The sequence below is a fragment of the Chelonia mydas genome, chromosome 8 (genome assembly GCF_015237465.2).
Source record: "Chelonia mydas isolate rCheMyd1 chromosome 8, rCheMyd1.pri.v2, whole genome shotgun sequence".
NCBI lineage: Eukaryota > Metazoa > Chordata > Testudines > Cheloniidae > Chelonia > Chelonia mydas.
Window position 1 is genome coordinate 3,258,618 of NC_057854.1, and position 1,094,476 is coordinate 4,353,093.

A 1,094,476-nucleotide genomic window follows, 5' to 3' on the forward strand; every position below is an offset into this window, starting at 1 on the left:
AGCTTTCCCAGGGGGTTGCAGTGTTAAGATGTGCTATATTTTCTGGGGAGTTTTCTTTTGCACCCCTCACTGAGATTTGCACTTCCCCCAAGAAGCAATTGTAGGTGAATTCCTGCAGGCAAAAGGCCAAGAGAGGGTTTTCCTCAAGAAGAAGCAAGTCAGATGTCCCATCTTGCTGCCATGGGATGTTTATGGCCTCCCTGTTCTCCTTTGTATCCATGACAGGAGAAGACAAGTGGCAATTGATATGCATGGGCATCAAGTGCTGAGGGAGGGGGAAACTCACTGTTATCTGCTATTGATCCAGAGACAGGCTTAATGCCTGGCAATTTGCAGCTCAGGTATGGAGATTCCACTAGACTAGTGAGGATAACTACAGGGACATTCATTAGAGGCTTCCAGGCATCAGATCAAGTGGATTCCATAAGGACAGAGTGCAGAGGCAGAGTGATACACTGTTCCAAAGGTCATTTTGTTTGCAGATCCCTTATCTGCAAAACACTTACTCCAAAACTTGAAATCAAGTGAAACTCAGATGGTTGGGTTTTGTTAGGGGGAAGAGAGGTTGTTACAAACATGAAAGGCACCCTGGGTGTGTGGAAATGTTGGACACTAGTTTTGAGCAAATGTGGGCAGTTTTGAGCCAAATAATGAAACAACAGTAATGAGATAATATGTTTTGCATTTACGTAGTTCCTTTAATCTGATTTTGTCTGTCAGCCAGACTCATTCCCCAGCTATTCTTTATGCAAAAGTTCTATAGAACTGAAAAAAAGGAATTCTGTCCCTGATGTAGAATTTCATCCAATTGTTTTCAAACCCACGCAAACACTGCAAACAACATAAAGAAAGGATCCCATTCTATTTCAATGGACGCCTATACGTTTTGTTCCTATTCACTTTCAGAGGCCTTTCCCATAAGCAATCTTGTGAAGCTGTCTTTTTAAGGCGGCCCTGCCACAGACAGAGTGTGCTCTTAAGGCAGGAGTATCTTTTTAGGTTCTGTGAATTTGATTCAGTTAAATTGATTTTCCCTCCTTTCCCCCACCCACAGTCCTGTGCTAAAAATTACCTTTGTCTCTGCAGCTGTACTGACTCGAGCTACATTCGTACAGCGTAACCGGTTCCAGGGAGGGTCAGTCCTGTGACAGGAGAGCTTGAAGAGACTTCTAAGTGATGCAGGCTACAATGGGAATGATCCAAAATCTGGCACTCTTTCCTCTCTGATCATTACAGAAGTAGTCCCTCCACCTGGTGTTAAGTGGGCATTGTGCTTCTAGAGGTGCCTGAGATTTAAAACCAAGGTCCTGACCACTTTAGGCCAGTAAAGATAGGATGCACTGATGCAAGTGTGTTTCCTCTGCATTGCAGCTTCTACGGTGCCCTTAGAGGGAACCAAAGCATGAAGGGTGCATCCAAGTGGCACTAACCCCTGGGAGAAGGTGACAGCGAGAACCTGGTGGAGTGCAGAAGCCCCTTTCGACACAGCAAGCTGTGTTAGTGCAGAGAATCTGGACCATAGTTCAAAACTGTGTTGAGTCGGGCTTGTCCGCTCTTCCATCAAAGCTTTGTGTGTGTGACTGCGAACTGGGTTTGCAACTCAATGAAATTATTTTGCAGAAAGTGTCTGTTTTCCCTTGAAATTTTTCACCTTTCTTATTGTTGGAAAAGGAGGAGCCTGAAACATGAAGAATGTTTGGGTTTCGACAAAAAGTCAAAATTTTCAGCGACATTCAACAGCCTGCCATTTTCGTAGGCATAATTTGACATAATTTAGGATTTGCCCATTTCTCCAATGAGCCCCACTTTTATTTTTCCCAATTACAAAAAGCATCCCACATTTGTTGTACACATTGGTGGTTGCTGTGTTAGGGGACATATTGCCAGGTACCAGGTGCTTTATCGTCACAGAAGCATTTTTAATAGAGATGGAAGCTTCTGTTGACCAACACAGGAACAACAACAAAAAATACAAAACATCATCTCCGGCTGCACAGCATTCATGAATTAACACCATATTCAATCACGAGCAGAAATATACTTCACCATAAATAAATTTAAATTCATTGTACAAAAACCCCCAAGTAGCTCTTCGTACAAATATGGTACATTGGACAAGTGTTCTTGCAAACATTTTTTTTTAAACGTTCAAGAACAAAGTTTTGCTCTGGTTCACAAACACATAAACCAACTGAATTGGAATAATATAGGAGAAAAAGGAAAGAGTGTTCACCGCTCCTAACAAGTGGTGTTGGAGAAAAGAATGCCATTGAAGTAGAGTTTGAGTTGGTTTGATTTCCCCTTTCTACTGGGCTGCTCAAAATCAAGTACATCATCATCAAGGAATGGGGCTGTGCACTGCATTTCATAGATTTTTAAGGCATGAAGGGATCATTATGATAATCTAGTTGGACCTCCTGCATAACTCAGGCCACAACATTTTATCCACTAATTGCTGTATCAAACCCAACAACTTCTGTGTGCATATAAGGAACACATACATCCAGTCTTGATTTAAAGACTCTGAGGGCATATCTACACTGGAATGTAAGCCCAGGGTTAGTAGAACTTCAGTGAGCAGACCATGTGTTTATTAGGCCTTGAGAGTCTACATTCATTTGTAAACCCCCCTGCCCCACCACCCCTCCCACCCCCGGGTAGGAATTGTTGAACCTGGGTCTCAATCTGGGGCGCCAGCATCTACACTGCATTATTTGGACCTGAGTCCAACAATCCATGTCCCAGACTTGCTAGTGCCCCCCCACCCCAAAATGTGGCTGCTCTAGCCTTTTGTTTGTGATGCAGAGTGGAGAAACCTGACTGTCCAGAAGACATAGAAAGTTAGCCCATGGGATTGTAGGATACTTTTGGTGGTACCCAGAGCAAGGATCCAAGCCCTGGGTTAGCACAATTTGTGTGTAGACAGTAGGAGGGTTAGGCTTGAATCTAAGTTCGAACCCTGGGCTTACTCTGCAGTGTAGACATATCCCAAGTGCTGGAGGATTTACCACATCCTTTGGTAATCTGTTCCAGTGGTTAGTTACCCTCACTGTTAATAATTTGCATCTTAAAGACTAAAGATTATTAGATTAAAAAGAACAAGCAAAACAGAAAAGGTTGTCCAGTTCATTCAAAGGCCCTATCTTGAAACCTTTACTAAATATGCAGTCAAAGAGGATTTGAGAACAGGAGTTAAGATCTACACAACTGACTTGCATCCTTTTGGTAGAAAAGGGTATTGAAATCAAGTTGCGTGAATAAAGGTTGTATGACTGAGCCCTTGCTGCCATCCCACACTACTTGAGCGACAGCGTAAAACACCCCCATAAACCCTACAGCTGAAATATACTCTGTTTTATCATACGGCTTTGGTTTCCTGCTCATAATTTTTTATTCTTCCCCCCCTCCCTCTCCCCCAGCAGGTCCTGAGAAGGGTGGGGAGGTCATTTTGTTCAAGCAAATTCCCCATGCATGGACAACAGACACATATATTGGTCCATGCATTCCATTTCAGCTCATCCAACTGTGCTTTATAGGCCTCAAGAATTAATCCCCTAAAACAACAGCAAAAGAACATTACATTTCACAAGCTGATGTTCATACGTGGTGAAATACACCACAACTCATTCACAGCCTAAGTGCTGGCAGACAGGCTTTAATCGCATACAGCCAGTTGTGTCTAGCTGCTGGAGCTAGGCCGTGTGCTACACTTCACCCTTATATATTAACCTTGTAGTGTTTTGTGCCACAATCAGGCCCACCGACAGAAATTCCGGGCCCCTAGGGAGGCGAAGCCCAGGGTGGAAGTGATGAATTCGTGACTTCCGGGACTGCCCGCGGGAGCCAATTGCACTGGCCTGTGGGGCCCCTCAAAACGCGGGGCCTGCAGCAGTCGTGCGCACCTAGGAGGCCTGCAGGCTTGGACTGCGACCCCTCTTCCCTGCGGGGTGGGGGGAAGGCCTCGGGCTTCGGTCCCCTCTCCCCCACCTGAGGTGGAGGGGCTTGGGCTCTGTGCCATTCCCGGGGTCATGCAGTGACTTTGTTGTCAGAAGGGGGTCGTGGTGCAATGAAGTTTGAGAACCCCTTTAGCCCAAGAAAAATACCATTTAGGATCTTTTCTGTCATCTCATTTCACACACAAAAAAATAACATACTTGATGTCCCCACTCTGCTAACCCAGATTTTTTACACGTATGTAGGTCCACTGACTTCAGTGTAGTAACATCAGGCTGATGTAACAGAGCAGGGAACCAGGCCTTTCAACCTTAGCAGAGGAGCAGTTATCATATATAAAGCAGAACCTTTCAATGTCTGTGTCCTTGAACATGCTGTTCTTCCTCCAGACGGGATGGAAAAAAATCCCCCCTCTCAGACTCAAGTCTTTTCCTGCCTGATGATTTGAGATGATTTGAGTCAATGATCTGAGATGATTTCCCTCAGCCTTCATGTTAGTTTCAGATTAAAATGGACCAGAGATTTCTTTTTGTAGCTTAAACAGCTGCCTCAGGAACCTCAAGGTGGCCAATATGCCCAGCAGCGCTTGAGGGGGATATTCACTGGTTGCCAGGGAAACAGAGGTAGGTCTCCGGGAGAACAAAGGCATCTCCCATCAGAAATTCACCTCTAGCCAACAATATTGAGATGGCTGCTGGTCTCAGACAGAATGTTCCAGACGGGACACCTCTTCAACTGATCTGCTTTCTGTTCCCTCAGACAGAATAACTGCTCGCTGTCTCTGGCTTCCCAGCATTTGTGAGAGCAGTGCATTGTCCTAAATAAGCTGAACCGAGTGTCTGGGTTATGTTGAGATACAGTGCATCAACATTGCTGTGTTACATAATGGCAAAGATCTGATTTAACCTAAATAAAATCAAGAAATTAAAACTTTCTCAGTGGTGAGATCAGGGTGGATTAGGAGAGGTGCATGTGGCCCGGCCAGTAATTCTTAATTCCGGAGAGAAGGTTCTGGTCTCATCTCTATCTGTGTAAATCTGGAGTGACTTCACTGAAGTCCAAGGGGTTACTCCAGGTTTACCCCTGTGTAGATGAGATCCGGATCTGGCCCCTTAGCTTTTGCCACATCAAACAAGACCCTTCATCTCACTTCAAAGAAGCTGATGTGGGGAAGAAGGGAAGACAATGAGTTTTGAAATGTTCCTTGATGTTTCAACTAGGTTCTTTTAATCTCACAGGATCCTGGACAATGTTAAAGAATCAGAAGGAAACAGAATCCTGTATTTTCTTTGTAGAACCCTCCGAGTACTGTATTCATTTCCTTTCTGATGCTTATTTCATTTCCTCTGCTCTAAAGGATCCTGCTGTTTCTGTGTGATAGGGTTTCCGTTCACCCCGACTGGCACTCTCCATGCCCTGTAGGCATATGTAGTGGAGGAACTCATTTGAAACAAAGAAAACTGTCACTCAAGAATGGACACAAAGTGTAGCTTCCAGCTCATTGTCGAATGTGGATGTTTGATCCTTGGCTAAAAGCCAAAGTACATGTACATTCTGGAGGTAAGCTGGGCTGCCAGGATCACTGATTCCTCCTCCCACCCCAGGAATATAGCGACTGAAATTTTCAGGTAAATGTAGCACACAGCATTCATTAGGAGATTTCACTGTTTACTCCCTGGTAGATATAGCTTCAGGGGGCACCTCTTCTGAATTAGTAGTGGGGATATGGCATGTAGTGGGAAATCACCAGGATGGTATCTTGTCTCCCAGCTCTCTGAAATGCAGAGGACAGCCATTCAGTCACTCACGGCTAGTCTGAAACCCATGCATCACAAAGCCCCCTTACCAAGCAGCGGAGAGAGAGTCTAGAAGGGAAGAAGACGTGGTGAAAAGAGTGGGGAAATCTCCAATCCCAGATGGACAGTGATGCTAGACTCAAACTCTGAATCAACTTGGTTTCCTTTCTCTGGTCAGGCGACTTCTTCCTCTGTGGGCTGCCAAGTGAGAAGCGCTGCTATTCTGCCTCACCAAACAAGGGGCGCCTTCAAACTCTCCTGCCGCAGTCATGCATCACAAGGGGAAGTTCCACATGCCTCACCGCACCCGCAGTGGGAGATGGCTTCTGGCGCTCTGAAACAATCCGCTTGTGCCTGGAACCCGACACCTAGGACTCTAATATGGCTTCAGAGTTTTGGGTTCGACGGGTCGTATCACAGAAAAACAAAACCAAAAAAACCAACCCACCGCATGGAAGAAAAGCACATCCTGCCCCCTCCCACACCCAGTCTTAAAGCTACAGATAAAGCCAACCAGAGGGATGCTACAGCACATACACTCAAACAGGGCCAGAAAGGAAGATGTGTGTGTGTCGGGTGTACCCAATCTCTCTTGTTGCCAGAGCCACATGGTCAAGTTTCCCCTTCCCAGTTCTTGTTCTGATCCAATCTCTCTTCCTCCCTAATCCCAAAGGGGTTTAATATCCATGCTTAGCAAGTGGTAGCCAGGGACTGGTGGATGGGGGGCTGGAAGCAGCGCACGTGCTCAACCGTGGAGCTGTCTGTTTCCACCGACTTCATGTACTTGTTCAGGATGGCGAAAATCTCGTTGTTCAGAATCTGATACTTCCTGATGCGGTCAGCCATCTTCTTCAGGGGCTGGAGGGGGGAAAGAACAGGCAAAGAGAAATGAAGCAATCCCTCTTGCTCAGCTGGAAAGCATCAACAGTACCACTAGCCCACTGCTAAGAAACCTCAGTGGGGCAGTTACAACCCCTGTTACATTTCCCCACAGTGGACAGCGAGTCACCTCCATTCTATAGGCCAATGAGTCATGCCAAAGCGTGACAGGGCCAGTATGCTGTAGTCAGAAGAACCCAAGTCTAACCTCATTCCCCCTCCTCCCCAACTTACTTATTGCTAAAGCCAGTGCAATTACAGTATGGCTAATGAGCATTATTATTAATTATTATTTGTATGCAGCTCCCCATGGCCAAGCTGAAGGTCCCTGCTCTAAGAGCAAAAGGGTTCAGTTCCCATGCCCCATTGAAGTCTTGGCCTCTCTGCTGCAACTCCAGGTAGGAATCCCACAGTGGATGGCTCTAGCCCAATCTGGGCATTGTTTAAAGACACAGGGCAACACTAGACACGCTGGGTCCCCCGCTGGGGATTCAGCGCCTTGGGGTCCATCTGTGAATAACAGCGCGATCCAGTGCAAGAGCAGGGAGAGGGTAGTTTTGCGTTACTGACCCTTCAAAAGGGGGTGGGAGGTGGCTGTCCCCGGCCTTACCACGTTCTTTATGATTTCATCCTTCCCATCCTGCCTCTGCACCTTCAGCAGATGATAACAGAAGTCAAAGAGGTCGAAGCGTCGCTGCTGCCCGAGGAGAACAATGACGGAGCAGCCGGCCCAATTCAAACCATCTCCAAAGCACTGCCTGGAGAGGGCCAGAGAGACGTGAGGGAAGCCGCTTAGAGAAGGGTTGTCCCACATGATCTGAGTCACCTTCCTCACTGAATTCCTGCTGTCTTGACTCTTTCATACAGCTACAGCATAAATGTGTGTGACAGGCAATGAACTAAAAAGCAGCCATGCAGAACCCCAGTGGAGCCAGCCTGTCTTCTCAGAGCTCAACCAGGCAGCATGGCCTAGCGGACAGAACTTAGAAGACCTGGCTTCTATTCCCGGCTTTGACAATGAGCTGCTCGGTGACCTCCAGCAAGTCACTTCCTCTCTCTGTGCCTCAGTTTCTCTTCCCATCTTTTATCTTCCTATTTAGCTTGAAAACTCAATGGGCAAGGTCTGTTTCGCTGTGTTTGTACAGCACCATGAGGCCTTGATCTTAGCTGGGTTCCTTAGGGGCCCCAGTAATAGAAATAAAGGACAACAGGATGCAAGTTGTGAGAAAAAGTTAAAACAAACCTTCCTCCCCTAAAAAACTAAACAGACCAGAAGGCTGCAGCTAGTCCAGGGGTTCTCAAACTTCATTGCACCGTGACCCCCTTCTGATAACAAAAATTACGACACGACTCCAGGATGGGGGGACCGAAGCCTGAGTCTGCCTGATTCCAACTGCCCCAGGTGGGGAGCCAAAGCCTGAGCCCCCGTGCCCTGGGTGTGGAAGGGGTCAAAGCCAAAGCCCCAGGGCTTCAGTCCCAGCCAAGGGGGCCTGTAACCTGAGACCTGCCACCCAGGGCTGAATCCCTTCGGCTTCGGCCTGGGTGGTATGGCTCAGGCTTCAGCTCCGAGTCCCAGCAAGTCTAAGCCAGCCCTGGCGACCCCACTGAAATGGGGTCCCGACCCACTTTGAGGTCCCGACCCACAGTTTGAGAACCGCTGAGCTAGGCTAAAGCAGTACAATATCACTTCATTGACAAGGGGTTGTTTCGTCACCACCCTTATTGTGGCTGTGCAGAAATGAAGGAAAAATATCAATGCACTTGGTGTAAGTGGAAGAGTTGTTGTGAAATCTTCCTTTACACTAGGGATAACCCTGGTATCTTAACCAGTGCTCCCTCTCTCTCTCTGTTGCCTCAGGCTGTGGGAGATGTAGCTGACGGTGGCCTCATTTGCCTGCATTTTCATCTCAGTGCCTGTCCTCACCTCATGCTCTATCCCGGCTTTTACATTTTCTGAGAATGTTACTACTTGTGAATGGTGCCAAATCAGCAGCCCTGGAGACTGGAGTCCTCTGCTCAGCCACAGAACAGGCCTGGCCCAATCTCCCCAGTTCCACTACAGCCCTGAGGGGTAGGCAATGCGGCCTAGTGGCCAGAGCACTGCACTGGGACTCGGGATTCTATTCCTGTCTCTGGCCTGTGGAGGGACTTTGGGCAAATCGGCACCTCTGTGCCCTCATCTATACCGGGGATAATGATCCTAACCTGCTGTGAGATCTACTGACAGTTGCTATACAAGAATGCGGTGTTATTATTCCTGTTCTGTCTCTCAGCCCATTGTATTCCTGGCCTCTCTTTGTGGGGGGTGGCTTTTGTGACTGGGATACCCCTGGCAGCGCCAAAACTATTTCATACGGGCTGCCATTAGACAGTCGTGCCCAGCTGCAGCAGGCTTTGAACTGGTAGTGGAGGTAAAAGACTCTGTATTACATTACTGTTCCCTGAGCCATCCATTCCCCGCGCCCCTGTGTTATAAATGATGCTCTAATCACCACCTTGGTTGTTACCTAGGGTTCCATATTATCACAACACGCTTCTCTGACTAAGAGCCTGGGTATCCCTCAGAATCCTGGGCATGCCCAGCTGGCACACGCTCACCGGCAAACAGCGTGCGTACTCACTCTGCAGTGAACTCGTTCGTCCCCACGGGGATGCAGTACACGAACTGCATGGCACTCCAGAGCCGGTGGAACTCGACACACTCATCCACGTGCATGACCCCGTTGGTAGGGGGAGGCCCACGCCAGATTGCGTCCTGCAGATAGCTGCGAATGCGTGTCAGGATCACCTCGAACATGGAGAGCCCGCAGCACAGCCGCTCCTTGGTCAGCAAGTCACCCTCCCGAGCAATGGCTATTTGCTGAGAAGGAAGATAACCACAGAAACAAAAGCGGATGTGTAATGACCTCCCTTTTGGAATTCTGCACTGATCTCCATCCTGTCTCTCTCAGTTCTTTCACATTTGATATCATATTCCATGCAAGACCCAACCTTACCTCTGACAGATGTTCCCATGGTACGCCCCTCCTGAGAACAGCCATCCCACTTAGGATAGGGCAGAAGAATATAAAGGACACAGTCCTCAAATATTTTTCATAACTCTAAACATTTTTATCCTTTGGAAATAACTGAATACCTTGGAAGTTAGAAGCTGAAGTCTGTTTTCTTCCAGAAGCATTTAGCCTCAATCCTGCCTGCACACTGCTATGTTACTGTGGGACTACTCATGACTGCTGGACTGCATACACAGGATTGTTTCTGTCATACCACTCATGGATAGTAGATCATGAAGCCTGCTCTGTTACGGTAGGGTGATTGGTAACACCTGCGCTGAGCACACTAGTTTGTGATTCTAGTCCCTGAACACACTTGTTTGCTATGATAGGATTGTTCAGAGCAACTGATCCAATATGTGTGTGCAAATACCTAATAGGCACACACCCAGTTAGACATATGCAAACACTGGTATGCAACTGTGCATGCTTAGCTTTGAAAAACTGGTTTATGCAGACTTTGAAAACAGGATGCAAGAACAGAGAGGATGTCAGGTACATTTTGATTCTCCCAGCCTTGCCATGATCTCTTTAAAAAGCAGGAATGATGTAACATTCTTGGCTCGTTTTCTAGGTAGGATTAAAAAAAAAAGCTCTGAAAAATATTTGAAGCCACCAAAAACTTAGTACTTTTTCCCCCCAGTATATTTTAGAAGAAGCTTGAGGTAATCGTAAAAAGAAAAGGAGTACTTGTGGCACCTTAGAGACTAACCAGTTTATTTGAGCATGAGCTTTCGTGAGCTACAGCTCACTTCATAGGCTATGCATCCGATGAAGTGAGCTGTAGCTCACGAAAGCTCATGCTCAAATAAACTGGTTAGTCTCTAAGGTGCCACAAGTACTCCTTTTCTTTTTACGAATACAGACTAACACGGCTGTTACTCTGAAACTTGAGGTAATCAACTTCATGAACTTTTGGGGGTGAAATGTATAGCCGCACCGAGAACTGAATAATACCTACTCTCAGATACACCCGTGTAAATCTGGAATAGTTCCACTAACATCAATGGAGTTACCCAGATGTACACTGTGTAACAGAGCAGAATCTGGCCTCATTTCATCTCCCAGTGACTGTCACTAACCCTAGGGGAAAAAAAAGGTGATTTAGGGCATAAAAGCAACTGTGTCCTTTGCCCTAGCAGAGCAGCTCTGATTATTGTCTGTAGCAGCAGCGAGTTGTGCTAGTTTGAAAAGTATCATTAGTTAACTTTCCTTTGGCTCTTGTAATTGTTCTGTTTCGTGCCATTTCCACCTGCTTTGTTGACTCCCACTGCTTCCTCCCAGGGCCCATGCAGTCCGTTAGGAAAATGGTGCATTGGGTTACAATTACCTTTGCCAAGTGTAACAAGGTAAATGGAAGCATAGCTTTGTTACCATGCGTGCCTGGCCAGGGAGTCAAAATGTGTTGGGTCTGCTGTGGTCACAGAAGATCACCCCTGTTTGAGTGTTTGTCGAGGTGTTTTATTCCCACGGACAGAGCACTTTACTCCCGGTGTTACATGGCACATGCATGCACAGCAGATATGGCACTTTCTAGCCCTACTGCCCGTGCTAGGGGGTTTCCTGTGGCTTTATGCAGGCTTTAAGCAGCTGCTATATTTCTGACTCTCCCAGTAGCTTCTATAACAAATACATTTTTATCTGATCTGGATCAATACTGGGGTTCCAGGGATGCAGGTCGCAGATGGAAGGGGCAGATGTGTGGCCCAGGTAAACAGTGAGAATGTGAATGTTTGCTCAAATTACTTAAAAGACAGTGCATCCAAATTAATGTCGACTTGTGGGGATCTGGTTTTGGAAACATCTGGAGCTCATTCCGCTCAGCTGATTGCCCTAATAAGTAACATTTTAGCCACCTACAGAGACAAATCTAGTGGCAGTGGATCCAGCCATCCACTCTGTCCTTTTTGCTGCCCTAAACCCCAGGTCCCCACTAATCGAAATCCAGGAACTCCTGAAACTCCTCTCCACCAGACGTTTAAAAAGCCCTGGCCGTGCTCTGACGCCCCATTTCATTAGAAGTGGTTTATGCAGGCAGTAGCCTGAAGCCTTTTTGATTGGTAAATATTGAAACTGGAAGTTCTACAATTACTGTCTGCTGCAGTTACAAGGACAGCCCGGTAGCATAAACGCACAAGGCCGTTAATATTTAACGAAGAGCAAATATACAGAGAAAGTCAAGGGAGAGTACAGATTCTGCAAGGCAGCAGCACCAGCTCTAAATCTGTTAAACTTCGGCATGTGGGTTTCACATAACTGCTTCACTTCCCCGGTGCTCAGACCTCAAGCTGGTAGAGGTGGCAGATATGCCCTAGTAGATAGGTGGGTAGACTGATTCCTGCTGTCCTGCAGAGCAGTGTTAAACTCACAACTGCAGCATGCTCGTAGCACAGCAGCTCGGCTACAATTTCAAGGCAAATATATTTAATGGGCCCACACCAACGTGCCCACTAAATCTGCATGCACATGGGCTGGTGGGCACAGAAACCAACATGACTCTAGAGTCTGCTCAGCAAGCTGAGGGACTGTATTATTGATTAACAGGATTATTGTTTGTGGGATCCATATGCCATGCACACCAGTTTCAGTGTGGTCAGATTGTCTGGAATGAACTAGTCCAATAATCTTAATATATGATTTTTGAAGAAACTGTAAAGGGACCAATTCTGCCCTCAGATGCACACACGGGGCTACCAGGGACGAAGCAGGATCCACAAGCATGCAATCAAGGGCAGACTTTGGTCCTATGGCTGATCATCAGAAGGCCTTGATATAAAGCTACTACTGTCATCTGGCTACTACAGCCGTCTGGCTGCCCACCAGGCTGACAGCAGCTGGAGGGCAATACTCATATATCAAAGCCAGACCTAGAGTATGAAGTCCCGTCATCCTGTCCCAGTTGTCAGAAACACGCCTGTGTTGTGTACGAGATACTGAACTCTCGTGAATAGCTTTACGGTGGGAGGGTGAGGGCAGCATACAACTCATGAGCTGCGGCAACTAAGGGTGGGCTTTGCAAGTGGGTGGGCTTTGCAGGAGTGCCGAATCTCTCACTGACTGTGGGGGGCGTGGGAGGGGACAGTTTGGCTCACTCTCCTAAATGTACATTTTCTCATTCTTGTTGGGGAGTTTACTCAATGAGCCATTCTGGCACCTTTGATTCTGCACTGAAGTCACATGCAAATGATGATTTATGTCCTGCTCACTGCCTGTTTGCTTGTCATTGTATAAACACAACCTACATTTAGCCCCCTTTTAATGCACAAACCCTCTACAGCTTGGACCAAAGCCATAGAAAGACTCTCAGTCGGCAGTGGACGAGGCCCTTAACCACAGCATTTATTATGTAAACTGCACAGGACCAAATTTTCATTAATGGCATCCAAACCCGAACAGCTGAAATGTGCACGTAAGTTTCCAGACACCCGTTTTTAGGTGCCTATATCTTCTGTGCACAAAAACATTGATATTTGTGTCCAAAACTGCATTTCCAGGAGCAAACTAGTAGCAGTGGGGCACTATCAACAAATACAGTTGTGTTTATTTACATCTGAGTTTCTGAGTTCTCATAACTTTGGTTCCCAAAAGTATGTACGTGAAGAACTTGGGAGCACACTAGAGTGAGTCAATTTTTAGTGGGAAAAATGAAATACCTTTTGTTTGATCATTATAAATATGGCGAGGAGAAGCAGCAAGTGGACTGTATACAGTAGAATTTGAGGATGATTTTGCAAGGAAGGATAGACACACACACATAAAAGCACAGTGGTGATTTATATCTCAACAATGCCCCTTTACAAAGGGAACTATATGGGAGATGAGAAGTGCCAACAAATCAGAACAGAACCCTCGGCTACACTTTCTGTTTTTTTGCTTCACACTATTCCCAGAGATGCAAAGTTCCACATGACCTTGAATTATAAATATGATCCACTGGAAAATAGGAAAGTTAATTGCCTGGATCCTGTCAAAGATCTGTCACTTTTTATTGCTGGATGTTCATTCCAGCTACAGAAAATTACTGTGTGAGGAAGTTAATCTAATTCAGTGTCTCAAATACATCTTCTTCTATTAACTAAAAGAGAGCAGCATTTTGGTAGTGACACTGGGTGAAATCCTGGCCCCACCGGAAATCACTGGGGGTTCAGCCATTGACTTCAGTGGAGCCAGGATTTCAACCATTATGTTTGTTTATTTTGGTGAGAGATTTAAAAATGGGATCATAACTTCAGCATAAAAGATAGATCTTTCCATTAAGGCCCTGATTCAAGGAAGCATCCCTATGCAGGAAAGCATTTAAACGCATGCTTAACTTCAAGCACACGCTTAAGCCCCACGCACATGTTTAAAGTTAAACAAGCGCTGACATGATTTCCTGAATATGGATGGACTTAAGTGTGTGTGTAAATACTTTCCTGAACTGGGGGCTTAAAGACTTGACGGTAATCTCCCAGGTCAGTAATAACCCCCACACGTCCCCCCACAAAATTCCCTCCTGTGAAAATACCTATGGCAGTAGATGGCAATTTTCAAAGTTGTTAATGTTCAGAGCTGGCTTCTGAGCATTCACCCCACCACCCCATTGCAGAATGGTTAGCACCCTGCCTTCCTGAAAGGAAGCACTAACACACCGTCTTTACACCAGCTCCTAAATCTCCCTGACAGGCCTCATCAGCTGCTAGAGGCAAGGGGTTAAATTTGTCTGATCAGCAGAAAAATGGCAGTCCAGACTAAAAATAACTCAGATGTAAGCGACACTTTCCCCGAGAATAAGTGTGGGTAATTCAATAAAGCACCTGCCCAGAGATAACTCTCTTCTCAGGGCAAGGGAGGAGCTGTGCAGCTTTTTGGAATAAAAATTGGAGCACTTTCCTAAGGCCGAATGGGCAATCGGGGGACTGCTGGGAATTTTCAGTAGCCATTTCCCGGGAGTTGCAAAGGAATCCTTACCTGAGGAGTTCCCAGCCTCTCTATTAAGGGAACCAGGTGAAGTGGGGCATATTTGGCTTCGAGACGCTTCATGCGTACCTCCAAGCGTTCTCCTTCTGTCAAGCGAGCAGCAAACAGTGACATAAGACTAGGCAGTGACAAGCCGGCATTTCTGCAGAGTCGCCCGGAGCTGCCTCCCCACCATCGTCTGCTCTGACTCTGACCATCCCTCAGGGGGTCAGAACACCAGCGGGAAAGGGAATCGCGTGATGTGCTGCGGAAGGGGGTGTGATTACAGTCTCCGCACTAGCAGCTTCATTGCGAGTTTGTAAAAGGGCCCTGTTTTGAAAGCACAAATCTGACTATTATCAATCAGCTGTGGTGCATTTCATGCTGTCATTCTCCAGGCCCGCTTGCACATTGCTAAATGGCTTCTAAAGTGGAAAGAAATGAAATGGCTAACGAGTGCTTCAACCTGGGTAACTAGACTATAAACATCCTGGCTGGCACTTGTCCTCCACCTGACTTTCGACTCATCATTGTCTATGAAAGGGCAGAACGCAGCGTAAGAAACAAATCTGCAACATTAAGGGGGGGATTCTAGGTATGGGAATAAGCACTGATCTCTGCTTCCCTCTTGACTTCTTACCTTTGATGTAGACCCTGGGCAAAATATTTTGGAAGGGAGCAGCATGCAGCAAATCACAAACTTCTTCCTGGGACTGAGGCAGGAGGAAGAAAAATAAAATAAGTTAAAAAATTCCTTAAGGGACTGAGTATATGGCTCAGGGGGTTGGTGAGAGCACATGGACCCATTCACCTCTAGGGCGAGCATTCAAATCCAGCCCAGTAGTAAAGTAAGAGGTCTGAACCCCTGTGAAGTGAAACTGGAAAAAAGTACCTGCCCAAAGCCCTTTAAACCTAAACCAGAAAGGTTTGTATAGCTCCATTAAATAACTTCCTGTCTGTACAAGCCCAGAAGGCTATATAGAGCGCTCACTGACTCCGAGTCTAGAAGCACATGAAGGAAATTATTTCCGTTTTATTCTAACTTGATGACTTCCTATCATTTATTTTCTAAGGATCTCAAGACAGTCTCTTGATAGGAAGAACTTGTTGGCTTAATTGCTGCAAGGTGTGTGTGTACATACATATATGAATCCTAGGGGCTGTTACTGAACCTTACATAGTATGTTCGTTTGGATTTAGTTCATTTGGATAGACATTTACAGCCAATAATATCAGACCAAAGGTGTGGTGCACCCCGGCAGACTAGAGAAGTCATACAAAAAGGGCTAGAAAAGAATAACAAAATGAGATGCCACTTAGAAAAAACACATGCCAGCACACTTGGGGGAAATTAATCCAAAACACAGACATACAAGAGAGAGAAACCTGGAAATAGTAATACTGAAAGAGTGATGGCCGACAACAAATTGTATATGAGTTTGCAATGGGAGATGGCAGCAAGGAAAATGGAGAGGTTACTTACCCAGTAGCTGGAGTTCTCGGAGATGTTTTGTCCCTGTGGGAGTTCCACTTGCACCTGTGCGTCTTTCAGCGGAGATTTTTCTTCAGCAGTGTCCATGGGTCTGCACCTGTGGCCTACACATCCTCAGGATCTGGACCGAGGTTATATAGGGAGGGGTGGATTCGCCACCACACCACTTCCTTCTCAACAAGTTCAAAGGCAAGAACTCCGAGGCAGAGGGGACAGGAAGGTGGGCAGTGGAGCACCCGTAGGGATAAAACCTCTGAAAGAACTCCAGTTACAGTACAAGGTAAGTAACCTCTCCTTCTTTGAGTTATTGTCCTTATGGGCACTCCACATTTGGTATCTACCAAGGAGTACACCTATTATGGAGGAGGGTGCTGAGAAGACAAGTTCAGAACAGTTCGGAGAGTGGCCTTACCAAAGGCTGCGTCTGATCTGGAGACAAGGCCATGAAGTATGTGGTTTTGAAGGATAGGTGGAGAAGGGAACAACGCCCCAAGAGTTCAAAGGCAGGTGGGGGCTTCTCAAGGCATGGAGAATTAATTAACCTCCTAAGGTGGAGTGAGCTGCCTGATGTGAGGGAAGACGTTGGTCGATTCCTTCAGGAATCTTGTGGTGGTAGGAGGAGCACAAACGGAAACCCCTTCAACTGGCTGGCGACAGGCTCCAATGGGTGACTTTAACAGAGCTGAATGAGAAGCCTTGGGTTTTTATATGTAACAGGTAGTCAAGCCCGACAGGGAGGTCAGTCTCGGATGGGCTGTGCACACTAAAGCTGGAAACACTTCCACTTTTACAAGACGGCTTTTGTCATGGTGGGCTTCTGACTGTCCCACAGTTCCGCCTGCAGCTCTAGAGGACAATCCTGCTCCAGGCTCGAGAGCCGTTGAGGAGCCGTGCATGGAGGCGTAACAAGGCGAGATTGGAATGGGTCACAAAGCCTGACGTCGGGGCCAGCAGGTCTGTCACCAGGGGGAGGAGAAGAGGTGACATCAGAGCCAGAGGAACCAGACCTGTCTTGTAGCCATGTGGGGGCTGTAAGGATAACCACTGATTTCTCTTCTTTCAGCTTGTTCAAGACTCTGAGGAGCAAAGGTGTTGGAGGACAGGGATATAACAGCACTCGAAGCCGATGAGTGAGGAAGGCATCTCCCAGGGAATCCTAAGTCCTCTCCTTGAGCAGAAGCCCGTAGTAGCAGGAGTGATTGCACGTCCTGCCTCAAGCACTGCTTGTGAAAAGGATCCCTGAAAAAGGACAAGAAAGGGGAGGAGGAGTTGAAAGGGACGTTGTAGCCTGATGAATTTAGTTCCAGCATCCATCTATCCAATGTGATGAGCTTCCAGGAAGGTGTGAAATGGGAGAGACACTCCCTATAGGGTGGGTAGGGAACAGGATGGTGCAGCATAGGATCCACAGAGTGGGGGAGGTTCGTGGCCCTTGACCAAAGGGTCAAAGCGGCCTAGGTCATCTGCTGGACGGTAGTAGCAGATGGCCCCTTCTTGTGATACCTGGGCCTCTTTTTATGTGGGTCAGTTGGTTTCTGGAAGACAAAAAACTAAACCAGGTGAGACTGTTGGGCCATCAGCAATGTATTTTCTTTTGGTCGCAGAGATGGAAGTATCCTGGGATCACAGGTCACCCAGGAGTCCTTGAGAGCGTGTAGGGACTTGTCAGTTGCATCACTGAAGAGCTGGGACCCTTCAAAGGGGAGGTCTTCTACAGTATTCTGCACTTCTCAGGGGGGAGACTGGAGCACTGCAGCCAGGAAGCTCACAGCATGACTAGGGCAGCAGCCAGAGAGCAAGCTGCTTTGTCAGCTGCACCGAGAGATGCTTGTGGAACTCACACACCTCCTTGGTGTGGTGTTCTGTCCCATCTACTGGCACCAAGACCACTGAGAGTGAGAGAGAGAGATTGAGTCTGCTCTACAGTCTGAGCTAACAATCAGCTGGTTTTTAGCTCATGTGGTAGAGGGTCATGCACTGAGGTCCCAGGTTCGATCCCACCCGCCGACGACCGGACAAACTTGCTAGGACACTTTGGCAATGGTCTGTCCTTCAGAGATGAGGGCTTGAAATTGGTCCTTCTGATCCTGTGGCAGATGTTCAATACATTGTGAAAATTTGGCGTACTCTTGCGGCCGAGCAGATCTAGGCGGTTAGGGTCCCTGTCATTGGGGTGGAACTCGACTGGTCCTCTCTGTTCCTTACGTTGACAGCATTAACCACTGGGAGGGTGAGGGTGTGAAGAGAAAAGTGGTATTTGGAGCCCTTGGCCAGGGTGTAGCATTTTTTGTTAGTCCTCTGACAGGTGGGTGGAACGGTGGCAGGTGTTTGCCAGATATCACAGACTGGTGACAAGAGAGCATCGCTTACAGGCATTGCTCATTTGCCTGGAGATGTGATGTGGATGGAGGATATCCACTCAGAGAGTCTCACTGATCCTTCCTAGAGGACTTCATAGAGTCTCAGCCACGCTCCTCATCAAAGAAGAACAAAGTGATTTTGGGCTGCATACATAGAGGCATTGTTGCACAAAGAGGTTTTGGTCTGTTTCTGTGCAACTCTGGGTAGGACATGCATTTGGGGCTGGGCATACCACAAAGAGTCAGCCAGGACAGAGCTGTGAAAATGATCAGGGGCCTGGAGGGAATGACTCAGTTAGGTCTATTTTATTGTGCAAGTAGATCTTCCTGTTTGGGATGCCTTGGCGGAGGGCCCATAACCCTGACAATACACTGGTAATAGTCTTGTGGCATGGACCGTGGTGGGAACAGAGCTGTGAATGCTCTAGCGTGTTTGTGAGAGTGCAGGGTGTGGCATAGTCAGCACTGGAGGTGGAGGGAAGGGGATGGCATCTTGGGTCTTATATGGACACTGCGGTTTGTGGCACAGAGAGTTCTGGGAGTGGGCACAGAAGCATGGCATGGGCATGGCATGGTGTCTTGCTACCATGTTGGCAGAAGCATCCCCTTGTTCGGATGCAAATTCTGTCCCTGCTACTTCAACCCTGAAACATGTCCCGATGGGGAAATTATTTTCTCCAGCTGCTGTGGCCTCTATTTGTATTTGTATTTGTGGCCTGTATTTCCCCATTTTCTGAGCAAGAATTAGGAATGTCAGTAACACCTGTCTCCTCCCTCCAACCAAGGCTTCCTGCCTTACAGCACGAACTTGAGAATGTTATTGAGAAGGAACAACAACAAAAATTGTGGGGTAGCGGGGGAATGGAAGCTACTTCCCCACCTTAATTGTAGCATTCACTATCAGCCAACAGTCTAATGCACTATAATAGGTCAAGTGCTACCATAAAACAACAATAAGAGCAATTACATCCACGGCATTAGACCTCCACTACAGGGAAGATTATAAAGCCGTTAGGGATGTTATCCAGTCTGATCTAATCTGATTGAATCCTCCCCATACTCTGTAACTCTGATCAGATGGTTCCTTTCATGACGTGGACAGGAAAATAAGATATCCTAAGATGTCCTCTGGAACAGCATCTCACGCAAGGCATGACACCTTGTGCCTTGTCATGGATGAATCTGGAAAATGACTGTCTTTGCCAGTCTGCATTTTAAACATGGGATTAGGTGCTCCTTAATAAATCAATGACTTTGTCACTGGATAAAAAAGGAAGCGCTCCCCACATCCTCCCACAAAAAAGGAAGTTCCTAATTAAAATGTGTGTGAATTTTTGATGCTCATGAGGACATGAGAGTCTCTCCATTGACTTCAGTTGATGCTGGATTAGGCCCTAGTGGCATAAGAGAGAGCCAGGCGTGAGTGGGAGTAAGTACTGTGGTACCATCCTGGGCCCACTCTGCCAGGCCACCTCCATTATGTCCCATAATCCTTTGTTCAGCTTCAGTCCTGGGCCTTTTTTGAGCAGATGACGGTCAATCATGCTTGGCTACCTGGAGCTCTTTGGATGTAGACATATACCGAGTAGGCTGAGCCCATCCAAACAATTTCACTTGGGACTGGATGGAGATTTAGAACCCAGCTTCCCAGAGAGGAAAAGCCAAAGTCTCCACCTCCTGTTCCACCAAGCTTCAAAGCTTTTCAGCACAGAAGGGCCCTATAGCCTCACGTTCTCATGGTGGGTGGAAACTGATGCCTTCCGAGTACAGAACTACGTTAAGTTCTGAATGAAATTCCTTACTGAAGAACTTAAAGATCAGAGAGACGTGATACAGGCTGGTTATGGAAACCCCACCAATATGGACTTTGATGGTAACCTTCCCAAATGGGACCTCGGAAGCTTACTTTTGTTTCCTGGACTGCCCGCATGCTGCTGGTACACTCTCGGTCTCCCTGGCAACACAAGAATGCCTTTCCACACCAATGGAGCGTTATTGCTACGAGACCCCATAATGTGCACTTCTGATAGCCATTTCAAGGTCAATCCCCCCGCACATCCAGCGTGGGGATCTGACAGGGAGGCGGGATCAGAGCCCCAGCAGAGCATGGGAGGAGAAGGGCAGGATACATTTGGCTGCTATCATTATATAGGGGCACGCATGTGTATCTCTAGTTTTCTTAACAAAATGTAACGTAGTGCTCCTGGGAGGTGCTGGGTGGACAGTACAAGAGACTGACTGTGTATCGAGTGTATACTCGCTGTGTATCTAGTGCAAAACAGCACAGACAGCAGCTCATGTGGCCCCCCACAGCTCTGCCCAACAGGCTCGACCCACAAAGGGTGTGTCTCCATTGAGGTTAGCCAGAGTTACCTACACTGGAGTTAACTCCTCTTGCATTAGCCTAGTGGCCACAGTGCAGAATACCACTCACACCGCACCGAGGGGTTGCGTTAGCAGCGGAGGAAGCTGGGCTGGCTCAAGCTGTAGCCTACACACCCAACGGGCTAGCCCACTCCAGTTAAATGCTCTGCTGCACTTGAGCTGAGGGGTTTTGTACGTGGATGGGGCGTGAGTCAGGGAAATGCTCAAGCTGTGACTCGAGTTAGCTTTGCAGTGGAGACAAGCCCCAAGAAATCTCACCAGATCAGCAGTTCTTGTGAGAGTCCCTCTGTTTGCGGCTGCTTCATTATTATTATTTATTTATATTGCAGTGGTGCCTAGGTGGCCAAGCTGGGGATCAGGGCCCTTTGGTGCTCAGCGCTGTACAAACAGAATAAAAAGATAGTCCCTAGAACTGGATCTAGGAAACAGGCACCTCCTGATTCTGGGTCTGAGCTGAAATCTTAAACCACCTCAGGTAGCTCTGGATCTTGGATCTGAAAGTAAATCTTCCAGAATTCAGATCTCAGGTTCCACTTCAGGGCCATTTCTAACTTAAATATCAGTGAGTTCTTTCCTTGCAGGCTGCCCTGGCTGTCAGGGCCACAAAACCAGTCTGTGTAGTGTTGCTCCTACACCTTTAGATGACACACACACACAAAAATAACCCAACCCCAGTGAGATGGTGAGTAGAGGTGAAGCTGTAGACTGTAACCTGCTGAAATTAGAAGTTTTGCCTTACCAGGGCCTGCTCTATGAGGAGGCAGAACAGAATAGCATTGCCCACTTCTCTAAGGCTCTGGAATACATCAGTCTTCAGCTCTGCATACTCAATGATGTCCTTCAGCTGGTGATGGAAAAACTCCAAGATTCCTAAATAGACACATGAAGGGTAAGACGATCAGGAAAGGAAGAGCCGCAGAACCAAGCTAACCAGTGGCTCATGCAAAGAGCCAGTCAATGCCTAATGTTTCCTGACCATTAACTGGTTTCAGAGTAGCAGCCGTTTTAGTCTGTATTCGCAAAAAGAAAAGGAGGACTTGTGGCACCTTAGAGACAATGCTCAAATAAATTTGTTAGTCGCTAAGGTGCCACAAGTACTCCTTTTCTTTTTGACCACTAACTGTGATCCTGGACTACTAATTATAAATAACCCCCCTCTTTATGAAAGGTCTGCAACCAATGAGCCTGATTCTCCTCTCACACCTGAGTAAATAAGGAAGAACTCACTTCATGTCAAAGGAATTGCATAGATGTGAAAATAGTAGATAGGAGAATCAGAACTGTTCTGGATGCCTACCTCGACCAAGCAAATCTTCCTGACCACCCCATTTGCAAAAAGTTAGTGGTACTGAAAATAAACTTTACATTTATTCCCGGAATCAGTACAGCTTTTGGGTCAGCAACAACAAACCTATAATAATGTAGTTTAAAAAACCTTGAAAGCAAAACAAAATACTTTTTTTAAATGTTCCAGATCAGTGATTCATGTATCCATAGAGAAACTTTCAATAACTTGCCAAGTGTAGGGGCATTTGACATAAAGTACATTCTGTCATCGGTCACAAAACATCTGATGCTGGCTCTCATTTCCACAGCTAAAAAAGATGCATTATGGAGCCACAGGAGCTGCTCCATAATTAAAGTTGTAAGACGTTTTTCTTTAAAGGTCAGATTGCAATCCCATTCCCAGCTTTCACAAGCAGGCTTCTTTTCAAATGATGCATGTGCAGATTCTAGCAACACAAACTTTAGGGAGTGTTTGAGGTTGCATCAGACAAGAGATCTAGGAAATATAATGTGTTAAGCCTCATGATGTTTAATTTAATGAGACTACTATATATTTATACATTGCTAAAGTGCTCTGCACTGTAACATCTAGACAGTCTTATAACACATCATTTTAAGGACTTGGAGAATAAGCCAATAATGGTTTAGTTAACACCTTGTGTTTGGATTAATGCAGCATGTACGGGGGGGTGGGGGGAGGCATGCTACATTATGTATCCTAGCACTGACCTGGAGATCCATACTCATGTCTTGGCAAGCGGCATATTTTGGGCATCACCTCTATCAATGTTTTCACATACTGCAGAATGGTGCCCTGTAACTGTCGGAGATAAAAGGAGATAAATTAACTTGAAAGGATGAGTCTCTACTCAGAGCACATTAATTTTAAAGGGGTAACTTTTCTGGACTGGCTGGTGGCTAAGAGCAGAATGCAGTTTTGACAACAAAAACCTCAAACAATGCAAAACTCGCCTGCTTTTTGCTTTCATTATACACATAAAACTCAGCCCACAAGCTGGGGGCTCTTTTATGGTTTCACCCTGAAGCCAACTCATGGTTTTCTGTAGTTTCCATCTGAACGCTCAGCTCTGAGCACTGGGTTTGTTTGAACCTGAATTGCAAGCAGCATTCGGAGGTGAGAATCCAGTCAGATCAAAAATAGCATAAAAAAGTCTCGCTCACAATGGCTACAAAAATCGCTCTTCAGCACAGGAAAAATTCCTTCTGCCTGAATACTGATGACTGGATGCATGCTATTGACATTTGACAGAGAGCATGCTGCAGAAAAATGGAATTATACTTCGGGGGAGGGAGGGGAATTAGCCGCTGGAGCGCCGATGTTGTGAATTAAAATGGATAAGAGCAACCAGATTCGATGAAAATGTGTGCTGCGATTGAGTTATATAACTGCATCCTGTATATATTTTATCCAGGATTCTGCACTGAACACAACTTAGCCAGTCCCGAGACCCTTATCTTTGCTCTGACCACTATCAATTTCAGATGCTAGCTAGAGCTTTGTACACTAAGCAAACACAGCTGACCCCTCCAATTACTACTATGTCTTATGAAAGTTAAGTGAAAGCACTTTGAGATCCTCAGCTTCACACTGCTCCATTAGACAAGATCAAGATGATGTATTAACATTAGAGCCAAAAATGAACTGAAGCATTTGCAATGACTACTCTTTGCTGATCAAAAAATTTCCTTCACAAACGTTTTTCTGGTGGAACATCATGATCAGAAATCATTTTATATGCTGTGAATTAAGGCCCTGGAACTGCACAGATAACATTTCTTCTGAACATCAGATTTATCTTCTGAGAGAAAGCAGAGAAGACAAGAAGAAAGTCGTGTCTCTTTCCGCCAGTGTTAAGAGTATCAGGTAGTGATGGGCAAACTGGTATTGACAGGAACTCATCCAAACCGTCACACAAAATAGGAATCTTTTTAGAAATTCAAAAAAAAAATGGTATGGCTCGTCTCTTTTTAATTTTCTTTAATCTCTTCCCTTCCTTTAGTTATCTAGGACCAGAAGTCCCAAAATGTCACAAATCAGATTGCTCCTGTGCTTCTCGATCTATCTAGGTATTTATGTGGGCCTCATCTGTGCAGTATCTGAGCACAATCATTGATGGATTTTACCCTCAGAACATCCCTGTGAGGTAGGGAAATACTATCCCCGTTTACAGATGGGGAACTGAGAGACAGGGTAGGTTAAATGACTTGCTCAAGGTCACACAAGGAGTCTGTGGTTGAACTGGTGTTCGAACCCAGGTCTCGAGTCCCAGTCCAATGCCCTTCCTCCTCGACCTGCTGATAATGTGCAAGAAGAGGCTCTTTTCATGAGGCTTCTAGCCCCATTGCTCGGCAAAAGAGGCTCAGCGGAACCTGGATATGCTTCAAGTAAATACTGTAACCAACACCCACAACTCTCTTTGAAGTGAATGGGATTCCCTAGCACCTCTGAAAACCAGGCTATGCGTACAGGTGTCTAGCTATGGATGGATGGATGTATTTACACACCTTAATAGAAACATTTTGGCCAAAAGTATCCAAAGCCTAGGCTGATTATCTGACCCAAGCCTCCCACAGCAGCGAGGTTTGCCCATCACTTGTTCCAGGCCCATAATTACCAGGCTTTTGACGATCTTCAGCAGCTCCTCCATCACCACTGCGATCCCTTGATAGCCTAGGAGCCGGCAGATTGTCTTGAAATGAGGAGGCCCCACGAAGTTACGGTAGGAGCTGTAGATGTGACTGTAGGCAATGTTCAGTGGCTGAAAAACGAGAAGCACAAAGACAATTATGGGGACAGGCGCATTTGCAAGGGTGATACCGAATACTCTTTTCCAGGCGGTGTTTTATGTCCCACCTGTTCCGATACCTTTTTACAGAAGACATAGGGAACGAATACTGTCTATAGCACACTTCTTTTTTGGGGAAGGGGGCACCACGAATTTTTATTTTATTCCTCGGTTTAGAAGAGCGTTTGAAATTGACACCTCTTTGTTGGATGACCTCCTCAATGATACCAGTGCACTTCTGGCTGAAGAGATTGTTGGGCGCACAAGAGCAACAGCCTTGACTTTTGTCTACATACCATATAAACAAGAACTGTTGCCTACCGAGGAATCCTTGGCAACAGACGAGTAGGTATTATTGCATACTATCTCCCCATCCCTTTGTCTCATTGTGTCCTTCAGTCGAAAGTTTGCTTGTCTCTTCTCTGTGGTAGCAAAAGGTCTGCATCTGAATCCTGACCGGAACGTCTGAGCACTGCTATCACTATAACTGTTAGATATGCCTGATGAGGAACGGGGGGGAGGGGGGAGAGGAAAGGACACAGGAAAGAAGGAGGGGGGGCCATGTGCTATCAGCCCTGCAGAGCTTGTCTTGCCTTCCCTTCCCTTTATTTACTACTCCTATAGCCTTTTTCCAGTGCCGAGGTTCTTGTTCTCTGCTTCTCTACTTCAGGCTACCCCTGCTGCAACCATGGACAGGGCTCCTAAGTGAATCTGTCTCCAGCCAATCTCTGACAATTATTATTAATGACGGTAGCACCTAGGAACTCCGGTCAAGGCTCAGGCCCCCACAGGTGATGTGCAGACAGGTAAGAAAGAGGGCAGTTCCTGCCCCAGTCTAGGTGTTGGACAGGATGTGACAAATGGACAAAACAGACAAATGGGGTGAAGGAAGATGGGAGGAGGAGGTTGCAGAATGAACAGCATTTAGCAAATGAACAGAAGTCTTCGCTTGGCATGTGCCTCACTAAACACCTGTAACATAGGAGAGTAGGAACTACAGCAGCTGGTAAGCAAAGAGTGTGGGAAAGGACACGAATCAGTTCCTCTCTGCGTCTTGTAGGCGTCAGTGTAGGACTCTGTAGTTTTCTTGGCATTTATCCATGTCGGGTTGTGTGCTAGTGTCTGAATTTGGCCCTGGGGGTGGGTCGATGTCTCAAAATGGAACTGTGGGGTTTAGTTTGGCTCCTGGCCCGAAATGAATTTCCATTTGATCTTGGAATAGCCTTGGAAACAGGGAGCATGCTGAAGCACTTTGTGTCTCTGGAATATTGGCTGGATCCAAGCAGTGCCGAGAGAAGCCGAAGGGAGAGGAAGGGAAAAGCACTTCAGTGTGCAATTTGAAAAGGACGCCTGGTCAGTATAACCGAGACAGCCGAATGCTGTGCCTGCCAGGGGCTTGCTCTGAAAAGGACGCGTTTGCATCAGGGTTTGGCACCATAAGAAAAGGGCCGTGTTCTCAATTCCTCTGCCCCCCCCGCCCACGACAATAACTGCTGCATCAATAAGCAGCGTCAAATATATTCTTCAAATGACATCTGGCACAAAGCGCCTCTCCCAGTGAAATGCCAATAAGCTCCCTGCCTTGTCTTTGGTTAACCAAAGAGGTGAGAAAGCAGAAGGGAGGACATTTTTCTGCAGACATGACAAAGGGTCAGGTATATACTGTACTCTAATGGGATTCCCTGCCATTCCAGTAACGGAGCACAGCTTAACCCCCTTTGGCTATGCTACAAGAGGGCAAGGAGTGATGCCCTGCCTGCCAACAGGAGAGGGAGGGTGTGCACAAGTGGCAGAACAGGACAAATCAAGAACACTCTCAAAAGTCACTGCTTCCACCATCTGCCACACACGTGCTGGTGCTAGCCGTGAGATAAATACAGTTATCCTGCAGCGCTGGCGGTCTTACCTGCCCTCGGCCCACTGAGCCATCTCTCACAGACAATTCTACCATTCCAAACCTCAGAGCAGCTACAAAAACGTGGCATTTTTTTAAAAAACCCACCAGCCGTAAAACCGCTTTCCCCTTTCTAGAGGTAGAATTTCTACTCCCTGACACAATACTCATTTGCTCACTTGTCAATTATTTTAATCAACAAATTAACTATCCATATCATTTTGTTTAACCAACAGATTCCTTTCACTGTTCCAAAACCCACTTGCCCATTGGAACTATTAGGAACTAGTTGAAAAGGGATATGTCATTTGGAAGCCAGGAATTCCCCTTTTCCTATGGGATAAGGTCCAGGTAGATTGCAGGATGTCATACCCAGAGAACTAGGTATGGGAAAGTGACTGAAGGTAACTTATAGAAGTGTCTAAATTGCATTCATTAAACATTTTTCTCTTTCACCCAGGCCTGTAGAGTAGGGCTCACGGTCATTACGAGATCGGTCCGCAGCCTACTGAAGTGAGTGGAAAGACTGCCACTGGCGGCCATGGCAGAAAGAGTACCGGTAACCATTTTCATAAACTCTTTAAAGGAGCAGAAGCAGGATGCGTGACTGTTGCAGCACCACATTTGATCTGCCAGGCAGGAGGGAGGCAACCATCCCAAATTCCTGCCAATAACCCTGTACCGCCAGGTTGCAGCCAGTTACAGTAGGATCCTGTTGCTGTCGCTTTTGCAACCTATCATTACAGCCACTGGGATCCCTGTGAAACATACTGCTGTGCAGACCAGGTAAGTGAACATGGAAAGGGGGAGCCCCACCGAACTTCCATGCGTTCCCTATAGATTTATCTGCGCACAGAGGCGTTGTGTGCCCTGCATTTTCCATGTCTTTCTCGCACTAGCTACCAGCGTGGGGATGTGGGGTCCAAGAGGTGCTGGGAGTCTGAGGGTCCTGTAGAGCAATGGAGGACCTGAGCTGTCCACCCTGACAGCTGACTGAGGAAACTGCGGTGTCACATGAGCTTGTCATCGATGGTGGATTTTCCAAAGCGCTCAGTGCTGGCCGAACTCTGCGTCCAGTAACGTCAGTGGGAGCTGACTTCAAAGGGAACGGAGCTGGGACAACGCTGAGCGTTTTAAAAATCCCACTCCATGTCTTGTGACGGGACTTTGCCTTGTTGGAGTCTTGCTCTTGTTGCACAGCTCCCTACTGGGGGTCCGTCTACCCTACAATTAAACACCTGCGGTTGGCCCGTGTCAGCCGACTTGGGCTCTCAGACCGTGGGCCGCAGGGGCTATGAAACGGCAGTGTAGTCATTTGAGCTCAGACTCTGGGTTTAACTGCAGTGCAGGCAGACCCTCAGCGGGATACCAAAGTCGTTCCTCAAAAAGAAAAGGAGGACTTGTGGCACCTTAGAGACTAACAAATTTATTTGAGCATAAGCTTTCGTGAGCTACAGCTCACTTCATCGGATGCATGTTTTCTCCCATGAAGACGCTCGTTCACACTTCCTGCCATCAGGAAGCTGAAGATGGCTCTTCGGAAACATGATGATTCCCGTGATGGGGAGGCATTGCAATCGAAGAGCAATTCCACTGATTGCCCCCTCCCTGGGATGGAGACCTGTTCTCGTCATGTGCAGCATTAGCATTCCAATAGCCTCCCACCTCTCCAGCTTTCATCCCACTTCCAGATTGCTTCTGGCTGGCTCGTGACCAGTGACTAATGGAGCTGGAAAGAAGCTTTTAAAGTTTACTTTTCCTTAAAGGGTATGTGGGGGGGGCACTAGTACTGAAGCTGCAGCCGCAATCCCCATTTAATTGGACACTTCAAGTTAATCTATTTTATAACGTGTGTTGCCTGCCAACAAAACAGGATGATTCATTCCTTCCTGTCTGAAAGATGATGTAAGTTTCACCAAGCTTTATGCAAAGCTATGCGGTGCTGTAATAAAAGGCGTGCATCTACTAATAATACCAGGTCTTTGAGCAATTAAAACATAACTCCCTTTAAGGGTGAAATGCACAGCTTGGATTAAAGAATGTAGGAGGTAAGTGTATTTTAAGACAGGATAGCTGAACATGCAAGCTGGCTTCACAGTACCATCCACTCCCCCACGTGGGCCCTCTGCCTGCAGCCCCTTTGAGCTCTGTGTGCCAGGTGAGTGGCAGCCTGCTCCCTCCTCGAGGTGATGCAGCTCGTGATCAAACACGCATCCTAAAGCTCTGCTGTTCCAAGCTGACGGCATCGGTGCAAGCCTTTGGTTTGGGGGCCAGCCAACAGCACAGAGCAGGGCACGAAGCCAGGCTGCTAGCATGGTACAGGTGTTTGGGCCAGGAGGCTGGGAGTGCAGATAGATTGGGACGTGCAGAGATGGGTCTTGTTCCCACAGTCTCAGGATCCAGAAGGAAATAGCAGTCGGTCTCCCTTTGCCATGCGCCTGGGAGAGCGTGGTGGGAAAATCCCCATCCCATGCCGAGGTGATCAGCTGCTGCTGGGATCCCTGAGCACCGGAGTTAGCAGCAGGAGTAGTAGGTCATTTCCAAGTCTGCAGGCCCACTGCTTGTTGTCACGAATCCCTGTCTGAGCTTGACAGCTCGCCTTAGAGTGAAAGAATTCGATCAGGCCTTAAGCCGCAGAAAGAAAAAATAATGCCACTGTCAAGGTTCCCTCCCCACTCTGAACTCCAGGGTACAGATGTGGGGACCTGCATGAAAAACCCCCTAAGTTTATTTTTACCAGCTTAGGTTAAAACTTCCCCAAGATACTATTTTACCTTTTGCTCCTGGACTTTATTGCTGCCACCACCAAGTGTCTAACAAATATATAACAGGGAAAGAGCCCGCTTGGAAACGTCTTTCCCCCCAGAATCCTCCCAAACCCTACACCCCGTTTCCTGGGGAAGGCTTGATAAAAATCCTCACCAATTTGCATAGGTGAACACAGACCCAAACCCTTGGATCGTAAGAACAATGAAAAAGCAATCAGGTTCTTAAAAGAAGAATTTTAATTGAAGAAAAAGTAAAAGAACCACCTCTGTAAAATCAGGATGGTAAATAACTTACTGGGTAATCAGATTCAAAACATAGAGAATCCCTCTAGGCAAAACCTTAAGTTATAAAAAGACTCAAAAACAGGAATATACATTCCATTCAGCACAACTTATTTTATCAGCCATTTAAACAAAACAGAATCTAACGCATATCTAGCTAGATTGCTTATTAACCCTTTACAGGAGTTCTGACCTGCATTCCTGCTCTGGTCCCAGCAAAAGCAACACACAGACAGAGAGAACCTTTGTTTCTCCCCCCCCTCCAGCTTTGAAAGTATCTTGTCTCCTCATTGGTCATTTTGGTCAGGTGCCAGTGAGGTTATCCTAGTTTCTTAAACCTTTACAGGTGAAAAGGTTTTTCCTCTGGCCAGGAGGGATTTAAAGGTGTTTACCCTTCCCTTTATATTTATGACAGCCACACACCTGAACCCTCTTGAAAATGAACTTCTAACGAAAAGCCTTGCTAGGCAGCCAAGTTCACCTCCTGCAATAGGAGAGCCCAGTCCCTCCCTGTAGGGGATGCATCGTATTGAACTGATACTACCTTGTTTCTCAGCCAAAGGGCCAAAAACTCTCCTCCAGAAAACATAAATGCCCAGTCCTATGTGGTATCCACAGCGCATACACAGCACAGAAAATATGTCCTTTGTGAAGGGATGTGTCCAGATGGTTTTATCTTAATGTGACGATCCTATAGGCTGCTGCTGTTATTTATCAGGACTGGGGTTCTCAGTAGAGGAGGATAGCGGGGAACATGCCTGGTGCTTTTCCTAGCAGTGGCCGTGATGCACTCTGGATAGCACAGGAACGTTCCTTTAATCCAAGGTGATCACTCAACCCACTGAGCAGAAATTGTGATCAATGTGTCACCCTTGGCACTCCCACTATGGCAAACATGCTGCCAATGCCCCACTTCTCACTGAAAAAAACATTTGCCTGCTCCCTGCTGCCCAATCTGGGCTTTGGAGTGACAGGCCAGGTACCACCTCCTGAAACGCACCCAGCAAGCCCTGGAGGATAAACAGCCCCAGCTACTAGCACCACCTACTGGTCCCACCAATCCAGAAGCCCTTGTGCAGCTGCTGAATACACGCCCAGAAAAAGTTGCGACTTACACCATTTGGGTACAATCACTATTGATATACTACATAGCATCACAGGCAGATATGGCCCTTTGAGGGCATCTGCAAGACAGGTTAATTAACTCAGGTGAGTGGGTCAGGTAATGCAAAACCGCTAATGATTTCCACTGAACCGATCGTGATCCTGATTCAGGCGGTGCTGAGAGGAGGACAGGTGCACATGAATGTACATAAACGGTGCACGATCGGAAGCATTTACAAAGTTAAGCAGCAGTTAACAAGCAGAGAAGTGAGCTGTCGGTAATTTTACATGCTGTGTGGGAGCCTTGGGAATCCAATGCTACAGCCTCAATTCAGCTGAATTTTATAGCTGGCTGAGCAGTGGAGAATGGCTTGATTTCTACTGAACACGTGGAGCCAGACTGTTAAAAGTATGTAGGTGCCTAAATGGGAGTCAGGTGCCTAAATCCCTTTTACAATCTGTCTCTTATTCTGTTTCCCACTTCTGGAAAAAAAAGGAAACTCCTTCCTCCTTCCCTGGGTGCCCAGGTCTAAGAACTGACTGTATCACTCATGGGATATGGTTGCCTCTGAGTTCCTCCCCACTTTCTATCATAGAGTGGCTCTCCACAGTACTTGTCTTTGATGTGTGTTGGAACACAGTAACCCGACTGAACTGTAATGCAACCCACCAATCCATGGAATTCTAACTGATGCACTTGGACCATGGACTTCCTCGAGGGTAGGTTCACTCTGACAAGGGACTTGCTACAGCAGCATGATGAGGTTATACATATATTTATCACAAATTATCAAGGTCTCCTTTGAGAAGCCACATCCCTGCTTGGATATAAAACAACAAAAGAATTCTGACTCAGAGACACCCCCACACATTCGCACCCAGAGTTCTTATTTAACTAAAACAAAGGAGATTACCAAACTAATGAAGAGCTTTGGTAGGGTTAGAAACTCTCCTGCTCTAGGGCATGAGCTGACCTCTGACCTCAGAAGACATTTCAGGAGGGGAAAGGGGAGGCAGCAGGTTATCACATCACTGCTTACTACAGAGTTTCTTGCACCTGCCCCAGAAACAGTTGGTACTGGCCACTGGAAGAGATGCTATCCTGGATTAGATGGGCCCTTGTTCAATCAATCTGGCTATTCCTATGCTCCTATATAAGATGATGAAACTATTCCATTTCCATTGTCTCCTGTTTCTAGAACAAAGGCTATTGATGAACAACCAAAGTATAATTCTGACATGACAGCAGGCAGGGAAGCCTGTTGAACTCAGCCTTGCAGGAGCCCTGATGAGTGAGTCCCTTTGTGTTGCATCATCCCTCCGTACCCTGTGTTCCTCTTGCCAGCTTTCCCCCCTGCAGGCAGGACTCTGCTTGGCTGGCAGCATGAAGCCAAGGGAGCACCTTTTGCCCTCTGCCCCTGAAGGGAGGGCTGTGCTAGGTTAAGGGCCTGAAGCCAGGTGAGAGCTTGTTCACTTTCATCTCGTCAGTGAGTATTTCCATCCCTGCTCTGGCAACGGCTGTTTGATGGACACAGAAGGGAGGCAGCCTGACCTTGGAAGATAAAGCTAAAATGTCAAGCAGTGGGATGACTAAGTGGAGAGCAGGGGCTGCAGATGCTTCCTGATGTAAAATACTTCTTTGCTCTCCACTTTGCCTGGTGTATTCACTCGCTGCTGACATCTGAAGGAGCGCTCACAGACTGCAGACTCATTTCCAGTGACTGAGAACTCCTCAGTGGTTTGAGCTTTGGCCTGCTAAACCCAGGGTTGTGAGTTCAATCCTTGAGGGGGCCATTTAGGGATATGGGGAAAAACTGGGGATTGGTCCTGCTTTGAACAGGGGGTTGGACTAGATGACCTCCTGAGGTCCCTTCCAACCCTGATATTCTATGATTCTATGAAAGTTCTAATCCAGAGCAAGCTCCCTTTACTGCTCTGCTTCAGGTTTCAGAGTAACAGCCGTGTTAGTCTGTATTTACAAAAAGAAAAGGAGGACTTGTGGCACCTTAGAGACTAACCAATTTATTTGAGCATAAGCTTTTGTGAGCTACAGCTCACTTCATCGGATGCAACTCTGCATTGGATGCTCTGCTTCAGACAGCAGTGAGACACTGCCTGGAAGTGCTGGGTCTATTATGGCAAGTTTTTCGTTTCCCCCTTTATCTCTAGGCTTGGCAGAATTTGATTTTTATTTTGTTATCACTTTGACAGATAACATCCATGTTTATTTTTACGCACCTTTTAATTTTGATCTATTGAAATTTTCACAGCCAGGGGAAATTATGCAGGAGGTCAGACACTGTGGGATGTGTGCCGGGCAATAATGATTTAGTGATGGTAGACATCGAGATTACAAAAGTTAAAGCTTTATAACCACACAAGTTGTCAACACCACATGGAAAAATATACAAAGTAAATATCCTTAAATCAAACTTTAAGAGGTTCTCAAGCAGCATGTTTCTTATTTTGTCTATCTGTACATTTCAGTTATTATCGATGGAAATATTCTTTTGTCCACTTGCATGTGTGTGTGGTGAAATCAATGTTTACATACATTTACTAATAAAAATCAAATGCTTCCAAGCCTATTTATCACCAGTGACTCCGACAGCTTACACTGTGCACATCCTACATTTGCCTTCTCGTCTTTCCCTCTAACCAGATGGGACAGAATCATTTCTAGGCCCCTGTGGCTATGATTTTTGAAAGGAGCCTGCCTAGATCCCATTGAAATTCAATAGAAGTTGGATGCCTTTGAAAATCGCAGCCAGGGCTGCTTCCAGGCAAAGCGGAGTACCTGGAGAAAAGATCAGCTGATGCCCCTGTAGCCTGGGCGAAGGACAGAGTGTCAGCTAGATTTTCCTGACAGTTTAAAAGTCACCGAGATCTTAAGATTAAAGACAAGCCACTAAGATATTAGATGGGATGGGATCTGAGTTACCCAGGAAAGAATTTTCTGTAGTATCTGGCTGGTGAGTCTTGCCCATATGCTCAGGGTTTAGCTGATCACCATATTTGGGGTCAGGAAGGAATTTTCCTCCAGGGCAGATTGGAAGAGGCCCTGGAGGTTTTTCGTCTTCCTCTGTAGCATGGGGCATGGGTCACTTGCTGGAGGATTCTCTGCTCCTTGAAGTCTTTAAACCATGATTTGAGGACTTCAATTGCTCAGACATAGGTGAGAAGTTTTTCGCAGGAGTGGGCGGGTGAAATTTTGTGGCCTGCGTTGTGCAGGAGGTCAGACTAGATGATCATAATGGTCGCTTCTGACCTTAGTATCTATGAATCTATGAATCTAAGTGACAGAGTTTTAATAGGCGACACTTTGCTTTAATGGAAATGGTATTTTATATTTACATACTACAGCATCTCTGACCCTGAAGAATCTCCAAATCCTTCCCAGAGCCTCCCAGAAAGGCTGGCACCTCAGGGTGAGCGGGTGTCAGTACCTTACCTTGCTATAGTGCTGGGAGAAAGCACTGCAGCAGTCCCCATCCTCTTACTAAAAAGCATATTGGCAACCTCAGCATCTCATCTGAAAGGGCACTGCATGGAGCCCAATGTGTCATTCTTGGGATTTGAACCTGTGGTCCCAGGGAGGGTCGTTTAGACTGCCAAGCCATCATCCTCTTGAGCAATAAGAACAAATGGGACTCAAGCGTCAGAGTCAAGACAGCGCTTTGGAAGCAGAAAAAGCAAACGCCTGTATGTGCAGGCATATTTCCTCAGCCTGAATTAAAACCCTTTTCTTTTAGAACCTTGTGCAAATGCTGCTGGAATACTGTGTCCAGTTCCGGTGTCCACAATTCAAGAAGGGTGTTAATAAATCAGAGAGGGTTAAGAGAGGATTAAAAGATTAGAATCTGCTTTATACCATGTAGGTCAAGTCACCCCTTAACCTTCTCTTTGTTAAGCGAACTCAACGGAGCTCCTTGAGTCTATCACGATAAGTACCTCCGTAGAATCAGAATCACAGAAATGTGGGACTGCAAGGGACCTTGACAGGTCAGATCTGTTCCATGGGAAACAAATATTTAATAATGGGCTCTTCTATCTAGCAGTGAAAAGTCTAATGCAATGCTCACAATGGTCCCTTCTGGCCTTGGAATCGCTGAACCTATGAAAGCCATTTAGAGAACTGATAATGGCGCTGAGACAAAAGGAGGCTGGGGGCTGGCTGCCTGCAGTCGCTTTCCTGATAATTAGCCCCCATTTTAAAAAAAAAAGCCAGAAAACAAAACTACCATGTCTGGTTCTTTCAGCTTCATGGACAAATACTTCTCCCAGACAAAAGCTTTTAGGGACAGCACTCACCAATTCATTGAAAGATGCTTGACTACAGTTTCCTATTGGTTGCTATGGCGAGTGATGATGCAATCAAAGAAGGGTATAATACAAGACTATGGAGAGGTGACGGATTTAATCAGCCCGCAACCAAGGGAGTTATCCAGGGATTCTGGCTGTGGAGAGGAAGGCAAGGCATCGCAAGCTCAGATTCATGCCTCATGACTGAACATTTATTGGCCACTGCTTAAGATAAATGCCGAGAAAGGTAAATAGCTTTTCAATGATTAGGTAGCTACTCAGTTATGTGTGCATGTATTTAGCTGTTCACGAGAGGAAAGTAGGATACAGAGCAATTGTTAAGATGAGATGTTTCTTGAATTAAAGAATAACATAGGAAAAGAGAAAGAAAGCAAATTAAAAGAGAGAAAATCCAGATGGATAGCGTTAATCTAGTTAGCAAAGAAGTAAATATTGCCTACAGCAGGGAGAGAAGAGCTGAACGTTTCTGCTTTACAGAAATGAATTTGTATAGAGGAATTGATCCTGCAGTGAAGTTAGGAAAGGGACTAGGTGATCCACTAGAGGGGCCCTACAAAATAATCCCTGACTGAAGCTAAATGGTAGATTTCAATAAAATTCACCTGCTGAATAAGCATGGTGGTAAAAGTCTATTTCCTGACTATATTTTATTAATTTGACTACTGTTGTTATTGAATTTATTTGTATTTCAGTAGCAAGCAAGCTCCCCAATCAGGATCCCTGACTGGCACAACACATGGCATATCGGAAGACCTGATGCTTTCTAAAGCAACAAGTTAGCGACTGAAAATGCAGTGAGTGCTTAGGCAAATACGACAGTCACCGGGCCCTTTTCCAGTGAGTGCTACGGAACTTTGATTTACAGTCCAAATGTTTATTGGAAGCTCAAGCAAGAGAAAGACTTGTGTTGAATCAGTAACTAGTTTAAGTTAACCAAATTTGCAGTCTTCTTTAAATTCCTTGGGGAGCAAAAGCTTCTAGCTAGAAACCCAGCAACGAGGTGCAGAGGTTTAATGTCTGATCTGAGCATCAGGGACAAACCCACGTCCCATTTGTTATTTCGGATGGGTAACTTTCTAGTCATGAGGTGGGATGGTCTAATGGTTCGGGTATTACCCTGGGTCTTGGGAGACTCAGGTTCAATTCCTCGCTTTGCTATGTACTTCGTGTATGACCTTGAGCAAGTCACTTAGCCTCTCTCTGTCTCAGTTTCCCCATCTGTAGAATGGGGACAATAGCACTGTCTTACTTCACAGGGCTGTTGGGAAGGCAAATATATTGAAGACTGTGAGGTGATAGGTATTATATAATTATCTAAGACAGAGGTGAGAGTGCTATTGGCAGAACTGTATTGATACGTGCAAATGTTGAATTTATCAGTTCTATTCTAGTAAACCAGGACTGCTGGAAATAACCATTGCCACTGAACTGTGGAGTCCCACCGATAATACTGGGACTGGTAGAAAGCTATCGAATTTTTGACGTTTCTATGAAAAGTTTACAAATAGAATACAAAATGTCAGTAAAAAGTCTTCCTGAAAAGCTGTGAACATTTTTCACAAACGTGTCTCTGCATTTCTTACCCAGCTTTAGCTATTATGAATTCCCTTTACTTCTGAAGACCATATGGGCCTGATCTAAAGCGCCTCGGAGTCAGTGGAAAGAGCCCAGCAGATTTCGGTAGGCTTTGGCTCAGGCCCAGTACATTAAGCATTGCCTTGCTTCTCCTTTCAGAGCCGCTATGAACATTGAAGTCCGCAACATCTCTGACACAAGAGCCACTGTCTCCTGGTCCACAAACAACCCCTGCCCGGAGAACTATTACCACGTCATCTACCGTCCCAACTGGAACAGCGTCTTTGCGGGCCACTTGCGCCAGAACTTCCATCGCGAGGAGAGGGTCCCCCACTCCCTTAGCTCCCTGGTCCTCCACAGACTTACTCCCTCAACCGTCTACATTCTGTGCATCACATGTAAAAACTCCTACCCCTCCAGCAACCATTGTACAACGTTCCACACTCTCGACCAGCACCCGCTGGCCTTGCGCGGCTTGAAGCAGGAATCTGCCACCTCCATGTGGATGGTGAGCAGCCTATTGCTCCTCTGCTTTACAGCCTTCTTGGTCTATGGCTGTTTGCAGTTCTGGTTCTCAAGGTGCCACAAAGTGTCAAGGTTGGGGCAGTATAGTGCCAACCCAGAGAGGGAAGCGGATGAACAGACAAGCTCGCCTGAGGGGACTCTGAGCACTGGACTGAAGGAGGAGCTGCTGGAAGTCCCCATGACGGCTATCCTAATGAGGAGTTCCAGTATCATGACAGAGAGCCCATATAGGTCCCCCCACTGCTTCTTTCCAATCCAAAGCAGTGATGACAAGAGGGCCATCTTACCTCAGCATGGGTTCAAATGAAAGGGAAATAAAAGGAGCTCCCAGCATGGGGAACGCCCGGCAATTTGTTTTTCATTTCAGTGGGGCTGCTCTCATGCTGCAAATGTTGACCTGACATGTATCGGTGTTCTTACTACGTTGCCCTGGGATGGAACTTGGGGTGGAAAACAGCAGGCACTCCCTGCAGAAACGGCCAGGTTTACATGGACTCAGAGGTGGAACTAAACTGTAGGCCTGATCCTGCTTGCTTTGAGGTCAAAGGCAAAACTTCCCTAGACTTTAGTGGGAGACAGCACAAGTCCTGGGACTGTTACAGTTACGCCCTGCAGTGCAGCTGCCTGTACTGTACTTGTCACTGGGGACCAAATCCCGAGAGGGTCTGAGTACCTGCAACTCTCATGGCCTTCACTGGCTCTGCAGTCACCTCACAGGGTTTGGCCCTGCTTAGGGGACTTCAGCCTTCAGGGCACCTTTCACCTACGGAATTGCTTCAGTGGAAAACCAATCAGCCATTTTGGGTGGAGTTATGGGTAGCTCGGGGCTCTAGGAATGGAATATTGAGTCATCTACTTCTAGGTCACTAGATAAGCCTGCAGTGCCCCTGCACGTGCTGTATCTGTGCTGTGCAGTCATCTCATAGGGCCTTCAGCCACCTTTCCCTGGTAATAAAACTCACCCTTAAAGCCACTACCATTACCTCCCAGGCCTCCCCAGTTCTATGTAAACAAGTCTGCCATATACATCTGATGGATAGATTGCCTGACACTGATGCCCAGCAATATATATACACACACCATCATTCCACTAATTCACCTTTCAGACTACAGGGATCCCAGTGCTCCTGTGGTACCTATAACCGGGTGGGAGGGGAGCCCCTCGCTGAGTCTCACCAATCCATTCTAATCTCTGTATCTCTAGACAGGGGCTGTTCGGTGGCTCTGTCCCAGTGTTAGTCATCAACACAGGGCTGTGGCCTTTCGGCTCACTCTGACACCGGTGCTTTAAGGAGGAAAGAAGAACTGACAAAGCGGCAACACACTGGTTGCCTCGCCCAGCTTTTCGGTCTCAGCAAAGCCAAGCCGACTTGTGTGTTTCTGGCATTCTGCTAATGAACCTTTCCTGGCATTTCCCACCTGGTGACTGATTTCTGTGTACAATCTGCTTTCCTCATTGTTCAGCCTCCCTAAATAAAGTCCTTCTTCCTGGCTGATGTGGCTCGTTACTGACCTTTGATCCATAGAGGTAATAGGGCTGGACGTTGGCTGGCTTGTCTCTCTGTGGTTCCTGGGTGAATGGGATCGCTGTCCGTACAAACCTGCAGTGAGTGTGAGGAAGAAACGATAGTGCCTGTTAATTGCATTTCAGTCCAACCACACTGTTTGTTACATGCAAACCCTGAATTGTTCTTTCAAAGCTAAGCAGAGCAGAGAGGTTAAAGCTTGTCTCTACAATGCCATGGTGCATCACATGGGAAATGAAAACACTCCTGCCTTGGTGCAGACTGGAAACCTGCTGTTGTCAGCGTGGACCGTGGGCGTTTTGTGTGGTGGGTGCGCGGGCTGTGAGTTACGTCCAGTTTTGAAACAGGGCCTCCAGAGGCCCTCTTTTGTTTTTTCTTACCGGTTGGTGGAGCCATTGTAGCAGTAGTTGGGTAGAAAGTCGAAGTTTAGCTCCCAGAAGACATGCAGGGTGATACGCCCATAAGGCGCAGAGACGTTGTGATTGGCCTCTCGGAACATGGCATCAAAGCTGTCCAAAGTCATGTGCTTACACAGCAGCCGGTGTGTCAGACGATTTATCTCCAAGAGCCACTCCAGCTCCTGCACCAGGCAAAGCAACAGTGGCAGGGTTTTATGTGTTATCAAGATCATAATAAAAGTCTTATTCGATCAGCAAGAAGATGATTATACATATACACACACTATAAATACAGTGTACTTATATACATACATATTATGATTATACATATAGACACACACACACACACGTGGTCTTCCAAGTGAGGATGTATCAAATATTAAAGACATTGGTTGAACTCAAAAGGCTAAGGGCATTTGTACTTGCACTCTAGGGGTCCCAGTCGACCATTTCCCTTCCTACAGGTGGAAAATGCAGTTGTTCCCCACAGAGCACATTCTTGCTAGAATAACACCTTTCACAGCAGAATCCCTGGCATGTGGAAACTGGTAATTTTACACTACTCGACTCTGATGGTCCTGCAATGTATCAGTGGCTGTGAACCATATGCACACAGGCACATTAAGCCAGAGTTTAGCCACATGGATGTAGCGGGAGGGAATTAAACTCAGGACTTTCTTCTCCCAAATCACAGGACTCTACCATCTGTACTCTGTGAAGATCCCCCTCTATGAAACTCCCAAATATAGTCCCTTTGTGGATGATGGGAGCCCTAGAAATACCTATAGATAGGACAGAAAGAAGAGAAGAGAATTCACAAATGGGTAGAAAACTACTGTATATGTGATTTCAATGCAGTAATGGACAATGGTGTATATACATACTACATCAGTATATCATACTCTCTGATTCTACAGCCCTTTCAAACAATCACTGAGCTTACCACAATGGAGGTCAGGTCTTCACTCTCAAAGCGGCTAATTGCCTGGTCTAATGATTTGTACATCGCAGCTGAAATACGCTGAGTTATGAGCCTGTTCAGGTCAATTGATCTACCCAGCAGCTGTGGACAAGAGGAAAAGATACTAGTGGGAAAAGGGAAAGATGGATCCAAACTAGAGCCCCAGAGCCAAACCAGCTGGAAGGTGGAGAAAGTTCTGATCTGGATCCAAACTTCGCTGGTTGGGTCTATCTCTATCTAAAAGGGGGTTCGGAACCTGGAAGGTAAATAACCAATCTTTCTTGATGCCTTGTCATAATAATGATAAATGCTTTTGACTCAGTTTTCCGGTTACTTCTTAAATATAGGAAATCTGTTGTCATTAATCTTGACTGTACCCAACAATAGAACATGACCGAGACACTGACATTTTCAGTTGACAGTAGGACCTGGCTAAATCCCCTAGAGACCATGAGACCTTTAGGAAATGTCTGAGGCTGCTGCGTCTGTTGTACCTGGACGTGTCTCTGTTTGAGTAACGTCTCGTAGCGATTGGATGGCGGGTAAGGGATAATCACACCATAATTCTTACATTCAGCCCGGAAACGTTTATCCAGTAAGACACTGGAAAAGGAAAATATTATCAGTGCATTTGCCCCATCATCCCTTCTCCTTCCTCTTAATCTTTTCCAAGGGCAAGTACATCCCCTTCTGAGTCCTGCCTTCTCTGAGTCATCCCCTTTATGAGCTGGGAGGGTTCTCCCAACCCCTCCTCCCTCTCTTTAACCATATTTTTATACCCCTCTGTCATGGGGGTGTATAACCCCACACTGGTAGATAAAGGGTTAATAGGTGCCCGAGCGTTCAGGCAGCCACTTGGCTGTAACTAGAGGGCACGCTAGGTGCAGTTTATTATCAGTCTCAGCTGGGGAGGAGCTAGATGTTCATCAAAGAAGAAGCTCAAGCCAGTGAGGAGAGAGACCCAGGGAGAGGAGGCTCAGCAGAAGGGGGCTAGAGTTCCCTCTCTCTGGGGAAGGCACCCACAGGGGTTGAGCTAGCCCCGTAGTGGGCCCTGAAACAGGGTCTAGACTCCAGCTGGGTAGCCTCTTGGGTCAGTCTTCCAGAAGAGGAACAGGGAGATGGAGAGAACCCAGAGGGTCTAAAAGCATAAGCCCCGGGCAGGCAGCAGTGGCTTGGCTTGGAGTCTGCCTGGGGACGCTAGGGAATGCCTGGGAACCCGCGACTCTGAAAGAAGAGTGGGATTAAAGAGCAGCCCGGGAGGGGTGGAGGATGTAGTGGACACTGGATACCCCAGAAGGAGTGAGACTGAACGTGACCTGGCTGGAGCACCGAGGCATTAGAAGAGACAGACCACCACAGGGGCCGAATGGCTGTTGGAAGGTGGCGTCTGAGGGGCAGGTCCTGAAAGGCACGTCCCAGCCATGAGGTGGCACGCTGGCCAGTGAGTCACTCTTTGACACCCCCACCTCGTCAAACTCGCAGCTGCCATTGTTATCTGCCACCCTGCTGTCCATCGTTCTCGGACACACCACCAACGGCTTGTGTAAATGGAGAGTGCATGCGCGGCAAGGCAGGGCATACATCTAGAGAGCACTGGTGTGCCATGGACTAACAGTCTGCGTGGGCCCTGCTACCGCACACTAAAAGTTCCCATGTGTGCACGGACCTACTCCCATTCACGCTAACTCGCTGTCTAGACAAGCCCAATGAGTGAACTGCTAGTTCTGACACGTGTAAGTGTTGGCAGTTACTGGGTAGCTGACACTGGGACTCTTCCACGGATGGGCTGCCTTCTTGATGGGCTGCTTCAGGCAATGACTTCGTTGGTGGGAGACCACCAGTCTTCCATCAGGGTGAATGTAATTTGGGGATATCTGTAGGCAAATCCTGGACATTTTCTTGCTGGCTGCGCTTGCACAGGGGCTGAAGCTCTCCTTTAGGGGTTCTCCTTGTTCCTCCCCGCACTGTACCCTGTGTTAAGCCAAGGTTCTGCATTATGGCCACCGTGCAAGGATACGACTGGCTCATCAATGCCATGTATGCCTTTAAATGGTTAGAAGGATCATGGCTCTTTGGGGCAGGGATTGTCTCTTTTACTGTGTGCCTAGAGGACCTAGAACAACACATCCTTGAACGCTCCCTGGAGCCTCTAGAGGATACCTCAGAGCAAACAGTAATAACAATCAGCAGCAACGGGATTCTCATACCTGCCAGCCATTGCTTTATAATAGGCAAAGATCTGATCTGCCAACTTGTACACAAACTGGTCAAAACACAAGTTCACCTGACAGAGAAAGAAATATACATCACAAGGGTGTAAACAACATAGAAGAAATAGGCTCTTAGAACAAGTGTGAGTGTGTGTGTGTGTGTGTGTGTGTGTGTGAGAGAGAGAGAGAGAGAACCACTGTTTTAATAAAACGCCATCCGTAACAAAGCACTTTACCCTACATTTTCTGTCACCTAGCAGAGGGGTTTCCACTCTCTCATGATAAAGGAATGCAGACCATTGAGCATTTATGTTTCTCGCCTTTTATGAATCCTACCATAAAGTCTTCCTCTCCCATCCCCTGTCCCCTTTATCTCTCAGTTTGAGCTGAGTGGAAAACAATGTTGACTTGAACTGAAACAAAATTTTTTGGTTTTTCTTGTTGAAATGAAATGAGCTGAAGGAACCGTTTTGAATGGCATTGCGAAACAAGACATCAATTAAAAATGAAACGTCAAAAGAGCCTCTTTTGAAAACATCGAAATGAAAGGCTTTGACATTTACGGAAAAAAAAAACGCCCTGACACAATTCGAATTCCAATTTGCAAATAGTTTTGATGCGAAGAAAAATGCATTTTTTGGCAAATTTACTATTTGCTGAAAACAACTGCCCTCCATGTCCTTTCTTGCCTCTTTCCCCGCTGACATCTCATGACTCTTCGGCCATTAGTTACACTTTACACATCCCAGACGTGAATATTTTGCTTTCACTGGATCCACATGGAGCTGATTGCCGACTGGGCCATTGGTCAGCAGGAATACAAAGGCTCCTTTGGAAATTTGTGGCCTTCTCTTGAATATTTCTTAGTATTTTATTTTATTTTTTTAGGGGATACCTCTAATTAATTCACTGAAAAATTGGTCTGTTCAGTCAAATAGGACACGTTTGTGAAGCAAGAGGGAGTTCTTCATTCATAGCACAGTCAGACAAATAAAGAAGAACAGAACTTACTTCAGCTTCAATTTCATCGTATAGGAACTGCTTTTTAAACTTGGTCAAGGCATAATATGCGCTGTCATTATATAGGTCCAAGGGATACAGCACGTACCTGAGGGGAAGAAAACAGTTCATGTTAGAGTCATAGAGTTTATGGTCAGAATGGATCATCTAATCTCAACTCCTATAAACCACAGGGCACCACCCACACACTCAACCCAACACTCGCAATGAGACCAAAGTATTGCAGCCCACAGGAGACTAGACTACGATGTGCCACAGGCAGAGAACAGGAGGGACCAAGGTGCACTGGTGCCCAAGGCGCCCGCAGTGGCAAGGGAAGGACGAATCGAGATATACCCAGATAATCCTGGCAAGTGACCCACAGGCTGCAGAGGAAAACGTAAAACCCCCAAGGTCATTGCGAATTGGACCTGGGGGAAAAATCCTTCCAGACCCCACATATGGTGATGATTGTAACAGTTACCCCTGCACCGAGAACCAGAACAAGGCATATGGCCCCTCTGCAACCACTCCAGCCCAGCCACGTCTGTTGGAATGGAGAATTCTCCAACCTCGTGCCTTTCAGCTCCACCTACTCCAGCTCCTGAAACTCCCCCCACAGTCCCTAGATCACAGTTGCTGGAAGTAGCTAGAGGACAGCTGGCTTTCTGCTAGCTGAGGGTCCCCTGCACCACCATCCATGCCAGGGAATTCACTGTCTGCCCTTTAAGAAACTTCTGTGCTTCTCTAGCTTTGCAAAGGGACCTTAGTGTCTGCTGCACCTGCCCCTAGAGTGGAAAACAATTTCTTTCACAAGGAAGCAGTTATAATGCATAACAAATGGCATAAGAGTTAGTATTATTTATTATTGTATTACCGCAGTGCCTGGGAGCCCCAGCCAGGGACCAGGGCCCCACTGTGCTCGGCGTTTACAAACAGAACAAAAGACCCGGTCGTGCACAACTGTATCACAAAGTCACATGTACACTCGAATACTTATTATGTTCCTCTGATAAAACTTCTGTCCCCTAGGATAGGCTCCTTAGTGCCCTGAGGTCCAGCTAATGAACCCACCCACAGCCACCCTTAGGCTCTTACTCCATCATGGAGGGTTCCTTGGTTTCCAGGATGTGGTCTGTGAGAATCCAGGGCATGGACATCTCGATGGGGAACTGGATCCGACGGCCCATGGTCAGCTCCAGAAAGAATTCTCGGAACCAGAGCTGGGACAGATCGCAGCACTGCTGCAGGGCTTCTGGAAATAGACAGGATGTTTCTCCCACACAGGGAGAACACAGAGTTTACTGTCTGCAAGAGAACTAGGGGAAACCTACAGCAAAGGGCAGGCCCTGTAGGCCAGGCATAACATTTATTTTAAATGCAGTTCAGCTATTCTATTCCATCACAGTTCTCAAACCACACCCATCACCATGGTACCTGAGCACCTTACGGGTAGGAGGAAGAAAAGATTATGATCCTCACTTTATAACTGGGGCACCGAGGCTCAGGGATATCAAGTGACTTGGCCAAGGTCACACAGGGAGTTTGTGGCAGAGCCAGGAAAAGAGCCCAGAGCCTTACCCACAAGACCACCCCTCATTTGCTAGTGCTGCAGCATTCATCTTCACTTAAGAGGTGGCCAAGATCTGGTAACACGCCTGAAATCGGACCCAAGTGAAAACCCTTGACTCAAAGTAAAATTTGCTGGCGAGGCCACTCTTGAGCAAGACGATCCGTCGGACCAGGCTGCCTACGCCCGTCCCATCTGTGCAGCGCAGCCGGACAGGACCGGGTGCAAGTCCGCCTCTGCTATAACCTCACCGCTGATGTTGAGAAGGTGGGTGAAGAAGAAGGACTGCTTGTGAAACTCCTCAATGGCCAGGACTATTGGCCCATCCAAGCTGCTCCTTAGAGTCTTCTTCGAGCCGCTCTTGTCTGCGATGAGCGACTCCAGCATAGTCCGCACCATGTAAAGCTTTAAAACAACCAGCAGCATCCTGACTGATACAGCAGCACATGGTGCTCTATAGGCAACCAGCCCCTCCAACCCCCGGGAGTTTCCACCCAGTGGCTGGATCCTGTAGGCTGCTTCCATTATTAATCTGAGACCCACAAAGAAGATGGCCCTAGCATGGATTGTAGGACAAGTGATGCACCAAAGGCAACAATGGGAGCTACCTGCATAAGACATATGCAAAGACTTTGGAAAAGAGAAGACTATAGGGGCCAACAACTAACCCCCAGAATGGGCCACCGCTGGATGACTTTATGGCCCCAGGACTCCCTGGAGAAGTGGAGACAGTTTACGTACCTGTGTGCTTGATGGACCCACTGCTCGTCGAGGAACCTTAATATCGAATCCACCTTTGGGGTCCTTCTCGCCTCTCAGGCAGGGGTCATTAGGGGGCTCCCGACCTCCCTCCCAGTCACAGATTGTCTTCCGAATTGCCTGAAGGACACTGGGATGGTGAAAGCAAAACTTTAAAACTTGCCTTTAATGTGAGGAGAAAATGCCCAACGTCATGCTCATAAGAGGAGGGAAAACACATTATGCACGGACACCTGGTGGGATGGGTACTCGCAGCGGCTAGGTTTGGGAGGGTGGCTCACCAGGGTTGGACTGTACCCATCGGATGGTTACAGGTGCGTTGGTCACATGAGGATAAGCAGCTCACCGTGGTTCGTTACGGGTGTGTTGCTCACGAGTGCTGGGCAAGGTGCACCGGTAGGCTCTGGATGTGGCGTATGGCTGGCTATAGCTATGGGAGGGCTGCCCACACAGAGGGTCGCCCATGGGGGTTGGGCTGCAGACAGGACCACACTAAATAGAGATATGCTTTAAGTTACATTTTGGGCCCCACCTGATCAGGACATTCTTCTTTTTCCTGACTGCTTGTCTCAATGGTTCTCGGAGGGTCACCTGGGCAAAGTCTTGCAGGGCTGCATAGATAGTGTTTCTGATGGCCTGGTTAAAGACACTCTCCATCCGGCCCATCAGCACTTGCAGACCCTTGATCATGGCAATTACCTGGGTAAAAGGAACAAAACTAGATAAGTTTCCTTGCATTCGCAGAGGTAACTCTGGTGGGAAAGGAAGGAGTATTATTTCCATTTTGCAGCTGAGACCCTGAGAGATGAAGCCTGGGATTGTGAAGGGAGTTAAGTGCCCAACTCCTACTGAATGTCAGTGGAGATTGGGTGTGTCACTCCCCTAGACGGCTTTGAAAATCCCAGATTAAGTGAGTTGCCCAAGGTCACACAGGAAATCTATAGCAGAGCAGGGAATTGAACCCAGGTCTCCATCTTACTGCCTTAGCCATGAGACCATCCTTCCTTGTGAGGGCTGACCATCCCTTTGGACAAAACGAGCCACTCTTAGCACCTACCTCCACAAAGGCAAATTTCTCCTCGCTGGTGTAGTTGTACCGGGTGGCTCTCTCGTACTCCTCAGCGGTGCCTGGGCAATCTTTGTTACAGAACTTATCGGTGGGATGTACCAGCTTCCAAGAATACTGGAAGGAGAAAACAAAACCAACGCAAATAGTAAGGAGCACAGCTGAGCAGACTGAAATGGCGCATCACGCAAAGAGGGCTTTCCATCCTTTTAGACAAACACTCCCTCGCCTCCACTCCTGTTGTTTATAGATAACAATTCCTTTGGGAAGCTTGAAAACAAGCTGTTTCCAGATCTGACTCCACGGTGGCGTGCAAGCACTTTGCTTTGTTTATTGTAGGGTTGCTAATGACTTCTGGGCCATTGGCATTAAGTTCTTGTACTTTTTTAACATCAAGCTGACCCTTAATGTTTATTTGTAGAATTCTCAATAAAACAACTGTCAGCATCACCCCCGTTTTAGAAATGGTGACAAAAAAGCCAAATTTTGAAATCACCTGGTGGGGATGTGACCCTTGTTGGTACTCACCACTTCCATGACATGGGCGCTCCACTTGGAGAGCAGCTGCAGTCCCCGTAAAGCCAAGTCAAAGAGCTCCCTGTATTCCTCATCTGACTTCTGGCTGTCCAGCCCCGAGCCGGTGACCACCTGGAGACCCCCACACAGTGGCAAAATTAGAGTCATAAACCCAAGGCCATGCTCTTCAGCCACGACTGCAAGCTACGGAATGAGAGGTCTAGCTCCCCTGATTCCCAGATGAAATGCCAAAAATGCAACGGGCAATGTATCCCCCACAGGAAAAGCAAACTATTGTTACAATCCTAGCTCAACATGACGCTTAGTAAGCGCATAAGCAGCGTATTTCCTACAGACTTGGGACTCAGTGGTGTCTCTCCTATAACGTAAGAGAAAATACAACTCCTTCCTTATCATCCCAGTGTCTCAGAGATTTCCCTGAGATGCCCCAAATATAAGCCAGCAATTTGTGAATCCTTTAAATAACAACAGAAAAACACCCATACACAAGGTCTAGGCACCCTACCAATTAGATCATAATTACCAATGATGACCCAGCAGCAAATAATAATCACAGGCAAATATGAAAGGACTCAGTCAGCCAATACATCCAAAGAGCAAGACAGGTCCTTTAGTCTCTCCCACGAATCTTCCTCCAAAGCCCTGGCAGGTAGTTTATTTATTTCAGTTTAAATAATAAAAAGACACCGGTGCAAAGCTCCAGGTGCTCCGACACACAATGAATTATATATGTTTTGTTGCAACATTATTCGTATGAACTATATTGTCAATAATGGAGTATTGTAACGAAGAGATAAGTGGCTTTTGCAGCCCGCCTAGAAGCTCATCCAGTTTACACGACTTGCGTCGACTGATGACTTCAGCGGTAGTTTGCGCCACTCGCGTCTCTCCCACCCCCCATGGAACATGGAGGTGACGTGCTGCGCCATTCACTGGACTCCTCCTCCTTCACCCCGGGGGACGCCCACCATCTCAGGTGGCGGCCGCTGCCCGAACGTACCTCACTGTTGCTGTAGCGGGCGAGCTCAGAGATGAAGCGAATGTGGTCGTCTCGGATCTGGACCATCTGCTCACAGATGTTGTACTGGGGACTGATGCTACTCTGAGTGCACATCCACCTGGGCAGAAAAGCGGCCTCTTTAACGGAGAGGGCACCCGGCGGAACGCGACCGCCCGCTCAGCTGCCGCCTTCCCTGGGCGCTCTGAAAGCCTGTCACCTTCAGAGCATCGGGACTCAGCGTGCAGCAGCCCTCTCCCCTGGCCCACCCTGAGCCCGCTGGACAAAGCGTGTGCGTGATGCACGGTCCTCCTCCGTCCCGAGGCTGGCTCACATGGTGTTACGCCGGGTTCTCATCTACCTCTTCCGCCAGGAGAACCCTCCTGCAATTCCGCCCTGGTAATGCAGCTGGGCGTGCTGTACTTACCTTCCAGCCACGGAGAGCAGTAAACAGCCAGCCATCTCTAGGCTGCTATCTGTGCTGCTGTAAGGGGCGTGCTCAGGGAACGAATAGGAGCAACACAGGCTGTGCATCGCCCAATCCCTACCTCCCAACCCGGAGGATAACCATCTCCGGACAATATCATCCTCTGTGCGCCCAGCCTTGAAGTTCTGGTTTCCGTTTTCTACCACAATAGTGGGGTACCACTGCAGTGGACAGCAAGGAACGCTGCTTCCTTCCTGCTCTTCTTTTGGTCCTGGATTATATATTCCTACCCCAGCAAAAAACCGGTATATAATTTAATATGCAGAGAACAATCGATTGGCCAGGATTCTCTTTCGTATTCTTTAAAGGAACTTAAAGTGAGGATCCTGGCTCCTTTACATGCCAGTATACAAGAGTATTAGTGGAAATAAGAACTAGGTCCATTCAATGAATTTAGCCCCCGTATTCCAGGTCATGAACTATCCAGACTTGGAACTTGGCCTTATCGCAAAAATGTTTTCTGCACACAAATGTCAGCCCATGGGATTCTCATGAACTATCGTCATGGCGACTGCTTCGAGTATTCGGAATTGGCTCTTCATGCCACGTGACAGGCCACGGTAAGACACAAGGTGTTGTTTCTGCTCCGTGGCTAGATGCTGCCTGACACTCTTGTGCACAGGAGAGGGACTTGAATAAGCTGCTTGTGGTGGGAGCATTCCCACGAGACTATGTCCACACAAGCTCCTGGCGCAGGTACTTGTGGTGGCTGAAGTTCTGGTAAGTGCTTGATGGTGCTATCCCAGAATCCCATTACTCGGCTCTTACCCGTTTCAGTGTCCTGTGCTTCCCACAAGAGAATCGGCAGGTTAACAGAGATGGCCAGTGCTGCACCAGCCCAGCCTGCCACATATACTGTAGTCCATAGGGAAGAAATAAAATGCCGTGCAAGAAAAATACAATTAATTCCATCTGGAGTGAGGGAGGTGGGAGGAAGGGACAGAAAGGGGGAAAATGATGAAAATGCAAGTCTAAAAGCGTGCAGGGAATAAATGCCCCCCCCATACACACACACTTGGAGCAGTTTCGTAGCCAAAGTCCCATGCAACTTCAGTTAGGAAGTGTGTGAAGAAGGAACCTGTGTATTAGCAAGGCAGGGCGAGGAGAGATATGTGGTGCCCATGTAGTGTGGTGATGGGCACATTAGAAACGTGATTAGTCAGACAGGTAGTCAGCTAATTAGACTCTAGGATGGCAAAATGAGGAGAGCTGGTAGAAATTTTTCATTGAAACATTTTTTAAAATCAACAAATGGCTTTACGATCAAAACAAACATTTTCACTTTGGTCAAAAATTTCCATTTTTTACTGATATATTTTGTTAAAAAATTCTGAGTTTTGATTTTCGGAAACTGAAAACTTGGACCGACCAACCAAAAATTTTTTCCCAAAATGTTTTCAAAACCTGCTTTTTTGTAAAAAACAAAAAACCCCAAAAGTTCTAGTGGGAATTTTTGAAACCCCACCCACAATGTTTCAAAATTCCTTGTGCAAAAATAATTAACATTGTGCAAACAGCTCAAAGAGTGAGGGAAGGTCAGATACATTCTTGGTTGGGAAGGTGCATGAGGACACCTCCAGCCAGCACCCGTGTGGGAAGAGTGGAAGCCTATCCTAGGTGTGCCTGGCATCCATTGTGAAACTGGAATATAAATGAAAGCCTGGTGATTAAACACTGTGTAATTTCCTAGCCCCATGAAAGGAGACTGGTCTCTTTATGAGACCGTTGAAGAGCCTTGGTAGCTAGAGTGGATGGATCAGTGAACAAATGACTTTTGAGGCTCCACTTCACTTTGAGGAGAGAAGCGAACTGAGTTTGAAGACTTTACTTCATTTTATGCGGACTTGAGTCCACTTCACAAAAATCAGCAGTAACAGTTTAACACAGTGGACAATGTTGGTTTAGGAATGATCAAGGACTGAACCAATCAATGCCTAAGAGGCTCCTTGGGACAGTGGAGACACAAAAGCAGCACAGCACATTTTTGTATTGCTTTTCTGTTATTTGGTCCCACAGAAGAATGCTCACGGAAAGCCAGATGGATACCTGGGACAATAGCCAAGCTTATCTCAGTCAAGCACTGCTTATGTGCCATGTGCAAAGTTGCAAATGCACCTTAATCCCAACCTATCACAGGGATATCCACATCCATCTCTGACGTTCTTTGGAGCAGTAACTGACCACTGCGCCAAACCGTGCAGACAGGTGTGTTTGTGTGTGTATGTGATGTGATCTAAACTGACAGCTTCACACTCATTTCACATGAGAGCTAAACTGGATTTGAATCCAGATCCTAGACGATTCCACAAACCGACAGCACCACCAAGCCCCAGGGAAAGAAACTGTTTGAGGAAAATGGAATCACCACTATTAAGAAACTCACGTCAAATGGATCTGACTGGTAGGTGCATGTTTCATTCCCTGTGTCCCATATGAAAACCTCCTGCCTGGGGAAGGGCTGTGGAGTGGTCTCACTGTAACTGCTTCCACTGGAAAAGGTGCCCTCCTTATTGCACAGATAGAATCCAGTGCTGTGTTCATGCTCTGGAGGATTTTGTACCCCGGATCAAAAATGTGGATTAAAATCTGCCCAGAGCAGGCACACATCACTAACATTCACACAGCCTGTGCACCTGAGTGCCCACACACCCATGAACACTCAGACCGGCACTCACAGCTACGCCCCCCTCCCGTGCAAGTACACAAGCATGGGCACAGAGCCATATGACACTCCTGGGTGCGTTCTCACTCATGTGCCTAAACTCACAGCCACCCACGCACACTCACATGGATGCACACTCACAATCCCCAATGACTGTGAGCACACACCCAGTGCACCCTACATATAGGCACACTTATATGTCCACATTCTCACTTTCCTGCACACACACACAAACACACACACTCGTGCCTGCAGGAACGACCTGTCTTTCACACACACACGTATACGCCTGCACAGACAACTGACCTCACATTCAGGCATGCTCGCTCCTGTGCATTCCTGCCCAAGCACCCTTGGGCACACTTGGGCCCCTGGAGCCAGCCACGCACAGACCTCACACACTAGAGAAGGAGTGTCACAACTCCCTCCCCTTTCCGGACACATGGAAGCCAAGAGACATTACGGCAGGCACTCACTTGGATTTGTTCTCCTCATAGTGAGCACTGGTCTTAATGTATCTGGCCAGTTCTATCTGCATATCGCCGAATAAGGGAACCACCTGCAGCTGCTGGAAAAGAAAACATAAGAGGGTTGAAATATGGTAGAGGTTTTCCTTTGGCTGGAGAGCAACACAAAAGGACACGAGAAGGCATCTTCTGCCCCTGAGGTGCTGGATTGGGCCTGCCAGTTGAAGGGGAGGTGCACACCTGGACGTACAGGCATCCCAGATGATGAAAATGACTGAAAACTTATGCCAGGCTTTTTACATAGGGAGGATCATCCTGCCATAGACCTCCCGGCCCCTGGCTTTGGTGATACCCTGTTTATTGCTCAGTAATGTACAGGGCCACATCTCCAGCCCCCGGGAGTCCCTAGGCAATGGGCCATGCACAAGCACCAGCAGCTGCTGGAGAGAGAAGAGTGTATGTATAGAAAAGATAAATACATAATAACCCTGAACCACTCACCCCGTCCCTCCCCGCCCCCTCAAAGAGAAATAAAGCAGTACGCTAGCATTCAGGGCTCCTGCTGACTCCAAAAACAGACAAGGATCCAGCCATTGCATGGGCCCTGGGCACCGGTGGCAGCTTGGTCTCGCCTCTTCTCTGTCTGTGGCACACAACACTTTAGTCTCCTGAGGACCTAAATGCTTTAGTCTAACCCAAGTTCCTGGGCTTAACGCATCTCCTACACTAACATCACCATGGGTTGACAGGAAGTGATGAGAGTGACAAGGCAGCAAACAGCAGCCCTATGTAAGAGGGCAAAATCCTTTCGTGGTAGAGCAATATTCATCCATTAAGTACAAGGTTGGTTTTCATTTTCACTCGAATGAGGCAGAAATTGTTAATAGTGCAGGGATTCACTCCCCCCCCCCTATTTTAGCAGGAAAATTAAGTCAACAGGACTTGATGGAAGGGAAGTTATTGGCAAAAGGACTCAGTGGACGGAAAGCTAACGGTAAGTATTACCATAGCTAATAGGAAGTGAATAGGATACAATACATTTCATAAGAAAAACATGCTTTATTCTCCTATTCATTGCCGCAGCCACAACTATTCAATGCCAGATCTTACCATGTCTGCTAGTGCTGATGTGACCCAAATCTAAAGGGCCAATTTATGGCTGGCTCTGGGCATATGAGCGATGGAAGGGTGAAGACGCTCTCCTATGAATGCATCCGATGAAGTGAGCTGTAGCTCACAAAAGCTTATGCTCAAATAAATTTGTTAGTCTCTAAGGTGCCACAAGTCCTCCTTTTCTTTCTCCTATGGAGGGAACAGCTGCAACCCAAGCCAGGGGTTGCAGGCACTCTGCTAAGGGCTAGGTACTGGACTACCCACAGAGGGGAAAGAGAGGCAGAATAAGTGTAGGGACTTAGCCCTTTGCTTTTTCTGCAGCAGCCAACGGAGCTGGGCTGGTATGGGTGGACATCCTGGCATACACGCAGAGTCCCAGGAGGAAACCAAGAGGAACCAGGAGGAACTTGTCCAGGTGTTCCCATTCCTGCACAGACCCTTTGCAACCCACTCCCTGAGCACAGCATGGCATACAGCCACAGGCCAGCCCAGAACGAAAGGAGTGAAATTGTTCCAGCAAAGCTTAGCATTAATTCTCTACAGAACCTTCTGAGCATTTTGAGGTGCAGGTTCAAGCCAACACACGCTTCCAATTCACATTTCTACCCTACAGGGGCTCTGATTTCCAGATGAAATGAGGTGCATAAAGCAAGGCAAAGGGTTGTTTGGCTCCTTTGGTCAATGGTGGGCTAAAGAGAAAAGAAAAGCCAATCATTAACCTCAGAGACCATAATGAATCGGACTAGAATTTCAATAGGGCTGGAAAACCCTGTATTTCTCCAGCGAGTAGAAACGACTATCAGAAATATGCCACCTGCTCACCCAGATCCATGGCAATCCAACCGTCTCCGTCGCCTCAAGAAGGACCTGGATCAGGCTGAGGATCCTTAGACCTTTATCTGAACTTTAAATATGTTTGTTGTTTGCTTTAAAAATCACACCCAAGCAGGCTGGATCATTAATTGACAGCAATCTCAAACCTGACCTGCACAGGCCACTGACCTTGAAGAACTTGTCTATTTTGCTAAGATTGATTCTCTTCTTGGTGTCCAGTTTGTAAATGTTGCTGACATTCCCATCCATCAGATAGAGACCAAAGCCCATCACCTGGAAGGACACGGAGACAACAGGAGAGGCTAGAGTAATTGTGATGAAACGATAAATAGACAGCATAGGTCAGAAGGGAATTCCTTTTATATAGGGCATGAGAAGGCATTGTCTCAGGGTCCTGTATCTCAGCTCCAGCCATGTGAAATTAGCGATGGGTAGGGTGGGGAAAATCAAATATTTGTGGATACATAGCACGTTGGCCTTGATCTTTTGCTTTATTCGTTTTTTTCAAGAACAAAAGGTGGTTTCTGCCACCATAAAATGTTAAAATGGAAACGGAAAAATTTCATCCCAGAGCAAATTTGAAAAAATTCATAATTTTTCCCCTGGTGAAATTTCAACCTGTCTGTAATGAAAAGCCATGTTCACTTGTGGAAAGTTCAACATTCTGCTCCAGATTAAACTCACAAATGCTGAGGACAATCTCATAAAAATGGCCATACTGGGTCAGACCAAAGGTCCATCTAGCCCAATATCCTGTCTTCTGACAGTGGCCAGTGCCAAATGCTTCAGAGGGAATGAACTGAACAGGGCAATTTAGAGTGATCCATCTCCTGTCATCCAGTCCTAGCTTGTGGCAGTTGGAGGTTTAGGGACACGCAGAGCATGTGTTGTGTCCCTCACTATCTTGGCTAATAGCCATTGATGGACCAATCCTCCATGACCTTATCTAGTTCTTTTTTGAATCCATTTATACTTTTGACCTTCCCAACATTCCATGGCAATGAGTTCCACAGGTCGACCGTGCATTGTGTGAAGAAGTACTTACTTTCTTTTGTTTCTTTTAAATTGAATGCCTACCAATTTCATAGAGTGCCCCCCAGTTCTTTTGGTATGTGAAGGGGTAAACAACACTTCCCTATTAATTTTCTCCATGCCATTCATGATTTTATAGACTTCTCTAACATATCCCCCTTAGTCATCTCCTTTCTAAGATGAATAGCACCAGTCTTTTAAATCTTCCCCCATATGGAAGCTGTTCCATACCCCTTCTCTGTACCTTTTCCAATTCTAATTTACACTTTTTGAGATGGGGAGACCAGAACTGCACAAATTATTCAAGGTGTGGGTATATCATGGATTTATATAGTGGTATTATGATATTTTCTGTCTATGATATTATCTATCCCTTTGCTAATGGTTCCTAACATTCTGTTCGCTTTTTTGACGGCCGCTGCACATTGAGTGGATGTTTTCAGAGACCTATCCACAATGACTCCAAGATCTTGTTCTTGAGTGGTAACAGCTAAATTTAGACGCCATCATTCTGTATGCATAGTTGGGATGACGTTTTCCAATGTGCATTACTCTGTACTTATATAAACACAAGGGGCAGGCCAGGGAGTGTTCAGCAGGTAACAATGTGAATCATTAGCTAGCTGCCATGACCACCCTGCATTCTCTGTTGGTGAACTCTGACTATTGACCTCAGCTCTGACTAGGACCATGACTCCTGCTTGAACCAAGGAACACTCACATGGATCCTGACACCCGGTATTGACCCTCAGCCTGATCCGATACCAGTCTTTGGCTTGACCTTGGCCTGACTATTGACCGTGATACTGACTCTGAGGCCCGGCGGTTGTTCCTGCCTATCAAGCTCCTGCCACTAGTCCTGCCTACCTTCGCCCGAGATCCTGACACGTTCACTTTATGGCCTCTTTGGGGTCACGGCACAAATGCTGGAAGGAGCCCAAAGAATCCAAAGATCGGTTCCATCACTGCTAGCCAGGGGCCTGAGCAGCAACATGCAGGGGCTGCTAGGTCGGGGCGGGATTCAGATCCCGGGATTGGTTTGCCACATGAGGCTGCTTTTGGCCCATGCAAGCAAAGAGCGGCTCCTAAACACCTGAGTGTGACAACAGAAGCACCACCTGACTGCTGTGCACAGAGCTTTCCCCTTCACCAGTGAGAGGCTCCACCTGCTGGCTGAATGCACGGTACAGCCACCCTATCCTCTGGGCACGCTGGGTTGGGTGGCCGACCTGGTAAAGGGTCCAGAAGGAGAAAGCTGGTGGCGAGGAGCGACAGGGAACAGAGGAAAGAGAGAAAGGAAGAAGGGAAAAAAAGGTCTGTGGAAGGAAAGCAGAAAGGACAGGAAGAATAAAGAGGAGAGGAGAGAGAACAGACTGAGAAAAGCCAGCCCAGTGATCCCCTGAAAGCGCCGTACAGGGACGAGTCATTGCTCTGGCAGCTGGGAATGCCATGGAAGCAGCACACTCAGCCGCCGGGCAGGGGCAATGCTTCAGAACATGCCTGCGTGACCCATGCGTAGAGCTGTGCCCGGCTCTGCTCAGCTGGACGGAACGTCATGGGGCCTGGAGGGGGAGAAGTAAAGGTAGGAAGTGGGGCAAGCAGTGGAGATTATGGATTCCCAATGGAAGGAAGGAGGAAAAGATTAAGGGAGGGAAGATGGAGAGTGGGCAGGACAGGGAGCAAGGTGGCTTTGCCGGAGCTTTGATATTCCTTGGAGAGGCTGCATCCTTGTCATTCTAGCCCTTGTCTCCAGAAGAATCTGGCTCTGTGTCCGTGGAGAGACTCCCCTCCCCACAAATCTGATACCACAAGGGAGGAAGGGAACAAAGGAAGGAAAAAGGGAGAGAAAAAACAGAGGTGGGAGCATGAAGGGATTTCACCGCTAAGAAATGGAACAAAAGCCAAAGAATGCGAGAGCGCGCACAAGCGGGATTTACCTTTAAGAGCATGTGCTTCTCGCTGGGCGTCAGGTACATCTTGTTTTCATAGTAGTCCACACAGATGTTGACAATATCCGCCAGCAGCTCCTCATAGCCAGGGATAACTTCCAGCTGCTGATGCAGACACTGAAACACCAACACGCCCCACATTAATCCCACAGTGGAAGGGCCAGGGAGAGGAAGGTGGAGGAAACGTTTGGAGGCTCGAGGAGCAAGATTTTCACCCTGCAGTTTGCAGACTGACCGGGACATCTGTGTTTCATTAAACCGTTCGTGGTTCTTAGTCATCCTGACCCTGTGTCGAAGGACACAGTTTCAGAACCAGGAGCAAGAGGAGAATGTCACCTGCTAGCCTCACCTGAGGCTGTATAGGAAATGTTAGCTCCACTATGGCACCAGGCATGAGAGACAAACCCCTTTTCTCCAGCTCTCAGGCCTTCAGGAACAACACTCCCTCCTTAGATTGAGTCTTCCAGTGTGGTCACCAGAGAACCAGGGGTAACAGCCAAACATAACACTGTGACGTGACAGGCAGAAGAGAAATGATCTGGCTCAAGAGGAGACTTTCCACTCTGCTAATGTCTTCTCTTGTCTTTGTGTCATGTTCTGCCTCAACAGCACAAACCACGGGATCAGGAAGGAGCGTTTTGAAGCCCTTTTCTGATCTGCAATCCCCGAGATGGAGTGGAAGTGTGGAGTGTGGACCTTCCTGGCTCCATCTGTATTTTACATTGTGCATGTCTCATCTGGCGAAAACTCAAGGCATGGATGCACCCAGTAGGTGAAAACAGGAACCTCAGTATGAGAGATTGAAGGGTAAATCTTCTACCAAAGAGACAACCTCATCCCACTCATCTTGTGTCTTTTTGATCCCCACACCTTCTGTTTATCACCGGTAGCTGATACCCTGAGAACTCTAAAGTCATCCCAGATGTTCTGTTAGCTGGATGTGAGGCCTGATCCAAAGCCCACAGAAGTCAATGGAAAGACTCCAATTGGCTTCACTGGGCTTTAGATCGAGGGCATAACGAACAACGTAGCCATCTCAAGAGCCAAACCTGCAGCGCTCTTAGCTCTGCCAATGCAATCATGTCTCCCCTTCCTGCACTAACTGGCAACTTTGCTGAGCAAGTGGTGGGAGAAAGAGTGAAGGAAAGCGACCTGCCTGCGTGATCCGATTGTGGTTTGCCAGGAACATGGAGAGGTTCTGGGATTCCTGAATAGACTGAGGGTCAGCCATCTTCCTCAAAAACTGGGCAGCTCTGAAAGGAGAAGATCCTGTGTTGTACAGGGCTCTTTGCATCATTTTAACTCTTGGGGGGGTCAAAATGTTGATGCCATGTTAACACAGCAGTCAGATCATTTTACCCCAACACGTAGGTTGGGTAAAAAAAACCAAGTTTTATACAATTTAATAATAATAGAAACATTTTCATGATTTTCTTTTAATTTTAAATGAAAACAGCCTTTTTTATCAGAATAATACTTAGCCCTTACAGTGTCCCTCTTATCTATAAAACACTTCACAGTTCTGAGTACGGTCCATTCTCCCTGGTTTACAGACAAGGAGATTGTGACACAGAGAGGTTAAGTGGATATTTACCCATTTACACTGTAATCCAAGTCAAGAGGGGAGCCAGAACTAGACCTCAGACCTCCTGACTCACAGCTTAGTGTTTTGTCTTCTCTACACCAACTCCACCAGGAGATGCAGTTATCACTCTGTGATCTTTGCAGTGCAGACACTGTAACGCTTTGCTAGTGCCTGAGAACCAGCATGTGAAGGTGACCATGAACAGCCCAGATTAGTTTTACTGTCCAAGGGGAGCAAAGTGCTATTAATGAGCAGACAACATAAATGGTGAAAATAATAATAATAGCTAGCTCTTTAGAGCTTTTTATCCATTGCTCTCAAAGTGCTTTACAAAGGAAGTCAGTAACATTATCCCCATTTTACAGATAGGGAAACTGAGGTTAGCTTTTTAAAATGTTATACCTTTAATATCCCTACGTGTCATTAGTAACACAAGCAAAGAATGCTTTGTTTAAATCCAAGCTTTTTAACCTGCCATGGCTGCCTTGCAGGTCTGTTGTCTCCTGCAGCCTGGTCTCCTCTATTTTGCTTGGCTGATGACTGGTTTGGGTTGAATATATTCTGTAGTTTTAAGGGGAAAATCCCCCAAAGAGCAAAACCCTTTATGGAAACTTATGCCACTAAAACTCTAATGACATTCACGCAACTCCGAGGCTTATGCTTTGCATTTTTGTTTCGTTTAGTAGCCATCCGGCACTGCACAGCATTAAGCAGAAAGTGTTAACCACCTGCAAAATAATCTCATTAGCTCTCTCTAGTTAAGCTAGTTATCTGACGCCCATTACAGTAGTATCTGAGCACCTCACAATCTTTAATCTATCCTCATAACATCCCTGCGAGCTACTGTCCCCGTTTCACAGATGGGGAACTGATGCACAGAGAGACTAAGTGACTTGCCCAGGGTCATACAGGAAGTCTGATGAAGGAGGAACTCAAACCCCATGCTCTGGCTAGCATCCTAACCACTGGGTCATCTTTCCTCCTCCTGCCCTGAGTCAGGAGCAAATGAGACACAGCCCTGGCCATCCTACGCCTCCTCCCCGCACGCTACAGAAATGTGCAAGTCAGGTGATTCCCCTCCCACCTTTTGTAGGCAGAGTGGTCATTTTTGACGCTGCACTTCATGTTCTTCAGCTCATCCAGCACGGCAAACATGTTAATGAACTTCCCCAGCGTCAGGAGATAGGCCTCGGAGACAAAATCCTTCCTTCTCTCAGCATGGCACAAGCGCTTCACCTCGTTGCAGAACCGCTCGATAGCCTTGCGCTGGAAGACAATGGAAGGGGAACGTACTTAGTGGGTGTCCTGTTCGTACTTAGTAGAACTATGTAATCCAGTGGCTCAGTGTGCACCAGTGTGCGACATGTCCCCATCTAACGACCGGCCCACCAAATGGAAAACAGCCCGTTACTGCCACTAGCTAATAGCATTCCTCCGCCGGCTCAGGTGGAATAGGCCTGCACGTTTAGTGCTGGGATGGGATGTCCACCCCACCCAAGGCCTGACCAGGTTAACAGGGGCCAATTAACCTTATGGGCTGCACTTGGAGGAGAATCAGGAACGGATAAAGTCTAAATGATGATGAAGCGCAGCTGGGCAGGGGCAGGCTGAGCGTGTATAAAGCCAGGAAGATGAGAGCAGGAGGGGGCTGCAGGGAGGAGCTTTGCAGTCATTCCCTAGAGAGAAAGGAAGTTGGCTAAGCACGAGGAGGAGATCTAGGGGGAAAGCGAACCCTGGGCTCCTACCCTGCACTACAGAGGCTAGCAAGAAGCCGGGGGAGGAGTAGCCACTGGGAGTGGAGAAAGCTCGGGCTGGTAAACCCAGAGATGGGCCGGGAGCTAGAGAAGTGAGGTAGGAAGGAGCCCAAGGAAACAGCAACTGGGTCTGAGACTGAGTAGACCGTTGTTACTGGGCACAGGGTCCCTGGATTTGAACTCAGAACAGTGGATGGGCCCGAGTTCCCCTGGACCTGGACTTGAACTGGAAGACTGCCTCCCATGGCATATGGACAAGTTGTCCAGTGGGACTTTGACACCCCTGAAGGACTAAACAGTGACCTGCCCGGAGGGCTGAGTCACAAAGAGGGAGCACCCCAAGTTCCAGAGAGAGAGAAAGAGGCCACGGGGCGAGCAACTGACAGAAAGGGGTGCCAGATGAGGCAAGAGCTAATCCCCAGACCCTGTCACCAGGATGTGCCCCAGCAGGGCATGTACCCTGTTACAGTGCTGAAGGTTCCATGTTCAAACCCCACTGATGACAGATGAAGAGGCTTTGTTACAAATATCCCAGCTCATTTGAAAGTACTCTCACTGCTGGCCAGAGGAATGTGGGTTCAAACCCCGTATGAGGCCTTGGGCTGACAATGTCACATAGTGTGGTGAGTTTGTAAGGTAAAATAAGGTGTTAAGCCAAGAGCCCTTCTGCACAGCTCTTCAGGTGGACGTTAAAGATCTCATGGCACTGAAAAAGAGCAAGGGAGAAACCTGGCTCCAGCCAGCATTAGAAGTGGGTGTAGGTGACCAAGGTTCTGTGTGAACTCCTGGAGCACAGCCCAGGGATCACTCTACCTGCTCTGCCAGAATCTAGCACGTGATTTTGTTAAGTGCTTTGGGATGTCTCAAGTCTGAGCGCTGCTAAATTTAAGTCTCTGTGCCCTTATTTACGTTGGACAGTTCCAGTGGCAAGTGTAAAGGAAAGGTTTCCAGCCTCAGAAGACTTTCATTATCTGGGGTCACGTCCTCTTACAAATGGGTGGCCTGAACTGTGCCTGGCTTTGCAATCAGACAGAAGGGGAAATCTCTCCAAAAACACTGTCACCTCAAAGCAAATTGAATCTGGGGAGCTGTGAAAGTGGCTGACAAAAAGTATTAATCTGAGCAAAAATAAAAGGGGCAGGTGGTCTGGCAACCTCATGCTTGTTATCTTCTATCACATGTAATACTGAACTCAAATATTTCCCCCTGCTGCAGAAATGCCAACAAAAACATGGTGGTGTAAGTGCCTTTTTGTCTTCCTCAACACCCACCGTTCAGGCTCTGGAGCGTGACTGTTCTCTCCTAACCCTTCATTTCCTTTCACAGAGCACTAAAAGCATTAGTTGTTGTCTCTAAGTATTAGTGGGGTGGCGGCCTTATAGAAATACATTGCAGATCAAATATCTACAGCAGGGCTGAAGCCACCTGGACCTTCATAAGCTTCTGGGCCCAGCTTTGCCCAAAGGTCTATGACCCGGGCCTGAATTTTGAGTTTATAATTAAATCTGAGGCTAGGCAAGAGTTGTGTGCCTTAGAGATTTTGCTGTGAGGTATCCCACATGCCTACTGGCAGCTGCAAAGCTAAAGGGTGTCTCAGCTCTACCAAGAGAAGTTGGGAAGGTGTCCTCCAGGCTGGACTGGCAGGGAAATGAGATCAGAGAGCCACAAATACTGAACTGGGAATAAAGCTCCTGCCTCCCTCCTTCACCACTTACCTGGAAATACATGAACTTCATCAGCTTGGTGACCTCCGGCTCCAGAACTTCCACGGTCTTCTCATAAATTTCCACCCGGTTCGGCTGTTCATTACATTTCACCTGAGCAACAGCAACAAATGGTCATCATTAGCATTCCTAACAACATCTCTGGTTTGCACCGGCTCCCATCCTCTGATGATTTCAAGGTCAAAATGACAAGGTGAAGCCTGGCCTGGGTTAAGGAGGATAGTCGAGTTGAAAACCAAGTTTGTTGTTAAGGAAGCAATTCTCAGACCTGGGATTCCTTTCAGATATTATAAACGAGGATGGTGGCCTACAGCATTGCTCTGGGAAGCAAAGTCTTCTGATATATTTTTTGCCTGGCCATCAAACAGGACAAGTCCTGGCTTGATGTCATCACATGAAGATGAAAGGTCATCGCGCTGTAAAGTTGCACTGATGCCTCACATTGCAAAGTCACAAAACTCAAAGTGCATTCGAGGTTTTAATGTTCTTGCAGCTCTGGAACAGACCTGTTACAGTCAATAGCAAGTCATGGCTTTTTTGGATGAGTTGTGACTGTACTACAAAATGTTGTGGGGGCTTTATTATTAATTATTATTATTATTATTATTAATTTTATTTTCAAATTAAAAATATCTTGATAGGTCACCTACATCCAGGTCATGGAAACCTGGATACGGGGAGAGGCTTATCCGAATTTCACCTGCTTTAATTCCAAACTCTGTCTCTTTAATGGACAGCCTGGTAAGAGTTATAAATGTTTATCCAAATCCGACATTGCCAAATTTCATGCTTCTCTGAATTCATTTGAAATTCAGCTCTGAGGCCTCTCTCAACTCTACCTCCACCCTCCTTTATGTGGGCACAATGGTGTAAGGGAAGATCCTCGACCCCTATTCCAATGAGTTTGCACCACTGGGAAGCTGCCTTAACAGCGTCCCTGTATAAGCAAATCCCCAAATGGCCAGTTCCATGCCACCCACGCACAGCCTCCCTAGCCTAAGGGGCACACCGAGGGCATGGCCAGAGTGCACTCTGCTCCAGCAGTTCTCACAGAGGTAACAGCCCCTGGTGAGCCGATACAAACTGGCACAATCTAGAGCAGCAGTGCAGCTGCTCTATCTTGTGTTTGGAGCTGAATCTGCTATAAAACATCTGGCCATAAAAGCACCTTTGCCCTTATGAATTCATGTAAGAGATGCATTGAGACAGAGCAGAGTCAGTGCAGCAAGCGACTCAGATAGGCAGAGTAACAGCACCAGGAGGGTAAAGATTTTAATCCACCAAAAAAACAAATCTTCGGTAGCATTCAATCCCCTCTCCCCATGCCCTGGCAATCTCTCTCTCTCTCTCTTTCTCTCGCCATCCATTCAAACTCTGCCTGCAGCATGTTTCAGTGATCGAAAGAGGCAATTTTAGCACAGGAACAGAAAATCATTGGGAATAAGCAAATACTCAGTCAGGAGCACAAAGCCCCAGGAGGCTGCGACTCATGAAACCACCAACAAAGGACAGCCCCAGGGGAATTGCATTTTGACCTTTGCTGGGGTGCCACAAAGGCGTAACCATCAGCCTTGTCAGCCATGTGGACATATGACTTTGGCTGTATTGCACTACTGAGAAACCCCGGTGTCACTGTGGATAACAAAAGCATGTTGTATCTGCCCTGCTAAGAGCATCTACCACAGTGACGTAACACAGACTCACACTACAGCCTACAGGCCTTGAGCCTAATCCTGCAAGCAATCACTCAAGAGGACCACAGATGAGCAAACTTGTGTGTGAGTGTTTTCAGGATTGGGCCCTTCAAAATTTAGGGTTTTGTTGTAGCTAGAGGGGCTAGAAAAATGTCCAACTTTGGCTGGACAAGGTGTCAAAAATTATGGCTGGATCAACACTTAAATGTATCAGCAGCCAAAAAAATGTGTGTTCATCCAGCCTCTGGCAAGGCTGAACTCTGAACCAGGAGGCCTTCTTTGTCTACGTGCACAATATCTGTATCACACAGAGCTACACATACAGCTGTGACGTGTGTGCGTTACGTGGGGTTTTTTTTTTTTCAAACTTCACGTGATGTTTAAATCTCAGTGGAAGCCCCCAAACAAGCCAAGTTTGAAATCATCCCAATGTAACCTGTGGAATAGAATCGGGGAAAAGTGTCTTCCAAATTCTGCTCCGCTGATTTCACTCTAAAGCCCAGATCCTAAAGGTATTTAGGCACCTAATTCCCATTGAAATCAATGGGAGTTAGGCACCTTTGAGGATCTGGGCCTAACTTCTCAAAAGCAAATAAACTTTGAGCTGAAACAACTTCCAGCTCCAAAGGAATGTGAGAAAGTGAGGAGCACCCGAAGAAGAGGGGTTAGAATGGAAGCTACAACACAGCTTTAATTACAGCAGGTGCTACCCGCACTCCTCATAACAGACAGAGATGGGTCCTGCCCTGGGCACAGCACAAGTCCTCAAAGCACGTACCCCAGAGCTCTGCAGCTGCTAAAGCAGCTGTCTAGTGCTGTTGGTACTGCAGCCCACGCCCCTCTCCTCTCCAGCAGTGGGATGCTTGGGCTGGCCGGGTCAGCGTAGTCTCATACCAGCTTCTTACCACACCCCAGTAAGGGTCTTCTCTCCTTCTGGTTGATTTCCCCAGCACAGATCAAAGCATTTGTAAGTGACAGCCAGCTGGCTATTCTAGCATGTCCCTTCTGGGAAGGAATCCAATGCTACTTCTTACCTGGGGTATGGCCCGAGAGCAGCTCCTCCAAGTGTAAAGCATCACTGCGTATTCATGTCCTTCTTCCAGCATTTCATTCTGCAACATACAGAAACGTATGGCTGTGGAACGCCCACTAGAAAGAACTATGGATCAGCACCACAGGGACCGAGGGTATGTCTACCCTGCAATCGGAGGGGCGACTGCAGCGTGGGCAGGCATATCCAGATAAGCGTCAATTAAGCTAAAAACAGCCATGAAGACATGGTGGCGCAGACCCTGGTAGGGGCTAGGAATGCAAGGGTCCTGGGTGGGCTTGGAGACTCACCATGCTCGAATGCACTGTAGCCTGTTCGATGTACCTGGCAATGCCGGTCACAAAGGCATTTCTGTCTTCAAAGTTTGTGTCGAAATTAGCCTGAAGACACAACAAATGGTCAAGGGTTAAAGCACTGTTGGATATTTGTTATGGTCCAGCTGCTCCAGATGGCCAAAGGGGCTTAAATAATTCATTAAGAAGGAAGATCCCAAAAAAACATGTAATGACTCCCCCGGTCAGGTCATCTGCATGGACTGATCCCAGCACCCTTGGGTCTAAAAGAACAAGTCTCTCGCTCATGGTCAGGTCCGTTCAGTCAGAGGCAGAGGCAGGCTCATTAATCTTCATGCTCCAGCCTCTGGAGCGGGACAGAGAGCCACACTTTGTTAGCAGGGGTTACCAAGAATAAACGGTGATAAAGGGCAGGATAATATCCACGTTTCCAAGTCAGGCAGCCCCGAAGGTGAGAATGTGTATGAGGCACCAGATCTGAAAACTAACAGCCACGTCCTAGTGGTTGTTCTTGTATGTAGATGCGCTGAGAGAAAAAGAAATGAAGGGCACTGACTTCTGGCTTTAAGGCTCTTGCCGCTGCTCAGACTAACTGACACAGGGCTCCAGCCTGCTCCCACCAACGTGAATGGCCATAGATTGGGGCCAAAGGGAGAAAAACAATCTAGAGCTGTCAGAGGGCAGCCTGCCCCTTTAAGAGACAAGAGGCTTGGGGCCAGTCTGCCCTATTCAGTCAGCCCCACCCCACTACACCTATGCTGGGCGTGGGACTTAAAAAAAACCCAGGAGACCCCAGCAGTGTAGGGCTGTCTGCGGAGGAGAGCAGGGAGCGTGAGGGTGGAGGAAAGCCCAGCAGCTGAGCGCTGACTGGGGGCGGAGGGTGGACATGCTGCTCTGGCAGGACCTGGCTGAGGGCAGTGACCTGCTAAGAGCCCTTGGTAGGAGGGTAGACCTGACCTGGATGATGGAGGCTAGTCAGTCAGACAGGCCTTTGCCACTGGGAGGATGCCTGTAACAAGAAAGCTTCCACTCAGGGACTGTGCTACCCCAGAAGTGGGCTGGAGGCGATGGTGGGCGCAGGCTGAAGATCATTGTGGGGAAACTGAGGTGGAAGTGCTGCGATGCCAGGTCTTGCTGCGAGGAGATGCTCTGGGACGGTGAGGTGCGTAACAAGTTCCTAGTAATATGAAGTGGCAGCTACTGCAGCCACGAACACCTGCTGGGAGAGCTCCTTACTTACAGGCTGACCCTACTGACAGCGTGAATAATTTGCTCCACCGAGGACCTCAAAGCACGTCACAAATAATAAATAGCTGAGCTTCCCCATGCCACTGTAGGGTAGGTTTTATAGAACCATCTTAGAGAGAGGAAAACAAGGCACAGAAAAGTACAGGGACCCTATAGAGAGTCAGGGGAAGATCAAGAACCCAGGAGTCCTGACTCTCAGTCCCCTGATTCCAGGCAGACTTGGATGTGAACTAATCTAAGATACAAATGTATGATGCTGCTCCCCTCCAACACCGTCAACAAAACTGGCTTTGGCGAAATTGTATTCACTTCAGTAATTCATTCCTCCCAGTGCCTGGATTAAGAGTAGAGAAATAGGACCATGAGGCCGCTCTCCTCCTAGTGTTACAAGGGGATCTGTAGTGTAACTGTCGGGCGATTAGATATCTACACAGCACATGCATTTCTGGGATAATGTAGCTGGGGAGAGCCAGCCTGAGGACAGGACTGGCGGGGTGGAGGGCAGTGGTGAAGGCTAGCAGCCAACCCCCGGGTTAATCATGATAGGGAAACAGGCTTGACCAGTTTATCCAGACTCAGGTTAGCCCAGGTATTTTAGATTCTACCCTATTCATGCCCGGGTGGGCTCCCTGCAATGGGGCTGTCCTGGACGACTGCGCTCTGCCCTCCAGCATGCTCACAGGAAGCTGGCCAGGAAGGAGTAAAAATACTTGACAAGTAGACAAATTAGAAAGGATGGCAGGGCTGCCTCGGGAGGGCTGGAATTTGACCCACAAGTGCCCGTGGAGCTGATAACTTGTACTAGATGCTAATGCTACAGCACGAGTGCCCTATCTGACCGAGTGAAACGAATTTTGCAATCCTACATGCATGACAAATCAATCACTGCCCACATAGTTACACATTAACATGGGGAGCAAGCCAATCGAGAAGGCAGGAGTGGGGGGGGAGGAGAGTAAATATCCACATACTATATATTACCTGGTGTATATATTATAAGATATATGCACTACATAGAAAGAGGAACCAACAGGACCTGTACACAGCAAAGCAAATCTTGTGACCTTTTACTGTTGCAATAACTCTCCTCTGTCCTGCATTTTCTCCCATACTTTGCTCATTTCTCCCATACATTTGCTCTGTCCTGTATTTTCTCCCATCCCTTACTCATACTGGTCTGCAAACAACCATGAACACCTATTAGGAGTTACCATTCTAAACCTCGCCTCACCGAGCCAAAATCTGGGAGCTGATACGTACCTGGTACATGATGGAAGAGGGAGGTGGCTCGATGCATGGCTGCTGGTCTGGCAGTGGTAGCTCCTCCAGCAGGTCCACATTGGACAACGCATCTTCCAGCGTGACGTGAGTGGTCATGGCTCTGGATTTTCAGACGATGTTAGGGAACATTAGCTAAAAATTCATAGAAAGGGAGTGAAGGGAAATGACCCAGCAGAACAAACCCATTCCTTGTCTGGCTTGCATTTCAAGCACCATCTCAGGTGCCCTGTCCAAACAGCAAGCTAATAGGTATCAAAATGTTTCCAGTATTTAAATGAAAAGATATTGCCAGAGACGATAGCTTAGAACTTATCTCCATGAGAGATTTTTGCATCGGGGCAAAATCCTGAGTCTAAATGCACTGCACTGGTGTGAACTGGGCCTTGCTCTTGTTTACTCTGGTATGAAACTGGTGTAAGCCCCATTTTACATCAGTGCAACGTATCTACTCTGAAAGTGTGCACCAGCTTTGTGACAATGGTGCAAAAATCCCTAATGTAGACAAGCCCTTAGGGCGCTACGCCTCAGGTTTTAAAATACCATCAGACCTTGGAACCACGGGGTCAAATCCCCACAAACCCGATTCATCCCTTTGAATGTTCAAAGTGGATAAAAAGGGTTTCTATCACCCTTCTATCTTTGAAAAAATGCAGTGCAAAATAGGAAAGCTTCATTATCTGCCAAGTGGTGCATGGGGCTCTAACTCCTCTTAAAGCCCATGGGAGCCCCATGGCTAGATTGTCTCTGAAGGTTTCCCTGAATCCTGTGCACCTGTATCTCTTTTCTGGTTAGTGCCCTCCAAGTACAACAAGCATAAGCAGATCTGAGAGCCTGGACTGACAACCCAGAGCCTGATCTGAAGCTATCTAGTGGCTAATTACTGCAATTTAGCTATTGTACTGCCACACACTGAGGCCCTGATCCAAAGCCCACTGAAGTCAGCAGAAGACTTTCCATTTAATTCAATGGGCTTTTGGATGAGACGGCATGTTTCATCTTTTTTTGTTGATTGCACCAAAAACTGATGTAGGCAGATGATGAGGCTGTGAGAGCTGGCTTTCCTACAAATATTTAAGCCTTTGCTGTGTTTTTATTGCTTATCTTTTGGGATCCACAAGGCCCCATTGTGTTTCTGCCCACAGAGCTGTAGAATATGGGAAGCTTAAAGGTGGCTTAAATTTGGGGTGTATTGCGAACTGTAAAAATTACAAACTGTCACTTTAAATCCTGAGAGGATTCCTGGTCCTACTTGCAGGCTACAAATTGTGTAGGAAGCATGCAATCTTTGTCCACAGCAGTCAGTCTGCAAAGAGCCAGCCTTAAAGGAAGGTGGGGTGAGTTGTGCCACTCTACTTGAGGGAGCAACCTTCTTTCTCTCTCTCTCTGTTTTTAGTTCTTGTGTGTTTAAGGTTCTGGATTTTAAGAAACGAAGTCATGTTACGTGGCAGCTGCCCAGAAAAGATCAAAACATAAAACACTCTAATTTCTCATTGCAAACCATCAACATAACTAGAGTCACCTTTGCACAGCCCCCTCTCTTCCTGTGCTCAGCACAGCGAGGAACTCATTGAGAATCAGGGCCTATATTTTTATTTATTCAACTAGCTTCCAGGTTCTACAATGTCTGAGCCTGTCAAACAAAACCCATCTACCTGAGCTGGCACTGGTCAACCTCAAACTTGCAAGACATCGGGGGGGTTCCAAATAGTCTGCATGAAATGTTTAATTCTCCTCTCAGTACATACACAGAGCTCTCACTGACAGTCATGGGGTTAACACACATGCTAAGGGAAGAGATGCATACATCAAATTTAAACTACCATATTTTCTGCCTCTCTTTTAAGATTCAGTGCACGTAGTAGGAATGAAGGAGAAGACAATCCCATGCTTACTGAAATCCTTTGCCATTTTAATTCTTCTGTGCAAAACAGTTTGATACAGCAACACACCGGAAAGCACAAATTGTAAATGAGTCAGGTGGAAGCATGTACTCCAAAAAGCAAAGAGGTAATTTTAGAACAGCTCTGTAAAATGAGAACCGCCAAACTGAGGGACACACACACTGAATAGAGCTTGAAATGTTGAAGTTTCAAATGAACCTCAAAGGAAGCCAAAGTGAAAATCAAGTTTATGAGCTTGGGTGGAATGCAGCAAAGAAATAAGTTGCAACCTTTTAAAAATGCTTTCTCCCTCTTATGATTCTATGATTCTTGGAGAGCCTTGGTGAGGTAGTATCTTCTCCCTTTTGGTGTTTTCTGGTTCACTGAAGACCCCTCAGAATGTGAAAACGCAAATATCAGAAGACTCATTGCAACCCCTGCATCAGCCATCCATACACTACGAAGGTGATTGTACAAAGGGAAGCAATACTTTTTAAAAGTCTCATTGGGAGCTGAATTTTGTGCCGAATACCCCCCCACAGCTTGGCTAGTGGGGAATCCAGAGATGAAATCTCAATTTTCAATCTTTCCTCTACAGTTCCCCTTTCAGAACTGAGGTTTCCCTTCAGATTGCAGCACTAAGAGTGAAGTATGAGGACTTACATCTCAGATCTGGGAAGGACAAAAGAAAATGTGTGTCCAGGACATGACACTAGCACCTCACACGCAGAAGAATACAGCTGAGGGGTCTGTGTGGTGTGTGTACAGTATTCAGACATCATGGTGTCACTGAAATAATGGTCCTGATGCTCCACTGCCCTGTACCTTGTGTCTTCATTTCTGCCTGTGCAAACACAATGCAGAAAACAGGTAGAGCGCTACCATTCTATCTGGTAGCATTTTGCATCCCACTTTGCACCGGCATGAATCACGACACAAAGTGCAAGGCAGTGGAGAATCAGGCCCGATGCTTTCAAACTGAAGCCATGTAGAGCAAGCCATCTGCTGAGAACAAAACTACCCCATCCTACTGACTCGATGTACTTTCTCTTTCATCTTCCATCCCCTTCTGCTAAAATTACTGTTGCAAAGCACTGCAACAGTTGAAACCCTATTCCCACCCTGATACGCTGCAGTCAGAAACAGCTTCCTCTTTGCCCCAGACGGTGCTAACGGGCACTGCACCTGCTGATCGAGGAGGGGTAGGCCATATTTGCAGGATGGGGGACTCTCTGCTGGGAAGCAGGGACTCTGAAAAAGATTTGGGGATGGTGGTGGAACATGAGCTCCCAGTGTGACTCTGTGGCCAAAAGAACTAATGTGATCCTGGGATGCTTAAACAGGGGAATCTCAGGTAGCAGTAGAGAGGTTATTTTACCTCTATATTTGGCTGCTGGAATCCTGTGTCCAGTTCTGGTGTCCACAGTTCAAGAGGGATGTTGATAAATCAGAGAGGGTTCAGAGAAGAGCCACGAGAATGATGAAAGGATTAGAAAACCTGCCTTATACTGACAGACTCAAGGAGCTCAATCTATTTAGTTTAACAAAAGGGGAATGTTAAGGAATGACTTGATTACTTAGGGAACAAATATTTAATAATTGACTCTTACATCTAGCAGAGAAAGGAATAACATGATCCAATGGCTGGAAGCTGGAGCTGGACAAATTCAGACTGGAAATAAGGCATACATTTTTAGTAGCGAGAGTAATTAACCATTGGAACAATTTACCAAGGATCAAGGCGGATTCTCCATCACTGACCATTTTAAAATCAAGAGTGGATATTTTTCTGAAAGATCTGCTCTAGCAACTATTGTGGGGCAGTTCTGTGACTTGTGCTATACAGGAGGTCAGACTAGATTATCGCAATGGTCCCTTCTGGCCTTGGAATCTAGGAAGCTTGAATCTTTCTCAGTGGTACTGCTTTTCTCCAGCCTGCTCCCACCAGACTCTTTCCAAACCTCATTCTCCATTGCCTTCAGCATCTCCTTTTCAAGGTTCCCAAACCGAGCTCTGTACCCACCTCTGCTTCTTACGTCCATAAGTAGCTGCAGGACTGGGGACGTGGGCAGGACAAAGAAAGAAGCAGACCATTTAATACCATTGTATATAGCCATGTATCCCAGCTTTATTGTAGTCTTGTTATTTCTCAAGCTATAAGGCAAATTCTAACTACTCGGTGTTAGGATGAGACCTTTGGGGGACAAATTACCCCACATCTGCCAACTGTGGGGTTCTCACCCCTTCTTCTGAACCATTTGCTGCTGACCACGGTCGGGGATGGAATACTGGACTAGATGGACCGGGGATGGACTGGACTGATGCAGTCTGGCAATTTATAGAGTCATAGATTTTAAATCCAGAAAAGACCATTCATGCCTCCTGCATAACACAGGTGATTGAATTTCACCCAGTAATTCCTGCATCAAGGCAAATAAGTCCTGGCCGAGCTTTTGCATGTTCTTCAGAAAGACTTCCAATTCTGACTTAAAAACTTCAAGCAAAGTCCATTGGTAAATGGTTCCAATCGTTAATTACCCAATTCCTATATTCCTTTAAATTAATTCTTCAGTGTTAACACACTGTGAAACTTCTCAGATCTGTTCAAGTTTCTATGGGACTTTTATTTGTATTTAATCAAACATCTTTATTAATGTTTTTGAGGGCAAGCCCATGTTAGCGAAAGCATGAACTGTGAAATGGCTTGATTAAGTCAGAAAATACAAAGAGGTGTCATTGTATGTGCCACTTGCTGGGAGTTTACCAACAACTGAAAATGTTGCTGTGATGACCTGGTTACTTAAGACAAACTGAGCAGCTGGAAAGGTGAAATTATTATCTGTATTGCAGTAGCATCTGCAGCCCCCAGTAAAGGTTCAGGGCCTCATTGTGCCTGGCACTGTACACACACGTAATGCAAAGCCAGTCTCTGCCCCAAAGACCTTACAGGCTACGTATAGGAAAAGAGGCAGCAGGAAGAAACAACGAACGGATGAGGAGAGCGCATGGCAATAGTGAGACCGTTAGGATTAGTGTAACAAGCTGTGGTCACAGCCCATCAGCGGTCTAGCTGTTGTCAAGTGTTTGGTAGGCGTCATGACAATAGATGGATTTAAAGGAGGACGATGTAGTGGCCTTCTGGATTTAATTAAGAAGGATTTAATTAAGCTCTTGCGTGTCACCAGAGACTCAGCGTCCAAGTGCTAATTGAAATGTTCCCTACACACAATAAAGCACAACAAAGAGGTTTCCTCAGAAAGAAAAGTAAAATCGGACAGTCCCTTTCCTGATTGCCATTGCAGCTGTACACACATGGGCACAAGAACAAAAGAATATGCAGCCATGTCTGTTTGTAAGGCAGCAGCAGGGCCTGGTGGAGGGGATGCTGCGCTGGGTGGCGGGAGATCTGGATTCTAACCCCACCTCTGCCACCGACCTACTGGGTGACCTTGGCACAGCACGTCCCTGCCCTGTGCCGCTCTTTCTCCTCCCACTCTTTGTCTGTCTGGCCTGTTTAGATTATAAATTCTGTGGGGCAGGGACCATCTCTCACTATGTGCCTGTAGGATACGTAGCATGATGCAGCCCTGATCTTGGATGGGAGGCGGAGAGTGCCTCTGGGTGCTACTGGAACACACATAATAATAGCAATAATGAGAAGCTGAATAATCTTCAGGATGAATACTCAAGGGACCCATCCTTGCATCCAGGGGAGAAATTCTTGCTTGATGAGATTTAGGGGTTAGGATCGATGCTTTGCTTCTGCTGAATTGTCTTTGTTTTATTACTGTAGATTCATACATAGCCCTGAAAAGCCAGGAACACCTCCTTTTTAACCATTTTACTTGGGGGAGGGGTTTTTCTTTCTTCCCCTTCATGGTACTGTACTCTGGGGAACTTGCCCATGGCTGTTCTGAAGATGAAACAAAGGGCTGTAATCCATGCAATATTTTCTTCTAATCTGTGGAATTTTGCATGCAAATGCCCAAGCCATACGGAGAGACTATACATTTGAGAGAAAATTAGGCAGTGACCCTGATGCAAAGCAAAATTTCCCTCCTTGTCTTTTCAATGCAAGGTTTTTGAACAGTAATGCTGAGGCTGGAATGGTGAATTCATCTGGTGCTCATCTTTGGCCAGTTAAGGCCATTGTATTCTAACGACCAAACCAAACTAAGGAGAGTGTGTCTTTTCCCAAGAATATGGCAGTGGGGTCAGTGATCAAAAAGCCAACGTCGAGCAGTAACCAGCAGCAGCCACCTGTGCCTCCTGGGCAGGATCTCTGACATTCAGCATTCAAAAGAGATGATTGAGCAGTGTAAAAACGGTTTGAGCTCTATTTGTGGTTCACTGAGGTGTTTCCTGTGTTGTCATGCCTGAGAGATCATCCTTGCAACAGAAATGCAGTCAGCTGAAAGCACAACAGCACACACACCCGGGGTAGATTACTTCACACGTGAACATGGGGCTTTTGCGCCTCATTAATATATGCACGCAAGGTGGATCTTTATCTTTCAGACGGGAAATATATCCTGCCATATCTGTCGCAGATTCAAGCATCAGGGAGCAAGAAACAATCACTTACAACTATCCTTTTTGGTATTTCTCATGTGATGATTCTCTTCCCCGCACCCGCAGGCAGACCAGAGAGGCAACTTTACCAAATGGCATCACACCTACAAACCTCACAGCTGATTCAATAACTTTTGAGTGGCAGCTAAACATTAGCATTACAGGATCCAACCCAAGCTATTAAGAGTTATTTTCATTTAATTGCACCTTTCATCCCAAAGGATCCTCAAAGCAATTTATATCTCCATCACCCATTTCTCAAATTCTCCAACAAGCGGCTCCATGATTTTTCCTATGCTGCCCCTTATGCTTGGGAGGAACGCCTCACAAAATTCCACTAAATCACCACATTGTCCTCCTTAAAACCCTCCTCTGCCATGATACCTACCAAAAAAAACCCCTCTGAACAATGGATAAGCAGCTGGTGTGCTGTGATTGCTGCTTCTCATGCTGATCAATATCAGCTCATTATAACTTTGTGCTCTCCATGTCTAACTGCTTTATAAACCTGGTGTCTCTCATCTTCTACTATTGCAAGCTCTTTGGGGCAGGGACTGTCTCTTTGTTATAACACTGTTGAATGCCTAACACAAAGGAACCAGGGCCTGTAGACTCTATAGAAATAATAAATCTATTCACATAAACACAGCACAACTAAGATGCAGCCAGCAAGTGATATCCAGCACTTTTCACAACAATGGCCAAGGACAACAGGGCCCAGCTTTTCAAAGGATGCCATACTTTAGGAATTTCAAGGCCCATGCAGAGCAGACAGGATCTCAGGCATGAAGCTCTCATCAAAAAGACCCTACAGAATTAACTGCATGGAACTGGATAGATCTTCCTCCGAAGGATAAAGGGATGAGTTAATCCACACAGCATTTCAACTTGGGATTCAAGTGTGGGTCCTCTATTTTATGCCTAAAGCTTAAAACAGGCTCAAAGTATTTGCCATGACATGTCTTTGGACCACAGAGTCTCTTTTAGCTACATCCCTAGCTATGATCTACAGACAAGTCTTGATTCTTCAGAGTAGTATAACTTTTGGGGGAATGAAGAAGCACCCTCACTCAAACGTGGGGCAGGATTCCAAATAACTGGTGCACTATATCCACAAGCAGCCTGCCAGCCAGCAACAGTGAACCAGCTATTTGCTTACCCAGAAGTGTCAGTAGAGGAGAGAAAGGGAGGAAGTGAGTTGTGTTGTTAGTTCCAGTCAGCTTGCCCTGATCCAGCAGATGAGACTCATGCTGGTGCCAAAACAACTGTAAGGGTAGGGGATAGGGAAAGAAACAGCAAGTGCTCGAGGGTGGCACCTTTAGTCCTGCTGCCTGTAATACCATAGAGACCAGGCTGCAGTGTCATGGGGAAACAGGCAGAGAGAGGAGTGGCAAAGTGGGCCATGTATGAGAAAGAGCACAGCTCTGGGGAAGAAAGATGAATTTGTGGTTAGGGCACTTGTCCGATACTTAAAAGACCTGGGTTTGATTTCCAGCAATGCTGAAGGCTGCCTGGGTAAGGTGCTAAATTTCTCTGTACCTCCATTTGCTAGCTGTAAAACGAAAATAATGCTTCCCTCCTCTACAAGGACTTTAGGAGAATACCTCGTCAACGTTTGTGAAGTGCTCAGATACTCTGGTGCTGGTACGGAGATACTCATTTGACCAAAAAATTCATGCAGGAGGCACAAAAGTAAGACAGTCGAGTGCTATTTTGGGAAGACGAGATGTTGCTAAAATGGGTGAGCACATTAGAGTAGGCTATGTCAACACTACAGCCTATGTTGTCATAATTTATGATGCTCGGGGTGTGAATACTTCCCCCCCCCCCCCGGGGAACATAAGTTACACTGACTTAAGCACTCATGGGCACAGCACTATGTCAGTGGGCGAGCTTTTCCCACCGACATAGCTTCTGCCTTTGGCAATGGTGGTTTTATTATGCCGACAGGAGAGCTCTCTCCCATCGGCATTGAGTGTCTTCACCAGACGCCCTGCAGTGGCGCAGTGCATCGGTACAGCTGTTGCGCTGTAGGTGTAGACATGGCCTTAGTCTAAGAATAATCTTGATTGCTAATAGATGGCAAGAAATAGTTGGAGTACTTCCTGTGAAATTAAATGTCACACACAGTCAAAGAAACATCATCGATTGTTAGTCAATCGTTTAAAAAGTAACTTCCTCTTTTTCTTGAAGATATGCAAGTTGATAAATTATTAATTATTTATTATTATTATTATTATTGTATTGTTCCGCCTTGGGTTCCTCAGTGGTCATGTTTGTTGCACGGACCCTGGTCTGAGAATGGAAGGCATCACCTGATAACATAGACTTTGCTAACAAAAATCAACTGTGCACACCAAGGCTAAATTCCTTTCTCTGAGAAATTACTCTGGATTTACACTTGTATAGCAGACAGCAGAATCTAGCCCCAGAAATCTGTCAAGATGACTAACATCTGGCAATCCTGATAATCTATAACATGAGCATGGTTTTTTTTTTCCTTTTTTTTTTCCTGTAGAGCAGGAAGGCTTAGGTGGTTTAGTGATCTGACACAATTAAAGTGAGATACTTGTGATCCAAAAAACACAGCTACAAACCACCATGCTGAAAGCAACGGATGACTAGGAGGGCCAAGCTATGCAATATCCTCTTCCTTGCCACAGTATAAATGTTCATCTCTAGATGCCACCTCCCGCCCCCAAACCCCAGCAAATACACAGAAGCAAGCACAAAGGTTTCAGTTTGCCTCTCACTGCTCGTTCCTGCAAAATCCATTCACTTCTTTTCACTCAGGACTTGACTAGCACCAGAGCGGGAGTTAACTTGTTTCCCCTTATTTCAAACCCACTCAAACGTCATGGCTTTGAAAGTTCGACTCATCTTGCACATCGTGTTTTGAAAACGCCTTATGGCTGAAAAGTGGCCGTGAGTTTAAATGATAGGAGGAGAAGAAAAGGTCTGCAAACTCTGGCTGGTCTAGTGATGAACCAAAAATACATTCTGCAAAACCACATATTCCACAAAGTTCACGTCCATAATTTCCACCCTCAATTCAAACTGCAGCCTCTTCTGTCTGCTCTCTTTCAGTGGAACCAGGGGGACACTATGACTAGGGGAATACCTTTTATGATGTTCCATGTATTGTTTGGGTGTTCACCTCTGCTACTCCCTTGCTCCTGTTATTTTCTCTTCTGACTACTGTGCATCTCATCCGATTTCCCCTGGAGCATTCCCGCTATTCATATACACCCAAATCACTGTGTCTGTGCAGCATCTCTCTGCTAAAATTCTCTAATTCAAAGCTGCCATTATTATTAAACCATGAGCAACTGGGGCTGGGGGGGGGGGGGCAGCTGTGGTTTTTGGTTGCAGTCAGGAGGCGTTTGCTCCCTTGGCTCCCCCAGATTGCAGCACTTCCTTCCAACCACTAATTCTAGTTTATCACATTTTCCGTCCGGAGTGAAAAGGAAAAAAAAAATAGGCTTTTTTGACTGCCTAGCGTGTGCCCTAGAATAAACAAGGAGGCAGTGAATATTGCAGGTACCCGAAGCATTCTGGGATAGATCATCTTGTAATCGCGTCCGCACGGCTAACCCGGGCCCTGTCTCTCTCTCTGCCCCAGGGGGACGGCAGCACCTGCCTCTGGTGCTTTGCAGGGGGGAGCCCAAATCCCCCCCCCCTCCCCCCCAGACGGTGGCACTAAAAATAAAACCAACCCAGGCCAGCAAGGCCAGGGGCGGGGGCCGCGGGCATCCCAAGCACAGCCCAGGGCAGGGAGGTCTCGGTGGAGGGGGCGGCAGCCCAGCCTCTGCCAGGAGCCCCGCCAGCGGGCAGCCTGCTCCGGGCTGGCGCGGCCGGGGAGAGCGGGGCGCCTCGCGGCTCCTGCCCGGGGCTCGCCCCGCTCCGAAGCCGGCTCCCGCGGGGCGCTGCCCGGTGCCCGCGCACCCCGGGCAGGGCGCAGAGACGCGGGTTCCCGCGCGGGGCCCGGCCCCGGGGCCCTCCGCCCGCATCCCCCCGCGGTCGCCCCGCTCCGCCCGCTTACCGGCCGCGGGGAGGGATGCTCGGGAGCCGCCGCCTCTCGCTGCCGCCTGTCTCGGTGTCACACACACAAAGCGCAGGAAGCGGCTGCTGCAGCCCGTGCACTTCCTGAGCTCCTCGCTGCGCGCCCCGCCGCGGGGACCGGCCCCCGCCCGGCCGCCCGCCCGCCGCACCGGGGATGCAGCCTCCGGCCCCCGCCCGCTGCACGGGGGATGCAGCCTCCGGCCCCCGCCCGCTGCACGGGGGATGCTCCGGCCCCCGCCCGCCCGCCCGCCGCACCGGCGATGCAGCCTCCGGCCCCCGCGCGCCCGCCCACTGCACTGGGGATGCTCCGGCCCCCGCCCGCCCGGTGCACCGGGGATGCAGCCTCCGGCCCCCGCCCGCTGCACGGGGGATGCTCCGGCCCCCGCCCGCCCGCTGCACCGGGGATGCTCCGGCCCCCGCCCGCCCGCCGCACCGGGGATGCAGCCTCCGGCCCCCGCCCGCTGCACTGGGGATGCTCCGGCCCCCGCCCGCCCGCTGCACGGGGGATGCTCCGGCCCCTGCCCGCCGCACCGGGGATGCAGCCTCCGGCCCCCGCCCGCCGCACGGGGGATGCTCCGGCCCCCGCCCGCCCGCTGCACCGGGGATGCTCCGCCTGCCCGCCCGCCCGCTGCACGGGGGATGCAGCCTCCGGCCCCCGCCCGCTGCACGGGGGATGCTCCGGCCCCCGCCCGCCCGGCAGCTGCACCGGGGATGCAGCCTCCGGCCCCCACCGCGCTCGGGGGTTGACAGGCTGGTCCACCCCGCACAAAGCGCACCCCTGCACAGACAGCACCCCCCACCTCCTCCAGCGCCCCCCTCTACCCTTCCCCCGAGCGCCCCCCTCTACTCTCCCCCCCAGCGCGCCCCCTCTACCCTCCCCCCAGCGCGCACCCCTGCACAGACAGCACCCCCCACCTCCCCCAGCCTGCCCCCCTGTAGCCTCCCCACAGCACCTACCCACACCCTCCCCCAGCACCCACACACCCCAGCACACACCCACACCCTCCCCCCGTACACACCCACCCACACACCACAGCACACACCCACACCCTCCCACTCACACCCACCCACCCACCACAGCACACACCCACACCCCCCACCCACACCTTCCCCCCAGCACCGACCCCCACCCTCCCCCCAGCATCCCCACAGACCCTCCCACCAGCACCCACACACCCCAGTACATACCCACACCCTCCCACCCACACCTTCCCCCCAGCACCCACACTGCACCCACACACACCCTCCCACCCGCACACACACACCCCCAGCACACCGTTTTCATTTATAAATGCAAGGTCCTGTCCTCCCCTCAGGAGGAGCAAGAACAAAGCAACTCCTTCCTCTGTGGTAAAATGGAATAGGAAGAGGGGCGAGGGGACAAGCAGGTTATTGGGGGCGAGACTGTCCCCACCCTATCCGTGAGCAGGTCAGATCAGATTCCTTGCCACCTGGTCACCTTTCACAGGACCCCCTTGTCATAGCACCCTGGGGCCCTGCTGCCTGACAGTTCACTTACATACTCCAGGAGGCCCCAGTCAGACTGCAGGGAGGTTACTAGTGGAGTTCCTCAGGGATCAGTCTTGGGAGAAATCTTATTTAACATTTTTATTACTGACCTTGCCACAAAAACTGGGAGTGTGCTAATAAAATTTGTGGGTGACACAAAGTTGGGAGGTATTGCCAATATGGAGGAGGACCGAAATATCATACAGGAAGATCTGGAGGACCCTGTAAAATGGAGTAATAGAAATAGGATAAAATTTAATAGTGCAAAGTGAAAGGTCATTTATTTAAGGACTAACGAATTTTTGCTATAAGCTGGGGACGTATCAGTTGGAAGTGACAGAGGAGGAGAACTATCTGGATGTATTGGTTGATTTCAAGATGACTATGAGACGGCAATGTAATGCGGCTGTGAAAAAGGCTAACCCAGTGCTAGGATGGATCAGGCGAGATATTTCCAGTAAAAACAAGGAAGTGTTAGTACCATTATGCAAGTTACTGGGAAAACCTCATCTGGAATACTGTGTGCAGTTCTGCTCTTCTGTGTTTAAGAAAGATGAATTTAAACTGGAACAGGTGCAGAGAAGGGCTACTAGGATGATCCAAGGAATGGAAAACCTACCTTATGAGAGCAGACTCAAATAGCTCTGCTTGTTTAGCCTAACCAAAAGAAGGCTGAGAGGAGATATAATTGCTCTCTATAAATACAGAGAGATACCAGGGAGGGAAAGGAGATATTTAAGTTAAGTGCCAATGTGGACATGAACAAATGGATATAAACTAGCCATCAACAAGTCTAGGCTTGAAATTAGGCAAAGGTTTCTAACCACCAGAAGAGTGAAGTTCGGCAACAGCCTTCTAAGGGGAGCAGTGGAGGCAAAAACCTAACTGGCTTCAAGACTGAGCTTGATAAGTTTATGGAGGGGATGGTATCAGGAGACCGCCTACAGTGGCATGTAGCCCATCTGCGACTGCTATCAGCAAATATCCCCAATGGCCAGTGATGGGACACTAGAGAGGGAGGGCTCTGAGTTACTATAAAGAATTCTTTCCCAGGGGTCTGGCTGGTGGGTGTTTCTCACATGCTCAGGGCCTAACTGATCGCCATATCTGGGGTTGGGAAGGAATTTTCCCCCACGTCAGATTGGCAGAGACCCTGGGTGTTTTTCGCCTTCCTCTGCAGCATGGAGCATGGGTCACCTGCAGGTTTAAACTAGCGTAAATGGTGGATTCTCTGTAACCTGAAGCCTTTAAATGAAGATTTGAAGACTTCAGTAACTCAGCCAGAGGTTAGGGGTGTAGTACAGGAGTGGGTGGGTGAGGTTCTGTGGCCTGCAGTGTGCAGGAGGTCAGACTAGATGATCATTATGGTCCTTCTGGCCTTAGAGTCTATGAATCTGCACTGCGCACTAAACTTGGGCCTGTGGGCTTGTGGACTCAGTGTTGGAAGCCTGCTCGTGAGCACCCACACTGTCGTGTAAACCTGCGTTTACAGTTGCTGCCCCCAGTTTCTCAGCTGTGCTAACACATCCACACTGCACTGTGTAGAACTTCTGACTCAGGTCGGAAACTTGACTTGTGTCCACTCTGCAAAATGACAGAGTTTGGACCCAAGTTGCTCCGGGACTCAGCCTCTGACCCCCCCGACTAACAGGGTCCTAGCATCCAGGTCCTGAGTGCTTGCTAACCTGCGTCAAGCTGATTTGTGTGTGTACGGAACAAGGGCTTGGGCTCAAACCCAAGTCAGAGTCTGGGCTTAGTGAGCAGTGTAGACATACCCGTAGTGTTATTGTGATGTGAAGAACTATAGCAACAATTAATAATAACTGGGGACACAGTAGCTGAAATATTTGAGAAAGAATGTACTGTTTTTTTTAACAAGGCACCAGTTAAAAAGGAAAGGGTCTTTTAGTTGTATTTATTTGTATTGCAGTAGAGCCTTGGAGCTCCTGTATGGACCAGGACCCCATGGTGCTGTTTACGAGACACAGAACAGAAAGACTGATTTGTTTCAGAGGATAAGCACCGGGGATGCCCTGGTTATATGTGCTTCCTATCCCAACTTTTGGCACTTTTCTATTTATATGTGCCCCATTATTATCCTGTTAATGGCAGCGCTGATAGGAAAATCTCACTGAAAAATGGAAAAAACGGTCAGTGAAAATTCCTGTGGATTTTCCCCCATGTATTGACCCACTCTAACCATAATCACAGTGCTACTTTATTTCTTATTTGTATTTCCACAGTGCCTTGTATCCTGAGTCATGAATCAGGATCCCACTGAGCTAGCTGCTGCACAGAAACAGAACAAAAAGACAGTCCCCATCCCAAGGGGTTTATAATCTAAGTATAAGACAAAAGACAGCAGATGGATACAGACAGAGAAAGGGGGAGTGCAAGGAAACAATAAGACAATATTGAGCAGCACGATAGCCTTCTCTGCACACCAGCAATTTAGCCATTGTAACATGCTGGTAATTTTATGGCCACGTTTTTATTTACTGCTTTTAACATCTTAAATCACTGAGGAATAGACTGTTTTCCTTCTGGGGATCTCTTTGCACAATGGGAAGAATCCAAGTGATGAGCAGGCCACATACATGTGTGTATGTACCGTCGGGTGTGTTGAGAGACAGCAACAGTGAGAGAAAGAGAGAAAGGTCATGACACTGTGGTGAGATGAAGAGACTATGAGTATGTCTACACAGCAAAAGCTGTGCACGGTCTAGCCTACCCAAACTAGCTTGAATCCAGATGGTGTGTGGATAATAATTGCGGTGAAGTCAGCACAGTGTGGGCTTCAGAACGAGCTAGCAAGCAGAGTACATACCCAGGGTCTGTTCCAGGTTTATACTACCTGTGCTGAGAAAGTTCAGGGTAGATTTGATCACAGACAGTGGTGCTGGAACATTTTTAATAGTGGGGGTGCTGAAAGCCAGCCCTCTTACCCCTGTCTGCGCCCCGCCCCACAGAGCTGGGGCCAGGAGCAGGGCCATATCTCTGAGAGGGGGGACCTGGACAGGGGTATGGGGGCCAAAGCCAGGGCTAAAGATGGGGGCGGGAATGGGGCCAGGAGCGGAGAGCAGTTGGGACCCCGGGTGTGGGGCTGGAAGCGGAGCCCTGAGTAAAACCTGGGAGTGCTGCAGCATCCCCCACACCTCTAGTTCCCATGCCTATGATCACAGATCCCATAGGCAGAACAGAAATGTAATAATAGAGGGCTCTTCAGTATAACAAGGTCCAGTGACTAAAAGTTGAAGCTAGACAACTTAGTGCAAGAAATAAGGTGCAAGTTTTTAACAGTGTGGGTATTTATCTACTGGAACAATTTTCCCAGGGTGGTTGTGGATCCTCCCTCGCTGGAAATGTTTAAATGAAATGTGGATGTTGTTCTAAAAGATCTGCTCTAGTTCCCTCACAGCCAGTGGACTTGAAACAACAATAAATTAGGGAAGTTTTTTGGCCTGTGTTACACAGGAGGCCAGACTAGATGATCACAGTGGTCTCCTCTGGTCTTAAAATCTATGAATCTCTGATCCTCAGAGTATTACAAAAGGGAAAGCTCAATAAAGCATCCTTTAAAAAATACCTGTGTTGGGTAAGGAGCTGATCTGAGGCTGATTCTTCACCTGAAAGCTGATCACACCGTTGGAACACTGGCTACGGAAAAGCTAATCCAGAGGTGATAAAAATCTTTCAGAGACAATGCCATGAAGTCAAGCATCCATGATGTTTGGGAATCCACTTGTGAACTTGGAGCTTGCAGTGCTGGTTGGCATGTATTTCTAGCAGCTGTCACTGAGAGAGCCTCGTGGGAAGATAAACAGAGAGGGCAGAAATGGAAGAGACTGTATTTCATCTCATACAGAGTCAGTGCCACAGACACACAACATTGCTCCACCTCATGCAGTGCCACGGAGAATCCCGCAGATGTGGGCTGACTCTCAGAGGTCGTGTGATTGTCTCCCCAGAGCTAATAAGCAGCTAAAACAGGGAGGCTTAAAGCTGGGTGAGCAAAAGGAGCGCTTATGCTACTAAGGGGACCAGATGAAGCCAGCTCACCGGTTTCCCAGTGCTCCTAGAGCTGTTTTAGTGAAACAGGCAAACAAAGGCAATTGTTTCAGAGTAACAGCCGTGTTAGTCTGTATTTGCAAAAAGAAAAGGAGGACTTGTGGAACCTTAGAGACTAACCAATTTATTTGAGCATGAGCTTTCGTGAGCTGAGCTGTAGCTCACGAAAGCTCATGCTCAAATAAATTGGTTAGTCTCTAAGGTGCCACAAGTCCTCCTTTTCTAAAGGCAATTGTGTCTCTCACTGGTGATGAAAAGCAGGCAGAAGTGGGTGTGCACACTGAATATCCATCTGCCTTCAGGCTCCTCAGGCAGATGTTGCAGAGACACAGTGGAAATGTTATAAATGTTATAAACGTGCTGGAAATAACCGCTCCACAAAAGGGTTCTTGTATCTCATGGGCGTGGCTGCAAGTGCAGTCCAGTTACAGGCCCACCAGTATTCTCACCTCTTCTTTGCTGGGGGTTTCTATCACTGGACCATATAAAGTTGCACCAGACTAAAACTGGTCAGACAAGGAGCCAGCATAGGAAAGAATTGTGTAAATAATATGCACTTACTGGCATCTGGCAGTTTCCCTCTGAGGATCTCAAAGCACTGTATAAATATGAGTAAGCAAACACCCTCTTTGAGGCATGTAAATAGTATTACCCCCATTTTAAAGATAAGGAAGCTAAGGCACAGTACGGCTGAGGCTAAAATATTTAGCACTGGATGTCTAAAGATAGGCACCGAAATCCATAGGCAGGCCCTTAACTAGGTAGCCTGATTTCCAGCAGTGTTGAGCACTCCCTACCCCTATCAAAGTCCGGGGTACCCAGCGCACCTGTGATGGGATGTCCACCCCACACTGGCAGCAAAAGGGTTAATGGGAACCTGAAGGCTCTGTTAGCTCACTGGGTTACGCCTGGAGGGAGTGGAGAATCAGCTGGTTATCAGATCCGGCTGGGTCACAAAGAGCTGTGCCCAGCGGGAGAGACCCAGCAGAGAAGCAGGACACCTGGCGGACAGTAGGTTTTCAGAGCCTCTCCTAGGAAGGGAACTCTGATAGAAGGCCGGGAAAGGGGTGGTGTGAGCGCCTGTTTGAACCTCGATAAAAGGGCAGGAACTGACCTTTAGGGAGAAAACCCTGGGAGCTGTTGCTCACTACAGGAGCTGAAAGGTGTCTAGAGAACCTGGAAAGGGGCTTTGGAAAAAGGCAGGAAGAAGTCTGGAGGCTGAGTGTCACTATCGGACCCCAGGCTAGAGTGGGGGTCTGGATTCCTCTACCAGCTACAGAGGAAGGTGGAGTGAAACCTGATTCAAGGGGTTAATACTATTGAAAACCCTGGAACAAGGGGTGTAAGGACCACTGGGCCTAGAGTTAGAGGCAGGAGACTTGGGGTAGGGTCATTGGGCTTTTGACCGTGGGACTGAATGTGACCTTCCCGGCGGGCCAAGTCACAAGAAGAAGCAGACCACCACAGGGCCAAGAGCGGCTGCCAGCAGGGGACACCAGAGCAGGATAGCCTGCTCCATCAGGCCTAGCCACAAGGGGGCGAGTCACTCTTCTACAGCTCCCATCTGAGCACAGAATTTGTTATATGACCTCTTTATTAACTGTAAAAAATATATACTCTGTACACAAAGAATTCCTATGCAAGAAGATCTGAACATTACATTTAACAGTATTATTTAGTGCAATAGATTGTAACTAATAAATATTTCCTTTACCTCATCCAAGAATAAATATTGTCTTAAACGCATTACCCAGAGGGGCAATATTACAGTTACAAATACATTAGCACCCTGCTCAGGACTTGCGGGGGCCCACACTGTGATGGTCCCTTCCATGCGGGACTAATGTGCAAGGAGTTTACCTTTGAACACCCTGCCACAATTACAGTCCTCGTGCTTGGGGAAGAACCCCTTCGGTGCCCCACTGTGGGTAAAGGGTTGGGGAGGGGAGGAGACAGTTCATGGCCAAGTACCCCCCACGCCAGTCACAAATGATGCAGTCCCATGTGCCCTGGGCTGCTCACAATTCCCCCGTGAGCTCCCCAGGGTGCAGTTCCACATGGCGTCCTATTCAGGGCCGTGACTATAGGCCAGATTTGGTACCACAGGAACATGGCAGCGGGTGAACGGAAACTAGCGGGGAGGACCAAAGAGAAATCAGATGGAACTCAAGACAGCGCAGAATTCTATTTGTGGCTGTTCATGTCCCAAGTTTTGGTTCAGACTATCAAACAGACAGGGGCAGTAGTGGAGTTTGGATCTGGAGCCAAACACCCCCACCTTTTGGTGGCGTTCGGATCCAAGGTGCTGGGTCAGACCCGTCTCTGGTTTGTATATGAGGATGGCCTGCCTGGGAAAACGTTTCATGATGAAGTTTCACGTGTGTATAGCTAAGAAATTAATGCAGAACAAAATCAAACGCAGGAGATGAATAAGCTAGGAGCAGTGCCTAGAATACATCTGTACAGGACCTAGTGGCTAATAAAGAACTGAACAGAGTAACATTAAAAATAGATATATATACACATTATATCCTGCTCCTTCAAGACCCTTCCTGTTATTCCTAATGCTTAGCAAAAAGTCCATGATTGTATTTAGCAATCCTGGGGATTAACAAAAGCTTCTTCTAATACTCCTACACCGTGACTAACACAATATGAAATACCTGGTCCATCCAATTCAAGTAGGAGCTTGGGTTATAAAATACAGGCCAACATTTTCCACACTACTAGGCAAATGATTGTGTCGGTGGCTGTATATGCTGTATGGGACAGAGTCTGGTCTCAGTTACACCTGTTTAAATCCACTGATTTTAAAAGTGTCCAGAAGGCTCAATAATTCTGTTCACAGAAGAGGTAAAGAGGTCTTTGTTTTGGGTGGATCCGTGTGCTTTTCTGAGTGGGGAGGAGGGCAAGTCTCTCATTTTATTATCACAAGTGCACTGAGCACCTGCACTTCTCTGCAGCGTTTCATCTCTCTGCGTGTGCCTCCCTGCCTCCTCCACAGAACCTTGTCACCCAGCTGAGAACATGTATGACTGGTGACTGTTGCATTCCCACCCAGCGCTTTCTCTCTTGCTGTCCACCTCTTGTCAGAAAACACACCCGTTTCTGTGTAGCTCTAGAAAGGAGCCTTTCACCTTGGATGACGAGACCCTGAGCTCCCTCCCCTCGCCTGCCCCAGACGTGAGCCGCCTAGTACGTTGCCAAGTTGTCCCTTGTGTTCAAGCTGAAAGAGATCTTTGGAGGCCATTTTTTTCTTCTTATGTAGAAGTCTTGATGAGAGTTTTGACACACACATTCTTCAGCTTTGTTTTTCCCCACAAACATCCCCATCTGCACCAGAAAGTCTGCGTGTGTAGTTTTATTTGTATTTTCCCCCCACTAACAATATAACCTATTTAAGAGACCTTGCAGTTTCTTTCACAGTTTTCTCAGGTATTATGTTCCTATTACTTGGACACTCCCTTCTACTTTACGCTCTCCAGTATCCTACATCCCTTACTTCAGAGCTGCAGACTGAATCATGCTAAGAGATGACAACACTGTCTTAACCCTTTAACGTACAGGATGCAATGGCTAAGCCCAGCCAGAACAACTGTCAGATCTGTGTGTCCTGGTCCCAGTTAATCCATCCATCCCTTTCCGCTCCAGACCGACTGTAACCCAGGCAAGTTTAGAAGCATCTGAATGGTTCTTAGAGAGACAAGGTGGGTAAGGTAATATCTTACATAGAGCTCTCCTTGTCAGTGATGGAAACACTTTTCTCAGGGCAGGTGAAAGTTTCCTTTCATTTGGGTGCTTCCAGGGTTAAAATCACAATGCCAGATACCTGAGCTCTGAGGCGACACACTGATCCTTATTATCCTCATGAGAAATTGGCCTGTTGGGTTGGCTGGCTCTGGGATCTTCGCTAAATCACTGGGCTGGTTTGTGAGAGTCTTAAACCAAATGGCTGTCTCCATCTTCTCAACATGGAGCTCTTTAAAAGGATTGGCCTGGCTGGAAGTTCAGGCCTCTGCCCCAACCTAGCTAGTACCATTATCTCTGGTAGGAGGGATTTTGTTAATGCTTTGGGTAGGAAAAACCCTGTAGTCTGCCCACTCCAGCTTCTTGGTCGGCTTCACTCAGTGAGCCCGTGTCCTGATTAAAGATCAAATTCAGAGATCTCACTCAGCTGATAGAGCAGGGTAGAGAAAGGGGGTCGGTCTTCTTTCCTCTGAGGGAGAAAGAAAAAGAACAGCATTAAACTCCAACTTGAAAAGGGTTATGGGGGTAAGAGAGAGAACCTTGTAATGAGCCAGAGGCTGAATGGTAACAAAGGTAGAATCAATTCTTAAAGGGGAAAAATAAAAGTGAAAATGTGACTGAAATCACCATAGGAAATGATGTGACCTTGTGTGTACAGGGCTCCTCTCCCTCTGATTTACATCTCCTTTCTGCCAGCAGAGAAGTTGGCCCAATAACAGCCGACTTGCTTACAAATCACTGGCTTTGACTTCTGCCCTCTAAAGTGGGACTCAGCCCCCACAGGGTGTGTTCTTAACTGGAGTTAGCTAGAATGAGTTAAAATCCTAGTGAAGACAAGGCAGCTTGCAGTTGTCACATGAGTTAGTAGGTCAAGGTAAAGACCATGGTGGAGCCTAGGGTTTACCGTGACCTGTTAACTTGTGTGACAACTACACACTGCTTAGTCCCTATGATTTTGCCTCATGTTAGCTAACTTGAGTTAAGAACACACCATTTTTCCTAGTGAAGACAAGGGGGAAGGGATCATAATATCTTGCCTGTGTATGCTACAGTACTAACCGCACTCCAGCAGCTGCTCATGAGCTCGTAGATGGCCTTGGAGGCCAGCTTGGGTTTATATAGCCGGAGTCCTGCGTTGATTTCTTCCACCACCTCTGCGTTGGTCCGGCTTTCGTACGGGATTTTGCCTTCGCTGAAGACCTCCCACATCAACACTCCTGAAACAAACAAATATGGAAATGATAGTAAAGGAGCAACAGTGACCTGTCTAAAACATCCCTTCCCAATAGCTGGTTTGAAGGGTCCTCGGCACTCCAATCAACCCCCCAAAGCCCACCATTTTTATCGGCTTTAAACCCCCATCCCTGAAGAGCCCAGGCTGTGGCCACCATTCTTCCAGCTGAGGAGCACTGGATCGGACTCCCCTCCAGATCACACCCACATCTCTCTCCCTCATCAGCCTGAAGAGTCACTGAGACACAAGCCATTCCTCATTCCCCCGCCCGCCGCACCAGGAACCAAGCATGCTCTGTCTACAGGAGTTGAGTGAAGAAGAGCTAGGTTGAACTGGTCTACTTTGAGAGATTACTGTACCTGTCCCCTTCCATATGCTAGCAGATTATGGTGACAGGAAGGGGAGGACTATCTAGTGTTTAAGGCATCTTAAAGAAATGGAAGTTAGGATTATAAAGTACTATGAGATCTATTGATAGAGCTAGGTATTATTACTGCGATTCTGCCCCCAGCTCAATCTTTGACTTATCACAGGACTTTAGGCAAGTCTCTTAGGGCCAGATCTGTAATGTTATTTAGATGCCTGACTCCCACTGAGCTCTGTAGGGTTGAGGCACCTAAATACATTTAACAATCTGGCCCTCAGTCTCTCTCTATCTCAATGTCTGCATCTGTAGCCATGTGCTGGAAGGTGAGACTCCAGGACTGCCTTCCCCACTTGGTCAGATGGAGCCTGGGCTTCTTCACTTTCAAGAAACACTACAGAGTTCACTTGATCTCCCCGGCCTTGGAGATGAAGGTGGGTTAGCCAAAGGTGCACATAGGGTTTACAGGGGAAGGGGAGGTATATATTCCTCCTGAGAGGTGGAAGGGTAATGGAGAGCTCACTCTTCATTGTGAGTTTAGTTTGTATGATGTTTTTGCTTTTGATGAATTGCATCAAGGAGAGGCACATCTACAGCGGTCATGACTGCAGTACCAGATGTCTCACAAGCATGATTCAGTTTGTATTTTGACAAACGAGCAGGAGCAAAACTATGAAATAAAATTTGAACGGGTCAAATTAGCCACCCGAGCCTCAGCTATGGGAACTGCGCACCAGAAGAGATGGCAAGTTGTCATTAACTGTGATGAATGCATGTGAAATTGCAATGGAATTTCTCAGGGATTATGGTGCATATTTTACCTCCTCATGAATACCAAAGGAATTCACTAGGACTGCTGTTCAGAATATCAGAGGGAGTCAGCAGAAAGGATGGCAGGGAAATGTACTGCCTCGTCTTGCTTGGAGAAAGAAACAAAGATAAACAAAGGCAGAGGAGGAGTGGGGTGGAAGAGAGACAAGCATAGGAAAATGACGACAAAATATGTTGCAGTCATGTAGGGAGACTTTATAAATACAATGAACAAAAGTTATTTTGATTCTTGTCAGGGTTTTTTCGGATGGTAACCTGATATGCCTTTTTGGCAGTACACGTGCACCTTGTCTTGGGCTGCCAAGGAAGTTATAAAGGGAGGGATTGATATAGCCAGACAGAAGGATACATCTGGAATAAATACATAGCCTACAGCTTCATTTTTGCTCAACAAGGTCCAGTTCCCAGCACTGCTGATTCTTAAACAGGGAGAAGGGTGTCAGTATTTCAACCAGAGCAGACCACGCTTTAGCAGAGGGGATGGTGGGCCTGCCCTAAGAGACTGGGTTTATTGCAGAATAACCTAAATATCTGAACTCCCCCAATGTGCAGGTTCCTAGAGTTGGGAAGCCAGTTCTCATGTCCAGTTCTTTTAGCCTGGTCACAGCAGGATGGTTTCAGTCCCAGCAGAGCAGATTAATGGTCTGTGGGTAATAGAGCAGAAAGACTCCCAGGGGCATGATGCCATGACATGACAGAGGAATCCTCTTATGCAAACCCTGCTGCAGGGGAGATAATAAGTCAGACGGACATTCAACAATGGCGTCTGCAAATTTCACAGAGGAGAGCCGTGCAATGCAAACAAGCCCCACAAATGTGTCGTTCTATCTTTAGATAAAACTAAATCAACTTTCCCCAACTTGGCTCTACAAAATACTGCAAATAATGTCAAACTATGCAAAAGTTGGTGGGAGCTGTATGGCCCTTAAAGTTTTAGATGGAAAATCCTCTCCTAACTTATTGTCCATACTAATTTCTGAATGGTTGAGTAGAAGAACATAAACCAAACCTGTCCCTCAGAGCACATTTCTTCCTGTGTCACAGCTCCACAATAGCCAGGATGCTGTGGGATGTCACGGTCAGTTCTATAATCAATTGTTATTCGTTAGGATGTATTTAATGAGGGATGACAGAATGCTCAGCGCTGTAGTGAACACGGAAGACATAGCCCCATCCCAGAAACCTCCGGCTTGGATTTTCAAAGCCGCCTAAGAGACTGAGGCATGCAACTCCCATTGACAGTCTAATAACTGTCCAACGGGGGTTCATAAGCAAAATTATTTCAAAATACGGGCAGGACAAACTAAGGGAGAAGATTCTTGAGCACACAATAGTTTAAGGCCCACTCCTGCAACATTTAGTACTGGGCACAGTGCTTAGTATTGTGAGTAGCCTCACCGACTTCAAGCCACGCACAGCACACTGCATTGAGTCATTTTGCAGAGCCATGATTTGCATGCTGGCTGGGAATCTGCCAAACACTTTAGTGGCCAAGAGTGACATGCCATGGAATAGCCTTTGTTAGGACTGAGGTCATTGCCGTTAGTACTTTGAAAAACTGTCCAGTGGCTTTCTTAGGGGTGAGGGTGCAGAAGGGAGAGTCAGGAACAAATGCAAGTCACAGAGCGATACAGCCGAGGGCCCAGGAAACCTGAGAGCACGTGAAGTGAGAAAAGAGCGTGAAGGGACAAGTAACATTTTAGAAGTACATAAAGCAAATGGCGCGAGCAGCGTAAATCTCAGGTGGTGGTGAGTTCTGAACAAAACAACATTGTCCGAGGCTGATATAGCATAGGCTCCGCTCCTGTTCCCTGTCAGTGCACCTCCCTTCTGATCCTGGACACTCCATCTGTAGCAAGCCCAGGCCTCCTGAACCAGAGACGCTACCTGGAGCTGCAGTACTGCAAAGGCCTTGGTGCAGCAGGTTGGATTTGCAGTACCCCACAAAGCCTAACTAGTTTATTGTTCTTTCTCCTTTGTCCTGAGAACAAAGGATTTAGTGCCCCTGCTGGCAGTCTTTATTCAGACAAAAGACCCATGCAATCCAGTGATTGTTCTGCTGGAATAAGGTCTTCCCTTCAGGATCAAGCTCCTGGTGATTATCTGATTTGCAACTTACTGAATTCCCCTGTTCTGATAGAAGGTTCTTACCGAATGACCAGACATCAGACTTGGTGCTGTAGTTGGAGTAGGAGAAAACCTCTGGGGCAGACCATTTGACTGGGAATTTGGTGCCTGTCGAGCTAGTGTACTGATCATCAAGGACATACCTGGAGCAGACAAAGAGCAGAGCATGTTCAGTGTCATGCACTGTTGTTAAAGCTCAGGGGTCACATTGCGTAGGCCGCCCACACGCCACATTACCTCGACATTCCAAAATCCGACACTTTGACGACTTGGGATTCTCCTACCAAACAATTCCGAGCTGCCTGCAAGAAAGGGAAAAATACAAGAAGATGTTTAGTACTTAAGGTTTATCTGCTGTGCTTCATTCCCTTGTCCTCTTATAGACAGACGATATTTAAAGAACTGCTTAATTGCCCCTGAGCAATGTGGAGAGTAAAAGTGACATCACGTAGTGAGATGGGGTCAGACAATTTAAATGCTATAATTTCCAGTTCAGTTTATCCTCAGTGCTTCCCTGTTAAGAAAGTCCTACATGGGGAAGTCTGACCTGTAGTTTGCTCAGCTCTTGTATTTCTCCATCCATTAAAAATTCAGGCAACTACCCACTGACCCACACGCTGTCTAAGCTGGGGTTAGCCAAACAATCGATAACTACTCCCCCGTCCCTGGGAATCAGGAGCAATCTGAGTATTCCAGTCCCTTTTCTACAACAACAAATACATTTCTCAAAAATAGCTTTTAAAACGCGACTGATGTGGCCTGATGTAACAGGAAACAGCCGCTGCCACATTTGTGTCAAGCAATGGAATCATACATAGCAGAAATCCCTGGTTGGCCACGGGACCACTGGTTAATGAAAAGGACTATTCCAGAGAAGGGGGGGTTAGTAACAGCGCACCCTGGAAGATGATAGAGCTTTGACTTCTTCACTGATCTGAGAAATGAACACTTTGTTCATCTCAGAGTCGCCAGCACCAGCAAACCGCGGGAGCTGGAGTCTGCAGTGAGGGGAAGAGACAGCACAGGAGAGGGCGGGACTTTGCACCCTGCCTCCTCCCCCAAATGCAGCTCTAGGCCTCCAGCGGAGGAGAGTAGACAGGGCCCCAGAGGAAGCTTCTTCCACTAAAGTGCTTCCCTCATTCCCTGCTATTTCATAGCCTCCTCTGGGCTCAGCACGCCCTCAGGCTCAGCCAAAAGCCACTGGGCCGATGCAAGGAACAAGTGGGGGGGAAATGCCTTGTCTAGGCTAATCCAGGCTGCTCTGCGATGAGGGGAGACCGCAGATCCTCCTCCAACAGATGCACTGTGAGGCTGAGGCAGCTGAAATGAGGCAAGGGGGAAATCCCAAGAAATTAACCAATCCTGGCTGGCTCGGAGAACAAGACAGTTTACGGGGGACATACCAGGTCTCTGTGAATGACAGAATCCTGCTCCAGATAAGCCATCCCTTCGCACACGTCTTGGCACATCCCCAAGAGGGTTTCCTTGGAGAAGCTGCCCCGCTGGTTTCTGAGGTAATCCGACAAACAGCCATGCTCCATGAACTCAAACACCAGACATATGGGGGCCTGTTCCATGCACACGCCATACAGCTGGACTAACTTGGGATGAGACAGCTTCCTGCCAGGAACAAAAGGAACGTGGGGGAGAGGAGAGTGAGGTGGGCTCATAGGATCAGCAATCACTCACAGAAATTGTCATAAATATACGTCCCAAACACTGTACAGTAACAAACCTTGTTAGTGCCACTACAACCCTTCCTATGCTAAGCATAAGCAGCTCTTGCTGTGAGATGGACAAGTGTGAAAATAAAAGAGGGAATTTAGGGGCGGATTCTAACATCACACTAGTTCAGCACTGATGTATCAACATTGACTTCAACAGAGTTATTCTGGATTTACACCGATGTAAGTGAGATCAGAATCAGGCTATTGAAGAGTCAATGTATGTGACGGAAGTCTAGCGGTGCAAATCAAGGTGTCCCAGCCTCCACACTCAATATTCCTGCCCTTCCTTTTACATATGCACTTTACAATTACCTAATACATTTGTCTTTTCAATATGGTCGCTCTCACATTCAGCATGAGTACAAAGGTCTACGGTCAGAAAAGTATTGCACAAGACTTGCTGACAAATTCTGTGCACCCAAAACACCCCCAGGAAGAACTGGTCAAAAAAGGTGGTGTTTTTTCCATGAACACGTTCAAATAAAATGGATTTTGTTCCGGCTTTTGTCAAAAAAGCACAAAACAAAAATTTGAATTGCCAAAAATTGAAAAAAAAATTTTTTTCAACAAAAGCCAAAAAAATCTAAATGAAATTTCTTCTTGTGGCAGTTTTTGTCAAAAAGCCATTTCTGGTCCCAAACCCCACATCCCTGTTATGAAGAAACGGAGATCTAGCTTCATGTTTTGGGTATTGGTAGAAGTACAGACACATTCTCTCACACTAAAAATTCATCTGGGCAGTAACTGCTACAGCACACGCTTTTATACACATCTTGCTAATAAACAAACCAGCATCTAAGCACAGTTTAGATTGCATGATATTATTTTAATGTTTCAATAGGGTGCTCTGAACCATGGATGGGTTCATTTTTTCTGTCCTACTGAGCACGCCCAGAATATACCGGCTGAGAATATAGAGCGGCCCACTTACATCATGACTTGGGCCTCCTCAATAAAGTCCTCTTCTGACATTGCTCCTTCGCGAATGGTCTTTATAGCAACTTTAGTCTGCTCAAGCCAGTAGCCAAGATGGACCAGCCCAAACTGACCGCTGCCAATCTCCTGCACAAATGTTAGCTCCCAAGGATTTATGACCCATTTTCCTGTTAACAGTAAGGGAACAAAAGGAGTAAAGATCTACCAGTAATGTATGAGGAAGGATGGACTTGCAGGTAAGGCACTGAACTAGGATTCAGGTGATCTGCTTCTACCTGTGTAATGTTGGGCAAATCACTTAACCTCCCTGTACTCCAGTTTGCCATCTGAAAACTTGGGATAATAATTATTCCTTTTTCCCACCCTGTGTCTGTCTTGTCTATTTAGACTGTAAATTCTTCAGGGCAGGGACTATCTCTGCATATGAATATATGCAGCACCTAGCAAAACTGGGCCTTGATGTCAGTTGGAGCCTCTAGGAATTACAATGATTACGATAACGATAATATTACTGTAGGAAACAATGTACAACAACAATGGGCCTATCACACGGCCCTCAACTCTCATAGATGGCAGCATCACAGGTTACTTGGGAAGATGAATGGTCTTGCTTCAGCATTTACTTCTGTATTTAATATTGACTTAAACAGGATTGGAAGCTATTCAGTTTCTCCCAGGAGGCTCCTTTAATCGACAGTGTGCCTACTAATTCCCTGGGGTCTTTCAAAGTCTGGTCATCTCTCCTGGAAATGTCTGAGTGTAAAGACTTGGAAACTGCCAGTTACTGCTGGGATGTCTCCATAAGGAGATTCAGGCTCACAGAGCCTACCTACGCTCCGGGGGATGAACATGCTATCTCAAGGCAAGATAAGTATAGGCAGGGGAATAACTCCTTACCATAGCTCAGTCCTGCAGTGATAGGGGCCTTTTCTCTCCAGGAACAAACAGCGTACCGCAAACGAGTGACGAGACCTGGATCACGGAGGAAAATATGGGCCCTAGTTATTGCAGCTGACTAACATGGTGCAAAAAGTGCAAAGGTGACATACCGCCATAGCAACATCTAATCACTGGAAACTGGTAAAGAAATGAATGAAAGTCAATGCATACCAGCCCATGCAAAAGCTACCTTTGGAAGGTCAGAGGTAGGTGTTTTAGTATTTTGTACTGGATTAAAAGGTACTGGGGACACTTGTCATTGTGTCCTCAGTCAGGGTTGCTGAATCAGAGAATGTGTATGCGATGCTTTGCTAGAGCAGAATGCAGAAGAGTTTGCACAGTCTCCTTCGCTAAAGTCACTGGAAAAGTTTGGGGCAGGTGTTAGGGAAATATTCTTAACTGCAAGAGCAACTATGAAACTGGCAACCACAAAAGGTGCTCCAGGTGCTCCACTTTAGCTAGTCAAGAAGGGATTTGGAACAATGATGGTCAGAAATGAGGTACTGTACATATAATGAGTAGACAGATTGAATGACCCAAATGGTGACCCAACCTGGTCTTTTATTTCTAACCCCAGTGTTTTCTAGAAATAACTTTTTATTCTTAGAGAAGCACGAATTGAGAAGTCCTGCTCTGAGGGCATTAGCGGTTGTCAATGCATTGCAGGGACTGCTAAATCCCACTTGGTGGCAGCCGAATCTCTGTTCGGGTCAAGGGTGGTGACTTCCTGTCTGCTCGAAGGAAGCAGTTTCCGATCTACATCAGCCAGAACCTTCATTTTTGCCCAGTCACTAAACAGGAGCTACGGAAATTAGAAGTCTCCATTATCTGATGATTGATTTCTGCTGCAATATCATGTGAGGCCTGATATTGAGAGGCCATCTCTCATGCACAAGGCATCTCTGTGAGCTTTATACTGTCGAAGGGTGGACATAGGCAGTACAGGGGCTGTGTACTGTTTGCCAGTGCAGCCACTATGAAATCTACAGTAGATCATACGCTGCCTTAGACATCTGAACCTGCTGCAGTTGAGAGGTAATGTTAGAAACTAGGCTAAGATTAACCCTTTACCGTCATCAGAAAGTGCCATGGGATCTTTAACCTCCAGCTAACCAGCGGCCAGAAGTGAGACAGAAAGGGACTCAACTGAGCATTTCATCTTAAGAGCAGAAGTCCTGAGAGTCTTCACTCTTCCCAACCAAAGTTACCCAACTACCTGGGAGAACAGCACTCACCGGCTGCGTTGTGCTGGTGGTAATTGATGAGTTCGGGGATGGAGTCGAACACGTGCTTTTCTGCCAAGTAATACCGCTTGGGGTTCTCATCAGTCTCTTTGATGTGATAATGCTTGATAACTGGGGTGTTGTCGTTGCTGAAAAACAAGACATATTCTGTAAGAATAACAGGCAGCAACAAAACCCCAGGAGCAGGGGAGATGAAGGGAAGAGGCAAGAGCAGCCTTACACTGCCAAGATTTTCCTAATTGTTCTGTCCCTGAATTCCTGTAACATTTGGCAGCACCCAGGGGGGAAAAGGTCCATGGAATACAAAGTGACAACAGTGCTTTGCATCTACACAGCATGACATAAGCAATGTGTTGCTTAAACCACCTTTCTCTTCTTCCTGGAGTCAAGATTACAAATATCCATAGCAGAATCCAACAATTTGGAAAAGTATGTCTGTGACTCAAGATTCCCAGGGGTGTGCTTTAATGTATTAGAATGGTAAATGGTGTGTTCTGTTACTCCCTAGGATGGAGACCTGCTCTTTGATGGCAGGAAGAAGAGACTCACCTTTAAAGGCGAAACGCAAAGCTAAGATGAAACCTGAAGCTCACAAACAGGGTGTGGAGAAACTCTGCCTTTGGGTCTAACTAAGATGTCCCCCTGCACACAAAGGGAAGAACCTCCAGCTGCTGAATTAGTGGGTTAATTTTTAAGCCTCCCAATGGAGCAGACAGCCATTATACTGGAAGAGGAACAAGAGGGGTGAGCTACAAAAATCAACAAAACCACCTGCTTGCTCATTGACCCTCTCACTTCCCCAGTGGCCTCACCTGTACAGAGAGATCTTCCTTGTGGTATTGGGGACACAACGTTGCCAACCTCAAAGCTGGAATTTTAGCTGGAATTTTAGGGTCCATACGGGGCAGTTACAGTGCAGCACCGCCATGTCCACACAGCCACAGGGGAACCTCAGCATGGAGCTTCACCCCTTGGGGACAGGACAGTCTGAAGCATGGGGCTGGCCCAAATGGGAAGCTCTGCCTCCGAGAGTCTGAGAGAGGAGAGCCCGACAGAGTGAGTGGCAGGGGGCTGGCTCCAGCATGGAGCCCTGCCTCTGGGAGCCTAGCAGCTGCTGCTGGTGTGCTCTGCATGCACACCCCTCTAATGCGCTGGTGCTTCACTGCCACACCACCACTGTCACCTGGACAAGGCTACAAGCTCTAGTAAAATCACCCAAATTTCAGCACAGGGAACAATTTGCAGCCCAAAAAATTGCCTGTCGCCGATTCCAGGTATTTTGTCAAAAACTAGCCCAGCTGGTGAAAAATCACTTTTTTTGGCAACACTGCTTTAAGGGCTGAGCTTCCCAGACAAAGAGCTCTTTTTCTTATGCACAGCCAGTTGCACCTGGACAGAGACTAAGGTGCAAGCACCTTAAGCACTGAGTGATCGCTGAACCACCACCTGGTTCCAGTAGCAAAGAGGAACTAAGAAGATACCCTGCGTGGAAGAATGCAGCAGCTAAAAGCCCCACCAGAGCTGAAACTCTCTGGAAATGTGGAAACCAACTCAAGAAGGCTGAAGGAGCACGGCACTCTACAGAACACTACAGCCATGAGCTCTCAGAGAATGGGCTGTGAGCATAATTATCTCTACTGCTGCTTTTCGAAACTAGGCTTTCTTCTTCATTACCAAAACCTTTTCTGATAGTGGCATGTTGTGTGTATTCTGTATAATCCCCTTGTAGGCCGTGATCCTGTAAACACTTAGGGGACTAGCTTCGCACATGTGTACTACCCCTGGGATCAAGGAGACTATCCATATGCGTAAAGTGATGTGCGTACGTGTTTGCAAGAGCACAGCCATACTTGTGTTTTCACCAATGTATTTTGCTATGTGTAGGGCAGTTTGCCACACCTCTATGCCCGGCAGGTGTTCATCCCTGTTTTTCAGAAGCGTTACGGTTCTCCCTGAGTTCTTGCTTTGGGAGCAGACATGACTCTGGATGTTAAGACTCCCACATAAGTTGCTGGCTGAAGCCACTTAATCAATGCAGAAACCTGCTGAGCTGAGCTGTACCTTAAGGCCTTGGTGAAAACGGAGACCGTGTACATGCCAGGCTGCCTCGAATCTCTCACCATGAAGGCACCTTCCTTACCCTGAGCCAAGAGCAGAAGGAAGAAGGGAGGTTAGAAGCCCTGTGTGAGTAGAAACAGGTTGGAGGTATGTCACTTTACTACATGTCTATGCAGCACCAAGCACCGTGGGGCTCTGCCCTTGACTGGGACTCCAGGTGCTACTGTGATATAACTGATTAATAACAATAATAACCCCTTTGATCAATGAGGCCCTGAGACTTGGAGCATGTATCTGGCATGAGTTGCTCTGAACACTTCTCGCCCCTCCCTCTCACCATTCATGATGGGAAATGCTGGCCAAAAGTCGCCCACATGCAGAGCCACACGTTCTGGAGGAGCTCAAGCAGGTAACAGTCATGGAGATAAATATGCCCCAGATACAACCCACAGTGCAGTCACGCTGGTGTGAGAGACAGAAGAAATCAGCTCCCTGAGCAGCGCGTGGACACCTCCCGTAGGAGTTTATAGGAAATTTTCAAAACACAAACCCAGCTCACACAGGTTTTTATTTCCACCGAAATGCCATTTTTTCAGAGCAACAAAACCTTGCTCTTTTGCTCTGCTGTTACTAGAACTGGTCAGAAAATGGGGTTTAATGGAGAAAATTCTGACAAACTATTTTTTCCTCTTTTCATTGAAATTTACTTGGGTGAAATATCAGAAACTGAAATTTTCTGGTGTTCAGCCAAAACATTTCCATTTTGGGGCATTCAGAGTTTTGATCAAACAGCAAAAATTTCTGTGGAAAGCAGAAACTTTTCACAAAACGTTTTTGTTTAGTTGAAACCCCAGTTTTCCTTTCACTAACAGTTATGAAGGAAAATGTTTGACCAGTCCTCATTATTATGGAGCATCTGTTTGAGAAGGGAAGATGCTCACACAAAATCTGTGCAGAAGTAAGGAAGGTTTTTTGTTATTTTGATACATGTTTGGCCTTTTCCTTACACGACACTCTGGGTGAGAGCAGGCACAGAAATACCGGAGGAACTTAGGATTCAACTGTCTTATAGCTCGGGCAGCCCACAGGATCTTTTCCACCTTTGTCAATAATTAAATATTAGAGAGACAAGGTGGGTGAGGTAATATCTTTTATGGAACCAACTTCTGTTGGTGAGAGGGACAAGCTTTCGAGCCACACAGAGCTCTTCTTCAGGTTGAACACTGTGTGGCTCGAAAGCGTGTCATTCTCAACAACAGAAGTTGGTCCAATAAAAGATGTGTCCTCACCCACCCTGACTCTCTATTATCCTGGGACTGATACAGCTACAACTACACTGCATGCACTGATTAAACGTTGTTATTCATTTGACACCGTACTGTTTCCCTGGGAAATGCAGAGGGACATTCTCTTTGTGATGCCAGTGGCGCTATTCTGGATATGTCCGTGGCCATTTTCTAGGAGGAGATATCACTTGAACTCTTTCTGCATGGGCTATGTGGAGTCATTGTGATGTAGCAAAGCCACCTCCCTCCCCACCAACCATGGAAAACTTGGAATAACAAAAACCATATTTAGAATACAGAAAAGTGGGCAACTGTGCTCACGAGAATGAGCAGCCTGAGCTGTTTATTGACACTAGATTTAGGTTGCCAGCTGACTTTGGCAGGCACTTGCATGGAGCCCCATTGGGGATCTGCATAGGTGAAGGGGTTCACTCATGAGGACCCCTTTCTCAGGAGTAGGGCTGTAGAGCGGGCAGGAGCTATGTAAATTTCCCCTGCAGAGCTTTGCCCTGGCACCTCACTCCTGACCTGCAGATCACTCCTTGCAATTCCAGTCCAGGGCGCTGTGTCAAGCAGAGACTGCCAGGCAAGCTCAATTATGGGTATATGGAGAGACCAACGTTTTGTAGGGACTAACTCCAGACCAACAAACTCATCAACATTGGCAACCAGGAATCCAGGCCTCTGGAGGCAAAGCAGAATTCCTTAACCCGCTGGGAGTCACCTAACTTCCTTCCTCATATGCAATATCTTTAAGCAAATTGGAGTCGAAACAAACGTACTGCTTTCCAAATTCATTCAAAAAGTAACACCACTTTACCTCATCTTTGAGGAGTGCTTCTGCTTTGTTTCTGCTGATATTCTTATTATACCATCTGAAAGCAACAGAACGACTCAGTCAGGAATTCCCGGCTGTTTGGACCAATCATCATATATTGCCTTGTTTAGCTTGCAAAAGCAAAGCCAGTTTTAAAAAGTCAGTGACCAACTTGCAGCACAACAATGAAGAAAATATACCCCAGGACTGCCCATATTTGCTACGAATTAATATTCATGTCTTCAGATTGCCAGTTAACTCAAGGGACGTAATACATTTTGTAAAGGCTAATATCAAGTCTGTAAAGTAGGGCCAGTCATGGAAAAGTATTTTTGATGGAAAAATATCTTTGAATTCTATGAAAACTTTCAAGAAAACGTTTACATCATTCATATTTTCCTGATGGTTTTCAATGAATCGGTTTGAACAATTAGTTTCCTTTTGATTTGAACCGAAACAAAAACGTGTGTTTTGTGGGATTTTTCCCCTTCCCCTCCGCCCACTCCCTTTTTTAGTTTCAAATCATTTCATTGACAACAATCTAAAATGTAGAGAAAACCTTCCCCCAAAACAAAAATATTTGGTTTTGTGCAAAATTTGTCCATGGAAGAACATTCCCATTTTTAACCAGCCCTAGTTCTATTAGTAAAAGGAAAGAGTTACTGACTTGAACTAACATCTTCACTGCACCAGAAGTATACAATGAGACTGTCCAAGAATAACGTCAAGTTTAAGGTGAGAACGCTGCAGTTCCCTATTCATTTATGTGATGTTACAAGACAGGCTCACAGGACCTGATTCCACTGTCTTCTAACTAGTATGATCACATACATCTGTTCCGTGGGGCTGTCAAACGTTACCCAAAGAAGTGTCATAATGACTACGCAACGTGCAAGACAGTGGGACTTCAGGCTCACTGAGTCAGCGGCAGCTGTAATATTAATATTACCTAGTTCTTACTCAGTACTTCTCATCACTAGATCTCAAAGCACCTTGCAAAGGAGGTTAGTGTCGATGCCACTAGAGCTGTCAAGACCCATGAAACAAGTTCCGGCTACTTACTCGTATATTTGCAGGTTGTCTGGTGATTTTTCCACCAGGTAACTGCTTGGTACATGTCCTTCGTGCCTGTTAAAAGGAGATTAGGTTGTCAGTATATCAGAAAGCCAGGAGCTTCTTTGTACGTGTACTCTCAGCTCTGAAAACTTTAGTATGTAGGAAACCTCACTCCCTGCTCTGTATTTGCTTGTTGTTTTGAATGGATGCCAGTCAAAAATTAATCTAGACAAAAAATAATTTGTAAGGAGCTGATGTAGCATATTCCCTCCACCCCAGCTGAAAAGGAGGATTTGTGAATGAAAGGGGTGTACCTATGGCACAGTTAGGACTGCTTGAGAAATCTTCCAACAAAACAGTGGTTTGTTGGAAAACGCCGTTTGTTGGAATAGAAACTGTTTACAGGAAAGGGTTGGCTTTACCAAATTTCCCATTTTAAAAACAATTTGAAAGAAGTTTCAAAACATTCCATTTCAACGTTGTACCAAAGAGAAAAAGGTCTGGTTTGGGGTTGGAATGACTTTTCATTGCAAAATGTAACTTAACTGACAGTAAAAAAAATGAAATGTTTTGACATCATCAAAACCAAACTATTCAACTGGCCCAATCTGATTTTTTTTTTTTTTCGGGTTCATGAAAATTGTTGAGATTTTGACTTTTCATCCTGATTTGGGATGGGAAAAAGTTTCAAAACCTCACAAATTCTCATGAGACAGGAAACCTGTTTCCCATCCAGCTGTAGGCACAGTGCTTTCCCCGTGCTCCACCCAGGGCAATGCAGTTACACATTGCTCTGTGCTCAGGGCTGTGTGCTAGTTCTTACTCACACATAGACCCTTCATTTAGGTGGAATTACTCATTTTCGGCAAGGGTTACGGGACCAGGCTGCTTGGGAGCTGCAGTGTTAATATGAGTAATTCAGCTAGTTAAAACCTGTTCTGTGCTGTTTCTGTTCTGCTCAATCTGGAGAATACTATCCTGAAAACACTGGAGCTAAGTGGCTTCTGCTTCCTGTTTGGGCTTTATTCTCGGCAGGCTTTGCAAAATTCTGGTTTCCAAAGCTGTAAGGCTGTGTTGCCAGCTGGGGGTTGATATGAAAACGAACGTGTTTTAATTAGAAGACCAGATTCCATACACATAAGCAGTCCTAAAGCTACCTTTTCCATTAGTTGTTCCACTAAAGTCAATGGGACCCCTCCTCAAGGAAGGTGCTACTCAAGGTGAGTAAGGGTACCAGAATCTGGCCCTCAACGATTTTTTATTGAGTGTGTTTTGTAATGGACACACACAGCAGATTTACAGATGACTTAGGCGCTGCTAGGACAAAGGTACCTACCCATTCTTATCCTGAACCATCCACCAATGATCCTCAGAGTTGTCAATAATGTAGTACTCCTCCCCGCGCTGTAAGGTCAACTCCTGGGGATTCTGAGCCTTGTAGTCATATACGGCCATTACTAAAGCATCCTTGGGGTCTAGCAACAGCCTCTGCAAAAAAGAAAAACAATAACCAGGCTCAGAATTTATATCCACAAAAATACAGGGCAAGTAGCCACTAACTGCTAAGTAGGTGAAATGTACCCTCTATACTGGATCCCATATCCTCGATGCTGGGAAATTTACATGGAAAATGATTGGGTCTCTAGGGCCCTGGTGGGGGATGCTGGGATCACTGAGAAATTCCCAGCCCTTTTGAACAACAGCAAGCCCAGCTGCCTGGTGAAGGAGCAACATGAGGACTGGTTATCAGTGCTGCTGGGCTTGCCCACCTTTGACTTGGAATAAGCTTGAAGTGTTTCAGTGTGGTGGCGTTTAGCACAGCAGAGGTCCTGCTTCTCTCGCAACACAGTAAAATATTGCAAAGCTGCTGCCCATTTGTCAAACGAAACTGCATCTTAATGAGCAAACTTAGCTCCTTACATGGCGCTGCTCATACACAGTTTGAGAAAGACAAAGGTGAAAATCCAAGAGGAGCGTGGAATCCAGGAAGAATCACGGGCGTGCTAATCTCTTTGCAGAGAATAGTGCACTGAAAAGCAATGAGCCCTAAATGGGGCATTTTCCCCAGGGCAAGTTAATCAGACAAGGCACTGCTGAGGCTTCTCCTGCCTCGCTGCACTCACCCAGTTATCTTCAGGAGTGGGAGGAAGAGGCTTCTTGGAGGCTGAAATGAAATGAAGTAAATTAATTTGGGACCAATCTAGACAAAACCAGAGAAGAATATCAGGGAGCCATGTAAGTGACGTTGAAATGGCTGTGAGGTATAGAGAAGAATATAATTTAAGAATAACAAGGCTTGGCTCCTTATTGCTGTTGGAATAAGAAGCAAAAAAAAGACGCTCACACTTGCATAGCATCTTTCAACCAGAAGAACTAGACCTGAAGGTGTTGTATGAGGGTTGCCCAGGCACCAGTGGAAAGCAGCTGTTGGTAGAATGCAACGTTTGTTTCCCCCTAGCAGCACTATACAGCCAATTCAGAAGAGGAAGTGGAGAATAACTTTCTCAGCTGAAACCACAGGGCAAATGGAGGTAGAACAAAATAGAAATATAATTTTGCCATGACACAGGAGCAAACTCCCTTCTCTTGAGAGAATTGTCCTGGGTCATTTACTGATCACAAGTGGTCAGCACGTTGGTTTTACGCCTCATTCAAAGGATAGCACCTAACACCCCGGTGAGGTAACTGGGTCAGTTTTAATTCAGAGGAAAGAATACCATTTTAAAAGGATGATAGGAAGACGAGGATAAGGTACATCCCGGGAAGGTGGCACCATTTCTCTTCCCTGGAACTGTAGCACAATGTTCTTCAGTGCTTTTTACAAGGTGGGATGAATCTTACTGTTGCTTGGCACAGACAAATCGAAGACTGAGAATATCCGTAATGAATCCCGTACCGTTCTTGGTGGGGTCATATTCTATACATCCGGCTGCCAGCTTCTCTGTCTGGGCACAGCATCTCCATCTCCCATCTATCCAAAAATTTGGATGATACTTCGGCACCAAATTGTTGTTGTTCCTGGTTTCTGAAAAGTCAGGAAATGTTTTGTTTTAAAAAGGATTTATACTACAAACTGAGGTCTGTGGCACTGACACGAGCTCTGATAAAGATCAGTGGAAGTGAGTGAAAATCATCTGAATTTCAAGGAAAATTGTTTTCCCTCAGTCAAAGAGCATGAAGGCTGATGACAGCCCTCTTTTTGTGAGTATCTTCAGCCAGATGTGTTTAAATGTTCTACTTTCTCATGTAAGGAGTGTATTCTCCCATCAGTGGACACAAAAAACCCTGATTAACATTAATGGAAATTATGCAATTGCACAGGGAAGACTAGAACCTTGGCAAAGTGTTTCTCTTTAAATTTTCAACAACAAAGGCAAAAAAAAAAAGCACTCATAAAAAAAATAGAAAACCTGACATAGCATTTAGCCAAGACGCTTATAAGAGACCACAACTGTACCGCATGTATAGGATACAGTCAGTTACTACTGTCGGCTCAGTTACAGTGTTAGCTGCATGGCTCAAAATTGGCATTTAACATTTAGCATTCACATGCTTAAATACCCATCTGACTGTCCTCATGAGGGATTAAAGCTCCCATGTTTGAAATTAGTGCTCTCTGGGTAAAAAACCCTTTTACTATTAAAAAAAGATCTGCAGGCCTGCATCACCCGAGCCTGTTAAATTGCTCCGTGAAGACGAAGTTATGAAATGTTTAACTAAAGGAAGTGCTAAAGCGGAGCACTAACCAGAGCAGCCTTTAGCAAAGTAAATGGTTGCAGAGTAAATGCAGCAACAATGAACTTCATAGCAAGGCTAAAAGTCTCCCCGATAAATGGAACACTCCCCTCATATTACAACGGCCAGTGTTATAAACCAGGAAAAGGTAAAGGGGAGGACTTGTGCAATCCGTGTTACTAAACGAGACCTCCCTTATCTCAAGCACTATGGTCCTTTCTGTTTGCAGTGCTCACTGCACTTTCACTGCATAATCAACACAATGATCCCAACAAATATAATGCAAGAGGAGAGGGAAATAAAAGCCATCACAAATAAACCTCCCAATAACGACTTCTTTAGGAAGATTGTTATCCAAACAAAGAGTCTTAACTGTGGTTGAAAGATTTTCTACACACCAAAAACTCTCTTTATATATAGCAAAAAAAAATTAATCAAGTAAAATACCCTCTCTCCCCCAGCATCAGAAGAATCAAGGTTAGGACAATGTATTAACTAACTAATGTTGCCAGTGAAATCCAACCAAAACCTCCCCATGGACCAACTTTTCCAAGGGCTGCTGAAACTGTGCCCCTAAAATTTGCCAGCGTGCTGTATAACCACCTGCACGAGTGCCATTCTGCATGTGCAAATATAAGGCATTTGACTCCCTCTGAGCTGTAATTTTTTTCTAGTCTATGGCTACTGAGAAAGCGGGGTTGGAATAGGTGACTTCGGAGATTCAATTCGATTGCGCACAGGACTAAGGTTACCTTCTTTCAGAGTAAACACCCATCTTTGCCGGCTCTCTCGATCGGGTGCAAACACATACAGCAGGTAGTTGTCATGAAGAATCTGGAGAGGGGACCAGAGAAGCAAGCCAGTGATTAGAAACAGCTCCTGCTGTCTTTCATATCTAGGGGAACTCAAAGCACCTTACAGACCACAGACCAATGAGTTACATACCAATAGTGCAGTGACTATGTAGGCAAATGTGACAGCCAACGTGTTCTCAGAAATGGCTCATAACCCCAAGAGAATCTAGCACCTTGGTTTGGTTATTTAAAATTGATAGGGAATATTGTCCAGGAAAGAATTCAGCTCAGACATTCTTTGGGGTCAAGTTCTCTGCTGTGGAGGAAACACTAGTGAAATTAGTGTAGCTCCAGCCACTTCCACCAGCAGACAATTTGGCCCTACATTTTCTATTTTCAACTTCTACTATTACTAACATTTGTATGGAAGCAGCATCCTTGTTTCTTAGCAGTGTGTCTGTTCATGCAGTTTGTCTTCACCTGAAATCCTAGAGCCAAATTCTGCTCTCACTTGTACCAGTGTATATTCTGAGCAACTCCATTGATTTCAATGGGTCTACTCGGGACTTACTCCAGTGTGATTAGGCAGAATTTGGCTCTAGGATTTTAGATGGGAAATAAGCTGCAGAAGCAAGTGAACTACTAGGAAACAAAGATGCTGTTTTCATAAAGCTGTCCCTACTTCTGAACAAATGTGGGAAGAGAAATGCAGAGCATTCGTGACATTTAAGCAAATTAGCTAACATTTTCCAAAGCAGCCAAAGGATTTAGGCTGATAGTCTCTAAATAGAGACTTCTGTGAGACATCAGCTGGTCCTTAAACAGTATCCCCAGTCGTATGGGAGGAATGGTGAGAGTTTATGACTGTTATTTTAAAGAATCAATCCCTCCGCTGATCCCTTTGTCCTGATGCTTTTTAGCACATACAAGTGCTGTGCAGCCTTGGAAACCCTGAATTATTCCCTTTATATTGATAAATTATAACTTTCAAAGAAAAAACAGAAAAAAAGGCATATCTCCTGCTCCCTCTGAATTACTCTTCCATTGATGGTGCTGATCTGTCTTGTACAGTTGCTTGTATAAGTTGCTTTTTCAAACCTGCAGCAAACTTCTGAAGCGTGCAAAAAAACCCCTATCTTTCTGTACGATACAGTCTGTATTGCACTGTGCGGGCTCATGTACCAAGCCACACGAAGACACAGACCCATTGGTGGCTGGGTGGCAGATCTACAGCAGGATACAGCTGCCTTTTTTTTTAATGTGCTCTTACAGAACTATACAGAACTGTCTCCGGGGCAAAATTCAGACCTGCAATTAGCAGGTGCAACTTCCATGTGTCATTCACATCACCTGTGAAGTTTGTCAGATATCTCAAAAGGAGTTCACCTGTTTTCTCTGCAGAGCGAACCCAGCTTTCTACTCCAGCTTTATTTTATTTGTTAAGCAATATGGCAACATATAAGAATTCAGATGAAAGAAACATATTGAAGGGATTGTTTCTTTTTAAATATTGGTGTTTCCAGGAAACAAGGGTTTAATCCTTGGCCATGCTCCAGTGACACAAAGAAACTGGAAGCTGGTGGATATCCCCAGCCAAACCTCTCCTCGGCCTGTGGCAGCTCCCAGCTGGCACAGAGCTGGTTAGCTGTTGTTAAGCGCGCCAGGTAAAGGGCCGCACACCAGCAGCCATTTGGAGTGCACAGCACCAACTTCTCTTGGTCCCAGAAAATATCTGAACAAGATTATATCTTTCTGAGGACCTGGCACTTTATCTGATAACTGTCTAAGTAAAAATAGCTCATATGTAGAGCACTCCTGTAACAGCCATCCCTCAAAAGTTCTCAGCCCAGCGGGCCTCGCTGGTGGAAAGGGGCTTAGCATTCCAGTGGGGCCTTGATTTGTGGGTGTTTGACATACACTCATCTCCCGATGATTTCAGTCGGAGCTGCAGGGACTCAGCCCCTGTGAAGATAAAGCCCCCAGTTTCTAAGCTTGGGCTCCTATAAAATGAAGCCACTATTAGAAACGTGAGCTGTGTAACTTCTTGACGGTCGCAAAGGGAGTCTGTGGCACAGCTGGGATCTCCCGACCCCAGTCCTGTGCTGGAAGTTAATTGCTCCCCCTTATTGTACCCCTATGAGCTGGTGTACTCCACAGCTCAAAATAGGGGAATTTCACCCATCGTGAACAGAGCCCTCTATACAATTATTAGTCAATAAGGCATATGATAAATGTGCAGTCTTAGTGTTTAGATTAATGTGCTAGAAATTGATCTATAATCTACATTAGGAATACAATATTGTCAACCCCAAATGTTCAAAATAATGAGTCAGGCCCCAGAATCATGAGTTTTTATGTAATAAGAAATGTTGGGTTCTTTTTCTTTTCTTTCTGTAGGATGTGCTGGGGGGGTGGTGGTGATCACATTTTCAAGCTTTTCTCTGCAACTGTGAGGCCTAGAAATGTACTTAATAAATGAATTAGATGAGATTTTCCTGTATTCACTTGCCTCCAGAAGCTGTGGCCTTAAGAAAAGGCCACATATCGTGAGATTTGTGATAAAATTGCGAGAGTTAGCAACTCAGGTAACAGAGCCAAATGGGAATTCTAAATGTAATGGCCACCTAACGCTATGGAATTTCTCATTTGATGGCAAGGTAAATATATCACGTTTGCATTTATTCTTTGTAGACTAGAGAATATGTTTTCTCCATTCTCTTCCCTAGCACTGTCTCCTCTTGGTCCTTCTACAATCTTACCACCGTTACTGAAAAGCCTTCTCCGTTAGTGCTCCTCCCATCTGGAAGAGCCTTCCTGCATGTCTCCTATTCATCAAGGGCCTGATCTAAAACCCACTGAAAGGGGGGGTAATTCACTATTAGTGAGGGTGATTAACCACTGAAACAAACCACCAGGAGACATGGATTCCCCCTTCCACGCCCCCAACACTTGTAGTCTTCAAATCAAGATTGGATGCTTTTCTGGAAGATGCTTTAGTCGAACACAAGTGATTAGGCTCAATACAGGAATAACTGGATTAAATCCTGTGGCCTGTGTTATATAGGAGGTCAGATTAGATGATCTGATGGTCCCTTCTTACCATAAAATCTATGAATTTGTGTAGTCCAGTGGTTTTCAACATTTTTTTATTTGTGGACCCCTAAAAATTTTCAGATGGAGGTGCAGACCCCTTTGGAACTCTTAGAGAAACTCTATGGACCCCCATGAGTCTGCAGACCACAGGTTGAAAACCGTTGTTCTATAGTAACGAAAACCTTTCACAGACCCTTTAGACATGCTGTGCGGCACTCCAGGAGTCTGCGGACCACAGGTTGAAAATCGCTGGTGTGGTCAATGGAAGACTCAGTCTCCAATTCTCCATTTCTTTTCGCATCTTAGCTGAAAGCATATTTATTCCCCCTTACGTTCTCCCTTTGCTATTCTATATCACTGCCATGGTGTTAGTTTACCTCTACATACATTTTGAGATCGTTTCTGTGAAAGACTCTGCAAAAGAAAGCAATTGTATTGGTATAGGCAGACTTACCTGGAAAGGATATTTATAGTTACAGGGAATTGTGATGTCACTTTTCACAATTTCAACACATTTGATCCTGGACAGTTCAATGGAGCCCTTCAAAGTTCTTTTTTTCTGAGAGAAAGAAAAGTATTTGGTTCAGGATTCCGATTTCGCTAATTAAAATTAATTGAGTAATTAGGCAAAGGCTGAGTGTGAAGTCCAATGGGGGGTGGTCATTTACTTGAAAGGAGTAGGATCAGAACCTTTTGTTTGAAAAGTGCATAGAAAAAGCAAAGGGCTGAACACAGCAGGTAGTTCATTACAGAGCCGGTCAAATTTTTTTTGCTGAAACATTTTTTCTAGAAAAAAATGGCTTTTTGACCAAACTAAAATATGTTAAAGAAAATTTTAATTGTGCTGGAAATTTTCTAATTTTACACTGAAAAATCAAAACTGGAAACATTTTCAGTAAAAATTTTGGATTTCAGTTCAGCTCTGGGAAGAAACTTTAGGGGTTTGGTTTTCAAAAACTGAACATATTTACCAAAAATGGAACATTTTACTGAAATTGGTTTTCAAAAACAAACATTTTTCCATTTCGGTTTTCAGTTTTTGTCAAAAACAAACACAATTTTTTTACAAGAAATCTTGTTTTTCAAAATTTCCTTACAAAACTACTTTTTCTGACCAGCTCTAGCGTACTATTGTTCCCCAGAAAACACTAGATAGATAAATAGGCTTGGAATGGGGAAGACAAAGGGATCCCCAAGAAAATGTTTGCTCGAACCCCTAAAAGCAAAATAGCTGCATTTCAACAGCTCTGTTCATTTCTTTTCCCCAGTCACCACTCAGCATTCATGATCAGGTTGTCTGCAGCTTCACAAGTGAGAGTGATTAGAAAAACATCAGTGTTCAGTAGACAGGACCTAATCAGATGCCTGTTATCGAGTGCATTCTTCTGAAGGATTCACTGCAAAAACACTTGCTCTTCGGAAGCAAAACTCGTTTCCTGTTTTGATTCTTCTTCAGCCGGGATTAAACGTGTAGCTGTCTTCCAGCACAGATCTGTGACGACAAAAGCCTGCAGTGCTTCAAGAACACCATGGTGCAGAGGACTTTTGCTTTTCTAAAGCAACCTGTAGCTTTGATCAACGTGCTGACAAATGGGCTTTGGAGACTATTTTGTGTCTTTTGTTACATTGCTACCTTTCAGCTGCCTACCTGTGTATAATTTCAGGGAAGCAGATAATGCAGCTGATCACAAAGGGTGAGGTTCATCGGGGGCACAAGGCCCCACTCTGGCCCCACTGCTCAGGAGTAAATTTCAGCCATGTATTCACAGTCATGAAGAATGAGAAGAGAAGCCTGGTACCACTCTCCCTGGCTTTGCTGAGACGTTTGTCACGGCCAGAGGAGCTAATATAGACGCTGCTTACAATGTAACTCAGCCTATGGTGACACTAGCAGGCTTTTGCTGGTCTAGCTCTGTGGGTCAGGAGTGTGAAAAGCTGTGACCCCTGACCGACAGAGCTGTGCCTGCAAAAGCCTCCAGCCTAGGCGCAGTTATACTGACAAAACTGCCCTTTTGCCGATAGTTTGTTTCGCTCATGGGGGTGGGGGCGCTGGGCTGAGCTATACCAGCAAAAGGGCAGAGAGTTGCTGTTTTGATATATTCCCAAAGGGAGCACTTTGCCAACATTACTAAACCAGCCAAGCCTTCCAGTGTAGAGACAGCCTCACGCAGGACACAGATAACTCTAAACTTCACATGGGCTCACTTCACCCCACTTCTCTCACCTGCCGCCTCCTTCCTTTCATTCTCCCCTATTTATTCCTCTGCCTCCGTCTCCCCTCCACAGCAGCAGCTCTCTCTTTCATTCGTGCTTCCCCTGGAACCATACCCCCCTTCCAGGAGCCACGACATTGCTTATAGCTTGTAAAAACCTTCCATTTTGTTTTAGCCCACAGCTGACACTAAATCCTCCCTCACCTTATTACGTTGACATCTCAGGCCATAACCACAAGTCTTTGGAGCCAGTGTTTTCTGGTCATGTTCTCTGCCTTTTATTTCTAAAAGGAACAGCAAATTGATTTTTGATACCTTTCCTAGCTGAGGGGAATAGGGAGAGTTGAAATCTTTGTGTCGAGCTGTGTCACTGTCCTACAGTCCTCATCACCTGTCATCTGCATTTCAATTACATAACTGTTTCAACAACTAGGTGTCCAGAGAATCCTCAAACAGACCGGGATTTGACTGGCAAAGACAATGACAGCCCTCCAGCAGCATAAACCGCTGGAACGACTGCTCACAAACCATGCATGATTGGTCAACGGGGCTGGAAGCTAAACCCAGCCCCGACTTTGTGATGCCCGATTGCACACTAATCTCACAAAAGCAACGGTACCTTTTTGCAAAGAAAAATAAAAAGCCTCTTTAAAGTGGTCTCCGAAAACCTCAGCGTTTCCTTCCAAAAAAGGGCCAGCCAGCTGAAGTAAAACATGTCCATAGCTTTCTGTTTACTATTCTCAGCCTGCCTATGTTATAATTAAATACATGGCAAGCATCTTTCTTGGTCGTCAGTTCCTTTTACTTATTTTAGCTGGTTTGTCCTAAATACTTCAGTGTCTATTGCATGCTCTCCATCATGTGTACTCAATACTTATCCAGGGACAATAGTACACTGCTGCCACATACCTAGGCGTTGCAAATGAACACGTACAGCTTCACTGATTTTATTTAATTATTGGCTGAAGGGTGTTCGTGAAAGTCAGGGACTAACAGCACTGAACAGGATCAAGCACAGCACAAAGCTTCCATGCACCACGCTCCTAATCTGCATTATTCCAGCTACTCTCAGATCCCCCATCTCCACTGATTTCACAGGATTCTGTGGTTGTTGCCAGGGCAAGTCGGAGTTTGTTGAGTTCTAGCTCGCTCTTTGGGGTTTCAAGCTATGGCCCCAATCCAGCAAAGCACTTAAGCATGTGCTTAACTTTAAACCTGTGTTTGTCTGTCATAGGGTGACTGGCCCCTTTAAGAGAGAGCTGGGTCCAATGCAACTGTGACCGGTCACCTGTCTCCCAATGGGGCTTAAGAGAGGATATCTAGGCCATAGAGAGGGCTAGGAAGGGCCAGTGAAAGCTAAGAAGGAAAGAAGAGGCATACAGGAGCAGCTGGTGAGAGCTATGGGGAGTGAGCTCCAGGAGACAGCGCACTCCCGATGATGAGAGATGGTACAGAGAGTTTAAAGTTGTTGGTGCGGACTGGCCAGTTGAGGAACCCTGCTGAGCTCCAGGAGGGCTCATGAGGAGGCCCCTGGGCAAAGGGGAGGAACTGGCTTGGTCAGGGGAAGCTGAGCCTGGAAAAAAGAGGGCTGATGCCGGAGACAAGATCCCAGGAGCAGGGGTAGGACTCACAGGCAAGGGCGCCTGGAGAGTGGAATACTGTGGCGAGCTCTCTTTAGGAGCCCTGACGTGGCGGCTGTGATAGCAAGTCATTGGTAACTGGCGGGTGGATGGCCTGGAGAGTGGAGCCCTAGAACAACGGCAAAGAAACTGTGAACAGAGTGGAAACAGGCTCTCGGGTGGGGAGCCTGGAAATGATCTCCCTGGAGGGGGCAGAGATAACTGCCATGACTGTCCCTGTTGTGCTTTGGGGTTTTGAGACAAGTTTTATCCTGAGAGTTCTGCGGCTTACTGAATGTGTACGTGAATTAACTCTGCCCAGAGGTGGCTCTTTGAGTTGGACACTGAGAGACTGTATTCCTTTCTAAGGGGGAATGAAGGGGAAACTGAGGCAGCTGTCCAGTTTGCTAGTGGGGGGTGCTTTGAGGTGGAGGCCCCCCGCTGCAAAGTCCCACTGGAGTCAAGAACATGAAGCAGGTGCTTAAAGTTCAGTGCTTTGCTGAACCGAGGCCTGTGTCACTTCAGCGACACAGGAGTCCAGAAAGAGTGGTGAGAAAGTTTTGTAATGAAACCCAAAGCCAAGCGTCTCTCAGCTCCGTTTGGGGTTTTGTAGAGAGTGCAACATTTGCTTATGTGAAGGAAAGTGTCACTGAGTCTGTCAGTAGATCTCAAAGGGGTGAACCCTCCCTGCTGGGCTTAGCCTGAATGGGCAAAATAGGGTCTTGCAGCACTGGTGGGGGCCAGAATATTCCCCTTGGCCCTGTTCCTGTCCTGCTACCAGCCCACCCCTGTTCCTGTCCTGCTTCCAGCACCCCCTACTTTGGGACTGAGAGGGATGAATGCAAGGCGTGAAGCTCCCTTGCTCAGGCTCCTCAGAGCCTGCTCCCTCATGCACCAGTTATGCTGTATCTGGGGCCCTGTGGTACTGGGCTGGAGGGGCAGGATTCACCTCCACAGCAGAAGAGGTTGGCTTGGTTTGGTGGTTCCACTTCCATCAGAAAATCAGCCCTCCCACAGGGATACTTTGCCGCTAGTCACTTTCTGAGAGGAAGGGCCAGCGGGCTTTTAGCTCTGCATGTCTGTCAGCTAAAGAGGCTGGCCAGCTAATCAGCTCCCTCTGCCCACCTGACCGGATCCCTCTGCCCACCTCTTTGAGGATCAACCCTCACACAATCTCAAGTAAGTGGTGATAGAACCAGAAAACCTTCTTGGTGCTGTTGGATGACGGGCCCTTTAAGTTCTCACGGAGGCTAAGTAAACCCATACTGAAGTGTTGTTAGGAATCCTTGACCTTTAGGGTATGTCTACACTGCAATAAAAAATACCCGGCACCCAGTCTCAGAAAGTCCGGGTCAGCTGACTCAGGCTCTTGGGGTTCAGGTTACAGGGCTAACAACAAGAGTGTAGATCAGGGCACGCATGCCTAAGGCAGCACGTGAGCTGATTTTCAGTGGCATTCACACTGCCCGGGTCCTGGCCACCGGTTCGGGGGCTCCGCTGCTGGCCTGGGGTACCAGCCACCGGCCCCCTGCCAGCTGGGGTTCTGTCCGCTGGCCCCACTCAGCCCACTGCCGGCCTGGGATCCTGGCCACCAGCCCGGGGCTCTGCAGCCGCCCCCAGCTATGGCCCACTCACCCCAGCCTGGGGCAGTGAGGGGTGCAGACAGGGGCGAGAGGGGGCACAGCTCAGCACCCCCACCTTAAAAATTGTTCCAGCGCCACTGTACTGGGATATTTTTAAGTCCGGATTTGTTGCTTACATCACTATCACGCCACGTGGAACAGCGCACTGCTTTGGACATTGAGATTAGAAGGTATGTGCAAGAACTGAAATCAGAATTTTCTGACAGATTTCAAGATTTCCAGCAATTTGGCCAATGCCTTCTTTTCTAATTAAAAGTTCAGCGAAAAGCGACTTGGATTTGTCTGTATTTCAGTGGATGGGTGTTGAAGATTTTGAAATGCAGTTCATTCAGTTAAAAAAGCTCAGAATTGTGGGCATCAAAGTTTGGAGATCTGCGGAGTGCACGTGAAGCTACCGAGAGAGATCATGGGGCCTCTATTCTGACCTGCTGGACATCCCTGCCAATGAAATTTAACAGTTTGAAGAAAATTGCACTTGTAATGCTTTCAGCATTTGGATCCAGTACCTGTGAGAACAGGTATTTTCACACATGAAATCTGTTCTCTGTCCCTCTCGGAGCTGGTTAACAACTGATCACTCAGAAGCCTGTGTGCAGCTTAAAGTATCCAAATACATGCCAGACATTGGAAAACTCAGCAAGGAAAAGCAAAGGCAAGGATCACACTAAACTGATAAGATCTGCATTTTAATTTAATTTTAAATGAAGCTTCTTAAACATTTTAAAAACCTTATTTACTTTACATACAACAATAGTTTAGTTATATATTATAGACTTATAGAAAGAGACCTTCTAAAAACATTAAAATGTATTACTGGCACGCGAAAATTAGAGTGAATAAATGAAGACTCGGCACACCACTTCTGAAAGGTTGCCGACCCCTGCTGTAGACGTTTAGGCTAGGGCTGGAGCCTGGGCTATGGGACCCACCCACCTCGTGGTGTCTCAGATCCTGGGCTCCAGCCCAAGACCAAGTGTTGACACTGAAATTTTATAGCCCTGCAGCTTGAGTCCCAAGAACCCAAGTCAGCTGACCCACGCTAGCTGCGGCCGTGCTGAGGGTCTTTCATTGCAGTGTAGACATATCCTTAGAGTCTGGCCAAAGATCAAGCTAAGCAGCAGCAGCAACCCTGAGGAAGGGATTCCCATACCTGCTGCCGAAGATGGAAGTGGCTGGGTTGCCTTTTCTCTAGAAGATGCCTGTGGTCTGGGAGAAGAAGGCCTCCTGGACAGCCTCCCCAAAAGAGGAAATGGGGTGGAGTAGTCCAGTGAGATACCCTGTGAAGACCCAGGTTAAGGTAAAGGGCCACAGAAATTGGAGATTGGGTGGGGACAGTGATAGAGGGGGAAAGACCCGAAGATGACAAGGGGAGGTGGGGCAGAGTCTGCATGGACACGTTGCAAGTTGTGAAGACAAATAACGTTCAGGTGGGAGCTCAGAGCCCGCGGGGATGCAGAGGGGGCGCTTGAGGCTGTTCCATGAAGCTCACTGGTTCAAATGGTTCTATCAGAACCGTTGCCTTGAGTTTTTTCTTCCGACAAGCAGAAGCTGAGGGTGGAGGGTTTGAAAACCATATGAACTGGACACCCCCGTAAGATTCACCTAGGCGAACGGAAACCAGTGGGTTCACCCAGCCCCGCACAATTCATCTGCATAGCTTGCAATGCTGAGGACCTAGCAGTCCTCACTGGTTCCCAGAGAGGTGCCCAGTCAGAGCAACCCAGCCCACCAGCATCCCTGGTCCCAGAACCGTGCAGAAGGTGCACTAGGACCCTGACAGGCCCTCCCTTCCGCACAGCCATGTGGCCTTTGGGAAAGAAACTGCAGGCAGGAGCCAGCCAGAGACGGATGCTGCAGGAGCAGTTTAAGCAGGGACCACCAGACGCTGATAATATTTCCTGAAGCTCTGACTGGACTTTCTCTGCCGTGGGCTGGTTGGCAGTTTGCTCCAGACCCCTCCTGCCCAGTCTCCCTCTGTCCCCTTGCCCTGCTTCCTTCCCTCACCTTTTCTGTTAGCTAACCCCCCGCAACTAAACCCCAGCCCCCCACAATAAAAACCAGGGCACTAACATGCCGTTTGCCGCCATTACACTGATCGCTCGGCTTGTATGTTACATTCCTTCCCCCTGTCCTTGGCTGTGTCTGTTTAGACTGTACGTTCTTTGGGGGAAGGACTGCCTGCTGTTCTGTTTGTACAGCGTCTAACACAGTGGGGTCCCAATCTTGGCTGGGCACTTAAGGCACTACTGTGAGCACACGATTAATTGATTAAGCGGAATGTTAATTTACTGCTGCCTGTAGATAAAGATACAGAAATTACTTCTCAACACTGACTTCCAAATCGTTTCCCTTGCATAAAGCTTTTAACTCCCCTTTCCCGCAACTGTCACTGTCTATATTTAGGTTTCAGAGTGGTAGCCGTGTTAGTCGGTATCAGCAAAAACAACAAGGAGTCCTTGTGGCACCTTAGAGACTATCAAATGTATTTGGGCATAAGCTTTCGTGGGCTAAAACCCACTTGATCAGATGCATGGAGTGGAAAATACAGTAGGGAGGTATGAATACACAGCATATGAAAAGATGGGAGTTGCCTTACTAAGTGTGGGGGTCAGTGCTAACAAGCCAATCCAATTAAGGTGGAAGTGGGCTATTCTCAACATTTGACAAGAAGGGGTAGAAATCACTTTTGTAGTGCTAATGAGGCAAATGTAATCAAGGTGGCCCATTTCAAACAGTTGACAAGAAGGTGTGAGTATCAGCAGGGGGAAATTAGTTTTTGTAGTGACCCATCCACTCCCAGTCTTTATTCAGGCCTAATTTGATGGTCTCCAGTTTTCAAATTAATTCCAGTATAGAAAAATAGACTCCTTCCTTATCCCAGTCAACTGCTCTGGCTGTTCTCAGCACGCAGCAGCAGCAGAAGCTAAAGTCTCCCACATTGTGGGTTCCTAGTGGTGAGATCAAAACAATTTGTTCTGTCTGTGAGGCGGCATGAGCTACTGTGAGACAAGAAAAAGAAATAAACATGTGACACCTGTATGCAGCTAGCAGAGACTGTGCATGAAATACATTTTAGAGCAGCAATTAACGTATAGTAGAATATTAACAATGGCAGCAGGCCGCAACACTCAGAATCCCCTGCAGACGTGTTTAGATTCCCTCACACCTCTAAAGTGTGTTGTAATTGGAGGTGCCGTTGTCTTTTTATTTACATCTAGCTCTCTTACTAATGGTCATGTTAATTACACGTCTGCCTCAAAGGGAGAGCAGAGCTCGCTGTGTAGTCCCCTGTTGATCCAATTTATTACTAATACTTAACCTCTCCACATTACATGTAATATACAGCTTTACATGTTGCCCTTTCTGTGTTAGCTGGGCTGTACAAATATTAAGCAGGGAATCAGTTCTCTGACTGGTTGGAATGAACTTATATCTAGAGTGCTGGTTGAACGTCACTGAACTAACTAAGGAGTGCTATATGCTCCGGTCCATGGGAGCATTGCCATGGACTGCAATACAGCCAGGACTTCACCCATAATGTGTTAGTGGGAAAGTGCAATTCTACTCCAAGGGAATTTTTAAAAATGGAATTGTGGGCTTCCATGTTCATTGCTTCTCAGTGGTATCCATGTCCAATGTGGTCAGTTTTCAGGCAAAAGAGTGCATTTTCTAACTGTCGATGCTGTAAGCTCAACCTAACAGTCAAGCTGGGCTCTTTCCTTCAAATGCATCGTCCCTTGAAAGCAAGGCTCTGCAGGCCAAAGTATAGCTGTATAATTCTAGTTACACCTGCGTGACCCCATTGCGTAAACGAATGGAACTTGGTAAACAACTCTGTCCTTGATACACAAGAAGGAACAGAAGTCACCTCTTTCTCTCCTAGCTCAGTTGGCTCTACAGGGCTAACAGGAGCAAAAAGCAGAAAACAATTATTTTTGACAGCAAAGTAAGCAGATGTGACTCTAAATGCACACAGGGAGCGGTAAGAAGGTGACGTTTTTACATAGTCACTTCTCCGGGCACAACCACACTTTAAATTATTCTTGATCCATGTGCATCAAGGTTACCCAGTCACAACAGTACAACGGTATGTGTTGTTCCTGGGAGCATGCTTGGAAAACAGTAAGCAAAGGCTGAAATTAAAAATCAATGTGTCTACAGATGTATTTGTACCAGTTTTGAAAACGCTTGATAAGTGATTTGAAATAGAGCTGCCTTTCTCCCTGAACTCACAGAGGGAAGACAGGAACCCAAACTCACCTCTGGAAACGATACAGAAATATATATTGTATACATCCCTTGTTCTTATTGCTCTGTCTATAACAGTATATGCATAGGCTTAATCCCAAAAGAAATAGTTAGTAACGTTCTATGACCATGGTAAATATTTATAAGATATAGTGTAGATATTACAATGATGTAGAGACAGATAATGTATGTGCAAAGCTTTCAAGATATTAGCCACTAATGAAGTGCTAAGCATTATTCCTAAGTAGGTAGGTCAATAGATAGAACATGCTAATGGGTCTATGTGTTCTTTAAAACCAGATTAATGTTGAACAAGAGCAGAGGTCTTTCCGCTCATTTTAAATAACTTTACTGAGACCTGATCTAAATTATTACATTGTTATTTTAGGATGAAATGCTTAAGCCTTCAAAAAGAGTGTCGGACCTGATGCAGTAGAGCGCTTAAACATGTGCTTATCATTATGCACATGAGCAGTCCCACTGACGTCTATGAAACCACACACATGCTGTCAAAGATAAGCGTATGCGTTCGTGCTTTGATGGACTGGGGCTCAATGCATCTTCTCCTTTCAGTGAGGATTTTGAACACGAAAAGCAAATCAAAAGTGTCTAATGCTCACCTGAGGACTTTTTAAAGTTGTCTGAAGAAAAAACTATAGTACTTACTTAATGCTTCAGAAATCCCCTCCCAAAACTAAAAGATGGTGCCAAAGGGGAAAGTAACGAGGGATAAACAGGATGGGAGATAGACAGAAGGGAATGATGAGTGATCTCGTAGGTTAAAGAAGATTTAGAAATGAGTGACACCGAAGACCTGAACTGGTGAACTGCAAAATAGAGCACAAAACTGGATTATAAATGAAAGGGTATGGAGTGGGGACCCCAGAGAGCCAGAGGGGAACAAAAGAAGGAATTGCAGCACTCTGAGTCAGAATTCCTTCATGGGGATTGTCCTGGGGCATTGCAATGCAGGTCACTCCATACACAGGCCACAGAGGAACAATTGAATTTAGCCTTCAGGATATTAGTTAAGGGAGCATCCCATGCAGGCATGTCATTTTAGCCAAGGACAGAAGCAAACAAATGAGCACAAATGAGCACCCCTCATGAGCAAACTCAGGCACAATATTTCAATGTTCTTTTCAGTTACCCGTAGTTCTTTCTGCAAGTCCAGTGACAAAATAAAATCCACAAATAATGCCATTACAGAGGGGCCCAAGCCACCACGCTCAGACCTGGATTTCTCAGTGCTAAGGGGTGGTCAGATCTGGGGCTTCGGTTCCAGTTCCTCTCCTATTAAAATCAGCCTCAGGAGACCAGTGCGGTAGTGGCAGCAAAAGGCAGTTGGGACCTGAGTTCTAAGAGACACTCTGGTCATGTAAAGGAGCAGCTCTGGCTAGCCGGCTGCCTTGGGAACAACGGCAAAGTCTGCACTGCTGGAAGGAAAGAGTCACCAAGTCCTTTGAGGATGGAGTGAGGAAAATGGGGAAAAGGCCCCAGTTCAGCAAGGAACTTAACCATGCAGCTAACTTCATGCATGTGAAGAGTCCCTCTGATGCCAGTCCAGGCCATGAAAGGGATCCAGAGGGAAGGAATAACAACAGAAAAAAAGCACAATGTTGCCCTAAGCATGCCTGGCGAACAGCATGTTTGTTAATGACTGGAATGTTTTTGTCCTGTGGGCGTCACACGCTTTGGGCCTGATCCAATTGCCATTATACTCAATGGAGAGACTTCAGTGGGAGCTGGCCTGAGCAAATTCTGCTTAAAAATTGATGGTACAATATGGCCTCTGGTTTTCACACTGCTGCGTAGATCGACCTTCTCCGTCAGTAACCATGTCAGAAACGTAACACTACAGCGGAGAAGGACACTGTAAATAATAATTAAAAACCGCCGTGACTTCAATGACAACAATCCTGTTCATACATGTTATCACTGAGAGTTTTTGATGAAATTTATATCCTCGAATATTCCATGTATGTGGTTACTTTCCATCTAGTAGCACTGCTACATGCAGGGATTTCATGATATTATTATTAGGGAATTAAGCAGCGCTGAAAGCTGGACTGATGTCGCTGACAAATATTTGCCCAGGATTAAATATTTTGCCTCGCATTGCAAACAACGTTTTTTTATGAGGCATGTAGGGATTGTTTTATCAGATCTGATCAATGATCTGTCTAGTTTAGTATCCTATTTCTCACAGTGGCCAGTACCAAATGCTTCAGAGGAAGGTGGAAGACATATCACTGATGTTACTGAGATTTTACATGAGACTCTGAGTTATTGTGCTAATGCTTTGATTCGCAAGATACACTTAGCTCCTTAATACTCATATATGGTTGTTTATCTGACACATGAAAAGATGGTAACATGGACAGTGTGTGCCAGTGCTGAGACATAGATATCTGTCCTAGGACATATTCCAAATAGCAGAACTTTCAATAAGTTTGTTCTTGGGCGTTCGACAGTTCTACTTACGTTGGAATCAATAATCTTAGCTGCTAGTTTGTCCTCTGCTTTCCTGCTTGAGCAACGGCATCCTTCATTTTTGCTTTCCCGTTCTGTTTTGTATTCTGATGTGTGTGGGACTTGGAGGTATTCTGTACACGGAGTGCTTCAAACCGTGCACTGCATGGCTAACCATCCCTTGGCACCAGATCTCCTCCGTTTGTGTAAGCGGCAGGGCTGGGGACACGGGCCTGGGCAATTGGGGCAGAAAAGGGGAGGGTTGCCTCTGCTGCTCCATCTCCAGTCCCCACAGAGTATTGGAAGCCCCTCGGCAGGTGCTCTGGGCTCTGCAGCTGTGGAGCAGGGTGGCAGGGGACTAGCTGCCCTTTGCTCAGTTGTCCCTCCAGGAATCTGCAGAGAATTGCTTTAGTGCACCCCACCGTGAAACGCCTCCCCGGGAGTGGAGGGAACAGGGGCAGCTCTCCATTAGGAAAGACACACACATGCTGCTTCCTGAGCTCCGTGAAGTCACTGAATCAGGGTAGCCTCCTCTATCGGAATTGAAGTGTTTCATCTGAATGCAGATTAGAAAACGCTCACGGGAATAATAATAAATAACAATCATAGCAAGATTGAGTTACAGCAGCAGCTTCAGGCCCCAACTGGATCAGAGCCCTATTGTGCTATGTGCCGTATGATATATGTTTCACTGAGCTCACCTCTATAAACAAGACCTTTGTGCAATTTTCCTTCCAATGTTAAATGTCATCTCTCAGGGGACAACGAAGACTTTAATCAAAACAAATTCCTTCCAAAAATCTTCCACTGTTGCGAAGTTACTTGCTGAAATTTTCACTGAGGATGAATGTGGTCGGCTTGCCGGCAGGCATCCCCATTACAGAAAAGGTGGGTTTACTTAGTTTAAATCCTGTGCGCCAGACCCTCGGCCGGCACAAACCAGCCCAGCTCCACTGAAGTTATATAAATCAGGAGGAAGTCAACAGAGCTACGCTGATTTACACCAGATCGGAGCCTGCAACTCTAAGCACTTAGCAAACAATGGACTGATTCACCACTGCGTTACTCCAGCTTTGCAATGGTCTCAATCGGATTTGGAATTACACAGGCCTAAAACAGGACTAATGTAGCAGTGAATCAGGCCCATAACCTTCCTTGAAAAGGTATGTTGGCTTTTTGACGCTGAAATAATCTATCCAATGCAAAGGCAGGCTTTATACCATAGCAACAGCCTCTTTCCCTTTTTTTGTGCTTTTGTTTCTAATATAAGGGTGTTTTGTCCATAGTTACTTCATAAAATAACCATTCATCTTCACGTTTTTGCATGGGCCAGATCATGCCCTCTTCTTAAAAACTGATGACCTGGTATGGATTCATGTTACCATCTAATGCCTGATAAAACATTGTTCAGCTCCTCTTACTGATGTCTACATTACCTCTGATCACGTCCATGGCAAATACAAACTGTTATGAAAATACAAGTTTCTGTAAATACATGGAGATTTGTTGACTGGGAATAGGTGGTAGAATAGGAGATTGTGGAATCTCCTGTCATTGCAGGTTTTTAAGAACAGGTTAGACAAACATCTGTCAAGAATGGTCTAGTTATTATGTAGTCCTGCCTTGAGTGCAGGGCAGTGGACTAGATGGCATCTTGAGGTCCTTTTCAATCCTATGATTCTAGGATGAAATTCAGTAAGAACAAATGCAAAGTACTCCACTTAGGAAGGAACAATCAGTTTCACACATACAAAATGGGAAATGCCTGCCTAGGAAGGAGTACTGCAGAAAGGGATTTGGGGGTCATAGTGAGTCAACAGTGTAACGCTGTTGCAAAAAAACCGAACATCATTCTGGGATGTATTAGCAGGAGTATTGTAAGCAAAGCGCAAGAAGTAATTCTTCTGCTTGACTTCGTGCTTATAAGGCCTCAGCTGGAGTATTTGTCGAGTCCTGGGCACCACATTTCAGAAAAGAGATGGAGAAATTGGAGAAAGTTCAGAGAAGAGCAACAAAAATGATGAAAGGTCTAGAAAACATGAGCTATGAGGGAAGATGGAAAAAAATAGGTTTGTTTAGTCTGGAAAAGAGAAGACTGAGAGGGAATGTGATGATAACAGTTTTCAAGTACATAAAAGGTTGTTATAAGGAGGGAGAAAAATTGATCTTCTTAACCTCAGGGGATAGGACAAGAAGCAATGGGCTTAAATTGCAGCAAGGGCAGTTTTAGGTTGGTCATTAGGAAAAACTTCCTATCTGTCGGGGTAATTAAGCCCTGGAATAAATGGCCCAGGGAGGTTGTGGAATCTCCATCATTGGAGGTTTTTAAGAACAGGTTAGACAAACACCCGTCAGGGATGGTCTAGATAAGTGCAGGGGACTGGACGAGATGATCTCCCAAGGTCCTTTCCAGTCCTACGATTCTACCAGCAAGGTATCAGCAAATGAGGCAGAGATCCAGACTCTTCCATGAGTGCTTGCCACATGGATATTGTTTGCCAGGACATCCCTGGGAGGCAGTGCTAGTGTCCCCATTTGTACATCTGGGAAACTGAGGCACAGAGCGACTCATCCGAGGTCACACAGGGAGTCTGTGGCAGAGCAGGGACTTAAGTCCATGTCTACTAGGTCCCAGGCTTTTGCCCTAACTACTGCACCATCCTTCTGCTCTATCTGCCTCTAGACTGGGGGCAATTGGTATAGTGGGGGTGCGAAAGCCGTTAAACCAAACTGTAAACCCTGTGTATAATGGTAATCACTTCAAGCCAGGGGGTGCAGCAGTACTCCCAGCACAAATAGGTCCAGCACCGATGCTCTAGACAGGTGCCTAATCTGCTTAGGTGCTTTCGAAAATCCCACTGTAGTCCGTGTCTACAAGCCCCTAAATACCTTTGAAAATTTGACCTTAAGGGAACATGTCTCAAGGGATTCACTTGTTTGCTTCCCCCTCAATAATGCAAACCTAGGGCCCAGCCATGCAAACATTTGCTCACATGAGTAACTTTAACCATGGATGTAGTCTCATCAGACTTGTTAGGAATAAAGTTACTTACATGAGTTTTCACGATTGGTCCCTAACACGAGTAACCTAACTCACGGAAGTTGTTACAATGCACGCAATAGGACTGCTCCCATCTGTACAGCTACTGACATGCATAAGTAGCTGTAGGATCGGTCCTTAGCAACAAAAAATTTTGCCTTTAGAAGTGATTTGCGTACTATAATAAGAGAGCTTGTGGTGGACTTCATGCATCTATTATCAGGGCTCTGCTTTATGCTAAGACAGCTGTGCATTGTGCACTGTATAATGAATTTCAGAAAACACAGCTTCTTATTGTTGCTAGTTATTTTGGGGTTCATTCTCTGACGGATATATGTAAATAGCTTCCATTAGCATGGATGGCAATTGCGCAATCAGAGCAAGGGGAGAATAGACCTTTCTGTCTCTGGAATGTTGTCTGATAATAGAAAAAGCCATTACAATTATTTTAAAAATTTGCCTTTATGGTGACTGTAACATTGGATACTGCTGACAGACTTCTCCCTGAATATTTCCTCGATGTAGTTACTTTCATCCCTTTAACTGTCACAGGTTTGCTCAATGGCCTTTTATACTTGTGCGCATTGTAATACACAAAAAGGGCTTGATACTGCTCGGGGCTGGCTGCTGTGGTCTCAGCTCAGCAAAACATTTAAGGGCATGCTTAACATTAAGTGTATGCAGTCCCATTGAAATCTGTGGGACTACTTATGCACTTAAAGTTAAACATGTGCTTAAGTGCTTTGCTTGAGGTTAAGCATGTGCTTATTCCTGGCAGGATTGGGGCCAGGGTGCACAGTACCTTGCAGTGTTGAGCCCAAAGAGAGGAATAAACACAGTCAATCTTTGTACCACGCTTGTAGATACGTTCTAGAAAAATCTCTGTTCATATTCATTGCCAAAGGATTACGATGAACATCTGAAGAGACCCTCACATTGAGGCATGTATTCATTGATTTCAGAAGTTTGGTAAACCATTATATCAGGCAGGTATTTTAATTCTAAATTGGCCCACCGCCTGTGAAAAGAATTGGTGGTGCCAGTCCAGTCCTTGGAAGACTGAGCAGAGAAGCGAAGACTGAAAGGGTGTGTAGCACTGGCTTCAGCCCTAGAGTTAGTCTCCCCAGAAAGGAGACCATGGGGCAATGCTGAAGCCTCTACAGGATTACCTGCTCTGTTGTAGACACGCAGAGGATTTCAATCTTCGGAGTTATTAGTCCTTACCTGCACTAATTTCTTCTCCATTTTGCACCAGGGGGGTTTATTAACAGAATGGACCTGATATGATGGTTTACATTGGCACGAAACCAATGTAACACAGTGGAGTATCAGGCCCTATATTTATCGATATGTACATACACATATATATGAATAGCCATGTGCATATTGTATATACATGCCTCCAGCAGAGAAACCTAGTGATAGACAGTGGGCCAGCTCCTCAGCTGGTCTAACTCAGCATAGCTCCACTGACTTCAGAGGATAGTCTTATTGACTTAAATGGAACTATGTCAAGTTACACCCACTAAAGCTCAGGTTCAGTATATTTAAACTTGAGGTAGGTAAGCACCTCAGGTCTTCATGCCAAATATGCTGTAATTATTTTGGTATACTCAGATTTTTGTAAACGGACGTATTTTTGAAAATTTTGCTTCAAAATGTTTATTGTAAGGGACCCTATATGTGGTCCCATTTTTGCCTCATCAGAGTTTTGGATGCTAGGGGGTAAAATTTTCAAAAGTACTTAAGTGACTATGCTTTTGTCCTACTGAAAGTCAATGGGTCTGATTTTCAAAGGCATTTAGGTGTCTAAAGATGCAGATAGATGCCTAATGGAATTTTCAAAAGTGTCAAACCAGGTTAGGTGCCTATTAATGGAAGTTAGGCACCTAACTAACTTAGGCATGTAGGGGGATTTTGAAAAACACCTATCTGCATCTTTAGGCAACTAAATGCTTTTGAAAAATCAGACCCAGAGAGACTGGTGCTCCTAAATCACTTAGGCACATGTGAAAATTGTATCTGGTCTCACCATGCTCAGTAGTTGTAATAACATCCTAACTCTTCAAATGACAACATTTGGACCACAGCACAGATAGTCTCAGTCAAACTGAAATATATATCTTAGACAGCAATAATGGTTTTTATAATTTAAATATTGTATTTTTAAAAACACATGCCTAATATGTTGCCTTAACATATTCTTACAAATTCAAAAGAAATATGGCCGTGCAAACTGGAGAGAAACGACACTCATAGGCAGCAATAAATGTTAACCCTTAATGTAAAGAAACATATTGGGATCCATGTTTGATAACCCTGGCAAACAAACTGCATAAGGTTACAAATAGCAGATGAAGGAGCCCATCGTATACCCCGGTAGGTACTAAAGAAGAAGGGGTGGGATTTTTGCTTTGATAAAAGCACTCATAAAGGTTACTAATGCACATTAGCTTCTAATTCTTTTCATAGGTATATTTAACAAATCAGGTCTAGACAGACATAGGAAAGCGTGCTGAGTTTGAGCGTATCTGATCCCTTCTTAAAACCTACTCCCGAAAACAACAGACCCTATTAGAACCTGACAATGGGAGTTTTGGTTAACAAGCATTGGAATGGTCTCCTCGTAGAGAATCAACCTTTTGCTGTAAACGAATAGCGAGTGGAAAAAATGTTTTTGTCTTATTTTCCAAGTGAAATTGAAATGTATAGCAGGAATCACTTTCATCCGACTTTATAACTTTGATCAGAATATGCTATCCACCAACAGCAGTATCCATCTGGATTGCCCAGTATAGCATATGTTAGACATTGTGTACGATGGCAGTTAGGTCAGATTGCTGTAAATTTCTTTGATAAAACCAGGTTTGATCCTCCATTCCTTCTACACACCAAACCCCCACTGACCCATGTGGAAGCTTTGGGGAGGCAAGGCATGCAGTGCTGGGCCCTCAGCTAATAGCTAGTTTGAGTAGACATTGCTGTAACGGGACCAGAAGTACTGGGTTAATAGGATTTAACAACATATACAGTTTCCCCCTTCCTTTCAATACTCTTACTCAGAAGCAGTCTAAAATGCAAGAGAAAATGGCTCACGTACCCCATGGCGATGCTCAAAGTAAGCCAGCTTGGATTTGGTTAAAACAAAGAAGCGCACTTTAAAGTTGGAGGGAGAGGTCCTTCTCTTCTGCTGGGATTTTTTGATCAGCTGCTCTTCCAGGAGAACACAATTATTCATTGTTCGGCAGGGCACGGTTCTCTTCCAGGACCCAGTTCACCGGTCCCAGACCCGCACACCCAGCACAAGTCCAGGAAAGAGTAACAAGAAGGAGGGTAGTTGATTTTTTTTCACACACGCACGAAAAAAAAGAGTTTGAAAGGCAGCGTAGGTGCTTGGGGTCTTATCTTTCCATCTGTCATCTAGGCAGTGCTGTAAAGCTTCCTTTCTGTCAAAGCCACAACCACATCCTCTCCAAAGTCATCAAGTGAGCAGCACATGCTGAAAGATACTCTAAGGTGAATGTTGTGGAAAAAATAAATATTTGATGGGCACGCTTGACAAATGTGATGTTTAAGGATCGGGAATTAATAAAAAGATGGGGCGTGATTAGATACCTAGTCTACTCGGCCCCCACTTAGTAAAGACAGTGATACCTGCTTAGAGCATAATGAGACATAATGAAACAGCATCTTCTCTGTGCCCTTGGGAGGATTTCACACATTCATGCTCCTGATCTGGATGGATGGCACTGTCTGTGTTACCTACAGCCACAGCCGTCCACTCCATAGGACCGACTGGAGCAACCGCTCCGGTCCCCGCGCTCTGGGGACGCCCGGCGCTTCGGGATGCAGGGCCCAGGGTGGCCTGGGCTGTTAACGGGGGGGGGGGGGGGGCGGGCTAGAGCTCGCGGCAGCAGCAAGAGACCCAGCCCCGCCCCACCGGCTCCCGGTGTTGCTCAGGGGAGAGGCAGCAGCCTGAAAGAGGCGGGTGGGGGCGTGGCGGGGGTGGGAAGAGGCAGGGCAGGGGTTTGGGGGAAGGGGTGGAGTGGGGGCGGGGTCTGGGGGCAGGGGCAGGGTTTTTCCAGGCGCCTGCCTACAGCATGTCTGTTACCTCATGCACTGTACTTGTTGCCACACCTTAGAAGCATTTCAAAGACATTCTGTAGGTAACTACAAAGCCTCTGGCATGTGAGCAGAAGGGACTTGCAGATCCCAGCAATTATACCATGCGGTATAAATGAAGTTCCACTCATTCTATAGTTTGGGCTGCTGTAAAAATGAAGTTTGTTTGTACCTTTCAAATAGTGTCATGGATGATTATTAATAATAATAACATCGAGAGCTTCTGTAGTGCTTTTTATCAGTAGATCGCAAAGCGCTTTGGGGGAAACTGAGGCACGGGGCGTTGAAATGACTTCACCACTTACCGATTGCTGAATGTTCCAGAGGCAGCCTGGTGGAAGGCAGTTAATCTCCTGCTGAATGTTCCAAGAAAGTTTAGGCAGAATATACATGCTGCATACTCTAGGTGCAATCAAGGCCCATGTAATCTGCAGCAAGGTAGACCTGAATACTGAACCAAGAGCTGCTCGTTTCTGCAGCATTCCACTGTGGCTGGACTGGAAAATCTGTAGCAGTTTCAGGTGAATTAAAAAACAAAAGGGGAGGGTTTTATTACATTAATAGGAAAGTGACTAATACAATCAGTACAGCATTCATTGTTTTATTGGATATTAATTGCAATTAATTTTACTCTGCCCCTGAAGTTTACTTTGACTCTGAATTAGGACTGTGGGATAAGCACTTTGCTGGGTGTTTGTGATCATTATTCCACCGTAGATCATTTTAGCAATGCTGACTTTTTAAATGGCACCCCTAGATTCCAGAGCTAACGCCAAATTGAACTAAATGGGGACAGTTCATAGCTCTCTTTGACCTATTCTTTTAGGCTGCCTGCAAACTCCAGAGGTAATGCTATTTAATTTATTCACAGAATCATCACTGATGTAAAGGGGAATTCCATGTCAGGAGATGAAAACAGAAATCAAGGGCCAAATTTTCAGCTTGATCTGCAAAGTAGTGCATCTCACATACATGCACACATGCTTTATAGGTTCAAATACCTGCATGAGTGTTACAGAGTTGTAACACTTGTGCAAAGACAAGGGTTCAAACTATGTACTTATTTTGGTGTTTGTGCCTGCAGAGTTTATGCACATATATGGGTGCACATAATTTATCATACACACATGTGAAGTGTACAGTCTGAACTGTATCCCCAAGGATTCCTGGTCATGCAGGCAGGAGGGAAAAATGTAGACATTAGGGTACTATAATAAGCTGTATAGAAGTCTGTTGCTAGGGAATAAAAAAAAATGACAATTAAAAGAATTAGAATTGGAGGATATGACCACTTGTTAACCGTTACTGACTTTGAGCCTGGTTCTGATCTCTTGTGAGTTTTAGCTCCAATAACCTCACTGGAATGTCTCCTGATTTACACTGGTGTAAATGAGATCAGAATCAGGCCTCATATCTTCATATGACATAAGATGGCTAGCTATGATTACTTACTTATTAGTGTTGTTTCTAATTTGTTTATGGTCATGCCCAGTATGTGCTAGATGCTGTCCGAAAAGGCAAGTAGGAACAACCTATACCAGGAAGAGCTCCATAATATAACAGCAGAGAGAGATTAGCCAGAAGCAGAAATCATGTATCCTTTTAAAAATTACTATATGGGACAGCTAGATTCACTGTTGACAGCATGGCCAAAATGGGTCTTCAAGAGGGACTTAAATGTGGACAGGGTAGAGGCCTGGCAGATAAGGTCATGCATAAGGGACGCCACGAGATGAGGCAAAGAAGTGAGAAGCTGAAAACCAGGCAGCTGAGGCTAGTAACACTGGTGGAGCAGAGAGGATGTGTGTGTGGGGAGGGGGGGGGAAGAGAAGCTTGACAAGGGTACTAGACAGGGAGGGCACAATTATTTTGAGCTTAGAAGGTGGTGATATGAAGCGTGATTTTCATGCGATAAGAGATGGGTAGTCAGCAGAGAGATTCGAAGAAAGAAGCGATTTGATCAGATTGACAGGCAGGGAGTTTAGCAGCTGCAATTTGCACGGTGTAAATAGGGTGCGATGCCTGTGTTTGGGAGGCCAAAGAGGGAGATGTTGCAATAGTCAAGGTGGGGCCTGAACTAGTGATTTGGCTAGGGGGATGGAAGGAAAAGGATGGAATCTGGAGATGCTGAGGAGGAAGACGTGCTACATTTCAATAAGGCCTGAATGTGAGGAGCAAGGGAGAAAAAGGAGTCAAAAATAACCCCAATAATGTGGGCCTGACTGACGAAAAATGGTAGTTTTATCAGGAGTAGCAGAGAAGGATCAAAATGGAGAGGGTTTGGGAGGAAAGATGAGTCATTCAGCTTTGTCCACGTTAGGTTTAAGCAGATAATGAGACACCGGTGAGACAGGCCAAAACACTGGATGCGTTGGAAAGAGGGAGACAAGGTGTGGTGGGCAGCTTGATTCATGAGTATTCCCAATAGAGATGGTAGTTGATTTCAGTGGGAGCTGATGGCTGTTTGTCACCTTTGTCACTTGTTTAGGGGCTTTAATATGGAATTTGGAGCCTAAATTTAGGTACCCATTTTTGACCATCTTCGCCCACATATAGGTATTTAACCCTATTCTTACCTGTGGAGTAACAACACCTTTCATTTAAAATTGAATATAAATAAATCTAATTTGTTGGTTGCGCTTTATTTTATTTTTTTCACTCATTTAGTCCACGCAGTGAAATTAGGCTGATCACTTTCAAAATTTCAGTTTCTGGTTTCCATGCTCTAGTTGTCTAGGCTTCCTAAACTGCTGGGAAAGAAACTACAGGGATCATAAATATCTCTCTTAAATATTCATCTTTGTAAATTTGTTTTTTAACTAAACCTAAACTTTGGCCATACTTTATATGGTCCTGGGTAAAATTTACACAAACACCTAAGTGACTGAGAGCCAAGGTCTCGTGTTGAAAAATGGCTAAGGCACTTAAGAGCCCAAGCCTCACTGAAAGTCAATGGGACTTAGACGCCGAAGGGCCAGATTCTTCAAGGTATCTAGGTGTCTAACATTCATTTCAGTGGGAATTAGGTGGCTAATACCTCTGAAGATCTGGGTGTAAGTAATTTATAGAATCACTGAAAGGAGAGGCTGGAGAGGTCCTCAAGTTCATCCCCCTGTGTCAAGGCAGGACCAAGCAAACCTAGACTATCCCTGGCAGGTGGTTGTCCAATCTGTTCTTAAAAACCACCAATGCCTGGAATTCCACAACCTCCCTTGGAAGCCTGTACCAGGGCTTAACTACCTTTAGAGTTTGAAAGTTTTTCCTAATATCTCATCTAAATCTCCAGTGCTTTTGAATATTTTACCCTGTGTGTCTTTAACACTGTTGTACATTTTCATATAAACTTGAATGCAAATTAAAATATCTTTGAAAAAGGAGAGGCTAACGCTCACAGGGAAGGGATTGGGCTGTGTATGCACAGGACATTCATTTCTGGTTGGCAAACCCTGGTCTCAGATCAGTTTATTTTACTACTTACAGCCCCAATCACATTGATTCTTTTTTCACTTTCATCCTTGCCTTTCTCCCTTTTGTAGACTGCCCCATTGCTGCGTTGAAAAGTGGCACTTTGCAGACTGGATTTTTGTCAGGGGATTTTCCCAGGGTCGGCAGTTCACATGCTATTACTGTAGGCTCAGTGGAAAACTCCCCACCCGCACATCCTGCTCAGGTACCAGTGCCGGTGTCCTGAAGGCGGCAGAGAAATTTAAAAGTTAAATATAGCTAGTTTGGAGGTTTTAAAAAAACAGAGAACAAGGCAGCAAATATCTCTATGATCTCGATAAAATACATGCAGACTTTCACCGTATATAATCTTGGATCCAAATTCTGCTGTCCTTACATACATGGACTAGTACCTTCCTCTAGGACTGGTGACTAGTGAGACTACTCATGGAGTGAGGTGCAACTAAGCTGGAGGAAGGGTATCAGAAGAATCTTGTCCTTAGAAGGCAATGTGTTATCTCTCTATTACTGTGTAATTTACAGTCATCTTAGTAACTTTTGTGTGTCACTGGGATTGATTCCCTGAAATGAATGAAAGACCCACAATTTTAATGTCATTGGACAATTTACGGAAAGCTAGTGTTGACAGCGGTTTAAAACATCTGTAGTGTTTCAGTACAGACAGTTCTTTGGTATCCACTTGTCGTTTGGTATCCACTTAACTTCAGTGCCTTATCTTCTTGCTTCTCCATCACAGTCAAGTATTTTCATGCCATTTTTCTTAAAGGGCATGGCAAAAGCTCTGTTCAAGACACTCTGTTTCTTCCTTCTTCTGCAATTTATGGTCGCCTCAGACAATGTGCCTACTGCTGTACACTCATGGAAAGAGGAAGAGAGGGAAAGAGACCAAAGGACTACTTAAAAAAGTAAAAACAGGAAGCAATTAGGCTGGTCCAAATGAACTGGTTACACCCCCTCTTCTCTCTAGGGCTCACAAATCCCAATTCAATGCACTTGCCCAACTCTTCTCACTGTTAGTGGAAGTTGATCTCATGGGTCTAAAGGCAGGATTTGACCCTGAATATTTTAGGAATCTTGGAAAAATTGGATGCACGGATCAAGGCGTCGGCTAGGTACAGTCAATTATCCATGATTTGTAAGCCTGGAGCAGATCACCCCAGGGCTCACTGACCTTGGCAGTATTACAGAGGACAGATTTTCACATGGATTAACTGCACTTAAACAGTACAGATTCTTCAGTGCCGTAGGAACAAACAGGACCTTCCTCAATAGCTTGCAAGATCACCTGTTCTGTTTATGATGATTTCCTCTTCAACAAAAATACCGGAAGGAAAACGCAGCTTTTTGAGGTCCTATCTAAACTGGGGATGTGCCTCAATCCAAGTCACCAGTATAGCTGCACCAGTACAAACCCTTAATGTAGACAGGCAAAGCCACTATTTGCACTGGAGGAGCAACCCAGGTAAATTGAACTGCTGCAAACCACATCTTATGGTAGTTTACCCTGACTACAGTCGGGGTTTACACCTGTGCAGCTATGACTGGTTGCTGGCTATCAATGGCTGAATTTAAAGCAAACCCATAGTGCAGACAAATCCGAGTTCTTTTTAAAGTATCTAAAAGTAAAGAGGTAAAGCAGATTAGCATTCCACCTTAATGTAATTCTGTTAAGACTTCAGTGCCACGGAAAAAATGCCACTGCTTAAGGTTTATCTTTATCATTCTTTTCCAAATTTTTTTTATTAGAAAGTTAGAGTGGGTAATTTACCCTCCATTCATTATCATGTAAACATCCTGCATTGACCTCCTGCTTGCTGCTAAAGAAGGGCTGCTGGGTCCAGAAGCAGCCTTAAAACCATCAGCATGGGGAAACTAAGCTGAAGAATTCTACCAATAATTGCCTGGGAATACAAGCAGTGTCAGCGCATGGCCAAATGGGGGGGAAAACAAACCACCTTTGTGGCACAATAATGTTAAAAGTGTATGTTGTGAGTTGGAAGTGCTTATGGGCCTTATGGAACAACTTATGACACAAACCCAGATCCTCAAAAAAGTATGTAGGCACCTAAACACCTTCTGAGAATCTAGGCTTTAGTGATCACCAAAACATCCTGAGCCCATCACTTTAAGCTGCAACTAGATGCTACTTTGGGCAAACTCATCCAAGAGACTTGGCTTAGGCTTTGTATTTTTGTTGTTCTTCAGACAGCTTGAGTAGAAGCTTATTACTATTCTTTAGTATTTAGATTGTGGTAGCCCTCAAAATGTGAGAAGTATGTTCCAAAACGGAGGATGGCACAGTTATTGCCATAGCTGGGAAAAAATGGAATGCACACGTGTTTGTACTGTGACTAGCACAATGGGGACCTGACCCCTGAATTGGGGTTCCTATGGACTACTGCAATGGTTATAATAAGGGCACAGTATATACAAGATTAATAAAAATAGACAGCCTGATCCTGCTCAAGTGCAAGACAGTGAAATACACAAAACTGTACAGGCAACCAGTGATGTAGAGGAACTGAACAAGTGTAACCAAAGAGGTAAATTAAGGACCTGGCTTCAAGGGACCTCTTGCAAGCAACACACACAATGCATATTTCTGAGGGGAACTCAGAGAATCTGGAAAACAAGGGGGCTAGAATGTAGGGGAGAGTGAGGTTTCTTCATCTGGCCTCAAATGTTATGTTTACCCTTGGGCTGTTGATTAATTGCAGTTAACTCACGTGATTAACTCAAACAAATTAACTGCAATTAAAAAAATGAATCGCGATTAATCGCACTGTTAAACTATAGAATACCAATTAAAATTTATTAAATATTTTTGGATGTTCTTCTACATTTTCAAATATATTGATTTCTATTACACACAGAATATAAAGTATACGGTGCTCACTTCATATTATTTTTATTACAAATATTTGCACTGAAAAAATGATAAACAAAATAAACAGTATTTTTCAATTCACCTCATACAAGTGCTGTAGTGCAATTTCTAGCATGAAAGTGTAACTTACAAATGTAGATTTTTTTTGTTACATAACTGCACTCAAAAACAAAACAATGTAAAACTTCAAAGCCTACAAGTCCATTCAGTCCTACTTCTTGTTCAGCCAATCGCTAAGACAAACAAGTTTGTTTACATTTACGGGACATACTGAAGCCTGCTTCTTATTTACAATGTCACCTGAAAGTGAGAACAGGCATTCGCAATGCACTTTTGTAGTCGGCGTTGCAAAGTATTTATGTGCCAGATATGCTAAACATTTGTATGCCCTTTCATGCTTCAGTCACCATTCTGGAGGACATGCTTCCATGCTGATGATGTTAGTTAAAAAAAGTGCGTTAATTAAATTTGTGACAGAATTCCTTGGGGGAGAACTGTATGTCCCCTGCTCTGTTTTACCTGCATTCTGCCATATATTTCATGTTATATTTCATGTTATAGCAGTTGTTTGATTTACGAACACTGTCACTGCAGATTTGACAAAATGCAAAGAAGGTACCAATGTGAGATTTCTAAAAATAGCTACAGCACATGACCCACGGTTTAAGAATCCGAAGTGTCGTCCAAAATCTGAGAGGGGCGAGGTGTGGAGCATGCTTTCAGAAGTCTTAAAAGAGCAACACTCCGATGCGGAAACTACAGAACCCGAACCACAAAAAAAAGTAATCAAACTTCTGCTGGTGGCAGGGTCAGCTCTAGGTTTTTTGCCGCCCTAAGCTCCGAGAGCGCAACTGCCCAAGCAAAAGAAAAGAAAAAGAAAAAAGGAGGACCGGAATGCCGCCCAAGCACGTGCTTGCTTTGTTGGTGCCTAGAGCCGGTCCTGGCTGGTGGCATCTGACTCAGATGATGAAAATGAACATGCATCGGTCTGCACTGCTTTGGACTGTTATTGAGCAGAAACCGTCATCAGCATGGACGCACGTCCTCTGGAATGATGGTTGAAGCATGAAGGGACATATGAATCTTTAGGGCATCTGGCATGTAAATATCTTGCGACGCCGGCTACAACAGTGCCATGCAAACTCCCGTTCTCACTTTCAGGTGACATTGTAAACAAGAAGCGGGCACCATTATCTCCTGCAAATGTAACCAGACTTGTTTGTCTGAACAATTGGCTGAAGTAGGACTGAGTGGACTTGTAGGCTCTAAAGTTTTACAATGTTTTATTTTTGAATGCAGTTATTTTTTGTATATAATTCTACATTTGTAAGTTCAACTTTCATGTTAAAAAGATTGCACTACAGTACTTGTATGAGGTGAACTGAAAAATACTATTTATTTTGTTTTTTATAGTGCAAATATTTGTATTCAAAAATAAATAGAAAGTGAGCACTGTGCACTTTGTATTCTGTGTTGTAATTGAAATCAATATATTTGAAAATGTAGAAAAACATCCAAAAATATTTAATAAATGGTATTCTATTATTGTTTAACAGTGTGATTAATCACAATTAATTTTTTTAATTGCTTGACAGCCCTAGTGTACCCCATTGCTTTTAGCTGATGTTAGTTTCTCCTTTAGAACCATCATGGAAAGATCCTTTGGCCATTCAGTATATGCTGAGTGGATTCCCCTTCCTAGCTTACGAAAATCACCCACCTTGCTTCCAGGAATGAGACTGAAACACTTTTTAACTCATTACTTGACAGCTTTATCTCATCTATCTTGACCAATACGTACAAACTGGGGGAGTGACTCAAGAAGACCACGGTGAGCACTCAAAAGGAGAAAAGGGCTTGATTTTCCACTGCCTTCTACATTTTGCAGGTTGCTTCCTCTTTGTAAATGACCACACAGAATACAAGGCAGTGATAATTAAGCCCAGTTTTTGTTATAGGAATGTAAAACCACTAAATCCAAAAAGGTTGCCTGATACAGTTAGCATTTCCTGACAGGTTTCAGAGTAGCAGCCGTGTTAGTCTGTATTCGCAAAAAGAAAAGGAGTACTTGTGGCACCTTAGAGACTAACAAATTTATTTGAGCATAAGCTTGCATCCGAGGAAGTGAGCTGTAGCTCATGAAAGCTTATGCTCAAATAAATTTGTTAGTCTCTAAGGTGCCACAAGCCCTCCTTTTCCATTTCCTGACAGATGTTTTCCCATTCATCATGCCAAAGGAGTATTTTTAATTCCATTTTCCATCTTTCTTTCAGTTTGTGACTTACAAACTGTCTTCTTAGTTCTGTATGCGCTGATGGGATGCGTTCTTCTATGGAGGAGTACAGATAAGATTACCAGCAGGAGAGTGGGATGGGGGGAGAGAAAACCTTTTGTAGTGATAAACACCCATTTTTTCGTGGTCTGTGTGTATAAAAACACCTTCTGTATTTTCCACAGTATGCATCCAATGAAGTGAGCTGTAGCTCACGAAAGCTTATGCTCAAATAAATTGGATAGTCTCTAAGGTGCCACAAGTACTCCTTTTCTTTTTGCAAATACAGACTAACACGGCTGTTACTCTGAAACCTATGGAGGAGTATGTTACAGTAGACCAACTTTTTTCTTCCTGAAATTATTATTTATTTGTATTAAAGTAGCATTGAGCATTCTACACTGGAAAAAAAGACCCGCAGGATGGCTGTGGCTGGCCTGGATCAGCTGACTCAGGCTCAGGGGCTTGGGCTGTGGGGCTAAAAAAAGCTGTACAGATGTTTATGCTTGGGCTGGAGTCTGGGCTCTGGGACCCTCCCCACTTGCGGGGTTCCAGAGCTCAGGCTCTAGACCAAGCCTAAATGTCTAAACAGCAATTTTTAGCCCCATGAGCCTTAGTCACCTAACCCTGGCCAGCTGTGGGTGTTTATTTGCAGTGTAGAGACCCCCCCCCACACACATATACAACGATCATGGCACCCTTGTGATAGGCCACCTGGGACACCATCATTACATGAACATAGCAAACAGCTGTTCCTGCCACAAAAGTTTACAATCCAACTCTGGTTGAAGAAGGGAAGTATTATTATGCCCATTTTACAGATGGAGAACTGAGACACAAAAGCCATTGGGAATCTCTTCATTGACCCCATTGGTCCTTGAATTGAATCCAGAGAGATTAAATTATTTGCCCAAGGTCAGGCAGTGAATCTGTGGGAGAGTTGGACATTGAACCCAGATGTCCTGTGTCTAGCCCAGTGCCACAACTCCAGGATCATCCTCAAATGAACTGAAGTCCCAAGCTTTTGGTATACAAATGTAGGATAGTGGGAAACGTCAGAAACTTTTAAATACTGTTGTTATTTCTTTCAATTTTTAAAAACATTTTGATTGTTAGGCAAGTTAAAGGATATATTGTATACTGGAGTTCACTTATTCCTTGTGTCTTCTAGTTGTATCAAAATTAACACATCTGAAAACTATTTTTAATGTCTCATAGACTTCTTCAGATAAAAATTACTCCTACACATCAACACACTGTGACTATTTGCCCCAAGCCATGGTAAATAGTTAACAACATTCATACACGCAACCAAGGGAAGGTGGGGGTGGGGAAATGCTTACAAAACCATTACCAAACCACCATTATCCTGTCATGTGCTTTTTCTGCATTGCCTTGCCCACCTTGGCTGCTCATCAAGCTATCTGTGTGCAAAGAATAGGAACTTTCTACACCCACCCTCCTTTGCCTGAATAATCCATTCAGTAATTATACAATCCAGTGTTTGTGACATCAGTATTGCCATGGAAGTGTTTCTGATGTCAGAAACACTGAATTAATTCACACTTCTTGACTTACCAGATCCAGAATGTAAGGTCCTTTGTCCAGTTTTGTCAGTAGAGGTATTGGCACCAGAAGAAGAAAATGTGAAAATTACCATAGAAAGACTGTGCTGAAGTAAACTGCCCACCAGCAGCCCTTGATTCCGAAGTAACCAATCACTACCAAATGGCAAAGAAACCCACTTTGAGAGAAAATAATGTGCAAATTGGTGCTTGGTATCATACCAAAAAAGGAAACCCTGTTGTCTACATTTGATAGTGCGACGCCGACAGACCCCGGTCGTCAGCGGGCGGGATCGAATGGGCGACATCTGGAGTTTAGTGCAGGAGCCTCTACCGCATGAGCTAAAAGCCAACTGACTTTTAGCTAAGGCTGTAGAGCAGACTCGTTTAACTCTCTCTCTAAGTGTCTCCCTGCCACTAGATGGGACAGAACACCCCACCCAGGCGGTGTGTGGGTTACAATAGCATCTATTGTTATTTATTATTATTATTATTATATTGTATTTATTTGTATTATTGCAGTTCCTAGAATCCCTAGTCATGGATCAGGGCCCCATTGTGCTAGGTGTGGTACAAACACAGAACAAAAAGAGTTTATAATCTACTAAATCAAGCAGCATGAAAAGGTATCGCTGGCAGCTCAAGTCTCTGGTTTGACAATAAATGTCTTGAAACAAACATTGATGGGACAGGAACTACAGAAAATTATTCCCACTGCAATAGTATATTGAGCCATCGGTGACATTGTTTGAAATGTTTAAGTGTGTCCGTGCTTCTTTAAAAAGCACGATGATTCAACTTTGTGACGCCAGACCTCCCTGGCAACTTTCCTAAAGTTCAAGGGCTATACCCCCTTACTGGGGAGCTACATTGGTTATTTTATTGTGCTTGTTGTACTAACTGAGCACCTGAAGTCAGGGAGGGCATCAATATAAGATTTAAAAATGTTCCCACCATACAAATGGAAAAAGGTCAAAGTTTATGGTGCTGCCACAGAGTCACAGTCACCACTGACCGGTGCTCAAGTATAAATGTTTGATCTGGCCTATATAAGCATTAAACATAATGAAAGTTCATGTGTAAAACAAATTTTCTGCAGATTTCCATTCAAATCAATTTGTCTAGCCATTGAGACTGATGTCACAAATACTGCATTATTTCTTGGCAATAACAATATAATTGAAATAATTAACTGTCGCAGGGTGGCTGGCCCTTTAAGGGAAGATGGGTCTCAGGCCCACCTGTGACACAACCAACTCTCCTCCCTAGGTGGGGAAAAGTAAAGTCATGTGACAGGTGGCTCATGTGACCAAGTCATGCTTCTGGGGTAGATAAGGGAGATGCATGGGAGGAGGGGATTAATCAAAAGTCTAAAGCCTGACTTACACTAGGAAATTAGGTCAGTATAACTCCATCGCTCAGGGGTGTGAAAAATCCACACACCGAGTGACGCAGTTAAGCCAACTAAACCCCAAGTGTAGTCAGCGCTAGATTGACAGGAAAATTCTCCCATTGACCCAGTTGCTGCCTCTTGGGGAGGTGGATTACCTGTGCCAAGGGGAGAACTGCTCTTGTCGGCATAGGTATTCTCTTCACTGAAGCATTACAGCTTCGTAAGTGTAGACAAGCCCTGAGTCAGAGGAATGGGAATGGGGTCTGCAGAAGCCCCTGAGATGGCAGGGGAGACTCTAGCAGGGAAGTCTGTTTGCTTGTTGGTGGGACCTGGTCTCCAAGCCACGGAAAAAAAGCTGGCAGACTGCACCTCACCACAGATACCTCAGAGGAAGGATTATTGTTAGGAGGGTTTTGTTTCTTGTTAGGAAGCCTTTGGGTATGTCTACCGTGCAATAAAAAATACATGTCACCGAACCTCAGAGCCCAGGGTCAGTTGACTCAGGCAGCAGTGTAGGTGTTCAGGCTCAGGCTGGAGCTTGGGCTCTGAGACCCATCCCCTCACGGTTTCAGAGCTTGGGCTCCAGCTTGAGCCTGAACAGCTACACTGCAATTTTCAGCTCCTCAGCCTCATCCCTGAGAACCTGACTTAGCTGACCCAGGCCAGCCACTGCCATGCCACAGGTCTTTTACTGGAGTGTATACCTACTCTTTGTTACCTAGTGGGGCGGGGTGGAACTGGTGGAGGGTAATTTAAAGGGGTGAGGGAGAAGCACAGCACAAGCCCTGTAAGGAAGGGTATGAAATCCCCTTAGCAAAGGGGGAAGGGTCTGAGCCTGGAAGGCCACTAGAAATGGTAAAGACCAAATAAATTATACCCTAGAAAGGGAATCTTGTTCTAAATACTTTGGATAGTGGAAATTTAGTGGGACATGCAGGAGGGAATTGAGGGGGGTGCTGTTGGATAACCCCATGCTATGAAGGGGTGCACTGGAGATGGCGGTGCTGCTACATTAACAAAAGAAATTATCTTCTTACTGGTTTCAGAGTAACAGCCGTGTTAGTCTGTATTCGCAAAAAGAAAAGGAGGACTTGTGGCACCTTAGAGACTAACCAATTTATTTGAGCATGAGCTTTCGTGAGCTACAGCTCACTTCATCGGATGCATCCGATGAAGTGAGCTGTAGCTCACGAAAGCTCATGCTCAAATAAATTGGTTAGTCTCTAAGGTGCCACAAGTCCTCCTTTTCTTTTTATCTTCTTACTGAATTTTTTTCAATATGACTAATCCTGAAAAGGGACTGTCACTAAACAATGCCACAAATGTTTTAGAGGCAGATGAAGTCATATATTTTCTTCTTCTTCTTCAACTTCTCTTTCACCAGCAAAAGTTGGTCCAATAAAAGCTATTACCTCCCCCACCTTATCTCTCTAATATCCTCAGCTCAACACGGCTACAAAACTGCACGACACAAACATATAAAACTGAAAGTCACAAACATAGGTCAAACATCCAATGCAGTGAGCTGTACCTCACGAAAGCTTATGCTCAAATAAATTTGTTAGTTTCTAGGGTGCCACAAGTCCTCCTTTTCTTTTTGCGGATACAGACTAACACGGCTGCTACTCTGAAACCTGTCATTTTGCATCCGATGAAGTGAGGTGTAGCTCACGAAAGCTTATGCTCAAATAAATTTATTAGTCTCTAAGGTGCCACAAGTTCTCCTTTTCTTTTTGCAAACATAGGTCGGTTCACTCCTGTCATTCCAGGAACATTGCTGCCCTCTGCTGCCACAAAGGGAACATAGCATGAATATCAGGGCACCAAAATTCATTTCATAGGGTATGTCTACACCACAATAAAACAGCCAACCCATGGCTGGCCCACATCAGCTGATTCAGGCTCCTGGGGCTTGGGCTGCGGGGCTATAAAATTGCACAGAAGATGTTCAGGCTTGGGCTGGAGCCTGGGCTCTGGAACACCATGAGGGGGAAGGGTCCCAATGCCTTGGCCCAAATGTCTATATTACAATTTTATCGCCCTGCAGCCTGAGCCCTGTGAGCCCAACACGAGACAGCCAGGGGTGTTTCATTGCCGTGTAGACATACCCATAGCGGTCCCGCAGAACAGATTCTACCACAATGGAATGGAACCTGTGACAGTTTAGGGGTGGCTTGATTACAGTCTGTAAGTATCTGCATGGGGAACAAATATTTAATAATGGGCTCTTCCATCTGGCAGAGAAAGGTCTAACACAACCCAATGGCTGGGAGTTGAAGCTAGCCAAATTCAGACTGGAAATAAGGTGTCAATTTTTAACGGCGAGAGTAGGGTTGCCAAGCCTCCAGGATTGTCCTGGAGCATCCAGGAACTAAAGATTAACCTTGAATTAAAGATGATGTCATGTGATCAATCTCCAGGTTTAATCCAACCGAAATTAGCAACCCTAGGTGAGAATAATTAACCACTGGAACAATTTCCTGGGGGGGTCGAGGTGGGTTCTCCATCACCGATCACTTTAAAATCAAAACTGGATGTTTTCCCACAGGATCTGCCTGAGGAATTCTTTGGGGGCAGTTCTCACACCGGGTCAGACCGGATGATCTGGTCCCTGCTGGCCCTGGCCTCGGGGACTCGGGGCAAGCAGCAGGCCGGAGCGGGGAGCGTCGGCAGCTGCTCCTCCAGCGCACTCTGGAGCAGAGAGGAAAGCAAGCAGAGGGTCCTGCTCTGGCCTGAGGTGGGAGCCCCGGGCCCCGCACCCCCGGGGGGTTCGGCTCCGCCGGCCCCTCCCGGGCCACAGGCATTCACCCCCCACCGGCCAGGAGTAGGAAGCAGCCAGTGCTCCTGAGGTGCAAGTGCAACTAAGGGGGGGATGTGGGGGTGCAATGGGGGGCAGGGTTGGAGGGAGGGAGAGCCACCCCCACCCCCTTGTGACCCTGCCCTTTGCCCTGGGGAGATGGCCCCAGGAAGGGACACTGGGCCATGCACCCCGTGCGCATGCGCGCCAAGCACAGCTGCGTCCCTCCCTCCGCCCGCCCGTTGGCATCCACTCCCAGCATGCTCCGCGCTGCGTCGGCGGAGCCAGCCGACGGCAAAGGGGCGGGGCAGGTCTGTGACTGGCGTCGGGAAGAGCCAGTCAAACGGCGAGGTCCGCGCCCCACGGCCGTCCCCGCGAGCCAATGGGAGAAAGGAGGGCGCGGCGGTCGCCGGAAGTGGGGGTCGGCGGGAGGCTGCGCTCGCCTCTGCTGCCGGGCCGGTCAGGGGAGTCGCCGCCGCCAGGTGAGCGCTGGGTCCGAGGGGCCTGCACGTGGAGCGCCCCCCCCGCCGGGCACCACAGAGCCCAGCCGCCCCCCCCCCCCACCACAGAGCCCAGCTCCTTGCCCCTCCCCCCCAGCTCCCTCCGGGCACCTAGAGCCTGCCCCCCCCCACCACAGAGCCCAGCTCCTTGCCCCTCCCCCCCAGCTCCCTCCGGGCACCTAGAGCCCCCCCCCCCCCACCACAGAGCCCAGCTCCTTGCCCCTCCCCCCCAGCTCCCTCCGGGCACCTAGAGCCCCCCCCCCCCTGCACCACAGAGCCCAGCTCCTTGCCCCTCCCCCCCAGCTCCCTCCGGGCACCTAGAGCCCCCCCCCCCCGCACCACAGAGCCCAGCTCCTTGCCCCTCCCCCCAGCTCCCTCCGGGCACCTAGAGCCCCCCCCCCCCCCCCGCACCACAGAGCCCAGCTCCTTGCCCCTCCTCCCCAGCTCCCTCCGGGCACCTAGAGCCCCCCCTCTCACCACAGAGCCCAGCTCCTTGCCCCTCCCCCCAGCTCCCTCCGGGCACCTAGAGCCTGCCCCCCCCACCACAGAGTGCAGCTCCTTGCCCCTCCCCCCCAGCTCCCTCCGGGCACCTAGAGCCTGCCCCCCCCCACCACAGAGGCCAGCTCCTTGCCCCTCCGCCCCAGGCTACCTCCTGGGCACCTAGAGCCCCCCCCCCACCACAGAGCCCAGCTCCTTGCCCCTCCCCCCAGCTCCCTCCGGGCACCTAGAGCCCCCCCCCACACCACAGAGCCCAGCCGCCCCCCCCCCCCCCCGCACCACAGAGCCCAGCTCCTTGCCCCTCCCCCCCAGCTCCCTCCGGGCACCTAGAGCCTGCCCCCCCCAACCACAGAGCCCAGCTCTCCCTCCCCCCCAGCTCCCTCCGGGCACCTAGAGCCTGCCCCCCCACCACAGAGCCCAGCCGCCCCCCCCACCTCACCACAGAGCCCAGCTCCTTGCCCCTCCCCCCCGCTCCCTCCGGGCACCTAGAGCCTGCCCCCCCCACCACAGAGTGCAGCTCCTTGCCCCTCCCCCCCAGCTCCCTCCGGGCACCTAGAGCCTGCCCCCCCCCCACCACAGAGTGCAGCTCCTTGCCCCTCCGCCCCGGCTACCTCTGGGCACCCTCGAGCCTGCCCCCTTTCCCCAGCTCCCTCCGGGCACTACAGAGCCTGCCTCTTCCCCCCAGCACCACTCTGCCCAGCCAACCCCCGCCCCAGGCAGGTGGCTGGCAGTGGCGTCTGGGGCTCGCCTAATATGTACAAGGCCTGTCGCCGGAGGCACTGGGCCGCTCGCAGCCCCTAGTGGTTCCTCCTCACTGAGAGGGGCGCAGTGACTTGCCTCAGGTGATGCAGGAAGTGAGCGGAGAGGTGGGTGATTACACCCAGGTTTCCTTGGTGCCAGGCAAATGCTCTAACCCCTTCCCCCGGGCTGGGGCTTTGCTCACTGCTGACAAGGGCTTGGGGATGGGTGTGGCCTGTCACTGCCCAGGGCAGACCATATCAGGGTGGTGTGTTGACAACTCAGTGCCCCAGCCTCACTCGCAAGGATGAGAGTTGGGGATCCTCCATCATTTTGGATCCATTTAAAGGGAAGGATTTAAAGTTTGTCTTTTTGAAGGGGAGTTACGCTGTGTCTGATTTTAAATTGATCTTTGGAGTGACTCATCCAAAGCTGGGAGCTGTGTGGTCAGGGGGCTGGTTATGGACATGATGGAGCCTTTTATCTTTGTGACCAGTCCGATGTGGCTTAAGGTGGCAGGGATGGAAAGTGTCTACATCCGATGGCTGCTTACTGGCCTGTGTGAAATTTAGGAAGGTTTCTGCCTCATTTGTAGCGGACAAGCGTCTGACTCTCAAAAAACACCAAACATAGCACCCTCATCTACAGACCGAGCAGAGATCCCAAGCACTGAATGAGTGTCAAGGCTGAACCCTGCTTGTGCCTCTAGAAGCCCTTCGAGACCAGGGTACATTAAGTAGTGGGAGAAAAGCTTGCTCTGTTGCTATACCTGTTTTGTGGATAAACTAAGAACTTCAGCTTGTAATTTTGATAGACCAGTCCCTACCATGCTTGGTAAATACTAAATTTGGATTTGAAGAACAACACTGGTTTTAAAAATATATCTTGTAGCATTTATAGTAGTCCATTTTCCTATAGTTGCCAGCATAAGAAGTGATTAAAGAAATCACTGTAATATTGAAAGCCAAGGTCTAACTGGAGATCTTGATGGGACAGGTGGTATCTTTCTAGCAGTGACCTTACATCACATTTGCTGAAAGGGGTAGCTGCACTATATTTAGATATGCTGTAAAACTAATTTATAACTAGCCTAATCCTACATTTTTATGGGTTATTCCACAGGTACTTTCATGCGCCACAATGGGTGAACCTCAGCAAGTGAGTGCTCTCCCTCCACCTCCAATGCAGTATATAAAGGAATATACAGATGAAAATATTCGGAAAGGTCTAGCCCCTAAGCCTCCACCACCTGTGAAAGACAGCTACATGATGTTTGGTAACCAATTCCAGTGTGATGATCTCATTATTCGACCTTTGGAAAGCCAAGGCATTGAACGATTGCATCCCATGCAGTTTGACCACAAGAAGGAACTAAGGAAACTCAATATGTCTATCCTGATAAACTTTTTGGACCTCTTGGATATCTTGATAAGGAGCCCAGGCAGCATAAAACGGGAGGAGAAACTGGAAGACTTAAAACTGCTTTTTGTCCATGTCCATCATCTTATAAATGAATATCGACCCCACCAAGCCAGGGAGACACTAAGGGTCATGATGGAGGTGCAGAAACGTCAGCGTTTGGAGACTGCTGAGAGGTTTCAGAAGCATTTAGAGCGAGTTGTAGAAATGATCCAGAACTGCCTGGCCTCCTTACCTGATGATTTGCCTCATTCAGAGGGAGGGATGAGGTTAAAAACTGAGCCCATGGATACTGATGACCGCAACAATTGTATTGGACAGAATGAACAGCAGAGAGAGCGCGCTGGCTGCAAGAAAGATCAGGTTTTAGACAAAGATGCTGCTATGTGTAGCATTATTGATGAAATGACATGAAAAGACACTTTTGTAATTGTATAAAGTTTTGGGGGGCAAGAAGTGGACTTGATGCTAGAGGTCATATGGCGTGGGGTTTTTTGTTGGATTTTTTTTTTTCCTTCTGCTTTTGGTATCTATGTAAATAAACAATCACGGAATTTAGTGTATATAAAATAACCCAGAAGTCTTATTTTTGTAATCCTAGGTAAGGATTTTGCAGGTGACCAAACAGAAGCATTGCTTAATATTTTGTAGATGCAATTTGTGTGGCGTGCTGTTCAGAACAGAAAAGAATAAGTCTTATAATATTTTGTTGAAATAAGTGCATCATGTCAGTTGAACTAAGCTTTATTCCATGGCTTTATTATATTTTCATCAATCGTTTGCTGGTTTTATAGATGCACTTATTTTGTGAATTTCCATAAAATGTGGGATTGAGAAAAGATCAGCCTCTGTAGGAAATCGGGAGTTGACAATTTCAAATAAGTTAAGGGTACCTTGTAAAAATGTTATGGTAAGTAACTATAAAAGTATATTCTGGTATAAAAGATGGGTTTATTATTATTGCTGACAATGTTGGTAGGTCAAAATTTCATTCTCTCCTTTTTAGTTTTGTAAATTCAATGTAATTGTCTAAAAGAATGCTCACTTTCATTAGTGGCTTAAAAATTCAGTGTTGGTAGCCTAACATTCATAAGTAACTCTACAATAAACTCTGTGCATGAGACAGTCTCGGTAACAAAATAGATTTAAATTTTCCAAGGACTAATAAGCAGTAATTCTTTTAAAACAGGAGATACCTAGATACTCACTCCTTTAAACGTAACAGGGAATATTCTTTAAATGCTAACTCTGAATTAAATGTACACGTTCACTGAAAATAGCTGACGTGAGAGCACGCGCCACTTCCCTCTTAGCCAGGATCAAGTCACAGAATCAAGCCCTGTGTAAAGACAGGAGGATTTAACCAATAATTTTTAGTATTTATTATTTTCATCTTGTGAACACTAACAAATTAATCCCAGCAAAAAATCCATTTTGTACAAAGACTTTACAGTCTGTTTTGAATAAAACTTAATCTAATTCATTTCAGTGACTGAGAGGTGAGTCAGGCCCTGGTACAGTACAATTGTTAAACAAAAACAAGGTTAAAAAAAAAACCTTTTTGTGCAACTATTTTTCAGAATGTTGCAGCCTCCCGTAATCCCTCTTACATGCTAGATTCCATGTGTGCACCAGTGTATATCCATGACCCTTTCCTCCCCCCCTTGTTCCTTTTAGAAACATCATAGACTTTCAGGGCGTAACGTTAGTACAATATCCATGCCCTTTACAATGAAACCTCATTGAGTACTATTTCCCAACTGAAACTAGAGCAGCATACATGTTACTTCTACCCACTTATCCTCTAACATGCAGGCAGGAAAAACAGGAAGGTTCTAAAATAAAAACTTACATTTGCAAACAGATGAAAAGACTTATACTTCGAAACCCCTTGAGACTTGTCTCTGATTAAATTCTTTGTTTTTAAAAATCTCACCCACTGTATCTTGGGCTTAATGACTGATTCAGGTCATTTCAATGGCGTTGTACATAATTTTTTTTGTGTAAAAACTTCCTAGGTTGATAGACTGTTGTAAAATGAAGACCTTCAACCATGATCCTCCTCCCGCTGGAATCAATGAGAAATTTTGACACTAAGTTCAGTAGGAGTGGGATCACACACTTTAATCACAAAAGTATATTGCTAGCAGTGATGAAGTGCCCCAATTTGCTGTAGTGAGTTGAGGCCTATGCCCATCTCTACTGCCAGTAGAGTCACCAGTCAGGGCAATCTTTATCTTGTGGACAGTTGCTGAAATTTAAACAATGCTTTTAATAAGTTTGTAGCAGATAGTGTTGAAATAAAGGTCACTCAACTGAAGAATCTATTAACCTGTGCTTTCTGTATAAAATGAATGTCTGGGTAAGCTCTTTATTTGGTTCTTAACCCTGATTAGAGAGGTCTGGAAGTGTTCGGTCATAGCTAACAAGAATGACTAGATCCTGAACTTTGACATTTAAGGGTCAAAACCAAATGGCGTATGTCTAATCATACTTGCTCATTTATTAAAGTGCCCAGTATCTCTTTTGGGTTTCAGAGGCCGTCTGTGCTTATTGGTTTCAAGGGAGCTGTAAATAACAATTTTGCACTACTCTAACTCCTTAGATACGGAAATGTTAAGATGGGTGGTTCAGAAATATGTTTTGTTAATTTAAATCCACTGTCGAGGTTTAATTTAATTCTAAGATCTAGTACACAGTCATGTAACATGATTACTGACATATTTTTGAGATAAAGTGATAAGTAATTTTTAAGATCATACAATAAAACTTCTCATCTAGTAACAGAAATTTTATATGGCCACTACTGACCCTTTGAGGCAAGATTAGAAAAAAGCAGCGTCTCCCATCATTCCACCAGAAGAATGAAAAAAGTAAACCTTGGGCCAGCTTTACAAAGGTATTCAGCTGCATAAAGATCCAGACAGGCAGCTAGTAGGAATTTCAAAAGCACCTCCTAAGCAGGATACATGTTTAAGTCCTATTGAAAAATCTTTCAAAATCTGGCTCCCTAGCCACACTTGGCTGTACAAAATGAAACAATGAGCAATAACTGAAAACTACTGTTATTATCGGAGGTCAAGATGACTTTCAGTTTTATACTGTATAATTTAACCTTTTTAATGATGTGCCTTCTAAAGTGCTAATGGAAACCTTTCCAATTACTCTGCCTGAGTCCTAACATTTTTGAAAATATAACACCACTCCTAGGATCACATAATGCACTATCAGATCTTTATATGGGCATCAAACAGTATCGATGGTTAGGGCCAACAGATTTATGGGACATTTTGCATTGATTACTGCCCCCTGCCCATTCTTGATAAAAAATACCTATTAAAGTCTTGGGCTCAAACACATTTAGAAATGCATTCTGAAAATACCGCACTCCCTGTACCCTGTTGAAGGGAAAGGTGCACTAACAATGGTCCTGTGAAGTTGTCCAGTAGGCCAGTCACCTTACCTATTTCTTGAGTGTTTGTTTAATAACACACTGCACCTCCCTGCAGCGGTTTAGCAGGTGGGATTTTCCAATGTTTTTTGGTGACCTATAGACTTACCTGGATGATTAATAATCTGCTGCAAAAATACTGTGACCAATCTGTGTTCCACCACATGGAAGTAGCCAAAATTACATTTGATCAAAAAATTAATAATTTGAGGTATGTTTTGGGGGTAATTTAAATTATAAAAACTAGGGAATCGATTAATAAAAACTGATTTTTCTCCTAAGAACTCTCTAGCCCTCTGTCTCCTTTTCCTCTTCCATTCTGCAGTACACATTAGGATAATCACTTTTCTGATATCTATGCAATGCGGCTAAGCAAAAGGGGAAAATGGGCAGAGAACCATCAAAAATATTCTACCATCCACCATTGTTTTGGAGCCAGTGCTTGTTTCCTTCATATTATTTGATGTAATGTAGTATTGTTTTCTTGTGAATTCAGTTTCCTTTTTATTTGTCAGAATGGGCAATTAAAAATAGTCATTTGTTGGGATGACAGAGTTGGAAAAAGGAGTTTCTCCTGTTGGACAAAATTTTCATGTCCTCACTTAATTTAACAACCTGTTGCCTTTTTTTAATTTTGCAAAATTGCCCATTGTTGTGATTGGGTGTAAGGTTTGTCTATTTTAGGAAGAGAGGTCATGGTTAGGTCAGGATTACCCAACCTATGTTAGCCTCCTACCTAACCTTGATCTCCTTTTCCAGTTTAGACACACCCTAATTTATACTCAAGATGGCTGGAAAAAAATTGCGTTGGAATTCTGCCTCTGTAGCATCAGTTTTCAGAGTAACAGCCGTGTTAGTCTGTATTCGCAAAAAGAAAAGGAGTACTTGTGGCACCTTAGAGACTAACCAATTTATTTGAGCATAAGCTTTCGTGAGCTACAGCATCCGATGAAGTGAGCTGTACTCCTTTTCTTGTAGCATCAGTAGGTGCTTGAGTGAGGAGTTCAAGCAATTGAAACATCATTTCATTTCATAGGATGTTTATAGTACCAATTATGCCAAAAGCAGTTTCCTTTGAAATATAAGGAGTTAGAATGAATATCCAAAGCTCCCCGTAGGCTGATGGTGTCCAGTGATGGGGTGGCTTTGGATCGTCTGACTACCAATGACTTACGTTAAATCTTCTGTATGAAGAATGGTAATGAGTTTGGAGTGTCCTGTAGCAGTTATAGACAAAGACTCTTTCTGGCCCAGATATGTAGCTGCTTTCTAGAGCTCTGTGCTCTGGATGTACCTGTGAATGTGCTAGAATTACAGGAAAACCCAAGTGTTTGTTACTGCGGGATTAGGTGGCTGCAGAAAGTTTCTTTTACTCAGAATATGTGAATTAAAGGAAGACGTTCAAAAACAAAGTACCAGTGCACCTTGCCCCAAGCGGTTAGCCAATATTCAGGGCCTTACTGGGATTAGTCGTTAGGAGGAGAAAATGATAGTCGGGTATTTCTATGGTGAATCCCTGTTTATGAAAAATGTACAAAGTCCTGTTAACCTGAACACAGTATGAATAAACAGGAGACAATGTCCTTGTTCAGAAATCCAACCCGCCTCTTGCTATTCCTGTTCCCAAAAGAAGTTCTCTTGGCTTCCTGCTAGAGCCCCACTACGTTACTACAATGCTGATTTGGGTTTCTCCCTGCTTTGTTGTACCTTTCATGTGCAGACACACACAGGTGCAATCAACTCAATGTCCTGCCCCCTGAATTTTGCTGTCAGTCTCAGGGAAACCTCTTAGCTAGCATGGCACAGCTTATACTCCAGGCTTTCCATGCTGCTCTATGCATTGGGTGTTGACTTCTATTTTAGCTGTCACTAAACTAAATAGCATTCAACTGCTTCTCAAGTTAGGCTGAATGAAAGGTGGCTAGCAGTCCCCCCATCTGCAAGGAGGTCTGTGGCATAGATCAGAGACGCTTGCTGGCAGCAACCACCAGCCTCCAGCATAATAATACAAAATAACGGAATAATAATCTAAACTGCATTGATATGAGTTGGGCAGCTGTGTAATCTACGAGGAGGTGGAGTGCTAGAATGGTAGTCATTCTAAAAGGAATTGCTGCCCAAGGGCTTTTTTTTCCGATGAAGATGATGGGGCTACAGGGTCAGTGGGGGATTTCACAGCATCTAGAATGAGTTCTGTAGTTTGTTGTTTCGTAGTGCATGAGAACACCCTAAATCAAGGGGGGGGAAAGAGCTCACTTAAAGGGTTACTGAATTTCCAAAGAGTTTGTGCTACTAACCTGGCCACGTGCAAACACCATTTCAGGCGCAATGGTGCGGCAGCTCCTAACCACTTGTAAAGGAAAGTGCCACAGAAGGCCCAGGATAAAGTTCAACCCTGTGTACGGAGGCAGCAGGAGGTTTAAATCCTGCTCAACGAAAGGAGAAAACGAATAAGCAGGACTTGCGCTCTGAATTTGTGCTGGGCCTCTGAATTTCAGCAGGATTAGCTTGAGGAATAAGTCCAGAAATTGTGTGCACCAAGGAATTTTCAAACCACCCCATGTAAGTGGGATTTCAGCCCTAGAGGTCTGTGCCACCATTTGCACCTGGTATTGCCTCCACCAAGAGACCAGCCCATAGCAACTGTCCTATTTTGGCTCATCAGACCAGTCGTGTTACCCATCACAGAGACAAACACCCAGTAACATTTGTGTCCCCACAGCGGTAACATGCTCCCACCTCACTCTGTGTCCAGCCTCTGGCCCAGCAAGGGCAGAAAAATGGATGAGGGTCATGGATTGAGTAGAACCCTGCCAGATCCACACAACAAGAACTACAGGGCATGAGTTAACAGTTCCAGGTACCGCAGGGACAAGTCTTGCAAAGATACAGGTGAGGCTCATACTGTGAGTAATCAGTTACAAGGGGGTCTGGAGAACCGCATACAGACAAAAGCCATATAATAGCTATGGTGGTGGTTGTCATTGCTGTCTTGGGATGTCCTACAGAAAAGTGCCTGTGAGGACCATCAATGGACCCTTCGGGGTTGTAACACGCTGTGCCTCTTCCATGAGCATGGAGAAGTTTGAGAGCCACTGTCAGGAGGATTAGTCAGGATAGCTTCCCCCAGAGACAAGCAACACCAACATCAGTGCAGACTGTGTGCCTTTGCATGCTTCCCAAACTGTCCTGGGTCCTGACAACTGAAGTCCGGTTAGGTCAGGGAGCCGCACACACAGCTGCTGAGAGAATCAACCATATGTAAGCTGGACAGATCAAAGAACTGTTCTCTCTCTCCCTGCGTTGTCCTGGCTAGGGTCAGGAGGGTGAGGCTGTGCGGCAGCTGGGCACATGGGTGCTTCCTCTGCTTGGACAGAACCACATCTTGGGCAAAAGCACCATGGCTTTGGTATGTGTCCTGCTGTCATCTTCACCCTGATTTGGCGTTTGGGGGGGAACACACACATCAATAGACCCACCTGAAATGGAACTATGTGGCAAGCTTATTGGGATGGTGGTGTGACTGAGATGTAAGGCAAGCCCCATTACACTGAATTGTATCCTATCCCCATTTCAATTACTGTTGTATCTTTGTCTGCCGGTTCTGCCTTACTAGGCTCTCCATTGAGAGGAGTGGTGGGTCAGAATGTCGTTTTACCCTGTAAATACCATGTTGATAACAAAAATAACATCACAACAATGTACTTACCCAATCATAAGGGAAGCGACAGTTGCCTTCTGCAGTTGCTACTTTCGGTTGAAAGTTCCCCATCAAGGTACTGTATATGCTTTAGTAACTCTTGGGTGAATTTGTCCTCTGAGGCTTTGAGGACCTTGATTAAAATCTTCTGTGCTCAAGCAGGTTTTAACTAAGGTTTCTGAAATACTGCTGAACAGTTTGCTTTTGAAGCTAACCCATTTCAGGTGCAGCCATTGCTAATGTGGACAAGGAGAAAGGAGCAAAGGGCTAACTACAGGAAAAGGCAACCCTCATTAGGGCTATGAGAGAGTATTCAGTATGGCAAGTGTAACTGACATCATTTGGAAAGTGAAAATCATAAGTTTTTTCGGAAATGAACATTTTTTCTTCAAGCCCTTGGAAAGTTTAAAGAAGACTGTTCTCTGCCTCTTTTTCAGTGATCACCATGGCTCCTTGCTTCATCCTGAAGAGGATCCTAATGGTCCTATTTACAGGTAACTAAGGTGAATAAGAGAATAACAGATAGTGGATGGGGCTGTGATAGGTAACTACTGCATAATAGAAAAGGAGGACTTGTGGCACCTTAGAGACTAACAAATTTATTTGAGCATAAGCTTTCGTGAGCTACAGCTCACTTCATCGGATGCATAATAGTTACTGAGTTTTCCTGGAGAGTAACTAAATATGGACTAAACTGGACGTCTCCTAAAGAAGGCTGGTCATGTGTCACAGTGTTGTAGTTTGCCACAGCCGCTGCAATCTTCTGCAATGTAAATAAGAAGCCAGAGCGGCTCAATAGCCTTCTGTGGAGCTCCTCTAGCTTTCGTTTTGTTTTATAAATAATAAATTTCTGGGCATTGTGGTTGCAGAAATAACCATCCAAATGTGAACCGTGAGCAGCAGGGTCTGAAAGGCCTACTGACAAACAGCAAATGCACAGAACTTTTTCCTTTCCATACTGTTTCGCCTGGGTTCCGAGATCTATGCAGCCATGTCATTTAGAAATGTATTGAAAGACCTACTTTCATTTTTGTAAAAGTTTCATCGGTAGTCTGTCTGCATTATGCTTTTCCTGGATGCTGACACATCCATCTTGCCCAGCTAAATCAAGGTTAAAGGTGTAAGACTTTGTGTTCACTGGGAAAAGGTCAGGATTAGCTTAACTAACTGCTACCTAATATTGATCTTCTTTCCCATACAAACGCTCATTTATATTGGACCTGTTTGGAAAAATTGCATTGGGAAGTATTTACACCCACTGCAGAGCATTCTACCCCATTAGGAGTTACTTGAGTGAGGAATTTAGGGTATCAATAGCCTTCTATTTTATTTGAGAGGAAGCTTCCTTTGAAATGTGAGGTGCTAGAATGAGTATTCAAAGCTCCCCTTTTGTGTGCCCGGTTAAGGGCTGGCTTTGATTGACATTTGGATTATCTGACCAGGAATGACTTTGATTAACACCCTTAGCACAAAAGATTTAATGCACTGGAGGTGCAGTAAATACACAATATCCTGTAACTGTTACAGAGAGAAACAGTCTAGCTGGCACAGAAATACTGCTGCTTTCTACAGCTCTTGTGTGCTGGTTTTGTCTGTGAGTACACTAGACTTGCAGGGAAACTGAAGGGATTTTTACGACTGAATTAGGTGATTAGACAAAACTTCTCATACACAAATATGTGAATTAAATATAGAAGTGAATGTTGAAGTTGTGTAATCTGGTGGGAGTGCAGAATGATATTTACGGTAATTCAAACAGGAAATGCAGCCTGATGCCATGCATTATTCAAAGAGGAAGATGGTTATAAGGAGCATTGGGGGTTTCCACAGCATTTTTACAGTGAGTTCTGTATTTTATCCAATGTTCTGTTGTCTCATGGTGGGTACGCTCATGCACGTGCTCAGTCAAGAAAGCAAGAGAGAGCTAGCTCACTAAAAGCTCTGTTACATTTTCAAAGGGTTTATGCCACTTAACTGGCCACTTGCAAACACAATGTCCAGTCTAACATGCAAGTTTACCTGCCCAGCACTTTTCAAGGAAGGTGGAACTGGAACTGAACATCCAGGGTGAACCTGTTCCCTGTACGTAGGACATAAGAATGGCCAGGCTGGGTCAGATCAATGGTCCATCTAGCCCAGTATCCTGTCTTCTGGCAGTGGCCAGTGCCAGGTGCTTCAGAAGGAATGAACGGAACACGTAATCATCAAGTGATCCATCCCCTGTATCCCAATTCCAGCTTCTGGCAGAGGCTAGGGACACCCAGAGCATGGAGTTGCATCCCTGACCATCTTGGATAACAGCCATTCATGGACCCTATCCTCCATGAATGGATCTCATTCTTTTTTTAACCCAATTATAGTCTTGGCCTTCACAACTTCCCCTGGCAATGAGTTCCACAGGTTGACTGCGCGTTGTGTGAAGAAATACTTCCTTTTAAACCTGCTGCCTATTAATTTCTTTGGGTGAAGGAGTAAATAACACTTCCTTAGTCACTTTCTCCACACCAGTCATGGTTTTATAGGCCTCTCTCATATCCCCTCTTAGCTGTCTTTTTTCCAAACTGAACAACCCCAGTCTTTTTAATCTCTCCTCATCCGGAAGCTGTTCTGTATCCCTAATCATTGTTGTTGCCCTTCTCTGTGCCTTTTTCAATTGTAATATACCTTTTTGAGATGGTGTGACCAGAACTGCACACAGTGTTCAAGGTGTGGGAGTATCCTGGATTCATTTTAGCATTATGATATTTTCTCTCTGATCTTTTTCTTTCCTAATAGTTCCTAATGTTAGCTTTTTGATTGTTGCTACACACTGAACAGATGTTTTCAGAGAACTATCCACAATGACTCTAAGATCTCTTTCTTAAGTGGTAACAACTCATTTAGATCCTATCATTTTATATATATAGTTGGTATTATGTTTTCCAATGTGCGTTACTTTGTATTTATTAACATTTAATTTCATCTGCCATTTTGTTGTCCAGTCACCCAGTTCTGTGAGATCCCTTTGTTACTCTTTGCAGGATGCTTTGAACTTAACTATCTTGAGCAATTTTGTATCGTCTGCAAATGTTGCCACCTCACTGTTCACCCCCTTTTCCAGATCATTTATGAATATGTCAAATGACATTGGTCCCAGCACAGATCCCTGTGGGATACCACTAGTTACCTCTCTTCATTCTGAAAACTGACCATTTATCCTACCCTTTGTTTCCTATCTTTTAACCAGTTACTGATCCATGAGAGGACCTGCCCTCTTATCCCATGACAGTTTACTTTGCTTAAGAGACTTTGGTGAAAGACCTAGTCAAAGGCTTTCTGAAAGTCCAATTACACTGTATGCACTGGATCCCCCTTGTCCACATAGAATCATAGGACTGGAAGGGACCTCGAGAGGTCATCTAGTCCAGTCCCCTGCACTCATGGCAGGACTAAGTACTATCTAGACCACCGCTGGCAGGTGTTTGTCTAAACTGCTCTTTAAAAACTCCAGTGATGGAGATTCCACAACCTCCTTGGGCAATTTATTCCAGTGCTTAAGCACCCTGACAGGAATTTTTTCCTAATGTCCAACCTAAACCTCCCTTGCTGCAATTTAAGTCCATTGCTTCTTGTCCCATCCTCAGAAGTTGAGAACAATTTTTCCTCTCCTGCTTGTAACACTCTTTCATGTACTTGAAAACTGTTATCACATCCCTTCTATCTTCTCATCTCCAGACTAAACAAACCCAATTTTTTCAGTCTTCCCTCACAGGTCATGTTTTCTAGACCTTTCATCATTTTTGTTGCTCTTCTTTGGACTTTACCCAACTTGTCCACATCTTTCCTGAAATGTGGCACCCAGAACTGGACACAATACTCCAGCTGAGGCCTAAGCAATGCAGAGTAGAGTGGAAGAATTACTTCTCATGTGTTTTGTTTTGTTTTTTGACCCCTTCAAAGAATTCTAATACATTTGTGAGTCATGACTTCCCTTTACCAAAGTCATGTTGACTCTACCACAACAAATAATCTTCATCTATATGTCTGATAATTCTGTTCTGTATTATAGTCAAATAATTTGCCTGGTGCTAAAGTTAAGCTTACCAGCCTATAATGGCCAGAATTGCCTCTGGAGCTTTTGTGTAAAAATAGGTGTTACGCTATCTTGTCTCCAGTCATCTGGCAGAGAAGCTGATTTAAATCATAGGTTACAGACCACAGTTAATAGTTCTGCAATTTCATATTTGAGTTCCTTCAGAACTCTTGGGTGAATCCCATCTGATCCTGGTGACTTATTACTGTTTAATTTACCAGTTTGTTCCAAAACCACCTCTATTTATCTATCAACCTGGGACAGTTCCTCAGATTTGTCACCTAAACAGAATGGCTCAGGTGTGGGAATCTGTGTCACATCCTCTTTAGTGAACACCAATAAAAAGAGGTTTCAGAATAGCAGCCGTGTTAGTCTGTATCCGCAAAAAGAAAAGGAGAACATGTGGCACCTTAGAGACTAACCAATTTATTTGAGCATAAGCCTTCATGAGCTACAGCTCACTTCTCCGCTTCCTTCCATGCTTCTTAGGTCCAGCACAAGTTGGCTCTTAAATGATCGATGGGATTCAAAGTGAGCAGGATGTAAGTGGTGCATATACTTTGTGCTGGATCTCTGCACAGGGGGTGAATTTCACATGCCCCGAGGGTTATCTTGAGAATCTAGCCCAGAATATGTGCCCATTAGGGAATTTTCAAACCACAGCATCTTCATGCAAATGGAATCACTCAGGAGAAGTCTGTCACCATTTTCTCCTAGTATTGCCTCCACCAGGCAATGCCAGCTGCCCTATGCTGGCTCATTAGACCAGCCAGGTTACGTTCTGCAGCCAGACACAGACAGGCAGTAATTTGGTTTGTGACCCTGCAGCCAGGGCCGGCTCTAGGTTTTTTGCCGCCCCAAGCAAAATGTCGCTGAAGCCAAAAAAAAAAAAGATAAAAAAAAAGGCTGGAGTGCCGCCTCAAGCACGTGCTTGGTTTGCTGGTGCCTAGAGCCGGCCCTGCCTGCAGCAGTGACATGCTCCCACCTCACACTGTGTCCAGACTCTGGCTCAGAAAGGTCAGGGAAGGGGAGGGGAGGATCATGGACTGAATAAAACCCAGACAGATCCACTCGGCAAGAACTACAAGGTATGAGTTTGCAGTTCCAGGTACTGCAGGAACAAGTCTTCCAAAGGTACTGGTGAGGCCCATGTTACTACACTGAACCCTTGTGAGTGAGGAAAGACAAGGGGGTCTGGAGAACTGCATATGCACAAAAGCCATATCATAGCTGTGGTGGTTATAGTCACCACTGTCAGGGGATCTGTAACCATTGTCTGCGGGAACCATCCAGGGACACCTCAGGTGTTGTAAGCCACTGTGCCTCATCTCTTCCATTAGCATGGAGCAGTTTGAGAGCCACTGTCAGGTGGATTAGCCAGGAGAGCTTCCCCCACAAACAAGTGACACCAGCCTCAACACAGACCTGTGTGCCTTTGTGTGGTACCCAAACTGTCCTGGGTCCTGACCATGGGACTCCCGTTAGGTCAGGCAGCCGCACACATAGCTGCTGCGAGAATCACCCATCTGTAGGCTGGGAAGATCAAAGAACTTCTCCCTGCATCTTCCTGGTTAGGGTCAGGAGGGCGAGGCTGTGCAACTGCAGCATGCATGAGTGCTTCCTGTGCTTGGACAGAACCACATCATGGGCAAAACCACCATGGGCAAAACCACCATGGCCGCGCTGTGTGTCCTGCTGTCATCCTCCCCTGTAGAGAGGAGATGGGGGGAGGAGGGGAAACACAGACCTCAGTGGATCCACCTGCAATGGAGGTATGTGGCGAGCTTACAGGGACAGTTTTGTGTTGTGACTGAGATGCCAGGCAGGTCCCATTAGCCTGTGCATTGTATCCTAGCCCCGTCTCAATTACTGTTGTATCTTTGTCTGCAGGTCTCACAGTATCAGGCTCTCCAGTGAGAGGAGTGGTGGGTCAGAACGTCACTTTGCCCTGTAAATACCGAGTTAATCGCCAAAGTGACATCACAACAATGTGCTGGGGCCAGGGCAGCTGTCCTTCTTTTCAGTGTTCTCAGCCAATTCTCTGGACAGATGGACGGAGGGTAACCGAGCGTCAGTCCAGCAGATACCAGTTAGAAGGGAATCTCGCTCAGGGGGATGTGTCCCTGACCATAGTGAATGTGGCAGAAGCAGACGGAGGGGTGTACTGCTGCCGTGTGGAGATCCCTGGTTGGTTCAATGATCAGCGGAAGAATCTGGAAGTTGCAATTGAGACAGGTGAGCAGAGCTTTTCTTTTGTATGAGTGTCCTTGAAGGGTAAAACACGTGCCCTCTGGCTGACTTTCATAGCCTGTGACAGAAACAATGTATTAATGTCCTGCAGTGTTAACCATTATGACTTTGAAGCTGTACCGTTACCAATGCGGAAAGGAACCAGCCTCTGCCATCAGTGTAGCCCAGCAGAGCCAGTGCACGGGAACGGAGACTTCGGGCCTTTGAGCCGTGGCACATGACTCATCAGCATTCTCAGCTGTTCCACATGTAGCATCCAAGAGAGTGGGCCACGGAGTCGGTGTCTTTCCTGGCTTTTGCACAGTAATCCTCCCATTGAGGAGGGGCATTTTTAGTAACCAGCCAGGTGCCCAAACCACTGTCAACTGCCACTCCTGAAATATCGATTATTTTGCTTATTGCCAAAAGTAGCTACGTAGCAGGCCTTTGCAAGAACTTAACTAAGGCAAGCCGGGCGGGGGTTAGCAGCAATCCCATGGAGTAAACCTGACTCTGTCTCCTCTCTGATTTGCTGGGGTTAATGTCTGTGGAAAATCTGGAAGTCTATCTATATTTGATTTTTGGTGTGAGTGTGTTGGGGCCCATGAGACTGCAGACTCTGCAAAAACACATCTGTATACCTAATGGATTAAAAAGTGCTTCCTTCATGGTTTTTCTATGATTGACATGTTGTTGAGGTAATTGTAGCAAAGCAGAGTCAGGTTGAGCTCCACCCTGACATCTGGTGGTGAGGTGTGGCAAGTTGTGGAAAAGAACTTCAGGGGCTGATCTCATTTGCATAGGCAAACCCACCCCGCCTAGAATGAGGCCATAGCTGCCCAAATGGTCACTTTGGCTACTGTGGGATCCCCAGTGTCTCTGTTATTGGGGTAGGAAGAATAAATTGTTATTACCCTGATTATGGGAATCAAGGACAGTGGAACTGCACTTGGCCTTTTGTTATGATGGAGGGACTCGCCATCAACTAAGTAGCACTCGCTAGGCAAGGGACATGGGTTTCAAAACTCTGTGAATTGAGAGAGGCTGGGAACAGGTGTTAACACTTGGTGGCATGGGCCCCCTGGGGAGGGTCTTACATGCTAATTGCACTTCCTCCTCTCTCCACTGTGGAATATCAGAGCTAATTTTGATTCCATTAGGAGTCTAGTTACAGGCTGCTGAGCTGAATTCACTTTGGGCTAATGGTGCACCAGCAGTGAGGCTCCCCTACTACAAGCTGAAATCACAAAAGAGTTAAACTTACTAAGAGCTGAAATCACTGAGTGTTGTGTTAAGTAGTGGGGGAGCCTGAAGATATATGGTGGAGCAGTTTGCGGGATGGCGAGCAGAGTGGAGCGGCTGGTGGAGCAGAACAGTTTGTTGGAGGCCTAGAGCAGCCCATGGGGCGGCTGGCAGAGCGGAGCCCAATAGAGAGGTGGGGCCATCAGCTTTGGACCACGTAAGGTGCCCCTTAACCTCCCCCCCCCCCAATCTCCACCCAGGTTGGGAGGTAAAACTCTGCAGATAAACTTTTGGACTCTGGGGCTGCCCTGACCAGGGACAGAGACTTTTGGGTCGTTGGACTTTTGGGACTTTGGGTGATTTTGGGTTGTTGGACTCAAGAACTAAAGGGAAAGGACATGCCCCAATTTGCTTGGGGTGGGTTTGCCTATGCAAATGAGATCAGCCCCCTGAAGTTCTTTTCCACAACTTGCCACACCTCACCACCAGATGTCAGGGTGGAGCTCATCCTGACTCTGCTTACACTAACATAAAAGGGGTAGACAGATCTGAGGAATTTGGATTTGACCTTCTGGACATCTCTTGGAATCCCCAGTGACAGGCGGATAGCTGCCCAATTGCCGTTTGACCACTTGAAACCCTTCCAGACTGTGGGTAACTATTGTTTGGGGGTGATCTATAGTCTGTTGTGTTTGTATGTGCTTGAGACTAAATAAGGCAGAGACTTTGGGTAGAGGCATTCTGGTGAGAGTTCTGGAGAATAGTAAAGTGAAGGCTTTAAGTAAAAGCACTTGATCTTGATTAGTTTGTGCCAACCATGTAGCAGATGGAGGTGCTGCATCTCCCTTGGTTTATTTCCTGATACCGCCTCTCAGAGAGGAAAGTTACCAAGAGCTTCGGGTTTAGGGAATCCCAGATCTTGGAATCCCAGGGATCAAAGATAATATAAATCCTCATCCTGGTCCTGGGAAACCTGCTTGACTTGCCTGCTGGCACCTAGAAACCTAGCTTAGTTTCTGCTCCATGCCACTGAACCTCTGAATCGCCTCCTATCGGGCAGCATTTCCTTTCAAACTCACTGTGCCAAATTCAGACCTAGCATAAATAGTTGCAGCCCCACTGAACTCAGATGGGCGTCGCTCACTTTCACCAGGTATGAACTGAGCCCCGTCTTGGCTGAGCACATGGGCCTGGTGCTGGTTCTTCACAGGGGTGAAGTCCAGTCCATGGTGACTGCTTACTCCTGAAAATAGTCCCACTGGTGCCATGGCTCATCAATATGAGCCATATTTGCGCAACCTGGCCTTAAGTAATGACACCTTTTCATGCTGGCAGCTTAATCTCGGCAGGGGATCCCTTAAAATTCTCTTTGACAAATTGCAGATATAAAAGGCACAACCCCAGGTATGGAAATCAGTAAAATCAAAAAGTAAAACCCTACCCCACCCAGGTTCTTTATCCCCAAAAGGCAGAAATCCAGAGACTCCAGGAAGCCCAGTAGGGACTTTGCTATCACTACTGATTTTCTGTGGAAGGTGCTCAGCTGCTATGGCAGGATAAAAATCTAATATGGATGGGTGGATAGATATTGTAGTTGTGATTTTCATTCTCTTCCTTTGCATTGTATTTTCCTGGAAATACAGATGTTATAATTTTTCTTTTACTTGCAAATATCCCAGGTGGGTAACAGGACACCTTTTTTGCTGCTTTTTTACATTTCTAGTCTTAATGAAACATTTTATTTCAGTTTGTGGGCATATCTTATAGACTGTTGTAGTATGTGTGGTTTTTGTTTTGCTTTTAAAACCAGCTAGGATCTCCACCACAGCTCCTCATGCTTCTACATCTGAACATAACCTCAGGTAATGTTTATCCAAGTATTCAAACTCTCTGGTGTGTGAGAGCCTCTTTGTAATGGAAAGGGAACAAAATTACATATGGGACAAATAGAAAAGGAGTACCTGTGGCACCTTAGAGACTAACCAATTTATTTGAGCATAAGCTTTCGTGAGCTACAGCTCACTTCATCGGATGCATTCAGTGGAAAATACAGAAGATGTTTTTATACACACAGACCATGAAAAAATGGGTGTTTATCACTTCAGAAGGTTTTCTCTCCCCTCACCCTACTCTCCTGCTGGTAATAGCTTATCTAAAGTGATCACTCTCCTTACAATGTGTATGATAATCAAGGTGGGCCATTTCCAGCACAAATCCAGGGTTTAACAAGAACGTCTGAGGAACGGGGGGGGGGGGGGGGGGGGGGGGGGGGGGGGGGGAGGGAATAAACAAGGGGAAATAGGTTACTTTTTATAATGAATCAACCATTCCCAGTCTCTATTCAAGCCTAAGTTAATTGTATCCAATTTGCAAATTAATTCCAATTCAGCAGTCTCTTGTTGGAGTCTGTTTTCGAAGTTTTTTTGTTGAAGGAGAGTCACTTTGAGATCAGAAATCGAGTGACCAGAGAGATTGAAGTGTTCTCCGACTGGTTTATGAATGTTGTAATTCTTGACATCTGATTTGTGTCCATTTATTCTTTTACGTAGAGACTGTCCAGTTTGCCCAATGTACATGGCAGAGGGGCATTGCTGGCACATGATGGCATATATCACATTGGTAGATGTGCAGGTGAACAAGCCTCTGATAGTGTGGCTGATGTTATTAGGCCCTGTGATGGTGTTCCCTGAATAGATATGTGGGCACAGTTGGCAACGGGCTTTGTTGCAAGGATAGGTTCCTGAGTTAGTGGTTCTGTTGTGTGGTATGTGGTTGCTGGTGAGTATTCGCTTCAGGTTGGGGGGCTGTCTGTAGTCAAGGACTGGCCTGTCTCCCAAGATTTGTGAGAGTGTTGGGTCGTCCTTCAGGATAGGTTGTAGATCCTTGATAATGCGTTGGAGGGGTTTTAGTTGGGGGCTGAAGGTGATGGCTAGTGGCATTCTGTTATTTTCTTTGTTAGGCCCGTCCTGTAGTAGGTGACTTCTGGGAACTCTTCTGGCTCTATCAATCTGTTTCTTCACTTCTGCAGGTGGGTATTGTAGTTGTAAGAATGCTTGATAGAGATCTTGTAAGTGTTTGTCTCTGTCTGAGGGGTTGGAGCAAATGCGGTTGTATCGCAGAGCTTGGCTGTAGACAATGGATCGTGTGGTGTGGTCAGGGTGAAAGCTGGAGGCATGTAGGTAGGAATAGCGGTCAGTAGGTTTCCGGTATAGGGTGGTGTTTATGTGACCATCGTTTATTAGCACTGTAGTGTCCAGGAAGTGGATCTCTTGTGTGGACTGAACCAGGCTGAGGTTGATGGTGGGATGGAAATTGTTGAAATCATGGTGGAATTCCTCCAGGGCTTCTTTTCCATGGGTCCAGATGATGAAGATGTCATCAATATAGCGCAAGTAGAGTAGGGGCGTTAGGGGACGAGAGCTGAGGAAGCGTTGTTCTAAGTCAGCCATAAAAATGTTGGCATCCAGTGGGGCCATGCGGGTACCCATAGCAGTGCCGCTGATCTGAAGGTATACGTTGTCCCTAAATGTAAAATAGTTATGGGTAAGGACAAAGTCACAAAGTTCAGCCACCAGGTTAGCCGTGACATTATCGGGGATACTGTTCCTGAAGGCTTGTAGTCCATCCTTGTGTGGAATGTTGGTGTAGAGGGCTTCTACATCCATAGTGGCCAGGATGGTGTTATCAGGAAGATCACCGATGGATTGTAGTTTCCTCAGGAAGTCAGTGGTGTCTCGAAGGTAGCTGGGAGTGCTGGTAGCGTAGGGCCTGAGGAGGGAGTCTACATAGCCAGGTTTTGCGGGGGTGAGAAAACCTGGATTTGTGCTGGAAATGGCCCACCTTGATTATCATACACATTGTAAGGAGAGTGATCAATTTAGATAAGCTATTACCAGCAGGAGAGTGGGGTGGGGGGAGAGAAAACCTTCTGTAGTGATAAACAGCCATTTTTTCATGGTCTGTGTGTATAAAAACATCTTCTGTATTTTCCACAGTATGCATCCGACGAAGTGAGCTGTAGCTCACGAAAGCTTATGCTCAAATAAATTGGTTAGTCTCTAAGGTGCCACAAGTCCTCCTTTTCTTTTTGCGAATACAGACTAACATGGCTGTTACTCTGAAACCTGTCATATGGAACAAATGCAGTACCTAACCTTTACCAAACATGCCTTTTACAAAATCTTCTCCCTGTTATCTAGAAACCTGCCTCATCCAACCACTACCTGACTTGCTTGCCTGCACATAGAAACCTAGACTAGTCTCTGATCTGTGTCACTGAATCTCTGCATCTTGCGGTCTACAGCAGAATTTCCTTTTAAACCTTCTGGGTCAAATTCGTGCCTAGCATAAACATTGAAAATACATACACATGAGTAACTTCACTCACAAATTGGTGTTCAAGTCAAGGCAATTTATTTTAAACAGTATAGAAAATTATCTCCTCTGACCTGAGAATAAGCTCCTGGTAACAGAGAGGGGAGGTCTGTAGGGTTCTCCCAGCCCTCTCTGCAAACAATTTCCAGCATTCAAAAAAAAAACAACATGTTTATGTTTTAATAAAATCTAATTCTTAATATTTAGCTTTGGAGACTTATGATGCTTTGTCAGTTTTATCTTAATACCAGAAATGCCATTTACAGTTTGTAATTGCTCTCAATTTCATCAGCTCAGTAACTTTAAAGTGTAACAACACAGCTTACACCTTTCCCTTTCAGAAGAGGAAGTGAAAATTGGCACAGTTGCAAGAGAGGAGGCACCTGATTCTGGAATCCCCTTAATTTATACAGGAGGAGGGTCCATTTTCATTAGTTGTAGATCTTTGGCCAGCACATTTAGAACCTTGAGATTAGTGGGTTAGTTTTATTTCTTGTGGGGTTATTCAATTTCAAATAGCAGAACCATTGTATTAAAGATACTGCATTTTGTAGCCCCATATATTAAATGTTGTGAGGTGCCTTGAGCCAGGGATAGGCACTGGATCAAGATGCTGCAGCTGTGACTTTTGCAGGTTTTTTCATACTGAGTCCTGCCTAAATGTTACGTAAATGTGCTCTGGGCTGTATGACGTCCTGCTTGCATAAATTCTGCAGCTGCACTTGCCCTGGACAGAACTGCACTACTTACTCTTTTAAGGGTCTGAGCCAAAGCACATTGTAGGCATTGGGCAGACTCCCTTTGACTTAGATGGATGTTGGATAAGGCTTAAATCATTTAAATTGCGTTGTCCATCTCTTTGTTTATCATCAGCAGATGTTCATTTGCCTTAGATGCTCCGGGAAGTAGAGGATGACTCGCTGCGAATCAGGGAAGAACTGTCATCTGTATTAAGTGATGTTTATTTTCTATTTGTGTAGTTGCTGCAACTCTCACCCAGGTATCCTCTTCTGTCACACCAAGATGGCTATCTATTTCTAGTTCAGAAGCCCCTCAGGCTGTAAGTATCTCTGTTGTCAATTAAATGGTGCATATATCTTCCCTACAGGTCACTATCTGTAGCGCTCCAGTTTGATTGGAACAGAGAAATGTTCATAAGTAGTCTTTTAGTTAGGGTGACCAGACAGCAAGTGTGAAAAATCGGGACAGCAGATGGGGTGGGGGCTTAATAGGCACCTATATAAGAGAAAGACCCAAATATCAGGACTGTCCCAATAAAATCGGGACATCTGGTCACCGTACTTTTATTGGGTCAACTTCTGTTGGGGAAAGAGACAGGCTTTCGAGCTACACAGAGCTGTTCTTCAAGTCACTGGACCTTGAAAGCTTGTCTCTTGGTCCAGTGAATGATATGACCTCACCCACCTTGTCTCTCTAATATCCTGGCATCAACACAGGTACAACACGCTGCAAACCACATATTTAGTCTGTCCCTTTGCTGTCTCGGAAATAGTCCTGATGGTTTAACTGTCAAAAGACAAACAACTCTGATAACAAATCTAAGGGACTAATCCTGCAGTTCTTATTCCATCCTTACGAAGGCAAAAATCTCAGATTTCAAGGCTAAACTTAAAATAAATATTTAACTCTGACTCCTGGTTCATGTAACCTAATATGGCAACTCAATGGAAGTAGAGCGTTATCTCCAGTTGGGTGCATCACCTCAAGTGTGTGTCTACCATATTTTTCCAAGATGCCCAAATGGCTTTTGAATCATGCATATAATTAATACCCACTAATACCCTCATGTCTGTGTTTCAGTTTGCTGTGTCTACATCAGTCCATCTACTGGAGCCTGAATCCAGGGGGACAGGGATGTATATTAGAATTGGTGTCGTTCTGTCACTTCTAGTCCTCCTAATTTTGTCCCTGTTAATCTTCACATGTAAGTAAATCAGAGAAAGAACAACTCAAGAGCATTAATAGTTTTATTTCTCTAACTCAATCAACAGCAACTTGTAGGGGGATGCACCGAATCAACTCTTCCCCAAGCTGCCCTGGAAATGGCCCTTCCCCGGTCATTGCTGTCCACTTTTCACATTGTGCTGCCATGGCCCTGCCCAATCATAAGGGGAGCGGCAGCTGCTTTCTGCAGCTACAGACACTACCTTCTCTGGGAAACTCCCCATTAGGGTGTCCAATGGAGTCACTCTTGGGTGAATTTGTCCCTTTATGCTCTGAGGACCTGGGTTTAAATCTCCCTTATTGAATTTCTCTCACTTGGCTCCTTTTCTTGTCCCTGCTGCTTTTTTAAAACTTCTGTTCTCATAACCATGTGCTTCCCTCCCCCCCCCCCCCGCCCCACTTATTTTGGATAATCCTAAGGGTATTTGCACAATACACAGAAGCTGGAGAATTTGGCCAGGTAAGTGCTATTCATTTTGTCTCTTCTGTAGCTATAAGAAGAAGCCAGTATTGCTATATCTTTGTTAGGTTGTTCAGAACAGACAGTCCCACACTCACGCTGGCTTCTCACATGTGCATTCTTTTAATTTGAGTGGCTTTTTCATATCAGGATAGATAAACTTTCTTGCATTGTTATTTGCAATTTCATTCAATGAGGCATGATCATTGCTATTTGTTTTTAATACGGCTGGCAAGCAATTACAAAAATTAATTGCGATTAATCGCGTGAATAAAAAAATTAATTGCACGACTAATCACGTTATTAAACAATCATGGAATGCCATTTATTTAAATATTTTTGGATGTTTTCTACATTTTCAAATAGATTGATTTCAGTTACAACACAGAATGCAAAGTGTATAGTGCTCACTTTATATTTATTTTCTATTACAAATATTTGCAGTGTAAAAAACAAAAGAAATAGTATTTTTCAATTCACCTCATACAAGTACTGTAGTGCAGTCTCTTTATCATGGAAGTTGAACTTACAAATGTAGAATTATGTAAGAAAAATAACTGCATTGAATAATAAAACAATGTAAAACTTTAGAGCCTACAAGTCCACTCAGTCCTACTTCAGCCAGTCGCTCAGACAACCAAATTTGGTTACAATTTGCAGGAGACAATGCTGCCCGCTTCTTGTTTACAATGTCACTGGAAAGTGAGAACAGGTGTTCACATGGCACTGTTATAACCGGCGTTGCAAGATATTTACATGCCAGCCATGTGCTAAAGATTCATATGTCCCTTCATGCTTCATCCACCATTCCAGAGGACATGGGTCCATGCTGATGTTGGGTTCTGCTCGATAACGATCCAAAGCAGAGTGGACCAATGCATGTTCATTTTCATCTTCTGAGTCAGATGCCATCAGCAGAAGGTTGATGTTCTTTTTTGGTGGTTCGGGCTCTATAGTTTTCACATCAGAGTGTTTCTCTTTTAAGACTTCTGAAACCATGGTCCACGCCTCGTCCCCCTCAGATTTTGGAAGGCACTTCAGATTCTTAAACCTTGGGTCTAGTGCTGTAGCTACTTTTAGAAATTTCACATTGGTATCTTCTTTGCATTTTGTCAAAACTGCCATGAAAGTGTTCTTAAAATGAACATGTGCCGGGTCATCATCTGAGACTGCTATAACATGAAATATATGGTAGAATGCGGTAAAACGGAGCGGAAGACATGCAGTTCTCCCACAAGAAGTTCAGTTACAAATTTAATTAACGCATTATTTTTTAACAAGCATCATCAACATGGAAGCATGTCCTCTGGAATGGTCGCTGAAGCATGAAGAGTCCTATGAATGTTTAGCATATCTGGCATGTAAATACCTTGCAATGCCAGCTACAAAAGTGCCATGCGAACGCCTGTTCTCACTTTCAGATGACATTGTAAATAAAAAGCAGGCAGCAGCATCTCCTGTAAATGTAAACAAACTTGTTTGTCTGAGCGATTGGCTGAACAAGAAGTAGGACTGAGTGGACTTGTAGGCTCTAAAGTTTTACATTGTTTTGTTTTTGAGAGAAATTATGTAACAAAAAAAAATCTGCATTTCTAAGTTGCACTTTCAGGATAAAGAGATTGCACTACAGCACTTGTATGAGGTGAATTGAAAAATACAATTTCCTTTGTTTATCATTTTTACAGTGCAAATATTTGTAATAAAAATAATATAAAATGAGCACCGTACACTTTGTATTCTGTGTTGTAATAGAAATCAATATATTTGAAAATATAGAAAAACACAAAAATATTTAATAAATGTCAATTGGTAGTCTATTGTTTAACAGTGCAATAATTTTTTCAACCGCGATTAATTTTTTCGAGTTAATTGCGTGAATTAACTGCAATTAATTGACAATGAGGCATGATCATTGCTATTTGTTGTTAACCAGTAAACAAAATATGAGCATAACTGTTTTTGCTTGCATTGTACTAAGAAGCAGACCTTTGGGCTTGGAATTCTTTCTAAATACTCAAGTATTGATTATAAGTATTGTTTAATAAGTTCTGCTCTGATTCCCATTTTCTTAGTGAGCTGGTTGATTTCACTACCCAGCCTGTTGTGTTACTGTCAAGACCTTGTTATTTAAAGGTCTGGGCTTATTACTCTTGCTCCAACCCAATCTCATTTTGTGGCACAAAACATGGAGGGATCTGAAGCACACTGGAAGCTGGGATCAGTGCAGAGGAAAATGAGTATAGGATGGATAGATACTGCGTGTGACTGTTGTGGGAATGCGTCTGTCAGTTTACGCTCCTCCTTTTGTTTTGTGAGTATCGTTTGTGGTTATAACCCTGAATGCAGGTTTACAACCGTCATTTTGTGAATCATCCTACAGTGTGTCGTGGGCGGAGAGCCGGTTTGGACTGGGGTGTGCATAGCCTGAGGTGGTGATCAGCGAGGAGGTGGTGTTTCTCACCTTACGCAGAACTCACACGGGATGGGTCACCTGGATGGCTGCAAAGAATTATTGACTTGCTTATGACTCTTATCAGCCTCAGCCCCTCCGAACCATGGCTGGGACATGAGATGTCACACTGGGGTTCAAGACCAAGTTCATGTATATAAACGAGGGGGCTTCTGTGTAGAGGGAGCCACCCATCAACAGCAGCAAGAGGGACAAGGGAGTCTCCACCTCACCTGACCAGGCACACCTCAGACCCAAACGGAAGGAAGAGATCATCATCAACGGGGTGGGGCCGTTGCATTCAGGTGTTTATTTTTTCTGTAGCTCTGTAAATCTCTTTGTGCAGTCTAAAGTGTGCGTGTGAAATTCCTTTGCAAATTGTTCCTTGATTTAACTGTCACATGGTCTCTGAAGGGTTAAACCATAAATTGGAGTGCCACAAGGGTAGAATTTGGCGGGTAGAGTGCATAAATTACCAGGGACAGTTGGGGGCTTCAGCAGAGGTCATGGGGCCTACAACAGCTGCATCCAACATCCCAAGATGGGGGTGCCTGACAGGCCAAACCAGAGACTGTCTTGACACTGCTCAGACCCAGTGGCATGGAAGCATGCAGGATCCAAAGGTTGAGGCCAACACAGGAGGCTGAAAACTGTCCATAGAAAAGGTGTGAGTGCAGAGAGCCGCCCTGGCTGAAAAACCATAGTATTAGCCACTAAAGACAAAGAGAGCCCATTTTATGCTGCTCCCTGAACTGTATGTTCCACTGACCATTGTTAGTCATTGTTTATACATAGTCTTAGTTCTATCAAGCAGCAAAATTAAGAGGGATGCTCCCTGTGTTGGGCAAATTGACTGCCAAATATTACAAATATCACCTCCAGTCAAGCTACAAGCTTCTATGGGTTCTAGGCTAAACCTTCACCAGTCTAGCCCAGGCTCCAGTCTCTGAGTGTAAGAAAGCAAACCATCTTTCTCAGAATTCGTTCATTCAGTCATGGAGCACAAGAATACACTTATTATCAGATGCAAACTGTTCCTTCTTTTCTTTGAATGAGAGCAAGTGCCACAGTAACTGAGCACCTGAGAAGAGGAAACCACAAAGCTCATGCCTCCCCACAGAGAACCATGGGGATCCCTGTAGAAATCAAGACAATCTGCACAGAAGCTCTGTATCTCCATAGCGACTCTGGGTTTCTAGCAATCCTCCAGATGTGGCAACATGGTTCTTTTCGTATATACAGAATCAAGCTGTGTGCAAGGACCTCAGGATTTAATGCAATAATACCTAGTATTTACAAAGTGCTTTTTCATCATGCGAACTTTAACTAATTAGTCCCAACGCCAACAAAAAACAAATACACTTGTGCAAAAATATTTATATGCTCTCTTGATGAAGGGCCTGATCTAATTCCTCTCAAAGTAAATGGGAGTTGGATCAGACCCTGTCAGACAGTGCCAATTGTTGACCAAAACATACATACCCTTTCCGCAGCTATTTCCCAGAATGTCCCAGGGTCCCTTTATCCCTCTCACCCACTAGACCAGGGGCAGGCAAACTTTTTGGCCTGAGGGCCACATCGGGTTTCTGAAATTCCATTCAACCCCCTTGTTCCCTCCTGACTGACCCCCCCAGACCCCCTGCCCCATCCACCCTCCCTGTCCCCTGACCACCGCCCCATCCAACCCCTCCTCTCCTTCCTGACTGCCCCCCTGGGACCCGTGCCCCCATTCAACCCCCGTTCCGACCCCTATCCACGCCCCTGACCACCCCTGAACTCCCCTGCCCTCTATCCAACCCCTCCTGCCCCCATTACCATGCTGCCTGGAGCTCCGGCGGTGCGACTGCTCCAGGACAGACAGCCGTGCCGCGCAGCACAGAGCACCGCGTCAGGCCGGGCTCTGCAGCCCCACCGCCCAGAGTATTGCGCCGCGCGGCGGCGTGGCTGCGGGGGATGGGGGACAGCCTCCCAGGCCAGGAGCTCGGGGGCCGGGCAGGACGGTCCCGCGGGTCATAGTTTGCCCACCTCTGCGCTAGACTCTGCCTGCGCACCTGTATGTGTCCCTGTGATTTTTCTCACATCTCTGAGGCACCATAGATTTTTCAGGGGTTAACTTCAGTGCAATATCCCTCTAGCCCTTCTCAACGAAACAGCCCAGGGTGCTGTTACCCAGCTGAGACTAGAGAAGCATCCAGCATCAGTGGTTCTGCTCCTGTGCTCCACCCACCTCATAACAATTTATCCTCCGTTACCGTGCACCCAGGAGACGCAGGAAGGTTCAAAAATCCAACCATTTACATTTGCAAGCAGATGAAAAGACTTGTCAGACTTCCAGACTCCTTGAGCCCTGTCTCTGATTAAATACTTAATTCTTGTGGAAATCTAACAATGTTTAATTTTCAAAAATGTCACCCACTGTGTCTTGGGCTCACTGAAGGACTTGGATCATGTCATTGACATTGTAGATCATTTCAAATGTGAAAGTGAACTCTAGTGGATGCAGAAAACTTCCGGGTTGACAGACTGCTGTAGAATTAAGTCCTTCGAGGCCTGTGCCCAACTTTGCTGCCACTGCCGGTAGAGTGGTCAGTCACCATAGTGATCTTTATGTGGTGGAGAGCTGCTGAAGTGAAACAAAGATTTTAATTGGTGTGTTGCCAATTTCTGGTAGCAAACAGAATTAAATGAAGGTCACTTAACTGGGGACTCTGTTAACCTGTGCTTTTGGTATAAAATGAATGTCTAAGTAAGCCCTTTGTTTGGTTTTTAACCAGAGGTGAAAGTAAGCCAGTACGGTACAGTACGGTGTACCAGTAAGACAGTGGCCGTCGGTACACAGGCGACCGTACTGGCAGGGCCACTGATCGGGGCGGGGGAAGGGGCAGCTGTCCCAGGGCCCAGCGATTTAAAAGGGCCTGGGGCTCCCAGCAGTGGCCAGAGCTCTGGGCCTTTTAAATCGGGCAGCGCTGAAGGGCTGGCTGGGGCAGTCTGGCCGCAGCCCCGCCCCTTCTGCACGAGGCCACGCCCCTTCCGGGGCCCCAGAGTGGCGTGCCCCCCCCCACACCTTGCGCAGGACCGCAGCCTCCCTGCGTACTGGTAAGTCTTTTAAGTTATTCACCCCTGTTTTTAACCCTCATTACAGAGATCTGGAACGGTTTGTGGTCACAGCTAACAAGAATAACTAGAGCCTGATCTTTGACATTTACGCTTCAAAACCAAGTGGCGCATGTCTAATCATACTGGCTCATTTATCTCACTGCCTGATATCAGTTATGGGATTCACAGCCCCTCTCTGCATAGTGGGTTCAAGTGAGTTGTAAATAGCAGAATTTTGCACAACTCTCACACCTCAACTTTGGAAATGTTGAGGTGGATGGTTCGGAAGTATGGTTTTGTTAATTTAAATCCATGGTAGAGGTTTAATTTAATTATAAGCAATTTGTTGCAGAGTCACGTAACCGATTACTGGAAAACTTGCAGGGGCTAATAGGTGCTAGATGTCGGTATTTTTAATTAAGATCATGCAATAAAGCTTCTCTACTGATCATCTGGTAACAACAACTCTGTATACCCTTACTGACCCTGTGAGGAGAGAGATTAGAAAAAAGCAGCATTTCCCTCCAAGATCCCACCCAAAGAATGAGAAAAGTAAATCTGTTAAAGACTTAGGCTCAAAGACATTTTTAAAGATGTTTTCTGGGAATCCTGCACTCCCTGTATCCTGCTGAAGGGGAAAGTAGCCAAGCCGTGGTCCTGAGAAGTCGCCCAAGAGGCCAGCCATCTTTCCCATCACTCAAATATTTTTAGTGACAACATGCTGCAACTCCCTGTAGGCTACAGCACGGGAACAGTGTGAGTCTGCCAATATTTTTTGGTGGTGGGTCTCACAGTCTTATCTGGGTGGTTAATAATCTGGATGGTCAAAGTATTTTTGCAACATCTGCCAGCCAGATGGAAATAGTCAGAAATACATTATTCCAAAATATGAACAACTGTTAGGGTAGTACGAATTGTAAATGCTTGGGAATCCATTAATACCAATGTTTCTCCTAGGAACTCCCTCCTCTGTCTCTCTTCTTCATCTGTCTCTCTGCAGTACATACTCACGTGAACTCTTTTGCTATGTGGCTAAACAAAGGGGCACGATGGGGGGCAGGGAGAAACATCAAAAATATTCTACACTTCACCACAGTTTGGGCGTAAGAAACGGGTGCAGCTGAACAGAGTTTAACTGCAAGTGGCAATAAGAACAATCTGAGCTCAATGCTATTTCAGAAACTGTGGTCAAGCAGATTGTAACCAGGGCTTCTGAGCGGTTTGCTCTTGCAGTTAAACCATGTGCACCCATTGTCAGCAACAGCTAATTGCTAGTGTGGACATGGAGAAAGCGAGCAAAAGGCTGCTAACCACAGGAAAAGTCAACCCTGATTAGGCCTATGAGTAATATTCAGTCTGTTAAGTGTGACATCATTTGTGACATTAGGGAAGTGAAAATATAAGATTGTGTCAGAAAAGAACATTACTTTTTTTCCTCAAGCCCTTGCGAAGTTCAAAGAAGATCGTTCTCTGCCTCCTTGTCAGTTATCACCATGGTTCCTTATTTCATCTCGGAGTGGATCCTAATGGTCCTGTTTACAGGTAAGTAAGGTGAATAAGAGAATAACAGATAGTGGATGGGGCTTTGATGGGCAGTTAGTGCATAATAGTTCCTGAATTTTCCTGGAGAGTAACTAAATATGGACTAAACTGGATGTCTCCTAAAGAAGGCTGGTCATGTGTCACAGTGTTGTAATTTGCCACAGACTCTGCAATCTTCTGCAATGTAAAAAATAAGCCAGAGTTGCTCAATAGCCTTCTGTGGAGCTCCTCTAGTTTTTGTTTTCTTTTATAAAAAGGAAATTTCTGGGCATTATGGTTGCAAAAATAATCATCCAAATGTGAACCATGAGCAGCGGGGTCTGAAATACCTACTGGCAAACTACATTTGCATAAAACTTATTTGTCTTTCTATACTCTTTAGAGATGAGCATAGATCTGTAAACCCATGTCATCTAGAAATATATATAAAACAAGACCTAATTTACCGTTTGTGAACGTTTCGTCTGTATTCTGTCTGTATTATGGACTTTCCCTCTGTGAATGAATTGAGTGTTTTTAGTGCACTTTTAAAATGAACCGTTAATATATTAGAGAAAAAATGTGTGCTGTGACTTTGGGTGGGGAGCAGTTGTGAAGATAATGGGCCACCTAATGCCATCAGGCCAGGGAGATCTGCTTTAAATACAAAAATTAAAAATGGCAGGATATGGTCCATATGCTGTAAAGTGAGATTACAGGTTCTGTCTCCTTCTGTTTTTATTTCAAAATATTTCTTTTTGCTAAATAAGAGGTGGGATTCAAAAATGTTTCTTTATGAACTGCTAATACCGTATGTTGTCAGAGCTGAGTTTCTCTCAGGTTACTGTGGCAAAGCTGCAGTAGGAAGCAGTTTTATTACTGAAGAGGTCCCTCTTTTTTAGGAAAAGAGGTTGATTAGCTAACCTTATCCACCTTGCCCACCTAAATCAAGGTTAAAGGTGTTCAACGGTGTTTTCATTGGGAAAAGGTCAGGATTAGCATAACTAACCCCTACCGAATATTGATCCCCTTTCCCATACAAACCCTCATTTATATTGGACCAATTTGGAAAAATTGCATTGGGAAGTATTAACACCCACTGCAGAGCATTCTACCCCGGTAATGTTAGGAGTTACTTGATTGAGGAATTAAACCTATTGATACCCTATTATTCAATTGGATAGGAAGTTTATAATACCTGTTCTATCAAAAGCAGAGCTTCCTTTGCTCTTCCATGAGAGATGAAACTCAAAGTGAACAGGATGTAGGTGATGCATATTCTTTGTGCTGGATCTCTGCATGGGGGTGAATTTCACATCCCTAAGGGCTATCTTGAGAGTCTAGCCCAGAATACGTGCCCACTAGGGAATTTTGAAACCACAGCATCTTCATGCAAGGGGAATTCAGCCATTGAAGTCTGTCTCACCATTTTCTCCTAGTATTGCCTCCACCAGGAGACCAGCCCATTCCAGCTGCCCTGTGCTAGCTTGTTAGACCACTTATCCACCCCCACCCGCAGCCAGAGACCGACAGAGACAGTAATCTGGCTTCTGACCCTGCAGCAGTAACATGCTCCCACCTCACCTGTGTCTGGGCTCTGGCTCAGAAAGGACAGGGAAAGGAAGGAGAGGATCATGGACTGAGTAAAACCCAACCAGATCCTCCCATTAAGAACAACAGGGTCTGCGTTATCAGTTCCAGGTACTGCAGAAACAAGTCTTGCACAAGTCCTGGTGAAGCTCATACTATCCTGAACCCCTGTGAGTGAGGAGTCAAGAGGGGGTCTGGAGAACTGCACACCCACAAAAGCCGTATTATAGCGGAGGTGGTTATAGTCACCACTGTCAGGGGATCTGTAACAGTTGCCGGTGGGAACCATCCAGGGACACCACAGGGGTCGTGAGTCACTGTCAGGAGGATTAGCCGGCATAGCTTCCCTCACAAACAAGAGACACCAACATGAAGACAGACCTGTGTGCCTTTCCACGGCTCCCAAACTGTCCTGTGTCCTGACAACTGAACTCCCGTTAGGTCAGGGAGCTGCACGCACAGCTACTGAGAGAATTGCCCATAGCCAGGTGGGGCAGATCCAAGAACTGTTCTCCCTGCATGGTCCTGGCCGTGGTGAGGAGGGTGAGGTGGGGCAGCAGCTGGGCACATCAGTGCTTCCGGGGCTTTGACAGAACCACATTGTGGGCAAAAGCGTCATGGTGTGTGTCCTGCTGTCATCCTCGCCTGTTGGGGGGAGGAGGGGAAACACAGACCTCAGTGGATCCACCTGCAATGGAGGTATGTGGCGAGCTTACAGGGACAGTTTTGTGTTGTGACTGAGATGCCAGGCAGGTCCCATTAGCCTGTGCATTGTATCCTAGCCCCGTCTCAATTACTGTTGTATCTTTGTCTGCAGGTCTCACAGTATCAGGCTCTCCTGTGAGAGGAGTGGTGGGTCAGAACGTCACTTTGCCCTGTAAATACCGAGTTAATCGCCCAAGTGACATCACGACAATGTGCTGGGGCCGGGGCAGCTGTCCTTCTTTTCAGTGTTCTCAGCCAATTCTCTGGACAGATGGATGGAGGGTAACCAAGCGTCAGTCCAGCAGATACCAGTTAGAAGGGAATCTCACTCGGGGGGATGTGTCCCTGACCATAGTGAATGTGGCAGAAGCAGACGGAGGGGTGTACTGCTGCCGTGTGGAGATCCCTGGTTGGTTCAATGATCAGCAGAAGAATCTGGAAGTTGCGATTGAGACAGGTGAGCAGAGCTTTTCTTTTGTATGAATGTCCTTGAAGGGTAAAACTCCTGCCATCTGACTGACTTTCACAGCCTGTGACAGAAACAATGTATTAATGTCCTGCAGTGTTAATCATTATGACTTTGAAGCTGTACCGTTACCACTGCGGAAAGGAAGCAGCCTCTGCCATCAGTGTAGCCCAGCAGAGCCAGTGCACGGGAATGGACATTTTGTTCCCTTGTGCCATGGCACACCGCTCTTACTAGCAATCTTCGCAATATTGCATGTAGCATCCAGGAGAGTGGACAGCATAGTATGCTTCTCTCATTAGTTAGGCACAATAATCCCCTCTTGTGGGTAGATGTGTTCACGTTCCTCCTTCTTGGGCAGATCCAGCGCCCATTACAATGAATGGAAGGTTCCCATCCACCTTACTGGGCTCTGGGTCACACCCTAATTCATGAAAATAAAAAGGATACTATTGTGCCCGCCGTGACAGACATCACAAAGTTCTGCAGGGCTCCCGAGCCCTTGGCGACATGTTCTCCTCGGAAAGCCTGGTCCCCTCTCTGGTTTCTGGGATTCCAGTGTTATAAATCCTCACCCTGGTGCCAGGAAACCTGCCTGGTGCAGACCCTAACTGACTTTTGTTCCTGCCCCTAGAAACCTAGACTTATCTGTTCGCCCTACCACAGAACCTCTATATCTTCCCCTACCAAGCCATGTTTCCTCTCAAACTTGTGGGGCCAAATGCAGACCTGGCATCAGCAGGTGCAGCTCCGTTGAACTCAGTGTTATACTCTTGCACCAGGTATGAATTTAGCCCTCTCTCGGCTGAGGAGGAGTTAAGCGGTGCCAGGGCCTGGCTCTCCACATATAGGTGAATTCCAGCCCTCGGTGAGCACTCATGAAAGTACTTCTGTTGGAGCCAGTGCTCATCAACGTATGTCAAGTTTGTACAACCCGGCCTTAAGTAATGACTGATTTTTATACACGGAAGTTTAATCTCAACACGGGCTCCCCTACAGCTCTGCTGTCTGGCAAATAACACATTTTAAAATGTACAACTCCAATTGTGGCAACTAGCAAAATCAAACCTCAAACTTTACCCCAAGCCAGCTTTTTTACCCAGAAAAGGCAGAAGTCCAGACACTCCAGGAAGTCTGCTAGGACCTTCGTTAGTGATTTGACATGGAAGGTGCTCAGAAGCTATGGTGACAGGTGGCAGGATAAAAACCCCAAGACAGATACATCGATAGTGTAACTGTGATTTTCATTCTCTCTCCTTTTGCTGCACTGTATTGTCCTGCAAATAAAAGTTACAAAGTCATTTTCTTCTTGCAATAAACCAGATGGATAAAGGGATATGGTTTTATTGCTGGTGATATGTTGTTGTTAAAACATTTTATTTCTTTCAGTTTGTTGGACACATCTTGCTGACTGTTGTAATATGTGTGGTTTTTGTTTTGTTTTTAACACCAGTTAGGACCTCCACTGCAGGCCCTCACACTTACACATCTGAACATACCTCAGGTAATGGTTATCCAAGTATTCCGCCTCTCGGGTGTGTGTGAGTCCCTTTGTAATGGGATCCCAGAAGGGGAACTAAATAACAAACAGTAGTTGAAAATATTCCCTTTGACTTGTATATTATAAAATCTGATCCCCTGTGATCTAACAATAAGCCCCAAGCAAAGATGGGAAGGTCTGAAGGGGTCTTTTAAACAACTTGCAGCCCACTAAAACTGTTTTATGTTTTAATATTTATTTTTTATATTTTGCTTTTTGAGCCTTCTGAGCTCAGCTTGAACTTGAAACCAGAAATGCCAGCTTCATTCATCTAGATTTTGTGAGCTCAGCAACTCGAACATGTTTCCACATAGTTCTGTTGCCCTCTCAGAAGAGGAAGTGAAAACTTTCTCGGCATGTGATGTGTCTCTAGCTGCAGAGAAACTTGTATACTTACGTGTATAATGGACACATCCGTGAAGGAGCCTCAAAAAGAGACAGACAGTTGTGTTACTTTGATGTCAGGAAATGCCACCCTTTCCCGAGCATAGACAACAGCTGAAGCAGACCATCTCATTTAGAATCAGTCCCCTTAATATAAACAGGAGGGGACTCCATTTTCACTAATTGTAGATCCTCAGATAGCACATTTTCAGTCTTGGGATTGGTGGGTTGGTTTTATTGCTTGTGGGGTTATTCAGTAATCAAATGACACATTCGCTGAACCATTGTAGTAAAGATGTTGCATTTTCTAGCCCTGTGTTTTAAATGTTATACGGTGCTGCCTTAAGCCGGGAAATAGGCACCGAGCCGAGATGCTGTAGTTGTAAGTTTTGCAAGTTTGTCTCACTGTGGCCAGCCTCAATGCTACATAAAAGTGTTCTCAGCTTTGTGAAGTCTTGTATGCAACACCACTTGCCCTTTACAGTGCCATCAAAAGCCCATCGGTTCTCAGGAGAAATCAGTTCACTTTAGATAGTCAGAGAAGTTGGCGTTGTCTAGCTATGAAGACGGAAAGAATTATTAGCTGTGCTAAGTGAGATGTTGGTTTATCTTATCGTTGCTCAGCTGCTGCGAATGCCAGTGACACACCTTCCACCGTCGCCCCCCAATGGCCATTGGTTTTCAGTTCAGAAGCCCCTCAGGATGCTTCAATTGTAAGTGGTCAGGTCGGAATGGTGATTATATTGTCTCTGCAGATCACTTTCCATGCTCTCTTTTGGTTGGAAAAGAGAAATACTTCCATTGAGTCTGTCCATCTGGTGCCCGGGAAATAGCACTGATGCCTTTGTTACCAAAATGCAAACAAACTCCAGTGACATGTAGAAAGGGCTAATCCTGGAGTCCTTACTCGCTCCTTACTGAGCTGAAAGGGAGTTTTGTCTAATTAAAGACTGAAGTCAATAGGAATTGAAGGCATGCGTCACTTCTCAGGATCAAGGCTTGAATAAGGACTGCAGTGTTTGGCCTTAAACGCAGGCTTTTGGAATGAAGAGCTGCTTCTTTAAACTATAAATAAAATTAGAATATACACCTATTCTACATAAATGAATGGGGTTTGGACACCTCGCTCCCTCTAGGCACTTTTGAAAATCCCAACCGTAATCAGAGTCCAGCTGTATGGAATCTCGTAGTGTCTCCGTGGAAATCACACACTGTCTCAAGTTGGGTGCATTCTCTCTAGTGTGTGTTTACCGTTTACCTTGCAGCCAAATGATTTTTCAAGTCGTCTATATGATTTCTATTCCTGCCCCTCATACCCTCGTGTTCTGTGTTTCAGCAGACTACGTCCACGTCAATCCATCAGCTAATGGAGCCAGAATCTATGGGGGCAGGGATGCATGTTGGAATCAGCATTTTTGTGGTACTTCTAGTCATCCTGGTTTTGGCCCTAATTCTATCCAAAAGTAAGTGATTTGAGATAGATGATAATCCAAGGACATTGATAGTTTTATTTCTCTGCTTCCCTAGGACCTTGGCCAATGGTGGCTACTCAGAGGATGCCCTATATCGGGGTGGCCAGACTGCAGCTCCGGAGCCGCATGTGCTTTATTACAGTTAAAGTGCGGCTCATGGAGCCCCCCCGCCGATTCTCCGTCTACCAGACTGGAGCGGGAGCTTGGGGCTTCTGCCCTGTGGTGGGGTGGAGGGGCTGGGGGCTTCTGCCCAACAGGGATGGGGGTCTCAGGACTTCAGCCCTACCGGAGGCACCTGCTGGGGCTTCAGCCCCAAACCACGGCAAGTGCCTCCCCTGAGGCAGAATTTCCTAGCCCACAATGCCACTGCAGGGCAGGAGCACTGGCAGGCGTGCCCCACAGAGCTGAAGCCCCGAGCCCCAGCAGTCATGCCCAGTTCTCGAACTTCTGAAGATTATCGTATCAGAGGGGCAGTAAGTTTGGCCACCCCTGACCTATATCAACCCATCTCCATGCTGCACTGGCCATGCCCCCACCCCACTCAGTGTGGGTGCTGTACTCTCCTGGCCTTTCCTGATCACAAGGGAAGCTGCAGCTGCTTTGTGCAACGCCAGCCACGATGTTCCCTTTTGCAGACTTTCTCCCATGGCGGCGCTCAGTCAGGGTATACACGTGGGTAGCCCCTGCGGGAGTTTGGCCTCATGTAAATAGTGGGTGTTTCACATATTTAAAGGACCCACTTTAAAGCTCCCTTATTTCAGTTTTTGCACTTGACCTTTTCTCATTGAACCTGCTGCTTTCTTTTTTTTTAATGATTTTCAAACTCATTTCTCCCTCCCCCGGCTTTCCTATTTTGGACGATCCTCAGGGTATTTCCACAACAGACAGAAGCTGAAGACTTTGGCAAGGTAAATGCTATTCGCTATGCTGTTTCTGCTGTAGCCATAATCAAAAACTAGGTCCCAAAATGTCTGCACCTTTGGTAGGACAGAAAGAAATGTGCCAAACAGACACTCCAGGACACACGCTGACATTTCCAGAGCTGCATGCTTTTACTTTGATTGGCTTTGTCATATCAGGACAGATAATCTGACACAACAATGCAAAAAGAGAAATTCATTATCATTGCTATTCCTCATTGCTTAGTAAACAAAAAGAAGCACAACGGTTGATCTGGCTTGTGGTCTGTATTTCTTGATATTACATTAAGCAACAGGAGATCTTCAGGCCTGCGGTGCCTTATAAATACATGATGATTCATTATTACTGGCGTCTAATAGTAAATGCTACTATGGTTCATATTTTCCCAGTAAACCATCTGCTTTGGATATCGGGTGTCTTGTGTTTCTGGTTTGTTGTTTATGTTTTAATGGTCTGGGTCTGTTACTCTCTCTGCAGCTCAGTCTCATTCTCCAACCCAGAACACGGAGGCTTCCAGAGCACGCTGGAAGCTGGGGTCCATGCAGAAGAGAATATTTATACGATGGACTAAAGAATGGTTGGATCCGTTCCCTGATCAACACTGTGGCTTTAGCCAGTTATTACAAAACTAGCCCAGTTTATACAACACTCCAAACTATATGTTCTACTGACCACTTTTAACCCTTGTTTGATACAACTGAGAATTTCGAAGAGGGGTGTTCCTGGTGGAGGGCACATGGACTGACAAACTATTATTTGCATCACTCCAGTAAAGCAAGAAGTGTCTACAAATTCGGGGCTAAGACTTTGCCAGTCTATTGCAGACACGAGGCTCCACAGTTTAGTGCCATTCTCAGCATCCATTCTCCAAATGGGAGCGATACGTGTATTACATTTGTTACCTGATGCAAATTGCCACTTCTGAGATTGAATGAGAGCAAGACCACAATGCCTAAGCAGCTGAGAAGACAGAAGCTACAGTCGACTTTCATATTTACCCGTGTCTCCAACACTGTTGTCTCTACCTTGATGCTGGATTTCCTGGGGCAGGATGGCACAGCCAGGAACTATGCCATGCCATCTGCAGGGGGGAGCAGGCTGTGGCAGTTGTGATGATGTAGCTGTAAAGAGGAATTTGTTTGTGAATGTTTCAAACAACAAAAGTTTAACTGCATTTTTGCTAAGGCAAAATATATTCATTCTTCGTTACCAGTGAGAGTTCAATCCTGCTGGATCCTAAGTGCTTTCAGGAAGATGCTGAAACTTCTCAACTTCTAAGAAGTCAAGTACTCAGTGGAGAGTACTCAGCACTTCCCAGAAGGCGCTCAGCACCCTGGCAGGTCAGGCTCTTAATACATAGAATACATACATTTTGTTGTCTCAGTTAATTATGACTAAGCACGTTTTACTCTGGAAACAATACATCCGGTTCTTCCTCTGTGCTTTTTAAAAAACTGATATGATTCATACCATGAACCACATTAGTGACAGGATCTCCCATTTCCAGAACTCTAGGAAACTAGAAAAAACACTAGCTACCCTGAAGAATGAATAATAAATTCCTCTCACGGCTATTACCAAGGGGAAACCGAGTCACGTTGGAAGGGTATGTCAGAGATCTTGGTAACGCAACAAATGTTGGGACAAAGTCTGCTCTTCACTTACATCAGTATAAATCCAAAATAACTCCACTAACCATACTGAAATTTGAATGGGATTTAAGCTGTGTAAGGGGACAGCAGGCTGAGACAAATTCTGCTTTTCACATACACGGCTGTAACTGGCACCCCAGTTAATGGAACTGGTATTGGACACGTGACCCCCATGCTTTTTGGTCGAGGGACACTGCAAAACAAAGATTGAGGCTGTCCCACAATGAATTGGATTGGGATGAGCCAGCATATTTCATTTTGTACGGTCATGCAATAGAACACAACCTAACTGATACAAATTCAGGCAGTTCTGGTGGGAAGAACAGTTTTGCTTAGCTGTTTTTTAAAACCCACTTTTTAGCCAGCTATATCTAGGAAACGAGAGCAGATTTCCTGAGAATGCAAAGACCTAGTATGTGCAAGAGAGAGCCAAATATCTCCTGATATCAGTCAAGATAAACTTATTAGAGTTAGTCCAGCTGGTGATGCAGAAAAGCCAATGTGGGGGCTACTTTTAAAGGAATGATTAGGAAAATTAAAGTAAGCAAACTTTCCATCCTCAGTCATTGCTTTCAATGGAGTTACACTAGGCATGACCTTCATTCACTCTTGTTGTCCGCCAAGCCGTAGAGAGACAATAATGCTGTGTTGATTTTAATCACATCCTGTATGTGAGATTCGCTGGCTCAGAGAAAGTGTTTAGAATAAATAGGAAATCAGGTCTGGAGTCTCTCTCCCTAAACTCTGGGTTAAGAGAGCAGCGGTATCTGTCAATGAGAAACAAAACACAGGACGAGATTGACATTTAGAGAAACTTCACCTTCCTAGTCGTTATTATTGTAATAGCCTAATTATTTTGCTATATCACTGGGATTGTCAGAAAACCAGTATGTATTTTACTGAGACATTAAAATGAGCTTCTGGTCTCACACCTCCATTACTTCTGTATTACACTGGTGTGAGTGAGGTCAGAATCTGTCTTCGAAAGTCAAACAGTGAGATCCTATCCGTAGTCTGACAGCAGGACTTCCAATAGCACTTACTGTTGACTTCAATAGGAGCAGTGAGGCCAACAATGAAGGATTTTTAAAATCCCATGCTGAATGTCCATTGCAGCACTGACTGTTCTTTGGATCAGCTGTGTGTTGCACCAGACCGAGTCCTAACCAGTCACTCTTCCAATAGTTTAACAATTGAGTCTGCTCATCTCTTACTAGAAATCACCCTGACTACCTGAAAATCTTTGTGTTTGTTTGTTTGTTTTAAATCAAAATTACAAAATTTTCTATGAGAAGCACCTTCGGGGATCTTTGTACAAAATTATATATAGGTTATATGATGATAAAAGTTATGGTTACAGCATCCTTCCTGTTTGTCTACTCCACATCTTTATCTGTAAAATGGATCTCTGTTAATGTTGTGAAACAGTCTGAGATTGTATTGCATGCTTATAAAAATGTGCACAGAGTTCACGGCTCCTTCTGCTTTTGCATGCCAACTGCAGGAAGTCTCTGAACCCCCCAATACCTGAAGTTACCTGGTAACAAGACAAAGTGGTTCCAACATTCAACTTTGGTCAGTAAACAATTAATGCTGCAAAAACTTAAATCGCTCCCCATCAAACATTGATGGGTGGCTCTGTGATACAGCTGGAATGCACAGCTAACAAACGACTGGCATTCTGCAGAAGAGGAATGCCCAGAAAATTTAAAGCAATATGCGCTGGCTTTTTAGAGGTCTATGATTAATGTAGATCCTGAAGATAGAGATGTCACTTACCCTCTCCTTCTTTTATCCCACCTCTCTTTGCTTACTTTGTGTATTATGATGAAACTGGTATTTGGATATATTTGTATTTGGAATAATAAAACATTATAAATATACATAAAGGAAGGCCCTGATTCCAACCTCCCTGCAGTCATTGCAAGTCTTTCTGCTGATTTCGGTGGACTCTGGATCAGGCCCTTAGGGTACGTCTCCACAGCAAAAACACCCCAAACCCTACAGTCTGAGTCTCAGAGCCCCAGTCAGCTGACTCAGGATTGCGGGACTAAAAATAGCAGTCTATGTTTGGGTGAGGGGGATGGGTCTCCGAGCGGAGGCTTGGGGGCTCTCTTTCCAGCAGGTTTTTCGTGGTGGGGATGTACCCTTAGTGATCAGCAACAGAGATGTCCAGATCTCAGCAGGAAGCTGTCTTCCTCTTAACTTCATGCATGCTCTAAAAAACTGACATGTTCGTGAGCGTGATGACAGTGAGCAAGAAGTATTGGGAACTGATTCTCAGGGAAGCTGGCATTTCCTTGTCCATCTGTGAGAAGCCCCCACTTGGCAGCAGTGTAGGGTTAGCTCTTCAGAGCGCTCTTATCAGGTTGTCAGTTTCCAGTCTGCACAGCTCCTGTCCCTCATTGGATAGTTTCTCATGGCTGGTACAAAACACTGTGCTGAACTGAGTCCCGTATTTGTTTTGCCCGATCCCTCTAGGTACAGTTATTGATCAGTAACTGAATGCAGTTTGCTATAAGGCAGACAGTAACATAGTGCAGTCTGCCCAGCCCTACAAATTCCTATTTACTCTGTACTGCAGTGCATTAAAGATCTGAGACTCCAGCTGGTAGCCAAAGCAGGATCCTTTGAATACTCGGAGAAGGATCCAACGGTTTTGACTGGACTTTCTCTGCCCTGAGCTGACTGGATGTTTGCTCCAGCCCACCTCTCCTCCTTCACAGTCCCATCACCTCTGTTTTACTGCACTCCTACCCTTCTTTTCCTTTTCTCCCTTGCCCTGACCCCTTCATCCCCCTTTTCTTTCCATTTAGCTCACTCCCCACCCCCCGACTAAAACCACCTGCCAAAACAGCCCTGGGACTCATATTGTTCGCTCTTCTTCAGTGTCCTACCCCTTCCCCCACCTTGTATCTGGCTTGTCTATTTAGACTGTAAGCTCTTTGGGACAGGGACTGTCTACTACTCACTCTGCATTTGTACAGCGCCTAGCACAATGGGCCCCGTTCTTAGCTTGCTCTTAGTCCCTACATGTTAAATAATAATAATTAGATACAGGATGACAGTGCAGTGCCTCTCAATTTCCAAGTGCGCGGTTAATGCTCTTTTAGCGTCAAGGTGCAGTAACAAGTCATGAAAAGTGAAGGTTGGGTCATGGCAGGCTCCATGGCAGTAGCCTGTGGTGGAAGAACCCACAGAGACTTGACTGGGGCATGCTGTGATCCCTGGTTATAGTTAGCAATAACTTGTTTCTGGTGGTCAGCGTGTGTGAAAGGGTACAGCAGAGGCTAATGTTCCTGGAGCAGAGGAAGGGGAGGTCGGTGAGACAGCCTGGAGCAAATCCAAGAGATCTAAAGAAAACCCCCAGAAGACCATTTTTGCACTGGAGAGTGAAATGGGTGGCACATATGAGAAGGTGGAAAGTGGCATTTGCACACACGCGTCCAATCTGTAGGATGCAACTTAGGGAAGTGTCCAGGATTCCCATGTAATAAAGGTGCATGTGATGAACTGGGGAATCTCTCTAAAACGAATTCTGGTTGATGTTATGGAGTTGTATCACAGAATGCCTCGATGTGGAGTCAGGGCTGTACTGAGTTCCTCCCAGACCAGGTGTCATGGTGGATCATTAGCCCGTTCATGGTCACCTATTCTGTTGGAAGCACCTTGGCACAATGGGTTGGCTGAAGCTTAGGGAAATAGTTTTACTAAGTTTCCCTACAGAGAGCTGGAGAAGTAGAGAGAGGAAAATCCCCAGCAGTGGAACAAAAAAACCCAGGCCTGTTGATGCAGGCCTTTAAAAGCCACAGACTCAGTACCCTGCAGCCCTCTGCTTGGCCAAAGTGCCCTATTTAACCCTGGAGAGTGACCCACAAAGTTGTCTGGGCAAGCACACAGACTTTAGACCTGGTGCGACTCCAGACATAGCCTAATCTCTGATCCCAGCATGACTCTGACCCAGACTCCAGCCGGGTACTACTGCTGGTCTCTGACCACAGCCTCACTTTAACCCCGACTCTTGCTAGAGTGACCAGATGTCCTGATTTTATAGGGACAGTCCCGATTTTTGGGTCTTTTTCATGTATAGGCTCCTATTATCCCTCGCCCTCTGTCCTTATTTTTCACATTTGCTGTCTGGTCACCCTAACTCTTGCTCATTGAATGTGGCTCTAGCGATTCCTCTGACCCCTGCGCACCGACCACCATCCCTGATGTATGGACCTCAGCCCAGCCATTCTGACCGCCTGTGCTCTGGTCCTTTACACCTCAGTTTTTACGCACGTGGTACCCAGAAACCCTCCCTTGGAGCAGGGCTAAAGGAGAAGTTTCTCTGAATCTCTTATATCATGCTGGGTGCTGTGTCGTAAACCAAGAAAACGATAGACAACATTTAACAGTCGGGTGTTGGGGGAGAGCAAAAACTAAACCATACTATTATACGGTAGTGGGTTTAGAAGCTTCATTTGCCACTAGGACTGCATTGTGCTGGGCACTGCAAAAGGATACTGTGAGAGATAGTCCATTCCCCAAAGTTCCATACCATTCTTGCAAAACAGACAAGTCAGAAAAGAATGGGAGGGGAAACTGAGGCACAGAGAGGGGAAGTGACTTGGCCAAAGTCACATACAGCCGATCAATGGCAGAGCCAGGAATAGAACTTGGTTTTCTTGCCACCCACTGCACTAGACTATGGTGACTCCATCGTCAAATTTCCTGACTCTGGCAACAGCTTGTACAAAGCTCGGGGCTATTTAGTTACATGTTTACATCCAGACTTTGGAGCTCTCAATCCAAACCAGCAAAAATAAAGTTCTCTTGGACAGTTCCAACTACCTCGTTTATTATGGCGTAGTGCCTGGGGCCCAACCAGCAAGTGTGCTAGGCACTGTACAGACACAGAGTAACAGGCTGGGCCAGTCTGTAATTACCAGCTACAAAGCAGCTCACTTGAAATGAGGTGTGAATGAGCAGATCAGGAACTGACAAACTGATGCAATGTTATTTTTTCAGCGGCCTTTTTTGATCTCAAACCACATACTTTGCGAGACACAATTCTCATTTCAGCTGGGCAAAGAGCTCTTACCTTAGAAACAAAAGAGAACAATTTTCAAAGCATCCCGCAGTACAAGGAAAGCTAAATGAAAGAATGACGAAGCCAGTTATTTCCCGAGGGATTTGACTACAAATTAGTGAAATAATGTTACCCCCTTTGACCCAAGCAGTTAAACAGTATTCAGGTTCTTGTGGATTCTTTCTCTCAGGGGGAGAAATTGATGATGGAGTCAGGTATTCTTTGATGCAATCTGGTTTGTTTGCAAAGAATGCACATAAAGGTCCTGTTTCCCTGAACACAGCATGTGTAGTTAGTCATTGGCTCCGTGTGTGTCCTCTCTGGTTCTGGCCAGGTAACCCGTACAGCACGCTCTGATCAAATTGCCCAACAAGACCCCAAGACATGGTTTAGTAGCAAAGCCACCCGGCCAGGTTTATGGTTGACAAACCACGGCCTAGTTCTCCGGATCAATGTCTACAGTTACACTGGCACATGTATGTCCGTTGCAATGGACACAGCCCAGTGAATGGTGGGACTTTCCATTCCCACCTCGGCTGGCCAAAGACACCTGTAGCGGGGTCGTTGTGGAAAACCCGGGAAGTGGGCGGGCGCAAGCCCACCCACTGCTAACGGCCCCTCCCCCAGCCTAGCGGGAGGGACCACTGGAGCCAGGGACCAACTGATTACGGGGGACAACTAATGAAAAACAGGGATCGGAGTGAGGGTCAGAGGTTCAAAATGAGGAGACCGGATGGGGACACCGAGCAGAGAACCCCGGACAGTGCCCACTGCTCCTCAAAGCTGTCGAGGGAGCCAGCGGACGCTGCCCAGTGGAACTCTGCCCAGATGCGTGAAACTAGAGAGGAACGGAAATAGGCCCCGCAGTCGCAGAGCACTCCCTCTTCCAACATCCTCCTCCTGGTATTATAGACAGAAACTTTGGCCAGAGCCAGGAGGATGTTGACGAGGAGGTCTCGCGACTTCGTGGGGCCACGGATAGGGTGTGCAAAGAGGAACAAGTGTGGGGAAAAGTGCAGCCAGAACCTCAACAAGAGGTTCTGGAGGAGCCGGAATAGGGGCTGCAACCTGGTGCGTGCGCCAGGTTCTCCCTCACGCCGCAAAAAGGGCAGGCCTCTGGTATAGGGGTGAACCGCGTCAGGTGCACACCCGTGCTCACAGCTCCATGAAGGAGCCGCCAACTAATGTCCCCGGCGGGCTGTGGGACCAAGGTGGAATAAAGGCTGGCCCACCAGGGCTCCTCACCCTCTTTAGGTGGAAGATAGTCCCATCATTTGGTGTCAGGTCGGAACATGAGGGTAAGGAAATGCAATGTATGGAGCACGAGCGTGTACAGATGGTTTCTGGGCGCGGTTTGAAACCGGACCGGCTGCAGGGTATGCAGCTGGCTCAGAGTGTGGGAGCGGGGAGGCCGGGGGAGGGGGGGACGACTCACGGAACAGGGGCCCAAGAAAAAGGCCAGCGCCAGGGGTGAGGGGTGGGCGGGGAACACCCTCTCGCAGGGCTCGCCGCAGGAAAGCGAGAGAATCGGGTGACAAGGCGGCCTTCACCTCCCGGAGTACGCGCCTACGGGTCGGAAGGGTGGAAAGCCCCATGCGTTGTCCGAGCGCGCGGGGCTCCACCCAATGCCCCCTGTCATAATCCAGGAGGTCTCCGACTCTGGTGGTTTCCGCCAGGACCAACCTCCAACACACCGAGGGAGGCTCCATCACCTGCACACGGAAGTCGAGGTTGTGTAGCAGGGACTCCGCGAGGAGGTCCGCTCCCTCGGTGGCCACAAGTGACCTGGTCACCGAAAAGAGCTTCCAGGTCTGGAGGAGGTCCTGGTAGAAGACCGGCAGCTTGGAGAGGTCTCGCGGAAGGCCTCTCGGATGGAGGAAAAAGAGCCGCCGGTCATATCAGAGCCCTCGGAGGTGGCGGAGGAAGGTGTGCACCAACGTGCTCCACGCCGGACTACCTGCACCGTAAAGGAGCCTCTGCAGGGCCTGGAGGCGGAAGACATGGACCTGGCTGCGCAAGCAAACCAGGCCCTGTCCTCCCTCCTCCAGGGGAGGACTCAGAACCCCTGCAGAGACCCAGTGCAGCCTGTAGCGGGGTGGTCACCTGCTCCTGCCTTAAAAGGCTTAAAACAGCCCAGGGAGAGGGCTGTGGCAGGGAAGGAAAAGCGGGGCTGACTGGGAGAAGCAGCCTCAGCTGGGGGCAGGGCCAGCTCCAGGCACCAACTTTCCAAGCAGGTGCTTGGGGCGGCATTCAGAATGGGGTGGCGACTGCTTGGGGCAGCAAAATTGGTAGAGCCGCCCCTGGCTGGGTGCCACGCCCCCATCAGGCCACGGGTGGCTTAGGCAGGGCCCAGCTGGCCCTTATAAGAGGGCAGTGGGCCAGGAGCAGACAGCCTCCTCTAGCTGTGGAGGGAGATGGGCCTGGCTGATGGGAGTGTACCATAGTACCTGAGGTGGAGCAGGGCTGGGGGAAGGCCAGGAAGCTCCTGTCTGGAAACCCCCCCGGCTGCAGGCCTAGTGTAAGGCCAAAAAGGGTACTGGGGTTGCAGGGGGCAGCCCATGGGTAGGCAGGGGCAGCAGGTCCAAACCCGGCTTCCCTGTGATGACTGGCTTATACAGACTGCAGTCAGTCCTAGTGAAAGGGGGCTAGATGGTGACGGGCAGTAGCCCATAGGCTGAGGCAAGGTGGGGATAGAGGGTGTGGGGTTCACTGGGGGGAGGGGAGACCCAGATCTGTGGGGGTACTGCCATGGGGCAGCACCCCGACCTGAAAGGGGCACTGGGGTCCAGGAGGGACTCGGGGCCGGTGACGGTGAGACACCGGCAGAGGGTGCTCCAGGGCTGGTAAAAAGAGCTAATTCCCAGCCAGCCAGCAGGAGGTGCCGCAGGGGTGAGTCCCGCCCCTTACACACCCCCTCTGAGGCTCCATTTTATACACTGATACAAACAAGTTACGTATTGACCCTCTGACATGGTTAGTTGCCACCCTTTACCTAGTACATGTTGGTTTGATCAAAACATCTCTCTCCCTCACCCTGTCATCCTGTCAGTGTGTCTTTGTATCCTCTTCCGGGAGTGTGTTGGTATCATGCTTAGTATCAGGGTGTTCTGGTACCACCCTTCTGGAATGTGCTTGTATGGGTGTCCTGCGCTTAGCGCTTCTCAGGAATGTGTGTTATTTTGCAATACCAGCCCTGTTCTTGCCAGTTTCTGTGAGCTTGCAAGCAGGCAGAGCCTGGCTTCTGCTCACAGCCTGACTGTTGCTAACTTTGCTTTATAGTAGCAGGGCTTGACCACTACTTTGCTTTATATTAGAGTGGCTTGAACTCTACCTTAGGCCTCATACCAGGCCTCTTATTACGAGGCCTTGATGTCTCATGCTCTCTCTTTCCACTACAGCATGAATCAAACAGCAGGAGGCCGCTTGCTCACAGTTCCAAGTCTCTTTTCAGCCAGCACTCTACCCAGAAGCTCTCTTTGCCTACATCTACATTACGAGCTGGGTGTGTGATTCCCCTGGCTGTGTAGACATACTCATGCCGGCTCTCCCTGGGTAGCCGCGGTAGAATGGGTCGTGGCAGCAGAGGCGTGGTGGGGCTGTGCTGAATACAGACCCACTGGTTTCAGGCAGGTTTGTACTTGCGGCCGCTAATTGTGCTACCATGGCTACACTGTCAGTGAGGGCTAGCAGGACTGTGTGTACCCAAGCAAGGCATCACATGCCTCCCTCGTAGTGTAAAAATAGCCTTAGCTGTTTTCTCAGGGTCATTCTACAAGTGCTTCTCTGGCTGTGTCTGGGGCTTCCTTGCTGCCTTCTCTGTCTGTTTCCATCACATATCTGCTGCTCTGTCTCATACAACTCCCTCAAACAACGCCCAGTCCCCTGCATTTGCATTCAGCCCTCCACCCACATAGCTAAGATTCCTGACAGGTCTTTCATGTAGCCAGTATTTTGGGTGGTGGGTCCTACTGTGGCAGCTCTGTATTCCAGAAAGGAGCTTAATTGCTTTTTTTACATTTATCCTGAATGAAGAGCAGCTGCTATGCCCCCTAGCCACAACAGGGTTTCACCCAAACCGTGGCAGAGCAATAATTTCCACCACACCAGGGTTGACAGAAATATGCCTGCTGTGCTTTTAACCATCTGTGGCTGAGATTTGCAAAAGAGCTTAAGGGGTTTAGGCACCCACATACCATTGAAAGTTGGGGGGCTATGGAACTTTGGAGGCTTTGAAAATCCTAGCCTGTAGTATTAAACAGGAAGGCCACGCCATACATCCTCTTCTGAGACCAGTTCTGGGGTTAAGTGAATCTCTGAGAACAAGCCCCAAAACCAGAGCTCTGTCACCTGGTCAAAAAAAGAGCAAAAAATGTTTGTTTTCATATGTGACTTGGCAAGAGTTTTGAGGAGGGATTTGAATCAGGTGAGGAAGTGCCTTGCTGAACACGTTTTGAAAGGCCCTCCAGGCATGGAGGATGCCATGGAAGAAAGCATGGAGGCAGAAGGAGCGAATGTGGGGGTCATCAAGCAGAAGGCAGCATTGGCGCAATGTAGGGGACCGGGAAACTCCTAAAGAGACAAGGTCAGTGGCATAGACTGGGTTGAGGAGTCGTGAATGCAAGGACAGGGAGCTTTGTTCTTCATACCCTGTACAAAGGGGAGCTAGTGGAAGGACTTGAAGAGGAGGGTTACTTCCTACTGGAGAAGAGGAGGTTGCAGTATGTAAAGTCTTAAAAAAGGAGAAATTACACTACAGCCAGGCTCACTCAGCATTTCTGAAAAGTATATGGTCTGGTCCTCTGTCAGTTCTGGTACATTCCTGGAGTTTCTAATCAGCCTAAATGGCCCATTCCCTGTTGCTTCGCTGGATCATGCTACAGCTGTATATAGGTGAGTGTTTGCTTGCTTTACCACTGTATTTCTTCAGAAGACAAAGTGAGATTCATTTGATTTTTGGAATGTTACAGAGCAAATGGTATTCTTTGTTTCTATTTGTATATACACCCCTACCCATGTATAAGGTTGTAAACATGTATGTGACTCGCAGTCATTGTTTCTGTATGTGTATATACAGTATATTCCTGTAAGCATATGAGATTGTAAATATATGTCACCTTTCAGAAGATTGTAAAAATTATTTGAATTAGTGCCAATGCAGAAGAATGTATTAGTTAATTAGTTTAGTAATTATTCAGGCGTACTATCTGGTTCCCCTTTATATGCAAAAGTTGTGTGTAGGGTCTGTTGGTTATTAAGACAGATTTACAAAAAAAAAATTACTTCTGTGTTGTTGTTATAGTTATGCAAAACCAACGTTTCCTGTCTGCCCTGAGCTGAGCTGCCAGCCCCAGGTTGGAGCCATTATTTGTAAATATTAATGGAGAAATGTTTTTATAAAATGAGACAAAGCACGGGATTTTGTAAAGCTCTCTGCCTTGGCTGCACTCTGTTCCAATTAACATCAACGGCAAAACTCCCAATGGAAGGAAGGTGGGAGCAGAGTTATAGCAACACGGAGCACTTTCAGAAATCCCACCCAAAACATTTAATTATCTTCCATGTAAAATCTGGTGCAGAAGTACTGCAAGAGATGCATGTTACAAGGAGAATTAGAAAAACCTGAGAGACTGGGTAGGATACTGGCCACAATTTCCAAACCTGGGTGCCTAGAGTTAAGCTCCTAAATCCATATTTAGGCATCTAGGGGAATTTTCAGAAGAGCCAATGGCCTTAGGAGCACAAGTCTAACTTTCAGTGGGCCTTGTGCTCCTAAATCACTTAAGTACTTCTGAAATTCTGTCCTAGGTGCCTAAATATGGACTGAGTAGCCTAACCTTAGTCACCCAGGTGTGGAAATATTGTCCATGGCGTATAGAGCTGTTAAAATGCCAAACAGGAGGAAGTAGCCATTCTAATACTTACAGTAACTGCAATATTCGTAAACCACTATCTGACAACCAGGGAAAGATTAGGAAATTGGTAGAAAACAGTGAGAGACAAAAATTGATTTTGTCCCTTCACCAATTCCCATTGAGATTCAGCAAGCAAGATAACATAGCACTAGGGTATATGATGCTTTCATAGAATCATAGAATATCAGGGTTGGAAGGGACCTCAGGAGGTCATCTAGTCCAACCCCCTGCTCAAAGCAGGACCAATCCCCAATCAAATCATCCCAGCCAGGGCTTTGTCAAGCCTGACCTTAAAAACTTCCAAGGAAGGAGATTCTACCACCTCCCTAGGCTCTGTGGAGCCAGAACCACACTGGGATTTGCTGCAGCCACAGGGAATCCAAAATATTTCTAACCTATTACCATGTCCTTTATTGACCTAATGAGGAGGCCCCTGAGGACCCTTTACCCACCACTCCTTCAACCTGAAAGAAAGTCAGTTTTTAGGCCTTCATTTGTGGTTGCTTCAATAATATCTTCATATGGAAACATACTTAGGGGTCAAAATGACCGTTAGTCACGTCTCACCCATCTTAACTTAACTCAGCATTGTTAAATCTTGGAACTGCCAGGTCTCAACACAACAGAGCGAGAAGTCAAACACTATATTTATCCTTTTATCAACTCAGCCCCTGGAGAACCTGTTACTCATGCTATTATCTAACTTGCTCTCAGCGAATATGAACAATGGAGCTGGTAGGGGGAAAAAAATCAATGTTTTTTCAACAAAAAAGGCAAAGATTTTTTTGCAAAAATGGTCCCTTTTTCAACCAGTTCTAATGTACAACCCACACTAGAAGCATATGCATCTTTGCGTCCCCTTTAGTAGCTAGTCTACATAATAGGAAAAGAGTCTATTACAGTTACCCTTTAGTGGAGTTACTCCCTTATATCAAGTAGCAGAGATGTATGCTTTTAGCACTGGAGGCCACAGGTTCAAACACTGCTGACGACCCAAAAGAGACATTGATAAATATGGTGTGAGTAGCCAATTATGAGCTCAGTTGTGTTTTGACCTTTATATGACTTTAATTGCCCTTCTATGTTTAATCAACAATTGCACTGAGTAGCACTTACTGGGTAGACACACTGACCTCAGTGGGACTGCCCATATGAGCAGTTGCGACTTAATGTGAGTATTGGGCCAAGAATCAGGCCCCAATGGAGGTATTAAAGTGTTTAGATATAGCTAGGGCCCTACCAAATTCATGGTCCATTTTGGTCAATTTCACAGTCATAGAATTTTAAAAATAATAAATGTAATGATTTCATCTGTTTAAGTCTGAAATTTGACAGTGTTGTAATTGTAGGGGTCCTGACCCAAAAAGGAGTTCCGGGGGGGGGGGGGTCACAAGGTTTTTGTATCGGGGGGGTTGCGGTACAGGGGGGGTTGCCTACAGCCACCGCTTTCTGGCCACCCAGCTCTGAAGTCAGCGCAGAAGTAAGGGTGGCAATACTTGTGACCTCCTACAATAACCTTGTGACCCCTCCCCCCACCCCCGCAACTCCTTTTTGGGTCAGGGCCCCCAATTTGAGAAACACTGGTCTCCCCCGTGAAATCTGTATAGCATAGGGTAAAAGCACACAAAAGACCAGCTTTCATGGAGGGTGACCAGATTTCACCGTCTGTGATGCATTTTTCTTGGCCATGAATTTGGTCGGGCCCTAGATATAGCCAATAGTGTGATTTTGTTTAACTGAACTAAAGGTACAGCTACACTGCCGCTGGGAGGTACTTCCCAGCTCAAGTAGTCTGCTCAAAATAGCTGTGAAGCTGGAGGTAGCATGGGCGGTTGCTCGGGCTACCCTGCTGAATGCATGCTCGGGGGTTCAGGCGGGTTAGCACACAGGCTATTCTGAACTGCTACCCATGCTACCCCCTGCTGCATGGCTCTTTTTAGCTCCGACAGAGTTACATGTGTCTGTTTCCTCAAACTGGGAAGCACCATCCCAGCTGCCGTTTAGATGAGGCCTAAGATTAAGAGATGCTGTTACGAGCCGTTGGAAAGCCCTTAGCTAATTTAAAAGGTGGTTATTGGATTCATATGCTTCCATCTTTGCTAGTCCTCTCAGGAATGTTAGCAACACAGGAAGAAAAGAAGGAAGGGAAACTCCAGGGACCACATTTTTCTAGTGCCAGTGCTCTTTGGAAACAGTGTCTTAGACATTCTGGTGCCTCATTCCATTTTTTTGTAAACTCCAATTTCCGCTGCTCTCCAAGGTAGAGAATGCAAATGAGAGACATTTTCTCGTTGAAAGCATTTGCCGAATGGCGCTCCCTTTGCGTCATGCAGGGTTGGGTAACATGAAGGTGGACAGAAGATGTTCACATTCCCAAAGCCGTAGGGTTCCTACTTCCTAGCAGCTTGGAAATGAACAGGCTGCACTCCATCTTGTCTTATTTTATGCACCTCTGAGCTGGGCTACCCTAATATGTATTAATGTTTTCAGCTAACTAGCCCCTTCTCCTGGCTAACCAGCCTTGGCAGCCCAAGGTGGTGAGCCAGGAGAAGGGGCTAGTTAGCTGAAAACATTAATACGTATTAGGGTAGCCCAGCTCAGAGGTACATAAAATAAGACCAGATGGAGTGCAGCCTGTTCAAGTGAGTTACTTTGCTGTGAAACCATGGCAAAGAGGGCTGAATTCCCCATTGCAATGCATTGCATTGCATTTTGCTGCAGTACTGCAGCAAGGCAAATAAATTTAGGCTGCCCTAATAATAAACTAGATCATCATCTTGCAAGGTCTTATGTCTCATAAGGACACTCCTTCGGGTTCCCACGGACATCATTTTGAAGGGCCGAAGCCCTTGCATGTCACTGCCTTCTGTGCTGCTTTGTCTGTATGTCTGAATCAACCATTTGAATTTAGAAACCCAAATTGCCATCTGGGTAAGTGATAACGGAACCAAAATGTCATCCCAATAACGAGTTCTGTGGCAAAATGGTACAGACCAAATGTCACCCAGGGAATTGTGCATGGAAAAAACGATGGGCCTATTTGGAAGAATCTCTAGATTACCTGGGAGTCATGCCAAGAGGAAAGGAAGTTCACTCAGCTGGCTAAGAGGACCTGCTGAGCAGAACCAGGGCTATGGCTGCTGGTAACAGCACCAGCTGCCTCTCTTCCTCTTTGGGGTAAGTGAGCTGGAGAGGGCCTAGACCAATAGGGTCATCCTGCCACTAGGGCTGCTGCAATAGCTAGGCACTGGAGCTGAGGTGCAATGTGTTATGGGACCAACTATCAGGAAACCAAGTCATGGGTGGTCTGGCCTAGTGGCTGGAGCAGGGGTCAGCCCCAGAGTCTGAAAATCCAAGTCCAGGGTCAAGACAGAGTCAGAACCAGAAATCAGAGCTGAGGGTGAGAACTGAAGCCAGTTCAAATGCCAGAGCCAGGAATTGAAACTGGGGTCAGAACGGGATTACGTGGAGCCAGGAAAGGCAGGAACAGGGCTGGTTCTGAGGCTGGGACAGGACTGGAACAAGGCCATGTGCAGGGCAGGTCTGGGCTGGAGCAAGGAAAACACAAGGAGACATGCTCCTCCTCATGGCCCTTGTTCAGCATGATGCTAGAAATGACCAGGGACAGAATACAAGGAAGGTAGAAAAAATAATTAAAACTTCAGGGGACATGGGGCAGGTCATACAGCCTAGAATAGACAGGAGGGGGCAAATCCTCTGCTGGCTAATGTCCCTTCGAGTCAATGGAGTTAGGCCAGCAGGGAATTTGCCCCAATATGCGAACTCTTCTTTTCTTATTACAGTGCCCTTAGCTAAAAGAACCATCCCTGGCTGAACCATCCCTGTTAACTCTGATTTCAGAATCACACCCACAGCCATTCAGCGGGGGTGCTGTGTGGCAGGGAGACAAACCCGGGGCTAAATGAGATGGGTTTGTCTATAAATGCAAAGTAAAGCTGAACACGCTGATAGCCCGAGCCTGCTCTTGCAATGTAGCTCCAGTGGACTTACTCCAGCTTTACAGCGGTCTACTTGAGGAGCATCAGGTTCAGTATGCTTTGTATTCAGGTATTCAGGAAAGCTGCTGGCCCATTTGATAACTGGAGTCGGGGGGTGGAGCCAGCTCTGCAGAATGAAGACCTACCTTTATTTATTCTCAGAACAGGCACGGCATGAGCAATGGCAGGGCAAGCTTCCAGCACTGGCCTGCCAATGTACCTCAACCCTGTGTATCCATGGAGTAAAAGGTCTTGACTTTGCTTTTCCCTGCTCTTTCTCCCCAGGCATTTAGAGCCAATTGTAACATCTTTCTTTTTTTTTTGGTGGGACAGGGATGGGGATGGACTGAGACTGCCAAATTCATTTCACACCAGGTCACCAAATAGATGGCAACCACTTTCAGACCAATTTGGGCTGGGATTGAAATGGTGACCACAAGGTGAAAGACTTTCCTGCGTAACTTGGGTCCCATTTTCTCAGCTTTCCTGTGGAATCTGCGGTGCTCAAGTGCAAGTGATATCGTCTCCATTTCAATAGACACGCCAATTGTTCAACCCATGGGTTTTAAAAGATTGTTGCTCTGTACTCCCTCCTCAGGCATCTCCTTTGCCAGGATGCCTGGAAAAAAATAATGATGATAATAATAATTAATAATAGTACTCTTCACAGCTCAGGAGAGATGGGAGCATTCCCTATCTTTGTCTCCCTCCCTTCCCTCAGGGTAAGTGAGTATTGACCTCCCACCTTGTAACTCCTTCTCCTCCCACACTGGAGCCATTGGCTCAGTGTTCCTCACCTTTTGGTTGAGTAGGGAGCATTCTGGTGGTCATAAGTCTGCTCATCCCACTGCACAGCACAGCTGCAGGATAATGAGAGCAAAGACTAATATACAACAAGATGCAGGCCTCTAGTCAAGACTGGGAAGGCTGCCATCTTCTTTGCTAATAGCACTTGCTTATGTCCTTTCCCGGAGTATCTTAGAGGGTTTCTCCGGCAGGGCTCAGACTGGGATGACCCAAGGGGTCACTATTCCACTATTAAAACAAACTAACTAATGGAGGGTGCATGGGGGAAAGGCAAAAGGAGATCCCCTTCTTACTTAAATATTTACCTGACTGTCCTGTTCTCGGGATACGGTACTGCGTGAGATTGAGGAGAAGGGCTGTGTATCCATGGAGTAAAAGGTCTTGACTTTGCTTTTCCCTGCTCTTTCTCCCCAGCACATGGTGTGTCTCTCACAGTAGTGAGAGCAAAGGTGGGGCAGTCCGTCAAACTACCCTGCACCTACAGCGTTAGACAAATGAGTGACATCAGTGTCATGTGCTGGGGCCGGGGAATCTGTCCGTCATCTAAATGCAGCAGTGAAATTGTTCGCACGGATGGGTGGAAGGTGATATCTACAGCGAGTGGCAGATACCAACTAAAAGGTCCTATCTCCAGAGGGGATGTCTCTCTGACTATAAGCAATGTGGACCACAAAGACAGAGGGGCATACTGCTGCCGCATAGAGATCCCTGGATGGTTCAATGATATCAAACAAAACCTGAATTTGCAGGTTTACAGAGGTGAGCAAAACTCTCTTCTCTCTCTGTAGAGAGAAATCCATTCTTCTGCCATTGAGGCTTAGACTATGCACCTTAGAGAAAAGAACAGGAGTACTTGTGGCACTTTAGAGACTAACAAATTTATTTAAAATAAATTTGTTAATTTTAATAAATTTGTTAGTCTCTGCGGTGTCACAAGTATTCCTGTTCTCTTTGCGGATACAGACTAACACGCCTGCTACTCTGAAACCTAAAATATATTACTTCACCCTCCTTGTCTCTCTTTATAGAGAAACAGCGGTGTGCTTGGTGAACATTCAAGGCCAGTGATCTGTGCTGTGCTCTAAACTATGAGCAGACACGTGTAGACATACAGTAGTGAACAATCCTATTTCATCATGCAAGAGCTGGGTGGGAAACGGTTTCCCATCCCATAAATAGTCTCAAGAACAAAAATATTTTTTGTCTTAAATCAGGACAAAAAGTCAAAATCTTGAAAATATTCACAAACTGAAAAATTCACAAACCAAAGAACAGTTCTTTTTTTTTCATTTCAAGTCAATCGAAACATTTTGTTACGCTAATTTTGAAATGTTTCTTTTTGACTTTGACCTTTTAAAATCTTTTTCAGTCTAATTAGTCTAAATTTCAAAATGAAGAGTCATTCTGAACTGGAAGATTGGAATTTTTCATTTTGAAAAAAAATCAAAATGTTTCCGTTTGACTCTTTTGAAATGTTTTTTTTTTCTCAACACTTTTTGTTAGTTTGAGTTAGGAAATTCATCAAACCCAATCCTGTTTTGGGAACCGTCTTGATTTTCATAAATCAGCATTTTTCAACAAAGAACTATTAAAAAATTCACAGCTGCCTCTAGTCATGGGGAGGGACTAGTGAAGTCCTTTTCAACCTCAGTCTGAAGTGCACTTTCATATTACAGCGCCCTAGGGAGATTCAGTACAAACAGGTGCAATTCCACTGAAGTCAGCGGAGTCACACCTGCTCACATCACATTAAATTTGATCTCAGTTGGTCAGTTAATTTTTTTGTTTTGTTTCCACAGCCTGAGGAAGACACAGCACAACTCGGGATGATGGCTGGTCAAACATTATCTCGCAACTTTTTTTTTTTTTTTGGACAGAAAATTGAGCGTTTTGTTTTTAACTTAACAAAAATGTTCATAGAACGTGTCTGCTTTCCTTGAAAAAAATTGATTTTTCATCCCAAAAATGAAAATTCCAAATTGAGAAATGTTTGGCTTTAGGGATTTTGGCTGTAAATTTTCAGTTTTTGGATTGTCCATTTTTGGACAAAAAATCAATATTGGCCACGCAAAAAAAAGTTTTCCAACCAGCTCTAATTTGAGACTCATTTCTGACCTAATTAACTGGCCTTTTAAATTACCTATTCATCAGCCTCTTCTCAGAGTTTTGGCAAATAGATTGTTTAAATTCAGTTATGCTTTGGCTTTGTTTTACGTAAGTTCTATTGAAGATGTTCTGATCTGGCTTCTCTTTATTTCGTTTCAGCACCCGCTACTCCCGCAACAACCACCACAACTGCCCTCCCAACACCCACTGCTCTGCCCCTGACAACCACTATTGCACTCCCCACACCCACTACTCCCGCAACGACAACCACAGCTGCCCTCCCAACAACCTTTCCTGTCCTGACAACCATTTTTCAGACAGCTTCTGTGTGGACTGAAGATGATGGTTTCATTTTTTTCACAACAGAACTTGTTCTCCCTATTGCAGGTATGGAAAGCAGACAGCTCTGAGCACCTCTCTCACTGTGCCGTGGCAAGGTTGGCACAAAAAGGGCAGAAAAACCTACCTTAATATGGAGCACTCCTGTTACCCCAGCACATGCTGATGAATTATCTGTTCTTTTACCTATTAAGTGAGGGATGCTTTCAGTCTACTTTGCCACCAATTTTAGGCTGAAAGTTTTTATGTAACTTTGTTTCATTTTGATGCTATTGAGCCATGTCCTTTCACTAATACTGGTATAAATTTACAATAACTCCATCGGCGTCAGTTCTCTGCTGGAAGGCATTTTAAGAATTAATGTTGTAGGTTTCACTGTGTCCAGAAGTAGTGCTGACTCCTCTGTGTCATATACACTTATCCCTGTTGCATTCATACATCTCTCTCTGTGCTGTCTCCACTTCCCTGCTCGACAAGACACAGTCCAGTTCCACTTCCCTTCCCTTCTGCTCTTTCTCGTTTTCCTCAAGCACCTTTGTGATGTGAACACCTATGCCACTTAGAGACTCTCCGGAGACTAGATCGTCTTGTTTAGAAGGCCTCAGGCTGGTAGTGAGTGGTAGGACAACAGGGTGAAGAAACAAAGATCCACTCAAGTCTTTATACTAACTTGGGCCCCAATTCAGGAAAATACCCCTGTTGAGGAAGGTTGCTTGAATACCTGCTGTGCTTGATGAAGTCAACAGGACTCATGAACATATTTAAAATGAAGCACATACTTCAGGGCTTTCCTGCGTCAGGGCCTTAGTATTAATTAGTTGGCAGCACTGATAAACTACTTGCCCTTTCATTCATTTTCTTAACGCTGATGTTGGTCTTGTTTATCGCCAATCTGTGTCAGTGACTTCATTTCCCCAGACTGATGTCTGCACACAGTGCTGCTTGCAACTGTTTCCAGTTTTTATCTTGGTTGGTACTCATTGTGACATGAACATTTTGGGACAGATTTTCACAAATGGCCTCTAATACTGCACCCATAATTTCATGCCCACAGTTAAAGGCGGGCACAATTAATTATGCCCACACCTGAGTGCATTTAGATGCCTACCCACCAGAATTGCCAGTGAAGTAAGTTGTCATAGTTAGGCACCTGAATTGCTAACATAAATAGTGTCTACACGTTTTCACCCACATTTAACTAGCAGCTCAAAATTGTAACAGCAATTTGGAACACCATTTTTAAGAAAAGGCTGGTCTTCTTAAGTGTCTTATTTTATTTTGTCTCCATGACTACAGAATCACCAACTCCAGTTCTGATCTCCGAGGGGACTGAAAATGTCAATCCTGCTTTCACTACAGAAGGTGGTATTCTCAGTCCAGGTATGTGTGATGATAATACAGGTGCAGAAGACATTTGATCACTGGGTTCAGAACTCTGACAAGTCACCATAACCAGAAGTGTTGGCTGTTCTTGAATGTGAATCAAAGATTCATTATAGTTATTTAATCATCTGGAAACAATCTGTATCACGAGTCCCTGTGGATGCTGACTCAGATCAAAATGCTACAGCTGATCAGGAAATCACAGTGTGAGGAGTGAATCCACATCATGGGCGAGAAAGCGTTAAAGGCCAGTTAGGCACATTCACTCCACTGGAGCGGTAATTAGATCATTACGTGTCAGCTAGAGAGCATGGGACTAAAGGACGATCAGCTGATGAACTCAACAAACACCTGGGCCTTATAAATAGGCTGAAGGAGTTCAGTATGGAGGGAGAACCTGGAGGCTGGCTGGTTCCTGTGAAGGGACAAAAGGCCAGAGACTGGAGGCCTCAGGAAAACTTGGGCTGGGTGGGACAGTGCTTGATACCTGAGCCAGGAAAGGCAGGGAAACCCCATGGGAAGGTTTCAGAGTAGCAGCCGTGTTAGTCTGTAGCCGCAAAAAGAAAAGGAGGACTTGTGGCACCTTAGAGACTAACAAATTTATTTGAGCATAAGCTTTCGTGAGCTACAGCTCACTTCATCGGATGCATTCAGTGGAAAATATAGTGGGGAGATTTATATACATAGACAACATGAAACAATGGGTATTACCATACACGCTGTAATGACAGTGATCAGGTAAGGTGAGCTATTACCAGCAGGAAAGCGCGGGGGGGAAAAAACCTTTTGTAGGGATATCAAGGTGGGCCATTTCCAGCAGTTGACAAGAACATCTGAGGAACAGCCGGGGGGAGGGGGGGATAGTTTTACTTTGTGTAATGACCCATCCACTTCCAATCTTTATTCAAGCTTAAGTTAATTGTATCCAGTTTGCAAATTAATTCAGCAGTCTCTCGTTGGAGTCTGTTTTTGAAGTTTTTTTGTTGAAGAATTGCCACTTTTAGGTCTGTAATCGAGTGACCAAAGAGATTGAAGTGTTCTCCGACTGGTTTTTGAATATTATAATTCTTGATGTCTGATTTGTGTCCATTTATTCTTTTACGTAGAGACTCTCCAGTTTGACCAATGTACATGGCAGAGGGGCATTGCCAGCACATGATGGCATATATCACATTGGTAGATGTGCAGGTGAACGAGCCTCTGATAGTGTGGCTGATGTGATTAGGCCCTATGATGGTGTCCCCTGAATAGATATGTGGACACAGTTGGCAACGGGCTTTGTTGCAAGGATAGGTTCCTGGGTTAGTGGTTCTGTTGTGTGTGGTGTGTGGTTGCTGGTGAGTATTTGCTTCAGGTTGGGGGACAGAATATTATATCAGAAGTACAAGGAAACTTGTGTTCCACAATGGGGGATTTAATATACATAAAAACACAGCTTCATTTTTTATACAACAAATTTAATTATATTTAGCACAGTAATTAAATTCTAAATAACAAACTTTCCTTCACATCCATCTAAATCTTCCTTATAAATCGAAATACTGATGACCTCTTGTTCACCAGATTGATTGGCTTGAGTCTGGAATGGTAGTCAGTTAATGAATGGGAAGGGTTAGGTTGATTCTCTGGGACTTTGGACTACACTTGCACATTTTGTTACTCTGGAAGTGGTTTGAACTGGCCGCTTCTCAGCCAGTGGGCTGAGTGACACACAAAGACAGGTGTCCTGCAGGGGGTGGTGGAGATGCAAACCTCTGCAACACCGCATCCTGACACAAGGGGGACTCTTGAGGTGATGATGCACCATTACACCCAGTTTCTAGTATCCCAGTGGAAACTGGAGGACAGTAGGTCACTACCGTAGGGTCTCTAATGCATGTCGATCTCCATCTGGCTGTAACATTTCCCCACTTCACTAACTGGAACAGGCCTTGTTTGTTCCTGAGTCCTGTCCTTGTCCAAGGTACTGCTTTCTGAGATTTGATCTGACATCAATTCAAATGTGGCAGCCGCCCTCTTGGCCAGCACACCAGGGACTGAACCAGGGACCTCCAGAACTAAAGGCATGGCCTGCTACAGCCTGAGTTAAAGAGCCAAGCCTCTGTAAGTGGGAGCTGCCACTGCTCGGCCCAAAGGGCAACCTGTACCACACACTCACCCGTGGGTTAGGCAGGCTCGTGGAGCATCTTACCCAAAGCCCATTGAAGTCAAAAGGAAAACACCCATTGACACTGGAACTAGCACAGAACATTCAGCGGCACACAGTATGTAGGTAACACCAGTCCCCTCCCATCTAAATTTATTTAACTCCTTGTGACTATGGAAAGCAGCAGGGAATTACAACAGCCCTCTAATAATGTCATCTCCAGTCCTCCTTCAAGGTAGAAATAATTGGGATGCAAAATAGTTCCTTTGTCTCATAATTGAACAAATAAGGCCATGTTAAGTTTGACCACGCTGGATGCTTCTTTCATCCTGGCCAATCGTGCTTCAACGGGAGCTCTCACTGCTACGTTTATTTGCATACGAGCTCATTACTTTCTCATGAGGCATCATCAACTCTTTCCTCTACTGCATATAATATAAAGGCTGCAATTTCAGTTCTACAACACCATAGTTTTGCAGTTAAACTGATTTGAAACAAACGATGAAAGAAATTCAAACTGGATTTTTTTTCTTCACAGAACAGTTAAAATTCACAAGCTGTCACAAAGGCCAAATTAGAAGAGTGACACTTGGAAAAGTGACCTGTGTGTTGTCTCTCCCCCCCGCCCCCGCAATGTCAATAGCCCACTTGGGGAAATGTCAGCAAGTAGGGGCTTAAAAAAGAGGAAATCCAAACTTCAAGAGTGACAATGCACCAGGAAGTCTTTGCTCTGACCGTGGGAAAGCCATTGCTGTGGTCTTCAGCTAGCGCCATGCTGTCTCTCCAAGGGCCCCAAGAACAACAGATTTGAGAAATTCTCTTGGTTCAGTTACTTCTTGTAGGCACATTTGCTTTCCTGTTTTTTCAGACACAGCTGATGTGTGAAGAGAACATGGGCTTTCTAAAAACGCTGTCTCACCTTTTGAAGGAAACATTTGTTCCAGCCTTGTAGCTCCCTCCTTGGTTAAGACACAAGTGAACGGGAGTGTGCTGGCCCTTGTGGATATTCATTCAAGCCTCATAACCCATTAGCCCCCATTGGCAGGCTTTGTTCGGGAAAGGCTAAAAACTCGAGCAGCAAGAGGTGTTGCAAATCAGGACTGAGTAGAGCTGTGTGGGAGAAGCTTGCCCACAAAGTCGGCCCACACGGTTCTTAGCATTAAACTGAGCTTTTAGCCCCTCGTTCTTTCAGCATCTGAAGTGGAGGCAAAGCACCAGAGGTGTGTACTGCTTAGCCTTTCGTGGTAGGACCCTCAAGGTTCAGAGGTAGCAGGGCGAGGGGATGAGGTGTTTGAATTGCACTCGGATCTGAATTTTGAGGCCAGACTGAAATCCAGGCCTGGCTCCATATTCAGCTCTCCGTTTCGCACTTTGGGCCCAGGCCTACTTATCATGCCATCCACTTTCCTTCCTTGTGCTCCATCAGCTGGGCATCGCTCTGCAGGGACGTTACTGGAGTAAAAACATCATATTTAAGCTGACCGATGAAGCATTTATTAGGTTACTTTGAGGAGCCACTGAATGACATCTTCTCACATGCTGTAGCCTAAAGTGATTTGATCCAGTGCAAAGAACATATGAAAATGCTTACTCTGTAAGTGGTAACCCATGTTCTAAATGGTCTGCAAAGCGCTCTGATGGAGTAGAAAAACATAGTAAACCATTGCAGCTTAAACTCCCTGATCAGATCATTCAGCATATGTCTACACTGCAATAAAACCCTGTGGTGCCAAGTTTCAGAGCCCGGGGCAGTCTACATGGCTATTTTTAGCCCCTCAGCCTGAGTCCTGTGAGCCCAAGTCAGTTGACCTCAGCTCTGAGACTCAGTGCTGTGGATCTCTTCATGCAGTGTAGACGTACCCTCTGTGTGTTTCCTTATGCATTCCATGGCTGAGAAAGGCAGCAACAGGACTGATGAAATCACGTGTTGCAGTCCTTCTTCTTCTGAGCTTCTGCATTCCAAAGCAGTGTTTACTCGAGGAACTGCTTTTAGCTTGTCTTCTGATGCTTTGTTTCAGTGACGGGAGTTGCCACTGTCCAAACGTCTACGGTGAGGTCTGATGATAGTCACACATCCACAGACAGTCCATTTCCTACAGGTAGAGAGAATGTCATCATTTGCAAATATACCATGTTTACATGCTAGTAGTGCCTTCCAGGGAATGAGCCAAATTATCCTGTAAGGTGGCTAGATTTGATCTGGGTGTGGTCTGCTCTAGGGGGAATCAGTGGCTGGAAAAAATACATTGTGAAAACGTGACCTGACAGGATTTGGACCTCTTTGTTACAGTGGCTCTGACTTCAGTATGCTACACATGCATACTGATCAAATGTAGCATGGCTTATTTCAGCAAAATAACAGGACAGGCCTACTGTATTGTGAAAACTCTGAAATCTGGGGTGAACCCCAGGAGTCCTGAGACTCTGTTAGAAGTTTCTGTTTATTTTAATTCCAGGGACAGTTCCCCCAGTTACGGTCCAGACAGCCCCTGAGGCAAGTGAAGTGAATGCTATTTCTTACGCTACATTTCCCTTGACATCTGCGGGAGACTCGCCGAAAGAGGGACTCGGTGAAGGTCTGGAGAGTATAATTAATTTTTATATTTGCTGTAGCCTCGTCGGTGTGTGTGGGTTTGCAGAGGACAGTGGAGTTGTCAGTGAAGATTAATTAAGTGGGGTGGACAGGCAGTTTTGAAAGAAAGCTGAGAAGTTCCCTTTTTTATATTATCCTGCACAAACAATAGAGAACAGGGACATAAGGAGAGGATCCTGCTCCCAGGCGTACATGCGGGTAACTCCACTGAAAGCTGTCTGACTGAGAGCAGAATATGACCCATGGAATTCAAATCTTTCTACTGCCCTTAATAAAGCAGTGTACTTTTCCTCCTCATAAGGGCAGGCTGTGGTTGGGGCAGGAAATCCAATATATATGCATGCCCCGTACCATCTGCTGGTTAAATAGTTCATCTCGGCACTCCACAGCCTAATCTGTGGAGCTCAGCACGGTTCTGCAGGTGGCTGCCGAGCAATTCAGAGGCATATTTATTGTGTCTGTCATTGTTGCAGTTTTAAATTCACAAGCCATTCATTTTGGGCAAAGGCCTGATGGCACTGAAGTCAGTGGCAACACCCCCCCCACACACACACACACACCTCCCCGCCGCTGACTCCAGGGAAACATCGTTTGTCCCTGAGTGTGTTGCTACATCCCGTAGAAAGGAGAAGTGGGATAGATGAGGTGGTCACACATTTTTGTTGCTTCTGTAGGCTGTGCACTGCCCACACACCAGGGGCCCCTTGCATCCTCCCCTATGCCCACCTCCACAAGTTACCTGCGTGCCACACTCCCATTCCTCTCTATTTCAGGGACTCTCTGCACCCCCTGCCACTCATGCCAAGGGCTATATGTACTCTCCATTTCCCCCTCCCATGCCAGGGGCTCTGTGTGCCCCCACTCTCCTCTTTGCTCAGCCGGTACAGTATTTCATACCATGAGGCTGTTCCTAAATGCAAAACTCAACTCCTACTTAACTACGGAGCCTTAATTAGTACCTGCCCAATATTTAGAGGCTCGACCTGAGAGCTAATTTGGATCTCTCTCTTTTAGTGACCACCCATTGTGCCTGCTCTTTGAATTGTCTTGTTGGTGTTATGATACTGGAATATCTGAATTTAGTTCTGGGTTTTGGTGGCACTTGTTTAAAAAAAAATCCATTTTGTTTCAGTGACAACATTTTTTCCACCTGCTAGTCACCCTTATCAAGGATTGAATAAAAGTGCATCTATTTCTTATATACCCCCCAAAAAGATTGTTCTGCGGGTAGGGAGAACGTTATTGAAATTAAATACAATGATCCAAGCCGTTCTCATGACTACTACTGGCATTTGTCACATAGCAGGACGGCTGGAATTGAGACCTGCATGGGGTAATATGTCTCCTGATGGTTCTCATTTACTTTAGCAGGTCCTTGGATAATTGGTCCTTTGCTGAAGGCAAAACTCTAACATGTTTTGTTTGAGAAGCCTCTTTAGTATAGCTAAGGAGGAATTTATGCCAGAAATCAGATGATTATTGCTTTTTGATCGGGATGGGAATCAAGCACAGATGGACCTGACCCAGCCCAGGAGGAAATGCAGTGAATGTGCTATTGTGTTGAGTACTTTATTTTACAAAAGGGCTGCCTTGCTGATGTTCTAGCTGGAACTCTAAATGGAACAGTGTGGTATCAAGACCAACGACAGAGCCTGAACCAGCAAACAACACACCACTGTTTAAATGAGTCACACTCTCACACACCCATGCAAAGGAATTATGACTGGCTTCTCCCAAGAACAGAGTGAAGTGGATGTAAGTGACAAAATACTGAAGAGCAGCTGAATGATAACGAATAAAAAAAGAGGCCAATTTTTGCTGCTGACTTTAATTCCATTTATCATGCCATTGCATTAGGTCCTTTGTGAACAAATGTGTTCAACATAATACATTGATTAAAAGCACACTGCACTTTAAGCATGGTATAAGTTAAGGCTAGTACATTGCTAGTGAAATCTTGGCGTGAAAGTGAGGATTGGAACTGACCTCTCTCTAAACAAAAATTTCAAATTCTGTGGGCTAAATGCTCAAACCTAGGCAGCTGACCTACATGCACAAGTACAGTATCCCTAACTGAGCACTAACATTCCCACATAAGCAGACGAACTCTACATTTGCATGTGTAATTTATGAGGCCAGTCTGGCAAACTGCTCCCTACTATTTTAATGACCAACATCGCACATCACTTTGTTCATTGTTGCATATTCCTGCAAAAGTAGCACCTGGAAGAATGTGCTTCTGGAATTAATGAACTCCAAGGTGGTGGAACGCAGTAGCCTGAAGTTGGATCAAAAGAATGCTAGACCCAGGCCCCAACTGATAAAACCTTCTGTGTTAAGAGGTGCCGAGGTTGGAAGCTGTGGAGTTGTAAGTCAAGTCAGAATTGGGCTCCTTTTTATCAGCTACTTTCCACTGCTCCACTCACATGTCTTCTTAAAAATTTTATTTTTGTTTCTTTCAAGATAAATAAAAAGAGAAACAGCTCCGGGGGAGCAAAGAGGACAGAATATTATATCAGAAGTACAAGGAAACCTGTGTTCCACAATGGGGGATTTAATATACATAAAAACACAGCTTCATTTTTTATACAACAAATTTAATTATATTTAGCACAGTAATTAAATTCTAAATAACAAACTTTCCCTCACATCCATCTAAATCTTCATTATAAATCGAAATACTGATGACATCTTGTTCACGAGATTGATTGGCTTGAGTCTGGAATGGTAGTCAGTTAATTTACCATTTAGTGAAGTCAAACGCCCAGACACTTACCACAGAGGTGGTCTTAGGAAGTCTGTTTCTATGTACGGGTGAATGTGCATGTGACTCATTCAGACACCAGAATGTTTTTGCCAGTATAGGTTATGTGGTTAGTTTTTATATCACACATTTGCCTTCAGAGCATGATCTGTAATGTCACTGCAGCAGTCTGTTTGAATGTTAACGTGCCCAAACCAGTAACGCATTGAGTTCAGTGGGCTGCTCTTTAATCACAAGGGGCCCAATCCTGTGAGGCATTTAAGTATCTCCTGTGGGAGCTTACAAGTCTAAGACGTCAGCATCTTGCAGAACTCGGTCCATTATAAACTAAGGTCAGTCCATTGCTAGCAGTATATCACCATGGCATGATTTAAAGTTCACTGTGAACATGGTTTAAATAAGAAATGAGCAAACAAAGCTTTTCAGAGCATTACCCTTTGTGATGCATCAGAAATTCATTGTGTTGGGACCACAGCTTCCTTATTTTACAAGTTAAAGAAAATACATAAGAACAACCATATTGGGTCAGACGAATGGTTCTTCTAACCCAGTATCCTGTTTTCTGACAGTGGCCAATGCCAGACGCTTCCAGGGGAATAAATAGAAAAGGGCAATTATCAAGTGATCTATCCCCAGTTGTCCAGTCCCAGCTCCTGGCAGTCGGAGGTTTAGGGACACCCAGAGCATGAGGTTGTGCCCCTGACCATGTTGGCTAATAGCCATTGGTGGAACTTATCTAATTTTTTTCCACCCAATTATAGGTTTGGTCCTCACAACGTCCCCTGGCAATGAGTTTCACAGGTTGATTGTGTATTGTGTAAAGAAGTACTTCCTTTTTGTTTGTTTTCAACCTGTTGCCCATTAACTTCATTGGGTGACCCCTGGTTCTTGTGTTATGCGCAGGGGTAAATAACACTTCCTTATTCACTTTCTCCACACCAGTCATGATTTTATAGACCTCTTTCGTATTCCCCCTCATTTATCTCTTTTCTAAGCTGAACAGTCCCAGTCTTTAATCTCTCCTCATATGAAAGCTATTCCATGCCCTTAATAATTTTTATTGTCCTTTTCTGTACCTTTTCCATTTCTAGTATATCTTTTTTGAGATGGGGTGACCAGAACTGCACACCATATTCAAGGTGTGGGGGTACCATGGATATATATAGATCAGTGGTTCCCAAACTTGTTCTGCCGCTTGTTCGGGGAAAGCCCCTGGCGGGCCGGGCCAGTTTGTTTACCTGCCACGTCCGCAGATTCGGCCGATCGCGGCTCCCAGTGGCCACGGTTCACTGCTCCAGGCCAATGGGAGCCGCTGGAAGGAGCGGCCAGTACGTTCCTCGGCCCGCGCTGCTTCCAGCAGCTCCCATTGGCCTGGAGCAGCGAACCGTGGCCCCTGAGAGCCGCGATCGGCCGAACCTGCAGACGCGGCAGGTAAACAAACCAGCCCGGCCCGCCAGGGGCTTTCCCTGCACAAGCAGGGGAACAAGTTTGGGAACCACTGCCTTAGCTACAAATGAGATTCATCCTACAATTTAAAGCTTCTTTTTTATTTGGGGCCAGATTCTGACAATTTTACTCACACTGAATAGGACCTTTCTTCACAAATTTGACTTCACATAGTTTGGTTCTGTTTGACAAGGGTATCAGACTTTGGGCCATACTCATTTTATTCTCTGCTTTTTCTGTTGTCAGAGGCTTCAAAAGATTCAAAACTTCAGTCAGAGGAAAGTGTAGATAATCCAAACCAGGTAAAAACTATTCTAAGTCTGAGAAGCAGAGCTTGGCAAAAATTTTCATGCAAACAGTTTTTCCATCAAAAAAAATGCAAATTTGGGTTGACTGAAACCATTTGTGAATTTAGGTCACATTCGATGAAGCATTTGAGCTGGAAAAAAAAAGTTTAAAATCTTTTTTTTGGAAATGTCAAAACCATTTTGCCTTTAGTTTCAGAAAGACATATCGTGTTGGAATGTAAAAAAACGGAAAGTTTTAAAAACTCTGGAAAACAAAACAAAATCTTCCAATATTTATTTTGAGTTGAACAAAATTATTTTTGTTATTTTTCAGCTCAACCACAAAACTAAAAAAACTATTAGCCCAGCCCTGCTCAGAAATGTCTGATTAGCTAACAGCCTGCCTGACCTGTCAGTCATTTATATAGCGTTTTATGCTAAGGGTACACTGTCTGCAAAGTAGCATGGTAGGTGGTTTTAAAATTTTTACAGGGGAACGTAGGAATTTCCAGACTGGCTCAGACCTATGGTCCATCTCGTCCAGTTTGCTGTCTTTGACAGTGGCCAGCACTGAATGGTTCCAAGAAAGGTGCAAGAAACATTGGCTGATGTGTTGTGCCATTTTTCATGTCACCTACTTTTTGTCCTCTACTGTTCCATACAGCAGCCTTTCTGCTAGTTTGTCCTCACAGATCAGTTGTGTGTGGATGACCTGTACCAGCTGAAATGAAAGGAGGGAGAGGGCTAGAGTGTCTTAGTTGGATGTGTCATGCTGAGTCTGACCAACTGCAACATACGGATTTTTATAAGATCAGATGACAATGGCTGTGTGCGAGGCAAGGAAAAGTTTCTCCGCCTCCCTGGTCTCACACCCCAGAACTGATCCAGATGTGCTGGGCACGGTGATTCTGTGCAGCCTCCCCTCAGTTCCAGAATTAAGTTTTTCTCACTGTATAAAATATTCATGAACTTTGCAGATAAAATTTCTCAGATTCAAACCATGCTGTCTGCTGCTGTGGAAACAGGGCAGTGTTTGAAAGGGACAAACACTAAGTCACCCATCTTTGAGGTTCAGCCAGCGGTGTTCACTGATGGCTTTGTGCTGCAACCTGTGAATCAGACTTTTTTGCTTCTTGGCTAGTGAAGTCTAAAAATCTATAGTTGGTTGAGGGAATATCTTTTATGGGACCAACTTCTGTTGGTGAGAGAGACAAGCTTTCGAGCTACACAGAGCTCTTCTTCAGATCTGTACCTTCCCCAGTCTTGAAGAAGAGCGCTGTGTAGCTCAAAAACTTGTGTCTCTCACCAACAGAAGTTGGTTCCATAAAAGATATTACCTCACCCACCTTGTCTCGCTAATATCCTGGTACACACATGGCTACAACAACACTGCATATTGTTGGTTGGGAGAGACAACCATTTCATAATGGGGGCCAGGATCTGGCTCAGATAAAACTGGGGCCTAGATCCAACCACCCCTGGTTTGGGTTTTGCTTAACCAAAACCCACCCAAGGAGATTTTGCAAAAGTAACCTGTGGTTTTGCCAAATCTCCAACTTATGCAAAACAAAAATAAGTTTGGAATTATCACAATACACAATCCAACTATCTTTCAAAACATATCACAAAGTTGCATGTAGAATTCCTGATTTTTCTTCGTATTCATGAGGAAGGCTCAGAAAATCCATCCTGAAATTTACTCTGCAAACTCCTGCTGATTGCAGATACAGTATTTCAGAGTACTCATCGGTCAGACCAACCAGATCTTAATTAAAATTAGCAGAGAAAAAGCATAGTTTAAAAGTCATTTCTGCTTTCTTCCCCCCATTAGCACCTAAAGAATGAAATTCCAACCATAATCATCTCTGTGGTAGTGACAGTCATTCTTCTCTTCATATTGGTGCTGGTAATGTTATTGACATGTAAGTACTGGATGGTAGGTGTCCATCTTAATGCTCTGCATTGGCTGCTTGTCCGATGTGGATCCCTTTTGCATCTTTCTGTCCTCAAAATATTGAATTGCTGACACAAAGGCAGATGTGAACTATGCATTAAATCTTGCTGTTCATTGCCTGAGTGCTTTTGATTCTTGCTGACCGCATATATGTGAAAACAGTTCATTCTTATTTAGTGAAGACTGGGCCAAAAGTGGGGCCTGGTCATAACCAACCCACTATGGAGAAGGAATTTGATTCTAACCTCATGCTAGTTTTACACGGATGTAACACCCCAAGGTATTTTGGAGCTGCATAGCAAAAGGCCGATGTTGAGCTGCAAATCCAGACACGGGGAAACTGATGCTTAAAAGCTTTTGCTTAATACATAAGTAACAGCACTGTTTTACAGGCAAGGGAAAAGAAAGGTTTGGGGTACAATGTCTTGCTTGGTGGGTATCAGTTACATTTTGTCAAATGAGGAACAAACTATAGAATTTGTTCTTGGAAGCAGTTTAATATATAGATATGTACAATGCGCAAATTCTGCTCTCAGTTACAGTAGTGTAAATCTGGAGTGACTCAGCTGAAGCAGAGTTTGGTGGCTATACTGAGCCTTAGAGATGAACACATTTATTTGGGCATAAGCTTTCATGGGCTAAAACCCACTCCACGAAAGCTATGCCCAAATAAATTTGTTAGTCTCTAAGGTGCCACAAGTACTCCTCGTTGTTTTTGCTGATACAGACTAACATGGCTACCACTCTGAAACCTATACAGAGCCTGTTTCTCCCAGTGGTGTTAATGGAGTAACACCTGCGTATGGAAAAGCAATGTGAGAAGAGAATCAGGCTCACAGTACCTATTGCTTATCAAAAGGATGATCTCTCATGCAAATGCATAGGGGAATTAACCTTATCACGGTGTTACCTTGATTCCAGGAGTGAGGAGAATACTGATGAACTGGCAGCTAGTAAGACCAGCACTGGTAAAGTTTTTCTTTACAAGTGCAGTGAACCTATTTCACTCCAGAACATTACTGGTTACACATAGCCAAGTGAGTTCACTTGTTCACTTGTTTAAAATGTTTTAAAACATTTCAGTGTTCTTTATTCCCCTGAGGATCGTGTCACCCTGTTCGTTTGGTGGAGGTTTGTTTTCCTCACAGGCAGGACTGGAAGAGTTTAGGAGGAATTCACTGCTGGCTGTGATGTGGAGGAAGCAACCTCTAAGGAGCCAAAGCCCGTTCATTACACATGCATGTAACTGGCTTGATTCTGATCTCACTGACAGAATCATAGAATCATAGAATCATAGAATATCAGGGTTGGAAGGGACCTCAGGAGGTCATCTAGTCCAACCCCCTGCTCAAAGCAGGACCAATCCCCAAACAAATCATCCCAGCCAGGGCTTTGTCAAGCCTGACCTTAAAAACTTCCAAGGAAGGAGACTCTACCACCTCCCTAGGTAACGCATTCCAGTGTTTCACCACCCTCCTAGTGAAAAAGTTTTTCCTAATATCCAACCTAAACCTCCCCCACTGCAACTTGAGACCATTACTCCTTGTCCTGTCCTCTTCTACCACTGAGAATAGTCTAGAACCATCCTCTCTGGAACCACCTCTCAGGTAGTTGAAAGCAGCTATCAAATCCCCCCTCATTCTTCTCTTCTGAAGACTAAACAATCCCAGTTCCCTCAGCCTCTCCTCATAAGTCATGTGTTCCAGACCCCTAATCATTTTTGTTGCCCTTCACTGGACTCTCTCCAATTTATCCACATCCTTCTTGTAGTGTGGGGCCCAAAACTGGACACAGTACTCCCGATGAGGCCTCACCAATGTCGAATAGAGGGGAACGATCACGTCCCTCGGTCTGCTCGCTATGCCCCTACTTATACATCCCAAAATGCCATTGGCCTTCTTGGCAACAAGGGCACACTGCTGACTCATATCCAGCTTCTCGTCCACTGTAACCCCCAGGTCCTTTTCCGCAGACAAGTTTAGCACTTGTGAAAATACACTGAGTTTACTGGAGTTACTCCTGACACAGGCCGGTATAACTGTGAGTAATGTCTACACAGCAAAAAACCCAGCAGCACCGAGTCTCAGAGCTTGAGGTAAACTGACTTGGACACGAGGCTTGTGCTGTGGGACTAAAAATAGCAGTGTAGATGTTCTGGATCCAGGCTCCAAGACCCTCACCCTCTCCGGGTTTCAGAGTGTGGGTCTAGCCCAAGCCTGAATGTCTACACTGCTATTTTTAGCCCTGCAGTGCAAGCCTGGCGACCCTGAATCAGTTGACGCAGCTCTGAGACTCGCCGCCGTGGGTCTTTATTTGCTGTGTAGACGCACCAGGGCACTGGTCCCTGCTCAGCTGCTACGACAACATTGTCTCTGTGTACGAGTGCATTAGAATTTCATTAGAATTATGGGTTTGTTTTTCCTTGTCAGATTCTAATTAGCACCGCTTTGTTTCTAGATAAACGCTTGGGGAAGCATCAACTGCATACCATAAAAAGGTAATCTGTTTTGTCATTTCCTACGAAAGGGTCCAAGCTTGATCCTACTGAAGGCAATATGGGATTTGCCATTGATTGCAATGGGAGCAGGACAGATTGCACATGCTGCGTTAGGACACTGACCTCCAGACCACTTTACTCCAGACAATCAAGCATTGCTGCTTAGAAATTGCACATAATGGAGTAACAAATAGACAACCAGAACACTGAAGAACTGCTAATGGTGGTGCTTGATGTCATGTAGTGACTTCAGTTCAGTGAACTAAATAACCCACTTCAGGATTTGATCAAACACCTGGAGGAAATGGCACATAAGGACCCAATGCACCTGCCACATGGGTGTAAATTAGGAATAATCCCTTTGGTGTTACACTGGGGTAAACTGGAGAGAGAAGAATCTGGTGTGTACAACTGGCCTGGTTCTCCTCTGACTTACACAACTTTTACACTAATATAACTTCATCTACTTCAATGGGGTGAGTTATGATTTACACCAGAGCAAGTGAAGGCAGAATCTGGCCCATTATCGTGCCCAACCAGGAAAACAGTTTATTCTGCTGACTCACGACAACATAAGAGTTTCATGTACAGTCCACAGTGAAGAGGTGTTCATGCCAAACAGGCAAAAGAGGATACTATGCATGATGAAGGTCTCAATAGAGGAGTGAGGCAATTCTAATTCTTTCTTCATAAGAGGGGTTTTGTTGAAATGTTTTGTTGCTTAGTCAAAATAGAGGATGGTCTGTAAACAATTTGACCAGTGGCTCATCAAGTGCAGATGTTTACCAGTAGTCAGTAGCTGAATTTTCAGTGGAAAATGGCCCCCGGCCATCCGCCTTGTCTTGCACATAACCAATTCTACTGTGCTGTACAAGGGAGAAGGGGAAATTCTTTTCCGATCCCCTATGGAGATCAGTTGACACCTACAAGCATGAGACTTGAAGCCCTCTCTTAACCTGCACGTTAATGTAAATGGTCCAGCTGGTGAAAATTGGCATTACTCCATTAACGACAATGTAGAGATGCCAATTTACATTAGCTGAAGATCTGGCCCCAAACTTCAGTAGGAATTTGCCCAGGGAAAGATTAAGTTAAGATTTCAGGATTTGGCCCACCATGATGGGCCCATGTATCTGTTTGCTACCCCATTAATAATCTGCACTTCTTGTTACAGCTCAGATTTATCTGCAGAGCCTGAAAAAATTCTCAATGGAGTAGAAGAAGAGTATACCCTTTTGACTCTGCAGCAGATACCCGACAGCCATTCAATATCACAGGGAACATGTCACGATCCTGTGGAATCCAGCATCTAAAAGAGGCTCTTTCATGCTAGGCTGGAAAATAAGGATTAATTCCTTGCTAACCCTGGAAATAATGGATACAAACCAAAACCCAGATCCAAATATCTGAACTGTGGGGAGTTTAAAACCTAGAAGCAGATTTTACTCTAAGGTTTTTAGGCACCTAACTTCCAGGGGATCCCCTGAGGATCTGGGCCTTTTCCTCTTGAGCCATCTTTAAAACTGCTGGATAAAGTAGCCTCTATTAGAAGATATTTTACCCATTGCTTGAATCTCAAAATTCTTAGTCTCTTAAGCCCCAACCCTGGAACTGCTTGCTTATGAGTAACTTCAAAGCGCCAGAATAATCTTGCTGAAGTCAACTGGACTACACATATGCTTAGGATCTGGGCCTTATTTACGAGTAACAGCAGGGGTGCTGGAACAATTTGTATAGTGAACCAAACTGTAAACGCTGTATGTGATGGAAACCACTTGAAGCCAGGGGGTGCTGTATTACTGCTGGAATAGATTTTAACCTTTCCCTATATTCCCCTGACCTGACTGCTTGAATCCATGCTGTGGAGTGAGCAATAATAAAGAGAAGAACTAACTTGGATGATGAATAGTTTTGCAATGTCAAAACCCCAAAATGTTAACTCTTATTCCTTTTGCATAATCAAAGAAAAATGAAGAAATAAGGCTGATGATGATCTAAATCAGATGTGACCACACTGTGGATCAGGGGCTACTTGTGTTCCTTGGGCTGGACATCATGGCCTCAAATGTGCCTGGGTTAATAACAATTTGTATTTGATTACACATTGAAACTCTGTTCCCTGGGCCGCACCGTGAGACTTTAAAACTGAAGTGTGTGAAGCAGTTACATGAGAGGTCTCCAAACTGTGGGGTGCACCCCCTGTGCGGGGCAGTGAGGAGCGTTTTTGGGGGGGGGGATGCAGAGGGCCTGGACCAGCCCCCACAGGAGGTCAGGAGGGAGGGCTGCCCGGCTCCACTCTGCTTCTCTCCCAGTTCTGTGCCAACCCCACCTCCAGCTGCTGCCCTGGCTCCCAGCACCACACCCAGCCCCAGCCTCAGCCCCTGATGACTGTGTCCTGGCTGCGGCTCCACACCTGCTGCTGGTCCCACCCCCAGCCTCGGCCCCTGGCTATGGATCTAGATCTGTCCCTACTCCCAGTCCCAACCCCAGCTGTGGCCCCAGCCTTGGCCTCCTTACCTCATCCACATTCCTCCCCCAAGCCTCAGCCCCGCTCCTGGCCCCGGTTCTGGGGGGAGGGGCACAGACAGGAGTAATGGGGGCATGACCATGGAAAGTTTGGGAACCACTGAGTTACACCCACTGGGGTTCCACATTCCCCACACCCACTGAGGGACCCAAGCAGGGGCCTGAGGGTGGTTTTCATTCCCCATTGAACAGCCCAAGTGGTGTAAAGGAAGCAGAGCAGAACATCTCCTCCGAAGCACTGATGGGAGCCCCTGGGGCCTTTAGAAATGACACGGTCAGCCCTGATTCTGGGAAGGTCAGGCCATAAATAGTCACTAAGTAAAGCCCTGTTTACGGGTTCATTTTAATGAGTGTGTAGTTCACAGAGGCAATGGAAGGGTTAATCTGGGCCGGAGAGGCCAGTTATGCAACCTGGCTGCACCTGGAGGATGGGCCTTGTTTAACTAGGGATTGAACCCCTGTCTCTCCATAAAGAAAGCAGTACAGGGCAGTGAAAGAAGGTAGGGAGGAGACAAATACCTGGGAGTTTCCTCTTCTGGCCCAAAGGCAGAGAGAGAAACCAGAGCTGGGGGAAGCTTGGGGCCAAGGGAAGCCAGAGGCAGTGAGGGGAAAGCCTCAGGGGCATTTGGACTGGAGTTTGGGGGCTGCAGGAAGAGAGGGAAGAGCTCTTCAGTGACTCTCTGGGCACTAGATAAGTGGAGTTACCCAGAAGACACAGGATTAGAGCTGCTTCTGTGGCTGATCCTTATTGAAGGAGTAGGAACTGGCTCTCTGGGGAGATATCCTAGGAGGTGTTGCTTGTTACATAGAGCCCAGGAAGGGGCTGGGGGAAAAGCCTTGTGAAAGACTAATGGTAGGAAGGTGCCTAGGGAGGCAGGGATAAGGTGTCTGACAGAGTAGACCATGCTGTTTGTCTTAGAGTCCCTGGACTAGAACCCAGCATAGAGAGTGGGCCTGGGTTTCCCCACCAGCCACTGGGAAGGCAGTATGAAGCCCCTGATGTAAGGGAATAAGGACAACTCAAAGCCTGGAGAGAAGGGTGTAAAGACCACTGGGCCCAGAGTCAGAGGCCACAGACCTGACACAAGATTATTTGTGAATGCTCTGTTACCCTGGAAACAGTGGGATTAAAACCTGACCTGGCTAGAGGGCTGAGCGGCAAGAAGAGAGACCACCAGAGTGACTGTTGGCCATGGGAATGAGAGCAGAAAGGGCTGCTACACAGTGCCCTGCTATGAAGGGGCGCACCCATGGTGAGTCAACCCTTCTACAGGATGAAACAAATAGTAAAACTTTGTTTGCAAGTCCCCCGTGCATAATCACCCTGTTGCCTTCTGTAGGTGTTCCAAGGGACAGGCATGCCGACTGGGCCCTTTCAATGCCACCCAAGCTCAGATCTGTTCTCTGAAGTTCCTCACTACTAAAGGATTGAGGGTAGGGGGCTTTCCAGACATAGTCTCCTGTGTATGAAAAGCCAGGGTGTGACTGTTCGCCGTTAGATGCCTAACACAAGTACTAGACCCCTACAGTGGTATAGAATGAAACAAACACTTATCTTATTGCATTGGCATCAGCTCACTAGCTTATTACATTATAGGAATAGGACAACATTGCAACTTATCATGACGTGGTCGGTATTGGGATAAGGTTAAATCCTCCTTTGTGTATATCCCTGAAAATGCTGACTCTCGCTAGACTATAATGGAAGCAGTGCACTGTTAAACCTCTCTTCCAGTCAACTCCTTGCAAGTGTAGCCCCTGTATATCTCCAGGGCCATCTGGCTGACACATTGCTGTAGAATGAAGTGTCCTTTTTCTACAATAATGATCAGGGAGAGCACCTCTGTTCACATGGTGCTTTTGCCTGTCTGTCTTTCAACTAGAGTTATATTTGGCTGAAGACTGTACATGTTCTCATAATTAACTTGGTTGGGTGGCTGATCAATTGGGATCCATTTGATACTCTCAGCTTGGAAGTGAAAGGTCTGCAGTAGATAGGAAGGTTCTGCCTTTGATTATGATTGATGTAAGTAGCATCATTCTGTGGAAATTCAGGTGCAGGACAATAGATTAGGCAATGAAACATTTGGACCTCAGAGGAAAGGATCATGAATTGAGGCTGGTACAGTGAGAAGTGAAATGTTTTGTTTTGTTTTTTTTTGGGGGGGGGGGAGGTGTTGTCTTGTGTTTTTGCTTCAGGTGGCAGCTGTTTTAATGGAAAGTGACTTTCTGGAAATGGCATTTGAGGGGAAGAAATGGCGTATTTGAATGGACAGGGCCTGATTTCCCCTGCCCCCCCCCCCATTGTTTATGCCAGTTTCATTGTTCTGCTGTTCCGCCTTCAGGGGCAGGACAGCAGGGTAGAACTGTAGTAACAATGTGGGGAATGAGTCTCAAAGGTATTTAGATGCCTGACTCCTGGACCAGAAGCCTCCATTCTGAGTCAGTCCTCATAGAAACCATTTTTGTGCCCTGGACTAGAATCACTGCAGTACTGCAGCTGAGCTGTTCGTGGAGAGTTTGCACAGCACCTGTCATGATATACCTGGCTCCAGGAAGTGCTAGTGAGTATGAAGCACTCTCATAGGCTTAAAGAATAAGGAGGGGCTCCTGGTTTTGAAGCAATTCCTTAAACAACAAAAATCTAGGAGCCTCTGATGATGTCAGTCAATTTTTCATTTCAACCAGGGTCTACCAATTAAGGGTTTGATCAGGTCCTCAGCTGGTGTAAATCAGAATCTCTCATTTCAGTGGAGTTCTATCTTCTGTGGAGTGAGACCAGTGTACACCAGCTGAGGATCTGGCACATTCTCCGTGATGACTGTTGTATTTATAACATTTTTGGGCACAACACTAGAATTGAGGGACTTAACAGCCAACGAATTCAGTTTGATCTAATCCACCCAGGTGGAAGCAAATCCCAAAAGTGCAACTGAGAAGCTATAAATAACTTGGGTTTCTAACAATTCTCCCTCCCACCCCCTAATTATTTACTCAGATTTGAATGTACAAAGGAAATGACAAGACAGAAAAGAACATGGCTGGAATTTTAATGAAGCCAGGAGGGACATATTTAAATGGAAATGTGTTGAACCAATTCATGAGGAGCTGATACCAGCTGTCTGTGCATTTAATGAAAAGTTAAAGGGAGTCTTTTGAGAAATGACTACGGAAGCAGTGCCTTTCTCGAAAGAAAACAGAAACCTGAGGAATTCAACCCCGGAGGAGAATGCCGGGGGGGGGGGGGGGAATCAGATCAAAGCAGCAGCTTTCAGAAAAGAAAGATTGTTAGAAAATGAGCCATAAGCATCTGGAAACTTTTTTTTTTTTTTTTTTTTTAGAAAGCCTAGGAGAAGAATCAAGATCGAGGGAAGGAGGATTAGGCATGAAGGTAATACAAAGCATTGCTGGCAGAATTAAATTAAGGTGATGCTTTAAAATCCTATATGATGCAGTAGGAAACAACTATTTACACTGTCCAATATTTGAGATTGTCATTAAGGCATTAACTTGGAAAAGGCAGATGTCCGAGGAGGCCAGAAACACTGTAAACTGATTGGGGGTGGGGTGGAGGGGTGTTAATCTAATGCCTTTTCATTGAATAAGGGTCTTCCTGTGATATTTTGCTGGAGAGATGCCACTAGTCTGTAGTGTCGCTCCCTTTCAATCTCCTGCTCCTTCTAAGGTGTGTCTCTGCCTTTCCACACCCAACCCTCGAGGGTCTCTGCCCACTTGCCACTTCTGCTGGTGCCTGGCAAAAATGGGGCTCCCTGCTTCTTCCATGGGCATGCATGTGCCACCTTGCTTCTATAACTGTTCCATGGACTGTCACAGGAACTGGGGGCCAAAGACATGCAGATGAGCTGTCAGATTCAAAGGAGCAGCCAGGTGCATTTTCCTACTTTGACAGCAGTGGGAAAACTCTTGCAGTGAAGGAGACTTGGCAGCTTTCTCTCCTCAAACGCTGGGTCTCTGATGATCAGTGCTTCTCCCCAACTCCCACCCTTGACTAGGCAGACTGTGAGGAGGGGCAGCCAGGCAATCCTCGACAGCAGAGCTGTTCAGGAACTGGAATTTCTTTTCCATGGGAACTCAGACACTTACAACGCCTTGTTCCAACCTGGAACACACAGCCCGTGTGGTGGTGGTCTGTATATAATTTTAATAGAATAATTGAACAAAATGGAACATAACCCTGTCGAGATAAAAAATTTTAGGCTTCTTTTCATCAAAAGCAACACATTCCTGCAAGAGGCTTCACTTTAGAGTAAACTGCATTTTTCAAAGAAAACTGGTCTATCAAAAATATTTGACCACCTCTCCTCTGCAGCAGCAGCTCCTGCAGGGGTGGCAATGATGCTTAGGCATTCCATGCCCCTTCTTCCTCCTTCAGCTTCCCAAAAGTCAACCAACACACACACTTCCTGCTTTAACAACGATCAGTCCTGTTGTGATGACACCCACTGCGGTTTGGTCTTCTGAGCAGGTCACCTTCCATCTCTGCACCTCCCCAGGCATCAGTATGCACAACCCTCATTGTGTTTTCTGCCTACTCCCAGGTGAGCCTAGTGGAAGGGAAAATGGAAGCTTGGGAGCTTTAAGAGACTCCTTCATCTTGGCTTGTCAGCAAGCCAAGTGATTTGCTGCAACATTGGCATGTGTCTACCACGGAGCCTGCAAGACTTTCCGCATCACCACCTTTCTAAATTAGAAAAATATCCTCCAGCTTTAATGTTCCCCAACCAATCTGCATGGCTGAATTTATTGCAATAATGATGGCATTACATTGGGAAGCTGCAGTTGGACCTAAGCGGGTTTTGATTTGTTTAGATTCAATGTCAGGACTAAATGGTATTTATGTCTGGGAAGTCTAACTGGAGGATGGCTCTGATCACATGAAGTGATGTGGTTAATTAATCAAGGATTTACCATAGTAATCTTACATGGACTCAGTACTTGTGGGTGACTGGCTGTATCAAAATGACCAATTTTTAAGTTGGCTAAAGGAAGTCTGAAGTGAGAAGATGATGTCTGAACTATACCAGTTAGCATGGAGGTATAGAAAAGTAATTAAAAACAGAGGTATATTTAGGGATAGGATGGGATAACCGGAAAACAGGAAAGAACCACTGCCTGGCTTTTCTGTATTTTTAAGATAGGACTAAGAATCCCCCAAAAAGAAGCTAGAGGAACAAATTAAAAGATTTTAAGATTACTGAGAGACCTCTCTTAATAGACATATGGTCCCTTTCCATCTTAGTGGTGTATTTCATTACTTCTCTGTGCTTGCTTCCCCACCTTAATGTTCTCTCCTAGATACTTAAATAAATCTTTGGGTTTCAAAGCATGGCCGATCATTGCAGGTTAAGAAATAACAAAAGAATGTTGCTGAAGGTAAGGGCATAGGGAATTAGGAGTAAAAATAAACACCATCCCAGGAGGTGGGGAAGGAACAAATGAATGCAGGCGAGAAAGTGGAATATTTCAACCCTAGTTGAAATGAGTAGAGTAGTTGGAGGATATTTTCACAACAGTGACAGCAGGTGGCACAAATGAGCCATAAAAGCTTTGCTGAGGAGCAGCCAGGATGACTAGGGTGTCTGAGGCTTCTACTGTGCTTTAGGAATTCACTGTGACAGAGCACAAGAAATGCAGACTTGCCCAAGTTAGATTGTGACACTGCTTAGGCTCGACGAGGTGCCTTCAGTGGGTTGTAGAAAGCCCAGCCTGATCCAAAGCCTATTGAATTAATTGGGAATCTTTCAACTGACTTTCGCTCAGGTGCCTGCTCCTTTGACTGTCTGAGTTCTACTAATTAAATATGTTCCTGCACCTGCACCTCTCAGTGATGCAGTTACTTCCTGGGGCTCTTGGCTATGTCCTTCATATTAGCGATGCATTGCATTATTTTATTATTCATTTTATTTCTCCTGATTTCTAACCTCCTTGAAGAGCAGCACCAACCATGGCTCTGGCTGCCCTGGACCAATTAAAAAAAAAGTGTGATTAATGATTCAGCATCTCGCTGTGACAGGGTGTCTACACCCCACACAAGAGGTGAAAAGATTAATGTGGGCCTGACAGGCCAGTTAACACACTTAGAGGGTGGGTCTTGCCCAAGTCAAAGATGAATCCCAACTGGGGGAGGACCTGGGTGGCTCCCATAAAGGGAGGAAACCCAGAATAGAAGGTGCTGCAGGGAAAGAGGGAACAACGCTGCAGTCTCTCTAAGTACTGCAGAGCGCAGAGAGATACAGAGAAGCTACCCAGTGGAGTACGCTCCAGTGGCGAGCCCTGACAACAGGCTGGACCTCCAGAGAAGAAACCCGGGAGGGTGCTCAACTGAAGAGGAGCTTCAGGAGGGAGTTTCCTCTCCCATCAGGGCCTGCAGCAGGGTGTATAGGAGGGGTGAAGTAGAATCCATAGAGAAGGCCTTGGTTGTAGACAGCAGTGGAGGATCCAGAGGGAAGACTGCAGGGAGGTAACTCTTGAGTCTGCATTCTGCAGAAAAACTGGTAAGAGAGGACCCAGGAGGGATTAAAATCTTAAATGTGAGGAAGGGGCAGAAATTGCTTTTGTTGTGGTTTGTTTTGCTTTTGAGTTTGGTCGAAAGGCTGCAGGAAAAGCCCTGGGGGCACTGCTCTGACGGATTGGGATGGAAGAGAGTCTTGATGGGGTGAAACAGCCTATCAATGATTAGTGTTGTGTGGGACCCTGTTGGTATGGGACACAGATACCCCAGAAGGGAGAGATTGTTAAAATGATCAGGCTAGAGGGCTGTGTGTTGGGGAAGAGGCCAGAGCTGCTCTTGGCAAGGGGCAATGAGGAAAGAGCTGCTATGCCAGGCGTAATCCCTGGGGGCGCACCAGCGGAGAGTCCGTTCCACACTTCTGCAATCATTCCTCAGCTAGGAATAATCCAGTAGTGGGTGGGGAAAAAACAGCTAGATTCCCAAACGCTAGCCAGCCTCAGGATCTCCCCACCCTGTAAAACCCAGGGAGAAGGAGTGGCCTTAGCCGCATACCCTGAATATTTGGGCCACTTCACATCTAGGGGAAGAGTGAGTTACAGAGATGAGAGGCCTTTAAAGGAGATCTGAGCAAAAAAACATTTTTTTTTTTTTCTGGTTTGGTGCCTGAACCAAAAAATTGTGTTCTGCCCAAAACGTCCGTCTTTTTGTTTAGTTTCCACATGTATGTTTTTAAATAAACAAAATGGAATCTAGCTACATTTCTAAACAACGTGACTTTGAAACTACAGTAAAATCACTTTGTTTAGAAAATGTCTAAACAAAACATTTTGACTTTCCTGTGCAGTGTTGTAGCCATGCTGGTCCCAGGATATTAGAGACACAAGGTGGGGGAGGTAATTTCTGATATATCTAAATGAAAACGTTGGTCCAATAAAAGAGAGTACCTCACCCATCTTTGGCTTTTTTGACTTATTTCCCCTTTTTAGAAGTCAAAACTACTTACCCAGTTTGACCCAAATTCACGATAGATTTGATCAACCTGAAAACGCTTTGGCAAATAAAATCTTGGTCGAAGAGGTTTCACCCAGCGCTGCCCCCCAGGGAGTGCCTTGGCGGGAGTGTTCTCTCCTCTTCAAAGAGCTCTCCAGATGAAGGGTCCTTGCTGCTTATACCTACATCAGCAGCACGCGGAGAGATGAAGTCTCTCAGGAAGATTAATCCCAGGAAGAGTGGCTCAAAAATTTGCCATTGCTTTTACAACGTAATGGGGTATTGTCAATGAAACTTTTCACCAAAAAATCTCGCTTTGTATTTTAAATCTCTCCAAAATTCCTGGAACTTCTGAGCAAAGGGTGAAAATCCGTATGGGGTGTGTGGTTTTTTGTTTTATGTTTTTTTTTAATCTTGAAATGGTGGTAACATGCCCAACTTCTGTGTCTCGTTTATTTTCCATTAGCGTTGTTTTGTTTTCTTTCTCTCCAGTTGGAAAACGGTCAAGGGGGGGGGGGAGAGTAGCCTTTGGGTTTCCTTCTTCTTTCTTAGTATGTTTAATTTTACCACAGTAAAACCATTATTTCCCAAAGGAAATTCCCATTGTCAGGCCAACTGTAGTCTAGGGCCAGTTAGGTCATGATCAGTAACAACCCCTTCTTTCTGCACCCCTTCCAACTCCTCCTCTTCCCCCCCCCCCCATCTTAAAGTCAGCCTGGAAAGCAAGAGGCAGCCAGAAGAGATCATGGAGCACAGGTAGAAGGTACTCATAGCAAGGCATACGGCTTAACAAGCAGGCTGCTGGATTTTGAATTCTGAGCATCCTCTGCACCACTCTGGATCAGGCCCTTGTGGCCGATACAGAACCGTATCTTCCAGCCTCTTGAAGCACACTGCGCAGTAAGGGCACTATACAGCAGAACCAGTTAAAAATCAGGTATAGTCAGTTCTATGAAATTAAAACTCAGGGGACCTGATTCTCCTCTTAGAATCACAGAATATTAGGGTTGCAAGAGACCTCAGGAGGCATCTAGTCCAATCCCCTGCTCAAAGCAGGACCGACCCCAACTAAATCATCCCAGCCAAGGCTTTGCACGTACTAGTGCAAACCAGAAGTAATTCCATTGAAATCAATGGAGTTACACCAGTGTAGAATTGGAAGGAAAGGAGAATCCAGCTCAATATCTCTTTCACAGAGTAACTTTCAAGGTATGCTTTTAAATTAGCCTAGTGTTTCTCTTGGCGCACACCCCCCCACCACCAATTGCTGCAAACACAGGAGCACAGCTCCCTGAAGGTAACCCCTTTTCATACCTCAATATACATCAAATCAGGATTAATGGCTTCAAAATTACTCCCAAGAACTCTGGAGCTGGTATCAATCTTAGCCAAGCTGTACAGTAGATAATACCCATCACACACGCATATGCATATTTAATGCAAGGCAGAGAATTTCTATGGAGGAATCTATAGCTTTTAATCCAGTGATGAATCATTTATGGGATTTTGGATTATTCACTTTGCACTGAATTAAGCTGTCTTTCTTAGACAAAACAAGCCCCCCCTGACATGATCTGCGTCATAGACCTGGCTGAGTAATGATGTCTCTTGCCAGGATGAATTATTTATTGGACTGTTGGATCACTCTCCTGGTAGTGAATTAAGCTGTTTAATTTTAAATTTGTTCAGAGTCATTCCTAAATACATAAAAAGGATTTTGTGTACATGAAATCATCATTTTTATTTTTAATCTGCCATTGAATTATTCATGGAGTTCAGGCTGCCCTTGCCTTGCGTCAAGTCAAGTTTTCGTTTAATGAAACAAAACCATGTGCCTGACCTCATTGCATGGCAGACCTGGCAATCCACCTTGCTTAGCTCTTGAGTGCTAAAGGAGCACTTGTGAATTGCCTAAGCCTTGTGTGAATGTGTGTGGTGGTTCTTTTGGGGGTTTTTTTTTTTAACCTACTTCTAAAACTGTTAGAATCTGAAGGGTACAGGCTGCTGGGCCAGATTGTCAATTTACATGAATTGACAGAGTTCCACTATTGTACCAGTTTACACCAGTTGAGGACTTGGCCACTGGATCCACTTCTTAAATGTACACAACTCTCACTGGCAGATTCTCAACCATTTGCCCTTTTGACATTGAGCTCATCGGTCCAGAGATGAAAGCTAAATTCACTTCCAGAAAATGGGGACACACTCTCTCTCAGCTGAGCTGGGAGTGGAATTCAAGCAGCATCCACTCAGTGTTTATGTCCTTGGTCCATTATCGAGCTAATGTAGAAGCTGAGGAGGGAATTAGGGAAATGCACAAATTCCAACCTTCTGAATACCGAAGAGATTCGTGGTGATCCATGTTCTGAGAATACATAAGCACAATTCATTTGTAATGTGGGGAGCAGTTAAAGGTGAACAACTGTGTGTTAGATCGTAGAATTGCACCCAGCTGGGCTGAATTCTAACCCAAGGGCTTGGCAGAGGGTTTTAGGACCCCATCCTACGAACCCAAAAGGTCAAAGGTGGCTTGCATATGAATCAGAGCTAATAGTACGAGGCCCTTCATTTAGCAACTGATTTGAAAATAGATGTAAATAAAATATCATTGCTGGAACTGGTGGAGCTGCCATACCTCCTGGCTTGAAGTGGTTTCTATCCTATATCGGGCTTACAGTTTAGTTCAATGGCTTTCAGCACCCCCACGATACAAATTGTTCCAGCACTCCTAATTGCTGGGGTTCTTGTTCCCATTGATAAAACCATTGTTAGAAACACAATGTGTTCCAGTTACCTCTTCAGATCTGATCCCGCTAACACTGAAATTGTTGGTAATTCTGCAGTTCCCTTTGGTGGTAGGATTCCATGTTTTATGCTGTTGGACTAGATGTCCTCCATCAGTTATGGCGTCCTAGCTTTAAAAATAGGGTTGCCAACCATCTAGGGTTGTCCTAGAGTCTCCAGGAATTACAGATAATTTTTAATTAAAGATTAATGTCATTTGATGAAACCTCCAGGAATACATCCATCCAAACCTGGCAACCCTAGTTAAAAATAAAACCTCTTTAATAATGTGTAAGGCTGCACTGTACATCATAAGGAAACAGGTAAACAAGCACATTGCTCTATCTTTGGTAAAGGGTTAGTCTGCCAACCAGGGACCAGAGGCCCAGCTGATGTAAATCAGCATCACTCTTGGCCTCATGTTAAGGCCATTTCACACTTTAGTCTAAGTTACTACTAAGAATACTTGGGAATTCTTCAGCATCTTTCATCTGAGTCTCTCAAAGTGCTTCGCAATTATCCATTAAAGTTTCTCAAGAGTGTTCAGAGACTCTAACGAATTATTGTAAAGCACTTTTGGTATTTTACAGATAGAGAAGCTAGGGTTCGGAGATGACTTTGGGCAACCTGTTTGTCACTGAATAAATACATGGTAAAACTGGCAGGAGAACCCAGGAATCCAGCCCTGACCACTACTTCATGTCTCATCTCCTTTCTCCAGGTCAGCTAGTATCTCATTTAAAGCCCAAAGTGGGAGAGGACTCCAAGAAGTCTGCTCTCCAGTGTTTGAGATCTTTTGTTTATTGAGCAGGGTACTGCTACATTTCTCCATCTCTCTGGCAGTGCAGAATGTGAAGGCCAGAGATGTGTTTATCGGGGAGAGGGGTGCAAATTGGGGCTGACTGTGTGAAGCCTGGCCCTTGTTATATGAGTGATGTATAGGGAGATCTGTGTATCTCTAAATAGTTAGTACTCAAACAGAGGCAGCATTGTTCCTGGGTTTTGTAGGACCAATAAAACATCTTGTTGTGTGCACTGCAAATTGTTTCTTGTGTGAAAATCTTTAAAGCAGCTCTTAACAGCATGTATTTATCAGAGGCTCTTCTTGCTCTTATATATGTTTTCCTCCTTTACTAATTGTGAGTGATCATGTGTTGTCCCAGTCTCACTGTTTCTAGGTGCCAAGGGAATATACTTTGGCGGGATAGAATGTTTTCATTTCTTTTTTTCCAGATAACTTGTAGTTCCAGCTGCCCCTCTCTCCAGGGGTGGAAAAGAACACTCACCACTCGTGGTCTTGTGCAGGGCTCAGGGCTGTTACATGTTGGGAGAGACTGGGACATTATTTCAGTTCAATTCTGTCACAAAAATGGATATGGAAGCTTAATGTAGTCAGGAATTTGTTTGAGCAAGAGCACCACCAACAAACCAGTTCCCACTGCCCATCTTAGACCGTGCTGGGCCATTAGTTCTACAGTAACTGAGAGAAGAGCGACTCACAACAGCGCCTATTGCAGCAACTTCTGATCCTTTAGTGTTTGTCCCTTCCGTCACTTTGGAGACTAGACAGGCCTGTGTTACAAGGTAATAGGGCTTTCTTTCCTCTGTGGGTGACCTAGTATGGGATCTTTATATCCTTTTGGGGTAGCTTGCTATTGTCTGTCTTCTAAAATGAGTGATGTCTGCTTCTTCTGTGGGATCCTGCACTTTCCATGAGTGGCAACTGCTCTCCTCCCTGGTCCTAATCTTTCCTTTATTGCATTAGGATAAGCATTCATCAGCCAGAATTCAAAGGAAGTAAGAACTCTCCAGCAGCAGTGGTCTCAATGGAACTGGTTTATAAGGTTTGTTGAGCAGTTCTCACAAGAGAGATGCCCAAGGAGGGACGTAGTGATGAATGTAGACCCTGGGGAGGAGTAGACCACTTTCAGAGTCTGTGTAGGACTTTCATATATCCGAGCGGTGTAAAATCTGTGAATTTATTGAGTCAGTAAAACCACGTGGCCCATTAGCTGGAGAAGGCAAACAGAAAACTTGATCTTGCTTTACCTTCTACCAAGCGAGGCTTGCAAGTGGACAAGGAGTAGCGAGTAAGACCTTGCGAAGGTGGTGGTTGTGACGGTGACTCCAGACTCATGTAGGGCAAAAATCCTAGGCTCACCTTTGGATGTCTCCTGTGGATGTGTCTGTGTAATATTAAAGGAAGAAAGTACTACTTTGCGTCTCCCAGGTGCTAATGATGACCATATTAGTATTTCATATTGGCTCTCAGGCCCACACCTTCAAAGGTATTTCGGTTCCTAATTCCCATTGACTTCATAGGCATTAGATGCCCAGATACCATCTGAGATTCTTGGACTCAGCTGAGGAAGCACCTTTATGGAAAAAATATCTATCACTTGCTTTATGATAAATCCTGTAGGAAGCAAATGTGAACACAATGCAGGGAGATTCCACCACCCCACCCCCCGCCCCCAAAACCCACTCACCATAGCTGCTCCAAGCCCTTAATTAACTCCTTTCCTCTGCACTTTGCCAAGCTCGACTGGCTGAATATTATTCCATAGGGGCAGCATTCACCAATTAACTTCCCCACTCCAGTTTTTCACCATCTCCCCCAGTATCGTTGAGTTTTCATGCAATAATGGTACCGTGTGGCACTTTCCAGTGCAATGTCTCTAGTTTCACAAATCTTGATGAGGAGAGGAACGTTCCAAGACCAAAATGAGAGTCCTGATTTATTGCATAGAAACAACTCCCTGTATCTTCTTAGCAGCAGCATGAGAAAGCCTGGGGATTTAGATTAAGCTTTATAATTCACATTGAAATTCATTGTATCTCATACCTCTTGTAAGGACCACATTTTGAATTATACACAGAACCCTATTAAACAGGTACTCATTAAACTACAACACCTTATCGATTCTTCCTGGGTTTTGTTGACAGTGCACATCAAACACAAGCTGTTAAGAGCTGTTCATTTTCCTGGTAGTGTATGATCGTAATGCATTACATGACAAAATAATGTGTTTACATGACAGATTTAATGCCTGATCCGCTGCAGGAAATGCCTTTGAGCGCCAGAAGAGAAGAGGAAAAAGTCACATACTTCCGAGTGTCTATTAATTCTTAACTAATAATAAATTACAGCGATAGCATACCGATAGAAAAGGATGTGAGAGCCACATGAACAGTGGAGGAATTCACGAGGATTGCAATGAATACTAAATGCAGACCTAATAACTACAGCTAACATGAAGAGCTCTCCAGGTTGGGGGGAACTGCCAAACAGCCCCCGATGGCTACTGCTGTTCACCCAATGGGGTTGGTTCTTCCTTGTCAGACTGAAAGTCTCCGTGGGACCTGGTGAAATGCATGTTGGGATAAACCTACCGAAAATAGTGCTGGCAAGAAATTCTGGCTGCTCCATTTACGGCAGCCAACAGACATGCTGAAAAGAAAGGTAATGTTCATAAGAGAATGTCTGTGGTGGTTTCTTAGGGACCGTCAGTGGGCCTGGTTCTCCGCTATCCCATCTTTGCACATGAGGCATTGACAGGGCAAAGCCACTTTTGAGCTCTCTGTATTCTGGGTCTGTGCCTAGACCCAAGTTAGAACAGCGCTGAGGTTGCTCTAATTTATGCTCTGCTTCCATGGGCCCTGGGATGCAGAGAAGAGATGTAATGTAGTACATGCTGGGCACACGTGGATGAGTCCTTGGCTTGCCCATGAGCTTGGGACTGGGAGCACGGCCAGTGGAGAACCCTTGAGCCAACTCTGCACTAGCTGGGGGTAGGGGGGGAGGCCCCCTCCTCTGGGATTTAGAGACCCATTTCTACCCACTTTAAAGCCCCTGTGGGCTGCCAGAGTGGTGTAGAGTGGGCCTTACTGTCACTTACTTAAACACACAGGTATTTAAAATAAACTTGTGTTGTCCCTAAATCAAGGGGTACCTCCCTAGCTGGTGTGAAATAGCATCGCCCCATTGTGGTAAGTGGAGGGATGCTGACTCTCACCAAGTGAGACTATAGCCCCATAGCCTTTGGAAGTAGGTTCACTTCAATCATTCCCAATGGATCAAAGTCGCTGAACCTCAACACATGAATTTTGAAAAATACTATTATTCGTGTGATAGTTTTAATGCTTAATATTTCTGTAGCTGGCCACAGTTGCCTTATTCAACATCTGCCCTTTCCCATGGGAGGTGTGGCCTAGTTCACCCCCTCTGGTTGATGGAAAGGCCTGCCCCGTTGTGCTTCACAGCCCAGAAGAGCTCCATCCTGCTATCGTAGACCAATTCCAGGGACACGCACTTGGAATTGGCTGAGCAATATTCAGTCACCTTAAAAATCTCCAGTCCGAGGCCAGCTGTATCTAGTCCTCTTTAAAAAGACACCCACACGCACTGTTTTATTGCAGGTCTGAGCGAAGAAGGAATTGGTATGTGTGAAAACAATGCCGTAATAATGACATACAACCAAAGGGAAGATAATAAACCTGTTAGCTCTCCATATTTACTGAGGGAGTTGGTTTGGGGAACAGTGGATCAGACTAGTTTTAAACTGCTGGTGGCTTCCTCCTTTTCAGTTTTTTTTATGGCTTTCTCCATCGCTTTACTCACCTGCCACCAGAGGCTTTTATTTGCTGATAAGGGCTGTTAACCGGTTGGAAAGTCAGAACAGTAAAGTTTGATATAAAATGCCACAAACTGTGTTGGCAGGTTAAAGCTGATCCTGTCAGGAGTGAATGAAGCACCCGGGAGAATGTTTGGGGTTTCTTAGGGGAAAGCACGCTCTCTGTGAAAGCCAAGCAGAGGAGTGAAATCCCAATAAAGCAGTGAAATAAGCTCTCTGCTGCACCCTCCCATGGCCTGAGCTGTAGATGATGGGCAGAGAGGAGTTTACCCTGCTTGTTCTGTTCCTCCTTTTGCAGCTCAATCTCTAATGACTGGTTTAAAGAGGAGTGCTTGGCGGATGGAGCTGTGTAATGGAAAGGGTTAGTCTCCAGACTGTGTTCACCTTTAAATGCAGGGGAGGTGGCCTGTCTGGGGAAGGGGCATTTATTTCTGAGGCAGTTGCCATTTAGCATTTCAGTTCAGTTGCAGAGTGTTAGACAGTGGCTTGTTCCCTCTCAAGGTGATGTCCTAGTCGTTTTCCTCCTTCTGGAAGGGAAGTAGTTGAGACTACAAAACACAAGCCTTTAAAACTGCAAACTCCTCGCTTCCTCATAACGGCCTTCAGACTTGCATGTTTCGCTGATTCCAGGCCAACAGAGAGACTGTAATTGCCATATGGTGTTTTTGGGGGACGGGGGAACGAGGAAAATATTAATGGGGGAGATTTTTCAAAGGTATAATTGGAAGCGAAGCACCCAACTCCCATGGACTTTCAATTATACTTAAGCACCTAACTCCCTTTGAAAAACCCAGCCTTTACTGATGTATAACAAGAAAAGGAGTCCTTGTGGCACCATAGAGACTAACAAATTTATTTGAGCATAAGCTTTCGTGAGCTACAGCTCACTTCATCGGATGCATTCAGTGGAAAATACAGCTGTAGCTCACGAAAGCTTATGCTCAAATAAATTGGTTAGTCTCTAAGGTGCCACAAGTACTCCTTTTCTTTTTGCGAATACAGACTAACACGGCTGCTACTCTGAAACCTGATGTATAACGGTACTTTTCATATACAGCTTTGCAGAGTGATCCATCTTGGGCAACCTGCTCCCTATTCCACTACCTCCCCTCACTAATCTTTGCCTTCAACTCTTCAGTAGAACCAAGCCATTACATAAATAGTTTTCCTGAGCACTTAAAAAAAAAAATGAAAAAGCAAGGATCAGGATGTAAGACTCAATCCACTCTGTTTCTGTTTGGTTATTTTCAGATGATATTGTCATCCCAATAGGTAGCTTCATCTGGCAAATTTTGGAGGCTGCACCTGCTGCTGGTTTATTTGGTTAACTTTATTCTCTTGCTGTAATCCACTAACCTATCTGGATAAGTGATTCTGCAGATATTGCTGATTGCTGTTTAATTTTTACTTCCGTCACACGGGTACACATCTTGCTTACAACAGAACAGAGGGAAGGGTGGTAGGTCCACCCTGGCCACCAAGTTAATTTAGCCTGAAGGAAGCCACATTCACCCTCTTGCTGCCTGACAAAAAGCCCACAGGGATGGGACTGCCATCCCCTTCAACCAAATGGGCTGGGACCACTATTGCTGATTGCACCAACTGATTTGCTTATTTTCCCCAATATGGAAACTATTACTTCAAAGCTCCCTGCAGTCAGTTAGCTGGAAGGGAACAGTTAAAGGGTCCAGATCCTCAAACATATTTAGGTGCCTAACTCCCATTGTAATCAATGCTGCCTTTTGGGTGCTCTGGGGGCCGCATGTAGATTCAAACCATGGGATTTAGGATTGTTATATTGTGTTTGTTGGATTCCGGTTACCTGTTAATAAATGGAGCAGCTTGTAAAATACAAAGGTTGGTGGAGTAGTGGAATAGAAGTGACTTTTAGAGGACACACTAGGGCTTCTCTACCAAACGCTACTCAAAATAATTTTTCTCCTGTTTTCTGTGAAATTAGAGGCAGCTCTTTAAATGTATTACTAATTTGTAATCTTTCCCAAATATGCACTAGCATCCTTAAATGCTCTTTTCCCCCGTATTTGCTCTTCACACTAGAAAGTCAACACTACAATAGATTCCTGTATAACTCCATAACTTTAAGACCAGAAGGGACCATTTTGATCTAATCTGACCTCCTGCATAACACAGACCAGAGAACCTCATACAGTAATTTCTTCAGCACTCTTTTCAGTAGTGTTATGTTGATAGTAATATCTTTTGGGGGTCACTGTAAAAGTGGGGTTCTGACCACCTGTGGTTATTAAGGATCCTCTGGCACTTTTCATCTGAGGAAAGGAAAGGTATTAATTCCAGTTCTCCTCACCACGTTCTACCTTCAGAAGCTACTTTCTGCTGCTTTAATTCTCTGTGCAGTTACAACAGAATTAATGGTTGTACAATGTTGCTCAGTGCTGTTAAACAGCTGCAGCCTTTCTCCTCAAAGGTGTCTGCATTTTGGTGACGGATTTAGTGATCTCATTATCTAGTTCATATCTATTTAGGTTTATAAGTGCTTTCACATCCTGTGATAGACAGATATAAAATATGTATATAATTATACATAATATATTCAGTAAGTAGCAACATTCCTCCAGTGGTTATTGGATAAATATTTATGAAACTTACTCAGTACGTCTGTTGTTTTCTCTTACAAACTGTAACATCCAAGTGTTGTATAATTAGCTATTAATTCTCATGAATCGTAGCCTCTGTGATAGTAAAGTATGGTGTGAATCCACCCATTCTTCAGAGACTTCGTGCATAAAGAGACAGTTATTACTGTGGTGGCTTTCTTTTCACCACCACAAGGAAAGTTTGTGATCACATTGGGTATTAAATTTTCAAAAGGAGATCCATCAGAGTGATTAAAATTAGGGCTGTCGATTAATCACAGTTAACTCACGTGATTAACTCAAATTAATTGCAGTTTTAATCACACTATTAAATTTCAAAAAAAGAAAAGGACTTGTGGCACCTTAGAGACTAACCAATTTATTTGAGCATAAGCTTTCGTGAGCATCCGATGAAGTGAGCTGTAGCTCACGAAAACTTATGCTCAAATAAATTGGTTAGTCTCTAAGGTGCCACAAGTCCTCCTTTTCTTTTTGCAGATACAGACTAACGTGGCTGCTACTCTGAAACCTGTTATTACATTTCAATTGTTCTATTTAATAAATATTGGATATTTTTTACATTTTCATATCTTGTATTCTGTGATTTCGATTACAACAAAGTATATATTCTTATTACAAATATTTGCACTGTAAAAATGATAAACAAAAATAGTATTTGTTCACCTCATACAAGTGCTGCAGTGCAAGCTCTTTGTCCTGAAAGTGCAACTTACAAATGTAGAATTTTTTTGTTACATAACTGCACTCAAAACCAAAACAATGTAAAACTTCAGAGCCTACAAATCCACCCAGTCCTACTTCTTGTTCAGCCAATGGCTAAGACAACCAAGCTTGTTTGCATTTCCAGGAAATAATGCTGCCCGCTTCTTATATACAGTGTCAACAGAAAGTGAGAACAGGCATTTGCATGGCACTTTTGTAGCCGGCATTGCAAGGTATTTACGTGCCAGATATGCTAAACATTCGTGTGTCCCTTCATGCTTCGGCCACCATTCTAGAGGACATGCTTTCATGCTGATGATGCTCATTAAAAAAATGTGTTAATTAAATTTGTGGCTGAACTCCTTGTGGGGAAATTGTATGTCCCCTGCTCTGTTTTACCCGCATTCTGCCAAATATTTCATGTTTTAGCAGTCTCGGATGATGACCCAGCACATGTTGTTCATTTTAAGAACACTTTCACTGCAGATTTGACAAAACGCATAAAAGGAACCAATGTGAGATAGCTATGGTATTCGACCCAAGGTTTAAGAATCTGAAGTGCCTTCCAAAATCTGAGAGGGATGAGGTGTGAACCATGCTTTCAGAAGTCTTAAAAGAACAACATTCCGATGTGGAAACTACAGAACCCAAATCACCAAAAAAGAAAATCAACCTTCTGCTGGTAGCATCTGACTCAGATAATGAGCATGCATGGGTCCACACTGCTTTGGATTGTTATCGAGCAGAACCCATCATCAGCATGGACACATGTTCCCTGGAATGGTGGTTGAAGCATGAAGGGACATATGAATCTTTAGCGCATCTGGCACATAAACATCTTGCGATGGCGGCTACATCAGTTGTCACTTTTTGGTGACATTGTAAACAAGAAGCATGCAGCATTATGTCCTGCAAATGTAAACAAAGTTGTTTGTCTTAGCAATTGTCTGAACAAGAAGTAGGACTGAGTGGACTTGCAGGCTCTAAAATTTTACATTGTTTTATTTTTAATGCAATTTTTGTACATAATTCTACATTTGTAAGTTCAACTTTCATGATAGAGATTGCGCTACAGTACTTCTTATTTTTCAATTCACTTAATACATTTCTTTTGTTTTTTACAGTGCAAATACTTGTAATAAAAATAAATATATAAAGTGAGAATTATACACTTTCTATTCTGAAATCAGTATATTTGAAAATGTAGAAAACATCCAAAAATATTTAAATAAATGGTATTCTATTCTTTAACGATGCGATTAATTTTTTAAATCGCTTGATAGCTCTAATTAAATATTTGTAACTTGCTCTTCTACTTCACTCTAGGGAATATTGACGTGGAACTAGACTTGAAATATTGTATTGAGCTGATAAGATCTGCTCTTTCAATAAGTCTGTATCCTGGAAATAGAATGTAAATCTCTTAATGAATGAAATAGCCTGAAAATTCATAAACCAAGAAGCAGGCTGTGCTAGTGAATCTATACCAGGAATGACCGGGCTAGCTCTGGTGAGCTGATTAAAGATTTATACTTCTTATGGAGCACAGTTGCTTTTTTTGTGGGGGAGGGGTGGAGAGACGAGACTACTCCTGTGTATGAAACATGCCTTTGTCCTCACCAGTGCAAATTATAAATTCCCATTATTATATTGTTTCATTTAAATTTTATACCGCAATGTTGGGTCACCTGTGCATTTCTGATAACACAATGCATTACTCACTTGTCTCATATCACCTTTAGGTATTCCCTTGTGTCCATTAGCAGTCTACCCTCCATCTGCTGATGTAGGGGTGATAGCCCTACTTTCCCTTAATGGCGCTTGCATCCCACTCATCCATTAAGCAGTCACATTCTGTCCAAACCTGAACTAGGCTTTTCTGTGCGTTCCCTCTGTCTTGTTCTCATCAAATGCAAATGCCATTGTCTCCTCTGGATTCCCCGTCACAAGAAATACATTTACAGGGTAAAAAGTGCCATCCCGGGTGGCTGGATCTGGGAAAGTTGAGGACAAATGCTCTTTGCTCCTCTTCTATTATGCTACCTTTCCTGACCCTCAGCCAAACTTCAGTGATATCTAAGGAATTTTCAAGAAGCAGGACTGTTAGAGAGCTTATTCCTTCACTCTCCCACTCCCCTGGTTCTTCTGGCATGAACAGAGAGCAACAATACCCAAAGTCCAAAGGTGCAAACAATTTGATGTTTATTGGGGTGAACTTCCAGCAAGCTTAAATCCAAGTTCCTTTTTCCTTATTTTTGAATCCCAACTTACTTCCTATTTGCCCCTAATTTATATAGTAATATTCTTAGCTATACCTTAACCAATCATTCTACTGAAATTTACCTAACCAATCCTAACATATTGTAACATGATTAGCTAACCAGTTATGTCCCACCACCTTAATTAGTTTACATCCAGCAAAATTAATTATACAGCAGACAGAAACAATCACAGAACCAGACAGAGACCATGCAAATAAACAATAGCAAAGTGGGAACTATAATGACAAAACAATACAGAAGTGAGGATTTCACAACTACATCTATAAAGACATAAGAGTTTCCCAGCTGTGTCTATTGATAAGTGAGTTCTTACCAGACAGAAAACTATCAACCTAAATTTCCTTTTACATCTTCTAGGCTCTTCCCTTTCTCTGGAGGTGATAGATCGGATCCCCTTCCTAACAGCCCCAGAGTGACTAGTTTGGAATGTGAGGAGGTGACCGTTCGCTTCCCAGCTTACGGCTGCTTCTGCTGCTTAGCCAAAGGCATTGGCCTAAGAACAGGGCCTCAGACTGTCACAGTGAGAGAAGGCCCTTACACAGATTCTTTCTTGTATACCTCTATTACTAGCTAAATGACAAACATATACCTACATTCTTAAAGTATAGGCCTTTACAGGCAGGCCTGAATATCTATAGCCTAACAGGGACCACACTGAGTCACTTCCAGGTGAACAGTACTTGGACTACACTCCATTTGGTTGTAAGCACTTTAGGGCAGAGCTTATCTCTTACTTGGTAAAGTGCCTTGCACAATGGGGCCTTTATCTTGGTTGGGGTCTTTAGGCATTATTTTAACGCCAATAAATGATAGTACACTCCTCCTTTTCTAGCCTTAATTGGGGATGACTTCCTATTGATGATGAAACCTTCCAGGCATGTGGTCTGCACTGGTATGGAAGCAAAGCCAAATAGTGAAATTGTTGAACTCACACATGACTGTGTATAGTCTAAGGGGGACAAAGCCGCTGCCCAGACAGCTGTGTCTTGGGTACTTGGAGACACAATGCTCAAGAATCTCTATCCCGGCACAAAAAGGAAAGACCTCACTTTACAGCTAGCAGAAGCCGTCATAGCCAACAGTTTGGTTTATGTCATGCCCTAGTTCCAGATGGGTTGGATCAGGATAGCACAGTATGATGACTGGTATTACTGGTACAGACAGGTTTCAGAGTAACAGCCGGGTTAGTCTGTATTCGCAAAAAGAAAAGGAGGACTTGTGGCACCTTAGAGACTAACCAATTTATTTGAGCATAAGCTTTTGTGAGCTACAGCTCACTTCATCGGATGCATCCACAAGGTGCCACAAGTACTCCTTTTCTTTTTGGTACAGACAAGAATTGAGACTCTAACAAATGAGGCAGTCAGAGATCTCTTGGTTTTCAACAGGCTGCCTCTTATAGGGCCTTAGTCTTTCTCAATAGACTAGCTCAATCAGATGAGGGATAAACCCAGGGAGATGAGGATTGTGTGTTTACCCATTGCTTCCCCTCACTAGCTGAGATGGAGCCCCAATATGTTACAATGCTTAACTCTGGGGTGTCTTTCATATCTGAATACTTGTCACGCCTTAGAGACTGACAAATTTATTTGAGCATAAGCTTTTGTGGGCTACAGCCTACTCCATCAGATGCATAGAATGGAACATATAGTAAGACGATATATACACACACACACATACAGAGAACTATTTAGTCTATTCTTTTGCCTAGACTAAATGGACACAAATCTGACATCAGGAATCATAACATTCAAAAACCAGTAGGAGAACACTTCCACCACTCTGGTCACTCAGACTCCAACGAGAAACTGCTGAACTGGAATTAATTTGCAAACTAGATACCATTAACTTGGGCTTGAATAGAGACTGGGAGGGCTGGGTCATTACACAAATTGAATCTATTTCCCCATGTTAAGTATCCTCACACCTTCTTGTCAACTGCCTGAAATGGGCCATCTTGATTATCACTACAAAAGATTTTTTTCTTCCTCCTGCTGATACTAGCTCATCTTAATTAGCCTCTTCGAGTTGGTATGGCAACTTCCACCTTTTCATGTTCTCTGTATGTGTGTGTATGTATGTATGTATGTATAATCTTCTTACTATATGTTCCATTCTATGCATCTGATGAAGTAGGCTGTAGCCCACAAAAGCTTATGCTCAAATAAATTTGATAGTCTCTCTAAGGTGCCACAAGTACTCCTGTTCTTTTTGCGGATACAGACTAACACGCCTGCTACTCTGAAAGCTTTCATATCTGAGCGTGTCAAAATCGTCCCTAGCCAATGCTTACTTCAGGTCCATGAAAATGGTGTTGCATTAGCATGTGGATTATTTTTGCATGGTTTCCCAAAAGACAACAGCTGGAATACATGCTCTTTTGAAGTCAAGTAGCACTGACATGGGGACCCATTTTGCCAGCCCGCCTCCCTGGTCTCAGGTGCATCTCCTTTCAGGATGCCTTTCTTCCTATTTCATCTTCCTGGACTAGACATAGCAAGGAAACTGCAGAAATACTGTCCTACACTGGCATTTCTCATGCTACTTTCAGACATCTACCAAGCATGCTCGCTAAACCAAAAACTTCCTTGGTTGGATTCGCTGGGCAACAGTAGCCACATCTCTTGTCTGGCTCTCCTTAAACCATAGATGGGGCCAAATGGCCCATTCTTCCTCACCCCACTGCTCCTCTTCCTTTCTCTGGATGCCTAATAATAAAAGCAAAGGAGCTGTTACACAGCACCTTCTGCACTGTGGCAAAACTCAGCCTTCACTACTGCAGGATCGGGTTTAGTTTGTGGGAATATTTGTATCAAAACCCAAGATCCTAATAATGCAACCACTCCAGCAGCTTCCTGAATTCTGCCACGGGACACACAAGAGTGAAATAGTGGAAGGACATCTTGGTTTGGTTCAGCAAAGAGTCTTCTGGCAGCTGTAAATAAGTCTTTCCCCTAGACACCTTGGTGGGTTTTGTAATGAGTGAGCACAGAAGCCACGCAGATAATCCTCTTTAGCCTTTTTAGGAGCACCAAGAATGCTCCAGTTATTAATTCTTCTTTTATTTTCCAGCTCATCAAGCATACTGGTCAGGCTTTTATCCTTATTCGGGCTGGAAATGAGGTCACAATGTCCTGAAACAGTATCCTCTGACATTGCCATTCTGCCACCTCCACTCTAAGTGTAAAGACCACACCATTTCAGAAGGCATGCTCATTTCCTGTTGGGTGTTTTGTGCACCAGTTCTAGGGTCCTGGAAGTTAACATACCAATTTCTTGCACTTCAGTTTTCACCTGCGGTATCTGTTCTTACTCTGGACTTCCAATAATTTCCCCTGTGATGCTTTCACTGTGCTTCCCTACCTTGCCTTGTAATTAGTAATTATTGCTTTTATAACTGCTTAAAAATAAAGCTTTCCAGCTACTAATTTTCCCATGTGACATTTTCTATGCAAATATGTTCAGGTAGAACCACAATACACCTCCCAGTTCACCATTACCAGCAGCATGTCAGAATCTGAAATTGGACTAAATGGATCCAGAAATACTCCAGCACGTCTGAACTTAAGTGCAAGGAATTCATAGGCTTCCTGAATTTCCGATGATGGTTGCCCATAGCAAATTTTAAATGTCATTTCTAGATGGTGTGAAAACCATACTACTTGGAATAAAGCAGCTCTATTGGATACACAAATTGTCAGTATGATACAGTTAATGATATCACTCCGTTCAGAGATTTTAAAACCAGAAGGGACCATTCTGATGGTCTAATCTGACCTACTGTGTAACACAGGGCATAGAATTTCAACCAGTGATTCTTGCATCAAACTCATAACTTCTGGCTCCGCTCGAGCATCTCTCTTGATTTAAAGACTTCAGGTGATGAAGAGAAACTCCTTTCCTAAGGAAGTTGTTTCAATGGTTAATTGTCCTCTTTATTAAAAAAAAATCACACCTTATCTCTAGTCTGAATTTGTTTAGCTTCATCTTCTAGCCAGTGGGTTGTCTTTATGCTTCTCTCCTCTCTCTCTCTTCCGCCCTGCTAAATTTTAAAGAGCTCTCAGCTAATAGAAATCTTCTCCCCTTGTGGATACTTGAGCCACCTCTTAACCTTCTCTTGGCTAAACTAAACAGATTTTGCTTCTTTAGTCTCTCTCACTGTAAGATAGGTTTTCTGGAAGAAGGATGTTGGTTATGCCCAGTTGCACTTCATGAGTATCTGTAATTGAGGGAGCAGTAAGAAGCAAGTGTTTACATTGTTGGCCCATTTTCTGATAACAGAAAATAGATTTGCTGGAGAAAGGGAGGGGATCAGCAAGGGAACCAGAACCAAGCCTTCATCTTCTCAGGATGGGTACATTAAGTAAGTTTCCTTCTCACCTGTCTTCATGATTCAAATTAACAGGCAACTAATGGAAAAATTAATCAACACTGTTTCATCCATCTCCATCACAGAAAGGCAGGTGAACATTAAACTACCTTAAACATTAAATTTTTATGATCAAATTGAGATTCCATAGAAATACAGGTAATTAAAGTTTTAGAAGAGCATATCACTTCAATTTATATGGGAAGCTTGACTGACCATGGACTCTGAAGAGCTGGGGAGTAGAAGAAAAGAACCTTAACTTTCCCACAACTTGGCAGCCCTAATCTGTGCAAATGGGTTTCCTTTTATAGACAGCTCCACAACTGCAGTTAATCATTCATGAAATGATTATTGTGCTGGAAAATGGGACCAAAGTGACTGATAAAAGACTTTTTGAGATGTAGCGCTAAATAGTCCTGGGGATGGGAACAGAGAGCCATTGTGAATAACCTACCAGGAAGGACTTTCCTGGAAATGGCAGCAGATAAGTAGATTTGCACCCAAAATGAAATCAGAAAATCTTTTAACCCACTCCCAGGTCTCTTTCACTTCCCCACTCTCACAGGTCCCAGCAAGTTTGGCTGTGTATATTGCACTAGGACCGAAGAGCCACAATCAGGACCTCAAAAACAACAAGGAGTCCTTGTAGCACCTTGGGGACTAACAAATAAATTGTTATTTGTCTGTATCAGCAAGAACAAACACGGCTACCACTCTGAAACCAATCAGGACCTCGTTGTACCAGGCACTGTACACACAGGTGTAACAAAAAGATGGTCCTTGCCCCCAAGAGCTTAAAACCTAAGTACATCTGCTTGTCTGAAATGGCAGATATTTGGAGCTCATTTGTGCGAACTCTTATGCATGTGAGCGAGCTCTTATTCAACAGGGCTTTCTGTGAATGAGTAAAGGTAGCACAACCTCGCACTTACATTTCAGAAGATTTGGGAGACTGGGTTTTGCTGGTGCGGCTGAGAGGATCCCATGATTTTAAGCAGCCTCTAAGCTTGTGTATACACATTTTCCAGAAGATTAGAATTTACACCTGCAAGTCTTTCTGCTATGGAACATTTATACAATAAATATCAATGTTTCCGTCCCTTACGGAACTGATGTTTTTCTCTCCTTGTGGAGGGCTGCTGTAGGGTAACTAACTATTTAGATCTCTGTGGATATGTCTACACTGAAGTGTAAGCCCAGGGTTCAAAGTCAGGCTCAAGCCTAACCCCTGCTTCTGTCTACACACACATTGCACTAACCCAGGATCCAGCAGGGATGGAGGATCTGAGCCTGAGTCAAGCTGGGACTCGGGGGTCAATCCTTTTGCTTTGCAATGTAGACACAGCACGACTGGACTCGTGCTCTGGGAGGCTGTTGAAAGTATCCCACAATCCTATGGACTAACTTTCTTTGTCCTCTGGACAGTCAAGTTTTCCCACACTACATTATGAACAAAGGGCTAGAGCAGCCACATTTTGGGAGGCTGCTAGGAAGCCTGGGATATGGGTGGTTTGGACTTGGGCCCGCAGTGTAAGCACTGAAGCTCCAGGTTAGGATCCAGGATTCAACAGTTCCTAACCTGGGGTTATAAACGAATGTAGATGCTCAAGCCCTAGGTAAGCAGACCCTGGGTCTGCTAACTCAAGTTTTACTAACCCTGGGCTTACACGGCAGTGTAGACATACCCTGTGTGTGTATGAGAGAGAGAGAGAGCAAGAAGAAATAATTGTTAGTAAGAATCTCCCCCTGAATACTGAGGGTATGTTAATAAGAGGTGGGTTTTTGTGGAACAGTTTAACTGTTCAGTCTGAGGCATGCAAAGCAAACAAACAGTCTATTCTGAGTTTACATTATTCAATAAGCATTACAATGAGTGTTATGGAGATACATTTAGCTTTTGACTACAGTTGTATGGTGCAATATAACTTGGTTTTCTGTAGTGTTTTTCATATATGAAGGGACCAGATCGCATGCTTCAGGGCTTAAACTATCTCTAACTAGTGGAGGCTAGGAAGAAAACCTGCCCCTAGGGAAATTATCCCCAAACTGCCTACAGCATGGTTTCCTGTACCTTCTTCTGAAACATCTGGTACTGGCTTCTGTCAGAGAGAGGTTGCTGGATTACCGTCTGATCAAGAATGGCAATTTTGGGTTCTCAGTTACACAAGCCCATGTACAGTCATTGAGCAACAATCAGTTTGCAAGCACACCTGACTCAACAGGTATCTATCAAATTAGGTGCTAACACACAAATCACATGCCCATCTGTAGGTGCACATGCAAAGTGTGCATACAGTTATACACACAAATGCAAGAAAACTTTCTCTAGACTTTTTGTGCTATAGTCACTTGACCACTAGAAAAATAGAATGAGACCAGCAACACATTTCACACTCTTAGCACATAAACGCTATCATGTGTTGTTGTTTTTTTTTTGTTGTTTTTGTTACTCTAAAGTGGTTTGATGGGATGTGTAAACTCTACACTGGCTGAGAAGGAGGTAAGTACAGTTTGAGAGCACTTTTAGCCCCACCTCGTTCCAATAGGAGGGGGTGTCAGGCTCAGGGAGGAATTAAAAGGAAGGAGTTCAGTTCAGAGGAGACCTAGGAAAGAGGTGGTCTGGAGTTCCCCCTCTGTGGAGCAGGCCTGACAGAACCCGGTGGAGGGGGAACCATCGGAAAAGTACAGCAGTGGACTTAGCTCCTGTAGTGGGTATTCCTGTTGGCTGGCGTTTGGCACAAGGGCGGAGCACTGAGGAGAACTTAAGATGGACTCAGAGTTCTAGCCTGGAATGGATGGAAGTTGCTTAATTTGTATTTTTGTCTGGTGGTTGGATTTTGCTGAGGGACTCTGAGCAGAATCCATGCGTGCTGCTGTCCTGGAAGAAGAGCGAGACTGGGGGGGGGGGGTGAGGGGGAGGGCAAAAGACACAGTGGTATTTGCCATTATTTTGTTGGATGTTGATGTTGATACCCCGAAAGGGGTCGAACTATTGTGTGACCTGGCCAGAGGGCCACCTCACCACAGTACCAGACAGCTGAAGTCCCGAGGAGGAGAGCAAGGTAGGGTTGCTACAATGCCATGTCACACCACAAGGGGGCACTCCAAGGAGGTGTCAGAGGTGTGAAGAAGGAATGTGTGTTCTATGTGAAATGTCACTACTAGGCTACACATAACCACAAAACAAAATATCTAGTAGCAGCATTAACAAACCCTGTGTTATGAATACATGTAGACCATATTTACACAGTATACATTCTTATTTTTCTCAGGAATGAGATGCGTGAGATGGCTAGAAAACCATCTAGAAAAGATGATAGAAAAGATCATAGAAAGTAGAAAGATAGAGACGTTCCTTGAAAACATAGTATTCATTTGGCCATGAGGTGCCACTATTTTCCAGTGTTTCAAACAGCAGAGGCAGTCGTGCTTCATTTTGTTCATTGCCACTCCCTCATTTTTCTGGGGTGCAACAGTGTTCTCATCACAGCAGAGTCATTTTGTGGATAGAGGTGATAATGCCAATAAAATGAACTCCGTCTTTTCTCAGTATCTTTGAGGAGAAAAACACTTACAGAACTTGTGGTAAAATATTTTTCTAACCAGACACACACTGCATAGTTTGCCTTGAGTAAACCATGGATAAATGTTTCCTTGCACTTTTATGTACAGTGGGACTTCACAAGAAATTTACCACTGACGAGCCTTCCACTTAATTCTGTCATGGGTTAATTTGCTCAAAACCTCATGAACCAAATAATTTGTATTAAAAATAATACAACTGCCAATTTATTCCGATCAGTTTTGATCTCTTTAGGCAGGTATTCTACGATAATTCAGTCACTGGTTCGAGAAGGTTATGATTTAATTTGAAAGGAAGGCTAAATTTCTGAACTCAAAGAGCACAAAGAAATTGCATGAGTAACTAAAGATTGTCACCACTCCTTCCTCCCCCCCCCGAAAAAAACCCTTTTAATTCAGTAAAAAAAACCTTTTTAATTCATGCATCCGATGAAGTGAGCTGTAGCTCACGAAAGCTTATGCTCAAATAAATTTGTTAGTCTCTAAGGTGCCACAAGTCCTCCTTCTTTTTTTGTGAATACAGACTAACACAGCTGTTACTCTGAAACCTTTTATTTCAAACTCCTTGTTCTGCCATTGATCTGTTCTGTGACCTTGGGCAAGTTACTTCACTTCTCTGTGGCTCTGTTTCCTCTCCCCCTTTTCATCTGCTTTGCCTGTTTAATCTGTAAGCTCTTTGCAGCAGGGACTCTCTTGCTATGTGTGTGTATGGGACCTAGCACATGGGGTTTCCAGTTTGGTGCTACCACCATGGGCCATGCAAGCTGTGATGTGCACCCTTAGGTCTACCCAAGAGATGCATTCAAAAAAGACTTGATCACAGGACTGAGGTGCTGTACCAGCAGTGAGGTACACATACATAGCTGATTGTCTCCAGGAAACTCTTCCAGGTTAACAGTTGGAATAAAAAAAAATCTGAGTACCATGGAATCAAAAAAACCCCTGAGAGACAGAAAGAAGCAGTTTGTTTGACACGTAATACAGGTGTCCCTTCTTCAGGGGGTTGGCTCCTCCTGGCTAGCAGCCCAGGTTAGAGGATCTTGGGATTTTTCGGGCGCCAGCCCAGCCAGAAGCAGTGGGAGAAGGAAGGAGCCTGCCAGCCAGGCTGTTGGTGAGCTGAGCGCTCCAACCAGGGGCTGGTTGTCCACACAGCACTGGGAGAGCACTGAGCCCTACCGGTGGGGAGATGGATGAGCAGTGGGGCTGGTGGGGGAGAGGGGGCGAAGCAGGGAAAGGACAGTGAGAAGGGGAGCACGTAAAGGGCCGATGGGTGGGCAGCAGAGGTGACATGTAACTGGCTGCTGCCTGGCGCCTGCCCGCACTCACCAGTCACCACAGCTCACAGCGCGCAGCCAGGGCTGGCCAGAAACGGGATTGGGAGCAGGACCTTGCTGGCCAAGAGCTGGCATGTAGTGGGGACTGCGCTGAGGGGGCAGCAGGGGGAGCGGCCAGCCCTGTGCACTGCATCTTCGCCCTGCCACCAGCCTTGCACCCTCACCCCCATCGTTGGCCACTGGATCCCCCCACTCACCGCTGGTGGGCAGGTGGCTGGCGAGCAGGGATCTGGTCAGCAGCAGCAGGACCCACCAGTATTGATGGGGAGAAGACAGAGAAAATATGGGACAATTTGCTTCTTTTTAAGAAAAAGTTGGGATACCTACAGGGGGGCTTAAAAACGAGACGTCTAGTCACCTTAACAATAAAATGGTCACACTGTGACATTCCATAGCCATTGTTGGGTGAAGACTTTATTAGGCAAAATAGGACCACCTATGATGATCTCTTCATCATCTTTTCTGATGGCCTTTGCTACATACGTCCCCTCTTATGATTTAGCCAAACTGTCTCCATGTGAGCTGTTTCCAAGTTGTCATTTGGCTTTGACTAGCTATTTACCCACATTTTTTATTCTGTTTTCTCACATAAGCCATTGCTGAGCAGACATCTGCTCATGCTTTTGTGTCCTTGTTCTGGTTTTTGCTCAGTGTTATTGGGAAGGGTCTGGGTTTCTGCTCTGAAATGTATGGACAAAACCCTCTCAATTTAGAAGTGAGCTGTAGCTCACGAAAGCTCATGCTCAAATAAATTGGTTAGTCTCTAAGGTGCCACAAGTACTCCTTTTTTAAAAAAAGAAGGGAATAGTTTGTACCTTCTGGAAGCTGAGTCTTTATTCCACTTACACTCCAACCAGTTTTCAACCTTATCTCTTACAACTATGATACATGCTTGGCTGTTCCACCACAAAGCTGCTGTAGCTTCTCAGATTACATCCACATCATAATCACACACCTGAGAATTATGATTTACATCCAAGTGGCAGTGGCATTAATTCTTCGGCAGCATTTACAAGATTTGTAGCAAATTCACTTCTCTGTTCCAGGGAATTAACTAGATTAGCCCTAATTAAAGAATGTATTTTAGGTTTTAAGAAACACATTCGCAGGGGGAAGTGGCTCCTAGCTTTGTCAGTGTTTATTAAGGTTTTGTTAGTTGCTGGAGTCAGCAAATGGAAAATCTCATCTTTCTGCATCGTACCTTGCTGGGAAGAAAATTGTAAACATAAGTAGTGCGAGAGCCTTGAGGGAAAGACTTTATACGTTCCTTTTTAATATCTATGTCTAAAGGACACTACGCCCTGGGGTGACCCTCTCCCCTGCTGACTGAGTACATTTGCTGAAGGTCACTTATTTATTCCTGTATTTGTTTTCTTTGAAGCCCACCTATCTTCTTGAATCATGCACAAGCACTTTTGGGCCCAGGAACCCGCTTCAATTAGTTCAGAAAGCAGCCAGAGTTCAATGCTTTAATCAATTTCAAACTGCTGAAGTGTGGCACTCGGAGCCTGGTGCAGAGAGTCAGGGGTCCAGCCCGTGTGATAATGTTATTGTTCTTGCAGCAATTTACACTCAGTAAGAAGCGAACAAGGGATAAACTAACCACAGACTCCAGTGGGAAGCTGTCGGACCCCATCCTGATGTTTCTCTCTTCTTAATACCTTCAAGATAATTAAACCTGACAGAGCTGAGGCATATAAATCTAATTTCTGCTGGGAGGGCTTTTCTGTTCCTCTCAACTTTTTCAGAACTGAGGCTGGATTCTGCCATTTCTTACTCTAGTGTAACTTACACTGTGTGTAGTCCCTGCTTGTGGAGTAAGGTGCTATTCAATGTGTGTAGGAGTGGCAGAGCTGGATTCCGAATACATAAATTCAGACTGATGTATTGTGGGGCTCACACCAATCTCTCTCGTATATATCTGTCTTATCCTCTGATTTCTTTCCGGTAGTGAGCCATGTGCTTGGCATTCATAAACATGCTTATTCGTTGAGGAAAAACTGAATCTTCCTGCCCCTTACTTTTGCTTTATGTCAATATTATTGGTTATGTGAGAAGGGAGATTAGGTTTACACATGGTTCCTAGTGTGTCCTTAACTCTGCAGTGAGGTTCAAGAAAAGACCATATAAAAATATCTATGAATTTATGAATCACAACAGTTCTAGCCTCTCTGCTGTTCTAGAGTCAAGCCCCTTCTATCAAAGACAAGTCAGTGAAACCAGAGCTCCACATTCTTGTGTTAAGACTCCCACACATCCATCTATGAACTTCTAAAGCTTTGAAATTCTACTCCACAAAGATACTATTACTTTTATATGGATTTTCCACACAATCAGGACATTCATGTTCATTTTTTGGCAGGAATCTAGGTGGGTTTTTTCCATCCTTCTCTGCAAGTTTCACGTTAAAGTGAAGTACTGCAGCTGTTTTGCAAAGGAGAATCCCTTTTTTTAGCAGTCACCTTTGTTTTGTGGATTGCTTTTGGGTGTCTGTAAGAAAGTGGATATACCTGAAAGACTGGGGGAGAAGTGTGCATGAATAATGACCTGAAGGGTCATCTCAGGACCCATCTACACAACGAGCAAGATTTTCAGTTGGTGTAAATTCCAAGATAGGCCCATCAAAGTCAATAGATCTACGATAACTTATATTAGCTGAGGCTCAAGCTCTAAACCTTCAACTGAATTTGTAACAAGTTACTGGTGTGGTTGATTCTAAATGTGCTTTGTGGACACACACATCATATATGGTGGTCTTTGCTACCGCTCTGGCTGTTAACAGGGCTTTGTCCCTGCAAATAGCATAGGTGGCTAGAGCTGTGGGGATTTCAGAATTTTGGAACGAAACCAAATAATTTTTTAAATTTCATGTTAAATGAGAACTTTAAAAAATGTTTTAGATCAATTGCAACATTTCATTTCAATTTTTGACTTTTTACAAGTTTTTATTTTTTAGAATGTAAAATAAAATTTTGAAACCAAGTTGTTTCAAACCCAAAAAACCTGAATGTTCCATTCCGAAACTATTGATCTCTAAATGCTTTGTGTTGTCAATTTTGTTTAAAAAGGAGAGAGGAAAAAAAAGTCAAAATAGACACATTCCAGTGGGGAAGTTTCAATACCAATGAAACATTTTCCAATGGAAAAACATTCCATCTCAAACTTTTCCTCTAGCTCTAATGGTTTCTTTCATTAGATCAGCACGCTGTTTCTGTGCACCGGATGGTATCCTCCTAACCAAGCCTGTGAGGTTTGGACCATTTTCCTTGTTCCCAGCTCTGTCCACTGTGGCCTCCCAAAGGGCATTGTCCCACATGCTTCTAGTGTTGCTATATGCACATCCTCCATACGGTCTGTGCTTTGCTGAGGCACAATAGAGTAGCTGTCCAAATTTCCCAAAGACTCGCTGATTCAGAAATGGCTCTGTTGCAAAGGACCCAGTTATAACAACTGTGCTGTTGTATCTATAGTGTAAACAGTGCCTACATGAACATAAATGTTAGTAGAGGCCTGGTCGAGATCAGGATTCAAGTTCAGATGTTAGGACCAGGAAGGGAATTCCAGGAGTCCTTTACTTGTGGAATATGCATAGAGTGGTGTGGACTGGTTCTGTGACACTACCCAGATCTAGCTGAAGAGTACCCACAGAAGCATTGCTCCAAAATATGAAGATAGTTGGAGCACATGGTACAGTAGAACCTCAGAGTTACAAACCCCTCGGGAATGGAGGTTGTTCGTAACTCTGAACAAAACATTATGGTGGCTCTTTCAAAAGTTTACAACTGAACATTGACTTAATTCAGCTTTGACACTTTGCTATGCAGAAGAAAAATGCTACTTTTAATCATCTTAATTTAAATGAAACAAGCACAGAAAGAGTTTCCTTACCTTGTCAAATCTTTTTAAAGCTTTCCCTTTATTTTGTAGCAGTTTACGTTTAACACTGTACTGTACTGTACTTGCTTTTCTTGGTCTCTGATGCTGCCTGATTGTGCTCTTCTGGATCCAAATGAGGGGTGTGGTTGACCGGTTAGCTCATAACTGTGAAGTTCTTCTGCAGTTTAGAAATGCTCTGCAGCATTGAGAAACTGGAACAAAGGTAGCTGGATAGTATTTGTATGTTTATGTAGCACATGGCCATCTTAGGCCTCATCCAAAGCCCACTGAAGTCAATGGGAGTCTTTCCACCGACTGCAATGGGCTTTGTAACAGGCCCATTATGTATTGTGCGCTTATCCATTGCTTTAGATTTATTAAGGCTGTTATTGTACATTAAATGCCAGTTGATTGTTAAAACATAGCTCAGGATTAACTATGTAATTTATATATCTATTATATAGCTGTTAAATTGCAACGAATAATGGCTGCATTAGTAAATTGGTATTTAACAAACAGCAGTAAATGCCTTTATGAAATCTAAATTTAACCCTTGTTTGTTCTTCTGAGTTTACGCTACAGAGACTGTGCTGCGCGTTTGAGGCAAGAGAAGATATGGCTGTAGTGGCAGGATCAGAGTTGGGTGTTTTGAGCTTAATCTCTCTCCAGATGGACAGGGAAGTGAGCTCCATGGAAGCAGCATGCTGAGACCTTGTGGGAGGAGGACTGGAGCATCTCATGCTGCTGTCTAGCTGGACCCCGGCCAAAACCAGATTCGTTTCCCACCCCAGGCTGAAGTCAATTAAATCTGGTGAACCTTCAGGGCAGGCTGCAAACCCCTTCCCTTTCTCTGGCGATTGGGGAGGGGAGAAGGTGAGGGCAGAGGAGGTTTAACCAGTCATGCCTTTTTTATTGCTGAGCTGTGGTGAGTCAGGGAGTGATCGGGGGGGGGCTATTGACCCGTATAACTGTACGACTGAAACAGGATCTCCAGGGTAGCTGGCCGGAGGTGTGGCTGGGGGCTCTTATTGGCTGCGATATCTCAAAATAAATAACCACCAAATCAGCGCTGGCAGGATTGAGGTGGAACTTGTGTCCTGCCTGTTTTGGGGAGGGAGGAGGAGTGAATACAAGGCCAGGGAGCGTTATATAGAAACAAGGAAGCAAGAGCTTGGATCCAGTAAGGTTCTTTGTGCCCTTAACTCCTTGAGCTCGCAGGCAAGAGGGAGCCCAGCATTTGGCACGCTCAGGCCCTAAAAGGAGCTCGAGTGAACCCTGGAAGCTGGCATGTCATCACTGCCATTTTATTGCTTGTCCGTATTTAGCTCACACAAAGCCATTGACTATCCTAGTGGGTGCTGCAGAAAATGAACCAACATATTTTAAAGGGCAGGATTTTTCCTATGAGCTGGGTGGACAGTAGATGTGATGCTTACATGCAGCCAGGTTGTGGGCAGAAGAACAGCATGTGTATCGGCTTAGTTGCAATAGCTGATGACCCAGTGAGACAGGGTAGCTGGCCCCTGAGGGGATCAGACACCCAGCTTACCTATGACAGGCTCCGCTGAGGAGGATGAACCAGCCTGTTAATAGCCTAAGTAGCTGGGCAGCAGTTAAGTATGTAAGGAGCACCTGGGCCTAATACAGGCTTATGAGGGCTCAGTCAGGGAGCCCTAGAGCAGAAGAAACTCTGGAGGGGAGAGACTCCACAGGGGAGCTGGTTAGGAGGCCACTCCCTGTGGTGTCTCGTGAAGAGCAGGGGCTCACAGAGAAGGGTCCAGAGAGAGAATCCTCCCAGGCAAGGGACCAGAGCAGCCCAGGAGAACAAACTGGATCAAACCTCCCGGGGACTACTAGGGACTGGCTCAGCAGAGAACGACGCGCAGTCACGGGAAGAGTGGCATCTGGCTAACTGCCCAGCAGTGGTTTGAGTTCAAGGCAGGGAATTCAGCCTGGGGTTGCCCCAAGGCCGTGCTTTGTAATGTCCTTTTCTGTTAAATAAATGAGACCCGCTGAAGAGGACACACTTAAGTCCAAGAAGACCTTTATAGGATTAGTTTATAACCTGAGTGAAGGAAAACAGAAGCAGGGGCTTATCTGCAGGGAAACTTCTATTATGCAAGCTGTGCCTGAATGCATGCCAGGTTTAAACACCCACAAAAGTTACAACATGCAGATCTAAAGTCAAATGATGAATGAAGGGGATAATGTGCATTATTGTTTTTGGTCTGGAGAGGGCACTGCAGTTCCTTTTCTCTGAACCACACCAAGACTCATGTCACGAGTGATTTGTCGTGGTCCAAAGGGCAGCAGAAAAGTCTGACCAAATTTAACTAAACAGAAGGGCACAAAAGGGATTTTAAACAAGCTGAGTGGCTTATTTGCCCTGCCCACCCTTTCTCAATTATGGAGCGCAAATAACTGGCAAGTAATGGATGTGGGGTAGATGTGGAGGGGAACTAAAGTCTCGGAGGTCGAGATTGTGAGCCTCGTCTGGAAAAGAACACGAATCCCGGATTATTTGTACAAATATGCAGTGCATGCGTTTGACTTGTGACTTCAGAACAGGCCTAGCATCTGTGACGCCGCTCACTGGCACATAGTTCCGTATTTGGGGCCAGATCTTGGGGGGGTACCTGTGTTGTACAGACCCACAAGACAGAGGTGTTTGCAAAGGTGGTTTGAAGCTCCCCTTTACAGTCCACTGATCCTGCTCTCTGCAAGGTCGTGCACTCCCCCCAAATGCATTTGAGAAGCCTGGGGTTTGCGCCAACTCATGCTGGGCAAGACTGATGAAAAGGCAGCTGATGATGAGCAGGCAGAAGGTCATCCCAGCGCTGCTGCCTTTTCTCCTGCTATGCCCCTGCTCCTCTGCTATGCTGGCAGCTGGAAGGTGCCTGCTACAAGATCACGTGTACACTGGATGAGCTCTTTGAGGGGGCTAAGGTCAGATTGCCCCAGTCTAACTTTAGGCACCCAAGTTGAACGACATTCGCACACATTTTAAAAAATGTAACTGTATCTAGTTGAAGTTTTTTCCTTTATTTAAGCAAAGGTCATTGAAAAACCCAAATTCAAGGGAATGAATGCTATCTTTGGATGCCTAAGCAAGGAAATATCAAGTAGGGGCAGAGAGGTCATATTACATCTATATACAGCCTTAGCAAGAGCATTACTGGAATACTGTGTCCAGTCTGGTGTCCACACTTCACAAAGGATGTTGACCAATTGGAAAGGCTGCAGAAAAGACCTACCCCAATGATTAGGCTGAAAGACATTCCTTATAGTGAGACGCTAAAGAAGTCAAATCTGTCCAGTTAATTATCAAGAGAAGGTTGAGGTGATTTGATCATAGTCTACCAACACGGGGTAAAGATGACTCTCTAATCTAGCTAAAAAGAGATCTAATGGTTAGAAGATGGAACAACTTACCTAGCAGTATGGTGGATTTTCCGTCACTTGGCTATCTTTCTAGAGGATAGGATAAAGCTCAAACGGAAGTTATGAGTTTGATGCAGAAATTACTGGGTGGAGCTCTGTAGTCTGCTATGCAAGACGTCAGACTAGTTGCTCCTCGTAGTCTTTTCTCTGAACATGAATGTGTGATCACATGCAATAGATCAGTCCAGAATGTATCCCAGTTAAATTTGTACCATTATGCAGCCTTTACAGGAACAACCACATCCAGTTTGGCCAAATTCTCCCCTTTGTGTGTTATATGCTGCAGTAGGAGAGGAGAGATCACCGTTCCTGGCCTGCTATTGCACTTCTGAATAACCCACTCTGGGAGTTGGTGCAGATCTGAGACCGTGAGTGGCCTATTGCAGAAGGCAGGATCTTCCAGGATTCTTTAACCTTCTCATAGTCATGCCCTGGCTCTCTGGCTTTCTTAGTGCAGCCTTATGCCCAGTTTGCCCCACACCTTGAGGCCACTGCCTAACCCAGCTTGAGCCGTCTCTTTCTGGCATGCCTGTACAGCGCCTTGCACAAGGGGGCCCTGATTGCAGCCCGTAGGCACTACTGCAATATAAACAATGAAAGATGTATAGTGAAGGATCTAGAGTAGCCTATATATCCAGCATCTGGCTTCCTGTTTTTTATTTGGAGAATATCACTGGGGGCAAATAAGACTCTCCTCAGTAGTATCTGTATAGCTAGCTGATATAACAGGTGGATCTCAATAAGATGGACATGCCTCTTACTCAGGGTACAGAGCACTGTATTCCTGTAGTACATGTGCGAGGCCAATTTTCCATTAACAATCCCCCGGGAATTTATTATGATTGCATACAGTGCGGTCAAAGTATATGGACTGAGCTGATGGAAATTTAGTTTAGATTGAAGTGCAAGTGATGTAAAGCAGATGGATGGTTCTTACCATCACAAGACGGTAAGTCTTCCCTTTTTTGTTAATTTTTTGACTATAAAAGAGCTGGATATGAAACAACTATTAATGTACATAAAACGCTTATTCATCATACCCATAAATGAATTGGAAGTATATTAATGCTCAGTGAGCCTCTCCCCATAGAACAAACAGCTGGGCAGGACATCACATCACATTAAAGTCGGGTGCATCACTTACCATAAGACCTAGGAACAACACCACGGTAACTCAATTATCCAGTCGCAAAGGATACAAGACGCTCCCATTGGCTTTGATGGGAGCTATCCATATCATTGGGCTGCAGGTATGAATAATAAAAATAATTAGTGCCTGTATCGTACATAGCATTTTTCATGAGTACCTCTCAAAGCGCTTTACAAAAGATCAGATATTATCCACATTTCATGAGGGAGAAACTAAGGCACAGAGAGAAGTGACTTGCCGAAGGTCACACAGCAGGTCAGTGGCAAAGCTAAGAATAGAACCCAGGTTTCCTGAGTGCTAATCTAGTTCTCTGTCCTCTAGACCACACCGCCTTGGGTGGTGGAAATCTGCCCTACATTATATAGAAGAAGAAAAGTAAGTGGTAAAGCTGCCATGATCAACAGTATCCATGGAAACAGTAAGTAGCCAGCATCACTGTAGGTAAAAAATAAATGCTTTTTAAACACAGGGCATTGGACTACTTCATCCTGAATGACTTAATGTCACCCCATGTGCTCCATCCACGGACTTCTCCATGACCGCTGTCAGATTTGCTCAAAAAATATACAGGGACAAAATCTTTGCCCTTTCCTGTTGCTCTACAAAGGGACTGTAAAAACGTTTTAACCAGCTCCCCAGGTATTCCTCTAGTGTCGGGGGGGGGGGGGGGGGGAAGAATCACTGGCAGTGAGGAGCTGGTGTAATGGCTCTACACAATGCTCCCCTTGGACCCGGACATCAGGTGCAAGTGCTGAAAAAAGGCAGTGTGGCCAGGATGCTAGAGTGCGCTGACAATTCCCCACTGCTGGAATGACCTGTTGGGGCAGCCTCAGGGCTGCTCTAAGTTGCACCAACCAGCTTCAGTGTAGCCCCAGAGGCACAGGAATGTAAAGGTGGTATGAAGGCATCTGTGCATCCTCTCCAGTCCTGTGCTGGAGCATCCCTCCCCTCCCCACCCCCCCAGCCCAGAGAATCCAGCTCCTTGCAGCTCAGCCATGCAGTTCCTTTGCTCCGACTTGGCAGTCCCATCTCTGACAGAACATCCCAGCAGTGTGAGGCAGCGGGGGTGGCTGCATTTCCCAAGTGGAGAAGCGGAGCTCTTTTCTTTTCTCTTTTTTTTTTTAAGCCAATGCAGCCCTGAAAAACCCATTTCTCTTTATGTTTATGTATAAACAAAACACCAAAAAAAGCCCCTTTGTGACTCTGATGACATCAAGTATTGCTGACTTCGTTATATTAGAAATCTCACTGCAGGGCTAGGTTGGTCTGAATTGTACCTTCCCTTCAGAAAGGAATGACCCGAGAGCATTTCCCTTGCATATGAGGAAAGCTGCCTTTGCTAGCATGATGTTTTCAGCATACTCTTTAGGTAATATCTTCATGGAGGTCAATACACACTGCATAGTAAACTCCAATCAGCCAAAAACCTGTTTTCTAGGGCTCTTTTCCCTGGATTTTAGAATTGTTTGTGACAGCTTCAAGCTGCTGCTGGGGAAAGTAAAGAATTGCAACAACAGGGGTCGTCGGAGTTTTTGTGAACAGGGATTGGGATGCGATTAAAAGAGACGTACCTGAGCCATGGATTTTGGAGCTGCTTGGATTTCCTGGTCTGGTTTGGCCCATGATGCCTGAGTCGTCCTGCCTGGAGGTGGGTGAGGATATGAATCTGAAGTTCAGAATGTGGAGGGTTTGGTGGTAGTGGTCCATCTCAATGGTGGTGTCCTGTCTGTGCACACAGTTTGCTGGCAGACGCACAATATGTGAGGGCTGTTTAGAAGGCTCCTTTAGAAATGATGGTCCTGTCCTCAGGCAGGCCCCTCTTCTTTCTCTAGGGAGTTCCCAGCTTCCTACTCCATCATTTCAGCATCCAAATGGCTCTTCACCTGGGCTAGTAAGTGGGGCCCAGATCAACCAGAAGGATAGTTCCCCCAGAGAAGGACCCCTTCTGAACACCCAGGAGAGGCTTTTCTTCACAGTCCTCCATGGAATAGACTATCCATTCTAGCTACTCTTGTCTTCCTCCCTCCTTGGGGTCCTCAATTAGCTTCCGAGGTGAGGCAGCTATGAACTTGCCCCCGGACACTGCCCTGTCTGGGTATCCTCTCAGCAAGGGCCCCATGCACTGTCTGAATCTCCACCAGACCAGCCTGTCCTTCCTCTTTCATACTCCTCACAACGTGCCTTCTCCAGTGACCACTCAGATCCCCCTGTGCACCTCCTCCACCAGAACACCCTATCCCTGAGTTTCCCCTGACTTTTGGGGCTCCTCACAGACTTCCACAATCCTGGCAGTGTGAGCTCTGTGGCCTCCCTGGCTAGGAGCATTTCTCAGTTTATTGTGCACCTCTGACCAAGGAAGCCCTGTTCTAGGGCACCTCAATGCAGCGGCAGTTGGAGAACTTGCTGGATCCTGCAAATATCTTCATCCGGAGCAGGGCAGCCCGGAGGGAGCCTGGGAACCCTATTGGGGAAATGTCAGGGAAAGAGGCGTGGGGTGGGTGAGGCAATGAGATGGAGGAGAGGCAGAGAATGGAGGGAAGGATAGACGAACACTCTCCATGTTCAGAAAAGCCACTGAACTGAATCTCTGCACCTCCTGGAACTTGCCCGCAGTGCCGTTTAATTGCTAGTTTTGTCAGTTGTGCAGCAACCCAGAGTAAATCTCTGTGTGCTCCGGCTGCACTCGGCTCTTGAGACTAATGCTCATCCAGGCTTCCTAAGGACTCTTGTCTGCCGGTGTTATTTATTTGGAATTGGTTTAGCGGCATAATACAATGAAACCTCATTAAGGATGGGACCAACACTCCCATAAAGGATAAATTCTGATGAGTGGGTCTTTGTTCTTCTCCCTGAGCAACCATAAGGGGGTCTTGAATGAATTTCATTTAAGCAGCAACAAATACTGCGTAAGCAGCTATATGTTCTCCTTCTCTGAATGGCCATTTATCCGGACTTTGCTTTACTTCCCTATGTTTTACAGCAGAAAATTAACAAATGTTTTGCAGATACCATCTATCCAAGGTCTGCTGCAGTTGCAATTCACTCAGACTAGATGGCTATTTTCTTCCGTGCCTGTCTGACCCCAGTGAATTTTATCAGTGCCTGCGCGTTTTTACAGTCACTGATTGTCATAATATTATAACAATGCCAACATACTCCTCTCTGATTGTCGTGTCTCGGTATGACCCCTCCGGTTTAGAAGCAAAGGACATGTCATACTTGGGGGGAAAATGTACATGTATTGGACACTTATAGCTCTTATGTCGTCTTTCCTTGAGCACGTCCGCCAACTAGCACTATGTAAAAACGGTTTACCCACTCACAAATGTTGAGGGTACCAGACAGCTTGGCAGGATTGACAATGGGCTACAGAGCCTCTCAGCTGCTGGCTCAAGTGGAGCCTGAGTTGGTAACGAGTAAATGCTTCCACCCTCTTGTAGCTGCTCAACAAAATGGTTTGCTGGTCTCACTCTGCTTTGTAAGGAACAGGTGTTCCCATCAAATACCATATTAGGGTGAAAGATCCTGGCCTTCTTGAAGTCAATGGCAAAACTCCCACTGACTTTAATCGGCCCCAAATCTACCCTTTGCCATCACCACAGGCCCATTCGGCAAGGTGCTATATTTTGGACCCAATATTTTGGACCCAATACTGTGTTCCAGAAACTCTCCCATCGAAGCCAGTGGGTGGCTGTGTCATGCAAAGAATGAAATACGGGTCTTTTCTTGTGTTCCTGGCAGGCTATGCAACCCACATTCGGAGGGGGTAGGTCTCTGTTGCCCCTTAGTGGCTAGTCCACCTAAGCTGTTTGAGTCGTCTACTAGTGCTCCCAGCTGGTGGGCCTGGTCAGTTAGCCCAGTGGTTCTCAACCTTTTCGGGCTCAAGAGCTATTTGTAAATGTTTGTGGCCTGGCACGACCCAGGAAACTGTCTGAGGTGGAGGCCCTGGGGTGGTTTTAGTCAGATCCTGTCCCTGGGGGAAGGAGTCCTGCCCGGCACTCGCCCCACAGTATTGGCTCCTGCAGCTCTTGTGCTGTGGGGCTGGCTGTACTTGGCTCTCTGCTCCAGGCATTGCAACCTGCTCGGGTTTGGCCCCGCCTCACTGACTGGACCAAATTTGTGTGACTTGGCTCATGGAGTTACAGTGCCACTTGCTCAAATGTGGCCTCCCGGGCTCCCGTTGTCATGACAGCTGACCACACCTGAGTGGCACTGGGACCCCAGAGGTTGCAGTGGCTGGAGCAGGGAGGCGAGCCCAGCCAGCCGTATGGGACAGAAGCTGCCCTGCAACCCTTTGAAATATTCTAGTGATTCAATTTTGAGTCCTAGAAAACCCTGATTTTGCCCAAGTCGCACAAGCTCATGCCTTTAGCTCAGTAGGTTCCATGTTTCAAATCCCAGCACTGATCTGAAAGGGGTTTATATTCAGACAGTTGTATTTTGTAACGTTTAGCAGCTTTTCAATAAGCAACATACAAAATGGTGATACAGTGAGCCTCACTGTATATTTCTAGAAGTTATTATGGACCTCATCTGTGCTGAGGCATTTGGGCCATGGATCTTCCCCCTGCTTTTTACTTTAAAAATCTCCATGAAGGAGAAGGCAGGCCCAGAACACTGGAATGTAATTCTGGTAATACTTTCCACAATGCTGTACATTTACTCTTCTGTCTTATTCAACTATTCTGTCTATTCAACATTGGTGAGGCCTCATCTGGAGTATTGTGTCCAGTTTTGGGCCCCACACTACAAGAAGGATGTGGAAAAATTGGAAAGCGTCCAGCGGAGGGCAACAAAAATGATTAGGGGACTGGAACACATGACTTATGAGGAGAGGCTGAGGGAACTGGGGATGTTTAGTCTGCAGAAGAGAAGAATGAGGGGGGATTTGATAGCTGCTTTCAACTACCTGAAAGGGGGTTCCAAAGAGGATGGCTCTAGACTGTTCTCAGTGGTAGCAGATGACAGAACAAGGAGTAATGGTCTCAAGTTGCAGTGGGAGAGATTTAGGTTGGATATTAGGAAAAACATTTTCACTACAAGGGTGGTGAAACATTGGAATGTGTTACCTAGGGAGGTGGTGGAATCTCCTTCCCTAGAAGTTTTTAAGGTCAGGCTTGACAAAGCCCTGGCTGGGATGATTTATTCGGGGATCGGTCCTGTTTTGAGCAAGGGGTTGGACTAGATGATCTCCTGAGGTCCCTTCCAACCCTGATATTCTATGATTCTATGATTTCCAAGCAGTGTACACTCGTAACAATGGCATTCAAAGGAGGGCCACAGCAGAGAGGCAGCTCTGCACACTAAAAGGCCTCTTTCAATGAACACTGACAAAAATAATGATGATGGGGAATTTCAACTGCATTAGTGAAGATGCAAGTGGATCTAGCACCATGAGGTAGCAAGTATGATTCAGATTAGCTGCCAGAAGGTTGGATTTCATTTAAAATATCTGGTTTGGGTAAACATAACTCTGCGTATGGATTATCCAGCTCAGAAGACAGGAGAACGACAAGAGCTGCTATGCTGAATGTGAGCTCCAAATGTGACGCTGTGGCCAAAACAGCTGCCTTCTCTGATCCTGGGGTGCATAAACAGGGTGGGGTCTCAAGTAGGATTAGAAGTTATTTTGCCTCTGTAGTTGGCCCTGGTGCAGCCGCTGCTGGAATCCAGTATCCAGTTCTGGTTCCCACAATTCAGGAAGCATGTTGATAAATTGGGGAGAGTTCAGAGAAGAGCCATGAGAATGATTAAAGGATTAGAGAGAAACTGCAGGAGCTCAATCTATTTAGTTTAACAAAGAAAAGATTAAGGTTACAGTGCCACTTACAGTGACTTGGTTACAGTCTGAAAGTATCAAAATGGAGAACCAATACTTAATAATGGGATCTTCAATCTAGCAAAGAAAGGTATAACGTGTTCCAATGGATGGAAGTTGAAGCTAGACAAATAAGGTGTATGTTTTTAACACAGAGTAATTAGCCACTGGAATAATTTGCCAAGGGCCGTGGTGGATTCTCCATCACTGATAACATTTTAAAATCACAATTGGATGTTTTTTTCTTGAAAATCTGCTGTAGGAATTATTATGGGGAAGTTCTCTGGCCTGTGCTGTACAGGTCAGACTGGATGATCACAATGGTCCATTCTGGCCTGGGAATCTATGGTAAAGCACAGTTGAGCCATTGCTGATGCACATTAACCTCACTGAAGTCATGTAATTGTACTCCCTCCAATCAGGGAAAAGTACTATGGGCCAAGACCTGGCCCTTTCTGCTCTAACCAAGGAGCTCCCTGCCCCAGTGAAAATGGGTGTGTGTGTGCTGCCAAAAGGTGAGAGGGGAGGATCTCAGAATCTGGCACAGGGTTTTGCGTTCCTCGTGTGCCAAGGAGGTTTGCGCTTTGCTGGGCTCCCTCGGGCCTGAAGTGGGAGTAAACCAGGGGAGGAACCTATCCAGATCAACTACTAGGTGGACCCAGTGGCAAGTCTTCCTGTAGATTATGGAGGCTTGCACCCCCACAGGACTATAGCTGTGCCGAAGCCACAGCAGCTGTTGAGTTGCTCCATTGCCCTATTACATGTTATTTGACTGTCCCTCAAATGACCATTAATATTGTAGAGTAACCACCCAAGGGAGAAGGCCCAGAGTCGCTGAATTTCATCAGTAGGGTTGGCTGGATGGTTGTGGCTGTCGAGCGAGATCTCCATGCTCATGGCAAAGCACAAACATGGATTAGTAAGAATCCGTTTCAACCTGGGAACTAGAACAGAATGATCTTATGCCAAGACCCATGAGCAAAATCACACGAGATGCATTAAAAACCTGATAACTATAATAGCTTAGAATCCTAGAAACTCCAAGCAAGAAAACCCTATTGGGCCATCTAGCATGTTAATCCTAATTATTTCATTATCTATAGTAGCAGTATGCATTTGTTGGTGGTGCCAGGCAGGGCCGCCCATGGGTGGGGCAGAAGTGGCAGTTTGTCCCAGATCCCCTATTCCAGAGGGCTCCCAAACCTCGTGGTGTTGCAACACGGCACATGGTGGGGTGGTCACAGTGCCACTCAGGTTTGGCCTGGCCACCTCTTTCTCTCTCCATCTATGGAGGAGTGAACAGGCCAAACCTGAGTAGCACTGCGACCCCGGGCACCAGGTTGCAGCATCTGGAGCCGTGGTCAGCCTCGTGGGACAGGAGCTGCCACTGAGGGATAAGAGTCAGATGGGCTTGCTCTTCAGCTCCCCCGTCCCATGACCTCCCCTCAGTGTTTTTGCACTCTTGCTTTCCAAGGTTGGGGATACTCAGTTTAAGTCATTGCCCCAGGCCCCCCAAAACCCCTGTGTGGCCCTGGTGCTACGAGTCATTCAGGAGAGCAGAACTCCACTGTGCTAGGCACTGTACAGTCCCTGCCCCGGAGAGCTTGCAGTCTGAACAAGTCACAAGAGGTGGAGGTGTTAGTCCGAGACAGTTGGAACTAGGTTTTACTTTACAAAAGATGGGCTATCTTCAGTGTTTTACCCCCTCCGCATCTATTATCGGTAACTGTGTAGTTAAGACAAAGACAGACTGAGGTTGCAAACAGCAAAATGGTGTTTACTGAGATACCTTAGTTGCAGGGAGTCCTAGTTTGTTGTTGTGTAACACAAAGAATAACTGCTTGGTTGTTAACACAGATAATGGAAATGGGGATGAACCCCAGAGTCCAAACCCTTACCCAGTGGGGTTCTACAGAAATAACAGAGCAGGACTATACCATGTCTTGCAGACACTGGACAGGAGAACAGGAACACAGATGGGAACCAGGACCTCAGGGACAGGTGTCAGGACCGGGAACACAACAGGAATCAGACCTCAGGAACTTCGGTGACAGGTAAGTAGATCTTCAATATGGTGTCTTCTGTCTTCTATTCTTGATCTCATCATCCTCCATGCTGAATGCGAACACTATCTCACGTGATGATGGAACAGGTGAGTGGAGGTTAATTAAGGGAACCCTGATAGATGTTACTGGTTCACCTCAAATCCTATTCCGTCAGGGCTCTAGCTAATAGCAGGACTGGTATACACTGTGGGAGGGCTTCTATGCCTCACTGGGATGACCTGCTTCCACAGCATCCAGAGACACAGAGCTCCCCTCGGAGGGTGACACTCCTTATATGCGTTCTCTGTTGGTAGGCAGATTCTACTGCCACAAGACACCACCTTTCCTGCTTTTTCCTTGCTTTTGGCACCAAACTTGAAAAAGAGCGCCAAAGAGCTGAAGGAGAAGGAGTGCCAAGATGGAGGACAGGTTGTCTTTTTACCAATCCAAAATGGCGACTATGTACACTTGCTAAATTGAAACTGTCCTACTCAATAGAGGAGGCTAACAAATGGGACGGGGAGTGGGGGAGAAGGTAACAAAAATAAGATTGTGTGCTCTGTTTAACCAACTGTGATCACAACTCGCTCCCTGTCTAGCCATTGTGGCAATTTTCTGTAAGCATCACACCAGAGGTGTGTTTTGAGGAGGCACATGGAGGAAAAGGTGGCAACTTTACAGATTTATTGAGATCATCCAGCACCCAGTCCATGAACCTTCCCCCTAATTTAGAGACATGCTGAGCAGAACACTCTGGTTGCGTGCTTTCAGCCATTATTCCCAAATTACCCTTGGCGTGAGGGAGAAATTGGATTTTCCCCAAGGATTCTGCATTCAGAAAGAGCGGCCGTGGAGTCTCCGATACAAACAGAAGTAGTAAAGCAGCAGCAAAAGCATGTTTTTAACAATAAATTGAGTACATTTATTCAACAATTGCTATCTTATTAATTCTAAACAAAATGCTTGTTTCAAACACTTCATTTCAAGTGTTATCACGACCCTTTCTGGATAACTTGAGTGTGTTATTTTTTCCCCACTGTGAACTTGTAAGTGAACAGCTGGGCTGTGTCTGGAGATTTAGAACACGGGCATTTGCCTAATTATTAAAAAAAGAGAGAGAGAGAGAGAGAGAGAGAGCGTTGTGGGGTTTTTTCCAGTAGAGTAACACTTTAAGGAGCTTCGCAATTAGAATTGCTAATGTTCACATATCGGAACAGCCAGGATACCATGGCATAGCCATTTGCCTTGGCACAACACGCTGAAGAATTATTAGGAATAAAAACAAATTCACTTTATTAAATTAGAACTGATGCCAGAGTCACTGGGAGTGTTAATAACCATGTAATTATGCAAAATATTTGGATTTTTATCAACATAAAACACTGCAAATATGCCAAGCGTGAAAGCTCAAGGAAAACAGCCATAACCCAGCCAAGGTACATGGGTTAGCAGCATGTTACCTCCCTTGTTTCCCTCCTGACATTGATGTTCAATCACATTCACTGATCAACAAAAGTTAGTGTTTAGGGATGCTTTATGTCGCATGCTGTGCCCGTAGAAGAGAATGCAAAATTCAGGAATTAGATCCCTTAGTTCCCTGGTTCTCAACCAGGGGTACGTATACCCCTGGGGGTAAGTAGAGCTTTTCCAGGGGATACATCAACTCATCTAGATATTTTGCTTAGTTTTAAACAGTCTGCATTAAAAAAAGCACTAGCAAAGTCCATACAAACTAACATTTCATTTCATTTCATACAATGACTTGTTTATACTGCTTTGTATACTATCCGCTGAACTGTAAGTACAATATTTATATTCCAGCTGATTTATTTTATAATTACATGGTAGAAATGAGAACATCAGCAATTTTCAGTACTAGTGTGGCTGTGACACTTTGGGATTTTTATGTCTGATTTTGTAAGCAAGTCGTTTTTAAGTGAGGTGAAACTCGGGGGGTGCACAAGACAAATCGGACTCCTGAAAGGGGCGCGGCAGTCTGGAAAGGTGAAGAGCCACTGCGCCAGTTGCTAAGGAGTATGGCTGAGCTGCTAGAGGATAAGCCTTGCTGTAGTCAGCACTACTATCAACTGACTGAGGCTCAGGGCTGCTGTCAATCAGCCAGCCACAATCAGTGCCCACTGTCCCTCCTGGAGGAATAAGGCTGGGAAGCCCTGGCTAAGTGGACAGAGAAAATCAGATGTGATCCAGACGTCAATGAAACGCTGTGGTGCTAAACACATTTTTCCCTTTGTCTGATAGTGTCCTACTTTAGAGCTCTCACTGGGGACACTCAATGTTCTTCAGGCTGAACTGTTGTCTGATTTTTGTCATCTCCCAGGTAATGATCAAACCTGAGTAGAGGTGAAGCATGTACAACATTAAGGCCAGGAGTGGACAGTGATTAACCTTCACCACGCTCCGGCTTGACCCTTTTTGTTTCTGTGGTACTACCTTATAGGATGAGATGGGAAAAAGGCTAATAAAGGGTAAGAAGATTGGGACATTTCAGCCCAGCCACATTGGACAAGGCTGAGCCCAGTGACTGGGAAGGAACGGTTCATAATAGAAGTGTCTCTATTTCTCTTTCCTGTTTTGTTTTGTTTGTATCAGTGGTGACATGAAAAGCTTTGCAAGTAATTTACATTCCTGCTTGCTTTGTGTATTCTCTACGTGACTTTAGGAGCAAACGTAAGGACGGGAATGTTCTGGAACCATCTCAGGAAGCAATCTACCTTGAGACACCCCTCTGAGTCTTTCAAGAGTGGGGGGAATGGTAATTTACCACTAGCTTATACCAGCCGCAAATTATTATGACTCTCAACCTTGTGCTGCATCAGCTACTCTGGCCAGTGAGTGGGGAGCCAAGTCACCCTCCAATTACCGCCCTTCCCGCTGTCCACCAGCTCAAAGGAGGAAGTAAACAGACAAGTAGCCCTGTCTATCCCTGTGCACCTGCTTCTATGGTCTGGGTAGTCTGTAAGGGAGGATTCTCGCTCCCTCTCACTCCATTGCATGGAGACACAGTCTGAGTCTCAATCTACCCTGAAACAGTAAGAGGAAAAATGGTGACAAAACACCAGGCTTATGTAAAATCGACAGACCCTGGAAACTGGGACATTCCAGGTTCTTGGGGGAGATGTGTTGAGTCCATTTGTTATATACCCAGGGTAGCAAACCCCTATTGCTAGTGTCATGGACTTGGACCCTCCGTTCCCTATTTTAGCCCAACTGCCAAGGTCTTGTGGTTCTTAGAAGCACATGGCCAGGCATGGACTCTAATACTGACCTCTTCATTCTTTTGCTGATTTCATCCAAGGTGTCCTCCCCTTTGGATGCTGTTGCTTTGCTCACCTGTTAGGGGAAGGTGGCCAAGCTGACTTGAACCAACCAGCTATTCTTTCTGTGGCACAGAAGGAAGAGACGTCTTATGCCAGGCCTGTGGGCCAAGGTTTCCGAAAGCGTGACTAGTGAACCTGACTGCAAAACCTGGACACCGATGCTTTTTTAATAACCTGGCTGGCTTGTCCATTCATTCTGATTCTCATTTCTGTTGCACTGGTTTACGCTGATCTAATTCCATTGACTTAAATGGAGTCTCTCCTGATTCTGAATTTCCCTTTCTGTTTTAAGGATTCTCAGTGGAAATCCGATGTTTAGTCTCATTTTATCATGTACATTATTCTTCTGAGGAATTATGGGGATCCTACACGTCGTGGTCATTTTTACAAGGCTTCCTCTGGCACATATTTGTCTTCTATATGGAAAAGTTATTTGGGAAGCAACTCCTTTTAAAGGGACAAACTATCTGCCCTCAATAAACTTAGCATTTCTCCTGACTGATGTGCATATCAAATGGCCACAGCCTGAAAAGTACAAACCCACCCGTGGTCCCAGGAAATATGCAATTTCCTCAACAGGCTTGAGAGGTTGACGACCTTTCATCAAAACTAACAGGGTTCTGGAAGTCCAAAACACTCTTCCCTCACCCCTCCCCCGATACTTTATATGCAATACAATGTGGGCAACAGAGTTTAATGAGACATCTCACAGGTCTATAGAAAATCTGTTATTCTTCCATATGATCAGTATTATGAGTAACTTTGACAGACTGTTTCGCTTTCCTTTTCTCTGTGAATGGCACCCAGAGGAAACTACGACCTTTATGTGCAATCTAACTTTTAAATATCCTAGGGTCTTGTATGTTATGGGATTGTATATCCCCTCCTCCTCCTCTTACTGTTCTCAGCAAAGGGTTAGGATTTCCCCATAAAAGAAGAGTGGGGTGATATTGACTGATGAGTAAAATAGCACCATCATGGCATCTCACTGATCTGTTCCTTGCACATCAAATCCTGGTCTGATTGAAATCAACGGGCGCTTTACGACTGACTTCAGTGGAACAAGATTCAGCCCTGCTGCATTCCAAATAGTGTTGCTTCGTCCGTTGAAAAACATTTGTATTATTGTTTGGTCCCAAAGAGGCAGGCTGGTTGCTGACGTGTAAAAGCTGTATTCTAGCCTGTCTCCTACTTCACACCAACCAATTACCAGCTAATCCTGGTAACTGCTGCTGGTGATGCTGCACAAAGCTGAAAGACTACAGCTTAATTTCCAGCTATTGCATTAAGCTGCGCGGGCTGTGCTGAGGGGAGCAAGACAGGGTTTCTGTGAAATTGTAAACCAGGCGAACTCAGCAAGGAAGGAGGTAGATGGAGAATAAATACAGAGCACTGAGACATCATTTTGACAGTCACTCAGATTGTTTGTAAATGTCTGTCTCAAACCAAACATTCCCACTTCGTAGCACTTCAGTCAAACTATTGCAGCTCCAAAGCCCTGCGTGAAGTGTTAGCCATGTGACTGCCATAAAAACTAATAAGCCAAGTTCCAGCCAGGTGATGCCTAACTCTTTGAATATGTAAAAGTGAGGTAGCATCCGCCTTCACTACTGCAGGTGGAAAATGATTGTGGCCGCCTGCTTTGTCATCTTCAGCTCACGGCCGTTCCTCTGTTGGTTGGTTTCCCCCCTGGATCTGTGAAGTGTTTGGATATGTTCATTGAGACCGAACGCAATTACAGCTGTATCTAAAGAATACCAGTGCTGATGTCTGCCCCTCTGATTTAGATGAAGGCTGAGATTTTCAGAACTGCTTGAGGGCTCTGAGTGTCCAATTTCCCAAGGCATCTTTGAAAATCTGACCCTAAACGGCTTTTGGATTTTAAATGAGGGACAATTTACAATCGATGCTGACGGTCTGGGCCTCACCCGAGAAGCCTTTGTTTTTGTGAGTAGACCTGGCAAAATACCATTAATCAGATTCACTGGTCAATTGATTTTGCCGTTTTTCATGGAACTATTGAATTGAAGAATGACTCAAGTCTTTCCCGTGCTGGACGTGAGTGTGACTCACCCTCACAGTGTTGTTGGAGCTATTCATGTGAGTAGGGATTTACACAATATGGGCCCTTTGTTAGTTCACTTTATTGAACCAATATTAAAATACATGGACCTTAATCTCTTTTCAGGAAATCCAAGGCCTTTGTGCCTTTTGGAGAGGCAGCTTCTTCACTATAATCTTGCTTGTAACTCAGCATCCTGTTGATTTTTCCTCTGCCACTGGTGGATAAGGGTCACCCCTCGGAGCATAGTAAGAAGTTATTTGGATTTACACTGTGCTCCTCAGAGCCACGTGCAGCTGGGGAGCTCCGATCAGCAGAGGATCAGGCAGTGTCTGTGTTCAAGGATCCGAATCTCTCATTTTTAAAAGTGGTTCTGGAGCAGGATTTGAACAGAGCAAGAGTGTGATAATCTTCAGTCTCCTAATGGTCCCAGCTGATGTTGCAAGGCTTCTGCCCATGTTTGGATTGTGAAGGCTTCTTTTGTCTGCGAAGGCAGTGATGATGTCACATTTATATACAGTTTCAAAAACCCCTGACAAGAAGTGATTTCTTCTTGACCCCTAAATGATCAAGATCTGCACCCACTTTTAAATCAAGTAAACAACTTTGAATCGTCAGACATGGGGCACCTGTGGTTGTATTTAGTCTTTCACCAAAGGCCACAAGTAGAGTTTAGTAGATGTTGATCTGTGTTTAGTGGTCAGCAAAGCATCGTTGCATGGAATTTCCTTTCTGCTCTCTTCACAGGAGGCTGGTATGGGATCTAACAGGATGTCTGTGGTTTGAGGTAGGGTGGTAGTTACCAGATTAGGGAGGGAGGGGACGCTCCAGTTCCAGCTTTGGTAGCAACTGCCGTGCACTGTTAACTCAGTTGCGTGTGAAAGCTGGGTTCACTTGGGAATCATGTGGTGACCAATGAACAGCATTATTAGCTAGCATTGAATCTTAGGACAATTTCACATGGCTAGGGCTAGTGGGTGTTTCTGCTTTATGGAAATACCAAAGTGGAATGCTGCCTCACTGAGCTATAACTCCTCCTGAAGCTCCCAGGAAACATGGATCATGATGACCGCATGTATAATTGAAAAGAAAACAGGATGAAAGCAATTAAAATGCTCTCTAAACCGTTAGCACTAAAATATCCTTCTTAATAGCTGCTCTGTGAATGTAACACATACAGGGGACTCTGAGTCTCCTGCTGCGTTTTAAAGTTTTAAAAAATTGCGAGAATGTTCTCACTTTTTTCTAAGTTTTCTTCTTGTTCTCAATAGCCCTATAAAGGAGACTTAAGTGAAACTTGCTAGCCCTCTGCAAAGGGGTGAATAAACTCCATTTGGTCTTAACTAGCATTTCAATTCAGAACTTTTTTTGTGCAACAATTTTCCTGGAGACCAACAAGGAAGAAAGACAGTCCAAATAGGAGGAACCTTAATTGATTAAAGAACAAAAGGATTTAGACCAGAAAAAGGAGTAATAAGAACATAAGAACGGCCAGACCAAAGGTCCATCGAGCCCAGTATCCTGTCTTCCAACAATGGCCAATGCCAGGTGCCCCAGAGGGAAGGAACAGAACAGGGAATCATCAAGTGATCCATTCATTCCCTGTCGCCCATTCCCAGCTTCTGGCAAACAGAGGCTAGGGACACCATCCCTACACATCCTGGCTAATAGCCATTGATGGATCTGTCCTCCATGAATGTATCTAGTTCTTTTTTGAACCCTGTTATCGTCTTGGCCTTCACAACATTCGCTGACAGCATCCACAGGTTGACTCTGCATTGTGTGGAAAAAATACTTCCTTTTGTTTGTTTTTAAACCTGCTGCCTATTAATTTCATTTGATGACCCTAAGTTCTTGTGTTAGGAGGAGGAGTAAATAACACTTCCTTATTTACTTTCTCCACACCAGTCATGATTTTACAGACCTCTATCATATCCCTTCTTAGTTGTCTTTTTTTTCCAAGCTGAAAAGTCCAAATCTTATTAATCTCTCCTCATATGGCAGCCATTCCATACCATGAATCATTTTTGTTGCCCTTTTCTGAATCTTTTCCAATTCCAATATATCTTTTTTGAGATGGGGCAACCACATCTGCACGCACTATTCAAAATGTGGGCTTATCATGGATTTATATAGAGGCAATATGATATTTTCTGTCTTATTATCTAGTCCTTTCTTAATGATTCCCAACATTGTTTGCTTTTTTGACTGCTGCTGCACATTGAGTGGATGTTTTCAGAGAACTATCCACAATGTCGCCAAGATCTTTCTTGAGTGGTAACAGCTAATTCAGACCCCATCATCTTTTTATTTATATATTGGGTTTACGTTTTCCAATGTGCATTACTTTGCATGTATCAACCTTGAATTTCATCTGCCATTGTGTTGCTCAGTCACCCAGTTTTGAGAGATCCTTTTGTACCTTTTTGCAGTCTGCCTGGGACTTAACTATCTTGCGCAGTTTTGTATCATCTGCAAATTTTGCCACCTCACTCTTTACCCCTTTTTCCAGATCATTTATGAATATGTTGAATAGGAATGGTTCCAGAACAGATCCCTGGGGGAGACCACTATTTACCTCTCTCCATTCTGAAAACTGACCATTTGTTCCTACCCACCTTTGTTTCCTATCTTTTAACCAGTTACCAATCCAGGAGAGGACCTTCCTTCTTACCCCATGACTGCTTACTTTGCTTAAGAACTTTTGGTGAGGAACCTTGTCAAAGGCTTTCTGAAAATCTAAGTACACTGTATCCACTGGATCCCCCTTGTCCACATGTTTGCTGACCCCCTCAAATAATTCTGGTAGATAGGTGAGGCATGATTTCCCTTTACAAAAACCATGTTGACTGTTCCCCAACAAATTGGTCATCTATGTGTCTGACAATTTTGTTCTTTACTATAGTTTCAACCAGTTTGCCCAGTACTGAAGTCAGGCTTACTGGCCCTTAATTGCCGGAAATCCCTTTTTAAAAATTGGGACCTCTGGATCCCTTTTTAAAAATTGGCATCACATTAGCTATCCTCCAGTCATTTCATACAGAGGCTGATTTAAATGATAGGTTACAGATTACAGTTAGTAGTCCTGCAATTTCACATTTGAATTCCTTCAGAACTCTTGGGGGAATACCATCTGGTCCTGGTGACTTATTGCTGTTTAGTTTTATCAATTTGTTCCAAAACTTCCTGTAATGACACCTCAGTCTGGGACAGTTCCTCAGATTTGTTGCCTGAAAAGAGTGGCTCAGGTTTGGGAATCTTCCTCACATCCTCAACTGTGAAGACAGATGCAGATAATTCATTTAGTTTCTCTGCAATGGCCTTATCATCCTTGAGTGCTCCTTTAGCATCTCGATTGTCCAGTGGCCCCAAGGGTTGTTTAGCAGGCTTCCTGCTTCTGATGTATTTAGAATTTTTTTTTGCTATTACATTTTGAGTCTTGAGTCTAGCTGTCCTTCACATTCTTTTTTGTCCTTCCTAATTATATTTTTACACTTCATTTGCCAGTGTTTGTGCTCCTTTCTATTTTCCTCACGAGGATTTAACTTCCACTTTTTAAAGGAGGCCTTTTTGCCTCTCACTGCGTCTCTTACTTTGTTGTTTTGCCACGGTGGCTCTTTTCTGTTTCTCTTACTATGTTTTTTAATTTGGGGTATCCATTTAAGTGGAGCCTCTATTATGATGTCTTTAACAAGTTTCCATGCAGCTTGCAGGGATTTTACTTTTGGTGCTGTACCTTTTTAATTTCTGTTTCATTAACCTCATTTTTGTGTCGTTCCCCTTTCTGAAACTAAATGCTCCAGTGTTGGGCCACTGTGGTAGTTTCCCCACCACAGGGATGTTAAATTTAATTATATTATGGTCACTATTACCAAGCGGTCCAGCTATATTCACCTCTTGGACCCAGTCCTGTGCTCCACTTAGGACTAAATCAAGTCCTCTCCTCTTGTGGGTTCCAGGACTAGCTGCTCCAAGAAGCAGTCATTTAAGGTGTCAAGAAACTTGATCTCTGCAATCTGTCCTAAGGTGCTATGTACCCAGTCAGTATGGGGATAGTTGAAATCCCCCAATATTATTGAGTTTTTAATTTTAATAGCCTCTCTAATCTCCCTGAGCATTTCACAGTCACTATCACCATCCTGGTGAGGTGGTCGGTAATATATCCCTACCACTATTTTCTTATTATTAGAGCATGGAATTTCTATCCATAGAGATTCTATGGTACAGTTTGGTTCATTCAAGTAAAAGTACTGATTATTGTTTGGAAGAAGGTTCTTGGGAATAGCCTCATAAACCTAACCAATAATTATAATGACTCTAATGGAATAGGAGGGACCAAATGGAAAAAGAATTGAACTCTTGAGTGCTGCATTCTTAATCAGGAATGTTTGATTTTTGTTGATTGTCAAAATAATTCCCACACTTAGAAAGTCCCTTTATCTCCAAAGTTGCCTCAATCTTTCTGATCCTCTGCACTGTGACTGGCTCATCAGCCATCTTGTCAGCCGTGACGAAATCTGGTTGCAGCTTGTTTATACTGCATGCACCAAGTGGGGAAAAAAATCTGTTTGCAGGTCACGACAACCTGGCAACTTGTTAACTCACAATGGCCTCTATGCTTGCAGAACATGCCACGAGAAGTTTGAGCTGAGGGATACTCCGTTTTAAATGGCCACACATAGGAGAATTACAGCCTGTGCCCCTACCTCACTTTGAGTCAGCACAGTAGATGCACGGAAATGCAATTTTGTGATGGATAATGCGTATAAGCAGTGCTTGATTTTTACTGAGTATCATCAATGGCTTAAGTGCCAATGTACAATGCAGATGAGAGGCTGCCAAGTCGTGATGTCAATATTCTAGTTGGGAGAATAAAAGAAGAGGATAGAGTGACAACTGCGGACAGCAAATTCCTGAAAATAATCCCTCACAATGTGACTTTATACATTGTTAGACAAGAGAGAGTAACAACTAATTGGAGCATTATTTTCTAGCACAGTGGCTTGCAGTCTGCTCTCGGTTACATGTCTGCAACCCTACCAAACTAACTGGAATTGTACCTCGATGGCAGAAGGAGCTCAGATACCATGGTGATGAGTCACAATATAGGAACTTGGATAGATACAAAGAGGACAGGGATTGGCTCACATAAGTGCAATTTAAACCTTCTGGGGAGATTATCACCTGTGGCTCTATTCCAGATCAGTCACTCAAACAAATAATCTTTATCTAGATGTTTTATTATTTGAAGAATTTCAGTTTTGCTGAAAAATCCTATTTTCTCTGAAGTCAATGGGAGTTTTGCAAGTCTCAGTTGTGGTCTCATTTATTCTATCTCACTTATTACAAAAAACCTAGAATGTATACAGTCCATAATTTGAAAACACCATGGCTGCTATATCAACCTGAAGAATATTTTTTTACTGTAATGCCTTTAAGATGTGCAGGGCAGGAAATGAATTTGAAAATTCAATTAATGGCACCTGGTTGCCAGGATTTGAAGCACGGATAAAAATGCTGTCGGTAAAGCTAACTAGCAGGTGTATACCTGCCTCACTGCTGTGAATGTTTGCTGAAGATCTGTTCCCCAGAGACTGTCGCTATAAAAAACATATTCATTCTTCTCCTTCAAAATTACCTGTTACATTTTTCTCCAGCTAACAGCTGAAACTAAAATAGGATTAACAAAACTCTGCTTGTGTTGTGGTGTTTCCCCCCCCGCTTTGTGTATAACAGAGAGCCATTTGGAAGCCGCTATCTGGGAGTTTAAAATGACTGATTAAATTCACTGTTCTCCAATGGGTCACAGTTGCTACAGATTTTTTTCTGTTAATTCAAATTAACTGCACACACAATCTCCAGCAGGTGAGTTGCTGTGCCTCAGATATAGTCTGGCATTCTCAAACCAACACTGAACTGATTTATGTGTCATAAAAAGCATCCCCTAGAGCATCTGCCACAATCTAGGGGAATAGAGTACCGATAACCTGATCCAACTCCCATTTAAACCAATGGGAATTGGATTGGGCCTTCCTTAAGAAAAAGAAAAGGAATAATTGAGCTTCTTAATGTTTCCTAAAAAAGGAGGATGCTTCTGGTGCATCTCCCAAGAAATTCATCGGGGTCCAGAGAGAAAGGTATTTTCTTAATGCATCCCATAAGTTGGATGTTCAGCAGCTGCAGTTGTACCTGCAGTCATGGTAGTTTGTACAACAGCATCAGCTGCACACCCAAGTTCCGTCCACGGCTTTTTACATATGCAATTGCACAGTGCGTATTTTAATATCTGGACCATTGTTAATAACGGATGGAGTCCCACGGGGATGGATGGTGGTATACAGACATCTAAAAGACACAATCCTGAGGATCCTACAGTCCCTTGTCTTGCTGATTAAATATCCTATACCTTAGATACTGGCACATACTTACCCATCTGCAAGGATTTGCAGATTTAACTCACGCAGATTAATTTAAAAGCAGTGCCTAAAAAACGGATGCCTGAAAGCATGCATTTGTTTACACTTGTCTGTAGTCTCAGTTGCAGTATTAACATATCATTTGCATTGAAGCAGGAAAGTGCGTTGAATTATAATGATCTTAAGCCACACCTTTAATCTGGAAACCTCCAGAGGACACAGCACTGAGATGCTCTGATTTCATTTAGCCACACATTCCATCAAAGCTCGTTTCAGTGCAAAGATACAGTGATGTTTAGCAACAAAAAAAAATATTCCTGCATGCCGCCAGTCTCATTTTCAGTAGAATTGTAGACTTATAAAAGGGTTATTAACCCCACAATCCATTATTAAAGGATAAGGTCATTGCTTGACAGACTGTCTCTGACATCTAAAACAGGGTATTCTGATAGCACTCCCATAGTTAGAGAAACTGACATTTTAATGTGGTTAGATCATTCCTCCCATGCACACCTGGTTCCTCTACAGGCTATTAATCACCTATGTCCTCAAGTTGCAGTTACCAGATTGAACAAGGGAGGCTAAGGTTCCAGCCAGAAATTGTATTCAGGATCTCAATTCAAAGGGGGCAGTAAATGTTAGGCAGTGCCTTTATCCTTGGAAGGGACTTCAGGATTGAGTCAATATATAGATTTTCAGTGAGAACTTATGACATTTTCCTTTTGAAAGAAGCCAGAACTAATTATCTCTGCCCTATCAGACTCTGTTACTTCCTCTTTCTTTTTTTTTGACTCTCTTTGGAAATTTGAAATGATCAAGATCTGTTGTGGAAATAAAGAGATTATACTGCGCAGGGATGTGGTGAGTAGCAGGGCTGTATCAGGCATCAGCATGAGTCTTGTGAAAGTACAGTTCCTGAAGTGGTGGTGTTGCTTTACTAAACCTTACAGGGTTGTTCACATTCTTTTTAGCTAGTCCCTTCCCCCTAAGAAAGGATTGTATCTAGAGGCTTGTCCATAGGGGGACATCCAGGAAAGATAATCCAAATGAACTAAAGGTGTGAATTTGAAGTGGACTAGGTAAACTGCATTAAATCCCTGCCTGGACACCGTTGTTCAGAATTAAAGTGGCATTCACTTCACTTTGGAAGTAGATTAAACTAAACTGAATTGCAGAGGACTGGACTAGATGACCTCTCGGGGTCCCTTCCAGTCTTATGATTCTATGGCAAAGCCATTTTAATTCTGAGTGCGGGTGTTCACACAGAGGTTTAACTAATCCACTTCAAATTCACACTTTTAGTTACTTCTGGATTAACTTCCCTTGGTGTTCCTGGGTAGATGAGCCATAAACTAGAGCTGGGGGAGAAAAATTGGCCAAAACCAATCTTTCCTACAAAATGTTTTCAGTTTGAGAAAAGTTTTAACTTAAATCTTTTGAAGAGTTTCTAAATGGTCTAAATGTTTCACTTTGACACTTTTCAACAGAAGTTCTTCCAGTTTGAAACTTCACATTTCAAAATTTAATCTGTAATAATTAAAAAGAACAACATTTCAAAATGAAATATTGCAACTGATCCAAACAAAACCATTTTTTGGGGGGGGCGCTTTTTGGCTCATGAAACTGAGATTTTTGTCTTCGTGTCCTGATTTGGGATGGGAACATTTTTTGCACGATCAAACTTTCACAGATTGGAAAACCTGTTTCCACCCAGTTCTAATCTAGACCCCGTTAGAAGTTTAGGCTCTGATTTAGGGAGCACAGTGGACAAGCAGCTCAACTGGAGCTCTCTGTGTGATGCTCTAGCCAAAAAGGCTAATATAATCCTGGGATGTATAAACAAGGGAGGTGATTTTTGCCTCTGTGCACAGCTTTGAGACGGATACTGGAATACTGTGTACAGTTCCGGTGTCTGCATTTTATAAAGATGTTGCAACATTGGAGAAGGATGCAGAAAAGGAGCCACAAAAACGGTTGGAGGACTGGAGAAAAAGCCTTACAGTGAGACGCTTAAAGAGGTGAATCTGTTTAGATGATCAAAAAACAGATTCAACGGTGACTTGCCTGTGGTGTATACGGTACCTCTTGGGGGGAGAAAATTATGTAAGCGTTAAAAGACTCTACTCTAGTGGAGGAAGGCATAACAAGAACGAATATTTGTATTAAAAGGAGCACGTGTTTAACAGTGAAGGTGATTACTAATTAGCACAAACTGCTCAGGCGGGCAGTAAATTTTCCATCTCTTGATGTCTTCAAGCCAGGACTTGTTAGTCTCTAAGGTGCCACAAATCCTCCTTTTCTTTTTGCAGATACAGACTAACGCGGCTGCTACTCTGAAACCTTTCTGGAAGGTATGCATTGACCAAAACAGAGGTTATTGGGCTCAGTACAGAGGCAACTGGGGGAAATTGAATGGCCTGCGATATACAAGACATCAGACTAGATGATCTAATGGTCCCTTCTGGCCTTAAGCTCTATGAATCTGTGGTCCAGCAACACACTTATGTACCTGCTCATCTGTAAGTATGTGGCTAGCCCCATTGGCGGGGACTACTCATTTGCTTACAGCTAAGTATTTGCCTCACTGCTTTGCTGGATCAGGGCCTTACTAAGATCCGTGTCTGCGTACTGCTGAATGAAGAGAACTATTTGAAGAGTTTATGTAACAACACAATATTTTCAAGTCTACAATTTGGAGGCGTCTAAAAGCTTTTTTACTGAGTGTGGAATATCTGAGCCTCTCATACAGGCACAGACAAGAAAATGAGAGAGTCATTAGCAAGGACATAATAATTTTCTGTAGAGTATAAACTGATAATTAATGGAAACTGAGTGCACTGTCAAGGAAACTAAATAAGCATATAATTAACCATTCCTTGAGTTTAGCAGGGGCTTTGCATATCTACGCAGGGAGGTGTAGCCTGGCTGACTGCGGGAGTCATTTCACTGTTGCAATGCTGAAGCTGTGTTCTATACAGACCAAAAAGAAAGCAGTAGTGAGTTGTCACCAGAATGAAATCCATGCCGCTCCTTTGCCTCTACCATGCAATGGGCCGCTGCAACTGTACGCCCTGATGTCGGCTGCATCCACCATGGAGGTATAGCTGGGGAAGCCATGCTGACCTGTCTCGCCTGCTGCCAGTTGGAAGAGAGGGGAAGAGTGGTGAACAACGTGGAGCCTGGTATCCCATCACGTTTCTTTCCCAGCTGAATGTCTGAAATGAAGACTGTTCCCAGATACCTGTTCAAATGCCCCAGGGCATCGGGTGGTTTGCTAAGCAAACACATGGAGGTGACGGAGGATTGAAAACAGCATGACTCGGGCTGTTCAGCATGTCTGGTATCCTATTAATAAGCTTATAGCTCACCTCACTTCAATTGTGGCCTCAAAACTAAGGATCGGTCAACCAGCTTAGAGAAAACCGGAACTATTCCGAGCTACCCCCAAACCTCATGCCAAATTGACCCTCCTTATTTTTCTTTTACAGACATTTGGGGGAACTCCTTAATACCTATTTTGGGGCTAAATGCAGTTAAATTGTCGCTGTCTTCAATGGGTTGGAATGGGTGCTACCGAGGGCAGAGATTGGCATTTATTTGCTTCAAATAAATAATTTTGATTGCATCTTTTAATTCATTATTATTAGGGATTAATATTCTTTCTCAGGGCTCCTTGCAAGTTGATACGTTGAGTGCTGGCAGGGAGGGGGCAATCTGGCTCAAAGGAAAGGGGAATCAATGCTGGAGTGAAATGACCAAGCAGTGGAAGTGAATTGTGTAGTAGCAAGAGAGCCTAGCTAAAGCCGTGGGCAAGCTTTGCTGATATAAAGCAAAGCTAGCAAAAGTCCGGCTGTGAGCAAACATCAGGCTCTGCCTGCATGCAAGTTCACAGCATCTGGCAAGAACGGGGCCGATATTGCAGACACACACATTCCTAAGACGTGGTAGGCACAGAGCACTCACGCAAACACATCCCTGAAGAGTGGTACCAGAACATGCTGATATCAAGGATGGTACAAAAACATTCCCCAAGGAGAAAAGATAAGGTCAGGATGACAGTGTAAAGAATAGAGATATTTTGATCGAACCAACATGTACAAGAAAATGGGTAATAACTAGCCATGTCGGGGGCAGTGACTAACTATATCAGAGGAGCAGTACGTAACTTGTTTGTTTCAGGATATAAAGTGGTATCTCTGAGCGCGCGTCTTGGTCCAACCGAGGGGGGAATGCCATTTGCTGAACTGCATCCATTGTCACAGGCATACATGAATTAGTATTCTCATAGAGTCTGCCAGGGGCTATTACCGTGCTCTGTCGGCAATAAACCTGGTCTGGTGCCTTCATACCTTAGCAGATCTTGTGGTCATTCGGTGGTTTGTGTGAGGTCTGCTGTGCTGGCTGTCTGTGAAGAGCTGGGGCAGCACACAGGGAGAACACACACACTCAGCCAAACATCTAACCACAAATGGCAATAGTAAACCTCCGTGCTACCAGGGCGCCATTTAGCTTTATTCTACAGCTATTGCATTCTGTTGAATTTATTGTTTCTGATTCTCAAAGCTGCCTCTTCTGGATGTTTTGCAGAATTATTCCTGATCAGCCCGCATTTCTGCTCCACAAACTGTGTGCTGGTCCAGACTGTGAGGGCTAGCAGCAAACATAGTTGGAGGGAGTTTGACTTTACATAGCGATTTGCACGCCCTGCAAGTTTATTGGAATGGGCTTTTATACCCTCAATTCTGCCAAGTACTTAGGAGAAGCCCACTGTGAATAGGTCCATTGCCTGCACTGCATGGGTTCCTCGGAGCCTTTAAGGGCTTAAAGTTAGGCATGTGCTTAAGTACACTGGCAGGCACCTTATTTAACCTTGAGCGGTTAACCGGAGGGACATGAGCACGCTCTCTGGAACAGGAACTGTAAGGACAGTGTCATCGGCAGCAAGTTTGTGGAATCCATGCTGTGCTTGGCTGCTCAGAGATTTGTTACACAATTTTTATGGTTTCCCAGCAGTGAGGCTTCCTAAATGAGCAAATGACACGCTTGGCCAGAAGGTCTCCAAACCTCTGCGCAAAGTGTGTGTGTGGGGATGGGCGGGGGGAACCTGCTGTTCAGCTCTGCTTCCTGCAGGCTTGGCTGCACTGATGTGATTTGCCACTAGCCGCTCTTAGCGCCCGCAGCACTGCGGATTCTTAATACAGCTGGTTAGTCATCTGCGTGGGCTTTGGGCAGCTGCAAAGCTAATGTCGGTGTGTGGAAAAAGTCACTGTACAGAAAAGAGCCAGCAGCTTCTCCCCAGGATGTGGTGCTATTTACCTAATATACAAGTGCCAAATCCTATTATCCGAGGAGTGTTGGCCCTCTGTCAGACTCCAGTTTCTCTCCTCTGCAGCGGGGTAGCAGATGGCTGAGGCCTTCAGGTCAGTTTCCTGGTGCAGGAGAAATCAGTGATGTGGAGTCTAGGTAAATTACAAACATAACTTGCTTTATTTACACCTGTGCACCAGTCCTGAAATGAGATGGTCGACCTGCCTGCAGGGCAATTCCTTTTCCCAGGAATCTCAGCCCGACATCAATGCATGCTTTGCTGGGAACAACTCTGCCTCCAGAATTAATCCACTCGGAGGCCAAGGCAGAGAACAAACTCTCCTGCTCTTCCCGAGGTCAATACTCTCCACAAATACTTTGTAAACCCCTAAACTAACAAACACATCGCGTCTCCCTAAAAGTCAAAACTTGCATGCTGAGACTAAGAACTTGAAAGACCGTGTTTAACGGCGCCACCTGGTGACACCATATTATTTAGCTCTTCTGTAGCACCTTCCTTCTGGGGAACTCACAGGTTTAAGACCAGAAGGGACCATCATGATCATCTCCTGCACAGGGTGGGCCACAGAACCTCACCCACCCACTCCGGTGATAGGCCCATAACCTCTGGCTGAATTAAGGAAGTCCTCATATCTTGATGTAAAGACTTCTCAAAGCACTTTCAAATAGCTAAGAATACCTGTAGGAGATAGATAAGGATTACTAGCTCCATTTTAAAGATAACTAAGGCATAGAGATGTTAAGTGACTTGCCTAAAGTCCTGTACAAAGTTTTTGCCAGAGCCACGGCTGCTATACACAGGTTTCTTGATTCACTGCCCTATGCCTTAACCACAAGACCATGCTTCCTATCAGGACTTAAAACTGTTCCTGTAAAACTGAGACTCGCTGGCTGTCCATAATTCCCTGGACTCTTGGTCACTTCCAGAGGGGACAATATTTGCCCTTGATCATCTATCCGCTGCAGGTTTGACTGCTGGCCTGGCTGCTACCCAGTCAGCCCACGCTACATTCATCCAGGTTGAAACAGAGCCCCTCTGTGAAAGCTGCTCTAGCCTTGCTCTTTTCCCCCTCATCAACCCTTTCACTGTGAGGGAAATCCCGGTGGAGGAGGTGTCAAGATGTCAGATGTGTTTGACCTCAAGCCCCCCCTTCCTGCTGAGACCGTACCAGCTTCCTCTCTGAGAGACTGGGACACGATCCATCCTATTTTCCAAAAGGACTGTAATCCTAGCACTGTTTGTTCAAGCATGGCCACGCGGCAATTAGAGCCAATCACTTGAAGCAGCCACATGAAGTTATTGGCAGCGCTGCCGCTGAGGCGAGCCAAGTGCCAGCCCCTCCTCCTCGATTTGCAAGCCCTGTTCCAACTAAATCATCGAAGTGCCAATGCGTGGCTTTGAACCGCTGATTTTTGATGGGAGAAGGCGCTTGCCCCAGGCTAGCTCTGGCTTTTTTTTGATCTTCCTAGGCTATTCAAGGAGCCAATTTTTTCCCCAGAGTCCAGTACGCTTATGTGTATTTCAATTGATACGTCTTTTAATGGACCTCACACCGGTGGGTGGCGTGAGGAGGGGAGCCTTTAAATTCTCATTCCAGCCAGAACAATGCCAGACCTATTATTGAGAGAGCATGCGGGCTCAGGCGCCACTTAACGAGGGATTTTAATTCCTCTGGAGGCTCTGGGTGCAACAAAAATATATGCTCCCAAATCTGCCTATTGCTGGTAACTAGAAAACCTGCGTGAGGAAGGCACAGCGGTGTCCGTCTCTCGGTAAGATCCACCCCAATCCATCCGCTAGGCTCGTTGCTGGCTCTCAAACCTGTGCTTAGCTGGAAGTATGGGAGTGTGATGGTCGGCATTCCGGTTTCAATGCCATGAACTGCTCGCCGGCTCAGACACTGGCTAGGAAACTTGCTGACTCAGGGCCGTAGCAGCGTCAATCTTGCCTCCTTTTTTCTTTTTCTTGCTTCCCCCTGCTTTTCATTTCTCCACGGACTGAAGAGGGTTAATGGTTAAACAGAAGATTCTGGACTGTAATCCTGGCTGATGCAATTGGCCCACTGTGCATCATGAGGGTGACCAGATGTCCTGATATTCGGGGCTTTGTCTTATATACACAACTATAACCCCACCCAACCCCCTGAAAAAAGTGCCCTCATCTGTCCCACTTGATATCCGGTCACCCTCTGGTCAGTCTGGGGCATCCATTTCACAGACCTGGTGTGCTGTTGTCAGCCATCCTGGCAGAAGGGAGGGATTGTAGCAGGAACTTCCTCTGTTAACAGGTTTTGCAGCTGAACTGTGGTTTCCCAGAGGAATAAGCTGCAGAACAATCTCCCCTTGACAGCGAGGCCTGGCTCTTGTGGTTAGGTGGTACAAATGACAGCGTGCTCGATCAGCTAAACCACAAACGTGCAGCCCCTGTTACCTGCCATCCCCATTAGCACAGGACGTCACCCCTTGAGCTAACGGAAGATCCTTCGAGGTGGCTGTGATACGAGGCGAGGGTAAACTGAGTTCTCATTTGGGGAATATGGAGTTTCATTTAGGTAAGTTTACCCACTTCCAGCCAACAGAGGGCACAGAAATCGTAACATCTGCGTCCCTCCAGTGGGGTGTATGACACCAAGTGATTGGTACAGCATGCAGCTTTTCGGCTGGAAACCCTCTAGGCTGTTCCTGTCAATGGGGTGGCCCCTCCAATCACACATATTTTCCTGCATTCTTATATAGTGGCAGCCTCTGTCCTACTGAGGTCAATGGCCATTTTCCCGGTGTCTTGCGTGGCAGCGGATCAGAGCCAGGATCGTTACTGGCTATAGTGAATTCAAGTTGGATGTTGCCAACCCAACCAAGAACTCCAGGCTTTGGCAGACAAATTCCAAGTGGCGTTGCAATTTCTCAGCCCATCACTCACCTGTCTGCTTCACAGCTCCAATTGTATTTCAAATCCGCTGCCTGAGAGCAGGTACAATATGCTTCTGATCCGCTCAATAAATCTGTTTTTCTGTAATTCTGAGGTGTCACGGTACATTACATGCCACTGTGTAACCCATGGTAAGACCTCTCACATGACACTGGGAGAGAGGTGCAAAGACGGTAGGATAAAAATGAACCAAAACTGGGGGGAGGCATGGGGGGGAGCAGCACTGAGAGTGACCTTCTGAAATCCAGTCTGCCAAATGGGGAGATTTACATCCCCTTTCTGATTCAGATACACAGGAGTTATTCCGTATCTTCAACTGTCTAGCGCATGCAGTCACTGAGATGTAAGGGCCAAATTACCAGCTGGTATCAATTGGTGTAACTCCATTGAAGTCCATAGTCAGGATCTTCAATGGAGCCATGGTCATTTACACCAGCTGAGGCTCTGACCCTAACTATTTCTAAAGAAGTTCTTCCTTAGAAAGAAGCTGATCCTATTCCAAGCTGTGGTGCCTACCGCAAGATGGCTCACGTACGTTTGAGGCTAAACATTTTACAGGCATGTGCTTTGTGTAGCCCATGCAGCTTCTCATAGTGCGTTGGCATTTAATCGTGGGCTGGGTGTGACTTGGCATGACTCTATTGACATCAATGGAGTATTGTCAGTTTACACTTGGTAAAAATTTTGCCCACTCCATTTTTGGTACAGACTGATTGAATGTTCAGTGCTATAGTCTGACCGTAATGCCAATGTGAGTTTGGATTCATTCTGTATGCACGAAAATTAGTTTCTGAATTCTGTGCTTAGCTTTACAGGAGGGGTGGGTTTGTTTTTTTAAGTGAAAACTGACAGGTATTAAGTGTTTCCTTCTTTAAGCAAAATCCCCCTGGGAGATTGCAAATGATCTCCTCTCGCCAGGAAAGCTTTCCATTAAGCAGGACTTAAGGGCAACAGGCAGCTTCAAGCTTCAAGACTAAACCTCTGCAATTGCTCAGCCGCCATGCAGGGGGGTAAGTCTGCGTCGCTGCAAAGCAGAACTAACATCAGACCCCGCTCCCCAGAACTGGCTGAGCTGCAGGGAGGGTGTCTCACTGGGCAGGTTACCAGCTCTGTGAGAAACGTTGCCAAAATAAAAAATACCCTGACACGGCATGCAGGGGAAGCTAGGATCCCCAGGCTTTAGTGTCTACTTTTGGGGTTCACATTCAACCTGGTGATCAGACATAGTTTCCAACCAATGGGCATTTGGCTTATGTGCATCCGGTAGCTGGCTGTGGGCCATTTCCTAGTGTGTGGGTCTGGACTGACCTTTCACCCCTACATGGGGTCCCCTCTAGGTCAGGAGTGAGGGGCAATATGTGAAGATGCTGGTACTCTCCTCTCCTTGCGCCGTACCCTTCCCTGTGGGTAAAGAGAGGTCTTTGTTTTCCCTTGTCGATTGGTCACCTTTCGCCAGTGCCGCTTTCCCTGTAGAAAGCGAAGGAGCAATATCATTGAATGCAAATTGCACTGCTGAATTATCCGCATAATTACATTCAGATCAGATAGAATTGTTTTCTAGAGTCCGTTTAACTTCACAGCTGCCTGTCAGCAAAAGCAAATGTCTGCAATACATATGGCTGATATGCCATTTTAGAGTTTGGGCAGATCGAACAGGGGGGTGGAGGAAATTTGACCTATGGAAATGTTATATGAAGAGGCTCCTAGCAAGTTGCCTTTTTATTCTGCTTGGATACAGTTTCAGCAAGACACTGTTGAAATCAAAAGCACCACAGTGTATGTATAATTTTCAGCTCACTGTCTGTTGCCCAAATGATGGTCCAGTCTGGGTGACTCACTCTTCAGCTAATTAGTTTTTATGCACTGAAAAAAAAAAGTCACTTTAAGATGAGGTTAGGGTCACTTTATACAGCTCTGCAACGTTAGCTGCATTTAACAGATCATAAATGTTGTTTAATTGCAAATAAATCATTATAACCTATTGAATGCCTTTTTTATCTCAAATAGCCTGCCTGTCGTCCTATAATCCTACCAATGCTTATCTGAAAGCCCTCCTTGCAGTCCCTAATCGAAGCAGGGCGGTAAATACTTTTATGCGTGTGGCAGCACAGTGAGGGACTCAGAGCGTATTCCTCTAGTTAACCATGCTCACAACAAGACTTTCCCCTCTGCCCCCAGCTGGGCTGTTTCCCCAGGGATTCAGATTCTCCGAAACACGGAGTGGAAAGCGTGTGAGTGGCAGAAGGCTACTGCCCTCTGCACAAGCAGCTCATCTTAGAGAGCGCCACACAGAGCGGGCTTTGTCAGTTGCACCGAGCTAGCATCCCTGCATGCAAACACCTAGAGGAAAAGGCTGTTTCTGATCTTTCAGGAGTGCACCTTTATGTTTAGCCCACTCTTGCTTTTCAACCCAGATGGTCCTTATTTTTGTTCTGGTCCTAGGCCTGAACTGCAAAGACACTGAGACAGACCCAAACCCAACCTCCAGATCCAAACAAGCTTGAACGCTGGGAGAATTTGGATCCCAGCTTTGCAGCTCAGGCTCTGGTTGACATTGGGTCTTTTACAGTAAGTTGGCTTCTCGCTCCTATAAACATTGGAGGGGAAATTCAGAGGTGGGCCCAGGCCCAGCTCATATGGACCTCAGTGAGAGCAGCATATACTGAAACTGCGGCTGAACTGGGGTTAAACTCTCTCTAGCTCTGCTCATGTGTGTCTTCCCCCAGTGGCTGTGGGCTCAGCCAGACATTCACTTACCCTGCTAGGCCCCACCCCTTGCGTCATACAAGGGAGGGGCTAGGGCAGCTTGATTGACGTATGGGGGAGGGGGTTCATTCTGCACTTTTGCTTCTGGATTTCATATTGGACTTTCCCTTGGAAGCCAATTTATAGAGAGCTCACAATCTAAATAAGGGAAGTAGTGCCCTCAGGTGGGGGGAGCAGGGGGAATGGAAGTCTGGAAAACATTTTTCTTTTAAAGCTATTAAAAAGTCCTTAATACTTGTACTTCTCCACACCCAAGGACTCGAGGGCTAGTAAAGGAGTGTTTCTCCAATGAAAGGGATACTAGGGAATGAAGGATTTGTAGCGAAATCATTCCAGCTTTGCAAGGTCATGGATGTGGCCAATGTCAATGGCCATACCTCACGGCTTTAGCAATAGGAAATGGTGCCAAACCAAATTAAGACACTTGTTAGATGTCATAGAGGCCTTTATCTGTACACGGAAATAGTCAGCCAGTAAGAAGGGCCGTTAATCATTGCTGAAAGCAGGTGGCCATGTCCCAAATACATGCTGCCTTTCTCGCTCCTGAGACTAATGTGCCCCACCAGCTCTCACCCTGTCTTAATTTTATTTTACATTCTCCCATGATACGAGATGCACATGCATATAAATCTGCAGTGTCCTTGGCCTGCACCTGCCAAAAAACATAAAGCTCTCTTGATAGGGACGCTTTGCCTAACGCAGGAATCTTACTGGCTGAACTGCACGACTCAGATGGAGGGTGCTGTGGGGTTTGGAGGTTGCCAGATAAAGCAGGGGGAGCAAAAAGCAACATTTTTCTAAATTGGTTATCCTCACTCTCTCATTCGCTGCCTGCTATATCCTTCAGCAGCTCTGATCCACTAAGAAGCATGTTAAATAAGAGTGTGAATTTCCTGTGGGAGATTTCATATAGGGAGCTATCTGGCATCTCATATAGGGGGAATCTGATCTAGAAGCACTGAAGTCAAAGGGAATTTTTCCACTGCCTTTACTGGGAGTAGGCATAGAGTGGTAGTCAGGAATAGCACGGTTAAAAATGTTCATTTCCTTACTGCTTTTGGACACTTTTCGGTGTCAATGAAAAGGATCACTTTGTTTTAACAACTGAAGTTCAACAGCAAATGAGCTCAACAGGAGTTGGTTTAAAAAAAAAATGGAAAAACAATTGTGCATAAAATTTTAGAACTTTGAAACTGTTTCTATTCTCGCAGGGTTTGGCATGGTCCCACTTTTGGTTTTTTGTGACCTTTTCAAAAAGAATGGTATGCAAATGTTTTTAATTGGCCCCCTTTTCATCTTTCCCCATAGTTATTTTTTAAAAAAACTCAATTTTTCATAATTTATCTAGGAGGAAAAAAAGGAGAAAACTCAGAAATTATTTAAACATAATATATAAAACATTAAATGTGAAAAGTGACCATTTTCTGTGGAAAAAATTTGATTTTGGGCAAAGTCAGGGTTTTTTTTTTGAGCAAACAGCCCCCTTTGCATTGAAGAAATGTTGATGTGCCATAGGCTCTACTAAATAGTAATTATCATAAGATATTGGATCATGTTGAGGTTTCAGGTTGAGGTGGCCTGTAGCTTCCCATCCCATCAGAGAGAGAGATGGGCAGGGGACTCTCTGCAAAGATCCCCTTTCATATCCCCTCCACCCAACCCCTTGTGGTGGGGCAGGGTTTCCCTTCCTCTGGAAAAGGCCTCACCCCCAGAACTGGTCACTTACTTTCCCAGCACTCGTGGAGAGACGTGGGGAGGGAGGTCTGTGGAAAAAAATCACATAGCCCCAGGCTGGAATTTGAAGGAGTTAAAATAGACTTTTCCTTTTACTGGGCGGACAGTTCAAGGGGAAATAATAGGGGGAAAAACAACTGAGCAAAAGAGAGAGCCACTATCCAGGCAAGAGTGTTCGACAGGCCAACCACGGGATTTTGTGTGGCAAAATATGTTTATTTGTTGGGGCTGGGGACAAAAATCTGTAAATACATTGATCTAAAATTTTGGCTGGACTACTTCCTGACTTCTTGGAAGGGGAAGATTGTGGATAAAGGTTTCAGCTTTGGCCTAACTCTGCTCCTATGCAAATCAATACTAAAACTCCCACTTACTTCCATGGCAGCAGAGTTAGGCCACCGCTGAGCCTACCCTCAACTGACGAAGTTGCTGACAACTTTTCCTTAGTTCTTGAGCCACTGCAGGGCCTGATTGTGTGGCTTTTTTCACCCAGTCTCCTGTTTACACCAGTGGAGGTTGGCCTGATTAAGAGCTGCAGGACTGGGACTTGAATTTCTTTTGCTGGCAAGTGCTTTACTGTTTTATGAATCCTATTGTGTCTGGTGGACAATCAGATAGTGATATTCCCTGGTGTCATGCTGCCCTCTTTTGTCTAGTATCCAGAATATACTGCAGGAGTTACTCAAAATATGTTTGGTTTATTATTTAAAAAAAAAGTGGTTTATATTCCATGAGGCATTTTACTGTCACTGAAGCGGTGATAGACTCTTTCAGCTAGTATGGCACTGTAACAACTGCATCGAACAATGCTACAGTTAGGGGTGAAATTCACCCCTTTGCTGAGGGCTGCAAAACTTCCTGTTTGCCCCGGATTAATTTGCTATGTTGATTTTTCAATGGGAGCAGGAGCAGGTCCACTGACTTCAGTGCAAGTTGTGGGCACTCTGCACCTAGCAGGACTGGGCCTGAGGCACTCAGCCTATCAGATCTTCCTCGCATATGTCATTCCTATGAAGTCACTGGGAGCACAGTCTTGAGTCAAAATGAACCTAGAAATTACTCCTTTGCCAACTTGCTGAAAATTCTAAGCTGAGGGCAAGACTTGTAGCTGCAGCTGCTGAAGTGGAAAAATCAACTCAACCACTGTTAACTAAAGACAGAGCATGAACGGGAGTAGGGAATGCCACTGACAGAAGCCTGCAGAAGCCAATACAATGTGGTTAATAAACTGCAATAGCTTGTGAATTTTGGACATCCGGAGGCTGGGTTGAATTCTAGCTATTGGTTTGGATCACGAACACCAATCAATCCTTTCGTTTAATTGTGAAATTTACTGAAAACAAATTCACATTTAAAATGCAATCCCAAGCAGGACGACTTCTCTCACAAGTGTTTGCCTGGAATGGAGTCACCCATGAACAACTGATTAATTAGCCATTCAACATGACAGGCTGGATCGTTAAAACTGTTGGATGAGTCCATCATTTCTCTATGACCAGGCTCAGAAGTGACTGGGGAAAGCTCAGGCAATTTCTCACAACATGTAAGATCCCTAGAGTAGGAGAAGTTATTTCTCATAGCCCCAAAAAAGGGGATGTTCAGGGGAGGGGGAGGGAAAGCACATTCAAAAGGAATATTTTTTTCAAATAATGCATAGTTGGCATGTGGAATAGGTTGCCACATGATACAATTAGCAAGACTCAAAAAAGGATTGAACATTTGTATTGATAACCAGAACATCCAGACTTTTATAATAGTAATGACTTAAAGACACCAAGAGTTTTAGAAGGAAGATAAACTCTCCTGCTTCAGGTCATAAGCCAAGCCTAGATAAAGGGGGTCAGGAGGAAACTTTCTCTGGAGGCAGGTTTTCCCATAACTACCTATTGCAATTTTTAACTTCCTCTGATGCATTTGGTGTTGGCCACTATCAGAGACAGGATATTGGAGGTGATGGACCACTGGTCTCATCCTGTTTGGCAAACCCTAGGTACCTATAAAAGTTTAAGCTCACTAGTAACATGCCCCCACCCACTCTCCCCCAGCAAAAAAAAGAACATTTCTTCCCTTCTTAACAATCATTATTTTATTAATATATTTTACAAGTTCGCAGTTGAAATCATTTAAATACAAATCTTTTTTATACAGAAAGTGTAATAAAGTTAAAATAGTTCCTTGTGTAATTCATAGCATTATTGCAATGCTTACAAAATTTTGCATAGACTGTGCAAGGATTGATGTTATTTGATAAAAAAAAAGCTTTATATTTTCTCACACAACCACACACATACATGAATTAAAAAAAAAGTGCCAAACAAATATGAATTTCTTAATGATAACCGTGATAACAGTTTACACTCATTTTGTCATGTTTACACTATCAAGGTCATTGGGACAGAGGTCAGAGAAAGCATTTTACTACCACAGATGGAAACCTGCTATAGCATATCAATATGCTCTCTGATGACGTAGATGAATGGGGTTTTGACGGTATAAATATCATTGCTTAAACTGGCAGAGGCTATGTCCTGCAGTCAGTTCTCCCTATGAAAAGCATTTTACTGGGTTAACATAAACAATTTTATGGGCTGTCAAACACTAGAATTTGGACGAGGCAAGTTATTAAAATAAAGGGTGGGCAAGGTCAGAAAAAACGACTACAAATAAAAATACGCATCTGAACTAGAACATTGGATCCAAGCCTCCTGCAGAGGTGACTAGACTTCTACAGACTTCTACTTCTATAGACCTCAAACTTCTACAGACTCCAGATATGGATCCATATCTGGATCTGATCGCTGGAGACCGGTGGCTGCTCTTTTTATGCCTTCTGAGTCATAGATTCATTCCGTTGTTAGTAAATGAATTAATCCTCCTTTATAGCGTTGAGTAGCGTAGGATCTCTTGAGTAGCCCCAGAGACGTGAATGGAATCGATAGTTCACTGGACAACGCCCAAAATCAGTGCAACTGCTCATGTGAGTAAGAGCTCTTCACAGTAAATGCTGCAGAACTGGCCCTAAATCCAGTTCTTACTATAGTCAGCACTGCGGAGCCAAAATAGAGCCGAAGATCAAGCTGTATCCTTCCCTGCCTCATACATTATTTACCCAATTGCCAGCTAAACTCTGATTGCTGGTGGTAAGGTGGAAAGCAGAATGAACTTGTCTTGATTTTCAGGTATGGGGTTGAGGCAGCAGTTGCGAGGACAGCTTGCCATTGTTCCTTAATTGGCCCAACCTGCTAGTGGGGACTCACTGATGGAGAAGGAATAGAGGCTGCCATTCAGCCACTTTGGTTTAATCTGATTTTCTTTTTTCATTTCCACACGTCGATTAGCAGGCTGTAGTTTAGAGCAGGTGGCAAAAATCTCCTTTTCAACATCCTCAAAGGTGACCGGCTTTCTGGGCCAGATCCTCAGCTGGTGTAAATCAGCACAGCTCTGAAGTAATGGTGGAAGGTGGCATTAGCGCCAGCTGAGAATCTGACCCTCTGCAAGGGGCAGGACTTCGTAAACCGCTACCAAGCTACAATCTAGTCACCCGATATCACCCTCGCTCTTATTTCCACCTCAGGCTGCTCGTCCAGCTAGCTCATGATGAGTCAAGTAAAAAATCCCCAAACTTCACAGGGTTCATGTTCTGAGGTGAGTATATGAAACATTTCATCTTTCCTTATTCCTGAGCTTTCTGCACTTTTCTGTGTGTCCAAACAGACATTTAATTAGAGCAGAAAGCAGAGTTAGTTTTAAGAATGGGCCCTGTTGGGCCTTCTGGCATTAATACAGATGCTTGAGGGGTGCAAGATGGCTAGCAAGACTAGGGTATAGTATTTCTTGTTGCTATTTATACCACTTAGGCTGTGTATACATAGAATCTGTAATATAGAATTACAGGGTTAGAAGGGACCGCAAGGGTCATCTAGTCTAATCCCCATTACCAACATCATTAATACTGCCCCAAAGTCAAATTATTATAATAATAGTGTCCATATCTGGGTCCTCTTCAGTTCTAGATAAGGATGATTAGCAGGCGTGTCCACTCTCTTTCAAAATAAGATGCTAATTTCCCTACTCTGTAGGCACTATTGTATAAGAAATCTAGTTAAAACGTTTAGGAGAGAAAAATATCGGTAGCTAACAAGGTGTGGGTGGCACCAGAAGGGCAACATTTGATTTTTCAGTTCCTGTAATCCAATCATACATAAAAATGGGACCACCCATAAATAATTGGTTTCCTTACTCTCCAGTTCAAGCCTACTTCAAGGGTTCCATTATGAGAGATCTTTTAAAGGAACACAGAAATCACATTGCTTTAGAAAGTGATAAGCAGGCTTCAAAATGCTTGCTTTCTTATCAGTGGTTAAGCCTTTTGAGGTGCGGGGAGGGAAATGCAAGAGCACAAAGGAATTTTAAATTCTTGTTACAAGCAAAGATGCACGTGAGACATGATTTGCGGTGGGCTTATTACTATGATGGCTAATGTATTGGAAAGTTTCACCATTTCTGTTCCAGGAGAACCTGATGAAAGGTCCCAAAGTGCCTTTTTAAAAATCTCTCTGATAAAGGACCTGTTTTCTAAGGCAGCATGTCTCTATCCTAAGTATTTGGGAGCAGGGCACAATGCAAATTTAATATATTTTTTTGCACAAATCTCTCCTTCCGATGCCCTTTCGAAAAGGGATGAGATGCTTCAGAGGAAATCCCAGACTCCTCTGAATAGGTAGCATGATGCTATCAACGTACTAGAAGGCTTGTGACAGAAAATCGTAGGTATTGGATGACTCTGAGTGGCAACAATAAGATGTGACATTTCCTGAAAGTGACAATGATGCTGACTTTCACACAGGAATTACACCTGTAGCAAAATTAATTTTTTCAGAGGCTCGTACTTCTAGTTTAAAGTGAGGTGCTTGGGAAATCTCAGTAGAATTATGATTGAGGATTTCCCCCCCTTCTCTGTGGATATATAGTGCTGGAACTTTAAATATCCACTTTTCCTGCAAAAAAACCCCCAAAGCAAAAACGTGGCTTTTTTTCTTTTTGGAAAAGACTCAATAGAATGCAATTTGCATATTAGGAAATTATTAGCTTTAGAAAGCTTCAGGGCTGTATATATATCACCACATGCTTTTCAAATATGACAATGTTTGTTTAAATACCAGATAGTCCTTCTATTTTTCTAACCCAATCCCAAACCATTGTGTTTAATGTGGATGGAAATTTGTTCTCCTCGTTAAACAAACTCCCCAATGTTCTGACAAGAATGGGTCAGACAAACAGCCTTTAAATGGGATAAGTGGCACTGTCCAAACACAGATTGAATATAATCACAATCAGATCCATCCCAAATTTGTTGTTAATTTAAAGGTAATAGTGTAAACAGACAAAAGAGAATCACTTTATCAATATCACTAAGGAGATATCTATTAACATGCTTTCCCCCTGCTCACTTCATCGCTGTCTTGATAGACCAATCTATGGTACCAGTGCCAAGCCAATTTCTAACCCTCCCCATGTCTCAACCATAAGCTCTGTTAGGTCAGCTGTGAAAACAATGAGTCCTACCTAGATGGGTTTCTACAGAAGCATAGAGTGCAGAGAAGAAGGAAGGACTGAGTTTGAATCACACATCAATAGCGCTTTCTGCCTGCTTAAATATTCAGTGGTAATTGTTTAGAGATGGGCAGGGGGGGAAGTAGGGAGGGAAATTAAGACTTAAAAATGTTCTGTTTTGCAAAATTTAAAATATTTTGAAATTTCCAGATTTGAAAATTTCCAACCCACTGGTTGAAAATGCTTCACAAATCTATTACCAGCTTTTTTCCCCATTTGTTTTTTGAATAATAAAATTTCAAACTTAAAAAAAAGCCAACAAAATTACCAAAAAGTAGTCCAACAGTAATTCTGCTTAACTGTATGGGTGTTAAAGATTGAGCAGTCACGGCGTAGTTACTCTTCTACACTGCAGGTGCAATTAGGTGTTCGTAGGTCCAACTTTCCGATGGCCTTTCGGCAGCAAGCCAAACACTTGCGACGGCCATCACTGAAGCACAAGCTTAGGGCTATAGGGCTCTCCTTGATCTGCACAGGTAAGTCTCACTGGCACTGTCGGAGTTCCACACACATCAAGGCAAGAACGCACATGAGCAGCTAACAACATTTAGCTTATTTATCCCTCCCCAAACAGAAATGTTACGATAGTAACAACCTGCTTCGATACTGCATTTTTTCTTCTTTCAGTTTTTAGACCACTCTTTGCCTTTTGTACACAGCACAGAATCTTACACTTACTTTCTTTCCCCTATTAACTGAATTTTAGTTTTCCTTGTTGTTCTCGTCTAGTGCCCAGAAGCTATGCAATGAACTCTGGGTTTCCTGCCCAGTTCCAATAAGCACTATTAAGTTAATAAGTGGGTGTGGGGCTGCCCTTCTAACAGTCTTTGGTCTGTCACTCACTCCCCTTTATAATAGGAAACTTAAAGCCATAACAACAAATATTAAAAAAAAAACCCCACCCCCAACCCCCCAATTCAAACAAAAGCCAATTCCACTTAAGAGCCCTGCACATTCAAGGAGTGCAACAATTACAGACCTGTTCATTCAGCTCTAGCATGGCTACGGGGCTCGAACAAACCGGACATCTTCCCAAGTGCCCCAGGAAGCTCCCTCTTTAACAATGGAGCAGTCTCAAAGACTGAGTGGAGGGTTAGCAGGGTTTAGATCTCATTTGGCTATGCCACATGTTGCAGGTGGTCATTTAAGTTCATAATTTTTATTTTTTGTATCATGTTTGTATTGGGAAAAAAATCTGATTGAAAACACGTGATTGAAGGAAACAAATGTAGACCACACTTGCGCTACTTTAACCTTTCTAAAAAGGGGAGTTCTAATATACAGCTTAGTAGTCCCTGGCTTTCCCTTTGCATGAGTTTCTTTACTGCTAAAGTCTCATTTGAACGCTCAGTGTAGTAATTATGCTGACTGCTGGATAATACATACGGCTGTTACTCTGAAACCTTTAAAAAAATGAAATTTGGAGAGTGGATGCAGATATATAATCAGTTTTAGGAACTCTGTTTTTGCTAATGTCAAAGTCTTTTTGCTTTTAAAGACCGCCCTGACGTACGTGTTATGGCAGGGAGTTCATACAGTAAATATGGGTAAGGTATTGTGTAAAGACAAGCACTAATAGTCATTTTCTCTACAAGCTTAGTAACGGTGGCATTTAAAGCAAATGTAGCATGTTACTGAAGCTCTAGTAAAGACAAGAGTTACAATATATAAAAGCATTTATCTTTAGCTTTCGTATTCATGGTTGCCTAAGGTATATTGACAATAACGCAGTCCCTTCATTAGCAAGTATTTTGAATGCACATAGCTTCAGTGCAGAATTATGTACAATTCTGAGTCCGGCCTCGATCCTGCAACAACTGACATCGATGGAAGTGTTCCCACTGACTTCAGTGGCCTAAATCTGAACCCAGAAAGACCCTGGGCTGGATCCTGCAGGCACTGAAGTCAATGGTATATATCCCAGAGACTTCAATAGAAGCTAGCTCCCTATCCCTCCCAGCCTGTCCTAAGTCGCGAGAGATAAAAGGAACCCTTATTTGAGATAAATACCAGCCCCTCATGGGCAAATGATGACAACTGAACCAAATTGTGGGTCCGATTCATAAAGAAATATATCAGTTTGTTGGCTGGCAATTTTCTTTTAACTTCTGTGGACAGTTTGTATGTATGAAATTGAAACTAAGCAAGTCTTGAGTAGAGACCTATTAGGACATGAGAGGGCTATGGGCAGAAACAATCTTATACAGTGAAAATAATTATTCAAAGAAATATGCAAACTAAACCTATCACATGGCACATACTGTTGTATGGTCAACAACTGCGGCACTGACTAGATCTCCATTTACTAAAGTACCACCGGCCACAGTGTACTGTTGTCTCCTAACAACAACCAGTGGGCACCCTCAGAGTTTTGTGTTGTGTAACATTCCTTCCCTTTTTAAGGAAAGACTTTCACTGTTCTCAAGCAAACAATAATCCCACAGGGGAGTGGGAAGGGGATCCTTTTCTAGGAGATGAATAGAGGGAAGAAATGAAATAGATGGTTTTGTGTGACCTGTCTTCCCATCAGACTGAAATGGTAAAATTTAAGTCACTGCACAAGGGTTCTTTTAATCATGTGACTCCCATTAATACAGGAGCTGCTTGGCAACATACCTATGCTAAAAATGACCCCCTCCCATGTACTGTACCTTGCACGAAGGTGCTTTATATCACAGACATACTATCCTCATTGGGCAGGGATGCTTTAGTTCAGTATGTCACATTTAAGGGTGTTAACCCTACTTCAATCTTTGCCAAGCAAAGTGATTGCTCCTCAGAAGCTGCAGGAACTTACACACACTGTTTAGTGAAGACCTTGTCTCTAACTGGGTGAAACTGGCTACTGTGCAGGGGGACAACATAAGGTCTAGGATACCACGTAAGTGCTAATGTGAGGATTTAAGTGGAAGTTAAGAGGTGCGTAAGTCTGCACACGGGTGAATTTCACCTGTTAGAGCAACGTGATTTTTTTCTTTAACAGCATGTAATTTAACATTTTAAAAGCTAGAAATGCACTCTTTTCTTCGTATGCATAAAAAGCTGGGCTCTCCTAATCTATGCAAAACTAAGGTACTCTTTTTACCTGACAAAGGGGACCTGCACTAACAACAAGCTGTCATGGTGACAGGGACAGGTACTTAGGTCATCAGTTCAAATCCAGCTCAGACTGGTAAACGACAAAATGGCCTCAAGGCTCTCTCATAGCCTTTGGGAAATGAGCATGATGATCTCAGTTCAGTTTCCCATAGATAAGCATCTACCTCACTAGAACTATCACTGCACAGGGCAGTAAACCGTTAAGCAGGGAGGGCAAAGACTGAATGGAGGTAAAGACTGAGCTACCCTCCAACACCAGCGGTGGAACCTGCTAGGCCAGGTTGAGGAATATTGGCAGTACAGTACAGGAAACTACACACTACCCCAGCCCTTCCCGTGCCAGTTCTGGTGCTCTGCCTAGCACCTTTCACTAGCACTGGAATCAATCATTGGGGGAGAAAAGTGAAATAAAACCAGACCTTTGCACAATACACTCTTTCTGCAGCTCAAACTTCGTTAGAACCTTGTGTATCCTGGACAATTTTTTTTTATGAATCGGCCCTTGCATATGATATGAATTACTGTCCAATACAAAACAAAATGAGAAAAAAATACTACAGTAAATGTATTCCACTTGGAGCTATGAGTGGGACTTCAGCTATGGTCTGGAGGTAACATACATTGTCTTTTGTTATATTTAATATGGTAAAAAGGCTATACTCACTCCAGCGGCCCTCACAGCCTTTATGGATTTCACTTAAATCTGCTTCATGTTGCACCATCGGCTCCCATGACATCTGTTGACAGCCGCCACCCTCCCTTCCAACTGTCCCCCCACAAAATAAAGTCGTTTTAATAACAAGATAAATATGATGTGCTTCTCCTTGCTGAGTGCATTGACTTAAGGCATAGGCACAATTTCCCCTCTTTGAACAGAGATGGTATAGTCCTATGTCCCAATACAATTGTTATCCTGGGTGACCCTTTGCATTCATTAACAAATAGTTTGAACTTGATAATTAACCTAACCGTATCACTAAGAAAATTGTAGAACTAATCATTTTTAACCTCTGTCAAGTGTAACATTTTATGGGTGTCCTCAAGTGTGCTTTGTTAGCGAGCAAAACAACCAGAAGGACCAAAGGGGGATAGGTTTTTTTTCTAACAGTCTGATCCAAATTCCATGCAAGTCAATGGGAGTCTTTCTATTGACTTCAACCAGCTTTGGATTATGCCCTATACGCACATTTAAAAAATCCAGAAACCTGGCACTCTCGAGCCCTCCGCCCCCGCCCCCCCATACAAGTGACTCATGTAGAAATTGGCCAAACTGTCTCTAAACATTTTGTTTTTGTGATATCTAATCTTGAAAATTGTTTGGCGGAGATCAATGTACTTTCAGTATCACCAGAGGTATGGACAGGTTTGAGTATTTGTATAGGGGTAACGTTTTCAAAAGCGATGACCTAGCAACCCAGGTCTCATTGAAAGTTAACAGGATTTAGGGACTTTTGAAAAATTTACCCTGTATGTTTTTCAAAGGCTTCTTAAATGCCTGGGGGAGCCACTGATGGAGTTGAAATCCAGTAACTATGAGATCTTCACACTGCTCATGGTATTCCCATTTTTGGATAATGGAAACAGTGTGACAAGATCAGATCTTACATTTTTCCTTCCCTATAAATGCCTCATGGAGGGGAAAAAACCCCACTCATGAAAAACAGATTCAAATACTGAGTTATTTGGGTTCAAGTTCAGGATGACCCAGAGCCCAAAGCCTTACTTTTCTGTGACCTAATTTGGTCATCATCTTTATAAAACATTTTTTAAAAGTCCTGTTTCCTAATCAGCATCTCTGATATTTGCAATCTCCATAAAAAGTGAGTGACCTCAGACTGCCCTCCCTGTTTTATTTAAAAAAAAAAATCCCTGCAGAGAATTTGGATAATGCTTCTCTTTTGTGTGAGTTTCACTGTCTCTCAGATAGGTTCCGGCCAAATCTTACACGTTCTCAGCTTTGCAAGGGGTGGGTGTGTGTGAGAGAGAGAGAGAGGGAGGGAGGTGGTTTATTTTAAAAGCAGAATTACCCCAGACTCCTAGAGTGTAGGATTGAACGCTCTAGGGTGAACCAGAACACCTGATGGCTATGCAGACCTGGTATTTTTGTAACTGCAACAATTTTTATCTTTTTTTTAAATTAAAGAATTTTTTTGTTAACAGGGGATGTGATATTCACACAGTTAGTTTTCCTGTTGATGCAAAGTAACGTAATAAAATGTCAGCTACACAAACAGGGATCACTATTGTAAACCCCAGGAAAACAGAATTAGCCTTAATTTCATTTTTCTCCCAGAGACAGGGACCCCCCACATAAATGTCAAATTCCCTGATCATTTATACCTCTATCTGCCAAGGAGGACTAAAAGGGGCTCCCTTCAGAGCCCTTCACTGGATGAGTGTGTCACAGCTGAATGATGCATGCCATTCTCTACTTTCTCTGGGCCTGATCCAGTACCACTTAAGTCAATGGGAGTTTTGCCATTTACTCCAGTGAGAACAGGATTGGGGCCTATATTCCCTGCTTCCAAAGGCTAAGTGGTGGGAGACCAGCACTGGGAATCAAACCCAGTTTTCCTGGAGGGCAGTGTAGAGTCTCCCAATTAGGTTGCTCTACTTTAGATTAAAAATAGAGTGTCATTCAGTGACCGGCGTCTTGGAGTTCTCGAGGCCATTTGCTCTGCCTTGCTGGCCATTCTGTTGCCACTGATTTCAATGGTGCAAAAATTATCAGAGTTGTTCTCCTTTTGCATGATGCTAGGAGTACGTCAGTCCATGTACTTAATCAGACATTGTTTCCACTGCTATGAGGAGACGGTGAGTTATAAGGGAGGACCATTAGACTATATTAATACAGAAGGGTTCAGGGAGTAGTGAGTCCAATTTAACAGAATGTAATAGGGTCACCCTGGGATTCATTGTACTGAAACATCGTTTTACACAGAGGATATATATTTTTTTATATATATATATATATATTCACACGCGCGCACACACACACAAAAAAGTCTTTGATAGGCTTTCTGGGTTCTAGCAAAAATAGTTGGGAGCAGCTATCTGTGAGACCAGAACAGGGCCTTTGTGCTGCCTGCTGGGAACCGTCTCTCAAGAACAGATGCTTGTGTTTATCTGGCAGGTGGAGCTAGCTCCTGCCTGAGACAGGAATAACCTCCCGTTGGAACACACACACAGCTCGTAGATTTTTTGCCTGGATCCGGTAGAGGAGTGGGATGCTAGAGGCAATCTAGGCAGTTTGATATTTTCAGCATTCAGCGTAATCTGAAGTGGAGTGTGGGGAGAGAGACAGAGAGAGAATTAGTGATGAGTTGAAATCTTTAATTGCTAAATTAATAACTGTCATTGCAAAACGGAGATGCTAGCAATAGAATTTTTCATGCAAATGGGTCCAGGGGGGAAGCAGGGGCCGCTGTACTTACACATTTTTTTAAATAAATCTAGCTACCTTTAAAATGAAACATCATTTCAAAACGAGAAGTTGAAATGTTTCGTTTAGAAAATGTTGAAACAAAATGTTTCAGCTTTGTCAAAAAATATTTTCTCTTTTTTGGGATCAAAACTAGTCGCTGAGTTCAACCTGAATTTGCAGTTTCAGTTTACCCAGAAGTGCATTTTGGGAGGGGGGGGGAAATAAACTACTAATCTGAAAAATTTCACCCAATGCTAGGTTTTTCCCATTTTTCCCTCTTTTTGCCTTCTGGTAGTTGACTGATGTAGCTGTCTAACTTTTCCTGACACTATTCCCTCAGAAATCAAAACAGCCGGTTACAAAAGCTTTTGCAGACCTATACAGGTGAATTAAGCTCTTCTCACTGCAAAATTCATGATCTAAGATTGAATTATGTTAGCCAAGTAAATCTCATTTTAAACTGACAACCAAACAGAGAATTTAGGAGCATAGTGCAATTTTACAGCTGCATAAATCTCCTTGTACAACAGATGCTATTATCCAAGCACTTTAAAAATAATGAATCAGCTGAGCATTCTCCATGGAGGGACTCTAGTTTGCACACATTGTGTTCAGCCACTGCTATCCTATCTGGGCCAGCTTCACCATTGTTTTTAAACCACTGTGTGAAAGGGGGCTGCTAAATGGATGAGGCAGTTATAAATCTGCAGGTGAAGGTTGGTTCTGGTTTAATTTAGGGTTTGTTTTCCATTTCCTACCTCTCCATCTTTTGATTCCAGCCTCAGCTCCGTCCTGCATGTGGCTTCCATGTTGCCGGCCTCTGCGTTAATTTCAATTCCCTTTGGAGCCTCCATCACCAAAGAGCGTGTGGGTGACTCCAGTCTGTAATGCAGTCAAGATGGGATTATCTCACCAGCTGCACTTTGATGTTAAATCTGAGCATTTCTTCTCACCCCGCTCGATTCCCCAGTGCCTTGCACCTTAGGTGCTCATTGAGAGCCTGATCCAAAACCCACTGAGGTTAGTGGCAAGACTCCATGTACAAAGTGGGTATAAAACTTTACCATTCTAATCTGGTAGCATTTCATACCTACTTTGCCCAGATGTAGATGAAGGAACAAGGGTGCAAGGGTGCAAGGCACCGGAAACTCAGCTTCGCAGGCTGATCAGTTTGCTCGCTATTCTCACAAGTTCAAACATCTGTTAAATAATCAATACCACAACCTGCAAAACGTTATAATTCTGATACACAGCACTTTGCATCCTCAAATCACCATATCAACATGAACAAGCCAGTCCTCCTGACATCTCTGAGAGGCAGGGAAGTGTTATGCTTATTTAAGTAATGGGAATACTGCAGTAGAAAGGTCTAAATGACGTGCCCGAGGCTGTGAACAAGGATTCGAACTCAGGAGGGCCTTGGAATGAAAACCCCTGGGGAAAGTTCAGCTGTTCAGAGCTAGGAAGAGATTAAGGGCTGCTTGTCCCTCCTCGTCAAAACCCCACAGGTATGGGTGGGCCTAGCGTCTTAACGGCTCAATTGATGAAAGCTCCTGCAGGTTCAGAAGCATTCTAATCTCAAAGGGGAGTCAGCTGCCTTGCACAGTGGGTACAGGGCGTACACTTCAGTCTTGCATGGTGGGGGGGGCCCTCTCCTGCTCCTCGCCAGTTTTCACCTGGCTGCATGGCTCACTAAGGCTCTGTCTCCATTGATCCAAAGATGTATTTTTTACAGATTAACAAACCCTAGCGTTCACTGTCAGAGAGCTATGCGAGGTCGGCCCTATCCCTGCCCACCCTAAGCCTGTGGCTGACCTTGCCTGGTTTCTCCCAGTAAAACTAAAGCGCTTTGTCTGAACCGTGTTTACACTGTGAAAGCCACCACGTGTTAGTTACCTACAGTAAAAAGACCCCTCTTTTGTCAGTGAAGCCACAGGCTAAGTAGTCTTATGCTGTTACTTTCACCTGCCTTCCCAAGAGGGAGTGAAGGCACAGACATTAACGCTGCTGCAGTGGTCGGGAGAACACAACACAAAATGGCTGTCCCCTGGCTCTGCTTCACCCCAAAGCCTGGTGGAGCCCCCCGACAAGCACTGCTGTTAACAAGGAGATGCTGCCATGGGAAGGTCTGCAGAAAACCAGCTGCTCCTTCTTCCTAACTGTCTGGTCTGCTTTTCCTCATGTTCTTTCTACTCTCGTGCTCCCTGCTATGATGCCCTAAGGCAGTTACTATGGGTCTGTCTATGCTGCAATTAAACACCCGCAGCTGGCCCAGGCCAGCTGACTCAGGCTTGCAGTGCTGGGGCTCTGGGGCTGTTTAATTGCACCGTAGATGTTCAGACTCAGGCTGGTGCCCGGGCTCTGGGACCCTGGGATGAGGGAGAGTCCCAGAGCCCAGACTCCAGCCTGAGCCTGAATGTCTACGGTGCAATTAAACAGCCCTGCGAGCCCGCATCAGCTGACGTGGGTCAGCCGGAGGTATTTCATTGCAGTGTAGACAGACCCTATGGCCTCTTAATTAGTAGAGACTGCGACCATCTTATTCCAGCTACTCCGTGAACTGAGACACATCCATTTAACTTTTTTTTTTAAAATCATACTTAAGCCAAAGATATGAGACCCTTAAATCTATGTAAATGAATGTGAGTGATGTAATTACAAACTGTGGCTCTTTCAGTGAAACTAAGACTGTGCTTAACGAATACACATTTGTATTTATAATCTGGGTCCAATTCTCCTCTTGCACCCATTTGATATTATTGGGACTATCCTGATATGAAGGGCTTTGTTTTATATATGCAGCTATGCTCCCGCCCCCCCAAAAAAAGCATTCCAATTTTTCACACTTGCTCTCTGGTCACCCTGCCCTCAGAGGACTTTATGCTGGTGGAAGTGAGAAAAGAATCACCCTACTAATTTTTGGCACTCAGGATTGCAGGAGGTCTATTGTATGATTTATTTTCGATCTCCTGAATGAATCCCTCAGACACCTGTCTTTAAACCAACAGCTGAAAATCTATGCAAAGCCAAGCAGTGCAGTTGGGGATTTATGCACAAGAGGGGGTCTGAGTAATGTTTACAGAATACTTTCATTTAAGCAATCGTTTAAGACACACACTGCTTTCCTCTGAGTTAAAACCTTATTCCGTCTCCCAGAACAGAACCAATTTGGAGGCTAATAATGATAGGAAATGATTTAGCGATGAGCAGATCATTCAGAATCAACATTTGTTTTCCATGGCGGCTCTGTGAAGCTTTCCGTAGGACTCACAGCCTGGCAGGTTGGAATAAGCCTTCACTTACAGCGGTAGAAGGGTGACTGAGTGAGACACTAGATCAGGGGTCCGCAACCTTTCAGAAGGGGTGTGCTGAGTCTTCATTTATTCACTCTAATGTAAGGTTTCGCGTGCCAGTCATACATTTGAACGTTTTTAGAAAGTCTCTTTCTATAAGTCTATAATATATAACTAAACTATTGTTGTATGTAAAGTAAATAGGGTTTTTAAAATGTTTTAGAAGCTTCATTTAAAATTAAATTAAAATGCAGAGCCCCCCGGACCGGTGGCCAGGAGCCGGGCAGTGGGAGTGCCACTGAAAATCAGCTCGTGTGCCGCGTCTGGCACGCGGGCCATGGGTTGCCTGCCCCTGCACTAGATCTCTTCATTGTTTGCTCTTACATTTTCCATCCTAGTGACTGGCAGTTACGTCCTTTTTTTTTTTTTTTTTTGCTTTTGCTTTTGTGCTGAGGGCTCTCGAGGGCCTGATTCTGATCCTACTTACATCGGTGAGAGTGACTGCACTGAAGTTAATGCCCTTATCCTGATGTAAAAGCAAGATCAGAAGCAGGCCCTGAGAGATGACTGCTTTCCCCAGATACCACTTCACTGGAGCTGCTTTTGCCCTAAACCAGGGGTTCTCAAACTGGGGGGTGGCAAGGTGGTTACAAGGGGGTCACGAACTGTCAGCTCTGTGGGGCTGACATCCCTCAGCCCCCATTAAATTAAATCCCCCATTTTTAATTTATAAGTGGGGGGTCACAGTCAGAGGTTTGCTGTGTAAAAGCAGTCGCCGTTACAAAAACTTTGAAAAACACCGCCCTAAAGCATATGGGCTTCTGGAGCAACCCCCTTCCTGTTCTGCGAGCCCTCTCCTCAATGGCTTTCAATGGGAGGTAGGTGCCTATGGAGCCTTTGAAAATCCCACAAAGCACCTTCTGCATCTTTAGGTGCCTAAATACTTTAAACATTCTGGCCCTTAGTCTCAGTTCCTCATCTGGGATAACAGCGCTTCCCGGCTGCTCAGGGATGTTGTGAGGATAAACATAGCAGGAAGTGAGATGTGCTCAGATACTGCAGTAAGGGGGCCCAGGTAAGTGCCATGGATAGAAGGTGGGCGTGGGGATACACCAATCTTTCTGCAAACAGCCGTTACCCGAATCAGAAGTACTGTCGAGGTCTTGTTATGCAGAAACTGAACATACTCTGCCTGCACAGAAATGCACGTCAGCATGGACATCGGTGAACTTCATCCTTCTCTGTCTCCCTCATGCTTAATGGGCAGTGCTAACTGTGCTACTGAAACCCCTTCATTCAAATTTATCTCTAGGATGTCTCCGCATTAAAAATGAACAAATGGTGGCCGTTGTGTATCTCCCGGCAAAGACTTCTTACCTTGGCGCTGGAAACTCTGTGCAACCATGAATCAATGAGAGAGCAAAACTTGAAACGCTATCCCTGGGCTTGCTTTAAAACTCCAGTAGTAACCGATGGGAGGTCGGCATATCCGTTTATTCTGTAGTTCCAATGAAATTCATTCTCCTGGAGCGGTCATTGCTTACCCAGATTTCTACTTTTCATTGCCTTCATCATAAGCAGCCCCATTAATCACGTCAGCTGCTTGGATCTTATTTTCTTCCCATATCCCCCTCATCCCCTGCCGAATGAAGTGCTGCTTTTCTTACTGTTATGAGCCACCTTCTGAATTTGACAGGTTTCAGAGTAGCAGCCGTGTTAGTCTGTATCCACAAAAAGAAAAGGAGGATTTGTGGCACCTTAGAGACTAACAAATTTATTTGAGCATAAGCTTTCATGAGCTACAACCCACTTCATCGGATTCATCATCCAATGAAGTGAGCTGTAGCTCACGAAAGCTTATGCTCAAATAAATTGGTTAGTCTCTAAGGTGCCACAAGTCCTCCTTTTCTTCTGAATTTGGTGAGCAAGGAGGATTTGTTGCTGATGCTAAGGCTGCGTCTGCAGCAGCTGGGGGCTGCCCTGCCACAGACCAGCAGTGGTTTTGATGCAATGGACGCTGTTCCCGAAAAGAATGCTTGATGTAACTCCTGCATGGGGAAAATGTACTGGCATGCGGGCAGGTGTTGGATAAATGCAGTACTTGTGATTCGCTGACAGTGCAAGGGAAAGGTGCTGCCGACCACCCTGAGCCACAGACTCCCCATTAGTGCTGAGATGAGGGAGCTTCTGGGGAGAGCCCAGGAGAGCTCGGCTCCTGCAAAAACAGGGCTGTCACTGTGGACAGGGGATCCAGGGCGTGTTGGGAGGACCTAGCATGAGACTTGAATGAATTTTAGGGAATACATGTGGTTAAGGGGCAACCCCCGACCCATTCTTTGAGCCCTCTCCCCAAAAGAAATGAACCAGCAGACACTCCATGGGTGGGAATGAAGTTTCTTGTTCCCCACATGAGACTTCCCTGCACAGGGAACAATCCCAGCTCTCTATATGGAAGAGGGATTAATTTACTTTTAATAGGTCATTGGCATATGATACAGTGCTGTAGCAACATGAGTTAATTTAATTTAATTGAGAAACCTGCAGATTGAGACTAGCCCATGCATTACTGAAGCTGCGGGCCATTATTTCCAATGGTTCTAATGACTTTTTTACAGTATCCTTCAGATCAGCTACAAGACTTCATGTTGGGAATAAAATTAGTCACTGTTAATATTGGACTTGCTTATGTCTCATACAATTGGTAAATTATACTAGCAAATAAATGAAGAGCCACATCAGTTTGCCAGCAATGAACCAGTATTTTAGGATGAGAGTTTCTGTTTTGATTCCTTTGTTTCACTAAAATCAACAGGATCACCCATTCATAATGAGTTGTACCTGTGATACCATTACTTATGAGCTGTCTTCCAAAGGACCTATTTTTTCCCCTAAAAGAAAACACAGTAAGATTTTTTCCATTGATTAGAATAGAAGTTAGTTTGTTTTTGTCGAATTGCCAAGAAACCTCTGGTTAATTTCATCTTGTAGAAGGCCACATCTATGTATTTTGTTAATTGCATTGTTTTAGCTCTGCTGGATAATGGCACAGAACAGGTAAAAGCATCCCTGCTAAGGAATGGGTGTTAAGAGGTCCTTCTTGGGGACAAACTATGACTGACTGTGAGGAAGACTTCACAGACTCTTCCTTATGGAGTTTCCCCACCTAATTCTTCCAGCAAAAGTGAGGCTAGGTGCAGGGTTTTACACCCCACACTTCTCGCCAGTATGGGAAAAGTAGCTGGTTCAATCCAAACCCTCACCACTTCTCAGGAGCTCAGGGCCTGTGCCACTTCATTGGCTTCCCCCTCTGGCTGTCCAGCAGTGCATTTGCATTGGTGATTCGTAAAAATGAAACAAACTAAAAATGTAACACATATTTGGGATGGGGAGAGAGAAGGGAGGAGAGAGAAAAGATCCCAAGCTTAAATGGGGACAGAGACGGGGAAGAGTAAGTGACACTGGGACTGGAGAGGGTGGTTTTAAAGCCGACAGAGGGTCTGTATAAGGGAAGAAATGCTAGCAGTTTCTTATCCCTAATCATGATATTGTGACTTCCAGTTCATATGAGGTACAGTACTCAACCCAACACAGACACAGTAAGTACCGTACAGGCTCAGAGCAGAAATCATGGCGAATAATAAAAATATTTATCAACGTTACTTTGTGCATGGCGTTGATATAAATCTTGTTTTCAATTACATTCTAATGAAATGCATCAATTACTGTATGAAGAGCGATGTATGATTGTAATCTCATTCGGTAGAGATAAATCTTATATATGCAAGGTTTCTTGAACTACATTAATTGCTGATGTAAACAAAGATAGATTATTATCTTCGCATTCAACAATATTATTGCAACATATTCTTCTGTTTGGCAGCATTAATCACCATTCAATTTCCAACAGTTAGGCTGCAAATCCATTATGCAAGTGACAACTCAGATGCAGCTGCATTCTGAAGCAGAAAGAAAAGGAGGACTTGTGGCACCTTAGAGACTAACCAATTTATTTGAGCATAAGCTTTCGTGAGCCACAGCTCACTTCATCGGATGCATTCAGTGGAAAATACAGTGGGGTGATTTATATACACAGAGAACATGAAGCAATGGGTGTTACCATACACACTGTAACGAGAGTGATCAGGTAAGGTGAGCTATTACCAGCGGGGGGTGGGACACCTTTTGTAGTGATAATCAAGGTGGGCCATTTCCAGCAGTTGACAAGAACATATGAGGTTTTTTGCCCCCCCCCTTTTCTTTTTGCGGATACAGACTAGTGCGGCTGCTCCTCTGAAACCTGTTATTCTGAAGCAGGTTATTCTGTACTGTTGACTGAAGGTATATTTAATTCTTAGGGTAATCTGTAGAGGAGACTGCAAATGAAAATTCTTTCAGCTGTAATCTGCAAATCCTTGGCTAATTTCTAGGACAAACCCAGTGAATGTTGCTAGTTTACCTCTCAATATATGCTAAAGGCTACACGTCTAATTATATTTGCTTGGAAGTATTAATATTGTGGTGCCTAATTAAGCCAGGAAGAAGTCTAACTCAAACTGGGAAGGCTGCAAAAACTCTGCTACTTCTGTCCTGGGACAGTGCAGAACCTAAAGGATTTTGTACCAAACTGAGCCAACAGAAAGAGACCAGGAATTGATAAAGTAATATGAATCTGCTCATGTGCTGAAAGTCACACGTGTCCGTAGGTGCTTTGCTGGACTGGGTGCACTACTTGGGTGGTAAAAGCAATGAAACCTCATGTCTCAGACTGCACCTGAGGTATGGACCAATGACCTGCTAATACGTGGCCTATCGCTCCGTTCAATATTTTCACTGTAGTCTCTTCACCCCACCTCTATCCAGCGCTCTTTCCTACCCCAGATTCCTCTAATTTTAGCCTTCCTTCTGTTCCCAGCTGCTCAACTCTCCACAGAGTGCGTGTGGAGCAGGGTGTCAGTCCGTCCGTAGGTGCTGCCGCATCCGTCATAAAGGTCAACCACTTTCCCCTGCTTCTGTGCCCCTAAGTCACTCTCACTCCATTGTCTTCAGTCTCACTTTAAACCCTTCCTTTTCTCTTTCCCTCCCCATTGCCTTTCTCCACAGAGATGTCACACGCCGCAGATACATTTTGCTTTTGCTTTGCGTTTCACCCCAAGAAAGCATGATACATTTGCAGCTGTTTTTGCTAACTTTAGCTTAATGTTGATGGAGTCAATTTAGTTTGTTTTTTCCTACCTTGAATTTCAGGCCCTGTTTCTAGTGTACTTTCCCCAAGCATAGCTCATGTTAACATAATACTCTCCTGACCATACCAGGGAAACAACTTAAACTACTGCAGAGAGTAAATATATAAGAGAAGTGGTAATTGCCTGGCAGTTAACAGTTATAAACTATTATAACACAGGTTATAAATCACGATTAGCATAATGCTTAGTTGAAATTGATCTAAGGCCTGGCAGGTTCTGAACTAATGAGAGACTGGATTCATATCCTGATAGCAAGAACACGCCCCATATGTACTAATGAGCTGGAGGGGCCCTTTGTTGGCTGTGCTAGGCAGGAGAATCTCTGCTTTCATTTTCAAAAGAAGAAACCTTTTATTAAACGTATTTTGGCGACCTATGAGGACCTGCCCTATTCTGAGTGATACCTCATCCGCCCCTCACCATAGGGATGAAGTTCTTTATATATAGTTCATGTGATGTCCCCAAACCTAAATACACGTCATGATTTTTATCCTTTAGACGCAGTTTACACATTCGTAATGTTGCAATAACTTACTCAGAGACACCATAAAGTGCTACAAGCTGCAGAGTTTCCAGGAACAGAAGTGTACAGAATTTCCTTCAACAGCCCTTCTTGTGACAGACGAGCATGCTGTGTTAGGGGAATTGCTGAAAAAGATGTCATCATGCAAAGTTGTCCAAAATGTTTTAGGGTTTTTTGAAATTTTAAATGACCTTTCCGGTGGTTTACATGAAGGCATCTACCATACCTAAAAAGAGACTAATCAAGATCAGACAGAAGATACCAAATGTAGCTAGGGAGGATATGCTTTGAAAAACGACTCAGCTCTAGTTTTATTGTAAACTGGAGGACTGGCACCAGGGTAGAGATTGTCCAAGAAGGAAAGTATGAAATTAATGTTTAACCAAGAGGAGATAGGGATGTGAAAATTAAAATCATCCGGATAATTAAAAATGTTGATTGTAAATCAAGGAAGAAAGGAAATTACCATAGAAACTGGGAGATAAGTCTAAAGTGACGTGTGATACATACTGATGTGGCTTGAAAAGATGGTCTGTTCAAATGGATGGGAAGGGATTTCATAGCCACAGAATGACTGACTAATTTTTTTTAAATGTAAGGATGATGGCAGTTCCACTCCCTCTTTGCCCAGTGGAATGTCTGCACATTGGTCTTGTTCAGAATCCCTCATGGACCTGAGCAGAGAGTTGCTTAAAAGATAAGGTTCAGCACCACAGGATGGAACTAATCTAACAGCCACATGTTGCACTGCAGTTTCATCAGAAACACTGGGGAGCCTTTAACAGGACCCAGCTGGAGCAGTGAGAGGAGGCTGACTCCTGCGGCCCAAAACCTCAGCTGGTGTAACTGTTGACTTTAACTGAGCTATCCTACTTTACACCAGCTAAGGACCTGGCCCTAAGTCTTCATTGGCTGACAAAACAGCAGTTTTGAGAACAGAGGAAGATGATGAAAAATACCATAGCAATTCCACACGGGACGGAGAGGGAGAGCTTGGAGAGAAAAACGTGCCAGGTTATAGATTGCAGAAGGTACTGTGTGACAGAACATTAACACACAGTAAGAGGAATCCCTGCTCTGGAGAGCCTACGAGCTGGGAATGGAAGTGTGGACTGCTGGCATGTGTAGATTTGACAGATGCTAACTGACATTGACACATAGCAAGTACAATAATAGCTGCCAACTAAACAACAGCCGTGTCATTGATACCGCTGTACAGAAGTTAAGAGCCTGTAAGTGTTTTGATTATAATTCCTTATCGTCAAATGTCTCTAACTTGGCCTAAACTTGTAGCCCAGGCCAAAATTTGTCATGGAAGGACTCAGCCTCCTGGTTATTTTGTGTCTGTGCTAATCAAAAGACTTGATGCTGTGACCTGCTCTGCCCCCTCAACTCCCACTGACTTCAGTTACTGTGTGTTCTTAAAGAAGAAAAACAATGGCGTCTGTATTTTCCCGTACGCTCTCAGAATCACACACTATACCTGCTGTCTTAGCTTACCGATGACTTATTTTGGTTAAGGGTCAGTGAATATTTCCTGTTCAGCTTATCTACTGTACCTTGTTACATTCACTTAATACAAACTTTAAATCCCCCCCCGCCCCCGGTTCTAGTATGTGAGTGCATTGATTTCACACATTAAGAAAATCAATTTATGAAATGCTACGTTACCACACCAAACCCCAAATGCAATCTTAGAAACAAAGGTCGGGCTAATCGAAGTTGCTAATCAAACTTGGAAAGCTTTTCACTGAAAAGCGTAAATGGGAAGAGACCATGTCAGCCTGAATTTGGGAAGAAGGTCTGTGGCTGGGTATCATTTTCGTGGGATGTTGTTAAGCTAGGAAGGAAATAAAGGAGAGTACAACACATTCTAGTTCTTAAATGCCCCTCCCCAGCACCCCGACACCTCAGTCCCAAAAAGCTGTATCATGGTACAGCAGTAAGTGAGTACATCACAATGGGTACTGCAGACCCAATGGGGAGGCAACACATTTCATCCCAGCTATGAGAAATTATAATGGGAGTGAGGAAGATAGCACTAAATAGTAGCCTCCAAGTGGGCTTGTCCTTCTAGAACCTGGGTGAAATTCACCCTGTGCAAAAGTACCCCACAAAGATTACGTGCTACTTAAGTTCCACTTAAGCCCTATTTTGAGGCCGGCTTTGTGTGAGCATTTTATGTAGGGGTGAATTGCACTCGCTATCCGTTGTTACAGGTGAATTGGGGTGACAGAGCCATCCATGGCAGGATGGTCCTGGGTATATCATGCAGAATACCCTGGTTTCAGCTTGGAAGCACCTCTACATGATAGCCAAGGATTGGCCTACTCCGCTAACGCGGGCCAACCTACTAGTGCTTTACTACTTTTTAGTCCCTTTCCATGGTGGAATACATGATGCATCTTCCGTGTTTGTCTTATAGTTCCTTGTTTAAGTGTGCCAAGTAATCTTGCTGAATAGACTAGAATTTTGCTGTTTATAGAGTTATTTATACTCAAGGTCCCAAAGTAGAGCTGGTGGGTGACATTTTTCCAGAAAAAACTTTTTTTTGCCAAAAACGTTCAGATTTGGGTCAACTGAAACAATCAGCAAATTCAGGTTGATTTGAGGACATGGTTTTGGCGGGGGGGGGGGGTGGGGGCGGAATCAGTAAAAAATCAAAATGAAATGTTTCGACTTTTCATTTTGGAATTTCCATCAATTTTGTTTATAAAACATTTAAAAAAACCTCTGAGAATCAAAATAAAACCTTTTTGACATTTCGTTTTGCCAGAAAAACTGAAAGATTTTTTGTTTCAGATCACACACAAGGATTTTTTCCCCAATTTTACGGTTTGGTCTCCATACAGAAAATCAGTTATTCGCAAAGCTCTACCCCAAATAATCCAGTACTTTCAAAGTACTGAATTAAATGCTAGATGTGTAGTGCTTTGCAAAAGCAGCAGCCATTATCCACAACAGTCTGCATGCAGACTTCAACATCAGAACTGTTGCATGAGGAGAGGGAATGTTGACCCAAATAACCAGGTTCTCTTTTTGAAAACAATTATGGAGTTTTAGCTGCCATTTGGACAGACACAATGGAGGAGGTATAGGGTGTAGCTATAGCTGGTTTGGGCCCAGGATATTAGAGAGCTGAGATGGGTGAGATATCTTTTTTTTACCTCACCCACCTTGCCTCACAGAGAAGGGTCATTTAGGTTAAAATCTCATGTGGATGATACAGAACAGTGATTTTTTTTCATCCTTTTTTTCATTTGGGGACCCTGAAAAAATTTCAAATGGAAGTGTGGACCCCTTTGGAAATCTTAGTCTCCAGACCCCAGGTTGAAAACCACTGTTCTATGGTAATGACAAGCTTTTGAGAACCCCTTAGATATAGTCTGCAGACCCCCAGGGGTCTGTGGGCCACAGGTTGAAAACCACTGATATAGAATTTCAAAGTACGATATGGTATTATTTCTGGGACCGCGTTGTACTTTTCATGTTCTTCTGTTTTTGTTACTTTTAAAGAGATGGCAATTAATAAGAAATTACTAACGAGAAGCAAAGAGATACCCAAACCAGAAAGAAGAAAATACTCTTCTGAAAGCTTAGAAATTTTAGGATGCAAAACCATTACGGAAAAGGGGTGTGTGCGCCGTGCATGCACCGCATATTTGGTGGTGATCTCCATCCTGTACATTGGAAAACTTGATCTGAAGAGCTTATTTAGCATGACAAAACGCCTACAGCCTGATGGCTATTTCTGCAAATGCACTTACAGACCTTACAATATGGGGATGGATACTCCTGTGGTATATACATTGATTGCATTGTTCGTTTGTAACGATTGCACTAAATTAAATCTGTATGAACAATCTTACTCATTTTGACCTTAGATTTTTGTCCCCCCTCTTAATTAACTTCAGTAATAAGCCAAGCACCATCTAATACCACGAGTGGCCAGATATTTTGTTCGAGGCCTGTTGTTTATTTCATGCAACTTTACGAAAATGAAGGTTGAATTGTTATTTGCTAAATGTCAATTTTTACACTTCACTGGACCTTTTCTGAAGCTTGTCAAGAATGAATCTGTAGGAGTAAAGTCACTTTTTTACCTCTGATCTGAAGTGTATAGAGGCTCTAACAGCTTTTCAATTACTTTTCATTGTTATGCAGAAGAAAATGCCATTTGCTACCCATACTGCACTTAGGCTTGCCACAATTCTACTTCTGTTTTTTCATTATTTTGACAGATAATATAGATGTTTATTTTTAAGCATTTTTTTCCAATTTTTGTCTATTTAAATTTTCACAGCTTCAGGAAATTGTCGGAGGAGGGCAGACAATTACTTAATGACAGCAGATGTTGAGATTCAAAAAGTTCAAGTTTTATAACTCTTAAAACACTAATTGTCACATCACATCAAAATAAACAAATTAAATAGCTTTAAATCAAATTCTAATAAGTTCTCAAGCAGCATTTTTCTTACTTTGCCTATATGTACGTTTTGATTATTTATAGATGGAAATATTTTCTGTCGGTTTGTGTGTGTACAGTGAAATAATTGTTTACCAAAATTTACTGATAAAAATCTAATCCTTAGAAGCCTCACTATACTGCACAAAGGGTCTGTAACTGCATCAGTTCTGTAACTTAAAGGACACATTTTTTCATGGAAAAAAATGCCATTTGCTATCCATACTATACTTGACAAAGGGGTTACCCGGGTGTAATTGTGGTTAGAATTTAGCCCAAAATTCATTTAATAAAACAAAAACATGTTAAAAAGATCTCAATGTTCTAATATACTTTTTAAAAATCTATTTTAAAGGCCAAATGAATTAGACCATTAAGTTGCCTAGCAGTGTCATAGTTGGGTGTCTTCCAATTACACACGCAGGTTCTATGAATGCACATTCAGAGACCCTGATAAAAGTAAAACAATTCAATGTTGAAAACAGTAGCTCAGAGCTAGGGAAATCGAACTTGTTTTTGCTGATCATCAACCTAGTTAAATATCATGGAGTTGTCAATCCTTCTCAGATTTTAACTTTATTCTGTTTCACTCAGGAGTTACTGTGGAAATAAGGAAAGATACAGAGAAAAATCGGATGGTAAAATAAGGTAGATAATGCAGCAGAGAAGAAAACAGAGGGATTTTGAGGATCAAAGGAGCCAACAGAGGGATACGAAAAAACATGTATATAACGCACCCCGACAGGACTAGCCTAACTTTTTAGGGCTTTTGATTGCCTTGTTCTTAACAGCAGCTTCTCTTTAGCTAGAAACAGTCGTTCTGTTTTTTATTTTTACATGCAATCACTCTTGAATAAACTTTGTGTTTTTTTTAAAGTATAAGAAAATCTATTCTCCAGCTCCAATCACTTCCGATAACATAAAAAGCACTCTGTAATCTTCACCGGTTTCTCTAGTTGTTCCCCTAGCCCTCCCTATTCAAACAAAGCCATTTTTTGGTTTCTAAAAAACTCCATTCAGTGATTTCTCAGTGGGTAGTGAAATGATGCAATTAAAGCAGCTAATGGCGGGGGGGGGGGGAGAGAAACACTGAGGTGACCATGAGTGGCAGATAGCATAGGCAGGGGAAGGCTGTGCCTCCCCAAACAGCCTGGCATGGCCTCCCCCCCCAACCCCCGGCTGCCTGCTTTCTGCACTTCTGTGGCCCAGAGGCTGGGGCAGGCAGGGTGGGGCCAGTGCACACAAGGCCTGGGGCTGGGGCTCAGGCCATGTCCTGCCACCTGCCCGTTCACCCGGTGCTGGGAACGCTAGGACTGCGCCACCCGCTCAGCACTCCAGGGCTGGGCGTGCTCCGGCCACACCACCCAGGGCTGGGGCTGTGCAGGGGAGCTGGCGGCTGGGAGGAAGAGGGGATGGGCTCTGGCAGGGGAGGAGGGCTTGAAGGAGAGGGTAGGGTCTCAGGCAGCGGGGGAGGGGATAGGGGCTAGCATCCCCCAATGGCTCGTTCACCCGCCGCTCATGGAGGTGACGTAAAATGGATTAAAAAAATGGAACTGGTGTCACTAAGTTCCAACAACTCTCAGTGAGAGAAGCACAACTGCCAGCATGGGGATTTAGCTGGGTTTTCATTTTATTTGTATTTTAAAAAACAACCATTCAATCACATAAGAAGGATGGTCATGTAGTTAAGGGACTGGCAATCTGAGTTTAATTCCCAGCCTCGCCACAGACTCCCTGTGTGACTGCTGGCACACTGATTAGTCTCTCTCTCTCTGTAAAATGGGTTGATAATAATAAGGCTTCCTTTCTCCTACGCTTTGTCTTCTTGTCTTGACTGTTGTGGTGTGTATCTTTTATATATTTATCCACATCACAGAGCAACTGAATGATTTGGCACAGGTCTCTGTTTGCTGGAGGACTGGGAAGATTGGTCAGGGACACGGTAGATTACTTTTGTGAAGCTTCCAGCCCGGCTGCCTGCCTCAAGCCCCGTCAGTGACTCATTTTCATGAGTAGGGAGACGTGACCAAAAAGAAAAATAATTAACCAGTTCAAAGCCTGCTAGGGGCCAGCTGGACGCAGAGGAGGGGGTGCTGTTTTAGTCATAGCCCACTATACTTCCTACCATGCTCATGACCTTCCCCCACAGTGGGTAATATTCAACACCTATATCCTTCAACGACATGGATGCATACTGGGGCAGGAGAATTCAATCCGTAACAACCATTAGTCACAGTCAGTTTGTGATTTACACCCTGTGTTAAGGGAAGCAGGAAATGCCGCAGCGCTCGGACGCCCACGAGGCATTCTCACCCACTCAGCCAGAATTCTACATGGGGCTCTGGAGTGGCACACAGTGGGAGCGGGAGCTCTTCCACCTTTTCTAGCCCAATGCCCTCAGCCTTTTTCTCCTGGAGCTCTTTGGAGTGGCTGCTGCTCACAGCCACAAAAGCCTGGCAAGGACTGCCGTTGTGGTGTGCCCCTGTTCTGCCCTCTCCCCACAACCCTTTCAGGGCCAGCCAAAATTGGACCCTAAATACCTGAATAGAGAACACACAACGGACCCACTATGGACCCGATATCATCAAGACAAAATGGCAAAGCGCCTCCCAATCAGGGACAGTGCCGCTCCACAATGCCACCATTGCCGGGCTGTACTGATGTGGTGCTTTGGAGCCCTGAGTCAGTAACCCACAATGGAACTGAACTGTAGGGAGGCTGCAGGAGGTGTGGGGGAATACCCTCGCATGCAGATGCAAGCCGTACTGACTTCAGGGGGAGAGCAGGACTATGAGCGGCCTCACAGCACATTGTAACTGGGATTGGAATCTAATCTTTAGAGTCAAACTTAATCCTTCTTTGGCTGGCGCCCCCCACCCCCCACCCCAAAAACCAGTGGAGAAATACTGCAAGAGAAAACTTAATGAGGGTTATGTTTAGAACCGGCCAAAAAATACACATTTCCATCCCATGAAAAACATTGAGATTTTGGGGAGGGGAAAATTGTCCCGAATCAGGAAGAACAGAAAAAATTAAATTTTTTTCATAAAGCAAAATTCCAAAATATTTTATTTTGGGTCAACTGAAATATTTACACCATCTCAGTATCTGGAAGGTGGCCTACACATGGGAAAAAACAGAGAGGTTGGCATAGGCTATGGAGGAACCCAGGATAAAAGAATTGGTGTAAGAGCTAGATAAGTCTTTTTGCAGGTGGTTTCTCTAGGAACACTGCAGTGCTAGAAGCCAATTAATTCCAATTCTGCCTTTGTTCTCTGAATCACTCTAAAATGGGTAATGAACTTCCCCAACATGGATGCATCACAAATTTTCCCAGTGTTTTCTTTCACTTTTGGGATTAAGCGTCCATGTTTCCCAAATGCCTAAATAAAACTTTTCAAGTGCTGCCCACGTCACATTATGCATCCAGATTTGGCTGCTGTTTATAAAGTTAAAAAAATACATCTTATGTCAGGGAAGTGTTGGAATCTCTAATCCCAAAGCTGCTGTTTGAAGAGTGATGGCTTCTTTCCAGTCTGCCTGTTCGTTATTTTTTTGGGAGGGGGTTTCAGTCCTGACTTTGACATTGAGCCATGCAGACAGGCTTTAGCAGACGGGAGAAAGTGAAGTTCTAACAGCCACTTCACTATATGGTCTGAGTATTGAATTATGGACCATGAAGGCAACAGTTAAGAGCCTTGATTTCCTGTAAGCCGTGTACCATAGTCTCGAAGTACATTTTTCTCTACTTAGCAGCCTGTCTTGACTGAGCAGCGTAGAGGCACTCACACGGATTTCTTAGTGTAAGGGCTTGAAAAGTCAGTGGTTCAGGACCCTTGTCGGTAGAATGCTAACTTCACTGATTGCTTTGCTTGCTAAATGCAGGCACCTAGACTTGGTGTTTTTCGTGATTACAATGTAACAGTAAGTCTAAAAATATTTCATCTGTGCTAACCGTTCTTTTCCATGACTAGTCATAGAAGGACCCTTGTGTTATTGCATTACATGGATGAGATTGTCTTAGACAATCACAAACCTTACTAAAAAACCTAAAATTTAAGCTGCAGTCAGAATGTAATGCCTGCATGAAGCCAGCCGAACAGGTTTACCTTGGACTAAGGGCCAGCTTTTCAAAGGTATTTAAGCATCTAAAGATACAGATAGATGCCTAATGGATTTTCAAAAGCACGTAAGTGGTTAGGAGCCTAACTCTCACTGAGTCCAATGGGTGTCTAATTTGCTAGGTGCCTAAATATCTTTGAAAATCTGGCCCTAACTGGTAATGTAATAGGTAACAGGGTCTTCTCACACCATCAACTGTTTACGGCTATCCATACCAGTTCTCATCCACTACCAAATGAACATTTTGGATAGTTTTCAGAGTAGCCGCCGTGTTAGTCTGTATTCGCAAAAAGAAAAGGAGGACTTGTGGCACCTTAGAGACTAAAAAATTTATTTGAGCATAAGCTTTTGTGAGCTACAGCTCACTTCATCGGATGCATTCACAAAAGCTTATGCTCAAATAAATTTGTTAGTCTCTAAGGTGCCACAAGTATTCCCTTTCATTTTGGATAGTCTCTCTCTGGGAGAAATCCACCACTGTACAAAGGGCCAGTACAAAGCCTCAGAGCAGGGATTAAGTGGCTCCCAGGAGGTGCCTATTCCTTGTGCTTTGTAAAGGGTTAAATTTCACCGTTTATGCAATGTCCCAACCTATCCATACATACAGGGATGTATTCTGGATGATTCTACTTTATCTAAGGGCAGTAGTTTGCATGGCTTCCCCTTTTAATTAAAGGGAAAGCAACACTGAACTGTACAATGCCACTGCAAGATGACTGAACAGTTTGGCAGGCAGCTTTGCAAACAGGCTGATCCTGTTGGGATCCTGGAAGTGGCCAGGAGGAAGCCTAAGGGGAGGATCCACAAAGTCCAGGATATCAATTAATTACGGGGGACAACTAAAGATATAACAGGGACAGGCATGAGGTCACAGGGCTAAATGAAGGGAACCTGACGGGGACACCGACCAGAGAACCCCGGACAGTGCCCACTGCTCCTCGAAGGTGTCAAGGGAGTCAGCAGACGACCTCCAGATGAACTCTGCCCGGATGCATGAGCAGACGGAGGATCGGAAATAGGCCCCTCAATTGCAGGAAACCCTGTCAGCCAACCTCCTCTCTCCGGTCCTGGGCAGCTGCAATTCACTGAGATCTCTCAGAATCTGATTCTTACCAACATAACCAGAAGACAGCATTTCAGCAACCGCTGGATAGAAGTCTGGAGTAATAGCAGAGGCTCTTGTAAGATGCGTTGTGACAACCTGGGATTCTCTGCTCCTGCAAACTGTGAGGGCTTCAAAAATTCAACTTTTTTTGTTGTGAAAATTTGGCTGCCGTTCTCAGTCAATGCAATGTCCACATGCCATATTTTATTATGGCAGTCAGGGAACTTGGGATCAGAGCCAGCCTGGAGAAAGCCTCTGGATGAGCTAACCCGTACGCAACAGGAGTGTGTCCTGCTAGTTAAGACTAGGCTCTGGAAGGCACACGATGATCTTATTTTACATGTAACCAAACGTTTCCAATATGTCTGCTTACCTGCAATTACTGTTCTTTGTTAAATAAGCGTATATTTTTCACTACCACCTCTAAGGGCTGTGAGGTGAGGGGAGCTGCGACACCTGAGATGAAACCTGTAAGCCGACGTGCACTGTTCCTGTGGGAGCAGCAGATCTATGAATTCTGTGAGCGCCCAGTGGACTAGAGGTTAGACACTCCAGGGGAACGCTCGGAGCCTGGAGCACACTTACTGCTTGCATGCAGAGGGACAGCTGAGCCTGTGTAGGCTGAGAGAGGAGAGCTTGTTTGGCCTGTGGGTTGTGGACCCCCTGGCAGGTACAGACAAGGCCGCCTCATGCTACGGGCAGGTGGTAGCGAGGTGCCTCACGATCTTGGGTACCGATGGGAGATGTCACACCTCTCACCCAGAGACAAAGTCGCTGCTTCTTCCCAGGCCAACTGGCTGTCTTGTCCAGTTCCCAGCCACAATACAGTGGTTGCAATGTAAAAGTTAGTATTTGTCAATGGCTACCCATAGCAAGCCGTTTTTCATTATGCTCAGTGTAGGAAATAACTGTGGTCATCTTGGCCCATGTCTTTGGCCAGGTCAACGCAGATCTGTTGTACCAGTCTAACTGTTGCAGTTCAGGGTGTGATCTCTCCCCACTGCCCAAAATAATTATACCAGTACTACCCATAGGGCATTCCTGTAGGTGAATAGCTACACTGGCCCAAAGCATCTTTACCTTGATATAACTGCACTCACAACAGGAGAGTTGCACTGCTTGAACTGTACTGATGTAGTGCAAGCCAAAGCCTATTTTAGTGGTGCCCACCTTGCCTGTGTCCCCAGATCCTACCCACCTACAATGTCATAAATACACCCCAAAAGACTTTGCTGTTCCCACTCTGACTGACAGGAGCAAAGCAGGCAAGCAGCAAATAACAATTCAGGTCAGAAGCTCTAAGGACATTAATGGCACTGCAGGCCAGGTGGCAGGGAGAATAAACATATCTGAGCACTCAGAAAAAGAGATTTACATTTGCTTTCCGCTACGAGGGGCAAGGTATAGGCGAGGGAATCAAGTCTGGACATGGCAAATAATGCCATGCACTTTGCCATGGGCTGGTATTTTACCAGTCCCAACCTTGACTTCTCCACTGAGAATGCCAACAATGGCACCAGTTATAAAACTGTTTCTGTGATAAAACACCCGTCTGCTGGAAATTGGACCACCTTCGTTCTACATTGAAAATGTACATGTCTTCCTCATGCTAGATGACAGAGAGTACACAATCTGTACCCCATTTATTTTTATGTCTAATTCATTTCTCTCACCATCCAGTGTGACAGATTTGGAACTGCTCTGTAATAATTTATAAATATGGTATACTGTCCTGGTTGATGAAATGCTTTCTGTATGACTACACTGGCTTAACACAACAGGAGACTGGGTGGGCAGGAAGGGAAAGAATGGTTCAAGATAAGCCATCTCTATGCAAACATTTGAGGGTAGTGATGGGACAATGCCAGGACTATTAACTTTACAGATTTTGCATCCTCTCCAGCCAATGTACAAGACTGGTTTGAACCAGGGCAGGAAGAGACCTCTGAACACAGGATATCAAAAGAATTGGCAGGTTTAAAACACTTTCTGAAGGAGGGTGGGAGTTGCGGGGGGAGAACCAGAGTGAGGCACATGACACCTTGTTGGAGGAGTCTGAAGAATTTAGGCCTGCCTAGGTTACCATCAGGGGTGGTAAGATGGACATGCATGTAGACTGTTGTTTTAAAATCCTTTTTCTCTAAGGGCTTTGCACTTACTGTTAAAATTAAACATGACTTTGGCTTTAAGATGGCTGTCTGATCATTGTACACCTCCGGTCACAGACTCCTGAAGGGAAGAACAACAAGTGGCTGGACTTAGTGGGACCTGCTGGTTGATATACAGTGTATGTAGCCCAGGGCCAGGCCTGAGAGTGGGAATCACAGGGTTCCACCCTGAGAAAGGGAAAGATACAAGGCCTGACATGGACATGCGCAGAGAGACCCCAAAGGGGGGAATGGAGGTGCAGCTAGCCCTGTGACTGCGATGGCCCATTTGTGTTGTTCGTGTCATGTACTGTGTCGTGGTTATGGGAATAAGGGTCAGTGGCTCTAAAATAACTAATCCCAGTCCAAAAAAAAGAGATGGCGGTTCAGTTAAATTTCCATGCTGATGGGCTGAGTGCGTATTAGAGCAGCTCAGAATATTTATCTCTGAGAAATAGGAATGGCTCAACAGTGCTACTAGCAAAGCTGGCGGCATGTCTCTGAGTGACTTTTCCCTTGTAGCAGACATGTCTCTGATTTCCCGTGTAGCAGAGGGCTGTCTGTAGACGTGACGCTAATTTGCATTCTGTGGCTTCACTGACTATATGGCCATCAATACCCGTAGACCATGGAATGTAACTTTTCCATTGTCCAATCTATCAATTCCTATAGATCACTCAAAGCTACTATCACTTTGCTATATACTATGTTGTCACCGTCTCCCTGGAGGTATTAAAGTCTGAAATTGAAAAGACGGTATGTCACAGGGGTTGCTCTAATTTCCTCTTCCAGAATGAAATGGTGACCATTCAGATGATCAGTAATGCTGGAACAGTCACCAGCTTTAAATGCATTGAGTATTTCACTTGACTGCCATGCTGCTCAAAGTCTCGAATTCACAGACATTAAACTCATCAGACATTTGGACTTCATTAACTTTGTCAGACATGCCAGAGAAAAATGCCTGCTTGACGGGACACCCACCACCTGCACCAGCACTCTCCGCCCCAGCACCGCAACCCTAATCCTGACCTGGTGCAGAAGGGAGGCCCCAGAGGGAGGGAGAGCGAGCCCACCCTACACTCATCCTGCAGCAGCAGCTCCTGTCCTGTGGGGCTGGGCCCAGCTCCCCGCTCTGGGCACTGGAATATGGGGTTGCAGCACCACTCAGGTTTGGCCTGGCTGCCCCTCGTCATGACGGAAGGGCAGCTGGGTCAGACTTGAGATGGGAGCCCTTGTGAAAATGCACCCACTGCACGTTGGTTAACCCGGGCCTGATTTCTGTGACTACAATTGCACTCATAGACCATGGCTAAAACCATCGTAGATCCTAATGCACTAGCAGCTCACCTCCTTTGTCTTTCTTGATCAAAACCATCTCCATCCCTTCACTCAGAAAAACTTCATCATTTCTCTCCGTACTGAGTGACGGTCGCAAGGGCTGGACTTGCTTAAAACACCCTGAAGCAAAGGTACTTGAGTGAACATTATTCCTTATGGTAACAAATATGCCATAGTTTTGAAAGCTTCTAGACTGCCTGAAGACTAAAACCAAGTCCCTTCCAGAGCCTCTTCTAGACACCCTTGGCTCACTTCAGTGTTGGTAAGTATAAAATGCCTGAGCTGGCTGCGATTTTGAAAAGTGACAAGTGATTCTGAGGGCCCACCTTGAGACCCCAGATATTTAGAGAGTGCTGAGCCACCCAGCCTCTTAAAGAGGCCTGATTTTGAGATGTCTTGAATTAGACACCCAAAAACCACTAGCCAAACGAAAGTCCTCACTAATAATAAATAATACTAGCTCTAGAGGTGACTAATTTACTGATGTGACTCTAGGTTACGCTGCTTTTTGCCTGCTCTGCTTTGCTTGTAATCTGTCTTCATACTTTATCACAGTGCGCTTCTTTAAATCCATTATTCCAGTTTATGTCAGTTATCAAGGTATTTTTGCATTTTCTGATGGCAATGAAACATAGCTCGAGTGGATGATTGTTATAGCAGGTGGCTCTGATGGATAGTCTGCATGCTCGGAGCTGCTGAGGACATTTATCTCTGAAAAACAGAACACACAGCAGCAGTGGTTTGGATACATTAATAAATCTCTGTCCCAGTTGTTAATTCATGACAGCTACTTGCAATCAAGGGAGGAAAGGGTCAGTTTTAAGGACTGGCCCTGCACACCCCTCATAATCAAACTTTCTCGAGTGGCATAAACTCCAGCTATAGAATTTTCCCTCCTGCAAGACTTGATGATATATTGTAGTTGCTTGCCACAACTAGTCAAAGGGATTGTTCAAAGGATTACAAACACCCCTCCTGCCCACATACACACAGTGCCTATCTTAAGGGGTTGTATATTTTTAAAGTTAATTTTATGCTCATGAAAGGTTCTAATCTGACAGCGCTGAAAGCTTAAAAACATCACCTTATCTATCAAACAGGTGCATGGGCAGAAGAACATGCACACTTGTGAGCGTCAGCTCTGCTTAAGAAGGGCGATCTCTGGGTTCACTCTCCATCTCTTTTTAGCTCTTGGCCTAGTTGCTGAGCCTGCCAGGCAGGGGCAGGAATCCGTAGTAATTGCAATGGTGATTTTCTGTGCAGTGTGGATACCTGCCCACTATGAACTGGACTGAAACCGTCCAGCCATTTCACCAAGACCACTGAGCAGCTGTCGGTGGTAATTACTTTTGGTCACTACCCACTTGGTTTAGATTCAAAGTGGGGAGCTGGAGATGAAAGGTTCTATATCCCATTACCAGCCCCCTGAGCCATCCACTCCATATATGGCACACGCATCTAACAGCGTGGGTGGGAGGACTGGTTATGGCTCAGGGAATTGCTAATGTGATACAAAAGCTTTTCATTTCTAGGTCACGAATTTTGAGTCCAGATCAGGTGGGTAGTGAGCGAAAGTCATTACAGCTGACAGCTGTTCTGTGGCCTCTGTGAAATTAGTTGACGTTTCAGTCCAGTTCTTAGGGCCTCCATTTTGCTATTTATTATCCTAAGTAAAAGATATGACAAAAAAAGATTTTTTATAAAAAATTGAGTTTCCTTTGAAAATGTCAAACACAGAGTTACATTGGCTGTATGCTTGTATACATGCCTGCAAATCAGTAAATGCTGAAATCTGTAATCGAGTCTACAAGGTTTCTTAGAGAAAGGCCAAACGCTCACAAAATGATATTGTGTTTACTTGACTCTTCGCGCATAGCTGGAGATCAGCCATCCATCCAAGGGAAAGGTTCCTTGACGAGATGAATGAGCGGGAGAATGACATTCTCCGGTATCACATATATGCTGTAACATATGGCATGAGTCATTGGGGAAGTTATAATGTGCACTGTGGTAGGTCTTCACTCCTACGTGCAAAATCCCCTTCGCATTGACACCACGGGTCCTCTCATATCACATCAGTTCACAGGGTGTATGATGTACTATTATTGCACACATGTATCTATTAGAGCGGGGTGGGCAAACTTTTTGGCCCGAGGGCCACATCTGGTTTGCGAAACGGTATGGAGGGCTGGGTAGGGAAGGCTGTGCCCCCCAAACAGCCTGGCCCCCTCCCACTTCCCTCCCCCTGACTGCCCCCCTCAGAACTCCTGACCCGTCCAACCCCCCCTGCTCCTTATCCCCTGACTGCCCCCTCCCAGGACCCCCATCCCTAACTGCCCCCCCCCCAGGATCCCACCCCCTATCCAACCCCCCCTGCTCCCTGTCCCCCCCCAACCCCCCAGGACCCCACCCCCATCCAACCTCTCCTGCTCCCCCACCCTGAACCTCCGCCCCATCCAACCGCCCCCTGTCCCGACTGCCCCCGGGATCTCCTGCCCTTTATCCAACCCCTCCCTCTCCCCGCCCCCTTACCATGCCACTCAGAGCCGCAGGACAGGCTTATTGGAAAGCCTGGGAGGTGGGCGGGCGCAAGGTGTGCTGCCCACGTAGCTGTGGGGGAGGGGGGACAGCGGGGGAGGGGCCGGGGCTAGCCTCCCAGCCAGGAGCTCAGGGGCCGAGCAGGACGGTCCCGCGGGCCATAAGTTTGCCCACCTCTGTATTACAGGCTAATGCATAAAATATGGGAGTGTCTTGGAAATATATTTCAGGTGGTGGCAAGCAGAGTGACTGAATGTGTGTGAAAAGAAAAGGAGGACTTGTGGCACCTTAGAGACTAACAAATTGATTTGAGCATAAGCTTTCGTGAGCTACGAAGTGGAAAATACAGTGGGGCGATTTATATACACAGAGAACATGAAACAATGGGTGTTACCATACACACTGTAATGAGAGTGATCAGGTAAGGTGAGCTATTACCAGCAGGAGAGCGGGGCGGGGGTGTACTTTTGTCGTGATAATCAAGGTGGGCCATTTCCAGCAGTTGACAAGAACGTCTGAGGAACAGTGGGGGTGTGTGTGAGAGGTTTGTGATGAACTCCAAAGTGTCTTCATTTCAAAGGTGGCATCCCTTCTAATAGGCGTCCTTTATTTCTTGATTTATTCTTTCTAGTTATAACTGACCATTTGACTCTTGTAGATTTAGATTCTTTTTGGATGTCACTTGAATAGGCGTCCTATGGTCTGGCAGAAGGTGCTAATGAAGTCATAGTTTGATTCAATTCCCTTATTCCAATCCATCCATCCAGGTTCTTATGCTGATGCTCATCACTGTAGTATCTGAGAACAAGTAAAGTCAACATATCTCTGGGCGTTTTACAGAAGTTGGCAGGTGCGCTGTAGTGTGAAAGACCTGGTACGAGGAGTAGAAAGCCAACAGAGTATCCACTTAGCTGCCATTAGCAGCTCCTTCTTTGGTATTTTCACAAAGAACACTACTTGCAATGGATTAGGCATAAACAGTCTCTCTTTCTGTTTTGTGAGGAAGCGAGGAGATGGAGACATATGAGGCTCAGTGTTAACGCTGTTGCCCAGAATCCATCTGGTTCCTGTGACCATGGAGGCTGAGTATTTGTAGAAGTGTGCATTGCATGAAAACGGGGCATAAGAAAGTAAGTGCCAATTAATTTATACTCCTGAAGGGATTCTGAGCCAAAAAATTAAAAATTCCGCACATAATATTTTAAAATTCTGCAAGTTTTATTTGTCAATAACTAAAATGCAGAGGCTCCAGCATGTGGCAGGGGGGGAGCACAGGTTACTGGCCCCACAAAGGTGGGAGATCACCCTGCAACCCCCCCACTCCTAGGACACTGACTCAGTGGTGAGGCTGCACCCGACCCTGACACAGCACAAAGCCTGGGCCTGCCCCAGAAACATCCTGAGGCCCTGCCCCTCTGCGTCAGGTGCACCAGGTGTGGGGCAGGCAGGCTCAACCAGGCAGAATCCAAGTGTGGAGGGGCTCAGTGTGGGGGGGATCAAGGTGTGGGGTGAGAGGATTCTGTGTGGGACAATCTGGGTGCAGGCAGTTCAGTGGGGGTAGGGGGTCTATGTGGGGGGGGATCTGGATGCACAGAGGTTTGTTGGGGGTGTTCCAGGTGCAGGGGTAATGGGACTCTGCAGGGGCTTCCAGGTGAAGATGGTTGGGGCTCAGTGGAAGTGTCTGGGTGTGGGGGTCTCAGTGGGGGAGTCTGGGTGCTGGGGAAGTGGGGCTTGGTGGGGTAGGGGTCTGGGTGCAGTGGGAGTCAGCGGTGTGGAGGCTCGGGGGAGTGCAGGGGGTGGGGCTCGTCAGGGTGGAGGGAGCTCAGTGGGGGGTGGTCTGGGTGCAAGGGGGCTCCAGAGGCAGGGGTTGAGGTTCGGTGGGGTGGGGTTCGGGTATGGAGGGCTGGGGGGTTCTGGATGTACCGGGTGAGGGTTGGCAGGGGTGTCTGGGTATGGGAGGTCCAGGATACATGGTGCGTGGGGGGATGGTGGAGCAGCTCCCCGCACAGTGATCCCTCCCTGCAGCTGAGGAGCAATGGGGGCAGGAAACAGGGGAGGATGCTGAGCTTCCTGCAACTGGGTGGGTTTCTGAGGGTGGGTCTGGCACAGCCCCAGCCACTCCTTGCAGGGGAAGAGGAAGTCCCATTCTCTCCTGCCTCCAGCCCAAACGGGACTGGCAGCTGATCCCGGCTTAGGGTAGGAGCCACTGGCTGGGGTGTCTCCAGCCCCGTAGCGATTTACCTCTCTGCTGGCTGCCTGAAACGATGTACCTGCACTGCTAGGGAGTGGTGTGTGACCGCTCTTGCAGCTTCCTTTTGCTTCCCTGTCAGAAAGTCATTTTTCTGTGGGGAAACAAAGAAATCTGTGGGGGACATGAATTCTGTGCACATGGAGTGGCACAGAATTCCCTCAGGAGTAAATTTATTACCTGCTGTATAAAAACACTTCTGATGCTTCGGGTTTTGTTATGAATAGATACAGAGTGCATGAACTAGCCTAGAACATCACTTCTGGGACTAACTTCTTCCATGGTGTTCCCAGCACAGTTCTTAGTGCCTTATAAGAGTGAGAGTTGGATAACTTGGTACAGGGTGGAGAGTTTAGCAGATAGAAACACACAGCAATTATGAGGGAACTCAAATTTTTAGCCCCAAAGGGGCAGTCAGAAATGTCATTTTTAATTCATTAGAAGGTATAAACCACACAGGACCTTGGTGCTTGTTCATGCAATTAGATTTTACCCAGGGAAATCTACAGTTGGCTTCTGGATCAGGACCTTAGGGTTTCAGAACTTTGTCAGACGTTCCCAGAGCTGGCATTAGGCATAAGCAGACTAAGCAGTTGCTTAGGGCCTCAATCAGCTCAAGGGGCTCCCCATTTGCTTTTTATTGTGTTATATGTGGGGGTCCCACCAAATTATTCCTGCTTAGGGCTCCCCAAGGGCTAGCATCACCTCTGGGTGTTCCTTCTAGCACACATCTAAGGATTCCTCATGTAAAATCTTCAGGTTCTTGAAAAAACTGCCGTCTTTTTGAGTTATCTACATTAAACAGATTCTGGTAAGAGATCCTGTGTTCAGAAAGAGACTTTTACAGCAATTTTAATATATTACAAACTATTCCACACACACACACACACACCCTCTCTCTAATGTCTTGTGGGTCGTAACACAAAGAATTTCACTTCAGAAGCCTTATGACGCAGTAATAATCTTTAACCTCTGACATCTTTTGAGAAGATACTCCATTTCATCTATCAAAATGAACAGTTCTAATAACATACCATTAACATCCATTTATATTTATTACTCCTTCATTAAAGCTAGGACACCAAATCCTTAATAATAATAAAAAAAATGACATTTTATGTTACTTCTTTCTCTGTCTCTTAAAATGTTCACGCTTAAGGAACCACGTAGGACATGCCACATTTTTATCCTTGCTAAGCAAAGTCCACAGCGCCAGGCATAAAAATGTCACCTCTTAGTTTTTGGCCTTATTGTATCAAATGTAAGCAGCTGTTCATTAAGTTCCCTGGCAGAGAACGTTTCATCTTAGCTGCATATCCCTTCATTAACTGAGCCCCTTCGCCATACGGCTGGGGACATGCTTTCCCTGCTTTACGACCGAATTCAGTACTCGGCTTGACGACTGAAGACTTTTTTGTTTACTTTCTTATCTTACTCCTTACTTTTGTGACCTGTCAGACTGAGCCTTCTCCACCACTTCCATTAATTATAAGTGAACTTTTTTGGTGGAGGAGAGGAGACTATTCACAAGTTAAAGTCGACTCTGTGTGACGGTAACGGAGGCAGACTCTGAGCCTGAGGTTGGAAACTTTTACTAGACTCCAGCTCCCATCGGATATGAATGAGGGGCAGCAGAGAGCTGCTCCCACCCAGCAGGGGCATGAACTGTGTCTCAGGGTATGTCCACACTGCCAACGGCGCTGTGATTGCAGCACCCGCAGACATACCCGAGCTCGGCTTGATCTAACTAGCTCCAATAATGCCGGCAGTGAAGCTGTGGCTCCAGGGGCAGCACGGCAGGCTGTACAACCCCACCCAGAACGCTGCTAGCCCCGGCTACCACGGATTCCTTGCTAGCGTTGTTTGAGCTAGCGAGATCAAAGCTAGTTGGGTTAGAGGTGCTGCTGTCACACCTCTGACTGCAGTGCAGCCGTACCCTCAAAGTCACAATTCTTCCCCTGCTCCCCACCTGCACTGCGGGAGGAATGGCTTACCTTACCTGTTTCCATGGAGCAGTTTACCCCCAACCCAGCACCCGAGGGATGGGCAAGTGTGGTAGGCAGGGGCACAGTCAGGGCTCCTCTATTTCCAGACAGTGCAGAGTACCGGGTGAGCAGCCTCTGCATGCCCCATTGTGGCTAGAGCCATAATCTGAGCCGGTCCTCTGCATGGTCAAGTAAGAGCGGTAATGACCAAGCCCCACGTGACTGCACAATGCCCAGCACACTAGGGCACCAGTCGGATATGGCAGTATAAATACATGCATGCAAAACTCCACATTCAAAGAACATAGTTAAGGTTGCAAAGTCAAACACAGAAAAATTAGGAAATGCCAGACTTATGCATTCATTCAGCCCCTAATGCGTACGTATTTTGATACTGTCTTTAATTACATGATCACATAGCTCCTTTGCCACAGGACCCCTGCCTCTCTAGGGTGGATGGTGCCCAGTAGATGAGCAATTATTCAGTATGAATAAGACTGGGACTTTTCAGCTTGGAAAAGAGATGACAGAATCGTGACTGGTGTGAAGGAAGTATTATTTATGCCTGCTTATAACACAAGAACTGGGGGGGGGGGGGCGCGGGGTTTCACCAAATGAAATTAATAGGCAGCAGGTTTAAAACAAACTAAAGAAAGTATTTCTTCACACTCTGCACAGTCAATCTGTGGAACTCCTTGCCAGAGGATGTTGTGAAGGCGAAGACTATAACAGGGTTAAAAAAAGAACTAGATAAATTCATGGACGATAGGTCCATCAATGGCTATTAGCCAAGAGGGGCAGTGATGCAAAACCATGCTCTGAAGTGTCCCTAGCCTCTGTTTGCCAGAAGCTGGGAATGGGGGACAGGGGATGGATCACTTGACGATGACCTGTTCTGTTAATACCCTCTGCAGCCCCTGGCATTGGCCACTGTCGAAAGACAGGTCACTGGGCTAGATGGATCATTGGTCTATGGTTCTTAATTTTGTTTTTGCCTCATTAGATGGTTGTTGGCCCTATCCACTGTACACTATTCAAACACTGCTCCAAAGACAGAATAATTAATTTCCTCATGGGCTTTTCTATGGAGCTCATCACTGTAGTATCTGAGTGCTTCACAGACATTTATTAATCCTCTCTACACCCCTGCAGGTGAGGGGTGGTATTATTTCTGTGTTTACAGCAAGGAAACTGAGGCACAGATGAGTGCACAGAGAAGATGATGGTCTCCCTGCTCTCAGTTCTGGTGCAGCGGCTCAGAGTTGCGATTGTGGGGAAAGTCCGTCTCAATCTCAGGCTGAAACATGTGCAGTGAAGCTGGACTCTTTGCGGATTTTAATTACAAAGCTCTACCTACTCTCTGCTGAGCAGAAGTGAACTGTGATTGTTTTCAATGGCTTATAACTTGGCCGAATTTGTGCCGATTTTCACGTGGCTGTCAAAAGGCCACCCCTCTGCCAAAGGTCAAGTCCATTCTCCAAAGCACAGGTGAGAGCTTCTCAAAGGAATGGTCACCAGAATGTTTTAATATGGGCAAAGCATTGTATTTTACTCTAATCGTGGTGTTAGAAAATGCTGAATCAGTTTGGTTGAAATTTTCAAAATCAGCCTGATTTTTGGAATGGAATATTACAATCCAGATGGCGATAGAAAATTATGAGCAATTAAAAATGGGGGCTTATTAAGGGATATGCTGGGCACCCATAATCATAATAACCACATGGTGGGAAGTAAAAATTAGTGGTGACAAGTACAAGGTGAAGCATTTTGGAAAGAATACTGTCAGTCGCGCATTCACTTTAATAGGTTCTGAATTAGTTGTAACTCATGAAAAAAGATCTGTGTCACTGCAGATGGTTCAATGGCCAGTCATCAGAAAGGCACTTACAGCTTTCCAACATGCTGAGGCTAGTTTTGAGGCCTAGCTTCATAAAATATCCGAAGCGTGGCACAGGCAGAACCCACATAATTCATGTTTATGGTAAAACAGGAGTTCCAATGATCTGCTATGGTGTATTTCCCATTTTTTTGCTTGGACTACAGTCTGTTATTTACCTCGACAAAAACTATAATTTCTGTTTTATGTAGTTTTTTTCCCCGTCTCCTTTCAACTGAGCGTGGCTGGCTGAAAAAATAATGACACATTACATTTCAGCGCTCACTGCCATTTGGCTTCTACGGTGGGAGTGCGGGAAGGGGTGAACACTACGGTACAGCTGACTTCTGGGCTTGATCCTGCTGGGTGCTGATGGAGGGGCAAAGCAGAGGCACTTAGCGTTCGCTCAGAGGCTTCAGCATTGCACCGAGAAATGCTCAGGGCTCAGCTATGTGGCTAAAAGATGGACACTTACCATGTGTAATGGGCATGGGAGGGAAGTGGGAATGACAGGGTGAATACAGGGCATGGACAGGGCACAGCTGCTTAAATGCAATGCTAGGCATCAAGCTGATGCCCACGGCAGCCCTTTTCATTATCTCAGCAAGCCCCTGTTTGGGTGTGGAAGAGCTGCCCTTATAAAGAAGTGAGACGGACGTGGGCGCCATCTCCAGAAATGATACTAATGGCTCCCAGGTAGCAGTATCCTCAGCCAGCTGCTAGGTGCTTCATGGCCTACACTGGACACAGCGTCCTGGACATGCCACTGACTGCTCCTCTCATTGGATGGTTTGCTGCTCAGCCCCCGGGTCGATGGCTCAGCACTGCTCTCCCACCCGTACCCCGCAGGACAGAGCCCGCTCTCTGGAGGCCAAGCCTTGTTCCCTTTAATATTTTTTCAAATTGTCCCTGGGTGTGGCTAACTCTGCACTCCCACTGGACCTTAGAAACTTCATGGTAATTGAAGAAGCCTGCCCAGACAAACCAACTCGATGGCCCAGATTCACAGAGCCTGCCATGCAGAGGTGTAAATTACACCGTCCTGCACTAGCCTGCACCCTGGGCACTCAGTTACTACAACTCGGGGTGCTATATATGAACCTGAATATAGTGCAGAATAGCCAGGGCACTTCCTCCCTCTGAGTTTCTGCCTAGGGCAGGCGGCTTTGGTTTAGGGCCAGGGCGCCACAAAAGTCCAGTCAGTAGAGCCTGGTGTGTGGGGTGTGAGCCCACGCGCTGAACTGGCAACATCCCTGGATGCACAGCAGTGCCTATCCCGCCCCACCAGCCCAGCCACTGGATCATTTAGGGAAAAAACTTCCAGTCTAGATTTAAGAATTGCCAGTGAGGGAGAATCTACCACGATCCCTCTGCCACAGGGCTCACGCTAGCAGAAGCTGGCACAGACCCAGGAGTGAACCCGGACCCACCTTTTGTATTTGATGGTCTATGCCATTGTCTGACTCGCTTTGAGTCACACATTCAGTAAACAAATAAATAATGCGTCATATGGGAGAATTTTAGCAAGTAAACGAGCTGTCAGTTCCCACAGACCTGACACCTTTTCACTCATACTCTGAATTACTCTACGCAAGCGAGGGAGACCCCTTTCGCCTTCTGAAGCTGCAGTCCACCCCTGTGAAATTTGCCCCTGTCCACAGTGAATCTAGCTGCATTTCAGACTTTCTTGGAGCCACTCATCTGCTTTCTGCCGATTACTGGGTTATAATTGAATTTCTGCTTTCATATCTTCCGCGTGGCCCTGAAGCCACACGACGCTATATGAAATACGTGGCTATAATAGTCACTTGGCGTCTTCCATCCAAGGAGACACTGTCCTTGTGCAGCTAAAATGAAATGCATTGCCAACGAGGCAGTGTATATGTACTTAGATATGTATTTATAACGGCCACTTTGGCTAATGGGAGAAGCAGCTGCTGCCACTTTACATTTGAAACTAATGAAGCTCAGCGTTTAACTATTGCTTACACTTCTCTGACCAGGGAGAACTTGGTCGCTCTTCTCCAGTAGTTGTCACTAAACCAGCCCCTCTGGATATGACTAGCAGGGGCTTGTCAGTTTCATAACTGGAATGTTAGCAGAGTCTGGAAATCAGACTGTTGACTCGTAAGCGATGGGGTCATACTACTCGAGCCGCTCTCGAGAGGAGTAGGCACCTCCCATACACGGTGCTGTGTCGCAGCGGCAGGCAAGGAAAGGGCCATTGGTTCCCCTTCCCTTTCTTCCTGGCCCATGCGGCTGAGCCACCTTGGGGCGGGTAGTGATGTAATTTGTTGCAGCAAATGCAAATAGGCCAGCAGCAAAATGCTACATGCGTCCCGAGAGCAGGGGAGGAATTGTGACTTAGAGGCGCAATGCCTCCCAGGGTCACTGCAACCCCTGCACCTTGCTCAGGTCTGTACCGAAAGGCACAATCCAGCCCTTAAACAAACCTTCCTAAATGCCAGGATTCCCAAGCACCTTCACATTGGAAACAGTGAAACCTCAGAGCTGAACCTTTTTAAGGCTGAAATTTTGCTTTGCTACCCTGTGATGTGAAAACAACCCCCCACTTCGGGACGGGCCAATGCTACCACATTTGGCTTTGGGTCTGAAGGTCCCAAGGAGGAAGGGTTTCTGGTTTAGTTCCAGCTCTCGAGAGTGAAAGGATCCATCTTCCCTACCCATATCTGCTTATAATCCGTGCCCAGGGGTTTGTGCTGATGTGTGGAAAGAACCCACTCCACATACATTTTGAAATGACAGCTTCCTGGCTAATGTGCTTCGCTCGAGCGGATTGAACCACCAGGGTGCTAAGGCAGTCATTTCTGACACTGATCTCATGTGGTGCAGGGCGGAAAAATAAACAAAGCACTGTCCCAGAGCCTGATGGACATAGCTCTGAGCCAGATTCACAAATGGGTGCTCATTAGTTGTGCTGTCTCTGTGCTGCTAGGTCAGGGGTGGGCAAACTTTTTGGCCCGAGGGCCACATCTGGGTTGCAAAATGGTATGGAGGGCCGGGTAGGGAAGGCTGTGCCCCCCAAACAGCCTGGCGCCTGCCCCCTGACTGCCCCCCTCAGAACCCCCAACCCATCCAACCCCCCTGCTCCTTGTCCCCTGACCACCCCTTCCAACTGCCCCCTCAGGACCCCAGCCCCTATCCAACTCCCCCTGCTCCCTGTTCCCTCCCTCCTGGGACCCCCCACCCCCTATCTGACCCCCCACAAACCTCCGCCCCATCCAACTGCCCCCCACCTGTCCCCCGGGCCCTCCTGCCCCTTATCCAACCCCCACCCCCACCCCCTTACCATGCAACTCAGAGCAGCAGGACAGGCTTATTGGAAAGCCTGCGAGGTGGGTGGGCACAAGCCGCACAGGCAGGGAAGGGGGGACAGCAGGGGAGGGGCCGGGGGCTAGCCTCCCCAGCTGGGAGCTCAGGGGAGGTGCAGGACGGTCCCATGGGCTGGATATGGCCTGCGGGCCGTAGTTTGCCCACCTCTGTGCTAGGTAGACCCACCAAAAGTGATTTGAAAAATACTGAATGGGATTGCTCTTATATGACCATACAGATGCTAGAAACTTAACATGATGAAAAAGGCCAGGGCTTCCACAGTATCCTGGGGGTTAAATCTGCACAGCAATATATCTGTGAAGAACAGTTCAGGGGCAGCAACCTGTTCTTAAAAGACAAAATCAATTCAAACCATGTGAAAAATATGTAGTTATCCCTGCTTGATCTGGGAGGAAAACAACAATAATTCATGCTGTGTACAATTTAACTGAGGATAAAGACTTTGAAGACATATTTATGATCCTTTGGCATGAATATACAAAATATGTCAGTTGAAAATAAAATAAAATCCCATTATAGTTTAACGTATACATTTTTCTTCTAGATATCACATGAAATGGCTATTGTTTCCTGGCTGCAGTCTACAATTCCAATAAAATCTCTATAAAATAGTTCTCTTTGACCTAATAAGAATGGACTGGGTACAATGCAAAGAAACATGCTCAATTATTAAGTATTTTTGCTTTGATAGAATCTAAAACTAATTATGAATGGAAAAAAATTAAGAGATGACATTGTGAGCAATGCTGACTTGATCAGTGACACATCTTTGAGTTGCCTTTTGCAGTTTTGTGCCAGGTTAATTAGAAGTCAGTTTTAAAGAGTTGCTTTTAAGGACGATGGCTCATGGCTGCTGCCCTTAGCCAGGCGAATGTGGAAGTGATTGCACTGAAAGGTGTGTTGACGTTAATGGGAATTTTGCCTGATTCAAGATTGCAAAACTGGGCCCTACATTTGCAAACCTTTCCAAACATGGTTTTTTAAACCCCAGGAGCTATGTCAGGTGAGCCCAAGACATTTATTGTACCTGTTTTCCTCCACATTCTGAAACCAGCCATTACAGGTTCCTTCCAGATGAGAGTAAGACACATAGCATTGAACACCGCTGATGGTTGGGAGAAATGTGCGTCCGATTCATTCCCCATAGAAGTTAGAGAAGTCCCAGAGCTGCCCTATCCCTCCCCTCCAATTCAAGATCCCTGGACAGCCAGGCAGTCTGGCCAGGCCCATCTTTATCCCACCCCCTACATGGGGGTGTGATCAGGAGCAGCTGTTGGAGAGCCATTTATGCCACTGAACAATTCCTTCATGCAAGCAGAATCCCCCGTGCAGAAGGAAGTGAGCAGGTCTGAGCCTCTGACCCACGGAGTTTCCTCTCAAATATATTAGCGTGAGTGTATATGACACGCTCCTCCAGGGACCAAAGATTCAGTTAATAAAAACAGGACTGCCATTCTCGCCAATTCTCATCAACTAAATAGTGTGTTTTTCTATACAAAATGCTTGGTGCTTTCCATTCCTCCGGTTTAATTTCTAGCTGAAAGGTGCACTCAAAGTAAAATTTCCTCTTCCCTACAGGTGTCCTGACATGTCTCTCAGAATATTTCAGCCCTAAACAGAATACAAAGAAATCAAAGGATGTACTGCGATTCCCATAATGGAACTGAGAGGCCTGTGTGCTATTTTCCATCCCACCCTTCACTTACTGTTTTATCCGATGAATAGTAATACTCTTTGTGCAGACAGCTATAATTTAAACATAAATGCCGCGGTGCTAATGATAGTGATTGGGAATCTCACAGTTTATTAAAAATGTCACATCTCATACCTGTACAAGAACTGATTTACCGTACATTACCTCTGGGCTAACCTACATAAATACTTCACGATAAATGCTCCATTACAAAAGGGGAACGAGGCGCACATCACAGAACTTGTACTGGAACAAATAGGCTGGCTTGCCTGCCCTCCACTCTAGGCAGTTGTCTAACGATTGCTTTGTCACAACTGGGACGTGGGCTCTCTGGCCTATCAGACAGGACCAGGAGTCAGGCCTAGTGGTCAGAACAGGAGTTGGAGACGGGAGTCAAGCCAGAAATCAGAGCTGGAGTCAGAAACCAGGAGTGAGGTCAGAGTCAAAGTCAGGAAGCAGGAGTCGAGCCAGGTGTCAAGCCAGGAATCAGAGCTGGAATCCAAAGCTGGGAACGAGAGAGGGTCTTGTAGTAACAGGCAAGGTACTGCCAAACTTCCTGGAACTCCCTCCATGTTAAAATAGTGCATTAGGACAAATCAGAGATCACAGGGCTTTTGTGAGGCTTAGTCCCCTAGGGTTTTAGTGTATGGATCACAGTTCAGTCATGGCTAATGATTAGTAGTGTGGAAGAATTGGTCACCCAGTGCCCTGTTCACCTGGGTTCTAGTCCTCTGGATCCCCTTACATGATCTTAGGATGTTTATGGTTGTGATTAGTCAATAACCTACAGATCCCATTATAGCTTGATGGCCCTAAGGCACCACAGATCAGATATTGCCCCTGGAGTGTGAGTCATAAACTATTATGCTGCCACGCTTTAATGGTCAACAAAATGTAAACAAAAAGAAATGCTTTCTATAAACATTTGCATTCCAGAAGCTGGAGGGCATTTTTATCATTTTCCATAGAACCTTCCAAAAAAGACCACCTCAGGGAGTAGCCTAACAAACAGACATATCCAGAATGTTGGAATGGGTGTCACCACATCCTTTTAATCAGTGCATCATCAATATTCTGGATTATATGAATAACTAATTAGTTCCTCGATTTACTTCCGCAGTTATTATTGCAAAATCTATCTGAGGAATGTCATCTGCACTTGAGGGAAGGACGAGCATTGTAATTAAGTATTAAACCATTTCACCAGTATGAGTCTGCCATGAAGTGTGAAATGGCTGTAATTCACATTTTCAAGGTTTGCATTTATTAGCATCTATTTTCTACTCAAGGTTAGTGGTGTGCAGCCCCAATAGTTAAAAAAAAAAATCAAGCCTACTTCTAAAGGGAAGGGGTGTGTGCACACACCCCTCCCCATCTGTACAGATGTGGGGACTGAGAGAAGGAAGAACTGCATTAGATTCTATTGATGCATATGAATACGTTTTTCTTATATCCCAAAGGATCCACTGCTCAATCTTGTGAATCTAAACAAATGCTCAATCTGAGAGAGAAAGAGCAGGAATGAAGATTAATATCTCCACAGAAACAGGCTTTTTTAGCTTATTGGAAACGTGTCTTCCCTACAGAATGACTGCAGAGACAGAGTAATAAAGTATTTTTTTATGTTGCAGCATCTCTGGGGCAACGTCATAGGTTAAGTATAACTTTACTGTGATTATGCTGCATGACTGTGCATGTGAGGACAGTGGCTGGTGCATTTCATGACCAATTACCAAAGCAGAGACCGATTTCCTTTGCACACTGCATCATATCTGCCATGTCATTTGGCACCAGTTTGATACGGAAAACCCCGAGTCAGACAAAATTGCCTGCCTCTTTTATTTTCTTATTGTCACTCCACACTATATTCAATAGGAAGATCCAAAGCTACAGTGAAGCAGCCCTGTTCTCCCCCCACCCCTGCCCCACACACTATTGTGCTGCTGAGGAAACAAGTGGATCTAAAGACAGCTGTTGATGCCAGTCTGACAGGAGCTTCTTAAATGCAAACTCCCACTACACTCACATGGTTGCAGTTGTTCGCTGTCCTTTATTCAATATGCTTAACTAGGTTCAACTTAGCACCAGGACTTCATCATCCGCTTATAATATCCTGAGGTTTAGCCTTTCTCCTTGACAGAGACGTGTTACTATTAATTTAAATCAACACGGGGATGGTGATGACCGACAGCAACTCTGCACACCATACACAGCACATTCAGTGGGCGAATACTCCTTATGGAAACACTTTCTCCCAGTTTGCCGTGTGGAATTTTATGGCTCAAAGCTTCTCAAATCTCCAGATGAAACATCATCATGTATCTCCATAAGCCATCTACTTATACATCATACATAGTGGATTGATTAGAGAATCAAACTGGCTTTACCATGTTTCGTCTCTGATCTAGGAAGGATTACCCTTAAAAAAAGACAGTTACCTTTTCCGTAACTGGTGTTCTTCAAGATGTGTTGCTCATGTCTATTCCACAATAGGTGTGGGTGCTTGCCACAGGAAGTTTTTCCCCTAGCAGTACCCGTGGGGGGGGGAGCGCCCCCCACGACCCCTAGAGTGGTGCCTGCCTGGCGTGGTATAAGGGGAGCTGCGCGCTCCCCCTACCCTCAGTTCCTTCTTGCCAGACAACTCTGATAGAGGGAAAGGAGGGCGGGGTGTGGAATAGACATGAGCAACACATCTCGAAGAACACCAGTTACAGAAAAGGTAACTGTCTTTTTTGTCTTCGAGTGATTGCTCATGTGTATTCCACAATAGGTGATTCCAAGCTATATCTGTTGGAGGTGGGTAGGAGTTCACAAGTTCCCAGGACGGAGGACAGCCCTGCCGAACCCGGCATCATCCCTGGTTTGGGGAACAATCGCATAGTGCAAGGTGAACGTTTGACCTGAAGACTACGTGGCGGCCATACAAATGTCCTGGATGGGGACATGGGCCATGAAGGCAGCCGACGATGCCTGCGCCCGAGTCGAGTGTGCCCTCACAAGGGGTGACGGGGGGACACCCGCCAACTCATAACAGGAAGTGATCCAATTGGAAAGCCGCTGAGTGGAAATTGGCTGGCCGCTCGCGGGGTCAGCTGAGCCGACGAACAGTTGGCGAGGACTGTCTGAACCGCTTGGTCCGCTCGAGGTAGAAAGCAGAACCCGCCGCACATCGAGCATGTGGAGACGGTGCTCCTCACTGGACGTGTGAGGCTTGGGGCAGAGGACCAGTAGAAAAATGTCCTGACCCATGTGGCAGGCGGAGACCACTTTAGGGAGGAATGCGGGGTGTGGCCAGAGCTGGACCTTGTCCTTAAGAAAGACTATGTACGGCGGCTCGAAGGTCAGGGCCCTGAGCTCCTAGACTCGCCTGGCTGACGTGATTGCAACCAGGAAGGCCACCTTCCACGAGAGGTGAGACCAAGAGCATGTGGCCAGTGGTTCAAACGGGGGCCCTGTGAGACGAGCCAGCACCAGGTTTAGGTCCCACTGCGGGACCGGGGGTCTAGAATATGGAAAAAGACAGTCAAACCCTTAAGGAACCAGCCAGTCATAGCATGGGAAAATACCGTGTGCCCTTGCACTGGCGGATGGAAGGCCAATACGGCTGCCAAGAGCACGTTGACTGATGAGGGCGCCAGGCCCTGGGCCCTCCGGTAGAGGAGGTAATCAAGGATAAGCTGGATCGGGGCGGCCACAGGGGAGACACCCTGGTCTGCCACCCACCTAGAAAACTGGGACCACTTAGCCAAATAAGCGTGGCGAGTGGAGGGCAGTCTACTTTCAAGGAGAATGTGCTGAACCTGTTCTGAGCATGTCCCTTCCTCTCCACCTAGCCACTGAGCAGCTAGCTAGGTTGGGATGGAGGAGGCGGCCCTGGTCCTGAGAGAGCAGCTCCGGGGGGCATGGCAACGGCCACGGTGGAGCTACCAACAGGCCTGTGAGGGTCCCGTACCAACGCTGCCTGGGCCACGCCGGGGCAATCAGGAGGACCTGGGCCTTGTCCATCTCTATCTTCTCCAGGACCCTGCTGATTAGAGGGAACAGGGGAAAGGCATAGAGAAGCCAGCCTGACCAGGACAGGATAAAGGCATCAGAGATAGCGCCCCTCCCTAGCCCCTCGCGGAGCAGAAACAGGGGCATCGCCGGTTCTGCCGAGTCATGAATAGGTCCACCTGGGGAGTTCCCCACCTTTGGAAGAGCCGGTGGGCCACTTCCGGGTGGAGGGACCACTTGTGTTGCGAGGAAAAGTCCCTGCTCAAGCGATCCACCCTCTCATTCCGGGCGCCTAGTAGGTGGAAGGCCTTCAGGTGGATGTCGTGGGCTATACAGAAGTCCCACAGCCTGAGGGATTCGTGGCAGAGGATCGGGCCCTGCCTTGCCTGTTGATATAGAACATCGAGGCCGCGTTGGCCGTGAGGCCCCTGACTACCTTGCCCTCCAGGTGCAAGCGGAAGGCCATGTACACCAGCCGCACTGCCCTGAGCTCCTTGACGTTTATATGTCGGGTCAGGTCTTGAGCCGACCACAGGCCTTGGGTCTGAAAGTTCCCCACATGGGCCCCCCCCAACCCAGGTCCGATGCATCGGACACCAGCTCCAATGACGGGGCTCTGTCCCTAAATGGGACCCCTTGGAGCATGTTGTTTGGGGCGGACCACCAGCGTAGGGAGGTGATCACAGAGTCTGGCATGGTGAGGACCTTGTCCATCCTGTCCGTGGCCTGGGAGAACTTCGAGGCCAACAAGAGCTGGAGGGGCCTCATCCTGAGTCTGGCGTGACGGACCACGTATGTGCACGCAGACATGTGACCCAAGAGCTGCAGGGAAGTACGCGTCCTGTAGATCGAGGGCAGCGTACCAGTCCCCGGGATCCAGTGAGGGGATGATGGAGGCCAGGGAGACCATGCGGAACTTGAGTTTCACCATGTACTAGTTCAGATCTTGCAGGTCCAGGATGGGCCTGAGCCCCGCTTTGGCCTTCGGGATAAGGAAATAACGGGAGTAATACACCTTGCCCATGAACTCCTCGGGCACCGCCTGTATCACTCCTAGTCCTAGGAGCCGCCCCACCTCCTGCTCGAGCAAAGCTTCGTGCGAGGGGTCCCCCAAGAGGGACAGGGGGTGGTTGGGTGGGGAGGAAGTAAACTGGAGGGTGTAACCCCGGGAGATGGTGTTGAGGACCCATCGGTCCGAGGTTAGCTGTGACAATTCCGGGAGGAAAGCACACAACTGGTTAAAGAAGGGGAGCTTTATTTGGGAGTGGATCCCTGATGAGGACTGGTGGGATTCCCCCAAGCGTCCCATCAAAAGCTCCTTTTTCCTGCCTGCTTGCCCTTGGAGGACCCAGGCTGGGGGGCAGGCCAAAACTGCCTCTGAGGGCGTCTCTTATAGTCCCGCTGCTTCTTATGGGAGGCCTCATACTTCGGGAGGGCAGCCTGGGCGCGAGTCTACTGCGGCTTGAACTTAGGTTTTGCCAGAGCCGGGACATAGAGGCCCAGAGTCTGGAGGGTCGTGAGGGAGTCTTTCATGCCATGCAGACTTGTATCTGATTCTGCTGCAAACAGAGCTTTCCCATCAAACGGTAGATCCTGCATGGATGACTGTGCCTCGCTGGACAGCCCAGAGAGCAGGAGCCATGATGTCCGTCTCATGGACACCGCGAAGGCCATGGATCATGCGGCCGTGTCCGCAGCATCCGAGGCTGCCTGCAGGGACGCCCTAGTGGCCACTGCCCCTTCCTCCACTAGCGCCTTGAACTCCTTCCTATCGCGCTCCTGGAGGGAGTCCTCAAACTTGGGCAGGGAGCCCCACAGATTGAATTCGTACCGGCCCAGAAGAGCCTGATGGTTTGCCACTTGTAACTGGAAGCTCGAAGACAAATAAATTTTCCTTCCGAAAGAGTCCAGTATCCGAGAATCTTTGTTCTTTGGGGTCGGGGCTGGCTGACCCTGCCGTTCCCTGTGGTTCACCAACTCGACCACCAGGGAGTTGGGCGCCGGGTTGGTATACAAGTACTCATGCCCCTTAATGGGTACCAAGTACTTGCGTTCTGCCTTCTTAGAAATGGGGGCCAACAAGGCCGGTGTTTGCCACAGGACATTTGAAATCTTAGCCACCGCTTCATGGAGAGGCAAGGCCACCCTACCCAGTGCTGACGGGGACAGCACGCTAAACAGGGAGTCTGAGGGCTCCTCCATCTCCTCTGCCTGGAGGTGGAGGCTTGCTGCCACCCTCTTTAAGAGTTCTTGGTGGGCCCTGAAGTCCTCCTGCGGGGCGGAGGGGGGCGGGGCCGCAATCGCCTCCTCCGGGCGGGCTGAGGAGGCTGGTGCGGTGCTCTGGGTACCGGCTGGCACCGGAGGGTCCACCACCTGGTCGGACTCCGGGCACGGTGCTGAGGACGTATGTCCCACCGACTCCTTTCTCGGGGGTCTGGAGAGGGAGGCCAACAGTGCTTCCCACTGGGGGCTGCGCTGGAGGCCACGGTGCCCACTGGTACCATTGGGCCGGCCATGATGCTCGGTGACACTGCACCTACTGTGGAACCGGTGGGGCCGGCTGTTTGGGTTTGCTGGCCTGGCCCATCGAAGGACGGCTACGAATGGAGGCCAGGCTGGCATAAGATCTGATGCTGTTTCTGGACCGGGAGGAGCAGTGGTGCTGGGATCTACGTCGGCCACAGGACCACAATCTTGACGTGGAGGACCAGTACCGATGGTAACAGCTGCTCCGCTAACGGCCTTGACGGGCGGACACGCGAAAGTGAGACACTAGCGATCGACGCCCAGGGCTGCGATGTCTTGGCGGAGACTTGAAGAGGGAGTCCAAGCGGGAATGGCGTCAACGACCGTGCCGTGACTGACTGCGGTGGTCTCTCCGAGACGAGGACCGTTGGCAACGTCTGCCGTGGTCCGGTCGATATTCGCTCCTTGAGGACGAGCGATGCTGAAAGTCCCGGCCGGCTGGAACCCAGCCAGACAGTCTGGTCAGCGTCGAGGGTGATCCACATGGACTCTGCCCCAAACGGTCGCTGGGCAGTGAATGGCATTGGGAACTTTCCCTCGACCGAGACCGGTACCGGGCCGGTGGCGACTGCGGAGATCCCAGTGGTGGCTTGCCTCTGGAGCATGGGGCCGACATCAGCAGCGCTCCGGGCACCAGCATGGACATAACGTCCCGGGCCGCCTGGAGGGCTTCAGGCGTGGATGGCATCCAGACATCTGGAGAGGGCTGTTCCGAAGGGGCCAGGCTACTCCGCTCAACGTGAATCGGAGGTCTGGGCCCTGGTGGGGATCGAGGACTGCCTGACATGGGCCTACCCTCTGTCTCAGACTTCCCTCGGTGCCACTGCGAAAAGGGTCTTCCTGGCCCTCTTGATGTGCCCGGTGGACGGGGAGCGGTGCCGACTGGTTGATGGCACCGGAGGGTTGCCGCATACCGATGCCGCGGTGCCGGTTACCGGTTCGGAGCGGCTTGCCGGCGTTGGGGGTCAGCGCCGACTCCATCAGGATGGCCCGGTGCCTAATGTCCCTTTCTCTTTTGGTCCGAGGCTTAAACAACTTACAAATCTTGCACCTTTTGCTGATATGTGTTTCTCCCAAACAGCGCTAACAGTCTGTGGGCCGGTCACTTCTTGGCACAGAACGCCTACCAGAGCCGCACGGCTTAAACCCCGGGGAGCGGGGCATGCCCCGGCCTGGGCTCACTGACTAACTAAACAGCTAACTAACTACAGGTACTAACACTGAACAAACGGTTCTGGGGACAAGCTACGGCAAAGGTGGAGCAAAGCAGTTCTGATGCACCTTCACCGGTGGCAAGAAGGAACTGAGGGTGGGGGGAGTGCGCAGCTCCCCTTATTCCGTGCCAGGCAGACGCCACTCCCCTCTACAGGTACTGCTAGGGGAAAAACTTCTGGCTCCGATGCATGTGGCGAGCACACACACTTATTGTGGAATACACATGAGCAATCACTCGAAGAAGAATTCAGGGCTCCACAGCTGAAGGGGTGAGCAGTGAAGTAAAATTACAGTGGCAAAAAGCAACAAATCTTTTAAACTTGTGCCCTAATAAACACAATTCTTGACCGATGAATTGCCAGGTCACTAACCTCTAACCTAAGTTGGTCTCATATAAATTACACTGGTAAGAAATCATGTCATGTCTCCTAGGGTTCAGTGGTAAACAAAACAAAATAAGAGAGCGAAGTAGAAAAGTACTGAACATGAGGGAAGTCCTCTGCAATGAGTCAAAATCTTTGACGATTGATTAAATATCTTTAACTTTAAGATTATAGGGTCCTTAATTTGGTGTGGCTAAAACACAGCCCAGGGGCATCCTGACCATGTCTGCTTTCCCCTTGCTACTTAGCTTCCAGAAGGGAATATGGTGTAAGAGCCACCAAGTTGAGCTATGATACTGGAAGATCACCCTTCCACTGGACTGATAAGGGGTTCCTAGATTTTAAGGGCAGAAGGGACCATTGGATCATCTCACCTGACTTCCGGTATAACACATGCTTTAGCATTTCACCCACTTACCCTTGCTTTGAGCCCAGTAACTTGTGTTTAACCAAAGCATATCTTCCAGAAAATTCAATGCTGGCTTACTCGAGTGAGGTAGCACAAAAGGGCCGCATCATATAGTAAGTGGCATAAAAAGGTGAGTCAAAGGACAGCTGGCAAGAAACACTTCGGCATTATTTCCGGACCCCAGTCATGTGACCTGAGTCAGCATTACAAAGCGATAATACCCTCGTTATGTGACGGAAGCCAGTATCCCAGATAGATACTGCGAGTATGCTTTGCATTTTGAACCCATGTCTTTGTGCAGAGGCCTATCAGCTGAGCAAAATCATCTGCACAGTCCCAATGAGATTTTATTCTTAGAGGTGCCGGGGCTATCCTACTAGCAATCCATCTAGAATGATGCACTCAAGCTCTTGTAAGGTCGAGTCACTTTATTTTTCTCGTTAGAGCTTATCACATTTTATCTCAGAAACATACTTGAGACACATTTGCTCCAAACGCCTCTTCCTGCAGTGCCTGCTTTCGCTATTTATAGATGCTCTTGAAAGTTCTTACAGGAGGATCTGACCTTTTATGTGTAGACTTTATTCATATCAGTGCGAACGAGGCCAGTGCTCTGATTTAAACACGGTGGGGCCAGTTTCTTAGATAAGCTCCATTGACTTCAGTGGTGCATCACTGGTTTACACCTTGGGAGAATTTGACCCAGTTACGTTTTTCCACTGCTAAAAATAGAGAAGAAAACTCATTCATGGACTAAATCCTGCTGTGGCCAGTCCTAAGAGGGAGAGTGGGGATGTAGGTGACTGCCAGCCAGGACAGGATTCCCTACGGCTATCTGCTGAAGGGAACAATGCTTTCCCATGCAATGGGAGTAGGTTAAGAGAGACACGAATACCTCAGCAACTAGATCACTTTCCTATTCGAAAGCCTGACTGAAGATATGCAGTGGACCTGATACAGAGCCTGTTGACATCTCTGGGCTTTAGACCGTATCCCACAGCACACTGACAGTTGGCTTTGGAGAGCTACCAGGAGTGAGTTCAAGGCAAGGCGCTTCCACTGAGTAACCTCACTGCATGCTGGTCCTGGAAAGCGCAGTCCAGCTGCATGCGCATCTCAGCTAATCTAAGCTATCATGAGGTGACTATTAAGAGAGATGTGGTCTCCTCGATAATTGGGCCTAAGAATAGGTTAGCATCCCTTTATATAGTTTGAGAGTCCTGTAGTGGTGCGCCCTGTGTTCTAGGGTCTAGAAGCTTCCAGACACCAGAGTGTGTGTGTAGCACGGCCTGACATGATTTTGTCTATTTAGAAAACATGAGTATCTGGAACCCAGCTGTGCCCACATGGTTTCCTTCTGTTGTGCAAGGGGCAAAAGGCAGAACAGCTTTGAAGATTATAACCAACAATACCAAAGAAAATGGCTAGCCAGTGCAGAGGTTTGAGAAAAGGTACAAGGTGCTCACAAAAGCCTGCCTCACCCTCGCTGGAGCTGGCACAGAAATATACAGTGATCCTCTGATGGTACAGTCTTAGACGTAAGAGTAATGGCACATCTTTCCTCACATCAACTAATATAATGTAATGTCCTAGATGGTTTTTAAACTCAGTGGTCTAAAAGGTAAAATCAATGCCTTTGATGGATCTGGAGGTGATACCTTTCTCATGCTAGCCTTATATTAGGCTAATGTGTTGAAAGGCTGGAGGAGTCCCAGTTCTTAACAATGACTTACTGTATAGAACTGAGAAAACAGCTCACGTTACATGCAGTTTAGACAGCCTTGTTGCCCCTGCGATAACAACTTGTCCCTTGAGCCTGGAGAGTGCACTGGAATGGGTAAGAAACTTATGAACTATACACTAAACTATGGTATTGATATACATGACCAGATAACAGGGAGAAATCCAAAGAAATTCATCATTTGATTGGTCTTGCACTTTACAAACCAGGGGCTTGATTCTCCTCTGCCTTTAGACCAGTTTGGCACCAGTGGATCTTCAATGACTTCAGGAGCGTTAATGGCTGATTTATGGCAGTGTAAGTGACAGGGGAATAGGGCTCCAACATAGGCTATGATGACAGAAGTAAAATTCTCTCATAGGTCCAAATTCTGCTGTCAGTTAAATTGCTGCAATTCCACTACCATCATCAGGGTTGCCTAGTGTAACTGAGAACGGAATCTGGCCCTTCGTGTTAAAAGGGGCCAGATTCATAGCTGGTGTCAATCACCATTGACATGAGCTGAAGATCTAGCATCATGTGTTTACTGCACACTTCTAAACTATGGCTTGGTATTACACCCTAATGAAGTGCTTCCATTTCCCATCAATTATTTCACCATTCAGCACCATTTCTTATTCACATTTCCTCTCGTTTTTGACCTGTTAATCTTTATGAATGTAATGGATTCTAGACTGAGATATTATTTGTGTTCCCATTTATTGAAAATACCTATGCTGCCTAGTGAAACACAGATGAAAAGAGCCCTTAATTCATTGAGAATAATTATTTTACAAAATGAATATTGCCACATTAGCTGAAGAATGTATTTAAATTGCTCTCTGGCACAATAGGTCTCACTTGGACTATTTAGATAGCTTAGTACTTTACACGGTACAGGAGAATTGTACTAATAAAATCATACTGTAAGCACATTTCATCTGCCATTTGGTATTTTTAGGGGTTCATAATTAACTTTGATTAAAATTACCTCTTCAGACACCAAGGGATTAATTTTCCCTTAACTGTGTTTGCATATTAAAGAAAGAACAGTCACCTAGGTTTGGTTGGCTTGTGCTGGATGTTTTTATGCTATAGCAGTTGTGGATGAAATTCAGCCCTGGGCATGGGACCACCAGAAGGCTTATGCAACTGTTAAGTCCCATTTAAGTCCTCGTACTGGCCACTACATTGAGAGGATTTCAAGCTGTATGATTTTTTTTCTTACTTTGCTCTTAGCACTGAAGTACCTTAAACTCACATGTCTTTGCCTAGCAGAAAGTTTTCATGTTATGCAACATAAAAATGTGTGTGGAATCAACATGGCTAATTAAACTATGGTATTTTGGTGTGGTTTTGTTCTAAGACAAGACCCACTTTGCTCTTAGTATCATCAATGGCTGATAATTAAATTCAACCCAGTATATGAGGAACTCATACTGCAATGCAAGGATGTGGTAAACAGCACTTTTGAGGGGTGAGGCATAGACAGAGGTTGTAGGTTGCTACAAGACATGTATTTTGGAGGTGATCAGCTGTGAAGGGTCCCAAAACAAATTTGGTTTCTACTGGGGAGGGGGTACATGTATGCTAAGAAATGGCAATAGCAGTGCTTAATTCATGACATCAGGACTGCAAGACAAACAGTGCCCTATCGAGTCTCTTCCCATTCGGGTTTATCCATTTTCTGTTGTCTCTTTCCCCCCTCATTCCTTCCAAAAGTCTTCCTCATTCCTACGCTCCTCAGGCTTGGTCTACACTACCAATTTATGTCAGTATAAATACGTCACACGGGGTGTGGCTTGTAACATAGTTCTACAGACTTCACCCCTGGCACAGACAGCGCTGTAGACAGGCGTCTCCTGACGACATAGCCGCCACTTCTCAGAGAGCTGAAATACCGAAGCCAAGGGGACAAGCTCTCCCGTCAGCATAGACAGCGTCTTCACTAAGCGGGACAGTGGCGCAGCTCCACCAGTGCACTTGCACTGCTACACCACTGTAAGTGTAGACAAGCCCTATGAGTAAATGAATGGCATGTTCCTCCACTGAGACTTCTGAACTTACGATTTCCAGGCAACTTCGAATGGCCACTTCAGGGTATATACATCTTCAGGCAACGAGACAAAAACTAAAGGAAAGTGAGGTGATAGTTGCAGCTCTCAAGAAGAGGATCATTAATGGAGCAAATGTCAATCATTTGGGAATGGTTTAAAGAAAACAACTCCGCAGAGAAAGGTGTTTCCTGTAACCACCTGTGACGGGGTGTACCAACCCCGCACTGGGCCAAAGGGGGCGGACCAACCACTGTGGGCTCAGGAGGCCATGCCCCATTTCCCCTGCTGTGCATGCTCCAGCTGGAAGAGCCGGATAAAAGGAGACATCCCAGTTCAGTCGGGGCTGGCTGCGGAGGAGGAAGGAAGCTCCTCCCGAGGGGCCGGTGACACTCCAAGCGCCAGAGCCTGCGGATCTGGACTACGCGGTGGGCAACTCGCCGACTGCGCAGACTGACAGGGACGCCAAGCCACCGCCAGCTGAGGAGATGCCTGGGATGCAATTTGTGGTAGGAAGTGACCCTGGGGATGTATTGGAAGCAGACGCCTAAACCCTCAGGGGGGAAGTCCCCAGCTTCATAGGGCCCTGGCTCAGAACCCAATGGAGCAGGAGGGGCCGGGTTCCCCTACCACACCCCACGGACTGCTAGGCATGGCTGCTGTTTGTTCTCAGTCCCAGCCCAGGGGCTCAGGGCCCACAGACTGTTTGTTTGTTCTGCCCTGTCCAGGGGCTACAGACTGATTGTTGTTCTGACCCCCGCATTTGGCCAGAACCTGAGTTGCTACTGCCAGCCCCAGGCAGGAGGAGTGGGGGCCATAGACTATTTGTTTGCCCAACCCTGCCCAGGGGCTACAATGTGACCATTGTTCCATCCTACCCAGAAAGCCAGAACTCCAACTGTCATTGTCAGCCCCAGCCCAGAGATTCAGGGGCTACTGACTGTTTGTTTGCTTGGCCCCACCAGAGGTCTGGAGCCCACCGTACTGCAATTACCTGATCGAACAGGGAATCCCAACAACTGGGTGACGGGGTGCACCAACTACGTGCTGGGCCAATGGGGGCGGCCCGGCTCGACAAACAGGACTCCCCGTCATATCACCCAGTAAGTGATCCCATCAATATGTATCAAGAACATCAACCTGTATCACAAAAAAGCTTACGTGGATCATTACAAGTGCTTGAATTGTCCAAATTAATTTCTGAATACCTCACTATTATGTGTTAGGACGGACTGGCTGATACTTTTTAGTACACTTGGTCAGAAAAATTTAAATATTCAAACTTCTGATATACTTTTTTTGCAAACATAACTGAGGGTAAAGAAGGTTGAAGTTTGAAAACTTTAAGGTTTGAGATAAAAATATTTTAAAGGTTTTCTACCGTCTTCAACCAGCTCTACCTGTTAGTCATTATTGATGAGTGCTTAAGATACCATTTAGCAGAATATGTAGCATTAACAACAATCATCACTGCATTACACAAAGCATTCATGATCTTTGGCATTCTCAACAAAATCAAAACTGATAACGGACCCATCCGGATTTTTGTTGGCTCATGGAGCATAAGCCTTTTTGCAGCATGGGAGAGATTCATCGCAACCCGTGCAAATAGATAAAAAATAGCAATGTCTCTCAGATGTATCTATGAAACCAATTCTTGTGACCTTATGGATCTCCCTCACATGAAATGACAAATGCCACACCCATGTGGCTGATGTTTCAGAGGAAGGCTATGAAACAATTTCTCTCCATCTAAGCTATCCCAGGCCAAAGACTTCGGAAGATGAGACTAAAAGAAGATGACCAAGCAGAAGCTAATGTTGATCAACAAAGAACAGTTATATTGTCTGATCTCTGGAAAGGTGACCATGCACTTGTAAAGCAGCCAGTGACTAATAAGTGAAAAAGCCTGTATGAACCAAGACTTTTCAGCAGGAAGAAGAAGGCAGAAAATCTGCTGAAAATGATGCTTATGTAATCATCTGGAACATATCATTCTGAGAGACAGACAGACAGACACTAATAAAGGTAGCTTGGGGGATGAGTAGGGAAAAAGAAGGAAAGAGGGAGTGAGGGAGACAGACATTATGGGGTGTTGTCTATTTTAAGGAGAGAAATCACTTTGTATTTAAAGAAGAGGAGGAAGAAATACAGATGGTCTGACTCCCCAGAGCAGGTGGTCTCCTCTCTTTTTGGTAATGACAGTAGCTGTCACCTTATTTTGAAGTCTCCTACAGGAAAAGTAGTGAAATCGATATAAAATCAGAAATAGCAAAATGATGTACTAGTGAGTTTTAGTCATTTGGTCTGTGAGGAGTGAACAAAGCACACGGCACCTGGATACAAGAAGATAGGCCAACAACGGAGTCATGGATTCCAAGGCCTGTAGAGTCTGCGGGATACTAGGACCATGCCTCATTGACAATAAACCTGGTTGGGTGCCTTAGCTAAAAACTGAGTCAGTGGATTTATTGGGCAGTTCAGTTGGAGTCTGCTGTCTCTGCTATCTGCGCAGAGCGGGGATAGCACACTTAAAGAACACATACATGCAGCCAAACATCTGTCAACAGCAGGTTTTCTAAACCTTTCATCATTCTCGTGGCTCTTCTCTGAGCCCTCTCCAATTGTGGACACCAGTCTAGCTAATTGAAAACTGGGTTGTTGTTTTTCTTGAAACTTAAAGGGAAAAAAAAGTCTGCTCTTTTATCACTGTATAATGTGACAGGGTTTTCACAGTCATTTTGCAGTAACAATTAGCATCCCTTATCCAGTGATCTAGCCAGCTACCTAGCATAGGTGTTTATAACATGCTGATCTCCCAGATGTGCAGAGCAAATCAGGATTAACAACTCATCCAGTCCCACTTCACAGTAGCCAAGGATCTTTGGATTACTCTAAAGGGGCAGGTTATGTAATTTTGAGGAGGTACAGCATTGCTACCAACAATAGGAAGACACCAGAAAGTGCCCCCCTCCCCAAGGCTAAGGTTACTTTCTCTTGGAACCATATTTTGCCCCCAGAAGAAAACATTTCACATAAGAAGCTTAAGCTGCCCTATGCTTCAAGAGACTCATGTACCTGTGGAGACTGAATCACCTTTGCTGGCTAGGGACGCGTACATGCTGCTGTCCTGAGCCTGTCCGGAACATTGTGCACAACTGGTGCCATAGTGTCTCCTCCCTTGGAGGTTACGACCGTGTAGAACAGCTTTAATTTCTGAAAACGGATATGATTTTCAAAAGCCCCTAAGTGATTTAGAAGCCTAAGTCCCAGTTACAGAGAGCCTAATGCAAGTTAGGCTCTTAAGTACTTAGGCCACTTTTGAAAATGGGACATAGGTGCTTTTGAAAAATATACCCAAGGTCATGATCCTTCCGATGACGGCTGCGGCAGGGATGTGCTGTACCAGTGCATCTTCCGTCCAGCTGCTCCTTTTCCTGCTAATGCCACCCACATCTCGTCTATGCAGGCTGCCTGCAGAGCTCACTAGAAGGGAGGCAGCATCTGCTTTGTGTTCCCACATCATCACTCCCTTTCTGCCCCTGGAGACCCTGCACCTGCACTTGCTGAAGTTGCCGCACTCTGGGTTGACCCAAAGCTTTTAAGAAAAATAGTAATATATTGAGAGGGAGGAAGCGGGTTTTACATCAGAGCAGGTGGCAACATGGTGAACGTTCATAATGAACTGAACCAAAACCCTGTTGTATTTTTTGATCTAACAAGCGGGCTGCTGGTGTGTTAAATGGAAGAACTAGAGACATTCCTGAGAGACAGTAAAAGGTAATAAGATACTAAAGGGAAGGAAACTAAGATGTTCTTTAGCATCCATGGTGATCTAGCTGGGCCTAACTACTACTTCCAACATCAGGACGGAGAGAGTTAACAATAGACACCAATCCCACGTTGGTGCAATGCCACCAAATGAAACCAGGCTGCAGCTGTTCTAACACTGCTTCCTCAGTAACCTTTCCTGAGAAAGGAAGGTTGGAGACCAAAGATAAGTGACAAGGTTGTCTCTATCTCTAGAGACCTTCTTCCTGAGCAGGGGTTCATTATCAGTTGGCTGACTTTGTATCCTCTTGGTGGAGGCATTAACAACACCTAGTCAATAACAGACCTAGAGGTTTTCTCCAGATATGACAAAGGGCGGGGATCTAGCTGACAAGTGGTGGGACAAAGCTCTCCCAGTGCACCTAAAACCTCAGTGACTGAAACAGAATGAAAGCCAAATTGCGAAGTGGTGTGTTTGTTGCCTTCTGCATTCTCAGTGTTGGCCAAGTACCCCTTTCCAGCTGCATCCCCATATTCACCAAAAATAACCAGATACTGTTGGAAGAGTTAGTTTGTTCCACCAAGAACCAGTCCCCACACCCAAATCTCTCCCTTCCAGAGGCTTCTCATCCAGACTGAACCTGCACACCAAACCTTGAAGTTTGCCTATTGTTAGAGTATGTAGGAAGGCTGGTCCAGTGGATAGGACACTAGCCTAGAACTTAGGAGACCTTGGTTCAAGTCCCTTCTCTGCCACTGACTACCTGTGTGACCTGGGGCAAGTCACTTGGCCTCTTGGTGCCTTCGTTCCTGATCTGTGAAGTGGGGATACTTGCCTTGCTTTTCAGGGGTGTTGTGAGGATAAATACATTAAAGACTGTGAGGTGCTTTGAGATGTAGTGAAGAAAAGTGCTACACAGAGCTAGGAATTATCATGATGAAATAAATAAAGTCCTGCATTCGAGTGAGGGCAAAGCTGATTCTCTAGAGCTGTGCTATTTATTCCCCTTAAGTGTTGCTTTCTGTGGGTGGTATTTCTGTGAATGTCAGTGGTAGTGGCCTGTGCGTACAGCTAGTCGCAGTTTCCGGGTCAGAGAAGGGGTTCACATCTCTGTAAGGGAGCAAATTCTACAAGTGCATCATCCTTTTGCCTGCAGTCACTCTCTCTGATTGAATGTGGTCTCCAGTACCTTCAGTTGCTATAGCCAAGGAAATATTTCTATTTTCCTTTTTAAAGACTGGCTAAGCGGAGGGTGTTGGAGAGGAGAAAGGAAGCTCTCGTGACCCATATTTTCTTTTGACTCAGTCATAGAGATTTGCTTTAAAGTGTTATTGCTTTTCTTCTGTTCCATGGCGTTTGCTCCGTGATGGTAGCGCCTGTAACCTCGGCTCAGTGCATTCCAAAGGGAATTTCTCAACTGCTTGTGCAGGGATAGAAATGCCGCCACTCAGTATGCAGAATTCCAACACGGCGCCACTGAGTTATATTTAAACCATATTCCAAAGTTTACCTTAGTTCCTTGAAGGGGTCTGCCCTGACACTGGGAGTTTCTATAGATTTAGGGAACACTGTGCCTTCTGCTCCTGAAATAACAAAACAGAACACAAGATGTAGATGTTACAAACTGTAAGCAGGGGAGTGATTCTCAAATCACACTTGGCACAATTTACAGGTTATCTGAGCCCTACATGCCCCGACTCCATCCTCACAAGTAGTCAGGTTCAGAATGGTGAGCTGAATTTCCAAAGCTGGCTGTCTCGTTTGCACCCAGAACCTGGGTGCGCTCTGCACAATGCAATTCCTTCTGTTCTGAGGATGAAAAAGATTCAGACAGCCAGTTTGGAAAATTTGACCCCCTGTTATGCATAAATGTCTCTAGTACAGATGCACACTTCATTAGCTAATACAGATGCATATCATGAAATGATTTATGTTTTCTTGCTGCGATGGACTTAAAAGGAGAGAACAAAATCCCGGGTTAGTAGAGACACCTCAAAAGGTTCGCAGTGACTTGCATGCTGAATAGGGAGGTGGTGCTGTCCAGTGAATAAACTACAGGACAAGAAGGCAAGAGACCTGGGGTCTAATTCTAGCTCTGCCACTGATTTTGTTGTGTGACCTTGCACAAGTCATTTGCTCTCTCTCTCTTTCACATTTCCCATCTGTACACTGGGGATGATAATGGTTTACTTACCTTTTTCAGATCTCCAGATGGCAAGTACGAACTATGAGTCACAGATTTATAAATATTAAGACCAGAAGGGACCCTTATGATAAATTAATATGACCTCCTGTATAATACAGACCATATAATTTCATCTAGTAATCTCTACATCAAGTCAATATTTTGTGGTTGAACTATAGTGCATCTTTTAGGAAGACAGAGTCTTGATTTAAGTACTTAATGATGGAGATATACCTCCACTGTTAAAAATTTGCACTCTATTTCAAGTCTGCATTTATCGAGCTTCAATTTCCATCTTGTGTCTTGGTTTGCTAGATTAAAGAGCCCTCCATCAGAAATATTCTCCCTTTGTAGGTACTTATAGACTGGGATCAAGTCACCTCTTAATCTTCTCTTTGATAAGCTAAATAGATTGAGCTTCCTAAATCTTTCACTGAGGTCTGTTTACCAGACCTCAAATCATTCATGCTCTTTTCTGATCCCTCTCCAGTTTACAACATCCTTCTGAAGTGAAAACACCAGAACTAGACACAGATTTCAGTAATGGTGCCACCGATGCTTTATGGAGGTAATACCATCTCCCTTCTCCTACTCAATATTCCCCTGCTTATACATCCAAGAATCACATTGTCCCCTTTACCCATAGCATCGCATTGGGAGCTTATGTGCAGCTGGTTATCAATCATGATCTCCAAGGCCCTGATTTTTAAAGGTATTTAGGCATTGTGGGATTTTAAAAAGGGATGTACACACTTACGAGCCAAAATCCGTAAGTGCCTAAATCCCTTAGGAAAATGAGATTTAGGCTCTTAAATCAGTTAGGTGTTGAAAGGCCAAGCGCTGCAATGCCTAAATACCTTTAAAAATCTGGGCCTAAGACCTTTTCAGAGTCACTGCTTTCCAACCTACAATCCCCTATCCTGTAAGTGTGACCTACATTCTTTGTTTCTAGATCTATGACCTTGTATTTGATTGTATTAACACACATGTTGAAACGAATTCAGCTTAGCAAGAAATCCAGATAACTTTGCATAACTATCCTGTATACCTTATCACTATTCATCACCAGTTTTAATGGCATCTTGCAAACTTTACCAGCAATGATTTCATATTTTCTTCCAGATGAATGATAAAAGATATCGAATAGCACAGGGCCATGAACAGATCCCTAGGGGCCATGACTAGAAACCAACCCCTTTCCATTACATTGTGAGATCCATCAGTTAGCTGGTTTTTAATTGATTCAATATATGCTACATACTTACTGACTATTCCTATGTGCACTTCATAAACTATCAGTAGGAAATTCTTTGAACAACAATATGTATGTATTTTTTGAGATGAAAAAGAAAAGTAAGGTTACTTACCTCATAGTAACTGGAACTCTTCAAAATATGTGGGCCCTATGGGTATTCACTGTGGGTGTGCGTGTGCTCTGAATGCCTGGGACTGGAAATTCTTCAATAGCAGTATCCATTGGTCCACGCCTGCACCTCCTTGTGCTGTGAACCGAAGGCATAAGGAACTCTGACAGTTTGGGAAGGAGGGGCTCCTGTCGTCTTATAGCAGAGGAGGATGCGGTTGGAAATCCATTTTGAGACAGTACAGGAAGCTCTAGTGTGGACTGCTTACCAGGAAGACCTGAGGGCAGACAAGGCCAGGCTTGAAGCCTGGGATCTTGGGCAGGAGTATTCTGAATACTGGAGCAATAAAAGGCAGGTGGGAGCATTCTCTGCTAACTAGATATAAATCTACTAATTATCTAAAAGAGGAGTATGATAATAAAAACTATTTGCAATATTCACAAGTTAAAGATAGAGCAAGCTCGAAGGCTACAGAGTGGGAGTGTTCTGCCCCAGTGGTAGAGAGGACCTGAAGAGGCGGTCGGTCAAAGCACCAGGAGGCAAGAGGGCACAGGTGTGGACCAACGTACACAGCTGCTGAAGAAGTACATGTGCACCCGCAGTGAATACTATAGAGACCAGCACTAAAAGAAAAACCTCAGGGTTACCACCCCCTGCTTTCTCCCCAGAAAAAACAGCAACATGATACGCCTCGCATTGAAACCTGCTTATAGTGGAAAAATTCCACTGGCTTCAATAGAGTTACATTTGGTTTACACCAGTGTATCCCACTCACTATGTTAAGGAAAAGTGAGAATTAAAACAAGTTTTCTAATATTAACACTATAAAACCAAACTCATGCTTTTTAAAACACTGTAAACTCAGAGATGATAAAGAGTAGTCTAAAGTTTGAAGCACTGAGAATTAAAATTGATCTCGTGGCCCAATGTAAGATATTTAGCTCTTGACTTAACTATAATCCTTTATTGCTACAAGTTGTCAAAAGTATCTGTAACTTGAGAACTCTGAAGGTTACTGTTACCTGATTTGTCCTCTCCAAACTGTTTCCAAATAATGTAAGTTTCAGTTTATCCCACACAATGGTACTAGTTAGTAACTTTGCAATGAAATGTGGCAAAAACAGAAGCCTGCACATAACTGAATAATAAAATGAGGATTTTTGGGGTGGGGCGAGTGAGTGGGCATATTTGGGGGCTTGACAGTGGTGCATATAAAATATTCCTGGTCATTTTCCACTTGTATTATTGGGTTTATGCTCACACTGTGACTGTTGTTTACAGTTAAAAGAAAAGGAGGACTTGTGGCACCTTAGAGACTAACAAATTTATTTGAGCATAGGCTTTCGTGAGCTAAATAAATGTGTTATTGTATATGTGTTATACAATATGTGTTATTGTATATGTGTTATGTCCCTCCTTCCTTAGAGGTTTTTAAGGTCAGGCTTGACAAAGCCCTCGCTGGGATGATTTAACTGGGACTTGGTCCTGCTTTGAGCAGGGGGTTGGACTAGATGACCTTCTGGGGTCCCTTCCAACCCTGATATTCTATGATTCTATGATTCTATGAAGTCCTCCTTTTCTTTTTGCGGATACAGACTAACACGGCTACTACTCTGAAATCTGTTGTTTACAATTATAATTCTCATTAGTTTTTTTTTAAAAAAATAATAAGTAAACTACACTAGTCAAAGTAATGGAGACATGTAAATGGCCAGTGATGATTTGGGCCTGGTGGCTAAATTGTGGACTTTTATAATGGCCTGGAGTTTACCAGGAATTCGTTATTTAATTTGGGATGAGGAAGCAATTTTTGAAACACAACCAATGAAGTTTCTAATCCATGGAGATTTTGGAAAGGTTCAAACTAAGAACATCTATTATACTGGAGCCAGACTTCCTTTCAGAAAATCAGCCATCTCCTTGTCTTCCTTCTCTGATATTCATTGCTGTGATACCTTAAGCCCTACTTTTCCTCAGTAGTGATACAGACACATATGCAGTGGGAACTGGAATGAGCGAATCAACCCACGTCACACAGGTCACTGGCCAGGTCTCACACAGTTGCAAATTGGGGTTAATTCCTGACCCAAGAGAGTTGGAAATAGAGGATTTACAGTAAAGGTGGAAAATCCTGTATCTCATAACCAGTCCTATGAGATATGCACTCTCCCTAGAACTCTGGCAGTTCCTGCTACTCTAGACTGGGCCATAGACAGGCTATGCTGGAAAGTCAATAACCTGAGAATAGAGATGGCCCAGAACAATTGGGCAAAATGTGGGTAGTATTCAGAAGTTTATGCCCAGCCACAACCAGTGCGTTTCCCTTTGCTTCTGTTCCTTATTCATAACCTCAGTTATGAATATTTGACCGGCATTTGGTTACAAATTGAAAAGAAAAAACAAAACACTTATTGCACTTCTATTCCATACATTTTGTGTCTTCCTATTGTGAGAGTATCATTTCCCATTACTCACTCCTGCAACGTATACTCATAACACTACAACTTTAGATACATTTAACCAGACTGGGATTCCGGTAGAACTCTGGCCTGTTAGCTACTTTGGAATTCTGTTGCTAGAATTCAATAACATCAGCTTTGCAAACCTCTCAGTTCTTGTTTTCATTTTGCTTAAGTTGAGGAAAGCAGATCTTTGGCAAATGTGGTAAATGTACAATCTGAAAATTTTCACATGCATCCATCACCTCTCTCCCCAGTTAGAGGTATCTCAGTCTTCCTCCACTTTTATTGAACATAAAGCAAAAGCAAAGTTAAGTGAAATTTACTACTAAATTATTTTTGTCTCCTGGTTGATGTTATTAAAACAGTTCATATCCACTGTGAAAGATTTATAATATCAAATGCTGTTTCATTTTAAAGTATTGGAAGTATTTTTTCACCTTATAAGACTATCTAACATGGCACAGCCTCATTTGTCTACAAACAGCCAGATACAGTTAAGCAGACAAATATCATATAATTTGTATCCATACGTACTGTATGTCCCTAGATAATAAATTATTGTATTCTTATTATTTCATAAAGACTTCTATTAAAACCCATGCCTACCAATTCTCTCTTTCGACACTGTAATTTACCAGCGATAAATGTTCATAAACAGTTTGAGTGAAAAATCTATATACCCATTTCAGCTTTATTTTAAATTCCATGTAATATCCCTCAAAAATGATTTCATCAATGTGTTTCCATTAGCTGGTTCTCTGTCCAATAACTTAATTCCACACAATCAATCAGGTGCTTATACAGCATGTGACAGGATCTATCTGAAGTGTTTTGAATGACCGTGAAGATCCACCCGAGAGTTGTTTTTTCTCTGAACTGGCATAAGTTGGTGGGGTAAAACCTGGCAAAATATTTTGCATGTGTTGAGCTACTGCATTAGCAAGAAGCAAGACTTTTATGTTAAGGGAATGATTGCTGTTCAACTTCACGTATTTTTTCTTTCGTTTGAGACTGTATTCTGTGGGTTCACTGACTTATTCCCACTCTGTATCAAGGGCCGACCTCCTGATACCAGCTCTGTTGGCTTGTTACATCCGCTGCTGCACTGGGTTTCTCTATACCTTCACTCCGCCACAGGTAGGCACAAAAAGATGGGGTGAGAATAATCTCAACCGCGCGCTTTCAAGAGGCAGCTGCTCGAGTTTAAATCCCTTCAGCTCCATTTGAGAATTAAGTGCCACTGCCAGTCTCCATCCTTTCTGAACAGCTTCATCTGTTGCCGGTGGAGTCAAAGAGCGGGCCCTTTCTCCCACCGCTGGAGGGGGGCTGTGGACCCAGACGTTGCTCTCACACTTCAGAAGTGGAAGCAGCACGTGACCCAACAGGCTGAGGCTCTGGCAGATGGCCTGCCCCATGACATGACTCCTGCCTCTTGCGCACAACGGGGCTGCTTCTTCGTTGCTCAGCATCATGCTGTGTGACATCTCATATTGTATCCCTGTCGACTGTAAAAGAAGGCTTTATCCCTGATCCTTCCTTTCAGAGTTGGCCGTTGGCACATTTATCAGGTGAGTGTCAATGCTCATGCATTTCCTTCCTCTATACAAAAACAGTGAAGCCAGATTTCCACCTTTAATTAATTTGCATGTGCAGAGATGGACAACTGAAGATGTTGCATTGGTAGGCAACGGGTGGATTATTCTGCTGACAGTGCTTCCTGGCAATCAGCTCACCAGCAGACAGGCTAAGATTTTCAAAACTGAATGACTAAAGTCGGACCTCTACATCCACACTTAGGGCTTGTACACACTAGCACTTACATTGGTGTAACTTATGTTGCTCCATGGTTTGAAAAAGGCAGCCCCCTGAGTGACGTAAGTTACACCGACCTAAGTGCCAGTGTGGACAGCACTATGTCAGTGGGAGAGCTTTTGCTCCTGACATAGCTACTGCCTCTCGAAAAGGTGGATTCATCATGCCGACAGGAGAGCTCTCTCCCATCAGCATAGAGCGTCTGCAGTAGCCATGCAGCAGCTGCACCACTTTGGCAATTCTAGTGTCGACTAGCCCTTAGACATCTTGAAAAGTAGCCTAGCTTTGAAAAGCCAGTGGGAGGAGCTGGGTGCTCAGCACTTTTGAAAATTAGGCCAATTATTTGCAGTGAGGCTGAAACTTTAGGCCAGTTTTGAAAATCTTGGCCATGAGAACTCAAAGTTGTGACTACATTCAATTGGTAGGGGCAAACTGCACATGTATAAAGAGAAACAAGGTCACAGCCCAGATAAAAAGAACCAGGGTACATTTCCAAGTTATTTTCCATACTTTTCTTTTTCGCGGTCAACGTTTCTTTCTTGTTCCATTTGCTCTTCTATTAATAACCCTACATCCATGGAACATTTTTAGTATTGTAAATCACTGCTTTACAATAAAATAGGAGTCAAATTGTTCTATGAAGAGATTCTTAATTACTTTAAGCTTGTATGAACTTCTCTTTAAAAAACTCCCTGTAGTTTCATGTAATCTGAAATTAATTTTTTTCAGATAGTCAGAGGAAAATGTACACTGTTGTGATTTCCAAAAAGCTTCTGTGGTCACTATTATCGATCAGGGTGCATTCAGCAACTCACTCATTCAAATACCATGTAACTAGGTTCTCCTCTGTGGGTCCCAGCAGGTCAATATGCTAGACTCTTTAGAAAGTTAACGGCAGTGCCAACAGATCCGAGGGAAGTAAATCCAATACAATATAGTCAGTAATGATCTGTGCCTGCTTCTTTTAATTCAGAGCTATTTTAAAAGCCTTATTCATCCTTAATCTATGTTCTTAAATGGGTGAACACAGTAATAGTGATTGCTCCCCGTGTAATCCCATCAAATCTGAAATCAATAGAAGTTCCATTCCGTGCCTCACCAATATAAAATGGCTAGATTCAGCGAGGGTAGTGGAAAAAAGTAATAAATCTTCCTTCCTTCCTTTCTTTCTTTCGCAGACTAGCCATTGTTTTGCCATAACCAATATTGCTTCAACTCTGCTTTGTTCCCTTTGCTTTCTCACCATCTTTAATTATTGGTACTTGTCAAGGTTCCTTCCCCACTCTGAACTCTAGGGTACAGATGTGGGGACCTGCATGAAAGACCTCCTAAGCTTATTCTTACCAGCTTAGGTTAAAAACTTCCTCAAGGTACAAACTTTGCCTTGTCCTTGAACCCTATGATGCCACCACCAAGCGTGTTAAACTAAACAACAGGGAAAGAGCCCACTTGGAGACATCTTCCCCCCCAAAATATCCCCCCAACCCCTACACCCCCTTTCCTGGGGAAGGCTTGATAAAAATCCTCACCAATTTGCATAGGTGAACACATACCCAAACCCTTGGATCTTAAGAACAATGAAAAAGCAATCAGGATCTTAAAAGAAGAATTTTAATTAAAGAAAAAGTAAAAGAATCACCTCTGTAAAATCAGGATAGTAAATACCTTACAGGGTAATCAGATTCAAAACATAGAGACTCCCTCTAGGCAAAACCTTAAGTTACAGAAAAGACACAAAAACAGGAATATACATTCCATTCAGCACAGCTTATTTACCAGCCATTTAAACAAAAGGAAATCTAACGCATTTCTAGCTAGATTACTTATTAACTTAACAGAAGTTCTGAAGAGCATTCCTGACCTGTTCCCAGCAAAAGCATCACACAGACAGACAGACGCTTTGTTCCCCCCCCCTCCAGCTTTGAAAGTATCTTGTCTCCTCATTGGTTATTTTGGTCAGGTGCCAGCGAGGTTATCTTAGCTTCTTAACCCTTTACAGGTGAAGGGGTTTTGCCTCTGGCCAGGAGGGATTTTATAGTTCTGTATACAGAAAGGTGGTTACCCTTCCCTTTATATTTATGACCGTACTGTTGACAACTGTGTTTATTTTTAATAAAAACATAAAATGAAATATTTTGAAAGTCCACAAAATCATTAAAGAAGCCAAAATCCAGGATGATTACCTTGGTACCAAACAATTATTGTCTGTACTAATTCCCTTTAAATAAAAAAAAAAATGCCATAAATCTCATGGGCCTGATAACACAGACTTTTTCTGCAAATCAGACAAACCAATTTTCTTATATCTGGCACCAATAAAACAGATAGTGCAAATAAAAACAATGTAATTTACATATCAGTAAGTTATACCAGACTGCCCTTTCTATGGGAAAGTCTCTTGGGCCCAGGGATTTTGTTTTAACATACTGGCTTAAGGCAGCTGTTTCCTTGCTGTGTTCAGCTCCAGCCTTAGGGTTGAAGGACAAAGATGCCCATCGAGGGTCAAAAACATTGAATATATTTCTTACTACTTCTGTTCAAACTACTAAGTCCTAAGTCCTTAGCCCTGGCCAGATTGCGCCTCCCTGGGAAAACCCATGGGAAGGAGAGAAAGGGGAGATCGCTGTGAGCGATTCCAGACATTGTATTGAAAGGCAGGATTTGCTTACTCACCCCTTTCCCAATCACAAAGCCAATGATGCTCTGAGCTCCCCAGGGACGTCAGGATATCAGCAGCAGGAGGCCCGGGGGTCTGTGCTCTCAGCAGTCCCACTCAGTGCACCCCCTCAGGACTTCTGCAGCCAAAAGCAGCCCCTAGGGCACACCTCTAAAGGAGGATCCTCACTGCAGAAAAGGGGACCAATGATATGAAAGCTGGCCTGACTACATTACCTTTGCACTGTGAGCTCCACTAGGTACAGGGGAGAGTATGTACCTTCTTCCTGCGGCCCACCCCATCCCTTGAAGAGTCCCTGTAGCATCAAGGAATGCTGTTGCAAAAGTGGCTGAGGGTCCTCTTCATGCATGGATCTCACAGCATGACTGGGCCCTCGGTTTGTATTCAGTGCTTACCCAGGCAAAATTCCTGAGTGTCACTCAGAGTTTGTCTGAGCAAACATCAAGGCTTCAGGATTTGGTCCTTAATCTGTCTCTACAGGCGCACAGGATTTGAAAGTGAGGAAGAAACCTCATTTCCTCTCAGCTCAACTGCAATTCATAGTCAAACGGTGCAAATGGATCACCCGTTCTCATGCCTTTAGTTATTGGTGGACAGCGTATAGATTTCTCATCGCATCCCTTTTTCCTTTGTTAAATGTGATTTTTTTTGCACCCTAGTGATGCAAAGAAAACACATTAGAGGTTTGATAAGACTGCAGTCACACAGCTTTGCCTGACGAATAAAGGACATGAATACTATTTCCAGCCTTAGTGCTGCCAAGGCTAAAATCTGTTAGCACTTGTCATAATGTTTCATCAGTAACTTAATTTTTCTCTTTGTCCATTCTTCATCGCACTGATGGCAGAACGTGGCTCTCACTCCCAGGTTATATTATTAGTACTACTAACGTCCTCAAGAGCTCAGTCAGAACTGGACAGAAACTGAGAATGAGTGTTGCAGGCTCACAGCGGCCTCCTAAAGAAGTGGTCTTCCACCATCTACAGCACAGTGCCTTATTTTAATCAGACACAATCATCTTTTAGATGGTTCACAAAGCACAACTGTCACCACTGGCAAGACATTTTAACCCTCTCCAGTGACGTCCTCCCTCTTTCGGAAGAGCTAGCTACTGGAACTGTGGCCGGGATGTTTCACCTCAGGAATACACACCGCACAATCCTCTCTATTTCAGCACTGGGATTCAAGATTGCTATTTGTCCACACACACAGCATTTCAGTGGACATAATGGTGAGAGCACACGGTCCATTTCATTTTGACTCGTACCAGACTTGAAAGCTTTGCCTCCGAAGGTGGGAAACTAGTGCTACTGCTCACACTGCCATGCAGGATTGCAGCCAAAAGCCAGTCTGAAAGCACAATTACCACCGCAAAGGTTAAGCAGAGGTCTTGACCTGAACATTTCAGACAGAAACAAACGTCCCTCAGAGAAGTGTATATGATAAAAAATTACTGTAAGATAAAAAATGTACTGCATAAGATTCCCCATCTTTTTCCATCTCCACCTGAAAGGTCCTGAGTTTATCATTTACCTTTGCAATAAAAGTAACTGACAAGTAAATAACGTTGTGGCTAGTATTCATAAAAACTCAGCTGTACTAATATACTCATTCTGCTGGACAAATCTCAACTAGCCCAGTATGTAAAGGGTATGCCAAGAATTTACTAAAAGTGCAACACTAAAAGAATCAGGAGGCTTATTTGTTCTCTATCAGGCTTGGACCTCCTTTGTAGCACCTCCTTTGTTCCTCCCAGACTACGGCAACACAAGACCTTCTGAAAATGTTTGAGGACGCAAAGCCGTTGAGACAGCTGGGATGGTTTACACAGAGATATTAGTTCATCACATTCATGTTAAACCGTATCCTCCTCCTGACCAACCTGGAAAGCGCTGGGGGCAATACAAATTCCCTTTTCATCCTCTCTTGTGTAGTGGCAGTCTAATACTTGTGAACACAAGATTGCAAATTCAAAACAGATTAAACCAAAACCAAGCCTTTGGTTTAAAGTGATCATTCTGTGAGGCCATTATGTAGAGAGTTCTTTAGCCACAGGCATATCAGGTTATGTTGCTTTCCATTTGTAGTGCTTTATTAACTAAAATCTTTACGGTGTTAATACATTTCTCCTGTAAATAACGAAGTAGAAATGTGCCTTTGGAACAAATGACTACAGACCTATTAATAAATTAGCAATTACATTTCAGCACCTGAGACTCCACCTGAGTTACTAGACACATTAGTGAAATCAAATCAGCAGGAAAAACTGCTCGTAAGAACAATGATCCCAAAACAGAGAATGGTCCAGAAAGCAAGTGTGGTTAGCAACACCCCCAAATTCTGTACATTGATGCTCCATTTCATGGTCCACATGGAATTTACCATGGGTCCCCCACTTAGGGCCACAGAAGGACGTGAGCACAGTAGAACCAGAGCAGTTTTGCAACACAGACATGGCTACAGGAGAGGAGACAATGAAAGGGGTCAGCTCAGCTCCAGTGGGGCTCTGACATTCTGGTGTGTAGGGATGTAATGTGGGCAGAATGAGACTTGGGTCAAACTCCCCTGCAGAAGAGCTACTGCAGTCATGAGCCTGGGAGATTGAGGGGGCAGGATTCCGTCCCACCACAACCTCAGGAAAGCACAGCCGCTTTAGCTGGCCTGTGCCATGGGGAGAGGGTTTAACCCAGTGTTTAGTCGTAGCAATAGTAACCATTTATATTATGGTAGTCAAGTTTGGGACTCCTTTCACTTGGGGACAATCTCTGCCCTGGAATTCGTATGTTTTATACAATAGGGGCCTTATGCAAAGCCCACTGAAATCAAAGGAAACTCTTAGATGCCTTATTAGTGATCTTTGTCATACCACGAGAACCACCAAATATGGCACTTGTGTACAGTGACTACGTCCCACTGCACCTCAACCTGACTCCCACATGTCTATATTGGCGTTTCCTCTACAATTGAAAACCAGAGACCAAACCAGCCAGTACAATGCGTAAGCACTCTCCATATTGTCTTGTTTTAAGATCATCACAATTCATCTGGATTTCCACCAATATTCAGTAAAAGAAAAACATCAATTCACTTCCCACCATAAATATTAATTACCAGAATTTGTTGGCAAGCTTTCCTGAAAACAAACTCTGAAATTTAACGTCCAAAAAGATGTCAAGGCCTTTGGGAGAACTGATTCCAGCATGCCATCTGATGTTGTTTTAAAAGGCTAAATTAAGAATCTGACCACAGTTTAATTTCTGTAAAAACTCTCACTAATTTAAATTGCTTTAGATTTAATTAAAAATGCTTTTGTATAGAGATAATAATGTAACTCTGGTAATTAGTATCAAGTGGCATCTAGAGGGCATATTTAAAAACTAATCTGGAGAATAAATAGAGCTAATTAACAGTTAGAATAATGCTTTATGATTATCCTTTGTTTATAAATGTTATAATGTTCAATGTGTTGTAAAACGAAATTGGTAATTAATGTATATCAAAGTTACTTTTCAATGTTCTTTTACTGAAGCATCTCTTAGATACAACATTTTTTAGATGATCATAATTTGTTTTATTTCGGGGTGGGGGAAGGGGTATGTGAGAGAGGGGAACTGTTTACAGCACAACATGTGAATTTAGTTAGGGCCAGTTTGTTTCTTCTTCCACTGTTCAGAGTGTGAGAGTTTATGAGCCCTTGGGAGATACCCAAATCAGCACTAGATTGTGTCTTTTTGGTGCGTGCCAAGCTATACAGTGTGGGGGAGGATATAGGGAACCCTAAGCTGTCCTCCTCAGTGAATGTCTGCCATGTGAGACTCAATGAGGAGTGAAGTTCTACTCAGTGGGAGTAATGGTGGCAGATTCTGCCTCTGAGGGGCCGACTGTGAATCAAAGCCATAGCCCGCTGTACAGAGGATGATCCAGTGGTTAGGTCACCAGCCTAGTAACCATGTTAAATTCTCCACTCTGCCACAGACTCCCTGTGTGACCTTTGGCAAATCACTTCATCTCGCTGTGCCTCAGTTCCCCATTTGTAAAATGGGGTAATAGCCCTGCAAAACCTCACAGGGGTGTGTGAGGATAAATGCATTAAAGATTGTGAGGTGTTCAAATATTATGGTAATGAGGGCCATACAAATACCTAAGGCAAAGAGATATGTCCAGGCAACAATGTGGATTCCTACGTAGCTGCCACGACTGTCCTGCTTCTCTGTCTTTGAACTCCTGGAATTGACCTCAGCTCTGACTTAGATCCTGACTTCCATCAATCCCCGGAGCCCCAGCACTGATCCTGATCCCTGGTATTGACTCCTGGCCCAATTCTTGTTCCCACCTCCAGTTCTCTCCTTCGGCTTGACTCCCGACTCAGACTCTGGCTTTGTCCCTCAGCTTCACTCCGACACCAGCTCTGACCCCTGGCTTCGGCTCCTGCCACTACTCCTGCCTATCTTCATCCAGGATCCTGACCCTCAGGTCCAGACAAGAATATTGGAAGGAATACAAAGATACAGAATAACATCTCCTGGCATGGTAAGCAGCGACGACAACCACTTTTTGAGACACAGTTAGATTACAGAAACGAGGGCGAAAAAAATCAAAGCCCAACACAAATGCTGAAAACGTTGCAGCTCAAGGTTACTGAAATACTGTACAGTATAACCTCTATTCTCCTGTCACCATATCTTTTCTTCTTTCATGTCTCTACCTAAGCCTGATAAAACCTTGAGAGAGATTCTGCTGCAAACATAAATAAAAATGCACGATAGCATTAGCAAGCTCCCCACTCCTTATGTTCCAGTGACTACAATGAGGCATAAACTCAAACTGATATATCTAAAACTACTGCTGGTTCCTCCAGAGCAATTCAAGTAAATAATAGACAAATATTTTTTGAGCTATGTCATCTGAAAAGGAGTATTTGCAACCTGTGGAATACTTTTTATCAGCTAATTATCACTTGGTTTGACCAAGAAAAATGGTCTAATATATCCTTCTACTCTGAGATCTCCAGGAGAATACTTAGACTGATCATCTCCTGAATTCATAAGAATTGAGTTGATCAAATATCTCTGAAAAATGCAGTGGAGGATAGGAGACTTGTGTTAAGAGCCTAATTTTGTGGTATATATTCTACTGCTCTAAAACTGCACATTTGCTTCAACGGTCAAGTTTTAAATTTTCTAATAAAAAAGAGACACCATGAAGTCTGGAAAGCACCAAATTACAAAATCCATATAAACATATATATATATATATAAAATACACACATATTCCATACAGAAAGTGATAGATATAGATAGGTATATTACATAGTGTGACAAAGTTCCTCCTCTACCTTGGTGGGTCTTGTGCTTATTGGCGGATTTGCTAGCCTTGGAGCTTCACGGCAGCCCTCAGCTTGGCCGTTTTTTTGAACCCACAGTCCAGGTCGACTCCTCCTGTGTCTGACCAGGAGTTGGGAGGATTTGGGGGGAACCTGGGCCCGCCCTCTACTCCGGGTTCCAGCCCAAGGCCCTGTGGAATGCAGCTGTCTAGAGTGCCTCCTGGAACAGCTGTGCGACAGCTACAACTCCCTGGGCTATTTCCCCATGGCCTCCTCCCAACACCTTCTTTATTCTCACCATAGGACCTTCCTCCTGGTGTCTGATAATGCTTGTACTCCTCAGTCCTCCAACAGTCCGTGTTCTCACTCTCAGCTCCTAGTGCCTCTTGCTCCCAGATCCTCACACACGCACCACAAACTGAAGTGAGCTCCTTTTTAAACCCAGATGCCCTGATTAGCCTGCCTTAATTGATTCTAACAGCTTCTTGATTGGCTGCAGGTGTTCTAATCTGCCTGTCTCTCTTAATTGTCTCCAGAAGGTTTCTGATTGTTCTGGAACCTTCCCTGTTACCTTACCCAGGGAAAAGGGACCTACTTAACCTGGGGCTAATATATCTGCCTTCTATTACTCTCCTGTAGCCATCTGGCCTGACCCTGTCACAATAGATATGTAGGTTGTTTTATTTTTTAAATGAACACTTACATGCTCTTTTTTCTCAATTAAAAACATCCTCCACCCGATACTCCTTTGCAAGCCTACTATAACCAAACAGCAAGCACTGTACTGGAGGGCAACAGATTTAGGCTCACAGACTCTATTGGCAGAAGGGACCATCATTACTCCTTGACAGAAAAAGGAGTAATGGTCTCAAGTTGCAGTGGGGGAGGTTTAGGTTGGATATTAGGAAAAACTTTTTCACTAGGAGGGTGGTGAAGCACAGGAAAGGGTTACCTAGGGAGGTGGTGGAATCTCCTTCCTTAGAGGTTTTTAAGGTCAGGCTTGACAAAGCCCTGGCTGGAATGATTTAGTTGGGGATTGGTCCTGCTTTGAGCAGGGGGTTGGACTAGATGACCTCCTGAGGTCCCTTCCAACCCTGATATTCTATGATTCTGATTCTATGATCATGATCATCTAGTCTGAGCTCCTGCACATCGCAGGCCACAGAACCTGCCTAACCTCTGGCTGAGTTAGTGAAGTCTGCAAATCATGATTGAAAGACTGCAAGTTACAGAGAATCCACCATTTACACTAGTTTAAACCTGCAAGTGACCCATGCCTCATGCTGCAGAGGAAGGTGAAAAGGCTTCACGCTTCTAAAGGGGTTACGATATATAACTATGGGAAAAAATGTTTAAAAATTATTAAAAACACCTAAACAGTTTCTTTCCCACCTAACTGAAATAAACACAAACGCTGCTCAGGCATTCGACCACTCATACTCACAAGATAATGCCAGCATAAACTTCGACAGAAGGACCTGGTGCAGGAAACTCTGGGGAGTTAAGCTGATCCAGGCTGCAGTAGCATAAAAAGACAAACCCCTGGTTTATAGGGGAGGGGTTTTTCAGAGCAAGCACAGCCCTCAAAGTAAATTAAGCCAGTCAAAGAGGAGCAGCAGCAGAGGGATGCACCAATTCTGTGGCTTTCAACAGAGAATCCTGCCAGTAGGACTCCTGCAGAGTCTGGTGGGAGTTCACGTTACCCCGGCCTACCTTGAATTACTGAAGAAGTCCAGTGGATGACAACAGTGGAGAGTCTGGCTGCCTGCCAAGGGGGGTGGGGGAGTGAATCCCTCACTGGGTCTAGCGGATTAAGCCATGCCAGCAAAAAAGCCATATTGGGCTCCAAGACACAGCAAACTCTCATATGGATATTAAGGAAAAATTAGGTAATATAAGCTAAAAGCTCATAGACTATCAAGGAAATTAGTATGAAGACTAAAAATACAATGTGGGAAGCAGTTCTTCTAAAAATCGTATTGCTTTAGAATGAATGTAGGATTGGTGAAAGGACCAGATCAACAGGATTGGAGTCCTCTGTTTATTCCCAGGACAGTGACTGTGGCCGTGAAAGCTCCCCTACACTGCTCCATCATCATCCGTCATCTTGGACCCAAAGGATTGAGCAGGTAGCTCAGCCTCCAAAATCATCCAGTGTTTGGCCTGGACTGCCAAAACTAGTTATTTACTTCTCCAGTGAACCTGGATTGCAGCCACCAGTAACTTATTAGGAAGGCTAGCCAACAGCCATCACATGACAGCAACCGTCACAATCAGCTTGAGGCACATTCAAAGCAAACATGTAGGTGCAAGGCAGTGAGTCCCATTACCAGTCCCATGAGCAGTCCAGTCTCCCAAGGCTTGACCAACCCCCACGGATGTCAACAAGAGTTTTGGTGTTGACTTCAAACCAAGCTCGACCAAGCTCTTAGAAAACTTTCTGAGAAGTTTAGACAGTTTTAGAACAGTTGATTTGTCTAAGAGCTCTTACCTAAAACTCTCAGTCTCTCTGCTCCCACGACCACTTCGTTGTCATCTGCAGAAAACAGCAATTTTCCAGAGAGGGATTTCACCTCGAATTTTTGGCTGTGTGCTTCCACTGCTTGGGGACCTAGAACGGGAGAAAAGATTTAGCCCATGTTTTCTGAAGAAAATCATATGGTATTTTGATGAATGCAATAAATCTGAGTGTTGAGATTATCCCAGTAATTCTGCATGTATGATCGACAATTTGATCAACCACTCAGAGAGATTTCTCCTCTTGAGAGTGTGACTTCTCCTTAGGAAAGGGTAATAACATGATGTTTAAACTGCCCTGTAAAAATGACCATGATTTCTTCCTATGCCTTAATGAACATTTGTTGACATTACAAAACCACCAAGCAACTTGTCACAACTGGGAGTTTCTGCTAAAGAAAGACCCAGGCATGAAATAGCAGAGTGTGTTATCGGCCCTGATTTAAGTGCATTGGCACAGCTGTACAAGGTACGAAGATTTTTGCAAGGCATGAGTGTATGAAAAGGAGGAAAGGAAGCAAGTCCAACATCTGCCCTTTCTTTGCTTGGCTCTCACTTCCACATAAATCCAATTTACCCTGAATAAACTGATGCTGGTATCTGACATGCTCCAATCCAAAAGGAATATAAAAATCAGGAACAAGTGCTTCATTTTGAACTGTAGACTAATGGCCTGTTCTACTGAAATCAATAGGAGCAGATGAGGTACAATACGAAGAGTCTGACCCTGAGAAGGGATGAGCATTTTCAAATGAGCCTTCTTCAGGATGAGGCCCTAAGTGACTGGCTTTCAAGTGTGTACAAGACAAAATAAAGGGCAGTCACCTTTAATATTTCAGAAAGTTTTATATGAGTAACACTTCCCCAGTATTTAGCTCTTATCTTAATACTACTGCTGTCTCTTGATGTGCTCTGCAATCTAATGCTGGGAAGCCTCTTTTTGTTCCAAAGCCTGACAAACATTACCTGCCCTTGTGGCCATTCCATGCCGGTCTGTGGCTCAGCAGTGCAAAGAGCTGACCCTTCTGCTACCTGACCAGGACTCAACTTGTAAAAATCACCACTTAACGTTCCTCTCCTACCTATCCCACGCCACGCACAACAAAACCTGATTGATTTGCCATGGCTCATGGCAGATGATCAGACCCAAATGTTTCTCTCACTGTCTCCCTGACTAGTCTCACTTCTCAGAAGAGAAATGACTCTTGAAGGGCCAAGGTTTTTAAATGTGGGCTCTAACACTGTGTGCTCACAATTGCTTGCCCATGCAGTTGTGTGCACTAGCATTTATGCATGCCAATGCTGCCTGAGTGCACAAACAATTAATTGTGTGCACAGTGGTGGGTACAGAAAGTAGAAACTGTTTAATTCTGTGGAAACACTAAAGGATCCTGCAAATCATTCTGAGAAAATCTCACAATTTTTGGCAGCTTTTAGGTTCAAATTTCTCTCTCTACCTACCCACGACTGCAATGCACTCAATGCAGGACTACAGCTTAAGACCACTCGGAACGGACTCTGGCGCGGAATGCAGCACCCTGCTTACTAATCAGAGTGTCACACTGAGATCTCACATCATCAGCTTTCCATGAGCTGTGTTGGCAGCCTGTGAGTTCTCTGTGCGGAGTTCCAGGTGTCGGTTTTAACCGGTAAAGCCCTATGTGGAAACTGGTTCCCTGAGAAGACAGCCTCGCTCTGCATGCCGTTCCACCTCAGCTGAGATCAGCAGAGTTGCTTAAACTGGAAACCCCTCAATTTAAAGAGATGGGAGCAGCTGGCAGGGTGTTCTCTATGAAGGGCTCTCAATTGTGGAATTCTCTTTCCCACTCCTCATTAAAGAATTTGTATTTGAGATATGCTGTGTTATCCCACCCTTCTTCTGAGGCATGTAAGGGGGATGTGGGCTGACAGACACACACAGTGCTACTATATTCGATTACGATTACTGCTGTCATCAGGAGTTGGTTTCTAAACTATGGAGCAGGAGATTTTTAGAGTAGTTATATTTAGGTTCAGTTATATTATATGGTATCATATAATTTACCATTACTTTTAAGTGTATGCAAAGATACCCAGAGCATGTAATGGGTGTTGATTGCAGCCTTTATACATCAAATTAAAAGTATTTGGTTATTTATGTTGCACCGATCCCAATGGTGAAGAAGCATCTGACATTCCAAGCCAAACAGGCCGGCAGCAGTAAGTTTATGATCTTTTCCAAAGGTCAACCTCCCATGCCTTCATTAGAGCTTGCATCTCTACTAGCCACTTTGCTGTGTTGGGTCTCATTTCGGTGTTGGCATGGTGTGTGCTTTGTGTATGTGTGTGTGTGTGACAGAGCTGCTGTAACTTCTATTAACAGCCATCTAGACACTTCCAAGCTCTACCAAAACAGAATCACTTGAGTGACACAAAGTTTCCATGGGAAATAAATGGCAAATGACCAACAAAGTAAACAAGTTCCTTTTGAATGGCAAAATCTGGGAGCTCAGGATTGAATTTATTTCCCTCCTCAAGGCAATTTTCACATGCACCTTAAGTCACTGGTTACTGAAGCTGGTTAATTATTTAGCACTGTGGCTGGAGGTGAGATGGAGCCAGCCAGACAATCCAAACTCATGTAGAAACAACATGTTTATGGATTACTGGCTCCACCACACAGCAATACTTCTCCCTGGTCATAGCCTGCTCTGTTTGTATATTAAGCATTTTACATGCCGCTCTCTCGACACAAATCACACATGCTCTCAAAGACATACCCGTGCGGTGGATTTCTGAAACATTGGTTTCCCCATCAAACATGAAGTGCTAATGCTCCTGAGAATAACGGTTCTTTAGCAGCAGAAGGAGCGTTGGGTTTGGAAAACACTCAATTGCAGAGCATCTGTGCAAAGCTGGTGCTAACCAACAGAGTTCAAGAGATCTTAGGCAAGTTAAAAGTATCTTGGGACAATCCTGTGCCTGTTACAAATGACATGTCAGACTGAATATTTTCTTCCTGACCCTGAAGTCATACAACTAACCTTTTGTCTCTGGATTGACTTTCAAATGACAATGATTTTCAGCTTCTTTATTAGAAATGTGCAGCCAGCTTCTTCTCCAGCACAGCTCTAACGTTCTTATCTTTTGTTTCTACAAAATGGAGCTAACTTTTAAGTTGTACTTCACTAGAAGCCTTAGCTACCCTCCTCTGTACTGTTTAATGATTGTAAATTATCCCACAGCACAGGGTCCTTTACATCTTCTTAATTCTTTCCTCTGGTGTTTTCTCTTCCTTACCTGTTACAAGACGAGTAAGGACTTTAGTCTTCTCATTGAGAATGTTCACTGTAACATTTCTGGCAGATTGGAAGTACAATGGATTGCCCTATAATAAGAGCACAAGAGAAAGCAAATAAGAAGGGAGCTTAAAGAAGAACACTCTTGAGAAAGCTGTAGGATGTGTGTGCTCGGCCATGGGGCTTCTAGTTTCTCCTGATCTTTGAAAAATGGTCACAAAGTTAGAAGTCTGTTTGAGGTGCAGGGAAGATGCTTGTGTGTGTTAGTTTGTGTTCGACTGAACCCTGCATCAGAACATGCACCAATACAGTGACTGCGCAGTGGATGTTACATAACCCCACCAGTGTCCGGGGACAGTGTTTCACACCCACAGTGCATTCACTTTGCACAGGCCTAAATGATCAATCCCACTTCCCTCTTTACCCTGGATAGTGCACTAAAGTCTAATCATACTGTAGGAACTGTCATCTTTATTACTGGTGTAATCTGACCAACCTGTTATTTAAAAACATTTGTGCGAGGTGAGTCTGATTTGAACTTCCCAACATTTTAGGGTGTTTGGACCTGGGGTTCGGGTTGGTCCTCTCCTTAGTTACTGCAGCATATTTGGTAATCAAACCTATAACATCTGCATAAAACTCCAGATTGAATGAGCAGGTGTTATTTTGTGAGTGTGGGTGTTTTGTGAGTGTGTGGGTGTGTGGGAATATGTGCGTTGTGTGAGCATGTGGGGGGGAAATATGAATGAGAGAGATTCTTGATAACATTTTAAAACAGCTTTTGTTCTCAATCCACTTATGAGGCGCACCATACATACCATTACGTAGCATTTACATACAGCCCACGGCACTGAGCACTCTCAGCCAGATTCAATGCATTGATTTCAACGGAGTTACGCAGCTGGATTTGATCCTATTGCTTTAGCTCACAGGCTTTTGGCCGTTCTTAAATATTCCATTTTCAATTCATCAACGGGGAAAAATAAATAAATAAGAGCAGCTATTGCAATGTGGGAACTCTGTGGCTCCCTGGCATGGGCCTCTTCAGGTACCGTACCCACAGAAGGAAGCCAAAGGAAACCGGCAGTGGAAATCAGCTGGCTCCTTCTGTCTAAAAGCACATGCAGGGCACACACTAGTCAGCGCTCTCCAACAGCTTCTCTCTAACAGGATCCACAGATCACACAGTATGGATTTCTCAGTGGTTGCTGGTACCAAAGGCACCAATAGGGTGACCATATCTAAACTTAATGCATGTGGTGGAAATGATCTCTCCAGATGAGCAATCAGTATTCAGCTGCATGGTGTCTAACCTAGGCAACTGTGCAGGGCTACTATTTCCAGAAGAATTTAAGGGGGAAATTCATCAACTGCCTAAACCACACTAACAGTTAAAATTTGCATAAGAGCAATGACAACAACAACAGTTCTGTGATTCTTTTTATCTAACGTACTTCCTTAGATGCCCAAATCTTTTCCCACTGAAGACTGTTTCAAAGGCTTCCTTGACTTCAGTGGGAGCAGAACAGGGACCCTGCCTATCACCATATATTTCCTTGACCCACAGCCTTGCAGTCTGTAGTGTAACTGACATTTAGATAGCACCTTTCATCCATAGGGCTCCCAAAGCATGCTACAATGCACATACAGGATGCAATTTTCAACAGCGCTCTAGCTCTGCTCCCACTGAAGCCAGTGGGAGTTTTAGCACTGACTTCTACAAGAAGAGAGTAAAATCAATTTCAAACAGCTCATGGAAATCCCACCCACAGTGATCACTTAATGAACCACTGAAATGCAGTCACATCTGGGGTGGCAGGCTGCAGCCTCCTGCATTATTGGCATACAGCACCCTGCACAGCAATGGGAGATGAGGGCACTAATTTGAATGAGGACTCTCGGGCCAGCCCCTTTCCTTAAGAATATTGCCATGGGACTTCTAATGTCTATGTGGAGCAGACAGCAAACCTGTTATTAAGGTCAGATCTGAAAACAGCCACTTGGCATGGAACTCAAGGGGACAGATCCCCAGCTGGTGTCAGTCAGTGTTGCTCCCCTGACTTCCCCAAAGCTACACCGATATACGCCAGCTGAGTTCTGGCCCAATGTGCCTAGCTCAGGAGGAAGAAGGGCTCTCTTTGGCCCTGATCAGATTAAAAAACTATGGCCCTGGGGCAGAGATGCGGGTAGAACCCAGAACTCCTTACTATCTATCCAGCATCTATGCACTCGGCCACACTGCTTCCCCTTTTATTTGGTGCAGTGGGAAACTGGGAAGCTCATGAAAGGATTCAGGAGGTGACGTGAACAGAGTTGTGTATGACTGTTCCTGGGAGAGAGAGAGGTGCTAATGTACAAAAGACGTGCCACTCCTCTCTGTGCAGGGTTATTTTGTGGATCAGAACTACTAAATGTTTGGTCCAGGAGCTTAAGAGATGTCACAGAGTAACTTTCAGACGGGCGGAAACTTGGAGTAAAAAAAGCACATAGTTATATGAAAAGTAATTTTTTTGGCAAGACACGATCTGTATTTCTTTCACTCTTATTGCATGTATCTGTGCTTTATAACAACTTTCTTCTTCGCCACCCTGGCTAGCACTGAAGTGGCAATGCCACAGATATTTCCATAAGCATTAAGGAAGTCACTTTGGCCATCTTTGCATCGCTTTCCCTCCATTCTGCAAAGAGCACCTGCTGCAGGCAATGCTTGTGTGGAGAACAGGTCTTCGTCTGGGTGCAGGGATCTGTCTGTGGAGCTCTGTGCAGGACTGGGCTGTTAATGCGCACTTTTTGTGAACGCTGGAGTGGTCCAGTTTTCCTGACAACAATGTGTGCAGAAAGCCAATGTCAAGGTCCCAGATATGCACAGAACCCCAAAGTTAACTACACAGACACAGGTACTGGGGCGCTACTTGTACCTCTGTGCTCAACCAGTGAGCAAACAGAAAAGAATACCATGTGATTTATCTGACTGATCCTAATGAAGACACCCAGGTTAAATTCTGAAAATTCCCAATCCAGCTATGGAATAAAAAAATGAGAAGTATTAATGAAATAAACTTGAATAATGCATAAACTGGAAGAAATTCTGATTTGCTCATGGATATTCCACAAGCATTAAAAGAGGTTACCTTTGTTGAATGAATTGTGAATTATTCTCTTTGTTCTAACCCAGAGTCTCATTTCACTCGACCAAGTAGTGGTCATAATTCTATATAAATGATGTAGCAATAGCCACAGAAGTAAATGTGATGTCACAAATTCAGTATGGTAGCCCTTATTAAAACTCAATGGGCCAGATCCTGAAGTTCTTCCTCAGGCATAACTCCCAGTTAAGCTGTTTTCCCAGAGTAAGGGACTTCTGGGTTAGCCCATAACTTTGTAAATGAGCAAACATGGTAAGAAGAAGTACAGAAAATAAACGAAGTATAATAAGAATCTGGAGACTTGAGCTGATTCCAGTCTTCACTGTCTGACCTTGGACAAGGCATTTAAGTTCACTGTGTCTCATTTTACTCGTCTGTCAGGTGAAGACAAATCATTCTCATCTACCTTTGAGATGTGCTTGCAGATCCTTAGATGAAACGTGCAAAGTATATAAGTACCAAGCATTATATTTTATTTCTAAAACAGCAGGTCTGAAACATGAACCCAATACAAAAGAGCATCTGAACGAAAACCAGGAAACGTCTGAAAGTTTAAACAACAGAGCAGCTCCATCTAAACTCCCCCAGAAAGGAAAAGAGTAAAAGGGCCAATTCCTTTTTATTATTTTTTTCCATTTTATCCTGAATTAATGTTCCACTACCAAGGGCTTAGAAAGAAATATTGATTCTTTGTCCTGTATTTTTAATGAAACAGAAATAAACTTAGCTCCACTTTATTATTTCCTCGTTTATACATTAGCATCCTCAGTGACCTCAGCAGGGACCTGACCCAAACAGCTTTTGAAATCAGGTTTATTACTATTACAAATTTAAATTTCACACTGACTGAAGGTTGGATTTTTTAAAAAGACAGATGTCTAGAATCCATACGAAATTATAGCCATGGATGACATCGTAACCATTATAACCGCATTATAAACAAGGCAGGTCACATTTTTGACCTATCCCACTTGACTGTTGTTACTGGAGGGATGCAAACAGACTAAGTATTTTGAAAAGGTTAGCATGCCTTTCAGTCTCCATTAAGGTAGGAAAATAGTCCAAAGAACTACATGACAGGTTTGGTTTCAAACTCCATTATTGATTTACATAATAAGATACTGTAGAGAACACAACTAGATAAGCTAAGAGGTTATGCCCACCCTCACCAGAGTACATTACAGAACACAAATGCTGATCCTACTGCAGCTGTGTAGTTCACAGATTCAGATCTCTCTTCATGTGGCTTTCAGAAAACTAAATTTGCTTGATGGAAGAAGCATGCTTTTATTAGTCTGTAGGGAAGGAATATTTCAAGCACTTAGTGTAATGCCCCCTCACATTTCCATAACTCTCTTTCCATTTGGAAATGAATAAAAGGCTAGAAAAATATTCCCTGCTACTGGAAATTGTGCACACTTTGCATCCTGCGTCTTTTACTTACACACACAATAACTCAATCATCTCTCATACAAGGCCCTTTAAAAACTTCTTGACCCCTTTTAGAAATTCAGGTATGATCCCCCAGTTCTTTCATTAACCAAACTAAATCAAATGTTAGTGACTCACTTTTTTCCCTTCTTTAAAACAAGTAATTAATCAGGAAATGGGATTAGGGAAACATTCTTACATTTTTATTACTATTTCTTGTTAACATGGTCCAACATTAATTCCTCCAATGCACTAGCGCACCGGGAAATATAGATCGATACAGTATCATCACCTCAATAAAAATAATTATACGTAGTTTGGGCTTCAGAGCTTCAGTCCACACTAGAATAATACTCTCATACATGGTTCTGTAACCTATTAAACCTAAATTTAGAGTATAGGGGGCCAGGTCTGACTATAGTCATAACAATGTAAGTAGGAGACACACCAAATCTCTAGAATATAATATGAAACAGCTCTGGAAATGTGTATTTCATGTCATAGCCCAGTTCTGATCTTTCCAGGTGAATACTGATAAAGAGATGAGGGCCTGATCCAATGAAAACCGAAGTAAATGGAAAGGTTCTCATCGACTTCAATGGGCTCTACATCTCTTTAGTGTGTGATGAAAAAAACAGTGGGAAAAAAGGCCTCTCTGTATCTCCAAGATGCTTCATCTAGTTTTTTCGGAGGACTCAAATTAAAGATAAAATACACCTGGTGTTGCCATTCCCGTAGCGTTATAATCTACACGATTTCAGTCTATGACTTTCCACTTTAGCTGCCTGCATAATGTCTGAGAGATTATGAAATCTCCAGCACTTCCCCCATTTGTTCTTCCTACACACAATCAAACATGTAATGAAAGTTATCACCCAGGCCCCAAAACAACACTATGCCTTGACGTTCAGTCCATTTGCCAATATTAGTTCTATCTGTATGCCAAGACATGGGCACTCTAACTTTTGTCTCCTTCCATCTACTGTCAGCTCACTTGGGTTATTGGGAAGATGTTGCCAAAAGCTGAAAATCTTTCGTATCTTAATTATCCCGTAGCACTCACTGGATTGAACAATAGCCTTTGATTTAACTTTCTTTGCCCATTAAATCAGCATTCATCTCCCCAGCAGCACTATTTTACATTTTTGTTTCTTTTATGTGATTAATTTGATCAGACTTCTGGAGAATTGGAGGCACCGGCTTGCACAAACCTCTCTGGGAACAGGATGCCATTGCTTCCCTTCTGCATGTTTTCATGTCTGCTCCTGACGGACTTCAAGTATTCTCCTTGTAAACCGTTTAATGAAGGTTCCATGACAGGATGCTTCAATTCCATTTCAGGGGGCAAGTCTAGGAAGAGATTTTCAAAGCAGGCTACCCACCTACCATTGTAATGGAAACTAGGTTCCTAATTCCTTAGACCCTTTGAAACCCCCAGCTCTAATCCTTTTCTCTAGCAAACATAAAAACTCCGTCTCTGACTCCTGCTCTGCATTACCATCACCCCCAATGGCATAGCACTAAAGCAAATGTTCATGGACCTGTACTAGTAGATGCCACAGATACTCAATTTATTAAAATATGGGGACATACGCTACAGGATATAGTATTTGAAAGGTGCAGCAAATATGTCAATACAATACAGTTTGTTTCCTAACTAATCAGTGAGCTATCCAATAGAATATATGAGATTTTGCAAAAGGTATCGACAGATTGTTCAGAAGGCTCAATACATGGGAAAGTGAATCATAACACTCTGCCAGGTGCCTTTCGCTGACTCACTTCAGAACAGATGCTAAAAGCTCCTCGATCAAAGATAACACCACCTTGACTGACACCCTTGATGCACAGCCCATGCAATCCAAACCTATGCTCTCTTTAAGGGAATTAGATATTTTACAGAGATTTCCTTAGATTAGTTTTGGGAGATTATAAAAATAAGTAGGAAATCTCATTATATTTTAAGAGGTAATTTAAAAGTAATACATCAACATCAATATTTTTAAAGTCAGTAAGGTCAAAAAGGAGTAGTTTAAATTGGATCCAGTGGAGCCCACGAAATCTGAACATGAAGTGCTGGAACAAGTCAACACGAAGGGGGGAGATAGCTGTGTTACCTCCAGTCTTGTAGAACTCATGAGAAAAGTCCAACACAAAGACATGAACCATAGTGGCAGCTGGCAGCCTGTGAGCAGTGCCTGTGTCACTACCATACCTCTTGATGAAGCAGAGAAAGGAAATGACCTGCTATGTAAAATTATATTAGGATTACTGGACGGGTAAAGCTCATTTCAATAGCCCTCCCAGCTGCCTGGGGCAATCCACTGCCCCACCTGCAAGGAGAGAGCTCCAGAAGTCAGGAAGACTGGTCCTGCTCTAGATCCAAAGTGGGGGGATCCATTCACAAACAGACCACCTAGACCATCACCAGAGTGGACGTGTTCTGCACCTGACCCAACCACCCCACTGCCCGCGATCACAGGGTGACCTACCTGTCCCCATTGCTACTGCTGTGAGGAACAGCTGACAGACAGCTAAGCAGCAGTTCTGCAGAAAAGGACCTGGGGATTACAGTGAACAAGAAGCTGGATATGAGTCAACAGTGTGCCCTTGTTGCCAAGAAGGCCAATGGCATATTGGGCTGTATTAGTAGGAGCATTGCCAGCAGATCGAGGGAAGTGATTATTCCCCTCTACTTGGCTCTGGTGAGGCCACACCTGGAGTGTTGCATCCAGTTTTGGTCCCCCCACTACAGAAGGGATGTGGACAAATTGGAGAGAGTCCAGCAGAGGGCAATGAAAATGATTAGGGGGCTGGGGCACATGACTTACGAAGAGAAGCTGAGGGAACTGGGCTTATTTAGTCTTCAGAAGAGAAGAGTGAGGGGGGATTTCATAGCAGCCTTCAACTACCTGAAGGGGGGTTCCAAAGAGGATGGAGCTCGGCTGTTCTCAGTGGTGGCAGATGACAAAACAAGGAGAAATGGTCTCAAGTTGCAGTGCGGGAGGTCGAGTTTGGATATCAGGAAACACTATTTCACTAGGAGGGTGGTGAAGTACTGGAATGGGTTACCAAGGGAGGTGGTGGAATCTCCATCCTTAGAGATTTTTAAGGCCTGGATTGACAAAGCCCTGGCTGGGATGATTTAGTTCGGGACTGGTCCTGCTTTGAGCAGGGGGTTGGACTAGATGACCTCCTGAGGTCCCTTCCAACCCTAATCTTCTATGATTCTATTCTGTGACAGGGGAGCAGGGAGCATGATGGATAAAGAGGCACCTAGCTAAGGTTGGGGGGAGAGGAAGGACTGATGGTTTTGGATGAGTGGAGAGTGTGGAATTGATGGATTTTTTGGTGGTAGTCATGGCAGGGCAGAATGTACCACTGCTGGGTGAGCGCGCGAGAGAGAATGATAATACCACCTCACTCTTATATACAGCTTTTCATCCAGACATCTCACAGCACTTTACAGGAGAAGAGCGTTTTCCTCAGGAACTATTGCACACATCACTGACTGAGGCAGAAATTTTTTGAAGGAGCCAGATGTTGAAATTTTGGCAGCACATCACAGCTCATAATGTTCCTATGGTCGGACCAATGACATGTGTGAGCACCCCTAAGTCAGTTCTGGGTGGAAGAAACACAGGGTAAGTAATATATGCCACACTCACATGTACGGTTTCTGCTGCTGTCTCTCTATCTACCAACTTCTTGCCTTGCCTGGGCATGCAAAAGAACAATGCCCTAGATGGCCACTGTTCCAATTCCATGCAAAATGTGATGAGTATATATGCCATTCTGAGTGAGAGGTGACTGTTCACACTTCTGCCTACTCTCAAGTGGCAAATAACCACTGTCTCTAAATGGTGAGGAAAAGCAGTATTTTTAGAAACACTTTCACCTGCAACAAGGAGGGGAACCTTTTCCAGTGAAATCTCACAAAAAACGTCACTTCTGTTCACTGCTCTGACTGTAACCAAGTCCACCAGTGGGTGCAGTATGGCACACAGCGTACATTAGCAGAAGGTTGCACGCTACTTCTTTTTGGATTCCCCATCCCCCCTCAGCCATTCTGACCTGCACTGGAAGGCGGCTTTGGAACCCGATTGTGATCAATTTCTCACCTCACTCCTGCCGTGACTCCATACAGCAAGGGTGGGAGTTTGCCCATAATATCCTTGGTGAACAAATTAATCATGTAGCTCAATCTGCAGACATTACACTGAAAATACATCCCTTAATGTTACTTGAACGCATATTTAGTTGTTTAATCACTGAGCCTCATCTGTTCTTGACTTTGTCCTTCAAACAGTTGAACATGATGTTCATGTAACTAAATATGTTTTCTTAGCAAAATTTCCAACTTGACAATGTAAGCTTTTCAAAGAAGAATGAACATGATCTGTGAACTGAATTGATAATGCCGGCAGATTAAAACAAATGCTATACAATGTCTCAGTACATGCCATATTTATGACTGAAGACCGTTGCTTTTAGGAAGGAAGCAACAGGTTTAGCATAAAGGTAATAAAATGTATTCTCTATCCTTTTCCAACCGTAAACAAATCTTTCTCAGAAGTGAAATACAGCCATATCATGTAGCTGGGATCAGTGTAGAGTTGGTATAAATTTTTACCTGCAATTGCCATTGTTATGTCTAAGTAATTACGGGCCCTTTCTATGTGAAGTCTCTATTAGGAGCTGACTCAACATGCAGCATGATACCTTCCTCCTTTTCTTTTCTTTTTTCCCCCCCAACATCCGGTATTTCAATGTTTTAAAAAAACACAATTCCCTCCTCCCCAGACAAGAAAACCGTATACACGAAAGATACAGTAATTGCTATGGGAAGATACGTTTTAAAGTAGAGTTATGGTCAGAAAAATTAACGTCGTATTAGGAAATAGAACAAATTCCTTTGTGTATAGCTCCTTACTTTATTTTAGTGACAAAAACAAAATTATATACTCCTGTTACTCCTATAGCCAGTTTTCTAGTCTATGGCAGCACTTTACCTCTCAATCCATGACTACTTAGTTTCCTTGAGAGCTTCTTGCTGGTCAAAGGCTTCGTGAAAGACCAAATACACGATGTCAACCAGTCTTTCTTTATTCATACCTTGCTGACTTGCTTAAGGAATGCTATAGATTAGAGAAGCACAATTTTCCCTTACATAAACAAGACTGGTTTGTCCCTATCAGTCTTTGGGGCTTCCCATATGTTTGAGCAGCAACTAGAACCATGGTACCTCAACCTTGATTGGAACCTTCGGACACTACTACAATACAAATCACCATTATCCTAGCATATTCATGTAGGTGTTGACCCTTAGTTTCAAATGCAGAGCCAGATTTTGCCTTTAGTTATATTTGTGAAACCCCAAAGAGACTACACTGGGAGCATTTGGCTTGTATGGTCTTTATTATTGTTGCTGATCCTAGATCCAGGAAGAACGCAACTTGACTGTCATATCCTAAGGAGAGTTTGCAGGGTTGGCAGATAGAAAATAAAAACAATATTTTACTTATAAACTGAACAAATTTGTTCTGAAAGTTATTGAAAGGCCCTAAACATGCAACCACCAGATGCCATTTTTACAGTCACTTTTCAAAGCAGAATGGCAATTTAATTTTCCTGGAGTACAGTAGTGTTAATCCTGAAAGCATTTAATTGCAATCTTGTGGTTTAGGACAAATCTTCCTCAGCTCCTTCCTTATTGCTTTGTCTAATAGCTGTATGTTTCCAGCTGTGGGATACCTGAATTATAATTCAATATTCTGGGGGAAAATCGTCACGGCCTTGTGCATGTTGCTAATGGAAGGGGGGACTAGGTCACGGTGTATATAGTTTTTGCATTGTTGAGATGACGATGATGATTTGTACCAATATCCTTATCGCTGTGGTAACCAGACTCTCTTTATCAGGGTTAAAAGAGAGCCCAACACCTTCTCCACAATGGGGATGATGCATTCTGCGTACCTCACCCCACAGCAATGGAACCGACTGCCCTGAAAGGACTGGAGATGACAAATATTTTATGATGATGATTTAAATGTCAGTAAAAAGAATGGGATGATTTTTCTCTGGAAAAATATTACAACCATCTAACACTTTGGTTGCCTTTAACTCACTTCTCTGTTACTGTCTCACTCCTACACGGTATTGTGATCAGACACTGACAGATAACACAGAAACAAGAAGTATTTTTGAAGGCTGGGATTTCAATAGCGTCTAGGAGTTAGGTACCTAACTCTCTTAGGCTCCTTTGAAAAATCTCAGGGTAAATGTCTTTTTATGAATGCATTGCAGATTTTAAGGTGGAGCTTTTCAGAGAAGCTTCAACATAACATTTTCATAGAACAAAAAACTCACGGATCTGGCAAGTATGTTTACCATAGCCTGCAGAAAAATACAGGATCCACCTCTGAGACAGTACAAAAGTGCCAACCACACACAGGGTAAAAAGAGTTCTGTGAAACAAACCCATACTCTTCTGCACTGAACGTACAACTAGGAAGGAAAGGGAAAAGCAAGCATATCCAGAGACCACAGATTTAGCCAGTACTTTGTAAACTGGGGGTGGGGAGGGGGGTGGAATTGTAGTTGTGTATTATATATGGACTGAAGAAGGCATATCTAAGTATACTAATGAGGACATTTCACTTCTATCACCCACAGCAAGACCTATATAGAGGAAAGGGGCAGGGGGTGTCATTACCATCCTGTCTTGAGCTAAGTGGATGTGACAGGCTGTTAGCTCCAGAGGAGAGAATTAATGGAAGCGGTGAGCTCTTTGGGCTGAGAGAACAAGAGCGTGCTACTAACACATAGGGCCAGTTACCAGTTTTTGACCCTTGTGACTAATCTCATAACCTGTGCCAGCATGGCTGTTGGCAGCCCATGACTATGGGGGAGTTAGTTTAATGCATTTCATTGATTTTATGGGTGTCTTCTCCTGAGCTGTTAAATCAACAGCAACTGATTTAATTGCAACTTTTGGGCCAGGCCGTGCCCAATCTTTGAGCAGCTGTGCAAGGAAGCGCAGGGAGGCAAAGAGCCTCCCCAACCCCAAATCCTTCAAGCAGGGGACAGTCACAATTGCTGCCCTTGTGCAAGAATAGCACTGGGATGAGTGCTAGCCATCCCAAAATGGGCCCTTGGCCCAGGCCCCACTCTGCACTGGCCAGCAGGTCTGGGCGACTGGGGAGGAGAGGGCATAACACAGCAAGCATGCTCGCCTTGTGCCCCAGGGAGAATGATGTGTATGATGGCTATGAAGCATAATCAAGGCCATCATTGGCACATGTCTGGCATTGTGCGGGTACTATGTTGTCTGGATGTCCAGGTAGATGGGATAATCTCATCCCTCTAGACAGGAAGAAAGAGCAACCTGGGTTAACTGGTCCAGAGACCTTGAATGTAATAAAAAGGTAGGGAAAGACTGCGGTATCTGCATATAGAAATACCACAGACAGAGAGAGGCTGGAGGTCTACACTGGCACATCTACACCTCAGCTCATACTTGCAGTTTTACCCAAATTTTTGATCAGTTGTACTAATGACTGGGGAAATGAATGCAATACTTCCTGCGCAAAAATGACAGGTTCCTTTTCGCCAGAATGACACACGTACAAGGAAATGAAATTTCTATTCTCAGAAATATTTGTACTAAATCCTTCACCTGTAAGTGCTAATAGAGAGAGAGAGATGATTCCAGGAATTAGTTAAAACTGAGTTAGGTAATGACATTTGACATGTATTATAGCTTCCTAGCTACTACAGACACTGGAATTTTATATCTACTAAAAATCAGCTCTTTCTTTTATTACATTTCTTGAGGGTTTTTTTTTAATAATGACAGAAATAAAGGAAAAAAGAAAAGGAGTACTTGTGGCACCTTAGAGACTAACCAATTTATCTGAGCATAAGCTTTCGTGAGCATAAGCTTTATTTGAGCATAAGCTTATAGCTATTACCAGCAGGAGAGTAGAGTGGGGGGAGAGAAAACCTTTTGTAGTGATAAACACCCATTTTTTCATGGTTTGTGTGTATAAAAACATCTTCTGTATTTTCCACAGTATGCATCCGATGAAGTGAGCTGTAGCTCATGAAAGCTTATGCTCAAATAAATTGGTTAGTCTCTAAGGTGCCACAAGAACGCCTTTTCTTTTTGCGAATACAGACCAACACGGCTGTTACTCTGAAACCAGAAATAAAGGATACATTAAAGCAATTATAATCAATGACTGTTTTTTTTTAAACTCAAAGAAGGCAGGTCTGTGATGTGAGATCTAAATGGCTGGGCCACGCTTTTGGCTGGCAACCAGAGGGGCTTTGTATCCTTAGAAAAGATTTATTTCTGCAGTCCAGGGGCTTCCCTGTTTACAATGGTAGCTATAATATTACTTCATCTTGAACACACTGCTTAGAGAAAGAGTCTGCTTTTTCTTCAAGATGCCTGATCAGCTGCTTTGTCGCTGAGATTTGCTGAAAATTAATTATATTGTGTCTGCTGACGTTAAAAACAAAACTAAAAAAAAAAGCCCTGTTTCATCTGACTCAATTTCTTTGCCAAATTCTTTACTTAATTGGTCTGTAATTTGAAGAAAACCACAGCTGACAAGTCGAAATGGATAGAAATATAAATAAAAATAGAAGGTAACTGCTCATGTTCTCGTTCTGGTTCAGTAACCATGGTGTTGGGGAATCTGCATTTTTAACCTTTGAAGACTGCTACACAGTTCAGGAAATTTCCTTTATTGGTAAAAGCTAAACTGCAGCACTGGTGTGTTTCCTGGACTGGAATGCAAAGCTGTTGGCACTGACGCATGCTTGGAGCCAGGGTTCGAGAAGCAAGCCGCTCACAGACAAATACATACTCTGGAGACAGCAGCACCTCTGAAACTGAGCCAGACTGCGATGTGATTTGTAGAATGACCAAGTCATTCCGAACATGCTTCAAACACGTACGTCGTTCAGCACTCCCCCGTGGACACGGTTCAAATATACCCTGATGACTAACTAAACCCATGACTGCATCATTGAGGATTTTTTCTTTTTGACACAAATTGAATGAAACAAACCCAAGGTGATTCCCAAACAGAATGGTAGTCCTTCCACATTCTCCAGAGAGTGGTCACACTTTTAGGCAACCACCACTGTGTAGCAGAAACCAACCAAGAATTCCCTGAACACGCTGATTAAATTGAATTCTCTTTCAGCAATAACAAACTGCAATGGTACTCTAGGACATGGTTTTATCCCACTACGTATATGGGGCTTACACTATGAGGACCAGGGATTTGTACTACTCAGATATAACCTATCCATTGCCTGGGGCAATGCTAGCTACATTCTGAATCTAATGGCCACAGATCTCCCAATGAAACAAAGGCACTATCAATGTGCATCAGAGAGTGAGAGAGAGAGCTAAGCTTCCCAAATATTCTAAATCAGCTATTTATATAGCTTCTACAGTGCTCAGAACTTTTACTCAAGGTGTGTGCGCAGACCGGGTGTTCATCTGTTTTCGTTTTATGGTCTTTCAGGCACAGTTATTTCCCTTGTTAAACATCTCTAAAGCTATTTAATAAAACATATCCAACTCTCTCTCTCTCTAAAATATATTTAAAGACACGATTAAGTCTACACGGAACTAGTAATGCTTCACTATTATGATGATTAGTATTAGTTATTGTTTGCATTATGATAGCATCTCGAGGCCCCGGAGAGCGATCAGTATCCCACTGCATTAGGCACTGTTCACACGCATAACAAGACTATCCCCTCCCAATCCCTCTCGGATGCCACTGAAATGTGACTACTACTGCTCCGAATAAGAACAGAAAACATTTCCATATGGTTAGATCGGGCAAGGGAATTCGTGGGTGTCTGATTCATCTGCATCAGTATGCTGCTATGCACACAATACTTATGGACACACAGACATATGTGGCTTAGCTGGTAACAGAAATCAAATCAATCGCTGATCACAGCATGCAACTCGCCTAATTATGACTAACACCTCACATTTTTCAACTCTGAGAAGTTTTCTGTGAACAAGCAGATGGTGTTGTTATGGGATTGTATCATCCTCAACAGTTGCAGTTGTACAGCATTTATGAAGCATGCTGAAGACGGTCAGCATGTAACCTGCTTCCTAGGAGACAGATCCAAATTAAATGCGCGTTGCCAAAGGAAAAGCCGTATTGTTTATATTTTGAACTTGTATGATCCAACCTGCATGCTTACATCAAATATATGCATTAGCTGTGCAGGGAGGGTATCTGTATACTTTTAACGTCTCTCGGATGGAACTACTGTGCGCACAATCAAACCCAAAAAAGACTAAGATGCAGACCCAGCTTGCCGTCTTGTTCCAATCCCCAAATGGTTTAAATCCACAAGGAGAATCAATAGGAAGAAGCCCTGCAAAGAAAGCAGTTATATCGCACAAGCAACTGTGTTAAGCCTGGAGAGCAGGGAGACACAGAGGTAAGTATGGCCATCTTCACTTTTGTGATTATCTACTGCCATGCTCACCTCTATCTATTGCTTACAAATGTTAAGGCTCTATTGCTTCTGAACGTCCACTGACATTAAACCCGATTATAATTCCCATCATAATGCCAACACTCCTTCACATCACTCCACAGTCTTAGATTCAGCAGACAACGAGCAAAGGACGGGCATCTAACTGGAAAACAGGTTTGAAGGGCTCAAAGTACTTTCCCTCTCCATTACGTCCCTGCCCGGAGCTCTCCCAATGACCTAAAACTCTGGTCTTCACTCAACTTCTAGCTTTTATTAGTGGCTCTGAGCATCTGTAACAGTGATATGCTGGTCTAACAGACTTGGAGCTACGCTGTAATAATCTATAAATACTGTATGTTGACTGGGTTATTGGGATGTTTACTGTATTCATGTTTCGGGTTAACTCAATAGCAGGCTATGTGGGAAAGCAGGCAGGAAGGAAGAGAATGGATCAAGACAAGTCACCTCTTGGCAAACATTTAAGAATTAAGGAACAATACCAAAACTACCAGCTTTGATGATTTTGCCTCCTCTCCAGATAACCTGCAAAAGTGTTTTTGACGAGGAGAGGAAAAGGCCTACAAACACAGGAGAACAAAATAATTCTGGGAGGGTTAAAAGGAACCTTCTCTCAAGAGCCTTTATATAAGGTAAACATGCATATAGACGACTGCTTTAAAACCATTTTTCCCTACGTGCTTGGTGACTATGGTTACAACAAACACTACTTTGGGTTACGAAGGCCATTTTGTCACTCTGTTTACCCCGGTCACAGTTCTGGAAAGGAAGAAAAGCAGGTGTCCGAACTAAATCAGACCTGCAGGATAATAATGATTGATACATGGGGAACGGTAGCCCTGGGCCCCATCTAAGAGTGGAAGACTTGCAAAATTCCACCCCTAGCACTTGTGGGGATGCACTCAGGGAGATCAGAAAGGGGACAGAGATACAGTCCTGTAGTTGACAGCTGGCTGCACCACTCTAACCAGTGGATTAATCCAGGGTAGAGTGGCGAAATCATACTGGGCATTCTGACCCAGAAATCCCAAAGTTACCTGCAGAAATATTCTGAGAGCAAATAGTATGATGCATGTGCAGAGAAACAAGCAGGTAAGCAGTATGGGGGAACTCTGGGGAGATTAGAAGCTGCATATAGCTACTGCCATTCAACATACATTCAGTCTTCTTAGATATCTGAGCTGCTGTGGGGAAGGAAAGGAAACGGAAGCAGGATGTTCCTGGGATGCATGGCTGAGGAGTGAACACAAATCATTCACCAACAGGCCAACAAGGCATTGGGGTTGGGGTGCTGTTTTGGGGTGAGGGGGGTGCATCTGGCTTAGAAGAAGAGCGGCAGCTGTTCCTGGCCATGCACAGCAGAGGAGGAAAGTGCTGGCTGGCAAGGCTGAGAGTGAGTTCATGGGCAGGTGATTTGGGAGTAGGGGGCTGCAGAGCTGACTAAGGAGATCAGGGCCTGGGAAGGGAAAAATGGAGGTTGGGGAAGCACATGAAAGTAGAGGGTCCAGGATTACGCTTTGGGTTGGGGTTACATCCATTTTTAAACAGAACACCAGATGTTTTTATTCCTGGGTTCTATCAAAACCCTGGAGGAACATGACTGATCAGGGAAGAAATCACAGATCACTGGTTCCAACCAAGAGAGAGGACGGTGGGATTTGGGTGGTTTTTTTTTTTTTTTTGGGGGGGGGGTGCATATCCCCACCAGCCTCTTCTGCTTCATCCTCCTTATATGTCTACAGTATGCTGCATAACTATGGGCAAATCTGCAAAGAGAAAAGAGCCTGGTGGTTTCTCAAGTGAGAAAAGACGTCAAGACCAGTAAGTTATAAAAACAGACAAGCTCTTAAGGAAACATGTAGCGATGGTCAGTTTACAGTCAGCAAGTGGGAGCATGTGGGCAAAAGAGAGTTAAGCATCTTAGATCTGCAGCATGGCACAAGATCAGTACCCTACTGAATAAGAAGAGTAGATGCAATATCCCGGCTTTAAATGAAAGTAAACATGAAATGAAACAACATTGACAATATAAGTGCCCTTGCACCATATGGTGTCTCACTGGAGTTTACTTCAGTGTAGCAGCAAAGGATGCTCTGCAAAGACGAGAAGCGAAATGGACCGAACTAATGGGAACCCGTTTAACAATAATCTTTGTAAACCAGGAAGAAATGATTATGAAAACTTCTGATGAGCTGAGGATTGAATTTTGACCTATGAGAAGGTACAGCTGGAAAACAGTACGATAGATTCTCTGTCCAAACCTGACTTGCAGAGTAATCATCAGCCTAAAATACCTGAAGGTTAGATTCCTGCTGGCTCCGACACAAAGCTACGACTGATAGCCTGACAGACCGATCAAAGGAGCTGTATTCTGAATATATCTACCCCAGGAGCACAATGTTTGTCTCAGGACACCAAGATCTCAAAATAAATCCACACAAGCTCTGCGCTCGGGTCTTCAGAAGAGTTAGCAAACAATCTCAATAGCCACCAAGATTAGATTCTACGGCATGTCTGTGCTATCTGCACACCCGTACCACATTGCAGCAACTCCTGGAGATCCTATAAGAGACAACTCAGAGGGCTGATGAAACGCCATGTTGCTATAAGCTAGCAAAGTTTTATGAAGTCTCAGATCATTTCATCTTACAAACTGCCAAGGATGAAATCAACACAGGTTTTAATTCAGAACCTACCAACAACAAAACAGCTCGAACAAGCCACTATATTAAACTAAAGTAATAAGAACTTCACTGGTCTTGCCTATATTTGCAGTATGATGACAGGCCCCTCTCAAATTGCCTACTAAAGAAAATTTGCCTGGAGCCCAGTGACTGTCTTAGTTCTATAGTGCCAGGTGGTGATCCCAGCTTAGCCCTTTTGGAGTCAGCAGGGATGTCTTGGTCTTTAAAGCAACTCTTTTTTGTAAGTGTATTATTTAGCCACCTACACGTGGTTTCACTTAAGTTTACAAGAGAGCAACGATTTTACTATAAAGAGAAGCTACCATTATTTGCAGTTCTGGGCCCTGAACAATTATACACTCGTCATGCTTCTAAAACACCACAAAAAACCCCAAACATGAAATATTAACTTTCACAAAAACAATAAACAGTCAACAGCCCCCTGAGTAGACATAATCAAAGGGAAGGGAAACAGAAAAAGAACTGGGAGTCCCAATGGGGGAGTTATGCCAGTTCCATCAGACAAATGCCTCTATCTTATTCTCCAATCAATTTGATTGTCAGTAATTTTATTTATTTCTCTCCTTTAAGGTACTGAAGTTTTACAAGGCTCCTCTTTACCAAAACCACATCTCAATCTTCAGGTGTACCACCTCAGGCTGTGATCTTGTCAGATCTCATCAACTAGAAAGGGCTCAGCCTGCTTAGTATTTGGGTAGGAGACTTTGAAGGAAAAGCCAAGTGCTGCAAAGAAAGATGTGGGCGATTCAGAGAGTGACACTTTTCCCTCTGAATCAGTTGTTAACCAGTTCTCCTTTTAGATACCAGGGGGCTCTGTTCTGTTGGTGCTCTTGTCTTTCAGTCGAGGTACAGAACTGAGATCCTAACTGCTTGTGCTTATTAAATATACGATAACACACCCACTGTCATTTAAAACAGGGATATCCCGTGGGGTGCTCTATTCTCACCCAGGGAGAAAAAGAACTGCAGGCACAATATCAAAGCTGCAGATGCCTTTGAAAGGAAAGGAAAGGAAAGGAAAGGAAGAAAGAAGGAAAGAAAGGAAAGGAAGAAAGAAGGAAAGAAAGGAAGAAAGAAAGAAAGAAAGAAAGAAAGAAAGAAAGAAAGAAAGAAAGAAAGCTTTCTGGGATCCTTTGAAATGGAAGGTCATTTTCACTCTCACAGCTTTACTCTACAGACCTGAAGACTCTTGCAAATGAGTTTATCTGTCATGTTAAAAGCCAATTTTGAAAAGTCAGTGTTTGAAATAAATGCGTTCAATCAAATCTGTTGATGGGACAGCATAACAAAGAACATTCTGAGGAAGGTTTCAGAGTAACAGCCGTGTTAGTCTGTATTCGCAAAAAGAAAAGGAGTACTTGTGGCACCTTAGAGACTAACCAATTTATTTGAGCATAAGCTTTCATGAGCTACAGCTCACTTCATCGGATGCATACTGTATGTATACGTATGCATATGTATACAGTATGCATCCGATGAAGTGAGCTGTAGCTCACGAAAGCTTATGCTCAAATAAATTGGTTAGTCTCTAAGGTGCCACAAGTACTCCTTTTCTTCATTCTGAGGAAGGTTTCCACAGAGTGACTTTAAGGTTTGCAATAGTATTTAGGCAACATTTAATGATACAACAGGGAAAGACTGCTTTTGATGGCTAGCATTGGTGTCTCTTGAGAGAGGCCTTCTTTTGAAATTTGTGGGAAGAATTTCTTCAGTTGGATTTTCTTTCATTATTATTCAGCTCCTCTCTTTATTACTCTATTTGTGTTGCCTTCTTTTCTGCATCTGTTTCCCCACCCAAATGAACAGGGTTAAAATCTCCCTGATATACTCCTCTCCCTAAGTGCCAGCAGCCTTTTGTAATTCAGAACCAGGCTTGTTTGCCCTCTGATCTGTTCTGTTACTTTTCTTCTCCTACCCTTTTTGGGTTCTCTGTACACAACCTCAGAGATTTAGCTCTTAATGCCCTTGGCCTGTTGGCTTGAGTCCCTTTCTTCCTTTTTATTGTTGAATTGTTTCCACATAGTCCGGTTATGGAGTTGTCATAATTTGTGGGTCTCTTGTCGTATTATCTCTTTCGATAATTAAATTATGGTGGTTTATTTTATACAGCAAAGTTCCAGACATACAAAGAAACCCAATGTTTGGGAAGGGGGCTGGTAAGGGAAGCCTGTGCCTAGAGAAGGGGTTCTACTACTGTGGCAAGCTCCCTGGCTTCACCAAACCCCTCTAGGGCAGCCTGGCTGGCTCCTCTGGATTCTTGCCCCCAAGAATCAGGGGGGGACAGATAGCTCAGTGGTTTGAGCATTGGCCTGCTAAACCCAGGGTTGTGAGTTCAATCCTTGAGGGGGCCATTTAGGGATCTGGGGCAAAAATTGGGGATTGGTCCTGCTTTGACCAGGGGGTTGGACTAGATGACCTCCTGAGGTCCCTTCCAACCCTGAGATTCTATGATTCTATGAAAGAAATGCAAATGAATTCAGCCCAAGGCTGCCTTCCTCTATGCGCTATGGTCCCCCAAACGATCTATGGTACCTATATCACTGTAGTATCTGAGTGCCTCACAAGTGCTCTTTATATTTATCATCACAACACCCTGTGAGGTAGGGAAGTGCTGTTATTTCCATTTCACAGATGGGGAACTGATATCCTGAGGGATTAAGTCACTGGCCCCCAGGTCACATGAGATGTCTGTGGCCGAGCGGGGAATTGATCCCAGGGCTCCGCCAAGCACTCTAACCACTGCACCATCCTTTCCCTCTTCTGATGCTTCTGTTCTGTGGAGGAGAAGCTCTGGGGACAAGGGTAGAGGTAGTCTGCCCATGCTGTTCTACCTAAGGGAGCCCGGGGGAGGGATCTGGTGGCAGACGAAACTCAGGATACTTGGGAAGCCGTGGATTCAAATAGTGGCGCCTCCGTCTTTTTCATTCAAGGCAAAGAGCGTCCCTGCCCTGATGGAAGAATGTGAGTTGAAACACGTAGACTTTTCTCTCCCCTGTGTAGGTTATGCCCCTGTGGAGGAGAAATGGGGCCCTATCTCACCGCGAAGTGTAGGTATGTGTAATCAGTCATGGAAAACCAACTAGCTTTTTAACCATAAGGGTTACAAGCAAAATCAAATATAACCAGATATAGGATTGTAACTAGTCAAACAAAACGAATTAACAGGCTATATTTTGCCTCAGAAGTTAGCATAGGAAAATCAAGAATGAAACAAACAAACAAAATGGTTCAATGAAAATTGTCATTTTCCAAAAGAGCCATTTTTTGACTTAAACACTTTTTAGTATGTTATTTTTAATCAGTTTTACACTAATGCTACTTCCCATGTGAGGCAGTGTGGTCCAGCAGATGGAGCACTGATCTGCCATGTGACCATGGGCAAACCACCTCACCTATCTCTGCCTCTGTTTCCCCTTCCATCTTTGTCAGTCTTATCTGCCTAGACCGTAAGCTCTTTGGGGCAGGTATCTCTCTTACTGGTTGTTCATACAGAGCTCCACACTATGGGGCCTCAATCTCGGTTGTGGCTTCTGGGTGCAGCTGTAACGTAAGTAATAATAATATTGCCTGATCCAGCAAAGCATTTATACCTGTGCCTAACTATGCATGTGAGGGATAGCTCAGTGGTTTGCGCATTGGCCTGCTAAACCCAGGGTTGTGAGTTCAATCCTTGAGGGGGCCATTTAGGGATCTGGGCCAAAATTGGGGATTGGTCCTGCTTTGACCGGGGGTTGGACTAGATGACCTTCTGAGGTCCCTTCCAACCCTGAGATTCTATGACTTCAGTGAAGCTACTCATATCCTTAAAGTATGCATGTGCTTAAGTGTGTAACTGCAGAGAGGCTTAAATCACTGATTCACTTGCAGACCAGAGTATATGCCCCTCTCCTGTTGGATCTGGACCCACAGTCTTGTCTTTTGACCACAGTATCAGATAACATACAAACAGCATGCAGATACTGCGGCATATTGCATTACAGCACTGTTCCTTTAAAAACAGCACAGAACAATGTTCCTTCCTGAGATGTGTTTCCAGATATAAGGGCAGAAGGGGCCAGGTAGATTCAGTAAGATTTCTAGAGACTCAGATTCAGACCATTTGCTGACACTGAAAATAACTCTATTCCATCCAGGACTGGGAAGCACAAAGGAACACATAAGGGGCTTTTTCTTTCAAGTACAGCTAGTCAAATGTTTCCAAGTAGCTCAAAAGGCTTTGTTCAAAAGAGTGAGAGTTCAGGATGGTTCTTATTTTATCCTAATTGCGTCCCTCATTTCTGAGCTCTGATTTCCATCCCTCAGGGACTAGCAAGACCTGTGTAATTTTTATGGCTGGCAAAGCAGTTGATAATGAGTGCCAGAAAAAGTCTGATTCTCTTTTCCTGTTACAAAGTAAAGTACTGAACTATCTGTGAGTCTGGCCACATCTAGCTGAGCCTGGTAATGTCAGTGCAGTTCGATGAATCCGATAACTCCTGTTTTGTAAAGTGTGCAGCTCTGCTATCGAGATAGTTCTGAGAAAAAGAACTGCTGGGGGAACAGTCTTTGTCCTCCGAAAGGAGAGCATGAGCTTTTGCTATGATGGCTTTCAAAAATATCATAGCCTAAGGAAAATCCATAGAAAATATGATTATATTTCTATATAATCTCTGTCCCTATTTCTATTTGTCCAAATTTCCATGTGTCTACGTGTCTAACTTCTATCTCTTCACAATCCACTAAGCTCCATCACTCTTTAATGTTAAGTAATACAGTGGATATTTTAATATTCAAGTATATCCAAAGCAACCTGCGTCCTGTTTGTCAATGTAGATGTCTAGACTTAATAAATCCTTAAACTCAGGGTTTCTGCCCTTGAGAGAAAGAAATGCAGCCTATTGCCGCAGCACGGGCTGTGCTCTGAGCAGCTCGGAGTCTGACTCAACTCTTTGTAAGGGTTGCTTCTCTGCAAATCTATGGTTTGGTGAGATGGACCCAAGCTACAAAATATGGATCTGGTCCTGGACTCAGAATTCCAGACTTCGTCCCAAAGTATAAGATCCAAGGGTTTGGTCCCATTCTGTGTCTACCCAACAGCCTATCCAATCTCTCTCTTAACAGTCACTCCACCCAATGCTACTAACTAAGAAAGAGGTAGCCCAAAATACTCATCTGTCTTATCTACAGAGAAATCAGATGGTCTAAGAGAAATAAACAGCTTTTGATAGGAGACGGAAGAGAGAAAATAGACAGAGCGAGGAACGATGTATTGACTCTACAAATTTACTAAGGACAAGGAATGAAAAGATAGCAGAGAAAAGTGAGAGGCATGGCACCACCCCTGTTAATTTACAAAGGGGTTAACACATGAATGGCAGACACTAGACATGAATATCTAGCATTAAAATAAATACAAGGCATTAAATATCAGGCATTAAAATAAAGTCCAATCCAAGTCCAAACCAATCACTGAAATAGGATTCATTCTGTTCAGCAACTTTCTCATTTGACCTAAAAATAAATATTTTTTTGTCCTTTTTTTGTAAGCATAAATTAAATCAAATATGTATCTACTTTTCAGGATCCCTATTGTGTATCAGGACATACAACTCAAATGGCAACATGAGACTACCTGGTTTTCAACTTAGTTCCAGAGGAAACATAATACCATCACACACTTCCACACAGCTAATATCCTCTCCCTGGTAGAGGCTCAGTAGCAGACCTGCTGAGAAGTTTATTGGGTCGAGGTTGAGATGCAATGCAAAAATCCATGAAGCAGTTAGCACCTAGTCCAAACTTAGCCTCTGGCCCTTAGGCTGTGGTGCAAGTCCTCAATTTTATAACCACAAAGTTCAGCCCAAAGGGGAAATAAAATAAAAAAACAAGGTTGTTATATTTCACTATACTGGAAGGAAATGAATCAGCCAAATTGTGGGAGTTGTTTAAGAAGTTTTCCTTCAGTCTCCTCCTCCCTGATGTTTGACTTTTGCGGATGTTAATTAATTCTCTTCAGTGGAAAGAGACGGCACTGACTAAAAGCGTTTATTCGACTCATGAATTCAGATACTTCTGCAGTGGTCATAGCAGGTGTTTCCTTGCTGTACAACACACTATCATTAGCACAACAGAAGTACAAACACATTGTTCCGAGCGTTTGTTTAGAGGTGTGCCCACTATGAAAATACAGACAAATGCCAAGGTAGATAGCCCAACCTGGCACACTTGATTGACCTTAACAGGTGCTGATTATGCTGCTCATATTGCATGAAATTAAAAAGCTTACAAATGTTCTGAGCCATTACCCTTCCATTTAAGGGAGCTTATGACATGTTAGCAACCTTTAATGAAATTCTTTTCAAAATGCTTCAGTGAGACTTTACTTCAAAATGTAACCCGTGGAATTATTTCAGAAAAGGATTTTATGGAAGAGCTTCTTCTCTCTGTCTTTTCTGGGGACTTGCACAGCGTTAGAAAGATGGACAAAGCCATGTAAGAAGCCTATTTTCCCCTTAGCACATGCATGTAACTGCCAGGGATCGCTCAGTCATTGCAGCAGCTGAATAGATGAAGAAAGGGGAATCTGCAAAACAAAGTTTAAGTCCAATGCCCTGTTCAGTATTCCTTCAGCCAACATCTAAAATTCTCTTGAAAAATCAAATTTTGGAATGTTTTGACCAGCTCTGGTATCCATTTAGGACACAGTTTTCACTGTTGCTGTGAAAGTCATCTTGATTGTCCAGCTCTTCAGCAGGTAGGGTATCCCTGTGCCGCTAATTGGGTTCTGGCCCTAGCAAACAGACTGAAGTTCCATTTTGCAGACTTCACTACATGAGAATGGAAATCGGGCAGGGGGGGTGGAGGGGAGGAATCATATACAGCTGACTGCTGACCTGTCTTCTGCACAGCTGAACCTGCTCCACACATCATGGCAATGAGGAGTCAGCATGAACTGCTGGTGCTTGTGCCGAGCCGACACTTCTTGCAGTTCACATTGCTACTGCATTAAATGCTTCTGTCTGTCATGTTGGTGCTTCTGGTTGCTTGATCTCTACCGCGCTGATAGCTAGTGGGGAAGCAGGACTCTGAAGTGACTGAACAGAAAGAGACAGTTGGAGTGTTGCCTTGAAGCAAATACACACACACGACAATGCTGTGTATGTCTGATAGCCTCAGCCAGGGGGGTGGCTGTGAGAAGGGCTCACTTTGTTAGAGTTGGTAATTCGCCCTTTTGTCAAGGTTTCTAAATAATATTCTGGCAACTTCTGTTACCTGACTTTTACTGAGGCGGGCAGCAGTCGGCGGACTGTGTCATTACAGGGGATAATGTACTTCAGACTCCGTTCCACGGCTTTGCCGTTCATCGTGAGGATCCTGACTACCTGAGAGAATGCATTTCTCCTCATAAGCCAAAATGGCCGCTGATGGCCCCTAGATCTAAAGATCAAGCACCTGACATGAAAGCACTGTCAACGGAGGGCCCTCAGCACTTATGACTGACCTGTCAGAGCACAATGCAAGTTCCATTTGTTCTCTTAAGAGTTTGCTTCCCATGTCCACACTGGAGGAATTGATCACTTAAGTGTTGGCTGGGTGGTGGGGGAGTTCAGGGATGGGAAGTGGTGGGGGAATTGATGATTTAAGGGGGTGAAATGAAACCCCCCCCTTTTTTTTTTTTGCCTTGCATTGACTTCACTGGACTGTTCTTGTGTTTAAATGCTTTGCTGGATCAGGGCCTTAATCATTAGGAAGATAGATCAATACCTTTTTCTTGTCCTGTAAACACTGAGAAAGGAAGTGTTAGTCTGTATCTGCAAAAAGAAAAGGAGGACTTGTGGCACCTTAGAGACTAACCAATTTATTTGAGTATAAGCCTTCGTGAGCTACAGCTCACTTCATGCTTCCGATGAGGTGAGCTGTAGCTCACGAAAGCGTATGCTCAAATAAATTGGTTAGTCTCTAAGGTGCCACAAGTCCTCCTTTTTTTTCTGAGAAAGGAAGATGATACATTTTCTGTAAACATTTTCCTTTTGTGTGAGCTATCTGAGCCTTAATTGAAAGGCTAAATTCTAACTCCACAGTTTGACTGCAGAAAGTTGCAATTATCTTGCCATCTGCACTTGCCTCTCATTGTGGGTGGACACTGCTTTTTAATCCAAATTAGTATTTTAGTGCTTATAAATATGTGTTTTTGGCTCTGAGGCAGGTATGTCTCATTGTGGGTGCATGTCACTGTTTAGTTCCACATGTATATTTTATTGTTTATGAATGTGCAATTTTAACTTTGGGGCAGGTCTGACTGCAGAGCAAATAATACTAGTCAATACCTGGATTATGAAGTTTAAACCACCTCCCCATTCCAAACATGTACACTGAGAGACAAGTCATGTGCAAAATAATTATTTGTCAGCCTTAAAAGCTTCCTTTACAGCTTGTATCATTGAAATGTTGGCCTAGGGAAGAGTTTTACTAATGAAAACGGAATCATTAATGGAAATGGAAAATGCATGAAATCACATTGTATGCAGCTGCTATTTAAGATATTGCATTGACAACAACTGATTGAACTCTAGCAAAAAGAGAAAACCTTTGTCGGTTCCAATCCTAAAACTGGATCTGCCACTGTGGACACCCACACCATGCAGATTCCTATTGCAGGATCAGGCCCAGGTGTTAATAATGGGTCTCATCCTGGTCCCACTGAAGTCAGTGGGAGTTTTGACAGTGTTATGTTGCATAGCCCTGACCCTGCAAGCTACTCTGCATGGGCAGACTGCCACTGAAGTCAACATGACTATGCACAGGTAGAGAAAACCTCCCACACTAAGCAGCTTGCAGTATTAGGGCCCAAAACATCCTCTGAAAATAAAAATCAAGATGGCAGCGCTGTATTTTGCACTAACCCCTTTGCTTTCAAAATCTGCAATTAATTTTTTCGAAATAGTTTAAAACTGTTTTAAAGATTGGGATTGGTTTTTTTTAAAAAGGAAAGAACTGTGTGTTCCAGTGCAGTGATGAAAATGATAAAATATAATCTGTAAAATACTATAATACAGGTCAAATTCTGCCATCATTTACACCAGAGCAACATCACTGTGTCTTAGAGTTGCATGGGTGTAACTAAGGGGAGACAAATGGACACACTTTTTTCTGGGTGAGGGCTCAATCCTGTGATCCGACCTCTTGCCAGGTCCGATCCACCTGCACAGAGTCGCAGCGAAGCCACTGGGGCTGCGGGAGGGTATGAGCGTCTGCCTATATGGATATGATTGCAGGGTCAGGGTCAATACTTTTATAATGCATAAGTCCTGATCCTGCAAACACATACTGTGCTCATACAAGTACTCCTGTTGTATTCAACGGTATTACTCATGTAAGGAAAGTTATGCACGTGCATAAATATTTGCAGGACTGGCATCTAATTTTCCACATATTAACTAGAAATGATTACTGTAAAAGACAAAATCATCACTTGTTTTAAATAACATAAACCGAATTGCCTTTACCTCTTGAATGAGCATTTGTGAATCCTAAATCTGGGACATGGGAAGATCTTTTCCTGTTTCCTAATGCTGAGATTATCATCTCTCTAGTTGTCACATGGTTACTCAGCCAAGTCTATACTTTTATTGTGTAACCTTAGCACTATTTTATTTCTGTTATTATCAGGGCAGAAAATAAAGCACATTACATACCAAACTCCCTTATATATTGCCTGTAGACATGGAAGTAGCAAACCTCAAAACAAAACAAATAATTTGCATTAAAGAAGACTAAAGCTTAGCTTCAAGGAACCTGCCTGTTAACAGCTCTTCTCAAAAGAGGTATGACATTTTCACTTTTTAAAATTCTAGTCAAATCAAAACAACAGCAGATTGAGACCACAAAAAAACCGTTCTCACTGCTTTCCAGCACATAAAATTAACACTTGTGATCTTATGTGCAACTTTCACTAGAAGTGTATTTGTCTTATTTTGAAAAGTAAGCAGATGGTTCACACAATTGTCCACAATAAATTACAACTGTTAGAAAGACAGTTACCTTTTGAAAGCAGCAATGAATCTGGGCTGCATATGGGCTTATAAATGACCCTTCCAATTTTTAATAATCTCCATAATTTATGTGCAAGTAAAGAAATGAAAAGATACCTAATGCACCTTCTTGGCAAAGTACAAATCACTTTTATTTACTGAGGCAATACTTCATGGTCCAGTTAACTTCTTAATTAAAGGCAGCAAGATACTCACGTTCCATGCAAGTGGCATGGAAAATAATGTTTAGTGTATAATATGTTCAGCTGGGAGTTGAAGATGCTCTGCTCACTTCTGGAGAAATCTGGTGCATCTATCATTTCCCTTTAAAACAAGGCTAACGGATGCACCCATCACTGCAGCAAAATTAGTACTAGTTTTTCAAAGCTACGACTAGAACAACCTCAGCGTTCACGAAACTGCCCGTGATGCTCTGATGCCCAGTAATATACTGCCAGTATTTCATAAAGGCGATCCCACAAATATGTCTCCCTTCAGTCATGATAAATCACGTTCATCAGCGCTATGCGTAGACTATGGACTATGCTCGGGTGCAATTTCAGTGGCAGGACCTAAATTGTGGCACACCTTTCCAGAGGCCATCAGATTGAACTCAACCACACAGCACAAAGGATGAGGGGCATCAGGTAGCCAGTTACAGCTCACTTATTCTGAAACCACCACAGCTGCTTCAGTGTAAATTAGAGCAGCCAAAGGGTTCCTGTACACCTTGTGGGGTTTTCCTTCTTCCTAATCCCTGGTTTTCCCCCAAGAGGAGCAATCTGGCTCCATAATGAAAATTAAATGTATCTTTTAAATGGAGAACTTCTGCTACCTTTAGGCCTGAGGCTCTGCTTTCCAAGGAAAACGTAGATGCTTTTAATCATGATCTATGATGGAATTAAAGACGCATCTGAGAAGGAAAGGAGTGGCAGATGAACTGAGGCTACCAGATGGACTACAAGCCGTCAAGAACACTATCCCTGATAATGTCACGGCTAACCTGGTGGCTGAACTTTGTGACTTTGTCCTTACCCATAACTATTTTACATTTGGGGACAATGTATACCTTCAAATCAGCGGCACTGCTATGGGTACCCTCATGGCCCCACAATATGCCAACATTTTTATGGCTGACTTAGAACAACGCTTCCTCAGCTCTCGTCCCCTAACGCCCCTACTCTACTTGCGCTATATTAATGACATCTTCATCATCTGGACCCATGGAAAAGAAGCTCTTGAGGAATTCCACCATGATTTCAACAATTTCCATCCCACCATCAACCTCAGCCTGGTCCAGTCCACACAAGAGAGCCACTTCCTGGACACTACAGTGCTAATAAACGATGGTCACATAACCACCACCCTATACCGGAAACCTTCTGACCTCTATTCCTACCTACATGCCTCCAGCTTTCACCCTGACCACACCACACGATCCATCGTCTACAGCCAAGCTCTGCGATACAACCGCATTTGCTCCAACCCCTCAGACAGAGACAAACACCTACAAGATCTCTATCAAGCATTCTTACAACTACAATACCCACCTGCAGAAGTGAAGAAACAGATTGATAGAGCCAGAAGAGTTCCCAGAAGTCACCTACTACAGGACAGGCCTAATAAAGAAAATAACAGAACGCCACTAGCCGTCACCTTCAGCCCCCAACTAAAACCCGTCCAACGCATTATTAAGGATCTACAACCTATCCTGAAGGATGACCCAACACTCTCACAAATCTTGGGAGACGGGCCAGTCTTGCCTACAGACAGCCCCCCAACCTGAAGCAAATACTCACCAGAAACCACATACCACACAACAGAACCACTAACCCAGGAACCTATCCTTGCAACAAAGCCCGCTGCCAACTGTGCCCACATATCTATTCAGGGGACACCATCACAGGGCCTAATCTCATCAGCCACACTATCAGAGGCTCGTTCACCTGCACATCCACCAATGTGATATATGCATCATGTGCCAGCAATGCCCCTCTGCCATGTACATTGGTCAAACTGGACAGTCTCTATGTAAAAGAATAAATGGACACAAATCAGATGTCAAGAATTATAACATTCATATACCAGTCGGAGAACACTTCAATCTCTCTGGTCACGCGATTACAGACATGAAAGTTGCAATATTACAACAGAAAAACTTCAAATCCAGACTCCAGCGAAAGACTGCTGAATTGGAATTCATTTGCAAATTGGATACAATTAACTTAGGCTTGAATAGAGACTGGGAGTGGCTAAGTCATTATGCAAGGTAACCTATTTCCCCTTGTTTTTTCCTACCCCCCCAACCCCCAAGAGGTTCTTGTTAAACCCTGGATTTGTGCTGGAAATGGCCCACCTTGAGTATCATACACATTGTAAGGAGAGTGATCACTTTACATAAGCTATTACCAGCAGGAGAGTGGGGTGGGGGGAGAGAAAACCTTTTGTAGTGATAAACACCCATTTTTTCGTGATTTGTGTGTCTAAAAACAAACATCTTCTGTATTTTCCACAGTATGCATCCAATGAAGTGAGCTGTAGCTCACGAAAGCTTATGCTCAAATAAATTGGTTAGTCTCTACGGTATCACAAGTCCTCCTTTTCTTTTTGAGGCTACCACCAGTTATCGAGATGCATTCCTAAGAAATTTCCACAGGGATTACCCCGTTCTATCCACAGAGAGAGAGAGATTCGTAAAGATAGAGACCACTCTATGATTCACCCATGTGGTCAAATGGAGAACTGGCACACCTTCACTGAGATCATGGGAGCACAACTACCCTCACCACGAGTCTGATCCCACGACCTCTACTACACACAGATAACACTGGGTTGATTTTGTAGCTATGCTACTAGATGAAATTACACTGAAATATCATTATCTTTTGCTGTACTTCATCTACGATAAATAACCATCGTTTGCAAGTCAGATGAGCAATAAATAAAACCATTAGCTAAGCTAGCAGACTGCACTCTTCGGTTGTTTACTAAAACACATGAAAATATTATACATTAACATAGTCCTGGCATGTTTTATTATTCACCAGTATTTAAAGTTCTTGTCTCTTACACTGTGCCTTTTTAAAACCACATTTTGCAGTAGCGAAAATCCTAAGTAACTCAATGGTAATGGAGTTATTATTGATTTTCAGAGCTGCAACTGAGAACTGAGTTTAGCACTTAGTTTTTACTATATTCCTCAAGCTCAATAATTAGTAATGGATTTCATTCTGCAAGAACGCTCTGGTTAGATCAGAAACAAGCTACTGCCAGTATATGCAAGATTACAGTTCTGGTAATTTAGAAGTTCTTGCATATATTCCAAAAGGATCCCCTTATGCAGCAGCGTCTCACTTGGATATGGTGAATCAAATTCAGACCTGGCATCAGAAAGCACAATTTCACTGACACCAGAGTTGCACCTGCTGACCACTAGGTCTGAATGTGGTCTGACAGTTGGAAAGAGCTGGATAAATTTTGCGCTGGCTACACCCCCACACAACTCCAATGGGAAGTCAGTGGATCTGTTCATGTGGTAAAGTTCCATACAGATTGTGAGGCTGATCCACCGCTCACTGACGTCAGTGGAAAGACGCTCATTGACGTCACTGGGTTTTTGATCAGGCCCTTTGGATTCACAGCTAAAGTCTTCTCAGAACAACAGCGATATACTGGAAGGAGGGAAAAGTCCTCTACGGAAGTAACATTCACACAGGATTTCTATTACCTCCTGTTTGGCCTTCATAAAACCACCAATCATAGCATGCAGTTCGGTGTCATAGCCTCAACTAGCATGAGAAGATATCTTTTGTCCCTCTACCATACTGATATGTAGATTAAGATGATGAGGACTAAAGAATAAACTTCCCAGAAGCCATAAATGCAACTTGCTTTTTGTTCTCTTAAAAAATCAAATATTGTTTCCAAAATCTAACAAAATAAATGTATTTATATGATGCATTTCATGTACTCCACGCTAAGTGAATGAAATTACATGTATAGGGTTCTAAGGCCCTCCTTTAAATTCCACATGGAAACATTTATAGATATCAATATTTTTTCATTCGCTTCTCTTCCTAAACTAGAATGATTGCACAAATCAAACAACAGCCATTTTAAAGGGGTTACAACCTTCAGTAATTAAATCGAATATTGTACTGGATGTTGCACTGATTACTCCAAAAAGTTCCAGTTGCTACAAGACCACTGAAATGTAGAGCTAAAGTGATGTTAATATTTAATTAGCTATCTGCCACTGTCATCAAGTGAGAAGTTGCTATCCAATTCAAATTAACATTTCTGAACAGGAAACAGGATGTATGATGCCTTCCATGAAGTATCAATAGGAAACAGAAGCAGCATATAACCTATTCAGTCTTTCAAAGCTGCTTATGCTAAACAAAGTTGCATGAGGATGGTCAGTAAGAGCTGACAGTAAATTAAATTTTACCATAAAGATGCAATTTTAATCACACTTGGGTTCCTCGTGATTTAGACTTTTAGTAATTTTCCCACGTTTGCTGTTAGTTTTAGCTGCATGTAATTACAAAAATTGCGAGTCCTCAGCACCTTGTAGAATTGAGCCCATTGTAAGAAAGAGTTTAAGGTGATTAAATGTGGCTGAGTCAGACCCACATGTACTGATCACACATCTGTGGTCTCAGGCAGTATTGATGATAACTAGTAAACTGCAGAGTGGATTTCACAACTATCTGCCATCTCTCTACCCATGAAAAGTGAGGAACTCTGCAAGGAGGACTTCTTATTAATATGTGTCCTACATCAAAAGGAAGAGAAAAGCCTGTCTGAAATCTTAGATGTCCTGGAAGCATTTTATCTGCTCTTCAAACAACACTGCCTTCTCCTCATGCAAAAATGCATGTAACTACACAACAGACACTCTACTGGCTCATTCCCCAAATTAGCCTTGCACAGTATAGCCAAGCTAATTTATAGCTGTGAATTGGCTGGGTGCCATGGTTACTGACATATTTTCTAGTGTTTAGAGTACAGAAATGTGATCATTCTTTCTCTTTTCTGGATAACTTACTGGTCTGGACCGGATTTCTTTGGCGTAGAGAGGTTTCAAGAATTCTGAATCTCCTTCTAGCTTCAGACCTTCCTCTGTGATTCTCAGGTTCCCCATTCCATCCTGAAATACACACACACGCACACACAAAAAAACCCTATTAGCTATGATTTTTAAATACCCGAGTGAGGCTGTCAAAAACTGAAGCGAAGTTATTGTTGTAGTTTTTTCCTGTGCAGAAGAACATGTAAAACACTGGGAGGCATTGCATAATGCAATTACTTGTATTATCCTTTTAGCTCCATTTCTGTGAGAAAATTCTATTCCATGCAATCTGCAATGCCCCCTGGTAAACCATTTACACAGACGAAAGATGCCCTTTTAGGCTAGTCATCTCTGCTCAGAGACAGAGAGATGATAAGGTGACATTCTATGTTAACATGAAACTGCTCACTGTAATATGTCCGTATGTTGATATTACCTTTCCACTCATGATGAGTCCACATACAGAACAAAAAGACATTAATTCTCCAGTTATCAGACTAGTAAAAATGAGGTTTAACTTTATAAAAAACGATTTCAAATCGCAGTAGTTGTAGTTATGTGCTTATGTTAACTCTGTCACAGCATTGTAATTAAGTGCACTGTGTAACTTGACCTCTCTCTTATTTTATATATGGTTCAGCAAAGGCAATGCAATTCTTTGGTTCTTCCCTGAAACTATAAACAATAGTGAGAAAGAAAGCTATTTAAAAAGTTATGGAAAGTACTTTATCAGTGTCAAATTTTGTATGAGTTTTTCTCATACCTTTTATATTGTAGACAGGAACACAGATGCATCAAAAGAAAGCAGAACAGGCTTACATTAACAATATTTCACCTTTGCCTTTTGGAAGTCATGTCATTTGTTCAGAGAGGTGTTTTAGTTTAGTTTAAGATGTAATTACCTGAAAAAAGTATGTGTGGGTGCGGGAGTTCGAATTGCAAAGATAAGTGTATCAGCTAAGAAAATATACAAATGCTGAATGTCATTTTCAATATTCAGAACAATACTCAGGTTAGCAAGTAGCTGCTTTGGTTGCTGAGATAAAGCGTATGGATGAGATTTGCAAAGTTGCCTGAGAGATTTGAATGATTAATTCCTTTTTAAAAGCAATGGAAATTGCTGTCCAAATCTCCTAAGTGGCTTTGAAAATCTTAACTTAGGAGACCTAGAAAGTTTGCAATATCTGACCATTGGTTAGTGCCCAGGTATTTAAGCCAATTGGGAACTGGCAGTTTCCTGGGGTAGATAAAAGGTGGGGATGCTAGGGAATTCCGGGGTTGCTCTACTGCTAGAAAGAAGAGCTTCTGGCTGCTGGGAAGTGTTGCCAGGTGAAGACGCTTGCCTGTTCTCCATTGATCCCACCGCTATCTGGTGCCGGTTCTGCCTCCTCCCTCAGATGAGGCACAGCAGAGGGATGGTGGCATCCTTTCGGTTCTTCCACCGGGCTGGGACCAGCAGCGTGACATACAGCCCAGAGTGGCACTGAGTTGGGAGAGGCAGTTTTTTGCAGGTGGATCTCACCTCTGTTTTTGCAAACCCAGCCCTGGGCATTGCAAGGGATAACAAGGTAAATCAAATTCCTTCCATAGGGAAAAAATGCAAATAATTTGAACCTCTATTTCAATGTATTCAGATTTGTTATTTGATCTGTCAGAGGCTCCTGCCTTTTCCACTACCCATCTCAAAATCCCACTGATCAGGCATTAAACTACTGAAGTAATGCACATTCCACCCTCTCCCCATTCAGATTTGATCTTCATAGCTATCAGTCCTCATCTTCTCTCCAGCATAGCATTGTAATGCGCTCCCAGGCTCTAGGCCTACTCACATGATAGCTGCACACCGTCCCCAAAGCTCCTTGTGCTTAGATGTGAAAAATCTTTTTGACAAATGGTATGAATTATTGGCTACAGGCCTCCAGCAGATGACTGCAAATAGTCTATTTCCTTTAGAAATTGTTTAGTTGTGTGTTTCCAAAATGTAATGAAATGTCTGACAAACTATAATAGCAAACAAAATATATGTCAAAATTCTGTATGAGTTTTTCTTATGGCTTTTATACAATGAGACAGGTATACAGATACATCAGAACATAGCAGAAATGGCCCAAGTTAAAAACATTTCATCTTAGCTTGGGAGATAAAGTCAGATCTTTTATTAAAATAGGGTTTTTAGGCTCATTTAAGCTGTAATTACTTGAAAAAAAAGATGTGTGAGAGGAGGTTGTCAATATAAATGTATAATCAAATACCACATTTAAATGCAAAATGCCATTTTGAACATTCAGAACAATTCTCAAGTTTGCAAAGTGCAAGGCAAGTAGGTTTACTTTCCTGAAGCAAAGTTCTGAAGGCTACGTAGTCCCTTAAGACTGTTCCCCAGATCCTCAGCTGGTATAAACTGTTCTAGCTCCATTGAAGTCAACAGGCTATGACAAGTTACACTAGCAGAGGATCTGTCTCCAGATGTTTAATTTAAGATCTGGTGTCTAACCAGTTCCTAAGTGATTGTGTGCGTGTGTGTGTGTGTGATGTTTAATTTAAGATCTTGTGTCGTCTGTGTGTCAGTCAGTGGGGAGACTCCAATGGAAGGGAAGGTTTCTTTCTGTATCCAGAGGAGTGCTCACATTGGGAATGAGTTTCCCAATTGATCTCACCTCCATCTCATGTTGTTGTTTTTCCCTACGCAAGACAGTAACAGCAAAGGGATGGTGGCATTCCCTGGGCCTTCAGGCTAGGAGCAGAATGGAACAGAGCCTACAGTAGCTCTGTGCAGGGATGCCATCTACTGCTTGGTGTAAGAGGAGGGCTGGGAGAGAACAGCCAGGGACAAGAACGAGGAGGGTGGTGGCATTTGTGCTCTGGGGAGAGAGGCGATGACAGACATTGAAGCTGAGGGGCATGAGGGTTACAGGTGAGGCTGGCCTCAGGAATTTGGGGATCACGAAGGGTGAAAAAACTATACTGGTCTTTAAATATATAAATTGCCTGGGTCCCCCTGGAGTCCCCCATGGCATCTTTGGGTCTCTTGGGATGGGGTGCTTCTCTCTGCAACTCCTCCAGGACTGAGCGACTAGAGAAGACAGACAATCCAAGCAGGCAAAATTTACTTTGAGCTGAATAGTGTCCTTCAATTAAGCTGCATAAAATAGAACACTGCTGTACATTTCCCCCTTCTCCCACAACTCCCAAACATCTTCCTCTCCAGCTATGGATTGTGTATTCATCTGACAGCCCAAGAAAGGGGATTGCTACTAAAGAAGAAGGGATCATGCAAAACCCAAACTGATTTGTATGAATTATTAGTGCAAGGTGCAGAAGGAGATATGATTTTAGAGGGATAATATCAAACATATAGTACAATCATGCAAATGTCCCAGCAATGCTGTCTGGAACAGCATAAACCAAGCCTGCCATTTGCCAGGTGTTCCTGTATTTCACTGAGGTGGCAATGAGAGGGTTTCACTTAGCTGCTGGATTTTGCAGTGGAATGGAGAAAGAGACTCTCTACCAGGATAAGATTTCTTCAGAACAAAGCCGGGTCAGGGCAGTGAAAATGAATGCTAGCATATCATTCTGAAATGGAAACTGTACACAATCTTTGAAAAGAGCCATATGCTGAGAACTGTATTGATTGTTTGAAGGGAGGGGAATGAGAGATGGGTAATAAAGTGAAAGTTGCTACATTCCTTGTCCCAGGTGAAAAATGCTGGCTTATGAATTCTGAGTTGCTGTTGATGCAGAAGGGAGTACATTTATCTTAAGCAGAAGTATAAAGGAAAATGAGTGAAATATGATTAGGTTTGCACTGAAGAATTCAGATAAAATTTCGATAGTGGCATGCTCTGCTATTCTGAGTGAGTAGGAATTACTACGGCTGTCTGCAGAATCTGCTGTGTTCAAAACTGGGAGAATTTGTGGTTTCTCCCCTGAAAATCCCCAACAAGGGAAGGGGGGTAGTTCTGAGACCTAGGCTGCAGGAAGGTGTACGGTCGGGTCTCACCAGCCACTTCTTGCTCTGCCTGTGGCAGATTCAGCCAGTCCTCTTTATGGTTTCCCTGTGCTGGGCTGCTGCCCATTGATGTAAGCAAGGGCCCTCTTCATTTTCCTGCTGTCCTTTGAGACATTTGCAGCCTGGTTGTCAGACTCCCCACAGGTGGGGAACCGGCCCCTCAGTTGGGGTAAGGCGGCCAAAACGAAACCTTTCGGACCCGGCGGATGAGGCAGCTGCAGAGCACGAAGCACAAACTTCTCCTTCTGCAACCTCTGGCAGGGACACAGAGCAAGAGGAACACAGCCCTGGCTTCCTGCTTGGACCTTTCTCCGCCAGCCTCAGAACCTGTCATCTGAGCAGTCGGGAGAGGGTGGGGGGGAGCTACAGACAGACGATGACCCACTCTGAGAATCTACGGACCTAGCCTTGAGAGAGAACTGCCCTTTGTAATGCTAAAAAAGCTCTACAAAAACGTGCCTGAAATAGATATTTCAGTGAGGTTACATGCTCTCCGGGGTTTCACAGTGCAGCCTCTTGTTTTCATTTGCAAAATCTGCAGGTCATGCAAGCTGGTATCTTCCATGAGCTTTCTAATCGTGGTCAGCCATCTCCAGCGAGACACAATCCCGAACTCCACTGTCTAGTGCCTGGTTTCAGAGTAGCAGCCGTGTTAGTCTGTAACCGCAAAAAGAAAAGGAGGACTTGTAGCACCTTAGAGACTAACAAATTTATTTGAGCATAAGCTTTCGTGAGCTACAGCTCACTTCATCAGATGCTCCGATGAAGTGGGCTCTAGCTCACGAAAGCTTATGCTCAAATAAATTTGTTAGTCTCTAAGGTGCCACAAGTCCTTCTTTTCTTTTTGTCTAGTGCCTGACATGGTTATTCTTCAGGCATTGACAGTGACACTCACACTCATGAGATGCGTTTTCTTTTCTTCTGTCTCTGTCCTCTTGTCTCCGTTTCTCTCTCGCTGCTATGTTTCTCTCTCTTGGCCCTTTTCACCCGAATTCCCACCATGCGGCACTCATCACCATGCTTTGATACTTTCACCGCAGCCCCGATTCAGTATTCTTCCGCTCTGCATCTCCCACTCTCCTTGCTCCCAGCACCCACCAACTAAAAACCCCTGCACATCAGACACCATGGGTATGTCTAAACTGCAGTGTAAACCCTGGGTTAGTAGCACTCAAGTGAGCAGACCCTGGGTTTGCTGACTTACAGCTAGAGCGTCTACACTCATGTGTTACTCCAGGTTAGGACTTGGGCTGAGTCCCAACCTGGGGCTCCAGTCTCTACACTGCTTTCTGCGGGCCCCAGACTTCTTCACACTGTCCCAAAATGTGGCTGCTCTAGGCCTTTGTTTGTGGTGCAGTGTGGGAAAACCTGACTGTCCACCAAACCTGACTGTTAAGAAAGTTGGCCCATGGGATTGTGGGATACTTTTGGGATTTTTGCCAGAGCAGGAGTCCAGTGGGGCTGAATCTACACTGCTAAGCAAAAGGGCTTGAGCCCTGGGTCCTGGTTTGACTCAGGCTCGGACCATCCATCCGCAGTAGGGTCCTGGGACACTGGGTCCAAGTCCTGGGTTACTGATTTGTGTGTAGGCAGAAGGTGGGTTAGGCTTGAGGCTGAATTTGAACCCTGGGCTTACACTGCAGTGTAGACATACCCCCTGTGTTCTAGGATCTGATCCAAATCCATAGTCGACAATGGAAAGACACCTGTTAAAGTCATGGCCTTTGGACCCAGCCGTTAATGTTTAACACTAAAGGCGTTACCATCCTTAACCATCTGATTCTAACAGTATCATTCCTGATTAAGGCTGGCTCTTTCTCATGGTGAAGTCATGAGTTACGGCTAAAAATGCAAATGTCATCATTTCAGTTTCAAATAAAAAAGGAAAGTCCTGGCAGGCAATAACTAAATTAAAATAAAGTCAAGTTTATGTTCCATTAGAAAAGAATTAAACAACTGTGACAATCATATAAAGATACCAAAATACATATAAAATATAGTTAAATGTTTTTTTGTGAAAGACTGGCTAGCGTGACTTGTTTTTAATAAGCATGTTAATCATGGCTTAAAATCCATACTCCACTACACTGAACATATATTGAACCAAACCTATAAAAATTCATGGACCCTTGCTCAGTAGCAAGCTGGCCAGGATGAAAAAGACCTTGACTTCTCTATTGAAAGTTATGTCTGTAACAAATATATATCCTTATTTGCCCAGCCTGCCTTCCTGTCCCTTGGGGGATACAAATAATGCAACACTGAGTGACAGTGAATCACTGCTGATGATACGACGGGTGACCACCCATCCCTAACTGGGCAGGACAGTCCTGAAACATACATTTCAAGTCCCAGTCCCAGTCTGAATGACTCCAGGAAAGCATTTGTTCTGGATTCCCTGAGGCGCCGCTCCGCACCTGCCCAAGGCTCAGGGGCGGCACCAGCCTCTTCCTGGTGGGTGGGTCGGGGATGACCATGTGTCCTGTTTTTGCATTTTGAAAAGGTGGTCACCCTAGATGGGTGCTAGATTGGCTGGCAGTGATGATCATGTATATGTTTTCTTTTGAGATTTTCAGATGTAACCCTGGAGTGCCTGATCTGTAAACTTATTGCAGTTGTGTCTTATGTCAAGTTTTGTAATGAGCCAGGAGTGCAAGGTCCTGATCAACTAAATTACTGAAGCACAGATATAGTATAACTGACCTCAAAGGGAATACTCGTATGCTTAAAGCTAAACACTTGTAGAAATGCTTTGCTGGATCAGAGCTTCCAGGCCCATTAAAGTCAATAAATGTATTAGCTACACCTATCTGACTTCAAATCAAGAAAGCATCTTGATATAGGGTAGCACTTAAGCAGGTGCTTAACTGACACTGAAGTCAATGGGACTTAAGTATGTGCTTAAAGTTAAGCACATATTTAAGAGCTGTCCTGTAGATGGTTTCTTTGCTGAACTGAGGTCTACGATAGGAGAAACAAATTTATAAGCAATAAATACAGACATAAATGTATACAGCTATCTGGAAAGCAGCAGGAAAAAGAAACTGCGTGGGCAGTTTCAGTTATAGTTTTGGGGTTTTTTTTTGTTCTCATAATATTTCCTAATTTTTAGTATGAATGACGCTGTGCTGCTGGCACTGGTACAAGAGTTGCCTAGAGCAATGGCTTTGTATTAAAATCTCACTTCACCATGCTGACCCTTGGCAAAAACGAGGTCTGAGATCTTTTCAACACCACCCGCTTTAAATTGTTCAGTTCTTCAGTAGGGTACAGTGAAAACTTTCACATCAATGTTGTCATCTAAACCACCTTTCTTTTTCTACGCTGCCTTCTAATGGGCAGGCATAAAACCCTATTTGCTGCTGCTGACTGCTCCGTAGTAAAGTGGGACGGTGATGGTAAAATCCTGCATTACAAAAATGTCAATTCAATGTTGCTGAATGAGAAAGGGCTTTTATTAGCTTGCAAGGAGCTCAGTTTAACAACCAATTACAAAACGATGGTGTTAGTGTAGGGGAAAGGCTCTATATTGCTGCTATCTGAAAGCTAAGTTCCTTGTGGGCCTTGTATGGAAAGCGAGGGCTGAATTTCTAGTTAAAGTCTCAAGTGTTCTGGTTTTTTTAAGGCTATGCATTTTTTTATACTTTGTTTTTAATTTTATCTTTTGTAGCTGAGGGATTTAGTCAATGGAACTTCCTATCCACCGGACACTCATCAAAGACAGGTATTTTTCTGCAGTAGACATCTGGAAGTTGCTTTAGCCACTCTCACCCCGACAGCTATTTTCACAATAAGGGGGATATTTTCCAACAGGACTTGGGTGCCCAACAAATGTCAACTTCCAAGGGGAGCTGGATGCCTTTGTAAAATCTTGCCTTAAGAAAATAAATAAAGACAACGTTTTTCTTCTATAGTATCTTCCCTTTGTGGATCTCAAAGCACTTATGAATGAACTAATCCTCAGAACCCCCCTATTTCTCTTATTGCTACTACTGTTCCTATTCTACAGATGAGGTACAGGGAAGGCAGGTGACTTCCCCTGTGGGTAGAGCCAGAAACAGAACCCAGGTCTTCTGACTAAGCCATAGGACGATCTGTCCTGCCACGAGTGCAGGGAACTGGACTAGATGACCTCTCGAGGTCCCTTCCACGTCTAGGAGTCTAGCATTCCTCCCATGGCTTTATATTGACTTTAAATCTTAGAATTGTACGGATTATTTCCCCGAACGGTTTTTCCAAATATAAAATCAAAGCAGCAATTACAACACTGCACTGGAGAGAGCACAGGATTGGGACTCAGGGGACCCAGGTTCTATTCCCAGCCTGCCACTGGAATGCTGGGTAATTTCGGCATATCTTTGTACCTCAGTTTCCCCATCTGTAGACTGGGGATAATGATACATACTGCTTTTGTAAAGTGCTTCGGAATCTATTAATGAAAAGTGCTACAGAGGCAGTAGGTATTATTATTACATGAAGCTCTTCATGCAAGCATCCAAAAGAATTTTGCAAATTAATTAATTAATTAATTAAGCAAGCCTCCTCTGTGCTTCCACTGCTGTCCCGGGGTTTCCACACATGCATGTCTGCCTTGTCCATGCCCCTCCTCAGCCAGCCTCATCCACTTTTCAGACAGTGTTGACCTCCTACAAGCCCTTCCTGAAAAGGGGGCGGGCTGCCTTTCACCATGGTCTGCTCCTCTTGGTCAGCTTTCAAGAGCAAAACTGTCTACGAGGTTTTCCTCTGCATGGGAAAGCGGCTTTAGTTTTTCACGGGAATGAGCTGAAGTTAAGTTGGGTAATGTCTTGTGGGACAGAATTATCTTTGGAGAGCTGTGTTCATGTCAGACTGCTGTAACATCTGATTATCATTGCTTGTATTATCGATCGCTGTTGTTTTGCATTGCTTGCGGATATGTACAGTTATTATACAGCTCAATAAAACCAAAGTTTACAAATAAGTTAATGCAGAACAGGTTTTTCATTGGAGGATTCCTGTGCTCCCCCTGTATCTAAGATTTTAGATTTAAAGCCTCCAAAATCAGCTGCTCTACATGGTATCTAATCCTCTTCTTGCTCTAACTGCCTGCCCCCATTACCCTCACGTAATTGCAGAATCAAACGCAGTGCAAGTATCTGGCTACCTATCTGCAGTGGGATTTCAGCCTTGGGATCAAGAGGGCTTAAGCAGCACCCAGTGTCCCAGTTCCTGTTAAATTATAGATGTTTAAATTGAGGGGCCTAAAACACAGGCATTTCCAAAATAAGCAGAAGTCTCTGTGATTGCTTCTTCCTCTTTGATTGATCTAGGTGGCACCTTATTTTCAGAGCTAGCCAGTTCTGGACTTGTCTTTGGTGACCAGGTGCAGTTTAGAGAGGAGCTAAGCCAGCACAAATATCATAGTCAGACTGGTCTTGTGGATCCGCGTACATATGATCTTTTCCTTTTGAGTACAGCTGAGTTCTGGCCACTCAGCTTTGTTTTGGCCTGCATACCTACATCCAATGCCCAGACTAGAGTAGCTTTTCAAGTGCTAATTAAAGAAAACAAGACTCAACGACAAAGTCAAATAAAAAACAACTGACTCCTTTAAATGCTAGAGCGGTGTCATATCCAGCTGCTTTAACTAATACAAAATGCACATATACAGTGTTCATCACAGATGAACTGCAGGATGCTTTGCAATAAATTACCATATACTGAAATTTTTGAAGACAACTGAAGCAATGGCAACCAATTATTTCTTTAATTTGGTTTCAAATGTGGAGACAGATTGGACCCTGTGATTAGGAACAGTTCCACTATCTACTTTGCTTTACTGTGATTCAACTTAATCTAACCTAACCTATGGTATTTCTAAGGCTGTTATATCTCTCTGCCCATCAGAGGAATAGGATGAAATTTAATAGTGAGAAGTGTAAGGTCATGCATTTAGGGATTAATAACAAGAATTTTAGTTATAAGCTAGGGACGCATCAATTAGAAGTAACGGAGGAGGAAAAGGACCTTGGAGTATTGGTTGATCATAGGATGACTATGAGCTGCCAATGTGATATGGCTGTGAAAAAAGCTAATGTGGTCTTGGGATGCATCAGGAGAGGTATTTCCAGTAGGGATAAGGAGGTTTTAGTACCATTATACAAGGCACTGGTGAGACCTCACCTGGAATACTGTGTGCAGTTCTGGTCTCCCATGTTTAAGAAGGATGAATTCAAACTGGAACAGGTACAGAGAAGGGCTACTAGGATGATCCGAGGAATGGAAAACTTGTCTTATGAAAGGAGACTCAGGGAGCTTGGCTTGTTTAGCCTAACTAAAAGAAGGTTGAGGGGAGATATGATTGCTCTCTATAAATATATCAGAGGGATAAATATCAGAGAGGGAGAGGAATTATTTAAACTCAGTACCAATGTGGACACAAGAACAAATGGATATAAACTGGCCACTAGGAAATTTAGATTAGAAATTAGACTGAAGGTTTCCTAACCATCAGAGGAGTCAAGTTTTGGAATAGCCTTCCGAGGGAAGTAGTGGGGGTAAAAGATCTGTCTTGCTTTAAGATTAAACTCGATAAGTTTATGGAGGAGATGGTATGATGGGATAACATGGTTTTGGTAATTAAATATTCATGGTAAATAGGCCCAATGGCCTGTGATGGGTTATTAGATGGGGTAAGATCCAAGTTACCTGGGAAAGAATTTTCTGTAGTATCTGGCTGATGAATCTTGCCCACATGCTCAGGGTTTAGCTGATCGCCATATTTGGGGTCGGGAAGGAATTTTCCTCCAGGGCAGATTGGAAGAGGCCCTGGAGGTTTTTCGCCTTCCTCTGTAGCATGGGGCACGGGTCACTTGCTGGAGGATTCTCTGCACCTTGAAGTCTTTAAACTACGATTTGAGGACTTCAATAGCACAGATATAGGTGTGAGGTTTTTTTGTAGGAGTGGTGGGTGAAATTCTGTGGCCTGCGTTGTGCAGGAGGTCAGACTAGATGATCATAATGGTCCCTTCTGACCTAAATATCTATGAATCTATGAATCAGAGACAAGTCAAACAGCCCATCATTTCCAACCTCCATAAGCAGATAGGGACATATGGTTTGGACCCAAATCTTCAAAAGTGTACATATTCAAGAAAGGTGAATAACCACACATCAGAATTGTGAGTTTATAATTATGAGCATGTGCAAATCCTCAACTTGCAGACACGTGCACTGGGAATTGCAAATGCACGTCAAGCGAGCGCAGTATAGTAGCTAAAGACTCTGGCAGGTGCCATCTGAACTGACAATATCATATAAAGCTCCTTTGAAGTAGTATGATCTTAAAACAAAGGTGGTGCAGTTGAATAGCTCGGTGCATGTTAGAATAAGGGGTGGTGCATGTTTTATCAGTTATATTTTGGGTTAATCAGAAGCTCCCACAAACAACGAATAATAGTCGTTGAGCCTTGAAAAGTCAGGGCATGCACTGTGGTTTTAAATGCCAGGACAGACTGAACACTGTGAAGAAAGAGAGATATCCCTTCTGTTCACTGTCCTTGGGTTTCCGATTCAGATGTATCACAGATAAAAAGGTAGAACTTCTAATTAATGGTGATTAATGTGGTGTAGGATAGGGTGACACCCTGTGGGCGAAAGCAGGGAAAGGCAGGAAAGTTTCCAAAATACTCAACCTGACTGTGAGGAGAGACATATTCCATGTTTGGGGGAAGAGGGAGATTCGGACATGACACGTCCAGAATGCTAGCACCAAATCAACGGAGTAAAACAATACCATACATCAATGGTTATTAGCCAGGATGGGCAAGGATGGTGTCCCTAGCCTCTGTTTGCCAGAAGATGGGAATGGGTGACAGGGGATGGATCACTTGATGATTCCCTGTTCTGTTCATTCCCTCTGGGGCACCTGGCATTGGCCACTGTCAGAAGACAGGACACTGGGCTAGATGGACCTTTGGTCTGACCCAGTATGGCCGTTTTTATGAACCATAACTGCAACACTAACATGCAAATGGCAGAAACTGACTCACAGAAGGCTTTTCTCCATAAGCTGTTGACAGCAGCTGAGGCAATCAGACACAGGAAGGCTCAGAACTGAATTAATGAGCGAGCACCAGCTGTATTAGTTATCCACTTACCCACCCAAAAATGACCCATACAGGGTACTGTTGAAGCTGTATATGCAATGAAGTTATTAGGATGATGCAATGGACTTGAGGTGGCTGCTAGTTAACCAAAGAGTATTGTGTGAAAGGGAAACTGCTAATACTGAAAGGTAGAGAAAAACTGATGATTTTTTAAAAAAGTATATTACTCTTATTTAAATCAGGTTTTTAAAACTTAAATACATTTTTCTTTGTAAAAGTAAACCTGTTTAAAATTAAATTTGAAACTATAACAGCTTGTGTTAAGACCCCTAAACATACTACAATCTATTAAAATGATTTAAATAAATAAAGAATGCAGCATCAATGAGCCCTCCACAAATCTCAATGATTTAAAGGGTGAGGCTTTTAAAATTATATACAGAATCAGGAGGAAAACATCTTTAACTTATCAGATCAATGCTTATCAGATCAAGCTTTATGAATATGTCACAATGTCATGTACTGCAGTTAACAAGTACCAATATTATTTTCTACCTTTTCCATATGTAAGCATTTTCAGTTTCTGTTGTGCAGAAATGCTTTTGCCTTAATTACTTTTGGTTTCAGTTTAGCTGATGCAAACCCAGCCCCTTGCTTTTTTGTGTGGGTTTTTCAGGTTTTTGGACCAATCATGCTTGTTTTGGTCTAGTTTTATGGCAACCCATTGACTACTTCTCATTCAAAGCAGAAAACTGACTGGAAGTTAAAAAGGCAAGAAAAAGTGTTTTCCTCTTCCAATCTATGAATAAAAACAAGATGGGAGAGGATGAGACCTACTAATTCTAGGTATTTGTGAGCCTATATCTCATTTTCAAAAGTGGTTTAGACACTTAGGAGCCTAAATCCCACTAGCTGTCAATGGGATTTTGGCTCCTAAGTGCCTAAGTTTTGATACATTTACTTTCCTTTTTCTTATATATCCAGCACATTTAAGGTAATTTTATTTAACTACTAAAAATCCATTTTAAAATGCTCTTTTGAACATTTAATTGAATTCCAATTTCTGTTCAAATGCAGCTTGACACTAACCCTGAGTAAAATAATATTGAGGAAACAGGAAATGGTTAGTCACCATTTTCTAACATAGTACAAAATTTGATAATTAAGAATATATAATTACTTAAACAAATATGAATAGATGTGGTCTATCCTTAGCAAAAAGATGTATCAAATTTAGTGTAAAGGCTATATTTGGTTGCAAATTAACATGTTTTAATAGTTACCAACCATTGGAAATTAACCTTTTTTTAGGAAAATAACTAAAAAGAACAAATGGAAAACAAGATTAAAATCAATTATTTAACATTGGTGATTTAAACCACTTTGATTTAAATCAATCCACCCTGTGATTCTGTATGTGCAATTAAAATTACATTTACAAAAAGCTCAGAAACATTTTACAGTGGCGAACTCCTGCTGTTTGTAAGACCCTGGCCCCATTTGCTGTAGAAGTTCAGAAGTGTGTAGAAAATAAGGCAGCAGACTGTAAGACGAGAAAGGCTGGTCTTGTGGTTTAAGGTAGTGGATTGCAATACAAAACAACTGGGTTCTGCAGCTCCTGGCTTTTCACTTAAACCAAAGCTCATCAGTCCCTCAATGATTTGGGTTTACTCAGGCTGCTCTAAACCAAACTCTGATCCCCACCTAGACCGGGCCCAAATCTCCTTCCTCCAAACATCGAGGTGAACTCCCAACGGATCTTGATCAAACCCATGTTTCCTTGGTGGCTATCCCCAGTGTGCTGTTTTAGGAGCTGATTGTGTTCTCATTGAATTCAACAAAGAATACCACTGATTTGAATGGTCAGTTTAGGGTCTTATCCAATTCCCATTAAAGTCAATGGGAATATTTGGGAGTTAGAATGGAAGGAATTTGAAAAAATTCCTTAAGCAAAGAGAAGAAAAATACCAAATGTACTTTCAAGTTACTTTTTCAATTAACTTACCATTGACAAAAGCAATTAAAAAGTTCCCAAATTAACACCAGAATCATTTTGAAATAAATCACTCTCCCAGTGCTTGAAGAACAATCCGTTCAGAAATACACTACGTCATACTAGAGCTATTCCCGGCATAATGTGTGTCTTTTAAAAACGGATCCCTAGTGAGATCACAGCGCTGTGATGTACTGTATAGCAAAACCATAACTTCTATCAAATATGCCACCCAATTTGAGTGCAAGTTTTTACAGTAAAAAGGATTAGTTGACATACTGGAAAACTGATTACGAATTCCAACATTGTTACTACAACAGAAAACTTATGCAGAATTTCTCTCTAGGGTAATAACTTCCTTTCCACTAATACTGTAGCAAATAGTTCAAAATTTGTCATTCATGCATCCCAATTCCCTGCTATGGAACATTTTGCCACCAAAGCATTATAAAATGATCCATTTTCTCTTAAGCGTTTTTCTGCTTTTTTTCTCCAACAGCTGATATTGAGGTTTCATACTCTTAACTTCAACATTAATTCCAAACACGTCCCTTGAATTCTCCAACTTTTTAGTCTGATTGATTACCGTGCTCATGCTAATTAGAAGAGAGAAATTCCCACCCGACAGAAATTCGCTCTCTCTGAGGGGAAAAGATTCTATTACTAGCAGGAACGTGCACTGTGCTCACTGTGCAGCAGTTTAATAACAAAACGACGAGCACACAAATTTGCCCCTAATGCACTAGGCGCCTCAAAGACAAATTTGATACATTATGTTCTTAGAATCGGGAATTACAATCACTGCCAATCATGGAGTGAAGGAAAGAGTAAACACAATTTTTTAAAAATATGAATATATTGGGCCAAACTCATTCCGGGCGTGACTCCTCAGGAGTCAAGAGTTTAACGCCAGTGATAAATTTAGCCCATATTGTTTTAAATCATGACCCTCTTTCTTTCTTTCTGTGGATGCATCTGTGGTTTGATCCAACTGCCTTTGAAACCAATGGGAGCCTTTCCATCAGTTAGATCGGACCGTTAGCATTTCTCATGCCGTAGGGCTCTGTACACGAACTGAAGATAGGCACAGCGCTAGCAGATGTGGTGTAAAACTCCCCTGGCTCCCACTCCCCAACACAAGTAGCTTTGCGAAAACAAGGCAGTCCTGACCTTGTACTTGCCTGCTGTTCTAGGCCCTAGACCTCTTGTGAGTAAAAATGAACCAACTGTGACATATGATACACGGTAGTTTTCTAACGTGTGCTAGGGCAGTGCCCCCTTCGCATCACCAATCTGGATAGGAGATGTCCCCCAGGAAGCTGTGACCTTTTCTAGGGCATGCTGCTACAAGCTCAAGGAATATGAAATGAAAGGAATACAGAACAATCCTCATATAGTGGACTTTTTCTCTTCTCTCTCATTTTTTTTTTTTTTTACAGAACAACCTCACTGTAAGCAGAGGGTTGGAACTGTAGTTTGCCCACTGTGACACACTGAGACCACCTGGAACTTTAATTCTACTGAAACATCACCATAAATGGATTTTTACTGTAGCCACAAAACATGGGCTGTCAATAGTGCGTGTGTGTTTGTAATAAGAAGCCAAATAACAGGGTTTTTTGAGGGAAAATCTGCCTACCTACCTGAGCAACTAATGGTCAGTTAGTTCCACAGTATGGTTAGTCACACAGTCCGTGTGTAACGTCTAGTGTCAGTGATCAATGTAGTGGTTCTACTACCATCATCACTGGACACCAGCTAGCCTCATTTAAGTAAAAAGGAGGGTGCATAAGTCCTCCCTGATGGTACATAGCCTCTCCTCGGGAAAGCCCCTTGCAGTACGTCCTGAGTGGTACCAACCACTAACTGTGTCCTTGTGCATCCAAGCAAATTCTGCAAGGGATCTCGGCGCAGCATGGGGCCCCAGAAGTGTGTGAACAGGCCAGCTGGTGCGTGGCAATGCCCTGACACTCACTAATCCATGCCCCCCAGCTACTGAGTTGACAGTGAAGACCTCAATGGTTTCTACGGCAGACAAGAGCATTACGCTCTACAATGGTGTAGCAAGTGGATGCAGGCACAGACGACACCCTAACCCCTGCCAGTTGTCTTGTGAATGCAGATCACTGGAGCACAGATGAACAGGCGAGACAGCATGGACGGAGCAACATAAGCCATCACACTAAAACAATTCATAGATTCAAAGATACTAAGGTCAGAAGGGACCATTATGATCATCTAGTCCGACCTCCTGCACAACGCAGGCCACAGAATCTCACCCACCCACTCATGAGTGTGTTCTGATGATGGAAGAAAGTCTCACAGTGATGGGCAAGTGGCGAAGCAAAAGGCGTGGTGACTCTGGCAGTCACAGTTGGAGATCTGCATATAACAGGCTCACAACACCAGTTAGCTTTGTGAAATGTGAAGACTTTATGTAGCAACCCTACCACCAGCTGACCTGAGAGAGGCACAGCACTTGTTGCAAGAGAACTGGACAAGTATAAGATTGACACTCCTGCACTCAGTGAAACTAGACTCCCTGATGAAGGGCAACTCACAGAGATTCCTGCAGGGTCCATGTTCTTCTGGTGAGGTCATCCCTCCTCAGAGCCAAAACAACTGGGAGTTGGTTTTGCCATTGGTAACTCCATTGCTTCCAAGCCTGAAAGTCTACCCAAAGACATAAGTGATGGTTCTATGGTTGCCACTGAAACATAACCAGTATGTTAACAATCATCAGTGCTTATGCTCCCACCATGACAAATGCCGAGGATGAGAAAGAAAAGTTCTATTGTGACTTAGACAAACTCTTCGTGTCTACATCGGCGTCAGATATACTGATTATCATGGAGGACTTTAATGTAGGGGTTGGAAATAATGTGGTAATCTGGCAGCCTGCCATCAGACAGCATGGGACCGGGAAAGAGAATAGCAATGGAACTCTCCTACTTAAGGGGTGGTAGTAATTAGCAATCATAAATACCTTTTTCTGCCCACCAGACAAAAAGGATGCACCCGAGATCCAAACAATGGTATCTTATCGACGACATCATCAACCAGCGGCAAGATCTACAGGATATACAGATCTCTGTAAGCTTTGTCTGACCCTACTGGCTTGGCTACTGGTGCTAACGTAAACAGTGAGTGGGCGACTCTTTGTGACACTGTATATCAAACTGCTCTCACCTCCTTGGGTACAGCAAAATGACATAATCAAGACTGGTTTGACAAGAATGAGGCAGGAATTCAATAGCTACTCAATAAAAACATGAGATGCATCATCAAATTCTTGTCTCCCATATTCCTGTAGGCATAGTTATAACATACAGGAATTTGTGTCATGACATCCAATCGAAGCTTAGACATATTCAGGATCAATGGTGGAATGCCAAGGCAGATGAAATCCAGGGCTACACCGACTGTCATGAGACCAAGGACTTCTATGCTGCTTTGAAAGATGTATACTGTCCTGCACATACCACTACAGTGCCTTTGAAAAGTGAGGACGGCCTAACACTGACCACTGGCAGAGGAAAAGTCCTTCAGAGGTGGCGCCCACATTCGACAACACCATCCAACATCACAGATGAGAGACTAATACGAGTAGCTGATCAGCCAACATGTAATGACAACATGGATGTAGCCCCAACCCTTGATGAAGTCAGCACCACAATCAGTGCCATGAACTGCAGAGCTCCTGGATCTGATGGCATTCCTACAGAAATATTCAAGTATGGAGGTGAGATCCAACTAAGGTGACTGCACGGACTATTTCTCAATATATGGAGTACTGAAGATGGAATGCAAGACTTCAAAGACACCACCATTGTCACCATATACAAGAGGAAAGGCAAAAAATCCAATCGTGGTAACTATCATGGTATCTTGTTACTCTCCATCTCCAGAAAGGTTCTGACCAGAGTACTCTCTGATTGTCTGCTACACAACATTGCTAACCACCTGCTACCGGAATCACAATGTGGTTTTAGACCAACACGAGGAATGCCAGTCCTGATATTCGTAGCCTGTCAGATGTAGAAGATATGTAGAGAACAGCAACAGAATCTCTACACTGTCTGTACTGACCTGGCTAAAGCATTTGACACTGTCAGCAAACCTAGGCTTGGACTATTATTGGGTAAGCCTGGACAACATTCTGAGGCTATTTCATGATGGAATGCTCAAACGAGCCTGCATAGATGGTGTTCTGTCTGACCCATTTCCTAACACTAATAGTAGTAAGCAGGACTGCGTAACTGGTCCACTCTTGTTCAATATCTTCTATGCAGCAAGTCTCGATGATGCTACAAGAGACATGAATGCAGGTATCTGGATATGTTTCCAATCCTGTGGAAAATTATTTAATTTGAATAGGCTGTGATCGTCAAGATCCTGAGTTCAATGGCTCTCAGCACCCCCACTATAAAAATTGTTCCACCACAATCATTTCAGTGATTGATTAATTTATTTTATTAATTTAATAGGCCCCACCCTATTCAATAAGCCTTACTGGGTAGAATTAACAGTTTATTTGTGAGTGATCGGTAGGAAGGAACTTGCCTTAAAAAATCAGATTCCCTGTGTTGAGAAGCAACCTTAGTTCCTTGATTAATAAGCTGCCTTCTTGGTTAAGGAACCACCACAGAATTTTTATAACTGTTTGTGTCAAGAAAAATATACAGTTTTGCTCTTTCACTATCAGAGTATACCGAAAAATAATTTAAACTGTCCCCCACAGTTATCTGTAGTGTGTATAGGACATTGTTAGCAGGAAGGCTCTGGGGAGAGCATAGAAATGAGGGAGTTGTAAGAGACTGTCCCAAAGAGTCAATTGATTTCTATTTCTTTATTTACAAAAGCCAACAAAGAATTACTGAAACAGGAAAAGTATATTATATATATTTGGGGTCCACTGTCACTATTTGTGGTAGGTGGAGTAACAGACCAGATCCTTAGCTGGTGTAAATTGGTGTATCTCCACTGATTTGATTTCAATGGAGCGAAAGGACCTGGCCCCCAGTTCAGTAAGGAACCAAACTAAGGAGTCTAGTTAGTGGGAGTTAAATGAAATGAGATGAGACCCTTGAGTATTGACACATTAGATGCGGAAACTTCAGTGACTTGGTACAAAGAGGCTAAGTGATTTCCCCAAAAAGTCATGCAGGAAATCTGTGGCAGAACAGGAACTTGAAACCAAGTCTCTCACGCGCGAAGCTAGTGCCATAATCACTGCATCGTCCTTCCTCTCTTATAGTGCTACAGCTGGGAAACTCTGGAATTCCCGCTTGTGAGGAATAAAGGAAGAAATCAATAACTTTCAAACATGTGATCGAGTGGATAGATGAATTTACACTTTTAATTATTTGTAAACAGAATCTTAATATAAAAGTGTGACTGTCCAGTCTAATTATACAACTTCAAATACAAAGAAAGAAGCTTAAGGAAATCCTGGGGTTCCTTAATAACATTCTGTGATCCAAAGTATTGAATGGAGCGGTATATAAACTAAAAAGATAGCAGAAAAGAATGCTCCCTAAAGTACAGCAAATCGTTACAAACTTCGAGCAGTGTCTGAACTACAGAAGAGCTGAAATTCTCACTGAGATGAGTTATTAAAGCCATGGCACTTCAGATGTTCTTGAGGTTGAATGGTCACTGCTGTTTCTAGTGATCTCAGGAAGGTAAAGAAGGTTGCGATGGTAATTGGCCATAATGTCCCTTGGCAAATTCAGCTTCTTCAGAACTTGAGTATTCAGAGCAGATCTGAAACGTAGTGTGAGATTGGCAGTAGCTAACGAATGATTAGCTGTGCACGTTAAAACTGGGCTGAAGAACTGGAAATAACCTTTCATGAACAATGGAAGTCAGAAATCAGGACTAAAACCAGTAGTCTGAAGGCTCAGGATAATCTTGTTTAACTCCACAGCATATAGCACATTAAAGTGAAGGAAGTCTCAGCTGCTGGATTTATGTAGGCTAATATACACAGGAGGTGAAATCCAGTCAAACTGGGCAAAATATGCATGTGAGCATCCTCTGCCTTCTCAGCAAGACTTACGTTGTAGACAAAGCTCCACGGATGCTTTAAGAAGTCTGACATGACCCAATGGAGGGATCAAAGAGCATTAATAGCCTGAAACAGGGAGGCAAATTGATTTCTAAGTTTCAAAATCAAATGCAAGGAGATGGTGAGACTGGCCAACCTTGTCTGGGAAAGTTTGGGCCCATCAGGAAGAACAGCCCATGATGCGTGTTTTTCTTTCTCATTTCTGACTTTCTTCTGAACTGAAACTCCTTAAAATTCCCATTTGGCAGAAGAAAGTCTTGCTGTACTTTGACAGGAATGTTAATCCATTCATGTGAAACCACTCCAAGGACTGTCAGAAATAGGTCTCTGAATGGAAGTGATCCTTCACTGCAGTTCTGAGAATGATTTGCAGTGGAACCTTAGCCACCAGACTGGTGTTTATTATTGCATGGCTAGGACTTTTCCTTCCAAAGGAGGAATTACAGAAGAACAATGACAACATAATTGCTAATTAGGGTGCATGGGTAGGGACCACAAATGCCAGCGAAGGAAGCTTTACTCCTTAAAAGGACATGCAAACCCCTTACTTACACCTCTGAACAGAACTGTGTGTGAGAATAACCATTCTCCTGGACAAAAGCATTTCCAAGTTTAGCTCTTGTGATAAATGAAGGGGGATGGGGGAGGTAGCTCCCTTTTATGGGCACCTAGAAGAGCTTGAGGGTACCCCAGAGGGAGGAATTCCCAAATGCTCCTTCCTGAGTCCAAGGGGGCTTTTTTGCATTTGGGTGGTGGCAGCATTTAAGGTCAGAGAAAAGCTGTAACCTTGGGAGTTCAAAACAAGCCTGGAATGGCCAGTATTAATTTTTAGAATCCTTGCAGGCCCCCACCTTCTGCACTCGAAGTACCAGAGTGGGGATTCAGCCTTGACAGCCCTAAGTATACTTATTTTCTCCTCAACGTGAATGCACTTGCGTTAGGCTCCAGTGACTGCATATTCTCTTCTGAAGTCATTTTGGCCCTTTGACTGTTTCTTCCCCTGCAGTTCTTTTATCACCAAGGTTTTATTATGGGTTTATTATTATTATTATTATCCTAAGAACCTGTACATTTAAAAAAATCGTAAAAAGAACAAACGCTGCCAAACTTCAATATGTGTTTGGAGCTTCTGGTACATCAATGAAGTTTACAGGAAATCTTGCTACAGTTCCTCTTTCACAGATAATGAGCTGAACCTAAGTTTGTGACACCATTAAAAGTAATTGCTATCCCTGCATAGCAGCTACTTTTAAATGATTGATATTTCTGCTGAATCAAAAGCATATTTTCCCAAAGTATTAAAAATACCCGACCAGCCATGTTGTTTGTTTGCTGAAAAGGAAGAAATTTGCAAACGGCTAAAAAAAAATCTTGTTTAATTATTTTAATTGTTGATCAGCCTGAAGTGCAATGTTATACAATAAGTTATTTAAAGTCTTTGCTGCTCATCTCTGGCAATACATCTGGAGAAGCCTATTTTCCTGCATTATTAACTACTTGTAAAGTTTGCTATTGATTTTCAAAACTGGTTATTCTGAACTTTAAGCTTTCCAAGTTCTGGCTCCTCGCAATGTTTGGGGCATTTCAAATGTCCTTGTTATTCAACCTCCAAGGACCATTTTATCTGTCCTGAGAATCAATCAAGGAGGAGTTTTGGCACTAAACTGCCTTGTGTATTCTGAATCAGCCTTTTGGAAGAATTCAACAGAAGACATTTGACAGGCTCTTCTCCAGCTTATAAATCTAGACTTCAGCTGACAGTTTAGTTATAGCATACATTACAGACTTTCCCCATCTAGCACGCTGAGACCTGGTAGCAGGGAAACTCATGCAAGTTCCAGCTGAAGTACTGGATTTTCTGAAATATTTCAAGGCTGTTTTCCACATCAGTTCACTTATGTAATATTAAGTTCTTCTTCACTCATTTGCTTATACTGTCTCTCGGGTCCCTTAGGTGACACACGCTTGTCACCTAAAGCTTGTTCCACACCTAAACATAGGCCAACCTAGCTACATTGCTCAGGGCTGTGAAAAAATTTGCAATCTGTGCACCATAGTTAATGCCCACTCTAGACGCAACTAGGTCAACAGAAGAATTCTTCTGTGAACCTCGCTACTGTCTCTCGAGAGGGTGGATTTACTACGGTGATGGAATAACACTGTCTGTGGACGTAGTAAGTACCTACACTACAGCGGCGTAGGCGTAGCTGTCGTTGTGCGGCTGTAGGTGCTTGTTGTCTAGACATGGCCTTAGTTAATATTGGTAGTGTCTGTGAACACTCTAGCCATACAAGCCAACAGCAACTTAGCTGTCCCAGAGCTGATCTACCCTATAGTTTCTAGTTATGCTGTAACTCAAGCTAACTGCTTGTCCACTAACGTGAATTAACTAACATGACTGAATACTCTAGTGGACACTCTACAAAGGTGTGTTCCTGGTTGTGGTTCACCTTATGCTAAGCCATTAACAAATGTTTGCAGAGCATCCTCACAAGAATTTAGTCATGTTCATGAACACTAGTTAATTAATACTCAATTAGCTTGATTTATAGCACAACCAAGGCCCAGCACTGCTCATGCCACTCCCCTTGAGGAGAGGATGACAGAACAACACATGACAGATGTTAGTCACATTGTTTAATGCACTATTGGAAGGCATGCAGTTACTAGCATAGTATAAGAACCTAAACAGAATAGAACAGACCAAAAACTCTAGTGTAGACAGACCCCTAGAGAGTTAGTTTACTTCCACCAAAGAGAACAGGAGTACTTGTGGCACTGTAGAGACTAACAAATTTATCAGAGCATAAGCTTTCGTGGGCTACAGCCCACTTCATCAGATGCATAGAATGGAACATATAGTAAGAAGATATATATTTATATATATATATACATACAGAGAACATGAAAAAATGGAGGAAGAAGCTAATCTCTTATAAATGCTCAAATAAGATTTGTTAGTCTCTAAGGTGCCACAAGCACTCCTGTTATTTTTGCGGACACAGACTAACACGGCTGCTACTCTGAAACCTTTACTTCAATTAGTTAATTAAACCATGCAGCCTATTGCTGGTAACTGTGATTTCCAGATATAAAATAAGAATTTCACCTATGATTAAGTTTCTTTATATAAGGGATTTTTTAAACATTCTGCTTTGATAGGCAATTTGAATTGTAATAGCTCCTCCTCTGCAGCGCACCTTTGCAGTTTTTGTTCACCCCAAGACTTTTCCTGCCAGACTGTTTTCATACAACTCATTTTGTGAAATTTGTGTTCCTCAGATTAAGAGAGCCTGAAGCCAACATTACTGTAGATGCTCTGTAAATTTAATTCCTCTTTTCTCCTCCTTTCAAAAGGGTAATATTTTCTGTTTTCTAATGTTTATCCACAGCCATCCTTATCTAAGCAGCAAAAAAAACCAAACAAACAAAAAAACCCCCAAAAACAAAACAACCCCTTTCCCATTTCATATCTGCTTTGATTTTAAGATTCCCACTTGACTAAAAAAGTAGCATGGCCAAAACCTTCTTTGCAAAGTACAGCAATTTTGTTAAACAATAGCTAGGAACAATTGTCAAAGACTTGAGACTATCATCATAGCAAGGAGAGAAAGTATTTTAACAGGAAAGCACGCTGAAGAACTGGTAATTCATTGCCTCCCTCTGGAACGTTCAAATCTTATTTAAACCCTTCTGATCTGAGAATAAAAGGGGTCAATAAGTTAACAGTAGAGAAAAAGGCACACAGAGCTGCCGCAGTAACTCTTTAGAATATGACTGCTCAAAGAAAAAAAAAAGGAACAAAAATTGATTGCTTTCAATTTACTACAGTTCACAAAAATAACAGCAATAAAAATTAACATGGGGAAGTCCTTCTCTACAAATTAAGACAAAGCAGTAACAACAACTTTATATAAAGCTGGTACAAAGACTATTTAACTAATTATTTCTATTTCATGCATAACATGAATATGTTCCTGTGAAACACATGGAACCCTCCTTGGTTACTGATGTTAGATGGAAAAAGAAAAGGAGGACTTGTGGCACCTTAGAGATGAACAAATTTATTTGAGCAAAAGCTTTTGTGAGCTACAGCTCACTTCATCGGATGCATGCAGTAGAGAAAATCTCCCCACTGTATTTTCTACTGCATGCATCCGATGAAGTGAGCTGTAGCTCACGAAAGCTTATGCTCAAATAAATTTGTTTGTCTCTAAGGTGCCACAAGTCCTCCTTTTCTTTTTGCGGATACAGACTAACACGGCTGCTACTCTGAAATTTGATGTTAGATGGGTAACTTAAAAATAATTAAGACCTAAGAACTTTCAATGTGATTGTATCAAACTAACACTCTTTAAAGCTCCTATCCACATAGACGGGGGGATGGGTGTGGAATCCTTTAATGCAAATACAGATGCTGTTTCCCCAAATAACAATTCAGAAGGGCTTTGTTCTGTCCCTCTGCACGGGGTGAATTTTACCCTACTGTGAACGCAGTAAAGACACTGAAAACAGCCATTCACTAATATTTGTATTCCATCCACTCTAAAACAGCTGAGCTCTGTTGCAAACTTGTTAATGAATCTCCTCTAAAAAAGCAAAGTGTCTTTTGCGTCTGTCTGGAAGCCCATCCAACTTCTGCCAGAGCAGCCTTCAAAGGTCCCAGATATAGTACTTGTCCATCAAAAAGGAAAACCATCCTATTTTAGGACTGTTCTGTGTTGTAAAAAAATAAAATAAAAGGCAATGTCGGGCAATCTGAGATATGAATGTACATGCGTGTAATGATTGTTGCCTGGCAGGCAGCAGGAATGTAAGAAATAAGAAGGGACTCAAATGAAGGGGTGGAATCCTCAGCATGGAGAGTATCAAAAATGGACTGTCTAGCTCAGCCAGCTATATATAAAACAAAAAAATATATGTCAACGAAGGGCCAAACTAGCTTCTGTAAATCAGGGTAGCTCCCCTGTCGTCCCTTTCAATGGTGCTAACTTGAACCAGTTGGTGACAGGCCAGAACGCACCCAAGCACAGCACCGCTTGGCCCTGCCTCGTCCCCCACTCACATTGCTGGACGCTACAGTGAGGAACAATAGAGATAGCTACTCTGGCTGTTCACCACCTGCGGGTTCCATGCTGCAGGGGAATTCTTAGGTACCCCATTACGGCAATTCCGAAATCCCTTTGAGCTGCCAGTGTAATGTAAAGGGGCCATACTGGAGCAAGGGATCTAGCCCTTCAGGTTTATGTGGTTGGCCCACGCGTACCATTTTGCATCTAAGCATTCAATCATCTCAGCCCAGCGCTCTGTTTACACTGAAATAATTTTTTCCCCTCCTCCTCCTCTTCAGGCAAGCAAATGGTCAGGGATGGTCTAGATAATACTTAGTTCTGCCATTAGTGCAGGGGACTGGATAGATGACCTTTCCAGATCCCTTCCACCCCTATGATTCTATGACATTCCTAGAGAGTCCACATCATAGCTAAGATTGCCTGTAATATTGTTTTTTGTGGATCCAGACTAACACGGCTGCTACTCTGAAACCTGTAATATTGTTAGCACTATTCAAGTAACCAAAAAGGCAATAGCAATTTACGATGAGGTTTATACAGGCTTCCTGCCAGGATCAAGTCACAGCCAATCTTTACAGCAGGGGAGAGTTTTAAAGGCACAAATAGCTTTAAGGCATTTAACACCCAATGAGTTTGAATGGAGCATCGGATGAAGTGAGCTGTAGCTCATGAAAGCTTATGCTCAAATAAATTTGTTAGTCTCTAAAGTGCCACAAGTCCTCCTTTTCTTTTAATGGAGAGTTAGATACTTACCTAACGTTTGTGTTTTTGAAAATCTCCATCCATCCATATCTATTATTCCCAGAAGAAGAAAAATCCTTTCCCTCACTGTACAAAAGCCACACAGGACAAGTATTTTTCCTTAGTACGATAGTTGTTTGCTATCTTCAGTGGGAGGTTTGCCCAAATAATGCAGAATCAGATCCTGAACGTAAAAACACATAGGTAAGACTTCCATGTCCCTTTAATTCTCCTTTCCTCAAAACAGCAAATTCTCTGCCTCTCAGACAGTATGTCAAGATTTTCAAAGGTGACTAAGGATTTGGGGTATGCCAGTTTCTGGGTGCCCATTTTGAGACTCTTTAACAGGGTCTCATTTTCAGAAAAAGCTGAGCACCCACACACAGAAAATTACATCCCTTTAATGTATCCAGGTTGTGCGTGCAAAAATTAAGGCACCCCAAACCGCTGATCCGTTTTTAAACTCTAAATCTTTCAGGATATTGAGCAAGAATCCCCATGAAATGTTGCTTTAGACCCTTCTCTATATCTGTTCTGCCCATGTGTTCCAATTATATTGAATTTCTTGGCTACTTATTATACAGCTGCACGGTAATTTATTCAAAAACATTTTTTTTAACAAGATCATACATTTCCAAGCAAAGTCACGCACACCATCCATTCATTTACCCCAAATTAGAAGACTCCATCGCTCTCCCCCAAATTTAACATTCAGCATTTTAATTGTTTCTTCCTTCATTGTTAGATCAATATCAATCACCTCCTCCCGTTATCAGAACTTGCATCTTCCTGAAAATTATGTTAAATTTACATGTTAATGAAAACTATTTACAGTTTAACCACAGAAATGAGGCCTGTATTTCAAACCATAAAAACTGTTAGTTGTAATAAGAAACCTTAATTTCTTCCTCAATCTCCCTTCCACCATCTGCCACCCTAAAAGATCCAACCAAGAAATCACAGACTTAAAAACAAACAAACAAACAATAAAAAGGATAACTGTCAACTTCCTTTCACAACTCACAGCTAACGTTAAAAGAATTAAAATGAGTCCATGAACCATTACAATGACAATTATGTTATAAAGGCAACTAATCCACATATGATAACACATGCCATTATTCCTTCTCTCCAACCATCTTCCAAATAAAGAATCAGAAACGTATGGAACACTTCTTGTTGGGCTGAACCAATGATACCTAGTGGAGCATGCTCTCTTCCTAATCTTAAAATCCATGGAAGTTAGGCACCTAAATATCATTGAGGACCTGGGCCTGAGTGCTACAAGTGGTCATTAAGACCAATATTACTGGGTGACTTTTTAGAGCGGAGTATATTTTTTCTCCTAGGTAGAGATCTGCACAATTTGCTACTTGTATTATTTTAATTTTGCTTTCTTCTGAAGCATCTGGTTCTAGCCACTGCCAAGAACTAAATATCTGCTTTATGTATCCGTAAGGTAGCTAAGTATCGTCTGGATGGACCAATATGGCGATTCCTATATTCCTAGTAACAGTAAATCAAGGAAGAAAAACGTTTTCTGGAAAACGTCTTAGGAAAGCAAACCCCTGGCTCAGAACACCAAACAATTTCCAGAAAGAAGAGACACATAGCTACTCAATGAATGCAAACCTGCACAATCAGAAAAAATATTAGCATTCCTATTTTGCTGTTGGTACTTCTTCACAACATGCAGAAACATGCACAAAGACCCATCATGATTCTCCATTTGGAAATGGCCTTAACACACAGGTGAGAAAGTATTTATGTTTTTTGAAAGTGGCTGAAGAAGGATTTTCTTGCTCAGGATGAGGTTTCCTATTAAAAGTGAGGTCAGTATCTGTGAATATTGCCAGAATGTCAGCCCTTAAGTCTGCAAAACCAATCTCTCCCAAACCAATACAACTTGTGTGAAAAAGGGGTAAAAGATTAGAAAAGGGTCCAATTAATTATGTAATTAATTATTATTATTTATTAATTGTACTGCAATAGCACTTAGGAGCCTATGATTTCCATGAAATTCTTGGAAAACCATCTTACACGTTTTTTCATCAGACTTAGAAGAGATATTCATCTGTTGCACTGAATTTTTTGCTCTGTTACTGGTCGCAAATCTGTTTTTTCTTTTTCAAAATCCACTGCAGAAGAACCATCTTTACATTTCTATTATAACAACAACACTAACAAAACTGTTCCAGTTGTGAGTCACACATCAGACACTGCATGAAATCACACAAGCACAACCACATTATACCAGTGCTAAATACAGTTCCATGAAGTCAGAAGCTAATGAACCCAGCTGAAAAATATCTGGAATGCAGACTGAACATCTAATTTACTCCTTGCTTCCCACTAAGTATTTAAAAAGAGAACAGAAAACCTGTACCAATATGATCAGGTGGCTCAAATTCATCCCTGGGAAAGCCTCAGACTTACACTAGGGATATATTTGCACTAAATTTGGTGGTGGTGGTGGTGGTGGTGGGGGGGGGTTAGGAAATAAGGCACACAAATGTGGTTACTTTTAAAATCTGGACAATTTAATCAGAAGCTATATTTTACCTCTTGACTGAGTTAATTTTCTACTTCAGCTCTCTTACGCACCTTCTCTAATGAATACGTGTTCCTTTGATTAAATTAACATTTTTGACTACCTAATTAGCCTGATAAACTTATGTAGAACTGATCTAGAAGCGACTTCATCACTGTTTATTGGTGCATGTTTGCTACCCATCACTGTCAAGTCAATCGGCTAATGATTAGAAGAACATTAAATCTGGCCAATTTGGCTTTCCATGGCAGTCTTCATGCTCTGACTGAGAAGCCAATCCAAGCACTGAATCGACCCTTTAGGACAGTGACAGATGGTTTAATCATGTGGTTTCATTCATTAGCACTCATCAGTCTGGTTGGCCAGGTTTGTGGCACAGAGTATGATTTGAAACAAAAACTAATTAAACGTAACCTTCCTAATTACCTTTTTACATTCATCCTTTGACTGGTACAGTTCACGGGTAATGACAAATTGAAAATATAAATAAAGAACAGTTTATCCGAACTGATGAGTTAATAAGTACAGTCACAAGAAGCTGCATCACTGCTTGTTTAGGAACAAAAGCACGAGTTGCTTAATATGCACTTAATGTACATTGGCTAACGAAATCACACCAGAGCTAATGAATATGTACAACTGGGTAGACAGCTGCCATTTATAAAAAAGTTACGAGAACCACCCTCCTCATTCATTTTGCAGAGACAATTGGAAAGGCCCTTTAAGACAACTGAATAGACTAAGCTATTTACTGTGAATATTATTTACATTGTTTGCATGGTGCCACCAGTGTGCTAGCTGCACTGCCCTGAGCAGTTGACGATCTAGATGCCCCTTTAAACCTCTGTAAATCTCCTGGGATTGCACAAAATATGCAGTGATACAGACTCCCCTCGATTTAACAAAAATGCTATTTGTGTTAGAGAGAGTTTCATGTGCACATGGGGATAAAGAAAGCCCATGTTGTGCTGATAAGCTTGCTAGTATATGAAACAAATTTGGTACAACAGGCATGAACACATTGTCTCCATGAGGTTGTTGAGTGATTATGTCCATTGCAGCACTCTGGCTGTTTTTGGTTTTGTGGTTTGGTTTGCTCTTCGAAAGCCAGATATCTTAACCTCTTGAATCATTAAATATTATTTTGCAATGAAGAGGAATGGGCTGAGTTGGCTGGCAGGTCTTGCCCACATGTTCAGGGTCTGTCTGATCACCATATTTTGGGTCGGGAAGGAATTTTCTCTCAGGTCAGATTGGCAGAGACTCAGGTTTTTCGCCTTCCTCTGCAGCATGGGGCACGGCTCACTTGCAGGTTTAAACTAGTGTAAATGGTGGATTCTCTGTAACTTGCAGTCTTTAAATCATGATTCAAGGACTTCAAACACAGCCAGAGGTTAGGGGTCAATGTCTGGAATAGGTGAGTGAGGTTCTGTGGCCTGCAATGTGCAGGAGGGCAGACTAGATGATCATTATGGTCCCTTCTGGCCTTAAAGTCTATGAATTTTCAGGATGCCTTTGTGAAAAAGCGATCTCACAGAAAGACAATGATTCTCTTGCAGAATAAGAGGTCAGGTGCCTTAGAAAAACATGGAGAATTTATTAAGTTGGCTTCATTTTCAGGAGATGGATGAGCACTGGCCAATTAGAGTTCTGTATCCCTTGGCTCAGAGAATAAAATCTCTGTGCAGAGAAGCAGCGTGGTCTAGCATAGGGTGCAGGACTAGGACTCAGAAGAGTTGGGTTCTGTTCCTGGCTCTGCCAATGACCAGCTGTATGACTCTGGGCACGTCACTTCACCTCTCTGTTTCCCTCTCACTCTTGTTTGCTTCTTTAGACTCTTTGAAGCTAGGATTATCTCAGATGTGTTTGTACAACATCTAGCACCGTGGGACCTGATCTTGGTGGTGGCCTCCAGATGCCAGGTAATACAAATAATAAAAAATTCCAAGGAAACGATGATACTTTTGTCACGTTGTCTGGAGTGGCTCACGACTGCCAATGCCTGCCTCAGGGCAGAGTGTCAAAAACAGGGCAGAGACCCCAAACTGCGGGGCTGTTCCATAATTATATTTCAACAAGCCAGTAACAAATGGGAACTCCTGGATCACTGTAACAGTCTTATCATGGAGTCACAGACAGTTCGCTTAGATTCTCCAGTCTATCTTGCCGCCCAGACAAACTGGACTTCGTGATAAATGGTCACTGACACCAAAAATCACATCACATTCAGGCTGCTTCCAATCCCAAGAGACCAATCACTTATCCCAGATCAACTGGTACCTTAGATTTTACACCAACGACCACATCTATAGCCAATCCTGTAATAAACTCTCTAAAGGTTTATTAACTAGGAAAAAGAAATAAGAGAGTTATTTACAGGTTAAAGCAAGCAAACAAATACACACAAATGAGAAACCACCTAAATCCTTAGAGTGACAGATTTGTAGTGATCTGTCAATTCAAAGTATCTTTCAGGGTGTGCCAAGGAGGCAGCCCCTGGGGATCTCTGGCTTCAGATTAGAGTTTCTGGCCCTTTCAGAGTTCAAATAGCCAAAAAGATGGAAAATTTTCCTGTGACTTTGGGTATGTCTATATTGGCAGAGTTACAGCGCTGCTCAGAGAGCGCTGAAGGGAAACCGCGGTTGTGTGTTCACACTGTCCGCTGCCTGTACAATAGCGTGTTCACACTTACGGCACTTGCAGAGGTATTCAGAGCGGTGCACTTTGGGCAGCTAGCCCACAGAGCACCTCTTCCTCTTCTGCCGCTAAGAGTTGTGGGAAGGCAGAGGGGGTTGCGGGGCATCCTGGGTCCTGTCCCTTTGTATTGTGATGTTCCTTGACGGCCCATCTGATTTAGTCAGTCTTTCTGGATTGACCCGGGGTGGGAAGGGGGGGAAGAGGAACAACTCCCATGCCTGGGTTCACAAGTTCAGAGCAAACGTTCTCAAAGTTATAAAGCAAAACGTATGTATTTTCTTACAGCATGGAATACTGACATTACAAGTGAGATTAAATGCATGCAGCAACTGACAAGCATTTCACAGAGTTTAAACACTAAATACATTCCTACAAGACGAATACCTATTTTGAGCAAAACTAACATACAGGTGAACTGGTCTGGTCTCCAGCTATGAATGTGTTAGCTCTTAGCTTATGCCTGCAGCATGGGCAAGAGCGAGTATATGGCCAGATTTCATAATAATTTGTTTTCTTTGTTTAGTTTAACTTTTCAGAAAAATGCCCCCATGAAAGGAAGAACTTTTCCTTAGCGGTATAACTATTGATCCCCCCAAAACTATTGCAGTGGAACCAGATGCTTCATAATATGTGGTTTGGTTTTCAAAAGTACGTAAGTGAACTAGATGTTCAACCTCTGTTGTCTTTCAGTGGGAGCTGAGCACCTAACTCCCCTGAGTTCTTTTGAAAGTCCCTCCCATGATGGAGATATTCAGCACCCAACGTAATGGAAGTACACAGAGTGTTGATAATACCCACAGACATCGGCTCCAGCATGGTGCTCTCTGTTGGGGGACTCCTGTGCTGGTGCGCATGAGCTCGTGGGGGTCTTTCCATATGATGCCAAACCCATCAAATTACACAGCATTGTGTCTACACTACCCCTAATTTGACCCGGGAAGGTCAACTCTAGCGCTACTTCTCTTGCCGAGGTAGAGTATGGGTGTTGATTTTACAAGCCCTTTAGGTTGGTGGAAAGGGCTCGGTAGTGTAGACATGCACATTATATATTCAACCTAATGCGGCAAATGTTGATCTAATGCCATAGTGTGGACCAGGCCTAGGTCAACCTAAGTTTTAGGTATAGACCAGGCCTATGTTTGATTCAGTCTCTTGTACCTTGTGCTGGAAGTATTGCAGCAGCAAGTAGATTTAGTCTGAGGAAAAGCCTGTGAGACTAACAGTGAAGACTGAACCAGTGGAGTAAAGCCACTTTAGGTACCAGTGTTGCAGTGTGTCCATACTGTAAGGATGTTTTAGTTGCAGTTTTGGCCCATGTCCATACTTACACTGTACTACTGCCCTCTGAGTACCCGTGACACAGCAAAACCAGCACAGCTTCCTGAAGCTGTGGCTTCTGGGACATCTTGAAAGCCTTCTTTGACCTTTTCTCCCATAATTGCCCTGATCTCCAACTCCCAGAATTCTCTCAGTACTGGTGCCATTTCCTAGCCGTCTTCTTAAAGTAGAGGATGGAGTGAATTCACTGTTCTTGCCCTTTAGGGAGAGGGTTTCTGTTGGAACTTTTGGAAAGCTGTCACAAAGCTATTTAAAAAAAAATAATCTCAAATTTCTAGAATTTACTATGAAACTACTTTGAAAGTTTCTAGTTTCCAGTGCTTTCAAAAGGGAAATCTGACTCTCTCTCCTAATTTGGGTTATATTGGGTCTCTGCTGGGAAGTATTTTTACAATGCAAAGAGAGCTTCAGTTGTTGAATGGAGATCCTGAAATAGTGACAGCAGGAGGTTGGACTAGATGACCTCCTGAGGTCCCTTCCAACCCTGATATTCTGTGATTCTGTGATGCCCATTTCAAAAGCTTTTGCTTTTGCATCTTCCCACCAGAAAAATTAGAATGCAATGTCCCCTAATGAGCTCAATGGTGTAGTCTTAAATCTCCACTCCCCCTCTTGTCTTTGGAAGAATTTGCACTGGTATTCAAGCCCTCTGTATCATAAGCAAGCAAACTTTCATCACCTGTGCTTATTAATGAACTCTTACAATCTTCTAGATAAATGTGGGTATCTCCATTTTATCCCATTCATTTGTTCACATCTTTTCACAGCATTGTCTCCAAAGTGTCCCAGTGAGACCATTTGGAGTTTGTTTTCATTTTCAGGCTCTGCTGAACTAAGCATTTGATTGAGAGAAAATAAGGAAAGGAGCTGGGAAACTTAAGCGTAACAGATGCTTATTCATCGACATCTGATTGAACTGAACTGAACCCCCCTGTCTAAATCCTAAATGCCATAAACATCAGCCAGCTATAACAGAATAATAATCACTTATAAACAATGTTACACCAATAGTTCCTGCCTCAAAATATTCCAAATGACTCTTCTCATTTCACTGTTCCTACAGTCTCCAATAATTCTGTCCATACTGTATTTCACTATTTGGTGTCACGAATTTATAGCCAACAGCTAATTGTTTTGTCAGTTGCATATGGGCAATATCTGTAAAATGATACCTGTGAACAATGATATCTGTACAATATCCCAGTGAACAACGTAGGGTCTGATCTAATACCCATTAAAGTCAACGGCAGTATTTCCATTGCATTTAATGGGAGATCTCCTACCGGGCTTTGGAGCTGTACTCCGGCTCCGCTCCAGGCAAAAATCTGCAGCTCCACTGCTCCGGAGCTGCTCCGCGGGCTCCGCTCCAAAGCCCTGATCTCCTAGTCTGTTGCTGGCCAGGCCTGTTGTAGGCCAAGCCGTTGTAAAAAGCCTGTATACAGCTGGAGACTGGTGGTGGGAACTTGATCACAAATAAAGAGCCCGGGTGTTGCACCAGCCTGAAGTGTCCCTGAGTCTCTGAGAAAAGGAGGAGAAGGGCCGAACCGGAGGGCATGGTGCGTGCCCTGTTACAGAGAGATTTGGCTAAGATTTATATCTGAACTTCATGGCTCAGGCCCATCTGTAATGAAAGCCTTTACCCCCTCCATGGATCAACTGTGCATACACAAAAATGTGGGCACCTGAAAAGCCCCTGATTTTTCATGACAATTGCAACATCTCAGCTAAGAAATAAGAATCAGGCTAGGTTGATTAGAACAGTAGTATCCCCTGCTCTTTATAGTTATCATTGGGTAATTGATGAGATACTCATGCAATATACTTACACTTGTACCCAAGTTGGGTGGGTCTCTGCACTTCCTGGTTGCACTTTAGGTAATAAATCCAACACAGATGTGATTCCTTGTGCCTTTCATACTATACTGTGAAATCTCCTGGCCTCATGGACCGGACATGGAGAACTGCTCACTTTTTAAAATGAAGCTACAGACTTAATCAATGTTTCCCAGGACCCTTTAGGGATGCTAACCCCATTATGCTCTATAGCTGTATCTATTTTCTTTAAGTTTTCAAACTTATAATAGGTCTCCCCTAAACAGACTCTCAGGCATTTGTCAGCCAGACACCTACCTACTCTTTCTTAAAATCTTGATTGCAAGCCCTATGGGACATAAATTTTAATTATATTATTTATTGGTCTAAAGTGGTCAGAGGTACTCGCACTAAGTGTGCTGTGCAAAACTGGAATCTTTCCACTGATGTGAATGGGAGCTGGATTGGACCCCAAATGCATATCTGAGCGAAAAGCAGATGTGATGGCTTTTTAAACATGCAGCAGATTGGGTCTGGCTTGTAAAGATGGGCTGCACAGACTATATGAATGGTGGTGATTGTCCAATGTAGTGTTCTAAAATTTCGCTACAATAGACTGCCTGCATTTGCATGGTAATGAAGCATTCTCCCAAAGTTGAAGACGTCAGCCAATGGTCTCAGTGAGATTTTATATAAGCCTCTTAAGACAATATACTGGCTTTGCACCCGTTAGATCAAAGTATTCATTGGAAGCTGGGAAAATCTTTTATTTAATATTCACTGGTCTCTACACCTAACATTAAAACAGGAAAAGAGGAAAATTTAGCATCAATCAATTTAAGGAAGAAATGATTCGCGAGGTAATATCTTTTATTGGACCAACTTCTGTGGGTGAAAGAGACAACCTGTTTTTCTTTCACCAACAGAAGTTGGTCCAGCAAGAGACATTACCTCAACCACCTTGTTTCTCTCATATCTTGGGAACAACCTGGATACAGCTACACAGCAAATAAGGAAGGAAATCAGTTTCATACGATGAAAGGTAACCCAACAAAGTTATCAGTGTGACAGGAAGAAATGAACCACGCTCCTGTATCTTGAGTCATGAATTAGGTCATCCCACCATGGTGAATTGAGTGGGTTAGGCCATGGGAGAAAACAGAGCCAATGCGTGAGAGAGCAGAAAGAGGGAAGAGGAGGGACATCAACAGATAAGAGAGGAAGAGGAGTGGATGAGGAGCCATTAAAGGAGATACTGAAGGAGTAGTCAGCAAAGGAGGTGGAGAAACAAGACAGCACAGTCAGAGAAGCCAAGAGAAGAGAGAAATATAAAATTCACTAAGGGACATCTGACAAGCAGGGATGCAGTTTATAATGATCAAATATCTTGCAAACACCGGGTAAGATTTTGCCCTGTGCTACATCCCCTCTACACTGCTCTGGCAGCCCAGTGGGGACTTAAAGCTATCCTAAAGGTAGGATCCATTGGGTGATGTAAAGTGAGCATAGCCAGTCTACACCCTACCTGCTAGGCAGTGGTGTGCTGGAGACCAGAGGGCCATTCCATACAATTAGAGCAGCCCCAAGGATCACGCAGGAACAGGGGAAAGATGGCCAAAATCTAAGTATCCCCACCAGAGATGTACCACACAGAGCATCAAGATTATCTGACAGCAAATACTGTTTGGTACTCTTAAAAAAGCATAGTAACTTGACAGGGTGGCTCTTGGAACACAGAGAAGAAGCCTGAGATCTTACATTTCAAGTTGGAGACAGGAAACTTGTTGTCACACACTCACTGTGACCTCGACATCTGTAGTGACTGAACAGTCCTATTTGTACGGTGGGATTTGACAGATTGGGTTCTCTCAGGTTTTGAATGCATTCAAGGCAAAATGCTGACAGATTTCCTAACTTCTGCACGTGGACGTCTTCTCCTCAGTCACACGCTTTCAAATGCCAAACCTGCCACTGACATTCATCACAAGAAGATGCATCCACAGAATAAAAGCTACCTAAATCCTACATAGATAGCCCGACTAAACATCCCTGGCGCAAGGCAGTTTGCTTAGGTCACCTTTCAGGCAAGCCTATTAGAGGCAGGCAAAGCTAACATATCCAATGACGGGACAAAAGAAGAAACTGTATCATCTTCCTTGTAAAATTTACATAAGGACTAGAAGGGAAGATGGGTTACCTGAAAAGCATATGGTATGTAGCTGAAATGTTACACATAAAACTATTGTAAGTTCAGCAAGAACACAAGGCTGTAACATTCTTTTTCCATTTGGGCTGTCAGTAGAAATATTCCTTAAATCCCACTTCAGCACCTGCTTCACTTTAAGTTTGTCCCATTGATTTTGGTGGGACTACGCACATGCTTAAATTTAGCACATGCTTAAATTGGATCACGACTTAAGTGCTTGGCTAGATGGGGGCCCAAGAGTCAAACTCTGAGAGATTGCAAGCAACTGTAACTCCTATTGACCTTTCAGTATCCGGCCACAAATTCCCTGAAATACTTTTCTCCCAGCCTTAGATACAGCTCCTTATACACGATAAATGATAGGGCACAGGATTAACAATGCCAAACCATATGCGGTCTGTGGAGGCAATTGTTTCATTGTATCCTAACACCTATCAGAAAGATAATGCTTAAGAAGAAATGAATTATTATTTTGGCTGTTCCACCACACTGCTATTAATTTTCCCCTGCACGATAGTAACAGTGTATGACTTCTGAAGACAGTATCAAAAGTAATATCCCATTGCCACGGGGCAAAAACTTTCATTCTATATCGGTGTAATGTACGTTACTTTATGACAAAGAGTTAGTGAAAAATCAGCTTCTGGAGGAGAATATCCTTAAAATTAATATTCCAAACTTTGTCTTAATATGGTGTCAATGAGGTTTTACCTTCAGAATTTATGAAATAAGGAGTGAGGCCTTTGAGGTGCAATAAAACCTTGGGGGGGGGGGTCAAAACAGCAATTATAGTTCAGGTTTAGTTATCTTTAAATTAGATTCTGCTTTCCCTGAGTCTACTCTTTTGTCACCTACTCATGGGCTGCTTAGGGTGAATGCCACTTTGAAAATAAAAACTAGAGTGTGACAGGTAGGGATACCAACTGCACCAATGGTGTCTTCACCGTGTAAAACCAAATACTTCAGTTCCCAGTTTACACAGAAAGAAAATGTGTATCTTGTGTCATCTAAGATGCTTGGCTAATGTGTTAGGACATTACTATTAATTTGTAGTAGTAGTATTTGCATTGTGGTAGTGCTCAGAAATCCCAGGAATGGCGCAGGAGCCCATGGTGCCAGGTGCTGTACAAATACCGAACAAAAAGACAGCCCCTGTCCCAACAAGCTTACTATCATTATCACTTGGTAATCAATAGCAAGTCAGTTTTGGCTGCCCATATTCAGAGCATGGTGATTTAAACCAGTGGTTCTAAACCAGGGTCTGGGGGCTCCTGGGGGGCCACAAGCAGGTTTAACGGGATCCACCAAGCAGGGCTGGCGATAGACTTGCTGAGGTCCAGGGCAGAAAGCCATAGCCCCACCGCATGGTGCTGAAGCCTGGGGCTGAAGCTGAAGCCTGAGCAACTTAGCTTTGTAGGGCCCCCTTGGCGTGGTGCCCTGGGCAATTGCCCTGCTTGTTCCCCACTAACGCTGACCCAGTTGTTGCATAGGTGGGCTGTGGAGTTTTTATAGCATGTTGGTGGGAAGGGGGCTCAAAGAAAAAGGGTTGAGAACCCCTGGTTTAAACTACTGGAGAGGAGAAGTAACGGTTTGGCTTAGTGGATGTGTTTACTTTGCCAAGCCCAGAATGTTTGGAACTTTACCTATGGTCATGAATGGCATCTGACTCATATTTAGGTGTTGAAAGAAACAAACACCTTTCTACCCCTAATGGCCTGTCAAACCCTACTAATATTGGAGGGATACCTAAGTATCATCCATGCCTAAATCGCTGATGGTGATTGTCTGACTTACATTGTGTTCACTCAAGCTCACATCTCCTTGTCTACTTTCACAATTTCTTAAATATACTTCACCTCTATAAACAAAGCACCCCACAGCAATAATTAGTCTCATTTTGCATCCATGCAGCACACCCACAAGTATCGGGAGTTGCAGTATCAACCAGTTCTATCTCTCAATAAGTAAGATATGAGAGCCAGATTTTTGAAATTATTTAGGCACCAAAACTTGCAGATAGGTGCCAAGTAGGATTTTCAAAAGTGCCCAGTTCTTAACTCTCATTAATTCCACTATTAACATTAATAGACTCATAAACATTGAGGGTGCAAGCAAAACTCAGTATTTACATACATAAACAAAAGCAAATTAAATGGCTGTATTCCCATGCATAAACACCTCTGCGTACATGTGTACGTGCTTGTATTTGCAAAAGCAGTGGCTTGCTGCTGAAAATTTGGCAAGTGCATTAAATTTGGCCCTAAATATTTTCATTTAGACTACTGTTTTTGACATGTTAAATCTTGTATTGCATGTCATGAGAGAAAACTTTTTCAACACTGTACACAATATGAGATAAAATCTTTAGCCTATAATCTTTGCTTTTAGGCAATTGTTGGGAGCAGGTTTCCTCTCTCCATTTCTGTGCTTAGATTGCCAGATATAGGAGGGCCCTTTCCCTCCAAGAAAACAATTCTCTTTTCTTCAGTAGTTCTCATTAAGCAATTCAGAGTATTCAAACTGACACAGGAATCCTTTACCTTCCTTAGTTTATAAAATGCTGGATAATATTTACAAGTTCGCAGCTCTCACTAAACTGTTTATCCTCTGGCAAACTTTACTGTCCTCTTGATGTCACTTTCACATTCCTAAATTTTCAGGAATAAATATTGTTACTTTCTTTGTCATTAGCACATTGGATTCATTCGCCTGGAGTGTATTGACTACTCACAGTTTTCAGGGCCTCATCCTACAAAGCGCTGAGCATCTTCAACTTGACATTGAAGTCAAGACGGTTTGAAAGGCTCAGCCCCTTACAAAAGAGACACTCAGCACTTATCAGGATCTGATCCTCAGACTATAGAGCTGCTCTTCATGAAAAACAAACAGCATTAGAACTTCTGTTTCTTTTAGAGAGTCCATTCCCAAGCACCCTCCCGTAGGACTTCTTCCTGTTACAGCTACCAGGAAAAGTTACTACCATTGGTGCAACTCCAAGCCCCAATTCAGCAAAACACTTAAGCCCAGGTTTAAATTTAAGCACATGAGTAAATCCATTCTTACTAAGCAAAGGGCGGGAGTACATGTTTAAATTGAATGCAATTGAGCTACTCTTGTAAGTGCTCATCAACATGACTGTGGGGCTCATAATTAGGCTCTGTATATTTGTGGACTCTTGTAAATAAACCCTTTCCGCTTTCACAGTGGAATGAGCAATTAACATGCTAGTCGGACATACGATATGCATGAGGAGAGCATTCTGACCCAAACCCAAAACTGCCTATTTTAACAATTATTTAGAAGAAAGCACACTGAAAGAATGAAAATAAATGTACCAATACATAAATAAAAATGAAAGCACACAAAAGGTTGCCAGGGTTTCTTGTTTGTTTATGTTTTTTCTTTTGTTCACTCCTTGAGCATTTCAGGATAAATTAAGAGATCAGGAGTAATTAACTGACACATGTTCTTGTCTGTATTTTAACATCGTAAGCTCATTGATTCTGGCAGACCTTTTTCCTCAAGGCTGCCAAAATCTGAATCAATTTACAAAAGAAACAGTCATCAGTCATTAATTGATTTCTGATTCCATTTTCCCCACTGAATCAAATTAATATCCTTTAGGTGTTCTCATATAATACAACAACTTCCTATCAGATACTCTTCATAGTTTCCTCCATCTCTTCCACCATCCCATACAAAAACATTTAAAGGAAAAATTGGCATTCCATAGTTCACATGTGGTTGAACCAGCCAGACACAACACGAACCTAAATGAAGCCAGCTAATTTTGCAGACGGACTTTTTTAGGGGATTACGGGTTTGTGTTTCAAGGACAGATACACACAATGGCATCTGCTGAATTTCCCCATGCTATAACCACAGGAGCACATGCAAATCAAATGGGAGTGACTACATATTCAGTTGTGCATTGTGTGGGTGACATTCATCCATGCACAGAGGCCAGCCCAAGACTTATACATCACCACTTTCTAGGACTTAAGTGGGACTTAAGTAGTACAGAAGCCATGCACTAGCCCTCTGCACAGAAGGAACTTCTTTCTCAGCATATGAATGTTGACTAAATTACCATGATATGGGTGTATTTTCTAATAAAGTTGTGGCCTATACTTATTTTTCCCAAACAAGTACTGCATCTGTCCTCCCTCAAGAATGCTCTTTGTAATTATGATAAGTATATCTTAACTATTATGAAGCAGATCCTCCGCTGGAGTAAATCAGGGCAGTTTAACTGATTTACATTGGTTGAGGATTGGTTATTAAATTCCAGATTCTTCACTCACTCTCTTTAGAAAGAAAACAAATAAAGGTATAAATACATTTCAGAGGTATCAGGCAAGCTGGTATGAATTCAGCAATCACTCTTAACCTTTACAATTAAGATTTGAGCCCAGACTGAGGGCTTGTGAGACACTAGTTTAGTAGTGCAGCTGTGTTGCTGGTGGGGAATAATCCACCAACAGAAAATGCAACTGTCACAACACAATAGTTGTCATAATTTCAAATGGTGAAAAATTTATTCCTGCACTGTATAAGAATGGAGACCTAAATTCATCCCAAGGAGAACCGGGTGAAGTACAGGCAGTCCTTGGACTTACGATGTTTGACGTAAGTTGCTTCTAGATTGAAACCCTGATTCTACTTACGACTATAGGTTTCGAGTTTACGACGCTCATCCCGCAATGAAGTAGATTGCGTTTCCGAGTTACAACGTTCGGACTTACGACGGAATTGTAAGGAACCAATTGTGTCATAAGTCTGAGGACTACCTGTACTGACTGCAAGCGATTTAATTGGCAAACGTAGCCATTGTTTCTCGTCCACATGTCATGAACCATCACACTTCATTTTTTCGTAATGTAATTGTCATTTGCAATTGTTTGACAAATACTTTACGCAAGCATGCTTCAGCCAATGGGTTGATCATGAACTAAACACTTCACCAGAATTCAAACAAGCTCTTGTGACTATGGCTCTGCAGTATTTCCCCAGAATGTTAATACAGTCCTAAGAATGGTTACAGTTATTGCTGTAGCTGTAGTTGCAAATGAAGTTTGTAAAACTTGAGAGTAATTAAGCAGAAAACATCAGCTTGGTGCCCCTGTACTGGAAACTGTGCAAAACCCAAATACCAAAATCCCTCAACTACAATTTTCTTGAGATATTTTGCCTTTTTAAAAAAGATCCTAATGATGTTGTATTTCCTTCGTGCTGCTCAGCAAGCCATTTATGCAAATGATATTTCTGATTTTATAAGGGGATGTCATGCATCAACATCTAAATCTTCATCTAAAACAGAGTTAGCAAAGAATATTTTAGCTTAAGCTGGGCTGTTCTTATACTTTGGCTCTGCTCACAGGTGCAATACATCATGACTGCAGGCCCTTTGGCATTAAAGCAACCTCCCATGTATAACTTGAATTAAAACGGGATGACATTTATATTGCAATTAAAAATATCTTTAGTATTTCCTCAGGCACCACCCTCCCCAATTATTTTAGCTCAGGGTGCATGAATCTTCTTCCATGGTGCAGCACAATAAAGACAACAGTTGTTTCTGTATCTAACATTTAAATTCTGAGTGTAGAAACTGAATCTGAATGTCACCACACATTGATTATACTTGTGCTTTAACACAGCACGCTCTTTTAAACAGAACCTTTAGAAGTCTTCACACATAAAAATACATCTTTTTTACACTTTGGCTATATTACATTTCACAGTGAAATGTGTGAAGCCATTTGCTATGGGAAATAAACAAGAGGAGAACAGGGAATCATAAAGCTTGCAAAAAATAGCAGTCGTAACATTTCGGCTAGAAACAGAGATGAAACTGGAGTATGAAAGAAAAAGTAAGACAAAAACAGGGGATGATGGAGAGACAAAAGGTTTTGCACCCTACAAATAAGCATTGTATTGGACTCTGGAACTGCACTTTATCCGTTGGGTCAAGGAACGCCATTATCCGCAGGTATTTTAACTTTGGACTCTCTCATCTCCAGGAAACTACGTTAGAAGTCTAATTTTAGAGCTGCCCAGGAAATTATTTTGACCTACAAATCATTTTGATGAAAATGATACTTTTTGTTATTGTTGTTGCTTTTGTTTATTTTTATTACCTGTTTTGTTTTTGTCAAAAAAAAAATGCCCCCTCCCCGCAAAACCCTGCAAACGTTTGTTTCGTTTTCAGCATCTGAAAACTGATTTAAAAAAAGAAAAAAAAAAGAAAATGAACATTTTTTGGTTTTCATCAAAATGCCATTTTTTCCTATTTTGATGAGAGGCAAACCATTTAAAGTGAAAATCATTTCTTCTGGTGAAAACTTCCACTTAAAAATCTGTTGAAAAATATGTTTAAAATATGGAAAAATTTCAATCAAATCTACCTGATTTATTAATAAAAACCAGGCATCTTTTTAAAAAATCCACAAACTTGTCTCAAAATAGTTTTTAGATAGACTGTGATTCCAGAAGCAACTGTACATAAATTACCCCCTAACATAACCATTGCCAAAAATACTGCAACTCCAAAATAAACGGAGAAAAGTAAACGTGGTAAGTATGGCCCAGATCATGGCCCTGTCAGAGAAAAACCTATTGGAAAGCCAAAGTCTGGCACAAATACTCAGTGGTTCAGAAAGTACAGAGCTTCTGCTCCATCATGCAGTTGTAATAGGGACCGGCCTTTGACACTGGTCACAGGGTCACAGAGGCACCCAGGCGATGCCCAGAGGCCACGAGGATTCCTGCAGATCATGCGTGAATTTTGGAGATCTGGGTATCTGTATGGTATCTGCAGTACTGCCAGGACCTCACAATCTTCACACCTGGCTCAACCACCTCTTCTCAGGGAAATCTGAGGTTTTGGAGCAGCTATTCAAATAAGCTCCAGAATCAATTTAGGAAAATCCCTGTGGCCTTTCAGGGGAAAGTGACTGTGCCCTGGCTCTATCTCCTCCTACCCCTCAGCAACACTTCTATAGAATCTGCAGAAGCCCAACCACATAGAGTTTGCAAAACGGCCTTCTTCCAAGGTCCGAACAAATGCTGCTATCTATCTATCCTATCTCATACTATTCTCATCTCCATAATATCTGATGGCCTCAATTCCCTTTCTTTCAACAAATATTTGCCAAAGGAACCTATTTTCCTCTTCTTTCTTCCCTTCTATGGGAAATATTAGTGGGGGTGACCTGGCACTACATCATTGCCTTAACTGGAAGAGGCGGTCTGGCATAAGGAGAATGCTGATCTATTAATTCTCACCAAACTTTCCACTTGGCTACTGGCTAAAGCAGTATGTGGATAAAAGGGAACCTGTTTGGTAGAGCAGTAAATGCCATATTCTGATTAAACTCCAGCTACTGTACAAGACAGCAAATGAATACTTCTGTTACAGGAATGCTCTGTGTCTGTATATGTGTAAATATTTAATTAATAGGTAAGATGCCAGTAGCTGGCACTGAAGAATATACAGTATAGTAGTTCCTGAGTTTTGTAGGACCAACACCATACCTTGTGAGCTGCAAACAGCTGCCTTTGTGCAACTCTTTGCATGGAGCTCTTAACACTTGCCTGAGTTACAATATCATTCTGTAGTGATCTGAAACCAGACCAGCTTTTTAGTTGCATGCAGCTACCATTCTCATACTGTACTGAACTCCACCACTCCAAGTAAAATTTATTTCCTAATGGAAGCTGTACAGTAAGAACTTGGTTAGTAACCTGCAGGCTTCATTTGGGCTAGGTGGCACTCATGAAAGTCTATCTTCTGCAGAACAATCTCTAAAATATGTCTAGTAGCTGATTTCTCCAACTGTATCTATCTTTGTTCCTCCTGTAAAATAATCAATTACACTAAAAAGAATTATTTACACAGAATACTAAAGGAGTTTTAGTAAAAGAAATATGCTTATCAACTGGATTCAGATCTAATAGGCTTTTCTCCCTAATAGTATAGTGCTCTCTGATAGTCTATCAAACCTCTTATGTAAATTACCTTGCTCTTGACATCATAACTCAGATAAAACAAATATATTTTGTTTACAGGCTTTTTAATATCTTTTAAAGCTGTGGCATTACATCCAAAACTGAATTTATGGACTGATCTTACTTTACTTCTTTTCCACAGCAAATCAAAACCAGACTGAATATGTTTTGTGTTGTGTATATATTCATGTCTTTGCCCTGGAAAAATTAAAACAGAATTTTTTGACCCAAGGGGGGAAAATGAAAATTCTTTTAAGTCCTTGTGATGGGGGGATATTATTAGGGTAGGGCATGGATCAGAAAATCTGGGCATTCTGGGCTAGACCTATGAGATGGGAGGCAAGGGTTAATGGGCAGGGAGTAGACCAGGGGTAGGCAAACTTTTTGGCCCGAGGGCCACATCTGGGTTCCAAAACTATATGGAGGGCCGGGTAGGGAAGGCTGTGCCTCCCCAAACAGCCTGGCCCCTGCCTCCTATCTGCCCCCTCCCACTTTCCTAATCCCTGACTGCTCCCTCAGAATCCCCCACCCATCCAACCTCCCCTGCTCCTTGTCCCCTAACCGCCCCCCTGGGACCCCACCCCCTCCCTGTCCACCCCACCCCTATCCACACCACCGGATACTCCCACGCCTATCGAACCCACCCCAATTCCCTGTCCCCCTATTTACCTCCTTTTTCCAGGAAAGCATCAGAAGTTGTGAGTCCCTTCTCCATATTCGCTTAATTACACAGAAATCTTTTTTCCTCCGACAGAAGTAGGAGTGCCAGGTTTATCCTATTTAGTATGACGTCAGTGTCATGACAGGGGACCATCTCTAATTAATAGTGAGTAAGTGATAGTTACACTACAGCTTTGTTAAACAGAAAACAACAATACATACCCAAAAAAAGTCCTAAACATTTAAAACAAAATCCAAATGATGTAAGAGAATTTCTGCTCAAAGAAAACAAAGAGTTTATGATTCAATTTAAAGGTTGGTAACTACTTTTTTGCTTGAGAAATAGGGTTGGTGTAGGCAAAAATGAAGCCTTAGCTTGATGATGATTCACTGTGGATGTCAGTTCTCTACATCTTGGGACTAGAGTATCCTTTTATCTGTCTTATTCCTCAGGACAGATTAAACGGCCAGTGGAGGGTAGAGCTATAATTTACTTGCAGATAGGTAACATTTTGTTCACTGTACAGCACTCATCACCTTATCTCGAGCCTCCCAGAATTGTCTGAAAGTTATAGGCAGCAAACCAAGTAAATTATTTCCCTACAGCTCTTACAGTATCATCCAAATCCAGCGGATTCTACTCATGCGAAGTAAGTCAATGGGCTTCAGTGCCAAGAGCCAGCATATTTTAGTCAACAGGCCTATTTGTGTGACAGAGGCCCTAAGTATGTCACAGTTCTAAGGACACCTGCCTCAGCTCATTCTTCACTGGACCTGTACATGTATTTTGCCATCCTAAACAAATATTTTACTGTTGTTTACTACTGATTTACTTGAGACTCTTATGCAGCATAACACAATTCTCACCGTACTCTATGGCTTTGGTAAAAATATGTTGCTTTGAAACTGAAGCAAAGGGTAAACTGCAGCAAACGTTGGGCTAGACTTTAGTCACAGCTGCGCACAGGCGGTGACATGGACCTGTACAACCCCAGGAGGATCCATCAGAGACGATCTCTGCGAAAGACAGTCCCTCAAGGTACTGCTCTTTGCACACGAGTATGAGCAGTCTGCTCCACTGTTAGCATATCCACTCCAGGAGAGGGAAGGAGTTTAGATTTTTGGCAATATGTGCTGAGGGTGGCAGGATAGTTTTAAGCCATATTCCTTGAATACTATTTCAACAGTTTAAGTTAGATCTTTATGAGCTCAGTGCCAAGATGAGGAAAAGGTTTCTGTATGAGTCAGACTGTGTTTCTCCTTTTCCTAACAACACTGAGGATTTCTATTTTATCAGTAAAAAGAAAAGGAGGACTTGTGGCACCTTAGAGACTAACAAATTTATTTGAGCATGAGCTTTCGTGAGCTACAGATCACTTCATCGGATGCATTCAGTGGAAAACATTCAGCTTTTCCACTGAATGCATCCGATGAAGTGAGCTGTAGCTCACGAAAGCTTATGCTCAAATAAATTTTAGTCTCTAAGGTGCCACAAGTCCTCCTTTTCTTTTTGCGAATACAGACTAACATAGCTGCTACTCTGAAACCTATTTTATCAGTGTCACAGGACCCAGTCAAGTGTTCCCTCTTGGACACGCATCAGACCGCTGCAAGGGGATCGGGTTTTCTGGATCCTGTGTGTTTTAAGCCTCCGGGGTCTGCACAGAGACCAGTCACTGCCCCGGCATGGGGTCCCTAGGTACACTCTTGGAATGCAGATCCTCTATTGAAAACAGCCTCCTGAGCGTTTACACCACACAGACCATTGCCCAGTCCCTATTGTCAGCGCTGACCCCTTCAGACTCCCCCTGTTGCTTAACCACACCCTCTCCCAGAACTCCAGAAGTATGGGCGTTCTGGCTACACATTCACTGTCTTAGGGCCACGTGGTAAGGTGCTGCACGTACAGACTTTGCACGAGACCCTAAACCACCAGCTGCTCTTTCTTTAATAGCACGAGAAATACACGGATCCATACAGAAATAATCAGCCCTACATACATTTCCCTGTCTCAGTTTCTTCTTTGGGGATTCTGCTCTACACCACTTCCAATCTTCCTACTTTCTGGGAAGGTTTTGCATTGCTGCTTTTGTATTTCAAGACATCTTGCCTTGGTTTGGAGGCATTTGCAAATGAGGACAGTATTGAATTTGGTAGCATTTTGTTAGGTTGATACATTTTGAAGAAAGCAAATTGAGGATTAACAGAATAAATTTCTCTCAAATAATCCTCTGGGTGAGCTAGTCTGCCATGTTGGTGTAGCTTCTTTGTTAGAGATTGCTGAAATACAATTCTGTACAAACAGCTGAGTAGCAGGGGACAAAAAAGAGAACTGACAACAACTAATGTGGTGCTTGGATCTTGACTTTGGTTGGTTTGAAGAAGAGTTTTTAGATTTCTGGATTAGAAGCAGTCACGTTACACATTAACTTGATAAAAACTACAGTGTTTTATGGAGGTAACAGAAAAGAAATGCTGAGGTCACAGACCACTCAAATGAGATTGTGAACAGATGTTTTCAATGTCAGTTTGCATTTTGAACTGAAATTAAAGGGTACAACTCAAGAGTCTCTATGGCTTTAAAATTTCTGCCAACAACTTGAGAATGCTAACCAAGGACCTGGATGATTTTGCAAACTTGTCTTTTGGGGGAGTTAAGCTTTAAATAATTGAACTAAACAGAAAAGGGAGAAGAACAAAATATCCAGTAACAACATTCATGAACCTACAAACATGAACTTAAAACCCTAGCAGCAACGAAGTCTGACACCAGGCAAAAGTCTGGCAAAGCAGATAGGCTTTAATAGTCTCTTCCAGGAGGAAGCTCTACATCTAAATTTAATTTGATCAGATTTAGACTGATTTGCTAACGAAGGGCCAAGTGCCCAGCTGGTGTAAATCAGCGTGGCTCCGCTGACTTCTGTGGAGTTCTCCATTCCAATTTTCATCAGCTGAGAATTTTGCGCTAATGCTTCTATTATTATTAGCCACTATTACGGTAACAACTAGAGGCCCCAACTGAGATCTGCGCCCTGTTGTACTGGATGCTGTATAAACCTGTAATGACAAGCAGTCCCTGCTCCAAACACTAATGAAAGCAAACAAAGGTTTAGAGGGGAGACAGAGGCACAGAAAGATGAAGTGATTTGCCCAAGGTCACACAGCAGGTCAGTAGCACAGCCCTCCTAAGCACTAGACCAACATCCTATCAGCTGGACCACGATATCTCTCCACTAGTCAAAAAACAACTGTGGGCCAATTTCATCCCATTGAATAGAGTGGAGATGAGCCAGGGATGACTTTGGTGCTCTAGCTTACCAAGGAGAGGCAGCTTCCCTGACTTCTTGAATTAGGAAACAACCCCCCTCCCCAGTTTTTGGCATAACTTTTTTTTTTCTTGTTCATTGGATTTCTGCGGGTCCAGGTTTTGAGCCCTTATTGCTGGGTTCTTCAGCAGCCCAGAGACTGTTTTTTGTTCTTTCCTGCTTGGTGCTGCTCAATCTTCATTCTTCCATATCTGGCACATCTATGTGCTGCTTTTTGAACTGTCCAGGTATGGAAAACCATTAACCAGGAAAAAACATTAAGAATAAAATTATCTCACTCCGGATGCATGAGTAACTGTAACACAGCAAAGACACACCTTGCTAAATTTTGTAACAGTATTTTAACCATCAACCTTTTCAGAAAACAAACCCTAAAGACAGACTGTCCCTGGTTCTATTGGGGTTGCATAGCAAAAAGAAAACACATAGCACCTTTTGTCCTGACTCTCCAACACGCTAATGCACTTGGATAGAGAAGCGATCGGAGACCTCTTCCTCATGGTACCTGGATTCCCTGATGACCCAGCTTGTTGCTCAGATTCATTCCTCTCATTTATTCAGCTACATTATACACTGGAATGGGCCCAAGTCTCAAAGTATACACAGCCACCAGAGCTGAATGTGAACTTTCCAAAAGCTTGATGGTGTTCAGTTTACCAAAACCAAATGAGTTCTCTTAGAGAGGTAGGGATGAATTGCAATGTTTGGCTCTAGACCTGAACTTCCCCAGTGTTTGAGAGATGGGGAGGATGAATCTGGTGCAGACCTGTCTCTTGTGTATATCCTATGGGTCAGGTGGACTTCTACTCAAATAGGCATCAATCCAGCAAAGTAGTTAAGCTTATGCATAGCCCCACTGAAGCAAATGGGAATACTCACTTGGCCAAAGAAAAGCACGTATTTCAGTGATTTGCTGGATCCAGGCCCTAAAACGCATCTTGTTGATCTTTCCTGGCTCTAAAAATTTCAATTCAATTCTGTTTCTAAGGCACATGGCTTGGTTTTAAGAACAAAACGTTGAGTATTTAATTGTTCGGTGACAGTAACACAACAGAGTTACATCTTGCTAAGTTTTGTAACAGTGTCTTTTAGAGTACTATTGAGCAGAGCTGCCATTCCTCATTTTTGGCAAGACGTGTTATGCTGTTTGTTTAAACAAAAGATCAAAGGAATTTGTTAAGATAGACCACCTCAAAATTCTAAATATTTTTTAAAAAACAGCTCTGCGATAGAAGCCAATAACATTTATTTTTCATTAATGAATATTATGCCACATCTTATTCGGTTCCTGCCAATAAGCGGGCCGACCCAGGGTCCTGAACCCTCTGTTGGATTTGTGTTGATCAGTCCATACAGAGTGCTCAGTCATTCTCCTAGAGAGCAAGCAACCCATTAATATTTCACAGCTGGACTCAGGTTGACTGGCAGTAATTACTCTATAGATTACTTTTTCATTTGTGGTGCAGCTGGTCATCCATTACTTTCTCCACAGCTTTGAAGGTCCAATAATTCCAATTTTTGTTATCAACAGGAGACAGGTAAGCTGGCTCTGTAAAAATCTGCACTGACATGGGCACTGAGTTTTGGTAACTAGAAGCCACTTTCGTTACAAAACCATCTCTGGAGTTAAGATGCTTGGATAGAACGGCAAACTCCCTTATCACCTAATCTAGAACAGAGTATTTGTACGAATGTGAAATGCTGTCTCATCCCAAAAATGAGAAACAACCAGTGTGGTTTCTGTACATGTTGATCTACAATCCAGGCTATACATACTCTGCGGAATGTTATTTTAAGAAGTCGAGAGCAATAAAAGGAAGTTAACACTGCATTTATAGACTCTGCAGCTGCTTTTAACTCAGCGCCTTGGTCAGCATTGTAGATGCTGCCACAGGACATGGGGTGTCTGAGGAACTAGCGTGCTGAGTGGAGGAACTGTACTGCGGTAAGTTTAGCTGTGTGAGGGCCAACAGTTGTATTACAGACTGGATTTCAGTCGAATCAGGAGTATATCAGGCATGCATTGTCTTACCCGTGTTATTTAATGCTCTAATAGACTATCTGAAGACAACGCTGACTGAAGCCAAAGTAGTAGCTGTGAAATTTAAAGATTCATTTTTACAGGATCTCAAGAATGAGGCTGACATTGCATTTTAAAGTTGAAACACTGTATATATTATTGTCCTCGGCTTAAGTACTTTGGTCAACAAGCTCTTTCTTCCTTCCAACTTGGTCTATGCACTAACATGGACATAGGTGGACTACCTGGCAGTTTTGGTAGGTGCCTCTCCATTCACCAGAATGGAGACTGGCGTGTTCATGAAAATAAGGCAACAAGATGACAGCGAACATGCAGAGGTGATGATTCATCTGCTGAGTCTGAATGTGAAAAGAAATGATGACGATGCTCTGCGACATGTTTTATGCAACGTTTGCATCATTTAAATGCAAAGACAATGCTACACGAAGCTCTCGTTTTGGCATGCTCTCTGCAAATAATGCCATGCTTCCCTTGGGGGAACTGGAAACTCGCAGAGGAAAGGAACATGTCAAGAAGTGATGGGACAAAAACAACAACTACAAGACAAACAAGTCCAATGAATCAAGTTGCACACATTGGGCCCTGAGTCTCAGTTACACTGGGAACTGACGCTGAGAATTACACCAGTCTGCCAGTGGAATGGGGCCATGAATCAGGCCTGTTCTGTGTCGGAAAACCTAGTTATGTGCATTCTGGCTGAAGATAGGCAATTTTACCTTGCCTGAGTGGCATTCAGGCAGAACAGTTTAGGAGTCCCTGACCCGCATGGTTATCACAGGGGTCAAAGTTCCACATGGACAAACTAGTCTCCAACAATTTCTCAGGCTTTCATGTCTTCCAGCTCCAATTCTTCAGCAAGTGGGTGTTTCAAACAATGCAAAGAAACCTCTGCTTATCTATTCACATGGGTTCTGCTGTATCTCTTTTGCAGTATTGCTGGATGGTGCTTCAGGCCAGGATTTAGCTCTGAATCTTTTCTAAAAAATAAATAAATAAAATCTGAAAGTCTGTTTCAGAGACCACTTCCACCAAGCTGATAACTCTGGTGCGCACTGCTCTGCTTCAGCAGCAGCTCCATTTATTTTATCCTTTCGATAGGAGTCAGATTGCTTATTTTCATCTCCGTGGGAGGGCACCTTCTGGATCATCTCATGCCATTGTCTCAGCGCACACATGGGCAACAGCTTTTCGTGCATTAGAAGTGACAAGATTTGCAACGTTAACAGGGCGAAGCTGTGCAGCTGTTTTACCACCCTTTCCCTATTAATCTAATCAAGTGCTTTTTGCCCAAGCACTACCCACAGGTGAAGGCTGCTCTTTGTGATTGAGCAGTAACAAGTTGCAAAATATGCATTGCTCATTATGGCTCCTGCTGTTCTTTTATATACTGTAGTTACTAAAAAGGAGCCCATGCTCTTATTAGAAATACAGATTCAATGAAGCTTCAGACAAATGATGTCCACAGGCCGATGGACAGAAGCAAATTTTAGACAGTCTTCTCCATGGAATAGAGTCTAGTTGTTGTCACAATCCTGCCTTGCTGAAGAGCCTAAGTACAGGAGGATGTATATGTTGGTATAAAGGCCTGCCCTTCAGTGTATCTTAACACAAACTAGGGGGAGATTTTTAAAGGCACAAGGCAGTTAGACATCCAGGCAATGGTTGCCGGACACCTAACTTACCCTTTGTGTCTGAAAAATTCTCTTGAGCATAACTAAACATAATTTTAATTTCTCAGAATTTCCGACGATGGGTGGCGAAGAAAGAAACAGATTTATTTTCAGTAACAACTGTAGCAGGCAGGACCATGCCAATCCATGGCAACTGATCTTTGGTTTTTTTGCCCTGTTAATTCAAAATTGTCTTGTTATTTTCAGATGAGGTCACATAGCTCTCTCCTTTCACATAGTTCGAAAGGCTCGGCCTTTATAGGCACACTTCTAGAGCCAAACCTTATTAAATCTAAAACATTAAGTTTCAGAGTAACAGCCGTGTTAGTCTGTATCCGCAAAAAGAAAAGGAGGACTTGTGGCACCTTAGAGACTAACCAATTTATTTGAGCGTAAACTTTCGTGAGCTACAGCTCACTTCATCGGATGCATCCGATGAAGTGAGCTGTAGCTCACGAAAGCTTATGCTCAAATAAATTGGTTAGTCTCTAAGGTGCCACAAGTCCTCCTTTTCTTTTTGTGAAAACATTAAGTGGCCACGTTCCAAATTCAGCTTGCTACAAGAAAGCTAGGAATACTTTAGCGTGTGTAGATAATGAAAAGCGATCCGGTTTCTGCTATTTAACTCCTTTTCTGCTATCAGTTCAGGAAACAAAATTAAAATCAACTATTGATCAAAAAGGATAGCTTCAACAGAAGTTCCTTCTTATGGAAAAGAGGAATATATAAATCATAGGTGGGAATAATTTCTAAGGCATGTTGAGACAAAACGGTAAACACGAAGGTATAATAAACCACTAAATACTATGGATACATGGACACAGGTCACAAAACAAAACGTACAGGTATGTTATAGCCCAAATTCTCTACTGGGGTTTAGAACTGCTCTTTCAAGGACAAGGGGGTTGTCAGGGAATCTGTTAAAACTCCCGGATTCTCATAGTGTACATGTGCTGTTCTTGGCACAGAACAGCCTAGGAGCTATTATGATGTATTCTACTTGGGAAGGGTCTCTAAAGCCAAAACTCCTGGTGTGAATACTATTTCATGGGTGCAGGTACCGCAAGAGCATTAATCTGGAACCAGACTCCTCCTCCTGGAGTATCCCCCGACAAGGTTCTAGTAGATCCAGATTATCTGCTTAAATCCTGAGGCTGCTGCTCAGAAAACGGTAGCCTGGTGAAGAAGCCTGAGTTCCCGTGTGGGACACATTACAAGCACAGCACAAGAAGCTGCTGATGGTGAAGAAGTTATGTAGCCACCTTCTTGACCCTGAGAAAGACTGAACTTAAATCAGTGTGATTGTTTGGGAGAGGTAAAAGGCTACACAAACTGCTGACTTATTGCAGCTCACTGAGGTTGAAGCTCCTAGCACTGAAATCCACGTTCTGCTTTCCACTGATTTCAATGGACTTTGGATCAGGCCCATAATTCATCCAAGATCAGGCCCTGCTGTACCTGAAAAGTCAGGGAAATCAAATATTTAACACATTGACAGTGAACACACCCAGTCTAAAAGGACTATGCAATTAAAGGCCTGCTGACTAATCAGATACCAAAGGGGAAGCGACACAGTAGGGAATACGAGCATTCTGAAGAAGCCAGACATCCGCAATATGCGAATCCAGGAATGCACATTAATGTCATTCCAAACAAACCTGGGACAATGTATGTGTAAAATACCCACTGAGAACTTCTGTTGCCAGGACATCAGCCTGTACTGTCAGAAAAGGAGAGAAAGTTGGCTTGTTTTTTGAAATAAAGGTTTGACAGAAAGGGTGGGAGAGGGAGCACTTATGTCAGAAGTCTGGTGGTCCCAGCTACAGAGAACCTGCAAATAAAGTATGACATGCAGCTCTCTGGCATACTTAGGAAAAGGAATGTTCATTTCCTGCAGCCTTCTGTGCAAGTTTTCCTGCCTCTGGATGTATGCATCAGACAAGCATTTCAGTTCCCTTATTTCATTATGGGACTGACCCTAACATTTCCCACTCTAGCCAAACTCTTCAATGCCTGGAGGAAGGAATCCTGGGTAGGGCTGAAGGAGTGGTTTCTCTCTTTGCACTGCTTGTTAGCCCATCATTAGCTGAAGAGAGATGTGTGCTTGGTCACAGATATTGGGTTTTATGGGCATAACAATGATCTTGCCTGAACAAAGGAGAGTGTTTGTAATTGCTCAGCTGCCATCGTGACGAACGCGATATGATTAGAACAGATTGCTACATAAACATTCATCCACATCAAGTGTAGGATTTCCAGAGAAGTCTACTCTCTTTAACACTCTTTTGCCCCTTTGACAATCCCAACCTAACCTTGCAGGGTGTGGATTTGGGATACACTAAAATAGCGGCTTCATGACTTTATAGTAGTTGGTTACTTTCTGATCAGACAGGGAAAAAGAGAACAAAGCAAAACTCCATAACTTTGCATCAAGTTCTGATACCATGCAACTGTGCCACTGTCAGAGACTGAAATTTCCTGAATTGCATTTCATAAAATGCAAGAATGCATCACAGTAGAAGACTTAAATATTAACATCCGAATCCAAGCTGAGATTGTTAATTGTGCATTATACAATTGTACCAATTTATTATGTGTCATTACTGTCTATCTTCCTCCAGAGAATTTGTAAACACTGAAATTTGAGAAATATTCTATTCTTTATCAAAATGATACGAGGTAAGCAGTATCAAAAGAACCTACTAACACACGGATTGATCCAAAGCCAGTTGGAGTCAATGGGTGTTTTCCATTAATTTCAGTGGGCTTTGGATCAGGCCCATATTTTGTAATTAAAAGGGAGAAAAAATTCAATGAAGAATCTGGGTCACATTTCAAATTGGCCTCTGATCTACCTCTAAATTTGAGCTATGTACCAAAATTAGTTGTCCAAAATTTGGGTTTGCATGTGCAAAGCATGTAGTTGGGTAAATAAATACTCATCTGCAATGCTGCATGTGCATGGAAAAGTGCATTTCAAAAAATGCATGTAATTTAAGACATACAAACTGAGAGGCTGACTTTGAAAACGTGGGTCCCCTGTGTTATATTATTAGTGGCTAGTTACTATGGCAAACTCTACTGCATGAATCCTCTGCAATATGGAATTTGTGGATGGGGAAAAAGACAAAAAAACATCGGTTTCCAACAAACTCCTCTGAACTGGAGGCAAAGTTATTCTGGGTCGTTATGATACTGTACATAGATCCTTAGACTTTTAAGACCAGAAGGGACCATTGTGATCATTTAGTCTGACTTCCTGCATAACACAGGCCATAGGACGTCCCTGAATTAATGCCTGCTTCAAGTCCAATAGCTACAGAGATGGGTAAGTACCACTCCCTCTCTGTTTTTAAAGCAATGAGGAAACTGAGGTAGAGAGAGATGACAAGTTCACACACAAGTCAGTGGTATAGCAGAGAACAGGCCTCAGATCTACTGACTCTCAGCTCCAAGCTGCACTCACTACACCACAGCTGACCTTCTAACCACAGGCCGCTTTACTGCCAAAATAAAATTCGATTATCTCAGCTTCCAATTACATCTGCTTAGGGGTTAATTCTACTTTTATATTTGCACAGTTATGGCTCCATTAACACCATCATTTTTTTAGCTGTATATCCTAATACTACTGTAAAATGGCTTTAACTTAACTGCATTTGGCTTATCCAACACCCATTGGGCTCCATTCCTGCAAACACTTATGCAAGTGTTTAAAATCAAGCACACGCAGACATCTTTGCAGGACTGGGGCCTTCCACTGTAACATGCCATCTCTTTGGTGAAGAAGTCCCCATGTCACCTTATGTATACTAAACAGGTCTATTTTTCCAAACTGAATAACAAATTATTTGTGTAACTTTTCTGTAAATCATGCCGCTTCATAAACTATATCATCAGGCTAATTCTCTCCTCTCTCAGCTCCATCACTTTAGTGCTTCTCCTTGCTGTTAAATTTTGCCAGGTGTACTGTTGGCACATCTCCATAAAATTTAGTCTTCTGCAGAGACAGTGTACTGGTTTTACCAGCTCAACAGCACAAGGTCACTCAACAGTCAGTATTCCTCAGCTCAGGCACTCATTTTTAAGTCTGGCTAACCTTTCAGAAAAATGCCCTTTAAGTGCATATCACTTTAGACATAAAATACTTTATCATTAATGATTTAAAGCAGAAAGGAATTTAACGGATTTAGACATCCCGTAATAGGCCTTTTGACTAGGGCCATCAAGAACATTTTGGTTCAATTCAGACAGTTTTTCATCCTGAGTGGAATTCACCTGAAAAGTAGGCAGTTGCTTCTGCTCTTTTCTCCATTTAAAAAAAAAATATCCAATCAAACTTTCAGATTTCCTAAATAGCTTGAGGTTATGAATGCCAGATAGTTTCCAGTTAGACATTTACTGCTGCCTTAACTAGCTAAAACCCATCAGAAACCTCCTAAGGATAAGGACAGGGCAGAGAGCAAAAGCAATAATTTTATATTCCAATCCCTGGTAGGTAAAGCCTGCTGAAATCAGGTTAAATTAGCGTAGGCTTCTTCCCTTTCCATTTTTAACTCTACAATTAATTAGCATAACTGGGGCCAGATCCACAGCTGTTGCACAGCTCCGCTGACTTCCCGAGCTAAGAATATGAACCCGAATCTCTGGAGTGGCATCTCCAAGTAATCTTAGATCGTTACAGCATGTGAAGAGAGTCTTATTTATGTACATGATAAAAAGATATACATGAAGCTATATAATGAGTCCTTCTGGCACCCATGAATGCTTTTGCTGGTCTGGTACCAACTTATGCTGAAACTACTGTTAAACATACTGTTTGAGTTAAACAAAAACCAGTTGTTAACTTCCATTCTATAAAGACACCCACAATGGTCTTGATCCTGAAATCACTCATACACCTTTTAAACTTTAAGCTAAAGCTGGTCAAAAAACAGAATTTCCATCCTGAGGGAAATTTCAAAATTTGTTTTTGTCCTGAATTGGTACCAAAAAAATAAAAATAAATAAAAAATCAAATTGTCTCAATATTTAGTGGAACCCAAATTCTGAAATATTTTTATTCAGAAACAGCTAAATTATCTTATTGAAATAGTTTATTTCAATAATGAGAAAGTCAAAATGGAATTTTCCCTCTCAATTTCAAATTATTTCAAAATTTTTCTGTCCAAAATTTTATCAAAATCAACAAGCTCTTGTGAATGTTTCGATTTTGACTAAACAACATTTTCTGATGGAAACCTGTTCTGTCAACATTTTTTTGACCAGCTCTACTTTAATCCTTTGAGTGAGTCCCATTGAGCAAGGTAAGTATGTGCATAAGTGTCTGCAGGATTGGGGCCAGTGTTTGCCAAATGAAAAACACTGCTGTGGGAAAATCCCATAGAAATGAATAGAGAATTATATTCTTTCTAATGGGCTTCTTGTACAATCATGGAAAATTATACCCCTGCCATAGAACTGGATAGGATGTTTAAAAAAAAAGCCTATGTAAGGCAAATATTTATTTAAATTCTATAGATTTTTTAGTGTTACTTCTACAGAGCCTTATTGGTTTTATTCCTATTTATAAGACTTTTCCACGGCAAAACAGGGATGAAGACATATGGCAAAACAGGAAGGGAATAACATTTCTTAATTATACATTCCCAGAGTTCTAATGGGATGCTACAAACACTGAAGAGTATATTGAAAAAAACAAAGAACCTTATAAACATACTTGACACAATGTCTTTTTTTTAATACAGCATATGGGTCAACACTGCACTTTGATTCCAAATGACTACAGTCCAATTAGGCTGATGAATGCCAATGGGGGAAAAAATGTATTTAAGTAGCAAAAAGTTAATTTATTTGATTATAACAAGACAATGTTTCAGCACCTCACTTGCTGTGTCTGTTTGTAATGAGGGGAAACGCAATAAAGAAGGGATCTTATTAAATATAAACATTGGAAAAACTGTTATCTTACACTCACAAACACAGATGAATTATGAAGACAAAGGAATACAAGAGTGTGCTGATTCTAGATACAATCATAAGTCCCTTAAACCTTTACTTTGCTGAGTCATTGCAAAGAGATGGAGAATGGATTGCTTATCATTCTTGATCAGATCCAGAATAAAAAAGGGAGGTGCAAGAAAACCCTGATTCAACAATTAGAATACAGGGATGAAGACTACTTACTAGAGGGCCATTTGTGAGCCGTCTCAGATGTCCATGGGGTCTATCCAGGTAGCATCATGGTACTGAAATCTGGTGTAAAACAAAGGCTGCCCTACTGACTGTTTACATTTCAGTGGATTATTTTAGAAATTGGCACAAGAGGCTGGCAGCTTCAGTAAGTTGATTAGTGTGTATTACCGAGACATTTCACACAGCTTCTAAGGAGTCAGAATGAGTCACACCAGGAGATCTGCTTTCTACTCTATATATAGTCACACAAGAAGTGAAATCGAACTGGCAGGTTTTAGTGGGATTCTCCACGGTGAAACAGATTTTCCACATGCCTCATTACAGACTCTTGTTAAAACAATAGGAAGATCTAAAGATTAAGCCAGAGCACCCTGCAGGTTTTGCCACAGTATAAATTTCTATATATCTTGCCAACAATTTAAATGCAAAGGCTTTGGATGAATTGTAACGATCTAACCATGATGCATTTCATCATCTATACAAATTTGATTTCAATAAGGTTTTTAGCCAGATTATCCTGTATACATTCAGCAATTATAATTGTAAGACCAAGCAATGAATTAGCTTTTAACTTCACGTCTCTTATTAAAAGGGGATTCATTTTAAAAAAAGGAGAGGAAATGATATAGGTAAAAAAAGAAAAAGATTACAACGATGATTTACTTCCATTTACCAGAATTCATATGTTATTTCTCCACCGACGGCACATTCCCGTGACGTATGTTCCCCAAAACAGTGCGCTGAGAACCCTCGCCGATAAGCTTTTTGTGCCTAGAGCTGTGGTTGATTTCAACAGGTGTCCTGTGCACAGAGGACTTCATGATGAACCCTGTATGTGATATATGCTGCATAGATTTCCACACATCTGTATTTGTTTTAGACTGGCGAAGTTAATAGGTGCTTAATGTGTCGCCACATTATTTATTGCTGACCCAAAGCAGCAATAACTTCTGTTCCTTATGGTAAAACAGCAGAGATTTTTCTTTTCAATGGCATACATGCTGTATACCGTTCAAGGCATAAAACCCTTTCCTCTGGAATCTGCCTCAGCTTCTGGAAGCTGTTCATTATCTCTCTGGATCATCTTGATTCTCATCTCGCTTAAACTGATGTAAATCAGGAGCAACTCCATTGATTTACATCGCCTGAGAGGAGAACTGAGTCATGCATCAGAGGAATGGTTATTAAACAACCATTTATCAAACTATACAGGCAAAAGGAGAAATAAGAGACCTGTGTGCGTCACATACTGACCTTATGCACACTGCATGCATTTTTCCAAAAACTGAACCTCTCCATCTCACCATGGGAGTAGTTTGGGGCTAGCTGGGCGAGGCATTGCCCCCCAAACTGCAAGACTCGGGCAGGCGCGGAACTTTTCCCCACACACACACAGCCCCATTGGCCTGACTGGAGCTAACCCCTACCCCCGCCAAATATAGAAGTCAAACTATGCCTATGCTTCTCACTCCTCCTTTGCTCCAGGGGCAAGTAACTTACTGCGGCCCTTTTTAGTGGGTACAGATACATTCCGCCTGGATGCGCAGTCAGCTTTGTTGCATGGTGCTCTAGTGGGAGGGGAAGAAATCCCAGGTTCTAATCCCACCCCACCTACCTGCTTGGGGGAACACAGTACTGTACTGGGTGCACAGATCCTTTTCTCTGCCCATTGCTTCAGCAGCAATATCCGAAGAGTTAATGCAGCAGCATAGGTGGTAGTGGGATTCTTACTCTTTATTACCCCCTCACCCTTTTGGTGCAATGTTAGGCAGGACCACAATCCAGCCCTAACTGTTTCAGACTTAAACAACGAGGAGTCCGGTGGCACCTTAAAGACTAACAGATTTATTTGGGCATGAGCTTTCGTGGGTAAAAAGCCCACTTCTTCAGATGCATGGAGTGAAAATTACAGAAGCAGGCATAAATATACTAGTACATGATATACTAGTATATTTATGCCTGTAACTGTAATTTTCACTCCATGCATCTGAAGAAGTGGGTTTTTTACTCACAGAAGCTCATGCCCAAATAAATCTGTTAGTCTTTAAGGTGCCACCGGACTCCTCGTTGTTTTTGTGGATACAGACTACCACTCTGTTGTGTAAGACTGACATTCTGCTCTTGTTTAAATAAAGGAAATAGCAAACCAGCATGTCTTTTCCTTAGAGTTTCCTACTGGAATAGAGAACTTAACAATAAATGCAACCCTTCTGTAAATAAGAGACGAATGATCTATCACTGCCTTCAATTTCAGTTGACCTCTAACATCTATATTTTCCTCGGTCAATGCAGGATACTGAGCGACCTTTAGGTCACTTACTAACTAAGACAAATATCTGTGGTCAATGCTTGTTGACAACTGCCTTCAGAAGACGAAATTTGCCAATCCCATGACACTGTTTTGCTTTCCTGACTGCCTCATTCACTGTGTTAGGGAAACAAACCACCTGTACGAAACACAGACATTTCATTCCCATCCTTTCTGTTTCCCAGCCACTAGCTGCTCAGGCTAAGTTTTCACTTTTTTTTGCAAGAAGTTGAGTTATTCTGCACAACTTGCTGTGTCACTTTCCCATTTGGTGAAAACTGGACATAAAATAAACCCTTAATTCAGCAAATATATAAAGCACAAATTCCCTCTTTAGCCCCGGAAGAAATTCAGAATGTAAAAGGCGTTTATTCTTTTAGGCTTCCCAAAACAAATTGCTTTAATATTCTGTTTTGAAAGACAATTTGTTGCCAGACACCAAACCTTCCTGCTAAATCATCTGAACTAGGATTAGCAAAACGGACCTCACACACATCAGAAAAAAAAAAAAAAAACTATTTCATGGAACTATGCAGGACTAAAGGTATTTTTAAAAGGCCTCTTAAGAAAAGCAGCCTTTTTACCATGAAGCGTGCCTGCTTCTTAAGCAAGAACACTGAAAGGTCACATTCCTTTTCAACTTCTAACCCATAACAGCAGGATCAAGAGATCCCTAGGATTTTTTATGTATGCAACTGGCAAGCAATGAAACTCCATGTCTGAGTCAACTGCAGCACACTAAGCTGATTCTGAAAGGAGAAGTCATTCCTGCTAAATATTTAATGTATTTCATTATACATTTAACAAAATTGTATCCCTCAGGCTAATAATAAGACAGGCACAGGAAGCATGTTCCTGTTGAATTATATTATATTGTATGTTAATGAACCCTGCAAGAATACAGTCATGCAGAAGGCTTTTTAATATTCATATATATTTCACAGAGAATAAACAATGGGAAAAGGCCATTGATACTGCTTTAATTTATGGATTTTATTCATTTTTATTTGTATAGTACCTGTGTTTAGCTGCATAGTACAGGAAGGGATTCTAATATGTTCAAAGGCCTTGTTTTCAACTGCTGTACCTCCCATGGAAGCAGCCAATGGCCATATGAAAGCATTAGTAGATGTAATTAGGTGAAAGTTGTAATTCCAAGTGAGACACCCCTGGGACTAAGATAGTGGTTTTGTATGTGTTGTACTGTGATGACGTCTTTACCATATATAGTGACTTTCAATGTGAAATCAAACCCTCTCAAAGCAAGAGGCATAACTCCTTTGATAATGCCAAATGGATGGTAGATAACCTCAGAGACAAATGAAACTGAAGTTTAAAATCTATGCGCTCCCCGCTATTACATGCCGCGGATGGGAACTATACACAGTAACTTAGCATATGGTACGCTTGGCTACATGGCACACTCACTGTGGAAGGAACGCTGTGAGATGCAGCAGCACAGGACATTAGGAAGTATCAAAAAAGGGGGCACAGTAATGAGTAGGGTGTCAGGGGGTTGGTCACCCACATCCATGTGAGCCTTGCTGACACCGACTCCCAAATTCAGGACATGATAAGGAAAGGGAACTGCCAGCTGTTAGCATTAACTAGGAACATTATTCTGTGCTTATCTACCAGAAGCATGTCTTGGATGGGTGTCCTAATCACATGGCCACGGGTGGAGACTTCATGGTAGCACGGCGAGATAGCGTACAAAAGCACGAAGAGTGTCCATATTAGATGTGTGCGCTGTAGGGTTTCCATGGCTCTAGCTATCTAGCCCAATGTAGGGACGTATATGGCTCACATCACCAAAGTATCTGAGCGTCTGTCCCAAACTTTGTGCATCCTATGAGGGTTTTCTTTTCCGGAAGCTTCTCCACAGCCTTTTGCAGCAAATGGATTGGGATGAAAGTTGGTTACAGGATCAAGTTCTGATGAAAGAAGAAAGAAATTTATGGCCATGTTCTCCAGGGCCATGGAAGGAAGCAACAGGCCCAGCCTGGCACACTCCTCCACTGCAGCAGCTTCTTTACATCCACTCTGTTGGGTTAAGGGTCCATTGGATTTGAAGCTGAGATTGACAAGGGTGGGGAACAGATGCTCTGTGCAGCAGGCTTCCTTCAGCACCCAGTGCATCCTGGAATCACAAAGGAAGCTCATGCTGCGCCTGGCGTCTCCACGTGCAGGCCTGGGGGTGTTGTAAGAATTGGGCCTACATCTCTACCTCGCTTATTTATCAAAAGTGTCATAATAACCTATAGCAATAAATATTGATGGGAAGAGGTGCAAAGGGGAGTCAGAAAGACTGAATTAGTCCAAACAAAGAGGACTACAGATGTAATTCAAAGACTTGTTTAGATCATGTCTGGTAAACAAGAGAAGTGCAGGACTGAAAACTTGGCATGTAGGAGGTTAGGCTTAATTGCTGGACAAAATAATGAGGGTGTGACAAACACGACAATATCCTGGATCAACCACATTGAATTAAATTAAGTCAAGTCTTACTGAATTAAGTTTAAGTACTTTAGGAGTTCATTGTATTAAAACATTTATACATTATTGTGGGATTGTTTGGAATTTCTCTAGGAGGAGGAAGACACGATTAATGCTATCTCTGGGCAGCGTTATAAACGTCAGAGATCTGTTTGGGACAATCCATGTGAAGTGGATTTCCAAGGAGGTCTTTCGAAGCTACACCCTGGGGAGAAAAACCCATTGTCTACCGATTACCTGCTCCTGGAAACTCCAGCTCAAGGACCCTGAACTGTATAAAGGATGACCTACACTCTTCATGTGTGTTCTTGTTCTGGGCCAAAGCATGCTGTGAGCCTGAAACCACAGGAAAACCTCTGTGTGAGGTTTTGACAGACTGCTCATCTGCCAGAGACCACGCTACAGTTGCAGTAATGTCTGGTAAGCTTATTAGCATGCATGTAGGTTCTTTTATTCTTTTCAATATGTAGTCTCTATAATGCTTTTATCTTAAGCATAAAAGGTTCTTGCTTAGAAAGAGTTCTGTGGTAACTTATAATTATGGCAGCTACACTGTGTACTGTCTCCGAAGAGAAGGCAAAAAAAGCCTGCTTAGGCATCCTGTCTTTTGCTGGGAATATCACAGTATAGTCAGGGAACTGTGCTGCCTGGAAATAGATCTGCTCTAGGAATTATTCTGGGGAGGTTCTCTGACCGGTGCTATACAAGAGGTGAGACTAGATGTTCACAATGGTTCCTTCTGGAATCTAAATACCCCAGTCAGAAGGGAGAGACACACGTGTCTGCCCCCAAGAGAGGTAAGAGCAGGGAAACCCTTGCTGGACCACAGAGGGGGAACACAGGTACAGCTGCCCTGAACTGTGACAGGGGACAGGCTATTCTGCCCATCACTCCCTTCTAGGGTCCTCAAAGAAAGACTTTGGGGGGAAATATGGTCTGACGAATGCCAATGCTGGCTGACTAAAAGACAAGGGAAGGAGAGCGCTTCACTAAACTCTTTTCTTTTCCTCAAAAGAACAGCTATTACCATCTTCAATACCAACTAAGAGACAGTCAAACAAGGTTTGTTTCTTTTCTTCTAAAGGTTCTCTCCAGCTAAAGGGAACAAGGGATGCTGTTAAAAGGAAAGCCCAACTTAATACTTTACTTTTCAAAAGCTTTAAGTGTTTTTCATTATTTTCTGTATCTTTAATAAAAGGTTAAAAGGATTTTTAATTATGTGTTTGCAATGGGACTAAGCAGGCTGAGGTCTCTGGATACCAAACCCCAAGCCTTGTTTAAAATTGTTTCATGTTGCAGAGTTCCAGAGTCATGTTAACAACGTTGACTCTTTGGACCCTTATAGTCTATCAAAATTAATACAGTATTCCTCAGATGGTGTAAATTAGCATCAGTGGAGTTAGATCGATTTTCCCAGCAAAGGATTTCATCCATTTTGTTGCTTTTACAGAATTAAGCTCCGGCTGTTTCTGCAATTACTCCTAGGAGAGAAAATCAGCTGGCAAAGAGTCAGCAACAACTGCACAAAACTGTGTACATTTATAAAGGAAATGAAGCCCTTAACAGAGCTGTGGAAACAGATACATTTGCAACACTTTGCAACAGGAGGTCCCTGAATGGGCTACTGTGTAAATGGAATAACCATTCGGGCAATTAAAGAAGATTAAATATGCACATTTCAGAAACACACCACTGACCTGGCTTTTGACGAATTAAACTATAAATGATCTGGTTAAAGCTATACTAAAGAATCTTTTATCAAAATCCCCTGGTCATTTCGAATAAAAGAGTTTTCAGGGATCCATCTGAAGGAGTAAACAGGTTTTTGGGGAACTGCAAAGACTTCATTTAGAAGGAATTACTGGTGACGTAGACTAGAGGCTTACACTTTGAGGTTAAGCTGCCCTTCATTTTCTCAGGAGCAGCCTTTAATTAAACGCAAATAATCACAAATTTCATATAGGAGATTGCTGTAATTTCACAAGTAGTTACTATCTCATTTAAAAAGGAAAAGAAGAGTGCAGCACTGTTGGGTGGATGAGAACATGGTGGGAATCCAAAAGGAAAAGGCTCAAATCCCTGCTAGGGTGGGCCTACTTGAATCTGTTTTATAAATCTGCCTGTGCTCACCGCATTTTGCTGTTAACCAACCGGGTTGTCCCTTCATACCACTGCAATGGAGTGTGATCTCGCAGCTCTGTTGCTAGTCTGCAACAGTAAGACACATAAATTGGTGCTTTGAGACAGATGGCCCGGTTCTTCACTGCCTGGCTCCTTGCATCTCATGTAGTAATTTAGACATACAGAATGGTAGCATTTTCCACCCCCTTTGGCCAGCTGTATATGACAATATAGCATGCAAAGAATAGGGTACAAATTTCTAAGACCTGAATCTTCTCTCTTTTATGCAAGTGTAATTAAATGAAGTTATTCCCCATTTACACCATTCTGAGATCAGAATCTGGTCCCAGTTCTTCTCGCTCATCTTTCTTTGAGATCTCCAAAGCCCAGACAATGTTAAGTGGACTTCCTTAAATTCCATGCCATTCACTTAATACTGAGTTCACTGTACCCAGACAGAATGGGGGAGCAGAGCTGGAAGGGAAACAAGTTTTTCTGTCCCACAAGAATTTGAGATTTCAGAAAAATTTCCCATTCCGCATCAGGACAGAAAGTCAAAATCTCAAAAACTCTTGTAAAAAATAAAAACCAGGTCAACTGAAATGCTTCATTTTGATCATTTCTAAATGTTTTGTTTTCAACATTTAAAAAAAGTTTACTGTCGATTAATTTAAATTTCAAAACAAAAAATTTTTTCATCCCAAATGGAGGCTTATTACACCCAAACCCACTTCACACTCAACTCTTCCAGTTGACAGGCACTGCAGTCCTGTTGCAAATGGACAGTTTTTGCTTTTTCAGTAGAGTTCTTTACAAGACGGCTCTGTACTTCCAGGCATAAATCATGGACACTCAGAGGGGGATGCTAATTGACCCAACCGGCATATTAGCCTTTAGGAAAACCACACAGAAAAGGTACTCTAGAACAACTAAATTCTGCGTATAGCAATGCCTGTTAGGTGATTCATCATAAAGATGAACAGGATATTGGGGGGCAACAGAAAGCACCAGATAGACCAGAAGTATCAAAACAACAGAGATTATCAAAACTAACTATCCAGATGATCAATTCTGTTCAGCTGTTCTTCTATACATTTCTGAATTAAGTCATTTCTTATATCAGAAGGCAAGAATATGAGGAAAATCAGATTATACATTATTCACAGAACAAGCCCATTGCCAGCATTTTACCAATGCTATGCACCGTTGTAAGAATACCTTTTACGTGTTCTCTTAGATACAGATCTATGTCTACTTTGGACATTCTAGTCTGAAGATTGCCTTTTGTTGGCACTTGGAAGAATGCTAATGTGAAGTCACTTATTTCTTAAGATGAGAGAGAAGTCCAGAACAAGACCCCAGAAGTTTGGCAAAGGGGGATTTGGAACTGAAAGTTCATGACTCATCCCTCTCTATAAAAATGGGCTGAACCAAGACTCCTCAAACTTTGGAGGAAATGAAATTTTGCATTCTTGGCCCATTTGTAGCAATGGTATTGATTCAAAGTGGCAAACTGTGGTCTTTCAGAACTGGCATAATGATTCCACACATTTTTCGTTTGCCCCCTCTTACATTCCCTTTCTCTCTTCCCCTACTCTTTTAATTACTTAGCTTACTGTCACACCTAGCAGCCCTAGTGACGGACCAGGACCCCATTGTGCTGGGCGCTGTACACACATAGAAAGCAAGATGGTTCCTTCCCTCCTTTCTTGTCCTTTGGCTTTGTAGTCTAGTGCTACTGTAGCATGTATCTGCTCCCCTTCTGATCAGGCTCCACTCAGCTCTTCGTCCCACTAAAGCGCAGCAGGGATTGGAGCGCCAAAGGATCTTCCTTACGTAGACAGGAGTACTCATCAGCCGGCACTCTCCGCCTGTAACTTGAGGGCACAGCACAGAGGAGGGCACCAAATAGAGGGAGCAGTACAAGGCCTGCATGTCAACGCTCCCACAGCACAAGAATTAATGTAAGGGAAGAATGAACAGGGCCCAAGAAATGGTCAATGTGCAGGATCCTTGCACTGTTCTGAAGGGGTGAAACGTAGGGCCAATCTTCAGGCCAGTTTAACCCTTGGCCTGTGTGACAGAGTGCGGGAGGGCTAGAACGTGAGCCAGCACTCTGGTCACTAGTAGTACTAACTAGCTTTCCCTGGCCTGGAGAGAGGTGTACCAGATTACTGGGCCAGACTGGGGCCAGTGAGTCAACGAGCCAATCAGCCCATTAACAGGGAAATGGTGTAAAAGGGCACAGGAAGGCATGCTCAGCGGCGGCGGGGAGAAGGAGAGAAACAGAAGGCTAGCAGACCCTCACAAAGGGAGTTCTCCGAGTAGGAACCTGAGGTGGTGCTAGCCCATTGGGGCTCTAAACAGGAATATTTTGTCCCCTCCAACACATAATAAAAAGCAAATAGGGGGCCCCTTGAGCTGCTTGGGGCTGCTGGCTCCGGTAGGGACACCTGAAGCCCCCCTCAACCCCACATCTTTTGGAGAAGGGGTTAGAAAGTTGAGCTACAACGTAAAGGTGTGAGGATACTGATATGTATTGGTGGAGGGATTAAAACACTATATCAACGAGATGGTGGTGTTTACAAACAAGGAGGTCTCAGATCAGTCTGCGTTCCTGAAGGAGGTTGGGGGTGACGTGGCATACCGCCCCATCAGTGCCCCTCTTTTGCAACTTTCACCAAAGGATGACAGTCGTGATGTGGACACATCTCACTAGGAACCGTTCCTAGCTTATCAGTCCCCTTCATCTACTGCAGGACGTATGATAGTTATCAGAGAACAACAACTTTTAGTCACTGCTGACCCGGATGGAAATGAACTGGCGAGACAGAGTCCCAATGCTCCATATCACATTACAAATCTCCTGCTCCTCACCTCCCCTCCCACTCTATTTTTATCTCTGTTCTTGGAGAGACTAAACAAAGCAGTAATGTATTTTTAATGTGGTGATGTATTTCCTTGCTGTGTAGATGTTCAGGAACCTGGCTGTTCTAACTCAATAGCTGGGCCTAGATACCAGATCTGCCAGAAGACGTTAAGTCTGTACGCATGCACTGAACTGCAAGCACATGTTGAAAGCACCACGTGTTGCAGGCTTGTGATACAGCGCAATCTCTCATATGAAAATGTACTGAGTGGGGGCAGCATATCTGCCCTTGTAATCTGCTTTAAAGCACAGAAAAAAGTTCCACATATTTGATTACTGGATCTCCTTTGTATTAGCTACCGTGCCCTTTACATCTCATCACTGGCATAATCTGCTCTATCATTAAACTGACCGTTTTCATTCAATAGGTTGATCAATGCAGCTCCCATCACAAAATCTCCCTTTCTGTACACCACCCTCCCCTAGAGTGATGGCAGAGGAGTTTGGACTGCGTGGGAATTCCAGTGAATGAGAAATTTTTCTTTCAGTTTGAAACTTTTTTAAATTTAATTTGGGGAGTTAATTTTGGGATTAATAAATCTCAACTCTCTGAAGTCTGTGGACCTGAGTCTCTCTGGCCTTACACTTTGCCTTATTTATATCAGTGCTATCAAATCAAACAGGTAAGATTGTAATTGAGTGGCTGGAAGGAGCATAGTGCTTGTGAGTTGTGCTGATAATGTATAAACACAGATCTGGCTGGAGAGGTCCCTAATCTTTTCCTCTGAGGCCTGGTCTACACACAAAACTGCACCACTTTAACTAAAAGGAGTGATATTAAACCAATTTAGTTATGCGGGAGCAAGTCTGTGTGTGGACAATCCTTAATGGTTTTAGGAGTGTCTTAAATCACTCTAGTTTAAGCCTGTAATCGATTTAAACTGAAATGATTTAAGAAGCTCTTGTACTGATTTAAGACCATCCACTCACAAAGTAGTACCTACGTAATTAAATTGGCAGTCTACCTGTATAAAGTCCAGAGAAGCTCCAGACAGAATGAGAAAGAGGCATCGACAGACAGCATAGAGGAATATGGACTGAAGGAGACTTGGCTTTTGATGTAGTCGTTAGTGAGGGTAAAATAAAGAAATCCTGTTAAATTAACAAACACAAAAAACAATCAATCAATCAAAAACCCCAACCCTTGTATGTTTAAAGATAAAACCGAATTCAGCCTAGTAGTAAGGTTCAAGGAGCTATTCAAATCAATGAGGTACTCTTCAGAAGATGGCAATTTAGCCCACAAAAGCAATAAAAAGAGCATAAACTATGGCAGATGAAGTGTAAGAAGGAAATTAGGAGCTCGAACAGGAGATTTGAAGAGCAAATAGCCAAAGGCATGAAAACAAACAAGAAGTAATTATCTAAGTATATTGGAAGTAAGAAGGCGGCAAAAGAATCACTGGACCATCAGGGATAAAGGGAACAATTGAGGAGGATAAGGACTCTGCTGACAAACTACATGATTTCTTTGCAGTAATCTTCACAAGAGAGGAAGTTGGGGAGATGCGAATCCCAGAAGACGGGCTTTTTTTTCTTTTTTGGTAATAAAGATGAGGCAATGTCAGAGATTGAGGTCCCAAAAGAAACAGGTGAATTGAAGAGCGGCGGGTCACCGTGACTGGATGGTATATGCCACGGGGATGGCAGAAACTCTGTAATGAAAAGGTTGAGCTACTAACAAAAATGTGCATTAAAATCACCTACTACATCAGATACCAAATGACTAGAGGCTAACAAGTATTGTATTTACCCTTAAAAAGACTCTAGAGGTGAGCCTCTTTTTCATACAGGGTACAACAAGGAGATTTGATCTCTGATAACAGAAAAAAACCTTTTTGGGCATAAGCTTTCGTGAGCTACAGCTCACTTCGTCGGAAAGCTTATGCTCAAATAAATTTGTTAGTCTCTAAGGTGCCACAAGTCCTCCTTTTCTTTTTGCAGATACAGACTAACACGGTTGCTACTCTGAAACCAGGAAAAAAAACATTTCTCATTCTACCAGGGAGTAAATGAAAACTTGGTGTGCAGAATTCCAAGGAAAAATCCATGGGGTGAAATCCTGAAAAAACTCTCATTGACTTCAATGAGACTTTATTGTTGTATAGAACTAGAGTAGGGTTTCATGGGACTCTATTGTTGTATAGAACTAGAGTAGGGGTTCTCAGACGTCACTGCACCGCAACACCTTTCTGACAACCCCCTTTTACTACATCACCCCGGGAGGAGGGTGGAGACTGAGCCCCACTGCCCTGGGTGGGGGGAGAGGGGGCCACAGCCCGGGCACTGCCACCACAGGGCCGGGGTGGAGCTCGGGCTTCAGCTTCAGTCCTGGGTCCCTGTCTAATGCTGGCCTTGGCGACCCCCTTAAAATGGGGTCCCGACCCACAGTTTGAGAACCACTGCACTAGAGAATCATACATTGCATTGTAGTCATGGTTGGAGCCTTATAAGATTTGGGCCTTTACATCTAGAGAAGCAGTTCTGTAGAACCTGGAGAGAGGTGAACTTGAAACAAGGTGAAATATACGAAGTGCCTGAGTCAAGTAGAAAAGCTCAAAAAATGTATTACTCATCTTATAAAAAGAACAAAATGAATTAAGAGGGGGAAAATGTACAATTTTTGTGAGAGAGGGAGAAACGTGGCCCCTGAGGCAATAAAGCTGATGCAACTTTAAATCTAATTCCAAACCTAACCACTTTTAGCTGATTGATTACAGTAGCTCTAAAATATAGAGGGAGAACTTTAAGCCGCAAGGCTGAGTATTTTTGCTTCTAATGCTGGCAGAGCAAAATATCTTCTTACCTCTTGGGAGACCCCAGAGAAACCAGTGACAAGGGAGCCCAGACTGTATGATCACATTTTATTCAGAAGAATTTTTTAACAAAAAAAAAATAATTAAAACAAACCCTATTACTTTAAACCATTAAGAAGAGAAGCCCACCTATTAGCTGAGATGAGTTTTCCTGACTCTAATCCATCTTCACTGCTGTGTTATTACTCTACTGTTTTCATGTAATTAAAATGTGGCAGGTACTTTACACACCAGGGGGACTAATTGTATTAAAATAACTCTTTATAACCAACTTTACAAAGCTCATCTTTTTAATGGTCTTTTAATAAAGAAATCAAGATAGTACTACTACTTAGCCTTTATATCGCATACAGCAGCAACATTTAGCCTCTTTAAGTTAAAAGAAAAGGAGGACTTGTGGCACCTTAGAGACTAACAAATTTATTTGAGCATAAGCTTTTGTGAGCTACAGCTTATGCTCAAATAAATTTGTTAGTCTCTAAGGTGCCACAAGTACTCCTTTTCTTTTTGCGAATTCAGACTAACACGGCTGCTACTCTGAAACCTCTTTAAGTTGTTAACAATTCACTTGCAATATTTAAATATACATTTTCAGCTTTATATGAGACTTAATTTATTTAAACAAAAAACATAACAGATGTGTTGGTTTGTTCCTCTGCAATGTTTAATGTTAAGAGATACCAGAAGCTGGTATTAAAAACCCCAAATCCTACAAATCCTTGAGGGGCACAGGAAGGAGAATGGGGGGTTTCTGTGAGCTATGATTAGGGTAAATCTCTGACTGACAGGGGTTAGCAAGAATCTTTTGTATGGGCAGATTACTTCAATTTCCTACAGCAGGATTCTTTTAAGGTCAGGCTTGACAAGGCCCTGGCTGGGATGATTTAGTTGGGGATCGGTCCTGCTTTGAGCAGGGGGTTGGACTAGATGACCTCCTGAGGTCCCTTCCAACCCTGATAGTCTATGATTCTAGTCGCTGTTGGAGATAGGTTATGGAACTAGATGGACCACTAGTCTGATGCAGTCTGGCAATTCCTTTGTTCCATTTCCCAGAAGGTGAACACAGGATGTAACACGGCAGGTATGGATTTGCAGAAATCAGGTCAGCCTGGACTTGCAGAAATCTCCACGCAACACTTGCAACTCCCTCTCTGCTCTTTGCATGCAACAACGTCACACCCTCCTGTGCCAGGGGGAAATGGAGCCAGGGTGTGGATGGAGCGTTAACGTGGCCAGGGAACCTAAAATCTCCCTATATTTTGGGTTCTCCTACCCATGTGGATGAGAGATGCTGGCACACATCCGTTTGGAAGGAAACACTGGCTTTACCCTGTGGTGCTGATTTTAGGGACCAGTGGAAGTTGGAAGTTACAAAATAGTTTCCTTGTAAATGATTTTATAGGGTCTGTGCTTTGCAGGAATTGTCATCTTGCAAGATGACTTTGGAACAAATATATGTATTATGATAGTGTCTGGTGGCCTCAATCAGGGATCAGGGCCACTAGACACTCTACACAAATATGACAAGACAGCCCCTAACCAAAGAGCTTACAATCTACAAATATGATGAAATAACTGACTGAGGCTATAACAAATAGGAACACAGGGGGAGCATAAGCAAGCAGTGAGCCAATCCTGATTAGCTTTATGAGCAGAAGTGCAGTTTGACATTTGGCATTTAATGCAGCTTATTGGCCATTACTCTCTTATCAACTCTATTTAGCTGTCTTGCTGTTATCCAAGAGTCTCCACAGATGGGCCCCATGGGCAATGTTTTAAACTGTTACATTATTTGTAATAAAAGGCATCTGATTCTAGCCTTGTGGAAGGTGGCCAATGGTTTGTCATTCCTCATTCTATGAGCGTACCTGGCCTCATGTTATTTGAAATTAGGAACCTGTTTTCTTGTGTGCTTAAATAAGTACATCTTTTATTGTTATATTTGAAAATTTATACAACAAAACACTATTTAAAGATGGTCTAAACTCATTACAGTAATTGTCAAAACACAGGTCCTTAGCATCTAACTACCAAGCATATATGTACATAGGTATGTGTGTACTCATTAAAGGCAGTTAACAGCAAGGTCCATTGTTAAACAACTACCTTATTAGACATTATGAAAAGCGGAACTCAAATAGGAACTTGGGCTACACTCCTGCAATTGGAGCTCCAAGAATGAATCTTTGCAGAGCCCACTGACATCACGCAGCTCTGCACAGGCATAAGAATACGTGCCCATTGGACACCATGGGTCTGATTATCCTCTGCTTTGCATCTGGTGCAGCCATTCATTGCTGTGCAAACCAGGTGTCAAATCTTACGCACAGGCGTGAATGACGTCCCCAGATGCAAGGCCATGGAAAACAGGCCCCGCGTGAACATGGAATTGCTGTTCAAATCAGTCTGCAAAAAGAGAAGTGCAGATATTTCGTTTCTGTTTTAAACCTTCGAACATTTAACCTTACAAAATACCAAATTACATGAGTTAAGCACTCTTTATTCAATAGCACTAGTGTTCAAATGTCCCACAGCTAAGACTTGGATTTTATAAAGGGCTGCATTGGGAAGCATGCCTCTGCAAGCCATGAATGGGGGGAAAGGAGTAGATGGGATTAAAGAAGTGCAAAAGGTATTTCACTTGATTTGGTGCAAATGGAGTAGATTGTTATCTCCATAAGAACAGCTCTGCTTTGGGAAGGGGTCCCCCCCCTCCCTTCCCCACTCTCCATTATCAGCATTCATTACACCCCTGAGGTTTCTCCAGCAGAAGGTTTGCTGTGCAATGAACAGACCTGCCGGATATAATGTGCACTCATTGTATTGCAAGAACTTCCCTGTGGAGCTCAGGTCACTGGAGCTCTATGGGGAGAGCTGCGGGGTGAGAAGGGGACGCCAGGTGAAGTGTGGCCTCCATGAGGAGGGCTCTTAGGGGAATATCCCGCTCCTTCTGGGTCCTTGGCCTGAAATTCTTTCAGATTTTGCACTTTTCTTTTGTGTGTGACTCCCCCAAACACTTTAGGCAAATGCTATGAGGCTCACTAACTGACATAGGCTTACCACAAGTGTAGCATGGTTTGAAGCCCGGGGACCGGGCCATGGCCCACCCTGGGGCAAAGTCCCTGCTGGGACTCTAACAAACTAGTAACTTCTCACACCTACCAAAAAGAAAAGGAGTACTTGTGGCACCTTAGAGACTAACCAATTTATTTGAGCATAAGCTTTCGTGAGCTACAGCTCACTTCATCGGATGCAACAAATTTATTTGAGCATAAGCTTTCGTGAGCTACAGCTCACTTCATCGATGCATCCGATGAAGTGAGCTGTAGCTCACGAAAGCTTATGCTCAAATAAATTGGTTAGTCTCTAAGGTGCCACAAGTACTCCTTTTCTTTTTGCGAATACAGACTAACACGGCTGTTACTCTGAAACCTGTCACACTTAACACTTAATTACTATCTATCAACTATATACAAGAGAATCACCAGTAGGCAACAGAACCACTATCACACTTGCAAAGCAAGAGGAAGGCACTCCGACCAAACATCACGGGCGGTAAGAAGGAATTGAGAGGGTGTAGGGCCGGCGGCACCTCATACACGCTGGTGCATGAGCACGGGACTCCAGGGGGCGCCAGAGCCAGCCCTACGGATACCGCTAAGGCAAAAAATTCAGACAACGGCATACCTGGGCATGCACAAACCTAGAATGGAATCAACTGAGCAAGCTCTCGAAGAACAACTTTCTCCTACTTCTGGAAGGGCTGGCAGCCTGCCGAAGGGATGTCCCTCCTCCCTGCAGGTAGCTCAGACCTGTCAGGCTCTGTGGCTAACGTCCTGCCTAAATTGTTTTGCCTCCCTAGAATGACCCTCACCTCCTCGTACCAGAGCAGGGGAAAATTAAGGCTTTTGCCTATCTGCAGCCACTAGCTGGAGAATTTTACTCCATTCATTATTTAAAAATTAAAATTGACCCTAAATATATTTAATGCAGAGGTCCTTAAAGGGGTTTTCCGAAAAGGAGGACTTCCCATTGGGGCAACTCAGATGCAGCTCCGCCCTCCGACACACACAGCTTGTAATGCTCTGCAACGCAGTGGTGCAGAGCCCTAGGAAGTGCAGTGGCTGCAGGAGCCTGGACCCACCACGTCTGTTTGTTCCTTGTCTGTTTTCAATGCTGTCTCCTTGGCTTCACCTGACTCTCTCTGTTCCAGGATCAGGATACAACACCAGGCAGAGCCAGAACTTCCCTCAGCAACCCATCCACGTGAATCTGCCAGGTCCCTACCAAACCAGCAGGGACAGCCATGCCAGCTGCTTTAATGCCTCATTGCCATCAGGTTCAGCTATCCTCTCCCACAGGTGCTTCTCACCAGCTCCAGTCTGGAGCAAGAGCAGTTCACCGTGGAAGTCAGAGAGCTGGTCTGCCCCGGCTTGGGGACACCAACACCTATCAAAAGAGCTTGCAGGCAGAAGGATTAAGTTCTCCCTCAGGGAAACTCTGAGAATTCCTTTGCAGTGTTAAAAGCTTCTGCCACAGCAATGTCTTTCTCAGGGGCCAGCCTTGCTCAGATCAATATCCTCATTCACTGCCTACCAGCCAAAGGCCAAAAAACCTCCTCCCCACTCAGCAGTGATTCTTCCTTTGCTGCAGATGACAAATCTCCTCCTTCAACACAGAGTTTTGTCTTTACAAGAGAAACACATCGTCCTTTTGGGGATTGCAGACATGCCATTATCATTCTGCATTCAGCGGTGAGAACTGGAACAGGTACACCAGAGGAGAAAGATCCAGGCAGGACTTCAAACCTCCATCTCTAAAACACATGTCCTGACTTGTAGTAACCTTCATGGAACTTGGAGGGAAGATCATGGGTTGCAGAAGGGAAATGTCTGGAAAAGACACCAGGCATTCTGTGCATCATGCATATGACGAGGAGGGGGTGGGGATAAACTGCAGTTTGAGCAGTTCCATACATAATTGATTTAACAGTGAGCCAGTTTAATTTAATAAGAATGGAATCCTCTCATGTTATTACCCAGCACTTGGCATATGAAACATGACTCACTGGCCCCACCCATTCATAGACTAGGAGAAAAAGAGCGTGGGCGGGGAGAGGAAAGGACTCCAAAAATGTGTGTGTTTCTGGACCAGACCCATCTCGGACAGTTGGGTAACAGAACTGATTCTACACGGATACCTAATAGTAGTGAACTCTTTCCTCAGGGACTGATTCATTCACTCCGGGTCACACACACCTATCTGGGGCTGCAGTGCTTGGGAGCAAAAGTAAAAATTGAAATACTGTGCCCACTGAAACACAGCATTCCCCTGGGTTTTGTGGCTTTGTGTCTGTGACACAGTTTGGATATTGGTGTACACGTGCATTTCATTTCACGGTGTGATTCAAACTTATCTCCTTATACCTGAGCATAGGTTTTACAAACCCCTACCAAACAGTTCCCCTTTCAGGCTTCAGGATTTATAGCCTGTATTATCATCAACACAGACTGTTCACTGCCTAATAAACTTACACGTTATGAAAATGAATGAATGAAATACCTATTGGAATCTATTGTACCCTGGGACTGGTACAAAACCAGTGTCACAGAGTGGCTGGCCTTTTAAGAGGAGTTGGGCCTAGCCCTACCTGTGACCAATTCACTGATGCTGTAAGGCCAGGGATCAGGTGATAGCTTGAAGATCACCTCTTCTTCATACAAGCCAGCAAGTAGCTCAGTTGAGCTGGAGAGCTGTAGGCAGGCTCCTGCAAGAGTCCCTGGGTCAGGAGGAAGAACCCAGTTTCCATATCAAGCAGATGCCCAGCAGAGTACAATCAAGAAGGAAGTAGAGGCTCGCCTAGACTCACAGACAGAGGGCCTGTGGAACATAATCCTGCAGGGCATAGATAGGCCCCTGCAGAAGACCCTGGCCAGGGAAAAAGGATACGATTGATATGTTGAACTGATGTTATTTTGCAGAAATAAAGCTGAGTCTCTGAAGACAACGGGACTGAAATCCAGTGGCTGGCGAGTGTTCTTTGGTGCATAGGCTGGTGAGTTAGAACACTGGCTTACAACCAGGTATTAATAGCTGGGATAAGAGCAGTTTTCCAACACTGCAGCAAAATTCATGTCCCAGCAGCTATTTTCTAAAATGTATTACTATAAGAAGACACAAGTTTTGCTTAATAATGGCACTAATCCCATCAAAGTAAATAACTGGTTTGGTATAGCTTTAATCACTCCTAAGTTTGGTTCACCCCTTAGTTAACTGTGGGTAATAGCTAATTTCTTCTAGATTATTGCTTTAAAATGTTTTGCTCCCAAAGCACACATGCAGTACGTAGGCATTGCCATTTACTGTACATCCTGAAAGTGCAACAGTTAGAGAATATGAGCGCGACAAATTATAATGGCATAGTAGTTAGTCTGTTGGATACAATAAATTTACTCAGCCTCTCACTGACTGTCAAAGAGATAACGTAGCTTAGGGCTGATCAGAGCTTGGACAGAATCAAGTGAAGAAAGGGGAAAAAGAAAGATGAGATTCTTCAAAAGTGCTACTCACATCAGGACCCACAGATCTAAGAAACTGACCAGGTGGAATCTGATCTTGCCAGCTCTCCCATGAGATAGCTCTGTGGTTACATTTTCAAAGTTAGCTCCTCCTAAAGACCTTGATGCTCCTAATCAATTTCCACCTGATCAGCTTGACAAAGTTCTCCCTTCCTCAAGAAGTAATCCTATCGTTATTACTCTGCTCAGCTCAGTTATCAACTGGAGTACGGTAAGTGGCTTTATAACAGAAGTTCCTGATATGTGGATTTAGTGTGTCATGGTGCGATGTTTCACTGTATGCTGACTTTTAGTCTATTTCCATGTGTACTATAGGTGAAACTCACTCCCACGCAGAGGGCCCACTAAAAGTCTATGCACAAGTTAACTCCTCACAAAAGAGCGTAAATAGAACTGGCTCCAGAGGGTGAAATGGATCCCTGTGTAGTAGATCTCCCATTAAGTTTGACAGGAGTTTATCCATTGAACTTTGTGGGAGTTGGATTGGGCCCTATATCTGGGTCCCAGTCACCAGGTCACTCCTGCTTAACGTATTAACAGGAGAACCAGATGGAAACTCCTGCATCCAGAGGAACAGACGACACTCTACTAATTTCATCTAAATAAGATATGCAATATGGCCAGCTCTTATTTTCTCAGAAGTTACACAATTTTTTGGTGTTTTTCATAAAGCCTCAGTTTCTGGAGACGTAATTACGTTCGAATCACATCTTTCATTTAAAAAAAAAAAAAAAAAGCTTCTAGCCCTTAGGAAGAAAAGCTGAAAAACGTGAAGCAAAAAGGCTCAGAAACAGAGACAAATAACAAGTAAAAACCATCCCAAATCTATCATGTTTTCAAATATGATTTTTCAGCCAATTTCATTATTTTGGGGGACCTAACACATGCTTTTTGAATGCCTAGGCTTGATAAAACTGCATACAGCCTTGAGAATCCCTCTCCAGGAGATGAAGTAGATTACTGAGGACCTTCACACTTGGCCCATAATGTGTTCCTTGGGAACCCAAACACCATTAAGCTGTATCTTATCTATGATGCCTGAAAGAAATTCTACTGGCGTCCCCAAATATTCACTCCCCGTTTTGGCAACCCCTACTTACAATTGTGAAGTTCATAACCTTGAGAATCCAGATGGTCATGGCAAGGTTCACCAGGATTAAAATCATTAGGAGTAGCACAAAGAAATAGAGGCATCTCTTCCTCCAGCCGTAAATCCCCACTTTGTATACCTGTGGGCCTTCCGAGCTCTGCATGGCGCTCCTGTGTGCATACTGTTCCTGGGGCATCTGAAACAAGCACAGAAAAATAAGTATGACCGTTATGCTGCAGGACGAATCATATGGTGAGAAATGTCTTGTGAGAATGACTTGTCTTGGGACATGGATCTATGCTGATCAGAGCATTTTTAAATTCAGAAATTACCAGCTGGACAGTGCGTCTCCCTGTGGCTTGTTTCTGTGTTGTTCCTTTCACAGCTCATTTTATATACATCATAATACAGTTTTTATAGAAGCGCACACTGTGTGATGCACACTCCCATCGAGACCACTCTCCAGTGACTCTCTTAGCAGCTCCGTTTTTTGCAAGGCAGGCACTCCGGGCCCTCTCAAAATCCGGAGAGTAACATTTTTGCATGCGCTTGGTAAAAAAAGTCGAGTTCAGCAGTTTGGTTTGAAGATGCAATATTACTTCTCCGAGGCTTTCATTAAAAAAAAATCATCTCAAACAGAATTATTCTTGGTGGCCAAGAAAAAGGAGAAGGGGGAGGCGTTTGGCTTCTTGAGTTCTCCCTGCTCCCCACCCCTTGCACCAGGGAAACTTAAAATGTGAAGTTCTCCAGCTACACATCCCCAATCAAATTACTGCTGAAAGATTTACATCGAACGGAGGTTTCTGCTATTGCTGGCTCTGCCACTTACACTTGCTTTGCCGAACAGGGATGCACTGGCTGTTTGTGGCAGCGCACTGGGAAAGCCATGCAAGGGTCTTGGAGATAAACGAGAGGAAAGGAAGTGGGTGTAGTTACTAAAGTGTCTCAGAACATCAGCTTTGTGGTGTTCCTGCAAAACACACAGATTTTTTGATTCCACCACCAGGAGCTTGGTTGCGCAACCCTTAGTTTCTTACCCGTGCAAAACTCTCCCGTGGACTTCCATGGGACTTCTAGCATGAGTAAAGGCTCCCATTTGTAAGGGGTGCACAATTATGGTCACAGGATTAGAATGTAGCATATATGCCACCGTCCTGAGCAGGGAGCCATGCAAGTCTGCACCCCTTCAGCAGGAGCACCAAAGAGTTTATGCTTGCCTGAGGCATGATCTCTTTGGTGCTTTCCTGGGCACAGAGGGGGTGGGCAATGTTGCATTAGCCATTGCCAGCTCCAACACGCTGGCTTCCTGTGCCCCTTTGCACCTTCTTTCTGGCATCTTGCTCCCAAGAGAAGAAGGAGCAACCTCTGCTCTTCCAAATCACGGAGGTTGCACAGGGACTGCTGCTGTAGGAGGTGCTAGCAAGAGCCCTTCAGGTGTAAGAGAACACACGTGAGTGTGTGCACGCACGCTCCTTGTACACCCCTTCTCCCCTGTGCACACATTATAACGGTTGTCACACTCTGGCCCTTAACGTCCTAACCATGGTGGGAGCACTGCCTGCTGAACTAAACTACTGCTGGACAAAAGTTTCCTGACTTGTTTTGCAACCATTTCATAGGATTTCCCCAGGGAACTGCTTCTTATGTTTGCAGGCCTGCAGGCACACGCTGAAGACCACAGAATCATGGAAATGTCAGAATGGAAGGGACCTCAACAGGTCCACTCCCCTGCACTGAGGCAGGACTAAGGATTATCTAAACCATCCCTGGATAACTGAAAATTCCTAACACCAAGTCGTTGGCTGAATGTTTTGCAATTAGCCTGCTAGAGACAGACTAAAAGGATACCGGGAGCTCTCTGGAGCTACAGACTCAAGGTCACTGCCTCCTTGCTCGCTACTTCTTCCATCAGTCTTTGTTTTACATGAATTACAAAAGGTGCAACAGAGGATGAAGTGACGTAAGTCCTCCTCCATACAAGATGGTGAGAACAAAAACCTAATGGAAATGAGAAGTCATTTGGTAGCAGCATCTTTATTACCACTATTAGGGTATTTGCTGGCTTTTCGGAGGCGCTTTGGCTGAGAGCTTTTGTATTCCCAGGGCCAGACTGTGTTATTAAGGCATAGTCCTGGGGAGGTACCGGTGCAGAGCCCACCATGAGTCCCTGTGGGGCAAATTCCTCCTTCGTGTAACTCCATTTGCTTCAGGACTGAAGTTTATGGTGCATCTTTGGCAACGGAACAGCTCATTGCTGTAAAGCTGGAGCTATCTGGCCATTTTGTGCTCTCCTCCACAGCACAGGACACAGGTGATGGCAATGCTAGGAGGGAGTCCGAAAGGGTCTAGTTTAGGAATCGCTGCCACTCTCTGGCCTTTGTGCCAACTTCTGGTATCGTGTGCGTGCTGGGATGGGAAACAGGACGGCTAAATAGTAGCTTTTCATTCACAGAGTGAGGGATCAGCAGGCTTTCCCTCCTCCTTCATTACACCTCACACCTAGGCTCTGAGTCACTATACTCATCCAGTTTGTACCCCTCCAACTCATACCAATGACAGGTTCAGCCCCTGGCTCTGGTAAGGTGGCTTAGCGTCTGTACTGCCAACTCAAGCATTCAAAATTCATGAGTCGGGCCCCCAAAAAGGTGAGATTGTTTTAAAAATCACAAGATTTTGAAAATAATAAATATTGGCCCGGGGGGGGGGGGGGTTATTTGCCTTCTAGCTTTTAAGCTGATCACATTTTCAAACTTTTCTCCACAACCTGGAGGGCTAGACATTTGCTTAAAAAAAACACCAATGAGAGCTGATTCTCAAGTAATAACATGGCTCCAGGAGGTGGGGCTTTATGTAAAACACCAACTATCACAAAACTCAACCAGGCAACACAGTATAATCTCCTCTGCCTACCTTTGAGCCCTGCTCAGCGGCAAGATTTAGTTTACTATCTTTCAGACACGAGGGACTGTATTTCCTTGCAAAACTAAGCCTAGAATCATGTGACGAGCAGAAATGTCAGTCAGTAAAAATAGCCATTCCCAGACAGTGATATCTAAGAGCAATCCAGAAGCTGGAATCTATGTCTCTAGAAGGTAGATAAACCCAGAGACAAAGGGTCTGTGATTTCCCTTGCAAAAATACACTTATATATAGTGTGAGGAGCCCCCTCCTGCACCCCAAACCCCTCATCCCCAGCCCCATATCAGAGCCCTCCCCCCCATACCCTGAACCCCTCATTTCTGGCCCCACCCTGGAACCTGCACCCCTAGCCCAGAGCCCGTACCTCCTCTGACACCCCAACCCCCTGCCTCAGCCCAGAGCCCCCCCATACTCCGAACCCGTCGGCTTCACCCCAGAGCCCGGAGCCCCCTCCTGCACCCCAAACCCCTCATCCCTGGCCCCACTTCAGAGGCCGCACCCCCAGCCGGAGCCCTCACCCCCTCCCGCACTCCCACTCCCTGAGCCAGCCTGGTGAAAATGAGCAACTGAGGAAGGGTGAGGAGAGCGAGCGACAGAGGGGGATGGAGTGAGTGGGGGGCGGGGCCTTGGAGAAGGGATGGGGCATGGGCGGGGCCTCGGCAGAGGGACAGGGCAGGGGTGTTCGGTTTTCTGAGAATAGAAAGTTGGGAACCGTAAACAGGATATCCTGGAAAGCACACCCTAAATGCAACCTCTCTCTCCCTTGGAAACACTGAACTGTCTCTCTAACCTATCGAATCATGCTGCAGGCTCAGCCAGTCAATGAACCAAATACAAGTACCATATGACTTCAACACTTGACTTCAATCCAGCTCCAAACTCTCTGTACATTGCAAAAAAGTTCCCTCCTTTTTTTTTTGCTTTGATTCAGAGAGTGGGGAAAATGTCACGTCCAGCTTAGGTAAACGTGCAGACACCAAAAGATTTCTATGGGAACAGCACATAGCAACAGGAACAGGCTGATTTTGAGTGTTTCTGTGGTTCACATCAAACCTTTTGTGCAGCTCTCTTCTAAACAGTGATGTATCATGTACAGTACTGCAGCATGCATGTGGCCGCTGAAGTACTAACAAACCCTACATTTATAACAAGAGCATAACACAGGATTCATAGAGAAGGAATGTACTGCACTGACAACAAAATAAAATGTTCAGATTGTCCTTTATCTAGAGGAAAAGAAATACTGGTGGACTTACAGTGCTGAGGGATATTAACAAATGAGTAGAATGAAAAGCTTTGCAAGGGAACTGCAAAAGCAGCAAGAGGCATCTGCTATCAATATTCTAACTCTATGTGGGAGAGAGAAATATGCTATAGTTTACATCTTGGCAATTTCTCCCAACTTAAACATGAAGCCGCAAGCTAAGCACCACAAGAGACAGTATTATCTGGAAAGAGTGTTTTGTTTTGCAAGGATTCTTCTTTTATAAATACAGAATACTGATTTGTAAAGGAAAATTCGGAGGAGGGTTTATTTGTTGAGCTTTTAGGGTTTTTTTTTATTTTTGTTTCGAGAAAGGATAGGCATGCCTAGTGTTTGACTGTACGTTAGTGTGTGAGAAATTAATATTCTAACAGAAGTGGCAAAAATAGAGAAGTAACATACCCACTGAATATGTCAGCATTAAAGTGCCCCACCTTTCCACACGTTGGGTTTCAAGACACTGGCGTGGAGTATCAGACAATCATTGCCACACTTACAACCCTGCTTAAAATACAGAACTGCAGTGGTTGCTCTTTACAACTTTTCGGTTTTGCCTCAGACAGCCTGACCCCCAATATCAGCTGTATACCCTAGAGACTCCTTATACCTGATTATATACCTCAAATAGGGCCTGATCTAAAGTCCATTGAAGCCATGGGAGCTTTTCCCCTGACTTAATGGGCTGAAGATCAGGCCCAGAATGAGACAGCTTTATTTACGCTACAAGCTAGGGGTCTGATCCTGCAGCCCATGTATGCATACTCGCATCAGCTCTCATCTCTATTTATACTTGTGCTGGCTCGCTGAGAGCTAGCGAGAGGATGCACACAAGAGCAGGGGATAGACATACTTTTAAAGGCCCCTGGGAGAGTTCCACACAGATTGCTCCCTGCAAGTTTTTGCAGCAAGGCCTTGGTATCTGCAGAGGCCTTTGTAACAGTTGTTACGGGCTGAGGATTGCCGAAGGCAGACTCGGCCGAAAGGGATCGCAAATAAAAAAAATAAATAGAAACCACTTTCTATAAATCACACCATGTCTCATTAGTTACAGTCTCACATGCGCCTTCTTGCTTTTATCAAGCCCAGCTTGAGTGGAAATAGCAGATTGCTGATTTCCTGTTTCATGCAGCTGGAGCTAGTCTTGCTCTGGCTGCAGTATCTGCATTATCAATTTATTGAACAGGAGTTGTTTTATCTTTACAGGGAAGGATTTTAAAAAAAAATCTAATAAGCACACATTTCCGTTGGAAACCCCAGTGTCATCAAATTTCCTGCAGATTTACAGGCGGGGAAAGCTGTGTTGGCTAAATCGGGGCTCAGAATGGAGTGAGTCCCAGGAGGAGGAATCAGTGCCATTCCTGTGCCAGGGGGGTTTTCTTTTATCAGAGCCTAAATGATTAATGTTTTGCACCAAAATGATTTCAAACTGAAAGGAAATACACTGAGGGCAGGGGAGTTCTGCCTCCATGGGGAGGCCTGCATCTTTTGTCACTGCAATCTCACCAGCCTTCTTGGAAACGACCTGCTCCGATACTGACCCACTCATCTGTTCAGAGCTGTAAAGAGCTGCTTGCTGAAGTGAAGAACTGAGGCAGAAGCAGCTTCTCCTCTAATTTACTATACTAACATCATTCTACAACACGGGCCGAACTAGACTGCTCTGGGTTTAAGCCCAAAATGGGCGTCAGTTAAACACTGCCAAATAAGTGTTACGTTATTTTGTGTCCATATATGGGACGGATCCAGAAGGGACTATACAATCTCCACAGAGCTGACTGCAAAGATTGCTTAAGTTATCCTCATGCAGGAGGGATGGCAGATGAACTAGAGCAGTGGCTCTCAACCTTTCCAGACAACTGTCTGTTCTCGGTGTTCTTAAATATCACTGTCTGTGATAAAAGGTGCCGACCGTCTTAGACCCCACACTCATTTGCAAGAAGGGCTCCTGATCTGGAACTCCCTGGGATTTGAGAGAGGCAGCATTTGTCCCTGCAATTTCCCTGTGACGATCGAAGTGGGCAAAACAGCCATTTGAGCTTACACGTTGTTTGTTCGCACAAAACAAATGCATATGAATCAGAGGCTGGAGCTACAAAACTGGCTCAATACTTTTGCAGGGTATTTATGTATTTGACTGAGTTTGCATGAGTTAGTGGACTGATCAAGGATCTTTTAAATTCTAATCCCCAGTAGTTCTACTGATTTACAGAATGGGCTTGGGCATAGGGACAAGGGAACTGCTATCCCAAAGACCATTATCAGAGGAAGGTGGAAAAATCCCCATAATAGATAATTATTGCATAAATGGCCAGAGAGGAAGTTCCTTTCTAACTCCAGACAACTAATGGCGGGTTTATATCCTGAAGCATGAGGATTTATACCTCTTTTATAGCTGAACCTGTTTTATGTAACTATGGATGTTCTAATTATCTACACAAATGTATAATAACTTTATTTCACTTCTCGATTCCTTTTCCCGTTTACACGGGGTCAGAGCTGCCCACGATTCTTTGCCATTCTTTCCTGCCCATGGCCCTGGTTTATAGGTCTTGGAGTTCCTGTACTTTTCTCTTCAAACTTCTCTTGGTAGAGTCTTTCCATCATATCCTCAGTCTTCTATGAAGACTGATGAAGTGGGCTGTAGCCCACGTATGCGCAAATAAATTTGTTAGTCTCTAAGGTGCCACAAGTACTCCTGTTCTTTTTTCAGTCTTTTATGTCCTTTCTTTTGATCCTTTTCCTCCCATGCTTTCTTTGCTGGCCATTCTTCTCCCATTTTTATCAAATGTCCAACTCACCTTAAACATGTGCTCTCCAGTCTATTACTGGGAGTCCCAAGTTCATCTTCCCTCTAATTTCTCCCATGCATACTCTGTTTAACCTCCACCTGCCTGCCAATCACCTCAATATATTATTTGCTACTACCTGTATCTTCTTTTCTTCCATGTCTCTATGATCCACCATTTCCAAACCATACAGCAGGCAGGGACAAACACCCGCAGCTCCCATATAAACATCTAATCCTTTTTTTAAAATCTTGCTTTTATATCTTGTGGCAGTGAGTTCCACAGGTCAGTTATGCATTGTATGAAAACAGGACCTCTACTCCCTCCCCTTTACACCACTGCTGCATTCAAACACAGTGACTCATCCAGGCTTACGGTCGGAGGAAGTTTATTGTCTGACCTAACAAAGTCTTAAGCAACTTGCACAGGGAGCAAACTATGGCATCAAACCACATTCTTTACCTGTGTGAAAGCATGTGGTTACATTCCTATACACAACTACTTTGTTCTTGTTTTCTCCAGGTGATACCTGTCATAATGCAAACTGTACACAAGTGCAGGTTTAGTTAATTTCCTACAGCTGCAAGTGCTGTACCATGATCAGTGGAAATGGAGTCAGAGGGGCCGTGTTTGCTGGAGTGACTGTTATCGAGGGACACCAGCAGAATAGGAAATGTGGGGAGTGACTCTGGAAGCAACTCAGCCACAGCGAAGGAGCCATGCACAGGGTTTAATAAAGTTCCATTTGTTCAACCTAACCTGCATTCAGCTTCATTCTTTGTGAATGAAACAGGTGCCCCAAGAAAAGCAGTGAGCCCAGGATGAGTCACAACAGAGCAGTTTCAAAGCTGTTCTCTTTTTCCCCACAAACCTTTCATGGATTTTCGCACAGACAAAAAAATACAGTTCCAAACACTCTGGATCAAATGCCTCTCAGGTGTAATTCCAGCAAAGCTGCTCAAAGAAGTTAAACGGATGAATATGGTACATTCGCCACAACAGAACTATGCACTGGCAAAAGATATTCCATCAGAGCACTTGGACCTCCAACATTATTATGAGTGCAATAAAGACCTCTTTTGTACTTTACATTAAGACACCCGGCCATAATGTAGCTGTTTTTACTTGTCCCCAGAGGTTCTATTCGGCGGCATTAAAGCCAAATTCTGTCCTCAATATATGCATGTAACACTGTCTAGGCTTTTATATAGTGCTCATCACCATGGTGAGCAAAGCAATGTGAATTTCCTATGCACAGCTGAGAACAGAATTTGGCTCAGACAATGCAGTTTTGAGCTACCAAGAAACCATACTTTCTCTATCAATGGTATCCCTCTAGCCATGCAGCACTCTCCCTTTCACCTGCTCCCCTCCCCTCAGCTCATTAACCCATTAGTATCATTAGCCAGAACCGTTTACAAAACCCCTTTCCAATTAACATGCATTGTTTATACCTGGGACAAACCATAGTACAAGCCTCCTCCACGAAGAATCTAGAAAGCAGCAATAAATTCCAGCCTCCAGCTTGCCTACCACAACTTGAACAATGAGAAGCAGATACAAGAGTGAAATATATCCCCAGATATTTTACTCCTATGTCTGTTTTCTACAACACTGTCTAGTTCATTCTCTGCTCATTGCACATCTGCTTGTATTCATAACTGTGAGGTGCATGGAGTGGTTTGGGGAAACAACTGATTCTTAGGGAACCTTTTATTTCTTTTTCAGTAACCCTTATTGGTGAGTTTCACTGTGATCAAAGGACATTATGCTCTTTAAAATACCCATCCTGATTCTGGCAAGTGTAAGGATATCTCTGTCTCCACAGTCAGAAAACTTAATCACTGATCTACTTTGTGCACTAACCTCTCTCTTCCTCCACAATCCTCTGAAATAAAATTTTGTCACAACTTTTTTTTTTTTTTTTTTGGTCAAAATATACCAATTTGTCAAAACCGAAACTTTTCATGGGAGGAGGTCGGTTTTGATGAATTTGTCAACTCAGAAAAAAAAAACATTTTAAAACATTTGAAATTGTCAAAACAAAACATTTTGAAATTTTCAGAATGAAGAATACTAACTGTCTGTTCAAAATTACTTTTTGGTTCAAAAACTAAGCTTATTAGAATTTTTAAAAAGTTTTTAAAAATTAAAATGGTCAAAATCAAAACAACCAGTTTCAAAATTATGAAAAGAAACTTTTTGAATGACCCAAACCAGGGTTGTTTTTTTTTTTGGGGGGGGGGGGGGGGAGGGAGGGGACAGTGGGGGAGTGAAGTTCCGTTTTCAGAAATTCCAAGATTTCAACTCTGTCCCAATTCGGAACAGGAATATTTGTTGATAGCTCAAAAATTTTCAAATCCCCCAAGCTCTATTTTGAAAACTCTTGATGTAAATGGACTCACTTAACACAGATTCATCTCTTGATAGTCTCTGGAATCCAGCTCCTCCTCCCTTCCAGCCATCTTATTTTAAAATCTTTAGTGCAAATGTAATTTCCATAGTAACTACAGGTGACCCCATCCTTCAAAGATGTGTTCACCTTGCTCAGTAAACTGCACAAGCCTTTGTTTTAAACCAATGTCTCTCTGCTGATGGACCAAATGAAAATCTGAACAAGGTCACATGAATCTTTTCTCTCCAGCTGCTACTCCAGAATCCACGTTGGACACAGCTGTTGCTAATGCAGCTACAGGTTGCTGCATTTCCTTCTATCTTGGGATGTCACCTTCTCCAGCAAATGCAATAGTTTATCCTCAGATGCTGCAGGAGTTTCAGTTTAAAAGAATATGTTTCAAGCCCTCCTGGTTGCAAAGGAAATCTTGAACACGTGACCTGGACATAACCTATGCACCGACATCTGCCTGAGTCTGCAGACAGCCTCCAGCAAAGAAAGAAGCAGCAGCTAGTACAGCCAGTGAGGAAGCTGCCATACCTCCCCCATAAATCCCCCCTCCCCCAAGTTCTGAAGCTAGGGAGTACATGGGTGTGTTGGTTGCCTCTCTGCGCTCGGTTAGACTGGCTCTTTCATGGTGTGATGCACCCCCAAAGCTGCCCAAAATTTGGCCAGTAGCTAATTCATTCAAAGCACAAATCCACTATCTACTTTACACCACTGCGTCTACCCATGGGTTCCTGACTATACAGCCTTGTTCTGGTTCAGCCTACAAAGCAGTTCTTCATTGGCGACACAGAGCGAGGCTCCGGCCAATCCCACACTGGGCTCGATCAGCTTTGGTGATCAACCTCATTTCGTCATTCAGAATGCCGTGGGTCACCGAAGGGAGAGGCCACTTGGCTACCGTATGTTGGGTCCTGCTGGCCAACAGGAAAAGCAGGCTCTGAGTCTATTTTCCTGAACTGCAGTTGACTCAGCCCCACGTTTGCCCCGTCCCTTTTGGTAACACAGTGCAATCTTACCCTCTCTTTTTAACCCTACTATATAGCATGGCTCAAAAGCTTCCTCAGCACATCAGACGTCAGCTTGGAGAGTGTCTGAGGCGAGGCAGGCTGAAGCTAGAAAAGAGCATGCCCTTCTGACATTTTCATCAGCCCTGGCAAACATGCCGTACCCTAACTTCCAGACACAAACACTGCATAGAAGGAGATGCTATCACGGCAGAGGAAAGCCTCCGGCTTTAATGCTGCAACGGAGGGGATGAGGGAGTAAAGCACAAATCTGGCAGTCTGCTAAACAGGGATATTATTTGTCATTAATGTGTCTTAGTTATTCTTGGAAAGAAGCTTAATCCTAAGAAAATGTACAGCTAGAACAGAAACACAAGTTAAATTAAAGTCTTTAGTTCTAATCTCCTCGACTGGGTTTTGTGTTCTCTAGTGTGCTTTATTTGGCTGGTGCTCTACCAAATACAGAAGCAAATATTGGAAAAGAGAAAAACATTGCTGAAAAATCATAAAGTGATGATTGGCATAGGATTACCTCCTGTTCTAACAATCTAGCTATATTATTTGGTGAATCCATAGCAGGAACACTTAGCAATAGCCAATCCCTACACCCCCCAAGCCCATCAAAAATGCTACTTTACATATGCATTTATTACCACTGCAGACAATGTGCTATGTATAATATCCACTGACTACATTTGGACTACAGTACTTTTTGTCTTGTCTTTTTGTTACACAGACACATGCTGATGCCCTTAAAATGCTCTCTTTGGCTGCACTCAGACTTGCCTTAGGAAAACAAAAGTTGGGAAACATTTGGTCAGTGTGTCTGCAAATCTCTGCACAAGCAGTGGCAAGAGTTGAATTGTCTGCAGGATTAGCATGAAAGAAAAGTTAGAAAGAAACTGACACCCCACCCAAAACTAGTGGGATTCTTTAGCAAACGTGCCACAATCACATATTCCCAAATTCTTCCTCTCTAAACCATTTGCTGAAAGGAAACAGCTTCTCCTGCACCAGAACAAAAGAACAGCAAATCAAACCAATTGTACAGAGAACGAACAATGTCCCTCTTACCTCTCAGTCGCCAGATGCAAAATATACAATCGTGGCGTGTGGTGGGGGTACACAAGAAGATGCACTGTTGCTTTCAGAACAGCACGAGGCCTATCCTGTGTTCAGAAGCTGCCCCTGTCAGATTTTCCAACAGCAGAATTGCAGCCAAGTCCCTGCCCATGCCTGAAGAATTTCCTGAACAGCATTCCCGTTCTTTTTCTAACTGCTTTGAAACTACACTCGGCCTGTACTTCAATAAGGCTTTGTCAGGCCAAGTTACAGCTACTGGTCTGGCTCCAGATATCAATTGAAAACACATGTGTTTTGCATTCAAGAACCCTTCCCCCCTGACACACCCCTGCACTGAGCCTGGGGCGGGGGGTAATGCATGTCTTTTGTTTGCAACTATAACGCAAGCCTTTTTGGCAACAAATTTGAACGTTAGAGTCATTTTCTGCACCAACTTTTCTTGAGACTGGTAGGTTTGGCAGCTAATATCTCTACTGTTTCTTAACGTTTTGCCGGTATCAATGGTCTTGGGCTGACCTAGGTTAGCAGGCAGCTTTCCCAGCACTAATAAAAGCAAAGGAAGATAGTGATTCAAATTTCAATTCTCCAGCACATTCCCCTTACCTTTGCCTCTGCCTCTCGTGAAATTTCAATTGCAAGAAAAGAAAGGATATTTTTATCCTCTCTAGATTCAGCTCAGCACATCAGAGCTGTGCCCTAATCTTGACATACACTCCTGTAGCTGCTTATACCAAAAATAATACAATTATTTTTCAAGCACTTTCATTCCTCTCTGCTCTCGAGCTGTGCTAAACCCTGAAAAATATTTAAAGCACTTTGGATCTCTTCTTCCAGGAAATTAACCTAACTGTGATCTTGGCTTAAACAAAAAGACATAATGTTGTACCTTTAATCAAAATGGGTCCCAGTTCTTAGTATCTGTAATAATTTCCAGATGACACCATAGGTCAACATAATGAACAAGGTTTTCTGTTGCTTTAGATGCCCTGTAATTGACACGTGCCTGTGAAGGAGGCTGGAGTAGATGTGGAAACATACATGGATGTCCCCCTCTTTCACCACTGTTAAGTCCCACCAAAGATGAAAAACAGCAGCAGAGTTGTCAAGGTAACAATACAGAAAAGAGACAGTTTAAAGAGAGAGAGTAATATTTTTTCCCTTCACATTCTCTTTCTAAACCATGTAGACCAGTTTCATCAGTTTATTCTTTTCTTTGAGTTACTGAGGCGCATAGTCCAGTGGGAGTGTTTATATGAGACATAAACACAGTCAAGAGTCAAAAGTATACAAACCTCGTAAGTGAGAGGCTTGTATACGGTCTGATCCAACGCCCATTGCAGTCAATGGTAAGTCCACTGACTTTAGTGGGCTTCGCATCAGGTCCACAGTTTTTAAACTAAGGGCTGAGGGAAAGCACACAGATGCAGAGGAGTACGTGGTTTGGACAGAGGCATTCCTTGGGGGGAGAGGGGGGATCTATTAATGGAGATTCTCTAGGTCCTAGTAAAGAGGAGAGGATAGAAGATGATAAAATACAAGTAGGATCTGATGAGAAACAATCAAATGACAAAAGTCCCATTCAATTACTTCATGTAATCGCAGACAGCTAAAAAGTGACAAGTTTTTGAAGTGCTTATTTACAAATGCTAGAAGTCTAAATAATAAGATGGGTGAACTAGAGTGCCTCGTATTAAATGAGGATATTGATATAACAGTAAGTAAGGAAGTGTTATTTACTCCTTCTCATAACACAAGAACTAGGGGTCACCAAATGAAATTAATAGGTAGCAGGTTTAAAACAAACAAAAGGAAGTATTTTTTCCACACAACGCCTTGCCAGAGGATGGAACGCCTTGCCAGAGGATGTTGTAAAAGCCAAGACTCTAACAGGATTCAAAAAAGAACTAGATAAGTTCATGGAGGATGGGCCCATCAATGGCTAGTAGCCAGGATAGGCAGGGATGGTGTCCCTAGCCTCTGTTTGCCAGAAGCTGGGAATGGGCAATGGGATGGATCACTTGATGATTACCTGGTCTGTTCATTCCCTCTGAAGTATCTGGCATTGGCCACTGTTGGAAGAAAGGACACTGGGCGAGGCTGACCTTTGGTCTGACCCAGTATGGCCGTTTTTATGTTCTTATAGAGACAGGCGTCGCACTCCCTCCTGATCAGGGTATCTCCAGGCTGCACAGTTCCTTGACTATACTGTGATTTTCCCAGCAAAACAGGTTGCCTAAGCAGGCTTCTCGTTCCTTCTCTTCAGAGACTAACAGCAGAATGATAGCCAGTGGTTATAAGTTACCACAGAGCACTTCCTATGCCAGTATATTTATTCGTAGGGTATAAACATTACAGAAAAAACATATTAAAAACAATAAAATAACCTACACGCATGCTACGAGGCTTACTGGAAATTGCCCCCAAAGTGTCTCCAGCATGGGCTCTGGCAGGCAAGCCCCTCAAGCACCCAAAGAGGTGTCTTTTGTGGTCACAAGTTCGTAACAGTCTCACTTGAGAACCAGCACACATATGAAAAGTTTAGTCCACCCTTTATATAGTCCCGGGGTCTTTGATCTGAAGTTTCCAGGAGTACATAATTAGCAGACAATGAGTCTCTCCGCAAGGCATAGTTTCCAAAGGCCTTCCAAGTACCTCCTCAGAAACTCACTTCCCAAATATTGTCCCCGTTTTTGTAACTTCCTAACATTTACATTAGTCAAATCCCGAGAAAAATTACAGATAATCCTGCATTAACACAGAAGCAATTGCATTTTTAATACAATGGACACCAAAGATGTTAAACCCAATTCAGTAAGGTTTAACTTAATTCCATAAAGCTTATCTTAATTTTGTAAGGTTGGTCCTGAGCATTGTCAGTCTGACATACCATAATTCCTAATTATAGCATATTTTCTGTGTGAATGGCACGATGGCAACTACACACATGGAGGGCTGACAGCACTAATATTGCCTCTTTTTTTTTCTTTTTTGGCAATGGTGTAATTAGTAGGCCAAGTGTATAAATATTGACATTAAAGCTGTGAGGCATCACACAAACCGCTCTGGTACTTAAGGGCACCTGAATGTGAACTGCATTCCCGGCTAACTATTTTGCCATCAAGAAACACATAAAAAGATCCTTGGAGCTCAGCCATTTTGCCGGAGTTGTTTTCATCCCTTCTCATTTGTACACATTATGTTTAAATGCTTTCAAGCCTCAGTACTGCGGCTTAAAGGCACTTAGGTTTATAATTATTGAGCCGTCCTTTGTACTGCTTCCAATGCTACCTAAGCTCTATGAACTGTGCAAGTATAAACTTGAGATTATATTGACATAATTATCTACATACCTACCAGTATGTCTCAATGCTGACAGGGCTTGGAGGACTCAAAGAACATTGGAGATCTTTGCAATCAATAATATCAAAGCTCCAGTTTCCTAGAAATCAGAGTTCAAAATGCGTCAGGATTTCCATTTTCTATGGCAAAGCTTCTCCGCCAGGCAATTCACAGAAGCTCTGGCTGCTGCACTCAAGTTATCCATGTAAGGTCCACAATACTGTGAGCTACTGACAGGGGGCGAGCTTATGCCACCCTTATTCATACTGGGTAGCACCTTGCTCCACAAGGCGTCTTTGGCTTCAATGGGACCATTTGTATATTAAGATGTTCCTCAGCGTAAGGCCAAAATCAGGCACAAAACTGGCTGTAAGCAGAACACAACAGGTTCATAATACTCGTAAAAGAGGAAAGGAAACAGGAAACTTTTCCTTAAAGTTTGTTGCATTTAAGCTTGACCTGTAGTCGGGCTCGCAGTGTTATCCAGTGGTAGCTGAAACCACGTTCTTCAATACGTGCCATTGATATAGACATACACAATTAATTCAGCTTAATGGCTAATACCTAGTTGCATTCCAGCACCACCACCACCCTGCCCCCTACACCCACAGCTCTTGTGCTATGACAATTTCAAGGAGTGAGATTTCCAATGTCTCACTGAGACATTCCAAAACTTTCATATAAAAACCACAAGGAAACAGAAAGAAAGCATCTGCCAGGTGAGCTACAGTGTGTATGCAACCGAGGTAGAGGAAGAAATCCGCAAAGCGTTTTTAAATTCTGAATTAGATAATTCAGCAATCTCTAGTTTTTTCCCATCCTCTGACTACTCATAAGTATTAACCCATTAACTATTTCAAAATATGAGAATAAGGAGAAAGGGTAATTTCTCACACATTTTATCTCAATTTTAATGTGTTCATAATCAGTGCAGGCTTGGGCCTTAGTTACAGATGTGTGACAATTATTCATACTTGAAAAATGAATTCATGCAGGACAAAAGTCTAGGATTGACGGGAGCCCTGTCTCTTTAAATTCAGAGGTAATGTAGATAGTGAGCTCTCTGATAAGTTAACTCCTTTGGCCAGGGATAGTAAACAAAAGAAAGGAGGTTACACTGGCACTGTGAAGCGACTTCTCCCAGCAGTGCTCAGGGGGGTGCGGACCTTTCTGGCCCTGTGATAGCCAGCAAAGCATTCAAGTATGTGCTTCACTTTAAGCACATGGGCAGCCCCACTGAATCTGGATATGCACCTGACATAAGATCCCTGTAACAGAATGCTAAACTGTATTATACTATTCAGCCTCTGGGTGGTGCTGTGTGTAACACACCTTAGTGTTAAAGCACCTTGGGGTACGTCTACACTGAGATAAAACACCCCGGCACTGAGTCTCAGAGCCCTGGTCAGCTGGGTTGGGCAATGGGGCTAACACCTGCAGGGTAGACGTTTGGGCTCGGGGTGGAGCCCGGGCTCTGAGACCCTCCCTGCCTTGCAGTGTCTCTCTCAAGGAAGGAAGCTCTGTTACCAGTCCATATCTGGTAACGAAGCCTGACCTGCGAGTAGCAGCCCTGCAACCTGCCGTGTACAAGGCATATGTGACAATCCCAGCCTTACCTATCCCCCGGCTTCAAAGCGTTCTGGATCTGATTTTGGCAATTTGTCCCCATCTGTAGTTAACACACAGCAGCAGGCTGACAGCTAAAGCGAGACAAGGTAAAAACGGGCCCACAGAATGAAGCATCTTAAAAGCAGTGCTGACAGTAACGCTGAGTTAGTCCAGTAGTCTGAGTGGCTTCTATAATGCGCTAAAATAACAGGCACTCCAGCAGAGCTATTCCGAGAGAAACAAAAACTGAAATCTTAAAAGAGGCCTTAAAAGGGGCAGATTCTGCCCTCGGTTACACCTCGGTAAATCCAGAGTAACTCCAATTAGCTCAACTTTCTTACTGGAGCCAATGGATTTCCCCCAGATTTAGACAGAAGCTGGCCCGGTATGCGGAGCGGTGAGGCTCTGAATGGCATGGTTTGCCCTAAGGACTGGGGACAACAATGTGAAAGTGGATCCGAAAGGTACAAATCCTCCCATCTCAGATCCGTGATGAAGCACCACCATCGTCTCACATTGGGCCAGCCCTGCTGACACAAAACAAGCACCACATTCCCAGGTGTTAGGCAGACAGAGATTTTGGACATTGGCACTCAGCCTTTGGAGAATTATCAGGTCATTGCCATTACTGCACTCCTGCTCCCACTGTCAGACAGGCATCCGAGGTGGATTAGAAGCCAAGAGAGGAGGCAGTGGGTATGGCGAGGTATGTCTACATTGCAATGAAAAGCCACGGCTGGCCTATATCAGCTGACTTGGGCTTGCGGAGCTATAAAATTGCAGTGTAAAGGTTTGGGCTTGGGCTGAAGCCTGGGTTATGGGACCCCACATGGGGGAGGGTCCCAGAGCCCAGGCTCCCGCCTGAGCCCGAAAGTCTATACCGCAATGTTACAGCCCCGCTGCCTGCACCAGTTGACACGGGCCATTCGCGAGTGTTTTATCGCAATGTAGACATACCCACCGAGTCTTCATTGCCGGCACTGAAAAGGGCTGGAGGCAGGGGAGATTTCTGACTCGGCTTCCCAGGTGTGACCTGCCAAAAACGTGGACAATGTTCAGTGTTACACATGCTGACCCAAACTACTTGTGTTAGGCAATTCTCCAGGCCCAGGACTTGTGAATTCCCTGAATTCATTTATAGATCATAGGTTCACTAATCAGAAAACCTCTGCATCATGTCTCACCAAGGCTATTTCCCCAGTATTTCCCCTGACTGCCCCTTCAGCCAAACACCGATTGTCATGCAATACACTCTGCCCCCACCAACCCACACCTGCTAATTAGTCTGATGATTTCCATCATTTGCAGGTTCTTCGTGGAAATAATTTAAGGCGTACAGACCAGCAGAGCTTGTTATTAGGTAATATGGAAAGTGTTCCTTTTCATTTCTCCGGCAACACTAATGTAATTACCCTGAATCATTCTCAGACTATGTAGGCTGTAATTTTCAAGGCAACATTACCATTAGAGAGTCCTGTTCCGTGAGATGGCATGGGGCTTTCTTACATTCTAGATGATATTCACCAATAGCATGAAATGTCTTCATTTACATTTTTAAACAGAGGGCATGTCTTCATACACAGACACAGAACCTTACCCACTCTTCCCCCTACTCTTAGCAGGGCTGTCATGAGAAATGCAAAAAAGAGACCTTCATGATTAATACTATATAGATGTAAGAGCAAATATTCTGTTGGCAAGGCCAATAATTATTCTTCTATTAAAGTCTTAATGTTCTCTGTATTTGTTACCCTTATGTGAGCACCCCTGGCCTTGTTCATTCACAAATCAGGTTAAATGCATGCAGCTGCTCTACAAGCTTCATTCTGATATACTGTCCTGATGAAGAAAAATCTCCACCTTGGCCTGGAATAATCAACTTTCAGGGGTGAAAGGTTCGGTTTCCCTGCTGGCTCCATCATGCTCCTCTTTCTGAGTACAGACATGTCGTGCTACCTAAATTTAATGCAGGTACAGTCGCTGGTCAAACTAGTTTCAGAGTAGCAGCCGTGTTAGTCTGTATCTGCACAAAGAAACTAGCAGTCTGTGTATAGCACAGTCATTTCCCTTCCACTCCTCATTATTTTTATTCTGTTGGGAAAGAAAGCTGGGCTTGTTTCTGTTACTCGCTGTACTTTTATTATATCATGGGATATGAGACCATCTGATGCAAGAGAATTTGGTTCTACAGAGCACTCTTCGTAAGCAGCATCTCTGTATTTTTACAAAGCAATTAATGAGATATTGGTAGAACAGTAACTAGACAGACAATCTGTTACCCACAAACCACCTCGGATGCTGCCATCTAGTTTAATGAGCTGGGCTACCTCATCCTGGATGCCAGGACTTGCAGATAATACCATGGAATCTTTCACTGCCTTCTTGACAGCTCCTTGAGATGAGCAGAACTGACCATGGTGCAGTGTGTCGAGTGGAAAGGGGAGCACTCTGCTAAATGAGCATCGGCATCCCCCAAACCCTCTTCCCGCTGCAGTGTCAGCCACGGGCCATGAGGTCAGTACCCCGCCAGGTGTGGGGTTTGTAATCCAGACCCTGCGGCAAGGAGATGACAGTGCAACTAATTGAGTTACATGCACCCTTTGGCCAAATGTTGCAGATTCTTCCTCTCTGCAGCCACCCTGCAACTCATCAGTAAGAGGAGATTAGACACCTGCAATGGTACATAGCACATCTCATGGCTCTATATGCGTATAGAGGAAGGGGGGGGGGGGATACTGTTGTGCCTGTCAAGATAATATATCAAGTCTCAGTAAAAAGAGACTGAGAGAAAAAGCTTAAAAGGGTGGTTGACATGATCATTGAACTAGACCAATGTTCCCTGGGAACCAGTGGAGAACAAGAGGCAATGATCTGAGAAACCTTTTGATGACTGGCTGAGAGGAAATCTTGCCTGGTCTCAATGACTCCAGAGCTCTCAATAGGGGTAAGGGATATATTTTCAGGGTGTTTACCTTGAAGTTCATGGAGACACCACTGGGCAAAAATTCCAGAATCTCACCGATCCTTACAGATCTGCATCAGATCTGTTGATCCCTGAATCTGTGTTTGAAATCCAACCAAATGGAGGAGTGTTTTCCACTGGCACAATGTCTGATAGCATGGAAACCACTTGACTGGAGAATCCTTTTCTCTTCCACTGTAACTGTTGCTTCTCAAATTCCAGGCAGATAAATTTTGCCTTCTAGGTTCTGAATGACCTACTGGCGCCTGAGTTAATGGATCTTTTCTGTGTGGCAGAACCTAAGCAGTTCTGTCAATTGGGACAAGTCTAGAAAGTCCAGCAACAATGGCTTCCTTGTCCAGAATAGGACAATGAGAAAATTTGTGCCGGGTCCCATCTGATCTTTTGCAAAGTTCTGGCTGAGACAGAGTCAGAAAGGCAGTCTTTTGGGTCTGCTAGGAATAGAAAGTCCAGAGGGCTTCTGAAAAGAGACCCTTGAGACGGGCAAAGAAGATGCGTGTCTTGTGAATGATCTGGGGGTTCAAAGAGAGTCTATCTTCAGTTATGCAAATCTTTCTGTTAAGAGGGGGGGATGCTATTGGATTGAGGCTCCAGTCTACTGCCGCTGAGTTTCCCTTGATGTGGAGGGCGTGCAGCGATGGAAGCTCTCTCCCCCTACCAACCTGGGGAGGGGATTGAGCTTTCCTGGAGTGGAGGATCAACCAGGACCCTCCCTGCCTCTGGAGATCTACCACAGCAACCAGACGCTTTGCCCCAATTCAAAGACAGTATCTTTCTTTGTTTAAAAGTTATAAATAAAGCTGCCACAGCTCTTCCAGCCCACCGCACCAGACCGCTGCAGACCTTAGTTCCAGTGTGACACATGTTACCCAGGGTTATACAGATATAGTGTTATGGCAATGAGCTCCGGACCCTTCCCAGGCAGAGGTGGAGGGAAAAAACTGTCTAGCTCATCAGCTGGAGGGGCTTAGGGCCAGGTTTTTAAAAAGGTATTCTGGCACCTGACTCCCATTGAAATCAATGGGAGTTAGGCACCTAAATACCTTTAAAAATTTGACCCTTAGTCTTCACTCCAGTGATGGACAGGTCTGGTACTGCCTCCAAATTTCTGTGTTAACTAAAGACCCATGGTAAGGATCAATGGATCTGCATATGAAGAAGAATATATGGTTTCAAAACAATAGTTAAAGGGGGATGTGTGTATTCCCTTCTCTTCCTCTAAAGATTTAAGATTCAATTCACTATTCAGTCCTTGTAATTTTCTTTTTCTTCTAAACTTCTTTCTCGTAGGAGAGCCTATAATTATAATCATGGATTGTCTAAGAGCACAGTGGTTCACACTCCAGCAACCTTCTCCCATACGAGACTGCTGAAATCTTTATTATGGTTGTCAAGGTTCCTCCCCCATTCTGAACTCTAGGGTACACATGTGGGGACCTGCATGAAAGACTCCCTAAGCTTATTCTTACCAGTTTAGGTTAAAAACTTCCTCAAGGTACAAACTTTGCCTTGTCCTTGAACCCTATGATGCCACCACCAAGCGTGTTAAACAAAGAACAGGGAAAGAGCCCACTTGGAGACGTCTTCCCCCCCAAAATATCCCCCCAAGCCCTACACCCCCTTTCCTGGGGAAGGTTTGATAAAAATCCTCACCAATTTGCATAGGTGAACACAGACCTAAACCCTTGGATCTTAAGAACAATGAAAAAGCAATCAGGATCTTAAATGAAGAATTTTAATTAAAGAAAAAGTAAAAGAATCACCTCTGTAAAATCAGGATGGTAAATACCTTACAGGGTAATCAGATTCAAAACAAAGAGACTCCCTCTAGGCAAAACCTTAAGTTACAAAAAGACACAAAAACAGGAATATACTTTCCATTCAGCACAGCTTATTTACCAGCCATTTAAACAAAAGGAAATCTAATGCATTTCTAGCTAGATTACTTACTAACAAGTTCTAATACTCCATTCCTGTTCTGTTCCCGGTAAAAGCATCACACAGACAGACAGACAGACCCTTTGTTCCCCCCCTGCCCTCCAGCTTTGAAAGTATCTTGTCTCCTCATTGGTCATTTTGGTCAGGTGCCAGCAAGGTTATCTTAGCTTCTTAACCCTTTACAGGTGAAGGGGTTTTGTCTCTGGCCAGGAGGGATTTTATAGTTCTGTACACAGAAAGGTGGTTACCCTTCCCTTTATATTTATGACAATGGTCCTGGAAGCACAGATGCACTTTAATTCCTTAACAAACTACTGTGGATAAATGAAAAGTTCATCTTTACGGCTGGGCTTTATTCCTGCTGTAACCAAATGCACAATACAGGTGGAAACCTCTCCAGGTTTGGCTGCTTTGGAATTTTCATCACTGCCAAAAAAAGTATCCTGATGTGAACAGCAGTGATGCATGTCATGCCCCGCCCTTAATGCTAAAAATAATCCCCATACACTCCAAATACTCTCCAATGGGAGCAATATATTAGGAAAAGGCAAGCAGGGCTGAGGGATAGTTGAAGCACTGGCTCTTCCACCCAAGCACTCTTGTTGGGGAGAGTAGCAGGCGCAAAGGCAAGTAAGCTGTTCCTTTTCAAGAGCTAACAGTAATTTACCTTCAGTATAACAGGGAGCAATGTCTCCTAGGACTTCCCTTGGGCTGGTACCACTTACATACCACCCCTTGGTATGTAAAATCTAAAATCACAATCTAGCCCTAAGAGATATTGCATTTTTAACCTGGTAGTTAAAAGTCCTTCACGGCATCCTCTAATCATTCGGCAATGCCTGTCCACCTCATGCCACATCGCTTAAATGGTACGGTGGCATGGGAGTAAACTTCCCCCACACTTAGAAATAAGGAAGTAAGATGCAGTTATATTCCAAAGTGTTAAATTAAATCCCTTTCCCACTAAACCTCTTGCCAAATACAAAGTTAATCTAATGAATGGCTTAACGGTTTTGCATCATTCTGCCTTACAGAAGATATGCACAAATGAAATCAATGCGGGACATTTATTCACTATTGCTTATGAAACATTTTTTAAAGGATGCTGAAATTTAAGTAACAGGTAACCTACTGAGCAGTCACGATGCCCTGTAACATCTGCAGCAGCAGCCTACTGCCCGAGAAGGCCAGAGGTTGAGAGTTTCTCAATAGAGTAGTAAATGAGTATCTGAACTACTGGCCTGAAATAGCACTGGCCTGTTCTCACCTCAGCCTCACTGAACAGTCTCACTTAACTATCACTCTGGCTATTCATCATCACAGAAATAAAAAAACAAAACAGCACGACCTTGACTGCAGAACTCCCCATCCGCACAACCACAGAGAGGTTAAATCCATTCACTGTAACAAAACAGCACAGGGTTACACTGCCCTCACAGAAATCACGCAGGCTTTTAGGGCTTCCAAAGAAAAGAAGTGGCGTGTGCAGGGAAAACCACACTGAGTATTTTCTGGAACACTGCCAGAATTTTGCTGGTTTTTTATCTGACACAAACTATCTCCCCGTCTCGTGCCCCCCCGTTCACGTACCTGGATTTATTATTCTACTGCAGAAACTCCACTGCAAATCTTTCAAAGGTTAACAGGCCTGTCCTGAAAGGATAAGAACCAACCTTGCTACAGTCAGAATATTAATGCCCTATATTACCCCAAGTGTGCTATTTTTATAATAGTTAGCAGCCTGCAATCACCAGCATCTCAGTAACTGTGTAAGATATGACAGGGGCCACAGAAAGGAACAATAACACAGTTGTAGAGCAGCCAAATGGACATTAATGACGGAAGGAGGAGTGCTAGGCAGAGATGGGCTCCACCTAACAAAGAGAGGGAAGAGCATCTTCGCAAGCAGGCTGGCTAACCTAGTGAGGAGGGCTTTAAACTAGGTTCACCGGGAGAAGGAGATCAAAGCCCTGAGGTAAGTGGGGACGTGGGATACCGGGAGGAAGCATGAGCAGGAGCGCGCGAGAGGGGAGGGCTCCTGCCTCATACTGAGAAAGAGGGACGATCAGCGAGTTATCTCAAGTGCCTATACACAAATGCAAGAAGCCTGGGAAACAAGCAGGGAGAACTGGAAGCTCTGGCACAGTCAAGGAATTATGATGTGACTGGAATAACAGAGACTTGATGGGATAACTCACATGACTGGAGTACTGTCATGGATGGATATAAACTGTTCAGGAAGGACAGGCAGGGCATAAAAAATGGGAGAGTTGCATTGTATGTAAGAGAGCAGTATGACTGCTCAGACCTCCGGTATGAAACTGCAGAAAAACCTGACAGTCTTTGGATTAAGTTTAGAAGTGTGAGCAACAAGGGTGATGTCGTGGTGGGAGTCTGCTATAGACCACCGGACCAGGGGGATGAGGTGGACGAGGCTTTCTTCTGGCAACTAATGGAAGTGACTAGATCGCAGGCCCTGGTTCTCATGGAAGACTTCAATCACCCTGCTATCTGCTGGGAGAGCAATACAGCGGTGCACAGACAATCCAGGAAGTTCTTGGAAAGTGTTGGAGACAATTTCCTGGTGGAAGTGCTGGAGGAACCAACTAGGGGCAGAGCTCTTCTTGACCTGCTGCTCACAAACCGGGAAGAATTAGTAGGGGAAGCAAAAGTGGATGGGAACCTGGGAGGCAGTGACCATGTGATGGTCGAGTTCAGGATCCTGACACAAGGAAGAAAGGAGAGCAGCAGAATACAGACCCTGGACTTCAGAAAAGCAGACTTTGACTCCCTCAGGGAACTGATGGGCAGGATCCCCTGGGAGAATAACATGAGGGGAAAAGGAGTCCAGGAGAGCTGGCTGTATTTTAAAGAATCCTTATTGAGGTTACAGGGACAAACCATCCCGATGTGTAGAAAGAATAGTAAATATGGCAGGCAACCAGCTTGGCTTAAGAGCGAAATCCTTGCTGATCTTAAACACAAAAAAGAAGCTCACAAGAAGTGGAAGATTGGACAAATGACCAGGGAAGAGTATAAAAATATTGCTCGGGCATGCAGGAGTGAAATCAGGAAGGCCAAATCACACCTGGAGTTGCAGCTAGCAAGAGATGTTAAGAGCAACAAGAAGGGTTTCTTCAGGTGTGTTAGCAACAAGAAGAAAGTCAAGGAAAGTGTGGGCCCCTTACTGAATGAGGGAGGCAACCCAGTGACACAGGATGTGGAAAAAGCTAATGTACTCAATGCTTTTTTTGCCTCTGTCTTCACGAACAAGGTCAGCTCCCAGACTGCTGCGCTGGGCAGCACAGCATGGGGAGCAGGTGACCAGCCCTCTGTGGAGAAAGAAGTGGTTCGGGACTATTTATAAAAGCTGGACGAACACAAGTCCATGGGGTCGGATGCGCTGCATCCGAGAGTGCTAAAGGAGTTGACGGATGTGATTTCAGAGCCACTGGCCATTATCTCTGAAAACTCATGGCAATCGGGGGAGGTCCCGGACGACTGGAAAAAGGCCAATGTAGTGCCCATCTTTAAAAAAAGGGAAGGAGGAGGATCTGGGGAACTACAGGCCAGTGAGCCTCACCTCAGTCCCTGGAAAAATCAGGGAGCAGGTCCTCAAGGAATCAGTTCTGAAGCACTTAGAGGAGAGGAAAGTGTCCAGGAATAGTCAGCATGGAGTCACCAAGGGCAAGTCATGCCTGACTAATCTAATTGCCTTCTACAATGAGAAAACTGGCTCTGTGGATGAGGGGAAAACAGTGGACGTGTTATTCCTTGACTTTAGCAAAGCTTTTGACACAGTCTCCCACAGTATTCTTGACAGCAAGTTAAAGTATGGGCTGGATGAATGGACTATAAGGTGGATAGAAAGCTGGCTAGATTGTCAGGCTCAACGGGTAGTGATCAATGGCTCCATGTGGAGTGCCCCAAGGGTCAGTCCTCGGGCCGGTTTTGTTCAATATCTTCATTAATGATCTGGAGGATGGAGTGGATTGCACCCTCAGCAAGTTTGCAGATGACACTAAGTTAGGAGGATAGGTAGATACGCTGGAGGGTAGGGATAGGATACAGAGGGCCCTCGACAAATTAGAGGATTGGGCCAAAAGAAATCTGATGAGGTTCAACAAGGACAAGTGCAGAGTCCTGCACTTAGGATGGAAGAATCCCATGCACCACTACAGACTAGGGACCAAATGGGTAGGCAGCAGTTCTGCAAAAAAGGACCTAGGGGTTACAGTGGACGAGAAGCTGGATTATGAGTCAACAGTGTGCCCTTGTTGCCAAGAAGGCCAATGGCATTTTGGGATGAATAAGTAGGGGCATTGCCAGCAGATCGAGGGACGTGATCGTTCCCCTCTATTCGACATTGGTGAGGCCTCATCTGGAGTACTGTGTCCAGTTTTGGGCCCCACACTACAAGAAGGATGTGGAAAAATTGGAAAACATCCAGCGGAGGGCAACAAAAATGATTAGGGGACCGGAACACATGACTGATGAGGAGAGGCTGAGGGAACTGGAATTGTTTAGTCTGCGGAAGAGAAGAATGAGGGGGGATTTGATAGCTGCTTTCAATTACCTGAAAGGGAGTTCCAAAGAGTATGGATCTAGACTGTTCTCAGTGGTAGCAGATGACAGAACAAGGAGTAATGGTCTCAAGTTGCAGTGGGGGAGGTTTAGAGTGGGTATTAGGAAAAACTTTTTCACTAGGAGGGTGGTGAAGCACTGGAATGCGTTACCTAGGGAGGTGGTGGAATCTCCTTCCTTTGACGTTTTTAAGGTCAGGCTTGACAAAGCCCTGGCTGGGATGATTTAGTTGGGGATTGGTCCTGCTTTGAGCAGGGGGTTGGACTAGATGACCCCCTGAGGTCCCTTCCAACCCTGATATTCTATGATTCTATGAAGACCCCAGGAAAGATGGAAGGGGAAAAGACGGGGGAAATAACATGGCAGGGGAGTGGGATGCAGAAAAACTTGGACAAGGCCACCTCCATCTGTTAGCTTTATAAACCAACTGGATTTTGTGCTGCTATACTTCAGCACTGCATAGTCTCACACATACTGCCTGAGAGCGTTTCAGATGGATGGCAGTCCCCATGTGAAATTAACCACAATGTTTGCTGGGTGGGTCAGAGGGGGTCCTGCTCAGATCTCCTGACAAGAAATGGTACTTTTACATTCAAAATTATAGTGGCTGAAGACTCCAAAACCAAATCAGTGGAAACAAACACACACACAAGATGTGCCTTTGTGCACTCAGGATTTATTTAATATGTCATGACGTGTCCCAGAACAGCAGGAGAAACCTACATGCTTCAAATCAATGATTACTTTGAATAGGCAATTAACAAGAAACTTGTGCTGTGTTTCTTTATTCATAGCATCAGAGCACATTGCAAAACGAATACTTCACCCTCGTGGGTCTGTCCTCTATGGATTCCTAAGCACTTTGCAAAGTGGTACCATCATTGGGCCTGATTCTGATCTCACACCAATTCCACAGTGGTGAAACTCACCCTAAAGCTCTCTGACGTTTAACATGTTTGGCATGTGTACACTCCTGATATGCAATTAACCTCCTATCGCTGTCAAATTTACCACCTAGCTATCAAGTACTTTTAAATGTGGGGGGGCGGGAAATCTTCCATAAACAGATACATTCCTCTTCAGGGATATTTAGAATCATGTGTCCTTGCTAACAAAACAACTTTGTAATAATTTTGATTTGAAGTCTGTTCATTCTTACAATTATTATTAAATAATAGTAGAGGCTAGAGGCTGCAACCAAGATCAAAGCTGCAGCATGCTAGGAGCTGTATAAACACAGAGTAAGCCATCACTGCACAGGTAACTCGGGTCTGAGAATCTAGGTTAGCCTAGCCCAGGTGTGAGTGAACACCAGAGCCTTCCCCATGTTACTCTATCCTCACTGTTTCTGCACTCTGTGTGGGGTGGGGAGGAGACGGGGGGCATATCCCATAGTTCTTTGTGCTGAGATGCTCCAGGATTCTTCCCCGGTGTACATTGTGTACATTGTGAGAGAATCTGTTTGTCCTTCTGGGCGGGCCGGGTATTGGGGAAAGACATGGGAGGATTATCAGTACTCAAGTGATTTTAGCTGCATTCTCACTGGAAAATGGGCAGGTTGCAGTCTGAGTGAAAGCAGTGCTGGGGCTCTAACCAATTCTCCAGCCAGGTCAGCTAGCCCAGGCTTAAAGCACCTCTAACCCCATGTCAGAGGACTGTGTGTGTGGATGGCTTTAAAACTCCCTGTAAGAGCCCAGGTTATCTGTGCAGTGAAGACATGGCCGAAGTGAAAGAGAATCCCTGTCCCTATTTACAGTCTAAATAGACAAGACCAAGAAAGGGTGGGAGGGGCAAGAGATGTGAAGTGACTTGCCCAAAGTCACAACGGCAGAATCAGGATTAAAACCCAGGTCTCTAGACTCCCAGTCCAGTGCTCTGTCCACCAGGCCATGCTGCTGCCAAAATTACTCATAAATCCACAGTCTATTTGTTTAGGGTATTTTGCTAAACTAAATCACAAAGCCAAATCCTCAGCTGGTGTGAATCTGCATAGCTCCATTGATTTCAGTGGGGCTACAGCCATTTACCCCAGCTGAGAACCTGACACTTGAACTTCATTAGTACATTGACGTCTATTGGTTCTATTTCAGATCCTAAAGATAAAAGCTAAATATCATCTGCCTCAGTGATCCATTTTTAATAACCATCCTGTTTGAATTTTTAACACTTGAAAAAATAACTGCATAAATCCTCCCATCTTCCTACATGCAAATTTGCATGATTAGCTGCAAAAAAACCCATCCACACCTGTACCTTTTAACTGCAAATAGTGTTTATGATCAAACAAAAAATATCATTAAGTAAATTTAACTAATTTCAAAATAAACTAATTAGAAGGCAAGGATAGTCTCTTTATGGAACATAAAAAGGGTCTACTGTTTCCAAAATACTATCAAGCTGTATATTTATGTCCAGGCTTTGCATGCCCACATATTTACCTGAAGCTTTATCACGTCAGCCAACATATCCACAGTATTTTTGACATAAGACTGTAATTTCATAATAATTAAATGGTAAAAGATGCTCGATGATTGTTGCTGAGTTCTTATCCTTGACAAGAGGAGGAAGATTAAGTCAATAGGACTGCTTGTGTGCGTGTAAAATTACACATAAGCTTAAATCTGTGCAGGATCAGTGCCAAAATGTGTAGAAAAATGTAGCAGCCATGATACCTTCAGTAACAGTCCATACGCAGCATTGGACACTGGAACCTGTGTTCTTCAGAGAGGGAATTTCAGTTAGGACACTATATTGAACTCCTGTTTTTTTTTTTCAAAAAGTGCAATCAGATCTTTAACTTCTTTCTGAACAGCTACAAAACAGATAGGGGATGCCTGTTTAATCCTTAGCTGCGGTGTAACAAGGAACACAACCCCCACAGTCACTCTGTGGAGCTTCTAAGATAGTAGAGATGTTCAGATACTATAATGCTGAAGGCCAGATAAGTACTTAGATGGATGATGATAATAATCCATAGCTCTTCTATAGGGCATCAGAAGATCTCAAAGGACTCCTAATCTTTAATGTATTTATCGTCTCAACACCTCTCCGAGGTAGGGCGGGGCTATTATCCACCTTTTCACAGGTGGGGAACTGAGGCACGGAGAGGATAAGTGCCTTGCCCAAGGTCACACAGGAGATCTGTGCAGAGGAGGGAACTGAACCTGTATCTCCCACATCCTAGGCTGGTGTCCTAGTCACTGGACCATACTTCCAATGGTGAGGTATCAGACAGACAGAGAAGCAGGTAAAGCTATAGTCAAAGGATGCCTGGATCGATGGATATTTGAAACCAAAGACGACACACCAGAGGTGACTCTGAACCACTTCTACAGCACAGAGAATACTGCCACTGCAAAGTAACACTATTAAGCTGACATTTTTAAGACGAGTTTCCTCACCATTCCAGCATGACGTTTGGGATATCCACATCAGAATTTAGGCACGCACACCTATTTTATGTGCCTGTGCGCTGATTTGAGCCTGCAGATGCAAAGTTTACCTGCGCTCCTAGGGTTACACATTTGAAAATTAGGCACACTGGACAAAATTCCATTTCGTAACTGGAGTCACTTCAAGGGTGAATTTAGCCCACTGTGTCTAATGTCTCGTCAAAGTCATAAATAACCAGTGGCAGATAAGGGCTCAGTTGCACTATGATAGAAAGGGTATGCCGGTATCATTACAGCAGTATAGCTGCTCTGGCAAATTCTCCTAGTGGAGACACGGCTTATACTGTCAAAAGAGTTCTTTTGGGGGTATAGTTTATATCGGTTCCCCAAACAAAACAAGCTACACGGAAACTGTTTTTTCTGGTATGACTGTGTCTACACGAAGACTTTTGATGACATAGCAATGTCGGATGGGGTGTATGATTTTTTCACACTCCCAACTGACATAGTTATCCCAGCAAAGCTTTAAGTGTAGAGCAGCCTTCATCTGCAATTAGAGATGGACCCAAGTTGTGAAGTTCAGATCTGGATTCAGAGTCAAACATTCCCTAAGTTTTTGGATGTAGCTGGATCCATGGGTCTGGTTCAGCCCATGAAAAAGATGGAGCTAATCAGGCAATTCAGCTCCAGCTCAGCATGTTGGAGGTGTTTGGCTATGAAATTTGGGTTGAGGTCTCGAGTTACCTGCATTGCAGCTGCTGAGACCATCTCTGATTAATTTTACCTGTGAGGAAGAGTTAATGCTTTTTTATCAATTCCATTGCATTTTTCCTGCAAGCCAATGAGATTTCATCCAGGTGAATAGTTAAGTTGTAAAACAGGTTATCAGTTTTTTAAGTACTTGTTAGCAAACTCCCCAAAGTAATCACGCACACCAAATATCTTAGCAAAGAATCTAGATAGGAATGCACTGGCAAAATACTTTTCTTCCTCCTGAGCTGATGCTTCAGAAGGACAGACATGAAATAAACATAGCTAGCACTCCGTCTGCCTCTTCAACGCAAAGATTCAAATGATGAAGCTCTTCTGAATGGTCACTAGTAAAGAAACTGCAGCAGTGCAAGAAGTTGCTATTGATTCAAAGTGAGAGAAATCACACTGGGTTTGAGTTAGCTGGAAAAGTGCTGTAGAAGAATTTCCATGATGTCAAAAATCCTTTGCTAGCACTGATCTTGGCATTACTTCCTCCTGACTTGTTAAGAAAAATGAGCTCTGATCACATTCCTCTGATGCCTTTTGTTGCTTCTTAGATGAATATTCTGCAAGTGCATGTAAAATGTTTGACAGCAGCCATTTATTTTCTGTCTGTACCGAAGAAGGACTGCAGGTAGTAAGGATTTGGCAGTGGGAGCTGGAAGCAAAGCCTCCCTTACAGCAACGAGTTTTCATTCCCTCCCCACCACCTTTTGCCACCAACAAGGTACAAGAGGGTGCACATTAAGATGCTACTGGTTCTCTTACCCACATCCTCTGCTGCTACCCCACCCTCTCACTGGTCCAGACTCTCAGCTTCACCCCGTTTGCACTGGACACGGCTGTGGAAGGGTTCCCGAAGCCAAATGATCTAGACGACACGAGCAGGCTGTGGCCCGAAGGCATAATACAACAATCGCTGGAGTGAAGTGCGTTACATTCACACACCCCTTCTCCAGGCCACACCCCCGAAACATCCTTTAGACCAGGGCAGCCAAACTTACTGGCCCTCTGAGCCACATAGGACACTCTTCAGAAGTTTGAGAGCCAGGGCACACCTGCCGGGAGCTGTGGGTTAGGGCTTCATCCCTGCTCCTGCTGAAGCCCCGAGCCCTGGCAGGTGTGCCCCGCAGGGCTGAAGCCCCAAGAACCCCCTCCCCGCTGGGCAGAAGCCCCTACCGCACCACCCCACTGCAAGGCAGAGGTCCTGAGTCATCCTCCCCCCGGCTCCCTGCCTAGTCTGGTAGGTGGAGAATGTGGGGAGGGGTCTTAGGGGGCTCCGTGAGCCGCACTTTAATGGTAAAAGAGCCACATGTGGCTCGCAAGCCACAGTTTGGCCACCCCTGCTTTAGACCTGCCCCAACATCCAGGGACTTCTTCACGCCAGCGTCACCCCTGAGAAGCCAGGATCTGTTACACTCATTTTGCACACCCATTGGAGAGCAAATCATGCGAGTTACACTACTTTACCACTTATACCCATTCTCTGTCTTCCACCAACTGTGAAATTTAAACCATCGTTACCACACACAGCCACTGAATTTGCCACAGTGAATTCCATAAGAGCTGCACTCAATATCAACTCTGTATTTTGCCCAGCGTCCCAAGCAACACTGTAATGTGGATTCTTATTATTTGTTTTTCAATATCATCTAGAGCAGGGGTTTCGGCATGCCAGGACGTGGTGGCTGCCGCTTCCCGCAGCTCCCATTGGCTGGTAACGGTGAACCGCGGCCACTGGGAGCTGCGGGGGGCTGTGCCTGCGGTCGGTCAACATAAACAAAATGTCTGGTGGCTCGCCAGCGGAATACCCTGATGGGCCGCATGCTGACGATGGCCAACCCCTGATCTTGAGGACCCAGCTAAGATTGGGCTCCCATTGTTTCTGGGTGCTGTAAAACACAGAGTAAGAGACAATCCCCTGCCAGACGAGACAGACACAGGATAGGTCTACACTTATGGAGGGTACAGACACCACACACGCAGCTAGCCTGGGTATAAACAGCGCTGAACCCCTACGATATATACCCCCCTATGCAGCTCTCTACACAACAAAGCAGTGCCTTCAATATCTGCAGAAGTATTTTTAGCAGTGTAGTGTCCCGCTGCCTTCCTGCTGCCAGAGCCTTTCCCCACTGTTGGAGCCTTTCACTGTCATGGGGAGCTACACACCACAGCGAGCGTAGACACAGCCCGCCTTTCTCTGTAGTGTGTAGCTGCATACACCCTACATGCCACTGCAAGCATAGACCAGGTCAAAGAGTAGGAGAAAGGAAATATTACTAACCCCATTTCACAGATTGGGGACTGGAGGCACAAACAGATTGGGGCTGGATTTGTTAAAGGTATTTAGGTGCATAAAGATGCACATAGATGTCTAGCAGCATTTTAAAAAGCACTTAGGTGCCTAACTCCCACTGACTTCCATGGAAATTAGGTGCTGAGGAACTTCTAAAAATTCCATGTGGGGCCGGCCTGTCTTCACTTTTAGACACCTAAATACCTTCAAAAATCTGGCCTCCAAGTGATTTGCCCACAGTTACCCAGAGAGTCTGTGTCAGAGCTGGGAACTGAGCCCAGATCTCCAGAGACCCAGTTCAGCGCTGTAACCACAAGAACACTCTTCCTGTGTAAAGTCTGTGAAGCTTCAATATGGTGCTACCGGTCCTTAGTATTTCACTTAAGGCAGAACTTGCAGCACTTGTGCACTGGGTAGGGAGTCAGAGTTCGTACATTTTTCCCCCCTCAGTGCACTCTGGAATAGTGGAGGCAGTTATACAAGGCAGCAGCCACCACTAACTTTGATTTCAAGGGGAGAGAGGGTAAGAATCTGACCAGAGAGAACTTGGCATGGGGTGTGGGTGTGTCCTATGACGTTTTCAATGGGTTACCTATAAACTGAAGTAAAAAAGGTTGCTTTGAAGCCCCACACAGACATTAGAGCAAATTCATCTACATTGTAACTTCACTCAAGTGTGTGAGGGTACTGCAGGGATGAATGCATCCTTTTCCAATACTGTGTATATTTTGCTGGAGGTTTTATTTTAGTATTTGACAACTTCATTTCTATTCTCAAAGTTGCTGCTCTTTGGGAGAGGGGAGTTTGTATCTGCCTTCCAACCTTCCTTATATCCACAGATTTTTAAAGCCAGAAAGGACCACTGTGAACATCCACCTTGACCTCCTGCACAATACGGAGCAAGGAACCTCACCCCATGCTCCATTCTTTTCAGGTGTACAACCAACTTAGTAGGTGTATGACTGGATTTTCCACCATCTGTTCAAGTGGTGTATTCGTGTTTAGTTAGCTTGTTTCTTTCATGCCCAATTATTGTTTTAAGGAGGTCACTATCACTGGTCAAAGGTATGAAGGGAGGAAACACAGATGCCCAAAACTCAGTCAGACCTGCAGGGTGATAACTGTCCACTATACATGGGGTACTGCAGCAGGTCCTGACCTAACAGTGGAGAATGGCAGAACTCTACCCTGGGATAGATAAAGGCACGAGGCCTGACACCTGAAGGGGGTGGGATCACTCAGAGACCAGAAAAGCGATGGAGGTAAAGCTAGCCCTATAACCATGAACACCACATTTGAAAATCTAGCTCCAATCGTGGAATGATGAGCACTTTCAACTATCCAGCCCTATAACTTCTTAATCATTCCCAGTATTATAAAGCAGCTCTGAATATAATCTTCTTTCAATTGCATCATTCTCACAGCATAGCTCAATTGACGTCATCATATTTGACATGGTATCTTTATTTCACATCTTTGAACTTTAATTACTTAAATGTAATAACTTACAGGGGGTGTGTATACATATATTTATAATATTAAATTTAATCAACAGATTTTTCATTTTAGAGCTCATTTTCTGAAGAAGTTCACGCTCGGATAATTAAAAGTGTAGGAATAGCTAAAATCAGTATTAATTAAAACAAAAGTAGAAATTAATTCTATGTCTAACCATTGTTTTTGCCTGAAAAAACTGACTTTGCAGACAGCATATCAAAAGCAAGTAGGTCATGCAGAGATGCAAGGATACGAAAGGTACAGACCATAGTAAAGGTGCTTTTAAACTGAATAAACATTAGTATCAGAGCTCTTTTCCCTAACTCACTCGGATTCCATTTGATATCACAAAATTGCCAATCAAGCACCAAGAAGAAGGATGATGAAAGTGAAGCCAGGAGAACATAAAACACATAATGCTACTATTATGCTTATGATTGCATGTGGGATTAGAATCACATGATTAACAAACCGAACTTTTTCTGTTTTTCGCTACACAACAAAAGGAGCTTAGTGGTGTAACTGACAGACGTTATTCTTCAGTTTCTCCAAAAAGCCTGAAATACAGGGATGTCTGAGCTGGGATTAAGTACTGTGCAATGAGATGCCAGTTGGCTACAATAGGCATGGAAGCAGAGGTTGTAATACACCTTAATTGCCTTAACTAAACAGAATCATGCTAAAAATTGCATTAAATCCCCAGCATTAAAATAACAGCATAAACACTTGAAAGAATCTCACATTTTTCACTGTTTGCCTCACATCTCACTGTTTGTGGGAAAATCATGGCTTCATATCACAAGAGTATGTGGGACTGGGACATGTTGAAAACATACAGAGGTCTCTACTTTCCAATTATTTGTATCTTTGCTTTGAAAATTCGAGGCTGGCAAAGTTGTTGGTACAGCAAATGAGACTAAGAAATCTACAACTGTGTCTGCCACATACTTCAGTCTAAATTTGTTGGAAAAGAAGAACTTATTTCAAAACAGTAACACCTCAGGAATCATTGTTTTTTTAATATATTTTTATTATTATTATTATTATTTAATATTTATGGTGTGGCAGCACCAAGACGCCTAACCCAGATTGGACCCCATTGTGTTAGGTGCTGTTCAAACATATCAGGCCCCATTTAGAGAGGGTTCAGAGAAGAGCAGTGAGAATGATTAAAGGATTGGAGAACCTGCCTTATAGTGATAGACTAAAGGAGCTCAATCTATTTAGCTTAATAAAAAGAAGGGTAAGGGGCGACTTGGTTACAGTCTATAAGTACCTACATGGGGAATACATATTTAATAATGGGCTTTTCAGTCTAGCAGAGAGAGGAATAACATGGTGCAATGGCTGGAATTTGAAGCTAGGCAAATTCAGACTGAAAATTAGGCATACATTTTTAACAGTGAAAGTAATTAACCATTGGAACAATTTACCAAGGGTTGTGGTGGATTCTCCATCACTGGCAATTTTAAAATCGCTAAAAGATCTGTTCTAGGAATTATTTAAGGATTTTCTATGGTCTGTGCTGTGTAGAGCCAGACTAGATGATCACAATGGTGCCTACTAGCCTTAAAAATCCCTAAATCTATACTAAGGAAAACTAGTGGCACTGAAAAACACCCATTAATTAAATGAAGGAAAGGATTGACAAATCTCTATTGGGAGTCTCAAGAACGTTTCTCTCTGCTGAAGCATCATCAGCCACTTCCCAAGAAAGCATCTAAAATATCAGCCATCTCAGTGGAAACTTCAATCTGTGGGGAAATGAGGCCAGCTAACCCCCTAAGACTCTAGAAAAGATTCCAATGAAGTTAGGAGCAGGGAGAAATTTGAACAGGGGAATGCATTTTGTAACAAATCACAGCGCGCAACGGTTAAGCACTCAGTAACTGAAACATTGAGAAACTCATGCTGTAACGTTTGCAAACACTAATAATGGATAATTGCAACTGTGGCCGTGACTCATCTTATAATTCAGTCTGGACAATTCTTCCACAGGAAACAAAACTGGGCCTCTGTCAAAATAACAATGCCAGCCCCTTTTTCAAACACCTCAAAAGTTCACAGGTTTGACCACAGGTCCTGTCAAATTCAAACAACTGCTCTGCTGTCGGTCACTCAGACCGGGATCCTCCAACACACAGGACTTCCATAGGCCACCAAACTGAAGAAGGAAGTCCGTGTAATTTTCCCTGCAGCAAGCAACTCAGAGGAAACAGAAATGCTACGTTATATTTTAAATTCAGGGCAGTTTTCCCTTGACGACTTAAGGTGAATGACAAAGAATACGACCAGAGCTCGCCCATCCTTCAGGACTTGCCTTTTTTGTGAAAATAACAGCACAATATTATTATTTTTCTCTGCTGCCGCCAATAGCTCAGGCTGGGAAACAGACTCTTTGTTGGCTCAAGCCCACTTCCTATGGCCATTCACAGTCTTAACAGCTGGGTTTTATACTAACACAAGGTGAAATTCGCTTCTTGATTACACTGGTACACTGAAGTCAACTGGGATCCACCAGTGTAACCAAGATGAATTTTCCCCAGAGCTTCTGATCTTTGTTTAATATTATTCATGTTTTCAAAACACAAACGCAAAAAAGTACATGGGGGCAATACACAGGGTGGTATTTTTAAACACGCAAAAAGTGAGATAATACAAAGGCTCCCATGACAACCTTAATTACTAATACCATTTGCATTACAGCAGAGCTTTGACAATCGAACCAAGCATGAGAGCTGGGGAAGGGGATAGAAAAGAGGAAAGAAAATACAGAGAAAGACAGAGAAACAGGAGGAACCACTGGGAGACAAAGTAAGGGTGATGGGGAGAGAGAAGACAAAAGCACCGGAGGAGGAGATTCAACATGACAACAGAGAAGAGAGAAAGGAGGAGGGTAAACGAAATTGGAGCAGGGGAAATTAAAATAAGGAGCTGGGGTTCCAGGAACAAGGATTAATTTGTTTCCCTTAACTAGATTTATAACAGTATATAGCACATAATCAATATATTTAATAACAAACCAGCAGAAGGTAGGGGAATGACCCTTACATTCCTAGAATTTTAGTAAGAGAGTTGGCATAAAATACATTTAGCCCCTAGCTTTAGTTTGAGAGGAATGCTGTTATGTGTGACGAAGTAAGATTGTAATGCATGTCTGAATACACTTTGTATTAAGGCTCCATTTATGAAACACTTATAAAGGGTTAATAGATGTTACAAGCATATTAAAGACATGAATAGTATGCATGATAATAGGCTATGAGCACATCTACTGAAGGTGATTATAAGCAATGTATTGACCTGTTGGACTCCATAATGATCAATTAACCATGTATTAAAACATCTGTTAGTCAGTTGTAAACCCTATATAAATTATTTATAAATGTATCCTAAGTAAAACTGTGATGGTTACTGTGTTTTCTTACACATTTGTGTAAGCTCAACTGGTCACTAAAAGAAAATGTTTTACTACAACTTGCAAAGCACAACAAAGAAATCAACTGAGGCAGTGCAGGGGAACGAAGAAAAGGTAAAACATTCTCTTTATTATGCTGCAGAATCTGTTTCAAAGCCTGAAGTGCCATATATTCTAGTTTATTCTAACCACAGCAATCTCTTGTAACCTTCTACTTTCTGCACATAGAAACCAGAATTAGTACACTATCGATGAATACACCTGTTTGACACTACTACTCTCACGAGAAGGAAAGAGGTTTTCCAGCTGAAAGGGTTTCACTCATGTTTTTTTCTCTTTCAGAGACACAGGAAAATGTATTTGTGGATAACTCATAGGAGCGCTCAAACCCTTGGGCAACCTACACAGGCTTCAACAGACCTTCTCCATAGATCTCCATAGACTTCCAGCTATCATGTAATGTTCTTCAGAGTTTGCCTGACTTCATGTGTTATGAACTACTCCTAAAGCTTCCATTCCCTAAAACTCAGCCCTCCAGCTGCGGCTGCAGTTATTGCACAGAATAAAATGGCTGAGCAACTATATATAAAAGCTTAAAAGAAAGTAGAGGTTCTGTCTGAATTATTCTAATTCCAGAAGAAGAAAAAACATCTACTGGCCAGAGATTATTTAGTGGCTGAATTTTCACAGCAGTGCAAGAGGAAATTAAAGAGATACTGTCAGGTTAAAATCACATCCACAAATGAATTGCCTTACCTATGTTAAATACATTAGGTTATAAAAGCTGAAAGGATTTTAAAAGTAAAATTTATATTTCTCTATCTGCTCTATGCTCTTTGTTTTTTTGTGGGGGGGGGGGGGGGGTTTCCATTCATCTGACCGCTTGGGAAACAAATGTAGATCAAACAGATTCCCATACCCATTTTTCATAGTCTGTTTCTAGTCAATTTCACTTTCAGATTAGCCAAGCACTTTCAAAAGGGTAGGGGAACATTTTTATGTGTGCGGGGGAGTTCCCATTAGAATTTTTCTTTCTTTACTGGAAATATATCCAGTGAGCCTAGATTTCCAAAAGCTTGTTATTGCAAAGCCTAAATTTGGGGCCAAATGTAACCTAACAGCATTACTTTAAGGTAGACAAGCTGGGTGTGGTAATATCTTTTGTTGGACCAAATTCTGCTGGTCAGAGAAACAAGCTTTCGAGCTACACAGAGCTCTTCCTAAGGTCTGGGAAAGGTACTCAGCCTGTCGCAGCTAAATACAAGCTCGAACAGATAGTTTAGCTTAGCATAAATTGTTAGCAAATATTCTAAGGGGCCATTCAAGGTGAAGTGGCCCATTACTTTAAGGTAGAAAACTGGCAGTAAGTTATAAGTGAACAATAAAAAACATCATCAAATATTTTGTTAATATAGGCCAAGAGATTCAGAAGTGATTCTGTGCCCAAAGATACACCTTAAAGGAGCCTGAGCAACAGTCCTTTGAAAATCAAGACCCTTTAAGGTGTCTCAAGTTGGGAAGAGAAAATCACTTGTCATTTTTGAAAATCTTGGCCACGGTCGCAGGGGTGCTCACCTCAGGCATTCAAAAAATCCTGAGTCAAGTTGCAAGAAAATCACGAGATTGGTTGTTTTAAAGCCAAAAACTAGAGTTATTTTTGTTTGTCTTCTGACTTTTGAATGTTTGGACTACACTCGGGTTGCACGCACAAGCCACAAGTGTGTGTCGTGGGAGGGAGGGGAACTGCTTGCACTTTATCCCTCTCCCCAGGCACTCTCAGAAACACCCGTCACAATCTACTGTAAAACCTCCATAAGAGGCTTTTCCTCTGCAGCGACTGTAATGCACCATTTAACTGACTGTGTAAATACTGTCAAACTAGATACATGGCATCACATTTAAGGCTGACTTCTCTTAAAAAAAAAAAAAAAATCCGAGCTTCTAGGCAAGGGAAAAGAGAATGCGGAAGAGCAGATGGCTGGACGGTAATTGGTACGTGGCTGGTGGGCTTCATGCTGCTTGCTGGGTGAAAGCTGCTCATTAAAGAAAGGTGACTGTGTAATAATAGGAGATAACTGAACAACATCAGCGCACATTTGATCCCGGGCTTGTCTCACGTGCCCACCTGTGTGAGCAACATGGGCGGTGATGGCAAGTGTCGCTCACGCACTGCTGAAGCCTGAAGGGTCTAAGTTGGTAACAGACTCAATGGCGGATATATTTCCTTTTCAATAAAGCATTATTACGTAATAACATGTGTGGATACCCAGGGCCCAGGCCTCTTACGTATCCATTAAGGACAAGATGTCAACACAGTCTGCTGGGCCAGGGGTTCTTAACCCATTTCTTTCTGAGTGTGCCCAACATCCAAGAAAAACTCCAGGGCCCACGCAGGCCACAAAACTGGTTTTCGGCATATAAAAGCCAGGGCTGGCATTAGGAAGCAGCGAGCAGGGCCATTGCTTGGGGCCCCACGCCACAGGGGCCCCCACAAAGTTACATTGCTCAGGCTTTGGCTTCAGCCCCAGGTAGTGGGGCTCAGGGCCCCAGGCTTCAGTCCCACGTCGTAGGGCTTCGGCTTTCTGCCCTTGGCCACAGCGAGTCTAATGCTGGCTCTGCTTGGTGACCCCCCCCGAAACCTCCTTGCGGCCCCCTATGCTGCCCCAGACCCCTGACTGAGAACCACTGTGCTGGGCAATACAGGAAGGACATTCCCTTATCAGCCAACTCAACCCACCAGACAGAATTTTTATTTTTTACTTATCTGGCCCCACCGCTGTGGTATCTGAGCATCTCACAATATTTTAATGTATTGATCTTCTCCAACACACTTGTGAGGTGGGGAAATACTAGTACCCCCATTTTACAGATGGAGAACTGAGGCATAGAGAAACTAAGGGAATTGTGGCAAAACAGGAATTAAGCCTAGGTCTCCCACAGTCCAGACTAGAGCTCTGACCACTGGGCCACCATTCTATTCCAGGCTTCCTAGACAAAACAAATGCTGGGCTAAAAGGTGTGCCTCATTCAGTGCTCTTAAGACCACCCAACTGTAGCTCTTGCAGCCATCAGCGGGAGCAAATTCCATCATTATGGTGTGGATCTAGAGATGGTCCACAGATGCATCTCAGCTGATCTCAGCAGTCACGGTGGTGCATAGGAGAGAGCCCAGTCTTGGTACACAGCCAAGCTCCAAACATCTTTTGCTTTAGTATATAGACTAAAATTCACTCTTGGAATTGCCCCCAAAAGCAAATGTGAAACCATTGAAATCCACAAGTTTCAGGGATAGACTGCTTAGGTCAGCTTGCTCCACTAATCAGTTTAGGCGGCTCTACTCTGCACCAGCTGAATTCTCGGTGTCTTAATTTTTGAGACGTCTACCACTGCTGTCTATCCCAAGCACTCAAAGACCATGAGTCAAGACCCTCCCCCACAAAATCATGAGATTGAAGTAAAAATCATGAGATATTAAAAAAATAAATAAATGTGGGATTCTTTTTATTTGCCTCCACGTTTCTTGGCTTTTGGGATGCACTCACTTTGCATTTTTGAAGCTTTTCTCCGTAACCATGAGGGCGAGAGAATTTTTTTTTTAAAGGAAGGCTGAGATTTCCATGCAATCTTTTGATACCAGCCACTGAGGTTTCAAGAAAAACAACAAAAAATGTGAGAGCTGCAATCAAATCATGAAAGTTGGCAACACTTTACACACTGAACACTTCTAAATATTCCAGCCCAAATGCACCTGAAATATTATTTGCTCTTGCTGGTAGAGGATGGCGAGCAAGATGCCAATTTTCAAGTTGCCGGTGAAAATGTTGGAAAATCATGAAATTCTCAAGCTCAGGAGTGTAATTATAACTAAGCAGCAGAATCCCCAATGGGCAGCTGCCACTTTAAAATGCCCCCCACCCGAAAAAAAAAAGTTAAAATGTTTTTTGTTCACTTTATTTTCACTTAAAACTCTGACAACACAGAAATGTGCTACTCCCCATGCGCCTTGTTAGTACAGCAAACACTGCGGCAGAACTCCCCACTGAAACCAACAGCGAACTTTGCTTCAAAAATTCACAGTGCAATATGGCCCCATCTTAACACGTTTTTAACAACATCATTCTTGTGCCCGGGATCATTTGATAAAATGAGTTTAATACCAGATGAAATACATATCTTTACCACTTTGTTAGAATTTTTTAAAACTTTATAGGCCAGTTTCAGGTGAGATCTGTGTCATTTTTTTGATGGCACGGATCCCGCTACATAACCTTCGGGGCAGAACGTGCAGCAGAAAGGGGAGTTGCAACGGTATAAAGCCGCCACAACCTCTTACTCTTACCAGGCCCATAAGGGACTCCCTCAGTGTAGCCCTGAAACTAGACAGCCCCTCAGTGACTCATCCATTTCAGAGACTTCCTCTCAGGTGTGCTTAGCAGTCTCTTGGAAATAACAATAGATAGTTAAGAGGTGATTGGGTCATGATGTATAGGTATCGATATGAGGAGCTCAAGCTGCTCCTGGAAGCAGCGGCATGTCCCCCCCTCTAGCTTCTATATGGAGGCACGGCCAGGCGGCTTTGTGCACTGCCCTGTCTGCAGGCGCCGCCCCTGCAGCTCCCATTGGCTGTGGTTCCCGGCCAATGGGAGCTCTGGGGGCAGCGCTTGGGGCGGGGGCAGCATGCGGAGTGGAGCCCTCTGGCTGCCCCTACGCATAGGAGCCAGAGAAGGACATGCCGCTGTTTCTGGGAGCCATGCGGAGCCACAGCACATGCGGAGTGGGGCAAGCCCCTGACTCTGCTCCCCGGCTGGAGCTCAAGAGCCAGATTAAAACATCTGAATGGCCAGATGCGCCTCCCGAGCCATAGTTTGCCCACCCCTGCTTTATTTGTTAGAAAGGTGCTAGGATGGTTTCAAATCTTAGTGCAGACAAGGCCTTGGAGACTGGGAAGTTTTTGCTAGTGATCTCTCTCCTGCCATCCATCTCCACCCTCTGACAAACAGAGGCTAGGGACACCATTCCTTACCCAACCTAGCTAATAGCCATTAATGGACTTAACCTCCATGAATTTATCCAGTTCTCTTTTAAACCCTGTTATAGTCCTAGCCTTCACAACCTCCTCAGGCAAGGAGTTCCACAGGTTGACTGTGCACTGAGTGAAGAAGAACTTCCCTTTATTTGTTTTAAACCTGCTGCCCATTAATTTCATTTGGTGGCCCCTAGTTCTTATATTATGGGAACAAGTAAACAACTTTTCCTTATTCACTTTCTCCACACCACTCATGATTTTATTTACCTCTATCATATCCCCCCTTAGTCTCCTCTTTTCCAAGATGAAAAGTCCTAGCCTCTTTAATCTCTCCTCATGTGGGACCTGTTCCAAACCCCTAATCATTTTAGTTGCCCTTCTCTGAACCTTTTCTAATGCCAGTATATCTTTTTTGAGATGAGGGGACCACATCTGTACGCAGTATTCAAGATGTGGGCATACCATGGATTTATACAAGGGCAATAAGGTATTCTCCATCTTATTCTCTATCCCTTTTTTAATGATTCCTAATATACCGTTTGCTTTTTTGACTGCCAATGCACACTGCGTGGACGTCTTCAGAGAACTATCCATGATGACTCCAAGATCTTTCTCCTGATTAGTTGTACCTAAATTAGCCCCCAACATATTGTATGTGTAGTTTGGGTTATTTTTTCCAATGTGCATTACTTTACATTTATCCACATTAAATTTCATTTGCCATTTTGTTGCCCAATCACTTAGTTTTGTGAGATCTTTTTGAAGTTCTTCACAGTCTGCTTTGGTCTTAACTATCTTGAGCAGTTTAGTATCGTCTGCAAACTTTGCCACCTCGCTGTTTACCCCTTTCTCCAGATCATTTATGAATAAGTTGAATAGGATTGGTCCTCGGACTGACCTTTGGGGGACACCACTATTTACCCCTCTCCATTATGAAAATTTACCATTTATTCCTACCCTTTGTTCCCTGTCTGTTAACCAATTCTCAATCCATGAAAGGGCCTTCCCTCTTATCCCATGACAACTTAATTTACGTAAGAGCCTTTGGTGAGGGACCTTATCAAAGGCTTTCTGGAAATCTAAGTACACTATGTACCCTGGATCCCCTTGTCCACATGTTTGTTGACCCGTTCAAAGAACTCTAATAGATTAGTAAGACACGATCTCCCTTTACAGAAACCATGTTGACTTTTGCGCAACAATTTATGTTCTTCTATGTGTCCGACAATTTTATTCTTTACTATTGTTTCAACTAATTTGCCCAGTACTGACGTTAGACTTACCAAGCTGTAATTGCCAGGATCACCTCTAGAGCCCTTTTTAAATATTGGCGTTACATTAGCTATCTTCCAGTCATTCTAAAGAATAGCCAAAGAATCTAAAGAACAGCCAAAGTTTACAGGTTTTTAAAATTGTATTCAGTAAAGTGAATGTCAATATCAAGTACAATGAGATTGTTAAAAGACCTAAGTTTTGTGCAGTCTTGGTGTCACTGTCGGCTTTGTGTATTGTATCATGTACACCCTGCCTATGCTACTACAGTATTAACACATAGCTCCTAACAATGAGACGCACCACTATAGAAGTGCTGTAACACAACATATCCATGGGATAGAGCAATTACTTTGAGATCTGTTTATACAGTTAAAAAATAAACACCATTCTGCTTCCCAGGGAGGCAATTTTATCCATTGATTGTCACATGGTGAATTTACCATGTCTCCTTAGACCTTGGCCAAATCATTCAACCTCTGTGTGCTTCAGTTTCCACATCTAAAATAGGTATAATAATCCTGAGCAACCTCACAGGAGCATTGTGAGGCTTAATTAAATAATTAAAGTGCGTTTAGTTGCTTGGATGAAAACTGCTACGTACATATCAAGTATTATTATTAGTGTAGGTGGCTATACATGGCAAGTTTTAAGGGATCATTTGGTAACAGGCTAATTTTTATTCTGAAAGCAGTCGTTAAGTGCAATACAGAGGTGGTGTAATTATCATCAGATCCACTTTCTAAAATTAATGATGAAATGCTGTAAATGAAAAAAATCATGTTATACAGCAACTGAACAGTGGCTCTGATTGGTGATTCTCTGTTGGGTATGCTAATTAAGAATGCTGTTGAAATGTTATTCAGTAATATTCCTTAGTGGAAATGCTCAGTGCTGGAAGATTAATTATGTGTTTCATGTCTAGAATGGTATCAGAGGGGTAGCCGTGTTAGTCTGGATCTATAAAAGCGGCAAAGAGTCCTGCGGCACCTTATAGACTAACAGACATATTGGAGCATGAGCTTTCGTGGGTGAATACCCACTTCGTCGGATGCATGGAGTGGAAATTTCCAGAGGCAGGTATAGATATGCAGGCAAGAGTCAGGCTAGGGATAACGAGGTTAGTTCAATCAGGGAGGATGAGGCCCTCTTGTAGTAGATGAGGTGTGAACACCAAGGGAGGAGAAACTGCTTTTGACGTTGGCGAGCCAGTCACAGTCTTTCTTTAATCCTGAGCTGATGGTGTCCAATTTGCAAATGAACTGACGCTCAGCAGCTCTCGAATGGTCATTACTAGGATATAAGCGGTAGATATTCATGGTTTGGGTGCCTTCTTTTTCACAGGAATTTTATCTGAAGTCTGGAACTGGAAAACTGCCAGAACATGTAGAAACTTCTGCTAACTTAAACTGCAGCGTGTTGTACAGCTGATTTTCCACTACGTCTTGCATCTACGAGCACGTCTCTTACAAGTGCTAGCCATTCCTGTTACAGAGCCAAAGACCTAATTCAATTATGAATGTGACCAGAGGATGTTGGGGTTACCATCAGTGCACTATCTCGCCAGACCACTGGCAGATGGTAGTGAGAACAAGCAGGCCAAATCCTCCCTGCTTTACTCATATGAGTAGTCCCATTCTGCTCAGTAGGATTACTCTCCTGAGCAAGGCTATTAGGATTTGGGCCCAAGGGCCTAATTCACAACGGGTCTGATTCTGTTCCGATTCATGCTGCCGTATAATGCATTTATTTGACTTCTATTGATTTTCTCCTGCTTTACGCTGGCAAGAGTGAAATCAGAATCAGGTCCACTGGATGATTTACCTGAGTACAGCAGATCTGTCTGAGTAAATCATAGTTGGGCCCTAAAATATTTCAGTGGCTATGCTTCTGCAAAAGTGCACCGGTGGCCAGATCCTCAGCTACCATAAATAAGTGTTGCACCACAGATTTCAATTAAGCTATGTCAATTTACAGTAGCTGTGGATCCAGTTCCAGACTGCTCTTTATCTTGGAAACATTTGTAAAAGCTATGACATGATTCTGTAAAAGATTAAGAGGTCAATTCTCCCATCACTGTGTAGGGGCTTTTCATGCTTGCCACCAATTAGTATGAGTGAGAGTTAGCTGCATCAATCGCCTATACGGTGACAGAATCTTAAACCCTTAGGAATTTCATTTGTCTTCCCACAAGCGTTAATAGCCCACATCAGTATTTTGTAATTTTAAAAAAATATATATAAAGCAATATTTTTCCCTCACAGAAAATGTTTCCACAGCTATGTTCAATTTATATATATATCTGTTCTTCCTCAGCTACTTGATTTGTTTCTATGATCCTGCTATAAAGCTGAGAGGAACATGTGCTTAGTTCACGCAACTCCAGCTGACTAGAGAGTACACTCCATAAAAGAACAGGGAAGAAATACAAATAACATCAAATATTAATATCATAGGAAAACATCAAGAGATGTTTGTGTGGCTTGTACTGTATATATTATATATGTAAATTATGCTTAGTAGTTCCTCTTCATAACTTCAGGCTGCTGTTAATGTGTCAGATTTTGAAGGCAGATTGAAATATTGGTGAAAGCAGTTATCACATTCATAGAAATGATTTATAGTTGTATCTGAACTGAAAGTCTCATCTCTAATGCTCTGACGAGTGGCCTTTGACTCGGTCAACTGAGGATGAGTCTCTTTAGAGTAATTTGTACCCCAAGTTTAATGGCAGTTCCAATGTAAATCATCCTCTGTTTTAATGAAACCCAGCCACAGCTGATATTAGAAATAAATGCCCGGTATCATCTGGTGGCTTGCGCAGGCTCATGTTTCACTTACACTAGGCTGGATGCATGTTTCAAATGATTTTATTGAAAAATAAGATTTGCAGTGAAATTATAAGTAAAACTGATGGAGTCTGGGGAAAAAATCGGAAAGCAGGATGTCTCTCTCTCTCTCCTCCTCCCCACCCCCAAAGTTCTCCGAGATGGTCCCAATTAAATTTGATAGAGAAATGGATAAAAATAAAGACTTTTTTAAGTGCTTAAAATGGTGGTTTGGTTCTGCCACTGTGCTGTTTCTACTCTGAAGGCAGAGTAGCTGTAAGAGTGCATGGCCATCCCTCCCTGTCAATCTCGGAGGGAGGCCACGCCCCCTCGCTACAGTAGCATTGATACAAGATATAAGGTAATAAGGATATAAACACTTTATATGGTGATATGTTCTACAGGCAAAAATGGATGCTAATACTATAAGGTCTGGTACATGAAATAGAGGATCCTAAATACAGACGGTCACCAACAGAATACAGTGGATTCTAGTACAAGCAGATGGTAAGCATCTATATCTTTCAAAACTGTGCTCAGAGCCTCATCTCTGTGAGTATTCAGAAAACAGGAACAAATTCAGCAGATGAAAATACAACTATTGTATCTAATAAACTCCATCACTAGCAGATGTTTCCCATGCTCCTGTAACACCCCTGCCTGTGCCAATGGGAAGATTTGAACCCAGGACAATCACCACTAATGCCCCAATTCAGCAGAGCACGTAAGCATGTACTTAACATTAGAGCATGCTTAAGCCCTATTGACTCCTCACTGAAGTCCCAATGATGTGCCTAAAGGTAAGAACATACTTACACGCTTTGCTGAACTGGAATGGACTCAACTGAGTGCTTAAACACTTCATTGAATTGAGGGCCTAAAATCATAAGCCTCTAATCCATGACCTAAAGGAGAAGAGCCTTTAGCAGACAGCTGTAGTAGGCTCTTATTCTGTTTGGGGGATCAGACATTAGAGAGGGGGAAAGACCCACAACTCTCCTAATGTAGTTGTAACTGATCGTTGCTTGCAGGTGATTTTTTTTTTCTAATATAATTTCAACTAAGTAACAACCTCAGCCATATCTGATGCATGGCTGGTATGTGAAAAAGCTCTTCCTATTGTAAAAGTGCTAAGCAACTTTTTCAACAGCTGGTGGCATCGCATGGGTTTGGATTTCCTGGTGAGGCACCTTGTTAGAACTGCATTTCATTGATTTAGTCCCTGCAACACAAAGGCCTGGTTCTGACAGAGATCGGGGGTTGCTGGATTTCCTTTGGAAGAGGCTGAAATGAGATTCTCTGTGCAATCACCGCAGTGCCACTTTGCTTTGATGAGTCTGTTTTGAAAACCTCGGGCTAACTTATGACAGGACAGTCTGTGCATCGGGAGGCAGAGAACACATGCCAGCAAGGGGAGGGGCAGACCCATCCCCCCCACTCTTGGCTCACTCCGGATGGCCTGAGGATCAAGGTGGTGCCACAAGCATTTTTCCACCCCGACTTGAGGAGTGCCAGGTTCCAAACAATCAGTCCCGGAGATCCAGCTCCATATTTATTTAGGAAGTTTTTAGCTGGCAAGCACCAAGTGGTAAATTAAAATGTTTAAACTTTTGGTCACTTCCTTGACGATATGTTGGATTCACTTAAATCAGCAGTGTCCAGTCTGTGGCCCTCCAAGGCTAATAAACGGTGTCTTTGACAAACAAATTGAAATTGTGCTCCCTGCATTCCTGAAACAGAAGTGTCTGAACCAGACTCATTTCTAGGGCAGGATTGGGGCCCCGCTTCCCTAACTCTCCCTCATCCCTATGGCTTCAGGAGCAGCTCTGGTCTGAACCAGGGCTTGCTCTGAGTAGCTGCTCTCCTTTCCCTGCTGCATCACAGAGGACGGAAGACAAAGCAGGTTTTGTCTGTACTAATAGCTGCTTCCCTGCTCACTTGTGGGAGCTCCAGGGAGAGCAGCATAGAAGCCTGACTGGCTCTACCTCAGCCCAGGCCAATAGTTACAGCTCGGCTTGGTTCAACATTTTCCATCTAAACTGGTTTTGTGATTGAAAATTGGGGTTTTGACAGACAGGGGTTTTTTTTCTTTGAAAAAAGTGTTGGTTTTCCACAGAAAATTATGACTTTTTGTCAAAAAGGCAAACACCCGAAAACCAAAAGGTTTCCACCAAAAACTTCCATTTGGAAAATGCAGCTGTGGTGCCTTATGGGATTTGTAGTTCAGATGTCTCTTGTCCCCATTCTCCACTATGGGCCAGGCTCCCCCGTTGGACATCTCCCCTTATTTACTGCGGAATGTGATTTCCATGATACATCACAAAGGTTGGCTAACAGGGGAGATGTTGGTGCATCATGGGAAATGTAGTCTGGCCCAGGAGCCCCACCCATAGATGAAAATTGTCAAATATAAAGGGAAGAGTAACAACCTTTATGTATGCAGTAATATAAAATACCTCTTGGCCAGAGGTACTGAATCACTTACCTGTAAGGGGTTAATCAGTTCAATTAACCTAGTTGGCACCTGAGCAGAAGAACCAATGGGGAAAGAAGACACTTTCAAATCTGGGAGGGTAAAGGTTTTGTTTGTGCTGTCTGTGTGTTCCCTCTTAAGACAAAGAGAGAGACCAAGCAGGTAATCCAGCTCCTACTGAAATGATACATCTAAAATTACAGAAATTGTAAGTAATAGCAAAGAAATGCGTTAGATTATCTTTTGTTTTAGCTTGTGAATTTTCCCTATGCTAAGAGGCAGGTTTATTCCTGTTTGGTAACTTTGAAGGTAAGCCTAGAAGGGAATCCTCTATGTTTTAAATCTTTTTATTACCCCGTAAAGTTACCTTCCATCCTGATTTTACAGAGGTGCTTCTTTTACTTTTTTTTTTTAAATAAAGTTCTTCTTTTAAGAACCTGATTGGTTTTTAGTGTCCTAAAAACCCAAGGGTCTGGTCTGTGCTCACCTTGTTAACCTATTTGGTTGGTATATTATTCTCAAGCATCCCCAGGAAAGGGGATGAAGGGGTTGGGGGGGTATATTTTGGAGGGGATAGGGCTCCAAGTGGCCCCTCCCTGAATGTTTAAATCACTTGGTGGTGGCAGCAATACTGTCCAAGGAGAAGGAATTTGTGCCTTGGGGAAGTTTTTAACCTAAACTGGTGGAATAGAAGCTTAGGGGTCTTTCATGCGGGTCCCCACATCTGTACCCCAGAGTTCAGAGTGGGGAGGGAACCCTGACAAAAATGGAAACATCAGGCACCTGAACTACTATTCCCACAGAGCGTTGTGATGGCATTTTTGAATCAAAAGTTTTCAGCTGAAAGATTTTGATTTTTAATTTTTGGCCAAAAAGTTGACATTTCCAGCAGGAAAAAAATGTTCCTGACCGCTTTTAGTTAAAGTACCGATTGTGGCCCCTTGACTGTTCTGAAATGATACGTTTGGCTTTCAGATCTGAACAGGTTGGACACCTCTGCCGTAAGCTAAAGCATACGAGAGAGGAAAGGGTGATGGACAAGTTCATGTGCTGGGCCAGAACCTCAGCTGGTGAAAAGTGAAGTGAATGGAGCTACACTGATTTACAGCCGCTGCAGATCTGGCCTGTTATCTTAACTTTTTTTAAATTCAGTAGCGCTCAACTCATCAAGAAAGCTGTGGATTTGAATAATGAATTCCTGAACTGAACTTTTATTTTAAAATCAGGGTAAATGGCCAAAAGAGTGAGTTTTGCTCTCAATCTAGAAAATAAACATCACGTTTTGCACCTGACCAAATCCGTAGAGATTAAATTATTGACATTAAATCCCACAGATGGGCATAGTAAATAAAACTTGATCAGCTTAATATCACCTACAGAGATGGCCTTTATAAAACTTTCCAGTTAACTTATATCTGTAGTATGTCCTATATTTTCATTCTACATTCAGTATAGACAGTGCCTTGGGAATAGTGCAAATACCACATTTGACTTTCCTTAGTTACAGTATCTAAAGCAACTGCAAAGTAGTGGAGGGTGACCACAGGGCAGCTTTCACTGCGTTGTCTTCCTCCTATGACAGCTATTTCTCCTGAGATTTCCAACACGTGCTAGATTAAACCAGACCCAATTAGTCGTCCCTCCAGAAGCACAACCCAGAGGCGTGTCAGTGGTATCTGTGCCGGGGGAAAGGATGTGTCTTCCCGTAGAGCCTGCCCAGAAATGTCAGGGAGCTGCAGGGCTCATCTGCATGGAAGTTCAGTATCCCTCTCTACCTTACTCTCTAGCAGTGCAACTCCCTCTCCAGCCAGTGAATCCCTTGGGGGAACCCCTTCAAGGGTGACTGCCCTACCTCCAGCCGGTCCACTCTCCCATGTGGACCCTTCGACAGTGTGAACAAAGTACATCTGACGCAGTGGTGTCTACAACAGTAGTTCTGATGGGCTCGGGCATGAGATGCCCCACACCTCTGAGCATGACGCTGACTAGAGCCAGTTGACATTTTTTCATTTTATTTCTGATTTTTTTTTAACAAAACAGAACTGTTTGCAGGAGGCAGCCTGTTTCAACAACAAACACTCTCAAAGCAAAACATGGGAACAAAATCCCATCCCTAGACAGTTCTGGTGCTAACTGTGAAGACTTACCATGCTAATTTCAATGTCGTCATTGTCAACGATTTCACGGCTGATGAGACCACATCGCGAAGGGGAGGGCAATCATATCATGGAGATCTGCACGATCTACTGTTGAGTGGCATGTTGATTTCGTGCCAGGAGGAGTAGGCAGTGTTTGGCATGTGGGCACAGCTTGGAAAAGTGTCCACTTTGCCCCCCAAATCTGACCACATACAGCCTTCTGTGGGCCTGAGGCTGGGATGGAGAACTCTGCTATCGAGCCCTGTGAGAGGTGTGCTCAGGGGAACGTCATGGAGCCCACCGTTTTTCATGGGGAGAGAATGATACCCCTCCAATGCAGTGTTAATGTTCCACCAACGACATTTCCATTGCTGTGCACATCATTAAAAGTACAATTTATTTGAGAAAAGGGCAATCTGGCCCCATTGAAGTTGATGGCTAAACTCTCAGTGACTTTAATGGGACCAGCCAAAGAAATGTAAATGATTTCATGTCTGTATCATCACAAAAGAACGGCCTGCAGCCTGCTTAACAGGTCATCAACAATCCAGGCAGAAGGGAAGCTTCTTTCCTCAACTTGCCAATTATTCTAGTTCACCTGAGAAAGGTGTATCTTTGGAGGTGTGCTATGATGTCACACTATATACACAGAATGCAGCCATTTATTGCTGTCTGGCCTCACTAGTCACAGTATTTGGACCTCACTACGTTTTATAGTGGAATGATCATATTAATTAATCAAAATCTCATGTTAGGCTAGAGAATATTTTAAACACTTCAGGGTATTTTCCAAAGAGCATTCCACATATAGGCAAAATTGTTTCAACTTAAAGCTTTACCCTTAATTTTTTTTTGGGGGGGGGGGGGGAGGAGCAAGAGGGGAAAGAGGGGGAAGAGACATTAATTAAAGCATGAAGTCAGTTTGTAATCAATGACAATCAATCTGTCTATGTCAGATAGCTCTGAATTATTCTGGTTGCCCAGAAAGGTATATTCCCTCATGGCCATCGGCAGTCCTGCCACAGTTTGCGTAGTTCTATGAACTGATCTGAAATTTTTCCTATGTACTATATTGGAAACTGTAGTGTTGAACTGTCAGACAAACACAGAGGAACAAGTGAACAACAGAGTATGCCTGCCTTTTGCAAAACATGCAGCTGATTACTTTCTATTTGTAGATTCCCTTAAGGCAAAAAAAGCCTGCCAAGGGGAACTGGCACGTAGCCTATGCATTCACTCTCCAACCCAAGGCCCCAGAGACTAGAGAGCCATCCTAGGTTGGGGCTAGAAAATGAAGTACAGACAGTGGATATGTGAGTAACTGGGACTCCACACCTTCTGATGCCAGCCATCCAGTGAAAAATGCACCCCTCACGGTCCACTTCAGCCTTGTGTCCCGGTCCACGGCAGCATATCAGAACCACCAACAGCACTGCCATAACTGCAGGCCCATTGCTGCCCTCACGGACAGCTCTGAAAACAAGTTGCAGAGCATCCATTAAGAGCCCATGCTGTTTCGAGCATTACTCATTTTCCATTGGTTGAACTGCAGATCTCTTGCAAGTCTTGGGAAAGAGGAGCAGACAATTTATACAGGCCCTTCCTTCACCCCTGGCCCCACCCACATTTTTTGTGTGGCCAATGGGCTATGCAGACTCCCCCCCCACACCCCAACCCCCGGGGAATGGAGGATATGTAATAGGGCTAGCATCCTGAACTGCAGCCATGTCCCCTCGCTCACTCCTGGGCAATGTTCACTGTGCTGTGCGGGGACCTAAGTTATTTAAGAAACTGCTTGAAGCATGAGGATTAATTGGCTTCTTTAGGGCTAGGTGGTGATACTCTTAATCACACGTCATGAAATTCTGGCCCCAATGAAGTCGATGGCTAAGCTCTCAGTGACTTTAATGGGACGAGGATTTCACCCGCTGACGACCTTCAGCAGTGCCACTGAAGTCATATGGAGTTGGATGCTACTTAGTTGAATTAGGGCATCGCAGTCTGCCCCCCAGTTAAAACAATAATTAAAAGGAGGATGTAAATCTAGGCCATTTGGATCAGAAGGGGAAATTATGCTGCTAATTTAATTAAAATAAATCTGATTCGCTGTCACTGCTCTGTTACTGGGCTTTGACCACGCCAATATCCCCTGACCTGTATGCACCTCTGACATGACAGTGCGATATGCTTTCCTCATGCCTACTAGAGCTCAGTTTGCCCCTAACTGATTGTGCCAGCTTCTTACATGAGCTCTCGTCAATCGGCGAACTGAGATACAGTCAGCAAAGCAACGCACCTTTTACAGTGGATGGAAGGACACACATGCTGTGCGTTGTTCTTGTTATGACGTTTGAGTAATTAATGTTAAAACAGAATGTACCTTTTAATTACTCCATTTTATTGAAGCATATTGAAGGCAGAAGCTCTTCCAGGGCAGTGCACCTTTGCCTTACTGCTGATAAAGCCTGAAATGTGTCATGGTGCCTTCTATAGCCTCTGGGTATAGCCTATATCAGTCTTGCACATCTTACTGTTGCTTTGCTATATTTTGCTACACTGGTACCCTGGCAACACCGTAAAAGGTGAAGAGAACAGTTATTTAGCAAGTCTCCTACGGTTTCTTTTAATTGAAGGACATTTCTTTATGTACTTCTGAATGAACACCTTGTATCTAAAGGAAAATCAACAAAACAGTGTAATACAGAACCTCTCCCCAAGTTACAGCTATTCTAACCAATGCAAGTAAACAGAAAAACCAACAAATTATGGATTTTGGCCTGAATCTTGCAAGATCCTTTCTCTTAGGGGGAAAACATCTACGTGAATCTGGGATTAGGGAAAATATCGGAAAGAATTTAAATGATAAAACTATCAACCAAGTATGCATAAAGTAAAATGTGTTCACTATCTCTACAAAGCCCCCTTTCACTCTCCTCTGAAGCGTGGAGCACAGGTCACTTTCTGCTTTGAATAAGAGTAAATGGTGGATTCTCTGTAATTTGAAGTCCTTAAATCAAGATTTGAGAACATCAGTAACTCAGCCAGAAGTTATGGGCCTGTTTCAGGAGTGGGTGGGTGAGGTTCTGCAGCCTACAATGTGCAGGAGATCAGACTAGGTCAGGGGTTCTCAAACTTCATTGCCCCATGACCCCTTTTTGACAACAGAAATTACTACATGACCCCAGGAAGAGGGACCAAAACCTGAGCCCATCCGAGCCCTGCCACCCAGGCAGGGGGACCAAAGCCAAAGCCCAAGGGCTTGAGTCCTGGGTGAGGGGGCCTGTAACTTGAGCCCCACTGCCCATTAAAACGGGTAGTGACCCATTTGGGGGTTCCAACCCACAATTTGAGAACCACTGGACTACATGATCATGATGGTCCCTTCTGGCCTCTGAGGCTATGAGCTGCTATAGGGACATGATCTGTTAATTGTTGAAAACTGTGGCTGATATTTCCAAAGGAACCTAAGGAAGTTAGGTGCCCAACTCCTTTTGAACGTCAATGGATTTGAGTGTGGAATTTCCAAAAGCATGTAGGTGAGTTTGCAGAAGTCATCTCACCTTTCAATAGTATTTGTGGCTTAGAGTTTCAAAGGAGCCTAGAAGAGTTAGGTGTCTAAAGCCACTTGAATTTCAGTGGAATTTGGGCACGTAACTCCCATAAGCTCCCTTTAAAATCCCAGTCTCTGACAATAAGCAAGTCAAATCACACCAAGAGCATCCAATACTATCACTTTAGGTAGCAATGCAAATGTTCACTGCCTCATCCCAGTAGGTTGAGTCACCCAGGCTAACGGAAATGGGACCATCAAAATCAAACTGCAAAGTAATAACCACCATAATCAAGAACTAAAAGTAAGCAGACGAGCTGTCTATTTATTCCAATAGTCGAGGCTGAAATGGCAGATTCAAACACTGACCGTAAGATTAACGACATATCCAAATAACCATTCACAACTCAGCTTAAATCTGCTTCAGAATGACCTGTGAATGCATATACTGACTATGGTTAGCACTGCACCTCTAATGACTGAGGGAGATCAACTGCTTAAGGACATCCCCCAAGCTGAACAATGCAAATTATACAAATTATTAACAGGAAAACTCCAGTTAGGTGGCCAAATACTGACCTCGGTTCTATCCCTGTAGCATCATTAACTTTACTGGAGCAGCACGAGTGTCACTGAGGGCAAACACAGCCCCCTATACCCTTGCACCCAAGGATCTCAAAGCTTTTTAAAACCATTCACTTAAATAATTAAACAAACCTCACTGCACCCGAACGAGGTACTGTAATTCAGAGAAGACATTCCATCAGTAATGCCTGCATGTGTGATTCTGAGAAACGGGGGTCATTGTTAGTTTACACATTTCCTGTATTCTGCTTCACAAATTTTAGTGGCATCTGCCACAGAAGTCAAACATAAGCATGATGTGCCCAAGAAATCTCAAGTATGGCTGACTATAAAAAGGTATATTCCTTTGGGAATAATGAGAAGGCAGCACAATCCTGTAAAATTCAGAATTTAAAACCGGCTTCTCATGATCTCACCCACGCGTATGTATGCAACAGAAAGGAAAGAAAAGGAAAAATCAATGCAACAGCATGATACTGTAGACTCTTCCCAATTTATACATATAGTAGGGGACAGTCAGAGAAGCCAGAAAGAAGGAAAATGCTGTAGATGACGCACAAGATAAGGGGCTGGAAAAGATTTTACTGGTGGGACTGGAGAACAATGCATGCACTTGGCAGGTGATTTGCAGAGAAAACCAGCAGGGATTTAGTAGCAATATCAACATGTGGGGAAGAGTAAAAAATTACACTGGAGTTGTGATTCTGTGGGATAGGGGAAGGCGGGGGAGCTGTTAACCTTAGTGGGAAAAGGAAGGTGTCAGGAGGATTTTGAAGGCAAGATGAAGAGTTACGTTTTTGAGCTGTTGAGTTTGAACCGTCAACAGGATACCCAGGAGGAAATGTAAATCTGATGAGAGAGGAAGAGGACATAGGGTGGAGAGGTGAGTCTATGGTCTGGTCTACACTGGGGGGGAATTGATCTAAGATACGCAACTTCAGCTACGAGAATAGCGTAGCTGAAGTCGACGTATCTTAGATCGACTTAGAATCACTTAGTTCACGTCCTCGCGGCGCGGGATCTACGGCCGCCGCTCCCCCGTCGACTCCGCTTCCGCCTCTCACCGTGGTGAAGTTCTGGAATCAACGGCAGAGTGATTGAGGATTGATTTATCGTGTCTATACTAGACACTATAAATTGATCCCCAGATCGGCGGGTAGTGTAGACATGGCCTATGAGTCAACAGCACACAATATTAATTAAAGCCAGTCCCTTACTTCCACCCATGAAGAGTTTTGTTGGGGAGCCTTTCCAAGTGCAGCGATGTGAATGGAAGCTGTTTAGCATTTGGTACTTTCTATCATCTTTCCCAGGTAGATTAGCACAACCCACCCTTCATGCTGTATTTCAAAGTAACCTGAATGAAAATAAAACACCACCAATCAGAGTTACAGGACTGTTGTGTTGATCTCAAGGGCCAAAAGAGTTAAAGGCATTATAAACTCTTCCACTGTCCAACACTGAACAAGTATTACAAAGGTTTGGGGGATTTCCTACAGAGACCCTGGTTTACTTGGTTTTTGGGGAAACACCCAAAAGCATTCATTCTAAAGTTGAGAAGTTTATTGATTAAACACAAGAAAGAAGCAGAAATCAAAACACACATTTACTTACGCAAAACTTACTTACTTACTTATTTAATTATGCAAAACAATCAAAACCTATTAAAGTATTTCTCCTCTTGGCAGCAAAATATCAGTCTCTTATTTTCACCAACAACCTTAACAATCTCTCTTTGATGAAAAGGAAAGGGTTCATTCTACACTCAGTCCTGATGTGCGAAGGGTATTCACTCCTCCTGTTTGCAACAGACAGACGCAAGGAAGAAGAGAGAGAGGACAGAAAAAGTGGGGGGAAATAGGGCTTTTGTTGAGGTTCTTTGAACACTGGACAGCTGGCCAATCATGAATGGATGCTTTGGCTGGCAGGTTGGCTACAACAACTGTTGTTTGGATCCTGGCTCGCATTCCAGTCAGGGATGTCTTCTGGTTGGATCCTTTCTCCTCAGGCAGGGCAGAGCCGGATGGGCCGTCTTATCTCGCTGTGATAATGTGTGCAGTACAGTTGATATCAGGATCTGGTGAAAAGCTGAGATAGGAGAGAATGAAAAATAGTGGAGCAGAAAGTAACACAAAAGGGAAGGGAGGCAGAACAGGACCTTACATGCTTCTGCAGGGCTGACAATCAGGTATCCTCACCGCTGGGCTGAGGGCTGGGTGTCATGATGACGTGATGCCTTTCAGGCCTCACAGGTGAAAAACAAAGTTCCTTAAAGAAGAGCAAGGCCTGATGGGCTCCTCTGAGAAGGAAACCCCTTTGGTCTGGTCCTTCTGTCCTGGGATTGGGGAAGATCACATGAGACGAGCTGTGCTGGAATGAGATGAGTCGAGCAGAGATGTGCTGAACTGAGATGCTTAAGGCTGGGATAGGAGGACACCATACAAATCAATAATTTTTCAAAGTCTCTTTTTAAGAACCCCAAATGATGGGGGCAGGGAGTGGGTGGCATAGTTGATCCCTTCATCATTTTGTCGACCAATTAGGCCTAATATCCACCACATTGATCCATTAATTTCCAGACTCATATCTTCTTATTTATGAAGCATGATCTTAATGCAGTCCTTGAGTTATTTCCGTAGGCCTTTTTTGTTTCTCGGTTTGGTTTTCTTGCACCTGCTTATAACATTCTTTATGGAAGATATCTTGACCTACTTTTCATCGTCAATTCCTAAGCAGGTTAAAAAGTTATAGGTTATTGTGACATCTTACAAACTTTCAAGTACTTTTTACGGCTGAGCACACAATTAGGGTAAATTTGTAGGCCCAATTATCACAACAAGACAACCCCATGCCTTTCCTTCTATTGGGGCTACGCTGGCAGTAGCTACTCCTGTTTTGACCTTACAGTTCCAGGACCCTTAGCCGATAGGACTGACTCATGTCAAAGCCCCTAACAATGGTGCATTGCTCGGGGCTCAGTTCCGGGAATTGGGAAGCCAGCTGTTTAAATAAATAAGTGCCTTTTTACGCTGTCATTTCTGGCATGGTCACTCAGAGGAGCCAGCTGATCTGGATCATATCAGGTTAGTTAGCCTGCCTTTGAGGCGTAATGTGGCAATTTATTACAGCAGGCTGTGGCTTATCGTTGCACATCTACTGTTTTATTTCCAAGGACAATGCTATACCATTATCATTTCCAGCACAAGACTAAATCATCCGCTTGTCCCTCTTTTGTCTGGGAAGAGTCACAGACTTACAACACTTCAACACTCTCAACATGTCAATGACCGAAAGGGTAAGAAAAAGTATTTATATGCCTAACTTCCTCAGCCAATACAACGATTGGGCTGCGTCAAATGACAGAACGTAAGCTATTTTCCCAGACTATTTTCTATCTAGACTGACCCCCCTTCAGCTTCTGCCTACCCGACGTGGCTTAGTCCATGGCTGTGATACTTAACTACTGGTTTTTGAAGCAGATGTTGTCTGCTCCTCTACAGCCAGAACCCCTGAGGTATCTACCATCTGATGTCCAGGCTAGGTTCTGAATTTGTGCATCATGCTTCCTTGGGCAACTGCAGTACAGCAGGACCATGTGCAGCCTGTGTTAGGCTTGCAGTTTAATACGTCGCTCAGGGCTGGTTGTATATTGCACAGCAGGGTTGCGAGAAGAAAGCTACAGTTCCTTCAGCTGAATCTCCATTTGGCATTAAAGCAATTATAGCACAATGGTATGTATGATTAACCCTTCTTCTCTATGCCGCCTCTGCCAAGCTTCCTAGAGAACTTTAAATCATCTTTTAACAATATCTCTTCAGCGTTGAAGGGGAAACGTTCTCCTCTCTAAACTGACAATAGACTGCATTAGGCTTTTTTTTCCCTTTCAATCTAGCCATGCTGATGCTGTTCCAGCAAATTTCTCAGTCAAATTTAACCTGTGTACATCAAGAATGCATTTTCCTCTTTGCTAATCATACAAGGAGAATATTGTATAATTGTTTCCATGATAAATTCAGTTCTGAAATCATAACCACAATGGCACCTAATGAAACTTATCCCTGTGAAGAGGGTCAGCACAAATCCTATGAACAGCTGGTGCCCTCCTTTAAGTGGTGCATCAGCTTTGTGTTACAGGGGTGAATGTCACCTTCCTTGCTCACAGCCATATTAAATGGGCCACCTTTTGCCCTTAACACATGAACATCTATTGACGTGAATGGATGCTGGCTGTCTCTGAACCTTGCGGGCATCACTGGAAGCGTTACGCAGCTTGGCTCAGTTTTGGGTGTTGAGAGGATCCAGCTAATTTCTTATTAAGTTTACCAGGGAGAAGCACGGAAGACATCTGGGAATCCTTTATTTTAGTTGGAACACAACTCACAATTAAAGTTAAATCACTTCTTTGAAGGGAAAAAAAAAAAAACAGAAAAAAGTAAATTGAATCCAGTGGGTATAGAATGCAGATGGATGCCAGAATCAAAAGTGAAGCTTAATGGCATTTATTGTTCAGAAACAATCCTGTCTTGTGATTATTTTAGTACATTTGCCAGACGTGTCACTACATGCTTTAGAGTTACAGTATTAGTGACAGACAACGGTGTTATCTTTATTCCTCTCTGCAGGATTACATGAAAATATTCTTTGGAGTGCATATCACACTGGGTTAAGGTTAAAAAACAATCAAGGCATGTAGCAAACTCCAAGGTGCCTTACCATCTCGCTGAAATATAAATCAGAATCCTGAAGAGAAATGATTCCGTGACATAAAAAAATCTGAAATACATACCCATAAGGTCAAAGCTTTGCTAAGCAAACAACAAATAAAACTGGAAGCTCTTTTTCCAAAAGCCTTGAATCACAGTGACAGCTACAATGTGTGTGAAATTACACTACATATAAAAACCCCTACCCATCCTTCAGAAGGTAGCAATGCACTGGCTTGTATTTCCTCCTATAGATTGATTCCAATTTACACAGAAACACACACACACACCCACACACACCTACCCTAAGCCTTTCTTAGAAACTTTTATATGCAGAGATGGCATTCCAGGAACCAAAGGTTGGAGATTGAATACAGTATTATAAAAGTGACACCAAAGGCTAAGCGTGTACTAACCTAGATGTGCATATCAAATAAAACAAGGCAATTCTTCCAGTAACAGATAGTCCACCGCCTGTGACATTTTCAAAGTGAGAACAATTAATATCACTGGAGATCAAGCCCTTGGGGTATAGGGTCAATATTCAAATTTTGCCTGTAATCTGCAAAAACGTCTTCATTTCTAACCAGAGAATAAAGATACTGCATATGGAGGCAATGACTTGAGTGGAATACAGTCCATAAGTGTGACATAAACATTCCCTATCTGTGACGTAACTGCTTGTGCTCGTGGACTCCAATCACTACAAGTCTGTGGACACCATTCTTATGCCAAGAACCAAAACGCAAACAAATTTTTAAAAAAGGATAAGTGGGGCAAAGTCTGTCCTGGCTTACATTCATATAACCTATTTGACTTTAGTGATATTCACCAGTGACAGTGAGGGTAGGATGGATAAATTTGCCCCAAAATTGAAACTATGTACATTTTGATGGCTTTAACAAATTGTCCCCTTTTCTAAGTGACTGCAAGGTGCAATGCCAAGAAAGTCAGCGAACCAGCTGATTTTCCTTCACAATGATCCAACAAACATATGCTAGGCATTTACACCATCTGCTGTACATGTCAGTCACAGGAGAAATCTGGACACCCAGTGACATCACACTGGAAACACATTTGAGAATTGAAATATTGATCCAACTGGCCAAGGACCAAACAGACAAGGACACTAGATCAGGGGCGGGCAAACTTTTTGGCCTGAGGGCCACATTAGGTTTCCAAAATTGTATGGAGGGCTGGTTAGGAGAGGCTGTGCCTCCCCAAACAGCCAGGAGTGGCCCAGCCCTCGCCTCCTATCCGACCCCCCCTCCCACTTCTTGCCCCGATGGCTCCCCCGGGACTCCTGCCCCATCCAACCCCCCCCATCCCCTGACGCCCCCCCCCCAGACTCTGACCCCATCCACCACCCCCTGCTCCCTGTCCCCTGACCACCCCACCCCTGACTGCCCCCTGCTGCCCCATCCAATGCCCCCCCCATTCCTGCCTTGCCCCCCCGGGACCCCTGCCCCATCCAACCACCCCTTCTCCCTGTCCCCCCTCCTCCCCCCCAGACCCCCAACCCCATCCAACCCCCGTTCCCCACCCTCTGACCGCCCAACCACCACCCCCAACTCCCCTGCCCTCTATTCAACCCCTTTCTGCGCTGCCTGGAGCACCGGTGGCTGGTGGCACTACAGCCGCACCGCCGAGTACACCGGGCCAGGCTGCGGCTCTGCAACCGCGCTGCCCGGCCACCCAGAGCATTGGGCCGGCGGCATGGCTGCGCAGGTAGCCTCCCAGGCAAGGAGCTCAGGGGCTGGGCAGGACAGTCCCATGGGCCGGATGTGGCCCGCGGGCCGCAGATTGCCCACCTCTGTCCTAGGTAGATGTGAGGAAAAAATGCCAATCCTGTCTTTTCTAAACCGTAGGTTTCATTCGTTTAAATCCAGCCATAACTTTTCTTTCTCAGCCTACAGGCATTCTTAGATGGGAGAAGCGTGTGTATGAGATACTAAAGAGTATCACCAGAGTTTTGGCCTGTTCCAAAATGCACAGCATACAATACAACAAACCAGACTTTTATGGAGACCTGGAATAGGAAGAGCCAACAGGATATATTAAATGATATTTCCTGTTAATACAGTTCAACAAACAACCAAGCTTCACTGCTGTTGCTCATTCTCTCAAACCTCTCAGACAATACACTCCCATTACCCTTTTTCCCCCCTTACAAAGCTCTGGAGTAGCTACTCACAAGAAGAATTTTCACAGAGACCGAAGTATCGTGTGATTTGAGCCAAATGTATATAGTATGCTCCCTTTACTGCAGATAGGGGCATCAGTGGTTTGTTAATCTCACGGGTGTCAATGGGCTACGTGTCTCACTGTCCACGCATCTTAAACTCCATTTGAAATGACATGATCTAGACAATATTGACATGTTGAATTTCAACAGGCTACGATTTATCAAATTAAGATTTACATCTGGCAAGTTTCACATACAAAAGCTAAAATAAAATAAATATTCTGAATGCAGGCATGAAGGTTTGAGGGGGTAACAAATTAAAAACAAGCTTTGATTGTAAAGCCAGATCTAAAAATCACATATAAGGCTAGAAGGAATGAGTAAGACACTTGCTTCATTTGTCAATGGCAATGCTTGCAATCCCAAGTGGAGGTATTAGGAATGTTACACATACATTTATTTTTATATATCCTCTAATTCAAGAGCATTTTAATATTTACTGGATTCAATACAGAGATGGTTTTAGGATCCAAAGATGGAATCATTCCTTAAAATGAAAAGTCCAGTTCAGCAAAGCACTTAAGCAGGCGTTTAACTTGAAACTCATACTGCATTCTTTATATACCCAAAACTTCCAGTAAAGACAATAGGAATTTACGCGGGTAAGGACTGCAGAAAGGGCTTTATCCAAATGGGCAGGTGTAAGACAAATGGGTCTGATTTGGGCTCATTTCCAAAGCAGTGCAATGTTTTGAGACTTAGTGCCCTAAATCTAACAAAAAGGCATCATAAATGCATCTTCCATTAATTGATTCTACAGGATATGCCACCATCTCAAAGAAAGGTTATTACTGTTGACACAGTATATCAATATTAAAATAATTAGTCCTGGGATTTTTTGCTAATCTTCCAACTCTTCAAAGATGCTGCAAAATAATTCTTTCTTAAAAGCGTGATTTGACTTTGGGAAAAACCTATGCATATAAAATGTTTTTCTTTGGCATTGCAAGGTTTTAAAAAAATCAGACTACTATGAGGCTCAGCAAATTAAATTAAACGTGGTGCAGTCATTCCTAACAGAAGTCCCTTTATCAACAGATGTACATATTTGGAAACTTAATTGAAAACTTCAGAACTCAGGCATGTAATGCTTCTGAGATTGTATTTTTGAAAAGCATTTCATTGGATGGACATGCAAAATTCATGACAGATGTCTCAAGGTTTGTTTCTAACACAGGTTACTTTGATGATGTTTGATTCCTTGGCTTTTGTGCGTGTGTGTTTTTAACCTCGACCGCTTATGGGTCAAAGATCCATTTTATTGTCAGAATAAATGCCAAATCCTTGCTTTGCATGCTATTTTGCCATGAGAAACATGGGTGACTGTGATAAGGTGACTGATTTCCTTTCAACCGAAACTGACTCACTGAACTCCCAATTGGCTACAGAGCACAGCACAACAATGTGAAATTGCGTTGGTGCTACCATAGAATGGTTTGTTTAACATAGCTGCCTTCCAAGTAGCTAACATAGGTTCTGCTCCCAGCCAACAAATGCAGAAGCCTTCTCTCAATACAGTGGTGAAGTAGAGCAAAGGATAGAAGTCAAGATGATATTTGGGGCCTGATTCTCAGCTGATGCAGAGGATCTGGCCCGAAAGTCTGCTGAATGACCAAACAATGACCTCAGTCAAGTCACTTGGCAACCGTCTGCCTCAGTCAAACCAGCCAGTAATTAAGTTTTAAAAAATAAATTCAGGAAGAACCTGACCATATACTGCTGATCAGCTAAACTTTCCTGAGTTAATAAATTACAGACGAGAGAGACCTGGAAAGACCGAAGGGACCTATATCTTTTCAGTGGTGGAAAGATATCAAGATAGAACAGGGTTTGGTAACTGGCCTTTCTACAATAATACTAAGAAATCCTGCACTGTATGGCTGCCCTTTCCAAAACCGCCACTAGGATACTGACACCCAGTTTACATTAAGATGAATGAGAACAGGGCACAAGCGCGTCTGGGCAGATTTGAAAATGAAAGTCATTTTACTTGCAAAGCACATTCAAAGCCTGGCTACAGCCAGAATCCCTATTAAATCAGTCATTCTGACAAGTGATAAATCAGCAACAACACTTTTGGTCTGTTTAAATTGTGAAAATTTGCAATTGCCGTTTTTATTTTTAAATGGACAGTGTGTACTGAGAACTCTGATGTGCAGCTTTATGAAACTTTGGAAGGGTGGGCGAGGGAAACGAATGGTCTCTCATTTAACTTTATACACCTGACTTTGGGCTGACTGCTGTCACCTTCTCCTTATTTTTTGGAAATTTTTACAGACCCTTTGCTAAAACTTCAGTCACAGCAGCCTTATTTATAGACAACTCTCCTCTCTGACCAGCTTTAATGAGGTTCAGCTACAGTAGACGGGCCACCTCACCCATACATTTGCCTTAGATCACCCGGCTGTCAACACAGATCCAATTGTGTACTAAGAATTGGAACAAAAGGAGGAAACGTGATGACCCCTTACTCAAAAACATCACCTACAAACGTTAGTTTGTATAGTAAACATTCCAAAGGCTGCTAATAAGAATGGCGCACAGAACAATGTTATCTAAGGCTGGCAATTTGTTTACGATTATTTATGTATATATACACACATAGGAACAGTCCATCACTTTCTGCAAGGAGCTAAAAAGTGTGCTGCTCTCCGAGGCAGGGCCATTGCACTGCAAGCTGTTCTCCAGTGGCCTCATTAGCCATCTCTCACAAGCTAAGCAGCAGAGCAGTGCCCCAGATTTTCACATACCAACTCTGACATTTATAAAGTACTTTCAGCCCTGACAAGATCAAAAACTCAGCATTCTTTCAAATCTCATAATAACTCCCGAACACCCCCAGCTCAGGCAGAGAAAATGGAAAATGATGAACCTCTTATTAAATAAAACCTGGCGAATTATAGGATTCTTCCCTCTCCCACCATCCCCAACACAAGGCATTCATCTGATTTCGGCAACACACTTCACTCTTAGAAAACACTAATCACATTTCGTCCTCGACAAGACTCATTTGCAATCATTACAGTCCTTCCCATCTCTGCTGCTGGCACTTTCTCTGTCGCTTGTGGCTTTTGGGGCTTCCAACCAAAAGGCTCCTATGGTTTTACTTAAATGTCAGTGTGAGACAAGTTTACTTTGCACATTAGAACAGAATGCTCTAGCTGCGCTCCAAAGGACGTTGTGTCAGCATTTTCCTCCTAAACGCCTCGTTCTGAGCTAAAACTCGGAATGAAGGAACCATTCCTGTTTCCATATACCAATGCCATATACCATACACCATCTTTCCATATACCAATGCTTTTTATTGGTGCTCCTATCATTCTAAATAGCCATAATGCCCTGAAAAAATGGGCTGAATTTAGGAAGTTGAAAATAGAGAAGCAATAAGAATCCCTTTCTTACTCTATCTATATCTTTGGTATAATGTAGATAGGCATATCCCTTTTATTATACATTCATATACATAGGAGGATACCGTAGCTACTGTACATTCATATATATACATACACACACACACACGCATACACACACATCACTGTGTCTCGTTGTTCCCATGCGCTTTCCTCCATCACCCTATTCTAGGCCATTAACATCTAGTTTTCTACTTTGGGGCTGAGACGATCTCTTTTGGTATATGTTTGTACAGTGTATAGGCACTACCACAATACAAACAATACATAATAATAATTCAGTAGGACACACTGCTCTCACACCATTATAAATCCAAAGTATTGACTTTACTCCAGGTTGACACTGATGTAATAGACAAGACTTTGGCTCAGTATTTTCCAGCATACATTCAAACACTCTTTGCCAGAAACACACAGTAAATTAATATAAAAATTGCCACGTTGGATCAGACCAGGGATCCGCCTAGTTAAGTATCTTGTCTCCAACACTGGTCAGCAACATATGCTTCAGAACAAGGTGCAAGAAACTGAAGCAGGCAGCTACAGAACAATCTACCCACAGGGAAAGCCACTTCGTAACCCCTCATTAGTTAGGGTGGCTTATGTCCTGGAGTCAGAAGGGTTTAAATCTCTTCCAAACTCTTGTTTTATCGTGCTTAATCCCTACTGCTGTAACTCTGGATTTTCTTTTAACCCATATAAATGCCCCATCCCTTTTTGAATCCTTCTAAATTTTTGGCATCAGTAACATTCTACAGCAATGAGTTCCATTCTGTTCATTCATGAGCATGCTGATTGGGTGAAAAAGTATGTTACAATACTGTACATGAATCCCTTGTAACTGATGTTTCATCTTGTGCAAACTCTTACTTGAATAGCCCTACTGAAGTCAATGGGATTACGCCAGAATAAGATTTTGCGTGGTCTGGTCCCTCACGTACACTGATGTACACAATCAAAGCAAAACTAAAGGAATTAGCTTCATGGGAATGTGAACACACACAAAAGGAGAACTGGGCAAAAATTTCTGGACAAATAGTCACCAAAAAATGTAGCGTCCAGTCGACAAAAACCATTGGTCACAAAGTCGTCCAATAGTTTCACCCCAAAACATGTTTTGGGAGCTAAATTCACAAGGAGACTTAGTTGCCCTTCCATAAATCCAAAGGAGAAGATCTCCCTATAAACTATAGTCCTCTGGTTAGAGTATTCATGTGGGAGGTAGGAGGCCCTGTTTCATGTCCCCACTCTTCCTGACTTAGAGACAGGATTTGAACATGGGTCTTTCATGTTGCAGGTGAGTGACCTAACCATTGAATTATAGGGTGTTCTGGGATGGGTCCCTCTCAATCACTCCTACTGAAGTTGTTCCACTTTGTATAATAATTAAATATTCACTAGGCCAGAGACAAGGAGAGAGAATGACCCTGGAGCCTGGTGCTTAGCGTGGTCTCCTGGAAAGGGGGCACCCGGGTTCCAGTCCTTGCTTCTCCTCCTCCAGTTTTGTAAATGGCTTTTCCGATTTTGCTTGCTTTTAATTTAAAAAAAAGTTTAAAATGCTCAGAATGTAAATTAAATATTTCATTTTGCGTCAACGAAAGTATTTTGTTTAACTTGAAACATTTTTTTATTCCTGTTTTTTGTTTCACTAAGGAAACAAAAAGAAAAATGTGTCCACTTGACCCAAAATTATCCCTCCCCCAGACACACTCATTTTTCAGTTTGGTCAGAAAACCAAAAAAATCAATTATTCACCCAGCTCTAGACAAAAGCACAGATCTGAGGCTTCCTGATTGGGACTTAACATACATTTGGTGCCACTTCTCTCTCTGAAGATGAATTTTCTTTTCCTTGTATTGATTCAATGGTCCTTTAATTTTATTTATTTATTTTTATTTCCACCACAGCTCAGCAATTAAATTCAAGCTGTTCAAGAAATATACAATTGAAAACACCTCAATTTTAAACAGTTTGGAGATATAATATGTGGAAATCATAGCTCAAAAGCATGTACTAACTTTTCAACACAATGAAATAACAGGGGAATGAGGTGGGAGGAGTTTTTAAAAAGTAACATTCCGGACCTGGTGAATGCCATTCCAGGACATTAAAAAAGCGCTGACAAACATTAAGCAGAAAACGAGACTTCTAATTAGCAGAGTGATGTATTCTATAGAACAGAGCTTCTTGCCCCTTTGTTGTCAGAGCCTCAGGTGTGTTTGTGTGACTTATTAAAATGGAATCCTTCATTCACCCTAATCTGGGTAACTGTATCAAGAAGAAAATGTGAGTTTTGTTTACATAGCTAAATCGTGATTAATGTGCACCATATGGAAGCATGTGCTAGCAGTAATGAATAGTCCTCTCTGTATGGAAACAGATAATGGCTTTGTAAAACAGACAACCTGGCACTTGTTAGGGAACAGGATAAAAGATCAAAACAGAATATTAACCAAGTGGCTAGCAACTCTAAAATAGCAACATCAACAATTAGAATGCATAAGGCCACAAAAGAATCTTTCCAAAGAGGAAACAGTATTTTGGTAGTGATTTTTATAGATATAGTGGATAGCTAGGATTTGGGGAGGGTAGAATGGGGTTTATGCTGTGTGTTTTTCCCCCAGTATAAGGAATGTTAGCAATATTTTGGCTGGCAAATTTTATAACCAATCTGGAAAATTAAGCGAGACTATTAGTCTTAGCAGTAACTGCATGGAAAAACAGAATGCAATGCAATGTGAAAGTGGAAATATGAATGCAGGAATGACAATTTCCAACAGCTGAGGATCTGCCCCTAAACGCTAAGAAGTTTCAATGTTAACTCAGCCTCATTACATATCCTGTATGATACAGATTAGTAAGGTTTATATCTATCTGATAAATAAAAGAGGAATCAAAGATATAACCAACGTGCATCATTGCTAAGTTAACATAGTAGAAACAACTACATCACCTTGAATTTCCTGTCTTTTCTGTGTCTCCTATCCATTTGCTGCATTTCTTCTATTTTGGCCCCAATCCTGGAATCTGATCCGTATGCATGGATGCTTGTGCCCATGCAACATCTCACTGACTCTCACAGTGGGGCTTTGCGTGGATTTGATTGTAGGATCAGGGCCCTAGACTATAAGAGCTTTGAGGCAGGGACCTCTAGTGTATTTTGTAGCAGAGAAGAGGCAAGACTCAGTTGTAATTAGTACAAAAAGGAGATTTCTTATTAAGGTTAATGTACACAGAGCAAATACTACCTGCAGGTCTACCCCATCCTCAAGCTCCAATACCAATTAAACACATCCTGTGCTGCCTGATGTCACCACACAGGGTCTCCTTAAGACCTGGCCAGGACAAAGCAACCACACAATGGAGTGCTGACTACACAGTACAGAATGTGTCCCAACTAATGTACTTTTGGGTGCCATATAAATAATATACTGGGAAGAAAAGAAAAAGACCACAGATATTTGCATTGAAAACGTACAATTGCTAACGGCTTCATCAAAAGAACTTCCCAAGTTTCTTGACCCTGGGACTATGCTAAACAGTCTCTGGCCCAGAGGCTCCTGAAAAGTTAAAAGGTCTGCAGACTTCCAGCCCTGGTGACTAACAGAATCATCTTCAGCTGACTTTCTAAAATATAGGGTCTGAATCTGCATGCACTTACACCAGCGTAAATCAAGTCATTCCAGTTAAACCAATGGTGTAAAACTAGAGTAAGTAAACTCTATCAGGATCACACCCATGGTGTTTGATACAGAGCTATTCAGACATTGGAACTTGAAGCTTGCTTAGCTTCCAGCACGCTGCAGTTATTTGGCTTGTGGTACACAGCTAGTTCGGCTAGCTTTATCAGCAGAGTGGGGTGTTCTGAGCAAGTGTGCCATTAACAAACGCACCCTTACAATACATTTTTAAAAAACCAAACTTATCAGTAAGTTCTAACATACACGCTCAAAATTGCTGACTTTAAAGTTTCTTAATGATAAAGTACTGAACTCACTTTCTCTTGCTTTCAGCCTCAATAAAATCTGCAAAACAAGCCAAGTTTTCTAGATACAAATGGGTTTTGTGCTACCTTATCAGAACTCCAGGGAATTGTCTTTTTTTCACATTTTAAATAATTTTAAAATGGTTCACTCAATTTTGACCAATTTAAAGCACAAACACACAAGCAAACAATACGCCTTTGGAGTTAAGGCTTTCATGTCATATTATTATGGACAATATCTGCCCAAAAGGAATTTGAGTGTTTTAAGCAACATCAAGGACCTGATCCTAAGCCCACTCAAGTCACTGGTAGTGAACAGCTGCATTAATCACAAAGAACATTGTTACAGGTGACACTTTGATGGCAATCTCACCAGACAGATGCAGGGCTGAGTGAGTGTGCTATGGAAACTTTATTCATCTCTCATCCCTAGAGGTGGCCTTTCCAGGCTTGGATTGAGGCATCAATCCAAAGTTTTCTACCATTTCCTGTTGTATTTTCAGAAACCCTAGTTCCGACTGCTGTTAGTCAAATGCGTTTCACCAACACTGACATTCAATCTACAACAAATTATTTTCGTTTACCATGAAAGGCTGATTGTTTTCGGTGTACGGCAGATGGAACTTCACTCGGATTTTTTGGTACCCACTGTAGGTTTCTATCTCCCAGCCAGGTGCTCTTCCAGCTGAGCCATAAGACTGATTGGCTGATTCCAGCTGAGATGTGAGCCTGACTGGCAGCTCCAATCCTCCTCCTTGAGCACTGTTTGTAATTACTCTCCTTTAACAATGTACTCAGAAAATCTCTAGGGTACGAGCATATGCAAAACAACTGCTGGCAAATTTTCACAGTGGCTTTTTATTTCTCAGTCTTTCTGGTTTTGGCACTAACAAAATAAATCTGGGCCCAAAGTGACTTTGGAAATGAAATGAATTTGTTGATGACACCAGACTGTCGGGACCTGTCGCCCACAGGAAACAGCCAAATATTCCCACATGGTTAATTCTGATTAACATTTTCGTTCTCCCCAGCATCAGGGTGAGCACTGCAGCACATCAGATTCAAAGCAAGAGGGAAGTAAAGGCTCTGTAGGGACATATGGATGGAGAAGACTAGCGTAGTTGTCCAGATTTCATCAGCCCTCTAGGGTAGACAGAAGGAGGAGAGGTTTGGGAGAGATCAGTGATCACACGAGCCCTGGCACTGACATACACTATACAGCATCTAGCCTTTTCAAAGCACTGCACCAGGTATTAATAAATTATTCCTCACACCATCCCTTTCTGGCAAGGAGGTGATGAGTGACTGCAGACACAGAAAGAGGGTGGGTCCAACACTCATGCCATTGTAAAACTATTGACTTGTAGATCCCATCTCTGAAGGCCACTTGGTGCTACGACCTCACTAAAGAAGTTATGTAAGTGATAAATTCAGCCCCCCGCCACTCCAGAACCCCCGCGCCACTTTAGTCCCAGTAAGAAAATCCAGAGAGACGTTAAACTACAGCTTTAAAAAACAAAATACATTGGTTGGGATTTTCAAAGGAGGTTGCCTGAATCCCACTGAAATTCAGTGGGACTTGGGCACCTAACTCTCTTAGGCTCTTGTGAAAATCACAGCCAGCAAAGTTATGATATAGGAGGTTAGATATTACCCGAATGTGTTGCTCATGCAAGTGTGCTTAGATTTGACCCAAACTAAACAAAACCAACCTGGAGTAACGGTCAGAGTTTTGTTAAACTGTTTCCATGACACCAGGCACAAGATTTCTTATCATGTCTGTGGTCATGCCTATGACTTTGTACTGAGCATCAGTGAGCAGTGACAGAGAGCTGGTGTGAGACTTTGGAGAAGGTTTTGTAAAGCTGAAGAATGCCAGTTTGTTTCTGGAGAAGAAAAATCTCTCCAATGGAAGGCTCTGTGTAAATGTAATTATTTGTATTGAATGGGGGAAAGGGAATATGCCAATTTGACAAAGTGAAAAAAAACAAACAAAAACCCCCACAAATAATTATTGCTTCCTATCAGTCTCTCTCTCACACACACACGCGTGCTTGGAATCTTGGCCGGCACAGAATCATAGGTGCTGGATCTACGGGTGCGGGGGATGCTGCCGCACCCCCGGCTTGAAGTGGTTTCCATTATATACAGGGTTGACAGTTTGGTTCAATGGCTCTCAGCACCCCCACTATACAAATTGCCTGCATACAATAACGGAGGAGCAGCGCCCATGGTCTGCAGCACCTCATCACAGCTTCACCATCTTGATCCAAAGAACAAAGAGCGAGTAATCTGCAGACACCAGTCAGCTATGCTCCACGCTCTTCTACAGAAGTGTGGCCAGGGTTCCTGCCAGCTGTCTCTAGAGCAGAGGGGTTGGGGCAGGGCCATGACTGCCTGCCTCGATGCTCCCCTTTCTGGACTGCTACAATTTTTAGCTGTACTAACCAGCCCCATCTCTACTCTCAAATTATGATTGCCTCCTGCAGGGAGGAAGAGAAACAGAAGCAATGCACCATGTCCCCCAATGTACCAGTTACAGCTGCCACAATCTGACTGTAAAAAAAAAAAAAAAAAGTGAGAACAATAGAGGTATCCTTCATGGGGGTATGTGTGCATCTTCAATATATGTCTCCTTATTTCCAGCACACACAGCCTAGATCTTTAGGGAAAGGCTTGGTGAACAGCTCAGCGGGAAGTACAGAAGGGAACAAGTCTGCGAGACTCCTCAATCTTTGCTGAACTTCATTAATTTTACAAATTTTGGAAGAATCTGCATGGAGCCATAAAGCTGAGGAAACACACACTCCATTCTGCATTTTCTCCCACCTTCCCCCTCCAGCCTAGCCTTCCTCTGAAAAAACAAGGGACCCTTCTCCATGTGACTAAGGTTCGCTACTGAGACGTCAAACCACTTTCTCCCCTCTGGGAGTGTCGCTTTCTCCCATATGTGGTGCTCAGAGGACTGTACTATAAAGAGAGCCAACCGCCACTCAATTTCAAAGATGTTTGTATGCTAATAAGAGCACAAATGCTAATCAGGCGAACAGGCTTACAAAGCATTGCTCTTCACTTCCTCCTGACTCCTTTTCTTTCCTCATATTTTTACTTGATTTTGCCCTTCTCTGTTTGCAAACTCATCTAATGGTCACTTGCTCTGCTAGACATCCACCCTTTGCCTGCAGACCCCTTTCTTGGTAAGAGATGTGCCCCTCCTCCATCTCTCTTCTTGTGGAAGACATTTTCTTAATGAAGTGATCTTTGCACTCAACATTTCCTAATTATTATTTCACATCTTCCGAGTGTGTTTTCATGATAAATTTTCTTGGGACCTAACCCAGTGCTTGTGGCACCTTAGAGACTAACAAATTTATTTGAGCATAAGCTTTCGTGAGCTGATGCATCCAATGAAGTAAGCTGTAGCTCACGAAAGCTTATGCTCAAATAAATTTGTTAGTCTCTAAGGTGCCACAAGTTCTCCTTTTCTTTTTGTGTTAACAAGGATGCCAAAATGGATTAAGATGGTGACGGTTGTTTTAATCTGACGAATTAGCAACCTATGTTCTCTGTGAAAATGGGAATATGTCGATATATATCCTCCATTATGCCCTTTGAGAGCCACCGAGGACACACGCTCAGTGGTTGCTTTGCATTACACTGATTTCAACTGAATGGGGAAATGTACATGGCCACAGTCCACGCGCGGACCATGTACCTAGCTCTTTTCGTTTACTCGTAGGACAGCAAAGGGGTAATGAGTCATTTTTCATGCAGAAGGATGCCTGCCACTCTAACAACAGTGCTGGATTGAGGATGCTGGTCAGCTATGAGAAATGAAGTCCGAAATCACTGGACCAGGCAATTTGCCTACGATCAACAGAGGCTCCTGATGTGCTGCTCTAGTTCTCTCTCCTGGGAGTACTGCCAGGGCTGATGTTCTGCAAGAGTCTGAACTTCTCAAGTGTTGGCCCTCAGATCCTTCCCAGCCCTTGATTGTATCACAGTCAGTCAGTCCACTCGAAGGACAACTTGCTGATGTAAGGAATGCAAAGCCAAAAAGACCTGTCACTCTGTATATAAAGACGATAAACAGGCACAGCATACGCTGTGCTATGTGCTCAGAGAAGACAAGGGAAAGAAAAGGAGAGGAGGGAAGAGAAAGCAAATGGAGTTTGTTACTGTTCTATGAAATACAAGATGATTAAATACTGCCAGGCTTTAATCCCTGCTGACAAGCAGAGCTGCCTGAGAGATACAGGCTGATTAATTATTAAGAAAAAAAGCTATGACATATGCATATGATGCAGATGTTCTCAAACAAAGTATATTTGTGAAAATAAAGGAATCTGGCTGATAAATGGATATATACTCCTGGATTCCCCCTGGCCTTTCAGCCCTTGAATATACTGCTCTTTACATTGCAAACCACTAAAGGACACCCAAAGTCAGAGACCCGACAATGACAGCTGAATCCAAACCTTTCACCTTTCCATACAATTTGTGATTCAGCCCACTAGCGTATACCGGAAACAAGATGGCTGCCCCATGGGGCTCAAAGCCTTGCAGAGAATATAAAAGGTCTTGGTTAGGTTTGTTTTTTAATAGGAGCAGAATCAGAGCCTTGTGCAAGCAGCAGCACCTCCAGTCAATACAAAGGGATATATAATTAGTGTCAGTAAAGCAAGGACTCTAGATGGGCTGGCTCCATTTAGTAGAACACAGGTAGGACTACTGGCCAAAAGTCAGTTGCAGAACGCTCTTCAAAGCATGAAAATAAAGGTTTAGAAAGAGACATGAGGTGCAGGTGTTGTGAAGCCAGATGAAGAAAAGAAGACGCATTTTCACTGAGTTCTGTTGGAGATCAAAGAGGCACATGTTATTGTCACCCCTTTTGGCCTGAGCAGTTAGCCAATATTCAGGCCTGTCCTCAGCTGTTTGCATTAAGAGAACAAATTTACCATGGAGTGAGGTATTTGATGGAACCCTGCTTATTTACACAGAATGTACACAGAGTCCTGTTTCCCTGAATACAGGAGGGTCAAACAAGAGGAAGCAATGTCCTTGTTCAAAATTCCAAGCCCGCCTTTCCAGCCAGCACTCAGCCCTTAAAGCTCTCTCCCTTGGCATTCTCTCATGGCCATGCTATCAGTATTTCTCTTGCTGTCTTCTGCTTTCAGGCTGCTTTTTCTTGGCTTTTTGTTGCTCTTTCAGTCTGCTCTCTGGCTCCTTTTTTTACTCATGCACACATAGACAGCTGCAATCAAATCAATCCCCAGGCCCTACATTTGCATTCAGTCTGGTCTTTGAGCAGTGGCTTCCATTGTTTCAGCTATCACAAAACAAAGGGGTATGTAATTGTTCCCTCCGTTAGCCTGGAAGGTGGTTTGCAGCCTCATCAGCTTCCGTGGGGTTTGTAATTGCCGATAGATAAGGCTGTGTGTCTGTCACGGAGGTCATGTAAGTCACAAATTCCATGATTTTCTGTAACTTCTGCAGCAGCCGGTGCAGCTGGCTCAGGGGCAGGACGAGATGGGCAGCCCCTGGGCCAGCAGCAGCAGCAGTTTGGGTGTAGGAGGGGACTCAGGGCTGAGGCAGGGGGTTGCAGTGCGGGGCAGCGATTACCTCGGGGCAGGGGGGTGGGAGGGGCTCCCCAGCTACCACCAGCATGTCCCTAGAGCTCCTAGGCGGAGGAGCCAGGGGGCTCTGCATGCTGCCCGTAGACACCGCCCCCGCAGCTCCCATTGTCTGCGGTTCCCGGCCAATGGGAGTTGCAGAGCCAGCGCCTGTGGTGGGAGCAGCATGCAAAACCTCCCTGCCGCCCCTCCCGCAAGGAGCTGCAGGGACACACGGGGCCGGATAGGGAGCCTGCCAGCCCTGCCAGCCATCTCCCCCATCACCAGCAGGTTTCCTGGGCCGCGCACTGCTGCCGCCCCCCAGCCCCTCGCCCCCCCCCCGACCAGCACCAGCGGGAGTCTTAGGCCACACGTCCCCAGACTGTCCCCCCAGAGCATCCACGGCCCCCTGGCCCAAGTTTTCGTTAGGGATATATAGTAAAAGTCATGGACAGGTCACATGCCGTGAATTTTCGTTTACTGCCCATGACCTGTCCATGACATTTACTAAAAATACCTGTGACTAAAATGTAGCCTTACTCATAGATCAGACACACGTGCTGGAAGCCACACAATCTCTGGCATAAATATATATTATTTTTAAGCACTCACAGGCTTTTTATTCTCTTCAGTGTCACCCTGAACTCTGAGATGTTTTAATGGAGTCTGTGAGGATGACAGGAGAGTCAAAGGGAACCTAAAGCACGGACACTATCTTAAAATGAGAACTCCAGCAGCTCAGGCCTCATTGTCCCACGGCATGTTACTTGAAGTCCCATCAAGGGACCCCTGAGTGGCACACTGGAAACATTTCATGATCAAACTGACAAGACTTAAGAGAGATCTTGTACAGTAGTTACGGAAACCGGACTGAGACAATATCTGCCACTGGCCCCACTCGGAGACCCCAAGCAAACCTCTCTGAAATGAAGCTGAAACTCGTCGGGCGAGGTCGAACAGCTGCTCGGACGGATATTGTATTCTGAAGATGGTTTAAAAAAGATTATGCTTTGAAATGGGAAATTGAACTCCATCCAGACCACTCTAGGCATGAAAACCAGTTTCATTTGTGGGATTCTGGTGGGAGGATTAGGACATCACAGAGGTTGTGCATTATCTTATTCCTAGTTCACTTATAGATGGATTTGTCCTTGATGAAGGCGCCACTACAATGAACACCTTCACATAAGTGAGGATATGTTGACTTGAAATACACATAAGAACATAGGAATGGCCATACTGGGTCAGACCAAAGGTCCATCTAGCCCAGTGTCCTGTCTTCCAACAGTGGCCAATGCCAGGTGCCCCCAGAGGGAATGAACAGAACAGGGAAAAATCAAGTGATCCATTCCCAGCTTCTGGCAACCAGAGGCTAGGGACACATTGTAAATAGGGCCAGATCCTGGAGTGTGGCTGATTTACACACAGTGCAGCTCAGGAGTTTTGTGTCATGATGGCTTAGAGCTTCTCTTTATACTCCAATGGTCTGGTACAGCTCTGTACGGCTGCTGCCTGCCTGTGTTGAGTTAGAACAGCCAAACAGCTCCTGTAATTTATCACGACACCATGAGGGGGGAATCTGGTCTCTGATGTTCAGGAAGATTCCTGCTTTTTCACAGTTTAGCCAGCTGGGTTGACTGGGGCACCAAGAAATCAAGAAACACGTGTCAACAGCTCAACACGGATTAAATGTCAGGATCCTCCTTAATCCCCATGTTTGCCTTAATTACTCGACAACTCACAACTTTATTTGCAAGCCAATTCAACCACCCAAAAAAACAACACAAGAAAGAGAAGGGAAGTGAAAGAAGATAACAGAGGGAAAGGAAGAGAGGAAAACACAGACAATTCATTATGGTCCCGTAATTTCATTCTGCAAAGCTTCAGTCAGCATGCACCACTGATTCAGTGACTGGATACAGTTTTACCCTTCAGCGGAGGTAGAATTACAGAAAAGCCATTTGTAAAAGGTTAGTGAGAGAATTTTTCATTGGCAATGACCTTCTAGGAGGGGCACGTGATGTAATGTGGGTAATGCACTTGACTTTCTCCTTGGAATCCTAAATTCAAACCTGGTTTAGGTCACAAGTGAATTACGTCTGGTTGTCTCAACCTATTCTCAAATAGTCATTTGCCTCCATCACAAAACCACCACACACTCTGGCCAGCTTGTCAAGTTCTGCTCACAAGACTTGGCCGGGGATCATAAAGTATGTGCCCCTGCCAAGGATGGATAACACCCTACAGCCCATTTATGAGTAGGGCATAGGATAGATGGATATGGACTAAATATCCACAGGGTTTGGAATTCCACTTCTTGTCATGGAAGACCACTACACAGGCTAACTGGCCTGATTTTTAGCATATTTTACATCTTGCTCAGTTTCATCATACAAATTCTAGTTAATCCTTCTCTAAATTATCTCAAATAAGTCCTCCTGCTAGTTTAGATCTCCTTCATATATCCATAGCTGGTTTTATCACTCAGTTGTCGTTTCATCAAGCTACACATATTTGGGGCTAGATCTCTGGTCTAGCTAAGATATGGATGGTGCAGGCAGGGCCATCCCTAGCTGTTCTGGCGCCCTACGCAGCCCCATTGCAGGGGGTGCGTGTGGGGCCCCAGGCCTCTGCGAGAGTGGGAGCAGGGGGGCGGGGCTGGCTTGGCGGGTAGGGGGAACCGCCCCCCAGCACTCACCGGCGGCACGGCTGGGGCTGGGTTGCCGCACTCCCACTGCCGGTGACTGCAGCCCCGGACCTGCTGCAGAGCTCAGGGGAGTGGAGGCGGGGCTGGGGCGGGAAGAGGCAGGGCTTGGGCAGGGTGGGGTGGAGGCCCTAGGCAAGACCCGGAGCAGGGGCTGGAGCAGCTCCGCAGGGCACCAGACAACGTGGTGCCCCAAATTTCCTGGTGCCGTACGCAGCTGCACGCTTTGCATATGGGTAAGGACAGCCCTGGTGCAGGGCCAGAAGAGGGCATAAAAAAGGGACTCTACGCCACATCTGCAGTTTCTCAATCTTTCCCCGCTGTATCTCAGAGCATTCACTAGGACCACTCTACATTGTGCCCAGCTTCCTGTGGCCCCTAAAGACCATTTTGCCTGGGGATCACCACATTTCACCTGAAGTATTACTTGTAACAACAGCAGCTACAATATTTTGAAATGAAAACACGTTTCACAGCATGATGGTGACCCTTTAAAAAATGAAGTGGAATTATTCATTAATTTTTCCTCCTAATTCAAACCTGCAGTATATTGATATTGAAATAGCAATAGCCATAGGTCTATATAGAAATTCGTCCTTAGTTTTTGCAGTTCCAGCTATCTCCTCGATGTGCTTATTTTCGACCAGTGAAGCACGTCGTTATGCCTCACTGTCGAGAAGCTCTCCAAAGTGAACAAAAGAATGCATGTTAATATTCAGACCACGTGACTTCATTGACTTGAGAAGGGCTGAGTTAACAGGAGGCCACCAAGCGCTGATACTGACGCAAGATGGGATTAATATAACTATTTACATAATCAGCAATGCTAAGACAAGATAAAGAAACATTGGAAGTGTTACTAATTATATTATTCTAAACTTAGTTCACAGTGAGAGCTTAGTGCAATGCTGTCAGCCCAATACATAGTACTTAACTCTAAGGAATTTTCTTATTTTTTTTTTAATCAGCTAAATTATAGCCTTCCTAGAACTCTGGGCAAAATGACAATTTATTCTTTGAGATGAGTGAAGTACCACTGGACGAGTGAAATATTAAGACCATTTTCATGGAATACATTCCCATTTCCCATCCTAATTAACAGAGGGATTAGTTAGTGTCATCTGAATTATAATAATGTGCCTAAGTCGCAGTTTTTTAAATAAAGACGGAAATTGCGTTCATGAGACACCCTTTCAAAATTATTTATGCATACTGTAAGTCTGTTTACTCTTCATGCGTGAGTGGCTGTTTCGTCCCTAAAGATCCAAGCTAACATGATAACAAGGATACCTATAAACGCACGCACTCTCATCTTTCCTCGCTTATGATCATTTGCATTTACAGAAGTTTCATCATGCAAATGAATGTCTTCCTCTTGTCATATCGTTGCATTTTAACACAATGGCAATGTCTTCCCTCTCCCCTTTCACACACACCTGAGTGACGTGTTAAGGGAGCTAGTAAGAGAATACAGAGCCTTTTGCTTTCTAGGTATCAGTTTGAACCTTCTCCTGTTTGGAAGTGACTATCCCCACTGCAGAGGTGGCTCCTCAGAACAGGTAATAGAACCCCAGCCTGTGTTTCCTTTCTTCTGCACCCTCTGTGCATGACTCATCCTAGCGCTAACACCAACCAGTTTGGGTTGTCCACTCCCGGCCTCCAGCCTGGCCAAGCCTTGTCCTTCTCCTGAGCTAATCCTGACCCCACTGCTGGTACTCTGGAGCTGGCTGAGCCCCCTTCTGTGCATGAAGGAAGCAAGCTGTCTGCAGAGCAATGAAGCATTAATATCATCTTTCGTCCCAGGTGATATTAATGCATCATTTCATCCAAATAAATAGGGAGAATCATAGAAAGGTAGAGCTGGAAGGGCCCTCAAGACGTCAAGTCCAGCCCCCTAGACCACCCCTAACAGGAGTTTGTCCTACCGGTTCTTTAAAATCTCCAATAATGGGGATTCCACAACCTTCATTGGAAGCCTGTTCTAAAGCTTAACTACCCTTAGAGTTATAAAGTTAGAAACCTAAATGTCCCTCATTGCAGATTAAGCCCATTGCTTCTTGTCATAGCTTCAGCGGACACAGTGATCAACCAATCATCATCCTCTTTATAACGGCCCTTAACGTGTTTGAAGACTGTTAATAGGTCCCCCCTCTACACTGCTCTTTTCTCAAGATTAAACCTGCCCAATTTTTTCAACCTTTCCTCAGAGGAAATAACTCCTTTGTGGTCCTTCTCGAGGCAATTTTGAAGTTTTCCAGTGACAAGGATTCCCCAGATGGTTTTGAAACCAGGGGTGACAGCTGTTCCACTCAAAACAGCAACCACTGTGAAAAGCAGACCATCCCTATAGAAAATCACTTGTTTCCTGTATGCTTAAAATGCTAGACCCACTCTAGCACCATATTTTGTGTACAGCTCTATTTTATAATTCTCTCCTTCACTCCTCCTTTGGACTATTAACAATACCCTTCTCTAAGCCTTGCCAATCAGCAACCATTTCCTTTACTGTCTTTGAAGAAAGATTAAATTAATGCTCTGTGGCTTTGCTCCTTTTTCTCCTTGGTTGCCATCAATATCAGCCGTGCTCTGAGTAGGGTGTGGAAGGTTTTTTTTTCCACAATTACCTCTTTTTTTTTTTTTTTAAACTGACTCTGTGCACAGTGATCACCTGGCAACTGAGGGCTGAAATTAATTTCTTTTACCAATTCTGGTTTTGTTATTTTGGGTTTGTTTTTTCCTTCTTCTTAAAAAACTAAACTTAACTAAAAAGATTTGCCCCCACCCCACCCCGAGGTTTAGATTGCGAGATAATGATCTGCCTGGAGTAAGGGAGAGGTAGATCTCTTTGAGATACAATCTCCCACTGCTCTTGAAGGAGTGTCAACTGCTCTGGGTCTGTGTCCAGCATGGGGTATTCTGCTTGACGTACCAGCGCAGCTGTCACCTGGCACAATGGAAGGGGCAGAGACAAGGTTCCACTCATCCCCTAACTCCCTTAAATCCCCTTCCCTCCACCTGCACGAGGACGGATAAATTGGCTATGCGGAGCTTGCTTCCACTCCCATGCTGGCACCCCTCACGTCAACAGCACTTGCAAGGTCACCCTCTTATGCCCTTACACTGCTGCGCTAACTGGACTACAGCTAAACTAGTATGGGGAACAGCTCCCCAAACACGTTGCTTTGGGGAGGTTTCCCTGCATTTTGAAGGTTTTTCTCCCTTTTCCCAAATAATTTCCTCCCTGTGGCGGTGAACAAAGGGGAGTTAGTTACCCAACTCCCATAGGAAAGCATGTGGGAGCTGGGCACCTAATTCCCTCAGCCACTTCTGAGAGTCTCTCCCATAGTACTATTCATCCAAGGATCACTCCCAGATAGAAACGTGCCAAATATTCCCAACTAAAGGGAATAGCTCACTCAGGATTTGAGTGGGGGAGGGGAGGAGTATTCACCTTTGTTTTGAACTTGAAAAATGAGCCATTCTGCCAGATTTTGTGAAATTTTAACTGCCCATTTTGAGCCAAAGGTGATCCTGTCTCAAGCACTTTGCTGACGTTATATAAAAGAGATCTTCTCTTTTGGAAATCATACACTGTCATTAAAAACCTGCGGCTGGCTTGGGCTGCAGAGCCGTTTAATTGCAACGTAGACTTCCAGGCTTGGACTGAAGCCTGAACTCTGGGACCCTCCCACCTCACAGGGTCCTAGAGCTTGAGCTTCATCCCGAGACCAGAAGTTTGCACCACAATTACACAGCCCCTTAGCCCAAGCCCCAGTCAGCTGGCAAGGGCTAGCTGTGGGTTTTTAATTGCAGTGTGGACATACCCATTATCTCCACTGCCACCTGAGTCATAACAAGCCACGGAGAGGTTGGGTGACTTGCTCCACATCACACATTGAGTGAGAAGAACAGAACCCCGGAATGGAGACTCCCACATCCAACTGTTAGACGCCACTTTCTTATAAAAGGATTTAGCAAGCGCAACATACTGGAAGAGCTAGAGGGTAATAATGTGAAACGATGCAACAGTGAACCTGAGTAACAGCTTATCATGTCATATAAAAGCAACATGGGCCCCCTTCGGTAGGCTACTCTGACGAGTTCAGGAAGCCGGCCGGAGCTGCTCAGCAATAATTTTGCCTATTTCCAGAAAACAAACCTCTTGAAGTTCATGCGTGTGATGACTGCTCATTATCGAAGGGGGAAACAGGATAGCTGTGTTAGAGATAATCAGGAAACCTGGGGGCAATTAGGTTTAATATTGGACAGCGGGAAAGTGCATAAGCCCTCTGGCTGCAGCCACTAACACCTTAGCTAAAAGATCAATTATTAGACATGAGGCTTAGAGATGTTTCTTTGGCATATTGTTTTTGTGACTGCAGGAGGAAATGCTTGCACATTTGTGGTTTCAAATCTCAGGTTCGTAAGCCTAATCAGCAGCAGTATTAATTATTGCAGCATTCTCCTGCTTATCCAAACCTCCGCATTATCCAAATCCCCTCCTTGTCCCTCAGCGAGATACACGCCCTCTGCAGAGGACTCCCTGTGCTGCTACAGAGCTGAGACACCCGATCCCTGCAAGGAAGGCTGCTGTCCTGGTGGTGCGAGCAGAGCAGAGCCCTGGATGGGAGTCTTGGCTCTGCCCTGCCAAGATCACAGCCTTCCCCTTCCTCCACTCCCTGAGCCCTCAGGGGTCGGGTATCACCAGCCCTCCGGCAGAGCAGGGATCCCTCTGCAGGCCCCCCACCCCTGTCAAGGGAGCGAGCGAGTGGAGCAGAGACCCCTGGCCAGAGCTGTGAGGAGGAAGACAACTAGCCCCCGTGGCCAGGGTGGTCACCCTGCTGCAGAATGGCTCCTGCCCTCTTGACTATCCGAATAAAACCCATGTACCCACTCCCGTTATTCGGACGATTGGAAGTGTGTTGTATTACCCACCTATCTTAGGTGTGGCCCCCATTACTGCTCTTCACAATCTATAACGTCCTGATCCTCACACAGCCCTGCACGGGGCTATCTTCCCATTGCACAGATGGGGGACTGAGGCACAGAGAGACTAAGTGACATGCCCACGGTCACATGAAGTCTGCAGCAGAGCAGGAACTGAACCCAGGTCTCTGAGTCACAGACTAGAACTCTCACCACTGAACCATCCGTCCTGTCTATCACTGTTGCTTTGGTGCAATTTCACTTCCATGATTAGTCAGAGATACTTACAACCGGTGCTCCGCAAGTAACTTGGACACTTAGACACAGATCAGGGGAAGTTAGACGCCTACATACCTGTGAGGATCAGAGCCTGCATAACTGATTTGAATGTTTTTTCCTCTGAATAACTACCGGAGTTTAGGCACTGCCTACACAGTAACTAGTCACCAGAGCCAGTCATGTTCATGGTGTTCTCCCAAGCATGGTGTTCTGCAACAGTTAAACAAGATGAAGCTCTGCCACAAATTCCCCAGGTGACCTCTGGCAAGCCACATAGGGCCAGATTCTGCCACCCTTTCACAGAATAAGGTAACTATTCAGTAAGAGTATGGGGGGGGGAGGGGGAGGGGACAGAAACTGACCATTAATCTCCCAGTACCTCGGTTCCTCCTCTGTGAAATGGGGGTAATCGTACTCCCTTTCAGCTACGCTTTGTCTTGTCTATTTAGACGGAAAGCTCTTTGGATCAGGGATAGTCTCTTACCATGTTTCTGTAAAGTGCCTGCCACGGTGGGACATAAGGGGTGTGTTGGGGCAGGGCGAGGTGGGGAGCAGGTGTATTGTTTTGGGGAGGGGTACAAACAGCATACCTGTCACTCCTCACTTGGTGAAACAATCTCTATATCACTACCCCTTAGGCTCCATGATCAGGGGAGAGGAAAGGTGACTTGGAGGCTCATTTATACCATTCTCTCTGTCACACTGAACATAAGCTCTGCACAGCTGAGGAGCTAACCTGCCCTGTTTGACACGCACGTGGCACAGGTGTAAATGACAACCCAAGGTGCAATGCAGGGGAGACTCAGGTTTCTTGAGCAGACAAAGGTGAAATGGTCCTCTGTCTTCAGCTGAGCTGGTCCCTTGTTCTAAAGCATCCTTTGAGATACAAGGCGAATGCCCTTTGGCTCCCATTCCTGTGAAATACATTCTAGATTCCCACATCACAACCGGCACTATCGTTCGAACATAAAATACGGGGCTTCCAAGAGCAGCCTTAAAGAGAAAGGAACAAGGAGTTCATGACATTTCCTCTCCTGTGTTTCCACACAGATTTCTATGCACACCAGTGTTTTATTTTATACATAAGGCACTTAGGCATACTTTTGCCATTTAATACCAGCCAGTGCTGGAGGGTGTGGCCATTATCTATCAAGCTCTCTGCTGAAGTCAGTTTCCAGCAGAAGACTAATAGGTGCACTTGTGCTGTCACATAGTTGTCCAAAATATCAAGGTAAAAAGCCCTGAACATTAACAACTCCCTAAGGAAATCGACTTTAAAAAAAAACAAGACACGCAGGGCACTCTCCATTTTTATCACAGATCAGTTAATACAAGAAACTGCCCTTTAACATAGCCTGCATAATAACTATACTTCCACTAAGGTACTAGGCAAGCACTGATCCTTCAGATTCCACTGAGCTTTTCATTCTGTCTGGGTAAAGCAGTGTTTAAGAACGTTGGTTTCTAATTTCCAGGATCCAAAATTAAAAATGATCTTCTCTTTTGGAAATCATACATTAAGAGAGACACATCAATTTGAAGAGGTAAGTGCAATCTTTTACCAGGATGCTTCTATTAAGATTCAAACGCTGCAGTGTGATGATCCTAACAGGCAGTGTAAATCTTAGCAGACAGTAAGGGGAAAAAAAATAATAAAGAGAAGCTGGAATCTAAGACGACAGCATGAAATGGTCAAGGTCAGTAAGAAGAGAAGGTCAGACATACAAGCCAGTTAAGGTGAGAGAGCAGTAGCTCTGATCTCCCTTTAAACAATATTCATTACGGCTTCCCCACACAATCCCCATTGTTGATTTTGCTAAATTTAAATGTCACCTAATCAAGTTTTCAAAGCACATTAATGATATAAAGTATAGATAGATAGATAGATAGATAATGTACGTATCAATAAGCACACACCCACGCTCGTTTTTCCTATGTTGAGCTAAAGAAATTAAAAACCTTTCTAAAAAAAAAAAATCCAACAGAAAGAGGAAAAAATAGAAAGGAAAAGCAACACCACCCTGTTCTACAAATCCTGCACTTTGACTTTGAAAGTAAATTTCGGAGACACGTGGTCTGTAGTCACAAATATAAATGAAACCTGAAATGGGATTATGTAAAAGTCTGCAAGGAGCTCTCATCAGGCAGTGAGGAGCCTGCAAAAATTGATAGATGTTTGCGAATTTGCTAGCTGCAAATGTGCAGGACCAAAAGCTCAAATGTGAGTGACGAATGGTAATATATTTGAGAGTTCTGCCCAATATGTTTTCATAGGATGATCATTTTATTCCTGTTCTCATTGCAGTACAATGAATAAGTAGAAAAAAGGTCCTTGTAAAAACAGTAAATAAAACATCAGTTAGACTAGAAGCAGGAGATAGGCTCAGAGCTACCTAACATCATCAGTCAAATAACCTAAACTAAACAAAGAAATCGCAACACTCTTTAAAGGCAAATGTGTGCTGCACATGAGATACACACACAAACTGAAAGATTCCTTATCAGCGTTTAAGTGCTATGCACCTTTGGGGATTTCTATCAAAGTCAGTTCTCAATTCACTTGGCCCCAATCATAGTATTTATATCTGATCTTATATTGGAAATGAACATGAGGCCTTATTCACATTTGGTTTTGCATACAAATACCAACAGCTGAATACAAATTAGCAGAAAATACTGCAACACTGCCATTCTTGTGGCATTTCCAGCATGAACGTGCTCAAAATACCATGAGGAAAGTGCTTCAGATTGTACAAATGATGCTGGCGTGATTGCTCAATGCCATTTTACAGAGGAAATCATGTGGCTGTCAGGGTCAGATGAAAATGAAAATAAAATAAAATCCATACACATAAATACTGTGGACAGAAATAGAGAGGACAGAAACAGACTTTGAGGAGAACAGAAGAAATCAAAATAAAGGAAACCCACAAATGAAAGGACACAGCCCTCGAAATATTCAACCTTTAGATAAAATATTCATATATATTCCTGGGACAAAAAAAAGTCTCTCCATGCACAGCCTAAGTACAGTACATACGAGTTTACATTTACTGGTGGCTGTGTGTCTGCCTTTAAATTCCCTCACACTAAAAGCTGCAAGACTGTAAATAGACTCATTTTAGTTATTTTATCAAATTGCATTAACTTTCCCCCTCCGGCATTCTCAGAGGCAGGCAATTCTGAGACGTGCAAGAAATGCAAATCAAGCCTTTTGATATGATAAGACTACCCGTGAATTGCATCCCAGAAATCAGCTCAGGATTATTACTGAGAGTTCGCTGAAAGGCACTTGGCTATGGCTTCATGCCAGGAAGGGTAAATTTCAGCTGGCAGGTCAGTGGAAAACAATCTCAGGTCTTGGGGAAAGAAGGTGAATACATACAGGTACCTATTCGTACACAAAGAGAGTTCACACAAACCTTAAAATCAGTGGGCACAGGGTCACCATATATAAAATGAAAAGACGGCAACAACGGTTAAAAACATACTGTGCATATTTATAGAGGGGAATATTTGTTGGAACTACAGTATATTAAATATGTATACCCACCTAAGAGAGGTCTGTGTCCAACATTCTGCACACATTAGTAGAATAAAATCTATTCAGCAGAGAGAGACATAGAATACATATCCAAGCAACAGCAGCAGCTCAAGGATAAGGTTACATATGGACATGAACATTATTACCATCATTTTGATCTAGATTCTAGAATCCTTATGATGGAATCATAAAAATGTAGGGTTGGAAGGGATCTCAAGAGGTCATGAAATCCAGCCCTATCTTCTTCTTTCTTGTCACTTCCTTATTCAGGGCTTGTGATTTTTATAGCCTTCTTCCAAAACTAGTGAGCGTATGCCTAGCTGTCACACAAATTGATCTCTCTACGGTTTGCTGATATCCTGTTCATGTACCGAGTCTTTGGCCTCCCCGTTGGTTGTCTTCCATCCACAAGCATTGCTGGGGCCATCCTACCCATATAACTGTCAGGTCTCCACTAGATAGGCCCATTCCAGTGTGGCCTACCTAGCCTTGTATTCAATTGGAGCAATACACATTAGGTCCCTCCTAATCTCTTTCTGTTTCCCATCGTACAGCGTCCAATCATTTGCCATCTCAACAACTTCATTTCTATGGTGGAGAGCGTACAGATTTCCTTTCCCATGGCTGCTTAACCCGCTGTTCTGTACATCAGGATGCACTGAGTTAAACAGTTTTATATTCTCTGCCTTTTAACTTTATTGGCATCTTTTTATCACAGAGAACTGGGGTCAGCTCCTGCCATTTGCACCAAGCAGCTCTGCCAGGCATCGCTCAGCAGGGCACACTATGAGCAACCACTAATCCTAGATATTTAATTTTTTTCACTCTTCTAAGCCATTCTGCCTGTAATAACCTTTGTGGGAGGCTTCCCTCAGTCACATAGTCTCCGTCTTACCAACGTTCACTCTCAGTCCTGCCTGCTCAAAACCGTGTTGCCTCTGTTTAGAGTTGGTTTGCAGGGCCCTACAATCTTCCACACACAGCGCTAAGAATCCTTATTATAACTGGTTTATATTTTGTGGTTTTAAGGATTTGGCATATACATGAGAATGTGGAAAAACTTTCCCTGAAAATCATTGTTCTACCAAGCTGCTATTCCTATGTATAAATGCATGTAAGTTGTGATTTCTGCTACTTGAATAACTAATAATTGCACACACCCTATTATGCACTAGCTTCTGTACATCCTGCGGCTCCCCTGCCACCCACTTGGGCTCACTTGTTTGTCTCATTCACCTATTATGTCTTATCGTTTAGACTGAAGACTCCTTGGGGCAAGGACTGACAAGTATGTTTCTATAGCACAATGAGGTTCAGCCTGATTGTGGCCCTGAAGTGCTACTGCAATGGAAACCGTTGTTAATAATATGCTGACAATATACTATTGTATGTGTAATTTAGGGCCAGTGTTTGGCCTGGATGCCTAACATTAGGCACCTAAATTAATATTTGGGCACCTAAGTAATAGTGACCTACGGTAACGTTCAGAGCATCCATCCCTTGCTCTTACTGCCTTCTGCTAAAACATGTGGATGAAGAAGAATGGTCCTTCCTGCATCTCAAGGCAATGAATTAAGATTCAGGGGTCCTAGGTTCAATTCCTGACTCTGCCACAAACATCCATATAGCCTTGGGCAAGTCACTTCACATGGCATGAAGGTTTCATTGGCACTTGTTTGTGGTTGCTGCAGTAACTTACTTATGGCTACACCATTCCTGCAAAACTTATGTCTATATGACATTTACATTTCATTACCAAATATTTGTTTACTGATTTAAACACTCAAAAGTCAAGAGAAGTGAAAGTAAAGCAAAGACTGAACTCGCAATGGTAATGCTGCCCCCTTGCTCGCATGCTTTTGATGTGTGGCCTGATTCACTCCTGTGGACGCGGGGTGAAAGTTAATGATGAACAGCACCATTTGAACCCTCCGTCTCCGTGTTCTGCATTCTCTGTCAGAGAAGATTCCACGACCACCTCTGCTGCCAGGGAACTAACCATACCATGGCCAAGGAGTCAGCTATGAACTTGAGGAGTAAGAAGCAAAGGGCTGCACACAATCCTTGGAAATGGGTGTGGGTTCAGAGCACTTCCTAGCCCCATTCACCTCCACCCCATCCTAGCTGCAGTGTTTCCTGACTGAAGGAGAATAAAGCAACTGGACTCTTTCTCAGCCACTCAGGACACTCTGGTTTACGTGCCCATTCCATGAGTGTTGATGTTGCATGCACTCTTTCCATTGACTCCAATGGGCTTCATATGGGGTCCTATAGGAACATGGGGGCTTATACTGCATATTATCTAACATTATGAAACCCACAATTCTCTTCACAGAGGTTTTTATGGAAATTTCTTCAAAATTATTTTGTTTGCATAACAAAAGATGTTGTTGAGCACTTGACATTTGAGTGCCAGGAATGCTATGAATACATGCATCGCTGGCTGGAATTCGTTCTTCTGGAAATACTCAATTTTGGATATTTACTATTGTTTTTAAATTGTTCATGCAAGTTTTCCCTTGTGCCCTCTCCTCTGCTGTATTTCCTTAAAGAAGGCCAAAAGACTGTGCTGTTTGGATTCAGGTTTATGGAAAGCCTATCCTGCATGTAGCATCTTTGCCACCAGCTGTTAGACTGTGTTTTATCCAAATGTCTAAATAATTGTGGTCCATTTTCAATATAAAACAATAAATTGCAAGGTTTAAAAAAAGTCAGCTCCTAGACCGTGGAATGCACAATAAATTGCAAAATGCAACTTCATGTTCAAATGTGCCGTTCCCCAGATTTTCCATGAACAGGTCCAAAAGGTGAAAAAACGGTGACATAGAAATGGCTCCTCTTTGCCCTTAAATCACCTCTCACAATTCAAATACCTTTACATCTGTAAGTCTCAAATCAAGCATATTTAACGGAGCAGAGTCGGTCAGGTTCTGTTGATCACTCCTAAGGCTGATAAATGTTCTCCTATAACAAAAGCAACAAGAGATGTAAATACACAGCTCAACGACTAAAAGTCTTGCTGGAAAAAATGGTAATATTTACAACATTCAAGCTGTAATGTTTTCCATGCCATTTCTGCATTCACTGGAATTCAGATTATCTGCTTGGTAGTTCCCTGGTGGAAAGGGGGTGGGGGAACACACGTAGTAAGAATTTGCATTATTTGTCTTCACCAAAAAGGATAACCATGAACTTTCAAAATACAGTCAAGAGAGGCACAAGTACATTTACTTCTCAATTATTATTCCTGAACTCTCTCCTTCTGCAATATATTGTGTCTGGCTTTCCTGCTCACTGCACATTTTGTGCCCCTGCTTCAGAAGTACTAATGGCGGGGCCATTACTCTTGCTGCTATAGGAATAATGCAACTTTGTTACTATTATTATTAATTATTATTATTATTATTACAGTAGCACCTAAGCCGCCCCCCCCCCCAGTAAGGTCAGGGCTCTATTGTAATAAACGCTGTAAAAACACAGAATAAAAAGATGGCCCCTGCCCCAAGGAATTTACATCCAAATACGTGGATATTACTCTATTTTTAAGACAGGTGATGGCTCAGTGGACTATTTTTGGCCCTCAATCAGTTCAGCTCTGCTTTTAACTCCATGTTTCCTCCCCCTCTTTAAAAATCCATGCCCAGGGCTCCTGGGCAGTGGTGTAGACCTCTAACTGCGTAGCCACACATACGCCTAGTATTAGGTAGGGGCTATCGCGTAGTGTTTGGCTTATCCAGAATCTTTGCCGGAACGGTAGCTCCCCATGTTCTAGTGTTTATTCATTGACTTAGCTCATTAACATTCTACCATCGGGAACTGAAAAGTATTTTCCCAGTGGAAATCGTACACGACTGCCACTTTTTTATTCTGTATGTAATGTTAGCAAATCAAAGGGTTTTCAAATGAGATCAATATAATCTAATTTTTACCTCAACTCCGTCTCCAGGACAGATTCAAAATATAACAACATTTAGATCCATGCATATACATGAATGGTCTTGTGGTTCGTGCACTAGAATGAGTCAAGAGATCTGGGTTTTGGCTCTGCTACAGACCTCCTGTGTGACACTGGGCAAGTTACTTAACCAATCTGTGCCTCGGTTCCCCTCTCTCCCTCCCCGCCCCCAATAAAATGCAGCTAAAAATACCTACCTCACAAGAGGGGGTAGTGAGCATAAATTGATTCATGTTTATGAGGTGCTCAAATGCTATGATATTGAGAACCACAGAAACCCAAGTAATAGATAAAATAAACCCACATCATGGTCTTTAGACAACTATCAAAAGCTTATTAGCTCCAGAACTTGAAAACCAGCTTCAAGTAGCCTCAAGTTACAGGCAAATTGCATTAATTGAAGCTGGTGAATATTTAAAGATGGGTAGCTACAGACTGACTTGATTTTAGATACTTTTGATGCTTGGCAAAATGTCACCTTAGAAACTCAAAGCAGACTCCCAGACACTTAGGCAATGCGAAACCCAGGCAGTCATCTTCCAGGAAGCATGGCCTGCCTGACAGGTCTTAAATGAATAAAAGTGATATTATTACAATTATCATTAGAGGGAGATGTCCCTCATCAAAATGTGCCTGGATTTTAATTGGCAAGGTCTGGGTTAATGCTGTGAAAATGCCAATGAAAGCAAAGCCTGTGGCTCAAACTAATTGTCAGCACTGAGCAACCTCAACCTCTAACCCATCACAGATTTATCACTCCATGCACACTGTACTCATGACAAGGAATGTTTGAATTAATCATTACCAATTAGAAATTCTTCCCAGACAGAAAGCAGTAAGAGAGCACGACTAACCAGCGCCCCTTTAACTTTGTCTGCAAGCTAGCAGAGAAGCAACTTAGTGCTAATGACAAGCAACCCTTTTAAAACGCCTTGTCTTTAAGAAACAAGGGAGGGAAGTGTTTAGGGAAGTGTGAGGGAAATGTTTAGGGCTCCTGAGAGTAAGAAGATGGAGGCACTAGTTTGAGTCAGCTGTAGTGCACCTAGGTTCATTGCCAAGATTCCTCCTACACAGCGCTGCCCATCCCCCCTAATTCTAATTTGCAGCATTCCTCATTATTCCAACGCTGGCACCCACACAATGTACTTCAGTCTCAACTGGCAAGACCAAGCCTGTTCCAGTGTCCCCCTTTCCAACTTAGTCGATGCATCTTCTTCGACCTGCGGCTCCTGTACTATCCCAGACACTTCTGCCAATTCATCCTGACATGCAGCACCTGCTCTCCTCCGATTCCTGTGAGTCTCCTCAGCAGAGATGAAAGATGAACTGACCTGTTCCAATCTGAGTCACGGTTGTGTGGTATGGTACCAAATGACTGGGCTCCCATCACTTCCTTTGGACTATTTCACTGTCTAATAGATCGGAATGACAAGTTTTCCTTTCTTAACTTTGTCCTTCTACTCCTAGTTATACATCCGCCTTGGGAGGTTATGAAAGCTCCTTCACTGGAGGTTTTCCAAAGGAGGCTGGAGAGCCGTCTGTACTGGAGGGCTTAGACACAACAAATCCTGCATCTTGGCAGGAAGTTATCTAGATGACCCTGTGGTCCCTTCTAATCCCATGGTTCTATCTGTGTATCACACCAAATAATTCCACTCCCTGAACAACAGCGACGCTCTTCATAGATCCGCACTCTGTTACCATGTATTATTAGTATTTATACGTGTCCCCGTAGTGTCCAGAAACCCCACGGGGCTATGCACAGACATGAAGTCAAAAGACAGTCCTTGCTCCAAAGAGCTTACAAACTTGGTTTATGGCAAGAGGTAAGAAGTTCAAACAAACAAACAGACAGAGGGGGAGAGACAAGATGACAGTGAAACCAACACGTTTTGTACAGAAAGCAATAGTCACAGCTCAACATCTGCCCGGCAATGGCAGCTGCTTAGTTATTTGCTACAAAAACTTCACTCTTACTCTGTCCTCATGAATCAGTTTCTCCAGCAGCTTCATCACTTTGGCTGCTTTTCTCTAACCTCCAACATGCTAGTGTCTTTCTGGTAACATAGGACCTCCTCCAAAACCCACTGAAGTCCAAGGAAAGCGTCCCTTCACTTTGGATCAGGCCTGCAGGCACCAGAACCAAAGCCCAGCGCTGTTCTACCAGAGCTGTAGAGAGAAAGATTATTATTGCCCTGCTTCAGTCATCAATAAAACAACACTCAGAAACCAGTTCTCAGTCACGTTATCATCCTCTGAGCTCTGTTATGGAGCTGTGCAGTCAGCATTATTTTTCATACCTACCCTAGTACAAAAATTGGTATTGTAATGTTCATGAGCATTGCCAAAGTCACGTGTTTTATTTATATTTATTTCATTCCAGTATGTTAACAGAGTGCACAGAACCTCAGGGGCATTGTCAGGCCTCCGGCCAAAAGCTGAGTGCCTCCAGGACCTGATAAAGGCGAGAAGTCTGCCAACGCAACGGCATGCTTTACAGCATTGTTTTTATTGCCCTTACAATCCTTCTCCTTAATGTTTGGGCTCGTGGCTTTTCCATCCATGTCGATTACAGTCTCATCATTACACAGCCTGAGTGCACAGAAACAAATGAGATTGCTCCCTCCAGTCCACGCCTATTATATTACACTAGATGCAAGACTATAATTCTTTATAATTCTGCACTAAAACTGGACGGAAAAGTAATGCTGGGAATAAAGAAAATGGGGAAAGGAAGCGGCAAAGGAATCATGGGCCAAATCCTCGCTTGGATAAAGTGACATCGGTCCCCTAAAGCTAACAGCCACTGTAATTGATTAGCTTGAAGTAAATGCAGCTATGTTGATCCACCTGGCCCAGATGTGGAGAGAGGGAATAGACAACTGAAAACAGCCCGTTATAATCAGGTTACTGGACAAGAAGAAACTCATACAATTACAACACTCCAGCCACACAATGCTAACCATGAATTCAGTCAGACTGAGCTCCCAGTGGGGAATGAACAAAAAATTACCAAGCTTTGTTGTCTATGCACTTCCATGCCATCCATCATAGAGAAATAGGAAATGCGGTTTCCACTGGCTTCCTTCCCAGCGCTCCAAGGGAAGCTCTGTGGTGCGCTTTACACAAAGGGACAGCAGTGGGCTGTTGGCTTCAAAACCCTTTGTTTCTCCCAAATATGAAAGACAGTAGGTCACTTCTCCCTCCACCCATCACCAGGTATTCAGCCTTTTTGGTTGTGCTATTTTCGACACATTCTTTTCAAACCACAGACTTAAAAGTAAGCATTCCTATTAAAATTATATCAACAAGGAAAATAGCTCGCTATTTAACATTTATTTTGCTTTTCATGTGGCCATACACAATCCCCCTACCATTCCCATTTCTTTTCAGTATGGTTGTGCTTTTTCCCCATAAGAGTAAAATGTCTTTGCAATAACTTATTAGACATCTTAATCTAAGCACAGCAGGTCTGAGCTTCCAAACATAGGTCCCAATGCTACAAGGCAATTACCAGGATCCGGGTCAAAGTATTAGGAAGAAGTCCATGCAACCAAACAGCAGGTTGGGGGCAGCAGATGAGCTCAGGGAGGAAGCTCAAGTTGTGGTCCAGATCCTCACCCGGAGCAAATCAGTGTAACTCCAAATTAACACGTGACTAGTCCGACTGGTGTCAATGGAGCTCTGCTGACTTACCCCAGCTGGGGCTGGAGTACTTTCACATTTAGTAACATCTTCAATATTTATTGTAGTGTTTCATTCAGGATATGTTAGTTCTGAGTCAGTAACTGTTTCCATTGTAAAAAAGAGTTCTGGGGGATTGTAGCACTGCTGTTTCGTATGCACTGGGCTGAAGGACTGAATGGCACAAAGTCCATTCTACTGTGAAAAGAGGCTCCACATAGCAAACAAGGTTCCATGCCTCTCTAGCACAGACCTACACCACAGTTGCAGAAGGGCTGTTTCTGGTACACATTTCAGACACCTTTCCAGCTTGCTCTGAAGTCAATGGAATTGCTCAAATGTGTAAAGTGAAACACATGCATATCTGTTTGTTTGGATGGGGCCTTAGACCATCCTGGGTCCGAGAAATTAACATTCAGAGCAACCTTCTTTGATGTCAGTTTTGAACGGCTACAAGGATTTTCCAAAACCCAAACTTCTCTAAGCTCTCCCATGCGTAATGCATAACTACCAAAGAAAGGATGTCTTTGGCATTCAAATAGACTGCATGCACTGTGTCAATTCCCCAAAGCTCAACTAACACTACAAGAATAGGGCAGGTAATTAGAGAGTTCGGCTGGAATCTAGACTATAAAAAGAGTTAAAGCTTTCAGCAATTATTTTTGTTATCGTTAAAATAGTGAGTTCATTCTGGGATACAACTGTTCATTTATGTAATTAAATTTCAGTCTATATGGTGTCTGTCAAGCATTTTAATTATTTTTTTCTCGTCACTGGCTAGCTTTTGTGGCTCATTATGAAACAAATGGCATGTCATCCTAATGGGAGTTTTCTCATTAACTCTCAAATGTGAACAGCTTCATAAGACCCCCCATAACTCATCGGCTTATGAGGTGCCAGCTAATAATAAAGGCACCATCATAAAGCAAAGCACCACACGAAGCTACGCTTGGGAGGACAATGTTTTTACAGACTCCTATGGGATGGACCCACCTGAATTGTAAAATTTCACTTTCAAACAGCACTCTTTAGGTTTCTTGATGTGGTTTCCTTTTGAATGGCGCAGAGATCATATTACTATTGGTTTGCATGTGTGGTATACTGGTGGTGGTGTTATGCTGAAAGATGCTAATGGATGCCAGCTGGTGAGTCTTAGCCCTGGTCTACACTATGGGGTTAGGTCAAATTTAGCCACATTAGGTCGATTTAAAAATGACTGCGTCCACACAACCAACCCCATTCCATCGACCTAAAGGGCTCTTAAAATCGACTTCTGTACTCCTCCCCGACGAGGGGAGTAGCGCTAAAATCAACCTTGCTGGGTCGAATTTGGGGTTGTGTGGATGCAAATCAACGGTACTGGCCTCCAGGAGCTATCCCAGAGTGCTCCATTGTGACCGCTCTGGACAGCACTTTGAACTCCGATGCATTAGACAGGTACACAGGAAAAGCCTGGGAACTTCTGAATTTCATTTCCTGTTTGGTCAGCATGGCGAACTCAGCAGCACAGGTGACCGTGCAGTCCCCCCAGAATCATAGAGCTTAGAATGTTTCTACGCTCCCCCTATCATCTCCATCCCTGAGGTTATCGCAGATTAGAAGGCAAAAAAAACGCACTCGCAATGACATGTTTTCTGAGCTCATGTAGTCCTCCCGCACTGACAGGGCACAACTTAATGCATAGAGGCATTCAGTGGCAGAGGCCAGGAAAGAATTAAGTGAGCACGAAGAGTGGAGGGAGGACACGATGCTGAGGCTAATGGGGGAGCAAACGGACATGATGAAGCGTCTGTTGGAGCTGCAGGAAAGCCAACAGGAGCCCAGACCCCCGCTGCATCCACTGTATAACCGCCTACCCTCCTCCCCATGTTCCATAGCCTCCTCACCCAGACGCCCAAGAACGCGTGGGGTGGGGGGTCGCAGCACTCCAGACACCCAGACACTCCACTCCAGAGGATGGCCCAAGCAACAGAAGGCTGTCATTCAAACAGTTTGATTTTTAGTGTGGCTACAATAAGCAATGTGGCCTTTTCCTTCCCTCCTCCCCCATCCCACCCAGGCTACCTTGTCCGTTATCTCATTTTTTAAAATTGATAAAGAAAGAATGCATGGTTTCAAGACAATAGTTACTTTATTTCAAAGGGGGGAGGGTGGTTGGCTTACAGGGAATTAAAATCAAGAAAGGGAGTGGGTTTGCATCAAGGAGAAACACACAACTGTCACACCGAAGCCTGGCCAGTCATGAAACTGGTTTTCAAAGCCTTTCTGATGCGCAGCGTGCCCTGCTGTGCTCTTCTAATCACCGTGGTGTCTGGCTGCTCAAAATCGGACGCCAGGCGATTTGCCTCAACCTCCCACCCTGCCATAAATGTCTCCCCCTTACTCTCACAGATATTATGGCGCACACAGCAAGCAGCAATAACAATGGGAATGTTGGTTGCGCTGCGGTCTGACCAACAGCGCCAGCGAGCTTTTAAACATCCAAATGCACATTCTATCACCATTCTGCACTTGCTCAGCCTACAGTTGAACTGCTCCTTATTACTGTCCAGGCTTCATGAGCCATGGGAGCAAGGGGTAGGCGTGACCATGCGGTGCTGCCAGCTGGGAGAGCAGCCTGAGGCAGAAGCCTCCAGCTCGCAGGAGAGCAGAGTTGCAGCGGAAGCCATGCACCATGCCCTGGAGGTTGCTAGGAGCCAGGCAGGGAAGACGTTCCCAGAACCCCCAGCCAAGCTACTTGTCCGACGTGGACGGCTACCAGTCTTATTGCACTGTCTTCTGCAGAGTTGCAGGAGAGCAGAGTTGCAGCGGAAGTGGTGGAGCCGTACACCATGGACGAGGGCAACAACATTGTTAAGGCACTGTCAACTGTACATACAGTCAGTATTCTGGAGTCCCGTTGGTTGGAAAGAAGGCATAGCATTTTAGTTACCTGTGCAAGACTTCAGCTGAAGGCAGGTCTACACTAAGGTACTTCACTGGTATAGCTATACCTGTATACTATACTGGAAAGCATGCCAAGTGTGGACCCAGATACATCAGCAAAGCAGTGCTTTGAACCGACAGACTAATGCCCCACATGCTCCACAAGTGAAGCAAACTCTTCCAGTAAAAGTGTAGTGTTGCCAATATAATTGCATCTACACTAGGGGCTTCTGCCAGTACAGCTCTGTCAGGCAAGGACCACACCTCTTCATACCCCTAACCATAGAGCTATGCTGGCAACAGTCTGTAGCGTAGACATGCCTTAAGACTGAATGTGCTCAGACTTCTAGAAAGACCTCAAATCAGATATTCTCAGGCTGGGCATGCATCGATGTTTAGCAGTGATGTTAGCATAGTCATTCCCATGCTAGTCACTGGATATCCATACTTAGGTCAACAACTTTGGGTGATCCACCCCCAACTAAGGAGATCACTGGGTTGGTCTGCGGTAGCTGATGCATGTGGGCATGTTCTTCCCCCTCGCTCTGCTCTATTTCTGGCCGACTCTGTTCTTGCATCAAAACAAATAGGACAGTTCTCAATGCCCTTCCTATGCACAAGCATCAAGTAGGCAGCTGTGGAAAAAAAGAACAGCCTAACGTGCAGGCCTGAGTCCTGAACTGCTGAAACTGGTATAGTCCTTTAGCCTTGACTCTGGCCATTTAAGCAGCCCCTTGGGAATGCTTTTCCAACAGGTTCTTGAAGTTTTTGTAGCAGTCTTGAAAAAATGATGGAACACAAGGACTATTCACTCTGAGCTCAGAGTGCAAATGGAAAACATGGAATTTAATTCAGGTTTTCAGATTTCAAACAGCAGAGGATTCTCCCTGTTTAAATGGAAAGGATCTTGAACTACTAAGATAGCAAAAGCCATAATGTAGCATCAATGGCCCATTTTGTTTATATTTTTCGGTGGAGAAGCCCAAAGTGCAACTTTGCCCTGTTATTTATTGACCGACTGACAATAAAGAAGACTGGACAGAAAAGGGAGACCACAGAAGAGGAAAAAAGAGGGAGAAAGGGGAGGATTTTGAGAGCTTGTATCCTTCAGCTATGTAACTTTTTTTTTTGACCATTAGGTAATACAAAACACAAAACAAAAAGAGAGAGAGAGAGAGACACCCATGCAAATACCCCAGTTCCAAACACTCCTGACCTTTGCATCTTGAGGTTCATGTCTATTAAGGACCATACTGGACCTGCAATTTGGGGAAGAGTGCAAGGAGCAAAAGCCAGACACAGCTGCAATCCTTGTATTCCCTTGAGCAGAAGGGAGGCAATTGCTATTGAAGAGGGCAGAGAGGAGGCAGGCTAATGAAGCATTGGAAACGACCAGTGAGGGAGAGGAGTGCAAACTGTGTCTTCTTAAGGGGCAGCAGCCTCCGAGTTGTCCTTGTGAATATGGGAATTCCGCTCCTCTGAGCAATCATTGCAGCGGTGTGACTGTGCTCCACCAGCATAAGCCTATGTCTACACACAGTAAAGTCTATGATGTATAGTGAAGTGGACACAGCTGCCCGATTTATGGGTAATCTAGACATTGCTAGAGCTGCAGATGCAGCAGAAAGTGTACTCAAACGTCCTGAATGACCAACCCCAGTCCTGCTCCTGAAGTTCTCCCTCAGGGCCTGCTCAGGCAAAATTCCCATTGTTTCAGGAATGAATCCACAATATTCTCATCTGTTTCTGGAACACAGGACAGAGAACTTGGACAACAGAACTGGCTTGAGCACAGGGCAGGAGGATGGCAGAGCATAATTAATTTTCCACTCTGAATACTGGCTGCCCTCCTCTTTGCCATGCTCTGAACTGTGAACCACCACTTGGACTCTCACTGAATGTGTTTCCAAGCACAAGTTTGCAGTAGAGCGTGAAGCATCACACTATCAATTATTAGTATTATTTAACATCAAGCTGCAGGTTAGGCAATAGAATACATTCACCCCAGAGTGCAAAGTGCTGTAAAAACACACAATTCATGACAGTCCCTGCATCAACGAGCCTGCCATCTAAAAGACAAGACACAATACATGGAAGAGATTAACAAGCAAGCCAGGATACAGGTGGGGGAGGCAGATTGGGAGTTAGTCGAGCCAGGTAGTTTCCGAAATGCCTATGGGCCCACTGTAAAAAAAGGGAGCACTTGTCTTCGTTTCTACTCAGAGGCTCATTCAGAGAACAAGGAGCTGAGGTGGTGGAAAGAACTGGCACATCATTCACAGGAAAGGAACTTTCCTTTATTTTTTTTTAACTCAGTATTTGCAATTTGTAAGAAAGTCGTCAAGCTTCTCCACTGCTAGGATACAAAGTAATTATAACCAGATTTTCAACTCATTGTAAAGTAACGTAAAACATGTCATCTAGGAGAAAATAAACTCTGGCCTCATTATATTTTCTGAAGCAACGCTGCATCTGCAAGCCATGAGGTCCTGAAGAGAGAACACTGGACTGCAGTCAGGGGACAACCTCAGATCTATTCCTGTGAGAGTCACTGTTCTGCCCTCTGACCTGGGGCAAGCCAACTAACCTCTGTCTTTCCGTCCATGCCTTTACTGTTCTGTCTACTTCGTATGTAAGCTCTCCGGGGCCGGGATTGTCTCTTCTGTGTACAATGGGCCCCTGACCTTGTTATATATTATTTGTCTTACAGTGTAACCAACACCATGTACCAAGAACAGAGTATGCTTTATGGTATTTTCAAGTATAGGTCAAAGGACTATATGACCGCCATCAAGATATCATTTGTTTCTTGATAAATTTCTTTCAAGGTCCATGTTAGGTTTAGAATTCCTTATAAATTCATCTTAGTTCCACCGATGATATCCTCTCTCACTCAACTGAAATATTTGTTATTAGAGAATGTGCTTCAATACACATCAGTGGAACAGAGTCAGAGAAAGCCCCATGAGGACAGGTTGGGTGAACAGGGCTGCAACAATAGTGCCATTGGAAGACTTGATATGTTAGCAGCAAGGCTGCTGATCTTCCAAGAATATACAAAGAATATAAATAAAAGCCAAAGCATATAAAAGCCATCCTATTTCCACACCCTAGAAAACTATGTCCAGAAAAGTGCTTGAAAAGATTCACGTGAATATTTTTACTTGTATAAAAATGCTGCATGCCTTTATTCGTGAGATACACACACAGGAAAAGATACTGTATACAGGCCTACTTCCCTAGAACAAAGTCTTTGAAGTGCTAAAATCTGATCAGCAATTGTAGGAAAGCATTCACTCAAAATGCCTTTGCTATTGTTTTGGAAATCTGAAGTGGTTTAAACTGGTACTGCCCTGACTTATATTGAACTAGTTGAATAAACTGAAATGAAGAAAATATTCTTTCTGCATGTGCATGGGGAGGCTACTGGTGTCACAATCTGGTTTAGCACGTAAACAAACATGGTTAGAGGTGTTTAGCCAGTGACTGCCACCAGTTCAGTGATTTAACTGTCTTTAAAACTTCAGCAGCAAACATCGTACTGCTTAATGTTATTCTTTTCCTTTCGTGTAAATGATTTTAATATATTTTAGTAAATTTAAATCTCAATGTAGGCTGTCACAATTTCAAATTAAATTTTCAAAAGGTGTATTTTTAAAAATAAACCTGTATTTAAATTAAAAAAATCTGATTAAAAAAATTGTAAAGACCGATTTTTATCCATCATATAAGCGAAGGTTAAACTCCGATAATGACTTCACCTGAAAAAGGGGAAATGTCCAAGAATCAATGTTCCAAAGACAATTAACTGCTATACGAGCTATAAAACACATCAAATGAACACAGATTATTTCACTTATACTTGCAAGATAAAATTTAATAACTACATTTAATGGGCACTTAAAAAAACAATTTCCTATGTATTAATTAAATGCACTTCTTCGGCAGAAAAGAGATTTTTTTAAAGGGTTATATAATCCCTACCAATCTAACAACAAGCAATTTGAAGACAAAATATTAGTGTGTGCGTTATCCATAGATCAGTTTAAAAAAATTCCGCAAGCAAGATCATCAGCGGCACAATTACATAAGTGTTGTTAAAGTGAAACCAGTCTGTCACACATCAGCAAGCAACAGCGTGTTGCAAAGATGAATGTCTTCAGCTAAGCGTTATTCAGACATATGGTGTCATCTCCACCAGAGTTACAGAGCAAGTGGTGAAATACTCAGGACTTGGGGCTGGCTACGGCTGTAACCTGAGTGCTGTAGCTTCAGTTCCACGGGGAACTGAGGTATGAGAAAGACAATTCCCTGATTCTGCAGTAGTTTTTATTCCAGGAAGGCACAAATGCAGCCAACAGCTGCTTTGGGTTATGGGAGGAACCAAAGGTGAGGACCTTGCAGCCAGACTTGTTTCTCACCTGTGCATTCCTTTGCTCCTACAGCAGTCTCACAGGGGCATTGTAATCCCTTACCCGACGATCCTTTCACTGCTGCTCAGGGAATTTATACAGCGGTATAAGGAAGGGTACAGAAAGGAAAGATGGTACAGTGATTAGAGTGGGAGCCTGGGACTAAGGAGACCCAGGCTCAATTCCCGTCTCTGTCACAAATGTCCGGTGTGACCTCAGACAAGCTTCTGGGCCTCAGTTTCCCATCTCTAAAAGGGGGACAACAGCATTTCCCTACCTCCCGAGGATGTTGATAGGTTAGGTTAAAGATTGTGAGGTACTCAGAGACTACGGTATGGGGCGGGGGGGCATATAAGTGCCTGGAATGGATGGATAGGATGTAAAATAGCAGCACTGCCAATTCTCATGATTTTAGCATGAGTCTCACAATATGTGGGGTTTTCCTTAAAACTCCAGACGCCAGATTCTTGTGGTTCCCTGCGAATCTCTGCTTTCGTTTTCAAATAAAGTTTCCAGCTCTCACGACTGCAGAGAAAAGTTTAAAAGGTGACCCAAGTGCAGTCTAAAAGCTCAGAAGCCTGAAGGCAAATAAAAAGCACCCCCAGATGATCCTTTTGAAAAATCTCCTATTATTTTGGGACCTGACTCATGATTTTGGAATGCTTGAGGTTGGCAATACTGAAATGGGAACAAGCAGTTCCTAGGGCAAATGCAGAATAAAGCTGCAGAGGGGAAACACTTTCTTAGGAAAGTTCTTACGCCTATCCAGCAGACCCCAGGAAGTTCCACCAATTCTGCACCAGCGTCATACTCCAGTCAGAGCAGGCAAAATGATTCATTCCGGGCAACCTCTTGTTGGCCTTGCAAAATTCTACTTGTGCTCATGGCCAGGGTTAATAAGCTTTTTGGATAGGCATCATTAACAAGATGATAATGGGCAGGTGGATAGCTCTTGGGCATGGGCTAGTAAACTGTCATAACATACCACAAGGCAAATTTAATGCTATTGCACAGATCCTGGATCAAAGCTAGAAAGGCAGCAGCCAGTGCGTTATAACACTTCACTAGGGTTGCAGGGTATTTGTCTGTTTGTTTCCTTTTCTGCATGAAAATCAGATAATGGTCCTCAAAGCTTGGCGATAGATCACTGCCCATCCTCCGGTGCCTTGAGCTTTCCCATGGCAGAGCAGTCAGCAAAATACACACCCGAAGATTTACATGCTTTCGCTTACAAATATAAAAGAGAAATGTGCAATAAAACAAATTGATTTGATTTCCAGGCTACAGCTGTGTAAAATATTTCCCTTTAGGATTGAAAGCGTTCCCTTGATTGCAAAATACTCCACCTTTAGCCTTCGCCTCCAGACAATGTACTCACAAGGTTAGCAGCGGGCATTATGACCGGGCACTATTTAGACAGATTAAAAAGCTTGCAATACTTACTATTGAATGGCAGGAATTTCCATGGGAGTTTGTTTGTAAACAGTGCAGACAGTCCTGCATAGTATGCGGAGCTCTGCATTTGACTGTATCAGTACAGATGCTTGAGGAATCAGAGAACAATGCATCAGTGAACGGCAGTGCAGAGAACTGCAAAATACATGTGTAGCCATGCCCTGGCATTGGCTGCTCATATTGGTCTTGGGACTTAGCCCTGGTGTTATAATTCAGCCTCACCATGCATTGGGGGCAACAACATCACAGTATCACAAACAATGTCACATTAGAACTGGGGCAATTCCATTCCGCCCCATAATTTCTCTCTCATTCCTTTCTCCCTACCCCGGGCCCTGGGAGCGAAGGGATTGTCTTTCATTTCCCTCATCAATCCTTTCTCCGTCTCGCTGCACTGAAGATAGAAGAGGAGCTACCCGCAGCTCTGAACCAGTCACTGTCTTATGTGGAACCCACTCTTGTGATCTGTATGTCTATTGCCAGGCCAATGGTCAAGTCCAGCGAGCAAACTATGATCTATACAGACTATAGTGTGGGCATAGACGGTTTGAAATCGTGCTAGTCTTGTAGTTATATTTCTATACTGCAGCCATTCCAAAACTGAATGTAATCTGTATGCAAATGTTACAAATGGAACTCCAGTGAGGTATCTGAATTAAATTTCACTATTTACAGAACAAGTGGGATTAGTCTGATCACACCAAAAGAATTAATGTAAGAGAACTCTTGGAGGCTTTAAAAATATATGAAAATCTAATTTCTGTTTGGATTTTTCAACACTCCTACATTAAGCTTGAACACTGTAATGCTACTGCAGAGTGTGTAGGAAGTCTCTCTCTTGTTCAGATATTAATGAGAATAAAACATGTGTACTTTTTACGACTTTATCATTTGATACAAATCCATGTAGATCTAGGAACTAAGGTTTTGCATTCACACTTCCAAAGCTTTTTAAATAAAACTTTTCAATTGATGATCCAAAAATATAAATAAACAAACCCAATTTCCTTCCTGGAAATAACTTGAATTACACAAAAGGAGATGGGTTGTCATAGATTGTGTTCTTCTAAGTGTTTCCCTACACCTGCGACTCTGGATGGTTTGCTCTATGCCAGGTGAGTTTCTGCTCCAACATCAGAATCTGCACACAACAAATACATGAGCCTCCTATCCAAGGGACTATCACGTAACAAACCAGTATAGTAAATTTCATCCTAGGCCAACAATGTTGAAATACAAGTGACAAAGAAGAGTATGGCTTTTGGAGAAATGATCCCTCTTTTCTTTGTTTTTTAGGTTTGGCTTTTTTTTTTTTTCCACCCTCTCTGACCTTCTAATCTTCAGATATTAGTGGTTTTCAAAATGTACTTCATCCACACAGTGACTTTAAAAGCACCTTAATCTTGCAAAGTATTCTCTGAATCAAAGAGTACAGGGCATTCACTGAGGCAGTTTATGGGCTGCATTTACCTACATGTAAATATGCAGAACCATAGTTACAAGTGCCATAAACAGATGTTCAGAAAACATATAGGAATGCAAACAAAGGCAAAAATCACATACCTTAGCAAACCTGATGGTTCCGAATTCTGGAGACAATTTAGTTTCGGAGCAACATTGGAGTGAAAGGAAGTTCCTCAGGCTACCACCAACTGGAAGTCCTTTTTAAGTCCCACACAGGCTCCAGCTCAGCCTTCTGTATGTATGTCCCTGAGGATGCTGCAGTATCCTCCAGTTCTTTGGAGCCGGAGCAGAAAAGATGTCATTCAGAAAGAGAAAAGAGAAAAAGGTGTGGCATTAAATTCTAGGGTCAGTCGTTTGGCAGGTTCAAAATAGAATGTAAGACAACATCTGATAGCAATGAAATGTCAAGCCAGGACAAAGAGTCTGTGACAAGCCATCATGTTTGGCACCTTTTCAGGGAAATCTTTGAATTCAAGAACTGTGGCGCAGAACTATTTTGGCTTTATGGTGTTTTAACTGTGTCCCTAAACTAGGAAATGAATGCCAGCCTGGATGCACTTTATTTCAGTCTGAGATCACAGAAGTACAGCAACACTCCTGCATAACTTTAGAGAACATTCTTATTCATTACAGTCTTTCACTGGGAGAACAGAACGTTCAACCTAAGGGGATTTAAAGTTAAGAACACTGACAAAAACTCAAGTAAACAATACTTCAATGCACTTGTACAGTGCAGTTCGTTCACAGATCTCAAAGCTCATAAAGAAACATTAATTAATTAGGCCTTATGACATAGAATCATAGAGGATTAGGGTTAGAAGAGACCTCAAGAGGTCACCTAGTCCAACCCCCGGCTCAAAGCAGGACCAATCCGAACGAAATCATCCCAGCCAGGGCTTTGTCAAGCCGGGTCTTAAAAACCTCTGAGGATGGAGATTCCCCCACCTCCCTCAGTAACCCATTCCAGTGCTTCACCACCCTCCTAATGAAATAGTGTTTCCTAATATCCAACCTAAATCTCCCCTGCTGCAACTTGAGACCATTGCTTCTTGTTCTGTCATCTGCCACCACTGAGAACAGCCGAGCTCCATCCTCTTTGGAACCCCCCTTCAGGTAGTTGAAGGCTGTAATCAAATCCCCCCGCTATGAGTTAGCTACTGTTGGCCAAAATGTTCAAAAATGGGTACCCGACAGGCACCTGAAATCATTTGATTGTCGAAAAAGCTCCACTCCCAGCAGCACCCACTCACACAGCTGGGAGTTTTCAAAGCTTCTGAAACATCAGGTCACTTTGATTAGGTGCCTAACCACAGGCAGTGGGGTTTGAGGAATTCGGCCTGAGCAATTTACTGGAAATCACACCTCAAGCGAAGGGAAAGGCTTGGAAAAGGAGTCAGGAAGTCTAACCCGCATTTTTATTATTAGTTATTTGTATTAGAACAGCAGTTAAAGGCCCAAACCAAAATCAAGAGCTCCACTGTGCTACCAACGCTGTACACACATCTTAAGAGACAGTCCTTGCCCTAACTAATTACTATCTAAACAGACAAGACATATAAGGTGTAGGAGATCACAAAGCAAGGGAGTGGCAGAGCTGGTGGACAGAATCTAAGTCTCCTAAATCCCAGTCCGGTGCTTTTTCTGATGGACCTTGCAGCCTCTGCCCCAGTTTGAATTTCTGGGTACCCTTGCCTCAACGGCTGCAATGATCCAGATACGCATGATCCAGATATGTCCTGCAGCCATGGTGTAGGCTGGTGGACCAGTCATCAGCATGGGACAGACAATCAGCCACACCCAGGTCAGTTTGTCGCCCTCACCTCAGGGCCGTTTATTCTTCAAACACAATAAATAAAAGGGAACATGAAACAAGAACATCAAGCAACCGTCCTGCTCCCCATCGACACTGTGGGGTGCTCTGGCCTCTGGCAGCTTAATGGTCAGAACCCCCCCCCAAGACTTGCCCTCTTGCAGCCTTCTGTCCCCCCACAGCCCTCTCCTCTAGGCTCATCATGGAGCTGGGCCCTTCAGTTATATCCCCTGACTAGGAATCCTCAGCCCCAGTCACTCAATGCTGTCCAGTTGGGCTCTTCTCCAGAACAGGGCTAGCTGCTCCCCAGCCCCCCTGGCCTTTAAAAGAGGGCTGGGTGCTCTGTTGCACCCTACTTCTGAGATAACACAGCCTGTCACATCTGTAACTTAGTCTGAACATGGCTGCAGGAAAGATGGACAGATGCTAGTTTTATGCCAGGAATAGTCAGAAAAAGAGGAGAAGACAAAACCAACAAAAACATACTACTTGCAGACAGTTCCAAAGGGGTCAAGTCTGAATCAGCAGCCCCAGAGCACAATGCTCATTACATCCTCCCACAGATTCCCCCAACACACACACACACCCATACCCCAGCTGGGCTAAAGAGATGTAGAAAACTGACTCAGTCAACCAGCAATGGAAAAGCAAACCCAGGGGGGTGTGAAGCGAAGGGGCAGGGGAGTGAAAGGATGAAAGCATCCACACCTCAGCTTGGAGGCAGAGCAGTTGTATCAATCCTAGCAGTGAGAGGAAGTCCACTTGGTAGCCAGAGCCACTGTGGAACCCATGCCCAGGGGCATGCAATCTGCTCTGCCCCCTGAGTAACCCCTTTTTCCTCAGCAGGGCTGCTCGTGGTGCAAGCTGCAACATGAGCTAAGGTGGCAGAGTCCAACCCCACGTTTGCCATCAGTTTGTGTGTCGAGAAGGGCTTTAAAGGGAAGTGTTATTTGTATTTGCCAGACTGCTTCCCTTCTGTCACCCTGTGGGCTCAGGTAGGGAGGCAGAAAAGTAGAACAGCTTCAAATCTCATATTCCTTGCCAACACAGGCGTAAAGCCCCACCTCTCAGACAGCATTTGTAGAACCAGTCTGGCAACGTGAGACTGAAGGGGATGTGACGTGTGGGTGTAGGAATGGCTGACGCTGCAGAAGCTGGGTCTGGGAGCAGTAGCGAGATCTAGTGCCTCTACTTTTACGTGATGTTTATCTTTGGGGACCAGAAATGTGATTACTTCCATTTGTTTCCTGAAAGTTGCAATGCAAAAAAAAAGGAAAAGAAAAAAGACTTTATTTCCCCTCTTTTTACTTTCAATGGAGCTGAAAGGCAAAAGACCAAACTTGACAACGGGACTAGACTGTCATCGCAAGCTGAGTCTGAGAGCCCTGCTTCTGGTGGGGAATGATATGTTTTTTGAAAGTCTCGATTTACCGCAGCCTGCCAATGCTCATTGTAAGCAAAGCCCCTGGGTGAGGAGGACTTGGCACATTGCCTTAATGCGCCGCAACGCACGCACTCAGAGTTTCTGTTGTGTCTGAATTCCTGCACTGCTGGGTGGATCATAAATTATGCTGCAGGCAGGAGTGTGCTTTCAGCTTTTGGCAAAGAGCAGACACCTTCCCTTCGTCCTAACCACTACCGTTACGGGAATAAGAACATGGCAGCAGGTACTGGAAAACGCTGCTGCAGATTTCATCCAAGCATTCACCCGAGCCAGCTGTTGGGAGGATATTTCAGGTGTTACTACACTTCAGCACTGTGGGGTGGGGACACAATGGGAAAAATAACTTCAGTCAAATTAAAAAGTAATGACTGCATACAACTGCCATCTCTCCAGCTCCCATTCCAAGTGCCTGTGATGGTGGAACATCCACATGGAGTAAAATCAAATGCAAACGGTTATGAGCGCTCCTGCAAGCAGCAGTAAGCAAGTGCATCAATCCCCATGCAACATGCCTGGGCTGCATTTGAAGAATTTCTATTACACAGATATATACGGATGCAGGCAAGGAAATAGTTTCTGTCCAACAATATAGTTGGGGTTATGTTTCTATGGTACGGGTTCCTGGGAAAAAATGCATGAGATATAACTTCTAGAGGCCACTGAGTACGCCTAAATTAATGAGGGATGATGGCAGCCATCATGAGGGTACAACATGACATGCAGAAATCTCACTCCACCTTGTCCAACATGAAAAAATAACGTGCATCACCCAAATGTACTGTGCTATTCATCACTTTCTGCCCCACCAGTTCAAACTTTTCTATTCAGTGTCTGAAACCCTGGATTAAATTTTATGCAAGGGCCCTAAGTGAAATGAGTGATGGCCTTTGTTCAGTCTCCAGGCCATGAACACAAAAAACAAACTAGCACATATATGTTCTTCTTGGCTCAGAAGAGGCAGAATAGTTCACTACAGGAGCTTGCACACCGATTAACTAGAGTCAAGCCTGAATCTCCCCAAAGCTTAGCAGTATCCAGATCTGGGATTTAGTCCAGGAGCACTTTTATGAGTAACTTGTTCAGGACACATCCCTCCAGAGTGAATGCTCCACTGGGATTACATGACTCCATTGCATGGCTCATGGACTCATAGCCCTTCTTAAAGAGAGGAGTTTATTATACAAAACAACTAAACATCCACATAACTCAAGAACCATCTTGATTCCACCCCTTCCCTTGGCTACCAGCCACCAAACCTTGTCTGGAATGCTCTACAGTGTGCAAAGACATCTAGTAGCTGACTAAGATACTGCAGGCAACCATATCACTGCGGCAGGTAGTCACATCTGTACCACCACCTCGTCTCTTAAAATATTAATTACAATCTACTCAACCGCAGCTGAAGAAATTATGTTGGGCATGGAAAAAATTAAATACTTAGGGGATCTGGAGACTTGAAAACGATTGGAACCATATGTCCTCTGGCTAAATATTCAAGATCTTTCTCTTTACTGCCAATCTGGACTTCAAGCACCCAAATGGGAGAGGGATGGCACACACAAGTATGCATATGTACATTCTCATAATTTTCCTCTTTAACCATAGCTGGACTTGGGCAAGCACCTATGGTTGATACGGCAGAGCAGTATTGGTGGGACAGGGGGCAACAGGGGTGCAGAACGAGTAGAGGCTCCATCCTCATCATGAAACATTTAGTAGGGTCATTTCTGCCTGTCTATGGGGAAACTGAAGATCCCAAAGCACTTTCTGGAAGTAGATCGAGATTACATCAGCAAATATTCCTTCTAACTGAACCAGGGTCTAATGATCAAGGCTGTGTGTAAGCTACAGCTGAATGCGTAATGGTTGTTACATTTTCCCATGCAGCCAGTACGTAGCTCATTGTTTTGTAAAGTGCTTTGGGATTTCTTGACTCAGAAAGGCACTTGATCAAGTAGGTTCAACACCCAACAACTTTAATAAAAGTAGAGGGTGCTCAGCACCTCACAGGAGTCCTCAGGACCCTGCAGGATCAAATATTAAATGATCCCACATTTTACATTTCACAATATCTTCTCCCTCTACCTCCCTTGAATTTAGTATACAGGTGGCGCTGGTAAAGAAAGGGGAAAAATGAAACTTCTGAATCCCTCCTTCCAGAAAGCTAATGTTAAAAAATTGGTAGCATTGCAACTTTGGAACCTCTCCAACTACAACACTGAGTACACCACAGACAACTGTTTCCCAGCCAGACTGTGTCATTTATAATGGCTTGGTGAAAAACAAATAAAACAAGAGTCTCCAGCAATACCGAGACTCGGCTGTTTTGTGGTGTTTTCTCTTCCTCTGCAGCAGAAAAACAGGTGGAACAGCAGCACTGTAATCCAAGGGATGTACAGATAATCGAAGTCTCCTTACAATGGGTAGCAAGTAATTGGAAAGTTTCGTGGGGTGCTGTGGTCTGATAGGTTCGAGTCTGACTTATTCTGCACATTAACTAAGTTAAGGGATGTTGCTGCAAAGTAATGACAGAATGGTGCGAAGATGTTGAGATATGAATCTAATGAGATATTCTGATTCTGCTGTTCTCTTTTTTCAGTGCAGCCCAAAGCTACAATCCATAGGGCATTCTTGATTCTTCATTACAGTACCACCAAAGGAGATATTTGGAAATACACACAGAAAATTCACTACAAAAGGTCCGTCCGTCCGTCCTCCCCCGTCCCCCCCGTCCCGCTCTCCTGCTGGTAATAGCTCACCTTAAGTGATCACTCTCGTTACAGTGTGTATGGTAACACCCATTGTTTCATGTTCTCTGTGCATATAAATCTCCCCACTGTATTTTCCACTGAATGCATCCGATGAAGTGAGCTGTAGCTCACAAAAGCCTATGCTCAAATAAATTTGTTAGTCTCTAAGGTGCCACAAGTCCTCCTTTTCTTAAAGCAAAGAAGAAACACGTGATTCCCTGTCCACTCCGCCTCCAAAGTAATAGAAAACATTCCTTTCAGTGAAAGGTCTATGAAATGTGTTTTATCTGACAGCTACAGATATTTGAGAAATAGTCAAAAAAATAAACAAGCATTTTGAATGTTGGGAAGGAATATTCAGCTAAACTCTGATTGTAACAATGTTAGATGATGTACGCTCACTTCTCTTACGAGCCAAGAGATTCAAACAGAAACAACTTTCAGACTTTATCCCCCTATTAACTAAACTAAATATTGTCCTCTCTCCAGCTTGTTGTAAAAGTTGTTCTTAAAAGGCATCCCTTTTACATTTCTGATGGATCTGCTCGTATTGGCTGGTTTGCAAAAGAACTCAGCACTCATTTTTTAATCATTTGGCCAGGAACACAATTTTTCATAATACCTGGTCTTATTCTCCCCTTCTAAACCACTTTAATTCATCTTTGGTCTCTACCACCACAGGAATCCACTAAGACATTAGCAAGACTATTCATGCTGGCTGCTAAAACTGTCATCGCTCATTCCTGGAAAAGAAGTTCACCATCAAAGGCTGGATCCTGGCACCACGAAGTGAATGAGAGCTTTGCCATTGACTAAAATGGATGCAGGATCAGGCATCACAAAAGGAGCTGGACTGGCTTCATTGTACGTGTTTTGTCCCTGCTACAGAAAGCTTTTATCTGCCTTAAAAGATAATCATGGGGAGAAGTTTCTCATTCTATAGCTACATGAGTCACAGCTTTCCTTACCACTGGAAGAAGACTCAAATACACTTAGGCCCTGGTACAACAATAGACTCCATACAGGTGGATCCTATTATAGAACCAGAGCCTTAAAAAGTAACCTTCATATAACCATAGGCGGCTTCTCTCCCACAGCTTTGCATTACTATCCTGTCCATTCTGCATTATAGTCATACTTGTCCTCCAGGCATTTGTGTTTCATTAGCTAAGCCTGTACAATGATTTCTATTTCTGCCACAGCTACACTCCACCCCCTCCTTTTTTCCCTCCTTTTGATTTTTCCCTCTAGTTCACGGACATTCCCTTTTGCACATTTCAGGTGAGATTTTCAAAACTGGTTGCCAGTGGCCTAACTTTCCTCCCACTGAAACCAGGGAGAGCGTTATCATAGGGTACCCACCCTCATACTTTCATACCTCATATGAAAATGCTGCCTTGCCGTATGGCAAATCTCTAGCTGCCCACTGGCTTTTGTCCCTATCGTATAGGTGAACGCTTCCTGGCTTTTGATAAAATAAATACATAAATAAATGAAAAACATTCATCTCCCCTGATTTTAAATGACACCTCATAACAAATCTTATTTGTGCTTCTTAATTTCTCTCTCCAGTTATTTTTTTAACTCTGTAACTTTAATCTTTATCTCTGAGAAACATATGGGAGTAAGTTGGTATAAAAAATGCTACAGGAAGTAAAAATGTACTGGACTTTATGATATATGGGACATACCATTGTCAGCTTGCTATTATCTCAGAACCACATTCTCTGAGCAGGTTTTTCCACTATAAACTCAGATTATTATTTTTAATGTCTCGACCACTTCAAATCACATGTAGCGTAAACTTCTGCTTCATTAACTGGGAGCCTGAATTCTGATTCTGTTTTCAAAACAGGGTTTCAGTCTATTAACCCATTTTTAGTTATACGGTGGCAAAAAAATATTACTTTCCTAACTTCCAAAAATTTTATTCAACAAGCTACACTTTTAGACACTTTGGGGTTACTCTAAAAAAACAGACCATGACTCACCAGTGCATTACTCCAGTTTTACACAGGTGCAACACTGGGATAATGCAACCGCAAACCAAGTCTATAAACAGGGAATTGAGAACAGTGAATAAAGTCTCAGACAATGAAAAAGATCTGATCTATTATGCTGAAAAATGTGTTGAAATGGATTAATATAGTAAAACCTCAGAGTTACTAACATCTCAGGAATGGAGGTTTTTCATAACTCCGAAATGTTTGTAACTCTGAAAATAACATTATGGTTGTCCTTTCAAAAGTTTACAACTCAACATTGACTTAATACAGCTTTGAAACTTTACTCTGCAGTAGAAAAAACATTGCTTTTCCTTTATTTTGTTAGTAGTTTAAATTTAAACACAGTACTGTACTGTATTTACTTTTTCTTGCGCGCGGGCGCGTGTCTATGTATGCGCACTGCTGTCTCATTGCATACTTCCAGTTACAAATGAGGTGTGTGGTTGACTGGCCAGTTCATAACTCTGGTGTTAGTAACTCTGAGGTTCTACTGTAATTTAAATTTGAAAAATACCACACCAGGTTTGTGTAATGTAGTTCCTCAATCTATGTACTGCTTTAAATGTTTGTACCAAAATCAGCCCCATATTCCTTTGGAACTTTAAGCGAATTAATTTCAGTCACCAGTATAAACAGACAGAAATAGGGGAGCAGGAGAGAGGAAACTGAAGAGGCCTGACAAAGCATCAGAAAAATGAGGAAGTGAGAATGGATAAGGGTTGGGGCAGCATAGTTAATAGCAGAAAAGAGTTTTCATGAGTGGCCTGGGGAACAAGGGAGAGGACCGGAGAGGACCAGGAGTTCAAGGGGGGCATAAGAGAACTCTTGGGGAAACATGGAAAGGTTTGGGGAATGTTGGGAGTGAGCCAAAAGATCATCAGGAAAGACACAGAGCATTTGTGAGCCCCACAAGCCAGTGCCTTCAGAACTTCTGCAGGAGGAAACGGTTTTCTATGCACAGCCAGCTTTTCACAGTTGATTAGCACCAACATGTTTGCAATTGATAAACAAAGGTGGAATATGAGAATTAGGCTTTCCATAATTGCTTCCCCCCCCCCCCATATTCTCTGTTCCATGCTACGCTTTCCAGCCCAGAATATCTAGTTTTAATGCGTTACCTAATGAAAAACTCCAGTGAACAGTAAAGCAACAAAGCGGCATTCCTGCAGAAGGCATTGCAGGCCTGGGCACTGCATAAATCTTCAATGCCTCCGCCACTAACACATACTGGTAGCAATTGGAAACACTCTCAGCCCAATTCACCCATACAATAGGGCAACTTCACACCTCTTCAGTGGGGCAAAGCTGGCTTTGACAGCCACTGGAATTGCCCAAGTGGAGGAGAACAATAGAAGCAGCACCTTCCGGCAGTATGGCTGGGCTGTCCTGCACATGGCAACACCCAGCTGCTACCATCAATCTCCAAAGGCTCTTAGTAGCTGCCCTAAATTAGAGCATTCTTCAGGATGTTTTAATTTGTGCTGGGTATCAGAACAGCACAGGAGGAGAGCAACAGAATCTGGGGAATTTAAAATCACCATTGTATACACATATACACACACACACACACAACGTCAAGCATTCTTTGCACACAGCTCAAGAGCCAGCCCTCTGTATGAAATCTCAGCTTAGATGGAGAACACACAGAACATGCCACTAGCTTCCAGTAGAACTTGACCGGAGAGGACAAAGCCCACTGTAAAGAGAACTTCATGGCTGGTTTGTAGAACGCGACTAAGCTCTCATTCAAATCGAAATGTGGCTGATGTTACACGAAACACCAAGTAAGCATTCCTGAATTCACTAATTTCTAGAGGTGGTGTTGGGAGGCAGAAAAGAAATCTTCCTTGCCAGCAATAAAAAATTTGCAGTCTTTGGGCCCAATATATTAAAACAATCTCTACTCCTGAACGTTTCCATGCACAGTTAACAGACTTCAGAAGCCAGCTGTGCCCGTATTCAGGTACTAGGTGTATAAATTCTCTTACTTGTACTCACAGTTTGTTGCACCTGCAATTTACTGTGTTTGCACAGCTGGAGACTCCTTAAAAATATGACCCATTAGCTAATATTCAGGGGAGCCTATTTAGTTTTGCCTTTTGAAAAAGACACTTTAAAAACCAGAAATTACACGGTGAAAAAAATCAATTCTATAATCAAAAGTGTACTATAGTATAGCTCTGTGTGTATTTAAATCGATTAGCCCAAATTCCTCCCAAGGTAGAACTTTTTTCAATCCATTCACCATTAAACAAATTGGATACTGCAAAATAGGAGACTGCAACTCTGTATCTGCATAAAACACTACAAACGTTCTGAACAACACTAAAAGAAAGTCAGCTGACCCAAATTCATCTCCAGTAGAACTCCATTGGTTGCTGTGGGCTTTCACCAGGGATAAATTTGCCCACTGGGGATCTGGTACTTCAAAACCACAGTGAAATCACAGATTGCAGAAATGTCATTTAACATGTTTGTGCGCGTCTGTGCATCAGGAAACTCTTCTCATTACAACTCTGCAGATCTCAGGCAGTTTGCAAAATGCCTCTCTTAGTAACATTTTGAAGAGTTAGAAAATAGACTGTTCAGTCTATGATGAATTACACACTGAAGTCTGCTAGATTAAAAATGTCTATAGTTCTGTTGTTCCAATATGGGTTCCCAAATTTTGTTTGATCTGAGATTATTTTTCACTTTTGAAGTTCTTGGTCGTGTGTATGGTTTTTTTTTTTTTAAACTCATCTCACCCAGTTTGTTTCCTGACTGACAAGTAGAAACAAGAGACAGGTCCAATGCACAACCTCATAATATCCTTGAATCTGGGAAAATGTCACATCTGGATCTGAATATTGCAGATGGCTCCTCACCTATAGAGTGAGTGGATCCAAAACCCCTAATGTGAACTTTCGAGTTTTGGACCAGGTCAGACTGGATTTGAATTTAGAGGCTCATGACCTGCTCTAATAAAAAAAATATTTTTAAGATGTCTAAAATGTTGCCATCCCTAATTCATGTGCAAGCTACAGAGAAAGCGAGTCAGATATTCATATCACTTATCTTTTCTTCCACGGTTAGCCCTGATTGCTGCGTTTGCTGACTAAGCCGAACCTTGAGGACTGGCTTTGGAGGATGGCATATGTATATCCAATAAAGCAAGAAGCGATAAGGCAGCATGAAGGAAAAAATTGCAGGGTCAACTCCTCCTCAGCTGGCACGAATTAGCACAGCTCCATTTAAGTCAATGGATCTAAGGCAATTTACATCTGTTGAAGAGCTGCCCCACATTGTGTCTTCACGATCAAACCAACAGAGCATGCTGATAACTTTTATCTAGTTCCTTTCACAGTGACCACTACAGTAAGTCGCTAGCAAGTATTTCCATGCAAGAGCTTGATGTGCAGAAAGGGTGTCTTGCCCCTTCGGTTCTCCTTTTGTTAATGTGGATGGACAACAGAAAGTAGAGAAAAATATACATTCGTGGTTCTTAGAGCATTTACTTGATCACGTTTACTGGAGCACATTTTCCTTCCTGTCTTTGTAATGAATCTGACCAAGAAAAACAAATTTACAACGACAGTTTGCATCATTATGAGCTCAGCTCATTTGATGTGGGAAACCTACAGTTTAATTGCTCGATTTAAATTTGGCTGGTAAAATGCATACTGAAACATCACTCTTTTAATTATGTTAATTTACAACTGAAAAGCTAAATTTACAAAGGCAATAACATTAATTATTTACTTACCCATTAAAGCTAAATATATATTACCGAACTAATTGGCTTCCTAAGTCTGCCAAAAAAAAATTAAAAACAAGTTTCTAAACTGATTTATACGGTCTCTCTCAGCAGGTTACTTGTATTCAATGGATTACACCAATATCTGTGTAAAACACTTCTTTCATTTACAGAGTGTCCCCCAAAGTCACCTTTCTCCTTAAAGAAGGTACCATGCATGACAGATGGTGAGTTTCCCGCACCATTCAGATCATGGAAGATATGCATGCAAAACTCCATACAGGTTGTGACAGACGTGAGCTGCTCTGTAATAATTTATGAATACTGTATGTTGACCAGGTTATTGGGATGTTTACTGTATGTATGCCTATAGTGGGTTAAATCAACCAGGCTGTTGGGAAAAAGAAGCAGAAAGGGGAAACTGTGGCTCAGGATAAACCACTGCACAATAAAAACTTCAGGATTGTTAAGAGACAATGCCCAAGCTATTAGCTGAGGAGATTCTACAACCTGCTGCACAGAGGTTACACTGGGAAAGGAAGATCAACTGGACTATAAACAATTAAAGTCTCTTTCCAGAGAAGTGGGAGTTGCTGGGGCATCTGTTTAGGCTGACATAGGACCTGCTGAAGCGATCATAAAGGGATGGTTCCATGTATGCATTGTTTGCTGTTTACAATCCTTTCTCCTAAACACTTTGTTCCTCCAATTAAAACAAAAAATACACTGGTTTAAGATGGCTGTCACTGTATATGACTGGTCATGTTGAGTTGCTGCTCTGATGACTGGGAGATTGCTGAGTGTTGTTCGGTCACCTAGTTGATGGCATTCACCATAAATTCTCACTTAACAGAGTGGGCCGTGGGAAGGCTGCCATCTTCCACTCAAGTCCCGCAAGACTTTCTGGGAACATTTGTTTAGCCTCATGCAATCAGGCTACGATCAGGAGGAGGCTTGGAAAGCAGATTGGGCTAAACAAGACTTAAAAAATAAGCACCTTGTGCCAGATCAGATGCGGAAGGTTCCTGGTTTTGACCTTCCATTGTCATCTCGGTCAACTATGAACCGAATCCAAACCATCCATAGTAGATGCAGCCATCTAATGCACAAATGGAAAATGAAGGACTCCCTGGCGTGCCAGTGTGGCTCCCCATGACAGACCATCGAACATATCACCACCTACTGCCCAATTTATAAATATGAAGGAGGCATCACTGCAATAAATTCTGCTACCCCGATGTAGCCATTTGGCTCCATCAACTTCAGGTGAAATTGTAGTTTCTGCTCTACACCAGCCATACGAAAGAAGATGACCGGTCATGGACATGGAATTCCATTCCAGGAAAGGTAAAGGCATGAGGCCTGACCCCTTCTCTCAGAGAGACCAGGTGTTACACCCCTCCATTCCAGGGTGTTAGCACAGAATTTGATCAAGTTAATTGTAGCCATATTGTGTACGTTCATCCACCAGGAATTAATAAAATAGAACACCACATAGTTATGGGTTAATTTGGGCAAGCAGGGCTTTTGGAGGCAAGGTCAAATACTAGCTGCAGGCTTAAAGTTTCTGCTAATCAGAATGGGAGGTGGGTAGAAAAGAGTCAACAAATTATGAGACTGAAAGAAATAAGTGGATGGACACCTTGAGTGGGGGCACCTTTGATATAGAAGCTTATTATGGCTAAGATTGTTAGGAATGTTTTGTTGATAACTAGGTGACTGTAGTTGGAAGAAGTGATGACCCAGTAGGGGTGACTATAAGCTATGTATTTTGTAAAAATTAGTTATAAAAAGACTAGATACCAGTTCTTTGGATCAGTTCTCTGGAGCTATCCTGAGACACTTTGTTCCTGACAGCATAGTCCCCAGTGGGGAAGTGACAGACCATCACTGACCTGCTGCCAATTACTCAATACCATCTCAGATTTTAGGTAATTATTTGGGATGCTCTAAACCTATTGCTTATGCCTCTATGTGCTTAAATCTAATAAATAGTAGGTTTAGATAAGAGCACGCTTACTTGTATTAATCTTTCATCAGCCGGAAGCACCATGTTTACATTGATTTATTCCTGATACCGCCGGGAGTGAAACAGTTAAGTTACCACTGCTTTGGGTTCTGAAAACCCTGGGTAACATAGGAAGGGCTAGAGGCATAGCTAGTCCTGCAACCGTAACACCTGGAAATCATACCCAGTGGGCTGCGTAATGGGTCAGATCCTCAACTGATGTAAATTGGCATAGTTACATTGAAGTGAGTGGCGCAACCTGAATTTACACCAGTTGGGGATCTGGCCCAGATCCACAAACCATCTACCCCTCATGTCTTGTTATTTTTGCTGAGTTTTGGCCTACACCAAAAAGATGGGCATCCAAAATGACTCCCTCTCTACAGCTAGCATGGTATTCGGTATTTTTAGCTGTGAGTTCCTAAAGTGGAACTATAGGCTGTGAGTCTGGCACAGCAAAGCAACAAACAAACAAACAAACAAACAAAAATTAACTTGTGCTCCCATCTCATGTGGAATTTTGCAATATGGAAACATATTCCTCCACTGTGATACTTGAGACTACATAGCTGTATGCTCTGGGTATGTAATGAACTCAATACACTCTTGCAAAACATTAGCATCAACATCTGACCATAACAAGAAACAATTAAGAAAAGCTTTTTAATTACCTCTTAATATAATTTCAGAAATTCATATTAAAGTCTCTGATTGAGGCAATGTCCTCATTAATATTTTAGCTTCGTTCTGGATAACTAAAATATTCAACATTTATTTACGTATGCATCCTGAAAATAATAAAATTAGGTTACTAATGGTTACAGAGCAATTAGGGTTACATTAACGTGTGATGAAAAGCTAATTCGCACTTTGTCTAAAAGAGCATTTAAATTCCATTTGCACATGTCTAAGGCTGGCTCGTGGTAGACACGCTTTGTTTCTACTTGCAATATCTGTGTGTTTGTGATACATCGCCTGGTGCCGATGGACAATTAAAGAGACATAGTCCCACAGTCGCATAATGCAGCCGAGTGGAACACTGCTACCTTCATTTAATCTAGGCCTGGTCTACACTACCAACGTATGTCAGTATAACTACATCGCTCAGGGGTGTGGAAAAGCCACCCTCCTGAGCGATGTGGTTATACCAGCCTGACCCACTGTGTACACAGCACTATGTCAACGGGAGGACTTCCGTCCACACAGCTACCGCCTCTGGGGGAGATGGAGTATCTACGCTGACAGGAGAAGTACTCCCATCAGCGTGGGCAGCATCTTCACTGAACGCTACAGCAGTGAAGCCCCCTGGGGCAGCTGCATCACTGCAGCGCTGAAAGTGTAGACAAGCCCCTGACGTTTCCATGTAAGACTCATTGCACTGGAGACCGCTAACGGGTCTGCGCTAGCACACAGGACAAAGAGAATGAAATAATGAACAGGGGCGGGACAGGAGGACGGTGATCACATATTATGGGGAGAAACACAGTTCAGGTCCCGAACAAAGGTGTTGCCCTGTTTCACATGCCATACTTTATATTTGGAATGATACATGGGGTAGACGGAGGAGGAGGGTTGGGGCAGTAACTGCTGTGTGTCTAGTACAAGAGCCGTTCTGTACGGGATGGTTCAGAGTGGGCTGCTACGACACACTTTCCCTTTGGAAAAGAGCTGTGTGCCTGCCCTATTTGCTAGTGCTGCAAACAGCATTTAGTAGGCGCGGCCAGGACACCAACCTAACACCGACAGACCACATCCCGCAAGGGCCCTGGTGTTCGAGACAGGCCTTCCCTCCTAGCAACCTCTCGAAGATTAGGTGAAGAAACCGCCCTGTGGTTTGTGGGAGGAAGGATCGATTGCCTACACCCTCTTGTCCCAAGAGTACCCATAAACCGCACAGCAGAATCTAGCCTAAAGTGTTTCTAAGGGAATCAAATTTCTTGTGACCTTACATATGCTAGAAGACAAGAAAATAATGGATATAATGATACTGTTTACTTCTAACGCACCTAAGTCATGAGGTATTTCTATCAAATTTATACAAACAATTGGGTTACCGTTGAAAACTTGCTGAACACTGAAAATAAACATGGGGATCAAACTGAGCCAAAATCTATTACTTCCCACTCTGGGCAGCTCTTCTAAAAAGCTCCCAATGTATTTATTTATGCATTAGATTTAAAACAACAACATTAAAAGGAGTACGGGCCTGATTCTGAACTCACACCAGCTTTACACAGGTATAACTTCACTGATTTCAGTGGAGTTACTGATGATTTTCACCAGTAGCAGATCTGAATCAAGCCCTAAGTTTGCATCCAGATATGAACTTTTTATATAAAGTACAGCGGTTCTTTGACCTGATGTTTTAGTGAAAGTCCCTGTTTACATACAACAGACAACACAAGTGCTCCAGGTCGAAAGTTTGACTTATCTTTATAAGCTGTGCAGGAAATTGTTCCTGACACCAACTGGATAGACATATTTATATCACTCAGCACTGAATAATTCAATAATACTAAAGAAGCACAGCACACACTCACACGTAAACATCACAATGCCTACGAGTTATGGCAACAGACAGTATGAGTTCATTTCTTTATGCGTAAGGGCCCATTTGTTTTGCTAAATTATTAAGAGCCAGAAGGCAAGTTTTAACAGCAAACACCAACTTGTGATGTTAAGGTTTCACCATCTTGACAGTTCAACGCAGTGCCCACAAAATGTAACCTACAAATGAAGGCGTTAGAATTATGATCATGTTAAATGAGACAGAAATTAAGGCAACTGGTTCACACACACCAAATGTATATTTTGTATCTTCTGCTGGTAGACCTGATCCAAATCCCATTCAAGTCATTGAGAGTCTTTCCTTTGACTTGAATGGGATTTGGATCAGGCCCATATTGAACAATTTACCTTGCTTGCTGTTTGACTCATGGCCACAACAAACTACGTGACTTTTGAAAGTGTGTTGAAAAGGCACAAGCACTGTTACTGCTTTCTGTATTATCTGCCTAGCGTTTCGCCTGCTTTTACTCACATCTCTATGTCCCACCATGGGTTTGCAGGTAATCTGATCATAGCAGCATATACATTCAAAATGTGTACAACTATAGTGAACACCATGTGTATCATATGTATCGTATATGTGACATATGATTAGGCAACTAACATCACAGCTAAAGAGCTGGAGGTGGATAGTTTCTATTAAAGGACGCCGATACTATATGTCAAACAATTAATATAAAAGTGGGAAGCAAACAGAAGGTAATTGTTTAGCAAGTGTTATTTTTAGCAACAATATATCACAATGCTTTAAATTTGCCACCCAGCCACTTAATCCTCTCGTGGCTTTTGTTTATGAGTATGGTTACGCTGTCTTTCTACAGCAAGATTCACAAAAGTCACTTATATTTAATGTTCTTTACAAGTGGTTTTGAGTATGCACTGAGTATTCAGGAGAATTTAGCTATCACAGTGCCAAATTCTTCCAGCTAGGTTATTACAGCTCTCTTAATTTTGCCATAATTCAGGATCATTGCAACAACTCGGTGCGCCCTATGGATGTGTTTATTGCAGAACACAAATTTTGTGCTCACATAACACAATGTTGGAATGTTTAGTCTGCAGTGTTTATCCAAAGGCTTGATAAATGTTAAAACACAGTATCTTTCAGAGAACTTTTTAAAGACTTACCCATGGATTTCCCTCCACCCACTTATTACATTTTTGTATGATGTTAGATAAAGTTTCCCACATGTGATACTCCACTGAAGTACAAGCTACTGCCAGAGGCAAAGATCTTTTATGGTAAATACACTGGAGATAGAGAGAGAGAGACAGAGAGAGAGAAAGGAGCCAGAGGAGTTTGCTGCTGTACTTAGCAATTTAAGTTGAAAATAAAAAGACATTTACAAAAATAGGTAGATTATTAAAAAAAAAAACTCTACACACAGGCCTAGGTTTTTTTTAAAGTGTGCATGTTGAAGTGTATGCAGACCCCAGTTGTGTATGTATACATGTGTGGTGCATATGGGCCTCACTTGAGGAAAACAACCTATCCAGGAAAGCACTTATCCACCTGTTTAAACTCCACTGGAGTAAAAGTTAAGCACATGCTCCAGTGTCTTCCTGAATCAGGCTAGGGATAAGTATACGCCTGTGTAAATCCCTACGGTTGATGAGCATGCACACTTTTAGAAAATCTTGGCCCCACTGTCTAGGCAGCCCCCCTACGTTTTTAAATACCTTGAAACCAATTTAGAAGGCCACACATGGTAGGCAAAATCCCATATTAAGGGACTGCTCCACAGTATCCTCAAATGTACCAAGAACAATTCCGCTGCACCTCGATTAGTCGACCCCCTCAATTAACTAACTAGAGTTGGTAGTTTCCTGAGCGGCCCTGAAGTCCAGTTTCCCTATATATTTTCATTAAGTTCCTAGGTGGAAGAATGAACTCAATGCAGATACACTCAAATACTCAGTCTTTGTAGCATCCCACAAATTTCTCCTTCACTAACCATCCAAACCACAACATTTTTCTGAGCTTACCACATCTTCCAGCTGTACACAAAACACCTGCCCAGGCCAGTACGGGGGCAGTTTACAGTTACACTCCACCTGCTCACACCCCATACTTTGCATGTTCTCTGCTTTAACTGATCCAGAACTGGATGGTTGAAATTGACTGTGGTGCAGAGAGCCAGCACGTGGCTAATTTCACCCATTCACACAACACAGTTTAGATCTCGCCTTGGCCACAGTGTGTTCCCAACTCCTTGCTGTGGATTGAAAAAAAAAACAAACAAAAAACCTGAAATCAAATCAGGCATTATTTTTCCACGTAGAGGCAAAAAGTACAGTCATTCAAAACCAATCTGTCTCGTGGGCTGGCACTCTTGCTTTAGCTCATGCCATTATGAAAAGTACATTGGCTGAGTGGCTGCATTGCCACTCAGCAAGGCTTCTATCTTCACCAGCTCGGTCAGAAACCACTGACAAAGAGGGTTTGATAAAGAACATTCCAACAGAACCTCAACGAGCAGTGTAATGACATGAGGTGCTCCACTGCCAGGCCGGTAATATCCCTCGAGGATGCATTGATACTGGGGCCTGATCCTATTGGTCTCAACAGTGGCTTTGCCACGAACGTGGAGTATGGGGCAGCTCAGAAAGTTACGATGTGCCTCCCAGTGCTCAGGGGAGAACATACCGTACACCGGGGTTCTCAAACTGGGGGTCAAGACCCCTTCCCCACTCTTCAGCTGAATGCATTTTCTTAAATTATTATTGCTATTTCCTTCAAGGCTCATCTTGCAGTTCAATATGTATTATCTAAAAATAATTGTGTCCTGCTCTAAGATTGCAGTCTCTCACTTAGAATCCTTAACAGAGCCAGAAACTAGTGACGTATTTTGTGTTCAGCTAAAGTGACTGAAATGCTAAATATCATTCTGTTGAATAGCAAAGCTTCAGCTTAAAATCTTGAATGAATTCTGGATGAACATTTGTAGAACGTTTATTAAAAGAAACCGGGGAAGTAGACGATGGCCAAAAATGAACACACACTTTAGCACAATGCCACTGGCAGAAGGGGTTTGCATTTGTTCATTCACATGATTTCTTTTCATTTTCCAGACAATGCATCAAAGAAATAAGTAGCATATTCACAGGAATACACATTTCACGGATTTATCCTAGGGGCTGATTCTCCACTGACCTGCACCTTGGGTAGTTGTTTATAACTGTGCAAAATGAGTGTAATGTTATGCAAGGTGTTACCCTTCCAGGCTGGTGCATTTTGCGCTCTCTTTGCACTGGTGTAAATGACTGCACACTATGCACGACAATGGATATTCAGGCTCCTAGGGCCAGGTTTTAAAAGGAATTGGGCACCTAGGCAATGTTGAAGATCCCGCTATGTGCCTATCTGCAACTTAAGGCACCTAAATACCTTTAAAAACCTGGCCCTTATTGTTCAGAGAGAGTTCCGTGAGCCTTATGCCTCCAGACAAAGTGAAGCGAGTGACCCGTCCAAGTTACCAGCCTTTAATTATGCTGAGTAAGAGATGTAGCTTTCTGTAGGTGCAAGTAGAAACCTCACACTGTGAGGATGGTGTGGTTAGGGTTACTGAGTTCAGGCTGAGAGAGATGCTATTCTGGCTGTATCTCTCTGTGGGTCAAAATGCAATCCCCAACAAGCAGAAGCTTATCAATCAGAATCATACTGATTTTCAAGTGTCCCCTGAATGTGATTATGACTAACCAGGTCCCCATCAGCTCTCAGTTCAATGGTTGCTTTCTTTCTAGATCCTAGCAGAGTATCCTCTATAGTACTCCGCAGTGCCCATCCCAATGGGGACCTGATCTGAGTCGTGGCCTTTAGCTTCCACTGTAATAACTACAACCATAATGATGCAAAGGCACTTAGAACATGGGTGATTTTTAAAGAACATCATCTTATATCTCACGTTTAGTTTCAGCTTCAGACAGTATATCTCGCCTCCTTTTATTCATTTCTTTAGTCTCTGATCTCCTTGTGTGGTGGCGAAGGATGCTCAAATCCAAGTTGCTCAGAAGTATTTAAGTGATGCATTGTCCATGTGCAATATGCTATTTTCCCTTGCTTATAACTTCTCTATTTCATAACCTGTCCCCTGGTACTCCCAAAAATCAGTATAACTCATATTCCTCACTGAGAACTGCATCAGATGCCTCTTCTTCAGGCATCTGAACTTCCAGCCTATCCACCATCTTGGTTTCCCTACTACCATCTTATCATTTCTGAGCCTTTACCCTCTTGAATATTCCAGTAGCATCAATTTTCTCTGTACCATTTGGATTTTTATACACCTTAGTAATGACCCTTCTTAATTTCTTCCTTTCTAATGAATACAAACACAATTTTCCTAGCCTCTCCTCACAGTTTATAACCCCTGAAATCCTTTATCATTCTTGTTAAGGCTATATCCATAATTAGGCTGTATCGGAAGATCCATAGAAATGTACAATAAAGTGCCTACGTAATACAAATTGGTACCTGACTAAACCCCACATTCTACAGGACTTAAAGGGGTCAGTCTGAATTCTCAGTGCCCAATCTATATGCCACCTGTCTTCTATCAAATGATTTAACTAGACAGAATGCTCAGGGCTTCATGGTGTGTGATTTTTGCTACAAGAGCCTCTCCAGTTGATAGCTGCATACTCTTTATTATATATATGGACAAGTATAGGATCCTCTTATCTGATAAGATCACCATCCTAAGAACGGATAGGACAACTTAGCAGTCTTGGTGACAAAATTGTGAAAGATGATATAATTGTGATAGGGCTACAATACTCATTGTGGCTAACATCTGTTGTTTGCATAAAAAAACTTGAACCTTGCACCGATGGGCAGAGTAACAGCCTGACTACTATGGATAATAAGTCAGGTGAAAAGAAATCCACAGGGCATAGGAGATAAACAAGTTGTAGAGCCTTGCTGTACGTCTTTATATGTTATGCCATATACCAGATTAAAGCAGTGATCTGTCTACTCTAGTACCCTGTCTCTGACAGTGATCAAAACCAGATGCTTCAGGGAAAGGTGCAAAAACTCGGTAGTAGGCAGTTATGGAATAACTAACCATTGGAAAAGCTTGTCACTGATCCCCAATTACTCAGAGAACAGGTTTACACCCCGAAGCATGAGGATTAACACTATTTCCAAACTTTTTCTTTGAATTCTTACTATTGTGACTTGAATGTTCTCATTATCCATTTAAGTTTCCAGAATTCCTTTCCAGAGCTAGAAACAGTGCCATGTTTATTTCCATTTTAACACTGAAACTCCCAGAGTCTTCACAGACTCGTATCTAATGGTCTGTTCATCTAAGAGACCCCTGACAATCTTGCTCATATATTCAACGAGGAGTCTGGTGGCACCTTAAAGACTAACAGATTTATTTGGGCATAAGCTTTCATGGGTAAAAAACCCACTTCTTCAGAACAGATTTATTTGGGCATAAGCTTTCATGGGTTTAAAAACCCACTTCTTCAGATGTGAAGAAGTGGGGTTTTTACCCACGAAAGCTTATGCCCAAATAAATCTGTTAGTCTTTAAGGTGCCAATGGACTCCTCATTGTTTTTGTGGATACACACTAACACGGCTACCCCTCTGATACTTGCTCATATATTAGTAAATCACCTTTTTAAAGATCCAGTTCCAGCTTTTACTACATTTACACAGCATTTACTTCATTTAATATCAAAATTAAGTTTCCATTAAAAATATGTATTGTGATAAAGTTCCTGCTCTACCTTGGTGGGTCTTGCGCTTATTGGTGGATTTGCTAGCCTTGGAGCTTCACGGCAGCCCTCAGCTTGGCCGTTTTTCTGAATTCACAGCCCAGGTCGACTCCTCCTGTGTCTGACCAGGAGTTGGGAGGATTTGGGGGGAACCCGGGCCTGCCCTCTACTCCGGGTTCCAGCCCAGGGCCCTGTGGAATGCAGCTGTCTAGAGTGCCTCCTGGAACAGCTGGGCGACAGCTACAACTCCCTGGGCTATTTCCCCATGGCCTCCTCCCAACACCTTCTTTATTCTCACCATAGGACCTTCCTCCTGGTGTCTGATAATGCTTGTACACCTCAGTCCTCCAACAGTCCGCATTCTCACTCTCAGCTCCTAGTGCCTCTTGCTCCCAACTCTTCACACACACACCTCAAACTGAAGTGAGCTCCTTTTTAAAACCCAGATGCCCTGATTAGCCTGCCTTAATTGATTCTAGCAGCTTCTTGATTGGCTGCAGGTGTTCTAATCAGCCTGTCTTACTTGTCTCCAGAAGGTTCCTGATTGTTCTGGAACCTTCCTTGTTACCTTACCCAGGGAAAAGGGACCTACTTAGCCTGGGGCTAACATATCTGCCTTCTATTACTCTCCTATAGCCATCTGGCCCGACCCTGTCACAGTATGAAGAAGAGCTTTGTGTAAATCAAAAGCTTGTCTCTTTCACCAACAGAAACTGGCCCAATAAAAGATATTAGCCTCACCCACCTTGTGTCTCTCATGTTCTAGGATCAACACGGCTAAACACCATCACAAAAAACCTGCTAGTGAGGAGGCATTCTATTTTCAGAGCATGACACAGTTATGAGAGAAACTAGGAGAAAGCTTACTTAAAATATTCAAGAACACAATGCTGTGACCTGTTGAAAATAATGTAATGATCTATACGAGCACAAATACTGAAAATGAGCACATTCATCCTTAGCATGCTTTTTAATCACATACTTGCTACATGGCCAATGTAGCCAAACATCATAACCTGAAGGAGGAGAGAACAGTCAAAATAAATTGCTGCCTTCACGAAACTTACGATACTAGTATTCTCTGCCATTGTAGCCCTATTGGAAGGTGATGACTATGAGGCAATAGGCACATATCTTATTCTATCCGGTTGCATGTCACAAGCACGAATCAGAGAATAATGAATCCCTGTCCCCTGGTAAGAAATCTTCACAATTTCTGCTAGCTCTTAACTCAGTTGTTCTTTATTAACAAGGCAATTCCTGTGCTGCTCAAAGCTTCATTGTTACTAAGAGAGAGGTCGTGCTGCCCTGGTGGTGTTAACACCACACTTGGCCGCTGTAACTTTGGTTTGGAAGAGTGAAAGCATCTGGCGAGTTACATTTTCACAACACTGCATAAACTAAACAATAATCAGTCCTCACGATGCCCTGTGACATGCTGCAATTACATCTACCCATCCGTGCACTTTCCTTCTCTCGCTCCTGTGGGCCCCTTGATTCTCCCCCCATCTAGGAGGGTGAAGGCAGAGAATGTGGATGAGGGACTGGTTACCATGTCTCCCCACGCACCATATGCCCAAGTCTGGTTTCTTCTCTCCCCAGGTTATGCACGGTGGCCACCCTCTACCGGCACACATCTCTGCAGTGAGCAAGGGGAAAAGAGAAGCACGGCATAAAGGAGAGCCCAGGCACAGTGGTTCCTCCTGTTGCTCCTATTACCCTTGCACAGAGGGGGGTGAGTGATGCTTTTTTGCTCTCAGCCGCACTCCTCCCTCATCAGAGAAGGGACGAAAAGCCAAAGCATCAGCACCCCTACAGCTAGAACACCTTCTGCATTCCAGGTCCTTCTAGCCAAGAGCAAGGATGGATCACATGGACCTGTATTAGTTCAGCAGTACTGAGCACGCTCCAGCACCCTCTAGTAACTCCCATGATCACTCGGGTCATCACACACCCATGAGTTGGGTAGTCACATTTTACAGATGGAGAAACTGAGGCACAGAGTTTGAAGCCTGAAATTTCAAAAAACTGGCACTATTTGCCACTTGTTTTTGTGCCCCCCCCCCAATTTAAGTCTACTTGGGCTTGATTTTCAGCAGTGCAAAGCCCCTGTGGTCCCATTAACTTTAATAAGAGGCCCAAGATACGGTGATGAAGGGAGATTCAAAAAGGAAGCCCACAAAATCAGTGGCCACCCTTAAACATTTGGTCCTAAGTGACTGGCCTAAGACCCCATACCCAAGCTTTGGCAGGATCAAGTTGAGAACTAAGACCCCAAGCCCCAAGATCAATCCACTGGAGACCCCAGCGCCATTCTGAAGCATGGACGGGATAGTACAATAAATTAGCAGCATGTAGAACGCTTACAGAAGCTACCAAGCATTTCTTTTCAAACCCATAATTTTAATAGAGTAATTGAGTATTAGTCCTACATACTAATACCCTAGATGATTAAAATGGAAACAAAAGTCTGCTGGGTATTAGATATTACCCTTCTCATAATTCGTTGTTTGCTAAATTAATAATTAATTTCATTTTACGAAGAAGAGCTATTCTCAGGTAGGGGATGTTCATTTGGTAAGTTTAACTCCAAACTAAAGGACAATTTCTGCCCAGGTGCTACAGTAGTGAAATCAATGAAGTGAAACCGATCATACATATCACTGATGAGTTCGCGCCAAAGTACACAAGGAGGATTGGGAATTTCTAAAGCCTTTAGCCGAATTCTGCTAGCTTTAAGACAATGGGAGTTTCTCCACCACTGATATCAAAGGGAACAGAAATAGACCAGTGCCGAGCACTTTGAAAAACCACAGTCAACATGTTTAGATCCTGAATGATTCATTCCTGTGCTTCCCAAATTACTGTATGTGGTGTCAAAAGAGAAATTGGAAAACGTGTAATGGAACTCACCAGAGCACAGTAAAAGCAGTGCTACCCAGCACTTTACCACCCGGAAAGCTCTATAAACCAGCATTTCTGATCCTCATTGAAAGTCCGGTTTATAGTCCGATTGACGAGGGGCCAGCAGGCTCCCTGCTTGGCTCCGCATGGCTCCCCGGAAGCGGTGACATGTCCCTGCTGGTCCTAGGCAGAGGAATGGCCATGACGGGTTCAGAGGGGAGGGGGTGTGGGGTGCGAGCTCTGGGAGGGGGTGTGGGGTGCTAGGCGGAGGCGCAGCTAGGTGGCTCTGTGCGCTGCCCCACCCCGAGTGCTGGCTCCGCAGCTCCCATTGGCCGGGAGCAGCAGGGACATGTCGTCGCGTGCGGGTAGCCGCCCGAGGTGAGCGCTGCCTGGATCCAGCACCCTGCACCCTCTCCCATGCCCCAACCCCCTGCCCCGAGCCCCCTCTCTCATCCAAACTCCCTCCCAGAGCATGTGACCCATACCCCCTCCCACACCCCAACCCCCTGCCCCGAGCCCCCTCCCGCACCCAAACTCCTTCCCTCTTAGTTAACCGGAATTTATTACTTACCTGCACCCCACTTTTCCCCAACATGCGGATAACAAAGCTTTTACTGTAATATAATAAGTAGGAAAGATTGTTTATAAAAATCACCAGTACACAAGGCCCAGATCATCTCCCCATTGAAGTAAATGGCAAAACTCCAATTGGCTTTGCTAGAAGAGGATTAGGGTGGTCTGATCCAAAAGTCAATGAATTCATTAAGAGTCTTTCCTGTGACTTCAACAGGCTTTGAATCAATTTCATTCTGCATAAAGAATATATCACTATTCAATAGGGGATAAGAGATTTGCCTTCCTCCAAGGGTTACTTTACCTAAGAGTGAGTTAATCTCCTAATAATTATGCTGTCAGTGGTCAGCACACCCCAAGTTTGCAGTGCCAAATACCACAACATGTCTTTCAAACTCTATTGTTCTGTGCAAGAATCATTTTGTCTTTCCTTTCCTTACTTCCTTCGGCAGAGACAAGGCAGCACAATCTGTCTGCAGATAGGAAAGCTGACATTAATTTTTGGTATAACACCAGAGATTGGGACAATATGTTTATGAAGAAGGAAATGGAGTGGATCTCTCTCGGCAATCCTCCTGGCACAGAACATGAAATAATACATCCAGAAAGATTTCCCAGAATGTGGTTCAGAATGTGTCCTCTGCAAGGAGCTTAGCTTCAGGTTTAAACACCATGAATTTACTGACTGTCTGCTGAGTTACAGATAATTTGCAGCAGACTGGGCTTTTGCTTGTACATGTGGTTCAGGAATGACAAAAGAGCCATTTCCACTCTGAGGCCAGACCTAAGTGAGGATGAACTTCACACTTCTGTTCAGCTATGTGGTCCCCGGTTTGGATAATACCAAGCTCTCACAGAGTACTTTCCGTCTGTAGGTCTCAAAGCTCTTTGCAAAGGAAGGTAAGCATAGAATCATAGAATCACAGAATATCAGGGTTGGAAGGGACCCCAGAAGGTCATCTAGTCCAACCCCCTGCTCGAAGCAGGACCAAGTCCCAGTTAAATCATCCCAGCCAGGGCTTTGTCAAGCCTGACCTTAAAAACCTCTAAGGAAGGAGATTCTACCACCTCCCTAGGTAACGCATTCCAGTGTTTCACCACCCTCTTAGTGAAAAAGTTTTTCCTAATATCCAATCTAAACCTCCCCCATTGCAACTTGAGACCATTACTCCTCGTTCTGTCATCTGCTACCATTGAGAACAGTCTAGAGCCATCCTCTTTGGAACCCCCTTTCAGGTAGTTGAAAGCAGCTATCAAATCCCCCCTCATTCTTCTCTTCTGCAGACTAAACAATCCCAGCTCCCTCAGCCTCTCCTCATAAGTCATGTGCTCTAGACCCCTAATCATTTTTGTTGCCCTTCGCTGGACTCTCTCCAATTTATCCACATCCTTCTTGTAGTGTGGGGCCCAAAACTGGACACAGTACTCCAGATGAGGCCTCACCAGTGTCGAATAGAGGGGAACGATCACGTCCCTCGATCTGCTCGCTATGCCCCTACTTATACATCCCAAAATGCCATTGGCCTTCTTGGCAACAAGGGCACACTGCTGACTCATATCCAGCTTCTCGTCCACTGTCACCCCTAGGTCCTTTTCCGCAGAACTGCTGCCTAGCCATTCGGTCCCTAGTCTGTAGCGGTGCATTGGATTCTTCCGTCCTAAGTGCAGGACCCTGCACTTATCCTTATTGAACCTCATCAGATTTCTTTTGGCCCAATCCTCCAATTTGTCTAGGTCCTTCTGTATCCTATCCCTCCCCTCCAGCGTATCTACCACTCCTCCCAGTTTAGTATCATCCGCAAATTTGCTGAGAGTGCAATCCACACCATCCTCCAGATCATTTATGAAGACATTGAACAAAACCGGCCCCAGGACCGACCCCTGGGGCACTCCACTTGACACCGGCTGCCAACTAGACATGGAGCCATTGATCACTACCCGTTGAGCCCGACAATCTAGCCAGCTTTCTACCCACCTTATAGTGCATTCATCCATCCCATACTTCCTTAACTTGCTGACAAGAATACTGTGGGAGACCGTGTCAAAAGCTTTGCTAAAGTCAAGAAACAATACATCCACTGCTTTCCCTTCATCCACAGAACCCGTAATCTCATCATAAAAGGCGATTAGATTAGTCAGGCATGACCTTCCCTAGGTGAATCCATGCTGACTGTTCCTGATCACTTTCCTCTCGTGTAAGTGCTTCAGGATTGATTCCTTGAGGACCTGCTCCATGATTTTTCCAGGGACTGAGGTGAGGCTGACTGGCCTGTAGTTCCCAGGATCCTCCTTCTTCCCTTTTTTAAAGATTGGCACTACATTAGCCTTTTTCCAGTCATCCGGGACTTCCCCCGTTCGCCACGAGTTTTCAAAGATAATGGCCAAGGGCTCTGCAATCACAGCCGCCAATTCCTTCAGCACTCTCGGATGCAACTCGTCCGGCCCCATGGACTTGTGCACGTCCAGCTTTTCTAAATAGTCCCTAACCACCTCTATCCCATCGTTATCCCCATTTTATAGCTGAGAAAACAGAGCCGTAGGGAGGTGAAGGGATTTGCCTAAGGTCTTGCAGCTTGGCAGTGGAAGAGCTGGGGACAGACCTGGGCAACACCCAGTCCACTTCCCTGCCCAATGGGCCACACTTACGCCTTGGCTGCTTATCTAAAACAGATCCAAACTCCTTTGGCCTGTAAACTGGGTTGATAGAGAAAATCTAATGAAATTATCTCCTAAACCAGAAATACTGGAAGAACAGACTCACCAAAGAGTACACGACTACTGCCTCTGGCTGAAACAAAGAGTAAGGTAACAGCACAAGAAGAGATGCTCAAATGTATTTTAATTTTTCCTTTTAGGCAGTGAGCGGTCAGGTGATGTCTCCCCTCAGTTTTAGCTGGACAACTACATACCCATGAAGTCCTCTGAGTCAGATCGAAAGTCTAGTTCAAGGGTCGGCAACTTGCGGCACACAAGCCGATTTTTACTGGCTCGCCACTGCCAGCCGGCGTCCCGGCCGCCGCCCCTGCTCAGCCCGCTGCCAGCCTGGAGTTCTTAAAATACGTTCTCTCCCCCCTTATCAAAAATCACACTACGATTAGCTTAAAAACTTGAAAACTTAAAAACTTTGTTTGTATATGACAGTAATCGTTAAAAAATTTATAATGCTAATAAATACATAAGTACAACTATTTTGTTTCATCAAACCTATGGGCCTGTGCTCAATTTGTGTTTTCAATGATTTACCTTCTAAAAAAATCTCGCATGCCTCGCAGCCCCAGAAAGGGCATCTCGCATCCCCAGGGGGTGCGTGCACCCCAGGTTCAGAACCACTGCACTAAACTGAGAAGATCTGCATTTTAATTTAATTTTAAATGAAGCGTCTGAAACATTTTAAAAACCTTGTTTACTTTACAAACAATAATAGTTTCGTTACATAATATACTTATAGAGAAAGACCTTCTAAAAACATTAAAATGTATTATTGGCACGCAAAACCTTAAATTAGAGTGAATAAATGAATACTCGGCACACCACTTCTGAAAGGTTGCCGACCCCCGGTCTAGTTGATAGAACCAGATTGCAAGGCACAAGGCGCTGACTGGCAAATTCAAGGCCATCTGCAAAAACAGGAAACCCTTTCTTACAGACCTGGCTGCTGCTGTAGAAAAACAAAACTTTTTTTTTTTTTTAGTACTTGTGAAAGACGCTGTCTTGACAGCCCTGAAGAATGAAGAGATCTATTTATCCACAGTTACACTGGCAGGAACGTGCAAATTTCACACACAGCTCTGCCAACGTGCCAAATCCCATATCCAGTTTCAGTTCCACAAATAAGCTAAAGGTTAAAGTTGTTTGTTTAAACCAAACCCACATGGCATCTAAATTGACCTAAATTATTGTCCGAGTTGTAACCTTTCTGTGTTCCAGACCCCAAGAGACTGCTTCTTCCTTCCAATCTCAAAAAATTCCTCCTTCTGAGTAGGGGAGAGAATAAAGGAGCAGCAACTGGACATGGAAATGGGAAAACCAACTCAAGGTGGGCAGAGTTCTGCTCCGAAGTAGTCCCTGTAAACATTTGTGGCTACTGCAGACCCCATGAAAAATGACCACGTAAGGGTCTCAGTTTAATTACATAAAGACCTAGTAGGCGAGGCCTCAATCATAGCAGCTGTTGCTGAGAGGGAGATCTCAGTGTCTTGGAGGTTTTAGTGGATTCCTCACCAAAAAAAAAAAAAAAAAGCATTACCTGTTTCTGTGTTGCAGCTGTAACAAAAACCACCAAAAAGGGTGGATTCAAGCAGTGAGTACACTACCAGGGCATATTTATGGGTAAAGCGCCTTTGTGCGGGAGACAAGTTTGGTTCGAAGTGCAGGGCACATTTCTTTGACCTTGCTTTCTCTGACATGAATATATAGCAACACGTACATTTAAATAAAGCAAAAACAAAAAACCCGACCAAAACAAGACACAAGCACCAGCTTCTCCCTCCGGGGAGAGGCTGAGAACAAACAAAATGCGAGAGATGTGTGATCATGTTGCTTAATGCACGGGAAGGCGCTCAGATACGATGGTGATGAGCACAGTATAAGTACCTACAGAAAACAGAATACAGAAACAATCCTTTACAAACAATGTTGTCTGTGCCAGGAGGCCTGAAAAGGAACTGGAAGCGTTTGCAGTCATGCATCAGTTAACAGGAGGAAAGTGACATCCCGGGAGTGAAACTACTCTCTGAGCTGATAAAAGGAAAGCAGCAGCATCTGGCTTGCAATGTTCAGCTTTTTCTAAACATTTTAATGCTGCATGAAGCCTGGTAGAAGTGAAGTTTCTTGAGCCCCCAGAGGTAGATGGCACGTAGGTGTGGAACATAGCAGCAACGTCACACAATGGAGGGCTTCTAATCACAAAATATCTGTCTCTGGCAGTTAGTCCAACCACACAATAATATAGGACAGCTCAAGGATGAGACAGAAAAATATGGAGATGGATCAGAGCCAGGAAGTTCATCTCTGGACCTCAACTTTCTCAATGTTCAGGAGCGTGTGGATCCTGGGGTTAGCTTCAGACCATCACAGTGATAAGGGCCAGCAAGGTCAAGAACCTTCTCAAGGGTCAGAGGTTTTCTGAGCTGGGTTTTGCTTTGGGCCTATCCCTGTAAAGGCATTTTTGGCTGAGAATTTCAAAGCTACCTAAGGGATTTGGACACCTGATTCCATTAAAATGAATTGGAATTGGGCATCCAAATCCCCAAGCTGGCTTTGAAATCCAAATCCCCAAGCTGCCCTTTTATTTCAGTAGGGCACAAATTCCTGGACCCTGGAATTCACTCCCACTATTGGCCCGACCAAGCACAAGGCTGTTGACTTTTGAGGGATTTTTTTTTTAAAGTTGTGAAAAACTGATCTTTATTTTCCAGAAATATACAAACTTATTCTCTCATTTCTCCATCTTCTTCTTCTTCTTCTTCTACTCCTCTGATGTACAGGACATTGTTACATCTTATCAAAACTTCACCAAGGTGTCCTGACAATGCACCATCTATGTATTCTTCTGTGTTTGCAAGCTGCATGTTCATGTAGCCGTCGACAGACACCAGGTAGTCCTTGTACTCCATCCCCCACTTCAGCTTCACCATCACCGGCTTCCCCATCAGCCCATTCAGGAAGGGCTTGAGGTTCAGGGGCAAGCTCATGGTAACATGGCCTGGCACAAGGCAGCGGTAAAAACAAAAATTACTCGCAGGACCGCACGTGCGCCCGCTGGAGTTAAGACCTCTGTCTGGCTGCTCAGGACTTCGGTTTGAGGAAGTAGCCCAAGAGAGTCAAATTTCATTTGCTGTTTGGTCAACATGGGAGAGAGGAAATCAGACATTCTCCTTTAACCTAAAGGAGAATTGTACTTTGCTACATGTTGTTAATTGCTGCCCATGTGTTCCGAGGCTGAGATGGGTGCATTTGTAATGATATTGTGAAGAACAGCGCTTCTCAAGCTATCTGATGTGGGGGACCGGCAATTTTTTTTTCCAACGTGCGCGCAGACTGGCAGCCGATGGCTCACGGACCGGCACCGGTCCGCGGACCATCACTTTGAGTAGCACTGGTGTAGAGGATATAATGAACCAGCCGATATAATGAATGTGCACCCATAAGATCCATGAAAGCCCCTCACAGCGAGACTCTGAGTCTGGTAATAACAACAGATTACTGGTGTTATTACAGAGATAAGGGGCACATGGTAGTGAACAACTAAATTATGGCCTCCTGCGTGCTTCTCTTACAAGGCATTAGTTTTAATTTTCATCTAATTTTTATGAGGCCCTGATGCATTAGCGTGTCTGCGCAGGGGCACTGTCTGCTCTGAAGAGATCAACCAATAACATTTGTGGCTTTCCTGCCAGCAGGTTTTTTGAAGGGCTGTTTAAAAAATTACAAGAGCTGACTGAAGCTTTATTGTAAATGTAACCAAAGCTCCTATTAAACCTATTTCCTTAATAATTTCAAAGCATCAAAAATAAAACTGCTCCTGCAGCATGGTCTATGTAATAAGATTCCAGGATTGTCACTCTGAACCTAGCATGTCTGTTGAGTCAGTGTTTAGGAATGAAAACAGCTGCAAACCATGGCTGAGAGCTCTTTTTGTTCAGGATACCACTAGGTCTAATCATCACTGGGATTTGTGATGTGTGTTACTGTCCAGTGTTTAAGTTCTCAGACAGTTTTCACTTTTTTACACCCTACGAATTACACCCATGTGACAGTATGGGCTTTCACCTAGTACTGAATAAGAAAAGGGTTAGAGCTAGGTTGTTGTAATTTAGCGCCACGTAAGCCTAGCCCCGCAGTCCTCAGACACGAGTCCAACAAGGGATTCAATGGCCATTTTGCCTCTGTGAAGACTGCCTGATTGGGTCCAGATAACTGTTGCAGATTTCTGGATTCTAGGACAATGGCAAGCAGAGATTTGAAGATATAATTCATTCTATTCAAATAATGGCTGTGCATATCATCACTACTATCCATCATTTAATTATGAATAGCACGTGTTACACTGATGTTACTGAAATCTTGCTGGATAATGCCCCTTTCCTGCCAATCCATAAAAGCACTTAAGCATGCGTTTAAGAGCATGCTTAAAATTAAGCATGTGCCTAAGTGTTTTCCTGAACAGCAATGGCTTCCTGCATGCGGGCCTTTGGCAAGGAGGATATTCATTTCAGTGTTAACTAAGGGTGGGGCTAGGGCTGTGCATGCTGCATTTACCTTGAGCTATAGGTGACAGGCTTTGATATGCATTTCTAAAACAAAATAATCTTCACATATAATAATCCAAATATATATATAATAATCCAAATAATCCAAAATAATCCAAAAATAATCCAAAAATAAACAAATTTAATAACAACTCAGTAAAATAAACCCTGTTTACAGTTTTTTTTAGATAAATGAGAAAACAGAAAAGTATTTTCAACGAATATTAGTATAAAGCTACAAGTGTTATTAACGACACCAAAAAAAAACCCATCTTAAAAATGTGAGGGTTCCATTCAAAGAAAGAAATACAGTTAGAGAAAGGGGATTCCCGTTCTGAAGTAGTAAAACTGGGTTCTTTAGGCATTAACTCCTAACAAATTCTTTTTAAGCACTGGAGCAGTGAGTTCTGACCAGGGAAAATATTTTATTAACATATCAAAGAATGGAGACATGAGAGTAATCCAGAGGATAATACAAAAGAAAAATTTAAGGAACACCTGGCAATACATTTCCTTTGAAGAACCTCACTTCTTATAACAACAGGAGGGTTATCTAAACATGCCCATTTTGTCATTCCAATTATTTTATTAAACTTTTCCACTTAGAAAAAGTGGATTACATGAATAATGTCTTAACTAAAGCGGAGAATACGCACCCCGGCCTAATCTAGTGACTACAACCACTTGGAGTTAGAATCAAAGCCTGAGCCCTATTCCAAAACTCACTGTAGTCAATGAACTCTCATTGACTTTGGATCAGGATCCTGCATTCATCAACTTGAATCTGTACTGCCACACTAATGTAGAGCTCATCTCATATTTTCTTTTTTTTTTCTTCCTTAAGGGTGGAGTCAAACAGAGCATAAGGATATATTCAGAAACATTTACATTGTGGCAACTAGAAGCCACCACACGGTCAAGGCCACGTTGCACCGGTCACTGTACGGACACTGCCCCAAAGACGGCAAGAAATAATTCCAACACGTGCCTTTAGGACATTCCCTTGATGAACGTGAATGGAACTGGAGAGAAGGGCACTGGAATGGGAAAACAGCCCCTCCCCCCATTTATACTTACTAGAATTTGAAATGTTTCGCATGCTACATTCACTCAGCTTATCTATGGCCAGGCTTTTATAAGCTAAGAAAAGGAAAGCTTTGTGTAAATGCCACACAGCGTGGTTTGATCCTGCATTACTATGCAGTACACTCTCACACAGAGCTGCGGCATTCAGGGAAAGGGCCCCATCAGCATCTGCATTTTAAACTCTCTGTTTCGCCTCCTTGAATCCGAGCGGAACTATTTGAAAGCATTGTTTTGTTTGGATGGCTGCTACTTCTTTTTTGTTTTGGGAATTTTTGGTTAGAGAAATATAATAGCATTTTGGTTGTTTTTAAGATGTTTTTTATAGTCAGGTTCAATTTAGCATGTAGCCTTTTTTTTCAATGAAATGAAAATGGCATTAACTTCTTACTTTGCATTGTTCCATTCTGCTGTTTTATTCCAATGCACAGTAAAATAGCAGAGTTACTAATGACACTGAGTTTTTTAAGTCTTGAGCTCTTTACGCCCGAACATTTGATTCTTATGCTGTGCTATAAACACGCAGGAATGGCTCCATATGATGGAAAAGGATGAGGTGCATGAGGGAATCTCTTTTATTGGACCAGCTTCTGTTAGTGAAAGAAACGCTTTTACACAGAGCTCTTTTCTATCCTGGGACCAACACGGCTACACCAACATGGCATCCATACGATGGATGCACACAGTTCGGGTACTGTTATAGTGCATGGTACACTATCCCGTTGGGGGGACATTCCACAGTTCTTATTCAGAGAGTTTTGCCTGAAGGTTCATTTGTACCTCAGCCCAGCATGGCCACACAGGGGAATAAAGGGGCAGATGACATCACCCCAAGGCTTGGCAATGCATGGGCAGATCATGAGTCTGGGGGTGGGCAGGACAGCACACTATTCAGGGCTGCTACTTTCCCAATATGAGCACGTGGAAGGAGATGGGGCAGGGATTTGGTGGAGCAATGACTGCTCCCTCCCAGTGCTCCAGTCAGGAGCTGAGCTGATGCCAGAAGGAAGTAAATTGCATCCGGTAAATTGCATCTTACTGCCTGCCTGGAGCAAGGGGGAATAAGAGAAGGAATTATAGCCATTCCTTCCCCGGGATCCTCTGGGACTATGAAGCTATGTGTCATCCTCTTATTTGGTATATGAGCAAGGGGTCAATCCAGCTCTGGGTAAGGACAGAGCAAGGTCTGCTGTATTTGAACAATACCTCCAGCGTGAGCCACTGGACAGCTTGGTTTCAGTGCTGTGTATTCGCCATGGTATTAGTCACGTCCAGCTAGCCTCCTAGTACTGTAAAGCCACATGGAGGTTGTGATAATCTGAGCCAAGAATGGACCAGACAAGGAGCCTAATAATAAAATGACACGTAGCACTTACATAGAGTGTTATGTATTCAACATGCTCTCCACACATTAACTATTAATGGTAACAGCTGCCATCGCCACTGCGCACAGAGATCCAGGTTTGAGTCCCAAACTTGCTATCCCGCTCCACACAGGATGGACAGCCATGGGACAGCCACAGAGGTGTCACCTGCAACTCCAAGGCGGAGCTGGGATCTGAGCTGCTACCCCATATGCAAATGATGTGGCATTCCTGAGTCTCTCTCACTCATTTAGAGTAGGGGGAACAGGAGAGCTTGTTGCAAAGTGTTGGGGGAGAATCCTACCAGAAGCACAGCTTGTCCATTTCTAGAACTGCTGCATCGAAGCAGCTCAGGGTGAGTTAAGCACATTGCGAAAGCCTTAACTCAGAATGCCCTTCCTCTCATCAGCTTAACTTGGAGCCTTAACATCTGGTTCTGTCATAAGGGATGCCATTTTCTATACCAGAAGTTGCTTATTTCAGCACTGTGCTGAGAAACGACCATCTGTAAATAGTTTGCAACTCTTGGCAGTGCCTTGATGCTTTCAAATGGCCTCATGCAAATCAGTGAGGAATCACCATCAGTTTTCTCCATTTTTTACATGCCACTCATGATGCTACTTTATATAAAGAAATTACTAGGCGGCTACAATGATGATGACAGCTCTTAATGTGGAGGGCCCCAAGTGGCCCAGGCCCATCACAGCACGAACAAGAAGGTGGGGTCATTTGCGCTGAAGAGCTTACTCTGTAGTTTCAGACATGATGTAATAAGAGGGTAGTAAGCTGTAGGGAGGGGGATGGCACACGGTGCAACAATTTTATATTATTTATTTATGTAGAAAAAAGTCTTTGGCTCATTTCTTATATGCCTCATGGTAGACGTTTGAATGAAGAGAGACTATTGGCCTGATGTACTGGTGCCTTACGCACACAGGAAACCAGTCATGAGATGACTGTGGAGGAAGTGAGCAAAGAGTATTGAGACTGGCCTCACTGGTGAAATGGAGAAGGTGGGGGTGGGGACGCGGCGTGAAAAAGGTCATCTCAGGGAGAGGGAGTTGGACAAACTTAGCAAAACTCAAAGAGAGAATGGGCATTTATGTAGCTAACAAAGATATCCAGGAACTTTTGAGCTAATGCTAATAAAAAAAGAATTGTGGAAGACAGGATGTAAAATCTAAATGCTTCAGATTTTAAAACAACCTCTAAATATGAAGGTTTAGGCTGAGATTTTAATTGGGAGCAGATTATTTCACATCTACTTTCTGTGCTGGTTCTTACACCTCTCTCAAGTAGCTGGTGATGGCCTGTGTCCCGGACAGGATGCTGGGCTAGATGAACTTTGGTTCTGATCCAGTCTGGGAATTTCTGTGTTCCTACGAGGGGCCTTGAAGACAAGGGGTACAAATTCCAGAAGCACCTAAGTGAACTAAGCACTTTGGGGCCTAAAGCTCATTGCAAGTTAATGGGATTTAGGCTCCCAAGTGCCTAAAACATTTCAGAAAATTTTACCTAATGACAAGGAATTTGAATATGCATCAGGGAAGAGGGAGCTGGTGGAGGCTTCCAGGAGTTTCAGCTCCATGCTTGTCTTGATAGCTTGTGGGCCAAAGGGGAAGATGTTTTCCTTTGTTAGTGAGTGCTGTACATACGAAAGCATATTTCAAGTATGTATTTTTTCCTACTAAATCGATCCTCTTTCGTGATTATAAAAACTAGCATCCTGGACAGCACAGTAGCATGGTGGTATCTGAAGCAGTCACAGCCAGTGCAGTTGTATTAACCTAAAAATGGTTTCATTGCTCTGCAATTCATCTCATTTCACTTCGTTGTTTTCTCTCCCTACTTTTTATTTTTTCCCATTTTCACAGGCTGCGCCTGTCTCTGACATCACACACAGCAGGTAGGAGAACATCACTAACAACTGTTATTTCACACATGAGCGGTAATATTTTCATTTTCCATCTATTGTGAAATAAAAGCCTTATGGTCTATTAAAATAGCATGAATAAGCCTAGAACTAAAAAGCAATTCTTTTACTGTCACTCTGAAATCACTCTTCTCGCATTCTCTAGATGTACTTACTTGAAGGTGGGATTGTATTTGTCAAACCCGAGGATCAGACTCAACATTGTAGTGTTTTAAAAAAACAAACCAACCAAAGAACAACCAACAAACGTGCCACAATGTCTAGAATAATAACGGCCTAAGAAATAATTCCATGGCTGCAGTGGAGTTGGAAAAATGGTACTGACAACAGTTGTGAGCAAGGTAAAAGGGAGAGATTTCCAACTTGTCTTTCTTGGAGAACACACACTTGCAGCGTTTCTCCCCAGCAGCAGACACTAACTGATACAACTGGGGGCTTTGGTTGATGTCATTCCCAGATGTGGGACTTGCTTACCACTCCACACTGCCCAACCGCTTAAGCCTGCATCAGATTGACGTGTCTTTGGCTACTGGACTGGGCGGTTTTTTTTAAGGACTCTAATATGGATGGGATGGAATTCCCATCTCGAGAATGTAGCAGACTGGCTTGTATTTGCACTGGGAAAATAGTTACCTGGACAGAAGACATATGCAGGAGTTTGGCAGCAGAATCAGTACCGTAGCAGCCCCATCTGGTGGGGTACAATTTGCAGGCAAACGTGGATCCATTATACTATCTGAGTGATTCTTCAAAGTACCTGGCTGAACAACCTGCCTCCTCTGCAACTCTACAATCTCTCTTTTTCTATCAAAGGCATCTGTGCCCAGATTGTCACTGGATTACTCCATACTGGATGTCCTAAGAGCCAGGGCAGCAAAACACATTTCCACCGGTGACTGGCTAGAAGATCACACTCGTGCTCCTGAAAACAGACACAGCTATCGTGACGCCCACACCTGTATCCAGGAACGAAACCAGACATCTTGAAAAGCTCCAACAGGCACCAAATGCAAAGCAGCCACTTGTATAGAAGCACAGATTACCATGATTACATAACCCCAGTGTTCCACGCTCTGCATTGGCTCTCCAGCGAATGCAGAGTCCAGCCCTGACTCCACAGGATTGGTCCTCATTACCAGAGACCACTTCTCTCTTCCTGACCATGAGCTCTCACAATGGCTGCATTCCACTAGGACAATAGGGGGAGGTTCATGAATGGGGGAGACAGAATTGTCACAAGAACTGGATTTAGGCTACGGAAACCACTACTACAAGAAATAAGAGTGACCATAGGTCTTGCTGGTTTCACAACTAAATGCAAAGCTCATCTCCTTAACACATAGGGCCTCCCCAATAAGTTCTTCACACATGGACACAACACATCCACTGGCATGTGCGCGCGCACACACACACACCTATAAGCTAATCAAGATCCACAGGCAGGCTGGGAAAAAAGGAATACAGGGAGATTCTTATTGACGTTTTCTGGGGAACAGCTGCCATAGGGGAAGTAATGCAGAGCAGTTAGTTAAGCACCCAAAAGACGCATGGCCACTGAGATAGTCATGCTGCCAATGTTGGGTTTTAGGGGAGAGAGAATGGCACATGGAGGGGCAGGCACTCAAAGGAGATGTCTTGAAATATGCAGGATTTTGGCAAGGGTTCCCTAGGGCTCCTCAGACCATGCACAGTTGGAAAGGCTATACTGCCTACCGTCTTTCAATGATGCCACTAATCACTTGCCCTAACAGTAAACCACGCTGCACTCCAGGACATTCAGTGCTCTGGTTCAGTGTCCACACGGGACGCTACTGCATGGCAAGCTGATGCACCATAGATTCACACCCTAGCTTGAAGCACAGTAACTTGCCATATACCCCTAAGCGTCTTTTTAGGTCACAGGGGAAATTACTGGTTAAGCACAGGTAGATTTTAAGTCTCTATATAGCTAAAAAGATTCAGAAATTGGAAATGTTCTCCTTGCTTTATAACTTTCGTTTGAAAAGTATAAATTCTGAATCCTGCCCCTTTCCTTTCTCCCATAATCCCATACAACTCTCCCTCATCTCTCTTTTGTGATCACTTGCTGACACAGCTTCAGTTGTGTGTCCAGATATTATCTGCTTGCCTGACTTACTGCATTCAAACAGAATACATCAAAATGAAGGGGGACAGCAATTCATTTCTGAAGTTCCTTCTCCAATGTATATGACAGACGCTACAGATATCTTCAGATGACTGATTATGGGATGTAGATCAAATACCTTATAGATGAAACTCAGTTTGTAATCTTAAATGGAAAAGGAAATTAGATAATTAAAACTCTGCTGCTAGGAATACATTTTTTAAAGTGACAAAATCCATAAAAACTTCAGGCAGAAATATAAAGTGAAGCTGAAAGAGATTCAGAGAAAACCAAATTAATATTTTAATTCTGTCAACACAAAAAGGTTTCTGAGACAAAGGTCAGGACTAATATAGAGCAGTGATTTATTGGCCCATCTTCATAATTTAAACAACTGTTTCTTTAATGCTCACTGAATCCCTCCCATGGAGTTACAGCCTTAGTCTCTCACCAAGGAACTGACTTGCATTTTAAGTCCTTTTTGAACTGCTTTAGAGAAGAGGATGTCCATATGAGAAGAATCCAGTGATTTTCCAGTAGATGTGTCTAAAGGCGATTGAGTCAAGGGACTGGATAAACAGTACATGGGATTAATAAAGATTTCTCTCACCTTTGTAGCCCTACAGTTGTTTCTCTCATTCTCTCCAAATTTGCATGTTTGCCAGGCAACTTTTGTTAAATAATGATAAGCTTCGAGGAGTACAACTAAAAGCACCTTTGTCACAGGTGTCGGAACAAGGGGGGTCAGAGGACCATGGTCCCATCACTTTGTATCTGCCTTAAGGGAGAGTGACAGGGAGGAGGCGGCAGAGAGGAGCGAGCAGGGGTGGGGCCTCAGGGGAAGTGGGGGAGAAGGGCAGGGCCATGGTTTTGGTGCTGGAGGCACCCCCTGCCTTCCAGGAAGCTTCCGGTGCTTCTGGCCGGTTTATCTGGAACTCCTTGCACGACTTTGGAAAATCACACCTTAATGCCTACATTTTCATTACACACACTGTAAATAGGATCGGTTTGGCTTTCATTGCGTAGGAAGCTTCTCAAACATAGCCCCTCAACATTTGTGAGACGTACATAATAACATGACACTGCCACTCAGAGCTTTTCATCTGCACAGTATTTTCAAATATTAACTAATTAATCTAGACACCACACCGGTGAGGCAGGGAAGTATTAAAAGCCCTGGCTGGGATGATTTAGTTGGGGATTGGTCCTGCTTGGAGCAGGGGGTTGGACTAGATGACCTCCTGAGGTCCCTTCCAACCCTGATATTCTATGATTCTATTAGCTCCCCCATTTTACTTGGCTAAGGTCAGTATTATAATCCCCAGCTTTTGTCACGGTTTTATACATGGGGAGACTGCAGTTTAAATGATTAGCCAATGGTTCCATACAGTATCGTCAGAGCTTGGATTAAACCAATCAGATTTCCCAGCTCCTAGTCCTGTGCTCCTGTAATTCAGGTGAGAAGAGGAAAGATATGGGTCTGTCAGAGGATGCTGGTGGAGGTCATACGCTGGTCTCCCATCGGGGTTAAAAGCGTGACACATCATACCCTAAGCCATGCTGCACTACTGAAGAAAAGTGGCAAAAAACCTTCCCTACCATTTGGCTATATGAGCGCACAGCGCCTAGCACTGATCAGGGACTGGGGCATCCACACAATACTTCAACAAACAGTAGCAGCAGCTAATACCAGTTGAACCATGGAATATCGGTATCCACAGGGGCAGTAGCTTTCCTAACTCAGCATGCCACCTCTGCTCCACCCCTACCACTACCACCTCGCAAGGAAGGGAAAGGGAGACTAGAATAGTGACAAGTCAGCAGTCAACGTCTCAAGTATCTGGCTTGACTGCTTTGCAGTCTCTGCGATAATCATTTAAAGGGAGGTTGGCAATTTTAATTATGCTAAACTTGAATTATTCAATTAATTTATATTTAATAGAACCAAGTGATGTACTGTGTGTTTATAGAAAACTGATTAAAAACATATTTAGCGGCTGCCTACACATTACATGCTGATTCATCTTTAATAATACGATTTTAATATTCAACTGACATTTAACAAACAAACAATCGCTTTTATTAAATGTGCGTAATGATTGCCATCACAATGTCAAGCCTTTCCTAGGCTCCTGCCATCTGGGGAAATAAAATTTAGGGAAGCTATTTTTACTATCAAGTTTCCTGCATTTTATGTGCTAACATAATTATACCAAAGGAGCCTGCCATGGCAATATGTCAGGTGAGTGACAGGAAAGAACTGCATTGATAAAGTTAGCTTACCGCTGTGATCCCCTTCTTTATGTGGGGTTCTCTCAGGGACAACTTAGGTTGAAATTCATCCCTGCCCCATACAGAAGGTTCAATTAAACAAAGCTGCTGCTATTTTTCATTTGTATCATCATAGCACTTAGGAGTCCCAGCCACTGACCAGGACCACACTGTGCTGGGCAGTGTACAGTCCCTGCCCCAGAGAGCTGACGATAAGACAGGAGACAACAGATGGATACAGACAGACAGGGGAATACAAAGGAACCATGAGACAATATCGGTCAGCATGAAAGGCTGGTCTCAGCCGAACAGCAGCCTAACCGAAGCAATTCCATCCATGTAAGCCCTAATTTGGGAGTGCTCAAAATAGGGCTTAAGTGGGACTTGAGTGGCTCACAGACCTTGTGCTCTTTCCCTACATAGTGGTGAATTTCACCACTAGTGCATACCCAACATAGTAGCCATCAGTGTACTCATGTAGACAGCTGTTGTACTTAATTTTACCCTGAGCCATAGAGTATTTAGAAAACCAATTAATAATTCAGTATTTTCTTTTAAACAAGTTATATCTTCCTGTTTCAACAAGGCTCAACACGAAGAGTCTAATTTTGAACTGCTTACTCATGCATGATTGAATTACAGGAATGTGGGAAGAAGCTAGACGAAAATAGCTACTATGCACTTCCTAATGCCGGATTTTAATTGTATCTGTCATTAGCTAGTAAGTGATAGTCAAATTAGAGAGTTTAACATTTTAAGGAACAAGGGCCAGATCTCAGCTGGTATAAACTGGCGTAGCTCCAGGGAAGAGAATGGAACGACACCGATTTATGCCAGGTGAGGATTGAAGGATTAGGAACTTCAATGGGAACTGTGTGTGCATATCCGAAGGCAGAATTAAAAATAAATAAATAGATGAATAAAAGCCAAACTCACAATCAAAGAGAAAGTATCAACACAACAGCACTAAAGTTACACATCCAATTAGCACTCTCCATTCGTGGCTGGTGAGAATTAAGGAACCGATGATGCACACATGATTTTGCACAGTAGAGCATTTTAATTAAATCGCTTGGTGTACAATAATATACCTGGGTCTAATAAGCTAGCTAATCAGGCTAATAATTGTATCAAAGAGTGAGATCTTTGAAAGTCAGCAAATCAAAAGAATGAACTGGGAACGTATGTTGACAGTCTGGTTTATTTTGTCTTCAAGGAAAACAAAAATAACATCACTGATATGACCTTTAAATTGAGATTTAAATTTATATGCTCCTCTTCCTTTTGGACACCTAAACTTTCTTTGGATAGTTGTTTTGTTTGGATAACAACTTGAATTGCTTTAATATCTATCTCTGACTGGGGTCACATGCTGCCCACCCTGGAATTTTGTAAAACCTGCCACATATGTTTGAGTCATTAACATAACACTTCATGAAAATTCATCTTTTTGCAATTGTCAGTTCAATGTTTGCACTAGCCCAATCATAGATTGCTAGATCAGCTAGTTGCTTTCACAAGGACTATCATAAAAGTTAGTTACTAGCTCAGAAATTATGGGCTTGATCTTGCAAGATGCTGAGGATGCTGGCACCAATCCAGCAATACCCTTAAGCACATGCTTAATTTTAAGCATGCAAATTGTCCCATTGAAGTCAACCCTAGTTACAGCAGCAGAGAAATAAAGAAGAAGAGATGTGTACCTGACAGCTAGAATAGAGCAATTAAAAGCATATATTATGAACCAGACAGCAACTTAAACCAACGCCCAGGACAAGTTGCAAGCCTTGAGACAAGACTTTTAGGCAGAAAAAGCGGAACACACACGCTTGGAAGCACTGACGAAGCAAGTACTAGTCCTTTAGAGACTTGTTAAAATTTAACCATTTGTGCTTAGCATACGCTGTAACAGTGGTGTGTCTGCTATAAAAGGAAATTAAATAGTTAAAATGCTAACTGGCTGTGCGTTTTACAGAAACACTTGATACGTCAGGAAATGCACACAGAGCAGAATACTTACAAGAAGTAGTAGTAAAAGCTATAACAAACTGTGAAAAAAAATTCAAATGTCTAGTACGCAGCTTGGTCACAGACAATGCTGCAAATGTATCCAAGATAAGAAGTTTAGAAGAGAGTCCCAAGCTAATAACATGGTTGCAGTGCTCATTTGATGCACCTCCTCGCCAAAGACTTCAGTATTCCAGAAATAAAGGCTAATGTTGCTGAAATTGCAAAATACTTCCCGTAACAACCCCTTAGCAGCAGCTGCTCTGAAAAAAGTCTAAGGAACCAAGCTAACTCTCGCACAAGACGTGTGATGGAACTCAGTAGTGGGCTGTTTTGAGCACTAGATCAAGAACTGGCCTAATCTGATGACAGTTTGTGAACAAAATCGTGAAAAAATAGATGGTGCTGTCACAGCCAAAGTGCTCACCGTTGGGCTGAAGAGAAAGGCTGAACGCAGGCTGAGCACCCTGAAGCCTATTTCCGTAGCCTTGAACAAAACGCAGGGAAATCGCTGTTTTATTGCTGACGCTGTTGAAATTTGGAAGGAACTGAGTGAGATCTTAAAAAGAGAAATATGCCATGACAGAGTTAAATTACAAGCATTAAAAAAACAAATGGGACAACCACTATCTCCTGCTCGTTTTCTTGCAAATATTCTCAATACTTAGTACCAGGGTCAAATCTTAACTGCTGAAGAAGAGCAGTTGGCTAGGACATGGACATCCAGCAATCATCCCTCCATAATGCCAACTATAATAAACTTCAGAGCTAAGGGTGAGCCATTCAAGATATATATGTTTGCTGATGATGTTTTAAAGAAAATCACACCAGTGACCTGGTGGAAGTCACTTAAGCACTTGGATTCAGAGACTGTTGAAGTGATGATCTCACTTTTACCAGCAGTAGCTTCTTCTGCTGGGGTAGAAAGAATATTTTCTTCCTTTGGGCGAATTCATTCCAAATTGAGAAATCATTTGGGACCTGAAAAAGCAGGAAAGCGTGTTCTTCTTTTCCAGATTCTGACCAAACAGGAAAAGGAAGGGGAAGACGACTGAGTTAGCTGCAGAAGCCAGTATTTTAAGCCAGTAGCTCACGAAAGCTTATGCTTAAATAAACTGGTTAGTCTCTAAGGTGCCACAAGTCCTCCTTTTCTTTTTGCGAATACAGACTAACACGGCTGTTACTCTGAAACCAGTATTTTAAGTTTCTCATGTTGACCTGGCTGACATCATTGATTTAATTTTTGTGGTTTTTTTTAAATATTTCATTTAACTATTTTAGTTAAAAACAATGTTAGCAAAAACAAACCTGATTTAAAAAAACTTGAATGTTTAACTAAATTCAAAAATTCACATGCTTGTTTTGTTAAAATATTATATGTTTGCTGTTGAAGAAAAAAGTCCAGAATACATAACATTGTTGTTTTAGTTAAATAAAACAATTTAAATATCTGTCTGGTGATGTTCTCCTCCTAATAGAGCATGGCAAGAAAATCCTCCAAAGATTAATGATTAACCTGTTGAATTGGAGATAGTTCACTTCCCAATGACTTCGTAAATATCTGCTTCAATTACCTTTGATAAATGAAATAACCAACCTATCATTCATTTTCTGATATATCTGTAAAAAGAATCTGAAAAGTTTTCAAAATAAATCACTTTAAAAATGTATTGTGTGTACCTTCTAAAAACGAAACCTACATCTCTCTCTGAGTTGTGAAGAATATGTATTAAGGTTATAACAACCAACAAGAATGCACTTTTCTGTAGAAATCCATGATTAAATTGAGTCTTCCTGACTAGTGATTTAAATCATGATTTAAATCAAATCCACCCTGCTTGTGGTGGTGGTGGTGGCATGTATTAGCCAGACACCCTATTGCCCTCTTATGCACTATTCATCATGCTTTAAAAGGGCCCGTCCAACTTATTTATAGCACCTAGCTAAGATAACAGCTGCCCCTACAATTCATACTCAGCTAGTGAAATTAGGCTGCCAGATACTGACCTTTAAATCAGATGATAAAGATAATCAGCCTTAGTCGTCACAGAAAAAGAAAGAAAAACAACCCTGAGAGGAAGGTGCACAGTAATAAACGTGATCAGTTGTTACAGTGTAATAGAATTTGGAGACACCTTCACAAAAAAGCAACACCATGCAACTAATCTGTCCCAGATAACATTATTGCCTGAGGATACTATAAGGAGGAAAGAGAGAAACTCAAATGCGAATGAGGTATTTTGCTAGCACTTCCCAGTACCACTTGCCGTTTAGGACAAGACATGCATGCCTGGTATTTACAGAAGAGTCTGAGGCATAACACTTAAGAGAAATTATTCACAGTAAGATTGTTCATGTGAAAAAGTTACACCCTCTGTAGTGCTGCAAAAGTCACTGACATCTGGCAATGAGGTATTGTATAAGACAGTCTTTAGGCCTCAGTTATTTTTTTATTGAAATTGAAAGACTGGGGTACATTTTCAGAAGTATCATCTGTCTTTATGCTTGTATTTTAGTGCCTGTTGCTCAGATGCTGGAGCAATTCAGAAGTACAAATATTCAGATTTCATTGTGAGGGTGCAAATTTTACATCTATCAACAAGAAAGCTGAACTCCAACTTGCTGAAAATATATCCAGTGCGTCTCCTGTGTTCCCTCTCTGTGCTTAACTTCATCTGTTTTAAGTACTTATCTGGCTATCATCACCATAGCATCTAAGCGCCTCGCAATCTTTAATTGATTTACCCTCACCACACCCCTGTGAGGTAGGGCAGTGCTAACTCCACTGTACAGCTGGAGAACTGAGGACAGAGAGTCACTTAGACCTCGGATCTTGTACAAAGGAAGTCTGCAGCAGAGCAGGGGATTGTACCTAGTTTTCCCAAATCCTTGGATAGCGTCCTGACTCTCTAACTTCATGGGACTTAGTCCCGGGGATGTCACCGGGATTACTCAAATGGGTAAAGTGCATGTGCATAAATCACTGCATGGTTGAGCCTAATTTTGCAAATCTCTCACAAAACTATTCTTCAAGGGCAGCTTCAATCAGCTGCTTTAAGAACGGGTCATACATTCTCAAAGGAGTTTCGTCTCCTCTTTCTATCAGAGACTTGCCGGGATGCTGTGGAGTTTTGTGAGAACAGAAATTAAGGGTCTGAGCCAAAACCCACTGAATGAACAAGAGGCTTTCCATTGATTTCAATGGGTTTCAGTGGTTCTCGGTAAATGAGATCTACCGTCGTTTCTATGGTGTCATCTGCAAAGCAGCCTGCAGAGCCATCCCACACGGCTGCCGCCCAGTCTACATCCCGTCTGAACGAGGAGAGCGCTGCCTTGCTTGAGCAGCAGGAGGCATCTGGTGACCCACACGTCGCTGACCATCTGATCGAATCATTGGAAGCTGCTTGCCGAGCCAGCCGGGAGGAGATGACCGAGAGGCTGAGCTTTACCCACTCCAGCCGCAATGGTTGGAGTCAGCTCTGATGCCTTGGAGGAGCGCAGCAGCCACCTGCACTCTGCCGACCCTCAGTGACACCCAACCAGGTAGCCGGACACCGACTTAAAGTGGCCAGAGCACCTTTGGAGAAACAGGTGCGAAGACAAGTGAGGAACGAATGGCATATGTTTAAACGTGTACACCAGATCAGATGCTGTCCAGAACCATTCACTGTAACAGAGCTGGAACAGACACTGGGTGGCACCAAGTGTGGAACTGCTGCGGGCTATGACAATGTATCTCCAGAATTCCTGAAAAACCTTGGCCCCCGTGCTCAGCTTTGGCCTGTGAAATTCATCACCGGGGTCATCAGTGAAGGGAGGCTACCGCAGATATGGCGCACCGCAAAAGTCATTGGCCTCCTAAAGCCTGGAAAGGACCCAAGTCAAGCATCAAGCTCTTGTCCCACACCATTAGCGGTGTTCTTCAAGGCACTGGAGCGCCTGGTCCTACAGCACATATTACGCGATGCAGAGAGAATTTTGAGTCTTGACCAAGCCGGCTTTCGCCAAGGCCATAGCACTCGCGACCAAGTACACGCACTGACCACATTTGTTGAAAATGGCTTCCAGAGAAAGTTGAAAACAGGCACTGTTTTCATCGACCTCACAGCGGCGTACGATATGATATGGCATGCTGGCCTGCTCGTGAAGGTATCATGGGTCCTGCTACCACAGGTGTTATTGAACTGTTCCTCCGCGCTAGGCAGTTCAGAGTCCATACTGGGGAGAAGACGAGTGCTTGCAGATGACAGAGCAACGGATTTCCCCAGGGCTCTGTGCTGTCTCCAACCCTGTTCGACCTTTACATCAATGACCTGCCAACAACGGAGTCACAAAAGTTCATTTACACAGATGACATCTGTTGCGGTACCCAGACCCAGACATTTTTCACGAGCCTGATGCTACCTTAAACCGGGACATGACAAAGTTAGCTGACTACTGTAAGACTTGGCGCCTCCAGCCAAGCATCATAAAAACAGTCTCCAGTTTGTTCCATCTTCATCACGCCAGCGCAACCCGAGAACTGAATGTTTATCTGAATGGTCAGAAGGTGAAGTATGAAGTAGAACCAGTCTATCTAGGTGAGAACTTAGACCGCACACTGAGTTACCAGGCCCACCTGAAGAAGACAGCAGCTAAAGTTAAGACGTGCAACAATCTTCTTAGCAAACTGGCAGGTTCGTCATGGGGTGCTCAGGCTCCAACTTTGCGCACATCAGCACTTGCCACCTCATATTCGGTGGCAGAGTACTGCGCACCAGTTTGGAGTCGATCGTCACACACCAAACTGGTGGATACGCAGTTACATGCTGCCATGTGTATCATCTCCGGCACCCTGCGTCCGACTCCACTGCCATGGCTTCCAGTTCCATATCAGATGAGAGGTTGCCACTGGCAAGTTACTGGAGAAAGTACATGCCAACTCAAGCCCACCACTGCACAATGACCTTTTTAAACCACCAGCTGCACGTTTGCCGCCACATTGCCCATTATGGTCTCACCCGCCATGCCAGGATGTTAGGGTGGAAACACACTGGTGAGAGGAATGGATATCTGTTATAATCCCAAACCAGTCCCTCGTCGCCGACCCCACAATTTGCCCGCCTGGGTTTTGACCCGCCCCATCGCCAATGGTCCCTGTTGAACAGGTTCTGGACCAGATGAGGTCTCTGTGCAGCCAACCAGTATCGCTGGGGCCTTTGTGCAGGTGCAGCGTGACAGAGATGATGAGGCACATTGTCGATGAATGCCTGCTGACTAGGTTCAGCAGGGGCCTAGAAGAACTGCATCACTCCACTGCAGATGCAATTGCTTGGCTAGACGACTATGCACACGCTAAAATAAATAAATTGGTTTTGGATTGGGCGCTACAAGAAGAGGTTGAGATACTCTGAGGGTGTACAATGAAAAACATGCAGGGCTCGAGCTGCAGGGCTATTTAATTGCAAAGTAGATGTCCGGGCTTCAGCAGTAGCCCGACTTCTGGGACCCTCCCACTTCACTGGGCCCTAGAGCCCAGGCTCCAGCCCAAGCCCAGACATCTAATCTGCTGTTAAACAGGCCCACAACCCAAGCCCAAGTCAGCTGGCATGAGCCAGCTGTGGGTGTCTAGTTGCTGTGTAGACGTACCCTCAGAGGGAACCTCCCTGGACAGGGAGGCAAAAGTTCTCCTATTTGTTTTCAATAATCGCTTTTTTCTCCATAAACAGATAATTTAATATCAACTCCACTGTAAAATTTTCAGAGCAATTATCGTCCTTGTACAGATTATTCTGTAATCCGGCCAATTTTAGAATCATAGCATATTAGGGCTGGAAGAGAACTCAAGAGGTCATCTAGTCCAATCCCCTGCTCAAAGGAGGCCCACCACCAACTAAATCATCCCAGCCAGGGCTTTGTCAAGCCAGGCCTTAAAAACCTCTAAGGATGGAGATTCTACCACCTCCCTAGGTAACCCATTCAGTGCTTCACCACCCCCCTAGTGAAATAGTGTTTCCTAATATCCAACCTAGATCTTCCCCATTGCTCCTTATTCTGTCATCTGCCACCACTGAGAACAGCCAAGCTCCATCTTCTCTGGAACTCCCCTTCAGGTAGTTGAAGGCTGCTATCAAATCCCCCCTCACTCTTCTCTTCTGCAGATTAAATAACCCCAGTTCCCTCAGCCTCTCCTCGTAAGTCATGTGCCCCAGCCCCCTAATCATTTTCGTTGCCCTCAACTATCCACCAACTTTATCCACAAACAAACAACATTTTCTTTATTCAAAAATAAGAAGGGGGGGGGGGACATTTTTGACAAGTTTTATTATTTCTATGTTTTTTCCCCTAAAATTTGGAATTTCGCTGAACAGCTGCTTTTTGATCTAATTAGCGGCCAGGAGCTATGTATATTCTTCTGTCAAGAATAATCTATCTTTTAGCTTAATTTATTCGGCATCTTTTCAGAAGAGCCATGTATTATCCAAAGACATCAAACAATGCAATCTGCACATACATCATTAAACATCTGGGAGTATAATTTGCAAACCAGCCTTTGCAAACAGCAGACACTAGAGACTCCACCAGCCACTAATTGCCACAGGAATTGGATCGGATCAGTATCAGCAGCACTAAACAGCCACAGATTTGTTTTAAAATTATACAGCTAACTAAAGCATTGTTATATATTGTACAATAAAAATAAGCCAGATCTTCAGCTGATGTAAACTGGCCCCAGTGGACATAAATGCAATGAATTGAGATATGCTAGTTTACAGCAGCTGAGGATTTGATTATTTCAGGCTCAGCCATAACTCAGCCACAAGCCCTGGCAAGTGACAGTGCATAGTTACGCTGCCGTAGGAGCAGAGCAGGAACCAGATGACAACTCTGAGGGTACATCTACACTGCAAAACTAGCCCCACAGCAGTGAGTCTCAGAGTCTGGGTCAGCTGACTCGGTCTTACGCTGTGGGGCTACAAATAGCAGGGTAGGCGCTGGGACTTGAGCTCTGAGATCCACTCCCCTCACCAAGCTGCAGAGCCCCGGCTCCCGCCCAAGCCCAAACATCTGTACTGCTCTTGTTAGCCCCATAGCACAAGCCCTGGGAGCCCAAGTCAGCTGACCCAGACTCTGAGACTCAGTGCCGCAGGTCTTTTTTTGCAGTGCAGATGCACCTCTAAGAGTCACCATCTACTCCTTGCTCGGGGCAGGAGGGGCTGAATCATCTATGCCAACCCAACCTCTGGTGCATGTTACTTCCCCTGATGCGCCAGTTCAGTGATGCTGGATGGTGCATTGGAAAGGGCAGATTCAGGGTGCCGCTCACTCCCTCCTGTAGGTGCACGAAGGGGCATTTCAGTGCAATGGAGGCTGCTCTTCCCATGGCCAGCAGGGTTACTTGTGGAGTAAGGGAGCTCAAAACTGAGCCGTTACAGCACGCTGGATAGGGCGTATGCCTCAGCACTGACGTCTCTCAATTACTGACACAATGTTAACCCTATGTGTGGGCACTAGAAATTCTTGGATAGAAGGGGCTATGTAAATGCAGAGTGTAATTATTATTCTAATTCATCATCTATGAGCTGGCTGCTTTAGAAGAACTGTAAAAATAAAAGTAGGTTTTCTCCACATCAGGACTAGAAAACAACTGGGGTCCCTGGTTTCCGCCCCTTTGGTGAGTGTGGGGAAGCATACCTCTGCAGATCACTGATGGAGTTGAGGGAAGTGAGGGGGGGATGGGAAAAGTGCCACTTCTGGAACGCGCTCCCTTCTCCCTACCCCAGAGGAAGTGTTTCATGGGGGCTCTGTTGAGTTCAGCCCTGGTCTCCGGGAAGGGACAGGAGGTTTGCTGGTTTCTGCAGACCTTCCCCAAGTCATACCTGAAAGTAACCTATGCCGTTTCCCCCTTCTGTGCAGTGCAATGACTTTGAGAGGAGGGATCTGGAGACAGGGACAGGTCTGGGGTTCTGTGACACCACAATTCCTACACGACCCTTACTGACCAGGGGCTGCAATCAAAGACGGTGGGGGGAACCAGGCAGCAGAGCAGAGGCAGGGAGTTGCTGCCCATTAGCTTCAATCTCTCTCTATAACCCACAGGAGTAAGGGGTGAAACTCTTCGCCTCTTCCTCGGGGACAAACCCTTCCCTATGGCAGGACAGAACAGACTCAGTTAAAAATCAGAGATTTCCCACTCACCTGTGTGGGTTATTTCACAGGTATGGGACAGTTTATTTATGCATGTTTAAAGATCTACTGTGTCATTTACTAGAGGTTTGGCATGAATGTGCTATCTTTATAGACTACTTGATGATATAGCTAATCTACTTTTACTAACTGAGTGAATACATAGTTTAGTAAAAATACTGTTATTGAAAAGAGACCTTTTTTTAACCAAACAGCTTCACCATTATTGGCCTTCAGATAAACACTGTTGCAGCACTCTTTGAAAAGAAGATTTGCAATCTATTCAGAGCCTTTAGAGACTATCATGTTAATTTGGCTGCCACACATTCACCCTCAGGGCTGAATTCAACTAAAAACATATAGACATTCTGCACTGCATAAAGCTGCAGAAGTAGATACCTTTTGGGAATCCCTGGTGGAGAATCAGAATTTTATATTATGGTGGTTTTTTGTTACTATAATGGACCTTAAATCAGTGTGCTCACAGATTCTTATAGTGGTTTCAGTATACACAGCTAAATGTTAAAGTTCAGTGCGTTTGTCCGAATTCACACATTTGTGTGAGCCTAACACCAGGTTGCTCAGGCCACGTCTACATGTTGAGTTACTGTGCATCAAGCCAAAGCATGACTCTATAACACACCAGCTTGCTACGGAGTCTCATCCCATGTGAACACTGCTACAGCACAGTGAGAGTCCATCACACTCCGCTGAACTGTAGCAGCGTCCACACAGGATGCATCAGTGCAGCAAACTGGTGCGCTGTAGATTCACACCCTGCTGCACAGTAACTCACCATGCAGACGAACCCTCGTGTGCATTGGGTATTTGGATGCACAAACAAGGAGAATGTAAGTGTGAGCATTGTGCATGTCTATGCATATATCAGAACTCAGGAGTCCCTTTGCTCCCAATCCCATGCTTTATCCACTAGACCATACTGCTTTGTACTATACTAACCTTCTGGAGGTCACACCTGGTGCTCAGAAGAGGTCTCACCTCACCTGCAAGCATCACCACTAACTGGTCCTCCCAAAATCAGGGGACCTGATCCCAAAGGCTATCCCTGGTAGTGACAGACGGTGGGAATGCTGATCTTCAGTAAAGATCAATGACAAATTCAACCCTCCAGCAGTTGGTTTCTGCAGGTTTACTTTGACATGGCTAGCAGAAACATATTACCATTTTTAAATGAATGCTAGTGTTCCTAGGTTCCCCAAATGGGGGGTCTTGCAGGCATGGACTAGGCAGGTCCTGAAGACCGAAAATCGCTCTCTCAATCTGTGTATATACAATATTTGCAGACTAACATTTAAACTACCAAGTGAATGCTACAAAAGTTTTACAGTATATTTGTGAGCTATCTTACTGTACCATTCAACTCCATCCCGATAGCAATAACCTTGGACTCCGAAAGGCCTTGAATGCTGTAAAGAATGGCAGGCTGTTTATTCACTACTCTCAGGGATTATTTGTGACCTGGTGTATGTGATCTTTTGTGGAGACTACAGAGTGATTTGCAACTTGCCTGGTCTCCTGGTCAGATGGAGTTCTGTATTCTGGTTTACTGTTGCTCTTCTGCCCAGTGTCCTAGTGAAAATTAATGGATTGCACACATGGGGCAGATGCATTTATAATTCTCTGTCACATTTCCTCAGTAGATTAACCACTAGGGTTATTGCAGTTTGCTGATATGCTCTTTAGTCTGATGCAGATTCTAAGGAACTTTGCCTCTGCCTTTTACTCTGCCCACAGCATGGATAAAAATCAATGATTTTTTCAAAAATAAATAAAAACCTGACTTTTTATGTAAAATCAGATTTTTTATTTGGGTTTTTTACAATAAACCTATTTAAAATTAAATTTTAAATTGACAACCTACATTAAAGACTTAAACTTATTATACCCTATTAAAATCATTTAAATTAAAATACAAAAAATAATATTAAGCAGTACATGTTTGTTGCCAAGTTTTAAAGAAAGTCAAACCACCAGTAACTGGTGGAAGTCACTGGCATAAGCACCTCGAACCAGAGTTTGCTGAAGTGCTAAACCAGCTTTTGACAGCAAGTTGCCTCGTCCACAGGTATAGAGAGAATATTTTCTTTATTTCAATTTATTCAGCTAGTTCAGTTCAATGACTAGTTCATTCAAAGTTAAGAAAAATGATTGGCAATTGAAAGAATAGGAAAGCTTGTTTTCCTCTACCAATCGATAAATAAAAACTAGATGTGAGAATATGAGATCGACAAATTCTAAAACTTTGAAGGACATGGTGACCATAAACTATCAGTTCAATTCACTAACTACAGAAAATACTTCCTTTGTTTAATAAAACAATTAATTTTAAAAGCAAAAGATCTTTTGAAATACTTTTTGATAAACTTTTCTCTCTTCTGTATTGAGCACTTTTAGTTTTATTTACTAAAAACATAATAAATGCTGGTTTTGTGCTTAATTGAATTTGAATTTCCATCCAAATGGAACTGACTCAAATAACAAGCAAAAAATAATCATTTAGTAAATAAAAAAATCCATCATTCATTATTTTCTAGCATAATAAAAAGGTAAAAATTAAGAATCTGAATAAATGTAAGTTAAACTATATAATTGCTTAAACAAATGTGTACACACAGAGTGCATCTTCCTGGTTAGCAAACAGAAGCAACAAATTTATTGTAAAGGTTATATTTAGTTGCAAATCATCATGCTTTAATAGTAACCAACCAATGAGAATCAGCCTCTCTTTAAGAAAATACAAATGCAAAACAAGATTAAATTAAATTATTTAAATCAAAGTTGCCTGCTTGCTGATTTAAATCATGATTAAAATTGGTGATTTAAATTGATTTGATTTAAATCACTCATTCTGTCTGCTCTACTTTTTTCCTTTAGCATCAACAAGACCAGTCTAAGAGTATATTACTTCTATGGTGCTAATGCTAATTGGTCATTTCTCTCTTTGAATTCTAATTGGTTAAAGAAATGAAAAAAAGAAGCAAACAGGAGAGGAGCTTATAAATTCATTAGAAAAATATGGGACTGAAAAAGGAAAAGAAAATAGAAGGCCCTTATAGAGCAAAGCACTCAACAATGTACTTAACTTTAAGTCTGTAAGTAGACTCACCAAAGTAGATGAGACTACTCATTGAAGAAGACATGCTTAAGGGCTGGTTGAAAAACAAGAACAATTAATCTGCAAAAAAAAAAAAGAAAATTGTTTTTTTCTTTTTTCTTTTTTTTGCTTTTTCAATGTGTTGATAAAAACAAAAGTTAATCGTGATTTTTTTCAGATTCCCCTCTATATTTCAACAATTTCCTAATTTATAAACCACTCTCATAGTAACCTTCTTATTTGGGGATGTAACCGTTATTTGCCAATAAAAACCTAGCTACATGAAGTTTCATCAGTTCATATAAGTGCTAAGTGTAGGCTGAAAAGTCCTTCATATTTTTGCTAATGCTTCTGAGCTACTCGCACACCTAGCCATTCTAGAGATCCCAATCCCCTGGTCAGCTTCCCACTGGCATGTGAACGAGAATGACAAATTATGAAGTCACAGGTCAAGGGCTGCCTTAGAACAGGGTCATGTAAACGTATATCAGAAAATATTCCCCATGGCTCACTTTGAAAATAAATGCCAAATAGCACAATTCCTGATCATGCCACTACACTGCTACTCTCCAGTGACAAATAAAAATAGCAGCAAGAAGCTGTTTTCTGGTGAAATATTAGAGATCATATTGTTGGGCCTGTTACTTGAGTTGATCCTTTAAAATAAAGTAGGTTTTTTTTCCATATTGTAATGTGCAAAACAATTGCATGAGTCACAGGCGTAATGACATTATATGGAAACTCAAGGTCAAATCCTGCCTCGATTCACACCCTGTGCAAACCTAACATCAGATCAGTGAGAAACTGCCAACCTTTCTGTTCAGTTTTGCATTTTTATTTTAGGTTATCTGTCCAAAGAAAGGGCTAGAAACAGATTTTGATTTCAATAAGGGATGTGCTCTGACCTGACAGAGCTGTCTATGTGCCTCAAAGGTCCGTATGTAAGTCAGGGCAGAATTTGGCTCACAGTATTTTGATTCCCCTCTAGTGGCAGTTCTAACGGTAATTTTTCTTCTCACAGGAAACGTACACTAACCAGAATGCTTAAACGGTTGTTGGTGATGCATGTGTGCTTGGTAGAGTGAACTTTTAGACATACTTAATGTATGCACGTACTGCGCAAACCCACCCATTTCATCTCCGCATCTCCCATTTCATCTCATCTCTGGGATAGAGAGAGATAGTAAGCTAACAGGGCATATATGCTAATCACCACCCTAATCATTTTACTTGTACATGGTATCCAACTCCCCTTTCCTTCATGCGTTTTTATGTTTAGCTTGTAAACCACTCCATGCAAGAGTTGCCTCTTACCATGCGTTTTTTCAGTCTAGTACAAAGACGCCCCGATCCTGAGTGGGGCTTTTGGGTGTTACTTCAAATAACAAATAGTAATATTAAAGTGAAAAATAAAGCATAATAGACTGAAAAACCTCAAGATCTCCATCAGTCCCCCAAAAATAGATTTACGAACAATATGTCACACAATAGGAATGAAGGATTTGAAGCAAGCTGCCCAAATTTCTTGACGCTTCAATGTACGGGTTTAAACGCACCAGAACGCACTTCCTGTGTAACTGCGCTGTATGCAAAGTCTAATAGGCATGGGCCAGAGAATGTTATCCGGGTCAATTGCCAGGCACCATGGAAACAGTGTACGATCGAGAAGTTCCCCAAGTAAGAAAGAAAAAGGTTTGTCAAGTCTGATTAGATACCTTGCTTGGAGTGAAAGCAAATACCAACGTTAATGTATTTCTTATGGCAATCTTTAATATTTTCCATGACAAGAACAGTATTTCTAGACTAGAAGTAGAGTTGACCTAATGCACTGTTAAGATTTTGGATAGTTTATTACACTACTTACCACAATAAACAGAAGAAAGGGACTATACCGACTGAGACATGTCTATGACTGTACTCCATGCATTTCTTTTCATGCTGTGATGTTTTAGTCAATCAATCATTATACATTCAGGATCCTTTTTTGTGCCGGTAAGTAGGTCACTGGAAGATTAGCGATGCTAATTTGTCACTGTTCTCATACAATTGTCTCCTTATTAAAAAGTCAGGAACCATGCTGCTATTTCAAAATACATCTCACCTGAGGCAACACAAGTGCTGAGGACTTCTAATGACCTTATTGTGTTGAAAGTAAAAAAGTGGCACTCATTTGTATTACAGACGCCAGTGTGTATCCTTTGTTGCATCACATACCAGAGTTATGGCTGCAGAGAATTTTTTTTGGTAATATGTAACAGGAAGAAGAGAGGAAACACCACTTTGGAAGGTCTATTTATACCTGATTTCGTTCTGACTTCAGGCAATTAATTCCATAAATTTTAATATGAAAATACTATTCAAATGCTTTTTTAAAAAGAAAATTCTACATTTCACATGGAGAGGGTGGAAATTACAATTCAAAAGGTGTGCGTCAATTTGGAGGGAGACAGAAACAAAAGAAAGGAGCGTTGTTTGCTTTGAAGAGTCCAGGCCCAAGGAAGCATACAGAAAGTAACTACACAATCGCTTCTTTCCAATAGTTTTTTTAAAAAAAGAAAAGTAAAAGAAAATGTGATTGTTGTATCTAATTTTATGCATCTTTTTCAGCATACTCTGCTGTATCATAGTCAAATACCAATTCAATGCTTCACACTCTTTTTCTTGGGATATTTTTTTTCTGGGCTAAAACAAAATGTTGTTAAAAAACCAAACCCAGCATACAAGCATCTGAATTAAAGACACTTGGGCCCCAATTCAGCCAAGCATTTAAGCACATGCTTAAGTCCACCTGTATTCACTTAAGCACGTGCTTAAATGAAGATGGATTTCTGCAGGAATTCAAAGAAGAGAGATTTCTGGCTACCCTTAAAAAATTCCACTGCAAAAAGACTAACAGTGCTGAGATACCACTCCCTGCCATTTGTTCTAACATTCCACTTGAAATGAAAAGTTAGCCTAGTCTTCTCTGTGCCCAGATCCTTTAGGTGGAAGAGAGATGGGATAAGTTCAGAAGGTGGCATGTGGTAGTGAAGGCAAACCAGTTATTCTAACTAATACCCAGGTCTACCACCGAAATTAGCACAGCTGAGATCAACATGGGTAGCTGATTCTGCTCTCACTTTTACTCGGGTGAATCCAGAGTAACTCTGCTGAAGTCAATGGAATCACACTAGTCTATAGCTGAAGTGAGATCAGAATCAGGGTCCAATATTAAATAATAATGAAGAATACCTAGCTAGATTACACAGTTCAGAACCAGCCATTCCATGTGTGCTACATCCTTTAGTTAACCAGTAGGATACAGAGAGTAGGAATATTTGGCCAGCCATTTTAGTTTGGATGAACATTAAACCTTTGTTGTAAGAAATCTAAGCAACTGTTTGAGACAGTTGTAAAAAGGCCTGAAAAGGTAAACTTATTTCTTTCCCACAAGCTGGAACTATTTCAGTTGTAAAATGCTTTAAAAAATAGTAATCATATGTAATGGGAAGCAGTGTAAACTCCCTCTAAACGTCCTGGACAACTGGTGGGAAACAGCCGAATGAACTCAGTTTCAACTCCAAACTCTGCTCTCTTTCCCCTTTGGTATACAGCGTAATCTCCGAAATATCCCAAAGTCACCTCCTGTTGTCCACAGTGTGTGGTATAACACCTTAGAAATTACATTCTCCTTCAGAAGCCACCTGCTGTTGCTTGTAGTTTACATGCAGCGTGATCGCTAAGACTGAATTAACATCAGCATGATACATCTTGTTCTCTGCTGTATACAGTAAACAGTATAATCCCTGGGATTTAACTGTCAATCAAAGAGAGAGACTTCTTATTCCCTACAGAACATACTGTTTTATGCAGTGCAATTTCCAACCCGGAAACTCTGGTCAACAATACATCATCCAATTCCTCTTCCTGTTCTTTTGTTTCTTTTAAAACAATACAAATCTCTTGAGCTCAGAGCTTGCTTTATCTTTCGCTTAACTGCATCAAAACTCTCTCTCATAGTCAGCTTGTGCTAGAGTGAAGGGCACTAACAATAAAAGTTTTCACCACCGATATTAAGTATTTACCCACAGCCTCTCCTGCCTCACCACACCCCTTATCCATTAATCTTCTGCTGTCTTCTTAGAGGGGGTAGGTAGCAGGGAGGAGGCAGCCAGTTCCTTACAAGCTTTCTTCTGAAGGCAGCAAGATGGCCCCTAATCTACATCCTTCATTTCTGGTGGGATGAGCGGACAAACCCACTCCCCACTAATCCCTGGAATATTGTCAGTCAAATGGACTGCCTAGCCACCCCACATCCATTCAGCAGCAGCAGCTCACTGCTCTGACGATGCCCTGAGGATTGGGTGTGTGCCAGGACTGGAGAGGAGAGTTTAGCTTGTCCATTTCCCCTTGTATAAGAATGGCCATACTGGGTCAGACCAATGGTCCATCTAGCCCAGTATCCTGTCTTCCAAGAGTGGCCAGTGCCAGATGTTTCAGAATAGGGCAATTATCTTGTGATTTGTCCCCTGTCGTCCAGTCCTGGCATTAGAAATTTAGGGACACCCAGAGCATGGGACTGCATCCCTGACCTTCCTGGCTGATAGTCATTGATGGACCTGTCCTCCATGAATTTATCTAATTCTTCTTTGAAACCAGTTATATTTTGGGCCTTCACAATATCCCCTGGCAACGAGTTCCATGGGTTGACTGTGTTTGTGTGAAGAAGTACTTCCTTATCTTTGTTTTAACTTGCTGTTCTATCATATCCCCCTTAGTCACCTCTTTTCTAAGTTGGACCATCCTCATCTTTTTAATCTCTTCTCAGAGGGAAGCTGTTCCATATCCCTAATCAATTTTGTCGCCCTCCTCTGTACTTTTTCCAATTCTAATATATCTTTTTTGAGATGGAGCAATCAGAACTGCACGCAGTATTAAAGGCGTGAGCATACCATGGATTTATATGGTTGCATTATGATATTTTCTGCCTTCTTATCCATCCCTTTTCTGATGGGTCCTAACATTGTCTTTTTTTTTGACTGCCGCTGCACACTGAACAGATATTTTCAGAGAACGATCCATAATGGCTCCAAGATCTCTTTCTTGAGGGGTAACAGCTAATTTAGACCCAAAGACACAGAGGGTAGGTAGGCACTCATCTCCCTTTTGTGCCTTTGGAAACACACAGCAAACAGGTTTCAGAGTAGCAGTGTGTTAGTCTGTATCCGCAAAAAGAACAGGAGTACTTGTGGCACCTTAGAGACTAACAAATTTATTAGAGCATAAGCTTTCGTGGGCTATAGCCCACTTCATTGGATGCATAGAATGGAATATATATGTTCCACACAGCAAACAGTCTTCTTGTTTGGATTTCTTTTAAATTTAACCTTAACTCTGAATTTCTTGGGTTTCTAAATATTTGGTTTGGAATAATCCCTGTAACGTTTTTTCACCCTGAAATTATGCACGCTCAACCTTACATCCAGCTTAACACAGAGTTCTGTCTGGGAATCATAGATAATACGCACATCAGATACATAGTCTCCAAGGGCTGAATGCTTCCCATTTCAGTATAACTATAGAAAATACAGAGAAACAGAGGATCCCAGAGCTGCACTGCCGATGTAGGGCAGCATGATTCAGGACATATGCAGGAGGAGAAACCTTACATCTCCAATATGCTAGGACTAGCTGGTGCCCACATCATGCAAGCTCTTGCCCACCATCCCAAGTCAATGGTGGGATGAATGGGCAATGCAGCAGAGAGATTGTGGAAACACTAATACGCACAGCATCACTTCCAATTTTGCAACCTGAGCAAACTCTGCTCCCTTGTCTATTTCTGTTTGTCCCGTTATTTCCCATTGCTGCGGAGTTCACTGAGTTTTCTCGTCAGCTCAAAACGTTCAGCGGAAGGAGTCAAGTTTATTTTGTTCAATGTGTTTTTCCAAGATAAGCATTTGGGGCCTGTTATTTGTCTTGCAAAAGTCCTGTTTCTTCCTGATACAGGCTGGTAGCAGGAAAGCTGATTTCTGTAGCATTCTACTTAATTGGGAGTCTTGATTCTAGTCAGTCTTCATGATCCTAGACAAGCACTGTCCAGTCTTGATATGCATGCAAGTACACATTTGTCAAATGTATTTATATTTGAATACTATAGTTCTTTACTTTCTTTTTTCTTTTTCTTTTTTTTTTGCACAAGAATTGGAATGTATTACATCGCTGTAAGGTGCATACTAAGTCCCCGGAATGCAGAACCATTGCACTGTCACTTTTTTATGGAGAGAAAGTGCAAAATGACCTCTGGATCTGAAATGCACAGTCATGCACTGAGTCTAGGTCCATTGTGTATATTTAGGATTCCTATCCAGGTACTAACTGATCAGAGGTAGTGATGCAATTGGCATTACTTGCCAAAGGTCACACAGATCAGGCTCTCTTAAGGAAGGAACTTAAGCCTGCCAATGGTGACACAAGTTCCAGATGGGCAGCTTGTAGCAAAAAAGATACTAGTCTTCTTTCCCTTATTCTGATACCTTCGTCCTACGTCCAAACCAATTAGCCACAGGCACAGGGTGGACCGATTTAAATCACTGATTTAATCATGATGTAAAACAGCAAGCAGGAAACTTTGATTTAAATAATTGAATATTGCTTTGCGTTTGTATTTTTTAGTTATTTTCCTGAAGAAATGTTGATTCTCATTGGTTGGTAAACGTTAAAATGTTGATTTTCAACTAACTATATTTGGTGCTTCTTTTTACTAACCAGGAAGATCTATACACATTTGTTTAAGAAATAATGTAGTTTAACTTTTTATTAGATTAATATTTGCTTGTGATTTGTATCAAGCTCTATTTAAATGGAAATTCAAATTCAATTAAAATGCACAAAACGAGTATTTTTAATTAAATAAAACTAAGTGTGCTGGATATATAAAAAGGTTTATCAAAGTTCATCAAATATGTTTTACGTTTAAAACTAATTGATTTATTAAACAAAGAAAGAAAAGTTAGGGAACTGAACCCATTGTTTCTGGTCACCATGTCCTTCAAGATTCTAGAACTAGTAGATCTCATGCTCTCACATCTAGTTTTTATTTATAGACTGGAAGAGGAAAACAAGCTTTCCTATTTTTTTTCAACTCCCAATCCATTTCTTAGCTCTGAAGGAAGTACTCATTGAACAGAACAAGCTCAATAAACGGATATGAAGAAAATATTCTCTCTGCATCTGCAGAAGAGGCTACTGCTGTCAAAAGCTGGTTTAGCACTTCACCAGACACTGGTTCCAGGTGCTTAGCCAGTGCCTTCCATCGGTTCCTGGTGGTTTGACTTTCTTTACATCTTGACTACAAATATCTACTGTTTAATATTAATTTTATATTACATTAAAGTGATGTTAATAGATTTTAATAAATTTAGGCCTCAGCGTAGGTGGTCGATTTTAAATTTTATTTTTAAATAGGTTTTTTTTAAATTAACCTGTATTTAATTTTTACATTTTAAAAAATCCAATTTAAATTGACAACTCTGATTTTTATTTATTTTTTTAAATCATTATTTTTAATCCATCTTGCAAGTACCTCCCTCACATTATGGAAGGTTACAAAGGGCTCTATTGGTCTTAAAGAGAGAATTTAACACCTGGAAAAGGCACACAGAACTCCTCAGAAATTACATCTACACAGGGATAAGAAACCCATGGCTGGACTGGGATCGGGCTTGCAGGACTTGTGCTGCAGAGCTGAAAAATCACCGTGTAGGTGTTTGGGCTCAGGCTGGAGCCTGAGTTCTGGGGCTCTCTGCGATGATGGAGGGTCCCAGGGCTCAGGCTCCAGCCCGATTCTGAATGCCTACAGAGCAATTTTTAGCCCTGCAGCCCGAGTCCTGAGAGCCAGAGTCAGCCAACCCAGGCCAGCCGCAGCCATGCTGTGGGTCTTTTTATCCCTGTGTAGATGTATCCTCGGCCATATCACTGAACAGGTTCACCATTTTTAAAGCTAACGTTAATGGTTCCGAGCAAACCTTAGGCACTGGATGCAGATACAATCTATTTTATATAGCTCACAAGATCAGAAGGGTACTCGTATTCGCCACTTGGGTCATATATAACAAATCATGATGCACCAGCCAGCCTGTTTTCTACTTACAGTGAAGCTACCTCTAGTCCCCAGAACTTCACCACATCAAGAGTACTGGTTCATTACTGGCAGAGCATGTGTGCACACTTAAATACAAGACCCCATGCACTCTGCAGCAAGCTTGACTTAATTCTGCAGCAAAGGGCCTGGATTCTATGGTGCATTAGTGTAGCAGAGTGGAAATGTCATGCTAGGCTCAGATAAATTTAAAAATGGAAGGCCTGCTAAAATCAATGGGAGATTTTCCAATTGCTTTCAGTAGGCTTTGGTGGATGCCCTTACAGAACATGAAAATGAACAATACAATCAATACTGTCAGTTGAACCTTGTGTTGCCTAATGGGATATTTACACTAATTAATGCTGTCCTAAATTTTTAAACTTTCAAAATGTTGTAAAATTTTGTATCGAAAATGCCTGCGTGTGTCAGCGGAATTGGGAGGGGAAAACTCAAGTTTATGGCAGGAAAAAAGTGATTTAGTATTGCAGGTTAAAATGTTAGCTGGATATTTTAGCTGTGAAATTGACAACAATGCTGACATTAATGGTTGTAATTAAGGTCTCCAATTTAACATCTCACTGAGCGAAAAGGGCAGGACACATCTCCCCTATAGTTGTTGTTTCTGGCTCGCTGTACACCAATGCAGAAGGTTTTCTTCACAACCATAAGGTGTACAAACTTGGTTGGTTGGTTTCTAAGTCTCACTTTAGATTCTGCAGCACAGCTCTGTGGCAAAGGGTGGATTTAGCTGCATATTCCACAATCATGGAGCACCTAACTGTTATGTATGTGTCTGATTTCCAGGAGCACCGAGTGACTGCAGGTGGAGCTGCTTGTGCTCAGCACCTCTGAAAATCTGGCTCCTATAAAATTTATTTTAAAATCACTCCCAGGAGGTTAAAAAAAAAATCACGTTAATTTACAATGAATAGCTGGAACTCTCTTACAGCGAACATTAGAGTGATCGTGAAGCAGAATGGAGTGAACATCTTCAGTTGCTTAAGTGGATTTCAATGTTGTTTCACTCCCTATAGAGTGAACCTCCAATCCAATCCAAATCTGTTCCCACTGGGCTAATCACGTCAGAAATCAGAGGTTACAATCACCCACGTAAGTGTTAAATGCTACAGTCCAAAGGCATCCTCACCTTTCTGTAATCCCCTGTCCTAGCTGATAGGGAGGGGAAGAGCCATAGCCAGATGGGTAAGAAGGAATCCCTGTCTCCTTGCTGCACTGCAGAAGCTCCTCAAGAACTGAAGATAAGGGACCAGTTTCTGCTCCCTGCTGTGGTCCCCAGGAGTGAGATAGGGCTAGCACTGGGAACCCTGTGCCACCCTCCTGGGATGCCCCCAGCAGAAAGATGCACCAGGAGCTGGAGGGGCCATGTGGCCAGCGTGCCACATCAACAGGACAACTTGTGAAGTAGAGTTTTGCTAGCATGAATAAGGGTGGCGCAGTGTGGACCCAGTTTAGGACAAGGCAACAAGTGGGTGTAATAAACAAATGAAGGGAATGCGAGAAGAAAGAGGAGGGTGACAGCCCTCTTCCATCAACATAACCCCAGTGTAGACGCAAATGTAGACCAAGCCCTAGACCAGTCCATGTGCACATAATGCGACAGATTATAGTTTGGGTTTTTTAAAGGTATAAAGTATTAATAAATAAATATATGATAGCAAACCCCACCCAGCCTAGCTGTGAATGGCAAAGTGAGATCCAAGCAGCAAGCTCTGGGATTGCAGTAGTATGCACAGGTCGGAGAAAGCACTGGCTGCAACTTCAGTCGTTGTGCCCTTGCTAAACAAAGCATGACATTCAGATGAAACCCCGACACGCACTCTTGGTTAAAGGCAGTGCAGCTGTCCCGTTTGGAGACTGATAGCGAAAAGCAGCAGAAAAGTTCTACCTCCCACTAGAAACACAAATTAAGTAACACTGGTTTCCAAATCTTCCCGCAGTTTGAAATGTTCATTAGCCAGGATGAGTAATAGGAGTGTTTCTCTCAGTCTCTCTGATATACAGCCTGGGCTGGGCAATAATTACATTTTCTGTCACTGATCCTCACCCAGTAAATTATCGCATTTATTGGATTAATCCGTGCTCACTGGCAGAGACCTGAGAATCTCACTTCCATGCGCCTTCAGAAATAAATGACAGGGCTCTGCCATTATGGCACAGGCCTGCACATAGGCTCTAGATTTTCAGCAGTGCCCAATACGCAGAGCGCAGGGGAAGAGACCCCAATGGAGGAGCCATCTGCAGCTCCTCAACTGTGAGGCTGTTTCTATGCCAGCCTGGTTCCTAGCAGACTTTAGAGCAGCCTCAGGTGACAGTACACTGGACAGAGATTTCCAAAGCACAGTGGTGGTACTCAGGCCACATTCCTTTCCTCCTGGCCATGGCCCAGCATGCATCCCAGACCAGGAGCTGGAATGGCGATGGTGTAGGAGCCGCCCAGGGATTCCACCACACCAAGGGAATCCCCAGCTAGCTGGTTAAGCCAGTTTGCTGACTGTTTTGCACTGGAGCAGGGGCAAAGGATTAAGCCCCAGGAATGGTGCATAGACACATGACTCCAGGGCAGACTCCACCAGATAAACTGTTTGCCACTCGCCGTTTGTTCATCTCTAACAATAAATATCTCAGAAGGATGAAACCGTAACGACTCTGCGGGAAAATACCCCATGGGCCAATATCATCACTAGTGCACTCCAATGGATGCCAGGGAGGATTGAGAGTATCTTGAGACAACACCTCTGGTAACAAGAGTCTCCTGACAATGCCTTTGTCAAAGAGCTAGTGAGTGAGACCGTGCTGAAAGAAAAAAAGGAAAGATTTACGGAATCAAACCAAAAACTCAGATGACCTGCAGTCGCTGTTGAATCAGGGTTGTTATCTGCCATGCAACACACTTATCTTTTCTGTCTATTTTGTGAATACGATTCAATCAGAGTTCCTTGGCTCCTCGGGGAACCAGTGCTTTCATATGAACTGCTACCACTCAAATGTAATGGAGTGAGATTGCTCATGCCATTATCTTAAATGGCTGGAGGCCACACAGTCCCCAATTTCATTAGCTGCATTTATATACAGACCTTTCACTTTATGCTGTGGAATCCAGAGGTGCATCAATGGTACATGGATCTCCCCCTCGCAGCAAAAATAAAGAACACCTTGTAAGCTGAAGTGCAAGGTAAAAGGTTTCAAGTTAAACTGCAGAGGAAAAAAGAGTTTCCATGTACAAACCCCCTTGCAACATTTTTTCTGATGGACTGTGGTTCACAATCTTTACTACTGTGACGTGCAATGCTTTGACAGATGCAATAGAAAACCTGACATCAGTGCCACTTCGTACAGGTCCATGCTAGCAAATATCAATGAAGGAGTGGGATTTAAGGGGCAGAAGATACGACGATTGTCTACACATGGAGTTGCACCAGTTTACGTTGCAATTTTCAACCAAGTTAGTTAAACCGATGCCAAAGGCTGTGTGGATACTCTCAATCTGATTTAAACCAGACTTACTCTGCTTTAGCTTAAGTCAATTCAGAATAGGTTTAAGATAAACCGAATAAATCACTCTTACACTGATACAACAGTGTCCACACAGGGGTTTGCACCAGATTAACTCAAAGCAGCGCAAGCGTGCATATGCACATGGCCATGCTATGCCACTGAACCTCTCTAAAGACAATACAGGAACAAGAAGCGGGGAAAAGAATACAACTTCAAAAAGACGAGCATGAAAGCCCTACCTTTTTTTTACACAAAGCTTGAACAATTACATTTTAAACGGTTCTACATTAGCCTAAAGATCCTTCAGGATGGGATGAAAAGAAAATGCTGCAGATGGGCCTAAAATTATATAAATTCTTTGTTTACAGAATTTTTATTAACAGAAATAAATCTGTATAGGTAATACGTAGAACTCTCAAGGCAATTTAACAGGAATTATACAGATCTGTTAGGTTGGCTGTATCTTTAGGAAATACAATTATGTGCGTGTTAATGTGGTTCGTACTTCTGTTGTAACAAAATAAAATACTATTGTAGAAAAACGATGAAATTAATGAAGCGAGATTCAAATTGCAAACAAACAACAGATGCTCTGAGCACTCGTCACCTATTGGTTTTTTTTCCTTGTAGAACAGATTTTTCTCTTAACCAGCTGCTATGATGATTTTGAACATGGAAAATTAAAACGTTTTTCCGTGACCTACAAAGGCATAGGGTGATTTGTTTGATGGTGTAGCAGGCTCAGGATTAATTCAGCACCAGTGCAGGGTCTTTGGGTGCGCTATGGATGCAGTGTCACTTTACCGCTTGGCCTCCAGGGCTCCTAACTTTGAGAAAGGAAGCACAGACACCTTCTCTCTCTGAGCTATGGAGCTCTGTGTCTTGGACTGTGCTTAGACACCTGAACCTTGAAGACCTACCTACTTGGATAGCCCCGGAGACGTCAGTCAGTTTTAATATTTACTCTCTACGGAGAAATCACCACCAGGGAAAAGGCTTACGTACGCCCAAAGCCAGAAGCAAACTCAGGTCTGATGGGCCATATCCTTAGCTGGGGTAAATCAGCATAGCTCCACTCACGTCAATGGAACTATGCTTATTTACACCAGCTGAGGATTTCGTTCATTATATTTTAAATTCTAAAGACGCATCAGCATCACAACCAACACATTTCATCTACACAGAACATTACTCTCTGCAGAAAGAGAAATCAGCTCGGAAGCTACGCTCACCTCTGCTTGACTGAGCATTCACAATTCTAGGCCAGGGAAGATCTGTGAGTTTCTTTACCTCCCTTATAAAGAGGGGATTCATTTTTTAAATCACCGAATGAAAAGAAACTGCCATGCCTATTTATCTAGAGAGGTATTTATACAGCCCACGTTACTATACTATCTGAGCGCCTCCCAGGCTTTAATGTATTTATCCTCACAACACCCCATTGTACAGATGAGGAACTGAGGCACAGAGACTAAATGATTTACCCAAGGTCACCCAGGAGCTCTGTGGTAAAGCAGGGATTGAACCTAGCTTTCTCGCATCGCGGCCCACCCTGACCCCTGGGATCATCCTTCCTGTCTGCCTTAAGCCTAGCAGTTTGAAGTGGTGCAGCCTTTGTGACCTACCCAGGAACCCCACAGGGAGAATGGCAGAAGTGAAAGATAAGCAGTTTTTGAAGGGAAGGGGGGGAAAAGAAAGAAAGTGAGCCAGGGAACATTCGTAGTACCATGTTGGCTGGTGGACAGCAAAACGAGCACACAAAAAATGACCCATCACATCCACCTAAGCTGCACTGATAGCAATGGGGTGGGGAGGATTGGCACTGACCCCATAAATTTAAAGGGTGAAAGGAAAAGTCTCAGAAGTACAATATTCACAGCTGACTCCGTATTCTTTTTTTTAGGTTTCAGAGTAACAGCCGTGTTAGTCTGTATTCGTAAAAAGAAAAGGAGTACTTGTGGCACCTTAGAGACTAACCAGTTTATTTGAGGATGAGCTTTCGTGAGCTCACGAAAGCTCATGCTCAAATAAACTGGTTAGTCTCTAAGGTGCCACAAGTACTCCTATTCTTTTTTTTAACATTCATACTGTTGCTTGGCCTTGGGTACTCCCTACGTCGTACTCTGAGCAGCTCAGGGCTCTTTTTGAGTCCCCGGCAGGGGTAGTCCTTCCAGGCTAGGAGACGAACTGACCAGCCTGTAAGCAGACAGCCTCAGTGGATAAAAGGAGTCCTAGCTCACCAGATTCTCCCTTCCTTCTTGACTCACTGGAGATCAGAGCAGTCAAAGGGACTTTTCAACTTCAAGAACTATTCACTGCAGAACTTCAGGGACCTTATCCTGCAAGGCACTAAGGACCCTCAACTCCCAGTTTCTCAGCACCTTACAGAATCAAACCCTCCTTCAGCGTACAGCTGCCTGCAAATCCCCACGCTTTCCCCGTTTAACAGTCATGGAGAATGCTTCCCTTTCTTTGGTCAATATTTGTTCACGGGAGGAACCATGTAAGGACAGGTCAAGCCTTCCTGGAGTGGCCGAGGGGAACATCTTCCATCAGGGCAGCCCCCCACTCCCACCCCACCCCAATCTTCATGCAGCAGCTGATCTCCACCGTTTAAAGTATTTTGCAACAAAATTGGAAGCAGAACTTCCCCCCTACACACTACCCAAAGGCAATTACCCTTTGCTGTACAGAACTATGTTCTGTGGGGCAGGCAGACATTTTTAAAACTCCTTTTGACCCTGAGAAAAAGGGCCTGCAGTGAAAGAGAAACAACTCTTTTATATGAAATAACTGTCAGTCTCAGAAAGGGCTACATGAGCCGCAGATCTGTGCAGGTATGCATACTGTTTGGAACACTGCTGTAGCAAGGCACTCCTTACACCAGTATCCCAGATGACCAATTAAATTGGGAGGGTCTACCTAATGCAGACCTCTCCTGGCATCAAGCATGGTACATCTTGACCATATTCATGCTTTTCCACGACTGCATCTGAACTAAAAATGCTGGACTGTTTTTTAATGCAAAAAGAATGTGGGTTCCAAACCCCTTTGGACCAGGTCATCAGGCCCAGCATGGAGAGCATTCCAGATTAATATATATAGCTCGCACATGGCATGGAGAGAGTATATTTTACACGACAAGCCCTTTAGGGCAGGGAACATTCCTCTTCTATGTTTGCACAGCATCCAGCAGGCTTTGGGTACGATCACAAGGTAAATATTTACTTAATAACCATACTAATATACCCTGGATATTGCAGCGATAACTAGGTCGCAAGAACAGATCCTCAGCTGGCGTACATGAGCACAGCTTTATTGGCTTCACAAGAGCTAGACTGATTTATACTGGCTGAGAATCTGGCATACAAACTGTATGAATATGCTGCAAAAGTTTAGTTTTATCTCATTCCTGGGATTGGAATCCAGATCTCCCAATGTCCAGTCCTGTGCCCTATCCATTAGGCCACACTGCCTCCATGTGCTGCAGGGCTCCCTTCTGTGGGAACAACTGGCATTCAGGGTTGCTAGGGAACGGGCCAGGGGAGGAGAGGAGCAGGGCCAATGGATCTATGATTGCTCAGATCCAGTGCTCAGGAAGGGAAGGGCAGCCACTGCAGGGGCTAAAGCTGCAACAGCAGCCATGGAGTAGCTAGGCTGCTGCTCTGCAGCCTGTGATGAAGAATTCTTCCCAACCCCCAACGCCCACAGCCATTCCCAGCACAGACTCCGGCCACTGGAGCTGTATCCCGAGCTGCAGGTAAACAGACAGCCTTCTTTCACAGTTATTCAGACTGACAACCCCAAAGATATCAACTCAACATTCGAGCATAAAAATGCATTAAATTTAAATCTGGAAGTCCAATCACTTTTCCAAGGTGACCAGACATCCTGATTTGACTTCTGGAGACCTAGTTTTTAAAATCCCAATTCCTCGGCAGCTTTTGCCAAGACACCCATTTGTCTCATGTCTCCTCGCGCAGCCATTCCTGAATTGTTTTTAAAAAAAAAGGCGACCCCAAGCTGTAATTCAGCATCAGGGTCTGCTGTTTATGGGAACTATGAAAAAAACCCCCATCAGAATTAATCTAGGCTAGTTCATTTGAAGTGCAAGTGATTTAGGTATGCAAAATAAAATGCAGCTAGTGACTTTCAAATAGTGTCATATCTATGATAATATAAAAGTTGATGATGGAATGAGAATTCTGGGGTGGTTATCAGTGAATTTCACTTGGCCTATCACTTGTATTTCATATCGCATTAGCATGTTCCATATTACATTGGCAGCATGGAACAAAAAGATTCCACCTGCCCCCTCTCCCCTCGTTCTTACTCGGCACTCCCTGTCTAGGAAATCTCATCATCCTGAGTTCAGTGTGAAACATTTTGTCCTTTCCCCAAAGAAAAAAAGTTAAATTCCCAAACTGACATTGCTCTGGTGTGTTAAGACGGATAATTAACTATTGATATAGTCGCAGCTTAGGGAGAACATCTCAGAAGCATCCCAGTTGCATCAAGCTGTTAAGTGGCCCAGGAGGTCGGCGTGTAGTCCATTCGTGTCCCAGAGACCTGGGGTGAAATCCTGGCCCCACTGATGTCAGTGGGACTTTTTGCCATCCACTTCAGCCGGGCCAGGACTCCACCTCCAGTTCTGAATATTGGCTTCTGTCCCAAGTGAGAATGACTCTGTGGCCTTGTGCAGTAGGACAATTTAGTGGGAAATGCTTCGTGTTCCCCACTTAAACGCCAGTGTTAATCTCCACCCCATAGAGCCCCAAGGCAAGAACAGCACATGCATAGGAGGCAGATGATGGGGAGTCTTTAACTACTGAAAGGTTATTGTCCTCTTCTCAGGGATTTGGGAAGAGCTGCAGTGTTGTATCTAGATACATTCTGAATGCTTGCAAACGTCTGGGAAGTGGTAGCTCCGTATTTACTCCCCTTCCATTGCTACTGGTTAAAATTCCCATTTCCAGAATATCCACATGACACCGGCTAGGATTTGGCTTTCTGCTTTGCAGCTCCAATTGTACTTACCATTTCAGTTGCATTGTGATTTGAATCCCGACCATAATTACATGCAATTCTAATGACACTCTAAATAGCAAAAACACTGTTAGCGTCAAAAAAATTTTAAAATGACCAAGTTATATGTCTCCTCTGCTCCTATGTATGCCTTCCCCACCCAGTCCTGAATGCTCAGGGAGTGAGTATAAAAACGAAGCAGATTCAAAAGCAAACTCTTTTTAAATCCTCAGCCCTATTCACTTTTCTGCCCCTCCCTTCCCCTAGCCTGAACTAAAGTGTCTTCCATGGAGCCTATATAGAAAACACATCTCCAAAAATAGACATGCTTAGAAAAGCTTTGATTTTTCTCTGCTAAACTTGAAAATCTGAGCTACCACTCCATCTCTGACCTATGCAGCTGAGGTAGGGGAAAAAACGTAAAGGGGTGAACGTCGCACAATCTGTCCAGAAACAGATTTCAGAGTAAACAGACCAGATTTTCAGAAATCAGATTCCTTTGCTAGTCTAGCCTCAGGGAAGGTCTAACTTGCACGACCGGAACTTATCTGTCAAATAACCCAAACTGACAGTGACCTTGAGAGTATTACAATGGCAACATTTTCATTTGGATAAACTAATCTTGGACAGCCTCTCCAGCACACTGACACACACAAACACTTTCCAGGGATATTCCAGGAGTGATATTTTTTTCCTTTTTTTTAGTGTATTGATTTTGAACAGCCAAATCCATGTGAATGCGAGATCTGTCATTTCCAGAATGTAAGCTCAAGCAGAGTCTTTCTAACCGCTGCTACATTTGGTTTGGCCTTCCCTTGAGACCCCTATTTAGGTTTCGCATTTATTGATTTATTATGGGCTCAGTTCTGCCACCCTTACTCCAGCTGAGAAGCGACTTTCCCCGCAAGCCATCCCATTGATTTCAATAGGCCTAATCGCAGAGTAAGGCCCTACTCTTCAGGAGCAAAGATGACAGAATATAGCCCTATTATCCATACATTGCCCTGGCACCCAAAAATACCACCATGGCTGGGACTGTACAAACACACAACTAGCCACTGTTTGGGCCAGATTCACTCTAGATTCACTCTGGGAAAGGGAGGGGCTTCTACGAGCTTGTTCCCTTTGTTCATGCGCCGTGGAACGACAGGAGAAGACTATGACCTCACCTTTACACCAGCCTGCCTATAACGGGCACGTAAGTGGCACCCCATAAAGCGTGTAGCAGCACGATGCCACGTGTGCATGAGGAAGATCTGTGTGGAATTTTGCTTCCCAAAGGGCGAGCGCCACCTGGCTCTCCTCCAGGCTGGAGCACTGCTACACTCCCTCCAATGCAGGGCGTGCCTCACAGGCGTGATCTAACCCTTAGTTATCCTTAAATTCTTTGGCCGCAATCCCACCCTTATTCACACTGAGTAGTACTTTGCTCCAGGAGTGGGATCAATGCAACTACTGACCGGTAAGGTAGTTCCTTAACTTCAGGGTGACAGAATCACGCCCTGTGCCATGGCTGATAGAGGAGATACACTTCTCTATGCACAAACGTGGTCATAACCAATGGCTGGAGCGTAAGCTGAGGCCATCACTTGTGAGAAAAGGTCAGGAGATCACTGAGCACATGAAGGAAGGGGATGAGACAGCGAGAAACCTGTGAAATAGCACACGAGTCTGTCTTAACACAGGGTACCAGTGACCTCTGGGAAGAATACACTAAACACGCAACATGGGGATCAATTCCTCTGTGTGTGTGTGCGCGCGCATGTGTGTGTCTCTCTGTCTGTCTCTCTCTCATCTGAGAATCTGGAAAGATTAACACCAGCTAGCATGTGTCACCCAGGGTTCAGCTTGCAGGACAGGCTTGAGCCAGGCATAACGTGTACAGGAACTGTAACAGGTTGCTCCACTCGTTTTTGCCAGTGAATCATTGTCCTGAACGGCTCCTGGGGTTGTCCCAAGTGGAGCTGGCTGAGCAGACCTAAACTCCATCAAGGTTTTGTAGTTAGCACAAACAGGGACCACCATACTCAGTTTCACTTGTTACTCACTAGGATCATGTACTGCCACTGGGCCACCAAACCCGTCCACTTGTTTTCTTCCTCAGTTCTGTGGGTAGTAGCAGGGCTTATTTACAGCAAATCGTTAGTAATTACTGTAGCTACAGTTTCCCTTAAAACCAAGTTCACACAAAAATACAGCAATATTATAAATGCTTTCCTGCAGTATTTTTCTGTTTTACTTAATACATTCAATTTTCAAGGGGACCTTTGAAAGTCTCTTCCAGCTTTTCACACCACTCTAAATGAGGAAATAAAAGAGCCTGGCAAACATATCAACAACGGGCAAAACAGCAGTACCTACGAAAATCTGCATTCAAAATATGCTTTCAAAGCCTGTCCCTTTTCCTTTGTAATATACTTAGTAATGCAAATACTTTTTAAAGGCTGCCATGAAATAGAAACTTTGTCTTCAAAGTAAAGGGGGACCTGGTTGCCACAGCTGATTGAAGCGGACAGAGCAGAAGTTTGACGCACTAATTGGCCAACTATGTGTGGTGAAAACTCACACTTCAAAACTGGAGAGAGAAAAAACCCATAAACATAACCATTGCTAACCCAAAACACCCATAAGCAAAAGCTCAGACACAAATATGAAACAATCATGCATGTGGATCCTAATTGCTACTGGAAAATAGGCAAACTAAGGTTACTCAAGAAGATCCACTAGGATTTCCACAAATGAAGCTTCGAAGCAAACTGGTGAAAACCTAGTGGCAATGAGCAGAAAATACATAGCAGCAGCATCTCTCAAGTTCTTCAGCATGTAGAGTTTGGAAAATTCAACTACACTTCATTGGTTCATCCATCAAATTATCTTCCTTTGGTATTTCTAAGGAATTCAGAAAGCAAGAGGGCCAGCTCAGATTCCTCAAAGGATGAAGAGAAACGACGACACACTATGAAAAGCAGAGAAAGCTGTGAGGTTTATAGACTAGCACCGTCTTAACAGTACATTATGGATGGAATTTTCGAAGGGATTAGAGGTGCCCAAATTACACAGACTGGCAATGGAAGTTGGTTGCCTAACTCACCTAGGTTCCTTTGAAAACCCCATCCTAGAGCACCAAACATGAGCTAATCTTTCACAGTCAGGAAGCCTATCACAGAGTAGGAATATCAACCACCATCTTTTGGGGTTGAAACATTCTTGCTGAATTGAGAAACAAGCAATACAGACAGCACATGTTATTCCAACACCAGCATCAGCCGCGAATGTTACAATGCACAGCAGAAACAAAGACTGATGGAGTAAAGATGAAACTAGCAATGAAATGCCTATCAGACCAAAGGATGCACACGTTTTACAGTGGTTGCCGTTAACAAATCACAATTCACCCACAGCTACCACTGTGGGCGATAGATCGATAATTTGAAAAAGCTAGTTCTTGTATGAACATTAGTTTAATAGATGACAGAAGCATACACATATAAATAAAGATGATTCATCAAATCACATCACTAAACCAAAGTGTTTTCCTGGCCTTGAAATGTCTGCACTGATCCATTTGGGACATTCCACTGATGTCTCTTTGGGAGCTGAGCTGAGCTGGGTGATTGCTCACGACAAGTGGCCTTTGGGTAAAAGGATTGTGACTGGAGACACATAAGGCTGCCCTAGGATATGCTGACGACTTCTGCTGTATTTCAGAGCCCTCAGTAGCAAAAAATCCATTTGGATCGGTGTGTGTCTGTGTGGTGGTGTGGGAGGTGGGGTGGGAACAGCCCAAAGTGTTTGCAAACTGCAGTCTTACAGGGGAATACACTGCCCCCAAAATGGGTGCACTGAGGGAGGTATCCAGTCCAAGCTGTGGATACTCAGCACCTCTGGAAATGAGGCCTCTTTTGGGGGTACCTCGATAAGAACTTAGGAGCCCAACCGTTAGCCTCCAGGTTTGAAATTTTGTTCTAAAACAATTAATATAACTTGCAAAATCTCCTTACAATAGTTTAAGTACTCCTTAAGGACATCCTTCTTAGCTTTGCCTCTTGTAAATTTGCTTGTGAATTCTATGCATCCGATGAAGTGAGCTGTAGCTCACGAAAGCTCATGCTCAAATAAACTGGTTAGTCTCTAAGGTGCCACAAGTACTCCTTTTCTTTTTTCTTGTGAATTCTGTTTGTGGCCTCTAAAACTCCTTCAGCAAATTAAAAGTGAACAAAGCAAATGGTCCATTTATGCATGTGACTACCTCCAAAGTCATTATTTGATGCATTCAGTAATGTCATAAATAAATCTGAATGGCTACAATGTTACGAGTATTCAGAAAACTTGCACAGGTGTTTTGAAAACTAAAAAAAAATAAAGGCTTGAAAATGTTTTCCCTCTCCAACTTCGTGTGTAGTGGATGGAAAGAGAAGCCTCACTTTTGACAGATAAGGGTAATTTTCCATCATTATGGAAGCCTTAAACAACCCCGGCCTACTTATACCATCATCTCTTAGGATCCAAGCAAATTGCAGTTATTTGTTCAAAACAACACAAAAAGGCCCATAACATAATAGAGCAATTTAAGCAGGGAAGAATACAACACCTGTAATTCAATTTCATGGCAGCTGGTTTCACAACATGTGTCTATAGCACTGTTATGATATAGGAAACTTCTCTCCAATATAACAATTCTTTTAGAAAGCCAGCCTCTCAAGAGACAAGTCAGCTTTAAATGAACAAAACCTGTACACAATGAGAAATTTGCATCTCAGTTCCAGTCCTTTCAGCTGCTCAAGCTTTAGTTAGCTGCCTACCCTATGACAGTTTATTTTTAAATTATATTTCAGTTTATTTTTATATTATGAGGCTGTTGTAGGAAGTGCTAAGAGTCAAAGTCATCTTAAACCTCCAACCTGGAGAGAGATTATGGGCTGAGAAAAGTCCCCGCCATTAACATAGGTCAACACTTGCATCAAGGGAAAAAAGCCCATGGAAAGGAAGATGATAGGAGACCCCCAGATCCCACCCCCAGAAAAGGAAGGAGAAAAGGACGATAGGGTGGGGCAGGGGGAAGGGGTGTCAAGAAAGCAAAAGTATTCTTCCAACAGGAGGATTCAAATGTTAATTCTTCCATTAAAACCTACAAGTGTGATCTTTTCAGATCCTATGTATTAAGCAATCGGGTAAGATTAGTATTTGGGTGGAGACATCATAGGAAAGCCCACTTTAGGTGACACAAAAATTGGTGTTTGTAAATACATAGGCGACACTCTTCCTTCTTACTCAGACCTGAGCCAATGGACTGTCATTACCTGATACACTGCAAGTTAGAAAGGCCTGAATCTAAAGGAATGCATTTAACGTGGGGCATTATTTTCCCAAATGACTGAAGAAAACAGTCAACCGACAGAGGGACAAGAGTAAACTGACTGGTCGAGGGTTGCTGGGGGGGGGGGGGTGCGGGGGGAACAGAACTCCCAAGAAAAAAGGCAGGCTAATAGCACCAGTGGTTGTATCCATTCCCTCACAAAAATTAAACACCTTAATATTTAGATCAATTACCAACAGGGTGTCATTAAAATAATTTCTGAAGATAAATATATGCAAAGAAGGTTAAAGTCAATTGGACTCGTTTCATCCTGAAACCCTTGGTTTGGTTCATTCCAAACCCCACAGTAATCTGGTCAAGCGTCACAGTGGCCGTTCAGGCTCAAGCAAAGACTATTCTTTAAACTTAATAGGAAATGAGCAGCTTTTTATCTGAAGATCCTCAGTCTATACCCATCAGTGATTTCCTCCCATAACCTATTAATTAACTCTGTGTGCGGCTGCCTATTAGAAACGTGAGAGAGACTCCAAATGAACATTAGAGGTCTCTGAATGGCTCCAAAATCCATAGACAATAAAATAGCCATTTTGTATTCATCTTCTGAAATATAAAGGAAGGTTTATGCAGAAGGCTGATGAGTAACGGCATATTAGTTTGCACAGATCCAGATTAATGTACTGATTAGCAGGAGCTTTGTCTCTTATCCTAAGGCAGGACACAGGAAAGACAGGCCAGGATAGAATGGTTTCACACTTAAGACAGCAAACGGCTGATCGCTGCAGCTTTTAAGCTATGTCAAAGCAAGAATGAATAAGCCCAGACTATGTTCTATGGGAAGGGCTCCATTGTGATGTATTATTATTCTATTTCTAATCTTATAGTATAAAAAAATATTCAACAAAACCTTTGAATGATTCAGAACCTACTAACTGTGCCCATAGCCAGCCTAGGTAACCAGGGGTTCTTACCACTGTTACCCTACCCCACCATTGCCCATTTCTTCCATTTCGCACACCCTGTTGTTACATCTTCTTTTGAATCAGATTCAAAGTTCGCTGGGGTAGGAGCAGTCTCTTGCTGGGTGCAGGCAGAGCACCCAGCGCACTGGGGCTCGGAAAGGGTGCCTCTGGGCGCTCCTGCTATGCAAATAAGAAGCCACAGCACATGGTAGGGGCACCGGCCAGTGGGACATTGGAGAGCAGAGGTGTGGGAAAAAGGCAGGGGCAGCACATTTTTAATAAGTTACAGCATGTGCCCTTCTGACACTGGCTCTACTCTACAGGACTGGGCAGAAGTGGATGGGGCCATGACGCCAGTCCCACCCCCTTTGGAATTCCTAGTCCCACCGGTCCATTAAGGGGACACACCAGACATCCCTCTGCCCTAATACAACAAATAGTCTCTGGTCCCTTCTGCCTGGGATTTGGCGCTGAAGCCGTGGGGCTCCACAGAAGACTGCTCAGAGGGGTGAGGGGCTCATTTGCATGAAGTCCCTGTTTCACAGAGACACATCTGGGCAGCTGTGAACCCACTCCCAACGGAGCATACGCGCCACCCTGGCACTCTGTAGCTCACCATCCTCAGTGCTGGCTGGCCCAGTGACAACTAGGTTTACTGTGGTGGCAAGGGACTTATGCTCCCCTTACTGTGCTAGAAACCGGTCTCAGGATTTAATCGTTCCTATAAGACCTGACTCGGCAGGCATCTCAGTAACTTATACTTCGGCATGCAGACTCGCCAGCCCTCCGGAGACAACAAAGACACATATAGTGCAAGCCCTCTGACCTCATATGATGTTCCACATGTCATTTTAACCGGAGAACAACGATAATGCTGTTCAGTGTTACTGGTTTGCTTCTAGGCATTTTTTGAATGAAATGTGACAGGAGAGACCAGAACCTCCATTTCCCCGCAAGTGTAAAACGTTTAGCAGTTATGATGTTGCCTGTGTGGTCTGACTTCAAACCTCCTTTCCTGCCCTCTGAGCTCCAGGGAAGAAGGAATCTTGTAGTACACTTCCGCAGTTCACCTTCTAAACACCCCAGGCTTCATCTGCTACTGTTTTCTCCAAGCAGCCTAGCAACACAGTCTGGGCTTCTGGGTCCTGCAAACTGGACCCTAGTTCTGGCTTGTTGACCCCTCCACCTGCCTGCTTGTATAGAATGATAAAGGCAGCAGGCAATGTAATCCAATTAATTCCCCCAAGTAGGGAAAGGTGCAGAGCAAGGGGCAGCTGCAGGTGGGTCCCAGTAGGGTCAGGCAACAGAAAACAAAACGCTGGATGTCTATCAGTAGCATAATAATTAATTCTGGAGCACAAGGCAGAATTCTTTGGTGTCATGGAAAAATGCTTGATTCCATGGCCACACAGCCACAGAAGTCAGGGGCCCCTAAGACAGATGACTCGGTCAGTTCACAGCTCCCAAAATCACTGTTTCAGGAACTCTGCAAGTTCAGAAAAACATTAATTCACATCTTTGAGGCTCTCTGCAGCCATAAGAAATAGAAACTTAGGGCATGTCTACACTACCGCTTAAGTCAATCTAATGTACATCGTTCAGGGGTGTGAAAAAGACATATACCCCTAAGCTACGCAAGTTACAGCGACCTAAGCACTGCCCACACCAGCACTACATCGGCAGGAGATACCCGCCTGCCAACCCTGGTTATGTAGGTAACTAAATGAGCATGAGCTGCCAGTGTAATGCTATAACAAAAAAGGCTAACATGATCCTTGGACGTCCAAATGGGGGACTATCAAATGGGAGTGTGCGTGTGATATTACCTCTGTGTATAGCACTGGAGACCCACCACTGGAAATACTGCGTTCAGTACCAGTGTCCATATCTTTAAAATAACGTTGAAAAATTGGGAAGTGTTGAAAAAAGCAACAAAAATGATCTGAGATTTGGAAAGTCTGACCTACAATGAAAGATTCAATCTATCCTAAAGAAAGCTTCAAAAAGCTACAAAGGTGTTTTAAGATTAAAAGGTGACTCGGGTAGAGTTTACAAATACCCACACAGGAAGAAGAAATTTGATTTTAGGGGTCTCCCAAACCTAGGAGACAAAAGCATGACAAAAATCCAACAGCTGGATGTTGAATTTAGACAAACCTGAATCAAAAATAACACGTAACTATTGAGTGGTAAGAGAAATTAACCAGTAGATCAGATTACCAAAGGTAGTTCATGCATCATCACTTGGAATCTTTAAATTGCTACTGGATAGCTTCTTAAAAGACAGCCTCCGGTTCATCAATAATATAACTATGGGTGAAACCCTGGCTATTTTGGAGTGAAGGGCAAAACTATAACTGACTTCAATGAAGACGGGATTTCACCTCTGAGTTTATGTGCTTAAATTCTAGGAACATATTTCTGAAAAATTGGCCTTAATATATTAATAGAAGAGATCTAAAATATTTTAATTCTGATGACTAACAAATTGATCTATAGGTATAAAAATTCCAATAGCTGTTGGACTTGTCGTTCTGCCTTTAAAGTTAATATGCACATTGAAATATTAGATGATGCACTGTGGTACTTGTTAGACACAGTTTAGCTAAAGGATTATTTTCCTGATTATGACTAAAATAATTTTTCATATTAGTTGTACACCTGCTTATGGCTTTATTGGAATTGTGTACATTCTAATTAACTTGGATATAAGGTGTCAATTTTTAACAGGGAGGGTAACTAACTACTCGAACAAGTTACCAAGAGTCGTGGTGGATTCTCCATCACGGAGAATTTTAACAAAAAAATTAATTTTGATATTGAAGAGATGCTCTAGTTCAAACAAAAATTATCTGGGGGCAGTTCTCTGGCCTGTGCTATACAGGAGGTCAGGCTAGCTGATCACAGTGGTGTCTTCTGGCCTTGGAATCTATGACTAAACAAATCTTTAAAAAATCTTTTTTAAAACACAGAGTTTATAAACATCATGCTCCTCAGTGTTTGAGCCATGTAGACATAAAAAGCAAGTACCATTGCTTCCCTTGGTCTGGGATTTCCTACAGAAAAGAAATGGAGAATGGCCCTCTGGAGAAGGCACTCAGCTGAAACTCAGTGGATCTGGGTTCACCCACCAACTCCGGCACAGACTCACTGTGAGACCTTGGGCAAGTCCATTTCAGGCAGGTTTACGCTTAGGGTGGCATGTTGAGTACATACGCTGCAGGCCCAGCTAGCAGGGCTATCCATAGCGGTGTAGACGGGGGGCACTGCTCAGACAGGTACAGTAAGAAAAGCCAGGACATCTTAAGGTACATACCCGACCCAACTCTCTACACGCCCAAGCAGTCACGCCCCGTCTGTGCTGATTTTTAGCAGTCAGTGTCCAGCTGCCTCCCCGCTACTGGAGACTTTCCCCGCCACAGGGAAAGGGAAAGTCTCCGGCAGTAGGGAAAAGCTCCAGGGTCTGTTACAAACGTGAGCGTATCTGAGGTAATTTACAAGATTCCCACTTCCTCCCCCAGCCTGCCTCTCCAAGGTTAAAGGGTACGTTTGTTTTCAGGGAAATGAAAGCACGTCCAAGTATCTGAGGGCACTTTGTTATTATTCATTATTTGCATTGCAGTTGTATCTACAGAATGCAACTGAGCCGGGGCTCCATTGTGCTAGGTGCTGTGCAAACTCACAGTAACACACGCCCTGAAGAGTTTATCAAGATAGACAAAGGTTAGGGAAGGAAGGGTTATTATATGCATTTTTATAGACGTGGAACTGGGGGCCTGAGAGATTAAGTGTCTTGCCCAAGATCACCCACTAAGTCAGTGGCAAAGCCAGCCAGTGACCCCTGATCTCCTAAGTCCCAGTCCATTGCCTTACCCACAAGACAATCCTTCACCTGTACTTGAATTTTTTGTTTCCTTTTTTGCTGGCCACATCACTCCCTTGTGCACCGTTGCCAATGAAATGGACATGCCTTACCCACATCAGCCCAAAGAGCCAGGGGCGCAGGGGAATTTTGACTTTTCCTCTACATTTTTCAAATGGCCCGAACATTAATTTTTCAAACTCGGATTTAAAAAAAAAAAAAAAAAAGACAACTCTGACAGACATTTAGTATTTCGAGCTCCAGCTCAGAGCAATTTCTTATTTTTCCTGTGGCTAAAGGATGAGTTGCCCTGAATAAAATAGTTTGACATCCATTTCTTTTCTTTTCCTCTTGTGAAGTTTTACAAAAATATTGGTCTTTAGTGACCTGGCAAAAATACTATGGTGCATGCAGGACCTTTATGACTCATATTACATGTTTAAACATCCAAGTTACACTCATTAGCTCTATGAGCCTTCTCAATCTGTGTTTTATTTTAAAGCCGCATCGCCAAAAGCTGATTAAATCTAGTCAGGCTTTATTATTATTATTATTATTCCTTGGTCCATTGGTGATAAATGTTTCTAATGCTGACAGTAATCTAGTTTTAAATAAGCCAGATGTAGAGTCTATAAAATCATCTTTAGCAGGCTAGGAATCGCTTTTATAGATTTACCAGAAGCAATAAGAATGATGTGAGTTGTGTGCATTAATACTTCAGTACGCTGGCACACCATCAACAGATGCTTCTTGTAGGACTGCAGCAGTGTGTCAAGCGGCATAGGTGAATAAGGACTAGCTTTGGTGTATTTCAGCAAATTATGCGTGGAACTCCAAGAGGTTTGCCAGGCAAGGTCTGAAGTCCAACTTTCAAAGGGAAGAGGGAAACCTTGAAAATGTCTACGAGGAGTAGGAGATAGAGCTTTCCTTCTCTAGACCACCAGTACGACAGTGATCAAAAGTTATTAAACTGGGGTAGCTCCTTCTTAGCCTCTGCTAAATGAATTTGTTTGTGGAAGCTGGGTTCCTAGTGAACATGTGTCCACCATCACAGACACACACACAAAAAAATTTTTTTGACCCTCTTGTCTCTTCAACATGCCAAAACCGAGTCCTCATGGAGACTCAGCTTTCTTTTAACCACAGAAAGCTGGTTCCTCCAAGATCAGAACAGTGGCAGTGTGGACAGGCTACACCTGCCCTGTCCACTACACATGGATAAAGGAAGGACTTTGTTTTCCAGGACTGCCAATCTGACTCTTTCCATGGACATTAAACACACACACACACACAGACACACACACACACACACACTTTTCAGAAGGATAATGTCCCTTTTCGCAGGCACAATTTGCATCTGCATTTTGTGTACACAATTAAGTTGTGGGCACAAATCTGAGACCACCTCGCACTGTACAACGGCAGCCGTCGAACCAGGTAGTTAAAGGAGCAAGGGCTCACCGTTTGGCGCCAGTTCATTTTACGGGAGCATGTTGAGTGCCCCCCAAAATGAATGCTGTATCTCAGCCCAGCTAAACATTCACCCTTCCATATCTGGTGTTGCAGATTCATTTACTGCCCCCAGCTTGACCGCTGTGGTTATTCTGGCTCACTATGGAGAACAGCTGGAGGGCTTTAACATCTGTTTTCCACCTCACACAGGCCTACTCCCATTTCTAGTCCGCTCCACGATGCAGTTCCAGTGCTGAGTTTGGACACCAGAGCTATTTCCACAGCACCTGACTATAGGGTCACCAATACAGGACGATGACTTCAGTATCGGGTCAAGCAAAGGGGAAGGTGGGTTACGAGAGAAAAAACACTTGGAAGACAAATTTTAAATCTGAGTCAAACGCCCTCCCATCACCACCATGGGAGTCACTTCAGAGCACAGCAAACAGCTTCTGACGGAACGTTCTCTTTTTTAACACGGCTGCTACTCTGAAACCTCTCTTTTTTAAGTTAGTCCCAAAACTGCAGTTATGCTCTGAGGATCACCCAGGGTATGTCTATACTGCACACTGAGCCTGGGCTCTGACTCCGGTTTGAGCCCAACCCCCTTTTCTGTCCACAAGCACTCAGGACACAGGTCCACCCTGCTAGCAGGTAGATCAGTGCCCAAGTCCTGCTGTGACTTGGGTCCAAACCCTGTCATTTTTCAGGGTGGATGCCAGTCAAGCCGCAGACCTGAGTCAGACGGTCTGCATACTGCAGCATGGACATGTTAGCAGGGCTGAGACACCCAAGTCCAGCAATCGTAAACCCAGGTATACGATGCAATGGCTGCTCATGCTTGCACCAGAAATGACTAGTCCACAAGCCCGGGTCTCACAGACCAGGGCTTAGCATGCAGCACAGATGTGCCCCTACTGGGTGTACAAACGAATGCATAAGGGTTTTTATTTTCAGCTGGTTGTTCACCGCAGCTATTGGGGAGGTTCTGAAAAATCAGGAGTGTTTCACAAAAGACAGTATGTTCTGCTGAGTTTTCAATCTTTCAAAAGGTAAACAGCCTTTGCAGCCATGGCAATAACATGATGCAGTGCAATCACCAGTCATGTTGAATTGCCATCAAACAACTGACATTTAGTAAATTAAAGGCCCTATGCCGGCAGCAGTGTTCAGGGCCCGTTTCAACCTGGGAACATTCCACTGCACTTTTCAAAGGAACTTCATCTTTTCAACTTGGGAAAAAACGCAAGTGATTGTATTCAGCGGGTAAATAATTGAAAACACAGACATGCTGGAGAGTGACAATGAGATGCTTGGAAAGCAGCAATAAGGAGAATGACCTATGTATGATGATAGTGGAAAAATACTCACTATAACCTTATAAAATAATTTGCTGTATCCAGAAGCATTACATCCCAGAGCCAGGAGGTACTAGCCCCTCTGAATATTGGTTTGACTGTATACCACATATAATTTGGGGGAGGGAGGCTCCCGCTGGGGGAAAGAAAAGGAGACTCTCTTTTTCTGGAAATCAGATTTCCATACAGGATACAAATAAGGAATCTGAATGGACAAATTCTATGCAAATAGCACTTGAGAGCTTTAATCCAAATTACACACAAATCTCACCTATGGGGACTGAAGAGACAGAAAAATCATGGAAGGGCAATCAGTATATATAATCAGTATATAAAAAAGGCCCCTGACTTGGAGAACCAATTGCCTTATCTTTAAGGAAAAATCAGAACTAGCACTTTATAAAACTTCCATTAAATGTCACAAATGAGGCAATGAAAACCCTTAATAAGTGTTTGAAAATTCATGCCTAAAATGAACACTCAGTTGCTCAGAACAGTGGAGAGGAGAGTATAGATTCCTCTTCTGCTATGGAAATTATGGCAAGACATCAAGCCTGTTTATGGAATGGCCTAATGAATGTGTTTGTAATAGTTTTCTCTTGACATTAAGTCTTCCAGTGGCTGCGCTTCAAAGATGGGCTTTCGTGACCCAGCAATGCGGATATAAGAGGTTCAGTCAGCCTCTTTACAGATGTATTTGGTGGAGCTGATCATTTATTCACTGACTAATTCATTCAGCAGGGGTTTTACAGCATGCGGTCAGACTTACCTCTTGGATACTACTGGCTCAAGCCTGCAGAACCCGAGATGCAGTCACCGGTAGCGAAAGGCCTGCCTGGATACGCATCAGTACAACTCAAACCGCAACCTGCACTGACCAGCGCAGCCCCACATTACACCTGCAAACACGGAGTCTGGGCTTCTATCCTCCTGTAAATTTACGCCAAGTAACCCAGGCATGAGTCAAGGGTGGTTTCCCTGAATAATACGGCAATCCAATCTGCTGGTGCTGGTTTTCCGTTGAGTGATGTAGAACTAAAACCGCCACTCATAACCCAGCTTAACCAAAGCTTGAAGGGGAGCACAAATGTATTAATATTTTAGCAAGGAGATACTCAAACAAAATTGTTGATCAAGTAACATCTTCATTACACAGAAGCAGGGAGACACCAGCTCTCGCCATTCATGAGGCTTTCCTGATTGGAACAAGGTAAGAGTTTCTGAGGGCGTCATGGAAACAAACAAAATATCACAGAATACACAAAACCGCTGTGTCAAGCCTCCACTGCTGGGATAAGGAGGGGGACGTTAAGATTTCCAAGGCAAATGGTTCCATGAGCCGCAAAACGGGTTGCGATGTTTCAGATTTCAGTAACACCAGAGAGAGGGCCAAATGCATCAGTGGCGCTGTCAGTGGGATTTATGGTAATTTTTCAGGAGTGGACGTGAATAGTTAATGCTACAAACCCTCAGGCCTGGTTCTTTGTTATTGGTGTGCTGGTTTGTTTATTAGCCTATAATTTATTTTTATTTTCTAAACTAAAACTCAAAAGCGGCTGTCAAGACAGAAAATTCAATCTAACGAGATTCCCTAAATACACTTATCCTAGGGCAGGCCCACTGCTTATTTCAGGATGACAGCTGGCACCCACAGCCTTTGGTGAAAGACTTTCTGACACTGATGGAAGACGACAGGTGGCTTGGTTGGCACAACATGCCACATTTGATTGATAAAGTGATCTAAATGTCACAGGCATATAGATTGTCATTAACATTCAACGCTTCCTCTGTGCAAGAGGCACACAAGCCAGCCCAGCAAAACAAAGGCAATTGGGATAGGACGGACAGTTCTGAAAACAGCATCCGTACATGTTGGTCTCTTAGTTTTCAGAGTGCCACTGTTTTCTCAGGAATGGGCGGGGAAATGCACAACACAGAGAAAATATGGAGAGAACTAAAGCAGAAACCACCATCCTGCGTGTTTCTTACATTGCAATAACTTTGGATACGCAAGGTGGGTTATTTAACTCATCAGCTAGCCGCACAGCAGATAAGTTAGGCAGTTAACAGAATTACCTGTCTTGATAAGGTAAATGGTAGATGAAGATCATTAAGAAAATTGCCATCATCTTCCTTAGTTTTCTGTAAGAGGGAACTTTTGCCGACATGTTTCCAAGGTCAAGAATATCCTAGCTTTTTTTTTAAGCATCTGTTTTTTACCCCATAGAGATAACTCCCTTTTGATTCAGAACTGCCTGGCTTCTAATGAAAACTGTAGGTGTCCACAAGAAGTGAGCTAGCAATAAATCAATATGAATAATAAATCGTTTCTCTCCTCAGAGTTTCCCTCTGTGTCATATCTTCTAGTCTAAGCTCATTGGGACTAGAATTCTTTATTCTGGGATCTTGGATAGCCCCAAGCACATTGTTAAATAAATGTAGCAATGATCGCTTTGTCATGGGAAGGACGAGAACTTGATAAGTGGATCTCACCATCTCAAAAAAACCCATCCTGCCCCTTTATTTTTAAAAGAGGGTGAAATTTTCAGAAGCACCTAAACAATGTAGGAGCACAACCCCACTGACAGTCCCTAAGACACTATGGATACATCTATGCAGCAAAAAAACACCAAACAAACCCAAGGCAGCAAATCTCAGACCGACCCGGGCTCACATGATGGGGCTAAAAATAGCAGTGTAGACATTCAGGTTAGGACTGGAGCAAACAAACAAACTATATATAAACAAACAAACACAAACAAACAAACTAGGGAAATACAACCTAGATGGAGCTCCTATAAGGTGGGTGCAAAACTGGTTGGAAAATCGTTACCAGCGAGTAGTTATCCGTGGTTCACAGTCATGCTGGAAGGGCATAACAAGTGGGGTCCCACAGGGATTGTTTCTGGGTCAGGTTCTGTTCAATATTTTCATCAGTGATTTAGATAATAGCATAGAGAGAGTACACTTATAAAGTTTGTGGACGATACCAATCTGGGAGGGGTTGCAAGTGCTTTGGAGGACTGGATTAAAATTCAAGATGATCTGGACAAAGCAGAGAAATGGTCTGAAGTAAATAGGATGAAATTCAATAAGGACAAATGCAAAGTACTCCTCTTAGGAAGGAACAATCAATCACACGCATACAAAATGGGAAATGACTGCTGAGGAAGCAGTACTGCAGAAAGGGATCTGGCGGTCATAGTGGACCACAAGCTAAATATGAGTCAACAGTATAATGCTGTTGCAAAAAAAGCAAACATCATTCTGGGATGTATTAGCAGGAGTATTGTAAGCAAGACACAAGAAGTAATTCTTCCACTCTACTCCATGCTGATTAGGCCTCAACTGGAATAGTGTGTCCAGTTCTGGGCACCACATTTCAGAAAAGATGTGGACAAATTGGAGAAAGTCCAGAGAAGAGCAACAAAAATGATCAAAGGTCTAGAAAACATGACCGATGAGGGAAGTTTGAAAAAACTGAGTTTGTTTAGTCTGCAGACGAGAAGACTGAGGAGGGACATGATAACAGTCTTCAAGTACATAAAAGGCTATTACAAGGCGGAGGGAGAAAAATTGTTCTTCTTAACCTCTGAGGATAGGACAAGAAGCAATGGGCTTAAATTGCAGCAAGGGCGGTTTAGGTTGGACATTAGGAAAAACTTCTTAACTGTTAGAGTGGTTAAGCTCTGGAATAAATTGCCTAGGGAGGTGATGGAATCTCCATCACTGGAGATTTTTAAGAGCAGGTTGGACAAACTCCTATCAGGGATGGTCTAGATCAGTGCTTCTCAAGCTATCTGATATGGGGGACCGGCAATTTTTTTTCCAATATGCGCGCAGACCGGCAGCCGATGGCTCGCAGACCAGCACTGGTCCGCGGACCACCACTTTGAGTAGCACTGGTCTAGATGATACTTAGCCCTGCCTTGAGTGCAGGGGACTGAATTAGATGATCTCTTGGGGTCCCTTCCAGTTCTATGATTCTATGACCTTCCCCAGGTTTCAGAGCCAAGGCTCCACCCTGAGCCTAAACATCCACACTGCTATATTTAGCCCCATAGCGTGAGCCAGAGGCAGCTGACCTGGGCTCAGACTCACTGCCACAAGTCTCTTTTGCAGTGTAGACGTCCCCGCAGGCACTTTTAAAAATCTCACCCTGTATCTTTTAAATAAACTTTGATTTTTTTTCCCCCAATGGCAGTCGGCAAAGAAAACCCCAAATGGAGGAGAATTAAGAGACTGACCCTGCAATATGATAAGCAGAGGCAGACCCTTGTGCAGAACCCAACTGAAGTCAATGGGGCCAGGTCGCAGGATCAGGACCTTAATTCTTACAGAACATGTCTCATTGTTTGTGATGAACACTAACTACTTTATTAAATACTTATGGCTGGAGGAAGAAGCAGCTTTATGGGAGAACCAAATGAAGCTGGAAAGCATGTATAGTAATTATGCTTGTGTTTTCCTCCCTATGTTCCCCAAGTTCACTGAGATCGTGTTCCGCAAGCAAGCATAATTAAAGGCAACAGGGAAAAAAATTAGGCAATTAAAAGTCACTTGGTTTATTACCACGCACGTATAATCTGAAGACAGGATAAAAATAATAAAAAAGCCATAGGAATATAAAACACTATCCAAATCTTTTTGAAAAATAAATGAATTTCTGCCTTATGGTTTTTCTGGGGGGATAAAAAACAAATAAACAAATGGTGAGTTGTTAATGACTCTGTGCTAATGAATCCCACTTGCTACATTAGTTAAGCAGGCACAAAATGAAGAGATGAAATTGGGCCATTATAGATATTTTGTATTTAAGTATTTTATCCTAGTGATATGCTGAGACCAGAATCCTTATGGCCAAAGGTAAGAATTACTAATGAGAAGGGGCTGTGTTATGCTCTTCTCTATCACTAGCAGTTCCCTGGGACAGGCAAAAGAAGAGCTTCTACTCCCCTGCTTTCAGGGACTACTTTTAAACAGAATATCAATTTGCATTTCTTCTCATTAGTCGGGGGCTAGCAACTGCTGGACCTTACCCCAGACTCCTCAGTTGAGAAGGAAAATGGTCTTGGAGTTTAGACACTGGACTAGGGTTTATTCACAGTTCTGCCACAGGTGCTTGGTGTGACCTCAGTCATGTCACTTAATATCCTTGGGTGAAATCCGAGCCCTAATGAAGTCAGAGGCAAAATTTAACTTTCACTCAATGGGGCGAGGTAACCCCCGCACCCTGGTAATCCCTGGTAACTTAGCACCCTAGTTGTAAAAATGGGAATAATAATGATAATGCTTCCTTTGTTTTGTTTACTTACTCTGTGAAACCCTTCAGTGATAGGGATTAGTATGCGCTGGTACAGCCCCTAGCACAATGGGGCATCAATACCAATAAATACAGTTAACTATAGGTTGGTCCCAAGAGCTAGTTTCACACCCCGGCATCCAAATTAATTACCTAACACACACACCCAAAGGAAATAATCAGCAATCAGTAAGAATGGTGGTCACTCTGCCACAGGGCAGAAGGAAAATCTATGAGAATGGTAGAGCATCCACCAAGCAGGAGGGGGGAAAAAACGAAATAAATTACATTTAATGTATTTTCTTACCAATTTTGTTCTAGTCAATAGAGGCTTTACAACTCCCTCATCATCATAACATCTGAGCACCTTCAGTAGTGCATTAAGTGACATGACTAACATCTGTAACCTCAGATGTTCTCCTCAGTGTTAACGCCGCATGCTTTCTCCCAGTGCCTAATGTCGTGGAGTTGAAGCCAATATGGCGCCCTTATGTTTATTTATCTGCATTCAACATCTTCATGAAGAAGCTGTTTAAACATCTAGAAACTCTCTTCCCTCTGGGTTCTAAACAGACTGACGTGCATCTCTCCCATTTCAACTCAATTTTGGTTCAACTGGGGCTGCAATATGCTAGTGCTGTTTCACTTCAGAGCCCGCGATCAAGGAAGTCCTGCTTCCTGCATGTGTGTATCACTTTTGCGAAGGAGATAATAAAACTGATAAACTTATTCTTAAGTCTCCTCTCACAGAAAAGCGTGTGGGGAAAATAGTCTTCTGCAAGTTTTGAAGCTCTATTCCAAAACATCTGTTTGTGTTTCAATGCCTTCATAGCCCAGTTCCAAGAGCTCAGTTCCCATAGCTTGCAGCATCCTTCAGAGCTTTGGTTTAGCTATTTTCACACATCTTCCTAGTGTCAATCATACAGACCTGGGCTTACATAAAAAATGTAATGCTTCACCTTTCCGTATTTTCAGTGCTCAAAAATTCAATTCTGCAAGCAGTTTTCCCCTTAGAACCTATTATGACTTTTAGGCAACAGATATTGCAATTCTTCTTTAATATGAGGGGGTTTGGTTCACAGTACTCAACAGTCTGCACTGGTGGCATCAGTCACAGACAATTAGTTTCAATGATAGATTTGCTCTCTCTCCATATATTCCCTCCCTCCCTCCTCACCCCCTTGGGGACAGAAAAACAGGAGAGTTATTTTACTTTCACACCACAAAGCCCAATTCTCCGAACACTGGCACCTTTAACAGGACCTCCAACCCCGCTCTAGGATGCTCAACTGAGTATCTGTGAGCACAGCTGCCACTTTGCGCCCCTAAGAGGAGCTGTGGCATCCTAGGAAGGTGCCAGGGATAACCAACTGGGCCCACGGCACTGAAATTCTAAGCACACCTACACACCTAGCACCACCTTCAGCAGAGATGGGAGCACCCCAAGGAAGCCTGAGCTTTGTGGTCATTTAGAAAAACCTGGAAATAAATAAGTGAATCATTTTCCAACTTCTAAAGAAATACGCTGGTCCAAAAATCAGCCTCACGCCACTGAAGCCAGAAGAGCTGTGTCGATTCACACCAGCCAAAGATCTGGCCCATAATTTCCACTGGGATCAAAAAATTATTTCCAAGGCAATGATGACTGTTTCCAATACCCCAATCAGAGTGGAGCAAAACTGAGCATACTGGAAATTTGACATCACTTTGGCAATTTCTTTGTAATTTTATATTAATTTTCTGTTTTGTTTCCAGTGCAGCTTGCCTTGTGGCAGAAATGTATAAAACTGCTTTGGCAGAAGACATGCTGGAGAGGGGCTGGCAGGGGATGACTGACCTTTTACACACTAGGCAAAAAGCTGAGATTTGCCAGTTTACTGGCTCTTTCTTGGTGATGGATCTTGGCTTTGGTATTTCCCCCTACAGGAGCCTGTCTCTTCTCTCTTTCCAGGCCTTGTCAATAAAGTTCCCCAAAGGTTAGTTACCTCTAGGAAATTTCAAACCATATATATCAGAGTAGATCTGAAAATCCCCAAAGTGCATACACACACCCCATCACCCAGAATTTAAAGGCTGTTAGCTGACATGAGAAACATTTCAAGAAGACTTCTGCCCGATCCTCCCCAAATAATTCTCCTTTGCTACTCTAGCCCTAATTGAAATGAAATGGCATTCTCCACTTCCTGCATATAAATACAGATTCTACCATGTGTCTTTCAAATGCCTCGCAAGGAATTGTAATTGCATTTCTTGTATGTACAGTGAGCGCCATTAAAATCTTGACATCTAGCGCTCATAGCAGTTAAAAAGACCTGCCACCTTAAAAGCCATTACGTTGTGAATATAATTTCTTGCAAACCAATTTCTCTACCTGTGTTACTAATAATGCTTCAGATTCACTGCAACAGAGTATTTTAATTACTCCCTGTTCACTAACGATAAACAACGTTACTAAGGACCCCAAAATCCGCTCCATAGAAACAAGGGAGCAAAAGGCACATAGGGAGTTCTCCCTAATTCTTTCATGGCAGGCAGGAGACACAGTCTGATTCGCAATCTGAGAAACAGGGTGAAGGGGTCTGCCCTGCAAAGACAATAGATCTCAACCCCCCTCCTGCCTCCCAGCTGTCCTGCAACAGAACAACTACCTGAAGTAACCTATCTTGTTATGCCTGGTGTTTGGTGAGAGATGGGAAGAATCTAGAAGAGTGAGACCTGCTCTCCCAACTCCCTCCTCATCAAGAGAAATGGAACACCACAGAGCTCCAGTCCAGGGCTCAGGGACAGGGGAGCATTCCCTGGAGGCATCACTCCCCTCTTAAATCCTGCAAATCCCAGTCAAGATCCATCTCCCCAAGCAACAGGGGAAGACACAGGAATCTCTGTCACTTTTCACTCTTCATGGAGTTTGTTTCCTTTCTGCATTCCTTTCAGCATGGACAATGAAAATCAATGAGGTCCATTTCCAGTGTTGCCATGTTTGGGGTTCAGGGGATGGTTTATTTGTTTAAAAACTACTGTTGACAGTGAAGTTTCAATAATAATGGAGAAATTCCTAATGACAGCAAGATTTGTAAAAACTTGATGTTTCAGAATCTAAATTTGAGACAAATGTGGAATGGAGTGCATCCACTGAAACTTCCTGGGTACTCCTCATGCTGGAGATGGAAATGTCACACATTCAGCACATAAAATAAGTACCGCAGGGCAGTGAATGTTGAGACACTCATGTTAGCCACTGCAATGGAAATGAACCACTGTGAGGGGCCACCCATCTTCTTTTGAATTTTCAAGCTGTGTGAAATACTTTCAAATATCATTGTTCTTTTTTTTTTTCTTGTTCTTTTTGTGCTGACCAGCTTGCATTCCAAGGGGAGTTTTGTGCTGAGTCTAAGAATCATGCAAAAGTTAAGGGAGTGATGTTCCATATTAAGGTTGTTTTACGGGGCAAGCCAACAGAGAGGCATTCTTTTGTCAATATAATCATTAGATGAAACGGACATCAAAAGTAGGCTTTTATGCCATCTAAACGTCTGTGCTGAGGAACACATTCTCTGAAAGTTGCAATCCCTCTGACGGTGCTGAAATCAAGTAATGTTTATATCAAAAGAACTACTAGAGTCACCTGCATGCTAAACCTCTATATGTTCCCTAAAACAATATAAGGATCCAGTGTCTATATCTATTGGCAAAAGCATCTTACTGTACTCCTTTTTGGGTAAGATATCTTGATGCTATGCCCACAGAATGGAACTTCAATTTCCATGCAGCTCATTCTAAAGTTCCATTTTGAAATGCAACCCTCTCTAATACCCGATGTGGTTGTCGCCTCACGCACCGCCCCTCTAAGAGGTCAATCTTACACAGACAGGTTTTTAATTTCAAAGCTCATTTAAAGCTGTTCTGTAACGGAAAAGTCCCTATATGAGGAGCATTTTATAGTTGAGTGAAATGCATGGGGAGAAATGGACAGTACACCCTAAGTGTGACAGTGTGACAATCAGAGGTAACAGCTCAATCAGAAACCCCTGTGGTTCCTCTATTAATAAGAACTTTACTTACAGTGCCTAAAGCAGACATGGGAAATTGTGTCAGGGTTTGTGTGGCATTTAATATTAGCTGGGGAAGGTGATACTGAAGGTCAGAGCAAGAGCATGGGATTTGCCAAAACATTAATCTACAGTACTTGAAGATTAAGCACCTATCCCAAAAAAATCAAAATCCAAAAGACCTCTTGGCCTTCCCCTATGCAGAAACGTTCCTCCTCGTCCCAGACCCAGTACCTCTTCATTCAAGTCTCTTTTAAAAACCCACAAGAAAGTAGTCTATCCAAAGAGATGGGATGGAAATGTCCAAATCAACTTCTCATCATTCCCTGGAGTCTGCAGGGTTTCCATCTCCTATGTACCAGCTGCTCAGACCACCAGCTCTGTGGGGCAGGGCCTGTGTTTAGCTACTTTTGTGTTGTATGCAAAAGCACCCAGCACATTGATGGTACTTAACAAATAAAATCCTGGCCTACTACATAAGTATCATCAGTTAGGCTGCAGAATTGTTTCCCCACGTGGAACCCCCCATACCTGGGAGCGCTGACATCTGGGACTCAGCAAAGCTTACTTGACTGTAAGGTAGTGTCTGTCGCACTAGGCCCCTGGGGAGTGTGTGTGGGGAGGGGCATACGCCCAAGATGTGACAATAAGAGAAAGAGAGAGCTTATACAAGAACAAGTTTCTGGACCTACAGGCTAAAGAAGCATCAAGAAAGTACAGATAGGGAAACTCTACCAGGTCCCACCTACTCCATCCACCTCACAACCCCTGTGCCGTGGGACCAGTGCACCATTGCCGGCGAGATCTCAGTGAGGGCGTCCCTATCTCTGCAGGTGAAATTGCCAAACCAGACTCTCCGCTGCCAGTCAGGCGCTGGACCTGCCAAGAAGACTCTCCACCGAAAGATAAGGGAGAAGCAAAAGCCCAACAGAAGCTACAGGAGCCAGAGGGAATCTTGTCTCCTAGGATACTGGAGTGGATGACCCAGCAGGTATATGTATGGAATCTAGATCTCAAATCTGAGTCCCAAAGAAACACATCTCTGTTGTCGCTACTGAATGACATTTCCCTCCAAGGAACATTTTAGACTTTGTGGGTGGGGAGAATTAGTGGTTTAAGAGTCATTTAAGAGGGGGGGATAAGAGCAGATCAGGAATTTTATTTTTGAAGCCCACCAACACTCTGCCTTCTGCTCCCTTGATTCTCAGAGGAAAGGCAAAGATCCAAGAGGACAGAAGAGGGCAGTCAGTTGTCGAAGCGACAGACACGCAAGAACATCCCTCCCTTACTTACTACCGTCCCTCTTCAGGCCAGAGAAATGCTGCTCACAGGACATCTGGATTGTGGAGTGAAGCCATGAGAGCCGGGCCAGGAGCATCCAACTCAGCCCCGCTCGGAAAGGGGAAGATCTCTCTCTGAATGGGTGTATTGACCCAAGATCATAATGCCCATGGGGAGCACCCCTAGGACCACTGCTCCCTCTAAGCTGTGCGTGCGCACACAGATCCTAAACTCCGCGCACACCGCGAAACACCGCGCACTCAAAAATTTGCACAGAAGCACAACAATTGGCACCTAAGAAATTTTTTGCGCACACAGCCTGTCAAAAATTAGAGGGAACATTGCCTAGAACTGACCCCAGTGCATCAGGGGCTGGGGGAGGGCCAGCAAGGGAGTGGCTTGTAAATAATTCACAGGAAGGGGAATGCTCACTTTTCTGATGATCTGCTACAGTCCAACAGCAGCTTACACCTGAATCCTCCTCTGTATTCTGAACCCTAACCGTAGCTGTCTCCTGTGAACATTATGAATTGTTGAACCTTAGCTGTCTCCGGTGGACATGACATGAATCATCAGGAATTCCAGTCTAGGTTTTGCTGTGTTTGGCTTTCTATATTGATAAATACTGATAAAATATTGTAGTGTTATCAATTCCTTTCTAAGTGTACAGGAGCGTGAAGTCAGTGATTTAAAGAGAAAGTGGTTCTATACCAAACGCACACTCCGGAATCTGCTATCAATTTGTCAGCAACTGGTACCGTAAATGGTGAAACTCAATGTAAAACACTATCTCTGCAACAGACTAAGGAAAGGAAGGTTTACCTAATGCTGCTGCAGTCATTTCTCAATTTACTCCCCACTGTGTGTTACTAGTTTCTGTTTTCTCAAAACAGTGCAGGCTGAATCCCAAAAAGGTCAGGACACATCCCTGGCATAATGTTCTGAGAGCCTCAATTAGCACCAGCGTTCCCCATGAACTTTAGAAGAGGAGAAGGAATGACCAGAAAATTTAGTTCTATGGCTTCCCTGGTCACAGGAGAGAATTAGAATGTGAATTCTGTTACTAACATTGAAGGAAGGGAAATAGGCATTGTTAGCAAAAACAACAGGTGTTTTCAGAAGACAGAATTATTTAGAAAGAAACCAAATAAAGCTGCAACTAAGGAATCCCTTGGAGTAGGTGAAATACTAAGATATCATAGGGATGATTGCATTGGTAGGTAGTGGGAAAACAATCCTCTCTCTTATCAGTTCAAATCCAACTCAGCAGTGACCACAAATTGGTATCATCCAACAAGATAGCAGCTCAATCCAAATCCAAGGAGTCAGATGGACACAGCACAAAACCCACTAATCTATTTGGCACCCGTGGGAAGTCAGCAGAGGCCAAGGATTGAGGACGGCTGGAAAACTAACTAAGCATTCACCACTGCTTGAGATAGTGGCCCAGCTTCTCCATTCTTAGAAATCCATGGACTCACGCTGATTGACATCAACTGAAGATCTGGCCTGATACATAGTTAGGTGCACTGGGTTGCAGGTAGTGTGAGAAATCTTGCAAGTCACTGTCTTTGCTGTAGCTTTTGTGGATAGCAGAAAGTTTCTAGGATGGCCAACCCAGTGCCTTCCACAACAAGAAAATTCTTTTTTTTAAAAAGTACTATCATGATTATTATTAATCATGTTTATTACAGTAGTGCCTAAGGGCGGGCCCCTTGTATGCCAGACCCTATGCAAACACTTAGTAGTCAGTCCCTCCCCAGGAGGACACAGTTTTCAAAACAAATGAGAACAATCCCAACTGGGGACTCAAACGGTGCAGAAACTGCAGCTTAGCATGTTTAGGGATTGCACAGGAACAACCTGAACCCTAATCTGTCCGCCTCTCAAAGCAAGGAGAAAAAACAAACTCTGAGACACCTGATGATTTACAAAATGGGCATATGGAAGGAGGAGGAGGAGAAGGAAAGGGGCAACAAATGGGATTTTTCACCCCCTCTTGCCTTCTAGCATTCTAAAAATCTGCTTCTGTGCAAAGCTCCAAACTCAGAGCAGGCCCTATTTTCATAATGTAGGTGCTCATAAAAGGGGAGGCTGTGACAGATTGATAGTATTGGAAACAGAAGCCTTCTTATTATTGACAGCTATATATTGGTTCTGCCAAATGCTTTTCCCCTTGAGGAAGAAAGAAATTGAGCCAGGGATGGGTACCGCATGCCTAATGAATAGGCACACACAGTACCCAACGCCTTCCTGGATATTTTACACCACTTCCCTAATTTACTATATTTCTGTGACAGAGAAGTGTCCTCACACACCATTTAAAGTAGCTCATATTGGACTTTACAGTAGTTAATTCTCCTCCTTTAAAAGGGAGGAGAGTTAAGCTCTGAACCCTAATCATATAAATAGCCCCACTGACAATATAGATCACTGAAGTGGCATTTTATATGGGTCCATAAATTAGTGATACAGTATCCCTTTTTCAGAACAGTACTCCCCTTAAATACATAGTTAACATTTCATCCATGGCAAGGTTTAAATTTTTAAAATTTATTTATTTATAGGTAGGTCCGCCTCACGTCTTATTGCTGTAGAGCCTGATTTAGTGTTTAATAATCAATTATATTATTTTGCTGTACAACAGACATTTTATTAGCACCTTTGGGCTGTGACAGACACGCATGCAACACTTAAGCCTGTCTTCACCTGAAACTGGTTCATTTACAAAAAAAATCTATGCAAAATTGATAAAATAATATAGCTAAATCAAGGTGCTTGCTCTTTCCCCAAAGTGACTATCTTTCAGACTTCACTGAAGAACAAGCAAGGACATTGCTCATGCTAGCTCAACAGTATGACCGAGAGCGATGGTGATGTTTTGTGGCATTTATTGCCAGTTCTGTTACTGTGAGTGATGGTTTTTCCAGTACAAGCTGTCTCTTCTAGATCACCCTTTCCCCATAACAATGACCACCATGTTCCAAATGTCTTGGAACAATTTACCACTCAACAGTTGCTGCGACTGAGTACATACCAGTAGGAGGAAAACCTTTATCATCAAGAACAGGAGATTTAATTGACATTTGATATTGGCATGTTGTGTATCCTTGTAGACCAACTTCTAAATCCCATTCTGCTGCTGATTATGCAGCGCATTCGTCAGGCAACAGTGGTGATCTCTCCTCCCACCACTAGGGGACCAGATGTCCCATTTTTAAAGGGAGAGTCCCGTTTTTTGGGGACTTTTTCTTATATAGGCACCTATTACCTCCCACCCCTGCCCCATTTTTTCACAGTGGCTATATGGTCACCCGAACCACCACAGTCTCAGAGAAGTCCAAATAACACCAAGTGCAGCAGGTAAAGAAAGAGATGCCCGAACAAGAGCCGTGAGCAATACATGCCCCATCCCGGTTACAGCTTAATTTTATCAGCCCCATACTTTTGAAGAGACCTAAATCCACTTAAGCTTCCACAAACAAAAATAACAATTAAAAGTAGAATAAAGTTGATAGAATAAATGTTATTTCCTTTTCCTGCATATCTTTTTCCTGGTATAAGTCATTCGTTTTTCTCTTCTTTAAAAGCTATCAATGCAAAATATTCCCAAGCAACCTCTGTGGGTAGTGACAGGATTCTGTTACCAAACAGTGAACAGAGCTTTCTTCTTTAATTGTATGTCTTTATTTTTTTCCTGTTATACTTGGGAAGATAAACTATCCCATATGGATTGAGCACATATGGAGCTTGCAAACATGTAGGAGGTGCTGTTTAACTGAAGATAAAGAATTCTGTCAAATGCCTTTTCAGATGTCTGTGAAATCGTTAATTCAGTGAAATGTTTCCCCCAAATATTAGCATATCCAGTTTTCAAAAAAAACTAACACAATATGCCTGTATTTAAAGACAGTCCAAGATTTTCACACGTGACTAGTGACTCTGGGTTCCACCATTATGTATTCTCTGTGTGTATGTGTTAATATCCCTGTATAGGGTACCATCATCTAGAAAATACAGTGGACACATAAACCCGGCAAGTAATGTAACCACCAAAAATACCAGTATACTAACCACCAGACAATGTCCTTTTGAGGAGCAAATATCACAAGAAAACTGGCTCAACAGTTTTAAAGACAAAAAGCTAACACTTTCTTTCGTTCTTTCTTTTTTTTTTTCCCCAGATCAGTTCAAGTCAGAACATAGGACTATCCCAATCTGGGATGATCTTCAAACTCTGAGTCATCTCAAGCAGAGGATTGTTTTCAACTGGAGTGCATCTAAAACTTGGAACTCTCTCAAACTCTGGGCCATTCAAATTTACAAGATCATAACTTTACAATTAGATTTTTCCCCAAAAAATTTGGCTGCTTTAATAGATCACATTGAGACTGGAGACCAAGTCTGAACTCTTTATGTACTGTATTTTGTTCTAACTTTCAATCAAGCTGCATAAGAAAATCTATTTTAAGATACTATGTCTTTACCTAATGACATTGTCAACTATTGTCAATAGTATAAGAGAGACCATATTTTAAGGCAAAAGCACAAGGAGACAGAAGTATGATAGAAAAGTAGTCTTAACTCTACTTTTCCTGACTGTAGATTGTTCTGCCTTAACATGGCATAAACATTTTTTTGGCATGGTAAATAAAACAGTAATATTTAAACTGGTATCATTATTCTTTTTTTCTACAAAGGGAGAAACATCAAACAAATATCTCTGGTAGAACTAGCTGCTATCACAAGACATCAAAACCAGTCAAACATTTTTATGCAGAAGATGTGTTAACCCCTTTCCTGAGCTATAAAGCCCAAACACTTGTGCAGCAGGTTGAAAACAGGCTAAGACACAGAATTCAGATGAGCCAAAAAATTCCCTTAGACAAGAGCTAGAACTAAAGAATTCCTTGTTGTCTATTTTATTCATTCCTTCCTCTTTACATTCACATCTGAGTCACAAATTAGCTGCATTTACCCATTTTTCCCTGCAGAAGGGAAAAAAAACCTCATCTGTAGACAAGCTGATAGTAACTGTGAATTATCGACTCCCATAATTTGTTTATTCACTTGTATACATGTGATCTCCACATGGATTCCTCTTCACTCAGGAGAAGTACAGTTGTTTCACTTACGATATTGCAGCACAAGCAATTTCTTTTACTCACGCAAGATCCATTTACTGAGCTGATAAAACATTTTAAAATTAATTTTTTTTAAAATGGAGTTTAAAAGTAAAATATTGCCCTTTTGATTGAAAGCCACAAAAGGAAGGAAACTTACAGGGAGTCTTTTCTCCCAAAGAGCAGTCAATTTCCAGACTTTACCCTATGCTGCTCATCCACACAGGCATTAATGTTACTGCCAGATACTACTATGAGCAGAATAGCAGTGATGACAGGGCTCTTGAGCGAGGGTGAAGCAGTCGAGGGCCACAGGTTCTGTTCTTGGCCATCCTCCCAGTTGATGGTAAAAGGCCCAGCCAGGTGCACATGCATGCTGGAGGCGAATGCATGGCTGTGAAGATGGTGTCAACGGGAAGGCTTCAGCTTCTTCGACCACGGGATGCTGTTCCGGCAAGAAGGTCTGCTAAGAAGAGTTGGAGTCCGCCTGACCAATAAAGGGAACAGCTTCTTCATGCACTGACTAGCCAACCTGGTAAGAATGGCTTTAAACTAGCTTCAAAGGGGGCAGGTGACAAAAGCCCACAGGTAAGCATTAAAAAGGCAACCTTACCAGGGGGCTAGCTTTTGCGGGGGCGACATGAAAAATTATAGTAGGGTCCTAGGAGCAACAGAAGGTATAAAAGTGGAGGAACACTTAGATGTTATACACAAGTGCAAGGAGTATAGCGAATAAACAGGAAGAACTGGAGGAATTAGTACATAAACTAAATTATGACTTAACTGGAGTCACAGAGACTTGCTGGGGTAAGTCTCATCACTGGAATATTGGTATAGAGGGATATAGCATGTTCAGAAAGGTCAGTCAGGATAAGAAGTAAGGAGGTGTTGCATTATACATCAAGAATATACACACACACTTGTTCTGAGTCCAGGAGATGAGAAGCAGATTTATTATACCCTGGGACATTGTGGAGAAGGAATTTCAGGGGGGGAAAAGACACTTCGAGACTGTTTATCCCTGTCATGGTAGGGCCAATGGGATCCAGTAGAGTGAAATGGCTGGAGGAATGGAGAGATGGAGAAGAGGTCAAGCACATTTACTATCTTCTCAATGAAATAAAATCTATGTTCTTGGGACCGTAAGGAAAAGGGGCCTGATTTAAGATGATTCAGAGAGAGGAAAGAAGTTGTATTATCTTCTGCCTGCTTAGAGACTTGGTAAAGGGCTTTGCCTAACAGTCTAAGGCCTTGAAAGGCCCAGGGCTAATAATCTAATACTTTACAGACAAAATGTGCATTTCACTGGCAAAGGCACAAATCTCATCTAGACGAGACTACACAAGAAGCTGTAATTGAACAAACACTTCAGAGCCAACCCACTAAAGCAGCAGTGCTGACTGGCAGATGTGAGAGAAGTTTCCAAATAGCTTTTTGGAAAACAAGCCAATGATTTATATTTAGAGACTTTATTCAAAAGCTATTTTAAGAGCTGTGTAGAATGAATGGCTCTCCCCAACTGAGAAGGCACCAATCTGAAAACTTTACTATATGATTTCACACACACAAACAAAAAGGGGTTTCAATTGCCTTCTCATGGTACTGAAGAACTCAACACAAGAAGCCACCAATGAATTCAGAGGAGCAGTGGCTCACAGCCCTGGATTTCCTTTGAGACACTTGTACATTTGTACAAACTAATTTTAAAGGAAAACATCGGGTTTGTCTATAGGGGACCACTCGGGAAAGTTAATCTGAATTAAGTAAAGCTGTGAATTTGAAGTGGATTAGTTAAACTGTATTAAACCCCTGTGTGAACACCCTCATTCAGAATTAAAGTGGCCTTAATTCAGCTTAGTTTAATTCACTTTGGAAGTGAAGACAAGCATTCAGACTCTATAAAAGCCCAGCAGGATACTAATAATCGCTCCACAGGCAAGCAGGAAAGAATTGTTTTACCAGCTTTACTATCTCTATCAAGGCAGGAGCTGGGTTGAATTGTTGCAAAAACGTGGATGCGTGCATCATTAAATAGTTTCTATCTTCAGAATAGCACCCTCTAGCTGAGATGTCATTAGTACTAGAAGATGAGCACTCTCTAGGGATATTTCACATTAGTAGAAGTCTACTGGGACTAGACTGTTGAAGGTGCCTCCTCTAAGAATAGTTTCTATGCATTAGTTAGATAATTATGGAACTGGATCCCTCCATCATTTGGGAATCTGCTGCATTTCCCTTAGGAAGGGTGGGGGGGGGGATGAACCAAGCAAGTAGAGGCATAGGTTGTTCTAGCCCGGCCAGAACATGCTGACAAGAATGGGACTGTCAGCCTACGTCTACACTACCACTTTTGTCAGTATAACTTATGTCGTTCAGGGGTGTGAAAAAACAGACCCCCTGAGTGACATAAGTTACAATGACTGAAGCGCCAGCGTGGACAGCGCTATGTTGGTAGGAGACACTCTTCCGCCGACAGAGCTCCCGCAGCTCGTTGGGGGTGGATTAATTACGTGGACAGGAAAGCTCTCTCCCATCGGCATAGAGCGGCTACACGGGAGACCTTACAGCGGCACAGCAACATCAGTATAGCTGTGCCCCTGTAAGGTTTCTAGTCTAGACATGGCCTCAGACATGTTTATTCCCCTGAAGACATTAACAGCAAGCTTGAACCTTGAGCCGGCCATCCTCCTTTATGGCACTGCTCAGAAGTTCTCTGTAAGTATTAACTATCACTTGTGAGGTCTGACCTCCAGTATCTAGTATCCAGGATAGCAAATAGCTTAGTTCAAGAGAATGCTGGCCATGAGTCATGGGCTAAACTTGAAGAGTTTTGCTGTTCAGACAGAAAACCAGAAGCAGAGCAGTTCTCTTCTTATTCAGACATGATAGCCCGATTACAATGATTTCAACACTTTACCTCTCCTGCTTCTCTCTGCAATGCACACCATATTATTACGCCCCGAGAGGCCACTTTACACTTCGCTGTCCTGACTCTCGCTCCAGCTTTGTTATATAAAAGTCAAATGGAAAATAATATCTAAGTGGCTCCATGTCCCACAGGGAAGTTGCCTAAAATGTCATTCGGCTGTTCTGAACATTTTCATACCACTACAAAAAAATAAAATAAATCCATTATTATACCTCAAACTTGACAGCTGTTTTTCAGCATGAAAACCAGAAATTAAGCAAAAATGTCTTTATTCAAATGCACGGTTTCACGTACCACTAGATTTGTGGCAGTTACAAAGACGACAGTAACCTGTGATATCTGACTGCATCACCCTATTGTTGCCTTGTACCTTCAGGTTCCCTGAAATAACATCCTGATGATCAAATCTCTGTTCTAATTAGAAGCTATTGAAAATGGACTTCAGCCAGGACACATACTTCCAATGGTTAAAGGAAACCCTAGTTCAAAGGCGCACAAACTAAGTCAGAAAGTAGGAGGCATTTCTCACTAAGTATCTCAGACTAAAATTTCCAGATTTTAATAGAATAGCTGGGAAACCCAGACTAAACACTGATCTTTAATAACAAAACTTACCAGTTATATTTGAGATGTTGAAGATTTTAATTACAAACCACCGTTACAGCAAATTGGAAAGGATTGTGCAGGGACACTCCTGCTGGCCTCTGCACACCCCCTGTTATGGACAATGGGAGGGAGATTCTGCCCCACAGATATGCATGTGGAGACCCTCTGGGCACAGATATTTCCCCATAACGGCCACCATATGGAAGGGGGCTCAGCTACCTTTAAGCACCATTCCCCCCACCACAGAGGCCTCTCTTCTGGGTCCAGGGATCATGCAGAGATGGGGTGAGTGAGGGGAAAGAAGTGGGTCAGCCAAGAGGTACATACATCATTCCTCACACCCAGCAGAGTTTAGAAGGAAAAACTACAGAATGGGCTCATATTGTCTTTTTCCTCCTCATTGGGGCTCACTTTTAAGGAAGTCCCCTGAGCAGCCATCGCCAGAGGGTCTCACAGCTCACATGGCCAGCTGAGCCAAATGCTGGAGAGAAGACAAGGGTTACATAGATTCTGGCTCCTTGCTGATCCCCCAGGCTTTACCATAGCAGGAAACAATTCAGTCTGACATCCCTGTTCAGCAAGGTGGCCATTACCGACAGCTGGCTCAGAAACAAAGAGCGTCATTAAAATCTTTATTTTCGAACACATTTAATCTTTTAATTTGTGGTGAGAATGGATTTTTACCGTATGTTTTTGCAAGAAAACACTACTGGCTTCCCTACAAGAATCACTCTGGAAATGAGATTTCTTCCCATCCGTGATGGTAGATTACTGAGGAGATTTTTCCCTGGTAGGTATCCAGTGGTTCATAATTTAGGCTCAGATGCTACTTATGTCTCTGCTACTCAGAGCCAAACACATTGGAGCATCTTGACAGGAGGTTTGAGTTCAGCAGTGAAAGAAATCCAATCCTAAACTAACAGTACTTTACTGGCCAAAGCCTGTAACACACTCATCATAAATTTAAAATTCCCTAGAAGAATCTTGAACTATCAGTTTTCACCTATGTATTCTGGAAGTTCTGTTTGAATTCCAAGGTACCCAGCACGAACAGGTGAATGGATTTCAATGGCTCCACTCACCAGGGTGTGATTTTTGTTAAGTTCTACACAACCCATAATGGGCCAAAGCTAATACGGATTTCTTTTTAATTAAAACAGTCTATATTGATGTCACAATTTAAGATCACTTTAAAAAAAGAGGGGGAGAGGGGAGATCATGCTACCACAAGTTTAGTTAGTTACCAGACCTTCATGGGCCATTTTCTCCAGTGGTGTAAATTGGCATGACGTCAAATTCGGGGGAGGCATAGCTCAATGGTTTGAGTATCGGCCTGCTAAACCCAGGGTTGTGAGTTCAATCCTTGAGGGGGCCATTTAGGGATCTGGGGCAAAAATTGGGGATTGGTCCTGCTTTGAGCAGGGGGTTGGACTAGATGACCTCTTAAGGTCCCTTCCAACCCTGATATTCTATGACTCAAAGATGCTCTGCTGATTTACCCTAGCTGACAGTCTGGCCCTAAGTTCCACCCCTACAATTTCAAAACACTGAAAATGAAACGCATTCAAGTGACCTTCACCTGCAATTGAAAGAAAACTCAGAACTGATATTATGCTGGGATCCTGTCCCAGATTTCACAAGCCAATCGGGGTGGTTGTTCTGGGCAAGCAATTTCAACGGACGAGTCCTATAGGATCACATATGTACTGCGTGCAGTGGTATTAATGATTTAACAGGGAGCTCTCTTCCCTTTCCACTTCCAGCTGTTAAAGAACCCAGCACCTTTTTCACAAGTGGGGTGTTAATGCCAGGGTCCAGGTGAAATTCCAGCCTGTATAGTTCTATTCTGTCTCCCTCCTTTCCCCTCTGGTACCTGATACTGCAGATCGGGCCCTCTGACAGCACTCCGGGCCCCAGGGCAGAACAACCAGTGGCCCTCCACACACGCTCAGGCTGCGGACGTGGTCCGCCTGACATTTGGGCGGTGCCCAGCGAGCTCTTCCAGCATGGCCAGGACTTTCACATGCCCACCCGGTAGGGTTGCCAACTGTCTAATCGCGCAAACCCAATGAACCTTGCCCCGCCCCTTCCCTGAGACCACGCCCCTGTCCCACCCCTCCAAAGCCATGCCCCCTACCTATTCCATCCCCCCCTCCTCTATCGCTCACTCTCCCCCACCCTCACTCCCTTTCACCAGGCTGGGGGAGGGGGTTGGGGGGCGGGAGGAGATGTGGGGTGCAGACTCTGGGGGAGAGTTTGGGTGCGGGAGGGGGTGTGGGTGTGAGCTCTAGACTGGGGCAGGGGGTTGGGGTGCTGGAGGGGCGGGGGTGCGGCGCGTACCTCGGGTGGCTCCCAGAAGTGACCGGCACTTCCCTCTGGCAGTGGCTCCTAGGCGGGGGGCCCAGAGGGGTCTCTGCACACCACTGCCCACGAGCACTGCCCCAGCAGTTCCCAGTGGCCACAGTCCCCAGCCAATCAGAGCCGAGGAGTCAGCGCTCGGGGCGGGGGCAGCACGCAGAGGACCCCCCCTCCCCCCAGGGGCGTGCCCATCGCTTCCGGGAGCAGTGCAGAACGAGAGCGGGCAGGAAGCCTGCCTTAGCCCTGCTGTACTGCCAAATCGCCCAGGCCCTTGGGCAATTGCCCCCTTTGCCCCTCTCCCCCCCCCCCCCCCCCGGGCGGGCCTGCTACAGATGGCTTAGTCTGGGCTTCTGCTATATACTGTTGCAGTGCTTTGTTAAACTCTTGCAGCATTTCAGCCATAGGTGGATGCCAATCGGTGTTGTGCAGAACAGTGTGATACAGGGCTCTGGGTTCAGTTAGCATGTGTAGCCCATTGGTTCATTTTATCATTCATTCATTTTGTGATGTCATAATTAACAAATGGGTCATGTTATATATGATCATTGTATGCTAAACAGATTGAAATTGTAGGATTATAGAAGTATAAGATTGATTAGCAGTCAGAAGGGATAAGTATGTATCTAAGTAAGTAGGGCTGAAATACAAGGCTTGTAAGAGTCAGCTTAGCCATACTAGGCCATAGGCTTAAGAAATGCTTGACATAAGTAAGTGACCAAAGAAGGACCCTATGCCACAAGATTATGGGAAAAGATGTGCCTGTGGGTGGTATTGCGAAAAATTAACCATAAGAATAATTTTAACTACAGAATACCCAGTAGTCACATTGTTCTAACACGTGTCCTCTCTGCAGGGTGCAGTAAGTAATACGTAAATCCTAATGAAAATAAAAGGAGCTATAACCAACCTATGAAAAATTGGGGACCCCAATATTCTTGGGGGACACAATACAAATAAGGGAAAAGGGTGGACACCTTCATGCACAGGCACAGACTGCAGGAGTAGTCAGAATGGCAAGATAAAAGGGGGTGCCCAGATTGGGAAAGCTGAGTTCCCCTATGGGAAAACTCCAGCAGGAACCATTCCTCTACTGATGATCAATTGGCAAGGCAGCCATCAGACCCTAAGAATATCTCTAAGGATGCTAGTATGACTGCATGTGTAACCTGTGCATAGGTCTGTATAGAATTTCTGTAGGCTTGGGTAATCATAACTTTAATAAAACTTATAAAACAGACGAGACCTTTTACTTGTAAATGTCTGTGTGGTCACTATCCTTGGTCTTTATGTTCTCCTAGAGACTCTAAATCCGAAGCAAGTAGCAGAGGTAAATTTCATTCTGTTGAGCTTGAAACTGTAGCCACGAGAGCTAAACCCACAGTGGTGTAATACAACATTACTAAATTCACTTTAAATAAAATAAAAGGCTACATAGAAGATAGCAATTGCTGTACAAGATCCGGCCTGGGGGCCACCCAAGTCATATACCCGCTCTCTGACAGAAGCCAGTAGCAAATGCGTCGAAGAAAAGTGTAAGAAACCCTACAACGGACAATTCTGGAATAACCTGCCCATTGGAGAAGCTGCTTTCTAACCCCCATTAGTCAGTGGTTGGCTCATGCCTCGATGTATGAGGGTTTATGGCTGACTCCTGCATCCATGTGAAGGCTGCTGCAGGATTGGGGCCTATATCCCTTCTACATTTTTATTCTAATTACAGCATCAGAAAGAGAGGGAGAACACTGAATCCCAGGGAACAGATGTTTCACCTACAAAGATAAAGGTACCACAGCAATTCCTATTGTTTTCTCCGTAGCTGCTTTCAACCCATTTTCAATTACCTTGTTACAGTAATTGGCACTAACACCGCAAGCTGCCAAAATAATGACATGTGGAGACCAGCCAAAGGTGCAGCCTAGATTCGTTTCCTTTTGAATATGCACTAAATGATTGTGTACATTTCAGCAAGCTGCTATGTCAACCATACGGATCCCACATAATCCCACACCATGTCAGGAATGCGGGAGGGGATAAATCAGGATGACATCCTGATCTGTTCTTAATTATAGGAAGTCAACATCTTACAGCAGAGATTTTGGTGCTACACTGCAGCTAAGACCTCACCTGCTTTTTCATGGTAAAGACCAAATTTTCATGGATTTGTAACTCAATTCCATTTGTTTTATTTGGTTTCTGTCAGGAAACAACCCACAGTAGCTCCCACTTGCATAATATTTGAGTTTAGCTTTTGCCCATGAATTAAGCAGTATGGTTCACTCCAACGCCATTTTATATGCCGGCCAGAGAACGTATGGACTAATCAAGCACTAGAGGCCAGGAGCGGGTTTACTATGGAACAAACCATGCAGGGGCACGGGGCCCCCAACGACAGGGGGACCCCAAAATGCAGGACAAATCTCATCTGACAACCTGCCCCCGAGTCCCGGCTGGCGGCACAGCAGGGCCCAGGCAAGCAGACTGGCTGCCTGCATGCCATGGCCGGTGGCCGCAAGCCACTCCCGGAAGCAGGCGGTTGCTGGCACATCTCTGCACGCCCCTGGCGGGGGGAAGGCAGCTCCACACGCTGCCCCCGCCCCAAGCACCGACTCCGCAGCTCCCATTGGCCGGGAATTGCAGCCAGTGGAAGCTGCGGGGGCAGCACCTGCAGGCTGGGGCACGCGGAGACCCTCCTTCCCTGCCCCCACCCAGCCAACCTAGGAGCCGCTGCCGGAGGATGGGGGTGTGCCGGCCGCTTTGGGAGCTGTGCCTCCTGAGGTAAGCACTGCCCCCCGTTCCCCTCCCGCACCCCAACCCCCTGCCCCAGCCCAGAGCCCGCACCCAGCACCCAAACTGCCTCCTAGAGCCCTCACCCTTCACCCCCTCCCACACCCCAGTCCCCTCCCCCAGCCCAGAGCCCACACCCAAACGCCCCCCAGAGCCCAACCCCCGCACCTCCACCCTCTGCCCCAATCAAGGTATCTCACTTTATTTTCATTTACTTCCCATTACTTGTAATATAGGAAGAGGATGAAGAAAAAAAGAATGAAAAACTGGGGGGGGGGGGGAATAAGAGAGAATTTTTTTTCCTTGTCTGGGTCCTGAAGGAGGGCCCCACTAACTCTAAATCCACCACTGCCAGAGGCTTAGCTCTGGGCACCTATCCCAACCCCCGTATCTGTGAGATAAAACAATGATACAAATGGGCTCAAGGGCTTTATCACTAAATATTTGCTGATGGGGAAAAAATCAAAACAAGAAAAATACCTTTTTTAAATTGAATTTTCCTCTAGCATTCGGCTGTTCTAAAGGAACAATCCTATGAGTACGGTATAGGCTCTCACTTCAAACAAGCTAACAGGAGCCAACAGCAGTATTGCTTGACCCCAAAAGTCCCAAAGGATTCTGTTTTCGTTATTGCTGGTCCAAACTGGCAGTCCCTTTATCTGTGAAGTATGGACTTCAAATGCAATCACTGCGGACGTTTGAAAGCCTGTTCTGTAAAGATTATTATTTTAATCACTGTTTCCTTACCCGGGATAAATGGCTGGATAGACCAACTATCGCCTTAAAGCACATTGCCTTGTGTTTGGTTTGTGGTATTTTTTTTTTAAATGTTTTAAGTAGCGACAAACCCAGCCACAAAGCTCAGACCTAGATTCAAATAAACTCAAAACTGAGGTATGTTCACATGCAGAAATTTTGGTTCACTATCATCTTTACTTAAGACATGTCAAATATCCATCACTCACATGTCAGCCTAAATTCTAACACGCATTTTTAAAGTGCTGAGATCCATTTGCCGAATTTTCACTCAGACTGCTGTACTTCAAGCACTATTGCAATGTGCTGTGGGTACACACTAAGGCAAGCAGTGTGTAATAGACCTCTCTGAAGTGATGCTATAACAGTTGCTCACTCATACAACTCTACAGCTCTTGGTTTGCCTCTGGGAATACAAGCAATGATAATTCCGGCCCAAAACCTTCAATGAAATTAACCTGGTGATCTCAGATGCCTACTGGCTCAATTAACAGCTAGCAACAAATCCATATAGGAAGAACTCCCACCACATCAAGTCAGAAAGATCTGGTTCAAAAGGCAACCTCTACTGATGGGAAAAAACCATTACAGGTAAGTCATTACACACACTAGATAGTCGCACATATCGGGAGTATGCCGCCTCTTGAACTTGACTGGATATTTAATGGCACAGCCCAGGGAAGTTCAGTCTTTCAGTCCGCAGTTACCTAGTCTGTAGTTACATTTCTTATATTATCCGAGCTTTACCTTGGTGGGGACATACATTTGCACAGAGAAAACATGTCACTGAAGAGTAACGTTCCAAAGAAATATTTTATGATGTTAGTGACAGCATTAGTGATTTACACACGTCTGAGACTTACACAAAGGGTAAAATATTCAGGTTAGGTTGGAAACGAAAGAGCATTTCCCCAGCATTAATTAGTGGCTTGTATCAAGAAGATATAGTTATTTAGAATCAGAACAAAACTCCCAGCCCCACTAGCCAGCTCATTCATAAAAAACCGGTCAGTCTAGACTTCACAGGACTCCCACTAAGACAGAGCAGTCGCCTCTCTCTAAAGAGAGGCTGTACCTTATGTATTTGCACCTACACACAAAGAGACGCCTGGAAATCACCATGATAAGGAATCAGTCCACTTTTGCCATCACTTGATGCTGAAGGAAGGCAACCTGGATACCAAGAAAAGAAACCGAGAAGAATATGAGCAACAAAAACCAGGGGGTGGGTGGAATAAAGTCACAGCTGGACAAACTGCTTATTCAGAGCTCTCATATGGGTAAGAATATTGTAGAGAGTTTTTTGGCCACTTATCCTATTAACATTCACTCTGCCTCACAGAAGAAAAAATGCTGTAATTTCCCCCAAGAAGGTCACATGTGATGCCATACCTCACCAAAAAAATTACAATGCGGGAATGGGGGCAGGATACTGCAAGAATGAACAAACTGAATCACCTGGATGCAAGAGTTAAGATAGGACATGACAGGAGGTTTCTCCCCTTTACAAAGACCCTTAAAAAAGGATGAATAAGAACAGGGTATTTCCAGAAAGGTGGAGAGCAAAGTAGATAAAATCCTTCAGAATTCTGCAGACATCCAGCAAATACCATAGGACCGCTTCAGCTAGAGGGAACTATCCTGACTGAGCAGAAAGGACAACACAACTTTGTGCTCTCCTGCCTAGCTGCTTCTGTTTCTGTTCCCTGATACCTGTAACCAACCAAGGTGGGCAGGAACAAGGAAAGGAGCCTTCACAGCCAACAGTCTCCTCTTGCCGTTTTGCAGTGAGGCAAAAAACAACTAGGGAGCAGAGTAGCAGAACAGGAGAGAATGGAGGGCCAAAAACGTGTCTCATCTGGACTGACTCCTTGCCACATTGAGAGCACAGGAGGAACACAGTGTCAGCACAGACTGAAGCCACATTACCCAGGAATATTCCCTAGTATAGTTTTCCTGGTATTTTTTCCTCTTTAGTTCTAAGTGTCTCATGCAATGATACCTTCACTACTACCCTTTGAAGATTATCTCACAGCCTAATAGATGCCAATAACAGGAAGGTTTTCCTCATATTCAGCCTAAAATTTCCCTCTCATTTTCCTGGTCCACACACAAAGCTGCACTGGTTTAACTAAAGGTGTTATTTTAAACTGATTTAGTTAAATCAGTGCAAGTGTGTGCATGAACGTTCAAACTGATTTAAGAGCGTCCACACTACCAAGTCTGCAATGATTAAACAGGTCTAGAAGCCAATTTAGTTAAATCAGTGCATAAGCTGTGTGTGGATGACCCCTAAATCCCAACACACCAATTACACCCCTATTTATTGTGCTTAAGTTTCTCTTCCTCCTGGATGTTTACTCCCTTCAAATATTTATAGACTCTTAACCAGCCCTTTTAGTTTTCATTTAGCTAAGCTATACATCGACCTCCTTCTAACCACCTAACCATATTTTAAAATTTATCATTTTTTTAAATTGACATTAAAAATAGCAAAAAACATAAATGATCCATAATTCCACAAGCAAAGACAATTAAACAACTTGGGGATAAAAAGAAAGTTGTGTATCCCGCAAAAGGAATATATTCACACATTCTGGCATACAACATTTTGCTGTTCATAGAGAAAATAATCACTTAATCCAACTTTCTATGAATATATCTCCCCTTTTATTGTAGTTTAGACAACTGATTGTGTACTCAAAAGGTAAAAATGCTGTTAAATTTCCTTTTATATGCTGCTTAGCATATGAAATATAGAAGCTTGTTTTTTAATGGCATATCCTTTATTTTTAAACTACTCCAAGTATTGTCTCTATATGGCAGCTGAAAATCATAAATAATTTAGCATTAAAACACTGAAGTTGATCAGTATGGTTTGACATTGCTCCTTTACAAATCATTTCTAATGGGACGATTCAAAAATGCATGTTGACACATCAAGACGGCATTGTGTTAGTGCTGTCATATGCAGAAAAGAAAGCAGTACACATATGAATTCTAGCTTTAATATGTTGTAGCAGAGTTTATCATTATCCTTTTCTAACCTACAACCTTCCCAAAAGCACATTACCCAACATCAGGGGCATAATAAACCCATTGACTTGAAACGTGCAGGGCAGTATGTCTCTCTCATTCACAGACATATAAAAATAAAAGTAGTAAAATGAATGTGACAGATAATGGTATCTGGATGTAAAAGTCAGAGGGATGCATGTTTTCCAGGCTGTTAGTTCATAAGGGATGATGCAATAACACGTTAACAGAAGACCCATCTTAAATTGTAATTTGGAATCATTAAGCGTTGAAAGGTAGGTATACAATGGCAGGCACTCAGGGTTCAATTGAGCTCCTGCTGAATTCAGTGTGGCTTGGACTGGCCCCTTAAAGAGGATATTGGCTAATATTTGTATCTTCTGGGGAAGGAGGAAGAACCTAACGAGAATGCTCTAAAACTGGTTTCAGAGGCTGTTGTGATGCTTAGAGGCCTGAGTTTCCATAATCAGATCTGTCCACATGCAATCTCATGCCAAGAATGTGCACCTCACATGTGTATGCAAAGCAGGGACAGTCAGGGATCCGCCCAAGCATAGATCTGCCCATGTGCATGGCCGCGATGTGTTCCGCACACAAACTGCACAGGGGTATGCAAAAAGGAAAAAGAAAAAAAAAAAAAAAACCAGGCTGTAAACATCAGGGTATGTTTGAAAACGAAGAGACGTTGGCTTAGCATAAGCTGACAAGTGAAGCGGAGCTATAAAAGGGAAAAAAGAGCTCTGCTTACACTTACCACTTTTGAATAAATGACACTCAGTGAGGAAAGCAACAGACCTTTCTTGGGCAAACCAAAGTCTGTTCTACAACTTACGATTTTCAGGAATCTGAAAGAATTCTTCCCTGCACCCCCCAACTGAAGCTGTTAGCCTGCTTAGTGGAGCTTTTCTTATCAGCCCCGGCTAGTGTAAATATCACCCAACCTTTTACGGTATTATTGTTTTTTCCTTTATTTCCATGAGGTGCCTTATAACTGGTTTAAGACAACTGGAATTGGATCTTGGAGACAGTCAGTTGGGGATGATCGCTGGAGGATGCTTCACAGATAAGATGACATCTCACCTTGGGGAGGACAAAGAGACAGAGGTAGACAGGCCCTTTAATACAAAGTCTCCAGCATGACAGAGATTTTGACATCCATACCCTGATCGTGCTCTAAGGATATTGGCGTAGGTCAATATGGGCACTGGGAGAGCCAAACCACCTGAAGGTAGCTGTGGTAGCTGATGACAGAACAAGGAGTAATGGTCTCAAGTTGCAGTGGGGGAGGTTTAGGTTGGATATTAGGAAAAACTTTTTCACTAGGAGGGCGGTGAAACACTGGAATGGGTTACCTAGGGAGGTGGTGGAATGCAGTGACAACAGGTAATCGCTATTAGCACTATTCTGGTGAGGTTACCCAGCCAGGTCACCTTGAACTTTTACTAGATTGACTCTTTCTGTGGTCCTGAAGACATCATTAGAGAAGGATGCCAGCCACAGAATTAAAGCTACAGTGTCTAGGGAAGAAGTTCTGTACTAATCCAGCACACTTCTTTACCAGATCTGATAGTCCTGATGAGTAAATTTGTTTGTTTTGCACTGGACCAGACCAATCAATCCAGTGTCAGTATAACATAATGAATGAACTTAGGAAGCCAAGCACCGTGAACGTGAAAGGGGATTTGCATGCAAATTCAGCTGATCACAGATGGTACAAGGCACTAAAGAGGAAGAAAAGATAAATTTTTAAGATGCAGAATTTGCTGATATGATAGTTTGGAAGATGGAGGGGGGACAACAAATTTTGCTTAACTAATAAATCTTCATCTGGGTCACAGAACACAATCTCTTTCTGCAGAAACTGGGATGGGTAAATCTTATCTCAAAGGATCACTTAAAAAAAAAAAAAGAGCAGAATTTTGTTTTTATTATTTCAATTGCCAGTTCCTACAGCAATACTTTTAAATGAGAGCCCCCATTTTTAACGGTGCTACAATATTCAAAGTCTCCAGTATCCTCTTGTTATTAGCCACGTCTTAGTCTCTGTAACTGCTGGAATCTGAATGCGGAAGTCTGATGCGAAGGTCTGCATGGCATCCCCTGATATGGCTCATACTAAGCATCTGGATTTCTTTGATGCTCAAGTGCTATCCAGCTGTGTTCGAAGTCCCATCAGTTCCTATCCATCAGATGTCAAGTAAAGTAGGAGTCCAACGAAAGCACTACAAAAGGCAGGTTTTTCTGTAAGTGTAGATTTGAGCTAGTTTCCTCTTTTGAAGCAGAAAAGCAAAAGGAAGCCGCAGTGTCTCAGAGCACCTGATCAGCAGACACAGCCATAAGGTGTGACTGGCAAGGTAAGATAGTATCCACTCTGTCCCAGTCTCAGCTCTGCCAGAATATTCATTTCTCCTCTTTTCCCCTCCCTCCGTCGATAACAGCATAGGGCACCGCATGTTAATCCTCAAGATTTCTTGTTATTTAATAAATGAATTAAAGCCTATTGATTTTTAACAACTAGGAAAGGTCAAGTAAAAACAAAGAGAACATTTTGTAATGCACAATGGTTATAAGAAAATACATGATTAGAGTCAGCAATTATTACACAGGATAAAAGAATACCCTCAAAGCTCCCAGTTACATCCCTGCAAGCGCAAAGTAAATCCACTATGGGCCAGATCTTCATCTGAGCCATTGACTTAAGTGGCATTACTTCAGATTTACACCAGTGTAACAGAGCTGATTTTGGCCCAGAAACCTATCTGGTTCCCAGATTTTAAAGGCTAGAAAGGACAATTCCTGCATAACCCAGGCCAGAGAATGTCACCCAATTTTAATTTCTGATAGACTGATCCATTTTAAGGAAAATGTTACCAGCCACCCCTAAGACTTGCAGGGGATTTGAACCTGTGCCCCCACACACTGCCACTAGAGTTACAAGGCTACATCAACAACACGCCATGCACCAAATAGTACTGCAACAAATCACACACAATCGTATACCTCATTTTAAACAGCTACGTGCTATTTGGAATATTCATGGGAGATAAAGCCCTTGACATTCACGTTCTCTACCTCATACTTTTTTGGTCATGTTCCTTCTCTCTCTATTCACAATGAATCACAATGGTGTAATTAGAACACTTAATTACTGTTCTGCAATAAAGTTTATGAGCCAACATTTTATCCTTACTCTGCGCATTAGGTCTTATTTATTTTTATATATGCATAAATATGCAAAGCCGTTAAAGTGATTATTAATTGCCACAGAAAGCAATTTGGTGGCTTTCAGCAGATACAGTCATTGAAATTGTATAAAGTGTTCGCTGTTTTTCAGCTACTGTCATCCGTTATTTAGCTTTTAGAGGAACTCGGTTCTCATGATATAACGGATGTTCTACTTAAACATTATTTCTGCTTAACGGAAAGGACACTGATCTTTTATTAAATTAAACTCAGCAGTACAGCAAACTGCTTCATTTTAGAAAACCTTCATAAAATTGCAATTTCATGAACAGTCTCACCCCTCTGATGCTCATGGCTTTATGGGGTCTCCTAAATCGAATTAAATCCTATGCCACAAGGCTACTACTTTTCTCTTCCCTCCTATATTTTTCCTTTAAGCTAGTCACAAACTTTCTGCACTGTAGATTTTTTTTAAAAACACCAAGGAACTTTAACATTCACTTTTCTGACTGGCCTCTGTGGAAATGGCAAATCCTGCATATATGTCAGGAAAGAGACTATTTACAAAGCTACACGACACGCTATAAAAACACATTTCAAGTATGCCTTTTTCGAAGACAGTCCTCAAGAGGGGGACGCTCTTTTTAAAAGTCTGCAATCTCACTTCATTAATATTTACTGCACATACCTAGCTAGCAACCACTTACTGAAGTTTAACCATCATGCTACTGTAAGTGGTGATACTTTGCCTGACTTTTAGAATCTTGTTTGTGACTACTAAAATTGAAATTAACTCAATGCTTTTCAGTCCGGTGGTGGGTGCTCTCTTTAAGATGACAACCTGCTTTGTATTCCATATTTTTAAATAGTTTTGTTCTGCCTTGACCCTCCTCCCATAGCGTGGTTCCTTTACTTCGCATTGCTGCTGGCACAATCTGCCTACCTTTCTCCTGGATTTCTACACCATGAATCCCAGCAATTGTTCAGAAGTATCTTTTTTAATTTTATTTTCTCCTCTTGAATTCAAGTTGCTATTGGAGAGTCAGCTCAAGCTGATCAGGGATGCGAACATTTTGTTACACAACAGCCCAGAGGCTGCTAAAGTTGAGACTTGAACAATAGTAAGAATCTGACCTGCCGGCATTGATCCTGCAAGTCTGTGAGCTTCAGTGCAAGCGTGCGGGAAGGCAATAGTAAGTTTATGCATCAGGCATGCTCCTCTGCGCTGAGCATTTACAGGTACAAGCCCCATGTGCATTATTATACTGCATTGCTCAGGATATCAGAGCATGGCAGAGAAGTGATGTGTCCATAGACAAATGGGTTTATAGTTTATCAAATGAAATAAGCACAGTTGTCAGCACTCACATGAGGTGCTTACCTATGTAATCCTTTCCTAGGCCTCTCCCTTCTGACTAGACAGAAATAACTTTGATGGGTCCTTGACACTGAGCTCCCAATGCAGGATTGGGTCCCTGTCCTGCTCAGAAAGCAGCACTCCACCCCTGCCCTGTGCACGAGTCAAGTCTTGAACTCCAATCATAATTAGCTTTCTGTTTTAACTGCACCTCTCAGAACTACTGGACTAGATTCATTCCGGGTCCTAGTGCGGCGAATGGCCTTATATCGAGAGCTAGGCCATTGGCTCAGTCCATCTTTATCGGTTCCCATTCAAGGCCCGCTTGTGCAACTTGATAGCATTTCTCTGTTCGGACGGATGTGAAAAACTTGCTGAATGTGATCAATTCCAAAATTTCAAGTAACGTTGTAGACATCAATGGGCAGAACTCTATTGATCTGGGTTAAAATAACGGGGGGGTAGGGGAGGATGGGGCGACACACACACTCACAGAGCTGCTGGCATGTAGTTAGCATAGAGACAGCTTCAGCTGCCTCTGTAATTGTCTACTGACCAAAGAATTGGTTGACGGCAGAAATTAGCGCATTTCAGCATAACAATACCTCTCATTTTAGTTCTGCCCATATTACAACTAAGCTTAAAACGCTGACACCCTGAAAGAGAGAAGAAGTTTGTGTATAAGAATCTGGGCACATGCAGAGCCTCTGGCGCTGGGGGAAGGGGGAGACACTGAAGCCCTGGCAGGGAGGAGAATGGAGGACCCTGGCATGGAGAGCAGGCGAGGGAAAGGGGGTGCCACTGGCATAGGAGAATGGGGGACCCAGGAATGGGAGGGCACACAGAGTGGAATGGAGTCCCTGAAATAAAGGGGGATGGGAGGATGACACTTAGGGAGCTGGGGGCATGGAGCCCTTAGTGTATCCAATAAACCCAGCCTACAGAAGCAACAAAGCGTGCAACTGGAGATTTTCAGGTTAGCTAGGTGCCTGAATCCCATTTGAACACAGTGGCACTGAGACCCATCTCCCTTGTGCACCTTCGATTTTCCCAGCCTGTCCTTTGGTCCTTTGAAAATCTCCCCACAAATCCAGGAAGCAATCCCAAACCTGGACTCCTTCTACAGCCATTTAGAATATCTGAAGGTGTTTGTCTAGGAGTTGTATATAATTAACAGTTATACACCGAGTCAGAAATATCCGTAAAACCGGCTTGTGACGCTTCTTCCCAGAGACAAGCAGTGTATCAGATGGTCTGTGAAAATCTCCTCATCTGTCTTTGGCAACTGGTGCAGCCGTAAACATTCCTAATTTAACCCAGAAAACCCAAAAGTGTTGGATTTTGAAATACCCTTAAGGTTTATAAGGATTGGGAAGTGCAAAAGTGCATCTTATGCAGCTACAATTTGTTAGCTTGGGTTCCCACGGCGGAAGGCTGGGGGCATGGGCAGCTCATGATGACTGGGGTTGAATGCCCCAGAGAGGTGATGGGAGTGGCCATGTCTCCCTGCTCCAGGAGGCAACACCCGCTACAATTGATATATGGTTGTAGTAGCTCCCCTTATGGCTGCTAGCTGCATGATGGGCACCTTGGCACCCAGCACAATCCCAGCTATCACTGGTCATGCGATATACAGCCCCACCTTCGACAGTTCAGCATCCTAGAGCCGTACCAGATCCTTCGGCACCGGCTTTTGTAACAATGCGGGGAAAATAAATATCACCCCCAATAAAGTAGCTCAGTGACTATTTATAAAGGCTCCTTGTGTTATTAAAGAGATTAAAATGACAAGAAAAATGTAATTAATGGTTCTATTTTCTTTTCCTAAAGGTCTATCTACTTGTCCACCCTGCATATAAAGCAAATGCATCTCTTCAAAGGAACTTCGTGCCCAAAGTGGCTCTTTAAAATATGTGAAATAAGAATTTATCCTCAAAATGATCTTTGGTTTCTAAGAGATAAATGCAGAGAGATCCTGGGTTGTAACTGGCACTTATACAGGTGCAGAGGTAGGTAGCTTCCCCAGCTCACAAGTGCTTGTAACAATTGCAAGCACTAGGTCTTGTGCACTCCTCAGGGAGGGGCCTGAGCTCTGCTCCCCTCTCCACCAGGCCACAGACCACTAGGGTGACCTCCCTGACCCTGATTTTAAGGGATGTTCCTTGACCATTTTAAACATTAAATTGAAATGTGTGATAATTGCATTATATGATTGAGGGCAGTAGAAATGTACACTTGAGAGAAAAATAAATGCTGTACTAAGGGAAGCAGTGCTTCCCTAAAATGTCCCTTAAGATAAAGCATCATTCCTTATTTTGTGTTTTTCCCTCATTTCTATGCAACAAAAGTGGTCACCCTACAGAGCAAGCCGGCTGCACTGGTTCAGGGAAAGCCAGCTGCAAAGACTCCCTGAGTACAAAGGGCAGGTTCCTGTCTGGTACCAGCACATGGATGGGCAGGAAGCAGTTTGTGGCCTCTCCTGTTGACCGGCTGTGGGAGCCTGAAGACTGCCCTAAATTCTGCCCCTACTGTAATGGCCACTTTGGGCCATTGCAGGGATGTAAGGGCACAGATCCATCCTGGCCACATTCCCTCCTGCCCTACTCACGGGAATCATATCCTTGCACCTAAGGTTCCTGTGTAGAATCCGTACAGAATCTGTACCCCCTCCAAGCTGTCTGGCCACTAGTCACTATCCCTAATCTACAGAATGAGACAGTCTGTTCTCAGTGTTCACAAGACGAATGCTAACTATTGATATCTGTAGTAGTTTTGGACGCAGACATCTGTCCACCAATTTGTTTCATATGTACCATCGATCACATATCATCTGCCTTCACTTATTACCAACCTGGTCTGGATTTGATCCAGTAAGTGCAGGTGAAAGGCATAAATGAGGTGCGTTTAAGGCTATTAGAAGTTTGCATCCTTACTGGGAAACTATTTTTTAGAAGGATGCTGGGATATTTAACTGACTTTTTGCAATTTTATTTTATTTGTAATTTCAAAATTTGTGATCAATAAAACAATTCATGAAAAAAATTGACAAGCATATTCCACTGTCAAGGCAATAATGAAGAATAAAATAAATATAAACTCATCATGAAACCCTCATATCAATAGGCTATAGATGCTTTTTACATTCATCAGATACATTCTGTAGAGAAACCAACAAAATTAGACCCCTTTCGATGTGATATGTAAACATAAACGTTCGATTTTCCAGACCACAAAATTTCATTACAAAATACCTGCAAAAAAACAAAGCCAAAACTGCATTTTGTATCAATCAAATTCCAATTAAAATCAGACCAGATTACTGACCAAGGAAGTCTACACAGACACTTTTTTGTAGATCAGGTAGGCCATAGAATCATAGAATATCAGGGTTGGAAGGGACCCCAGAAGGTCATCTAGTCCAACCCCCTCCTCAAAGCAGGACCAATCCCAGCTAAATCATCACCCAACACTGGATGGATGATTTAAACTGGGAATTGGTCCTGCTTCGAGCAGGGGGTTGGACTAGATGACCTTCTGGGGTCCCTTCCAACCCTGATATTCTATGATTCTATGATTCTATGATCACAGCCAGGGCTTTGTCAAGCCTGACCTTAAAAACCTCAAAGGAAGGAAAGGTCTCCATGTTTCTGGGGAAATAATGGGTTTGTTTACCATTATAAGAAATCCTTCCTTCAGATTGAAAAACTAATGCCTTCAATTGCTCCTCATCTAGGAAGGATCCACAGATTAGATTACAACAACAATGTGAGTCAAAAAGTTAGAACCAAATGGAAATACCATTGCTAGAATTCTGTCAGGAATCCAGCGATATTTCTAAATGCTTAATAGGAGTGTTTAAATATTTAACTACATACAGAATTCAAAAAATAATTTAGGTACCTCATTTGTAAGTTTATAAATAGATATGGGAAGCCCGAAGATGCTAATACCATGCATCTTGGAAAGGTTTTGTGAAGCCTTAAAGTTAAGATAGAACTGGCATTTGTGATGACCTCTCTCAACTCCTATTAAGCATTTAGAAATATCGCTGGATTCCTGACAGAATTCTAGCAATGGTATTTCCATTTGGTTCTAACTCTTTGACTCACATTGTTATTGTAATCTAATCTGTGGATCCTTCCTAGATGGGGAGCAATTGAAGGCATTAAAAGCAACTTCTTTAGGTACCAATCCTGCAATCAGATCTGTACAACTATACAGAGTCCCACTGATTTTTATAGGGCAAATGGGCCTGCCTGAATGCATCGGACTGCAGAAATATTTGCAATGGGACTATATCCTGCTGTTTTTAAAGAACTTTCTACTATTTTTACTCCACCCAAGATTAGATATTTGATTCAGAGACAAATAAAATTATGTGGAATTATACACAGGCTGCTCTGGCTCACAGACCTGGCTGACCTTTTCAAAGGCCTGAAATAGATTAAAAATCAACATTTCAGGCAAGGGGGGGGGGGGGGCAGGGGGCTATCTAGTAGCGCTTCCCTCATGCAGTCATTCAGATTGTTGTCCCATGGACACGCCCCCACAGACCAATCTGAACACAATGGTGAATTTTATCCTGAGAAACAGTGACTCTGAAAAAGATTTGGGTGGAAAATCAATGGAACATGAGCTCCCAGTTCAAGGCTGTGGCCAAAAGGGCTAATGTGATTTTCAGATGCATAAACAGGGGAACTGCAAGTAGGAGTAGAGAGGTTATTTTAAAATGCTTTTGTTATATTTTTAATGCTTAACAGGAGTGATTAAATATTTGAGTATGTACACAATTGCAAAAAGCAAACCAAAATTAGACACCCATCAGTATAATATGTAAACAAACATTCTATTTTCCAGACCACAAAATTTCATTACAAAATACCAGCAGAAAACAAAGCCAAAACTGCATTTTGTATTGATCTAATTCCAATTAAATCAGACCAGATTACTGAACAAGGAAGTCTACACCGACACTTTTTTCCTTCTAGATCAGGTAGGTCACAGTATTTCCGGGAAATAATGGGTTTGTTTACTATTGTAAAAAAATCTTTCCTTTGGCACTGGTGCAATCGCTGCTGGAATACTGTGTCCAGTTCTGGTGCCCACAATTCAAGAATTATGGTGATAAATTGGAGAGGGTTCAGAGAAGAGCCACGAGAATTACTACAGGATTAGAAAACCTGCCTTACAGTGATAGTCTCAAGGAGCTCAGTCTATTTAGCTTAACAAAGGGAAGGTTAAGGGGGTGACTTTATCACAGTTTGTAAGTACCTGCATGGGAACAAATATTTGATAATGACCAGAGGAAGGTATAACACAATCCAAAAGCTGAAAGCTAAAGTTAGACAAATTCTATCTGGAAATAAGGTGTACATTTTTAAACAGCGAGAGTAATTAACCAGGGGAACAACTTACCAAGAATCGAGGTATTCTTCATCACTGACCATTTTTAAATCAAGACAATGTTTTTTCTAGAAGATTTGCTCTAGGAATTATTTTGGGACGTTCTCTGGCGTGTGTTTTACAGGAGGACAGACCAGACGATCACAATGGTCCCTTCTGGCCTTGGAATCTATGAAATCTATTAAACAGCAGGAAGAAAAAGGGCAAATCTCATAAAATCAGATTGTGGTGGGTCTTGAAATTCAAATGCTGGGACTCCTGGACGTATGCGATTTAACAGCTCCTCTGTAACAGAGCAATTCTGGCCACAAAGTGAGACATCCATCAAAGCTCACAAAGACAGGCTTTCCAAGGTCTCCTTTGGTAACTCTGACAAGAGGGTTTCTAGCAGGTCATATGATGTAAAGTGGATGGATTCATAGTGATGGCAGCTACGGTTACCAGGAAAAACCAGACTGAGCTTCTCCAGATGTTCTTTCCCCTTGTCACTAAATGCAGTGGGTTCAATTCAGACCTGGGATAAGCAGGTACAGCTCAACGCACTGTCTTTGGGCCCCAACGTATGGTAGTTAGTTAAGGAAAGGCAGCGTCCAAAAGAAAAGAAGATTCCACAATGGGGCAGAGATATGGCTGTGTTAGTAAGTCCTGGGATAACAATCTCAAATTACTTTACTGTTGCACAAAGTTTGCCTTATCAAATTAAACTTCAGATACGGTAATTTTCTCACCTCTTGTGATAAAGCAGCACTTTATTTGTTTATTTTATTTATTTATTTAGGTATAAAAGCCTCTTGCTTTGTGTTTTATTGCCATTTTGACAATGCAGGTTTTCTTGCCATACTGCTATATCTCCTTTTACCCCTCTGTATTACGTTCTATTAATGTTTCACTGCTTAGATTTGCATTCTTTAACTGAATATAAAATGTGTAAGTAAATAAATCAAAGTAACAATCTTTGAATGGAAAGGAAGGCCCAACAGCACATTCCCGGAGTCACCCGGCCTCTCTGCAGCTGGCTCTAACCTCTGTATTACTATTGTCTGTAGATCATCAAGTCAAAACAGGGGTATCTGGGAGAAGCCCAAATAACTTTCAAGCATGGGGGAGTTTCCATACTGCCGCCCTCAGGTATAAGCAAGAGTTTCATGGTCTACATGTGCAGACTGCAGGGTAAAGAGGAGGGACTGGTGGAAGGTGCCTTTGCCTCTGTAACTGATTAGTAGAATTACACGTAGATGCTTACCGGAATTAATGCAATTATTTCACAGACCAGGATATCTCAGAGCCAAACTGGAAAACGACTATGCAATAAACTGTATTTGTTTACCCCATCCTGCTCCGATATTGCTTTTACTGTGCAATCTTCTGCTTTGCTAACCAAAGTCAGGAGTGGGGGAAACCCTAAGGCTAACCTGCAGGGAAACCACTTAAAAACCATCACACAACACGAAGGTTTCTAACCATCAGAGGAGTGAAGTTTTGGAATAGCCTTCCAAGGGAAGCAGTGGAGGCAAAAGACCTATCTGGCTTTAAGATTAAACTCCATAAGTTTATGGAGGAGATGGTATGATGCGATAACATGATTTTGGTAACTAATTGATCTTTAAATATTCATGGTAAATAGGCCCAATGGCCTGCGATGGGATGTTAGATGGGGTGGGACCTGAGTTACTACAGAAAATTCTTTCCTGGGTATTTGGCTGGTGAATCTTGCCCATATGCTCAGGGTTTAGCTGATCGCCATATTTGGGGTCAGGAAGGAATTTTCCTCCAGGGCAGATTGGAAGAGGCCTTGGAGGTTTTTTGCCTTCCTCTGTAGCATGGGGCACGGGTCACTTGCTGGAGGATTCTCTGCTCCTTGAAGTCTTTAAACCACGATTTGAGGACTTCAATAGCTCAGACACAGGTGAGAGGTTTTTCGCAGGAGTGGGTAGGTGAAATTCTGTGGCCTGCGTTGTGCAGGAGATCAGACTAGATGATCATAATGGTCCCTCCTGACCTTAGTATCTATGAATCTATGAACAGAACAAATTTAATTCAATTTCAGAAATAGATGAAAAGGGGCAAATAGAATGGGAGCCGACTGCTTCATGCCAGCTTGAGAAACATCCAACTGTGACAGGCAAAGAAAGGCAGCCGGAACGGAGCTGTTGCGAGGGGCATCTCTTGCTGCTATTCTACCAGAATAAAAATCTCGTCACACGGGAGATCTCGCTACCTAGCCTTTTTTATTATTATTTTCCCATTTTCTTATTAGCCATAGTTCTCCTTTATTTTACCATCGTTGCAGCCTGTACCTTAGTTCTTATAACCCTGATAACACTGCTATTTTGTAGACTGACCTGCAGCAAAGCACAGCGCACGTGCACACACACACACGTGTGTATGTGTGTGTGTGTATATATATATATCACATTAATTAGGTGATGTTGATAAAACTGAGTAGCCTCTAATTCTGCAAGAAGAAAAGAGGACTTGTGGCACCTTAGAGACTAACAAATTTATTTGAGCATAAACTTTCGTGAGCTACAGCTCACTTCATCGGATGCATTCCATGGAAAATACAGTGGGGAGATTTATATACATAGAGAACATGAAACAATGGGTGTTACCATACACACTGCAACGAGAGTGATCACTTAAGGTGAGCTATTACCAGCAGGAAAGCGGGGGAGGGTGGCGGGAAACCTTTTGTAGTGGAATCAAGGTGGGCCATTTCCAGCAGTTGACAAGAACATCTGAGGAACAGTTGGGGGGGGGGGGAATAAACATGGGGAAATAGTTTTATTTTGTGTAATGACCCATCCATTCCCAGTCTTTATTCAAGCCTAAGTTAATTGTATCCAGTTTGCAAATTAACTCCAATTCAGCAGTCTCTCGTTGGAGTCTGTGTTTGAAGTTTTTTTGTTGAAGAATTGCCACTTTTAGCTCTGTAATCGAGTGACCAAAGAGATTAAAGTGTTCTCCAACTGGTTTTTTAATGTTCTAATTCTTAACATCTGATTTGCGTCCATTTATTCTTTTACGTAGAGACTGTCCAGTCTGACCAATGTACATGGCAGAGGGGCATTGCTGGCACATGATGGCATATATCACATTGGTAGATGTGCAGGTGAACGAGCCTCTGATAGTGTGGCTGATGTGATTAGGCCCCATGATGGTGTCTCCTGAATAGATATGCGGACACAGTTGGCAACAGGTTCTGTTGCAAGGATAGGTTCCTGGGTTAGTGGTTCTGTTGTGTGGTATGTGGTTGCTGGTGAGTATTTGCTTCAGGTTGGGGGGCTGTCTGTAAGCAAGGACTGGCCTGTCTCTGTGAGAGTGATGGGTTGTCCTTCAGGATAGGTTGTAGATCCTTGATGATGCGTTGGAGAGGTTTTAGTTGGGGGCTGAAGGTGACGGCTAGTGGCGTTCTGTATTTTCTTTGTTAGGCCTGTCCTGTAGTAGGTGACTTCTGGGAACTCTTCTGGCTCTGTCAATCTGTTTCTTCACTTCAGCAGGTGGGTACCATAGTTGTAAGAATGCTTAATAGAGTTCTTGTAGGTGTTTGTCTCTGTCTGAGGAGTTGGAGCAAATGCGGTTGTATCGAAGAGCTTGGCTGTAGACAATGGATCGTGTGGTGTGGTCTGGATGAAAGCTGGAGGCATGTAGGTAGGAATAGCGGTCAGTAGGTTTCCGGTATAGGGTGGTGTTTATGTGACCATCGCTTATTAGCACCGTAGTGTCCAGGAAGTGGATCTCTTGTGTGGACTGGACCAGGCTGAGGTTGATGGTGGGATGGAAATTGTTGAAATCATGGAGGAATTCCTCAAGGGCTTCTTTTCCGTGGGCACATATGATGAAGATGTCATCAGTACAGTGCAAGTAGAGTAGGGGCATTAGGGGACAAGAGCTCAGGAAGCGTTGTTCTAAGTCAACCATAAAAATGTTGGCATCCTGTGGGGCCAGGCGGATACCCATAGCAGTGCCGCTGATTTGAAGGTATACATTGTCCCCAAATGTGAAAACAGAATCCAACGAGAGACTGCTGAATTGGAATTAATTTGCAATCTGGACACAATTAATTTAGGCTTGAATAAAGACTGGGAGTGGAAGCGTCATTACAAAAAGTAAAACTATTTCCCCATGTTTATCCCCCACCCCCACCCCCCGCACTGTTCCTCAGACGTTCTTGTCAACTGCTGGAAATGGCCCACCTTGATTCTCACTACAAAAGGTCTCCCCCGACTCTCCTGCTGGTAATAGCTCACCTTAAGTGATCACTCTCGTTACAGTGTGTACGGTAACACCCATTGTTTTATGTTCTCTATGTATATAGATCTCCCCACTGTATTTTCCACTGAATGCATCCGACGAAGTGAGCTGTAGCTCATGAAAGCTTATGCTCAACTAAATTTGTTAGTCTCTAAGGTGCCACAAGTACTCCTTTTCTTTTTGCGGATACAGACTAACACGGCTGCTACTCTGAAACCTGTAATTCTGAAAGGCAGAACTTTAAAGACACAAGTCATCCCCATTGACTTTAATGGGATTAGTTATGTGCTTAGAAGTTAGGCATGTGCTTAAGTGCATTACTGAATCGTGTCCAAGACATTTACTCTCTCCTTCTCCTGGCTGTTCCCCAAGACTCATTCTTCCTGTGATGCTCATGAGAAGTGAATCAATAGAAAATATTAAAATATATAAGGATCAAATTCCATGGTCCTTTTAAAAGCAAAACTCCAGCTGAACTTGGCCCAAAATAAGTAAGTAAATAAACCCACGTTTTGCCTCCTCTGGGATTCCCACTGCATCCATTATTATTATTACTGTTGTTGTATTATCGCAGTGCCCAATCAAGGATTAGCGTCCCACTGTGCCAGGCGCTGTACAAACAAGTAACAAGAATATGGCCTCCACCCCAGAGAGCTCACAATCCAGGCACCCATTCTTGCCCACGTCTTATTTAGACTGTAAATCCCATGGGGCAGAGACTGCCATTATTTTGCACGTTGTTCAGCACTGCATACATCGACAGCACCTAACATTTCCTCAAACTCGTTTTGCCTCTTTCCAAATTGTGTGGGTTTGAAATTTCATCTCAATCTTGAGTTCTGCATTGAGAAGAGATTGTAAATTGAGGAGAAGAGAAGAATCTGTTTTAAAAGAAAAACAGGATGAGGGGACAGAGTGAAAAGAAATACAGTGGGAGAACTGTAGAAAAGAGAGGGATGGCTTCAATTTCATTGTTCGCTCTCTCTTAGACTACGTGAAAGGTGCCAGTGAAAGGACTGTGTGTGGGCAAAACCAAAGAAGACTGGTAGTGGGACATAAGTAATGAAAAGAATTGGATTAGAAGCAGAATAAAATAATGCAGCAATCATCCCATTTTGATTCTCAGCATTGCTCCCACTGTTCCATTTACCTTGTACTATACAGATTGCAGGAAGGGCTGATCAACATAGCACCACAGCAATCACACAAAACCTTAGCTAATTAGTCCTGTCTGAGAACGACTGGAATCCTGGGAAAAATAAGAGGTCAAATGCTCTGACGTGAAGGTGTGCGTGTTGCATAACCTCCACTAATATTTTTAAATTGCTTTAACAGAATATTAGGATTATTGTTCGTCTTAGACCTTTTTCTTTGCAAGCCACAGGCTCTTGCCACAACAACGACAAGCCAAGCCTGATGACTCATTTAACAAAACAAACCATTGTCAAAGAGCTAGTGTCAGCGTGTGCTCATTTAGAACTGCTGTCTGCAGACTTCTAATCAGGGTCTGCAATTTAGTAATGGAATTGCAAAGGCAAGACCACAACAAACATGCATGTAAGTGACAGAGGAAAAAAAAAATCCTTTTATCCACCACGATTTGAAGTGGCAGGTCTGTAGGTAATTTTTCAAAACCAGACACAAAGCTAGATCCCTAGCTCAAGCACAAAATATAGGCTTGATCTAAGAAATACAGGGTGAAATTCTGTGGCCTGTGCCAGTCGCCATGGAGCCAGATATGATGTGTCCGTGTAACACTTGTATTGTGAGGACTCAGAGCTTGTCTCCACGTACAGCTGCTCCGGTGTCACTGCACTGCAGGAGCACTTTGGTGAAGATTCTACTACACCGACAGGAGAGCTTCTCCCATTGGCGTAATTAATCCACCTCCCCGAGAGGCGGTAGCTAGGTCAACGGGTGAAACTCTCCTGTCGACGTAGTGCTGTCTACATCAGGGTTAGGTCAGTATAACTACATTGCTACGGGGTATGGATTTTTCACATCCCTGAGCAATATAGTTATAGCAATATAGGTCTGTAGTGTAGACTTGGCCTCAGTGAGAACAGGAGTTCTGCTTCTTTAAAAGAGTAGCAGAAAGTTAAGCAAAGGAGGCCCGCGGACAGCTCAGCAGAAGCTCTACAGAGAAATACAGAGGGACAGAGTAGTTTTAGGGACAATACTCATATACTACACTGAATGGTGTCAGTATAAAAGCTAAAAGATAGAGATAGATAATGTGCTCCATACATTGAGACAAGTTCTGCTCTCACTTAGGAGATTTTCCCAAGTAACGAATGCAAGTTAGGTGCTCAGCGGGGACAATGCATTTCAGTGGGAGTTGAGTGCCTAACTACTTCTGTGCCCTTGAAAATCTCTCCCTTAAGTCCCATGCAAAAACACTGGAATTTTTTTCAGATGGGGGAAACTGAGGCACAGAGACATTTAGTGGCATGCCCATGATCACAGTGGAGGGCCTGTAGCAGAGCCAGAAACAGAGTCCCATCTCTAAATACGTTTTCATTCTTCACTTTCTTTTATTCTCTGATACCCACCTGAGACACACGAGTTAGAGCATCACCCTGAGGCTCAGCAAACAATCCACTGTGTTATTGGAGACACTAGATGTTTAAAAATACCATAAAAGCTAAGGAAAGGATGTAACGTAAGAAGCTGATTGTAATCACCAGAGATTTTAATTAAATGTAGAAACCTCATATGAAAGACAGCCTTTTGGCTGGAAGCACTAAGTATAATGTATTCAGTGTAATTAATAAGCACGTACCACAGAACAGATACCATTATTGTTATGTTGCTTTCACACAGACAGAACCATGGTAAACAATTTACAAAATAATGCACAGTTGAAATCTCAGGCTGATATATTTTTTTGCTAAACTGCACTGAACATCCAGACCCCATTCCAGGATTCATCCATGTATCTTGTAGTATTGCCAACTGAAAGCTCTCCAAAAAAAAAAAAAAAAAAACCACACACACAAGAATCAGGCCCCAAAAAGTCATGACAATAGTCTAAAAACTGCAGGACTGTTTTTAAATAGTATATTTGGGGGTTCTTTATTATTTGCCTACTGGTTTTTGAGCCTTTCGAATTCATACCTTCAAACTTTTCTCCCAATCCATGTGGGCTAGAAACTTGTTTTTTTGTTTTTGTTTTTTTAAAGGTAAGTGAAAGTTGAGATTCTCACATAATCACCTGATTCCAGTGGCTGGGGATTTATTAAAAATATTGAATATTGTGAGACTTGTGATGAAATTGCAATAGCTGGCAACACTGGATTTGATAGGACACTGCATGATTTGGAAATGCTGCTTTTACCTATCAGTATCAACCAACCCTGCTTCCTCACGTCCAAGCAGGGCATGCACAGCAGTGCAACCTTTCCGTGGCATACAGTAGCATTCCAATCAATTCATCTCCCCCACTCCCTTGAGTTCACCACCAAAATGTCTCTCATTTCTTCCTACCAGCAGAAATATTTGTCCCTTTTCTGAGCCTTTTACAGTCTAGGCAGGTCTCAACAATATTACCAACCCAGTGAGAGCGCTTGGATAAAAAGAGTCTCCCTAAGGGCCTCAATTTATCAGAGCCTACAGACATGAAAGAGTAAATGAGTTCGGTCAGAAAAGCTGAGCTGCAAAAGAAAGAAAATAAAACCATCAACTAAACCGCACACACAAGCCATGAATTCAGGATTCAGGAATATGCAAAACACATCAGCCTGATTCATCAGAACAAGGTAAATGTTCTCTTTTAAAAACTGGAAACATAGTCACTTTATCAACCTGAAAATTTACACCTAAGATCAGGTGGTCATTTATTCCCACAGCTCCAGTGCAAGTGCCGAGAATATTGAATATTCCAGTGCTGTGTCAGACCTCTGCTGCCATCACCCTTTATATCAAACATTGAACATGAACCATTATGGACCAATTTGCTGGGACTGAAATAAATGGGACTGGCATGGATGCTGACCCTGACCCTACAAGGGAGATAAATGCTGATGTCATTGGTCAGGCAAAACTCCCATTCAAGCGAATGGACATTTGAATATGGGCTGCAAAACTTGGCCCTATTGGATAGATTTTCAGAAAAACTCAGCTTCCATTTAGGCACCAAAGGAAATGGCCAAATTTTCTGAATAGCTCAGCACACTGGGTGCACATTGGGTGCAGAATTCTTATGAAAAACTGGACATATCACTGAGAAGCAGCTGAGTGATGAGCATTTTGGAAAGTGTGACCTTGATGGTGAGTGCTGAGTGCTTAAAAATCTGATTTTGAGTTCTTTTGAAGTATACCTTTGTTCCCCTATTTGAAGTCACTTTTCTTTCCCTGGAACTAAAATCAGTTTTGCACCAGTGTTCACAGTTACATTTTTCATCTTTTTCAAGTACTGGAATAGAGAGGGCGGAATCTGAAATTGCTATCAAAACATCTCAGACCTTCATTACAGCATTCTCCATTCCATGACACAATACAATCAATTTTCAGCTTTAGGTTAGCTTCAGATTTTACTGTATTTTCCACTGACTACATCCGATGAAGTGAGCCACACTTCATCGGATGTAGTCAGTGGAAAATACAGTAAATACAGTAAAGTTGAAAATGCTCACGAATGCTTATGCTCAAATAAATCTGTTAGTCTCTAAGGTGCCACAAGTACTCCTGTTCTTTCTGCAGACACAGACGAACACGGCTGCTACTCTGAAACCAGATTTTTTTTTTGTTTTCTTTAAAAAGAAAACAGTAGTTATACTATACTCCCTGAACTACTCTCAGTGCAAAAACCTGAGCATTAAGTCATTAATTTATCTTAATTCATCAATACTCTTTCAAAAATCCCCATTGGGAAGCAGTATTAAAATATACAGCTGTTACTATTAAGAAAATTCCATGGATAAGAAATCAGTATGCAGGAGACACATGTAATGAAAAATGTATTTTTATATAAATCTACTTGTTTTGCTTGGATTATTTTACAATGACTCCGCTACAGTGTATATTAATCTAGCCATCAAACTTCTTGTAGTCAGCTTTCTTTTTACACTTTGTTAGGAACACAACCACTGTGGAATCACCAAATGATGATTATTATCACAGCAATCCCACAATAAAAATAGGGGAAAAAAGACTTTTCAATTTTGGGAAGATACACGTAAACAAGATGTACAAAGCAACTCTGTTGTGCTCAATGAGGTTAATCTTTTCCCAGAATTCTTTGCCACTCATGCTGGTCATCACCCATGCTAAGCATTCTGGGCGGGCCTCTGTCATGAAGTCTGGAGTGGCTCATGACCATGAATGCCAACCTCAGGGCAGACTGTCAAAAAGCACGGCAGACACCCCAAGCTAGTGGTGCATGCTGTCATTAGATTTCCCTAACCTAGTAACAAGTGTGAACTCTTAAAGCACTGTACCAGTCGTACCATGGAATCAGAGAAAGTCCCTTGGGCACTCCAGTCTGTGTTGCCCCCCAGGCCATTTGGTCTTAGTGATAGTTGGCTGTCTTACACCAAAGATCACAAAAGATTCCAGTTGCTTCCAGTCCCAAGAGACCAGGCACTTATCCTAGGCCAATTTGTACTTCAGATCTCACATCAAAGACAATGCTTGTAGCCTATCATATAGCAAACTAACTAAGGATTTACTAAGTAGGAAAAAGAAATGAGAGAGTTATTTACAGGTTAAAGCAGGAAAACATCTATAAGCAAATGAGTTACAGTCTATGGTTTTAAAAGATGACAGACTTGTAGTAATCGGTCAGCACGGAATGTCTTTTTGGGCTAACCCAGGTTGACCCTGGGGATCTCTGTTCTGTTTCCTAGCTCCAACCCTGTGAGAGTCCAAACATCAAAGAGATGAAAAATTTTCATGTCAGCTATATTTATTTCCTTCTTCCAGAATTCAAGCTGATGGGATGAGTCCTTCTGCACATTGCTAATTGCCCTTGTACAGCTAAGTCTTGTATTGCGATGTCCCACAACGACCCATGTAGTTTGGATAGTCCTTTCTGATGGACAAGAGGTAATACCTTTCACAGGGAGTTAGCACTAGGTAAAGTTTTTTCTCGTCTGGTGAGTTTCATAGTTCAGAACAAACATTTCTGTGTAGCAAATACTTAAATATTACCTTATAGCATAGGATAAAGATATAATAAGTTAAATTAATATATGTAGCAACTTACAAGCAAGTCTAAACACATGGTTATAAGTCCAATGCTCATTTTAACCATACTAAAACACACAGGTGAAACAGACTGGTTTCCAGCAATGAATTTGTCTGTGCTCACCTGAGGCTCTGGCAAGAGCTGGCAATCACCATTCGCACAACTGAACCTCTGGCTCTGTCAGGACACAATGGACCAGCAACGGCAAACTAAATGAAGCTGGTGCTGCTACTTGTCATTCTCCACAGATGAGGTCTACGCCATCCATCCAGACAGGAAGGATGCTCTTGTGGGTTACACAAGAGGGCTCTACGTCAGGAAATCTGATTTTTATTCCTAACTCTGCCAAAGACTTCCCACATGATGTTTACTTACTCTTTCATAATGTCCTCACCTGTCCAATGTGGGCAATGATACCCACTTACTTACATACTTAGCAGTGGTTAGCAAACCGCTTTAGAGCCCTGAGGGCAGATGTGAAGCAAGTGTACAATACTGTTAGAATTGCAGTTCAGGTTGCTGTATCCGAGGGTACACAAAGTGGTTTAAGCATAAAACAAGGGAATGCTGGGAATGTTTTAAAATCCTAGAAAGGTTGCCAGATTAAATGCTTTGCAAAATATCAGACCAGACTACCAGGACAAAGTTAGCTTAAGGTAGGTGGTGCAAGGACACTCAAAAAAGTGTTTTGTTTTGAGACAGCACCCGGGAAAAGAGGATGGGGTGGGATAGTTTCATTGGACACAGACCCCACATGAATTTTCCTCTGGGCAGTTGAGAGTTTGTGGACACAAATACCAAAGAAAAATGAATTTAAACTATTAAATATTTCATCAGAAATGAGATTTTTAAACTATGTATGACATAATTTTTCATAGCTCTCCAAGTAGCTACCAATGACTACTGCATCTATGCCACTCGGGTGCTCTTAAGATCATGAGAAACCACAAATAGAAAATCTGCATCTTTCTTTTAAACAAATGTGCTAGAATACTTATTAGAAAGAAAAAAAACGTAAAAAAAAGTTACATGCACCTGTCAATTTGTTAATGAGATTAAAAGGAGCAGTCTTTGAAGTTCTTGCATTTGAAAATGTTAAATACACATTTAAGATGATCCTTAAATGGTATGGCTATACCACTAGAATAGGCAGAGTTATACTAATAGAAAACACTGTTCCCTTTGATGATTCCTGAGCATATAGGATCCCAGACAAAAAACAATATTTGCAAGCCAAATACAGCATATTGGAATCTATCACTGAGTATGTGGAAACAATTTTTGACAAGCTAGAATTTAAACAAACAAAGCAATCACACAAAATAGTTTCTAAAAAACAACCCTGTGTAATATTTCCAGTCCATGCATTATATAAGGTTAAACAACCAAGAGTGCTTACAGTAGATTGTGCTATATGCCTGGTCATTCGTCATGCTGACGAGCTTCTAAAAGTAAAAAACCTGAAACTTGCTTTCACCCTGTTTTATCTCTGATTTTTGCATAATGCAGAGTACACAGTGGGAAAACTCTGGTCTGTTGCTTAAATTATGCAATATCAATATTTTGTCTTTGAATGTTTGGTGCATAGTTAGGAAACTCACGAGCTAGACAAAGTGGAGGGGAACTGGTCCAGACAAGCAAATTATGTCTCGGACCTCTAGACCAGGGGCAGGCAAACTTTTTGGCCTTAGGGCCGCATCGGGTTTCTGAAATTGTATGGAGGGCCGGTTAGGGGAGGCTGTGCCTCCCCAAACAGCCAGGAATGACCCGGTCCCTGGCCCCTATCTGACCCCCCCTGCTTCTTGCCCCCAGACGGCCCCCCGGGACTTCTGCCCCATCCACCCCACCCCCGCTCTCTGTCCCCTGACCACCTCCGCCCATAACTGCCCCCCGCCGCCCCATCCAACCCCTCCTCTCCTTCCTGACTGCCCCTCTAGGACCCCTGCCCCCATTCAACCCCCGTTCCCTGCCCTCTGACTGCCCCAACCCCTATCCACACCCCCGGCCCCTGACCACCCCCCAAACTCCCCTGCCCTCTATCCAACCCCTCCCCCCCCGCTCCCTGCCCCCTTACCGCGCTGCATGGAGCACCAGTGGCTGACCGTGCGGCTTTACCAGGACAGGCAGTCGCACCATGCAGCACAGAGCACCGGGTCAGGCCAGGCTCTGCAGCTGCGCTGCCCAGGAGCTCACAGCCCCTCCCCCCCGCCCCCCGCCCAGAGCATCGCGCTGGCGACGCAGTGAGCTGAGGCTGCGGGGCAGGGGAGGGGCCGGGTCGAGCCTCCCGGGCCAGGAGCTCAGGGGCCGGGCAGGACGGTCCCCTGGGCCGGATGTGGCCCGCGGGCCGTAGTTTGCCCACCTCTGCTCTAGAATCTCAAAAACACTGGGTGCCTGAAACAGCCCGTAGCTACTTACACAGCCAATAACCCTGAACTCATCAACCTTGGCAGCGTTAGAGGGGGCACGTTTTCACATGGATGAACTGCTCCTGAACAATATTTCTAATGCATTAGACACAAAGAGGCTTTTCTCCAACATCAGGCATGCATGTCTTCCTTTTCCACATATTTCCTTCCAACAATATTAGCTGAGGACAATACACAGAAACTTCTGGGTTTTCATGTCCCTAATGTCCCTCTTACAGCATGAGTATAGGGGGCAGTTCAGTGCTGGATGAAAAAAACAACAACATTTCATCAACATTTCCACCAGACTGAGCTCTTCCAAAGATGCAACCTAACATATAAAAATGCTAATGGGAGGATCAAGGGAATAAGAATAAAGTACAGAGCTATTCGCCTCTAAGTCACCAGTGACCAAATGTTCTTAATGGATAGTAGCTGTTTGGTGGCCCATAACAAAAGGGGTCATCTCAGTACAGTAACCTTGCAGATGTCACAACCAGAATCGGCACCTTTTGGGGCAGCCTTAGCAATCAAGCCAAGGAATTAGCAACCACGTGGACTGCACCACTCTCTGATTTCCCCCCAGGTCAGAGCTGAAGCACATTGGTAAGGCAGTGTGAGGAAGCGTGAACTGCCACTGTCTATGCATCTCTTCTAAGGGTACATGGAGGACTTCTAGGTCTGTAAATCCCAGGACCTTTCACTGGCACTAAAGTCACATTAAAGCATAAATCCTGGTGGGGTAACTATCTTGTCCATCCTTATGTATGCCAAGTAACCTCAGAGAGAGACAAAGTGGGTGAGTGTTGCCTGATTTTTAGAGGTTAATATTATTAATTTGGATAATATGGGTTATAGGCTCGCCAATCAATCTGATCAGAAGATAATAAGGTTCTTGTCCCAGAATCAGGCTACACAGAGTTTGCAAGGACCCTCGGGGTGTATGACAGGACACTCACACTAAGACAAATGTAGCCTTAAAGACTTTTATTGAGATTAATGGAATAATAATCAAATAGTAATCCAATGGTAAAATAATCAGAGTTACAAATGCAGTAATATTATTCTAGAGATACATGTGATATTATGCACTATAAAGCTTTTGATTAATATACTCACACCCTTCCTTTATAACTTCAGGTTGCTCTAATTTACACCAAGGAGGAACCTGGAACCAAGACAGCCCACCTTCCCCTACAAGCTGCACTGAGCATTCTGACCCATGGATGGATGACCCATGTTAGCTCTGTATTTTATTTCTCCAGATGTTGATACTTTTTATGCCCAGGAACACAGAAGATGACAATGACGATGAAAAGGAGTAGTTTCCATCAAAGTCTGTCCCCCCAGCATCTAAGAAAATGGTTCATGTGGAATATCTCCATTCCTTCCTCAAAAAGCCATTGCTTCTGTTGTAAGGGATTTAAAGTTTACTGCCTTTTAACTGATTGTGCAGCACTGCTCTGTGATACGTTCTGTGCTTTTAATATTTTTTTTCCTAAATAAAGGTCAGAACGTACGGGCTTGCTTAATTCTCCATCAGCTTCTGTTATGCAGCATTGTATCCACCTGCAACAGGGTATTTCCAGAGCTTTAACACTTGACATTTGAGATGAAATGTCATGAATAAAATTGTAAATCTCTCATTTTTTCCCTTTTGATATTAAATCCTTAAAGGCATCCAGGGCCTCTCTTGAGCCACTACCTTCCTTCTCATTGTCTGGTATTGCCTGGAGAGCTGGACAGATTATTACTCACCTTCTGTGAAAGGAGTTCACACTGTACAGGAAGCTCATGGCTTCTTGCACTACCGCTTTGTTATTTCCTCTATCTGCTTTGCCACCCACCTCGCTAAGAAGTCACCTTCTCCTCTCTGACCAATTCCTTCTCCTACAGCCAACTGCCTCTTCTCCACCCTCGAATGCCACCCAACACTCTGCCCAGGATCTTACCCGATTTTTCAAAGGGAAAACCAATGCCAGTGCTGAGATCTAAGCCTCTGTCTTCCCTCCACCTCCTTTGTATCCTGCTTTAGCCCCAATTCCAATAAAACATCTATCTTCCTCTCTTTTGCTCACTGACTTCCTGTGCTCCCCACCCCATCTCTACCCTGATCTCCCTCACTTCTACTCATACCCTCATCCCTCTCCTGCATCTTCAAACATGCCCTTTAATTCTATTCCTTCCCTTATGCCCAATTAATGGACCATCCTCTCTTCCAGAAGCTGGCCCTCTCAATACCTGTTATTTATTTGTATTGCTATGGCACCCAGAGGCCTCAGATGAGACTGGGCCCTCCTGTGCTGGAAGTAGGGTGACCAGATGTCCCGATTGTATAGAGACAGTCCCAATTTTGGGGTCTTTTTCTGAAATAGGCTCCTATTGCCCCCCACCCCGTCCCAATTTTTCACATTTGCTGTCTGGTCACCCTAGCTGGAAGCTGTACACAAAGAAAGAGCCTCTGCCCTGAAGAGCTTACCATCTAAAGAGACGCAAAAGGATAAGAGGGGAAAAGATTTGCCCCAGGTCATGCAGCAGGTTATTGACAGAACCAGGAATACAACCTTGGTCTCCTGAATACCAGTCCAGTGCTCTTTCCTTAGACCATACTGCCTCAATACTCAGGCTGTCAGTTCCAAGGAGGCCAGCTCAGAATATTTGGGCATAACAATACGAAAAATTTTACTATTAACACCCACACATCATTTTTAAAACTATCAATACTCTATACATCTTTAAATGGAAGATGAGTAGAGAAAATAATGGTGTCTCTGTTAGGTCAGAGGGCCAAGACCTTCTTAGATTTTATTAGTATCAGTTCTGTGCCTTACTTTTTTATTATTGTATTGTTCAATTTATCAGTACAACAGGTGGGAACGTGCACAGTAATTGTTCAGCCACTCCTGTGAAAGGACATCTATTCCAATCGCCCTGCTGATCCCATCCCTTGAGAAGCAGACTTTGGACCCAGCTGCTGGGTCTCCTGGTAAACAGGTCATCCTTAGGCATGGCCTCACCTTCCTGCTATTCAGTGAAATACACCACTTTCGGCTCCATTCCAGTGACTGGCCTGCCTGCCTACAGACCCTTTCTGCTTCTATGTTTAAGAGGCCTGTAATATGCACAGAGAATTGAGAGAATTCGTTTGTTCTCTGTTCATCTGAGAGCCTCTTGAAGGAGCTTTGAACTGCTTGTTACCCCCCTGCCAGTTTATATAAGCTCTGGCCATGATGCTGTCTGACATTATTAAGATGTGATGTCTTGTAAAGGATTCCTAAACAGCTAGAAGAGCTAACTTGACAGCTCTGAGCCAGGAAAAAATTTATGCTGCATTTCTTCTCCTCCAGTCATTTGCCCTGTGCTGTCTTGCAGCATAAGACAGCCACACTGGCATCTGTTATCAAACCCCTTGCGGGATTCTCCTACCAAAAAAAAAACCCCAACACCTTAGTAGGAGAGTATGTGCTATCTATAGAGATAGCATGAGGATTCTGACCATGCTGTGCGGACAGCTCTCCCAGGTCTTCAGAAGGCATGTTTGTAAATAATGTATAATCTGGCCCAGGGTATTGTCTCAGCGCAAGAGAGCACAGTGCCTGGGAGATGAGATACACCCATCCCTAACTCTGGTAACTTCAGTAGAGCAGTCTCCATTTTTAAGAATCCTCTGAGAGAAGAAAAGGAGTACTTGTGGCACATTAGAGACTAACCAATTTATTTGAGCATGAGCTTTCGTGAGCTACAGCTCACTTCATCGGATGCATATCTCCTGCACTCTTCCTAGGGCAGAACTCATTTTCTACTCCCAAGTGCCATTTAATCTGAGAGGGAATCATTTGGCTTTTATTTTATTTGACAATGAAGCTGCGTCTCTGTAGAAACAACAGCTCCCTTTCTTGCCTCTTAAACTAGACTTCTGAAAGACGTCCTGTCCAAAGTTCTCCTATAAAAAGAGTTAGAGAGATACAATCATGGCATCAGGAGCTCAGTAAAAACATTCAGAGCTGCAGAGATCCCAGTGGAAGAACATAACTGGTGGCCCTCATTGTGGCAGGTGAACTGAATTTCAGGTGAAAAGGTCAATAGGACCAATGGAAGGTTTTCCATCCAAAAGCTTGAATTCCAGTTTCATCTACTTATCCTCTTTAGATTTTGTTCCCCTTATGCCTCTGGATTTCTTTGATACTACAAAAGCCCTAACGAGCAATTCTCTGATCTAATGAATTCTACATACAAAAGCGATAGGTTATTTTAGATTTTAGTGGAATCAAAAACACAGAAAAAACTGTCCATAACTCAATAGAAGAGACTGGGGGTGCGGTGGACTATTTCCTTTGTGTCATTCAAAACTTGTTCTTGATCTTCACAAACCTGGTGCAGTGGAATCTTATTCAAGCTTTTGTTTCCAACCTCCACATTTATGGCTGCCAAAAAAATGATTAATTCCTGCCTCCAAAACTAAAATGTAGGTGTACTTTGTATACTTTTCCACTACGGCTGGTCAAATTTTTTGTCAAAATAATTTTTCTTGATGGAAAACTGTTTTCAACTAAATGTTTTTGTTGTTGTAGGTTGGCTGGTTGCAGGAGGGGGAGGTAAGGTGAAAAGTGCCAATTTCTGCAGCAATTTTTTATTTTTTTTTGTCAAAATATCAAATGCACAAAAACCAAAATATTTCAAAACTGTTCTCTCACTGGGCAACTCTTGGGAGTTGTGGCTCAGTTTCCTCGTGACCCCATCCCCCTCTCTCCATACTTTGCACACACAGTACTAAAGTCCTGGTGTCAGCTCCCTGCTCCCAGTGAAGCTGCACTCAGGATTAATTTGGCTCAAAGACTGGTGTCATTCCTAATGCGGAGCATCCATGCACACACTATCTGATGATCGATGCGTATGTTGTAGTTTTTACATAGACTAAAGTCGCAAGCAGTTTATTGGTACCTCTGACTGCACAAAATCCTTGTGGGCGTGGGGGAAATAGGGGAAGAGGGAGAATAAGATTTGCATAGAAAATTTAAATCAGAATGTGTTTTGGAGTCTTCAACTAAATTTATTCAGGTTGCAATTTTATGATTGACATTGTGGATGTGCAATCAGTAGATTCTCCAATTATATACAATTATGCACTATAACTTCTCATAAATTCTAATAAAATAGTAATAACCTCAAACTAAACTGACCACTAGAAATCCCATGATGTAATTAAACGTCTAATGCCTTCATGATACAGCTAGAAATTAAATTGTCTTGGTCTAAGAACAGCAATGCACAACAAAATTTGATCCATCACTTATATCCGAAGTAACTGTAAGGGGAACTTTTGCTTAATATGCAAGTCACAATCATATATTAAAGGGTCTTGTTTCATTGAGAGAAATATTTTAACCCACAAGAAATAAAGAGCTATTCTTTTTGTGCTTGTATGTTCAGTGGGATGAGGAGCCAATATAAGCCGAGAAGCACAGGCAAGCAGCCAAGTCAAGTCAGCTCTGAATGTGGAAGAATGTCAAGGATAAAAGAGAGGCAACAATTCCCCAAAGAGACAATATAATTCAGATAGGAATCTTTCCTAATCCTCGGGGAACACTAGTTCTGCATGAAAAATGGGACAGCAGATAATGTATTAGCTTCTGCAGGGACCCTTAGCCTCCACATCAAGAAAGGTTGCATGAAATTTGAAAAGCCATTTGGAACATTGCCTAAAAGCCTCCAGGCTTATCATCACTATAGTCACCACAATGAAATATTTTTCAAGCATCTCTATAGTTGAAGGTTAAATGTGGGTAGAGAGATTACACCACACTGGAGAAGGGGTATTATTAAAATCATCCATCATAATAGTTCAGTTTCCCCAAAATGAAAATTAAAGGAAAAAGCTGCACTGGAAGGTAACTGGTATCCATCACAATTTTGTTTCCAAATGGTGCCTGTGTCACAGAAGTAGTTGAAGAAGCACTTTCACCCCACCACATACTAACTATGACATTATCCAAGCATAAATGTTACCCCGTCTTCCTTCCAGCCACCCCTACCCCTTTCCTCCCCTCCAAGACCAATAAAGCCAAACTGTGTAAAGCAACACTTCACAATCCCAGAGATCCATTTAATGCAGTGGGTAACACTGATCTTAGTAGAACAATGAAAGCTTTGGCAAGGACCTTTTGCTAAGCAAAGCCACTCCCATCAAATCTGCCTAACTCAAAAGCAAAAATGGGAGGACAGGGACTAGGGTAGCCTGTATTAATAAACACACCAGTGCTTGAAACCAGTCCAGCCAAAGTCAAAGGACTCAGGTGCTGGATATCTGAGCAAAGGGATAGTTCATTATAGAGAATTTGCCGTGTTGTAGCAGTGTTGGTTCCAGGATATGAGAGAGACAAGGTGGGTGAGGTCATATCTTTTATTGGACCCGTGTCTGTTGGTGGAAGAGACAAACTTTCGAGGTTCTGAGAGCCCTTCTTCAGGTCTGGAAAAAGTAATCAGAGCATCACAGCTAAATACAAGGTGGGACACATTGCTAAGCATAAGAGATTCACACATGGTGCCGGGGCCCACTTAAAATGAGGTGGGCGATTAACACCTCTGCATTCATAGGACAAAGGAAAGTTAGAGGTTACAAATTGTTGCAATGAGCCACAAAACCAATGTGTCTGTTGAGTCCATCATTTTTCGAGTCTAGCAAAGTTATGAATTTACCTCCCAGGCTCATCTTTTGAGGATGTTGGGGCAGGTTTCCTTTGAAGATGAGGCCTGAGAGGTCAAATTTGGAGTGACCGCTTCGTGAAAAGTGTTTGCCGACGGGTGGTAGGGTGTTTTTCGTCTTTTATCATTTTCCTGTGAAAAGTTAATTAGAAAGCATAGTGATTGTCTAGTTTCACTCACAAAGTTGTTGCTGTGGTATATCACATCCAGTGCATCAAATGCCATATGTTGTGATAGGCACATGCAGGACTCTTGGCTCTTGAAAGCTGTGTTGTAGGGGGTATTCTCTTACAGCAGTGGAGATGTGTCTGCAGGTTTTCCATCTATGTCATGTCAGGATCTGGTGCTGCTTTGGGTTGGTGTATCCTGATCTGTGGAGAGCTTGCTTCTGATGATGAGCTTGAAGAGCCTGGGAGTTGTTTGAAGGCCAGAAGAGGGGAGTCAGGAAAGATTTCTTTCAGGATGTAGTTCCCCATCAATTGTAATTGTTTGATGGTACCCCATATGGATTCAGTGTGAGGCGGTAGGTGACAACTGGGGGTGTGCAGTCAGCAGGACTCCCCCCCCTGCCCCACATTGAAGCAGCTTCTTTTGGGTATTTGGGGTGGCCCATGCGATGATGCAATCTACTTCTCTGGTGGAGGGTCCTTGTTTGGTGAAGGCATTAAAGCTGTGTATCTCAGACTCTCTCCTTAAAAGATATTCTGCGTTATCGTAGTGTCTGTCTGTAGATAACCAATTTCTTGCTGTGTTTGGGATGGTTACTGGATCTGTGAAAGCAGATGTGGTGAACGACGGGTTTCTTGAATATAGTGGTCTGTGAGAATGCAAGCTGATCATGGTTTCCAGGACGTTGATGTTGGTGCAGGAGTGTTCTAAAGAGAGTTTGATCGAAGTGCAGGGGAGGAGGGGTTTGAAGTTGTGGTGGAAATCTATGAGGAAATTTAGGTCATCTGGCCAGAGGATGAAAAACATCATTGATGGACGTATCTCAGGTATATCATTGGTTTCATGGTCCATTTTTCCAGAAATTCTTCCTTGAGGTGGCCCATGAGGAGGTTGGCTTACTGGGGAGCCATCCTACTACTCATGGCTGTTCTCATGGTTTGGATAAAGTGTTTGTTGTTAAAGGTAAAGTTATTATGGGCAAAGATAAAATGGATGAGTTTGCTGGATATCTGAATGTTGTCTATTGTCCTGTAAATATCTGATGCAGGCAGTAATATCATCATGTGGAGAGATGTTGGTGTATAGCAGGGATTCTCAAACTGGGGGTTGTGACCCCTCAGGGGGTTGCGAGGTTATTACATGGGGGGTCGCAAGCTGTCAGCCTCCACCCCCAAGCCCCGCTTCGCCCTCAGCATTTATAATAGTGTTAAATATAAAAACTGTGCTTTTAATTTATGGGGGGGGTCGCACTCATAGGTTATATCTGGGATTTTAAGCTGCAAGCAAGTGCAGCTTGCCCTCAAGAATCCCTGCCAACTTCCTAAAACAACATTTAGGGTGAGAATTTGCTACTCATATCCAATTTCTGTAGTATATTAAGCTTAGATTGAGTTTTTGTTTTTATTTCCTACGCAATCTGCTTTGATCTGTTTACTATCCCTTATAATTGCTTAAAATCTACCTTTTGTAGTTAATACATTTATTTTTGTTTTGTCTAAAACCAGTGTGTGGAAATCATAACTGGGGGCAGAAAGCTGTTACATATCTTCCTCCGCATTGAGGGACAGGCAAATTTCATGAGTTTATGCTGTACAATTCTCTGTGCAGCACAAGACAGTATAATTTTGGGTCCACCCTCTGGGGTGGGGAGGGGTGCACCTGTGAAGCTGATTAGTGCCCTAACTGTATAGTCTTCCCATGCAGGGGCTGGCCAGAAAGTTTGTCTGCATGTTATTACAGCTGGGTGTGTCCCCTACCTGCGTGCTGGTGAAATTGTGAGACCAGGAACATGTCTGCAGCTTGTCACATCATTACAGGGTGAGTGGGAGCCCAGGCTGGTGGGCTGGGGGGCTCAGTGGTACCCCAGTTCCAGGTGGCACCCCAAGGGAAGGGGTATGAACCCACCACAGCCTGCTCCCAAAATTTCACATTTGCAGAGCACTAGTGCACAGCAGAGCATGTTTTGTCACCAGCTGTTTTGATTTTGACAAGAGTTCCAAAAAAATACTGGCTTTTTCCTTCCTAGCATTGGTCCATCCCATTGCAAAATAGGGGAAGGGAAGTCAGAACGCCTTGATTCCACTCTGAACCTTGCCTCTGACTCACTGTGGATACTTCGGGGGATCAGATTCTGTCACTCTGCACAGTACCTTACTCCTCAAGCAGTCCCACTGAAATGAATGCAACTACAAAAGCAGTAAGGCGCTACTCAGTGTAAGGGTGGCAGAATCCAGCCTATAAGCTCTCACTGGCTCAGTTTAGCAACTGTGAAATGGTTATGCCAACATTCACAGCTCCACAGTGCCTGTCTCACAGTGTTGAGAGACTTTAGCAATCAAGGGGAGCTCTTCAGAAGTTCCTAAGGGATTCAGGAGCACAAGCCCCATTGAAACAAACACTTATGCTCCTAAATCCCCTAAGTGCTTTTGAAAATCTCCAATATTGTAAAACACTCTGAGACTCTTAAAGTGTTGTGCAGTATATGTACAAAGTATTATTATTACTCCACTATCGTTGCTATGGCTGGTTTCAACATTATTCCTGCGACCAGGAAAATACCTATCAAAAGTAAGAAAAAAACATAGTCAACTAGCTCATCTCTTAGGAAGAGCTAATCTTGATTTGTTTAATTAGAAAAACCTTTAACTGACGTCACACTTGTACTTGTTGAGCTCAGTCATGCCTTCCCTTACATATATGCAGGTCACCGCTGCCCAGACGACACCGCATTTTTAGCTTGCTAGCTTGATTAGAGCTAACGTGAGTATGTCTGCGCGAGCTGGGAATCACACCCCTAGCTAAAAGTACAGATGTAGCCTACCATGATGGTGAGCTTGGGTCTTTAGGGAGTAGTTTCCTAGTCAGGAAAGTCTAGGTGACTTAACTAATGCCATAATGTCATGGAAACCATGTTTTTTTCATTATTTTATATCCACTCATCTTGACTGCTGAATTAGAATTAATTTGCAAACTGGATACAATTAACTTAGGCTTGAATAAAGACTGGGAGCGGATGGGTCATTACACAAAGCAAAACTATTTCCCCATGTTTATCTCCCCCCCCCCCCCCCCCCCCGCTGTTCCTCAGACATTCTTGTCAACTGCTGGAAATGGCCCACCTTGATTATCACTACAAAAGTTCCCCCCTGCCCCGGCTCTCCTGCTGGTAATAGCTCACCTTACCTGATCACTCTCATTACAGTGTGTATGGTAACATGGTAACACGTTTCATGTTCTCTGTGTATATAAATCTCCCCTCTCTATTTTCCACTGAATGCATCCGATGAAGTGAGCTGTACCTCACGAAAGCTTGTGCTCAAATAAATTTGTTAGTCTCTAAGGTCCCAAAAGTCCTCCTTTTCTTTGTACAGCAATCCTCACTGCTGGTGTCAGATACCATAAGAACGTAAGAATGGCCATACTGGGTCAGACCAAAGGTCCATCCAGCCCAGTATCCTGTCTACCGACAGTGACCAATGCCAGGTGCCCCAGAGGGAGTGAACCTAACAGGTAATGATCTAGTGATCTCTCTCCTGCCATCCATCACCACCCTCTGACATACAGAGGCTAGGGACACCAATACTTACCCATCCTGGCTAATAGCCATTAATGGACTTAACCTCCATGAATGTATCCAGTTCTCTTTTAAACCCTGTTATAGTCCTAGCCTTCACAACCTCCTCAAGCAAGGAGTTCCACAGGTTGACTGTGCACTGCGTGAAGAAGAACTTCCTTTTGTTTGTTTTAAACCTGCTACCCATTAATTTCATTTGGTGGCCCCTAGTTCTTATATAATGGGAACAAGTAAACAACTTTTCCTTATTCACTTTCTCTACACCACTCATGATTTTATAGACCTCTATCATATCCCCCCTTAGTCTCCTCTTTTCCAAGATGAAAAGTCCTAGCCTCTTTAATTTCTCCTCATATGGGACCCGTTCCAAACCCCTAATCATTTTGTTGCCCTTCTCTGAACCTTTTCTAATGCCAGTATATCTTTTTTGAGATGAGGAGACCACATCTGTATGCAGTATTCAATATGTGGGCGTACCATGGATTTATATAAGGGCAATAAAATATTCTCCGTCTTATTCTCTATCCCTTTTTTAATTATTCCCAACATCCTGTTTGCTTTTTTGACTGCCACTGCACACTGTGTGGACGTCTTCAGAGAACTATCCACGATGACTCCAAGATCTTTCTCCTGATTAGTTGTAGCTAAATTAGCCCCCATCATATTGAATGTGTAGTTGGGGTTATTTTTTCCAATGTGCATTACTTTACATTTATCCACATTAAATTTCATTTGCCATTTTGTTGCCCAATCACTTAGTTTTGTGAGACCTTTTTGAAGTTCTTCACAGTCTGCTTTGGTCTTAACTATCTTGAGCAGTTTAGTATCATCTGCAAACTTTGCCACCTCGCTGTTTACCCCTTTCTCCAAATCATTTGCCAGGATCACCTCTCGAGCCCTTCTTAAATATCGGCGTTATATTAGCTGCCTTCCAGTCATTAGGTACAGTAGCTGACTTAAAGGACAGGTTACAAACCATAGTTAATAGTTCCGCAATTTCACATTTGAGTTCTTTCAGCACTCTTGGGTGAATGCCATCTGGTCCCGGTGACTTGTTACTGTTAAGTTTCTCAATTAATTCCAAAATCTCCTCTAGTGTCACTTCAATCTGTGACAATTCCTCAGATTTGTCAGCTACAAAAGACCGCTCAGGTTTGGGAATCTCCCTAACTTCCTCAGTCGTGAAGACCGAAGCAAAGAATTCATTTAGTTTCTCCGCAATGACTTTATCGTCTTGAAGTGCTCCTTTTGTATCTCGATCATCCAGGGGCCCCACTGTTGTTTAGCAGGCTTCCTGCTTCTGATGTACTTAAAAAACATTTTGTTATTACCTTTTGAATTTTTGGCTAGCTGTTCTTCAAACTCCTTTTTGGCTTTTCTTATTACATTTTTACATTTAATTTGGCAGTGTTTACGCTCCTTTCTATTTACCTCACTAGGATTTGACTTCCACTTTTTAAAAGATGCCTTTTTATCTCTCACTGCTTCTTTTACATGGTTGTTAAGCCACGGCGGCTCTTTTTTAGTTCTTTTACTGTGTTTTTTAATTTGGGGTATACATTTAAGTTGAGCCTCTATTATGGTGTCTTTGAAAAATCTCCATGCAGCTTGCAGGGATTTCACTCTAGTCACTGGACATTTTAATTTCTGTTTAACGAACCTCCTCATTTTTGCATAGTTCCCCTTTCTGAAATTAAATGCCACAGTGCTGGGCTGTTGAGGTGTTCTTCCCATCACAGGAATGTTAAATGTTATTATATTATTGTCACTATTTCCAAGCAGTCCTATTATAGTTACCTCTTGGACCAGATGCTGCGCTCCACTCAGGACTAGATCGAGAGTTGCCTCTCCCCTGGGGGGTTCCTGTACCAGCTGCTCCGAGAAGCAGAATATAAGAATCCAGAGCAGCCTCAGCATCTTCTGCATAAAAAGATTCTATGATTAACTTTAAGAACATCAATTGTTCGCCATGCTCAGTATTCAGACTCATTCATCAGTTAGTAATAGTATTTCTAACTGAACAGAAAATGTGTTCTGAATAAGCACTGGGAAGAGGACAGTTCAAACACTTGACAGCAGCTACAGTCAAGGCAAGCTATTCTTTTCCTTTCAGAAGTAGAGGTGCAATGATTTCAGTAGAATTCTGCAAAGGAAGAAGTTAACAAGATTACAGTAATGGACTTTTATGACAACTGTAATTCCATATTTCTCAGCTTTGCCCTGCAATTAAGAGGATGATACATAGAAATATCTGAAGATGCAAGGGACAGGAAAGAAGAGCTGATTCTTAATTCATCTTCTCTTTTCATGTGCTGCATTCACTGAGTTATCAGATTAGGAGCTTCTTCCATTACCATTCTCTATATATTTTGAAATTGCCACCATTAGAAAGTATGACTTGAATGTTATTTTTAAACCCTGAATCAAGTAAGGCAGCCAGAGTGTTATTGCGGGGGGTCTCTCCTTATTTAAAATCTTATGGAGAAAAAGCATTCCTTACGGGCCTGTGACAACTGAATGAACCAGCGTTCATTGTGCTCATAGGACGTGCGAGAGAAGAAATGAAAGCTTGGAATGTGTCCTCGCATTTTCAGCTTAACACTTCTCTCTCCACGACTGGTGTCATGTATATCTAGTCACTGATATCAAGGTTAAAATATTAAACCAATTAAAGAGGCCCGATTCTTCACTTCATTACACTGGTATAACTCCAGTGAAGTCAATTGGCCAGATTCTCCATGGCACCCAGCTTCTGCTAAGCGCTATTGAAAAAGGAAGCTAGTTACAGCTCCCTGATCCTTGGGGCAGTTCTGAGCAGCCCTCATGTCAGTTAGAGCAACTATGAGGTTCTCTGATTTGCTTTGGCTGGTTGTGGTCCCCAATTCCACACCCTGGGCTTGAAATCTCCACCAGGGGAGATTTGCAGCTTTCTGCTCCACGTGTGCTGCTCGGTGGCACAGAGGGAGCAGGGTAGACAGCTGAAACTTGTTATACCAAGTTTAGAGGCCACTCAAGCACTGGGCTTGAGAGTCCACTGAAAACTGAAGATTAGGAATTTTACATTCTGCTTAGTAGAAAAAAAATCCAAATGAAACAACGGGGTGAAAATGGAGCAGAGAAGAGTGTGCAGTGTGGGACTAATACAGAGAGACTGTGAAAAGAGGAAGAGAAAAAGATAACTAATGTACAGGTGAATACAGTGTATATGCAATGTACACCATACGCTTGTGCTAGCCTAGCTTATATTTTGTAGGGTCTGGTTCTCCTATTCCTGAATAGGCTTCCTTTTAGCTCAAAACATATGGAATAATTCTGGGAAAAACAGTAACGCAGGCTTAAAATTACCAGGGGGGCTAGGGGGATGAGCTAGATTTATTCATCTAACAAACAGTACAACAATTCTTTCACCCTGGTCTTTGGGTACCTATTCTGAGTATTGCTTTGAAGACCTATATGTAGAACAGGATGTCACAGTGTAAGCACTCAACTTCTCTTGATGCTGATGAGGCGAGGGGAACTGAGAGAAAGGCGAAAGCTAAGACATATTGTCTTAGGGAGCTCAGAACTGGCCCGAGACAGCAAATTCAGTAAAGAACAAAGTTCCAACCTTCAGTTTTTATTCCTTGGGGAGAGGAGGGAACACGACAACTGTTTAAAATAAGCTATAAATTTCCACCGCCACGTTTAAAAATAAGCACATAAACAATGGAAGCAGATGAAGCTCTGTTCAGTTTCTCATTACTGTCATTTTGATGAGCCAAATCTCTGCGAAACTATCTTCAGCTCCAGTTTATTATTCTTTCTCTGGGTGGTGGGGGGGAAGGAGGTCCCACAATGGCTTCAGCCACATGCAACCCAAGCAACCTTTGTAAAAACCAGCCAGGATCAGGCAAAGAACAGAGTCAGAACTCTGACAAAAATCCAAGCAGAGAGAAACACTGACTATGCCAGAACAGCAAGTGAAGGGAGACAACTTTCCTCCAAAGTGATATTTTAATTTAGAAAGGAACCTTCACTAATCCCCGAGAGCCTTTATTATCATCTGTGTAGCAAAAAGGACTGCAGTTGGTCTACATAAAGCATTAGCTTCCTATGGGGCATTTTAGACTTTAAATGATGAAGGACCAGACTTAAACCAAAAGTCAGCTGGAACTCTGCTCTTACCTTAAATTTGATTTAAGCACACCATAAGGCAGGAAATGAAAGTGCAGAAATAACAGAAAGTCTTCAGTGGAACTATAGTGTATTAGTTATTCTCCTAGGCGAGGTACTAAACTGGAATAGATTTATGTGCCAGATTTCCCTCCTGCTGTATTGTCAAATCCCCGCGGTCACTAGCTGGCAAATACATTCCTTCCCTGACCAACAGCAGAGACACTGATAGACACAGCAGTTACACCTTCCTCGAGTAAAAAACATAATATGTATGGTGATGCTGTCTAGCTGAAAGGAGGCTAAGCATAAATGCGTATGACACTGGAAATAGCTGACCTCACTCACAACATTCAAGGCTGCTTTGCCACGCCATCCACAATGTATTCTTCAGCGTATTCACAGTGTTACCAATAAAATACCAGCGAGAGCAAATTCACTAAGCGAAATGAACTGAGAAGCAGATCTGAGGGCAATCTGGAAAAACAGTGAACTCTCAGAGGCTATTACTCATTATTAAATGACAGGAAGAGGCTCCTACCACACGCCTCTCATCTTCTCCACCCCACACTATGAACAGAGTATTTTGCCTGAAATGCCGAGTGATACCGATCATCAACTGAATACCAGGGGTGCAGGGAAGCAATAAGACTTGACATGACTTTGTGTTGGTTACTAGTAACTTTTTCACCACCGTCAAGCACAGGACATTGTGCTCAGGAGTAGCACACCTCTTGGAGAGCGACGATCACAAACATTTTAGAAGAGTTTGTTGAAATAAACCTCCTCCTAATATGAGCGTTCCCTGAAGCCTTGAAGAGCAGAAGGTTCTTACAGGCCTTGTGATACTGAAGGATCCAGACAGACATTTCAGAACATCTCCTCTTTAGAGCTGCGAGAGTGAGAGCTGCACCCATAATCTAAAGCTTTTACAACTTCAACATTTTCATCAACTCGGCCACAATCCAGACAGTAACATATACTGGCTGGGTCTGAGGTGTCTTGCACAGAACTGCAGCCCCGTGGGTGACATAGTGGCTAACCAATGAAAGCCGCATACCTCACTTACGGCTTATTGCCTTGCCTTCGGCGCTGTGCAGTTCTTGGAGCGTTCGGACACTTTGACTCCTCCACGTGTTTGCTGGAATGCCAAGCGGCTTGCTCCCATTTCAGGCTGTCCCTGCCAAATCATGACATTCTGACTCAGTACCCAACCCTGTTCCCATTGACACTGAGAGGAATTCTGCCCCGAACTAGGCCCTTGGTAGTTACTTAGGAGTCAATCCCGCCCGGTGCCGGCCCAGCATTCAGGCGAAATGCTGAGTGCGTTCCACTCCAGGAGCTGTGCTCACTCAGCACTTCGCATGACTGAGTCCTTACTGAAGTCACTGGGAGATCAGCCTCAGTAAAGTCCTTGTGAATTTTGGCAGCAGAGCATTGTGAGGTGTTCAGGATTTGGCCCATTAAGGATGCTTTGCATTTACAGCATATTGTGCCTGTAAACAAACCAGCCTGTAATCTCCAGTCAATGCATGTATTTTATATGCCTTTGTACCTATGCTATATAGGTATACAGTAGAACCTCAGAGTTATGAACATCTTGGGAATAAAAACTGTTAGTCACTCTGAAATGTTTGTAACTCTGAACAAAATGTTGCGGTTGTTCTTTCAAAAGTCTGCAACTGCACATTGATTTAATACAGCTCTGAAACGTAAGTTAAATGAAACAAGCACAGAAACAGTTTCCTTACGGCATCCAATCTTTTTTTTAAAACTTTCCCCTTTTTTTTTTTTAGTAGTTTATGTTTAACACACTACTGCACTGTGTTTGTTTGGTTTTGGATTTTTTTGGTCTTTGCTGCTGCCTGATTACATACTTCCGGTTCCAAATGAGGTGGATGGTTGACCCGTCAGTTTGTAACTCTGCTGTTTGTAACTCAGAGGTTCTACAGTAACTTCATATCACCAATGGGACTCAGTTTTCTAAGGGTTTGTCTACACTTATTGGGGGATCGACGTGCAGCAACTGATGCATTGGCAGTTGATTTAGCGGGTCTAGACCTGCTAAATCGACCGCAGATCACTCTTCCGTTGACTCCTGTAGTCCACCAGATCGAGAAGAGTAAGGGGAGTTGACGGGAAAGCGACATTGCATAGTGTGGACCCCGCAGTAAGTAGATCTAAGCTACATAGACTTGGGTTACGCTATTCATGTAACTCATATTGCATAGCTTAGGTCGACTTTTCCCTGTAGCGTAGACAAGGCCTGAATCATGCCTCACCGTATACCCTTGTCACCTCTCGTTCGAATGTTTACCCACCTATGTGAAGCCAGCACACATCAGCAATGATCACATGGTGTGGAATGCTAACAGAGAGTTAAATGGTATGATACCGTCCCTTCATCACAAACCAATTAGGAATAAACCCATATCCAGTCAATTTGACATGGCCAAACCACCTTGCTAGCACTGCTTTCCATTAGTTGCATGAGAAACCTTAAAGAAACATTTTGAGCGCACAAATTATAATTCACTGGGTTTTCGTCAAGCCAGGAGGTTGGCAATCAAAATGATAATCCAAAATAAATGAGGAGACACGAGCTGAGTGGTATGGCTGTGTGTGTGCCCCATCACATTCTACCTTCTCTCTTATTTTCATCACCTAGGGTAGCGAGCATGACTAATCTGGCAGGGATTATTCCCTTCTGTTACTCAGTTGCCAGTCAATTAAATCAAGCTGTTTAAGGCTTAGTGTAAAAATCAGTTTATGTAAAGAAAAAAAGATTACCTGGTAATTCAAGGTGTGAAATTCTGACCCACTAGTCTAAACTAATGGATTTCCCCCCTGGACCCACTACACAGACAAATCCATCAACAGCCACAGATTTTTGGCAGGGATGCCTCCCCTTCCATTATTTCACAGCCCTCTCTTTCTCAGTCAGGAGCTTCCACAGCTCATCCAACAACTAAAATGCACTTACGATTTTCAAAAGTGCTCAGTACCCAATATGCTGAAAAAAAACAACAATCTAGCCTTTTATTTGGACCCAGTTGTGGGTGCAGAGCTATGCTTAAAATTCTGACCGAGGTTTACAAAATCTACTTCTATCCAGGAGGTGATTAGGGTCTAAGGACAAAACAGATAATTTGCTGTCCTCGTATCACTATCAGTGCTCCAGGCAATAAAGCTATTTAAGGCATCTCTATCGCTGTAGTATTTAAGATCTGTGGTATCTAACAGCTGTGTGTCAGGCATATGAGCAAAATCTCTGGTCCCACACATGAAGCAGAGCTCTATACCCAGACGATGCCCACTCATCCATATGCCTCTTTAGGTAGCTAGACACTTACGAGGGCAAGGGCACAATATGTGACTCTCATTTCTTCAGAGTCAGTGATTCAGTTTCAGTTCCACAGTGACTTTGCCAAAAGGCTGCATGCAGGCTGTACATTCAGGACATAGTTTCTCTCTCTCACCACCCCCTTTCCTGTCTCCCTAAATATCTGCACGGCTTCCCAAAACAGACAAAGGAGTCCCTAGCAATTTAGCACCTCTTTGTACTATAATTTTGCAATATTCATGACTGTGCAAATGTGATCAGGCGTAAGGAGGCATGTGGTGTCAATGCCTAACCGCTGGCACAAGGGCAGGGCCTTCTGCAGAAGAGATGGCATTTGCAGTGTTGAGCTATCTAAACCCATCGCTGCTTGACACACATGCTATAGGGACATTTCCTACCAATTTAAAGGAGGCACCATGCCATTTGAACAGTAAGACATGAGGCTAGCTATATAAAAAGCCGTGGATGTGCATCACTTGTACATGTTAAGGATAGGATTCTAAGGCAACAACTTCCAGACAGCTCTACCTTCCTGTGGGGATGAGTAACATCTGGTGAGAAGAGAGATCAAAAATATCCAGATGTGGTAGGCTTTTTTTTTTTGGGGGGGGGGGGGGTGCAAATGACACATATTTCCTATGCTGCACCTCCAAGAGCAGGTTCTTAAACACCTGTATTACACTTCAGAGCCAGCCATTAAAGAAAAAAGGAAACATTGTTCAGAATGCAAATGCCCTATGCAGAAGAAACTTCCCCCCCTATAACCAGTCACGTCACACAGTCATATTTAATCCAGCGTAGAAAATCTGGCAGCAGAATCTGCTGCCGACTGTTCTTCCCAGAAACTGATAATGTGTTTTTATACTGTTTAAGAATCCAGTCTTAGTTAGGCCGGTAAGTAGGAAAGTGCACCTTTAAATAAAACGATTTATTGCCAATTCCTAGGGACTCACAGGCGAACACTGAACAGAGTTTATCACAGAAATGCAGACAGTAAAGGGGAATTACTCAGAAAAATCCTTCTTTCCCACAAGTCACATGATGGATACTTTTTAAACCAAATCTTGTTATTTATTTTTTTAAATGAAAAAGCTTTCAAATATGCACAAGGGGAGCACATTAACCCTAGATCATGCTTCATATATACCTTCTGCACACATTTACTTAACCCACAAGTCAGCTATTAGCCAAGCACTGCAAACGAGTCAGCTTTTAATGCTATGTATTATTTAAGGTAATAATGCTTTTATCTCCAAAGACAAAATGTTGCCTTAAATGTACAGTTTCAACCAAGGGGTGAAACGAGACAGAGAATGAGCTAGGATTCTGAGACGAGCCCAATACAACATTAACATTCATAATGGGTGTTCTAGGGCAGTTACAGTCAGAGTGCCTGCGTCGTCATCCTTCTTCATCTGGGCAAAAAAATAAAAATGAAGCCATGCTTGCTCTAGGTTAAGTCTTTAATTAAGCAATAATTCTTGACAAATCATTGCTACAAGCAATAAATGACTAGTTTGTTAGCTAATGTGACACTAGCATTATTAAAGACCGTAGCTGCTCCATCATTCCCTAAAGCCCCTTCTCAAGGCAAGATAACCTATTTCAAGAGTGTCACTAACACTAGGAGTGTTTTCTTTCAGGGGGAAAACGAGGAGTGGTTATTTAAAGTAAAATCACAAATGTGGGCATGATAAAATTCCAGGGGTTTGACCACCCTAAGTCAGTGGTTCTCCAGCTTCTCCATATTGGAGCCCCTTCCTATTTAGTAATATGGGGAAGTGTTGTGTTAACTTAGATGGAATATATGGGCCAGAGATGTTAATACAACCCACTCACTGTTCAACATTTTAAATGCTGTTAAACAAGGTTTGGGATTCGGTACGTAGAGACCTCAGCCTGGCTTAGTACCCTGGTAAATCAAAATCCTTTTCACTTTTATCAAGATGAAGAAAAGAAGGAAATACAGTTAAAGCATTTGAAACGTAAAGTGTTAAATAAGGCTTTCACTTGAACCATATCCCTTGGTCCCTTTAGCTGGAGAGACTTTTTAAGAGGAAAAAGCCTCTTATTTGACAGTCTCTTAGATAGTAGCAAAGATGGTAATAACCAACCTTTTGGGGGAAAACAGAAGTTAGTTGAGATGGGATGGAGGTGTCATTGCTGCACTTGTTAAAGTCAGATCCCATTTCATCCCAGGTGGTATTTGGGATTCAGCTGCAGTGGGCAGAGGTAGCAATGTCATCTAATTCCCCCTCTCTGGGCCAGTCTGGTCAGGACATCTCCCAGGATTCGGATGAAAGCCTAAGGTCCCAGGAGATCCTGGGGGTGGCAGCCATAGTGGTGAAGCTTGCTCCAGGAGCCTCCACCAGTTATTTCCCCCACTGAAGTCTCTTTCTTTAAGGACCCAAAAGTGGAGTGACAGGTGGAATAACCTGTCCTCATTATTTTGTCCACCAATTAGGCCTAGTTTCTGACACCGCAATTTTGTTTCATTAGTTTCCAGACCCACATTTTCTTGTTCGCCTAGCATGATCTCAACAATACCCTTGAGTTAGAGCCCTACCAAATTCACGGCCGTGAAAAACGCATCATGGACCATGAAAGCTGGTCTCCTGCGTGAAATCTGGTCTTTTGTATACGTATGCCCTCTGCTATACAGATTTCACGGGGGAGATCAGCATTTCTCAAACTGGGGGTACTGACCCAAAAGGGGACTGGGGGGGAGGTCGCAAGGTTATTGTAGGGGAGGGGTTCAGGTAATACCACCCATACTTCTGCACTGCCTTCAGAGCTGGGTGGCCGGAGAGTGGTGACTGCTGGCAAAGGGCCCAGCTCGAAAGGCAGCTCAGAAGCAAGGGTGGCAATACCGCGACCCCTCCACCGCCCTCTTTTGGATCAGGACCCCTACAGTTACAACACCGTGAAAGTTCAGATTTAAATATCTGAAATCATGAAATTTACCATTTTTAAAATCCTGTGACCATGAACTTGACCAGAATGGACTGTGAATTTGGTAGGGCCCTATCCTATCCATAGGGTTTTTTGTTTGGACTAATTCTGCTTTTCTTGCACCTTCTTCATTTAAAATAACTAGGGCCCTACCAAATTCATGGTCCATTTTTGTAAATTTCACTATCATGGCATTTTAAAAATCTTGAATTTCACAATTTCAGATATTTAAAATCTTAAATTTCAGTGTTGTAACAAAACATAAATATGTATTTAGAAATGACAAAATATAAACATATAAAGCCCATAAGAGTCAGCGTTTCTCAAATTTGGGGTCCCGACCCAAAGGGGGCTCACAAGGCTATTGTAGGGGGGTCATGGTATTGCCACCCTTACCTCTGCACTGCCTTCAGAGCTGGATGGCCAGAGAGCAGTGGCTGCTGGCCACGTGCCCAGCTCTGAAGGCACCACTGCCACCAGGAGCAGCACAGAAGGTGGCGATACTGTGACCCCTCCCACAATAGTCTTGCGACCCCCTTTGGGGTCGGGACCCCCAGTTTGAGAAACACTGGGTACTTTTGTATACTTTTACCCTATAGTATAGGGTACTTTTATATAGCACAGGGTAAAAGTACACAAAAGACCAGATTTCATGGTCCATGACGTGTTTTTCATGACTGTGAATTTGGTAGGGCCCTAAAAATAACTTGACCGACTTTCTCTAGTTAATTCCCAAGCAGGCAAAGAGTGATAGGCTCAACTGTCACAAACAGAGGGCAGGGTGGATAATGACCTCCTGACCCCAGGGTAATACCAGGGTGGTTGTGACCCCCAGGTTGAGAACCATTGCCCTAGGTTATTCATCTCTTCCACCCCATGTTCTCAGCACGGCCTGTGCACCAATCAGCGATGGTATCCTAATGATATTAAAATGCATCTTTTAGAACCAGCGTGTGGGTGTTTTTGCTGGAAGTAGCGGGAAATGACTGTTTAAATTGTTAAACAGCAGCTTCAGTTAATAGATGTATTTTCCATCTATGGAAAGGGGATTTGCTTGTGTTGCTCCCATTAACACTAACAGAGTTAGGCTTATAAATCCTCACACATGATGGAACACTGTAGTCCTCACAGTTGTGCACCTGGTTGAAGTTATAATTATAGAAATTTCTGTAACTATATTTTAACACCTGTCTATTTCCATCCTATACTTCTAATCTCAGGAGCTTTAAATTTAAATGTAAAAGCCTATCAGCATTCTTCTTAAGAAAAAAATTACTGTTTTGCTTTCTTATCAGTGTGGATAATGATCCCACTAACACAACTACAAACTGACATGAATAAGGAAATTAAGTGTCTCAATAACAGTACGTGCAGATTCGTCAAATAGATTTTATAGGTCAATTTTCTTTTAAAGCAGCCTCTAAATATGTAAGCCAAAAATTATGCCAAGAATTTGAACACTTACTGTTTTTAGTACACACAAAATGTAGGCCAGGGATTCATGATGTGTAGATCATGTACCCAAAACTCTCACTAAAAATCAGTGCGAAGTTAGAGCATGTAAGGATGTGAGGGTTACGTGTTATGGGTGAGATTCTCAAAAGCACTCGGCATATGCCTCGCTCTACTCCCCCTGCTGTCACTGGTACCAGGGGAGGAGACTGAGGCCAATGCTGCCTGCTTTTGAAAATCCTACCCTACATTTGTAAGTAAACCAAGCTCTAAGAGTGCCAATTTGCATCCCATACTTCAGTCTCTTTGTAAGTAGATAGAATTCCCACTCTACTCTGAATGGTACCTACACTTTTACTGGCAACTCGCATAACAATAGATGATGAAAACAAAAACCTCACCTACTCTTCCCCCCACCCACACTTGGGGATTCCCACCTCCCTTACTTCCAGGGTGGAGGTAAGGTACCACACTGACAGCAGTGACTCAGCTGGAACCAATTAGCATCTTCCAGCAGCAACACCTTCTAACAAGGTGGGTCAAGAGAAGAATTCTACAGATGTTCCAAAAAGAACTAGATAAATTCATGGAGGATTGGTCCATCAATGGCTATTAGCCAGGATGGACAGGGATGGTGTCCCTAGCATCTGTTTGCCAGAAGCTGGGAATGGGCAACAGGGGATGGATTGCTTGATAATTACCTGTTCTGTTCATTCCCTCTGGGACACCTGGCATTGGCTGCTGTCGGACGACAGGATACTGGGCTAGATGGACCTTTGGTCTGACACAGTATGGCCATTCTTATGTTCTTATCCTCCCATTCCACTCCTTTGACAGTAACCAAGCCAATATGTTCCACCCAAGTCAATGAAATTAGACCAATTTTTATACCAGGGTAACTCACTCACCTACCATAAACTGGGATTTTCAGTGGAGCCTAAGGGAATTAGATGCACAACTTCCACTAATGTTCCCTGGAGTTGGGTGCCTAATTCTCTTGGGATGCTTTTAAAATCTGAGCCGTAGATGCTAAACTACGTATAAACCACAGATATTAAGTCATTGGACCAGATTCTCCTAGCACATACACTGCTACAAACCAGGAACAATTCCACTGAAGACAACTGAGTTACACAGAATAAAGGAGAGAAATGGGCCCAATTTTTATTCCATTAGAGGAAGGGCAAAGAGAGAGCAAGAGAGCTGGGGCACTGCATCAGCCATTGGAGGTCAGTTTAACACAAGGCTAACTTTTAATCAGAGTTTCTAGCAATGTATTTATTAATGATTGTCCAAAGTGGTGTTCTTCCACGTAATGATATTCTTCCACAGCTTCTTCTAGCTTCTCTTCTCTAGTAATGGAGCACAGCCTTCCCTTCCAATCATGCAACTTAGGCGTGTACATTTGTTGGCTGGGTGATAGCTTCAAAAGAAGACAATAAGGATACTTTAAGAAAATCTTACATGTGGTTTGTAAAACCAGCATCTATTAAATAATTCCTTCCTGCCAAAAACTAGAGGGGCAAAATATTCATAACAAAACACCATGGACCAAATACTTTTCCACGCATAAAGCCTGAGCAAAGCAGCTTTGCACAGGGAGATGTCACCACAGCAGTAGGTAGCATCTGTCCCCCTTTTGCCTGGCTGCAAAGTGTCACTAGAGGAGCTACTCCAGAACTGCTACCGCTCCTTGGCTGAGGGATGCTCCTGTAGGTCGGTTAAGCTGGTCTCTGGTTCACCACACTTAGGGCCCTACCAAATCCCCAGCTGTGAAAAACATGTCACAGACCCTGAATTCTGGTCTTTTGTATACTTTTACACTATATTATACAGATTTCACAAGAGAGACCAGCGTTTCTCAAACTGGGGGTCCCGACCCAAAAGCAGACTGTGGGATGGGGAGTGTCGCAAGGTTATTGTGGGGGGGGGTCACGGTAATGCCGCCCTTATTTCTGCACTGCCTTCAGAGCTGGGCGGCTGCACGGGGCCAGCTGCTGGCTAGGCGCCCAGCTCTGAAGGCAGCGCCTCACCAGCGGCAGTGCAGAAGTGAAGTGGCAGTACCATACTATGCCACCCATACGTCTGCACTGCCGTCACAGCTGGGCGGCCGGAGAGCGGTGGCTGCTGGCAGCGGTTCCAGCTCTGAAAGCAGCACAGAAGTAAGGATGCAATACTGCGACCCATCCACAACCCTCTTTTTGGTCAGGACCCCCACAGTTACAACAGCATGAAATTTTATATTTGAATATCTGAAATCATGAAATTTACCATTTTTAAAACCCTATGACCATGAAATTGACCAGAATGGCCTATGAATTTGGTAGGGCCCTCACCATAGTTGAAGATCCACCAGCCAGACCTCCGTCCCTCCACCCAACCCACACCCAAGGCTCTACTCTGACAACACAGGAGTAGCTCCTTGACACACAGTAGGGACAAATCCCTAATCTGGCTCTCCACATCCTGGCCTCCTGATGCACAGCAGACCATTGCCTGTACCCCTGCCTTGGACTTTATGGGTCACAAAGTGGGAGGATATGTCCCCAAGTGCACCCAGTGACAATTGTGAACTTTGAGACCAAGGACTATCAAATATACTGTACCTTGAAATTATATCTGAAAGTTGACAGGGGGATGATTGTATGTCTGAAGTAGCACAATGAGCAGGAGAGGCAGCCAGTCTCATATTTAGATCATATATGACACATTATACACTGACAGTTTGTCATAATATTGTACTGATTTTCCAGGACTTCAGTTTAAAAATCTCTTATACGCTAATTGCTTCCTACAGATGTTTTGAATTATTTTAACTGTTCCGGTTTGATTCAATGAACCAATCGCCACATGACTTGTGATACTGACGCAACAGAAGTTACAGAACTGAAACCACACCAGCGTCAAGTTCTGCCACCAGCTATTCCTTTGTAATCCCAGTAAAACCAATGGGACAAATAGGTGTGGCTGAGGATAGACCTGAGCTTGTTCTCTTCCAGCAGCTACAGGGGACACAGCCTCAAATATAACAACACCCCCACTAGTTAGAGACTGGTATGAAAAATGGAAACACCAAGCAAGGGCCTGGGACAACAATAATGCCAACACTGGAGACAGCTGGAACTTACATCCCACAAGAAATTCCAAAATGTCAACATTTGTTTTCACTCCAGATCAAAAAGTCAAAATTTCAAAATTTCTCAGAGAATGAAAATTCTGAAAAATTTCAATTCTGAAACATTGCAATGTTTCATTTCAATAATGTCAAAAGGGTATAAAAATTAAAATATAAGTGTAAAATTTATGGTATATATTAAAGTCAACAACATAAAACAAAACAAAAGAATAAAGTTGGAAACAAAACATTTTACCTCACCCATGTTTTGACTTGATCGAAATGAAAAAGTCAGAACAATTCATTTTGACATCATCCTGTCAAAAATTTTTGTTGAAGTCAATACGTTCCCACAAAATGTTTAGATTTCAGTGTAACAGTATTTTCTTACAAGAAAACCGTTCCACCTAAGATTTTTCAACTAGCTCTGTCCAGCACCGTCTCACTTCCCAGAAGCTAGACTGATGTGGAGCTAGATTTCTCACTAGACGTAAGCAGTGGGCCTCATTTGTCCTTCCCCCATCCCCTTTCCATTTTGTATCTGCTGACGGCTAGGAAGTTGAGTCCTCTTTGTAGCAAGTATCTGGTAAATTTTTAAACCCCTGATCCTCTTGATAGATCTACACAGAGTAAATATTATAATAGGTGTGGGGGGAGGGGTCATTACATTACATAATTATAAATTTAATAAGCTAAATTTTGTAAAGTGCTGTGAACACACCATGCTTATTATTAACTCGATTCTGACTTTGCTATGAGATGTTTTTGACCAAATACAAAGAGAAAAATATAGGGCTGTCAAGCAATTAAAAAAATTAATTGCGCGGTTAAAAAAAAATCACGATTAATCGCACTGTTAATAATACCAATATTAAATAGAATACAAAGTGTACAGTGCTCACTTTATGTTTTTATTACAAATATTCGCACTGTAAAAAACAAAAGAAATAGTATTTTTCAATTCACCTAATACAATTCAATTCATAAATAAAAATATTGTAGTGCACTCTCTTTATCATGGAAGTTGAACCTACAAACGTAAAATTATGTACAAAAAAAACTGCATTCAAAAACAAAGGAATGTAAAACTTTAGAGCCTACAAGTCCACTCAGTCCTACTTCTTGTTCAGCCAATCACTCAGACAAACAGGTTTGTTTACATTTGCAGGAGATAATGCTGCCCTCTTCTTGCCTACAATGTCACCTGAAAACAAGAACAGGCGTTCGCATGGCACTGTTGTACCCGGCATCGCAAGATATTTACGTCCCAGATGCACTGAAGATTTAGATGTCCCTTCATGCTTCAACCACCATTCCAGAGGACATGGGTCCATGCTGATGACGGGTTCTGCTTCATAACAATCCAAAGCAGTGCAGATTGACGCATGTTCATTTTCATCATCGGAGTCAGATGTCACCAGCAGAAGTTTGATTTTCTTTTTTGGTGGTTCGACTTCTGTAGTTTCCGCATCAGAGTGTTGCTCTTTTAAGACTTCTGAAAACTTGTTGCACACCTTGTCCCTCTCAGATTTTGGAAGACACTTCAGATTCTTAAACCTTGGGTTGAGTGCTGTAGCTATCTTTAGAAATCTCACATTGGTACCTTCTTTGCATTTTGTCAAATCTGTAGTGAAAACGTTCTTAAAATGAACAACATGTGCTGGGTCATCATCCAAGACTGCTATAACATGAAATATATGGCAGAATGCAGGTAAAACAGAGCAGGAGACATAGAATTCTCTCTCAAGGAGTTCAGTCACTAATTTAATTAATGCTTTTTTTTTAAAAAAAATGAGCATCATCAGCATGGAAGCAAGTCCTCTGGAATGGTGGCCGAAGCATGAAGGGGCATACGAATGTTTAGCATATCTGGCACATAAATACCTTGCAACGCCGGCTACAAAAGCACCATGCAAATGCCTGTTCTCACTTTCAGGTGACATTGTAAATAAGAAGCAGGCAGCATTATCTCTCATAAATGTAAAGACACTTTTTTCTCTTAGGATGGCTGAACAAGAAGTAGGACTGAGTGGACTTGTAGGCTCTAAAGTTTTACATTGCTTTGTTTTTGAGTTCAGTTATGTAACAAAAAAAATAATCTACGTTTGTAAGTTGCACTTTCACAATAAAGAGATCACACTACAGTACTTATATGAGGTGAACTGAAAAATACTGTTTATTTTGTTTATCATTTTTACAGTGCAAATATTTATAATAAAAAATAATAATATAAGGTGAGCAGTGTACACGTTGTATTCTGTGTTGTAACTGAAATCAATATACTTTAAAATGTAGAAAAACATCCACAAATATTTAGTAAGTTTCAATTGGTATTCTACTGTTTAAGAGTGCAATTAACACTGTGATTAATCGCAATTAATTGTTTTGAGTTAATCGTGAGAGTTAACTGCCATTAATGGACAGCTCTAGAAAAAAAAATTTTTCTTCTTCCTTTCAATTGAGTGGTGAACATGAACAAGTCTTTGAACAGCTGCTCCAAGTTCTCTCCATTGAAGTAGTTCTAGAGAGGAACACATTCCATTAGACTAAGCATTCATGCGCACCACCATGTGCATCACCCAATCATAGAAATCTTGCTGTAACCTGCTGTTTGAAGGAAAAGTTCTCCCCTCTGCCTTTCCACTAAGGCAACATGAACGGAAATCTCTGACAAGCCTCTTGATTTGCAGGTCTCCAGCAGGAGCTATGGAACCCTTCTGAAGTCCATGTTCTAGCTACTGTAAGGAGAACCAGAGGCACAGAGAAGCCATCTGTGAAGAAAGGGGAGCATCAGCAGCACTGGGATAGGCTAGAGGCATTGCTGGAAAACTTCTGACAGCAAGAGAAGCTGGTGACTGACAGCGGGGGTGGCACGAGTAAGCTGGGCAGCAAAGCAGCCAAGCAGTTCTCCTCCACCTGCACACACTAGATCTCTAGCATTCTGCGAGGCGGGATTAAAGTGAGCAGAGAGAGAAGACGACAGAATTTGGCAGCACTGAGATAGTATATCTTCCAGGCCCTTCTATAAGGACGTACACATCGCAGAAAGAGACAACGGCCCTAGAGTGTGGGAAATCATTATAACCATTTATGAAACGCAGACAGGGCCGGGTTCTCAGCCTGATTTCAATGGAGCGACATCAACTCCCAACACAAAAGTTTAGATCCTGCAGACAAGTGAACAATCTTGTATCTGAATGGCCAGGAGTTTCATTAGCAAAACTGCAAACTATAAATGAGAAGAAATCCAGCTGCTCTATAACGTTGGTAGAAACCAAGCGGCCAACAGCAGCAAATGCCTGATAGAACAACTCAGGAAGCAATATTTTAACTTTTGACATAAAATGGGACTTTTACCTGGAACATTTTAGCGGGTCTTGTTGGGAATTGGAAATAGGGCAGGTCGCGAGCCTGACTGCCTATATTTCAGTACAGAGGATCTCTCTCATTAGGCTTAATATATTGTTCAATACTGCAGCTGTCCTACTTCTTACTTCATCTCTACATCCCCTAGTGGTTAATGAACTTGGTGGGATTTTTTTAAAATGCTAAATAAGGAGCCTTTTGGGTAAAGGAAATATGCTGTTATAACAACATGCAATTTACCATCAGAACATTACACATACTGTATCACCTTATTTGTATTTCACAGTTCATCTCCCAACTCACAAAATTTTTATCGGATCAGAGGCATGTGCTGTATTCCCCTCTATAAAATTTTACAGTTCCCTGCTATCCTCAGTGCTTGTTTTATAGGCACAATTTGCTGCCTTAATCTCACCCAATTGTCATGTTCTAAATCATGATGTATAAAAATGTCTTAAAAGGAGAGATGCGCTGAAGGGTAGTACTTAATTACACTTACTCCCTGATTTAAATGTTATCTGTGCTTTGCCACGTGCCAGACACAGAGTAACCCAGCAGTGCAAATGTGCATAAACTAATACAAGGCGTTATTGGGCTTTTAATAGCAATCAAGTTGCTCTCTGACGAAGGTGTATTCCTTTTCCTCTCCCCTCAGCTCACGTGCAGATTAAGGGGGAGTGAAATCACCTAGGTCTTTCCAGTCACTCTACACTTCCCTACTTGTTTTGTTCTCATCACTTTGCAGAGGCCCTTTCTCAAGATGTTTTTGCTGGTCGTCTTCGTGATTTTAATTTGCCCTTGTGTAAGTGATGAACAAGAAATGCAGACGTGGCAACGAGTGCACAGAAAATCCATTTGATCGGTAACTCCAAATGCATTTTTGTGCTTTTATCATTCAAGAATAGATTAGGGTTGGGGTTTTTTAAACAAATACATTTTCAGACCATTAGCCCTTCTTGTCGCCTTCTGCCTTTTCTTGTTTGGGAGAAAATTACAGACCAAGGGCCTGATTCACCAACTGCATGTTCTCAATTCTATACCAGTATATGAAATTTAAAGTGCTCTAACTTATGCAGGGGGCCATTCCCAGTCAGCCCCAGGATTGGGGAGAAGGAAGGTGGTTGAGAGCACAATTTCCTTGCTTCTTCACACCCTAAGTTTCAGGCCAAGCACAGCTCAGATGGACCTGGGCACGTAAACTATAGTTACAGGAACACCTTAATCAAAGCACTATAAAGTAGAAGAAAAACAAGCTTCTTAACCTAAATTCATAAGATTTGACGAGCGAGCTGAGATAGGATGGCCAATAGCCTGTCAACAGCTTCTTTCCCTGGGCCCAACACACTAACCAGAGTCGATTTATTATTTTCCTCCTTGGATGCCAAGTCACAGACCCATGCATATTGCTTATCACTGCCAGAATTCTGTAAATGGTAAAACTCTACTATGAGTTAAAACATTCCACTTAGTGCTGGGACTCGAGGACGTGTGATGTGACCGAGCATCGGTGAGTTAATCCCACATACCCCAGGGCATTTTTTTAAAATGAGACTTCCTACTTTGTTCCTGGTTAGAACAATGCCACAGCAGCAATTATGCAATCCCACTCCATAATCATTTGCGTAAGACTGTTCTAATAATGAAGCATTAACATTTGCAAAAATAATTAAAATAAACATACTAGTACATTTTTTCCCTTACAGGTATATGAAATATGTATGAGCTATCATACCCGTTGCAGCTCCTGCTTGCAACGCTCCATACCTATCATAGCCTGAGCAAAAATACACACTATGCTTAAAGCCCTCCCGGCTAAACAACTGACATGTGGAGCAGAAAATCAACTCAAAATGGCTGGATATTGCCTCACTTGATGTGAGTTTTTAAGAATCCCTTAAAGGCCAATCCTGTGAAGACCTCACAGATTTCAATGGGAATTGAGGCTATCCAAGGCCCCACACAGGAGGTTTTAAGCACCTCACCAGGATCTGGTCTTCAAAGAGTGGCTCAAAGGATTGCTAATGGGCTGCTCTTTTGACTCTAGGCCACTGGTTCCAGCAAGTAATTAATGACCAAAATATTTGCCAGCTGTTCAGTGGTTCACTGTCAATAGTTTTCACATTGTGATCTGTGGATCACTGGCAAATCAGGCCCTTCTTGGTGGCTTGGGGAAACAAAAATTTTGAGAACCAGGTAGGAGAGGAATGAGGATATTGGGAAGAGAGGTGGTGCCCAAGGGGGTTTAATCATGAAAAGGCTGTAAAATCCTTGGGTTATAAAGGAATGAATTATTGCTGACGGCCACTTCCTTACCTGTGACTATAAGATGTTAGACAAACTCCTGTCAGGGATGGTCTAGATAACACTTAGTCCGATGGAAAGACTCAGCAGAACGACCACAGACTAAACGTTTATGGACACCGCACAACCCTGCCACCCCTAGGAGGGTTACTCCAAGACAGAGTTGAGGCACTGGTGGGGTTGGGGAGAGAACGCTTTACAGAACTACTGATTCTGTAGCCTCCTCTGGATAAAGGGCTTCAGTCTCCAAGGCTGTCAAACCAGCATCTTTAACAAGGAAAAAATCCTATGGATGGTCTCCAACCCAAAGTCCAGATTCGAACATACACAAAGTTTGACAACACATCCAGATCTGAACTTTGTGCCTTTGGTCCACGTATAACGAATTCAGATTTTAAGTAATTAAACCATAGTAATAATATACAGGTAGTTCTCTATAAACTCACCCGCCTTTGAAACATCTACAAAAGATCAAGTGAAAATTTCGCAGATAAACACAAACTCCTTTTTAATTAAGGTGCGCTCCGATCAGCGCAGGACTCGGGGGGAGGGGAAGAGCGAGAGAAAAATAGCCAATTAAAATATCGCTTCTCTGACAGGAAGGGAACTACAGCACAGAGGAAAATGAGAGGAACTCACCACCCAAGTCATTATTTTAATTGGCTCCTCAAAAATAGCACATTTTCTATAGATTTGACAGTGACAAAAAGTATTAACTACCCAAGATGTTAAAAGGCCATGAAGAAATTTTGTAAACTGCTTCTGCCATGTTGGGATCTCCACTATCTGCTTATCAGCTGTCCTGTTTCAGAAAGCTGGTGCATAGGGAGTTTATCATTTTAGAGCAAATTGGCTGTATTCAATACTTTAATTTTAGTGTTAATTAGAGAGAGAAGGGAGAGTTCCTGTTTTTGTTTCCAGACAGTGATTATTATTCAGTCAAGACAAGGCACTCAGAAAATAAACTATCCAAAAGGCATGAGCAAACATTTTTGTTTTTACTACCCTCCACAATACAAAACACTAGGAAAGAAGTCATGAATCAGACATGGGTATAGGCAGACACATAAAACTTCCCTCAGCCCACAGATTGTAGCCAATTATAGCCTACATAATTTCTATGGATCTGAACCATCAATATTTGTCTGTCAATCAGCCTCTGGGGCCAAGATGCCCACATCCATGTTCTCTTGGATTCTCACACACACACAAAGCAGCTAAAACTCTTACTTGCCTCCTGAATTTTTTAGCAGAAACAAAAGGCAGTTTTTGCCACTGGAACAGGGTCATTCTACCACCATCTCTCCACCCAAAAATTGGGACACAGATGTTTCTCTGTGAAAATGGCTAATTTCAACTTTCAGCACATTCAGAGTTGCTAAGTTTGCCCCGAGGTCGGAATTTCACTTGGTAAGTCATTAGATCCCTAAAAATAACAGGAAAAGTGAGGCCCAGATTGCCTTTGCAAATGGTCGCTGGCCCTATGAATCACTTAAATCCTGAACCTGTGGAAAGCACTTCTTCGTCCCTTCTTCAACACCCCAGCCCTGGTGAAGACAGAGAGCAGCAGAGGAGAAAAAGGGCTCCCAGCCACCTGAGAAGCAGCAGCCTCCACGGCTGGACCCTACTTTCCTGAACAGAAATGACACTGTAGTCCATGCCCCAGGAGAGCCACAAGGGCAAGTAAGGCCTCTCTGTCCCACCCATGAAGAACTAAAAGGAAGGATCATATCAGAGTGGGACCCCCCGTGTCGTTGGCTTGCCCAGAACAGCAACATGGCCCCTCTAGTACTTATCAGAAAGAGGAGGGTGGGCAAATGTATTCCCACCATGAGAACAGGGCCCTGTTTGGCAGGGTAGCCTGCTGTGGGGCAAACAATTTACTGCATGTGCTCTCCAAACGATATGCAATACTGTCAATGACAGCCCTGCCAATTCTCACAATTGTTGGCGTTTATCTTAAAGCCCCAGTTCCTGGAGTGAGCGGAGTTCTCACATTAACCTTTCATTAAAACTGAAAAGTTTCTAGCCCTGGTGGGTGATGGAAGAAAATCTTGTAAAGATGAACCACAAAGGCTCAAAAAGCAGACGGCAAAAAGGACTTGTACCTCATAGAGCTAACTTGCCTTTATTATATTCAGCAGCAATGCAAGGAACCTACAGGCCTGTATCCTGTAAGACCTTAGCTTCAGCAATTTTAGCATAAATCTTGAGGCCTATGAACTTTGGCACAGATAAATGGCCCAACGGAAAACCCCAAGTATTGGGGAGCTGAAAATAGTGTTTAAGGGGAATTTCTGACCACGGGAACTTGAGTCCAACCACAAGAGCATCATAGCAACAAACTGGTGTACATAATAACAAAAACAGGTACATGAGCTACATCCGCAGCTACCTAACCATAAAAGGGCCATGGCAATGAGTGGCATAACAATTTATAAAAGTTGTATTCCAGCTGATGGGCAGTAGGAGAGAGACATGTAGCCCTTGAGAGATGCCAAGATGATGGCCACTGGTGATGAAAGGAATGGTGATGAGGAAGATAATGGCTAACATTTCAGGTCATTCTGCAAGGGATGGTGTGAGTAGATGTTCAGATATACATTCTTTCGTCTCTCTAGCTACCTTACTGAGTTGGGAGTGTTTGTGACTGTACTAAATGTATTAATAAACTATAAATATAAATATAATTTAATAAACATAAATACAGAGGAGTTCCTATATTGTGAGTGTTGCAACTGTGCACATCAGGGTTCCCAACTGTATAATAATTTGAATACTGGGCCTGATTTCGGAACAAGAATCTGTTAACCCTCAAAAGTGATAACTGGGAATTCTTAAGTAATCAATATAATTAATACATAATCTATAGACCAGGCTGCAAACTTAAACGTTTTAAAGTCAATCTCAGGGTATTGGAAGTCCCAACTCAAATGACTTGAGCGCTTGTGGTTGAGCATACTGCAATTATGCCATCATATGATCTAGCAATGTAAGCCCTACGCCTTCCGGTTACAACCCAAGCCCAGCACAGACCACTACACTTTTGAAGCAATGCTATGGGAATAACTGTTCTTTCTTCATATCTAATTAATTGAAATCTCAATAAAATATAATTAAAGATGACATCGCCTCTGCGAACATCTCAGAATGATGAAGATGCACCCAGGAATAGAATGAAATTCAGTTTTAATGGAGGTTTTCATAAGGCGACAGCATCTCCAATACATCAGACTATTATGACTAACTAACAGAGGGAGTTTGCCTGGGATCTGCCTGAGAGGAGGTACGCTAAGAGCTGCATTAGGGAGGCTGTGTTGGCGAGTATCTGAGTGTCTGTTTTTGGGACAGTTTGACCGTGTGCTTGATTGACTGGTTGTTTGAAAAGTGAGAATTGGGAGTGCTTTGTTCCAGGTGAGCCTTGAGTGGGCCTGACTGTTATAAAAAGCCAGTCAGCTGAGAACCAGCTGAGCGGCGAACAGCACAGAGGCTAACAGAGGGAGTTTGCCTGGGAGTTCGCCCGGGGAGAGCCCACTGAGGCTTACATCTTGCCGGCGTCTCTGAGTAGTTACTACAACTCCTGAGGAAGCTCATAGAAGGAAGGTAATATGGATGGTGAACGTTCAGCTGTTGTGACCTGCACTGAATGTGCCATGTTTGTCTTCCTTCCACAGGACAGAAGCGACTTTGTCTGTACAAAGTGCAAGCTGGTCTCCATATTGGAAGAGAAGGTTCAAGGTCTGGAGAAACAAGTATCGACCCTGCGTTGCATAAGAGAAACTGAAGATTTCCTGGACAGACGTCAGGATATACTTCTACGGACACAACGTTCTGAAAATTCAGAGCAGGCTGCACAGTGGGGACAGGAGGACGGTGAAGAAATTTGGCAATATGTGACCTCCAGAAGAAGAAAGGGGAGCATCCATGTACCAGGAACCGTTTTCATGTTCTCTCCACAGGTACTAATGCGGAGAGTGGACTAGATGATACATCTGAGGGAAGGGAACAGAAGGAGACTCCGCCGATTGGAAGGCATGAGATGCACGGTCCTAGGGATGGGGGTTCCACAACCACCGCTCCCAAGAGGAGGAGGCGGGTGGTGGTAGTCGGGGACTCTCTCCTCAGGGGTACTGAGTCATCTATCTGCTGCCCCGACCGGGAAAACCGAGAAGTCTGCTGCTTGGCAGGAGCTAGAATTCACGATGTGACGGAAAGACTGCCAAGACTCATCAAGCCCACGGATCAGTACCCCATCCTGCTTCTCCACGTGGGCACCAATGATACTGCCAAGAATGACCTTGAGCAGATCATTGCGGACTACGTGGCTTTGGGAAGAAGGATAAAGGAGTTTGAGGCGTAAGTGGTGTTCTCGGCCATCCTCCCCATGGAAGGGAAAGGCCTGGGTAGGGACCATCGAATCGTGGAAGTCAACGAATGGCTACGCAGTGGTGTCAGAGAGAAGGCTTTGGATTCTTTGACCATGGGATGGTGTTCCAAGAAGGAGGAGTGCTAGGCAGAGATGGGCTCCACCTAACAAAGAGAGGGAAGAGCATCTTCGCAAGCAGGCTGGCTAACCTAGTGAGGAGGGCTTTAAACTAGGTTCACCAGGGGAAGGAGACCAAAGCCCTGAGGTAAGTGGGGACGTGGGATACCGGAAGGAAGCACGAGCAAGAGAGGGGAGGGTTCCTGCCTCATACTGAGAAAGAGGGACGATCAGCGAGTTACCTCAAGTGCCTATACACAAATGCAAGAAGCCTGGGAAACGAGCAGGGAGAACTGGAAGTCCTGGCACAGTTAAGGAATTATGATGTGATTGGAATAACAGAGACTTGGGGGGATAACTCACATGACTGGAGTACTGTCATGGATGGATATAAACTGTTCAGGAAGGACAGGTAGGGCAGAAAAGGTGGGGGAGTTGCACTGTATGTAAGAGAGCAGTATGACTGCTCAGACCTCCGGTATGAAACTGCAGAAAAACCTGACAGTCTCTGGATTAAGTTTAGAAGCGTGAGCAACAAGGGTGATGTCGTGGTGGGAGTCTGCTATAGGCCACTGGACCAGGGGGAGGAGGTGGACGAGGCTTTCTTCCGGCAACTTACGGAAGTGACTAGATCGCAGGCCCTGGTTCTCATGGGAGACTTCAATCACCCTGATATCTGCTGGGAGAGCAATACAGCGGCGCACAGACAATCCAGGAAGTTTTTGGAAAGCGTAGGGGACAATTTCCTGGTGGAAGTGCTGGAGGAACCAACTAGGGGCAGAATTCTTCTTGACCTGCTGCTCACAAACCAGGAAGAATTTGTAGGGGAAGCAAAAGTGGATGGGAACCTGGGAGGCAGTGACCATGTGATGGTCGAGTTCAGGATCCTGACACAAGGAAGAAAGGAAAGCAGCAGAATACGGACCCTGGACTTCAGAAAAGCAGACTTTGACTCCCTCGGGGAACTGATGGGCAGGATTCCCTGGGAGAATAACATGAGGGGGAAAGGAGTCCAGGAGAGCTGGCTGTATTTTAAAGAATCCTTATTGAGGTTACAGGGACAAACCATCCCGATGTGTAGAAAGAATAGTAAATATGGCAGGTGACCAGCTTGGCTTCACAGTGAAATCCTTGCTCATCTTAAGCACAAAAAAGAGGCTTACAAGAAGTGGAAGACTGGACAAATGACCAGGGAAGAGTATAAAAATATTGCTCGGGCATGCAGGAGTGAAATCAGGAAGGCCAAATCACACCTGGAGTTGCAGCTAGCAAGAGATGTTAAGAGTAACAAGAAGGATTTCTTCAGGTATGTTAGCAACAAGCAGAAAGTCAAAGAAAGCGTGGGCCCCTTACTGAATGAGGGAGGCAACCTAGTGACAGAGGATGTGGAAAAAGTTAATGTACTCAATGCTTTTTTTGCCTCTGTCTTCACAAACAAGGTCAGCTCCCAGACTGCTGCACTGGGCAGCACAGCATGGGGAGGAGGTGACCAGCCCTCTGTGAAGAAAGAAGTGGTTCGGGACTATTTAGAAAAGCTGGACAAACACAAGTCCATGGGGCCGGATGCACTGCATCCGAGAGTGCTAAAGGAATTGGTGGATGTGATTGCAGAGCCATTGGACATTATCTTTGAAAACTCATGGCAATCGGGGGAGGTCCCGGGCGACTGAAGAAAGGCTAATGTGTTGCGGTTTAATGACAAGACAGCACAAAGCGTTAAGCAAGCAAGTAGGCTGGTTTGTTAACGAACTGGTTTTGTTAGCTTTTTATTTATTTATTTTGCGCATTATATTTTTTCACAAATAAAAGGAATACACTGGCTTTGTTTAACATTCTTATTTACCAATTTTTATCGACCGCATTCCTTGCTCTCGGGCCTTGAGCCCAGTCCTGGGAGGCTTCCCACGGTTCATGTCATCTGGGCGAGATTCCAAGGTTCATGCCCTTGAGAGGAGCTGTGTGTGCACTGCTCCTACACAACACTCCGGGTGTGCCCTGAATGTTGCCAAGTGCATGAACCTTGTATGAATCCTACACTAATGTAGTGCCCATCTTTAAAAAAGGGAAGGAGGAGGATCCTGGGAACTACAGGCCAGTCAGCCTCACCTCAGTCCCTGGAAAAATCATGGAGCAGGTCCTCAAGGAATCAATTCTGAAGCATTTAGAGGAGATGAAAGTGATCAGGAACAGTCAGCATGGATTCACCAAGGGCAAGTCATGCCTGACTAATATAATTGCCTTCTATGATGAGATAACTGGCTCTGTGGATGAGGGGAAAGCAGTGGACGTGTTATTCCTTGACTTCAGCAAAGCTTTTGACAAGGTCTCCAACAGCATTCTTGCCAGTAAGTTAAAGAAGTATGGGCTGGATGAATGGACTATAAGGTGGATAGAAAGCTGGATAGATTGTCGGGCTCAACGGGTAGTGATCAATGGCTCCATGTCTCGTTGGCAGCCGGTATCAAGTGGAGTGCCCCAAGGGTCGGTCCTCAGGCCGGTTTTGTTCAATATCTTCATTAATGATCTGGAGGAGGGTGTGGATTGCACCCTCAGCAAGTCTGCAGAGGACACTAAACTGGGAGGAGAGGTAGATACACTGGAGGGCAGGGATAGGATACAGAGGGACCTAGACAAATTGGAGGATTGGGCCAAAAGAAATCTGATGAGGTTCAACAAGGACAAGTGCAGAGTCCTGCACTTAGGACGGAAGAATCCCATGCACCGCTACAGACTAGGGACCGAATGGCTAGGCAGCAGTTCTGCAGAAAAGGACCTAGGGGTTACAGTGGACGAGAAGCTGGATAGGAGGCAACAGTGTACCCTTGTTGCCAAGAAGGCCAATGGTATTTTGGGCTGTATAAGTGGGGGCATTGCCAGCAGATCGAGGGTCGTGATCGTTCCCCTCTATTCGACATTGGTGAGGCCTCATCTGGAGTACTGTGTCCAGTTTTGGGCCCCACACTACAAGAAGGTTTAGGTTGGATATTAGGAAAAACTTTTTCACTAGGAGGGTGGTGAAACACTGGAATGCGATACCTAGGGAGGCGGGGGAATCTCGTTCCTTTGACATTTTTCAGGTCAGGCTTGACAAAGCCCTGGCTGGGATAGTTTAGTTGGGGATTGATCCTGCTTTGAGCAGGGGGTTGGACTAGATGACCTCCTGAGGTTCCTTCCAACTCTCACATTCTATGATTCTATTGGCAACCAAGGCCCTTCTGAAATGGAGCAAGCCAATTTGCCAGAAGGAGTTTACATGAGGTGTTCTCAAAAACATTCTCCTTTCAGAACATGAGACAATAGTAAACTTTGTTGCTAACATTGCTGTTCTGTTTATTTTTCTCCTGTGAGTACCTAATTATGACTGGCCACATACAGACACCACAGACTGCACATGCACAGAATTGGGCATAGGAAGAATTAAGAACCTTTGTGGTTTCAATATTTGCTTCTATCATTTGTACTGAAAGACGACTCTCTTTGAGCAGAGTGGCATTAAGATATATATCCAACATAGGTCAGATGCTAGACAAAAAGCCTAACATTCCACCCGGCCCAGTTCATGGTGCATCCATGCACTAGCTCGTACATAATGGGACAAACTATCAAAAATAACATTTATATTTTCATATTTTTTCTCCATGCAATTGTCTGAACACATAAACCCAGTATTTAGCCAACTGATTTCTTAATTTCAGTGCACAAGCGTCTCTCTGTGAAATCAAATGGAGATCTGACTTATGCAAAGTTTATAGGAGTAAATTTAGAGACCAGGTTAAGCAGCTTTGAAAATTTGACCCTATAGGTACTAGTGGTGACTTAAACTGAATTTAAATAAAATTGCCATGAACTAAGCAATGCTTGTAGAATACTACTACAAATTTCTTTTTCCAGTAAGAGCTATAATGTACATATTTTAAAGTACATTTAAGTGATCTTGAATTTATAACACTGACTTTCTGGGCTTTGTAAAGGAGTTTACCTGAATAAGAAAAGCACAAATTAAGTAACGATCGCAGATTCTGACCCATGGTCCAACTATAAAGTTAAGAAGCTACAAATCCAATGACAGAAGTCATTTTTATTGTTCATTTCTGTTCTGGCAAATGTTACAGAGACAAAACATACATGTCATTTGTAAGAAAGGAAAAATTTCGACAGATGCTATTACTCAACATCATGCCTCTTCTTTAATGTAAAACTTGCTTAAGGCAATACAAAAACTGCATTCAGGTTCACAGCTCATGGTCAGAGAGAATCCCAGCTGGGTCGGCAACTGCAGGAATCATCTGCATTCAACTGCATTGTATCCTGAACAAACTTTTAGATTGTTACGACAATAGAATGTTATAGCGGAAAACAAATGACTTTCAGATTGGATGAGTACCTGACATAGGTGCTGGAATTAGCGGTGCAGGGGGTGCTGCTGCACCCCCTGGCTTGAAGTGGTTTCCATTATATAGAGGGTTTACAGTTTGGTTCAATGGCTCTCAGCACCCCCACTATAAAAATTGTTCCAGCATGCCTGGTGACTGATGGCAATATTGCCAACTAGAGGTCATGTTTTCAAACACAGGGGGACACTTGCCTTTAATGTAAACTAAGACATCAGTAACTATATACTTTATTGCTCTCTGTATAAATCAAAGGGAAAAGGCGTAAAGGGAGAGGAATTTCTCCGTCATAAGGAGCTCCTTCCACTCCTTCACCAACCTTCTCCTCCCGGGGAGGGGGTGAGAAGGGACAGGAGGTGACTCACCATAACACTCCTGATCCCGCTTGCGTACCACTCCTGCCCTGTATCATTGCAGTGGGAATTCTGTTTTCTTGTGAGCTGTGGCAGCTAGCATCCCATGGCCACTACTATATTCTAGATTCCTCTGCATGGTTTCTGCCACAGTACAGAGAAAGATATTCATTGTCCTGCCAACCCTCATCCCTGTAACTAAAAGCCCAAACCAGCACAGTATGGATCCCTCCACTCCCAATGAACTTGACCTAGGTAGGAGCTGAAGGACCTCAGGGCACCATAGGCACACCATACCATGCAGGAACAGGGCCCAGGAACAGACTGTTACATGTGGTCATATGCACGTTAAACAGATACTGAAAAATTGGAAAGAGATTCAGAAAAGAACTACAGGAATGATTTGAAAAACAGACCTGAAAAATGAGAGATTAAAGGAACTCAAGTCTATCAAAAAGAATGCAATTAGATTACAACTCGATGCTCTAGGAATTATTTTGGGAAAGTTTCTATGACCTGTGTCAGAGAAAAAGTCAGGCTAGATGATCAAAATGGCCCCTCCTGGCCTTGGAATCGATGAATCTAGGATGCATGTCTACACAGAGAGTAGACAGTTGAGACTGGAGAGTTCTAGCCGAAAAAACAGACTCAACGGCTGGAAGTCAGCGAAGTTCAAACGGGAAAAGAGATGCACATTTTTAACAAAAAGAAAAGGAGTACTTGTGGCACCTTAGAGACTAACCAATTTATTTGGTTAATAAATTGGTTAGTCTCTAAGGTGCCACAAGTACTCCTTTTCTTTTTGCGAATACAGACTAACACGGCTGCTACTCTGAAACCTGACATTTTTAACAGTGAGGGAAATTAACCACTGGAACAGCTTTCCCAGGGATGTGGTAGATTCTCCATCATTTGAGGTCTTTAAATCAATACTGGATACCTTTCTAAAATATAACGGGGAAGGAGATTTTCAAAGGCGCAAATGGCAGCTGGGCATCAACTATTCATTCAAAGTCAATGGGAGTTAGGCACCCAATACCCTTCTGTGGCTTTCAACATCTCCCCCAGAGTCTAGTACAACAGAAATGTATTGGGCTCAACGCAGGAATTGTTAAGTAAATTCTATGCCCTGTATCATGCAGAAGGCCAGACTAGATCATCATACTTGTCACTTTTGCCCTTAAAATCTATTAATTCAGGTCTCTACAGTCCAAGATCCTCCTCTCGTCTCTGCAGCATCTCCTGTGAAAACCTACAATGGAGCAAATACTCAGGATATCCAAATTCTCACAATCAAATATGCAATTTAAGGTGTTACCCATTCATATGATGAGAATTTTTACATCCCAAATTTACAGTAAATATCCTGCCATCTGAAATATAATTAAGAGAGATCTAGAAAGAGAAACAGGTCCTTGTAATAGACATTCACACCGCAGAGATTATGCCAACAGGGCTGTCTAGAGTACATGGTTGTATTCGAGCCAAAATAAAGAAATGCTTTTAAGGATAATATCAATACAAATCACTTTGATGACACTGTTCCTTGCAAACATAGCTTTCATAAGTGCATTTTTCTGTACTTGGCATATTTATCCTTTGAAATAACTCTCCCTATATTGTAAGTCTTAAAAAAAAAAAAAAAAAAAAAAAAAGAGCCTCCCTGTCTCCCACCTCTCTGTTAATAGAAACCATCTTAAGCTCACGAAAGCTTATGCGCAAATAAGTGTGTGAGTCTCTAAGGTGCCACAAGTCCTCCTTTTCTTTTTGCGTATACAGACTAACACGGCTGCTACTCCGAAACCCATCTTAAAATATAGCAGTTCTTGAAAAGCAGCATTCTAGTGCCTGTAAACTCACATATACCTCTCTCTGGACCTTATCTTGTGCAGAGTGTATTGTCACAAAGCAGAAAATGCAGTTTGTCTCGCATTATCTGTAATAAGATAGACAGTCCTTCATTTTAACAAGATGCCACTGCCAATATCGGCCCTGCTGTGTGAAAAGCCAATGCACTGATTTCTTTATGTATACAAGTGAAATGAAACCCAGTGAGACCTGAGGCAATTGATGATACTTTCCATCAGCTGGCACATGTTGTGTACTCATGCAGCACCGCAGTAAAAATTATAGCAGCAGATTAGATCCTGTGTGCGATGTATCAAGGCATCCACTGACCTACTTTCACAGAACTGCCGACAATTAGTTACTGAAGCCTTACACAGAGTCACATTTACATGGCAACTGTGAAACACATTGGTTCAAATCCATTTGAACCAATTTATTTCAGAGCAGTGGGGAGTCCCTACCGTAGCTTGTTCAACAGGGGTGATTGATTGATTGCTTTGTACACACCCAAATCTCTGTTAACAACTCCTGAAGAAGTGGTGGCAGCAGAGGTAGACAAGTAAGAACAAAAATGTGAAGAGAGAACAGCTCTCTCATGCAAAGAGGTGCCATCAGAGGGCAGTCAGCTGCTCCCAGTCACTCACCCTTAATTCCAGGGTCACTCTAGCAGCAATGGCATTGAAGGTCAAGTTGAGTGGACAAGACTTAGTTGTAATTACATGGACAAATGAACTTGCAGCAATTATAAATGGGTTCTTTGAATCCCTATAAACTGAAAAAAGAAAAGGAGTACTTGTGGCACCTTAGAGACTAACCAATTTATTTGAGCATAAGCTTTCGTGAACTACGGAGTGGAAAATACAGTGGGGAGATTTATATACACAGAGAACATGAAACAATGGGTGTTACCGTACACACTGTAACGAGAGTGATCGGGTAAGGTGAGCTATTACCAGCAGAAGATGGGGGGGGGGCCTTTTGTAGTGATAATCAAGGTGGGCCATTTCCAGCAGTTGACAAGAAAGTCTGGGGGGGGAAGGGGGGAATAAACATGGAGAAATAGTCTTCCTTTGTGTAATGGCCCATCCACTCCCAGTCTTTATTCAAGCCTAAGTTAATTGTATCCAGTTTGCAAATTAATTCCAATTCAGCAGTCTCTCGTTGGAGTCTGTTTTCGAAGTTTTTTTGTTGAAGAATTGCCACTTTTAGCTCTGTAATCGAGTGACCAAAGAGATTGAAGAGTTCTCCGACTGGTTTTTGAATGTTATAATTCTTGACGTCTGATTTGTGTCCATTTATTCTTTTACGTAGAGACTGTCCAGTTTGGCCAATGTACACAGCAGAGGGGCATTGCTGGCACATGATGGCATATATCACATTGGTAGATGTGCAGGTGAACAAGCCTCTGACAGTGTGGCTGATGTGATTAGGCCCTATGATGATGTCCCCTGAATAGATATGTGGGCACAGTTGGCAACGGGCTTTGTTGCAAGGATAGGTTCCTGGGTTAGTGGTCTGTTGTGTGGTGTGTGGTTGCTGGTGAGTATTTGCTTCAGATTGGGGGGCTGTCTGTAAGCAAGGACTGGCCTGTCTCCCAAGATCTGTGAGAGTGATGGGTTGTCCTTCAGGATAGGCTGTAGATCCTTGATGATGCGTTGGAGAGGTTTTAGTTGGGGGCTGAAGGTGACGGCTAGTGGCGTTCTGTTATTTTATTTTGTTGGGCCTGTCCTGTAGTAGGTGACTTCTGGGTACTCTTCTGGCTCTGTCAATCTGTTTCTTCACTTCAGCAGGTGGGTACCGTAGTTGTAAGAATGCTTGATAGAGATCTTGTAGGTGTTTGCCTCTGTCTGAGGAGTTGGAGCAAAGCAGTTGTATCGAAGAGCTTGGCTGTAGACAATGGATCGTGTGGTGTGGTCTGGATGAAAGCTGGAGGCATGTAGATAGGCATAGCGGTCAGCAGGTTTCCGGTATAAGGTGGTGTTTACGTGACCATCGCTTATTAGCACTGTAGTGTCCAGGAAGTGGATCTCTTGTGTGGACTGAGCCAGGCTGAGGTTGATGGTGGGATGGAAATTGTTGAAATCATGGTGGAATTCCTCAAGGGCTTCTTTTCCATGGGTCCATATGATGATGATGTCATTAATGTAGCGCAAGTAGAGTAGGGGCATTAGGAGACAAGAGCTGACGAAGCGTTGTTCTAAGTCAGCCGTAAAAACGTTGGCATACTGTGGGGCCATGCGGGTACCCATGTCAGTGCCACTGATTTGAAGGTATACATTGTCCCCAAATGTGAAATAGTTATGGGTGAGAACAAAGTCACAAAGTTCAGCTACCAAGTTTGCCGTGACATTATCGGTGATACTGTTCCTGACGGCTTGTAGTCCATCTTTGTGTGGAATGTTGGTGTAGAGAGCTTCTACATCCAAAGTGGCCAGGATGGTGTTTTCAGGAAGATCACCGATGGATTGTAGTTTCCTCAGGAAGTCAGTGGGGTCTCAAAGATAGCTGGGAGTGCTGGTAGTGTAGGACCTGAGGAGGGAGTCCACATAGCCAGACAATCCTGCTGTCAGGGTGCCAATGCCTGAGCTGATGGAGCGTAAAGGATTTCCAGGTTTATGGATCTTGGGTAGCAGATAGAATACCCCTGGTCAGGTTTCCAGGGGTGTGTCTGTGCGGATTTGTTCTTGTGCTTTTTCAGGGAGTTTCTTGAGCAAATGCTGTAGATGCTATAGCAAATGCTATAAACTGAGTGAGCATGGATCATTCCTTTTTGCTTTTGGTTGCATCATGCAACTGGAAACCTATTAAGACTCAGAACCAAACTACCTGTGGTCATTACCTCCCCCCGCCCCGCCCCCCACAATACCTAATCTGTGATCCACCGAAACAAATTTCTACTCCAGAATCACACTTCAGGTATATTTTTTTCATATGCATGTTTAAATCTCCTCCTTCCATTAAACTGTATGGAAGATCATGAACTATAAACATAAGGACAAGCAATTAGCACTACAATCAAATGGAGCAGACAAACATTCATTGGCCCAGGGGATTAAAAAGCTTATCAATGATTGCGAGTTCATCTGTTCTTTGAAGCTTGATTGAACTTGTTGTGACCCATGATGGCTAACTATTAAATTTTTCCACAAGGCGGTCCTGGGATATTTTTCTATGATCTATCAAGGACTTCCTGCAAGATTCTGGGGTAGGGGGATGAGTGCCTACACTTGCAAATATGAGTGTGTGTCAGCTCATTCGAGGATGGAGTCAGGCGTCTCAGTATGAGACCCAAGCATGGGAGAAGGTGATGATTGCTTGGTATCCTCCTCGATCGGGGTGGCCAACCTGTGACTCCGGAGCCACACGCGGCTCTTCAGAAGTTAATATGCGGCTCCTTGTCTAGGCACCGACTCCGGGGCCGGAGCTACGGGCACCAACTTTCCAATGCGTCGGGTGGTGCTCACTGCCCAACCCCTGGCTCTGCCACAGGCCCTGCCCCCACTCCACCCCTTCCTGCTCTCTCCCCTGAGCCTGCCATGCCCTCGCTCCTACCCCTTCCCCAGACCCTCCTGCACACCACGAAACAGCTGATCGGGAGGTGCAGGGAGGGAAGGGGAAGCACTGATCGGCGGGGCTCCCAGTGGGCGGGAGGCGCTGGGAGCAGGGCGGGGGAGCTGATGAGGGGGCTGCTGACGTATTACTGTGGCTCTTTGGCAATGTACGTTGGTAAATTCTGGCTCCTTCTCAGGCTCAGGCTGGCCACCCCTGTCCTAGAGTAAGCAAAAGGTGGGGGAAGGCATTCAGTGAAGGCGTGCATTAGGTTAAAGGCTGAAAATGGAGCTAGCATCCTTTGAGAGACCCTGCCTCTACTCTCACTCTTGATTGACACAAGCACATAGGCAACGCCAATTAACCATTCAAATGAAGCCCTACATGGCATGATTTTGGTGTCTACATCCAAGAGACAGCGGCACACAGTTTCCACTTTGAAATTCTATTCCTGTCAACAGCAGCAACTTCAAAGGCCATGTCACATTCGTGTCATACTTTGAAGCTCGATTGTCTATGTCCCTAACAACTAGAGTTACAGAAATGTTATTCTCTGTGGCACTAAATACACCGAGATGGCTCGCATCTTTGAGCTCGCAGCTGGTCTGTGAAGGATATCTTGTTTATCTTCTAGCTGCTGCTGCTGGGCAACAGTGGTACAGTAAATGGCGGAAACAATAAGGGACTTAGATCAAGGAAACAAAGTGGAAATTATTACCTAATTTTATGTGATAGGAGTCCACTGCCCAGCTGCCTCTATTTAATCATGTGATTTTAAAATAGCTATGCAAGCCTTTTTAATAATATCCCACAATAAAAATATAGGATTTAGCATTAAAAAAGGAAGCATATCCTTTCATAACAAATGAATGGCCCTTTTTAATTCAGCACTGTCACTATGTGCTTGATAGAACAATACTTTGGATGCAGCACTGATTTACAATGATAGACTTGTGTCACCAGGACAGGACTTTTCTCCCCCTAAGCAAGGATATGATTCAGTGAGTAATTGTTTTGTGTTGCTATAGCAGAAAGGTTTGATAGGTCTATTAGTCTCACAGTATAAGGTCACGAGGAGTTTATAAACAAAGACAACCTATTACTCAGGGAGGGATGTACAACGAAAACAAAAGGAAGGGCTTGAGCATGTCACCAGGCCTGTTACAAGGTGGATATTTACAAGTGTTGGGCGATTTTCTTTCACTGCGTTTCATTGCCAGATTTTTTATATATTTCAGATTCTTGCACTGAGAACACAGATAATCTTCTAACATTAAATTTTCTATACAATAGCGTTACAATACCAGGCTACTGACGAAGGCTGGCATCTGAACACTGCAGTCCTTGTATTTTGTTGTAGTTTAAAGGACAAATGAATAAAGATGTAGCAAACCAAAGAAAGGTTCCCTTTCTCTCCATCCAGTAAGAATTCTTCCTTTCTGGAACTTTTAAACTCTGAAACACCTACCATCCATCATCTTTAACCATGAGATTCTGAGTCCTCCTGCCCAGTTTCACTGATGAAAATGGAGATATCCTAGTAAAGGACCTGGCAAGGAACAACTTTTCAAAAGTTTTGAGAAGTAGCATCAGGGCGATTCAACCTATGTGAGATGGAAATTAGAGTCTAATTATAACAACGTGAAGGACATTTCTCTAATTTCTAGCTGGCATGGAATCAAAGAATTCATAATAAAAAAATAACCTTTGGTCTTATCAGGGTAACAGAATGGGAAATAGTGCATGAGGTTTCTAATGATGGAATAGACTAGAACTCCTCTGAAGTCACTTCATAAAAGTTAGAAATGGAAAAGTCCTACTAGGTCATCTACTGCATCTTCCTGTCATATCAGGATGGTTCTACCATGCATTCTGAGGCTGACTTGATGCAGGGGGAGGGGAGAGCAGACTATCTGCTCCGCACGCCAAAGAAATGCGGACTCTAGGGGACAAAATGTTTCTCATTTAGGGGATGGGCGTAAAAACGATGGAAGCGTGGGTGTGTAAATATTCACCACCTCACTCCTCACAATTCTCGAGTCTCCAGAGTTTTATTTTTTGCAATATTTTAAGGGCCTCAGGCTACGTTTCCCTGAATAGTTCACAAAATCCACATCTAACTTGAAACCCTCCGATTTTAAACTTTTTGGGCATTCAGAATTTTGTACAGCAGTGCCCTGGGAGCCACCAGAGGCAGTTTTGATATATAGGGAAAAGACAGGAAGGGTTAAAATGACACAGACAAACTTACATTTATAATACTCTCTCTCACGCACACACACAGTTACGAAGGGACAGAAACTGTGAGGGACACAAGCACTCTCGCTCCACCTCCAGAAGCTTTATAGATTCATAGATTCCAAGACCAGACCATTGTGATCATCTGGTCTGACCTCTGCATAACACAGGCCAGATCACTTCCTTGCAGAAGCTGCAAGTGAGGACTGCAGCTGGTAGATATTTCCAGCGAGTAGGATACAGCAGAGGTCCAGATCACAGTCTCCCATCTCTGTAAGAATGCTCTCACATAGAACAACTAGGGTCTGGAGATGCAAGAGACCCAGATGACAGGAATTCTGAACACTCAATACAAGCAGAGACTCTCCCCCAGCCAGAGACTTTACTGTCCTGCACTTGGCAATGCAAGTGGCTCAGGAGTCCAGAGGCAGTCACTGAAGGCATTTCCTCCACTACATTTCCAATAGCAGGTTCCTCCTTTGGCCACGTTACTGGTCCTACCATTGCAAGCTCCTTTTCCCCTACAACTTTCAGAGGGTCTTGCATACTCTGCTGCCGAGGTATGCTAAAGATGTAAGGTTCAGCCAAAAAATCTGACATTATTTAGCTGATGAATATCTTTGGCTTCTGTAAAGGCGTCTTCTTCCCTATGAACAAACTCAAGCATAAAGGAATGACAAATGCCCTTACTGTACATTCCAATATTGAGAACAGTCCTCCTACTCAGAAACTCTTAATTCACTAAATCACATAAAAAACGCTATTGTTCTTTACAATGCTTCTACCCAGGATCCTTTTTCCAGGTATTTGACTGAACACATACAGCTTCACACTGCAGTCAATTAAAAGGACATTGCCAAGGATGCTGGCACTCCGCAAACAGTGGTCTCGGTTTCGTATTTAAGCCCATACTTTATACAAAGCAGATGAAGGTTTTTAAAATAGAATATGCATGGCTACCAATAAACTCAGGCACAGAATCTATCTTTAATATGCTGTCACTTAGATACCAAAGTAAAGGCTCCTTAGGAAAAGAGATGGGATAGACAGAGATGTTAGTAGAATACCCTGTGGATGTGCTAGTTTTAGAATTTGATGCACTTCCGTCTCGCAAAATCTATTTGCCTCAGTTTGTCCGGGGGGGGGGGAGGGATTATGGGTAAGTAAAATATCATTCAATTTTCACCACCATCTTCCTCACCAATTTAAGAAACAGTGTTAGTTGAGAAACGTACAGGCCAACAGCGTATGCCTGATACTTACATGAACATCTCACGTAAATCCGTGCTTTCCACAAACCAGCCATTTAGTATCTGGGTCCCCACAAATGCCCATGTTCAAAAGAGCTAGGCCCAGGGTACTGCAGAGAGCAGGGATTTGCTTTTCTGAAGAGCTGAAGCTGCCACCGTGAGAGAGGAAGCTGGTGCTGGATCAAAGGTGCCAGCCAGAGAGACAGAATGGCCTGTGGCTGAGAGCAGAGAGGCATCGAAGGCGGAAGAGACACAGCCAGCATGTATGTAATCAACACCCCACAGGACTCATCTACCCTCCGCTCCATACAACCTCACTGTCAGCGTATCTCTGGAGTAATGGGCAGGGGGAACACAATCCTTCTTCCAGCCACCAAAAGCCAATCCCAAAATCCACTCCAGGCTGTTTACGGAGATCAGATAACCCAATCGAAGGACGGGAAGAAATCAATAGATTAATCTGACAACTTCAAGGAACTCTGCACCCATCCACCAGCTTCACACCCCCAAGCTATCACCTCCGTCCCCCAAATGCACCCCCAAGCAACTACACCCCCAGCCTGTCATGCCCTCCCAGAATTGCACCCCAAGCTGGAAGAATTAATTGCAGGGAAGGTTTATGGCCCCAAAGGATAAAAAAAACCTACCCTCGTTAAAGGGCGACATTTGACTGGTATTACCCTCACTACTAATCAACATCTGTTTTGTTGTATGCCTTGCACAAGGGGACCCTACTCCACAACTGGGATCTCTGGGGACTATCACAATACAAAGAAATATTATTTGTCTATCTATTTCACCATTAGCAAGAGAATACAAAGACGATCGTGAAGATAAGAACTTATGATGAGGCTAGCATCATGGCAAGTCAAAAGCTTCTATAAGAGATGATCCCACACAATTCTCTCTCACAATATGACCCAGGAAGACCAATAACCTATTTCAACATCTGAGAAAGGACCTTCTGGAGGAATTTGTCCTTTTAGCCTAAAAAAAAAAAATCTCATCAGACTTCATACCTGTGTTATTGCTCTCTGGGCATGAAACCTAAACACACAGCCTTCCTTTGCTGAGTTCTTACTCAGACAACAAGATGTAAATCTTTAGTATATACTGCAGTCAAGAATACATACCATGATGGGTTTGGATTAAGGTATTCTGTTGTTTCCAACTCAAACAACTAACAGCCTGTAACATTCTCCACATGTTTACCTTAGAATATTTTAATATATTAATACAAAATGGATTTTTTTAAAATCCCTTGTCAGAAGTAAGAGCATTACAATGAAACAAGGAAGTGTAATTGGTAATAATGCTTCAACACACTCATCTCTAAACTCTGCTAACTTCCACAAAAGGCCTTCCAAAAATGTATCCATCTAAGATGACATCATTACCTTAGTTTTCAATACTTTTACTGTGGATGCACACATTTCCCCCCAACCCTCCCCCAACAGACTTGGAAAGCTTGTTATCTGTAACACTAAATGAAAGACTAAACCTCAAAGTGATTTTTCTGTGTGTGAAATTAAAGCGTATAACAGCATGCTGGGCTCCAGCCTACACAAGTGATCTGGGCTATGCTTCTCATTAATAAAAACCAGACCCATTTTGGCAGATGAATCAGTCAAAAAGCTCTCTCAATGAAGATTTAAACAGAGAAAAAAAAATCAAATGACAGATTTGTTTCTTAGACAACCAAGCCGATGCAGAAAAGTCTTGTATTCACACTTTCCGAAATGATCATCTCTTAGTAGTTAACGACTCCAAGCCTGATTCTGCTCCAACATTTCCACTGACATCAATCACTGCAGAATCAGCCCCTTCACTATTGGCTGGTTCAAATCCAGCTCCTGAATACCTGGTTCAAGTCTCCTATGTCCTCTCAAGTATCTATTTCTGGCAACATATAAAATAATAGACTAAAACAATCAATTTATCATCAAAGCATCACACTGCTGTTTGATCATCCTCCCCCCCACCACCACCACATTAATCACATTTTTGTTTCATGCAAGGCAAAGCTGCTGTAACATACCCTATTAAACAGGAACAGAGGGCAAATAGTAGATTTCCTAGTGCCTGCCTCAAAACAGCAATATAGCTAATGATTTTATACAAAATGCTAGCACGGGCTCTCTACGAATGAAACTGAAAAACAATCAAGCTATTCAGGACCATTTTGCAATCAGAGCATCAAGCCATACTATAGAAGATCAGCAACACATGCACGGTCTCAATGACATGTGGTGGAAAGTATGGTCCAGTTAAACATTGTATTAGTCGGACTTCAGAATCTAGATTTGGGGAAACAAAATATAAGCAGCAAAATAGTTTAGAAGCTAGGGTTCTGGGAATCTGGATGGCACTGGATAACTAAAATCATGGTTAAATTTTTACATGGTCCTAAGAATAGTAAGAAGAGTGAAATTCAGCCTTGATAGCACAAGATCTATCTTACACTTACATCCCCCTTAAACCCAAAAAGTAGATCTGAAGAGGTGTGTAGACATGCATGCTAACCTTTTGCACCAGAAGCCTCTCACTTAGCATGTACAAAGAGTCTGACAGCTTAGGCAATTCAAAGACTAGAAAAAGTGAAAATCTCTGTTCCACATGATTTTCAAAACTCAAGTCAAGCCTTCCATACCCAGCCTTACAGCTATACCCATTGCCGATGATTTGTCAGACACACCTGGAATAGTCTCAGATGCAGAGAGAGCTTCGGTCAGCAAAGCCATTCTTTAGATCTTACATTTATAGCAGACCACACTGAATCTTAAAAGCTGGAATAAAAATCCTGGACTGTTGCTATGCACAGATTTGATAGACTTCAAAAAGTTACTGGAGTGGGACAAACCGTGTGAAATGCTTTTATCAGGAAGTGAGGCAAGCAGCAATCCAGTGGCTCAAAAAAAAGAAAAGAAAAAAAAAACAGCTCTCATTTAATTAGCTCTTTGCCAAGTGTCAGCAAGGCTGTAGGAAATGTCCAATGGTGGTTCCTCATTTGTGATCCCAACAGCTATAGCTCCATTCCTGACAAAAACAGCTCATTATCCAGCAGAGATGAACCCTCCTCAGGAGAGAGGTGTTTCTGCCGCCGTTAATAGCATCAGTTCAATACGATAGCTCCCACTGCCTGCTTCTAGCAGAGTACATCTGATATATGAAGGTGATATAGGAAGCTTGTGCACTGGGATAGAGCTGGCCGCACATCCAGGCTAGAAGCAGTGATATAGACTGGTTTCTAACAATGCAACAGAACTAGTTTTATCTGCAGACAGAAGTCAAACCTAAGAACAAATCCCAGTTGTTTTTGTTTTGTTTTTTTAAAGGGGATGGACAGTGGAAGACAGTAGGAGACAGGAACTGTGTCTATAGCCCAAATTAGTATTTATGAAGCCCTAGGGAACGATACCCACTGCTGAACCATCCTTGACAAGGTGGCAATCTTTAGCCCTGGCTCCCAGACGCTTCCAGAGAGCACACTGTTTGCACTAAGATCGGAATGCACTAGATTGTGCCAAGCTGGCAAGTTTCTCCTAAAGGGGAGCCCCCAGAAGAGTTTTAGTCCCCTCACCATCATCCTTTGCAATTTCTCCCATCAAACCCTAAAGTACACTTTCATTTATTTATAAAATATTACACTATCCATCCACAACCTTTGATCAAAGAGTGGAAAGAATTTGCCCCTGGCCCCATCTAAAAATGGTTATCATCACTCTCTGACATCTCCTCGTGGATTTCTAGCTATCAGCTCAACTGATAAAATAGAGCTCTTAATATTTCTCACAAGGCATCCCCACACACATACACACATCTCCTTTCACAGTTACCATGGACAGCACCATCATCCTGCCCGCAGACCTCTCTCTAACCCTGCATGTGAGGACCATGCAGGGGCTTCCAGGTGAAGGTGGTTGGGGCTCAGCAGAGGGGTCTGGATGTGGAGATCTCAGCAGGGGGGTCTGTGTGCTGGGGGAGTGGGGCTTGGTGGGGTGGGAGTCTGGGTGCAGCTAGTCGGCGGCCAGTGGTGTGGGGGTGTGGATGTGGGGGCTCAGGGTGGGGGTTTGGCGTCAGAGTGGGGGTTTGAGTGCAAGGAGCTCAATGAGGGGTGGTCTAGATGCAGGGGTGGAGGTCCAGAGGCAAGGGGTCTGGGTGCTGGTGGGTTCTAGATGAAGGGGTTGAGGTTCAGTGCGGTGGGGTTCGGGTATGGAGGGCGAGGAGGGTTCTGGATGTACCAGGTGAGGCTTGGCAAGGGTATCTGGGTATGGGAGGTCCTGATGCACGGGGGCTGGCTGGATGGGAGAGCAGCTCCCAGTACAGTGACCCCTCCCCCCCACAACTGTGGAGCTGTGGGGGCAGGAAGCAGGGGAGGATGCTGAGCTCCCTGCAGCTGGAGGAGGTTTCTGGGGGTGGGTCTGACACAGACCCAGCCACTGCTTGCAGGGGAAGAGGAAGTTCCATCCTCTCCTGCTTCCAGCCCAGCCAGGACTAGCAGCTGAGCCCAGTTCAGGGTGGGGTGTCCCCAACTCCACGGTGATTTACCGCTCTGCCAGCTGCTCCGGGTGCCTGAAACGATGTACCTGCACTGCTAGGGAGCGGTGTGTGACTGCTCTTGTAGCTTCCCTTTGCTTCCCTGTCAGAAAGTCATTTTTCTGCGGGGAAGCAACGAAATCTGCAGGGGACATGAATTCTGTGCACGTGCAGTGGCGCAGAATACCCACAGGAGTAGTATTATCTACACCATGCCTGACAGGCGTTTGTCTAACCTGTTCTTAAAAACCTCCAATGACAGAGATTCCACAACCTTCGGTTTTTCCCGTATTTCTGCATTCAGTGATATGGCGGAGCTAAGAAAGCATATCTCACTGCACACGCATAAATTTTACTCTCGTAATCAAGTACTTTGTCAACTCTTCCATAATTAAAAAAAAAATTAAGGGACTCTCCAAAACATACAAGGCCAGATCTTCACCTGGTGTGAATTGGCAGATCCACTGAGATCAAATGAACTACAGTGATTTTTGCCAGCTAAGGATATGGTCTGTAGTGCAATAATGCAGGCTGCTCATTTTTTGTACTTCAAATAATTCAACTGAATCTTAAAAACAAAAACAACCACAGATTATTCCATGTGTATGCAGTGAAGCTTCAGTCACTAAAGGCAGAATCCTGCAGCTCTGATTCACTCAGCACTCTGTTGGCTCCCGTGGGTGCTTCACATAAGTATATCACCTATGATTTGGCACCAGTCTTTTTTGTTTCAACTCTCTGCACCGCCATCCCAGTGGCCCATTAGCCTGCACAGTGAGGCAGTGCATTTTGATCAGGAAGTGAAATAAAGGAGAACGTCTTTAGAGACTAGCTTTAAAAACAGAAACAATTCGACCTGTAAAGGTTGCCTTGGGGTGCCCCTACCATGATGCTAATCTGGGTGACATGGACCTTGCTGCTGGAGCTCTCTGGTGCCCAGCCATGTCTACTAAGCAATCCTCTCTCCCTCACCTGAGTGATACAAGCGCTACGAGGAGTAATGCAGCTGCCATGAAGCAGGTGGGCACAGAGTTACCTCGCTTGGACCGCCATGAGGGATCCCTACTACCTAGGCTGGCACCAGGAAAGGCCTTATCTTATCTAAGGCTTTATCTACCCAGTCATTTTGCCCTGATTCCAGCCATCGGCAGCCAATCACTAGGTTAGCTGCACTGGTGCAAACAGCAGCTTAGCCTGTCTACAGTAAGTGTATGTGCCGGAACAACTTCCCTGGCTGCTGGTCAATAGGGACCGTAATCAAGGCAAATCCCCAGCATACTTAGCGCCACAGCACAGTGTTAACAGTACAGTTAAAAAACACCGACTGTCATATATTCAAAGGAGTAACCACAATGCAGTGTGTTGATGATGTGTCCTCCATAAATGGACTGGCAAAACAGCACATTGTAATTTCACATCCTAAAGTTTATTCTAGACTGACAATACCAGGGGCTAAGAATTCATCACTGTACCCTGCACTGCTCCCATTTTCAATATTTGTGTAAACATTTAGACTGCCCAATCTGACACACCCCATCGCCTCCAGGGACAGAGAGTCACCAGCATGAATGCAATGCATCAAAGATGCACATTTCAAAACCTTCACGTTGTTAGCGGAACTGACATGGCTTATTGTTAGTGCTCAGTTGATGATCCATGCCAGTGTGCTTTGAGGTTGCATCAAAGGGAAGCAGGGAAGCATCAAAGTGTACAAAATTTAGATACACTTCCACTGTCTCTAAGCTTCCTTGAAACACCATCGCATAGCCTGGAGGAGGTGTGTCTGAAAAGGCAGTGGTACGCTGAGTAATACAGAAGCAATCTTTTTCATCTTCTCATCCAATACTCTAAAATGCCACCACATAACACCGCTTTATAAATGTGCTGGAATCACTGCGCTCTACAAGATCTCACCGTGGCAGATCTTGCAGTCGCATGGAATATCTTTGGGGACCATACTGTATTAAACCTATGAATGGTTTACATACAGTGGTGTTCTACTCCATGGGTGAGGGTTACTACAGCTCCTGTAGGAATGAAAAAACTGTGGGTAGTGATTAAGGTGAATCACTGAGACTAAACAACTCTAGAGAGGTACTGCCACCGGAATGATTCGTGTATACAGGTTCAAGCTGGGTTTTGAGACTCGGAGACAATGAAAGGGCTTTTGGTGAGGATGAACTTGAACCCACTCATGGCCTGCTTTCGGATCCAGCAAACAGATCGGACCTTCTGTCCAAGGTCCGACCCTCAGGCCTAGCCTAAGGGTCGGAATGATTTTGACTAAACAGTACCCCATAAGACTGATGGGTGACCTCTGGTAAGGAACTTGTGTGTAGGAACTTTTATTGTTTTTATGTTTTCTCGGTAATGCTCTTGCCTTAAGAATAAACGTGCTTACTTAGAAATGTGCTTGCTGGCAGTATACTGTCCGTGGCCCTTGGAGAGGAAGCAAAGGCACTGGCCTTTAGGCAGACTTGCTTGCAAGGGATAGCATAGTGTAAGGCACAGAGCTGTGTAGCCTTAAAACCCCCAGGTCAGAAGGGAGTGGGACAAGGGTCCCTACCCAGAAACAGGTGACAGCGAGGACCTGAGACCTGACTGGGAACTTCTTTAGTGGATCACAGAAGGGAGGATACAGGTGCAGTAACTTCAGCTGTGACACTTGCAATATGAGATTCACAAACATACACATACGTACAGGAAACTTGTAATGGTCACGCAGGATTTGCTGATTAGATGGGATGCGTCACTGAGATTTTCCAAGGTTTTCTTATTATTCAGGGATCAGCTATTCTGCTCTCTGGTCTAGCATCAGTGCTTGGGAAAAGGTAATGACCCTCAATGCTTTACATTCACTGAAAAGCAGGAGCCTCACCTTTCAAAGGATATAAATCATTGGTTTCCAGCTAGCTCTCCCAAAACTCAATGAAATTATATCAGAAACCAAGAGAGAAAAAGTCAAGACTGACATCAGAACAGTGATTTTGAGCCTGATCCTGGGTAGTCAATTGAATTCTTTCAGCTGATTACTAATAGGGGCTGGCCCAGGCCCACTAAGGTTTCATACCTTAAGATCTGCCAGAGCGAGAAACAAAGGACCAAATTCTTTGCTGGTGTAAATTGGTGCAGCCTCATTGCATAGAGTTGTACCAGTTTATACTAGGCAGAAACTTTTGCCCAAATACTTCGTCCTATTTGGAAGCTGAGATTCCCACTGGTTCCTAAAACATCCCACCATTATTAGTGCCTGGGATTTATTATCATGATTTTTTGCATTAGTCCCAAATTGAGCAAATCGCAAACTTTAGATCAGATTAATTTTAAATCCCTGATAAAGTGTCATATAGTTAAAACGTACAGTCCTGTCTAAAAAACAGTGAAAAATATCAAACTTAAAACAGCCTTTACTGCATAAGCATCTACCATTAAATTTTCGAACAAGAGCAGACATTTTCAGAACCACCTGTCCCATCAGAATCAGTGACAGGGAGACAGGTTATTAGCTGCATATAGTTTTGAAAAGTTATGGGGTTAAATGCCGAAAGTTGCTGTGTATTCATTCTGAATACAAAAATTCAACCACTTTCAATTATATTGTAAATCAAAGTTTGTCAAACAATGCCTAAAGCAATATGGTGTCAGAACCTTCTAGTGAAGCATCAGTATAGCCTGTCAATTACTGTTTTGACAATCACACATTAAGCATTTCTTAATGCTTAACTCAGGCCTACTTGGACTTCTTGCTCTTTCAGGTTCTAGTTGCTGATGGTCCACAACGTGAGAGGACTCAAACAGAAATGCACTTCCTCCGGCAGTCAAAGAAAAATTAATTCAGATGGTGGTGGTAACACACAAGCTTTTAGGCAAAGATAATTCCCATTTCAAGTGTATCTACTGGATTTAAAGAAATCAGATGAAGGGGCCTGAACTTCCCACACATGAAATAAAGTACTCCTGAGGAAATTTTGCACCCCCTGTGCATCCGTAGAATTCATGTCCCCACGCATACTTCTTTGCTTCCCTGCAGAAAATGAAAAGGAAGCAAAGGGAAGACACTGGGGGGTGCGGCCTGGGGACGACCAGGGGCGTTGTTTGCGGGGAGCACTACCCCCGAAACAGAGGCAAGGCATGTGGAGCACACAGGATCACATACCACTGCTCTCCCACACCCTGCATTTCTGTGAGCGCAGAGCTGGCCAGCTGAAGGAGGATGATGCTCAACTCGCTGAGTCTGCAGCTGGACACTGCCTCCTGGGTCCTAGTGCTGGTCGTGCTACCATCCTGTGTGCTGAGAGTCATCCTGTTTTCTGTATAACAATGAGTGCCCGTGGTGGGGCAGGGCAAGAGGGGGCAGAGGAAAAGTGGGTGGGGTGGTGGGAAGATGCAGTGGGATAGGGCAGGGGGAGGGGAATAGGGGCAGGGGACGGTGGGGAGAGGATGGAGCAGTGCGGGAGAGGAAGAGAAGGGGATAGGGGAATCGGGAGCCCGGCATACGGCACCCACAAGTTAGCAGCAGCTGGGGCTCCCCCATTAAGCAAGCCCACTGAACCCCCACCAGGACGAGCCCCGCCCCAACGAGCCCCAGCCAGCTACACCTGAACCCTCATGCCAAGCTCCCTATACCTAGACCCCCTGCTGAGCCCCAACCACCTTCATCTGGACCCCCCCCCAGAGTTCAACTGCCCCTGCACCCAGAACACCCCAACAAGCCCCTGTGCATCCAGATCCCACACTGAGCCACCCACACCCAGACTGCCCCACAGAGAACCCCTTCACCCCACCCCTGGATTCCCCCACACTGAGCCCCTCCACATTTGTATCCTGCAGGGCTGAGCCTGCCTGCCCGTATCTGGTGCACCTGGCATGCAGGGGTAGGGCCCTGGGGTGTTTCTGGGGCAGGCCCAGCACTTGCGCTGTGTCAGGGTCAGTTGCAGCCTCACTGCAGAGTCCCTGTCCCGGGACGGGGGGACTACAGGGTGATCTCCCACCTCCATGCAGCCAGTGGCCTGTGCTCCCCACTGTCATGCTGGAGTGTCCACATGTATTTATTGACAAATAAAATTTGCAGAATTTTAAAATATTGTGCACAGAATTTTAATTTCTTTGGCGCAGAATTCCCTCGGGAGTAATAAAGGCAGAAGTAGATGGCTTGGAAAGTAATCTTCCCCTAAAAAAACTTCAATGCCAGATGTGTGTCCCAGAGGTTTTATCAATGCACATTAGTCCCTAATATATTTCTTCCATAGTCATCAAAACAGTTCAATTAAATATCAGTATCTTCTCAGATTAGCCCAGCATAGAGTTACCATTTATCGATAAATCAGGATTAAAGTCACTTCAAAGTAACAAAAGAATGCATTACGATTTCAAAGAAGAATGACAAGACAGACAACAACAAAATAACCTTATGCAGCATATAACAAGCTTTCAGTTAAGTATGTGCTATACTGATTTTTAAGGGCAATTAGGCGAGTTTTTATTTAGTTATAATTGGGTTTTGTTGATGCACAGAGAACATTTGGAGATGTATCAGCTCACGAGAAAGAGACGACAAGGTCCCATCACATGCTACAGATATATAAAGGCATCTCCATATACAGAACCTTCCTCTTTCCGAGGGTCAGGCACAACCGTCTGCGCCACTGCGTACAATACGCTCTCTCTCTCCATCAAGCAACTTTTAATGCACCCCCTTTATAACTTGTCTTATAAAGGATCTGTGCATGTGCATTGTATCAACATACACCATGGTCACTAGAGCACTATAGGTATGTTATAAGGAAAGCAAACATTGTCTAACTGTAAACACCTGAACCAAAAAAAAACACCGATTGCCTGAAAGCTTGTAGGATTTATCTCTTGCTCTATTGTGATGTATTGAGATTTTCTAAATCACCAAGGGAAGTTACACGCCTGCATCCCTGTACCAGAGCAGACTCACTCCTACCTCTCCTGTAGCCCACAAAATGCTGGGAGACCATCTTCTAGTACAACACCTCATGCAATTTGTTTACAGTGTTCTTTTCCACTGCCTTTATACATTATGTAGCCTCATCCCACCACTAACAAGGAGCCATCAGCTCCTAAGGCAAGGAAGGGAGCGCTCCCTCATGGCTCTGGCTCTAAAAGCCAACCTCCCCTCACTCCTTTGCACTGCCTTCCTGAGTCCTTTGCACTGAGTTAGTTAGCCTTTTAACTCTCTCCAGCCCATCCCAATCTATCAGCTGTCCCGCTCCCCTTGAAAGTCAGGGAACCTAACTGCTCTTTGGGCCTTTGACAAATCTCTCCCCATTTTATCAGCTCTACACATTGTAACACTGAGTTTTTGTTGGCAAAACAAGAAAATTGTCATGGTAACATTTTCCCCCAAACCAAATTTTTTTTAACAAAGGAAGTGTTTGCAAACAACATAGAAATTAATAACAGTTGCAAATGGAATACATTAATACTATCAAATCCATGATTCTTAAGACTGAACAGTAAAAACTGCTGGAAGCTACAAATAGCAAGTGTGAATAAAGTCAAACTCTTTTTATATTCCACGGTGAGAATTTTTAAGAACTTAAGACAAAGCCCATTTTCCAATGGCAAACAGATCTGCTCTAATCAAAGAGTTTAGAAATGAAGCTGTTTTTATAATGTATTTCTGACAGATGATTCTCCTTTACGACCCCAATCTTGATTCTACTGAGCCAAAATGACACCTCTTATCTCTCTGAAGTCAGTATAATTTTGCCTCTACTAGCACTCAAAATAAAGCTCTTTCTAAGCAAGGCGGCTTGAAATATGGGACCAGATATTCATTTGGTGTAAAGCAGGGAAGCTCCATTGAAGTTAATGGAGCTATACCAGTTTACACCAACTGAATATATAGGGTCCTTTACAGAACATGCTCCTCTAGTGCAGGACATGTGAGCACATTTCTATGCTTACCTGTATATCACATCACAGAACAAGCATGCCTGCTAGCATGCGTATCTAGTTCAGTAAGCTATTCGTGGCTGACCTACACTGCCCAAATACGGCTCAGAATTGCTCATTTTTGCTTTCAATGAGACACCACGTAGGTGCTGATTTAGTGGTTCATTTATCAAACCTTGCCCAATACTAAGCAATTCATTTGATTTAATCTGGACAATTCAATTTGAACCCTTCCCCCCGGCCCCTGAAAAAAATCTGAGATGCCATCCCATGTGAATGGGTGTGTTTTCAACAGCTGACTTAACAGAAGACACCTGACTGAAGGGTGTGAGGGGCTTCATAGCCACATGATTATAGTATTTGAGCTTTTTTTACCTTTTAGATCTTAATTTCATTTGTAAATTCAAAATAAAGGCACTTCAGTGGTCATTCTTACTGCTACAGATTCAAGAGTATCTGCTAGAATAGCAGTTGCACTTTCAGAAAAGTCACCAAAAAAATATTAAGTGTCGTATCAATGTAACCAACAAGCTCCTGAAGTTCTGTGGTTCATGATTCAAAGTCCATTATTCTCCCTAGACCTATTGGATACATTTTGGGGATAGGAGGGGGGGGGGGGGGGGAAAACACACATTACATTTATAAGACACCAATCTGCAATCTTCTATTGTTCCATCTAAATGGTGTCTCAGCAGCCCTGAACTTCATATCATCCTTGCAAAAACAATTAAAGTGATTCAACAGGGAGTTTGCTGTTTCGCAGCACAGCTTCAGGACAATGACATCTGGACAGCACACAGCCTAGCACAAGCCAATCGGAAGGGAAAGCCTACATCTCCTTCTCCGTTCAAGATACTACATAAAAGCAGTGGCAGGTGTCAATCAGGATCCCTTTCCCCCCCGCCCAGGAAGGCAGAACACCACCTGTTGGTCACAGCCAAGCCACCCAGGACCATTACTTCATCCTTCCAAGGGCTGTGCAGGGGCTGGAATCACCAGAGCCGGGCGTCCCTTGCTGTGTGTCAAGACACAAGAGTCTTCCCAATGGCAGTGACTTCAGCCCCAGCCCTGACTCTCATCACCTGCTGCCAACTCTCTGTCTCTCTCTCACACTCACACACACACTTTTAATCGTCAGCCGGCATGACCTGCCTTTAATGGGTTCCGCTCTGCCGTCTACTTCTCTCCTGCACGTTTCCAGGGATCAGGAGCAGAGTACGCCCTGTGCTCTGCACCGGGGGCTCTCAACCTTTCCCGGCGACCGGCCCCCTCTGATTTGTCCTGCGCACCCCCAAGTTTCACCCCCTTTAAAAGACGACTTGCTTACAAAATCCGACATAAAAGTACAAAAGTGCCACAGCCACTCTAGGACTGGACCGTTGTGGACTTTCTCATCTTTATGAAATACACGGTTGTGTTTGCATTTCAGCCTATAACAGAGAGCGCGGTATAAACGAGTCAGCGCCTGTACGGAATTTCAGCGTGTCCCGACGTGGCTAGCGCTTTGTGGGTCGGCTGTTGTAAAGCCAGGCAGAGACCCAGAGCAGCTGGTGTCCCCGCTGGAAGATCCCCGGGGCAGAGCCACTGCCCCAGCCCCGTACTGGCAGAGCCCCCGCACCGGGGAAGCCTGCGAGGCAGCAGCCCCGGGGGAAGCCGGGCTGAGCGCTGCGGGGAGGGACCCCGCTCTGCTCCGCGGGCGCGCCAGGGGAAGCGGCCCCGCTGCCGAGCCCACCCGCCGGGAGCGACTTTGCCCAGGAGCCTCCCTCCGAGCAGCACCCTCGGGCGCGGAGCCTCCCCCCCGGGGTGGGAGCTGCAGCAGCTCGCCGGGGGGCGCCCGTGGTGGGGGGGGGGGCGGCGGCAAAGCCAACGCCGGGCGGGCACAAACTTCCCGGAGCGCCCGAGCCAGGCGGCGGGCCGGCCCGGGGAGCCGCCCGCCCCGCCGCCCGCGGGCCCCGCGCGGTACTCACCCCGGGGGCCGGCCCCGCTCGGCGGGACGCCCAGGCTCACGCGCTCCGGCCGGCGACCGCAGCTAAGTCCATGGGGACGGAGCGGGGGAGACGCAGCCAGCGCCGGCAGCAGATCATGCCGGGGGCAGCACCGGGCTGCTCCCGAGCCGCGAGCCGGGGCAGGCGCCTACAGCCCGAGCATCCTCCCCGGGGCGCCCATGCAGCCGGCTCCTACTCGCGCTCCGGCCGGCGGGGCGCGGGGCTCCGCCCGAGCGGGTGGCTCTGGGGTGCACGCATGGGGTGGGGCCGGGGTTCCCGCTCTCTCCTGGCCGCTGAGCCCCCCTCGCTGCCGGGCCGCCCCCCTCCTCCTCCTCCTCCTCCTCCTGCTGCTGCTGCTGCTGCTCTCTGCCCGCCTGGGGCGCTGGCTGCCCGGGCTCCTGGCAAACACTGGGAGGGAAGGCGCTGGGCTGGCTGCAAGCAGCAGCAGCGCCCACGTGCCGGCTCCTGCTGCGTGTGTGTGTGTGTGTGCGCGTGTGCCCGCCCGCCCGCGTGAGCCAGCTGGACTGGGGGGGGGACCGCCAGGATGCTCCCCCTGCAGCTCCAGGAAGCCCGGCTTGCAAAGCTCTTCGCAGAGCAGAGGGTGGAGCCGCTGGCGCTTGGCCCCGCTGCGCCCTGCGGGAGCGAGTTGCTGCCGCCGCTGCCTGGCTCTTGCAAAAAGGGGCTCGGTGCATTTCCCCACCCCCTCGCCCCCCCGCACCAAAGGGTGGCGGAAGGGACCAGCCTTCCTCGGAGGCGGAGGGGGAAAGCGGGGCTCCCTGACTCAGTTGCTTGGTCTCTTTTCAAATCTGGCCCTGGGAGGTGCGTTTAACTCAACGAGGCCCTGGCTGGGAATCAGGCTGCCGGCTTCAGGCAGGGGGACTGCAGAAGGTGATGGGAGGCTGGTTCTCCCTTGCAAATAGATACCGCTCTGGTGTGAAGACCCCCGCTACGAACCCCCTAGGGGATCTCGCCTCAAATGTCCCTCCTAGTCAGAGGCGCTCAAGAGGGAGGTCCCAAGAGGAAGGAGGCTGGAGAGGCCCTGGACGGAGGTTCAGGAGACTTGTTCTCAGCTCAGCCAGAGACTTCCTGGGTGATGTTGGGGAAATCCTGTTCCTCTGCCCCCTTCCTGCAAAATGGGGGAGGGGGGGATAGGTGCCTGAAGGGTTGGGAAGACAAATTGCTAATGGTTTTTAAGAGGCACTCAGTCTCAGCTACTACAGTGCTAGCCATGTAAGTACCAGGATAAAAAGCAAAGCTGACAACATGGGCCTTTCAATTTTAATATGGAGGTGGGGGGGAGGTGGAAACATTGATTTCCACCTAAAGAAAAGTCAGCAATTTTCCATTAGATGCCAAAATCTTGTTTTCTACTAGCTAAAAGCTGGTGCATTTCCTAAGACAATAGAAAAAGTGTATTACTTTAGCTCTGATCTTTAGCTCCAAACATTTAAATACCATGCAAAACACACTAAAGAATTATTTTATTTGCCAAGAGATTTTAATCTTATATCCACAGTCAAAGTATAAACTCTCCTCTCATTTTCTCCTCAGAGAAATATTAACTCTAAAGCCTAGGCCCCAGTACAACCCAGGAGTCCTCATTCCAGTGCAAGTCAATGAAAGGTTTGGCTTACGCAAGACTGGGGGATAAGTACCCCCAGCTGAAGCCATTGAAATGTTATTACACTGGGAAAATGTAAGAAACAAAATGCTCCGCTGAAGACATGATACTTGTTAGATCATCTTTATGCTTCCCCTCCCCCCAAGATAGGAAGGTTTGTTTGTTTTGAGGAGTGGGAGCTTGCAACAAAAAAAGGATATACAAATAAAAGGGATTGTTTCACCTCTCCATTTAATCCAGCAAACAGCTGCCACTGTAACTGGGAGACAGAGACATCCATTTGGGGCACAGAAATTGCACCTTCAAATGTTGATCAGGAATTCTTAGGGAAGCTTTGTTTTCGATTTTGATTTAAATGCTGCCCTTATGGTCAGTAGACCTCTCAGTCACAAAATGGAGACCAAAGGATGAGGGGAAATTAAAGGGCGAAATCTACCCGGTTAACTAAATCCTGCTCTTTTCCTTTCCCAATACACGCACACACTGTGAAGCCTAGTGGTATCCCTGGATGCAAATACTACAGCTGTTAGGAGCTGATCCAACTCCCATTAGAGTCAATAGGAGTCTTTTCTTTGATTTCGGTGGGAATTGTTTAGGAGCCTTGTGACATTTTGGGGACCACCCTGATCAGGTCCTGTCGGCACCTGCCCTGTAACTTTTTGTCACGGGCCTTATTGCCCCTCACCCTAGTTGAGTAATGCCTCTAATCCACTACATAGTGAGCCCAAATCCTTCATTCCTTGCACACCCAACATTCCTGTTGGCATCGATGAATGCTCTGGCTTTGCAAGAAATGTAGGCAAGGTCCTTTACCGTTAATTCAGGCATGAATCCCCTGTCCTACTCCTAGTTCTGTGTTAATCAGAAGTTTGTTCAGCTTCATGGTAGTGTCACATACAGAAATTTCTGCATGGCAAATCTGGAGAATTCTGACATTTTCATAAATATTTGCTAGTTCCTCCCTCCCCTATGAGGGCAACAACAACAAAAAGCATTTCTGCACAACACTAGAGGACCAATATTTCTGCTGGCATACTTTCACTAACCTCCATGAAGTTATGCCAGCAAAGAATGTAATCCTGGAGTTTTTGGATTTCATAGAATCATAGAATATCAGGGTTGGAAGGGACCTCAGAAGGTCATCTAGTCCAACCCCCTGCTCGAAGCAGGACCAAGTCCCAGTTAAATCATCCCAGCCAGGGCTTTGTCAAGCCTGACCTTAAAAACCTCTAAGGAAGGAGATTCTACCACCTCCCTAGGTAACGCATTCCAGTGTTTCCCTCTTAGTTGCTTGTGAGTTCTCTCTTAGCTCTCCATAACTTGTCCCTGTCTCTCGCTGATCATGCCACTAAACTCTGGATTTAGCAGTTTGGCTTGCTTGGGTTGTTTTTTTTTTTTTTTTTTTTTATTCAGATTAGTTATTCAGAAATGCAATTGCTGCATGGAATGAGAACAAATAAATGTCAATCCTGAGTGATGAAAAATCCTGACCCTCTGTACATGTTTAGTTAAAAACCGGTCTTAAATGTCACCAATTTTTCCAATGAGGAATAAAGGGGAAAATGAACGAATATAACAGGCAAGCTAAAATGAAAATGACACGCATTTCCCAAATCCAGCAATCACGTCCCCCAAATGTAATATTAATCCAGAGGAGCTGTGGGACTTAACCTCCATCCCAAAAGTTGTGTGAGCTCCAGTTACATTTTAACTGTGCCATATAACCGCACAAATGCCATGCAGCCATAATAAACATTGTTTAAAGTTCTGGATCAGTGACAGCAGCTGGCGCTACCAACCCCAGGTGAGTCAATGTCCTGGTTAACACAAACTGTTGTGCTGTGTTTACTTAGTAAGATGTATTAGGATGTTAAATTGTCCTGTATTTTGCTGCTGCTAAAGCTACCAGCTAACCACAGACCAGCTTTGGTGCAGAAGAAACATTGGGACAGGCTTTCCAAACTAACAAAGAGATGCTAACTTTGCTGTTAAGAGATAACCTCCCTCTTTCCCCTGCCTTTGGAAGTGGACATTTGAGGAAAACTTCCCCTATTTCTATTTCAGTATTGCCAAACCCAAACACTCAGAAATCATGACTTCGGACCACATAAAGAGTGTGACAGGAGAGTGCTCTCCCATTGACATAATTACTTTACCTCCATGAGAGGCGGAAGCTGTGTTGGTGAGAGAGCTTCTCCCATTGACATGGCACCAGTGTGGACAGTGCTTTGGTTAATGTAATTTATGTCGCTCGGGGGGTGTCTTTTTCACACCCCTAAGCGACGTAAGTTACATTGACTTAAGCAGTAGTGTAGACCAGCACTGTGAAACAGATGTCCAGCTTAAATAAAAGTAACCCAGTAAATTACTGTACCCCATAAAGGTACACTACTTAAAGAAGCACATGTGGGGAGTCCTTCCTGCCAACTCATGATCAGCAAAACAAGTCAGAAAATTTGTCCCCATTCCAAACAACTTCCTCTTCCACTTCTAGGCCATGAAACCCCGCACACTATGGTCAAGAACATCATTCTCCCCATCTTTTTTCATGCCATCTTGGACCTATATTGCTTGCTTTAAATGGTTATTCAGGCATCTCAGAGATAGTATTGATCTATGCGCTCAAGTGGAATTGATTATTCAGCATGCCACCATTAAAATATCCTCTCATTGCCTAAGCCTTGCTTCCACATACTGGAATGCTCTTTTGTCAACAGCTTGTAGTCAGAAATTGCAAGATTAAATCTGTGCTAAACAGGAACAGGTCAGGCCTCATGGAAATGCTTTGAATTAGATTTTGGGATCTAGCCACAAAGCTGCAAGGGTGCATATCTGAGTGTGTATGTAGCAATTTGCTTCCACAAAGAGGAAAAAAAACAAATTAAATTGTCTTCTGTCACTTCCAGCTTGCTCAGCAGAGAAAGATACATGAACATCAACTGTAGCCATTTGAATTAAGCAATGTGGTTTATTGGGGAAGAAAGCAACTATTACACAGAAAATTTAGACAACCATTTATGACAACCATAGCAGCAGCTCTGCATTGCCTGCTCAGGTTTCCCTTTGTTTTACATCAACCCCTGGCACCTAACAAGGCAGTGCTAACCTTGTTATGCTCTTTTGGACTTCTAAGGATACAGTCACCCCTTCAATTCCCTTTCTTTTTCATACCTACTAATGCAGTGTTTAAGATCAGATGTAGAGGACAGCATATAGATTTCAATTTTCACAGCACTTGTGTAACAGAATACTCCCCTGTATTTACACCCTACACACCCTGAAATAATCTTTCAACAAGGTATGCCTTGAAAACCCATAATTTGCTGGTCAGCATTGTCGTAATAAAATATGTGTGGCAACATTGTATGTACAGATTTCCTTGTATGATATTATTAACATATGTTCTACCGCCCTGCCCAGGCAGAAGTCAGATCTGTCCTAGGCAAAGGAAGGAATGTGTGCTTGCCTTAAGTTGCATTTAAGCAGTAAAAAGAGTCATCAAGCAGGGAGAGAAAACAAAGGAAGTTCAAACAGCTGGAAGAAAACAGCCGGGAACATCCTTCACATAGACCCTTTGTCTCCTGGGTTTCAGCTGGAAATGTTTTTCAAGACAGGGAACTGAAACTATAAAAAGGAGGGACAAACAATGTAAGGCTCCTCATCCCTCCGTCCACCTCATTCTCTGCACCTGAGAAGACACGAGGAAACAGCTGTTAGACTCTAGGGGAGGGGTCCTGACCTGAAGAGTTTGGTCAGTAATTTGCTGGAGCATGTGGTGAGAAAGTTTGTTTTGCAACTAAGTTAGTTTCTTAAGTCAATACTAGTAAGGATTTTATCTTTATTTTTCTTGTAACCATGTCTGACCCTTATGGATCATTACTTATACTCACTTAAAATCTCTCCTTCTAGTTAGCAAACTTGTTTTACTGTTTCAGAGTAACAGCCGTGTTAGTCTGTATTCGCAAAAAGAAAAGGAGTACTAGTGGCACCTTAGAGACTAACCAATTTATTTGAGCATAAGCTTTCGTGAGCTACAGCTCACTTCATCGGATGCATGTTATCTGATCCAGGGTTTTTTAAGTTGAAGTGTCTGGGTAACTATTTAAGGTAATAAACTATCATATTATTCTCTTAAAGGAATTGTGGACTTAATATATTTGTACTGTCCAGGAGAGGGCTGGGCAGTACAAGACATACATTTCTGGGGGAAGATCCAGGACTAAGGGTGTTTTGGGGTCACCCTGAAGAATAACCAAGGCTGGTGAGAATAAGGGTGTAGCTGGTAAGCTGCAATTACATGCAGACTCTCAGTGTGTGACCGGGATGCTGGAAGGCATGTTTGTGAGCAACCCAGCTAGGAGCTACTACTGCAAGGCATTGTAAGGCACCCAAGGTTGTAGGGCAGGGGTGACACAGCCCTCCACTAGTCTGGATTGTGCCTGGGTATGTCACTGCTTTGTATTTTGAATTCTGCCACTCTCAACTTTAGACTCAATATGAAAAACATTTCTACAGTCACACCAGGCTAATTCCTATCAGCCTGGTTCCTGGGTGTAATCCCACTGAAGTCAATGGGACTATTTGTGGGCATAAAATGAGCAGGATTTAGTCCATTGTGGATGACCCTAGAATTTAGCTTCTGTTTAAAGAATTATCCAATTGCTTTGTCACTGGTAAGGACTTATTTCCAATAAGAATGTGAAAAATCACATTTTTTCATCTTGAATCTCCACTTCTCATGCAATTTCATCTACCTTTTCCCTTGCTAGATAGTCTTTAGGCTTTGCTCTCAGTATTTTTGTATTATGAGAGTGCCTAGAGGAGAGGTTCTCAAACTGTGGTCCGTGGACCACCAGGGGTCCATGAGCTCCATTCAGGTGGTGCATGGATAGTTCCCTCTAAGGTGCACATCTGGGTGGCCGCACACAAGACAATGAAGGGCCACCCACCTAATTAGTGGAGCCACGCATAAGTGGCTCCACTAATTACATGCCTGGACCCTGGAGAAGATGCACATGTAAGGTGAGGTGGTTGCCTTGGAGGGAATATGGGGTAGGTGGGAGGAGGCAGTTGGGGGAATTTGGGACGTGCAGGGCTGCGGTGGCCAGAGAAAGAGGTGACTTTCCCCAGCTCCAGGGCTGCGGCTTCTGGGGAGAGACACCCCCTCCTTCCCAGCCCCAGCTCGGGGGTTACTGCAGCGGGGGAGAGAGGGGACATCCATCGCATTAGAAAGGTAAGAGACTGATATTAAAATAGGAGTTGTGTGCTTTTATTTGTAGAACAAAAAACATTTTAAAATTGTGTATATATATATATAGCGCTTTTATCCAAAGCACTTTACAATAGTTATCTAACAGTACAAGCAACACTTGGAAAGATCAAGTGGTCCGCCCAGACCTCAGCAATTTTCAAGTTGTCGGTGGAAAAAAAAAGTTTGAGAACCACTGGCCTAGAGGTCCCAACCAAGATCAGGGCCCTGTTGTGCTGTGGACAGGTACATTCAGTAAAAGACAGCCTCTGCCCCAAAGAACTTACAATCTAACCAGAAAGGCTAGACACACAAAGGACTATTGTCCCCATTTTACAGAGAGGGAACTGAGGCACAGAGAAATTAAGTGACTTGCCCAAGGTTATACAAGGAGTTTGTGGCAGAACCAGGAACAAAACCCAGATCTCCTGAATTCCAGCTCTGTACTATAAGTAACTACAAGACCATCCTTTCTACAAAACCACCGTTGCTTGATGAGTAACATGTGATATATGACAGCACATCCTAGGAAAAGCCCAAGGAAGGCTGTGTGACTCAGTCACGTTTCCTCCCCTGGTCCCCTTTTCCTCTGGGGCTGGAGTAAGTTATTGCAACCCTTGAAAGGGTGCAGTTTATTTCCCTGCTCTGGACAGCAAGTGGGTGGAGTGTGGTAGGGGACGTGGCCAAGGCTCCACCCACTCTCCACTCCTCTTTGTCCCTCCCCACCCACTTGGTCACAGTGGACGTATTCTGATGTATCCAAAGATCAGGAGCTGCACTAGGCCCCAGATCTGGATCTCAGTAGGCCAGGCAAGGGGGAAATATGAGGTGCCTTATTTCACTGCTCAACCAAGTGTAAAGACGCACAATTTAACCCCATGTTAGATGAGTTTCAATCCTAGTTGCATTACGTCAATGACAGCTTTCCATCAACTTCAACATGAACAGAAACTGGCTTTTTCTGTCTGTCAGAGCAAGGGTATAGATCCACAAATCCATGTAATTCTTTTCGTTTCCATGGTTTGCCGTTTCTCTTTGTCTTCCTTTCTGCTAGAATTCACTGTCCTTACGTTTTTTTGCTAGGAAGAGCATGTGCATGAGCCACACTTGTGCACGCACACACAGTACCCAGCTTTTTTTCTGTAACAGCATTCTTTCCATTATCTGTCTGTCTATAGTTATTAATACATAGAGTCTGGCTTTTACAAAGATGACTGCATGTTCACCTTTCTCTGCTTCTCCACACAACACACACACTATTTCCTGAACTGTACAAGTCATAGAGTCTAAGGAACCACCAGCTCATCTCCTCTGACCTGTATATCACAGGCCACCAACAGCATCTGGATGCTAAACCCAAACAACCAAAATTAGACTAAAGTATTTCAGCCCACAAAAGACTAAACTCTTATATGCCACAGGGAGAGAAAATGGACCAAGGGGCACTGATGCCTGAGGCCCCCACCATGGCAGGGAAATTATTAAGTGAGATATACCCAGATAATCCTGGCAAGTGATCTGCACCCCATGCTGCAGAGGAAGGTGAAAAAACCCAAAGGTCACAAGTCTCAGCTGTACAAAGAATTCAGATCTTTGACAGTCCACTATTATAAGCTTCCAGAAACTTTGTTTGCTGGCCCTGTGTCTTGAGGGTGTAAGTGCAAGAGATTTCTTGTCTATTGTACACAGCAGATTTGCCTTCTGTGGCTGCTTGTGTATTTTTCAAATGCTCCCTGAAACAAGGCAAAACCGGGGCCTCTTTCTAACAGAGGCACATATTCCTCTGTTGTCTCTGATTCAGCTGCAATTGCCCCTAAATTACACTGATTTCCATTAACTGGTCATTCCACAAGCTGGCTTCATGAAGACAAACAGAGAGCTACTGTTTATAATTCCAAACTCGCAGTCTTGTTCCAGTTATCATTTGCCTACCAGTTGCCAAGGCAAACTTCACACTTTTTTTTTTTTTAAATCACATTAAAAAGATCATCTGTTTCTTACCTTTAGAAGCAGACTTCCTCTACAACTCTCAACTACTTTTACTTTGCTGGGAGTCAGCAAAGTATTTTTAGCTTGCCACATGGATGCCATATATGGGGAGCAGCCCCTCCTTACTATTACTCAGCTGCCTAACATAACAGCAGGACACCTGCTGTTGGTGAGTCATGTTTTGTGTGCTGCAAGAAGTGTGTATATATAGGTCCAAAGTGTGGTTTTAAAAAAAACAAACAAACAGAATGACAACTGCTTATTTCACTCCACTTTCTTTGTACTGTTTAGATCTTCCTCTAATGTAACAATTTTCTAATAAAAAGTGAATCAGATCTATGCAAAAAAGGAAAAAAGCCTGATTATATGTAAACATACATACACAATAAAGAGACCTATTCCCCTATAAGCCTTACTCCAAGTACTATGCAGAAGAAATTTAGCAGTTGCAGTTGATACTGACGGGCTGGATTCCCTGGTGCACACAAGGAATAGTCCCTATTTGCAGATTATAGGGATCACTAATGTAATGCAAAAGGCTGTGTTAGTGGGAAGGCTCTTCTCTATACCCCACACAAAGCTATGAATTTCAGAGTTAAGGGTTCTATTTCCAACCTTGACTACAGCTCATGGTAGATATAGTAGCATTTCACATTCAGGGCCAACCTTAGGGCCAAGGAATACATCTGAGTGCTTGGATCCCTGAACTTTGAATAGGCCTGACTCCAGTCCTGAGTGGAAAAGTCCTACAGAATTCAACAGAAAATGTGACCCTTTTTGTAGGCTTTTCAACCATCCTACAGAAGTTAATAGAGAATCCTATGTCTCTAAAATTGTACAGGATGGTTCATAAAACACCTATAGAAGGATATGCATTTCCTATTACATTCCATACATTTTTCAGAGAGATTTCTATAGAACCCTTTTCACCCCTACAAGACTATTCCATAAAGGAATATCCCTATCCAGCTGTGGAACCAAGGGAGAGAGGGATGAAACTCTTTGTCAGTCCAGATCCTTCCTAAGTCCCCATCAATGAGTGGCAGGGCTGAACAAGGGGGTATCTCCTGGCCAGATTGCCCCCTCACTGCAGCTCGGGGCCCCATTCCTGCATAAGATCATATACATGTCTTTATTTAAAGGTATAAAGATGCTAAAAAGGGTGCCTCTCTGTTAGAGAGCTTATTCCTTCACTCTCCCACTTCCCTAGTCCTTCTCACATGAACAGAGAGCAACAATACCCGAAGTCCGAAGGTGCAAACAATTCGATGTTTATTGGGGTGAATTTCCAGCAAGCTTAAATCCAAGTTCCTTTTTCCTTATTTTCGAATCCCAACTTACTTCCTGTTTGCCCCTAATTTATATAGTAATATTCTTAGCTATACCTTAACCAATCATTCTACTGAAATTTACCTAACCAATCCTAACATATTGTAACATGATTAGCTAACCAATTATATCCTACCACCTTAATTAGTTTACACCCAGCAAAATTAATTATACAGCAGACAGAAACAATCACAGAACCAGACAGAGACCATGCAAATAAACAATAGCAAAGTGGGAACTATAATGACAAAACAATACAGAAGTGAGGATTTCACAACTACATCTATAAAGACATAAGGGTTTCCCAGCTGTGTCTATTGATACGTGAGTTCTTACCAGACAGAAAACTATCAACCTAAATTTCCTTTTACATCTTCTAAGCTCTTCCCTTTCTCTGGAGGTGATAGATCGGATCCCCTTCCTAACAGCCCCAGAGTGACTAGTTTGGAATGTGAGGAGGTGACCGTTCGCTTCCCAGCTTACGGCTGCTTCTGCTGCTTAGCCAAAGGCATTGGCCTAAGAACAGGGCCTCAGACTGTCACAGTGAGAAAAGGCCCTTACACAGATTCTTTCTTGTATACCTCTATTACTAGGTAAATGACAAACATATACCTACATTCTTAGAGTATAGGCCTTTACAGACAGGCCTGAATATCTATATCCTAACACTCTCCTCTTCCATATGCTCTAGCCAACCTTAACATAACTTAGATGGGATGTTTTTTTCTGAAGATTGGATGTTTTTGTAACAAGATCTGCTCTAGGAATTATTTTGGAGAAGTTCTCTGGCCTGTGTTATACAGGAGGTCAGACTAGATGGTCACAATGGTCCCTTCTGGCCTTGGAATCTATTAGTCTAGAAACGCATCTCAAGTGCAGTTTAAAATAACCCACCACAGATCCCCCTTCCCATCCCTACAAGGACATTCCCCTTGTTTCGAACACATGGGACAAAAGAAGAACCTCACCATGTGCCCTGAATGTCATCAGATTCGGGCTATTGTGGACCAGGGAGGGACATGAACTCCAGAGCAGTGAGGCCTGGCCAGTAGCCTACTCTCATTTATGCCCACAGGGCTTCATCTTAAGTTGGTCCCATTTGTGGCCTGGTCCCAGCTGTGGCCGGTTATCGCAAGAGGCGGCATCTCAGGCAGAGAGGTCTTAAACCGTTTTGGGTTCCCGTGATAAGATTGTACCTGGGTAACCCACCCATACAGTGTGGCACTCTAGTGACTGGGCCACAGAGAGGTTTATGAATCAGCTACCACCTTTGAGCAAACAGAGCTAGTTCTTTTCAGCTCAAGCAGTAGAGGCTCGTGTTTTTAGATTCAGAGGTCCAGGGTTCAGTCTCCACCCGCCCACCCAGGAGCATCTCCTTACACCTGGATTGATCTCAAACTCCAGCAATCCCTCAGCACAACGGGGTGAGTTCTGAATAGAGTGCAAGGGTCAAGTCAGCATTTCCATGCGTCCTTTCAGACCCTAAGCATTCCACTGTCATCAGCTAAGATGACAGCTCTCTGCTTTAAAAAAGAAAAGAAAAGAAAAAGAAAAGTGTGTCTGCCTTGAATCCCAATTAACACAGAATTGTTTGCCTTAATTCTAGGTGGATTTAGTAGATGGAACATATATTTCCAAAGAATGTTTTGTATTTACAGCATGTCTGTCTAGTTATACTGCTGCAATATAATTGTTTTCCTGCTGAGAATTATACCAGTGAAGTTACTCTGGGTACCATTACAGCTAATTATAGTCTTGCTCTGGAATTTAAGGGCTCCCCTGCACGGCTCCCTCCTCCCCCATTTAGATACAAAGGACTTGGAGTGCATTTTGACTGCCACCGATAATTGCTCTGATTGAGCTCCTGTAATGCCCCTGCTAGATGTGTGACATTTGAATGTTTTATGTGGGTAAATTGCCAGAAATGGGCCCGAGTTGATAGGAATTCTGACTTCTGGTTAGATGGTAAGTGGAAAATAATGACTATAACTACACATACTTGATAAAAACCTGTAAAGGGAGTGCTAGTGGAGAACAAGTTTGAGAGGATGTGTAGAGTAAGATTTATCTGAGCTGTGCTATGCAGTGAATTTAAAGCACATGAAGGTGACAGACACAGACTGGAGATACAGCAGGCAGGTTTTTGAGAAGGGAAATCACAGTTTGAGGGCCAAACAGTGAATTCTGTGAGAAAAGCAATCGCATTCACAACCATTAGTGTACTCATAATGGGTGAAATCGAGTTCTGTGCTGCGGAGCTCTGTGCACCACACAAGCCTTCAAAATAGGGCTGAAATAGGAGACAAGGGGTGACCAACAGGCCCCGGGCTGACCCTTTTCACAGGGAGGGTGGGGGAGGAATGTCCTTGCATGTTTCTTACAAGGGAAGAGTTCCTGGTATTTTTCATAATTTTAATTGTTTCTTTTCACTCGGGCTCTTAGAAGCTTGACACTGCAATAGTTTGCTTAATAAACGTTTCCCCTCCATCACGGCTGTGCCTGCTGGTTTGTTATTAGGTTGCTGGTGGCATGGAGCTGGGCGCACTGCTGTGTTATGGTAAGTTGCTCATCAGCACTAGATCCACCATCGTGGACTCTTTGCTGGACGCAATCTGGGGGCTGGAGGGCAAAGGCAGAAATGATGCCTGTCCCTCTGATCTCTCCCCAGCTGTGGATCCCAGACTCCACTGAGGGAGCAAACTGGGGTCAAAAGGAGGGGACAGTCCCAGGGAGGCAGTGTACCCGCCCCCCCATCCACTACTATGCAGGAAGGGGTAGTCGTGCAGAGGGGATTCTCCATGTGGTTATTATAGACCAGAGGAACTGACCTTTTTCCTTTCTCCTCACTCTATATTGGAGCTCCACAAGAAGATTGCAAGTATGGCCACAGAACATAAACACAGCACACTCCTGACCCTCCTAGTCATTCAGTGCAAACTGCATTAATGGCAGTGGAATTATTCATCCTTTTTAGAAAACCTCTGACAAACTGTGTGTAGTTAGATCCAGAAGAGCATCTCTGAGCTGGCATTATTTTTCCCATCACCATACACACCCAGATGGTGCGGCTACAGGAACAAAGGACCTCCCTTGCTGTACAGCACCATGTGTTTTAAAAACAGAATGTCAATGAGTTTTCCAGATTAAAACATTAAAAATATATGCACAAGTGTCATGCAAGGGAGCTAACAACCCCTGTGGTGGTATCCTCCCCAAAACAGGTGAATTGTAACAATGAGTTCTAATGTGATCAGTAAAACACTTCCAATATCTCCTGTCATGAGTTTTTAGGCCGTGATTCGATGAAGCATTTATAAAAATGCTTAGACCCACTTCAATGGGATTTAAGCACAAGCTTAAAGTTAAGCACAAGCTTATAGCCCCAACGCAGCAAAGCACTTAAGTACATGCCTCAGACCTTGTATTTAAATCTCAGTGGGGTTGAAGCATGTACTGATGTGTTTTGCTGAATCAGGGCCTTAGCACATAATGAAAATGTAAGTTTATTTTACTAACATTATTGTTCCATTTAAAAAAAAATCCATCTGGACTTCTGAATTCAGAAATGGACAGATTTTTTTTAAAATCATATTTGTAAAGCCCTCTGGTTCAAATGTAAAATGCTGACTACTGTAAGGGGCCCAGTCAGAAACAAGGCCCTCTCCAATGCAACCTACTTACTCTTCCCTTTGTTCCCCCCCCACCCCCAGTCTATTTTAAAATTACATCTGATTTGCATGAGCTCTTATGCGTGAAGAACCTCAGAGGGAAGGTGGTAGTAAATGGAAAGTATTGTTACTAATATTTTACACTCCTACATGAAGGTGTTGTCTAAAAAAGGGATGAAGAAAAAAGTTGGGGGAGAAGTCAACAGAAGGATGAACATGTAGACAGGAGAATTTATATTACAGACAATTAAAGGCCTTGGTTCGGGAAAGCATTTATGCACATGCATTTTAACATTAAAAATGTGCTTAAGTGCCATGTTCAAAGGGATTTTAAGCACATGTCTAGGTGTTGTCCTGAACAGGAATGCTTTCCTAAATTGGGAGAGAAGTGAACTCCTAGACAACATTCTGTTCTACAGCCTTCTTTCATAGATTTTAAGGGCAGAAAGGACCACAGTGGTCATCTAGTCAGACCTCCTGCAGAACAGACAATAGAATTTCACTGTTATTCCGGCATTAAACCCAATAACTTGTGGTTGAGATAGAGTATATCTTTTAGGAAGATGATTCTTATAGCTCTTTTCTGAACCATTTCCGGTTTGTCAACTTTTTTCTCCCTCTATAAAACTGGCCTGTCTTTTTTTTTATTCATCACTCCACCACTATTTGTGTCATCTGCATACTTTACCACAATGATTTTACATTTTCTTTCACATAATTAATACAAATATTGAATAACATTGGGCCAAAAACAGCTCACCACAGGGCCTCACTAGAAATACCCCCACTGGGCTATGATTCCCCATTTGCAATTACTTTTTTACATCGATCATTTAGGAAGCTTATAATCCATTAAATATGTGCTACATTGATTAAGTATAAGTGCTAATTTTTAATCACATCTATGTATATTATTAAGTCAACACAATTATTATCATTAACCAAATGTGCAATCCCATCAACAGTGATATCAATTTTGTTTGACAAATGTACTTATCATAACATTGTTTTTCTAAGCAAGGGCACAGTAACCTTTTGTTCTCTCTAGTTCTTTTTTTAAACGTTGTTCCCCTTCCCCTCACTCTTTTTACTTGGTCTAACAAATGTTTCCTCTATTTTAAAGAGAGAGAGAGAGACCTTACAATTTTCTTTACAAGGGCTCAAGAATAACTTCTACTTCATTTTTAACTGGACTGGGAAACATGCATGTTACTGTCTGATTTGTCAGTATGCTGCTGCGTACACCTGGCAACGCAGCAGATCACAGCTGTGTGTTTGGTTAACAAACTTTTACCTTTTGAGTTAGGCTCTCAAATATTTCTGCACTTGTGCATCATGAAGCACTCGCCAGAGTTATTACTGGCTGACATACAAAGGTCTTTAGAAATGGATCTGGCTGCCCAAAGGATGCTACACCCAGGTTCTGTGTAACACTCATCTGCATAGATGAGAACTTGCCTGTTGTGGAATTTCTCTTTTTTTTTAAGGAGCCTTTTGTTTCAAAGGAGCCTAAGGAAGTTAGGTACCCAACTCCCAGTGGAATGTGGGCACCTTACTCCCTCTGGCTACTCCCAGTTTGATTGCTTTTAAGCAAGTGTATGTCCTCCAATTAGCACTGCGGCTGCTTATCTCAGCAGTTCACAGAGCCAAAAATATACCCAAACCACATGGCACTCAGCAAGTGAGCACAAAGATCTGCAGATTTTGCACAGAAAACACAATGGCTGTTGCTATTCAGGAAGTCGTGCATGATTAAACTGAGTCAGTGAGCAAAGCAAGGTACACCACTGAAGCCCTCATACTTTACCAGGCATACCTCATTCCTCTGCCATCAGTACCTCAAAATCCCAATGAGTGGGGGTGGGGGGGGAAGAGTAAAATGATCTACAACCTAGTGGATGTATCATTTGGCTTTTGGCACGCTATTGATTCCTGAATGATCTTTGTCAAATCTCGTCAAATAAACAGCATCCTGCTGTTGAATCTTGCCAGAGGTATTAGACCTGGTGCTGGAAGAAGAAGAAAAGAATATAATGGGGGAAAGCAGGTCTAATTTTAATTAAATACAATAGCTGCGCCTTCATTTTTTGTCATGGCTGTCATGGGGAGTCCAGGGATCTGGGATCTTCATAGGCAGTTGCAGTTGTGGTTCTACTTAGCTATTCCTGGCTTTTGACAGTTGGGGATTTTTTTAGTTATTTAATGGCTGGACCTGGTGGATGTGACGAAAAACAGCTGAACCACCTTGGCTGAGAAACCTTAGACACGCCAGGGGAAAGACTGGGCTGCTGGGTAGTTAATACAGGGACACAGTGTTCCGCAACAGTACAGAAGTGCCGCAAACTTGCAGAGAAAGAGCTACAACTGACCAATCCTATAAGGTGACAATTACTCCATTGATTTCAGTGGAAACGTGCACAGCACATTGTGGTATTTTGCTTTCCAGTGCTCTCAGGCCCACATCAATGATTTGGACATTTTAGCCTGGCTTTGTGCTCTTTGTGTTCTCTGAGTTCCCCAGGGCTCTCGTTTATTTTTGCACATCCTAAAGATTCACTATAGAAGCGGGAGAAGTTCTGTGCAGAGAGGAAGAGGGAGGATTTGTGCAATTCTTGATGTTATCTGCAGGGGGAAAAAGCAAGGTGGAAGGATGACCTTGTGGTTAGAGCACTGACCTGGTACATAAGAGAGCTGGGTTTTACTCCTACCCGCTCAGTCTGCCTGGAGACCCTGAACAAGAAAAATGAACACTCGGTTCCCCATCTATCAAATTAGAATAATACTTCCCTGTCACCGAGATGTGTTGTGAGGTGCTCTGCTACTCCAGTGATGAGCACTACTGAAAAGCTATAAATAAACGATTTCCCAGGGAAGAGATGCATAAGGTTTTCGTAGCTCAGGCTTTTAATCATAGCTGAACTAAGAAACTGTTATATAGGTGAACTAAAGAAACTATAAATGTTTCTATGTATAATCTTCTATGTCAAGTCTCTAGTCTAACACTAACCATTGATCAACGTTAATTCCATGGTAGTTCAGAACTTAATTTCTTCAGCCAGATCGTTTTGACATCAGGAAATAAACCATCTAACCATCCCACCGATTCCTTTTTTGGAAGTGATTTTTAAAAATTTTAAGTGGTAAAAGAACACTCCTAAATATTTAGCAGCAGGTGGGTGAAGACTGGCATTATTGGTCTGTTTTTAAAAAGAGTTTTTGCTTCATCTTCATCTTCCTGCTCTGCTCTTCACTGATTTTATTTTTAAATGAATCCTAACATACACACCAGGTAACTATTAAATAAAAATTATGAATGGCATGCAGACTGTGATGTTCCTGTGCCCAAGAAGATAAGAAGACTCAAGAGACTGCCCTTTACATTCTGCTGCTCTTGCTAACTCCAGATCTGGCATAGCAGGTGCAAAGTTTCCACGAAGAAGGGTGAATAATAAGCTGTAAACAATATGCTTGGAAACACCTGAAGAGCAAGAGATCACAGAGATGATAGGGAAGCAATGAGCCACAGCTCCCCCATGTTTTCAATTCGCTAAGTGGTCAGACATGCACATTTGGAGATCCCAACTCCATCATTTATAGGTTTTCGGTGACCTCAGATGTTTAGAGATGAAGCAGCACTGAACTCTCAATGCCAACAGATTAGAAATAAGAATTAGAATTCTAAAGGCTTTTTAAGACAGGCTCCCACCCTAAAACACAATAAAAGAATAGCTTTTAGATCACTCCTGGCAGAGGAGTTGGAAAGCTGCCATATTCACAGAGTAACAACGGTAATCCATATCGGTTTTCAGAAATCATCTTTAGCTTACAGGCTTTTAAGCCTTCCAAAAAGCTTTAGTCTTAATCCACTTTTTTAAAAAAAATTCAGACATTTCAAGGTGAAGCAACAGAATAAACAGTGGGATTCAAGATATTGGATGGAAGCTAGGTCAACTGTACGAGTATGTGTCACTGAGCACTATGCCTGGAATCAAAGAGAGAGCTCCTGAGGAGCAGGTATGTCACAAGGGGAAAGGGAAGGGTGGTGATGAGAAGGAAAGCACCCTACACTCTCTGTATCTGTGTATTTCACTATGTCTGAGGTCATCCATCATCTGCAGTGAAGACCGCACAACTGAGATGTGCTGCGGAACAACCATGTATAATTGCTTTGATGCTTAGGTAATTGAAAGCAGAATAACATCAGGCTGTCAAAATTACTAAGCACAAGTCTGCTCTTATTCATCCTTGTGCATGTGAGGTCATAATCAAGCCCAGCAATATCATAGTAGTGCATCCAAGAACAGGAAGGGCTTTGAAAACGTTTGGAGCCTATTTAAGGCAAACTCTGCCCACAGTTATGCCCAGATCTCACATACGTTACTTGGTAGTACAAGTGTAACTGAGGACCAAAGAACTTGCTTCTACAAGTCACTTCTGCAAAGTTAGGATCAAAGAAAAATAAGTGCCGTTGTCTTCATTCACATCCCATTTTCAGGCAGACCCAAAGGCCCAGGTGCTCGGGCCTAGTCCAGTTGCTTTACACTGCTGTAGTGGTGCAAAGCGGTCCACTCCCTCATGTATCCGTCCCCCCAGATATTCCTCCTGTGTAAGAGTGATCCTTGGCTTCACCAACAGACCCTTGGAGCTACAGGCAGCTGGGCGTAATTTGAAGATAGTCTCTGGCAAAGTTCAAGAGGCACAAAAGTGGCATAAAGTCGTATTTGCCCCCATCTCTCCACTGAGAGCATCTCAGCTGCAGATAAAGATTTACCTTTATTTACAATAAATAGTACCTTTCAAATTGCTTAAGTAAAGAGGTGGCATGTGATCACTGGAGGGGGTTATACTGCAAGAGAAACTCTAGTTAGAGCTAGTAAAACTGAAGTCCCACTGTAGCTCCATTGTAATAAGAGAATGTCAGAGTGACTACTGTATGTTTCTTTAATTCACTAACCCTCTCCACACTGGACACCATACTCATGCTTGTGCAGGCAGTGAAGTCTTCATCGTGTCCAGCAGAATGTTGAAACCAAAAGGTGTTACATGTGATCCTTATGTTGAAGGACCAAGCTGTGAGAGGTGGTCTCCAAGTCTGAGCACCTACCACAGCACAAAAGCTTATGCACGCTTTCTTTGGTACCTCAGGTTTCCTTCTCAGTTATGTTTTGTCATCTTTGTTTCTTCACATGCAGAAGTGCCAATGCGGGTGTACAGGCTGCGTTTGTAGACTCAAACAAAGCAGCTGAGCACCTACCTATCCAGTGTGCTCGTGCAATAACATTTTTTGTGTGTGGAGCAATATCTAACTGCCAAAAATAAAATAAAATAAAAGTGCACAAGGGCAAAGCTTCACAAACTAGGGAACCATATCTGAAGACCACTCAGAGACCCCTTTTAAAATTAGCCCTTAACCTATCCACTTACACTGAATTTTACGGCAGTGAAGAGACACTGAATTATTACAATTTCAGTATTCTGTAACTTAATCTTATTGCCCACATATACTAAACTTGCTCACCATATTGCTCAACATTTGGACGTAACGACAGTTTATTTGGTGATGTTCTCCCCCTCACCCCATCGATTTCTGCAATGCGCTAATAAAACAGACTTTTACCTAAGACAACTGGATTTGGGTCTTAGATACGGCTCGCTGGGTCAGTCGCTGACAGGCTCCTTGGAGAAGAAGAGCTGAACTCTGTAGAGGCCGACTGACAAGCAGGATAATGACTTGAGTACAGAGTTACAGGCAGAAGGAGGCACAATTCCCATTTTCAACAGAGCTGGAAAGAAGCTGCTGTTGGCAAGTTGGGATAAGGAGTTGGGCATAGGCCGAGTGGGGTTATACATGAATTTCATTGCTGTCAACTGTTTTCTCTTCTCGGACCCCGTTCCCTTGCTGTGCATTGGTAGCTGCATTCTAGCCCCTAACACTTTGGCCAAAGGAACCAATGGTGTGTCAGCCTTCTCCCACACTGTGTACTTTTCCATGGATCTAGCCACAAACAGGTAGTAAAGAGCACGCATTATGCAACCACTTTGCCAACAGACCACAAAGACCTTCACAATGCTGCAAAGAAAAAAGATTCGCAGAACACTCTATGCTGAACTCATTGTGAGGCACAGTGCAATACCAGCTAAACCAATGGAGTGGCTTGGAACAGAGTTTAATTCGAAACTGCAGTGCCAATTTAGAGCTATCCCTGTGCTTCCAAGACCAGCTGCCGCTGGATGCAAACTAACAAACAAAAGAAACAAATTTCCAATTGCAAATATTTAATTTACATATGCAAACTAGATGTCATGATTTGGGTCCTCTGCCCTTGATTTTTTTTCAGACTCTCCTTGGCTGTAGTTAGCAGCATAGAAAGAAGTAGGACATACTGGATTTTTTAAAATGCATTATTGTACCAGCCAGTTCATATATGAAGCCTGCCATCATGGCAGATCTTTGGGCTTTCGCCACTTACATAGGAATTCATTAAACTGTCCGGCTGCTTTTCAGTTTAAAGGGAGTATTCGCTACTGGCCACCCACAGCATGTATGCTGACTTTGAGATACTGAATTATACTCTTTCAAGTAGATACCTGGCATTTATTTGACTTTTATTACACATTTCATTGCATTATTTATTGGATGCCAAATATCTGTTTTTTAAAACAATCCTGTCCAGATAAACTGTATTCAACTGTACCATTTGTGTGTGTGAAAAACAGTGGTAAACACACTGCTTAATTTTGGTTGGTTGGTTGATAGCTTAGGTGAGCGATGTGACTTTGCATTTGCATGAGGAATCAATTTCAGGCCCACTTTAGCATCATTAGAGGGCACTGTCTCTCTTCACCGTTCTCGCTCCGTCTAGCTATATTTCAAATCCTCTGTGACGCTCCAAGCACACTACCCCTGGCAGGCACCTAATCCACCATACTGTCTCGGGTTACACTCCATGCTGGAATATGTCAGCATATGACCTGGGAGGAACACTGGATTTGCTGCAGTGGATCACATCATTGGTCTATCATGTCCAGTAGCCTGTTTCCAGCTGCAGCCAATACCTGATGTTTCCAAGGAAGGAAAAGAATCCTCCAGTAATGACAGTACAATTTTGCATAGAGAGGAAAATTTCCTTTCTGACCCCTGCAGAGCTAATTTTATGCTTTGAAGCATAAGCTTTGATTACCATTATTTCAGCATGCAAAACTACAAATAACAGTGGTCATGACATCCATCCGTTGTTAAAATGCAGCTGGAGAAGATCACCACCTTTCTGAGTGAATTCCACAGACTGACTTCACTATGTCTGACGAATTGCACTGTTACCTACATCCATAAAGTGCTGGTAATGCTGATCACCAGGCTAAAAGGCCAACCTGATTTCCAATTCGTGGTGGAATATACCCTACATATTCAAAAGTAACATATTCAAAAGTTCCTAAGTGACTTAGGAACTCAAGGTCCATTGAAATGGGATTTAGGTGCCTTTGAAAATTCTACCCTTAACCATTAAGAACTGCCATGGATATTATCTTGATATCACTACTTCAAGTCTTATTTCTGCAGCTAGCAACTTCTTGGTCATAGGTCAACTGTGCCACTGTGCCTTTGGGAGCATTCTGGATTTTCTTGGGACACCAGGACTCAAGGGAATTATTTGTAGTTAAACAACTGATTAATGAAACATTAAAGCATCATTGATGATTGTTTGGTCCTTGTCCTGACTACGGTTTTCCAATTGTTTGTTTTTGAGATTACAAGAGGGTGAAATATCCATAACCCCAAAGGAAATCTGGCAGAGAAGTACAGTTTACTCCCAATCCAGGATTAACTGTTACAAGCGTAAAACTAGCAGAGAAGCAATGATTCTGTTATTAATTATTATTATTTGGAGAGTGCCCAGGAGCCTGCTAGGTGCTTTACACAGGTAAGAAACCAGACCCCTGCCCCAAAGGGTTTACAAGCTATCGCCAGACATCGTGCTTACTACTACTCATCGTAGTAAGCACTACGCCTGGTAATGTTTGTGGAATCAGCTTTGCTGCGGGTATGTTGGGAGAAAAGGAGAAAGGCCAGGGTTTGCTGTGCTGACTATTCGTTTGGGGGCATGACAGGTGGCCATAAATTACAGCAGCCATGTGATTAATTTTTCCCAGGGGCTGACTTGGGCCTCAGCTGCCCCAGGGATCAGGGGACCATAGAAGTAGCATAAAGTCACCTTTTCCATCTACCCTAGTCCTGGGCCTAAGATGCCGTGCCATTGGAAGACAGAAGCAGGCCCTAATGGCTAGCCCTTCCCCATCATAGCTCTTCTGAGAAACACTGCATCTTTCCACAACTCAGCTCTTCTTTCTCTGACTTAGCTTTCATTTTTTTGAAACTGGCTGTTTGCAGATTCCTTTGGGTCACCTATGCTTCATACTACGACCTTCCGGAAACTCTCATTGCCCTACTTTATAGCAATATATTTGGCCCAGGATAACCAGCATGAATATTGAGGTAGAAACAAATCTAAAAGCAGTGAGCCATCAAATGTGAGGAACAGAGGGAGGGATGCCAGGGAGTCCCGAAATCCAAAACATTTCTGAAAGGCACATGTTTCAAGAGAAGCATACCTAATGTGCTCCCTCCAGCCCAAAAGGAAATCTGTAGAGGAACGGTCTTCATAATTTTGCCATCACTGATTGTCTAATGTTGAATGTTTCTCTTATTCCTACAGATCAGAGTCAAATGCTTCCAGATAAGGAGAGACGGTGGATTAAACCGACACAGCCAGATTAAGGATCCTGGCCCGTATTCCCCACTCTGCTCGCAGAAGCAGAAGCCAGCCAGCCAGTACAGAACATGCCTATCGGCAATATGCTGCTCTTTTACCCAGTCCTGCAGATTGTTTTGGTGCTGCCGTCTTCTCATGAGCAGATGGGATTGCACTAAAATATAAAATAAATACGGCCACTGAAAATATGGGCCAGATTTTCGAGAAGCTCGGGTACATTTTTGTGGGATTCAGAATTCACAGTTGGAGCTACCCAGTAATTTCGGCACCCAATCCATAACTTTGGTTTGAGCTAGAGCAGGGGTCGGCAGCCTTTCAGAAGTGGTGTGCCAAGTCTTCATTTATTCACTTTCATTTAAGGGTTCGCGTGCCAGTCATGCATTTTAACGTTTTTTAGAAGGTCTCTCTCTATAAGTCGATATATAACTAAACTATTGTCGTGTGTAAAGTAAACAAGGTTTTCAAAATGTTTAAGAAGCTTCATTTAAAATTAAATTAAAATGCTGATCTTACTCCGCCGGCCCGCTCAGCCCGCTGCCAGCCTGGGGTTCCATTCACCTAGGCCGGCAGCAGGCTGAGTGGGGCCGGCAGCCGGGACCCCAGACCAGCAGTGGGCTGAGCGGCTCAGCCCGCTGCCACTCAGCCTGCTGCCGGTCTGGGGTTCCATCCACCGGCTCCTGCCAGCCAGGGTCCCGGCTGCCGGCCCCGCTCAGCCCGTTGCCGGCCTGGGGTTCCGTTCACCTAGGCCGGCAGCAGGCTGAGTGGGGCCGGCAGCCGGGACCCCGGCTGGCAAGGGGCCAGTAGCCAGAATCCCAGACTGGCAGCGGGCTGAGCAGGGCCAGTGACTGGGACCCCAGACCAGCAGTGGGCTGAGTGGCTCAGCCCGCTGCCACTCAGCCCGCTGCCGGTCTGGGGTTCCATCCGCCAGCTCCTGCCAGCCAGGGTCCTGGTTGCTGGCCCCGCTCAGCCCGCTGCCGGTCTGGGGTTCCATCCGCCAGCTCCTGCCAGCCAGGGTCCTGGTTGCTGGCCCCGCTCAGCCCGCTGCTGGTCTGGGATCCCAGCCCTGCCCACATAGAGTGGGTACCTACCTTCTCCCTGGTTCTAGCCATTCTCTTCCTCTCTCTCTGCACTGAGCACAGGGCTGGGGGTGAAGGAGCAGGCTGAGGGTTGGGGTGTAGGGTCTGGCCAGGAGCTAGAATGAGGGAGGGGCCTCAGGGTTGGGGCAGGAGGTTTGGGTGTGGAGCGCTTACCTGGGCAGCTCCCATTTGGTGCGAGGGTGCAGGTGGGAATTTGTGTGTGTGTGGGGGGGTGCAGGAGCTCCCGTTTGGTGCTCAGGGTGGGGGTGGGAATGTGGGGGGTGCAAGAGTCAGGGCATAGGGTGTGGGGGGGCTGTGTATGTGTGGGGGGTGCAGGAGTCAGGGCAGAGGTTGTGGGGGCGGCAGGGGTCAGGGCAGGGGGCTGGGGGCATGTGAGGGGGGTGCAGGGGTCAGGGCAGAGGGTGTGGGGGGGCTGGGTATGTGGGGGGGGCTGGAGTCAGGGCTGGGGTCATGGGGGGGCTGGGAGTGTGTGGGGGGGTGCAGGGGTCAGGGCTGGGGGTGTGGGCTGGGGGTGTGGGCTAGGGTCGTGGGGGTGCTCCCAGAGTAGCTCATGGCAAGGGGCTGGAGGTGATATGCCCTGATTCCACCCCCCCGGTCCCGTCCCCACCTCTTCTCCACCTCCTCCCCGGAGCTGCGAGTGCAAGGACCATCAGCTGATCGGCGGCAGGGAGGGAGAGGAGGAGGGGCAGGAACCCAGCACGCTGGGGGAAGAGGCTGGGGAGCGGGGAGCTTGCCTGCCCTGCAGCAGCAGCGGGCAGGACCAAGCTTCTTCACCTTGCCCCCGCGGGGGGGTGGAGAAGAGCGGGCCGGGGTGGGCAGGATTTTTAATGGCACGCTGCTGCCTACCGGGGTCCCGGCTGCCGGCCCAGCTCAGCCTGCTGCCAGCCTGGGTTCGACAGTGGGCTGAGCGGGGCTGGTGGCTGGGACCTGGCAGGTAGCAGCGTGCCATTAAAAATCGGCTCACATGCCAGAGGTTGCCGACCCCTGAGCTAGAGCATATCTTTGAAAGAGACATCCGGTCTTGATTTAAGACCTTCACGTGATAGAGGATCCACCACAACCCTTGGTAAGTTGTTCCTCACATCAAAAATGTGTGCCTTATTTCTAGTCTGAATTTATCTAATGTCAGCTTTCAGCCATTGGATCATGTTATGTCATTGTCTGCTAGATTAAAGAAATCTTCTGCCCATGTCGGTATTTACAGACTGTGATCAAGATCCCTCTTGACTTTTTCTTGGATAAGCTAAACAGAATGAGCTTCTTTAGTCTCTCATTGTAAGCCAAGTTTTCCAGACATCAAATCATTCTTGTATCTTTTTTCTGAAACCTTCCCAAATTTGTCAACATCTTTTTTTAAAGGGTGAACCCCAGAAGTGGGGACTGTATTCCAAGAATGGTCTCACTGGTTCAATAAACAGTGGCAGTACCATTCCTTATATCAACTTAGTATTCCCCATCTTATACGTCCAAAGTTCATATTTTTTCTCTTAGTCACTGCATTGTGCTGGGAGCTCATGTTTAGTTGGTTATCCACCACATTCTCCAAGTTCTTTTCCAAAATAGCCCCCCAACTTATAAGTATGACCTACATTCTTGATTCCTCAACATATGACCTTACATTTGTCTGCATTAAAATGTTGTTCCAGTGAGCTCAGTTGACCATGAGAGCCAAATTACCTCGCAGAATTGATTTGTCCCTATATCATTTACCATACAACTAATTTTTGTGTCATCTGCAAACTCTACAAGTAATTGTTTTATATTTTCTCCTAGCTCATTGATAAAGATATTGAAAAGCACTGAGCCAAGAACAGAACCTCACTAGAAACGCTCCCCTTGATGATGCCTCCCCCGTCACAATTAGATTTCCAGATCCATCAGCTAGCTACTGTTATATAGCTATTTTATGCATCTATTTTTAAGCATAGAAATGTTATTTTTGGTTATTTTTAAAGGATTTTATGGGTCCCTCTGAGACCTGTGAAGTTGGATTTATGGTAACTAAGACACATGGTTTTGGCAGGTGGAACAATACTAATTAAACTACATACGTCGAAACTTTTCAGCAAGGTTTATAAAATAGGTTTTCTGCAACATAACAAATGTTTGAGGTTTATCTTAGGGAACCCTCAATCTGTTTTTTTTTCCCCCAAGTTCTGCCATCTTTCTGTGTTTCAGGTATTTCTGTCCATTGAGTTCTTGCAGTTAATTTCAGTGTTTTTAGGGTGAAGACACCTCAGCACAGGAAATGGGAAGCAAATATACTTGGTAGATCCCCTTTCATAGACTCCTGTATATTGAGTTAATGTAAGAGGAACCTAAATTTGACCGGAAAGAGGGGACTCCTGAATTAATGGAAGATGAGGGTAAGTGTACATGTTCTATACCTATAATTTCCTTCTGAAATGTAGAGTCCATATCTGGATTACCACATTTCACTTCTTATTCAGTTACAATATATTGCTATGCAGTATTATATTCAGCCTGGTGCTTTCATCTGCCTCCGCTTCATCTCACATTCTCCTCTAGTGGATCCTAATGCAAGATGGTTGTAGTAGAAATTAATTGGACTGCCTAGTGGGATTGTTTTGGAGCTTTCTGAACACCACCTAATGCTGGCAGGAGTAGTCAGATAAAATCCATTTACAAGGGGCAAGAAACTCCAATCTTGGCTCTAGCGTTGATTAGCACAGGTGAATAGGACTCACTAACAAACAGGAAGCATTGTCGCATTGTGACATGACTCCCTCCCAGCAAACTCTTCCTGACCTAGTTCAGTGAATATTTTTCAACTGTGTCAGGGCTTTAAAGCCTGAAGGGAAATGGTGTGGGGGAGAGAAAATTCATTAAAACATACCTGTTGGTTTCAGGCATATGCACTGAGGAAGGACAGGAGAAAAGTTCATCCTTCTTAAAATGGGTTCTACCATTTTAGATTTGGTGAAAGCTACCAGTAAATCTTGAACTGCATTTTCTAGAGCTGGTTGAAAAAACAAGGGGAAAGTTTGCAAAACAGTCACAACATTTTATCCCCCCCCCCTTTTTTGTTGTTGTTGTTGTTGTTTCAGTCAAAATGCTGACAATGATTTTTGGTCAAAATTTCAACTGGCACTAACTAATTTCCTATGTAGCCTGAATCGATCCTAGTTAGGCTCTCTGGCTGTAATTCAGCAAGGTTATTAAGCTTGTGCCTAACATAAAGCATGTATTTATTACTAAACATTTATATGGTGTTACCGCCTAAAGGCAAAACCAGGCTGGTCCCTGTTGTGCCAAGTGCGGTACAAACATATCAGTCCCTTCCCCGAAGAGCTTCCCGTCAGAACAACAACAGAACAGGTGGATGAGACAAACAAGGGGGTCAGGGTAGTGGGTGGGGGGTAGCCAGAATAATAGTTTGTGTCAGGTTTCAGAGTTTGTGACTCTTAGCCAGTCATGACCAGCGATCACCCCTCGCCAGCTGGCTCGTCTGTATCAGGCGGCAGCTTCGTGTGTGCACCTGGGGAGACTTTTCCTTCTCGCAAAGAGTGACCTGGGCGCTAATGTGGGAAAATGAGTTCGGAGCAATCCCACTGAAGTCATCTGCTTAAATTTAGGGACATGTTAGTACTTGGCTGAATTGGTGAGAGAGAGTCCAAAACACTAGTTTCCCAGTTCTGTACTTCTAGTCTTTAGAGTCGGAACTTTTCATGGTTCTTGGGTATTTTTGTCTCTGCTGCCGGCGGACAGCTTCTTAATACACGGGATCTTTCAAAGCTGGGTACAAAAAGGTCATATGCTTCTCCTCCGTTATGTGATTAATGTGATTCAAGGCTTAAACAAATAGCAAATGGCCAATAATTGTCAAGGTTTCAGTGAGCGTCTAGTGAATTCACTGCTGCCATTAGGAGACAATTTGCCATCCCACAGCTGAAGCAAGGAGCAGCCCTACTAAAAGGAAGAAATTGTAACACATCTAACAGGGAAATATCAGAATTTTTGCTCACCTTTTATATAAAATATCTTCTCTTTGGGCTAGGACGATTTATCAGCACCATGCTAAACTGAAGCTTGCAAAGTAGTGGTCAAGAGGATCTTTCTGGAGAGCTAAAATAGATGTTTCTGTAAAGAAGCAACTTGAAAAGAGGCTTTTTATGCTCCAGACTTGACCTGCCTCAGAATTCAGTAAACAGAAGCACAGACATTAGAAATGGAAAGTACCTGTTCGGCACAGTCACCCTGTCCATCTCCCAGCCTATGAAGTGCAATACTAGGACCTTGTGCAGTGTCCTCCTTGAATGTGCTAATCCACCTCTGCCCTCAAAGGACCATTCCATAGCCAAACAGATCTGCCTCTGAGAAACTTTTCCTTAATTTTCATCTTAAACATTTCCTTTCTTAATTTCCTCCCCTTACTCCAAATATGGGAACAATTCCTCATTCTGCTCCATGGGGTGGGTCTCTCTATTGGATGTTCTGCTCCAGTTTTGGGTGACCAACTTCCAGAATAACCACTCTCATTCCTGGAGCAACTTTTAGACTCCAAAATACTTTTATCTTCAGTGAAATGCTCCCACTTCTGGAGTGCAAGAAGGCAGCCATCTGGAACACAGCACAGCACTAAGGATGGGGCAGGGCAGAAAGAGAGAAATTTTGGCCAGGTATAGGAAGGCAAACCCCGTATTCTTACAAAATAGCAGAGCACACTGGATCTTGGTTTTAAGGTCTCAGACAAAAGCACTCCTCCTCTATTCAACCAATAAGCTGCATGGTGACTCAGCCGATTTACCTTGCAAGGATGAAGGGCTGAGTCAGCACTGCCATGATCCGACCATGTGACTCTAGAGGTCACACACTCACTAGTCTCTCTTCCTAAACACGCGATCCTTGAGAAATAGTCACTTCAGCTCTACAGTGCATCTTGGAGAGGTTTTTGTCCACAGTGATTACATCTTGTTAAGGATCTAGCCTTTCACCAGAAGAGAGGTTTCAGGAGCTTTGGCAGATGTTAAACCTGTCTCCTCCCCCGCAGCAATCCAGAAGTAAGGAATGGTGGTATCTCTGCTGGGGTCTATCCCCCCACTCCAGAGCCGGTAGGGGTTATGAGGGTGCAAACCATCCCTGAGATTTAAAGTTACTTTGCTGCTTACATGACTTGATGCTACATTATTTTTTTTAAAATGTACGCCTCTGTTATGAAGGATTAACAACAACAAAAATCCACAATCGGCCTAATTTAGTTAGATCCTACATAACTGTGCCGTTTACAGTCTCTGCAGCAGCAGTTAATTAAAAAATGCTATTCCCAGAGCCATTCTATCCTCAATTAGGCTAGCGCATAAAGCAGTTTGGCTATGTAGGGCTCTTTCCATTAAACTAACCAGACCTATTTATTTTTGCTGTGCTCATTAAAAACAAAAAACTCAGGACTGGGAAAGGGAGAACTAAAGCAACAGGCTTAAATCTTTTTTGCATCCCAAGTTTACAAACAAGGAAAAGCCACTGATGACAACTACAAACAAATGTAATTGAAACAGTCTCCATTTTCGACCTCAGCTCTGGAGCCAGCCCAGCGGTCTTGCCTAGTGGCAGTGGGGGGAAGATCGTGGAGCGAGGCACAATCTTTAGCAGCAGGGAGACTGGTTGCCCTTATGGTTGTTTTGCAGAACTCAAGCTGAGGGCATTTAATAAGCAAGGAACAGGCACTGACAGGTCGCAGTTTTGAGGAAGCTGGTAGCGGGTGCAGTGATGTCTGTCTTAGCATACATCACGAGGAGACAACGGCATTTAGAGCATTCAGATAGTACAAGGGAATGGAACCCTAAAGAAATGTGTTTCACCATTTCTTGAATACATCTCTATAAAAAAATCTTCTTCCTGCTCTTTTCCCTAATATAAACCAGAGCCAAGCGTACTTGATGGCAGGCAGGGTGATGAGAGGCATCAGTATAAGATGTTGTGAATCACTGACTGCATGAATAATGGGAATTTTTTTACTTCTGATCTTTTACGGAACTTTAAAAAAGATGGGGCCAGGCAACAATTCTTAGATCCAGACGTCAAACGTCCCAAAGAGCAGTGGGGCGTGGAACTGGGGTCGGGATCCAGCATGTTAAAGAGATTGAAAAATTAGAGGTGACTTTTTCATCAGGTGACTCATTTTCTGAAAACCCCACTGGCTCAAGGATCAGGTCTGGGCGGGATAGTTCAGGCATATCTCTATTTTCAGATAGAGCAGGAAACAGGGCACTTCGTTAACGGCTTCACAACTGGCTCATGTAAGAAGAAACCCAGGCAAACTGAAATCCTGGCCAGATACATGAAATGTCCTCACTGAAGAGTGATGGGCGCGCTGAAGAACATTGTCACATTCTGCCAGAGTACAGAAACAGACACCAGCAGGGAATGAAAGCAGAGTTAGCTCCAAACTCTCATCCCCACGCTGCTTGTCTCTTTCAGCCACGTTGCATCCTACTTAACACCTTAGACTCTGAGCTCTCCGAGGCAGGGACCTTGTCTGCGCAGCTCCTAGCACACTGGGGGCCTGATTCTTTGTTACAGTTTGTAGAGCCTTCCATAAAAACTAAAAACTAAAAACCAATAATTTCTCAATTACAGTGATGCATAACTGCTGGAACTAGGATGCTGGGGGTGCTCCTGCACCCCCTGGCTTGAAGTTGTTTCCATCATATACAGGGTTTACAGTCTGGTTCAATGGCTCTCAGCACCCCCACTATACAAATTGTTCCAGCACCCCTGCAGTAATGGGTTTTACATAAGTAAGAGAGAGACTGACTCTGACAGGAGAGAAAGGACAAATGAGCCTATTAGCTGATCAGCTAAGGAATGTACCAGATACTTTAAAGGAAGGTCTAAGATATTCCATAGTTGACAATTATGGAATAACCTGTCCATAGGAGAAGTTACCTGCTAAACCCAATCAGTTAGTGGTTGGTTTATGCCCAGAAATAGGAAGGTTCGTATCACTTGTAAAAACATTCTTTTATCCTGTCTAAGGTCCCAATCTTGCATACACATATACTCGTGCTAACTGTGACTCCTACTGGCTACTCTCAGTATGCAATGAGACTATTCTCTGTGTAAAGTTACACATATGCATCTGTAGCATTAGGGTCTAAGGTACCTGTAACTGTAGTGTTCTCATTATTGTATAGATGTTTAACCCTTTTTGAATCCTGCTAAGGTCTTGACCTCCATGATATCATGTAGCAGTGAGTTCCACAAGTTAATTGTGTATCCAGTAAAAATGTACTTCCTTTGGTCAGCTTTACATTTGCTGCCTGCCAATTTCAATGATCTTCTGAATTGTTCTTTTGCTTTGAAAAAGGATGAATGGGAGCAATTTGTCTTCTCTATAACACTCATTTATTTTATATACTTCTGTAACATCTCCTTCTTTTTCATCTAAATTAAACATTCCCAGTCTTTTCAACCTCTCCTCATACAGAAATCTTTCCAGGCACCTAAGCAGTTTCATTGCCCATTGTAAGACTTTCGGCCTGAAGTCCGTTCGCTTAGGGCAGGGGCAGTCTTTTTATTCTGTGATTGTACAATGCCTAGCACAATGGGGCCCTGGTCTGTTACCGTGGCCCTTGTAGGTGCTATGGAAATACAAATACTGCTATTACTTCTGTGAATATTTTTCCTGATATGGACCAGGCAACTGATTAGCTTCTTTGTATAGCTTCTACTGCATTGCAGGTTCAAACGGACTAAGCATATATTGACTGGCCAAATCTTCTGGTGCAAGGGGACTTGCCTGTTGTCTTTATGAAATATGACCCATAATTTCCTTGTTACTATGTAGTCAGCAAAGCCCCTCTTCATCTCAGTGGCACTCTGCTGTGCTTTCAGGCAAAGTTCCTTTACTGTAAATCTTTTTGCAGGATTGAGTATTATCATGTTCATGATGGAAATAAAATGGATTAGCCCTCACACAAGTGCAATTTACATGTCTTAAAAAAAGAGACGTTTTCATCAAAAGTCATCCCCATCCATGGTCTCCATTAACCTTTAAATTGCAGCCGGAACAGCCAACGGTGCATTCTCCAACTAATGAAACATTCCAGTAGCACCTGTGACAGGAAGGATTATTATCTAATTGACTGTCCAGGGGAGAAAAGCACAGTGTTTTTTATATCAGCAAAACAACCTCCAAATTAAATATTTTGACATCAGTCTTAATACACAGTTGGCCTTGTATGTTACAATCTAACAGATGAGCGCTGTGATCGTTCCTCTAGATTAAGCAGAAAGCAGAGTCTCAGGAGTAATAATTGCTCCAGCAAGCCTAAAGGCACACTGCACCAGATGGCAAGAGAACTCCCCCCTCTTTTACCATGCAACCTGTCAATAATCCCTCCAATCGGAGTGCACCAGAGGCTTAAATGGGACTCGTGTATTTTATAAAAGGTTGTGTCTACATTAAATTAATGTCTGTAAAAGGTGCTGTACTGACAGCGCTGAAAACTTAAGTCATCTGTTTATTCACAGACCAGTGTTCTGGTGCCTGGTGAACTGCCAAAATGCCAATGGCTAGATAGGTGCCAAGCTGTGATTACTGCCTATCGTGCAAAACCTTGTACTGCTACTTTATCTCATCCTGTTGGCTTGTTTCGTCACTGTGTTGCTTCTGCTTGTAAACCAAGTTTGTGAATTCTCGGGTCTTTTTACAGCATGTTTGAACAGTGCCCTGATTGAGGCCCCAAAGTAGTAAAAATAACAGTTAAGTAATATTAATTCGTTATTGCTTTAATAAAATAAGCAACAAAGAAATCAGTAAAATAATTATAATAATCCCTAGCTCTTACATAGCACTTTTCATCAGGAGAGCTACAAAAACTTTACAAAAGGCATCAGTATCGTTCTCCCCATTTTACAGATGGGGAAACTGAGGCACAGAGCAAGGACGTGACTTGCTCAAAGTCACCCAGCAGTTCAGTGACAGAGCTGGAAATAGAAATTGCATCTCCAGACTCCCATTCCAGCACTCAATCCATTAGGTCACACTTCTTTAAAAAGGAACCAGATGGTCCAGGGTTGTCCACGTTAATGTGTTCTAAGTGCAGGGAGGATTTAAAAAATCCATTATTTAAAAACAATTAAAAAAAGTAATTGGATTTTTGTATTTAAATTAAATACAGGTTTGTTTAGTTTTAAATAAACCTATTTAAAATTAAATTTGAAACTGATAACATATGTTAAGGCCTAAATTTATTATAATCTATTTCAATTATTAAATACAAAAATAATATTAAACAGTACATGTTTGCTGCCAAGTTTTAAAGAAAATCAAACCACCGGTGACTGGTAGAAGTCACGGGCTAAGCACCTGGAACCAGTGTCTGGTGACGTGCTAAACCAGCTTTTGACAGCAGTAGACTTTTTGGCAGATGCAGAGAAAATATTTTCTTCATGTCAATTTATTCAACTAGTTCAGTTTAAATATTGGTTCATTCTAAGTTAACAAAACAATAGGGGGCTGGGAAAGTGGGAAACTTTGCTTTCCTCTTCTTCTAATCTGTGAATCAAAACTAGATGTGAGTGGATGAGAGCTACTAGGTCTAAAATCTTGAAGGACAATGATGATTAGAAACAATTAGCTCACTATCTAAAGGAATACTTCATTTGTTTAAGAAATCAGTTAGTTTTAAATGCAAAACATGTTTTGTTTTTTGGGGGGTATTTAGCACATTTAAGATAGTTTTATTTAATATAATAATAATAATTAATAATAAAGATGATGATTAAAATATTTTGTGCATTTGAAATTGAATTTGAATTTCCATCCAAGAGCTTGACAGAAATCAGAAGTAAAAAGTTAATCATCCAGTAAAAAGTTAAGCTTTATAATTGAATAAATAAATGTGTAGAGATATAACATATTCTGCCAGTTAAGAAAAAAGCAAAAGCACCAGATATAGTATAAAGGCTATAATTAGTTGCAAATTAACATGTTTTACTGGTTACCAACAAATGAGAATCAATCTTTAGGAAAATAACTAAGAAGTACAAATACAAAGCACAATTTAAATTGCTGATTTAAATCATCTGTGATTTAAATTGCTTTGATTTAGATCAATCCATCCTGTTTAAGAGGCTTCCAGTTTTGTCACCAGTGCGGCAACGGGAGCCCAAAGATTCTTTCCAGGTCAGACAGAACAAGTCGCTCTCTGGAGCAATGGGGAGAGATGGCTGTCTCCGTGCCTCCCCCTACATCCTTTCTAGATCCTTTTGCATGCATAACATCTGCCAGTTGGTGGCCCGACATTGGAGAAACTTTAACCAATTAATGGAGTCCCTCCCCTGTAGCTCAATTCACAGTCTGTCTTTGTCCTGTTGAGACTTAGGGTACGTCTTCACTACCCGCCGGATCGGCGGGTAGTGATCTATCTATCGGGGATCGTCTAGACGCTATAAATCGATCCCCGAATCGATGCCCGTACTCCACCTTGGCAGAAGGAGTAAGTGGAGTCGATAGGAGAGCTGCCGCGGTCGAATTGCCGCCGTGAGGACGGCCAGGTAAGTCGAACTAAGATACTTCGACTTCAGCTACGCGAATAGCATTGCTGAAGTTGCATATCTTAGTTTGAACCCCGCCCCCCAGCAGTGTAGCCCAGGCCGCAGATGGAGTTCTTTGGCCCATAAACATTAGTGGATAGACCAACAGAGAAATGTCTTTGAGTTGAGTGTGGGGCCTCACTTCACTTGGCCAATTACAGCAACACCTGGAAGTCTGTCACAGATCAGGGCCCTGTTATAGTAGGTGCTGTACAAACGCATTAAAATGACTGTCCAAGGGAGTTTACAATCCTGGGGCCCCGTCCTGCAATGTGATGTATCCACGCAGAGCCCCTTGGAGTCAATGGGACTCTACCTGTGCTGGATCACTGCAGGATTGAAAAATCAGGCAATTCTACAGAAGGGAAATAATGCAAATATAAATGAGTGCACCACGTCATGCAGTGTTCTTCACTTAGACAAAATATCCATTGATTTTAATAGGAATTTAACTGCGTGAGGAGTGGCCCATTAAAATGAAATATCACAGAATTAAAAAGACCCAGCAGTTATCATTACATGGCAGCATTTATTTAAGGTCCCCATGCAATGGTATCTGCCATACTGCTGGTGACTCCTATTCTGTGTACAGGGTATTGTGGTATTTCAGATACCACTTTCCGTTAACATCCTCCTGGCAACCATTGTGTAAGGGCCACATCTAGACGAGAGCTGGTTGGGAAATAGTTTTCCCATCCCATGAAAATTTTCAAGATTTAAAAAAAAGATTCCAGTCCAAACCCGGGACAAAGTTTTGAAATCTGGAAAATTTTCACAAACCAAAAATCCCCAGAAAAAATCAGTTCAGGTCAATTGAAATCTTGTGTATCAATTTTGACCATTTTTAGGGTTTTTGTTTGTTTGTTTGTTTGTGTTTACTATAATTGGCTTAAATTTGGAAACAAAATGTCTTTCAAAATAGAAAAAAAATGTTTTGATTAGAAAATGTGGATACGGGACATTTCAACAACTTTTAAATTTTTTCAAAAAAATTTTTAAATGAGAAATTAATTGTAAGAACACTTCCCTGTGAAAAGTTTCAGTTTTGACAAACTGGCATTTTCCACCAAAAAATATTTCTTTGAAAATTCCCAGCCAGCTCTATTGCTGACCCTCGTGCAGGGCTGGCCTTACCATGAGGCGAACTGAGGCGGCCGCCTCGGGTGCCAGACTGGGGGGTGGGGGGGCTCCACTAGGACCCAGAGCGTAGAAAATTGTGTCTGCTGCTGGTGCATCTGGATGCTCTCTGCTCTAGATGCACAGAGATGGGGGAGTGCTGTGCTGGAGGAAGGAGGGCACAAGAGACATAACAGGCAGGCAGGAGAAAAGGGGAGCGGGAGTAACAGAAAGCAGCAGGAGCTGCAGGGAGAGAGAGGAAGAGGAGACTCTTATGTACCTCTCGAGCACCCCCAGGAGCCTGGACTGATTAACACCAGCTTCTCAGGGAGCTTCCTGTTTCCTGCTGCTTCCCTGGACCCACTTGAGGAGAACAGGCAGTCAACTGAAGTAGTAGGAGCCAGTTAGGCCCTTAAGACGCTGATATCTTCCCTCACTCAGGCCCTGCTACCAGCCTGCTTATTTGTTCCCTTCAATTGTGTGCTGATAGCTGGCACAGAACAGCAGTCATGAGTGAAAGAAGAAAACGTCCCTCTGGGGCAGCATTCAGAAAAAGAAAACAAGCAAAGGAAGCTTTTCTATCTAAGCAGGAAGGAGCTCTCCTGAGATACAAATGTTCACGGTGAGCCTTCCGGCCCCAATGAGGATGTGAGTGGTGAGGAAACGCCTGATTTTCCAGTCAGTCAGAGCGCAGGTGACCTGGCAGCTACTGCAGCATCCATATCTCCATCTCAAATGGATGTAGCCATGCACATTCCTGAAGAAAAGTGTAGATCAGAGAAGAGTGTGGTGGAGGCGCAAGAAACAGCTGCTGCTGAGTTTAGTTCCTTAAGTCTAGATGATCCAGGACTTTGGACCCACTTGAGCAGTAGCCTGAGGGACTTCCTTGTACTTCACGGGCCACAGCAAGTGAAAAACTTCATGTTCCCCAAAGACAATGAAAATAGAAGTTTCTATCCAACACATTACTGGCGTGAAATCCCCAATGGTGACAAAGTGGAGAGGCCATGGCTTCTGTACTCAAAAACCCAGAATGCTGCATACTGTTTTTGTTGCAAACTCTTCCAGTCTAATGTTCCCACCACATTGGGTTCTACAGGAACAAAGGACTGGAAAAAACTGGCTAGAAATCTGGCATGCCACGAGAAGGCAGCAAATAACCAGAGAGCATTCCATAGGGGGAAAGAGCTTGAGATGAGACTAAGGTTAAAAGAAAAGGAGTACTTGTGGCACCTTAGAGACTAACCAATTTATTTGAGCGTAAGCTTTAGTGAGCTACAGCTGCATCCGATGAAGTGAGCTGTAGCTCACGAAAGCTTTTGCGCCAATAAATTGGTTAGTCTCTAAGGTGCCACAAGTACTCCTTTTCTTTTTGCGAATACAGACTAACACGGCTGCTACTTTGAAACTAAGGTTAAAGGCCACCATGGATGATCAGCATCAAGAGAAGATTGCATCCAAGTCTCTTTACTGGCAAAATGTTCTGAAAAGGCTCATTGCCATGGTGAGAATGCCTGCTACCCAAAACCTAGCACTGCGTGGCACTTCAGATCAGCTGTATGTGCCAAACAATGGAAACTTCCTTAAAATTGTGGAGCTGATGGCTGAGTTTGATGCTGCACTCCAGGAGCATGTAAGAAGAGTCACCACCCAAGAAATGTACATACACCACTTGGGAAAACAATTCAAAATGAGATCATACAGTTACTGGCAACAAAAGTCAAACAGAAGATTGTGGCAGATCTGAAGTCAGCAAGATATTACTCTGTTATTCTGGACTGCACCCCTGCCATCAGCCATACAGAACAAATGACTTTAATGGTGCATTTTGTAACAACAACAGAACCTAGTGAAAATGTCCCTGCAATGGTGACTGCCAGAGCATTTTCTAGAATTTATTGACATTGATGATACGACAGGAGCTGGTTTGACAAATGTGCTTCTTAAAAAGCTGGAAGATACGGGAATTGCGATAGCTGACATGAGAGATCAGGGCTACGATAATGGTGCCAACATGAGAGGAAAGAACAGACCAGTGCAGACACGGATCCGAGAGTTAAACCCTCGAGCTTTTTTTTGTCCCATGCAGTTCTCATTCATTGAGCTCGGTGGTCAGTGATGCAGCATCAGCTTCTCGTGAGGCTGCTGAATTTTTTAATGTAATTCAAAGCATCTATGTATTTTTCTCTGCATCAACTCATCAATGGCAAATTTTGAAGCAACATCTGGGAACATCCTCTCTGACACTGAAACCACTGAGTGCCACACGATGGGAAAGTCGAGTGGAGGCGATAAAGCCTAACAAATACCAAATTGGAAGGATAGATGATGCCATAGTTACCATTATGGAGGATAATGCTAAGACAGGAACTGTTCGTGGGAGAACTGTTCGTGGGAGAACAATGGCAGAGGGAAATGGAATCACCAGAAACATACATAACTTCAAATTTCTGCGTTGCTTAGTTTTGTGGCATGACATACTGTTAGAAATAAATGTTGTAAGCAAGAGACTCCAAGGTGTTGACCTTGATATATCTGGAGCAATGGAACAACTGGACAAAGCAAAGTCATACCTATAGTCTTACCAGTCAGATGAGGGATTTCAAAACGTTCCGAAGAGTGCATAGAAGTTGGTAGAGGAACTTCACACTGAACCTATCTTCCCACCCATTCAAGAATACAAGAGTCACCGAAGAAGACGACATTTTGATTACAAGGCACGGGATAATCCCATAAGAGACCCCAAACAACTATTCAAAGTTGAATTCTTTAACCAGGTGCTAGATTGTGCAATACAGTCAGCTGAAGAACGTTTCATGCAGCTCAAGGAACACAGCAGTATATTTGGGATGTTGTATGATCTTCCAAAACTCCTCACTATACCTGAAGAAGATCTACACCAGCAACGCAGAGCACTAGAGACAGTGTTGACACATGATGACATGCAATATTGATGCGAATGATTTAGGTGATGAACTGAAAGCCCGTTCAAGATACATTTCAGCAGGATCAACTCCAAAGGCTGTTCTGGAATATATGTGCACAAACAAGATGACCACCCTCTTTCCAAATGCTTTTGTTGCTCTGCACATATTTCTAACACTTCCTGTAACAGTCATCAGTGGAGAACGCAGCTTCTCCAAGCTGAAGTTAATAAAAACACATCTACGCTCCACAGTGACACAGGAGAGGCTGGTTGACCTTGCAACCATCTCAACAGAGCATGAGCTGGCCCAGACTGTGGACCTTTAGCAGGAAGCAGTTCAAATCTTTGCAGCCAAGAAGGCACGGAAAGCACCACTTTGATTATTCAAACATAAAAATGCCAGTGTTTACTGTGCAGACAAGAAAATTTACATTTGCTGTTCAGGCGTTTGAAAGTTAAGTGTTACTTAAAATTTTTGAACAAGGCATTTTAATTTGTTAGTTCTCCTTTATTGGGGTAGGCTGCAGAGCAGCACCATGAGAGGAGTAGAACAGGAAGAAGGCAGAATTGAGACCTTTCAAAGTTTTGGCCCAAGCGAGGAGGCATGGGGGTTTCATTTGAGCTCCCTGCCTCAGGTGCCAAAATGTTGTGGGTTGGCTCTGCCCTCATGGTTGCAGAGAAAAGCATGAAAATGTGATTCCCTAAAGACTCAAATATCAAAAGGCAAGTAAAAAGACTTAACTCCAAAAAAATATCTTATCCAGTCGTCTCATGATATTTAGGATCTGATTCATGGCTTTTGAATACATGAGACTGGCAATACTAAGTAAATAGAATCCTGTGTCACTCCTCTTCCGATGGGAGAGAGCTACTTTATTACAGTTTTATGTAGGTTCTTCCCTCTCCTTTAGTTAGAGGGAACAGTTGCTATTTCTAACGGGCTGTGCATTTATTTGTTGACATTTTTACTAAATTAGACTGCAGTAGATCTGTCTGCATTTATGTTTATTTCCCCTTCATGTTCAAGTATTCAAAGGACACTGAAGTAAACTGTTGTGTGCATCAAATGCATGGCCAAATTCTTACAAATGTTTGGGGGTGAATTAAGTCATAGCACAGGTAAACAAAAACTATGAAGACCCACCATAAACTTCAGAAGTAGCCTGAACCCCAAATGAGCACCCTTTCTCCACTCAACAGAATGTGACGCTTTTAATTTTTTCCCCAGTTTTACAAACCGATGTTTTTAATTTAGCCGTATCCACCCAGTGCATGGAGCTACTTGAACCCCAAATACAAGTAGTTACTAAGAGTATTTAAGATTAAAAATTAACTTTAAATTATTTTCATTGTATAAAACTGTCACAATCATAATAAAATAAAAAATAGCATCAACATCATCGTCTATTGTATAGATGACATTTTTCATCTGTGTATGTCCAAATACTTTACAAAGGAGACAAGTATAATTATCCACGGAGGAAACTGAGGCACGGAGCAGGGGCGTGAGTTGCCCAAGGTCATAGAGCAAGCTATCAGCAGAGGCAGGTCTCCTGATCCCCACTCCCTATCCACTGGATCATTGCTCATTGATTTTATGGCAAGGAAAGTATCTCACATATTCATGTGATATGACGCTTTTGCCTAAAACTTCCATGCAATAGAATTTCTTAGTAGGGCCCTTTTATCATAGACCTGAAAGTAATGGAAAAGATGTGACTTATAGTAATCCAGAAGGATCAAGCTCATTCAAGGTTAAGGCTTTTGTTCTGTCCATAGCTCTCTTGCCATCCCTTGGTATTACAGGGATCTAATATGAGTCACACCTGGTATCATGCTGCCCATGTGCTACATGACTCAGAGGCATACTGGCACCAAGTTAAGGAATGTGTGGATATCTTAATTCTAAAGCTAGACCACTTGCAGTGAACCTGATAGAATGAATGCTGAGAAATTCTGTCCAGACACTCCAACTTTAGAGGACTTTGAACACAAGAAATTTTTGCTAAATTACAATGTCCAGAAATTGGCAACAGCACAGTGATTATGCTTCATTGTGACTGTGATGTCCTTGGCTATGGAGCTTGGAGCCAGCACAATGAATACAGCGCTACTGTATGTGACTTCAGAATGACTGATGACCGTGTGCCATGCATAGCAATTTTGAAACAACTGAGAAGGATGATAAAGAATATTACCTTAAAACAAGTGTATTTGTGGTCTTTCTGCTTAGGTAGAATTTACGTGTAACCAAAGGGCATAGCATTTTATTACAAGGTATGGATTTAGCTAATAGAGGGGCAATTTACAGCTGCATCAAACAGTTCATACTAATCTATCTTGTATATATTTTGACATTCAACACTGAAGACACATAATAAAACAACTTGGACTATCTGTGATGGTTAGGGCTGGGATGGGGATACTGATGGGCAGTCCGTTTGTATGCTTCTATATGTTTTCACCTTTGGGACAGGAGCCCAGAGCCTAGGATGGGAGATAACACTGTTATAAACAGATTATCAATTCAGATAAATATATTAAATCAAATAAAGCATTTTACAGATTCTCTCCTGCACTGTAGCTGCTTTTCATTGCTCTGTCAGCACAGTTGATCATGAGAAGAAATCACCAGCATAGAGGAAGGGTCCTTCGGTGGCATAGCACCTCCTGTATCACCCCATTTTCCTGCATGTAGCCAAGGATTCACTGTGCCCCAGCAATTTATGGTTGTTCACCAGTGTAAATTACAGCAGTCCTGGGGCTGCTCTATATTACACCAGGGGAATCATCCCATTGCAGAGTCAGCCCAGGACTGCGGAGCAGAAAGGTGGCTTCACCCCAATCTTGTACTGTTCATCCCCCCCCCAAATTGTGCTGTATATTCCTTGCCCACAGAGAAGGATCTAGCCCTATACAAATAAGGCTAATTCATCGTCCACCGACGTAAGCAACAACAATAAATGCAGACGGAAAGAATCCCTCTCTTGAACACTACTCTGAGAAGGAAAACTTATGGAACTTTACAACACAGGGGACATGCAAAGAGCAGCTTAAGTTAGGCAGGGATGGTAGAGCCCTTAAAACCTTCAGAACCTACAGAGAAGAAGCTTGTATGTCTTACTACCTACCAATAAGAGAGGTCCACAAGTCAAACCTATTTCCTTATTGGCTGGTCCCTGAAACTTGTTGCAGGGGCAGCAGTGACCATTTCAGCAGTTACAGGGATGAAGAAGTTGATCTATTTTAAAAAAAAAAATTCAGATAAAGGCTATTTAACCCCTTGCAGGTCAATTTGCAGAGATCAAGGCTAAAATAAGATCAGCAAAAAAAAAAAAAGAAAAAAAATCTGTTTCCAATGTAGTTGACAGAACAGCCGTGCCTGAAAACAGCAACTGCTCTGCTGAGGGGGACATAAACGTTTGACTTCAAGAGAGGGAAAACAAGAAGAGGAAATTGGTTACCTTCAAGATAAAATAGATTATTGGAGAACTGCCCCCGCTCCTTTTGCTTTGAGGATTTTCAGAATTCCTGAACGTACAGGGTAGGGCAGTTCTTGTTTTTAAAAATAGTAAAGGATTTTTAAAAGTCAGGAATAATGTCTTTTTAAAAGAGAGGTTCTAATTCAACCACAAGTTACTGGGCTCAGTGCAGGAATTACTGGGTGGAATTCCCTGGCCTGCATTATGCAGGATGGCAGACTAAACTATCAAAATGAACTCTTGTGGGCTTAAACACTATGCAACTCTTACTCTTCTTTTCTTCTCTGATTATTGCAGAGGACAGTGGAGAAAATCAAACTAGACAGGCCCAGATCTAGCATGGTGAAATCTTTCCTTCTGGACACTTGAAGCGCATCCCAAGGTTTTTCCCATCTCCTGATTTCAGCCACGAACAGGTGCAGAGATGATGGTGGTGTTTCCCTGGGAGGATTAAACGTTGTCTCTCTGTGGAGCACAGCATTCCTTGGCTCTACCCAGCCCAACTATAAGAATTAAGCAGGAGGAAGATTCTTCTTTACTGGACCAGAAGAGGAGGTGGATCTGAACCAAAGGTTTTTCCCACTGAAGGTTGCTCTGAAGACCAGGCATGGCAATGCTTACCAAGAAAGTGATGCACATAGGTCTGCTGGAGGCCCAACTTCTAACATCTCCTAGATAAGAATGCCTCTATCTCCCTGCTTATGATGTTCTCGCCAAAGAGTCAGTGTTTTAAGAACAATCAATTTTTAATTAATGCACTTCATTTCCCATTTGGGGTGAAATTCGCTCCTGTGCAAAGGGCCCACACAAGGTCTATACCCCCTCCCCCACTTTCAAGTGCCATCTTACGCCTCAAAATAGGGTCTTGCTCTCAGAATTGTGCTTAAGAGGTGCCTAAATCTCATGCTGGCCCTTGTGCACAGGGGTGATGTTCCCCCTCAGTTGCTATGACGACCTTTATTGCGATTGCTGCCCTGGGAAAGAAGTTTCTGCATGAGAGGGGAAGAGAAAAAGGTGGGTCGTCTTCAGCGCTGATATGTGAATAGGTCTTGGGGCTCCATCTCAGCTCATTCCATATTCCATCCCTCTCCTCTTTCCGAGATACCTCTGGCTCTTCACTCCTCTCCCTTTATGCTCCCGTGTTCTTTTTTCTTCCCCTGGCCACACGCACACTTTCTTTCGCACTATCTTTAATTCTCAGCTCGTTTCACAAAATAACCAGACTGACTCTCACACCTCGAGAAGAAATAAGTGGCTGCTGGCACCCTTCCATAAACAGAGCTGCATCACTGAGCTCACCCAAGACTGACTATCTGCTTTCCTACACCTCTCCATTGTGACTATATTTTAACAGCGCATCATGGTCTGTTCTCCTTTGTGGAGCAGGGCCGTGGAACCCTACAACAGAAATGCCTGTGAAGATCGACTGATTCCAAAGTAAATGCCTGTGGAAGATCTTCATAGGAAAGAGTTTCTTGCAAAATCTGACATTCTAAGTAGAGCAAACCAATCAAAAGCATTATATCTGATCAAATGAAGATGGGAGACATATTTACGGCACACTTTAAGGAGGACACCAACACAACTTCCATGTCAAGTGGTAATGTGGACACCACTCGGAAAGAGAAAAAGAGAACATTATGCAGAACAGTAAAAAAAAAGAAGCCAGATCCATCAACATGACACACAGAAGCCTGAACAGACCAGCACAAGACCGAAATAAATGATAGAAACTGGTAGATACCCTGTGGGGGCGAGAAGATAGAGAAAGAAAGAAGAATCACTACCATATCCGAGTGCCTCCCAAGTCACAATAACAACCTCTCCCCCTTTAAGAGAGAGTTGTGAACAGGTTGCTGAATTCTGTGTGAATGTGTAAAATGTGGTAAATCCAGGATGAATTTTGCATGACATTTCAACTGTGCTGAGGTCAGGGGTCATTCTTATCTCTTGCTTCCCTCACTCCTGCTTTTATTATTTTATTTTTAATATGGGGGAGGAGGGTTTCTGGTTCTCTGGAGGGGAAACTCAGCGCTCATCCCTCAGCTGTGGCTGACATCTGCTCTGCACCAGGACCTGAGGGGGAAAGAGGTGATCCAAAAGTGGTTTTAAGCTAACTTTATGTAAACCCTGATTCTAGGGCTTGCCAGGGGCCAATCTGACCCCTGATATAACTTAGAGCAGCGTCAAGGCTGCTCTAATTTGTGCCCATCTGTCTACAGCCCAAAGGGGCAATCTGGAAGCCAGGGACTGTTGGAGTCCTGTGGCACTCCTGCCACACCCCTTCTCCTGCCCCCACCAGGACTGCAAGTAGGATGGTGTAGAGCCAGCGATACCCTAATGGAGGATTCTCCTATGCAAAGGGAATACTTAGCTGGCCAGCTTTACGGTTGCTTTGGGCTGCCAGATCAAACAGTGGGAGCCATGCCCTGTCCCTCTTTGCTGAGTGTAAAAGTTATTAACGGTCTCAGTAGAGTTCTTATTGGGAGGTTTTCACATAACCAAAACCATTAATTAATAAGCATGATATAAATCATCAGTAATACAATCCCCAAAAGCATAGGAGCTGAACAGTTTCTAGATAAAATACCACACCTGAAGAGGGAAAGTAAGGCATGCCTTTTAGAACCACTTTCATCTACCCACACCTTAGAGCTGAGCTACTGCTAAGCAACAAACTAATCCCTGTGTTGTGAGCAGCAAGAAAAGCACATTTCAGCACAACCCTGGAAGCAAAATCGTGCTAAGAGGGCAAACAGCGGAAACACTAAAGGTCAGGGTCCTGTTGAGGTGGGTGCATTTGCATGTGTGTGTCTATCTACTAGTGATCCCAGTAGCTCTACTGTAATCACCACAGTGATCCAGAAAACCACAACCTTTCCATTGTCATCAGGGCTGGCCTTAGGGAAAATGGCAGCCTGGGCACACTTGTATTTCCCGGCCCCCGCCCTGCAACCCCCACTGCCTCCACGGGCTCCCCACCCATTCCCCCAGGCCCTCCACCCATGTTCCCAGGACCCTCTCCCCCATCGCCACCGCTGTCTCCCTCGGCTCTCCACCCATCCCATTGGCCCCCACTGCCTTCCCTGGCTCCCCTCCCCCATGGCCCTTGGGCTCTGCTGCCTTCCCCCCACCCGCTGCCCATTGCCCCAGCTCCCTTCCGTGGCCTCACATCCCAGGCCTGCCCTGCTCCTTGTCTCCTGACCAGTGCTTAATTTGTGCCAGGACTTGCCAGGGCTGAGCCCTGGCACCTCTAGGCTCGGCAGTTCATAGCCCCGGCACCTCTGGCCTTGCAGCATCAGTTATGAATGTAAAAAAACTCCTTGTTTTCTGCCCTGGCATCTAATTGCTTGAGCCCCAGCACCTCTTTCATTACAAATTAAGAACTGCTCTTGACCCTGGTCCCCTGGGTGGGCACCCACCCATACAGATGGCCCTGAATTTCATTACAATAGAGGTGCAATCAGTATACTTCAAAGTGCACTACACTGCGATTAAATTCATCCCTTTTATGACAACCACCCGACACACATCAGAATAATGGCCCACTGAACTGTCATGTGGATTCAAGAGGGGTTTGGTTTGGTTTGGTTTGATTACCGGCACTGCAACGGGAGCCCATAAATCTAAACTCAGTGACGTATCGCTAGGTTAAAATGTCTATCTTTCCAGTGGCAATTACTATAGAAAGATCCGCTAAATATACCAGTTTGGGGGATTTTTTTTCCTCCTGTACTTTTGTACTTCACAGTCTCACTAATTGTAGCCCCTGTGAACAATTATGTAAAATTATGTAAAATGTAACATGATCAAGGTGTTAGACCATTATTATCCCTATTGCAGAAGCATGAATCATTTCTACAGAGCAGCTAAACACCAGCATTCGCTCTCAATTTGACTTCGAGGGATTTTGGTTGGTTTTAGTTTGGGTGTTTTTGGGGGTGTGGGTGTCTATGACAATTAAACTGAACCTTGATGAATTTAGTGGGGTGGAAAAACCAGCACAGTTCTGATGAGCCCTGATTAGGATGCAGAAGAGTGGCTGTGAAAAATTGTACTTGTTTTGTCATTTAAATAAATGACAGGCTTCTTGGTGTCTTGAGCAGGCGTTTGGGGAGGGCTGAAATGGCTGTGTGGTGGGGGTTCTTTTGGGGATAGGTAGAGTGGGAATTTTTAGGGGACATTCCTGAAAAAAATGTGTGAATCACTTCCTTCACCGTGAGTCTCCGCAGGATGGAGGTGGGCTCACATTGGGAATGTGTTTTCTAATGACTGGTCAGAACTGCTGCAGGAAGGGACTATTTGTAATTGAAGGCAGGGCACTACAGCTTTGGATTTTTAGGTATGAACCCAAATGGATCCCCTGTCAGGTTGTGTATGGTCATGTGTTGGCCACATTTCAGGTGTGTGACTGGACAGACATTTGTCCTTGGGGGGGTCTGTGAAATGGGCACCTTTGGGGGCAATTATCAAGTCTGCAATCAGGGCAGCTTTTGGTCGCAATCTTGTAATCAGATCTTGAAGTCAAAAGGGCTCCAGCGGGGTGCAGGGGTGAGATCACACAGATTAGCTTGCAGGCTACAGCCTGCTCTCTCCTCCCTGCTGAAGCATAAGAGCAACCTCCATCAACTTCAGGGAGATTAAACTAGTATCCCAGGGAAGGGAGAATTGTGGACCATATTTCCCCCCTTTCATTTTTATGAATTTTTCCAAGGATCAGTACCATAATTCACATGTAAAGTACAGTATGGAAGATGAAGCTTCAAAAAATCGCACAAGGAATTCTAAAAACACAGCACACTGTGCCCTGAATCCTACAAGAACCATAAAGAATGGATGATGATGTAGGTCCAGAAACAATAGGACCTCAAGGTCAGGTGGAGGGGGGAAAAAAAACAGACAAAAGTGTGACAGAGCCATGCTCCCTAGAGAGTACTGAAAGAGTTAAGAAAAGGACAAAATACTGATAAATAGGTAAAGAAAAATAGATTTGTCACTAAAAATAAACAAACCACTATAAATTGTCCTATTCCTCTGTTCAATCTTCACTATTTATACACAGATTCAGAGGAAAGACATTGTTGGCTTCAATGGTAAAGCTCTTGCTAACGTGTGGGGATTCTGTGTAGAGGCAAAGCTATTTTCTGCAGAGGAAAACACAATCCGTTTACCTGTCATTTGTGTTTCATGATTTTGTTGTTGTTGTTGCCAGATCTGTGTTTAACCAGGACTTCCGCCTTCCTTCTCCACTTCCTCCTTCTTCAGTGACATTTACTAACCTTCTGACATCATTCATTGCCATGTCAACGGTTGCATCACAAACACAGCACTATGACTTCACTGCAGAAGAAACTGAACGGGGAGGAAGAAAATTCCTGTTCAAATACAAATAGCTGAAGTAACAGCTAGGGAAACTAAGAAAATGACCAGCTAAGGAAATAAATTTTAATATGAACTTTCTCCTTTATTTCAGTTCAACATGGAAATCACACTCAGCTGACAGTCACTTGCCATGCTATAGAGAGCTATGCTTTTTAATTACACCACAGTGAAAAATAAAAGCTTGATTTTCTCATTCATTCACTCTGCTAGCGGGTACTAAGGCTTTCATTGACAAACACGGGCACTGGCAACAGCACTCGAACAGACTTTTATTCTAGGGGCAGGGCATTCACTATTGTCTGAACAGAAAATCAACTCATGCTTTAGGTCATAGTCTAAAGAGATCAGCAATAAAGCTGCTTTATATGTGGAGCCTTGCTGGAGACGCCCAAGTTTGCATTAATTATGTAACTGTTAAAGCCTAGCCCGTTAAAACTTGAGTTCAGTGTTAATAAATGTAAGAGAAAGCTATCTATCTAATTGTCTGCGAAAAGCTGCAGCCCTCATTTCCAAGAATAAGAGAATATTAATCTTCATTCAACCGCAGGAGGTTGCTGTTTAAGGTCTGAATTTTCTTCGCAGGGGAGAAAAACAGAGGAGTGAAGAAGAGAGGGGGAAAAGAGCAAGTGTGATATTAAAATGCTAATGTTGTTTCATTAAATGAATGGTGGAGGATGAGACAAAGATCGGTATTCTCAAAGAATAATTTCTTTAAATACCTTGAGTTCAGATTCCCCTCTAGGCAACATTTCATCTTTCTTCATTAAAAAAATAGTATTAAATTTTATTAAAGAGTCCCAATTAAGCTGGTAACTTGCTTCAAAGAGCATCCAGGCTTAGGGGGATATGTTAAACGTTAATAGAGATGGGAAGATTTGCCAGTAAAGCAGATTTAAAAAACAGCATCTTCCTGACTGGTTCAATTTGGCTCACACACTCCTTCAGGCATTCTCCCAAACTTGATTGATGCTTATTTTGGGAAACAGCACATAAATGCTCAGCTTTAAGGTCAAGTATATTGCAAAGTTGGCTGGTTCAGGTGCAAACTTTTCCTGACGGCTTTGGAACACAACAAAGATCTGCTTTATTTACTAGGAGCAAAGGCATTCCTATTTGGATCCAAGACCAATTTAAATCCAGGGTGACTTCAGACACAGATCTGAAACAAACTGTGTGAATTTAGCTTTTACAAGCAGTATACCTGAGGGACACTTTAAGTTGCCTGTGCCTCCTTCTTGTTGAAATGTCGGTAATAATCATATGAGTCCATAGCATGGGCAGCTGGTACCAAGAGCCTATGGGATACCTGCTCAGAATGCATGCCTAAAAACAATTGTGGTGGCAGAAAAGTTGATGATATTAACCCATGCTTTAGCTGCACAGTCAGCTCAACCAATTACTGATATCATGGTTTGATATCATCAACTTTTCCGCCATCACAATTGTGTTTTGTCCACACCCAGCTCTCTGCTGAACCATGTTTTTAGGAGAGCATTCTGGACAGGTATCCCATACACACTGTTGGCACCAGGCTACAAACTTCCTTTGCAGCTCCCTCATGCTTTCTTCCTAGGAAGATGGCATCTCGTATGCAAATCCCTCTCCAGTAAGGGGTCTGCCTCGGGGTCAGAGCGACCATTTGAGATCTTGGAGACCTTCCTCCAGTTCAAATGGACACATCCTCCAGTTCCTCCATGTTAATGCTTGACAACATGAAAGCAGAGCATGACTGCAATGGAAGCAGCATCCGGACCACTGAACAGGAGGCAGAGGTAAAGGCAAAGGCCCTTGACAACTCTCTGGGTGCAGTCTGAGTAGAAGGACCTGAGCTACTGCAGCGTCCACTCACCCCTGCAAGTGTCTTGGAGAAGCAACAGAAGTATCTGGTGATCAAGTGTCAAAGCTGTGGTGTAGTGAACACAAAGCTGCGGGCTGGAAAGCTAGGTTCTCTAGCCCTGACTGCTACTGACTTACTACATGACCCCAGGCAAGTCACTTCACTTCTTTATGGTTATAATAACCCCATAGATAAAATGGGAATCATGATTCTTACCCACCCATGTAAATCGCTTTGCAATCTGTGGATGAAGAAATCTGTATAAGCACAAAGTATTATTATTAATGCCTTGGCACAAATGTTTAGAAGAAGTACAGAACATCAGGTACAGACATGATCTGCGGCCTTGGAATGACAAGGTACAAGATTGCTGGCTCCGGGCAAAACTCTGCTGAAAAATTGTAATGAGGGTAGGGGGAAGATCAAGGAGAACATTGTCCTTTGGGGGGATTGCATGCTTCGTGCTTTTAGACAGAGTCACCAGGTAAAGAAAACAGATACAGAAAGTCTTCAACACTCCCAGGCCCCTGCTGACCCAGGAGGAGGATGGGAACAGAAATCAAGCCAGGATTTCCTGCATGACAAAACAACGTCAATAGGCCATCATCCCACCCTGGGGAACCTATACCATTCTGCTCCCATAGCAGGTCTTCTCACCAATCTCTGCTCTATAAAGCCAGCGATTTATGCAGCCATACAAATGTCACATTCCTAGTTATACAGTGATATAGCCGTGCTTTACATGCACAACCTGTATTTCCTTCATTTCTAATGGAATGCTAATTTTACATTCAATTCTTCACAGCCAGATTTAGACAAGACACCCAGTTGTGCATACTTAAGGGTTTTTTTAATCCAAGTGTGTCATATCCCAGGTTAAGGATGTGCTGCCTGCAATGTAATTATGCATTCGGAATAATGCTCATGTTGACTAGGGGCTTATAAATCAATTACCTATTGTTTTATATTTGCTGTCAAAATGTTTTAGAAAAGTAAGGCTTATGCACCACTATAAATATGGGCCCTGCTGGTGAGGGGAAAGGGATCAGAATACAGTCAAGCTGGCAATTCTGTCAGACGGAACCGCCACCTCTTTCCCATCTGCCTATTGCAACTAGCAATCCAAGCAAAGTATTGAAAACAGAGGAAGGTTGTTTGAGGTAGTATTTCCTGCTAAGGACCTCTATAAGATATAACAGGCCATGTTTCACGAGGACACTAACATACTTACGATGCAGAGCAAGGCTCATGTGCCTTCAGCTCCTCAAGAAATGTATTAATACTCAAGGAAAATAATGGCCTCTCAGGTTTGGCATCCTATATTTTCATATTGGTCTGCCGGTTTCAATGGAAAAATCCATTCTAAAGTGGGACTGGCGCACACTGCGATAGTCATACAGCCTAATTCTCCTCTGCTCTCCATTTTACACCAGGTAAACTCCACTGCACTTTATATAATGGGCAAATCCTCAGCATGGAGCTATGGCTATTTACAGCAGCTTAAGTTGTGGTGAATGATGTATATAAGAGGAGAAACAGGTCCATGTAGGAATATTTGAGTGCACACAACGTGTACTTGTGTCTCAAAAGTGAACGGCTGGAGAAAAAAAGCTCCTCAAAAGTAGTAAAAAAAAAAAAAAAAATCTCTTCAGCTCTTACGAGCAGTTTTGTTGTTCTGGTGATTTTCATGTCATCATCATTTTACTTCCTGGTCCTTTCCCTTTTGTGCACCTTCCAACTCTCCTTAATCAAAAGCTAGCGGCATTCTTTGAGCCATCCTCCGTGGGTGTAAACCAGGATGGTGCCACTGACATCAGTGAACCTACACTGATTTACACTGCCTAAGGATCTGGTCCTTTAGTTTTTCATCCTGGCTCCTCCCTATCCGTAAATGGACATTTCCTTTAGTCCGTAACAGAAATCATCTCAGGTGAATTTTAAAATTCACATCTCCTGTATTGGATCTCACTTGGGTCACTCCGGACCTGGACCCACCAAGTGTTCATTCTGCTTGGGGAGAAACACAGAGATCTTACTTGTTCTGGTGCAAAACTATCCTCTTCTTCTCCCACTACTTATGTAAAATGTAGCCCATCTGTCACCCACCTATCCCTGTTCCATGAATGGAGACTGTCAAGGAACTACCACACGGGAATCTAGAGGGAAGGCAACCATATTTTATGTTTAGATTCATAGATATTAAGGTCAGAAGGGACCATTATGATCATCTAGGCTGACCTCCTGCACAACGCAGGCCACAGAATCTCATCCACCCACTCCTGTGAAAAACCTCTCGCCTATGTCTGAGCTATTGAAGTCCTCAAATCGTGGTTTAAAGACTTCAAGGAGCAGAGAATCCTCCAGCAAGTGACCCATGCCCCATGCTACAGAGGAAGGTGAAAAACCTCCAGGGCCTCTTCCAATCTGCCCTGGAGGAAAATTCCTTCCCGACCCCAAATATAGCGATCAGCTAAACCCTGAGCATATGGGCAAGATTCACTAGCCAGATACTACAGAAAATTCTTTCCTGGGTAACTCAGATCCCACCCCATCTAACATCCCATCACAGGCCATTAGACCTATTTACCATGAATATTTAAAGATCAGTTAATTACCAAAATCATGTTATCCCATCATACCATCTCCTCCATAAACTTACGGAGTTTAATCTTAAAGCCAGATAGATCTTATGCCTCCACTGCTTCCCTTGGAAGGCTATTCCAAAACTTCACTCCTCTGATGGTTAGAAACCTTCGTCTAATTTCAAGTCTAAACTTCCCAATGACCAGTTTATATCCATTTGTTCTTGTGTCCACATTGGTACTGAGCTTAAATAATTCCTCTCCCTCTCCAGTATTTATCCCTCTGATATATTTATAGAGAGCAATCATATCTCCCCTCAACCTTCTTTTGGTTAGGCTAAACAAGCCAAGCTCCTTGAGTCTCCTTTCATAAGACAAGTTTTCCATTCCTCAGATCATCCTAGTAGCCCTTCTCTGTACCTGTTCCAGTTTGAATTCATCCTTCTTAAACATGGGAGACCAGAACTGCACACAGTATTCCAGGTGAGGTCTCACCAGTGCCTTGTATAACGGTACTAAAACCTCCTTATCTCTACTGGAAATACCTCTCCTGATGCATCCCAAGACCGCATTAGCTTTTTTCAAGGCCATATCACATTGGTGGCTCATAGTCATCCTATGATCAACCAATACTCCAAGGTCCTTCTCCTCCTCCGTTACTTCTAGTTGATGCATCCCCAGCTTATAACTAAAATTCTTGTTATTAATCCCTAAATGCATAACCTTACACTTCTCACTATTAAATTTCGTCCTATTACTATTACTCCAGTTTACATGGTCATCCAGATTCTCCTGTAAGATATCCCTGTCCTTCTCTAAATTGGCAATACCTCCCAGCTTTGTATCATCCGCAAACTTTATTAGCACACTCCCACTTTTTGTGCCGAGGTCAGTAATAAAAAGATTAAATAAGATTGGTCCCAAAACTGATCCTTGAGGAACTCCACTGGTAACCTCCCTCCAGCCTGACAGTTCACCTTTCAGTAGGACCCGTGTAGTCTCCTCTGTAACCAATTCCTTATCCACCTTTCAATTTTCATATTGATCCCCGTCTTTTCCAATTTAACTAATACTTCCCCATGTGGCACGGTATCAAACGCCTTACTGAAATCTAGGTAAATTAGATCCACTGCGTTTCCTTTGTCTAAAAAATCTGTTACTTTCTCAAAGAAGGAGATCAGGTTGGTTTGGCACGATCTACTTTCTGTAAAACCATGTTGTATTTCGCTTCTACCTCAGATATGGTAATATCTACCTCCATATCTTCATTCCCATTTGTCATGCTACCATTATCCCTAAGATCCTCATTAGCCTTATTAAAGACTGAGGCAAAGTATTTGTTTAGATATTGGGCCATGCCTAGATTATCCTTGACCTCCACTCCATCCTCAGTGTTTAGCGGTCCCACTTCTTCTTTCTTTGTTTTCTTCTTATTTATATGGCTATACAACCTTTTACTATTGCTTTTAATTCCCTTTGCAAGGTCCAACTCTACTTGACTTTTAGCCTGTCTCACTTTATCCCTACATGTTCTGACCGCAATAAGGTAGCTTTCCTTGCTGATCCCTCCCATCTTCCACTCCCTGTAGGCTTTCTGCTTTTTCTTAATCACCTCTCTGAGACGCTTGCTCATCCAGCTTGGTCTACAACTCCTGCCTATGAATTATTTCCCCTTTCTTGGGATGCAGGCTTCCGATAGCTTCTGCAGCTTTGATTTAAAGTAATCCCAGACCTCCTCTGCCTTTAGATCCATAAGTTCTTCAGTCCAATCCACTTCCCTAACTAATTTCCTTAATTTTTGAAAGTCAGCCCTTTTGAAATCAAAAACCCTAGTTGCAGATTTATTTTTGTTAATCCTTCCGTTCAGTTTGAACTGAATTAGCTCATGATCACTTGAACGAAGATTATCCCTTACAACCATTTCTTCTATGAGGTCCTCATTACTCACCAAAACCAAATCTAAAATGGCATCCCCTCTAGTCAGTTCAGCAACTACTTGATGAAGGAATCCATCAGCTATTGCATCTAGGAAAATCTGAGCCCTATTGTTATTACTAGCACTCGTCCTCCAGTCTATATCTGGGAAGTTAAAGTCTCCCATGATCATGCAGTTTCCATTAGTATTTACTTTATTAAAAACATTAAAAAGGGCTCTATCCATATCCAAATTAGATCCCGGCAGTCTATAGCACACCCCAAGCACTATCCCAGGGGAGGCTCTAATAGTTTTCTTCCCCAATGTAATTTTTGCCCAGACGGACTCTGTCTTGTCCATTTCATCACTTCTTATTTCTTTACATTCTACCTCATCATTGATATACAATGCTACTCCACCACCTTTACCTTTATTTCGGTCTTTCCTAAACAGCACATACCCTTCAATACCTGTAGTCCAGTCATGACTACTATTCCACCATGTTTCTGTTATCCCTTTAATATCTGGTTTCACTTCCTGCACCAGTAGCTCTAGTTCCTCCATTTTGTTACCTAGGCTCCTCACAGACATCTTAATTTTTGCTGTTTGGCCTCGCTCACATTCTGTACCCTATTAGGCACGGTCATTCTACAGCCAATATAACCTATTAGACTGGTATCCACACTGCCCTTCCTCCTTATATACATTCTCCTACCCACGGCTGTATCCTTTCTTACTTCGTTTTCTTCCCCCTCAATGCTAAAATCCGGCATGGAGATTACCTGGACATCTCCCAACCATCTCCCCCAGATTCCTAGTTTAAAGCTCTCTTAATCAGTTGTGCCAGCCTCCATCCTAGAAGTCTATTTCCTTCCCTACTCAGATGAAGTCCATCCCGAGAGAACTGTCCTCTGTCTATGAATGCCTCCCAGTGGCCATACATCCCAAAGCCCTCCTTATAGCACCACTGCCTGAGCAATCTGTTGACAGTCATAATCTTGTCACACCTTTGTTGCCCTTCTCTAGGAACAGGCAGAATCCCACTAAAGATTACCTGAGCCTCGATTTCCTTAAGCGCCTTCCCCAGCCTAGCATAGTCTCCCTTAATACTTTCCAGCGAGAATCTAGCCATATCATTTGTTCCCACATGAAGGATAATTAGGGGATTCTTTCCTGCTCCCTTTAGGATCCTTTTCAACCTCAGGTCTACATCCCGTATCTTAGCACCTGGAAGACAGCACACCCTTCTATTCTCTGGATCAGCTCTGGTTACAGGCCTGTCTATTCTTCTCAGTAAAGAGTCCCTGATCACATAGACCTGCCTTTTCCTGGTGATGGTGCTATTATCCAGTCTATCCCCTGTTCCCTCTGGCTGCAAGTTCTTTCCATTCCTGTTCTCCCTTGTAATCCTCTTCAACCCATCCTGTATCCTCCTGGGGCTCATATTTGGTGTAGTCTCCATTGACTCTTCCCCTTTTCCTATAGGACTAGCCGCTCTCTCTTCTTCCTTGCCCTTCCACCTTCAGTGACCACCTGCTGAGCCCCTTCTTCATTTTCCAACTCTGCAAACCTGTTCTTGAGCTCTATTTCTCCTTCACTAGCCCATCTTTTCCTCTGCCTGGTTCTTTTAGTCACATGCTTCCACTGACCACTTTCCTCACCCAGTCTCCCCTCAGAATTCCTCAGTCCTGCTTCCATCTGCAAGTCTGAGCTTTTCCCTTCAGATACCTCATGTCTTTGCTCCATAATCTGCTCAAACCCCTTCCTAAACTCAACCAGACTTTCCACCTGCATCTCCAAACCTCAGATCTTTTCCTCCATCAGCTCTATCAGATGGCATTTCATGCAGACAAAACTCTTACCAGGTGCCCCCTCCAGGACCATGTACATACCGCAGCTTCCACATCCAGTCATCTTCATTGTGGCTTCCATGACATGAGTCACTCCCACTGCTGCCTCTGTATCTGTCATAGCCTTCCTCCCTAAATCCTGTTAATCGGGGAAACACAAACCCCACCAAAACACCCCCCCCCAGCTGCCTGTAGACTCTGAATTTGTATCTATTTCATCACCCTTCGAGCCCTCATGGAGAATAATCAGAAAGGATAAGTCAGCTAGAAGGTGAATACATGGGAGTAATGGGGCAATGGGTTCTGAACCTGCCTGAAGGTTTTACTGTAGCTGTTATCTATCAACATGCTTGTGATAGCAAAACATGCTGACTGGGTGTCCGGCTTGATTCAAACAACACAATGCAGTTCGTATTCCATCTCCCTGTCTCTGTGCCCACAATCTCCCTATTCTTAAAGATATACCAGAGCTGCCTGGCAGTTTAGCATCATTGTGTTGGTATAGGAGTGTTTGCCTTGAACATTAGACTTCACCTTGCCCAGTTTTGTATATTTTAATAGGAAAGCTGATAGTCATCAGAGCTACATTAAAAAATTAGGTTTTTACTAAAAAAAAAAAAAGACAATGTTTTGCCTTTGGGCAAAATGAGACCTTTATTTTCATGATTTTTTAATTTCATTGACCCCATTTTGCATAGCCTTGTTATCAACTTAAACTGTTTTTTGCAATAATTCCCTAATGTTTGAAACTATTATTTTTGATCACTGAAAATGTCTGTGTTGAGCTGGGGCCAGCATTGTGCTGGGACAGCAGTGACATCTTTCAGTTATTCCAGAGTCACCATTTCGGGGGACCCCAGACAATCACCACACATTGGGAGGCAGAAATCCTTCAAGCCCCTCATCTCTGCAAGTGAGGAATAAAACGTGGAAATGTTTGAGACTGAAAAACTAGCCACCAAGAAGATCTCAACTCCAATAACAGAAATACTTTAACACTCTTCAGGGGAATGAACATCAAGGAGCAGTCTTGCTTTAGTGAGGGGAGACGGTGACTGAAAGAGTTGGAAATTATGTGGCCTAGAGAATGGACCAGAGTATGAAAAAGAAATGGGCCTTGTCAAGGTTCCTTCCCCACTCTGAACTCTAGGGTACAGATGTGGGGACCTGCATGAAAGACCCCCTAAGCTTATTCTTACCAACTTAGGTTAAAAGCTGCCACCACCAAAGTGTTACACAAAGAACAGGGAAAGAGCCCACTTGGAAACGTCTTTCGCCCCCAAATCCCCCCAAGCCCTACACCCCCTTTCCTGGGGAAGGCTTGATAAAAATCTTCACCAATTTGCATAGGGGAACATAGACCCAAATCCTTGGATCTTAAGAACAATGAAAAAGCAATCAGGTTCTTAAAAGAAGAATTTTAATTAAAGAAAAAGTAATAGAATCACCTCTGTAAAATCAGGATGGTAAATACCTTACAGGGTAATCAGATTCAAAACATAGAGAATCCCTCTAGGCAAAACCTTAAGTTACAAAAAGACACAAAAACAGGAATATACATTCCATTCAGCACAACTTATTTTACCAGCCATTTAAACAAAACAGAATCTAACGCATATCTAACTAGATTGCTTACTAACTCTTTACAGGAGTTCTGACCTGCATTCCTGCTCTGGTCCCGGCAAAAGCATCACACAGACAGAGAGACCCTTTGTTTTTCCCCTCCTCCAGCTTTGAAGTATCTTGTCTCCTCATTGGTCATTTTGGTCAGGTGCCAGCGAAGTTATCTTAGCTTCTTAACCCTTTACAGGTGAAAGGGTTTTTCCTCTGGCCAGGAAGGATTTAAAGGTGTTTACCCTTCCCTTTATATTTATGACAGTCCTCTAACTCAATGGTGAGATGTGCTGTATATATGTCAGACTTTGACTTCTGTTGGCCGTGAAGGCTGAACTCATCATTAACCCCAGGCAGTGGCTTTTAATTTACTCAAGGTCTAGACTTGCCTTCTGGCTGCTATAATGATGGCTTGTTCCATAACAATACATGTTCTACAAAGCAAAATTATGTTTAGATCTGATGTTTCGGCCGGGAGGGCACTTGAGCAGTGACAGGAAAAGCAAAACAGGAGGAAGAATGTGTATTGTGCTCCAAAGCCTAAAGATAACCTTGGAGTGGAAACTTCGCCTTTCATGTTATTCTCCTCTCTCCACACAACCACCAGTTTCCTAAGGTGCATTCTGCTGGCTGCAGTTTCATTTTAACATCTTCATGGTGACGAAAACCCAGGCCTGGGTTTTGAGTGTCTTTTTTTTTTTTAAGTAATATCTATAACTTGACTCCTGCAGTGCTGTAGCAGCGTTTACTGAGTGAATCGATTTAAAATTGCTATAATAATACTGCAGCATTCCTTTATTAGTGCTACAGCACATCATGGAGAATCCGTTAGATTGCCTTCCAGGATAATAAATTAAAGGCAGCATTTTACAACCATTCTCTTTTTTGTTCAGTCTCTCTTACAACCACTAGCCCAGCATTGTTATAAATCAGACTAACTATACGAGTCATTTGAAAGAACCTATTTTTCATACCCAGTGGATGTTTGTGAATAACAAGAGAGCGAGAACTGTGGGAAGAGAGGAATGCTACTGAATGGTTAATCTCTGCTTCATGCTGTAATAAAGGTAACGGGCCAAATTCTTCTTTCACTCGCACCAGTGTAAATTCAGAATTGCTCCTTTGGGCTCAGTGAATGACTCTGGATTTAGAGCTTGATACTGACACCTTTATTCAAGCGAATAGCGTATGATCCAAAGGTCATAGCCTTTCCATTGACTTCAATGGACTTTGATCAGACCCATTGTCTTTATTCTTGCAAATAGTCTAACAGGCATTGGGCCCTAACACTGCCGTAACTGAGAACAGAACCCTCCCCAACTGATCCACTGAATTCAGTCCACAGATTATTTATTTAAAAACAAAATGTTCATTCCCAGAAGACTGTGTGGCAGAAGCTGTACATGAACCAATCAAACCTGACGCCAGAAAAAGACTGATCCATGGACAACACTATTACTATTATAGTCTCTTATGTTTTAAGTTTTCTCTTCTAGATTAAGTGTTCTGAGGTGTTTTATTGAATCATTTCTAACAGAACAGAGAGAAAGGTTGTATTTACCAGTTTTACAGTCCTGGTAGTTTCAGTCTGTACAACATCGCAGATCCGGTCGACAACACTATGCACCTCTTAGTCTCCTATTAAAATATAATTAACATATTTTATATACCTAACACCATCTTTGGTTTAATTCAAACAATTATACCCTACAAGTTTCAGATTCACTGGTGGCTGCCTTCCCTTTCTGCAGAACTCAAAGAAGAATGCATTAAGGAACATAAGGAGCCAAAACAAAAACCAACCAAACAAACAAAAAAAGTACACCAGTAGCTTGTCCACGAGATAAAATTAACATCTGATCACCAGAATCAATGTGCGGTTGGGTATCCTCTCAAGATCTTTCGCCCTATTACTCCAGCGAGAAAGGCTTGAATGCAGGATGTCTGATTTGTCAATGAGGACCATCCACCCCATTTGGTACACTGTTTCTTTGATTTCCTGACTAGGGACTAGGTGGTCACAAAACTACAGTAAAGCCTCGTCCCTGGCCAAGATTCTCTGAAACTCAGAGAACCAGTTGGATTCACTAGATCCCAAAATACAGGATGAGTATATAGAGTAAGCACAGTGTGTCAGAATCTAACGTGTACCATGATAATTAGCGGGTGTGTATCTCTTGGGAGTTACCCTAACTCATTCACTAAAGAAGGATGTTTCCCAGAGCAACAACTGCAGCCTAGGATTTCCTTGCTACAAACCCATGCTGGAAACATTCTGAAATGGTACATGCATGAAACCACTGTTGACTCTACTTGGTGCTGTTAACCCCATCACACCTGAATTATTTTCTACCACACTCAGAACAGGTCACATTCATGTGACCCTTAGGGGTCAATGCAACATTTCTGCCCTCTTCATTTTCAAAGTGTCCCACTTTCTCCTTTGCTACAATGATCACAATAATAAACTGCTCCAATGATGCACTCATTGTCAATCGCACAGTAATACAGCAGAGGAGGGAAGCTTTGATTACACACGTCATAATCAGTAAATTGGTACCATTGCCTCTTCCTTGGCCTTCCCCCCAGCTGCAGTGCCATTAAATGATGATGCAGCTGTCTCAAGTGAGATCAGTCCTCTGAGTAATTCACACACTGAGTCTGTGTTTCCCCGTCAAGGCTTTGTGACTTGGTACATTCTTGAGACTTTAAAGTTGGGGAAACTACCGGAAATGGGGGGAAAGCAACAGCTTGGGCTATGCGGAGGGGATTTGTAATTAAACTGAGCAAATTGCTTCTGAATAAAGCACTGTCTTCACCATCCCGCTAAAAGGCTTTTTACTACTGAGTGTCCATTTCAGTCTATTAAACAGTATTAAAAACGAAATTTTAATCTACCCCTAGGTAGTAGCAGTCTCAGCAATACGCTTCCATTCTGTGTACATAAAATTTTGAAGAAGAAACAACTGCACATAATTCAGACCATAAATTGTCAACTGCTGCAAGCAATTCACTTCTCCTGCCATTGATATTTAAAAGAGCACAGCACCCATTTATGGTGGATGAACTACTGCAGCTAATCTGACTCCATGCCTCAGAAAGGACAAATGCATCACTCTAACCTCTCTCCCCTTGAGGATGCAATCTTAAACATATCCTTGCTTTTTTACGGTCTTATCTGAGAGGACCACATTTTCATTAGCCTAGGGCCTTTCTACTGGATCACCCTTCTCCTCATCTAGTTCATTTGCCCACTGGTCTCTTATTCTTAAATCTACTCCTGATCTTATGTGCCATCTCTTATACTCCACCAAAAACTGCCATCAAAATTCAGTGCAAGTCTATTGTTTCTCTCCCAAGGTGACACAATGGAGAAATACCAGCTGAGGTTAGCCCTAGCTCTGCGAAGTAGAGTGTTCCAATTCTGTGCTCCTTCAACCTTAAAATGCTTGTAGGTGATTAGAAAGGGTAGCAACTTCATGTTTCACTTCCTCCCCACAGGGCCCAGACAGAGTTCAGCTCATTAGTTCATCTGTCTGGGTAATGTACACTTCTCTTCGTATGGCTGGGGAATAAAACAACTTTTCACAAACAAGCAACAAGTCTTCTATTGAACAAGACAAAGGGGGAAATCTCAGAGCTCCCTCTTCCTGCCAACTTCTACGGTTCTCAGTTTGAGCCTCCGCACAGCAGCATAAGAATGGCCATATTGGGTCAGACCAAAGGTCCATCTAGCCCAGTATCCTGTCGTCCGACAGTGGCTAATGCCAGGTGCTTAAGAAGGAATGAACAGAACAGATAATCATCAAGTGATCCATCCCCTGTCCTCATTCCCAGCTTCTGGCAAACAGGCTAGGGTCACCATCCCTGCCCATCCTGGGTAACAGCCATTGATGAACCTATCCTCCATGAACTTATCTAGTTCTTTTTTGAACCCTGTTATAGTCTTGGTCTTCACAACATCCTCTGGCAAAGAGTTCCACAGGTTGACTGTGCACTGTGTGAAGAAATGTCCCGTTTTGTTTGTTTGCTGCATGGAATTCCCTTCACAACCTACCATGTCACTTTCAATCTAAGTAGACAAGAAAGACAAAGGGTGGAAGAAATACCATTTTATAGGAGGGATAGCTCAGTGGTTTGAGCTTTGGCCTGCTAAACCCAGGGTTGTGAGTTCAATCCTTGAGGGGGCCATTTGGGATCTGGGGCAAAAATTGGGGATTGGTCCTGCTTTGAGCAGGGGGTTGGACTAGATGACCTCCTGAGGTCCCTTCCAACCCTGATATTCTGTGATTCTGTGAGAACGAGGAGTGAGGCACTGAAAGATTTAATAAACATACGTTGAAGACAGGGACCCATTTCACAAAGTTCCTTTTCTTTTTGGAAAAAAGGAACTTCAGATGCTTCTGGATTGGCTGAAATTTGGATTAATGCTGATGTGAATTCTGCTTCACACTTTGTCAGTTATTTTGCTTCGCCAATTGACTGAGTATTGGCTTTGTTAGCCACTTTAGCACCCTAAGTACAGTGATCTAAGAACACTAGCAAACAAAACCTAAGTTCCAGCTCTCACGAAAAAAATCACAAATTCAACAATAAGTGCAAACACCAAAACAAAAAACCAATATTAAGAGCATGGTAGATTCGAAAAGTGACAATGGAAGCCACAATTAAAGCTGAAGCATGTTATCTTTAGCTTTGTTTACACTTAAAAAATATCTGCTGTTTGTCATTAAGTGCATTCAAAACTTGGAGATGTGAATCCACCTAGACGCACACTATAGAAGTGACCTATATGGACCCTGGCAACATGAAACTTAGTTCATGGCCTTCATTCTGTCCCCACCCCACAACTCTCCATAGATGGGGAGGTTGCTTTCACAGGTGCTGTCCCATCTACTTCATCCCCCCCCGACTGACTTTCACTTTAACTCTCATGTTAAAAACTAAAGATGGGCCTGCACCGTGAAGTCTGAATATGGATTAGAACTTCCAAAGCTCAAAGAGGTTTGGATCCAGCATCACTATTCCAACCCATGTTACAGAGATAGCTGAAATCGAATCCAGATCCAAACTGCCCCAGTGTTTGAGGAGATCTGGATCCAGTAGTCTGTTTCAAATCCACAACTTACAGAAACTAACTAGCCTCCAACCTAGAATCCTTCATATAACTGATTCTCTCTGTGTGATGGATGGCATGTAAAAAAATTATTATGGGTAGAATCTGGGTGTGTAATTTCCATTAAATTTAATGGGAACAGGGCATCTAAATCCCACCTTTGAAAATCTCAGACAATATTACTAATACTCTTCTAGTACATGATAGGAGAGACATGGCTCTCTAGCTATTAGTAATGTGGTTATGTACTATGTAGCTTAAACAACGCGTGTGCATTGGCAGGCTTGCTCGTAGCTCATTTTGTCACAAACTCCAGAGCTAACGGGAGATCAGGGTATAGGTCTTCATTAAAAAAAGAAAAGCAGCCTGTTAGCATTGGTGCATTTTCTCGCATGGCAATTTCCACAAGAGAAAAATACTGTCTTTGTTGTGATTATTTGAGAATTGTTTCATTTTTACAGCAACCCTCAATACATAGTGCAGAACATCCAGTGTAACAGATGTGACCACAGTGCAGTGCCACACAAGGATATCAAAGGGAAGAATTTTTCAAGGGTCACTGTAGACTTTGCTGACTGTCAGAACAGCCAGATTACTACCACAGTCAATTTTTCATCAGCATTCTGCTTTATTTACTGAAACTGGCTGGATTTAGTGTGCCTGGCTGGAAAAAGAATGCTTTTTTATTTCGCTCAAGTAGTGCAGGTTTCACTGGGTAATGCTGTAAATCTCACCTGATGGCAAGTCTCCTCATCTTCACCTTACAGGCCCTTTTCAGATCATACCAACCTGAGAAGCCAGGGGGAAAACAGAAACCTGAGGCAGGTTACCTGGGCAGATGGGGAGAATGGTGGGGTTTTCATACTGTTTTAACCTTCATGCTTTTGAGAGGGGGTAGAAGAGGCCTTTTATAATTTGGTTCTTTTGATTACTGGAAAGGTGTAATTCCTCATAATAAATCTGATTCTGCTCAACACTTATTGCTTTACTGCTAAGTTTCCTGAGCTGAGACATACCTACCTGTTTATGGTTGAGAGTTATGCACATGTGGGTTCATGGATTTAGAGACAGACTTAAGGAGGCTGGCTTTTCATTCTTTTTCCACCACGACTCTGCGGAGGCTTCCCCCTTTTTTTGCATACTCGATTAACTGCAAAATCCAGTCATCCTCTGAAGGCCTGCCCATAGCTCATGTGGACTTAAGAGGCGCTACTTAATTCCGAATGGCAGTGCTGTACGCATTCAGACTGAGTTACCATGTGCTACTCATCCAGCTTAAGGGAAAAATAAAAGCAACATTGTGCGTCTGTCTTCTCCATGCTTCAGCTGCAGGATTAAACAGCTTGCTTGGGCCTTCTACACGCAGAGCTAAAAACATACATATTGCAGTGCTGCTTTTTAAAGTTCAGGTTTCCTCCCATTGATTTTTAAAAGGTTTTTTTTTGTTTTGTTTTATTTTCTCGTTGTTACGAGCAGGATCCTGGTCCGAGCGCAGAGGCCTCTCTCATTCCAGCCCCTTTGGGAAATGGAGACAGCAGTCCTTCCGGGAAATCCAGCTCTTTCACAGAATGTTTGGAGTCCCCATTGCAGCTTGTTTCAGAAACTACAAGAGGCTGAGAAACATGCCGCCTGCAGCACAGCAGGGAGGTGTGAAGAAGGCCGCCAGGTCTGAGCGAAGGAGGCTGGTTGGGAGGCAGGACGTGTGCACCCCACCCCACACCAAAGTGGAGCTGTGCTGACACAGTGGGCAGAAAGGAATGGAAAGGGCTTCTGCTGCACCTTGGCAGATCCTACAGCTTCATGACTCCGAGTTACATGAGCACCGAGCCTTGTTCCTTCTTTTCCAGCCGTGCTCTGGTTTCACAGGTATCTCTCAATGGGAAGCTACCACAGAAAAGTCCCACGAGAGAGAATGAAAAAGAGCCAGAGTCCTGGCAAGGCTGCAGCACTCTTCATACCTCTCAGCTGTACCTCACTGCAAAGCCCATGTTGCATTCATCCTAGTGCCGAAGGGGGCAGCTTTGTGGTCATCGAACTATGCAGACTCTCTGAATCCACAAGTTCCAAGCTAAGCAGCGCGGACACAGCTCTTCATCCTTCCAAGATAAATCAATTGCGTTTCCTGTGATTTACTGCATGGGAACCTTTCAAGTGAGAGCTGAGCAAGGGCCTGATCCAAAGTTCATCGGCGCGAATGAACAGACAGATCCCCTTTAACTTCAGTGGGCTTTGAATCGAGAGACAACTGAAATCCTGCCTGTTTTGGGTGTAGATGCTATGGAACTCTTCAGAAGAGTTTGGCCTTGCCTGGTATTGTACCCAGATTTCTCCTCCTGCCTATGGTCTGAATGCCATTGCACTGGCGTCTGATGGAGCTCAGTTGGTCAGGAGCAGTGATATCCGTCATGCACCTTGACCCATGTTCACCTCTCCAATGCCTTTCATTGGGCTCTCTTCATGGGATAATGGAGCAAGCCATCACACAACATTCAGATGTTGCTGCCCTGCAGGAAAATTGGGAATTTAAAACAAATCCATCCATTAGCTTGATTGGCTAGCCAAAGACATACAGCGTTTTAGTGAGAGTCGGCTAGGAAAAAAGTGAAAACTTTCTGCTTTAAGGGGGGGGGATTATCTTGCAGCCCTTATTTGTGTAAAACACATTGACTTCAATATGGGAGTTTTGCCCAAGTGAGGCCTGCTAAAGACTTCAGGATTTTCCCCAACTATTGCATCTCAGTGTGACTCCAATATATAACAGAACGGCTCTCCAGCTGCATTAATATTAGTCTGACTCTAGTTTAGAGGAAGCCGGTATGCTGACAACACCATGCCAGCAGGAGACATCTGTGAGTGACAGAAATGTGTCTGGTTTAGGATGCTAGAATTAGTCCTTTTCTCTGGAAGTACCACAGCATGAGAGCTGTAGAGGAAGGGGTGAAGCTAAGGAATGAAATGGGTAATGCAGACAAGTGGAAATGCTAATGGTCTTTCACTTCTTCAAGCAGACAGCACCCAATTCCCTATGCCTATGGAAGGGTGGGATCCGTATGTTTCTGCTGTGCTGAGAACCAGATGCCTCTCCACTGACTCATATGCGGCCAACATACCAGGTAGGTCAGCACCGAGAAGGACTGCGGTGGGGGCGTGGTGACTTGGTCTACGTGCAGATCCACTGGCCACAAACACCACATGGTGTTGTAATAAAGCCTACAACCTGAGTGTGCAGAAATCTGTACCCTGCCTCCTTGTTGTGGATAGTGCGGCGGAGGGTACTGGACAGCTGTCCAACGCCCTTTAATTCAGGCTTTGTGCAAAAGAGCAGCATTTCGCCCACACTGAGTATGTATCTTCACAAGTTACACAACATAATTACAAGTAATTAAAGGGGAGTAAAAAGGCTTATACAGCCAGTGTGGCCTCGGGACACCTCAAAGAAGCAGATACTTACATCCTCAGATCAATTATTTTCTTTTCTTTGAAGACAAAAGATGAAAAGCAGGAGCAGCTGATTTTATTTTTTTTATCTCCCCGACATTTCCTGCCTTTATATTTGGTTGATAAAGCAGAGGAAAGAACCAGTTCTGGATAAAATGTCAGAGACTTCAGCTGCTCTACCTCTGTGTTCCAGTGAGGCAAAGGGCTCATGAGACACAGAGGGAATTAAGGACAGAGGTGCCAAAAAGGATTCATGCAGGACAGAGCCATGATAGGAGGAGAGTGTGGAATACGCATTTTCTTCCCATTTGAGATGCACTTTGAATTCCCTCAAGGCCGCTCATGCCCCATGTTGGAACCACGCAGTCCGCAAGGCACGGGCAAGGTCTAGCTGGTTAGAACCCAGCACAAACAAGATACCTATGTATCTATTCTCCTGTCACCCTTCTGCCCTTAATGTCTACACCTGGGTCTTACTTCTTGATCCTTTTTCTGCCCTATCCCAGACAAACTTGGTTTTGTGATAGAAACAGCAGGTTTTCCAGTTGGCGCAATCTATTTTCCTACACTAAGCTTTTTTGAAAAACAGTAATTACCACCAGGAGCTTTCTACTCTTATCAAGACAGCGTCTGGTGTTCCTGTTACTAGACTAAGTCAGTCACATCATGTTGTTGGGCCTAAAATCTCCGCTTTGAAGGCTGGTTGTTAAAACTCAGAAGTGCTTCTGCATAATAGGGAATGACCCAAATGGGAGGAATCGGCCCACTCAGAACGTTTTGTTTTTCTTTTCTTTCCATACCTCTAAATTATAGTCAAAGCAGCCTGGCTTCAGCCTGCAACTACAGCACTGTGGCTGCTAGAAAAAACAAAAAATAAATAAAAAGCATTACAGCTATCTGTATATTCTGCGACACTCCGTCCACTTTGGCTTGTTTCCACAAGAGGGCAGAGTCTAAAGTTTTGTGGTTTGTTTGCTATTATGCATTGAGGGTAGATGACTGTAGAGTAGCTATTTGGCTATAAAGTGGTGTCAGCTCATGTATTATTCACCTATATCGGTTCAAAGAATATTGTGATTAAAGTGCTATCCACCAGTGTATATTGCTTGACTGTATGTTATGCTTGTCTACACAGAAATCATGTAGTCCCAATCTATCCCTGCTGCATTGCTACTCTGTGCAGTTGCATACCTTGGCTCTTTGCATAGCGAACTAAGGTCCAACTGCTGCTCTTAACAATGAAGTTGCTCAGAATGAGTAAATAATCAGTGAAATACTCACTAGATTTTGGTCTGACCATTCATCTATCTCCCCACCCTTCCATACCCAAGAGCTGTTACGATGTGCAACAGGATACAAATGAATTGCTGGATTTCATTATGAAAAGCTTCCTTATTTCTCATGGTAAAAATAGTAAGAACAAAATGTACGCGTTCCTATTTTCAATAGGAGAAAAAGCTGCTGTCACGCTGGTCAACTACATAATAAAATACAGTAACATATCAGCCTATCGTGAGTCAGTATGTTTTCTTGTGAGTTACTAGGGATTCAATTGCTCAACATGCATTCTAAAACAAGATTAGTATTGCAAATAACATATTTCTGAAAAATGCGTATTTTCATTCTCACTGTAATGAGCTTCAATAATTGCATAAAGAACAGGAGGACTTGCGGCACCTTAGAGACTAACCAATTTATCTGAGCATAAGCTTTCGTGAGCTACAGCTCACTTCATTGGAGGCATTCCACGGCTGCCGTGTATATTTTAAATACACATTGGAGAGAGCTAGATACAGATTTTCGGGAGTGCTCTGGTGGCTGGGCACATGAAACTAAAAGGCCAGATTCTCTGAGTCACTAGGGCAGCTTTGGGCAGGTCTCCCAGCACAAAGCTGGCAGATCTGACCGGTGGGGAATTCCCCACAGTGTAGAGCAGTGGTTCTCAACCAGGGGTCCAGGGCCTCCTGGGGAGCCACAAGCAGGTTTCCAGGGGTCCGCCAAGACATGCTGGGGCCCAGGGCAGAAAGCCAAACCCCACCACCTGGGGCTGAAGCGAAAGCCTGAGCAATTTAGCTTTGCAGGGCCCTCTGTAGCGTGGGGCCCTGGCCCTGCTGGCTACCCTCTAATGCCGGCCCTGGCTTTTATATGCAGGAAACCAGTTGTTGGGGCACAGGTGGGCCCTGGAGTTTTTATAGCATGTTGGCGGGGGGTGGGGGAGTGCTCAGAAAGAAAAAGGGTGAGAACTTCTGGTGTAGAGGAACCCTTCAGTAGCACAGAGCTGCTGTAGTGGGTCTTAACTCCAACCTCCCTCCCAGCCCATTGTTCAGGGGCCATAGTGAGGGAAATGGAGCACAGCCATACACTTTAGAGCAGAGGTTTGCAAACCGTGGGCCACGCTCCCCTAAGGGAGCTTGGGCCAGCCCCATATGGCAGGGCTTGGGGAGGGAGCGCCGCCTATGCCCCCTGACTCACCTCAGATGTTCTTGTTAAACCCTGGATTTGTGCTGGAGATGGCCCACCTTGATTATCATACATATTGTAAGGAGAGTGATCACTTTAGATAAGCTGTTACCAGCAGGAGAGTGGGGTGGGGGGAGAGAAAACCTTTTGTAGTGGTAAACACCCATTTTTTCATGGTTTGTGTGTATAAAAAGATCTTCTACACTTTCCACAGTATGCATCCGATGAAGTGAGCTGTAGCTCACGAAAGCTTATGCTCAAATAAATTGGTTAGTCTCTAAGGTGCCACAAGTCCTCCTTTTCTCTCAGCAGAGAGGTGAGAATGGGGGAGGGGAGAGGGAGAGAGACAACCAAAAATTGTAACTCAGAAAGTTTGAAAACCACGGCTTTAGAGCAATCACCAGCGTACCCGTCTAGTCAGGAAGCCCTTTCAGGACAGGAATTCAGGCAAGATGCTTGGAGACGCACAGAAGGAAGACCCTATATAATTACCCAAACTGTAACCAGAATATCATACACAGATACTGTTTCTTATTCTTGGCCGATGCAGGAATGACCCATCATAATTTCATTCCTTCAGCCCAACCTAGGAGCTTCTGAATAAACTGACGAACGTAGCACCAAATTCCTCTCTTTCTGCCCACAGGGAATTCAATGGTAGCACCTCAGCACCAGCTCTGGTGTGATCCCTCTGGCGACTTCTGAGTTCTGCAGGGAGCCCCTTTGGCCCACATAATTCAGCTTTTTCAGCCTTGGGTATTTCATTTTGCCATCCACCCTTTTCCTCAGGTTATTGAGGTTGCAAGTGGGGAGAAAGGATTCAGCTGGCAAATCGCACTGGAATACAAGTGAAAAGGTCAGCAGCACACTGAGTGGCTTCTCTTTGTCTTTCACAGGAGAGGGGAAGAATTAAAATTCTGACGCCAGAGTTCAGTAACGAGAGCGGGAAAGTGGCACCATGCGAACCCACTGCTGGGGAAAATAATTCTGAGAAGAGGGAGAGATGGTACGGCACAAACTCTACTGGTCCTCATTCCAAGCTTAAAATCCTAACCTTGCAAGATCCTCTGGGTTAGGGCATGAGCCTCTTCAGGTCTGACTTAGAACTGGGGGTTAGCCTTGAGCAGCCCAGTCTCTGTATGTCCATAATCCAAAGCCACAGCACATCTGAAAGGCAGCATGGTCCAGTGGACAGGCCACTGGACTCAGACTCAGGACATTTTAGTCACGCAGCAGTGGCGGAGCTGGGACCTTGGGCAAGTCCCTTCCCCTTTCTGTGCCTCTGTTTTCCCTCCTACCCTGTGTTTGTATTGTCTGTGTAGACGGGGGCTAGGACTGCCTTTACTATGGTAGGTGTTTGTACAGCACCTAGCACAACACAGTCGCAATCTCAGTTGTGGCCTCTAGGCGCTAAAGTGATACAAATAATAATTAAGTGGCTTCTATTCAGGGAAGAGGGTGGGGCATGAAGGGGGCCAACTAGAACAGCATGTCTATTGCAGGTCAGTGCTGAGGTTAATTGGGAGACGTCTATGCCCCCTCTTGGGCACTCACCAGGCTGCTGTGAGGGAACCAACCACTGGATCCTAAGCGCTTTAAGCCTCCGGAGTCTGAACAGAGTCCAGGGACTGACCTTCTCATGGGGTCCCTAAGCATGCCGTTAGGATACAGATTCTCTATCTAGCACCCACCTCCTGGGAGCATAGACCCTGCAAGCTAGTGCTGACCCCTCAGCTTCCCCCATAGTTTAAACCCATCCTGTCCCAGAACTCCAGCCACGTTGGTCCACAGGTTAACCCTTTAATGGCACATGGTAGGTGTAACAAAAACATACACACACTTACCCAGTGCCTTTGCACAGGATTCTAAAACACCATTGCTCTTTACTTAGGAGATAAAGCACAGAGAATACAGATCATTAAGAAAACAAACCTGAACAATGCCCCTATCTGAGTTCAGCGGGTAGGGTACTCTCTGCTTCATCAGGCTTCTGCAGCTGCTGCCCTCTGACTTGGTGAAAATGTCCGAAGACCCGAAGCAGAGCAGCTCCTTTTACAACTTTCCTGTTCTTCTGTCCAGTTCTCCTGGATCAGCCTCCTCAGCTGATCACAGACCAGGTGACTTAGTTGCCCATCAATCTCTCCCTGACCTGGCCTCCACACTGTGTCTAGGTCTAATAAGCATTATCAGTTCCTTGCTTTCCTGAGAGCCAGTCACTTGCAAACCAAAGAATTAAAAAAAATATATCCAAAGGTCTCGGATTAACCAAGCAGCTTTATGGCACTGCAGGGAAAACCTCTCATCTCATTGTGTTCTTTGAGCACACACACACACAAAAGCTAGGGAGAAATATGAATATAATGCTCCAATAGTCAGTCTTACTGTACACATAACAATATTGAATTGTGATCTACTGAAGACTTAATCTTTGAATTGGTACCAACTTTTATTTGGCAGCCAAACTTATGCTACAGGGAAGAAACATATGAACTCCCAGATAGTCTCAGTGTCTAAGTGGAAGGTTCCATTGCTAAAGTAATAAGAGATGAAGAATCAGAATAATTCTTTACCCGTTGTCACAACCCTAAACTAGCCACTAGCCACCCTACGGGTAGGCAGCTCCTCATGCTGAGTTACCACCATCTTTTGAAGACATGCAAAGTACTGTGTACTCCGTGGGGTGATGTTGTAAATGACTGTGGGGTTACTTTTCAAGCTGTAGCATCATGCCCTCCAAGTACTGCTGTGGAATGGAAGGGCCGGGATGATTTCACCTTGAGAAGCGCAATTTAAGTTTCATGCATGAGTTAGGGAATCCAGTTCTGCACATGGATGTACAAAAGCCAGACTGAGGGGCTGGAAATAGGAATGTGGAATACCAGGTATCAACATGAGGGCTCCAAGACAGAAGCAACTGCCCTATCTGAGTGCCCCTCCTTTTGGAAATGTAACACAAAAAAATACACCCACCTGGAAGTGCTGGTACCAGGGGCTCCGGAACAGGAGTGGCCAGGGGGCCATGGCCCCCCAACTTTTAAAAGTGGGAGGGCTATACTCTCCCACTGTTTACTGGCCATAAGGGTGCGTGGTGGGGGAGGGAGTGGAGAGGAGAGGAGAAAGCGGGGGAGGGGTTTGAGGGGAGGGAAGAGGCAGCATGGGTGCAGGGCCTTGGGGGAAGGGGCGGCGGCTCGGGGGGAAGGGGCAGCGGCTCGGGCACCTGTGCCCCCCCCACTTTTAAGGTACTTCCACCGCTCCTGGCTGGTACCCAGACAATCAGCCCATGTTCATGTGTCTCTGACTAATACTGCAGGTGGGTACGTCAAGGCTAAGTGGCCATTACATGGAAAAGGGTACAGTAGGAGAGGCATAATGTAGCCCTGTGACTAAAGATAATACAGCACAAAGATGAGACAGACCTTTATGCAAGGTCCCAAACTGGCATCTGAAGCAGAGCCCCCAGCATTGAAGGTCAGCTCCTTTAGACAGGACGAGACGACCTCTCCAGGCTCCCTTCCAGCCCTACAGGTCTAGGATTATCCTATCACCTTCATTGCTGGATTGCACTTCAATTTCAGTGCTGCAGTGGAGTGCACCAGCAGACTTCCTTTGAAATGTTACCATTCAGATGATGTGCCTGGTACATGCACCAGCATCTGATGTGAATTTTGCCCATGGCTCTGCCTTCTCCACTCCCGCTTTGGGATGCTTTGCTATCCAGAGGGGGTAGAGAGGGAGCAGTCTCAGAACTTCCTGGAGTGCAGGGACTGAAATTATAGCGGACTCATATGCGGCCAACATACCAGGTAGGCCAGGCCCCTTGGATTCTCTACACCCAGCAAACTCATGGAAGAGCCAGCAACAATCTGCTCCTATGGTAGCAGATGTCTGAAAAACACTTTGAAAATGTAGGTGAAATCCTGGCCCCTCCGAAGTCAACAGCAAAATTCCCATCAACTTGAATGGGGTTGGGATTTCACACCATAAAGTGAAAAGAATAAGCTTCCCTTGTCACCAATGTACTTTAAAAGTTAGTGAGAAACAGTCAATATTTGCATAGGGGCCTTAAATGAGGTAATTTTGTCAGGACCTGAATTTATTGTTTGTGCTATTTAATCCCTGCAGCTTTATACATCTTTACTAGAACATAGGTTGCACTTTTCAAAGAGTCAGTTGACGGATGGGACTGATATGGGTAGGAACAATCATTAACTACCAGAATTAGAATGCAGTCATAACTTTCTGACTGAGGGAGTACAAAGTTGTTGGGCAATGCCTTCCTACTCCTAAATGTCCAACACCACCCCTCTATCGGATGCCTGTCTTTGCTCCTAATCATGTTGTTGCCAAGTCCCGTTTCTGGTACTTTGTGTCTCAGCTGAAGAAGGTGAAGAAGTCTTCTGGAGAAATTGTGTACTGTAGACAGGTATTTGAAAAGTCCCCTTTCTGGGTGAAAAACTTTGGTATCTGGCTACGCTATGATTCTCGTAGTGGACCCCCCAACATGTACAGGGAATCCAGGGACTTGACAACTGCTGGTGCTGTTACACAGTGCTGCCGTGATATGGGTGCCTGCCATCGTGCCCATGCTCACTCTATTCAGATCATGAAGGTTGAGGAGATTGCTGCTAGCAAGTGCCGTAGACCTGCAGTCAAGCAATTCCATGATTCGACAATCAAGTTCTCTCTGCCACACAGAGTTCTGCGTCGTCAGCACAAACCACATTTCACCACCAAGCGATCAAATACATTCTTCTAAATGCAAGAACCTTCTGTTTACTCTGTGTTACAATAAAATTCTTATTGGAAAAAAACCCGTCTGCTCCCAGGAGACCATTTTCATTCCTCCACTGTGTTTTTCCCCTCTCTCCTCATTTATTAAAACTGTATCAAATGCTTAGCAAGTGGACTTCAAGTTCGAAGCTGAAGGATGATGTATTTTTAACTAATGGCTTCTCTCAGCAACTGGCTAGAAAGGAGGTGGTAGCATTAAACAGCAAGATAGACTGTACTAGGAAAGTGCTGGGAAGAGAATGGAGTGAGGGAAGATGGCATGAAAGGAAAACAAATACAAGACCGAGCCTCACAGGTTGAGAAAAATAGCTGGAGAAATATCAATGATCTACAATAACTGGGCAAAGCACAGTCCATTGCGACCTGCCTGGGACTGACAAGCGGGAGGCGATGGATTGACTGATCGTGGAAAGTTAAGGCAGCCCAGGTCTTCTACTATTGGCATCAGTGGAAGCTGGTTCAGGTCCATAAAGTCTACAGCCATATCGAGTGTGCTTCTCAAGATTCAGTCATTGTACATTAGTTGCCTACTGTATCTTTCAGTTGTCCACTTTCTACCTAAATGTCTTAGCCCACCCACACACACACATACACACACACACTCACTCTCACGCTTCTGTCTTTTACAGGAAGGGGCATAACACCACCATCACAATACTGAGCTCATGACATGGCAGAAAGTATTGTGATATAAAAGCCATCGGCTAATTGCAGTGAGCAGAGTGATTATGGTGTGTGACATTTCATGATGTCTTGTGACACTGAACAAGGTAATTCAGCAGCAGTTAGCTCAAGAAAGCCCTGTGTACAGTCAAATACAATCCTACTAGATCACAAATAATGCTGTTAAGAATGCTGCATAGATATAGGGTCAAACTCTGCTCTCAGAAACACGAGTGCATCTCCATTCACCTCAGAGTAATTGAGAGCAGACTTCGGACCTCACCGTGTATCACAGAAATACTGGGCAAAACTCTCTCCTCATACTTGTTACCCCCACTGACCATCCCAGTGTATGTATGTAGAGAGCAGGATTTGGCCTGTAACTAGATATATTTCTAGGCATCTCCAATAGCATAGTTGCTCCAAATTTTTCTGGGCATTCCTCACCTTAGAGGACAAACCAAGCATATAACAACCAGCATTCCCACCATCAATGATCATTTCAGACCATGATCTTGTTTGGTTACCTGGCAGTGGTGAACACTGAGTCATGTTGAATTCTAAGTAGGCTAATCCTGTAGAGATCAAAAATGAAAAAGACACTTGTCTGGATTGCTCTAGCTATACACTGAGACAACAGATAGCTAGAATTTATCACGAGGCACATCCACCATGTGTCTAAAACCATTTCTTCCATCTCTCTCTCTCACTGCCCAAGGATACATTGGATTAAGTGTTCAAAGAGGATTCTATCTGGCCTCTGAAACTTTCAATGCAAAACTCTAGCACTGTTTAAAACCCACCCTGTAAAACTGCATGTGCCAAACATTGCATAGACAATGTTTCACAAGTAGTGTGTAAAAAAAAATAGAATGTGTGTGTGCAAACAGGGTAGCAAATGTATAAAGTATCTGACTTGTTTTTTGCACACAAGAGGCTGCACATACGAAAAAAAGTTTCCCATCCAAAACTGAGGGCTTCATTTTACAGAGTACATTAGAAAATGTGGCCTTTGTGCGCTTTCTGTTTGGGAAGTTGTTAGAAAAATATTAGAAGTGAGAAAAATAAATGTTTGCTTTGTAAGAATAAATATCTTATCTCACAACTGAATGTGAGCATTTTGACATATATTGTTATTCTAGTTGCAGCAATGACCACGCTTCCCTTTGTTTTAGCCTATCTAGACTAAAGCAAGCTCAGGGTATTCCCATTTTTACTTCCCAGTCATATCTGTAAGATGTTGACATCTAGAGAGAGTTTCATTTGTTAGCAAATATTGAATTACACCTCTAGGAGTGTTTTGTCCCAGCTGCTACTTTAAGAAACCAAACATTGTTGATCGTTATACATTATTTGCCAAATTTAAGGTATTTATATCTACAAAACTAAGAGCTGATCAGAAACTTTTGGGCAGAATTTTTCTTCCTCCCCAAAACAAGTTTTTCATAACATTAATGTTTTCTTGAAAAATCTCCAATTTTGTCAGCGTTTTGCCCTAGATCAGATTGGCAGCAACCTGTGTGTGTGTGTGTTCCACCTTCCTCTGCAGCATGGGGATGCGGGTCACTTGCCAGGATTATCTGGGTTTATCTCACTTAATCATTTCCCTGACACTGCAGGGGCCTCTGGCACTGGTGCACCTCGGTCCCTCCTATTCTCTAGACTATGATTTGCCACAGGCAGTCTCCTGTGAGCTTCAACACATTGCTCTAATTTCAGTTGTTGGGCTTAGTGTGTGGGTGCTAGTTGTTGTTGGTGGCCTGTGCTAGACAGGTGGTCAGACTGGATGATCTGGTGGTTCCTTCTGGCCTTAAACTCTATGACTCTATTTCAGAATTTGCAGCTGGGCATTGTCATGGAAACAAAACATTTCCACCTGTGTTTGGGTGGGTTTTTTCCCCCAATGAATTGCTGAAAAATTATGTGGAAAAAAAATGCAAAAAACGGTCATTTTCTGGGGAAAATAAAAAACATATTTCAACTAGCTGTGATGAAACATTGTGTTTCTTATTTAAAGTGCAGTGCTGGGGGGATGGGAGGCGTGGAACTTTACACCATGCTGGGAGGTCTAATTTTCTACTTTGAGGTATCCTAGATTACTGAGAGTTTTTTTAATTAAACATATGAAGAACAAAATTGATCTCTAGAATAACCCCTGAGGCTTCACTTGAGTAACACCATGGATTAATTTAACCCATCAGCTCGACACTGAAGTAGCTATCAACTTGATTAGACATATCTGCACTGTCTGGATATTTACCAAATTATTTCCAAAGTCCTCTTTTATGCCCTGTTCTCAGCATATAGTTAAGGTGTAGATTCTTTGGGGTCAGTGTTCATTTGTTCCAAAACCCTGGTCATGAAAAACTATTCACAGATGTGTAATCTGTGGTCATGAAAAATCTGATGGCACTTTTAACCAGTTATTGATCCATACGAAGACCTTCCCCGTTATGCAATGACTACTTAGTTTCCTTAAGAGCATGTGGTGAGGGACTTTGTCCATAGGCTTTCTAAAAAGCCAAGAACACTACATCACCTGCATCACCATTATCTGCATGGTTGCTGATACCCTTAAAGAATTCTAATAGATTGATGAGGCATGATTTTCCTTTACAAAAGCCATGTTGACTCTTCCCCAACATATCATGTTCACGTATGTTCATTTGATAATTCTGTTCTTTACTATAGGTTTAACCACTTTGCTTAGATACTGAAGTTAAGTTTACGGCCTGTAATTGCCAGGATTGCCTCTGGAGGTCTTTTTAAACACTGGTGTTATATTAGCTACCTTCCAGGCATCTGGTACAGCTTGCTTGCTTCAGCGATAGGTTACATACCGCAGTTAGTAGCTCTGCAATTTCATATTTGAGTTCATCCAGAACTCTTGGGTGAATACCATTTGGTCCTGGTGACTTATTACTGTTTAATTTATCAATTTGTACTAAAACCTCTGCTATTTACACATCAGTGTGGGTTGGCACTTCAGATCTGTCATCCAAAAAGACTAGCTCTCATGTGGGTATCTTTGTTGAGTGCTCCTTTAATCCCTTTGTAGTCTAGTGGCCCTCCTGCCTGTCTGGCAAGTTTCCTGCTTCTGATGTACTAAAACAAATTGTTGATTTTTGTGTCTTTAGCAAGTTGCTTCTCAGTTCTTTCTTGGCCTGCTTTATTATACTTTTACACTTAACCTGCCAGAATTTCTGCTCCTTCCTATTATTCTCACTAGGTTTTGACATCCACATTTTAAAGGAGACCTTTTTGTCTCTAGGATCTCCATTACTCTGGTGTTTAGCCAGGGTGACATTTTTTTGGTCTGGGGTACACATTTACTCTGAGCCTCTGTTATGGTGTTTTAAAATAGCCTCCCTGCTACATTCAGGCAAATAACACTTGTGACAACTTTTCTTTTAGAAGCATAGCTTGTGTTTTCCCTTATCTTTCGCTGTATATTGGCTTATGCACCAGCCATTAGGACTCCCTTGTTCTTCTGCTGAAGGATCTTTGGCTTTGAAGGATAAGAAAACCACCACCACCACAAGACACTAAAGAATCGACACTGCATTTTTGTGCTTCTCTAGGTAGCATTGACCTACTTACTGTGAACAGAAGGAGAAAAATGCAAATACAGCTCTCCCCTCTGAGTAAAGTGATTCAAGACAACAGAAAGCCAAAGGATATGAAAGGTGAAAGATAATTTATAAGGGCAGATGTAGGAATGTTCCTCCTATTTACCCAGTTGTGAATTTCTTAGATGTGCACAGCTGTGTCCTTCTTTCAATGGTTTGAACTGCCGTCCCTACAGCCCACGGACACATTTCTTTGAAAAAAATCTTTGCTTCCCCTGGAGGATTTTTTTTATAATAGGTATTACAATAAAGGGGGGAGGGGGAAGAGACCTATGTGTGTGTGTATGTGTGTATTGGAGGCAGAGTGGAATGATCCTTGCTCGAAAACAGACTTTCCTTTCCCTAAAACTTTTTTTTTTTAATGTATCTGCAAAGAAAAAATTCCCTCAACATTCCATCACCTGGTAATTATGCACAAATGCTGCAATTAAGTTTCTCAAAGCGGATAAGTGGCAGGTGAAAAAAATTAAACCCACTTAGGCGAGGCAGGTTTAGAAAACGTGTAATGAACTGAAATTGCTTCGGTGAGTCCCTTCTTTTGGTTTGAAAGCCCAGAAATCATAATCATTTCATAGCTTTTCCTGCCATTTTTTCAATGTGTTGCAATTAAGCAGCAATTTGTGTCATCTCTCAAGTCAAACAGATTTTTCACTTGCAATCCCAGTAAAAAGTAAAAAGGTACAGCCAGCCCTGTGTATCGGATTATCTAAGTGGATCCTTCAGAGGTTTACAATATCAGGGGCGGCCGGTCAGCTGGAAATGGTAGAAGTGTTGGTAGTATGGTTTTTAACAAGGGGATGTTATAGGTCCCTCTGCAAGAGGGATTGTTGGCATGGACTCAGGTGTCTGTTATCCTTGTAAAACACTTCATGTCCACACACAAAAGTGCTCCTAACATTCCAACTTCTCCAACGACCACGCCAATTCTAAGCAAGTCTTGCAAACACCTCCACCCGCACCAGATCTAGTCGATTTGTTCTTTCAGCACAGTACCACAACGCTCCTGCCAACAGCTCAGAGGGGTGGCTCTGCCACCTGTCAAAGCACACACCGTGCTCCATGCAGGTCTCACAGCAGCCCAGTGAGTGCTTAGGGTAGGGTGCGTCTCTACAGCAAACGAAGGTCTGATTGTAGTGCAGGTAGGCAGACCCAGGCTAGCTTTAATCAGGTAACAATAGAGGTGAAGATGCTGTGTCACAGGATTCTGCATGGGCTAGCCACCCCCAGTACATGCTCGCCAGGAACCCTGGAGGCGTACTCGGGTTGCTAGTGTGCACTGAAGTCCAAGCCAGCATGTCTTCGCTACCACCGTTACCTGTGCTAGTGAGATGAAAGGCAGCAAGGGCACAGGTACCTGGCTAACATCACACCTTCCATTTGCTGTGCAGACATATTACATGATCTTGGCTCTGACAGGTGTATACCATCCAAGAGAAACCAAGGTGGCCTACAGTTGGTCTCTGCACAGCAGTGTACTCCCCTGGAAGCTGATCCTATTCCCTGCTCTTCCATTCACTCACTGTGTGCCCTGGGGCATGTCACTTAATCTCCCTCAGTTACCTCATCCATAAAATGGAACTATTCACTGCCCACCTTTGGGTAGTGCTGTAAGATCTTTGGATGAAAGATGCTGTACAAAAGTGCTAAGCGATGTTATCATTCATGTGATATGCAGGGAGAGGGAGGAAATATATTCAATAACATCCCCATCTCTGTTTTAAAAGGACAAAACAGTTCCTGTGCTAATGCATTAATTATAAGATGCACCACAATTTGCTACCCCCCATCCTGTGTGATATTCCAGCATGCAGCTTGTTAATGCTGACAGTGTCCAATTCACCCGTGAACCCTGTTGTAGCTTGCAGCTGGTCTAGCAGAGTAAGAGACAATACTTTCCGTTCAAGAAGTAAAGGTTCTGATCCTCATTCAGCTGCTGTAAATCACTGTAGCTTCATTGAAGTCAATGCACATTATGCCCATTTATGCTAGCTGAGGCTCTAGCCCAACATACGGATTGATTTAAATATCCTGATTTACAATATGGGGATAAAAGAGGCACAAATAACTCCTATCACCACAATGTTTACTATTTATATATTTCTGAATTTTAGCAGGATTTTTCCAGCTTACAAACTAAGAAATGGTTTAAAGATCACTCTTAAAATGTAAAGTGAGACAGCTTAGGTACCTGAGCCTTTGCACTAAACTTACAGGGTTTGAGGGAAGAATGGATGTGTTTGAGGCTAACAAACAAGTTGGGGATCCAGATCACCACAATTCTGATCCAAGCTCTGCCACAGACCTGCTGAGTGACCTTGTGCAAGTTGGGGGTTCCACTTGGCGGCCCACAGAGTGGCTCCAGCCCTTCGGGATGATTTTGTCTGGCCCCCGAATGCATCTGGCCCCAGGGAATTTTGCTCTACAAAACGGCATCTTCCGTATGGCATGGCCTCACACACTCTGCACAAACTGGCATTTTAAAAGCAAAACGGTGTCCTTCACAAAGCGTGACTCTGCATGCATCGTAGGGGTGAGGTCAGGATGACATTTGGTTTCCGTATGTTGCTCCTTGGAGGTGCTGCACAACTACACATGGGGCCCACGTCACCAAAGAGACTGGATCACCCTGAATGGGATAATGCTACCGCTCTCTCTCACGAGGCTTCATTCATTATGATCTGCAAAGCACAGTGAGATCTTTAGAGATGAGGCTGTATAAGGGCAAGGTATTATTACAGATTTTTATTTTAGACAATGAATTGTGCAAGTTAGGGGCAGGTCCTCAGCTAGCGTAAATTGTCTCAGCTCCATTGAAATCAATGATCACTGAAGTCAATGGAGTTTGAGAATTCACAACAACTGAGGCAGCAGTTGGAGAATTGGTTAGATGACTCCCCATGGCTCAGCAAATTCTTTTTTATAGGCTGACATCTGCAACCCACTATCCTGGTGATGAGAATTTCAACTTTCTGCTTCCTTTGGGTGGGACTCTCTAGGTAGGAGAATAATGGCTATGCCCAAGAACCCTGGAAAAGTGCTTATTCTTGATAAAAGGGAGGCCCAAGGCAAAGCACAGAGCTTTAAACCATTAGAAATTGTCTCAAACCCTGCAGATATAGGGAGAGAAGACCGTACCAGTCCAGAAGTGCTGAAACAATTTGTATAGTGGGGGTGCTGAAAGCCATTAGACAAAACCAGGAACCCTGTAAATGATGGAAACCACTTCAAGCCAGGGGGTGCAGTTGCACCCCCAACACCCCTAGGTCCAGCACCTATGACCCAGAGTCTCAGATTAAAGTTTGTAGACTATGGCTGGGGTTTGCAGAGCTGTTGGATGCCTAACTCCTTTAGGCTGTTCAAAAATTCCAGCCACTATACACTTGTTTGTTGGTTTTAAAAGGGGGGGTGGGGGAAAGCCAGCAGTTGATTAGCTAAGATGTCAGTTCTCACTTCACTCCCTGTTATCATGAGTCATTTAACATAACACACGAACGCTGTAAAAAACACCTTTTAATTCTCTCTCAAGCACTTAGTGCCTCAATATTTTGCTATCCAATAGCCCATGCCCATGCCCTGCCCTTTTCCTCTGCCCCTTGTATCCCTACACCTCCCCCCCCCCCAACATCTTTCTCCTGCTCTCACTCTCTCTGGAAACTTTATATTCCTACAGGACCAGCTTGTGGCAACCCTCCCAGATACTCAAGTCAACTGTACATCTCAGGGAGCTACTTCACTGCTTGACAGCATCTGGGAACGTGAACTCTGCTCTAGAAATGGTTGAGTTCAACTTGCTTATAAAGATTCAGTTCATTATGACAAATGGTAACACTTGTCCTCTAAGCTACTCCTACAGCAGTAGCTATAATTCAGCTTCTGTTCATAAACTATCAGAGATATGTTGTCCTGTTTGTGTCGGCAGGGCTCGTTGATTGATATACAATGTTATATGTTTTTATGTCTTCCGTATAAAATATTAAGTATTTAAAACAGTTCTCTATTTATAAAAGTTAATTAGTTTAGAACAGCATGCCAGAGCCTCTGCTTATAAAAGTTTTAAAGTAAACTAAGGAGGATACAAATTTGATGTGCACTATTGTAACCCAATAATGAGAGATTTGTTAAAGAGCTGTTATGTTTGGTTTTTAAAGCCCATCATTAGTATTGTAAAACGCAGTTATGCCTCTTTGGTTGGCTGACGCAAAAACAACCAGAATCGGAAAGAAATCAAGGATTTAAGGGATTGTAAAAAATAATAATCTTCTTAAATTGACCCATTCCAGAAAATGACCCACCCCAGAAACTATTTTCTTAAAGCCTATAAAATATTCCTGCAGCCTGCAGTACTGGCTGTAAATAGGTTAGTAGGCAGTTGAGACCTCAAAAATGTAATGCACTCTGTCTCAGTTGGATGTATGGTTTCCACTATTAAAAAGGAAAATAATACCTGCCCTCAAGAACAAAATACTGCTCATTTGTTTATTTGTTGTATTAAATCTAGAACAGCACTGTGAGGTTGGAGGTGAATCATATCCTCAGGGTGGGGAAGTTTTTGCTCTGTGGGGTAGTTTCTGTAACAGCTTTACAAGAGCTGTATATGTCAGCAAAATATTAACCAAACAGCATTGGAAAAATTAACTGGATAATCTGGTGATCTATTTGACAGCCATTTTTCCTTTATTTCATTTTGTAAATCTCTGTTTTTTCAGAGATGACTTACGTTTGGAAATGAATAACAGCAGCCCCATAAGAACCACGCATTCCCTAGCCTAGTTCACAGGGGATTGTAGAACTCAAATAAATACATTTTTAATGGAGCGAGAGCCCACCGGAGAACTGTAACCAGAATTGCTTACTGAACTATCGGGATGGGTCACAGAATACTGTTTGCATAGGAAACTCACTAAAGGCGATTGGACAATGGCCCATGCATGTTAACGATAGCTTATTTGCAGCATTGTTATGGAGGAAGGCTGGGGAAAGGGAAGATGTATCAAGATTCTGTATCTTAGTTTCTGAAAAGTCTCTGTATTAAGCAGAGATTGGAACACAGTATTTTGGTGTCAAACCTTGGGGCAGCCTCAAGAAATGGTTGGATTTACAGAGAGAAAATCTCTTCAGTCTCTTAAGTCAGAAAATCCACTGTTCTGTGTTATCCCCTGACTTCGAGCATGTTCCAAGTTTCAGTTGGAGTTGGCGATAGGGAATGGATTAAGTACAGCTTGGCTTTAATACTTAAACCTTGGGCATTAATTGCTCAGCATACCAAGATTTTCCTGTTAGAACTACTTGCTATTCAAACTGCTGATAATCTACAAGTTTAAGCTGTTGATAACAAGTAAGCGTTCACATTAAAAAAGGGGTGGGGTGGGGGTTGGTCTTGAAGGGGAGTGAGGAATCCAGCAAAAGGGCCAGAATCAGATGGGTCAAATAGACTGGGAAATAATCTGCCACCTGGCAAGAAGAAAATGGTATTTCTGCATTACCATTTTAAGAGCATTGTATCAGAAGGTCTATTTGTGAACTGCCACAGAAAAGGCATATGCTGAGCATCAGTACCTGCACATACTTCCCTCAGATCCATACTGCCTACAATGGGAACCCTCGAACATTCCATTGAAGGTACATCACAGGAAATACCCTTCATGCCATCATCGCTTTTTACAGGGGAAGCCGGAGGATTGCATATTTAGTATCAATTCCTGAGAGCTGACAAGCTCCTGCAGCTCCAGCTGACGTCAACATCTCTCTGGATTTGATTCACGGGGTAAAAAACTAAATTAAGACCCATCAATGCAAAGTCTAAGGGTAGTTGTGTGCGTACTCCCCACAGATTGGCCCTGCCACCATTCATAGATTGCAGCAGCACTGATTCTTATGTCTTTTGCTTGCAGGTTGTGGGTGGGTGACATGACCTGCTGCTAAACTAAATAATTCCAATGCAGCAAGGTGAAACTGATTCTCTGTAAGAGAAAGAGCATGGTCTGGTGGATAGGGGGCTAGACTGAAACTCAGGAAGCCTCAATTCTATTCCTGGCTCTGCCAATGACTTTCTGTGTGACCTCAGGCACATCACTTTGCTTCTTTGCGACTCTGTTTCCCCGTTGCCTGTCTCCTCTGTTTGGACTGCAAGCTCTCTGGGGCAGTGTCTCTTGCCAAGTGCCTATACTGCACCTAGCACAGATTTCAGACGGGGATTCTAGGAATTACCGTAATCAATAATAATGACAACGGAAACAGTGGCAGGCATGAATCACTGAAGAAAGCAGCATGAGAATCAAACTCAGCTTCAGCAACCATACAGCCAAACACCAAGGAGAACGCTGATAGAGATGAGTTTGCGCATATACGTACACAAAACCTATTACAACTGAATAATTATGCCCCAAACTAAATTAATCTTTACCTTGAACTCATTCCCTACATTCACAGCCTTCAATATATTTGGATGATTCCTATTTCTCAAAATCACTGAAGATGTAAATACACCCTAAAACAGGTATGATAAAAGAACATACGATATTTAACCATAAACGATTACATTGCACTCTGCACAGTACATCCTAAATGGATTAGGATCATTTAGCCTCTTTTCTTCAATAGACATTGATGCCCTTAATGTTTACATCAGTGCTCAGTGTGTACCCTACTTGAGACTGAGGACGTATCATAGAATAACATGGCAGAACTGCATAAAAACCTCACACATTGTGTTTTAGAGCATCAAGCTTCTGCCTGTCAAGACATTAGTTGAAGTAGCTGACACTGCCAATACCAGTTCTCACAGCTTTGTCTTTAACTTGTGTTTTTCTTGGGGTTAGTGCTAGATGCCAGTCCTGTTGGTTTGAATTACTTGTATTTACAATATATGTACACAGTATATACAACATAAATGCAATCAGCAACCTAGAGACATCAAGGTTTTCCAAATTTTCAAAAGCACCTAAGTCCCATTTTCAAAAGTGATAGGCACTTAAGACTATTGAGTCTCATTGTAAGTCAACATGTAACGGGGTGGGAATCACCACCTAGGCGCTTCCTGCTGGCCATACTGGGAATTAGCTCTTGGTTGCCACTGTAGCTTCCTCTAGTGTTGTCTCACCACCATCACTTCTGCTCCACCTCTAAGACCCGCATCGCTCCCCGGACCATGGCATCCTCTTCTGGCCACAGCCCTCCGGCTGTGCCCCATGCACTTTCTCCCCCATTCCAGGGGAACCATCTGTCTCTAGTCCATCCACTTGCCACTGTGGCCTACTGCAGCCTTCGGTCTAGCCCCTCACTTCAAGGGGCAAACTGCAGTCCGAATACTAGCCACCCCCCTCTGTGGCAAGTGGGGGAAAAAGAGGGTACCCCATAGCCAGCAGTCACATGCTGCCGCTCCTCCAGCTCCTGCTGCCTATTTTCCTGGGCCACTTCCCCATAGCCCTAGCACCTTCCCGGCCCTTTGTATCAGGGGGCCTCAGTCTGGCAGTCCCCAGGCTAGAGCTCCCTATTGCTCCCCTGACCCTGCTGAGCACTGAGGTACTCCTCTAAGGCAGCCAGTCCTTCTCCCTTGCACTCCAAGGTCAGACTGCCCCTGCTCTGTTGAGCAGCCCTTCTTATATGGCCCTCCCTGGCCCTGATTGGTTGCTCCAACAAGCCCGCTCCCGATTAGCTCTCTACAAGCCATCCTCCCATTGGTTGGGTTTTGCACAGCCGCCCTGAGGGCTGCTTTAACCCTCCATCCACCTGTGTGGGGCAGCTGCCCCACCACACAACCGAACCTGGGAGTTGAGCTCAGCCCACCGCCTAACCACAGACCAAACTGCCTAACCCAAATGACAAGTGTGGCAAAATGAATGCGGTGCAGAACACATCCTACTTCTTGGTTCCTCAGTCTGAGATGATCTGTTTCTCCCTCCAGTTCTACTTGCGTAGCCATGCCCCTCACATCAAATCCCATGGGAGACGTATAGATAAATCCTACCTTTCTAAAAGTACAGCAGGCTCAGCCAATGTTATGTGTTGACCTCTGCACCTTGGAATTTGACACTTTTGCAGCAGGCAGTTCCCCTTTTTCATATTGGGCTTCTTTTATGCTAAATTGTTTTTCTGAAGAGGAAAGTCTCTCCCCATTCACATCCCCCCACTTTTTTTAAATTTAATTTTCCAGTACACCAGTCTTCCCTTCCCTTGGACTTTTATAAAGCACAAAATCATCTGCATGAAAGTACTTTTGGCATTTAGCTGGAAAATTATTTACCATTGTGCCTGAGAGTGAAAGTGGTTTCTTAGTCTCAAAATGCAGGCATATAGTACCGCTGAGTTTCTCTTCGTCACAGCAGAACACAAGCCATTTTTAATCAAACTGCTTCCCCATTTATTAATCTAAACTGCCAAACCAATTTAAGGACTGAGGGGGCGGCAGGGAAACCCAAACAACAAGTTTACCGACTTGTCTAATAAAATTTCAAGAGACACTTAATCAAAGGTCTCTGGGAAATCAATCAGGCCCCCGCAGGGAAGCTGACCTTTACCCATTGCCTCCAAAATATTATTGGTAATGGTTTTTAATAGTGGAGATTTCTGCTGACTGGTTAGGCTGGAACCTTGATCAACAAGGGGTCATACATTGTATTTGTACATTGGTAGAACAGCTGTGTGAGCACAAACAGCAGCTCTTTAAAGATGAAGGTTGTTCCTCTGAGACCTCATACCAGAGTATTATTTCTTATTGTGTGTCTCACCAGTCCCTTTTAAGCAGCACTGCTGTTTCATCACCCTCCTGCATCATCCCAAGCTTGTGCAATTGTACTTGCAGTGGAAGGTATACCTGGGGGTTGATTTGCAGAGGTACTGAGCATCAATAATTGCAGGAGACACTACTGGGACCTGCAGGTGCCCAGCATTTGTTATAAATCAGATGTATAATGGGCCAGATTCTTCTCTCAGATACTGATGTGCAGCTCCTGCTGGCTTCAGTGACAATTGTGTAGTTGTATCTAAGAGCAGGGACATGAGCTTACAGACTAACCAAGAGATATTTGGTTGAAACAGATATCGTTGTGTTCCTTTCTAAAGCTTCAGGTGGGGCCACAGTCCCCAGAGCCGGAGGGAAAGAGGGATGGGAAAAGGGAGTTTTTACAGCCCTAAAGTTCTGGTCGAGCTCCATTCTCAATGTCCACCGGGTTCCTGGGATGATCTGGGACATTATCAACAGTGGCAAGGTGCTCATTAAAAGCACCAGGCCCCATGCTGGAATCCATAGAAGAGAACAGTGCGGGGCACCACATCGGCATGTATTTAGTTTTACAGCAATATCAAACCAAGATCTGTGCAATGGTGTTTTTCAGCAGAATGAACTGAAATATTTAATTACCTTAGTGCCTATATCTGAGTTCATCGTCTCTGAAGCAGCATGCAGTCACCTGATCTCGACTGTTTTGCACTCTGTTAATCAATATGTCACATACATACATACATACAACGAGGGTGACCAGATGTCCCGATTTTATAGGGACAGTCCTGATTTTGGGGTCTTTTTTTTTAATATAGGCTCCTATTGACCCCCACCTCCTGTCCCGATTTTTCACATTTGCTGTCTGGTCACCCTACATACAACAGAGAGAGAGAGAGCGCGCACAAGAGAGAGAAAGAAGAACAGGCTGCAGGGAAGCAGCCAGGGAAACTGATTCGCTACCTGTGTTGCTGAGGGAAATGATTTTCAGGGACACAGAATGGAAGATCATGGCGCTCCTGGGCATTCCGTGCTGTGATGTGTGGGGAGCTATTCCAGCCCTGAATCCCCAGAGAATGAGGCATTAGCATGATCAACACAGGCCTGATTGTGTTTCACTGTTCATGGGCAGTAAGAGGTTACAATGATTAACAAGGACACCGGAGCTGTTCAGAGGGCGAATTTACAGCCTTGGACAGTGAGAAATTATTGTGATTAGCTATTCAGAGTGATTAAAAGTTCACATGGTAAATTGAGACCCATGGACAGAGAGAAACAATGATTAAGTGGGCTATATCCAGAGCTTCTGCAGGGGGGAGAACGCTTCATGAGCAATGAAATGGTTATTAACATGGCTACATCAATAGTTATTAACCTGGTTGCATCAACATTGTTCACAGCATGAACTTAGCTTCACAGGGAGAGAGAGGAAATGATTAACAAAGGATCTTAGCACTCCTTGCAGGATGAATTCAGATCCATGGGTTGAGCCAAGGATTAATGCAGACACATCAACACTGACCACAGTGTGACCAGACTCACAGGCAGAAGACTCAGGTTAACATGGCCTTGTCAAATCAACATGCCAAAACGCTCCTCTTTTCTGAGGTTTGGGAGATGGTTATAACTCCCAGAATTCAAGGTTAATTTAAACCCACTCACAGCTGGATATTTTAAAAGATTGGACAGAAATACTGTTCAGCTCTGCTGCCAGTGGGAAAGTTTCCCAGTTACAGTAATTAAGGATTCTGAGAGGGCAGAAAATGATACACCGAGCCGAACCTGACCCGCAAAACCTAGCTCTGAATTCTTTCAAAGGCGAGGCATATTCAGGTACAGCTCTCGTTGTACAAAATGCACACTCAAAAGGAAATGCAGGGCAGACACATTTGCTGCATTATTGATTTGTTGCAAATAATTCATCCAACAAATTTGCCCTTTTCTCTGTGTATGTCTTGTAGCAGTTCTTCCCCTGTCAGGTTTGGAGGGTGGCCACTTTGGGTCACTGTGGCAGACCGCCATAGCAGTCAATCACCAGTCTCTCACTCTGGCCCTCTAGGTGGGCAGAATAACACACGCCTAGCGCCATGGCTTCTTGGCCAGGCAGACGACAATTAACAGTCTCCAGGTGTTGGCCCTCTGGGCGGGGCAGCTCAGCAAGCAGTCTTTAGCTTCCGCAGAGGCTGGAGCAAACAGCAATTACAGGCTAGGGCTCTGGTCCTCTGGGCAGGGCAGAGCAGGGACAAGTCTTTAGGCCAAGCCTTCAGGCTGGAGCGAATAGCACAGCACCATGGTCAGGGCCCACAGCCTCCAGGCTGGCGGCAAGCCACAAACAAGGCACTGGCCTTCTGGCCTTGGGGTGAGTAGCTTCTTACCCTACGGGTGGGATTGATGGCAGGTGGTAGGAGGACCCAGGCCCACCTTATTCTAATGGGTCCCAGCCCAGGGTCCTTCCAGTGGTGGAACCATCTGCCACTGTGTCAGTGGTGATCCCACTGAAATACGCTGACTTCCTTTCCAGCAGAAAAACTAGACTAACGTCTGGTTTCTTTGGGCTACTTTCTACCACAGTCTGGGAGTAGGGCTCCATAGTCCAAGGGTCCTCCGTCTCCTCAGGGTACATGGCTGACGGCAGTCCTGGTAACTCCTCTCCCCATGGGTCTTCTTGGGGGGGCAGGGTGCTGCACAGTGCAGTTTTAGCTCAGAGTTCTGCAGCAGGCTGGAGATAACGGCCTCCTTCCCTGGCTCCCATCTACCTGGGCTAAAGGCCCCACCTTTTCTGCTTCTGGTCCTGCTCCCGTGCTTCCAGTGCGGGGGATGGGGTTGGTTTAGGCTCCGCCCACCCAGGGGTGTAGTGGCTCCTCCCCGTCAGGTTTGGAGGGAGCCCACTCTGCCTCACTACAGTCTAGATTACAGGTTTTGCTCATTTTAACTCACTAGCTGATTGCCACTTAACTTCAGTAAGCCAACAGACTTGTAGAGGCTGGCCTGGACACTCTACCAATACGCGTTCTACAACACAAGCCACTTCCGCTTTATTGTAGGCCGAGCATGGAGTTTCTAAACTAGCATTTAAAAATGTGTTAGTTGGCTTGAGTGAACTGGCGTCGAATCAAGTTAAAACAGGAGGGGAATCTCTAGTTTAGACACACCCATGACAATGTATCCACAATGGGCTGTGATTTCTCACACAGTGATGTTCCGGGGTCATGTCAACCGTCTAATTGTCCTGTGGCAAATACATCAATTGCTTACAGAGAAAAACAACATTAGAAAAGTATTTGATTTTTGTCTGTCTCTACTGCAAGCAACACCTTATCCTTTTTGAAAAATGTTAATCACGTTGGGTGAGCTTTTCAACCACTCAAAGGATAGTTAGGTGTCCACCTCCTATTGTAAATCAAGGCTTTATATGTTAAAGAAGGTGACAAGCCATGGGTAAGAGTAGTAACCTATATGCATCAGAATAACTAGGCCTATGAAAGACCAATGTGAATCAATGCACACCTCAGAAAGGTGGGCATTGGGAGCAATATAAAGACAAGACAAATGAAGGACTGGACTGATGATCTTGCAAGATAGAAGAAATCCTCTTTCCACAGGAGCTTTCCTTTACGTGACCTAACCCTGATCTGTGCAACAGACATACTGGCACATGGTCTGCATGTTGTTCACACACGTAATGGGGATAGCATGGAAAAGGTCTGTTTTTCTCACTGTGATTGCAGTACATTTCTCTTAAAGAGGAGCCCCAAATCCATACCTTTGAACTTCACAGAAGTTTGGACCCACATTCAAACTGATTGACTAAAGATCGTCACTAGTGTTCTGACTACACCAGACTAGTTTGGGCATACGTGGTTGTGTGCTCATGCCAGGGGGATGCACTCTGAGTGAACTGGAATGGTCTGAAACATGAAGTTAAAACTAATCCTCATTAGCAAGAGATCTGTTCCAGCCATGTTGTTACTTAACCTGAGTCTTCTGGAGAATGACCTTTGACCCACTATTACTTCTTGTAAATCTGCCATTCCAATATTTTAGCTAATTGTGTACTACGCTCTTCCCTTAACTCTAGGAGCACAGCAGTGAGGAAGATTCTTAGGAGAGCTAGTTAGGAATGTATGGCACTGCTCTCTGAAGTGGCAAACAAATGCATGGTTCTGTCCTGAGACCAGGAGGAGGCTAGGAAAGTAAAGTCAGCAGGAGAATTGACGTGCTGGGAAAACCAGAGTCTCCGCTGGACTGGTTACACTGCAATTCTGTGCACAAACAGCTCGCTAATGATTTCTCACTGCAGATCCGCAAAGGCTGAGCGGATTAAAATGATCCATCAGGCAGCACCTCAATTTTCATGCTGCAAGAGTCCAGGCCTCTGTTTACATGTTAAAAGAGGTGCTAGGGAATCAAAAATATTTGCTAGAAAAGAAAATCAATCGTAACCTGACAGACGCAAACACAGGACCATTGCACTCCAACTGGTTTTTAAATCTTTTCTATTTACATTTGCCATCAGAAACTGGGAGCACATTCCAAGCCATCTGTGATTTCCGTCTTTACTATTTAAAGAGAAAATTACTGTGTCATCCCATACCCAAGCCCTTGCTTTCACTTGGTGGGGGAAGCATGAAAAGTGCTGTCTGGATGTAAAACTACGTAACTTCTCCTGGTTCCAGCACATATTTTTTGGCTTTGCTTCCCTTACACTATGCAATATCTGATTAATGTCACTGGGCAGCACTGCTTAGAGTATTGATGTTGAAACATTAAAGATATTTCATCAATACCAGGGTTGGAGGGAGGTCACTTCTGGTCATTAGAATATAAGAGCATTTATCTTGGCCATCATAAAAATCTCCAAGGGTCCTAGTATTGATGCAGCAATTCCCATAATGTCATTAAAAGAATGATCCCTTTCTTCCCTATTAGAATGATACACGATCAAGTCAGTGGATTCCAGCACCCGACAAGCACTCTTGTCCTGGAGTCCATATGCTGCTCTCTGTCAGTTTTCCTACATGAGGAAAAACATTTGTTAACCAAGCCAGTCAAGTCTTTCCCCCTTAATAGCAACAGGACTCTACACAGACATTTCTAACAGCAACATGTTAAAATGCCCTGGCCGAGTTAGAAGGAACCTGCAAACGTCTTGCTTTTTCTTGTCCTCACGTTATGCTAATTCGACGAGGGACACAAGGGTTTGGGTTTTCTTTTCTCTTTTTTTTTCCCCCTCTTCATTTTGCTCTTAAGCTCCAACTGTCAAAGTTTAGCCTTCTGGGAAAGGGCCAGACCCAGAGTTTATGTCGCCATCTGAGCAGCAGCCTGCAGACCCTGTGGCAAAACATGAAAACATCTCTCATGGGGAAGTAACGCGATTGCCTTTAACTGCAGTGGTGCACCACACAAAGGAGCCGTTACCTGTCACCTCCAGATGCCAGCTGCTGGCTGACCACATATCGAGCACGAGTATTTCAACACTGCTTCGACAGCCCCTCGCCCCGGACAGTTAGTTGTGGGAAGGACACTGCAACAGCTCATGAAATGCTGTTTGCTAGAGCTGTGACCTCCCAGCCCCATCTCCTTTCCTCTCATATAACCGCACCGGTGAAATCCTGGCTCCATTGAAGTAAAAAACCCAAAACACATTGACTTTAATGGGCCAGGATTTCACCTACTATGTGGGAGTAGGTGAAACTCTGAGCCAGGGTACATGGGCCTGCCCACACGGGAGGTTGTAGCAAATTGGCAGTTCTCTACATGTATCCCACTGGCCCAGTTTGCAATTATACACCAAAATAGATGCATGCAAAGCACTCCAATAATTAAGGCAGTAGGTACACACGCCGCATCTGTCTGGCCACAAGCGAACAAGAGGTGCTTCTGTATTTGGTTGATGCGACAAGTAAGAGTAACAAAGACAGATGAATTGAGCCAGTAGCACATACCTAATCCCAAAAAGGGTATTTGCTTTTTAAACTTAGCTGTGTTAACCCTATTAAAAAGCGACAATGCTCTCCCTGTAATGAAACGCACCACTTAGTGCATCGGCAGAACACTGGCCAGCTGTCCCCTCTGCGCACTATCTCTAAGATAACACTGTTCCACGTGGGGAATTTTGAACTGAGTAATAAAATCCCCTCAAAATGGAGGGGTGAAGGGGTGGGAGGTGGTGGGGTAATTGGGCCTACAAATCTATCCTAACTGTGGGCTCAACTGTGAAAAGTGAGGGAAAGTTCAAAAGGTATCACAATAACCTGTGACGATAAATGTTGACGGAAAAAGGTGCAAAAGCAAGACAAAGACAAAGACTGAATTCGTCCAAATAAAAAGGCCTCCTGATATAACTCGAGGACTGTGTTAAGATCACCTTGAGTAAACAAGAAAAGAGTGGAACTGGAAATCAATGAACCAAAATTGGTGTGCGGGAAACTAGGCCTAACAGGTAGACAAAATAATGAGAGGATGGGCTGTTCTGTCCCATACTTCCTCCCCGGGGTCCTCAAAAAGAGACTTTTTGGGGAAAACTAATGGACTGTGATGCTGGCTGGCTGAAAGACAAAAGAAGAAAAGGAGTGAGCTTCACCATCATCGCTGCCCACCATCTCCTGGGCCCACGGTCCTTCTTTGTCCTGATCCTGAGAGATGTCCTGACCAGATCGGACCAGAGAAAGGGAGCCAGATGACACTGGGATTCAGCTAGAGCTGCTGTCAAACACCAGCTGGATTGTGAGGTTTCATCTCCCCCATGTGTTCTTTTCCTTCCTTACCTTATTTCTTCTCTTTCCTATCCCTCTCCTTTTTCCTTCTGTCTTAGAAGAATCTGGCATAGCTGGCCAAGGCTGCATATTTTGAAACACTGCTGTGAGCCTGTGACCAGAGAGGGCAACTAAATGCCATGCCTTAGACCTCCCACTGCTGGTACAAGTTTGCCAGGTCTTGAAGTGACCGATAAGGCCGTGTGCTGGGTCTGTGTTTTTTCCAGCCATGAGGTTGCAAGTAAAAGCTAACGCCAGAGACTGAAGCTGCATTCTCTCTTGGCTGGTCGTTTCTCTCCCCCTTCTGGGTGTGTTTGTCTTGTTTTGTTTTCTAGGAAACGGGATCGGACTTTAACAGCAACGGCAACAACCCAATTAACTTTTCTTTTCCCGAGAAAGGACAGTTATTACCATCTTTAATACCACCTAAAACACTGTCAAATAGGGTGTTTTTTCCTTCTAAAACGTCTCCAGCTAAAGGGCAAGGGAACGAGGGATGTTGTTAAAATGAAAGCCTTATTTAAAGCATTTGAAATGTAGAGTATTAACTTTTGCATATCTTTAATAGAACATTGAAAAGATTTTTAATAGTGTGTTTGCTATGGTACTAAGCAGGCTGAGGTCTCTGTATACCAAACCTCGTTTAACAGTATTTAATGTTGGACAGTGACAGAGTATTGTTAACACCTTTGACTCTTTGGGCCCATATATTCCACCAAAACTAATATAACAGAGGGCAGGATCTACTTATTTTAGCCACAGGCTTGGCATCACCACTAGATTTAGGATAGAAAGGGACCTGCCAGGATCTAGATGAAGAAATTCCAATTGAGGACTGCAGCTATTGAAGTGTAAAATACATGCATTGCCATGGGTGCAAATGCAAATGCTAACACAGCAACTAATATTTTAAACCAAAGATTAAATTCAAACAAAAGTTTTCACCAATACAATTATTCACTGATGTTGTCAAAACAAACACAATCACTGCGCAATCTTAATGTAGTCTGTGGCCCCAGAAAGTAAATTCGCTAAACCTTCTTATTGGCCACAGCTCCTTAAACTGCCCCTCTTTGAGGGATCCAAACTTTAGCTGCTCCCATTCTTCTGATCATGTTACATACAATCAGGGAAGAGATCAATTGCAACTAACCAACATAGTTTGAATTTTGAGTATCCAGCATCGATTACTCACATATTCTTTGCAGTCAACCCATAAAACCAAGCCAAAACATTGAATCTAGTACATTCTAGTAACAACATAAGTTTAAACAACTCTAATCAGTTCAGGGACATTTTGTGAGCATAAAAAAAAAAGACTAAATTTTCTCAGTTATTCACTGTGAATTATTCGCTCGGTATTGGTTAATTAAAAAACACTTTTTAAACATTAAGCATTATTCTGTTTTTTATCCCCTAACATTGAGCTAAATTTGTAACCAGACAGTAAGTTTTCTGGGGCAGGTGTTCCCCTTTGTCATTTGGGCTCTACTCCTTGTTTGGGATCTGTGGGCACTACGATAATATAAATAAGCAACACCAATAACTTTTGTAGCTAAATGTAGCTGAACCAAACTTCTGGCTGTTATAATGAAAATGGCTGCTGGAGTATAAAGCATCTAATGAGTCAAACCCCATTGATTATATCCCTTTCCTAAATCTATTCCACAGTAGCCTCTGAAACGGCTGCTCATTACTTTCAAGAATCAGAATTAACTGGGGCCTCCTGCTTAATGTGAAAATACATCAAGAAATTCTGGTGACTGAAGATAGATTTGTCTGCCACATGGTTAGAATTTTCAGGCCTGGTTTTCAGATATTCCAGCATTCAAAAACATATGCATAAAAAAGTTAAGGTGAGGCCATTTGCAAAGCATGGCTTGCGGCTTGCTTTCATTGTCTGCTCCCATAACGACTATGTTTCTCATGCTTTCAGACTCTCTGTCCTGGCTTGGAGGACTGTGTTGTACCATTTCCATCAGTGTTCACCATCAAAAGGAAAATAAATTATTTCAGTGAGATATTCTAAAAATAAGATTCACGCCAGGCTGAATGGGTCCCATGGTTACCATAAAGACCTGACTTTATTTTCATCTTTAGCAGGGAGCTGTCAGTCTTCATAGAGCTGGCTTTAAAACTCAACACTGCTTTTTCCACGTGCCATAAAGAAGCAGAGCTTCATTGCCTGGCTCCTCACCCCTTTTGGACCATAATTCAAGAGTTCCCTTTCATTCCACTACAAATAGAACAAGAGCTTTTCCAAATCAGATACATATCTGGAGCTGCGTGAGAGACCGAAGTCTTGACATCAAGATTGGACATCTTTCCCAAAGATATGCTCGATCTCAACCAGAAGTTATGGGGTTGATATAGGCATCACTGGTTGAAATTCTATGACCTGTGTAATTCAGGTCAGACTAGATGCTCATTAGGGTCCCTTCTGGCCATAAAATATAGGAAATGATAAAGAATAGTATTTACCAATACCCTTGCATACTTGGCTTGTGATTTCAACAGACCTGATCAACAAATTGACCTGGGCATAGTCCAGATTTGGATTGGGTAGAAGACCATCAAAAAAAAACCCCACTTGCTTTAGGAATTGGTGGTGTTGATTCACTAGGTCATATACCATTTTCACTGAGTGGCTGCTGAATAAAGCAAAGAGAATACAGCAGATAGTTTATTCAACAAATTTTGCCTTTTTTTCTTGATGTACGTAAATTGTCTATGGTGAGATGGTGGAAGGCTCAGATGTATTGATTGTTCAGAATTATTCATCTCATCAGCAAATAATTCTTGGTTGGAAGATTATTTGAATTATGAATGTTGCAATCGAGCACAAAAGCATGTTTGATTCTGATTTGTAACAGTGTGTGATTTACTATAACTGATGACATGCATATTTTATTGTAAAATTCACAACAGTAGTGCAAGTTGGGAATGCCCCATCTGACTATACTTTTCCAACTTTGATTTTGGTGAATATTTTAGTGTACTTTCCACTTTATACATCCGATGAAGTGAGCTGTAGCTCACGAAAGCTTATGTTCAAATAAATTGGTTAGTCTCTAAGGTGCCACAAGTCCTCCTTTTCTTTTTGCGAATACAGACTAACATGGCTGCTACTCTGAAACCTGTCATTTTAGATAAATACTCACTTTTGGTTACTACTTATGCTAGTAATTCTCGAGCAAGGAATGCGTGCAGAAAGCAAGCATGAAAGGATCATGAATACAGTTGGATCAAAATTCACTGTGGAATTCGAACAAATGTTAACAGAACTCCTTCTCCTACTATTTGCTCAGCTCTAGCAATGAACCAAAGCCCTTGGTATGGTTAGAGATACCCTGGAAGTTTACTAGCTGGCAATACGGCAGATTTTCATGTTGCTGTGCTAGTCTATACAACAGCCCCAGCATGGTGACAGGGAGCACTGTGCAGATAGAGTTGCTGCCTTTTACATAATGTCAGTTGAAAATACAAGTCCTGACCACTTACGAATATGTAAAGATTCATATCAGTACCACTTACAAAAGCAGGGCCGATATTACTGGTGTCTAAACCTTCCAGCTTGGATAAGCACATTCAACCTACTTAATCCCCTTATTGTTTCAGTTGGAGAAAGTATTCTTCTCCCTTCTAAAAGCTGCTGTATAGTGGTACTGGCTGTTACACTCCACCCCAGATGCAGCTGCATTTTAGTGGTAGATGAATAAGTCTAGTAAACTTTTATAGTTAAAGCTGAGATTAGGCCATGAGTACAAAAGGCTGCTGCACTGATTCACTAAACCACCTAATTCCTTCTCACCTTATGGAAGTCTAACAGAAAATGAATGTAAAATATTATTGTTATAGATCAGTGCTGTCCAAACTATCCTTCATTGAGTGCTGCATAGACAACTTGCCAGGAATCCAATGGCCTCATCTAATTAGCTTATAGCAGAACAGACCACATCCTCAGTCACCTTTAACACAGTGGTTTCCCGTGTAGACTATAGGTTGCACACGTCACCGCTCCATCTGGATCCAAGCAGCCAAACGGTCGCAGTCTGTGGTAGTGTTAGAAATGTTACTGTCGTTTCTATGAGCCACGCATCTGGATAAGAGAGTGCTGTGGCTAGGGACAACCTCATGAAGTTCTACACATTAACCACCTCCTTATAGTTCTAGCCGAGATGAACAAACAAACTAGTTTATGGGTAGTTTTTTTAAATTAAAAACTAGTAATTTTTTAAAATTAAAAAATTCTGGAGCAGTACATTCTATCTGATGGAAGCAGTTGGCCTCAGTGGGGATTAGATTAATCCCTAGATGAAATAACACCTTTGTTAACTTTCAGACTAAATATTAAGAATTTCAACAATGTTAAAACCAGTCTATCATGGCTACTATTCTATAGGTCATGGTAGGGTGTCCTTCTTCCAAACAGTGCATGCTGTTTATTGCTAATCATCCTCTGAAAGACTGATTACTGCATTAAACTTTGGACATAAAACTACTGGCATTGCGTGGCAATCCACACAGCTGGAGAAATTAATCTGTTTCTGTTTATGTTGAAGGAACACCAATAGCTATAGCGTAGCCATGAAGTTCTCTCATTGTGAACAATGCAAATGGTCAGCATTTTTCTTCCTTGCTATTCTGTTGGGGTATTTTTTTTAATGTCTTGGTGCATAACCCATTTATCATTATTTTTGTCCCAAGAAAGAGCCACATAGAACAAACAGACCCGCAGAACTAGCTTTTTAGTTAATATTGCCTAGTAGGGAATGCAAAAGGGCATGCATATCTTTGTAGGTGCATTTACTATTCTAGTCAGGTTATAAGTAGAACCAGGCTATAGGTAGAACCACTCTTGGCCTGGTTTATCAGAGTTTCTGAACACCTGCAAATCCGATGGATTTTAGTTGGAGTTGCAGGTGGCTAGCACTTCTGGAAATCTGCCCATACTTGTCTAGTTTTTGGTCAGTGACGTTTTCTGAGCAAAAAAGTCAACTTGCAAAGCTCCTAATGAAGCCTTGGAGATGGGGGTAGAACAGGTGGGTCCCCACAATTACTCTGATGGAAGTGCCACTCCTTTCCGTTGACAGCATTGCATCACTGAGCACGTGCCTGCTTCAGTTCTCTGCATAGTCACTGCACTGCTGGTCCCTAACTCATTCCTTTGTAAAATTCTTTGAAGTACACGCAGGTACTATACAGGACCCAAATTCTATTCTACTGTAAGTGTCTGTACCGAGGGAGTCACTATTCATCCCTTCTCTACCCATTTCATATACTGATGACTGAGAAGACACATGAATAGTCTGTATTTACCATGGACTACTCCCTGGTGGTATTATTAAACAATATTGAGTTTAAGCACTGGAGTGCATCAGCAAACATTATCCACCCTGTGCAGGTTTTATCTTGCGGTAAAAGGAAGGTATGAAAAAATCTCACACCAACTCCATGTCTGTATTCAATAACCACAATACCAATAAAGAATAAATCTACCAGAGCTATGGGAAATGCCCCTGAAAGCTTCTTTTATTTAGATTCACTAAAGATAACGTTATTTAGGCAAATGACTTTGATTCCCCTAAGTAACTATAATAAATAATATGCGTGAGGAATAAAAGTGCTATCTGCTGAAAATTACAAGGACCAGTTTATGGAATAAATGACTCTGTCTTATTGCCTTAAAAAAAATGCACAAACCATTTAACGCCTGAAGTTTCTGTGGTAGGGATCTAAGAGAGATTTATGGGAATTTTTAAAAATTAACAGTAAAGGAGAATGAAAAATGATTTCTCTTCTGGCTTCGCATTAGTTTAAACACAAAACCAGGATGCATGATAGCTAAAAGAAATATTTCTCTCGCTCTCTTTCTGTAAAGCTTGTAAGTAAATTTAAGTGCTTCTAAATGTGAGGGAGACTAACAGTTTGGCTAGAGTCAATAGCTTTCGCTAGTGTCAATAGCATTAACTAGCACAAATAGGCATTATGCAAACTTTCTGTGCATGGAGCTATGTCATTGCACCTCAGTCCTGAGCTTCAGCAACCTCATATATACTGACCCTGACTCACTCCCCTCCATTTGTTCAGCGCAACACTGTCATGGCCCATATTTCTCAAACCTGGGTCTGCAGGAACAGCTATGCTCCAACTTTCCATCTGGCAGCCTGCTCACCTGGAAGCCATGAAGCCCAGCCTCAGGTTGAGGCTCTGCCCCTGCAGTCCCATTGGCTGAGTCCCAAAGCAGCTGACTGGCCTGCTGGCCCTACTTACGCTAGCAGAAGGAACCGGAAGCTGTTTAAACAACTGGGCTTCGCCCTCGTTTGGATTGTGTGCCTTGTGCCTCCTGCTCCTCGGGCTTGACTGGCAACCTGACTCCTAGCATTTGATTTGTGGTTCTGACCTCCTAATATCCTGACCTGGCCTGACTCTGGTTCCTGACTTGTGGTTTGTCTCCTGCTTCTGACCTCCTGATATCCTGACCCACCCGACTCCTGTCTTGTGACTCTGGACGCTGGCTCTATTAGGCAATAGTCACCCATGACCCGCCCGTGACAATCACAGCTCAGATGCTGCCTGATGTTCCAAGTCATAGACTCTTTCTGGGCAGATACAGATGGTCAGGTTAGCTGGATTGTGAGTTGGGTTTGCACACGTTTTGCACAGCAATGAGAGTGACATGCAGTAACTTCTGAGGACAAAGAAGTGTTCTCATTCCTTCCTCCAGCAAGATAAGATGACCCATGTCCTCAGCCTACAGCCCTGCTGGTTGGAGGGAATACACAGTGTTAATTCCACCAGCAGTTACATGATGGAGCCCACATAACTCGAACTGGAAGCTGGTAATTAATCTGAAACATCCTGTAAATCTGTTTTTAAATTTGGTAACTGATTTGCATTCAAGGTCTATAATATCATAGATGACAGTATTTTGACAGTTTCCTCTTAAAATTCCTAAAGCTTTAATTGAAAATAATCAGCAGCGGGGGTTGTTTTAACAGTCCACAAGCATTGACGTAAACAAATATAAGACTTGAAAGCTGTGAATGCTTCTGTTTGCATCTGTGGCTCCTTCAGCACAAGGCAAGTTGTTGATTCCATTTATCCCAAACACAGAATAAATGAATGCTTAATTTGGATGCCTATAAATAACAAGCACAGTAAATTACAGCAGGAGCAGCATCCAAAAATAGGCTTGAAATGATGTTCCTGCGTCACTAATTCCATTAAGAATTTCTATACGCTCACACCTCTCTACACAGACTTGGAAGCTGATAGGTAACTGGGCTCCCCCCACTGCAGAATGTCCCCATGTTATAATGCAGGCTCTGACAGCTCCCAACAGCAGGCGGCCTCCTTATGAATTACCTCACGGACACCATTAAATTAGGCTTGAATAAAGACTGGGAGTGGATGCGTCATTACACAAAGTAAAACTATTTCCCCGCCCCTGCACTGTTACTCTCACCTTCTTGTCAACTGTTGGAAATGGGCCATCCTGATTATCACTACAAAAGGTTTTTTTCTCCTGCTGATAATAGCTCACCATAATTGATCACTCTCGTTATAGTGTGTATGGCAACCCCCATTTTTTCATGTTCTCTGTATACATATCTTCCTACTGTATTTTCCACTCCATGCAGCCGATGAAATGGGTTTTAGCCCACGAAAGCTTATGCTCAAATAAATTTGTTAGTCTCTAAGGTGCCACAAGTCCTCCTCGTTCTTTTTTCTCATGATTATAATAATACTCCTTCGGCGCCCAAGGATGCTGTTAAACAGAAGGTGGAAGAAGTGTAACAGACAATGCCATACGAAAAACTCTGCCCTATTGACTCTCTTATTGTACCAGCCGGACCATATTACAGGTGTTTTTAAATTTTAAAACATTTTTTGGGTGAATATCATGTTGTGCCACACAACCTCCACTCTTAATGTCACCTCTGTCCTGGATGACAGCAATTCATCACACTCCCAGCCTGTGCTTCTCTTAAGCAGATGCAGCCAGTCTTGCCAAATGGTGTCAGAATCAGGTTTGGTGGACTCCCGGTGACACTACTGAGGTCTAGGAAGAGACGTACCCCATCTCTATTGGTCATTCCAATCAAGAGCTGAATCCAGCCCCCCGGGATGTCAGGATACTGCATTAGGGAACAAAGCAGCCAAAAGATGCAGGGCAGGGTCAATAAAATGATGTCAGTTTACATCAGCTGACCTGTCTCAGCCTGATTTTCACCAAGTTTGCCTTTCTGCGCCATAAGGAAGCACAACTGAGGTCACAGGAACATTTAAGTACCGAACTCTGCCCTCTTTTGGAATATAACTCACAATCGGACCCTCATTTTCCTAAGCATGGATAGTTATTAAAACGTTTCGAGACCAAACCAACATTTCCCCTTCTTCCGGCCTAACTGGTCTTTTCCCTTCTCCAGCCTAGCCAGGCATACCTCACTCTGGTATGTGGGGTGTGAGTTTACCAGGTGCTGGAGAGAGAAGGGGGACATCCCTGACAGACTGCCACAAACTTGCAGCTGTCTTGAGAGTCCCAGAGCCATTTGCAACTTGTGAAGTAAGGGTGTGTTGACCTCATGCATAACAACTCTGCAGTTATGTCAAGGTTCCTTCCCCACTCTGAACTCTAGGGTACAGATGTGGGGACCTGCATGAAAGACCCCCTAAGCTTATTCTTACCAGCTTAGGTTAAAAACTTCTCCAAGGTACAAACTTTGCCTTGTCCTTGAACCCTATGCTGCCACCACCAAGCGTGTTAAACAAAGAACAGGGAAAGAGCCCACTTGGAGATGTCTTCCCCCAAAATATCCCCCCAAGCCCTACACCCCCTTTCCTGGGGAAGGCTTGATAAAAATCCTCACCAATTTGTACAGGTGAACACAGACCCAAACCCTTGGATCTTAAGAACAATGAAAAATCAATCAGGTTCTTAAAAGAAGAATTTTAATTAAAGAAAAGATAAAAGAATCACCTCTGTAAAATCAGGATGGTTAATACCTTACAGGATAATCAGATTCAAAACAAAGAGACTCCCTCTAGGCAAAACCTTAAGTTACAAAAAGACACAAAAACAGGAATATACATTCCCTCCAGCACAGCTTATTTTACAAGCCATTAAACAAAAGGAAATCTAATGCATTTCTAGCTAGATTACTTACTAACTGAACAGAATTTCTGAGACTGCATTCCTGATCTGTTCCCAGCAAAAGCATCACACAGACAGACAGACAGACCGACCCTTTGTCCCCCCCACCTCCTGATTTGAAAGTATCTTGTCTCCTCATTGGTCATTTTGGTCAGGTGCCAGTGAGGTTATCTTAGCTTCTTAACCCTTTACAGGTGAAAGGGTTTTGCCTCTGGCCAGGAGGGATTTTATAGCACTGTATACAGAAAGGTGGTTACCCTTCCCTTTAGTTTTATGACAAGTTATTTGTGCATAGAGAGGAGTTAACTGGTCCAGCATCTTCAAGCAGAGCATGGCATGTTTGTGTTTTCATGGCAAACGTATCAAAGTTGATTTCTGAAAGGTTGCAGATTCACAGAATAGCCTTAATTATTTGGATCTTAAGAGTGCAGGTAAATTTTGTCTGATTGATCTAGGAAAGTAGGGGGGATGGAGACAGCCAGCACTGAGGGTGGTCCTTTTTCCCCTATAATGCAGTTTCTACAACACCACCATGCACAGTTTCTAAATTTAAAAACACTCTTTTGTTTAATTCCCTAGTTAGTGCTTGTTTTCGTCCTCTTCTTGCCAGAAGCCTAGCCCTAGGCCAGTAATTATGGACTGAGCAGGTCAGCTGTCATGTTTCTACCAGTTCCCTTGCTTTTGTTGCTATCACATGATGACAGGCTCATTACATTATCAGAGCAGTTTCGGGCGGGCTGTGGGGTGGTGGTGGTTAGTTTTTGTTTTGTTTCCCCGAAAGCAGGTCAGCCAGAGTTTCTGCCAAGGATTTAATTGCACTTGCTTTCACTAAGCCTGTCAGGATCAGCTGTCTCTGTGAGGCCTGCAGTGATAATATGCACTGCTTGCCCCTTTGGTTCATGTTTAACACAAATCCCCCACTTACTTCCTACGCCCCATTCATTTATCCTTCCATTTTCCCCTCTTATAATGAGGCTGTAAGAGTATTGACTTGTGCTTTTAATATCTGCTTCCCTCTGCATGGTCACAGAGTCAGACAGTACAATAGAACCTCAGACACTTCGGGAATGGAAGTTGTTCGTAACTCTGAACAAAACATTAGGGTGGTTCTTTCAAAAGTTTACAACTGAACATTGACTTAATACAGCTTTGAAACTTTACTATGCAGAAGAAGAATGCTGCTTTCCCTCCTCTATTTTTGTAGTAGTTTACATTTAATACAGTACCATAGTAGTGTATTTGCTTTTTATTTTTTTTGGGTCTCTGCTGCTGCTTGATTGCGTCCTGCTGGTTCCAAATGAGGTCAGCGGTTGCCTGGTCAGTTCATAACTCTGAGGTTATACTCAGTGATGAGCTGCCAAAATCTTAACGGGTTCCCTCCTCACCCCACGAGGGGGTCATTGCCCACCTCCGCCCCCCGGGACCCCTGCCCCATCCACCCTGTCCCCTGACTTCCCCCAGAACCGGGCAGAAGGGTCTCGTAGGCCACCATAGTGGGTGCCCACCCCACTCCTAAGAGCCAGAGGCACCTGCCGGGGGGCGAGGTGGGGAGTCCTGGAGGTGCTTACCTGGGGCAACTCCCAGGAAGCATCCAGCAGGTCCCTCTGGCTCCTAGGGGTGGGGGAGCGTAGCTAGGGGGGGAGCGGCCACTCCCCCACTGATCAAATCAAAAGTGGCGCCTTAGGCACCAACTCCCTGGGTGCTCCGGGGCTGGAGCACCCACAGGGAAAATTTGGTGGGTGCAGAGCACCCACCGGCAGCTCCCCACCCCACGCCCAGCCCCAGATCACCTCACCTCCGCTCCACCTCCTCTGCTGAACCCACTGCCCCGCTCTGCTTCTCTGTGCCCCCCACCGGCTTCCCACGAATCAGCTGTTCGGCGGGAAGCCGGGGGGGCTGAGAAGCAGGCGGCGGCTTGCCGCTCAGGCCCAGGGAGGTGGAGGTGAGTTGGGGCAGGGAGTGGTTCCCCTGCCCCCCCCGCCCCCGGTTACCTGCTGCATTGCGGGCGGCCCTCCTCGCGCCCCCCTACCCCAGCTCACCTCCGCCCCCCTGAGCCTGAGCGGGAAGCCACGGCCTGCTTCTCAGCCTGCCCCAGCTTCCCGCGCGAACAGCTGATTTGCGGGAAGCCGGGGCGGGAGAGGGGGCGGAGAAGCAGAGCAGGGAGGCGCATTCAGGGGAGGAGGCGGAGGCGGAGCGGAGGTGAGCTGGGGCTGGGGAGCTGCCGGTGGGTGCTCTGCACCCACCAAATTTTCCCCATGGGTGCTCCAGGGCTGGAGCACCCATGGAGTCAGTGCCTAAGGTGCCACTTTTGGCCGGTTAAATTTAGAAGCCCTTTTAGAACCGGTTGTCCCTCGCGGAACAACTGGTTCTAAAAGGACTTCTTAATTTAACAACTGGTTCTAGCGAGCTGGTGCGAACCGGCTCCAGCTCACCACTGGTTACACTGTATAAGGCCAGAAGGGCCCTGCCAGACCTCCTGTGTGTCACGGGTCACAAACACCGCTCAGCCACTGGTGCTTGCAGTTCACTGGCCGTGGGGCACTAAGGAACCAAGTATGGCCATACGGAACTTTCACTTTTCTTTGTGCACACAGCTGCTCTCCTCTCCTCTGAATTCCCATTGATAGCACAGCATCATCCCGATATCTCATTCCCAAATGACCAGACACTTCAGATCAATGAAATCAGTCTCTTAACTACTCAGAACCGGCTCTCACACATCCCTGCACGACACAGAATTGACAGGGGGTAGCGGAGCAATTTGGGTGAGATGTAAGAACCACAGCACATTAAGGCAAGCACTGCAGAGGGAGGTAGGGGGCAGTGGATAGAGCATGGGCTGAGGGGTAGAGAGAAAGGAATTCCTGGAGCTCAGTCGTCTCTCTCCACACCACAGGACAGAGGTAACTCCCCCTGAAATCAGTACACCCTGCAAGGGCAGAACAGGACCCTGGGTTCTTAGAGAAACTGAAATACCCTTCTCCCCCCCCCCACCACGTGGTGATCTCTTTACATTAGGATGTTGGTAATATATCTTATATAAGCCTGCACTTCCACTCCTAGTGTTGTATTTAGTCCATGAATAAATCCATGGGGAATCTTGCACCTTTCATTAACATTAAATGTACCCCTAAATGGAAAGAAATGGAGTTGTACAGAGAACTCCAAAGCTGTATGTGTGAGCAATACAAGGCTCTGCAAGGGAAGTCCTCTTGCCGACCCTGCATGATCCACATAGCCTCTTGTGAGCCAAACAGAGATGACCATCCCTCTATTCTCTCAGACCTTGTGTCCTTCTTGGCCTTTCAAGTCTTTGGAGGAGAAGAGATGCACAAAGCCAAGTTTATTTTCGGGGAGGGGGTAGGAGATAAAAGAAGCACGAGGAGTTGAAAGGAACCCCTCTCTTCAGAGGATTGCCTGAGGGCAGATAGAGTAGAAGGCCCAGAGAGCACAATGGAGAAACTTAAAGGGAACTTCCTGATAATGAATGATGATCCTGCAGCAGTGAAATAAATACTAGAGACCAGTGGTTCTCAACCCGGGGCCACAGGCTGCTTGTGGCCCAATCAGCACACCGCTGCGGCCCCTGCAATATCCTCAGGGCCATACAGGTAGCATATATATTGTGTGGATGCTGCCCACATAACACACAGAGAGCTGCATGTGTGGCCTACAATGGTAAACAGGTTGAGAACCACTGCTATAGACACTCCTGTCATTTAAAAAAAAAATCTGTGTACACACTTATAATTTTGGTAGATCTCTGCACAGCGACCTTGGAGCTTGCTTCTGCATGGAGCTTTCTCAAACAGGCGCCGAAACGTCCCAAAAAAGGGATTAATTTTTTATACACTGGAGACTATCCGGACAGCTCCCATTGTGAGAGTGGAAAAAGAAGCCCTAGGTAACACTTAACAGTAAAAGGCTTTCGAGCATGAAGTTAATGAAGATTTAATAAGACATTGATAGTATCTTAAAAAGAACTCACTAGATAGCTTGCAATATTTATGTTTGGAGAAAAGAGCGTCATAGCATTTGCTTTTCTAGGACCGTTATCCAGGATACAATCAAAATCTGTTTTTCCAGCTACACAAATTACTGTGTATCGAAGGAATAAGAATAAATATATAAATAAATTTGAGCTCACGGTCCATTTAAATGGAAACACTTCCCAGGGCTAAGCTCCTAAATAATGCTGTTTCTCCCTCTCTCATCTTCTGGTGTCTTCCTTCCTTCCCCACCAGCTCCCACTTCCTCCAGCATTTCTCCCAGCCTCCTCACCTTCTTCTCCAGGCCATTCTTAATGCTCCTGCATAGCCCCAGGTTGTTATGCTCGCTAATCTCACCTCACTTGGCTGTTGCTAGAGCTGCTTTCCAATCACGTCCTCTTCCCTCTGAACCTTTTGCTTACAGTGATTCTCCGAGACGAGTTACAGACCAGTTGGCTGATTGGAAAGAATGATTGGACGGTTTTGCTCAGTTTGAACTCCTTCTCGCCATCCACCTCAGCAAAGCCTACTGGAAGACCATTTCTTAAAGATGAACCTCACAAGATTCAGACTGAGAACTTCTTCATTTCTGATGGAGAATGTGAAATGTCTTTAGTTCGATTAGATATAAAAATTTCCCCTAACTGAGTTCTTCCACCCTTATTTCCTGCCATCACTCAGAGCTATATTAACAACCCAAAGACTGAGATGCAAGAAAACCAAATTCAAGAGAGATTTGGGGGCATTCCCATGGAGACCCAGGATTACGCCACTCCAGCTGACAAGGTGCCTTGCAAGTCTTGGATGACCAGGATCCAATGTCAGAGCCTCAGAAAACAAAGGGATCTTGAAGCTTCCTGCATAGATCTAGGATGTGTTGATACAAGAGACCGAAGAGGAGAAGTAACCGTGGAAATTCCTGTATGGACTCAATAATCTGCATGTTGAGGATAGATTAGTTTAAGATGGGCCCACGCTAAAATATTATGGGTAAAATCCTGCCTCCATTGAATCCAGTGGCAAAGCTCCCTTTGATTTCAAGTGGGGCCAGGATTCCCCCCCGCCCATATCTTTTGAGAGCATTTCACCATGCAAACAGGAGACTTGAAGACAGTGGCAATGACTATGGATTGCAGGAAGGAAAGGGACAGTTTTGGAGACTTCGGGCTTGTCTACACAAGGAAAAAGCCTGCAGTTGCTGGTACAACTCACTGCTCCACGCTAATTCCCCATGTGGACACTAACTGCACACTACGAGTGCCTTTGTGCGCATAAGCTTAATGCACTTTGGAAGTGCACTAAGCTAAATCGCCCAAGGGCGCTTGCCATGTGCTCTAAGCCTGTCCATATGGAGAGTTAGCTTTCAATTCACACCCTAGCTTACTGCGCACTAACTTCCCAGTTTAGACAAGCCCTTACACCGTATCTCTGTGGTGTAGAAGATCTTTCTCTTGTATGTAGGCAGGGGCCCAAATTAATCAACAGACAGAAGAAAACAAGAGAACTGAAATTACAAGAGGAAACTAAGGGCTTGGCTACACTTACAGTTACAGCGTAGTAAAGGAGCCCCGGGCGCACTAGTTTGCTCCCCGTCCACACTGGCCAGGCATGTAGAATGCTCTGACTCTGCAGCTACAGCGCTGCTGGTACTCCACCTCGGCGAGTGGAATAACGTTTGCTGCACCCCCCTGGAGCGCCGCGGCGCCAGTGTGAACGAGGTGTTGCTTTACTGTGCTCTGATCTGCCTCCGGAAATGTCCCATCATCCCCTTTAGTCAAGTGGCTACCCTTGTCATTGTTTTGAACTCTCTGGAGGAATGCGGATATGCCCTTTGAAAGCTCCGTTTCTGACAGCCGGCTGCTTATCTGCTCCGAGACAAAGCAACCATTACTGTGGAATGCTGTGTGTGAGAGAGGCTTGGTGGGGGAGGGTCTACTGCTGTCTGAACTTACAAGACAGCATGCTGACATGCTCTCAGCCCCCCAAAAACCCACTCTCTCTCCCCCCACATACACATAACACAGTCCCTGTCACACTCCACCCCAACCCCCCCATTTGAAAAGCACATTGCAGCCACTTGCATGCTGGGATAGCTACCACAATGCACTGCTCTCTGTGGCTGTTGCAAGAGTTGCTAATGTGGCCACACCAGTGCACTTGTAGTGGTCAGTGTGGACAGACTACAGTGCTTTCCCTACTGCGCTCTACAAAGGCGGGTTTAACTCAAAGCGCTCGACATCTGCAAGTGTAGCCATGCCCTATGTGGTGCTGCGCTTCAATTAAAAAAACGAAACCTCATCACTTATATTGCCAAAAATCCATCAAACTTACTGTCATGCACACCTTGTCCGGAAGGGAAAGGAAGGGCCAGAACGTGTTTTATGTTGTTGCTAACGTGCTGCAAAAGGCCGGATCACTAGAGAAAATACTAAAGTATGGAATGTGAAAGTGCTCCATTGGGAAAAGTTGGGATGAAGGCTACGGGGGTGGAGATAAGGGGGTTGATTTGTGTAAATAAGGGAAGATTAAAGCAGACTCCCAAGAGCTGGGCTGTCAGTCAGAGGATCCAGCCAGAGGCAAAGCAGCAGGCACAGCTGACTGCCTGCTGGAGAGACCTAGGCGGTAGGAGAGGGGAAAGCTGAAGATCATGTTCCCAGCACTCTCTTCTCACTGAGCCAAGCTTGTCACCGGAACAGGTAGGTTAAGTTCAAGTAGGATCTATGCTGCCTTTGCACACCTTGTATTCCAGGGCCGATTTGCTCCTTGGGCAAGCTAGCGGAGCCTCAGAGGTGCCCTAACGTGTGCTCAGCTGCCTACGGCATGCCATTACGACAACCAGAAATAACTGGCATGCGCCAGTAGCCTCGCCAAGTGCATTCTCTCTGGTCTCCCCACCTCCTGTGGCCCTGCCATAGGGTTGCCCCACCTGGAGCACCCTTCCTACAGCAGGCTGCATCACAACACACACATCTGCCTCAGTTTCCCTTCTTCAGAGTCCCCAGAAATAGTCCAAACCATCTTCCCAAGTATACACATAGCCCTCATGGAGTTCATTTATTGTCAAAGTTCCATGCCCATAGACGCCATAACAAAACAAGTCCCAAGAGTCCATCCACAGCCAGCCCCAGTGTCTCTCACCACACCTTATCCCTGGCCTTCGGGCATCTCTGGCCCTCCAGTGTCAGCTCACTGGCTGCAAAAGCCAGGAGCAGGCCTCTCCCTCTGCTGCTCTCAGCCTTCAGTTCTCCCTGCTTCTCTGTCCATGGCTTTCTGGCTCAGGAAGGTCAGCACGCTTGACCCTTCTGCTGGCTTCCTGATAATCATCTTCCTCTTTCCAGGAAGCGCCTGCTGAAAGCCTTCTGCAGCTTTTCCCCAGAGCCCTCCTCCATTCTCCTGAGTCCCAAGCAGCTCTTACCTGCCCTTTCCTCAATGACCGAGGCAGCTCTGACTCCATGGATATCTCTTTGCTCCAGGGCCCAGCTGCCCTCTTTTAAGCCACATGATGAGTCACGGGCGCACTCATGTTCCCAGGCCCCGTCTGCTGATGACGCAAGAGGTGATGGTGTGGAGCTATTGCACCACTTAGGGACTTCTTGCTGGCCAGGGGAATTCCTCGGTGGTCCGACATGCCAGCTTTAAGGCACCTTTGCACGGATGGAATGGTGTAAAGGGGAATGCATTGCAGGGCAAGTGGGCTGGGCTGAGAGGAAAAGCATGTCCTTTGGGGACTGTGAACTTGTTTTAAGGAGTGGGAAGAGAGGCGGCGAAAGGGCAGCTGGGAGAGAACCCAACATTTTGGTAGATAATAATAAAAACAAAAGCTAGAGGTGGGCCAGAGTCAAGCCCTCTGATCCAAACACACACAGTTTGGAGGAGTTCGGATCTCAAACATGTTTTTTGTCCCCAGCACCTCCAGGTCCTGTAATGTCCAACACTTCTCTGCTTACTGGCTCCCACACAGATGTGGTTACCCAAGGGTTCATCGTGTTGGTAACAACACTCTAGCCTATGCAGAATCACAGCCTTAGCAAACACACCTTTATAAATCGCCCAAGTGGAGCGAGCGTTCCATGGTCTGTGACAAGACGGATGCTCTTTCTTTTGAAAAGCTGACAACTGAACCTTTCAAGGGGTAAAGCGGTCCTTTAGTCTGAGCTAGGTTAAGAATGCCTGATAGCAGTTTGAAAATGAGAACAAAACCCACTCTTGCCTATCTTTTCATGCTCTTTGGAAAAAGTATGAGTTCTTAGGCTTGCTTGTTCAACAAAACACTTGATAATTTTCCTCCTCCCCATGCTGTTGAAAGCAGCAGAAGATGAAGGACAGAGAGAAGCATCCTTTGAAAATACCTCCCTTATCATAGTGTCAGAAAGAGGGGTGGGCAATGTGCATTGGATGAAATAGGAAGTGACTCAGAGTTTTGCCTAAAAAGTGAACCAAACCAAAATTAAACCTGTGTGGCGGTTACACAAATCTGCACCTTCTTTGAATATGGTTAGCACCAAAACAGTGCAGTCCCCAGGGATGAGCAGTCAGGCTGGAACGAAGAAATCCTGCAAATCTTAAAGAAAATATTACCAAGATGTACCCAGACCCAGCGAGAGAGACCCAATTAAATTTGAAAAATTGGAAAAACCTTCAGATAAGTATATGAACTTTTGGGTGCCTATCCAAATGGAATCTGAGCCGCTTCAGTGTCTTAACCACCTTTAATAAGCAACTGTGAAACTTCATGAAAGATGTACTGTGTGTACTGATAGCAGCTCAGAGTATGACAGGTTTCACAGTTGTGCAGCTATCAGTTACCAGCTGGATTACGGTCCACTAATACTATTAGATTTTTATAAGACAGAAGGCTGCGTTTTGGCCATTTGTTATTTTAATGATGAGGAATTGGACCAAAAGCCTTGTTAAAACTTCATTTAATCTATTACAAAATAAAAAAAACCTTTAAAAGTGAACATAGAAAAATCTCAGTCCATCAGAGTAGAAATTATAGAGTGTTTGAGAAACTTTAAAGGCGTGACTTCATTGCAATTTAGAAGTATCTACATGGGGAGCAAATATTTAATAACGGACTCTTCAGTCAAGCAGAGAAAGGTATAGCAAAGGCTGGAAGTTGAAGCTAGGCAAATTCAAACAGGAAATAAGGCATACATTGTTAGCAGTGAGAGTAATTAACCACTGGAACAATTTACCCATGGTCATGGTGGGTTCTCCATCACTGACCATTTTAAAACCAAGATTGGCTGTTTTTCTAAATGGTCTGTTCTAGGAATCATTCTGGGGAAGGTCTCTGGCCTGTGCTATACGGGAGGTCAGACTAGATGATCACACCAGCCCCTTCTGACCTTGAAATCTATGAATAAAATGACTATCCTGCTAATTAAATGACTGCATCTCCTCAGTTTGTTTGCAGTGCTGTTGTTAGGCCACATTGGTGAGAGAGACACCACTACTGTGTAGCTCAAAAGCTTGACTTTCACCAACACAAGTTTGTCCAATAAAAGATATTATCTCACCCATCTTGTCTCTCTTCTCAGGCTGACCATTTAGGACTTTCTTGACAACAATGGCTGCAATACTCTGAGTATGCACTCGTTTCACTGGGCACTGCATGCTTAACTCATTTAAGCTCCTTTGCAAATCCATCATTAGGAGTTCACAGTAAAGTTTTACAAGTGATAAGCATGGGGCGGGGGGAGGGAAGGACCCTTTTTCTTCTTACCAAGCAGAAGGTGCTGATTTACAAGTAATTTTTTGTCAGTTTTTAATCCCTTTGCTCTAGTGATATAAAACATCAACTATAGCTCTTGCTCTGGCTCTAAGATCCAAATATCATCAATCAATCAAAGTATGAATAAATAAAAATATTTTTGTTGGAGTGGATATAGCACATTAAATGTTAAATACCCCAGCTCCATGTGTAAAAAAACCCTGTAGCTTGGGGTTGCCCTGATATGTTTGATGTAAAAATAAGTTCTCTAGTCTCTGAAATCTTATCTGTGAAATACAAAGTCTACCAGCTGACCAATTATTTTGAAACCTTCCACTTACGGGGTTTCTTCTCCCCCTCCTCTCCAGGCAGGTAACATTGTGAAATATTTTACAAGGTTTCTCTCTTGCAAGAGAATGTCAAGGTTGTAAATTGGTTGCCAGCTACTGATGGTCCAAAAGTTTAACCAAAAGGTGATTTTGGACCAAACAGCCCAAGGATAATTGGTTCAAATGATCATTAAAAATGGAATGATAAAAACACCTAGATGAAAATTAAACAATCAGGAGATGCCAGCATGGCTTCTGTAAAGGAAAATCGTGCCTCTCTAACCAATGGAATTCCCTGACAGTCAGCAAAATAATGCAAACATAAGAAGCAGATGGCATCACTTATTTGGATTTTCAAAAAGCCTCTGATTCATGATGTCTTGGAAAATACTTTAAGAAACTAAGCAATCTAAGGAGTGAAGTTCTGTTGTGGATTAGAAATTTGATAAGGGACAAAAGGCAAATAGAGAATAATTGTCTGTTTTCACCACCATAAAAGTTGCCTCAATTTTCCATAATAAGATTGGTTCACACCGGTCTCTAAAATGCAGGAGATTATGGGCCAAATTTTTACTTTCAGTTTGACCAAATTAATGGGCAGACGTTCCACTGAATTACCGGGAGTTACTCTAAAATTTCACAGCACAACCAAAGGCAAAATTTAGGCCTAGGACAGCAGAAATAAATCAGGTAGGAAGGGAAGCTTGACACAGTTAAATGTCCATATGAAAACACAAATAAATTCAATAATAGTAAAGAAAGCTCAGAACAGTTGCAGTGTGATTTCTTGTTGTGTGAACATCTTTTTTTAAGCTGTTAAAGTCCATCTTAAAGTCAGGTAATGTTAGTTATGCATTGCCAGCCTCCCTACCCCAAAATTGTATATTGTATTATTAAACAACCCAGTCATTACAATAAATTAAGTGCATTGTGTCCAGAGATAAAGTGCCCACCTGGATAGACTGCTTGTTGGTGATTAGAAATAAATTATGCATCTCATCTTGGATACTTAACTTATCCAAATGTCAGATCAAGCCCTTGCCTGTTCAACTGAAAGCATGAACACGGTCCAAACTCATTTTCATTGCTTATGCATCGCATCAACTGTTGTCACATCCTGACACTGTCATGTTGTTTTACAACATGATGCTTTGTAACATGATATGATGTGAAGATATTTCATTTAGATAAGCTTCCTAATGCCATTAGACCACTAAGCAGCAGACAGGTTGGGGAGGGAAGGGGGCTTAGCACCTGATCTAAATGTATTAGAACAGGTGGAATCAGAGCAAAAAACCCGAACCTGTGTTGTTTTCAAACTGTTCTGGGAAGTGTCCCCCGTTCACCTTCCACTAAAGTTGTAGGAGGGGAGTTTGCGCAGCTCAGCTCTTTTTATATGAAGGACTTTTCCAAAGCACTTCACGTTGCTACTGCAAAACACAAGAGGGTGTATTCCCATCTCATATTCATGCACAGCCTCACAAATCCTAGAGTTGCTCAACTATCTTAAGGTTTTGTCCCCACACCCATCACTGTAGTATCTGATCAGGTGCCACAGATCTCAAACCCAGGGCTGCAGGGCTGCCAAACAACAGCCTCACACTCTGTGCCATTGCACTGAAAGTCTGGAGATGGGAATTGCAGTGGGATCAGATGATTAGCAGCAGACTGTTGAATGGACACCCCTTGTTATAAAGCTTCCTGCTCCTGCTCTACCCTTCGTCAGAGCAACTAGTCTCTCAGGCCGGTTGCTGTTTAGACCACCTCCCAACACCAAACTCCCGCTATCCAAGCCAGCCTTCTGACCTACGGTACAAGGTTGGACACTTACTAAAGAGAAACTGTACCAAGACTGGGAAGTTACTTCACATTGGCCAGTGAAAAGACGTCAGCTGGCAATGATTTTTGGTCACTAGCGTCATGGACTGGATTCCAGCCAGTCACTTGACACAGAATTGAAAGAGCCTGTGTCTTGTTACCAATCCCTTGAGTCATCCAGAACCCAAAGTAACACTCATAAATTTGCTAGTCCCCCAAAAGACCTTTCTGGAAGAGGCACTGCCATTCCTACAGCACCTGAAAGCCGTAAGCAACAGGACCGAGTCCACTTCCATGAAAATTTAATGCAGACATGCAATCTTCAGCTAGAGCCAATAGAATACACGCGCTTTGTACGCACGTTCTGCAGATTCTCGAGAACTGTGGGGATCAATAGTTGGAATTTCATTTATTGTTGAGGCTTTTTGCAACTTCTGTGATTCAATAACTGGGTTTGCCTCTCATGTAAGAAACACAGTTCTCATATATTGAAAGAGGTTCCTTGCTCTGACACATGTAATATTTGAGACTCATCAATGGGCTTCTTAAAGTGGTCAGGATTTATGTAAAAGTGAGCGTAATATCCAGGGCTTATTTACTGCAGCTTTCACTAGCATCTGAGGCAATTGGCAGCACAGGGAATGCTATTTACATTAAAACACAACACTGCTGCATTTTTGGTTAGTCAGATAATGGGGATCCACTATGAATGATCCAGAGAATCCTTGAATGTTTAAAGTTACTTCAGTGAAGAGGGCAATGACCTTGGGATGGCTGACAGAGGATCTGTTTTGACTAGCTGTAATCACTACAAACTAGAGCTCTCCTTTAACAGGCAGGCAAATAAGGATGATCAGTTAGTGAGAAGCCTTTTGAGTACTTCATTGTTAGTATTTATTGGTACTAAGCTTGCACAAAGGCCCCCTTCGTGGCGGGCACCATACAAAGGAATATGAAAAAACAGCCCTCTGCCCCAAAGTGCTTACCATCTGATTTGAATGAGTCAGTGCTGTGTAACAGACTGTAGGAGAAGCGTGGGGTGAAAGGAGAAGTTACAAGATCACATGGTTAAACAGGCTGAGCACAGCCCTGACTCTGCCAGGGACCCGAAGCATGTGCAGGACTTTCAGAACAGGAGACGTCTCATTGATTTCACTTGGACTAGTCACATTCTTAAAGTTACACGCATGCTTAAACACCGGGGTGACTCCAGCACCATACGTATAACCTGATGGCTCCAAATCATTTGAAAGTATTTTTTAAAATTAAATACATTTAAAAAAAAACTCAGCTACCACTGCAACTTGCCCTTGTTAGTCAACTGGTTCCTTCAGGGCATCATGGCACCAGTCGGAGAGGTTAGTGCCCTTATGAATTAGTTCAGGAAGGCTGCTCTGTGCACAAGGGCCGCATGGAGGAAAACATGGAGAGGTTTGCGGGAGAAGCAGGCAAATGTGAATTCAAGGCCAGTACCCCCATCAGAGCAGGGGGGGGCGTGATAAGAGACAAGACTTCTTCAATTAAAAGTAACCTTATTTCAGCAGCACAGATAATTTCAGCAGGGGTTTCAGTGGGGTTGCAAAAGTATACCATGCTCCATATGAGTCCTCTTACCTACCCGCTATGCACCTTATTTCTGGGAGCCTGCTCCCCGTTATCATATGATATGTTATATACCTGCAGATGCTACTGAACTAGACCTGTTGAACCCTTAAATTACTAGGGGCTACCCAAGAAGTAATAATGCAACATAACTCTAGGAGTTCTCTCTAACTCCAGGGCCCGGGGAAAAGAATAACTCATGTTTTGCCTAGGCTGCATTCTTATTCAGTTGTCCCTTCCTATCCAGAAAGGCAGATTTTTTTTTAGCTGAGTGCACTTGACAGCGATCCCAGCTTTGACCACAATGCAGGCAACTGGCTTGATGACATATTCTTGCCATCACCTGCAGAAATACTCAGAGTTCCCAGTAGCGGTTGTGGGAGTTGATTGTAGCCGACAGTAGACTGTAACATCATATTGACTTGTGTAAAGTTTTCTAATGCATAAGGATTTTTGTCATGTGTCAGTGCTACTTATGTTAAGAGATCCATTAGGAGTGCAGTGATCTAAAGAAAGGTCAGCTGTCACAGTTAATGCCAGAAGTGTCACCTTCATTTAAAGTGATATGGCACCAAACTCCCCAATTTACAGGGGTGGGGGGAGGAATAGGATGATACTGACTTTTGTATTTTAAAAGCTGATGGTACATAATTAGGTTGGCATGTATGTAAAAATATAATCAGGTGATTCACGGGAAGATGGTTGCTGTTGCAACATGAACAATGAAGATGACAGCTAAGGTTGTAATGTATAGTTCTAATTGAAGGAAGATGACAAATCGCTCTACAGGTGAGACTACAAAGTATGGGCAAGGTTTTGCAAGTTTCTAGGTATAATGCTTCAAGCACAATCTCAACGGCCTTAGTTTCCTTTGCTGCTCTATGCCATCACAAACATTTTGCCATTAATGGGGACATAGGAAATGAGTGTGATCTCACAACAAATTAAATCGGGAGTCAGTGTGTTGAAGTCAGTGGGGTTACACCAGTGTAAACAGGATCAGAATCAGGCACATACTCTATGGTGTTCTGCAACTGTTACCCCAACAGAAGAACATTTACACCTACGGTAATCAGATAAGCCCTGAAACTTGCTTCCTTTGATGCAGTAACATGATTGATATCAATTCTGAGACCTCGAAAGGATTAATGTATGACTGAATCACTGATTTATTCCTGGCCTACTAATAATTGATGATGTTGGTTCATGCTACTAGTTAGCTATAATGGTAAATGTCTAGGGTGACCAGATGTCCCGATTTTATAGGGACAGTCCCGATATTTGGGGATTTTTTTTTATATTGGCTCCTATTACCCCCCCCACCCCCATCCCAATCCCAATTTTTCACACTTGCTATCTGGTCGCCCTAAGGGTGACATCCCGGTTCCACTGAAATGAATGGCAAAACTCCCATTGACTGCAATACAGTCCATATGATGTAAGCAGTACCCATAATACTTTGCTAGTTGAACATTATGGCTGTATTACTAGTGCATAGTCACCAGAACGTAATTATCTGTTATTCTGAAAAGCTGGTATTTTCTCCAGCTCACACTGTAGCTGCACCACATTAATAAGCCCCAGGAGGGTAAAAATCATTTGGAACAAACCAGGAGGAAGATCTGCATAACAACTACTGCTGTGTGTTAAAGATATGCCAGTGTTTGAGCAATTGTGAAACTGATGCTTGAATCAAAGCTTTCCGGGCACCATTTAATGTTGCATGGGCTTGTAGCAATGAAGTGTCATTTTTAGTTCAAAAGACTGAAAAGTACATTTTTGCAAATTACAAAATTCTGTACAAGAAATGGATGCTGTTGCAGAGTGGGAGATGTCTGTCTCGCCAGGGAGCAGGTTTAAGCAGCTCTGGAGATCTGAGATGTTGTTTCGGGGGTCTGGGGTGTCAGAACTACAGAGTCTAACATGCTGATGAAGAGCCCAGACAAGAGGTCTGAGCCTGGGCATGTGGCCTGGAGAGTGGAGACAAAGAGCTACAAAGAGTGATTTAGACATTACCCAGACGGGCTGGCTTAGAAGCACGTTGGACCCAGTGGTCCACTTGCAATAGCCTGGTGTTCCTGCAATATGGACCAGGCCAGGTTGACTGGTGCAGAGCAAAACTCTCTATCCAAACCCTGCAAAACTGTGGAGAGGGCAAGAGCCTCTGTCAGAATGCTACAACTGGCCAGTAATGGGCCAAGCCAAAATCTCAGATCAAAGCTTTCCTAGTCTCCAGGGTGCTGCACTCAAAACTATACAAATAAAAAGGATACCTGACAAACAACATCTGTCTGAATTAACAAACATTCACCACAGAACGAATACTAAATTGAAAGAATTACCTCTAGGGCTCTGAATGTCAGGAAATGAATCCATGCTATTATCGGGAGAAGCAGATGCTCTCTTAAATGTAACCTCAAAAGAACAGGATGAACGTACTCACCTTTACACAACTGAGAGAAGTCTTAGTTCAGCAATGTGATTCTGATGACAGCTGTTATTAAAGGCTTGATAATCCAGACAAACTTGAGGCTTATATCTTGCCAGCTTCTCTGAGTAGTTACTACAACTCCTGAGGAAGCTCATAGAAGGAAGGTAATATGGATGGGGAGTGTTCGGCTGTTGTGACCTGCACTGGATGTGCCATATTTGTCTTTCTTCCACAGGACAGAAGCAACTTTGTCTGTACAAAGTGCAAGCTGGTCTCCATATTGGAAGAGAAGGTTCAAGGTCTGGAGAAACAAGTATCGACCCTGCGTTGCATAAGAGAAACTGAAGATTTCCTGGACAGATGTCAGGATATGCTTCTATGGACACAACGTTCTGAAAATTCAGAGCAGGCTGCGCATCGGGGACAGAAGGACGGTGAAGAAATTTGGCGGCATGTGACCTCCAGAAGAAGAAAGGGGAGTGTCCATGTACCAGCACCGCAGATACAGGTAAGCAACCGTTTTCATGTTCTCTCCACAGGTACTAATGCGGAGAGTGGACTAGATGATACATCTGAGGGCAGGGAACAGAAGGAGACTCCGCCGATTGGAAGTCATGAGATGCATGGTCCTAGGGATGGAGGTTCCACGACCACCTTCTCCCAAGAGAAGGAGGCGGGTGGTGGTGGTCAGGGACTCTCTCCTCAGGGGGACTGAGTCGTCTGTCTGCTGCCCCGACCGGGAAAACAGAGAAGTCTGCTGCTTGGCAGGAGCTAGGATTCACGATGTGACAGAGAGACTGCCAAGACTCATCAAGCCCTTGGATCGCTACCCCTTCCTGCTTCTCCACGTGGGCACCAATGATACTGCCAAGAATGACCTTGAGCAGATCACTGCTGACTACGTGGCACTGGGAAGAAGGATAAAGGAGTCTGAGGTGTAAGTGGTGTTCTCGTCCATCCTCCCGTGGAAGGAAAAGGCCGGGGTAGAGACCATCGAATCGTGGAAGTCAACGAATGGCTACGCATGTGGTGTCAGAGAGAAGGCTTTGGATTCTTTGATCATGGGATGGTGTTCCAAGAAGGAGGAGTGCTAGGCAGAGACGGGCTCCACCTAACAAAGAGAGGGAAGAGCATCTTCGCAAGCAGGCTGGCTAACCTAGTGAGGAAGGCATTAAACTAGGTTCACCGGGGGAAGGAGACCAAAGCCCTGAGGTAAGTGGGGACATGGGACACTGGGAGGAAGCACGAGCAGGAGAGCGTGAGAGGGGAGGGCTCCTGCCTCATACTGAGAAAGAGGGACGATCAGCAAGTTATCTCAAGTGCCTATACACAAATGCAAGAAGCCTGGGAAACAAGCAGGGAGAACTGGAAGTCCTGGCACAGTCAAGGAATTATGATGTGACTGGAATAACAGAGACTTGATGGGTTAACTCACATGACTGTAGTACTGTCATGGATGGATATAAACTGTTCAGGAAGGACAGGCAGGGCAGAAAAGGTGGGGGAGTTGCACTGTATGTAAGAGAGCACTGCTCAGCCCTCCGGTATGAAACTGCAGAAAAACCTGAGAGTCTCTGGATTAAGTTTAGAAGTGTGAGCAACCAAGGGTGATGTCGTGGTGGGAGTCTGCTATAGGCCACTGGACCAGGGGGATGAGGTGGACGAGGCTTTCTTCCGGCAACTTACGGAAGTGACTAGATCACAGGCCCTGGTTCTCATGGGAGACTTCAATCACCCTGCTATCTGCTGGGAGAGCAATACAGCGGCGCACAGACAATCCAGGAAGTTTTTGGAAAGTGTAGGGGACAATTTCCTGGTGGAAGTGCTGGAGGAACCAACTAGGGGCAGAATTCTTCTTGACCTGCTGCTCACAAACCAGGAAGAATTTGTAGGGGAAGCAAAAGTGGATGGGAACCTGGGAGGCAGTGACCATGTGATGGTCGAGTTCAGGATCCTGACATAAGGAAGAAAGGAGAGCAGCAGAATACGGACTCTGGACTTCAGAAAAGCAGACTTTGACTCCCTCAGGGAACTGATGGGCAGGATCCCCTGGGAGAATAACATGAGGGGGAAAGGAGTCCAGGAGAGCTAGCTATATTTTAAAGAATCCTTATTGAGGTTACAGGGACAAACAATCCCGATGTGTAGAAAGAATAGTAAATATGGCAAGCGACCAGCTTGGCTTCACAGTGAAATCCTTGCTGATCTTAAACACAAAAAAGAAGCTTACAAGAAGTGGAAGACTGGACAAATGACCAGGGAAGAGTATAAAAATATTGCTCGGGCATGCAGGAGTGAAATCAGGAAGGCCAAATCACACCTGGAGTTGCAGCTAGCAAGAGATGTTAAGAGTAACAAGAAGGGTTTCTTCAGGTATGTTAGCAACAAGCAGAAAGTCAAGGAAAGTGTGGGCCCCTTATTGAATGAGGGAGGCAACCTAGTGACAGAGGATGTGGAAAAAGCTAATGTACTCAATGCTTTTTTTGCCTCTGTCTTCACGAACAAGGTCAGCTCCCAGACTACTGCACTGGGCAGCACAGCATGGAGAGGAGGTGACCAGCCCTCTGTGGAGAAAGAAGTGGTTCGGGACTATTTAGAGAAGCTGGACGAGCACAAGTCCATGGGGCCGGATGCTCTGCATCCGAGAGTGCTAAAGGAGTTGGCGGATGTGATTGCAGAGCCATTGGCCATTATCTTTGAAAACTCATGGCGATCGGGGGAGGTCCCGGGCGACTGGAAAAAGGCTAATGTAGTGCCCATCTTTAAAAAAGGGAAGGAGGAGGATCCTGGGAACTACAGGCCAGTCAGCCTCACCTCAGACCCTGGAAAAATCATGGAGCAGGTCCTCAAGGAATCAATTCTGAAGCACTTACATGAGAGGAAAGTGATCAGGAACAGTCAGCATGGATTCACCAAGGGCAAGTCATGCCTGACTAATCTAATTGCCTTCTATGACGAGATAACTGGCTCTGTGGATGAGGGGAAAGCAGTGGACGTGTTGTTCCTTGACTTTAGCAAAGCTTTTGACACAGTCTCCCACAGTATTCTTGTCAGCAAGTTAAAGAAGTATGGGCTGGATGAATGGACTGTAAGGTGGATAGAAAGCTGGCTAGATTGCCAGGCTCAACGGGTAGTGATCAATGGCTTCATATCTAGTTGGCAGCTGGTATCAAGTGGAGTGCCCCAAGGGTCGGTCCTCAGGCCGGTTTTGTTCAATATCTTCATTAATGATCAGGAGAATGACGTGGATTGCACGCTCAGCAAGTTTGCAGATGACACTAAACTGGGAGGAGAGGTAGATACGCTGGAGGGTAGGGATAGGATACAGAGGGACCTAGACAAATTGGAGGATTGGGCCAAAAGAAATCTGATGAGGTTCAACAAGGACAAGTGCAGAGTCCTGCACTTAGGATGGAAGAATCCCAGGCACTGCTACAGACTAGGGACCGAATGACTCAGCAGCAGTTCTGCAGAAAAGGACCTAGGGGTTACGGTGGACGAGAAGCTGGATATGAGTCAGCAGTGTGCCCTTGTTGCCAAGAAGGCCAATGGCATTTTGGGATGTATAAGTAGGGGCATTGCCAGCAGATGGAGGGACGTGATGGTTCCCCTCTATTCGACATTGGTGAGGCCTCATCTGGAGTACTGTGTCCAGTTTTGGGCCCCACACTACAAGAAGGATGTGGAAAAATTGGAAAACGTCCAGCGGAGGGCAACAAAAATGGTTAGGGGACCGGAACACATGATTTATGAGGAGAGGCTGAGGGAACTGGGATTGTTTAATTTGCGGAAGAGAAGAACGAGGGGGGATTTGATAGCTGCTTTCAACTACCTGAAAGGGGGTTCCAAAGAGGCTGGATCTAGACTGTTCTCAGTGGTAGCAGATTACAGAACAAGGAGTAATGGTCTCAAGTTGCAGTGGGGGAGGTTTAGGTTGGATATTAGGAAAAACTTTTTCACTAGGAGGGTAGTGAAGCACTGGAATGAGTTACCTAGGGAGGTGGGGAAATCTCCTGCCTTTGAAGTTTTTCAGATCAGGCTTGACAAAGCCCTGGCTGGGATGATTTAGTTGGGGATTGGTCCTGCTTTGAGCAGGGGGTTGGACTAGATGACCTCCTAAGGTCCGTTCCAACCCTGATATTCTATGATTCTATGAGTATCTGCTCCCACTGAAATCAAAGGCAAAGGTCCAATTGATTTCAGAGAGAAAGTTCTGGTCCTAAATCTGTGTAACAGAATGCAAAAAAAAAAAAATCTAATAAAATGAAATGAACTTTATGGGCAGAGGTATCAGAGAAGTAGCCGTGTTAGTCTGTATCCCCCCAAAACAATGAGGAATCCGATGGCACCTGACGTGTTTTTTTTGTTTTTTTGACCAACGAAAGCTTATGCCCAAATAAATCTGTTAGTCTTTAAGGTGCCACTGGACTCTTCGTTTTTATGGGCAGAAAATTTTGGGGTTCTCATATTTTGCCATTTTTCCTCACCAGGAAAAAGATGCATTTCTCTGCTTTTATGTAGCCATCTTTCTTCTCCACCTTATCCGTAAGGTCCCCTTCCTTTCCCCATTACATCCCACCCCCGCCCCCCCAAAAATATGAAAATATACTTGCTTAGGAGAAGGCTGTGTCTGATTATTTCTGAACCATATTGAAAATCTCTATTAAATCGTATTGGAATGAAACAGACCAGATTGTAGAGAAATATAGTAGGAATGGCAGTCTAAATAATCACGTGGAAAATGCTAACCCTGCTATAGGTTCTTTGAACCAGGCGATACTGCTGTAGAATGTTCCAAAGAAACGTATAGAAAGGTTTGTATTTTCTATTCAGTTCTGTAGTATTTTTCCAAGAAGGGAAGCTTAGTGGCAGAATTGCATAAATCTGCTGGAAGATAATTAAGAATTGTAAAATTCTGTAAGAGGAGTAAAATAGTATGCTTTAAAAATACAACTTGAGTGTCCTGATATTCAGAGGTGTCAGGAACTCCATTTTCAAGTCAATGGGAGAAGCTGGTGCTTAGAACTTTTTGAAAAAAAAAACCAACAAAAACCACCCATAGGTTCTTCATTGCGCCTGACATCTCAAAAAAAAAAAATCTTTTCAGCCCATTGGATATATAAATTCACATATGTCTGAGGTTACTGGAAGTGGAAAACCACATTTCATTCTTGATTGATTTTTTTCAGTAGATGGAAATGCTCATTTAATTGTTTTTTGGTATTTGACCTTTCTATTCCATTTGGTTAATCTCCATGATTATTAAATGGCATTCATAATATTCACACTGGGTGACTTCTGACGGCTAGAGGATGAATACTGATATTTCTAGAATGCCCTGCTGCTGCAGACACCCTAGGAAAGAAAGAAAAGACACAAACAAAGGAACTTGTCCCAGGTCTTTGATGTTTTTAAGGGGTGAATTAAAAGTAGTTTTCCCATTGCTAATGATGGGAGGGGGCGGCGCGTGTGGACATGTGCACCAGCACTATACAAATCAAACTGTGTTTAGCTGACCTATTTCAAGGGATGGAATGCTGGTTGTGTTTTTGATCTCTGGACCACCCTTTGTATGGGAGAACTGTAATCTGGAAACTCTCTTCATTAGCATAAGGATGTCATTCTTTGTTTGTACCGAGCCAGAGCTCTGTTGCAATGGGAGTTGCTGAAACTACGAACATGAGGAAAATCAAAAATATAATTTTTTTCCTGGCAAGGTTTAACAAGTCTATCAGGTTAAGCAAAGACTACCAATTATTTTCCAACTGTGCGATGGTTGTACTAATGTTCTTGTGGGCTATGGTAGGAAGAAGGGCAAAAAACCAGCATTGAGAGGCACAGCGATATTTGTGGCACCAGTTGGTTGTTGTGTTATGCCTGGACTGCCATAGAAAAGATACCAGTTGATGATAATGGGTGTCAAGATTGGTTCAAAGAAAAGGAGTACTTGTGGCACCTTAGAGACTAACAAATGCTCTACTATATTTGTTAGTCTCTAAGGTGCCACAAGTCCTCCTTTTCTTTTTGCGGATACAGATTAACACGGCTGCTACTCTGAAACCTGTCATAAGTTAAGATTGGTTCAGTTCCACATGGTTTAACTGAAAAAACGTCTGAAGATATTCTCACATGAGATAAAATTCTGGACTGTACGGAGGGCCAGCAGGAAGCCTGGAACCACTTAAGTCCTCATACAAAGGTTTAAGTTGGAATTAAGTGGCACAGAGGCCCCCTGCTAGCTCTCAGCCCAGGGTTGAATTTCTCATTAATGAACTCTCATTGAGGATCTCGTATTTTGCTTTTGCTGTTTGCTGTCAGTCCCAGTGTTACAGCACAATGGTTTTTTTCCTTCCCTCACTGAATGAGAGAGTTTACTTATTCATGAAAATGAGAGGCAGTTACTGGAATTAAGAGCGCGGATGAGAAAAAAGAACTTTTCACCTTTAAATCACAGGAGGCTGTCTAGTGGAAAGGGCACTGCACTAGGACTCAGGAGATCTGGGTTCTCTTTCTGGCTCTGAGAATGATCTGCTGTGTAACCTTGAGCACCTTACTTCACTCTTCTGTGCCTCAGTTTCCCCTTCACCTATTTACACTAAATTCTTTGGGGCTTGAACTGTCTCTTACTATTGTTTATACAGTACCTAGCACAATGAGGCCCTGATCTCAGCTGGGACTTCTAGGAACCACTGTAATATTATTATCCAAAAGACTCAAATCAAATGATTAATTGTACTGCAGGAGCAGGCTTGAGGCTCAGGATGAAGGACTATTAATTACCAGGCACTGCTTAATAAATCTTAAATTGGGTACAGGAGTCCAAATTGTAAGTGGAGGGTCTGCAAGATGTTTTAATGCAATTCCCATGTTAGGTTTCCTAATTAGGTTCTGTGGATCAGGGCTACACAGTTAGGGCCATATACTGCTTTGCCCTTGATCCAGAGCACAACTTCCCCGGTGTTGGGAGTGGCTGCTTATTTCCCTTCTTTCTCACTTTTCCTCCTTCCACAGGAAAGGGCTAAGGCAGAGGCAGAGACAGACAGAGAAAGGATGGTATTGCAGGGGAATGGTTACTCCTAACCCCACCCCACATTCCTCCTATCGCCAGCCACAAGTTACATTTTTTACTAAGATGATCAGCAAGGAAACCATCACGATGTCCTAGCCATCGCAGAGATGAGAGAGTTCGCTGGTGAATGCAGTCAGGAGATGGATGGCCAAAAATAAGCAAAACAGCACCCCAGTATGCAGCTCTGCACTGAGACATCACACCACGCTTTGAATGGGCCAGTTTGACCGATTGGCTGTTTCTTAACTGTCCCAATCACGTCTAATTGGATGGACGGAGCACCTTGCAGATTGGCAGTGTGTGACAGGTCCAAGTGAAACTGCAGCAGAGCAAGAAGTTACCAGTTCACTCGGTCATAAAGAAACTGCAACACAGACATGCTGCTGGACCCCGTGGCATAATAACTGAACTTCTCACACATAGACCCCATCGGTGTAGCAATACGTCAATTTTTTGTCTGGGCTTGGACTACTGGGAAGGTATCAGCAGAGGGGAAGGAAAGGATCATCACCCTGCTTTCAAAGGGGAAAGGCTGAGTGCAGAGATACAGGCCAATAACTCGGTTTTCTGTCCCAGAAATGTGTCCTACCTACCCGGCTTTAGCTTCTTGTGAAACACTGACGCTCTGAGCAATCGGCTTCCCTGCTGGGCGATTTACAATGGACACTATATTTGCTCTTCATCTTTTACCTGCGACCCATCATGAATGCAATCATCCTTTGACAGCAGCATATGTAGACCTAAAGGCAGGTTTGGATTCAGTCCAGAGAGCTGCCCTGGGGAATGCCCATGAGGCACTGGTGTTCCTGACATCCTCTTGATGTTAATTCAAGATCTACGTAATGACTCAGGGGCACAGGTCGGATGTAGGACCCCTACACCTGACAGGTTTTACACTAGATCTGGGGTGAAGCAAGGATGTGCCCTTGCCCCCAGTCGGATTGGCTCCTTGAACATATCTCCATAAATCCCAGTATAACGGTCGGTTCAACTTCTTTTACCAATCTGGATTATGTGGATGATGCCAGGATGCATAATGACCTTAAAGATGCACTGGAGAGCTTCTCGCATGAGGCAGCTGCTCTTGGGTTAGGGGTTTCTTGGGCAAAACCAAAAATCCAGAGTGAACAAAAATTGTGATACAAGACATCTATGCTGCCGGACAAACTGTGGAAGTAGTGGATGATTTCATCTACCTAGGCAGTAAATTGCCCTCAAATAGGGGCAGCCAGCAGCGACAAATGGGCATAAGATGGTTTGATTTTTAGCAGTAATAGGGATGTAATATTGAGAACTAGCCTCAGAAGGACTGAAGTCATCATTGGCCTCTGCCAGCTGGCCCTTTCTGGTCATATAGCCCACCTCAGAGATTAAGTCACCACACATCAAGCCCTGAAGATCGGAATTGAGCTCTGGGACAGGAGGGGATATTGCCCGGATATGGACCGGTGGTGGCCACACAGTTGAGGTGATTAACCTGGCTGCACTAGGAGCTTTTAGATACCTGGAATAAAGTTACATAATGTGGACACGGAAGTTCGACACTAAGGACCCTTGCTGTCTACGCGTATTGTTGTTCTGCAAGCAATCGCCGTGCATTGGTTGAATAGCATTGGAAGGATGCAGAGTGCTTTGAGATGAAAGGTGATAGGTTGTCTAGATGCAGTACCATTGGGGAAACCTTGTCTTTGATGTATCTGCACTGACTTGCACCAAGTTCCACCAAGGATGAATTCAGCCTTGTGTGTCTATAGGTTCATATAGGGATTGGTTTGCTAGACAAATGGACCTCATTTTTAAAAAAAATGGTGAATGATTTGGGGATTCCTCAATACGTAAAGGGTTTTGACTTTCAGAATGCAGGTGGCTCAGCACTTTCTGATGGTCAGGCCTTTCCAAAGCAGTCTCGAATTTGGGCATCCCCAAACCAAAACAGCCCAAATCACTAGTCACTTTACGGCTCCATTTTCAGAAGTGCTGAGCACCTACAACTGCAGATCACGTTGGCAGGAGCTGCTTGGGTTCAGCATCTCAGGCAGTCAGGCCCATGCTGTATATTTACATAGCATTAAACCCATACTGATTCCAAAACATGTGTTTGGAGAGGGTGGGTCTTGATTCTCTTAGAGCCTTTCAATTAGTTCCTTTTATACCTGATGTGCTTTCACATGCAGTAGTGAGGGGCAATTTTGTATTATGTGAATAAAGACACTGGCTGGAATTCAATGAAATAATATGACAGGCTGACAGCCATGTTATTTACTCTCTTTCCACTTTTAAGTGGAATTTTTTAAAAAAATCAATAGCGAAAAGAACATTAAATCTACACACAAACGGTGAGTTTGGAAAAATGTTTGCTTTAGCAACAATTCACTTCTGACCCTAAAGTGAGTCAGAAAGCCACCAGCTGTTCCCCAGGTACCATAGCAGCTGTATATTCTGCTGCTTTTTGTAACATAGGCACAATGCTTTTCCAACATTAAATATAGAGTATATGTGCCCACTCTATACAAAGTCATTGTTATGCTTTTTGCTTGGTGTCTTATTTTCTTTTCAGATTTGTTTATTGTATTAGAGAACTCTGTGCCCCTGAAACAAAAAAGTGATGCTTTTGAAAGCAACATGGCACATGCTTGCTAACATCTGAAAGACACAACAGGGATGTGTGCTGTGAATAGCAGGACACTTCTTTTAACTTGGGCTAGGAGAGATTTCTGAAGGGAAAATGGTAAATATGTTTGAAATAGAAGGGCTGTTAGCAGGAACTAGATGCATGAGGAGCAAGAGTCAGTTTTAAGGCACAAGCATGCAGCGGTTGGAAAAGACGGAGAGTCTCTCTATTGTGAACAAAGGATCAAAGATCTTTTAATCAAAGAAGGTTTGGCAGAAGATATGTAAATAACTGCTTGTGAGAGCAGTCCTAAAGGCTGTTCTGAAATTAGATTTCTGCACCCCCATACGTCACCTCCTAGATTAAACCTACCACTCTAATTAAAAATTCCACATCTGTTATTTTAAAGATGGGGTGGAATTTGAGTGGACAAGGGGAGGGGAAGTAGTGTACACCCAAGCTCTGTCTAGAAACCAGTCTCCAAATGAGACAGATGCCAAAATGAGATGCCACGACAGTGGTTTGGGCAGTTCTCATAAGGAGTCTCCCCTTCTTGCAAGCTGTGCTGTCATCCCTGGGGCTATCATCATTAGGATTCACAGACAGGTCACCATACTGAGTAGAATGGAGAAATATCATTTCAGGCTGCCTGCAGATTCACGCAGAGCGCGCTGCACGGATTTAGATTCAGTTCCCAAGCAAAGCTTTCCTTCGCCCCCTAAAGGCTAGAGACTCGGTGTCTTTAAATGAAAGCTTAGGTTGTGGAGCACCACTCAGCGGCTTCCCACGAAAGAAAGGCAAAGTGCCAGCTAGCCCAGTTCAACCCATTTTAAAGATAGTTTCTTCACGGGGTGTTTGCCAAGTTTCTGTGTTCATGCTGCAGGAGTCCTAAACCTTTAAAGCTCTGGTGCCTTTTTTGGGGGGGGGTCCCCATCAGCTTTTGGTAAAGAAGACAGGATCTAGAAAGGAGACAACAACTTGTGCTCTCCCTGTCACAAGGAAGAGAGAAGGAGTTACAGATACCTGATACTTCCATAGCACCTTTTAGCCAAAGGTCAGAAATGTTGCAAAAAGATCAATCAGCTGAGCCTGCCTCCATCTGGACACATGGTCACTATCATTGAGAGAGACACAGACGAAATGACTTGCCCATGATCTCACAGTGAAAAAGAGGCAGAACAGGGAACGAACCGAAGAGTCCTGAGTACCATCCCTTGCTATAGCCACTAGATAATACTCTCTCTCATCCACTCGGTTAGATGATTACTTCAAATGTTTGTTCTTTTCCATGATACAGTACGGAATCTGAACGTAAAAATAAAAATCTTCTTCAAGCCAAGCTCATGGGCATGCAGCCAGAGGGAAAGACTCCTGCTTTGCTCTCATTCCAGAACACAGCTATCGAAAATGCAGCCCGGGACCCCATGCAGCCCTCAGGCACATTACTCAGTGGTGTGCAGAAGAAGAAACATTCACACATGCAGGAGCTTTTCCACAGCGTGCAATCAACCACCCATATACTCCTGTTGCTTCTGCTGCTTGCTCACAGAGCAAACCGGGACAGAGGTAGGACAGGGACCCGCACTCACACACGCTGGTGGCGAATGCGTGGCTGCACAGATGGTGTCTACAGGACAGTTTGGCTTCCTTGACGATGGGATGCTGTTCCAAGGAGGAGGACTGTTGGGAAGAGATGAGGTCCACTTGACCAAGACAGACAGGAGAAAAATGGAAGGACGTGTTGCATTTTACATCAAGAACATATACATACAACTTGTTCTGAGGTCCAGAAGGAGGTGAGAGACAGACCAGCTGAAAGTCTCTGAGTGAAGACAAGCGTGGGGGGAGGGAAGGGAACAGGGCAATGTTGCTGTAGGGGACTACTACAGACCGTGGTGCAAGTTGAAATCATTTCTTGCCAGCACTGCACTCATGGGAGGGACACGACGAGAGGCACGTGACTGCCCCATGTGACGCTCCATGTGACTCCTCCCCACCCTGCCCCCAGCCTGGGGCCCCCATGTTCTCTCCATCCCCTCTGACACCCCTCTTACCCGTCTCAAATTTTACAACTGCATCTGTTAAACAGATGCAGTTGTAAAATGATGCTTTGGGCCCCTGGTGCCACCTGTACTTCCAGGTGTCTTTGAGGATCCAGCAGCACCCCAAATTGAAAACTTCTTAAATGATAGAAAGCTAGGAAGGACACTCAAACCCCCTTTCCCTTAACACACTATCCGTGCCTCCCTTATGTCCAAACTGAGCTTCTGCCAGCTTGCCTTTATCTAAGTATTGCTCTCCGCCAGGCACTAGGAAAGCAAAGACGCTGCGCCATCTGGGTTTGATGGAAAAGAGGCATAGAACTGTGTGTGCCGTGTACATCTTGATAGAACTACAGCCCAGATTTTTTTATTGTTTTCCTCAGCATGACATACAGGAGGGGCAACCAAAATCAGCCTGGCAGAACATGCATGAGAACTGTCTCTGGACAGATAAGCAATTGATCTAAAATCACATTCTCTGATCTCTCGGGGACAAATCATGTTCCCATTGAAATCAAAAGGAGTTTTGCTATTGAGTTCAATAGGAACAGGCTTTGATATTTGGAGAGGAAAGAACAAAACCACACAAGCAAGGGCTATGTTGCTCATACCACAGGTATCAAAGGCTGCTGACGCATGTGAGAAAGTCAGCAGACATGTGATCTTTGTCCATAGCAAGGGAGAAATCAGCAATCAATGAGGCTAGAACAGTCTCTGTTCCATGTCCAACACAAGTCCATCTGCAAAGGATCAAGGAAATAGGAAGGCTCCAGGTTACCTTAAAGTCCTCAGTCCCTTGGTCAGAATGCTCCCATTAGTAGATGTTCATAGTCCAGAGGCTGGAGCAGGAAAGGTTTCAGAGTAGTAGCCGTGTTAGTCTGTATTCACAAAAAGAAAAGGAGTACTGTGGCACCTTAGAGACTAACAAATTTATTTGAGCATAAGCTTTCATGAGCTACAGCTCACTTCATCGGATGCATGCAGTGGAAAATACAGTGGGGAGATTTATATACCCATTGTTTCCTGTTCTCTGTGTATATAAATCTCCCCACTGTATTTTCCACTGCATGCATCCGATGAAGTGAGCTGTAGCTCACGAAAGCTTATGCTCAAATAAATTGTTTAGTCTCTAAGGTGCCACAAGTCCTCCTTTTCTTTTTGTGGATACAGACTAACACGGCTGCTACTCTGAAACCTGTCATCATGCAAGGCATGGCATTTAGCCATATGGAGTGGAAATCTATCAACTTCATGAAAAAACTCATACAGATACAGACAGACATCATCTTCCTTTCCAAATGCAAACAGATGGACATCGTACCAAAAGGACTGAAGGTAAAAAATCCATTACAATCTACATACCACACAGACTATGCTGACAGCTTGTGCCACACACTCTCAAAGAAACTGCGGAACCACCTTAAATTGGTTAGTCTCTAAGGTGCCACAAGTACTCCTTTTCTTGGAGCAGGAAAGAGGCCAGAGCAGGAAAGAGGCAAAATGGAGATATTTCCAGGCCAGGACCTTTTAGCTTTGGCCAAGTGCCAAGTAAAGCGAAATCTGTTCTCACTGTGAAAGAGGGTGTTTGGAGTCGCATGGGCAAGTCACATTTACATCCCCCCACCCATAGTCCAGTTAGAATGTTCACAAAAAGTCCATTAAGGGTAGACAGGTGTTTTCCAGGGTCCATTGTGAGTTAAGTGTTCCTTAATGGGCCATTCAACTTGACGTGTCCTTTCATGTGCTGGCTAAATACCTTGTGAGCGTTACAACAGGAGCAAACATAGCTAATATTCATAACTTCAGATACCAAGATGAATATACATGCATAGAAATAGCAGAATCGTAAGTACCAGCTATTTCACCTACATGATCATTCCCAAAAGAGAGTCTGAAAAATCACACCACGTACCTGAGAACCTATGTGCCAGTACCATACCCCACTGGAGTTCTGTTATCCGTTATGTAACAACAGAGATGGAGCCAGTGACATGACCCTCTTTAGCCTAAAAGGGCAAGGTTAATTTTTAGCTGTTCAGGTGTGACTGCACCTTTAGTCAGTGAGGGCAGACTGGCTGGCTGGCATTCAGGTTAATGGGCTTCAGTGTTCCCTTGCAGTTAACTTTTTAATGTTCATACACCTGGTATGTGCTGAGGTGGTTTAAAGCATAACACAGGTTTTTAGGTTTGCAAATCTGTGAACCTCTGCCTCTTTGAGATTTTATTTATTTATTGCTGGTCAAAATGTGGGAGGGTATCCTCTCTGCCTTCTGCTCATGAGGTTACGTATGTGTCTTGTAGCACTCTTCTGAATACCAGTTGAAAGGATTTTTTTTTCAGTAAGTGTGGATTGATTCTTTTATCTTAGAAGGCATGTAATTTTTTCAGGTACACATTGATTAACACAGAAAACAACTGGGGCTGTTAAACTTTCTTCAAATTCCATAGAAAATTAAGTTCAGCTATATTTTCCAGTACAGTGATGAAGTGGGTGTTTGTATATACAAACCTCAACATGGTTAACTACTCACTTTCCCCCCAAATATGTAGCATTTCAGTCTGTTTATATGGAATATGGGAGCTGGGTGAGAAGTCATTTCAGCATATGTCTGACTTATTAAAAGACAAAATTTAAATAGAACTGTATCCTACATTATGGTATGGTACCTAAACATTGCATTTCAATGGGAGATTCAACTTCCTTTATAGGAACAGAACAGACTCCTGAAGCTCTTACCACAAAAGTGGTCCATAGTCATGCAGATAGTCCCATTGCCTTTAATAGGACTGATCAAATGATTAATAGTTTACAGGATTAGGTTCCAAGTTTGTAAATTGTTCTGGATGAAGCTGACAAGGACTGAGCTGTCAGATCAGAGGGAGCGTCATTCGACTAAAGGTGGGCAGACATGTGATACATCTTAGCTCCGTTGCTAAGATGAGAAACATATTTTCAGCAAAGTTCTTGGCAGATTCCTGAGGCAGCTGCTATCAGGCCGTCAATGTCCAGCATTATCATCTTCACTTATAGTTCTCTCGCCCACAAAGCTGGAAAATGAGGCATTTGTTTTCTTTGTTTTGCTGCTCCAGTTCCAGTTAATAAAATGCATGTTAGACTAGTTTGGCTGCAACGAAGAATTCTGTGTACACTGGGGACAACACCTGATTCCTGTCAGGCTGCAGAACTGGGCTGACATCAGAATCCAAACATCTTCTGGTCAGTGCAAGCAGAGGCATTTCTCCAATGATTTGGACTTGATGTGATGCTGTATATATGTCATGGATAATTCAGACCATAGGCGCTGATTTCCCCTCTTTCACATGGGTGCTCAACCCCTGCTTTGCCCCCGGCCCCGCCCCCACTCCACCCCTTCCATGAGGCCCCACCCCTTCCCACCCCTTCCCTAAAGTCCCCACCCCAACTCTGCCTCCTTCCTGCCTATATTCCAACTCCTCCAAATCCCCACTCCAGCCCCGCCTCTTCCCCACCTCCTCCCCTGAGCACGCCACATTCTCACTCCTCCCCCCCCCCCCGGAGCATGCTAATGCTGCCAAACAGCTGTTTGGCGGCGGCCGGGTGGGAAGCACTGGGAGGTAGGTGGAGGAGTGGGAATGCGGGGCACTCGGTGGGGAGGATGAGGTGTGGGGGGAGGGGAGCTTGGCTGCCAGTGGGTTTAGAGCACCCACTAATTTTTTCCCCGTGGGTGCTCCAGTCCTGGAGCTCCCATGGAGTCAGCACCTATGATTCAGACCAATGGGGAGAAACAGATTCAAAAACACTGTTTAAACTCCTTCCATTCCCCTCACCTCTCCCATCTTGAGGATTTCTGCCCAACTTAACAGCATAATACATATGCTAACAAACTTAAAGTCTTTATTTATGTTTGGTACCATATGTATTGTGCTGTTAAAGCCATATCAAGAATGAATGCCCTCCCTAACCGCATTCTGCTCCTTTAAGGAGCAGAGTGCAGCTTCAACCCACCGCCTCCGGAGCTGGGGGCTAGCCCCAAGTCTTTCTGGTACCCTGTACCTGCTAAAAATATCTTGCCAGTACCACCCTACTTGCACTACTGACTACAGACCACCAAATCAGTACGAGTAGGCAGAGGAGGCGTTTCTAGAACAAATAGCAAATATCCAAAACACAAAGATTTGGTAGTCATGGGGGATTTTAACTACCCAGCCATCTGTTGGAACAGTAGTACAACAAAACCCAAAATGTCCAGTAAGTTCTTGGAATATATTGAGGACTACTTTTTGTTTTGGAAGGTGGGGAAAAAAAAATAGCCAGGGGAGCTGCCATTTTAGACTTGATCCTGACTAAGAGGAAGGAATTGGAATTGAACTTGAAGGCCATTTGGGTGGCAGGGATTGTGAAATGATAGATTTAATGATTCTGAGGAAAGGAAGCAGTCAGAGCAGCAGAATAGGAAAATCGGCTTTAAAAAAAAACAACAGACTTTAACAAATGCAGAAAAAGGGTAAGTTTTCTTCTCAGGGGAAGAAAAGGTAAAGGAAAAAAGAGTTCAGAAGAGCTGGCAGTTTCTCAAAGAGACAATATTAAAGGCACAACTATCCCGATGTGAAGGAAAATTAGGAAGAATAGTAAAATGCCAATATGGCTCCACCAGGGACTCTTTAATTACCCGAAAATCAAAAAGGAATCCTATACAAAGTGGAAACATGGACAAATCGCTAAAGAAGATTACAAAAGCATAATGCAAGAATGAAGGGACAAAATCAGAAATGCTAAGGCAAAAAAATGAGTTACACCTAGCAAGGGTTATAAAAGGCAATAAGAAGAGGTTCTATAAATATATTACGGTCAAGAGAAAGACAAAGGAAAGCGTAGATTTTCTACATAGCAGGAAAAGAGAGCTAATAACAGATATCAAGAAGATTGAGGTATTTAATGACTATTTTGCTTAAATATTCAGTACAAAGATTGATTGTGACCACATACTTAACACGATCTATATCAGCAAGAAGGGGGAAGGGACATAAGCCAGAATAGGGAAAGTGCTGGTTAAACAATACTTAGATAAGATAGATATATTCAAGTCGGCAGGGCCTGATAAAATTCACCCTAGGATATTTAAGGAACTAGCTGAAGCAATCTCAGAACTGTTAGCAATTATCTTCAAGAATTCATGAAGGATGGATAGTGGAACAAATTATTAAATAATCAGTTTATAAGCACCTAGAGGATAATAGGGTTATAAGTAATAAGCAATATAGATTTGTCAAGAACAAATCGTCCCAAACTAACTTAGTTTCCTTCTTTGACAGGGTTACTGGCCTAGTGGATGGAGGAAGAAGTAGATGTGATATATCTTGCTTTTACTAAGGCTTTTGATACAGTCCCACATGACATTCTCAGAAGCAAACTAGGGAAATGTGGTCTAGGTGAAATTACTATAAGGTGGGTACACAACTGGTTGAAAAAAAGTACTCAGACAGTATGTATCAATGGTTCATATGTCAAGTTGAGAACATCTCTCTATTGGGGTCCTGGAAGGGTCAGTTCTGGGTCCAGTACTATTCAATATGTTCATTAATGACTTGAATAAGGGAATGGAGATTATGCTTATAAAATTCATGGATGGCACTAAGCCGGGAGGGGTTGCAAGAACTTTGGAGGACAGGATTAGAATTCAAAATGATCTTGATAAATTGGAGAATTGGTCTGAAATCATCAAGATGAAATTCAAGAAAGACAAGTGCAAAGTACTACACTCAGGAAGGAAAAAGTCAAATGCACAACTATAAAATGGGAGATAACTGGCTAGATGGTTGTACTGATGAAAGGATTTGGGAGTTATAGTGGATCATAAATTGAATGAGAGTCAACAAGGAAAGCAGTTGTGAAAAAAGCTCATATTGTGTGGTGTATTAACAAGAGCATCATATGTAAGACCTAGGAGATAATTGTTCCTCTCTGCTCAGCTCTGATGTGGCCTCAGCTGGAGTTCTGTGTCCAGTTCTGGGCACTGCACTTTAGGAAAGATGTGGAAAAATTGGAGAGAGAGTCCAGAGGACAGCGACGAAAATGATCAAAAGTTTAGGGAACCTGACCTGTGAGGAAAGGTTAAAAAATTGGTAATGTGTAGTGTTGAGAAAAGAAGATTGAGTGGGGGGGACCCCTCATAACAGTCTTCATATATGTTAATGGCGGTCATAAAGAGGAGGGTGATCAATTGTTCTGCATGTCCACTGAACGTAGGACAAGAAGTCATTGGCTTAATCTGCAGCAAGGGAGATTTAAATTAGATATTGGGAAAAACTTTCTAATTATAAGGCTAGTTAACCTCTGGAATAGATGTCCAAGGGCGGTTGTGGAATCCCCATCATTGGAAGTTTTTAAAAACAAGTGAGACAAACACTTTTCAGAGATGGTCTAGGTTTACTTGGTCCTACCCCAACCCAGGTGGAATGGACTACGTGGTCTCTAGAGGTCCCTACCAGCGCTATGCTCCTGTGATTCTGTGCGTCTCTGCACTCGGTATGAGACAAAAGCAAGAGTTCTGCGCACGTGGAATGTAGGATAAAAACGAACAGGGGCAGGCAAAGACAGATCTAGAATGGCTTTATGAGCTTTGTGGCAAAAGCAGTGACCCCTGGCCCCACCCCTGCGAGTCAAGCCCTGACTTTGCAGTGACCTGTTACAGTACGAGGTATTATTGCTTTACAGATGGGATATATACCATGCCCAGAGCAGCATTCTATTATACTCCAAGACCGAGAAAGGTGAACTCATTATTATTATTTGTATTGCAGTAGTGCCTAAAGATGCAATCAGGATCTGAGTCCCATTAGGCTAAGCACTGAACAGAGTCTTTCCAGGGTGTGTGTGCACGTGAGACAATATTTATAAAGAGAACAAGGAAATGGTGTTATTACTCCTCAGTACTCGCAACTGGGGACAGAATTTCGATAGTGCTCAAGGTTCAGAGTAGCAGCCGTGTTAGTCTGTATCTGCAAAAAGAAAAGGAGGACTTGTGGCACCTTAGAGACTAACAAATTTATCTGAGCATAAGCTTTCGTGAGCTACAGCTCACTTCATCGGATGCATGGAGTGGAAAATACAGTAGGGGGATTTTATATACACAGAGAACATGAAACAATGGGTGTTACCATACACACTGTAACGAGAGTGGTCAGGTAAGGTGAGCTATTACCAGCAGGAGAGAAAAAAAAACCCTTTTGTAGTGATAATCAAGGTGGGCCATTTCCAGCAGTTGACAAGAACATGTGAGGAACTGTAGGGGGAAAAAATAAACATGGGGAAATAGTTTTCTTTTGTGTAATGACCCATCCACTCCCAGTCTTTATTCAAGCCTAAATTAATTGTATCCAGTTTGCAAATTAATTCCAATTCAGCAGTCTCTCGTTGGAGTCTGTTTTTGAAGTTTTTGTTGTTGTACTATTGCGACTTTTAGGTCTGTAATCGAGTGACCAGAGAGTTTGAAGTGTTCTCCGACTCTCACCACTTTAGTTAGGTGCCCATGTGGTGGGGCTGAGCTATTTTGAAAAATCTAGTTCCCAGTTCCCAAAATGAGTCATACAAGGGAAAAAACAAAAAAAAACAACCAAACAAACAAAAAAGAGGGCAGGGGAAACCCACCTGGACGGTCAGGTGGAGTGTCCAGATGTGGTCTCTGGCTTGTCAGTTGCTGTGGTTAAAACTGATCCATTATCACCACTGTTGCTACCTGCTACCTCTAAAATGGAAGAGTAAAAGTTCCTTAAAATCCAGACCAGCACCTGCTGCTTTTCACAGGGGATTTCTATATGCTCATCACGTTCCTCATTTTCACAGTCATTCCCCCACTCCTTAGACTATTTCTAGGGCCTAATGAGCTACTTAGGGTAATACATGCTCTATGATCCTTTCAAAGCATTCCCAAACCAAGTGAGATTGGCCCCGGGGGCTCTCAAGAAAGTTCGTAAGTCACAAGCATTTAGCTTTATAAATTTACTCACAAGCGTATTCTATGTTTCACAGAAAAAACACTACCACGGAAACAGACAATTACTAACATTTTCATTGAACACGCAAGTAAATCAACAATCAGAATTTGCAAGTACTTGGTTCCAAAGCTGCCCCAAGCTCTTTAGTGCACCAATGAAAAATAGTCCTACATTACCTCGCACATATCAAGGTTAAACTTCCCGACCACCTTCTCAGCTAGCCATTTCTTTCTGAAAGACCACAACCCTGCAAGCAAGGAGAACACATTAGATGGAGCAGTGGTTTGATAGAATTGAAATCAGGCATAATTTAGGCAACAAACTGCATTCTGCCCTTTTAAAAGGCCAAAAAATAAAGAAGGAAATCCAGCAGAAAATGGTCTCTTTGTAGGAATCAGGTCCAGTCAGAAAAGACATCAATCTGTTCCACACAAGTAAAGAAGCCTACAAACAGCCTTAACCAAAATGCTGATGAAAGGAGAAGGATAACCTTGGGGGCAAAATGCCCTTTTTGCTGTTCTTCAACAGAAAATGTGAAGCCAAGTTAAAATGGATGGATCGTTTTAAGAACAGAAGGTGATATAATTGTGGTGATGCTTTTGCCCTTTCTGTAGTCAATGTGATAATTAATCCTGCAGTGAATTCTATGTAGGCAGATCCCCAAGTCTGCACAGAAATTATTGCAGGGTTGGTACCTTAGTGGAATTCTTCTGGTACCTAGCAGAGGATCTGCAAACCAGCATAGGTGCACACAAAGTTCCAGCCAAACTCCTTTGGATGCAACATGTGGGGTCCTCTTGGTCTCTTAATACAACAGGAATAGGCAAGAGGGTAACTTGTATCGCACCTGGTTAAATACCTCTCTGCTTCAGGAGAGAAGTGCCAGTTTCTGTACAGATTTATGCTAACAAACCGAATTTTTCTTTCCTAGTTATATGGTGGAGCGTCTAGGAGGCCACATTGAAAAACATGGAGATGACAATGTCTGCTCTTAGCTACTCATATTTACACCGGGTGTAGCCATACTAAAGTCAGTAGAGTCAGTCCATATTTACACTGGTGCCACAGAGAAGGATTGGACTCAAAATGCCCACAGGTGGTCTGAACACATGTTATCACTGAAAACATTGCACCTGGGCAGAGGAGCAACTACACCAGACGCACAGGCTGGCGCCCCAGGGCTTCCCATGGACTGCTGTCATGGCGGTCAGGATTCTTGGGCCAGATGCAGCTGATCAAGCAGAGCAAAGCCGCCAGAAAGCTGCTCCGAAGGGACAGCTAGAGATTCCCCCACCATTTGGGAATCCTGGGGTAATGTAATGCCACCTTCTCCCCCACCTTTGGTGTATGGGATTACCCAGACTATGGCTGGTGGGCCGAGGTATTAGGTATTGTGCAACTGTATGGAGGGCAGGCTGTCCTCTAGCAATCCCCAGCCAGCAGAACAGTCCCTAGGGGACTGGCAGACAGAGCTGCTCTCAGTTACAATGGGCAGGATCAGGGGAGTACCTCACTCAAATGCTGGCTCCTGTGCCATGCACAGTTTGGCTGGATCTGCAGAATCACCAGGGCAGGAATTTAATGTGATGTTTTTTTAAACTCACAATATACATGCGTTGTTACAGCCCATGGCTACCTAGCCATGGCTCTTTAGCTAAACTACTGTAGCTCATGCTTTTAGCTCCAGAGGCCCAGCGAAAAGGACAGTCGTCAGAGTCTCATATTCTGTCCTCTCTAATTTGAAGAGGAAATAATGAAGATGGGGAGATATTTCACATATGTGAATGGCATTAGTGTTCCAAACCTCTTAGCACCATTACCTACACTTAACCAGTGCTCAGAAAGACACAATTTGCAGAGGACACAAAAACTGGTGGGGGAATGGTAAGTAACGAAGAGGACAGAGGTCACTGAGTTAGAGCAATCTGGATCATTTGGTAAACTGGGCGCAAGCAAACAATATGCATTTGAATATGGCTAAATGTAAATGTATACCTCTGGAAACAAAGACCGTAGGGCAGACTTTCAGGATGGGGGACTCGACCGTGGGAAGCAGTGACTCTGAAAAAGATTTGGGGGTCATGGTGGATAATCAGCGGAACATGAGCTCCCACTTCAATGCTGTGGCCAAAAGAGCTAATGCGATCCTGCAACGCATAAACAGGGGGATCTCGAGTAGGAGCAGAGAGGTTGTTTTAATCTCTGTATTTGGCACTGGTGCGACTGCTGCTGGAATCCTGTGCCCAGTTCTGGCACCCACAGTTCAAGAAGAAGGACTATAAATCATTCCTTGTAGTGACAGACTCAAAGAGTTCTATCTATTTAGCGAAAGGTTGAGAGATGACCTGATCACAGTCTATAAGTATTTACATGGGAAACCAATATTTAATAATGGGCTCTTCAGTCTAGCAGAGAAAGGTCTAACACAGAGGTGAGCAAACTACGACCCGCGGGCCACATCCGGCCCGTGGGACCGTCCTGCCCAGCCCTTGAGCTCCCAGCCGGGGAGGCTACCCCTGGCCCCTCCCCCGCTGGCCCCCTCCCCATGCCGCTGCATGGGCAGCGCTCTGGCCCGCCGCTCCTGTAGGGCAGCATGGCGGTGTGGCTGGCTCCGGCATGGTAAGGGGGTGGGTTAGATAAGGGACAGGGGTCCCCAGGGGCAGTCAGGGGACAGGGAGCAGGGGGCAGTTGGATGGGGCAGAGGTTCTGGGCGGGCATGGTCAGGGGATGGGAAACAGGGGGGGTTGGATAGGCGTGGAAGTCCCGGGGGGCCTGTCAGGGGGCGGGGGTTGTGGATGGGGTCGTGGCAGTCAGGGGACAGGGAGTGGGGGGGGGTTGGATAGGGTGTGGGGTCCTGGGAGGTGGTTAGGATCGGGGGGTCCCGGGAGGGGGTGATCAGGGGTCAAGGAGCAGGGGGGGTTGGATGGGTCGGGGGTTCTGAGGGCGACAGTCGGGGGCGGGAAGTGGGAGGGGGCGGGATAGGGGGTGGGGGTTAGGCTGTTTGGGGAGGCACAGCCTTCCCTAGCCAGCCCTCCATACAGTTGCACAATCCCGATGTGGCCCTTGGGCCAAAAAGTTTGCCCACCCCTGGTCTAACACGATCCAATGGCTGCATGTTGAGGCTAGAGAAATTCAGACTGGAAACAAGGCGTAGATTTTTAACAGTGAGGGTTATTAACCATTGGAACAATTTACCAAGGGTCATGGTGGATTCTCCATCACAGACAACTTTTAAATCGAGATTGGATCTTTTTCTAAAAACTCTGCTCCAGGAATTATTTGGGGGGAAGTTCTCCGGCTGTTATACTGGGAAGTCAGGCTGGAGGATCACAATGGTCCCTTCTGGCCTTGGAATCTACGACTCAATCCAGCACAGAATGGAAAGGCAGGGCACTCTTAGAAGTGAAATTACTGGGTTGGTCGTCTTAAACAAAAAATCATTTTCAGGTTTTTTTGGACATATTCACAAAGTGATCAGATAAGAAACACACAGTCAGACCAGATGAAAACCAACTAAAAAGGTTTTAAGAGCAATAAATGGTTGCCATCTCCTACTAGTTGTCTATCTGTCTTATCCTCTACTGTATCCATCATCTGTCTCTAGAGTGGATATCTAATCAGTCCAGATCAGTCAGTCTACGGTATGTAATTTTGTCTCCTTCTGAATGTATTTGTATCAATGAGACACAAAGGGTTTCCAATATATTGAAAACAATAGGTCTTGATAGATGTTGTGTATCTTTCTAGCTTCTGTACATAGTGGAACTTAAGAATAACTTCTGATTTGTACCTCCTTAAGTCAATTCAAATTTTAAAACACCAAAAAGCCTGTGAAGTTAAAATGCGCAAAATAAAAATGGTAAAAACACAAGAAATCAACTATGATGTATTTGAGTCATCTGTTTATTTTAATTGAATGATTTATAACTTCAGGCAATTTCATTATTCTCCCAACAGCAGAAATGCTGAACGAAGGAGCAAACCTCATTAACCTCTGAATGTCAAAAATCAATATTTTTCAATAAATTTAAGCTAATATGTTTCCAATAAATCTCACAAACATGCTTGGCTTTAATGTTGTATGCTCTGAAGCTATTCAGCTGTGGTATCCTGTAGAAACTTTTGCGGATTACTTTTAGAAGTTTATTTGCAATACCTTGCATTTTATCTAAAACTGTAAGAATTATTGCACAGGTATTAAAGATGTTTAGGTCTGACATTTTGTGGTGCAAACAGTATCAGTTTTCCCTCTACGTTTATACTTGCTTTAGAGCAACAATGCAAAGAGATCCCTTCAAAGAGTTCTCCTCTTATTTTTAGCTCTGTTTAGGGTCATTGAATCCTCCTCAACCATAGAATTGATTTCTACAAGTTCATGTTACAAATACCACATCTTCTCTCATTAAATTCTGCAGCCATATCATGCAAAAATGTCTTCCTGTTTTGAATATGAATGTCTGGCTTTCTAAAACAAGAACCGAACCCGCCCCAAACAACTCACCAGTGAATGTGGGCATGGGGTGGCCCCATTCTGTCAACATTTATAGTCTCTCCTTTCCCAATGTTAAGTAATCAGTGACAAATAGCTAATGAGGTGCTGGTGCCATTAGATTCTTCCCACTGCCAGCCAGAGAATCTGTGCATTAAGCATTGTTACACAATGAGAGGAAATCCATTCCGTAACTCAGTGAAGCACAAAACAGACAAACTGCAGGACTAGTTTGTGATTTCTGCAGAGTGAAGATTGCTGCACTTCAAATATTGGGTTCACGATGAATATTGATAAGGAAAAAAGAAAATGAGGGGAAAACAAGAGGTACCAGTCTCTCCAATGGGCCAGATTTTCAGCTGGTATAGATCAGCATAGCGCCATTGACTTCAGTGGCGCAATGCCAGTTTACATTAGATGAAGATCTGGCCCGTCAACGCTGCAATACCAAAATAGGTTCTTTTTTGGGATCCCATGGGGCTAGGTTCTCAGACATCAGGCTATAAGGCTTCTAATACAACATTTGCTACGGAGAACCAAGGCAAACAGAAGTGCGTCCACCTGCTGGAAAGCAATAAGGCTCTGTTTAGGAAGGGGGGCCTTGGACGTATCTGAGGCATGGAATGAGAAGGTGAGAGGTGATCCAACAGAGAAGACAATTTTGATGGTATTCAATGTAATTTAGTCAGGAGTACAGTGTACATAGCTGGCCTAATGGGTCGGTGGGTGGAGCAGTGAAAACACAGTCCATGTTTGGGAGCAAGCTAAGACTCCTTGGGGGTTGTGGGATCTGGGGGGCAGTCAGTCCCAGCTGTCAGGCCCACAGAGATATGATGGCAAAGTCTCAGACGGAGCATCTCTGTCAGTCAGGGGGACCAAAATTCAAAACCTACTGCAGCTGGCTTTGAAACACTTGCTTCTCATTACCCGTTTACTAGCTGGTTTAAGGGTATTTTTAAGTGTGTATTTAGTGTTGGTGTTCGGTGCTGAACTGGTGGCCCTGGAAACCAAACACTTCTGTTTATCCACAGACTCCGCATGGCACCGGTAGTGGCTGTGCGAGCTACCCAGACACGGTCATATCAACATGCCTCAAGCCTAACCTGCAGGGGAGGCCTCTTTTGGCAAGAGGGAGTTCAGTCTTTGGCCATTTGGTCTTTGGCGTCTCTGCTCAGAGAAACGACGACGATGCCGAGTAGTGCTGACTATAGTGGTGATGGTGGTAGGGCGGGATGGGGGTGGGACGTTATTGGTGATGTGGACATCTGCCCACTTGGAACCTTAACTCATTCCACATAGGCCATCTCTTCGAATGCTTGCCTGTGTGAATGCCATAGACATGCCAGTGTTCTTCCAAGGGAAAGAAGAATAAAACCATCTGAGAAATCCCACTTATTTAACTTATTCCCTGGTACAGATTTCTCAGGTTAAATCAGTCCACCAATAAGTATCCTGCCCCTTGACTGACTTTAAGAACGTGCTGCATTCAGGAGAAGAAAAAACAAATGAAAGAATTAAATAAAAAGGTCAGGAAAGTTGCAGCCACCTTGGGATAAATTTTTAAACGACCGAACTTTTGCAGCAGAGCCTCAGTGAGAAACAACCAGCTCAGTATGAATCATACTGACAGAATAATGTAGAACTATGAACACCATACAGCGCAGTACCGTGGACAGCAAGAGATACAAGGCCAGAGCCTGCTTGTGGTGACTCAGCAAAATATACCCAGGCAAAGTACACAGCTTGCAAGCGGGGCAAAAATAACACACTGCTGCTGATCATCAACCTAAAGGGGCAAAAAGGAAGCATGAAATCTTCTGACACCAAGCAGATTCCCACTCCCACTTTTCAAGCAAGAGGGAGTGTTCAAGTTAGACAGCCATTATATACACCGCATGTCCAGCCTGCATGAAAAGCCAGTGCTCTGGCACAGCAAGGAGTAAATATTTACCCTGAGGCATGAGAAGGTAGTGAACTCTCAGGGTTGACCTCAAACAAAATGTGCCACTTTCTTATAATAGGCATCCTAAAGAAAAATTGGCAAGAAAGAGCATGCTTAGGATTTGCCAGTGGGATCCAGTTTCCAGAGAGAGAAATGAAAGGAGTGGATTTTTTCAAGCAGGTGGCAAGGTGGGTTTTTCCCCTTTTAAAAAGAGAACATTTGACAAAAATAGCAGGTCATTTTGGCTATTAGTTTTTTCAATTACAAATTGCAAAGGGCTCGCTGTACGGAAAGACAACAATTACCAGCACTGGGCATCTCTGAAAATGAGGCACTTTGGCTGTGGACTTCATCTTTCCCAGTTCTTTTACCAACTATATGTGGCACCTGAATAGACTCATCTGGAGGCTGCCATGCTCTTTTGCGTGCTTTTAGGTGCTGCATATGCGGTTAGCTTAAATTTTCATTCAACTAATTTATCATCTCCGTGGCTCTCCATTTTTCCTGTGTGGAGTTGAAGAGACCTCTGTCAGTGCCTTCCGAGGCAGCTAAGACAGTACATCAGAACACAACATCAGATCAGATCAAACTAACAGACTCTATATAATTTCCCAAAGATTTTTTTTTCTGTTCACTTTTTCCCCCCACAGTCACAGGATTTCTACTGGAAGATTCATAACAGCGGACTGAAATCCTTGACTTTACAACAGTGATTGCAAGGCAATTACCCAAGAATATTACCCATAAATGTTTTCTAATACAAGAAGCACTTCACTTATGCTTTGGTTGAGAAACTCAGGCAATATCGAATAATTTTCCCCACTGACAGCTAAATCTCCTGCTTAGCAGCAAACAGCTTCGAATCTGGAAAACGGAAGCACTTTATCTCATCATCATAAATTCAAGTCAGACTTTGATTTTGGTTTAGGTCCTTTTTTGAAGGGAGTCTGTGGAGGCAGAAAGAGCTGTTGAGAGGAAGTATGTCTGTGAGTTAGAGCTGGGACCTGGTAGTCAGGATTCCAGAGCAGCGTGACCACCTGTCCCTTATTTTAAGGGACCATCCCTTAATTTCATTGATTTGTCACTTAGTGTGACCACCTGTCCCTTATTTTAAGATGTATTGAAATATATTAAAACCGATAATAAGTACCATTTTAAACATGAAATTGAAACTTATGATCATTGCATTGTATACTTGAGGGCGGTAGACATATACATGTGAGAGAAAAAAATACATGATATCCTAAGGAAACACCATTTTCCTTAAAACGTCCCTTAAAGCGTTGTCCCTTGTTTTTCGTGTGCTTTTCCCTGATTTCTGCCCAACACAGGTGGTCACCCTACAGTCACTTCTGGAGATCTGGGTTCAAGCTTCAGTTTACGTAAAAATGAGTACAGCAATCTCAGCCTAATTCTCATTCATTCATGTCACCCAACTGCTTTAAAAGGGGACTTCATTGGGATGGCCAGGGGATGTCAGGTTATAGTTAAACTGAATTGGCAGTGCTGAATATGGGAAGGTTGACCAGGCCCTGTCTATACTGCTCATCTCAAGCCAATACTATGTTTTCCCCCAAAACGATATTTGCTTCCCCTCGTCTTTGCGCTTTCCCTTCTCTATCCTCTGCGCCAATCACCTGTTGCTACGATGTGTTGCGCTGTCTACTTTGGTTGTGTTCTGAACTAATTCATAATCATTTTAAAGAAAAAAAGAAAAAGCTTTTGTCAAGTAATTTCTCTGGACCTTATTTTAGAATAAATCAATTCATGCCTTGTTCATATGAGCCATACTCGTGTCTGTAGAGCAGTCTACCAGAGGGTAGCCAAAGGTCTTGGCCAGAATGCCATTCAGGAGTCGCTACCTCGGCTAATGATGCGGCTTTTCTTTCAGGCAGCTGGCGCTTATAAAGGCCTTCTTTCCATACATTGCACTAGACAAATCAAATCTGAGCTTCAGGAAACAGTTCTAGCCACCAGCACCAAAATGTTACCAAGTCCAATACCTTAAAATAGAATTCCTCAAAACTAAAAACCATTTTAAAGATGAATTTTGCACTCAGTTACTTGTGTGGAAGTCAGATTTACTCCCCACTTCAACAGAGCAGATTTTGGACCAGAAAAATGGTCCATGGAGCCTCATTCAACTTATGGAGCCCAATCCTTCATGCCAAAGACTTCCACTGAAAAGTGAGAGTGAGATGTGTCAAATATGCCCAAGCTGAGCAGGATACGAGCATGAGCCCTGAGGTTCTGATTAAAAACAAAGTACAATCAGCTGTCCACTTAAACAACCAGTACATTTTTCAATGGTGGAAACTGATTTCTCATCAACTCTTTTGAAATTTAAAAATTCCTTCCTAAATTGTTGGTATTTTTTTAAAAGGTTGCACTGAGCGGCTCACGGAAGGGAAGTTTCCGTGTGCCACAGGTGTTTGTTTATGTTAGGGAGGCTGTTCAAATTAATAATTTTAAAATAAAATTGTAAAGCATTATGGTAATTCTATGCAACTGTATTAATGGGGGCAGGGATTGCAGTGGCGATGATGTTTGTCTCATGTCATACTGGAAAGCTGGCTGTTAAGGACACTCTTGATACTATTATTATGGCAATTGTGAAGAAGATTTACGCAGCCAAGTATGCATTTGAGGCTGTGTTCACAGTACAGCAGACTTATCCATCAGTGTCAGGACAGCTCAGTTAATAGCCCTTTCAGTATTGTGTTCATTTAATTTGAAAGGCTGAAACAGCCTGGGTGCTGCTTTTCCTTAGCTCCAGTTTCATTCTATGGGACACCAGTCCTTTCCCGCTCTGAGGACAATTTCTTTTTTAATTGAAAATCAAGTGCAGCATACTGTAATTTGCATGAAAAAAATCTAAGGCCACTTTTGCCATCTTTGAAAATTCCTAAAATACAAAATGATTATTGCCAAAGGAAGACCCCAATTCAGCAAAGAATTAAACATATGCTTCAAGTCTATCCCTAATCAGCACTCTTAAGCAGGTGTTTAAGCAATTTGTTGAACAGGGATGGACTGTGGAACTGGGACCAGAGTGAGTGAACCACAGGTCTTGAGAACTTCAGTTAAAGAGGGAAAAGCAGCGTGGGGTTTTTTCCTCCGAAACTTTACATAAAAAATACAAGTTTATTATATCTCGTTTAAAGTTATTGAAGGCTATCAAAATAATTTTGTTCCAGCATAGATTCAAAACCACGGGGTGCACTATCAGCATAATTAAAACGAAGGGATGTCAAGCTATTTTCCTATCTTGCTTTCATATTATTGTCTAATTGTTCAGAACTTCTGTTTGTTACAGACACAAAGCAATTAAACACAGCACGTTGCAACAATAGGGATCATAAAGCCAGAGTTGGCTACATTAGCAACATGGGTATCAGCATAAGAAAACATTAAAGGAAGGATTGTAATTGTAATTGAAAATAATTGGATGACACACTTGGTTTAGCTAACATCAAAATCCTTTGTGCACTTCAATGCTTTTCAGCACTGGAAGCTACCTCTTCACCTGTGCTCTTAAAATGGATCTTAATCTGGTGTAATATTAAAAGATATCATTGTACAATCTACGGCTTGATATTCAGAGATGAAGTCATACCAACTTCGATGTGACTGGTAAGAGCTCTGACATTCAGGTCATTAAGTAAAGAGAAGAGTAGATCACCAATCTTGTGCATGTATGTGACCGTGCATGCCAGATTTCACGTCCAGCATCTGCAGGCTTGGCTCCACTCAGATTGTGGAATCTCCGTATAAGAAACAGTGTGTTGCTACAAGCTTTTCCCCTCCCAGAGGTAAGCAACACAGTTGTGGATTCCCTCAGTGGGATCTCTAGATACCAGCATGAGTGGTCAATCAGGAAAGACATTCTTCTCCTGGTACTCCACCAGTGGGCTGCAAACAAGTTATTAATGGGAAGTCCAACCTAAATAGCAAAATGCAGGAGGTTTTTCCTCCAGAGCAGGCTGCCACCCATGTTTCATAACGGATGCCTTCTGTCTTTCCTGGTTGAACCAGTTGCTTTAAGTGGTATTCAATCTGGATGAACTCTCACCAGTTACCACCTCTTTGCACAGAGGTTAGACATAACCAGACTATTTGCTACATCTAAATTTGGGCCTGTCCATTAATTCAGCGAGAGTACACGTGGCTTCAATCTCTGCAGTGCACCTGCCAGTGGATGGCTTTTCTATCTTCTTCCACCCTGTTTGTCAAATTTCTAAAGGTTCCACTCAACATCTATCTTACTGTGTCCAATCTACAGCCTTTATGGGATCTCAGTCTTGTCCTATCCAGGTTAATAGGTTCCCCCTTCAAATCTAGGGCTTTTCTACCGTTACTGTCTACAGCATTTTTGGTGGTAATCACCTTTGCAAAGAGAGTTTCAGAACTTCAGGCTCTTCTAGAGGACCTTCCTTTTACAGTCTTCTATAAAGGCAACATTTTTCTTAGGCCACACTCTAAGTTCATGCCAAAGGTAGTGTCAGCTTTCCATATGAATCCACAATCCATCTGAGCAACATTAGTTGAAACACTAACTAAATGGAGGCCAGGCATTCCAGTCAGTCTTAAACAATTTGCCCCCTTTCTGGCAGGACACTTTTCTAGTGTCTAGATATCCTGGGAGCAGTGGAACCAACTGTTCAGAGGAGACCTGGGAAGACTATTAAGCTATAATGGTGATCATCAGTTTGAATGATCAGTAGCAGCATCATACTGCCTGGCAGTGTTAGGAATATGATGGTCTCCGATTCATGGAAGACCAATACGCAACTAGGGGGCAAAGTTCACACCCAACTGTAAGCCCACTGAGTTATGCCATGTGTGCCAGGTCTGGATCGCTCACAAGCAACTTTTGAAAAGGGAAACAAAGGTTTAACAAAAAATGTAAAATCTCAAAAATAGATATTGGCAGAGGTTAAAAAATAGAAAGAGCCAGACATCTATTTTTAAAACAGCATTTGTAGTGATTTGGAACAATCCCGTTATGCACTTTGAGAGACTATGTAACTGCATAATCTTACCGCCGTCATCCTCTCTCCTCCCCACCACTTCCTTTCCCTTCTACTGTAGCCTAATGCGCAGCATCTAACACAACAAGCTCAGATCTTAACAGGAGCCTCTGGCTTGTACTGTGTTACCAGCAAACAAGAATGGCCAAGATTTTCAGAATTCAGAGACTTGGAGAGCTCAACTTTTGGGTGCTCAACTTGAGATCCCTTAAAAGAAATTTTCTCGAAGTGCTGAAGACTTTATATATATATATCAGGCTCCTTTTGAACATATCTCACATTTTAACCAGTGTCCAAGGCAGCTCTGAGTTGCATTCCCAGACCGAACAGAGTTAAGACTAGGACCTAGGTAGAAATATTTAGTTTTATGAAATGTGCCGTAGGATCTTCAGCATCCACAAAGCCCAATTAGGCTTTAGTGATCATCTCACGTACAGTACAGTGTAAAATAAAAGATCAGGTAATGTATAACCCCTCCCTTTTTAAAAATAGTTTAACAGCCCATGCTTATGATGTGCCATTGCCATGTTTCAAGTTGCCATGGTCCAAACATGGGACACAATATGTGACTAAAATGAAGTAACAGAATTATTCATGCTGAAGACCCAAAGCACCCTGGGACTCCTTCCTGCAATGTAAATAACTCTTTCCATAAGCTTGTGTTCTGGTCTAAATCATTTTTAAACAATAAAAGTGAGGGGACACTAACTTTGTGTGGAATGCAGATAACTTTGGGACTAAACTGGGTGATGCCCCTTGAAACCAGGGACAGTAGAGTTTAGAGCTGGGTGAAATTTCAGGGACCCTAGTTTTCCCGCCGGAGGGTGGGGAGGGAGAGAGGCAGATTTGCTGACATTGAAAGATTTTATGAATTCGTGTTGCTTTTGCCAAATGTCTTTTTAAAATGTTTTGTTTTGACATTTTTGAAACATTTAGTTTTTTTGGTTCCAAAAGACTATTTCAAAATTTCTTTTAAGTTTATTTAACATAATAAAAACTGCTTAAAACATTTCAAAATGAGACATTTTGTTCAACCCCAAACTATTTTCCTTTCTGCAAATGCCAGCAAACCGAAAAAGCCATTATTTGCAATTAGTTCTAGTTGAGAGGTACGTTAATTTTTGCTTTGAAGGATAATTATATTTACTTTTGGTGGGAAGAAAAAAAATATGAACTTTGTGGGGAGTGGAGGTCACATGTTTTAATTTAAGGAAGGATGATCTTGTAATCAGGACACCTGGTTTCTATTCCCAATTCTGCAACAGACTTCATGTGCGACCTTGGGTTTACAAAATATACAGTCTTGGCTGGCTAAGCCAGACTTTTTTTTAGAGAGAAGGAAAAAGGACAGTGATATGAAAGAGAAGAAATAAGGTAAGGAAGAAAACCAATACACAGAAGAAATGTGGGGGTCGGGGGGGAGGGGAGTCTCATATCCCATGTTGTGATCGGGCTTGAACCAAAGTCACTGGAGGTGGCAATGTCATCTGGCTCCCAATCTCTGACCTGGTCTGGTCAGGACATCTCTCAGGATTAGGATGAAGAAATTACAGAGTCCTAGGAGACGTTGGGGGTGGTAGCCATAATGGTGAAACTTGCTCCTTCGCCATTTTTAATTGGCCAATGTTGCAGAAGCCATTTTTCCCCATAAAGTTTTGTTGTTGTTGTTTTTAAAAAGGACCTGTAACAGGAGTGACAGGAAGAATAGTATCCCTTCCCTTCTTTATATTGTCTGCCAATTGGTCCTAATTTTCAACACACCAATTTGGGCTCACTGATTTCTAGTCTCACTTTTCTGGTTTACCAGGCAAACCTTAACACTGCCCTCGAGGTATACCAAGAGGCCTTTTTGTTTGAGTTTATTCATCGTTCCTGACTTCCTTGCGCACCTTTTCCCATCAACATTTATGGTTATCGGTCATTGTGACATTTTATGAATAGTCACTCACTTCTTACAGTTAGGCTAGCTCACAGCTAGGGTAAATTTGTAGGCCCAATTATTACAACAGCGCTTTAGCTTGCTTATGTGAAGTCAGACACAAAGGAAAGAATGAGAGGCAGCTAAGCTTTGGAGACAAAGGCTCTTCTGAGCTTCATTTATGAACACAAAGTCCTCTGTGGAAGAGGAGAGGAAGTGATTTGACACTGCTATGCAGTGGTATTTTAAACCTGCCTGTTTACTCTCTTCATTCTGGTGGAGGCTGCTGGGCAGTTTGCTTGACCATTTAGTTCTGTTTAAGGAAACTGTTACACAATTCAGTTTTCTTCATGGAAACAATGACTCCGGGATAGAGTCAGGCCCCTATAATAGTCAACTTGTTTATTTGGCCATTGAGCAATTGCAACCAACACATTTACCATTAGCAAGTCAGCCTGCAGGGAGTTGGGAGGTGCATGATGACTTCATTTGTTTGAATCAACCACAACCTAGATAGGCTTGGGGGGGTGGAGGTGTGTGTAACTTTGGGTCCCCTCGTGGGTGACTAACAGAATGTGATCGATCCAGCCCTATACAACTAGGCACAACATGAATGAATTCCTGCCGATGTTGCCATGCCCGTATCTCTGAGGCACTCCTATTGCTCCTCGTAAGTCACATTGGCTGTATCAGGACTACTCACTGAAAAGCACTTACTGCCTCCATGTGCTATTTTAGCAGATCATTGGGGTGGCTCTTGTCTAATGAGTTAAGTCATGGCAGTAGACCTCTTTGAAGTCCACTTATCAATTTGCAGCACTCTCAAGCCTGTAAGTACCTTTCTATTGCTAAATAATTGAAGCCCTTTCCCAACAAACTGTCCGCACAGTTTATATTTATAAAATTAATTCTCCCACGCAGACAGTTTTAGTGACCCACTGGGCCCTCGCTGAGCTAGCAGCCTTGTGCGGTCATGCAAAGGTTAATCAGAGCATTTATATTAAATGAAATAAATGCTAAGTTGATTCAGCTGCTCTTTCCTGAAGCGATTGTGTATCGCTGTTAAGAATGGCAGCACGGCCAAGTGGGGGTAGCAGCGGGCTGGGACCCACATGTGTCCGCATTCTAACTCCGGCTCTTCCATGGCTTACTTGGCCTTGCCTGCACTGAGAATTTTCAAGTCCTTCCCTCAATTGCCTAGCACCAGTGCAGCTCTGACTGGGGTGGGGGTAAAGACGCCTGCTCCTGATCTATACTAGTGTTCCCGGTGTTAACACCAGGGAAGCGCCACTAGCATTAGAATCTCAGAAGAGCTTCAGTGCAGACACCCTCCATTCCTCAGCCACCTAACCTGAAACATGGGGGATAATTACTTGCAAATTGTTTAAGTTCTGAGGTGATTGTGAGGCCAGAGTAATGTTTGTGCGGTGGTCTGAAGGTGTAACACAGTATGTGCTAAGAACTACTCTGTGCATATCGCTAGACGCTATACAAACACAGAGGAATACTCTGCCCTGGAGAGCTACCAGCCTGAACAAACAGCAAGAAATTTCAGATTTAAAAAAGCTGAAATAATGAAATTTACAATTTTTTAAATCCTAGGACTGTGAAATTGACCAAAATGGACAGTGACTTTGGTAGGGCCCTAGTTATGCGTTAAATGCTCATGAGACACTGAATGGTATTTAGCCAGAGAAGCGCTGCATTGGTGGTAATGCAGCTGGAAACTATGGCAATTCTGCAGTAACCCTGGTGGGATTGAGGACAACTCAGGATAATGGCTGCGACCCCGACCCATACATAAGGCACCTAGTTTGTGTCATTCTGAAGGCATTAAAGATATTTTCTATTGACCTCCAGCTTAAAGGAAGAGACTGATCTAGAGGCTAGTACCAAGAGCTAAGATGACCCTAGGATATAGAGTCAGTCTGACCTTGGACAAGTCCCTTGACTTCCTCATGGGTCAACGTCATCCAGCTGTAAAATTAGTAAATTAGCAGGACCTTGCTGGAAATCAGATGCCACATCTAGCAGAGGTTTCCTGGTGGTGGGGGGGGTGAAAAAAATCACATTGGCAGTGGAGGTGCAGAGTTCTGGCCAACACCCGGGATCCTACAGACTCCTATTCTTATTCCATCCCTAGAGACACCTTGTCAACTGCGGCGAACAGGTACTCTAGCCCTAGGGTCTATTGCGGTCAGTCAAGAACTCAGACCAGCTATTTCCTCAGAGCTGACAAGTTGGGGCTCTTGGTCTGAGCAAGAACGCGTTTGGCACTAACTTGTCACAAAGAGAACTGACCCAAATCCACGAAGGGGTTAGTTTACCAAGAGTCCAGAAAAGCACCTAAGTATCTGCTTCACTTTAAGTGTATGAGCTGTTCCAATGCAGTCTAGGGCACAACTCGTGTCCTGTGTTTTGCTGGATCAGGGCCTAATCCAGGGACAGCCAAGATTTCACATTTTTGAAAGCTTGATATTTGGTTATAAATCCAGACAGTGCTACTACCTGGCATTTTTCTTTTTGCTGCTTTAGAGAAGTAAATTCTAGTCCACTTTATATACTGCTCAGACATCTCTAGGCTATGGCTGTGTTATCCATCAGGCAATGCAGTTTATTTTGTAATTTCCCCTCCCAGGTTATGCAAGTTTTCAGTTCTAAGAAGAACCGGGATATGAAGTCCTCTACCTTTCCCAACATTCCCCACCCCTTTTTAGTATGGAGGCAGGAAAACTCTGACCAAAATGTTGTCCATTTTTTTTTAAATGCTATAATAAAAATGTTAAGAGTCTTTACTGGAATTCTCACTTTCCCCCCCTCCCACCTCAGCCAAGACACAGCTACTAAAGATACCACATAGTCAAACCTTTAGCATTTCAGAGACCTTTAAAAGAAGGGCTTTGCTTTATGAACGCCGTGAATCAGAATCATCTCCCAGTACCTTGAGAAGGGAAAAGGACTCTTAGGGTACGTACACGGCAGCTGGGAGCATGTTTCCCAGCTCCGGTAGAAAGACACATGCAAGGTCTGGGGCTAGCTACCTGGGTAGATACCTGCCTGGAGCCCCCGAGTACGTACTTGGGAGGCTAGCTGTGCTACCTCCAGCTACACGGTTATTTTTAGCCTGCTAACTTGGGCAAAGCTGGCGTGTGTGTGTGTGTGTGTCTTACTCAAGCTGGGAAGACATACCCTTCAGGAGATGGGCAGAATGACCTGCCAACGTTGGATTGTTCCCTATTGTACATTTAATAGTGTTTTGTCCAGACTCGTTTTAAGGGTGCCAAACACCAGGGCTTCTACCACTTGTCCTGGGGAGCCCGTTTCATAACGTAACGCATCTCACCATCAGGAAGCATTTATTTTTTCTTTTAGTTTCATCACATTACTCCCAACTTTATTCCCACTGCTACCTGAAATAATCCCTCTCCCTCCATGTTTACATTCAGATATTTAGAGACATATTTCTCCCCTGCCTCCACCGCTCAGCCACTGTTTACCCAGGTGCCACATGAGCATCATGATGGCAAGTCCCAGATGGAAGCATCCCCCTTGCAGCAATCTGTCTGATGGTCCAGGTGCTACAAAGGATGGTTTTAATCGGTCTTCATAAATCAATCCCTCTGGCCCCATAACCTCAGTTGCTCTTGTGATCTCCCTCCCATCTGGCTAATATCTTTCCGATAGCGAGATGGCAGGAATTAGATAGAGTCTCCACGTACCTGTACCCAGTAGTGGAGAGTGGTGGAGAATCAGGGAGCAACAGAGTGATTTGGAGAAGGGGTGGTGAGACAGTGCTCGTGCCTACGGCTAACGCACCATTTTGGCACCGCCTTGTGCTGGGGAGGTGGAGAGCGCTTTAGCATGCAGCTGGAGCATGCGTGCTGCGATGCCCCCTTCAGGGGCTGCAGGACACTCCTCCCTGGCTGGTGGGCAGGGGAGCAAGGGCCTGCCTCTCGCTACCTAATGGGAACAAAGCGAACAATCCCTGCGCTCAGGAAAGAGCAAGAACTACAGTGAGCCCAGCCACTGTACCCAGATGTAAGGACAACTGCACCTGCACCAGCTGGGCAAGGTCTGGCCCTTAGGCGACCTCTTTAACAAAATGCTGATCTTTCTGCAGAACACGCCCATCAACCCTTTTACATGGGTTACTACACTGAGGGTGGTGGATAATTTTTCCCTTTCTTGCTGTTTGTGGGGTGAGAAGTCATGTCATTCAAGACTATTTCGGTACTAGAAGAACTTTGTTTCACCAAGTCACTGATAGGTTTATCCACCCCAAGCTCATCCAGGTATAAAATGGAACTGTGGGTGGTTATAGAAAGAACAAATCCACTCAGAATGAGACTGGCTGCTGGAGTGGCAAATTTACAGGTGGTGCTTTGATTTTGTATTATGGTGTTCATGGGTTTCTGGAGATAAATCAGAAACTCCTGAAATATGAATGCTGCCTCTTTCCTTGCATACGTTGATAAGTACATGCATATTTTTCCACATTGCCTGAAATAACACTAAGAAAACACAGATAGACAGGCTGGAAAAGGTTTAGAAGCAACTCATCTGGCTGACTGTTCTAGGTCCAGGCACTTGCAACTCTTACTATTAAAAAAATTACCCTTGAGTGAAGTCTTATCTCCATGCAAGCGATAAATCAACAGGACTTCACATTTGATAAACTCTTTCCCTACTATTTCCTTGTTCTCTTTCAGCTGCTATATTTATGCATGCAACTGGATTGGGTGGGCAGGCAAGCAGAGCGGGCACATGGAAGCTGTGCCAGGAGTAAAATGAGGCGACTACAGCTTTGATGGACAATTGTTATACGTGGGATGAGAATGGCTCAAAGTCCCAGTGAAACATGCCAGCCTCTCCCTCCCTAGCTCCTGCCATAAGAGCCTACGATTAGTACTAAAAACCGAAGACAGCTCTTTTCTCTGCCATACTGAAGATTCTCTCTCATCCTGCGCTGGAAAGAAAAACCAAACACTGAAGTGTGAAGAAGAGATTTTGCTCCAGCAGTTGCCTGTGAGTTAATGACAGCTCCATGTCTGAACACTACGGGCCAGATCCATAGCTCCAATGAAGTCAACCAAAAACTCATTAATTTTGGATCAGGCCCTACACGTGCTAAGATGGAAAAAATTTTCCCCTGCCAAATTCCAACTCCATGGACTTGAAGTTTCAGGTGGGATCTTGGCCACTATTCAAGCCTATAAACTCAATCAGCAACTATAGCCAATATACCCCTTTCCCTGCGAGGGACTGCAGGGCAAAACAATATAGGACAGCTCCGCATGGCTTTTGCCACTGAGGAATCTTTCACGCTCACTCAGTGGAGAGACAGTTGTTTTCCAACCCCTTTACAGTGCTAGAGTAGTGTAAATGAGATACATCCCAATGGGCATGCCCAAGAACAAATCAGGGTACCTTCAGTGGTCCCACAGATCAGTGCCTCTCAACCCTGGCAAGAAAGTTGCCCTGGTTTAACAAACCGTTTTTTCATTCCATGTAGTTAAACTGGTGCAAATCCCTGTGTGGACACATGAACCTTCACTTTCAAGGCCCTTCATGACCTATCCCTGCTCTATCTCTTACCTCCCGTTCAGTATTAAAAGGTTGACTCCTGCCTCTGACCGGCCTGGGATGTCAGCCTCTCTCTCCACTTGTTCAGTTTTCAAACAAGCACCTTTGTGCTTTCTCCCATGTAGCCCCCTGTGCTTGGGAGGAGCACCCTCCAAACAGCTGCAAAGCCACCTCATTATCCTCCTTAAAACTCTCCTTTGCCATGAAGCCTACAAAAAAATTGACAACATTTAGGCTGCTGGTGTGCAGAGACCACGGCCTATCACATTGATCATTTTGTCTCATTGTTTCCTTGTACTCCCTCCATCTGTCTGGATCCATCTGTTCTCTCATCTTATCTGTAGATTGTAAGCTCTTTTAGTTCTGTGTCTGTACAGCCCCTAGCTCCATAGGGTCCTGGTCCGTGACTGGGGGTCCTTGGTGCTCCAAGTAAATAATAATTTTAGCTTCATTATGGACAGATTTTAAACCTTTGCAACTTTTGTGCTTTGACAAGGCCAGTTTGTTTTTGTCGTCTCCTATCCAGCCTTCCTGAGCCAGGCTGCTTGTCAGGGCCTGATTCTCCCATGCCTGACACCTGGTGGAGGTATTTACACATCTATGGAGTAAGTGTTCTGAACGGGCAGCATTTTATGCTTTGTTCAGGTGTAAGTGACCAAAGTGCAAGACAGTGGAGGACCAGCACACCAATGTGACGGAGACCCTGCCTCTGGTTGCATTTGAATTTTTTTGCTAATAAATGATGACATTAATGAAGAACCCTCTTATCTGTGAGGGCAGTCAGGGGACTCACCTGAACTTCACATGTAATAAAATACCCCCTCTTTTCAAGGGGCAGTTGTGCCTGAAAGCTGCTGGAGCAGTACAGAGTGATTTGTCGAGATTATCAATAACAGCAGATATTTTTGGTAATAGCAGAAGCAAGTTCAGTTGGTTGTTCTTTGTGGGGTTGTGATTGTTTCTGATTGTGAGGATTCATGAAACAAATCAGGAATGTTTCACTAATTGTAGCATGCATGATTATTTGTCTAAGTATTCACATTTAAAAGCGTGTTACTCACAGTTCGTCATTCTCCTGCTCTAAAGATTCAGTCATCCAATCAAGGTTCAGAAATACCCCCATGTTACTTAGCTGAGTAATTATCACAAATAGCAAGTAATCAAAATGTACCTTCCATAGGCTGAAGTTCATTTGCAGAAGCCAAATACTTAGGAAAACTAAACCCAGAGCAATCAGGTTTGTGATAAACCCACTAACAGGAAAAATGGCTAAATTCACGATGAATAATTCAACCGGCTCTACTTTCTATCCTAAATCTTGCAACCCGTTGTGAACTTAAGACTATCTATTAAGAATGCAGCAGAACACAATACATTTTTCCTTAGCATTTTCTTCAGTTGTTTGACTTGAATACAGGTGGTAGCCTGCAGAATCTCAGCTATTTTAAGCACCTTATCTCACTTGTGTTAGGTCATGTTACTGGGAAGTGGCGAGATAGAACATGACATAACAGAATACCGCATCGTGCTGCAACATGTCAAAGGCATCTTAGTACCAGATTTGAAAAGGAACAAGGATGATAACGTTAACGGATACTGCTAGCGAAGAGCAGGCTTAAGAGTTTCAGAAGTTTATTTTGGATAGTTACCAGGAGTCTGAATTCTTCACCTGAAACCTGAAGAGCCTCCACAGACCATCTTCCGTATGTCTTTTCTCTGCCCAACCTGACCATATTTTCCCGACTTTCACCCAAGTCCATTCCCTGGCACAAAAAATTCTACCTCCTCTCCCACTACCAAAAGGTTCAAATAAAACAGGAGTCCTTTACTAACAAAGGGTATGATCCTGCAAGAATGTCACATTTAGAACTCCAGCAGATCTCAACAGCAGTACCTTACGAGGAGGGCTTTCCAGGATATGGCCTGGAGGTTGTCACTGTTTTCTTGCCATTGGCTATCACAGCCTGCAGCAATCAATGCATCAAGAGATTAAGTAAAGCAAACTAAGGGACAGAGTCTGCCACCCTTGCTCATGGCGAGTAGCACCTCGCTCATTAAGCAGTTCCATTCATTTCACTGGGATGGCATTAGGAGCAAAGTACCACTCAAAGGGTGAAAATTGGCACTCTGCAGAAGCCTGTCACAAGGCTTAAATCCTACTTAATTCCTATCTTGAGGTCTTAAGCAGTGCAGGGACTTTATGCTGGTCCTCTGCAGAAGGGTGAATTTCACCCAACATGAATAATTGTGGCAGAATCTGGCCCTAGATAAATATAGAAGATGGAGACATTGTGTTGTTACACAATGTAGGCTGCACCAGAGAGATCAATAAATTGATTTTCAGTCCATTACAATAGATGCATTAAGAGAGCCAGATTCTCAGCTTTTCCAGCAAACGTTCAGCTAAGCCACTAATGCAAAGGGTAGCTAGTCCACGTACGCTGGCTGCTCTGCGGTAGGAAGACAGAAAATATACCTGCCTGCTCCCCTTCCTGGGGCACTCGAACATTTTAAGATGAGGCTGACATAACAAGGATCTGAGCATGTGATGCTCAAACAACATCAGGGAAGTAGCTAGTTGGATTAGGTAAATTAGATAGAGTGGATTAGACAGATTCGTTTTGAAAAATGTCTGAATGACAGCCTTTGAGAAGACTGTATGACCCTGAACTCAGACAGGTTTTGCATCTGAACTGTTACGGAGCTAATAAGCTTTTACTGTAAGCTTCTGTTTTGTCTTTTTTGCAAAGGATACAGACTCAATGGGCCCCATCCTGCTCTCCATTATATCTGTTCAAACCAATGGAGTTACTCCAGATTTACACCAGGATGAGTGGGAGCAGGTGTTGGTCCAGATCACTACCACAAGCACACACCCCTACCTTTCACTATGCTTCAGAAGGTTGTGTTTATCAGTCTGAGAAGTCTCCAGCTAGCAGTCCTCCTTCCAACTTCTTATCTTGACACTGACCTCTCAGCTTCTGTGACCTTGGACAGGTCATTTATCATTTCTGCCTCGGTTTGCAGATCTGCAAAATGGGAATAACAGAGTTCAAACACCTGCTGCCCAATGAAATGGCTTTGAGCTGGAAAAGCATTCTGGGTACTGAAATGCAAGTAGTACACTACGTATTCCACTTCATTTCCAAGCTTCTGCATCTGGAACTGACACATGGTGATCCAACTCTGTAGCTGTTTCCCAAAAGCTACCATTATTGGGAAAGGGAATAATACGTGCATAACAGCTGCAGGATTGGGCTCACACAGGATAGCTTTTAAACTGCATAAATGTCTTAGAGCAGTGGCCATTAAGACACAAGGATGCCTTCCATTTTATACTAGCTGAGTGGCAAGCAATAGGTATCTGGATACCCCCCTTTAAAACCTGCCATCAGTTGGCGTGTCGTTTGCCTTGCATCAGACCAGCCCCCCTGCGGCGTTTATGATTCACACTGATGCTACCAATGGTGAAGAGGTTCATTCACATAAGTAATCAATGAACGCTACTGACTATGGGAAGAGAGAAGTAATTATTATACATTACCACTCCTGCTAATGACATCAGAGTGGCTGATGACTACTCCCAATGTTGTATAATCAGGAATTTAAATTAAGAAGTTCTGCTCTTGATGATTAAGGCACTAATAACTGAAACATTACATTCCCTAATTCTTCCGTATTCTCATTCCATAACCCAGGGGCCAGTACTTTCTGACACTGATAACATGCTCTGTTTAAACAGCACAGATGCCAAGAATTTAAATTTTCGAAGACACGCCTTATTTCTGTGAAAGTGTGGTGTTGTTAGCAGGTACGAGACACAACAGGAGCCCTCTCCTGCCCTCCTGGCACTGATGTGGGGCTGGGGTATCCCACTGGCATCAGGTGTTACTGCAGAGACACCCCACTGTAACGGACTGCAGATGTCAGTGATCATCCCACGGATGCATGCTATAGTCAATTTTTAAAGGATTTATACATTGCTAAAAATTATAGCCCAAATACTAGAGACTAGACTGCAGAACCCTCACACTGGTATACTCCTATTCATACAAGGAGGGTCCTATTTAACAGTTCTAGAACCCTACTGGGAATGGCTAAGGTTTTCACTGTGATTAGTGATTTAAGGTGTCACAAATTGGGCACCTAAGGAGGTAGAGCTGGATGGAAAATGGCTTTCCCATCCTGTGAAAATCTGTCATTTAAAAAAATTACTCGTTTTGCACCAGGATGAAATCAAGACCTTGCAAAATCTTTTGCAAGAGCCAAAGAGAGAGACTAACCCTAGGACAGTCAGTAGCCCAGCACTTAAGGAGCTCACCTGACATGTGGGAGATCCAGATTCAAGTCAAATCAGTCACTCTCCCTCTCAATTGTACCCTGAACCTGAGAAATCTTTCCCAGTGAAAGTTTTGACAAAACGGAAACATTTCTGGGGAAAGTTTTGGTGAATTGATGTTTTCCAAAGAAAAACCACTGTGTCGAAAACTTCCTGACCAGTTCTACTTAAAGTCCCCTGACGTTCACAAAATGCTGAGCTCCCCACCCCCTCTGAAAATTGGTCTCCTTTAAGGCATCTCAAGTTGGGCATCCCAGAAAGAACCCACCACCTTTGAAAATCTTGACCGCTTATCTGTATTAAATTCTAACAGAGTTGTTTCCATAAGGGAGCAAAAAATATGTAGTCCCAGAAACATATAAACATGGACAGTAAATCTGGTTCTGGGATTTTTGTTTTTCAAACTCAGACAGCTCTCCTACTACGGCCGATTGCTTTGCATGGGCTGTAAAAGACCATCATTTCCCCTTCTAGTTGTTTTGACTTACAGTGGGTCTCAAAAGCTGCACACTCCTCACATCCATCCAGCTGTGTGCAGCAATAAACACGATAAGTATGCAGATAAGTCTTAAATGTTGTACACATACGGGGAGCTGAATACATTGTTAGCAAAATAATAATTAACCCTCAACAGGGCTCAATCTACACTGCTCTCTGCACCTTCCCAAGACGGACAAACTGCGGCTGGTTCTGCACGTTATAGGCATGGACAGCTTGCTGTACTTCAGGGGAAGCAATTTCATTTTTTTGTGCATTCAAAAGAGGTAACGAACAACAAAGTCAGTGAGTCTCCGTGTCCCGACACTAGGGCTTGAGGGTATTTCAAAGCAAATGCCAAAGGCATTACAGGCAGTAGAACAGATGTGCAGAGTATATGCTGCTAGAACAAGCAGTTGCAAAAATGCAGAGGGAGCGTGCGCCAGGAAAGCTTGAAATAGTATAAAAATTCAGGTAGGTGCCTTAGTGACAAGATGTGGGGAAAAGGAGGCCAGTAAAGGTGGTGGAGCAGATATCAGGAATGAAGGGAAGAATAGTCAATAGAATTATCTTTTAATGAAAGTGTAAGGCTGACGCTATATAAAAGAAAGGTGACCGTGTTTACACTAATGTATCACCACTGTATTATCCATGTTTAAATTCATATAGCATATATTCTGAACTTCAGATACAATTATGTGTGTTTGTATCTCAGTCTTGTTGTGTTTTCAGGTAACACCCACAAGGCAGATTTACATCTAAACTGGACAGCTATGTGTTTGCTGATGGCCCATTAAGGAGAATCAGTTCTTCCAGAGGACCCCTCCTGAAGACTCCTCAGGGAGCACATAGTCAATGAACAGTGCGTGACTCAGCAAGGCACATGTGACCAAGACTCCATGTTTATGCCAGTAACTTTCCATGCACCCAGGCTAAGAGGTATAAATTGCAGACTGCAACATCATCTCCTCTTTATTCCTGCTCCAGTTCTCCAGAGTGTGATTTTCTAACAAGAAAGAAGCTTTGAAGAAAGGACTGATGACCCCCCAATCTTGTTGGGTAACCCAGAGAGACTTATTGCAAGCCAGCAGAATTATCGTCACTGATATTATCCTGACCTACAGACTCTGAAATCAATTGTAATATATATGATTTCTTTAAACTTTTAATAACTCTTCTTTTCTTTTTAAATACATCTTTAGTTAGTTTACTAAAGCTTGGCTGCAGCGTGGTATTTGGTGAGATCCTGAAAGTACACGTTCACCTAGGGTGAGTGTCTGATCATTTGGGATTGGAAGAACCTAATGTGTGGTGAATTTTTGTTTTAATAACCTTTCATCACTTAATCCAGTTGTCTGGGTGGTAACTGGGCTGGAGTGCCCAGGGGACTGGTGTGTGGCTCTCTGTGAAATAGCGTAGTGCTACATGAGCTCACTTTTGTTACTTGGCTTGGTGAAATCTTAAGCTAGATCTACCACCAGTTTGGAGTACATGCCCTGTATTTTGGCAGTCTGGCTTGAGATTGGTGCTCTTAGCTATGGCCCACACCAGGCAGCGTGTCTGGAAGATGGTAACAACCCTCATTCTAGTTGGTGAGTGCTTTCTCACACTTGTGAACTTAATGGGGCAATCCGTGTTCATCAGTGCGAGGAAGGGTTACACAAGTTAGCCTTATACTGATAACAAATGAAGTTCAAGGAAACTTTCTTCTTCTAAAACTGCTCAGATCTAAATATGAGGCCTCGAGAGGTTAAAGGCAAGCAATGAAAATCTCATTGTGATGCTAAACCAACCTGCTCCACCTTATCTAGGAGAATTTTATATTTTCTGAATCAGAAGTTCATTTGCTTTTTCTTCATATCTAGGTACCTATAAGCCAATTCTCTAAATAGTACATCAATAAAGCATTCAGCAGTGGCAGTATTTCAGTCTCTTTTCTTCACAGTAGGCTAATTGTCTCTCCAAATCAAGACAGTTTAGTTTACATCCCACAGGCAAACCAGGGTCTACTCCTCTTGTGAGTTTCTCCAATCTTTAGGCCTCCCGGCTAGAATTGTGTGAATGATGGATTTTTCTATTCTCTGGCAAATCCAAAAAAAGTGTTTCAGAGTGAACCAAAAACTGAATTTTTCCATGAATTGAACAATAAAAATAAATTGTTTTAGGTCCAAAAAAAAAAAAAAAAAAAAGTTTTGTTCAACCTAAAATTTTCATTAAAGCTTTGAGCATATTTTTAACTTTTGCTTTCTTTAAAATAAAACTGAAGAAAATTTCAAAACAAAAAGTCACTTTGAGACAAAGAAATATTGACATGTTTTGGTTTCACAAATGTCAATACAACACATTTAGACTCTTTCAGCGGGTTTGGTTTGCCTTACAGGGACAACTTGGAGGAAACCGACACAAATTCGCAAAATGTTTTGGCATTGCTGAATCTGCATATTTTTACTGAAAAATGTCACCCAGAACTACTCCCAGCCCACTAACACTCAGGCTCTCCCACTACAGAACCTCCCTGTAGACCCCTCTGACACACCCTGGTATCTCAATATTCACTACTGTCATGTAATTAGTATATGTTTTGTAGAAAATATGCCTGATGAGGGGTCATTCTAAAAGTCTTGATCTGCTAGACATAAATATCTCATTGGAGTGTGTGTGTTATCGTTGTATGTGAAGTTATGAAGTTTGGCTGTGTGTGTTACAGAAACCTGTTGCGAGGTTGAACACACCCACAAGCAGCCTTTCAGGTACAACAGTAAAAAGGCCAAACAATGTTAATGGCTCACTGAGGAAATGCACAAAAGCACAAGGATTACCCAGGAACTGTGTACCGTAGAAACCTCTCAGAGATAGCACTGCACAATGGGAACTGTTTGACCCAGGTCACAGCAAAAGAGCTTTCCAGCAAGTGGGAAGAAGATATAAAAGGGGGAAATGACATCATGATGGTACCTCACTCTCCTTGCAACACCACACCTGGAAACACCTGAAGAACAAGGACTGAACTGTGGGAAGTGATGATCCCAGGCTAAAGGGATTTCTAGCCTATGTATGAACAGCTTGGGTTTTCCAGGTTAAGAGCCAAGACAGTTTGTGCCTTAAGAATCTGCCAGCCTAACACTCAGGGTGAGAATTTGCTAATTCATATCCTACCGATGTAGTATGTTAAGCTCAGTTTACCTAGTAAATAAACAAAACTGCACTCTGCTTTGATCTGTTTGCTATCACTTATAATCACTTAAAATCTATCCTTTTGTAGTTAAACTTATTTTACGTTTTAATCCAAGCCAGTGTGCTTTTGACTAAGGTGTCTGGGTAAAATCTCAGCTTGGTGACCACAAGTGTGCATGGTCCTCTTCACATTGAGGGACAGGTGGACTGGGTGTTAAATCCATATACTGGCCAGATTTGACAAGGACAGGATAGTATTGCTCTGGGGTCCTAGGCTGGTGGTTAGAGAACCTGCACACAACTGCAGCTGGATGTGTCCCTACCTGTGTGAAAGTGGAGGCTGGAGGGCTTTGCAGCTTTTCACAGCAGCACAGTGTGAGAGGGAGACCAGGATGGTGAGTCAGGGGGCTTAGTGGTACCCAGTTCCAGGTAGCACCCTGGGGGGAATCAGTCACACCCTCCTCCTACCAGGCTTCCCACCTGTCGTAAAAGTACTCCTTTGTATGCCCAGTGGGCAATCACATGACTCAGTCACCTGGCTCCTGCTGGGTCTGGTGATAGTCTCTCCTGAAAGTACCAGTCTCAAACACCTGCCCTTAAAGAACATATATTGGAACAGGGCTGGCTGGACCCAGGGCCCCACATCCCTTAAAAGACAGACCACCCTGTTACAGTACCTATTGTGGCCCTCATCACCATAATATCTGCGCACCACATAGTCGTTAATGGATTTTCTTACCTCACAGGAGCATGCTGTGGCCTGAGCCAGGAATTAAACCCCAGCCTCTTGATTCCCAAGTCAGTGCCCTATCTACCGGATTATCCTTCCTATGGCACATCAACGTAAATGCCAAGGCGATGTTAAGGAAATCCCACCTAATTCCTCAATAATCAAGTTTTCAGTTACCCCTTTATGGGAAAAGTCCTACAGAATTCAGCACAGAAGGAGAACCTTTCTGTAGAAATTTTAATTCAACCTATAAAAATTCTAGAGCAGGGAAGTAATCTTGCATTCTAAAGGACTGCTTTAAAGTATACTAAGAAGGTATTTACTCTATTACAGTAGTTTTCAACCTAGGGCTATGGACCTTTCCGGGTCCCCTGACTATGTCTTAAGATTTCCAAAGGGGCCTGCACCTCTCATTCAATGTTTTTTAGGGGTCTGCAAATGAAAAAAAGGTTGAAAACCACTGCTCTATTACATTCTATAGGGTTTTAAAGAAAAAAAAACATTTAATTTCCATAGACCTCCTACTGTCTTCATATGCCTATTAAGGTTGGGATTTTCAAAGACACCTAAGGGAGTTGGGTCCCTAAATCCAACTGGATTCCCATGGGTTTGAAAAAATCCCTGGTAAAGTTCTTAAGATTTTCAGAAGGGTAGTGCTTCTAGAGAAAACAGTCCTATTTATCTCAGCACAGCAAAGTGGTGCGTCTGTCAAAAGCCTTTAGAAGAGATGCCCATTATTTCTGACTATCTGTGGGAGGCAAATCAGTCATCACCACAACTAACTTGCTCTGATGGACGAAAGGACAAGGGAGGGACAGAGCCTAAAGAGGGCTCTTCACAGTTAGGTCAGATCATGCTGAAGCTAAACCTGTGACCCTTCTGTAAAGAGACATTTAATGTTAGTGTCATTCTTACAACTTGTTTATACTGGCTGTTTAAGAAAGAGTGCTGATGGACATGCCCACTTGTGAAGGGCTGGGAGTCACCACTTCTCCTTGGCCCCATCTCTTAGGCTTCACACTCCTGCTTCTTTGGTATTCAGGAGTCCCCCCCAGTGCAAATTTTAAGGGAGAACTGAAGACCTCCCTCCCCGCCCCGGCCATAAGACTTCTGTGAGTTTCTGAATCTCTCCAGGAGACTGTCTAATGCCCTCACACACACAATGTAACTCTCTGGAACTCTAAAGCTGGCCTCAGTTCATAGGGCTACCTGTGAGAGACACACAACATACACATCTCACATTAATAACAGTAGGAAATCTAGTGAGCTTGGAACAAGCCAGCTCCAGCACCTGACAGTGAAAGACATGCACCTGGAGGTAACAAAGTTCCTCCCAAGCAGGTGAGAAGATCAAACACCATGTGAAGGTAGCACACTGTCTCCAACATGGAGTAAAAAAATATTCCCTCCTTCACTAAAAAAAAGTTAATATGCCTCCCATTCAATCTAACAGCAGAATTCAACCAACCTCAAGTACTTTTACTAAATACATACTCATTTAAATGAAGGAGAGCAATTAAGAAAATGAGAAGGAAAAAGGGGTGGAAAAATAGCTTAAAAATAAATTTTGAGCCAGAGATAGTGCAGCAGAATCTCACCTCCTGCTGAATTGGAGCCAGATGCTGCCTCAGTTTCCCCACTTCCACAGCCAAACAGAGCCCACACAACCACCAGTGCTTTGGCATTACTCTCCCCTTCTGGGAAGGGGGTTATTCATATAAAACAAGAGCTCAACTCAAGGCTTGAAGTTTTCAGCTGTATCCTGGAGATTCACCAGTCCATTATACCCCTCCTCAGCTCACCAATCCATTACACCCTTCTTAAAGGTTTTTCTCCTGTCCCTCATTGCAGGTAGGTCCAGCCAGGCCTTTATTTCTGACTTGTATGGAGGATTTCTCCCCTGATTAAGTCTGGATCCCCTGCAGGTCTCTCTTGCTGCCCAAACCACCTGCCTGGGAGCGAAGGAGACTCTCTCTGCATACAGCAGACCTTGGTCTGAGTCACCTACTCCCACCATGTGGCCCCGGCCTCATTTCCTTCACCTGGGGAGGTGGTTAAGCCTAGCACAGGTGCAGCTGAGCTCCAGCCTACTCAAATGGCCAGCTGACCCTGTGATAGATGGCATTAGACATATTCTTCTGGCTAACAAGAGACTAATGTTCTCCTGTTACAAACTAAAAATAAACACAAACATCATTGCTCTGTGCTTTCCTATTTTTCACCTCCACATTTGAGGCCAGTTCTGTTTTCTGTTGCACAAGTATAACTCTTGTAAGGGTCCCTGAAAGCCGAATCTGGCTCCCAGGTTCTTTTGTAATTTCCAAAAGGAAGCAGTAATAGGTCCATCCATGGCTATTACCCAAGATGGTCAGGGAGCAACCCCATGCTCCAAGTGTCCCTAAACCTCTGATTGCCAGAAGCTGGGACTGGATCACTCAATTATTGCTCTACTCTGTTCAGTCCCTCTGAAGCATCTGGCACTGGCCACCGTCAGTAGACAGGATACTGGGCTAGCTGGACTATTGGTCTGACCCATTTATGTAGGGATGCTTCCCACTGATTTCAAAGAACCTCACCAATTTTGCAGCTAGTGAGGAGCTAGTTAGCAGTTCAAAGAATTAACTTTCACAACAATTTTAAGAAATACCTGTTGCTGTTTCATTATCTCCATCACTGGAATGTATCTGTCAGTGGAAGATGCCACATAACGACTGGGGGCTCTGGTCTGAAGATGCAAAAGAGGAGTCAGAACCCCTTTAAAAATGGGGAAACGAGGTCTCATCAAACTTGTGATGAAGTGTGTTCTTGCTCTTTTGTTTGTATGTATGTTTTGCTTCAGGGATGCTGTCAAGGTTCCTTCCCCACTCTGAACTCCAGGGTACAGATGTTGGGACCTGCATGAAAGACCCCCTAAGCTTATTCTTATCAGCTTAGGTTAAAAACTTCCCCAAGGTACAAACTTTGCCTTGTCCTTGAACCGTATGCTGCCAGCACCAAGCGTTTTAAACAAAGAACAGGGAAAGAGACCACTTGGAGACGTCTTCCCCCAAAATATCCCCCCAAGCCCCACACCCCCTTTCCTGGGGAAGGCTTGATAATAATATCCTCACCAGTTGGTACAGGTGAACACAGACCCAAACCCTTGGATCTTAAGAACAATGAAAAATCAATCAGGTTCTTTAAAGAAGAATTTTATGTAAAGAAAAGGTAAAAGAATCACCTGTGTAAAATCAGGATGATAAATACTTTACAGGGTAATCAGATTCAAAACATAGAGAATCCCTCTAGGCAAAACCTTAAATTACAAAAAGACACAAAAACAGGAACATACATTCCCTCCAGCACAGCTTATTTTATAAGCCATTAAACAAAAGAAAATCTAACGCATTTTCTAGCTAGATTACTTACTAACTTTACAGGAGTTGTAAGGCTTGCATTCCTGATCTGTTCCCGGCAAAAGCATCACACAGACAGACCAAACCCTTTGTTCCCCCGCCTCCAGATTTGAAAGAATCTTGTCCCCTCATTGGCCATTTGGGATCAGATGCCAGCAGGGTTACCTTAGCTTCTTAACCCTTCACAAGTGAAAGGATTTTGCCTCTGGCCAGGAGGGATTTTATAGCACTGTATACAGAAAGGTGGTTACCCTTCCCTTTATATTTATGACAGACGCTAATTTGAAAATGATACATTTTAATCAGACCCAGTAATTCTTTAAAGTTTCTGCAGTCTCAGACATACAAACACATTCTCAGTGCTAATCTCTGTCAGGCTATCAGAATGGTAGCATCATATTTGAGTGTTAATTATTGGTTTTTGTTACAGTTAAGACACAACACTTGATTGATTGATTTTCTTAGTGATTTACTCTTCTTTGTAATTAGATGCAGCAATGGGAATTGTTTTTATAGTACACTGGCATTTTGCATTGAGGGTCTCCCGAGTCCACCCACAATCTTATAGCCACATGCAGAATGGCTTTGGGAGCCCCTGGTAATCTGTTCATTACACATTTTAAAATACCTTCTGCTCCCTAAAGTAGAAGCCTGACTCTGCTGTAATTTAGCAACATGACAAAATGCCGACAGTGGCAAAAGAAACCCCTAAGACTCATCTGGTCCCTTGTCGCTTTTATTTATTTGCAACAAGTATGTTACTGACTGATAAGCAAAGCAAACAATGAAATACCATGACACGTATGTTCCACATTTACTCATCAGTTTTACTGCTGACAGAGAGATTCATAAGCAAGCAACTAATAAAGCCCTGTATACACATGTGGAAGTTGACAACATCAGTAATATCATCTGTCAACTGAGTTAATATAACCAACTTGCTAATTACATAAGAAATACTGAGAACTAGAAATAAGTCATTTGCTTTAAAGAAACTTAATTCCTGATACTGAAGTGTGAGTACACATAGAACAGGCTAAATATTCTTTTATATTGTTGGGACCAAATAATACCTGTTTCCTGCGGGTTATTTGATCTACAAAAATATAAAATGGAGTTGGTTGGTTGGCAGTAGAGTGTAAAGTCTGTACACTAAGGGAGTGGGTGGGTAGAGAAGAGAGAAAGACAAGACTTTCTGGCTTTTAAAGGATGCCAAGATTATCCCATCACCGCAATAACTATTTGTTTTTATTTCTTTTATTCATGATTGAATTTTTTTGTCCTGTTGAAAAGTGCCAGATTCAGGCCACTGGAAAAACTGTAACTTCTCTTGTCAGGCTCAGATTTTCAAAGAGAGAACCCCCAAGGTAAGCTCCTAATCCTATATTTAAGCACCTGCCTGGTTTTCAAATGGGAACAATTGAGTGTTCAGCACTTCTGGAAATCAGGCAAGCATTTAAATATCGACACAGGTGCTTAATTTAAGGCTTCGCTTTTTGAAAATCTTGGGCTTAAAGAAAGTTCACAAATCAGAGCAAGTCCATCCCACCGATAAACCTTAGTCTTAACCTGAAGGGGCCAGCCCATGGCTGGCAGAGTAACTAGCGGTTTTGGTGAAGTGAAAAACTGTCTCCTGCAGCAGGAATTGGGCTGGCAGCAGCACCAACTCCTTTCACCTAAGACCACACCGAAGAGCTTCCAGCTGACAAAGATTTCCAGATAAGAGCTCAAGAGGTGAAAGGATCCACATCCCTGATCCATTCTCTAACGCACCCACTTGCAGCAGTACACCGTCCTGCATGCTGATTGTTGCGGGGCTGCCTCAAGACGCACTGTTCCCTAAAGCCTCACACAACCAGGCAGATCCTCAGCTCCAATCTGCCCCCATAGAGCGCCAGCCCTCAGCTGCTCTAAGCACACAGGTGCAGAGGCCACCAGAGTGTGGACTCCCCAGACGACAACGCTAGCCCTATGCCAACTCCTTCGGACACCCTGACACAGGAGGCATAGCCGAGAAAGACATGCCACCAGAGAGCAGCTTTGGGGGCTGTTACCAGCTGGCATAAGTTAGAGCAGCGTCAAGTCAGCTCCTCGGAGGCCCAGGGATTGGAGGAGGACAGAGGTGGCATACAGACAGCTTTGCCTTTCCCTCCCTCCCTGGGTCCTGTGTTGAGCACAGCTCAGCCATCCTCGAGGCACTGGGAATGTCTGACAATCAAATAAATCATGCATGCATTTACCTGTGGTGCCATTCAGAAATGCTTTGCTTTACTGAATTATATAAACCAATGCAAATCTACACAAGGGTGCTCTAATGTCCTGTGTCACACTGGATCCTGTCCAGGTTTTGTGTTGTGTTGTGTTCAGTCTCCTCTTGGAGCACAACACAGGGGACTTTGAGTTGAGCTGTTGTCTGTCATAGCACAGCATCAGACGTCTTTTCGCATCCCGTCCTACAACACGAAAGTGGTGAGGCGAAATCCAGTTATTTTATTTCATGTGCTGCAGGTGCGCTAATCTGAGACCCGTTAAAGTGGTTTTGACAGTGGTCTCCGCCAGGAAGTTTGCAAATCTCCGAACACTGCCACCACGGCCCGGATATAATTCTGTCCTCATGCCATTTCACAGCCTCTAGGGCAGTTCTCTGAGGACAGAAGGAAGAGTAAATGGTTATATTCACAATTCACTCATCTCACAGTTAGTCATGAGCATCTTGGGTTCTTCCAGTCAGGACATACTCTCTCTTGTTGACCTTGGGCAAGTCACCCAGACTTCCTTGGGCCTTAGCCAACAGCCCAGTGAGAAAACTGGATACACTTCTGAAATAAGCTGCAGAAACTGAGATGAGCTTTCTTGGGTTTATCAATTATCTTCCCTTCTTGTCTCCCCAGAGCCATTCATGAAAACGGGGGGGCAAATTGTCCCCCTAGGTCATAGCCCAAATAACCAGGTTGAGAGCTGGGACGTTCTATGAGGGCTGACTGGAAAGAATTCTCTGCTCCAGGCTGTATTGCTTAGCTGCTACCAGGCCCGTGATACTTCAGAGAACGCAGAGCTCCAGCACCCCCACTCTGCATGGACAATAGCCAATAGATTTTTGTAGTACTAGGTCCTCCCCCTTTGCCCCAAATCCCAGTCCTCACACCGAGCAACAATGCACAGCTCCATAACATCCAGGGAGTGCATATCCCCCCGGCCCTCCCAGCAGGCCCTGCAAATTAATCACCACTGCTGTGCAGCAGCATCTCACCAGTTTGCTGTCTTTGGACCTCCGTGCCTGCAGAACGGAGAGGAGGAAGATGTGGCAAGATTTCCACATACTTAAGCTTCACAGCATACCTGTTAGGTATTATCCTGATACCCACAGAGGAGCTGAAACAAAGGGAGATAAATGACTTGCCTGTGCTACACAACAACTACCAGTAGCAGAGGTGAGGAACCCAGGAGTCCTGTCTCCAGGACCCAGCTTTAGTGACTAGAACATGCTCTCCCCCACCGTCTTCCTATCCTTGCCCCACATCCCTCTCCCCACACCACAGTAAGAGAACATATACTCTATTCTTTGCTCAGTTTCCTCTCTGGTTGATTCTAGACCAGGGACCGTCTTCAAAGGGAGCCCACTGAGTGATATGGGGACTTCAAGGATTAGGGATGGGTGGTAAAGTTTGTATGAGGGGTGGGGAGGGGGGCTGGCTCCTCACTGGAAGGGAAGCTGGGGACAGTACAGGGAATAACAATATTACAAAACTGCCTGTTTTTAATTGTCTGAAATGGCTTATGAAACCAAACCAAACCCAGCCCTGGCATAAGGGGGTGCAGGTCCCACTGAAGTCAGTAGGAGCTGACCCTGCTTATGCACAATGTTTAAAAATTCACTGTACCTTATATTTGAAACAGCATAGAAATGGACCAATTTTTAGGCATTACAAGATGCAAATATATTTTGTCTATCTTCCGGTACATAACTTACAGTAACTAGGAGCAGTCTATTCAATAGAATAAATCACTTACATTTTATTTATGCACACACACACACACATACATACACACACACACAGTATACAGAGAGAAAGACACACATATAAATATACACACAGATTATACAACAATTTTCCACTGTTTTTTATTTGATTGGAAACCATAATGCTGTGAAGCAAGAAGGAACCTGGAAGCTCGCACAGAGGAGCTGCTTGCACGTCGCCTGGAAATGTGCTCTCTGTATCAGGAAGGCATTTTAAAGATTTAGACTAGGAGATATAAATGGAATCTCTCTGGAGTTAAATTATGCTACCTGTGGGCCTGATGTTCCTCTGGTTTGCCTGAGGAAGACAAATGTTTTGTCCTTATCTGTGGATTTCTTTGCTAATTAAAATGCATGAACTACTTTGAGCTGTATTTACCCAAGGGGCACTTCAACACTGTTCTTTTACCATTTAAAAAAAACTGATGGAGGTTTTTAAAGATGTCACACCCAGAAGCTGTTCATTAATATTCCTTAAAAATAATATCAACAGACCAGGATATTAACACTGCAGGTCTATCTATGCAAAACAATTGAGAATCAAAACAGACAGCAAGGAGTGAGATCAGAAGCAACCAGAAATAGACGCAGCGATCAAGCTTAGATGTTGTCAATTGCCTTAGATAGCTAAATAATTTTGTTAGAATTTGCATTGTTCTCTGGGTGTTCCCAATATCGTATAGAGGGAACTTGGCAAACGCTAGGGTAAAGTTAACTAAGGCAAAACTGGGAAGATTTTAAGCATAGCTACTGACAATTATATTATTTACTACATTAAATGAGAAAGACAGGAAGATACAAAGGCAGCACCTTGTTGATGAGGCAAGTCTTCCTTCTCAGGCTGAAGGATGGAGCAGTATTTCTGAAGTCTATTCACACTGGAGACTTCACAAAGCACCGTACAAAAGACAATCCCTAACACTAACAAGCCACAATATATGAGTACCCTTTCCCAGCACTTTGCCTGAGCCCAAATGTCTACACTGCAATTTTAGAGCCCTGCAGCCTGAGACAGCTAACATGGGCCAGCCACGGATCTTTAACTGCTATGTAGACATACCTGGAGGATCTCAAAGCATTTCAGAAAAATCAAGCCTAATAACTCCCTGCAAGACAGTTACAGTGACTGGCATTGAAAAGTCAGCATTTCCTTCAAGTTACCCCAGTGTGGCAAGCACTTGTAATCCTATTATGGCCGCTTTTCTGAAGGGGGAACAGATAAAGAGAGGTTAATCTGATGACTGCCACCCAGCCAGTCAGTAGAAGGAAGAAGAGAATTCACAAGTCCTGAGACCTGCTCACATAAGCCAATTTCAGAAGCGGAGATGCTTTAAAATAATCTTCCAGGGATATAAATTTGAGCCAGAGTCTAGCAACAGACCATAATCCTCTGGGTAAATTGCCCAAAGAGCATCTTGCCCTCTCTGGCCGTTACCCATCTTCTTATGTGTCTGTAACACACCATGCATAGCTATAGTAAGCTGTACTGAGGTAGTGCCTAGGGGCCACAGCCCTGTTATGCTACAAACATGTAACAAAAAAATGATCCTTGCCCCAAAGAACTTACCTTGCCCGGGTAAGATAAGAGACAACAAGTGGATGCAACAAACAGGGAGGGAGCAGACCTGGAACCTTAACGTTCCAACTGCCCTGCAGGGCATGGAACACCACTGAACTCCTGTAAGCACAAACCAGGGAACAAAAATGCAACCTCTTCCTGCAGCACGGGAAATTTAAGATGCTAGGACTGCAAACAAAAAAGGAAGGGGCCTAAAACTGCAGGGACTGATTTTTTATTTTCTTACATGGGCTCTGTTTTTGCATCCACAATGAACTGACAGCACACATGCTACCACCCTGATGTCTGCCAACTAGATTAGGCATGCAAATCATAGAATCATAGAATATCAGGGTTGGAAGGGACCTCAGGAGGTCATCTAGTCCAACCCCCTGCTCAAAGCAGGACCAATCCCCAACTAAATCATCCCAGCCAGGGCTTTGTCAAGCCTGACCTGAAAAACTTCTAAGGAAGGGGATTTCATCACCTCCCTAGGTAACGCATTCCAGTGCTTCACCACCCTCCTAGTGAAAAAGTTTTTCCTAATATCCAACCTAAATCTCCCCCATTGCAACTTGAGACCATTACTGCTCGTTCTGGCATCTGCTACCACTGAGAACAGTCTAGAGCCATCCTCTTTGGAACCCCCTTTCAGGTAGTTGAAAGCAGCAATCAAATCCCCCCTCATTCTTCTCTTCCGTAGACTAACCATCCCCAGTTCCCTCAGCCTCTCCTCATAACTCATGTGTTCTAGTCCCCTAATCATTTTTGTTGCCCTCCGCTGGACTCTTTCCAGCTTTTCTACATCCTTCTTGTAGTGTGGGGCCCAAAACTGGACACAGTACTCCAGATGAGGCCTCACCAGTGTCAAATAGAGGGGAACGATCACATCCCTCGATCTGCTGGCAACGCCCCTACTTATACAGCCCAAAATGCCATTGGCCTTTTTGGCAACAAGGGCACACTGTTGACTCATATCCAGCTTCTCGTCCACTGTAACCCCTAGGTCCTTTTCTGCAGAACTGCTGCCGAGCCATTCGGTCCCGAGCCTGTAGCGGTGCATGGGATTCTTCTGTCCTAAGTGCAGGATTCTGCATTTGTCCTTGTTGAACCTCATCAGATTTCTTTTGGCCCAATCCTCCAATTTGTCTAGGTCCCTCTGTATCCTATCCCTACCCTCCAGCGTATCTACCTCTCCTCCCAGTTTACAGTCATCTGCAAACTTGCTGAGGGTGCAATCCACACCATCCTCCAGATCATTTATGAAGATATTGAACAAAACCGGCCCCAGGACTGACCCTTGGGCCACTCCACTTGATACCAGCTGCCAACTAGGCATGGAGCCATTGATCACTACCCACTGAGCCCGACAATCTAGCCAGCTTTCTATCCACCTAATAGTCCATTCATCCAGCCCATACTTCTTTAACTTACTGGCAAGAATACTGTGGGAGACAGTGTCAAAAGCTTTCCTAAAGTCAAGGAACAACACGTCCACTGCTTTCCCCTCATCCACGGAGCCAGTTATCTCATCATAGAAGGCAATTAGATTAGTCAGGCATGACTTGCCCTTGGTGAATCCATGCTGACTGCTCCTGATCACTTTCCTCTCCTCTAAGTGCTTCAGAACTGACTCCTTGAGGACCTGCTCCATGATTTTTCCAGGGACTGAGGTGAGGCTGACTGGCCTGGAGTTCCCAGGATCCTCCTTCTTCCCTTTTTTAAAGATGGGCACTATGTTAGCCTTTTTCCAGTCGTCCGGGACTTCCCCCAATCGCCATGAGTTTTCAAAGATAATGGCCAATGGCTCTGCAATCACATCCGCCAACTCCTTTAGCACTCTCGGATACAATGCATCCGGCCCCATGGACTTGTGCACATCCAGCTTTTCTAAATTGTCCCAAACCACTTCTTTCTCCACAGAGGGCTGGTCACCTCCTCCTCATGCTGTGCTGCCCAGTGCAGTAGTCTGGGAGCTGACCTTGTTCGTGAAGACAGAGACAAAAAAAGCATTGAGTACATTAGCTTTTCCCACATCCTCTGTCACCAGGTTGCCTCCCTCATTCAGTAAGGGGCCCACACTTTCCTTGACTTTCTTCTTCTTGCTAACATACCTGAAGAAACCCTTCTTGTTACTCTTAACATCTCTTGCTAGCTGTAACTCCAGGTGTGATTTGGCCTTCCTGATTTCACTCCTGCATGCCCGAGCAATATTTTTATACTCATCCCTAGTCATTTGTCCAATCTTCCACTTCTTATAAGCTTGTTTTTTGTGTTTAAGATCAGCAAGGATTTCACTGTTAAGCCATGCTGGTCGCCTGCCATATTTACTATTCTTTCTACACATCGGGATGGTTTGTCCCTGTTACCTCAATAAGGATTCTTTAAAATACAGCCAGCTCTCCTGGACTCCTTTCCCCCTCATGTTATTCTCCCAGGGGATCTTGCCATCAGTTCCCTGAGGGAGTCAAAGTCTGCTTTTCTGAAGTCCAGTGTCTGTATTCTGCTGCTTTCCTTTCTTCCTTGTGTCAGGATCCTGAACTCGACCATCTCATGGTCACTGCCTCCCAGGTTCCCATTCACTTTTGCTTCCCCTACAAATTCTTCCCAGTTTGTGAGCAGCAGGTCAAGAAGAGCTCTGCCCCTAGTTGATTCCTCCAGCACTTGCACCAGGAAATTGTCCCCTACATTTTCCAAAAACTTCCTGGATTGTTTGTGCACCACTGTATTGCTCTCCCAGCAGATATCAGGGTGATTGAAGTCTCCCATGAGAACCAGGGCGTGCGATCTAGTAACTTCTGCGAGTTGCCGGAAGAAAGCCTCGTCCACCTCATCCCCCTGGTCCGGTGGTCTATAGCAGACTCCCACCACGACATCACCCTTGTTGCTCACACTTCTAAACTTAATCCAGAGACTCTCAGGTTTTTCTGCAGTTTCATACCGGAGGGCTGAGCAGTCATACTGCTCCCTTACATACAGTGCAACTCCCACACCTTTTCTGCCCTGCCTGTCCTTCCTGAACAGCTTATATCCATCCATGACAGTACTCCAGTCATGTGAGTTATCTCACCAAGTCTCTGTTATTCCAATCACATCATAATTCCTTGACTTTGCCAGGACTTCCAGTTCTCCCTGCTTGTTTCCCAGGCTTTGTGCATTTGTGTATAGGCACTTGAGATAACCCGCTGATCGCCCCCAAATAAGGTAGCTCGGTGTCTAAATGCTAACATCTGCATCCACAATTAATTGCAGGCACAAATCTGCGCCCATAGAAACTGGAGGACGGGTTGAGGTTCCTTTAAAAGTTTTGGCCAATAATGTCTTAACAAATGTAACTAAGTCAGAGGAGGGAGCAAGGCCATAGGAATATCTTGAAAGCTTCTATGAAGCTGTGTAAACTACAATTAAGAGCAATGGGATTCTAGCATCTAAAACTCTGGGGATTGCTTTGAAAACTAAGGGTTTGATTTCAGAGTAAGACTTGCAAAGTCAATTTGTTTGTGTAAGAAAAGCCTACTATAGGTGTACCGTGTGTGAGAAATATGGTCTGCTCTCCCACAGATGCATGGGGATAGGAGTGACAAGAAGCAGTATTACAGATCAAAGGGAGAAGAGAGCCCAAAATTTAGAACACGGGAGAAGTCTGTCCCACAGAGTTCTGGAAAGGCTATAGAATTATTAGAGATGAATCAAGGAGGCCAAGGTTGGGGTTTTGCAAAACCAAAGCCAAGGACGGCTTAGGGCCAAATTTCATTTTATCGGAACCAGCAAAGGCCAGAAGAATGGGAAAGGGAGCTGAATAAAACTTTCCAATCTTGATCTAATTCTAATCAGCAGGAAATTTATCATTCCAGATAGGACTTTGAATGGAGAAGCTTCGACTGCTTATTCTTGTGCATTCCAGCAGCATTTGGGCATACCAGCTGAGTTCAGGGCCCAAAGTGCTAGGCATTTTACATAGGCTTATTAAGACACAGTTCCTGCCTTGCAAATAATCTGAGGTCTTATCTGTACAGGAAAATTACATCGTGTAAGAACATATTAATTACTATGGTAAATATGATTCAGCACTCAGTGCTGGCAAGGATGGTCACAGTTAACATCATGTCAATTTGCTGTACAGACGCTCCCCAACTTACGCGATCGTTCCGTTCTGGAATGCCTTGTGTAACTCAAATTTTGCGTAAGTCGGAAACGTATACCCAACCATTACACCAAAAAACAAAACAAAACAAAGCAAAAAAACCCCTCCTATTTCTAGCTTACGGAACTTTTTCCCTAAATGCAGATTTGCACAAGTCGGGCCTTGCGTAACCCGGGGAGCATCTGTATTAATTTTAGGGTGGATCTAGGGTTAACCATGACCAGCACGACACTCCAGGGCCCGACTCTCATTTACACTAAGGCCCCTTTACACCATTCTGGCAATTTAAAGCGGTGTAAAGGGGCCATAGTGTAAATGAGAATCAGGCCCTCGTTGTTTTGTATGGTACTAGTTACTTAGTTCTGACACAGTGTAATTTTTCCGTGTGGACAAGCCCTACATGGACAGTTTACAAAACGGGGAATTGAGGCACCAAGAGATTAAATAACTTGCCAAAGATCTCACAGCTGTGACACAGCTGGGAATTAAACTCAGCTTTCCAGAGCCCTAACAAGAAGCCATGAATCTGCCCTCGCATGAAATCAACCAGGTGAAGAATGAAGACAAGAAGAGAGGCGGATGAGGGAGGTTTGTAACATTCCTAGGTGCTGGAGTAATGCATGTATTTCCAACTGCTGCACTGACAGTTGCTTCACGAATGTACAAGAGAATAAATATCTTCTCTGCTGGTATTTCCTCCAAAGAGCCATCAATTAGTAATTCCATAGGTAGGGAAGCTTACTATTAATCCAGAGATAGGAGAGTGGCTGGGAATGACATCCGGAGGGGGAGAAATTGAGAGTTCCTGTTGAGATGGACAGTCAAGCCTACACACAGAGGCAACATCTGAAGCCAGCTCTCCCTTGTGGAATTGCTTAGATGAAATCCTTGCACACTGTGATATGATTGGTTATGTTGTCTGCTGGGGTTGAAGGGAATTTGCAGAGACCAAATGTTGTCGATTCTTCCCCTCTTGCCTCTCGAGTGAATAAAAGTGTCAGAAGAGATACACTACTGTGTGCTATGCTACACGTACAATGCACATTTCGCTCTCCTGGTCTTGTGGGAAATGGCTAAGAGTCATGGTGGAAAAAGAAAAGTGCTGGGAAACTTTACCTTAGACATTGGATTTAGCACCAGCAGTGAAGGAAACCAGTACCTGTGTATTTAAATAGTACCCGGAACATCTCCATGCATATTACAGGCTCCAACTGGGTGCAGGGGAGGGTGGAAGGGCTCCAGGATCCTCCCCATCTGCCCAACCCGCACAAGGGCCAACTACAAAGCAGTGTCCATGCTTTGGCATGCACAATACCCTAAAGGGGGCAGAGATGAACAGGGAAAAGGACCAAAGCTGCTCCAGCCAACTCTAGTAACCAGGCTGTAAATACAAAGCTGAAATCCACTTTTCCCTCCCCCCACAAAAAATCAGGCCAAGCACAGGAACCGAGGAATGGAGAGTCAGGGCCAGTAGGCTGGCAGCTGCAGTCTGTGAAGACATTGGCTTCCCAAAGGTCCCCTGATGTGGAGTTTGTTGTGATGGTGTGAGCTCAACGTTACAGAGATCTGGATGTGGGGCTTGCATCCAAAAGGAGATAAATAGGACTGGTTAAAATACAAGACAACATTTTCACCTCTAAATGCAAAAATTGATTAAAAAAAGTCCATCAAAATTATAAGTTTCACATGTTTCACCAGCTGTTCTCACATCCTTCTGGGAGAAAATCCTTCTGCTCCCAGCCGCAGCTGCTTTGCAGCCCACCAGAGGCAGCCTAGAACTTAACAGAACTCCAAAGCTGTGAGCCTGCATAACAAAGAGATGACGCTCTCCCTCAGCCAGGGACCTTTGCCCAAGTTTACCCAGGAGGTGTCAGCTGTTCTTTAACGGATGTTCTCCACAGTTCAGTAATGTACACAGAGAGCAGCAGCTGACATTACAAGATAAATGGTCAATCTAGCCAAGCTCTAAAATGGCTGGAGCATTTTTCAGGCACATCAGCAACAGCAGCACAAGTGATTCTGTGCTGGGAAAGAATTTCAACTGTGGCACCATATTGGGTAGAGAGACAGTAAACCCGAATTCAGTCTCTGCGTTGGATTTGAAAGGCAAAATATGGACTAAAAGACAGACTTATGTCGGTAAAGGATAACCTGGTTCTTCAGCTTTTTTCTTTGCAGACATCAGCTCTACCTCAGAAGGTAACCCATTCATGCATAAAATTACTAAAAGAGACCATCTATCTGACAAATGTCTGTTCCCTAATAATTTATACCACTTGATCTATTTTCAAAGGTCAGCCTTACATTTAAATTACAGTTCTGAATAAGGTCAGCCTGCTACTTAAAGATAAATTTACTCCACCTCCTCATGTTGCACTGTTGTGTTTGGATAATGACATGCTATTCATTCCCATGTTCTCGCCCCTTTCAGTAATGATGTCCCAAACTGCCATCCGTGACCTAACCTGCCTGCACCATACTGCAATCTCCTCTTCTTTTGGACTCCCTGTCACTCAAACAGCATTAGTGTCTCTGAGTTACAATTTTTTTTCATGCTTTTAGTGGATGATGAGGTAACACCCAGAGCCCCCGGGGAATGGATGAAATAAATTATGCATACCAAGGCCAGGAAGACCTCTGAGTTTTGTCTCGCTAGGGGAGATAACACATTGCATAACCAACACCATTAAGTCCATTTAATTAAAGAATAATTTGTGTTGCTCCTTTCGATGAGTAAAGCAATAAAATGCCAATGTTTAAAGCGGAGATGCTAGTGCAATATTCAAGCATTCAAAAGGTACCCAGGAGAATCTCATTGTAAATATACCTGGTAACAGAAAGTTCACATGGTTTATGCATGGAGGCATTTGTCTGGTGGTAATTTCATATAACTGAAATCGTTTGGAAAATTACTGGATGGCAGAAGACTTTTTGAAAATTCCTGCTGTTGGTATTTTCCCCCACTCTGAAGAGTTGTCCAGTTATAACTTGGTGTTCTGCATCTTTTTTCATTTGCCTGGGGAGCACCTCTGTATTTTTAAGGGAGGAAAGGGTTTTTTCAAAGGAGGTATGTGATATGCACATGGGTTAATGCACTAGTCTTTCACCTCTGAAGTTTGAGGCCCAGGTGAAAACAAGCTTGGTCATCTCGTTCTATAGTCCCTTTATACACATCACAAATGCACACAGTTCTGCATGACTGGTGGTTTCTGCCCTGAGGTAAGGTGCTGTCTGAGAGAAAGGCTTTAGTTTGTGTCCCTGCTACAATAGTTGGCATAGAATAACCAGCTGGTACCAAAGAGGTGCCCCCTCTCAGACAGATACAGTATCAAACCCTGGATATACTATTAAAAATAGCATCCTGAGGCCCGTCATGGAGATTCTCCATCATTGACCACTGGATGTTTTTTCTAAAAGCTCTGCCCTAGGAATTATTTCGGGGAAGTCCCAGGGCCTGTGGTCTACAGAAGGTCAGACTAGACTATCACAGTGGTCCCTTCTGGCCTGGGAATCCATGAATTCGATGACCTGTCTCTCTTCCACACAAGTGTTTGGGCCCCCCTTTGTTACCCTCCCTTGCAGTCTTGGGTTGTGGACGTTGCCTCAGGCTGACAACTGTGCTGCTCCATTCCTTCAGCAGCCCTGTGTCAATGCAGACAGGTATGAATAAAAATATTCCCCCAAGGGATAATTTGGGTGAATTGAAGCAACTAATTTGATGGCTTTTGCTGTTACTATTACTTGCATAATTCCTGAAAATGGAGGGTGTGCGATGGCTTGACAGATGTTTAAAGCTTGTGGCTGGCTGGCTTCTTTAGTGTCCAGAAGCCTATTTACATTGCTGTTCATTTGATTAAAAAAAATCACCTTTATACTGTTGGACTGTGGATTGTTCGTTTTGCATCGACCATCACGAGTGACTAAGTAGCCTGGTGTTATTCTCCTCTATACAATAACTGAGAAAACTCCCCTGCTGCCCACATAAAGCATTCTCCTGTAGGCTTTGCCTAGGGTGACCAGACAGCAAATGTGAAAAACTGGGACAGGGGGTGGGGGGTAATAGGAGCCTATATAAGAAAAAGACTCAAAAATCGGGACTGTCCCTATAAAATCGGGACATCTGGTCACCCTAGGTTTGCCAAACAACTGCGCTGAATGTGCCAGCATGCATGATCCTTCCTGAAACACAGATCCAGCTTAGAATGTGGCCAACAACAGCAGCCAGAGGAGCTGACTGACTGGACTGATTCCCATTCAGGGCTGTAACTAGTAGGTGGATGGAATGGGTACCATCACAACGAATCCATCCATTATCAGGAATCAGTGGAACTTAATAGTGTTTGCAGTGGTGACCAATGCAAACCAGAGATTCTGCCAAATCATCTGAAGGAAGTTCAGGCACTAGGAACTCATGGAAGAGAAGGGGAGAAGGGAGGGGTGCTTGGAAATACAAAGACTAATGGGATGAAATTGAGAATGGAGAAATTTAGCTTGCATATCAGGACAAACTGTCTAGGAGTGAGATACAGTAGACTGGGAAATAGTCTCCTTCAGAAAGTGATGGAAGCTGTGCAAAGGGAAGTACTTAATCCCACCTGGAGACCCTCCTGAAGGGCTGAATTAAAGAAACAATTGTGGGAATCAGGAAAAGAAAAGTTCTCAGGAGGTCAGTTTGAGGCAGGCAGCTAGGAATCTGTCTTAGTGCTGCAATTTAAGTATCCTTGAGAACAGATCTACTTTAATTACATGGGCAGGAGCTCCTCTTTCCATTTCTCCTCTCTACATGTGAAGAATTTGTGGGACACCTCTTCTTGTAAAAATCTATCCCCATATTGGGGAAGTGATGCCTGGCACACAGACTGCTGAGATGGACAGCCATCCAAAGGCAAGGTAACCTTAGCAGGATGTCCAGAGGTGAGTCATTTGGTCTAAGCACAGACTCTGGACCAGAGGTTTCGACTCCTCCATGCCATGGTAAGTTTGTGAAAATCTGCATTCCTTGAAGTTTGTCTGTGGACTGTTGTTAGAAGATTTTTGTTTGGTTTTGGTCAACAAATTGCCCTTTTTATAACATCCAGATCTCTGAATGTATTTAATCAAGAGCAGGACTCATCAATGAGCTCACAGAAATCTCATTGTGCTTTCTCAATTTAAATAACTTTAGGCAAAAGTACTAGGAAATATCCGAGGAACTAATAAGCACTGATTGCCGGTGGGAGGGAACAAGGGGGATTTCTGTATTTCAGCTATTGCTATTTTTCTTCTATTAGGTGAGTTTTCCACCTTCAGAACAAAATTATTCATCTCAATCCCTCCAAAAAAGGCTATTCGTTACTTCTGGACCCTAGCCCCATCCCCAAAGCCAATGTGTGAATTGACTAGTCATAGAAACTATTCTCTCTGTTGCATTTAGCATCCCATCTCTGACTCCATTATGTCTGCAGCTACCCAAGCCCCTTTCACACAGAACCTTCTCTGCACTGACAGGTGTCTGTCAAAACCCTGTGATACACCAGCGTATATCCTGTCACTTTGCTTTATCTCCCAGCGTGCCCCCTTCCATTCTTTCATGTGACATACCAGGTGCAATATTGGTTTGCTTCTCTGAGGATATTTGATGTAACTGGCTTAGCCACTTCACCTCCAAAAGGCACCATTTCATCAATGACCAACCATTCGAAACACTAGAGGAATTTTCAGCCTTCCTGATCTATGACAGGGGGATGAGAAGAGACACGATGCACGTAAATGTCACAGGTGTCCTTGGCTGAGGTGTTACTGAGCATCTAACAGATCTGCAGATAGAACCTTGGAAGTGAATTCTCTACAACAGATTATCCATCCATGAGCCTGCCATACACCAATGGGATTTTCCATTGTGGATGGAGAGATTTACTGCTGTGGTTGGACAAAGGAGTTGGCATCACTAAATATACACACACAGCCACAGAAATGAGTTATGTATCAAATCACATACTGATCTGTTGTCTTGTACAGTATTTTTTGCAAGCTGTAATCTTCCCTAATAAGTTTTTAGTGCCCTGGACATGTAGACAACGGAGGTTTGATTATAAGCATCCACACAAAATAAGCTAGCCCATCGTATCTGAAAATTCCTGTCCCTGAGCACCAGAGGTATCCTACAATAGTGTGACAATGTCTCTCAAGATGAACCTTCTACCTCAGGTTGATGAGGAAATGGGGGGTGGGGACACAAGCCGCAGAAGAGCGGGACTGCTATAAAGACAAGCCTTGAATCTTGATGTTGCTTTGTGCCTTCATCTAGAACCAGGGAGTGCAACCAGTGAGCTGGAAAGAAAGAGCACTGATGCAGGAAGCAACCATCCCTTAGCATGGACTTATCTGAATCTGCAGCCTGGTGTCTCATCCACAGCAAATGACGGATTCTGGCCAGAAGAATCTGCCCTCCCAACTCGTTATTTGTGCTAACCAAGGATACTGCTAGAGTCCATTTTGGGGGCAATGGGAAGGAAAACTGAATTAGACTTTTTAAAGGGTTTGCTAATGAATTATTCATACAACATTTAAAAGGGCTGATTTTTCGATCAAACACCAGCACAGGCTTCATTAACCAACACTCACCTGTGACTTACAAGAGAAAAGTCAAAATGCTACTTTACCATTATTAACCATCTTTCTTCCTGTCTCTCTGCCTTAGTTTTGTACTGTACCCAGGTGTGGCATCCAAACAGATCATCCCCATTGATTAGATTGGCAATAGCAAAGTCCTTAGCAGACTTCCAGGAGAGTCTGGCTTTTCTCCCTTCGAGATGGATGCTTCTTTGTACATTAAGTGGGATGCAAAAGAGTATATGTATTTCAGCCCATCTCAGTATTCAAGAATACCCAGAGTTATAAAAGTTAATGTTAACAAGTTTTGGAAGAGATATTAAGCCTCATTCTCCAGGGCTCTAACTACCAGGGACAAAAAGGCTTCTTGCACCTTCCTCTGAAGCACCTCATGCCAACCACTGTCAGAGACAGGATACTAGAGCTGGTGGACCAAAGGCCTGATCCAATCTGCGAATTCCTATGTTTGTGTGTGAGCACTGAGGACTGTCTGGTAGTACAGTGTCTAGCATATTGGTGGTACTTAAATAATAATGATGGGTGAGATCAGTTAAGCTGCGGATCCACTTCCCCATATGAACTGGTGCACACCCCATAACTGGGGACACGGAAGTCTAGGAGTCAGCAAAGCTAATGGGTATATTTGACTGTAAGGTCAGTGTTGCACTAGGCCGCTGGGGAGGGGCATACACACAAGATGCGACAACAAGAGCAAGAGAGTTTCTATGAGACGAGGTTGCTGGGCCTACAGGTTGCAGAGTCCTAGAAAGTAGAGATGGGGAAAACCCACTAGTAGAGGTCAAGAGGTCTCGGTTTCATCCCAGTGTGGAACGGGAAAGTTTCTGAAATCTTGAAAATGCCATGCTGCTCAGCAGGAGGTGGTATGATTTGTTTCAGTGAATGCTGGCAGCATTAGTCACTCTACAAGTCACAGAGGCAGCTGTGGCCACTGCTCAAAGCAGCTTATATTCCCAATTAGACACATAGGGCACTGGGTAACTAGACAAAAGGGCCAATTTCAAAGCAGTATGACTTAAATAAACAGAACAAAACCAAAACACCAGTCTATGGCTGGTGGATTAGTATTGGAAGATTTTGCAGCAGAAGGATTTGTCTCACTTGAAGTCCCCTGCGTCTTACTGGAGATGAGTTTAAGAGTTGACAACGATTCCACTGTGTGCAGATTTCCTCAATTGAACAGAAGATTGCACTTACTAGTCCAGTTTTCACCCCACTGCCTCATGTGTTCACTTTAAAGCTTGCAAAGTTCCTTAGATGGCCACGTGCAATGGAAGACTTCAAAGCCAGTGCTGCAGAATAGAACAGGAGGTGACAGAGGGCAGAAAGCAGAATCCCCCTTGGCCCTGTTTAAAAAGCCCACGCACGAGTCTTGCCAAGAGTGTTTGATCCGTATATGTTTTACTGCTGCAGAAACTGAGCTCAGCTACAGAGTAAGCAGTGGCGGCCGCAGGTAACGTCTCTTGTGAGTTCTTAGCTGGTTTAGTGTATGTTTTAGATATTTGAGAATTTAGCATCCTGCTCCCTCCCAACTCCCGGAGAGGATTAACGGAGCACACAGGACACCTTAACGCCGCTGTAAATACCAAAGAAAGCTGAAGACACTGACCAAAATGGAAACTTTTAACCTTTTGGTTGTGGGGAGGGAAAAATAAAGACACTACAGAAAACTGTGCCTGCAACCAAGAGGCAATGTGTCTGTTAGCTGGACAGAGGATCAGCTATCAGGCCTCCTGGGTTATATTCCCTCCTGTGCCACTGATTCACTGTTTGACCAAAATGAACACCTGTGTGTCTAACGGTAGATGGCACCTAAAGAAGACAGCAGCTGTAAAAACCAGCCGAATCCCTGCAGCTCCTACAGAGGTCCTCAGCATCTCTGATAATCAGCCCACTTATTACAGTACCTGTGGCTTACGTTTCCGTCATCAAGTGCATCCATTGCCTCAGTTTCCGTTTCTCCCTGGATAGTTTAGCCCTCTGGCCAAACCCAAAACTGTCAGGGTAACAACAGTCCCAGTAGCCATGCTTCACTAAGCTCTCAGGGCCATTGCCTTCTCTCAAGGATCTGTCAGGCTGTTGCTTTCTTCCAGGTTCTCACAGCAACAGCCCTCAGGGATCCCTAAGAGACACAGGGAAGCTCACACCCTCCTTCCTCTGTGAATTCCAGCCCCAGGACCTAAATAATGGAGAGGTTGTCTGGCCTGTTCCCAAACTGTGCCCACTTCCCCTACTTGCAGGATTGCCTTAAACTCTGCCCCGCCCCTGGGTACCCCAGGAAACTTTCATTACCAGCCTCCTAGGAGAGACTCTGACCTCCTGCTGTCTCCCCACAGCCAGCTCCTGGTTGTGGAGGGAAAGGCGATCTTTCAAGATGCCAACTCCAGTCCCAGGTAAGTGACAGAAACCCCAATTTTCTCCTTCTCTATTTGCAGCTTTAATCCCCAAAGTCAACTTGGAGTCATACTCCCCCTGCCCCAGGCCAGTTCTGCACATAATAATCAGATGCTATGGAGATGAGCGTGGTATGAGATGCAGGCAGGCAGACACAGGAGGTAATTTATAATAGTCCTCTGCTTCTCGTAAGAGCCCGGTGCAAACTATATTAGTTATGCTAACCACTCTATCCCGGGCAGGACACTGACCGGTTGCCCTTAGGTATGCCATCTCACACGACCTAACTGAAGCCCCTGATTTTAGGATTAAGGTGATTAGTGCCATTTGAATGGAGAGAGGCTACTGGAGAAAATGAAGCAAAGCATCTTGGGCCAAGTGTCGAGGGCTTTACTTAATCCATATTCAGCAAGTGGAGGAAAAACTGAAGGCAAGATCCTGGCCAGCCTACATAGGGGCATACAAGGGAGCAATTCCAGCTCTTGTTTCTTTGTGCAGGGAGTGGCCAGAATCCTGATGGGAAGCGTTACTCCTTCTCCTTCCTCACACTAGGTCCTGAAAGGGTGCACAGAGAAGCAAGGCCATAGCGTCCACTGACCGGGATGCGGGCGGTCTAGCCTAGCGGTCAGAGCAGGCATCGGGAACCAAGGACTAGGGTCAGAGCCAGAGGCAACAGTCAGAAGCCAAAGTCACAGGTCAAGCCAGAGGTCAGGAACTGGAGCAAGCAGAGTAGTAGGCAAGAAGGGGTGCAAGGCAGGGGCAGGACAGAGGGTGCAAAGGTGGGCGCAAGGCAGGAGCAGCAGGAACAAGGTCAGGTAGGAGCAGGCACAGTGGTGAACATGAGCATTGAGAAGCCAAGAAGCTGCTGCTGGCTTAAGAGCCGGGCGCTGGCCTGCTGGCCCCTGCAGCCAGTCAGGCGGGGTGGCCAATCAGGCAGCCTGTGGCGGGCCAGTTGTACTGATGAGGCTGCCTGGAGATTAGCTTTGCTGCAGGCCCTGGTTCCTGATGCAGGCCCACCCCTTTTTGCACCCATCAGGAGAAATGGCTGAGCATGGAAGTAGCAACAGGGTGCAGCAGGTGAGTCAACATTCACTGGCTGGGAGACCTTGGGAGGAATTCTGTCTGCCTCAGCCAGATCTCTTCCTGGGGACTCTGGCTGCAGAGCCCACCTTCACAGCTCCCGAGGCCAAACAAGGCGGCAACTAGCCAGGAGTGAGGAGCCCAGCACAGTGCCTCTGCTTTTAATGATCTCCTTTTGATTCCCATGTAATGTCATTGTGATATCAGAGGGACCATCCAGCCTCATCATTATCCAAGCCAGAGAGAGGCTGAATGTGACGCAGGGGCTCACGGTACATAGAGCACCACTGAAAAGAGCTGATGTGCAAGATGTAGAAAGTCAAATCCCAAAGCTCTGGCAATCTATCCTCCATCAGTCAGAAACAGGCATTGGCACCTGTGTCTGCTCAAGCATTACCTGGTGAATAATTGATACACTTCCTTGTGTTACTTTATTCAAATGTGTCTTTGAGGTTTCTGATCCCCCGTGGCGGTGGTATAAAATTTTTTTGGCATTTCCTGGTATTCTTGAGGATCAAGAGTTGATAACAGCAACTTTAATCAAAAAAAAGAGTTCACAATGGCAACGAAGAACAAAAGGAAGAGTGAAAGAAAAAACAAAGGAGACTCAGAGCCGCTGTGGGTGCTAGACAGACACTTCCTTTACACTGAGCTGTCAGAAAGCAAAACCATATTGTGGCAGGCTGTAGTTTACCTATGTACAAGCGCAATCATCTGAGGCTCGATGGGACTAATTATGAAAATATGATTATAATGGATTAGTAATTCTGTCAATCAGAGACATGCATCTGGTAACAAAAAAGCAACAGGTGAAAATGCCACAGGACAGGAGAATTCAATGCTGTGGGTTATACCAAATGCCTGCCTCTTGGGGAAAGGGAGGGAGCTGAGTTGTGGTTGGGGAGGGTGGCAGGGATTATATTATAATAAGAAAACATGCATCAGTCGTGACACTCCGGAAAGGATTAAAAACCAGCTGTGAATCCATAGATAGCTCCTTGGGCCACATGGAAAAGAGAAGTTTTCAAACAGTACTAAAAGTCTCCAGGCTTTTGGAGTAAATCAATATTGGAGATGGGTCAGTCTGCTGCTTACCAAAAGGCAGGAAAAGGGGAAGTTTCTTGTAACAGTCAAGAAAATTTTTTGACAATTTAAACTTCACATTCCAGAACCAAAGCACAAGAAATGCTGGGAAAGACAGGGTGATTTGGGACAGTAAAAGAACATACTCCAAGGAGTTTTTAAACAAAATAAATAAATGCTTTCTCAAGGTGGTTTACAATAATCTCTTGCAAGCTTAAAATTGAAATCTGTTTCCTCACTGACCCTGATTTCCCGCCCTTTCAAACACACCACTGGTTTTATTGTAGGGTTGCCCAGGAGTGCGGGGCCATCCGCACCATGCAGTTACAGTAGGGCTGTTGGGAAGGAGAGTCTGGGGACTGCCCCTTACTTTCTTTCTAATGTTAAAAGACCATTATTTATTCTGAAGAAGAGATGTGTAAAGAATTGCAAGTATTTTGAGTTACATTCCTTTGCTTTGTAGAACTCTGCCCTACTAACTTTGCAAGTCTCTGGCTGGTTGATGGGCTAGTTCATTTTATTGCACCTTTCCTGATTTTCTTGGTAGCAGGCACAATGCATGCATTTGTGGGTGATCTTGGAAAGCAAACATTCCTCGCTAGGATGGAGTGAAGGAGAGGGTCCCTCGTGACAACTTCACCGAGACGCTGCTTGAAAATAAAAAAGTCATTAGGCTAAGGAGGAAGCATTTCATCAGCAGCACCACAGAGGCGAGACAGAGACATGCTCACAAAAGAGACAGGGAGCTGGCCAGGGTCTGAACTCCAAGCAAACTGCACTATCCCTGTGGGGGATAAATGCCACCACACTATGGTGCTGATCTACAAAGATACCAAAGCAGCTGGGGATTCTGAATGTCTGCATGAATGATAAGCTGGGAATTCCTCACGGGTTGAAGGATGAGCCCTATGGATTTTCAAAACATTTCGAAATTCAGACCTCACAACTGGGTGCAAGATTTCAAGACCTCGGCTCCCAATGAAGCTTCAAAGTAAATGTCACCATGAGAGCAGTTAGGTGTGGAGTGTTTTTGAAAATCTGGCCAAATAGTATCTTCTACCACACAAGCTATTTTCTCCTGTATTAGCAGTTAAAATCTCATATCTGACCTGCAGTTTGACCCCAATGATATGATAATCTGGGTTTATCTAGAACAGAGGCTTCTGAGTAGTGGATTCATACATAGGAACAGCTCTGTAGAAATGGGAAGCCCCTTAAAACTGTAGGGGCATCCCAGGAAGCAAGGAAAATCAGCTCCTTTTGTGACATCATTCCTACTCAGAGGAGGGAGATGATAGAGGAACCATGTGGGGAGAGCAAGTGACAACGCAGGTAAGTAGTGGCAGTAGCAACCAGAAGTGATCATTTGAGGGTCTAAGAGGACACCCCAAACAGACAGACACTACTGATAGTACTTACATTAGGGGCCAGACTGTGCATTGCACACTCTGCCTGTTCTAAATTACACCAGAAACACAAAGCTTCAAGAATTCTCTTTAGGCTTGAGGGGTTATTGTCCCCAGTCTTTGCCATTATGGAACACGCTATAGAGACGTGCCCAGATACATGATCAATAATTTACACTGAATTCAGATTGCCAGTGAGTTGGAACCTGGCACCAGCCACGCATTGATTTTCAGGGTTGCACATTTCACTGTGAAGGACTTTAATAGGTTCAATGAAGTCGTTTAGAATTAGTTACCTCATTCTTTACATGAATGCACCTGCAATAACTGCCGATGAGTTATAAACAACAACTTGGCATTTCATTTTATGAGGCCGTATCATTTCTGATGCCTTGGTGTCTATGTGCTACAGGGCAAAACTGTTATGGGACTCTACTTGACATGATGCCAGCTGGAAGCTGATCCAGACACTTCCAGTATGGGGCTCTAGGAGGAAGGGGATGGGAAACTCAGAGCCCCGCTTAAACAGGCCAACTGAACCTTCCCTACAATGCCTCATGCCACAATATAGGAACATACGCATTGCCACAAGGGACCATTTAGTCTAGTAACTTGTTTCTGACAATGGCCGACACTAGATAGGTCAGAGGAAGGTGTAAGAAACCCCTAGGTGGACAAACTATGAAATAACCTCCGGTAACCAGGCCCCTGAGATTAAGGTGCCTCACTATGAATATAAGGGGTCTAACTTTAGACAACCAAGTCTGAAGTGTTGATCTACGTGACTTGCTCAGGGTTACAAAAGCCGGTGGCAGAGCTAGGACTAGAAGGGAGGAATCTTGACTCCCAGTCCCTTCCTCCACTGACCATCGGCTCATGCCGAACAGGTGTAGAATTTCTTAAGCAAATCCCAGAACGTAGAAATGATGCAGTACCAAGATGTGCAGTGGAATTGCCTCTGGCTCCTGAAGACTTTGGAGGAGGATATAGAGGTGGTTAGTAGAAGTGATGCTGGTCTCAGGCACATAACCACTTACACGGGCCTGCTGAACGGACACTTCGACATACTGCAGGCAGGGGCTACAGAGGTTGTTTCCATGTATTGAGCAGCAGTGGCAGGATAGCTGTGATGAAAGAGGACTATTTTTGGAAGAACATAAAGCAACCATCAGAGAATATTCTTACTGTACTGATGCATACAAAGACTTTAGCCACTTGATACGAGAAAGACCTAGAGTACGACAGAAAAATTCCTCCTGCTATAAGTTCACAAATACCAGCCAGTGAGTTGATTAGTAAGATAGATATTAGAGTGCAATGGATTTTGGTCTTATAAAACGCATTTCATATTCAAGGCAGAGATAGCTAAAACGGTGCTTTGTAGAATAATGAGTTAGACACTGGAAATTCACTGTGTAGACAAACGTAGTAACCATTATGTAGCCTTAGACATAAGTACTTGTGTTAGAGAGAGACAGAACGCTCTCTCTTACTCTTCAAATCCTACCTGGACATCTACAAGAGATGAAAGGTTGTCAGTTTAATGCTTCAGCTAAATGTTGGTGCCTACACCGGTGCCGCACTCCAGGATCTAGAATGTCTTCAGGATACGGCCCAGTAACAACAGTAAACACACATGGCTTCTTCTGCCTTCAAAACCCATTAAAGTCAATGGGGGTCTTGCACTTGACTTCAGAGGGCTTTGGATCAGACCCAAAATGATTATCCTCATTCTAGTGTGTCTCCTCGCACGGTACAATGGGAACTATTCGCAGGGTTGACATTTATTCAGATTCCGCATGCACAGTGAAGGCCTCCCCAATTAATAACTGCTAAGGAAATAAACCTAACAGCAATGCAGCTGAGTGCCAGTGCCAGGCCTACAGGAGGGCTCTCCTGCAGCCGCGATAGGATTATTAATAATGGCATTAAAGGTGTAATTACTTAAATGTTTCTAGGAAAAGCCAGTCTTAAAAACATCTGATCTTTGAATTTCTTAAAGGAAAACTGCAAAGTAACATCAAAAATATTCTGATTGCTGCATCGAATTACAGAATAAAGTAAACCACTGAAAATTGTGTATTAAATATTATAAAAGGAAAATAATTAAAAATCAAAGGCTACCTCCTAACCAATCTCCTTGCTTTCTTGTACCTTAACTGTTTCTATCCTACCCATCATATTTGTCTTCCAAATTGTTGCAGGTTCGATTATATAACCAGGATGCTTATTTTTTAAACACTTCCCCACAATTAAGGGTCTCTGCTACCATCCTTTCAAACTGGTTGCTGCTGGTAATTGAAAAGAACAAGTGTAACAACTCAACTGTTTATTACCACAGTGAAATATAACAGGACTGTTACATACTGGAATTCCGATTTTGTTGTCCAAATGCATGTTGAGCCGTACTTAGAGAGTTGCAAGCGGGACTATTCATGGAGTGAAGTACTACCCACTGTGAACACATGCGGTAGATTCTGGCTCACCATTGGGTGAGGGCAGGGAAACAAAAGATTTTACTGGAAACATTTCATTTCCAGTTAGAAGCTCCAGAAATTCAGTCTTTGTGAAGCTCCGGTAGCTAATGTCTTACAGTCTAAGGCAGTGAGTGGGCATAGCTTGAAACAGCTAGCTGTAAAAAAAAAAAAAAAAAATAGCTGCAAATTGGACTGCTTGGGAAGATTATACCCTGAATCATATGACCATAAACCAGCAAAGGCAAACATGTGAAAATGCGGAGTCTATGTTTAAAACATGAGCTAAAAATACAGTGGGATCAGGGAGACTGACAATGTGCAATTGGAAAACAGGAGGGTTTGTCTGCCCCATTAAATGGTTACAATTTTTTACAGTTTAATTTGTATCCAAAGATAGCCCAAGCTCAAGACGACATAAACGATGCATGCACATACAACCCACCAGAACTGTGCATACAAATTAGGCATACACAGAGATTTTTTTTATCCAGGAGTCTGGGCTTTTGAAGTTTTGGAAAAGCAGGCCCTCTAAAGTCTCCAGGTACACTTTATTGTATATTCTGGGCAAGCATTCTCTCAGTTCAAACTGAGCTCTAATCCTCTTGCATTCTTTCTAGATATGGAAGAGGTTTTGGGTCGAGCACAAGTATCATCAGCACATCATCTCTGCTGCGCAGGCATCAGTATAGGGGGTCGTCAATTATTTTTGGTCAAGATCCAAATGTCTTGGCCAAAGTATAGTCAAGGTGCAGACTCCAGAGAAACGTTTTACACACCGCAATAGCGATAATGATAGTAAATAAATAAAAAGATTTTGCAGTCCGTTCAAAAGCATCTGGCGGGTCGGATTTGGCCCGTGGTCTGCCTATTGACTACCCTGGTATAAAGTGTTGATAGCTCACCCTTTCCTTCGTAACATAAAATAGAGTGCTCAGTCAGGGCCTCTGGGCTGTTTAATGGATTAGGTCTTATTTTAGTGACTGCCTAGAGCAGACCCGCTGATGGGGGGGGCGGAGGGGGCAAAGGGGGCAACTGCCCAGGGCCCTGGGCAATTTAAAAGGCTCTGGGAGGCCTTGGCTGCTGGCTCCTAGGTGCGTGCGGGGCTGCAACCGCTCCGGGCCCTGCGCTTTGGCCCCATGGGTCGGCGCAATTGGCCAGTGTGATCCATCACTTCCACCCCGGGCCCTGCACTCCCCTAGAGACAGCCCTGGATCCAGAATTGTTGTCGGTGGGCCTGGCCTAGAGCATAAACAAAAGAGGGCAAAAATCTAAGAGAGGTGTTTTGCTAACTCTAATTGTATCTATAGCTCAGGTAACTCACTTTTATGAGCCCTTTGGGATGAGGGAAAAGCCAAACAGCAGTGTGAAAACGCAGCCACACCACAGTGGCATTGGCTTTAATCTTGCTATTGCTAGTGGGTGTCACTCATTTGACACTATACCCAGGAGTCCTTTGGCTTCACTATTTCCCTCATCCTCTTTCAGTCACAGAGATCATGACCATCTGGCCAGACCTTTCATTCTTCTCAATTATTAAGTCTTTATTGCTTGATCAGAATTAGGTGGAGGAAGGTTATGGGTCAAATCCTGAATCCTGAGTTTTTAAATCAGTCCTTATTCAGGCAAAACTCATCAACTTCAATGGTAGCTTTGCCTGAGTAAAAGCTGAGGAAGGATGTCAGGATTGAATCCTATATATTAGCCAAACTACAATTGATTCCCCAGGATGTGTTACTAGCATTTGGGAAGGAAGGAGGCCATGAGAATCCATCTTGTACATCCACTTATAGCTACTGGGCTAATGGTGGTGATGGTTGTGATGCTGGCAGACCCGGTGCCAGCTCTTGCAAATTCTTTAGGCCTCAGCTGAGCACTGAGAAATTCATTGCTGTAAATCAGTCCGTTTCACCCATGTGCTAGTATGGCTAAGATGGGTATTGGACTTATAACAATGTGGTTAGTGTTTAGACTTTACGAAATGCTTGTAAATTGCTGCATGAGTTAAGCTCAGTGATAATTTCTTTATCACCTCCTATCAGGTAACATTTAAGTTTTTGCTCTATAAAATATGTTTTGCTCTGAAACCGCGAACCCCATCAGGAGGGATTATCTCCTGCCCATCAAGCAGGCCTATCAAATCTAAATGGGCCATTGTGGCACATCACAATACAAAGACTGTTAATTTCCCCCTTATGCCCATAGACTATATGCAAAAGGGCTCGTCCCATGAATTCTGGAAGAAGGAAATAAAAATAGCTGCTTGGACTCTCGCAGGGATGGAGCTACAAAACAGAAGTAGAGATCCCCCCAGGATCAACCCCTGGGTTAGCCCTAAAAGACATTCAGAGCTGACACATTATTACAACTCTGTCACCTTTTAAAACCATAGACTGTAACTCATATTGGGGGGGGGAGAATGGGGGGGGGGGTGTGCGCGCGCGCCTGCTTTAACCTTGTAATAAGTCTCATTTCCTTTCTTAGTTAATAAATCCTTAGATAGGTTATCATTGGACTGGCCACAAGAGTTCTCTTTGATGTGAGATCTAAGGTACAAATTGGCCTGGGGTCAATGACTGATCCTTTGGAACTGTGAGTAACCTGAATATTTTGTGATCTTTGGTGTATAGCAACCATCTATCACTAAGTCCAGTTTGCCTGAGTGGCAAGATAAACTGGAATGCCCAAGGGGGCTGTCTGTGACTCCATTGTAAGACTGGTTTTAGAGTGGTAGTCATGTTAGTCTGTATCAGCAAAAACAACGAGGAGTCCTTGTGGCACCTTAGAGACTAACAAATATGTTTGGGCATAAGCTTTCGTGGGCTAAAACCCACTTCATCAGCTGCATGGAGTGGAAAATACAGCTGGAAGATATATATACAGAGAACATGAAAAGATGGGGCTTGCCTTACCAATTCTAACGAGACAATTCAATTAAAGTGGGCAATTATCAGCAGGAGGAAAAATCACTTTTGTAGTGGTAATCAGCATGGCCCATTTCAAACATTTGACAAGAAGGTGTGAGTAACAGTAGGGGGAAAAGTTAGCATGGGGAAATAGTTTTTAGTTTGTGTAATGACCCATCCACTCCCAGTCTTTCTTCAGGCCTAATTTGATAGTGTCCAGTTTGTGGTAAGTGGTAAGACTGTTAAGTGCTTTAGGAGTTCACACTTGTTACTGGGCTGGGGAAACTCAATTACAGAACATATGATCAGTTTGGGGTCCCTGCCCTGCTTCTTGACAGTCTGCCCTGAAGTTGGCACTCATGGTCATGAGCTACTCCAAACAGCATGACAATGGTGAATTACATGTTCTTACTACTTCTAGTCCCATGATCCCCATCTTTCCAGAAGCTGTCTTGCAATCCCTGTGTAGCCAGCAGACAGGTGTCAGCATCAATCACTTTTGGACCTTGCCCTTGGGAGTCTGCTCCATTCATCCCTTATCCTTTATACAGACTTATTTCTCTTAAACTCCCTTCATGCCCAGTGCTTTCTTAGCTACCGTGTGCACTTCCTTGCTTTTGAGCCTGTTGCTCTGTGAGACAGTTTGAGTGACATCTAATTTCTCTGGGCATTTCAGGCCTCTCTGCATCAACTCTGTTTAATTAAAGCAGCTTAGTTTCTCTAACTTTTCCAGACAGCTGTAACTTCTTAGTCTTTTACCAACCTCTTGGGGGGGTGGAGGGGGGGAAGGAGTGTTGGAGTTCTATTTGTTCAGTATCCCTCCAATAACGTGGCATCCAAATTACAAACCATACTTCAGCCTGGTCTGTGGTGCCACATTGATGTTCAGTGTCTGTCCTCCAAGAGATTATTTAAAAGCAAAAACTGACTTAAAAAAATTATTTTTTTAAACCTTGGAAGCCTCCTTTTAAATTAGGAAATGCATAAAAAATAATTGGCTAGTGTTTCTGGCAGGGTGACACCAGCAAACACTCCCACCCTTTCTGCGTGCAATAGTGTTGGGAGAGTGGATGATGACAGTGATTTTGCATATAGAGCTGCACCATTATTAACCCTAGATTACTAAGGGCTAAATCATCTTTGCTGCGTTTTCTAGGCAGTGACGGATATGTGTACTTGAATTAATTAACCAGTGAAGTTCTCCATTTACCAGGCTGGACATGCTATGACAATATTGCTTAGAAGAACCGAACTACTAACACACCACACAGCAGCTGACTCTCAAACTAGCGTCTTTCTTGTCTACAGACACAGCTACTTTGCATTTAAGATAAAGGAAAGCATCCCGCTGGCTGAGCCTGCAAAAGCTATGTTAAGCTTTTCCTGAGATGGGAAAAGGGTTGCAACAGCACACGCATCACACTATCTCTTAACAAAAGTAAAAAACTCCCATGAAACCCTAGATCCTTCTCTAACTTCTGTTGCCACTAATAACATAAGTTCAAGTGTTGCGATTGCTTAATTGACCACGACAGCTTGGATTTAAAAGAAAACATGGATCCTATGACAAGCCCTGTGATAGGCATTTGCTCTAAAGGTGGAAACAATTGAGTCCCTGTGGCTATTGAGAAGTTTTGAGTTTACCAGAGCATTTTCCTTCTGTTGCAACATTTAGCAGTATAATTTTTATTAATTGAAAACTCTCCATACAAAGTGAATCTATCCCTAATGACTTGCTACTTGCTGAGGTGAACAAGGCATAATCTTTTATGGTTAGGGTTTAAGGTCCTGCCAGGGGTTTCAATGAATCATTTTCCAGGGCAAACCAGGCCTCTAATCTGTCTAATTCATATAGCATGCCATTTCTAACAGGTAGATTTGTAAGAAGTTCTCTTCACAGTGAGGTCTGACGAGGCAATGCCACAGGGTATATCCCACTGGAGTTTACAAAGAGTAGGAAGAGGTAGTTTGTCTAGTATCAAAATACAAAATATTTTGGGAGGAAGAAACCCTAAGAAGACTAACTATTGAATAAAACCAGACTCTTCTTATCTCCAAAGATGGAATCTTTGCTATAACAGAGGTTGTAAGTGCATGATGGAACATGCCAGTCATAGCTGAAATGGACAAAAAAACATCAGGTAAATGACTGCTGGAAGTCTAATAGTTTATGCTCAGGTAGGCAGTATCTTCTAATAGAGTTTTCCTGTGGGAATTTTTTGTCTGAGGGAGGAGGGGACAGAACATGTCTGTCTACCTTTAAGCTTTATTCATAACACTCATAATTCAGAGGTACCAGCATCTTCCTTTGGTATTCTAATACAGCTCCAATAGGCCTAGGTTACCACAGTCATTTCTAAATGAACACATCAGCCTTCAACGATCACAAACAGAACAAAGCACTGAAGATTTCTCTTATGTCAGTGTCAATGCGTAGGTCCCAATTAAAATGGATAAATAAAGCCTGTGTTAGTGGATCTAGCCTAAAGAAATATCATTTCACTGCCTAACATGACCTTCCTGCTTTTAAACTTGTTCCAAAGAGCCACGTCACATGCCTGGCTGGACTAAATCTGCGCAAATCATCCATGAGCAGACTGGTTTTATATGAGAAAGGCGTTGAGCAAGTTGTTGTGAACAAAAGCAGCCACATTCAGAGGTTTTACATAATGAATACCCTAAAGTGATTAACTAATTGATTATCTTTAGAACGGGTTTGTTTGCCTGGGTCCCTGCATTTCTTCATAAGGCTGCAATCAAATGAAGAAATTTGCCACTTTCACCTTTGTAGCATTCTTGGGAAGCAATGATTTGTGAATGTTTATATTGCTACAGTGACCAGAGGCCCCAGGCAGGATCTGGGTCCTACTCTGTACAAATCCACAGGAAGAAACAGTCCATACCCTAAAGATCTTAGAACCTTCAGTAATCAACAGCTATTTTGATTTGGTAGGGAGGGAAGAAGGATGAGACACTGGAGGTGTAGTATACAAGTAGCAATACTGTAACGTTTCTACCATCGTTAATTAAGTTTCTAGCTGCATACTTAATAAAGGGTCAAGTCAAGTCAAGGATTTTGCTTGAGCTATAAGGTAGAAAATGATAAATGATAAAAATTCCTGAATTATTCATTTTCTACCTAAGCAAAACTAGCAGCCAGCTAGGAAACCCATTCCCTGCCAATATTAGGTCACCACTACTTTCCTTGGAAATTCTCAGATACTGGAGTGACGTTTGTTCTTTTTTATTTTCAGTCAGTTTTACATGAACAAAGGGATATTTATTCTATTAAGCTCCATGTGCTCAATCCACCATTGGAAGGTATAATGTATGATGGTGTTTCAGGAGAAGACCATGTTTCTTGACATTGTCCTGGATTCCTGGACAACAAACAAAGATCAGTGCTATACAACAGCACTTTCCTAAATTCTACACATTAAGAGGTTCAGGCCTTTTAGTGCAGGTTGTGGTTGGGTAAGCTCCTCTTTGCTGTGCATAATGTTCAGTAAACTTGCTTCTAAAACTGCCACTGCAAGCAACCAGAGGAGAAGCAGGTACCCAGTTATAACTTGTCTTTGTCTCCTGATATCGGCTCTGTTCATTGGCATTATACAATGAAGGCCCCAGGCATATAAATATAGCACCACTTACTCTGAACAACCCCTTCATTCATTGTACATAAGGATTTCCAAATCTCAGTTGAAAGACTCAAACTCTGGTCCATGGAATAGACAAGAGAATCAAATAGATGAATGAACAAATAAAGAAATAAACTACCTGGGGGTGGTATTAGGCAGGTGATTCATCCAACCAATGTCCCTTTAACAAGACAGAAGACCTCTTCGTAAAATTCATTCCCCTCTGGATTACTGTCTCCGAGAGCAATAACACAGCTCCAGCTAACATTTAAACAAAGGGATATTCTATTTGACAAATCAACAGATAGGATGTTTGCCTCCTGCAGTTATAAGTCATCTATTCGAGACCCAGCTGAGGCAGGCCAGATGTCACAGGGTAACTAAGAGGATTAACCTTTGAGAAAACAAAAGATGATATCAAGAAACCATATTGGTAGGAGTTACCCCGGAAGGAGTAAGTAGTTAGTTCAGTATCCATCCCCATCCCTCGGCCTCTCAGCTGCCATTGCTATCAAGTGTCTCACTGAGTGCTCATAGGGACAGTGTAGGGTTTTTTTTAAATGTAGAGCCCTGCTCATCAGAGGTAAGACTCTGAACACTGTTTTGTGTCACCAAAGTGTAGCCGGCTGGAAAAGAGGTCTCATCAGAACTGAACTCCAGCTTCTGGCCTAGGTTTGAAAGCCTCTGCTACCCATTTCCAACCCCTTTAAATAGCTAGTCCCCCCACCTCTGTTAAGTGCCCATCTTTACATGCTAGGGAAATGCAGAAACCAAATGTCTGGACACACATTGCTCAGAGAACACTCAAAGTGGAGCACAGGGGTGTTGCTGCTACTGTCTATCACCCATTTATGTTACCATTATCTGGTAGCGCCATTTTATGTTAAATTGTCCATTAATATCTGGTTCAGGTTAACTGTGAAACCAGCCTACGCCTCCTGAATTAACTATAGCTTGAACCAGTACACGTACCAATTCAATTCCATATATACTATCATGGGGCTTTACCTTTCTTTGGAGGAAGACTCGGGTTGTACTGTGGGGTTGGGAATGCATTCTGCTTCAATGTGTTCACTATGTTCCTCATGACAAGAAAGTCCCTCGCTAGCTTTAATGAAGCAAGAGGAAATACTGGTTGTCTCAGAGAAACAGTGAACACAGAGAAAGCCCAAGAGAATCCAGTGAATTATATTTTATTCAGTTAAGCCCACTCTCTGTTTATTCAAGTCTTAATCGGCTTGGGCTAATGTACCATGTATGACTGTACTTGCATTTGCTGATCCTCCAAAGTTAAAACTAATGTACCAAAGCTCAGTTACTAGTGTGACACTGGACCCCATATTCTTTAGTGATATTATTATGACATAATAATGATGTATTCAGGGCCGTTCCTAGCTATTTTGGTGCCCTACGCAGCCCCCTCTTCCCCCCGCGGGAGGGCTGTGTAGGGCCCCAGGCCTCCACGGCGGGGGGGGGGAGGGGAGCGGGAGGAGGGGGGCTGGTCCCAGACCCCCATGGGGGACAGGGAAGGGGGGCTGGCCACTTCCTGCAGGAAGTGGAGTGACCTGGCCCCAGCCTGTTCTGCTCCCCTGGCTCCCAGGCTTGGGGGCAGGGGGGAACCGCCCCCCAGCACTCGGCAGCGGCAAGGCTGGGAGCCAGGGGAGTGGAGTGGGCGGGGGCCAGGTCGCTCTATTTACCGGTGAGTGCAGACCCAATCACTTCTGGAGTCCTCAGGGAGTGGGGGCAGGGCGGGGGCGGAGCAGGGGTGGGGGCTATGGGGAAGAGCCGGAGCAGGGGCTGGAGCAGCACACAGTTGCACAGGGCACCAGGAAATGTGGTGCCCCAAATTTCCTGGTGCCCTACGCAGCTGCGTACTTTGCACATGGGTAAGGACAGCCCTGGATGTATTTTATGCAAGATAAATCAAGTGAGGTGTGATTGGAGAAATTATTATTTGCTGAATATTATTATTCTATGTGTATGCATGTATCATTTTTGTATCCGAAGTTATGAATATTGACTATGTATCTGTATTTCAAATGTAGTTACACCTGGGTAACACTCATTTGACAAGATGCTTTCAGTCTAGATAGTAGGTGGGGCAGGGTCCACCCAGGGCAATTCGCCATCAGGAAAAAAAACAGGCCTTAGAAGAAGCTTATCTCCCACCTGGGGAGCCTTCCTGAGAACACTACAGATAGTCTCCGAGTAAAGGCTGCTATGACTGTACAAGGACATGTGATGAGACCACGTCTCTAGACTCCATCTTGGGATGTCAGGTTTTTTCCACAGACTGGTCTGGGGACCAAGCTTTGGGAACAAAGGGTTCCCACCATTTGCAAAAGCCATATAAGGCAGGGAGTGACATCATCTGGAGTTCTTCACTCCCCACACAAGACGACTCCTGGAAACACTTGAGGAACAAAGACTGAACTGGGGGAAGTGCTGGTTCCAGGCGAAAGGGAGTTTTAGCCTGTGAATAAAATACCTGGGGATTCCAAGCTATCAAGCAAGTGCAGCTTGCCCCTTAAGAATCTGCAGCCTGGTTGTATCATCTCTTAGGGTGTGAATCTGCTATTTATATACAGTCTACCTAGCAAATAAACAAAAAATGCACACTAAGATTAATATACTAAATAATCTGCTTTGATCTGTTTGCTCTCACTTATAATCACTTAAAAATCTTTTGTAGTTAATAAACTTGTTTTTGCTTTATGTAAACCAGTGAGTTGGAATGAAGAATATGGGAATCTTAGCTCAAGGGCAAAAGGCTGTTGCATCTTCCTCTTCACATTGAGGGAGGGGGTGAATTTTATGAGCTTATGCTGTACAGTTCCCTGTGCAGCATAAGACAGTATAATTTTGGGTTTATTCTCCATAGGGGGTGCATGCCTGAGGAGCTGGTCAGAAAGCTTGCGTGTAACTACAGCTAGGTGTATCCCTACCTATATGTATGCTGGTGAAAGTGCAGGCTGAAGGGCTATGTGGCTTGTCACAGCAGCACAGTGTGAGAGGGAACCCAGGCTGGTGGGTCAGGGGCCTCAGTTGTAACCCAGTTCCAGGTGGCACCCCAGGGGGAACCCGTCACAACTAGTTGCTGCAAGGACTAGCTACATCACTTGACTGACTCATTCTTTAATTAAACCAAAAAACTTCCCACAGAGATAGCTGACCTTTTGTTAAGTAATAAACCAAGTATCAGTTCAGTACAGAGGAAAAGCACTGAAGGATTTCTCTTACTTCACTCGTGTCTTGGCCTAGAACTGCCAATGTGTGAGGTTCCCCCACTGTTAGCTGGACCCCAGAGCAAACAACATATTACAAGAGTCTCCCATCAAGCTGCCAGGCTTATCATATTTGGACCTTCTTGCACATTAGATCACATGGGTCATGGTTCAGGTGCTGTAAAGGCAGCAGTTCTAAGCGGTAAGGAACCAACCAAACCAGCGGGAGGGATGCAAAGCTCCTCTTCACTGGAAGGCACTATGTTGCACTGCTATGCAAGGTTATCTGCTTTGTACCCAGATATTGTACAGATATAGCTCAGGATTGGCTCATGTCTGGACAACCCTTTCTTTCTGACTATGTTAGCTTGATTCATTCCTAGTCTATGCTGCAGAAGAGACCATGCCTAGATAAGCATCCTGCTCAAGCCTTTTTTCAGGAGCTCCATATATGGACCGGCCAAGTTTTGGTACAGTAGGAGCTATAGCTGAGAGGGCTGCAGAGCAATGCATCCCAGATCATTATCAGCGTCCTGGTAAATCCCAAAGGGACGTGGCATCCTTGCAGATCGAGTGCCACCCGAAGTTGGTCTGGCTGGATATTCAGTTTCTGTCCATCACTGGCAGTCTTATTGTGCCACTGAAGCTTCTGGCGCCTAAATGATCGCCAGCCATGTAGCAGCACACCTTGGTACAAACGCTTCACAATTCATTCATCTTCCATTCCGTTAGTCTGTCCGCACCAAGAAAGCTGCCAAAACGGAACTAGCACTGATGGACACAGTTGCTGGATTTAGCTTTGAATATCCTAATTTCTGATCTTGTCCTGCTACTTAATATGGAGCTGCTGACAAGGACAATGAGAATCAAAGATGTCAGTCTGGTGTTCTTCGGGCCTTCTGTGATCAGTACGTTCATGTCGTGAGGATGTTTATACAGAAGTTGACCAAACTGTGACAATCTGGTCAATTGTCCTTATAGCTGAAATAGCCAAGAGTTTCTCTGCCACTGAGGCAAAAATGACCAGTGCAACCTTGTGAAATGGCTAATCTGGTATTCTGCATGTTAGTGCCAAATGCATCATAAATAGAGCTCCTTATTTATGTCCTCTAAAAATTAAAACAAATTTGTTAGTCTGTGAGATCCCCCTAAAAGAATTTTTAGCTCAGCGGAGTCCAGAAATCTGTGATATAATTCACTGTGCATGATACACAAAGTAAGGAAGTTTCTATTTAAAATACTGATCTTATAAATAATATACGTGAATTGGTATGCAGTGAATGATGCTGTACATAGAATACCGGACAGTAAATAAAGCCTGTTTTCTTAAAGAGAAACTAGAAGGCACTTAACAGCAGCCACACAGTCTACTGTTGAAATGAGTGTAAGCTGGAGGTGCTTCAATCATGGAATATAGCTTTTCAATTCAGTGCGTTGCTTTGTTTTTGAAAATGGAGTTGTTTGTTTTGTACTGTAGTGATGTGTGACCCTGTGAACACACCATCATAATACCCTGTCAGCTCCCCACAGCACTTGTAATCAGGGATGGGCAAACCTCAAAATGTTCAAAAATTCCATTTGCATGAGTAGGGATGCTTTAACCCTTCTGAAGCCTGCAGTGTTGGCTGGAATAACACAAGAAGTGGCTCTCGCACAGGACTGGTAGCACTCTGTGTTCCAGGGAGGCTGGATTTACCCCCCAAAACAGCCATCTTTGCAGCACATTTAGGCTTCTGACCAATAACCAAAAACCCAACCTCACAAGGAATAGGCACAGCCACTGAGCTACCATGGTGATGAGTGCATAATCAGAACGTGAGTAAAACAGACAGGTATTGCACGGCTAAGTTGATTAGGCTGCACTCACTGGCCGTATAAAAAGGTGGTAGAATTATTCTACCATAGACAAAATATTCACACTGGTTTCTCAAGTCACTACAGGAGAACAATGGTGCAGCTATAGCCCCACTGAGGGGGCTAGTTCTCCACTACACCAAACCAGCAGCACGATTCTGCAACCTGTGGCTTTATAAATGCCTTTAGCCCACCTATGTCGAGGCTACCAGCATTCACGACTCTTTACAGTATCCAAACAGTGCCAAAACAAACCAGCAAGCACCTGCCCCAAGGAGCAAACAGTCTACAGACACAATGGGTACAACCAAGTTAACAGATTGTCAAATGGCATGTGCTCTTCACCAGAGGAACATAGCTTTCAGAATTCTATATAGGGGAAGAAGGTTATGAGTGGAATATCACCACTGCAGGGAAGAGGACATAGAAGTCCAGTCCAGGACTTCACTCTGTCACAAAGGAAAGAATTAGCTAAAAAAGCCCATACTAGTGACAGGCGGGGAGAGGCGCATAGTCCAACATTTACATTGTTTAATTCATTTCGAATAATTCATTAGCAAGCACTTTTCACCTCCGACAGTCACAGGTAAATTCCAGGCTGATGTTTTGTGCCTCTCTCTAGCAGCACCGAAGAGATTTAATCTGTTTATCAGTCACTAATTAAATCTTCCAGAGTGATTAATTTGTTGAGATTAGTTTGCATCTTTTTGGATGCAGATTCACCTCTGGAGTATTGTATTGTCTTCTGCATTCTTTATTAACGGTGTATGTGGATATATTAAATACAGGTATTTTTAACCCTTCCCTGCTGTCTAGGTGTACTGGCAGTGGCCGGTTTTCCCAATATAGTCTATGTGACCCAGGATAATGTGGGTGTGTCTCGTGCAACCTGCTACCACTGCAGGTGATTCCTAGCAGCTGAAACAGCCATACTCAGAAGCGTATTAGTCTTTGAGCTCAGACATTAAGAGCAACGTATGGGACCCCAGGACTGGGGTGACACAATCCGGATAGTTGAAATTGTTGCTATCCCATGTGACTACAGGGAGATCATCATGATCACCTGAAGGCCACCTTTTGCCTCCATCATGGTGGGGAACCTGGTAATGGCTTGAACCTGCCATTGTCAGAGTGGAGCTATTCTTGGTGCCTTAGAAACTGATTTTAACAGGCCTTTGCGATGCATCATTAGCCACTGTGACAGGCCTTTGCCAGGGTCTTCACTAGAAAAAGAAGTGTGTTCTTAACTCAAGTTAGCTAGTATGAGGTAAAGTCCCAGTGAAGACAAGGCAGTTTGTAGTTTTCCATGAGTTAACAAGATCAGGGTAAACCTTAGGTTACCTCAGTCTTTAACTTGACCTATTAATTCACATGAAAACTAGCAACTGCCTTGTCCTCACTAGGACTTTACTTGTGCTAGCTAACTTGAATTAAGAACACACCTCGTTTCCTAGTGAAAACACACCCTTTGAAGGTCCTGGCAAAGGGTGTTTGGGGGCCACCTGTTAGAGGTACCAACACCAGGCCAGAAGCGAGCCAAAAATCTGATCCTGAGTGATCTCCAGAGATCCACCCTGCCAGACGAAATTAGCTAGGGAAAGAGCTGCCTGTTGCTCTCGCAGTAAGACAGTTTTAAATGGGTGGGTTTTGCATTTCTGAACAGATGGAGAAGGGAGAAACAGAAGAGGGATGTGGGTGTATGCAAAGTGACTGGGGGATATGATGGGAGGAGGGGCAGTGGATACATGTATGTAGCCTGGGTGACTGGTCTATATTGTTTGACCTGCAAAACTGCTGTCTCCTGCTGAAAGAAGTAGATGAAGCTTTTGTTTATTGTTTTTTGCAACTCATTACTGTTACGTTTGCTAAAGCAAAAGATTTATTTATAAAATGCATGAGGTGTTTTCCCCACCACCACCTTCTCCCTTCCAGTTCTGGAACATTCCTGGCCAGCATGGGAGGGGCTGGTTTTAGGTTTATTAGCGCTCTGACTCCAATAGTAAGAAATATGTGGATGTGTACAGGAGGACCTGGTCTTTATGAGGGACAAACACAAATCTGCTTTTCCCCACTGAGTTTTGTAAGCCCTGAATGAAAATAACCCAATTTTTTCCACTGCATTCATTTATGGCACATCAGGTCTAAGGAGTGAAAGTCACCTTCATCCACTATAAGGAAACAAACACAGCAGTCACACTACAGTGACCTTTTGCTGGGCTCTGGTGACCACTCCCAAATAAATAATAGTGAAAGCACTCAGCACATTCCATCTTCAAAGCCATTAATTCATCCCCACAAAACGCCCTGTCATACAGACAAGAAGCAGCACCCCCATTTTGTAGATGGATTAAACTCAGGCAGGAAAGCGACTTACCTGCTCCTACAAAGGGAGTCAGTTACAGTGTCAGGATGGGAGCGCCAGGCTGCGCAGACCACAAACCCTTCTCTCATCTGCCGGCACAGAAAGACTGGAATAGATGAGAGTTGTGACATTAACTCTGGAGTGCACTGCTAACCCTCTCTCATGAAGGACATTATACCAAGCAAATGGGAGAAGTCAGGAGATGGGCAAGCAATTTAAGGATCCTTTATGCCTGATTATTGGCCTAATTGTACTTTTACACTTGACTTGCCAGAGTTTATGTTCCTTTCTATTTTCCTCAGAGTTTGACTTCCAATTTTTAAAAGATGTCTTTTTGTCTCTGCCACTTTTACTGATTTTTAGCCATGGTGGAAATTTTTTTTTTTTTGTCCTACTGTTTTGGAGTTTTTTTTGCTGGGGGTAGATGATATATATTAGTTTCACCCTCTATTACTTTTTTGTAAAGTTTTCATGCAGCTTGCAGGCCTTTCACTCATGACTGTTCCTTTTATTTTTTGTTTAACTAGCTTCCTCATTTTTGTGTGGTTTCCCTTTTTGAAGTTAAATGCTACTGCAGGGGTTGTTTTTTATTATCCTCCCCCCGATGATAAATTTAATGACATTATGGTCACTATTACTGAGTGGCTCAGCCATATTCACCTCATTGATTTTATTCCCTTTTTGTCATGCTCCCTTTCCATTGTGTCGCCTGTCTTCATTTTTTATTTATTGCACTTCACCCCCATTATGATTTCTCTCTCAAAAGATTTTATCCGAATGCTGCAAGCTCACCTCTCTCCTGACCTGCCGCTAAGAATTGATGGACAGCAGTCCTCGTTATTTTATAGTCGCTCTTTACTCAGAGAAGCTTCATTGCGAGAGAGAGCACACATCGATGAGTAGAGTGGGGAAGGGATTTGTCTGTCAGTGCACTAAAGTCTTCTGCAGTGGAGGAAGCTATTGCTGATCAATTATTTCCTTCCACGAGAAAAATGGGGCCAGCTTCCGTGGGGGTGTCAGTACACGCTGCTTCATGGAGCCCATCTATTCTACTCAAGAATCTCTCTGGAAATGTTAAACACAGCCAGTTAAATTCATCACTCACTTACACGATTTAACATCTAGGGTAAATTTAGCCCAACAGGCCATTTTCAAATAGGCCCCAAGTCAACTTCTAATGCTCCGGGCTCTATTTTGTACACCTACATTTTTGCTCACAGAGTATGTCAGGCTTTCACCTAGGCAAAAGCCTGAATTTAGAAGCACATGCTGCATCCGTTTACAAAGCGGGCCAGTGCTCACCATCAGAATGATTGGTCCAAGAGACAACTGGGCATGAAAAATTGCATGGACACAGCTGTGGTTGGATCACATTTCCCCCACAACATGACAGGGAGATTCTGACAACATGGCCCAGTGTATTTCAGAGATGGTACCAAATTGAGTCACCCTGGAGAGCGTCCCGTTTAGAACTCCTGGGTCAAAAGCCTGGCATACATCACACAGAGCCATGCAAGAGGGTGAGAAAGCCAAGAGAAATCTTCAGGACTCAGATGGGGAAAACTACGTGAAACAACGAGATGTCACTTTTAGCCCTCTGAAGCCTTATGTATGGCATTTCTCTAAATGAGAAAATTGCCCAGTAAAATGTGAGACATAGCTCTTCCATTCATATTTAATGATTTTCAGGCAAATCAGTTACACTCCTGGACAAGGCAGACAACGGAAAAGAGTACTGCTAGGTATATTTAGAACTAAAAAGAGAAACGCAGCTGTACTGTGCAAAGTGACACATCTGTTAGAGGCAGGCACTTTCCCCTAGGTTACAACAAAATATATGCAGTAACATTGCAGCGCCCGGTCCAGGCCATTTAGCTGCACAGTTAAGCTATTAAATATGCATTTCTATGTAACAGCAGAAACACGTGCCAAAAGGAGAATGAAAACAACATAGGTGCGTGATGTTCCCAGCATCAAGGTCACATGCCGGGTAGGTTTCCACTCTATTGTATTTATTTTAAACAGGTATAGATCAGCAATACCAAGCAGATGGTTGCTTTGAGCATAAAATAAGCACTTATGGCTGCTTTTACTCGGGGGGGGAGGAGCGGGGAATAAAGTAAGCAGCTCCAATGGGCCATCTGTTTCTCAATTTTAAAGTAAAGGGCAGAGAGAGCTTTGAGATCCTAGCAACTATATCCACTGCATATCCATTATTATTAAACCATCAGCATTAGTAGTTTACTCCATGCCATTTTGATTTGTTACATTCCTGCTCAATGCCTGAGAATCATAAGTGATTATTCCAGGTGTCACAGCAAACATCTCGAGAGAAGGGGGGAGGGATAGCTCAGTGGTTTGAGCATTGGCCTGCTAAACCCAGGGTTCAGAGTTCAATCCTTGAAGGGGCCAGTTAGGGATCTGGGGCAAAAATTGGGGATTGGTCCTGGTTTGAGCAGGGGGTTGGACTAGATGACCTCCTGAGGTCCCTTCCAACCCCATGATTCTGTGAATGGCTACACAAGAGCTTCCAAATATGCAATATTTCCTCCTTAAACCCAGAAAGCTTTATTTGCAAACCCACAACAAACCAGTAGCTACGATTAAAAGCTTAGGTTGGCTCTGTGCCTAGTTACGCACACACAAAAGAGGAGAATTCAGCTACAGTGGGGATATGTTGGAGATTGGAGTTCAGTGGCAGGATTAGCTGATGGAGCTACGTAATCGTGGGTCCACAGATAATATCCCTCCTCTGGTCCATCCTTGTCTTGCCTCCTAAAAGGTCCTCTCTTTTAGGTTATGGGGAGATCATCCCAACCCACATGCAACAGGAGCACTCCATTCAGGGACTGCCACATGGCCAAGAGGTGGTAGGATCTTCCCTTGGGTAATCTCAACTAACTGGAGTGTTAGCACACAATTTCTCCTGTTAGGTTCCTGAAGTGTGACACACAACATAATTACTCATCAGACATCTCAGCCTCATGATGTGAGGCACACAGTTACATGTGCAAGAGAGAATTGCCAAGGTTACCTGAGCTTTCTTCTGCAGGCTTTTCTTGATAAAGTGTATTCATATAGACATTTCATAGTAGATGTGCAAGGAAGATTAAAATATCTAATTCACCTCACTAGGCACAGGCATTTAAAGCAACCTTATCCACTTGCCCATCTACTAAAAACCAAATCATATGAACTACCTCACTGACTAAGAACGCATGTGTCCCTGACATTTTGAACCAATTTTTCCAATCAGCTTCCTTTTGTGGGTGAAAGCTGCACTCATGATACCTGTGCCCTGGCAGGTGGGGTCCTGTCTCTCTAACTACCCAACTGACAGTACAAGTCAGATATTTGGAGGCAGAAGTGTTACAATTTACCTATGCAAATCACTCTGTGGGTGCAAATTGTGGGCACAAGAACAGAAGCTGAGTCTCAGCCCTTTGGAAAACTGACTCTCTAGTTCACAAACACACAATAAAAACAAAACCGTAATGCATTTCCATTAAAGTGATGAGCAAAAAATGGAGTGTGAGACCAATGAGCCTGCGTCCATAAGGAGTGTTGTGGGCCCATTTTAAAAGGGAGGGTATTGCAAACCAGCCTCTGGTCTATAAATGTATGTTCAGGTACCTGCAAATTAATTTTACACTTGGGTAAAAAAAATTAAAAGAAGAGCACATCACTGAGTGTCTTAGTCCTGCTCATATTCTGAATGGGTAGTTCTGTTCACATAAGTGTTTTTCCTTCGTCCCCAGCTGTTCTTGCAGTGAAGTCATAATCTGTGTTTTCACCATCGCAGGCTTTTGGCACTGCAATGGTAGGAATGCCACCACGACAGCATCACAGAATTAAGCAGATGGCGGCCTGTGAGAACACAAACCTCTATGGACAAAGAGGTGAGTCACCCAATCAAAGCCCTGAAAAAAAATCAATTTTCTCTGCTCCAGGGATACCGAAAGGCTGGATGCTGTCCCAGTACAAACTGACAGAGAAACCTGCCTCAAGCAACCACTTAGGAGAGCAACAAAAATCTGCTGCTTACTGGAGATGGGTTTCCTACTAAAGATGGAGGAGGATTGTACTAGATGAGGTGGTTCTGCCCTGCCTCTGCTTGTGTCCCCCTAAATATCTGCACTTGTAATTGGAGCAATTAGTAGTAGTTAAACCTTATTCCATTTGCACAGGTATTTAGACATCTAACTACTATTTGCTGCCACAATTAATTGCTGGTTTAAAAAAATTCAGACAAAAAATTATGGATGCAAAATTTCTCCTGTTAGGTTCCTGAAATGTGTGACACAATATAATTACGCTTCAAAACTTCTCAGCTTCATGATGTGAGCCACACATTTACATGTGCAAGAGAATTTCCAAGGTTACCTGAGCTTTTGTCTGCAGGCTTTTATTTTCCTTTACAAAGTGTATTTCTGTGTGTGTGTATATATATTATATATATATATATATATATATATACACACACACACGCAAGCCACATTTTGCAGATGCAAAATGTCATCCACAAAATGAAGGCCAGCCCCAAACAGCTGGCACAGTATGTCTGGGGATACTTTAGCATGGTCTCTTATGACCAGATTGTCTCACGCTAAGTGGGGCCTCTTGTACTGATTTACTGTATTGTCAGAGCTTCAATGACTTTGTTTCAACTGTGTTCTCCCCCCACATGTATTTTCCACCATTGTTTAAAGGAACTGAGTTTCTCTCGCATAAGTGACAGATTTCAGAGGAGCAGCCGTGTTAGTCTGTATCTGCAAAAAGAAAAGGAGTACTTATGGCACCTTAGAGATTAACAAATTTATTTGAGCGTAAGCTTTTGTGAACTACAGCTCACTTCATCAGATCCGATGAAGTGAGCTGTAGCTCACGAAAGCTTACGCTCAAATAAATTTGTTGGTCTCTAAGGTGCCACAAGTCCTCCTTTTCTTCTCCTGATAATAACAACCATAGTCTTGGAACAGAAACAATGCCATCTGACGTACGTACCCAATCACAACCAGCCAACAAGCTGTACTAGAAGAGCCCATCTAGGCCTGAAGGGGTCTCTATGCTGATAAAATTCTTGGCCTCTACACTGAGAATAATACCACCACCACCACCACCTATGTGTTATATAGCACTTTTGGTCAGTAGATCTCAAAGCCCTTCGCAACCTTTAATGTATCTATCTTCATAACCTCGTGGGGTAGGGCAGGGCTATTGTCGCCACTGCACAGATAGGGGAATTGAGGCTCAGAAAATGTAAGTCATTTGCCAAAGGTCACTCAAACTCCATGGTGGGGCAGGGAATTGTACCCGGATCTCCCATAGCCTAGACCAGTGCTCCAACCAGCGGACCATCCTTCTCTCCCAAGAAAAGGAGAATGCTATCAAAATAGGTAGTTGTATAATATGGAAACCTGTCCCTTAAGAAATAAACTAAGGCTTGTGTACACAGCCCACCTAAGGGCTGCAGATGGTCACATGTAGACACTACTTGGGCAGCTCTGAACCAGTGATTTAGAGATGAAGGGTTCTAAATGCCACCACCATTCCCCTGAGTCAGCCAGTTCTCCCAGCCTGAGTGCTCCGAGTCAGGGAGACAGGGCTAAGGAAACCTATCTCACATTTCATTACCGTAATTTAGATCAGCGCAGACGATAAGTACTTAATGTGAGAAAAGATGTCACATCACTAATACAGTAACTTGAAAGCTATTTGTTTGGCTTACGGGGTCATCTATAAAAAGAGACTGATCCTCTTGCCTATTTTGGCCCCAATTCAGCAAAGGTCTTAACTTTAAGCATGTGCTTACGTCCCACTGACTTCAATAGGACTTAAGCACATACTTAGTGTTAAGCACCTATCTGAATACTTTTCTAAATCAGGCCGTAAGAATCCCCTTGTGCCAGAGAAGTTTCTGGCCCTTTTATAGGCTCTACATGTTAACATTTTCCATTTATTTATTTATGAAAGCCTCCACTTAGCATAATTTTAAAAGAACATAGCTAAACCAGCTGCTTACAACCCATAGTACTCTTGGCCTTTTCAAATGTTAACATTTGCTTTAGCAAAGACAGATACACAACTTCATACATGTGCATCCTCCCCACAATCAAACCCAAATGACACTCCTTTACAAACTCAAAGAGAATGGATCAGCAAGTCTTTTGTACATGCTTCCTAGCAAACAGGAAATGTACAAAACACACAGTGAGACAAATGGTTCTATTTGATCTCTTCTACAATTACCCTTTAGACAGCGAAGTTTGGTTTGCGGTAAATCTTTTGCTGCCTTTGGGTTCAAGGTACTTTTGTGTGTAACAGCCAATTATTAGGGTGAACGGGTGAGATAGCAGGCTACTGCATTTGTAAAAGAACTAGATTCAAATTCTGTCTTTCATAATGGTGGGGTTTGAGTATCAACGCAAACTCAAGGAGACCTTTGACTACCTCACACAGTTCAGCAGTATGGCAGACTCTGCATAGAGAGGACTGGAAGGAAGTGGTATTGCAGGTCTGAAAATGTACTGACAGAGCACTCCAGGGAACACTGCTCAGTAGTTACCCATAGAATTGACTCTCCCCCTCAATTCCAGGGCTTCTGAAATGTCCAGGTTCTTTTCTGTAAAGAAGAACCTGAGACATCTAAAAGCTTCTGGAAACAAGGAGGATGTGCCAGCCTATCTATGTGTACTGGGGATGTTGCTACATAAGGAAAAGTGGAGGAAATAAACCTTCCTGAGGGATCAGAGCCACCAGTGGGAATGCAACTGCTAGCCACAAGCAGCATAGGCCTGTTCAAAGGAGAAGGGAACAGGTCAGTGTGTCTGGGGGAAAGTGAACCAAGTGGCAAAGGAATATACAAGGGGAGAGGAGGAAGAGGATGACAAGGTAACAGGGAAGTATGTGCAATGGGAGGAGGAGGAAAGAAAACCAGGTAGCAGAAGAGCCGGGGTCATGGCCTGTGATGGATGTTAGATGGGGTGGGATCTGAGTTACTACGGAGAATTCTTTCCTGGGTGTCTGGCTGGTGAGACTTGCCCACATGCTCAGGGTTTAGCTGATCGCCATATTTGGGGTCGGGAAGGAATTTTCCTCCAGGGCAGATTGACAGAGGCCCTGGGGGGTTTTCGCCTTCCTCTGTAGCATGGGGCACGGGTCACTTGCTGGAGGATTCTCTGCACCTTGAAGTCTTTAAACCATGATTTGAGGATTTCAATAGCTCAGACATAGGTTAGGGGCTTATTACAGGAGAGGGTGGGTGAGATTCTGTGGCCTGCGTTGTGCAGGGGGTCACACTAGACCATCATAATGGTCCCTTCTGACCTTAAAGTCTATGACTCAGCCAAGTCCAAAGCAGAGCTCCTTGATTAAACAGCATCTGTCATCCCTACCTCTGGGGCATCTTCCTGCGCGTTTTCCTCTACTAGCAACAGTGCTGTGCCAGAACGAAGGTGCTGGGCACAGGAGCACATGCACCGAGGCTGCCGCTTCTGTGCACTTCAGATTGGAAGTAAAGCTCATGGGTTTATATTCCGTTTCCTCTTCCAATTTTTGAATCCAACAGCTGTTTGCCATTTGGCAAGAAGCACACTGAGTGCTGCTGGGTTGCCACCCTGGGCCCATCCTGGATTGGCCTCTAAGTGAGGCCCAATAGAGCGGATACCATATGCACTCTGGTTGGACCATGGTATCCACACCGCTTCAGCTATCTAGTATGGAAGAATGCTGAGCACACTGCAGTTCCCCTGGACATCAGTGTGAGCCAAGGGTGGCCAGCACTTCGGAAAATCAGGTCACTTATTAGGAACCTAAGGGCTTTTCTACAAAGGCTGCACCGTTTTAACTATATCAGTGTAATTAAAACAGTACGATCCGCTAGGGTGCCTGCAGTTTTACTAATATAAAGGTGGTTTATACTAGAACGTGCCTGTCATGTTCTGGGGTGCAATCCAAACAAGGGAGGGGTTACTTCATCGGCTGGCCTGTAACCCTGAGTGTCTCAAAATGCCCTGCTGCTGTGGTTCTCTTGCCTGGATGCTTCCAGCCAGCAGACAAGCCGGCAGTATCCTGAGTGTGTCTGTACTATGCAGCCCTGGTGCAATGCTCTGACCTCAGCAGCCTGCCTACAATACAATCACCCTGCTGTAGTCTCGGTCACCCAGTTACCTTCTGCAGGGGTGACCCAACACACTTCCAGTCCCAAATTTTCCCAAAGCTGTGTGCTCTGCAATGTCCTGACCTCTCCTGGACCAGAGAGATATTAAGGTTTGTTTGTTCCTTTAAAGATACAATACTCAGCAGCTTGCCACATTACCTGGAGTTAGCATTCACTTTAAATCAAACATAGCACTGAGCTGGCTTAGCTAAAAGTAAAACAAGTTTATTAAGAAAAGGAGAGAGGATTTTAAACAAGTTCAGGTACAAAGGATAGAGTTAGAAACAGCTTCCAGCAAATCAAAGTGAACAATGCTTTCTAGGCCAAGACTTAACAGAACAAGCTACAGCCTTTGTTCAAGATTGATAAGGAAACTACCTACCATCCAGCAAGATGGCTGACCAATCCCTCTGGTCAGGCTCTCCCATAAAGTCTGAAAGGCTCAGTTTTTTTGTCTTCTTGGGTGAAAGGTAACTTGGGGTTCTCTGCCCCTCTCTTCATAGTGCAGTGAACCTTTGACATGGATTCTTCTGAGAGGAAACCCCCAAAATAAAGTTCATTCAAGCTGTGAAGAAGGCGACAGAGTCTCCCGGTGAAGGAAGTTTCATGCTGGTTTCTTCCTCTACTGGTGTTTGCTGAAATGCAAATTGATCCGTTTCCTGCAGTCTCCTCTCTCCTTGCTGGTCCTGTTTACCTTCTATGTAATTTGCACTCCCATTGTCTCAAAGTACTTTGGAAATTCGTTGGTGACAGCAGAACCACAGTCTTTTGTCTAGGGTGGAGTAACTTTAGCACTGCCTGGCAGACTTGCTCTGATAACAATTTCCAATGTCTGTCATTTTGACTTTGTCCTCCATATATACACCCGGTAATAATATTAATGATCCGTGTTATTAGCTTTCTACTGATATCTTACATGACACCTTTTCGATACAAATTCTGACATTACTGAGTTGGGGTACACAGAACTGAGCCGGTCATAAGTTTCAGCTGGCCTGACATCAGTGATTCTCTTGCACTGGGATGCAGTCATGGTCACACTGCTATTACCTGATTTTTCATTTCACTGGCAGTTATGAAAAATTCCCCCCTGAGCAGTCTGTTTTGGGTCAAATGAAATGTTTCGTTTTCAGGTATTTTTAACTGTTTGTTTTGTTCTGTTTCGTTTTACATAAAAGCAAAGGAAATTTTGGAAATGAAGGGCTAACTCCACAAAATGGAAGTGGCGTTGGCAGTGGTGCCCCATCTTGGCCTCGGGGAGTGCCTGAACCACCAGGCTATTGGCTTCCTGCTGGAGCGATGCCACTTTGTAATTATTTATACATATTCTTTGGGGGGATGGAGAGAGAGAGAGAGAGAGAGACACAGTATGACTCTGTTGTCTGGTGAGAATCATAGACTATCAGGGTTGGAAGGGACCTCAGGAGGTCATCTAGTCCAACCCCCTGCTCAAAGCAGGACCAATCCCCAATTTTTGCCCCAGAGTGGCCCCCTCAAGGATTGAACTCACAACCCTGGGTTTAGCAGGCCAATACTCAAACCACTGAACTATCCCTCCCCCTAAGGTGCTCACCTGGGGGGGATGGGACGGGGGACACCTTGGTTCCAGTGCCTACTCCCATGACTATTTGATTATTATACCCACTGCAGGGCAGCCAATAGCCTAGAGGCATCTTTATGCTGATATAAAACTATATCCACGTTAGGGGTTTTACTAGTATAACTATTTTGGTAAAAATCACACCCCTCACCGATGTAGCAGTACAAAATGTGTGTGGAGACGAGGCCAATATGAAAATCCTGACCTAAGACACTTCCTTTCCTCTTCAAAGGAAGCGATAGTAATGAAATTCTATTTAAATGAGAGTCAAGCTGTTAAAAGACATTGTTAATGAACTAACGAATCTCAAATGACAAGAAATGACAGTGTTTAAGACCACTTTAAGAGAACAAAGAGAAGTTTCAAGCTACTTAAAAAGGTAACTAAAGGAAAGTAAAAAACAAACAAAAATCTAAAATACATGACAATGTCTCTTTACATAATTTAACAGGGATGTTATCAAAGTTAGCCAGCAAAATACTATGCATTAATCTATTGTGTGTCTAAGTGCAGGCGGGATGTTAAATTGGTGAAAATATGGCAGCAAATATCAAACATATAACAAGCCGAAAGACAGAGTCCCTTGTTTAACTCTCCACAGTCCCATTACCACCACCAGTCTGACAAGAAGATCAGAAGGGAATACAATAGTGACCTAAAAGGCCTTCTGCATCCTGTCAAGGTAAATGTCTCTTATAGTACCTAGTACATTTATCTTTAAATCACCTTAAAAAAAATCAACTAAGTCATTTTTGCTCTTCTCTGGTGAAGGAATCAGTTGTCCATGGATTAAAGTTAGCTGACAGTTTTATCAAAGCCTTCTCTCCAGGGAAAAGAAATAATGCATCTTTAAATGCCTCTAACTATAAGACTTAAAGATTTATGGTTTACTCACTTGTAAATACCATTCTTCATAACTGATCACCAGGAGAGTTTGAGGATGCTCGATAACTTTTCTCCAGGGAATGCGAGTGAAACCATCAATGCTATTAGAAATCCAGTTTACTCATCAAGCCAAGAGTGCTCAGTCTGGAAATTGAGATCAGCAATGTCGCTCCATCTCTCCTGTATCTGCAAGTTTTTGTTAATGACGGTGGTATTCTGATGATGCATTCTCACAGCCAATGCTGAACTGTAAAAGAACGTAGGTTTCAGAGTAACAGCCGTGTTAGTCTATATTCGCAAAAAGAAAAGGAGGACTTGTGGCACCTTAGAGACTAACCAGTTTATTTGAGCATGAGCTTTCGTGAGCTACAGCTCACTTCATCGGATGCATACTGTGGAAATCGCAGAAGACATTATATACACAGACACCATGAAACAATACCTCCTCCCACCCCACTCTCCTGCTGGTAATAGCTTATCTAAAGTATGCATCCGATGAAGTGAGCTGTAGCTCACGAAAGCTCATGCTCAAATAAATTGGTTAGTCTCTAAGGTGCCTCAAGTCCTCCTTTTCTTTTTAAAAGAATGTAGAGAGTTTTGCAAGCCAAATGCCACTGAGCTGGCCTTGAGGACACAGCAGGGAAGATCAAGCGAGCACTTTGGGCTCTGCAGGATTACTACTGGAGAAGCTCTTTCACCTTGAGCTAAAAGAAATACTAAAAATGTGTACTGAAATGGGACAGTGGCAGGGAAGATAAGAGAGGAAATCACTTCTGCTATGAAATCAATGACAGATTTTGCAACATAAGCAGCAACATTCTCATTACCAGGGCCCAGGGCTGGGGGGGAGAGATCATGATTTCATAGACTGAGCAGAAATTGCAAAATTAACCCAATACCATGATTTTTCCAACAGTGAGGGGGCAGAACCGGGCATCTCTGCCCACAAATCCAGTGCAGCTAGTAGCCCCCCTGCCACCACCAAAAAAAACTGCTGCTCTGCCATGATGCTGCCATGGATTAGGAGACGCACTTAGGGGATGCCTACACTACGAAATTAGGTTGAATTTATAGACGTCGGTTTTGTAGAAAGCATTTTTATACAGTCAATTGTGTGTGTCCCCACACAAGTGCTCTAAGGGCATTTAGTCGGCGGAGTGCGTCCACAGTACCGAGGCAACCGTTGACTTCTGGAGCGTTGCACTGTGGGTAGCTATCCCACAGTTCCTGCAGTCTCCGCCGCCCATTGGAATTCTGGGTTGAAATCCCAATGCCTGATGGGGCAAAAACATTGTCGTGGGCGGTTCTGGGTACATATTGTCAGGATCTCCCCTTCCCTCCCTCCCCAACGGCAGACAATCGTTTTGTGTCTTTTTTCCTGGGTTACCTGTGCAGACCCCATATCACGGCAAGCATGGAGCCTGTTCAGCTCACCGTCACCTTATGTCTCCTGGGTGCTGGCAGACGCGGTACTGCATTGCTACACAGCAGCAGCTCATTGCCTTTTGGCAGCAGACGGTGCAGTATGACTGAAAGCCATTGGCGCCATACTCCTGGGCGCTCTTTTAGCCGACCTCAATGAGGTTGGTCAGGGGCGCCTGGGCAGACATGGGAGTGACTCAGCCAGGTCATTTCCCTTTTTAAGTTTCATCTCATGGAGATTCAGTCCTGCCGGCAGTCATACTGCACCGTCTTCTGCCGAGCACCCAGATGACGACGATGGCTAGCAGTCGTACTGCACCATCTGCTGCCAGCTAAGATGCATAAAGACGAAATGGATCAAAACAAGAAATAGACCAGGTTTGTTTTGTATTCATTTGTATTCATTTTCTCCCCCCTCCCTCCATCCCTCTGTGAAATCAACGGCCAGGGTTTTGAGTTCTATCCTTGAGGGGGCCATTCTGTTTCTCCTTGATGCAAAGCCACCCCTTTGTTTGTTTTAATTCCCTGTAAGCCAACCCTGTAAGCCATGTTGTCAGTCGCCCCTCCCTCCGTCAGAGCAACAGACGACAATCGTTTTGCGCCTTTTTGCGGGCAAGACGCCATAGCACTGGGAACATGGAGCCCGCTCAGATCACCGCAGTAATTATGAGCACTATAAACACCGCGCGCATTATCCAGCAGGATAAGAAGAACCATAACCTGCAAGAAAAGCGAAACCAGGCAAGGAGGAGGCGACTGCAGCGCAGTGACAAGAGTGATGAGGACATGGACATAGACTTCTCACAAAGTACGGGCCCCTGCAATGTGCACATCATGGTGTCAATTGGGCAGGTTCATGACATGGAACGCCGATTCTGGGCCCAGGAAACAAGCACAGACTGGTGGGACCGCATAGTGTTGCGGGTCTGGGACAATTCCCAGTGGCTGCAAAACTGTCGCATGCGTAAGGGCACTTTCATGGAACTTTGTGACTTGCTTTCCCCTGCCCTGAAGCACAAGAATACCAAGATGAGAGCAGCCCTCACAGTTGAAAAGCGAGTGGTGATAGCCCTATGGAAGCTTGCAATGCCAGACAGCTACCGGTCAGCCAGGAATCAATTTGGAGTGGGCAAATCTACTGTGGGGGCTGCTGTGATACAAGTAGCCAATGCAATCACTGAGCTGCTGATATCAAGGGTAGTGACTCTGGGAAACGTGCAGGTCTTAGTAGATGGCTTTGCTGCAATGGGATTCCCTAACTGTGGTGGGGCCAAAGACGGAACCCATATCCCTATCTTGGCACTGGAGCACCAAGGCGAGTACATAAACCGAAAGGGATACTTTTCAGTGGTGCTGCAAGCATTGGTGGATCACAGGGGACATTTCATCAACATGGGATGGCCGGGAAAGGTACACGACGCTCGCATCTTCAGGAACTCTGGTCTGTTTCAACAGCTGCAGCAAGGGACTTACTTTCCAGACCAGAAAATAACCGTTGAGAATGTTGAAATGCCTATAGTTATCCTTGGGGACCCAGCCTACCCCTTAATGCCATGGCTCATGAAGCCGTACACAGGCAGCCTGGACAGTAGTCAGGAGCTGTTCAACTACAGGCTGAGCAAGTGCAGAATGCTGGTAGAATGTGCATTTGGGCATTTAAAAGCGTGCTGGTGCAGTTTACTGAGTCATTTAGACCTCAGCGAAACCAATATTCCCATTGTTATTACTGCTTGCTGTGCACTCCACAATATCTGTGAGAGTAAGGGGGAGACGTTTATGGCGGGGTGGGAGGTTGAGGCAAATTGCCTGGCTACTGATTACGCACAGCCAGACACCAGGGCGGTTAGAAGAGTACAGGAGGGCAAGGTGTGCATCAGAGAAGCTTTGAAAACCAGTTTCAGGACTGGGTAGCTGGAGGCCCCCCTACCGCATTCTTGGGTGTCTGGGTGAGGAGGCTATGGAACTTGGGGAGGAGGGTGGTTGGGTACACAGGGGCTATAGCGGTGGTCTGTGGTCCTGCTGCCTTTCCTGCAGCTCAGACATACGCTGGAGCATATGAGTTTGATCCTCCAGCAGGCTGAGCATTGACTCCTGCCTTCTTTCAGCAAGCTGATGCCACCTACCATCTTCAGCCCGCCATCTCTCCTCGCGGTCATATTGTGTTTTCCTGCACTCTGAGATTGACAGAGCACAGCAAAATACGTGGAGGCAGACAGTGTGGGAGGACAGCATGAGGTCAGAGAACATTTCATCACGAGTGCGTTTTTTTCGCCTTCTAATCTTCGCTAGCCTCTGGAAAGAAGAAACATATGCAGCTGGTGGAGGGAAAAAAAAGGGAGAGTGGTAGTTAAAAAGACTCATTTTATAGAACAATGGGTACACTCTTTCATGGTAAACCTCGCTGTTAACATTACATAGCATATGTGCTTTCATTACAAGGTCGCATTTTGCCTCTTACTGAGGGTATGGCGGTTTGGTGTGAGAGATCGCTCACGCAGGGCCGGGCAGCAGAATTCAGCTTGCAGGCAGCCATGGTAAATCAGTCTTTTGGCTTCTTTAACCTTCATAACATGTGGGAATGGTTTCAAACAGCAGTGCTCTCATTTCCCATACGAAGTAGCCGTTGGGTTGGCCATTTAAAATGGGTTGGCAATTTAAAAGGAGGGGCTGCGGTTTCCAGGTTAACGTGCAGCAGAAACCCAACTAACCTCTCCCCTCCCCCCCACACACCCAATTCTCTGGGATGATGGCTTCACCCTTCCCCCCCACCACGTGGCTAACAGTGGGGAAGATTTCTGCTCAGCCCAGGCAAACAGCTCAGCAGGAACGGGCACCTCTGAATGTCCGCTTACTAAAAACCACCCTATTTCAACCAGGTGACCATGAATGATATCACTCTCCTGAGGGCAACACAGAGAGATAAAGAATGGATGTTGTTTGAATGCCAGCAAACACTGGGACCATATGCTGCAATGCTTTGTTCTGCAATGATTCCCTACTACATGCTACTGGCCTGGCGTGTTAAAGTGTCCTACCATGGAGGGCAGAATAAGGCTGCCCTCCCCAGAAACCTTTTGCAAAGGCTTTGGGAGTACATCCAGGAGAGCTTTATGGAGATGTCCCTGGAGGATTTCCGCTCTATCCCCAGACACGTTAACAGACTTTTCCAGTAGCTGTACTGGCCGCGAATGCCAGGGCAAATCTATCACTGAACATGCTTGCTTTTAAACCATGTATCATATTTACAAAGGTACACTCACCAGAGGTCCTTTCTCCGCCTTCAGGGTCCGGGAGCCCGCCTTGGGTGAGTTCGGGGGCTACTGGGTCCAGGTCCAGGGTGATAAACAGATTCTGGCTGTTGGGGAAACCGATTTCTCCACTTCCTTGCTGTGAGCTATCTTCCTTGCTCCCAAAACTCGCTTCCATGTTGCCTCTCACTCCTTGGACGGAGTCAAAGCACAGGGTTGGAGTAGTGGTGGCTGCACCCCCTAGAATGGCATGCAGCTCATCATAAAAGCGGCATGTCTGGGGCTCTGAACCGGAGCGGCCGTTTGCCTCTCTGGTTTTTTGGTAGACTTGCCTGAGCTCCTTAAATTTTCACGCGGCACAGCTGCGGGTCCCTGTTATAGCTTCTGTCCTTCATGTCATTGGAGATTTTTTCAAATATTTTGGCATTTCGTCTTTTCGAACGGAGTTCTGCCAGCACGGATTCATCTCCCCATACAGCGATCAGATCCCGTACCTCCCATTCAGTCCATGCTGGAGCTCTTCGGTGATTCTGGGACTGCATGGTTTCCTATGCTGATGGGCTATGCATGGTGACCTGTGCAGGTGAGCTGGCCATGCTGGCCAAACAGGAAATGAAATTCCAAAGTTTGCGGGCCTTTTTCCTGTCTACCTGGCCAGTGCATCTGAGTTGAGAGCACTGTCCAGAGCAGTCACAATTGAGCACTCTGGGATACTCCAGGAGGCCAATACCGTCGAATTGCATCCACGCTACCCCAAATTCGACCCAGCAAGGCCGATTTCAGCGCTAATCCCCTCGTCGGGGGTGGAGTAAAGAAATCAATTTTAAGAGCCCTTTAAGTCGAAAAAAGGGCTTTATCATGTGGACAGGTGCAGGGTTAAATCGAGGTAATGCTGCTAAATTCGACCTAAACTCGTAGTGTAGACCAGGCCTAAGCATGAGATTGGTGCACTGTCTCTTCGCCGCTGGAAAAAAATCGCAGCAGTTGGGAGACAACTCAGCAGCCGGTTTTATGCAAGGAATGCAGCGGTGACCTTTCACTAACTGCATCCTGTACATATCCTATTGTGGCCTTTGACGAATTGAGGTTGCAAAAATGCACGTGTCACTAATACCAGGGTCTTTTCCTCAGGCAGCTACTTGAGATTTGTTATAGGAAATGAACCTGCTGAGTCACATACAGAGAGACATGAAGACTGTATTTTGGTAGTAAATAAAGTCACCATGTCTCTAAGTACCTGACTCACCAATTGAAACCATAGAAAAGATAAATATAGCAAAACGGCCTCCTTCATTGCTCATACTCAAAACCTTATGGAGACCATCAGAAGAGAAAAGATGCAAAGAATATGAAGTGGAGAAGCACCATAAGTGTGAATTATGATAAGGTTTCCACTCTCCTGTCATCCCAATGTCCCAACTAGAGGTTGGTCTGAATCTTTTATTACAACCGTTTTCCTTACAGTCCCACATCCCTGGGACCGTATCTACTTAGGTCTCAGCCTCTTGCCCATGTTTGTCATTCCAGGGGACCATAATTAGTGTTCCGACTGCTAACGTAAAACTATTTGCAGCAATATGTTTCCCAACCATTTCAATATGTAAATGTGGTTGCTTCATGGCTACATATACCAAAAAGCCTCTAAAATAAATCTAATTTAATCTTCAACTGTTATTTTGTAGTTTCTGTTTATTACAAGATACCGATTGCTAAATCTTATAACCCTAGGACAAGCACTGAGCCTAATTATTCAAATTTTATGCTAACTGCTAGGCCCTGTTAGGCCTCAAGCTTATTGTAATGCCTGTTCCAAATACTTTTACATCTTATTTTCCCCTATTTGCATTATAACTTTAATGGATGTTATTAATATGTCCTTAAACAACTTCGTTTTTCCTAACATATAGATTATAGTTTGACCCGAGTTGTGGTCCTCCAAGATCAGGTCAGGGGTAAAGGTCGACACTGTGAAATTCGCTACTTTATCCATGACACTATCATGGTTTTTTTAAACCTGTGCCCTACCCATTATTAACATAAAACCAAAACAGGGAATTGAACGAGGAAGGGTTAGCCGATGATGCTGTTGCTAGATATATTAGCGGAAGCCTGCTCAGTTGAGGCTGAAAGGCATGCCCCAAACTCAACACACTGGCTGGATGCTGCAGAAGAAATAGCGCTAACACCGATGACAGTGCACAATGTAAATGAGCTTTCCCATTGGCTGATGTGAGTTTTGCATCTACCCTACCCCCACCACACACACCACTCACAGAAGATGCACAGTCCCACCCCTTCCTTCCCAGTGACAAATCTACATCTCAAACCACCACCACCCTTGGATCTTTTTAAAAGCTGCATAATAACCTTAACTGTAAAGGGAATGACACTTAAAAGCCATTCAAATGTGAATACACAAACAACGTTGGGCCAAATCATCCCTAGTGTAACAACACTAGAAGTTAATGAACTGATTCTGGTGCATATCCTGCGGGTGGATTTCTTTAAAGCCACTATTTCTGATTATCTCCAGGATCTACTGCCGTTCTATACCTATTTATTGTGGTTTTCCACATTACCACAGTGTCCTAACAGCAGTACACATGGAGGCATACAAGACGTACAACATACACCCAGCACAATGGAAAAATTCTATGACACTGATTTTGCAAATTTGAAAATGTAGTGATTTTAGTGCCCCAATCAACAGTGCTGTGTTTGTCCGCATATTTGACACACAAATATGCTCCCACAGACACACAAGAGCCAACTGAAGGACTCTCGCCTGCACAGCAGTCCAAATTCCTGCAAGATGTGTTCCCATTACTCACTTAGAAATGTGCTCCCCCATTCGTTGCCTGCAGATTAACCTTTATTTAAAATTAACAGATGAATTCTGGGTATAATTCTAGTTCTAGGTTAACTTCAATCTAGACAGAAAAACTTCGGGGCTAGTTTCTCTGCTTTGCGCCATGTCTCAGGTGTATTTTACCCTAAGGCAGATATATCCTGTCCCCATGAGAATCACCCTAGTGTAAAAGTGACCCTTTAGGTGGCATGGACCTGCTGACAAAGAAGATCTTAAGCCACTCCCCACCTCCCTTCTGGTGGTACAGCAGTGTGGGTGTTAAATGGGGCTTCTACATCATGCAGATCTCTGGCTTGATTTCCAGTCTCTGAGACATTAGAAGCCAACATTCAAACTGTTATACTTCAGTGCAAAGGGACAGCCTGCCCACAGCATCCGCAAGATCAGGGCAGTGCAAAGGTGAGCTTCACGCCTCCTTTGCATCTGTTGCTGCCTCATTTACACACGGTGCAGTTTGGCCATAGCCAAGGATCTGGCCCTCCCCCTCTCTCCAGCGGTTTGGGCTCTCTGTGAATTTTCAGCTGAGGCCCAGAGATAACATCTTTACTATAGGAATAGATCAGACGGTCATGATAATTTGTTTAAAATAGAAATGGATGTGAGCCTCCCTATTCAAACTCCCTCAAAGTTCAAGGAGGTCCTGACCCAGGATTACAGTTCTTAGTACGCATCTCAGATGGGAACTTTGTGAGCCAGGCATACCTAAGGGATGCAAATAGCTCCACAGCTTTAAGGGGCTCAGAGCCGGTGTTCCAATTTCCAAACCGTCTCTAACTTATGGTAACATTAAATCCTGCTCGTAAGCATCCATCTGTTATTTTTAGTCACCCAGCACTGAGTAGAATATTTACGGGGTGATTTATGATTCTATTTATTTTACATACCTCAGAACAGAATGTGCAAATAGCTAAATATTTTTAAACTAACTAACTAACTTTCAATAGTTCCCATGTGCCTGCCAACATCTGCATCCCTCTCACCCACACCGAAGAAAGGCTCCAGGTTTATAAGTAGGAAAATGAAGTTTTAAATAACCATGTTTCCAAGGAAATTTCTTGTGGGAGATGACTCGCCCTTTAACGAAAACAAAAACAAAACCACCACTACACTTAAGGATAATGCGATGAAGGGTTGAAAAAAATTCTTAAACTCCAAAAATAATAAATCACTAAATCTATAAATAAAGTTCAAAGATGTTTGAAGTTTACCCAAGAGTAAATACCATCTGCAATAAGTGATGCTCAGGGGAACTGGGGATACCAGTGACCTTTCACCACACAAGAGGCAATAATTGATGCCTAAAACCCAGGGAGGCAAAGGTCTCAGAGCATGAAAAAAAGGACACACATACACTAATTTGCCTGTCCAGTTGCACACACTTGTTTATTTCCACTCATCTCTCTGCCACAGAGGAACTGCAAAACTGAAGCATCGGTGAGGGCAAGTCCCTGGTGCTGGTGATGTTGTGATTCATGCACTGAATAAGGGCAAGTCTACGTTATCAAATTAAGTCGACCTAAATTACATCGACATACAGTCACTGCAGTAATTAAATCGCTTTGGCATGTCCACACTACACTCCCTCTGTTGGTGGTGCAGGAGCGCTTGCACCAATTTAACTGTCAGTGTGGGGCATTGTGGGACAGCTTCTGAAAGGCAGCAACAGTCAATATAAGCAAGTACATCAACCTAAGCACTACATCTCTCACAGAGGTGGAGTTATTAAGTTGGTGCAGTGGGCGACTTACATCAGTGGGAACTACATTTTAGTGTGGATGCTTACTGAGTTTTATGTCAACCTAACTCTGTAGTGTAGACTAGGCGGAAGCCAATCCAGATTGGCTAGTTATTTTAGGTGCCTGTACACAAATGCAAGAAGCCTGGGAAACAAGCAGGAAGAATTGGAAGTCGTGGCACAGTCAAGGAACTATGATGTGATTGGAATAACAGAGACTTGGTGGGAAAACTCACATGACTGGAGAACTGTCATGGATGGGTATAAACTGTTTAGGAAGGACAGACGGGGGAGAAAAGGTGGGGGAGTTGCATTGTGTGTAAGAGTGGTATGACTGCTCAGAGCTCCAGTATGAAACTGGAGAAAAGCCTATTGAGAGTCTTTGGATTAAGTTTAGAGGTGAGAGCAACAAGGGTGATGCTGCGGTGGGCATCTGCTTTATAGATCACCAGACCAGGAGGATGAGGTAGACGAGGCTTTCTTCAGACAACTAACAGAAGTTTCCAGATCACAAGCCCTGGTTCTCATGGGGGACTTCAATCACCCTGATATCTGCTGGGAGAGCAATACAGCAATGCACAGACAATCCAGGAAGTTTTTGGAGAGTGTTGGGGACACCTTCCTGGTGCAAGTGCTGGAGGAACCAACTAGGGGCCATGCTCCTCTTGACCTGCTGCTCACAAACAGGGAAGAATTGGAAGGGGAAGTAGAAGTGGGTTGCAACCTGGGCAGCAGTGACCATGAGATGGTTGAGTTCAGGATCCTGGCAAATGGAAGAAAGGAGAGCAGCATAATATGAACCCTGGCCTTCAGAAAAGCAGACTTTGAACTCCCTCAGGGAACTGATGGGGAGGATCCCCTGGGAGAATAACATGAGGGGGAAAGGAGTCCAGGAGAGCTGGCTGTATTTTAAAGAAGCCTTACTGAGGGTGCAGGAACAAACCATCCCAATGTGCAGAAGAATAGCAAATATGGCAGGCGACCAGCTTGGCTTAACAGCTAAATCTTCAGTGAGCTTATACACAAAAAGGAAGCTTACAAGAATTGGAAATGTGGACAGGTGACTAGGAACAAGTATAAAAATATTGCTTGAGCATGCAGGGGTGTAATCAGGAAGGCCAAACCACACTTGGAGTTGCAGCTAGCAAGGGATGTGAAGGGTAACAAGAATAGTTTCTACATGCAAGTTAGCAACAAGGAGGTGATCAAGGAAAGTGTGGGACACTTACTGAATGGGGTGGGGGGCAACCTAGTGACAGAGGATGTGGAAAAAGCTGAAGTACTTAATGCTTTTTTTGCCTTGGTCTTCACAGACTGCTGCATTGGAGCAGCACAGTATGGGGAGGAAGTAAGCAGCCCTCAGTGGTGAAAGAACAGGTTAAGGATTATTTAGAAAAGCTGGACATGCACAAATCCATAGGTCCGGATCTAATGCATCTGAGGGAGTTGGCTGATGTGATTAGAGAGCCATTCGCCACTAGTTTTCAAAGATAATGGCTCTAGAGGGAGATCCTGGATGATTGGAAAAAGAAAAATATAGTGCCCATCTTTAAAAAAGGTAAGGAGGAGAATCCAGGGAACTACAGACTGGTCAGCCTCACCTCAGTCCCTGGAAAAATCATGGAGCAGGTCCTCAAGGAATCCATTTTGAAGCACTTGGAGGAGAGGAAGGTGATCAGGAACAGTCAACATGGATTCACCAAGGGCAAGTCATACCTGACCAACCTGGTTGCCTTCTATGATGAGATAACTGGCTCTGTGGATATGGGGAAAGCAGTGGATGTGATATATCTTGACTTTAGCAAAGCTTTTGATACCGTCTCCCACAGTATTCTTGATTGAAACTGAACCACAAATTTCTATCACACCTTGCTTCTTTCCAATTGTTGCAGTCAGTGTTGAATAGGAAATTGGGTCTGGGGTGGATTCCTAGGATAATCATATGGAACATACATCTAGATAGAACTTAATGACATTGTAATCATTCCTTCCTCAAGTAACGGATCAAAGCACAACGCAGCTGGCTTTTCAGGAAGGCAAATGAACCACAGAGAAGGGTTCAGGAAATGTGGCACATAGTTGATAAGATTTTTTTCCCCCATGCCTGAAAATTGTCAGAACAAACTATCCATTGGGTGATACACCATGGTACTAAATTCCCCAAATCTTCCTGTTTGTGGCTTTGCTGAGAACAGAATTTTCGAGAAAACCCTCCCAGCAGCTTTTCCTTTAGCTGAATTACAGAGTGTGAAGTGGCACCTGGAGCCTCAGCGGAGGCTTGGTGGAACAGACATCCCCTAACCCCAAACATGAGAGACTTCAGTTGATACCATGGACATTCCAGTAAACCAGCTTCTGTTGATCCATATAAGCAGCCAAGCTCATACAGCAATAATGTTTAGCACGTACATTGGACTTTCTGTTCAAGGATCTCCAAGTGCTTTATCGACCTTTACACCTCACATACATCTGGGGAGGGAAACATTAGCAGCCTTATTTTACAGACGGTCAAACTGAAGCACAGAGCTTAAGTGGCTTGCCCAAGGTCACGATGCAAGTCAGATGTGGATCCAGAGACAGAACCCAGGTGTCTTGATTCTTGGCCCACGGCTCTAACCGGGAGCCTCTGCTCATCCACACCTCATGCTTACAAGAGATCAGAAGGGTAGACTGGGTGTTTCTTAGTATATCTGTGTGTTGCCATCTCCTCACCCTGTTTCTCTGTCATTGGCATCTTTCTCACAGGACACGATTGTCACCTCTGCAGACACCCCAAAGGAAAGAATTTATTTTCCCCATTTCCTGCATGGCAAGCTGGCTCTCCGAGAGTTTCACTCAGGTCTTATATTTGCTTTTGGTCATGAATCCAAAGGAAAGGGGAAAAGACTGATGATACTATCTTGAAACATGAAAAGGTCGCATCAGTCTACAGTTCATCCTGGTATAAGCAAGGACCTGAAAAACAGCAGCCCCAAGGAATTACTGGTTTGCTGACCTTTTAGCTGGAGCAGGAAATGATTCCACTTGGGGGGGGAACTGGTTCCTTGGGAGAGCCAGTGTCCGTAATTTGAATGAAAATAAACTGCTGCTTTAACCACGATGCTGGTCCAACATTGACACAAAACCACTAGTAGATATGGATAGAATATTAAAACAGAGGCAGCAGCCGGAGGATCTCACTTTTCAAAGGAAGCACACTCTGAAAGCACATAAGAATCAGACAGAAGAGGTCCATACCAATAAAGCTCACATAGTAGAAATTAAAAATCCATCCAGGGGAATTCAGAGATTGGCAATGAGAACCTCCTTCACCGATTCAAATCTGGCTTGGCTTGATAGTGTTTGGAAAGCTGTTGACATCTGAAATAAGCAAGTGAGGTCTCCATATTTCTTAGTGGATAGTTGTCCCCATCACTTTAAAAAAAAAAACCCCCACCCACCAGCACAACTGGCACTAAATAGCCTCTATGCTACCGCGGTAAGTCAACCTAAGTTACACTACATAGCTTAGGTCAACTTACTGCGGTGTCTATACCGCGCTGCGTCGATGGGAGACACTCTCCCGTCAACTCACTCTTCTCGTTCTGGTGGAGTACCGCAGTCACCCGGAGAGCGCTCTGCCGTCAGTTTAGTGGGCTTTCACTAGACGCGCTGAATCGACAGCCGCTGCATCGATTGCGGCAGCGACGATCTACTGGTAAGTGGCCTTATTTTGAGCAAAAGGACAAATAGTGAACCAGCATGCAGTCTGAACTGCCCTGTCACGTCTGTCGGTTGTCCCTCCTGGTTAGGGATGAGACACTGACAGGGTGGCACTAGGGTATTCTCACTGACTGCCTATTTTGGATGTAAATCAAGGACTTTGACCTCCACCGTGCTTCATCTGGCACTTCATTTCTGTACCCTGATGTCAGGGTTTATTTAGTTTCAAGGACAACTCTCTCTCTCTCTTTTATGCCATTCAACATTTAGCTTATACCTCTCCCAAGAAGGAGCACTGCCTAGACAACATCCTTAACACAGGGAGAGGAGAGATGCAGTCTCTTGGAGTAAGAGACCAGGACAATGGATCAGACCCAGGTTTCTCCCATGATTATAAGGGCTACAGCTAAACCACTGGGTCAGCCTGTTGTTTCATGTTGAACTTGGTAATTCCTTTTGGCCTGAATTTGGCATGATACGGACACAAGTGATTTTGAACAGCAGCAAGAAAACATGTGGCTTTTTTACAGACTAGCAAATAAAGTAGATTTCTTGCTTTCTGCTCAATATGAAATAAAATTACTTTTAAACATTTGAAACCTAAAAGGGAGGTGGAAAGCATAAAACCAGAGCTATTGCCCACATCCATCAAGAAGAAATGGGCTTGGGGGAAAAGGTGTCTTTTCTGAAGGGATGGGAAGGCCACTCAGTCTTAGTTTTCTGTATTAGACAAAACCCAAGACATTTCCAAACTTGAGCCCTCACCCTGCAATGAGCTCCACGCAGAACCCTTGTCCTAGTATGAAGCCCCTTTCACTTCAACAGGGCACTGCCCATACAGAGCTCATTGGGGGATAATGGTCTTAAATCTGATCTTAGAAACATGTTTTAACACATTCAACAAAGATGTCCAGTCTCTGTCACGACAACCCACACAGCAAAACCACCATGCGGGGCAGACTCACTCCAAAAGGACACACCCAGGAATGGGACAACAAAGGGAAAGCCAGGATTCAAAGGCAGAGACAGAAGAGTTTGGGGACCTAGAGCTGGCTATGTGGGAGTCCATTGTCTGAGTGGGACAGGGTCTAGATTGCGGTATATGTGCAGGGGACACTTGCACCATCACCTGCCCACACAGCCAGCCCTTCACTTTCACAAGCACTAAATCCACACAGACATTTAAAACTCTAGTTAGAAAGGGGATTGTGAAATTTAGATCCAACCCACTCGAGAAAAAACTAACAAAACCCCTTGGAGGGCTGAACTTCATTGCCGAAACTTGCACCACGTAACTACATGGATCATCCCATCAGTGCAGCGTGTCTTCCTTAGAAGTCTGCGTCAGTCTAAGCGCACCAGTGTGGTTAGGCTGATGCAAAGTTTGTAGCTCTTCACGTGGGGGAGGAAAGCCAAGAGTCTAGACTATCAAGATGCTGATTCCTGAGCTCATATTGAAAAGAGGCACAAAATATTGTACCAGGGATGCTGATATTAGCAGATGTTCCTTAACTGAGGCTGTGTCTCTTTCACTCACCATCCTTCTGACAAACCAGATCTTGGAGAGGAGAGGAGGAGGAGAGAAAAAAACGTCTGACTGCTCTTCTTCAGAGCATAACCGGATATTAAAAAATTGGCAGTAAAAGGGCTTTCAATCCAAGCGCTCATTACCCCACAGTCTAATGACCACAGCGCACAGAGGACTCCAGCCTGCGGCCATGATCTGCAGAGAGCCCGCATGAATTCCTGATGATGAAACGACGATAGAGAAAGCATGCAATAACAAAACATTTTATCAGGCCAATGCCTCTTGAGAGGGCCTAGCTCATTTTCAGAGGTCAGCAGAGTAAGGCATTTACTCAGAGCCTCAGTATGCCCATGTAATTACTCGTTTCAAATTGAAATCTTGGGATTTCTTACCTGGATGGACTTTTCTTGTTTCTTAGTTCCCAGAAGAAATCATCAGGCATATCAACGGATGTCAAATCAAACACAGTTTAATGGAGAAAAGGGCCAACTTCTATTTGGGGCTGCATACGCAAATCCTTCCCTCCAATTAAATCTAAAGGTGCTTTTCTCCCCAGTTTCTCAGCAAATGTGAGTAACAGAAGGAAAAATCACTCTGTCAAGTGTCCTGAACTCTGGTCAATCAACCTGTTCGCAGCCCACTCAAACAATATCATCTGATGGTGCAAAGTCCAATGTCTGACCCGAGAGCCCGCCCATTCAAAGGAAATTCTTTATCATCATTACTTTGTAATTGTGGTAGAAGAAGAATTACAGCAGATTAGCCCCTCTCCGCTGCACTGTAACTACATGAAAAAAGAGACTCTCTCTTCCTGGCAGAGGTTAGAATGTGCCAAGACAGACAAAAGGGTGGGAGAAAGGAAATTACAGTTATCCCCATTTCACAGATGGGAAACAGGCTCAGAGAGATTAATGTCAGATTTTCAAGACAGCTCAGCTCCTAATTTAGGCTCTTTTCCAAACGTGCTCTCAGGTGCCAGGTGCTTTTGAAAAAATCAAACTACTTTATTAGCTTTGTAAATGCAAGCAGAGTTCTTCCGAAAACCTGGCTCTAAGTCATTTGCCCAAGGTCATACAGGGAGTCTATGGCAGAGGAAGGAATTAAACCCAGAGCTCCCCAGTCCCAGTCCTCCTATCCACAAGGGCATCTTTCCCTCTTCCTTCCTAAACTGTTCTCTTTCAAATGAGTCTCCTAAGGCACCTAGTACTGTTTCAGCCCTACATAAATAATACATTGCAATATAAATACTTTATTATAACCAATGTGTTTAATATATAATAACCTTCGGCGATGAAGAATAAATAATAAGCGTTGCCCACAATACTTACCTGTGCATGTATTTTCTTGCACAATCCTTCCATGTGGACATGCAAAAGTGATGCATTTTCAAATTTGCGGGGAGGACAATAAGTGGCTCCTTTGAAAGCCAGGCCCTCTCTGCAGAAACTAGTCACCGAGCCAGTGCTGACATTTATCGCGCATGTACAAAAGAATAATGTATCTGAATGTAGGTGGTTTGAGCTCATCTGGGGATTGGTCCTGCTTTGAACAGGGGGTTGGACTAGATGACCTCCTGAGGTCCCTTCCAACCCTAATATTCTATGATTCAGTTCGTCTGTGAGAGCCCAGTAGATTGATAATGTGATGGCTGATACCAGACAGATCTGCCAACAGTTCATAGGGGAGAGACCTTTGGAAGAAAGTATGACTTCCCCTACCAAGCAATCTGACCAGGCCTCATCACATCTCAGTGTTTTAGGGTACCTCATGCAGGGGTGCCAGAATGCGGGGGCCAGGGAGCCATGGCCCCATCACTTTTAAAAGTGGGAGTTCTATGGCCTTCCACTTTTTACCTGCCTTAAGGGTGAGTGATAGGGAGTAAAGAGGAGTGAGCGGGGGGAGGGACCTTGGGGTAGGAGGAGGAGTGGGGGCAGAGCCATAGTTTGGGGACCGGTGTCCTGCTCACTTCTAGGGAGCTTCCAGCACTCCTGACCTCATGAGGTGCTCTTCATTGACAGGCCATAGAAAGCCACTGCAGAAAGTTTTCTCCCCTACACAGGACTGATTGGCAAATAAGCATTCGAGATCTTAGAATCATAGAAAAATAAGGCAGGAAGGAACCTTGGGAGGTCATTGAGGCAAGACCAAGTATACCTAGACCATCCCTGACAGGTGTTTGTCTAGCCTGTTTTTAAAAAACTTCCAATGATGGGCATTCCACAACCTCCCTTGGAAGCTTATTTCAGAGTTTAACTATCCTTCTAGTTAGAAAGTTTTCCTAATATCCAATGTCAATCTCCCTTGCTGCAGATTAAACCCATTACTACTGTGGAAATGGAGAACAACTGATCACGGTCCTCTTAATATATTTGAAGTCCACCCCTGCATTCACTCTTTTCTCAACAGTAAATATATCCCTTTTTTTAAACATTTCTGCACAGGTCAGGTTTTCCAAATCTTAAATAATTTTTCATTGCTTTCCTCTTGATTCTCTCCAATTTGTCCACATCTTTCTTAAACTGGGGCTCCCAGAATTAGACACAAAACTACAGCTGAGACCTCACCAGTGCCGAATAGAGCAGGACACTTACCTCCCATGCCTTACATACAACACTTCTGTTAATACATCCCAGAATGATAGTAGCTTTTTTCACAACTGCTTCCATTGTTGGCTCATAATCCCCAGACCCTCTTCTGCAGTACTACTGCCTATTCAGATATTCCCCATTTTGTAGTTATGCATTTGATTTTTCCTTCCTCAGTGTAAAACTTCGCACTTGTCTTTATTGAATTTCATCTTGCTGATTTCAGACCAAATCTCCAATTTATGACGGCCACCTTGACTTCCAATACTGTCTTCCAAAAGTGTTTGCAAACACTCCTAGTTTGGTGTCATCCATGAATTTTATATGTATACTCTCCACTGCATGAACCAAGTTATTAATGAAGACACTGACTAGTACTGGACTGAGGACTGACCTTTGCCCATCCCCACTAGATATGCCCTCCCAGGTTGACAGCAAACCACAGATAACCACTCTTCGAGTACAGACTTTCAACCAGCTGTACATCCACCTTATTGTGATTTAATCTAGACCACATTTCCCTAGTTTGCTTATGAGAATGTCATGCAGGACTATGTCAAAAGCTTTACTAAAATCCACATAAATCACATCTGCTGCTTCCCCACAATCCACTAGGCCAGTAACTCTGTCAAATACGGAGATTAGCTTAGTTTGATTATTTGTTCTTGATATATCCACATCGGCTATGCCTGATAGTCCTATTATCCTCTAGGTGCTTACAAATTGATTGTTTAATAATTTGTTCCAGTATCTTTCCAGGTACTGAAGTTAGACTGACCGGTATATAATTCACTAGGTCTTCTTTGTTCCCCTTCTTAAAGACAGGTGCTACGTTTGCCTTTCTCCAGTCCATTGGGATCTTACCCATCCTCCATGAGTTCTCAAAGATAATTGCTAATGTTTCCAAGATTGCTTCAGCTAGTTCATTAAGTAGCTTAGGGTGAATTTAATCAGGCCTTTCTGACTTAAATACATCTAAATTATTTACATATTCTTTAACCTATTCTGGTTTATGCCCTTTTGTGTTTAATATTAATTGTGTTAAGCATTCGGTCACAATTAACTTTTTTAGAGAAGACTGAAGCAAAATAAGCAAGAAACATTTCACCCTTCTTGATGTCATCCATTATTAGCTCCCCTTCCCCACTAAGGCCTGGTCTGCACTGCTGCTTAAGTCAATATAAGTTACGTCGCTCAGGGGTGTGAAAAAAAGTCACTTCAGAGCGACGTCGCTTACATCGACCTAACAAGGTGTTTACGCTGTGCTATGTCGGTGGGAGACGCTCACCCTTTGACATAGCTTCCACCTCTCGGGGAGGTGGACTACTGAAGTCAATGGCAGAGCACTCTGCCATCGACTTATTGCATCCTCACCGGACCCACTAAATCGATGCCGCTGCACGGTTTGCAGTGGCATCAATTTAGAGGGCCAGTGTAGACAAGCCCTAAGTATGGAAGCTACATTTTCCTTCAGCTTTCTTATGATCCTTATGTATTTACAGAACTTCTGCTTATTGCCTTTTCGATCACTTGCTCGGTGTAAATCATTCTGTGCCTTTGCCTTTCTCGTTTTTGTCCCTACATGCTAATTTGCGTTATTCTTTCAAACTCACCCTTGGCAATTTGTCTAGGATTCCACTTTTTGTAGGCACACTTTTTGATTTTCAGGTCATTGGCGTGCTCCTGATGCAGCCATCTTGACCTTTTACTATTCTTCCCTCTTTCTTTAGCACTGGGATAGTTTGCTGTTGTGCCTGTAATATTGTCTTTATGAGAAACTGCAAGATCTCCTGAACTCCTTTTTCCCTTCGATTTTTCCCCCATGGGACATTACCTACTAGCTCTCAGAGTTTGTTCAAGTCGGCTTTTTTGAACTCCATTGTCCTTAGTATTGCTCTCACTCCTGCCTTGCCTTAGAATGATGAACTCTATCATTTCATGATCAGTTTCACCCAAATTGCCTTCCCCCTTCAAATTTGCAACCAGTTCCTTCTTGTTAGTCAGGATCATGGCTGCCCCCCCAGGTTACTTTCTCTACCATCTGAAACAAGGAATTGTCCCCAGTATGTTCCAAGGTTTACTGGACATTTTGTGGTTTGCTGGATTACTTTTCCAACAGGTGTCTGGGTAGTAAAAGCCCCCCATTACTACCAGGTTTTGTATTTTGGATACTCTGTTATTTGTTCTAGAAATGCCTCATCCACCTCCTCCTCCTGATTTGGTGGTCTATAGTAGACCCATACCATGATATCACACCTGTTTCCACCTCCCTTTTATCTTCACCCAGAGACTTTCAAATGGTCTGCCTCTCATCTCCTTTTTGACCTCAGAACAAAATGAGAATGCCCTGAAATCATAACGAGTCTGCCCCTCTTACCTCTGCACAATACCCTCATTTATCTGGACAAGCTTGAATTGCAGTCCTGTTACTATTAACCTTTTGACTGCTGGCATTTTACCCAGGACACTTGGCTCCAGCTGGCAGATGAAGGAAGATCATAGTAATTTGAGCAACTTCACAGTGATGAATTGGTAAAGGCCAGTTCAAATCAACAGATGCTTTCTGGATAAAGGAATGCATTCCACATTCTTAACACTGTTTCTGCCTATGCAGCCTTCTTCTAACCCCTGAAATCCTGAAACAAACAGGAGTAGGCGGGAAGAGAGAACTGAAGCACAGGAAGGCTTAAACTGATAGGATTTTTAAAAAAATTTCAGATTCCCCCACCCCCAAACGTGTTAGCTCACCGGACCCGATTCACTCCTGTAGGAATAGGGGAACTAATCTTCTCTGTTCCCACAGAAGCAGTTACCTCTGTTGGGAGATATCCCTACCCCCGTTGGCCCATCAGCTCCCAGACCAGGACCCAATCTCCAGCCAAACACATTTTTGAGGCTCTCCAGACCACTGGTGGAGCAGGCCCTATAGATAACTTGGGAAGAGCGAAAGCACAGCAATGCAAGAAGTATTTACTCGGAAGTATTTCAGCCCCATGAACATATCCTGAAGGGTTTCAGAGTAACAGCCGTGTTAGTCTGTATTCGCAAAAAGAAAAGGAGTATTTGTGGCACCTTAGCGACTGCATGTCTGCGTAGATGGTGTCAACAGGAAGGTGTTGGCTTCGTTGACCACGGGATGCTGTTCAAAGGAGGAGGACTGCTGTGGATGGGGTCCACCTGACAAAGAAGGGGAAGAGCATCTTGGGACATGGAAGCCCTTCTCACTAGGTCAGTGAGTCAAACTGTTCAAAGGGGGCAGGTGACAACAGCTCACAGTTAAGTATAAAAAAAGGTGACCCTCATAGCGAGCTGATGGTTGGGGAAAACCACAATAGGGTCACAGGCGTAACAAGAGGGAAAACTGTAAGGGAATCAGCTCAACGTCTTAGATGGCCATACATAAATTCAAAGAATATGGGGAATTAACAGGCACAACTGGAAGTCTTAGTACACAAGCAAAAGTGACATAACTGGCATCACAGAGTAGTGGGATAAATCTCATGACTGGAATAGTGGTATAGAGCTTATTCAGGAAGGGCAGCCAGGGAAAAAAAGGGAGGAGGTGTTGCACTGTACATCAACAGCAAAGCCAGTGTCCTCACATTTCCTTGTCAAGGTAACCACTCGCAGGGATTGGAAAGAAGTTCATTGCATGTTCAGGGCTTTAGTTCTTTTTTAAATATAATTAATATTTAAACTAAACTTTAAAATGAGTATCTCTGGGCCCTAGAATAATAACTGGACTACTCTAAATGAAGCATTTACACTGTTGTAGGCATAAGAAACTAGCTTTGCTGCTTTCCTGATTTCAAAGCCATTGCTGCATTCTGTATCTGTTCTTTTAAAGCCCCATAATACATCTATTTCTCTTCAGGACAGGCTGAGTAGGAAAGGTCAGAGGGATATAAATATTTTCACCATATCACTCAGCTATTTGGAGGGTATCTAATTCCATCCATACCATTCCTTCGGTGACCAGAATGAGGACAAGTTAGACTGGTTTGGGTTAAAGCTCTGAATGGGAGGAGTTTGGAGGATTCCGATTATTCCCAAGTCTCAGAAGTGGTTCTGTCCGCTATGTGACGAGTCTTTCAGAGCCCCCTATGTTCTCAGCACAACGCCTGTCACTCAACATCCTGATTCCACCTCACTTCGCAAGCGGCACCTCCTCTTGAAGTGCAAGTTGTGTCCACGCCGAAAGAATTTTAACTGACAGACAATGTAACTATAGCCCAATCCTTTTACTCCATTCAGCAGCTTGTAGGATCTAGACCAAAAACCCACTGCTGGAGCTTAGTGAGTTCTCTCTCTTGCCTGCTAATCTGACATTGTCTTTCGCTCTCCATCAGTTTTGATAACCTTGCTCATTAACGGGATGACCTTGCAGCTACTCCTACAGCTTGCTATTGCTGGCAGGGGCTAGCAAAAAATGAACCCAATTTATACTAAGACAGGGAGCATAGATTTGCCTTGCTGCCACATTTTCCACTAGCTATGCCAAAAGTGAGAATAAGGTAACAGGGGAAGCAGAAGAGATGCAAAGAAGGACAAGCTATAAATAGTTTTCCAATGATTAACTGGAAAATCCGTGAGCCAAATTCACCCTGTGATACAAAGCACCTTCTAATTCAGCATAACTATAAAGCGCCTAAGTGGCGAAAAGCAATGAGTCTTGCCTCTCATATGGAAAGTGATGTTAAGAGACAGTAACCACCAAGTAATTCTCCTACTCTGCTTTTACCTAAATCAAAGCACAGATCCCACCACCTGTCAGTGACATTCAGCCCAAGACTCAGACAAATAACCCGTTGAGAAGTCAGTCAATCAGGGGATTTTTGGTCCTCAGGATACCCAAAGGCAGGTATTGCCCATGCTTGGAATAGCATAACTGACAGTCACTGCACGCAGCCATTATGATGGACAGAGCAGAGAGCACGGGAAAGAAGAAACCAACATGACTCTTCTGTTGACTTCCAGAGAATATTCCCATTTCAGGGTTCTTCTGTCAGAAACCTTGTCTGGGGGCATGATTCCACATTGCCTTGCCCCTTGAGGAGTCATATATACCATGCCAAGTGAGTATGAAACACTACCAAGTCAGACTGGGAGCATTTTAAACCCACTTTGCCCAGGTGTGAATGATGACCCAAGGTGAAAGGCTGTGGAAATCAGACTCTGTGTCCTCCTTAAATGCGTTAAGAATTCATCGTAGAGGGAAAGGTTTAAACTTTAAGCACAGGACTCCTGGGAATGTAGGTGTTTTGTCTATAGAAGAACTGAGCTGTCAGAAGCTAATATGTTTTCAATTTGTGAAAATCCATGAGATTGGAGCAATCCTCACTGGGAAAGCTTTATTTACTTCTTTCCCAGCAAAGTCCAATTACTGAGATGCTCCATGAGTGATGCTCCCAGCCATCACAGGTGACAGCCAGCTCTGCTGGAGAAAGAAGAGGCTTTTCTGGCTTTTGTGGAGGGATCCATTTTATCCTTCGGCAGTGGCAACAACAACAAAAAGCTAAGCATCTTGGGAGGAATGGTACTTAAGGCTAGTTTTCCATGTATGGAAACTGCAATAGAGCTATTGTATGGTTAATGAAATGTTACCAAGCAACTGCAAACAGCATTTAGTATAGCTGGCTTACATGTCACAGGATGGCTCATGCTAAGGTGCAGTGGTTTTCAGGGAGATCCCCGCCTGCTTACTGACACGAGAGAAGTGACATGGCTTGCTTAAAGTCACACAGTGTATTAGCAACTAAGCCTTTGAAGATCTCACTGGCTCTAAGCCCTTTTCTGTAATCACCAGATCATAGGGCCTCTACCTTTGGCCTTAGCAGCTTGACTACATAATCAGAGTTAGAAAGATGACTCAGAAGATATCAGGTACACCAGGGAGCTATTCCCATATTCCTCCCCCGCCCCAAAAAAAACCAGGCATGTCCAGAAACAAAGGCAACAGTTATAAAATAAGCAATATCAGCAGCTTGCATTAGTGCTTGTCCCACTGTGACCTGGATCAATTTTACAAAATTAGGTTCCAATTCTTTTCCTTGCATTAGGGCTCCGCTGATGCAAAGATGCCCTTCAGCCAGCCTAGCTGACCATAGGTGAATTACCCCAACTCAGGGGATCCTTGCAAGGCATAAGAGCCGCCATAACAGGAGAGAGGGAGAACAAAAAAACTACGGAAGAGGCATCCTCCATTCCCCTGCCCTTATACTGACGAAGTGGCAGAGAGACATAGGCACTGTTACCTGTGGGGAGGGACGGCCTTAGCATTCTGGATGTAGAAGCCAGCAATCCTTCTTAGAAGAGCAAGCCATGTTAGCAAGCCTTGGTGTACCGTGAACGTAGAGCCTCCCACAGAGTGCCAAATATGCAGAACTGTGCCAACCCGTGGGAAAACAGCAGAATTCGAACTTTGGTTTGTTTTTTATTTCATGGTGGCTGGTGTTGGCAGTCCCTTACTTTCTTATCTACTGGGTAGAGGAAACTTTGGCCCCCAGTGTAGGTTAGGGCAGCCCTGAGCCCTGCCCTCAATTTGTGCACAGCTGCCCATAGTCTCTGTGGGCCTTGTGGCTGCTAGGGAACATCCAGAGCACAGGCCTGCCCCAGCCACATCCTCTTGTGCCCGTGGGATGCCCACCCTCTGCCTGTCTCCAGAAAGGCCCCTAGTGCCGGGATGTGGGAAGAGCCGGCTCAGGGTTATTATTTCCTCTTCATAGGCAGTGGCTGTACAAATCTGCACTCCTGTGAGACAGACACTGCCCAGAGCAGATCTAAAGCTATCCCAAGCAGTAGAAGAAAGCCTTTCAAGGCAATAAGAGATAGAAAGGGCTCTCCCACCTAACACCCCACACCTTACAACAAGAATGACTGTCCAGAGCGTATGTAAGGGAATTACTGTTTTATGTGACCCATGGTCTACAAACCACAGTTTCTCTGTCCCACAGATCAACTAGCTGAAACATCTCTCTCCCCCGCACAAGGAGGAGTGTAATAAAGAGGTGTGTGTGATTTCTGCTTCTCTCTCCTCCCCCGCCCCACTCCAAAATAAAAAAAGACAGACATTCTTATTCCACTGCCTTCTTGGGTTGGAGTAAAGAATACACACACCATCTGCTCAATTTTCTAAGCGCTTATACTTCACAAGAAGGTGGTTGTTTGTGAGGAAGACAATGCTGGCTTCATTCCCAGCTGATATATTTTTATCCCCTTTTCACTTACACGCAGTTTTTTTCCCATCTTTAAACACAGGAAGAGCGCTCACCAACAGGGGCTGACAAGACATGTGTGAGAAAAATAAATATTCCTGAAAGGAAAGGAACAGGGACCTCCAACATACCTTGCTGGTTTGGAGATGAACTGTGGTTGAACCCAAATATTTGGTTTTCAGTGGCAATGTTGTATCTCAAAGACCTCTAGAAGCCACAGTTTATCCAGCACGTTACTCTACTTGTGTAAATGCAGTTCAGCTCCTGTAAGATACTCTCCTGGGACAAGAATCAGAGAATGTAGGCAGTGTTGTTGTTGCCACGTCGGTACCAGGATATTAGAGAAACAAGGTGGGTGAGATAATATCTTTTATTAGACCAAGTTGTGTTGGCGAGAGAGTGCGCGAGACAAGCTTTTGAGCATACACAGAGCTCTTCTTCAGGTCCGGGAAACGTACTCAGGGCTTGTCTTCGCGTACAGTGCTACAGTGGTGCAGCCGTGCTGCCGTAGCATTTGACGGGAGAGCTTCTCCCATCAGGGCAGTAATCCACCTCCCGAAAAGCAGTAGCTATATCCATGGGAGAAGCCACTGTGGGTTAGGTCAGTATAACTATGTCGCTCAGGGGATGGATTTTTCACACCTCTGAACGACGGAGTTATACAGATATAGGTCTGTAGTGTCTGGCCTCACAGTGACACAGCTAAATCCGGGGTGGGACAGATTGTATATCATAAGTAGTTAACATATTTCAAGGGATCATTCAAGGTGAAGTGGCCCGTTAACACCTCTCCAGTCATGGGAGGGGAGATGCGGGGGGGGGACAAGTTTAGTGGGTTATAGATTGTTGTAATAAGCCATAAATCCAGTGCCTCTATTCAGTCCATGATTTTTACTGTATTGCAAAGTTATGGGAGCTTAAATGCATAACTTTGCTAAACACAGTGCAGGATTATTCTCTATACTCCCCTTCTCAATTACTCTAAGTATGAGGATCCCCCAGTTTCTCTGAGAAGACTGTCATGCAGCATAAAATGCTGTGGTCCCAATCCTGCAAGTTACAATGCATGGGTGGACCCCACTGACTTCCATGAAGCTACACACTGGGGAGGGGACCACCTTTGTGGTTCTACTTGCAGGATGGGGACCTATTTGTGGAAAATTTACAGAAACAAATTTTCAGATAATATTAGAGACTATTCAGAGCGTGAATTTTGAATGTGTGCAGCGGTATTCTCACTGGAAATCGAAGGATGAGAGTTACAGCCATCCGATCAGGGAACAGAAGAATACCATGTGACCTATATGTCCAGTCCATGCCAATCAGCACAACTCAAAATGTTGACTACTCACAAAGAACTGCCTGCAAACCATCCAACAATGGAACAGGATGGGTAGGAATTATCCGAGGCCAGATTTTGCCAGCTTCTTCATGCCGAGTAGTACCTTATGGATAATAAAAAGTGTCACCGGACAAAGGACTAAGCGATATTTTGCCCTAAGTCCTCAGTTTTAAAATATATACATTTGTTTTAAAAATGTACTGAATTTAGCTTATGTAAAGGATGCCATTGGAACAGCCCATAACAAGTATGCCACGAGCAGCAGTGCAAGCTTCCTCATCCTGGCCTGCCCATGTCACTCGAGCCCATTCTGAGGGATCCATCTGTTGTATATACATTTCAGGTTTCAGAGTAACAGCCGTGTTAGTCTGTATTTGCAAAAAGAAAAGGAGTACTTGTGGCACTTTAGAGACTAGCCAATTTATTTGAGCATAAGCTTTCGTGAGCTACAGCTCACTTCATCGGATGCATACCGTGGAAAGTACAGAAGACATTTTTATACACACAAACCATGAAAAAATGGGTGATTATCACTACAAAAGGTTTTCTCCCCCCCGCCCCACTCTCCTGCTGGTAATAGCTTATGTAAAGTGATCACTCTCCTTACAGTGTGTATGATAATCAAGGTGGGCCATTTCCAGCACAAATCCAGGTTTTCTTCGCCCCCCCGCCATTAATTAATTATGATTGGACATACGGGTCCTATGATATTGCACAGCCTCAGCCCCATAGAGTCCTTGCCAATAAAGAGGGTTGGTTGTTTGTGTTACAATTGCATCTAAGCGCCCCAGCTGAGATCAGGGCCCTCTGATGCTAGGCACTGTACAAACAGACAATCCCAGCCCTGAAGAGCTAGCAGTCTAAGCCAACAAAAGGTGGGAGAGGAAACAGTCACAGGGAGGAGAAATAACTTGCACGTGGTCCTATAACAGGTCAGCAGCAGACCCAAGAACACAAGTCATGTCTTCTGAGTCATAAAGCAGTGCCCTACCACAGATCACACTGCCTCCTACCAGCGCAGCTGGCAATGGTAGTTGTGATGGCATCGATATCTGTTACCTAGAAACTAGACCAAGTTCAACAACTCACTTGACATAAGCCTCCAAACAACTATTAGGACTTTAGTCTGCTATCCAGTTAGCTGGAGTAGAACTCCTGACCCTGAGGTTAAATACTTTATACGGCACTATCGGTCATGAGCAACACAGCTTATGTTTCAATTTAAAGATGAAATTTATATTTTCTCCACACACACAAAAAAATCCATTTATTGGCGGCAGCGAGCGGGGGGTGAGGGGTGGGAAGAGAAGAATAGGTTTTTCATTGTGCTTAAAACTTAAAATAAAAAGAACAGGATAATTATTAGGTATTTGGAACGTCTGGAAGTATCTGGGAACACAGGTGATTTAGACCTAGAAACGCTGTAGTATTTTTTATATTTCACTGTTGTATCACAAGGGCTGATGGGAAAGCCATTAACAAATTCTGCATACACTGTATTAGAAAGGCTGGAGCATAACCTGACAAAGAGGCTTAATACCATAAATGCTTGTTTGTGTTTGGAAAGTTCTTGGAGCTTAGCCAAACAATCAATGCGTTGAGGAAATACTGAGAGACAAGGGCCTGCTTTTAAAGCAATCCTGGTCTGCAGGTCAGTATTATCCAGAGTGACATGTTCTCAAAATACAGCAATAACACATGGTCCTGCCTGCTGCTGAATGCAAAAAGCCAGATTTTAAGGCTTGATGGCAACGCTTGTGTTTTTAGGGGTGTCTGGACTGTGGCGGGTCTCTGTACTCACCTCTGGATGATGCCACCTCCTGGCAGTTCTGGGGATTCGCTCAGTCACGCCGACGTCCCTTCCAGCGCTTATACCCTGTCAGTTTCTCCTCTGCAGCCGCTCTCTTGCTCTCAGGAGCCACAGCATCCACTTTGTGACTGTGCCCTCAGGCCAGGTCACTATTGTGGTTTCCCCTTCTGGGGAGTGTACCAAGGTTCCTTCTCTCTAGCAGTCTCAGGCAATCGTCTGCTTCACTGCCCCACAGGGCCACTCCTGCAGTGGCTGGCAGGAGAACCCAGGCCCACCCTCTACTCCTGGTTCTGGTCCAGGGACCCTCTAAACAGCAGCCAGGGTCCGTTCCCTGCATCTTGCTGCCTTTCTCTGAACCACTTCCATACCTCCTGGCCTTCTTCATTCCTCTGGCTGTGCCCGCCCAAGGAGCAACTTTAGGCAACTTGTCTCTGCAGTCCCCCAAAAATCCCAGGGATTGACTGCAGCCTTTCCCAGCCACCCCTTCTGTTACCTGCTTCCTGGCTTTTGCAGAAGCCCCACCTGTCCCTCGCCAGCAAGCTTCTCTCTAATTAGCTGCCTCCAGCCTAAAGCTCCTCTATTGCAGCTTAATTAGCTGACTGGGCCCACCTGGCCTAATCCAGCTCATGCAGGGCTAGTGTGGGGAGCATACCCTAGGGAAAATTTGTTCTGCTTACAATAATATTCTGACTTCCCTATGTCTACATGAGCTGTTCTTCAAACAAACCGCCAACCAAACCACCCGGATACTGGGGAGGATATCCTAGTTGGTACCTAAATGTTCTTCTTTAATAATAATACCTACCGCGTACATAGCACTTTTTACTAGCAAATCCCTAAGCACGTTACAAAGGAAGGAAAGATCATTATCCCCATTTTCATATGGCAGAAATTGAGGCATAGAAAGGAGAAGTGACTTGTTCAAGGAACCCCACCCAGTAGCAGAGTTAAGATTTGACCGCAAGTTTCCTGAGTCCTAGTCTTGGGGTCCGTCCACTAGGCCACAACTTTCATGGTGCTGAATATGCTAGCCCTTAAGCATCTGCTTATCTGTAAGCACGTACTTCTGTCCTAATGAAGTCAATGAGACTTAAGCATGTGCTTAATATTAATCATATGCTTAACTGCTTCGTTGGATTGAGCCCATACACAACAGTATAAACAATGGCTCAACTAGCCAGTCTTACTGAAAATGGTGATTGTAACATTGTATCTGTTCCATTTCCTTTGTCCCTTGGTCAGAGAAGGTTGGAGTCCGGGGTTGAGAAGTTCTAAGGGGAGGGAGGACCCTAAGAGTAGTCAAGCCTAGGGAGAAGCCTTGGGCTGGAGTTTGAATTTATTCTGAACTGCCTTGATAATAAACCCAGGAAGGGTGAGGTTTGACCCTTTACAGAGCAAAGGGCCTTTCTTTGGGGGAACAGGGCAGCAACATCATCTGCTTGCACTGTAACAAAACAATATATCATTTTAATACCCTTCATGAGCAGTTAATTGTATACAGCTATGCCTATCTTAAGCACCACTTGCAATAAACAGCCTGGTACAGAACCTTGGGTGGAATCTTTGGATTCCTTTTTGCATTGCTCCCTTAAAGTTCTGCAGCGCCCCCGAGTGGCTAGCTGTGGGCCCATCACTTTTACTGTCACACTTGACAGACAGTAATTCCATTATGAGTCATACAGGGTTGGAGTACGGGCAGTTAGCCACAAGCCCTGAGCCAGGGCAGGAGGCAGTTCAGAACTGAGTCTCCCTGAGGGAAGAACTGGTGAGATGTATCTGCTGCTGGTTACTGCATAGAATGCTTCCCTCCCCCTGCTCCACCCCACCCCACCACTTGGGTAGGACCTGGGGATTACAGTGGACGAGAAGCTGGATGTGAGTCAACAGTGTGCCCTTGTTGCCAAGAAGGCTAATGGCATATTGGGCTGCATTAGTAGGAGCACTGCCAGCAGACTGAGGGAAGTGATTATTCCCCTCTATTCAGCACTGGTGAGGACACATCTGGAGTACTGCGTCCAGTTTTGGGCCCTGCACTACAGAAAGGATGTGGACAAATTGGAGAGAGTCCAACGGAGGGCAATGAAAATGATTAGGGGGCACATGGCTTATGAGGAGAGGGTGAGGGAAACTGGGCTTGTTTAGTCTGCAGAAGAGAAGAGTGAGGGGGGATTTGATAGAAGCCTTCAACTACCTGAAGGGGAGTTCCAGAAAGGATGGAGCTCGATTGCTCTCAGTGGTAGCAGATGACAGAACAAGGAGCAATGGGGGAGGTCTGGGTTGGATATTAGGAAACACTATTTCACTGGGAGAGTGGTGGAGCACTGGAATGGGTTACCTAGGGAGATGGTGGAATCTCCCTCCTTAGAGGTTTTTAAGGCCCAGCTTGACAAAGCCCTGGCTGGGATGATTTAGTTGGGGATCGGTCCTGCTTTGAGCAGGGGCTTGGACTAGATGACCTCCTGAGGTCTCTTCCAACCCTAATCTTCTATGTTTCTATGGTCTTGTCTCTTCCTAGCCCCTTTCAACCACCTTCCTGGCTGGGTGGGGGGAGGGAGGCAGGCATGTTTTGTCCTTGTGATCTTCAGAGAGCGGGGTTGCTATTGTGTCTGCCCAGGAGTAGCAGCACCAGGAGGTGGGGGCAACTTCTTGCATGCCCCTTGTCCTGTGCGTGTGTAAGTGCATGCCACGGACAATCTGGCCATAACATGACAGGCAGTGGGAGAGGTCGCAACTGGCACAAGTAACTTCCCTTTTACACAACTTCCTATATAATTCTGACTGAGTGCACGAAGGTGTTTCAGGCCTTTTCCCATGCTCAATAAAATCTTAGTCACAAGAATGACTCATCACTGCAAGTTTAATTTTCTGTACAGTCGGTCTCTCATGTACCTTCATTCCGGAGATAAGGGACAATACACCAAGAGGAAACTGGACAGAATTAACTCACTCTAGTCTCTTGACAATCCACAACAACAAACGTGAAAGATGGCAGAGAATTAAACTGCTCCTGAGAAAACTATAATGATCTCCAAGAACGCCTCCAAAGTAAGCTCTCCTGGTAATGGGTTCCAGATTGTATTCTCAAGGATATTCTTTGCATACTCTCACTGAGGGATTTCTAGCCAGTAGTTAACCATTCTTTAACAAGAATCAAATGAAAGAAAGAGGTTAGCAATAGTATAATTACCAAAGCAGTAACCGGAAAACAGAGTGGTTTGATTAAATACAAATATACGGTAGAGTGAATCGGGGGCAAATTCTAAAATACAATAGACGGATAGCTTTAATCTGGATTATTTGTAGCCCTGATTAAAAACTTGAAGTGGTACAATGGGACTGCCCAGATTCATGTCAGACTTAAGATAACCTTTTAAAAAAAACCAAGCAAAGTTAACTGATTTTAGATAGAACAGCCTTAATTAGTCACTGCCCAAAATAAATAGATCGCATCAATCAAAGGCACTACAGCATTAGAAGGAAGGGCAGACTCAGACAGGGTCAATCTCTGGAATAAGAGGATGTCCAAAATCAAATTGTTTCCCCTGAACGAACAAACAAACAAAAAATCAGGTCTCTTTTCTAAAGATGACCGTGAGGTACTCATCTTGCTAAGGAATAATATTTAAAAAAAAAAAAGAAAGAAAGAAAAAAAAGCACAAACCCCTGTTACTGTCCATGTAATAATGTCTGTGTCACTGTCTGGGCTATTAAATGGCCTCATTCAGAATCAATATTTTGAAAAAGCACAGCAGTCTCCATTATGATAAAGAAGAAATTAAAAGGGAAAGTCCCTAAATTAGAGAGCCCAAAATGTAATCTTCAGATTAATGCTGTGTGTGGGTTGGAATCTCAGTCACAGGAAACTGTCTGAATAATGAAGTAATAACCCTGATCCTGATGTACATACAATTGATCAAGATATAGAGACAGTAACCCACGTTCAGACTTACTAGTCCATTTCATTCTAGTGAGTAATCTGAATTAGAGTCTAGTAATTGGTATAGAATATACATCCTTAATCTGGTAGTCAATCTCCCCAAGAAGAGAGGGCATAACCTTTAATGTATTTCCACTAAGTGAAAAACAGACCACAGTTTATTGCCCAAGACTCTGACTTGCTTCGTTGGAGTCAGTCAATGGGAAAACTCCCATTAATTTCAGTGGGACCAGAATTTTGCCCAGATTAAGACAAGTGTATTGTTTATACGCTTTTCTATGGCACTCATCACATAGTATATTAGTTGAGCACCAAACAAATATTAATGGATTTATTTTCAGAAATCTTACCAGCATGGGAAGTACTATTACCTGTTATTTTATAGCTGGGGACCTGAGGCACAGAGATTAAATGATTTGCTCAAGGTCACCCAGGAGTCTGTAACTAAATTAGAAATTAAACACCGACCTCCTGAGTCCCAATCTATTCCCTTAAGCACAATACCATCCTTCCTATTGGATGACCAATCATGGTAGATTTTCTGGATAAGATATGGAATTCTCTTTACAGGATTCCTGTAAAGAAAAATACGGAGACAGCATCAGTATCCCTCTATATGAAATCAAGAATGTTAGAGTTAGTCACCAGGATAAATCACTGACAGTGAATCAAATTCGGCTTTCAGGGATATGGAGGATACTCCCCCACTGACATCACTGAGAGCTGCACCCAAGTATGTAACACCACAAAACTGGGCACAATCTTTTCCACCTTGGTTGGGTATGTCTCAGTCAGAGTCAGTCCCCTAAATGCTCTGTTAATGCCATTCATGGGAGGTAGAGCAAGAACTCTTGCTTGTTCCATGAGTTAATTGCAATCATGCCAAGTGAGAACAGTAGGTACTTTTATGCCTCTGCATCAGAGCCCAGTTCCTTTCTTTACACCTCTTTTGATAAGAGTCGTCTTTGATGCAAAAAAAGCAACCTGCCCTAGAGACAAGGGACACAGCAGAGTTCTGGAAGGTACTTGGATCCTTGTGTTATAATCCCAGGATGAACCATTAGACGAAGAAAGGTCAGAATAGATAGGAAAATAAAGGAAATGGTTGGGTGCAAAATGCAGTTGGGACTTGAAAGTCTTTTAACATCTCAGAAGCCAAGTCCAGTATCTGCTGCCATCCTCTACCCAATTTCTTAAAACTGATTTTGCAACGAGCGCAAGGGAGAAAAGCCCGGTAATTGCAATAGCCCTTTCCGAGTGTCAGATTGATGACAGGTTTCTGCAAACAATACATTTAAAATCGTTCTTTATAGGATTTGTTTTACACCCAACATTTTCCTCTATTACAAGAGCCTCCTAACAAATGCAATCACATTTCTATTCACTGTCTCTCAAAAGTCTCCCTCCACTCTTTGTCTCTGGCCACCTGTTAGCTCTTCCTTCTCTATATTTAGCTCCCTTAGTTTTGTTCTGTAACTTTTCCCTTCTGGCCTTCTGCCCTCATTATCCTAATTCTATTTCTGCCATAGTATGGGGGGAAGATAGCTCAGTGATTTGAGCATTGGCCTACTAAACCCAGTGTTGAGAGTTCAATATTTGAGGGGGCCATTTAGGGATCGGGGCAAAAATTGGGGATTGGCCCTGCTTTGAGCAGGGGGTTGGACTAGATGACCTCCTGAGGTCCCTTCCAACCCTGGTATTCTAAGACTGTCTGGTTTTTTTTCATTCCGTCAATAAGGGTTATTTATAGAAGCCATCTCCCGTTATCAGATTACTTTCTCTCTACCTATGAGGACTTGCCTTTTGCTAGGAATTCACAATGGAACTATAATGGTGGGTTATATTAGGGTGCTTCCAAAGCTGTGCCTGGCCTGATTTTCCACTAACCTGCACCTCATGGAGTCATTTACACCAGTGCAAGGTAAGTGTAAAACCACTGCCATTCTGCTTTGCTAGTATTTTATACCCACTTTGTACTTGTGTAAATGATTGCATTAGGTGCGGGACAATGGAGGATCTGCTTCCCATTTAACTATACCACAGCAAGGCCTACGGAAATACCTTAGGAAACACATTAGTAGGAGGGCTGCAAAGAGCTGCAGGGTTCCAGCTGAGACAGTCTTATCAAAGCTTCTAATAGCTCAGCTAGAAGGCAGCTCCCTTTTGGCTCTCCTGCAGCCTACAAGCTAAAGGGTCCCAGCTCAATTCTTGGCTATGGTGGTATACAGCACGCATACTTAGCGAGCTGAGTTGCAGGTGAGCAGCTCTGCTAATTGGTGATGTCGGCTCCAGTGTCTGGTTGCCAGTTGGCAGACATAAAAGTTAGGAAGAAGAACAGATTAGAGAATAAATGTATTGTTCAGGGAAAAGAAGGAAAGAGCATTTAGAGTGAGCAGAAGTAGTGGAAAAATGGCTTTGAACTGAGAATGGGGCAGTTCTAACAGGAAAGCTTTGTCAGCTGTCATTTCCCATCAAGGATAATAAATGGAGTAAATTCATGTCACTGAATGAATATGTTGCTATAAATATTTCATTTGTCATAATCTCTTTTCCCTCATGGCATCTCCATCCAATATATACTCTATGTATTGAAGCTTCTTACTCGGAGTCTAGAAATACTGACTTGTAGGCTAGTCCTAGGCTTGGCAGAATTTGATTTTTATTTATTTGTCTCCTCAAAACCGACGTTTATTTTTAAGCATTTTTTTTCAATTTTTAACTATTTAAATTTTCTCATTTGTGCAAAATTAAGGGGTTTATACATTTTTCTATGTTTATTTATTTACATTTTCACAGTTGCAGGAAATTCTGGGGGCAGACAACAGGGGAGCTCAGACAATTATTTAATGGACCGTTGACGTTCAAGACATTAAAGCTTTTCAACCGTTAAAATACAACTGGTCATGTACAATACAAAAGGAGGACTTGTGGCACCTTAGACACTAACCAATTTATTTGAGCATAAGCTTTCGTGAGCTACAGCTCACTTCATCGGTGAGCTGTAGCTCACAAAAGCTTATGCTCAAATAAATTGGTTAGTGTCTAAGGTGCCACAAGTCTTCCTTTTCTTTTTGCGAATACAGACTAACATGGCTGTTACTCTGAAACCAAACATTACACTGACACACTACAGGTGGGAATATACCCTTTATGTTCCTGTTTCACCCACAGAAGGACCTAGGGAACTTCTGTTCCCCACCCCCTGAAGTGCAGCTTGCAGTGACTTTGAAAATATGGTCCTCTCACTACTGGGACCCGCGGGGAAGATATTCTTAACACGCCAGAGCTGCTTGCTGGCATGACACCAGGCACTGGTTTAATTTTGTTCTCATGTCTGCTTGAAGCCAAAGTGAGTCATCTCCCCCATGAAATACAAATCTGTACACAACACTGGCTGTTAATTACCTTTCTTGTCTCCGTTAAAGAGTGAAGTGACAATTCCAACCTCTCCCTGGGTGACCATTGTTTACTCTCACCCCCCACCCCCGCCGTCAATGCTGCTGCTATAACTCAACTGGCACTTGGAAAATTCAATCTGGCTTTTCAACAGCAGCATCACACCCGCTGATTTGACAATGAGACTCCATCTTAGATAAACTCAAGCCTTTCATGGTTGCAGTGGAAAACAAATGTAGACGGCGCTCTTATCTCCTCATTATCCTCCAGGTGATTTACTCTGCTTGGCAGTAGGGTGACTGTGGGGTTGAGCAGTGGCCAATTCTGGAGCATGGAAGCTGGTCAGCTTCCATTCTCAGTGTCACTGAGTCAGAGAGGATGTCATTTTTTTTTTTTATCTACACTATGTACGGGAGTCCTGCTATTCTAAAATCAAGATAGACCCAGCCACACACAACCCGCTGCAGAACACTCCAGCTCAGTCCCCACAAGAAGAGCTACGTTTGTCGGTGTCTTCCCAACTGGCACAGAACCTCCCACGCCCGTCAGGAACTCGGAGAGCAGGAGCAATCACCCTTAGCAGACCCCTCACATTGCCCTCTGCTGACTTTGGCCAATTCGTTAGCATTTTATAAAATGCTAAGCTGCCCCTTCACCTGCGCACGGTGAGACAGCATCACAGGGTGACTGGCCCTTTAAGAGGTAAGGGGTCTAGCCCCACCTGTGACTCATTCAGCTGTTATTGCCAGCTGGGGAACATTTGTGTAGCCACATGAGAAGATTGGCCACTGTCGGAAGACAGGACACTGGACTAGATGGACCTTTGTTCTGACCCAATATGGCTGCTCTGATGTTCTTATATGCAGGTAAGTGGCGAGGAGTCAGAAAAATCAAATCTCTTACCCAGTTTAAGCAGAGAGAGCACTGTACCCATGGAAATATTGCACCAAATCATATTTCACAGATGCCACCGCAGCAGAGGCTTCTTTCCAACTGAAAGAGTTGACATTCTGGTCTAGTTTTTAAGTTCCTCTTAAGCTGTTATTTTTGTACTCTTATTTGAGTACATCAAGTTGCCACTTATTTCATGACAAAGCAAGTTAGAGATAAGCTTCAATTGGGGAGCTATGGATGCTTTTTGCACCAGTGACTGCAATAAGGAATGTCATTACATCTCCACGGTTTGTGCTGGGAGCGATATACTTGAAGAGCATGATGGTCAGGAGGAAAACTTCTCCTTTGCAGAGATGGGGTTAGCTCCCCTCAAGCAAGCTAGGCTTCCACAAACATTTCCCTTCTGCTTCCTCCTCGGGTTTCTCCAAAGAGCTTCAAACTGTCCACAACAGAGGAGCAATGAAAACATTTTAGCGTCTAATAAAAATTAAGTCTGGAACTCATCCTGACATGTGTCCAGCCACTGTACTAAGCTACTGATTACCTAAGCAGCCTAAATACATTGAATGATGAGGGCCTCAGTATCCTTGCCTGGGCCCCCCCCCCACCCATTTCTTCTTCACCACTGGACAAGCCTGGATGGAGTCCATAACCAAGAGCTCTTATGGCACTCAGGAGGATGAGAGTTTGCAGTTGTGCCTCTCTAACAACCAGCCAAACCGTTACACATCAGTTACACAGGTTAAGGAGGACCCAAACGCACAAGCAGAGGGAGGCTCTTGGGACAAGATCCCAACTGCTGTAAATCAGCATAGCTCCATTGATTTCGTTTACCGCCACTGTCAATTTACGCCCACTGTAGATCTAGCCCCGAATGGACAAGGGAAGCACAAGGCTCTGAAACAAATTCTGAGGGGATTATTCTAGTCAGTGGACAGCTCACATCTCACTGAACAAAAAGAATGGGCTTGTTCCTCTCCCCTGCCACTATTCCCCTCCTTCTCTCTAGCTGACGGTTATACAATTATTACAGTCCAAGCCTGCTTTCGGGCAGAGAACAGATCCATCTTAATGGCTGTGAACTCAAACCACCACCCTTGTCAGGGGTCTTCGGGATGACTGACCCCTTCTCAAGGTGCTGCACTCTGAATCCACAAATCTCAGCTTTGGCGGCTGATGAGTTTTACCTTCCAGATGACTTAAAAATATCCATAATGCATCGGGACTGCTGGCTGGATGTGCTGGTGGGCCAACCCCCTTTAGCACACAGATGCTCTAGCAGTAGTACGTGATGCAATAGAAATGGCCTAATTCATTGACTGTTATACCCCACACTGCCGCTTTGTGGAACACCCGTCTCGGGGTGCTAAAGCTGAATTCTCTGTTCTGGTGCTAATACTTCAATTCAGCATCTAGTGCTCAGTGATAGTGTTAATCAACAAACCTCTCCTGTTCTTTAGCTCATAGGTGCATTCACTGCCAGGAATGAGGGGGAACACGAATCCCTAAACTTTTACTAACTGGGGGATATCTCCCTCTGGGCAGATGGAACACAGATGAATTCTCACTCCTGGCCCTCCCCAGCTTTTATAAAGCGATTGCATCATTGTTCACTGCTCTCCTTGCTGCCAACAGATGGGTGCATCTTAGAATGAAAGGAATGATAGCAACCGTGTCCCAGTGGAAACACATGGTCTCCTGTCAGCATTTACTGCCACTCTTCTGCCATATTATCAAAGTGATTTTCAAAGAAACTGGTTTAAATGCAGAACCTGCAAACAGGACATCAGAGCTGGGGAAACCCCAAAGGATGTGTTTGTCAAATCTAGGGCCCATGTGGCTTTGCAGCTATGGAAGATGTGAGAGAATCACAGTAGATTGTAAGGGAGGAGGAAGATTTGCCAGTGGGGCTGGAAGGCGTTGCTTCTCAAAGAAGTTATCTCTTAATACAGGATTGTTTGCAGTGAGTGCCTGAAAGTTTTAAGGAATTTAAGATAAGGAAACTGTTAAGGTGACAGCAGCAGAGAACTTTGTACTAGTTGTATTGTGATAAAGTGCCACGGTTAATCAATTGCCTTCTGCCTGTACTTTGCTAACCTAATTTGACTGGCTAACCTCGAAGGCTAAGAGTGAAAAAGAAGCATTCATAAAAAGCAGGAGCTATACATACCACCAAGATTCTTCTGAGGCATGCAAATACAAGATGGAAAATGCCCATTGGCGCATTAGGTTCATCCTTCTTTTTACTATGCTAGAGACATCTATCCAGACTATTAGCCTATCCTCCTGAGAGGATTACTGTATTGTAGATACAGTCAGAAGATACATTGCCCAGATGTTTTATCTCTTGCTTTAAGTTAAATTAAGGGATGTTCTGAGTGTTGAGAGACCCCCATTGTACATTGACAATTCAGGGTGCCAGTGGTCCCTTGCGGGTTTATTCTTAGAGGAACGGAAGGGATAGGAGAAGCTAGTTGCCTTTTCCATCAAAACAGTCTTTGCTTGGCAGCCTCTGGAAAAAGTGCCAGTTAGCAGCCAATACGTTGAGTGAGGTAGCAAGAGTAAGGAGGCGATGGATACCATATTATGAAGGGTTTTATTTCCAGAATCATCATTTACTGTCTGCCCATAGCACCCATTTTATCAAGTACAATATTCTGCATAGTGTGAGAACGGCAGCTTTACTCTGGACACAGCATCCAGGTGCTGCAGAACACGCTTCTGAAATAGGCCCCTGACACTGAGGGTGAATGGGCAAAGCTCCAACCCCGCCTCCCCCAATATTGCTCTGGCCACAGCCACCAGGTAGCACCTCTCCCTCTGCACATTCTGTGATCCAGGGTAGGTTGGATGGGAGATTATTGAATTTAGTAAATCTGGCATGTAGTGATCTGTGCAGCATTCATCCACTTACCAATCAATCATTCATAACCTAGTTTGCGCTGAGGTGTTCTCAGGGGCTCTTACACGTATTACTGGGACCTGGAATGCATTGTAACTGTCACATTTGGTTTGATGGCACCATCTGTGTGATGTCCCCTATTGTAACTGTCACATTTGCTTTAAGAACCTGCCACCATTGGTGCTATCATTTGATTTCAGCTGCACTTAGTGACGCGCTTGCTTTCTGGAATAGAGACTGCGGACTTGTTGCATACATGTGGGCCGAGGAGGCCAGTTGGCAAAAGGAAAGAGGGAGAGAAAAAGAAAGATGTAAATGCTCTCATGTCACACTGCATACACAGTCTGGCCATTGGAAACTTGGTTTAGTTTTACAGCGTTGCCTTTTAACAGCAGTTCTAGCCACCCTACTAGAAAGAAGAGAAGGAAGAGCTGTTCCTTTCTGGGAGATAGCTCGAGGAACATTCGCTTCTGCGAACAAACAGTTGAATACATACAATTTGGAGCTGCAGCCCACTTGAAGCAGCCATCTCAGGTCTTTAGTGCAGGACATGTCTTTCACAGGGAGATGGAAGTTCCAGTCCTTGGGATGCCACAACTACTGCTTGCTCAGAACTTGTGATATTTTTACTCATCACCATGGAAACCTAGTCTGGTTTGAAAAGATGTAACGTGCTTGAATTCACCCTTGTGTAACTTACAATAAAAGTTTTGCTATTCAGCATGCCACTAGGCAAAGCTGCTGCTTGAGGTACTTGTCACGACCAGGAGGTGGGCCATCTGACCTAGTGGTCAGAGCTGGAGTCAGACCTGGGCCGATACCAGGAGATCGGACACTGAGGCTAGAGGGCAAACCAGGAGGCAAGCAGGGCCAGGTTACCAGGAGAGCAGCAGTAGGAGCAGATATTGCTAGGAAAGCAGTCCTAAGCAGGGGGTTACCCAATTACATGGACAACTTCCTGTTCTAGTTTAAATAGAAGCTGGGAACCAATCAGGACCTCCTACTTTCTGCCAATCAGATCCCAAGACTGGAGTCTTCTGTCAGAGTTCAGATTCTATTGAGACAATTATTGGCAGGTAACTGGGTAGCAGTTTGGAATGTACGAGCATCTACGTGCTCTGTAAACCAGAGTTCAAGACCCACAGTCCCTGACAGTACTTATAGCAACTGCAACTTCTAAGAGGCTGTATGGTTGGGCAAGATGGCTCCAAGTACCATAAGTGAGATAGTAAATGAGGCAACATGGAGTTTTCTGCTCATACTTTATGGGTGAGGTCAATCATGGTGACTGACCGTTATGATGCAATGACAGTTTGGTGGCCCCTATGAAATGAATTAGATGTGGATAATAGGAACTGAACTGAGACCCCTAAGTCATACCCAGCACCGACTGGGCCAGGGAAACCAAGACTGAGCAAGGGGGTCCCTCCAGGTCGTGACTGAAGCTTGATGGGGCAGTAGAAAATCGTGTTTAACTGCTGCTGCCCATGCAGGAAGAGTATCATCATCTGAATCAGCACCGCTCTCTTCAAGATTGGGGCCATATTTTCTGCATTTCTGTTCTCTTGTTCTTTAGCATTAAGGATGTTTCCCTATATGCACCTGGTTTCTTAAAAATTCATCTTCTACTACAACTTGTTACCCAAAGTGGGGTCACAACCATCAATAGGCGACTTCATAGTCATTTTCATAGCAGCCATCTGTGATTCAAACCCATGACCCAGAGGTGAGAAGTTCCAGATCCTTTTACCCTTCCCATGGGCTATCAGGTCCCTCTTGTTGAGCATTTCTGCAGCAATTAAAGTGTTACAGGAGAAGCAAATGATGCTGCTTAATGTAGCTCTGCTTTAAATATTTAAGCCATGTCAGGGCTTGTTTTACAATAGAGACTCTTCATGCAAAGGGAAGAGGGAAACATTAGGTCAAAGATTGCTCAGGCTATTGGAAAGGAGCTGAGAACGAAAATAAGTGATGGTTTGTTGCTATAAAGGGTAAATGCACTGTGCCCACATATATAACATGAGAGAGGTGAGCTGCAAAGCTAAGGCACCACCAGCTGTGGATACCAAGCCCTGTTCAGCAATGCAACAGTGAGTGACTGAAGAGTTTATCCTGGCAAATCAACAGGTGAAAGTTATAAGAACGGCCATACTGGGTCAGAACAATGGTCCAGCTAGCCCAGTAGCCTACCCTTCAACAGCAACCGGTACCAGATGCTTCAGAGGGAATGAACAGAACACGGCAATTGAGTGATCCATCCCCCGTTGTCCAGCCCCAGCTTCTAGCCATTGGAGATTTAGGGACACACAGAGCATGGGGTTGCATTCTTGACTCTCTTGGCTAATAGCCATTGATGGACCTGTCCTCCATGAACTTCATTCTTTTTTGAACCCAGTTATATTTTTGGCCTTCACAACATCCCCTGGCAAGGAGTTCCACAAGTTGACTGTACATTGCATGAAGGACTTCCTTATGTCAACTTTAAACCTGCTGCCTATTAATATCATTAGATGACCGCAGGTTCTTGGATGACATGTAAGGGTAAATAACACTTCCTTATTTACTCTCTCCACACCATTTATGGTTTATAGACTGCTATCATATCCCCACGTAGTCGTCTCTCTTCTAAGTTGACCCTTCCCAGTATTTTTATTCTCTCCTCCTCCCTAATCATTTGTGTGTCTTGCTAGCTGCTCTTCCATTATTTTATTTTTGCCTGCCTAATTACACTTTTATTCTTGACTTGCTAGATTTTATGCTCCTTTCTCTTTTCTTCACTAGGATTTGACTTAACCATCTCTTTTACTCTGTTTAGCCCTGGTGGCACTTTTTTGATCTTCTTAGTGTCTTTAATATAAATTTGGGATATACTTTCAGTTTGAGCCTCTATTATGGTGTTTTTTCAAAAGTTTCCATACGGCTTGCAGGTATTTCACTCTTTCTAAAATAAGAGGAGGACTTGTGGCACCTTAGAGAATAACAAATTTATTTGAGCATAAGCTTTCGTGAACTACAGCCCACTTCATCGGATGTGACTGTTCCTGTTAATTTCCATTTAAATAGCTTCCTCATTTTTGTGTAGTTCCCCTTTTTGAAGTTAAATGCTACTGTGCTGGGTTTCTCTGGCATTCCCCCCCGCTTACAAAGATGTTAAATGTAATTACTTTGTGGTCACTATTACCGAATGGGTCAATTATATTTGCCTGTTGGACCAGTTCCTGTGTGCCACTTAGAACTAAATCTCAAACTCGCTCTCCTCTTGTGGGTTCCAAGACTAGATGCTCCAAGAAGCAGTCACTAATGGGGGTCTAGAAATTTTATCTCTGCATCCCATCCTGAGGCAACATGTTCCAGTCAATATGGAGATAGTTGAACTACCTCACTATTCAGGATTATTAATTATTATTATTGAGTTTTCTATTTTTGTAGCCTCTCTAATCTGACCATTTCACTATCACCATCAGCATCCTAGTCAGTAGTATAGTCCTACTTCTCTACTCTTATAATTCAAGCATGAAATTTCTATCCCTAGAGATTCTATAGTACAGTTTGATTCACGCTAGAAAGTCTCCGCAGCATGGCTAATGGGTTAGATTCTATGTTTGCTGACCACATGCAAGCAGTGAGCACATACCTGGAGCTTTGTGGTTCTCTGTTGCGCCAGTGCGTGTACACACAACCAGCGGATCACAGATGCACAGTTTTGCTTTGCTGAAATGTTCAGGTCATAAAGATTTTAGTGGGACAGGCCACAGTGACACAGCTGCAATTCAAAGGGTAGCTGGCCAAACCAGACAGCTTCCAGACTGCTGCACTGGGCAGCGCAGTATGGGGAGGAGGTGAGCAGCCCTCAGCGGTGAAAGAACGGGTTATGGGCTATTTAGAAAAGCTGGACATGCACAAGTCCCTGGGTCCAGATCTAATCCATCCGAGGGTGCTGAGGGAGTTGGCTGATGTGATTGCAGAGCAATTGGCCGTTATCTTGGAAAACTTGTGGCAATCGTGGGAGGTCCTGGATGATTGGAAAAAGGCAAATATAGTGCCCATCTTAAAAAGGGAAGAAGGAGAATCTGGGAAATTACAGATTGGTCAGCCTCACCTCTGTCCCCGGAAAAATCATGGACCAGGTTCTTAAGGAATCCATTTTGAAGCACTTGGAGGAGAGGAAGGTGATCAGGAACAGTCCACATTGATTTACCAATGGCAAGTCATACCTGACCAACTGTATTGCCTTCTATGATGACATAATTGGCTCGGTGGATATGGAGAAAGCAGTGGATGTGATATATCTTGACTTTAGTAAGATTTTGATAACAGTGTCCCACAGTATTCTTGCCAGCAAGTTAAAGAAGTATGGATTGGATGAATGGACTATAAGGTGGATAGAAAGCTGACTAGATCGGGCTCAACGGGTAGTGATCAACGGCTCGATGTCTAGTTGGCAGCCAGGATCAAGCGGAGTTCCCCAGGGATAGGTCCTGGGGCTGGTTTTGTTTAACATCTTCATTAATGATCTAGATGATGGGATGGATTGCACCCTCAGCAAGTTTATGGATGACACTAAACTGGGGGGAAGGTAGATAAGCTGGAGGGTAGGGATAGGGTCCAGAGTGACCTAGACAAATTGGAGTATTGGGCCAAAAGAAATCTGATGAGGTTCAACACGGACAAGTGCAGAGTTCTGCACTTAGGACAGAAGAAACCCATGCACTGCTATAGGCTGGGGACTGACTGGCTAATGGCAGTTCTGGAGATAAGGACCTGGAGATTACAGCGGATGAAAAGCTGGATATGAGTCAGCAGTGTCCCCTTGTTGCCAAGAAGGCTAATGGCATTTTGGGCTGCATTAGAAGGAGCATTGCCAGCAACGAAAATGATTAGGGGGCTGGGGCACATGACTTACGAGAAGAGGCTGAGGGAACTGGGCTCATTGAGTCTGCAGAAGAGAAGAGCGAGGGGGGATTTTATAGCAGCCTTCAACTACCTGAAGGGGCCTCCAAAGAGGATGGAGCTCGGCTGTTCTCAGTGGTGGCAGGTGACAGAACAAGGAGCAACGGTCTCAAGTTGCAGTGGGGGAGGTCTAGGTTAGATATTAGGAAAAAACTGTTCCCCTAGCAGGGTGATGAAGCACTGGAATGGGTTACCTGGGGAGGTGGTGGAATCTCCTTCCTTAGGAGTTTTTAAGGTCAGGCTTGACAAAGCCCTGGCTGGGATGATTTAGTTGGGGATTGGTCCTGCTTTGAGCAGGGAGTTGGACTAGATGACCTCCTGAGGCCTCTTCCACCCAATTTTCTATGAGATGACCATGGTGACCTGAGCCCAAGAGCAGGCTGGGGAATGGTGGGTGCATGTCTGGGGAGGGAGTATTTTTCTAAAAGTTCACCAGAGCCAAGATGAAAGGCAGATTATGACAGGGTTCACTCACCGCAGGTGGTGCCTCTTTGTGGCTGCTCTGGGGATCAGCTCTTGGCCTGTCTGGTGCCCTCTTCTCTCAGTTATTCAAGCGGTGACACCCACCGTTTCTTCACAACTCAGGGTGCTCCCTCTTCATGACTCGACCTTCCGGCCAGGTCATTATATAGGCCTTCCCCTCCACGGTAACAAAGCCTCTTGGGACCAGCTGTCCGGCTGGCATCTCCAACGCTCCTGTGCCACTTCCCAGTGGCTGGTAGGGGAATCCAAGAGGAAATTAAGTGGAAGAAATTAAGCTCTATAGACCAACGCTCCATGGGAGAGCATCTCTCTGTAGAACTTGCTGTCTTTTGCTCTTATTACATCTGTATAAAACCCCTGCTGTGCAAAGCTGTCAGGGAGAGAGTGTTCTTAAAGAAACAGACATGTCATCTTTTCTGTCAGACACCCATGCCTTCCCCCTCGATAAACACTTAAAATTAACAGGTGACAAATGCCGTGGTGCCAAACCTGGCAGAAGGCCCATGGGACTTGTCTTTTGACACCTCTGCAAGTAAATGAAAGTGTGACATAATGGCATGACAAGGCATTAAGAAAATTAAATTATGCCAGACTTTCCCTGGAGGTGCTTTTGCTCTGAGACACAGGCAGGCAGCGCTGCTGTTCGTGAAATGCCATGGCCCCAGATTTCCTTGTTTTACAAGAAATGGATTTCTCTGGTTCTTGAATCTTTAATGTGACAGGAGAAAGACTCCAACTCCACTGCTTTACCAGTGATATGGTGCAGAGGAACCAACCACAATCTAGGTAGGGTGGGCAACTGCTCTCAAAAAGAAGCTAGCTGAGGGGGGAGTGGCCAGTGAACTGTAAGGGTGATAGAGAAGAAGCAGCCAGCTTTTTCCCCCCAGGGACTCGCACTGGTATCTCGCTTCTCTTAACTCCTCCCAGCACAGCAGGCAGCTTAAAGTTATACTGTCTCCTGGAATGTATGACGTCCCTTTGTGCCACCATCATCTTACATCTACAGCAAGAGCATATTTTAACCTGACGACTGAAGCCGCATTGCAAATGGCCATCGTCTTGCTTCTCCTACCCGTCACTGTAAATCATCCCCCAGAGCGGCACTTAAGAGAGAAGGCATCTACATCACAAAACAAAACAGGTCAAAGTTGCAATTATGATCAGTGAAGCAGGCATTGTATGTTGTGCATAATTAAAATGACTGTAGGACTTCTCCATAAATATCAGCTGGAAGAGTCTCTCTTTATGCGTGGGCATAAAAATCAGGCGAAGGCAGCAGCCTGTTCCTGATGTGACATGACCTTGGAACAACTTTGTTGCCTCCATGCCAGAGTAAATTCACTTTTGTTCATTCATTTGATTGTCCCCCTCTTGCTGTCAGCCACACCCAGGTCCTTGCAGCAATAGACAAGTAACCACGAACTCTTCAAGAAAAATCCAGAGAGGTCCGTTTTGTAAGGGCTGTTCACTGGAGTTTTCAAAGCCTGCTGCCACAGAAATTCTGGTTTATCCCTTTAAAACGCCCAGCCTGCCTCTGATATGGAATGTGCTCAAGATGGAAAATGGATCCCACACAAAGCTGGTCTCATGCACGTTTTTAAAGTGTTCTACTTGACACCCATCGATCTTCCCCATCAGTCCAAGGGTTCTCAACGGCTTAGCAGTAACAGAGCAAAATCTTTCATGCTGTTTCCCCAGGCTGCTTTCTGGAAGTAAAATTCATTCACACTCGTTCTGAAGATGCAAAGATGATGGGAAATGAACTATAACAGGCACCCTTTTCTTAATCCCACCTTTGACTTAATTTTGTATTTTTAAAAATAGCATTATTTACTTGCAAATGTCTCAGCTGGGGATAGCTAAATAGACCTACAGAGTCACTCCAGATCTCCCCTTGTATTTGCCAGACAATACAATTCCCCTCTGTAATACTGCCTGAGGATTGACCAAGAGGGTCCTATAAATCTAGTCATTTCTATGACATGTGTTGCCTCTCAAGGTTGTAAATACCACGTTTGGCTTGAGTTTAACCAAGGCTAAGCAGACAAATGAGCTAGAAAATGGTTTAGACATATTCAAAGAGTTGCATGGCAGATAATTATCCAATTCTGATTTTAATGAGCTGCATGGCTAAGAATCTTTTTACAGTGCATCCTTAGCTCACTTTAAGCCCAGCTAACATTGTTATAAACAGATAAACTGGTAGAAACCATTTTAGCTGTAACCACACTTTAAAGTGTTTTTTCAACTGTATTTAAAGGCAGGGGTTTGTTGCAGCATGGGTACACCTGGGTGAGTATGTAACAGGCTGTAGAAGTTTCATCTGTTGTAGGAAGGTGCAACGGTGGTTCCAAAGCTCAGCTAAAAGCCTAGCACAGAGGGGGCCATGCAACTCAGTAATGTTGGTGAGTTTCAGGGCATGTGACTGTCACAGGGTGGCTGGCCCTTCCAAAGGGAGATAGGGTCTCAGCCCACCTGTGACACAGCTGATGCACCTCCTAAAGTGGAGAGAATGCAGCAAGTCATGTGACAGGCAGTCTTGTGGCGGGGTAGAAAATCAGAAGTCTGGACAGTCAAAAGGTGGGAACTGCAGTGTGAAGCTGCAAGGGGAGACAGTCTCCTGCAGTGCTCCTTGAAAAAGGTTGATGAGGTTGGATAGAGATCCAGCTGGAAGTTGTGTTTCCTTTTCAGGAGAAGGGTGGACAGGTCTCATGTCTTCTCCAGCAGCACAGAGGAAGAGAGAATGCTTCTGTGAGGAAGCTTTCAGCTATGCTCAGCTTTTGGTTGCGTGGAAAATTTTCCCTGTGTGTTTTGAACTTTGTCTTAATAAAACCAGACCCCAAGAAGGGCTGTTATTGAACTTGTGAAAGCCTTTGTGTTTAATGAGGAATTAAGAGGGGAAACTGAGGCAGGGTGATGCACAACCACCCTGGGCCACAAAGGAGTGTGTGGGAGGTGGTTGACAGTGACACATTTGATCTTGATCTGCTGTTTAGGCTGCGTGGTTGGCCATCTACATCACATGGTATTGTTTCTGCTTTCCTGCATAAGACTGGGGAAGCAAAGGCCTCCAGGGAAAGGAGAGATGGGAGGTCTCCCAGCATGGTCTGGGGAGAGGTGGCTCATGCCCTCTCCTCATGGATCTGTATATTTAATTCTTTTGGGTTCTGGTCCCCTACCAGCCTGGCTCACATCCACAGATTAGTGATATTTGTGCTTAATCTGCTACTGCTTGATGGCATCTTGAGAAGTTTCCCCTCCAGCTTCGTAGACCCATCAAGCCTGCTGCTTCCTGACTGAGCCCACATAGCTTTCAGGCGGATGCCATGAATGTTCACACATGTGTGTGTGTTCCTGACTCTTTCCAAAGGCATTTCTGCAAACAAGCTTCTTTGTACAAATGGACACAGAAAGGGACTAAGATGGGCTGTGGGTCTGACCACAACATACGTTGGCGAGTAACTTTCTGCAGTGCACTCCTAGATCTAGGTAGGGCACTGACTGATGGTAGAGAATACGACTGAGACCCTCATTCAACACAGCACCCATGTGCATGTTTAACTTTAATCCCATTAACTTCAGGGAACAAAGCTAAACACCTGCTCAAGGTCTTTCCTGAATCAGGGCCAAAATGACTGGATAAATAATGAACACAAGACTCTCAATGAAAGGTTTATTTAAATGTCTCACTGTTTCCTTGTGCCCTCCCCTCCCCCTCTGTCTCCCTCCACCTGTTGTCTCTTGTCTTACACTTAGATTGTAAACTTTATTTTCTGTTTGCACAGCGCTGAGCACAATGGAGTCCTAGTCCAGGACTAGGGATCTTGTGTGCTACCTCAACACATAAATAAGTGATCTATCTTCGAGGAACAATGGTGATTTTTTGGCATATTCATCAAGAGATCACAGATACACCCACAAAGTCCATGGTGGAACATATTTATTCTGTCACCTGTACAACTGTGTCAGAAAGTGCTAGCTCAGAAGTGATCGATAATTCACACCCAAAAAGCCAAGGACAGGCTCCACTAGAAAACTCCAGAAGAGGATGATGTCCCTATCAATAGACAACATTTGAAAAGCGGTATTGTAGATATCGGTGAGACAAGGCAATGGGCAACATACATAAGGAAAATTTAATTCCTAGCCAGTCCAAAATACAAATAGATACTTTAATAGATTGAATTGCTCATTTCCCATTCAATTAGTTAACTAACACCATTATGCTGAACAAAAAGGGGGTACAAATTTATATTGACCCAGTATTAGTCTCAAGGGACTTCCAAAAATTTGTCCATTAATTCCTGGGTTCTAGTCAAATACTTCTTGGGCAGAAGGGAAATATGAGATTTACATGTATAGTATAATATGGAATGGAAAGGAAAGACCTATGCATTGTTCTTCACAATGCAATGAAAATGTCGGGTGGATGCAGAAAGGTGGTCAAAAAAAGCAAAAACAGTGTTAATTTGCATTTAAAGAAGAGATTGCCTGAAAACATTGTAATGCCTCTCTCTCTCATCCCCTCTCCCCCACATATGATGTCCTTCCCTTGAATACTGTATTCAGTTCTGGACACCCCTTTTCAAAAAAATGATATAATAGAAATAAATTTGGCCACAGAAGGATAAGAAAAATGATTAGATAATCAAGCCCTTTATGATCCTCTAGTCAAGGAACAGAAATATACCATGTGACCTGAATGTCTAATCCAAACTGATTTACATTTTTAATATTTAACATTCACCCTGAAATATTCACATCTAGTCCACAAACCAAGATTTATTTGCCAAAATTAAATAATTTACAGCAATGAATGAATTCAAGAAAATGGTGACCATTTGTGAGCCATTCACAAGCTGGGAGAGGCAAACTGTGCTGAATAAATTAATCAGGATGAATTATTTGCCCATATGAAATATTAGTGCACTGGACAACTTTCAACAAGCTGTTAAATCATGAATAAAACACTCAATACAGAAAAGTGCATCCAAAAAAAATCCCCAGACAGATATTATACTTATTTTGTCTAGATCAAGTATGCAAGTTTAGGATTTTTATTTTCCTGGATATAAAGAATAGTGGTTCATCTGAAATGGTTATCCACTGGGAGTAAAGTGTATAAGGCACTAAAATCAAGACGCATCTAACATGATTTATTGATGCAGTATTGTCAGGTCAGTTTATTTTTTAAAAGGTGTTTTGTTGCTAGAGCTTCTGCTGGGAATTCATCCTAATAAATTCACTTTTTATGTTCTGTTTCGGCACTAGTATCAAGAAGATGCTATGAGAAGATTCACACTGTTGCTGGAAGAGCCAAATGGAGCCCATAACCCCTAGCAGAAAGGGACACAATAGTGTCTTGATTACCCAAACAACTTATCAAATGCCAAACTTGACTAGACGCCTGGGTGTTTATGGCAAGGGAATCCAAAAGCAGTGAGGGATGCGGGTAGGTTGTTAGAGTCTGGAGCTTGGTGTATAGCTTCTAGGAAACCCACAGCACAGCACAGGGAGAATGCTACCAAGCCAACTGGGCTTAGCCAGGCAGCACTGAGCAAGTACAATGTGACCACAGAGAGGATAGCAGAACCTTGGTTAACTGGGACTTGTCGACTAGGGTTGCATTGTATAGACAAAAGGATCCCTTTTCTAATTGGCACCCATTCTCTTGAGTTCAGGACAAGAGAAATACTATCTTCTACACCTTGATTTCATACTAGAAGGACTAATTAAAACTGTGACAATCATCCTGCAAATGAGCAGAATGTGCCCTTTCCCTCCCTTTATAATGTTTTATTGGTTTTCAGTTAAGTCCATGAGTACTGTACATAAGAGAGCAGCAGATAGCTCTCTGCCCTGGGAAAAGGGGCAGGCTGCAGTGAAATTCTGCACCTGGAGGAACAAAGGCCTGATATCACAGGGAACAAATCAAAGTGAGTTTGCAACATCCTGACGCCAATGCCACTGGAACCTAGTGCTGTGCTAAATAAAGAAGACAACATGTTCTTAAATCTGTGTCTCCACCAGGTATTATTCCCAGTGATCCCACTTGCAGAGTTTGCTCAGCAGGCTGGTTTTCCAGGAGCGCTCTTTATGCTTTACCAGGTCAGCTGTCACTTGTTACTTGAACTCTGAGATAAATGAGCCCTACCTACAAATGCATTCCACTGTCAAAGCCTGTTAACTCCCCATCTGCCATTTTCCATATTCCTCACCCTGTAGCATGAGGCAGACTCGGTTCAAGGCAAGCAACATGGAAACAAAGACAAGACACCAAAGCTCATTTCCTTTGAGCTTATTTACAAGTTTTACCATTAAACTTGCCCGCATTATGCAAGCAGCTTGCCATCTTCGCCTAATTCTCTGACTTTAATGATATAATTGAACAACCCAAAACCTCATTTTTTCCCAGGAAATATTAAACATTACCATCTTAATGAAAAAAGAAGAGTACTTGTGACGCATCCGATGAAGTGAGCTGTAGCTCACGAAAGCTTATGCTCAAATTTGTTAATCTCTAAGGTGCCACAAGTCCTCCTTTTCTTTTTGCGGATACAGACTAACACGGCTGCTACTCTGAAACCCATCTTAATGAAATGGTCCACTCTGCATACAAATGACTGGCAGCGGATTTGCCATTGTCTTAGCCCATTGCTAGGCAAAAGGACAAATGCCCTCTCTTGTCAACACTAGGAGCAACAACACACTTTGCTGACATTCCTTAGTTGGACAGCACAGACTCAGAGGCAGGGTGAAGGCAGATACAAGGAAATAATTGGGGAAGGGTCAAGAGGTGTGAATGAAATAACTGTCCCATATTCAAACCAAACCTTTCAGAGGTTTAGAAAAGTTGAGTGAGACTCTGATTTAGCAAAGCATTTAAGGATGTGAGTAGCCTTACTGGAGTCAAGTGTTTGCTGGATCAGGGCTTGAATGTCTTTACTTCTTGGTTTCAGCAAGACCCAGAAAGCATGGGGAAGACACCATCGCCCCCATACACTCAGAATGGTCCCCCACTCAAATGAGCATCACTTCTATCTTGTCAGGAATGAGTTTGGTAATCAGCTTGATCTCGTATAAGCCCCCATTCCAGCCCCCAAATCCTGGGAAAGTGGAGGCACTGCCCCTGCTGGAGTCGATAAGCACTTTTCATTCTTAATTCCAAAATGCTTTATTGACATATATAATTTACTTGTCCATATGGTGAGGAATCCATGAGAAACTGCAGAGGCATGTGAAAAAACTGCTCTTTTCATGCTTCAGCTGTCTCGCCTGCTCTCTGCCCACTTATCTATTATAATGGAGCCTTAGCTTTTTATCGCATCAATTGGTTGGTAGGAAAGCTTCTTGTCTCAACATTTTGTGGCCTATTTGGTCCAGTGTCATACTTCGGCATCTCCATGGGGGACCTTTGAGGAATCACAGGAAATCATTAGGATGGAATATGATCCAGGAGCCATTACAAATTTGATTCCTTGTGTTGAATTAGGATTTGAACCTTGCAATACTGTTTTCCAAACACAAATCTCAATTTTTTTTTGCTGTATTTGTATTTTCATATATGGATGCCTTCAGTTACTCAACTTCTTGTACTGTACTGCAATCCCCAGACAAAGAAATTCTGGCCGACTCTTTCAGGGTGCAACAATTCCTTAGCTTTAGTTCATGCTCCCTAAATTGTTTTTGATACCACCTCAAAGAACCTGGGAACATCTTTCATTTTTATTCTCATCAGAAATGTGTAGAGCTCAAGGAGGTGAAGTTGGCATTTCTGCTTTTGCAAAAGATACAGGCCTCACTTGTGCACCTCTCAGGCAGCTTGCCTGCCCTTCTTTTCACTCTAATATTCTTTCCAGAGAAAGGAACCCAGAACAGCACACAGTGTTCCTAATGCAGCCCATTTGATCTCCTGGAATTCACAGATAAGAGCCACAAGGCTCCAGTGGTTCTCCCACTTGTGTTCATTAGCTCCAATCATATAGTCCAGAATTCATTTGTTTTTCCATGTGGCACCTTAGAGACTAACCAATTTATTTGAGCATAAGCTTTTGTGAGCTACAGCTCACTTCATCGGATGCATACTGTGGAAAGTACAGAAGGTCTTTTTATACACACAAAGCATGAAAAATACCTCCCCCCACCCTGCTATTCCTACCTACATGCCTCCAGCTTTCACCCTGACCACACCACACGATCCATTGTCTACAGCCAAGCTCTGCGATACAACCGCATTTGCTCCAACCCCTCAGACAGAGACAAACACCTACAAGATCTCTATCAAGCATTCTTACAACTACAATACCCACCTGTGGAAGTGAAGAAACAGATTGATAGAGCCAGAAGAGTTCCCAGAAGTCACCTACTACAGGACAGGCCTAACAAAGAAAATAACAGAACGCCACTAGCCGTCACCTTCAGCCCCCAACTAAAACCCCTCCAACGCATTATTAAGGGATCTACAACCTATCCTGAAGGATGACCCAACACTCTCACAAATCTTGGGAGACAGGCCAGTCCTTGCCTACAGACAGCCCCCCCAACCTAACTCACCAGCAACCACATACCACACAACAGAACCACTAACCCAGGAACCTATCCTTGCAACAAAGCCCGTTGCCAACTGTGTCCACATATCTATTCAGGGGACACCATCACAGGGCCTAATAACATCAGCCACACTATCAGAGGCTCGTTCACCTGCACATCCACCAGTGTGATATATGCCATCATGTGCCAGCAATGCCCCTCTGCCATGTACATTGGTCAAACTGGACAGTCTCTACGTAAAAGAATAAATGGACACAAATCAGATGTCAAGAATTATAACATTCATAAACCAGTCGGAGAACACTTCAATCTCTCTGGTCACATGATTACAGACATGAAAGTTGCAATATTACAACAAAAAACTTCAAATCCAGACTCCAGTGGGAGACTGCTGAATTGGAATTCATTTGCAAATTGGATACAATTAACTTAGGCTTGAATAGAGACTGGGAGTGGCTAAGTCATTATGCAAGGTAACTTATTTCCCCTTGTTTTTTCCTCCCCCCCCCCCCCCCCCAGACGTTCTTGTTAAACCCTGGATTTGTGCTGGAAATGGCCCACCTTGATCATCATACACATTGTAAGGAGAGTGATCACTTTAGATAAGCTATTACCAGCAGGAGAGTGGGGTGGGGGGAGGTATTTTTCATGCTTTGTGTGTATAAAAAGATCTTCTACACTTTCCACAGTATGCATCCGATGAAGTGAGCTGTAGCTCACGAAAGCTTATGCTCAAATAAATTGGTTAGTCTAAGATGCCACAAGTACTCCTTTTCTTTTTGCGAATACAGACTAACACGGCTGCTACTCTGAAATTTGTTTTTCCCGATTATGAAAATATATTTTGCATTTAGTGCCCTATCTACTCTGGGCCTAGCTCCTTCTCAGCTCCACTACTATTAGTCTTGTGGTCTCTCTACAATAAACTATACCCCCAGATCCTTCTCCTGATTTACATTCTATCCTGCAACCATACCACCTCAGACTGATCTTGTCAGAGCTTAAGCTAAAGAGAGCTAGACAGGGTCAGTCACTGCAAGGAAGATGTAAAAGGAAAACCTAGGAGCTGCAAGGAGTGGTGCTGGAACTTCAATACATCACATAGCTCTGAGACAATTACCAGCCAGTGCCCTGGCACTACCATAATGTAGATGCCATATGAAGACCCACGGTGAGCATTACAAAGAGCGGCATGGGATTTTTAAGAGTAGGTGGGTTATCCCCAGAGTCCTAGTCAAATTCCAGTTTGGTAACTACATTCTACCTGCCTAGATTCTTCCTGTGATTTCAATTTCCTACCCTGTGCTCTAGCATAATGCCACATTTCACCAGAAGTGGCAGGACTTTGGTAGGCAGAGAGATCACTATATTTTGTGCCAGAGTCGGAGACCCTTATTCCCAGTGAATTGTACCTTACTGCTCTCAGAGTCCCACTGAAACCAATGGGACCACTCCGAGTGGAGTAAGCTACTGTTCAGTATGAATAAGGGGGATCAGAATCTGGCCCTTATGGCCCAATCCAACTCTCATTAAAGTCAGTGAAAAGAATCCCATTGGCTACAGCGGGAGTTCCATTAGACCTGTAGTTTAAACAAGAACTTTCAAAGAATGTCTTCGTTCCAGAACACTCCGCAAGAAAAAAAAAGCACCATTATCCTCTAGAACCCCAGAGCCATCTGCTGCTCTGGTTTGTGTTTTTCACTGTATGATTCACTCTCAGTATATTCCCTAGTCATGTATTTTTTTCCTTGGCACCATTTCTGTACTCTACATTCCTTTGCAGTGATTTGCATAAGCCACTCATCTACCCCTTGACTCCTGCTTTCTAAGTCTTTCTGAACACAGGTTTCAGAGTAGCAGCCGTGTTAGTCTGTATTCGCAAAAAGAACAGGAGGACTTGTGGCACCTTAGAGACTAACCAATTTGAGCATACGCTTTCGTGAGCTGCAGCTCACTTCATCGGATGTAGCTCACGAAAGCTTATGCTCAAATAAATTGGTTAGTCTCTAAGGTGCCACAAGTCCCCCTGTTCTTTTTCTGAACACAGTTGCCCTCAGCTATGTACTGAGTGCCCACTCCAGCTGATCATCTGAGGAAGTTTATCACCTCATCTCGTCTCTATTCAGAGAATAGAGATCTGATCTTCACAGGTCTCACTCCTCTCCACTGGATTATGTCTTCCCACCCATGAAATCTGCATTTTGTCACCAGTCCAGCTCTTTCTCCACCAAAGGGGAAATGCACTAACCTGGTAAACTTGGGTTATTAAGACCCTCTCAAGCTATGCAAGGTTCTCCAGCCTAGTGAGAGATTGCAATCCTACCTTCCTGTCATTTAAACTGTTGCCTTCCCTGCCCCCGCCCCCCCAGGAGCTCAATTTGAAAAAACAATGTGTTATTCTTACAGTTAAGAAGTTGTGAGTGATAGGTACTGAAGATACAATGACCCCACACATGACATTATCCCATTTACTGTATGTATTATATTTTGTTTCTTTCTTCTATTTGGTTCTTCTGCTCTGCCCGCTCTCCGCTGGTTTTCACCTGATTCTTTCAATACACTTTCTCTTTTTGCTTCTCTTACACATCCTCTAACACATTAGCACTGATCTTTCGAACCCATGCTGTTCTCCTTTAGTGTTGAACACATGAACAAATTCACCCATCACTACACCCAAATAACTTGCTCCTTTTGTCATAGGTTTGCTGTCTCTTCCCCCTCCCCCCAAAAAAGTGAACAACCTAGGTGCTACTCAATGCATTGGCTTTGATTTTTTGTGGGAATCAAGACTGAAGTCTTACGAAGTATTGGAGTTACAATAGAGCTGGATATCAGGCTTTTGGAAGGTTACATGGAATATTCATATAGATCAGGTGGCAAGGATATGACTGGAAAACTGATACCACATGTGGAAGCCTTAATCACTAGAATATACATTGCTGAGGACAAGTTTTCAGCCTCTAAAGCAGTATATATCCCAGGCTGGCGATGCCTACAGCTTACAAGGAGTAAATCCCCATGTTGGTGGGAGCTCATCTGGCGGTGCTAGATTACTGTGTAGATGAAGGAATCCTTCCCTTGGGCTGCGGTGTGGCTCTGGGACTACAGCAGAGGGACTACTTCAGCCTACAACAAAACAAAGGATGCAAGCAGGAGTGGCTTTTCTGGGCATGCCCCTTCCAGTACACAGCCTTGCAGGGAGCCCTCTCAGAGGGAAATTCCATGGTATGCAGCTGGTGCACAGTTCTGTAACTTCGGCAAACCCGGGGCAGTCCCGGCCGTCATCCTTCCTCACACAGCAGAAACACAATGGCTCGGCTGCTAGGGCAACAGTGGTGGCAAAGGAAGCAGTGCTAGGGTTGGGCAAAAGACACTCCAACATTTCAGAGGCCTGCTCAGAAACGCCAAGTATAGCCCTAGCTCTACGCTGACTTGTGCAGGGAACCCTTTTCTTGATGGGCGATGTAATTCTGGCTGAGAAAGAGGCCCTGTTTCACGAAGGCATCATGCTAATAGCTGCCTGTCCCCCTCTCCCTTCCCTCAGCGGAAAGGCCACTGTAAAAGTTTCCTCTTGCAACTCTCACATCTCATTTACATATTTGAGATGGTTTAGATTAGGCAAGAGGCAACAGTGTTATTTCAGCTAATGAGAACATAATGTTTTATTGTTGGCTTCCACAGCCACTTAAGTACATCCCTATCTAATTAATTTTGGAAAACAGAAAGTGACTTGCCAAACAAATTGCACAACAGCCTGTCAGCCCGTAAAATTAAACAAGTGAATGTTAGCTGGGAAAACAGACAGAGTGTGTGTGGAAAATGAAAACTATTTCATAAATAATTGATTTCCAGAAGCACCAACACAAGGAGGAAAGTGGGTAGAAGGAGCCAACAAGTTTCCCTTTTCCCTCCATCCAACGGGCACTGCTTGGCAGGGAATTGGCAAAAAAAGTAACACCCCTTCTCAACCAGCCATCACGAAGGTTGGAACCCATGACCTCAGGCACGATAGCACAGTCCTCAACTTGTGGACAAGCCATTAGAGGCAGACCCACTGTGCCTTTGTTAGATAGTGTTATACACATGAAAAGTGTGCACTGTTTTGCACATGCTTGGCTAGCCCCCCTGCCAGCGGTGATGCACACCACACACGTGGACACAGGTGGAAATGAGGGTTTGCATGTATATCGGATCCAGCAAACCACTGAACCAAGCAAAACTAGGGCTGTTTGTTTATACTCAATTTGCTGCACGTTTTCTCATCACAAGTGTCCTTTCCTCTCTCACACAAATAAGCAAATATCCCCATCTTATCCTCTATTCTAGAATCGTAGGACTGAAACGGACCTTGAGAGATCATCTAGTCCAGTCCCCTGCACTCATAGCAAGACTAAGGCTTATCAGACCATCCCTGACAGCTGTTTGTCTAACTTGCTCTTAAAAATCTCCAATGGTGGAGATTCCACAACCTCCCTGGGCAATTTATTCCAGTGCTTAACCAACCTGACAATTAGGAAGATTTTTCCTAATGTCCAACCTAAGCTGCCCTTGCTGCAGTTCCACCTCATTCACAGATCAGCAACATTTCTGAGAGGTCTCTCAAAACCAGCAGAGTTACTGGAATTAAAAGAACTTTGTTAAAGGTTTCAGAGTAGCAGCTGAGTTAGTCTGTATTCACAAAAATAAAAGGAGTACTTGTGGCACCTTAGAGACTAATAAATTTATTTGAGCATAAGCTTTTGTGAGCTACAGCTCACTTCATCGGATGCATAAGGTGTCACAAGTACTCCTTTTCTTTTTGTTAAAGGTTTAATGTTAGGATATAGATATTCAGGCCTGTCTGTAAAGGCTTATACTCTAAGAATTTAGGTGTATTCTTATCACTTGGCTAGTTATAGAGGTATAAAAGAATCAAAATCACTGTCTACCAGTGTAAGGTCCTTCTCTTACTGTGACAGTCTGAGGCCCTGTTCTTAGGCTAAGGCCTTTGGCTAAGCAACAGAGGCAGCCATAAGCTGGGAAGCGAATGGTCACATCCTCACATTCCAACCTAGTCACATTGAAATAAGGTGCTATTGGGCTGTTAGGAATACAATCCTGTCCTGATAATGCCTATCGCCTCCAGAGAAAGGGAAGTGCCTAGAAAATGTAAAAGGAAACTTAGTTTGATAGCATAGTGTCTGGCAAGAATTCACTTATCAATAACTGGGATGTGAAATCCTCACTTCTGTATTGTTTTGTCATTATAGTTCCCACTTTGCTATTGTTTGTCTGTATAATCTGTCTGGTTCTGTGATTGTTCCTGTCTGCTGTATAATTAATTTTGCTGGGTGTAAACTAATTAAGGTGGTGGGATATAACTGGTTACATAATCATGTTACACTGTTAGGATTGGTTTGTTAAATTTCAGTAAAATGATTGGTTAAGGTATAGCTAAGCAGAACTCAAGTTTCACTATATAGTCTGCAGTCAGGAAGTGAGTGTGGGGGGGAATGGGAACAGGGAATGGGGGTGGGGAAATTGGAATCATGTTTGGCTAAGGGCAGGAATGGGAACAGGGACACAGGTGTAAGGCTCTGTGGTGTCAGAGCTGGGAAGGGGGACACTAAGGAAGGAAACTGGAACCATGCTTGCTGGAAGTTCACCCCAATAAACATCGAATTGTTTGCACCTTTGGACTTCGGGTATTGTTGCTCTCTGTTCATGAGAGAAGGACCAGGGAAGTAAGTGGGTGAAGGAATAAGCCCCTAACACGTAACATCAGGTTAAAAATCATATTTAGGAAAACAATGTCCTTTTGGTGTAATTCTATATTCAGTTAGATAAACAAGAACCTGATTGACATGGGAATCACATGAGCATTTAAAAAACAGCCATGCGCTAAGATCTCACAAAAGACACCCAGATAATGTAAGGAATAGCTATACAATTCAGCTGATAGATGTAGAAGTTTGCCATGTGTTATGTTGCTATATGGGCTGATTCTGCCCTGTAGTGCACCTTCTGGAGTCATTTACATCTGTGCAAAGCAGATGTGAAATGCTATCAGATCAGTATAGTCATGTTTTATGCTCACTTTAAACAGGTACAAATAACGACAAGGTGTCAAGAGCTGCCAAGGTAACAAAAAGAAAAGAACACACACCACATTTGATTAATCAAACTGAATGTTTTTTTAAAATCCAACTTATGTTTCACTCTTTATGCAGTTTGTCTGCGTTTGCATTTCTTAGTTTGATTGTAACCAGACTGATCAATTTCGCTTTTGTTTGTAATCAGGTTCCATTTCATTTCACTCAGAGTCCCAGGCACTCTGCTGCAATGTTTTGCTTCTAACCAATGCAGGAGTTAGTTTGCTTGAAACAAGAAAAGGAGTACTTGTGGCACCTTAGAGACTAACCAAATTTATTTGAGCATAAGCTTTCGTGAGCTACAGCTCACTTCATCGGATGCATACTGTGGAAAGTACAGAAGACGTTTTTATACACAAACCATGAAAAAATGGGTGATTTTCTCTCCCCCCACCCCACTCTCCTGCCATTACCCTCTGATCCCACTGAGAGTTACCAAAAGAAACTACAGCATTTGCTCAAGAAACTCCCTGAAAAAGCACAAGATCAAATCTGCACAGACACACCCCTGGAACCCCGACCTGGGATATTCTATCTACTACCCAAGATCCATAAACCTGGAAATCCTGGGCACCCCATCATCTCAGGCATTGGCACCCTGAGAGCAGGATTGTCTGGCTAGGTAGACTCCCTCCTCAGGCCCTACGCTACCAGCACTCCCAGCTACCTTCGAGACACCACTGACTTCCTGAGGAAACTGCAATCCATCGGTGATCTTCCTGACAACACCATCCTGGCCACTATGGATGAAGAAGCCCTCTACACCAACATTCCACACAAAGATGGACTACAAGCCGTCAAGAACACTATCCCCAATAATGTCACGGCTAACCTGGTGGCTGAACTTTGTGACTGTTCTTACCCATAACTATTTTACATTTGGGGACAATGTATACCTTCAGATCAGCGGCACTGCTATGGGTACCCGCATGGCCCCACAGTATGCCAACATTTTTATGGCTGACTTAGAACAATGCTTCCTCAGCTCTCGTCCCCTAACACCCCTACTCTACTTGCGCTATATTGATGACATCATCATCTGGACCCACGGAAAAGAAGCCCTTGAGGAATTCCACCATGATTTCAACAATTTCCATCCCACCATCAACCTCAGCCTGGCCCAATCCACACAAGAGATCCACTTCCTGGACACTACGGTGCTAATAAATGATGGTCACATAACCACCACCCTATACCGGAAACCTACTGACCGCTATTCCTACCTACATGTCTCCAGCTTTCACCCTGACCACACCACACGATCCATTGTCTACAGCCAAGCTCTGCGATACAACCGCATTTGCTCCAACCCCTCAGACAGAGGCAAACACCTACAAGATCTCTATCAAGCATTCTTACAACTACAATACCCATCTGCGGAAGTGAAGAAACAGATTGATAGAGCCAGAAGAGTTCCCAGAAGTCACCTACTACAGGACAGGCCTAACAAAGAAAATAACAGAACGCCACTAGCCGTCACCTTCAGCCCCCAACTAAAACCCCTCCAACGCATTATCAAGGATCTACAACCTATCCTGAAGGATGACCCAACACTTTCACAAATCTTGGGAGACAGGCCAGTCCTTGCCTACAGACAGCCCCCCCAACCTAAAGCGAATACTCACCAGCAACCACATACCACACAACAGAACCACTAACCCAGGAACCTATCCTTGCAACAAAGCCCGTTGCCAACTGTGCCCACATATCTATTCAGGGGACACCATCACAGGGACTAATAAAATCAGCTACACTATCAGAGGCTCGTTCACCTGCACATCCACCAATGTGATATATGCCATCATGTGCCAGCAATGCCCCTCTGCCATTTACATTGGTCAAATTGGACAGTCTCTATGTAAAAGAATAAATGGACACAAATCAGATGTCAAGAATTATAACATTCATAAACCAGTCGGAGAATACTTCAATCTCTCTGGTCACGCGATTACAGACATGAAAGTTGCAATATTACAACAAAAAAACTTCAAATCCAGACTCCAGTGAGAAACTGTTGAATTGGAATTCATTTGCAAATTGGATACAATTAGCTAGGCTTGAATAGAGACTGGGAGTGGCTAAGTCATTATGCAAGGTAACCTATTTCCCCTTGTTTTTTCCTACCCACCCCCCCCTCCTCAGACGTTCTTGTTAAACCCTGGATTTGTGCTGGAAATGGCCCACCTTGATTATCACACACATTGTAAGGAGAGTGATCACTTTACATAAACTATTACCAGCAGGAGAGTGGGGGGGGGGGGGGAGAGAAAACCTTCTGTAGTGATAATCACCCATTTTTTCATGGTTTGTGTATATAAACACGTTTTCTGTACTTTCCACAGTATGCATCCGATGAAGTGAGCTGTAGCTCACGAAAGCTTATGCTCAAATAAATTGGCTAGTCTCTAAGGTGCCACAAGTCCTCCTTTTCTTTTTGCAAACACAGACTAACATGGCTGTTACTCTGAAACTTTGCTTGAAATGTTTCTGTTTTCTTTCTGTATCACCATCACTTCCGATGTCAGTACTGCTCTGCAAATAGCTTTGGTCCATTGCCTGAACAGCCAGTGCAGATCCAGCTGAGCATGCTCCAAGCCACGTTTAAGGTATGTGCCAGGGGACAGTAAAGAAATCTGGAACTGTTATGCAAAATGTGATCATGTGCTAATTTGTGCATTGGTCAAAGACACATTGCCTTGTTTGCACAAGTGAGAGCAAATGTCTGCTCGCCGGAACTTAAACCTGACTGCATGGAATGAGCTTTAGAATGCAGGAAGCGTTCTCCTGCTAGCTGCCTCGAGCATGTTCCTGGTCTGGTCTCTGAGACTCTGCCTATGGTTATTCCTTGTCCTGGGCTGAATGAAGGGCTGCGTTTGGGTTGCTGGTCACTTGCCCTATACAGGGAGAGGGTCTAACTGTTTCCAGTCATCAGCCGAAAGATGCTGTGGCTGGACTCCTAGCCCCTAGCTAAGGCCATTCTTGCTTCTCCTCCCCTGGCTTTAGGGAACTCTGGCTGCCCCCCACTTGTGGCTTTCTTGCTAGCCCATTAGCCAACGTCACAGTCTAGACAGAGCTCCCAGCCTATGGCTGTGGGGCAGTAGGGGACGAGACACTGGTTGGATTCCTCGTGGTTGGGTCTGGAGGCTTCCTAACCATAGAGACCCTAACTAGAGCAGCCATAGTCATGGAGATGCCATCTAGTGTCCCTCCAGCTCTTCAGATCAGGCCAGTTAAGCCCCTAGGCAGAAGCAGCATGTGAAGCAGTGTGGCTTAGCAGAAAGAGCCCTGGCCCAGGAGTCAGGAGATCTGGCCTCTGCTGCTGGCCTCTGGGTGACCTTATCCGGGCTGCTCTTTCCCCTCCCACCTGGTATCTAGTTAGGCTGCAAGCTCTTGGGGGCAGGGATTCTCACTCTGGCTATGTCAACATTGGAGCTAGGACGGGCGATTCCCAGCTTGCACAGAGCTACACAGGGCTAGCCAGCCGAGCACAAACCTGCCCCAACCCCCCTACGTAGGTAGTCGGCTGGCTTGCCTGGGGTGCTACGAGTGCGAGCTGGGAAGCACCTCCCCGCTCAGATGAGGGCCTAGCCTGTGTATCTGTGCAGAGGCCAATGCAATACAGGGCTATAAGTACTACGGTTATTCAGGCTATAAGGAACAGCAGCACAAAGAAGTGCCTTCAAATAAAACTCATGGTGACAGCGGTGACTTTAAACAGGCCAGATTAGCCCCTTGGCCTGAGCCGAGCCAATTTTTTTTTCAGCCATAATTCTGGAAGTGAAATTTACTTTATTTAAGAACATCTGATTTTACTGCTCACGCAGCATCTAAGTGACTTAAAATAAAGTTTCAGCGACAATTATCTGAGTCTGCAAATTGCAGGCAAAAAAACCACAGAGGCCAGTGTTGGGAATTTTATGCCAATTAATGGTTAAAAACCCCAGAAGAGATTCCCCTCAGGACTGTAATATTTAAAGGCAGGCTGGGTGTGGGTCTGGGGGCTTCACCCTTCTACAAGGTCCAGCTGTGGCCCCTAATTAAGAAATGGAATGATAAAGCCAGTAGATTAGCCGCTCACTTCTCCAAACCTTATTCAGGCAAAATTCCCATTCACTTTATACCTATGCATCTTCTCTTCCGGGCCTTACTTGGGTAATCTACCCATTTTAGGTAGTTCTAAGGAACCTATCACCCTGGTATCAAACAGAATCCGGTACAACAAAGAAATTCTGAGTTTATTGGAGCTACACAATCCTCAGTGCGGCTTCAGGTTCTCTTTTAGCGGAGTAAAAAATCAAGTGAAAATACCAGTGACCCTTGTTTACTCGCCCAGCAGGGAATAGTGTTGCTAATCTGGCAGCGAGTGTAACCACACTGTGCATTGGTGCAGTACGGACGGACTGGTCACCAGTAAAACACGCAGTGCCTTCTGAGTGACAGCTCTGAGTGCAAGTGACCATTTTGAAACAGGGGAGGGAAAGGAAACGTGAAGGATGAATCCTTCAGTTCACTGAATACCATAAGTGCAGCACAGTTCACACAGCGGCATCATGCAAAATTAATGATGAGGATGGAAAGTTCATAAGACAGAAAGGGGAACTTCCACTGGAACGGAACCTCAGGAACTACTGCAGGTCTGGAGGGAAAGTTACCTCCCAAGGCAGCAGTTAAATCAGACAATACCCCAGTCAACCATTTAAAAAAATATAGGGAAAAGAACTCTCCCTCATCTGTCCAAGTGAGCATCCCCCAATGTAACGTTCAGCTGCACAGCTAGACCTTTTACTCCTGTTCTGGGTAAACATTTGCACTTAGATCTAAATTACAGTGACAGCTGCTTAAAATGTTTGCTACCATCCTCCCCCTCACTCCCCACGCCAAGCTCATACTCATCTTGCCTCTCTCTACAGCCAATTGCATCCCTCTTCTCCCTTCAGCTAGTGCTAAAATGTGCCTATGTTTTACTTTAAAAAAATCGAGAGCCAGATCATAAGCTGGGATGATGTGGCACAGCTTCAGAGAGCTCAGCTGGAGCAATGCTCATTTCAGTCTGGCGGAGGGGCTGGCCCCAGAACTTTTTGTGCTTGGCCATCAAACTCGGGCTGCGATTAAAGCTGGATCGGGTCAGGTCAATACGTTCTTGTGATACCTCCGAGAAACACCCGGGTGCCACATCAAAGTGGTGCTAATAATTCCGTAGCTAGTGTTCTTCTCTCTGAATCAGTCATAAGCCAATTGTTAAGGATAAAGATATACAAAACTTGATGGGTTCCATGCAGAGGGATCTGGTCCAACAAACCTTTCATCTATGTGAAATGAGGGGAATTCACACCACCAAATCTGCCTTGAGGCTTGAGTGCAGGGGAAAGGGTAGTGGAGGGAGCCCAATACAGACTGTGAGGCTGACTCCAAGTTTGGATTTAGATTTGGCCACGTTGAGAGCTCAGAAGTTTTCAACCCCAAGGGGCTGAAGTGTCACAAGATTAGCTGTTCTTGCAACGTTTCGGAAGCTTGAGAGTCATAAGAGGGAAACAGCTTCTTTGTGGGTTTGGAGCTTTCCTGGAACCCAAGCCCTAGGGATGGGTTTGAATCTAGACAGTCAAATCTAAGCTCCTTGACATTTGAAGAGGGTGAGAATCAAGGCTCTGGCCTCTCTGGTTGTGACGCTAGGTCTACACTTAAACCAATACAGCAGTGCCACTGCAGTGTTTCAGTGGAGACATTCGCTATAGTGACATGACAGGTTCTCCAATCTCTATAGTTAATCCCCCTCCCAGAGAGGCGGCAGTTAAGTTGATGGAAGAATTCTGTCTTTGACCCAGAGCCGTCTATACTGGGGGTTAGATTGGCTTAACTGCATCACTCCAGAGTATGGATTTTTCGCACTCCTGAGAGACATACTTTGGTTGACCCAACTTTTTAGTTTAAACCTGGCCCAAGTTTAACAAACCCACTAAACTCAATGTGAAACTCAGACAAAACCACCATGTACCCCCTAGCAAGAAGGAAGAAAAACCACTCCATACCTGAATGCTTGGGAAGCTCTTCCCGCTCTTGAAATTTTTCCAGGTCTTGGATTTCATTACAGACATTTTTCATGGTTCTCATTAGGAGGCACTGTGTTGCCAGAGTCTGTCTCAGAGATGATGAAGCAAGGACCCAACACTTGGTCAAGAAGTGGACAATATGCCTTTTGAGAAAAATTGGGTCAGTCACCTCCAGTGTCCTGGCCAAGTTTTATATTTACCATCTGAGCTGCTTACTGTAAATTACACTTTTCTTCACTGCCTGCTCTAAATTCTTGTGCTGTGTTTTTGGAGCTGATAAACAGTCTGTATTCCACCCCAGAGGCAGCTGCATCTCACTATATGATACAGCACACTCTCTCACCCTCAATATACAGAAATCTGCAAAGCAACTTTGGGTTAGTCTTCTGAAGCAAGAGCATGACAGAATATTATAGGGTTTGATCCCACCACCCTGGCCCTGATAATAGCCCCTCATTTCAATGGTCGATATATATACGATGTAACATGAGTAAGGGAGATAGAATCAGGCCAATTATTATTCCACTGAGCAGTGGTCTTCATAAACCACATCATCATGAATCTCTTTAGAGCCTCTGCTTAAAGAGGGCCTGATCCTGGCATACATTAAAGTCAATGGGAGTTTTGCCATTGACTTCTGCTGCAGCAGGACTGGGACCAGACTTTGATGGCTAAATTAGCCAGTGAGGAACCATGTAGCTGAGAAATTCACCTACTTATTTTCCCTCTTTAAAAATATGTATTTTTAGATAGTTTGTCATGACCAATATTTCTGCCTTCTCTGTTTAAATTGCATTGCACCCTTGTCTCTCTCTCTGCTGGGCTATAGGCATGAAACAGAGCTCTTCGTGTGTGTGTCTGTTTACCTATTGCTAGTAATGTCTCCTGAGTTAACTAATTAAATTCAAGTTGTTTAATTGAAACATGTTTAGTGCTGTGACTATGTCCATTGCATGGAGAGGAAGATATAAAATAATGTGTATTAGAATCATCTGGGTTTGTTATTTATTTTATACCCTGATTTTAAAAGTGATGCTTGGAGCAATATTAAGTAGAAATTAGAGTAATCTCCATAAGAGCAAGAGAGAAGATATTCCTTTTGTATAACAGTTCTGTAAATTTTGTTTAGCTTGCGTGGGATACAGTTAATTACAGTAATTTATCAAACTGGCACAAGGTAGTATTCACACACAAGGCATTTTTTCCTGCAGTCAGAATCCTTAGTTTTATATGAGACTGGCTTGTGCTAATTGAATTTTCACTTGGGTAGATAAAAATCTTTAACAACTCTAGAACAACTAAATGCTCTTTGTTCAGTGATGTGGATCAGAATGATTTACAGCACCTTTCACATAATCATGCTAATTTTGCATTCATATGATTAATTAAAACAATATGTTCTTCCTTCATAAAATGGAATTAGTGCATCCGAGGAACGAGGTTTCATTGCAAACTTCTCTTTCTGGTACTAAAAGCAATTTTCACACAGCATCTTTTTGGCAGAGATAAGTAAACATGCTTAAGTGGGTAAGAAAATAGCATTAGGGATCAAATTCATCTGTGGTATAATGGTGGTGAATTCAGTGGTGTTACAAAGATAATTTAGCGTTCAGGCTCTGCAACGGAGCAGGTCCGTATTAAGCTAGTCTTGTGGGTTTGGAAAGCAGGAGGAGGTGCTTGGTATCACCATTTCCGATAGAAAGAATGTCCCTACCATTTCTAAAGCAAGGCGCTAAAAAGTGTCTGCAGCAGAACCTGAAACTCATCTGCTTTCAGGTTTTGGTCCACACTGGATTCAGCTCAGGTTTGCTGAAAGGCTCAAAGATCACTCAAGATCCTCTGGTCTGTGATGGCTGCTGTGTCCCCCTTTGGCGGCACAAGGCAGACTTAAGGCCAATTTATAATGGCTCCTATATCAAAACAACCTTCTTAGAGCCCAGCATCACATCTAGCACAATGAAGAATCAGCCCCTCAGTTGCTGGGGCAATAGCTAGCTTTACTCTTTGGCCTCCAGCTGGTAGCTCTGGACTCTCACGGGAGCTATACAGATAGTCCCCATACTAGCAGGGTCAGGACATCACCAGTGGCCTTAAAGGGACATATTCCATGATATTGGAGTCTGATTGATAGTGCAGGACAACATGGCAGAGAGAGAGAGAAACAGAGAAAACAAAGCAGAGGAAAATTTGCCCAAAAGGTTTAGAATATTTTATGCATGACCCATTGTCCTGAGGCACAGGACCCAGAGCCTGGATGTCCACACAGAAATGAAACAGCCCTGCAGCCCGAGCCTGAGCTGGCAGCTGCCGTTTTTCCTTTGCAGTGTAGACATATCATCAATGGGCCACTTCATCTTGAATGGGCCCTTAGAATAGGTGCTAACTGCTTATGGCTAAATCTGTTCAGTCTTGTATTTAGTGGCATAGGCACCAACTTCCCCTCCTTCCCATGAGCGCTCAACCTCACCTCTGTCCCCAGTCCTGCCCCACCTCTTCCCACCCCTCCTCCAAATCCCTGCCCCGGACCCGCCTCTTCCCCTGAGCATGCCACATTCCCGCTCCTCCCCCTCCCTCCTGGAGCGTGCTCATGCTGCCAAACAGCTGTTTGGTGGCGGCCAGGTGGGAAACGCTGGGAGGTAGGCAGAGGAGCGGGGACACGGCGCGCTCAGGGGGAGAGGAGGTGGTGGGGCGGGTGGTGCTTGGCTGCCGGTGGGTGCAGAGCACCCACTAATTTTTCCCCATGGGTGCTCCAGCCCCATAGCACCCATGGAGTCGGCACCTATGTTTAGCAATGACAATCTGAGTACCTTTCCCAGACCCGACGAAGAGCTCTGTGTAGCTTGAAAGCTTGTCTCTCTCACCAACAGGAGTTGGTCAAATAAAAGATAACACTTCACCCACCTTGTCTCTCTAACCCGCTCCTGAGTGAATTTTAAAGTCGGTAGTCTTGACACAGAACGTGCCTGGAGAGTTAAACTGAGTATTCATGGCATCACAAGAAACTATGACTCCTGACTGTATGTAATACAAGTCAACTCCCTGACTGCTTTTGTGCAGCAAACAGCTGCAAAATGTCCATACATTGCACCGTGTGTCTCCAGCTAGACATGCATCAGCTCTTGGGATCAGACTTTTTCCACATCTTGTGCACGCAAGCTGGAATTTGTCCCCCTGAGCCTGGGAATTCTCTCTCCTGCTCTCAGGGGTTTGATGGTAACAACTTTTAATACTCAGGTGTCGGTTTACTGTTTCTAAGCTTGTTTCAGGTTTTCCAAGTTTGTCAAGTTGCTCTAGGTTTTGCTGTTTCACCACAGCTATTCAAATAGGAAAACAGGCTGAACTGGCGAGAGTTAAATATCTCTTCAGCTATAGCTGCTGTGAAAGGCTTGTAACTGTTGAGCTAATAACCAGCCTGTCTGATATTTCCATGTTTTGCATTCCTCCCCTCCCCCCAAAATCAGTTTTCAATGTATGCAGAGCTCTTACGAAACGTTCAACATTTTCCCCTGGTTCTTGAGTTCTCTGGTGAAAACGTGCTCTTTCATAATCCACATTTCTCTGAGGTATAACATAGGCATCAGACATAGATCACCAGAACCCTTTCATCATTACTATCTTAGGATGAATGAGGCCTTAGCCTACAGTATTTTGCTTTGGCTCTTACAGCCTTTGCCCTGAACTCAGATGCAGCATCAGAACTGTGATATTGCCCTGCTATATATTGGGAAACCTGAAGCTATTGTACTGAGATTCCTTATTTGTCCCCCTCCAGTTTCAGCCGCTGTTGATTTGATTTGCCGACTCTGACCGTAAACACTGACCGAATGCCACTTGATGAAAGGTGGTTACAGGAGAGCAGCGAAGCAGATTCCACAGGGGAGCAGGCTTTCTGAGGGCAGAGACCTTAGCAGGGAGTCTCCAAGGAATCCCCAGTTGCCCTCAAGGGGTAATTCTGCAACGTGGTGCATGAGGATTTAGCTGCACAACTATTATTAGCATTAATAGCAGTCATGTGGACAGCTCAATCCCCTGCATTCTGCACTAAATATTTACCTGCCAACTGCTCCTTGTGTCTCATTTCACTTCGAGCATGGATAGAGGCGACAGGCAGCTAAGGTTACCTAATCAGAGTTTCAAAATCCACTGAGGTCATGGTGTCCCCTCTCTGTCTACAGAACGAGCCCTATTCCCAGATCTAACCCATGCGTGAAATTGTGGAGGAAAGCTTGTGGTTTTCCTCAATTGAAACCATAAATGCATCCGATGAAGTGAGCTGTAGCTCATGAAAGCTTATGCTCAAATAAATTTGTTAGTCTCTAAGGGGCCACAAGTCCTCCTTTTCTTTTCATAAAGCACCAGTGAAGCAAAAATGGTTTCTTTGGTCAATCACAAAGACTCACAAGCTGTTTTGGCTGCAGTATTCAAATGTACAAAAAGAGTTCTCAAGTGAAAACTGTATGTGTCAAGTAATTGACACGTCATGGTCAAAGTAGTAACAAAAATATGAAACTCACCCCTGTATACAGAGAGACAGCACAAGGCCTGGGCACAACTTAAGTCCTACATAAACCTCATTTTGAGGGCTTAAGCAGTGCGTCAGTTTTGGGTTTGCCCTCTGCGCAGAGGGAATCTCAACCAAGAGGAGTCCCTTTTTCCAAATACTTGTGCTCTGCAAGTTAATTTATGGTAAGTAAATAAATTTTAAAAGCATAACTGATTAAAATGAACCAGCTGTATTTATTTTAAAGGGAGCAGAGTATATAAACCCCAGTTCTGATATCTAAAAATAAATGAACCTTAGAACAAACCAGGAAAAATTGCAAATAGTAATAATAATAAAGTGGTAGCTTTACGTGTCTCCGTAAACAGAGACAGATCCCAAAGGATGACTGCACAGGTCTTATCTCACACATGCGGCTGACAAGAGGGAGGGAAGAGGGGGAACAGTTGTACCATGGCCACAAGCTCAGGGGCCCCCAAAACATCTGTAAAGGTCTGGTAAATACAGACATGGGAGGAGTTGGACCCCAGGAAACACAACATACCAGAGCCTCAAATGTCTCTCGATGGGCCTGCCTGTAACTACATAAATAAGCATGCAAACACAATTACATTGGATCTGGAGTTGAACCCCACAGCACTTGTGAGCTTGATATTAGTCAAAACAAGTTTGCCTCCCCTTATTGTTATAATGAACGTAAAAAAAAAATTTATATTGATCCAGTATAATCAGATTGTAACTTTTGTACTGTCTTGACCTTGGTCTTTCTTGCTGCCAGGATCACAAACGCAGTAACTTTGCAGCAAGTGGGTGACACCAACTGAAATCCCGGCAATGCCACTGTTTGACATTGTGAAGTGTATTTGGCGCCACAGTTTGCATGTTTGTATTTTAGATGCTGAGACGAACTTCCCTCCAGATGTGATTTCACACTGCTCTAAGGAGAAAAAGGACTGCTGCTTTCTTCCCACAGAATTAGAGAAGAGAAGATCATATGACACCAAGGAGATATTTGGCAACCAGAAACAAAGATTTGGGCCTCGATCCTGCAAAGCACTTCAGCCCATGTTTATCTTTTAAGCTTGGGAGGAGACCTAGTGATGTCAATGGAACAACTCTACTCACCGCTTGGATGGCGCCGCCTCCTGCCCATTCTGGGGCTTAGCTTCACGATGTCAACATCCCTTCCCACACACGCCATCTCTCTGCCCCTCTCTCCGTCTCCAGCTCCTCTCGGGCTGCTGCCTCTTCATGACTCGGCCCTCTGGCCAGGTCACGAAACAGGTTTTCCCCTTTAGTCTTTCCTCAGCAATCTTTGGCACCCTTCCCATGCACTGCCTCATGGGGCCACATCCTCAGTCTTAGTCAGGCTTCCCACTCACTGCCCCATGGCGTCATGTCCACAGGAAAACCAGGCCCACCCTCTCTACACAGCAGCCAAGGCCCATTCACTTCTAGACCTTACTTTCCCTGTGCCCTTCCCTTACCATCTAACACTTTCCCCCTCTCTGGGTTCACCAACTCCTTCCTCCCAGGGAGTAACTTCAGCCTTTCCCAGCCCCTGGCTACTCTGAGTTCCTGGGCTTTATACAGGCCCCTCCTCTTCCTTCACAGGTGAGCTTCCTCCCAATTAGCTCCCTCCGTTGCTGCTGAATTGACTGATTGGGCCCACCTGGCCTACTTCAGCCCTCTCAGAGCCAGCGTGGGGAGCACACAGTGTCACAGGAGGCACATGCTTAAGTGCTTTGCAGGATCAGGGCCTTAGCCCAGTAATTGCACCTGAATGTTTGTGTAACGCTGACAGCCCCCGGGATGGAATCTGGGACCTCTGGAGCTAAATGCATGAGCCTCTACTGCATGAACTAAAAGCCAGATGGCTCTTAGCTAAGGCTGTAGAGCAGACAATCTCTCGCTCGCTAAGTGGTCTCGGTGCCACTAGATGGGACAGAACACCACACCCAGAAGGTGTGTGGGTTACATTTGCAAACTGTCTGAAGACACCAACCCATACTCTAGAGTCAGATAAATGTTCTTCAACCTCTATGGATGAATGTTACTCCCTGGGAAGGAGTAACTGTGCAGCAACTAAGACAGGCTGAACTAAAATGATGGGGAGGAAGGGAGAACAAACAAGGTAGACAACTCCACGCCTCAGGCACAAGGAACTTTCCACTACAAGGTGAAAGCTCATTGGTGCAGGAGCTAGAGCTCTCTCGGGGGCTGGTTCCAGACAGCAGAACCAACTCCCCCAGGTACAAGGGGCCATCACAAACCTCACCCGCTCCCACCCCAAGTGCCAGGAGCACTTCCTCAGCCGGCCTTCTCTCCTATAAACACAGAGCTGGGTGGGCATTAAAAAAATAATAATCCTGCTGAAACAAACTATTCCACAGAGGTGAGAGAACTAACCACACATGACAGATGTTAGCCGCATGGCTCAGGGCACTCCTAGGAGGCGCTCAGATACTATGGTGCTGAAGGTGGCATAAGAACCCATCGAGAATCAAACAGAAAAGGGGAAATAAATATATCAGCTTCTGGTCACTAAGATTTGTTATGTAAATTGCATATGTGAACAATGCAAAATGCAGACCCTCTTGCCAGTCCCTTCTGGGCTCCAGCCTCAGGGAATCCAAAGCATTTCACATGCCACACATGTCAGCTCCTCCTCTAATGTTTGCCATTTTCAAAATTAATTTGATGACTGAATTAAACTAATAATTACCTAATTTCCACAAACAGTCTCCTGGTGCACTCAGCTTCGAGCTAGCTTCTCTTGGGAAGTGCAGGGGGATCCAGCCACATTATTGATGGAATCTGAGCTAATTTAATTAATTTTCGATGGAAAGTGCTCAATTTCACAGACAGCTGCTGCCTGTTCCTCCCACAGACGGGGGCCACGCACAGTCACTGATTTCTCTCCACCTCCCTTCGTGATGTATTAGACAATAAAGCCCAGATTAATAAAGTCACCTTGAGAGGGGGGGTCCTTTTTGTCACTGAGAGCTGTGAGTGATTTACAGTTTTGAAGAATTCTGATTTCCTTATTTTTGCCATGGCAAACAAGCTCCTTTTACAACAGGCCTCAGGAATGCAACCGGATAATCAGAGAGGCTAGATTTCTGCACCATCCCTGTAGAGTGGAGGGAGAGTCACAAAAGTGAGCACAGAATCATACTCTGCGTTTACATGATTATCATTTCACAGTGAGTGTTACATCCAGTTTAGAAATCAGGTCAGAGTTCCCCTAAATGCCAGCGACACAAGAGCAACCAAAGCATCTGAAAAGATTCTCTGTCTCCTTACTGCCACTCACTAACACCACAAAGATTCTGGAATCTGAATGTAGCTGTCTGCTGTGTAGGTGATGCAGGGAATGCAGCACCGGGGGCGGGTGCTCTGGTGAGCCACTAGTGCATGCCTAGTCTGTGTCGTTCAGTCAGGTACATTCAGTTACCTGAAAAGAGAAAGAGAGAGCAGACTTGTTCCTAAGGCACTGGGCTGGCACTCAGCAGTTCTGGGTTCAGTTTCTGCTCTGCCCCAGACTTCTTGTGTGACCTCGGGCAAACCACTTAGAGCCAGATTTTCTAAAGAGTTCAAGACCCACCATACAGAGCTCTTTTGAAAATCTGACCCTTGATTTCTCTGTGCCTCAGCTTCCCACCTTTAAAAGGGGGATAACAACACTGTTCTCCCACCCTCTGTCTATCTTGTATAGTTACATTGCGAGCTCTGCAGGCCAGAGACTGTCGCTCACTCTGTGTATGTGCAGCGCCTAGCACAAGGGGGCCCTGATTTCGGTTGGGGCCTTGAGGCGCTAGTGTAACTAGCGTTGCCACCTGTCCGGTTTTCACCCAGGCAGTCCGGGTTTTGACTTGTGTATCCAAGTGACAAGTGACAAGCCCTGATGTCTTTTTTTAAAAAAAATCTGGCAGGAAGAGGCAGAGACAGAGACGTGGCCTCAAGGGAAGAGCTAGATCGGCGGTGGGGCCTTGGGGTCCAGTTACCAGCCATTAGAAAGGTGGCAACCCTAAGTGAAACAGTAATGAAAACTGAGCCTGTCATCCCCTAATACCTAGGGCCTTTTCAGTGTTTTGAAGCCAGATGAAAAATGTCACCTAATTCTTACAGCCCAGAAAAGCCCTCTCTGGCCCTTGAGTTCACAAGACATGAAACAAGGTAGTAAAGGTGCATCTCAAAGTCTCAGGTCCATCCTCAAGGGTCCAAGCAACTCATAGCTACCAGAAATTATGAGAATTCACTGAGCTCTAAACCATGACTACTTTACATCGGTAAGCGGAGTATCTAGAGTCTACGACACAAAGGCAAGAGACCTCCTTCTTTCCCCCTGGACAGAGGCTCTAGAACTGGGTTACATCATTTCACGTATGGAGAGGGGATGATCCAGCCAGGGAAGATTACAGACACGTAAATTTAGGAAAGCCGTATGAAACAGACCTTTACAATATAATAAAGAGACTTCCTCTGGGACCTTTGAGCCACCCTGTCGAATGCAATTGACTGCGAATTCTGTCCCAGCCTTAGAATTCCATTGAATAGATTTAAAAAAAACCAAACACCTATAGAATGGTTATTTTATATTAAATTCTGTAGAGTTTGTAGTTTCCATAGAAACCTATTCTACTGCTATTAAATCAGATAGGTTTCATCCCTATTACATTCTACAAGACTTTTCCATACGGGAATTGTTGGGAACTGGAATGTCACAGGCTGTGTTGTACCCTGGTTTGGCTTTGAGAACCAAGAACTGATCCTTTTCTGAGACTTAGAGCCAGCTCCTCAGTTGGTGTAATAGAGTGTATCATAGAATCATAGAATATCAGGGTTGGAAGGGACCTCAGGGGGTCATCTAGTCCAGTCCCCTGCTCAAAGCAGGACCAATTCCCAACTAAATCATCCCAGCCAGGGCTTTGTCAGGCCTGACCTTAAAAACGTCAAAGGAAGGAGATTCCACCACCTCCCTAGGTAACGCATTCCAGTGTTTCACCACCCTCCTAGTAAAAAAGTTTTTCCTAATATCCAGCCTAAACCTCCCCCACTGCAACTTGAGACCATTACTCCTCATTCTGTCATCTGCTACCACTGAGAACAGTCTAGATCCATCCTCTTTGGAACCCCCTTTCAGGTAGTTGAAAGCAGCTATCAAATCCCCCCTCGTTCTTCTCTTCCGCAGACTAATGAATCCCAGTTCCCTCAGCCTCTCCTCATAAGTCATGTGTTCCAGTCCCCTAATCATTTTTGTTGCCCTCCGCTGGACGTTTTCCAATTTTTCCACACCCTTCTTGTAGTGTGGGGCCCAAAACTGGACACAGTACTCCAGATGAGGCCTCACCAATGTCAAATAGAGGGGAACGATCACGTCCCTCGATCTGCTGGCAAAGCCCCTACTTATACATCCCAAAATGCCATTGGCCTTCTTGGCAACAAGGGCACACTGTTGACTCATATCCAGCTTCTCATCCACTGTAACCCCTAGGTCCTTTTCTGCAGAACTGCTGCCGAGCCATTCGGTCCCTAGTTTGTTGCGGTGCATTGGGATTCTTCCATCCTAAGCGCAGGACTCTGCACTTGTCCTTGTTGAACCTCATCAGATTTCTTTTGGCCCAATCCTCCAATTTGTCTAGGGCCCTCTGTATCCTATCCCTACCCTCCAGCGTATCTACCTCTTCTCCCAGTTTAGTGTCACCTGCAAACTTGCTGAGGGTGCAATCCACACCATCCTCCAGATCATTTATGAAGATATTGAACAAAACCGGCCCGAGGACCGACCCTTGGGGCACTCCATTTGATACCGGCTGCCAACTAGACATGGAGCCATTGATCACTACCCGTTGAGCCTGACAATCTAGCCAACTTTCTATCCACCTTATAGTCCATTCATCCAGCCCATACTTCTTTCACTTGCTGGCAAGAATACTGTGAGAGACTTTGTCAAAAGCTTTCCTAAAGTCAAGAAACAACACGTCCATTGCTTTCCCCTCATCCACAGAGCCAGTTATCTTGTCATAGAAGGCAATTAGATTAATCAGGCATGACTTGCCCTTGATGAATCCATGCTGACTGTTCCTGATCACTTTCCTCTCCTCTAAGTGCTTCAGAACTGATTCCTTGAGGACCTGCTCCATGATTTTTCCAGAGACTGAGGTGAGGCTGACTGACCTGTAGTTCCCAGGATCCTCCTTCTTCCCTTTTTTAAAGATGGGCACTACATTAGCCTTTTTCCAGTCACCCGGGACTTCTCCCGATTGCCATGATTTTTCAAAGATAATGGCCAATGGCTCTGCAATCATATCCACCAATTCCTTTAGCACTCTCGGACGCAGCGCATCCGGCCCCATGGACTTGTGCTCGTCCAGCTTTTCTAAATAGTCCCGAACCACTTCTTTCTTCACAGAGGGCTGGTAACCTCCTCCCCATGCTGTGCTGTCCAGTGCAGTAGTCTGGGAGCTGACCTTGTTCGTGAAGACAGAGGCAAAAAAAAGCATTGAGTACATTAGCTTTTTCCACATCCTCTGTCACTAGGTTGCCTCCCTCATTCAATAAGGGGCCCACACTTTCCTTGACTTTCTTCTTGTTGCTGACATACCTGAAGAAACCCTTCTTGTTACTCTTAACATCTCTTGCTAGCTGCAACTCCAGGTGTGATTTGGCCTTCCTGATTTCACTCCTGCATGCCCGAGCAATATTTTTATACTCTTCCCTGGTCATTTGTCCAATCTTCCACTTCTTGTAAGCTTGTTTTTTTTGTTTAAGATCAGCAAGGATTTCACTGTGAAGCCAAGCTGGTCGCCTGCCATATTTACTATTCTTTCTACACATCGGGATGGTTTGTCCCTGTAACCTCAATAAGGATTCTTTAAAATACAGCCAGCTGGACTCCTTTCCCCTTCATAAAAAGAAAAGGAGTACTTGTGGCACCTTAGAGACTAACCAATTTATTTGAGCATGAGCTTTCGTGAGCTACAGCTCACTTCATCGGATGAAGTGATGAAGTGAGCTGTAGCTCACGAAAGCTCATGCTCAAATAAATTGGTTAGTCTCTAAGGTGCCACAAGTACTCCTTTTCTTTTTGCGAATACAGACTAACACGGCTGCTACTCTGAAATCTTTCCCCTTCATGTTATTCTCCCAGGGGATCCTGCCCATCAGTTCCCTGAGTTTGTCAAAGTCTGCTTTTCTGAAGTCCAGGGTCCGTATTCTGCTGCTCTCCTTTCTTCCCTGTGTCAGGATCCTGAACTCGACCATCTCATGGTCACTGCCTCCCAGGTTCCCATCCACTTTTGCTTCCCCTACAAATTCTTCCCGGTTTGTGAGCAGTAGGTCAAGAAGAGCTCTACCCCTAGATGGTTCCTCCAGCACTTCCACAGGAAATTGTCCCCTACACTTTCCAAAAACTTCCTGCATTGTCTGTGCACCACTGTATTGCTCTCCCAGCAGATATCAGGGTGATTGAAGTCTCCCATGAGAACCAGGGACTGCGATCTAGTAACTTCCGTGAGTTGCCGGAAGAAAGCCTCGTCCACCTCATCCCCCTCGTCCGGTGGTCTATAGCAGACTCCCACCATGACATCACCCGTGTTGCTCATGCTTCTAAACTTAATCCAGAGATTCTCAGGTTTTTCTGCGGTTTCATACCGGAGGTCTGAGCAGTCATACTGTTCTCTTACATACAGTACAACTCCCCTAACTTTTCTGCCCTGCCTGTCCTTCCTGAACAGTTTATATCCATCCATGACAGTGCTCCAGTCATGTGAGTTATCCCCCCAAGTCTCTGTTATTCCAATCACATCATAATTCCTTGACTGTGCCAGGACTTCCAGTTCTCCCTGCTTGTTTCCCAGGCTTCTTGCATTTGTGTAGTTCCCCGGATGTCAATAGAATTGCACCCATTTACATCAGCTGAGAGTCTGGCCCACAAAATGGAATCACTGGTAAGTGTGTTATATGTCAGCAAAGGAAGCTTATGATATTCACATGAGACTTTGTGCTTTACACGGCATAATATCTCAGTGTAAAACTCCAACTATCACTGATAATTTTTGCTGTCAATTCTTTCCCACTTTCTTTCTTTCACACTTAAAGTGAAGTGTTCATTGTGGACATTTGCTTTTATTAATGAAGGCTCATACCAGAAAATATGAAACCCGAGGAAAGCGAAGCCCCCAGTCAGTGACAGTGGGTAACAAATTGGTGGCATCATTGTACCTTACACATAGAGCCATGTAGAATTCCCTTTGGGATGTAAAGGAAAGCTCGAACAGAAGTTTGGATCTGCTGTGCTGACATTATAAAGCACCCAGTGTAAGATTAAATTAGAGTCTGGGCGCTCCCGCTAGGAGCACACACTGTTATGTGTAATACAGTCAAACTGCACTTGAAACGAGGGCTTGTGAAAGGAATAGACTGCTATAAAAAGAATTAATTTTCTGTGCACCAGCCCACAGCCGTGGCAGTCAGGTGAGTCCTTGGGAAGTGGATAGCTGAGAAGGGATAAACCTATTACAAGAATAAACTTTTACTGCACAAAAAAGGGTAAAATATTGGCCTGTCACATGACTGGTTCTGTTAAGTGAAAACATTTTCTGTTTCACAAATCAAAGCCCATCTCCCTCTTGAACAAATGCCTCTTTTAGGAACAGGCTTGTTGGAAGGGGAGCTTGGCTTTACAGCTACACAATAAGCAGATTTTCACTAGAAAGAAGAAATTATGGGCATATTTATAGAACAAAAAGAGGATGGTAGAAACAGCTACGCCTGAAATTCTGAAGGAGACTATTCTCCAGGCAGAATACACGGGGGCAGTGGTGCCCAGTCATTGGTATGTGTAACACTACTGGTATTTAAAACAAAACACTGGAAGGCAATATGCAGCCCTAGGCAGAGGCCAAGCATCAGGACCAAAAACTCTTCTGTGAAGATGAAAGCAAGATTCTCATGGAGTCACATGGCTCCAGGAGCTGGAGCTTTAATAAACACACAAAACATCACAAAGCTTACAAAGTTTGCAGACGATACCAAGCTGGGAGGGGCTGCAAGTGCTTTGGAGGATAGGATTAAAATTCAAAATGATCTGGACAAACTGGAGAAATGGTCTGAAGTAAATAGGATGAAATTCAATAAGGACAAATGCAAAGTACTCCACTTAGGAAGGAACAATCAGTTGCACACATACAAAATTGGAAATGACTGCCTAGGAAAGAGTACTGTGGAAAGGGATCTGGGGTCATTGTGGACCACAAGCAAACATCATTCTGGGATGTATTAGCAGGAATGTAGAAAGCAAGACACGAGAAGTAATGCAGCCAGGGCCATAGAATTCAGAGAGGGACATATATGTTAGGTTATCCAGCCCGTCTAGACCAATGCAGTTTAGTTTCCTCGGGCTTATTCTCCAGTGCTTTGTCTATGCACTAGAGTAGAGTGTTTGCTTACAGTTGTTTCATTTCTGCTCCCCCCAGGCTCTGGTGACCAGATGACCTGGAGGACGCTCTGATCCCCTACCTGGGGAAGGTGTCCTGGATCAGGAATAGGAAGGAGGAAATTTTCTGTGTGTTATGGGATAGGAATAAAGGCCTGCGGAGACAAGTGCCTGAGATTCTGGCATTCAGTGCACAAGAAGCACATTCACTGAACCCAGGAGCTCTGCTAACGTCACTAGTGTTTCAATACCCCGCTTCGGGGCTGGTATGTCTTTCCTCCTTGTGGATTTTCAGAAAGATCAAGAGGCTGGAATGGGGGGTGACTGGGAACAAAACCAAAGCAGGACCAGCGCCAAGAATATGAGTTACTTGTCAGCTCTGCGGAAGAGTTGTTAATTTATAGAGGAGAAATGGGTAGGTTCTTTCAGAACCATACGTCAAAACCCTCTCACCACAGTACTGCGCTTGCCTTTGTATTAGGGACCAAATTGGATTTCTCTGGTTCTGGCGAGATGGTGCTGGGGTGCCACGCATTGTGATTTATTGCTCTAAGAGCTTCAAATGCCGGAGTCTAAATTTGTTGTGACCTTCTCACACTGTTAAAACCCAAAGTAAATAAGTGCACTGACTAAAGGTTAACCATGCACCAAATAAAACCCAGGCAAACAGAGGAGATGGCCCCTCCATCTCCCGTGGCTGCCGCGTGGAGGAGGGAATGGCCCTGCTGAGCGCCGAAGCAGCACAGGGAAAGGGCCGGGACAGGGGAATTAAGAAGGGGATTTTAACCACAGAGGAGCAGCTCATGCCCCTGCGACCTACTGGCTAGGGTCTGTGAGTGTTACACGTCCCACTTTGTGCCTTTGACGGGTAACTCTGCTCACTGCTGGACGATGCGGTTCTGGGGATTAGCTCGGTCAGGCAACGCTCCTGCCAGCGGTTACACCCTGTCAGTTTCTCCTCTAAAAGAAAAGGAGGATTTGTGGCACCTTAGAGATGAACCAATTTATTTGAGCATAAGCTTTTGTGAGCTACAGCTCACTTCATCGAATACACTTTTCTTTTTGTGAATACAGACTAACACGGCTGCTACTCTGAAACCAGTTTCTCCTCTGTAGCCCCGCTCTCGCTCCAGGAAGCCAGAGCATCCTCTTCACAACTCAGCCCTCCGGCCGGGTCAACCCAATGGCTTCCCTTTCTGGGGATGGGGGGTAATCAAAGTTCCTGCTCCGCAGCTGTCTCAGGCAGTCTCCCACTTCACTGCCCCATGTGCCATTCCCGCCGTGACTGGCAGGGGAACTTGGGTTGCAGCTCAAGGATCTACACGGCAGCCAAGGTCCGTTCCCCGCACCTTCCTGCCTTTCCCTGAGCCACTTCCATACCTCCTGGCCTTCCCCACTCCCTAGGTACCTCCCTCCCTCAGTCCCCTATCCATCTGGGGCAGATTGCAGGCAAGCATTCCCCACATCTACTCTAAACACAGCCGTGAAGGAAGGAATGAGGTAGCTGCATCGGAAAATCTGAGTGACTGGCACTGTGGTATCATTTCTACAAATCCACTTATGGAGTCCAATCTTGTGGCCAACCAAGAATATGGAGGGGCAATATTAAGCAAGACCTAAGAGAAAAATATGCCTTTGACAGAGGTGAGGGTCTATAGAGCCATGGAGTAGAACTACCGTTAGCAGAGTTATTTCTGGGGCTGGTAGCATGGCACCACCCAGTACTTCAGCAAATCATCCAAACACGAGTGGCATTTCAGAGCAATGGATAGTATGGCATTTCAATTCAGCACATGGAGGATTGGGCCCCTTAACAACGCTAGGTGGGGAATAAGTAACAGGAGATGATCTCTTAAGGGCAGGGGTGCTGGAACAATTTGTATAATGGGGGTGCTGAGAGCCATTGAACTAAACTGTGAACCCTGTATATAATGGAAACCACTGCAAGATAGCGGGTGCTGCAGCACCCCCCGCACCCTTAGTTCCAGCACCTATGCTTAAGGGTGAAACATCCAGCTGCCAAAAATTTGGCCCTAGTTAGTACAGACCCACCGAAGAGAAATTCAGAAAATATAAGAAAGCTAGCTCGCCTCTAAAAAAAAGTGCAAAATTCATCCCTGGACTAAACTGAACTCATCAGATGAGAAGCAAAGCAGGAGTGTGGAAGTTATTATAGTCACCATTTTCAGTGCCCCAGTAAGTACTCATTTCCAGATGAAATATGGAGCAGTTGGATTTCTTCTCAAGAAACATTTTGGTTTCCTCAAAATGATTTTTTGAAAATGACTAATGTGACAATTCTATGGTCTGAAGACAACGGAGTTACGTTAACAATGAATCTGGCTCAAAGTTTTTCATGAGAGGTCAGTGGCTCTTTGCAACTACATTTAATTTAAAGGTAGATTTTGTGTTTGCTTTCTTCTGAAAATAAATACCCTTTTTATGTCATTATTGTTCTATAAAATGCCATGACTGGGACATGCTTCCTTCTCTTGTTTTTCACTCTGATTTTCAAGTTACAAAATAAAAGATAAAAAGCCTGTTGAAAGAAAATGGAGAAACTTTCTTTGAAGAGTGTACAAACACAAACACACACACACACACACACACACGCACACACACATATCCAGCCACAGGTAATGACCCACAGCCAGTAAAGTGATTGTTAAAATAATGCTTTACAGCCGGTGCATTTGTGTGTTGCGGGGGATGAGTTCTGATCTCCTGGAGTTGATCATCACAAACATTTCCTACATAAACCCAGCAGAAAGCACCACAATCCATGGCTCCAAGAAATATGAGCACCAAAAATATAGATGGAGAGTGCACAAGAAAACAAACACTTTAAAGAGACAGAATAAAATAACTGCTCTTAATCGGACCATTTCATTTTGGGCTTATTATTACCACTTAGAGAATGAAGATAGCCTTGGCCTTCTTCTGACTCCAGTGTCCTTTTCAGACATCAGCATTGCCCTTTTGCCAAGTGGTAGCAGATGTCCAAGGCCTTGCAGGGCAGCATCCCAGTGCAAGGGAAAGCAGTGATGTAGATGGTCAAATAGCATGGAAGGCAATCCCTTCTTCCAGGGATCTCAGCCCAACACCAATACCTGATTCCCTGGGGGAAGCTCTGCCTCAAGAATTGATTCTAATCAGAGCCCAAAGCAGAGAATAAACTCACAAGCTGCTCACACATCTGCCCTACACACAAACGTTGTATAATCCTTAACAGCGCAGCATGTCTCCCAAAGAGTCAAAACTCGCTCACCTGCTAAGGAAAAGAACATGGAAGACTACGTGTAATAGTGCCATCTGGTGACACCTGCCATAACAATATTTTTCACTTACACTCTATGGCAGGGGTGGCCAAACTTACTGGCCCTCTGAGCTGCATACGACAATCTTCAGAAGTTTGAGAGCCAGGGCTCGGGGCTTCAGCCCCAGTCCAGCTGAAGCCCCAAGCCGCGGCAGATGCGCCCCGCAGTGCTAAAGCCCCTACCCCACGACCCCACTGCACGGCAAAGGTCTTGAGCGCCTCTTCCCAGTCTGGTAGGCAGAGAAGGGGGGCAGCATGGGGGACTTGCGAGCCGCATTTTAACAGTAAAAGAGCCACATATGGCTCGCAAGCCACAGTTTGGCCATCCCTGCTCTATGGCTTCAATCCTACATTCAGATCCATTCACGCAGACCCCTGCATCCTAAAGAGCCCCACAATCATGAAGAAGGCCTGACTAATCTAATTGCCTTCTATGACAAGATAACTGGCTCTGTGGATGAGAGGAAAGCAGTGGACGTGTTGTTCCTTGACTTTAGGAAAGCTTTTGACACGGTCTCCCACAGTATTCTTGCCAGCAAGTTAAAGAAGTATGGGCTGGATGAATGGACTATAAGGTGGATAGAAAGTTGGCTAGATTGTTGGGCTCAACAGGTAGTGATCAATGGCTCCATGTCTCGTTGGCAGCCGGTATCAAGTGGAGTGCCCCAAGGGTTGGTCCTTGGGCTGGTTTTATTCAATGTCTTCATAAATGATCTGGAGGATGGAGTGCACCCTCAGCAAGTTTGCAGATGACACTAAACTGGGAGGAGAGGTAGATATGCTGGAGGGTAGGGATAGAATACATAGGGCCCTAGACAAATTAGAGGATTGGGCCAAAAGAAATCTGATGAGGTTCACAAGGACAAGTGCAGAGTCCTGCACTTAGGATGGAAGAATCCCATGCACTGCTACAGACTAGGGACCGAATGGCTCGGCAGCAGTTCTGCAGAAAAAGACCTAGGGGTTACAGTGGATGAGAAGCTGGATATGAGTCAACAGTGTGCCCTTGTTGCCAAGAAGGCCAATGGCATTTTGGGATGTATAAGTAGGGGCATTGCCAGCAGATCGAGGGCTGGGCGGGGGGGATAAACATGGGGAAATAGTTTTACTTTGTGTAATGACCCATCCACTCCCAGTCTCTATTCTACCAATGTGATATATGCCATCATGTGCCAGCAATGCCCCTCTGTCATGTACATTGGTCAAACTGGACAGTCTCTATGTAAAAGAATAAATGGACACAAATCAGATGTCCAGAATTATAACATTCATAAACCAGTCGGAGAACACTTCAATCTCTCTGATTACTCGATTACAGACCTAAAAGTGGCAATACTTCAACAAAAAAACTTCAAAAACAGACTCCAACGAGAGACTGCTGAATTGGAATTAATTTGCAAACTGGATACAATTAACTTAGGCTTGAATAGAGACTGGGAGTGGATGGGTCATTACAAGCCCTCCTTTTCTTTTTGCGGATACAGACTAACACGGTTGCTACTCTGAAACCTTTGATCTCTAGCAGACCTTTGTTTAATTCTAACCTCTAGTGGCTGCTTTCTGTCTGTTACAGAACTTTACTGGCCTATCAAAACAAGTTAAATCTGAAGGTAAAAATAATTGAGCTGTTCAAAAATGGCAAAGGGCGTTTTCCAAATATTCTGAAAAAATTCTAAATATTGTTCATTCTGCAGGTTTTGAAACAGCATAATTTTTAATTTATATTTTTTAATTTATCATTCAAAATGTGGGGTGGGTGTGTGTTAATTCCCCTTCTTTCTCTCCTTTTTGCCCCCTTTTGCCATTTTGCCAGGTCGGGGGAGGAGAAGGGAGGGAAAAACTGAAAACTAAAAGCTTTCCATCTTAGGGTTTCATCAGTGACAAAAACGGAACCTTTTGAAATTAATTAATTCCTTAATGAAAATTTGAGTTTTTGAAAAAAGACCATTTTCGATGAACAAAATCTCTAAGGTGCCACAAGTCCTCCTTTTCTTTTTTTAGAGATCAAAGCATCTCCCAAGTTTGAAAATATTTGGGTCTGGGGTTTTGGCTCAGCGCATCTTTAGTGTAAAGCCCAAGCAGGTTTTCTGCTATAGATATATTAATAAAGGCTACAGAGAGTCAGGTCATTAGAGCTTGCTTCGATATTCATGCTACTAGCACTAGTGATAATAAATGCATTATTTCCATAATTGTTCCATTATAATTTAGTAATAGGTTCACATTAATTTCACAGCGCTTATTATGAGGCATGATCCAAACAAAATAAGAAACAATGAGCATGGAATTCATTTAAAATCCTATTAAAATGGTGGGTTTTAAGGCAAAAAAGTTTGATTTTTTGTGTGTGTCATAATTGCCTATTTTCTGTATTTGTAAAATAAGATCACTTCTGTCAGAAACCCAGACACCATGGTGAATGCGATAGACAGACAGACAGATTTCTGTCTACATTCAAAACAATAGGTGGGACAGAATACTGAAAGCATTTTAAGGAGAACTTAATTCTTCAATGTCACAGTTATGGGGCTAACTGCACGTCTGATCCCACCTGGTCTCAGCAGAGTGCACCCCTCTCAAGTCTCAAGCTGTCACTTCCTCAGAGTGGAATCACACAAATCTCCCACAGACCTGGCCCTGCGCTGCAGTCCCCCGGATTACCTCAGAGGGTCTGACTAGGGTTCAGTACCTGCAGTTCCCTCCCTTCTGGGGGCTATGAACAGTGGTACTCAGTCACCAGACAGTCTTCTTAAGCAAAGTATTGTTTATTTAGAACTGAAACATTTACAAGAAAATGTCTGAAATCAATAAACCGTCTATACACATGTCTAGCTTGCCAGGTGTCTATCCATCTTCCATAAGTAGATTCTGCTAGGCCTAAACTTCCGACTAACACCCCAACTCCTCTAGGGTCTGACTGACATAATCTGCTCCCTTAACTCACGAACCAGTTCCTGTTGCTTCAGGGAGTGTGTCCTTAACTCCTGCTCAGTCTTTTGATCATCCCCATTCATGGAGTCCAAGTCACATTTTAGCTATTTACCTTTGAATGGCAAAATCCCAGCACTGGCAAAATAAGGCTTGCAACTTCATTGGAGACAGCATGTAGGATCCTTGAGGCTAATAACTTTCGCTGATGTGTGGGATGTTCTCATCTAGGAGCTTTTGTCTTCTTCTTGAAGACAGCCCAGACTGAATTAAAGAAAGATAGGTGTATAACAACTATTCCACTTACCCGAAGATAGTTACACAGTCTCTCTGAGTAACAATGTCATACATAGTATTTATAAAATGATGACATAGCCTCCCCACATCTGTCACATTCCAGCTGGGGATCTCGACCGAAGGATACAATCTGCAAATTTGGTGCCTTCATTTGGGTGCCCAGTTGTGCATTTGGGCACTTAGACACTGCTCCGCAGCATACTTAAGCCAGAGGTGAAAGTAAGCTGGTATGCCCCGGTACGGCGTACCGGCAAGAGCTGGTGCACCGTACTGGGGCAGCCCGGCTTCCCCAGGGGGCAATTTAAAGGGCCTGGGGCTCCCAGCAGAGGCTGGAGCCCCAGGCCCTTTAAATTGCCTCCAGAGCCCCGCTGCTGGAGCCCTGGGGTAGCGGCTGCAGGGCTCTGGCAGCTATTTAAAGGACCTGGGGCTCCCCTGCTTCTACCACCCCAGCCCTTTAAATAGCTGCTGGAGCCCCGCCACCGCTACTCCAGGGCTCCGGCGGCTATTTAAAGGACCGGGGCAGTAGAAACAGGGGAACCGCGGGCCCTTTAAATAGCCCCTGGAGCCCTGGGCTGCTGCTGCTACCCCGGGGGGGAGGGGGGGGGGGCACTTACCTTACAGGGTGGGCTGGGGCTGGCTCTGACCCCCTCAGCCCTGCCCCTTCCGCCCTAGGCCCCGCCCCTTCCGGGGGCTCGAGCTGGCCCCAGAGTACCGGTAAGTCACTCGACTTACTTTCGCCCCTGACTTAAGCCCATGCCTAACTTGAAGCCTGGGAGCAAGGCACTGAAGCCAGTCGCACTACCCATGAGCTTATAGTTAGGGACCTGAAGAAGTACCTTGCGGAGCTGAGGCCGTAGATTGGAAATGAGGGACCCAAATGCCCATTTCAAGTTTTTAATGGCTGATCTGAGCACAAACCTGTGGGACTCTGTGCCCAAATGCAGGCTGCCGAGCTTGAAAATGGAGCTCACCACGTCAATCACAGAACAAGACAGTGCCAA

The 1,094,476-nt window shown here is 44.1% G+C and overlaps 10 protein-coding genes and 2 long non-coding RNA genes across 37 annotated transcripts; 6 read left to right on the forward strand and 6 right to left on the reverse strand.

Annotated features, from left to right (window-relative positions):
* Positions 1–3,177: 3,177 nt before the first annotated feature.
* Positions 3,178–78,248, reverse strand: CYFIP2 (cytoplasmic FMR1 interacting protein 2). Of its 2 annotated transcripts, none has more exons than XM_037906539.2 (31): positions 78,114–78,248; positions 67,599–67,751; positions 65,088–65,177; positions 64,781–64,858; positions 62,044–62,145; positions 59,659–59,840; positions 58,146–58,242; positions 56,978–57,106; positions 54,177–54,281; positions 52,071–52,159; positions 48,449–48,566; positions 47,440–47,559; positions 46,903–47,028; positions 46,378–46,544; positions 45,828–45,975; positions 45,338–45,491; positions 44,615–44,771; positions 43,529–43,625; positions 42,515–42,591; positions 40,802–40,910; positions 40,290–40,409; positions 39,329–39,528; positions 38,936–39,023; positions 24,781–24,924; positions 22,874–22,964; positions 21,597–21,727; positions 15,261–15,333; positions 14,633–14,727; positions 9,251–9,489; positions 7,240–7,387; positions 3,178–6,608 (listed from the first exon to the last, which is right to left on the reverse strand). In XM_037906539.2, exons 2-31 carry the CDS (start codon positions 67,713–67,715, stop codon positions 6,441–6,443), a joined length of 3,759 nt encoding a protein of 1,252 aa, XP_037762467.1. In that variant the 5' UTR covers positions 67,716–67,751; positions 78,114–78,248; the 3' UTR covers positions 3,178–6,440. The 2 variants fall into 2 exon arrangements, with proteins under 2 accessions (XP_037762467.1, XP_037762466.1); XM_037906538.2 differs by having other exon boundaries at positions 52,071–52,162.
* FNDC9 (fibronectin type III domain containing 9) lies at positions 34,306–38,913 on the forward strand. Of its 5 annotated transcripts, none has more exons than XM_037906541.2 (3): positions 34,306–35,548; positions 36,018–36,116; positions 37,057–38,913. In XM_037906541.2, exons 2-3 carry the CDS (start codon positions 36,112–36,114, stop codon positions 37,727–37,729), a joined length of 678 nt encoding a protein of 225 aa, XP_037762469.1. In that variant the 5' UTR covers positions 34,306–35,548; positions 36,018–36,111; the 3' UTR covers positions 37,730–38,913. The 5 variants fall into 5 exon arrangements, with proteins under 5 accessions (XP_037762469.1, XP_037762468.1, XP_043377563.1 ...); XM_037906540.2 differs by having other exon boundaries at positions 34,307–35,548; positions 36,015–36,116; XM_037906542.2 differs by having other exon boundaries at positions 34,313–35,548; positions 36,015–36,159.
* Positions 78,249–85,286: 7,038 nt separating the features above from the next.
* On the reverse strand, positions 85,287–128,789 carry ITK (IL2 inducible T cell kinase). Its single transcript, XM_027820917.3, has 17 exons — positions 128,034–128,789; positions 110,153–110,257; positions 106,564–106,645; positions 104,973–105,101; positions 104,200–104,240; positions 103,413–103,564; positions 102,083–102,148; positions 101,024–101,078; positions 98,921–99,000; positions 96,851–96,987; positions 95,574–95,648; positions 94,672–94,843; positions 93,417–93,633; positions 92,251–92,315; positions 92,038–92,156; positions 88,517–88,674; positions 85,287–87,926 (listed from the first exon to the last, which is right to left on the reverse strand). The coding sequence occupies exons 1-17, from the start codon at positions 128,169–128,171 to the stop codon at positions 87,855–87,857; spliced, it is 1,863 nt and encodes a 620-aa protein (XP_027676718.2). The 5' UTR covers positions 128,172–128,789; the 3' UTR covers positions 85,287–87,854.
* A 15,007-nt stretch (positions 128,790–143,796) lies between these two features.
* MED7 (mediator complex subunit 7) lies at positions 143,797–148,131 on the forward strand. 4 transcript variants are annotated; one of them, XM_043520712.1, is made up of 2 exons: positions 143,797–143,924; positions 146,290–148,131. In XM_043520712.1, the coding sequence occupies exons 1-2, from the start codon at positions 143,817–143,819 to the stop codon at positions 147,001–147,003; spliced, it is 822 nt and encodes a 273-aa protein (XP_043376647.1). In that variant the 5' UTR covers positions 143,797–143,816; the 3' UTR covers positions 147,004–148,131. The 4 variants fall into 4 exon arrangements, with proteins under 4 accessions (XP_043376647.1, XP_043376648.1, XP_037763010.1 ...); XM_043520713.1 differs by having other exon boundaries at positions 143,801–143,938; XM_037907082.2 differs by having other exon boundaries at positions 143,804–143,916; positions 146,293–148,131.
* Positions 148,132–148,280: 149 nt separating this feature from the next.
* HAVCR2 (hepatitis A virus cellular receptor 2) lies at positions 148,281–170,879 on the forward strand. Of its 4 annotated transcripts, XM_043520723.1 has the most exons (7): positions 148,281–152,932; positions 154,178–154,234; positions 159,703–160,047; positions 166,638–166,717; positions 167,479–167,602; positions 168,043–168,082; positions 170,463–170,879. In XM_043520723.1, the coding sequence occupies exons 2-7, from the start codon at positions 154,186–154,188 to the stop codon at positions 170,503–170,505; spliced, it is 681 nt and encodes a 226-aa protein (XP_043376658.1). In that variant the 5' UTR covers positions 148,281–152,932; positions 154,178–154,185; the 3' UTR covers positions 170,506–170,879. The 4 variants fall into 4 exon arrangements, with proteins under 4 accessions (XP_043376658.1, XP_043376657.1, XP_043376659.1 ...); XM_043520722.1 differs by having other exon boundaries at positions 148,281–154,234; XM_043520724.1 differs by lacking the exon at positions 168,043–168,082 and having other exon boundaries at positions 148,281–154,234; positions 170,429–170,879.
* A 2,642-nt stretch (positions 170,880–173,521) lies between these two features.
* On the forward strand, positions 173,522–185,778 carry LOC102941709 (hepatitis A virus cellular receptor 2 homolog). Of its 9 annotated transcripts, none has more exons than XM_037907030.2 (7): positions 173,529–175,169; positions 177,556–177,900; positions 179,363–179,413; positions 180,458–180,546; positions 181,170–181,296; positions 182,174–182,213; positions 182,704–185,778. In XM_037907030.2, the coding sequence occupies exons 1-7, from the start codon at positions 175,121–175,123 to the stop codon at positions 182,795–182,797; spliced, it is 795 nt and encodes a 264-aa protein (XP_037762958.2). In that variant the 5' UTR covers positions 173,529–175,120; the 3' UTR covers positions 182,798–185,778. The 9 variants fall into 9 exon arrangements, with proteins under 9 accessions (XP_043376652.1, XP_043376653.1, XP_043376649.1 ...); XM_043520716.1 differs by having other exon boundaries at positions 173,532–175,169; positions 181,173–181,296; XM_043520714.1 differs by lacking the exon at positions 182,174–182,213 and having other exon boundaries at positions 173,525–175,169.
* A 7,058-nt stretch (positions 185,779–192,836) lies between these two features.
* LOC119566914 (T-cell immunoglobulin and mucin domain-containing protein 4-like) lies at positions 192,837–219,081 on the forward strand. 2 transcript variants are annotated; one of them, XM_043521438.1, is made up of 9 exons: positions 192,837–193,842; positions 200,084–200,428; positions 201,935–202,162; positions 203,411–203,494; positions 208,100–208,219; positions 212,693–212,748; positions 214,565–214,655; positions 217,145–217,184; positions 218,359–219,081. In XM_043521438.1, the coding sequence occupies exons 1-9, from the start codon at positions 193,794–193,796 to the stop codon at positions 218,495–218,497; spliced, it is 1,152 nt and encodes a 383-aa protein (XP_043377373.1). In that variant the 5' UTR covers positions 192,837–193,793; the 3' UTR covers positions 218,498–219,081. The 2 variants fall into 2 exon arrangements, with proteins under 2 accessions (XP_043377373.1, XP_043377374.1); XM_043521439.1 differs by lacking the exons at positions 212,693–212,748; positions 214,565–214,655 and having other exon boundaries at positions 193,266–193,842.
* Positions 219,082–292,469: 73,388 nt separating this feature from the next.
* On the reverse strand, positions 292,470–790,966 carry SGCD (sarcoglycan delta). 4 transcript variants are annotated; one of them, XM_037906780.2, is made up of 9 exons: positions 790,466–790,966; positions 592,436–592,609; positions 487,901–488,086; positions 409,048–409,149; positions 376,159–376,246; positions 372,854–372,973; positions 356,050–356,122; positions 303,293–303,416; positions 292,470–302,386 (listed from the first exon to the last, which is right to left on the reverse strand). In XM_037906780.2, exons 3-9 carry the CDS (start codon positions 488,084–488,086, stop codon positions 302,213–302,215), a joined length of 867 nt encoding a protein of 288 aa, XP_037762708.1. In that variant the 5' UTR covers positions 592,436–592,609; positions 790,466–790,966; the 3' UTR covers positions 292,470–302,212. The 4 variants fall into 4 exon arrangements, with proteins under 4 accessions (XP_037762708.1, XP_043409096.1, XP_037762709.1 ...); XM_043553161.1 differs by lacking the exons at positions 592,436–592,609; positions 790,466–790,966 and adding exons at positions 496,726–496,729; positions 499,342–499,600; XM_037906781.1 differs by lacking the exons at positions 592,436–592,609; positions 790,466–790,966 and adding an exon at positions 499,342–499,600 and having other exon boundaries at positions 488,030–488,086.
* On the reverse strand, positions 623,239–623,592 carry LOC102941939 (small nuclear ribonucleoprotein F). The gene has a single exon (XM_027820893.2). The coding sequence runs from the start codon at positions 623,554–623,556 to the stop codon at positions 623,293–623,295; it is 264 nt and encodes an 87-aa protein (XP_027676694.1). The 5' UTR covers positions 623,557–623,592; the 3' UTR covers positions 623,239–623,292.
* A 48,418-nt stretch (positions 790,967–839,384) lies between the features above and the next one.
* LOC102947518 (60S ribosomal protein L18a) lies at positions 839,385–863,295 on the forward strand. Its single transcript, XM_037907034.2, has 3 exons — positions 839,385–839,444; positions 859,381–859,490; positions 862,733–863,295. The coding sequence occupies exons 1-3, from the start codon at positions 839,385–839,387 to the stop codon at positions 863,238–863,240; spliced, it is 678 nt and encodes a 225-aa protein (XP_037762962.1). The 3' UTR covers positions 863,241–863,295.
* An 85,840-nt stretch (positions 863,296–949,135) lies between these two features.
* On the reverse strand, positions 949,136–958,908 carry LOC122461476. Its single transcript, XR_006283396.1, has 3 exons — positions 958,867–958,908; positions 958,106–958,183; positions 949,136–949,767 (listed from the first exon to the last, which is right to left on the reverse strand). It is a non-coding gene; the product is annotated as an uncharacterized LOC122461476 (long non-coding RNA).
* Positions 958,909–997,703: 38,795 nt separating this feature from the next.
* LOC122461475 lies at positions 997,704–1,079,068 on the reverse strand. Of its 3 annotated transcripts, none has more exons than XR_006283395.1 (4): positions 1,078,621–1,079,068; positions 1,072,974–1,073,137; positions 1,008,260–1,008,496; positions 997,704–998,671 (listed from the first exon to the last, which is right to left on the reverse strand). It is a non-coding gene; the product is annotated as an uncharacterized LOC122461475 (long non-coding RNA). The 3 variants fall into 3 exon arrangements; XR_006283393.1 differs by lacking the exon at positions 997,704–998,671 and adding an exon at positions 1,028,411–1,028,515 and having other exon boundaries at positions 1,007,638–1,008,496; XR_006283394.1 differs by lacking the exon at positions 997,704–998,671 and having other exon boundaries at positions 1,007,428–1,008,496.
* Positions 1,079,069–1,094,476: the final 15,408 nt, after the last annotated feature.

Bases quoted from the DNA above. Each gene is read 5' to 3' on its own strand.
- HAVCR2 (XM_043520722.1), top strand. From the start codon at position 154,186: ATGGCTCCTTGCTTCATCCTGAAGAGGATCCTAATGGTCCTATTTACA. The intron at 160,048-166,637 runs GTGAGCAGAGCT...CTATTTGTGTAG, and splicing joins GGAAGTTGCAATTGAGACAG to TTGCTGCAACTCTCACCCAG. The intron at 167,603-168,042 runs GTAAGTAAATCA...GATAATCCTAAG, and splicing joins GTCCCTGTTAATCTTCACAT to GGTATTTGCACAATACACAG.
- SGCD (XM_037906780.2), bottom strand. From the start codon at position 488,086: ATGCCCCAGGAACAGTATGCACACAGGAGCGCCATGCAGAGCTCGGAA. The intron at 372,974-376,158 runs GTAAGGAAGAGA...CTCCCGTTCTAG, and splicing joins CCTTACTCGTCTTGTAACAG to GTCCCCAAGCAGTGGAAGCA. The intron at 356,123-372,853 runs GTAAGAGCTCTT...TTGTTATTTCAG, and splicing joins AGAGAGACTGAGAGTTTTAG to GAGCAGAAGGCACAGTGTTC.
- LOC102947518 (XM_037907034.2), top strand. From the start codon at position 839,385: ATGAAAGCAGAGCATGACTGCAATGGAAGCAGCATCCGGACCACTGAA. The intron at 839,445-859,380 runs GTAAAGGCAAAG...TGTCTTTCACAG, and splicing joins CCACTGAACAGGAGGCAGAG to GAGAGGGGAAGAATTAAAAT. The intron at 859,491-862,732 runs GTACGGCACAAA...TTTCTGACTGAG, and splicing joins TCTGAGAAGAGGGAGAGATG to GGAGTACAAAGTTGTTGGGC.
- LOC102941939 (XM_027820893.2), bottom strand. From the start codon at position 623,556: ATGAGCTTGCCCCTGAACCTCAAGCCCTTCCTGAATGGGCTGATGGGG.
- LOC119566914 (XM_043521438.1), top strand. From the start codon at position 193,794: ATGGCCCATTCCCTGTTGCTTCGCTGGATCATGCTACAGCTGTATATA. The intron at 202,163-203,410 runs GTATGGAAAGCA...CCATGACTACAG, and splicing joins ACTTGTTCTCCCTATTGCAG to AATCACCAACTCCAGTTCTG. The intron at 203,495-208,099 runs GTATGTGTGATG...TTTTAATTCCAG, and splicing joins AGGTGGTATTCTCAGTCCAG to GGACAGTTCCCCCAGTTACG.
- MED7 (XM_043520712.1), top strand. From the start codon at position 143,817: ATGGGAGAAAGGAGGGCGCGGCGGTCGCCGGAAGTGGGGGTCGGCGGG. The intron at 143,925-146,289 runs TGGGTCCGAGGG...TGGGTTATTCCA, and splicing joins CGCCGCCGCCAGGTGAGCGC to CAGGTACTTTCATGCGCCAC.
- LOC102941709 (XM_043520714.1), top strand. From the start codon at position 175,121: ATGGTTCCTTATTTCATCTCGGAGTGGATCCTAATGGTCCTGTTTACA. The intron at 179,414-180,457 runs GTAATGGTTATC...ATCGTTGCTCAG, and splicing joins CACATCTGAACATACCTCAG to CTGCTGCGAATGCCAGTGAC. The intron at 181,297-182,703 runs GTAAGTGATTTG...CTCTCTCTGCAG, and splicing joins GGCCCTAATTCTATCCAAAA to CTCAGTCTCATTCTCCAACC.
- CYFIP2 (XM_037906538.2), bottom strand. From the start codon at position 67,715: ATGACCACTCACGTCACGCTGGAAGATGCGTTGTCCAATGTGGACCTG. The intron at 48,567-52,070 runs GTGAGTGCCTGC...TTTTCTGCCCAG, and splicing joins TATGAGGAGAACAAATCCAA to GTGGATGTGCACTCAGAGTA. The intron at 22,965-24,780 runs GTAATTATGGGC...TATCTCCGACAG, and splicing joins TGAAGATCGTCAAAAGCCTG to TTACAGGGCACCATTCTGCA.
- ITK (XM_027820917.3), bottom strand. From the start codon at position 128,171: ATGAATAATTGTGTTCTCCTGGAAGAGCAGCTGATCAAAAAATCCCAG. The intron at 110,258-128,033 runs GTACGTGAGCCA...TCTTTCTCTCAG, and splicing joins ACTTTGAGCATCGCCATGGG to AAAAAAAGAACTTTGAAGGG. The intron at 102,149-103,412 runs GTAGGTACCTTT...TCCTTTTAACAG, and splicing joins ATGGTTCAGGATAAGAATGG to GCACGAAGGACATGTACCAA.